Source organism: Phyllobates terribilis, unplaced genomic scaffold (genome assembly GCF_046119375.1).
Source record: "Phyllobates terribilis strain yellow unplaced genomic scaffold, ASM4611937v1 Scaffold_4__5_contigs__length_816908805, whole genome shotgun sequence".
Classification (NCBI taxonomy): domain Eukaryota; kingdom Metazoa; phylum Chordata; class Amphibia; order Anura; family Dendrobatidae; genus Phyllobates; species Phyllobates terribilis.
The window spans coordinates 139,892,661-140,875,964 of record NW_027362764.1 but is presented as its reverse complement, the minus strand read 5'-3'; the positions used below and the strand labels follow the sequence as shown (position 1 = coordinate 140,875,964).

Genomic DNA, 983,304 nt, shown 5'->3' with positions numbered 1-983,304 from the left:
TGATAAAATGTGGACCTCAACAACTATCAGCTGCCCCATTATCTGCATCTGCTGCTTCTTCTTCCTCTTCCTCTGATACAATGCCAAGTATTGGCATGCAGGTCTCCCACTGCAGAACCTCTGCTTCTCTACCTGCTCCAGTCAGAATGAATGAGAGCCTGTCAGCGGTTACGGAAGCAGACATGCATGCTGTGTTTGTTTCACCGAGCACACCACAAGTTTCTCAATCCACCGTAACATGTCCCCCTGCACCTCACTCACAGTCCAGCAGTTTGTCCGTTTCACCATACTCTGCCCTCTCTCAGCACAGCAGTCAGCCCTCGGTCCTGCATTTGTGGTCACGTAAAAAATTGTTTCCTCCCACACATGACAAAGCTAAGAGGTATAAATCCACCATCTCCAATCTGTTGGCCACGGAAATAGTGGTGTCAGGCCCTAAATTTTTATTTGTGAACACTCCTGTATGGCTGCTTTTTTAATGAGGAGGTAACTGGAGAACGTGAAGGAAACCCCCGCAAACTACTTGCAGATGTTGTCCTCTATCATTAAAAAGGAGTTAGTTCATTGTCTAGGAGACCGACCACCTCTGCTGTCTTCCTTGTGAAGATTGTGTTGAAGCTTGCAAGGTGTCATGAGTTTACCATGATATACAGGAGCCAGAAGACCACAGCATCTGATTCCTCCCACTCCTGCAGTCAATAAAAGGATTTTACGCCTTCATATTAATCGATGCAGGAGTTAATCTGCTCAGTTGTGAGCTCCTGGAAGCTTAACGTGACTTAGGCACTCGACAGATTTGTCCTGTGCATCTCCCCTACTGTGATAACGCTGTAACCCAATACATCAAACTGTCACCTACCATGGAAACCTTGAAAAGCAAGCTGAAGACCCACTTCTTGTGACAAGCGTACAATCTGCAGCAACCCTCGCTCCAGCATACCGTTGCACACCTTGCTGTACTCTGACCTACTGTATCCTCACCCATCCCTTGTAGATTATTTGTGCTCACTGGCGGGCAGGGTCCTCTCTCCTCTTGTACCAGTCAGTGATCCCTTTTGACATGTAACACGCCACGCAATGAATGTCGCTGTAATAGTAATAATAATTATAGTACTTGTACTCTGGGTCAATTGATGGCACTTTCCAGGTGTCTACTCCTAATTTGATGTGTTTTGGCAGCTTTTGGGCCGGTTTTAAGGTGTTGCGTATGAGGGTTTTTTTGTCCCCCCGTTGAATCCTATGGTGTTCGATAATGTTCGTCGAACATTCAAGGAATAAATGGGCGAATATCGCAAATTCAGCGATTGCAATCCGAATCGAATATTGAACCATTCGCTCATCTCTAGTCAAGAGCACGATCTCTGATTTTCAATAAAAAAAAAGACTGGGGATCATCGGCTTCATGGAATTGTATTGTGTTGCCCACCAGTCTGGATTTAAAAGCTATTCTAAGGACCTGTGTCTAATTTTCTTGGCAGTGGATTACCGGGACATTTGATTTGTTCATGTTGCTGTGTTCCAGACTCTGCGGAATTTTATCTATGTTTGATGGAATTTTCTCTAAGTGACAAAAGAGGTTGTTGAATTGTTCATTGGTCTGCCCCCCTACGTGCTCTGTCACACACCCCGTCACAAAGTTTGTTAGTAAATAAATTATTAATTAGTTTTTGCCATCTCTTTCTCCTGCCAGACTTCCACAAAGTGAGATCAGGAAGTACACAATGTAATGTAAATGAAAAAATGTAAAAACCTTTGCACATATTTCATGTTCTTTTCCCACCTTACAAGCACAGAAAATATAATATACACCTATTTTTATGAGATACAGTTAGGTCCATATATATTTGGACAGAGACAACATTTTTCTAATTTTGGTTCTAGACATTACCACAATGAATTTTAAACAAAACAATTCAGATGCAGTTGAAGTTCAGACTTTCAGCTTTCATTTGAGGGTATCCACATTAAAATTGGATGAAGGGTTTAGGAGTTTCAGCTCCTTAACATGTGCCACCCTGTTTTTAAAGAGACCAAAAGTAATTGGACAGATTAAATAATTGTAAATAAAATGTTCATTTCTAGTACTTGGTTGAAAACCTTTTGTTGGCAATGACTGCCTGAAGTCTTGAACTCATGGACATCACCAGACGCTGTGTTTCCTACTTTTTGATGCTCTGCCAGGCCTTCACTGTGGTGGTTTTCAGTTGCTGTTTGTTTGTGGGCCTTTCTGTCTGAAGTTTAGTCTTTAACAAGTGAAATGCATGCTCAATTGGGTTGAGATCAGGTGACTGACTTGGCCATTCAAGAATATTCCACTTCTTTGCTTTAATAAACTCCTGGGCTGCTTTGGCTTTATGTTTTGGGTCATTGTCCATCTGTAGTATGAAACGACGACCAATCAGTTTGGCTGCATTTGGCTGGATCTGAGCATACAGTATGGCTCTGAATACATCAGAATTCATTTGGCTGCTTCTGTCCTGTATCACATCATCAATAAACACTAGTGACCCAGTGCCACTGGCAGCCATGCATGCCCAAGCCATCACACTGCCTCCTCCGTGTTTTACAGATGATGTGGTATGCTTTGGATCATGAGCTGTACCACGCCTTTGACGCGCCCCCTGGGCCATATTCTTTAGTGGGAATATCCGGAGCCGGATCAGATGGGGGTTGTAGTCTTCCGAGTGGCTGTGACCCGGTCCGTGCCCAGGGTGTCAAACTCAGTTGTATGTGGCAGTCCTACAGATGTTATAAGTTCTTAATGTCGACTACGCCACCCGTTGTGTTGCGGTCACTATGGCCGCCGCTGCAGCAGGGTCCGCTGAGGCTGATGGTGTAGGTGCAGCTTGTGATGGTATAACCCCCAACGGGTGGGGTATAGCCTCAGGGGGTCAGGTGCAGAGGATGGGGGTTGTGGTGGTGCAGCATAGATGTTAAAGGAAGACAGAGTCGGGTTGTGCAGTTTAGGGTATTTACTCACTGCTGATGTTCCGGTCACTCCAGCTTCAAGTGACCACCCGAGCCGTGCTGCGTCCACCAGGTCCTGGATCCAGCCAACCCCCAAGTGAGTCCGGAGCGTGACCCTGAGCTCTCCTTCAGTCCTTTCTCTGGCCGTCCCCACTAGTGATCCACCCAGGTCCAGCTCCCTCGGGCCTTCTGTTGGGACACCCTTGGCCTTGGGTTCCCTGACCCTCCACGTGGTATGCCTTCGTGGTGGATGTGGTGGGTGGCCGTGGCAGACGCTGCCCACGGCCTCCGGTCTCTGGCTGGGGTGTGTTTTTGCCCCCACCAGCTTGGGTTCCGGTACCCTGATGCCGGCTCTTCACCCGTTGTTTTAATTTGGGATCTTGGAGTCCTCTCTTCTGCTTCCCCCTCTGGGTCTCTCTTTCTCTGCTCCACTCTCTCTCTCTCTAGGGCTCTGCTCTGCTCCTCTTCCTGATTCTGACAGACTGACCCTGTTCTTAGTTGGTGCCCACCTTATATACACCCTCTATGTGTGAGCTCAGGTGACCAGCACCCAATGAGCTCCTATCTTTACCCAGGCTGCTCCCCCTATCTGCCCCTACACTACTTGGGATGTACCACCCCCCTCCCACTCCAGCCAGGAACAGACTCGGTCGTACCTGCACATTTCTAAGTGGGAGTACCGTCGGCCTGTTCCTCGGAAATGGGATGTATGTAGTGCATGCAGCCTACCGAGCTCAGTTCCACACTCCATCCTTACCCGGGAGTGGAATATCACACCTCTGGGTTGAGGTGCAATACCCCTGTAGCAGCCGAATCCTCAGGGTGCTACATTCCCCCCTGGTAAATCACAGCACGTCCTCGGGCTGTAAGACAAAAACACCAAAAACATACAAATTTTTGCACAAACATAAACATAATAAAACATCATATAATATCATATATATATCAGCATCATCATAAAACTTTTCATAATAACATTCTCGTCGCCTCTGGCTCCTCCTCCGGTCACTGTGCAACGTGTGACCGGGTAAAGTGCGACAGTCTCTCTGGAAAATTGGTTTTCCCATAAAACCGGTAGGGGGCGCTTTAGGACGCGCAACTATATACAGGGATATGGCCGCTCTCAGTCCTCGGCCAGGTAATGGGAATAGGGATGACCGCTCTCAGTCCTCGGCCAGTGGGAATTAAGGGATAAACGGGTAACAGTTCACACTTGCTGGTCCCAACGGGGACTATATTAGCAGCAGTAACAGTTTCAGTTTCAGTTTCAATTTCAGTTCGCTGTGCCCCGACGGGCAACTATATACAGCTTCTACTTCGCTGTATGCTGGGCGAACAGATCTTCTCCCAGATGCGGCACTTTAGGTTTTATGGGCGCGGTGGTGGTGGCGGCGCCCGGGTTGCCCAGGCCTTGCGGCCAGGCCTGGGGCACCTGGAAAGTGAAGGGCACCGTAAGGACGGCGGCGCCCTGGGCTACTCGGCCCTGCGACCAGGCCGGGGGCTCCGCGGAGGTAGGGGGCGCTGTTGGTATTGCGGCGCCCGGGGGTACTAGGCCTTGCGACCAGGCTGGTGGTACTTCCTGCTTGGTCACGCTCGGGGTCGAGGCGTGTGACGTCACAGGGGTCGCGGCTCCCGTTTGAGGCCTAGTCTGCGGCGGTGACGTTGCAGCGACGGGCACGGCAGGATAGACTTCGGGCTCTGCGACGGGGAGCTGGGGCAGGTACGCGGTTTCCCGGTTTGGGGTAGAGACGTCCCCTTTACCTGCCTCCACTCGTTCGGCTCCCTTCTCGGCGCCGTCTCCGGCCTTCAGTCCTCCCGCGCCATCCTCAGAGGCGGTCTGTCTCCTCGTCTCGGGTGGCGTGCTCCGCTGACAGGTCTCGGTCTGCTGGGCCATCTCACGGCTCCACTCCGCCAACGTCTCTCGCTGCACCCGGGCCATCCTCCTTGCGAGGCCCTCCAGAGCGGTCTGTGCACACTCCCGGTCTCGGGGAAGCTGTGCTAGGACCTCCACTAGGCCTAGTGGGGTTGTTGTTTCCAGCAGGCTCCTGACCAACGGGTCGGTGCTGCTCTGCTCTCCTACAGTCGTCTCCAGCAGGCTCCTGGCCAGCGGGCCGGTGCTGCTCTGCTCTCCCTCCTCTGTTTCTAGCAGGCTCCTGGCCAACGGGCCGGTGCTGCTCTGCTCTCTCGCCATCTCCGGGTAAGCTCCTCCGATATTCTTCTCCAGGCTTCTTGCCTCCGGGTGCGCTCGCTCTAGACTGCTCCAGGCGGCACCCATCTTTGTTCTCTCCTTTCGTCTCCTCCCCCTACGAGGGCGGTCCCGGGGCCACTTGGTGACTGTCAGCTCCAGGGGCAGTTCTTTCACGCTGACAGACACCTCTAGCATCACAGTCTCTGTTGGTGGGGGCGGTTTCCACTTTTGGCACCATTTTCGGTCCTGGCCCACGATGGGAGGTGGCCTCTTGCCACCCTCTGGCACGCCCATAATGGCGTCCGCTCTTCCAAGGCGGGAAACCTTCGGAAATGGCGGGAATCGCTTCCCAGTGGCGGGAAACTCTGCAGATGGCGGGAAAAAGCTGTTAATGGCGGACAACCGGCGGGAATCGACTGGTGATGGGGTCCGATGGTGGGGACCCTCCGGAACCGACAGGAGACTTCCTTTTGAGGTAAATTCGTTCTTTTCTTCAGGCACGCAGTACCCGGGTGTTGCGGGCACGTAATCCTGCCGACTACGCCAAAGTTGACGCGCCCCCTGGGCCATATTCTTTAGTGGGAATATCCGGAGCCGGATCAGATGGGGGTTGTAGTCTTCCGAGTGGCTGTGACCCGGTCCGTGCCCAGGGTGTCAAACTCAGTTGTATGTGGCAGTCCTACAGATGTTATAAGTTCTTAATGTCGACTACGCCACCCGTTGTGTTGCGGTCACTATGGCCGCCGCTGCAGCAGGGTCCGCTGAGGCTGATGGTGTAGGTGCAGCTTGTGATGGTATAACCCCCAACGGGTGGGGTATAGCCTCAGGGGGTCAGGTGCAGAGGATGGGGGTTGTGGTGGTGCAGCATAGATGTTAAAGGAAGACAGAGTCGGGTTGTGCAGTTTAGGGTATTTACTCACTGCTGATGTTCCGGTCACTCCAGCTTCAAGTGACCACCCGAGCCGTGCTGCGTCCACCAGGTCCTGGATCCAGCCAACCCCCAAGCGAGTCCGGAGCGTGACCCTGAGCTCTCCTTCAGTCCTTTCTCTGGCCGTCCCCACTAGTGATCCACCCAGGTCCAGCTCCCTCGGGCCTTCTGTTGGGACACCCTTGGCCTTGGGTTCCCTGACCCTCCACGTGGTATGCCTTCGTGGTGGATGTGGTGGGTGGCCGTGGCAGACGCTGCCCACGGCCTCCGGTCTCTGGCTGGGGTGTGTTTTTGCCCCCACCAGCTTGGGTTCCGGTACCCTGATGCCGGCTCTTCACCCGTTGTTTTAATTTGGGATCTTGGAGTCCTCTCTTCTGCTTCCCCCTCTGGGTCTCTCTTTCTCTGCTCCACTCTCTCTCTCTCTAGGGCTCTGCTCTGCTCCTCTTCCTGATTCTGACAGACTGACCCTGTTCTTAGTTGGTGCCCACCTTATATACACCCTCTATGTGTGAGCTCAGGTGACCAGCACCCAATGAGCTCCTATCTTTACCCAGGCTGCTCCCCCTATCTGCCCCTACACTACTTGGGATGTACCACCCCCCTCCCACTCCAGCCAGGAACAGACTCGGTCGTACCTGCACATTTCTAAGTGGGAGTACCGTCGGCCTGTTCCTCGGAAATGGGATGTATGTAGTGCATGCAGCCTACCGAGCTCAGTTCCACACTCCATCCTTACCCGGGAGTGGAATATCACACCTCTGGGTTGAGGTGCAATACCCCTGTAGCAGCCGAATCCTCAGGGTGCTACACCTTCACCATACTTTTCTCTTTCCATCATTCTGGTAGAGGTTGATCTTGGTTTCATCTGTCCAAATAATGTTCTTCCAGAACTGTGCTGGCTTTTTTACATGTTTTTTAGCAAAGTCCAGTCTAGCCTTTTTATTCTTGATGCTTATGAGTGGCTTGCACCGTGCACTAAACCCTCTGTATTTACTTTCATGCAGTCTTCTCTTTATGGTAGATTTGGACATTGATACGCCTACCTCCTGGAGAGTGTTGTTCACTTGGTTGGCTGTTGTGAAGGGGTTTCTCTTCACCATGGAGATTATTCTGCGATCATCCGCCACTGTTGTCTTCCGTGGGTGCCCAGGTCTTTTTGCATTGATGAGTTCACCAGTGCTTGCTTTCTTTCTCAGGATGTACCAAACTGTAGATTTTGCCACACCTAATATTGTAGCAATTTCTCGGATGGGTTTTTTCTGTTTTTGCAGCTTAAGGATGGCTTGTTTCACCTGCATGGAGAGCTCCTTTGACCGCATGTTTACTTCACAGCAAAACCTTCCAAATGCAAGCCCCACACCTCAAATCAACTCCAGGCCTTTTATCTGCTTAATTGAGAATGACATAACGAAGGGATTGCCCACACCTCTCCATGAAATAGCCTTGGAGTCAATTGTCCAATTACTTTTGGTCCCTTTAAAAACAGGGTGGCACATGTTAAGGAGCTGAAACTCCTAAACCCTTCATCGAATTTTAATGTGGATACCCTCAAATGAATGCTGAAAGTCTGAACTTCAACTGCATCTGAATTGTTTTGTTTAAAATTCATTGTGGTAATGTCTAGAACCAAATTAAAAAAATGTTGTCTCTGTCCAAATATGTATGGACCTAACTGTACAGTATGTGTTAATTCCCCTATTAACTACATATATTTCATGTTCATTCCTCACCTTTCAAGCACAGAAAATATAATATACTCCTGTTTATATGGGATATTTGTTCATTCCCCTATTATCTACATATATTTCATGTTCATTCCCCGCCTATCTAGCACAGGGAATATAATATACACCTGTTAATATGGGATGTGTGTTCATTCCTTTGTTATCTACATATAGTTTATGTCCATTCCCCACTTACCAAGCAGAGGGAATATAATATATGCCTGTTTATATGGAATATGTGTTCATTCCCCTATTATCTACACATATTTCATGTTCATTCCCCACCTATCAAGCACTGGGAATATAAAATACACCTGTTTATATGCAATGTGTGTTCATTCCCATATTATCTACATATATTTCATGTTCATTCCCCACCTAACCAGCACAGGGAATATAATAAATACCTGTTTATATGGCATATGTTTTCATTCCCCTATCATCTAGATATTTTTTATGTTCATTCCAAACCTAACAAGCAAAAGGAATATAATATTCTCCTGTTTATATGGAATATGTGTTCATTCCCCTGTAATCTACATAAATTTCATGTTCATTCCAGACCTATTAAGGACAAGAAATATAATATATACCTGTTTATATGGGATATGTGTTCATTCCCCTATTATCTACATATATTTCATGTTCATTCCTTGTCTAAGATGCACAAGAAACATATTATACCCCTCCATAATTTTGGACCAATAAATTATCTTCATTCTTTTTGTTTGTTCCTTTTCTTCATTCTTTTTAGTATATCCCCTAAAATCTACTTCAAAGTCATAAAACCAAAGTACAGGATGCAGAACCTTTAAACATGGCTAATCCACACTAACCTGTTCTAATTCTGCTACATACTAATAAATATTTAAAAATATTAACAAAAATCTGTATGCTGCCACATATATTTAGGATTCAGATCCCAATATTGTGATATAGTCAGATGTACGGCATTTGTATACAGCAGCTGCCGTATTTTGGATCCTGGTGATAAAAGAGGTGGAGATAGGAGTGACCTCAAATGCTATTCCGGAAACAAAGCTCTGTCATATGAAACAGCAGTCCAAGCTCATACACAGGAGCCATCTCACTCCTCCTCCTCCTCCTCCTTCTTCCCCTGTCTGACTCCTTAAAGCTGAAGGACTGTAAGGAAAGGACTGGCAACAGGATGGCTGCAAAGAGAAGAAGAGACCTGAATTCTGGGGTAAGAGCAATCTAATTGTTACTACACAACATGTGGAATCTGCATGTCGGTACAAATCCTAATAATTATTATGCAGATTCACTTCATAATCCGAAGACAAGTGGAAACAGTGATTACTACGGAAATTATGGGGATAGCAGAATGCAATTGTGCCTTCACTTAGAGCTAAGACGATTGTTATGTTCTTAATGTCTTAATGTGTCATAATTAGTGATGAGTGAGCACTAAAATGCTCAGGTGCTCGTTGCTCGAGTCGAGCAAATCGCATTTCTTGGGTGCTCGGTCCGAGCAACGAGCCCAATGTAAGTCAATGGGAAACTCGAGCATTTTTCCAGTGGCCCCCATCGGAGGTTTGCAGGGGGCCTATAAATTACCCAAATTGATAGGAACAGTGCTCAAATGACATGGGAACAGCACGGGGAACGCCCCTGGAAGCATCTATGACTCCCAGGTCACTGCTGTGAACAATGTTGTCATAGTATTAAGACATGATCAGACACATCCTGTTTCATGTATGAAGGAGGGACTCTGACAGTCACAAAGTCTATTTTTACAGGGCCATCAGACGACCCTTACTATTGTTAAAGGGCCAACAGTCAGCCCCCACTTTTGTTGGAGCGCCATCGGCAAGCTATGCTTTGTTGTTCCCATTATTAAGGAGCAGGTCTCCTATACTGTTATTGCATATGCAGTTACTGTAGGGGCTGCCCAAAATTTGGAAAAACCCCAATAACCCTTTGAAGAGACATAGAGGAGGGCCTCAGTTAATTTTTTTCCCATTTTAAAGGAACTGGTCTGCTATACTGTTATTGCGTATGCAGTGACTGCAAGTGCTGGCCAAAATTTGGAAAAACCTAATACCCCTTGTGACAAGGTCACTGATGTTCTATACAAAGGGAGGTATGTGTCACTTCGGCTTCTAGCCTGTTTGAACTGAAACCTACAAATTTTCCACGAGCATGTTATATGTTGAGGGTTAAATCACTAAAGAGTGTGTGGTTTTATGTGAGTGGCAAAAAGGGTGGGAGGCCATTCACACTACCTTCTCTCAGGGTGTGGCTGAGCAAGCTTAAAAGATCAGTCAATATTTTTTTTTCTGTTGTTGTGTTTGGAGAGGCAAGGTCTCCAGACTGGAAAAGCCACAGCTCAGGAAGGAGCTAAAGGCTGGGACTACAACCTGTGTGGGCACACCCCACACTCCTATGGACTGTGCTATTGTTTATCTTTTGTTTTGTTATTTTGCCAGTAAGGCAGTGTTTATTTTGCTGGAGCTGCAGGGCTTTATGCCATACAATAAAGCCTGCAGAGAAAACCTGGTTGCTGAGTCTACTTCTGGAAGCGGCCGAGTAAGGCTATGTGCCCACGATGCAGAAATGCTCAGGATTTTTTCACCACCCTGGCAGAAAAAAACGCATGCGGATTGTACATGCGTTTTCCTGCCAGGGACATGCGGAAATGAAGCGTTCTTCACTTGCATTTCCGCATGCGGGTGTCAAGCGCTTTCCAAGCGATTTTAGCATCACTTGGAAAGTGCTTGACAACTCAGTCACTCTATATAAATCCATGCAAACGGCATGGATTTATATTGTTTGACCCGAGAGAATGTCAGAAAATAAAAAATAAACCTATACTTACCTTCCGATGGCCCCTGCAGTCTTGCTGCGCTCCTGTGCTGGCTGCCGGCAGATCGCGGTACACTTTACTGAAGGACCTGCCGTCACATGACTGTGACGTCACCGCAAGTCCTTCAGTCCTGTGCGATCTGTAGGCAAGCACAGGGATGGAGTCCGGGGGCCGTCAGAAGGTGAATATAATCTTTATTTTTTATTTTATTCTTTTTTTTCACAGCTTTTAATGGTACCTGGGTATGGAGGAGTGTCTCCTGTCCTCCACACCCGGGTACCATCCGCACATTAGAACGCGCCAATTTTGCAAGTACAGATGCAGTCTTGCGGAATTGGCGCATTCTAATGCAAGTCAATAGTGGCGAAAATGCAGCACTTCCGCAAAATAATTGGTAGTGCTGCATTTTTTTCCGCAATGATAATCCGCAGCTGAAATTTCCGCAGCATGTGCACAGCACATGCGGATTATCATTAGGGAACATGGCAGACCTTTTACCATGCGTTTTTTAAGCATTTCTGCAGCGTTTTTGGCGCTGCGGAAACACTTAAAAAACGCATCGTGGGCACACAGCCTAAGTAGTCTTACCAAACCCTTTGAAGAGACATAGAGGAGGGCCTCAGTTAAAAATAAGCCATTTTAAAGGAGTGGGTCTGCTATGCTGTTATTGCATATGCAGTGATTGCATGGGCTACCCAAAATTTGGAAAAACCCCAATACCCCTTTGAAGAGACATAGAAGAGGGTCTCAGTTAAAAATATGTTCCCATTATAAAGTAGTGGGTCTGCTATACTGTTATTGTGTATGCAGTGACTGCAAGTCCTATAGTTTGACAAAGTGTAAAAGGAAAAAAAGTCTCAGAAAGTGAAAAAAAAATAAAACAAAATTGTAAAAATATATAAAAAAATGAAAGAATCCAAAAAAATAAAAATTATTTTTTGTATAAAATAGTTTTTATTGTGTAAAAGTGCCAAAACATAAAAAAGATATAAATGTGGTACCACTGGAAACGTTCAGACCCGAAGGATAAAGATGCCTTATCAATTTTACCCTACCGCAACGACTTAAAAAAAACAAACAAAAAACAATTCCTGAATTGTTGGTTTTTGTTTATTCTGCCTTCCAAAAATCGTAATAGAAAGCGATCAAATAATTTCACATGCCCAAAAATGGTACCAATAAAAACGTCAACTTGTTCCGCAAAAAACAAGCCCTTACAAGACTCTGTTGGCCGAAATATGGAAAAATTATTGCAAAAACAAATCTTTGCAAAAAAAAGTTAGTGTATGACAGCTGCCAAACATAAAAACCCGATGTGAATCTGGTATAGCTGTAATCGCACCGACCCAAAGAATAAAGTTGTCAAGGCACGAAGAACGGCGCAAAAAATAAACTCTAGGGTTAGGGTTGTGCTAGGTTTATGGTTGTGCTAGGGTTATGGTTGTGCTAGGGTTATGGTTGTGCTAGGGTTATGGTTGTGCTGGGGTTATGGTTGTGCTGGGGTTATGGTTGTGCTAGGGTTATGGTTGTGCTAGGGTTAGGGTTAGGGTTGGGTTGGAATTGGGATTTTTTTCAAAAGTAAAGAAAAAAAAAAGATGATGATATGGCCACTAGTGTTGAGCGCAAGTGCTTGCTACTTGATTTTGCATCGGGTGCTCGAGTATGCACCAAGTATTGTGGGTGCTCGAGGGACATGCTCGAGTCTCCACCCCATATGCTTCGCGGCAAATAAACCTTGTGGGAATTGCTTGTAATGCACGAGCGATCCCTGCATGTTTTTTTTTGGTGTCAAACAACCATGAAACATGCGGGGCGGGGACTCAAGCATGTCACTCGAGCATGTCCCTCGAGCACCCGTGATACATGGTACATACTTGAATACCCAATGCAAACTCAAGTAGCGAGCACTTGCGCTCAAGACTAATGACAACTTATTCAATATGATGACCTAATGTTATCAAATTGGGTGGCATACCTTTGGGTTCAAAATGTTCACTATACCACTTGATAAAATCCTTGAGGGGTCTAGTTTCCAAAATGGGGTCACTTGAGGGGGGTTTCCACTGTTTAGGCACATTAGGGGCTCTCCAATCGCGACATGGCGTCCGCTCAGACAATTTTGCGTTCAAAAAGTCACACAGTGCTACTTCCCTTCTGAACCCTGCCGTGCGCCCAAACAGTGTATTTTCCCCACAAATGGCATACTCGGGAGAAATTGCATAACAGTTTTTTTGGTTCATTTTCCCTTTTTACCCATGTGAACATAAAAACATTGGGGTTAAAAAATTATTTTTGTGGAAAAAGTTCCATTTTTTTATTTTCACGCCTCAATGTTATAAACTTCTGTGTAGCACCTGGGGGTTCAGAGTGCTCACCACACTCCTAGATAATTTCCCTGAGGGGTATATTTTCCAAAATGGTGTGACTTGTGTGGGGTTTCAACTGTTTACGCACATCAGGGTCTCCCCAAATGCAACATGTCGTTCGCTAATTATTCAAGCAAATTTTACATTTAAAAATTCAAATGATACTCCTTCCGTATGTCGAAATAGTGGTTTTCCCCCACATATGGGGTATTGGCGTGTTCAGGAGGAATTGCACAACAAATTTTGTGGTCCATTTTTCCTAATACTCTTGCGAAAATTAAAAAAATTGTGTCTTAATTAACATTTTTGTGAAAAAAGTTAAATGTTCATTTTTTTCTTCCACATTACAAAAAATGTTGAGACAACTGAAGGGTTAATAAACTTCTTGAATGTAGTTTTGTGCACCTTGAGGGGTGTAGTTTTTAGAATGGTGTCAATTTGGGTATTTTCTGTCATAAAGGCCCCTCAAAGTCACTTCAAATGTGATGTGGTCCCTAAAAAATGGTTTTGTAAATTTTGTTGGAAAAATGAGAAATCGCTGGTCAACTTTTAACCCTTATAACTTCCTAACAAAAAAAAATGTTGGTTTTAAAATTGCGCTGATGTAAAGTAGACATGTGGGATATGTTATTTATTAACTATTTTGTGTGACATACAGTACAGACCAAAAGTTTGGACACACCTTCTCATTTAAAGATTTTTCTGTATTTTCATGACTATGAAAATTGTACATTCACACTGAAGGCATCAAAACTATGAATTAACACATGTGGAATTATATACTTAACAAAAAAGTGTGAAACAACTGAAAATATGTCTTATATTCTAGGTTCTTCAAAGTAGCCACCTTTTGCTTTGATGACTGCTTTGCACACTCTTGGCATTCTCTTGATGAGCTTCAAGAGGTAGTCACCGGAAATGGTTTTCACTTCACAGGTGTGCCCTGTCAAGTTTAATAAGTGGCATTTCTTGCCTTATAAATGGGGTTGGGACCATCAGTTGTGTTGTGCAGAAGTCAGATGGATACACAGCTGATAGTCCTACTGAATAGACTGTTAGAATTTGTATTACGGCAAGAAAAAAGCAGCTAAGCAAAGAAAAATGAGTGGCCATCATTACTTTAAGAAACGAAGGTCAGTCAGTCTGAAAAATTGGGAAAAATTTGAAAGTGTCCCCAAGTGCAGTTGCAAAAACCATCAAGCGCTACAAAGAAACTGGCTTACATGAGGACCAACTCATGAGTCACCTCTGCTTCTGAGGATAAGTTTATCCGAGGCACCAGCCTCATAAATCGCAGGATAACAGCAGCTCAGATTAGAGACCAGGTCAATGCCACACAGAGTTCTAGCAGCAGACACAACTCTACAACAACTGTTTAAGAGGAGACTTTGTGCAGCAGGCCTTCATGGTAAAATAGCTGCTAGGAAACCACTGCTAAGGACAGGCAACAGGCAGAAGAGACTTGTTTGGGCTAAAGAACACAAGGAATGGACATTAGACCAGTGGAAATCTGTGCTTTGGTCTGATGAATCCAAATTTGAGATCTTTGGTTCCAACCACGTGTCTTTGTGCGATGCAGAAAAGGTGAACGGATGGACTCTACATGCCTGGTTCCCACCGTAAAGCATGGAGGCGGAGGTGTGATGGTGTGGGGGTGCTTTGCTGGTGACACTGTTGGGGTTTTATTCAAAATTGAAGGCATACTGAACCAGCATGGCTACCACAGCATCTTGCAGCAGCATGCTATTCCATCCGGTTTGCGTTTAGTTGGACCATCATTTATTTTTCAACAGGACAATGACCCCAAACACACCTCCATACTGTGTAAGGGCTATTTGACCAAGAAGGAGAGTGATGGGGTGCTACGCCAGATGACCTGGCCTCCACAGTCACCAGATCTGAACCCAATCGAGATGGTTTGGGGTGAGCTGGACCACAGAGTGAAGGCAAAAGGGCCAAAAAGTGCTAAGCATCTCTGGGAACTCCTTCAAGATTGTTGGAAGACCATTTCCAGTGACTACATCTTGAAGCTCATCAAGAGAATGCCAAGAGTGTGCAAAGCAATCATCAAAGCAAAAGGTGGCTATTTTGAAGAACCTAGAATATAAGACATATTTTCAGTTGTTTCACACTTTTTTGTTAAGTATATAATTCCACGTGTGTTAATTCATAGTTTTGATGCCTTCAGTGTGAATGTACAATTTTCATAGTCATGAAAATACAGAAAAATCTTTAAATGAGAAGATGTGTCCAAACTTTTGGTCTGTACTGTATCTCTCTGATTTAAGGGCATGAAAATTCAAAGTGTAAAAATTGCAAAATTTTCTAAATTTTCGTCAAATTTCCTTTTTTTTCACAAATAAATGCAAGTCATATCGAAGAAATGTTACCACTATCATGAAGTACAGTATGTCATGAAAAAACATGAATCAGTGGGATCCGTTGAAGCGTTCCAGAGTTATTACCTTATAAAGTGACAGTAGTCAGAATTGTAAAAATTGGACTGGTCATTAACGTGCAAACCGTAAAGAGGCTAAAAACCCCAGTACCCCTTTGAAGAGTCATAGAGGAGGGCCTCAGTTAAAAAAATGATCCCATTATAAAGGAGCGGATCTGCCATACTGTTATTGCATATGCAGTGACTGCAAGGGCTGCCAAATTTTGGAAAAAAAACAATACCCCTTTGAAGAGACATAGAGGAGGGCCTCAAAAAAAATGTTCCCATTATAAAGGAGTAGGTCTCCTATAGTGGTAATGCCCATGCAGTGACTGCAAGGGCTGCCCAAAAATTGGACGCCCTTTGAAGAGACGTAGAGAAGGTCATCATTAAAAAAATTGTTACCATTGCTAAGTAGTGGGTCTCCAATACTAATAATGCCCATGCACAAAGTACATGGGCATTCTTTTCTAAAAAATTGTCTTTGGCTGGGAGAAATTATTACGTGGGTAATAGGTAACTTTTGGCAATCAAATTGACGTTTGAAGAATGGCGACATTGGTTGGCTGGGGCTGGCCATCCTATTACTGTTATTACTGACCATAAGAACCGGTCATATCTCCAGTCAGCTAAAAGTGTCAACCCTAGACAAGCCAGATGGTCCCTGTTTTTTACTAGGCTCAATTTTGTTGTCACTTTTTGTCCAGGGGTCAAAAATGTCAAGGCTGGTGTTTTGTCTCGAGCTTCCGTGATGGCGGTGACCATGAGAACCCTGTCCCGATATTACAGAAGGGGGTAGTCATTTCGGCATTATATTCTAAACTGGAAGATGAGGTGTTAGAGGCTCAGGGGGACATTCCTTTCTCCTGCCCTCCAAGAAGGTTGTTTATACCATCCAATCTGCGCCACAAGGTTATTAAAGAACATCTTAACCCTGTGCTTGCTGGTCATCCAGGTGGTAAGGCATCCGCGGACCTCCTCTCTCGTTGTTTTTGGTGGCCGGGATTGCATCGGCTTGTGATTGAACATGTATTTGCTTGTAGTATTTGCGTGCATTCTAAGGTTTTGCATACCCGTCCGTCTGGTATTCTTCTTCTGCTACCTATCCCTATTAGGCCATGGACACACTTGTCCATGGATTTTATTACTGACCGATCGGTTTCTGCAGGCAAAACAGTGGTTTTGGTGGTTGTAGATAGGTTCAGTAAAATGGTTCACTTTGTAGCATTACCTACACTTCCAAATGCCAAGACACTTGCTCAGGTGTACATAAATGAGATTGCGAAGCTTCATGGGGTTCCCTCTAATGTGGTGTCAAATCGGGGGGACCCAATTTGTTTCCATGTTCTGGAAGGCATTTTGTTCTCGACTGGGGGTGCAGCTGTCCTTTTCCTATGCCTTCCACCCTCAGTCGAATGGACAGACCGAGTGTGTCAGTCAGAATTTGGAGACCTACCTTAGGTGTTTCGTCTTCGAAAATCAGGAGGATCGGGCATCCTACTTACCACTGACAGAATTTGCAATTAATAATCATCGACAAGAATCCACTGGCAGGTCACCGTTCTTCCGTGCATACGGTTACCACCCACAATTTGGTACCTTTAGCATAGGAGGAACTTCGGGAGTTCCTAAGGAGGAACGGTTTGCTTTGTCACTCTCCTCGGTATGGCAAGGTGTTCTGAGTAATTTAAAGATCATGGGAGACAGGTATAAACATATGAATGACAGAAAACGCATGCCAGCTGAAACGCACCTGAATGTGAATGACTTTATGTTGTTGTCTACCTGCAATATAAGACTGAAAGTTCTTTCTTGGAAGCTGGGAGCTAGGTTTATTGATCCCTATAAAATAACCGCCGTTATTAACCCAGCAGCATTTAATCTTGAACTTTGTTAGGCCCTTAAGGTCCACAATGTGTTCCACAGGGCCTTACTCAAGAAATATGTGGAACCTATTGAACCCTCACCTCTACCACCAACCTCAGTAATAGTTGATAGTAATCTAGAGTTCCAGATTTCAAAAATTGTAGATTCTCATCTCCAATGTCGTTTTCTACAATACTTGGTGCACTGGAAGGGTTATAGTCCAGAGGAGAGGATGTGGGTTTCAGCTTCAGAGGTGAACTCTCCCAGGTTGGTTTGTTCATTTCATCCGGAGGCCACTCGTAGAGGGGGGTACTGTCACGGGTGTGTCAGAAGTGACGGACAGTCGCCCTGCAGTTGGCTGCACAAGATGTCTTGGTTTGGCATTACAGATACCTTCTTAGCTGTCTCACTCTGAGTCCCAGTGGCTACCTTCCCCTTGCTATTTACACCCTGACCTGGGTGTATAAATACTTACACTTTACAATAGGGAGGTGTCGGTGATATTCACATGACCCCTTGTGAAGGCTTGGAGCTAGTGCAGTACTTCTTCCTCTCTGGTGCTAAGAGGACGTGTGTGCATCTGTCTGAAGTCGACTAAAGCTAAGTTACTTTCCCTTGTTTGTTCCCCCTTGTTGTCTTTAGTTGTCAGTGGGGAACGACTAGCACTCATTTCCCCCCCTTCCCTAGCCAGGGCCAAATGCCAGGGAAAGACAGGGCTAGGTTCCTGTGCAGCGATAGGGATGTTTAGGGGACACAGGGTGATATAAGGTCTGCCTAGGAAGTCTCCACTACCCCCTTTCCCTACAGTCTGGGACCCCTACCCTTTGTGTTGAACTTAGTCTTTTCTATACCTTGCATGAGAACAGTTTTTGTAAGTGGCCTCATAGATGTGATATTGATCAGCAACCAAGTGTGAATAGGTTCAAAACCACACAGCTGGTTGACTTTAAATGGAGTACATTTGGCACGCTGCACCAAATGTCTGTATTATTACCACAGTAATATGGGATCACGTGTGATGATGACGGTTTTAGCCAGTGGCTTTGTAGTATAGTATTGGTCAGTGACCAAGTGTGAATAGGTTCAACAAAACACAGCTGGCTGACTCTAAATGGAGTATATTTGGCACGCTCCGCAAAATGTCTGTATTTTTACCGCAGTAATATGGGATCAAGTCTGATGACCATGGATTTAAGAAGAGGCCTTATAGATGTGGTACTTGTCAGCGACCGAGTGTGAATAGGTTCAACAACACACAAATGGCTGACTTTAAATGGAGTATATTTGACTCCACAAAATGTCTTGATCATTACAAGTAGTGATGAGCGAGTATGTTAGGTTAACCCTTTCAGCAAGTATGCTCGGGCGAGTACCGAGTATCTTCAGCATACTCGGTGATATGTTTGAATCACTCCCGTGGATGGCTGCTTTAATACATGTGTGGAATGCTTGTTTCTTAAGCAGTCATCAAGTGAATTACTTAATTTACATTTACTTTTGTTATTGCTTTAAGTCGTCATCCTTTATGCCCACCTCCCTATTATTCTATTATTACAATTGTTATTATTTCACATTGAAAAACATATTTACATTCAGGCTCGGACTTGCTCACAAAGGATCAGGTCACTTCCCCGATCAGCCCCTTTGCAGGATTAGACGATCCTTACATGAGAAGTTTTTGGCAAAGTAAATTTAAGGAAGCATGTTCAGAAAAGGGCAGTAGCTCATTCATTTATAGCAGCACTCCAGTGTTTTTTTTATTTCAGTAATGTAGTTGCGTCACTAATTTAAGTTCCCTGACCCTAGTATTATACTCACCAGCTGCCGTCTTCAGCTATTCCCAGTGCTGCTGCGGTCCCATGCCGCCATCTTGTTACTGCAACTTTTGACTGACCAGAAATCATAGGTAACGGTCACAAGCTCTCAGTTTATATCAATGACCCGCATTCTGGCCTCGTTCTTGCTCTCATAGACTTACATTAAGTAGTGACTTATGGATCTGCCATCAAACACTGCACAACCTGCAGAAGACTGACTGAAGCGAGGCCGATAACAGAGACAGTGTCTAGTAAGTACCTGGAGGCTTGGACTGGCCCACAGGAGAACAGGAGAATCTTCCGGTGGGCCCCCATGCAGGAGTTGGCCACCACCCTCTTATATGAGCTATATTTGGCACAATATGCTTGAATCACTATGTAAAGACAAAGGCAGCATCTTATTTATCTAACAATCTACCCAGTTCATTGTTATATAAATTTGTGATTGAGGATAATGTCTCATTTGCATGTAGTTGAAAAGTGGGGCCCTGGAGCTGGTTACTGATGCGCCCTTGGCACCCCAGTTCGACAGGGAGTACATGACTAGGGTCAGGGATCTAGCTTAGAAAAACGACGCCTCAGAGGGGATTTCATTTACATGTATAAATATTTGTGTGATCAGTACAAAGGTCTAGCACATGACTTATTCCTTCCAAAGACTATACTAAGGACCAGAGGGCACTTATTACGGGTGGAAGAAAGGCGATTTCGGCACCTAAACAGGAAAGGGTTCTTTACAGTCAGAGCAGTCAGACTGTGGAATTCCCTACCACAAGAGGTAGTAATAGCAGACACTATAACAGCTTTCAAAAAAGGGCTGGATGATTTCCTCGATACACATAACATTGTGGGTTACAGTTGAATTAGACAAAATGTTACACCTATAGTAGTACATTTGATCCAGGGTTCTTGTACTGATCACCTTCTCGGGGTCAAGAAGGAATTTTTCCCTGTGATGCAAATTGGCTGAATGTGTCCTTGGGTTTTTTCCTTCTTCTGGATCAACAGATTTAGGTACAGGGATTTTAGTAATACCATAACAGTAACACAAAAAATAAAACTAATTAAAAAATTATAAACTGGTTCATTTCTAATTGTAATAGTGCAGTAATAATAAAAATGGTGATATATTTGTGAGGCCTAGTTCCAGTAAATTAGTAAATTAGTGTAGTGTTAGTGTAGGGAGTACAATTGGGGAGAAAGGTTGAACTTGATGGACCTAGGTCTTTATTCAACCTATGTTACTATGTTACTAGTTGCACCAACCCAGCACTGCAATAAACAAAAGTGGTGCGTTAACAAACTTCTTAGTTTATTATTATATACAAGCAAATTTGTGAACCAGGATTTGGCAACATTTAATGTTGCTGAACACTCAGCCCCAGGATCAATGTCACTGCTGGGCCCTTGGCCCCCCAATCTGGCACTGTTTATATACTTGTTACTGTTCTGTATATTATCCACACAATATGATTATGACCTTTCTGGAAACTAACTATACGATATATTGTATCGGGTAGAACCTCCTAAAAAAATTATAAAGTAGTCCTTGGTATTATAATTGATATTATCAGCCTCCTTATAAGAAGAAAGACAGAAACACATTTAAAGAGGTATTCTCAAAACAAAATCAAGTTATCCTCTATCCATAGTACCGAGTCCTACAGGAGAATGGCCCTTCCCACACTATTCCCCATAAACCACCCGATGCCCGCCCCCATACTTCCTCACCCAAACCTAAACCCCCGCATCTTCCAAACTCAAAATCCTCCCAGCCAATTCCGGTCATGGGGGGCTTCCCTCTAGCTACGCCCGACTCCAGCCCCATCCTGTCTGTGCCAGAGCACCCCGATGCTTGATCGAGTATCGAGCTGTGTCGAGCACACTCACCCATCACTAGTGGCGACGTGTATGACGAGCCCCCTGGGGCGATGAGGTAGATGGTGTAGTATGAGGTAGATGCTGGTGTAGTGCGAGGCAGGTGACACAGCAATCAGGCAAGGACACAGTAGGGTGCAGTCTTCAGGTATTTACTCACAGTCATCAAGCTGCTCCAGGTTACAATGGCCAGATAATAATTGCCCACGTCGTCCTGTGTCCTCCGGGGAAGTGATCCAGCCAACTCTCAGATAGCTTAGAAGCACTTCCACGGGACCCCTTTCCGTGTACCTCTCCAGGTCGTCTCTCTCTCTGTGCTGGCTCTCGCCCTCCTGCCCTGCTCCTGACACACAGTGTCCCGAGCCAGTGGCCGCGGGCCTGGTCGGGCGACGTCTGGTCTGCCTCCTTGGTCCTCTATGGCCACCTTTTCAGCGATTATGTGTGGATTTTGGCTACGGCACATAAAGATTCCGCAACCTCCGGTTTGCTAGCTGAGCCTTAAAGTACTCCACTAGTCTGGGACCGGTCCCCTCCTGCGGTTTTGATCCCTCCATGGTCAGCGTGAATTCGGGCGCACGGGTGGCTTCCCACACTCACCGTGCCCCTAGGATCCTACTCTCTTTGGAGCCCCTCTCACTGCTCCGGTCTTCTCTCCTCACTCTCCTCCTGGGCCTCTTTGACTGGGCCCCTCTCCTCCATGGTCCACTGAACCCCTCCCTTGCTCCCCTGAGCAGAACTAACCTCCTGCTCCAAGCACTGGAACAGGAGACTGGACCCTGCTCCCCTGAGCAGAACTCCTTTTAGATGTTTCCACCCTTCCTTTTATACTGTTCTGTCTGTGCTCCCCTAAACTACTTCCTCCACCCACCTCCTCTACTTAGTTCCACCCTCCTGACAGGGACCTGGCCTGTGCTCTTGTGTCACCCAGTGGGATATAGGGGACTCGGTAGTCGGGCCTTTTACCTTGCTTAGGATGTCTAGGTAGTCGGCTCCCGGGCCCGTACTCTGGGGTCTCTCTTGAAAAAGGGTTTTTAGTGTATAGTTTGTTTCGTGACGCCACCTGTGATTTCTGGTAATGGTTACCGGCGCTGCTGCTGCAGACCTCCGGGGGTGATGAAATGGCAGCTGGGATGTTTCTGCTCCCCACAGGCGGAGCGGACCCCCGGGGCAGAGTTGATGGAAGGGATGCAGGTGAAAGATGGCCAGGTCATGGGGAATGACGGACACGCACACAGGGGGTTCGCTTCAGTACCTTTACTGAGGTAACGGCAGGTATGGTCCAGGGTACTTGGTAGGAAGGCTGCACTTCAGGACTTCTCCCCAGTGAGCGGGTATAAGGCCTCCTGATCCATGTCTCCCTCTCTCTAAGCTTCTAGCAAGCCTGAAACTTGGCCTAGCTTCTGTGTTGTGTTGCTCTCTCACCTGACCGCTTGGTAGTAGGACCTTTCTTTGGCAACCACTATCCCTGGACGCCGGGGCCTTCATGGTTCCTGGTCCGGTTATTGCTGGTAGCTTCAGGATGACCAGGGATCTGGAAGCCTCCTAGTAAGCTGGTAGTCCCTACTGGGTATAGAGGACCCTGTAGGCGCGTACCCGGTGTCCGGTTTGTGTCTTGGGGTGAGCCTATGATGCTCCTCTGCCCCCTCAACTCCTCTCTCCTTTCCTTACTGCCTCCAGCCACACTCGGGGCCCTCAATAACTGCTCTCAGTGGCGGCACACTCTCTGAACTCTCTCTCAGACTTTCTGACTGCCTAACTCCACCCTTCATATATATATATCCCTAACAGGGCTCCCTCTGGCGGTATGAGGTGGAAGGGTGGAGGTGTTTGTAATGTACTGAGGGCCTCTTGTGGAGAAGTCCATCCATGCACCATTTTGGGTCCTGTGGTACCTGTGAACAGCAGGGTGCCACACTCTCCCTTAGGAGCTATCTGGACCTTCCCTTATGAAGATGAGATGCTGTACTTCCGTGGCGACTGGACCCGCAGGGGCTCCACATGTACATGGAGATGCATGCCACTTTTAGACGCTCCTGATTCATCAAGTAGCGTGCACCTCTGGAGAGTCAGACTCCAGCACACCCCCTCATCAAGACTAGTGAGAAAAAAAGCAGTCTTGATGAATCAAGGCCTGTGTTTCTGCAGTGCGTGCAGGGGTTGCATCTAAATCACCTAAAAACAGGATTCACATGAACCACCAGCAAGGTCATAGACTGCTATGACACAAACAGTGTTTTTTCTCAGAATTTTTCCATTTATTCAGTTCGGCCAAAAAATTTAGCAGGGAGCGTCTTTTTATTCATAAACACTTTCTTCCATTCCTTCTTATCTAACCTTCCTTTAGGGGCTGGCAAGAGGGTCTTTACATTTTTCACATGCTTCTTCGTTGCTTTCTCTGCTACCAGCGCTGTGGGCGTGTATTCTGTGTGTGTTGACTGATTGCTCCCACCCATTTTACAATTGTGATGAAAGCCGGCCGGTGGGTGCAGCTCTCTGGCGCCCCCTTACCTCTCAGGTCAGTCAAGGTACTGCACCTAGAGAAAGTAGTGCCAGGAAGCTGCAACCAGCGCAGGGAACACGGTAGAGTGTTCCCCTTCAACGTCACTAAACCGTAACGTCACTACACAGCACAACTCGCTAGCGCCCTCTTAGCCTCAGGTCAGTCAAGGAACTGCACCTAGGATAAGCGGTCGCCAGAGAGACTGTCCTGTAACCTACTGGGTATCGGGGCCCTCTGTAGTGAGGGTGGTATATATATCTTCCTTGGCCGCGCCAGGAATATATATATCTGAACCTCCGACCGTCACTACCAGCCTTCCCCAATCCCCAGTTGGTATGCTGCCACCAGTCCCTATTTTAGATATACGCCCAGTCCGTGAATGGGCCTATATCGGGTCAGGAACCAACCCTGGGTAGCGTTTTTGGCTTGAGCCGAGCTCACACGGACGTGCGTTCGTTATGCAGAATAAAAGGCAGGCCCACAATTACTTGAGGTAATTGATTATAATAATACACTAGATACACGATATACAACTAAATATACACAGGTATAAGGTCAGGCTAAACTATACAACAATGGAATACAACACACAGAATCACCACAGCATATCAGTTACCGGTTTCTTGATTTTCTTGTGACGCAGGGAGAGGATTCTGCGGTCGCAGGCACGGTTCTTTGTTACAGGCTGAGGCCTACCACCGCATGGTCAAACTGCTCCTCCCCTTGGTGGCCTCAGCTGGTGCTCAGATGTTCAGCACACCACTCTTGGGTCAAGACTGACTTATCTCTTGTCTGTCCTGCTATCTTACCTGCCCCGTCCCGCCCACTGCTGGTGAGGTCAGCTGGCTCAGTCTCCACCCTCAGGTCTAACTTCGATCAGAAGCCCAAATTCTATGGAACCCAATAACTTCTTCTGGGATGGTCTCATGATACCCCCAGGGGTTCCCATGGATTCGGGCCGCCGTAACCGACCTTTTGATATCAATTATGATACCATACGGTCCTCAGGAATGGCTCCGCGCTATATCTTGGCTTCCAGAGCACGTACAAACGTCTACCGCGGAGGCTTGTGTGCGCAATGGCTCCGGGACGCCGTGATATTTTTTTATTGGCCCATCCCACGCAACATGCGTGTACTATTCATGTTTCTATATCTTATGCCTCCATGCTTGTGACAGACAAAGAAACTAGTCCTATGGGACAAATGGTCAGTTACAGATGGACGAAGCACCCCCCCCCTGCTGGCTGTGTTTGCTCTCGAAGCCTTTGAAGCTCCTAGCATTCAAGTGTTAAGTAGGCCCTGGCTCTTCTTATCTCACAGGAGCCTGGATGGGGGAAACTATCTAGTTGACTTTTTAACAGAAGGTCCCAAGGGTGGGGGCTGCTGAAGTGTGGCCATCCCTGGATATGATTTATCTTTACCAAGATGGCGGCTACGGGTTCATCACACCTCCCCCTATACGAGGGCGCGAGGGGGTAGCACATTCCTGTGTTCCCCCGTGCGTCCTTCTGCACCCTCCCCTTGCCGGGATAACCCGTCAGCGTTACCGTGGTCACGGCCTTTTCTGTGGCGAATGGAGAAGTGGTACTGCTGGAGAGCGAGGCTCCAGCGTAGCAACCTGCCATTCGACCCAGAGACCGTGTGTAACCAGCTGAGGAGGTTGTGGTCCGTCTCCACGGTGAAATGGCTCCCGTACAAGTAGGGCTGCAGACGCTGCAGGGCCCATACAATTGCCAGGCATTCTTTTTCCACCGTGGAGTAAGCCACCTCCCGGGGCAGTAGCTTCCTGCTCAGGTACAAGACAGGATGTTCCTGGCCTGTCGTGTTGACCTGACTTAGCACAGCACCGAGGCCAAAGTCACTGGCGTCGGTCTGTACCACAAACGGCCGGTCGAAGTCGGCAGCTTGCAGTACAGGGGAGCTACTTAGGGCGGCTTTGAGTGCCCCGAAAGCTGTCTCGCAGGCGACTGTCCAGTCGACTGCGACGGGCAGCTTCTTCTTGGTGAGGTCCGTCAGGGGCTTGGCCAGGGTGCTACAGTGTGGGACGAACCTCCTATAGTACCCAGCGGTCCCCAAGAAGGACATCACCTGCTTTTTGGTCCTAGGAGTGGGCCAGGATGCGATGACATCCACTTTCCCAGGTTCTGGCTTCAGAACCCCCCCGCCTACCCGGTGACCCAGGTAGAGGACCTCACTCATGCCCAGCTGGCACTTTTCCGGCTTGATGGTCAAGCCTGCCTGGTGGATCCGACCGAGCACCTGCCGCAGGTGCTCTAGGTGATCCTCCCAAGTGGGACTGAAGACTGCAATATCGTCCAAGTACGCAGCCGCGTACCCTTCAAGTCCCTCAAGCAGCGTATTGACCATCCGTTGAAAAGTGGCAGGGGCATTCTTCATGCCGAATGGCATCACTGTGGACTCGTACAGTCCAAAAGGGGTGATAAAGGCAGAGCGTTCCCTTGCCGCGGGGGTCAGAGGAATCTGCCAGTACCCCCGGCTCAGATCCATGATGGTCAGGTACTTAGCCCCGGCCATCCGATCGAGCAGGTCATCGATGCGTGGTATGGGGAACGCATCGGTGGCCGTTACAGCGTTGAGCCCCCGGTAGTCCACGCAGAACCGTGTAGTTCGGTCCTTCTTTGGTACGAGGACTACAGGCGAGGCCCACGCGCTGCTGGATGCCTGGATCACCCCCAGCTTCAGCATCTCGTCTATCTCTTGGCGCATGTTTCCCTGCACCTCGAAAGAGACCCGATATGCTGAACGCCGGATCGGCGGGTGATCGCCAGTGTCCACGTCGTGGACAGCCATCTCAGTCCTTCCGGGCAGGCTGCTGAACAGCCCCCGGAAGGGGTGCAGGGTGGTCCCCAGCTGGGACCGTTGGTCCTCCGTGAGCTGGTGGCCAACCCCCACATCCTCGATGGACCCACCCGCCTTGGCTTGGGTGAGCAGATCCAGGAGGGTTTCTACCTCTCCTTCCTCGGGAAGGTTGCACACTGGGTGGGCAGTCGCTTCCCGCTCATGATGAGCCTTCATCATGTTCACGTGGAAGGTCTTCCTCCTTCCACGGGCGTGATCCAGGGTGACCAGATAGGTGACGGCGTTGAGTTTCTGGTGCACGAAGTAGGGACCTTCCCAGGCTGCCTGAAGCTTGTTCTGTGGTACGGGGACCAGTACCCACACCTTTTGACCCACCTGGTAGGTCCTCTCACAAGCATTCTGGTCGTACCACCGCTTCTGGTCGGCCTGGGCCTGGGCCATATTGTCCTGCACCAGCTTTGCCAAGGCCATCATCCTGTCCTGGTGGCGCACGACATACTCGATGACCGACACCTCGGGGGTGGCCAAATCCCCTTCCCATGCTTCCTTCACCAGAGCCAGGGGGCCCCGTACCCGTCGCCCGTACAGGAGCTCAAAGGGGGAGAACCCCGTTGAGGCCTGCGGAACCTCCCGGTAAGCAAATAGGAGGTGTGGGAGGTAACACTCCCAGTCTCTCCCGTGGGAGTCGACCAACATCTTAAGCATCTGCTTTAAGGTGCCATTGAACCGCTCACACAGGCCATTAGTCTGTGGGTGATACGGGCTGGCCACCAGATGTTGCACCTGCATTTGCTTACAGAGGGACTCCATCAGCCGCGACATGAACTGGGTCCCTCGGTCGGTGAGCATTTCCTGGGGGAAACCCACTCTGGAGAAGATCTCCAGTAAGGCGGTAGCCACCTTGTCGGCCCGAATGGACGACAAAGCTACCACTTCCGGGTACCGGGTGGCATAGTCCACTACCGTGAGTATGAAGCATTTCCCGGAGTGGCGGGGAGTGGACAGAGGTCCAATAAGATCCACAGCGACCCTCGAGAAAGGCTCTTCGATGATTGGCAGAGTTACCAGTGGGGCTTTGGGGAGCGGCCCCGCCTTCCCCACCCTCTGACAGGTGTCACACGAATGGCAGTAGGCACCCACCGCGGCTCCCATCCCAGGCCAGTAGAAATGCTGAGCTATCCTGGCCTTGGTTTTAGCGATCCCTAGGTGTCCGGCCATCGGAATCTCGTGTGCGATCCGCAACAATTCCGCCCTGAACGGATAGGGTACCACTAACTGTCGGTCCCTGGGCCACGCCTCCGGTGAACCCTGCTGTACCGTTACCCGGTACAGCCGTCCCTGGTCCCAGACCACACGCTCGCAGTCTGACTCCATGGGAGGCTGTGCCGCCTGTTCCTTGAGAGCTTTCAGGCTGTCGTCTGCTTCCAACGCAGCCTGAAATTCCTGACTTGATGTGGCCAGAATCGACGAAACTGCCACATCCTCCGTCAGCCCCTCCGGGCATGTCACCTGGCCGCTGTCTGACCCGGCAGACACTTGGTCAGAAGTGGGGAAGCCGTCGGACCTCTGCAAGGCTCCTTGGGCTCCGGCGCTCCCACTCCTGGTGACAGCGGCTATGACCGCTGTGACCGTGGGTAGTGCCCGCTTCCCCTCTGTTTCTGACCAAGCCGCCCGATCAGGCAGGCTTCCTAGGCCTTTGGACATCTCGGATGTGGGGAACTCCTGCCCTGGGGTCTTACCTGGCGGCCCCTCTCTTGGGACACCCCCACCCCCCATGGCCTGTTCCTCCCCCTGCAGTGGGCCTATACTCAGCAGCCTGGATACCCCTGGGAGCCCTACACTGCCGGTAGCTGCCCCCCTCTCCATCCCTGAGCTTCCCTCTACAGAATCCTGCCCGCCCCCTCCCTCACCGGAGGACAAGAGGTCACGGCACACCGGCTGAGCACCTCTGCGGGCATCCCCACACTCCCCACCTGCTCTCACTAACCCTGTTTGTGTTGTGTCTGTGCAGGTGTTACCCTCAGGTTTCACTCCCTCCTCCTCAGCAGGACGCACACTACATACAACATGGTTGGCATTAGCAGCAGACAAATCAATACACTCTTGGGGGGCCGAACTTGGGAGTTCAGAGGGTACATACTGCGATACTAGACGCCCCAAGTCGGTCCCTAATAAAACATTTGCGGGAATATTTGGCGTTACTCCCACCTCCCGCATCCCCCTCCCGGCACCCCAGTCCAAATACACCATGGCAACGGGAAGTGCCGGCTCCACGCCTCCAACCCCGGAGACGGAAAGAGTCTTTCCTGGTACCAAGTCCTGGGGGGACACCACCTCAGGCCGTACCAGTGTTCGTTCAGCGCCAGTGTCCCGCAGTCCCATGACCGCAGAACGGCCTATGGTGACGGGTTGGATGTTGTCCAGGGACCTACCACCACCCCCTCCCACACACAAAACATTGGGCGCTCTCTGGGACTGGGATGGGGTCTTTTGGCGCTGGGGACACTCAGCCCTAAAGTGTCCTGGTTTGTTGCATAGATGACAACGTCTTACGTCTGGTCCTTGCCTGGAGAGGGCAACAGGGGGATACACCCCTTGTGTTCTAGGGGCCGGGGAAACAGGGGCATGACTGGGCTTACCCCCTCTCCAGGTGCTGCTGGCAGACTTCTTCAGCTCAGGCGCCCTGTTATTGGCATACTCGTCTGCCAGGGCGGCTGTAGCAGAAGCCCCTGTTGGTTTTCGGTCACGGAGGAACTGTCGGAGGTCCTCTGGGCAGTTCCACAAGAACTGCTCCGTGACGAACAGTTCCTGGACCTCCTGGCAGGTAGTAAGCGCTAGACCCGAGGTCCAGTGCTCTGCGGCTCTCAACAGCGCCCGCATATGATCGGTCCAGGTGTCCTTGGGGCCACGCAGCAGGCTCCGGAACTTCTGGCGGTACGACTCGGGAGTGAGGTTGTACTGCCGGATCAGGGCCCGCTTGATGCAGTCGTAGTTCTGTACCTCCCCGGCAGGTAAGTCCCCCAAGGCATCCAGGGACTTACCCCTCAAACGGGGGGTCAGGTATCTGGCCCACTGATCCCGGGCCAGATGGTGCTGAAGACAGGTCCGTTCAAATGCCACCAGAAAGGAGTCCAGGTCCCCATCCTTCTCCAGTAGAGGGAAGTCCTCAGCTCAGACTTTGGACGACTTGGTCTCCTGATGGGTTGGTTGCTCTAGCGGAAGCCCCCGCTGGGCCAGGTCCAGTTGGTGCTGGCGCTCCGCAGCTCGCTCTGCACGCTCCGCAGCCTCCCGGCGCTCTGCAGCTTCACGCTCCGTAGCCCGCTCCGCAGCCCGCTCCGCAGCCCGCTCTGCACGCTCCTCCTCCGCTGCCTTCTCTGATGCTGCCAGGAGGGTTTTGTAGACGGCATCGCCATGAGACTGGAGACTTGCCATAGCCGCTTGTAAAAGGGCTTGTGATCTGGACAGGCTGGGCTGGGTAGGTGGTGGGCAGCCCACTGCGGGACCGTATACTGGGGACTGGCTCCCTGAGGTGCCCGGGCTGGACTCCTCCTCGCCATGAGTAACAATGTCCTCCCCTCCTGCCACACGGACCGTAGCATTAGCCTCCTGCAGGGTCTTGCTCCTGGTGCCGTCTGCCATCTTGGTAACTGACACCGCTGCAACCCTGAGTTTGCACACACCTTGTTATACTTTTAGCCTGACCGTCTAACGTTGGGCTGACCTTAAGACTCCAGCAGTGGAAGTTACCACTGGCAGTCTTTAGTGCCTGGGAGTAGGGGTCCCACAACACTATTATTCTGCAATCCCACCGCTCTGCCACCAATGTGATGAAAGCCGGCCGGTGGGTGCAGCTCTCTGGCGCCCCCTTACCTCTCAGGTCAGTCAAGGTACTGCACCTAGAGAAAGTAGTGCCAGGAAGCTGCAACCAGCGCAGGGAACACGGTAGAGTGTTCCCCTTCAACGTCACTAAACCGTAACGTCACTACACAGCACAACTCGCTAGCGCCCTCTTAGCCTCAGGTCAGTCAAGGAACTGCACCTAGGATAAGCGGTCGCCAGAGAGACTGTCCTGTAACCTACTGGGTATCGGGGCCCTCTGTAGTGAGGGTGGTATATATATCTTCCTTGGCCGCGCCAGGAATATATATATCTGAACCTCCGACCGTCACTACCAGCCTTCCCCAATCCCCAGTTGGTATGCTGCCACCAGTCCCTATTTTAGATATACGCCCAGTCCGTGAATGGGCCTATATCGGGTCAGGAACCAACCCTGGGTAGCGTTTTTGGCTTGAGCCGAGCTCACACGGACGTGCGTTCGTTATGCAGAATAAAAGGCAGGCCCACAATTACTTGAGGTAATTGATTATAATAATACACTAGATACACGATATACAACTAAATATACACAGGTATAAGGTCAGGCTAAACTATACAACAATGGAATACAACACACAGAATCACCACAGCATATCAGTTACCGGTTTCTTGATTTTCTTGTGACGCAGGGAGAGGATTCTGCGGTCGCAGGCACGGTTCTTTGTTACAGGCTGAGGCCTACCACCGCATGGTCAAACTGCTCCTCCCCTTGGTGGCCTCAGCTGGTGCTCAGATGTTCAGCACACCACTCTTGGGTCAAGACTGACTTATCTCTTGTCTGTCCTGCTATCTTACCTGCCCCGTCCCGCCCACTGCTGGTGAGGTCAGCTGGCTCAGTCTCCACCCTCAGGTCTAACTTCGATCAGAAGCCCAAATTCTATGGAACCCAATAACTTCTTCTGGGATGGTCTCATGATACCCCCAGGGGTTCCCATGGATTCGGGCCGCCGTAACCGACCTTTTGATATCAATTATGATACCATACGGTCCTCAGGAATGGCTCCGCGCCATATCTTGGCTTCCAGAGCACGTACAAACGTCTACCGCGGAGGCTTGTGTGCGCAATGGCTCCGGGACGCCGTGATATTTTTTTATTGGCCCATCCCACGCAACATGCGTGTACTATTCATGTTTCTATATCTTATGCCTCCATGCTTGTGACAGACAAAGAAACTAGTCCTATGGGACAAATGGTCAGTTACAGATGGACGAAGCACCCCCCCCCCTGCTGGCTGTGTTTCCTCTCGAAGCCTTTGAAGCTCCTAGCATTCAAGTGTTAAGTAGGCCCTGGCTCTTCTTATCTCACAGGAGCCTGGATGGGGGAAACTATCTAGTTGACTTTTTAACAGAAGGTCCCAAGGGTGGGGGCTGCTGAAGTGTGGCCATCCCTGGATATGATTTATCTTTACCAAGATGGCGGCTACGGGTTCATCACAACAATCTAAATTCTGAATGCAGCACCTAAGAGACATGTGCATGTGGTTATGTAAGTTCCTATCCTCTATTTCTTGTCACAAGGTTCCCACAGGGTTTGGAATAGTTCATCTGCAAGTATATTTAATCTTAGTACTTTAAATTTTGGGCATTTGACCGAGAAGTAGTGATGAGCAAGCGCGCCTGCCACTGCTCGGTATTCGCCCAAGCATCTCACTGGTCAAGATCCTTGGCGCCTGGCGAGCATTTCCAGGATGCTTGAGTGGGAGTTCGGGTCCCCTCCCCACATGTTTGGCGCTCTTTAGACAGCCAATTAACATGCAATGATTGCCTGCCACTCACTTTAATGCTGTAGCCATGTTGGTTGTGGCATTACAGTGATTGGCTGGCCGCATAGCATCATCAGGTCTACATAAGACCTGATGACCCTATGCTCGTTACAATATACCCTGGAAACAGGAAGAGCAGGGAGAGGTGCTGCTGAGTGAGGGACAGAATTGGTGGTTGTTTTAGTCAGGTCTTCCACAGTTATATATACATCTAAACTACTGTAACAGTCTTTCTGAGGACTAATCCAGCTGCATATATTACTGGTGATAGCAGGAATTAGGCAGGCAGGGCTTGTGGACAGTGTATACATCAAAATAGGGTCCAATGAACATTCTGCCTGCAGCTGCTGTTTCACATATCCATAGCCCTACATATCAGGGCTACTTTTTTTTGCTCTTAATCCTCATTATTTGATTAAAAAGCAACACAGTACTCTATTTTACTGCTCCATTTGCTTGTTAAGAGAATACAGGCAGATTTTTTTTTACTTTATTCGCATTGATGTATTGTGTAAGGAGAGAGAATTTTCTATCATCACACGTGATCCCATATTACTGCGGTAAAAATAGTGACATTTTTTGGAGCGTGCCAAATATTCCACTCCATTTAAAGTCAGTCAGCTGTGTGTTTTTGAACATATTCACACTTGGTTGCTGACCATTACTATACTACAAGGCCACAACTTAAAATTGTGGTCGTCACACGTGATCACATATTACTGCGGTAATAATACAGACAATTTGTGGAGAGTGCCAAATATACTCCATTTAAAGTCAGCCAGCTGCGTGTTGTTGAACCTATTCAGACTTGGTCGCATACCAATATTATACTACAAGGCCACAGCCTAAAACAGTGGTCGTCGCACTTTATTGCATATTGCTGCGGTAATAATACAGACATTTTCTAGAGTGGGCCAAATATTAAACTCCATTTAAAATGGTAAAGGCGCATGGCAAGGAACTGGGAAGTGGACATGATGGTGATGGTGCACACAGAGTCTGAGGCAGTGGAAAAGATTAAACTGTGCCTGCTGAAGGAGCACAACAATCACCCACATCATGTCAAACTACCTTCCTGTCCCAGTTGTTGGTTAGACAGCAGATAATGCTCCCAGTTTGCCACCACCACCACCACCACCACCCTGTCTTCCGCACAGTCAAGTCTCAGTAGCCGATAGTGTGTACTACATATTCCTTACCCTGATCCTCCTTCCTCCCACCATGCCAAGTGCCTGGAGACAACTGATTCCACACTTAAACACTTAGAAGGGCTGTTCAGCATACCATTTAGAGATTCGGGCCTCTCACCCAGCCAGCTTCAAGTGGGGCAAGAGGGGATTGCATGTAGCGATGCCCAAATATTTAAGAAGCCACGGACACATGAAGGCAACGGTGGGAAAGTGCAATTACTGTCGCATGAAGTGGATGTTGCTGATGATGAGACACAATTGCCAGCAAGTCAGGAGGAGGCCCAGGGTGCATACGTAAAAGACGAGGTAGTAGACGATAAAGTCACTGACCTAACCTGCCAATGTGACATGCAGAGAAAGGACACCAGCACACTGGGTGAGGGAGGCGTAGCACCACAACAGGCAGGAACAAGTAGTTGGTGTTCCGGGGAACAGTTACTTGCCTTGTGTCTGAGGTCACCCAACAAGACGGAAGTTGCTAGTCCAGCTGGTATTTCTTCCAGAGCCTGGCTCTTTTTTAAAGACTGTCCAAATAACCCCAGAAAGGTCATTTTCAACATCTGCCAGGCCAGCGTCAGCAGGGGCAGCAAAACTACCAGCCTGACCACCACCAACATGCTCAGGCACATGACAGCAAAGCACCCGACTAAGTTGGCCAAACGCCAGTGTCCAGAAACAGTGTCTGCGGGTGACACCATTGCCTGTTCTGCTGTTGTGCATGCACGCCAAACCCCTGTCCATGGTGAAGGCGAAGATGCCTCCCGCCCTGCAAGTGTCATTGCACACTTGCAACCATCAATGTCAACGTCAATGTCCTTGTCACAGCGCAGCATTCAGTTGTCCCTACCCCAGTCCTTAGAATGCAAGCACAAATACGCAGCCAACGCCCCACAGGCAACACTAATAAACTCACACATTTCTTGAATGCTTGCACTTGAAATGTTGCCTTTTAGGCTTGTGTGATGGAATCTTTCCACAATCTGATGGTGGAGGCCATGCCTCGGTACTTAGTCGCCATGCCTCGGTACTCAGTCCCCAGCAGCCACTATTTCTCCAGGTGTGCCATTCCCACATTACACAAGCACATATCCCAGAACATTACCCATGCCCTCAACAACGCAGTTACTGGGAAGGTCCACCTAACCACGGACAAGTGGACAAGTCCTTGTTGTCAGGGACGGTACAGCTTGCTGACGGCACACTTGGTAATATAGTGGAAGCTGGGACCCAGTCCGCCCCTGGGACAGAACAAAACCTCCCGACGCCAAGGATTGTGGCCCCCCGGGTCAATCATGGTTGCCCCCCACATTCTACAGCTCCTGCACCTCCTCCTCTGCCTCCATCTCCGAAATGGCCACATCAGTTGGAAGCTAGAAGCACTGCAGCACTGCCTCGGCCAAGCGGCAACAGTCTGTGCTGAAGCTAATATGCTTAGGTGACAAACCGCACACCTCTGAAGATTTGTTGACAGCTGTAACAGAGCAGACAGATCTGTGGCTGTCATCGATGAACCTACAGCCAGGCATGGTCATGTGTGACAATGGCTTGAACCTGATGGCGGCTCTGAAGCTAGGCAACCTCACACACATACTATGCCTGGCACATATGCTCAACCTAGTGATTCAGCGGTTTGTCATAACCTACCCGGATCTGCCTGAGCTGCTTGTCAAAGTATGCTGCATGTGAGACCATTTTCAAAAATCACCTACAGCTTTCGCCGCCCTTGCCGTACTTCAGCAGCGTTTGCAGCTTCCATCTCACCAACTGGTGTGCGATGTCACCACGCATTGGAACTCAACGTTGCAGATGTTGGGAAGGATTTGTGAGCAGCAGAGGGCAGTTGTTGAGTACCAGCTTCACCACGCCCGTCGGCATTCAGGTCAGCCTCTGCACATAAGAATTGATGAGTGGGCATGGATGTCAGACATCTGTACCATCCTCCAAAACTTTGAGGACTCCACCAAGATGGTGAGCGGCGATGACACCATAATTATCCCACTCTTCTGTCTTCTAAAATGCTCGGTGCTCACAATTAAAGAGGAGGCATTGCAGGAGGAGTACGATGAGATGAAGCAAGGAACCATACAGGGTGATGCAACACAGCTCAGCCTCATCTCATCCCAATCTGGATTAAGTGATAATGAGGAGGAGAAAGAAGAGGAGGAACAGGAGCTACAGATGGATCTACCCACACAACTGTCATATCGTCTGTTCAGCGTGCATGGTCTGAGGAGAGGGAGAACGAGAAGGAGGAGGATGAGGAGGAAAGCATGAACAGTCATCCTCTTGGTCAGGCCAGGGAAAACTTGGCTGTTACCAATCTGGCACACATGGCTGACTTTATGTTCCCGTGACCCTCCCGTTTTATGCATTTTGGCCAACAGTAAATACTGATTGGTCACACTTCTAAACCCACACTACAAGGAGAACTTTATATTTCTCCTTACCGCGGTGGAGGGGTCTAGTAAAATTTTGCAGTAATAGAAGGCCCTTGTTGCGGAATTATTAAAAAATTCCCATCTGAAAACGCTGGCTGTGGGGGTCAGAGTTCCTTGGACAATGAAGGAGTACAAGCAAAAGAGACATAAATACAATGCAGCAGAGGCAGGGGAACACTGTCAAAGGTGTGGGACAGTTTTCTCAGACCCTCGCAGTATCCAAGCCCTGATGTGCTTGGTACTCTAACAAGGAGGGAAAAGTTTTGGAAGGTGCTGAAGGAGTACCTTGCTGACCGTACCAATGTCCACCGTGATTCCTCTGTGCCTTTATAATTATTGGGTATCCAAGCTGGACACATGGAAGAACTGTCTCTCTAAGCCTTGGAGGTCTTGGCCTGCCATGTCACTCGGGGTTTTAGAGCCGCCGGGCGCATTATAACTGATAGGTGCATCTGCTTGTCAACTGAAAATGCTGACAGGCTGACTCTTATTAAAATGAACAAAGGATGGATTGGTATATCTGGGCGGAAGAGAAGAAGACTGGGATAGAAGGGAGAGCTAACTGAGCGCAATAAATACAAATAATCTTTAGAAATTATTCGTTTTATATGCTCACTTGCATAGTCTGTGCTAGTCCAGGCACAACTCAGGTGAAAGCATCTCAAATATAAAAGATCATCTCCAACGGTTTGCAGCTCATTCGATTTACGTGGTTGCACTCTTGTCCTGGCCCGACAATGGCCTCCACGTGAGTGTAAGAGTGAAAGATCCAGACAGCGCTTCCATGGATACTATGGGATCCTCATGAAGTAAAAAATGAACCACCTTGAAAACCTCTTTTTCTTTGGAAAAATAGGATGTTTTTTATTTTCTTATAAATTATATTATTAACAGCAAATTGTCAAAATACATCACATGTGCAGGATATCATAGTAACCAAATCGCACTTGACATTAAGTGTTGCTCTCCTGTTTTTGGTACCTGGTGGTATATGTTCCAAAGGTGTAACAGAAAGAATATTTACAGTGCTGGCCAAAAGTATTGGCACCCCTGCAATTCTGTCAGATAATACTCAGTTTCTTCCTGAAAATGATTGCAATCACAAATTCTTTGGTATTATTCTCTTCATTTAATTTGTCTTCAATGAAAAAAACACAAAAAGAATTGTCCTAAAGCCAAATTGGATATAATTCCACACCAAACCTAAAAAAGGGGGTGGACAAAAGTATTGGCACCCTTTGAAAAATCATGTGATGCTTCTCTAATTCGTGTAATTAACAGCATCTGTAACTTACCTGTGGCACCTAACAGGTGTTGGCAATAACTAAATCACACTTGCAGCCAGTTAACATGGATTAAAGTTGACTCAACCTCTGTCCTGTGTCCTTGTGTGTACCACATTGAGCATGGAGAAAAGAAAGAAGACCAAAGAACTGTCTGAGGACTTGAGAAACCAAATTGTGAGGAAGCATGAGCAATCTCAAGGCTACAAGTCCATCTCCAAAGACCTGAATGTTCCTGCGTCTTCCGTGCGCAGTGTCATCAAGAAGTTTAAAGCCCATGGCACTGTGGCTAACCTCCCTAGATGTGGACGGAAAAGAAAAATTGACGAGAGATTTCAACGCAAGATTGTGCGGATGGTGGATAAAGAACCTCGACTAACATCCAAACAAGTTCAAGCTGCCCTGCAGTCCGAGGGTACAACAGTGTCAACCCGTACTATCCGTCGACGTCTGAATGAAAAGGGACTGTATGGTAGAATACCCAGAAAGACCCCACTTCTTACCCCGAGACATAAAAAAGCCAGGCTGGAGTTTGCCAAAACTTACCTGAGAAAGCCTAAAACGTTTTGGAAGAATGTTCTCTGGTCAGATGAGACAAAAGTAGAGCTTTTTGGGAAAAAGCATCAACATAGAGTGTACAGGAAAAAAAAAGAGGCATTCAAAGAACAGAACACGGTCCCTACAGTCAAACATGGCGGAGGTTCCTTGATGTTTTGGGGTTGCTTTGCTGCCTCTGGCACTGGACTGTTTGATCGTGTGCATGGCATTATGAATTCTGAAGACTACCAACAAATTTTGCAGCATAATGTAGGGCCCAGTGTAAGAAAGCTGGGTCTCCCTCAGAGGTCATGGGTCTTCCAGCAGGACAATGACCCAAAACACACTTCCAAAAGCACTATAAAAAGGTTTGAGAGAAAGCACTGGAGACTTCTAAGGTGGCCAGCAATGAGTCCAGACCTAAATCCCATAGAACACCTGTGGAGAGATCTCAAAATGGCAGTTTGGAGAAGGCACCCTTCAAATATCAGGGACCTGGAGCAGTTTGCCAAAGAAGAATGGTCTACAATTCAAGCAGAGCATTGTAAGAAACTCATTGATGGTTACCGGAAGCGGTTGTTCACAGTAATTTTGGCTAAAGGTTGTGCAACCAAGTATTAGGCTGAGGGTGCCAATACTTTTGTCTGGCCCTTTTTTGGAGTTTTTTGTTTAATGATCAATGATTTGATTTTTGCTTCATTCTCTTTTGTGTTTTTTCCTTGCAAGCAAATTAAATAAAGAGAATAATACCAAAGAATTTGTGACTGCAATCATTTTCAGGAAGAAACTGAGTATTATCTGACAGAATTACAGGGGTGCCAATACTTTTGGCCAGCACTGTAAATTTTTATCATGTACCAGTGTTATGTGTTTTGAAAGGCTTTTTTAAAATACCCTTTTTAATATTATGCCTTAGTCCGCAACTGCAGGTTACAACATAAATCAAAAATTCTCAGCTACATATTAACTTTTGAAAAGGTTTTATATTGATCTCTACTAGTGTTGAGCGAATGCTCGACACTGCTCAGTACTCGCCCGAGCATCTCACTACTCGGGATGTTAGGAGAACAACGAGCATTTCCTGGTTACTCGGGCCAATAAACCTGCAGGGATTGCCAGCCAGTCACTGTAATGCCGCAGCCATGTTGTTTGTGGGCATTGCAGTGATTGGCTGGCCGCACAGCTACACCTCGTGTATTTAAAACCGGGTGCTGCCATCTTGGACACAGTCACTCCGGATCAGACAGTGTAGGGAGAGTGCTGCTGACCTAGGGAGAGATTTATACTGCGAAATAGGTAGTGTAGGGTCTCTAAAGCCTGCCAAATCAAACCAACAGTCCTTCTCAGGACTAATATCCATCCCAGATATCAGGCAGGCAGACAGGCTGTATAGGAGACACAGTGGTAATACCAGCAAACGCTGCATTACATTCCTGTGTGCTCCTGCTGGTCAAATTTCCAGACTTATTCCCCGGTTTCCTCAGTCAAACTGTCCAAATACGCGTCTTATTAACCTTTTGGCTCCCCCCCCCAAAAAAAAAAAAATAAATAAAATTGAGTGTGTATGTGACTGCTCAGACACCAATATATCTGTTTAAAGAGTCTGGTGTAGGCCAGAAAAATATAACTGTGGTTTTGCAGTTCCACGGGTCAAATCTCTGTATTATCCTTTTTTTTGGCATTTTTTGCCGTGAAAAAAAACAGTAATAGTGTCTCCCTGATTGTTCAGACACAAATATATCTGTTTGAAAGATTATGGTGTAGGTCAGAAAAATATAACTGTGGTTTTCCTCTTCCACGGTTCTAATCTCCTTTTTATTACCATTTTTCCATTGATAGTGCGAGTGTAAGCTATTTTACTTCATTTACTGGTAATGGACGTGGAACTGGACGTTCTGGTGATGGTGCGTATAGAGAACGGGGCTGTGGCCAAGGTGAAAATGTACCACAACCAACAGCCACATCTTCTCGCTCCCAGTTCTTGACCGAATTACTAGGGAAGCACACAACAACAAGACTACTATTGCGAACTGATCAGTGTGAACAGGTTATTAATTGGATAGCAGATAATACTTCTAGTTACCTGGGCACCACCACCTCCGGTCTGTCTTCCACACGGTCAACTCTTAGAAGCCGTGAGTCTCAAACGCATACTCCTCCTGATGCTCATTCCTCCCACCATGCCGAGTGTCGTCAGACAGCAATTGATCCCACACTTGGACACTCTGAAGAGCTGTTCACTGGTCCATTTCCAGATTTGTGCCCCTCGCCTGCTCCGCTTGAAGTGGTGGAAGAGGAGATCCCATATAGCGATGCCCAAATATTTGAACAGCCACGGCTAGAGGAAGTCGACGCTGGCAATTTGTCACAAGAGGTGGACGATGACGAGACACAATTGCCATGAAGAAAGGAGGAGGATTGTGGTGCGCAAGTGGAAGAGGAGGAAGTGGTGGATGATCTAGTAACTGACCCAACGTGGCAGGAGGACACGCAGAGCGAAGCCAGAAGCACACAGGGGGAGGGAGGCAGAGTACCCCAACAGGCAGGAAGAAGCAGTGTGGTGGCCGCAGACAGAAGGCGGGCAACCGTTCCCCGTAACACCAACACGAGGGACGTTCCCAGTACAACCGGTAGGTCTTCCAGAGTCTGGAATTTTTTTAAAGACTCTGCTGATAACCCCAAAAAGGCCATTTGTACCACCTGCCATGCCAGAATCAACAGGGGTGACAAAACTACCAGCCTGACCACCACAGGCTTGTTCAGGCACATGGCAGCAAAGCATCCGACTTTGTGGGGTGAACCCCAGGGTCCACGACCAGTGTCAGCGGGTGTCACCACAGCTTCTTCCGCTGTTGTGTGTGTAATAGAACCCCCTGTTGTGCATGCAAGGCAATCCCCTGTCCATACTGCATGCAAAGATGCCCCCTCCTCTCAATCTTCACTTGTTATGGCAGTTTCTCAAGAAACAGCATCAACATCCACATCCACGTCCCACCGCAGCGTTCAATTATCCATATCCCAGACCTTTGAACGAAAGCACAAATTCGCAGCCAACGCCCCACAGGCCACAGTCCTAAATTCGCACATTTCACCACTGCTTGCATTGGAAATGCTGCCTTTTAGGCTGGTGGAGACGGAATCCTTCCCCAACCTTATGGCGGTGGCCGTTCCTCGGTACTCGGTCCCCAGCTGACACTATTTTGCCCGGTGTGCCATCCCCGCACTACACCAGCACGTGTCCCAAAACATCTTCCGTGCCCTCAACAATGCAGTTACTGGGAGAGTCCACATGACAACGCACACATGGACAAGTGCTTGTGGCCAAGGTACATCTCCCTGACGGCACACTGGGTAAACATAGTGGAAGCCGGGACCCAGTCGGACCTTGGGATGGAACACATCCTCCCCACTCCGAGGATTGCGGGCCCTATGTCAGTCAGAGTAGCCCCCACAGTGTACAGCTCCTGCGCATCATCCTCCTCCTCATCTTCAGCCTCCATCTCAGATATCACCACATCAGTTACAAGCTGGAAGCACTGCAGTACTGCCTCAGCCAAGCGGCAACAGGCTGTGCTGAAACTTATAAGCTTAGGTGATACACCTCACACTGCTTGTGAGTTGTGGACAGCTGTGAAAGACTAGGCAGATCTGTGGCTGAGACCACTGAACCTACATCCAGGCATGGTCGTGTGTGACAATGGCCGTAACCTGGTGGCGGCTCTGAGGCGAGGCGAGATCACACATGTGCCATGCCTGGCTCATGTGCTTAACATCGTGGTTCAGCGGTTTCTTAAATCATACTCTGAGTTGCCAGATCTGCTCGTCAAAGTACACCGCCTGTCAGCTAATTTTCGAAAGTCGGCTAAAGCTTCCGCCGCCCTTGCTGTGTTGCAGCACCGTTTGCAGCTTCCGTCACACCAACTGGTGTGTGATGTCTCCACACGTTGGAACTCTACCCTCCACATACTGCAAAGGGTTTGTGAGCAGAAGAGAGCAGTTGTGCAGTACCAGCTGCAACAAGGCTGTCAATATTCAGGTCAGACTGCACACATAATACCTCAGGAGTGGACCTGGATGTCTGACATATGTGCCATCCTGACAAAATCTGAGGAGTCCACCAAGATGGTGAGTGGCGATGACACCATCATTAGTGTCAGCATCCCACTTGTCTGTCTTTTGCAACGCTCTCTGCAGAGAATTAAAGAGGAGGCATTGCAGCCAGAGTATGATGAGATGGATCAAGAAGCCGTAGCAGGCGATTACACACAGCCCAACCTCATCTCATCCCAATGTGCATTGGGGGACAAAGAGAGAGGTGGAGGAGGAGGAAGAACAGGAGCTGGTATCATGCGCTGTAGACGGTAGTACCTGTACAATTGTCATACAGTCGGTTCAGCGTGGGTGGCCTGAGGACAGGGGGGGGGGGAGGAGGAGGAGAGCATGGTCAGTCGTCATCTTGGTGAGGACACGGAAGTCTTGCCAGTTAGCAGTCTGGCACGCATGGCTGACTTTATGTTACGCTGCCTTAACCGTGACCCTCGCGTTGTCAAAATGTTGGGTGACAGTCATTACTGGTTGGTGACACTTTTAGATCCCTGCTACAAGGACAACTTTCACTCTCTTATTCCTGAGGTGGAGAGGTCTACAAAAATGTGGCAGTACCAGAAGGCCCTTGCTGTAGAACTGTTAAAAAAATTCCCATCTGAAAATGCTAGCGGCAGAGGTCACAGTTCGTTGACCAACCAAGGCGTACCTGTGAGAGAAACGCAATTCCAATCCAGCAGAGGCAGGGGAACACTGTCAACATTCTGGGATAGTTTTCAAAGACCCACCCAGCTTACAGGCCCTGAGGCGCGGGGTACTCTCACAAGGAGTGGAAAGTTTCAAAAGATGGTGAGGGAGTACCTTGCCGACTGTACCAGCGTCCTCCGTGATTCCTCTGTGCCTTTTAATTATTGGGTATCCAAGCTGGACACTTGGAATGAACTCGCTCTGTATGTCTTGGAGGTCCTGGTCTGCCCTGCCGCTAGCGTGTTATTGGAGAGTGTTTTTAGTGCCGCTGGGGGAATTATAACTGATAAGTGCACTCGCCTGTCAACTGACAATGCTGGCAAGCTGACCCTTATCAAAATGAACAAGGGATGGATTGGGTCATCACCACCAATTGACAGCAGAGTAACATAAAGTCAAATCCACTGTGGTATTTCGAAGGTGTATTCCCATGCACCGCTTCACACCCACACATGGGTATACGCTTCCTCATTTCAGCTGTACTTTGCTCTTCTCCTTATCCTCAGCCTCCACCACCACTATACCACCAGGGTGACCGTGGTCCGTGTTGCCAGCATTGCAAGTTCCTCCGTCCTAATTTTTGCCAGCTTTTGCTTGGAAGGCATAGGCAAAGACTTTGGGAGACCGACTCCCCAATAATGGGAATAATGTTTTCAATGCTGTACTGCATGGCTCTTGTAAGGGGCATTAAAATCGTCTTGTTAAGCTACTGCGACCTCCACCATTCTTCCAAGGAGCATTTAAACCGTCTTCTTAAGCTACTGCGACCTCCTCGTCTCTTCCAAGGGGCATTAAAACCATCTTGTTAAGCTACTGCGACCTCCACGTCTCTTCAAGGGGCATTAAAACCGTCTTGTTAAGCTACTGCGACCTCCTCGTCTCTTCCAAGGGGCATTAAAACCATCCTGTTAAGCTACTACAACCTCCACGTCTCTTCCAAGGGGCATTTAAACCGTCTTGTTAAGCTACTGCAACCTCCGCGTCTCTTCCAAGGGACATTTAAACCGTCTTTTTAAGCTACTGCAACTTCCACGTCTCTTCCATGGGGCACTAAAACTGTCTTTTTCAGCTACTGCGACCTCCACTTCTCTTCCAAGTGGCATTAAAACGTCTTTTTAAGCTACTGCGACCTCCACCACTTCTCCAAGGGGCATTTAAACCTTCTTTTTAAGCTACTGCGACATCCACCACTTCTCCAAGCGGCATTAAAACTGTCTTGTCAAGCTACTGCGACCTCCATGTCTCTTCCAAGGGGCATTAAAACCATTTTGTTAAGCTATTGCGACCTCCACGTCTCTTCCAAGGGGCATTTAAACCATATTGTTAAGCTACTGCAACCTCCACGTCTCTTCCAAGGGGCATTTAAACAGTCTTGTTAAGCTACTGCGACCTCCACGTCTCTTCCAAAGGGCAATAAAACCGTCTTGTTAAGCTACTGCAACCTCCACGTCTCTTCCAAGGGGCATCAAAACAGTCTTTTTAAGCTACTGCGACCTCCATGTCTCTTCCAAGGGGCATTTAAACCATCTTTTTAGGCTACTGCGACCTCCACCACTTCTCCAAGGGGCATTAAAACAGTCTTGTTAAGCTACTGCGACCTCCATCACTTCTCCAAGGGGCATTAAAACCGTTTGTTAAGCTACTGCGACCTCCACGTCTCTTCCAAGGGGCATTAAAACAGTCTTGTTAAACCATTCTGAACTCCACAGCTCTTCCAAGGGGCATTTCAACTTCTCCTAATTTTAGTCAGCTTTTGCTTTTCAATGCATAGGCGAACACTAAGGGAGACCCACTCCCCAATAATGGGTAGAAGTTTTTTAGTATGCTGTAATCCATATCTGTTTCAAGGGCCATTGCAGTTCCTCATAATTTTTGGAAAGCCTTCCATTCACTGCTTAGGCCAACAGTGTACAGGAGACCCAGTTGCTATAAATGGAAAAAACTTTTTAGTTAAGGCCCTCTGACCTCCATGTCACTTCCAAGGGGCATTGGAGTGCCTCAAAATTTTTGGTAGGCATTGCACTCACTGTATGCCCTATAACTGTGTAGCCGAACCGCTCCTTTTGGTACAGAAACATATCCTACAAGACATGTGTGGTTGACTGGCCTGATATTGATGTGAATGGTCCCTGTTCCTCCTGCTCTTTCTCCTTTGCCACCACCTCATACATCATTCATCACCTGAAACTTTGTTTTAACGGGAGTCATAGAACTGGGATAGTAGCAGAAAAACATCCAGCAATCCTCAGAGGAGGTAGGATATGCGCCAAAACGCTGAACACCTCAGGCCTAGCCGCTACTACATACATGCTCTTGCATTCCAAGGAACAGAAAGCTAAGGAGATGGATGGCCTCATGGTCATGAATAATTTACTCGTTGTTTAGGAGGCCGACCACTGCTGCTGTCTACCTTTTGAACTTTGTGTTGAAGCCTGATTGACCCAGGACCCGCAATCCTCTATGTCTGGAGGACGTTTTGCATCCCAGTGTCCAACTGTGTCCCGGCTTCCACAATATTAACCCAGTGTGAAGGCGTGAGATGGACCATCCCTGGCCACATTCACTTGTCCACGTGTTTATGGTTAGGCTGTCCTTCAAATAAGGGCGGCTGGGGACCGTTTATGGACATCCGGCCGCCCCCAGGCGGCTGGGGACCGTGTGTGAACACCATGCCGCGGGGCGGGTGTGGACCGAGTATGGATACCTCGCTGCCAAAGCAGCCATGAGGTAGTGGCCAGCTTCGGCCTCCTTCAAACTAAAAGGCCCCATTTAAAGTGCAAGTTAGCAGTATGGTATTGCAGCCTGGGGGTGGGTGGGTGGCAGGTTGCACACTTACGCTTGCATTCCAAGAAAACAAAGCAGATGCTAACTTCTATCATCATCATCATGCTTCTCACCTTGGCACTCTCAACTCCCCTGATGGAGAAGCCAAGGCCCACCGGAGGAGTCTGGTTATCTGGTTGGTTCGTCCAATGCTGCCCTAAAGCAGGCCGGGCTAAGAAAAGTGTGGGGGAAGTTCCAAGAAGAAATAGGGGCGGCTGGGGACTGTTTATGGACACCCGGCTACCCCCAGACGGCTGGGGACCGTGTGTGGACACCCGGCCGTGGGGCGACTGGGGACCGAGTATGGACACCTGGCCGCCCCCTGGCGACTGGAGACCGAGCGTGGACACCTTGCCACCGGGCGGCTGGGGACTGAGTATGGATACCTCACTGCCAAAGCAGCCATGAGGTAGTGGCCAGCTTCGGCCTCCTCCAAACTAAAAGGCCCCATTTCAAGTGCAAGCTAGCAGTATGGTATTGCAGCCTGGGGGTGGGTGGGTGGAAGGCTGCATACTCACACTTGCATTGCAAGGAATGGGGGAGGTACAATTGAACACTGCCCTGGGACAAGGACTTGCACGGGGATAGTTGCAAGTCTGCATCTTCTGATGCGGCAAGGATCACTTCTGATGGGCACACTTTTAGGCAGTGACCTGGGTGTCAGAGATGCTTCCAGGGGTCTTCCCCATGCTGTTCCCATGTCTTTTCATCAATGTATGCATGTGTCACACAGCACATGGCCAGATAAGATTGTAAAATGTTAAAATGACATTTCCCGGTGAATGCATTTGTCACGGTTGAAAGCAATACAAAAGTGCAAAAACACATAAAAAATGCTGCTTGTGAACATAGCCCAAGGAGGGAGGAGTATTTTTGTTTTTGGTTATTTATTTTACCTTATACACAAGTCTTTACCCTGGAAAGGAAGTTCCTTAACATATTTCACAGGAAAACCGTTTCAGTTTAGTTTTTGAACGTTTTATTGTGAGCCCGTAAAAGTGGCTTAATATCTCTGACCACGTTGTTGACAGCAGTGACCTGGGGGTCAGAAATGCTTGCAGGGGCGATGCCCATGCTGTCCCCATGTATTTTTAGCACTGTCGTTTTGGGCACTTTTTAGGCTTTCTACAGACTGCCGGGGGTGCCGCCACAAAAATGCTCGGGTCTCCCATAGACTAACATTGGGCTCGTTGCTCGGGTCGATCACCCAAGTATCACAGCGAGCTCAGCCCGAGCTTCGAGGACCAGAGCATTTTAGTGCACACTCAACACTAATCTCTACCTTTCTCGCATTAAACACCTTTTTAAAAAAATGAATAATTCTGCAACAGTGCCATTTTTTACTTCCATGTCTAAAAATTCCAATTCTAGCATTGCCCTTGGTCTGTACGGCAGAGATCTTTAGTATTTTATTTCTCAAAAGACTTGGTGCAATGCTATTTTTAATGTTTTAGCCCTCTTAAATACTATATTTGATTTAGGAGGAACCATATCCTTTAGTATGGGATCTTTTTAAATTAAATACCAATATGTATTCAGTATATTTCGAATAGTGCAATTTCCCTTATTGTAAACAGTAATGAAACTGTCTATCCAATCTGATTTGTCATTTTCTATATTTTTTTGTAATGGTTTCTTAGATTTTAAACAATCATTCTGCGTAAGTTTGAGATTATTTTCATAAGAAGATGTAATTAATGCCTCCGGATAACCCCTGTCTCTACATCTAGTGATCACTAATCATTGGTGATGTGCCAACGTGCTCGCCACTGCTCGGTACTCGCTCAAGAATCACTGCTGTGCTGGCGCCTGGCGAATATTTCCGGGTTGCTCGGGTGGGAACTCGGGTCCCCTCCCTGCATGTTTGGCGCTCTTTAGAGAGCCAATGAACATGCAGGGATTGCCTGCCACGTACTGTAATGCCATGGCCATGTTGGTTGTGGGCATTATAGTGATTGGCTGGCCATACAGAGTCATCAGGTCTATAGAAGACCTTGCGCAGCTATGCTCGTCACAGTGTACCCCGGAATCGGGCACAGTAGGGAGATGCGCTGCTGCGTCAGGGAGAGATTTGCTTCTTTATGTTTAGTATAGGTATTCCACAACATATATACAGTATATATCCATCTGAATTAACAGTCCTTCTGAGGACCAATCCAGCTGCATATATTCAGTGGTGATAGCAGGAGTTAGGCAGGCAGTGTATGTGGCAGACTGCAGTGCATATAGTGTAAGAGGGTCCATTGAACGTCCTGTTAGTATAGGTTTTCCACTATATATATATATATGTATATCCATCTGAACTAACAGTCCTTCTGAGGACTAATCAAGCTGCATATAATCAGTGCTAGGCAAGCAGTGTGTGTGGCAGACTGCAGTGTATGATACTGCACAAGAGGGTCCTGTCTGCTGCTGCTGTAATAATTACAGTTATTTGTAGACATAGACCCAGATATCAGGGGCCAGGGCAATTTTTTTTTATCTTAATCCTGGTTATTTGCTTAAAAAGCAATCCAGAGTACACCATTTTTCTGCTCCATTTTCTTGTTCTCACTGCAGAATAAAGCCAGATCTGCTCCATATTTTAGCAATAAAAATCCAGAAATTTAAACTGAACGTGGAAAATATTGGCCTCCTTTTCCACTCTGTTGCAGTGTGTCGGTCATGCTATTCACACTAGGTGTTTGTGAAGAATAGTATTAGCAAATTACAGACCTGCTATTTAAAACCGTGGTTCTTTGTCAGACATAATACCTATAAGAGTGTTCCAAAATCAGACATTTCTTCCATTTTCATTCCGTTGCAGTGTGTTGGTCAATCTATTCACACTAGGTCTCTGTGTAGGATAGTATTAGTAAATTACAGGCCTGCTATTTAAAACCATGGTTCTCTGTCAGACATATTACCTATAAGACTGTTCCAAAATCAGACATTTCTTCCATTTCCATTCTATTGCAGTGTGTCGGTCAAGCAATTCACACTAGGTCTCTGTGTGGAATAATATTAGTAATTTACAAGCCTACTATTTAAAACTGTGTTTCTCTGTCAGACTTTTCATATATAACTGCGTTACAAAATCAACCATTTCTTGTGAATGTGGAAAATATTGTCCTCCATTAAAAATGGGCAAGGTGCGTGGCAATGGACAGGGAAGTGGACGTGATGGTGATGGTGCATGCAGAGGCCGAGGCTGAGGACATGGCCATTGGCAAGCTAAAATTGTTCCACAACAAACACCCACATCTTAACGCTCGACCTTCCTGTCCCAATTAAAAGGGGACCGCAGTACACCACTATTGAACCCAGAGCAGTGTCAAAAGGTTGTTGGTTGGATAGCAGATAATGCTTCCAGTCACTTTGCCACCACCCTGTCTTCCACACGGTCAAGTTTCAGAAGCCATGAGTCTGGACCGCATAATCCTCACCCTGATCCTCCTTCCTCCCACCATGCCGAGTGCCCGGAGACAACTGATCCCACACTTGGTTACTCAGAAGAGCTGTTCACTTTTCCATTTTTAGATCCGGGCCTCTTGCCAAGCCAGCTTCAAACGAGTCAAGAAAAGAACGCGTGTAGTGATGCCCAAATATTGGAGCAGTCACGGTTTCACGAAGGCGATGGTGGGAAAGTGCAATAACTGTCACAAGAGGTGGATAATGATGATGATGAGACACAATTGCCACAAAATTAGGAGCTGGGCCAGGGTACAAAAGTGGAAGACGAGGTGGTGGATGATATAGTAACTGAACCAACCTGGCAGGGGGACATATAGAGCAAGAACAACAGCATACAGGGGGAGGTGGCACCACAACTGGCAGGATGAAGCAGTGTGGTGGCCACAGACACAAGATGGGAAAGCATTCCTCGTAACGCCAACACGACGGAAGTTGCCAGTACAGCAGTTAGTTCTTCCTAAGTCTGGTTATTTTTTAAAGGCTCTGCAGATAAAACCAAAAAGATCATTTGCACCACCTGCCAGGCCAGCATCTGCAGAGGTAGCAAAACTAGCAGCCTGACCACCAGCATGATCGGGCACATGGCAGCAAAGCACCCGACTAAGTGGGCTGAACACTAGTGTTGAGCCACCCCCGTAGTGTTCGAGTTCGGTTCGGTTCGTCGAACACCCGTGTGTTCGCCGAACTGTTCGTCGAACTGTTCGTCGAACACCTTCGAACACCGTTAAAACCAATGGCAGGCAAACAAAAACACATAGAAACACATAGAAAACACCTTCAAAGGTGTCCAAAAGCTGACAAACTGCTCAGAAGACACAACTAACACATGGAAAAGTGACAAGTACATATAGTCATGCGAAAAGAAAAGAGGTGGAGGAGTAAAAGGAGGGGGAGACACAGATATAGGCATGTCATGCCCTTCTAAAATCCAAAAAGTGAGAAGCCGACACGGCCAGTCCGTTCCTGCCCGTGCCACCTCTGTGTCGCCGGGTTTGTGCCAGAGCTGCGGTGGACCCTGACGGCCAGCCCCCCTATCCCAATACTGGTGCCTGTCCGCTGGTGGGTCGAGGCCCCCCACGGTGGGGGGGGGGTAACATCTGCAGAAGAAAGACCATCTTCCAGCCAAACTAAGATGTCGACTTCTTTTCGTGGACAATGTGATACGATCCCATTCTTACGGACACGCCCATCGCTACAAATTCTAGATGAGGCACAAAAACAGCAGGTGCTTAAACGGATATCAAGTGCTCCTTCAAGTGGGCTCTCCATCACCTCAATTTCAACATCACAAATACTCCAGTCCTCAGAGGTGTCACCCCAATCGCACTTGCTTCCTCACAGCTCCCAAGTCTCCAACTGCCCGTCTGAGTATGGGGTAACACAGATGGTTGAGTCTGCACAGCTGTTTACTCATACTATAGCCTGGGAAACGGAGGTCTGCTCCAGAGCTTCTGTTAATCCAGATGAGGAAATGATCTGATCTGATGCCCAGAATCTTTATAAGTCGGATCCAGGACCAGATGAAAAAGGTTCTGAGCATAATGTAGACCCTTGTTCCCAAACTGTAACTCCTGTTGGTGGAGACAATGATGAAGACGATGATGAGACTCAAATACCTGATTGGAACGACAACTTGACTTTTCGGTCAGGGCAGGAAGAGGTTGGCTCTGAGGACGACGGGTGTGATAACACACAGGGTGATGATGACGAGGTTGGAGATCCCACTTACTGTCAACCCACAGTCAGCCAGTCGATGAGGTCAGCAGAGGAGGTGGAGGAGGATGTGACTAGCCCTGGGGATGGGGATGACTCGGTACCCGGGCATTTGCCTGGCCTTGCGGATGTCGCGGTGGTCGGCTCCCTGGCCCGTACCCTGGGGTCTCTCTTTAAAAGGGTGGATAATTGTTAATTTTATAAGAGTTCATGACGCCACCTGTGGTATCTGGTGACAAGCACCAGCGCTGCAGCAGTCCACTGAGGCCGGTGATAAGGCAGCTCGATGGTATAGCTCCCCACAGGTGGAGCTAGGTCTCAGGGCAGCGTATGCAGGGGGAATGCAGGACAGGCGAGATCCAGCTGGGTCAGAGCAAGAACGGGAACGGACACGGTAGTCACTTCAGTACCTTTTACTGGTGGAAATTCAGGCACATCCCGGAGCACTGTAGGGTGAAGGGTGCATATCAGGATCCTCCCCAATGAGCGGGTGTAGGGCCTCCTGTTTCTTGCCTCTGCGTAGTAAGTTTCTGACCTGCCTGGAGCTAGGCCTAACTTTGTCTCTGTCCCGCGCTGGCTGACCTTGTGGTAGGGCCTTCTCTTGGAGTTCACGCTCCCAGTATGCGGGGCCTAAGCGTCTCCTGGCTCTGTTACATATCAGCACCTTAGCGATCCTGGGACTTGTAGTTCTCCAGGGATTCCGGTTATGCCTTACTGGGTCGTAGAGATACCGGTAAGCTCGGATCCTGTGTCCGGTAAATGCTTCGGGATGAGCTGGTTAAGCTCCTCTGCCCCTTATGTACTAACTCGCCACTCGCCTTCGGCCTACTCAGGCCCTCACTAGGCTATACACACTAACGGCAGCTTGCCGCGCTTCACTGATCTTACGGCACCGGCACACCTTAAGCTCTATCTGGGCTCCCTGAATCTAGCAAGCAGGAGCCTCGTGCTCCACTGCTGAACTATTAACTGCGTTCTCTAGACTAGACTGAGCTCCACTGCAGACTGACCTCTCTTAGGCTTCTCTACTGCAGGAACTCTTCAGAGGAACTGAACTGCCTAGCTCCACTAGCTCCACTATTTATATCCCTAACGGGCTCCCTCTGCTGGTCTGAGGTGGAAGGTGGAGATGTGTGAATGTTTATGGGGGCCTCTTGTGGAGGATTCCATCAATGCACTCTTGTAGGATCTGTGATACCAAGCGCAGCGGGGCATCACAGATGCTATTGACGACGAGGTTAGGTTGCGCCTTCCTGAACAGAGACGGAGTACTGGAAGCACGTCAACAACTGCATCCTCAACCACAACTCTGCCTCTGACCACAAGTCGTAGTGGCTCTTCAGGTCACATGGGCTCTAAGCCTTGCATAGCCTGGGCATTTATTCAGATCGATAAGGATGACCCAACTCGTGTTATCTGTAATATTTGTCAGCAAAAGCTAAGTAGAGGCCAAAAAAACCATAGTTTGAGTACTTCATGCATGTACCGTCACATGGATATGAAGCATAAGTTGCAGTGGGAAGCTCACTGTGCTACAATGCGGCCTAGCCGGCTGGGCCAACCACCATCTGCCCCATCTTGTGCATCCGCAGCCTCTTCATCCTCTGTGACTGGGGGGACAGCAGTCACACATGTTTATGGACGCAGACCTGCCACGTCTTTACCCGCAACAGCCAGTGTGATTGGCAGGTCGTCAGTTCATTGGGAAGTGGAAACACCTGCTAGTGTTGAGCGCTCTCCGACATCGAGAGCACCAACTTTGGATCAAGGCAACCTAACATGTCCGCCTGCATCTTCCTCACAGACCGGCAGTTTGCCGGGGACACCCTACTCAACACCGTCTAAGCACAACAGCCAGCCCTCGGTCCCTCAGATGTGGAAAAGTAAAAGACCATTTCCTCCTAGCCATGAGAAAGCTAAGAGGTTGAATTTCACCATCTGCAAGCTGTTGGCTACAGAAATGCTGCCTTACCACCTGGAGGACACAGAGGATTTTCAAGACCTTATGTCCGTCACAGTGCCCCAGTACCAGATGCCCAGTCGGCACTACTTCTCAAAGAAAGGTGTGCCTGCGCTCCACTAGCATGTCGCACACAACATCACCGCTTCTTTGAGAAACTCTGTGTGTGACAGGGTGCACTTCACCACAGACACTTGGACGAGAAGGCATGGACAGGGGCGTTACATGTCACTGACTGGGCACTGGGTAACTATGGTGACAGCAAGACAAGGGGCTGCTGTCCAAGTCTTACCGTCCCCACGAGTTGTGCGTCAATCCTCTTTATCTCGAAGTTCCTCCACTGCTTCTGCCTCCTCAACCTCCTCTCGGTCCTCCACCTGCACCCAAAGCCTGTCTGGTAATGCCACCTGCTTTCTAACTGCGCAGAAGGAATCCTGCACACCTCCTTACTATGCTGGCAGCAGGGCTCAACGGCATCAGTGTTTACTTTGAAATGTCTGGGAAATGTGAGTCACACAGCTGAGGAGTTGTGGTCAGCTCTGGAGACCCAGTTTCATGAAAGGTTGTCTCCACTGGACCTGCAACCAGGGAAGGCCATGTGCGACAATGCTGCAAACCTGGGTGCGGCACTTCGCCGGGGCAATGTCACACACGTGCCTTGTATGGCTCACGTGTGGAACCTGGTTGTCCAGCAATTTTTAGCCCACTATCCCGGACTAGATGGCCTTCTGCAGAGGGCACGGTCGCTGTGTGCTCACTTCCGCCGTTCGCATCCCGCAGTTCAACGACTTACATCTCTACAGAAGTCGTTGGGCCTGCCAGTTCACCGGCTGAAATGCGATGTGCCGACACCGTGGAATTCAACTCTGCACATGTTGCAGCGACTGTGGCAGCACCGACAAGCCCTGGTGCAATACGTTCTGACGTATATCCTGGACCAACGAGATCCAGAGGTGGGGCAAATCATGCTGCAGGAGTGGTCTCAGATCAGGGACCTATGAAGTTGACGCGCCCCCTGGGCCATGGTGTACCCTGAGCCGGGCCGGTAGACGCTGGGGATTGTAGTCACTGTGGCGGTGACCCAGTCCGTGACCCAGGGCGGTCAATCCAAGGGTAATTTGTATATATGGATTTTGTAATGTCTGACTACGCCACCTGTGGAGTGCGGCCAAAGGGGCCGCCGCTGCGGAACAGTCCTCTGAAGCTGGTGGTTTTGCAGCAACGGTATTATTACTCACCACAGGAAGAGTGTAGCTTCAGGGCAGTTTGAGTGGATGATGGTGGTTGTAGTGCAGGGAGTCAGTAATGAACACAGAGTCTGTGTGATGCCGTCTCAAGATATTACTCACAGTTGTTGTAGTCCAGATTACAGGTACCAGAGCAATCTCCCCCGTCGTGCTGTGCATACTCAGTGAGGGGCTCAGTCCACCCCCAGATAGCTCCGGAGTACTTAGCAGGACCCCCTTCTGTGTGTCCTTTCTCTGGCCTTCTCCCTGCACCTCACACCCAGTGACACTTCTATCCGGTATCCTCGGGCCTTGGCGGGTGACGTGTGTTCCGTCCCCTGGGTCCTATGTGGCTACCTTCTTAGTGAGACTGGTGTGGACTTTGGCCTGCAGTACATGAAATGCAGCAGCCTCCAGTTTCTAGTTGAGCCTTGCTATTTCTCCGCTAGTTGAGGGACCGGTTCCCCTTATCTGGCCTGACCCCTCTACCTCCTGGTAGCAGCGGGAGTACGGGTGGCCTTCTGCACGGCCCGTAGCCGTAGGGTCCCTTCGGTTCCTGGAGCCTTCCAGCTCCCACTCCTCTCTTCTCTCCTTCAGTCCTGGGCCTCCCAGGCTAGGTCCGCCTCCGGAGCAGAGCTCATGCCTAGTCTCTGCTCCTGTCACTTTTCCTCCTCTGTCTGGCTTGCTCTTTCTAAGATGGCTTCCTATTTATACTCTCCTTGTCATGTGCTCCCCTAAGCTGCTCCCCTAAGCACCCACTACATAGGACCCTCAAACCAGCTAGGGACCTGGGACTGTGCTCTCCCTTAGGAGCAATCTCGCCCTACCCCCACTGCGGGTATGTGTTGGATGCAGGAGTTAGGGTCCCGAGCCATACGCCTTCCTTACCTGAGGGTGAGATACCACACCTCTGGGTGAGATGCAGTAACTCTGTGGCGACTGAACCCTCAGGGCGCCACACACCCTTCTGCACAGTTTTGAAATGGCGACGAAGATGTTTAGTGCTGACGACGATGACATTATCAGCATGACTATTCCGGTGATTTACATGCTGGAGCACACATTAAACAGAATTCAGAGTCAGGTGGTGGGACAAGAGGAGGTGGAGGAAGTAGAGGAGGAGTCGTATGCGGAAGGGATAACATCTCCAAGGTCCAGACGGTTGGCAGCACCAAGGCGGCAGGCATGGGAGGGTGGGGGAGAGGGATTAACCAGGGCGCATGGTAGCAGCCAAACTGTTGAGGAAGGTGCAGGAGCCGAGGAAGAAGTGGAGGACGAACTGGCGATGGGCATGGAAGACTCATCAGATGAGGGAGACCTTGATCACATTTCTGTTGTGCGAGGTTGGAGGGAGAGGGCAGAGGAAGGAAGCATGATCCTTACCTCGCTACCAACACAACAAGGACTTGGTCCTTCTGGATGCGCAAGACACATGAGTGCCTTCTTGCTGCACTACCTGCAACATGACCCCCGGATTGTCAGAATTCGAAGTAATCCCGACTACTGGGTTGCCACACTCTTAGATCCCCGGTACAAAAGTATATTTGCCGAAATAATTCCTGCCATAAAAAGGTATTGACGAATGCAGGAGTATCTGCAGACGCTGTTGCAGAATTTTACATGTGCTTTTCCACAAAACACCAGAGGTGCACGTAGTGAATCTCACAGTTCTAACTTGCCAACGGTGGGACTGTCGAGTCTTCATCACTCAAACAGTAACAGTAACACAGTATCTGCTGGTAACAGCAATTTTGTGGAATCGTTTCACCACTTTTTTAAACCATCCTTTGCAAGGCCACAGGAGACAAGAAGTCTGACACATAGTCAATGCCTAGAGAGGATGGTACAGGAGAATCTCCAAGTGAACATCGAAGCCATGACTGTGTCACTGGACCCTTGCTCATTTTGGTATTCCAATCTGGAAAAATCGCCGGAGCTCGCCACTCACGCCTTGGAGATCTTGTCATGCCATGCAGCCAGCGTTCTCTCTGAACGTGTGTTCAGCGCTGCTGGTGGTGTGCTGACAGATAAGCGCACGCGGCTGTCCACTGAGAATGTAGACAGACTCACGTTCATAAAGATGAACAAATCATGGATTCGCAAGGACATTTCTACCCCTGTGTCATCCTTGGGAGACTAAAAGCTTGGGGATTTGGTAAAATCACCTCACCAACCGTTTTAAGCAACAGTGGGGCAATTGATGCCACTTAACAATAGAACGACCATAAAAATCTACACTTTCACATACCTGGGGCCCTTTAGGCCCGTGTGCAAATAACATGGAATAACTCAAACTCAAATGACAAACAACTATATACATGAAGAATACCTAGAGTTTCAAAACTCTAACTAAAGTAATCTTGCAGAAAATAGAAAACAATTAACTGGGCGGGCCTGCAAGGCCACAGGTATGCATTCTAGGGTTAAGTGGTGTCTGTGCCACAATTTTGGGAGTCCCCTTGCTGTGTCTTACGTGACGTTGGCATCGTCAATTCCAGGTGGGTTGGGTCGCACCCCCCCCCTTTTAACTGTAAGAAACTACATACACTATGGCTTGGGGTAACACAGATGGTTGAGTCTGAAGAGCTGTTTACTCAGAGGTCTGCTCCAAATCTTCAGTGTCTGCTAGTCAGCGTAGAATTTTTAACTGCATCTAGCCTAGGCAATACTTTGGGCGTAGTAGCCCAGCTGCGAAGCAAGCTGCACCGCCTGTGTATCTAATAAGAATTTTTAAATGAATCTAGCCTAGGCAGACTGTGGGGACCCCCAACCAAACCCAGACGCTCAGCCCCCCTACCGCCCCCATTTCATGGACAATGCAATAATGTAACTCTTACAACTGGATGGGTGAGGATCGGTCACAGCTTTATTAACTCTTTATACTCATTCCATTAGAAAGGCATTTTATTTCTAAAATAATTCAGCTTGTTGCAGCATGCCCTGGGTCCCCACTCCGGCAAGTTGGCCAACAAGTGTAACTCTCCAACATGTCCTTTCTATTTCCAGGCCACGGAGGATCCAGCGTACTCGTATGCAGGACTCTGACCCCCACCCATCACTCTTAACGCTTGTTCCACTCCGTCCTGGAGTCCTGACAGGAATATGTCCAGTCCAATATCTATTAAGTGAACACCGCCGGGCCGTATGAGGCCTGCTTTATCTCCTTCCAGTTGTCGGTGTCGTATCACTACACCACCTCTGTCTCTTCTAAATTTTTCCATCCGAATATTTATTACCCGCCTTGTCCATTCGATGGCCGTGATGTCTCGCGCACCTTGCCATACCGCTATCGGCACAATCTCTGACCATACTATAGCTAATTTTGTGAAAAATTCTCTGAAGCGCTCAGTGTCTAGTTTCATTATTGCCATTAGTTATGCGCTCTTGTGATGACCTAGGTTGTTTCCCCCGGCCTGTATAACTAAGATGACCGGACCTCTTGACTCTCTCCCTACCTTGATTACCTCCATTAGTACCTGTGGCCATAGCAGGCCTCTAATACCTCTCCAGTTGAAATATGTGTTATGAAACTCTAATTTCCTCCCGCCTGGGCGGACTTTCGCCCTTTTTTGTGCCCAATATATATACGAGTGGCCTATCACTCACACTGTTGGCTTAGCGTCACCTGTAAAAGAAACAAACCACGTTAGGATAGCAAGTCCGGTCTTATGTATCTCGCCAAACACGTGGATCGCCATCTCCCTATCCTCTGAACTTCCGTTTCTGACAGTCCTGCTCTTGCTGCTTCCGTGGCTGCACCTATGCGGAATGAGTGTGTCCCGTAATCTTTGGGGTGGTTCCCTGCCGATGTTATGCATTTATTAAATATAGCTTGGAACAGGTATCTTGATAATGGCGTTACATCAATGTGTGATAGGAAGAAATTACTTTGTGATCTGATGGTTAGATATGTTTTTACTATTGTTACCCGACTCAGTGTACCGTTTGTGGGTTGCAGAAGTACCCAAGTACCCCTGCCCGCTGGAACCGTTTTCGATTGGTGTATGCGTAGACGTATTGCATTATTGGCTATGACTACTGGGAGAGACGATGATGCCATCTTATTAATGCAGTGCGCTAGGCTGGTGTTTTGTGTTATGAAGCGTATATTTTTGTTAGCCAGGCGCGCGCCCCATATTTCTATTGCTACCACTATTGGGAAAAATTATTTTCAGGGCTAGATGCAGCTAAAAATTATTATTAATTTCAAACCTGGTGGAGCTTGGTATAGATGGCCTAATACAATGAGTCCCACACACTGCTAGAAGCCCAAATATTTTTTCAGAGCTAGATGCAGATAAAAATTATTTTTAATTTGCAACCTGATGGAGGTCAGTATAGATGAACTAATAGACCCAGTCCCACACACTGCTAGAAGCCCAAATATTTTTTCAGAGCTAGATGCAGAAAAAAATTATATTCAATTTGCAACCTGATGGAGGTCAGTATATATGGACTAATAGAACAAGTCCCACACACTGCTAGAAGCCCAAATATTTTTTCAGAGCTAGATGCAGAAAAAAATGATATTCAATTTGCAACCTGATGGAGGTCAGTATAGATGGACTAATAGACCAAGTCCCACACACTGCTAGAAGCCCAAATACTTTTTCAGAGCTAGATGCAGATAAAAATTATTTTTAATTTGCAACCTGATGGCGATCAGTATAGATGGACTAATAGACCAAGTCCCACACACTGCTAGAAGCCCAAATATTTTTTCAGAGCTAGATGCAGATAAAAATTATTTTTAATTTGCAACCTGATGGAGGTCAGTGTAGATGGACTAATAGACCAAGTCCCACACACTGCTAGAAGCCCAAATATTTTTTCAGAAGTAGATGCAGAAAAAAATTATATTCAATTTGCAACCTGATGGAGGTCAGTATAGATGGACTAATAGAACAAGTCCCACACACTGCTAGAAGCCCAAATTTTTTTTCAGAGGTAGATGCTGAAAAAAATGATATTCAGTTTGCAACCTGATGGAGGTCAGTATAGATGGACTAATAGAACAAGTCCCACACACTGCTAGAAGCCCAAATATTTTTTCAGAGCTAGATGCAGATGAAAATTATTTTTAATTTGCAACCTGATGGAGGTCAGTATAGATGGACTAATAGAGAAAGTCCCACACACTGCTAGAAGGCCAAATATTTTTTCAGAGCTAGATGCAGAAAAAAATTATATTCAGTTTGCAACCTGATGGAGGTCAGTATAGATGGATTAACAGAACAAGTCCCACACACAGCTAGAAGCCCAAATATGTTTTCAGAGGTAGATGTAGATAAAAATTATTTTTAATTTGCAACCTGATGGAGGTCAGTATAGATGGACTAATAGAGAAAGTCCCACACACTGCTAGAAGGCCAAATATTTTTTCAGAGCTAGATGCAGACAAAAAATTATTTTGAATTTGCAGCGTGATGGAGGTCAGTATAGATGGACTAATAGAACAAGTCCCACACACTGCTAGAAGGCCAAATATTTTTTCAGAGCTAGATGCAGAAAAAATTATATTCAGTTTGCAACCTGATGGAGGTCAGTATAGATGGACTAATAGAACAAGTCCCACACACAGCTAGAAGCCCAAATATTTTTTCAGAGGTAGATGCAGATAAAAATTATTTTTAATTTGCAACCTGATGGAGGTCAGTATAGATGGACTAATAGAGAAAGTCCCACACACTGCTAGAAGGCCAAATATTTTTTCAGAGCTAGATGCAGACAAAAAATTATTTTGAATTTGCAGCGTGATGGAGGTCAGTATAGATGGACTAATAGAACAAGTCCCACACACTGCTAGAAGGCCAAATATTTTTTCAGAGCTAGATGCAGAAAAAAATTCTATTCAGTTTGCAACCTGATGGAGGTCAGTATAGATGGACTAATAGAATGATGCTATGCCCAAAAGATTTTACTTCACTAGGTGCAGTAAAAAAATTGGTATTCTATACACAGGTGGTATATCTTGCAACACGGATAGGCTACTCCACTGACTAACACACTCTGCAATAGGCCAAAAAGGATTAGCTTTGCTAGATTCAGCCAAATGCTGTGGAAAAAACTTGCACAGCACTGGCACAGACCTGCCTGGCAAAAACTGATAGGAACTGATGTAACCTAGTCCTGAAAAGGACTGCAATTACAATTAGTCTTTACTCCCACAATCTATCTATTTAAGAGCACAGACCTGCCTGATAAAAGTCATAGGAAATGCTGTAACCTAGTCCTTAAAAGGACTGCAATCACAACTATTCCCTACTCCCAAGCTATCTGTAGATTTGTGCGAAAATTGGCTTGAAATTAACAAGGTATAGCGCACACAGCAACAGCGGTGCCGTCTAGCACGCAGCTGCAGCAGTGAGAAAATGGTGGCGACGGGGAAAATGGCTTGGTCTTATAGGGCAAGGACATGTGACATACACTGCCAATGACACATGCCCTTGCTTGTGTGAAAAAAAGCACTTCGCTCCGTGTGTGCGCTGCTGATAGGCTGACAGATTGCACCTCCCCACTGTAAATGCGGGAAAGAGAAAAAAAAATGGAGATCTTCATTATTTCTGCAGAGATCCATCCCCTGCCCCTCCCCCCACCCCGCTGTACACTCAAACTGCATATTAACATTAATTTTCATCATTACTGAGAAAAAATCCAGTTATGATTTTGGTGCACGAACAGTTATCGAACATAACCTCGAACAGCCGAATTTTTCTCAAATCGTTCGTGTTCGCCGAACGGCTCGAACACCGCCCAAAACAGCTCGAATTTGAGATTGGCGAACAGTTCGAGTCGAACAACGCTCATCTCTACTGAACACCAGGGTCCAGCAACAGTGTCTGCGGATGACACCACTGCTTGTTCCGCTGTTGTGCATGCACGCCAATCCCCTGTCCATGGCGCATGCCAAGTTGCCTCCCGCCCTGCACCTGTCGTTGAACACTCCCAACTAGCACCATCAGCAAGCATCCTTGTCCCATCACAGCATTCAGTTGTCCCTACCCCAGGGAAGCAAGCGCAAATATGCAGCCAACGCCTCACAGGCCGCACTACTAAATTCACACATTTCGCAAATGGTTGCTCTCAAAATGTTGCCTTTTAGGTTTGTGGAGACAGAAACTTTCCGCAACCTGATGGCGGCGGCTGTCCCTCGGTACTCAGTCCCCAGCCGCCACTATTTCTCCCGGTGTTCACAACATTAGACATGCCCTCAACAACGCAGTAACTGGAAAAGTCCACTTAACCACGAACATGTGGACAAATGCTTGTGGGCAGAGACAGTACATCTCGCTGACGGAACACTGGGTTAATATAGTGAAATCTGAGACCCAGTCGGACCTTGGGACGGAACACGTCTTCCCAACGCCGAGGATTGCGGGCCCTGAGTCAATCAGGGTTGGCCCCACATTCTACAGTTCCTGCACCTCCTCCTTCTCCTCCTCTTCAGCTTCCATCTCTGAAATTACCACATCAGTAGCAAGCTGGAAGCACTGCAGCACTGCCTCGGTCAAGCGGCAACAGGCTGTGCTGAAGCTAATTTGCTTAGGTGACAAACTGCACAATGCTAAAGAGTTGTAGACAGCTTTTAAATAGCAGGCAGATCTGTGCCTGACACTACTGACCATACAGCCAGGCATGGTCGTGTGTGACATTAGCCGGAACCTGGTGGCGGCTCTGAGGCGAGGCGATCTCACACATGTACCATGCCTAGCTCATGTGCTTAACCTTTTGGTTCAGCGGTTTCTCAAAACCTACCAGGAGCTGTCGGATCTGCTTGTCAAAGTACTTTGCCTGTGTGCCCATTTTAGAAAGTCAGCTACAGCTTCCGCCGCCCTTGCCGTGCTTCAGCAGCATTTGCAGCCTCCAGCTCACCGACTGATCTGCAATGTTCTTACGCGTTGGAACTCTACATTGCAGATGTTGGGAAGGATTTGTGAGTAGAAGAGAGCAGTTGACTACCAGCATCAACAAGGCCGTCTGTATTCAGGTCAGACTCCACACATAAAACCTCAGGAGTGGACATGGATGTCCGACATACAGTATGTACCAACCTCCTAAACTTTGAGGACTCCACCAAGATGGTGAGCGCCGATGACGCCATAATTAGAGCCCCCATCCCACTTCTCTGTCTTCTGAAATGCTCTCTGCTCACAATTAAAGAGGATGCATTGCAGGCGGAGCACGATGAGATGGCGTAAAGAACCATACAGGGTGATTCCACACAGCCCAGCCTCATCTCATCCCATTGTGGATTGGGTGACAATGAGAAAGAGAAGGTAGCCTGACTGCCATTAGGTACCGAGATGAGATCCTCAGACCCCTTGAGAGACCATATGCTGGTGCGGTTGGCCCTGGGTTCCTCCTAATGTAGGACAATGCCAGACCTCATGTGACTGGAGTGTGTCAGCAGTTCCTGCAAGATGAAGGCATTGAAGCTATGGACTGGCCCGTCCATTCCCCAGACCTGAATCCGATTGGGCACATCAGGGACATCATGTCTCGTTCCATCCACCAACATCATGTTGCACCACAGACTGTCCAGGAGTTGGCGGATGCTTTAGTCCAGGTCTGAGAGGAGATTCCACAGGAGACCATCCGCAAACTCATCAGGAGTATGCCCAGGCGTTGTAGGGAGGTCATACAGGCACATGGAGGCCACACACAATACTGAGCCTCATTTTGACTTGTTTTAAGGACATTACATCAAAGTTGGATCAGCCTGTAGTGTGTTTCTCCACTTTAATTTTGGCGGTGACTCCAAATCCAGGCCTCCATTGGTTAATGAGAATATTTTATTCATACAGATCTAGGATGTGTTATTTGAGTGTTCCCTTCATTTTTTTTGAGCAGTGTATAAGGATCAGGCTCAACTGTTGGAAGCTCTTTTTATTTTTTCTATCTGAAAATTACTTTCCAGTGTAGGTTTATGAACAAATCTATTTAGATCTCGGAACAATTGGAAATAATTAGCTTGTTGTGTTGGACAAAAGTTTAGTCTTTTAATCATAATATTGGTTTTATCATTATCCAATGTGAAACTAAAAAAACTGAATAGTTCTACTGTTTGTGAGCTTTTTTGTAGGGGGTGTTTTTTATGGGCTGTCTTGATTTCCCTCATCCTCGTTTACCTCACAACATTCTTTTATTCTTTTATTTTTTTGCTGTTGGACTGTTGGAGTGGTGGAAAGTATTTTTTGATAGAATAGAAATGGAGGTGGGGGAGGGACAGAGGGAGAACCACTTCCATTGATGGTACTGTGGGTGCCCGTGTGGGGCCAAGTCCTAAAAAAGAAATGCGTCTGATACATTACTGGTTATGGATGTAGATGATTAAGATGATTCTTTCCATTGGGGAGGGGATGGAGATGCAATAGTGACTTGAATGATAGTGTTCTGGGAAGGTGAGCAATCGGAATTGTCATACACCGAGATGTCACTAAGATTGATTGGATATAAATGGTTGGAAATAGAAGGTATCGGTAATACCGTTTTCTGAATATGGATGAGAGGGGGTAAATTGGGATTGGGTAGGGGATAAGATGATGTATCAACTGGAAGTGAGGGGGCACTGGCAGAGATTCTGTCGGTGGATGCTTTTTATTTTTATTGGTAGTGTGCCCGAGACCTACAGGAGGGTCCCCTAGGAGGGAAGATTTAGGATTGTACTTAGATGGCTTTTGGATAGAATTAGATAAGGACCTGGTTTAAGTGTGTTTGAATCTGCGAAAGTGTCAGTCTGTGTGACCACGATTCCAGTCAGGTATGTAGGTAGTCTGATTAGAGTTGTTGTATGAACCACTATAAGACTTGGGAAACTGCGATTTATGTTCTCTCTGAACAGTGGAAGCGAAATGTTTGGAACTCGTCCATGAAGTGGTTCTCAGATTACTTTGTTTGTTGTGTTGTTTAGTGTAGGGCCAATTGGGACATTAATAGCTGAAAAATTGATGGGCTTTTTTTATCTACTATGTTTTTTTTCAAAATATTTTAACCTCAATGTGACCTCAGTAATCAATTCTTTGTATAAGGGTGTGGTAGAATATTTTTCAAGATTTACAAAACATTCATTGCAAACAGCAGTTGCAGATTTGGCTAAGTCTCTGCGTTTCTGCATCAAAAGTCTAAGTAAACCTGCTGAGCAAGTGCGTAAATGTTTCACCCATATTCTGGTAAACTCTGAGTCATTTTGAAAAGTGGAGGAGATGTTGATCTGCAAACCCTTGGGAAACTGATTTTTCAACAAACATAACTCCAAAAAATCTGCATCAATAGCGTGTTTCATATCAATTTTCATATTATTTTCAAAAGTGAAAAAAATCTTTGGGATAACCGTGTTTAAGTCAGGTTCTCCATCCAGATTTTGATCCATCCCGATATTGAGGCTAGATGTGATCACATTTTTCCGTGACTCAAGTGTGATTGAATAGTAATCCATCCTGCTCTGTTTTGCAGCTCCCAATGCTGAGAGCGCTTCTTCCCAGTGAACAACTTGTGCGCTGAATCTTCAGCTGTTGTAACATATATAGTTTATCTGGGCAGAAGAGAAGACAACTGAGATAGAAGGGATCGCTAACTGAGTGCAATAAATACAAATAATCTTTCGAAATTAATCGTTTTATATGTTCACTTACATAGTTTGTGCTAGTCAAGGCACAACTCAGATGAAAGCATCTCAAATATAAAAGATCATCGCCAACGGTTTGCAGCCCATCCAACTTACATGGTTGCATTCTTGTCCTGGCCCGACAATGGCTCCACGTGAGTGTAAGAGTAAAAGATCCAGACAGCGCTCCTGTGGATACTATTTGATCCTCATGAAGTGAAAAATGAACCACCTTGAAAACCTCTTTTTCTTTGGAAAAATAGGATGTTTTTTATTTTCTTATAAATTATATTATTAAAAGAAAATTGTCAAAATACATCACATGTGCAGGATATCATAATAACCAAATCACACTTGGCATTAAGTGTTGCTCTCCTGTTTTTGGTACCTGGTGGTATATGTTCCAAAGGTGTAACAGAATATTTAAATTTTTATCATGTACCAGTGTTATGTGTTTTTAAAGGCTTTGTTTTCAAAAACGCTTTTTAACATTATGCTTTGGCCATTCATGTGCTTCTGCAGGGTCCTACATAATTGAGGCGGCAACTGCAGGTTACAACATAAATCGAAAATTCTGAGCTACATGTTAGCTCTTGGGAAGGTTTTATGCTGATCTCTACCTTTCTTGCATTAAAGACCTTTTAATTCCAATGAATAGCTCTGCAACAGTGGCATTTTTTACTTCCACATGTTACACGCTCACCACTCGGTTCTGATAGGGGCGAGACAGGTTACATGAATTCTTTGGAATCGTGGGGAAACTGTTACTCAGGGCGAATATAGACCCTCAGGCACAGACACGTAGATTGTTTCACTTGCTGACCAGACACACTTGACACACTTGACAAAAGTCCTCATAAACAGTAGAACAGTAGCATTTAATAAGAAGCAGCACAGACAGTGCAAGTTAAGTCTTATGAGCAACAGGCTCCAGTGACAAACAGTACAGTTTCCTTAGCAGCACAGCAGTTCACAGTCTACCCAGTGGTAAAAGATAGCACAGTTCTAATGCAAAGGCACATTAATGAACACAGCATTCTTTACAGCACAGTGAGATGGAGGAGAAGGGAGGCTTTGCTGAGGGAGATGATCCCTGTGACACCACTTCTTACAGTCCTTATCTTTCTGCTTGACAATGCTGTGCACTGCTAGTTCAGGAATTCTACCTGAGCTATGCTTAGCTTCATTCCTGACTTGAATCCTTTTCACTTGCAGGGGCACTTCTGTCAGCTGAAGAACACACACACCACCTTTCTCTTCAGCTCCAGCCAGACAGTAAACAACTTCCCCACAAGCCCCCTGGGGCTCTGCTAAAACACTCCCCTTCTCCTGTGACTGTGTTAACCCCTCTAGTTGCTGGATGCTTCTGGAGCACAGCACTTTCTATCTCATGTGCTTGTGTTACTTCTAATAGTTGATGAAAGCATTTAAAGCAACAGCACTACTTCTGCATGTCCCACTCTTCCCTTCTTTTTGAATGTCGTCAGCATTCAACTTAATTGGTCAATCTGACCAATTCTGAGACAGTGGTGGAATTTGGATAGTTTTATGTACAAACTGGCTGTAACGGGTCTGGGAGGCGGAACCTCTGAGCTACTATACAAGGGGGCGGTCCTTGTAAGGGAGCGGGTGGCAATCAGGGATGACGGACAGGCAATCACAGCAGGTGACCGGGACAGTCTCTGAGCGGACGGGCTGGAGGTCACGGCAAGTGACCGGGGCAGTCTCTGGAAGAACGGGCAGGAGGTCACGGCAAGTGACCGGGGCAGTCTCTGGAAGAACGGGCAGGGAGTTACGGCAAGTGACCGGGGCAGTCTCTGGATGAACGGGCAGGGAGTTACGGCAAGTGATCGGGGCAGTCTCTGGGTAAAGGGTAGGTACGACCTGTGATGGCAGAGCCTCCGGGTAGGCTAGCAGGCAGATGGTAGATGTGTGCTCCCAGGTGAGCAAGCGAGAGTCTCTGGAATGGTAGGTGGTCACAGCACGTGACGGCGAAGCCTCCAGGTAGGCTAGCAGGCAGGTAACAGGTGGGCGCTCCCAGGTGAGCGGGCAGGAGTCTCTGGAAAGGCAGATGGTCACAGCACGTGACGGCGGAGCCTCCAGGTAGGCTAGCAGGCAGATGGTAGATGTGTGCTCCCAGGTGAGCAAGCGAGAGTCTCTGGAATGGTAGGTGGTCACAGCACGTGACGGCAAAGCCTCCAGGTAGGCTAGCAGGCAGGTAACAGGTGTGCGCTCCCAGGTGAGCGGGCAAGCTGGTCCATAGACAGACTGACAGGAGTTGGAAGGCAGACCGTCGGACCTCAGGCTAGCAGGCAGGTGACTGGATATCAGGCAGGACAAAGGCAGCAAGCTGGCAGGAATCTGGCAGGTAACTGGCAACGGGACCTGAGGGCTGAAGCACAGGTGAGACACAGGTGCAAACAACATTGCTCGGGCACCTCCATTTTGGAGGAGGTGCCCTTTATATGGGAGGTCCTCCGGCAATTGGCCGGGGACTCCTTAGGACGGCGCGCGCGGTCCCTTTAAGAGAGGGGGAGCGCGCGCGCGCGCGCGCCCTAAGCACACTGCCGGGGAAGGAGCGCGCGCCGGAAGCAGCGGGGAGAGCAGCGCTGGAGGACGCCGCGCCAGGAGCGGGGAGGTGAGAGGGACGGCGTCTCTGCCTAGAACGGGGCAGAGACGCCGATGCTACAGTACCCCCCCCTTTAGGCCCCCTCTTTTTTAGGCCAGAAAGAAATTTTTCAAGGAGAAGCGGGGCGTTGATGTTCTCCCTGGGTTCCCAAGTTCTCTCCTCAGGACCAAACCCCTTCCAATCTACCAGAAAAAAGGTTTTTCCTCTTACCCTCTTGGAGGCCAGAATACTCTCTACCTCAAAGATGTCATCAGCGGAAACCGGAGCAGGAGGGGCACCTGGATTTTTGGAAAAAGAGTTAAAGACAACGGGTTTGAGGAGAGATACGTGGAAGGAGTTGGGGATCCGTAGGGTGGCCGGGAGTTTTAATTTGTAGGCCACAGGGTTAATTTGCCTGAGGACTTCGAAGGGGCCGATGAATCGAGGACCCAACTTGTAGGAGGGTATTTTGAGCCGCACATGTTTGGATGAGAGCCAAACCTTGTCTCCCGGACGGAATTGGGGCGGATCCAGACGTCTCTTATCAGCATATCTCTTCATCCGCTCAGAGGAGAGAAGAAGAGCGGACCTGGTGCTCTCCCAAATAGTAGAAAATTCGCTGACAAGAGACTCCGCAGCAGGGTTGTCCACAGAAACGGAGACAGGAAGTGGAATCTGGGGATGTTGGCCACCAACTATAAAGAACGGGGATTTGGAAGAGGACTCGCTCTCATGGTTGTTATAAGAGAACTCGGCCCACGGTAGAAGATCCACCCAGTCCGAGTGGTGAGCATCCACGAAGTGCCGGAGGTAGCTGGACAAGATCTGATTGATCCGCTCCACTTGACCATTGGACTGAGGGTGGTAAGCGGAGGAGAAATCCAGGATAATGTCCAGCAGCTTACAAGTGGCTCTCCAGAAACGAGAGGTGTACTGAACCCCACGATCCGACACGATGTGGAGGGGCAAACCATGGAGACGGAAGATGTGGCGGATAAAGTCTTTAGCCAACTCGGGTGCAGACGGAAGACCAGGCAGGGGAATGAAGTGGGCCATCTTAGAAAAACGGTCAGCGACAACCCAAATGACGGTACAACCGGCAGAAACTGGAAGGTCGGTGATAAAGTCCATAGCGATGTGTTGTCAAGGAGCAGCAGGTACGGGAAGGGGCAGGAGATGGCCGGCAGGTAGATGTCGGGGAACTTTGTTACGAGCACAGGATGAACAGGCCGCGACGAAGTCTACCACGTCCTTACGTAGGGTAGGCCACCAGTAATGCCGGGCAATAAGTTGAAAGGTCTTTTTTTGACCAGCATGGCCAGCTAGTTTAGAAGAATGTCCCCAGCGAAGAACCCTCTCCCGATCTGGCACAGCTATGAACGTCTTACCGGGTGGAAGACGAGTTAGATCCAAGGGAGCCACATTCATCACCTTGGAGGAGTCAATGATGTGCGTAGGTTCCTCCTCTTGATCGGAGGACAGGAAAGACCGAGACAAGGCATCAGCTTTGACGTTCTTGTCCGCCGGACGGAAATGAAGAGTGAAGTCGAAGCGGGCAAAAAACAACGACCACCGGGCCTGGCGAGGATTGAGCCTCTGGGCATTTTGGAGATATGCCAGGTTTTTGTGATCCGTGTAGATAATTACCGGGTAGAGAGCCCCTTCAAGCAGATAGCGCCACTCTCCTAGTGCCAATTTGATGGCTAGCAATTCCCGGTCTCCAATGGAGTAGTTGCGCTCCGACGAGGAGAAGATTTTGGAGAAGAAGCTGCACGTTACCATTCTCCCGGTAGAAGACTTCTGGGTGAGCACCGCTCCGGCTCCGGAGGAGGAAGCATCAACCTCCAGGTAGAATTGTTTATTACAGTCCGGACGGTGCAGGACGGGAGCAGAGGCGAAGGCTTTCTTTAGGGAAAGGAAGGCCTCCTCGGCTTCAGGCGACCATATCCTGGGGTTAGCCCCCTTACGGGTAAGTGCAGATATGGGAGCAGTCCGAGACGAGAAGTGTGGGATGAAAAGACGATAATAATTAGCGAAGCCCAGGAATCGCTGTATCGCCTTCAAACCTTCAGGACGAGGCCATTTTAGAACGGAAGAGAGCTTCTCGGGATCCATTTGCAGACCTGTTTGGGAGATGACATAGCCCAAGAACGGAAGGGAGGTCTGATCGAAGAGGCACTTCTCGTATTTGGCGTAAAGGTGGTTCTGCCGAAGCCTAAGCAGGACCTGACGAACATCCCTCCGGTGTGTGGGGAGATCCGGAGAGAAGACCAAGATATCGTCCAGGTATACCACTACGCAGGAGTACAGGATGTCACGGAAGATGTCATTGACTAGTTCCTGAAAGACCGCGGGAGCATTACAGAGACCGAAGGGCATCACAAGGTACTCGTAGTGACCGTCCCGGGTATTGAATGCCGTCTTCCACTCGTCTCCTTGACGGATACGGACCAGATTATACGCTCCTCGAAGATCCAGCTTGGAGAAGATCCTGGCGCCCTTGAGCCGGTCAAACAATTCGGAGATGAGTGGCAGGGGATATTTGTTTTTTACCGTAATGAGATTGAGTCCTCTGTAGTCAATACAGGGACGTAGCGAGCCGTCTTTCTTTTTGACAAAGAAGAATCCGGCTCCAGCCGGGGAGGTAGATTTTCGGATAAATCCCCTAGCCAGATTCTCTTCAATGTACTCAGACATGGCTCGGGTCTCGGCTGCAGATAATGGGTAGATACGCCAACGGGGAGGAGTGGTGCCAGGTACCAGGTCGATCGGGCAATCGTATGGCCTATGGGACGGCAACGTCTCAGCTTCCTTCTTACCGAAGACGTCTGCATAGGGCCAGTAGGGAGCCGGGAGACCAGGTAAATTAGCTGGAGTAGGCTGAGGGCGAAGTGGACGGACCGGAACCAGGCAGGTCCTATGGCAGTCAGGACCCCATCGGAGTACTTCACCGGACCGCCAGTTCAATACGGGTTCATGTGTCTGGAGCCAAGGTAGACCTAGCAACAAGGAGTGAGAAAGTCCAGACAGCACATGGAATGAGATCTCCTCAGAGTGCAGCATTCCCACCTGTAGGGTTATAGGTTCGGTGACGAGCAGGATGGTCTCCGAGAGAAGTCTTCCATCCACGGAAGCAACTGACAATGGCTCCGCCAGGGACTTGGTGGGAATATGGTATCTCTCTACCAGAGACTGGGCGATGAGGTTTCCAGCAGCTCCAGAATCCAGATGGACGAGTTCGAAGAGACGGTTTTCTCCCCAAGCAATAGAGACCGGTAAGGTCAGAGACGGAGAGGACTTACTTTTGTCTAGGACGACCTCTCCGAGTGGTCCTAGACACTGGCGTTTCCCGGCTTTTCCGGGCAGGAACGGATGAAGTGCTTCTTACTGCCACAATAGAAACAGCTTCCCTCGGCTCGGCGAGATTCTTGGCGAGAACCGACCATCTTGGTCTGGTCGACCTGCATAGGCTCAGGAGAGACGAAGGGAGTGACGGGTTGCTGAAAAGTAGGAGCTAGGCGTGGAAACCTCCTCTCACGGGTGACCTCTTTGGCACGCTCCTGGAACCGCAGGTCAATCCGGGTGGCAAGAGCTATCAGGTCATCGAGGGTGGTAGGAATGTCCCGACCGGCAAGTTCATCTTTAATACGGCCGGACAGACCCTCCCAGAAGACTGAAACCAGAGCGTCATTATCCCAGGCCAGCTCCGAGGCAAGGGTACGGAACCGTATGGCATATTGGCCCACGGTGAGGCTTCCCTGACGGAGGCGTAGCAGTGACGATGCGGATGAGGTCTTCCGTCCGGGTTCGTCGAAGACTTTCCGGAAGGCCGTGAGAAAGGCAGGCAAGTTGGACACCAGGGGGTCTCCTCTCTCCCATAGAGGATTTAGCCAGGCCAGAGCCTCTCCGGTGAGATGGGACATGATGAAGGCAATTTTGGCCCGGTCAGGAGTTCAAAGTGCAGGGTGCACTGATTTATGAAGCCCCGAGCCTGAGCGGAGTCGCCTCCGAAGCGAGGAGGTGCAGAAAGCCGGGGTCCGGGGTAGGATACCATAGTGTTGGTGGACAGCGGAGCTGTCGGATTGCGAATCATGGCGCTGGCGGAGGTTGCTGGCGGAGCAGTCAGAGTGTCCAGGCGAGAATTAACATTCCGCAGGTGACCCAGGATGGACTCCTGTTGGGACCTCTGGCGGGACAGTTCATGACACAGGTCCGAGAGCGAGGGAGCTTGGGTGCCACCGGGTTCCATGGCCCGAGCAAACTGTAACGGGTCTGGGAGGCGGAACCTCTGAGCTACTATACAAGGGGGCGGTCCTTGTAAGGGAGCGGGTGGCAATCAGGGATGACGGACAGGCAGTCACAGCAGGTGACCGGGACAGTCTCTGAGCGGACGGGCTGGAGGTCACGGCAAGTGACCGGGGCAGTCTCTGGAAGAACGGGCAGGAGGTCACGGCAAGTGACCGGGGCAGTCTCTGGAAGAACGGACAGGGAGTTACGGCAAGTGACCGGGGCAGTCTCTGGATGAACGGGCAGGGAGTTACGGCAAGTGACCGGGGCAGTCTCTGGGTAAAGGGTAGGTACGACCTGTGATGGCAGAGCCTCCGGGTAGGCTAGCAGGCAGATGGTAGATGTGTGCTCCCAGGTGAGCAAGCGAGAGTCTCTGGAATGGTAGGTGGTCACAGCACGTGACGGCGAAGCCTCCAGGTAGGCTAGCAGGCAGGTAACAGGTGGGCGCTCCCAGGTGAGCGGGCAGGAGTCTCTGGAAAGGCAGATGGTCACAGCACGTGACGGCGGAGCCTCCAGGTAGGCTAGCAGGCAGATGGTAGATGTGTGCTCCCAGGTGAGCAAGCGAGAGTCTCTGGAATGGTAGGTGGTCACAGCACGTGACGGCGAAGCCTCCAGGTAGGCTAGCAGGCAGGTAACAGGTGTGCGCTCCCAGGTGAGCGGGCAAGCTGGTCCATAGAAAGACTGACAGGAGTTGGAAGGCAGACCGTCGGACCTCAGGCTAGCAGACAGGTGACTGGATATCAGGCAGGACAAAGGCAGCAAGCTGGCAGGAATCTGGCAGGTAACTGGCAACGGGACCTGAGGGCTGAAGCACAGGTGAGACACAGGTGCAAACAACATTGCTCGGGCACCTCCATTTTGGAGGAGGTGCCCTTTATATGGGAGGTCCTCCGGCAATTGGCCGGGGACTCCTTAAGACGGCGCGCGCGGTCCCTTTAAGAGAGGGGGAGCGCGCGCGCGCCCTAAGCACACTGCCGGGGAAGGAGCGCGCGCCGGAAGCAGCGGGGAGAGCAGCGCTGGAGGACGCCGCGCCAGGAGCGGGGAGGTGAGAGGGACGGCGTCTCTGCCTAGAACGGGGCAGAGACGCCGATGCTACACTGGCATTGTGAAATTGGTATAACATTCATAAACATTGATAACAACCTCTCTCTATCTATGCTTTAACAGTTCTTTGTTTCTACAGAGTCTTTTAAGAAAAAACAAAGCTTGAAAACAAGTCTTTCCAGTAAGCAGCATCTTCCATACTGCCTCTCGGTGGTGAATACCACTTAATTAGGCTTACTTGGTCTGCAGGCAGAGATATCTGTTTCCAGTTGACAGTCTTTGGCACTTGACTCGGTTCACCAAGTGTCTCATACGTCAGCATCACAGGCCTCCTCACTTCTCGAGTCGACATCCTCCTAGTGGGTTGTTCCTCAGATACCTTGGGTTTTTCGGACATAGAAGTTTCTTCTTTTCTCATTTCCTGTGCTTCCTCAGATGCTCTTGGAGCTGCCTCTGTAAGTTCATGTACTTCCCCTGTGTCACCTGTTTTCACACGGTCTGGTAATTCCGCTCCTCCTGAGTGTCGATCGGTCTCTTCAAAGACCGGTGTTCGATCATCAGATCTGAATTGGACTTCATCTGTATTTCCTTGGTACGAACTCTGGAGCCTCAGGACTTAGTTCACTCTCCTGAGGATGGTACATCGCTCCCCTTGCCGGTCCAAGAAATACAGTGGTGTGTTCTTCTCCATCGGAACTTTCAAGGTCACTATCCACCTCCGGAGCTTCAGTCTGTGGTAGTCCTTTAGTCGATCTCGGACTATGTTGGTCTACTTCTGGGAAGTCTTTCTGTGGTGGGAGATAATCACAGGGTAGTAGTAAATTGCGATGGACTATTCTGGTTTTCTTGTCTCCCATTTCCAATCGGATTTAATACACTGGGCTGTCATCAGCTTTCCTCCTTATGACCACATACACCTTGTCTTCCCAGTACAAACAAAGATTTCCTGGACCACCTTTTTCACATACGTTCTTGACTAGCACCCTGCTTCCCGGTGCCAATTCTGCTCCATAACATTTTCAATCATAGTACTCCCTACTCTTGCTCTGTGCTTGCATAACCACTTTGGACGCTATGTTGTATGCCTCTGCCATCCGTTTCTTCCATTACCGAACTTACTACGGATATGTTCTGTAAGTCTCTGACACCGAAGTATTGAACATGATGTCAATTGGCAGCCTTGGCGATCGTCCATACAATAGGAAAAAGGTTGAGTAACCAGTTGCATCGCTCTTTGCACAGTTATAGGCATGTACCACTTTTGACAGACAACTCTTCCAGTCTTTCTTCTCATCAGCTGTTAAAGCGCGCAACATCGAGAATAATGTCAGGTTAAAACATTCCACTTGTCCATTACCCTCTGGGTGATAGGGCGTTGTGTGGGATCTCTGAATTCTACAGTACTTTCCTAGCTTGGGAAAGAGCAGGTTCTCAAATTCTCTACCTTAGTCATTGTAAAGATCTCTCTCCCAACTTTTGGTTGGCCCCTAGATTTCGTATCTCCAGCCATTATAGTCTGTAGCCTCAGTCCACGATCCTCTAGACGGCAGATAAAATGATGAAAGCACATGTATCCAGTAGCAACAGTCCTTTAATAAAGTTTAAATCCAAATGACATATCCACAACTGAAGCACGGTTATCCACCTTAGTTGATAACAGATCTTCAACACTCCGTAAGCCATTCATCCATCAGCTCCAGGTCCACAGCCACAGATCCTAACCTTTCGGCATCCTTCCACCAAATCCTTGACTAAAACATGTCTCTCCTCTCCTTCACTGGGTACAGCTCCCCCAGCTCAGAAGTGATGACACCCTTACCCTTAAGCATTTACTGTTAGCTACAACAATGAAGAATATCCTAGAAGCCTTCATCTGAAACTGCCTGTAAGACCCCCTGTGGTGACGGCTCCACTGAGTCTACAATCTACACTCACATAATGAGATTATTGTCTTATTGGCAATTGAAACAATGGACCCCTGAGATAAAGATGAGATTAGAGGAATGGTGGAGATTTTACAAGTGAATCTTACGTACTGACAAGTAAGCAGAACTATATAAAACATAACAAGTAAATCACTAATTGCACACAATAATAATATTGACGAAAATGTTGATCCGTGCTAGAAAAGTATCATAGTCTTTAGTAAGTGGGCAGCTACTCACAGTCATGGTGTAACCACATAGGAAACCCAAACCTCAAAGCAAAATCATTGAAGATCTTCTCTGCCGCTATTCGACCTGATTTATTGGTGATGGCATATGCTTGAGCAAATCGAGTGAAAACGTCCATCACCACCAAGATGTATTTGTAACCACCCTTGCACATCTCGAGATGTAGAAAGTCTATTGAGACTATCTCAAACAGATATGTAGTTTGGATGTTGCCCATAGGTGCCTGGGTTGATGTATTGGGACGTTTATCTTTCAGACACTAACACTCCCTGGTCACGTACCTCTCAATATCTCTCTGCATGCACGGCCAGAAGAAACGTTCATGGATCAAGTTGGTTGTCCTTTCCTTTCCCAGGTGTCCCATTTTTTCATGGAGTTCTTTGAAGACCAACCTACGGAATACTCTGGGTAGTACAAACTGCCAGTTTTGTCCTCCTTTACGATGCAGGATACCGTCTTCACTGAGGTAGAGCTTCGTCTATTCTTTAATTAAAACAGATACAGCTGGTGACTCATTGTCTCTCTCTCTCATTTACTTGGAAACTGATTTTGGTCCACATAAAGTAGTATTCTACCAATTATCTGATCTTCTCGTTGTGCTCTACGGATTTTCCCTTTTGGTAGTTGTTGAATAGACCGGGGGTGATCTTGTTCTCTCGCTTTTATGGTGGTTTCCACCGTCAATGGATACCACAATGGTGTGTCTTCCTCCTGATAAGCTTGTACTGCTTGAGTATTGCTCTTATTGCTTCTAGATTGATTTCCTCCAAGCATTCATGCATGAACTCCTCAGGCTCTAGTGGTATTCTTGACAATCCTTCAGCATTCGCATTGCATTTTCCTGGCCTGTACTTGATGCTGAAATTGAAGTCAGCTAGTTCAGGGACCCATTTCTAACCTGTTGCATTCAGTTTGGCTGTAGTAGGGACATAGGTCAAAGGGTTGTTGTCAGTGTATACCTCAAACTCTTTGCTGTAGTAGAGATAATCTCTAAATCATTCATAGATAGCCCATTTCAGTGCCAGGAACTCCAATTTTCCGGAATGTAGATAGTAATTCTTCTTGGCATCTGTCAATGTTCTAGAACCGTAACCGATGACTCTCAATTTTCCATCTTGATGCTCATACAGGGAAGCTCCCAGTCCAACTTGAGAAGCGTCACAATGAAGAACAAATGGTAAATTGAAATCAGGATATCCCAGGATGGGTGGTTTTACCTGGTAGTCTTCTAGTTCTTCCAATACCTCCTGGTGGTCTGCTGTCCAGAGAATGGGCTGTTGGGATGAAACAGCATTGTTTCCTTTAAGCCTGGTTCTACCTGCGATCTTCTTTTTCTCTGTGGGTGTTGTCATCACTGTCGTCCTCCCCAACAGGAGGTATAGTGGGGCGGCAATCCTGGAGAAGTTCCGAATGTAGGTATGATAGTAGGAGAGGAATCCTAATATGTGCCTCAACTCCCCGATGGTAGAGGGCCACTTGTCTTTTAAGGCCAGTACCAGAGCGATTTCTGCTGGGTCCATGGCATATCCTTCTCAGGAAACAATTTTCCCTACAAATCGGACTTGTCTTTTGAACAGTTCACACTTCGTTGGGGTCAACTTAACTCTGTGTTGTTGATACCGTTCTAATACGGTCCTCACGTGTTCAACATGCTCCCGGAAGGTTTTGCTGTGTACCACATTGTCATCCAAGTACGGCTGGCAGATATCGTCCCTCAATCCTTCTAAATATGTCTCCATGCTCTTCTGAAATTCTGCTGGAGCTGAACTGAGCCCAAACGGTATGCGGATCTACTCATATAATTCCCATGGTGTTATGAATGCTGTCAAGGGTCTACTGGACTCTTCGACAAAACCTTGGTGGTATGCCTTACCCTGATCGAGGACAGACAACCAGGTACTTCCTGATAGGCTATCCATAGGCTTTGGTATTGGGTGCCGATCAGGTACTGACTTTCAGTTTAGTTCCCGGTAATCACAGCAGCAGTCTCAATGTACCGTCCTTCTTCCTAACTCAAACAATAGGAGAGGAATAAGACGAGTTTGACTTTTGGACCCAACCTCTGTTGATTAGGTCTTGTAAATACTCTTTCACTTCACGGTGTAATGGTTTCGGCACAGACATGTAACTTCTAGTTACTGGGGTCGTGTCTTTCAAATTGATTTTCAACTGCAACGATGGGATACTGCCTAAATCCGAGTCATCTTTGGAGAATGCTTGACACTTTTCTCTCAGCATCTGTTTTGCTACCGCTCGATCTTCAGCACACAAGTGTTCCAGGGGTACTGGGGGATCCCTGGACTCCGAGGTGGGTCATGCAATTTGTTCCCCTTGGCAACTCCTGTTCCTTGGTGGGGAGAATAAATTCACTGTAGACACCTGGGCTGGTCTCACACTGGCTGGATATACCATTTTAACGATTTCAATGTGACCTAACACAGTCTTTGGATTCAGTCTAATTTTGTGTTTCTTAGTATTCATCACTGGTACTGTCACTCGAGCAAACCCACCAGTAGGAATCGTAAGCACAGTCTTACCTTGAACTAGGCCTTCTGGAAGTTCTGAGGAGTCTTTTGGCACGAACAGTCTTTTCTGGACCTTTCTTCCCAGACCTACCCAGACTCCACACCTCACCCCCAACATTTGGTTTCCAGGGATGATGGCTGGGCGCCAGCCTACCTTGACATTTTTTAGATCCATTGTATTCTGTGCTTTCTTTACTCTATGAATCACATTTTCCTCCACGGCATTGGGTGTGGCAATTGCATCCACCACCAGCGTCCCTGCCTTGTGTTTCGTGATGACTTCACTGATTACATTATTACTCAGGATAGGATCCTCTGCCATGTTCTGATCACTGGTCACGAGAAAAGGTACTAAAAGCTTAATGGTGTTGCTGTTCTTCGTGGCCCTCAGTTGGAAACTCACTTCCACCCAGCCTATGAAAGGGATTTCAGTCTGGTTGACAGCTTTGCCGCGGAGTTCTATTGGTCCTAAGAGTTCTTTTAGCGACTGAGGGCAGGTATGTGGCAGGTAGCACCTTCTCCAGTCTTCATTTAAAAGGCTCATTTGGGCTCCTGTGTCCCACAGTGCTTTTACCAGGAGTCCATCTAGCTGACACTGTATAAAGCACCTTTCACCGATTAGGCTGATGAGGCTATCTTTACTGACGGAGGAATCCTCCTCCCAGGAATACATCATTTGACCTCCACACTACTCATTAAGTAACTGATGCCCCTGTCTCTCTTGCAGCTGTACTAGTTGGGAACACACTTGGGGATAGTACTGACACAGCCGTTTTACATCATGCGCTGTTCTGGGGTTTGGTGAGATTTGGATTTGCTTCTGGGGCCTCCTCCATGTCGCGGTTACCAGTCGCCCCGCACTGATAACCTCCTGTCTTTTAACCCAAACGACCGTGACCATTGGCATTCCTTGGCATAATGTCCTTCCTCACCACATCTTAGACAGTGGACACACACTGTACTCTGATTTGATGAACGGCACGCTTCACAAGCCTGGTATATTCTGTTTTGGAACCCACTCCTGGGTCTGAGGGATACAAGTTCTGGCCTGGAATGAATCAACTTTTTCACCTCAATCAACTTGGCTCGCAGTCCTCCTATTACTTCCTCCCAGTCAGCGCTGGTGGTTCTTTCTTTTGTTGGTCATTTAAGGTTCCCTCTCGGAGGCTGCACTGGAGGGTCTCCGTGATGATCTTCGGACTGGCCACAGAGGGTCTCCAACTTCAGCTGACTCATTTTGGTGGTTTTAGGAGCAGAGCCTTTCTTTAACTTCTGTTCGCTCTCTGTCTCAACACTAGCTGCCTCATTCATTTTTTCAGTTAGGACTTAGTCCAGAATGCCAGGATCTTCTAGGTACTGTTTCAGCTGCAACTTGATGTCTTTGCTGATTAACCCAGTTCCCAATGATCTCAAGAACTTCTTGTGGACTAGTCCAGCATCAAACTTTTCTTCCTCTTCTACATCTCTGGATGCAAACAACAGTCTATCCTTCAGTTCAATTGCTCTGAACAAGAAGCTTTGGGGTGATTTATTAATTTTCTGTGAGAGGTTAATGAGTCGGTGGAACAATTCTGAAGTACTCTCTTCTTTACTTTGCCCTTTTAAAATCATCTTCAGCTTTTGCAAGGTCAGTTGACTCTTCGTTTCTAGCATACTACGGAGGTTCAGTCCTGGGCTGATCGCTTTTACCAACCCCTCAACAATCTAATCTGGTTGGTAGCCTTTCTGTAAGCCTGCATCGATCTAGTGCAACAAGTTCCTATAAGACAGTCTTTCTTTCTGTTCACACACTGCAATCTGTCCCAGGATCTTGAATTCTTTCTTTGGGCTATGTGCCCACGATGCAGAAATGCTCCGGATTTTTCCTGAGCGTTTCTGCATCTACCTGGCAGAAAAAACGCATGCGTTTTTCCTGCCAAGGACAAGCGTAAGGCTATGTGCCCACGATGCAGAAATGAAGCAGAAAATTTCTGCAGCATTTCTGCATCTCCCTGGCAGAAAAAAACGCATGCAGATTGTGCATGCGTTTTTCCTGCAGAATACATGCGGATCCACATGCAGGTTCACATGCGTTTCCGCATGCATATTGACAAGCACTTTCCAGGCGATAGCATCACTTGGAAAGTGCTTGACAACTAGGTCACACTGTATAAATCCATGCAAACAGCATGGATTTATACAGTGTGAACCGTAAAAATTAAAACAAATAAAGCTATACTCACCCCCGAGGCCCCGGTGTGTGCTGCAGCGCTGCTTCCTGTCTGGTCCCTGGCTGCCGGCATATCGCAAGACAGAGCGGTGAAGGGCCTGCGGTCACATGACTGTGACGTCACCGAAGGTCCTTCAGCGCTGCTGGCATTCAGAGAGAAGCCTCCGGACAGGTGAGTATAAACTTTATTTGTTATTTTATTCTTTTTTTACAGGTACAATGGTACCCAGGTCTGGATGAGAGTCTCCTCTGTACCATCCGCACATAGAGACGCATAGAAGTCGCTTGTAAAAATGTACAGTCGCGGTTTCTGTGCGTCTCAATGCAAGTCAATGGTGGGAGTTCCGCTGCGCTTCCGCAAAATTAAATGACATGCTGCGGATTTTTGTACGCAGCATAAACGCTGCGGAAAAATCCGCAGCATGTGCATAGAACATGCGGAATCCCCTTGGGGACCATGGGGTGCGGATTACCTAGCGTTTTACAAGCGTTTCCGCTGCGGAAATTCCACAGCATAAACGCTTGAAAAACGCTACGTGGGCACACAGCCTAAGTGAAGCGTTTTTCACATGCATTTCCGCATGCGGGTTGTCAAGTGCTTTTCCAAGCGATTTAAGCATCACTTGTAAAATGCTTGACAACTTGGTCACACTATATAAATCCATGCAACCGCCATGGATTTATATAGTATGACCAAGTTATAGTAAAAGAATGGTAAAAAATAAAAAATAACCATTATACTCACCTTCCAATGGCCCCGGTCTCCTTATCCGATGCGTCCGGTCTGTTGGGCGGTCGCGTGACCCATCACATGACTAAATGACGTCATGGAAGGACCTTTTAGACCTTTTTATTTTAAATTCTATTTTTCTTTACAGGTACTATGGTACCCAGGTCTGTAGTCATGCAGATATTAAGCGATTCAATGCAAGTCAATGGTGGCGAAAACGCTGCGATTACGCAAAATAAGTAGCGCTGCGGATTTTTCCGCAATGATAATCAGCAGCGGAAATTTCCGGAGTATCATTGGGGAACATAGCAGACCTTCTACAAAGGCGTTTTTTAAGAGTTTCTGCAATGGAATTGCCGCTACGGAAACGCTTACTTAGGGCGACCATAGACCATGTGCTGCAGCTTCTCTCAGGCACACAGGGATATTGACCCTCAGGCACTGACACGTAGATTATTTCACTTGTTGACCAGGCACACTTGACAAGAGTCCTCATAAATGGTAGAACATTAGCATTTAATAAGAAGCCGCACAGCCAGTGCAAGTTAAGTCTTATGAGCAACAAGCTCCAGTGACAAACAGTACAGTTTCCTTAGCAGCACAGCAGTTCACAGTCATCCCAGTTGTACAGGACAGCACAGTTCTAATGCAAAGGCACATTAATGAACACAGCATTCTTTACAGCACAGTGAGATGGAGGAGGAGGGAGGGTTTGCTGAGGGAGATGATCCCTTTGACACCACTTCTGTAAAGATCAGAGGTTGTGGGTTGTAACTAATCACCTAGGCAGGTTAATGATGCAACAATATTTTATTGATCACAGCCATGGTAATAAAGCAATTCCAGGTATATGGCCAAAATACAGTTCTCTCTGTCCTCAAGTTCCCAATCTGGGTTCAGTAGTTCCACTGGCTTTGTATAAGGCCATATTCACTGTCTCCCAACTTTTGGTTGGCCCACATATTTCGTATCTCCAGCCAGTATAGTCTGTAGCCACAGTCCATGATCCTCTAGATGGCAAATAAAATGATGAAAGCACAGGTATTCAGTAGCAGCAGTCCTTTTAAGAAAGTTTAAATCCAAATGACAATCCATAATGACAACATGTTTATCCATCCATCCTTCCAAGTCCATGGTCTCCATCCTCTTCCTTCAATCCTTCCACCAACTCCTAGTCTAAAACATGTGTCTGTTTTCCTCCCTGGGGTCAGCCCCCTCCAAAGGTCAGAAGTGATGACACCCTCCCCCTTAAGCATTTGCTTTAACATGAGACTGCACATAAGACCTCCTGTGGTGACAGCTCCACAGTGTCCGCTCTTTCCATCTACGTAATGGGTCCCTTGGCTGAAAGAACAATGGTCCAAGGCCCCTGAGATATGATCACTAAATGGAATGGATACCTGAGATTGAACTGATGAGCAAACAAATCACTAACAAAACACAGCAAGCACATTTCTAACAAAATAAAAAAATAAGATCGATGAAAATGGGTGCTCAGTGCTGGAAAAGTATTTAGTAAGTGGCCAGGTACTCACAACTTATCTTTCTGCTTGGCAATACTCTGCACTGCTAGGTCAGGAATTCTACCTGAACTGTACTTAGCTTCATTCCTGACTTGAATCATTTTCATTTGCAGGAGCACTTCTGTCAGATGCAGAACACACACACACCACCTTTCTCTTTGGCTCCAGACAGACAGTTAACAACTTCCCCACAATCCCCCTGGGATGCTGCTAAAACACTCTCCTTCTCCTGTGACTGTGTTAACCCCTCTAGTTGCTGGATGCTACTGGAGCCCAACACTTCCTGTCTCATGTGCTTGTTACTTCTAATAGTTGCTGAAAACATTTAAAGCAACAGCACTACTTCTGCAAGTCACACACATCTAAAAATTCCAATTCTATCCCTGTCCTTGATCTGTTGGGCAGAAATCTTTACTATTTTGTTTCTCTAAAGACTTGGTGTTATGCTATTTTTTGGTGTTTTACCCCTCTTAAACACTATACTTACTATCTTTGGTTTAGGAAGAACCAAATCCTTTAGTATGGGATCTTTTTTAATTAAATACTAGTGATAAGGGAGCATGCTCGCTTCTGCTCGGTGCTCACCTGAGCATCTCACTGCTCGCGATATCGGCGCTCGCATCCCCCTTACTCAGCGGAAGCTTGCATCCCCTCCCTGCATGATTGGTGCTCTTTACAGAGCCAATAAACATGCAGGGATTGTCTGCCAATCACTGGAATGCCGCAGCCATGTTCGTTGTGGCATTACAGTGATTGGCTGGCCGCACAGTGTCATCAGGTCTATATCAGATCTGGCGCCGCCGTGCTCGTCACAGTCACTCCAGAATCAGACAATGTAGGGAGAGGTGCTGCTAGGGAGAGATTTGCATGTTTCTAGTTAGTGTAGGTATACCAAACTACACTTCTCAAAAAAATAAAGGGAACACTCAAATAACACATCCTAGATCTGAATGAATGAAATATTCTCATTGAATACTTTGTTCTGTACAATGTTGAATGTGCTGACAACAAAATCCCACAAAAATCATCAATGGAAATCAAATTTATTAACCAATTGAGGCCTGGATTTGGAGTCACCCCCAAAATTAAAGTGGAAAAACACACTACAGGCTGATCCAACTTTGATGTAATGTCCTTAAAACAAGTCAAAATGAGGCTCAGTATTGTGTGTGGCCTCCACCTGTCTGTATGACCTCCCTACAATGCCTGGGCATGCTCCTGATGAGGTTACGGATGGTCTCCTGTGGGATCTCCTCCCAGACCTGGACTAAAGCACCCGCCAACTCCTGGACAGTCTGTGGTGGTGGATGGAGCGAGACATGATGTGCTCAATTGGATTCAGGTTTGGGGAATGGGCGAGCCAGTCCATAGCTTCAATGCCTTCATCTTGCAGGAACTGCTGACACATCCAGCCACATGAGGTGTGTCATTGTCCGGCATTAGGAGGAACCCAGGGCCAACCGCACCATCATACGGTCTCACAAGTGGTCTGAGGATCTCATCTCGGTACCTAATAGCAGTCAGGCTACCACTGGTGAGCACATGGAGAACTGTGCGGCCCTCCAAAGAAATGCCACCCCACACCATTACTGACCCACTGCCAAACCAATCATGCTGAAGGATGTTGCAGGCAGCAGATCGCTCTCCACGGCATCTCCAGACTCTGTCACGTCTGTCACGTGTGCTCAGTGTCAACCTGCTTTCATCTGTAAAGAGCACAGGGCGCCAGTGGCGACTTTGCCAATCCTGGTGTTCTGTGACAAATGCTAAGCGTCCTGCACGGTGTTGGGCTGTGAGCACAACCCCCATCTGTGGACGTCGGACCCTCATACCACCCTCATGGAGTCGGTTTCTAACCTTTTGTGCAGACACATGCACATTTGTGGCCTGCTGGAGGTCATTTTGCAGGGTTCTGGCAATGCTCCTCCTGTTCCTCCTTGCACAAAAGCGGAGGTAGCGGTCCTGCTGCTGTGTTGTTGCCCTCCTACGGCCCCCTCCACATCTCCTGGTGTACTGGCCTGTCTTGATAATTGCCAATAATTTCCATCTATTGTCTATTCCATTTGCACAATAGCATGTGAAATTGATTGTCAATCAGTGTTGCTTCCTAAGTGGACAGTTTGATTTCACAGAAGTTTGATTCCCTTTATTTTTTTGAGCAGTGTATACAGTACAGACCAAAAGTTTGGACACACCTTCTCATTTAAATATTTTTCTGTATTTTCATGACTATGAAAATTGTACATTCACACTGAAGGCATCAAAACTATTAATTAACACATGTGGAATTATATACGTAACAAAAAGGTGTGAAACAACTGAAAACATGTCTTATATTCTAGATTCTTCAAAGTAGCCACCTTTTGCATTGATGACTGATTTTCACACTCTTGGCATTCTCCTGAATGTGTTAATTCATAGTTTTGAAGCCTTCAGTGTGAATGTGCAATTTTCATATTCATGAAAATACAGAAAAATCTTTAAATGAGAAGGTGTGTCCAAACTTTTGGTCTGTACTGTATATGTATATCCATCTGAACTAACAGCTCTTCTGAGGACTAATACATCTGCAGAGATATCAGGCAGGCAGTGTGTATAGGCAGACAGGCAGTATACATAGCAGACTGCAATGCATATAGCACAAGAGGCTCCATTCCGGCTCTGTCTGCTGCTTCTGTTAGATATTTCTAGAAATAGGATATTAGATAAAGGAGGCGCTGGTAGGCTGATCACTAACAGCAGCTGCGAATTAATAGACACCACTGCGTGTCAGTGGGTAGGTGTAACAAGAGTTTAGGTTATATAATTCGTGCTAAGATAGTGAGGCGGACTCAGATTCAGTTGATAAAAGGGTCAATTTTTATTAAGTTAAAATGTAATCCTAAAATGTTGCATAACGAGCGAGTGCGGAGTCCTGGCCGGTGACTGCCGCTTACTCGCGTACTTCCAGGTTGGAGGATGTTCGCGCTTCTTGCAGAGAGCATGCAAGGACCTGTGTGACGTGGCAGCACGTGACACACACGTGGTCAAAGGGTACGGAACCCGTGTAGCGCTAGTTTGGCTGGATATGACACTTTCCTGTTTGCGCTTCTTGCAGAGAGTGCGCAAGGACCTGTGTGACGTGGCAGCACATGACACACACGTTGTCGAAGGGTATGGAAGCCGTGTAGCGCTAGTTTGGCTGGATATGACCAAACTAGCGCTACACAGCTTCCTTACCCTTCGACCATGTGTGTGTCACGTGCTGCCACGTCACACATATCCTTGCGCGCTCTCTGCAAGAAGCGCGAACATCCTCCAACCCGGAAGTACGTGAGTAAGCGGCAGTCACCGGCCGGGACTCCGCACTCCCTCCGGGCCCCCGGACACAGCCTCTCTCCTGCATCCTACAACAAGGTGTGAGTAACCCTTGGGCCTTGGCCCCTCCAGATAGCCTCCAGATCTGTGAGTTCCAAGGCTCTGCGCAGCCCCCTGTACTACCGTTACAGGCACCGCTGCTAGAGCCTAACTCCAGCCTCACCTCCAACCTCCAGTGACAGGCACCACTGCAATAGCCTACCATCAGCCTCACCTCACACGGAGCCTGTCAGAGCTCCAGACGGAGAAATACATACCCTTCACCTCCTGGGCCACCACACAAGGTAACGCCACACTAAGCCCAGAGACACTGTGCCCTAACAGCACCAGCTCCTGACGTACTGTCAATTCCTTACCTCATACCTAGGGATTCTCTCCCTCTCCCCAATAGGTCCATGTGAGGCTATGTGCCCACGATGCAGAAATGAAGCAGAAAATTTCTGCAGCATTTCTGCATCTCCCTGGCAGAAAAAACGCATGCAGATTGTGCATGCGTTTTGCCTGCAGAATACATGCGGATCCACATGCGGATTCACATGCGTTTCCGCATGCAGATTGACAAGCGCTTTCCAGGCGATAGCATCACTTGGAAAGTGCTTGACAACTAGGTCACACTGTATAAATCCATGCAAACAGCATGGATTTATACAGTGTGAACCGTAAAAATTAAAACAAATAAAGCTATACTCACCCCCGAGGCCCCGGCGTGGCTGCAGCGCTGCTTCCTGGCTGGTTCCTGGCTGCCAGCATATCGCGAGACAGAGCGGTGAAGGGCCTGCGGTCACATGACTGTGACGTCACCGAAGGTCCTTCAGCGCTGCTGGCATTCAGAGAGAAGCCTTCGGAAAGGTGAGTATAAACTTTATTTGTTATTTTATTCTTTTTTTTACAGGTACAATGGTACCCAGGTCTGGATGAGAGTCTCCTCTTCTCCTGAACTGGGTACCATCCGCACATAGAGACGCATAGAAGCCGCTTGTAAAAATGTACAGTCGCGGTTTCTGTGCGTCTCAATGCAAGTCAATGGCGGGAGTTCCGCTGCGCTTCCGCAAAATTAAATGACATGCTGCGGATTTTTGTACGCAGCATAAACGCTGCGGAAAAATCCGCAGCATGTGCATAGAACATGCGGAATCCCCTTGGGGACCATGGGGTGCGGATTACCTAGCGTTTTACAAGCGTTTCCGCTGTGGAAATTCCGCAGCATAAACGCTTGAAAAACGCTACGTGGGCACACAGCCTGAGAGTCTTCAGAAAACCCCCCTGGACACTCCTGGTATCCTAAAACACAGGACTCAATTTACATACCAAGCTCCTTGGCAAGAGCAATAGGTAATTATATCCCACCAAATCCTAGGATTCTTTAGCACCATTAGGGACAATCTACCTAACACCTAAACTCTCCTTATCCCCGAAGGAAAGTGACATCTTAAACCAACGTTCCTGGACCTAGCACCTGACTAGAAGTAAACCAACAAACCAAGCCTCCACCATTGGCTTTCATCGAGCACTGCAAGACTACTCTTTGAAGGTACCTACCACACTACCAATCGCACCCCTAACAGTGCCATACCAGACACACTGACTGTTGTATTTACATTACAGTGACCTTGAACCACTCACCACAGCATCAACCAACCACCTACCAAGTGACTAACCAGGTAAATATTACTTCTCCCTTTGACCACCATCGTAGTCAACTACCCCTCTAAACGTAAGTAACGCAACCTCTCTCTCTATAGGTTCTCCACTGGTTGAACGCAACCAACAGCCTCAACCCATACAGTCCCACAGTCCCAAGTGACCACCACTGTGAACAATTCAGCATATGCTCTCTTACGTTGATCTTTTACTCTGTATAAAGACTATTACTTTTAAACAGAACCTTTATGATAATGCTTATGATAACGTTTTATCCAACATTTTAGGATTACATTTTAACTTAATAAAAATTGACCCTTTTATCAACAGAATCTGAGTCCGCCTCACTACCTTAGCGCGAATTATATAACCTAAACTCTTGTTATTTCTAGAAATAGGCCCAGGTCTCAGGGGCCAGGAATATTTTTTATTTGGGATCATAATCCTCATTATTTGCTTAAAAAGCAATCCAGAGAACACTGCGCCATTTGCTTGTTGGCAGTGCAGAATACAGCCAGGTCCTTACCATATTACAGCGCTAAAAGTTCAGCTATTTAAAACTGTGGTTTGTCCGTCACACGGATCACATACAATTCAGCTGAAAATACTGCCATTTCTGGCCTCCATTAAAAAATTGTTTTGGCGTGTCAGTGAAGCTATTGACACCAGTTTGCTGTTCAAAATAGTTACCTACAGACCAGGTAATTAATACTGTATTTTCTCCGTCACACGGATCACATATACGTTTTCAGAAATTACTGCCATATCTGGCCAAGCTGAAATTGTGCCACAGCAAACACCCACAACTTCTCGCTTGACCTTCCTGTCCCAATTAATAAGGGACCACAGAACACCACTATTCAACACAGAGCAGTGTGAAAAGGTTATTGGTTGGATAGCAGATAATGCTTCCAGCCACAACCACCACCCTGTCTTCCACGTGGTCAAATATAAAAGTAGCCGTGAGTCTGGACCGCATATTCCTCACCCTGAACCTTCTTCCTCCCACCATGCTGCGTGCCCAGAGACAAATGATCCCACACTTGGACACTACGAAGAGCTGTTCACTTTTCCATTTATAGATTCAGGCCTTTCGCCAGGTCCACTTCAAGCGGGGCAAGAGGAGATCGCATGTAGCGATGCCCAAATGTTTGAGCAGGCGACGGTGGGAAAGTGTCACAAGAAGTGAACGATAATGAGACATAATTGACAGAAATTCAGGAGGAGAACCGGAGTGTGGAATTGAAGACGAGGTGGTGGATGTTGTAGTAACTGACCCAACCTGGCAGGAGGACATGCAGACCGAGGAGAGCAGCACACAGGGGGAGGAAAGCAGAGCACCTCATCAGGCAGGAAGAAGCAGTGCGGTTGCTGCAGAGAGAAGGCAGGCAACTGTTCCCCGTAATACCAACACAAAGGAAGTTGCCAGTACAACTGTTAGGTGTTCCGGAGTCTGGTTGTTTTATAAAGACTCTGCCGATAACCCCAAAAAGGCCATTTGCACCATCGGCCAGGCCAGCATCAGCAGGGGTGGCAAAACTACCAGCCTGACCACCACCAGCATGATCAGTCACATGGCAGCAAAGGACCCAACTTTGTGGGCCGAACCCCAGGGTCCAGGAACAGTGTATGTGGGTGGCACCACTGCTTCTTCCGCTATTGTGCATGCAAGCCAATCCACTGTCCATGGTGCATGCGAAGATGCCTCCTGCCCTGAACCTGTCATTGCACACTCTCAAGTAGCACTATCAGGAAGAATGTCCACGTCCTTGTCCCAGTGCAGCGCTCAGTTGTCCATACCCCAGTCCTTGTAACGCAAGCGCAAATACGCAGCCAACGCCCCACAGGCCACACCACTAAATTCACACATTTTGCAACTGCTTGCGCTCGAAATGCTGCCTTTTAGACTCATGGAGACGGAAGCATTCCGCAACCTGATGACGGCAGCCGTTCCTCGGTACTATGTCCCCAGCCACCACTATTTCTCCTGGTGTGCCGTCCCTGCATTACACAAGCATGTGTCCCAAAACATTAGCCGTGACCTCAACAACGCGGTTACCGGGAAAGTCCACCTAACCACGGACATGTGGACAAGTGCTTGTGGGCAGGGGACGGTACATCTCGCTGATGGCACACTGGGTTAACATAGTGGAAGTCGGTACCCAGTCGGACTTTGGGACGGAAAACGTCCTCCCGACGCCAAGGATTGCAGGCCCTAGGTCAATCAGGGTTGCCCCCACAGTCTACAGCTCCTGCATCTCATCCTTCTCAGCCTCCTCCTCCTCCTCTTCAGCCTCCATCTCTGAAATGACCACATCAGTCACAAGCTGCAAGCACTGCAGCACTGCCTCAACCAAGCGGCAACAGGCTGTGCTGAAGCTAATATGCTTAGGTGACAAACCGCACAATGCTGAAGAGTTGTGGACAGCTCTGAGAGAGCAGGCAGATCTGTGGCTCAAACCGCTGAACCTACAGCCAGTCTTGGTCATGTGTGACAATGGCCGGAACCTGGTGGCGGCTCTGAGGTGAGGTGAGCTCACACATGTACCATGCCTGGCCCATGTGCTTAACCTCATGATTCAGCGGTTTCTCAAATCCTACCTAGAGATGCCGGATCTGCTTGTTAAAGTACGCCGCTTCTGTGCCCATTTTATAAAGTCACCTACAGCTTCAGCCTTTTTTCAGCTATGTTTTCAGCTTCCATCTCACAGACTGGTGTGTCATGTCCCCACGCATTGGAACTCTACACTGCAGATGTTGTGAAGGATTTGTGAGCAGAAAAGGGCAGTTGTTGATTACCAGCATCAACAAGGCCGTTGGTATTCAGTTCAGACTCCACACATAAGACCTCAGGAGTAGACATGGATGTCAGACATATGTACCATCATCCAAAACTTTGTGGACTCCACCAAGATGGTAAGCGGCGATGACGCCATAATTAGCGTCACCATCCCGCTTCGTTGTCTTCTGAAACGCTATCTGCTCACAACCAAAGAGGATGCATATGCATTGCAGGCGGAGAACGAAGAAATGGAGCAAAGAACCATACAGGGTGATTACACACAGCCCAGACTCATCTCATCCCAATATGGATTGGGTGACAATGAGGAGGAGGAGGAGGAAGAACAGGAGCTAGTTTCATGCGCTATAGACTGTATTACCTGCACAACTGTCATACTGTCTGTTCAGCGTGGATGGCCTGAGGACAGAGGGGAGGAGGAGGAGAGCATGGTCACTCGTCCTTTTGGTGAGGACACGGAAGTCTTGCCTGTTAGCAGTCTGGCACACATGGCTGAGTTTATGTTACGCTGCATTTCCCATGACCCTTGCGTTCTAAAAATTTTGGGTGCCAGTCATTACTGGTTGGTGACACTTCTAGACCCCCACTACAAGGAGAACTTTATATCTCTTATTCCTGAGGTGGACAGGTCTACAAAAATGGGGCAGTACCAGAAAGACCTTGTTGCAGAACTATTAAAAAAATTCCCATCTGAAAATGCTGGCGGCAGACGTCCTAGTTCGTTGGACAACCAAGGACTACAGGCAAGAGAGACAGAACTCCAATCCAACAGATGCAGGGGAACACTGTCAAAGATCTGGGAGAATTTTCTCAGCCCCTCCAATCGCACATGGCCTGAGGTGCGGGGTACTCTCACAAGGAGTGCAAAGTTTGGGAAGATGCTGAGGGAGTACCTTGCCGACCATACGAACATCCTCCGTGATTTCCTCTGTGCCTTATAATTATTGAGAATCCAAGCTGGGTACATGGAATAAACTGGCTCTCTATGCCTTAGAGGTCCTGGCCTGCCCTGCCGCTAGCGTTTTATCAGAGCAGGTTTTTAATGCCGCTGGTGGAATTATAACTGATAAGCACATCTGCCTGTCATCTGAAAATGCTGACAGGCTGACTCTTATAAAAATGAACAAGGGTTGGATTGGGCCAGACTTCTCAACACCACCTAATGGTAGCTGCGTAACAAACTAAAATCCAGTGTCTTTTATTGTCTTTTCCCATGCAGATTTTCACACCCACACGTGGGTATGCGAATTCTGATTTTGGCTATTTGCTATTGTCCTCCTCCTCATTCTCATCCTCCACCACCATATCACCAGGGTGATCGTGGTCCGTGGTGCAACACCCACATAATTTTTTTAAAGGGTCTTTATGATGCCTGTAAAAAAAAAAATTATACTGTATGTTCATGTATACCCACCAGGCGTAAATGATTGTCAACCCATACACTTAGTGCATGGGCATTACAAGTATAGGAGACCCTCTCCTTTCTAATGAGAACATTTTTTTATGAGGCCCTCCTCCACGTCTCTTCCAAGGGGCATTTGACTGCCTCACAATTTTTGGCAGCCCTTGCATTCACTCCATAGGCCAACACTATGGGAGACCCACTTCCTAATAATGAGAACATTGGTTTTAGGAGGCTCTCTGACCTCTACGTCTCTTCCAAGGGGAATTAGAGTGCCTCCAAATTTTTGGCAGCTCATGCTATCACTGCATAGGCAAATACTATGGGAGACCCACTTCCTAATAATGGGAACATTGTTTAAAGGAGGCTCTCCGACCTCTACGTCTCTTGCAAGGGGTATTGGAGTTCCTCCAAATTTTTGGCAGCCGTTGTTTCACTGCATCGGCAAACAGTATGGGAGACCCTCTCCTTTCTAATGGGAATTTGTCATTACTGTGGCCCTGCTCTATGTGTCTCTAAATAGTTAGTGGGCTTTTTTCTAAATTTTGTCTTTTTTCTAAATTTTGTCTGACTCACTGCATACCCTATAACTGTATAGCACACCCGCTCCTTTGTAATGGAAACATGTCATTACTGTGGCCCTGCTCTATGTGTCTTTAAATTGTTAGTGGGGGTTTTCCCAAATTTTGGCAGCTCTTGCAGTCACAGCATGGGTATTAAAACTATAGGAGACCCACTCCTTTATAATGGGAACGTTAATTTTTTTTATTGAGACCCTCCTCTATGTCTCTTCAAAGGGGTATTGGGTTGTGTCTGAAATTTTGCCAGCCCTTGCGGTCACTGCATACGCAATAACAGTATAGTAGTCCAACTCGTTAATAATGGGAACAACAAAGCATAGCCGACTGATGGCTCTCTAACAATAACGCGGACCGACTGCTGGCCCTTTAAGAATATTAAGGGCCGCCTGATGGCCCTATAAAGATAGGTTTTGTGACTTTCAGAGTCCCTCCATCATAAATGAAACAAGATGTGTCTAATGATGTGTCACACATGGCCAGATAAAGTTGTAAAATGTTAAAATGACATTTCCCGGTGAATGCATTTGTCTTAAAAAATAACGTAAAAAAAAAGCAATAGGTTCTTTCTTTAGTATGAAAAACAGAGTCGCCAATGTAACTTCATTGTAATCACATTGTTCAGCTCCTGCACCTCCTCCTCCTCCTCCGAAATGACCATATCAGTCACAAGCTGAAAGCAATGCAGCCCTGCCTTGGCCAAGTGGCAACAGGCTGTGCTGAAGATTGTGTGCTTAATGCTTAGGTGACAAACCACACAGTGCTGCAGAGTTGTTGAAAGCTGTAACATACAGCCAGGCTTGGTCGTGTGTGACAATGGGTGGAACCTGGTGACAGAGAAATGGCAGCCAGAGTAGATATGGTTTCCCTCTATGCCAGTCCTTTCACCGAGCTAAACAATATGGCTGTGGTGAAATTCAACTCCCACTGAGAAGCTGTTTCAGATTGAAAAACATTGGGCCCACCAGAGGATTTGATTCTAGTGGCTCACCTTTCTCCCCCGCTCAAGAGCCCCATAGCAGCTGCAAAGTTTGCTTTATCATGAACTCTCCAGATGTAAAAGCCAGGGCACACCAGAGGATTCTCTGGTGGGACCGTCCAACCCTGCCAAGAAGCAGTCCTGGCTAAGAAAAGTGTGTGGGAAGGTTCCTGGACACTCTATGGCTGATTTTTTACTGAGGTGGAAACCCACGCAAACACGAGGAGAACATACAAGATCCTTGAAAATGTTGTCTTTGCTGGGATTTGAACCCAGCATCCCAGCGCTGCAAGGCTTCAGTGCTAACCACTGATCCAATGTGCTGCCGTTCACCCTCTGATAGCTAACAGGCTGGAGAAACTTGCACCTACTGCCACTATCTTCAGCTCCTTTGTGAGAAACAAATGTATTAAGGCAGCAACTCAGTCTACCAAATAAAATTCCTGTGAAGGAAATTGAGGATGGCTTCGCTACTGGTACTGGGGCAGTGCTAATACCGTGGCGTCGTACCATAGTTTACTGGAAATATTCCAGGATGGTAGGAGGCAAGCAGATTCCCACAGAAAAGTACCAGCAGTAATGTTCAGGGACCCGCACTTGTAGAAGGCAGAGATAATACTGGGAGAAATACTGGCGGCTGGGGACTGAGTATGGACACCTGGCCGCCGCCTCAATGAGGTTGTGGACAGCTTCCACCTCCACGAGCCTAAAATGCCACATTTCAAGTGCAAGCAGCTGCCCAGAAACCTGTCAGTTTAGTATTGCGGCATGTGGGTGGCTGGCTGGCTGAATACTTGCACTTGCATTCCAAGTAACAGAAAGCTAAGCAGATGGTGGTCTCTATCATCATCGTTGCCTCACCTCGGCACTATGAACTCTCCTGAATGAGAAGCCAAAGCCCACCGGGGGAATCTCCAGTTATCTGGTGGGCTCATCCAACCCTGCCGAGAAGCAGCCCTGGCTAAGAAAAGTGTGTGAGAAGGTTCCCGGACACTCTATGGCTGCTTTTTTAATGTGAATTGTACGTGCTTATGCATGTTATTTCTCAAACCGCATTGCAGATCAGGCCATTTCCAACTCTGTAGTCATGAAATTAAAGGTGCAAAGAAAGATGTTTATGTGTCGAAGCACCACCGACAAGTGCGAGCTGATGTTGGATGGGTTGCCATTACTTCTGTAACAAGCTGCATTAGAGGACTTCCCGGGAGAAATGACACCCAGAGTAGATACGGTTTCCCTCTATGCCAGTCCTTTCACTGAGCTAAAGAATATGGCTGTGGTGAAATACAACTCTCACTGAGAAGCAGTATCAGACTGAAAAACATTGGGCCCACCTGAGGATTTAATTTTGAGGGCCCACCTTTCTCCCCCCCTCAAGAGCCCCATAGCAGCTGCAAAGTTTGCTCCTATCATGAACTCTCCTGATGGAGAAGCCAGGGCCCACCCGAGGATTCTCTGGTGGGCCCATCCAACCCTGCTGAGAAGCAGCCCTGGCAAAGAAAAGTGTGTGGGAAGGTTCCCAGACATTCTATGGCTGCATTTTTAATGTGGACTGGCTCCGTAACATCCCTGGCCACATTCACCTGTCCCATGTGTTTGTGGTTAGGCGGTCCTTCCCAGTAAGTGCACTGGGGAGGGCACGGGTAATGTTGTGGGACCCGCGCTTGTGGAAGCCAGAGACAACACCTGGAGAAATAGTGGCCGCTGGGGACCGAGTATGGACACCCGGATGCCACCGGCATGAAGATGTGAAAAGCTTCTGCCTCCACGAGCCTAAAAGGCCACAATTCAAGTGCAAGAAGCTTTAGAGGATTTCCTGGGAGAAATGACAGCTGGAGTAGATACGGTTTCCAAACTCCTTTCACCAAGCTAAAGAATATGGCTGTGGTGAAATACAACTCACCCACAACCTGTGGACTGGCTCCGTACCGTCCCTGGCCACATTCACTTGACCACGTGTTTTTGGGTAGGCGGTCCTTCCCAGTTAGTAAACTGGGGACAGCACGGGTAATGTTGTGAGACCTGTGCTTGTGGTATCATGAGATGATACCGGGAGAAATAGTGGCGGCTGGGGACCGAGTATGGACAAACAGCCGCCGCCGGCATGAGGTTGTGAAAAGCTTCCTCCTCCATGAGCCTAAAAGGCCACATTTCAAGTACAAGCAGCTGTCAAAAATTTGGCAGTTTAGTATCGTAGCCTGTGTGTGGGTGGCTGCCTGCATACTTGCGCTTGCATTCCAAGGAATGGGGTAGGGACAACTGAACGCTGCACAGGGACAAGGACGTGGACGGTGATTGCTGCAAGTCTGCAATGACAGGTGCATGGCGAGAAGCATCTTCGCATGCGCCAAGGATCACTTATGATGGGCAGAGACCTGGGAATTACAGATGCTTCCAGGGGTCTTCCCCATGCTGTTCCCATGTCTTTTCAGCACTGTATGCATGTATCTGATGATGTGTCACTCATCACATGGCCAGATAAGGTTGTAAAATGTTAAAATCACATTTCCCAGTGAATGCATTTGTCTTGGTTGAAAGCAATGCAAAAGTGCAAAAATGCATCAAAAATACTACGTGTGAACATAGCCCAAGGTTTGGAGGAACATTTTTGTTTTTGTATATTTATTTTGCCTTATATATAAGTCATTACCCTGCAAAGGATGTTCCTTAACATATTTCCCAGGAAAATCCATTTTGGTTTCGTTTTTGTATGTTTTATTGTGAGTCTGTTGTGAGTCTGTAAAAGTGGCATAATACTTCTGACAACATTGTTGACAGAAATGCTTCCAGGTGTCTTCCCCATGCTGTTCCCATGTCATTTGAGCACTGTTCCCATCCATTTGGGCAATTTTTAGGCCCTCTGCAGACTGCCGGGAGAAAGCCACCTGAAGAATACTCGAGTTTCCCATAGACTTACATTGGGCTCGTTGCTCGGGTCTAGAGATGAGCGGTGTTCGACTAGAACTGTTCGCCAATCTCAAATTCGAGCTGTTTTGGGCGGTGTTCGAGTTGTTTGACGAACCCGAACGATTTGCAAAAAATTCGGCTGTTCGAGGTAATGTTCGATAACTGTTCGTGCACCAAAAGCGTGTCCTGCATGTCTGGCGCTATTTAGAGCACCAATCATGCAGGGATTGTCTGCCACTCACTGTAATGCCACAGCCATGGTGGTTGTGGCATTACAGTGATTGCCCAAATCGATGGGAACAGTGCCAACAGTGAAACATGAAAAGCCGGCAATTCAGCAGCGGCATTCATCGGTACCCGACAATTTAGAACCGAAAGAATAGAGCTTCACACATAGATTAGATAGATAGAAACATGTCAGCCACATATATATGAAGTACAGTGACAGTGTTGCTTACTGTACTTGTCATTTAGTGTAAAGGATTTATCAAAAAAAATAATAGTGTTTTCATGCACCATCTCTTTAAAAAAGCCGGCCGGCAATTCAGCATCTGTACCCGACAATTTAGAATAGAAGGAATAGAGAATCACACATAGATTAGATAGATAGAAACATGTCAGTCACATATATACGAAGTACAGTGACAGTGTTGCTTACTGTACTTGTCATTTAGTGTAAAGGATTTATAAAAAAAAATAATAGTGTTTTCATGCACCATCTCTTTAAAAAAGCCGGCTGTCAATTCAGCAGCGGTACCCGACAATTTAGAATAGAAAGAATAAAGAATCACACATAGATTAGATAGATAGAAACATGTCAGTCACATATATATGAAGTACAGTGACAGTGTTGCTTACTGTACTTGTCATTTAGTGTAAAGGATTTATTAAAAAAATTAATAGTGTTTTCATGCACTGTCTCTTTAAAAAAGCCGGCCGGCAATTCAGCATCTGTACCCGACAATTTAGAATAGAAGGAATAGAGAATCACACATAGATTAGATAGATAGAAACATGTCAGTCACATATATATGAAGTACAGTGACAGTGTTGTTTACTGTACTTGTCATTTAGTGTAAAGGATTTATTAAAAAAAAAAATAGTGCTTTCTTGCACTGTCTCTTTAAAAAAGCCGGCCGGCAATTCAGCAGCTGTACGCGACAATTTAGAATAGAAGGAATAGAGAATCATACATAGATTAGATAGATAGAAACATGTCAGTCACATATATATGAAGTACAGTGACAGTGTTGATTGCTGTACTTGTCATTTAGTGTAAAGGATTTATTAAAAAAAATAATAGTGTTTTCATGCACTGTCTCTTTAAAAAAGCCGGCCGGCAGTTCAGCAGCGGTACCTGACAATTTAGAATAGAAGGAATAGAGAATCACACATAGATTAGATAGATAGAAACATGTCAATCACATATATATGAAGTACAGTGACAGTGTTGATTACTGTACTTGTCATTTAGTGTTAAAATAAAGGATTTATTTAAAAAAAAATTGGCGTGGGGGTCCCCATAATTTTAGGCTCTAGCGGAGGTTAAGCAGACGGCTGGGGCAGATGTTTGAAGCCTGGGAAGGGGGTAATACCCACAGAGCTTCCCAGGCTACTAATATCAGCCCCCAGCGGAATACCTAGCCTTTACTAGCTATTAAAATGGGGGACCCCCCCAATAAATGACGTGGGGTCCCCCCTATTTTAATAGCTAGCAAAGGCTAGGCAGACAGCTGGGGGCTGATATTAATAGCCCTGGAAGGGTGCCATGAATATTGGCCCCCTCCCAGGCTAGAAACATCAGCCGTCAGCCGCCCCAGAAATGGCGCATCAGTGACGTGCATGAGGTGAGCTGAGATCATTGGACATGAATGAGCTCACCTCATGCACGTCACTGACAGCGTGGGAAAATTCTCCTGCACTCAGCGCTTCAGGTGAGAATTTTCCCACGCTGTCAGTGACGTGCATGAGGTGAGCTCATTCATGTCCAATGAACTCAGCTGACCTCATGTACGTCTCTGACAGCGTGGGAGAATTCTCACGCCGAAGTGCTGAGTGCAGGAAAATTCTCCCACGCTGTCAGTGACGTGCATGAGGTGCGCCGAGTTCATTGGACATGAACTCGTCTCATCTTTATGCCGTCACAGCGAGACACTGAGGAGCGCAAGCAAGCCTGCGCTTCTCAGTGTCTGCGGGATGACAGGCTGGATGGCAGCGTTCTGCTGTGGTCCAGCCTGTCATCTCGATGTAGCAGAGCTGGAGCCGTCGTGGGAACCATGGAAAGGTAAGGATGAGGTTGCTTAATTATTTTACTTTTATTGCAGAAGACATTGGCTTCAACTGGAATGGGCGTGACGGTATGTATGGTTTAATGTAGAACAATAAAGAATTGTGTGTTTATTTCAATTAAAGGACTTTTTTCTGGGTGTTGTGTTTTTTTTAAATACTTTACTAGAAATTCATGGCGGTCATGTCTAATATTGGCGTGACCCCATGAATTTCGGGCTTAGGGCCAGCTGATAATGCCAAGCTGGCCCTAACCCCTTTATTACCCAGTGAGCCACCGCACCAGGGCCCTGGATGAGTTTGGTACAGCGCCAGAAGATGGCACTTCTATGAATGCGCCATTTTCCGGGGCGGCTGTAGACTGCATTTTGCAGCGGGGGGGGGCCCAGAAAGCTTGGCCCTCCCTGCGCTGCAGATTCCAGCCCCCAGCTGCCTAGTTGTACCTGGCTGGACACAAAAATAGGGCGAAGCTCCACGTATTTTTTTTTTAATTATTTCATGAAATTCATGAAATAATTAAGAAAAAAAGGGCTTCCTATATTGTTGTGTCTGGCCAGGTACAAATAGGCAGCTGGTGGTTGGGGGCAGCCCGTTCCTGCCTGCTGAACCTGGCTGGACACAAATATAGTGCGAAGCCCCACGTCAATTTTTTTTTTAATTATTTCATGAAACTAGATGGTAGCCCGATTCTAACGCATCGGGTATTCTAGAATATGTATGCGGCAGACCCGGCGCAATCAGCAGAGCGGTGTTTAAATTTGGCGCCAAAATCGTTGACTGGTCGCGGCCAGCAACCGCGACCAATCAGCAAAGCGGTGTTGAAATTTGGCGACTATATCGCTGATTGGTCACGGCCGGCGGTCGCGACTAATCAGCAGAGCGGGGTTTAAATTTTGCGCCAATAATGCTGATTGGTTGCGGTCGCGACCAATCAGCAAAGCGGTGTTTAAATTTTGCGTCAATAATGCTGATTGGTTGCGGTCGCGACCAATCAGCAAAGCGGTGTTTAAATTTAGCGCCAATAATGGTGATTGGTCACGACCGCGACCATTCAGCAGAGCGGTGTTTAAATTTGGCGGCAACAATGTTGATTAGTCGCGGCCGGCGGTCGCGACCAATCAGCAGAGCGGGGTTTAAATTTGGCGCCAAAATCGCTGATTGGTCGCGGCCGGCAACTGTGACCAATCAGCAGAGCGGGGCTTAAATTTGGCGCCAATACTGCTGATTGGTCGCGGACGGCGACCGCGATCAATCAGCAGAGCGGTGTTTAAATTTGGTGCCAATAATGCTGATTAGTCGCGGCCGGCATCCGCGACCAATTAGCAGAGTGGGGTTTAAATTTGGTGCCAATCTCGCTGATTGGTCGCTTCTGGAGTCCGCGACCAATCAGCAGAGCGTTGTTTAAATTTGGCGCCAATCTCACTGATTGGACGCGTCTGGCGTCCGCGACCAATCAGCAGAGCGTTGTTTAAATTTGGCGCCAAGCTCGCTGATTGGTCGCGGCCCCTATTTAAATGTGGGGCCCAAATCGATGATTGGTCGCGGGCAGCGTCCGCGACCAATCAGCAGAGCGGTGTTTAACTTTAGCGCCAAGATCACTGATTGGTCACGTGCGGAGAGCGCGACCAATCAGGGAATCGTATTGGTGAGGATCGGGGAGCGCCGCTGCCTGGTCGGATACTTCCGCTGCGAGAAGCCGGGAGATGAGCGACTGCTCGCAGCAGAAGTATCCCGACCCGCAGCGCCTCTCCCCGGTCCTCCCTTGACACCCTAGCCGCTGATGTCCCCACAGTATCCGCATGGTGTTACTAAGGTCCGGACATTTGTGTTAAAAATAGCTGATTGGTCGCTGGCGCTGCCCGCGACCAATCACCGATTTGGGCGCCAAATTTAAATATCGGCCGCAACCAATCACCGATCTTGGCTCCACATTTAAACACCGCTGTGCTGATTGGTCGCCGACGCTGGGCGCGACCAATCACCGATTTTGGCGCCACATTTAAATAGCGTCCAATCAGTACAGCGGTGTTTAAATGTGGAGCCAAGATGGGTGATTGGTCGCGGCCGATATTTAAATTTGGCGCCCAAATCGGTGATTGGTCGCGGGCAGCGCCTGCGACCAATCAGCGACTTTTAACACAAATGTCCGGACCTTAGTAACACCATGCGGATACTGTGGGGACATCAGTGGCTAGGGTGTGAAGGGAGGACCGGGGAGCGGTGCTGCGGGTCGGGATACTTCTGCTGCGAGCAGTCGCTCATGTCCCGGGTTCTCGCAGCGGAAGTATCCGCACAGGCAGCGCCGCTGACATCCATGCGGCTAGGGTGTGAAGGGAGGACCGGGGAGCGGCGCTGCGGGTCGGGATACTTCTGCTGCGAGCGCCCGCTCATGTCCCGGGTTCTCGCAGCGGAAGTATCCGCACAGGCAGCGCCGCTGACATCCATGCGGCTAGGGTGTAAAGGGAGGACCGGGGAGCGGCACTGACATCCAATTGGTCGCGGCCGCTATTTAAATGTGCCGCACAAATCGGTGATTGGTCGCCGTCTTGACCTCGACCAATCACTGATCTTGCCGCCAAAGTTAAACACTACTGTGCTGATTGGTCGCGGACGCTGCCCGCGACCAATCACAGATTTGTGCGCCAAATTTAAATATCGGCCGCGACCAATCACCGATCTTGGATCCACATTTAAACAACGCTGTGCTGATTGGTCGCGGCCGATATTTAAATGTGGCGCCCAAATCGGTGATTGGTCGCGGTCTTGGCGCGCGACCAATCACTGATCTTGCCGCCAAAGTTAAACACTGCTGATTGGTCGCGGACCCTGCCCGCGACCAATCACCGATTTGTGCGCCAAATTTAAATATCAGCCTCATGCACGTCACTGACAGCGTGGGAAAATTCTCCTGCACTCAGCGCTTCAGCGTGAGAATTCTCCCACGCTGTCAGTGACGTGCATGAGGTGAGCCGAGTTCATTGTCGGCTCATCTGGATGCCGTCACAGTGAGACACTGAGGAGCGCAAGCATGCCTGCGCTTCTCAGTGTCCGCGGGATGGCGTTCTGCTGCGGTCCAGCCTGTCATCTCGATGTAGCAGAGCTGAAGCTGTCGTGGGAACCATGGAAAGGTAAGGATGAGGTTGCTTTATTATTTTTCTTTTATTGCAGGAGATCGTTGGCTTCAGCTGGAATGGGCGTGACGGTAAGTATGGTTTAATTTAGAACAATAAAGAATTGTGTGTTTATTTCAATTAAAGGACTTTATTCTGGGTGTTTGTGTTTTTTTTTAACTTTGACTATGGGGTTAGTAATGGGGGTGTCTTATAGACGCCTCTCCATTACTAACCTGGGCTTGATGTCAGCTGGCATTTTAAGCTGACATCAACCCCACCACTATTACCCCACTGCCACCGCTACAGGGCAGTGGGAAGAGCGAGGCTAAGTGCCAGAATTGGCGCATCCTATGGATGCGCCATTTCTGGGGCGGCTGACGGCTGGTGTTTCTAGCCTGGGAGGGGGCCAATATTCATGGCTCCCTTCCTGGGCTATTAATATCAGCCCCCAGCTGTCTGCCTAGCCTTTGCTAGCTATTAAAATAGGGGGGACCCCACGTCATTTTTTGGGGGGGTCCCCCATTTTAATAGCTAGTAAAGGCTAGGTATTCAGCTGGGGGCTGATATTAGTAGCCTGGGAAGCTCCGTGGGTATTACCCCCTTCCCAGGCTTCAAACATCTGCCCCAGCCGTCTGCTTAACCTCCGCTAGAGACTAAAATTACGGGGAACCCCACGCCAATTTTTTTAATAATAAATCCTTTATTTTAACACTAAATGACAAGTACAGTAATCAACACTGTCACTGTACTCAATATATATGTGACTGACATGTTTCTATGTATCTAATCTATGTGTGATGCTCTATCTTTCTGTTCTAAATTGTCGGGTACCGCTGCTGAATTGCCGGCCGGCTTTTTTAAAGAGACGGTGCATGAAAACACTATTATTTTTTTTAATAAATCCTTTACACTAAATGACAAGTACAGTAATCAACACTGTCACTGTGCTTCTTATATGTGTGACTGACATGTTTCTATCTATCTAATCTATGTGTGATGCTCTATCTTTCTGTTCTAAATTGTCGGGTACCGCTGCTGAATTGCCGGCCGGCTTTTTTAAAGAGACGGTGCATGAAAACACTATTATTTTTTTTAATAAATCCTTTACACTAAATGACAAGTACAGTAATCAACACTGTCACTGTGCTTCTTATATGTGTGACTGACATGTTTCTATCTATCTAATCTATGTGTGATGCTCTATCTTTCTGTTCTAAATTGTCGGGTACAGATGCTGAATTGCCGGCCGGCTTTTTTAAAGAGACGGTGCATGAAAACACTATTATTTTTTTTAATAAATCCTTTACACTAAATGACAAGTACAGTAATCAACACTGTCACTGTGCTTCTTATATGTGTGACTGACATGTTTCTATCTATCTAATCTATGTGTGATGCTCTATCTTTCTGTTCTAAATTGTCGGGTACAGATGCTGAATTGCCAGCCGGCTTTTTTATAGAGACGGTGCATGAAAACGCTATTATTTTTTTAAATAAATCCTTTACACTAAATGACAAGTACAGTAAGCAACACTGTCACTGCTTATTATATGTGTGACTGACATGTTTCTATCTATCTAATCTATGTGTGATGCTCTATTCCTTCTTGTCTAAATTGTCGGGTACCGGTGTATGCCGTTGCTGAATTGCCGGCCGGCTTTTTTAAAGAAAGCGTCTTCTGAGCAGTTTGTCAGCTTTTGGACACCTTTGAAGGTGTTTTCTATGTGTTTCTATGTGTTTTTGTTTGCCTGCCATTGGTTTTAACGGTGTTCGACGGTGTTCTAAGGTGTTCGACGAACAGTTCGACGAACAGTTCCTCTAACATCCCGGTGTTCGACGAACCGAACCGAACCCGAACACTACGGGGGTGGCTCAACACTACTCGGGTCGAGCACCCGTGTATTCCAGTGCTCGCCCATCACTATTAAATACCAATATTTATTCAGTATATTTCGAATAGTGCAAGTTCCCTTGTTGTAAACAGTAATGAAACTATATTTACAATCTGATTTGACATTTTCTATATTTTTAATGGTTTCTTAGATTTTAAAAATCATTCTGTGTAAGTTTGAGATTATTTTCATAACCAATGCCTCCGGATAACCCTTTTCTCTAAACCTAGTGATCCGACGAAATTGTACCTCTACCTTAGACTACCAAGAACAATCTAAAATTCTGATCATTAGATTAGGAGTGCATGCACCTCTTTACACCTAGACATGGGTATATGCTTCCTGATTTTTTCTATTTTCTGTTGTCCTCCTCCTTCTCCTTCCCTTCATCCTACACCACAATATCACCAGGATGACCATGATGCAACAACCACATAATTTTTTTAAAGGGTGTTTATGATGCCCATAGGAAAATTTTTTTCAGGCCTACCTCTAACATTCTGTATGTTATCTGTAATATAACCGGGGATGCGTGTCTCTTTCCGAAGCTTTCATAGACTGCCACGCGTGACGCGCAGTCTGGCTCCAGACAGAAGACCGCATCGAGCAGTTACAGGTAAGAGGAGTGTTTGGCACTGGAAATCACGGTATGCGTACACAATGAACGCATACTGCGATCTCCGGTGCCATACTTACATACTTACCTGACCGGGAGGAGCGTTGCCGCGGCGCCTCTCTTCACTGGAGACTGGGTCTGGAGTGAGGCGTCGGATTGGCGCATCTGCATAGCGCTATCTGGCGCCATTTTACTGAAGACACATTTGCAGTGTGTCTTCAGCAAAATGGCGCCAGACAGCGTGGTATGGGCACGCGCGTACTCCATCGCCACACTCCTCCCACGGCCTCCGGCAGAACAGGATACTGAAGCACTGGAGCACAGAGAAGAAAGGTGAGTATAAGTGTTTATTTTTTTGTATGTGTGTATAGCGTGAAAGGGATGAGAGAGCCACACATACCAGGATTGGGGGGTGAGAGGGGCCACATATACTAGGATTGGGGGGTGAGGGGACCACACATACCAAGATTGGGGGGTGAGGGGGCCACGCATACCAGGATTATGGGATGAGGGGTACTACACATACCAGGATTGAGGGGTGAGGGTAACATGCATACCAGGATGAGGGATGGGGTACCATGCATACCAGGATGAGGGGTACCATGCATACCAGAATAAGGATGAGGGGTGCCATGCATACTAAGATGAGGGATTGGGTGCCATACATACCAGGTTTCTGGGATTAGGAGGTCTTACATACCAGATTTGGAATGAGGGGTGCCATGCATACCAGGATGAGGGGTACCATACATACCAGAATAGGGATGAGGCGTGCCATGCATACCAGGATGAGGGGTACCATACATACCAGGATAGGGATGAGGGGAACCATGTATACCAGGATTGGGGATGAGGGGCCCATGCATATCAGGATAGGGATGAGTAGTGCCATGCATACCAGGATAGGGATGAGGAGTGCCATGCATTCCAGGATGGGAGTGAGGGAGCCATACATGCCAGTATTGGGGATGACGGAGCCATGCATACCAGAATTGGGGATGAGGGAGTCATGCATACCAGGATTGGGGATGAGGGTGCCATACATACCAGGATTGGGGATGAGGGGTGCCATGCATACCAGGATTGGGGATGAGGGGTGCCATGCATACCAGGATTGGGGATGAGGGAAGCCCTACATACCAGGATGAGAGATGGGGTGCCATGTATACCAGGATAGGGATGAGGGGTGCCATGCATACCAGGATTGGGGATGAGGAGTGCCATGCATACCAGGATGGTGGTGAGGGGTGCCATGCATATCGGGATAGGGATGAGGAGTGCCATGCATACCGGAATATGGGATGAGGGGTGCCATGCATGTTGGGATAGGGATGAAGAGTGCCATACACACCAGAATGTGGGTGAGGGGCCCATGCATAAAAGGATGAGGGATACCATACATACAAGTATAGGGATGAGGGAGGGGTACCATGCACACCACATGATAGGGATGAGGGGTGCCACGCATACCAGGATTGGGGGTGAAGGGTGCCATGCCTTCTAGGATTGGGGTTGACGGGTGTTGTGCATACCAGGATTGGGTGTGAGGGGTGCCATGCATACCAGGATTGGGGGTGAGGGGTGCCATGCATATCAGGATATGGATGAGGGGTGCCATGAATACCAGGATTGGGGATGAGGGAAGCCTTGCATACCAGGATGAGAGATGGGGTGCCATGTATACCAGGATGGGGATGAGGGGTGCCATGCATACCAGGATTGGGGATGAGGGGTGCCATGCATACCAGGAATGGGATTGAGGGGTGCCATGCATACCAGGATTGGAGATGAGGAGTGCCATGCATACCAGGATGGTGGTGAGGGGTGCCATGCATATCGGGATAGGGATGAGGAGTGCCATGCATGTTGGGATAGGGATGAAGAGTGCCATACACACCAGAATGTGGGTGAGGGGCCCATGCATAAAAGGATGAGGGATACCATACATACAAGTATAGGGATGAGGGATGGGGTACCATGCACACGAGGATAGGGATGAGGGGTGCCACGCATACCAGGATTGGGGGTGAAGGGTGCCATGCCTTCTAGGATTGGGGTTGATGGGTGTTGTGCATACCAGGATTGGGTGTGAGGGGTGCCATGCATACCAGGATTGGGGTGATGGGTGCCATGCATATCAGGATATGGATGAGGGGTGCCATGAATACCAGGATTGGGATGAGGGGTGCCATGCATACCAGGATTGGGGGTGAGGGGTGCCCTGCATACCAGGATTGGGGGTGAGGGGTGCCATGCATACCAGGATAGGAATGTAGGGTGCCATGCATACCAGGATAGGATGGTGGGGACAGGATGGGGGCAGCACAAATACCAGTTTGGGGGCAGCACATACCAGCATGGGAGACCATATACCAATAAAAATGCCCACCACCCGGGCATAAAACAGGTTCAATAACTAGTACAGTATGTTCATGTACAGTACAGACCAAAAGTTTGGACACACCTCATTTAAATATTTTTCTGTATTTTCATAACTATGAAAATTGTACATTCACACTGAAGGCATCAAAACTATGAATTAACACATGTGTTATTATATACTTAACAAAAAAGTGTGAAACAACTGAAAATATGTCTTATATTCTAGGTTCTTCAAAGTAGCCACCTTTTGCTTTGATGACTGCTTTGCACACTCTTGGCATTCACTTGATGAGCTTCAAGAGGTAGTCACCGGAAATGTTTTTTAACTTAACAGGTGTGCCTTGTCAGGTTTAATAAGTGGGATTTCTTGGCTTATAAATGGGGTTGGGACCATCAGTTGTGTTGTGCAGAAGTCAGGTGGATACACAGCTGACAGTCCTACTGAATAGACTGTTAGAATTTGTATTATGACAAGAAAAAAGCAGCTAAGTAAAGAAAAATGAGTGGCCATCATTACTTTAAGAAATGAAGGTCAGTCAGTGCGAAAAATTGGGAAAACTTTGAAAGTGTCCCCAAGTGCAGTTGCAGAAACCATCAAACGCTACAAAGAAAATGGCACACATGAGGACCGCCTCAGGAAAGGAAGCCCAAGAGTCACCTTTGCTTCTGAGGATAAGTTTATCCGAGTCACCAGCCTCAGAAATCGCAGGTTAACAGCAGCTCAGATTAGAGACCAGGTCAATGCCACACAGAGTTCTAGCAGCAGACACATCTCTTCAGCAACTGTTTAAGAGGAGGCTTTGTGCAGCAGGCCTTCATGGTAAAAAAGCTGCTAGGAAACCACTGCTAATGACAGGCAACAAGCAGAAGAGACTTGTTTGGGCTAAAGAACACAAGGAATGGACATTAGACCACTGGAAATCTGTGCTTTTGTCTGATGAGTCCAAATTTGAGATCTTTGGTTCCAACCACCGTGTCTTTGTGCAATGCAGAAAAGGTGAACGGATGGACTCTACATGCCTGGTTCCCACCGTGAAGCATGGAGGAGGAGGTGTGATGGTGTGGGGGTGCTTTGCTGTTGACACTATTGGGGATTTATTCAAAATTGAAGGCATACTGAACCAGCATGACTACCACAGCATCTTGCAGCGGCATGCTATTCCATTAGGTTTGCGTTTAGTTGGACCATCATTTATGTTTCAACGGGGCAATGACCCCAAACACACCCCCAGGCTGTGTAAGGGCTATTTGACCAAGAAGGAAAGTGATGGGGTGATATGCCAGAACCCAATCGAGATGGTTTGGGGTGAGCTGGACCGCAGAGCGAAGCTAAAGGGCCAACAAGTGCTAAGCATCTCTGGGAACTCCTTCAAGATTGTTGGAAGACCATTTATGGTGACTACCTCTTGAAACGTATCAAGAGAATGCCAAGAGTGTGCAAAGCAGTCATCAAAGCAAAAGGTGAGTACTTTGAAGAACCTAGAATATAAGACATATTTTCAGTTGTTTCACACTTTTTTGTTAAGTATATAATTCCACATGTGTTAATTTATAGTTTTGATGCCTTCAGTGTGAATGTACAATTTTCATAGTCATGAAAATACAGAAAAATCTTCAAATGAGAAGGTGCGTCCAAACTTTTGGTCTGTACTGTATACTCACCAAAGGGTAAATGTTTTTCTGCCTGTGCACATAGTGTGTGGGCATTACCAGTATAGGAGACCCACTCCTTAACAATAGTAAAAAAAAATTATGAGGACCTTCTCTACATCTTTTCAAAGGGGTATTGGGGTTTTTCCAAATTTTTGATGGCCCTTGCAGTCACTATATACGCAATCACAGTATAGGAGCCCCATTCCTTTCTAATGGGAACATTTATTTTTACTGAGGCCCTCTTCTACATCTCTTCAAAGAGGTATTAGGGTGCATCCAATTTTTGCATACAGAATAACAGTATAAGAGACTGGCTCCTTAATAATGAGAACAACAAAGCATAGCCGGCTGATGGCCTTCTAACAATAGTGAGGGCCGACTGCATGCCCTTTAACAATAGTAATGGCCTCTTGATGGCCCTGTAAAAATAGGCTTTGTGACTTTCAGAGTCTCTCCTTCATAAATGAAACAGGATGTGTCTGATCATGTCTCACACACCACATAGGCAGATACGGTATTAAATTGTTCAAATGACATTTACCGGTGAGTGTATTTTTCACCGTAGAAAGCAATGCAAAAGTGCAAAAACGCCTTACATTGGGCTTGTTGCTCATATTGAGCAACCGAGCATTACGATTTGCTCGTCATGAACAATGAGTACCCGAGCATTTTAATTCTCGCTCATCACTACTGAGAAGGCTATATGTACTTGTGTAATGTCTAGGGAAAGGGATCTCAATGACTTTTGTGATATATCTAGTACAGGGGCTTGAACACAGTCATATAAAAGACTAACGAGATAGTTATTAAAATCTATCTATTTCAGAACCAGGGCTTCAAAAATACTTGGTTACACTGAGAAGACGTCATTTAAAATACCAAATATTTGCTAAAAACTTGTTTATTTCACTTTAAAAAGATCAGTTTACATAAGAGTCACATGGACACACAGAAAAATGCAGTGAAGCTAGTGAATGATTAACCACAATAGCACCAGTAGATTTTGATCTCAAGCACTGTCTGAATTGTACAAGTTCAATACAATTTCATTACCTTAAAAGACCTCTCTCTGCATGAAGATTAACTGTTAAACCAGGGATTGAAGCTTGAAGAGGACAATTTGCATATTCCAGGTGCCTTCTGGGAAAAGCGAAGAGTCTCCCTCAGCTAGAAGATCGTTGGGTACAGCCGGGATCAGCTGCTTGGAAAGCATCGCCAAACCAGGGATTAAAGCTTGAAGAGGACAATTTGCATATTCCAGGTGCCTTCTGGGAAAAGCGAAGAGTCTCCTTCAACTAGAAGATCGTTGGGTACAGCCGGGATCAGCAATTTGTTTATCCTAGGGTATCACAAGAAAGAAGACAGACATCAAGTCAACAGGGACAAGGAGCAGCATGGCAGATGTGTCAACCTACATGGTGAGCTGCAACATGTGCTACATGTTCACAGATCGACTAGAAGCTGAAACCAACTTCACCTGCCAGAAGTGTAGACTACTGGCTCTTTTAGAAGAAAAGGTGCGGGGACTGGAAGAAAGAATTGCGACATTAAAACTCATCAAGGAAAATGAAGACTTCCTGGACAGAACAGAAGCGTCACTACTGGTCACGGAAAGTGAAGGAAGCGTCAGAGAACCTCCAGAGGCAGACAAGTGGAGGCAAGTGACCAAAAGAAGCAAGAAGACCATGGAGACACCACTAACCACACAACTGAGAAACAGATTCCAAGGACTTGTGGAGGACGAAGATGGCACACCTAAGGATGAGGAACTACCAGCAAGCAAAAAAGAAAAGAGCACCCAGAAACACCCAGAAGCGACAAGAAAAAGGACAGCCAAGAAGGGAAGAAGAGTGGTGGTGGTGGGAGACTCACTACTGAGAGGAACAGAAGCAGCTATCTGCAGACCGGACATAACCGCAAGAGAAGTATGCTGCCTCCCAGGGGCGAAGATCAAGGATGTTACCGATAGGATACCGAAGCTCATCAGTTCCAAGGATGTCCACCCATTTCTTCTGATACATGTTGGCACCAATGACACGGCAAAGAAGGACGTACCGACAATCTGCAAAGACTTTGAAGCATTGGGGAAGAAAGTAAAAGAACTGGATGCGCAGGTAGTTTTTTCTTCTATCCTTCCAGTAGACTGGCATGGCGTCAGGAGATGGAACAGGATCCTTGATGTGAACAACTGGCTGAGACGATGGTGCAGACAACAAGGATTTGGATTCCTGGACCACGGTGTGAATTACCTCTATGACGGACTCCTTGCCAGAGACGGACTACACCTCAACAAACCCGGGAAACACACATTCGCCAGGAGACTCGCAACACTCATCAGGAGGGCGTTAAACTAGAAGAAGAGGGGATGGGAAGAAAAACGCCGGACACGAACATGCAACCAGAGAACATACTAATGAAAGATATGAAGTGCGACAAAGAAGGTCCAAGACAAGATACTTGGAAGGGAGGTAAGAAAATTTCTAATACAATCCACAGGGAGAAGATTGGAACAAAACAAAATCGTGTAAACTGCATGCTAGCAAATGCCAGGAGCCTGACAAACAAGATGGATGAACTGGAAGCAGAAATATCTACAGGTAACTATGACATAGTGGGAATAACCGAGACATGGTTAGATGAAAGCTATGACTGGGCAGTTAACTTACAGGGTTACAGTCTGTTTAGAAGGGATCGAAGAAGTCGGAAAGGGGGTGGAGTCTGTCTATATGTAAAGACGTGTCTAAAGCCTACAATACGGGAGGATGTATGGGAGGGAAATGAGGAGGTCGAGTCCTTATGGGTGGAGATACATGGGGCAAAAAACAATAGTAAAATTATCATAGGAGTCTGTTATAAACCACCAAATATAGCAGAAGCCACGGAAAGTCTATTAATGAGACAAATAGACGAAGTAGCAAAAAATAACGAGGTGATTATTATGGGGGACTTCAACTACCCCGATATAGACTGGGAAACCGAAAGCTGTAGATCTCAGAAAGGAAACAGGTTTCTGTCAATTATCAAAGACAATTATTTGTCACAACTTGTGCAGGAACCAACTAGAAGGACGGCCCTTTTAGACTTAATATTAACTAACAGGCCAGACAGAATAACTGAGGTGCAGGTCGGGGGGCACCTGGGAAATAGTGACCACAACATTATACAATTCCACATGTGCTTCAGTAGGGTGCCCAGCAAGGGAGTCACAAAAACACTGAACTTCAGGAGGGCAAAGTTTGATCAGCTAAGAGATGCCCTTCACCTTATAGACTGGGATAGTATCTTTAGTAATAGGAGCACGGATAGAAAATGGGAAATTTTCAAAACAGTCCTACATAGTCACTGTAGAAGGTACATACCTTATGGGAATAAAAGGGCTAGGAATAGGAGGAAGCCAATGTGGCTAAATAAGGAAGTCAAGAGGGCAATGAAAAACAAAAAAAGGGCTTTCGGTAAACTTAAACAAGAAGGCAGCGAGGAAGCGCTAATATCTTATAGGGAAAAAAACAAAATCTGTAAGAAACAAATAAGAATAGCAAAAGAGGAGACAGAGAGACTAATTGCCAAGGAAAGTAAAACGAATCCCAAACTGTTCTTTAACTATATAAACAGTAAAAGGATTAAAGCTGATGTAGTTGGCCCATTGAAAAATAACCTGGGTAAAATCATAGAGGGCGATGAGGGTAAAGCAAACCTACTCAATAGCTTCTTCTCCACTGTTTTCACAAAAGAAAACAATTTATCGGAGGAAATGCAGAGTGATAAAGTAAACCCTCCGCTAAATATCACCCACCTAACCCAGGAGGAAGTTCAGAAACGCCTAAATAATATCAAAATAGACAAGTCACCAGACCCAGATGGCATACACCCCCGGGTACTAAAAGAATTAAGTAATGTGATAGACAGACCGCTGTATCTTATATTCAAGCACTCTTTATGGACAGGGACTGTCCCACTAGACTGGCGCCAAGCAAATGTGGTACCAATATTCAAAAAGGGGTCTAAAAGTGACCCTGGGAACTATAGACCAGTAAGCTTAACATCTGTTGTGGGTAAATTGTTTGAAGGATTTCTTAGAGATGCTATTGTAGAATATCTTAATGATAATAACTGTCTAACTCCATATCAACATGGATTCATGAGGGATCGCTCCTGCCAAACAAACCTGATCGCCTTCTACGAGGAGGTGAGCTCACAGCTGGACCGGGGAGAGTCAGTGGATGTTGTATACCTTGACTTCTCCAAAGCGTTTGATACCGTGCCACACAAAAGGTTGGTTTATAAAATGAGAATGCTTGGTCTGGGGGATAATGTGTGCAAGTGGGTAAATAGCTGGCTGAGTGATAGAAAGCAGAGGGTGGTTATCAATGGAGTAAGCTCAGGGTGTGTCAGGGTTACTAGCGGGGTGCCTCAAGGGTCTGTCTTGGGCCCTATATTATTTAATATATTTATTAATGATCTAGTGGAAGGGTTGCATAGTAAAATAGCAATATTTGCAGATGATACTAAACTTTGTAAAGTAGTTAATACCGATGAGGATAGGGCACAGCTACAGGAGGATTTAGATAAATTGGGGAGTTGGGCCAAAAAATGGCAAATGGGGTTCAATGCCGATAAATGTAAGGTCATGCACATGGGAAAGAAAAACAGCAGTCACCCATACATATTAAATGGGAAACCTTTGGGGAAATCTGACATGGAGAAGGACCTGGGCGTCTTGGTTAATAGCAAATTAAATTGGAGTGCGCAGTGTCAGGCAGCAGCTGCGAAGGCAAATAGAGTCATGGCATGCATCAGAAGAGGAATAGGGGCATATGATGAGAACATTGTTCTTCCTCTGTATAAAGCGCTGGTAAGGCCGCACTTAGAATATTGTGCACAGTTCTGGGCTCCGTTGCTCAGGAAAGACATATTGGAGCTAGAGAGGGTACAAAGGAGGGCGACTAAGGTAATAAAGGGAATGGAGGGACTAGAATACCCAGAGAGGTTGTCAAAATTAGGCCTATTTACGTTGGCAAAGAGAAGGCTTAGGGGAGACCTCATAAACATGTATAAATACATCAGGGGGCAGTACAGAGATCTCTCCCATGACCTGTTTATACCAAGGATGGTGACAAACACGAGGGGGCACACTATGCGTCTGGAGGAAAGGAGGTTCCTGCACCAGCATAGAAGGGGATTCTTTACGGTCAGAGCCGTGAGACTCTGGAACTCTCTGGGAGAGGAAGTGGTGATGTCCAACTCACTTAATGAGTTCAAGAGAGGCCTGGACGCCTTTCTTGAGAACAATAAAATTACATCTTATGCTTAGGGATAGTTAATTAATCCAGGGATTTAATCTGACTGCCAGATTGGTGTCGGGAAGTGAATTTTTCCTCAATGATGTAAATTGGCCTATACCGCATGTTTTTTTGTTGCCTTCCCCTGGATCAACGCTGCGGAATAGCTGCAGTGCACAAGAAATAGGCTGAACTGGATGGACGCTTGTCTTTTTTCGGCCTTATAAACCTATGTAACTATGTTAACACTCTTAATTTTGCAGTCCTGAAGTATGCAAAAACAAAACCATTTTATAACCAACCTTCTAATCTTACAATGAGTGTATACAGAGTGAATTCAAAACTCTAAGGCTGCGTGCCCACTATGCGTTTTTCAAGCATTTTTGCCGTGGAATTTCCGCAGCGAAAACGCTTAAAAACGCTTGGTAATACGTGCCCCAGGGTCCCCAATGATAATCCGCATGTGCTGTGCACATGCTGTGGAAATTTCCACTGCGGATTATCATTGTGGAAAAATATGCAGCATGTCCATTAATTTTGCAAACTCGCAGCGTAATTGCCACCATTGACTTGCATTGAATTGCTTAATATCCGCATGACTACATGTGCACCCGGATGGTACTCGGGTCTGGAGAAGAGGAGACTCTCCTCCTGACCCGGGTACCATAAGTACCTGTAAAAAAAAAAAGAATTTAAAATAAATAAAAACATTATACTCACTTCCTGATGGCCCCCGGTCTCCATAGCGATGCGTCCTCGCTCCCCGGCAGCTCGCGATGGTCTAAAAGGACCTGCCATGATGTAATTGATGCCGGGGCCTGTGGCTGGGGCTGATGCCAGGGCCTGTGGCTGGGGCCGATGCTGAGGCCTGGGGCTGAGGCCGAGGCCTCTGGCTGGGGCCTGGGTTGAGGCCTCTGGCTGGGGCCTGTACTGGGCTGGGGCTGGTGCCAGGCTGTGAGCGGCACTGGGCAATGAAGCAGAGTGGCCTGTGCAGCTTTCCGGTATGCACGGCCATCTTCCTAGAGCTGTAATCTACAGGAAAATGGCCACCTAAGCTCCCGGTCTGCACATGCAACGGCTCGGGTGGCCATTTTCCCTTCAGATCATGGCCTTAGGAAGATGGCCACGCACACCGGAAAGTTGCGCAGGCCGCTCTGCTTCCCCTCCGGATGCCGCTCACAGCCCGACACTGGCCCCAGCCCCAGTACCAGCAAGGCTGCCGCCGCTACCACCACCACATTCCTGAAGGATGGAGGACCCTGCGATCCTGCTCCACCACCACCGTAAGTAACATTCGGACCATAAAACTCCCCCTCCCAAATTTTGGGGGGGGGAAGTGCGTCTCAGGGAACGAAAAATATGGTAAGCATATATAAATATACATTTATTTATATCCTTAACAATCGGTGCTGGTCCCAGCAATTGGACCCCCACCAATCAATAACTTATCAGTTATCCTTTGGCCATGTTCACACATCCAGTATTTGGTCAGTATTTTATTTCAGTATTTGTAAGCCAAAACCAGGAGTGGAACAATTAGAGGAAAACTATAATAGAAACTCGTGCACCACTTTTGCATTTATCACCCACTACTAGTTTTGGCTTACAAATACTGAGGGAAAATTCTGACCAAATACTGAATGTGTGAACATGGCCTTAGGATAGGTGATCACTTGGTCTCACCATAGAACACCTGTAAGTGCATATATGCTACTGTGTAATAGTTACAGAACAGGGAGAGGTTAAACATCCAAGTATTTAATCTCTATTGAAAATAATCTACACCAGGGGTCTCAAACTCGGTTGGGTATATGGGCCGCACACAAAAAGAAGTTAATTTGGGGGGTCGCATTCTTTGCAGGACAAAGTGACATTTTTAGTGATACCATTTTTTTTCTATACTCCTTGTAAACATTTTTTCTATTTTATTTTATTGCTTATAGCTTGGGTCGTTACAGATGTGTCGAAAACAAATGTGCACTTTTTTTGTTTAATTTAGTTTATATATAAAGCAGCATTTTTAGTGGCAAAATATTTTTTCATGCTTTATTTTGAAGTTTTTCTGGCAAACATCTTGTAGTAATGTGCCCCATCTTGGTATGCATCTTGTAATATCCCCCATCTTTGTCCCCATCTTGTAATATTCCATACTGGTCCCCATCTTGTTGTAATGTCTCCCATCCTGGGCTCCATAATGTCGTAATGTCCCATACTGGTCCCCATATTGTAGATATGTCCTCATCTTGTAGTAATACCCCATCCTGGTCCCCATCTTATTGTAATGTCCCCAACCTGTAGGAATGTCCCCATCATGGTCCCCCTCTTGTAGCAATATGACCATCCTGGTCCCCATCTTGTAGGAAGGTTCCCATCCTGGTCCCCATCTTGTAGTAATGTCCCCATCCTGGTCCCCATGTTGGAATGTCCCCATCCTGGTCCTCATGTTGGAGGAATGTCCCCATCCTGATCCCCATGTTGGAGGAATGTCCCCATCCTGGTCCCCATGTTGGAGGAATGTCCCCATCCTAGTCCCCATGTTGGAGGAATGTCCCCATCCTGGTCCCCATTTTGGAGGAATGTCCCCATCCTGGTCTCCATCTTGTTGGAAAGTCCCCATCCTGGTCCCCATATTGGAGGAATGTCCCCATCCTGGTCCCCATCTTGTAGGAAGATCCCCATATTGGAGGAAGGTCCCCATCCTGGTCCTCATGTTCGAGGAAGGTCCCCATCCAGGTCCCCATCTTGTAGGAAGGTCCCTATATTGGAGGAAGGTCCCCATATTGGATGAATGTCCTCATCCTGGTCCCCATATTGGATGAATGTCCTCATCCTGGTCGCCATCTTGTAGGAAGGTACCCATCCTGGTCCCCATGTTGTAGGAATGTCCCCATCCTGGTCCCCATGTTGTAGGAATGTCCCCATCCTGTTCCCCATGTTGGAGGAATGAACCCATCCTGGTCCCCATGTTGGAGGAATGTCCCCATCCTGGTCCCCATGTTGGAGGAATGTCCCCATCCTGGTCCCCATGTTGGAGGAATGTACTGTTCTTCACATACACATATAAGAGAGAAAAAAAAAAAAGATTCTTCTTACCTGACCTCCTTTCCCTCGGCGTCCTTTCTGGACCTCTGTCCCGCAGGCATTATAGCCCCCTTGATGATCGTGGTCCAGGGGCCGCCGACAGCTGAGCTTTAGTTCAGTGTATTGCCGCACAGAGACTGCGTCTCTGCACAGCAATACCAATGCCAGCCGCCGGCCTATCAGGGGCTAGCAGCTGACATCTGCGCATGTCAGTGATGTTATACGCCATTGTGCTGGGACGCAGATGTCAGCTGCTGGCCTTGGATAGGCTGGCATTGGTATTGTTGTGCAGAGAGCCGGTCTCTGCCTGGCAATACACTGAACTAAAGCGCAGCTATCGGCGGCTCCTGGACCGGGCCACGATCGGGTTCTATGGTGCCTGCGCGTGGTTGAGACCCCTGATCTACACCTTATTGATATCAGAGAGAACAAGTGACCTCCATACACAACACAATCTACTATACCAACACCAAGAATACCACATACAAGGGACAAATACCACCACACTGTGACCAGACTACATATTACCACCACACAATGACCAAATATTACCACTTAAAGGGGATAAATACTACCATGCCATGACCAGACCACATATTACCACCACATAGTGACCAAATAATACCACATACAGGTCAAAAATACTGCCAGACCACATAATACCAACACATATTGACCAAATAATATCACATACTGGCGATAAATACAGTCACACTATGACCAGACCATGTATTACCACAAGTGATGAGCGAACACTAAAATGCTCGGGTGCTCGTTGCTCGGGTTGAGCATATTAGAATGCTTGGGTTCTCAACCCGAGCAAAGAGCCCAATGTAAATCTATTCAAAACATAAGCATCTTTCTGGCGGCCCCCCCGGAGGTCTTGGGGGGGCCTAAAAATTTCCCAAATCCACGGGAACAGTGCTGAAATGAACCCATGACAGATGTCAGCATGATCCCACAGCTATAACAGTGACCCGCGGTAAAAAGCTTACCGCGGGTCATAGGCACCGACTGATGGGACTACTAACCCATCAGCCGACGCCTGCTGTCATAGGAAATAGCGAGCACAGGCACCGCTGGATGGGAACAGTAGTCTCTCTCAGCATCGCCTATGCTGACAGTAAAAAAAAAAGAAATTTAAAATTAATAAAAAAAATTCAAATAAAAAAACATATTACACTCACCTACCACGTTCCTACAGCTTGTCCCCAATGCCCTTATCCCCTGCAAAAAATAATAAATAAAAAAACACCATATACTCACCTTACACCTAATCCACAAAGCCCATGTCACCTGTAATAAAGATAAAATAATAAACCACCGTAATCCTCCTCTGTCCGCCGCAGTCCATATAGCGATTGTTCCACATTGATCTCATGAATAGAACAACCCCATCAGAAAATGTGACTGCTCTATTCTGCAGCCACAATACACTGACAGGAGTGCAATTGCTCCAGTCAGTGTACAGGCTGATCTGCTGGGAGTGAGGTCAGACGAGTTCATCGTCTGACCTCACTTACGGCACTACTGCTGCATGGGAATTTCTCACACAGCAGTAGTGTTGTGAGGTCACACAAGTTCATCAGCTCATGAACTCGTGTGACCTCTCTGCCAGCAGCTCAGCCTTTACACTGACACAGAAGTGATTACACTCCTGTGTCAGTGTATAGCCTGCTGTCCTGTAGAACAGTCACATCAGTAACGGCATGTGTTTACTGCGCTGTCATGTAGATGACAGCACAGGAAACACCCGAACAGGTATAGGTCCATACTGAACACTTACTACCAGAACAGTAGGTGTTCAGTACGGACCAATACCTGGCTTCCGTGCGGTGCAGCTCAGATAATTCAGAAATCAAAATCAAATGAGCTTATTAAAGGGACCCGAGCACTTGAATACCATGCAATACTCAGCACTGCTTGAGTACCCAGCACGCTTGCCCATCACAAATTACCATCTCATAATGACCGAGTAATACCATATATAAGAGAGAAATAAAACCACACCATGACCAGACCACATATTACCACCTCATAGTGACCAAATAATATCACATACACAACCATACCATGACCAGATCACATATTGCCACCACATAGCGATCGAATAATACCACATACAAGAGAGAAGTACCACCAAACCATGACCTGGCCACATATTACCACCTCATAGTGACCGAAAAATAACACATACAAGAGAGAAATACCACCACACCATTGCTGGACCACATATTACCACCTCATAGTGGCTGAATAGTACCACATACAAGGGAGAAATACCACCACACCATGACCAGATCACATATTACCACCACATAGTGACCAAATACTGCAATACTGAACATTAATAAAAAACACAATACTAATAACACTAATATTACCACTGATGACATTATACACAGGAGCTCTGTATATATAGTTTCAGTGTACAAGTAATGCGGTGATCACCAGTGACATTATCCACAGGAACTCTGTATATAGTATACAATATATAATGTCAGTTTACAGGTAATACAGTGACTCACCAGTGACATTATACACAGGAGCTCTGTATATAGTATAGAGTGTATAGTGTCGGAAAATATAATGAAATGTAGGAAAAGGCTCAACGTGTAGAAAATAGTATGACAGCTCCTGGATTTAGCTCGCTTGGATCCTAAGCCTTTGACCACTGGCAGAATCACAATACAAGAAAGAAAATGGATCCGTGCAGTCCAATATGCTAAAAATTCCTTGTTTTTATTCCATCACATTAAAAAAGTAGGGACATCAATACACTTTAAAAAAGTAAATCCAATCTGACGCGTTTCTGGCCGAAGCCCTTAGTCATAGAATGTATTACTCCAGATTACAACACAATTATATATACAAAGGCACCACCCAAATAAACGTCACAGCAAAATTATTATCTAATTAACAACAGTTGATACAGGATGCCAGGCTCTAATATAGGAGCATTTGCTATCATGCGTTCAACTCATGTTAAATCTATAAATAGAAATACTGTACATAGAAGAAAAACATTGAATACATTTCTGCCATAGAAAATCACCGCGTAATTGCACAAAAGTATATACATGTGCTATTAATGTTAATGAACAACAAGAGATGATGCAAAAAAACAACAGAAATGCGTTCAAAGAATGAATATAAAAAATCAAATAGCATGCATATTTATCTGACTAAATAATGTATATAAGCTGATAGTTTAGTAATGAAAATTTGTCAAACACAGATACTAATAAAATACACACAAATTGAAGCATATTCAGATTACATGCTGAACATCAAGGGGAACATATGAATAATTTCCCAACAGACACAAACTGATAATATAATGGTAGATGCATGTCTCTGTCTGAAGCCTTTATAGACTGCGCAAGCGCGACACGCCTGCGCAGTCTGACTCCCGACAGAAGACAGCATGGAGCCATTACAGGCAAGAGGAGTGTATGGTGCCTGAGATCACGGTGTGCATAGACACTGAAGGCATACCGCAATCTCCGGCGCCATACTTACCTGACCGAGAGGAGCGTTTCCGCAGCGCCTCTCTTCGTCGGAGACCGGGGCAGGAGTGAGGCGTCGGAATCGACGCATGCGCATAGCGCTATCCGGCGCTATTTTACTGTAAACACATTTGCAGATTCCGGTGTCTCACTCCTCCCTCGGCCTCCAGCAGAACAGGACACAGCAGCGCTGGAGGACAGGGAAGAAAGGTGAGTATAGGTGTTTATTTTTTTGTATGTGTGTGCAGCGTGAAAGGGATGAGGGGTGCCACACATAACAGGATTGGGGGGATGAGGGGTACCATGCATACCAGCATTGTGGGGTGAGGGGACCATAAATACCAGGATTGGTGGGTGAGGGGACCGTGCATACTAGGATGACGGGTAGCACACATACCAGGATTGGGGAGTGAGGGGACCATGCATACCAGGATTGTGGGGTGAGGGGGATCATGCATACCAGGATGAGGGGTACCACACATACCAGGATTGGGGGGTGAGTGGACCATGCATACCAGGATTGTGGGTGAGGGGACCATGCATACTAGATTTGGGGGTGAGGGGACCATGCATACCAGGATTGGGGGGTGAGGGGACCACACATACTAGGATGAGGGGTACCATGCATACCATTATTGAGAGGTGAGGGAATCATGCATACCAGAATTGGGGGTTGAGGGGACCATGCATACCAGGATAAGGGGGTGAGGGGACCATGCATACCAGGATGAGGGGTACCACACATACCAGGATTGGGGGGAGAGGGGACCATGCATACCAGGATTGGGGGGTGAAGGGTGCCATGCATACCAGAATAGGGATGAGGGGTGCCATGCATACCAGGATGAGGGATGGGGTGCCATGCATACCAAGAAAAGGATGAGGGGTGCCATGCCTACTAGGATGAGGGATTGGTTGCCATGCATACCAGGATGAGGGGTAATATACATACCAGAATAGGAATGAGGGGTACTATGCATACCAGGATGAGGGATGGGGTGTCATGCATACCAGGATTGGGGGATGAGGAGGCCATACATACCAGGATTGGGGTATGAGGGGTGCCATACATACCAGAATAGGGATAAGGGGTACCATGCATACCAGGATGAGGAATGGGGTGCCATGCATACCAGGATGAGGGGTACCATACATACCAGGATACGGATGAGGGGTATCATACATACCAGGATGAGGGTTGGGGTGCCATGAATACCAGGATTGGGGGATGAGTGGTGCCATGCATACCAGGATTGGCAGATGAATGGTGCCATGCATACCAGGATAGGGATGATGGGTGCCATGCATACTAGGATGAGGGATTGTGTGCCATGCATACCACGTTTCTGGGATGAGGAGGTCATGCATACCAGAATTGGGATGAGGGGTGCCATGCTTAACAGGATGAGGTGTACCATACATACCAGAATAGGGATGGGGAGTACCATGCATACCAGGATTGGGGGATTAGGAGTTCATACATACTAGGATTAAGGGATGAGGGGTGCCATACATACCAGAATAGGGATGAGGGGTACCATGCATACCAGGATGAGGGATGGGGTGCCATGCAAACCAGGATGAGGGGCGCGATACATAACAGGAGAGGGATGAGGGGTGCCATTCATACCAGGATGAGGGACGGGGTGCCATTCATACCAGGATTGGGGATGAGGGGTACCATGCATACCAGGATTGGGGATGAGGGAGCCATGCATACCAGGATTGGGGATGAGGGAGCCATGCATACCAGGATTGGGGATGAGGGAGCCATGTATACCAGGATTGGGGATGAGGGAGCCATGCATACCAGGATTGGGGATGAGGGGTGCCATGTATACCAGGATTGGGGATGAGGGGTACCATGCATACCAGGAAAGCGATGAGGGTTGCCATGCATACCAGGATAGGGATGAGGGGGCCACACTTACCAGGATTTGGGGGTGATGGGACCATGCATACCAGGATTTGGGGGTGAAGGAACCATCCATAACATGATTGGGGGGTGAGGGGACCATTAGTGATGAGCGAGCATGCTCGCTACTACTCGGTGCTCGCCCGAGCATCTCACTACTTGAGATGCTCGGCGCTTGTCGAGTATTTCCTGGGTTGCTCGGTGGGAGCTCGGGTCCCCTTCCTGCATGTTTGGCACTCAACATGCCAATCAACATGCAGGGATTGCCTGCCACTCACTGTAATGCCGTAGCCATGTTGGTTGTGGCATTACAGTGATTGGCTGGCCGCACAGAATCATCAGGTCTATATCAGACCTGGCGCCGCCATGTTCGTCACAGTCACTCCGAAATTAGACAGTGTAGGGAGAGGTGCTGCTGCGTCAGGGAGATTTGCTTGTGTATTAGGTAGTGCAGGGAGAAAAAACGTACATTACACATATCCATCTTAACAAACAGTCCTTTTGAGGACTAACTAATCCATCTGCAGACATATCAGGCAGGCAGTGTATATAGGCAGGCAGGCAGGGTATATAGCAGACTGCAGTGCATATAGCACAAGAGGCTCCATTCCAATTCTGCCTCCTGCTGCTGTTAGATATTTCTATACAAAGGCCCAGGTCTCAGGGGCCAGGAATAATTTTCTTTGAATCTTAATCCTCATTGTTTGCTTAAAAAGCAATCCAGAGAACACCGTTTTTCTGTGCCATTTGCTTGTTGGCACTGCAGAATACAAGCCAGGTCCTTTCCATATTACAGCGCTAGAAATCCAGCTATTTAAAACTGGGTGATCAAACGGATCACATATACGTTGTCAGAAAATACTGCCATTTCTGGCCTCCATTAAAAATTTCCTTTAGTGTGTCAGTGAAGCAATTCACAGCAGTTTCCTGTTCAAACTACTTACCTACAGGCCAGGTATTTAAAACTGTTTTCTCCGTCAAACGGATCACATATACATTGTCAGAAAATGCTGCCATTTCTGGCCTCCATTAAAAATTTCCTTTAGTGCATCAGTGAAGCAATTCACACCAGTTTGCTGTTCAAACTACTTACCTACAGGCCAGGTATTTAAAACTGTTTTCTCCGTCACACGGATCACATATAAGTTCGCTCCAAACTCAGTCATTTGTAGTGAGCATGGAAGATGCTGTCCTCCATTTAAAATGGGCAAGGCACGTGACAAGGGGCGGGGAACTGGATGTGATGGTAATGTTGCATGCAGAGGCCGAGGACAAGGCCGTGGGCAAGCTGAAATTGTGCCACAACAAACACCCACATCTTCTCGCCTGACCTTTCTGTCCCAATTTCTAGGGGACCGCAGCACACCACTATTGAACCCAGAGCAGTGTCAAAAGTTTGTTGGTTGTATAGCGGATAATGCTTCCAGTCCCTTAGCCACCACCACCACCACCACCCTGTCTTCCACATGGTCAAGTCTCAGTAGCCGTGAGTTTGGACCGCATATTCCTCACCCTGATTCTCCTTCCTCCCACCATGCCGAGGGCCCAGAGACAACTGATCCCACACTTGGACACTCTGAAGAGCCTTTCACTTTTCCATTTATATATTCAGGCCTCTCACCCCTTCCGCTTGAACCGGGGCAAGAGGAGATCGCGTGTAGCGATGCCCAAATATTTCAGCAGCCACGGTCACACCGAGGCGATCGTGGGAAAGTGTCACAAGAGATGGACGATGATGAGACACAATTGCCAGAAAGTCAGGAGGAGGACCAGGGTGCGGAAGTGGAAGAAGAGGTGGTGGATGATATAGTAACTGACCCAACCTGGCAGGAGGACATGCAAAGTGAGGACAGCATCACAACCATTCCCCGTAACACCATCATGAAGGAAGTTGCCAGTACAACTGTTAGGTCTTCCCGAGTCTGGTTGTTTTTTAAAGACTCTGCCGATAACCCCAAAAAGGCCACTTGCACCACCTGCCAGGCCAGCATCAGCAGGGGGTGGCAAAACGACCAGCCTGACCACCACCAACATGATCAGGCACATGGCAGCAAAGCACCCGACTTTGTAAGCTGAACCCCAGGGTCCAGGAACAGTGTCTGCAGGTGGCACCATTGCTTCTTCCGTTGTTGTGCATGCAAGCCAATCCCCTATCCATGGTGCATGCGAAGATGCCTCCTACCCTGCACCTATCGTTGCGCACTCTCAAGTAGAAGCATCAGGAAGCATGTCCATATCCTTGTCCAGCGCAGCATTCAGTTTTCCATACCCCAGTCCTAGGAACGCAAGCGCAAATATGCAGCCAACACCCCACAGGCCACAATACTAAATTCTCACATTTTGCAACTGCTTGCACTCGAAATGTTGCCTTTAAGGCTTGTGGAGACGAAGCATTCCGCAACCTGATGGCGGTGGCCGTCCCTCGGTACTCGGTCCCCAGCCGCCACTATATCTCCTGGTGTGCCGTTCCCGCATTACACAAGCATGTGTCTCAAAACATTAGCCGTGCCCTCAACAACGCAGTTACCGGGAAAGTCCACCTAACCACGGACACGTGGACAAGTGCTTGTGCGCAGGGACGGTACATCTCGCTGACGGGACACTGGGTTAACATAGTGGAAGCCGGGACCCAGTCGGACCTTGGGACGGAACACGTCCTCCCGACGCCAAGGATTGCGGGCCATAGGTCAATCAGGGTTGCCCCCACGGTCTACAGCTCTTGCACCTCATCCTCCGCAGCCTCCTCTTCAGCTGCCATATCCGAAAAGACCACATCAGTCACAAGTGAAAGCACTGCCTCAGCCAAGTGGCAACAGGCTTTGCTGAAGCTAATATGCTTAGGTGACAAACCGCACAATGCTGAAGAGTTGTGGACAGCTCTGAAAGAGCAGGAAAATCTGTGGCTCACACCGCTGAACCTACAGTCAGGCATGGTCGTGTGTGACAATGGCCGGAACCTGGTGGCGGCTCTGAGGCGAGGCGAGCTCACACACGTACCACGCCTGGCCCATGTGCTTAACCTTGTGGTTCAGCAGTTTCTCAAATACTACCCGGAGTTGCCGGATCTGCTTGTTAAAGTTCGCCGCCTGTGTGCCCATTTTAGAAAGTCAGCTACAGCTTCCACCGCCCTTGCTGTGTTTCAGCAGCGTTTGCAGTTTCCGGCTCACAGACTTATGTTTGATGTCCCCATGCGTTGACTCTACACTGCAGATGTTGGGAAGGATTTGTGAGCAGAAGAGGGCAGTTGTTGAGTACCAGCATCAACAAGGCCGTCGGTATTCAGTTCAGACTCCACACATAAGACCCCAGGAGTGGACATGGATGTCAGACATATGTACCATCCTCCAAAACTTTGAGGACTCCACCAAGATGGTGAGCGGCGATTTAACCATTATTAGCTTCACCATCCCGCTTCTCTGTCTTCTGAAATGCTCTCTGCTCACAATCAAAGAGAATGCATTGCAGGCGGAGCACGATGAGATGGAGCAAGGAACCATACAGGGTGATTACACACAGCCAAGCCTCATCTCATCCCAACGTGGATTGGGTGACAATGAGGAAGAGGAGGAAAAGGAGGAAGGACACGAGCTAGTTTCATGTACTATAGACGGTACTACCTGCATAGCTGTCATACCGTCTGTTCAGCGTGGATGGCCAGAGGACAGAGAGGAGGAGGAGGAGGAGAGCATGGTTATTCATTCTCTTGGTGAGGACACGGAAGTCTTGCCTGTAAGTAGTCTGGCACGCATGGCTGAGTATATGTTACGCTGCCTTTCCTATGACCCTCGCGTTCTCAAAATTTTGGGTGACAGTTATTATTGGTTGGTGACACTTCTATACCCATGCTACAAGGAGAACTTTATATCTCTTATTCCTGAGGCGGACAGGTCTACAAAAATGGGGCAGTACCAGAAGGCCTTTGTTGCGGAACTATTAAAAAATTCACATCTGAAAAAGCTGGTGGCAGAGGGCACACTTCGTTGGACAACCAAGGAGTACAGGCAAGAGAGACATAACTCCAATCCAGCAGAGGCAGGGGAACACTGTCAAAGTTCTGGGACAGTTTTCTCAGACCCTCCCATCGCACAGGCCCTGAGGTGCTGGGTACTCTCACAAGGAGTGCAACGTTTTGGAAGATGTTGTGGGGAGTACCTTGCCGACCGTACCAACGTCCTCCGTGATTCCTCTGTGCCTTATAATTATTGGATATGCAAGCTGGATATGTGGAATGAACTGGCTCTCTATGCCTTGGAGGTCCTGGCCTGCTCTGCCACCAGCGTTTTATCAGAGTTGGTTTTTAGTGCCGCCGGTGGAATTATAACTGATAAGCACTTCCGCCTGTCAACTGAAAATGCTGACAGGCTGACTCTTATAACAATGAACAAGGGCTGGATTGGGCCAGACTTCTCAACACCACCGAATGATAGCAGCGTAACATAAACTCCAATCCAGTGTCTTTTCTTGAGAGGTGTATTCCCATGCACTTTTTCACACCCACACATGGGTATACGCTTCCTGATTTTGGCTATTTGCTCTTGTCCTCCTCCATCTCCTCATCCTCCACCACCATATCACCAGGGTAACCGTGGTCTGTGATGCAACACCCACATAATTTTTTTAAAAGGTGTTTATGATGTCCGTAAAAAAAATTTTTTATACGGTATGTTCATGTATACCCCACAGGGGTAAATGTTTGTCCGCCCATACACTTAGTGCATGGGCATTACTAGTATAGGAGGCCCACTCCTTTCTAATGGGAACATTTTTTTTATGCGGCCCTCCTCCACGTCTCTTCCAAGGGGCATTGAAGTACCTCCAAATTTTTGGCAGCCCTTGCATTCACTGCATAGACCAACACTATGGGAGACTTTCTCCTTCCTAATGGGAATTTGTCATTACTGTGGCCCTGATCTGTGTGTCTTTAAATTCTTAGTGGGGTTTTTCCTAAAATTGGTCAGCCGTTGTACTCACTGCATATCCTATAACTGTATAGCATACCCTATAACTGTATAGCAGACTCCTTTCTAATGGGAACATGTCATACCTTGTTACTGTGGCCCTGCTCCGTGTGTCTTTAAATTCTTAGTGGGGTTTTTCCTAAAATTGTCAGATGTTGGACTCACTGCATACCCTAAAACTGTATAGCAGACCCGCTCCTTTCTAATGGGAACATGTCGTCCCTTTTACTGTGGCCCTGCTCTATGTGTCTTTAAATTCTTAGTTTTTCCCAAATTTTGGCAGCCCTTGCAGTCACAGCATGGGCATTACCCCTATAGGAGACCCGCTCCTTTATAATGGGAACATTTTTTTTACTGAGACCCTCCTCTATGTCTCTTCAAAGGGGTATTCTGTTGCGTTCAAATTTTTGGCAGCCCTTGCAGTCACTGGATACGCAATAACAGTATAGGAGACCCACTTGTTAATAATGGGAACAACAAAGCATAGCCGGATGATGGCTCTCTAACAATAGCTAGGGCCGTCTGATGGCCCTATAAAAATAGGCTTTATTACTTTGAGTCCCTCCATCATAAATAAAACAGAATGTGTCTGATGATGTGTCACACACCACATTGCCAGATAAGGTTGTAAAATGTTAAAATGACATTTCCCGGTGAATGCGTTTGTCTTAAAAAATAACGTAAAAAAAACAAAACAACAGGATCATTCTTTAGTATAAAAAATAGCGTCACCAATTTAACCTCAATGTAATCACATTGTTCAGCTCCTGCACCTCCTCCTCCATCTCCGAAATGACCACATCATTCACAAGCTGACAGCACTGCAGCACTGCCTTGGCCATGCTGCAACAGGCTGTGCTGAAGATAACATGCTTAATACTTAATTGACAAACCGCCCAGTGCTGCAGATTTGTTGAAAGCTGTAAGACAGCAGCCTGATCTGTGGCTTTCACCGCTGAACATACAGCCAGGCATGGTCGTGTGTGACAATGGGCGGAATCTGGTGACGGAGAAATGACACCAAGAGTAGATACGGTTTCTCTCTATGCCAGCCCTTTCACCGAGCTAAAGAATATGGCTGTGGTGAAATACAACTCCCCCTGAGAAGCTGTTTCAGATTGAAAAACATTGTGCCCACGAGAGGATTTGATTCTGAGGGCTAACCTTTCTCCCTCGCTCAATAGCCCCATAGCAGCTGCAAAGTTAGCGCTATCATGAACTCTCCTGAGGTAGAAGCCAAGGCAAACCAGAGGATTCTCTGGTGGGACCGTCCAACCTTTCTGAGAACAGTCCTGGCTAAGAAAAGTGTGGGGGAAGGTTCCCGGACACTCTATGACTGCTTTTTTACTGAGGAGGAAACACACGCAAACATGGGGAGAACATACAAGATCCTTGCAGATGTTGTCCTTGCTGGGATTTGAACCCAGGATCCCAGCGCTGCAAGGCTTCAGTGCTAACCACTGATCAAATGTGCTGCCGTTCACCCTCTGATATCTAACAGGCTGGAGAAACTTGCACCTACTGCCACTATCTTCAGCTCCTTGATGAGAAAATGTATTTGGGCAGCCACTCAGTCTACCAAATAAAAATACCTGAGAAGGAAATTGGGGATGGCTTCGCTACTGGTACTGAGGGCAGTACCATAGTTTGCTGGAAATATTCCAGGCTGGTCGAAGGCAAGCAAATTCCCACAGAAAAGTACCAGCAGTAATGTTCAGGCCACATTTCAAGTGCAATCAGCTTTAGAGGACTTCCTGGGAGAAATGACACACAGGGTACATACGGTTTCCCTCTATGCCAGTCCTTTTCACCAAGCTAAATACAACTCTTAGCAAAAAAAGTTGTGGACTGGCTCCGTACCGTCCCTGGCCACATTCCCCTGTCCACGTGTTTGTGGTTAGGCAGTCCTTCCCAGTAAGTGCACTGGGGAGGGCATGGGTAATGTTGTGGGACCTGTGCTTGTGGAAGGCGGAGGCGATACCGGGAAATATAGTGGCGGCTGGGGACCGAGTATGGACACCCGGCCGCCGCCGGCATGAGGTTGTGAAAAGCTTCCGCCTCCATGAGCTTAAAAGGCCTTATTTCAAGTGCAAAGAGCTGCCCAGAAATCTGGCAGTTTAGTGTTGCGGCCTGTGGGTGGGTGGTTGGCTGGATGCATACTTGCACTTGCATTCCAAGTAACAGAAAACTAAGCAGATGGTGGCCTCTATCATCTTCATGGCCTCACCTCGGCAATATCAACTCTCCTGAAGGAGAAGCCAGGGCCCGCTGGAGGAGTCTCCGGTTCTCTGGTGGGCCAGTCCAACCCTGCCGAAAAGCAGCCCTGGCTCAGAAAAGTGTGGGGGAAGGTTCCCGGACACTCTATGGCTGCTTTTTTTTTATGTGGATCGGCCATGCTTATGCATGTTATTTCTCAAAACGCATTACAGATCAGGCCATTGTTCAACTCTGTATTCAAGAAATTAAATGCGCAAAGAAAGATGTGTGTGTATGTGTCAAAGCACCATCGACAAGTGCGAGTTGATGTTGGATGGGCTGCCATTGCTTCTGCAACAAGCTCAATTACAGGACTTCCTGGGAGAAATGACACACAGGGTACATACGGTTTCCCTCTATGCCAGTCCTTTTCACCGAGCTAAATACAACTCTTAGCAAAAAAAGTTGTGGACTGGCTCCGTACTGTCCCTGGCCACATTCACCTGTCCACGTGTTTGTGGTTAGGCGATCCTTCCCAGTAAGTGCGCTGGGGAGAGCACGGGTAATGTTGTGGGACCCATGCTTGTGGAAGGCGGAGGCAATACCGGGAAATATAGTGGCGGCTGGGGACCGAGTATGGAAACTCGGCCGCCGCCGGAATGAGGTTGTGAAAAGCTTCCGCCTCCACCAGCCTAAAAGGCCACATTTCAAGTGCAAGCAGCTGTCAAAAATTTGGCAGTATAGTATTGCAGCCTGTGGGTGGGTGGGTGGCTGCTTGCATTCCAAGGAATGGGGTCGTTACAACTGAACGCTGCAGTGGGACAAGGACGTGGACGGTGATTGTTGGAAGTCTGCAACGACAGGTGCATGGCGGGAGGCATCTTTGCATGCGCCAAGGATCACTTATGATGGGCACACTTTTAGGCAGTGATCTGGGAGTCAGAAATTCTTCCAGAGTTCTTCACCATGCTGTTCCCATGTCTTTTCAGCAATGTATGCATGTGTCTGATGATGTGTCACACACTACATGGCCAGATAAGGTTGTAAAATATTAAAATGACATTTCCTGGTGAATGCATTTGTTTTGGTTGAAAGCAATTCAAAAGTGCAAAAACGCATCAAAAACGCTAAGCGTGAATATAGCCCAAGTTGTGGAGGAGTATTTTTTGTTTTTGGTTATTTATTTTGCCATATATACAAGTCATTACCCTAGAAAGGATGTTCCTTAACATATTTCCCAGGAAAATCCATTTTGGTTTCGTTTTTGTATGTTTTATTGTGAGTCCGTAAAAGTGGCGTAATACTCTGACCACGTTGCTGACAGCAGTGATCTTGGAGTCAGAGATGCTTCCAGGGGTCTTCCCCATGCTGTTCCCATGTCATGTGAGCTCTGTTCCCATCGACTTGGGCAATTTTTAGGCCCTCTGCAGACCGCCGGGGTGAGCCGCCTGAAAAATGCTCGAGTTTCTCATAGACTTACATTGGGCTCGTTGCGCGGGTCGAGCACCCGAGTATTCCAATTTGCTCGACCCGAGCAAAGAGTACCCGATCATTTTAGTGCTTGCTCATCACTAGTGAGAGGTCCTTAATCTGTTCCCGCTCCATAAATTTGATATGCCCCATGTCTGTACTGCATTGGCCAGACTATATGACATTACATACTGCTTCAGGGCTCGTTGCTGCTGCCACAGTCGCTGCACGATGCACAGAGTGGAATTCCACCATGTCGGCACATCGCATATCAACCTTTTAACAGTCATGGACAAAGACCTCTGTATCGATGCAAGTCAATGACATGAGGGGTGCGAACGTCGGAAAAGTGAAAAAGTGAGCACAGAGCTTCCATGCTTTCTGAAGCAGCTCATCCACGCCGGGATAGTGGCAGAGAAAGCACTGTACCACCAGGTTGAGGACATGAGTCATGCAAGGCACGTTTGTGAGCTTGCCTCGGCCTAGGGCCGCCACCATATTCGTACTGTTATCGCACACGGCCTCCTCTGGCTCTAGGTTCAGCGGAGACAGCTATTGCTCACACTGAGCATGGAGAGCTGCCCACAACTCTTTACCTGTATGACTGCGATCTCCAAGGCATATTAATTTTAAAACTGTCTGAGGTGAGCCCTGACTGCACAGTGCGGAGGTGGTGTGGATTCGCCCTGCACTGTTTGAACGCATGTCTCATTAAGGCAGAGGTTACGTGCGCAGTTGGAGACCCTAGAGGAGGTGGAGGAGGCAGAAACAGTGGAGGAAGTGTGAAATACAGAGGTTTGTTCTACAAGCCTTGGGGATTCCAAGATTTGTTGAGCAGCCCCTTCCACGCCTGCCCCCACAGCCAGCAGAGTCACCCAGTGCCCAGTCAGTGAGATGTAATGCCATTGGACATGTTTACTCGTCTAGGTGTCTTTTGTAAAATGCACCCTGGCAGACATGCTGGTGTAGCACAGGCACAGCTTTCTTAGAGACGTAATGGCAACTGGGAAACTGGTGCTGGACTACAACGGATATCAGCTTTCGGAAACCGTCTGCATCTACCAGGTGGAAAGGCTGCTTTCCGTGGCCAACAGATTGGAGGTGGTGGCATTCAACCTTTTAGCTTTATGTGTACTAGAAAATAATCTTTTATGTGACCACAACTTCAGGACTGAGGGCTGGCTGCAGTGCTGAGAGAGGACAGAGTTCAGTGAAACGGACAAACTGCTGGACCGTGAGTGAGGTGCAGGCGCAGATGTTACGGTGGATTGAGAATCATGTGGTGTGCTTGGTGAAACAAACACAACAGGCATGTCCATTTCCGTTAAAACTGACGGGCTCCCATTCAGCCTGACTGGAGTAGGTAGAGAAGCGGAGGTTCTGCGGTGGGAGACAAGCGTGCCAATACTTGGCACGGTAACAGAGGAGGAGGAAGAAATAGCAGATGCGGATGCGGATGTGGTTGATGGGGAAGCAGATAGTTGTTGAGGTCCGATGGTCTGCATTTCAGCGCAGTGAGATTCCCAGCATAATGCATGTTGTGTGCGCATGTGAAGGTTCATTCATGTAGTAGTCAAATTATTGCACTTTTTCCCTCTACTGAGTTTTTTATTGCCAAGTGTGCAGATAACATGAGTTGGCTCATTCTTTGGGGTCTCAAAAAAGGCCCAGGCTAGGCAACCCTTGCCACCCCTGCAATCTGCAGACATGCCACATGTGGTATAATAATAATCTTTATTTATATAGCGCCAACATATTCCGCAGTGCATATTCCGCAGGTTCATATACAACAGTCATAAGTAACATAGCTAAGGATAATACAATAATTACAGCAAAAATAATTGCGACCTTGCTCCTAAGAGCTTACAATCCACAATGAGGTGGGGGTGACAGAGTACAATGGCTTATTTACAAGGATGGCCCAGCCATCTTGAGGGGATGAGGGATAGATAAAGGCTGCATGAGCTCATCACCAGCCAGTATTTGTGGTGCTTTTTGGTTCGGTGGAGAGTTGTGTGGAGAAATAAGGCATGGGCTATAAAAAGATAAAAGTACTTCGATTAGGGAAGGTGATGGGCTGCCCTAAACACGTGTGTTTTTAGGGAGCGCCTAAAACTGTGTAAATTGTGGTTCATCCTAATTTATTGGGGTAGAGCATTCCAAAGAATATGTGCAGCTTGGGATAAGTCTTGAAGCCGGGAGTGGGAGGTACGGATTAGTGTGGATGTTAGTCGAAAGTCGCTTGCGGAGCGTAGAGAATGGGTCGGCCGATAAACAGAATTGAGGGAAGAGATGTAGGGGGGTGCCACACTGTGGAGAGCTTTGTGGATGAGACCAAGCAATTTAAATTGGATCATATAATTCATGGGCAGCCAGTGCAATGACTGGCACAGAGCGGAGGAGTCTAAGTAACGGTTAGCCAAATAGATGACCCTGGCTGCAGCATTAAGGATGGACTGGAGGAGGGGGAAAGTCGAGTGAGGGGGAGGCCAATTAATAGAGAGTTACAGTAATCAGGGCAACAGTGAGGGTTTTTGTTGTTTCCAAGGTGAGAAAGGGGCGGATTCTAGAGATGTTCTTCAGGTGCAAGCGACAAGAGCGGGCAAAAGATTGTATGTGAAAGGTGAAGGAGAGATTTGTGTCAAACACAACGCCCAGACAACGCGCCTGCTGGCACGGCATTTTTGTGGTGCCACACACGGAGAAAGAGATGTCAGATTTCGAGAGGTGAGTAGACGGAGTTCAGTTTTGGAAAGGTTGAGTTTCAGATAGAGAGCCGATATTATGTTAGAAACTGTGGCCAGACAGTCACTGGTGTTCTGTAGTACAGTGGGGGTAAGGTCAGGGGATGAGGTGTATAGTTGTGTGTCATCAGCATAAAGATGGTACTGAAAATCAAATTTGCTGATGGTCTGTCCAATTGGGGCTGTGTAGAGAGAGAAGAGAAGAGGGCCAAGGACTGAACCCTGAGGAACCCCAATAGTGAGAGGAAGAGGGGAAGAAGAGGAGCCACCGAACGATACTCTGAAAGAGCGGTCAGATAGGTAGGAGGAGAACCAGGAGAGAGCAATGTCCTTTATGCCGATTGAGTGGAGCGTAGAGAGTAGGAGTTGGTGGTCAACGGTGTCAAAGGCTGCAGAGAGAAGAAGAATGAGTAGAGAGTGGACACCATTAAGTTTTGCTGTCAGAAGGTCATTGGTTATTTTGAGTTTAGTTTCTGTAGAATGTAGGGGGCGGAAGCCGGACTGTGACGGGTCTAGAAGAGAATGAGTGGAGAGGTAACTGGTAAGATGGGAGCAGACCAGGCGCTCCAAGAGTTTAGAGATAAAGGGAAGATTGGAGACTGGTCTGTAGTTGTTTGTGCAGGAAGGGTCAAGAGAGGGCTTTTTTAATAATGGAGTAATGATGGAGTGTTTGAAGGAGGAGGGGAAGATACCAGAAGAGAGGGAGAGGTTGAAGATTTTAGTTAGGTGAGTAGTGACGACTGAAGAAAGAGACTGGAGTAGATGTGAGGGGATGGGGTCAGTGGTGCATGTAGTGGGATGGGAAGAAGAGAGGAGCCTGGAGACTTTGTCTTCTGTGACTGGGTCAAATGTGGAGAGTGATCCACAGGGAGGGATGGGAGTCATGGCTCTTGGTGGCTGGGAGCTGATTTCCTCTCGGATGGTGTCTATTTTCTCTGTGAAGTAGGAGGCCAAGTCCTCGGCGCAAATGTCTGTGATGGGGGGCCTGCGCTTTAGGACTGAGGAGGGAGTGAAAGGTATTGAAGAGTTTTTTGGGGTTGTTGGATAGTGAGGAGATCAGGGTGGTGAAGTAGGTCTGTTTGGCGAGGTGAAGGGCAGAGTTATATGTTTTTAACATAAATTTGTAGTGGATAATGTCTTCTAGTGTGCGAGTTTTCCTCCATACGCGTTCGGCACTTCTAGAGCAACGCTGGAGAAATCGGGTTTGCTGTGTGAGCCAGGGCTGTTTTCCTCTGTGTTTAGAGGTTCTGAGGGTGAGGGGCGCTACTTGTTCCAGCGTGCTTCTGAGCGTGTCATTGCAGTGGTTTACAGCCAGATCAGGACAGGAAAAAGAGGAGATTGGGGACAGTGATGAGTGAAGGGAGTCTGTAAGTGTATGAGGGTTAATGGCTTGTAGATTTCTGAATGTGTGAAGGGTAGGAGTGTGTTGGGTCAGGCGAGGATTTGTGAGCGTGAAGGAGAGAATGTTATGATCAGAGAGGGGAAGAGGGAGTTATTTAGGTGGGGGATTGAACTAAGCCGGACAAAGACCAGATCAAGGGTGTTTCCATCTTTGTGTGTCTCAGAGGTTGAAAGCTGTGAGAGGCCAAGAGAAGTGGTTAAAGATAGAAGCTGGGATGCGGATGAGGAGGTGGGGCTGTTTATGGGGATGTTGAAGTCTCCCAGGATAAGGGTTGGTAAATCTGAGGACATGAAGTGTGGCAGCCAGGCAGAAAAATGGTCAAGTAACTGGGTGGGTGAGCCTGGGGGATGGTATACGACCACTTCTCTGAGGGAGAGGGGATGGAAGAGCCTGATGGTGTGGACTTCAAAATAAGGGAATGAGAGTGATGGTACTGGGGGGATGACCTGGAAGGGGCAATGTGGGGACAGGAGCCACCACCCACCACCAAGTCTGTTTGCAGGTCTCTGGGAATGGGAAAAATGCATGCCGCCATGAGAAATAGCGGCAGGGGAGACAGTGTCCTGGATCCAGGTTTCAGTGAGGGCCAGCAGATTGAGAGAGTTGGTCAGAAAGTAGTTGTGCAGGAAAGGAAGCTTGTTGCATACAGACCGTGGATTCCACAGTGCACAATTGAAGGAGGGAGATGAAGGAGTACAGCTGATGTTAATAAGGTTAGCAGGGTTTCGATGTGAGGTAAGGGAGAGGTTGAGGTTGGTGGAGGGTGGTCCGGGGTTAGGAGAGATATCCCCTGAAATGAGTAGTAGCAGTTAAAAGAGAAAGCGCAGATAGTTTTTGGATTTGTGACATGGTTTCTTGTGCAATACCTTTGGATAAGATAGAGTGAGATTTTTCAGGAAGTTCAAAAGAGCATGGGAGCTGTACATAGGAGAGGGAAGGAGAGAGAGGCAGATATGGATGAGTGGTGATGGAGGGCGGTGAATGTGGATGAAAAAAGCCCACAGGAATATGGATGCAGGAATAAATTACATAGTTAGAAGAGAGTACAAAGTGTGGGTTACCTGACTCCTGCCCTGAATGACTCCCATTGAAATGACTGTCAGACACTTGTCGAACAGGACACTTTGCTGAAGAGGACATGTGCGTGCACCCCTTATGATGCATCTAGATTTATAGGAAGGACTATAGCATCAGGTGAGAGGGATTGTGGGAGCTGCTTGTGACTAAATTGGCAGCTGCTCAGCTCACCAGGGAGTTGATAGCTGATCAAAGACACACACTATGCCTGACACAGTATAACACCTTTCACCATCAGATAAAGTCTACAATGATGGAAAGACAGACAATGAATATTGAATACAATGCATCAAATAACAGAGCACAGATACAGCAAGCAGAGATGTTATACCATAGAAATTGTTAAGTGATTAGATGACTTTATTCTTTAGGTCGATGCACAACCCTAACCCTAGCACAACCCTAACCCTAAAACAACCCTAACCATAGCAAAACCCTAACACAACCGTAAAACCTAGCATAACCCTAACCCTAGCACAACCCTTACCCTAGAGTTTATTTGTTACGCCGTTCCTCATGGTGACTAGACGACTTTATTCTTCGGGTCGGTGAGATTACAGCAATACCAGATTGATATCGGGTTTTTATGACTGACAGCTGTCACACACTAAAAAAAATTTTTTTTTGCAAAGACTGGTTTTTGCGTTGCCATATTTTAAGAGCTATAATTTTTCCATATTTCGTCCGACAGAGTCATGTGATGGCTTTTTTTTTGCGGGACAAGTTGACGTTGTTATTGGTACCCTTTTCGGGCACGTGACATTTTTGATCGCTTTCTATTCTGATTTTTGAGAGGCAGAATAAACAAAAACTAACAATTCAGGAATTGATTTTTTTTTTTTTTTTATGCCGTTCTGCGGGTGGTAAAATTGATAAGGCTGCTTTATTCTTTGGGTCAGTACGTTTACATCGGTACCACATTTATAAATTTTTTTTATGTTTTGGCACTTTTACACAATAAAAAGTATTTTATAGAAAATTATTTTTTTGTATCGCTTTATTTTGTGAGCTATAACTTTATTTTTTTGCTGATGGAGCTGTTTGGCAGCTTGTTTTTTATGAGACAAGATGACATTTTAAGTGGTACCATTTTTAATTTGCATTCATCTTTTTGATTGCGTTTTATTCCAATTTTTGTTTGGCGGTATAATGATAAAGCATCATTTTTTGCTTCGCTTTTTTTTTTTTTTACCATGTTCATTAAAGGGGTTAACTAGTGGGCTAGTGGGGCAGTTTTATAGGTCAGGTCGTTCCGGACACAATGATACCAAATATGTGTACTTTTATTGTTTGTTTTTTTCATAATAATATTTATTTATGGGTACAGTATATTTTTTTGGATTTTTTTTTTCATTTTTTTTTTCACTTTCTGACACTTTTCTTACTTTTACACTTTGTCCCACCTTGGGACTTGCACTTTTTACAGTCTGATCACCTGTGTAGCATATGGATGCAGCAGCATCGCTGTGCTATACAGCCTGTCAGCACTGCACAGGGAGAAGTTACTTGTATCGTGCACTGCGCATGATCAAAGTAACTTCCTGCTGTCTGGTGACCCGGATTTCAACATGTCGACATTGAGTCACCATGACAACCATGGGGACATAGCACAGACTGCGCGGGATGCCGGAGAGGAGGTAAGTGTCGGTGCTTACCTCCCCTTGTTCCCGGAATGCTGCCATCGACTTCGACCGAGTGCAGGACTGCACTGCTCTTTGCACATTGTCGCAGCTGACACCCGGTACTATCAGCTGACACCTGGCGGTGATCGCCCCGCACAGCTTGTGTGCGCAGGTGATCACATTATGTATAATAGTACGTCCCTGGCCCAATATGCCCAGGGCACAAGGACGTACTATTACCACAAATGTCAGAAAGGGGTTAAGATTACTCACGGTGCACATAGGGAGAACATATGGGGCAATTGGCAATCCAATGACACCTAAAAACTTAGAGAAATTACTGGTATCAAAAACCAGAAGACTGTTGTATTGCTGTAAAAGAAAATAGGATTACTTTACATGTGAAAACATAATGTATTGCATACTAGTTAACTGTAGTAGGTAAGTTGACGTGCCCCTGGGCCTGCTGTGTCGCGCAGCGTCTCGCGCACGGGGCTTACCTGGAACCGGATCAGATGAGGGTTGTAGTCTCCGAGTGGCGGGGACCCGGTCCGTGCCCAGGGAGTCAAACTCAGTGTGTGGCAGTCTTGATAGATGTTATTTGAGTGTCGACTACGCCACCCGTTGATTTGCAGCTATGGAGCTGCCGCTGCAGGGCAGACCGCTGAGGCCGGTGTAGAATTGTGCAGCGTGATAGTATAACCCCCAACGGGAGGGGTATGGCCTCAGGGCAGCCGACATGGAAGATGGGGGTAGCAGGAACCACTCAGAGACGGTGCGGTGTAATTCAGGGTCTTTACTGGTAACAACGATAGATCCTCCCGGAGTACTTGCTAGCGAACGGGGCCTGGTCAGTCCTTGAGCAGATGGGATCTCCCCTGGCCAGGCGGAGTTGTAGGCCTCCCAAACTGACTGTACTCTTCTGGCTACCTTGCTAGAAGCGGATATAAGTAGCCCACGTCCCTGAGTGTACCGTGTGGTGCTCACCCGTATGGCCGGTGACTCGGGGCCTTCTATGGCTTCCGCTCCACGATGGCGGTGCTGGTCCCACGCGTGTGACCGTGCCTTCGGGTTTCTGGGCCTGAGGACCTGAAATCCCCTGCCGGTCGGCTTCTGCTGCTGGGTAAGAGTTAGTCCCCACAGCCTCGGACGCCGGGTCCGGTAAGAAAGCTTCTCAGTCAGGGCGAGCTCTGCAGCTGCCAGCCCCTGACTCGTAGTAGTATTGCTCCCACTGAGCTTCTGCTGTTTCTTCCTATGCTGCTTCTCTTCTCTACTTCTAACCCTGCCTCAGACCCGGGTTTATACAGGGGAAGTTCTTCCCCTCCCAGGACTGGGCAGGAGGTGTGGCATGCATAGGATTCCTGACCAAGGGACCTCCCACCTGCTCTCAGACATAACATTACATTACTGTGGGAAACCAGACCCCTGGGGTGCCACATTCCCCCCTAGTGAAATTTAGTACTCCGGGACTAAACATATTTTAGAAAAACATAACAAGATATAACAACAATAACAGTACAATAAGAAGAAACACATAAAGGTGGTCACGGCATGTCCGTAACCGGGTGCAGTCTTTGAAGAAAAGCAAGGTGTCCATTTCACCAAAACAGGGAGACGTAACCAGGTAGGGGTTTGTCCTGCCCCGAGTCCTTAACAGTCTTTAGTCCATCCTGGGTTACGCTCCAACTATGTACAAGGGATTCCCGGTAAATCCACCAAGGACTCCTACAAATAACTAGAAACACAAAATTATACACAAGCAACAATACAAAGGTAAACATAAATAAAACAATTTATACACTTCAAATCCTCCAACGTGCGGTTAACTGGCCTCTAGTGGCCCTAGTGGACCTACGGAGCTGACTGTCTAGCCCTGAACTACAGGGTGTAGGAGCTGTCAAGGGTAAACTGGGCAGCTGTCTACCGGCTCTTTGGCTCACTAGGGATATGGCAGGCTCACTGCAAGCAGAGAGTTGATCCTCCTGGTCTGCTGGTGTGGGGTCTTCTGCCTCCTGGACCGGCTGTTCTTCCAGCTCTACCTGTTGCTCCGTAGGTGCTTGGGATGCTGGTTGGAGGAAGGTGAGTACGGGTACCACAACTGCACCATTGACTTGAGTCCAAGACCGAGGGAAGTCCCCGAGCACAGTACTAACCATATCTTCCCTTTCCTCTACTGGTCGATGGTCTTCTTGTTCCTCTTCAGGGTTCCTCAGTTGTTCGGGACACTTTTTCAGGTGGTCCCGGGATACAATGGCTGTGGTTTCCCCTCCGTCTTTACTGATGGTACAAACCTTCGGGTTCTCGTGGCTTGAGGGCAGTACGGTGTACGGGTCCTTCTCCCACTGGTCGTCCGACTTGTGGAGCCGTCTCTTCCTCTTCAAGACCTGCTCTCCGGGTACCAGGGGAACAGCGGGAGCATACTGGTTGTAAGTTTTCTCTTGTCTTTCCCTAGCCTGACAGAGACTTCGCTCCACGCTCTCCTGTACTCTCCGGTACTGCTGCTGCCTCTCTGTGTCCCAGTCTGCTTCTGGTGAAGTGTCCTCGGGTGTCAGGACTCCCATTTCCAGGTCAACAGGTAACTTACCAGGTCTTGCCCTCATTAGGTAAGCCGGGGTACAGTTGGTGGAACCTACCGGGATGTGGTTGTATAGGTCCACCAGATCGGGCAGCTTCTCAGGCCACAGACTGCGTTCTTCCAGGGGCAACGTTTTCAGAAGATCCATTACCACCTGGTTCATTTTCTCACAAAGTCCATTAGTTTGCGGATGATAGGGTGTCGTCCTTATCTTCCGGCAGCCATACAGAGTGCAGAATTCTTGGAAGACCTCCGCTTCAAAGGCAGGTCCCTGGTCTGTCAACACTTGGTCCGGGTACCCGTGTGGACGGCAGAAATGCTGCTGGAAGGCTCTCGCTGCTGTTCGAGCTGTTAAGTCCTTGACGGGGACGACAACCAAGAACCGGGAGTAGTGATCCACGATGGTTAGTGCGTAGACGTAGCCACTTCTGCTTGGGGTCAGTTTTACATGATCCAAGGCTACCAGTTCCAACGGCTGCCGGGTGACGATGGACTGCAGGGGAGTCTTCTGGCTGGCACGGTCCTTCCTTCTTAGGTTGCACGGGCCACAGTCTCTGCACCACTTCTCAATGGTTCCCCTCATGCCTACCCAGTGGAATCGCTCGCGCAGCAGGAACTCCAGCTTCTTCCACCCGAAGTGTCCAGCTCCGTCGTGGTATGCCTCCATCACCATGGCTGCGTCTCTTCGTGGCACCACTACTTGCCAGAGTAGTTCATGCGTCCGGGAGTTAACCATTCTGCGGCACAACTTCCCCTTGTAAAGGAACAGTCGACTCCTCTCTGCCCATAGTTGTTTGGCTTCCTCCGGAGCGTCTGGTTCAAGGCAAGCCTCCGGGCGAGTCAGCATCTCCTTCACCAGTCGGACGGCAGGGTCGCTGTCTTGCGTTTCCGCCCAGTTGTAGTGAGGTAAGGGGTTCAACGTAGCAGCCTGCTTACTCCTTACCCGGTGGGAATACTGGATAGTCCCATGACGGTGGAACGCAGGGAGTTCAACTTCTTCCAGTCCCTCCGGATCTTCTCCTTCGTCCGGCAGGTTGGGCATCCTGGACAGGGCGTCCGCGTTGGTATTGGAGCGTCCGGCCCGGTATTTGATTGTGAACTCGTAGTTGGACAGACGGGCCATCCACCTCTGCTCCAGGGCACCGAGTCTTGCCGTGTCCAGGTGTGTCAACGGGTTGTTATCCGTGTACACGGTGAACCGGGAAGAAGCGAGGTAATGCTTAAAGCGCTCGGTGACTGCCCATACTACGGCCAGGAACTCTAGCTTAAATGAGCTGTAATTCTCGGGGTTCCTTTCGGTGGGTCGCAGCTTTCGGCTGGCGTAGGCGATTACTCGTTCCTTCCCCTGCTGGATCTGGGACAGTACGGCTCCTAGCCCGATGTTACTGGCGTCGGTGTAGAGGATAAAGGGCTGGCTATAATCCGGGTACGCCAGGATTTCGTCCCCCGTGAGGGCCATCTTCAGCTGGCGGAAGGACTCTTCTTCCAGCTCCTCCCATTTGAAGGGCGGCTTCTGGTTCTTGGCCTTCCGGGACTGGCCTATCAGGAGGTCCTGCATAGGTGCTGCCTTTTTGGTGAAACCGGGAATAAACCTTCGGTAGTAGCCTACCAACCCGAGGAACTGCCGCACTTCTTTTACGCTGGAGGGGCTTGGCCATTCCTTAATTGCGGTGATCTTATCAGGGTCGGGAGCCACTCCGTCAGCGCTCACCACGTGTCCCAGGTACTGCACCTTTGGTTTCAGGAGGTGACACTTGGAGGGTTTCACCTTTAGGCCGTAACTCGCCAGAGCTTCGAACACTTCCGCCAGGTGTTTCAGGTGGTCCTCATACGTCTTAGAATATACGATGACATCGTCCAGGTACAACAGGACCGTCTCGAAGTTTCTGTGGCCCAGACAACACTCCATTAGTCGTTGGAAGGTTCCTGGTGCGTTGCAGAGTCCGAACGGCATGCAGGTGAACTCGTTAAGTCCCATCGGGGTGGTGAATGCGGTCTTCTCCCGGTCCGCCTCTGCTACAGGAACCTGCCAGTACCCGCTAGTGAGATCCAAGGTAGAGAAGAAGTTAGCAGATCTTAAAGCAGCCAATGACTCCTCTATCCTTGGTAAGGGGTACGCATCCTTGTGTGTGATACGGTTGATTTTCCGGTAATCTACACACATCCTCATGGTGTTGTCTTTTTTTCTGACTAAGACTAGTGGAGCTGCCCAGGGGCTACAGCTATCCCTGATCACCCCAGCCTCCTTCATGTCTCTAAGCATCCCCTTGGCGTGTTGGTAGTGGGCAGGGGGTACGGGTCGATACCTCTCTTTTATAGGAGGATGGTCTCCCGTGGGGATGTGGTGTTCTACCCCCTTGACTCGCCCGAAGTCTAACGGGTGTTTACTGAACACTCTCTCGTACTCTTGAACCACCCGATAGACTCCTTGTTTCTGGTGTGCGGGAGTGGAGTCAGTACCCAGATGTAGTTGCTGACACCAGTCCTCCATGTTTTTCTTAGAGCCGTTACCTTCCTCCGGGTGAGATGGAGGCAAGGGTTCCACAGATTGTATAGAATTTTGGTTAATGGTATATAATTTGGCTAGCGTGGCATACCGGGGCAGGTACACTTCCCTCTCCCCGATATTTATTATGCGAACGGGCACCCTCCCATGGCGTACATCAACCACCCCCCGTGCTGTCAAAATGGTGGGCCTACTGTCCGAGTAAACTGGTTCTACCATTGCCTGGTAATCCCTACCTCTCAGACCAATAGCTGCCCGGCACCAAATCATCATTTCACTTTTTGGGGGCATCGCAATAGGAAAAGGGTCACACATTCTTACGCTACCAATCTCACCGCCGGAGAGTTCCACCTGTTGCCGTCGCATCAGTGCCCGGATCTCTTTCTGGAGCACCCGCTGCTCGCCGGAGCTGGCGTTCTTGGCAACCTGCTGTAAAAGGAAAATCACCTCTGCAAGACAATTTTCAATTACATTAGTTCCTAGAGTTATTTTTGGGTGACTCTCATGTTTGTCAATATCTACAATGATCAGTCCCTGTGCTGCCAGTTCGACTCTACCGATTTTGATGGTCACCTCTTTAAATCCGATCTGTGGCACGGGCTGGCCATTGCTGGCGATGATACTCAAGTCGTCGTCAGGGTAGCGGGTAATATCCGAGTCATTCCAGTACTGCTTAAAGAGCACGTACGGGATGGTGGTGACCTGTGACCCGGTGTCCAGTAGGGCACTCATGGGAATGCCATCCAGTACCACAGGCAAGACTGGACGTCCTCCGACATATTTGTCGCGCCAGTTCGATGGGCCTGGTGATCTTTTTCCTGGGGGTTGGCCCTCTACCCCAGGTTGTGCCAGTTTAAAGGACAGTACCTTCCCATATGTCCGGGTTGATTGCAGCGGCGGCAGATGGGTCGTCCGTCCTCGTTGTACCGGTCACTGGGTCTTCCTCTGGCTGGTGGGGTCCTCCTTGGCGACGCCACGGGATGTTCTCCGGTCCGGATGCCAGCTGGATCTTCCCTGGAGTGGAAGCCTGTAAAGACTGCACAGTTCGGGTTAACGCAGCAACGCTTTTAGCTAGCTCTTGGACCTGATGGTGCAGGTCTGGAGCCGGGTCATTGTTCAAAGCCTGCGCATCAGCCCCTACAGGCCCTGCCGACAAGGGCGCCGCCTCCTGGTGGTAAGTGATAGCTGGGCGCCTGTGGGTCACAACGCCATCCGGTGCCGGTTCTCGGAGCACCCGGATGGCTCTGTCCTTGAACTGTGCAAATCCCAGATGAGGGTCCTGTAGGGCCATTGCCCGCAACTGGGTTCGGTGGGCATTGCAATATAAACCCTCTATAAATTATTCAGTCAACAGCCTGTCCTCGTCTCCCACGCCGTCAGGGTCGGTCTGCTTAACGGCTCTCAGGGCCTCTTGTAGGTTCAGGGCATAGTCCCTTATACTCTCATGGGCCCGCTGTTTGCACCCGTAGAATCTAAGCTTGATCTCGGCTGAGGTGCGGGTATCAAAGGTGTCCCTCAGCCGGGTTAGTATCCCTGCGACAGTCCTCCCCCCAGGTGGCCAGGACTTTACCTCCCTTCGGGCTGCTCCGGTTAATTGGGCCACCAGGATGCTCACTTTTTGCTCCTCTGTGAGGGGGTACACCTGGAAGAGGCTATCCAGCCTTTCTCTAAAGTCCTGCAGGGTATGTGACTCCCCTGAGTACTGGGGTAGCCAGGCTGCCCCCGGGATATAGGGCATGGTGAAAGGCATGACCGCGACAGCGGTGGCGCTGGCGGGGGTTGAAGCGGTGAAGCTCTCCTCCGTATCCGACATCCTCCTCCCCCCTAGTGGACCGTGGCCTACCTTGCGATGATCCTCTTCCGTAGGCCGCGGCTCCGCAGTGGATCGTCAGGGTTGAGGACCTTCCGTCGCGCTCCGGTGACATCGGCGTCTGCTGGGCTCCTTCCAGGACCTTACGCAACGTCCGGACGTGAGGCGGGGCTTCAGTTCTCGCGGGCTTTTCGGAGTCCACGCCCCTCTTCTTCCCGCGCGGCGTCCTCAAGATGGCGTCCAACGGCGGGAAAACTCCACGGATGGCGGGAAGAAGGCTGAAGATGGCGCCGGATGGCGGGAATCTTCACAGATGGCGGGAAGAAGGCTGAAAATGGCGCCGGATGGCGGGAATCTTCACCGATGGCGGGAAAACTTCACGGATGGTAAGTTTTAAAAGTCTCTTTTTCAGGCACGCAGTACCCGGTGGTTGCGGGCACGAAATCCTGCCGACTACGCCAAAGTTGACGCGCCCCTGGGCCTGCTGTGTCGCGCAGCGTCTCGCGCACGGGGCTTACCCGGAACCGGATCAGATGAGGGTTGTAGTCTCCGAGTGGCGGGGACCCGGTCCGTGCCCAGGGAGTCAAACTCAGTGTGTGGCAGTCTTGATAGATGTTATTTGAGTGTCGACTACGCCACCCGTTGATTTGCAGCTATGGAGCTGCCGCTGCAGGGCAGACCGCTGAGGCCGGTGTAGAATTGTGCAGCGTGATAGTATAACCCCCAACGGGAGGGGTATGGCCTCAGGGCAGCCGACATGGAAGATGGGGGTAGCAGGAACCACTCAGAGACGGTGCGGTGTAATTCAGGGTCTTTACTGGTAACAACGATAGATCCTCCCGGAGTACTTGCTAGCGAACGGGGCCTGGTCAGTCCTTGAGCAGATGGGATCTCCCCTTGCCAGGCGGAGTTGTAGGCCTCCCAAACTGACTGTACTCTTCTGGCTACCTTGCTAGAAGCGGATATAAGTAGCCCACGTCCCTGAGTGTACCGTGTGGTGCTCACCCGTATGGCCGGTGACTCGGGGCCTTCTATGGCTTCCGCTCCACGATGGCGGTGCTGGTCCCACGCGTGTGACCGTGCCTTCGGGTTTCTGGGCCTGAGGACCTGAAATCCCCTGCCGGTCGGCTTCTGCTGCTGGGTAAGAGTTAGTCCCCACAGCCTCGGACGCCGGGTGTTGTTTCTGCTATTGATATTTTGAATGTGTTCAGATATTATTTTCTTTAATTTTCGGCTTGTACAGGCAATGTAATTAAGATGTCAGTGTTCGCATGAAATGCAATAGACAACATATCGTGTGTCACAGTTAATAAATTAATTAATGGTGTTATGCTCATCAATTTTATAAGATTTTTTTTTACATATCTGCACATGTTATATTTAGTGCCTGTTCACTTAAAAAAAAACTTTAGTGGGTAACCATGTGGAAACTGTTTCAGGAATGGGATTACTTGAAAAAAGACTGGGAGACAAGGGGTCACCCAATGTATAACCTCTTTTAGCTATAAATCTGTATCTGCCAGACAAAACCTGGCAAAGAATTTCATCCTGAAATAGTACTGGAACATATTTGTTAATAATTAGTTTCACATTGTTAAATTGTAAACTGTATGAAATGCTAAAAACCACATATTCACCATTGTCATTAGTTTTTTGGTTCTAGGTAGCAAAGTTTGTTGTCTTGTTATTTTCGTTTTTTTCTGAAGGAATTATCAATTATTCTATCTTTATAGCCTCTGGCAAGTAACCTATTTTTTATGACATCACTTTCCTGGTAAAAGGAATGACTGTTGGAACAGATTCTCTTTGCCCTATTAAATTCCCCATAAGGGATAGACTTGACTGTATGTGTGGGATGATAACTGTCTGCTTGTAAGATGGTATTGCCACTAACCGGTTTGCGATACATAGTGCTTATAATATGTTTATTCTTGCAATACCCCTGCAGCATCATATCCCAAAAAATCATTTCAGTAGTAGAACATGCAAAAGTAAATTAAAGGTTTGCATCATTATTATTGAGATAATGCACAAAAGTGGGTACGGTCGCTATGTCACCCCTCCATGTGAGAACTATATCATCCACATAGTGACCCTACCACACTATATCCTTAAAAAAAGGATTCAACTCCGAAAAAACAAAAAGCTCTTCCCACCAAGCGACATAAAGAATAGCGAGAGAAGGTGACAGATGAGAACCCATCGGTGCTCCAACTATTTAGAAAAAAAATTGAGACTCAAACATAAAAAATTATGTTCCGTTGAGTTCAATATCATAATTGCTGTAATTGTCAAGATGGTATGCAATGGCATGTAATGCTAACTCATGGGGTATACAGGAATAAAAATTGACAATATCACAGGAAACAAAACAATATTGTTCCGACCATGAGAAAGAATTTAATTCATTCAGAACTAAAGAGGTATCTTTTAAAAAGCCCGGTGTTCTGAATACTAATGGCTGTAGATGTCTATCCATGTACTAAGTCCTTCATTGAAAGAATTAATGCCTGAACTAATAGGGCGTAGGGGGGGGGGACGACAACAATTTATGATTTTTTTGAAGCCCATGAAATATGGCTCCCGGCGAAATGCGCGTTGAGGCTGATGCACATCCCAGGCATTTTCTCCTGCGCCATCATATTTTTTCCAGCATGACTCAAGGTAATGGATATTTACATACAGTACAGACCAAAAGTTTGGACACACCTTCTCATTGAAAGATTTTTCTGTATTTTCATGACTTTGAAAATTGTACATTCACACTGAAGGCATCAAAACTATGAATTAACACATGTGGAATTATATACTTAACAAAAAAGTGTGAAACAACTGAAAATATGTCTTATATTCTAGGTTCTTCAAAGTAGCCACCTTTTGCTTTGATGACTGCTTTGCACACTCTTGGCATTCTCTTGATGAGCTTCAAGAGGTAGTCACCGGAAATGGTCTTCCAACAATCTTGAAGGAGTTCCCAGAGATGCTTAGCACTTGTTGGCCCTTTTGCCTTCACTCTGCGGTCCAACTCACCCCAAACCATCTCGATTGGGTTCAAGTCTGGTGACTGTGGAGGCCAGGTCATCTGGCGTAGCACCCCAACACTCTCCTTCTTGGTCAAATAGCCCTTACACAGCCTGGAGGTGTGTTTGGGGTCATTGTCCTGTTGAAAAATAGATGATGGTCCAACTAAACGCAAACCGGATGGATTAGCATGCCGCTGCAAGATGCTGTGGTAGCCATGCTGGTTCAGTATGCCTTCAATTTTGAATAAATCTCCAACAGTGTCACCAGCAAAGCACCCCCACACCATCACACCTCCTCCTCCATGCTTCACGGTGGGAACCAGGCATGTAGAGTCCATCCGTTCACCTTTTCTGCGTCACACAAAGACACGGTGGTTGGAACCAAAGATCTCAAATTTGGACTCATCAGACCAAAGCACAGATTTCCACTGGTCCAATGTCCATTCCTTGTGTTTTTTAGCCCAAACAAGTCTCTTCTGCTTGTTGCCTGTCCTTAGCAGTGGTTTCCTAGCAGCTATTTTACCATGAAGGCCTTCTGCTCAAAGTCTCCTCTTAACAGTTATTGAAGAGATGTGTCTGCTGGTAGAACTCTGTGTGACATTGACCTGGACTCTAATTTGAGCTGCTGTTAACATGCCATTTCTGAGGCTGGTGACTCAGATAAACTTATCCTCAGAAGCAGAGGTGACTCTTGGTCTACCTTTCCTGGGGCGGTCCTCATGTGAGCCAGTTTCTTTGTAGCGCTTGATGGTTATTGCAACTGCACTTGGGGACACTTTCAAAGTTTGCCCAATTTTTCAGACTGACTGACCTTCATTTCTTAAAGTAATGATGGCCACTCGTTTTTCTTTACTTAGCTGCTTTTTTCTTGCCATAATACAAATTCTAACAGTCTATATAGTAGGACTATCAGCTGTGTATCCACCAGACTTCTGCAGAACACAACTGATGGTCCCAACCCCATTTATAAGGCAAGAAATCCCACTTATTAAACCTGACAGGGCACACCTGTGAAGTGAAAACCATTTCCGGTGACTACTTCTTGAAGCTCATCAAGAGAATGCCAAGAGTGTGCAAAGCAGTCATCAAAGCAAATGGTGGCTACTTTGAAGAACCTAGAATATAAGACATATTTTCAGTTGTTTCACACTTTTTTGTTAAGTATATAATTCCACATGTGTTAATTCATAGTTTTGATGCCTTCAGTGTGAATATACAATCTTCATAGTCATGAAAATGCAGAAAAATCTTTAAATGAGAAGGTGTGTCCAAACTTTTGGTCTGTACTGTATGTTCAGCACACCTGACTGAAGTGATGGTGCGGTGTGTATGTTTATTAGTGATGGGCGAGCAATAAAATGCAAATTGGAATACTCGGGTGCTCGACCCGAGCAACGAGCCCAATGTAAGTGTGTGGGAAACTCGAGCATTTTTCAGGCGGCTCCCCCCAGCGGTCTGCAGAGGGCCTAAAAATTGCCCAAATCGATAGGAACAGTGCTCAAATGACATGGGAACAACATGTGGAAGACCCCTGGAAGCATTTCTGACTCCCAGGTCACAGCAGTCAACATCGTTGTCAAAGGTATTACGACACTTTTACGGACTCACAATAGAACATACAAAAATGAATCCAAAATGGATTTTCCTGGGAAATATGTTAAGGAACATCCTTTCAAGGGTAATGACATATACACTGTGTTCCAAATTATTATGCAAATAATATTTTCTCAGATTTTCCCAAATTACCTATATGAATTGCAGTCATTGTAATTTTCCAGTCAAATAACTATTAGAGTACAGTTGAAAGGTTTTTGTACAAACTGCCTATGATAACAGTATATTTTTAAAGTAAAGTTTTGAGTTGAAAACTGTTTGATTTCAGCTTGTAATAACCTGCTAATGCTTATAATTTCAAAAATGACCATTTTTTTTTCTTTATTAAAATGAAAAGGTTGAAAACTCTGCTGTGCATAATAATTTGGAACATGCATTTTGAGTGCAGTTTGAGTTTTTTATTTTTTTTAAAAATATACTGTTATCATAGGCAGTTTGTACAAAAACCTTTCAATTGTACGGAGTTGTATTTCACCACAGCCATATTTGTTTAGATTGGTGAAAGGACTTGGGAAACTAGGCTCGTGGAGGCGGAAGCTTTTCATAACCTCATGCCTGCGGCGGCCGGGTGTCCATACTCGGTCCCCAGCTGCCATTATTTCGCCGGTATTGTCTCCGCCTTCCACAAGCACGGGTCCCACAACATTACCCATGCCCTCCCCAGTGCACTTACTGGGAAGGACTGCCTACCCACAAACACATGGTCAAGTGAATGTGGCCAGGGACGGTGCGGAGCCAGTCCACAGCTTTTTTTGCTGAGTTGTATTTCACCACAGCCATATTCTTTAGCTTAGTGAAAGGACTTGGGAAACCATATCTACTCCAGCTGTCCTTTCTCCCAGAAAGTCCTCTAAAGCTGCTTTCACTTGAAATGTGGCCTTTTAGGCTCGTAGAGGTGGAAGCTTTTCAAAGCCTCATGCTGGCGGCGGCTGGGTGTCCATACTCGGTCCCCAGCCGCCACTATTTCTCCCGGTATCGTCTTCGCCTTCCACAAGCACGGGTCCCACAACATTACCCGTACCCTCCCCAGTGCACTTACGGGGAAGGACCGCCTACCCACAAACACGTAGTCAAGTGAATGTGGCCAGGGACGGTATGGAGCCAGTCCACAGCTTTTTTTGCTGAGTTGTATTTCACCACAGCCATATTGTTTAGCTTGCTGAAAGGACTTGGGAAACCATATCTACTCCAGCTGTCATTTCTCCCAGGAAGTCCTCTAAAGCTTCTTTCACTTGAAATGTGGCCTTTTAGGCTCAAGGAAGCGGAAGCTTTTCATAACTTCACGCCGGCGGCGGCCGGGTGTCCATACTCGGTCCCCAGCTGCCACTATTTCTCCCGGTATCGTTTCTGCCTTCCACTAGCACGTGTCCCACAACATTACCCATTCCCTCCCCAGTGCACTTACTAAAGCTGCTTTCACTTGAAATATGGCCTTTAAGGCTCCTGGAAGCAGAAGCTTTTCACAGCCTCATGCCTCATGCCTTGTGTCCATACTCGGTCCCCAGCCGCCACTATTTTTCCCGATGCTGTCTCCGCCTTCTACAAGCGCGGGTCACTGAACATTACTGCTGGTACTTTTCTGTGGGAATCTGCTTGCTTCCTACCAGCCTGGAATATTTCCAGTAAACTATGGTACGACGCCATGGTATTGGCACTGCCACCAGTAGCAGTAGTGAAGCCATCCCCAATTTCCTTCTCAGGAATTTTATTTGGTAGACCGAGTGGCTGCCTAAATACATTAGTTTCTCACAAAGGAGCTAGAGTGGCAGTAGGTGCAAGTTTCTCCAGCCTGTTTGATATCAGAGGGTGAACGGCAGCACATTGAATCAGTGGTTAGCACTGAAGCCTTGCAGCGCTGGGATCCTGGGTTCAAATCCCAGCAAGGACAACATCTGCAAGGATCTTGTATGTTCTCCCCGTGTTTGCGTGGGTTTCGACCTCAGTAAAAAAGCAGCCGAGTGTCCAGGAACCTTCCCATATACTTTTCTTAGCCAGGACTGCTTCTCAGCAGGGTTGGACGGTCCCACCAGAGAATCCTCTGGTGTGCCCTGGCTTCTACATCAGGAGAGTTCATGATAGCACTAACTCTGCAGCTGCTATGGGGCTCTAGAGCGAGGGAGAAAGGTGAGCCCTCAGAATCAAATCCTCTGGTGGGCCCAATGTTTTTCAATCTGAAACAGCTTCTCAGTGGGAGTTGTATTTCACCACAGCCATATTTTTTAGCTCGGTGCAAGGACTGGCATAGAGGGAAACTGTATCTACTCCGGCTGTCATTTCTCCATCACCAGGTTCCGTCCGTTTGGCACTGAGAGATAGAGGAGCACCATTAATTAAGTCAAGGCAGTGCTGCAGTGCTTTCAACTTGTGACTGATGTGGTCATTTCGGAGATGGAAGAGGAGGTGCAGGAGCTGAACAATGTGATTACATTGATGTTACATTGGCGACTCTGTCTTTTATACTAAAGAAAGATCCGACTGTTTTTTTTTTACGTAATATTTTCATTCATTCATTCATCGGGAAATGTCATTTTAACATTTTACAACCTTATCTGGCCATGTGGTGTGTGACACATCATCAGACATATCCTGTTTAATTTATGATGGAGGGATTCTGAAAGTCACAAAGCCTATTTTTATAGGGCCATCAGGCGGCCCGTACTATTCTTAAAAGGCCAGCAGTTGGCCCTCGCTATTGTTAGAGAGCCATCAGCCGGCTATGCTTTGTTGTTCCATTATTAGCAAGTGGGTCTCCTATACTGATATTGCGCATGCAGTGACTGCAAGGGCTGCCAAAAATTTGGACGCAACCCAATACCACTTTCAAGAGACATAGAGGAGGGTCTCAGTAAAAAAATGTTCCCATTATAAAGTAGCGGGTCTCCTATAGTGGTAATGCCCATGCTGTGAATGCAAGGGCTGACCAAAATTTGGGAAAAACCCCACTAAGAAGTTAAAATTGTAGTGCCGGCGTCCCTGCCCTCTGCTAGGCAGGGACGCTGTTCCCCTCACCGCTCTGCTCCGTGCCCGGCGTCCCTCTCCCGCTCTGCTGGCAGCGCGCGCTCCTTCCCGGCCACTGTGCTTAGGGCGCGCGCGCGCGCCCTCCCTCCCTCTTAAAGGGGCCGCGCGCGCCGTCCTAAGGAGTCCCCGGCCAATGGCCGGAGGACTTTACCATATATAAGGCACCTCCTCCAAAATGGAGGTGCCCGAGCAATGTTGTTGCACTGTTCACTACTCTGCTTCAGCCCTCAGGTCCCGTTGCCAGTTACCTGCCAGTTACCTGCCAGTTACCTGCCAGATTCCTGCCTGATTATCTGCTACCTGCCTGCTAGTCTGAGGTCCGACGGTCTGCCTTGCTACTCCTGTCAGTCTGTCTAAGGACCAGCCTGCCCGCTCACCTGGGAGCGCACACCAGCCACCTGCCTGCTTGCCTGAGGTCCGACGGTCTGCCTTCCTACTCCCGTCAGTCTGTCTATGGACCAGCTTGCCCGCTCACCTGGGAGCGCTCACCTGCTACCTGCCTGCTAGTCTACCTGGAGGCTCCGCCGTCACATGCTGTGACCACCTGCCTGTCCAGTGACTCCTGCTCGCTCACCTGGGAGCGCTCATCTGCTGCCTGTCTGCTAGCCTACCTGGAGGCTCTGCCGTCACGTGCTGTGACCACCCGCCTGTCCAGAGACTTCTGCCCGCTCTCCTGGGAGCGCTCATCTGCCGCCTGTCTGTTGGTCTTCCTGGAGGCTCCGCCGTCACATGCTGTGACCACCCGTTTATCCAGAGACTCTCGCCTGCTCACCTGGGAGCTCAAGTCTACCATCAGCCGCCACAGGTCGTACCAACCCTTTACCCAGAGACTGCCCCGGTCACTTGCCGTGATTGCCTGCCTGGTCGCCACCCGCTCCCTTACAAGGACTGCCCCCTTGTATAGTAGCTCAGAGGTTCCGCCTCCCAGACCCGTTACAGTTTGCTCGGGCCATGGAACCCGGTGGCACCCAAGCTCCCTCGCTCTCGGACCTCTGTCATGAACTGTCCCGTCAGAGGTCCCAACAGGAGTCCATCCTGGGTCACCTGCGGAATGTCAATTCTCGCCTGGACACTCTGACTGCTCCACCAGCAACCACCGCCAGTGCCATGACTCGCAACCCGGCAGCTCCGCTGCCCACCAATACCATGGTATCCTACCCCGGACCCCGGCTTTCTGCACCTCCTCGCTTCGGAGGCGACCCCGCCCAGGCTCGGGGCTTCATTAATCAGTGCACCCTGCACTTTGAACTATTGTCCCACCAGTTTAACTCCGACCGGGCCAAAATTGCCTTCATCATGTCCCATCTCACCGGGGAGGCCCTGGCCTGGCTAAATCCTCTATGGGAGAGAGGAGACCCCCTGGTGTCTGACCTGCCTGCCTTCCTCACGGCTTTCCGGAAAGTCTTCGATGAACCCGGACGGAAGACCTCATCCGCATCGTCTCTGCTACGCCTCCGTCAGGGAAGTCTCACCGTGGGCCAATATGCCATACGGTTCCGTACCCTTGCCTCGGAGCTGGCCTGGGATAACGACGCTCTTGTATTCGTCTTCTGGGAGGGTCTGTCCGGCCGTATTAAAGATGAACTTGCCGGTCGGGACGTTCCTACCACTCTCGACCTAATAACTCTTGCCACCCGGATTGACCTACGGTTCCAGGAGCGTGCCAAAGAGGTCACCCGTGAGAGGAGGTTTCCACGTCTAGCTCCTACTTTTCAGAAACCCGTCACTCCCTCCGTCTCTCCCCAGGTACACTCTCCTGAGCCTATGCAGGTCGACCAGACCAAGATGGTCAAAACCCGTCAGGACTTACGCCGTGCCGAGGGGAGCTGCTTCTACTGTGGCAGTAAGGAGCACCGGATCCGTGCCTGCCCAGAGAGGTCGGGAAACGCCTGTGTCTAGGTTCGCTCAGAGAGGTCGACCTAGACAAGAATAAATCCTCTCCATCTCTGCTGCTGTCAGTTTCAATCGTCTGCGGGGAGAACCGTTATTTCGAACTAGCCCAACTGGACTCTGGAGCAGCCGGGAATCTTATTTCACCGTCCCTGGTAGAGAAGTACCGCATCCCCACCAAACCTCTGGCTGTACCCTTGTCTGTTGCTGCCGTGGATGGGGGTCTCTTACCACGCCCCACCCAACTCATCACCGAATCCATTACTCTGCAAGTGGGAATGCTGCATTCTGAGAGTATCTCCTTTCATGTTCTGCCTGGACTCTCTCACGCCCTCCTGCTAGGTCTACCTTGGCTCCAGAGACATGCACCCGTGCTTGACTGGCAGACCGGAGAAGTCCTTCGCTGGGGACAGGACTGCCATAAGACCTGTCTGGTTCCCGTCCATCCCGTCCGTCCTTCTCCTACCCCAGCTAATCTACCTGGACTTCCGATTCCTTATTGGTCTTATGCTGATGTCTTTAATAAAAAGGAAGCAGAGACACTACCCCCTCATAGACCATACGACTGCCCTATCGACTTGTTACCCGGTACTACTCCTCCCCGTGGGCGTATTTATCCATTATCCGCTGCTGAGACCCGGTCGATGTCCGAATATATTGAGGAGAATCTGGCCAGGGGATTCATCCGGAAGTCTACCTCCCCGGCGGGAGCAGGCTTCTTCTTCGTAAAAAAGAAGGACGGCTCTCTCCGTCCCTGTATAGACTATAGAGGCCTTAACCAGATCACGGTGAAAAATAAGTACCCCCTTCCGCTCATTCCGGAGTTATTTGATCTTCTGAGAGGGGCTAGAATCTTCACCAAACTGGACCTCCGTGGGGCTTACAACCTGGTTCGTATCCGTTAGGGGGATGAATGGAAGACGGCATTCAACACCCGGGACGGCCACTATGAATATCTGGTAATGCCCTTTGGCCTCTGTAACGCTCCTGCCGTCTTTCAAGAAATGGTCAATGACATCTTCTGGGACCTTCTCTACTCCTGCGTAGTGGTGTACCTGGACGACATCTTGGTCTTCTCTCCGGATCTCCAGACTCACCGGAGGGATGTTCGTCAGGTCCTGCTCAGGCTCAGGCAGAACCATCTCTACGCTAAATATGAGAAGTGCCTCTTTGAGCAGACCTCGCTTCCGTTTCTGGGCTACATTATCTCTCAGACCGGCCTACAAATGGATCCTGAGAAACTGTCTGCCATCGAGAAATGGCCCCGACCAGAGGGGTTGAAGGCTATTCAACGGTTCCTGGGCTTCGCCAACTAATACCGCCTCTTCATCCCGCACTTCTCTTCCCGGACTGCCCCAATTTCCGCGCTCACCCGTAAGGGTACTAATCCCAAAGAGTGGCCGCCCGAAGCAGAGGAGGCCTTTCTTTCCCTAAAACAGGCCTTCTCTTCCGCCCCGGTGCTGCATCGCCCGGACGGCAACAAGCAGTTCTTCCTGGAAGTTGACGCCTCCTCCTCTGGAGCCGGAGCGGTACTTACTCAAAAATCATCTTCCGGGAGAATGGTAACTTGTGGCTTCTTCTCCAAACTCTTCTCCTCTTCTGAGCGCAACTATTCCATAGGAGACCGAGAGTTATTGGCCATCAAGCTGGCGTTGGAGGAGTGGCGTTACCTACTCGAGGGGGCTCTTCATCCGGTAATAATTTACACTGACCACAAGAACTTGGCTTACCTCCAGCATGCCCAGAGACTTAACCCGCGCCAAGCCCGGTGGTCCTTGTTTTTTGCTCGCTTTGATTTTGTTCTTCATTTTCGCCCGGCTGACAAAAACGTCAAAGCAGACGCCTTGTCCCGATCCTTTCTGGTGTCCGATCTCGAGGAAGAACCTAAACATATCATCGATCCCGCCAGAGTAATGCAGGTGGCTCCCGTGAGTCTAAATCGTCTCCCTCCCGGTAAGACGTTTGTTTCAGTACCTGATCGGGAGAAGATCCTACACTGGGGCCATTCGTCTAAACTAGCTGGCCACGCCGGTCAGAAAAAGACCCTCCAGCTTATTGCCCGGCACTATTGGTGGCCTACCCTGCACAAGGACATAATAGACTTTGTTTCTGCCTGTGTGTCCTGCGCCCGCAACAAAGTCCCGAGACATCTGCCAGCCGGACGCCTCCTTCCGCTTCCTGTACCTGCTGCCCCCTGGCAGCATATAGCAATGGACTTTATAACAGATCTTCCCGTCTCTGCCGGTTGTACGGTCATTTGGGTGGTCGCTGACCGCTTTTCCAAGATGGCTCACTTTATTCCCCTGCCAGGCCTTCCGTCTGCACCCGAGCTGGCTAAAGACTTTATCCGCCACATCTTCCGTCTTCATGGCCTGCCCCTCCACATCGTGTCGGATCGTGGGGTACAGTTCACCTCACGTTTCTGGAGAGCCACTTGTAAACTACTAGACGTCACCCTGGACTTCTCTTCCGCTTACCACCCACAGTCCAATGGTCAAGTGGAGCGGATCAATCAGAACCTGACCAGTTACCTCCGGCACTTCGTTAATGCCCACCATTCTGACTGGGTGGATCTCCTACCATGGGCCGAGTTCTCTTATAATAATCACGAGAGCGAATCCTCCTCCAAATCCCTGTTTTTTGTAGTCTTTGGTCAGCATCCTCGGATTCCTTTTCCTGTCTCCACCTCTGTGGACAACCCGGCTGCGGAATCTCTCGTTAGCAAATTTTCCTCCATATGGGAGAGTACCCGGTCCGCACTCCTTCTGTCATCCGAGCGTATGAAAAGACACGCTGACAAAAAACGCCTGGATCCTCCACAATTTCGTCCAGGAGATAAAGTCTGGCTCTCATCTAAATATGTTCGACTCAAGATACCTTCTTACAAGTTAGGGCCTCGGTTCATCGGTCCTCTGGAGGTCATCAGTCAGATCAACCCGGTGGCCTATAAATTGAAACTCCCGGCCAACTTACGGATCCCTAACTCCTTCCATGTATCTCTCCTCAAACCTGTGGTGCTTAACTCTTTTTCCAAGTCTACAGGTACGCCTCCTGCTCCGGTTTCTGCTGAGGACGAGTTTGAGGTAGAGAACATTCTTGCCACCAAAAGGGTAAGAGGAAAGACCTTTTTTCTGGTAGATTGGAAGGGGTTTGGTCCTGAGGAGAGAACGTGGGAGCCCCGGGAGAACATCCATGCCCCTCTCATCCTAGCTAAATTTCTATCTGGCCTAAAAAAGGGGGGGCCTAAAGGGGGGGGTACTGTAGTGCCGGCGTCCCTGCCCTCTGCTAGGCAGGGACGCTGTTCCCCTCACCGCTCTGCTCCGTGCCCGGCGTCCCTCTCCCGCTCTGCTGGCAGCGCGCGCTCCTTCCCGGCCACTGTGCTTAGGGCGCGCGCGCGCGCCCTCCCTCCCTCTTAAAGGGGCCGCGCGCGCCGTCCTAAGGAGTCCCCGGCCAATGGCCGGAGGACTTTACCATATATAAGGCACCTCCTCCAAAATGGAGGTGCCCGAGCAATGTTGTTGCACTGTTCACTACTCTGCTTCAGCCCTCAGGTCCCGTTGCCAGTTACCTGCCAGTTACCTGCCAGTTACCTGCCAGATTCCTGCCTGATTATCTGCTACCTGCCTGCTAGTCTGAGGTCCGACGGTCTGCCTTGCTACTCCTGTCAGTCTGTCTAAGGACCAGCCTGCCCGCTCACCTGGGAGCGCACACCAGCCACCTGCCTGCTTGCCTGAGGTCCGACGGTCTGCCTTCCTACTCCCGTCAGTCTGTCTATGGACCAGCTTGCCCGCTCACCTGGGAGCGCTCACCTGCTACCTGCCTGCTAGTCTACCTGGAGGCTCCGCCGTCACATGCTGTGACCACCTGCCTGTCCAGTGACTCCTGCTCGCTCACCTGGGAGCGCTCATCTGCTGCCTGTCTGCTAGCCTACCTGGAGGCTCTGCCGTCACGTGCTGTGACCACCCGCCTGTCCAGAGACTTCTGCCCGCTCTCCTGGGAGCGCTCATCTGCCGCCTGTCTGTTGGTCTTCCTGGAGGCTCCGCCGTCACATGCTGTGACCACCCGTTTATCCAGAGACTCTCGCCTGCTCACCTGGGAGCTCAAGTCTACCATCAGCCGCCACAGGTCGTACCAACCCTTTACCCAGAGACTGCCCCGGTCACTTGCCGTGATTGCCTGCCTGGTCGCCACCCGCTCCCTTACAAGGACTGCCCCCTTGTATAGTAGCTCAGAGGTTCCGCCTCCCAGACCCGTTACAAAAATACACAGAGCAGGGCCACAGTAATGACATGTTTCCATTACAAAGGAAACATGTAATAGGAGCGGGTGTGCTATACAGTTATAGGGTATGCAGTGAGTCCAATGGCTGACCAAATTTAGGAAAAACCCCACTAACAATTTAAATACACATAGAGCAGGGCCACAGTATTGATGAATTCACATTAGAAAGGAGAGGGTCTCCCATAGTGTTGGCCTATGCAGTGAATGCAAGGGCTGCCAAAAATTGGGGGGCACTCAAATGCCCCATGGAAGAGACGTACAGGGCCTCATGAAAAAATTTTCCCATTATCAGGAAGTTGGTCTCCCATAGTGTTGGCCTATGCAGTGAATGCAAGGGCTGCCAAAAATTGGGAGGCACTCCAATAACCCTTGGAAGAGACTTAGAGGGCCTCATAAAAAAATGCTCCCATTAGAAAGGAGTGGGTCTCCTATACTTGTAATGCCCATGCACTAAGTGTATGGGCTGACAAACATTTACCCCTATGGGGTATACATGAACATATTGTATAAAAATTTTTTTTTTACTGGCATCATAAACACCCTTTAAAAAAATAATGTGTGTGTTGCATCACGGACCACGGTCACCCTGGTGATATGGTGGTGGAGGATGAGGATGTGGAGAATGAGGAGGACAAAAGCAAATAGCCAAAATCAGGAAGCGTATACCCATGTGTGGGTGTGAAGAGGTGCATGGGAATATACCTCCCAAAAAAGATAATGGATTTGAGTTTATGTTACGCTGCTGTCATTCGGTGGTTTTGAGAAGTCTGGCCCAATCCAGTCCTTGTTCTTTTTTATAAGAATCAGCCTGTTAGCATTTTCAGTTGACAGGTGGATGCGCTTATCAGTTATAATTCCACCAGTGGCGCTAAAAACCAGCTCTGATAAAACGCTAGCGGCAGGGCAGGCCAGGACCTCCAAGGCGTAGAGAACTAGTTCATTCCACGTATCCAGCTTGAATACCCTATAATTATAAGTCACAGAGGAATCACGGAGGACGTTGGTACGGTCGGCAAGGAACTCCCTCATCATCTTCCCAAACTTTGCTCTCCTTGTGAGAGTACCCCGCGCCTCAGGGTGGTGTGATGGGAGGGGCTGAGAAAACTCTCTCAGAACTTTGACAGTGTTCCCCTGACTCTGCTGTATTGAAGTTGTGTCTCTCTCGCCTGTACTCCTTGGTTGTATTTGTTGAATTTTTTTAATAGTTCCGCAACAAGGGCCTTCTGTTTCTGCCCCATTTTTGTAGACCTGTCCGCCTCAGGAATAAGAGATATAAAGTTCTCCTTGTAGTGTGGGTCTAGAAGTGTCACCAACCAGTAATGGCTGTCAAATTTTGAGAATGCGAATGTCATGGGAAAGGCAATGTAACAAACTCAACCTTGAGAGCCAGACTGCTAACAGGCAAGACTTCCGTGTCCTCACCAAGAGGATGACTGACCATGCTCTCTTCCTCCTCTCTGTCCTCTGGTCATCCATGCTGAATAGACGGTATGACAGTTGTGCAGGTAGTACCGTCTATAGCGCATGAAACTAGCTCCTGCTCTTCCTCCTCCTCCTCCTCTTCCTCATTGTCACCCAATCCATGTTGGGATGAGATGAGGCTGGGCTGTGTGTAATCACCCTGTATAGTTCCTTGCTCCATCTCATCATGCTCCACCTGCAATGCATCCTCTTTTACCATGAGCAGAGAGAGTTTCAGAAGACAGAGAAGTGGGATGGTGACGCTAATTATGGCGTTATCGCCGCTCAACAGCAAAGTTTTGGAGGATGGTACATATGTCTGTCTGACATCCATGTCCACTCCTGAGGTCTTATGTGTGGAGTCTGAACTGAATACCGACGGCCTTGTTGATGCTGGTACTCAACAACTGCCCTCTTCTGCTCACAAATCCTTCCCAACATCTGCAGTGTAGAGTAGTGTTCCAATGCGTGGGGACATCACATACCAGTCTGTGAGCTGGAAGCTGTAAACGCTGCTGAAACACGGCAAGGGCGGCGGAAGCTGTAGGTGACTTTCTAAAATGGGCACACAGGCGGCATACTTTAGCAAGCAGATTCGACAGCTCCGGGTAGGATTTGAGGAATCGCTGAACCATGAGGTTAAGCACATGGGCCAGGCATGGTACGTGTGTCAGCTCTCCTCGCCTCAGAGCCACCACCAGGTTCCGGCCATTGTCACACATGACCATGCCTGGCTGTAGGTTCAGCGGTGTGAGCCACAGATCTGCCTGCTCTTTCAGAGCTGTCCACAACTTTTCAGCATTGTGCAGTTTGTCACCTAAGCATATTAGTTTCAGCACAGCCTGTTGCCGCTTGGTCGAGGCAGTGCTGCAGTGCTTCCAGCTTGTGACTGATGTGGTCATTTCGGAGATGGAGGCTGAAAAGGAGGAGGAGGCTGAGGATGATGAGGTGCAGGAGCTGTAGACTGTGAGGGCAACCCTGATTGACCAAGGGCCCGCAATCCTTGGCATGGGGAGGACGTGTTCCATCCCAAAGTCCGACTGGGTCCCGGCTTCCACTATGTTAACCCAGTGTGCCATCAGCAAGATGTACCGTCCCTGCCCACAAGCACTTGTCCATGTGTCCGTGGTTAGGTGGACTTTCCAAGTAACTGCATTGTTGAGGGCACAGCTAATGTTTTGGGACATGTGCTTGTGTAATGCGGTGACGGCACACCAGGAGAAATAGTGGTGGCTGGGGACCGAGTACCGCTCGTCTCCACGAGCCTAAAAGGCAACATTTCTAGCTCAAGCAGTCGCGAATTGTGTGAATTTAGTAGTGTGGTCTGTGGGGCGTTGGCTGCGTAATTGCACTTGCGTTCCAAAGACTGGGTATGGACAACTGAACTTTGCGCTGGGACAAGGACGTGGACGTGATTCCTGATGCTGCTACTTGAGAGTGTGCAATGACAGTTGTGTCAGTGAAGCTATTGACAACAGTTTGCTGTTCAAAGTCCATCACACGGATCACATATACGTTGTCAGAAAATACTGCCATTTCTGGCCTCCATTAAAAATTTCTTTCAGTGTGTCAGTGAAGCAATTCACAGCAGTTTTCTGTTCAAACTACTTACCTACAGGCCAGGTATTTAAAACTGTGTTTTCTCCATCACTCGGATCACATATACATTTTCAGAAAATACTGCCATTTCTGGCCTCCATTAAACATTTGTTTCAGTGAAGCTATTGACACCAGTTTGCTGTTCAAAATAGTTACCAACAGGCCAGCTATTTAAAACTGTGGTTTGTCCGTCACACGGATCACATATGAGTTCACTCCAAATTCAGCCATTTGTAGTGAGCGTGGAAGATATTGTCCTCCATTTAAAATGGGCAAGGTGATGGTGCATGGAGAGGCCGAAGCCGTGGGCAAGCTGAAATTGTGTCGCAACAAACACCCACATCTTCTCTCTCGACCTTCCTGTCCCAATTAATAGGGGACCACAGAACACCACTATTGAATACAAAGCAGTGTGAAAGTATTATTGCAGATAACAGATAATGGTTCCAGTCACTTAGCCACCACCACCACTACCCTGTCTTCCATATGGTCAAGTCTCAGTAGCCATGAGTCTTGACCGCATATTCGTCACCCTGAACCTCTTTCCTCCCACCATGCCGAGTGCCCAGAGAGAACTGATCCCACACTTGGACACTCTGAAGACCTGTTCACTTTTCCATTTATAGATTCGGGCCTGTCACCCCGTCCACTTGAAGCGGGGCAAGAGGAGATTGCATGTAGCGATGCCCAAATATTTGAGAAGGTCACACGAAGGTGACGGTGGGAAACTGTCAAAAGAGGTGGACGATGACGAGACACAATTGCCATAAAGTCAGTAGGAGGACCAGGGTGCGGAAGTGGAAGACGAGTTGGTGGATGATATAGTAACTGACCCAACCTGGCAGAAGGACATGCAGAGCGAGGACAGCAGCATACAGGGGAAGGGAGGCAGAGTACCCCAACAGGCAGGAAGAAGCAGTGTGGTGGTCGCAGACAGAAGGCAGGCAACAGTTTCCCGTAACACCAACACGAAGGAAGTTGCCAGTACAACTGTTAGGTCTTCCCGAGTCTGGTTGTTTTTTAAAGACTCTGCAGATAACCCCAAAAAGGTCATTTGCACCACCTGCCTGGCCAGCATCAGCAGGGGTGGCAAAACTACCAGCCTGATCAGGCACATGGCAGCAAAGCACCCGACTTTGTGGGCCGAACTCCAGGGTCCAGGAACAGTGTCTGCGGGTGGCACCACTGCTTCTTCCGCTGTTGTGTATGCAAGCCAATCCCCTGCCCATGGTGCATGTGAAGATGCTTCCTGCCCTGCACCTGTCGTTGCATACTCTCAAGTAGCAGCATCAAGAAGCACGTCCTTGTTCCAGCGCAGTTGTAGATAAACCAGTCCTTGAAACGCAAGCGCAAATACGCAGCCAACGCCTCACAGGCCACACTACTAAATTCACACATTTCGCAACTGCTTGCACTCAAAATGTTGCCTTTTAGGCTCGTGGAGACGGAAGCATTCCGCCACCTGATGGCGGCGGCTGTTCTTCGGTACTCTGTCCCCAGCCGCCACTATTTCTTCCGGTGTGCCGTCCCTGAATTACACAAGCATGTGTCCCAAAACATTAGCCGTGCCCTCAACAACACAGGAAAGTCCACCTAAACATGGACACGTGGACAAGTGCTTGTGGGCAGGGACGGTACATCTCGCTGATGGCACACTGAGTTAACATAGTGGAAGCCGGGACCCAGTTGGACCTTGGGACGGAATACGTCCTCCCGACGCCAAGGATTGAAGGCCCTAGGTCAATCAGAGTTGCCCCCACAGTCTTCATCTCCTGCACCTCATCCTCCTCAGCCCCATCCTCCTCTTCAGCCTCCATCTCTGAAATTACCACATCAGTCACAAGCTGGATGCACTGCAGCACTGCCTCAGCCAAGCGGCAACAGGCTGTGCTGAAGCTAATATGCTTAGGTGACAAACCGCACAATGAAGAGTTGTGGACAGCTCTGAAAGAGCAGGAAGATCTGTGGCTCACACCGCTGAGCCTACAGCCAGGCATAGTCGTGTGTGACAATGGCCGGAACCTGGTGGAGGCTCTGAGGCGATCACTTATGATGTGCACACTTTTAGGCAGTTACCTGGGAGTCAGAGATGCTTCCAGGGGTCTTCCCATGCTGTTTCTATGTATTTTCAGCACTGTATGCATGTGTCTGATGATGTGTCACACACCACATGGCCAGATAAGGATGTAAAATGTTAATATGACATTTCCCAGTGAATGCATTTGTCTTGTTTGAAAGCAATGCAAAAGTGCAAAAACTCATCAAAAACGCTACGTGTGAACATAGCCCAAGATGTGGTGGAGCATTTTTGTTTTTGTTTATTTATTTTGACTTATATCCAAGTCATTACCCTGGAAATGAAGTTCCTTAACATTTTTCGCAGGAACATGCATTTTGGTTTCGTTTTGCATGTTTTATTGTGAGTCCGTAAAAAGTGGCATAATATCTCTGACAACAATGTTGACAGCAGTGACCTGGGCATCCGAAATACTTCCAGGGTTCTTCCCCATGCTGATTCCATGTAATTTGAGCACTGTTCCCATCGATTTGGGCAATTTTTAGGCCCTCTGCAGACCGCTGGTGGGAGCCGCTGGAAAAATGCTCCAGATTCCCATAGACTTACATTGGGCTCGTTACTCGGTCCGAGTACTCGAGCATTAAAATCTACTCGACTCGAACAACGAGTACCCGAGCATTTTAGTGCTCGCTCATCACTCGTTATAACGTATCCCCTGAATGCCCGTAAGAAAGAATCGGCATTGTGCATGCCCAATCACCTCTCTATTCATGCTCTATGGGGACTACTGGAAAAAGCAGAGTGCAGTACTTGGTATGGGGAGTAAGTTGAGAGGTGATCGGGCATGCGCACTGCCACTCTATTGTGACAGGGATTAAAGTGCCTTTGTTTGATCGGTGCAGGGCCCATCAGTTGGACCCCCACCAATCTATGAGTTATATACCAATCTACTTCACTTCAGAACCTCTTTAAAGGGAGTTTCCCATCTTGTACATTTGTGACATAAACACAGAATGTGCCATACTGTACATGTATGACAGACGCAGAACTCAAATAAATGGAGAAAGCCCATTATATCCCGTCATGTCTCTACTAGTTTTGAACGAGCATGCTCGACACTGCTCGTTACTCGCCCGAGCATCTCACTACTCGAGATGTTCAGCGAGCACCGAGCATTTCCGGGTTACTCGGGCGGGAGCTCGGGTCTCCGCCCGGCACGTTTGGCGCTCTTTACAGAGCCAATGAACATGCAGGGATTGCCAGCCAGTCACTGTAATGCCGCAGCCATGTTGTTTGTGGGCATTACAGTGATTGGCTGGCCGCACAGCGTCACCTCGAATATTTAAAACCGGGCGCCGCCATCTTGGACACAGTCGCTCCGGATCAGACAGTGTAGAGGGGGTGCTGCTGAGTTAGGGAGAGATATATAGTGAGAAATAGGTAGAGTAGGGTCTCTAAAGCCTGCTAAATCAAACAAACAGTCCTTCTCAGGACTAATATCCATCCCAGATATCAGGCAGGCAGGCAGGCTGTATAGGAGACTCACTGGTTATACCAGCAAACGCTGCATTACAGTCCTGTGTGTTTCTGTTGGTCAAATTGCTAGACTTATCACCCCGGTCTCAGGGGCCAGGAAATTTTTTTTTTTTTCATAAAAATCCTGTATTTTTTTTTTCCTCAGTCAGACTGTTCAAATACGCGTTTTATTAACCTTTTGGTATTTTTCCTCCCCAAAATAAAAAAAATTGAGTGTGTCTGTGACTGTTCAGACACCAATATATCTGTTTAAAATAGTCTAGTGTAGGCCAGAGAAATAGAAATGTGGTTTTGCAGTTCCACGGGTCAAATCTCTGTATTATCCTGCTTTTGGCATTTTTTGCCGTAAAAAAAAACTGTAATAGTGTCTCCCTGACTGGTCAGACACCAATATATCTGTTTAAAAGATTCTGGTGTACGCCACATAACTATAACTGTGGTTTTGCAGTTCCACGAGTCAAATCTCTGTATTATCCTGCTTTGGCATTTTTTGCCGCAAAAAAAACTGTAATAGTGTCTCCCTGACTGGTCAGACACCAATATATCTGTTTAAAAGAGTCTGGTGTTGGCCAGAAAAATAGAACTGTGGTTTTGCAGTTCCACAGGTCAAATCTCTGTATTATCCTGCTTTTGGCATTTTTTGCCATAAAAAAACTGTAATAGTGTCTCCCTGACTGGTCTGACACCAATATATCTGTTTAAAAGAGTCTGGTGTACGCCACATAACTATAACTGTGGTTTCGCAGTTCCACGGGTCAAATCTCTGTATTATCCTGCGTTTGGCATTTTTTGCCGTATAAAAAACCTGTAATAGTGTCTCCCTGACTGGTCAGACACCAATATATCTGTTTAAAATATTCTGGTGTACGCCACATAACTATAACTGTGGTTCTGCAGTTCCACGGGTAAAATCTCTGTAATATCCTGCTTTTGGCATTGTTTGATGTAAAAAAAAACTGTAATAGTATCTCCCTGACTGGTCAGACACCAATATATCTGTTTAAAAGAGTCTGGTGTAGGCCAGAAAAATAGAACTGTGGTTTTGCAGTTCCATGGGTCAAATCTCTGTATTATCCTGCTTTTGGCATTTTTTGCCGTAAAAAAAATGGTAATAGTGTCTCCCTGACTGGTCAGACACCAATATATCTGTTTAAAAGAGTCTGGTGTATGCCACATAACCATAATTGTGGTTTTGCAGTTCCACGGGTCAAATCTCTGTATTATCCTGCTTTTGACATTTTTTGCCGTAAAAAAACCCTGTAATATTGTCTCTCTGACTGGTCAGACACCAATATATCTGTTTAAACGATTCTGGTGTACGCCACATAACTATAACTGTGGTTTTGCAGTTCCACGGGTCAAATCTCTGTATTATCCTGCTTTTGGCATTTTTTGACGTAAAATAAGTGTAATAGTGTCTCCCTGACTGGTCAGACACCAATATATTTGTTTAAAAGAGTCTGGTGTAGGCCAGAGGAATAGAACTGTGGTTTTCCTCTTCCACGGTTCTAATCTCCTTTTTATTACCCTTTTTCCATTGATAGTGCAAGTGTAAGCTATTTTACTTCATTTACAATGGGCAAGGTGCGTGGCAAGGAACGTGGAACTGGACGTTCTGGTGATGGTGCGTGTAGAGGATGGGGCCGTGGCCAAGGTGAAAATGTGCCACAACCAACAATCACATCTTCTCGCTCCCACTTCTTGCCGGAATTACTAGGGAAGCACACTATAACATCAGTATTGCATAACATAGTGTGAACAGGTTATTAATTGGATAGCAGATAATACTTCCAGTTACCTGGGCACCACCACCTCCGGTCTGTCTTCCACACGGTCAAGTTTTAGTAGCCATGAGTCTCGACCGCATACTCCTCCTCACCCTGATGCTCCTTCCTCCCACCATGCCGAGTGTTGTCAGACAGCAACTGATCCCACACTTGGACACTATGAAGAGCTGTTCACTGGACCATTTCCATATTTGTGCCCCTCGCCTGCTCCGCTTGAAGTGGTGGAAGAGGAGATCCCATGTAGCGATGCCCAAATATTTGAACAGCCACAGGAAGTCAACGCTGGCAATTTGTCACAAGAGGTGGATGATGACGAGACACAATTGCCACGAAGTGAGGAGGAGGATTGTGGTGCGCAAGTGGAAGAGGAGGAGGTTGTGGTTGATCTAGTAACTGACCCAACGTGGCAGTAGGACATGCAGAGCGAGGCCAGCAGCACACAGGGGGAGGGAGGCAGAGCACCCCAACAGGCAGGAAGAAGCAGTGTGGTGGCCGCACACATCAGGCTGGCAACAGTTCCCCGTAACACCAACACGAGGTACGTTGCCAGTACAACCGGTAGGTCTTCCAGAGTCTGGAATTTTTTTAAAGACTCTGCTGATAACCCCAAAAAGGCCATTTGTACCACCTGCCATGCCAGCATCAGCAGGGGTGACAAAACTACCAGCCTGACCACCACCAGCATGATCAGGCACATGTCAGCAAAGCACCCAACTTTATGGGGCGAACCCCAGGGTCCACGACCAGTGTCAGCGGGTGTCACCACTGCTACTTCCGCTGTCGTGCATGTAATAGAACCCCCTGTTGTGCGTGCAAGGCAGTCCCCTGTCCATACTGCATGCAAAGATGCCCCCTCCTCTCAGTCTTCACTTGTTATGCCAGTTTCTCAAGAAACAGCATCAACGTCCACGTCCACCGCAGCGTTTAATTGTCCATATCCCAGAGCTTTGAACGAAAGGGCAAATTCGCAGCCAACGCCCAACAGGCCACAGTCCTAAATTCGCACATTTCACTACTGCTTGCGATGGAAATGCTGCCGTTTAGGCTGGTGGAGACGGAATCCTTCTGCAACCTTATGGCGGTGGCCATCCTTCGGTACTCGGTCCCCAGCTGACACTATTTTGCCCGGTGTGCCATCCCCGCACTACACAAGCACGTGTCTCAAAACATCTGCCGTGCCCTCAACAACGCAGTTACTGGGAGAGTCCACCTGACAACGGACACGTGGACAAGTGCTTGTGGCCAGGGACTGTACATCTCCCTGTCGGCACACTGGGTAAACATAGTGGAAGCCGGGACCCAGTCGGACCTTGGGATGGAACACATCCTCCCCACACCGAGGATTGCGGGCCCTATGTGAGTCAGAGTTGCCTCCACAGTGTACAGCTCCTGCGCATCATCCTCTTCCTCCTCATGTTCAGCCTCCATCTCAGATATCACCACATCAGTTACAAGCTGGAAGCACTGCAGTACTGCCTCAGCCAAGCGGCAACAGGTTGTGCTGAAACTCATAAGCTTAGGTGATAAACCTCACACTGCTTGTGAGTTGTGGACAGCTGTGAAAGAGCAGGCAGATCTGTGGCTGAGACCGCTGAACCTACATCCAGGCATGGTCGTGTGTGACAATTACCGTAACCTGTTGGCGGCTCTGAGGCGAGGCGAGATCACACACGTACCATGCCTGGCTCATGTGCTTAACCTCATGGTTCAGCAGTTTCTTAAATCGTACCCCGAGTTGCCAGATATGCTCATCAAAGTACACCGCCTGTCAGCTCATTTTTGGAAGTCGGCTACAGCTTCCGCCGCCCTTGCAGTGTTGCAGCAGCGTTTGCAGCTTCCGGCACATCGACTGTTGGAGCTCTACCCTCCACATATTGCAAAGGATTTGTGAGCAGAAGAGAGCAGTTGTGGAGTACCAGCTGCAACAAGGCCATCGATATTCAGGTCAGACTCCACACATAAGACCTCAGGAGTGGACCTGGATGTCTGACATATGTACCATCCTGACAAACTTTGAGGAGTCCACCAAGATGGTGAGTGGCGATGACGCCATCATTAGCGTCAGCATCCCACTTGTCTGTCTTTAGCAACGCTCTCTGCAGAGAATTAAAGAGGAGGCATTGCAGCCAGAGTATGATGAGTGTTATAATCTGCTACAAGCACTAAGGAAAGACAGGAGATCTGTCCCTACAATAGAACTAAACTGGATCCCTACGATGTAACGGGGAACCTGATCCTGCGATCAGACCCGCTAAAGTCCTCAGCTAGTCTGTACGAAGACCTATAGATGCAAGGAAGGGATCCCTACAAGAACTAGGGACTGGGATAAAGTTGGACACCTCCTAGCAGAAATTGTAGCAGTAAAAGACAAACACACAACATAGAACATAGAGGTCAGAAGACCTAGCAAAACTAACAGAGAAAGGTAACAGAGCACCAAGCTAGCTCAAGAGTAGAAATTACAATGGAGTCCAGCAAGGCCAGGAGGGCGGAGCCAGATTAAATAGGCAAAAAAGGTCATGTGACCAGCAAACTAGAAAAAAACCAACAGGAGAGTTCTAACAATGAGATGGATCAAGAACCAATAATGGGCGATTACACACAGCCCAGCCTCATCTCATCCCAACGTGCATTGGGGGACAATGAGGGAGAGGAGGAGGAGGAGGAATAACAGGAGCTGGTATCATGCACTGTAGACGGTAGTACCTGTACAACTGTCTTACAGTTGGTTCAGCGTGGGTAGCCTGAGGACAGGGGGGAGGAGGAGGAGGAGAAGATGGTCAGTCGTCATCTTGGTGAGGACACGGAAGTCTTGCCCGTTACCAGTCTGGCACGCATGGCTGACTTTATGTTACGCTGCCTTAACCGTGAACCTCGCGTTGTCAAAATGTTGGGTGACAGTTATTACTGGTTGGTGACACTTTTAGACCCCCGCTACAAGGAGAACTTTCACTCTCTTATTCCTGAGGTGGAGAGGTCTACAAAAATGGGGCAGTACCAGAAGGCCCTTGCTGCAGAACTGTTAAAAATATTCCCATCTGAACACGCTAGTGGCAGAGGTCACAGTTCGTTGACCAACCAAGGCGTACAGGCGAGAGAGACGCAACTCCAATCCAGCAGAGGCAGGGGAACACTGTCAACATTCTGGCAGAGTTTTCAGAGACCCACCCAGCTTACAGGCCCTGAGGTGCGGGGTACTCTCACAAGGAGTGGAAAGTTTCAAAAGATGGTGAGGGAGTACCTTGCCGACCGTACCAGCGTCCTCCGTGATTCCTCTGTGCCTTTTAATTATTGGGTATCCAAGCTGGACACTTGGAATGAACTCGCTCTGTACGCCTTGGAGGTCCTGGCCTACCCTTCCGCTAGCGTGTTATCGAAGCGTGTTTTTAGTGCCGCTGGGGGAATTATAACTGATAAGTGCACTCGCCTGTCAACTGACAATGCTGACAAGCTGACCCTTATCAAAATGAACAAGGGCTGGATTGGGCCAGACTTCTTATCACCACCAAATGACAGCAGAGTAACAAAGTCAAAACCACTGTGTTATTTCGGGAGGTGTATTCCCATGCACCGCTTCACACCCACACATGGGTATACGCTTCCTCATTTCGACTGTATTTTGCTCTTCTCCTTATCCTTAGCCTCCACCACCACTATACCACCAGAGTGACCGTGGTCCGTGTTGCCAGCATTGCAAGTTCCTCCGTCCTAATTTTTGGCAGCTTTTGCTTGGAAGGCATAGGCAAAGACTATGGGAGACTCACTCCCCAATAATGGGAATAATGTTTTTAATATGCTGTACTGCATGGCTCTTGTAAGGGGCATGAAAAGTGTCTTGTTAAGCTACTGCGACCTCCACCACTTTTCCCAGGGGCATTGATATTGTCTTTTTATTCCACTGCGACCTCCACGTCTCTTCCAAGGGGCATTAAAACCGTCTTGTTAAGCTACTGCGACCTCCACCTCTTTTCCCAGGGGCATTGATATTGTCTTTTTATTCCACTGCAAACTCCACCATTCTTCCAAGGGGCATTAAAACCGTCTTGTTAAGCTACTGCGACCTCCACCACTTTTCCCAGGGGCATTAAAACCGTCTTGTTAAGCTACTGCGACCTCCACGTCTCTTCCAAGGGGCATTAAAACCGTCTTGTTAAGCTACTGCGACCTCCACGTCTCTTCCAAGTGGCATTAAAACCGTCTTGTTAAGCTACTGCAACCTCCACCACTTTTTCAAGGGGCATTGATTGTCTTTTTATTCCCCTGCGAACTCTACCATTCTTCCAACGGGCATTGCATTTCCTCCTAATTTTAGTCAGCTTTTCCTTTTCAATGCATAGGCGAACAGTAAGGGAGACCCACTCCCCAATAATGGGTAGAAGGTTTTTAGTATGCTGTAATCCACGTCTGTTTCAAGGGGCATTGCAGTTCCTCATAATTTTTGGAAAGCCTGCCATTCACTGCTAAGGCCAAAAGTGCAAAGGAGACCCAGTTGCTATAAATGGAAAAAATGGTTTAGTTAAGTCCCTCTGACCTTCATGTCACTTCCAAGGGGCATTGGAGTGCCTCAAAATTTTTGGTAGGCATTGCACTCACTGCATGCCCTATAACTGTGTAGCCGAACCGCTCCTTTTGGTACAGAAACATATCCTACAACACATGTGTGGTTGACTGGCCTGATATTGATGTGAACGGTCCCTGTTCCTCCTGCTCTTTCTTCTTTGCCACTGCCTCATCCATCATTTATCACCTGAAGCTTTGTTTTAACGGGAGTCATACAACTGGGGTAGTAGCAGGAAAACATCCAGCAATCCTCGGAGGAGGTAGAATATGCGCCATAACGCTGACCACCTCAGGCCTAGCCGCTACTACATACATGCGCTTGCATTCAAAGAAAACAAAGCCGATGCTAACTTCTATCATCATCATCATGCTCCTCACCTTGGCACTCTCAACTCCCCTGATGGAGAAGCCAGGGCCCACCGGAGGAGTCTGGTTCTCTGGTGGGCTCGTCCAATGCAGCCCTAAAGCAGGCCTGGCTAAGATAAGTGTGGGGGGATGTTCCAAGGAGAAATTGGGGCGGCTGGGGACCGTTTATGGACACCCGGCCACCCCCAGGCGGCTGGGGACCGAGTATGGACACTGGCCGCCCCCTGGCGGCTGGGGACCGAGCGTGGACACCCGGCCGCCGGGCGGCTGGGGACCGAGTATGGATACCTCACTGCCAAAGCAGCCATGAGGTAGCGGCTAGCTTCGGCCTCCTCCAAACTAAAAGTCCCCATTTCAAGGGCAAGCTATCAGTATGGTATTGCAGCCTGGGGGTGGGTGTGTGGCAGGCTGCATACTTGTTCTTGCATTGCAAGGAATGGGGGAGGTACAATTGAACACTGCCCTGGGAAAAGGACTTGCACAGGGATAGTTGCCAGTCTGCATCTTCTGATGCGGCAAGGATCACTTCTGATGGGCACACTTTTAGGCATTGACCTGGGTGTCAGAGATGCTTCCAAGGGTCTTCCCCATGCTGTTCCTATGTCTTTTCAGCACTGTATGCATGTGTCACACAGCACATGGCCAGATAAGATTGTAAAATGTTAAAATGACATTTCCCGGTGAATGCATTTGTCACTGTTGAAAGCAATACAAAAGTGCAAAAACGCATAAAAAATGCTACTTGTGAACTTAGCCCAAGGTGTGTAGGAGTATTTTTGTTTTTGGTTATATATTTTACCTTATACACAAGTCTTTACCCTGGAAAGGAAGTTCCTTAACATATTTCACAGGAAACCCTTTCAGTTTCGTTTTTGAACTTTTTATTGTGATCCCGTAAATGTGGCTTAATACCTCTGACAATGTTGTTGACAGCAGTGACCTGGGGGTCAGAAATGCTTCCTGGGGCGATGCCCATGCTGTTTCCATGTCTTTTGAGCACTGTCACTATCGTTTTGGGCACTTTTTAGGCTTTCTACAGACTGCCGGGGGCGCCGCCGCAAAAATGCTCGGGTCTCCCAAAGACTAACATTGGGCTCGTTGCTCAGGTCGAGCACCCGAGTATCACGGTGAGCTCGGCCCGAGCTTCGAGCACCCAAGCATTTTAGTGCTCGCTCAACACTAGTCTCTACTAATAGCGGTGTGTAATATGAGGACTGAATCTCACAATATATCCAGGTTCAAATTGTGGGATCCTCATCTATCAATCGTTTACGATGTGTTCTCCGGATAGGATATAAATGTATGTGATAGTTTTAAAGAGTACTCCCAATTTTCTGAAAAAAACTGATAAAGTGCACTTAGTCATTTTTCATCGGGATAATTTGAATAGTAGCAGGTCTCCTTATAACTGTGTATTAGAAAAAAGAACATACTGGAAAGCATTGGTATGGAAACCATCACTAGGATGGTCTTACATTCTACACTGTTGGCTTCTGTACTAGATATGGAAGACTAGGAGACAGAGAAGGCACAGTGTTGTGTAATGCACAGCGATGAGCAGTGTGCGGCTGGTCTGTTGCCTATTAAAAGTTTTTTTATTTTAACATTTTTTTATTTTAATATTAATTTAATATTTTGTTAGATTTATTTTTTCTAACATAGAATTAAAATTATTAGGCCAGTAATGAAAAATATACCATACATAGAGTATGAATTTAATAGGGTAAATAAGAACTATTACAAGAATAAAAAAAAAAAGAGTTTAAAAGGAAATGTAACCAGAATTCAATAAATGGCACAGGAAAAGTGCAGAAAGCAATTTAGTGGTCAATAAACGGTTAGAACGTTCGCTGTAATAGCAAAGTGGTTTCCAAAAAAAGCTTTTGAGAGATCAATGTACTATAGAACCAGTGTACTGCTGGAAGTTGAAATAAATAAGATTTGATATAAAGTATACAATCAAACAAAGTAAAACTCGTCCTACTTTTTCAGATTTATCTGCCACTCGTAACTTTAAAATATGGACATCAAATTAAACTGACTTCATAATTAGAGATGAGCGGTGTTCGAATCGAACTGTTCGCCAAACTCAAATTCGAGCTGTTTTGGGCGGTGTTCGAGCCGTTCGACGAACCCGAACGATTTGAAAAAAATCTGGCTGTTCGAGGTTATGTTCGATAACTGTTCGTGCACCCAAATCGGAACTGGATTTTTTCACAGTAATACTGATAATCAATGTTAATACACAGTTTGAGTGTACAGCGGTGCGGGGGGAGGGGCAGGGGATGGATCTCTGCAGAAATAATGAAGATCTCCATTTTTTTTTCTCTTTCCCGCATTTACAGTGGGGAGGTGCAGTCTGTAAGCCTATCAGCAGCGCACACACGGAGCGAAGTGCTTTTTTTCACACAAGCAAGGGCATGTGTCATTGGCAGTGTATGTCACATGTCCTTGCCCTATAAGACCCAGCCATTTTCCCCGTCGCCACCATTTTCTCACTGCTGCAGCTGAGTGTTAGACAGCACTGCTGCTGCTGTTAGTTCTATATTGTGTAACTGAATTGCAAGCGAATTTTCTCTTAAATAGACAGAAAGGTTTAGGGAGTAGGGACTAGTTTGTAATGGCAGCCCTTTTGAGGGCTAGGTTACAGCAGTTCCTAGCACTTTTAGCAGGCAGGTCTGTGCTCTTAAATCGACAGATAGGTTGGGAGTAGTGACTAGTTGTAATTCCAGCCATTTTGAGTGCTAGGTTACATCAGTTCCTATCACTTTTTGCCAGGCAATTCTGTTTTAGTGCTGTGCAAGTGTTTTTCACAGCATTTGGCTAAATCTAGCTAAGCAAATCCTTTTGGGCCTCTTGCAGTGTGTGTTAGTCAGTGGAGTAACCTATCTGTGTTGCAAGTTACACCACCTGTGTATGTAATACAATTTTTTTACTGCACCTAGCCAAGTAAAACCTTTTGGGCCTGTAGCAGTGTGTGGTACTCAATCTATTAGGCCATCTATACCAAGCTCCACCAGCTTTGAAATTAATAATAATTTTTAGCTGCATCTAGCCCGGAAAATAATTTTGGGCTTAGTAGCAGTGTGTGGTTCTCATTCTATTAGGCCGTCTATACCAAGCTCCACCAGCTTTGAAATTAATAATAATTTTTAGCTGCATCTTGCCTGGAAAATAATTTTGGGCATAGTATTAGTGTGTGGTACTCATTGTATTAGGCCATCTATACCAAGCTCCACCAGCTTTGAAATTAATAATTTTTAGCTGCATCTAGCCCAGAAAATAATTTTGGGCTTAGTAGCAGTGTGTGGTACTCATTCTATTAGGCCATCTATACTAAGCTCCACCAGCTTTAAAATTGCTAATAATTTTTAGCTGCATCTTGCCTGGAAAATAATTTTGGGCATAGTAGTAGTGTGTGGTACTCATTGTATTAGGCCATCTAAACCAAGCTCCACCAGCTTTAAAATTACTAATAATTTTTAGCTGCATCTAGCCCGGAAAATAATTTTTCTTCCGAATAGTGGTAGCAATAGAAATATGGGGCGCGCGCCTAGCTAACAAAAATATACGCTTCATAACAAAAAACACCAGCCTAGCGCACTGCATTAATAAGATGGCATCATCATCTCTCCCAGTGCTAGGCCTACTATGCAGGCTAGCATTCCTGTACCTAAAACACAATGTATGAGTCCGCACTACCCACGATGCTGAGTGGTCTAAAGCTGCTGCTAATGCTTTATCACAATTCAATTGGCAGATTTTCACAGAGCTCCTCCCCAACGCCCACCCATCGGGCAGCAGTTGCCCACCCTCCCTATGGGATCTAGTGGCGAATGGTTGATGCCATTAATCAGAGCATCAGTTGCCCCGTCGACGTGGCAAACATACGGTAAGGCATGGGAAGAGTGGACACGACTAGTAGCAGGCAGACGGGTTGACCAATGCGAACAAGCCAGATTACAAGTCGCCATAGAATTTCTCCACCAGCTAATGATGAGGGGCATATCAGGGGCGTCAGCGCAGCAGTGTCTGACCGGAGTAGCATTTCACTTCCAACTACTGAATTGGGGAGATGTGACAAAAAGATTCATCATCAGACAATCCATAAAAGGGTGGAAAAGGGGTCAGCCAAGTCAGGAGTGTAGATGTCCTGTCCCGTGTCACTAAAACTGATTTCTCACATCATATCCCTAACACCATTAACTTGGCACTCACAATTTGAAGCAACACTACTGTCTACTGCATTTGCGATCGCCTTCTTCAGGGCGCTATGCATAAGCGAATTAGTCCCTCAATCCAAAATTACCACCAGTGGAGGCTTATTACACCAGGACGTAGTCATAGCCAATAATGCAATACGTCTACGCATACGCCAATCTAAAACGGTTCCAGCGGGCAGGGTCACTTGGGTACTTCTACAACCCACAAACGGTACACTGAGTCAGGTAATAATAGCAAAAACATATATAACCATCAGATCACAAAGTAATTTCTTCCTATCACACATTGATGGAATGCCATTATCAAGATACCAGTTCCCAGCTATATTTAATAAATGCATAACATCGGCAGGGAACCACCCCAAAGATTACGGGACACACTCATTCCGCATAGGCACGGCCACGGAAGCAGCAAGAGCAGGACTGTCAGAAACGGAAGTTCAGAGGATAGGGAGATGGCGATCCACGTGTTTGGCGAGATGCATAAGACGGGACTTGTTATCCTAACGTGGTTTGTTTCTTTTACAGGTGACGCTAAGCCAACAGTGTGGGTGATTGGCCACTCGTAAATATATTGGGCAGAAAAAAGGGCGAAAGTCCGCCCAGGCGGGAGTAAATTAGAGTTTCATAACACATATTTCAACTGGAGAGGTATTAGAGGCCTGCTATGGCCACAGGTACTAATGGAGGTAGTCAAGGTAGGGAGAGAGGCAAAGGGTCCGGTCATCTTAGTTATACAGGCCGAGGGAAACGACCTAGGTCATCACTAGAGATGAGCGCTGTTCGACTCGAACTGTTCGCCAATCTCAAATTCGAGCTGTTTTGGGCGGTGTTCGAGCCGTTCGGCGAACACGAACGATTTGAAAAAAAATCGGCTGTTCGAGGTTATGTTCGATAACTGTTCGTGCACAAAAATCATAACTGGATTTTTTCTCAGTAATGCTGAAAATTAATGTTAATACGCAGTTTGAGTGTACAGTGGGCGGGGGGAGGGGCAGGGGATGGATCTCTGCAGGAATAATGAAGATCTCCATTTTTTTTTCTCTTTCCCGCATTTACAGTGGGGAGGTGCAATCTGTCAGCCTATCAGCAGCGCACACACGGAGCGAAGTGCTTATTTTCACACAAGCAAGGGCATGTGTCATTGGCAGTGTACGTCACATGTCCTTGCCCTATAAGACCCAGCCATTTTCCCCGTCGCCACCATTTTCTCACTGCTGCAGCTGCGTGTTAGATGGCACCGCTGTTGCTGTGTGTGCTATACCTTGTTAATTTCAAGCCAATTTTCGTACAAATCTACAGATAGCTTGGGAGTAGGGAAGAGTTGTGATTGCAGTCCTTTTCAGGGCTAGGTTACATCATTTCCTACGACTTTTATCAGGCAGGTCTGTGCTCTTAAATAGATAGGTTGGGAGTAAAGACTAATTGTAATTGCAGTCCTTTTCAGGACTAAGTTGCATCAGTTCCTATCAGTTTTTGCCAGGCAGGTCTGTGTCAGTGCTGTGCGAGTTTTTTTCACAGCATTTGGCTAAATCTAGCAAAGCAAATCCTTTTTGGCCTATTGCAGAGTGTGTTAGTCAGTGGAGTAGCCTATCTGTGTTGCAAGCTACACTACCTGTGTATAGAATACCAATTTTTTTACTGCACCTAGTGAAGTAAAACCTTTTGGGCATAGCATCATTCTATTAGTACATCTATACTAACCTCCACCAGGTTGCAAATTCAATATAATATTTTTCTGCATCGAGCTCTGAAAAAATATTTCGGCTTCTAGCAGTGTCTGGGACTTGTTCTATTAGTCCATCTTTACTGACCTCCATCAGGTTGCAAATTCAATATAATTTTTTTCTGCATCTATCTCTGAAAAAATATTTGGGCTTCTAGCAGTGTGTAGGACTTGTTCTATTAGTCCATCTATACTAACCTCTATCAGGTTGCAAATTCAATATAATTTTTTTCTGCATCTAGCTCTGAAAAAATATTTCGGCTTCTAGCAGTGTGTGCGACTTGGTCTATTAGTCCATCTATACTGACCTCCATCAGGTTGCAAATTCAATATAATTTTTTTCTGCATCTAGCTCTGAAAAAATATTTCGGCTTCTAGCAGTGTGTGGGACTTGGTCTATTAGTCCATCTATACTAACCTCCATCAGGTTGCAAATTAAAAATAATTTTTATCTGCATCTATCTCTGAAAAAATATTTGGGCTTCTAGCAGTGTGTAGGACTTGTTCTATTAGTCCATCTATACTAACCTCCATCAGGTTGCAAATTAAATATAATTTTTTTCTGCATCTAGCTCTGAAAAAATATTTTGGCTTCTCGCAGTGTGTGCGACTTGGTCTATTAGTCCATCTATACTGACCTCCATCAGGTTGCAAATTCAATATAATTTTTTTCTGCATCTAGCTGTGAAAAAATGTTTTGGCTTCTAGCAGTGTGTGGGACTTGGTCTATTAGTCCATCTATACTAACCTCCACCAGGTTGCAAATTAAAAATAATTTTTATCTGCATGTACCTCTGAAAAAATATTTGGGCTTCTAGCAGTGTGTGGGACTTGTTCTATTAGTCCATCTATACTAACCTCCACCAGGTTGCAAATTCAATATAATTTTTATCTGCATCTAACCCAGACAATAGTTTTGGCCTAATACCACACTTTGGCCACTCAGCTCTGCTCGGTTCCCATCCATTGTTTTTTTGTGCAAACAACTCCAGAGTTGTGAATTAGTTAACCACCAAAATGAGTGGAAAAAGGCCTGCTGCTGGTGGAAAGGGGAATAGGCGTGTTGGGAAGGGGAAAAAAGGTTGTGTCCGTGGGGTAGGTGTTAAAGCAACAGTAACATCTGCAGAAGAAAGACCAACTTACAGCAAAACTAAAATGTCTACTTCTTTTAGCGGACAATGTGATAAGATCCCTTTCTTACGGCCACGCCAATCGCTACAAATTCCAGATGAGGCACAAAAACAGCAGGTGCTTCAACGGATATCAAGTGCTCCTTTAAGTGGGCTCTCCTCCACATCAACTTCAACATCACAAATACTCCAGTCCTCAGAGGTGTCACCCCAATCGCACTTGCTTCCTCACAGCTCCCAAATCTCCAGCTGCCCGTCTGAGTATGAGGTAGAACAGATGGTTGAGTCTGCAGAGCTGTTTACTCATACTATAGCCTGGGAATCAGAGGTCGGCTCCAGCTCTTCTGTGAATCCAGACGAGGAAATGATCTGCACTGATGCCCAGAATCTTTATGAGTCGTATCCAGGACCAGACGCAGAAGGTTCTGACCATAATGTAGACCCTCATTCCCAAACTGTAACTCCTGTTGGTGGAGACAATGAGGAAGACGATGATGAGACTCAAATACCTGATTGGAGCGACAACTTTAGTTTTTTGTCAGGGCAGGGACAGGTTGGCTCTGAGGACGACGGGTGTGATAACACACAGGGTGATGATGATGAGGTTGGAGATCCCACTTACTGTCAACCCACAGTCAGCCAAGAGATGAGGTCAGCAGAGGAGGTGGAGGAGGATGCTAGTGAAGACGAGGTCAGGTTGCGCCTTCCTGGACAGAGACGTAGTACAGGAAGCACGTTAACAACTGCATCCTCAAACACAACTCTGCCTCTTACCACAAGTCGTGGTTGCTCTTCAGGTCGCATGGGTGCCAAGCCTTGCATAGCCTGGGCATTTTTTCAGATCGATAAAGATGACCCAACTCGTGTTATCTGTAACATTTGTCAACAGAAGCTAAGTAGAGGCCAAAAAATACATAGTTTGAGTACTTCATGCATGAACCGGCACATGGACATGAAGCATAAGTTGCAGTGGGAAGCTCACTGTGCTACATTGCGGCCTAGCCGGCCGGGCCAACCACCGTCTGCCCCATCTTGTGCATCTGCGGCCTCTTCATCCTCTGTGACTGGGGGGACAGCAGTCACTCCTGTTTTGGGACGCAGACCTGCCACCTCTTTACCCGCAACAACCAGCATGATTGGCAGGTCATAATTTTCTTTGGAGGTGGTAACACCAGCTGGTGTTGAGAGCTGTCCGACATCGATAGCACCACCTTTGGATCAAGGCAACCTAACATGTCCTCCTGCATCTTCCTCACAGACCGGCAGTTTGCCGGGGACACCCTTATCATCCCCTTCTAAGCACAACAGCCAGCCCTCAGTCCCTCAGATGTGGACAAGTAAAAGACCATTTCCTCCTAGCCATGAGAAAGCTAAGAGGTTGAATTTCACCATCTGCAAGCTCTTGGCTACAGAAATGCTGCCTTTCCGCCTGGTGGACACAGAGGATTTTCGAGACCTTATGTCCGTCGCAGTGCCCCAGTACCAGATGCCCAGTCGGCACTACTTCTCAAAGAAAGGTGTGCCTGCTCTCCACCAGCATGTCGCCCACAACATCACTGCTTCTTTGAGAAACTCTGTGTGACAGGGTGCATTTCACCACAGACACTTGGACAAGTAGGCATGGACAGGGGCGTTACATGTCGCTGACTGGGCACTGGGTAACTCTGGTGACAGCAGGACAAGGGGCTGCTGTCCAAGTCTTGCCGTCCCCACGAGTTGTGCGTCAATCCTCTTTATCTCAAAGTTCCTCCACTGCTTCTGCCTCCTCAACCTCCTCTCGGTCCTCCACCTGCACCCAAAGCCTGTCTGGTCATGCCACAAGCTTTCTAACTGCGCAGAAGGGATCCTGCACACCTCCTTACTATGCTGGCAGCAGGGCTCAACGTCATCAGGTGGTTTTTACTTTGAAATGTCTGGGAAATGTGAGTCACACAGCTGAGTTGTGGTCAGCTCTGGAGAACCAATTTCATGAATGGTTGTCTCCACTGTACCTGAAACCAGGGAAGGCCGTGTGCGACAATGCTGCAAACCTGGGTGCGGCCCTTCGCTGGGGCAATGTCACACACGTGCCTTGTATGGCTCACGTGTTGAACCTGGTTGTCCAGCAATTTTTAGCCCACTATCCCAGACTAGATGGCCTTCTGCAGAGGACACGGTCGCTGTGTGCTCACTTCCGCCGTTCGCATCCCGCAGCTCAGCGACTTACATCTCTACAGAAGTCATTGGGCCTGCCACTTCACCGGCTAAAATGCGATGTGCCTACACTGTGGAATTCAACTCTGCACATGTTGCAGTGACTGTGGCAGCACCGACAAGCTCTGGTGCAATACGTTCTGATGTATAGCCTGGGCCAACGAGATCCAGAGGTGGGGCAAATCACGCTGGAGGAGAGGTCTCAGATCAGGGACCTATGCACCCTTCTGCACAGTTTTGAAATGCCGACGAAGATGTTTAGTGCTGATGATGCCATTATCAGCATGACCAGTCTGGTGATTTACATGCTGGAGCACATGTTAAACAGAATTCGGAGTCAGGTGGTGGCACAAGAGGAGGTGGAGGAAGGGCTAACATCTGCAAGGTCCAGATGGTCGGCAGCACCAAGGCGGCAGGCATATGAGGGTGGGGGAGATGGTTTTACCAGGGCGCATGGTAGCAGCCAAACTAGTGAGGAAGGTGCAGGAGCACAGGAAGAGGTGGAGGACGAACTCATGGAAGACTCATCAGATGAGGGAGACCTTGATCACATTTCTGTTGTGCGAGGTTGGGGGGAGAGGACAGAGAAAGGAAGCATGATTGTTACCTCGCCACCAACACAACAGGGACTTGTTGCTCCTGGATGCGCAAGACACATGAGTGCCTTCTTGCTGATCTACCTGCAACATGACCCTCGAATTGTGAGAATTAAAAATAATCCTGACTACTGGGTTGCCACACTGTTAGATCCCCGGTACAAAAGTAAATTTGCAGAAATTATTCCTGCCATAGAAAGGGATGCACGCATGCAGGAGTATCAGCAGAGACTGTTGCAGAATCTTACATGTGCTTTTCCACAAAACACCAGTGGTGCACGTAGTGAATCTCACAGTTCCAACTTCCCAACCGTGGGACCGTCGAGTGTTCAGCACTCAAACCGTAACAGAAACACAGCATCTGCTGGTAACATCAATTTTGCGGAATCATTTCACCACTTTTTTTAGCCCATCCTTTGCAATGCCACAGGAGACAAGAAGTCTGACGCATAGTCAACGCCTAGAGACGATGGTCCAGGAGTATCTCCAAGTAAACATTGAAGCCATGACTGTGTCACTGGACCCTTGCTCTTTTTGGGTTTCCAATCTGGATAAATAGCCAGAACTCGCCACTTACGCCTTGGAGATCTTATCATGCCCTGCAGCCAGCGTTCTGTCTGAACGTGTGTTCAGCGCTGCTGGTGGTGTGCTGACATATAAGCGCACGAGGCTCTCCACTGATAATGTAGACAGACTCACGTTCATAAAGATGAACAAATCATGGATCCGAAATGACTTTTCTACCCCTGTGTCATCCTGGGGAGAGTAAAAGCTTGATGATTGGTTAAAATCACCTCACCAACCGTTTTAAGCTTTAAAATTACTAATCATGTTTATCTGTATCTTGGCTGGAAAATAATTTGGGCTTTGTAGCAGTGTGCATTACTGATTCTATTAGGCCATCTTTACTAAGCTCCACCAGATTTAAAATTACTAATCATGTTTATCTGTATCTTGGCTGGAAAATAATTTGGGCTTTGTAGCAGTGTGCAGTACTGATTCTATTAGGCCATCTATACTAAGCTCCACCAGATTTAAAATTAATAATAATTTTTAGCTGCATCTAGTCCGCAAAATAATTTTGGGGCTCCTAGATGCGCAAGACACATGAGTGCCTTCTTGCTGCACTACCTGCAACATGACCCTCAGATTGTCAGAATTCGAAGTAATCATGACTACTGGGTTGCCACACTCTTCAATCAACCTTTTCATTTTAATAAATTACAAAAAAACGGTCATTTTTGAAATTATAAGCATTAGCAGGTTATTAGAAACTGAAATCAAACAGTTTTCAACTCAAAACTTTATTCTAGGTGATGTTACATTTTCACATAGGACCCCTTGTTCGAAAGGAGCTTCTGAACTGTCTCGTCCATTGAATTTGTCAGGTTTTGGATGGTTTCTGCTTCAATTGTTTTGCATATGGACAGAATACCCTCCCAGAGCTGTTGCTTAGATGTGAACTGCCTCCCGCCATCATAGACACTCCTTTTGATGATGCTCCAGAGGTTCTGAATGTGGTTGAGGTCAGGGGAGCATGGGGGTCACACCATAAGTTTGTCCCCTTTTATGCCCATATCAGCCAGAGATGCAGATGTATTATATGCAGCATGAGACGGTGCATTATCATGCATGAAAATGATCTTGCTGTGGAATACACGGTTCTTCTTCTTGAACCATGGCAGGAAGTGCTGTTTGAGAAACTCCACATACATTATGGAGTTCATGTTTACCCCTTCAGGGATCCTAAAGGGGCCGACAATCTCTCTCCCCATGATTCCAGCCCAAAACATTACTCCACCTCCTCCTTGTTGGCGCTGTAGCCGTGTTTGCGTGGAGTGTCCATCAACCAGCCATCCTCCACTCCATCCATCTGGACCATCGAGCGTTGCATGGCACTCAAAAGTGAACAAAACAGTTTTGAAGTCAGTCTTCATGTATTGTTTGGCCCACTGGAGCCGTTTCTGCTTGTGTGCAGTGGATAGAGGAGGTCGACAGGATGGCTTACGCACAGCTGCAAACCTCTGAAGGACTCTGCATCTTGTAGTTTGGGGGACGTTGGAGGCACCATCAGCTTCAAAAACTTGTCTGCTGCTATGACAAGGCTTTTTTGCCGCTGCTCTTTTAACCTGACGTAATTGCCTGTAGGAAAGAGTCCTCAATTTTACCTTATCAGCATGCACACGTGTGTACTGTGAATCAGCTACATACTTCTTGATTGTGCGATGATCAGGATGAAGTGTCTTGGCAATGTAGTCATGCCTTGACCTAAACACTCCACAATTTGTTGCTTCTCAGCAGCCGACACATCCTTTTTCTTTCCCATTTTGGCAGAAAATGTAGGCTGCTTAATAATGTGAGACAGCCTTCTTAAGTAGTCTTGCCTTTCATTGGACACACCTGCCAAACTAATTAGCACAGGTGTCTGCAATTGCTTACAGTGATATAAAGAGCCCTGACACACATCACCATCAATGAGTTTAACTGACAAACAAACAAATTCTTCCCTTATCACTCCTAAACACTTGTTGCATAATAATTTGGAACACAGTGTACATGTGCTTTTCCACAAAACACCAGTGGTTCACGTAGTGAATCTTACAGTTCTAACTTGCCAACCGTGGTCTGTATGGAGTTGTTCAATAAAGGGCCCAAAATTAAGATAACATAGACGGGAGAGGTCTCTATGAATAGGAATTCCTAAGTATTTGATACCCTGTGAGGGCCAGACAAAGGGAAAGTTGGACTGGATGGAATCCTGTATGGATTTGGGGAGGGAGACATTGAGGGCCTCAGACTTCGCTGCATTGATTTTAAAATTTGACCATGTAACAAAGTGATCTATTTCAGCCATAACAGCAGGGATGGATATATGTGATTGAGTGATATATACTAGGACATCATCAGCAAATAGAGAGCACTTGTACTCGGTGCCTCCCACCTCAATCCACCTAATATTGGGGTTATGGCGAATTGATGAGAGCAGGTGCTCCGTCACTAGGATGTATAAGAGAGGGGACAGAGGACATCCCTGCCTTGTCCCATTGGTGATTCATGAAAGGTGATGAAAATGTTGTGACGCGCCCCCTGGGCCTTGGGACACCCGGAGCCGGACCCTTTTTGGTGGATGCTGGTGGTTGTAGTCTCCGTGGCGGCGACCCGGTTCCGTGGCTCAGGGCGGTCAAACCAGTGGCGGAACTATTTATGTGGTTTTGATTTTTAAATGTCCGACTACTCCACCCGTGGATTGCGGTCAGAGTGAACCGCCGCTGCAGGGCAGACCGCTGAGGCTGGTGTTGTGGGTGCAGCAGAGCGTAGTATAACTCCCCACGGGAGGAGTATAGCCTCAGGGCAGTGTATACAGAGGATGGTGCAGGGCAGCAGCAGTAACGACACGGAGTCAGTGATGCAGTCCAGGGCCTTTACTCACAGTTCTTATTATCCAGACCACTTCTGCAGGTAACGGCTGCCCACGTCGTACTGTGCTCACCAGGTGAGGGGCTCAGACAACTCCCAGATAACTTTGGAGCGCTTCACAGGACCCCCTTTGTGTGTCCTATGTCAGGCCTTTCTTACCAACGCTTCTGTCCGGCTGCCTCGGGCCTCCTCTTGGTAAACTTGGCGCCAGTTTCCCTGACCCTATGTGGTGCCTTCCTAGCGGGTGTAGCGAGGGGCTGCGCCACATAAAATGTCACAGCCTCTGGTTTCTAGCTGAGGGTCGTTTCCCGCCTCCACTAGTTTCGGGGACCGGTCTCCCCCTTTGACTCGCCCATCCGCACACCTGGGATCCCTTCGTTCCTCGTTCCTGGAGCCTTCTCCGCTCCTCTTCCTTCCTTCTCCCTCTTCCAGGCCTGGGCCTCTGTTACTAGGCCCGCCTCCGGAGCAGAGCTCATGCAGAGCCCCTGCTCCCTGTCACTTCTGCTCAGACTTCTCTGCACTGAACTAAGATGGTGCCCACCTTTTATACTCCCTTCTCAATGCACCCAGGTACTGCTTCCTCCCTGCTCCTGCACTACAGGGTTCCCCTTCCTCGGTGTTCCCTCCCCCCACTCCAGCCAGGGACAGGGACTGTCGTGCCCATCTCAGAGGCATATTGGTTGCCCTGCCCCACGGCAATGTGGTGTAATGCATGCAGGTGTCGGGGTCCTGATCCACACTCCATCCTTACCAGAGAGTGAGATATCACACCTCTGGGTGATGTGCAATACCTCTGTAGCAACCGAGCCCTCGGGGTGCTACAGTTCCATTTATCTTCAGCCTAGGTGACGTATTGCCATACAGGGCCGTGATTTTGGCTATAAAAAGGTCCCCTAGACCCCTACCCCAAGATTTTTAAGAGAATAATATATGGCGTGCCAGGAGACTCTATGGAATGCTTTCTCAGCATCCAACGAGAGTATCTAATTACAGATTTTTAGCTGCATCTAGCCCAGGAAATACTTTGTGCCTAGTAGCAGTGTCTGCTAGTTAGCGGATTATCCCAGCTGTTAAGCAAGCTACACCACCTGTAGTTTGGACACTTAATTTTTTCAAAGGAAATGCTTCGGGCCCCCAGGATACTCAGTGAAGAGCATCAGGAGGCACCCCAAGGCATAGGGGCTGGGACTGGCGGTAGGACGCCTTGCGGTGGACCGCCGAGCTCGATCCTTATAAAAGCTTTTTAACTGCAGCAGCTTTAGTGGACGCTACTGGAGCTGGAATTACGCGGCTGCTGGCATGAGACTTGCCCTCCAATAGATCCTTGTAAAAGGATTTAAAGTGTACTCATTCAAATTAGAGAGTCAATTTAAATTAAAAAGCATAGACCTGCCTCCACCACAGGGGGGCTCGCTCGACCCACCAGCGGACAGGCACCAGTATTCGGAGAGGGGGGCTGGCCGTCAGTGTTCACCGCAGCTCTGGCACAAAGCCGGCGACACGGAGGTCGCACGGGCCGGAACGGACTGGCCGTGTCGGCTTCGCACTTTTTTGGTTTTAGAAGGGCATGACATGCCTATATCTGTGCCTCCCCCTCCTTTTACTCCTCCACCTCTTTTCTTTTCGTATGACTATATGTACTTGTCACTTTTCCATGTGTTAGTTATGTCTTCTGAGCAGTTTGTCAGCTTTTGGACACCTTTGAAGGTGTTTTATGTGTTTCTATGTGTTTTTGTTTGCCTGCCATTGGTTTTAACGGTGTTTGAAGGTGTTCGACGAACAGTTCGGCGAACATACGGGTGTTCGACGAACCGAACTCTAACACAACGGGGGTGGCTCAACACTAATCATGTCTGCTCATTGAAAAACATTTCTATGCTTCCACAATACAGTGATGTGAATAAATAAAAAAAAATCTGTCTGTATTCGGAGAACAAGCAAATGGAGTAGTAAAATGGTGTTCTATGAATTGCTTTTTAAGAAAATAATAAAGATTAAGCCCTTTACAACGTGGTATGTAATAGTACGCACCACGACGTAACCCCTGGATTAGCGAGGGGCCCACACTGGACTGGGCACATGTCAGCTGATTTATACAGCTGACATGTGCCCACAACAGCCGAGGGTGGAATCGCCATCAACCCGCAGCTGTTACCTAGTTAAATGTTGCTGTCAATATCTAACAGCAGCTTTTAACTGAACCGCGCGCACGTCACTTACTCCGCCCATCAGTTATCCCGTCACATGACCATGGGTCATCGATGGGTTGGCATTAGTGTTGATCGAGCACTTAAATGCTCGGGTGCTTGAAGCTTGGGCCGAGCTCACCGCGATACTCGGGTGCTCGACCCGAGCAACGAGCCCAATGTTAGTCTATGGGAGACCCGAACATTTTTGCGACGGCACCTCCGGCAGTCTGTAGAAAGCCTAAAAAGTGCCCAAAACGATAGTGAGAGTGCTCAAATGACATGGGGACAGCATGGGGATCGCCCCAGGAAGCATTTCTGACCCCCAGGTCACTGCTGTCAACAAGGTGGTCAGAGGTATTAAGCCACTTTTACGGGCTCACAATAAAACGTTCAAAAACGAAACTGAAACTGCTTTCCTGTCAAATATGTTAAGGAACATCCTTTCCAGGGTAAAGACTTGTGTATAAGGTAAAATAAATAACCAAAAACAAAAATACTCCTCCACACCTTGGGCTATGTTCACAAGTAGCATTTTTTATGCGTTTTTGCACTTTTGTATTGCTTTCAACCGTGACAAATGCATTCACCGGGAAATGTAATTTTAACATTTTACAACCTTATCTGGCCATGTGCTGTGTGACACATGTATACAGTGCTGAAAAGACATGTGAACAGCATGGGGAAGACCCCTGGAAGCATCTCTGACACCCAGGTCACTGCCTAAAAGTGTGCCCATCAGAAGTGATCCTTGCCGCATCAGAAGATGCAGACTGGCAACTGTACCTCCCCCATTCCTTGCAATGCAAGCGCAAGTATGCAGCCTGCCACCCACCCACCCCCAAGCTGCAATACCATAGTGCTAGCTTGCTTGCACTTGAAATTGGGCCTTTTAGGCATGTGGAGGCGCAATCTGGCTCCCACGTCATGGCTTCGTCGGCAGCCTGGTATCCAAACTCAGTCCCCAGCAGCGAGGTGGCAGAGTGTCCACGCTTGGTCCCCAGCCGCCTGGGGGCGGCCGGGTGTCCATAAACGGTCCCCGGCCGCCCCTATTTGTCCCGGTGCACCTTATACACAAGCGCGCATACCAAAACATTACCTGTGCCCTCCCCAGTGCATTTAGTGGGAAGGACAGCCTAAACACAAACACGTGTACAAGTGAATGTGGCCAGGGATGGTCCATCTCATTGACGCCTTCACACTGGGTTAATATTGTGGAACCCGGGAAACAGTTGGACACTGGGATGCAACACGTCCTCCAGACAGAGGATTACGGGTCCTGGGTCAATCAGGCTTCAACACAAAGTTCAGAAGGTAGATAGCTGCAGTGGTCGGCCCCCTACACAACGAGTAAATTATTCATGATCATGAGGCCATCCATCTCCTTAGCTTTCTGTTCCTTGGAATGCAAGAGCATGTATGTAGTAGCAGCTAGGCCTGAGGTGGTCAGCGTTTTGCCGTATATCCTACCTCCTCCGAGGATTCCTGGATGTTTTCCCTCTACTATCCCAGTTCTATGACTCCCGTTAAAACAAAGCTTCAGGTGATGAATGATGGATGAAGTGGAGGCAAAGGAGAAAGAGCAGGAGGAGCAGGGACCATTCACATCAATATCAGGCCAGTCAACCACACATGTCTTGTAGGATATGTTTCTGTACCAAAAGGAGCAGCTCGGCTAAACAGTTATAGGGCATACAGTGAGTGCAATGCCTACCAAAAATTTCGAGGCACTCCAATGCCCCTTGGAAGTGACATGGAGGTCAGAGGGCCTTAACTAAACCATTTTTTCCATTTATAGCAACTAGGTCTCCTGTACACTGTTGACCTAAGCAGTGAATGGAAGGCTTTCCAAAAATTATGAGGAACTGCAATGCCCCTTGAAACTGACGTGGATTACAGCGTACTAAAAACCTTCTACGCATTATTGGGGAGTGGGTCTCCCTTAGTGTTCGCCTATGCATTGAAAAGCAAAAGCTGACTACAATTAGGAGGAAATGCAATGCCCGTTGGAAGAGTCGTAGAGGTTAGAGGTAATTAAAAACAATATTTCAATTTCCCTTGGAAGAGCTGTGGAGTTCAGAGTGGTTTCACAAGACGGTTTTAATGCCCCTTGGAAGAGACGTGGAGTTCAGAGTGGTTTAACAAGACGGTTTTAATGCCCCTTGGAAGAGACGTGGAGGTCCCAGTGGAATAAAAAGACTATATCAATGCCCCTTGGAAGAGTGGTGGAGGTCCCAGTGGAATAAAAAGACAATATCAATGCCCCTTGGAAGAGAAGTGGATGTCACAGTAGCTTAACAAGACGATTTTAATGCCCCTTGGAAGAGACGTCGAGTTCAGAGTGGTTTCCCAAGATGGTTTTAATGCCCCTTGGATGAGACGTGGAGGTCACAGTAGCTTAACAAGATGGTTTTAATGCCCCTTGGAAGAGACGTGGAGGTCCCAGTGGAATAAAAAGATAATATCAATGCCCCTTGGAAGAGTGGCGGAGGTTACTGTGGAATAAAAAAACAATATCAGTGCCGCTTGTAAGAGACGTGGAGGTCGCAGTAGCTTAACAAGACGATTTTAATGCCCCTTACAAGAGCCATGCAGTTCAGCATATTAAAAACATTATTCCCGTTATTGGGGAGTGGGTCTCCCATAGTCTTTGCCTATGCCTTCCAAGCATAAGCTGCCAAAATTTAGGACAGAGGAACTTGCAATGCCCCTTACAAGAGCCATGCAGTACAGCATATTAAAAACATTATTCCCATTATTGGGGAGTGGGTCTCCCATAGTCTTTGCCTATGCCTTCCAAGCAAAAGATGCCAAAAATTAGGACGGAGGAACTTGCAATGCTGGCAACACGGACCATGGTCACACTGGTGGTATAGTGGTGGTGGAGGCTGAGGATAAGGAGAAGAGCAAAAAACAGCCGAAATGAGGAAGTGTATACCCATGTGTGGGTGTGAAGCGGTGCATGGGGATACACCCACCGAAATAACACAGTGGATTTGACTTTATGTTACTCTGCTGTCATTTGGTGATGATGAGAAATCTGGTCCAATCCAGCCCTTGTTCACTTTGATAAGGGTCAGCTTGTCAGCATTGTCAGTTGACAGGCGAATGCACTTATCAGTTATAATTCCCCCAGCGGTGCTAAAAACACGCTCCGATAACATGCTAGCGGCAGGGCAGGCCAGGACCTCCAAGGCATACAGAGCGCGTTCATTCCAAGTGTCCAGCTTGGATAACCAATAATTAAAAGGCACAGAGGAATCACGGAGGACGCTGGTACGGTCGGCAAGGTACTCCCTCACCATCTTTTGAAACTTTCCACTCCTTGTGAGAGTACCCCACACCTCAGGGCCTGTTAGCTGGTTGGTCTCAGAAAACTGTCTCAGAATGTTGACAGTGTTCCACTGCCTCTGCTGGATTGGAGTTGCGTCTCTCTCGCCTCTACGCCTTGTTTGGGCAGCGAACTGAGACCTCTGCCGCTAGCGTGTTCAGATGGGAATTTTGTTAACAGTTCTGCAGAAGGGCCTTCTGTACTGCCCCATTTTTGTAGACCTCTCCACCTCAGGAATAAGAGAGTGAAAGTTCTCCTTGTAGCGGGGGTCTAAAAGTATCACCAACCGGTAATGACTGTCACCCAACATTTTGACAACGCGAGGGTCACGGCTAAGGCATCGTAACATAAAGACAGCCATGCGTGCCAGACTGGTAACGGGCAAGACTTCCGTGTCCTCACCCAGATGACAAATGACCATGCTCTCCTCCTCCTCCTCCCCCCTGTCCTCAGGCCACCCACACTGAACCGACAGTATGACAGTTGTACAGGTACAACCGTCTACAGCGCAAGATACCAGCTCCTGTTCTTCTTCCTCCTCCTCCTCCTCTCCCTCATTGTCACCCAATGCACGTTGGGATGAGATGAGGCTGGGCTGTGTGTAATCGCCCACTACGGCTTCATGATCCATCTCATCATACTCTGGCTGCAATGCCTCCTCTTTAATTATCTGCAGAGAACGTTGCAAAACACAGGTAAGTGGGATGCTGATGCTAATGATGGCGTCATCGCCACTCACCATCTTGGTGGACTCCCCAAAGTTTGTTAGGATGGTACATATGTCAGACATCCAGGTCCACTCCTGAGGTCTTATGTGTGGAGTCTGACCTGAATATCAACGGCCTTGTTGCAGCTGGTACTCCACAACTGCTCTCTTCTGCTGACAAATCCTTTGCAACATGTGGAGAGTAGAGTTCCAACGTGTGGGGACATCACACACAAGTCGGTGTGCCGGAAGCTGCAAACGCTGCTGCATCACAGCAAGGGCGGTGGAAGCTGTAGCCGAAGATGAGCTGACAGGCGGCGTACTTTGATGAGTAGATCTGGCAACTCGGGGTACGATTTAAGAAACCGATGAACCACGAGGTTAAGCTCATGAGCCATGCATGGTACTTGTGTGATCTCGCCTCAGAGCCGCCTCCAGGTTACGGCCATTGTCACACACAACCATGCCTGGATGTAGCCTCAGCGGTCTCAGCCACAGATCTGCCTGCTCTTTCACAGCTGTCCACAACTCACAAGCAGTGTGAGGTTTATCACCTAAGCTTATGAGTTTCAGCACAGTCTGTTGCCGCTTGGCTGAGGCAGTACTGCAGTGCTTCCAGCTTGTAACTGATGTGGTGATATCTGAGATGGAGGCTGAACATGAGGAGGAGGAGGATGATGCGCAGGAGCTGTACACTGTGGGGGCAACTCTGACTGACATAGGGCCCGCAATCCTCAGTGTGGGGAGGATGTGTTCCGTCCCAAGGTCCGACTGGGTCCCGGCTTCCACTAGGTTTACCCAGTGTGCCGTCAGGGAGATGTACAGTCCCTGGCCACAATCACTTGTCCACGTGTCTGCTGTCAGGTGTACTATCCCAGTAACTGCGTTGTTGAGGGCACGGCAGATGTTTTGGGACTCGTGCTTGTGTATTGCGGGGATGGCACACCGGGCAAAATAGTGTCGGCTGGGGACCGAGTACCGAGGGACGGCCACCGCCATAAGGTTGTGGAAGGATTCTGTCTCCACTAGCCTAAAAGGCAGCATTTCCAACGCAAGCAGTCGTGAAATGTGCGAATTTAGGACTGTGGCCTGTGGGGCGTTGGCTGCGAATTTGCGCTTTCGTTCAAAGGTCTGGGATATGGACAATTGAACGCTGCGGTGGGACGTGGACGTCGACTTTGATGCTGTTTCTTGAGAAACTGCCATAACAAGTGAAGACTGAAAAGAGGGGGCATCTTTTCATGCAGTATGGACAGGGGATTGCCTTACACGCACAACAGGGGGTTCTCTTACACGCACAACAGCGGAAGAAGCAGTGGTGACACCCGCTGACACTGGTCGTGGACCCTGGGGTTCGCCCCACAAAGTCGAGCGCTTTGCTGACATGTGCCTACATCAGAATCTTTTAAATAGATATATTTGCGTCTGAACAGTCAGCGAGACACTCAAACTGTTTTTTTTATGTAAAAAAGGCAAGAATGTGGATTACACCCAGATTTGAACCGTGGAAGAGGAAAACCACAGTTCTATTTCTCTGGCCTACACCAGAATCTTTTAAACAGATATATTTGAGTCTGAACAGTCAGCAAGACACTCAAACAGTTTTTTTTTTTGGAAAAAAAGGCAAAAAAGTGGATAACACAGAGATTTGAACCGTGGAACTGCTAAACCACAATTCTAGTTATCTGGCCGAAACCAGACTCTTTTAAACAGATATATTTGTGTCTGAACACTCACAGACACACTCAATTTTTTTTGGGGGGCGGGGGGGATGGAATACCAAAAGGTTAATAAGACGGGTATTTGTACAGTCTGACTGAGGAAAAAAAAAAGAGGATTTAGATTAAAAAAAAGGATTTTTCCTGGCCCCTGAGACCTGGGGCTAAGTCTAGCAATTTGAGAAGCAGCACACAGGACTGTAATGCAGTGTTTGTTGGTATAACCACTGCGTCTCCTATACAGCCTGCCTGCCTGCTTGATATCTGGGATGGATATTAGTCCTCAGAAGGACTGTTTGTTTGATTTTTCAGGCTTTAGAGACCCTACACTACCTATTTCATAGTATAAATCTCTCCCTATCTCAGCAGCACTCTCCCTAAACTGTCTGATCCGGAGCGACTGTGCCCAAGATGGCGGCGCCCGGTTTTAAATTCTCGAGGTGACGCTGTGCGGCCAGCCAATCACTGTAATGCCCACAACCAACATGGCTGCTGCATTACAGTGACTGGCAATCCCTGTATGTTCATTGGCTCTGTAAAGAGCGCCAAACATGCAGGGCGGAGACCCGAGCTCCCGCCCGAGTAACCCGAAAATGCTCGGTGCTCGCCGAGCATCCCAAATAGTAAGATGCTCAGGCGAGTACCGAGCAGTGTCGAGCATGCTTGCTCAACACTAGTTGGCATGACAACCCGGGGTCCGCAGCAGACCCCTGTAGTTGTCATGTCCAGATTGCTATGAGCACCGCCCGGTAGTTGGCGCTCATAGCAAGTGAGCAAATCTGCTACATACAGGCGATCTGCTCATCGCCTGTATGTAGCAGAGCTGATCAGGCAACTGCAGCTTCCAGTATCCCATGGAGACTATTGAAGTATGCAGAAAGTAAAAAAAAATAAAGTTTTTAAAAATATTCAAAAATATTCAAAATAAAACAATTAAAAAAAACACACACATATTTGGTATTGCCGCATTCAGAATAGCCCAATCTACAGTGCTGGCCAAAAGTATTGGCACCCCTGCAATTCTGTCAGATAATACTCGGTTTCTTCCTGAAAATGATTGCAATCACAAATTCTTTGGTATTATTATCTTCATTTAATTTGCTTGCAAGGAAAAAACACAAAAGAGAATGAAGCAAAAATGAAATCATTGATCATTTCACACAAAACTCCAAAAAAGGGCCGGACAAAAGTATTGGCACCCTCAGCCAAATACTTGGTTGCACAACCTTTAGCCAAAATAACTGCGAACAACAGCTTCAGGTAACGATCAATTAGTTTCTTACATTGCTCTGCTGGAATTGTAGACCATTCTTCTTTGGCAAACTGCTCCAGGTCCCTGATATTTGAAGGGTGCCTTCTCCAAACTGCCATTTTGAGATCTCTCCACAGGTGTTCTATGGGATTCAGGTCTGGACTCATTGCTGGCCACCTTAGAAGTCTCCAGTGCTTTCTATTAAACCATTTTATAGTGCTTTTGGAAGTGTGTTTTGGGTCATTGTCCTGCTGGAAGACCCATGACCTCTGAGGGAGACCCAGCTTTCTCACACTGGGCCCTACATTATGCTGCAAAATTTGTTGGTAGTCTTCAGACTTCATAATGCCATGCACACAGTCAAGCAGTCCAGTGCCAGAGGCAGCAAAGCAACCCCAAAACATCAGGGAACCCCCGCCATGTTTGACTGTAGGGACCATGTTCTTTTCTTTGAATGCCTCTTTTTTTTTCCTGTACACTCTATGTTGATGCTTTTTCCCAAAAAGCTCTACTTTTGTCTCATCTGACCAGAGAACATTCTTCCAAAACGTTTTAGGCTTTCTCAGGTAAGTTTTGGCAAACTCCAGCCTGGCTTTTTTAGGTCTCGGGGTAAGAAGTGGGGTCTTCCTGGCTATCCTACCATACAGTCCCTTTTCATTCAGACGCCGACGGATAGTACGGGTTGACACTGTTGTACCCTCGGACTGCAGGGCAGCTTGAACTTGTTTGGATGTTAGTCGAGGTTCTTTATCAACCATCCGCACAATCTTGCGTTGAAATCTCTCGTCAATTTTTCTTTTCCGTCCACATCTAGGGAGGTTAGCCACAGTGCCATGGGCTTTAAACTTCTTGATGACACTGCGCATGGAAGACACAGGAACATTCAGGTCTTTGGAGATGGACTTGTAGCCTTGAGATTGCTCATGCTTCCTCACAATTTGGTTTCTCAAGTCCTCAGACAGTTCTTTGGTCTTCTTTCTTTTCTCCATGCTCAATGTGGTGCACACAAGGACACAGGACAGAGGTTGAGTCAACTTTAATCCATGTTAACTGGCTGCAAGTGTGATTTAGTTATTGCCAACACCTGTTAGGTACCACAGGTAAGTTACAGGTGCTGTTAATTACACGAATTAGAGAAGCAGCACATGATTTTTCAAAGGGTGCCAATATCTTTTGTCCTTCCCCTTTTTTAGGTTTGGTGTGGAATTATATCCAATTTGGCTTTAGGACAATTCTTTTTGTGTTTTTTTCATTGAAGACAAATTAAATGAAGAGAATAATACCAAAGAATTTGTGATTGCAATCATTTTCAGGAAGAAACTGAGTATTATCTGACAGAATTGCAGGGGTGCCAATACTTTTGGCCAGCACTGTATTAATGTAAAGAAAGAATTAATCTGAATGGTAAACAGCATAACGAGAAAAAATTTACAAACGCCAGAGTTACGTTTTTTTTGGTCGTCGGAACAATGCAATAAAATGCATTGACGGGCGATCAAAACATCGGATCTACCCCAACATCGTATCATTAAAAACATCAGATCGGCACTCAAAACATAAGCCCTCACCCAGGCCCAGATCACGAAAAATGGAGACGCTACGGGTTTTGGGAAATGGCACCATTTTTTTTTTTTAGCAAGCTTTGGATTTTTTTTTCACCACTTAAATAAAAAAGAACCTATACATGTTTGGTGTCGACAAACTTGTAGTGACCTGGAGAATTATAATGGCAGGTCAGTTTTATCATTCAATGAACATGGTCAAAAAAAGAAAACTGTGGAATTGCACTTTTTTGCGATTTTACTGCACTGGGCATTTTTTTCCCGTTTTCCAGTACACAATATAGTAAAACCAATAATGTCATTCAAAAGTACAAAAAATAAGCCATCACATGGCCATATTGACAGAAAAATAAAAAAGTTATGGCTCTGGGAGCAAGGGGAGCAAAAAACAAAAATGCAAAAACGGAAATGTTCCGGTCATTAAGGGGTTAAGAAATTTTTTTTTAGCCCTCTCCCCTGATATCTGGGGCTACATCTGCGGATATGTGTAACAGCAGGAGCAGACAGAACGTGCCAGGGACCCTCTTATGCTGTATACACTGCCACAAACCTTGCCTGCCTGCCTAACTCCTGCTGTCACCACTGAATATATGCAGCTGGATTAGTCCTCAGAAGGACTGTTAGTTCAGATGGATATATACATATACTCCTGGAGTACCACTACCTATATTCAACTATTACACCGCCAATTCTGTCCCTCACACAGCAGCACCTCTCCCTATTCTGCCTCTTTCCAGGATAGACTGACATCATCAGCAGGTCTTCTATAGACCCGATGATGCTATGCGGCCAGCCAATCACTGTAATGCCACAACCAACATGGCTACGGCATTACAGTTCGCGGCAGGCAATCCCAGCATGTTCATTAGCTCTCTAAAGAGCACCAAACATGAAGCGAGGGGACCTGAGTTCCCACCCAAGAAACCCGAAAATACTCACAGAGCATGTCGAGCAGTGTGATGCTCGGGCAAGTACCAAGGAGTGGCGAGCCGGCTCGCTCATCACTAATTAGGACTAATTTTATTAAAACCTATTTAACTCTGCAGGTGAGTAAAGCTAAACTTGCTAAAACTGATCCATTTACATGTGCATAAACAGTCACTTTGTTGGTACTATAAAACAGAAAAAATGTGGCAAAAATGCAACAAGCTCTTACAGTACCAGCAAAGTGAATGAGATTTCTGAAACCTCATGCACACACTGCTTATTTTTTTCTTGTGGATTTGAATCATCAAAGCAATTTTTCTAACCAGCAGCATGTCAATTCTTTCAGTTTGTTTGCAATATTTTTTTTCATTCAATCATATGAATGGGGGAAAGAATGCATTAAAAATGCATCAACAACGAACATATTTTCCTGTCAACACTCTGTTTTTTGCACATACCTTAATGAAATTTCCAACTTAAAATATCAAAACAGATTGGAGAGAAGAAATGTCATGGCTGGTTGTTACCAAGCTGTATTTCCCTTTCGCTATCCTCATCAAAGTTCCAGCTCTAATTTGAGCATCATTTTCAACAGTTTACTATTTATATGCTCAACCTTCGCCTGCTGCCAATTTTTATATGTCAAGGGCATTTAGGGTAACATTTTTGGCAAATGATTCTAAAGAGCATAAAGTAGTTACCACTGATAAGGACAGGGTTAAATTACAACATAATTTGAAGACATTGAAGGCAGGAAGGAGAGAAGTAATAAATGAGGAATATAAGAATAAATGTAAAAGTATACATTATTAATTATGGGAAGAGAAAGAAACTGTCACCATTACACTTCAACTGGGATCACACTATGTAAACCTACCACTGAAAAGGACAGGGATAAAACTGGAAAGCAGTGGCAAGCAGCTTCTGTTAAAGGAAATAAGATTATGTGATGCATCACACAAATATGGTGAGGATAGTTTCATATCTATAGCAATCAAGATTTGTATCACACGTGAAATATTGTGTTCAGTTTTAGCTAGTGTAAATTCAGAGCCGTAAACCAAAGACATTAATAAAATGAGTAGTGATGAGCGACCGTGCTCGCCACTGCTCGGTACTCGTCCGAGCATCACAGTGCTCGACAAGCTTGGCGTGTATTTCCGGGTTGCTCCAGCGGGAACTTTAGAGAGCCAATGGAAATGCAGGGATTTCTTGTCACGCGCTGTAATGTCGTAGCCATGTTGGTTGTGGGCATTACAGTAATTGGCTGGCCGCACAGCATAATCAGGTCTATATCAAGTCTACAGTGGGTACGGAAAGTATTCAGACCCCTTTAAATTTTTCACTTTTTATTTCATTGCAGCCATTTGGTAAATTCTAAAAAGTTCATTTTTTTTCTCATTAAAGTACACTCTGCACCCATCATAGTAACATAGTAACATGGTCTTCCTTCAACCTTAAAAACTAAGTCCATCTAGTTCAACCCATAGCCTAACATGTTGATCCAGAGGAAGGCAAAAAAAAACCATGTGGCAAACACTAAGCTCCACATTGGGGAAAAAAATTCCTTCCCGACTCCATACGACAATCAGACTAGTTCCCTGGATCAACGCCCTATCAAGGAATCTAGTATTTATAACCTGTAATATTATACTTTTCAAGAAAGGCATCCATGCCCTTCTTAAATTTTAACAGTGAATCACTCATTACAACATCATGCGGCAGAGAGTTCCATAGTCTCACTGCTCTTACAGTAAAGAATCCCCGTCTGTGATTATAATTAAACCTTCTTTCCTCCAGACGTAGAAGATGCCCCCTTGTCCCCGTCTCAGGCCTCAGAGTAAAAAGATCAGTAGAAAGGTCTTTGTACTGTCCCCTCATATACTTGAACAAAGTAATAAGATCACCCCTAAGCCTTCGTTTTTCCACAGTAAATAACCCCAAGTGTAATAACCTGTCTTGGTATTGCAGACCCCCCAGTCCTCTTATAACCTTGGTCGCTCTTCTCTGCACCCGCTCTAGTTCAGCTATGTCTTTCTTATACACCGGAGACCAGAACTGTACACAGTATTCTAAGTGTGGTCGCACTAATGACTTGTATAGAGGTAAAATTATGTTCTCCTCATGAGCATCTATGCCTCTTTTAATGCATCCCATTATTTTATTTGCCTTTGCAGCAGCTGCCTGACACTGGCCACTAAACGTGAGCTTGTCGTCCACCAATACACCCAGGTCTTTTTCAGTTACAGTTTTGCCCAGTGTTTTACAATAAAGCATATAATTATACATTTTTTTTCCTCTGCCCAAGTGCATTACCTTACATTTATCCTCATTAAAGCTCATTTGCCATTTATCAGCCCAAGCTTCTAGTTTACATAGATCCTCCTGTAATATAAAATTGTCCTCCTCTGTATTGATTACCCTGCAGAGTTTAGTGTCATCTGCAAATATTGAAATATTACTCTGTATGCCCCTTACAAGGTCATTAATAAATATGTTAAAAAGAAGGGGGCCCAGTACTGACCCCTGTGGTACCCCACTGTTAACTGAGACTCAGTCTGAGTGTTTTCCATTAATAACCACCCTTTGTTTCCTATCACTGAGCCAATTCTTAACCCACATACATCCCCATTGTTCTCATTTTATGTATCAACCTTTTGTGTGGAACCGTATCAAAAGCTTTTGAAAAGTCCATATACACAACATCCACTGCATTTCCTTGGTCTAGTCCAGAACTTGCCTCCTCATAAAAACTGATCAGATTAGTTTGACAGGAACGATCCCTCGTAAACCCATGTTGATATTGGGTCATGAGGTTATTCTTCTTCAGATACTCTATTATAGCATCTCTTAGGAAACACTCCAGGATTTTACCCACAGTAGAGGTTAAGCTTACCGGCCTATAATTTCCAAGTTCAGTTTTTGCCCCATTTTGAATATTGGCACCACATTTGCTATACGCCAGTCCTGTGGTACAGACCCTGTTAATATGGAATCTTTAAAGATTAAAAATAATGGTCTATCTATGACATTACTTAATTCCTTCAGTACTCGCGGGTGTATCCCATCCGGGCCCGGGGATTTGTCAACTTTAGAGATTTTTAGACACCGCCGTACTTCCTGCTGGGTTAAGCAAGTGACATTTAACGGAGATTTTTTGTTATCACTAATCATGTTTTCTGTTATGCGATTTTCTTGTGTAAATACGGTTGAAAAAAAATCTTTTCGCATATTGACTTTTTCCTCATCCTCATCCACCATTTCACCCAGACTATTTTTAAGGGGGCCAACACTATCATTTTTTAGTTTTTTACTATTTATGTAGTTAAAGAATATTTTGGGGTTATTTTTACTTTCTCTGCCTCAATCTTTGCTGCCTTGATTTGTTTTTTACATAATTTATTTAATTTTCTATATTTATTTAATGCCTCATCACTACTTACTTGCTTTAGTTCTCTAAATGCTTTCTTTTTGTCACTTATTGCGCCCCTTACAGCTCTATTTAGCCATAGTGGTTTCCTCCTATTTCTAGCATGTTTATTCCCAAAGGGTATATATTGTGCACAGGTCCTATTCAGGATGTTAATAAATATCTCCCATTTGCTTTGTGTAGCTTTAGGTCTTAGGATATCGTCCCAGTTCATTGCACTAAGATCATCTCGCAACCGTTGGAAATTTGCCTTCCTGAAGTTTAGTGTCCTTGAAACCCCTCTACTACACATCTTATTAAAGGTTACATGAAAACATATTATTTTGTGATCACTATTACCCAAGTGACCCCCAACTCGTATATTTGATATGCGGTCTGGCCTATTTGTTAATATTAGGTCTAGCACTGTCCCCCTTCTTGTTGGGTCCTGAACCAGTTGTGAAAGGTAATTGTCTCTCATAGTTGTCAAAAACCTATTACCTTTGCTTGAACTACATGTTTCTGTCCCCCAATGTATTTCAGGATAGTTGAAGTCTCCCATAATAATGACTTCTCCTTGAGTCGCTGCTTCATCTATTTGCTTTACGAGGATATTCTCCGCTACTTCCATTATTTTTGGAGACTTATAACAAACCCCTTTCATGACTGAAAAAAAACAGAAATGTAGAAATTTTTGCAAATTTATTAAAACAGAAAAGCTGAAATATCACATGGTCATAAGTATTCAGACCCTTTGGTCAGTATTGAGTAGAAGCACCCTTTTGAGCTAATACAGATATGAGTCTTCGTGGGAATAATGCAGCAAGTTTTTAAAACCTGGATTTGGGGATAATTTGCCATTTTTCCGTGCAGATCCTTTCCAGTTCCGTCCGGTTGGATGGTGAACGTTGGTGGACAGCCATTTTCAGGTCTCACCAGAGATGCTCAATCGGATTTAGGTCAGGGCTCTAGCTGGGCCAGTCCAGAATGTCCAGGGCTCTAGCTGGGCCAGTCCAGAATGGTCACAGAGTTGTTCTGAAGCCACTCCTTTGTTATTTTAGCTGTGTGCTTAGGGTCATTGTCTTGTTGGAAGGTGAACCTTCGGCCAAGTCTGAGGTCCAGAGCACTCTGGAAGAGGTTTTCATCCAGGATATCTCTGTACTTGGCTGCATTCATGTTTCCTTCAATTGCAACCAGTCTTCCTGTCCCTGCAGCTGAAAAACACCCCCATACCATGATGCTGCCACCACCATGTTTCCCTGTTGGGATTGTATTGGGCAGGTGATGAGCAGTGCCTGGTTTTCTCCACACATACCACTTAGAACTTTTTGATGATAATTCTATCTTCGTCTCATCAGACCAGAGAATCTTATTTCTCATAGTCTGGGAGTCCTTCATGTATTTTTGAGCAAACTCTATGCAGGCTTTCATATATCTTGCACTGAAGAGAGGCTTCCGTCGGGCCACTCTGCCATAAAGTCCCAACTGGTGGAGGGCTGCAGTGATAGTTGACTTTGTGGGGCTTTCTCCCATCTCCCTACTGCATCTCTGGAGCTCAGCCACAGTGATCTTGGGGTTCTTATTTACCTCTCTCACCAAGGCTCTTCTCCCACGATTGCTCAGTTTGGCTGGATGGCCAGGTCTAGAAGACTTCTGGTGGTCCAAAAATGCTTCCATTTAGGGATTATGGAGGCGGCTGTGCTCTTAGGAACCTTGTGTAATGCAGAAATTCTTTCATAACCTTGGCCAGATCTGTGTCTTGCCACAATTCTGTCTCGGAGCTCCTTGGGCAGTTCCTTTGAGCTCATGATTCTCATTTGGTCTGACATGCACTGTGAGCTGTGGCTAGTTTTAGTAAACTAAAGGCCTGCTATGTAAAACTGTGGTTCTCTGTCAGACATATCACCTATAACTGCGTTCCAAAATCAGCTATACCATGCGATATTTCAGTTGTTCTCTTTTTGCCTTGTGTCTGCGGCCACACACTTATTCTTCCAGCTTGTTGTGGTGCTACACCTTCCTCCCCCTGTGTGCTGCTGTCCTCGCTCTGCATGTCCCCCTACCAGGTTGCGTCAGTTACTCTGTCATCCACCACCTAGTCTTTCACTTCTGCACCCTGGTCCTCCTCCTGACTTTTTGGCAATTGTGTCTCATCATCATCATCCACCTCTTGTGACTGTAATTGCACTTTCCCATTGTTTCCTCCATGTGACCGTCACTGCCATGCTTCAGCAGCATTTGCAGCTTTAAGCTCACCAACTGGTGTGCGATGTCACCATGCATTGGAACTCTACATTGCAGATGTTGGGAATGATTTGTGAGCAGAAGAGGGCAGTTTTTGAAGTTTTTGTGAGCATCAACAAGGCCTTCACTATTCATGTCAGATTCCACACATAAGACCTTAGGAGTGGACATGGGTGTCAGACATCTGTACCATGCTCCAAAACTTTGAGGTCTCCACCAAGATGGTGAGCGGTGATGACGCCAAAAATTGGCATCACCATCCCGCTTCTCTGTCTTCTGAAATGCTCTCTGCTCACAATTAAAGAGGATGCATTGCAGGTGGAGCACAATGAGATGGAGCAATGAACCGCACAGGGTGATTCCACACAGCCAAGCCTCATCTCATCCCAACATGGATTGGGTGACAATGTGGAAGAGGAGGAGGAGAAGGAAGAACAGAAGCTAGTTTCCTGCGCTATAGACGGTACTATCTGCATAACTGTCATACCGTTTGTTCAGCGTAGATGGCCTGAGGACAGGTAGGAGGAGGAAGAGGAGGGGAGCATGATCAGTTATCCTTTTTGTGAGGACATGGAAGTCTTGCCTGTTAGCAGTGTGGCACACATGGCTGAGATTATGTTATGCTGCCATTCCCGTGACCCTCGCGTTGTCCAAATTTTGGGTGACAGTCATTACATGGTTGGTGATACTTCTAGACCCATGCAACAAGGAGAATTTTGTGTCTCTTTTTCCCATGCAGTACAGGCCTTATAAAATGGGGGAGTAGCAAAAGGCCCTTGTTGAGGAATTATTAAAAAAATTCTCATCTGAAAACGCTGGTGGAAGAGGTCACAGTTTGTTGGACAACCGAGGAGTACAGGCGAGAGAGACACAAATGCAATCCAGCAGAGGCAGGGGAACACTGTCAAAGTTCTGGGACAGTTTTCTCAGACCCTCCCATCGCACAAGCTCTGAGGCATGGTGTACTCTCACAAGGAGGGAAATGTTTAGGAAAATGCTGAAGGAGTACCTTGCTGACCGTACCAACGTCCTCTGTGATTCCTCTGTGCCTTATAATTATTGGGTATCCAAGCTGGACATGTGGCATGAACTGACTCTCTACGCCTTGGAGGTCCTGGCCTGCCCTGCCGCTAGTGTTTTGTCAGAGCAGGTTTTTAGTGCCGCTGGTGGAATTATAACTGATAGGTGCATCCGCCTGTCAACTGAAAATGCACACAGCCTAACTCTTATGAAAATGAACAAGGGCTGTATTGGGCGAGACTTCTCAACACCACTGAATGATAGCAGTGTAACAAACTTAAATACAGTGTCTTTTTTTGTGAGGTCTAACTCTACTTCCATGCACCTCTGTCTTCACACCCAGACATGGGTATACACTTGCTGATTTTGTCTATTTGCTCTTGTCCTCCTCCTTCTCATCCTCAACCACCATATCACCACCATATCTACCATATCAACAAATCTATGTCTGTTGCAAAGGGCATTGGAGTTCCTCCCAAATTTTGGCAGACATTGCATTCACTGCAAACAGTATGGGAGACACACTTCCTAATAATGGGAACATTGTTTTCAAGAGGCCCTCCAACCTCTAAATCTCTTGCAAGGAGCATTGGAGTGCCTCCAAATTTTTGGCAGCCGTTGCAGTCACTGCATACGCAACAACAGTATGGGAGACCCACTCCTTTCTAATGGGAATATGTCATTACTGAGGCCCCCCCCTCTATGTGTCTGTAAATTGGTATTGGGGTTTTTCCTAAATTTTGGCAGCGGTTGGACTCACTGCATAACCTATAACTGGATAGCACAACTGCTCCTTTCCAATGGGAACATGTCGTTATTGTGGCCCAGCTCTATATGTCTTTAAATTGGTATTGGGGTTTTTCCTAAATTTTGACAGCCGTTGTACTCACTGCATACCCTGTAACTGGATAGCAGACCCGCTCCTTTCCAATGGGAACATGTCATTACTGTGGCCCAATTGTTATTGTTTTTTTTCCAAAATTTTGGCAGTTCTTGCAGTCACTGCATGGGCATTACCACTATAGGAGACTCACTCCTTTATAATGGGAACATTTTTTTTACTGAGACCTTCCTCTATGTCTCTTCAAAGGGATATTGGGGTGCATCCAAATTTTTGGCAGCCCTTGCAGTCTCTGCATATGCAATAACAGTATTGGAGACCCACTCTTTAATAATGGAAACAACAAAGCATAACTGACTTCTAGCCCTTTAAGAATAGTAAGCGCCGCCTGATGGCACTATAAAAGTAGTGGTTGTGACTTTCAGAGTCCCTCCTTCATAAATGAATCAGGATGTGTCTGATCATGTCTCACACACCACATGGCCAGATAAGGTTGTAAAATGTTAAAATGACATTTCCCGGTGAATGCATTTTTCACGGTTGAAAACAATGCAAAAGTGCAAAAAAAGCATAAAAAACGCTATGTGTAAACATAGTGCAAGGTGTGGAGGAGCATTTTTGTTTATTTATTTTGCCTTATATACAAGTCATTACCCTTTAAAAGGATGTTCCTTAACATTTTTCCCAGGAAAATCCATTTTGGTTTCGTTTTTGTATGTTTTATTGTGAGTCCGTAAAAGTGGCATAATACCTCTGACAACATTGTTGACAGCAGTGACCTGGGAATCAGAAATGCTTACAGGGGTCTTCCCCATGCTGTTCCCATTTCATTTGAGCACTGCACCCATTGATTTGGGCACGTTTTAGGCCCTCTGCAGACCGCTGGAGGAGGCCAACGGAAAAATGCTCGAGCTTCCCATAGAATTACATTGGGCTTGTTGCTCTGACCGAGCACTCGAGCATTTCAATTTGCTCGACCCGAGCAACGAGTACCCGAGCATCACTAAAAATGAGTGGTTGCGCCTTATTCCAATGAAATCCAATGAAATGTTCATGTTTATAATGGTAAAGGCTGTGTTTACATGTAACAGTCATGCTGGCACTTTTTACCGTATAAGCTCTATGTCACTGCAGTCTTACCAGTGTTTCGCTGCACAATCCCTTAATTTTGCAAGTAAGGCTTCGCTCTCACTTGCGATTAAATAATAAAAAATCGGATTGCATTAGGACCAATTTAATCCTTTGATGGTGTGCACAGTGGCGTTTTTTTTTTCCAGGTCCAATCGGATTGCGATCGGACTGGAAAAAAAAATCGCAGCATGCTGCGATTGCATGCTGGATCTAGATCGTACGCACGCATATAAGCCTATGGGTGCGTGTGAAACATCGTAGTTCTTCGGATATCACCTGTGTGCAGTGCGATTCCCGCCGAAGCCGGCAACAGAGGAGATTGAGAAACTGATTTTTCCATCCCTCTGCAGCTGTGCAGCGATCCTCTCTGTGCGAGGGGATCGGAGCATGAAGCACTGACATTCGGCTCACACTCACAGCAGAGCAGGATCCGAATATCATTAGCATATCGCATCCAATGCTCTCGCATCAGATGCCATATGCTAGTGGTAGCCCGGCCTAAAACAGCTTTTTCCCTGCAAGGTAAAGTGACCGTAAAAGACCAAGGAGGCACAGGGCTGCTGTGGTCAAAAACAGTAGTGTGACCGGTGCATGTGAACGCAGCCTAAGGCCTGATTCACATGTTCTGATATTACCAGTGCCAGAGATATCCATGTCCGTATGTCCGTGTGCACCTGTGTGGCATTCATGTGACGGATCAGAATCACATGTACGAGCACCTGGGATTTAGCTGTATAGTTAGCACTGTTTACTAGAGCCGGGTGCTGAAGGAATCTCTCCTCACTGTACCCTGCTTATTCTGCGATTAGCTCGAGCAAGGGACAATGTTGAGAGTAGTATTCCGTTGCTGCTGTCTCCAAAAATGGTAAAAATAAGAATAAAATGAAATAATCATTATACTCACCTTGCTTGAGGTGACCGCACACACTGAGGAGCAGGGGAGAATGACTCGCTGTAGCTACCACACACTGACCAGTTCAGTGGCTCGCTTACTGCAGCGAGTTATTTTTTTCTGCTTCTCAGCATGTGCGATCACCTCAAGGAAGGTGAGTATAATGATTTTTTAATTTTATTATTTTAACACTTGTTGGAGACAGCAGATACTACTGTCAACATTGCAATCAGCACAAGCAGGGGACAATGATGAGAGATGCCTGCAGCACCCGGAATTTGGGAACAGCGCGAACTGTACCACTTATTCCCAGGTGCCTTTATGTGTCACACTGATGACACACGAATGTCATCCATGTGTCATCAGTGTGCACCTGTTTGGGATGTTTTGCGGCCCGTGCGGAATTCAAAAAATGGACATGTCAGCGTGTTTTGCCCTTGGACACTTGGTCCGTGGAAACACACTGACGTGCTCAGACCCATTGATTTGAATGGGTCTACATGTATATGTGTCTCTAATAGATACTGACGTGTGAAAGAGGCATAAAAGTGATCAAACATTTGAAGTCTATACAATCATAAAGCAATGATTCATCATTGTTTTTTCTCCAATTTTCTGGAGTAAGTTGCTTGGCTTTAGCATTTGCACCTTATTCTTGAATCTTGATTAGAGATGAGCGAATGTTTCAATGTTCAGTTCAGATTACGATCGTCAAAATTTCAATATTCGCCAATTTATTTGTCAAATATTCGCCGAAATTGCCGAACGCCATTGGATTCAATGGAGGGCAAAAACAAACGCATACACAACACCTTCAAATGGGCCCAAAAGCTGCCAAAACACATCAAATTAGGGGCAGACACCAGGAAAGTGCCATCAATTGACACAAAGTACAAGTACTATAATTATTATTATTACAGCGACATTTATTCTGTGGCGTTTTACATGTGAAAAGGGGTCATTGACTGGTACAAGAGGAGAGAAGACCATGCCCACGAGGGCGCACAAACAATCTACAAGGGATGTGTGTGGATACAGTAGGTCAGGGTACCACTGTTCCTGCAGCTGTATGCTGGAGCGATGGTTACCGCAGATTGTACTCTTGTCTGAAGAAGTGGGTCTTCAGCTTCCTTTTCAAGGTTTCCACTATAGGTGAGAGTCTGATGTGTTGGGTTACAGAGTTACACAGTAGGGGAGATGCACAGGATAAATCTCCTGAAAGCCTACATGAAGGTACGCTTCCAGGAGCTCACAACTGAGCAGATTAACCCCTGCACTGATTAATATTAATATTAATTAATATGAAGGCGAAAGGCTTCTAATGAGTGCAGGTGTGGGAGGAATCAGATTCTGCAGTTTCTGGCTACTCTCTGTCACGATAAACTCGTGACATCTTGCAAGCTTCAACACAATGTTCACAAGGTAGACAGCAGTGGTGGTCGGTCTCCTAGACAACAAGCTAGCTTTGTTTAGATGATAGAGGCCACCATCTCCTTAGCTTGCTGCAGGTACTTTTCTGTGGGAATGAGCTTGTCTCCAACCAGCCTGGAATATTTTCAGTGAATTATGGCACGCCATGGTATTATCAGAGCAACCAGTACCAGAAGCGAAGCCAACCACAATTTCCTTTTCAGGAATTTTATTTGGTAGACTGAGTGGCTGCCCAAACATTACTTTTTCACAAAGGAACTGAAGACACTGAGTGACAGTAGGTGCAAGTTTCTCCAGCATGACCTGTTTGTTAGATATCCCGTGACCGCAATGTGACCACTCAGCAAGCACCATGTCATTATGACATCACCAGTGACAAACTTCTCGGTGATTGGAGCCCAGAATGAATGGGTTTCCCTATTTTGATCAGATGACCGAAATGTGACCACTCTTCAAGCACCATGTCATTATAACATCACCAATGACCAACCCCATGGTGATTGGAGCCAGAATAAATGGGTTTTCCTATTACGGTCAGATGACCATAATGTGGCCATTCAGCAAGCATCATGTCATTATGACATTACCAATGACAAACTCACCGGGTATTGGAGCCCAGAATGAATGGGTTTTCTTATTGCGGTCAGATGACCACAATGTGGCCACTCAGCAAATGCCATGACATTATGACATCACCAATGACAAACGTCCCAATGATTAGACCCCAGAATGAATGGGTTCTCCCATTGGTTGGATATCTCCATGGCAACAATTAAGCAAGATGCTTCTTATTACTGACATATCAGGATACATATTTTATCCAGGTATGAAGTGAGGTGATTGGCTCATTTCTTTGACACAATTGATTGGTGACACATACTGTACATCTGGGTTACTCCCTATATTTGCATCGATCGCTCACATTAGTTGAGCATTACATACAAATGCTATATATACAAGACATTTAATACTGGCAGCCATCTTTGCCAGTGTCCCATCCCCTGATGACGCCGCACATTTGGTGAAACATGTTGGGGGGACTTGTGCTATGAGTACAGTTTGTCCTATTCTGCCGTTTGAAAGAAGGCACCCGGGTGCTGCTCAGATTGTGTAGAAACACGAATACCACTATAAAAGACTAAAGGCTGATTAGGGACAACGTTTTTTATATACCCCTAGGCGTTTTTCAGCAAATAAAATCTAAGTTTTATGGCTTGTTAGAGAGGGGTCTCTTTTGAGGTTCTCCCCATTTTGTAAATACACTAAAAACTACAACATTACCTAGTCTGTACAGTCTGTGATTGAGGTGCAAAAGTCCATGGAGATCCATGACTTGTTTATCTTGATGAAAGTTAGTCGGTCTGCACTTTCGGGAACAGCCAGCTGCGCGTATCCGTCAGGACACTACCAGCAGCGCTGGAGACACATTCTGAGAGAACGCTGGCTGCCGGGCATGATAAAACCTCCAAAGGCATGACAGCCGAGCTCAGGCCATTCATCCATTTTTGAAGACCAAAATGTAAAAGGGTCCAAATCCTCCTTGATGGTATTCATACTGAGGTCTAGATATTCTTGCACCATCCTCTCCAGTCGTTCACCACGTGTCAGACTTGCACTATGTTGTGCTGGTGCACGAGCTGGTCTAAAAAATGTGTGAAAGGACTCATAGAAATTGCTTCTGCCATTTACGCGGCTGCTAATGTTTTGGCGTTGATGAAATGACGTGCCGGAGGTTGAAAGTCTGCAGCTGTGATGCACACTGTTTGCCTCACTGCTATCTTGGGGAAAACCTCTCTTAAGGCTGCTTAAAAGCATATTTCGATACTCCAGCTTAAAGGGTCCCTTTCCAGGGCGGGAAGTATCTGTCAAAATTTACTCTTATAATGTGGATCTAACAGAGTGGCAACCCAGTAGTCATCATTATTTTGAATCATAACTATACGGGTATCATGTTGCATCAAGAAGGCACTCATATGTTGGGCTCTTCCAGGAGGTCCAAGGTCAAGCTGTATTGATGGCTGGGTAACACTGATGCTTCTTTCCTCCGTCCCCTCCCGCCAACCATGACCAACAGAGAGAGAATGATTATCCTCTTCATCTTCTGACAGTTGCTCTCCCATCACCTCTTCCTCCTCCATTTGTTCCTCGGCTCTTGTACCTTCACTAACAGTTTGTCTGGTATCACCAACCCCCCTTGATCGCAGTAATCCACCCTCATTTGACATTCGCCTATATGACGACAGTCTGGAACTTTGAAACATTCTTATCCCTTCCTCATCCTCATCTTCTTGTGGGGCTACCACCTCCTGACGAAGGCTATTCAAAATCTGCTCCAGCATGCAGATGACGAGAATAGTGATGCTGATGACTCACCTTGATGGAGGGCCGCCACCAGGTTTGCACCGTTATCGCACACAGCGTTTCCTGGCTTCTGATTCAGAAGACAGCCACTGCTCAAATTCAGCCTGGAGAGATGTCCACAACTTTTCAGCTGCATGACTGCGATCTTCAAGGCATAATAATCACCGCCTTCCCCGGTGGTTAACGTCTGTTGATGAGGGTCAGTAACCTGCTCGGACCCTACTTCGTCCTGCCCCAAATCCAACTGAAAAAAAAAATTGTAGATATTTTCCTCCTTTTGACTCTGTGAATGTTTGGAGTACACTTCTGTTGCCCATGGTATAGAATCTGTGAACAGTTCTGCAGACTCACCCATCTGTGGTTCCCTACAGTCAGTTGGGCAGTTGGACAGTTGTGACGTGGGGGGAAGCAAGGGTAATTGGGGTGCCACCCAGGGGTGGATTAAGAGTAGCAAGGGCCCCGGGCAGTTTAGACGGCATGGGCCCACCCACACACACACCTGATGTATCTCGTGACTTGTCAAATGATCCCCCTTTGATAGATCATGTGATAGTTCATGTGAAATTAATTCTGCACAATATTAATATATTAATTATAATTATTTTTTTATATTAAATTGTATGACTTAATATTGAGCACAATTAAGTATGCTGACATCCCCTTATGTATGTAGGGTCTCATACTGTATAATATGAGCTTTCACATAATCCTCCTATACACAGCAGGAGGCCGCACGGCGCCCCCCCAGATACAGCCGGAGGCCACACGGCGCCCCCACCAGATGCAGCCGGAGGCCACACGGCGCCCCCACCAGATACAGCCGGAGGCCGCCCCCACCAGATACAGCCGGAGGCCGCACGGCGCCCCCACCAGATACAGCCGGAGGCCGCACGGCGCCCCCACCAGATACAGCCGGAGGCCGCCCCCACCAGATACAGCCGGAGGCCGCATGGTGCCCCCAACCCCAGATACAGCCGGAGGCCGCATGGTGCCCCCAACCCCAGATACAGCCGGAGGCCGCATGGTGCCCCCAACCCCAGATACAGCCGGAGGCCGCATGGTGCCCCCAACCCCAGATACAGCAGGAGGCCGCATGGTGCCCCCAACCCCAGATACAGCAGGAGGCCGCATGGTGCCCCCAAGCCCAGATACAGCAGGAGGCCGCACGGCGCCCCCCCCAGATACAGCAGGAGGCTGCATGGCGCCCCCCCCAGATACAGGCGGAGGCCGCACGGCGCCCCCCCCCAGATACAGCAGGAGGCCGCACACACACAAACAAACATATACAGACATATACAAAGACAAATGCATACACGCATAGGCTGCGTGCCCACTGCGTTTTTCAAGCGTTTTTGCCACGGAATTTCCGCAGCGAAAACGCTGAAAAAATGCTTGGTAATACGTGCCCCATGGTCCCTAATAATAATCCGCATGTGCTGTGCACATGCTGCGGAAATTTCCCATGCGGATTATCATTGCGGAAAAATCCGCAGCATGTCCATTAATTTTGAGGACACGCAGCGTAATTGCTGCCTTTGACTTGCATTGAATCGCTTAATATCCGCATGACTACATGTGCACATGCGGATATTAAGCGATTCAATGTGCGGATTGTACCCGGGTTTGGAGAAGAGGAGACTCTCATCCAGACCCGGGTACCATAGTACCTGTAAAAAAAAAAAGAATTTAAAATAAAAAAAATAAAGATTATACTTACTGTACCTTCTGATGGCCCCCGGTCTCCTCAGCGATGCGTCCGGTCTGTTGTATGCGTCGCGGTGGTGTGAAAGTTACCTGCTCTGACGTCATTTAGTCATGTGACAGGTCACACGACAGCTGACATCTGCTGTCGCGTGACCTGTCAAATGACGTTATGAAAGGTCCTTTCACACCACCGTGAGCCGCCCAATACACCGGACGCATCTCTGAGGAGATCGGGGACATCGGAAGGTAAGTATAATCTTTATTTTTTAGCATTCTTATTCTTTTTTTTAACTATTACTTGGTCACACTATATATGCCGGTTGCATGGATTTATATAGTGTGACCAAGTTGTCAAGCACTTTTCCAAGTGATGCTAAAATCGCTTGGAAAGCGCTAAATAACCCCCATGCAGGAATGCATGCAAAAACGCTTGACAAACGCTTCTACCTGGAGGGAAAAACGCATGTAAAATTCACATGCGTTTTTCCTGCCTGGGAGAAGCGGAAAAAATATGCAGCATTTCTGCATCGTGGGCACTTAGCCATAAACTCATTTGAAACACAAAAATACATATAAACAGACATATCACACAATGATATCTGCACACACTGACACATCACTCACCGTCCCCCTGCTCGGCTCCAGTCGTCCAGCTCCTCTCTGGTGTTAAGAAGCAGTGCAGGGCACACTGCATGACGTCACGCTAGCAGACACTGCCGCGCACAGGGCTGTGTCTTCTAGCTGTGATGCAGCCGGGCCAGCACACGTGCACACGCACGATACGCAGATATGCGCACGCATGCGCACGGTACGCAGATATGCGCACACATGCACACGCACGATACGCAGATATGCGCACAGACACATGCATATAAGTACACGTACATATCTTATAAACACATAAAACTGTCCTGTCCAGCAGCTCCTCAGGCATGTCTCAGTGCAGGGCCACCTGTTGTCACAGACATGGCCCTGCTTTCAGTGGGGCCCACTCGCCTTTGGGGCCTGGGCTGCTTCCACAGCATCTGTGTAGGACCTCTGGCGCTGCTTGATTGCCGGCACTTCACCTGACATGGCCGTTCGCTGTGCGGTTGTGTCTGGTAGTAATGCCGTGTCATTAATACCAGACAAAGCCACACAGCTCACAGCCATGTCAGGTGAAGTGCCAGCGGTCCTGCACAGATGCCAGGGAAGCGGCCCGGGCCACGACAGTGAGTGAGCCCCCCTGATGGTCCACAAATACCTAGACATAGATACATACACACACACATATACATACATACATACATACATATTTATATACACACACACACTTACCCTTTCTGTACATGATGCAGGTTCTTCCATCTTCTCTGTGGGGCAGCCTCCCCTCATTTTGGGGCCCGACTGCAGAGCTCTGGTGTAATTGCAGGGCAGGAGGGGGAGAGGGGAGAGGTAACATTCAGAGCAGGGGAGGGGGCAGGGAGAGTAGTGGCCATGCTGTAAGCTGGCCCTGTGCTCTGCTTGAGGCCGGAGCAGGTGGGCGGAGCCTCCTCTCCTGCACTTACACAGTCAGCTGCTGGTGAGTCATCCTCTGCAGCCGCTGGACACAGCAGTTTTACAGAGCAGATTCCATCTTCCGACTCCCGGACCCTCCTGTCATACATTAAAATGAGGTCAATCTGGCCACAGGCCCCTGGGAGCACGGGCCCCCATGACCGCCCCGGGCCCCGGGCGGTAGCCCAGATCGACCTCATTATAATCCGCCTATGGTGCCACCTCTGTGGACTGTACTCTGTGTGATATTGAGGTGGAGGAAGAAGAGGAGAAGCCACTTGAAGCAGTGCTTCCCATCCACTAGAGCACCTGTTTTTTCTGGCCCTTATGAACAAGGGATATTGACTCGCCCCCTGGGCCGTGGGGCACTCGGATCCGGGCAATAGGGGACGATGGGGGTAGTAGTGGCAACCCGGTTCCGTGGCTCAGGGTGGTCAGGCCAGTGGTAGTCCGTTATATTGATTATGTCCGACTACGCCACCCGTGGATTTGCGGTTATTAGAGGAACCGCCGCTGCATGCAGACCGCTGGGGCTGATGAGATGTGCAGCTATGGTAGTGTGACTCCCCACGGGAAGAGTGCGGCCCCAGGGCAGTATAGTGGATGGTGGGAGTGATGGTAGTGCTGGAGGAGCAAGGAGCACACAGACAACAGGTTGCAGTCCAGGGTCTTTACTGAAACAGGTAAACTGACCCACAAACAGTCCCAGCTAGGAGGGGACCTGGATGTCTGAGAGCAACGGGGAAATTGGCCCTGGTCAGGGTGAGGGTGTAGGCCTACCGTGCTTTCTGCGCTCCTTCTGACTATCTCCTCCTGATAGGATAACAGCCCACGTTTCCGAGCTTTCCGTGCTTTCTCGCCTGTATGGCCTGCGACGTGGGTTCCTTTCTGCTACCAGCCTTGTACGGCTTTACTGGTCCCTTCGGTTGTGGCAGGGCCTCCAGGCTTCTTAGGCCAAGGAATGTACAGTCCCTTGCGGACTGGTTCTCTGCTGGGGGATGTGGAATCCTTCCAGCCTCAGACACCAAAGTCTGGTAAAATTAAGTCTTTTCTCTGCCAAGACAGGCTCTCTTCGCCTCTTGTCTCTGGCTGGTGGCTCTCTCCTACTGCCACACTTCCTCTTAGGTGCAATCAACTTTCTGTCCCTGCTCCACTCTGGGACACGTCTCAGAGCTGAGACAGGCAATCCAGTTCTTTATAACCCTGTCCCCAGTACCAGCTTTTATATGGGCAGCCTGCTCCCCCTACTGGCCTGAGACAGGAGGCATTGCATGCTAATGTTCCCCTAACCAGAGAACCTCCCCCTTGCTCTCAGACACAGCTTTAATTACACTTGTGGCATCCAGGTAGGGTGACACATTCCCCCCTAGTGAAATTTAGTACTCCGGGACTAAACAGTAAACAAAGACAATATGCACAACAATAAAACATTAATAGACAGACGACGCACAAATTGAGTTCTTAAGGTCACAGTGTGGTCTGTGACCAGGTGTCCATATCACCAACACAACGGGGAGCCTTAACCAGGTGGGGGTCTGTCCTACCCCAAGTCCTTAACAGTCTTAGTTCATTCCTGGGTTAGGCTCAGAATGCAGTCCATACCAGGTCCCGGTTATACAAAGTCCATAACCTTTGAGTCCTTACGGTTGCTGCAAGAGACTGAAACACAGAATTACCAAACAAGCAAGTAACTTGGCAAACAATTCAACATTTGGCAACAAGGTTATTTACAATTTAGTAAACTCTATATTCTCCAGCAAGCGGGTATCTGTCCCTTCGTGCTCCTGGTTGACCTACGTAGCCCACTGTCTGGTGGTGGACCAACCTGGCTTTCCCCACTAGCGTTAAGGGTACAGCTACCAGCTGGGTGTACAGGTAGGGCAGGCAGCTGTCTGCGGGTCCTTTGGCTTACCGCAGGCATGGCAGGCTCACTGTCAGCAGAGGGTTGACTCTCCTGGGCTGCTGGAACAGGCTCTTCTGCCTCTGGAACCGCTTGCTCCTCTTCACCTTCCGGCTCTAGTGTTGGTTGTTGCTGGGCCGGTTGCAGGAAATGCAGGACGGGTACCACTATGGCATCATTTATGCGAGTCCAGGACTGAGGGAACTCTCCGAGAACGGTGCTGATCATTTCTTCCTTGTCCTCTGCGGGTTCAAGGTGACTCTGATCCTCTTCTGCACTACGGAGTTGCTCGGGGCACCTTTTGAGGTGGTCTCTGGAGACGACACTAGTGGTTTCTCCTCCGTCCTTGGTGATTGCGCACACCTTTGGGTTGTCGTGGTCAGACTGCAGTATGGTGTAGGGTTCCCTTTCCCACTGGTCGTCCAACTTATGTAGCCTTCTCTTCCGCTTTAGGACTTGCTCACCAGGTTCTAGGGGACCAGCAGGGGCGTGTTGGTTGAAGAGTTTTTCTTGCTTCTCTCTCACCTGGGCCAGGCTCTTCTCCACACTCTCCTGTACCTTCTTGTACTGCAGTTGCCTTTCCATATCCCAGTCTGCATCCGGGGAGGTGTCCTCAGGTATTAGGACTCCCATCTCCAGGTCTACGGGCAGCTTACCTGGTCTAGCTCGCATCAAGTAAGCCGGGGTGCAGTTTGTAGCGTTCACCGGGATATTGTTGTACATGTCTACCAGGTCCGGCAACTTTTCTGGCCACAGGCTGCGTTCCTCCAGGGGCAACGTCTTCAGGAGATCAATGACTATATTGTTCATCTTCTCACACATCCCGTTGGTTTGGGGGTGGTAAGGCGTTGTCCGAATCTTCTTACAGCCATAGAGGTTGCAGAACTCCTGGAAGATTTCAGCTTCGAACGCTGGACCCTGGTCTGTCAGGACCTGTTCCAGATACCCGTGTGGACGGCAGAAATATTGCTGGAAGGCTCGGGCCGCTGTTTGGGCTGTCAAGTCCTTTACCGGGACCACCACTAGAAAACGGGAATAGTGGTCCACGATTGTCAGGGCGTAGATGTATCCAGACCGGCTTGGAGCCAATTTGACATGGTCCAGAGCTACCAGCTCAAGAGGCTGCGTGGTGACGATGGGCCTCAAGGGTGTCTTCTGGCTGGTACGGTCCTTCCTCCTTAGGTGACAAGGGCCACAGTCTCTGCACCATTTTTCTACTGCTCCTCTCATGCCGACCGAAAAGAACCTTCTTCTTAGTAGGAACTCCAGTTTCTTCCAACCAAAGTGTCCCGCTCTGTCATGGTAAGCCCCCAGGACCATAGCTGCATCTCGCCTTGGGACCACGACTTGCCAGGTCAGCTCGTGCGTCCGGTGGTTGACAATCCTTCTGCACAACTTGCCTTCGTACAGGAACAGCTTGCTCTTCTCCTTCCATAGCTGCTTGGCTTCCTCTGGGGCATCTGGATCTAAGCGGGCGTCTTCCCAGGTCAGCAGATCTTTCACCAGGCGGACGGCAGGGTCACTATCTTGGGTCTCGGCCCAGCTGTGGTGAGGTAGGGGATTCATCATCACAGTTGTTAGATCCTCCTCCTTCACGCGGTGAGAGTGTTGAGCGGCTCCATACCGGTGAAACGCAGGGAGTTCTACCTCCTCCAGCTCTTCTGGGTCTTCGTCACCTTCAGGTAAGTGAGGCATCCTTGATAGGGCTGTCCGCGTTGGCGTTGGTTTTGCCTGCCCGGTACTTGATTAGTGTTGAGCCACCCCCGTAGTGTTCGAGTTCGGTTCGGTTCGTCAAACACCCGTGTGTTCGCCGAACTGTTCGTCGAACACCTTCGAACACCGTTAAAACCAATGGCAGGCAAACAAAAACACATAGAAACACATAGAAAACACCTTCAAAGGTGTCCAAAAGCTGACAAACTGCTCAGAAGACATAACTAACACATGGAATAGTGACAAGTACATATAGTCATGCGAAAAGAAAAGAGGTGGAGGAGTAAAAGGAAGGGGAGACACAGATATAGGCATGTCATGCCCTTCTAAAATCCAAAAAGTGAGAAGCCGACACGGCCAGTCCGCTCCTGCCCGTGCCACCTCCGTGTCGCCGGGTTTGTGCCAGAGCCGCGGTGAACCCTGACGGCCAGCCCCCCTCTCCCAATACTGGTGCCTGTCCGCTGGTGGGTCGAGCGAGCCCCCCTGTGGTGGAGGCAGCTCTAAGCTTTTTAATTTAAATTGTCTCTCTAATTTGAATGAATACACTTTAAATCCATTTACAAGGATCTATTGGAGGGCAAGTCTCATGCCAGCAGCCGCGGTAATTCCAGCTCTAGTAGCGTCCACTAAAGCTGCTGCAGTTAAAAAGCTTTTATAAGGATCGAGCTCGGCTGTCCACCGCAAGGCATCCTACTGCCAGTCCCAGCCCCTATGCCTTGGGGTGCCTCCTGATGCTCTTCACTAAGTATCCCATGGTCCCGAAGCATTTCCTTTGAAAAAATTAAGTGTCTAAACTACAGGTGGTGTAGCTTGCTTAACAGCCGGGATAATCCGCTGACTAGCAGACACTGCTACTAGGCACAAAGTATTTCCTGGGCTAGATGCAGTTAAAAATTTGTAATTAGATACTCTCGTTGGATGCTGAGAAAGCATTCCATAGAGTCTCCTGGCACGCCATATATGATTCTCTTAAAAAGCTTGGGGTAGGGGTCTAGGGGACCCTTTTATAGCCAAAATCACGGCCCTGTATCGCAATACGTCACCTAGGCTGAAGATAAATGGAACTGTAGCACCCTGAGGGCTCGGTTGCTACAGACGTATTGCACCTCACCCAGAGGTGTGATATCTCACTCTCAGGTAAGGATGGAGTGTGGATCAGGACCCGACACCTGCATGCATTACACCACATTGCCGTGGGGCAGGGCGACCAATATGCCCCTGAGATGGGCACGACAGTCCCTGTCCCTGGCTGGAGTGGGGGGAGGGAACACTGAGGAAGGGGAACCCTGTAGTGCAGGAGCAGGGAGGAAGCAGTTCCTGGGTGCATTGAGAAGGGAGTATAAAAGGTGGGCACCATCTTAGTTCAGTGCAGAGAAGTCTGAGCAGAAGTGGCAGGGAGCAGGGGCTCTGCATGAGCTCTGCTCCGGAGGCGGGCCTAGTAACAGAGGCCCAGGCCTGGAAGAGGGAGAAGGAAGGAAGAGGAGCAGAGAAGGCTCCAGGAACGAGGAATGAAGGGATCCCAGGGGTGCGGACGGGCGAGTCGCCACCGCACGCCCGAATCCACCTGCGTGGAGGGGTCAGGCCAAAGGGGGAGACCGGTCCCCAAACTAGTGGAGGCAGGAAACGACCCTCAGCTAGAAACCGGAGGCTCTGACATTTTATGTGGCGCAGCCCCTCGCTACACCCGGTAGGAAGGCACCACATAGGGTCAGGGAAACTGGCGCCAAGTTTACCAAGAGGAGGCCCGAGGCAGCCGGACAGAAGTGTTGGTAAGAAAGGCCAGACAAAGGACACACAAAGGGGGTCCTGTGAAGTGCTCCAAAGTTATCTGAGAGTTGTCTGAGCCCCTCACCTGGTGAGCACAGTACGACGTGGGCAGCCGTTACCTGCAGACGTGGTCTGGATAATAAGAACTGTGAGTAAAGGCCCTGGACTGCATCACTGACTCCGTGTCGTTACTGCTGCTGCCCTGCACCATCACCCCCATCCTCCGCATACACTGCCCTGAGGCTATACTCCTCCCGTGGGGAGTTATGCTACGCTCTGCTGCACCCACAACACCAGCCTCAGCGGTCTGCCCTGTAGCGGCGGTTCACTCTGACCGCAATCCACGGGTGGCGTAGTCGGACATTTAAACATCAAAACCACATAAATAGTTCCGCCACTGGTTTGACCGCCCTGAGCCACGGAACCGGGTCGCCGCCACGAAGACTACAACCACCAGCATCCACCAAAAAGGGTCCGGCTCCGGGTGTCCCAAGGCCCAGGGGGTGCGTCAGAACATTTTCATCACCTTTCACAATCACCAATGGGACAAGGCAGGGATGTCCTCTGTCCCCTCTCTTATACGTCCTAGTGACGGAGCACCTGCTCTCATCAATTCGCCATAACCCCAATATTAGGTGGATTGAGGTGGGAGGCACCGAGTACAAGTGCTCTCTATTTGCTGATGATGTCCTAGTATATATCACTCAATCACATATATCCATCCCTGCTGTTATGGCTGAAATAGATCACTTTATTACATGGTAAAATTTTAAAATCAATGCAGCGAAGTCTGAGGCCCTCGATGTCTCCCTCCCCAAATCCATATTTCCTCCCCAATTCCATCCAGTCCAACTTTCCCTTTGCCTGGCCCTCACAGGGTATCAAATACTTAGGAATTCCTATTCATAGAGACCTCTCCCATCTATGTTATCTTAATTTTGGGCCCTTTATTGAACAATTCCATACAGACCACGGTTGGCAAGTTAGAACTGTAAGATTCACTACGTGAACCACTGGTGTTTTGTGGAAAAGCACATGTACACTGCGTTCCAAATTATTATGCAACAAGTGTTTAGGAGTGATAAGGGAAGAATTTGTTTGTTTGTCAGTTAAACTCATTGATGGTGATGTGTGTCAGGGCTCTTTATATCACTGTAAGCAATTGCAGACACCTGTGCTAATTAGTTTGGCAGGTGTGTCCAATGAAAGGCAAGACTACTTAAGAAGGCTCTCTCACATTATTAAGCAGCCTACATTTTCTGCCAAAATGGGAAAGAAAAAGGATGTGTCGGCTGCTGAGAAGCAACAAATTGTGGAGTGTTTAGGTCAAGGCATGACTACAATCAACATTGTGCGATGATCAGGATGAAGTGTCTTGGCAATCAAGAAGTATGTAGCTGATTCACAGTACACACGTGTGCGTGCTGATAAGGGCAAATTGAGGACTCTTTCCTACAGGCAATTACGTCAGGTTAAAAGAGCAGCGGCAAGAAAGCCTTGTCATAGCAGCAGACAAGTTTTTGAAGCTGCTGGTGCCTCCAACGTCCCCTGAACAACAAGATGCAGGGTCCTTCAGAGGTTTGCAGCTGTGCATACGCCATCCTGTCGACCTCCTCTATCCACTTCACACAAGCAGAAACGGCTCCAGTGGGCCAAACATTACATGAAGACTGATTTCAAAACTGTTTTGTTCACGGATGAGTGCCGTGCAGCGCTCGATGGTCCAGATGGATGGAGTGGAGGATGGCTGGTTGATGGACACCCCACGCAAACACGGCTACAGCGCCAACAAGGAGGAGGTGGAGGAATGTTTTGGGCTGGAATCATGGGGAGAGAGATTGTCGGCCCCTTTAGGATCCCTGAAGGCGCTAAAGATGAACTCCATAATGTATGTGGATTTTCTCAAACAGCACTTCCTGCCATGGTTCAAGAAGAAGAACCGTGTATTTCACAGCAAGATCATTTTTCTGGATGATAATGCACCATCTCATGCTGCACATAAAACATCTGCATCTCTGGCTGATATGGGCATAAAAGGGGACAAACTTATGGTGTGACCCCCATGCTCCCCTGACCTCTACCCCATTCAGAACCTTTGGAGCATCATTAAAAGGAGTGTCTATGATGGCGGGAGGCAGTTCACATCTAAGCAACAGCTCTGGGAGGGTATTCTGTCCTCATGCAAAACAATTGAAGCAGAAACCATCCAAAACCTGACAAATTCAATGGACGAGAGAGTTCAGAAGCTCCTTTCGAACAAGGGGTCCTATGTGAAAATGTAACATCACTTACAATAAAGTTTTGAGTTGAAAACTGTTTGATTTCAGTTTCTAACAACCTCCTAATGCTTATAATTTCAAAAATGACCATTTTTTTGGTCTTTATTAAAATGAAAAGGTTGATCGAAAAGTTTGGGGGATCTAAGAGTGTGGCAACCCAATAGTCATGATTACTTCGAATTCTGACAATATGAGGGTCATGCTGCAGGTAGTGCAGCAAGAAGGCACTTATGTGTCTTGCGCATCTCGGAGCCCCAAAATTATTTTCCGGGCTAGATGCAGCTAAAAATTATTTTTAATTTTAAATCTGGTGGAGCTTATTATAGATGGCCTAATAGGATCAGTGCTGCACACTGCTACAAAGCCCAAATTATTTTCCAGTCAAGATACAGATAAACATGACTAGTAATTTGAAAGCTTAAAACGGTTGGTAGGGTGATTTTAACCAATCATCAAGCTTTTACTCTCCCCAGGATGACACAGGGGTAGAAAAGTCGTTTCGGATCCATGATTTGTTCATCTTTATGAACGTGAGTCTGTCTACATTATCAGTGGAGAGCCGCGTGCGCTTATCTGTCAGCACACCACCAGCAGCGCTGAACACACGTTCAGACAGAACGCTGGCTGCGGGGCATGACAAGATCTCCAAGGCGTAAGTGGCTAGCTCCGGCCATTTATCCAGATTGTAAGCCCAAAAAGAGCAAGGGTCCAGTGACACAGTCGTGGCTTCAATGTTTACTTGGAGATACTCCTGTACCATCGTCTCTAGGCGTTGACTATGTGTCAGACTTCTTGTCTCCTGTGGCCTTGCAAAGGATGGGCTAAAAAAGTGGTGAAATGATTCCGCAAAATTGATGTTACCAGCAGATACTGTGGTTCTGTTACGATTTGAGTGCTGAACACTTGACGGTCCCACGGTTGGCAAGTTGGAACTGTGAGATTCACTACGTGCACCACTGGTATTTTGTGGAAAAGCACATGTAAGATTCTGCAACAGTCTCTGCTGATACTCCTGCATGCGTGCATCCCTTTCTATGGCAGGAATAATTTCTGCAAATTTACTTTTGTACCGGGGATCTAACAGTGTGGCAACCCAGTAGTCAGGATTATTTCTAATTCTCACAATTCGAGGGTCATGTTGCAGGTAGTGCAGCAAGAAGGCACTCATGTGTGTTGCGTATCCAGGAGCACCAAGTCCCTGTTGTGTTGGTGGCGAGGTAACAATCATGCTTCCTTCCTCTGTCCTCTCCCCCCAACCTCGCACAACAGAAATGTGATCAAGGTCTCCCTCATCTGATGAGTCTTCCATCAGTTCTTCCTCCACTTCTTCCTGGGCTTCTGCACCTTCCTCACTAGTTTGGCTGCTACCATGCGCCCTGGTAAAACCATCTCCCCCACCCTCACATGCCTGCCGCCTTGGTGCTGCCGACCGTCTGGACCTTGCAGATGTTAGCCCTTCCGCATACAACTCCTCCTCCTCTACTTCCTCCACCTCCTCTTGTGCCACCACCTGACTCCGAATTCTGTTTAACATGTGCTCCAGCATGTAAATCACCGGAATAGTCATGCTGATAATGGCATCGTCAGCACTAAACATCTTCGTCGCCATTTCAAAACTGTGCAGAAGGGTGCATAGGTCCCTGATCTGAGACCACTCCTCCAGCGTGATTTGCCCCACCTCTGAATCTCGTTGGCCCAGGCTATACGTCAGAACGTATTGCACCAGGGCTTGTCGGTGCTGCCACAGTCGCTGCAACATGTGCAGAGTTGAATTCCACCGGGTAGGCACATCGCATTTTAGCCGGTGAAGTGGCAGGCCCAACGACTTCTGTAGAGATGTAAGTCGCTGAGCTGCGGGATGCGAACGGCGGAAGTGAGCACACAGCGACCGTGCCCTCTGCAGAAGGCCATCTAGTCTGGGATAGTGGGCTAAAAATTGCTGGACAACCAGGTTCAACACGTGAGCCATACAAGGCACGTGTGTGACATTGCCCCGGCGAAGGGCCGCACCCAGGTTTGCAGCATTGTCGCACACGGCCTTCCCTGGTTTCAGGTCCAGTGAAGACAACCATTCATGAAATTGGTTCTCCAGAGCTGACCACAACTCCTCAGCTGTGTGACTCACATTTCCCAGACATTTCAAAGTAAAAACCGCCTGATGACATTGAGCCCTACTGCCAGCATAGTAAGGAGGTGTGCAGGATCCCTTCTGCGCAGTTAGAAAGCTTGTGGCATGACCAGACAGGCTTTGGGTGCAGGTGGAAGACCGAGAGGAGGTTGAGGAGGCAGAAGCAGTGGAGGAACTTTGACATAAAGAGTATTGACGCACAACTCGTGGGGACGGCAAGACTTGGACAGCAGCCCCTTGTCCTGCTGTCACCATAGTTACCCAGTGCCCAGTCAGCGACATGTAACGCCCCTGTCCATGCCTACTCGTCCAAGTGTCTGTGGTGAAATGCACCCTGTCACACACAGAGTTTCTCAAAGAAGCGGTGATGTTGTGTGCGACATGCTGGTGGAGCGCAGGCACACCTTTCTTTGAGAAGTAGTGCCGACTGGGCATCTGGTACTGGGGCACTGCGACGGACATAAGGTCTCGAAAATCCTCTGTGTCCACCAGGCGGAAAGGCAGCATTTCTGTAGCCAAGAGCTTGCAGATGGTGAAATTCAACTTCTTAGCTTTCTCATGGCTAGGAGGAAATGGTCTTTTACTTGTCCACATCTGAGGGACCGAGGGCTGGCTATTGTGCTTAGACGGGGTTGATAAGGGTGTCCCCGGCAAACTGCCGGTCTGTGAGGAAGATGCAGGCGGACATGTTAGGTTGCCTTGATCCAAAGGTGGTGCTATCGATGTCGGACAGCGCTCAACACCAGCTGGTGTTACCACCTCCAAAGAAAATGATGACCTGCCAAGCACGCTGGCTGTTGCGGGTAAAGAGGTGGCAGGTCTGCGCCCCAAAACAGGTGTGACTGCTGTCCCCCCAGTCACAGAGGATGAAGAGGCCGCGGATGCACAAGATATGGCAGACGGTGGTTGGCCCGGCCGGCTAGGCCGCATTGTAGCACACTGAGCTTCCCACTGCAACTTATGCTTCATGTCCATGTGCCGGTTCATGCATGAAGTACTCAAACTATGTATTTTTTGGCCTCTACTTAGCTTTTGCTGACAAATGTTACAGATAACACGAGTTGGGTCATCTTTATCGATCTGAAAAAATGCCCAGGTTATGCAAGGCTTAGCACCCATGTGACCTGAAGAGCCACCACGACTTGTGGTGAGAGGCAGAGTTGTGTTTGAGGATGCAGTTGTTGACGTGCTTCCAGTACTACGTCTCTGTCCAGGAAGGCGCAACCTGACCTCGTCGTCACTAGCATCTTCCTCCACCTCCTCTGCTGACCTCATCTCTTGGCTGACTGTGGGTTGACAGTAAGTGGGATCTCCAACCTCATCATCATCACCCTGTATGTTATCACACCCGTCGTCCTCAGAGCCAACCTGTTCCTGCCCTGACAAAAAACTAAAGTTGTCGCTCCAATCAGGTATTTGAGTCTTATCATCGTCTTCCTCATTGTCTCCACCAACAGGAGTTACAGTTTGGGAATGAGGGTCTACATTATGGTCAGAACCTTCTGCGTCTGGTCCTGGATCCGACTCATAAAGATTCTGGGCATCAGTGCAGATCATTTCCTCATCTGGATTCACAGAAGCGCTGCAGTCGACCTCTGATTCCCAGGCTATAGTATGAGTAAACAGCTCTGCAGACTCAACCATCTGTTCTACCTCATACTCAGACGGGCAGCTGGAGATTTGGGAGCTGTGAGGAAGCAAGTGCGATTGGGGTGACACCTTTGAGGACTGGAGTATTTGTGATGTTGAAGTTGATGTGGAGGAGAGCCCACTTAAAGGAGCACTTGATATCCGTTGAAGCACCTGCTGTTTTTGTGCCTCATCTGGAATTTGTAGCGATTGGCGTGGCCGTAAGAAAGGGATCTTATCACATTGTCCGCTAAAAGAAGTAGACATTTTAGTTTGGCTGGAAGATGGTCTTTCTTCTGCAGATGTTACTGTTGCTTTAACACCTACCCCACGGACACAACCTTTTTTCCCCTTCCTAACACGCCTATTCCCCTTTCCACCAGCAGCAGGCCTTTTTCCACTCATTTTGGTGGTTAACTAATTCACAACTCTGGAGTTGTTTGCACAAAAAAAACAATGGATGGTAACCGAGCAGAGCTGAGTGGCCAAACTGTGGTATTAGGCCAAAACTATTGGCTGGGTTAGATGCAGAAAAAAATTATATTCAATTTACAACCTGATGGAGGTCAGTATAGATGGACTAATACAACAAGTCCCACACACAGCTAGAAGCCCAATATTTTTTCAGAGGTAGATGCAGAAAAAAATATATTCAGTTTGCAACCTGATTGAGGTCAGTATAGATGGACTAATACAACAAGTCCCACACACAGCTAGAAGCCCAAATATTTTTTCAGAGGTACTGTAGATGCAGATAAAAATTATTTTTAATTTGCAACCTGATGGAGGTCAGTATAGATGGACTAATAGAGAAAGTCCGACACACTGCTAGAAGGCCAAATATTTTTTCAGAGCTAGATGCAGAAAAAAATTAGATTCAGTTTGCAACCTGATGGAGGTCTGTATAGATGGATTAATAGAACAAGACCCACACACAGCTAGAAGCCCAATATTTTTTCAGAGGTAGATGCAGAAAAAAATATATTCAGTTTGCAACCTGATGGAGGTCAGTATAGATGGACTAATACAACAAGTCCCACACACAGCTAGAAGCCCAATATTTTTTCAGAGGTAGATGCAGAAAAAAATATATTCAGTTTGCAACCTGATGGAGGTCAGTATAGATCAGGGTTCCCCAACTCCAGTCCTCAAGGCCCACCAACAGGTCATGTTTTCAGGATTTCCTTAGTATTGCACAGGTGATAATTCCATCACCTGCACAGGCAATAATTCCATCACCTGTGCAATACTAAGGAAATCCTGAAAACATGACCTGTTGGTGGGCCTTGAGGACTGGAGTTGGGGAACACTGGTATAGATGGACTAATACAACAAGTCCCACACACAGCTAGAAGCCCAATATTTTTTCACAGGTAGATGCAGAAAAAAATATATTCAGTTTGCAACCTGATGGAGGTCAGTATAGATGGACTAATAGAGAAAGTCCGACACACTACTAGAAGGCCAAATATTTTTTCAGAGCTAGATACAGAAAAAAATTATATTCAGTTTGCAACCTGATGGAGGTCAGTATAGATGGATTAATAGAACAAGACCCACACACAGCTAGAAGCCCAATATTTTTTCAGAGGTAGATGCAGAAAAAAATATATTCAGTTTGCAACCTGATGGAGGTCAGTATAGATGGACTAACAGAGAAAGTCCCACACACTACTAGAAGGCCAAATATTTTTTCAGAGCTAGATGCAGAAAAAAATTATATTCAGTTTGCAACCTGATGGAGGTCTGTATAGATGGATTAATAGAACAAGACCCACACACAGCTAGAAGCCCAATATTTTTTCAGAGGTAGATGCAGAAAAAAATATATTCAGTTTGCAACCTGATGGAGGTCAGTATAGATGGACTAATACAACAAGCCCCACACACAGCTAGAAGCTCAAATATTTTTTCAGAGGTACTGTAGATGCAGATAAAAATTATTTTGAATTTGCAACCTGATGGAGGTCAGTATAGATGGACTAATAGAGAAAGTCCGACACACTGCTAGAAGGCCAAATATTTTTTCAGAGGTACTGTAGATGCAGATAAAAATTATTTTTAATTTGCAACCTGATGGAGGTCAGTATAGATGGACTAATAGAGAAAGTCCGACACACTACTAGAAGGCCAAATATTTTTTCAGAGCTAGATGCAGAAAAAAAATATATTCAGTTTGCAACCTGATGTAGGTCAGTATAGATGGACTAATACAACAAGTCCCACACACAGCTAGAAGCCCAATATTTTTTCAGAGGTAGATGCAGAAAAAAATATATTCAGTTTGCAACCTGATGGAGGTCAGTATAGATGGACTAATACAACAAGTCCCACACACAGCTAGAAGCCCAAATATTTTTTCAGAGGTACTGTAGATGCAGATAAAAATTATTTTGAATTTGCAACCTGATGGAGGTCAGTATAGATGGACTAATAGAGAAAGTCCGACACACTGCTAGAAGGCCAAATATTTTTTCAGAGGTACTGTAGATGCAGATAAAAATTATTTTTAATTTGCAACCTGATGGAGGTCAGTATAGATGGACTAATAGAGAAAGTCCGACACACTACTAGAAGGCCAAATATTTTTTCAGAGCTAGATGCAGATAAAAATTATATTCAATTTGCAACCTGATGGAGGTCAGTATAGATGGACTAATAGAACAAGTCCCACACACAGCTAGAAGCCCGAATATTTTTTCAGAGGTACTGTAGATGCAGATAAAAATTATTTTTAATTTGCAACCTGATGGAGGTCAGTATAGATGGACTAATACAACAAGTCCCACACACAGCTAGAAGCCCAATATTTTTTCAGAGGTAGATGCAGAAAAAAATATATTCAGTTTGCAACCTGATGGAGGTCAGTATAGATGGACTAATACAACAAGTCCCACACACAGCTAGAAGCCCAATATTTTTTCAGAGGTAGATGCAGAAAAAAATATATTCAGTTTGCAACCTGATGGAGGTCAGTATAGATGGACTAATACAACAAGTCCCACACACAGCTAGAAGCCCAAATATTTTTTCAGAGGTACTGTAGATGCAGATAAAAATTATTTTTAATTTGCAACCTGATGGAGGTCAGTATAGATGGACTAATAGAGAAAGTCTGACACACTACTAGAAGGCCAAATATTTTTTCAGAGCTAGATGCAGAAAAAAATTATATTCAGTTTGCAACCTGATGGAGGTCAGTATAGATGGACTAATACAACAAGTCCCACACACAGCTAGAAGCCCAATATTTTTTCAGAGGTAGATGCAGAAAAAAATATATTCAGTTTGCAACCTGATGGAGGTCAGTATAGATGGGCTAATACAACAAGTCCCACACACAGCTAGAAGCCCAAATATTTTTTCAGAGGTATTGTAGATGCAGATAAAAATTATTTTGAATTTGCAACCTGATGGAGGTCAGTATTGATGGACTAATAGAGAAAGTCTGACACACTACTAGAAGGCCAAATATTTTTTCAGAGCTAGATGCAGAAAAAAATTATATTCAGTTTGCAACCTGATGGAGGTCAGTATAGATGGACTAATACAACAAGTCCCACACACAGCTAGAAGCCCAATATTTTTTCAGAGGTAGATGCAGAAAAAAATATATTCAGTTTGCAACCTGATGGAGGTCAGTATAGATGGACTAATACAACAAGTCCCACACACAGCTAGAAGCCCAATATTTTTTCAGAGGTAGATGCAGAAAAAAATATATTCAGTTTGCAACCTGATGGAGGTCAGTATAGATGGCCTAATACAACAAGTCCCACACACAGCTAGAAGCCCAAATATTTTTTCAGAGGTACTGTAGATGCAGATAAAAATTATTTTGAATTTGCAACCTGATGGAGGTCAGTATAGATGGACTAATAGAGAAAGTCCGACACACTGCTAGAAGGCCAAATATTTTTTCAGAGCTAGATGCAGAAATAAATTAGATTCAGTTTGCAACCTGATGGAGGTCAGTATAGATGGACTAATAGAATGATGCTATGCCCAAAAGATTTTACTTCACTAGGTGCAGTAAAAAAATTGGTATTCTATACACAGGTGGTATATCTTGCAACACAGATAGGCTACTCCACTGACTAACACACTCTGCAATAGGCCAAAAAGGATTAGCTTTGCTAGATTCAGCCAAATGCTGTGAAAAAAACTTGCACAGCACTGGCACAGACCTGCCTGGCAAAAACTGATAGGAACTGATGTAACCTAGTCCTGAAAAGGACTCCAATTACAATTAGTCTTTACTCCCACAACCTATCTATTTAAGAGCACAGACCTGCCTGATAAAAGTCGTAGGAAATGCTGTAACCTAGTCCTTAAAAGGACTGCAATCACAACTATTCCCTACTCCCAAGCTATCTGTATATTTGTGCGAAAATTGGCTTGAAATTAACAAGGTATAGCGCACACAGCAACAGCGGTGCCGTCTAACACGCAGCTGCAGCAGTGAGAAAATGGTGGCGACGGGGAAAATGGCTTGGTCTTATAGGGCAAGGACATGTGACATACACTGCCAATGACACATGCCCTTGCTTGTGTGAAAAAAAGCACTTCGCTCCGTGTGTGCGTTGCTGATAGGCTGACAGATTGCTCCTCCCCACTGTAAATGCGGGAAAGAGAAAAAAAAATGGAGATCTTCATTGTTCCTGCAGAGATCCATCCCCTGCCCCTCCCCCCACCCCGCTGTACACTCAAACTGCGTATTAACATTAATTTTCATCATTACTGAGAAAAAATCCAGTTATGATTTTGGTGCACGAACAGTTATCGAACATAACCTCGAACAGCCGAATTTTTCTCAAATTGTTCGTGTTCGCCGAACGGCTCGAACACCGCCCAAAACAGCTTGAATTTGAGATTGGCGAACAGTTCGAGTAGAACAACGCTCATCTCTATACTTGATCACGAAGTCATAGTTGGAGAGACGGGCCATCCACCGCTGTTCCAGGGCACCCAGTCTTGCATTGTCCAGGTGTGTCAACGGGTTGTTGTCCATGTACACGGTGAACTTTGCGGAGGCCAGGTAATGCTTGAAGCGTTCCGTCACGGCCCACACCACCGCCACGAATTCTAGCTTGAAGGAGCTGTAATTCTCCGGGTTCCTCTCGGTGGGCCTCAGCTTCCGGCTGGCGTATGCGATCACCCGTTCTCTGCCCTGTTGGTTTTGGGACAGTACGGCTCCCAGTCCTACATTACTGGCGTCTGTGTGGAGAATGAAAGGCTGGCCATAATCAGGGTAGGCCAGGATCTCGTCCCCTGTGAGGGCCATCTTTAGCTGGCGGAAGGACTCCTCTTCCGGTTTATCCCACTTGAAGGGTGGCTTTTGACTCCTGGACTTAGACTGTCCGATCAGGAGGTCCTGCATAGGAGCTGCCATCTTAGTGAACCCGGGGATGAACCTTCGGTAGTAGCCTACCAACCCGAGAAACTGTCTCACCTCTTTGATGTTCGAGGGGCTTGGCCAGCTCTTGATTGCCGTGACCTTGTCAGGTTCGGGGGCCACTCCTTCCGCGCTTACCACGTGCCCTAGGTACTGGACCTTTGGTTTCAGCAGGTGACACTTCGATGGTTTCACCTTCAGGCCATAGCCTGCCAGGGCTTCGAACACCTCGGCCAGGTGCTTTAGATGGTCCTCGTAGGTCTTCGAATAGACGATCACGTCGTCCAGGTAGAGGAGGACCGTCTCGAAGTTTCGGTGCCCTAGACAGCATTCCATCAGCCGCTGGAAAGTCCCTGGTGCGTTGCAGAGCCCGAAAGGCATACAGTTGAACTCACTCAGTCCCATCGGGGTGGTGAAGGCGGTCTTCTCCTTGTCAGCCTCTGCCACAGGAACCTGCCAGTACCCGCTAGTAAGGTCCAAAGTAGAAAAGAAGTTAGCAGATTTTAGTGCGGCTAAAGACTCTTCTATTCTAGGCAGCGGATATGCGTCTTTGTGGGTGATACGGTTGATTTGTCTATAGTCCACGCACATTCTCATGGTGCCGTCTTTCTTTTTGACCAGAACCAAGGGGGCTGCCCAGGGGCTACAACTGTCTCTAATGACCCCAGCTTCTTTCATCTCCCTTAGCATACCCTTGGCGTTCTGATAATGTGCAGGGGGTACAGGTCTGTGCCTCTCTTTTATTGGTGGATGGCTCCCTGTGGGGATGTGGTGTTCTATCCCTTTTACTCTGCCGAAGTCTAGCGGGTGCTTCCTAAAGACTCTCTCGTACTCCTGTACCACCCAGTAGACTCCATGTTTTTGGTGCAGGGGAGTGGAGTCAGCACCCACGGGGAGTTTCTGGCACCAGTCCTCCTTTTGTTTCTGGGAGCCATTACCCTCCGCCTGTGGAGATGGAGGCAAGGGTTCCACGGCCCTGATAGCTTTGTGTTCGACGACAATCAGTTTGGCGAGTGTAGTGTACCTGGGTAAGTGTACTTCCCTCTCCCCAATGTTGAGGATGCGGACGGGCACCCTCCCATGACGGACATCAACCACCCCCCGGGCTGTCAAAATTGTGGGCCTGCTGTCTGAGTACACGGGTTCTACCATGGCTTGGTAGTCTCTACCTCTCAACCCGATTGCAGTCCGACACCAGATCATCATTTCACTTTTGGGAGGCATGGAAATGGGGAATGGATCACTGAGTCTTACGCTACCGATCTCACCACCAGACAGTTCCACCTGCTGCCGTCTCATCAGGGCTTTTATCTCCTTGTTGAGGACTCTCTGTTGGCTGGAACTAGCATTCACCGCCACCTGTTGTAGAATTACAATTACTTCTGAAAGACAATTTTCAATTATGTTAGTACCCACAGTTATTTTAGGGTAACTTTCATGACGGTCAATGTCCACAATAATCACTCCCTGTGCCGGCAGTTCAACTTTACCAATTTTAATGGTCATCTCCTTGAACTCCATCTGCGGCACGGGTAAGCCATTACTGGCGATGATGCTCAAGTTACTGTCTGGATACCGTGTGATATCAGCATCAGTCCAATACTGCTTAAAAAGTACATAAGGGATTGTGGTTACTTGCGACCCAGTATCCAGCAAGGCGCTCATGGGGATACCGTCCAGCACCACGGGTAAAACCGGGCGCCCCCCAACGTACTTATCGCGCCAATTATAAGGGCCTGGTGATCTTATGCCTGGGGGTCGGCCCTCTGCCCCAGGTTGGACCCGTTTAAATTACAGTACCTGGAAATGTGTCCGGGCTGGTTGCATCAACGGCAAATAGGCTGTCCGTCCTCTGCGTAGCGGTCTGTAGGCCTCCCTCGGAAGGACGGGATCCTCCTCTGTCGACGCCACGGGACATCCTCCGGACTTGAAGCCAGCTCGATGGGTCTTGACGGGTCCACTTGCAACGCCTGGACGGTCCTGGTCAACGCCGCGACGCTCCTGGTCAGCTCCTGGACTTGGTGGTGCAGGCCTTTCGACGGGGCTTGGTTCAGGGCCTGTGCATCAGCCTCCACGGAGTCCATAGAGGAGGGCGCTGCCTCCTGGTGGTAGGTGATAGCAGGGCGCCGGGGGTTTATAGCGCCACTGGTTGCAGATTCACGGAGCACCCTTATGGCCCTGTCCTTAAATTGGGCAAGGGTCAGGTCGGGGTTCTGAAAGAACATGAGGCGCAGTTGGGCCCTGTGGGCGCTGGACAGCAGACCCTCTATGAATTGTTCTGTTAGCAGTTTATCCGTTTCCTGCACACTGCCAGGGTCAGTTTGTTGAATAGCCCTCAAGGCTTCCTGCAGATTTAGGGCATAGTCTCTGATGCTGTCCTGTGCCCGCTGCTTACATCCATAGAACCGCATTTTAATCTCAGCGGAGGTACGTGTGTCAAAGGTACCCCGCAGCCGGGCCAGAATACCCTTCACAGTCCTTTTCTCCTCAGTGGGCCATGATTTTACCTCCCTTTGGGCTGCGCCAGTTAACTGCCCTGTTAATATGCTGACCTTCTGTTCCTCTGTCAAGGGGTAAACGTGGAACAAACTGTATAGCCTTTCCTTGAAGTCAGTTAGGGCATGGGGCTCCCCTGAGTATTTGAGCAGCCAGGCCGCTCCAGGGATGTAAGGCAGGGAAAAGGGCATCACCGCTGCTGCAGCTGCGTTGGTGGTAGTGGGCTCCTCTGTGTCTGACATCTTCCTCCCCCCTAGTTAAGCGTGGCCTACCTTCCGACGATCCTCTTCTGTAGGCCGCGGCTCCGCTGCTGCTGCTATGGACGAGGACCTGGCGTCACGTCCTGATGACGTCAGCATCGCTCTCTCTCCCTTCCAGGACCTTGCGCAGCGTCGGAGCGTGGGGCGGAGCTTCGGATCTCGCGCGGTTTTGACGTCCACGCCCCTCTTCTTCCCGCGCGGCGTCCTGAAGATGGCGTCCGATGGCGGGAAACAGCTGCGGATGGCGGGAAGACGGCAGAAGACGGCGGGAAACGGTCCAAGATGGCGTCTGATGGCGGGAATCGGCTCCGGATGGCGGGAAACGACTCCACAGGTAAGTTACAAAAGTCTTTTTCAGGCACGCAGTACCCGGTGGTTGCGGGTACGAAATCCTGCTGACTACGCCAAAGCTGACTCGCCCCCTGGGCCATGGGGCACTCGGATCCGGGCAATAGGGGACGATGGGGGTAGTAGTGGCAACCCGGTTCCGTGGCTCAGGGTGGTCAGGCCAGTGGTAGTCCGTTATATTGATTATGTCTGACTACGCCACCCGTGGATTTGCGGTTATTAGGAACCGCCGCTGCATGCAGACCGCTGGGGCTGATGAGATGTGCAGCTATGGTAGTGTGACTCCCCACGGGAAGAGTGCGGCCCCAGGGCAGTATAGTGGATGGTGGGAGTGATGGTAGTGCTGGAGGAGCAAGGAGCACACAGACAACAGGTTGCAGTCCAGGGTCTTTACTGAAACAGGTAAACTGACCCACAAACAGTCCCAGCTAGGAGGGGACCTGGATGTCTGAGAGCAACGGGGAAATTGGCCCTGGTCAGGGTGAGGGTGTAGGCCTACCGTGCTTTCTGCGCTCCTTCTGACTATCTCCTCCTGATAGGATAACAGCCCACGTTTCCGAGCTTTCCGTGCTTTCTCGCCTGTATGGCCTGCGACGTGGGTTCCTTTCTGCTCCCAGCCTTGTACGGCTTTACTGGTCCCTTCGGTTGTGGCAGGGCCTCCAGGCTTCTTAGGCCAAGGAATGTACAGTCCCTTGCGGACTGGTTCTCTGCTGGGGGATGTGGAATCCTTCCAGCCTCAGACACCAAAGTCTGGTAAAATTAAGTCTTTTCTCTGCCAAGACAGGCTCTCTTCGCCTCTTGTCTCTGGCTGGTGGCTCTCTCCTACTGCCACACTTCCTCTTAGGTGCAATCAACTTTCTGTCCCTGCTCCACTCTGGGACACGTCTCAGAGCTGAGACAGGCAATCCAGTTCTTTCTAACCCTGTCCCCAGTACCAGCTTTTATAGGGGCAGCCTGCTCCCCCTACTGGCCTGAGACAGGAGGCATTGCATGCTAATGTTCCCCTAACCAGAGAACCTCCCCCTTGCTCTCAGACACAGCTTTAATTACACTTGTGGCATCCAGGTAGGGTGACACAATATCACTGTGCGGCTGCCAAAGAAAGGGAGTGGAGTAGCCCATCCACTAACTAAGTTGTCAGTTGTCTTTGGATAGGATGTGATGGTGTTGGTTCACTAGTGCTTTTACTAACTAATCAAATTTAATATTAGATAGATGGGCGCTTGTGTGGTAGTCAGATAGTGTAGATAATTCCTGGCTTGGGTACCTCTGCAACTGCTGGTGCAGCACATTTTTGGTGTTCTTGTGCAAGTACTGAGATTCTGCCATACAATAGTGCTGTGCACCGCTGGTATAGAGCTCCATGTCTCAGTATACCTTGAATCTTTTTTTGCACTTGCTAATGTGATCAAGCAAGCGCAGTGCACCATTTCATTTAGTGGGGTTGAAATTGTGCTCTGCACAGTCTGCAGAGCTTCTTGTTGAAGAGCACAAAACCTGTTTTTTTCTGCTGCTATTGTGATATTGAAAGTTGTGTGCACTAACGTTTTTTTTAGTGTCAGATACTATTTTAGTGGAGTTGAACTTCAGGTGGTTTCAGAGTAAAAAAAATAAATTTTTTATCTTGCTACGCCCAGTCCAAGAAATATTTTTTCCTGTGCCAAAAGTCATACAGTGCTATAAGCCAGCTACTACGTCAGTGGTGGTCAAATTCAGCTTGTACGCACAGTCAAACCTATATATATTTTTGGTTGGCAGGCAGAGTCCACCAAAGGTTTTTTACTGTGGCAAAGTTGATCCAGTCTGCTAAAAGGCAGATCCTATTTTAGTGGCGTTTAACAATTCCTGGTTTCACAGTAAAAAAAACAAAAACTTCTCTTACTAGGCCCAGTCCAAAAAATATTTACAGCAGGGGACATCTCAGTTTGATATTGTTTGAAGAATATTTCGTAGGTTTTATCGGCCTCATGCACACTAACAAATTTCTTTTGTCTGTTAGTAACGTTATACGGCAGGCCATATCTTACCTTGTCATTTACTGTCGCTGAAATTCAGGTGTGTGCTGAGCTATTGCACAGGAAAAAAACATATTTTTCTTTAGTTAATTGTGTGCTCCTACCACTGTATCTGACCAACATGAGGGGGAAAAAGAGAGGGCTTGGTGGAAGGGGGAATAGGCTTGGTGTTCAAGGTGTACGTTGGGTACGTGGTAATGTTAGCGAAAGCACTAATGAACCTACACAAACAGGTCCTATTCAATGACAACTGACAACTTACGTTAGTGGACGGCCTACTGCACTCCCTTCCTTTGGCAGCCACACAGCGATATGCCTTGTTGATAAGGCCCAGAAAGAGCAGGTGCTCGAGTGGATGGCAAGCTCTGCTTCCAGTGCCCTCTCCTCTTCTTCCTTCACCTCAACATCACACGCAGTACAGTCCACAGAGGTGGCACCATAATTACCCATGCTTCCTCCCGCGTCACAACTGTCCAACTGCCCAACTGACTGTAGCGAACCACAGATGGGTGAGTCTGTAGAACTCTTCACCCATTCTACACCATGGGCATCAGAAGTGTACTCCAAACAGTCACAGAGTCAAGGGGAGAAAAGCATCTGCACCAATGCCCAATATTTTTTTATCTTGGATTCGGGACAGGGCAAAGTAGGGTCCGAGCAGATTCCTGACCCTCGTCACCAGACGTTAAGGGGGAGGGAGGTGATCCCGATGAGACTCAGATACCTGAGGCTCATGCGGACTGTTCTGCGCTGTCAAAGCAACAAGAGGAGAGGGGTCACTCTGAGGGTGAGGAATGGGATAACACATTGGATGATGACGAGGGTGAAGATCCTACAGAGTCACGCAGCCGAGTAGCTCAACTGAGGAGATGGAGGAGGAAGATGAGGAGGTTACATTTCGCCCTACGGCACAGACATAGAGTGATGCAAGCACAAGGAGCACTGTATCCTTAACCACAACTGTGGCTGTAGCCAGCAGCGGTCACGGGTCTGCAGCTCGCAGGGGCAGCAAGGGTTGCCTAGCATGGGCCTTTTTTGTCATGGCAAAGCATGAGCCAACGCACGTTATCTGCAAGCTTTGCGATAAAAAACTCAATAGAAAAACTGCAATAATTTGACTACTACATGCATGAACGTTCACATGCTCAAACAACATTCTTTACGCTGGGAATCTTACCGAGCTGAAATGTGGACCAGCGCACCTCAACAACCATCAGCTGCCTCATCAAACGCATCCGCTGCTTCTTCCTCCTCCTCTGTTACAACGCCAAGTTGTGTCACGCAGCAGTTAGGCTGAGTGACAGCCCGTCAGCTGTAAGTGAAGCAGACATGCCTGCTGTGTTTGTTTCTCTGAGCACAGAACACGTTTCTCAATCCACCATAACATCTCCACCTGCACCTCACTCACGGTCTGTTGGTTTGTCCTTTTCACTGTACTCTGCCCTCTCTCAGCACTGCAGCCAGCTCTCAATCCCGCTGTTGTGGTCACGTAAAAGATTGTTTCATCCTACACATGACAAAGCTAAGAGGTTGAACTCCACCATCTTCAATCTGTTGGCCACAGAAATGGTGGTCTTAGGCCCGTTTTTTTTAAATGTAAACACTTCCGATTGAGTCTGCGTCTCCTTGGTTGGCTGTAGTGGGACAGGTATGGGTCTGGGTTAAACTACTTGTAATTAGAGATGAGCGTTGTTCGACTCGAACTGTTCGCCAATCTCAAATTCGAGCTGTTTTGGGCGGTGTTCGAGCCGTTCGGCGAACACGAACGATTTGAGAAAAATTCGGCTGCTCGAGGTTATGTTCGATAACTGTTCGTGCACCAAAATCATAACTGGATTTTTTCTCAGTAATGATGAAAATTAATGTTAATACGCAGTTTGAGTGTACAGCGGGGCGGGGGGAGGGTCAGGGGATGGATCTCTGCAGGAATAATGAAGATCTCCATTTTTTTTTCTCTTTCCCGCATTTACAGTGGGGAGGTGCAATCTGTCAGCCTATCAGCAGCGCACACACGGAGCGAAGTGCTTTTTTTCACACAAGCAAGGGCATGTGTCATTGGCAGTGTATGTCACATGTCCTTGCCCTATAAGACCAAGCCATTTTCCCCGTCGCCACCATTTTCTCACTGCTGCAGCTGCGTGTTAGACGGCACCGCTGTTGCTGTGTGCACTATACCTTGTTAATTTCAAGCCAATTTTCGCACAAATCTACAGATAGCTTGGGAGTAGGGAATAGTTGTGATTGCAGTCCTTTTAAGGACTAGGTTACAGCATTTCCTACGACTTTTATCAGGCAGGTCTGTGCTCTTAAATAGATAGATTGTGGGAGTAAAGACTAATTGTAATTGCAGTCCTTTTCAGGACTAAGTTACATCAGTTCCTATCAGTTTTTGCCAGGCAGGTCTGTGCCAGTGCTGTGCAAGTTTTTTTCACAGTATTTGGCTGAATCTAGCAAAGCTAATCCTTTTTGGCCTATTGCAGAGTGTGTTAGTCAGTGGAGTAGCCTATCTGTGTTGCAAGATATACCACCTGTGTATAGAATACCAATTTTTTTACTGCACCTAGTGAAGTAAAATCTTTTGGGCATAGCATCATTCTATTAGTCCATCTAAACTGACCTCCATCAGGTTGCAAATTGAATATAATTTTTTTCTGCATCTAGCTCTGAAAAAATATTTGGGCTTCTAGCAGTGTGTGGGACTTGTTATATTAGTCCATCTATACTGACCTCCATCAGGTTGCAAACTGAATATAATTTTTCTCTGCATCTAGCTCTGAAAAAATATTTGGCCTTCTAGCAGTGTGTGGGACTTGTTCTATTAGTCCATCTATACTGACCTCCATCACGGTGCAAATTCAAAATAATTTTTTGTCTGCATCTAGCTCTGAAAAAATATTTGGCCTTCTAGCAGTGTGTGGGACTTTCTCTATTAGTCCATCTATACTGACCTCCATCAGGTTGCAAACTGAATATAATTTTTTTCTGCATCTAGCTCTGAAAAAATATTTGGCCTTCTAGCAGTATGTTGGACTTTCTCTATTAGTCCATCTATACTGACCTCCATCAGGTTGCAAATTAAAAATAATTTTAATCTGCATCTAGCTCTGAAAAAATATTTGGCCTTCTAGCAGTGTGTGGGACTTTCTCTATTAGTCCATCTATACTGACCTCCATCAGGTTGCAAATTAAAAATAATATTTTGTCTGCATCTAGCTCTGAAAAAATATTTGGCCTTCTAGCAGTGTGTGGGACTTTCTCTATTAGTCCATCTATACTGACCTCCATCAGGTTGCAAATTCAAAATAATTTTTTGTCTGCATCTAGCTCTGAAAAAATATTTGGCCTTCTAGCAGTGTGTGGGACTTTCTTTATTAGTCCATCTATACTGACCTCCATCAGGCTGCAAATTAAAAATAATTTTTATCTGCATCTACCTCTGAAAAAATATTTGGCCTTCTAGCTGTGTGTGGGGCTTGTTCTATTAGTCCATCTATACTGACCTCCATCAGGTTGCAAACTGAATATAATTTTTTTCTGCATCTAGCTCTGAAAAAATATTTGGCCTTCTAGCAGTGTGTGGGACTTTCTCTATTAGTCCATCTATACTGACCTCCATCAGGTTGCAAATTAAAAATAATTTTTATCTGCATCTAGCTCTGAAAAAATATTTGGCCTTCTAGCAGTGTGTGGGACTTTCTCTATTAGTCCATCTATACTGACCTCCATCAGGTTGCAAATTAAAAATAATTTTTTGTCTGCATCTAGCTCTGAAAAAATATTTGGCCTTCTAGCAGTGTGTGGGACTTTCTCTATTAGTCCATCTATACTGACCTCCATCAGATTGCAAATTCAAAATAATTTTTTGTCTGCATCTAGCTCTGAAAAAATATTTGGCCTTCTAGCAGTGTGTGGGACTTTCTCTATTAGTCCATCTATACTGACCTCCATCAGGCTGCAAATTAAAAATAATTTTTATCTGCATCTACCTCTGAAAAAATATTTGGGCTTCTAGCTGTGTGTGGGACTTGTTCTATTAGTCCATCTATACTGACCTCCATCAGGTTGCAAACTGAATATAATTTTTTTCTGCATCTAGCTCTGAAAAAATATTTGGCCTTCTAGCAGTGTGTGGGACTTTCTCTATTAGTCCCTCTATACTGACCTCCATCAGGTTGCAAATTAAAAATAATTTATATCTGCATCTAGCTCTGAAAAAATATTTGGCCTTCTAGCAGTGTGTGGGACTTTTTTTATTAGTCCATCTATACTGACCTCCATCAGGTTGCAAATTAAAAATAATTTTTTGTCTGCATCTAGCTCTGAAAAAATATTTGGCCTTCTAGCAGTGTGTGGGACTTTCTCTATTAGTCCATCTATACTGACCTCCATCAGGTTGCAAACTGAATATATTTTTTTCTGCATCTACCTCTGAAAAAATATTGGGCTTCTAGCTGTGTGTGAGACTTGTTCTATTAATCCATCTATACAGATCTTCATCAGGTTGCAAACTGAATATAATTTTTTTCTGCATCTAGCTCTGAAAAAATATTTGGCCTTCTAGCAGTGTGTGGGACTTGTTCTATTAGTCCACCTATGCTGACCTCCATCAGGTTGCAAATTCAAAATAATTTTTTGTCTGCATCTAGCGCTGAAAAAATATTTGGCCTTCTAGCAGTGTGTGGGACTTTCTCTATTAGTCCATCTATACTGACCTCCATCAGGTTGCAAACTGAATATAATTTTTTTCTGCATCTACCTCTGAAAAAATATTTGGGCTTCTAGCTGTGTGTAGGACTTGTTCTATTAGTCCATCTATACTGACCTCCATCAGGTTGCAAACTGAATACAATTTTTTTCTGCATCTACCTCTGAAAAAATATTTGGGCTTCTAGCTGTGTGTGGGACTTGTTCTATTAGTCCATCTATACTGACCTCCATCAGGTTGCAAATTGAATATAATTTTTTTCTGCATCTAACCCAGCCAATAGTTTTGGCCTAATACCACAGTTTGGCCACTCAGCTCTGCTCTGTTCCCATCCATTGCTTTTTTTGTGCAAACAACTCCAGAGTTGTGAATTAGTTAACCACCAAAATGAGTGGAAAAAGGCCTGCTGCTGGTGGAAAGGGGAATAGGCATGTTGGGAAGGGGAAAAAAGGTTGTGTCCGTGGGGTAGGTGTTAAAGCAACAGTAACATCTGCAGAAGAAAGACCATCTTCCAGCCAAACTAAAATGTCTACTTCTTTTAGCGGACAATGTGATAAGATCCCTTTCTTACGGCCACGCCAATCGCTACAAATTCCAGATGAGGCACAAAAACAGCAGGTGCTTCAACGGATATCAAGTGCTTCTTTAAGTGGGCTCTCTTCCACATCAAATTCAACATCACAAATACTCCAGTCCTCAAAGGTGTCACCCCAATCGCACTTGCTTCCTCACAGCTCCCAAATCTCCAGCTGCCCGTCTGAGTATGAGGTAGAACAGATGGTTGAGTCTGCAGAGCTGTTTACTCATACTATAGCCTGGGAATCAGAGGTTCACTCCAGCGCTTCTGTGAATCCAGACGAGGAAATGATCTGCACTGATGCCCAGAATCTTTATGAGTCGGTTCCAGGACCAGACGCAGAAGGTTCTGACCATAATGTAGACCCTCATTCCCAAACTGTAACTCCTGTTGGTGGAGACAATGAGGAAGACGATGATGAGACTCAAATACCTGATTGGAGCGACAACTTTAGTTTTTTGTCAGGGCAGGAACAGGTTGGCTCTGAGGACGACGGGTGTGATAACGCACAGGGTGATGATGATGAGGTTGGAGATCCCACTTACTGTCAACCCACAGTCAGCCAAGAGATGAGGTCAGCAGAGGAGGTGGAGGAAGATGCTAGTGACGACGAGGTCAGGTTGCGCCTTCCTGGACAGAGACGTAGTACTGGAAGCACGTCAACAACTGCATCCTCAAACACAACTCTGCCTCTCACCACAAGTCGTGGTGGCTCTTCAGGTCGCATGGGTGCTAAGCCTTGCATAGCCTGGCCATTTTTTCAGATCGATAAAGATGACCCAACTCGTGTTATCTGTAACATTTGTCATCAAAAGCTAAGTAGAGGCCAAAAAATACATAGTTTGAGTACTTCATGCATGAACCGGCACATGGATATGAAGCATAAGTTGCAGTGGGAAGCTCAGTGTGCTACAATGCGGCCTAGCCGGCCGGGCCAACCACCGTCTGCCACATCTTGTGCATCCGCGGCCTCTTCATCCTCTGTGACTGGGGGGACAGCAGTCACACCTGTTTTGGGGCGCAGACCTGCCACCTCTTTACCCGCAACAGCCAGCGTGATTTGTAGGTCATCATTTTCTTTGGAGGTGGTAACACCAGCTGGTGTTGAGCGCTGTCCGACATCGATAGCACCACCTTTGGATCAAGGCAACCTAACATGTCCGCCTGCATCTTCCTCACAGACCGGCAGTTTGCCGGGGACACCCTTATCAACCCCGTCTAAGCACAATAGCCAGCCCTCGGTCCCTCAGATGTGGACAAGTAAAAGACCATTTCCTCCTAGCCATGAGAAAACTAAGAGGTAGAATTTCACCATCTGCAAGCTCTTGGCTACAGAAATGCTGCCTTTCCGCCTGGTGGACACAGAGGATTTTCGAGACCTTATGTCCGTCGCAGTGCCCCAGTACCAGATGCCCAGTCGGCACTACTTCTCAAAGAAAGGTGTGCCTGCGCTCCACCAGCATGTCGCACACAACATCACCGCTTCTTTGAGAAACTCTGTGTGTGACAGGGTGCATTTCACCACAGACACTTGGACGAGTAGGCATGGACAGGGGCGTTACATGTCGCTGACTGGGCACTGGGTAACTATGGTGACAGCAGGACAAGGGGCTGCTGTCCAAGTCTTGCCATCCCCACGAGTTGTGCATCAATCCTCTTTATCTCAAAGTTCCTCCACTGCTTCTGCCTCCTCAACCTCCTCTCGGTCTTCCACCTGCACCCAAAGCCTGTCTGGTCATGCCACAAGCTTTCTAACTGCGCAGAAGGGATCCTGCACACCTCCTTACTATGCTGGCAGTAAGGCTCAACGTCATCAGGCGGTTTTTACTTTGAAATGTCTGGGAAATGTGAGTCACACAGCTGAGGAGTTGTGGTCAGCTCTGGAGAACCAATTTCATGAATGGTTGTCTCCACTGGACGTGAAACCAGGGAAGGCCGTGTGCGACAATGCTGCAAACCTGGGTGCGGCCCTTCGCCGGGGCAATGTCACACACGTGCCTTGTATGGCTCACGTGTTGAACCTGGTTGTCCAGCAATTTTTAGCCCACTATCCCAGACTAGATGGCCTTCTGCAGGGGGCACGGTTGCTGTGTGCTCACTTCCGCCGTTCGCATCCCCCAGCTCAGCGACTTACATCTCTACAGAAGTCGTTGGGCCTGCCACTTCACCGGCTAAAATGCGATGTGCCTACCCGGTGGAATTCAACTCTGCACATGTTGCAGCGACTGTGGCAGCACCGACAAGCCCTGGTGCAATACGTTCTGACGTATAGCCTGGGCCAACGAGATCCAGAGGTGGGGCAAATCACGCTGGAGGAGTGGTCTCAGATCAGGGACCTATGCACCCTTCTGCACAGTTTTGAAATGGCGACGAAGATGTTTAGTGCTGACGATGCCATTATCAGCATGACTATTCCGGTAATTTACATGCTGGAGCACATGTTAAACAGAATTCGGAGTCAGGTGGTGGCACAAGAGGAGGTGGAGGAAGTAGAGGAGGAGGAGTTGTATGCGGAAGGGCTAACATCTGCAAGGTCCAGACGGTCGGCAGCACCAAGGCAGCAGGCATGTGAGGGTGGGGGAGATGGTTTTACCAGGGCACATGGTAGCAGTCAAACTAGTGAGGAAGGTGCAGGAGCCCAGGAAGAAGTGGAGGACGAACTGATGGAAGACTCATCAGATGAGGGAGACCTTGATCACATTTCTATTTGTGCGAGGTTGGGGGGAGAGGACAGAGGAATGAAGCATGATTGTTACCTCGCCACCAACACAACAAGGACTTGGTGCTCCTGGATGCGCAACACACATGAGTGCCTTCTTGCTGCACTACCTGCAACATGACCCTCGAATTGTGAGAATTAGAAATAATCCTGACTACTGGGTTGCCACACTGTTGGATCCCCGGTACAAAAGTAAATTTGCAGAAATTATTCCTGCCATAGAAAGGGATGCACGCATGCAGGAGTATCAGCAGAGACTGTTGCCGAATCTTACATGTGCTTTTCCACAAAACACCAGTGGTGCACGTAGTGAATCTCACAGTTCCAACTTGCCACCCGTGGGACCGTCAAGTGTTCAGCACTCAAACCGTAACAGAACCACAGTATCTGCTGGTAACATCAATTTTGCGGAATCATTTCACCACTTTTTTAGCCCATCCTTTGCAAGGCCACAGGATACAAGAAGTCTGACACATAGTCAACGCCTAGAGACGATGGTACAGGAGTATCTCCAAGTAAACATTGAAGCCATGACTGTGTCACTGGACCCTTGCTCTTTTTGGGCTTCCAATCTGGATAAATGGCCGGAGCTAGCCACTTACGCCTTGGAGATCTTGTCATGCCCCGCAGCCAGCGTTCTGTCTGAACGTGTGTTCAGCGCTGCTGGTGGTGTGCTGACAGATAAGCGCACGCGGCTCTCCACTGATAATGTAGACAGATTCACGTTCATAAAGATGAACAAATCATGGATCCGAAACGACTTTTCTACCCCTGTGTCATCCTGGGGAGAGTAAAAGCTTGATGATTGGTTAAAATCACCCTACCAACCGTTTTAAGCTTTCAAATTACTAATGATGTTTATCTGTATCTTGGCTGGAAAATAATTTGGGCTTTGTAGCAGTGTGCAGCACTGATTCTATTAGGCCATCTATAATAAGCTCCACCAGATTTAAAATTACTAATCATGTTTATCTGTATCTTGACTGGAAAATAATTTGGGCTTTGTAGCAGTGTGCAGCACTGATCCTATTAGGCCATCTATACTAAGCTCCACCAGATTTAAAATTAATAATAATTTTTAGCTGCATCTAGCCCGGAAAATCATTTTGGGGCTTCGAGATGCGCAAGACACATAAGTGCCTTCTTGCTGCACTACCTGCAACATGACTCTCATATTGTCAGAATTCGAAGTAATCATGACTACTGGGTTGCCACACTCTTAGATCCCCCAAACTTTTCGATCAACCTTTTCATTTTAATAAAGACCAAAAAAATGGTCATTTTTGAAATAATAAGCATTAGCAGGTTATTAGAAACTGAAATCAAACAGTTTTCAACTCAAAACTTTATTCTAGGTGATGTTACATTTTCACATAGGACCCCTTGTTCGAAAGGAGCTTCTGAACTCTCTCGTCCATTGAATTTGTCAGGTTTTGGATGGTTTCTGCTTCAATTGTTTTGCATGAGGACAGAATACTCTCCCAGAGCTGTTGCTTAGATGTGAACTGCCTCCCGCCATCATAGACACTCCTTTTGATGATGCTCCAGAGGTTCTGAATGGGGTAGAGGTCAGGGGAGCATGGGGGTCACACCATAAGTTTGTCCCCTTTTATGCCCATATCAGCCAGAGATGCAGATGTTTTATGTGCAGCATGAGATGGTGTATTATCATGCAAAAAAATGATCTTGCTGTGAAATACACGGTTCTTCTTCTTGAACCATGGCAGGAAGTGCTGTTTGAGAAAATCCACATACATTATGGAGTTCATCTTTAGCGCCTTCAGGGATCCTAAAGGGGCCGACAATCTCTCTCCCCATGATTCCAGCCCAAAACATTACTCCACCTCCTCCTTGTTGGCGCTGTAGCCGTGTTTGCGTGGGGTGTCCATCAACCAGCCATCCTCCACTCCATCCATCTGGACCATCGAGCGCTGCACAGCACTCATCCGTGAACAAAACAGTTTTGAAATCAGTCTTCATGTAATGTTTGGCCCACTGGAGCCGTTTCTGCTTGTGTGAAGTGGATAGAGGAGGTCGACAGGATGGCGTATGCACAGCTGCAAACCTCTGAAGGACCCTGCATCTTGTTGTTCGGGGGACGTTGGAGGCACCAGCAGCTTCAAAAACTTGTCTGCTGCTATGACAAGGCTTTCTTGCCGCTGCTCTTTTAACCTGACGTAATTGCCTGTAGGAAAGAGTCCTCAATTTGCCCTTATCAGCACGCACACATGTGTACTGTGAATCAGCTACATACTTCTTGATTGCCAAGACACTTCATCCTGATCATCGCACAATGTTGATTGTAGTCATGCCTTGACCTAAACACTCCACAATTTGTTGCTTCTCAGCAGCCGACACATCCTTTTTCTTTCCCATTTTGGCAGAAAATGTAGGCTGCTTAATAATGTGAGACAGCCTTCTTAAGTAGTCTTGCCTTTCATTGGACACACCTGCCAAACTAATTAGCACAGGTGTCTGCAATTGCTTACAGTGATATAAAGAGCCCTGACACACATCACCATCAATGAGTTTAACTGACAAACAAACAAATTCTTCCCTTATCACTCCTAAACACTTTTTGCATAATAATTTGGAACACAGTGTACATGTGCTTTTCCACAAAACACCAGTGGTTCACGTAGTGAATCTTACAGTTCTAACTTGCCAACCGTGGTCTGTATGGAGTTGTTCAATAAAGGGCCCAAAATTAAGATAACATAGATGGGAGAGGTCTCTATGAATAGGAATTCCTAAGTATTTGATACCCTGTGAGGGCCAGGCAAAGGGAAAGTTGGACTGGATGGAATCCTATATGGATTTGGGGAGGGAGACATCGAGGGCCTCAGACTTCGCTGCATTGATTTTAAAATTTGACCATGTAACAAAGTGATCTATTTCAGCCATAACAGCATGGATGGATATATGTGATTGAGTGATATATACTAGGACATCATCAGCAAATAGAGAGCACTTGTACTCGGTGCCTCCCACCTCAATCCACCTAATATTGGGGTTATGGCGAATTGATGAGAGCAGGTGCTCCGTCACTATGATGTATAAGAGAGGGGACAGAGGACATCCCTGCCTTGTCCCATTGGTGATTGTGAAAGGTGATGAAAATGTTCTGATGCACCCCCTGGGCCTTGGGACACCCGGAGCCGGACCCTTTTTGGTGGATGCTGGTGGTTGTAGTCTTCGTGGCGGCGGCCCGGCTCCGTGGCTCAGGGTGGTCAAACCAGTGGCGGAACTATTTATGTGGTTTTGATGTTTAAATGTCCGACTACGCCACCCGTGGATTGCGGTCAGAGTGAACCGCCGCTGCAGGGCAGACCGCTGAGGCTGGTGTTGTGGGTGCAGCAGAGCGTAGCATAACTCCCCACGGGAGGAGTATAGCCTCAGGGTCAGTGTATGCGGAGGATGGGGGTGATGGTGCAGAGCAGCAGCAGTAACGACACGAAGTCAGTGATGCAGTCCAGGGCCTTTACTCACAGTTCTTATTATCCACACCACGTCTGCAGGTAACGGCTGCCCACGTCGTACTGTGCTCACCAGGTGAGCGGCTCAGACAACTCCCAGATAACTTTGGAGCGCTTCACAGGACCCCCTTTGTGTGTCCTTTGTCTGGCCTTTCTTACCAACCCTTCTGTCCGGCTGCCTCGGGCCTCCTCTTGGTAAACTTGGCGCCAGTTTCCCTGACCCTATGTGGTGCCTTCCTAGCGGGTGTAGCGAGGGGCTGCGCCACATAAAATGTCACAGCCTCCGGTTTCTAGCTGAGGGTCGTTTCCTGCCTCCACTAGTTTCGGGGACCGGTCTCCCCCTTTGGCCTGACCCCTCCACGCAGGTGGATTCGGGCGTGCGGTGGCGACTCGCCCATCCGCACCCCTGGGATCCCTTCATTCCTCGTTCCTGGAGCCTTCTCCGCTCCTCTTCCTTCCTTCTCCCTCTTCCAGGCCTGGGCCTCTGTTACTAGGCCCACCTCCAGAGCAGAGCTCATGCAGAGCCCCTGCTCCCTGCCACTTCTGCTCAGACTTCTCTGCACTGAACTAAGATGGTGCCCACCTTTTATACTCCCTTCTCAATGCACCCAGGAACTGCTTCCTCCCTGCTCCTGCACTACAGGGTTCCCCTTCCTCAGTGTTGCCCATCTAAGAGGCATATTGGTCGCCCTGCCCCACGGCAATGTGGTGTAATGCATGCAGGTGTCGGGTCCTGATCCACACTCCATCCTTACCTGAGAGTGAGATATCACACTTCTGGGTGAGGTGCAATACCTCTGTAGCAACCGAGCCCTCAGGGTGCTACAGTTCCATTTATCTTCAGCCTAGGTGACGTATTGCGATACAGGGCCGTGATTTTGGCTATAAAAGGGTCCCCTAGACCCCTACCCCAAGCTTTTTAAGAGAATCATATATGGCGTGCCAGGAGACTCTATGGAATGCTTTCTCAGCATCCAACGAGAGTATCTAATTACAAATTTTTAACTGCATCTAGCCCAGGAAATACTTTGTGCCTAGTAGCAGTGTCCGCTAGTCAGCGGATTATCCCAGCTGTTAAGCAAGCTACACCACCTGTAGTTTGGACACTTAATTTTTTCAAAGGAAATGCTTCGGGACCACGGGATACTCAGTGAAGAGCATCAGGAGGCACCCCAAGGCATAGGGGCTGGGACTGGCAGTAGGATGCCTTGCGGTGGACAGCCGAGCTCGATCCTTATAAAAGCTTTTTAACTGCAGCAGCTTTAGTGGACGCTACTGGAGCTGGAATTACGCGGCTGCTGGCATGAGACTTGCCCTCCAATAGATCCTTGTAAATGGATTTAAAGTGTATTCATTCAAATTAGAGAGACAATTTAAATTAAAAAGCTTAGAGCTGCCTCCACCACAGGGGGGCTCGCTCGACCCACCAGCGGACAGGCACCAGTATTGGGAGAGGGGGGCTGGCCGTCAGGGTTCACCGCGGCTCTGGCACAAACCCGGCGACATGGAGGTGGCACGGGCAGGAGCGGACTGAACGTGTCGGCTTCTCACTTTTTGGATTTTAGAAGGGCATGATATGCCTATATCTGTGTCTCCCCCTCCTTTTACTCCTCCACCTCTTTTCTTTTCGCATGACTATATGTACTTGTCACTTTTCCATGTGTTAGTTGTGTCTTCTGAGCAGTTTGTCAGCTTTTGGACACCTTTGAAGGTGTTTTCTATGTGTTTCTATGTGTTTTTGTTTGCCTGCCATTGTTTTTAACGGTGTTCGAAGGTGTTCGACGAACAGTTCGACGAACAGTTCGGCCAACCGAACCGAACTCGAACACTACGGGGGTGGCTCAACACTACTTGTAATCTGATGACATTGATGCCACTTTGGTGATGTTAGGCCCTCATTTAGGGTAATGTGAACACTCCTGGTTAGGTCTCCATCTCCTTGGTTGGCTGTACTGGAAGAGTTGTGGGTCTTATTTACACTATTTCTACAGTAGTGACATTGATGCCACTTTGCTGGCGTCTGCCACTATTTTTTTAAATGTGGGGAATCCTAATTGGGTCTCCATCTATTGGGTTCGCTGTAGTGGAACCTACCTGTTCTGCAGTCTAAGTTGTGTAAGGTTGCGTACCAGTCCTTGCTGCACTCCTGATACAGACTCTGCCTGCTGCACTCCTGATACAGACTCTGCCTGCTGTACTCCTGATACAGACTCGGCTTGCTGCACTCCTGATAAAGACTCTGCCTGCTTTACTTTGATACAGACTCTGCCTGCTGCACTCCTGATACAGACTCTGCCTGCTGCACTCTGATACAGACTCTGCCTGCTGCACTCCTGATACAGACTCTGCCTGCTGCACTCCTGATACAGACTCTGCCTGCTGCACTCCTGATACAGATTCTGCCTGCTTCACTCCTGATACAGACTCTGCCTGCTGCACTCTGATACAGACTCTGTCTGCTGCACTCCTGATACAGACTCTGCTTGCTCCACTCCTGATACAGACTCTCTCTGCTGCACTTTGATACAGACTCTGCATGCTGCACCATCTAGTCTGTCCTACTGAGTCCAGTTGCTGTGCATCCATAGGTCTGTCCTGGAGTGACACCTGGCATTCATCGGGAGCCAAGTCTAACCTTACCATCAGAGGCTCTAGTGAACAGTCCAGTGCTCGCTTAGTCACGCCCCTCCAGGCTCTTCGGGGTCTGTGGCACAGTGGTTCCACAAACTATGTCTGTGACAGTGCGACCTCGCAGGCAGGGTCCTCTCTCCTGTTGTACTCCTTTTGACATGTAAAGCGCAACTGAATAAATGACGCCGTCACAGTAATAATAATTATAGTACTTGTACTCTGGGCCAATTGATGGCACTTCCCTGGTGTCTACACCTAATTTGATGTGTTTTGGCAGCTTTTAGTCCCATTTCTAGCTGTTGTATATGCATTTTTTTGGTCCCCCCATTGACTCCTATGGGATTCGGAAACGTTCGACGAACATTCGGCAAATATCAATTGTTCGGCGAACTTTTCCGAACCTAACATTGAAATGTTCTCTCATGCCTGCTCAGGAGCTCTACATACAGCTGAATTTCAACCTCACAAAATAAAAAGGTGGGCAAGTAGGGATTGCTTGTTGTATCACATTAGCAAGTGAAAAAATAGATTGAAGAGATTGAAGGGATACTCGTGCATAAAGCACAATACAAGCAGTGCATAACACAGATCTGTGACATGGGCCCTGCTGTTTTTGTCTGGACCTCAGTCACTAATAGCACAAGAAAAAAAATCCGCTGCAAAGTCGATTTCACAGACACACAGGACACTAGTTATCTAAACGATTTTAATTCCAAGCAACTGCCTACCTATCTAGCTAAAATTTCTCAGTAAACAGGAGCAGGCTCCAGCAGCAGCATCTGTAACCAGTTACATGCATAAAATGGCACTCAGAGAACATGGCCACTCTTTATATAAAGACAACATGTGATTTGAGCAGCCAAATGGCAGAAGTCCTTGTGTCTGGACAGTGTGGATGCTTCCTGCTTTCTGATTGGATAGCTGCGATTTGAACACATAAAGTTAGAGGGAAAAAAAATTAGAAGCATGGCGCTGCTCTCATCTTGAGTCTGCTCTCCCCCCAGCCCCTCCCCACATCAAATAAGTCCCCCCGCTCATCATACACAAGCTGTAAGCTAGTCAAACTGTTAAAAACACTGTAGTTGCACCGCAATAATTTTCCCGCATTTGTTCTCCAAATGTTACAGATTTTTGCAGATTTTATGAAAAAAGCTTGCGTTTTCAATCACGAATCTGAATGTGCCATATTCGTGTCGGATTTAACATTTGAGATCGAATTTCAAACATATTCGCTCATCACTAATCTTGATATGTTTGAACAACTTTTAAAGTTATTTTTCAAGTCTTCGACCACGATTCATCAATGCTTTTGTGCCTATTTTTTTGTCTAATTTTGTAAGTTTTTTGCCATTTTTTGTTTAACCAAATTCATTATACCATTTGCGCCTTTTTTTTAAGTTTGTTCCATATGTATGTTTTTATTTTTTTGCGATTCTTGAGCGGAGTCTGATTCATCAATTGTGACTTTTTAAAAAGTCGCAAAATTTAGCACAACTCCACTCCAGTCCCTGCTCGAGTAATTTTCTGCACTTAAATCAAAATGTTGCATCTTTTTCATAATTTTTTATATTTTGCACCAAATTCATTAACTGCATGCTTCATTTTGATGAATTTGGCATTTTATACAGCCGCAAATATCACAAGACAATAAAAAAGAAAAATGACTTAAAAAAAAAATGAAAATGATAAATCGCTGCCTTTTAAACCCCTTCGCAACCTTGGGTTTTGTCGTTTTTGCTTTTTCGTTTTTTGCTCCCCTTGTTCCCAGAGCCATAGCGTTTTTATTTTTTGGACAATATGGCCGTGTGAGGGCTTATTTTTTGTGGGACAAGTTGTACTTTTCAACGCCATTACTAGTTTTACCATATCGTGTACGGGAAAACGGGAAAAAAATTCCAAGTGCGGTAAAATTGCAAAAAAAGTGCAATACCACAGTTGTTTTTTATTTCTTTTTTTTACCACGTTCACTGAATGCTAAAACTGACCTGCCATTCTTATTCTTCAGGTCATTACGAGTTCGTAGACACCAAACATGTATAGGTTATTTTATATTTAAGTGGTGAAAAAAAATTCCAAAATTTGGTAAAAAAAAATAAAAAAAAATAGCGCCATTTTCCGAGAACTGTAGCGTCTCCATTTTTCGTGATCCGGGGCTGGGTGAGGGCTTTTTTTTGCGCGCCGGACTGTTGTTTTTATTGATAACATTTTGGGGTAGATCCGATATTTTGATCGCCCGTTATTGCATTTTATTGCAATTTTGCGGCGACCAAAAAACGTAATTCTGGCGTTTAGAATTTTTTTCTCGTTACACCGTTTACCGATCGGATTAATTCTTTTTCCATATTGATAGATGGGGCGATTCTGAACGCGGCAATACCAAATATGTGTATGTGGAGTTTTTTTTTTTATATTTTATTTTGAATGGGGCGAAAGGGGGGTGATTTAAACTTTTATATTTTTTTTATTTTTTTTATATTTTTAAAAACATTTTTTTTTCACTTACTGCATGCTTCAATAGTCTCCATAGGAGACTAGAAGAAGCAGTTGTCTGATCGTCTCTGCTACATACAGGGGATCAGCAGATCCCCTGCATATAGCAGAAATGGTCATGTGTTATGAGCACCGACCACTAGGTGGCGCACATAGCGACGAGATCATGACAACCACAGGCGTCTGCTGCAGACCCTGGGTTGTCATGCCCACCCATCGGTGACCCGCGATCACGTGACGGGGTCGCCGATGGGCGGGGCTTATGACGCGCAACCCGGAAGCGCGCGTTAAATGCCTCTGTCGGAGATTGACAGCGGCATTTAACATGTTAACAGCCGCGGGTGGATCGCGATTCCACCCGCTGCTGTTGCGGGCACATGTCAGCTGTAAGAATCAGCTGACATGTGCTCGGTTCAGTGAGGGCTCAGTGCAGCAGCCCTCACTGAACCGGGGGTACGCAAATGTGCGTACTAATACGGCAAGGGTTGGAAAGGGGTTAAGAAAAAAAAATTCTTGCCAACTTTGCTTATGCATATGTTTTAGACTGATTAATGAAATGAGACTTTTTCCAAATAACGCATACAGTATATATATATATATATATATATATATATATATATATATATATATATACAGTACAGACCAAAAGTTTGGACACACCTTCTCATTTAAAGATTATTCTATATTTTCATAACTATGAAAATTGTATATTCACACTGACTACCTCTTGAAGCTCATCAAGAGAATGCCAAGAGTGTGCAAAGCAGCCATCAAAGCAAAAGGTGGCCACTTTGAAGAACCTAGAATATAAGACATATTTTCAGTTGTTTCACACTTTTTTGTTAAGTATATAATTCCACATGTGTTAATTCATAGTTTTGATGCCTTCAGTGTGAATGTACAATTTTCATAGTCATGAAAATACAGAAAAATCTTTAAATGAGAAGGTGTGTCCAAACCTTTGGTCTGTACTGTATATATATATATATATATATATAATATATATATATATATATATATACACACACATTTATACACTGATCAAAAAAATAAAGGGAACACTCAAATAACACATCCTAGATCTGAATGAATGAAATATTCTCATTGAATACTTTGTTCTGTACAAAGTTGAATGTGCTGACAACAAAATCACACAAAAATCATCAATGGAAATCAAATTTATTAACCAATGGAGGCCTGGATTTGGAGTCATCCCCAACATTAAAGTGGAAAAACATACTACAGGCTGATCCAACTTTGATGTAATGTCCTTAAAACAAGTCAAAATGAGGCTCAGTATTTTGGTGTGGCCTCCACGTGCCTGTATGACCTCCCTACAACACCAGGGCATGCTCCTGATGAGGATGCGGATAGTCTCCTGTGGGATCTCCTCCCAGACCTGGACTAAAGCATCCGCCAACTCCTGGACAGTCTGTGGTGCAACACAGGGCCGGCTCCAGGTTTTTCTGGGCCCCGGGCGAAAGAGTCTCAGTGGGCCCATTTAACACATACCACGGTTCATGATGCACAGATACCGCAGAGAAATCTATATATAGTACAATGCAAAGATTTCACTTCTTACATTACATGAGTGATATCTATTGTAAATTCCACAATAGCTCAGAAACCGGCGAATCCTCACAGCGCACAGTGCAGACCGGACAATATAGTCCTCCATACAGTATTATGGGCTCCATGATATATTGCTCCATACAGAATAATGACCCCACATAGTCCTCGTACAATATAATGGGCACCACATAGCCCTCCATACAGTTTTATGGGCCCCATATATTGCTCCATACAGAATACTGGCCCCCATATAAGGCTCCATAAAGGAATACTGGCCCCCATATAAGGCCCCATATAGAATTCTGGCCCCCATATAAGGCCCCATATGGAATACTGGCCCCCATATAAGGCCCCATACGGAATACTGTCCCCCATATAAGGCCCCATACGGAATACTGGCCCCCATATAAGGCCCCATTCGGAATACTGGCCGCCATATAAGGCTCCATACGGATTACTGGCCCCCATATAAGGCTCCATACGGAATACTGGCCCCATATAAGGCTCCATACGGAATACTGGCCTCCATATAAGGCTCCATACGGAATGCTGGCCCCCATATAAGGCTCCATACAGAATACTGGCCCCTATATATCGCTCCATACAGGATACTGGTCTCCTTATAAAGCTCCATACAGGATACTGGCCCCCATATAACGCTCCATACAGGATACTGGCCCCCATATAATGCTCCATGCAGGCTGTTATCCCCCACATAATGCCCCATACAGGCTGCCCCCCCTTATAATGCTCCAGACAGGCTGTTACCCCCCACATAATGCCCCATACAGGCTGTCCCCCCCCCTTATAATGCTCCATGCAGGCTGTTCCCCCCACATAATGCACCATGCATGCTGTCCCCCCCTTATAATTCCCCATGCAGGCTGTCCCCCCCCTTATATTGCCCCATGCAGGCTGTCACCCCACCTCTTTATAATGCCCCATGCAGGATGTACCCCCCTCTTTATAAGGCCCCATGCAGGATATCACCCCCCCTCTTTATAATGCCCCATTCAGGATGTCACCCCCTCTCTTTATAATGCCCCATGCAGGATGTCACCCCCCTCTCTTTATAATGCCCCATGCAGGATGTCACCCCCGCTCTTTATAATGCCCCATGCAGGATGTCACCCCCTCTCTTTATAATGCCCCATGCAGGATGTCATCCCCCTCTCTTTATAATGCCCCAAGCAGGATGTCACCCCCTCTATTTATAATGCCCCATGCAGGATGTACCCCCCCTCTTTATAAGGCCCCATGCAGGATATCACCCCCTCTCTCTAAAATGCCCCATGCAGGATGCCACCCCCCTCTCTTTATAATGCTCCATGCAGGATGTCACCCCCCCTCTCTTTATAATGCCCCATGCAGGATGTCACCCCCCCTCTCTTTATAATGCCCCATGCAGGATGTCACCCCCCCTCTCTTTATAATGCCCAATGCATGATGTCACCCCCCCTCTCTTTATAATGCCCCATGCAGGATGCCCCCCCTCTTTATAAGGCCCCATGCAGGCTGTCACCCCCTCCCTCCATAATGCCCCATGCAGGATGTCACCAACTCTCTCTATAATGCCCCATGCAGGCTGTCACCCCCTCTCTCTATAATGCCCCATGCAGGATGTCACCCCCCTCTCTTTACAATGCCCCATGCAGGATATACCCCCCTCTTTATAAGGCCCCATGCAGGATATCACCCCCCCTCTTTATAATGCCCCATTCAGGATGTCACCCCATCTCTTTATTATGCCCCATGCAGGATGTCACCCCCCTCTCTTTATAATGCCCCATTCAGGATGTCACCCCCTCTCTTTATAATGCCCCATGCAGGATGTCACCCTCTCTCTTTATAATGCCCCATGCAGGATGTCATCCCCTCTCTTTATAATGCCCCAAGCAGGATGTCACCCCCTCTATTTATAATGCCCCATGCAGGATGTACCCCCCCTCTTTATAAGGCCCCATGCAGGATGTCACCCCCTCTCTCTATAATGCTCCATGCAGGATGCCACCCCCCCTCTCTTTATAATGCTCCATGCAGGATGTCACCCCCTCTCTTTATAATGCCCCATGCAGGATGTCACCCCCCCTCTCTTTATAATGCCCCATGCAGGATGTCATCCCCCCTCTCTTTATAATGCCCAATGCACGATGTCACCCCCCCTCTCTTTATAATGCCCCATGCAGGATGCCCCCCCTCTTTATAAGGCCCCATGCAGGCTGTCACCCCCTCCCTTTATAATGCCCCATGCAGGATGTCACCAACTCTCTCTATAATGCCCCATGCAGGCTGTCACCCCCTCTCTCTATAATGCCCCATGCAGGATGTCACCCCCCCCTCTTTATAATGCCCCATGCAGGATGTCACCCCCCTCTCTTTATAATGCCCCATGCAGGATGTCACCCCCCCTTTCTTTATAATGCCTCATGCAGGATGTCACCACCCCATATTATTCCCCATGCAGGATGTCACCCCCCCATATTATGCCCCATGCAGGATGTCATCCCCCCATATTATGCCCCATGCCTCCATACATTAAAAAAAAAATTCAAATACTCACCTCCCTCCTCCTCACCTGCTGCAGCTGCTCGGGTACCGACTCCAGCGTCGGCTGCGTCTTCCCGCTCTGCGCTCCCTGTGACGGCTCAGGGGGAGGGCGCGGTGGAAAGACGTCACCGCACCCTCTGACCTGAGAAGTCACAGGGAGCGCAGAGCAGGGGGACTGCGGATCTGCGGAGGCATGGGGAGAGGTAAGTATCTGGCTGCCGGGGCCCTGAGCAAGCGGGGGAGAAGTGCGGGCGCTGACACCGCTCTCCTCCGCCCATAGCCCAGCGGGGTGCGCGACTGCCAGTGGGTCCCCCTGCCTGCTCAGGGCCCCGGCACTTGCCCGGATGCGTCGGGTGCTGACGCCGGCCCTGGTGCAACGTGACGTTGGTGGATGGAGCGAGACATGATGTCCCAGATGTGCTCAATCGGATTCAAGTCTGGGGTACGGGCGGGCCAGTCCATAGCTTCAATGCCTTCATCTTGCAGGAACTGCTGACAAACTCCAGCCACATGAGGTCTGGCATTGTCCTGCATTAGGAGAAACCCAGGTCCAACAGCACCAGCATATGGTGTCACAAAGGGTCTGAGGATCTAATCTCGGTACCTAATGGCAGTCAGGCTACCTCTGGCGAGCACATGGAGGGCTGTGTGGTCCTCCAAAGAAATGCCACCCCACACCATTACTGACCCACTGCCAAACCGGTCATGCTGAAGGATGTTGCAAGCGGCAGATCGCTTTCCACGGCATCTCCAGACTCTGTCACGTCTGTCACGTGCTCAGTGTGAACCTGCTTTCATCTGTGAAGAGCACAGGCCACCAGTGGCGACTATGCCAATCCTGGTGTTCTGTGGCAAATGCCAAGCATCCTACACTGTGTTGGGCTGTGAGCACAACCCGCATATGTGGACGTCGGGCCCTCATACCACCCTCATGGAGTCGGTTTCTAACCGTTTGTGAAGACACATGCACATTTGTGGCCTGCTGGAGGTCATTTTGCAGGGCTCTGGCAGTGCTCCTCCTGTGTACTGGCCTGTCTCCTGGTAGCGCCTCCAGCCTCTGGACACTACGCTGACAGACACAGCAAACCTTTTTGCCACAGCTCGCATTGATGTGTCATCCTGGATGAGCTGCACTACCTGAGCAACTTCTGTGGGTTGTAGAGTCCGTCTCATGCTACCATGAGTGTGAAAGCACAACCAACATTCAAAAATGACCAAAACATCATCCAGAAAGCATTGGTACTAAGATGTGGTCTGTGGTCCCCACCTGAAGAACCACTCCTTTATTGAGTGTGTCTTGATAATTGCCAATAATTTCCATCTATTGTCTAATCCATTTGCACAACAGCATGTGAAATTGATTGTCAATCAGTCTTACTTCCTAAGTGGATAGTTTGATTCACAGAAGTTTGATTTACTTGGAGTTATATTCTGTTGTTTAAGTGTTCCCTTTTTTTTTTAGAGCAGTGTATATACATACATACATACCTCTTATTTCAGTTTTCACCTGGAGTAAGGTTTCTGGAGAAGGTACATTTTCACCTCCAGATATCACTGTGTCCATTTCTCCTGTCGGAACTATGAGAGTGACCTCAGGAAACATAGTTGGTAGCCTTGTTTATTAACTGCTATTAATGTTTTCCTTTATCTGTTTAATTAATGAATTACAATGATATTTCATTGTTTTGCACATGTCATATCAGTTATTTTCTATTCTGCAGTGGTTTTCATGGAAGAATCAAAATGGAAGTAAGAAAAGGAATGATATCAAAGAAGGGGATACAGAAATCAACAACATTGAACCCACAACAGAATCCTTACTGGATGAAAGTCAAAAACAAAATGAGTATGTATTATGTATTCAGACAGAGCATTCAACAAGGCATCTCTAGCATGTAAAAATAAGTCTTGGCAACCAAATTAAAACATTAGCGATTAAACATGTCAGTCAACCAATTCTCTTGACGTAAAGCATTGATGATTGGCTGACACATCAAATGCTATCCACAAGACAGAAGGGACCCAACACAAGCTGTCTGAACTAGAGATGAGCGGTGTTCGACTCGAACTGTTCGCCAATCTCAAATTCGAGCTGTTTTGGTCGGTGTTCGAGCCGTTCGGCGAACACAAACAATTTGAAAAAAATTTGGCTGTTCGAGGTTATGTTCGATAACTGTTCGTGCACCAAAATCATAACTGGATTTTTTCTCAGTAATGCTGAAAATTAATGTTAATACGCAGTTTGAGTGTACAGCGGGGCGGGGGGAGGGGCAGGGGATGCATCTCTGCAGAAATAATGAAGATCTCCATTTTTTTCTCTTTCCCGCATTTACAGTGGGGAGGTGCAATCTGTCAGCCTATCAGCAGCGCACACACGGAGCGAAGTGCTTTTTTTCACACAATCAAGGGCATGTGTCATTGGCAGTGTATGTCACATGTCCTTGCCCTATAAGACCCAGCCATTTTCCCCGTCGCCACCATTTTCTCACTGCTGCAGCTGCGTGTTAGACGGCACCACTGTTGCTGTGTGCGCTATACTTTCAGTGTTAGTTTCAAGCCAATTTTCACACAAATCTACAGATAGCTTGGGAGTTGGGAATAGTTGTGATTGCAGTCCTTTTAAGGACTAGGTTACATCATTTCCTACGACTTTTATCAGGCAGGTCTGTGCTCTTAAATTGATAGGTTGGGAGTAAAGACTAATTGTAATTGCAGTCCTTTTCAGGGCTAGGTTACATCATTTCCTACGACTTTTATCAGGCAGGTCTGTGCTCTTAAATAGATAGGTTGGGAGTAAAGACTAATTGTAATTGCAGTCCTTTTGAAGGCTAGGTTACATCAGTTCCTATCACTTTTTGCCAGGCAGGTCTGTGCCAGTGCAGTGCAAGTTTTATTCACAGCATTTGGCTAAATCTAGGAAAGCAAATTCTTTTTTGCCTCTTGCAGTGTGTGTTAGTCAGTGGAGTAGCCTATCTGTGTTGCAAGCTACACCACCTGTGTATAGAATACAAATTTTTTTGCTGCACCTAGTGAAACAAAACCTTTTGGGCATAGCATCATTCTATTAGTCCATCTATACTAACCTCCACCAGGTTGCAAATTCAAAATAATTTTTATCTGCATCTAGCTCTGAAAAAATATTTGGGCTTGGGCTTGTAGCAGTGTGTGGGACTTGTTCTATTAGTCCATCTATACTAACCTCCACCAGGTTGCAAATTCAAAATAATTTTCATCTGCATCTAGCTCTGAAAAAATATTTGGGCTTGGGCTTGTACCAGTGTATGGGACTTGTTCTATTAGTCCATCTATACTAACCTCCACTAGAATCATAGAATCATAGAATGGTAGAGTTGGAAGGGACCTCCTGGGTCATCTGGTCCAACCCCCTGCTCAAAGCAGGATTCACTAGATCATCTCAGACAGATGTCTGTCCAGCCTCTGTTTGAAGACGTCCATTGAAGGGGAACTCACCACCTCTTGTGGCAGCCTGTTCCACTCATTAATCACCCTAACTGTCAAAAAGTTTTTTCTAATATCTAATCTGTGTCTCCTCCCATTTAGTTTCATCCCATTGCTTCTAGTCTTTCCTTGTGCAAATGAGAATAAAGATGATCCTTCTACAATGTGACAGCCCTTGACATATTTGTAGACAGCTATTAAGTCTCCTCTCAGTCTTCTTTTTTGCAAGCTAAACATTCCCAAATCCTGCAACCGTTCCTCATAGGACATGGTTTGCAGACCAGTCACCATTCTGGTCGCTCTTCTCTGAACTTGCTCCAGTTTGTCTATGTCTTTTTTAAAATGTGGTGCCCAAAACTGTACACAGTATTCCAGATGAGGTCTGACCAAAGAGGAGTAAAGACCGATAATGACTTCACGTGATCTAGACTGTATGCTTCTGTTAATACATCCCAGAATTGTATTTGCCTTTTTTGCTGCTGCATCACACTGTTGACTCATGTTCAGTCTATGATCTATTAGTATACCTAAGTCTTTTTCACATGTACTGTTGCTTAGCTCTATTCCTCCCATTCTGTATATGCTTTTTTCATTTTTATTGCCCAGATGTAGTACTTTGCATTTTTCCCTGTTAAAAACCATTCTGTTGGTTGCTGCCCACTGCTCCAGTTTATATAGGTCTGTTTGAATCCTCTCTCTCTCTTCTCTAGTATTAGCTATCCCTCCTAGCTTTGTGTCATCAGCAAATTTAATCAGTTTACCCTCAATTCCTTCATCTAAATCATTGATAAAGATGTTGAACAATACAGGTCCCAGGACGGAGCCCTGTGGTACCCCACTTGAGACATTCATCCAGCTGGATGTGAAGCCATTTACAACCACCCTTTGAGTCCGATCACTAAGCCAGTTATGAATCCACCTAACAGTTGCCTGGTCCATTGCATACTTGGTCATTTTTTCAATAAGGATGGTGTGAGATACTTTGTCAAATGCTTTGCTGAAGTCAAGATATACTATATCTACAGCATTTCCCTGATCCACCCAGTCAGTGATTCTGTCATAGAAGGAAATTAAGTTAGTCTGACATGACTTGTTAGTTACAAACCCATGCTGACTCTGGTTAATCACTTCATTCTTATCCATGTACTTACATACATGTTGTTTAATAATTTTTTCAAAGATCTTTCCTGGTATAGAAGTCAGACTCACCGGCCTATAGTTCCCTGGGTCCACCTTCTTCCCCTTTTTGAAGATAGGAACAACATTTGCTCTTCTCCAGTCTTCTGGGACTTCTCCTGTTCTCCAAGAATTTTCAAAGATTATGGAGAGTGGTTCTAAAATTTCTTCTACGATCTCCTTCAGTACTCTGGGGTGTAATTCATCTGGACCTGGAGACTTGAACTCATTTATGTTAGCTAAATATTCCCTCACAATCTTTCTGTTTACAGATAACTTGGATTCCTCTATTCCTTTAAAAGGACAGTGAAGATCAGTTGATGTTACATTTTCTTTCTGAGAGAAAACAGATGCAAAATAGGAATTAAAAAGTTCGGCCTTCTCAACATCCTCTCTTACCATTTCTCCATTTTCATCCTGTAAAAATCCTATAGCATCTTTGACTTTTCTTTTACTTTTGACATACCCCCAAAAACCTTTTTTATTGCTTTTGACATCTCTTGCAAGCCTTAATTCATTGTCAGCTTTAGCTAACCTGATACGTGCCCTGCAGGATCTGCAGACTGCATTATAATCTTCTTTAGATATGCCTCCCTCTTTCCATTTAATAAACATTTCTTTCTTTCTTTTTAGCATGTGTTTAAGTTCTGTGTTCATCCATCCTGGTTTCCTTAAATGCTTCCCATTCTTCCTACTTTTCGGGATTGTTAATGATTGTGCTTTGAGAATCTCATTTTTAAAAATTTCCCATCCTTCCTGGACATTTTTGTCCTCAAGGACATCCAGCCATTGGATCCCTCCTATTCTCTTTCTGAGTCTCTTAAAATCTGCCTTTCTAAAATCTAACCTTGAAGTTTGAGTCTTCACATGTCTTCCTCCTCTAGTTATCCAAAATGCTATAATAGCATGATCGCTGCCTCCTAGGGTCCCAGCCACCTTTACCTCCTCAACCATTTCCTCCCTGTTTATAAGGATTAGATCCAAAGTAGCAGATCCCCTTGTTTTCTCCCCTACCTTTTGGAAGATAAAGTTGTCAGCAAGAGAGGATAAGAATTTGCTTGACCTGTTAGTTTTACTTGAGAGAGATTCCCAACAAATGTCTGGATAGTTGAAATCTCCCATGACCACTACGTCATATTTTTTGGAGAACTTGGTCATTTGATACATAAAGAGTTCATCCATATCTTCAGCTTGCCCAGGTGGCCTGTAGTAAATGCCTACAATGGTGTCCTTTCCGTTGTTCTCTCCTTGTATTCTTACCCAAACAGTTTCCACAGAACTCCCAGTCTCTGAAGCTTCAATCTCTGTGCAGATATACGCTTTTCTAACATACAATGCAACACCTCCTCCTCGTTTATCAAGTCTGTTTCTTGCAAATAAGTTGTATCCTTTTAGCCTTTTATTCCAATCATGTGTATCGTCCCACCAAGTTTCAGTGATTCCAATGACATCATATTCCTTTTCCTGCATTAGTAGTTCCAATTCTCCTTGTTTGTTGCCCATGCTTTGTGCATTTGTATAAAAACATTTTAGTTTGTGATTGGTTTCTCTTCCTCCCATATTTTTATTATTTAAATTGTTTTGTCTTTGTTCTTCTTTTCCACTTCCAGTAGCAGAGATCTCAATAGTATTTGTCAGCTGTATGGCTTTTTCTGGCCTTTTGCTTCCCTTCCCACATTGTTCTAGTTTAAAGCTCTTCTGATGAGTGTAGCAAGGCGACTTCCAAATACATGTTTTCCAGTCTTCGCAAGGTGCACCCCATCTCTAGCAAGTAGTCCATCGTATAGGTAATTCATTCCGTGATCCAGAAATCCAAATCCTTGTTGACGGCACCATCGACGTAGCCAGTTGTTTACCTGTAGAATCTTATTCCACCTCATTGTTCCATGGCCATCCACTGGGAGGATGGATGAGAAGACCACCTGCGCTCCCAATTCTTTCACTTTCTTGCCTAAGTCTTCAAAGTGATTGCAGATGGTTTCCAGGTCCTTTCTTGCGGTGTCATTTGTCCCCACATGTATTAGCAGGAATGGGTAGTGATCTGTAGGTCTGAAGAGTCTTGATATCCTGTCAGACACATCTTTAATTTTTGCTCCTGGAAGACAGCACATTTCTCTTGAGGTTATGTCTGGTCTGCAGATAGCGGCTTCTGTTCCTCTTAACAGGGAATCCCCCATGACCACCACTCTCCGGTTTTTCTTCACAACATTCTTCTTTCTCCATCCAGGAGGATTCTGAGGGCTTACAAGGTTATTCATTGCTGGCAAAGTCTTATTTTGCTGTATTTCTTCATGGTTCTCCTGCGTGAGAGCCTGGTACTGGTTCCTGAGCAGTATGGGTGCTGACTGCCTCTCGATCCTCCTGCTTCTGTGGGTCACATGCTTCCATTCCTCTGTTTCGTCAGGTGCAGTTCGAATTTCTTCTCTTTCTGAATCATGAAGAGATAATTCTGCTCTGTCTAAGAACTCTTCACCTTCCTTAATGATTTTCAAGGTAGTTAACCTCTCTTCTAGATTTCGCAACTTTTCCTCCAACAGGGACACAAGCTTGCATTTCTGGCATGTGAAGTTTGGCTTTTCCACTGGCAAGTCTGTGAACATGTAGCAGGATATGCAGCTCACCAAATGGCTCCTGGACTCTTCCATGTTCTTATTGTTAATGTTCTGAAAACAGTGAAAAAGGCTTAAAAAAAAGCTTCAAAATGCGCGCGCCGATGTCCTCTTTTCAGCTCCAACAGCCAAAATCCAGTGTTCTTTGAGCTCGCGGAGACTCTTCACTTACCCCAAAATGCAGTGGGAATATGCAAATTATCTCCTCAGGACTCCTCCCCTGGTTTGCAAATTCAAAATAATTTTTATCTGCATCTAGCTCTGAAAAAATATTTTGGCTTGTAGCAGTATGTGGGACTTGTTCTATTAGTCCATCTATACTAACCTCCACCAGGTTGCAAATTCAAAATAATTTTTATCTGCATCTAGCTCTGAAAAAATATTTCAGCTTGTAGCAGTGTGTGGGACTTGTTCTATTAGTCCATCTATACTAACCTCCACCAGGTTGCAAATTCAATATAATTTTTTTCTGCATCTAGCTCTGAAAAAATATTTCGGATTGTAGCAGTGTGTGGGACTTGTTCTATTAGTCCATCTATACTAACCTCCACCAGGTTGCAAATTCAATATAATTTTTTTCTGCATCTAGCTCTGAAAAAATATTTCGGCTTGTAGCAGTGTGTGGGACTTGTTCTATTAGTCCATCTATACTAACCTCCACCAGGTTGCAAATTCAATATAATTTTTTTCTGCATCTAGCTCTGAAAAAATATTTCGGCTTGTAGCAGTGTGTGGGACTTGTTCTATTAGTCCATCTATATTAACCTCCACCAGGTTGCAAATTCAAAATAATTTTTATCTGCATCTAGGTCTGAAAAAATATTTTGGCTTGTAGCAGTGTGTGGGACTTGTTCTATTAGTCCATCTATACTAACCTCCACCAGGTTGCAAATTCAAAAGAATCTTTATCTGCATCTAGCTCTGAAAAAATATTTTGGCTTGTAGCAGTGTATGGGACTTGTTCTATTAGTCCATCTATACTAACCTCCACCAGGCTGCAAATTCAATACAATTTTTTTCCGCATCTAGCTCTGAAAAAATATTTCGGCTTGTAGCAGTGTGTGGGACACGTTCTATTAGTCCATCTATACTAACCTTCACCCGGTTGCAAATTCAATATAATTGTTTTCTGCATCTAGCTCTGAAAAAATATTTCGGCTTGTAGCAGTGTGTGGGACTTGTTCTATTAGTCCATCTATACTAACCTCCACCAGGTTGCAAATTCAATATCATTTTTTTCTGCATCTAGCTCTGAAAAAATATTTCGGCTTGTAGCAGTGTGTGGGACTTGTTCTATTAGTCCATCTATACTAACCTCCACCAGGTTGCAAATTCAAAATAATTTTTATCTGCATCTAGATCTGAAAAAATATTTTGGCTTGTAGCAGTGTGTGGGACTTGTTCTATTAGTCCATCTATACTAACCTCCACCTGGTTGCAAATTCAAAATAATTTTTATCTGCATCTAGCTCTGAAAAAATATTTCGGCTTTTAGCAGTGTGTGGGACTTGTTCTATTAGTCCATCTATACTAACCTCCACCAGGTTGCAAATTCAAAATAATTTTTTTCTGCATCTAGCTCTGAAAAAATATTTCGGCTTGTCGCTGTGTGTGGGACTTGTTCTATTAGTCCATCTATACTAACCTCCACCAGGTTGCAAATACAATATAATTTTTTTCTGCATCTAGCTCTGAAAAAATATTTCGGCTTGTAGCAATGTGTGGGACTTGCTCTTTTAGTCCATCTATACTAACCTCCACCAGGTTGCAAATTCAAAATAATTTTTATCTGCATCTAGCTCTGAAAAAATATTTCGGCTTGTAGCAGTGTGTGGGACTTGCTCTATTAGTCCATCTATACTAACCTCCACCAGGTTGCAAATTCAATATAATTTTTTTCTGCATCTAGCTCTGAAAAAATATTTCGGCTTGTAGCAGTGTGTGGGACTTGTTCTATTAGTCCATCTATACTAACCTCCACCAGGTTGCAAATTCAATATAATTTTTATCTGCATCTAAACCAGCCAATACTTTTGGGCTAATACCACAGTTTAGCCACTCAGCTCTGCTCGGTTCCCATTCATTGTTTTTTGTGCAAACAACTCCAGAGTTGTCAATTAGTTAACCACCAAAATGAGTGGAAAAAGGCCTGCTGCTGGTGGAAAGGGGAATAGGCATGTTGGGAATGGAAAAAAAGGTTGTGTCCGTGGGGTAGATTTTAAAGCACCAGCAACATCTGCAGAAGAAAGACCATCTTCCAGCCAAACTAAGATGTCTACTTCTTTTAGCGGACAATGTGATAAGATCCCTTTCTTACGGCCACGCCAATTGCTACAAATTCCAGATGAGGCACAAAAACAGCAGGTGCTTCCTCACAGCTCCCAAGTCTCCAGCTGCCCGTCTGAGTATGGGGTAGAACAGATGGTTGAGTCTGCAGAGCTGTTTACTCATACTATAGCCTGGGAATCAGAGGTCGGCTCCAGAGCTTCTGTGAATCCAGACGAGGAAATGAACTGCACTGAAGCCCAGAATCTTTGTGAGTCGGATCCAGGACCAGACGCAGAAGGTTCTGACCATAATGTAGACCCTCGTTCCCAAACTGTAACTCCTGTTGGTGGAGACAATGAGGAAGACGATGATGAGACTCAAATACCTGATTGGAGCGACAACTTTAGTTTTTTGTCAGGGCAGGAAGAGGTTGGCTCTGAGGACGACGGGTGTGATAACACACAGGGTGATGATGACGAGGTTGGAGATCCCACTTACTGTCAACCCACAGTCAGCCAGTCGATGAGGTCAGCAGAGGAGGTGGAGGAGGATGCTTATGACGACGAGGTCAGGTTGCGCCTTCCTGGACAGAGACGTAGTACTGGAAGCACGTCAACAACTGCATCCTCAAACAAAACTCTGCCTCTGACCACAAGTCGTGGTGGCTCTTCAGGTCGCATGGGTGCTAAGCCTTGCATAGCCTGGGCATTTTTTCAGATCGATAAAGATGACCCTGCTCGTGTTATCTGTAACATTTGTCAGCAAAAGCTATGTAGAAGCCAAAAAATACATACTTTGAGTACTGCATGCATGAACCGTCACATGGATATGAAGAATAAGTTGCAGTGGGAAGCTCACTGTGTTACAATGCGGCCTAGCCGGCCGGGCCAACCACCATCTGCCACATCTTGTGCATCCGCGGCCTCTTCATCCTCTGTGACTGGGGGGGACAGCAGTCACACCTGTTTTGGGACGCAGACATGCCACCTCTTTACCCGCAACAGCCGGACTATATGGCCTTCTGCAGAGGGCACAGTCGCTGTGTGCTCACTTCCGCCGTTCGCATCCCGCAGCTCAGCGACTTACATCTCTACAGAAGTCATTGGGCCTGCCACTTCACCGGCTAAAATGCAATGTGCCTACCTGGTAGAATTCAACTCTGCACATGTTGCAGCGACTGTGCAACACCGACAAGCCCTGGTGCAATACGTTCTGATGTATAGCCTGGGCCAACGAGATCCAGAGGTGGGGCAAATCACGCTGGAGGAGTGGTCTCAGATCAGGGACCTATGCACCCTTCTGCACAGTTTTGAAATAGCGACGAAGATGTTTAGTGCTGACGATGCCATTATCCGCATGACTATTCCGGTGATTTACATGCTGGAGCATATGTTAAACAGAATTCGGAGTCAGGTGGTGGCACAAGAGGAGGTGGAGGAAGTAGAGGAGGAGGAGTTGTATGCGGAAGGGCTAATATCTGCAAGGTCCAGACGGTCGGCAGCACCAAGGCAGCAGGCATGTGAGGGTGGGGGAGATGGTTTTACCAGGGCGCATAGTAGCAGCCAAACTAGTGAGGAAGGTGCAGGAGCCCAGGAAGAAGTGGAGGACGAACTCATGGAAGACTCATCAGATGAGCGAGACCTTGATCACATTTCTGTTGGGCGAGGATGGGGGGAGAGGGCAGAGGAAGGAAGCATGATTGTTACCTCGCCACCAACAGAACAGGGACTTGGTGCTCCTGGATGCGCAAGACACATGAGTGCCTTCTTGCTGCACTACCTGCAACATGACCCTCGAATTGTGAGAATTAGAAATAATCCTGACTACTGGGTTGCCACACTGTTAGATCCCTGGTACAAAAGTAAATTTGCAGAAATTATTCCTGCCATAGAAAGAGATGCACGCATGCAGGAGTATCAGCAGAGACTGTTGCAGAATCTTACATGTGCTTTTCCGCAAAACACTAGTGGTGCACGTAGTGAATCTCACAGTACCAATTTGCCAACCGTGGGACCGTCAAGTGTTCAGCACTCAAAATGTAACAGAAACAAAGTATCTGCTGGTAACATCAATTTTGCAGAATCATTTCACCACTTTTTTAGCCCATTCTTTGCAATGCCACAGGAGACAAGAAGTCTGACACATAGTCAACGCCTAGAGACGATGGTCCAGGAGTATCTCCAAGTAAACATTGAAGCCATGACTGTGTCACTGGACCCTTGCTCTTTTTGGGCTTCTAATCTGGATAAATGGCTGGAGCTCGCCACTTACGCCTTGGAGATCTTGTCATGACCCCGCAGCCAGTGTTCTGTCTGAACGTGTGTTCAGCGCTGCTGGTGGTGTGCTGACAGATAAGCGCACACGGCTCTCCACTGATAATGTAGACAGACTCACGTTCATAAAGATGAACAAATCATTGATCCGAAACGACTTTTCTACCCCTGTGTCATCCTGGGGAGAGTAAAAGGTTGATGATTTGTTAAAATCACCTCACCAACCGTTTAAAGCTTTCAAATTACTAATCATGTTTATCTGTATCTTGGCTGGAAAATAATTTGGGCCTTGTAGCAGTGTGCAGTACTGATTCTATTAGGCCATCTATACTAAACTCCACCAGATTTAAAATTACTAATCATGTTTATCTGTGTCTTGGCTGGAAAATAATTTGGGCCTTGTAGAAGTTTGCAGTACTGATTCTATTAGGCCATCTATACTAAGCTCCACCAGCTTTCAAATTAATAATAATTTTTAGCTGCATCTAGCCCGGAAAATAATTTTGGGGCTCCTAGATGCGCAAGACACATGAGTGCCTTCTTGCTGCACTACCTGCAACATGACCCTCAGATTGTCGGAAATCGAAATAATCCTGACTATTGGGTTGCCACACTCTTAGATCCCCCACACTCTTCGATCAACCTTTTAATTTTAATAAAGAACCAAAAAATGGTCATTTTTGAAATTATAAGCATTAGCAGGTTATTAGAAATTGAAATCAAACAGTTTTCAACTCAAAACTTTATTCTAGGTGATGTCACATTTGCACATAGGACCCCTTGTTCGAAAGGAGCTTCTGAACTCTCTCGTCCATTGAATTTGTCAGGTTTTGGATGGTTTCTGCTTCAATTGTTTTGCATGAGGACAGAATACCCTCCCAGAGCTGTTGCTTTGATGTGAACTGCCTCCTGCCATCATAGACACTCCTTTTGATGATGCTCCAGAGGTTCTCAATGGGGTTGAGGTCAGGGGAGCATGGGGGTCACACCATAAGTTTGTTCCCTTTTATGCCCATATCAGCCAGAGATGCAGATGTGTTATGTGCAGCATGAGACGGTGCATTATCATGCATGAAAATGATCTTGCTGCGGAATACACGGTTCTTCTTCTTGAACCATGGCAGGAAGTGCTGTTTGAGAAAATCCACATACATTATGGAGTTCATCTTTACCCCTTCAGGGATCCTAAAGGGACCGACAATCTCTCTCCCCATGATTCCAGCCCAAAACATTACTCCACCTCCTCCTTGTTGGCGCCGTAGCCATGCTTGCATGGGGTGTCCATCAACCAGCCATCCTCCACTCCATCCATCTGGACCATCGAGCGTTGCACGGCACTCATCGGTGAACAAAACAGTTTTGAAGTCAGTCTTCATGTATTGTTTGGCCCACTGGAGCCGTTTCTGCGTGTGTACAGTGGATAGAGGAGGTCGACAGGATGGCTTACGCAAAGCTGAAAACCTCTGAAGGACCCTGCATCTTGTTGTTCGGGTGACGTTGGAGGCACCAGCAGCTTCAAAAACTTGTCTGCTGCTATGACAAGGCTTTTTTGCCGCTGCTCTTTTAACCTGACGTAATTGCCTGTAGGAAAGAGTCCTCAATTTTCCCTTATCAGCACGCACACGTGTGTACTGTGAATCAGCTAAATACTTCTTGATTGTGCGATGATCAGGATGAAGTGTCTTGGCAATGTTGACTGTAGTCATGCCTTGACCTAAACACTCCACAATTTGTTGCTTCTCAGCAGCCGACACATCCTTTTTCTTTCCCATTTTGGCAGAAAATGTAGGCTGCTTAATAATGTGGGACAGCCTTCTTAAGTAGTCTTGCCTTTCATTGGACACACCTGCCAAACTAATTAGCACAGGTGTCTGCAATTGCTTACAGTGATATAAAGAGCCCTGACACACATCACCATCAATGAGTTTAACTGACAAACAAAAAAATTCTTACCTTATCACTCCTAAACACTTTTTGCATAATAATTTGGAACACAGTGTACATGTGCTTTTCCACAAAACACCAGTTGTTCACGTAGTGAATCTTACAGTTATAACTTGCCAACCATGGTCTGTATGGAGTTGTTCAATAAAGGGCCCAAAATTAAGATAACATAGATGGGAGAGGTCTCTATGAATAGGAATTCCTAAGTATTTGATAGCCTGTGAGGGCCAGGCAAAGGGAAAGGTGGACTGGATGGAATCCTGTATGGATTTGGGGAGGGAGACATTGAGGGCCTCAGACTTCGCTGCATTGATTTTAAAATTTGACCATGTAATAACGTGATCTATTTCAGCCATAACAGCAGGGATGGATATATGTGATTGAGTGATATATACTAGGACATCATCAGCAAATGCAGAGCACTTGTACTCGGTGCCTCCCACCTCAATCCACCTAATATTGGGGTTATGTCGAATTGATGAGAGCAGGTGCTCCGTCACTAGGATGTATAAGAGAGGGGACAGAGGACATCCCTGCCTTGTCCCATTGGTGATTATGAAAGGTGATGAAAATGTTCCATTTATCTTCAGCCTAATTGACGTATTGCGATACAGGGCCGTGATTTTGCCTATAAAAGGGTCCCCTAGACCCCTACCCCAAGCTTTTTAAGAGAATAATATATGGCGTGCCAGGAGACTCTATGGAATGCTTTCTCAGCATCCGAGAGTATCTAACTACAAATTTTTAACTGCATCTAGCCCAGGAAATACTTTGTGCCTAGTAGCAGTGTCTGCTAGTCAGCGGATTATCCCAGCTGTTAAGCAAGCTACACCACCTGTAGTTTGGACACTTAATTTTTTCAAAGGAAATGGTTCGGGACCCCGGGACACTCAGTGAAGAGCATCGGGGAGTCACCCCAAGGCACAGGGGCTGGGACTGGCGGTAGGACGCCTTGCGGTGGACCGCCAAGCTCGATCCTTATAAAAGCTTTTTAACTGCAGCAGCTTTAGTGGACGCTACTGGAGCTGGAATTACCGCGGCTGCTGGCATGAGACTTGCCCTTCAATAGATCCTTGTAAAAGGATTTAAAGTGTACTCATTCAAATTAGAGAGACAATTTAAATTAAAAAGATTAGACCTGCCTCTACCGCAGGGGGGCTCGCTCGACCCACCAGCCGACAGGCACCAGTATCGGGAGAGGGGGGCTGGTCGTCAGGGTCCACCGCGGCTCTGGCACAAAGCCGGCGACACAGAGGTCGCACGGGCAGGAACGGACTGGCCGTGTCGGCTTCACACTTTTTTGGTTTTAGAAGGGCATGACATGCCTAGATCTGTGTCTCCCTCTCCTTTTACTCCTCCACCTCTTTTCTTTTCGCATGACTATATGTACTTGTCACTTTTCCATGTGTTAGTTGTGTCTTCTGAGCAGTTTGTCAGCTTTTGGACACCTTTGAATGTGTTTTCTATGTGTTTCTATGTGTTTTTGTTTGCCTACCATTGGTTTTAACGGTGTTCGAAGGTGTTCGACGAACAGGTCGACGAACAGTTCGGCGAACATACGGGTGTTCGACGAACTGAACCAAACTCGAACACTACGGGGGTGGCTCAACACTAGTCTGAACACCACTATGCATTTCTTAATAGAAGTATAAGTTGTAGAGATGAGCGGATCTATTCATGGAGGATCACGTTGGAGTTAAATTTCCTGAAATTTGTGGTTTCACACAAATTCGAACATTCTGAGGTTTGCCCCATGGTTCACGAAACACATAAAACCTGCCCGGCACCATTAGCCATAGTGCTGAAGCATCAAAGAGCATCCTAGAGTCATTTTGTGTTGCCGCTCGTGCCTTCCTATAATGCCCTACAGCTATGAGATTAGCAAATTATCATACCTTGTACAGTTGTGGTCAATACCTGTGCCATCAGAAATCAGAGGTTCCCAGAGGAAGACAGTTTGTGCAGCAGATTTGTTTTCCATCTCCAAAGTCTCTCTTTTCTGTAGAGTGTAATTTGTTATGGTCATTAGGGTTCTCTCTTTCTCCCATGTAGAGTGTAACTGTCACGGGTGTGTCAGAGGTGACACAGTCATCTGCAGTTGGTTGCAGGAGATCTCTATGTTTGACATTACAGACATCTTCTTAGAGGCTGGCTGTCTCTAGGACCCAGCGGCTACCTCTCTCTGGCTAGTTAGCTCCCTGTCCTGGGTGTATATATACCTGGTGTGTCTGAGAGGGAGGTGCCAGCGATATTCATTACTTCTTGTGAGGCTTTAGCAAGAGCAGTACTTCGTCCTCTCTGGAGCTTTAGGCCATGTGCACATTTGTCTGGAGTCTTCTAAATTCCCAATTCCCCCCTGTTTGTCTACCCTTGTTGTCTATAGAGTTTAGTGGAGATCAACTAGTGCTCATCTCCTCCCATCCCTAGTCTTAGCCATACGCCAGGGAAAGTCAGGGTGAGGCACGTGTGTGGCGATTGGTGAAGAGCCAATATAGGGACAGTAGTTGAGACAGGCTGACACTAGACCAGACTAGGAGGTCTCCCCTTTCCCTAGAGTCTGGTCTCCCTTTCCCTTTGTGTTGCACTAAGTCTTTCCCACACCTGGAGTGACAGTAACCTCTCATGGTCAACAGGCTCCTCTCGCTATCTTATGTACAGTGTGAGCACTTAGGGTCCGCAGGGTCCTCTCTCTCTCCTGTACAGTGTGAGCTTTTATGTTCAGCAGGGTCCTCTCTCTCTTTCTTCTGTACAGTGTAAGCTTTTATGGTCAGCAGAGTTCTCTCTCCTGTAGAATGTAATCTCTTATGGTCAGCAGGGTCCTCTCTTTCTTTCTTCTGTAGAATGTAAGCTCTTATGGTCAGCAGGGTCCTCTCGCTCTTTCTTCTGTACAGTGTAAGCTTTTATGGTCAGCAGAGGTCTCTCTCCTGTAGAATGTAATCTCTTATGGTCAGCAGAGTTCTCTCTCCTGTAGAATGTAATCTCTTATGGTCAGCAGGGTCCTCTCTCTCTCTCTTCTGTACAGTGTAAGCTTTTATGGTCAGTAGGGTCCTCGTTCTCTCCTGTGTAGTGTGAGCTCTTATGGTCAACAGAGTCCTCTCTCTCTCATGTACATTGTGTGTTCTTATGTTCAGCAGGGTCCTCTCTTTCTCTTGTACAGTGTGAGATTTCCTGGTCAACAAGGTCCTCTCTCTCTTTCTTCCGTACAGTATGGTCAGCAGAGTTCTCTCTCCTGTAGAATGTAATCTCCTATGGTCAGCAGGGTCCTCTCTCTCTTTCTTCTGTACAGTGTAAGCTTTTATGATCAGCAGAGTTCTCTCTCCTGTAGAATGTAATCTCTTATGGTCAGCAGGGTCCTCTCTCTCTCCTGTAGAATATAAGCTCTTATGGTTGGCAGGGTCCTCTCTCTCTTTCTTCTGTACAGTGTAAGTTTTTATGATCAGCAGGGTCCTTATTCTCTTTTGTACAGTGTGAGCTCTTATAGTCATCAGGGTCCTTTCTCTCATGTACAATGTGAGCTTTTATGATCAACAAGGTCCTCTCTCTCTTTCTCCAGCAGGGTCCTCTCTCTCTTTCTTCTGTGCAGTGTAAGTTTTTATGGTCAGCAGGGTCCTCTCTTCTGTACAGTGTGAGCTTTTATGGTCAATGGGGTCCTCTCTCTCTCTTTCTTCTGTACAGTGTAAGTTTTTATGATCAGCAGGGTCCTTTCTCACTTTTGTACAGTGTGAGCTCTTATAGTCATCAGGGTCCTTTCTCTCATGTACAGTGTGAGCTTTTAAGGTCAACAAGGCCCTCTCTCTCTTTCTGCTGTACATTGTGATCTTTTATGGTCAGCAGGGTCATCTCTCTCTCTACTGTAGAATGTAACCTCTTATGGTCAGCAGGGTCCTCTCTCTATCCTGTACAGTGTGAGCCCTTATGGTCAGCAGGGTTCTCTCTCTCTTCTTTTATCCTCAGCAGAGACCTCTCTCACCTATAATGTGTAAGCCGTTATGTTCAACGGGGTTCTCTCTCTCTCTCTCTCTTCTCCCCCACGAGTTTTTTGTGAGTAATTACAAGCTTTCCAGTTTTGAAATTTATTAACAGCAATCAAAATTTTGTGGAAGCTTTGACAAAGTCACTGAATTCAAATTTCAAAATATCTACTCATTTCTAATACTTTGTATAACTTACTAACTTAAGCACTATTAAGAATATTTTTTTTACTGGATAATCGCTTTAATTTTTACTTTTCTTGTTTTAAGGCAGGAAAATGAAAAAGATGAGAACAAAGTGAAAGCAAAGACTGTTGGTCCCATCAAAATTGTAAGTAAACCATTTTATTATGGAACACATGTGAATATACACTGCTCAAAAAAATAAAGGGAACACTCAAATAACACATCCTAGATCTGAATGAATGAAATATTCTCATTGAACAATTTGTTCTGTACAAAGTTGAATGTGCTGACAACAAAATCACACAAAAATCATCAATGGAAATCAAATTTATTAACCAATGGAGGCCTGGATTTGGAGTCACCCCCAAAATTAAAGTGGAAAAACACACTACAGGCTGATCCAACTATGATGCAATGTCCTTAAAACAAGTCAAAATGAGGCTCAGTATTGTGTGTGGCCTCCATGTGCCTGTATGACCTCCCTACAATGACTGGGCATGCTCCTGATGAGTAGTGTTGAGCCACCCCCGTAGTGTTCGAGTTCGGTTCGGTTCGTCGAACACCCGTATGTTCGCCGAACTGTTCGTCGAACTGTTCGTCGAACACCTTCGAACACCGTTAAAACCAATGGCAGGCAAACAAAAACACATAGAAACACATAGAAAACACCTTCAAAGGTGTCCAAAAGCTGACAAACTGCTCAGAAGACACAACTAACGCATGGAAAAGTGACAAGTACATATAGTCATGAGAAAAGAAAAGATGTGCAGGAGTAAAAGGAGGGGGAGACACAGATATAGGCATGTCATGCCCTTCTAAAACCAAAAAAGTGCGAAGCCGACACGGCCAGTCCATTCCTGCCCGTGCGACTTCCGTGTCGCCGGCTTTGTGCCAGAGCTGCGGTGGACCCTGACGGCCCGCCCCCCTCTCCCAATACTGGTGCCTGTCCGCCGGTGGGTCGAGCGAGCCCCCCTGCGGTGGAGGCAGGTCTAATCTTTTTAATTTAAATTGTCTCTCTAATTTGAATGAGTACACTTTAAATCCTTTTACAAGGATCTATTGGAGGGCAAGTCTCATGCCAGCAGCCGCGGTAATTCAAGCTCCAGTAGCGTCCACTAAAGCTGCTGCAGTTAAAAAGCTTTCATAAGGATCGAGCTTGGCGGTCCACCGCAAGGCGTCCTACCGCCAGTCCCAGCCCCTGTGCCTTGGGGTGCCTCCCCGTTGCTCTTCACTGAGTGTCCCGGGGGCACGAACCATTTCCTTTGAAAAAATTAAGTGTTCAAACTACAGGTGGTGTAGCTAGCTAAACAGCTGGGATAATCTGCTGACTAGCAGACACTGCTACTAGGCACAAAGTATTTCCTGGGCTAGATGCAGTCAAAAATTTGTAATTAGATACTCTCGTTGGATGCTGAGAAAGCATTCCATAGAGTCTCCTGGCACGCCATATATTATTCTCTTAAAAAGCTTGGGGTAGGGGTCTAGGGGACCCTTTTATAGCCAAAATCACGGCCCTGTATCACAATACGTCACCTAGGCTGAAGATAAATGGAACATTTTCATCACCTTTCATAATCACCAATGGGACAAGGCAGGGATGTCCTCTGTCCCTTCTCTTATACATCCTAGTGATGGAGCACCTGCTCTCATCAATTCGCCATAACCCCAATATTAGGTGAATTGAGGTGGGAGGCACCGAGTACAAGTGCTCTGCATTTGCTGATGATGTCCTAGTATATATCACTCAATCACATATATCCATCCCTGCTGTTATGGCTGAAATAGATCACTTTGTTACATGGTCAAATTTTAAAATCAATGCAGCGAAGTCTGAGGCCTTCGATGTCTCCCTCCCCAAATCCATACAGGATTCCATCCAGTCCAACTTTCCCTTTGCCTGGCCCTCACAGAGTATCAAATACTTAGGAATTCGTATTCATAGAGACCTCTTCCGTCTATGTTATCTTAATTTTGGGCCCTATATTGAACAACTCCATACAGACCACGGTTGGCAAGTTAGAACTGTAAGATTCACTACTTGAACCACTGGTGTTTTGTGGAAAAGCACATGTACACTGTGTTCCAAATTATTATGCAAAAAGTGTTTAGGAGTGATAAGGGAAGAATTTGTTTGTTTGTCAGTTAAACTCATTGATGGTGATGTGTGTCAGGGCTCTTTATATCACTGTAAGCAATTGCAGACACCTGTGCTAATTAGTTTGTCAGGTGTGTCCAATGAAAGTCAAGACTACTAAAGAAGGCTGTCCCACATTATTAAGCAGCCTACATTTTCTGCGAAAATGGGAAAGAAAAAGGATGTGTCGGCTGCTGAGAAGCAACAAATTGTGGAGTGTTTAGGTCAAGGCATGACTACAATCAACATTGCCAAGACACTTCATCCTGATCATCGCACAATCAAGAAGTATGTAGCTGATTCACAGTACACACGTGTGTGTGCTGATAAGGGAAAATTGAGGACTCTTTCCTACAGGCAATTACATCAGGTTAAAAGAGCAGCGGCAAAAAAGCCTTGCCATAGCAGCAGACAAGTTTTTGAAGCTGCTGGTGCCTCCAACGTCCCCCGAACAACAAGATGCAGGGTCCTTCAGAGGTTTGCAGCTGTGCTTAAGCCATCCTGTCGACCTCCTCTATCCACTGTACACAAGCAGAAACGGCTCCAGTGGGCCAAACAATACATGAAGACTGACTTCAAAACTGTTTTGTTCACCGATGAGTGCCGTGCAACGCTCGATGGTCCAGATGGATGGAGTGGAGGATGGCTGGGTGATGGACACCCCATGCAAACACGGCTACAGTGCCAACAAGGAGGAGGTGGAGTAATGTTTTGGGCTGGAATCATGAGGAGAGAGATTGTCGGCCCCTTTAGTATCCCTGAAGGGGTAAAGATGAACTCCATAATGTATGTGGAGTTTCTCAAACAGCACTTCCTGCCATGGTTCAAGAAGAAGAACCGTGTATTCCGCAGCAAGATAATTTTCATGCATGATAATGCACCGTCTCTTGCTGCACATAACACATCTGCATCTCTGGCTGATATGGGCTTAAAAGGGGACAGACTTATGGCGTGACCCCCATGCTCCCCTGACCTCAACCCCATTGAGAACCTCTGGAGCATCATCAAAAGGAGTGTCTATGATGGCGGGAGGCAGTTCACATCTAAGCAACAGATCTGGGAGGGTATTCTGTACTCATGCAAAACAATTGAAGCAGAAACCATCCAAAACCTGACAAATTCAATGGACGAGAGAGTTCAGAAGCTCCTTTCGAACAAGAGGTCCTACGTGCAAATGTTACATCACCTAGAATAAAGGTTTGAGTTGAAAACTGTTTGATTTCAGTTTCTAATAACCTGCTAATGCTTATAATTTCAAAAATGACCATTTTTTGTTCTTTATTAAAAGGAAAAGGTTGATGGAAGAGTGTAGGGGATCTAAGAGTGTGGCAACCAAGTAGTCAGGATTATTTCGAATTCTGACAATTTGAGGGTCATGTTGCAGGTAGTGCAGCAAGAAGGCACTCATGTGTCTTGCGCATCCAGCAGCACCAAGTCCCTGTTCTGTTGGTGGCGAGGTAACAATCATGCTTCCTTCCTCTGCCCTCTCCCCCCAACCTCGCACAACAGAAATGTGATCAATGTCTCCCTCATCTGATGAGTCTCAGTTCGTCCTCCACTTCTTCCTGGGCTCCTGCACCTTCCTCACTGGTTTGGCTGCTACCATGCGCTCTGGTAAATCCATCTCCCCACCCTCACATGCCTGCCGCCTTGGTGCTGCCGACCGTCTGGACCTTGCAGATATTAGCCCTTCCGCATACAACTCCTCCTCCTCTACTTCCTCCACTTCCTCTTTGCCACCACCTGACTCCGAATTCTGTTTAACATGTGCTCCAGCATGTAAATCACCGGAATAGTCATGCTGATAATGGCATCGTCAGCACTAAACATCTTCGTCGCCATTTCAAAACTGTGCAGAAGGGTGCATAGGTCCCTGATCTGAGACCACTCCTCCTGCGTGATTTGCCCCACCTCTGGATCTCGTTGGCCCAGGCTATAAGTCAGAACGTATTGCACCAGGGCTTGTCGGTAGTGCCACAGTCACTGCAACATGTGCAGAGTTGGATTCCACCGGGTAGTCACATCGCATTTTAGCTGGTGAAGTGGCAGGCCCAACGACTTCTGTAGAGATGTAAGTCGCTGAGCTGCGGGATGCGAATGGCGGAAGTGAGCACACAGCAACCGTGCCCTCTGCAGAAGGCCATCTAGTCCGTGATAGTGGGCTGAAAATTGCTGGACAACCAGGTTCAACACGTGAGCCATACAAGGCACGTGTGTCACATTGCCCCGGCGAAGGGCCGCACCCAGGTTTGCAGCATTGTCGCACACGGCCTTCCCTGGTTTCAGGTCCAGTGGAGACAACCGTTCATGAAACTGGTTCTCCAGAGCTGACCACAACTCCTCAGCTGTGTAACTCACATTTCCCAGACATTTCCAAGTAAAAACCGCCTGATGACGTTGAGCCCTGCTGCCAGCATAGTAAGGAGGTATGCAGGATCCCTTCTGCGCAGTTAGAAAGCTTGTGGCATGACCAGACAGGCTTTGGGTGCAGGTGGAGGAGGCAGAAGCAGTGGAGGAACTTCGAGATAAAAAGGATTGACGCACAACTCGTGGGGACGGCAAGACTTGGACAGCAGCCCCTTGTCCTGCTGTCACCATAGTTACCCAGTGCCCTGTCAGCGACATGCAACGCCCCTGTCCATGCCTATTCGTCCAAGTGTCTGTGGTGAAATGCACCCTGTCACACACAGAGTTTCTCAAAGAAGCGGTGATCTTGTGTGCGACATGCTGGTGGAGCGCAGGCACACCTTTCTTTGAGAAGTAGTGCCGACTGGGCATCTGGTACTGGGGCACTGCGACGGACATAAGGTCTCGAAAATCCTCTGTGTCCACCAGGTGGAAAGGCAGCATTTCTGTAGCCAAGAGCTTGCAGATGGCGAAATTATACCTTTTAGCTTTCTCATGGCTAGGAGGAAATGGTCTTTTACTTGTCCACATCTGAGGGACCGAGGGCTGGCTGTTGTGCTTAGACGGGGTTGAGAAGGGTGTCCCCGGCAAACTGCCGGTCTGTGAGGAAGATGCAGGCGGACATGTTAGGTTGCCTTGATCCAAAGGTGGTGCTATCGATGTCGGACAGCGCTGAACACCAGCTGGTATTTCCACCTCCAAAGAAAATGATGACTTGCCAATCACGCTGGCTGTTGCGGGTAAAGAGGTGGCAGGTCTGCGTCCCAAAACAGGTGTGACTGCTGTCCCCCCAGTCACAGAGGATGAAGAGGCCGTGGATGCACAAGATGTGGCAGACGGTGGTTGGCCCGGCCGGCTTGGCCGCATTGTAGCACAGTGAGCTTCCCACTGCAACTTATGCTTCATATCCATGTGCCGGTTTATGCATGAGGTACTCAAACTATGTATTTTTTGGCCTCTACTTAGCTTTTTCTGACAAATGTTACAGATAACACGAGTTGGGTCATCCTTATCGATCTGAAAAAATGCCCAGGCTATGCAAGGCTTAGCACCCATGCGACTTGAAGAGCCACCACGACTTGTGGTCAGAGGCAGAGTTATGTTTGAGGATACAGTTGTTGACGTGCTTCCAGTACTACGTCTCTGTCCAGGAAGGCGCAACCTGACCTCGTCGTCACTAGCATCCTCCTCCACCTCCTCTGCTGACCTCATCGACTGGCTGACTGTGAGTTGACAGTAAGTGGGATCTCCAACCTCGTCATCATCACCCTGTGTGTTATCACACCCGTCGTACTCAGAGCCAACCTCTTCCTGCCCTGACAAAAAACTAAAGTTGTCGCTCCAATCAGGTATTTGAGTCTCATCATCATCTTCCTCATTGTCTCCACCAACAGGAGTTACAGTTTGGGAACGAGGGTCTACATTATGGTCAGAACCTTCTGCGTCTGGTCCTGGATCCGACTCATAAAGATTCTGGGCATCAGTGCAGATCATTTCCTCATCTGGATTCACTGAAGCTCTGGAGCCGACCTCTGATTCCCAGGCTATAGTAAGAGTAAACAGCTCTGCAGACTCAACCATCTGTTCTACCCCATACTCAGACGGGCAGCTGGAGACTTGGGAGCTGTAAGGAAGCAAGTGCGATTGGGGTGACACCTCTGAGGACTGGAGTATTTGTGATGTTGAAGTTGAGGTGGGGTAGAGCCCACTTAAAGGAGCACTTGATATCCGTTGAAGCACCTGCTGTTTTTGTGCCTCATCTGGATTTTGTAGCGATTGGCGTGGTCGTAAGAAAGGAATCTTATCACATTGTCCGCTAAAAGAAGTAGACATCTTAGTTTGGCTGGAAGATGGTCTTTCTTCTGCAGATGTTACTGTTGCTTTAACACCTACCCCACGGACACAACCTTTTTTTCCCTTCCCAACACGCCTATTCCCCTTTCCACCAGCAGCAGGCCTTTTTCCACTCATTTTGGTGGATAACTAATTGACAACTCTGGAGTTGTTTGCACAAAAAACAATGGATGGGAACCGAGCAGAGCTGAGTGGCCAAACTGTGGTATTAGCCCAAAAGTATTGGCTGGGCTAGATGCAGATAACAATTATTTTGAATTTGCAACCTCGTGGAGGTTAGTATAGATGGACTAATAGAACAAGTCCCACACACTGCTACAAGCCGAAGCCAAAATATTTTTTCAGAGCTAGATGCAGATAAAAATTATTTTGAATTTGCAACCTGGTGGAGGTTAGTATAGATGGACTAATAGAACAAGTCCCACACACTGCTACAAGCCGAAGCCAAAATATTTTTCAGAGCTAGATGCAGATAAAAATTATTTTGAATTTGCAACCTTTTGGAGGTTAGTATAGATGGACTAATAGAGCAAGTCCCACACACTGCTACAAGCCAAAATATTTTTTCAGAGCTAGATGCGGATAAAAATTATTTTGAATTTGCAACCTGGTGGAGGTTAGTATAGATGGACTAATAGAACAAGTCCCACACACTGCTACAAGCCGAAGCCAAAATATTTTTTCAGAGCTAGATGCAGATAAAAATTATTTTGAATTTGCACCCTGGTGGAGGTTAGTATAGATGGACTAATAGAACAAGTCCCACACACTGCTACCATCCGAAGCCCAAATATTTTTTCAGAGCTAGATGCAGATAAAAATTATTTTGAATTTGCAACCTGGTGGAGGTTAGTATAGATGGACTAATAGAACAAGTCCCACACACTGCTACAAGCCGAAGCCAAAATATTTTTTCAGAGCTAGATGCAGATAAAAATTATTTTGAATTTGCAACCTGGTGGAGGTTAGTATAGTTGGACTAATAGAACAAGTCCCACACACTGCTACAAGCCGAAGCCAAAATATTTTTTCAGAGCTAGATGCAGATAAAAATTATTTTGAATTTCCAACCTGGTGGAGGATAGTATAGATGAACTGATAGAATGATGCTATGCCCAAAAGGTTTTACTTCACTAGGTGCAGTAAAAAAAATTGTATTCTATACACAGGTGGTGTAGTTTGCAACACAGATAGGTTACTCCTCTGACTAACACACACTGCAAGAGGCCAAAAAGGATTTGCTTTTCTAGATTTAGCCAAATGCTGTGAAAAAAACTTGCACAGCACTGGCATAGACCTGCCTGGCAAAAAGTGATAGGAACTGATGTAACCTAGCCCTCAAAAGGACTGCAATTACAATTAGTCTTTACTCCCAACCTATCTATTTAAGAGCACAGACCTGCCTGATAAAAGTGATAGGAACTGATGTAACCTAGCCCTCAAAAGGACTGCAATTACAATTAGTCTTTACTCCCAACCTATCTATTTAAGAACACAGACCTGCCTGATAAAAGTCGTAGGAAATAATGTAACCAAGTCCTCAAAAGGACTGCAATCACAACTATTCCCTACTCCCAAGCTATCTGTAGGTTTGTACGAAAATTGGCTTGAAATTAACACTGAAAGTACAGCGCACACAGCAACAGCGGTGCCGTCTAACACGCAGCTGCAGCAGTGAGAAAATGGTGGCGAAGGGGAAAATGGCTGGGTCTAATAGGGCAAGGACATGTGACATACACTGCCAATGACACATGCCCTTGCGTGTGTGAAAAAAAGCACTTCGCTCCGTGTGTGCGCTGCTGATAGGCTGACAGATTGCACCTCCCCACTGTAAGTGTGGGAAAGAGAAAAAAAATGGAGATCTTCATTATTTATGTAGAGATCCATCCCCTGCCCCTCGCCCCGCCCCGCTGTACACTCAAACTGCGTATTAACATTAATTTTCAGCATTACTGAGAAAAAATCCAGTTATGATTTTGGTGCACGAACAGTTATCAAACATAACCTCGAATAGCCGAATTTTTTTCAAATTGTTCGTGTTCGCCGAACGGCTCGAACACCGCCCAAAACAGCTCGTATTTGAGATTGGCGAACAGTTCGAGTCGAACACCGCTCATCTCTACTGATGAGGTTGTGGGTGGTCTCCTGTGGGATCTCCTCCCAGACCTGGACTAAAGCATCCGCCAACTCCTGGGCAGTCTGTGGTGCAACGTGACGTTGGTGGATGAAGCGAGACATGATGTCCCAGATGTGCTCTATCGGATTCAGGTCTGGGGAACGGGCGGACCAGTCCATAGCTTCAATGCCTTCATCTTGCAGGAACTGCTGACACACTCCAGCAACATGACGTCTGGTATTGTCCTGTATTAGGAGGAACCCAGGGCCAACTGCACCAGCATATGGTGTCACAAGGGGTCTGAGGATCTCATCTCGGTACCTAATGGCAGTTAGGCTACCTCTGGCGAGCCCATGGTCTGGCGCTTAGCCTCCGCTCTTCCCCCTGCCCTGTAGCGGTGGCGAGTGGGGTAATGGGGTTGGGGTTCACGTCAGCCTAGTATTGGCGGCTGACGTGAAGGCCAGGTTAGTAATGGAGGGCGTTTGTAAGACGCCCCATTACTACCTGCGTATGAAAATGGTCGCCGCTTTTTCAATAAAAGACACGGCCAGAATAAAGTATTTTGATGAAATAAAAAACACATGGCTCACCTGTCCACTGTCAACGATGCAGTCCATGTACCATCAAGTGTCCCACAGCGATTTGCTGTAGAATACAGCAATGTATACTGACAGGGGTGTAAAATCACCCCCTGTCAGTATACATGCTGCAGGAGGTGACTGGGGTTGATCAGCTGAAGATCAGCTGATCAGCCCCAGTGAGCTTAAGATCAGCTGAGTGGTCACGTGACCATCAGCAGAGCGGTCACATGACCATCAGCTGAGCCTTCACTTGACCATCAGCCGATCTGTGCCATAAGCGCAGATCCTGACAGTCATGTGACCATCAGGACCTGCACTGACGTCACTGCTCAGCTGAGCGGTCATGTGACCATCTGCTGAGCAGTCACGTGACCATCAGCTGATCTGTGACGTCATCGCAGGTCCTGACGGTCACGTGACCATCAGGTTCTGCGCTAATGTCACCGCTCAGCTGAGCTGTCACGTGACCGTCAGCTGAGTGGTGACATCTGCCCAGGTCTTATAAGTACTGCCGGCCGCCGGGAGGAGAAGATTGCCGCCGGGAACCGCCGGACAGGTGAGTATAGAGGTTTATTTTTTAACTTTTTATTTCTTTTTTTTACCGCGCGTGGATGCTACTTCTCCTCCCATCCTCGCCGTTCCTGCTGTTATCAACGAGAGCAGCGGTCGGGATGAGAGGAGTTGTAGAACTACACGCACCACATTTGCGCCACAAATTCTAGGCTATTGAATTTAATTGAAGCGCAGCAAATCCACATTTACCTCCGGGTTTGCTGCGTTTCAATGTAACTCAATGGCCATGAATTCGCGGCGGCGTCGCACTAGAAATGGCCGTGCTGCATTTTGAAACGCAATGCGAATTTGGCACGTTAATTAATGCATCATGTGCACAGCACATCCATATTTGTATTGCTGTGCATGGCAGACCGATTAACAAGTGTTTTCGCAGTGTTTTCGCAGCCAGAAAAACGCCGCAAAAACGCTTCAAAAAATGCTACATCTTAACTTAACCTTATTCTGTTTGATTTTGCAGCTGCTCCTCATTACTCTCTCTCCCTTAGCAGGTCATACAAGATTGACTACAATGATATTTTGTTATCTGCGATTCAATGTGTTTCTGGAGAAATCTACGTTTTGCTTAAGATGTAAATGAGCTGTTAAGATCTATAGCTTGAACACAGCAATGAGTTAATTGGCTATTTTTTGGGGGGATAATCACAAATCAAATTGCAAATAGTTTGAATTCGGGAAGACTTGAGAATTACAGGAAAGTTGACTCAAAGTTGATCCATGTCGGATATGGATCAATCTACTCATTTAATATTAAAAAATCTGAAACAAAATATGTGCCAGGACTGAGATCATGACAATAATTAATTTATAAAGGTAAACTTTACTAAGTACAAAATTTTAAAAAGGACTTGTACAAAATCCCATCATACAAAAAAATGACAAATTGGTGGGTGAGCCACTGTGGGAACCAAAATAATAAAACAAAAAGAGACATGGTCAGTATATACAAATGAATAAAATGAAATCATAAAGTATCTATACCAAGGCAATAGTGGGAGCATAAATCTGCCACTTGTGTGAAAATCAAAGTAGATCTTATAAATAGTTACAGTAGAATTTATACACTGTGTTCCAAATTATTATGCAAATAATATTTTCTCAGATTTTCCCAAATTACCTATATGAATTGCAGTCATTGTAATTTTCCAGTCAAATAATTATTAGAGTACAATTGAAAGGTTTTTGTACAAACTGCCTATGATAACAGTATATTTTTTAAAAAATAAAAAACTCAAACTGCACTCAAAATGCATGTTCCAAATTATTATGCACAGCAGAGTTTTCAAACTTTTCATTTTAATAAAGAACAAAAAAATGGTCATTTTTGAAATTATAAGCATTAGCAGGTTATTACAAACTGAAATCAAACAGTTTTCAACTCAAAACTTTATTCTAGGTGATGTTACATTTGCACATAGGACCCCTTGTTCGAAAGGAGCTTCTGAACTCTCTCGTCCATTGAATTTGTCAGGTTTTGGATGGTTTCTGCTTTAATTGTTTTAAATAGAAGAATACCCTTCCAGAGCTGTTGCTTAGATGTGAACTGCCAATATCGCTGATTGGTCGCGGCTAGCGACCGCAACCAATCAACAAAGCAGTGTTTAAATTTGGCGCCAAAATCGCTAGCGCCGGTGATCTCCCGGCTACATCGCCGCTGACCTCCGTGCAGCAGATGAGCCGCTAACCGCCGCCTTCTTTTTCTGCTGTGGCCGGACCAATCAGCGACGCGGGATTTCCTGGACAGACAGACGGAATAAGACGATTATATATATTAGATAGTAATACAGAGCTCACAGACCCCTGACGAAGCATTTGTGAAACGTGCGTTGGGTGTTTGGTGGGTGAGCTCTCTATTAGTACATATTTATAATCTGTTTTATCTACTTTGTTAGATTCCTTTTGGGGGATACATATTAGCTGGTACTCCCACCTCCACCATTACCCAGGGGGACCCTGGCATCACATTCCAGTTCTGATTATACAATTTATTACGTATCTATTACTCATCTATGTATATCCTGCCATTTAGTGTCCTTTATACCATACCCTGATAGGGAGTTTGTCTTCATATAGGATACTGACTGTATAAGTTATTTAGTGTCACTCTATCTCACTATTTCTATAACTATACATCTTGGATTTTTGTTATATGATCTTTGAACAATGGAGTGTCACTCTATTATATATTATATAATCATTTATTTACTGATTGTACTAAATCATGAATCGGGCCAACATCTAGTATATTGATACTCTGCTTTAACTACCTTGTTAGATTCCATTTGTGGGATACATATTAGCTGGTACTCTAATCTCCACCATTGCCTGGGTATAGATACTTGAAGGAAAAATAGCACTAAATCCTAGTGATAAGTCATAGCTTTATATGGCGGAAATAACATTTCAGGGCATTAGTAAAACTACCAAATTATTGTAGCAGAGTCTATAATTCCAATAAATCTTCACATTTTACAAGTCTGACATGCAAGCTTTGTTTATTCTTGACGTGATAAACTTGTATTTTATTTTCCTTTATATCTGATTCTTTTTTTTTTCAGTTTCGCTATGCAGATGGGCTAGATGTGCTCTATATGATCATTGGGTCACTTGGTGCACTCTGCAATGGGATCTGCCTTCCTATAATGCACATTGTATTTGGTGAAATGACCGACAGTTTCTTGTGCCACAACTCATCAACACAAAATTCATGTAAGAATATTAAAGTAAAAATGTTTTTAAATAAATGTACTGTAACTGGAACATAATAAAGTTGCTATAATTAGCATGTTGGCTCACTTCCATAGTCATACAGTCCTTGTTTAACTTCTTCCAAGATATACTGTAGATCATTTGTAAATTGGGCTAAGAAACGCTGACATGTAGTGATGAGCGAGTGTGCTCGCCACTGCTCTGTACTCACCCGAGCATCGCACTGGTCGACATGCTCAGCGAATATTTCCGGGTTGCTCAGGCAGGAGCTTGGGTACCCTCCCTGGATGTTTGGCGCTCTTTAGAAAGCCAATGAACATTCAGGAATTGCCTGCCACTCACTGCAATGCCGTAGCCATGTTGGTTGTGGGCATTACAGTGATTGGCTGGTCGCATGGCTTCATTGGGTCTATATAAGACCTGGTGATGCTAGGCTCATCACAGTCTATGCCAGAAACAGGCAGAGTAGGGAGAGGTGCTGCTGTGTGAGGGACAGAATTGTCAGTGTAATAGTTGAATATAGGTAGTGGTACTACAGGAGTATATACCGTATATATATATCCATCTGAACTAACAAACCTTCTGAGGACTAATCCAGCTGCATATATTCAGTGGTGATAGCAGGAGTTAGACAGGCAGGCAGGCATGGACTGTGGCAGTGTATACAGCACAAGAGGGTCCATTGTAAGTTCTGTCTGCTCCTGCTGTTACAGACATCTGTAGACAGCCCCCAATATCAGGGACCAGGGCTAATTACTTTTTTTATCTTAATCCTGATAATTTGCTTCAAAAGCAATTCAGAGCACACCATTTTACTGCTCCATTTGCTTGTTAGCAGAATACAGCCAATTTTTTTATTTTATTCGCATTACTGTATTGTGGAAGCAGAGAAACTTTTTCAATGATCTGACGTGATCCATATGACTGATGTAATAATACAGAAATTTTGTGGAAAGTGCCAAATATTGCACTGAATTTAAAGTCAGACAGCTGTGTTTTGTTGAACCAAATGACATTTGGTTGCTGACAAATACCATACTATTAGGCGACTGCCTGAAACCGTGGCCATCAGACGTGATCCCATATGACTGCAGTAATAATAGACATTTTGTGGAGCGTTCCAAATATTCCACTCCATTTAAAATTAGATATCTGTGTTTTGTTGAACCAATTGACACTTGGTCGCTGACAAATACCATACTATTAGGCGACTGCCTGAAACTGTGGCCTTCAGACAATATCCCATATGACAGTCATAATAATACATAAATTTTGTTGAGCGTGCCAAATATTCCACTCCATTTCAAGTTAGACAGCTGTTTGTTGAACCATTTGACACTTGGTTGCTGACAAATACCATACTATTAGGTGACTGCCTGAAACCATGGCCATCAGATGTGATCCCATATGACTACCCTAATAATCCAGCAATTTTTGTGAGCATGTAAAATTTTTTTCACTCCATTTAAAGTATTGCAGTTGTTGGTTCAAACCTATTCACAGTTGGTCGCTGACAAATAGCATATCTGTGAACAATGTTGTCAGAGTATTAAGCCACTTTTACGAGCTGACAAAAAAAAACATACAAAAAACAAGCGGAAAAAATATTAAGAAACATGCTTTCCAGGGTAATTACTTGCATATATGGCCAAAGAAATACTAAAAAAAAAGTTACGAACTCTTGAAGACATTTATGCGACCAGAATGAACACTCATCTGGAGCTGATGACATCACCTAGCAGCACCTGTCCCTATTGTAAATGCATCTAACAGTGTTATCGTTAGGGAATATAATAGATTTAAAATATTTTTTGCCAGCACCAGCAGTATGCAATATAAGGCAATAATACCTGGCTGGATCGGTGTAATGCGCTAGGGATACTGCGATGCCTCACCCGTAAACAAATTTCAGATAAGACAGTTAATATTCTAGAATATAGAATCTATTTGAATTGTCCTTCCCTTTTTTAAGGAGTGGGTCTCCTATATTGTTATTGCATATGCAGCAATTTCAAGGGCTGCCAAAAATTAGGACACACTCCAATACACATTTGAAGAGAAGTAAAAAAATTAAATAAATAAAAACACAGTAGGATCTTACTTTAGTATAAAAACCAGACTTGCCAATGTAATCACATTTTTCAGCTCCTGCACCTCCTCCTTCTCCTCCTACTGTTCGACCTCCATCTCCAAAATCAAAACATCAGTCACAAGCTGGAAGCACTGCAGCACTGTCTCAGCCAAGCGGCAACAGGCTGTGCTGAAGATAATATGCTTAATGCTTAGGTGACAAAGCGCACACCGCTGCAGAGTTGTTGAAAGCTGTAACACAGTAGCCTGATCTGTGGCTCTCACCGCTGAACATGTAGCCAGGCATGGTCGTGTGTGGCAATGGCCGGAACCTGGTGGTGGAGAAATGACAACCGGAGTAGTTACAGTTTCCCTCTATGCCATTTTTTTCACCGAGCTAAAGAATATGGCTGTGGTGAAGTACAACTCTCACTGAGAAGCAATGTCAGACTGAAGAACAGTGGGCCCACCAGAGGATTTGATTCTGAGGGCCCTCCTTTCTCCCCCGCTCAAAAGCCCCATCTGCAAAGTTTGCGCTATGAACTTTACTGATGGAGAAGCCAGGGTTCACTGAAGGATTCTCTGGTGGGCCCGTGCAACACTGCCGAAAAGCAGCCCTGGCTAAGAAAAGGTCTGTGTGAAGGTTCCTGGACACTCTATGGCTGCTTTTTTTACTGAGGGTGAGAACACATAAAATCCTTGCAGATGTTGTCCTTGCTGGGATTTGAACCCAGGACCCCAGCACTGCAAGGCTTCAGTGCTAACCACAGACCCACTGTGCTGCTCTCTCTGTTCTCCCTCTGATATCTAACATGCTGGAGAAACTTGCCACTCAGTATCATCAGCTCTTTTGTGAGAAACTAATGCATTTGGGCAGCCACTCCGTCTAACAAATAAAATTCCTGAGAAGGAAATTGTGGATTGCTTCGCTGCTGGCACTGGGGCCACTGCTAATATCATGGTGTCATGCCATAGTTCATTGGAAATACTCCAGGCTGGTAGGAGCCAAGCTGATTCCCACAGAAAAATGCCAGCAGCAAGCTAAGGAGATGGTGGCCTCTATCATTATCATGACCTGCAAGATTTGCACTATGAACTCTCCTGAAGAAGCCAGGGCCCGCCGGAGGAGTCTTTAGTTCTCTGGTGGGCCATCCAACCCTGCAGCGAAGCAGCCCTTTCTGTGTGTAGGTTCCCGGACACTCTATGGCTGCTTTTTTACTGTGAACTTCCTCCAGCAATCTATAAGATTGCAATCTACAGGATCCCTTCACTGTTTCCCAATTGCCCAGCGTATCCAGTTCAAACTACTAAAACTGACCTGCAAATCCATCCATAACCTTCTCCTCAGTACATCTCTGAACTAATCTCTTCCGATATATTCCCTTACGTAATTTCCAGTCTAACATGCTAGAGAAACTAGCAAGGTTTGCACTATGAACGCTTCTGAAGGAGAAGCCAAGGCCCACCGGAGGAGTCTCCGGTTCTCTGGTGGGCCCGTCCAACCCTGCCATGAAGCAGCCCTGGCTAAGAAAAGTCTGTGGGAAGGTTCACAGATACTCTATGGCTGCTTTTTTACTGTGGACTGGCTCCAGCAATGTATTCACTGGCTCTTCATTGCCCAGAGACTCCAGTTCAAAATCCTAACTATGGCATGCACAGCCATTAACAACCTGTCTCCTCCATATATCTGTGACCTAGTCTCCGGGTACATACCTGCACGCAACCTCCGATCCTCACAAGATCTCCTTCTCTACTCCCGTCTTTTCTCCTCTTCCCATAAAAGATTTCTCCCATGCATCCCCCCTACTCTTGAACTCTGTACCCCAACATATCAGACTCAAGCCTACGGTTGAAACCTTTAAAAGGAAGCTGAAGACCTACCTGCAATATCCCTCACTGCTCGACCAGCTGTTCCCTCACCTACTGTATCCTCACCCATCTCTTATAGACTGTTTGTACGCCCTCATGGGCAGGGTCCTCTCTCCTCTTGTACCAGTTGGCGACCTCTTTTCACATGTAAAGCGCCATGGAATAAATGGCGCTATAATAATAAGTAATAATTATACTACTTGTACTCTGGGTCAATTGATGTCACTTTCTTGGTGTCTGCTCCTAAATTGATGTGTTTTGTTAGCTTTTGATCCCGTTTAAGGTGTTGTGTATGCTTTTGGTTTTGGCCTCCATTGAATCCAATGGTGTTTGGCAATGTTCTGCGAATATTTGACAATTACATTGGCGAATATTGCAAAAACAGAGATCGTAATCCAAAACGAATATTGAAATATTCGCTTGTCTCTAATCAGAAACACCCTTTAAAAAATTATGTGGGCATGGCATGATGGTCACCCTGGTGATATGGTGGTGGTGGAGGATGAGGAGAAGGAGGAGAGCGACATAAAATAGAACAATTCCTGAAGTGCATATGTAGCGCCCCGAGGGTTCGGCCGCTACAGGGGTATTGCACCTCAGACCGGAGGTGTGATATTCCACTCCCAGGTAAGGATGGAGTATGGACCAGGGCTCAGTTAGCTGCATACAGCACACACACCCCATTTCAGAGGGACAGCTCAACGGTGCTCCCACTAGACATAAGTGCAGGCACGACCGACCATGTCCCTGCTGGAGTGGGGAGGGAGGGGTGGAACACCCAGTGCTGTAGGGGCAGATAGGGGGCGGTTCCTGAGCGTAGGAAGGAGCCCATTGGTTGCTGGTCACCTGGGCTCATGGCTAGAGGGAGGTTTAAAAGGTGGGCACCATCTTAGATCTAGGTTCGTTCTGTGGAGAGGAGAAGACAGGGAGCAGCAACTCAGGCTGAGTGCTGCTCCAGAGGCAGGCCTAGGGAAGAGGCCGGGGCCTGAGAGGAGAAGGAGAAGTGGGCCTGGAGAAGAAGCCGAGGAGGAGGTGAACGGGAGCTGAGATTCTGGCTCATCTCAGCTCCAAGAGAAAGGAACAGAAACAGAAAGGAACTGCAAAGAAGGAGAGACAGAGAAACAGAAGGGCTCAGGAACAAGAAGGTGGAAGGGACCCTAAGAACCCACGAGAATCCAGGGTGCAGGGTCAGGCAGATTAAGGGTACCGGATCCCAAGTTGGTGGAGGAGAAACAACCCTCAGCCAAAGACCGGTCGTCGTGATCATATATTGGTGCGACACCTCATCAAACCTGCTAGGAAGGCACCATATAGGACAGCGGAGGACGGGGCCCACGTTTAACCGCACAGGTCCGCGGCAGCTGGACAAAAGTGGGTCACTGGTGAGGCAGGCCAGAGAAAGGATAAAAGGGGGTCCTGTGCCATGCTCCTGAACTGCCTGGGAGTTGACCGAGCCCCTCACCTGGTGGACGCAGCACGGTTCGGGCGGTCACTGCTGGCCGAAGTGACCTGGAACAAACGAACTGTGAGTAAAGACCCTGGACTGTAACTTGTTGTCTGTGTGCTCCTTCGCGCCTCCAGCACTATCAGCACCGGGACCCGCACTACCATCACTCCCAACATCCACTACACTGCCCTGGGGCTGCACTCTTCCCGTGGGGAGTCACATCACCTCAGCTGCACCCATCATCAGCCCCAGCGGACTGCCTTGCAGCGGCGGTTCCTAATAACCGCAATCCACGGGTGGCGTAGTCGGACATTACTTGGAGCGCATAGCAGACTACCATTGGCCTGACCACCCTGAGCCGCGGGACCGGGCCGCCACCACTACTACCCCCATCGTTCCCCTATCGCCCGGATCCGCGTGCCTCACGGCCCAGGGGGCGAGTCACATACCCATATCTGGGTGTGAAGGGGTGCATGGGAATAGACCCCAAAAAAGATAACCACTGGATTTGAATTTATGTTCGATGCTATCATCTGGTAGTGTTGAGAAGTCTGGCCCAATCCAGCCCTTATTCATTTTGATAAGTTAGCCTGTCAGCATTTTCAGTTGACAGGCAGATGTGCCTATCAATTATACCAGTTATAATGCCCCCAGTGGCACTAAAAACCATCTCTGACAAAACGCTAGCGGCCAGGACCTCTGAGTCGTAGAGAGACAGTTCATGCCACGTGTCCAGCTTGGATACCCAACAGTTGTAAGGCACAGAGAGGAATCATGGAAGACTGTGGTACGGTCGCCATGGTATTCCTTCAGCATATTCCAAAACTTTTCCCTCCTTGTCAGAGTACCCTGTGTATCAGGGCCTGGGCACTTGAAGGGTCTGAGAAAACTGCCCCAGACCTTTGACAGCGTTCCCCTGCCTCTGCCACATTTGGTTTGTGTCTCCCTCGCTTGTACAACTTGGTTGTCCAATGAACTGTCTGTGACCTCTGACGCCAGCGTTGTCAGATGGGAATGGGAATTTTTTTTGGGTTATAATTCTTCAAAAAGAGTTTGACTTAATATCTTCAAAAATGAACTCCTTCGGTTTCCTCCCTCTACTAACCTGCCTATACCTGACTTTTACTAATCTAACTATATCTGACTGTTACTAACCTACCTTTCCTTTACCTAACTTTTACTAACCTAACTATATCTGACTTTCACTAACCTACCTATACCTGACTTTGCAATTTCCTTTAGGTGGTGCCACCGTAACTCCCACTTGGCATGCTTGAAGTCTTGGAGTCATATTTGACACACAGCTTTCCTTTATTCAAAGTGGAAACTCACTCACTCGCTTATATCACCTGCACCTTAAAAATATCTCCAGAATTCGGCCTTTTCTCACCTTTGATGATGCTAAAACTCTTACCGTCGCTCTTATTCACTATTGCAACTCTCTTCTAATCAGTCTCCCTCTAAACAAACTGTCTCCTCTACAATTCCTTGTGAATGCAGCAGCCAGGATCATATTTCTATCAAGCCGCTTCATCGACGCCTCTACCCTGTGCCAGTTATTGCACTGGTTAGGTCAAACAATCACTACAGAATACAATACAAACTCATCTCTCTCACCCACCAAGCTGTCCACAGTTCTGCACTGCCCTATATCACATCCGTCATTTTTGTGTATCACTCCTCCAATGCACTCCTTTCTGCAACTGATCTAAGATTGACATTGTCCTTAATCAGAACCTCACACCTCCGTCTCCAAAAATTATCTCATGCCGTGCCAGTTTTCTGTAATGCTCAAAACGCATTCAACGCGTTAGTCATGGTAAAGGCAGCTGAACATAAAGTCAGCCATGTGTGCCAGACTGCCAACAGCCAAGAATTCCCTATACTCATCAAGAGGATGACTGTCCATGTTCTCTTCCTCCTACTCCCTATTATAACCCAATCCGCATTGAGATGAGATGAGGCTAGGCTGAATAGCATCATCCTATATAGTTCCTTGCTCCGCCTGCAATGCCTCCTCTTTAATTGTGAGCAGCGAACGTTTCAGTTGACAGAGAAGCGGGATGATGATGCTAATTATGGCGTCATCGCTGCTCACCATCTTGGTTGAGTCCTCAAAGTTTTGGAGGACGGCACAGATGTCAGACATCCATGCCCACTCATCAGCTCTTATGTGCTGATGCTGACCTGACTGCCGACAGGCGTGTTGAAGCTGGTATTCAACAACTGCTCTCTGCTGCTCAAAATCATTCCAAACATCTGCAATGTTGATTTCCAATGCGTGGTCACATCGCACACCAGTCGGTGAGCTGGAAGCTACAAACGCTGCTGAAGCCCAGCCAGGGCAGCGGAAGCTGCAACTGATTTTCTGAAATGGGCACACACGCGGCGTACTTTCACAAGCCACTCTGGCAGATCCGAGTAAGTGTTGAGAAGACACTGAACCACTAAGTTGAGTACATGGGCCAGGCATGATACGTGTGCGAGCTTGCCTAGCTTCAGAGCCAACATCAGGTTCTCTGATACAGCTTTCAACAACTCTGCAATGGTGTTCAGTTTGTCGCCTAAGCATTCAGTCCTGCTTATTGTTATTGGCACTCACAAAGTACATAATCTGAAATGTCTCCTGAAAAAAATGAATCAAGTGTTGGAGATGGAAGCTGAAGAGGAGGAGGTGGTGGTTCAGGAGCTGTAGAATGTGGGGGCAACCCTGATTGACCCAGGACCCGCAATCCTCGAAATAGGAAGGACTTATTCTGTCCCAGGGTCCCACTGGGTTCCTGCTTCCACAATATTAACCCAGTGAAATGTGTCAGTGAGATGCATTGTCCCTGGCCACATTCACTTGTCCTCATTTTTGTGGTTAGGCGGTCCTCCCCACTAACTGCCCTGCGGAGGGCACGGGTAATGTTCTGTGACCCATGATTGTGTAATGCAGGGACGACACCGAGAAAAATAGTGGCTGCTGTGGACAGAGTATGGAGCCCCGGCCGTCGCCATGAGGTTGTGGAAAGCTTCCACCTCCACGGGCCTAAAAGGCAACATTTAAAGGCAAGCAGTCCAGAAATGGGACAGTTTAGTATTCCGGCCTGTGTGTGGGTGGGTGGCTGGTTGCATTCTTTCACTCGCAAGTAACAGATAGCTAAGGAGATGGATGGTCTCATCATGAATAATTTGCCCATTGTCTCGGAGACCGACCACTGCTGCTCTCTGCCTTCTGAACATTGTGTTGAAACTTGATTGACCCAGGGCCCGCAATCCCGGATGTGTTCCGTCTCAGCGTCCAACTGGGTCCCAGATTCCACAATATTAACCCAGTGGAATGCGTCAGTGAGATGTTTGTGGTTAGGCAGTCCTTCCCACTAAGTGCACTGGGGAGGACACTGGTAATGTTCTGAAACCCATGCTTGTGTAAGGTGGGGACGACACCTGGAGAAATAATGGCTCCCTTCTTGGTCCCCAGCCGACGCCATGAGGTTGTGGAAAGCTTCTGCCTCCATGAGACTAAAAGGCAACATTTCAAGGCAAGCAGTCCAGAAATGTGGCAATTTAGTATTGCGGCCTGTGGGTGGGTATGTGGATGGCTGCATAAATGTGCTTGCATTCCAAGTAAGTAGTGATGGGAGAGCACTAAAATTCTCAGGTACTTGTTGCTCTAGTCGAGCAGATTGAAATGCTCGAGTGCTTGGTCCTAGCAACGAGCCCAATATAAATATATGGGAAACTTAAGCATTTTTCCAGAGCCCCTCCCCCCAGCCGTCTGCAGAGAGCCTAAAAATTGCCCAAATCGATGGGAACGAACAGTGCTAAAATGACATGGGAACAGCATGGGGAAGCATCTCTGACTCCCAGATCACTGCTGTCAACAATGGATTTTGCTGGGAAAAATGTTAAGGAACATTTTTTCCATGGTAATGAATTGCATATAAGGCAAAATAAATAACAAAAAACAAAAATGATCCTCCACACTGTAGCATCGGCGTCTCTGCCCCCTGCTAGGCAGAGACGCCGTCCCTCTCACCTTCCTGTTCCGGGCGCAGCGTCCTCCAGCGCTCCTTCCCTCGCTGCTGCCGGCGCGCGCTCCTTCCCGGGCACTGTGCTTAGGGCATGCGCGCGCTCCCCCTCTCTTAAAGGGACCGCGCGCACCGTTCTAAGGAGTCCCTGGTCAATAGCCAGAGGACCTCCCATATATAAGGCACCTCCTCCAAAATGGAGGTGCCCGAGCAAAGTTGTTGCAAAGCATACTCACCTCTGCTTCAGCCCTCAGGTCCCGTTGCCAGCCTGACTACCAGTCCAGTCTGCCTGCTTGTCTGCTCTTCAGCCCGATAGTCGGTCTCAAGCATCCACCAGTCTGTATATGGGCAAGTCCACCTACGGACCAGGAAGCACCTGCCAGTTACCTGCCTGCTAACTGCCGTACTTGCTAGCCCGCTCACCTGGGAGCGCTCACCTGCTACCCGCCTGCTAGCCTACCTGGAGGCTCTGCTGTCACTTTCCGTGACCACCTGCCTGCCAGCCAAGAGACTCTTACCTGCTCTGCCGTCACTTTCCGTGACCACCTGCCTGCCTGCCGAGAGACTCTTACCTGTTCTGCCGTCACTTCCCGTGACCACCTGCCTGCCAGCCAAGAGACTCTTACCTGCTCTGCCGTCACTTGCTGTGACCACCTGCCTGCCTGCCAAGAGACTCTTACCTGCTCTGCCGTCACTTGCCGTGACCACCTGCCTGCCTGCCAAGAGACTCTTACCCGTTCTGCCGTCACTTGTCGTGACCATCTGCCTGCTCACCCAGAGACTGCTACCCTCCTGTTGTGTCCACCCACTACACCAGTCAGTCCCCGCTATCTGACTCGTGGGAGCCACCTGCTCAATTACAAGGTCGTCCCCAGACTAACACCTGCCCCTCGGGGTCCCTCCTTGTTCCAAGGCACAGAGGTTCCACCACCCGACCCCGTTACACACACCTTGGGCTATGTTCACACGTAGCGTTTTTGATGCATTTTTGCACTGCTTTCAATGGTGAAAAATACATTTACCAATAAATGTTATTTTACTACCTTATCTGCCCATGTGGTGTGTGAGACATCATCAGACACATCCTGTTTCATTTATAAAGGAGGGACTCTGACAGTCACAAAGCCTATTTTTATAGGGTCATCAGGCAGCCCTTACTATTCTTAAAGGGCCAGCAGTCAGCCCTCTCTATCGTTAGATAGCCATCAGCCGGCTATGTTTTGTTGTTCCCATTATTAACGAGTGGGTCTCCTATACTGCTTTGCTTTTGCAATGACTGCAAGGGCTGCCAAAAATTTGCATGCACCCCAATACCCCTTTGAAGAGACATACAGGAGGGTCTCAGTAAAAAAAATATTCACGTTTAACCCCTTCGCAACCTTGGGTTTTGTCGTTTTTGCTTTTTCGTTTTTTGCTCCCCTTGTTCCCAGAGCCATAGCGTTTTTATTTTTTGGACAATATGGCTGTGTGAGGGCTTATTTTTTGTGGGACAAGTTGTACTTTTCAACGCCATTACTAGTTTTACCATATCCTGTACGGGAAAATGGGAAAAAAATTCCAAGTGCGGTAAAATTGCAAAAAAAGTGCAATACCTCAGTTGTTTTTTATTTATTTTTTTTACTACGTTCACTGAATGCTAAAGCTGACCTGCCATTCTTATTCTCCAGGTCACTATGAGTTCGTAGACACCAAACATGTATAGGTTATTTTATATTTAAGTGGTGGAAAAAAAATCCAAAATTTGGTGAAAAAAACTAAAAAAAAATAGTGCCATTTTCCGAGACCTGTAGCGTCTCCATTTTTCGTGATCTGGGGCTGGGTGAGGGTTTATTTTTTGCGCGCCGGGCTGTCGTTTTTATTGATAACATATTTGGGTAGATCCGATGTTTTGATCGCCCGTTATTGCATTTTATAGCAATTTTGCGGTGACCAAAAATCGTAATTCTGGCGTTTAGAATTTTTTTCTCGTTACACCGTTTACCGATCGGATTAATTCTTTTTTCATATTGTTAGATGGGGCGATTCTGAACGCGGCGATACCAAATATGTGTATGTGTTTTTTTTTTATATATATATTTTATTTTGAATGGGGCGAAAGGGGGGTGATTTAAACTTTTATATTTTTTTTATTTTTTTTATATTTTTAAAAACATTTTTTTTTCACTTACTGCATGCTTCAATAATCTCCATAGGAGACTAGAAGCAGCAGTTGTCTGATCGTTTCTGCTACATACAGGGGACGAGCAGATCCCCTGCATGCAGCAGAAATGGTCCTATGCTATGAGCGCCGACCACTAGGTGGCGCTCATAGCGACGAGATCATGACAACCACAGGCGTCTGCTGCAGACCCTGGGTTGTCATGCCCACCCATCGGTGACCTGCGATCACGTGACGGGGTCGCCGATGGGCGGGGCTTATGACGCGCAACCCGGAAGCGCGCGTTAAATGCCGCTGTCGGAGATTGACAGCGGCATTTAACATGTTAACAGCCGTGGGTGGATCGCGATTCCACCCGCTGCTGTTGCGGGCACATGTCAGCTGTAAGAATCAGCTGACATGTGCTCGGTTCAGTGAGGGCTCAGTGCAGCAGCCCTCACTGAACCGGGGGTATGCAAATGTGCGTACTAATACGGCAAGGGTTGGAAAGGGGTTAAAAGGAGTGGGTCTCCTACAGTGATAATGCCCATGCTGTGACTGCAAGTGCTGCCAAAATTTGGGAAAACCCCAATACCATTTTAAAAGCACATAGAGCAGGGCCTCAATAACGACATGTTCCCATTAGAATGGATCGAGTCTCCCATACTGTTCTTTCATATGCAGTGACTGCAATGGCTGCCAAAAATTTGGAGGCACTCCAATTCCCCTTGCAAGAGACAAAGGAGGGCCTCATAAAAAAAAAGTTCACATTATTAAGAAGTGGGTCTCCCATACTGTTTACCTATGCAGTGAATGCAACGGCTGCCAAAAATTTGGAGGCCCTGCTATGACCCTTGCAAGAGAAGTAGATATGGTGATATGGTAGATATGGTGGTGGAGAATGAAGATGAGGAGAAGGAGGAGGACAAGATCAAATAGACAAAATCAGGAAGCATATACCCATGTCTGCACGTGAAGACAGAGGTGCATGGGAATAGAGTTAGACCTCCCCCGAAAAAGACACTGTATTTGAGTTTATGTCCCGCTGCTATCATTCGGTGGTGTTGAGAAGTCTGGCCCAATCCAGTCCTTGTTCATTTTTATAAGAGTCAGCCTTTCAGCATTTTCAGTTGACAGGCGGATGCGCCTATCAGTTATAATTCTTCAGGCGGCACTAAAAACCTGCTCTGACAAAACGCTAGTGGAAGGGTTAGGCCAGAGCCTCCAAGGCCACAGTTCATGCCACGTGTCCAGCTTGGATACCCAATAATTCTAAGGCACAGAGGAATCACGGGGGGTGTTGGTACGGTTAGAAAAGTACTCCTTCAGCATCTTCCCAAACTTTTCTCTCCTTTTGAGACTACCGCCACATCAGGGCTTGTGCGATGGTAGGGTCTGAGAAATCTGTCCCAGAACTTTGACAGTGTTCCCCTGCCTCAGTTGGATTGGATTTGTGTCTCTCGCCTGTACTCCATGCTTGTTCAACGAACTGTGACCTCTGATGCCATAGTTTTCAGATAGGATTTTTTTTAATAATTCCGCAACAAGGGCCTTCTGGTATTGCCCCATTATTGCAGACCTATCTGCCGCGGGAATAAGAGATAGAAAGTTCTCCTTGTAGCGTGGGGTTAAAAGTGTCACCAACCAGTAATAACTGTCACCCGCGAGGGTCAAGGGAAATGCAGCGTAACATAAACTCTGCCATGTGTGCCAAACTGCTAACAGACAAGACTTCCATGTCCGCACCAAAAGGATGACTGACTGTAAAAAAATACTTCTTTACGTATATTTTTTCCATTGAGGACATATTCTTATAAAAAATGTATCGATTTATTCTTGGATTGTCCATTAAAAAGAATGATTGCAATAGTTACATAAAATAGTTAAATAGTTACAAAGTGATTGTCCATTTGTCCATAATTAGTTTTATAGTTGAGATTCACCCATATTTCCTGGGATCCTGAATGGTGCTGTGTCCAGCACGTGTGTCAGGATGACACTATGTGTCGTCCAGTGTCTTGTGAAATGGCAAGAGCGTCCCCCCTGTCTCTAACATTGGGTTATATAGCCCCCCCCCCAATAGCACCTGTTCTTCTGCAAATGCCACTGAACTAAAAATACACAAATAGTGCATGTCATCTAAAAACCCTAGCATGATGGCTGATGCAATCTTATGCAATATATTGTACAGAATTCAGAATTAAGAATAAAATGAATATCCGTGATTAATATTTAACACTGACCATGCTCTCCTCCTCATCCTCCTCCTCCTTCTCCTCCTCCCTCTTCTCAGGCCATCCACGCTGAACAGACAGTATGACAGTTGTGCCGGTGGTACCGTCTATAGCGCAAGAAACTAGCTCCTGTTCTTCCTCCTCCTCTTCCTCCTTGTCACCCAATCCACATTGGGATGAGATGAGGCTGGGCTGTATGGAATCACCCTCTATGGTTCCTTGGTCCATCTCATCGTGCTCCGCCTGCAATGCATCCTCTTTAATTGTGAGCAGCGAGCATTACAGAAGACAGAGAAGTGGAATGGTGATGCGAATTATGGTGTCATCGCCACTCACCATCTTGATGGAGTCTGACATTCTTGCCCACTCCTGAGGTCTTATGTGTCGAGGCTGACCTGAATACCGAAGGCCGTGTTGTTGCTGGTAGTCAAAAACTGCTGCTCACAAATCCTTCCCAACATCTTCAACATTGAGTTCCAAAGCGTGAGGACATCACTCACCAGTCGATGAGCTGGAAGCTGCAAACGCTGCTAAAGTACGGCAAGTTCGACAGAAGCTGTAACTGACTTTCTAAAATGGGCACACACACAGCGTACACAAGCAAATCCAGCAGATCCGGGTAGGTTTTAAGAAACCGCTGCACCACGAGGTTAAGCACATGGGCCAGGCATGGTACGAGTTTGAGCTCGCTTCGCTTCAGAGTCGCCACCAGGTTCTTGCCATTGTCACACATGACCATGCCTGGCTGTAGGTTCAGCGGTTTATTATCTTCAGCACAGCCTGTTGCCGCTTGGCCGAGGCAGTGCTGCAGTGCTTCCACCTTGTGACTGATGTGGTTATTTTGGAGATGGAGGCTGAAGAAGAGGAAAAGCAGGAGGAGGTGCTGGAGCTGTAGAATATGGGGACAACCCTGATTGACCCAGGGCCCACAATTCTCAGCATCGAGAGGACGTGTTCCGTCCCAAGGTCAGACTGGGTCTCGACTTCCACTATATTATCCCCGTGTGCTATCAGCAAGATGTACCGTCCCTGCCCACAAGCAGTTGTCCACGTGTCCATGGTTAGGTAGATTTTCCCAGTAACTGCGTTGTTGAGGACACGGCTAATGTTTTGGGACACATGCTTGTGTAATGTGGGGACGGCACTCCAGGAGAAATAGTGGCGGCTGGGGACCAAGGACAAGAGACGGCCGCCGCCTTCAGCTTGCGGAAACCTTCTGTCTCCACGAGCCTAAAAGGCAACATTTCAAGCGCAAGCATTCTCAAAATGTGTGAATTTAGTAGTGTGGCCTGTGTGATGTTGGCTGCGTATTTGCGCTTGCGTTCCAAGGATTGGGGTAGGTACAACTGAATGTTACACTGGGACAAGGACTTGGATGTAGTTGCTTATGGTGCTAGTGTAGAGTGTGCAATGAATGGTGCAGGGCAGGAGGCATCTTTTCATGTGCCATGTACAGGGGATTGGCATGCATGCACAACAGCGGAAGAAGCAGTGTTGTCACCTGGAGACACTGTTTCTGGACCCTGGCGTTCGGCCCACCTAGTCAGGTGCTTTGCTGTCATGTGCCTGATCATGCTGGAGTTGGTCAGGCTGCAAGTTTTGATACCCCTGCTGATGATGTCCTGGCAGATGGAGCAAATGACCTTTTTGGGGTTATCTGCAGAGTCTTTAAAAAACAACCTGACTCTGGAAGACCTAACAGTTGTACTGGCAACTTCCGTCGTGTTGGTGTTACGGGAAACGCTTGCCCGCCTTGTGTCTGCGGCTACCTCATTGCTTCTTCCTGCCTGTTGTGGTGCTATGCCTCCCTTCCCCTGTGTGCTGCTTTCCTTGCTCTTCATGTCCTCCTGCCAGGTTGGGTCAGTGACTATATCGTCCACCACCTCATCTTCCAATTCCGCACCCTGGTCCTACTTCTGACTTTCTGGCAATTGTGTCTCATCATCATCCACCTCTTGGGACAGTAATTGCACTTTCCCACTGTTGCCTTTGTGTGACCGTGGCTTTCAAATATTTGGGCATCACTACATGTGATCACCTCTTGCCCCGCTTGAAGCTGGCTGTGCGAGAGGCCCGAATCTATAAATGGAAAAGTGAACAGCTCTTCGGAGTATCCAAGTGTGGGATCAGTTTTCTCTGGGCACTTGGCATGGTGGGAGGAAGGAGGATCAGGATGAGGAATATGCAGTCCAGACTCATGGCTACTGAGATTTGACAGTGTGGAAGAGAAGGTGGTGGTGGTGGTGGTGGCAAACTCACTGGAAGTATTATCTGCTAGCCAACCAACAACCTTTTGACACTGCTCTGGGTTTAATAGTGGTGTGCTGTGGTCCCCTAGTAATTAGGACAGGAAGGGAGGGCGACATGATGTGTAAGCTTGTTGTGGCACAATGTCAGCTTGCCCACTGCCTCTGCCTCTGCTTCTGCATGCACCATCACCATCACGTCCACTTCCCTGTCTCTTGCCATGCGCCTTGCCCATTTTAAATGGAGGATAATATTTTGCACGGTCCCTACAAATGTCTGGATTTGTACCGCAGTAATATAGGATACATCTGAAAGATGCTCATGGTTTTAAATACTGGCCTTGTAATTTACCATTATTGGCAGCGACCACATGTGCATATCTTCACCAACACACTACTGCCAAACTGTAAAAGGAGGATAACATTTTGCACAGTTCCTACAAATGGCTGGATTTTTACCACTGTAATATGGGATCACGTCTGATTATGGAAAAGATCTGGCTGTATTCTGCAGTGCTAACATATGGAGCCGTAAAATGTTGGACTCTATTACTTTTTAAGAAAATAATCAGGATTAAGATAAAGAAAGGCCTGATATCTAGTCCAATGCTATCTGTAACATAAGCAAAAAGAAGCAAAACCTACAAAAGACAAAAAATATATCTCATACCTTACCATCATTATATATAAATGTAAAGCAAAGTTGCATATTAGATATAGGGTACTTAGTGAACTATTTTTGATCAAAAAAAGTATACAAGCCGTCCCACCAGCGACAAGGTGACCCTAAATTGGGACGGTACCTACACTGTCTATATTAAAAGCCTTACTGTATATCAAAGTTGAAGTAATGCATATAAAAGGGTAGACAAATAGGACCGGGTCCCAACTCCAGACCACCTAGGCCTGTGGTAAGCTACATATATACTAATCAGCTCAACAAAGGGGATGCCACACCCTTAATTTGCACAGAATGCAAACAAGACAAAAAACCAAGCAATGTGAACTGAGGTCTAAGATGGTACACATGCAAGAAATAGGAGCATGTTCACACTAGCAAAAAGAAGCAAAACCTACAAAAGACAAAAAATATATCTCTAACCCTACCATCATTATATATAAATGTAAAGCAAAGTTGCATATTAGATATAGGGTACTTAGTGAACTATTTTTGATCAAAAAAAGTATACAAGCCATCCCACCAGCAACAAGGTGACCCTAAATTGGGACGGTACCTACACTGTCTATATTAAAAACCTTACTGTATATCAAAGTTGAAGTAATGCATATAAAAGGGTAGACCAATAGGACCGGGTCCCAACTCCAGACCACCTAGGCCCGTGGTAAGCTACATATATACTAATCAGCTCAACAAAGTGGATGCCACACCCTTAATTTGCACAGAATGCAAACAAGACAAAAAACCAAGCAATGTGAACTGAGGTCTAAGATGTTACACATGCAAGAAATAGGAGCATGCTCACACTAGCAAAAAGAAGCAAAACCTACAAAAGACAAAAAATATATCTCATACCCTACCATCATTATATATAAATGTAAAGCAAAGTTGCATATTAGATATAGGGTACTTAGTGAACTATTTTTATCAAAAAAAGTATACAAGTGTCACGGGTGTGTCGCCACGAAGATCGTCACGATTACACAGCCTGACTTCTCGCAGCTGAGTTTTTGGTGCTTTGTGTTTTTCGGCAGTGAGGGAGTTAACTCTCTCTCTCTCTGTGCTAGACGAGGTCCAGCCTCGCCCAGCTGCAATCAATGCTGCTGTAGTGGGACTCCTTCAAATGCCTGCCGGTCTGTTAGATAAGTGTCGGTGAAAGCATTTCATGCAGACTAACAGAGCGGATCGTGGTATTTGGAGTTTCAGAGCTAAGTGCATTTGGAGTGTTTTTTCCCTTCCTCGCTTTATCATTTATCTCCTTTCCCGTTGGTGTTCCCTCTGTTGTAGTTGTGTAGTTTTTGTATGCAAGGTGGTTTTGGTTTTACCCTTGTACTGTCTCGTTCGTCTAAGTACTGAGTGTGGGCATATTATTACCTGTCCCCTTTTGTTGTGATCAGGGGTCCTTCTCAGGACTAGATTACTTAGGTGCAGGGATCCTCAGGAGGTAGGGGTTACGCTGGCGGCCTGGACCTCTGTACCTTTAACAGTACCTCCAGGTAGAGGGATTAGTCAGGGCCCCAGCTTAGGGTCAGCTTAGGCCCCCTACCTCCAGTACACAGAGACAGCGTGACATTTTCACCGACCACTTAGATTTTCTCCAGCTACCATGGATCCAGTAGCCGGTCTAGCTCGGCAGTTCCAGAGTTGTCCATGGAGCTGGCGGACGTTAGGTCCAAGGTTTTGTATCCTCAGGAGCAAGCCGGACCAGAACCTAAAGTAGCTCTCCCTGACAGGTTCACTGGGGGGCGGGACAAGTTTTTTGTTTTCCGGGAGGCATGCAAGTTGTACTTTCGGCTGCGGCCTCGGTCATCGGGGAGTGAAGAACAAAGGGTGGGAATTGTCATCTCGCTCCTACAAGGGGACCCACAATCTTGGGCGTTCTCTCTTCCCCGGGCTCCTCGGCTCTCCAGTCAGTGGATAGGTTTTTTGCTGCTCTGGGTCTTGTGTATGATGACCCGGATCGGATCTCCCTTGCTGAATCTAAGTTACGTAGGATCCAGCAGGGAGATCGTCCGGCGGAGGAATTCTGTTCGGAGTTCCGTAGGTGGGCCACTGACACCCAGTGGAATGACCCGGCTCCTAGGAGCCAGTTTTGTCAAGGTTTATCCGACAAATTACAGGATGTGTTGGCACAGTATGACTCTCCCGCGTCACTGGAAGCCGCTATGGCCCTTGCTATTTGCATTGACAGACGGCTTCGGGAGAGGTGCGGGATAACTCCACCCCCTGTGATGACTCCACCTCCTACAAGGTCCCCTCATATGGTGGTTCCCCTGGTCAGTCCAGAGGAGCCTATGCAATTAGGAGGGACATCATTTCGGGGGAGGGGACCGGTGGTGTGCCATAAGACAGGAAGGTGTTTCTTCTGCGGGAGAAAGGGACATTTTATTGGGGGGTGTCCATCCCGTCCCTTGCAGAGTGAAGAGTCGTCGGAAAACTGTTGATCCCAGGTTGTGTGGTGGACGGCAATCTGGGAGTAGGTATTTCGTCCCTAGGTTCGTCTCAGTTTCTCGTACCGGCGGAGGTGGTGGTGGGTACGAGAACTGAGAGGATATCTGTTCTTCTGGATAGTGGGGCCGGGGCTAATCTGGTGGACGCTCGGTTTGCCCAGGTTCAAGGTATGCGATTGAGTGAGTTGGCTATACCCATCCCCATATTCTCGATCGATGCCAGGCCTCTCGGTCAGGGAAGTTTTTTGCAAGCTGTGCATAACGTAAAACTTCAAGTGGGGGCGATACATAAAGAACTGTTGTCTTGCTACGTGTTGGAGGGTCTTCCTACTCCTATAGTGTTGGGCCTTCCTTGGTTAACTAAGCATAACCCGGTTATTAATTGCCAATCCAGAGAGATAAGCCAATGGAGTAAATTCTGTAATAAAAACTGCATGAATACGGTCATCGGTGCGGTTACTCCTAGGGTCTTACCTCCATTTCTGGCGGACTTTGAGGATGTATTCTCGGAGAAAGGGTGTCAGGAACTACTTCCTCATCGCGAGTATGACTGTTCTGTAAAACTGCTCCCTGAGGCCAAGTTACCTAAAGCTAGGTTGTATAACCTTTCTGGTCCTGAGAGGCAGGCCATGAAGGATTATATTTCAGAAAGTCTGGCTAAGGGGCATATTAGACCTTCATCTTCACCGGTGGCCGCGGGGTTCTTCTTTGTTAAGAAGAAAGATGGAGGCCTACGCCCTTGCCTGGATTTCCGTGAACTTAATCGGATTACGGTCCGAGATCCGTATCCGCTCCCTCTTATTCCCGATCTCTTTAATCAGATCGTGGGCGCCAAATGGTTCTCTAAGTTGGATCTCAGGGGGGCGTACAATCTGATTAGGATGAAGGAGGGGGATGAGTGGAAGACGGCGTTTAACACTCCGGAGGGGCATTATGAGAACCTTGTCATGCCATTCGGTCTGACTAATGCCCCGGCGGTGTTCCAACACTTTGTTAATGACATTTTTCGCCGCCTGGTGGGACAGTTTGTTGTCATATATCTGGATGATATCTTAATTTACTCGCCGGATCTGGTGTCTCATCAGGAGCACGTTAGGCAGGTGTTACAGATCTTGCGGGATATTAAACTGTATGCCAAATGGGAAAAGTGTGTGTTCGCCGTACAGGAACTCCAGTTTTTAGGCTTCCTGGTTTCAGCGTCCGGTTTTCGTATGGACCCTGGGAAAGTGCGGGCAGTTCTTGAGTAGGATCGGCCAGAGAATCTTAAGGCACTACAACGTTTCCTGGGGTTTGCTAATTATTACCGGAAGTTCATTCGTGATTTCTCGTCCATGGTTAAGCCTCTCACAGACATGACTAAAAAGGGGACGGATTTTTCTAGGTGGTCTGACAAGGCTTGTCAAGCATTCTCCTCCTTGAAAAAATGTTTTGCCTCGGCACCCATACTCATTCAACCTGATGCGTCACAGCCATTCATTGTAGAGGTAGACGCTTCCGAGGTAGGGGTGGGAGCAGTATTGTTACAAGGTTCGTCCCCTGGTAAGTGGCATCCGTGCGCCTTTTTCTCTAAAAAATTGTCGTCAGCTGAGAGGAATTACGATGTCGGCAATAGGGAACTCTTGGCCATTAAGTTAGCTTTTGAGGAGTGGCGCCATTTTTTAGAGGGGGCAGTCCATCCGGTCACCGTCATCACCGATCACAAGAACCTGCTATATCTGGAGTCCGCGAAACGTCTGAATCCCAGACAAGCTAGGTGGTCATTGTTTTTTACCAGGTTTAATTTTGTCGTTACATATCGTCCTGGGTCAAAAAATGTAAAGGCGGATGCCTTATCTCGTAGTTTCCCTGGGGCCGGGAATACGGACGACCCGATTCCTATACTTCAGGAGGGGGTGGTGGTTTCGGCAGTATGCTCTGAGCTTGAGGAGGAGGTATTGGAGGCTCAGGGGGACGCCCCTGTTGGACCTCCGGGGAGACTGTTTGTTCCAGATCAGTTGCGACAAAAGGTGATCGAGGCACACCATAACTCAGTTTTTGCAGGACACCCGGGGAGTAAAGCAACTGTGGATCTTCTCTCGCGTCGGTTTTGGTGGCCTAACTTACATAAGGAGGTGGTAACTTTTGTCGCGTCCTGTGGGGTTTGTGCGCGCTCTAAGACCTCACATACCCGTCCGTCTGGGGCCCTCTTACCTTTGAAGATCCCGGAGCGTTCTTGGACTCATCTGTCTATGGACTTTATTACGGCCCTCCCTCCGTCTTCGGGTAAAACAGTCATACTCGTTGTAGTGGACAGGTTCAGCAAGATGGCACATTTTATCGCTCTTCCTGCTCTTCCTAATGCTAAAACTCTTGCGCAGGTGTTCATTGGGGAGATTGTGAGGCTTCACGGGGTACCCTCCGAGGTGGTGTCAGATCGGGGGTCTCAGTTTGTGTCCAAATTCTGGAAGGCGTTTTGTACACGGCGGGGGATGCATTTATCGTTCTCATCGGCTTTTCATCCTCAGACCAATGGTCAGACGGAACGTATGAACCAGAGCTTGGAGACATATCTCCGGTGTTTTGTGTCAGAGAACCAGGAGGACTGGGCTTCTTTCTTACCTCTGGCAGAGTTTGCTCTTAATAATAGGCGGAGCGAGTCCACTGGTAAGTCCCCGTTTTTTGGGGCATATGGTTTTCACCCCCAGTTTTGTACTTTCAGTAGGGGGGGCTCTTCGGGGGTTCCTGAGGAGGAACGATTTTCCTCATCACTCGCTTCAGTATGGAGAGGGGTGCTGAAGAATCTGAATACTATGGGGAACCGATACAAACGTATGGCTGATAGGAGGAGAGTGTCTGGTCTGGACCTAAGTGTGAACGATCGGGTATGGTTGTCTACCAGGAATATAAAACTTAAGGTTCCCTCCTGGAAACTGGGTCCCAGGTTCATCGGGCCGTACAGGATCAGTTCTATAATTAATCCGGTGGCATTCCGTCTTGACCTCCCCCCTACGTTTAAAATTCACAACGTGTTCCACAGATCGTTGCTTAAGAGGTATGTGGCGCCGGTGGTACCGTCACCTTTACCTCCCCCTCCAGTGGTGGTCAATGGTAACTTGGAGTTCCAGGTATCGAGGGTCATCGATTCACGCTTTAATCGCCGGTCCCTTCAGTACCTGGTTCATTGGAAGGTGTATGGTCCTGAGGAGAGGATGTGGGTTCCTGCGTCGGATATTAACGCAGACCGATTAGTTCGGGCCTTCCACACGACTCACCCGGATAAACCTGGCCCTGAGGGTCTGGAGGCCCCTCGTAGAAGGGGGGGTACTGTCACGGGTGTGTCGCCACGAAGATCGTCACGATTACACAGCCTGACTTCTCGCAGCTGAGTTTTTGGTGCTTTGTGTTTTTCGGCAGTGAGGGAGTTAACTCTCTCTCTCTCTGTGCTAGACGAGGTCCAGCCTCGCCCAGCTGCAATCAATGCTGCTGTAGTGGGACTCCTTCAAATGCCTGCCGGTCTGTTAGGGAAGTGTCGGTGAAAGCATTTCATGCAGACTAACAGAGCGGATCGTGGTATTTGGAGTTTCAGAGCTAAGTGCATTTGGAGTGTTTTTTCCCTTCCTCGCTTTATCATTTATCTCCTTTCCCGTTGGTGTTCCCTCTGTTGTAGTTGTGTAGTTTTTGTATGCAAGGTGGTTTTGGTTTTACCCTTGTACTGTCTCGTTCGTCTAAGTACTGAGTGTGGGCATATTATTACCTGTCCCCTTTTGTTGTGATCAGGGGTCCTTCTCAGGACTAGATTACTTAGGTGCAGGGATCCTCAGGAAGTAGGGGTTACGCTGGCGGCCTGGACTTCTGTACCTTTAACAGTACCTCCAGGTAGAGGGATTAGTCAGGGCCCCAGCTTAGGGTCAGCTTAGGCCCCCTACCTCCAGTACACAGAGACAGCGTGACAACAAGCCGTCCCACCAGCGACAAGGTGACCCTAAATTGGGACGGTACCTACACTGTCTATATTAGCCCCTTTGTTGAGCTGATTAGTATATATGTAGCTTACCACGGGCCTAGGTGGTCTGGAGTTGGGACCCGGTCCTATTTGTCTACCCTTTTATATGCATTACTTCAACTTTGATATACAGTAAGGTTTTTAATATAGACAGTGTAGGTACCGTCCCATATTAGGGTCACCTTGTCGCTGGTGGGACGGCTTGTATACTTTTTTGATCAAAAATAGTTCACTAAGTACCCTATATCTAATATGCAACTTTGCTTTACATTTATATGTAATGATGGTAGGGTATGAGATATATTTTTTGTCTTTTGTAGGTTTTGCTTCTTTTTGCTAGTGTGAACATGCTCCTATTTCTTGCATGTGTACCATCTTAGACCTCAGTTCACATTGCTTGGTTTTTTGCTATCTGTAACATGCAACAGCACCAGACAGAACATGCAATGGACACTATTGTGCTGTTTAGTGTTCACAATCTCTGCCAGCCTAAATCCTGCTATCACCTCTGAATATATGCAGCTGGATTAGTCATTAGAAGGACTGTTAGTTCAGATAGATATGTATCTTGGTGTGGAATACCTATATCTAACTATTACATGGCCAATTCTGTCCCTCACACAGCAGCACCTCTCCCTACTCTGCCTGTCTGAAGGTTAGACTGTGATGAGCATACGATCACCAGGTCTTAAGTAGACCTGATAATGCTATGCGGCCAGCCGATCACTGTAATGCCACAACCAAGATGGCTACGGCATTACAGTGAGTGACAGGCAATCCCTGCATGTTCATTGGCACTCTAAAGAGCTCCAAACATGCAGGGCGGGGACCCGAGTTCCCGCCCGAGCATCCCGGAAATACTCGCAGAGCACTGAGCATCTCGAGCTGTGAAATGCACGGGCAAGTACCGAGTAGTGACGAGCATGCTCACTCATCAATACAGCAGAACTGTGTGTTGCTTGGAGACAACTTAAGAATCACCCTTTAATGTTCAGGTTTAGTGTTAACATTTGTCATTTGTATCTAGCATAAATATGATAATTATATTATTATTAAAATATGTATATTGTCATGTTTTCTGTTTACAGCTAATTGTGAACAATTCAAACCAATAGAAGAACAAATGACACTGTAAGTTGTGTATATTTACCTCCTAATGTCAGTTATAGAAGTGTATGTTCATCTTACTTTTGGACATTTTCTCCAATTCCTCAATTCAAACAGGGACGTACTTATCTTTTGTAAAAACAAATAATTGTTTAATTCCAACATGTCAGTACTTTCTTTCCTCTGACAGCAGTGGTCTAATTATATCGTATATGGAACCAAACCATATTAATCTAATGTGTGTGGTCAGCTGAAAGCTACGCAAAGGACTCTGTATATACAATATCAATTTTTGTGAAGAGGCACATTAAGCATATCGGCTCTCAATGATAGGCACATCACTTGAACAGGCTTTTTAGTAACATTGACCCCTTGCAGGGGTACTCCTCCCCTCCTGGCTCATATTCCTATCATGCTGATGATTTTCGGAGCCTTGGCTATTTCTGCCATCCCCATAAACAAATAATGGTAATGGTGCAGAGGTTGAGCTTGTGCACCTCTGCTCCATTGAAGATTGGGATCTTCCAAGCTTGGTTCCCAAGTCTCAGAACCTCATTTTTGGGATTACTGGAAGTCTCAGTGGATGGACCCCAGTGATCAAGAAGCTATACCCTTTCCTATATCAGCCATTCCCCAATATACAGTATATCATAGTAGGGGTCTCTGTAGAACATGTTATTTTCCATATTTTTACTACCCTATTGGTATACCGCCAATGGCGGCAGACCACGCCACTGCTATGGGGCCCATGAGCCGGGAGGGCCCCAAAGCTGCGGGGGAATGAGGAGGATAGGTGAGTATTGGAGGGAAGGGAGGTTGCAGCAGCGCAGGATTGGGACACACGCAGTAGCCGCTGCTGCGGCTACCACGTGTGCCCACTGCTAAAGGGACATGAATATTTCCTCTTCTCCACTTCCATGGACGTGCAGAAGAGGGAATATTCATTCTCTTTAGTAGCAGGCATGGAGGAGCGCTGAGCCACAGCTCCTGCTGACAGTGCCCTCTACTAAAGAGAATGCATATTCACTCTTCTCTACGCCAATGGTCCCGGCGTGGAGAGGAGTGAATATGCCAGCAACAGCAGCTCACCTCGGCATCTGAGAGCACGCACTGCTCAGATGCCGACATGAGCTGCTGGCTGACAGGACGCAGCAGCGCTGGAGTAGAGGTGAGGTGCAGTGATGGGGCCACACATACCAGGATTACTGGATGAGGGGACCACACATACCAGGATTGAGAGGTGAGGAGGCCACACATACCAGGATTGGGGGATGAGGAAGCCACAAATACCAGGATTGGGGGATGAGGAGGCCACACACACCAGGATTGGGGGATGAGGGAGCCACACATACCATGATTGGGGTATGAGTGGGGCCATGCATACCAGGATTAGGAGATGAGGGGGCGATGCATACCAGGATTGGGGGATGAAGAGGCCACACATACCAGGATTGGGGTATGAGGAGGCCACACATACCAGGATTAGGGGATGAGGAGGCCACACATACCAGGATTGGGGGATGAGGAGGCCACACATACCAGGATTGGGGGATGAGGAGGCCATGCATACCAGGATTGGGGATGAGGGATGCCATGCATACCAGGTTTGGGAGATGAGGGGGGCCACATACCAGGATTGGGGGATGAGGGGGCCACACATACCAGGATTGGAGGATGAGGGGGGCCATGCATACCAGGATTGGGGGATGAGGGGGGCCACATATACCTTGATTAGGGGATTAAGGGATCACGCATACTAGGATTGGGGGATGAGGAGGCCATACATACCAGGATTGGGGAATGAGGGGTTTCATGCATACTAGGATTGGGGGATGAGAGAGCCATGCATACCAGGATTGGGGATGAGGGGTGCCACGCATATCAGGATTGGGGGATGAGGGGGGCCACACATATCAGGATTGGAGGATGAAAGGGCCATGCATACAAGGATTGGGGGATGAGGAGGCCATACATAGCAGAATTGGGGGATGATGGGGCCATGCATACCAGGATTGGAGATGAGGGATGCCACGCATATCAGTATAGAGGGATGAGGGGGGCCACATATATCAGGATTGGGGGATGAGAGAGCCACGCATACCAGGATTGGGGGATGAAGAGGCCATACATACCAGGATTGGGGGGTGAGGGGGCCATGCATACCAGGATTGGGAATGAGGGGACCACGCATACCAGGATTGGAGGATGAGGAGGCCATGCATACCAGGATTAGAGATGAGGGATGCCATGCATACCAGGTTTGGGAGATGAGGGGGGCCACATATCAGGATTGTGGGATGAGGGGGCCACACATTCCAGGATTGGGGGATGAGAGGGGCCATGTATGCCAGGATTGGGGGATGAGGAGGCCATGCATTGCAGCATTAGGGAATGAGGGGGCCACGCATACCAGGATTGGAGGATGAGGAGGCCATGCATACCTGGATTGGGGGATGAGGGGTGCCATACGTACCAGGATTTGGGGATGAGGGGTGCCATACATACCAGGATGGGGAAAGTTACCAGTATCTGCTGCATTTTCCACTCTAGGCTTATACTCGAGTCAATACGTTTTCCCAGTTTTTTGTGGTAAAATTAGGGGCCTTGGCTTATACTTAGGTTGGCTTATTTAAAACATACGGTATTTTAAAATCAGTGAGTACGTGGTGCCCATAATTCAGCAGGACTGTGGGGTGCATTATACTATATGGGGGCTGCATTTTACCCTATGATGTGTGTAACATACTGTATGGAGGACTATGGGGAGTGCATTATATTCTATGGAGGTCCATGGGAAGTTCATTATACTATATGGAGGATTATGGGGGGCGCATTATACTATATAGAGAATTTTGGGGGGCGCATTATACTTTATGGAAGGCTATGTGGGGCCATTATAATATTTTGAGGGCTATGTGGGGGGCCATTATACTGTTTGAAAGCAATTATACAGTGTGGAGGTTTGTGTGGGGTCCATCATACTGTTTGGAGGGCTGTGTGGTGGCCATTATTCTGTTTGGAGGGCTAGTGCGGGCCATTATAGTGTATGTAAGCACATTATACTGTATGGAGGGCTGCGTGGGAGTCACAGTTGGGGGATCATACTGTGTTAGGGTCACCATACTTTGCCTTGGGAGTTGAAGTGGCGTACAATAGGGTCATTATACTGTGCATGTGGAGGCTAATGTGGAGTAATGCACCATGGGGGTAAGATACTGTGCTTGGGGGGGCACTTTTATTGGCATCATACTTTATGGGGGCAATGAAGGAAGGATCTAGGACTTCAGCTGGAGGAAACTTACTAATTAAAGCCTGGAAAGTTGTAAGATCTGCTCTTCTGTGACACAGACAAATATTTATTTTTTGTGGGGGGGCCCAATTTGAGCTTCTGCTATGGGACCCCATGATTTCTATGTAAGCCCCTGCTCTTTAATAATCACTTTCCAGTGGGATGGCATCTGGGCAGTTAGTATTCATGCAGCTATAATGTAACTACAGAAAGCCACACTCATCTGATCAAGACCAGCTTTCCACTACAGCTCAACCTTTACCAATTCTCTCCACATGCTGCTCTTCAGACCACCTCCATCTTTGCAGGCACTGATCATTTCAGGTCTCAGCCTGCAGCTCCTGGTCTGCGGTGCCTCTGCTCCTGACCTGCACCCCCTGCCGTGAGGTTTGCAGTGCACCCAGTCACTTGCCTGAACTGCTGCATGGCACTTTACTGGCCCCTATTTGACACTCTTCCTTCTCAGCATCTACAACCTACCACTCTCAACCCCTCTCTAAAGGCCAATTCATCGTTCTTCAGCACGTGGCATCAGGTGGTGCCCAGAGGATGGAGATTTGTGACTGATAATGTTCAATTGTCATCTTTTTCTTGTAAATACTTTTATGTCCAAAAATGACAAAAGTATTTTAGGAGTGATACCTTTATTGGCTAACCAGAAAAAAATATATATGCAAGCTTTCATAGCACAGTGGCTCCTTCTTCAGGCATTATTACAAATGATTTCATAAGATACAAGGCACAACATTTAAGAGATGTTATTGTACGACATTTATTCATGAGGTGGAGGGGGTGACTCGTCCTACTGATAAGTCAAGGAGATCAAATTAAATTTTTTTTGTTGCAAGTGGAGATGCCATGGGAATGTTTAATTATCTGGAGGTGTGAATTGTGTCCATATAGTGAATCATAAATCCAGGTGTTAGGTTTAGTCCTGTTGATAAGGAACTGAATAGCCTTATCAATTTGAATTCACAGATCTTTCTCTCCCTTCTGTCCTTGAGGTGACCTTTCAGTATTAAGACTTTTAGATCTGACATACAGTGTCTTGGACCAGAGAAATGTTTTCCACAGGTGTGTCCAGTTCATTCTTAATTGTATGTCTGTGTAAATTCATTCTGGTTTGCAGTTTTTGCATCGTTTTTGCATAGTTTCCCCAATATAAACTCCCTCCAGGCATCTTGTACATTGTATCATGTACACCACATTTGAGGATGTACATGAAAAGACATCCATGACTCCGGAAGAAAGCAGGTCTCGATGTAGTTGAAGGTAAGCCCAATTTACACAATCATTTTAATACATCCTCTGTTGTGAACCTCTCACAATATGAGCCAAGCACAGAGGAAATTAATGTTTTATTAAAGGGACTAACATTCTTTCCTACAAAACAACTTGGTACTGCTCAGTTTTGTAGTGATATCGAGGAATTCTGGCTTAAATAATTATTTTACAACCATGCAGATATCACATCACAAGACAATGTGAACAACACATCAAAAAAGAAAAAGAGGACAGACTGGACCCCACAACCTAGGCACAACCAAACTCTGGATCACTACATAGACTGGTTCTGCAAAAAGTTAAATCTGACATTTTGGACAGACACCACAAAGTGCCACAAAATATCAGCATGTAGGAAAGAAAAGCCACACAATCTTTAAAAGCTAACAACAATATCATCAAGCCAGCAGACAAAGGATTAGCTGTAGTCATTATGAACATGTCAGATTACATCCAGGAAGCACACAGACAACTCTTGGATATAAAATGCTACACTCCACTTCAGGAAGATCCCACCAAAAAATACACAGAGGAACTAACACATAACATCAATGGGTTTGATTCTACTTCATCCTCACTACTGGAACTCATACCAGACTATCCCCAAACAGGTACCTTCTACATAAAATACATAAAGAAGGTAATCCTGGGAGGCCAATCATTTCTGGTATTGGGACACAAACGGAAAATATCTCAGGTTGGGTGGAGAACATTCTGAAACCCTTGATGAGATGCACACCCAGCTATATCCAGGACACCACGGATATTCTCTGCAAATTGTCAGCCCTGGGCACACTTCCGGAAGACACAATACTAGCCACCATGGATGTAGAGTCTCTCTACTCCAACATTCCTCATGAGGATGGGATTGCAGCATGCAAACATTTCCTGCAAAAAACAATCTAGCCACAGAACCAACTCTGAAATTCATCAGGTTTGTGCTCCATCACAATTATTTCTCCTTTGGGAATAGTTTATATCAACAATGTATGGGCAGCGCCATGGGAAGTAAAATGTCCCCACGATATACTAACCTATTTATCGCTAAACTAGAGGATGAGTTTTTGTCACCTTGCTCTATTAAACCTCTAGCATACTTCCGCTACATTGATGATCTGCTAATAATCTGGACAGTCTCAAAAAATGATCTTCTGACCTTCCATGATAACTTCAACAGGTTCCACCAACCATCAACCTCACCCTCAACTTCTCAAAATCCCAAATACATTTTCTGGACACGATTATATACATCAAAGACAACACCATACAAACATCAATTTACCATAAGCCCACTTGACAATTTTCCATAAGCCTGGCATATCTTAGATGGAACAGCTTTCATCCAAGACACACAAAAAAATCCATTATCTACAGTCAAGCTCTGAGGTACATTCAAATCTGTTCAGACTGTAAGGACAGAAAATTGCAGCTGCTATCAATGAGGAATACATTCCTACAACAAGGATACCATCCACTGGTAATAGATGAACAGATCCACAGAGCCACAAGAATCCCAAGAAGTAGCCTCCTGAATTACAGACAAAGGGAGGACAACAACAGGGTACCTCTTGCAGTCACATACAACCCCCACACAAACATCTTGAGGAAAATTGGTGCTGATCTCCAACCCATATTCCACAGAGACCACAAACTGAAAGAAATATTCCCAGAACTACCACTTCTCTCCTACAAACAGCCTCCTAACTTAAGGAATCTCCTTGTCAGAAGTGTCCTCTCATCATCATCAGTGACAGGTACATTCCCATGTAAAAACAAAAAATGCAAAACTTGTACCATCAAATACAGTCCGTATACCAAACACAAATCAGGACTACAAAATCATGGATGTCTTTTCATGTACATCCTCAAATGTGGTGTACATGATACAATGTACAAGGTGTCCGGAGGGAGTCTATATTGGGGAAACTATGAAAAACTGCAAACCAGAATGAATGTACACAGACATACAATTAAGAATGAACTGGACACGCCTGTGGAAAACATTTCTCTGGTCCAAGACACTGTACAGTATGTCAGATCTAAAAGTCTTAATACTGAAAGGTCACCTCAAGGACAGCAGGGAGAGAAAAATCTGGGAATTCAAATTGATAAGGCTATGCAATTTGTTATCAACAGGACTCAACCTAACACCTGGATTTATGACTCACTACATAGACACAATCCACACCTCCAGATAATTAAACATTCCCACAGCATCTCCACTTGCAACAAAAAAAAACTAATTTGATCTCCTTGACTTATCAGTAGGAGGCATCACCCCCTCCACCTCATGAACAAATGTCATACTGTAACATCTCTTAAATGTTGTGCCTTAAGTCTTATGAAATCATTTGTAATATTGCCTGAAGAAGGAGCCTCTGTGCTCTGAAAGCTTGCATATATATTTTTTTCTGGTTAGTCAATAAAGGTATCACCCCTAGAATACTTTTGTTATTTTATTTTACATTGATTTTTCTGGATAACACGGTACCACAATATAACTTTGAATTGAACATCATCTTCTTTTTCTTGAAAGTATCACATTCTATTTGTTCTTTTCTATATCGGGGGTTTCATTGCACATTCCACAGTTGCTACTCCATTATGATTTCTGGATTGTGTTCATTGTCAGTGCAAAAAAAGTTCAGCTGGAAATAGAATTTGAAGCTAATACACTGTATTAAAAAAGGATGAACAGCTATTTTGGAATCTCAATAATGGCTACTTGATGCAGAAAATATAGACTTCATCATAGTCCTACTCTTTGCTGTAGACTTTTTTCTCATGCTAATAAGTAGATGCCGCCATGCTGATATTTTAGTGCCAGCCTGCTAATAAGATCCACAGAAAATTTATGATACTTTTGTGCCTATCACAAAATAGCAATACAGTTAAAATAGCCTCATAACAGTTACTACATAAATGCCCCTATAATACAACATATTTTTCTACTTCTTCACCGCTTCCATGTTCCTATCTGTTTCTGTGCTATTTTATAGAGTTACAAGTTAATAGTTGAAATTTCTGCCTGTCAGAATTAATTAAGGATTGTCCTTAGAATTGCCATCGGGCTATTAGCTTACATACAATTTCTCAAAAAATGGTTCATTTAATTCATGTGTTTTACATTTACTGCTTATACAGCCTATAACAATCATCATTTTCAGTATAAAGTACCTGCTAATATATTTTTATCACTATTCTGAACCATATTGGAAAGATTCACCTAAACTGTTTTGTACTTAATGAAAATGCTTCAAATTTATAAATATTTAAGAATTTGGGTGCATTTTGGCTTTGCTGAAAGGGGTTGTTCAGTCTTAATATATTGATGACCTATCCGATGGATAGGTAGGGACAGATTGGTGGGGTCTGACACTTGGCATCCCCACCGATCAGCTGTTATTTGCTCTGCTAGTTGAAAATACTTTGAGTGGAGTTGCAAGGTACAGCTCCATTTAATTTGTATGTCATCAATATGCTGTGACCAGACAACTTTTTTAAGAAAAACTATAATTATGCTTCCTATTAGCAGGCGTACATTTGTGATACAATTTGCACCAATTTCATCTGGAAATAATAACTATGTTAGATCAATGGTGACATACTTTCTACTGCTTAATTCCTATTAATTTTCATGCCTCTGTGAAAAATTTTGCAAATATAGGACGTATGTCAAACTGTGCAACTCTTCTTACAGAAGAAAAGTACCACAAAGACAATAAAAAAATCTTTTCTTCTATACAAAGTTTTTCTGGCCTTGCATGTTGGCTAAGTTATTCAGAAACTACAATGAAAGGAATGACAGCCATGGTGTACCTTTTTTTTTTTTCAAATTAAATGTGGGCAATTAATGACAATTTGGAACAGTCTCACTAAAAGAAAAAATTTCTATGGGATTGAGAAGTCAGAAGTTACATGTCAGGGGTGTGTGTCGTAGTTTCTGAGTAATATTTATTTGCAATTACTTTTCTCTATAGATTCTCCTTGTACTATGCTGGTATCGGAGCTGCGGTTATAATTTGTGGATATGTACAAGTTTCATTTTGGGTTCTAGCGGCTGCAAGACAGACACGAAGAATGCGACAAACATTCTTCCATTCCGTATTATCCAAAGACATGAGTTGGTTCGATGTTACCAAATCTGGAGAACTCAACAGTCATCTCACCGAGTAAGAGTAACAGAGATACTTTTAATGTTGAAATTTCTCTTGCCATAGTTAATATCTTTTTTATTAATCTCTAGGGACATCAATAAAATTAATGATGGGATTGGAGACAAGGTTGGCCATCTTTTGCAAAATTCTGCAACGTGTATAGCTGGATTAGTAATCGCATTGGTAAAAGGGTGGCAGCTTACATTAGTATATATGTCTACAAGTCCACTAATGTCAATATCGTCAGCAATATTTTCAAAGGTAACTACTATATTTTTACCATAAGGGCTCGTGCACACGACCATAGTATCAGACGAGTGCTATTCGTCATTTTCTGAGTAGTTCAAGGAAAAATATTGCAATATGCTAGGTTTGTCTCTGATATTTGGCCATTCAAGTCTATGGGTCAGTGGAAAACATTGGACCACTCTAGGATTCCAAGTGTAGTCCGATTTTCACGGACAGTCTGAAAGGAGAAGGTAGAAAAATCTTTTTTTCTGCACCTATGAGAAATTTGGATCACTCTCTGATCACCCTCTTAACAAACTCTGATCAGAGTCTGATCATAGTCTGATTAGCATAGCCATCATGTAACCCTAGCCTAATGGTCGATAATACATACTCAATAACACATTTAACAGTCATTTGCCACTTATAAGCTGGCTCAACTCTTTACTTTCCCTAAACATGAAAATTTATGACGTGCGACCGCTTCTTCACTCAAACTTCACCTGGATCCGGTAGTTTTCCAAGCGATTAGGGATAAGGTGGACCCTGACCTACCAGACATTTATGTCATATCCTGTGGAATGACGTGAAGACTTTAGTGAGCAAAACTCTATAAATATGAAACCAAATTGTTAATTTTAACCATGCTCCTTTTAATTTTTTTTTCTACAGATTTTTTTTTACAGATCTTTTAAAAATAGTTTTATTTGTTGTTGCTACATTAACTTAAATAATGTTATCCTGTGAAGCTATAAAAATGATGTTTCACTTTGTAATTAGATGTTGGTGTCTCTGACAAGCAAGGAGCTCTCAGTTTATGCCAAAGCCGGAGCAGTGGCTGAAGAAGTCCTCTCCTCAATAAGGACAGTGGTGGCATTCGGAGGACAAGAAAAAGAAATAAAAAGGTGTTTTCGTTAGTGTTAGTAGAGACATGAAGCTAATATATGTTTAACTTCATATGTCATTGTTTTCATTTTTAGATACACAAATAATTTGGAAGAGGCCAAAAAACTTGGCATCAAGAAAGCCATTGCATCCCAGCTTGCCCTTGGCTTTATGTGTCTAATAAATTATGCCTCATATGGGCTAGGATTTTGGTATGGTACAATTCTTATTTTGGGAGATCAGGGATATACAGTTGGAGATGCCCTTGTGGTAAGTGTTTTTAGAAAATATACAATATATAAAGAAACAAAATTGAATTAAATATTATTAAAAAACAAAAATGTTAAAAAATCCAGAGATTTTGAAATATTTTTAAACAGACACTAAATAAAATAAAATACTCTGCATGTATTTTGTATATAGCTATAATTCTAATGACATGCATTATATATTACACTTAAATATATATAAAAAACTTATTTTAGGATAGAAACTGATGGCACTAAGGCAAGAAACAAAAGATCATAACGTTTAAAAGTAACCTTTCACGTGGAAAATGCTATTAAGCTGCAGATATGGGGTTAATCTGCAGGTTAAAAGTGTTCCGAACTTGCTCGGCACCAGCACTTAGAACCCCACTGTCGGGAGGAATCAAAATTTATTCTTCTTGGCAGTTTTTGTGGTTCAGTCACAGTGGTGGTGCTGGCGTGGGTTCAGTCACTGCTGCATTCAGAGAGCAGCGGCTATAACCGCGCCACCGGCATTGACTGACAACCTGCACTAATGTTGAGCTGCTGTCAGTCAGTGCGGAGGGTACAGAAACAGCAGCCGCTCTCTGAATACAGACAAGTGACTGAACCTGCACCAGCGCCACCCCTATGACTCCCAGAGCTGCTGGGAGGAATAAAGTTAATTTCCTCCTGGCAGCAGGGCTCCCAGTGCGGGCACCGGCAGGTTCAGAATTCTTTAAACCTGCAGATTAACCCCATATCTGCAGGTTAATAGAGTTTTTTCACGTGAAAGGTTCCCTTTAATCTTTAAAAAAAAGAAAAATCTGTCATTGTATACAAATCTCAAAATACTAAGGAAAGAACTTTAAAGTAACTACAAAAATATAGCTACAGTGCAAGCTGGGGGGTATATGTCATGCTGTTCTTGACAATGGCCGTTTCGCGCTGACACACGCTTCAACAGATCAAACAGGTCAAAAATACCTATTTGACCTGTTGAAGCTTGTGTCAGCTTCATTATACATTATACTTACCTTCTGATGGCCCCCGGTGTCTTTGTCTTGGCTTACCGGCAGATCGCGGTGGACTCAAGGACCTGCCATGATGTTATTTAGTCATGTGATGGGTCGGCGACCGCTGACATCGGCAGGTGCTTTAGTCTACCGTGAGCTGCCGGCAAGCCGAGACGCATCGGATAAAGACTACCGGGGCCATCAGAAGGTAAGTATAATATTTATTTTTTATTTTTTACCATTCTTTCGGTCACACTATATAAATCCATGCCAGTTGCATGGATTTATATATTGTGACCAAGTTGTCAAGCACCTTCCAAGTGATGCTAAAATCGCTTGGAAAGCGCTTGACAACCCGCATGTGGAAATGCATATGAACAACGCTTCATTTCCACTTGTCCCTGGCAGGAAAAATGCATGTACAATCCGCATGTGTTTTTTCTGCCAGGGAGATGCAGAAACGCTCAGGAAAATATCCGGAGCATTTCCGCATCGTGGGCACATAGCCTTAGGTATATATATTCCACAGCAAGATATATATCCATTTGAACTAATAATCCTTCTGACGACTAATCCAGCTGCATATATTACTGGTGATAGCAGGAGTTAGGCAGGGATTGGTTTGTGGATAGTGTATACAGCATGTTCTGTCTGCTGCTGTTACAGATATCCATAGCCCTATAAATCAGGGCTTTTTTTTTGCTCTTAATCCTGATTATTTGCTTAAAAAGCAATACAGTACTCCATTTTACTGCTCCATTTGCTTGTTAGCAGAATACAGCCAGATTTTTTTTAATTTAATTTGCATTGCTTTATTGTGGAAGCAAAGAAACTTTTCCATCATCAGACGTGATCCCATATTACTACTGTAATAATACAGACATTTTGTGGAGCGTGCCAAATATTACACTTCATTTAAAGTCAGTCTGCTGTGTTTTATTGAACCTAAGCACACTTGATCGCTGACCAATACCACATCTATAAGGCCACTTCCTAAAACTGTGGTCATCAGACATGATCCCATATTACTGCTGTAATAATCGTGACATATTATGGAGGTTGTCAAATATTATACTTCATTTAAAGTGTGTCAGTTGTGTGTTGTTCCAAACTATTCAAACTTGGTCACTGACAAATACCATATGACAAGGCAAGTGCCTAAAACCGTGGTCATCAGACGTGATCCCATATTACTGCCGTAATATTCGTGACATTTTGTGGAGCGTGCCAAATATGACACTCCAGTTAAAGTCTGCCAGTTGTGTGTTGGTCAACCTATTCACACTTGGTCGCTGACCAATTTCATACTAATAGGCCACTGCCTAAAACCATGATCATCAAAATTCATCCCATATTACTGAGGTAATAATCTTGAAGTTTTTGGCAGCATGTCAAATATTATACTCCATTTAAAGTATGGCAGCTGTGTGTTGTTGAACCAATTCATGCCTGTTCGCTGACAAATACGAAGTGTACTACAAGACCAGTAGCTAAAATTGTGGTCATCAGACGTATTAGATATCATATTACTGTCAAATATTATACTCCATTTAAAGTATGGCAGGTGTGTGTTGTTGAACCTATTCACAGTTGGTCACTGACCAATAGCATATTACAAAGTCAATGCCTAAAACCGAGGTCATCATACCTGATTCCATATTATTGTGGTAATAATCCTGAAATTTTTGGTAGCGTGTCAAATATTATACTCCATTTAAAGTCTGCAGCTGTATGTTTTTGAACCTATTCACACCTGGTCGCTGACCAATACTAAGTGTACAACAAGGCCAGTGGCTAAAACCGTGGTCGTCAGATGTATCAGATATTACTGCGCTAATAATACTGAAATTGTTAGGGAACGTGTCAAATATTATACTCCATTTAAAGTATGCCAGTTGTGTGTTCAAACCTATTCAAGGTTGGTCATTAACCAATACCATATCTGGGAACAATATTGTCAGAGTATTACACCACTTTTACGGACTGAAATAAAACATTCAAAAACAAAGGTAAAATGGATTTTCCTGGAAGAAATGTTAAGAAAAATTCTTTGCATGGTCATGACTTGTATTTAAGGCAAAATAACTAAAAAAAACCTATAAAAACACAGCAGGATCTTTAGTATAAAAAACAGACTCTCCAATGTAACCTCTTAATCCTTGCAAGATTCAACACAATGTTCACAAGGTAGAAAACAGCGATGGTCGGTCAGCTAGACAGAAAGCAAACTCCTTCATGATGATAGAGGTGAGCATCTCCTTAGCTTGCTGGTACTTTTCTGTGAGAATGAGCTTGTCTCCAACCAGTCTGGAATATCCAGTGAATGGCATGCCATGGTTTGGTATTAGCACCCAGTACCAGAAGCAAAGCCACGCACAATTTCCATATCTCAGGAATTTTATTTGGTAGATTGGCTGCCCAAACATTAGTTTCTAACAAAGGAGCTGAAGACACTGAGTGGCAGTAAGTGCAAGTTTCTCCAGCATGACCTGTTTGTTATTGTTAGATATCAGAGGGAGAATGTAACTGGGCTTTGCCAAGGTGTCATATGGCATCTTAAGTCTTATAGACCCTGCACTTGTGGCCTTACATTCTACAGGATGGTGGGGAAGGAGACAGTAGGTTTCGGAGTTGCATTAGCTCCGGTGGTGTTGAGGTGGCAGCAAGGCAATGGCAGGCTGTAGAGTGCTTTGAAGAGATGGGTTTTCAGGTTCTGTCTGAAGGATCCGAATATGGTGGCTAATCGGACGTGTTGAGGCACAGAATTCCAGAGGATGGGGGATATTTGGTAGAAGTCTTGAAGGCGATTGGGTGAGGAACAAATAAATGTGGAGGAGAGAAGAAGATCTTGGGAGGACTGGAGATTACGTAAGGGAATATATTTGAAGATTATTTCAGAGATGTACAGAGAAGAAAGGTTATGTGTAGCATCAGTGTCTCTGCCCCCTACCAGCAGAGACGCCGTCCCCCCTACCACCGCGGTCCTGCTCCGGCGTCTTCCGGCCTCCCTGCTGCTGCTGCTGGTGCACGCAGCTTCCCTGGCACTGTGCTTAGGGCACGCGCGCGCGCTCCCTCCCTCTTGAAGGGGCCGCATGCGCTGTCCTAAAAAGTCCCCGACCAATGGCCAGAGGACTTTCTCTATAAAAGGCACCTCCTCCAATATGGAGGTGCCCGTGCAAGGTTGTTGTTCTGTTATACTGACTTTGCTTCAGCCCTCAGGTCCTCTGCAAGTCACTCCTGTCCGTCAGTCTGTTCTTCAGTCCAATCCGCCAGTCTGACTACTTTCCAGCCCGACAGTCTGCCTACAGTCCAGTCCACCAGTCTGTCTATGGGCTCTGCCCGCCTGCTTACCTGGAAGCACCTGCCTGTTACCTGCCGTGCCCGCCAGCCTGCTTACCTGGAAGCACCCACCTGTCATCTGCCGTGCCCGCTTGCCTGCTTACCTGGAAGCAGCCTGTTACCTATTGTGCCCGCCAGCTTGCCTACCCGGAGCACCTGTCTGGCTCAGCCGAATCAGCCTGCCTGTCTATGACTCGCCCCCTGGGCCTAGTGTGGACGTGTGTGGGATACCCGGAGCCGGGTCTCTGGGGGTTGTAGTATCCGTGGCGGTGACCCGGTCCCGTGGCTCAGGGTGGTCAGGCCAATGGCGGTATTTTGTGGGGGGTTTTAGGTTAATTGTCCGACTATGCCACCCGTGGATTGCGGTCAGTGCGGACTGCCGCTGCAAGGCAGACCGCTGGGGATGATGGTGTATTCAGCTGAGGTAGTGTGACTCCCCACGGGAAGAGTGCAGCCCCAGGGCAGTGTAGTTGATGGTGAGGGTGATAGTGCACAGGAGTCCCAGCACTAGTAGTGCTGGTGCGGCGATGAAGCAGGAACGACTCAGAGTCTTTGCAGTGCAGTTCAGGGTCTTTACTGGTGATATTAAGGCTGACCCTCCCGGGAGTACTGGCTAGCATAAGGGGCCTGGTCAGTCTGCGAGCAAACAGGAGTTCCCCTGGCCAGGTGGAGTTGTAGGCCTCCCCGTCTATCTGCACTCTTCCTGGCTACCTTGCTGTAAGTGGGTAGTAGTAGCCAACGTCCCTGAGTATACCGTGTGGTGCTCACCCGTATGGCTGGTGACTTGGGGCCTTCTGTTAGCCTCCGCTCCTCAATGGTGGTGCTGGTCCCTTCCTTGTGACTCCAGGCTTCTATGGCCAGAGGACCTGGAATCCCCTGCCGGCTGGTTTCTGCTGCTGGATGAATATACGTCCCCACAGCCTCGGACTCGTTGTCCGGTAGTAGTCTCTTCTGCCAGGGCGAGCTATATCTCTGCTTAGCTTCCAGCCCCTTGTCTTCTGCTCCTACAGAGCTCCTTGCTGACACTTTCCCTGTGTCTGGAACTGTCTCCAGGCTCTGACGCAGACTAATCCCGCCCCAGACCCAGTTTATAAGGGCAGATTCCTCCCCTCCCAGGTCTGGGCAGGAGATGTTGCATGCTTAAGGGCTCCTGACCAGAGAAACCTCCCACTTGCTCTCAGATGTAATATTTCTATTACTGTGGCAACCAGACCCCTGGGGTGCCACATTCCCCGCTAGTGAATTTTAGTACTCTGGGACTAAGCACATTTTTAAGAAAACACAAATACAGGGTATAAAAAATAATACAACAACATATACACAAGAAGCTTTAGTCTTTAGAGGTCACGGCGTGTCCGTAACCGGGAAGTCTTGGCACAGAGTAGGGGGACCTGTCCAAAGCAAACCCCAAACCTTGGCCGTGGGCGTGGCTGCAAGGCTGATGCTAGCTACTTTGGGCCACAAGGGGGCCACGCCAGACAGGTTTTCTCTTCCGCGGCCATCTTCGCAAAAGGCACCAAGGTGCAACTATCTACATGTAGTTGCGGTTATTCAGCGTCCATAACCTGTCAGTCCAAATAAACCTGAAGGGTAACTAGAGAAACATAATTAGTAACCAGGTAACAAAAACATAAACTATTTTCAACATTTGCAAGTTACAGATGACATTTTAGATTCTCCAGCGAGCGGGCATCTGTCCTCTAGTACTCCTGGTGGACCAACATAACCCACTATCTGGTTCTGCACTACAGGGTGTAGAAGGTTTTGTGGATAGGCCTGGCAGCTTTCTGCGTACTCTTTGGCTTACTAGGGGCACGGCAGACTTACTACTAGCAGAGGGTTGATTCTCCTGGACTGCTGGTATGGATTCTTCTGCCTCCTGGGCCGGCTGCTCTTCTGACACTCCCTGTTCTTCTGTAGGTCCTTGAGGGGCTGGCTGGAGAAAGGTGAGGACGGGTACCACGACTGCGTTGTTGATCTGAGTCCAGGACCGGGGAAAGTCTCCGAGTACGGTACTGATCATTTCTTCCCTTTCCTCTGCGGGTTGGGGGTTTCCTTGATCTTCTTCAGGGCTTTGCAGCTGCTCGGGACACTTTTTCAGGTGGTCTCTGGAAACAATGGCTGTGGTTTCTCCTCCATCCTTACTGATTACACAGACTTTTGGGTTATCATGACTTGAAGGCAGCACTGTGTACCGGTCCTTCTCCCACTGGTCGTCCAACTTGTGGAGCCGCCTCTTTCTCTTCAAGACCTGCTCTCCAGGTACCAGAGGAACAGCGGGAGCATGCTGGTTATAAGTCTTCTCTTGCCTTTCTCTTGCTTGAGACAGACTCCGCTCGACGCTCTCCTGCACTTTTCGATACTGCTGCTGCCGTTCTGTATCCCAGTCTGCCTCTGGCGAGGTGTCCTCAGGTGTCAGGACTCCCATATTCAGGTCAATAGGCAGCTTACCAGGTCTAGCTCTCATTAGGTAAGCTGGGGTACAGTTGGTGGAACCTACAGGGATGTGATTATATAAGTCCACCAGATCAGGCAGTTTTTCAGGCCAGAGACTGCGTTCTTCCAGGGGCAACGTTTTTAGAAAGTTTATCACCACCTGGTTAATTTTCTCACATAGTCCGTTGGTCTGAGGGTGATAGGGCGTTGTTCTTATCTTCCTGCTGCCATACAGATTGCAGAACTCTTGGAAGACCTCCGCTTTGAAGGCTGGCCCTTGGTCAGTCAACACTTGCTCCGGATACCCGTGTGGATGGCAGAAGTGCTGCTGGAAGGCTCTAGCTGCTGTTTGAGCCGTTAAGTCCTTGACAGGGACCACCACCAGGAACCGGAAGTAGTGATTTACGATGGTGAGGGCGTAGACGTACCCAGATTTGCTTGGAGCCAGTTTCACATGGTCCAGGGCTACCAGTTCCAGTGGCTGTCTGGTGATGATAGGCTGCAGGGGAGTCTTCTGGCTGGCGCGGTCCTTCCTTCTTAGGTTGCACGGGCCACAGTCTCTACACCACCTCTCAATGGCTCCTCTCATGCCTACCCAGTAGAACCGTCCACGCAACAGGAACTCCAGCTTCTTCCATCCGAAGTGTCCTGCTCCGTCATGGTATGCCTCCAGAACCATAGCCGCGTCTCGTCTTGGGACCACTATCTGCCAGGTCAGCTCTTGTGTTCTTGAGTTGACCATTCTCCGGCACAGCTTCTCCTTGTAAAGAAACAGTTTACTTTTCTCCTTCCACAGTTGCTTGGTCTCCTCCGGAGCGTCTTGGTCAAGACGGGCATCAGCCTGTGTCAGCATTTCCTTCACCAGATGGACTGCGGGATCACTGTCTTGTGTCTCCGCCCAGCTGTAGTGGGGTAAGGGATTGAACGTGGCAGAGCGTCTGTCCCTTACACGGTGGGAATACACGGTAATCCCATGACGGTGGAACGCAGGGAGTTCGACTTCTTCCAGTTCTTCTGTATCTTCCCCTCCGTCCGGTAAGTTTGGCATTCTGGACAGGGCATCCGCATTGGCATTTGAGCGTCCTGCCCGGTATTTGATGGTGAATTCATAGTTGGACAGGCGGGCCATCCATCTCTGCTCCTGGGCACCAAGTTTCGCAGTGTCCAGGTGTGTCAACGGGTTGTTATCCATGTACACGGTGAACTTGGAAGAGTCAAGGTAATGCTTGAAACGTTCGGTCACTGCCCACACCACCGCCAGGAACTCTCGCTTGAATGAGCTATAATTCTCAGGGTTTCTTTCTGTGGGCCGTAGTTTTCGGCTGGCGTAAGCGATTACCCATTCTTTCCCCTGCTGGATCTGGGACAGTATGGCTCCTAGCCCGATGTTGCTCGCATCCGTGTGGAGGATAAAGGGCTGGCCGTAGTCAGGGTACGCCAGGATTTCATCCCCCGTGAGGGCCAACTTCAGCTGGCGGAAGGACTCCTCTTCCAGCTTTTCCCATCTGAAGGGCGGCTTCTGGTTTTTGGCTTTCCTGGATTGACCTATCAGGAGGTCCTGCATAGGGGCTGCCATTTTGGTGAAACCGGGAATGAATCTTCGGTAGTAGCCTACCAACCCGAGGAACTGCCGCACTTCCTTTATGCTGGAGGGTCTTGGCCAGTCCTTAATCACGGTGATCTTATCGGGGTCGGGAGCCACTCCGTCAGCACTCACCACGGGTCCCAGGTACTGCACCTTTGGTTTCAGGAGGTGACACTTGGAGGGTTTCACATTTAGCCCGTAGCTTTCCAGGGCGTCAAACACTTCTGCCAGGTGTTTCAGATGGTCCTCGTAGGTTTTGGAATAGACGATGAAATCGTCCAGGTATAACGGGACCGTCTCGAAATTCCGGTGTCCCAGACAGTATTCCATCAACCGTTGGAAGGTTCCTGGTGCGTTGCAGAGCCCGAACGGCATACAGTTGAATTCGCTGAGACCCATCGGGGTGGTGAATGCGGTCTTCTCCTTGTCTGCCTCTGCTACAGGAACCTGCCAGTACCCGCTCGTAAGATCCAAAGTGGTGAAGAAGTTGGCAGATTTTAATGCAGCTAAAGATTCTTCTATTCTAGGTAATGGGTACGCATCTTTGTGTGTGATACGGTTGACCTTTCTGTAGTCTACACACATTCTCATTGTGTTGTCCTTCTTTTTCACTAGAACTAGTGGAGCTGCCCAGGGGCTACAGCTGTCCCTGATTACCCTAGCCTCCTTCATGTCCCGCAACATCCCCTTTGCATGCTGATAGTGTGCACGGGGTACAGGTCGGTAGTTTTCCTTTATGGGTGCATGGTCTCCTGTGGGGATGTGATGTTCTACCCCCTTTACTCGCCCGAAGTCTAGCGGGTGTTTACTAAAGACCCTGTCGTACTCCTGAACCACCCGGTAGACTCCCTGTTTTGGTGTGAGGGAGTGGAGTCAGTACCCAAATGCAGTTGCTGACACCAGTCCTCCATTTGTTTCTTAGAGCCGTTACCTTCCTCTGGTTGAGGTGGAGGCAAGGGTTCTAAGGCCTTTACAGAATTTTGGTTTATGGTGAACAATTTGGCTAGCGTGGCATACCGGGGCAGGTGTACTTCTCTCTACCCGATATTTACGATGCGGACAGGTACCCTCCCATGGCGTACATCGACCACTCCCCGTGCTGTCAAAATGGTGGGCCTACTGTCTGAGTAGACGGGCTCTACCATTGCTTGGTAGTCTCTACCTCTTAGACCAATAGCTGCCCGGCACCATATCATCATCTCACTTTTTTGGGGCATGGCAATAGGAAACGGGTCACTGTTGCCGTTTCATCAGTGCCCGGATTTCTTTTTGGAGGACACGCTGCTGGCTGGAACTGGCGTTCGTGGCAACCTGCTATAAAATGAGAATCACCTTTGCAAGACAATTTTCAATCCCTAAGGTTATTTAAGGGTGACTCTCATGACGGTCAATGTCCACAATAATCAGTCCTTGTGCCGCCTGTTCGACTTTACCGATCTTAATGGTCACCTCCTTGAATCCCACCTGTGGCACGGGCTGACCATTGCTGGCGATGATACTCAGGTCATCATCTGGGTAGCGGGTTTTGTCCGAGTCATTCCAGTACCGCTAAAAGAGCACGTACGGGATGGTGGTCACCTGTGACCCAGTGTCCAGTAGGGCACTCATAGGAATGCCATCCAGTACCACAGGCAAGACCGGACGTCCCCCTACGTATTTATCACGCCAGTTCGATGGGCCTGATGATCTTATGCCTGGGGGTTGGCCCTCTACCCCAGGTTGTGCCCGTTTAAATGATAGTACCTTGCCATATGTCCGGGTTGATTGCAGCGGCGGCAGATGGGTTGTCTGTCCTCGTTGTATCTGTCGCTGGGTCTACCTCTGGACGTTGGGATCCTCCTCTGTCGGCGCCACGGGACGTCCTCCGGTCCGGATGCCAGCTGGATATTCCTTGGAGGAGAGACCTGTAAAGACTGCACAGTTCTGGTTAGCGCGGCTACACTTTTGGTTAGCTCTTGGACCTGATGGTGCAGGTCGGTAGCCGGGTTGGTATCCAAAGCTTGCGCACCAACTCTTACAGACTCTGTAGACAAGGGTGCCGCCTCCTGGTGATAGGTAATAGCAGGGCGCCGGTGGGTTCTCGGAGCACCCGGATGGCCCTATCTTCGAACTTTGCAAAGTCCAAACCAGGGTTCTGCAAGGCCATTTCACGTAACTGGGTTCGGTGGGCATTGGACAGCAGACCCTCAATGAATTGCTCAGTTAACAGTTTATCTGCATTCCGCACACTGTCAGGGTCTGCCTGTTTAATGGCTCCCAGGGCCTCTTGCAGTTCAAAGCATAGTCTCTTATACTGTCTTGGGCCCGCTGCTTGCACCCATAAAATTTCATTTTGATCTCTGCTGAGGTGCGGGTATCAAAAGTGTCTCTCAGACGGGTTAAGATTAGTGTTGAGCGAGCACTAAAATGCTCAGGTGCTCGAAGTTCGGGCCGAGCTCGCCGTGATACTCGGGTGCTCGACCCGAGCAACGAGCCCAATGTTAGTCTATGGGAGACTCGAGCATTTTTGCGGTGGCACCCCCGGCAGTCTTTTAAAAGCCTAACAAGTGCCCAAAACGATAGTGACAGTGCTCAAATGACATGGGGACAGCATGGGGATCGCCCCAGGAAGCATTTCTGATCCCCAGGTCACTGCTGTCAACAACGTGGTCAGAGGTATTAAGCCACATTTACAGGCTCACAATAAAACGTTCAAAAACGAAAGTGAAACTTTTTTCCTGTGAAATATGTTAAGGAACATCCTTTCCAGGGTAAAGACTTGTGTATAAGTTAAAATAAATGACCAAAAACAAAAATACTCCTCCACACCATCGGCTATGTTCACAAGTAGCATTTTTTATGCGTTTTTGCACTTTTGTATTGCTTTCAACTATGACAAATGCATTCACTGTGAAATGTCATTTTAACATTTTACAACCTTATCTGGCCATGTGCTGTGTGACACATGCATAAAGTGCTGAAAAGACAAGGGAACAGCATGGGGAAGACCCCTGGAAGCATCTCTGACTTCCAGGTCACTGTCTAAAAGTGTGCCCATCATAAGTGATCCTTACCGCATCAGAAGATGCAGACTTGCAACTATCCCCATGCAAGTTCTAGTCCCAGGGCAGTGTTCAATTGTACCTCCCCCATTCATTGCAATACAAGCTCAAGTATGCAGCCTGCCACCCACCCACCCCCAGGCTGCAATACCATACTGCTTGAACTTGAAATTGGGCCTTTTAGGCATGTGGAGGCGGAATCTGGCCACCACGTCATGGCTGTGTTGGCGGCCTGGAATCCATACTCAGTCCCCAGCCGCCCGGCGGCCGGGTGTCCATACTCGGTCCCCAGCCGCCCCGTGGCCGGGTGTCCACACACGGTCCCCAGCCGCCTGGGGGCAGCCGGGTGTCCATAAACGGTCCCCAGCCGCCCCTATTTCTCCTTGGAACATCCCCCCACACACTTTTCTTAGCCCAGCCTGCTTTAGGCAGCATTGGATGAGCCCACCAGAGAACCAGACTCCTCCGGTGGGCCCTGACTTCTCCATCGGTGGATTTGAGAGTGCCAAGGTGAGGAGCATGATGATGATGACAGAAGTTAGCATCTGCTATGTTTTCTTTTAATGCAAGTGTAAGTGTGCAGCCTGCAACCCACCCACCCCCAGACTGCAATTCCATACTGCTAGCTTGCACTTGAAATGGGGCCTTTTAGTTTGGAGGAGGCCGAAGCTGGCCACTACCTCATGGCTGCTTCGGCAGCGAGGTATCCATACTCAGTCCCCAGCCGCCCATATTTGTCCTGGTGTGCCTTATACATAAGATTAAGCGCGTATACCAAAACATTACCTGTGCCCTCCCCAGTGCATTTAGTGGGAAGGAGAGCCTATTCCGCTGTAGTGTGTGCATGCCAAACCCCTGTTCATGGTACATGCGAAGATGCCTCCCACCTTGCACCAGTCGTTGCAGACTTGCAACTATCCCCATTCAAGTCCTTGTCCCAGGGCAGTGTTCAATTGTACCTCTCCCATTCCTTGCAATGCAAGCGCAAGTATACAGCCTGCCACCCACCCACCCCCAGGCTGCAATACCATACTGCTTGCTTGCTTGCACTTCAAATTGGGCCTTTTAGGCATGTGGAGGCGGAATCTGGCCACCACGCCATGGCTGTGTCGGCGGCCTGGTATCCATACTCAGTCCCCAGCCGCCTGGTGGCCGGGTGTCCCCGCTTGCTCCCCAGCCTCCAGGGGGTGGCCGGGTGTCCATACTCGGTCCCCAGCCATCCCTATTTGTCCCGGTAACCTTTCCCACACTTTTCTTAGCCTGGCCTGCTTTAGGGCAGCATTGGCCGAGCCCACCGGACTATCAGACTCCTCCGGTGGGCCCTGGCTTCTCCATCAGGGGAGTTGAGAATGCCAAGGTGAGGAGCATGATGAGGATAATAGAAGTTAGCATCTGCTTTGTTTTGTTGTAATGCAAGCGCATGTATGTAGTAGCGGCTAGGCCTGAGGTGGTCAGCGTTTTGGCGCATATCCTACCTCCTCCGAGGATTGCTGGATGTTTTCCTGCTACTATCCAAGTTCTATGACTCCCGTTAAAACAAAGCTTCAGGTGATAAATGATGGATGAGGTAGTGGCAAAGGAGAAAGAGCAGGAGGAACAGGGACCATTCACATCAATATCAGGCCAGTCAACCAGATATGTCTTGTAGGATATGTTTCTGTAACAAAAGGAGCAGTTCGGCTACACAGTTATAGGGCATACAGTGAGTGCAATGCCTACCAAAAATTTCGAGCCACTCCAATGCCCCTTGGAAATGACATGGAGGTCAGAGGGCGTTAACTAAACCTTTTTTTCTATTTATAGCAACTGGGTCTCCTGTGCACTGTTGGCCTAAGCAGTGAATGGAAGGCTTTCCAAAAATTATGAGGAACTGCAATGCCCCTTACAAGAGCCATGTGTGGCACCCCAGGGGTCTGGTCACCACAGTAATAGAGATATTACGTCAGAGAGCAAGTGGGAGGTTTCCTGGTCAGGATCCCTTAAACATGCAACATCCTCCTGCCCCAATCCTGGGAGGGGAGAATTCTGCCCTTATAAACTGGATCTGGGGCCGGGTTGAGTGAGTCAGAGAACAGTCAGAGTCAGAGTGAGAGCAAGGGAAAGTAACAGCAAGGAGCTCTGTAGGAGCTAGGAGCTAAAGACCAGGGGCTGGAAGCTGAGCAGAGCTCGCCCTGGCAGAAGACGAGGCTCAGTCACAAGCAAGGGACCAGCACCGCCGTCGTGGAGCGGAGGCTAGCAGAAGGCCCCAAGTCACCAGCCATAAGGGTGAGCACTACACGGTACACTCAGGGACGTGGGCTACTTCTACCCGCTTACAGCAAGGTAGCCAGGAAGAGTGCAGACAGACGGGGAGGCCTACAACTCCACCTGGCCAGGGGAACTCCTGCTTGCTCACAGACTGACCAGGCCTCTTATGCTAGCCAGTACTCCCGGGAGGGTCTACCTTATAATCATCAGTAAAGACCCTGAACTGCACTGCAAAGACTCTGAGTCATTCCTGCTGCGCTCGTGCACCATCACCCCCATCATCCACACTCACTGCCCTGAGGCTATACTCCTCCCGAGGGGAGTTATCCCATTCTATGCTGCGCACACAACACCAGCCTCAGCGGTCTGCCTCGCAGCGGTGGTACTCCCTGACCGCAATCCACGGGTGGCGCAGTCGGACAATTAACCTCAAAACCTAAGAAAGACTGCCACTGGTTTGACCAGCCTGAGCCACAGGACCGGGTCACCGCCACGGAGACTACAGGCCCCAGAGACCCGGCACCGGGTATCCCACACACGTGTACACACGGCCCAGGGGGCACGTCACATGCAGTACAGCATATTACAAACATAAGTCCCATTATTGGGGAGTGGTGTCCCATGGTATTTGCTTATGCTTTCCAAGCAAAAGCTGCCAAAAATTAGGACGGAGCAACTTGCAATGCCCCTTACAAGAGCCATGCAGTACAGCATATTACAAACATAAGTCCCATTATTGGGGAGTGGGTGTCCCATAGTATTTGCTTATGCTTTCTCAGCAAAAGCTGCCAAAAATTAGGATGGAGCAACTTGCAATGCCCCTTACAAGAGCCATGCAGTACAGCATATTACAAACATAAGTCCCATTATTGGGGAGTGGGTATCCCATAGTATTTGCTTATGCTTTCCCAGCAAAAGCTGCCAAAAATTAGGACGGAGCAACTTGCAATGCCCCCTACAAGAGCCATGCAGTACAGCATATTGCAAACATAAGTCCCATTATTGGGGAGTGGGTGTCCCATAGTATTTGCTTATGCTTTCCCAGCAAAAGCTGCCAAAAATTAGGACGGAGCAACTTGCAATGCCCCTTACAAGAGCCATGCAGTACAGCATATTACAAACATAAGTCCCATTATTGGGGAGTGGGTGTCCCATGGTATTTGCTTATGCTTTCCCAGCAAAAGCTGCCAAAAATTAGGACGGAGCAACTTGCAATGCCCCTTACAAGAGCCATGCATTACAGCATATAACAGACATAAGTCCCATTATTGGGAATGTGGGTGTCCCATGGTATTTGCTTATGCTTTCCCAGCAAAAGCTGCCAAAAATTAGGACGGAGCAACTTGCAATGCCCCTTACAAGAGCCATGCAGTACAGCATATTACAAACATAAGTCCCATTATTGGGGAGTGGGTGTCCCATGGTATTTGCTTATGCTTTCCCAGCAAAAGCTGCCAAAAATTAGGACGGAGCAACTTGCAATGCCCCTTACAAGAGCCATGCAGTAAAGCATATTACAAACATAAGTCCCATTATTGGGGAGTGGGTGTCCCATAGTATTTGCTTATGCCTTGCAAGCAAAAGCTGCCAAAAATAAGGACGGAGGAACTTGCAATGCTGGCACCCTGGTGGTATAGTGGTGGTGGAGGCTGAGGATAAGGAGAAGAAGATTAAACAGCCGAAACGAGGAAGCGTATACCCATGTGTGGGTGTGAAGCGGTGCATGTGAATACACCTCCCGAAATAACACAGTGGATTTGACTTTATGTTACTCTGCTGTCATTTGGTGGTGATGAGAAATCTGGCCCAATCCAGCCCTTGTTCATTTTGATAAGGGTCAGCTTGTCAGCATTGTCAGTTGACAGACGAGTGCGCTTATCAGTTATAATTCCCCCAGCGGCACTAAAGACACGCTCCGATGACACGCTAGCGGCAGGGCAGGCCAGGACCTCCAAGGCGTACAGAGCGAGTTCATTCCAAGTGTCCAGCTTGGATACCCAATAATTAAAAGGCACAGAGGAATCACGGAGGACGCTGGTACGATCGGCAAGGTACTCCCTCACGATCTTTTGAAACTTTCCACTCCTTGTGAGAGTACCCCGCGCCTCAGGGCCTGTAAGCTGGGCGGGTGTCAGAAAACTGTCCCAGAACGTTGACAGTGTTCCCCTGCCTCTGCTGGATTGGAGTTGCATCTCTCTCGCCTGTACGCCTTGGCTGGGCAGCGAACTGTGACCTCTGCCGCTAGCGTGTTCAGATGGGAATTTTTTTAAGAGTTCAGCAACAAGGGCCTTCTGGTATTTCCCCATTTTTGTAGACCTCTCCACCTCAGGAATAAGAGAGTGAAAGTTCTCCTTGTAGCGGGGGTCTACAAGTGTCACCAACCAGTAATGACTGTCACCCAACATTTTGACAACGCGAGGGTTACGGTTAAGGCAGCGTAACATAAAGTCAGCCATGCCTGCCCGACTGGTAACGGGCAAGATTTCCGTGTCCTCACCAAGATGACGACTGACCATGCTCTCCTCCTCCTCCTCCTCCTCTTCCTCCTCCCCCCTGTCCTCAGGCCACCCACGCTGAACCGACGGTATGACACTTGTACAGGTACTACCGTCTACAACGCATGATAGCAGCTCCTGTTCTTCCTCCTCCTCCTCCTCTCCCTCATTGTCCCCCAATGCACATTGGGATGAGATGAGGCTGGGCTGTGTGTAATCGCCCACTACGGCTTCTTGATCCATCTCATCATACTCTGGCTGCAATGCCTCCTCTTTAATTCTCTGCAGAGAGCGTTGCAAAAGACAGACAAGTGGGATGCTGACAATAATGATGGCGTCATCGCCACTCACCATCTTGGTGGACTCCTCAAAGTTTGTCAGGATGGTACATATGTCAGACATCCAGGTCCACTCCTGAGGTCTTATGTGTGGAGTCTGACCTGAATATCGACGGCCTTGTTGCAGCTGGTACTCCACAACTTCTCTCTTCTGCTCACAAATCCTTTCCAACATGTGGAGGGTAGAGTTCCAACGTGTGGGGACATCACACACCAGTCGGTGTGCCGGAAGCTGCAAACGCTGCTGCAACACAGCAAGGGCGGCTGAAGCTGTAGCCGACTTGCGAAAATGAGCGGACAGGCGGCGTACTTTCACGAGCAGATCTGGCAACTCGGGGTATGATTTAAGAAACCGCTGAACCACGAGGTTAAGCACATGAGCCAGGCATGGTACGTGTGTGATCTCACCTCGCCTCAGAGCCGCCACAAGGTTACGGCCATTGTCACACACGACCATGCCGGGATGTAGGTTCAGCGGTCTCAGCCACAGATCTGCCTGCTCTTTCACAGCTGTCCACAACTCACAAGCAGTGTGAGGTTTATCACCTAAGCTTATGAGTTTCAGCACAGCCTGTTGCCGCTTGGCGGAGGCAGTACTGCAATGCTTCCAGCTTGTAACTGATATGGTGATATCTGAGATGGAGGCTGAACATGAGGAGGAGGAGGAGGAGGAGGAGGATGCGCAGGAGCTGTACACTGTGGGGGCAACTCTGACTGACATAGGGCCCGCAATCCTCGGTGTGGGGAGGATGTGTTCCGTCCCAAGGTCAGACTGGGTCCCGGCTTCCACTATGTTTACCCAGTGTGCCGTCAGAGAGATGTACCGTCCCTGGCCACAAGCACTTGTCCACGTGTCCGTTGTCAGGTGGACTCTCCCAGTAACTGCGTTGTTGAGGGCACGGCAGATGCTTTGGGACATGTGCTTATGTAGTGCGGGGATGGCACACCGGGCAAAATACTGTCGGCTGGGGACCGAGTACCGAGGGACGGCCACCGCCATAAGATTGCGGAAGGATTCCGTCTCCACCAGCCTAAAAGGCAGCATTTCCAATGCAAGCAGTTGTGAAATGTGCGAATTTAGGACTGTGGCCTGTGGGGCGTTAGCTGCGAATTTCCGCTTTCGTTCAAAGGTCTGGGATATGGACAATTGAATGCTGCGGTGGGACGTGGACGTGGACGTTGATGCTGTTTCTTGAGAAACTGCCATAACAAGTGAAGACTGAGAGGAGGGGGCATCTTTACATGCAGTATGGACAGGGGATTGCCTTGCACACACAACAGGGGGTTCTATTGCACGCACAACAGTGGAAGAAGCAGTGGTGACACCTGCTGACACTGGTCGTGGACCCTGGGTTTCGCCCCACAAAGTCGGGTGCTTTGCTGCCATGTGCCTGATCATGCTGGTGGTGGTCAGGCTGGTAGTTTTGTCACCCCTGCTGATGCTGGCATGGCAGGTGGAACATATGGCCTTTTTGGGGTTATCAGCAGAGTCTTTAAAAAAATTCCAGACTCTGGAAGACCTACTGCTTGTACTGGCAACGTCCCTCGTGTTGGTGTTACGGGGAACGGTTGCCTGCCTTTTGTCTGCGGCCACCACACTGCTTCTTCCTGCCTGTTGGGGTACTCTGCCTCCCTCCCCCTGTGTGCTGCTGGCCTCACTCTGCATGTCCTCCTTCCACGTTGGGTCAGTTACTAGATCATCCACCACCTCCTCCTCTTCCACTTGCGCACCACGATCCTCCTCCTCACTTCCTGGCAATTGTGTCTCGTCATCGTCCACCTCTTGTGACAGATTGCCAATGTCGACTTCCTGTGGCCGTGGCTGTTCAAATATTTGGGCATCGCAACATGGGATCTCCTCTTCCACCACTTCAAGCGTATCAGGCGAGGGGCCCAAATATGGAAATGGACCCGTGAACAGCTCTTCAGAGTGTCCAAGTGTGGGATCACTTGCTGTCTGACAACACTCGGCATGGTGGGAGGAAGGAGCATCAGGGTGAGGAGTATGCGGTCGAGACTCACGGCTACTAAGAGTTGACCGTGTGGAAGACAGACCGGAGGTGGTGGTGCCCAGGTAACTGGAAGTATTATCTGCTATCCAATTAATAACCTGTTCACACTGATCAGTTCTCAATACTGGTGTTGTTCTGTGCTTCCCTAGTAATTCGGTCAAGAAGTGGGAGCGAGAAGATGTGGCTGTTGGTTGTGGCACATTTTCACTTTGGCCACAGCCCCGTCCTCTGCACGAACCATCACCAGAACGTCCACTTCCACGTCCCTTGCCACACGCCTTGCCCATTGTAAATGAAGTAAAATAGCTTACACTTGCACTATCAATGGAAAAAGGGTAATAAAGAGTAGATTAGAACTGTGGAAGAGGAAAACCACAGTTATTGTTTACTGGGGTATACCACACTTTTTTAAATAGAGATATTTGCGGCTGAACAGTGAGCGACACACTCAAACTGCTTTTTTTTTAGATACCAAAGGCCCAAAACTGGATAGTACAGCGATTTGACCCGTGGAACTGCGAAACCACACTGGGATGTCGGGCCTACACAAGACTATTTTCAACAGATATATTTTTGTGTCACAACAGTCAGGAGACACTACTGTTTTTCTTTACGGAAAAAACTACCAAAAGCTAAATAATAGAGATTTTTTACAGTGGAATGGCAAAACCACAGTTATTGTTTACTGGGGTATACCACGCTTTTTTAAATAGAGATATTTGCGGCTGAACAGTGAGCGACACACTCAAACTGTTTTTTTTTTTAGATACAAATTGCCCAAAATGGATAATACAGAGGTTTGAACCGTGGAAGTGCAAAACAACACTTCTGTTTCTCTAGCCTACACCAGACTATTTTCAACAGTTATATTTGTGTCTGAAAAATCAGAGACACGCTTTTTTTGGGGGGGGGGGGGGACACACCAAAAGCTTAATAAGACGGGTATTTGTACAGTGTGAAGGAGGAAAAAAAAAGGAGGATTTAGATGAAAAAAAAAGGATTTTTCCTGGCCCCCGACACCTGGTGCTAAGTCCAGCAATTTCAGCAACAGGAGCACACAGGACTGTAATGCAGCGTTTGCTGGTATAACCACTGTGTCTCCTATACAGCCTGCCTGCCTGGTATCTGGGATGGCTATTAGTCCTGAAAAGGACTGTTTGTTTGTTCTGGCAGCCTTTACAGACCCTACACTAACTATTTTGCAGTTTATATCTCTCCCTAAATCAGCAGCCCTGTCCCTACACTGTCTAATCCGGAGCGACTGTGTCCAAGATGGCGGCGCCCCCTTTTAAATAGTCGAGGTGACCCTGTGCGGCCAGCCAATCACTGTAATGCCCACAACCAACATGGCTGCAGCATTACAGTGACTGGCTGGCAATCCCTGCATGTTCATTGGCTCTGTAAAGAGCGCCAAACATGCAGGGCGGAGACCCGAGCTCCCGCCCGAGTAACCCGGAAATGCTCGGTGCTCGCCGAGCATCCCGAGTAGCGTGATGCTCGGGCGAGTACCGAGCAGTGTCGAGCATGTTCGCTCAACACTAGTTAAGATCTCTTTTACAGTCTGCTTGTCCCGGACTGACCAGGACTTTACTTCACGTTGGGCTGCCCCGGTTAGCTGGCCTACCGGTATGCTCGCTTTTTGTCCCTCTGCCAGGGGGTACACCTTAAACAGGCTGTACAGTCTCTCTTTAAAGTCGCTTAGGGTATGCGACTCCCCTGAGTACTGGGGCAGCCAGGCCGCTCCGGGGATATAGGGCATTGTAAATGGCATTACTGCGGCAGTGGCCGCGCTGGTGGTAGAGGGTCCCTCCGAATCCGTCATCTTCCTCCCCCCTAGTTAAGTTTGGCCTACCTTCTGTTGCTTCTTCTCCGTAGGCCGCGGCTCCGCAGACGATCATCAGGGTGGAGGATCTTGCGTCGCACTCTGGTGACGTCAGCGTCTCTCTCTCTCCCGTCCAGGACCTTGCGCAGCGTCGGTGCGTAGGGCGGAGCTTCAGGTCTCGCGCGCTTTTGGCGTCCACGCACCTCTTCTTCCCGCGCGGCGTCCCAAAGATGGCGTCCGATGGCGGGAAAACGACTGCGGATGGCGGGAAAACAGCTGAAGATGGCGGGAACCGACTGAAGATGGCGGGAAACGGCTCCGGATGGCGGGAACCTTCACCACGGTAGGTATGACAGTCTTTTGAAGGCGCGCAGTACCCGGTGGTTGCGGGCATGAAATCCTGCCGACTACGCCAAGGCTGACTCGCCCCCTGGGCCTAGTGTGGACGTGTGTGGGATACCCGGAGCCGGGTCTCTGGGGGTTGTAGTATCCGTGGCGGTGACCCGGTCCCGTGGCTCAGGGTGGTCAGGCCAATATTTTGTGGGGGGTTTTAGTTTAATTGTCCGACTACGCCACCCGTGGATTGCGGTCAGTGCGGACCGCCGCTGCAAGGCAGACCGCTGGGGCTGATGGTGTATGCAGCTGAGGTAGTGTGACTCCCCACGGGAAGAGTGCAGCCCCAGGGCAGTGTAATTGATGGTGAGGGTGATAGTGGACGGGAGTCCCAGCACTAGTAGTGCTGGAGTGGCGATGAAGCAGGAATGACTCAGAGTCTTTGCAGTGCAGTTTAGGGTCTTTACTAGTGATATTAAGGCAGACCCTCCCGGGAGTACTGGCTAGCATAAGGGGCCTGGTCAGTCTGCGAGCAAACAGGAGTTCCCCTGGCCAGGTGGAGTTGTAGGCCTCCCCGTCTATCTGCACTCTTCCTGGCTACCTTGCTGTAAGCGGGTAGAAGTAGCCCACGTCCCTGAGTATACCGTGTGGTGCTCACCCGTATGACTGGTGACTTGGGGCCTTCTGTTAGCCTCCGCGCCTCGATGGCGGTGCTGGTCCCTTCCTTGTGACTGAGCCTCCAGGCTTCTATGGCCAGAGGACCTGGAATCCCCTGCCGGCTGGTTTCTGCTGCTGGGTGAATATACGTCCCCACAGCCTCGGACTCCGTTGTCCGTTAGTAGTCTCTTCTGCCAGGGCGAGCTATATCTCTGTTTAGCTTCCAGCCCCTGGCCTTCTGCTCCTAGCTCCTACAGAGCTCCTTGCTGACACTTTCCCTGTGTCTGGAACTGTCTCCAGGCTCTGACTCAGACTAATCCCGCCCCAGACCCAGTTTATAAGGGCAGATTCCTCCCCTCCCAGGTCTGGGCAGGAGATGTTGCATGCTTAAGGGCTCCTGACCAGAGAAACCTCCCACTTGCTCTCAGACGTAATATTTCTATTACTGTGGCAACCAGACCCCTGGGGTGCCACATCTACCTGGACCACCCGTCAGCCTGCCTAACGTGCTCTTCCACTATACCGGTCAGTTCCTGCCTTCTGACCCATGGGAGTCACCTGCTCTCATACAAGGTCGGTCCCAGAGTGGCACCTGGTCCCTCTGCTCGGTCCCTCCCTGGTTCACGGAGTCGACTGAGCCACCGTGCGACCTTGGTCAGGGCGAGTAGATAATTAGTCACGCCCCTCTGGTCCCTCCTTGCACCACAGCACAGAGATTCCACCACCCGGATCCGTAGCATTATGGATGGCTTTGAATGTCAGTGTTAGTAGTTTGAACTAGATACGCTGTGCAATTGGGAGCCAGTGAAGGGATCTTATAGATTGCAATCTTATAGATTGCTGGAGCCAGTCCACAGTAAAAAAACAGCCATAGAGTGTCCAGGAACCTTCACACAGACTTTTCTTAGCCAGGGCTGCTTCTCGATGAGAGTTGTATTTCACCACAGCCATATTCTTTAGTTCAGTGAAAAGACTTGCATAGACGGAAACCATATCTACTCAGACTGTCATTTCTCCCAGGAAGTCCTCTAATGCAGCTTGTTCCATAAGCAATGGCAGTCCGTCCAACATCAGCTCACACTTCTCGGTGACACACAAAGATCTCTTTCTTTATGCCTTGAATTTCATGACTGCACATTTGGGGTTGGGCTATGGCCTGATCTGTAATGCATGCATTTTAAGAAATAACGTGCATAAGCAAAGCCACAGTGTAGGCCACTGAAGGTCTTCTGAAATTAAGCATAACTCATACAGCATTCCCACAGACTGAAAGAGAGGTATCAATGCATCTTCATAGATCTCCTGAGGAATATTGGCAATAAAAAAGTCAGAACCATGTGGAGGAGCTTCTTCAACCCTACCTGGAGGGGAACTATATTTCCTTTGTCCATTCTTTTGCACCAGTGATACATTAGAGCTCCTCATTCACTCAATGAGTCCAACTTTATTTTTCCTGTTCACAGAGTTGAGCCATATCTAAGGCTCGCAGGCTGCACTGGCTGCTCCCTTCAGCTCCATGGCTCCTCTCCTGCAGTGTCTGTGTCTCTTTGGATAAAACCATGCTACCAAGCTGATGGTCTACAGTGAGTCTGATCTTTGATTATTCTTGTTAAGTCTCTTTCAATTTTCTGTCTCTAATCTCCTGCTACAGAGGCATATGTTCCTAAGGCTAAGTGCCCACGATGCTGAAATGCTCCAGATTTTTTCCTGAGTGTTTCTGCATCTCCCTGGCAGAAAAAATGCATGTGGATTGTACATGCGTTTTCCTGTAAGGGACAAGCGGATGTGAAGCGTTCTTCACATGCATTTCCGCATGCGGGTTGTCAAGTGCTTTCCAAGCGATTTTAGCATCCCTTGGAAAGTGCTTGACAACTTGGTCACACTATATAAATCCATACAAACGGCATGGATTTATATAGTGTGACCGTAAAGAATCTTAAAAAAATAAAAAAATAAATCTATACTTACCTTCTGATGTCCCCGGAGTTTTGATTCGATCCGTCCTGGCTTGCCGGCAGCTCGCGGTACACTGAAGGACCTGCCGTTACATGACTAAATCATGTCAGCGCAGGTCCTTCAGTCCACCGCGATCTGCCGGCAAGCGAAGACAAGCACACCGCAGCCCATCAGAAGGTAAGTATCATATTTATTTTTTATTTTATTGTTTTTTTTACAGGTTCAATGGTACCCGGGTCTGGAGGAGAGTCGCCTCTTCTCCAGACCCGGGTACCATCCGCACATTGAAACGCATTGATTCCGCATCTAAAGATGCAGTGATGCGGAATTCAGGGCTTTCCAATACAAGTCAATGCCGGCGAAAACGCAGCGCTTCCGCAAAATAATTGGTAGTGGTGCGTTTTTTTCCGCAATGATAACCCTCAGCGGAAATTTCCGCAGCATGTGCACAGAACATGCGGATTATCATTGGGGAACATGGCAGGCCTTCTACCAAGCGTTTTTTAAGCGTTTCTGCAGCGTAATTGCTGCTGCGGAAACGCTTAAAAAATGCATCGTGGGCACACAGCCTTAAATAGTTCCAATGTCCTTTGAAGTATGCATCCACAGGTCAAGGCTTAGGGAATGTATTATTCCACAGGGCTCAGGTTTCATTGTTTAAGCCTCTAATCAATTTACATAGTTGGTATAGCAAGGGGCTCTTGTGAATAAACAGTTAGCTGGTTTAATATAATATGTAATTAGCATAGTAACAACCATCACTGTTTCTGAACCATGAGAAGACAACAATTAGGGTTATACAAATACTTGTCTGTCCTTCTTGACCCACACAGAAATGTACATACATTCAAAAGTCAACACAGACATAATAGTGTATTTCTTTTGGATTAACAAATCTAACTGTCTGGCTGATTAAGGCTAAAAGCTGTTTCATCACAGAAGAGGAGGGCCAAAGTTAAAAATTTATTTTTTATAATTAAGGAGTGGGTCACCTAGACTGGTAAAGCCCAAGTGCATGGGCTGAAAAACATTGACCCCTGGGGGGTATACATATACATTATATATGACATTAGAGGTAGGTCTCTAAAAATAGTTCCTATGCACATCATAAACATCCTTAAAAAAAATATGTGGACGTTGCATGATGGTCACCCTGGTGATATGGTGATGGAGGATAAGGAGAAGGAGGAGGGCGACATAAAATAGAAGAAATCCTGAGGCATATATATAACCCATTGTTACGCTCACACCCGGACTGACTGGCATGAGCGTGATTAGTGATCCCACTGTACCATGAGCCGAGGAGTGCCTAGAGGGGCGTACCTAAGTATCAACCCGATCCGACCAAGGTCGCACGGTGGCTCAGTCGACTCCGTGAACCAAGGAGGAACCGAGCAGAGGTACCAGGTGCTACTCCAGGTCAAACCCCGGTCACAGCTGTTGACCCACACCGGGGAATGCAGGAACAGGCAGGTTATACTGTGTTTACACACAGGTGGGTATTGGCAGGCACGGCTGGTATGCAGACAGGTGGGTATTAGCTGGCACGGCTGGTATGCAGACATGTGGGTACTGGCAAGCACGGCTGGCATGCAGACATGTGGGTACTGGCAAGCACGGCTGGAGTGCAGACAGGGAGATACTGGCAAGCACGGCTGGAGTGCAGACAGGCAGGTACTAGCAGGTTGGAGCGCAGGCTGGATAGGGTCCAGTACAGACTGGGAGACAGGAACAGAGCCGCAGATGCGGTAGACAAGCAGAGTAAAGCGAAACCGCCGGAGCGGAGGACAAGGCAGAGCAGAGCGGAACCGCAGGTGCGGTGGACAAGGCAGAACAGAGTGAAACCGCCGGAGCGGTGAGCAAGCAGAGCGGAGCGAAACCGCAGGTGTGGTGGACAAGGCAGAGCAGAGCGAAACCGCCGGAGCGGTGGACAAGGCAGAGCAGAGAGGTACCGTCGGAGCGGTGGACAAGGCAGAGCAGAGAGAAACCGCCGGAGCTGTGGACAAGGCAGAGCAGAGAGGAACCGCTGGAGACAAGGCTTCAAATGTCTCTGAGAGCGAAGGACGGTGGGGCTCAACGGGAACCATGGCCTGAGCAAACTGTTACGCTCGCGCCCGGACTGACTGGCGTGAGCGTGATTAGTGATCCCACTGTACCATGAGCCGAGGAGTGCCTGGAGGGGCGTAACTAAGTATCAACCCGATCCAACCAAGGTCGCACGGCGGCTTTGTCGACTCAAGGAGCAACCGAGCAGAGGGACCAGGTGCTACTCCAGGTCAGACCCCGGTCACAGCTGTTGACCCACACCGGGGAATGCAGGAACGGGCAGGTTAGACTGGCGTACAGACAGGTGGGTATTAGCTGGCACGGCTGGTATACAGACAGGTGGGCACTGGCAAGCACGGCTGGCATGCAGACAGGTGGGTACTGGCAAGCACGGCTGGAGTGCAGACAGGGAGATACTGGCAAGCACGGCTGGAGTGCAGACAGGCAGGTACTAGCAGGTTGGAGCGCAGGCTGGATAGGGTCCAGTACAGACTGGGAGACAGGAACAGTGCCGCAGATGCGGTAGACAAGCAGAGTAAAGCGAAACCGCTGGAGCGGAGGACAAGGCAGAACAGAGCGGAACCGCAGGTGCGGTGGACTAGGCAGAACAGAGCGAAACCGCCGGAGCGGTGAGCAAGCAGAGCGGAGCGAAGCCGCAGGTGTGGTGGACAAGGCAGAGCAGAGTGAAACCGCCAGAGCGGTGGACAAGGCAGAGCAGAGAGGTACCATCGGAGCGGTGGACAAGGCAGAGCAGAGCGAAACCACAGGTGCGGTGGACAAGGCAGAGCAGAGAGGAACCGCCGGAGCGGTGGGCAAGGCAGAGCAGAGAGAAACCGTCGGAGCGGTGGACAAGGCAGAGCAGAGAGGAACCGCTGGTGCGGTGGACAAGGCAGAGCAGAGCGAAAGCGCAGGTGCAGTGGACAAGGCAGAGCAGAGAGGAACCACCGGAGCAGTGGGCTAGGCAGAGCAGAGAGGAACCGCCAGAGCGGTGGGCAAGGCAGAGCAGAGAGAAACCGCTGGCGCGGTGAGCAAGCAGGGCATAACAAAGCCGCAGGTGTGGTGGACAAGGCAGAGCAGAGCGAAACCGCCGAAGCGGTGGACAAGGCAGAGCAGAGAGGAACCGCTGGAGCGGTGGACAAGGCAGAGCAGAGTGAAAGCGCAGGTGCAGTGGACAAGGCGGAGCAGAGAGGAACCGCCGGAGCAGTGGGCTAGGCAGAGCAGAGAGGAACTGCCGGAGCGGTGGGCAAGGCAGAGCAGAGTGAAACCGCCGGAGCGGTGAGCAAGCAGAGGAGAACAGGGTTGATGGTGCAGGCAGATAGGACAGGGCTCTGTTCACATGGAACAGACTGGAAGATACAGGAAGATGGCTAGAACACAGGAGGTAGATACGGAGGAAGGGAAAAGGGACAAGCAGAACCAGATACACACAAGGTACTTACAATGAAGTAGCGAGTGGACACAAAACTCACAAACAGAAGTACAAATACAACGAATTGGAGTTAGGTGCAGGTTCAGACACTGCAGGAAAAGGGAGGGTACAGACATAGAGACAAACAGGTAACAGGCTATGAGACAGTTCAGACAGGAACTGATACTGCAATGAGATACCCGAATGAGCCTGGGTATACAGCCCCCAGGGTGGCGGAAATGGACTAGAAGTCAGAGATAACAGGCCTGGGTATACAGCCCCCAGGGTGGAAGAAACAGACTCTAAGTCAGAGATAACAGGCCTGGGTATGCAGCCCCCAGGGTGGCAGAAACAGACTAGAAGTCAGAGATAACAGGCCTGGGTATGCAGCCCCCAGGGTTGCAGAAACAGACTATAAGTCAGAGGTAACAGGCCTGGGTATGCAGCCCCCAGGGTGTCAGAAACAGACAAGATACAGGGCAAGACCTGGCAACTCAGAGGCAAGGAGCACACTGATAGATAGTGTTGCTCAGACACCTCCTTCTGGGTGGAGGGGGTTTAAATATCCAGTGACTCACAGCAATAGGCTGGAGACACATTAGGGGTGTGCCCACAGCAGCTATAAGAATAAGGAAGTAACCGGGCCACCGCCCTAAGCAGTCAGACAAGCACACAGCATGAACTGGAGCAAGGTTTGCAGGCTGGACTGATGGGTAAGATTGCGGTCTTGCATGGTGGGAGGTGGTGCACTATGCAAGCACGCCGCCAGGGATGTTACACCCATGTCAGGTTATGAAGGGGTGTATGGAAATAGACCCCCCAAAAAAATAACCACTAGATTTGAGTTTATGTTCGATGCTATCATCTGGTGATGTTGAGAAGTCTGGTCCAATCCTGCCCTTGTTCATTTTGATAAGAGTCAGACTGTGAGCATTTTCAGTTGACAGATGGATGTACCTATCAGTTATTATGCCCCCAGCAGCACTAAAAACCATCTCTGACAAAACGCTAGTGACCTTGACCTCCAAGGCGTACAGAAACAGTTCATGCCACGTGTCCACTTGGCTACTCAACAGTTGTAAGGCACAGAGAGGAAATCATGGATGATGCTGGTATTGTCTTCTCAGAGTACCCCATGTATCAGGGCTTGGGCGCTGGGAGGATCTGAGAAAACTGTCCCAGATCTTTGACAACGTGCCTCTGCCACATCTGGTTTGTGTCTCCCTTGCCTGTACTCCTTGGTTGTCCAATTCCCATCTGTGAATTTTGACTCCAACATTGTCAGATGAGATGGGAATTTATTTTTTATAAATCTTCAACAAGGGCCTGAACTCAATATCTCCAAAAATGAACTCCTTCTGTTTCCTCCCTCTAATAACCTAGCTAACCCTCACTTTTACCTATTTACCTATATCTGACTTTTACTAACCTACCTATACCTGACTTTTTCGAACCTACCTATAGCTGACTTTTACTAACCTACCTATACATGACTTTGCTATTTCCTTTAGGTGGTGCCACCATAACTCCAACTCAGCACGCCTGATGTCTTGGAGTCATATTTGACACACAAGTTTCCTTTATTCCCCATGGAAAATCACTCACTCGCTCATGTCACCTGCATCTTAAAAACATCATGTAAATCCAACCTTTTCTCACCTTTGATACTGCAAAAACTTTTACTGTCACTCTTATTCACCACTGCAACTCTCTTCTAATCAGTCTCCCTGTAAACAATCTCTCTCCTATCCAATCCATTCTGAATGCAGCAGCCAGGGTCATATTTCTATCAAGCTGCTACACCAACACCTCTACCCTGTGCCAGTCATTGCACTGGTTCAGTTACCCATTCACTACAGAATACAATACAAACTCATCTCTCTCATCCACCAAGCTCTCCACAGTTCTGCACTGCCCTATATCTCATCGCTCATTTCTGTCTATCATCCTTCCCGTGCCCTCCATTCTGCAACTAATCTAAGACTAACATCTTCCTTAATTCGAACCTCACTCCTCCATCTCTAAGACTTCTCTTCTGCCGAGCCAGTTTTCTGTAATGCCCAAAATGCATACACTGTGAGAGTCATGGTAAAGGCAGCAGAACATAAAGGCAGACATATGTGCCAGACTGCAAACAGCCAAGACGTCCCTGTCCTCACCAAGAGGATGACTGTCCATGTTCTCCTCCTTATCCTCATCTTCCTCATTATCACCCAATCCGCATTGAGATGAGATGAGGCTGGGATATGGCATCACCCTGTATAGTTCCTTGTCCATCTCATCGTGCTCCGCCTGCAATGAATCCTCTTTATTTGTGAGCAGTGAAGCAGAATGGTGACGCTAATTATGGCGTCATCGCTGCTCGCCTTCTTAGTGGAGTCCTCAGCGTTTTGGGGGATGGCACAGATGTCAGACATCCATACCCACTCATCAGCTCTCATGTGCGAAGGCTGACCTGAATTTCGACGGGCATGTTGAAGCTGGTACTCAACAACTGCCCTCTGCTGTTCACAAATCATTCCAAACATCTGTAACGTTGATTTCCAATGCGAGGTCACATCGCACACCAGTTTGCGAGCTGGAAGCTGCAAACGCTGCGGAAGCACTGAAAGAGTGGCAGAAGCTGTAGCTGACTTTCAGAAATGGGCATACATGCGGCGTATTATCACAAGTAGCTCTGGCAGATCCAGGTAGGTTTTGAGAAACCGCTGAACCCATAAGTTGAGCACATGAGCCACGCATGGTACATGTGCGAGCTTGCCTAGCTTCAGAGCCACCACCCGGTTTTGGCCATTGTCACACACGACCAAACCTGGTTCTAAGTTCAGCAGTGAGAGCCATAGATCTACCTTCTCTGTTACAGCTTTCAACAACTCTGTAGCGGTGTGCGGTTTGTCACCTAAGCATACAGTCCTGTTCATCGTTATTGGCACCCATGTAGTTTAAGTACATAATCTGGAATATCTCCTGAAAAAATGAATCAAGTGATGGAGATGGAGGCTGAAGAGGAGGAGGTGCTGGAGCTATAGAATGCAGGGGCAACCCAGATTGACCCAGGACCCACAATCCTGTGCGTCGGGAGGATATGTTCCATCCCAGGGTCTGACTGTGTCCCGGTTTACACAATATTAACCCAGTGTGCCATTGCATCATTGACGGAGGCTTGGCGTGCACGTACAACAGGGGAAGAGCCAGTGGTGTCACCCGCAGAAACCATTTATGGACCCTGGTGTTCGGCCCATCGACTTGATCGTCCACCACCTCGTCTTACACTTTTGCACCCTGGTCCTCCTCCTGAATTTCTGTCCATTGTGTCTGATCATTATTCCTTCTCTTGTGACAGTAATTGCAGTTTCCCACTGTCACCTTCGGGATAAACATTTAGGCTTCTCTACATGCTATCTTCTATTGCCCTGCTTGAAGCGGACAGAGCCAGAGTCCAGAATCTATAAATTGAATTTAAAACAGAACCGCTCTTCGGAGTGTCCAAGTTTCGGATGAGTTGTCTCCGGGCACTTGGCATGGTGGGTGGAAGGAGGATCAGGGTATGGAATATGCCGACTAAGGTAAAGAAAATCTCCCGGAACCTCACATTCCTCAAACAAGAATCTGCAAAAACACTAGTGCATGCGCTCATCATCTCCCACCTCGACTACTGTTAGCTCCTGCTCTGTTGGCTCCCTTGTAACACTCTCACACCCTTCCAATCTATCATAAACTGTCCCCCCTCTATTCCCCGGCCTCTCTTCTCTGTCAATCCCTTCACTGGCTCCTCATTGCCCAGTCACTCCAGTTCAAAACCCTAACTTTTGCGTGAAAAGCCATTCACAACCTGTCTCTTCCGTACATCTGTGACCTAGTCTCCTGGTACTTACCTACATGCAACCTCCGATCCTCACAAGATCTCCTTCTCTACTCTCCTCTTATCTCCTCTTCCCACAATCGCATACAAGATTTCTCCCGTGCATCCCCGCAACTCTGGAACTCTCTACCCCAACATATCAGATTGTTGCCTACTGTTGAAACCTTCAAAAGGAACCTGAAGAACCACCTCTTCAGACAAGCGTACAAACTGCAGTAACTGATATGAAGACATGTGGAAAGCAGCACTCACCAGATCTTTCTTTACTTAAAAGTCCTTTATTCCACCATATGTGGAAAATCCAGGAAAACATGTGGCTAGCAAGTAAAAACAGGGAGTAAATGCAGGGGAGGGAGAGAGGACGACGGTCGTTTCGCGTCCGGCTGACGCTTCTACAAGTCCTATACCAAAAATGGTGTTAGGTCACTTCCTTTTAGGGTTGTGACTAAACATGCATTAACAAATAGGAAAACAGATTAAAAATAATTGATTAAAAACATTATAATATGACTGACATGTTTAATATGTCGTTTAGATCTAAAGGACCATGGCTTGTGTATTAAGTATCCATTCTGCTTCTCTTTTTAAGAAAATATGATTGTGGTCTCCTCCTTGAGGAGATATTTTATATGTTCCAAACCTGCAAATCTTAATACCGTCTGATCAGCTCCATGATAATCATGCAAATGTTAAATTAATTTGGGTGAGCCTTTTTTAATATTGAATGGGAATGTTCTTATGAACAGCGATCTCTTTGTTTTGCCTATGCAAAACAATTGGCAAGGGCAGAAAATTACATAGATTACGTGTTTCGTTCGGCATGTAATTAATTCCTTTACTGTGTGCATAGCTGAGCCTATGCGAATGTTTTTTCCTACCAAATGTTGGTTACAAAATGAGCAATTGTTACATTTATAGTTCCCTACTGGTTTGTTCTTATCTAACCATGTAGATTTTTCAACTGATGAGAACCTATTGTGTAGTAAAATGTCTCATAAATTCTTGCTTCTTCTGTATTCAAACAATGGTTTTATTGATTGCTATTTTTTGCAAATCTTTGTCGCTTACGATCAAGTGCCAATTTTTCTTTCTTGAAGTTTGAATGAGATGTGTCATAGAATTGTGTTTGAAGCTGAAGATAAATCTATGTGGTTGCTCATCTGTCTGGTTCTTAGGTTTAACTTTATATTTTTTTACCAATTCTTCATGTGATTTTGTTTCAGCTTTTGATCGTTCTTCTTTTCATAGAGGTATAGTATAACCTCTTTTTATTAATCTTTTCGTTAATTCCTCTGCTTGTGTTTTGAAATTTTCATCTTTATTGTTTATTTTCCTTAGTCTGAGATATTGTCTATAAGGTAAGCTTTTTTGGTGTGTTGTGGGTCAGCACTATTATAGTGTAGAAGTATATTAGTTGTGGTTGCCGTCCTAATATACCAGGTTATAATTTTACATTCCTCAATATTCATTTTAACATCAAGAAATTCTAAGGTTTTGCTTCCATATACTGAAGTAAATTTCATATTCATTGTATTAATTTAATTTAAATAGGTAACAAAACATTTTTACCGCATCTATGCCTAAGTTTTGTGGCATGCGTGTATAGAGACTTTCTATGTCTGTTGACACAAGATTCCAGTCCTGAGGAATCACATAGAGAATTGGTCAAAAAATATAAAGTAGAACCTAAGAACCAGACAGATGAGCAACCACATATATTTATCTTCAACTTCAAACACATCTTATTCAAACTTCAATAAGGAAAAATTGGCACTTGATCGAAAGCGGCAAAGATTTGCAAAAAACAACAATCAATAAACCATTGTTTGAATACAGAAGAAGAAAAAATTTAGGAGACATTTTAGTACAGAATAGGTTCTCATCAGTTGAAAAATCGACATGGTTAGATAAGAACATACCAATAGGGAACTATAAATGTAACAGTTGCTCATTCTGTAACTAACATTTGGTAGGAAAAAACATTTGCAAAGGCTCAGTTATGCACACAGTAAAGGAATTTATTACATGCCAAGCGAAACATGCAATCTATGTAATTTTCTGCCCTTGCCAATTCTTTTACACAAGCAAAACAAAGAGATTGCTGTTTATAAGATTCAGAGACCATTCCCATTCAATGTTAACTAAAAAAGGCTCACCCAAATTAATTAAATATTTGCATGATTATCATGGAGCTGATACGAAGGTATTAAGATTTGCAGATTTGAAACATATAAAATATCCCCCTCAAGGAAGAGACCATAATCGTATTTTATTTAAAAGAGAAGCAGAATGGATACTTAATACAGAAGCCCATGGTCCTTTAGGTCTAAATGACAAATTAGACATATCAGTCGTATTATAATGTTTTTAATTAATTATTTTTAGTCCGTTTTCCTATACATCAATGCATGTTTAGTCACCACCCTAAAAGGAAATGACCAAAGACCATTTTTAGTATAGTGTGTCATGCAGAAGTAGTGCTGTTGCTTCAAAAGCATCCAGCAAAAACAGGAGTTAACACAGTAACAAGAGACAGGAAGTGTTGTGCTTCAGAAGCATCCAGCAACTAGAGGGGTTAACACAGTCACGATCCCAGGGGGATTGTGGGGAAGTTGTTTACTGTTCTGGCTGGAGCCTTAGAAAAAGGTGGTGTGTTATCTGTATCTGACAGAAGGCAACTGAACAGGATTCAGATCAGGAGAGAAACTAAACACAGGTCAGATAAACTCTCTGAACTAACAGTGCAGCGTATTACCAGGCAGGAAGATAAGGACTGTAAGGAATTGTGTCACAGGGATCATCTCCCTCATCAAACCCTCCCCCCCTCCATCTCCATGCAGGATAAAGAATGCCATGTACTAGTGCATCATTGTGAAGGAAAAGCATGCTGTTTATGCATAGAAGTGTGCTGCCAAGAAAGCTAATCTGTGCTGAATTATGCTCCTGAATAGACTGATGTTACTGTGCCTGCTTTATGAGACTGTACTGTAATGAAGATTGTTGCAGTAATATCCCTGAACTGCACCTGCCATGCTTCAGATTAAATTCCACTGTTAAACTGTTGAAAAAGACTCTTGTCAGATGTGTCTGATCAGCAACTGAATCTATTGTGTGCTTGAGAGAAGCTGCTGCCTATGGTCGCCCTGAGTAATGGTTCCCCCAGGATTCCCCAGAGTGCGTGTAGCAATAGGACCTATAGAAGCATCAGACAGATGCGAAACAGACGTCATCCTCTCCCTCCCCTGCATTTACTCCCTGTTTTTACCTGCTTGCCGCATGTTTTCCTGAATTGTCCACATATGATGGAACAAAGTACTTTTAAGCCAAGAACCAAGAAAGATCTGGTGAGTTCTGCTTTACACATTTCTTCATATCCATGTCTGGTTTGAACTATAGCTTATACACCAATGTAAAAGATCGTAAGTAACTGCTGATATTGAGAATATCACTTGAGCTTGTGGGATTGGTGCTTATATACTTCTAAAGTCTCAGATTTGAAACTACAGTAACCCTCACTACACCATACTGCTGCATGACCAGCTCTACCCTCACCTACTGTATCCTCACCCATACCTTGTAGACTGTCAGTCCTCGCGGGCAAGGTCCTCTCCTCCTGTACCAAGCGCCGTCATGTTTTTGTTGAAGATTATTGTAATTTTTTTGCTATGATCTATACCCCATTTTCACATGTAAGGCACTATAATAATAAATAATAATGATAATAATGTGGTCCAGACTCACGGCTACTGAAATTGAACTGTGTGGAAGACAGGGTGGTGGTGGTTGCAAACTGACTGTAAGCGTTATCTATTTATCTGCTATCCAACCAACAACATTTTCACACTAGTCTGGCTTCAAGAGTGGAATTCCGCGGCCCCCTAGAAAGTGGAACAGGAAGCTAGGTCGACATGTTGTTGGTGATTGTTGCGCTTCCTCAGCAGGCACAGTTTCATCTTGCCCACAGCCTCGGCTTCGGCCTCTGTGTGCACCATTACCATTAGGTCCACTTCCCCGTCCCTTGCCATGTGCTTTTCCCATTTTAAATAGAGTTTAATATTTGTCACGTTGCCAAAAATGTCTATACTATTATTGCAGTAATATAATATCACGTCTGATGACCCTGGTTTTAGGCAGGTACCTGGGAGTCAGAGATGCTTCCAGGGGTCTTCCCCATGCTGTTCCCATGTCATTTCAGCACTGTTCCCATCGATTTGGGTAATTTTAGGCCCCCTGCAGACTTCTGGGGGGCTGACATAAAATTGCTCGAGTTTCCCATAGACTTACATTGGGCTCAATGCTCAGGTCGAGCACCCGAGCATACCTAGTCTGGATCACAATATTATTACTTTCTCGTCATTTATTCCATGGCGCTTTACGTGTGAAAAAGGGGTATATATCGCAAAAACAATTACAATAATCTTGAACAAAAATGTGACAGCGATTGGTACACGACGGCTCACAGTCTACAAAGCATGGGTGAGGATACAGTAGGTGAGGATAGATTGTACACATGTCGCAAGAGGTAGATCTTCAGCTTCCTTTTAAAGGTTTCAACAGTAAGTGTGAATCAGAAATGGTGGGGTCGAGAGTTCCAGAGAAGGGGGGATGTAAGGGAGAAATCTTGTATGTGATTGTGGGAAGAGGAGATAAGAGGGGAGTAGAGAAGGAGATCTTGTGAGGATCGGAGGTTGCGTACAGGTAAGTATCGAGAGACTAGGTCACAGATGTATGGAGGAGACAGGTTGTGGATAGCTTTGCATGCCAAGGTTAGGGTTTTGAACTGGAGCCAGTGAAGGGATTGACAGAGAGAAGAGGTCAGGGAATAGCGAGGGGACAGGTGAATTAGTCGGGCAACAGAGTTTAGGATAGATTGGAGGAATGGGAGAGTGTTAGAAGGGAGGCCACAGAGAAGGAGGTTGCAGTTATCGAGAAGGGAGATAATGACTGTGTGCACTAGTGTTTTTGTAGATTCGTGGTTGAGGAATGTGCGGATCAGGGAGTTTTTTTTTACTTGGAGTTGGCATCTTCCTCACCCTGATCCGCCTGCCTCCCAGCATTCCGAGTGCCCTGAGACAACTGATCCCACACTTGGACACTCCGAAGATTTGTTTTGTTCTTCTTTCCATTTATAGATTCTGGCCTCTAGCTCGGTCCGCTCGGAAGTGGAAAGAGCTTGGACATGTAGTTTGAAGTAAAGATTAGAGACCTGGGTTACCCCAAAAGCTGTTCACTTTTCCATCGATAAATTTGGGCCTCTCGACCGGCCAGCTTCGATCAGGGCAACAGGTAATCACATGTAGTGATTTGAGCAGCCATGATCACCTGAAGGTGACAGTGGGAAAGTGCAAATACTGCCACAAGATGTGGATAATGATGAGACACAATGGGCTGAAAGTCAGGAGGAGGATCAGGGTGCAGAAGTGGAAAGCTAAGCGGTGGCCGATGAAGTCACTAACCCAACCTGGCAAGGGGACATGTAGAGCAAGGACAGTAGCACACAGGGGAAGAGAGGCGTAGCACCATAACAGGCAGGAACAAGCAGTGTGGTGGCCAAAGATACAAGGCGGGCAACTGCTCCCCAGAACATCAACACGACGGAAGTTGCCAGTACAACTGTTAGGTCTTCCCGAGTCTGGTTCTTTTTTAAAGAGACTGTTTAGATAACCCCAAAAAAAACATTTGCAACATCTGCCAGGCCAGCATAAGCAACAACACCAAAACTACTAGCCTGACCACCACCAGCATGCTCACGCACATGATAGCAAAGTATCTGACTAGCTGGGCCGAATGCCAAGGTCCAGAAACAGTGTCTGTGGGTGACACCACTGCCTCTTCCGCTGTTGTGTGTGCACACCAATCCCCTGTCCATGTCGCATGCGAAGATTCCTCATGCCCTGCACCTGTCATTGCAGACTTGCAACCATCACCGTCCACATCTTTGTCCCTTTGCAGGGTTCAGTTGTCCCTACCACAGTCCTTGGAATGCAAACGCAAGTATGCAGCCAGTCATCCACTCACCCACAGGTCGCAATACTAAACTGCCACATTTCTGGACTGCTTGCACTTGAAAGCTTTTCACAACCTCATGCCAGCGGTGGCCAGGTGTCCATACTCGGTCCCCAGCCGCCACTATTTCTCCCGGTATCGCATGTCCCAGAACATTACTCGTGTCCTCCCCAGTGCACTTACTGGGAAGGACCGCCAAACCACAAACACGTGGACAGGTGAATGTGGCCAGGAACAGTATGGAGTCAGTCCACAGTAAAACAGCAGCCATAGAGTGTCCAAGAACCTTCCCACACACTTTTCTTAGCCAGGGCTGCTTCTCAGCAGGGTTGAACGGGTCAACCAGAGAACTGGAAAATCCTTCGGTGGGCCCTGACTTCTCCATCAGGAGAGTTCATAGTGCCAAGGTGAAGTCGTGATGATGATATAGGCCACCATCTCCTTAGCTTTCTGCTGGCACTTTTCTTTGGGAATCAGCTTGGCTCCAACCAGCCTGAAATATTTCCAATGTACTATGGCACGACGCCATGGTTGTTATGATCTGCAACATGTACTAAGGAAAGATAGGGGAAAGCTGTCCCTACAGTAAGATTAAGCTGAATCCCTAAGATGTAGTGGGCTGCCTGTTCCTAGCAAAAAGACCCACCTTAGTCCTTGGCTAGTCTGAACAAAGACCTATAGCATTAAGGGAGGGGTTCCTAAAAGAACTAAGGACTGGGACAAAATGGGCACCTCCTAAACAGAGTAGATGTTGCAGAACACAAAAAGACAAACTGACAAAAAGGTACTAGAGGTCCCAGAAGGACCAAGCGAACTGACAGAGAAAGGCACAGAAGCACCTGGTTAGAGAAACAGTCAAACTCTGAAGTCCAGTACAGCCAGAAGGGCGGAGCTGGAATATAAAAGCAGATGGTCACATGACGGCAAAACACAAGATGGAAAAAACAAACAGGAGGGTTCTAACAGTACCCCCTCTTTTATGAGGATCCTCCGGATCCTCCAGGCCCAGGCCTATCCGGAAACCTCCTGTTGAAAGCTCTAACAAGCCTAGGAGCAGAGACATCATCCGTCCTTACCCAGGAGTTGTCTTCAGGACCGAAACCCTTCCAGGAGACAAGATACTGTAATCTCCCTCTATGCCATCTAGAATTCGAGATACGAGAAATTTCATATTCGCTGTCTTCCACCACAGGAGGGACTGTGAAAGTGGCGTCCCTATCAGATACATCAGCCTTTTTCAACAAGGAAACATGAAACACAGGATTAATCTTCCAGGAAGTAGGGACATCCAACCTAACAGCAGACGGGTTAACAACCTGAAGCACTTTGAATGGACCCACAAACTTAGGACCCAGTTTTTTAGAGGGAATCCTCAATCGCAGGTTCTTCGAGGACAACCAAACCATGTCACCCACAGTAAACAAAACCTCCTTACATTTCCTGTCCAAATAGTTCTTGGACTTCTTGTTAGCCTCTTGAAGGTTGCAACGTACATTAGATCAAACTCTCTCCAAATCACAGGAAAAATTCTCCTCCTCAGGCAACGCCGACCCCAATTTGGAGAACGAACCAAAAGACGAATGTCTCCCAGTACAACAAAAAAAAGGAGAACACCCAGCAGAGGAGGATGTATGATTGTTAAGAGCAAATTCTGCGATAGGAAGAAGCTCAGACCGCACCTCTTGATTGTCCTCTACAAAACAACGCAAAAACTGTTCAACATCCTGGTTCTTTCTTTCAGTCTGTCCATTAGACTCAGGATGATAACCAGACGAAAATGACAAATGGACTCCCAACCTGTCACAAAAAGCACGCCAAAAGCGAGCCACAAACTGAGGTCCTCTATCAGAAACAATATCCGTGGGAACGCCATGGAGCTTGACAATCTCCTTAACAAACGCCTTAGGGAGTGTCTCGGCGCAGGGCAACTTAATGAATGGAACCAAATGACACATCTTACTAAGACGGTCCACCACCACCAAGATAACAGTAAAACCCTCGGACACAGGAAGATCAGTAATAAAATCCATTGTGAGATGAGTCCAAGGTGCACTAGGAACCTCAAGAGAGCAAAGCAGCCCCGCAGCAGGAGTATGTGAAGCCTTTGGTCTAGCACACACAGTACACTGACTCACCCACTTGATGACTTCCTTCTGCCATCCAGGCCACCAAAAACTGCGACTGATAAGTCTCTCAGTCTCTGAAATTCCTGGATGACCTGCCAACCGAGACTCATGACACTCCACAAACAAACTCTCCTAAAGGCTCTAGGAATGAACAACCTCCCATGGGGAGTGTTAGATGGAGCATCATCTTGAGCTTTCAGAATCCCATTCTCCAAAACGGAGTCCAATGCCGCCACCACAACTCCTTTCTGTAAAATGCTCTCCTCCTCGGCACCGACCGTAGGAGAGAAACTGCGAGATAAAGCATCGGCTTTAACATTCTTAGTACCAGGGATATAGGTAACAGAAAAATGAAACCGAGAAAATAAAAGTGCCCACCTAGCTTGACGGGCATTCAAGCGCTTGGCAGCATCCAGATAGATCAAATTCTTATGATCTGTGAAAACCTGAATAGGAAATCTAGCGCCTTCCAAAAAATGCCGCCAATGTTCAAACGCGAGTTTAATAGCCAGCAACTCCCGATTTCCAACATCATAATTCAGTTTGGTTTCCGAAATTTTTTTTGAAAAAAACAGGCACAAGGATGTACTCCACCCTTGTTCTCCTGAGACAAAACTGCTCCGACCCCCACCGATGAAGCATCGACCTCGACCAAAAAAGGCCTGGTCTCATCAGGCTGCATAAGGATAGGGGCAGAACTGAACCTCTCTTTGAGATACTCAAACGCTTCAATGGCCTCAGTAGTCCACTGGGCCGTATTCGCACCTTTCCTGGTGAGATCGGTCAGAGGTTTAACAAATACAGAAAAATTCTTAATGAATTCCCTGTAATAATTGGCAAAACCCCAAAATCTCTGAATAGATTTCAAACCAATCGGCCTAGGCCATTCCTGCACAGCCTGAACCTTCACAGGGTCCATCTCAAAGCCCTCGCTGGAGACAATGTAGCCCAAAAAACTAATTTTCTGCACAGCGAACTCACATTTCTCCAGCTTAGCAAAGAGTGAATTATCACTCAATAACTGCAAAACTTCACGTACACTCTGCCAATGGGACTCTAGATCTGGTGAGTAAATCAAAATGTCATCCAAATACCACATTCCTACCAATCAAAGGTCTCAGGATGTCATTAATAAGGTTCTGAAAAATGCAGATGCATTGGTAAGACTAAAAGTCATCACCAGATTCTCAAAATGACCTACCGGAGTGTTAAAAGTAGTTTTCCATTCATCACCCTCCTTCACTCGTAACAAATTGTATGCCCCCCGGAGTTCAATTTTAGAGAACCACTTGGCCCCCACTAATTGGTTAAACAAGTCAGGAATTAATGGCAATGGGTAGAAATTGCGTACGGTAATCTTATTAATTTCACGAAAATCCAGACATGGACGTAAACCCCCATCCTTTTTTTTAACAAAGAAAAATCCAACTGCCACAGGCGACTTAGAAGGTCTAATGTGACCAGCAGCCAGGCTAGTCTGTATGTATTCCTCCAATGCCTTTCTTTCAGGGATAGTCAAATTAAACAAGCGACTCTTGGGAGGAGTAGCTCCCGGAACAAACTCAATGGCGCAATCATGATCCCTATGAGGAGGTAAAACTTGCGACTCCTCCTCCGAAAAAAACCCCAAAAATCTTGAATAGGTACAGGTAATTCCCCTTTTTCCACAGCCGAAATGCGACCATTACAACATTTATCATAGCACTTCGGACTCCAAGACTTAATCACATTAGTAGACCAGTCCAGTAAAGGATTGTGCAGTTTTAACCAAGGCAATCCTAGAACAACCAGAGAGGGTAAATTATATTTTCTTGGTGAACTCCATTGACAGTGAGGGGTAATGCAGCAACCTTGTGAGTAATACATTTCATGGGAGTGTTATCAATTGCAATCATAGAAATAGATGATGACAAAGGTTTGTCTTTCAATTTAAGGTTTTCCAAAAACTCTTTATCATTCACAGTAAGTTGTGAACCACAATCCATAAATACCTGAAATTCAATCAAATTTTCCTGCAAAGTAGTACTCCCAGAAAGAAATACTCCTGCAGAGCGTAAACAAGCTATACGGGCGCAACTGACTTTTTTTTTCTTTACTTAAACGACGCTCGCAATACTTGATGAAAAGGTCAGCTTTACCACAATAAAGACACAATCCCTCGGTGAACCTCCGGTCTTTTTCCTGAGAGCGGAGTGACATCGCCCCAACCTCCATCGGTTCTCCGCCGTCTGAGCAGATTTTCTGGGGACTAGGAACTGACATTACAGGAGTCTTTAGCTCCTTCATCCTGCACCTCAGCCTCCTGTCCACACAAACAGAAATTGCATGGCATCCTGCTGAGTCTCAGGTGCAGGGAATGCAATAAGCAGATCCTTAACCCTTTCACTCAGACCAGAAATAAATAAATATTTCAGCGCAGGATCATTACATTTAACTTCAGAGGCCGACCTCCTGAAGTGTGTGCAATAATTTTCAACATCACCTGACCCCTGATTCAAACGCCTGAGTTCTGCCTCAGCAGATGAGATTCGATCAGGATCGTCATATAATAGCCCCATAGCAGAAAAAAATTCTTCAACAGACCTTAAACACGGATCATTAGGTTGGAGAGTAAAGCCCCACCCCTGTGGTTCATTGCGCAAAAGTGACATAATAAAACCAATGCGCTGTGATTCATTCCCAGAGGACCTTGGTCTCAAACAAAAATATAACAAACAAGCATTTTTAAAGGAAAAAAAATCTTGCTGTTTACTATAAAAAATATCAGGCAGTCCTACTTTGGGTTCAACAAAATGTGCTCCAGAACAGCTACTCACGTGTTGCTGAAGCTCGGCCACCTCCAGAGACAATCCCTGCAGGCGTTGAGCCAATTCCTGGACGGAAACCATACTGATCCCCAAATTTCTTTCCTTTTAGTTTTTTGGGCTGGACTTACTGTTATGATCTGCAACATGTACTAAGGAAAGATAGGGGAAAGCTGTCCCTAGAGTAAGACTAAGCTGAATCCCTACGATGTAGCGGGCTGCCTGTTCCTAGTCCTCAGCTAGTCTGAACGAAGACCTATAGCATTTAGGGAGGGGTCCCTAAAATAACTAAGGACTGGGACAAAATGGGACACCTCTTAAACAGAGAAGTTGTTGCAGAACTCAAAAATACAAACTGACAAAAAGGTACTAGAGGTCCCAGAAGGACCAAGCGAACTGACAGAGAAAGGCACAGAAGCACCTGGCTAGAGAAACAGTCAAACATTGAAGTCCAGCACAGCCAGAAGGGCGGAGCTGGAATATAAAGGCAGATGGTCACGTGACCGCAAAACACAAGATGGAAAAAACAAACAGGAGGGTTCTAACAATGGTATTAGCAGTGCCCGCAGTACCAGTAGCGAAGCCATCCATGATTTCCTTTTCTTCTGTCCAAATACATTAGTTTCTCAAAAAGGAGCTGAAGATACTGAGTGGCCCATACAAACAGCCATAGAGTGTCCGGGAACCTTCCCACACACTTTTCTTAGCCAGGGCTGCTTCTCAGCAGGGTTGTACGGGCCAAACAGAGAACCGGAGAATTCTCCGGTGGGCCCAGGCTTCTCCGTCAGGAGAGTTCATAGTGCCGAGGTGAGGTCGTGATGGTGATAGAGGCCACCATCTGCTTAGTTTTCTGTTACTTGGAATGCAAGCGCAAGTATGCAGGCAGCCACCCACAGGCCGCAATACTAAACTGCCACATTTATGGACTGCTTGCACTTGAAATGTTGTCTTTTAGGCTCGTGGAGGTGGAATCTTTTCACAACCTCATGACGGCAACGGCCGGGTCTCCATACTCGGTCCCCCGCAGCCACTACTTCTCCTGGTGTCATCCCCGCCTTCCACAAGCACGGGTCTCTGAACATTAATGCTGGTACTTTTCTGTGGGAATCTGCTTGCCTCCCACCAGCCTGAAATATTTTCAGTGAACTATGGTACGACGCCATGGTATTAGCACTGCCCCCCAGTACCAGTAGCAAAGCCATCCCCAATTTACTTCTCAGGAATTTTATTTGGTAGACTGAGTGGCTGCACAAATATATTAGTTTCTCACAAAGGAGCTGAAGATACAGAGTGGCAGTAGGTCAGTAGGTACAAGTTTCTCCAGCCTGTTAGATATCAGAGGGTGAACGGCAGCACAGTAGCTCAGTGGTTAGCACTGAAGCCTTGCAGCCTGGGTTCAAATCTCAGCAAGGACAACATCTGCAAGGATTTTGTATATTCTCGCCGTGTTTGCGTTTGTTTCCCCTCAGTAAAAAATAAGCCATAGAATGTCCGGAAACCTTCCCACACACTTTTCTTAGCCAGGGCTGCTTCTCCGCAGGGTTGGACTGTCCTACCAGAGAATCCTCAGGTGGGCCCTGGCTTCTCCATCAGGAGAGTTCATGATAGCACAAACTTTGCAGCTGCTATGGGGCTCTTGAGTGGGGGTGGAAGATGAGCCCTCAGAATCAAATCCTCTGGGTGGCCCAATCTTTTTCAGTCTGACACTGCTTCTCAGTGAGAGTTGTATTTCACCACAGCCATATTCTTTAGCTCTGTGAAAAGACTGGCATAGAGGGAAACCGTATCTACTCCGGCTGTTATTTCTCCGCCACCAGGTTCTGCCCATTGTCTCACATGACCATGCCTAGCTATATGTTCAGCGGTGAGAGCCACAGATCAGGCTGCTGTGTTACAGGTTTCAAAAACTCTGCAGTGGTAGGCGGTTTGTCAAGCATTAAGCATGTTATCTTTAGCACAGCCTGTTGCCGCTTGGCCAAGGCAGTGCTGCAGTGATTTAAGCTTGTGACTGAAGTGGTCATTTCGGAGATACCAAACTGGAGGAGGAAGTGCAGGAGCTTAACAATGTGATTATATTGAGGTTACATTGGCGATTCTGTTTTTTATACTAAAGAAAGATCCTACTGTGTTTTTATTTATTTATTTTTATTTGTTTTTTTATGTCTATTTAAATGTGTATTGGAGTGCGTCCTAATTTTTGGCAGCACTTGAAATTGTTGCATATGCAATAACAGTATAGGAAGCACACTCCTTAACCGCTTCCCGACTGCCCACTGTAAATAAACGTTGGCGCTTGCTGGGCTCTTGTCAGCGCTGACGTTTATAAGCTGTCGGTGGTCCCGCAGCCCTCAGGACCCCCAGGGTCCTGCAAGTGCTGCGGGTGCAGTGCAAAGCGACAGCTCTGACAGGGGACATCATTGGGACCTGATTGGATCAGGTCCCAATGATGTTAACCCTTTGCTATCTTCTATATGCCGCGATCTATAGTGATCGCGGCATTTAGAAGAGTGTGAGAGGAGAGGGGGTCGTCCACTTACCTCTCCGACGGCCCCCTGATGTCTGAGAGGACCTGCTGTTGTCATGACAGCTGGAGGTCACAAGACTGCCTCCGGGTCTGCCATGTACAGTGTCCTGCTAGGCTCAGCCTGCAGCTGAAGTCTAGCAGGAGACACTGGCAATGTAAAACTGTCAGCAGAGCTCTCATGCAATGCAATACATGTCTATTGCATTGCATGAGAACAGTGATTAGAAAAATTAAAATTAATGTCCCTTACAGGGACTAAGTCAAAATGTAAAAAAAAAGTCTAAAAATGTTTTCAAACTGTTTAAAAAAAATCACAAAATAACTAAAAATAAATAAATAAAATATTAAACCAATAAATCTGTATATTTATGCAAAAACAAAAAAAGTACACATATTTGGTATCACCGCGTCCGAAACAACCCGATCTATAAAACTGTCACACTAATTAACTCCTTCTTGCACACCGTTAAAAAAATAAATAAAAAACGGAGTAAAAAACTATGCTTTTTCATCATATTGCCAAACAAAAAGTGGAAAAAAATGCGATCAAAAAGAAAAACGGATATAAAAATGGTACCGCTGAAAATGTCATTTCGTTCTGCAAAAAAATGCCGCCATACAGCTCCATCAGCCGAAAAATAAAAAAGTTATAGCTCTCAGAATAAAGCGATGTAAAAAAAATATTTTTTCTATAAAATTGTTCTGTGTAAAAGCGCCAAAACATTAAAAAAAAATATACGGTAAGTGTAGTATCGCTGTAAACGTACTGACCCAAAGAATAACGCTGCCTTATCACTTTTACCACACGCAGAACGGCATAAAAAAACCTCAAAAAACAATTCCTGAATTGTTGTTTTTTTGTTCATTTTACCTCCCAAAAAACGGAATAGAAAGCGATCAAAAAATGTCACGTACCCAAAAATGGGTACTCATCCTGCAAAAAACAAGCCCTTGCATGATTCTATCGACCGAAATATGGAAAAATTATAGCTCTCAAAATATGGCGATGCAAAAACTAGATTTTGCAAAAAAAGCGTCTTTTAGTGTGTGACAGCTGTCAGTCATAAAAACCCGATATAAATCTGGTATCGCTGTAATCGCACCGATCCGAAGAATAAAGTAATCTAATCAGTTATACCACATGAGGAACAGCGTAAAAAAAAAATAAATAAATAAAACCAATTCTTCACCTGCTACTGATTTGTTTATTATGTCTCCCAAAGATCGCAGTATGGCTCTGCGCTGAGAAATTACACCAGAGTTTCTGTGTAAATTTCTGAAATACGTGATTCAGACGGAACCCATGATGGAAGATTCCCTGTAATTAGAAATTGCACAACAAATTTCATGGTGCAATTTCTCCTGTTACCCTTATGATAATGCAAAATTAGGGGATGAAAAACATTTTTTGTGGGAAAAATGTGAAAATTTTATTTTTATGGCTCAATATTATAAACTTATGTGAAGCACCTGGGGGTTCAAGGTGCTCACCACACATCTAGATAAGTTCCCTAAGGGGTCTAGTTTCCAAAATGGTGTCACTTGTGGGCGGTTTGTACTGTTTAGGCACATCAGGAGCTCTCCAAATGCAACATGGCATCTGCTAATTATTCAAACAAATTTTACATTCAAAAAGTCTAATGGCGCTCCTTCCCTTCCGAACCCTGCAGTGCACCCAAACAATGGTTTTCCCTCACATATGGGGTATCAGCGTGCTCAGGAGAAATTGCTCTACAAATTGTGTAGTCCATTTTTTCCCCGTCTCATGCTGCACATAACACATCTGCATCTCTGGCTGCTATGGGCATAAAACGGGACAAACTTATGGTGTGGCACCCATGCTCCCCTGAACTCAACCCCATTGAGAACCTATGGAGCATCATCAAAAGGAGTGTCTATGATGGCGGGAGGCAGTTCACATCTAAGCAACAGCTCTGGGAGGGTATTCTGTCCTCATGCAAAACAATTGAAGCAGAAACCATCCAAAACCTGACAAATTCAATGGATGAGAGAGTTCAGAAGCTCCTTTCGAACAAGGGGTCCTATGTGCAAATGTAACATCACCTAAAATAAAGTTTTGAGTTGAAAACTGTTTGATTTCAGTTTGTAATAACCTACTAATGCTTATAATTTCAAAAATGACCATTTTTTTGTTCTTTATTAAAATGAAAAGGTTGAAAACTCTGCTGTGCATAATAATTTGGAACATGCATTTTGAGTGCAGTTTGAGTTTTTTATTTTTTTAAAAATATACTGTTATCATAGGCAGTTTGTACAAAAACCTTTCAATTGTACTCTAATAGTTATTTGACTGGAAAATTACAATGACTGCAATTCATATAGGTAATTTGGGAAAATCTGAGAAAATATTATTTGCATAATAATTTGGAACACAGTGTAGGTGTTATGTCTGACAGAGAACCACGGTTTTAAATAGCAGGCCTGTAATTTACTAATATTATTTTACACAGAGACCTAGTGTGAATAGGTTGACCGACACACTGCAACAAAATGAAAATGGAAGAAATGGTTGATTTTGGAACACTGTTATAGGTGATATGTCTGACAGAGAACCACGGTTTTAAATATCAGGCCTGTAATTTACTAATATTATTCTACACAGAGACCTAGTGTGAATAGCTTGACCGACACACTGCAACAAAATGAAAATGGAAGAAATGGCTGATTTTGGAACACTGTTATAGGTGATATGTCTGACAGAGAACCACGGTTTTAAATAGCAGGCCGGTAATTTACTAATACTACTCTTCACACACACCTAGTATGAATATCTTGATCGACACACTGCAACAGAATGGAAAAGTAGGCCAATATTTTGCACATTCAGTTCAAATTTCTGGATTTTTATCGAAGAAATATGGAACAGATCTGGCTGTATTCTGCAGTGCTAACAAGCAAATGGAGCAGAAAAAAGGTGTACTCTGGATTGCTTTTTAAGCAAATAACCAGGATTAAGATAAAAAAAATTGCCCTGGCCCCTGATATCTGGGGCTATGTCTACAAATATCTGTAATTATTACAGCAGCAGTAGCAGACAGGACGTTCAATGGACCCTTTTCCGCTATATGCACTGCAGTCTGCCACATACACTGCCTGCCTGCCTGTGATTATATGCAGCTGCATTACACCTCAGAAGGACTGTTAGTTCAGATGGATATATATATATGTTGTGGAATACCTATACTAGCTATAAACAAGCAGATCTCTCCCTGACTCAGCGGCACCTCTCCCTACTCTGCCTGTTTCCGGGGTATATTGTGTCGAGCAAAGAGGTGCCAGATCTTATATAGACCTGATGACTCTGTGCGGCCAGCCAATCACTGTAATGCCCACAACCAACATGGCTACGGCATTACAGTGTGTGGCAGCAATCCCTGCATGTTCATTGGCTCTCTAAAGAGCACTAAACATGCAGGGAGTGGACCAAAATTCCCACCTGAGCAACCCGGAAATACTTGTCAAACACCCGTGATTCTCAGGCGAGGACAGAGAAGTGGCGAGCACGTTCGCTCATCACTAGACACAACATTTGTAAGACGTGCACACACATCAGTGATACAACCTCATTCACATCTTCGGTTACAAACAAGACGTATCAAATAAACATTCTATAAACTGCAATACTACAAATGTAATCTGATTACCTGCACTGCATACCATCTTCAGTACGTAGGATGCATGTCTGGCCTCCTGAAGGTGAGAGCCAAACAGCACCTGTCGGATGCTGAAAATAAATTGTTTAGTAAAAGCTCTGCAGCGTCCCGGCACTTTATAGAATGTCATTCGGGCGATACAAAATGTTTTTCCATTATAGGAATTTAAAAAGTAGCTAGACCATTTAGAGGATATGATCTGTCTAAAAAATTGTGAAATAGTGAGTCATGGTGGATGCTTATTTTAAAAACTCGGTATCCAGGAGGTTTAAACATCTGCCATGATTTAATTTATCATTATGAATAGAGATAATAGCATATGGTATTCTAGGTGCCATTATATACACTTTCTGTGCTGACATTATATGTTTTAATTAGGTCTGTTTTCATTGGTTTTTAATAGGGTTTGTGTGATTGGAGGTTACACCTCATGTGATCAGCCTGTAATCGGTATATAAAGTTCACTCGGTATCTATATTCTGTATCTATATACCGTGGCCATCAGACGTTATCCCATATGACTGCCCTAATAATCCAACAATTATTGTGAGCGTGTCAAATTATATACTCCATTTAAAGTATTGCAGCTGAGGGTTCAAACCTATTATCAGTTGGCCGCTGACAAATAGCATATCTGTGAACAATGTTGGCCAAGCGACAACAGGCTGTACTGATGATAACATGCTTAATGCTTAGGTGAAAAACCACCCACCGCTGCAGAATTGTTGAAAGCTGTAACACAGCAGCCTGATCTGTAGCTCTCACCGCTGAACATACATCCAGGCCTGGTCATGTGTGACAATGGGCGAAACCTGATGGCAGAGAAATGACAGCCGGAGTAGATACAGTTTCCCTCTATGCCAGGACTTTCACTGAGCTAAAGAATATGGCTGTAGTTAAATACAACTCTCACCGAGAAGCAGTGTTAGACTGAAAAACATTGGGCCCACCAGAGGATTTGATTCTGAGGGTCCACCTTTACCCCCTCCCCCCCACTCAAGAGACCCATAGCAGCTGCAAAGTTTGCGCTATCATGAATTCTAATGGAGAAGTCAGGGCCCACCCGAGGATTCTCTGGTAGGACAGTCCAACCCTGCCGAGAAGCAGCCCTGGCTAAGAAAAGTGTGTGGGAAGGTTCCCGGACACTCTATGGCTGTTTTTTTTTTTACTGTGGACTGGCTCCGTACAGTCCCTGGCCACATTCACCTGTCCATTTGTCTGTGGTTAGGCGATTCTTCCTAGAAAGTGCACTTGGGAGGGCATGAGTGATTTTCTGGGACCCGCGCTTATGGAAATCAGAGACGATACTGGGAGAAATAGTGGTGGCTGGGGACAAAGTATGGACACCCGGCCGCTGCCACCATGAGGTTTTGGAAAGCTTCCACCTCCACAAGCCTAAAAGGCAACATTTCAAGTGCAAGCAATCCAGAAATGTGGCAGTTTAGGATTGCAGCCTGTGGGTGGTTGGTTGGCTGCATACTTGCACTTGCATTCCAAGTAACACAAAGCTAAGGAGATGGATGATCCAACTATCATGAATAATTTGGTCATTGTCTAGTAGACCGAGCACAATATTAACCCAGTGACAAGCGTCAGTGAGATGTCACGTCCTTGGCCACATTCACTTTTCCACGTGTTTGTGAGTAGGCGGTCCTTCCCACTTAGGTGCACTGGGAAGGGCATGGGTAATGTTCTGGGAATCACGCTTGTGGAAGGCATAGTCGATACCGGGAGAAATAGTGGCGGCTGGGGACCGAGTATGAACACCCAGCTACCGCCGCCATGAGGTTGTGGAAAACTTCCGCCTCCACATGCCTAAAAAGGAACATTTCAAGTGCAAGCAGTCCAGAAATGTGGCAGTTTAGTATTGCGGCCTGTGGTTGGGTGGGTTGTTGGCTGCATACTTGCGCTTGCAATCCAAGAACTGTGGTAGGGACAACTGAGTGCTGCAAAGGGACAAGGACGTGGAGAGTGATAGTTGCAAGCCTGCAATGACACGTGCAGGGCAGGAGGCATCTTCGCATGCGCCATGGACAGGGGATTGGTGTGCATGCACAACAGCGTAAGAGGTAGTAGTGTTTCCCACAGACACTGTTTCTGGACCTTCGTGTTTGGCCCAGCTAGTCAAATGCTTTGCTGTCATGTGCCTGATCATGCTGGTGGTGGTCAGACTAGTAGTTTTGGTTCTCTTGCTGATGCTGGCCTGGCAGATGTTGCAAATGGCCTTGCTGTGGTTATCTAAACAGTTTTTAAAAAAGAACCAGACTCGGGAAGACCTAACAGTTGTACTGGCAACTTCCGTCGTGTTGGTATTCCGGGGAGCAATTGCCCGCCTTGTGTCTGTGGCCCCCACACTGCTTGTTTCTGCCTGTTGTGGTGCTACGCCTCCCTCCACCTGTGTGCTGCTGTCCTCGCTCTACATGTCCCCTTGCCAGGATGGGTTAGTGACTTCATCGTTCACAGCTTCGTTTTCCACTTCCGCACCCTGGTCCTCCTCCTGACTTTCTGTCCATTGTGTCTCATCATTATCCACCTCTTGTGACAGTATTTGCACTTTCCCACCATCACCTTCAGGTGACCATGGCTCCGCAAATCGGTACATGCGATTTCATGTTGCCCTGCTCGAAGCTGGCCGGTCGAGAGGCCCAAATTTATTGATGGAAAAGTGAACAGCTCTTGGGGTAAACCTGGACTCTAATCTCTCCTTCAAACCACATATCCAAGCTCTTTCTACTTCCGAGCGGACTGAGTGAGAGGCCAGAATCTAAAAATGGAAAGATGAACAAAACAGCTCTTAGGAGTGTCCAAGTGTGGGATCAGTTGTCTCAAGGCACTCTGAATGGTGGGAGGAAGGCGGATCAAGTTGAGGAAGATGCCGACTCCAAGTAAAAAAATCTCCTGGATCCGCACATTCCTCAACCACGAATCTACAAAAACACTAGTGCATGCGCTCATCATCTCCCTTCTCGCTTTCACACTGCTCTGGCTTCAATAGTGGTGTTCCGCGACCCCCTAGAAATTGGGACTGAAAGGTAGCTCGACATGACGTGGGTGTTTGATGTGCTCCCTCAGCAGGCACAGTTTCGTCTTGCCCATGGCCTCTGCGTGCACTATCACAATCACCATAATGTCCACTTTCCCGAACCTTGACACACACCTTGCCCATTTTAAATGGAGTTTAAGATTTGTCATGTTGCCAAAAATGCCTAATATTACCGCAGTAATATAGGATCACGTCTGATGAGATAACCATAGTTTTAGCCAGTGCCCTGAGAGTCAGAGATGCTTCCAGGGGTCTTCCCCATGCTGTTCCACATGGCTAGATAAGGTTGTAAAATGTTAAAATGACATTTCCCGGTGAATGCATTTGTCTTGGTTGAAAGCAATGCAAAAGTGCAAAAACACATCAAAAACGCTATGTGTGAACATAGCCCAAGGTGTGAAGGAGCATTTTTGTTTTTGGTTATTTATTTTGCCTTATATACAAGTTATTACCCTGGAAAGGATGTTCCTTAACATATTTCCCAGGAAAATCCATTTTGGTTTTGATTTTGTATGTTTTATTTTGAGTCCGTAAAAGTGGCGTAATACCTCTGACAATATTGTTGACAGCAGTGACCTGGGAGTCAGAAATGCTTTGAGGGGTCTTCCCCATGCTGTTTCCATGCTATTTCCGCACTGTTCTCATTGATTTGGGCAATTTTTAGATCCTCTGCAGTCTGCCGGGGGGAGCCGCCGGAATAATCCTCGAATTTCCCATAGACTTACATTGGGCTCGTTACTCGGATCGAGAACTCGAGCATTCCAATTTGCTCTACCCGAGCAACGAGTACCCGAGCATTTTAGTGCTCACTCATCACTAGTTGTGTAAACACCTTAAAAAAACAGTACTATGCAGCCCGGTTTCTCTGTTATCAGTAGTACTCTTGCTCATATATAGATTCGGTGATAGAAGGTCACCCAATGAAGCAGCATGTTTAGCTACACATTTCATAAGATTTTCATGGATTATTTTAAGTTTTGGTGTCCTGATACAACAATGGTATATATTTTTTAATAATTTTTGTAACCTTCAGTACGTAGGATGCACGTCTGGCCCCCTGAAAGTGAGAGCCAGACGGCATGTGTCGGATGCTGAAAATAAATTGTTTAATAAAGGCTCTCCAGCGTCTCGGCACTTTATAGAATGTCATTCGGGCGATACAAAATCTTTTTTCCATTATAGAAATTGAAAAAGTAACTAGACCATTTAGAGGGTGTGATCTGTGATCTCTAGAAAATTATTAAATAGGGAATCATGGTGGATGTTTATTTTATAAACTCGGTATCCATGAGGTTTAAACATCTGTCATGATTTAATTTATCATTATGAATAGAGATAATAGTATATGGTATTCTAGGTGCAATTATATACACTTTCAATATCATTATATGTTTTTATTAGTTCCGTTTTCATTGGTTTTTAATAGGGTTTGTGTGATTGGAGGTTACACCTCATGTGATCAGCCTGTAATATGTATATAAAGTCAGTATCTATATTCTGTGTAACATGCAATGATTAAGGACAGCCGTCCAAAATGCGTCTATGGTTAATATACCTTCTGGGAGAGGTTGGTTACAGTGGTTTTATGTATTTTTAAAGGAATTTTGTAAATAAAAATTATATTTTATCTGAAGCTGGACACCTTCCTATATTTTGAATATTTGGCACACTCCACAAAATGTCTGAATTATTACCGCAGTAATATGCGATCACATGTGACGACCACGGTTTTCGGCTCTGGCCTTGTAGTATCGTATTGGTCAGCAACCAAATGTGAATAGATTCAATAAAACACAGATTGCTAACTTTAAATGGAGTGGAATATTTGGCACGCTCCAAAAAATGTCACGATTATTATCGCAGTAATATGCGATAACATGTAAAAGTTTCTCTGCTTCCACAGTATAGCAATGTGAACAAAATAAAAAAAATCTGCCTGTATTCTGCTAACAAGCAAATGGAGCAGTAAAATGGAGTACTGTATTGCTTTTTAAGCAAATTATCAGGATTAAGAGCAAAAAAAATAGCCCTGATCTGTAGGGCTATGTAGATATATAACAGCAGCAGCAGACAGAATGTGCACAAAACATGTAATGGACCCTATTGTGCTGTATACAATGCCACAAACCTTACCTAACTCCTGCTATCACCATTGAATATATGCAGCTGAATTAGTCCAAAGAATTACTGTTAGTTCAAATAGATATATATATATTTGTTGTGGAATACCTATACTTACTAATAAACAAGCAAATCTCTCCGTCACTCAGCAGCACCTCTTCCTACTCTGCCTGTTTCCGGGGTACACTCTGACGAGTATAGGGTCTTATATAGACCTGATGACGCTGTGCGGACAGCCAATCACTGTAATTCCACAACCAGCATGGCTAGGGCATTACAATGAGTGGCAGGCAATCTCTGAATGTTAATTGGCTCTCTAAAGAGCGTTAAACATGCGGAGAGGGGACCCAAGCTCTCGCCTGAGCATCCCGGAAATACTGGAGGAGCGCCAAGCATCTCGAGCAGTGAGGAGCATGCTTGCTCATCACTTATGTCAGTTAAGTATGCATGTACTTTAATAGTAGAAAAAGCAGTAGGTTGTATGGAACATAAGTGAAGCTCCCGGTTTTTCCACTTCAAATGACCGCTGGCTCAAAAGATTGCTGGTGAAAGGGATTAAAGTGCTGATTACACGTAATACCTTTGGCTGCTGCTGGCCATATGTCGTCGGTGTCTGGCGTGCGGGAGCAGACTGCAGAAGAAAGGGAAAACAAAAGGGAGGAAACCAAAAAGCAAACCAAACCGTTTCGGTGAAACATGGTTCCTCTTCATCAGTGTGTATTCTCCTGGTGCCACAGGAGAGTCTTTTATAGTCCGTAGCTCTGCCCTCTCGCCAGAAAAAATAAGAACAGCCATTGATCCACAATATTCTAAGTGGTGAGCATTTCACATAATAGCCCAGGATTGACAGGTATCTACCTACGTGCGTGTATAGGCAGTCCTGTCAATCCACTAAAGCGAGTGGGAAGAAGCCGCTGGGGACCCACCTTTCTGATTAGTCTCAAGCGCTGCTCGGTCTCCGATGACTTGAAAAGTATGCTTTTCTCTGAAACACCGCAGCATTTCAGGTCAAACATACATGGGTGAGATCATACAGCCAGTCCCTGATACATGCTGCCGGTGGCTTGAGCAGCATTTATCAGCTGTCAGGTTCACTTTGAAATAATTTTGTTAGTTCAGATGATTTGTAATCAGTATTATTATTTATGATATTTTAATTATGTAAACTGTGGATAGTGCTGACTATAACACATGCATATACTTTTATATTTGCTAATTGCAGATTTTTTTATTGTTGGTAAAACATATGTTCTCTGACAGATCTTCTTGAGTGTGGTCGTCAGCAGTTTTTGCTTTGGTCAAGCATTTTCTCATCTTGAAGCATTTTCTATTGCAAGAGGTGCAGCCTATGGTATATTTCATGTCATTGACGAGGTAAATCAAAACAATACAAAAACTGAAACTAGAGTAAAGAATTCTTAAAGGGGTTGTCCGGTACTTTTAAAAAAATGCCAGTGTGTTTTAATGATAAATACAACCTTCTTTATAATTACCTTGCGCTGCTGATACTGCCTGTGAGTGGAGCTATCGGTGGCTGCTCACAGGCAGCTCGTGATCCCCGTCTGCAGCCGGCACTGACATCCGCTGACGTCACGACAAGTTGCGGCTGCAGCTGGGGGTCCCTCTTCCGCGTTCCACCAGTGGCGGCTGGGTTGTGGGCGGGGTTATTCCCCTGTGTCACACCCGGCATCAACCGCGCACTCTCCCTGTCCTCATTCACTGGGAAAGCGTGCAGTGGATATTGGGTATGACGCAGGGGAATAACCCCGCCCACAACCCAGCAGCCACTGCGGGGACCCCAGCGCTGAGTCACGCCTCACTTATCGTGACGTCAGTGTGGGGTTACGTGCTGCCTGTGAGCAGCCACGATAGTGCCGCTCACAGGCAGTATCAGCAGTGCAAGGTAATTAGAAAGAAAGTTGTATTTATCATTAAAGCACGCTGGCATTTTTTTAAAAGTACCGGACAGCCCCTTTAAAGTATGGTATGGACAGCAGAGTTTAGTTAGTCAAATGTTAAAAAGCATTGATTCATAGAATACATTGCCAAAACCATGTTGAAAACTTTTTCTCACTAATGAACTTAGCGCATTCAACCACAACAAGTCCAAAAATGTTTAAAGCCAACCTTTTTTTTCTTTACTTTTGAAAAAATCCCACCCCAACACAACCCTAATCCTAACACAACCCCAACCCTAACCCTAGCCCAACCCTAACCCTAGAACAACCCTAACCTTAGTACAACCATGACCCTTGCCCAACACTAACCCTAGCCCAACCCTAACCCTAGTCCAACCCTAACCCTGCACAACCCTAACCCTAGCACAACCCTATCCCTAACCCTAGCCCAACCCTAACCCTAGAGCTTATTTTTTACACCGTTCCTCGTGCGGTATAAATGATTAGACAATTATATTCTTTGGGTCGGTGCAACTACAACAATACCATACCAGAGTCATATTAGGTTTTTATGATTGACAGCTGTCAAGACGAGTTTTTGCATCGCCATATTTTGAGAGCTATCATTTCTCCATATTTTGGCCGACAGAGTCATATCATGGCTTGTTTTTTGCAGGACAAGTTGATGTTTTTATTGGTATAATTTTCGGGCACCTGACCTTTTTTGATCGTTTTCTATTAGGATTTTTGGGAGGCAGAATAAACAAAAACCAACAATTCCGGAATTTATTTTTGTGGGGTTTTTTATGCCGTTCCACTTGTGGTAAAATTGATAAAGCAGCTTTATTCTTCGGGTCAGTAGGTTTACAGTGATACCACATTTATATAGTTTTTTATGTTTTGGCGTTTTCACATGGTAAAAACAATTTTATAGAAAAAATATTTTTTTTTGCATCACTTTATTTTAAGAGCTATAACTTTTTTATTTTTCGACTGATGGAGCTGAATTGTAGCTTGTTTTTTGCGGGAAAAGATGACGTTTTCAGCGGTACCATTTTTATTTGTATTCGTCTTTTTGATCACTTTTTATTGCATTTTTGTTTGGCTGTATAATGGTAAAGCATCATTTTTTGGTTTTGTTTTTTTTTTGTTTTGTTTTTACCGTGTTCACTAAAGTGGTTAACTAGTGGGACAGTTTTATAAGTCTGGTCGCTCCGGATGCTGCGATACCACATATGTGTACTTTTACTGTTTTTTTTTTTTCAGAATAATATTTATTTATCGGTACAGTATATATTTATTTTTTTGGATTATTTTTTCCATTTTTTTCCATTTTTACAATTTTTTTTTCACTTTCTGACACTTTTGGAACATTTACACTTTGTCCCACTATGGGACTTTTTAGTCTGATCGGATGTATAACATAGGAATGCAGCAGCATCCCTGTGCTATAGAGCCTGTCAGCGCTGCACAGGAAGAAGTCACTTTGATCGTGCACTGCGCATGATCAAAGTAACTTCTTTCTGTCTGATGACCGAGATGTTGTCATGACATTGGGGTCACCATGACAACCACCGGGACCCAGCTCAGACATCAGGGGACGCCGAGAGGAGATAAGTATGCAGCGCTTACCTCCCCTTGCCACCGGAAAGCTGCTATTGACTTAGATTGCAGAATTTCGGGGGTTAATTTGCTGGGAGCGGTGCGAGACCGCGCCGATCACCCCGCACCCTTTTTGTGCAGGTGCGATTACAGAGTGAAGTAATAGTACGTCCCTGGCCCAATAGGCCCAGGTCAGAAAGGGGTTAAAACTATTTCAAGAATCTTGATAAACAACCTTTTGTTATAAAATGGAAAGTGGCTTGTACTAAATAAACGTTAGTAAATCTTTTGAAAACTCTATTTTTCCACTGATTATCTAAACCGCAAATCTCAAACCTGTTAGAAATCCCGACACTCAAACCACTATCCTGATCCTTTCTGGAACCATTGCATCATGGTCATTTTAATGGTTCGTTGGTGGCCACCAAGTTGAAGAAGAAAAAAATAAAGACATCAGCGTGAAACTTGGTGATGTAGTAAAAAGCAAAAATTTCAAGCTTCAGATTTCAGGGTAAAATGAACCCTTTATTAGGGAAACACCAGCTTTCCTCTTTACACTGCATTCTTGCTAGCCACCACTGCGCCCATTATCACCATATAGCTCCCGGTTTGTGATCTGTAATCACTATAGCCATCAATTTGATAGTATCCAGCTCTATTTTTGTATCTTTACATTTTTGTTTCTTCTCTGGTATCATTTTGATCATAAAGGACTTTGTATGTTCTCCCCGTGTTTGTGTGGGTTTCTTCGGGTTTTCCAGTTTTCTCCCACACTCCAAAGACATACTGATAGGGAATTTAGATTGTAAACCCCAATAGGGACAGCGCCCATAATGTCTGTAAAGCGCTGTGGAATTAATGGTGCTATATAAGTGAGTAAAATAAGTAAATAAATTAATATTCCACGTTTGCTAAAAAATGAATACTCTTTATATATCATTTTTAGAGATCTGGTATTGACAGCTTTTCCATGGAAGGATACAGACCAGATATTATAAAAGGAGATGTGGAATTTAAAAATATTAATTTTTGTTATCCATCTCGACCAAATGTCCAGGTAAGAACAATCACAAATGTTTTAAACAAATCTCCAAATTTTTAAAGGAGCAAAAGCTGCATTATTCATTATAATATTATCTGTGACACTTCCCAGTTGTCAGTTACCAGTGTTTTACGTCTCCGGTTCATGTTGCTCTGCTTATTAATGATATACTTGTCAGATTAATTTATGCCTAAACCCATACATTTTGTATAAACAGCTGCCAATGGTCTAAAATATAGGATTATTACTTGTCATTTTACTAATCACTTGCTGTACCAATATCTACTAGATCCCCTGTTGCTCCAGCTATGAGGTGTTGACATGACGTTTGATGTCTGCTATTGAAGTGGTTGTTCCAAAAATAACATTTATCACCTATCCACAGGACAGAGTATATATGTAAGATCAGTAGGGATCCAGCTGTTGAGACCCCCACCAATCCTCAGGACAGGCAGTCCAAAGTCATCTGTGTAAATGGAGTGGAAGTGTGCATGACTCCCATAGATAGTGATGGTCACACATGATCACTTCCACTGCTCTACTTAAATTGGTGACTTTGGGACCACAATTATTGTAATAGGAAATACTTTATATAACTCTCTTATCTCACAGTGACAGCAGTTTGGAAATGTATTCAGAAAGGAGGTTACAGTAAAAAGATTTAAGAAAGATTAGAGATAGACCAAAAGAAATGGGGGTAAGAATCTTAAAGAAGATCTTTCACCAAGTTTTTCATGTTTAGTTGGAAACACAATGTTATAGTGGATGCAGAATGGAATAAAACTGAGTTTTTTATTTCACCTTTCTGATGCGGAGGTATTAGCTATCAAAGTATTTGGAACCTAAACAGTTTTTTTAACTTCCAATGGGACATTACTAGAGAGGTTTCACTGGGGGAATGTGCCTCTTCCTCTTTCTGAGGCTATCTAATTATAAGCAGGTAGAAATACACTGGGGAAAGCTGAGTATGCCCCAAAAATAGCACTGACAAACAGCTATCCTTACTGCAGAATGCTGGCGTGCTGGAGCACAGCAGAGCTGAGTGTGATTTACTGACAGCTTTCAGCTCTTGCAGTCAGTGTAGGGGGAGGGGCAGTACAGCAAGACCTTGATTATCATTACAAACACAAATGAGTTTTATTGACAAGACCAAATACACATTAGCATTACCAAAGCAAGTGTAGTGCTGCCAACTCTGTTGTACTGCACCTTCCTCCACACTGACTGCTGGAGATGAAAACTGTTCATAACACTCAGGTCTGCTGTGCTCTGGAGAATGAAATCATTCTGCAGTGAGAAGAGCAGATTGTGTCATCATGTCCCACACAGAGTCTGTTCTAAGCAAAAGTGTGGGGGGTTGTTAGTAGCACTATGAGACGAGAGCTACTAGAAGTGTTTGTAATGAGACTGCCTGAGATGGGAGCTGAAAGCTGTCAGTTAATCACACTCAGATCTGCAGTGCTCCAGCACATTTCATGCAGTGAGGAGTGCAGACTGTTTGTCAATGTTATTGAGGGGGCATGTTCTTTTTTCCCCAGTGTGTTGCTGCCTACTTATGATCGGTCAATGTCAGAAAGAGAAAGTACCCACCCCCTGTGAAATCTCTCTGGTTATGCCCAAATGGACTTAAAAAATAACAGTTTAAGTGCCAAATACTTTGATTGCTAATATCTCCACAGATGCGAAATAAAAAAAAAAGTTTTATTCTGTGCTGCAGCTCTTATTACGTAACATGAAAAATTTGGTGAAAGGTCTTCCTTAAATGGTTACCGAATGCATTGAACCCTTTCTTGTAGGGAACAGTGTTGCACATGCTCAGCCTTTTCTCCATTAACTGTTTATGGAACTGCTGGCAGTAAACCTTTTTTGGAAGTAACCCTTTATAAAAATCACAACAAGCAGTGAACTGGTAGCAAAACCACTATAATTGGCTTTAAACCCCTTAACGACTGATGTAATGCATTTTTACAGCTGCAGTTAAGGGTACTTATGCCTCAGCGTCGTGAAAGAGCATTAGTGTATAGCGCCACCTGATGGCTGCAATTCCCGCTGTCATATACAGCTGACACCCTGCAGGATTGGCCCTGGCTGGTTTCGATGCCAATCAAGCCGATTAACCCCTTAAATACCACTGTCAATCGTGACAGCACTATTTAAATGGTTATTAGGGTGTCGCAAGACCCCCTTAGTAACCATTGGACCCCCACGATGAGAATCGCGGGTCCCAATGGTTAGCATGGTACCCTGAGATCATGTGATGAACCCAAGGTAGGGTGGCCTGTGAAATCCAGCAATAAGCTGGGTCTCACAGGCACACTCAGTGAGTCAGTGACTCACTGACAGGTCTCATGCACTGCAGTGCAGCAGTGTATGAGATTAGCAATCAAAGTGAAAACTGCACATGTCCCACAGTGGGACATATTGAAAAAGTAAAAGAAAGTGAAATAAAATATGTAAAAAAGTAAAAACAACACACAAAAAAAGTGCACACAAATCACTAAAATCCGTTTCGCTGCTCAAAATGCAGCGTTTGTGATAAAACAAAAATAGATGAAAAAACGTACACATAAGTGGTATTGCCGCATCTGGAACGATCCACTCTATAAAACAGTCATGTAATTTATTCCGTTTGGTGAGCGCCGTAAAAAGAAAAAAATCATCATACTGACTCACATAAAAGTGAATAAAAAGTGATTAAAAATTCGTATGTAAAAAAATATATAAATAAAAATGCCAAACCGTCCAGCAAAAAACAAGCCATAATATGGCTCATTTGGCAAAAAAAAATATAAAAGTTACAGCCCTCAGAATGTGACGATGCAAAATCAAATTCTTTTTTGTAAAATACTGTTTTTAGCGTGTCAAAATAGCAAATCTTAAAAAATATATAAATCTGGTATCACTGTAATCGTAATAACCTGACGAACAAATCGGTCTTATCGCTTTTTTTTACCACACGGTGTACGGCGCGAAAAAAAGAAACAAACCAATAGCTGAATTACTGGTTGTTGTTCATTCTGTGCCTGAAAAATCTGAATAAAAAGCGATCAAAAATTACTATGGGCCCCAAAATGGTACCAGAAAAATCTGCAACTCGTCCTGCAAAAAATAAACCATGATACAGCTCTGTTCACCAAAAATTAAAAATGTTACAGCTCTCAGAATATGGCAATGAAAATAACTACTTTTTATATAAAAAAAAGCATTTTTACTGTGTGACAGCAGCAAAACCTAAAGAAAAACATATAAATCTGGTATCGCTGTAATCGCACCGACCCAAATAATAAATCCTCATTATCACTTATATCGCACGGTAAACCATACAAAAATAAAAATAAAAAAGATTCTCATACTGCTGTTTATCTCTTCATTTTGACTAAAAAAAAAATCGGAATAAGGCTCGGCTCACGTTTATCCTGCGCTCTCCGCTGAGCGCTTACGTTGGGGTTTCCATGTAAATTCACCAAAACTGCAATTCAGACAAAAAACCCAGGTGGAGCCACTTATGAGGCAGATAGAGTCCCTTTGGACTGGTCTCTGTTCTGGCGGTGTCCCATCATTTTAGGCTTTTTTTTTAGCGCACAAATGTGGGCGACCACAGATCTGTGCTCGCTTAAAACGATGGAGACCACCGGGGCAGACATCAAATGGGCTCCAAAATATCTCCATTTGCCTCTTTCTGGTGGATGGTTATGTTGGGGGTTTCGTCTGAATCGCATTTTTTTTATATTTACACGGAAACTCCTATGTAAATGCTCAGAGCAGACTGGCGATCCAGTCTTATTCTGGAAGCAATCAGAAATTATGTACTCCAAAATGTTGCTAATAAAACCCTTAATTTATCCCACAAAAAAAACAGCCCCCTCTTTGGTCCGTCCTCTGTCACTGGGACTATATACGTTACAGGTAGAAGAAAGACTCCCTTAAATAAAATCCAGTAAATTCTGTGCTCCCAAATCCAAAGGCCCCCCTCCTTCTGAGTCCCACTGTCATGCAAGGTGTGGTAAAGACTTAGTGCAACACAAAGGCAAGAGGGAAAGGGAGCCCAGACTCTAGGGAAAGGGGAAAGTGGAGACATCCTAGACTGATCTGATATTACCCTGTCTTCACTAACGTCACTATATTGGTTCTTCATCAATCACCGCAAGCGTACCTCGCCTTGTCTTTCCCGGGTGTTTGGCCCTGGCTAGGGAGGGGAGGGGATGAGCACTAGTCAATTCCCACTGAACAGTAAGACATCAAGGGAGAGCAAACAAGGGAAAATCCCTTAGCTTTAGTCGACTCCAGAAAAATGCGCACACGTCCTCTAGCATCAGAGAGGAAGAAGTACTGCTCTTGCTCAAGCCTTCACAATGGGTAATGAATATCGCCGGCACCTTCCTCTGGCACACAACAGGTATTTATACACTCAGGCCAGGGTGTTAATTAGCCAGAAGAAGGTAGCCACTGAGCCCTAGAGAGACAGTTTCTAAGAAGTTGTCTGTAATGCCAAACGAAGAGATCTCCTGAAACCAACTGCAAGATGATTGTCTGTCACTTCTGACACACCTGTGACAGTACCCCCCCTCTACGAGTGGCCTCCGGACACTCAGGTCCGGGTTTCTCAGGATAAGAGGTGTGAAATGAACAAACCAACCTGGGAGCGTTCACCTCTGATGCTGAAACCCACATCCTTTCCTCTGGACCATAGCCCTTCCAGTGCACCAAGTATTGTAGAGAACGACGTTGGATACGAGAATCTACAATCCTCGAAATCTGGAACTCCAGATTGCCATCAACCATTACTGGGGGTAGTGGTAGAGGTGAGGGTTCAAGAGGTTCCACACACTTCTTGAGTAAGGAACTATGGAACACGTTGTGGACCTTAAGCGCCTGAGGAAGTTGAAGATGAAACGCTGCTGAGTTAATGACAGGGATTATTTTAAAGGGACCAATAAACCTAGGACCCAGTTTCCAAGAAGGAACTTTCTTGGTAGACAACCACACAAAGACATTCACATTCAGGTCTGGACCTGGTAGCCATATGTTTATACCTGTCTCCCATGATCTTTCAATTATTCAGAACACCCTGCCATACCGAGGAGAGTGATGAAGCAAACCGTTCCTCTTTAGGAACTTCCGAAGCTCCTCCCCCACTAAAGATACCAAATTGTGGGTGGTAACAGTATGCACCGAAGAACGGTGACCTGCCAGTGGATTCTTGTCGATGATTATTAGTGGCAAATTTTTCCAGCAGTAAGTAGGATGCCCAAGCCTCTTGATTTTCAGAAACGAAACACCTGAGGTAGGTCTCCAAATTCTGATTGACACGCGCGGTCTGTCCCCGTGAAGCTTCACAATCTCATTTATGAACACCTGAGCCAGTGTCTTGGCATCAGGAAGTGCAGGTAATGCGACGAAGTGAACAATTTTACTGAACCTATCTACAACCACCAAAACTACCATTTTGCCTGCAGAAACCGGTAGGTCAGTAATAAAATCCTTGGACAAGTATGTCCATGGTCTACTAGGGATAGGTTGCGGAAAGTGAGTACAAGACAGCTGGATATGCGAAACCTTAGAAAGCGCGCAAATATTACAAGCAGATACGTGTTCTCACATCCTGATGCAACCCCGGCCACCAAAAACGACAAGAGAGGAGGTCTGCCATTGCCTTACCACCTGGATGCCCAGCAAGCACAGAGTTATGATGTTCTTTAATAACCTTACGGCTCAAATTGAATGGTACAAATAACCTTCCAGGAGGGCAGGAAGCAGGTGTGTCCCCCTGAGCCTCCAACACCTCATCCTCCAGCTCAGGCTATAATGCCGAAATGACTACCCCCTTCTGTAATATAGGGGCAGGGTTCTCATGGTTACCACCACCAGGGAAGCTGCGGGATAAAGCACCATGACATTTTTGACTCCTGGACGAAACGTGACAGCAAAATTAAACCTAGTAAAAAACAGGGACCATCTTTTTTGCCTAGGGTTGAGACGTTTAGCTGACTGAAGATTTGACAGGTTCTTATGGTCAGTAATAGCAGTAATAGGGTGGACAGCCCCCTCCTGGCTGAACAAATCAGGAATCAGAGGAAGAGGGTATGGATCACGGGTGGTAATTTGATTTAATTACCGGAAATCTAAACAGGGATGTAGACCGTCAATTTTTTTTTTCATAAAGAAGAACCCAGTCGCCACGGGCAAAGAAGAGGGCTTAATGTGTCCCTTCTCTATACTTTCTGTAATGAAATCCTTCATGGCTTGTCTCTCAGGGCAAGAATGATTATCCAGTCTGGACTTCGGTAGTTTAGCTCTGGGGGTCAGGTTAATAGGACAGTCATATGCACGATGAGGAAGCTATTCCTGACACCCCCTCTCAGAAAAAAAACATCCTAAAAACCAGACAGAAAATCAGGTAATATTTCCATTAAGGCAGTAGCAAGGAAAATATCTAAACAATTCTCATGGCAGTAATCTCCCCAGTCAATGATCTCCATGGCTTGCCAATCCACTAACGGATTATGTTTCACCAGCGACAGAAGACCCAGTACAAGGGATAATTTCACAATGAACCGACCCCACCCTCAGTTTTACATTATGTACATGAGAAAATGCTTTCTGTGCAAGTGGCGCCAAGTCGATGGAGAAGATGGAAATATGCTTAGCTAAAGAACAGCAAGCAATGCCATGAGCATCAATCATGCTGACTCCAGCACCACTGTCAACAAACACAGAAATTTTCTCGTTTTGCTCTTTAGCACCACCTCTGCTGTCAGGACAAACTGGGAACTGCAGGTTGGCAACAAATGCACCCCTTGCTTATCCAACTCCAGACTACCAAGAGTTAATCGAGTCTCCTTTTGTTTAGGAATTGAAGAACAGGTCCCAATAAAATGTCCCTTTTTCGCACAAAAAAAACATACAACTTTTTTCTTGCGAATTTCCGGGGAAATGCATGATGTAAAGGCATCCCCTAGCTGCATGGGTTCCTCCACCTCCCCCAGCACTGATTCACCACTAGACCACTCTCCTGGCAGAGGTACATAACCCCGACAAGAAGGCCCCGGATAAGGTGGTCTCACCCGTTTATCCCTAAGGCGTCTATCAAGACATATGGCCAACGACATGGCAGCCTTCAAGGACTGAGGGGTTTCATATACTGACAAGGCATCTTTCAACCTTTCAGAAAGACCCTCACAAAACTGGCTTCTAAGGACTCAGTCATTCCATTTAGAATCCGTTGCCCATCTGCAGAATTCATAGCTGTACGTCTCCACTGACCGATTCCCCCACTGACGCGATGTAGTCTAGACTCAGCCAAGGCGACTTGGTCAGGGTCATCATAGATGAAGGCAAGATCCCCAAAAAAAACCCTCTACAGATTGGAGACAAACCGAATCCTGCGGTAAAGAAAACACCCACGATTGAGGATCTCCCTGCAGTAGAGAGATCACAATACCAACTCGTTGTTTCTCATTTCCGGAGGAGTAGGGACGAAGTTTAAAATACAGTTTGGAGTCCTCCTTGAATACAAAAAACTTGCACCTAACTCCTGAAAACCTGTCCGGGAGGGCAACCTTGGGTTCAGGCTGGGCAGGCCTACCTGCATAGACCCCCACATTAGCAACCTGTAGCCGCTGATGCTGTTGCTGAACCTCACAGCGGAGGTCATTCACCTCCAGAGACAGACTGTGCAGCTGCTCTGAGTCCATACCAAGGGAGAAAAGAAAAAAAAGAAAAAAAAAAGTCCACGCCCCAAAAAAAACCAAAGTGACAGTTTTTTTTTTCTTTTCAAAAACGTGCAGGCCAGCGAGATAATGTCACGCAGGGTGTGGGAAAGACTTAGTGCAACACAAAGGGAAGAGGGAAAGGGAGCCCAGACTCTAGGAAAAGGGGGGAGTGGAGACCTCCTGGCTGATCTGTTATCACCCTGTCGCAACTAACGTCCCTATATTGGTTCTTCACCAATTGCCACACACGAACCACACCCTGTCTTTTGGTCCTGACTAGGGAAGGGAGGGGATGAGCGCTAGTCGATCCCCACTGACAACTAATGACAACAATGGGGGAACAAACAAGGGAAGATAGCTTAGCCTGTATTCGACTTCAGAGAGATGAACCCCCGTCCTCATAGCACCAGAGAGGAAGAAGTAATGCACTTGCTCTGAGCCTTCACAAGGGGTAATGTGAGTATCGCAGGCACCTCCCTCTAGCAAACAGCAGGTATTTATACACCCAGGCCAGGGTGTTAATTAGCCAGAAGAAGGTATCCACTGGGTCCTAGAGAGACAGTTTCTAAGAAGCTGTCTGTAATGCCAAACGAAGAGATCTCCTGCAACCAACTGCTGTGCAACTGTCTGTCACTTCTGACAAACCCGTGACTGCTGCTGGGAATTGAACCCAAAAAGCCAGTGCACTTCCCATTGAGTTATAAACTCAGCATTCAATTTGGTTATGTGATTTTCAGTGCAAACCTGTCTGAAACTCTTTGGGGACTTTCACACAAATCTCCTCCAAGCCAAATTCAAATGATGTGTGACTTTGATATGTGAGTCTGATATCTGAGTTTCTTCAGACATCAATCAGAATCAGAATCACAATGCCTTTTAGACACCATGATTATTTTTATGGTTGATCTCATAAGCCAAGAAAAACTGCTTTCATCAATTGAGTGTATAGCTCAATGATAAGTACACTGGCTTCTAGACATAGAGTTTTGGATTTAAGTTCCAGCAGCAAAGAGTGACTTATTTATTAATATTATTATTATTATTATTATCAGTTGTAAAAGTAACATGTCAAAGTCATTTATCAAAGTCAGATGTCAAAGTCAGTTATCAAAGTCACATGTCAGAGTCACATATCAAAGTCACATGTCAAAGTCATTTATCAAAGTCAGTTCTCAGATTGGGTATTTAGCCTCAAATTGGCATTATTCTGATGTTTGACTTTGATATCTGAATATGTCCTAAAATGTATCTTTGTATCTGTAGACATGTTGTGCATTGTGAGAAAGAAAGAATTCTCGTGTTATATTTTAGGAGGCTTTAGCACATTGTATTTACTTGTACAGTTGTTTGCTTTGTCTTTGATTTAAAAGGGGGAAATTAGAGGCTTTTGTTTCAAAAATTTTTTTTGATTAAAACAACAAATAACAAGAATTCACATAAATAAAAGATAACCAGTTCCAAGGGTAGATACAAACAGACTTTATCTCTATGAAATATATCGGGATGGCCCTGTCATCGGTACAAAGTAGTCTATAACAATCCTCAGGTCAGCAAGATTAAATGAAATGCAGTTCAGCAAAGGAAGCAGTGATTATTAGTGATGAGCGAGTACCGTAATATTCGTAATCGCTATACTCGTAACGAGTACGTTTGTAATAATCGCGTATTCGTTCCGAATAGCGAGTACAATGTAAGTGAATGGGAAATGTGAGTATTTTCTTCTGGACCCTACAAAGGGGTCAGGGGCCTGAGGAAAAGGCTGAAATAGATGGGAAAGTGATGAAACAGAATGGGAAGAGCCTGGAGAATATGCCTGCATGCATTTCTGACTCATATGGTTTCTGGGAATAAGTGTGTCGCAGTATTACGCCACTTTTACTGACACACAAGAACAACTACCAAACCTAACATAAATTGCATTTAACAGGCCAAAAAGGTTAAAAAACTGTTTTCCTGCATAATCACTTGTTTATAAGGCTAAATAAACCAGAGAAACCAAAAAATATCCCTTTTAGCGTTTGTGCACACATACTGTTGTGGCTTTTTTTCGCCTTTTACAATTGGGAGGGCCCTGACTTAGATGGTGCGCGAGAAGGCACTCAGTCTGTAACCCGGAAGGTCCATCTAACAACAGACACCTAGACAAATTGTTGTGTACAGGGACAATACAATTCTGTCATGGCACACTGGGGGAACCTGGTGGAAGGTGGGACAAAGGCGCAAACTGGAACATCTCACGTCCCACCCACACTAAGAATAGTGGGCCTAACTTCTGTCAGGGTTTCCACCTCTTCATATTCCACTTCCTCTCTCCCCTTCTCCTGCTCCTCATCCTCTGTTGAATTACTCTCCCCATCACTGCCAAGCTGGGACCTGTGCAGCAGCGCATCGGCAAAGTGCAAGACGCTCTGCTGAAGCTGATCTGTTTAGGTCAGAAAGCACACACTGCAACAGAGCTGTGGCAAGCTCTAAAACAACACACCAATCAGTGGCTCTCCCCGTTGTACTTCCAACCCGGTCTGGTCATCTGCGATAATGGGCTTAACCTGGTGGTGGCTTTAAAGATCGGCAAGCTGGTACACGTGCCATGCATGTCTCATGTGCTGAACCTAGTTGTTCAGAAATTTCTGAAAACTTTCCGTGACTTGCTGTACCTACTTGAGAAGGTGCGCCGTATTAGCACCCATTTCCGCCATTCCGCTACCACTTTTGCTGCTTTTACAGCACTGCAAAAGCGCTCGAATTTGCCAAGTCACCCGATTCATGTGTGACCTGCCCACGCGGTGGAACTCGACCTACTGTAGCATATGTTGGCGAGGATTTGTGAACAGCAGAGGGCAGTAGCTGAATATCAGCTTCAGCATGCCAGTCTGACTGAGAGTCAGACATCACACATAACTACTGTCAAGTGGGTGTGGATCGCTGACATTTGTGAGGTTCTTGAGAACTTTAAGTACTGCACCAACCTTGTGAGCGGTGATCAGGCTATTATCAGTGTAACCATCCCTCTGCTGTGTCTCTTGAAACAATCACTGCATAATCTCAATGATGAAGCTTTGAGTGCCCAGCATGTTGGTATGGAGCCAGATTTCCCAATGGGTGATACTTCCCAGCCCAGCCAATATTCTGAGGCAACATTAGGTGATGAGGAGGAAGATGAGGAGGATGAGGAGGGAGAGGACTTGTTTTTCTGTGCTACCGAGGGGACTCGTAATGCTGCCGAGGGGACACCCAACCCAAGCTTCATGTCTATCTAGCCTGGATGGGCTGAAGAGGAGGAGGTGGAAAAGGAGGAGGAGGCGAGTCAGCGTGAGGAGAGGATGGGTACTGTTTCTACTGTTAGAGGCACAGAACATTTGCCTTTTTGCAGCTTGACCCACATGGCACCATTCATGTATAAGTGTCTGTGGCAAGACCCTCGCGTGATACACATTTTATCCAACAGTAATAATAATAATTTTTATTTATATAGTGCCAACATATTCTGCAGCACTTTACAATTAAGTGGAGATATGTACATACAATAAATTCAATACAAGGTAACACAGTTTAAACAGTTACATTAAGAGTGAGGTCCCTGCTCACAAGCTTACATTCAATAAGGAAATGGGTCGACAAAATAGGTGAAAAGTGCTTGTTATTTCAGGTCAGGCAATTATAATAAGTAGGGATTTTCATATAAGACTGCATGATCAGGTCATCAGCCAGTATGTTTAATTGCAATAATCAAGTATCGAGTGTAGTTATCGTGTGCATGGAGGGCATGGAGACAGATGAATAGTAGGGTGCAGATTCAGAATAATATTTAGAAGGAGGGAACAGGGGAAAGTTAGTTTACTCAGTAGTTGAGGATGTAGGCTTGTTTAAAGAGATGGGTTTTTAAAGCGCTCTTGAGCACTTGGTGGCTAGGCATCAGTCGGATCGTCTGGGGTAGAGCATTCCAGAGAAATGGTGCAGCACGAGACAAGTCTTAGAGACGGTGGTGCGAGATTCGGATTATGGGGGATGTTAGTCTTAGGTCATTTGCAGAACGGAGGGCACGAGTAGGGCAATAGACAGAGATGTGAGAGGAGCTATAAGGCGGTGCCGAACTGTGGAGAGCTTTGTGGGTGAGAGTGATGAGTTTATATTGGATCCTGTAGCAAATGGGCAACCAGTGTAATGACTGGCACAAGATGGAGGCATCGGTGAAGGGGCTGGACAGAAATACGACTTTGACATTCAGGACAAATTGAAGTGAAGAAAGTTTGGTAACAAGGAGACCGATCAGAATAGAGATGCAGTAGTCCAGACGAAAATGAATAAGACCGACAGTAAGAGTTTTAGCAGTTTCAAAGGTGAGAAAAGGTCAAATTCTGGAGCTGTTTTTAAGATGCAGATGACAAGAGCAATCTATACTGGTTGGCCACCTTTCTCAATCCATGGTACAAGGAGAAATTTCCTTCTCTCCTTTTTGAATCAACAAAGAGTTTTACAATTGAATTGTTCAAGAGGGCCGTTGTAGATCAGTTTCTGAAAACATCACCCTCAGACAATGCTGGTGGCAGAGGTACCTGCTCTTTTCAACACCAAGGGATAATGGGGAGAGACAAGAACACCAGCTCCAACAGTGGTGGGAGGAAAATGTGCACAAATTGGGCAATTTTCAATAAACCAGCACAACAGTATCTGTGTCTGTAACAACGGCAAGGAGGGATAAGTTTCAGAACATGGTCAAGGGGTACTTAAGTGACCATACGTGCGTCCTTTCTGACGCTTCAGTTCCCTTTAATTATTGGGTGTCTAAGCTGAACACTTGGCCCGACCTCTCCTGATATGCCTTGGAGGTGCTGGCCTGCCCGACTGCTAGTGTGGTGTCAGAGCATGTTTTCAGTTCCGCTAGGGCAATCATCACTGATAGGCGCACACGCCTCTCCGCGGAAAATGCAGACAAACTTACTCTGATTAAATTCAACAAGGACTGGATATCTCCACAGTTGGTAATCCCTCCAGATGACAGCAAGCCAACCTAAATTCACCAAAAATGCAGACTCCTGCTACTGTTGTTAACGTCACCCCCATCCCATAAGAACCCGTTTCCTTCCTTCGTCAACCATGACTCAGCCCATAGAGCTAATTTTTACAAACCCTATGCAGATTGTGCAGTGGACAAACCAGGACAGTAGTCCTACTCCAGCCTAACTACTATTTGTTATTGGTGGCCCTTGGGATGGTGGCTTCCAAAATAGTGGTTAAAATGGCCTGGTGCATGCTTTGTAGGAGGCAGTAGGAAATGTGTGGACTACTGCTTTGTGTAGGGCACTCAATGATTTTTTAAGTGGATTCATATGGACAGAAGGCAAGCTGACACCCCAAAATAGTGGTTAAAATGGCCTGGTGCGTGCTTTGTAGCAGGCAGTAGGAAATGCTTGGACTATTGCTTTGTGCAGGGCACTCATTGATTTTTTAAGTGGACTAATATGGACAGAAGGCCGGCTGACACCCAAAAATAGTGGTTAAAATGGCCTGGTGAGTACTTGGTAGCAGGCAGTAGGAAATGTTTGGACTACTGCTTTGCGTAGGGTACCAAACGCCTTTTTAAGTGGACTAATGAAGACAGTAGAAGCCAGGCTCTGACCCCTAAAACAGAAGGGAAAATAGACCGGTGCTAAAACAAAAAAAAAAAGGCAGCACAAAATGCTACTTCTGTGCGTGCTGGAAAAATATTGCTTTGCCTCTGACCAGAGCTGTTTTAAGATGGACACTGGAAGAACACTTTAACCTCTCCCTACCTAATGCACAATCTCTCCCTCCCTGTACTCTGACTTTGTTGTGTGCCTTCAGCTCTGAAAAGAGCTATTTTTTGGTGGTATTATGGAGCTAGTGAGCGGCTCCTTTAAACACAGAACTAGTATACACTGCAGGTAGCCCTTAAAAGGGTTTTTGTTTTATCTAGAGGCCTAAACACTCTCCCTAGAAGCTCAGCAATCTTTCCCTATGCTTATAGAACGTAGGCTCCAGGCGCAATGTGCACAAAATGGCAGCGGCAGGGATTAAATAGACTCTATGACGCTGGGCGGCCAGCCAATCACAGTAATGCCACAACCAAGATGTCTGCGGCATTACTGTGATTGGTTAAGAATCCCAGCATGTTTAATGGCTGCAAAGAAGGCGCCAAAACTGCAGGACAGGACATCCGAATATGGTGAGGCGAGTACACAAATACTCGCAGAATAACGAGTAACCCGAATACCGTACTATCCATGCGAATAGCGAATAGTAACCAATACACTCGCTCATCACTAGTGATATATATATATATATAAATATATATATATATATATATATATATATATATATATACACATTGGAAAATGGCTACCAGTCACGTCCTTGAGGGGAGATATGTATCGCTGAGGTTGGCAACTTCGGTGATGTAAAACCAGAAAAGCATGCTCCAGCACAACTAGTACTGAGAGGGTTAATTAGGTGTATCAGGGCTGTTTTTTTCGAGCAGTCATAAGAGATGGGGGGATTGGCAGCTCACATATCCCCACCCACAGAGCGTGTGTATAAAATGGAGACCAAGTGTCTCATTCAGTGCCTGTGGCTGGAGGTGGGGTACTGGGATCGGGTACTAGTGCTGGTACCTACAGTGGAGATCAAGTTCCTGGCCAAGTGGCAGGGCCCCTATGAAGTGGTTGAAAATGTTGGTGACATCAACTATAGGGTCCGCAAACCAGGGAGAAGGAAGCCCTACCAAGTGTACTACGTCAACCTCATTAAGCCGTGGCGAAACAGGGAGCCTGTGGAAGCTCCGTGTTTGATAACAAAGACTGAAACCAATGTGGAGGAAGTCAAGGTGGCAGAGTCGCTGTCATGTGCCCATAAGCAACAATGCAGGGAGTTGCTACAGCAGAAGAAGGACCTATTCTCGCATCTACCGGGCTGAACTCAGGTCATAGAGTATGAGGTACTTACGGAGCCGCATGTCCGAGTGAATATGAAGCCATATCGGATTCCTGAAGCCTGCCGAGAGGTGATCTCGAAGGAGGTGAAGCGCATGCTGAATCTGGAGGTCATCAAAGAGTCTAAGAGTGGCTGGTCCAGTCCCATAGTCTTAGTGCCGAAACCAGATGGAGAGTGGCGCTTCTGAAATGACTATAGAAAACTGAATGAGGTCTCTAAGTTTGATTCGTACCCAATGCCCAGGGTAGATGAACTAATTGAGAAGCTAGGGCCGGCCAGGTAAATCACCACCCTTGACCTCACAAAAGGGTATTGGCAGATCCCTATGTCCCAAGAGGCCAAGGAAAAGACGGCCTTTTCAACACCAGATGGGTGTTTCCAATACACCAGAATGCCGTTTGGGTTGCAAGGAGCACCATCTACCTTCCAGAGAGCCATGCACCAGATCCTAGCTGTCCACAGGAAGTATGCAGTGGCCTACCTGGATGATATTGTGATCTGCAGCCAGGATTGGGGTAGCCATCTGAGTAAAGTCCAGACGATATTCGATGCTCTTCGGAAGGCAGGGTTTTTCATCAACCCAAAGAAATGTGCCATGGGCATGGAGGAAGCCAAGTATTTGGCCTATGTCGTAGGCAGAGGCGTGATCAAGCCCCAAATAAATAAAATTGACGCGATCCAGGGTTGGCCACAACCTCTCTCAAAAAAGCAGGTCAGAGTGTTCCTGGGCATTGTGGGCTACTACCGCCGGTTCATCCCTAACTTCGCCATGATAGCCGCCCCTCTGACAGACCTCCTTAAAAGGACAAAGTCGGCTATGGCTAAGTGGTCTCCAGAAGCCGAGACGGCTTTCCAGGAGCTGAAGCAGGCTCGGCGTAAACAGCCAGTTCTGGTGGCGCCGGATTTCTCAAAGTTGTTTGTGGTCTAGACGGACGCGTCAGATGTTTGACTGGGGGCTGTCCTATCACAAGAGGTGAACGGGGAGGTGCACCCCATAATGTATTTAAGCCGGAAGCTGACATCTTGTGAGAAGAATTACTCCATAGTGTAGAAGGAATGTTTGGCCATCATGTGGGCATTGGACACCCTGAAATACTACCTCTTAGGCGGGAAGTTCAGGCTGGTGTCAGACCATACTCCACTAAGATGGATGAGAGAGAAGAAGGGAACAATTCCCGAGTGACCAGGTGGTTCCTAGCCATCCAGGAATTTAGCTTCAATGAAGAGCATAGGCCGGTGAAACTGCAAGGCAATGCTGATGCATTGTCGAGGGTCCACTGTATGTTAGCAGAAGGTGCCAAGCCCCCCGGCTTTGGGCAGAGGGGGGGTATGTAAAATGGCCACCGGACATTTCCATGAGGGGAGATATGTATCGCTGAGGTTGGCAACTTCAGTGATGTAAAACCAAAAAAGCATGCTCCTGCACAAGTAGTGCTGAGAGGGTTATTAGGTGTATCAGAGCTGTTTTTTTCGAGCAGTCATATGAGATGGGGGGATTGGCTGCTTATATATCACCAAACCCAGGGCGTGTGTATAAAATGGAGACCAAGTGTCTCATTCAGTGCCTGTGGCTGGAGGTGTGGAGACCTCCAGAGTGTTTGTGCCCAAAAGGACACTGACCGTGAGCAGGCAAACCCGCCATATTGTATGGACTATTTATTTTCAGTTTTTGTTACACTGTGCCGGACAAGGCTTTCTTTTGTTCTTCTGAAAGTGCGGTTTATGCAGCATAATAAACCAGTCTTGGACATTTTAAAGAGACAGTGTCCTGTGCCTACCTCAAAAGCAGCTAAGTGAGTACATAACCCCTACAATTGGTGCTAGAAGCACGGGCATGAATCCCAAGAGTTAGTGTGACTGCTACAGAAAACTGTATATGTCCTGGTTGAAGGCCGCCAGCCAGCAAGCAACGTCTGGCAATATGGAGAAGCTGATAAAGCAACTGGTGCAGGCTAACCTCCAACAGCAGCAGCAGTGGCAACAGCAGCAGATGCAACAACTTCAGCACAAGCAGCAGATGGAGCTCCTAGCCGAGGTGATCCGTGGCAGGGCAACCACCCCACCTCCAACTCCAGGTGATGGACTCTCACGTAAGGTAGACGGTAAGAAGAGCATTGCAAAAGATGACCCCGGGTGATGACGTCAAGGCATTCCTGATGGTCTTTGAGCGGGAGAAATTGCCTCCGGAGCAGTGGGCAGAGGTTTTAGTGCCATATTTGACAGGTGAGCCGCTGAAGACCTATTATGACTTGGTCTTGCAGGACGCAAAGGAGTATGCCAAACTAAAAACTGAGATTTTGGCACGCTTGGGAGTGTCTCTGACTGTTAGGGTGCAATGGGTGCACCACTTGGCCTATCGCAGTGACAAACCTCCCCGGTCCCAAATGTTCAACCTAATACACCTGGTCCAAAAATGGTTGCAACCTGAATCTTCCTCCCCAGCACAGATGGTGGAGAGGGTTGTCATGGACAGGTTCATACACTCCCTTCGAGGTCGGTGCAATCCTGGGTTGCCCAGGGGGATCCCCGCAATGCTGATGGGGTTGGTGGAAAGGTACCAGGCGGTAGAGAGTTCCTTGGGGAAGCCAAGTGTCTCATTCAGTGCCTGTGGCTGGAGGTGTGGAGACCTTCAGAGTGTTTGTGAACCTGCCATATTGTATGGACTGTTTATTTTCAGTTTTTGTTACACTGTGCCGGACAAGGCTTTCTTTTGTTCTTCTGAAAGTGCGGTTTATGCAGCATAATAAACCTGCCTTGGACATTTTAAAGAGACAGTGCCCTGTGCCTACCTCAAAAGCGGCTAAATGAGTAAATAACCCCTACAACATATATATATTTTATATAATATATATATTGATCAAAAAAATAAAGGGAACACTCAAATAACACATCCTAGATCTGAATAAATGAAATATTCTCATTGAATACTTTGTTCTGTACAAAGTTGAATGTGCTGACAACAAAATCACAGATGACTGAAAGCTCATAACAGGTCAGTTAGGCGACGCGCTGTTTTTTTTCTTTTACTTCCTGTAGGCGGTAACTTTAAGTCAGGAAAGCGCGGCTAGCCAATCAGAGGGCTTCTGCAATTGGCTGCTGAAATCACATGTCCTCTCCATATAAAAACTGGCCATGTTCTCTCATTGCCATTTTATTCATGACACTTAAAGGAGATAGACGCTGCTCAGTGTGCTCTGTCCTGTGTAATGAGAGATATTAGCTAGATAGATGGGCGCTTCTGTGGAAGTCAGATAGTGTGCTGTTTACCTGTTCAATCGACCTTGAAACCTTTTTTTTTGTGCAATTACTGAGATTCTCACAGAAAGAGCAGGCTCAGAACAGTGGTGTGCATCAGTTGTACTGTGCTCCATGCAGACCTTCAGTCTATTTTTGCACTTACTAATGTGATAAAGCAAGCAAGCAAGCCCTTGTAGGCCACTTTTTGTTTTTGTGGGGTTGAAATTCAGCTATCTGCAGAGCTTGTCAGTGCAGAGCACAAAAGAAAAATTTTGTGTCGCAGACATGTTACACTTTGCTATAAACCACCTAGTGCTTTTAGTGGCGGTGAAATTCAGCTGTATTCAGAACTTGTGCAGAGTCAAAAAAATCTATTTTTTTCTGTTGCTAATGTTATACAGCAGCCTAGGTCTGAGTCTGAAATAGTATCTCCTGTGTTATACAGTCGTCATCCACAGTAAAAAAAAAATACTTTGTTTGATTACTAACGTTATACAGCAGGGACATCTCAGTTTGAAATAGTTTGTAGAATATCTTCTATGTTATACAGGCTTCATCCACAGTAAAAAAAAATGCTTTGTTTGATTCCTAACGTTATACAGCATGGACATCTCAGTTTGAAATAGTTTGGAGAAAATCTCCTATTTTATTTAGGCATCATCCACAGTAAAAAAAAATACTTTGTTCGGTTAGTAATGTTGTACAGCAAACCATATCTTACCTTGTCATTTAGTGCCGCTGAAATTCAGGTGTGTGCAGAGCTGTTGCAGAGGAAAAAAATAGATTTTTGTTTTGCTAATAGTGTGCTCCTGCTACCTGAGCAACATGAGTGAAAAAAGAGAGGTCGTGGTGGAAGGGGGAATAGGCTTGGTGTTCAAGGTGTATGTGGGGTAGGTGGTAATGTTAGGGAAAGCACTAGTGAACCAACACCGTCATGTCCTAGCCAAAGACAGCTGACAACTTCTGTTACTGGACGAGCTACTCCACTCCCTTTTTTTGGCAGTCGCACAGCGATATGCCTTGTTGATAAGGGCCAGAAAGAGCAGGTGTTCCAGTGGATAGCAAATGCTGCTTCAATTGGCCTCTCCTCTTCTTTCTCCACCTAAGCATCACACACAGTACAGTCCCAAGAGGTGGCACCCCAATTACACTTGCTTCCCAACTGTTCAAGCTCCCTATTGACTGTAGCGAACAACAGATGAGCGAGTTTGTAGAACTGTTCACCCATTCTATACCATGGGCATCACAAGTGTACTCTGTGAATGATTAGAGTCAAGAAGAGGAGGAAAGCATCTGCACCGATGCCCAAAATTTTTTTACGTTGGATTTGGGGCAGGACGGAGTAGGATCCAAGCAGGTTCCTGACCCTCATAACCAGACGTTAACCTTAACCACCAGGGAGGGAGGTGATCCCGATGAAATTCAAATACCTGAGGCTCATGCTGACTGTACTGTGCTGTCAGGGCAACAAGAGGAGGAGGGTCACTCTGAGGGCGAGGAATGGGATAACATATTGGATGATGACGAAGTTGATGATCCTACTTGGTGTGAACCCATAGTCACGCAGCCGAATAGGTCATCTGAGGAGGTGGAAGAGGAAGATGAGCAGGTTACCTTCCACCCTATGGCGCAGACACGGAGTGATTCAAGCACAAGGAGCACTGCATCCTTAGACACAACTGTGACTGTGGCCAGCAGTGGTCGCGGGTCTACAACTCGCAGGGGTGGCAAGGGTTGCCTAGCCTGGGCATTTTTTGAGACCGCAAAGGATGAGCCAACTCACACTATCTGCACACTTTGCTGTAATAATTTGACTACTACATGCATGAACCTTCATACAACATGCGTTACGCTGGGAATCTCACTGTGCTAAAATGCAGACCAGCGGACCTCAACAACCATCCACTACCCCATCAACCGCATTCACTGCTTCTTCCTCCTCCTCTGTGACCGTGCCAAGTATTGGCATGCAGGTCTCCCACCGCAAAACTTCTGGTTCTCTACCCACTCCAGACAGGCTGAATGAGAGCCCATCAGCTGTAACGGAAGTGGACATGCCTGCTGTGTTTGTTTTACTGAGCACACCACACTTTTCTCAATCCACCATAATGTCAACACCTCACTCACAGTCCAGTAGTTTGTCCATTTCACTGTACTCCACCCTCTCTTAGCACCGCAGCCAGCCCTTGGTCCTGCAGTTGTGGTCACGTAAAAGATTGTTTCATCCTACACATAACAAAGCTAAGAGGTTGAAATCCACCATCTCAAATCTGTTGGCCACGGAAATGCTGCCTTTCCGCCTGGTAGATACAGACGGTTTCCGAAAGCTGATGGCCAGTGCAGTCCCCCGTACCAGTTGCCCAGTCACCATTACTTCTTTAAGAAAGCTGTGCCAGCGCTACACCAGCATGTCACAAACAACATCACCCATTCCTTGAATAAATCTATATCTGACAGGGTGCATTTCACCACAGACACCTGAACGAGTAAGCATGGCCAAGGGCGTTACATCTCTCTGTCTGGGCTCTGGGTGACTCTGGTGCCTGTGGGGACAGGCGGGGAAGGTGCTGCTCCACAAATCTTGAAATACCCAAAGCTTGCAGAAGAAACCTCTGTATTTCACACTTCCTCCACTGCTTCCGTGTCTTCCACCTCCTCCAGGGCCTGCACCTGCGCAATCAACCTGTGCCTTAACAAGACACGCGTTCCAACAGTGCAGAGAGAATCCACACCACCTCCGTACTGCGTGGCCAGGGCTCACTGCAATCAGGCAGTCTTCAAATTAATATGCCTTGGAGATCACAGTCATACAGCTGAAGAGTTGTGGACAGCTCTCCAGGCTCAGTTTCAGCAATGGCTGTCTCCACTAAATCTGGAGCCAGGGAAGGCTGTGTGCCATAATGGTGCGGCCCTACGCCGAGGTGAACTCACACACGTGCCTTGCATGGCTCACGTCCTCAACCTGGAGGTACAGCAATTTCTCCACTATCCTGGCCTGGATGAGCTGCTTCAGAAAGTACGGGAGCTGTGTGCTCACTTCTGCTGTTCGCATCCCTCATGTCATCGACTTGCATTGATACAGAGGTCTTTCTCCATGTCAGTTAACAGGTTGATATGTGATGTGCCAACTTTGTGGAATTCCACTCTACACATGTTGCAGCGACTGTGGCAGCAGCAACGAGACCTGATGCAGTATGTCATGTCATATAGCCTAAGCCAACGCAGTACAGATGTGGCGCATATCACGTTTATGGAGAGGGAACAGATTAAGGACCTCTGCACCCTTCTGCACAGTTTTGAAATGACTACTAAACTAGTTAGCGCTGACAATGTCATCATCAGCATCACTATTCCAGTCACCTACATGCTGGAGAAGACTTTGAATAGCGTGTGGCAGGAGGTGGTTGTCCCAGAAGAAGAGGAGGATGTGGAAGGGATAAGAATGTCTCAAAGTTCCTGACTGTCGTCACACAGGCGGATGCCAAGTGACAGTGGCTTCCTGCGATCGAGGTGGTTTGTTGATACCAGACATACTGTTAGTGAAGGCGCAAGAGCCAATGAACAAATGGAGGAGGAAGAGGTGATGGGCAAGCAACAGTCAGAAAATGAAGAGGATAATTATCTCCTCTCTGTTGAATGTAGTTGGCAGGAGGGGACAGAGGAAACATGCATCAGTGTTACGCAGCCAACAATAGAGTCTGGCTTTGGACCACCTGGAAAAGCCCAAGGGCCTTCTTGCTGCACTTTCTGCAACATGATCCCCGTATAGTTAGGATTCGAAATAATGCTGACTACTGGGTTGCCACTCTGTTAGATCCACGTTATAAGAGTAAATTTTGCCAGATGCTTCCCGCCCTGGAAAGGGACACGCTAATGTTGGAGTATCAAAACAAGCTTTTAAGCAACCTTAATAGAGCTTTTCGCCAAGATAGGAGTGAGGCACACAGTGTGCATCACAGCTGCAGTCTTTCAACCTCCGGCACGTCAGTCTAGTTTGAAACCATAGATTGAATTCTGTCTTGCACAGTGACTCCAAGTAGCCCTATTTTTGGGCTTACATTTCTGCTGCAATGTGTCTCCTCAGTTATTTGCCTATTTCTTTTACTTACATGCTTTTTGACATTGATAATAAAAGAAAGATGTGTTTCTTTTCTGAATGCCTGGATACAGTCTTTCTCATCTTGTGTGTAGTACAAAGCTAAGTAGTAGCACTGCCCATTGGGGGCTCAACTGTACAGTAGCCGGACTCCCAAAGTTCAGGTAAAATATGTTATTCATAGGACAACCACTTTAATAACTGACCACAGAAGTTATCTCATTTGCTGTATATTGAAAGGACATTGCTGCAGATGGAGACTGTCAGGGACCATGAAAACATCATCACGGGAGCGTCTGGGGACTGGGAAGACAAGTGTTACTTTTTTGTTATTTTAGACAATGGCAGATGTTTATAAAGCACAAAAATATGGGACTGTACCTTTTAGTGTAAATATACTTCAATATGGACACATAAACATTATGTCATGTCAATACAACTGAAAGGGGCTAGAAGATTGCAGCATCTGGTTACACAAACTCTTGCACTGATTAGAACTACTTCACCATCCTATTAAACAGTGCAAGTTTTCCTTGCTCTGTCATTGCAAGTGTTCAACTAACCAGATTATCTCCTGGAGCTTTTCATCCTGAATTGTCTTAGCTGTTCTGTATTGGCCACTCCCCTCTGGTATATGTGCTTGCCACTAGCACATGGAGTTGCTAATGATAGTGATTCTACTTCTTGATTTGGAGTTGAATGAGAAGTTCAGTATTTGCAGTAGGCGGTTGGAGAGTTTTTGAGGAGATTGCTGCTTGGAGTTGGTTTGCATGATTATCCTTATCTTTTCCCATTTGGTTTGTGCCTCCTATTCCTCCCCTGTTTTCCACTGTGTTGTTTTGTGAGTGTATTTCTATGATTGTAGTTTTATTTTATCGCTGTATGCTAACCCCTGCCTTTGTAGTTAATGTTTTCAAATACACTTTGACCTCACACCTTCCTGGGTGGGGGAGGAAACAGATAAGAGTTAAGATAGGAACATAGCAAGGTACGAGACCCCGGTGTCTCCATCATCCAGGGTAATCTGGGGAACAGCCTAGGATTTCTCTAGTTCAAGCCCAGGGAAAGAAATTCCAGCGTATAGGTCTTCCATAGAAAAATATCAACTTTATTAGTAGAATTTAAAATAAATCCAAAATCAATCTATAGTCACAACCGCAACAAGGGTTAGGAGGATATTTGGCAAAAGTGTTTCAGATAGTGATCCTTAATAATTACAATCATTAATCATTCCCTAGTTCAAGGGATTGGGTAGGTGCCCACAGTCCCTTGTCACTACGTGACATAATATCTAGTAAGGCTTTTACGTCCACTCCTTAAAAAATTGCTTAAACATTTTTTTTGTTTTCATTATATATTATAATAATGTTAAACTAATTTATTTTTAAGGTTTTAAATGGACTAAATGTAAAAGTTAAATCAGGACAGACTGTGGCACTGGTTGGACAGAGTGGATGTGGAAAAAGCACCACAGTGCAGCTTCTTCAGAGACTTTATGACCCACAACAAGGATCGGTAATGACTCTTTACTCTTGTTCAATTCCCAGATAAGGGTTTATGTTAAAATTCTCAAATTTTTTTAATTAAAATGGCAAAAACACTTTTTTTTAATGCTGCTACACTAATTCAGACCTTGCCTGCTTTGTTGTGTTAGATAACAGTTGATGGTCATGACATACGATCTCTGAATGTAAGACATTACAGAGAATTTATCGGAGTGGTCAGCCAGGAGCCTATTTTGTTTGGAACATCTATTAGGAAGAATATAAAATACGGAAGAGAAAATGTTACTGATGAGGAAATTGAAGCTGCAGCTAAAGAAGCTAATGCCTATGACTTCATTATGGCACTGCCTGAGGTAAGCAATCAATGGCAGAATTTCGGATGATAAAATAGAATTTGATACAAGACAGTGCCTGAGAAAACCGGAATATATAGACACATTGCAAGCACACTGCAAGTCTCTGGAAATACGTTCTGATCTGGGTGAGACAGTGGGTGTTGGACACTTAGATTTTTCCTCTACTTTTAATAGTAATCCACATAATTGATTAAAACACAAAAATGTATTGAAGGTTAATGAGATGCCCATGAAAAAGCTAATTGGGGTGCAATAGTTCAATATTTTAGGAATTCATTGTATTCCATGAAGAGATTTGATAAATCACAAAATATATTGAGAACTTTGCATTTGCATGTTAGATTGCAGAGTGTCGCATAGTTTGTCAACCTGATGTCCAGTCCATTCGCTCCTTTGTCAATAACATCTGCATGTAAATCACAGGATGACAAGGGTGTTCAGCACTGTACTATTTATTGTATTTATTTATGAACTTGAAGAGGACTTGCTGGGTTTTTCCTTGACTTAAAAGAGTATCCTCAAGATATTAAATTGCTTTATTTTTTTAGACAGCGTGAAAATAAGCAAGTTTTCAACTGAATTCCTTTGCTTTTTTTATTTGACAATAATTCTCCGGCAATGAGAGGTTTTATTTTTCATAATGTACAGCTCGCTTCCATGGGGCCTGACCAGCCAGTGCCTACCCAGACCATAGCCAGTGTGCACAGTAGTTAAATTATTGGAGAGAAGTTAACTCTTAACATACCAGTCAGATCTTTCCAGCCCATATACAGCAGTTAGCTGCTAACTTCCCTCCCCCCGCTCTCTCAGTTCCTGACGAAGCTGCTGTTATAAGTATTAATCTTATTGATCCTGTGGAATCACAATTTTTGATGCACAGCATCACTGTTCTCACTGTCCCTCTCAAGCTGTGCCCCTCCTAAGCACTGTCAGCTCTGCTGTTCAGTGTCCATTTTAGGTCATGATCAGATATCAAAATCAAACTTACAATGATGTCAGTTTGAGGCTAAATACCTTGTCTGACAAGTGATTCTGACTAGTGATCCTGACTAGTAATCCTGACACGTGACTTTTACAACTGTAATAATAATAAAAAAGTCACTGTTCGCTGATGGAACTTGAGCCCAAAATTCTATGTCCAAAAGCCAGGGCTCTAACCACTAAGCTATAAACTCAGTGGATGAAACCTAGGAGTTATATGGTGTTATATGATTTTCAGTGCAAACCTGTCAGAAACTGATTGGGACATTCAGAAATACCTCCTCCATGCCAAATTCAAATGATGTTTGATTTTGATATGTGAGTCTGATGTGTGACTTTCTTCAAACATCAGAATCAGAATGACTTTTAGTCATTAAGTCATGGTAAATCTCATAAGACAAAAAAAGCTGCAAGCTACTATTGTTTGACTGGATAGCTCAATGGTAAGGCATCAGCCTCTGAAACTACAGTGTCAGGGTTTAAATCCCAATTGGAATGTTGTTATTATTTTTTAATTATTTCTATTTAGCTCACAAACTACAGGGGTGTTTTACTTTTAATATCTGACATTCTGATTGTCATCCTGACGCATTAAGAATTTCAGACACGCTGTCTATTTGCATGGTAAATTACATAGCCAAAGTAAATTGGGAGGCACTAATTTACTACATATCTATTTCCAAGTGACTGTACATTTGCATAATTTCTTAAAGGGGTCTAATGATAACATTTCTTTATTGTAAATTTTTCTTTCCATCCATTCAAGAACTGGCTGCAAACTCCCAATTTACTTTTGCTATGTAATTATTATTATATATTACTACCTAAATAATCAAGTAATGAACCTACAGTTTAATGGTAAGGCATCTGTGCCACACATAGTTTAGGTTTGAAAGGATAATAATAATAGTAATAAATAATTAATAATAAAAAGTTCAGTGTCCCTACAGGTTTTTCGTGGCTTATGCGATTAACCATGATAATACTCAGGGTATCTAAAAGTAATTGTGATTCTTATTCTGGTGTGTGAGAAAAGTCAGATATCAAAGCCAAGCCTCACTGAAGTTTGAGTGCTAGCCAGCATCATTTTAAAAACAAAAGTTTATTTTTCTGCACCAGGGTTTAGAACTCAGAATTTCCACTCTGTGAGGCAAGAGAGTTACCATTCTGCCATAAGCTCAAATGATACTGCACAATTGTTTTTCTTGGTTTATGAGATTTACCATGCAAATACTCATGGTGTCTGGAATTCCTTCTGATTTTGATTCTGATGTGTGAAGAAAGTCAGGTATTAACTCATTCATCAAACTCGTACATCATTTGAATTTGGTTTGGACAATGTCTGTGTGAAAGTTCTGATTGCACTGGAAATAACATAACCAAGTAGAATGCCTACTTTTCTTTAAAGAGTATATAGCTCAATGGTGTGTTGACTGTGCAACATAGGCTTTTGGGTTCAAGTCCCAGTAGGGACACTCAACTTTTTATTATTAATTATTATTACTAATAATGTATTATTATTATTACTATTATTATTATCCTTTCAAACCAAAACTATATGACACAGATGCCTTACCATTAAACTGTAGGTTCATTATTTGATTATTTAGGTAGTGATATATAATAATAATAATTACATAGCAAAAGTAAATTGGGAGTTTGCAGCTAGCTCTTGGGTGGATGGAAAGAAAAATTTACAATAAAGAAAAGTTATCATTAGACGCCTTTAAGAAATTATGCAACTGTAAAGTCACTTGGAAATAGATATGTAGTAAATTAGTGCCTCCCAATTTACTTTGGCTATGTAATTTACCATGCAAATAGACAGCGTGTCTGAAACTCTTAACACGTCAGGATGACAATCCGAATGTCAGATATTAAATGTAAAACACCCCTGTAGTTTGTGAGCTAAATAGGCACAATTAATTAAAAAAATAATAACATCCCTATTGGGATTTGAACCCTGACACTGTAGTTTCAGAGGCTGATGCCTTACCATTGAGCAATCCAGTCAAGTGATAATAGCTGGCAGCTTTTCTTGTCTTATGAGATTCACCATGAAAATACTCAGGTTGACTAAAAGTCATTGTGATTCTGATTCTGATGTTTGAAGAAAGTCACACATCAGACTCACACATCAAAATCGAACATCATTTGAATTTGGCTTGAGGGAGGTATTTCTGAAAGTCAAAATCAGTTTCAGACAGGTTTGCACTGAAAATGATATAACCAAATATAACTTTCATCAACTGAGTTTATAGCTTAGTGGTTAGAGCCCTGGCTTCTAGACACAGAATTTTGGGTTCAAGTCCCATCAGCGAACAGTGATTTTTTTTTTATTATTATTACAGTTGTAAAAGTCACTTATCAAAGTCACTTGTCAAAATCACTTGTCAGGATCTCTTGTCAGACACGGTATTTAGCCTCAAACTGACATCATTCTGATGTTTGATTTTGATATCTGATCATGTCCTAAAGTGGACACTGTACTGCTGACTAGCCTCTCATCCCCACACTGCCTGTCTGGAGCTGTGCCAGTAATCACTCATAAGGCTTATACATTCAAAAGATGCTTTGTGCACAGCAGACATAAGTGAGACACATCTCTGGAAAGGCAACATGAGGGGAGGGGCAGTACTGTTCATTCTATGGTCAGCAGGATTTACAGATCATTCCCCAACCAGCGGAAAGAGCGTCTTATTCCATAATCAGCAGGAATAACAGCTCATTCCAGAGCTAATGGCAATTAAAGATCATTCCCCAACCAACAGGAAGAGCGGCTCATTCTACAGTCAGCAGGAATTCCAGATCATTGCAGAGTGAATGGTACGTGACCCAACTTTCCCATCCTGATTTCTCCCTACCTCTGCTCCTACATACACATGGTACGTGACCCAGTTTTCCCATCCTGATTTATCCCTACCTCTGCTCCTACATACACATGGTACGTGACCCAACTTTCCCATCCTGATTTATCCCTACCTCTGCTCTTACATATATATGGTATGTTTTTCAATTAACAACTGCTACACCCACTCTTACTTATGATCCTGTTTACATAGCCCTTGAATATCCTGCATCAGGCTCAGCCTTAATCAACTGATCTAGATGAGCACAGACCACTCCCCTCTGATTTACACCTGAGTGCATTCTGTAGCAAATATATATATATATTGTATATAGTGAGTTACTTGTCTGCAATGACTTTAGTCTGCGTTCATCGCCTTAAGTGTCCATTGCTTACTTGTGAGAAATATGAATTATACCTGAATTGAACCTGAAGGAAACTGAAAATAACTGGATATTTAGTCACAGTAAACAAAATTTGTGTTTGTTTTCACTCTCACCCCCTTAATCCTTCACATTTTACAGCCACCCCTAATCCCAACACCTAGTAAGGAACTGGTCATCTCTCCCTCCATCCTGCCCATTCATCTCACCTGCTCCTCAGAACTATTCCTCAACATTCAATCCTGTGTCTCCAAACAGAGACAGCCACCTCATGCTCTCTCCTGCTCCCACCTACTAACACTTTTTCTGCTCCTCCTCACTGCTGGCGATATCTCCCAAAATCCTAGCCCTCCTCACCACATCCCCACAGTCACTTCCACCTCCTATTCATGATCTATCACAAACTCTCACAACCCTTCTAACCTTATACACATTCGCCAAGCCCCCACTTCCCCAGTCCCTCTAACAGGAGCTCTATGGAACGCTCGCTTTGTCTGCAACAAACTATCATACATCCATGATCATTTCATCACTACCAAACTTTCGTTCCTTGGCATCACCGAAACCTGGCTCACCTCTTCTGACACAGCCTCTCCAGCTGCACTTTCGTACAGTGGATTCCACCTTTTCCACACCCTCCACCCCATTGACAAGAATGGTGGAGGAGTAGTTTTTCTCCTGTCACTAAAATCCCACTGCCAAACTCCCTTACTCTCCCCTCTTTTGAGGTGCACTGCGTGCACATCTACTCCCCCTCCAACTGCCACCACCTTCTTTGACCACTTCACCAACTAGCTACTTCATTTCCTTTCACTGACATCCCCACTATCATCATGGGCGACTTCAACATCCCCATTGACACTTCCCTCTCAGCTGCCTCTAAGCTTCTATCCCTTACTTCCACCTTCAGACTTACTCAATGATTTTCCACAGCCACTCACAAAGATGGCCACACTCTGGACCTTATCTTCACCCACCTCTGTTCCCTATCTAACCTCTTTAACTCACCTCTCCCTCTTTCTGACCACAACCTTCTTACATTCTCTGCAATCTCCTCTCCAGGGCCACAATCCCCACTCCACAAACTTGCACACCCTCGCAGAAATCTTAAACACCTTGACCTACACTCACTTTCTGAATCTTTTTTCCCTCTTGCAGACATTAGTTCCTTACATGATGCAGATGTTGCTGCCGCTTTATACAACACCACAACAGCTGCAGCTCTCAATTCAGTCACCCCCCTCACACATTCCAAAGCTTGCACAATCAACAGGAAACCCTGGCACACCAGCCTAACTAAAGAACTGCGACGGGCCTCCATGGTTGCTGAGCTTAGATGGAAAAGGCCCCATTCCAATGAGCACTTCATTGCATTCAAACAGTCCCTCAGTACCTTCAAGTCCACACTCACTGCAGCAAAACAAACATACTTCTCATCTCTCATATCCTCCCTGTCTCACAACCCTAAACAGTTATTCAACACCTTCAATTCTCTTCTCTGTCCCCTAGTGCCTCCTCCCGCTCGTCTCATCTCAGCCGAAGACTTTGCCTCATTCTTCAAGCAGAGGATTCACACCATCAGACAAAGCTTTTGGTTAAAGTCCCCATAGCCCCTCCTCACATATACTCAATCCTCCTCCTCCAAAACCAGCTTCACCACCATTATGGAAGATCAACTTTCCTCTTTACTCTTCAAAGCACACCTGACCACCTGTGAACTTGACCCAATCCCATCCCACCTCATCCCCAACCTTAACACTATCTTCATCCAAACTCTTACTCACCTTTTCAACCTGTCACTAACAATTGGTGTCTTCCCCTCATGCTTTAAACATGCCTCAATTACACCCATCCTCTAAAAGCCCTCCCTTGACCCATCCTCTCCGACCGCTATCGGCCCATATCACTTCTCCCCTATGCCTCAAAACTACTGGAACAACATGCCCATTTTTAACTGTCCTCTCACCTCTCCGTCTGCTCCCTCTTTGACCGCCTACAATCTGGCTTCTGACTGCACCATTCTAATGAAACTGCCCTGACAAAAGTCACCAACGACCTACTAACTGCCAAATCCAAGCGGTACTACCTTGTCATCTGCCTCCGACACAGTGGACCATTCCCTCTTACTACAGACTCTCTCATCTCTCGGCATCACAGACTTGGCCCTATCTTGGATCTTCTCATGCCTAACATACAGGACATTCAGTGTCTCTCACTCACATGCCACCTCCTCATCTCACCCCCTATCTGTCGGTGTCCCCCAAGGTTCAGTTCTAGGACCCCTGCTCTTCTCCATCTACACCTTCGACCTGGGACAGCTCATAGAGTCTCAAGGCTTTCAGTATCACCTCTATGCTGATGACACACAGATCTACATCTCTGGTCCCAATATCTCCTCCCTACTAACCAAAATCCCACAATGTCTGTCCGCTATTTCATCCCTCTTCTCTGCTAGATTTCTAAAACTTAACATGGTGGAAAGATGATGAATTCTGTTTATCCATCTCATTCAACCCCCCATCTGATTTATCTATCAACATCAATGGACTGGACTCTAATCTCTCCTTCAAATCACATATCCAAGCCCTTACCACTTACTGCTGACTCCAACTCACAAATATGTCCCGTATCCGCACATTCCTCAACCATGAGTCTGCAAAAACACTAGTGCATGCCCTCACCATCTCCTGCACCGACTACTGCAACCTTCTGCTCTGTGGCCACCCTTCCAACACTCTCGCACCCTTCCAATGTATCCTAAACTATGCTGCCCGACTAATCCACCTGTCCCCCCGCTATTGCCCGACCTCTTTTCTCTGTCAATCCCTTCACTGGCTCCCCATTGCTCATAGGCTCCAGTTCAGAACCGTAACCATGGCATACAAAGTCATCCACAACCTGTCTCCTCCATATATTTGTGACCTAGTCTCCCGGTTACATACCTGCATGCAACCTCCGATCCTCATAAGAAATCCTTCTCTACTTCCTTCTTATCTCCTCTTCCCACAATCTCATACAAGATTTCTCCCGTGCATCCCCCCTACGCTGGAACTCTCTACCTCAACATATCAGACTCTCACCTACCATGGAAACCTTCAAAAGGAACTTGAAGACCCACCTCTTCCGACAAGCATACAACCTGTAGTGACCATTGCGCCACCATACCACTGCATGACCAGCTCTACCCTCACCTACTGTATCCTCACCCATCCCTTGTAGATTGTGAGCCCTTGCGGCAGGGTCCTCGCTCCTCCTGTACCAGTCACTGTCACGTTTTGTTCAAAATAATTGTAATTGTTTTTACTATGTATACCCCTTTTTCACATGTAAAGCGCCATGGAATAAATGGCGCTATAATAAATAAAAATAATACAGCAAAGCTGACATGACTAAAGGAAAGGAGAGCTGATAGAAGGATTGTAATGTGACATAGTTTAACTCAGCTGTGTTACCCCTCCCCCATAGGAACCTTATCTGAAATGTGTGAATCATCAGTATTCTAATTTTTCATCGCTTTCTAATAACCTCATAGGTGCTAGACCATGAGGTCAGAGCTGTATCTTTACATCTCACACACTGAGAAACTTAAGCTTTGGTGGGGGCATGTTCACTTTCTGCTGTGTTGCTGCCTGCTTTTGAATGGACAACTCATACAGCGAGAAGAAGTACACACCCCAGTGTAAAATATCTGATAGCACCCACTTGAACTTAACAAAAGTTAACTTAACTTAAAAAAAAATTTTATTCGGCTCTCCAACCACTATTTACATCATGTGTCCAGTGTATCATGTGTCCAGGGACAGTGGTAACTAGTTCTTTAGACTTCAATTAATTTGTGAAGTTTGAGAGATTCTTGCTTTGTCTTGTTTTACATATTTTTTCTATTTTTTAATCTTTTCCATTTCAGAAATTTGAAACTCATGTTGGAGAAAGAGGGGCACAGTTAAGTGGTGGCCAAAAGCAAAGAATAGCAATAGCCAGAGCTTTGGTGAGAAATCCTAAGATACTTCTCCTGGACGAGGCCACCTCTGCTCTAGATACTGAAAGTGAATCCGTTGTGCAGGCTGCTTTAGATAATGTATGTATGATGTACATTTTGTAAACCAAAATAATAGCATTTTGATAAAGGTATTTTACTAAAACATGCTGTTGGGTAATGTAAGTTATATTTATTTTGATTGCATTATTTTCAGGTCAGTAAAGGACGTACAACAATTGTGATTGCCCATCGTCTCAGCACAGTTTGGACAGCGGATCTAATTGTGGTACTACAAAATGGCTCAGTGACTGAGCAAGGCTCTCATTCGGCATTAATGGACATGAAAGGAGTATATTATAGCCTTGCAACAGCACAGGTACAGTGGACCCGGCCATTTTGCTAGTCGTTTGAATTTACGCAAATAAAATCTAAAATCAGTAGTGTAGGTCATATATAGCTTCCTACTACTTGTTACAGTAATGTGAAGTAATGTAGGGAGTTAAATAATAAAAAACTAGTCCCATTGTATAAATACTTGTTCTATACATCAAAATACCATAGCGGAGTTATAATACAGACAGAAATATAAGTAAGAGATCACCTGTTGTGCCAGAATCAGACCGGAAACAAAGATTGGGACTCAATGGGAAGCTTTGTTGAGAATGTAAAGAATAGGAATAAAAGGCTGTAGACACACAGGCAATATGGCCACACCGTCAATATCTGCAGTCATGGCAGACAATACACTAGAATTAAGTTACATGATTTGTTTGCAAGTACAGTGCTCCTGGCACATGTCAGAAGTAGAGATGAGCGAATTTGTTCAAATTCGGCACAAATATGGCACATTCGGATTCGTGTTCGAGTTACTGAGATTTTGCTCAAAAATGGGCAAAAGTCAGCCACAAACATCCCTGGTTTCCCATACTGTTATCTGTGTGACAGCACGGGAATCAGGGCCTGTGATAGGCGGTAACATCATTACTGCCGGTAACAGCACTGCGAGGATCATGCTGTCAGCTGTCCCCACAGCTGTGACAATCACCCATGGAAAAAGCTTACAGCAGGTCACAGGCACCAGCTGTTGAGGCTACTATCCCCATCATCTGGCGCCTCCTATCACTGTAAACAAGCGCCACTGATGGGAGAAGTAATCTCTCATCAGTGTGCTTGTGCAGTGAAAGTGAAAGTAAAAAAAAAAGTTAAAATAAATAAATATTTAAATAAAAATAATAAATACATCATACTCACCTACCACTTACCTGCACCTTGACCCCAATGTTCTTGTCACCTGTAAAAAATGAAAAATAAAAAAACACCATATACTCACCTTACAACTAATCCCCGAAGCCCAATGTCATCTGCAATAAAGATAAAATAATAAACCAACCTCATCCTCACCTGTCCGCTGCAGTCCATGTACCGAGTGTCCCACGACGATCTCAGTCATAGCACGGCCACATCTGGAGATGTGACCGTCTTATACGGCAGCCGGCGATACACTGACAGGAGCGCTCGCTTCCGCAGTGTATTGCAAGAAGCTGCCGGCTGAGGTCACTGGAGTTCAAACAGCTGATGATCAGTTGAGGGCTCCGGTGATCTCACTTACGGCATTAGTGCGTCTCCCATCAGCGGCGCTTGTGTACAGTGACAGCAGGTGCTGGATGATGGGGCTAGTAGTCCCATCAGCCGGCGCCTGCCACCTGTGGTAAGCTTTTTACCGTGAGTGACTGTCACAGCTGCGGGGATCATGCTGACAGCATGATCACCGCAGCGCTGTTACCAGCGGTAATGATATTACTACCGATCACAGCCCCTGATTCATCTGCATGACAGTGTGGAAACCAGGGATGTTCAGTGCCATGTTCGTGTTTGGGTTCATGATCGGGAGCCCGAACACAAACATTTTTTTGATGTTCGGGTTTATTTGCCGAACCCGAACATCAAAACATTCTCTCATCTCTAGTCAGAAATGGAAAAGCATAGATTGTTGTAAACTCTGTAGAAGACATTTTTAAAAGGCAAGGTGTAAGGGTCTGTCAGTGGCTTGATGATTTATGCTATTTTGTTTAACAGGTTATACAAGGAACAGAAGACAGTAATGAAATAAATGAGTCAGTAAATGGGACCCTTAAAAAGCCTTTATCAATAAAATGCCCAAACTCCCCTATAAAAAACAACATACAAGAGAGCAAGGAAGAAGATCAAAATGAAGCACAGAATGAAGAAGAGGTAAGAGCTTAATGGGAACCTGTCACTAGATTTTTCCCCATATAAAGTACGGCCACCACTTTTAAAGCCTCTTTTACAGTATTCTAGTAAGCTGTATGTATGTCCCCAATTCCCTATGCAAGGCACAAAAAAGACCTTTCATTATACTTACAGATAGGCGTCTCTGGTATTGATTCGGTGCCTTCTCGCATACTACGTCATTGACACAGTTTTTTCCCATTGCGCTCCTGCACAGCCGCACTTCTCTCTGCCCTGCCGAGGGGCAGAGCAAAGCACTGTAGTGCTCATGCACCGGCTTTACCTATGGGTCATCAGTACTCTTTGCCCTTACATGCGCATTACAGTACTTTGCTCTGGCCTCTGCAGGACAGAGAGGAGTGCGCCTACGTAATAGCACAATGGAGGACACTGCATTGATGATGTAGGACGCGTCATCCACATTAAGAAGTGACGGAGTACGACGATCACAAGAAGAGAGGAGGTGCCGGATTAAGACCAGAGACGCCCATCAGACTGGACCGCCCTGTCTGTGAGTATAATAAAAGATTTTTTTCGTACCTTGCATAGGGGATTGTGGACATACATATAGCATATGGATCTGCTGTAACAGAGGGCTTAAAGGTGCTGGCCTTACTTTATCTGGGGAAAACCCAGTGACAGGTTCCCTTTTAAATATCTGCTTTTACAATTCAACACAAGATAAGTGATGCAATTTACATATACAATAAAGCATAATTACAATTAATATATAATTACAATACAAAGTACAGCACCAATGAAGGCCATATGTTCTCCCAAAGATCACCTCCTTAATGTAAATGAGGAGATTTTTACTTCTTTACAAACAAGCTCATTATCACCTCAATTACTAGCATGCCCTTTAGATCCTTATTTAAAGGGGTTTAACATTCCATTATGAATGGCTGCAGGGTGTAATTAAAATAATAAAACAATATATAGATATTTACCTCCTGGAACAACTGCGATCCACCGTACTCAGAACTGTGTCTCCCCCAGGTCTCGTGGCAGCAACATCTGGGGTAGATGTCACTGTTTCTTCCTTTCAAACAAAATGTGCAGGCTGCAGCCGATCACCTCCCACCTATTGTTAATGCCAGGAAACTGGCGGGGAACACAGTGCTGAGTTGATAGGAACAGCACACATTAAGCAGGTGAAAATTTATTTTTTTATTTTATTTTTACAAAACCCTGGAAATTCAGAAAGAATTGTTAAGTTGTGGACAGATCCTTGAATCCAAATACTAAGACGCTTCTTTTATCTTAAGCCAGTCTCGAACCCTCCATTAAAAATTTATTCACATTGCTCAGATTTACAAATGCTGTCACAACAATATATTGCACTCAGTGGTAAGGATACTACCGTAATCATAAAAACCTATGAATACATACATACAGATCAGTGCCAGACATTACTCTGAACCGATTGTTGTGGTATATAAACACACCTTTACCTCCTAGCTTCTATTTTTGATAATACCTTTTGCTACTGTTAATATAAATATAAAGTATATAAAGTCTACAACTGAAAAAATGCAACATATTTTATAATTTTTTTTAGAAAATAATACATTTTTATTAGATTTTATTATTGGAAGTCTGCTTTGTCATAACTCTTCTTTATGTCTGCCAACACAAATGATTTTGCCGAGCTGACCGCAGCTGTTAAACGACCACCAATTAGGTACAGGCAAGGCAATTGGGAATTGTTTAATAGCCTGCTTAGACCGGCTGATCGTGCTTCCATGAACAAAGAACAACCAGTCATTCAGTGTGCTTGGAATATCATTGTTCTCATTTACACAGGATGAAGTGCTGCCAAGAACGGCAATTTTTAAGCCGGCTAGAAAATCATTGCACTAGTGTTTTGCTCGTTCGTCAGGTAATTGTCGGCCTGTATAGATGGCCTGATAGTTGGGATTGAGCTTTCATAGTTATGGAACTAGTTGACGCATCTAAAATTAGTTTTGGATTACTTCATTTGCTTTAGTGTAGTAAGTAGAATTTAGGGTAGTCTGTCTATTGATTGTAGCCACGATACAGACATTAAAATGTAGCTGTAATATATCTGTTAAAACCAGCTTAAAGGGGTTGTCCACAACTCAAATAACCCCTTCTTAATTATAATGCTCTGCTCCCCCATGGAAAATAATAACAGCCTGTATTCACCTCCACTGCCGGTGACTTTCCAGTGATGTTGGTCTCCCGGAACTTGTGGGTCATTGTTATGTCACGTGAACCCTGCAGCCAATCAGCGATGGCTTCACTCTCACTTCCTTTGCATGAAACTAATATCTGCAAGAAGTGAGAGATGCTGCTGCTCTTCCTCTGCATGTCAGTTACATCTAAAGGAAGTGAGAGTGAAGCCACCGCTGACTGGCAATGTCACTTGAGACCCGGCACCAACATTGTTCAAATAGTACTGGCACTGGAGATAAGGACAGGCTGTCATTATATTCCATAGGGGAATTGAGAATGGGTTGTCCTTGTAGTGGACAATCCCTTAAAGGCTTATTACTGATTCATTAACAGATTCTATTCATTTAATTTCATCTCCCGCCTTGACTAACTGCAACCTCCTGCGCTGTGGTCTCCCTTCTAACAATCTCGCCCCCCTCCAATCTATCCTAAACTCCGCTGCCCGACTAATCCACCTATCTCCACTATTCCCTGGCCCCTCCCCTCTGTCAATCCCTTTACTGGATCCCCATCGGCCAGAGACTCCACTACAAAACCCTAACCTTGTCATACAAAGCCATCCACAACTTGTCTCCTCCATACAGTGCCTACAAGTAGTATTCAACCCCCTGCAGATTTAGCTGGTTGACACATGCGGAATTAACTTGACATTGTGACATTTGTACTGTAGATCAGCCTGGAAGTGGGAAATGCACTGCAGCAAATTTTGTTTTTGTTTTTTTTTATTTTTTTTTTAAAAAACTTTAAAAGTTAATTCAGAGTGTCATTTATTATTCAACCCCTCAAACCACAAGAATTCTGTTTGGTCCCCCTAAAGTATTAAGAAGTAGTTCAGGCACCAAGAATAATGAGCTTCACATGTGTGGATTAAAGATCTCTTTTGCCAGCCTTTTCTGACTATTTAAGACCCTCCCCAAACTTGTGAACAGCACTCAGACATGGTCAACATGGGAAAGACAAAGGAGCATTCCAAGGCCATCAGAGACAAGATCGTGGAGGGTCACAAGGCTGGCAAGGGGTACAAAACCCTTTCCAAGGAGTTGGGCCTACCTGTCTCCACTGTTGGGAGCATCATCCGTAAGTGGAAGGCTTATGGAACTACTGTTAGCCTTCCACGGCCAGGACAGCCTTTGAAAGTGTTCTCCCGTGCCGAGGCCAGGCTTGTCCGAAGAGTCAAGGCTAACCCAAGGACAACAAGGAAGGAGCTCCGGGAAGATCTCATGGCAGTGGGGACATTGGTTTCAGTCAATACCATAAGTAACGTACTCCACCGCAATGGTCTCCGTTCCAGACGAGCCTGTATGGTACCTTTACTTTCAAAGCGTCATGTCAAGGCTCGTCTACAGTTTGCTCATGATCACTTGGAGGACTCTGAGACAGACTGGTTCAAGGTTCTATGGTCTGATGAGACCAAGATCGAGATCTTTGGTGCCAACCACACACGTGACATTTGGAGACTGGATAGCACTGCATACGACCCCAAGAATACCATCCCTACAGTCAAGCATGGTGGTGGCAGCATCCTGCTGTGGGGCTGTTTCTCAGCCAAGGGGCCTGGCCATCTGGTCCACATCCATGGGAAGATGGATAGCACGGCCTACCTGGAGATTTTGGCCAAGAACCTCCGCTCCTCCATCAAGGATCTTAAGATGGGTCGTAATTTCATCTTCCAACAAGACAACGACCCAAAGCACACAGCCAAGAAAACCAAGGCCTGGTTCAAGAGGGAAAAAGTCAAGGTGTTGGAGTGGCCTAGTCAGTCTCCTGACCTTAACCCAATTGAAAACTTGTGGAAGGAGCTCAAGAATAAAGTCCACATGAGACACCCAAAGAACCTAGATAACTTGGAGAAGATCTGCATGGAGGAGTGGGCCAAGATAACTCCACAGACCTGTGCCGGCCTGATCAGGTCTTAGAAAAGACGATTATTAGCTGTAATTGCAAACAAGGGTTATTCCACAAAATATTAAACATAGGGGTTGAATAATAATTGACCCACACTTTTATGTTTAAAATTTAATAAAATTCAACTGAGCAACATAACTTTTTGGTTTGTAAGATTTATGCTTCTGTTCATAAAACCTACTCTCGAATGCAGTTTGAAGGCTCTAACTTATTTGCATCTTATCAAACCAGCTAAATCTGCAGGGGGTTGAATACTACTTGTAGGCACTGTATATCTGTGACCTAGTCTCCCAGTACTTACCTACACGCAACCTCCGATTCTCATAAGATCTCCTTCTCTACTCACCTCTTATCTCCTCTTTCCACAATCACATACAAGATTTCTCCATTGCATCTGTGGCGCCCCTGCGGGTTCAGTCGCCACAGAGGTACTGCTTCTCATCCAGAGGTGTGGTATCTCACACTCAGATAAGGATAGAGTGCTGCCCAGGACCCTAACACCTGCACCCAACACTACACTTCTCCAGACCAGCAGGAGGGGCAAGATGCGTCTCTTCTCTGCTGAGCCCTGTCCCTGGCTGGAGTGGGGGGAACCAAGAGAGGGGGAACCATGTAGTTGGTGTGGGTGGAGGAAGAAGTTCAGGGGAGCACTTGAGAAGGAGGATATAAAAAGAGGAGCCATCTTGGGTGTGTAGTCAGTCAGTGGAGAAGAAGTGAGGAGGACAGTGAGAGGAGCAGGAGCTCTGTAGGAGCTCTGCTCAGGAGGAGGGCCTAGAGAGAGGCCCAGGACTGACTGAGAAGGAGAGGAGGAAGGAACGGGAGCAGAGAGAAGGCTCCAGGAACGAAGAAGGGATCTGAGGGGTACGGGCAGTGCTAGAGGCCACCCGTATGCCCAAATCTGCCAGGCGGTGGAGGTATTGAGCTGCGGAGGGGACTGGCCCCTAACTAGTGAGAATTACAAAGTTCAACTAGAAACCGGAGGCTTCTGTACTTTCAGGGTGCAGTTGCCACATCCGCACTCAAGTTGCCAAAAAGGTAACCACATAGGATCCAGGGAACTTCAGGTTGCCCAGAAAGATCCGAGGATACCGGCTTGGGACATTGTTTGGGGAGGCGCAGGGCAAGAAGGGTGAGGGCCAGCGCAGAAAGATGACTGAGAAGGTCATATAGAACGGGGTCCTGTCAGGTACTCTTGAAACTCCTGGGAGTTTGCTGAACCCCTGCCTGGTGAACGCAGCGCGACGTGGGAGGTCGTAGTCCGGAAAGTGTAACCTGAGGAGCTTAACAACTGTGAGTAAACCCTGAAGACTGCACCCCACTGTCTCTGTCACTTATTACTGCTGCGCCATCACCCCCTGCACCACGAGTGCTACTTTCATAACAGCAACATCTACACTGCCCTGGAGCTAAGCACTACCTGTGGAGAGCTAAACCAACTCTGTTGCATTCACACCAGCTCCAGAGGACCTGCTCTGCAGCGGCGGCTCCCTTTAGCCACATACCACACATGGCGTCACGAACTGTATTTAAAAACTATAAATCCCCTGTAAATAACCCCTTTTTACTGACCGCCCTGGGTCATGGACCGGGTCACCGCCACTGTGACATCTCCCCTAGCAACGACCGGCCCGGCACCGAGTACCCCACGGTCCAGGGGGCGCGTCACATCCCCCTACTCTGGAACTCTCTACCCCTTCATATCATAGTCTTGCCTTCTGTGGAAACCTTCAAAAGGAACCTGAAGACCCCCCCTCCTCTTCCAACAAGCATACAACCTGCAGTAACCCTCGCTCCCCATACCACTGCACGACCAGCTTTACCCCAACCCACTGTATCAGTCACTAATTTGTTTTGTTGAAGATTATTGTAATTGCTATGTATACCCAATTTTTCACATGTAAAACATCATGGAATAAATGGTGCTGTAATAATAAATAATAGTTTCTATTAAACCCAGTGTTTCACAGAACCCCTTAGTAATTGACCAGTATTGAGAATCATCGTAAAGGTGGCCATACACACATGAGCAAAGTCGGAGGGACCAAAATGTTTATGTCTGTAGAGACCTCTCATTTCTCCTCTGACTGATGAATTTGGGGTAAAGAAGAATTTGACATATGGGAAATTGACATGAATAGCTGTTGGCTGAACAAGCTTTCAACTGGAAGCTATGGAAGGTGTATGGTATGGTCTTTAGAGTTTCTAAGAGATATTTTATCATGTTTTTGTGCTGTTCATTGTAGATTCAAATTAAGTAATGCCTGGCAATTCCACAAATATAATAGTATGAAAGATAGTAATATGTCTGCACTATTTTTTTTCCAGGACAGTCTTCCCAATATTTCCTTCAGTAAACTTTTGAAGCTTAACCAGTCGGAATGGCCTTATATTATGGTTGGAATTCTTGCTTCAATAATAAATGGTGGAGGTCACCCAGCATTTTGCATCGTTTTTGCCAAAATGATTGCTGTAAGTAAATTAGTAAATTAGGAGATCCAAGTACAATGGCAGAAAATGTCTCACTAACCTTAGTAGCAATGTAAATCATAATACTACTAGCAGGGCCGGACTGGCCATTTGGCAATTCTGGCAATTGCCAGCTGGGCTGGTACCGACACTGGGCCGCTCTGTCACTTGGTGTCTCTTGGTATCTTCCGCTGCGCAGGGATCAAGGCCACACCCCTTCTCCCACGAGTCCCACTTGACCTCCTTTTCTTCCCATTCACTTTATGCACGTGAAGGATGAAAGAGAAGATGATGCCTCTGCCAGTCAGCATGATCATTATCTACGACCAGCCTGCCTCGCAGGAGCAGGCTGAGGTACGTAACTTCACACACTGAAGAGCAGCAGCATGTTAGTGCAGGAACCCTCCCCCAGTCCAGCTGGTGAGAAGGACTTTTTCCTGGTGTGCGGGAGGATGTGTTAGGTGAAACGCTGTCCTCTGTTCTGTCCAGCAGCTCCTGCTGCTCCTATCTTGCTACACATGATCTTTGGCGTGCGAGCCATGGTGCTGTCACTGGAGACGTCACTACCATGTTCCCTCAGTCAAGGGCATGCCGATATCAGCTGCCAGCCTCTGATTGGCCAGCGGCATATATGGCAGCGTAGGGAGCCTGCGGATTCCCTGCGTCACAATACATTTCAGATGGATGTGTACCGTTGTCGTGGGACCCCTCCAACTCTAGACCCTGATGCAGCTTCACCGGCGATATGTCTTTCCCTGCCATTACTGATACCTGTGGCACCCCACTGTTAGCTGTGTCCCAATCTGAGTGTGTTCCATTAATAACCACTTTCTGTTTCCTATCGCTGAGCCAGTTGTTAACCCAATTACACATATTTTCCCCTGGTCCTATTGATCTCATTTTATGTATCAACCTATTGTGTGGTCCCGTATAAAATGACTTTGAAAAGTCCAGATAGACAACAGCCACTGCGCTACCCTGGTTCAAGCTAGAATTTACCTCTTCATAGAATCTGATCAGATTAGTTTGCAGGATAGATCCCTCAAACATATGTTGATGTTGGGAAATTAGTTTAACCTTATTGAGATACTTCAGGATAGCATCTCTTAGAAAGCCCTCAAAGATGTTGCCCACAGTAGAGGTTAAACTTACTGACCTATAAATTCCAGGCTCAGATGTTGTCCCCTTCTTGAATTTTGGTACCACATTTGCTATAGACTATAAATGTGATAAACTGAATGTGGGAGAGATCAAGCTGCAATATCTGTCGTCACATCGATTGCTAGAACAAATTTGGTTGATCTCAATGCCCAGGTGGATGTTCCATTTCTCCCTTACAGATCCAGGTCTCAAGAAGAAGACTCAGGTCTCAAGAAGTTGGTCACCCGGTTACAGTTTGTTATGGATAACCCCTAATAGGATAGATACCACCTTCCTCCTCGCCTCTCCCAATTTATCACCCATTAAAGTCACAGATCCGTCCATGAACTCCCAAAAGGAGAGCTGATCTTTTGAGAGGATAACAGAAGGGGATTCTGTGCTGAGGACCCCCCTCTATTACCTTCCCATGCCCTGGGGGTGTCTAAACCAGACAACCCTTTTTCCTGCTAGAACCTCCAAATTACACCGAAGTCGGCACATTACATGGGGTGGTCAAGCTCAAAGTCCTCAGGTGCTTCAGTATTGGCACTGATCATGGCAGCACCCCTTCTTTTATGGAATTTTTTTTATGACACTTGTTTATTACCTCATAACAGTTGTCATGGTTACTACAGGGGCTATTACTGATGCATGGCCCAAGTATTAACCCTTTCGTTATAGATGCAAATAACCGCATTTGTTACCAAGCTGGAAAGCAGGATCCTTATCTTTATGGCTTCCCTTAGGACCCATAAGAAATACAGATTACAGTTTAAAGGTGCAAGTGTTTCAGGAGTGTTTTGCACTTTTTTGATCCAGAGATTGGGTTTATAACTAGCACTTTTCAAAGAAAAAAGTAATAGGAAATTACTTGTAAAATAATATTATAGGGAATTACATGTCAAGCATTTTCTTAATGTACATTCTACATAGTTACATAGTTCAAACTATCTCAAAAGGTATACATTTTCAATTACTTGATTATTTATTATTCACAATGTCATGTTTTGTTAAAAAAGTATCCAGAACTTTTTAAGTGCTGCTATAGTGTCTGCCATTACTACCTCTTATTGTCGGACATTCTACAGTCTGACTGCTCTAACTGTAAAAAACTCTTTCCTATTTAGATGCCAGAATTGACTTTCCTCCACGTGTCACAAAAGTTCCATTACCCTTTATAAGGTCCTGGAAAGTGTTAAGTCATGAGCCAATACTGTGCATTGACTACAAATGTATTTATACATATAAATAAAATCCTTTAATAATGTAATAATCTAGTTTCCGCCTTTGAACTGACTCTAAATTTCAAATATCTTTTTTAAAATGTGGAGCCCAAATTGGATCCCATATCCAAGATGTGGCATTACGTGGGATTTATAGAGGGGTAATAATACACTTGGATCACATGATTTTATCTCTCTCTTTATACACCCTAAAATCTTGTTTACTTTTGCAGCTGCTGCTTGACATTGAGAGCTGCTGCTCAGCTTACTTGTAACCTGAATACCGAAGTCTTTATCCTGTTCTGTAATCTCTAATATATTTACATTTAATCTATATGCAGCAGTACTATTACTCCTGTTGCGGCGCATTACTCCACATTTATTAACATTAAACTTCATCTGCCATGTGTTTGCCCTTGCAGGAATCTTTTCCAGATCCTTTAGTAATATTTTAATGTCAGAGATTAATAATCAACATATGCAGTTTGGAGAGTGCCTTGATCCATTGGAAAGGGTAGGGATAGCCAGCCGTTTTTTGGATAAAACAATTAAAAACAGTTTTATTAGTAGAATTGAATAAAAACAGAACATTTTGGAAAACATCTCATATTTTTTCTATAGTACTGAGAATGTTCTGATTTTATTGAATTCTACTAATAAAATTGTTGTGAAATTTTTTTATCCAAAACACGGCTGGAAACCCCTATCTTTTTCTATTGCTACCACCGAGCAGGAGAGGTTTTTCATCTGAGCTCAGGATTAGCTGGCTAGTTCAAGGTGGGTGAGCTGGATCTTTCTCTCTTATTTATTACCTTGATTAATTACTTTTAGATTCAGAGTTAAAATAATTTTCACTCTGAGGCACATGAGCACCCTGATGATTATCAACAGGAAGATCATTATGGATCTCGAGGACGTGAATATGATGGAAGAAGCAGCGGATCCTCATTGCAAGATGAAAAGTGGAAGCGTAGTGGTTCAGGCCCTCAGTTTCCCTCAAAATCATAGAGATTTCCCCGATCGAGAGGGAAGAGATTCTAATCGATGGGATGGACGGAGACACTCTGTTGATCAGTATGCCAGGGAATCCGTGAATATAAGGTTCCGTGGACAGATAGATGATGGTTATCGACGGAGTGGTCCTGCAAGACATGAGGGTCGTGGTTCTCATGGAAGAGAAGGCTTTTTGCTATTTCATCTGAGAGCAGCATAATGTAGGAAAAGAGACCCTGATTCCAACAATGTATCACTTAGTTTACTGGGTGCAGCCATTCTGACACAATCAGAGTTTTTAGGTTTAGCAATGCAGCTGAGCTGAGAAAGCTGACCCTGCCCTCACCAGGTTCTCATGCACATAGCTTTAGACCGTGAGCTGCTTATGACAGAAGGGGAGAGAGCCGAACCAGGGCTCACAAGACCAGATGGTCACAGCAATGTTAATCACAAGGAGATTAAAGCTTCAGCCTAAGTAACAACAGCACACAGCAGGTTATGTGACATATCGTTGAGTTCAGTGTTTAAACCCCTACCTCATGGTGTCCTCAGATTACATACTGTAAGGTTGCAGCCGAACAGGTCGTGGACAGGAGGTATGTGTCCCCAAGGTGCCAAGTCTTGGTGTTGTAGGACTCGAAAAGCAGGCTCCAACACACATAGTGCTTAGAGGCGTTTAATGGGCCCGGATTATAGGGCCGGATGTTACGAGCAGCTGAAAGAGCTGTGGGGGATCAGCTGCACACTTACCTCCAGTCCAGGTCTTGGGAGGCCAGATTTAAGACAGCTGCGCCTGTCTCAGTTTGGCAGTGTGTATTGATGAGCGAGTATGTTTTGTTAACCCTTTCGCCGAGTATGCTCTGCCGAGCACCGAGTATTTATAGCGTGCTCGGTGATATGTTTGAATCACTCCCGTGTGCATGATTTGCAACAGTTTGACAGCTTTAATACATGTGAGGAATGTGTAAGAAGCAGACATTCCTCACATGTATCAAAGCTGTTAAAAAGTCGCAAATCATGCACACGGGAGTGATTCAAACATATCACCGAGCACGCTATAAATACTCGGTGCTCGGCAGAGCATACTCGGCGAAAGGGTTAACAAAACATACTCATTCATTACTAGCGGTGTGTTGTGCAAGGTGAGCAGACCTTGCATGTGCTGCTCAGAGTCTGCTGGAGGCAGAGAAAAGCACTACATTTAAACGGCTGAGGCCGTGCCGTATGGACTTGTTATTTTGAGTTTTGTTGTGTTATACCTTTTTGTGCCAGAAAGAGGCTGTTATGTTTTGTTTTCCTGGTTGGTTTATGGACATTTAATAAACCATCAGTTTGTCTTGGAACCTGCGGACTGCATTCCTGTTTGAACCTGCATCTACCCGAGAGCTGATCCTTCACAAATTGATGCTAAAATTGCGGACACAAATCCCAAGTGGCAGTGTGACTGCTACAGGAAGCTGTACATGTCCTGGGTGAAGACTGCCAGCCAGCAAGGTTCATCCTGCAGCATGGAGGAGCTAAGCAACTGATGCAGGCAAATATGCATCAGCAGCAAGCTCAACAAGAGACGCATAAGCTGGTAAAACAACAGTTACAGTTTCAACAGCAACATATGCAGCAGCAGCAACAGCAGCTGAAACAGAAGATGCTCCTGGCGGAGGCCGTCCGTGTCAGAGAAGCTGCACCACCTCCAGGCCGAAGCGACAAGACCCAGATGAGGAAAACTGTGAGAGGGGCGCTGCAAAAGATGACTCCAGGAGATGATGTCGAGGCATTCCTGGCCGTGTTTGAGAGGGTGGCGGACCGTGAGAGATTTCCACCGGAGCAGTGGGCTGAGGTTCTAGCGTTCTGACCGGGGAACCACAGAAGGCGTACTTTGATCAGGCCCTGCAAGACTCTAAAGAGTATAGCAAACTTATGGCTGAGATCCTGGCACGGCTAGGCGTAACCCTGGCAGTCACAGCACAACGAGTCCACCTCTGGAACTTCCACAGGGACAAACCGCCCCGGTCGCAAATGTTTGACCTTTTACATCTAGTCCAGAAGTGGCTGCAGCCAGAAACTTGTTCCCCAGCCCAGATGGTCGAGAGAGTGGTCATGGATCGGTTTATTCACTCTGTGCTGAAGCCTATTGAGTCCTGGGTTGCCGAGGGAGATCCCCAAAATGCGAACGACCTGGTGGGCCTAGTGGAGTGGTATTGGGTGGTAGAGGGTTCCCTGGGTGGTCAAGCAGTGGTTAGGTCACCTTTCTGGGGATCCCAAAGGAGGATGGTTCCCAAAAGAAGGGGACTAAATCCTCACTGGGTGGGCGTCCAAAGTCCCAGGAGACTGCTGAATCGCAGCTGGGTAATCAGCCCCAATCCATCCTCTGTTGGAGGTGTCATGCCCCTGGTCACATAGCCGCCTGGTGTCCCATTAGCTCTGAGCCAATGGACTGCAACATAGGCCGGTGTTGCTCCTATTTTGCCTACCCCGCCTATAGCACGGTTCCTCAACATGGCGAGGGCCCTCAGGCCTGCTCAGTGTCATTAAACGGGGTGCAAGCATCTGGACAGTTGGACTCAGGAAGTTTTGTGACCCTGATAAAGGCCACATTCCCTCATCGTCTGGTTCCTGGGAAGGTGGTGGGTGTCCGATGTATGCATGGGGATGCTAAAAACTATCCTGTCGCCCGGTGGATGTAAACATGGACTGTGGCACCACAGCTCAGGAAGTGGGGGTCGTTAAAGACTTGGTGCACCCAATAATAATCGGATGGGACTGTGCATTATTCTGTGACATGTGGGGGAAAGCGGTGACACATGGTTGCTCGGACAACAGCCAGAACACCCCTGAAGAAACCAACGAGTTTCCCATGTGTGTGTTTGTGGGCGATGAGGATGGGGTAGCATCCCCTGAGGTCAACATCCCTGAGCTGGAGGTGTTCGAGGGAAACTTTGGAACTGCCCAACTCAGGGATTTAACTCTTAAAGGGGCATTTGATAACGTGTTTGTACTTAACGATGTTGCTCATTAGCCGGGGGCGACACCAAATACCCGTACTTTGCCGTCAATGGGGACTTGCTATACCGAGTCACCAAAGTGAGAGGGGAGCTCGTCGAGCAGTTGCTGGTGCCGGGAACATACAGGCATACGGTATTAGACATGGCACATGCACATGTGTTAGGTGGTCATCTGGGGGTAGAAAAAACACAGGGACGAATCCTCCAGAGGTTTTATTCGCCCGGTTGTCTCGGAGAAATTATGAATTATTGTAGGTCCTCTCCCACCTGCCATCTGACCTCCCTGGTGACATACATTCGGAGCCCCTTTGTGCTGTTACCTATCATTGAGGTGCTGTTTGATCGCATAGCCATGGATCTGGTTGGGCCCCTGGTCAAGTCTGCCAGAGGGCATCAGTATATCCTGGTGGTACTCAACTATGCGGCACGGTATCTGGAGGCTGTGCCACTAAGGAACTCCTTCAAGTGTATAGCTCGGGAGTTGGTCCATATATTTCCAGAACAGGGTTACCTAAGGAGATCCTAACGGATCAAGGGACCCCATTTATGTCAAAGGTGAGGAGAGAGTTGTGCAAAACTTTGCAAACCACACAACTACAGACCTCAGACTAGAATCCACAGATGGACTGCTTGGTGGAAAGGTTCAACAAAACCTTGAAGGCCATGTTAAAGAAGGTCATAGAGAAGGACAGCTGAGACTGGGACTGCCTACTGCCGTACCTTCTCTTCTCCATCAGAGACGTACCACAGTCCTCTACAGGATTCTCCCCTTTTGAACTGTTATATGGCCAATACCCCCGAGGACTCCTGGATGTGGCAAAGGAGACCTGGGAGGCGGAGTCTACACCCTACCGGAGTGTAATCGAACACATGGCCCAAATGCAAGAGAGAATTGCCAGGGTGATGCCCATCATGAAAGAGCACCTCCTCAAAGCACAAGAGGCACAGTCTAGGGCAGTGATGGCAAACCTTTACCGACCAAGAGCCCAAACTGCAACCCAAAACCCACTTATTGATCGCCAAGTGCCAACACGGCAAATTAACCTGAATACTGAGGTTTTAGTTTAGAAAAAACAACTCATACACAGAGCAGGCGAGGGCAGCATAAAGTAGCCACAGAAAGGAGCAGGGGTATGAGACTACAGAAATAAAGAATGTGCTCACCCCCATTTGGGATATGCCCCCAATTCTTGTATGTATGCTGCCCCAAATCCATGTATATATGCTGCCCCCAATCCATGTATGTATGTATGCTGCCCCCAATCCATCTATATATGTTGCCCCCAATCCATGTATGTATGCTGCCCCCAATCCATGTACAACCCCTGGCAAAAAATTATGGAATCACTGGGCTCGGAGGATGTTCATTCAGTTGTTTAATGTTGTTTAAAAAAAGCAGATCACAGACATGGCACAAAACTAAAGCCATTTCAAATGGCAACTTTATGGCTTTAAGAAACACTAAAAGAAATCAATATAAAAAATGAGGTACTCAGTAAGGGTAATTTTTTTCAGAACAAGCAGAGGGAATGTTATATGTGTGGATCCTTCACAACAGCAAAAACCTGCTGACAGATTACCTTTAACGCTTACTTCTCTGCCGCTTACTACAGCACACATTGCCTAAACAGACTATTAAGTGTGTCATGTGGCAGTGTGGTGTAAATATTAAGGAGATGATAATTACCTTCATAGAGGGGTTATGATCATTCATAAATTGCTTTAACAGGTCTGATCTCCAGTATTAGGAGGGATTTTAGGTGTAGCCATAATAAACAATGAGTAAAACATCATCTTAAACAGATAAAGGGATTGTGACCAAAACTGGTAGGTGAGACTGGCTAGCCCCATATTACACGAGGTCACAACCAGGTTACTGTAGCGGTGTCTGAAGAACACCGCAAGGCAGGACTCAAGTACGGCACAGCAGACAAGACGACTTTAACAAAATTCCAGCTTTATTATATACAAAGGAATTATATGCCTGGAGATGAGACTAACAGTATTTACAATAACATATTACCAACATGAACATAGGAAGAGATAGCGGTGTGAGTAACAAACTATGCTCCAACTATGGCAATGAAAGCTCAGAACAGACAGTGCACAACAAGTTTCACAAACTACTCTGAGCTAATTCTCTATCTTGCTTTCTGCTAGTCAGGCCACGCTGCTACAGCGTTCTAGCTACAGAAAACTACGCTAAACCCTAACATCGGTCACATTAATGGGTCACTCATGATTGCGCAGATCAGGCGCAGATGGCGGCCATTGCTTGTTCCTGGTGTGAAAGAGCCGAATTGATTCACTTAAATCTTTTCCTTGTATACGGGATCTCTATCTTCCGGCCGGCAGGCAAACCTTGCTTCACTCTCACCGAAATGGCTGACACGCCATGTTGTATGTTATCTCAGGTCCTCAGTCTCCAGGGAAAACGTTCTTCAAAAAAATGATGAGTTGCTTTACTCCTTGACACAGTCCCAAACAACAAATCTTGCTATAGTCCGTAATCTTCTCTTTCCATACATTAACAGTGTCTTTTTTATAGTCTCTGCTGATCAGAGAAACTGCAGGCGTCTCCCTGTTACCTCAGACACACATCCACATGAGGTCTCTACTTTCTGGTTCTTCTTTCTCGCTCACAACATATCAACAACAGCAGGGGGAGGTGACCAGTCCAACAGCAAGATTCAGAGGGGAGCATGATGTCTTAAAGTCACATTGTATTCAATGTCCGACAAGGGCCATTCCCTACATTACAGCTGAGGAAGGCAGCACTAATTAGTCATCAGAAGCACATAACTCTGAAATAATTCAGTGATCATACACTACCTATTATAAAAGTGCTACTTACTACCATGTTTTAGCTAAGATACAAGACATACTTATAAGGAGAGATGAAAAAGATAATGGGGGATGACATATAAATATGCTGAGTAACTCTATATAATATACAGTGGGTCCGGAAAGTATTCAGACCCCTTTAGATTTTCTACTCTTTGTTTGATTGCAGCCATTTGGTAAATTCTAAAAAGTTCATTTTTTTCTCATGAAAGTACACTCTGCACCCCATCTTGACTGAAAAAAACAGAAATGTACAAATTTTTGCAAATTTATTAAAAAAGAACTGAAACTGAAATATCACATGATCATAAGTATTCAGACCCTTTGCTCAGTATTGAGAAGAAGCACCCTTTTGAGCTAGTACAGCCATTAGTCTTCTTGGGAATGATGCAAAAGTTTTTCACACCTGGATTTGGGGTTCCTCTGCCATTCTTCCTTGCAGATCCTCTCCAGTTCCGTCAGGTTGGATGGTGAATGTTGGTGGACAGCCATTTTCAGGTCTCTCCAGAGATGCTCAATTGGGTTCAGGTCAGGACTTTGGCTGGGCCAGTCAAGAATAGTCACAGAGTTGTTCAGAAGCCACTCCTTTGTTATTTTAGCTGTGTGCTTAGGGTCATTGTCTTGTTGGACGGTGAACCTTCGGTCAAGTCTGAGGTCCAGAGCACTCTGGAAGAGGTTTTCAACCAGGATATCTCTGTACTTGGCCGCATTCATGTTTCCTTCAATTGCAACCAGTTGTACTGTCCCTGCAGCTGAAAAACACCCCCATAGCATGATGCTGCCTCCACCATGTTTCACTGTTGGGATTGTATTGGGCAGGTGATGAGCAGTGCCTGGTTTTCTCCACACATAGCACTTAGAATTATCATCAAAAAGTTATATCTTCATCTCATCAGACCAGAGAATCTTATTTCTCATAGTCTGGGAGTTCTTCATGTGTTTCTGAGCAAACTCTATGCTGGCTTTCATATGTCTTGCACTGAGGAGAGGCTTCCGTCGGGCCACTCTGCATAAAGGCCCGACTGGTAGAGGGCTGCAGAGATAGTTGACTTTGTGTAACTTTCTCCCATCTCCCTACTGCATCTCTGGAGTTCAACCACAGTGATCTTGGGGAACTTCTTTACCTCTCTCACCCAGGCTCTTCTCCCACGATTGCTCAGTTTGGCTGGATGGCCAGGTCTAGGAAGACTTCTGGTGGTCCCAAACTTCTTCTTCCATTTAAGGATTATGGAGGCCACTGTGCTCTTAGGAACCTTGAGTAATGCAGAATTGAATTTTTAACCTCGTCCAGATCTGTGCCTTGCCACAATTCTGTCTCTGAGCTCTTTGAGCAGTTCCTTTGAGCTCATGATTCTCATTTGGTCTGACATGCACTGTGAGCCGTGAGGTCTTATATAGACAGGTGTGTGCCTTTACAAATCAAGTCCTATCAATTTAATTAAACACAGGTGGACTCCAATGAAGGAGTATAACCATCTCAAGGAGTATCACAAGTAAATGGACAGCATGTGACTTAAATATGAGTGTCTGAGCAAAGGGTCTAAATACTTATGACCATGTGATATTTCAGTTTTTCTGTTTTAATAAATTTGCAAACATTTCTACATTTCTGGATTTTTTTCTGTCAAGATGGGGTGCAGAGTGTACTTTAATGAGAAAAAAAATGAACTTTTTAGAGTTTACCAAATGGCTGCAATGAAACAAAGAGTGTAAAATTTAAAGGGGTCTGAATACTTTCCATACCCACTGTAAAATATAAGCAAAAATGTTTTTTTTTTCCGTTATTTAGAATGGGTGAAAAACGCTGAAAAAATGCTGAAAGGATCGACACTGCAGACATGAAACTGCTTCAAATCTGCAAGGAAAGAAAAAATTGCTTTTTCATGAGATTTCACACATATCATTCACTTTTCTGGTACTATCAAACATAACGTTTTGGGGAACATGGAACTCCAAATTACAAAAATGTCCGTCCTTCCAGTTGAAAGAAATTAACATTTTACTGGAGGGAAATTTATATTCTACATTATGTCAATTCAGTTTTGTCTGTTGATGATAAAGTGCCGTTTGCAGTAATTTTTATATTAAAAATGTGACACATACCCAAATCATAGCCCACATGTGCACGAAAATATTTCACATTCACCTCAAACCAGGTGGGCCTGTGTGCTCTCAAATGCCAGGGCTGAGTTAAAAGTCCAGTCCGGCCCTGACTACTAGTAATAATATTATTCTGGTAAACATATCCATATAACTACCATAAAGGGAACATGTGACCAAGACATATTTTCTTTAGATTAAAATATCCTATCAGACTTGAAGTGCAGAGAATACTAAAATCATGTAAAGAGTGAAGAGATCTGGATGAGACAGAAGTGCACAGAAAGGGCAGTACCGTAAGGATCAGAATGGGGGTGAAAGTGATAGTAGCGCTCACCTGTGCAGGTTGTGTCAGGACACAACACCTATAGAAGCCTAATATGCCATAGCTGCAGCCCCGTAGCTCTAGGAGAGTTTCTTCCAGGTAGTATTTTACCAAATCGGAGGTTATAATGATGCGCGGGTTGCAGGATTAATGAGGTCTGGAGACTTTTAAACAAAGGATTTTCATTCACGCCTTGTTTTCTTTACCTTGATAAAGTCGCCTCCAAAATGTGTTGGTGTGAATAAAAAACCTTGTTTATAGTCTCCGAACCTCATTAATCCTGCAAACGCAGCCCACACATTGTGATAACCTCCAATCTGGGAACCATGTAAAGAGTGACACAGGATGCATGCTCTTCTTCTTAAAGAGAGTTGAGTTTCTCATATGACCCTCTTGATTGTACAAAGTATGTGATGGGGCTGTTCCAGCTTCTACACAGCAGAAGTCCTCTACAGATGACTGCATGAGAGGAATGAAAAGTGGTGGATGGAAAAATCCAAGAACAAGTGTAAAAAACCACAACCACAGATTTTTGACCTGGACTGAATCAACCACTTTTTGAGAAGCCACAAAGGTTTTAGGACAGAATCACCGTTCTTCCATTTCTTAAAATATTCCAACAGTTTTATTGGCTGCAACTCGAATAAACAATGGGGAATACAGAATTCCAGGAGTCCCCACTTGCCACCCAATACAACCATGAAAGTTTACACAATCATGCCGGCTGAAAGCCAGTTTCTCCGCCTTGCTCCTTCTAGCGTTTCTCCTCCCATCTCTGTATATAAGCTTTAAGAAGCAGAGACATTAGTTGAATATAGCCGTGGAATGTGCAAGAATTTTTCCTTAATGTCTTATTCACAAAAGTTGAAGTATTAAAGGAATTTAAGAATCAAAGTTCAATAGGCAAACTCAGCCATCAGCCCTAACTACGTTTCGCCACCCAATCACATGATGTACAGGAGCTCCATTCTTAAAAGTAGCCATGTTTCCATCCTCCTTTTGATGTAAGAAGACATAGGGGTGAATAAATCTCCTGTACGTGATGTGAAAAGGATAACATTCTGATTTCTTTTACAACTTTTGAATTGTTCAAATTATGACAACATTGTAAAGTTACTTTTAAATAATCAATTGAATTGGAAATGAATTGTATTTTAGCGATGCTGTGCAGAAACAAAAGATACCTGCCAACCATATTATCCATAAGCAGGATGTTTTGTTATCACCCAATCTTCATATCTCCTCCTGTATGCCGACGCTTTCTTTCTCCTCTGTTTTCCACATCCTGGCTGATAACTATTTTTCTTGTTTTGACAGCTCTTTGGATATGATGATCTGGATAGAATGAAAAGAGAATCCGATTTATATTGTATAATGTTTGCAGTAATAGGTGTTGTGTCTTTTTTTACTTACTTCTTACAGGTAAGTCGATCTTTTGAATTATACAATATTTTTCTAGTTACCAATTTAATAGTCTATAAACCCATCAACAGATTTCACTGCCACTTTTTATTTCATTATGTTAGTAATGCCAAAAATAACATACTGTAATTTCCAAATATAATTTATTAAAAAATCATTAGTCAAAGTAATTTGTGTATCATGCAGTCATGTGCTTGGTATGCAAACTGTCGACTTTTTGTTGAAAAATCGCTGTAAGGCAACTGGACCTGAAGTTCTCAGGACACTGAACGGCGCTACGTCACTCCACAGCACAGAAAGTGATCTTTCTACTCTCAGCAGTTATCGCTGGATCAATCTCACTCTTTACAGCAGAAAGATCATGTGCAGTGCTGTGGCATGAAAGTTAATCATTGCACTGCTGTGGGGGCAAAAGTTTCTGAGAGTAATGATGCTGTTCAGAGCTGAGAGCAGTGTGACAGTCATGCAGATTAAAGAGCAATGGAGCTTCAGAGAAAAGTTGTCCTAATAAAGTGAAACTATGGACTCAACAGTAGCAAAACAATTGCCCTTCATTCCTGATACTCTGTTCCTTAAATAGCTTGATATCACCAGTTATCATGAGATTACGCTATTTAGAACAGAGAGCAATATACTGATAATGATGCAGAGTGGAGCACACTGAAATGATAGATGCCGTAATAAACCAAAAATGTTCTGTTCCTCTTCTGCTCTTACAATCAGCTGCGTTCCAATAGTGACTTCCATTCCATTGCTCTGAAGAAGGAACCCCTGTTCTTCTTGTTCTCAGCCCAAATACCTGCGCATGCACATTAGAAACATACAGAGTGCAGAGGGATCACTGAAAAGCCGCATTAGTCACAAGATGTCGGCAGGTGGCACGGTTATATAAATAGAAGGTTTTTGGATAAGTACTGACTTTCAAAGCACTTAGCGTCTGTCTAAAACTAAACTATCTAAATTAAATACATTAGTGAATTATTAATAAAAGGTTTTATTTGGTGATAGATCCACTTTAAAAAAGCACTCCCAATGACTGTTTTCCTAAAACCGAAGTAAATGTTACTGTAATGTAGTGTTAGTGTGTTAATATATCGCTGTCTTCTCCACTATCCAGCGACACGTGATAGTGATTCAGAAACTCTGGATCATCCTATTCTCTATCAGTGACAAAGAAGACTTTTTTACAATGTAAGCCTATGGATTCTCATTCTGATGCTCCATAGGATTAAATTGTAAAAGGCACTTCCCGGTCACATAAAGAGCAGTATAATCCGGGGATTTGGAATCGCCATTACATGACTCAGAAGAGGAGCAGAACAGCGCTGGATACTGGAGAAGATGGCAATCAGTGAGTATATTAACACACTGACACTAAACTAACATTTACACAGTTACAGGTTTAGAGGGAAAAAAAGTTAATGAGAGACTTCTTTAAAGGGAATTTGTCAGCAGGTTTTTACTACCTCATCTGAGAGCAGCCTGATGAAGGCAAAGAGAATCTGAATCCAATGATTTATCACTTAGATTACTGGGTGCAGTACAGACAAACTCAGAGCTTTTACACTTACTAATATAGAAGAGCTGAGAAAGCTTTCCCTGCCCACACCAGGCTTTGTATATACTATCACAGGAGGGGGTGTATTGGACTAGAATGCATGCTCTGCTGTGTCCCAGCAATGATAAGCTGCTGGTGATAAAACAATCATTGCAAGCAAACCAAATCAGTATATTGATAAGAGAGGAATCGCTGTGTTTTAACTAGTGATGAGCGAGCATTAAAATGCTCGGCTACCCTTTGCTCAGGTCGAGCAAATTGAAATGCTCGAGTGCTCGGTCTCAGTAACGAGCCCAATGTAAGTCTATGGGAAGCTCGAGCATTTTTCCGGCACCCCCCTCCCGGTGGTCTGCAGAGGGCTTAAAAATTGCCCAAATCGATGGGAACAGTGCTCAAATTACAAGGGAACAGCATGGGGAAGACCCCTGGAAGAATTTCTGACTCCCAGGTCACTGCTGTCAACAATGTTGTCAGTTATTACACCACTTTTACGGACTCACAATAAAACATACAAAAACAAACCAAAATGGATTTTCCTGGGAAATATGTTAAGGAACATCCTTTCCAGGGTAATGACTTGTATATAAGGCAAAATAAATATACAAAAACAAAAATGCTCCTCCACACCTTGGGCTGTGTTCACACATAGCGTTTTGGATGCGTTTTTGCACTTTTGCATTGCTATCAATGGTCAAAATGCATTCACCAGGAAATGTCATTTTAACATTTTACTACCTTATCTGGCCATGTGGTTTGTGAGACATCATCAGACACATCCTGTTTCATTTATGTAGGAGGGACTCTGAAAGTCACAAACACTATTTTTATAGGGCCATCGGGTGGCCCTTACTATTCTTAAAGGGCCAGCAGTTAGCTATGCTTTGTTGTTCCCATTATTAAAGAGTGGGTCTCCTATACTGTTATTGCGTATGCAGTGATTGCAAGGGCTGCCAAAAATTTGGATACACCCCAATACCCCTTTGAAGAGACATAGAGGAGGGTTTCAGTAAAAAAAAGTTCCCATTATAAAGGAGTGGGTCTCTTATAGTGGTAATGCCTATGCAGTGACTGCAAGGGCTGTCAAAATTTGGGAAAAACCCCAATAATAAGTTAAAGACACATAGAGCTGGGCGTCAGTAATGACATGTTCCCATTAAAAAGGAATGGGTCTCTCATACTGTTCTTGTGTATGCAGTGACTGAAACGGCAGCCAAAAATTTGGAAGCACTCCAATGTCCCTTGCAAGAGATGTAGAGGTCGGAGGGCCTCCTGAAAACAATGTTCCCATTATTAGGAATGGTTCTCCCATACTGTTTGCCTATGCAGTGAATGCAACGGCTGCCAAAAATTTGGAGGAACTCTAACATCCCTTGCTGGAGATGTAGAGGTCAGAGGGCCTCCTGAAAAACAATGTTCCCATTATTAGGAATTGAGTCACCCATACTATTGGCCTTTGCAGTGAATGCAACGGCTGCCAAAAATTTTGAGGAACTCCAAAGCCCCTTGCCAGAGACGTAGATATGGTGATATGGTAGAAATGGTGGTGATATGATGATGGAGGAGGAGGATGAGGAGAAGGAGGTGGACAAGAGCAAATAGACAAAATCAGGAAGCGTATAACCATGTCTGGGTGTGAAGACAGAGGTGAATGGGAATAGAGTTAGACCTCCCAAAAAAAGACAGTATATTAGAGTTTATGTTATACTGCTATCATTCGATGGTGTTGAGAAGTCTGGCCCAATCTAGCCCTTGTTCATTTTTGTAAGAGTTAGCCTGTCAGAATTTTCAGTTGACAGGCGGAGGTGCCTATCTGTTATAATTCCACCAGCGGCACTAAAAACCCGCTCTGACAAAATGCTAGCGGCAGGGCAGACCTTCAAGGCGTAGAGAGCCAGTTCATGCCATGTGACCAACTTGGATATCAATAATTATAAGGCACAGAGAAATCTCGGAGGACATTGGTACGGTCGGCAAGGTAATCCTTCAGCATCTTCTGAAATGTTTTCCTCCTTGTGAGAGTACCCTGCGCATCAGGGCCTGTGCGATGGGAGGGTCTGAAAAAACTGTACTAGAACTTTGACAGTGTTCTCCTGCCTCTGCTGGATTAGATTTGTGTCTCTCTCGCCTGTACTCCTTGGTTGTCCAATGAACTATGACCTCTGCCACCAGCGTTTTCAGATGGGAATTTTTTTAATAATTCCGCAACAAGGGCATTCTGGTACTGCCCCATTTTATTAGGCCTGTCCTGTGTGGGAATAAGAGACAGAAAGTTCTCCTTGTAGTATGGGTCTAGAAGTGTCACTAACCAGTAATGACTGTCACCCAAATTTGACAATGCGAGGGTCACGGGAAAGGCAGAGTAACATGAACTCAGCCATGTGTGCCACTTCTAACAGGCAAGACTTCCGTGTCCTCACTAAGAAGATGACTGACCATGCTGTCATCCTCCTCCTCCTCCCTGTCCTCAGGCTATCTATGCTGAACAGACTGTATGACAGTTGTGCAAGTAGTACTGTCTATAGCATGGGAAATAAGCTCCTGTTCTTGCTCCTCCTCCTCCTCTTCCTCATTGTCACCCAATCCACTTTGGGATGAGATGAGGCTGGGCTGTGTGGAATCACCCTGTATGGTTTCTTGCTCCATCTCATCATGCTCTGCTTGCAATGCATCCTCTTTGATTGTGAGCAGAGAGCGTTTCAGAGGACAGAGAAGTGGGATGGTGAAGCTAATTATGGAGTTATCATCGCTCACCATCTTGGTGGAGTCCTCAAAGTTTTGGAGGATGGTACAGATGTCTGACATCCATGTCCACTCCTGAGGTCTTATGTGTGGAGTCTGACCTGAATACCGATGGCCTTGTTAATGCTGGTACTCAACAACCGCCCTCTTCTGCTCACAAATCTTTCCCAACATCTGCAATGTAGAGTTCCAATGGTGTGGGGACATTGCACATCAGTCAGTGAGCTGGAAGCTGCAAACGCTGCTGAAGCACTTTCTAAGATGGGCACACAGGCGGCGTACTTTGACAAGCATATCCGACAGATCCAGGTAGGTTTTGAGAGATCGCTGGACCATGAGGTTATGCACATTGGCCAGGCATGGTACCTGTGTGAGCTCGCCTCGCTTCAGAGCCGCCACCAGATTCCGGCCATTGTCACACATGACCATGCCTGGCTGTAGGGTCAGCGGTGACAGCCATAGATCTGCCTGCTCTTTCAAAGCTGTGAACAACGCTTCACCGTTGTGCGGTTTATCACCTAAGCATATTAGCTTCAGCACAGCCTGTTGCCGCTTGGCCGAGGCAGTGCTGCAGTGTTTTCAGCTTCTGACTGATGTGGTAATTTCAGAGATTGAGGTTGAAGAGGAGGAGGAGGTCCACGTATCTGTGGTTAGGTGTACTTTCCCAGTAACTGCATTGTTGAGGGCACGGCTAATGTTGTGGAACACTTGCTCATGTAATGCGGGGACGGCACACCGGGAGAATTAGTGACGGCTAGGGACCAAGTACCTAGGGACGTCCGCTGCCATCAGGTTGCAGAAAGCTTCCATCTCCATGAGCCTAAAAGGCAACATTTCGAGCACAAGCATTCGCGAAATGTGTGAATTCAGTAGTGTGGCCTGTGGGGCATTGGCTGCGTATTTGCGCTTGCGTTCCAAGGACTGGGGTAGGGGCAACTGAACCCTGTACTGGGACAAGGACGTGGACGTGCTTCCTGATGGTGCTACTTGAGAGTGTGCAATCACAGGTGCAGTGTGGGAGATTGGCGTGCATGCACAACAGCGGAAGAAGCGGTGGTGTTACCCACAGACACTATTTCTGGACCCTGGGGTTCGACCCACGTAGTCGGGTGCTTTGCTGCCATGTGCCTGATCATGTTGGTGGTGGTCAAGCTGCTAGTTTTGCTACCCCTGATGATGCTGGCCTGGCAGATGGTGCAAATGGCCTTTTTGGGGTTATCTGCAGAGTCTTTAAAAAAACAACCAGACTTGGGAAGAGCTAACAGTTGTACAGGCAGCTTCTGTCATGTTGGCTTTACAGGGATCACTTTCCTGCCTTGTGTCTGCAGCCACCACACTGCTTCTTCCTGCCTGTTGGTGTGCTATGCCTCCCTCCCCCTGTGTGCTGCTGTCCTCGCTCTGCATGTCCCCCTGCCAGATTGGGTCAGTTTCTATATCAGCCGCCACTTCATCTTCCACTTCCGCACTTTGGTCCTTCTCCTGACTTTCTGGAAATTGTGTCTCATCATCATTATCCACCTCTTGCAACAGTAATTGCACTTTGCCACTGTTGCCTTCATGTGACTGTGGCTGCTCAAATATTTGGGCATCGCTACACGCATTCTCCTCTTGACTCGCTTGAAGCTGTTCCGAGCGAGAGGCCCGAATCTACAAATAGAAAAGTGAACAGCTCTTCTGAGTGTCCAAAAGTGGGATCAGTTGTCTCTGGGCACTCAGCTTGGTGAGAAGGAGGATCATGGTAAGGAATATGCGGTCCAGACTCACGGCTACTGAGACTTGACCTTGTTGATGACTGGGTGGTGGTGGCAAAGTGACTGGAAGCATTTTTTGCTATCCAACCAACAACCTTTTGACACTGTTCTGGGTTCAATAGTGGTGTGCTGTGGTTCCCTAGTAACAGTAGGACAGGAAGGACGAGAGACAAGATGCGGGTATTTGTTGTGGCACAATTTCATCTTGCCCACATCCACATCCTCGGCTTCTACATGCACCATCACGTCCACTTCCCTGTCCCTTTCCACGCACCTTGCCCATTTTAAATGGAGGACAATATTTTCCACGTTCACTAGAAATGGCTGATTTTGGAACACTGTTATATATGATATGTCTGACAGAGAACCATGGTTTTAAATAGCAGGTCTGTAATTTACTAATACTATTCTTCACAGAGACCTAGTGTGAATAGCTTGACCAACACGCTGCAACGAAATGGAAGGCAGAAATGGCTGATTTTGGAACACTGTTATATGTGATACGTCTGACAGAAAACCATGGTTTTAAATAGCAGGCCTGTAGGTTACTAATGTGATTCTTCAGAGACCTAGTGTGAATAGCTTGACAGACACACTGCAACAAAATGGAAAAGGAGGCCAATATTTTCCACAATCAGTTTAAATTTCTGGATTTTTATCGCTGAAATATGGAAAAGATCTGGCTGTATTCTGCATTGCTAACAATCAAATGCAGCAGAAAAATGGTGTATTCTGGATTGCTTTTTAAGCAGATAACCAGGATTTATATTAAAAAAAATTAGCACTGGCCCCTGATATCTGGGGCTATGTCTACAAATATCTGTAAGAACAGCAGCAGCAGATAGGACATTCAATGGACCCTCTTGAACTATATGCACTGCAGTCTGCCACATATACTGCCTGCCTGCCTGCCATCACCACTGAATATATGCAGCTGGATTAGTCCTCAGAAGGACTGTTAGTTCAGATGGATATATATATATATAAATATGTGTTGTGGAATACCTATCTATAATATAACCGGGGATGCATGTCTCTGTCTGAAGCCTTTATAGACTGCACATGTGCGACGCGCAGTCTGCCTCCAGACAGAATAATAATAATAATAATCTTTTTATTTATATAGCACCAACATATTCCACAGTGCTTTACAATTCAGACAATTTACAGACATTATCATTGCTCTCCCCATTGGAGCTCACAATCTACATTCCCTATCAGTATGTCTTTGGAGTGAGGGAGGAAACCCACGCAAACAAAGGGAGAATATACAAACTCCTTGCAGATGTTGTCCTTGGTGGGATTTAAACTCAGGACCCCAGTGCTGCAAGGCTGCAATGCTAACCACTGAGACACCGTGCTGCCACAGAAGCATGCATCCAGCCATTACAGGTAAGAGGAGTGTATGGAGCTGAAGATCGTAGACACTAAACGCCTACTGCGATCTCCGGCGCCATACTTACCTGACCGAGAGGTGCGTTGCCGCGGCGCCTCTCTTCGCCGGAGACCGGGACAGGAGTGAGGCTTCGGATCAGCGCATGCACATAGCGCTATCCGGCGTCATTTTACTGAAGACACATTTGCAGTGTGTCTTCAGCAAAATGGTGCCGGACAGCGCGGTATGGGCACGCGCATACTTCGGCGCCACACTCCTCCTCCGGCCTCTGGCAGAACAGGACACTGCAGCGCTGGAGCACAGGGAAGAAAGGTGAGTACAAGTGTTTATTTTTTTGTATGTGTGTACAGCGTGAAAGGGATGAGGGGGCCACACATACCAGGATTGGGGGTGAGTGGGCCACACATACCAGGATTGGGGGGTAAGGGGTACCGCATATACCAGGATTGGGAGGTGAGGGGACCATGCATACCAGGATTGGGGGGTGAGGGGTACCACACATACCAGGATTGGGGGGTGAGGGGACCATGCATACCAGGATGAGGGGTACCATGCATACCAGGATTGGGGGGTGAGAGGACCATGCATACCAGGATTGGCGGGTAAGGGGACCATGCATACCAGGATTGAGGGGTGAGGGGTGCCATGCATACCAGGATAGGGACGATGGGTACCATACATACCAGGATAGGAATGCGCGGCACCATGCATACTAGGATGAGGCATGGGGTGCCATGCATACCAGGATGAGAGGTACCATGCATACCAGGATAAGGATGAGGGGTGCCATGCATACCAGGATTGGGGATGAGGGAGCCATGCATACCAGGATTGGGGATGAGGGAGCCATGCATACCAGGATTGGGGATGAGGGAGCCATGCATACCGGGATTGGGGATGAGGGGTGCCATGCATACCAGGATTGGGAATGAGGGGTGTCATGCATACCGGGATTGGGGATGAGGGGTGCCATGCATACCGGGAATGGGGATGAGGGGTGCCATGCATACCGGGATTGGGGATGAGGGGTGCCATGCATACCGGGATTGGGATGAGGAGTGCCATACATACCAGGATGGGGGTGAGGGGTGCCATGCATACCAGGATGTGGGTGAGGGGCCCATGCATACCAGAATGAGGGATACCATACATACCAGGATAGGGATGAGGGATGGGGTACCATGCATGCCAGGATAGGGGTGAGGAGTACCACACATACCAGGATTGGGGATGAGGGGTGCCATGCATACCAGGATTGGGGGTGAGGGGTGCCATGCTTTCCAGGATTGGGGGTGAGGGGTGCCATGCATACCAGGATTGGGGGTGAGGGGTGCCATGCTTACCAGGATTGGGGGTGAGGAGTACAATGCATATCAGGATTGGGAGTGAGGGGTGCCATGCATACCAAGATGGGGACGAGGGTTGCCATGCATACCAGGATAGGATGGTGGGGACCGGATGGGGGCAGCATAAATACCAGGATGGGGGCAGCACACACCAGCATGGGAGACCATATACCAATAGAAATGCTCGCCACCCGGGCGTAGAACAGGTTGAATAGCTAGTACTAACTATAAAGAAGCAAATCTCTTCCTGACTCAGCAGCACCTCTCCCTACTCTTCCTGTTTCAAGGGAAGACTGACAAGCATAGCGGAGCCAGGTCTTATATAGACCTGATGACGCTGTGCAGCCAGCCAATCACTGTAATGCCTACAACCAAAATGGCTATTTCATTACAATGCATGTTCATTGGCTCTCTAAAGAGCGCTAAACATGCAGGGCGGGGACCCGAGTTCCCACCCGAGCCACCCAGAAATACTCGCCGAGCTTGTTGAGCACCGTGATTCTCAGGCGATGAACGAGTAGTGGTGAGCATGTTCGCTCATCACTAATTTTAACCCCTTCCTCATGTTGTCTTCAGATTACATAGCAAAACCTGTTGACAGATTCCATTAAGTACTGTAAACAGCTGATGATTTAATAATCTTCCATTTAGCAGTTCACAGCATGACATTGTCGGTCTCTCCTCAATAGTCTCAGTTCATAATGTGGACTGCAAAGCAATTAGTTTAGCAGTGCTGGAGGGTTTGAGGAGTTGGCTTCACAGACAATGGTTTTTAAAAAATTGTTTTTCACAAATCCTTTATGTCTGGTCAGATTTTAATTATATATTCTATTGGTTTGTGCATTTTCCACTAATTATTATTAGTATTATATTGTCTTAAAATTAACCTGTCACATTGTAAATTGTGCCTGATCTGCAGGTAGGATGTTAATAAGAAAGGGGAGCAGAACAAATTGATATACATTTTTGTGGGAAAAGTTTCAGTGAAACTTGCATTTTATTCATTGAATTCCTTGGTATTTGTAATTAGGAGTCCAGTGGGCGGTCCTACTCAGTGATTGACAGTGTTCCCAGTATGACTTTTACATGCAGAAATAGCTGTCAATGACTGAGTAGGACCGTCCACTGGACTCATATACATACAATCACCAAGGAATTCAATGAATAAAATACAAGCTCTACTTAACCTTTTCTGACATACTTTATATCATTCTGCTCAGCTTCTCCTTCTCTATGCCATGCCACAGATCGGAAAATGTGACAGGTTCTCTTAAAACCAAGTTTTATTTTTATCATTGTAGAATTACTGATTGTTTTAAATATATTGTTCTTTAAACAATACCTGTTTTTACTGATCAGGGTTTCATGTTTGGAAGATCAGGAGAAGTTCTCACTATGCGTCTAAGGCATTTGGCATTCAAAGCAATGTTGCGTCAGGTTAGTGTCAACAGGAAGGTTCAATATCTCTGTGTGTACGAGTTATAATATCGGTATTTTTTTATTGGTTAGGAAATATCCTGGTTTGATGACAAGAAAAATACCACCGGAGCTTTAACAACAAGACTCTCTACTGAAGCCGCTCAGATTCAAACTGTAAGTATAATTCAGGTTTCTAAACTTTGGATTTAGTTTGCTTTTGTAATGCAGCGCTGCACATTTTACGATGGGCAAAATATCTTGATTAAAAATGTCATAAATTACAGGGATTAACTGGAGGCAATAACTAAGAATTTAGACTTGGACCATACTTTTAGCACTTGTTTCCTTTCACCAGAATGGATACTGTTTTCCAGATTCACTGCTGAATTCTACTATATAACATAAATCTTAAGTCTTGATAAATAAATGAGCTGACCTCTAACGTTTTATAAGTGCATAACACAATTACATTATGTTATCTGAGCTGCAATGTCATGAGTCATCCATGACTGTGTACGGCCAACCCAGGTTCCACCGTTTAACATGCCCCTCCCATCTTTCAGCACTCACCTTTACCCACCAAATAAAAACACTGCACCTGTATTTTTTGGGATAAATTTGGCCACAGAAACCATTTATTAACAAACAACATTAACATATTAACAGTGTTATAAATTAAATAAGAAGGGAGGGTTCTTGGAGTTAAAAATAGATCTGGCATAAATTAAACCGAACTCGAACTGCCATGTTACCCTCAGCCGTCCATCACCAGCTCAAGGGCACCAAAAGCTCCCAGGGTAAAACCCCGTCCAGAGCCCAAAACCAAATGCCAGATCACCCCGCTCAATTAACCAACTGCCTGTAAATTTACCAAATTCTTTCCACCGACACTTCTGTGCCAACTCCAATAACCTCACCCCCCGCCAAGCCACTGCGACAAACCCCCTTTAATTTTTTATTTTTATATACAATTATAATAGACATATGTCTAATTACTCCTTTATCTCTTCCTCGATACCACCACTCCTTCACAATTATACTCAAAAGATACCAACCGAAAGAAGGGGTGGGTAGGTGGGAACTTTCCCTTATGACTTCCTTGCCGGACTGACTATTTCCCTCACTTTTTCCTTAATATGCTCCCCACCCCCGTAAATGCCCGCACCCTCCACACTTATACCCAATCCGGATCTCTTAGGTTCAAAAATTGCACCCTCCTGGCCAACCCCGGTCATGTGAGGCTTCCTTCTAGTTTCACTTGCTTCCAGCCCCCTTGTTGACCGTGTACCGCCAACCCAGGTTCCACCGTTTAACATGCCCCTCCCTTCTTCCAGCACTCACCTTTACCCACCAAATAAAAACACTGCACCTGTATTTCTTTTGGATAAATTTGGCCACAGCGGCCATTTATTAACAAACAACATTAACATATTAACAGTGTCATAAATTAAATAAGAAGGGAGGCACCTCTGTGTCAACTCCAAGAACCCCACCCCCCGCCAAAAGTGAACAGCCCTAACCATCTCAGGCTCGTGAGTGCCCCAACACCGCTAAAGCCCTCTCAATCCCCACCTGTATAGCCAATGCCCACAAATCGATACCAATGTCATTCAAGTGCACGCCATCCTTAAACCAAAAATTTCCAACACCCGCTTCGAGTTCAAAATGTCGAACGCTTACTCCCCCGATTCTGGACACAAAAGCTGATATGGCTCTATTTAACTTAACTCGCGCCCTATTAATCCCCTTCAATGATCTAACCTCCCTCCATTTTTGCCTTGGCACAATGTCAGACCAAACCGTCAACACCTCAGGAAAGGATGTCCACAACCTTAAAAAATCAAATCGAATGTCCCTCATCAATTCCCTAACCGGGCGAACCCCCAAATCATTCCCCCCCATATGTACCACCAAAATATCCGGCGTACGGTCCAATCGGGCTGCCTTATGAAATTCAGGCAGCACCCTTCTCCATACCATCCCTCTAAAGCCGAGCCACCGAACCACCACTTTCTCTCTACTAAAACCCAATTGCCTACCGTCTGGCCTCACGTCCGCCCGCAGCGCCCCCCCAGTGGACGAAAGAGTGTCCCAGAATCCACGCTAACAACGGGACGCCACCTGCAACAAAACAACCACAAGGTATCCAATATTTAACAAGATAAAACCACATAAGCCCTCATACCTAATGCCGTACATAAGACAAATAATGATCAGAATTCCACCTCCCGATGCATTTTATCACGTCCTTGCCCAAACCCAAACCATCCACTTCTGATGCCGTGCCAATTCTGAAAGAATGTGAGCCGAACACCTCCAGACGAAGGCCCAACTCCGGAATTCCTTTCTTAAATACCGCTATGAATTGAAAACGTGACAAAAACTCTCCATTTTCATGACACAATAAGGGACCCGCCCCCCCCCCCCAACCAAACCTGCCAGTATGCCATTAAACATCTCCTTGGGCACATGAAAGCTCCATTTACCTCACCCAATACTACCCGCTTGCCTCTACCCAATTGATCTGTCTTCCCACGCCTAATCGAAAATTCAATTACCCTAGCCCAACAGCTCACATCCTCTGCAAACAAACCCCCAACCCTATCCCTGCTTGGTGCCACCAATTCGCCTAATCTCAGTGTACCAAAAAACGCCAATGAAAAAGCCAACCTAAACAGTGTAGCTTCAAAAACGGAAAAGCATATCTTATCCCAAACTTAACCCAACCGTTCTAAGATGCTAAAAGACACTGGTCTTCTTTTATCTAACACCGTACCTCCTTTCCTAAACCCCCTGAGTGCTTGCTTCACTAAAAAGGACTTCGTAACATCTTTTTTCCCCTGCAATTTAAAACCAAACGCTAGTCCTGCGACGAATTCGCCAACTTTTGAAACAGACCATCCAATCTCCGCTGCCCTTCCCACAAGAAACAACACCACCATCTCTCTATCTCCGTCACTCCCCACCAAACCCCACTGCAGTATCCAACTTTGCCATACTCTCCACGATGCCTCGTATGATGACCAGGTCTGCCTTGTAATGGACTCCCATATTAACCTTCCTGCTCCTCCATAACCAGCTGCCACAGATGCGAAGGGCATTTCTGTCCCACGTCCTCTGCCTCTGGTGCTAGCGCCTGGAAAAGAGACAAGGCATCTGCTATGGAATTTTGCACATCTGGAACATGGACTGTCGTAATCCAAGCGTTCAAATTAAGACAACAAAGCACCAGTTCCCTTAGCCTAATCACAGGTGGAGATGAAGCAGACAAGCTGTTAATTACAGACACCACTCCCATATTATCGCAATGAAACCGTATTCTCCTGTTCGCAAAACTCTCCCCCCAAATTGAAACCGCAACAACAATAGGAAACAATTCCAACAACGCCAGGTTCCTCGTAAGGCCCCTCTGCTTCCACACACTCGGCCATACTCCAACACTCCAATGCCCCTTCCAATAGGCCCCATAACCAGCACCTCCCGCAGCATCTATAAAAATCTCACAATCAAAACTGATCAAAAACTCGTGCTGAATTAATGACCTACCGTTATAATTTTCCAAAAACAACTTCCAAACCTTCAAATCCTCCTTGTGGTCCTTATTTAAATGAAGGAAATGATGTGGCGCACGCACTCCTGCTGTCGCCCCTGACAACCTGCGACAAAATATTCTGCCCATTGGCATAATCCTGCATGCAAAATTCAAACGACCTAACAGTGATTGTAACTCCTTCAGCGTCACCTTATGCAACCTCCTGCTTGAGCAAACTCAATTTATCATCAGGCAACCGATACTCCATCCTCTCTGTATCAATTAAAATGCCCAAAAAACTTAAAATGGTGCAAGGTCCTTCCGTTTTTTCTTCCGCCAATGGTACGCCAAAATGTCCCGCTACCCACACCATAGTACCTAACAAATTCCTACACAACAACGATTGTGGAGGACCTATAAACAAAAAATCATCCAAATAATGAATGACCAACTGAACTGATGCCAAGTCCCTCACCACCCATTCCAAAAAGGTATTAAACGTTTCAAACAAGGAACACGAAATTGCACAGCCCATTGGCAAACACCTATCCACGTAGTATTTCCCTTTCCAAAAACAACCTAACAACGGGATACTATCCGGGTGAACTGGCAGCAACCTAAAAGCCGACTCAATATCAGTCTTAGCTAGCAACGAACCTGCCCCATATCTCCGTACCCATTGCACCGCCGCATCGAATGATGTATACTCAACCGAACACAATTCCTACGCAATGCCATCATTCACCGAAAGCCCCTTTCGGTACGACAAATGCTGAATCAAACGAAACTTATTCAGCTCTTTCATGGGCACAACCCCCAACGGCGAAATAATTACCTTGCTACTAGGTAATTCCTGAAATGGTCCAGCCATCCTTCCCAATTCAACCTCCTTTGCCAACTTCAAACTAACCACTTCCGGATGAAGGGAAGCTGACATCAAATTTTTAACAGAAAAGGGGACCGCGTGATCAGGAGGAGGAATTCTAAAACCCTCCAAGAAGCCATCTGAAATTACATTAGCCTTCAACTGATCCGGATACCTATTTAGAAAGGGGGCCATCTCGTGAAGCTTCACCGGAGTCACCCCCTTGACCGGTACCCATTGGCAGCTTTCCCTTACCCTTCTTAAAGCATTTAGATGCTCTGTGTGAACTTCCATTACAATGGGAGCACACATGTTTGAATTTGCAGGAGTTCCCGTACTTGCATTGGCCATCATTAAATTGCCAGCAAGTTCCCGCTTCCTTCTTAGTGCTTTGTGCCTTCTGACTACTTCCCCCTTGTCCTGCTGATTGGTTCCCACTAATGCTGCTCCCGTGAAAGGACTGTCCATACCTCACTGGAGCCATAACCTTCAGCCACAACCCTAGGTCCTTTTGATCCCATCTAATCTCCGGGCGGACTGTCTTCCTCTGCCAGAATTGCTCATCGTATCATAAACATGTCTGACCCCCATAAGTACGATGAGCCTCCCCAATAGCATCTAGGTAGCAAAATAAACCCGAGCAATTATCTGGAGATTTTTCTCCAATGACGCTAGCCATTATTGCAAAAGCTTGCAACCAATTGACAAACGTCTGAGGAATCAATTTCCATCTACGCTTCTCTTCCTCCTCCTTTCTACTGTCGTCCTTTTTTTCCCTTATCCAAGTTAAACTTCTCCATTGGAAGAAGGGAAAAAATTTCAACATACTCATCCCGCCAGATCTTTTCCTTAACCTCTTTCTTCAAGTGTGCCCCCAACGGCCCATCAAAGCAAACATATACCTCCCCTTTTTCCCTATCATCCTGTTTCACGGCCTCCGCTTTATCCTTTTCTGTCTGCACAGAAACCGATACCCCCAAAGGTGCCCCCACTGCACCCACCGCCGACCTGGCCGATTCGCTCCCCACCTGCGACACTACCGGTTGACTAGGTAACCAAGCCCCCACCAGAGATAACCCTGTCTCATTGGCTCCACCACTGTCTATTCTTGCCAGAAATTGCGACATGCTTGCCAAAATATCCCTAAGCCCCACGACGTCCGACCCACGCCTCCCCCTAACATTTACCCCGCTGGGCCCTGCCAACTGCCTATCCCCTGCCCCATCCACTACTGACCCTGCGGGCGACAAACCATACATAGACGCATACTCGCCGAGCTGCGCAGGTGCTGTGTCCCCGCCAGCTGTACATCCCGAGTCCTGTTGATTCCTTGAGTCGCCCTGATCCTCTCCGTATTCCAATCCACCAGACTCCTGCTGCTGCTCAAGGCCCGCACCCCTGGCCTCCTCGTCACCAGGGGGGACCTGAGCACGTGCCGATACCCCCACAGATCGTCCTCCGCCCATCACTGCACTGGTCCTCCCTGCCGTCCGTGGCCCTGCGCGACTTCTGGACCCGGACTTCCCAGCCCGGTCCGTGTTGGTCCGTGGGTGACTGCCAGGCAGCTCCATGCTGATGCCCGCCGCTCCACTACCCTGGATAGGATGACATGAGCCAGGCAGCAGGTCCTCAAAGTGCTGCTGCCTGCCCGTGTACCTGCCGTGCTGTCTTCCTTTGATGCTCTGTCTGGCAGGCACCCCGACTGGTACATCGCCAGGTGTGCCTGCCGTGCTGGTGGTCCCTCCGGTCCCCTCAGTCGCTCTGGCACTCTTTTTATTAAACATGCGGCACCGCGGATCGCCGCTGTCTCGTGTTGCGGGGGACAAATTCCTGCACGGCCCTGTCGCATGCCGCCAGCCATGACGCAGGCCGCACTTCCGAGGTGTAACTTCAGTCGCGGACCGCGACACACTGATGGCAGCACCAGCAGGCCGGCTGAGCGGATTCCTGCCATGGCGGGCGCGATGGCGGGGGATTCCGCCACCATGCTCACCGGACGCAGGGTCCCCTGAGGGCTCCGCAGCCTGCACCTGCTGCATGTGCTGGCAATCTCCGGCAAAAGCCTCTCAGGGGGCCGCGTCCTCCTGGTGCTTCTTCCTGAACCCGACGGAGATTCTTCTGACCTGCCATTCCCCAGCAATTCAGACAGCTGGGACTCTAGCCATCCTCCACACTTGGATCTCGCAGCATCCCTCAGCCTGGTGATCAGGGAGTCAACCGTCTCCATAACGCCCGGTCAGTGTCCAGAAAACAATGGGTAAGTTGGAAATTTTTGTGTGCTCTCACAACTTTCCCTTGTGACTTCCCTGCCAGACTGACTATTTCCCGCACTTTTTCCTTAATATACTCCCCCCTCCCCTAAATGCCCACCCCCTCCACACTTATACTCAATCCGGATCTCTTAGGTTCAAAAATTGCACCCTCCTGGCCAACCTCGGTCATGTGGGGCTTCCTTCTAGTTTCACTTGCTTCCAGCCCCCTTCTGGAACTGTATTTTATCTCCCACTGATGACGACCACAGATATTGTATCATGTATACTGTATGTAGACAGTGTGATCTATGAGATCTCTGGAAAAAGAGGTTTCAAACATGTTGTGACTTGATCACATTTGTTAAGAACTACTTTAAAGGTAACTTGTAAGCTAGAAAAAGCAGTATTTACTTGCAGCTATTCTAGTAATCTTAAGGTAAATGCCATTTTAAAAATGTTTGGCTGTCTAGCTGAAACAACAGCTACAGGGAGAAAAGAATATAAGTTATATTCTCCCTGCAGCTGCTCACTTACAGTCATTGGATGTTACTGGGAGCTGTAACAATTAGTGCTCAGTACTCAGGGAACACATTGGAATCACTCCAAATGTGCCTTGACTAGCAATTTGCTCTACATACTCGCTGCAAGCTGTTAGTCAGTGATCAGGGGAGTGATTTTAGCACGCTCATTGTGTACCAAGCGCTGACTGCAACAGCCACCAGTAACTGTTCCAGTTAGACAGCTGAACATGTTTGAAATATTACCTGATGATTACCACAATATCTGCAGGTAATTACCTTTTTTATAGTTGATAGTTTCTCTTTAAAGGGACTCTGTCACCACAGTATGACTGTTCAATCCAAGTACACGCATTTGGTTTATAATTTAAATACACCTTCCCACCTACTTGTTTTCCATCTATCTTCGCCCTTCTCTGGTGCTATAATGCCAGAGCTGTCAATCAAAGAAGGGCAGAGGGTGGACATTGAGGGAAAACAAGCAGGTGGGAAAGTGTATTTAAATTTTTGGCCCCGCCATGATGCACCGAGAGCCTGTACTTGGTTTCATTTTGTACTGACAGAGTCCCTTTAATCTTGCTAGTTGTTTCTTAAGCAGACAATACTAAATGTGGTCTTAGAATCTGTTTGTAGAACCCTTAATTTTTTTGTTCCTGGAACAGGTAGAAATCGCTGTGTGAGGTCCAGTGTTTGTGACTTTATTTGCGTATAGTAGCTAACATTCTTAGGGACTAGCAAATGAACATTGAAAGGCAGGAAATTAAACATTTGTAGCATGCAGCATGCCTGAGTTCAGAGATTTCCTGATTTCCTTTATGTCTATAAAATAATAGAAGAGTTAAACTAGTGTCTTATCTTGTCACATTTTTAACCACTCCTACACTGCAAATGAGACATTATATGTTATGTATATCTCTGATATGGACTCAAATCAGACCTGAGGACATTAAAATTTGGTTGGTTAAACACTATACATGTATTATAACAAAGAGACGAAGAGAACACAAGTAAACACAAATTGCTGTTTTTAAATGAAGGTCTTTATTATTAAGGGAAAAAGAAATACAAATATACAGGGCCCTGTGTGAAAAAGTGATTTCCCCTCCATAAAACATAAATTAACTGTGGTTTATCACATCTTTGGGAAGCTGAGTTCAATTTTCCTTGCCTCACACAGGCCTTATTACTGCGATACTTATTCTCAATCAAAAAATCACTTAAATAGGACCTGCCTGCCAAAGTGAAGTAGACCAAAAGATCCTCAAAGGCTAGACATGATGTGATCCAAAGAAATTCAGTAACAAATGAGAAACAAAGTAATTGAGATTTATCAGTCTGAAAAAGGTTATAAAGCCATTTCTAAAGCTTTGGGATTACAGCGAACCACAGTGAGAGCCATTATCCACAAATGGCAAAAACATGGAACAGTGGTTAACTTTCCCTGGAGTGGCTGGCCGACCAAAATTACCTCAAGAGCACAGCGACGATTCATCCAAGAGGTCACAAAAGACCCCAGAACAACATCCAAAGAACTGCATTCCTCACTTGCCTCAGTTAAGTGTTCATCATAAGAAAGAGACTGGGCGAAAATGGCATACATGACAGAGTTCCAATACTAAAACCTTTGCTGAGCAAAAATGACATAAAGGCTTGTCTCAGTTTTGCCAGAAAACATCTTGTTGATAGCTAAGACCTTTGGGAGAATACTCTGTGGACTGACAAGACAAAAGTTAAACTTAAAGGTGTATGTGCCATTACATCTGGCATAGAAGTAACAACAACGGAAAAGAAACATCATACCAACAGTAAAATTGGTGGTGGTAGTGTGATGGTCCGGGGCTGTTTTGCTGCTTCAGAAAAAACACACCAGCAAGTTTACCTCTGAATGGGTTAAGAAAAATAAAATTAACACTTTTGAGTGGCCTGGTCAAAATCTTGATTTTAATCCAATTGAGATGCGGTGGCATGACCTTAAAGAGGTGATTAATGCTCGGAAACTCTCCAATGTCACTGAATTGCAGCATTTTTGCAAAGATGAGTGGACCAAAATTCCTCCAGAGCATTGCCAGCTATCACAAATGCTTGATTACAGTTGTTGCTGCTAAGGGTGGCCCAACCAGTTATTATGTTTAGGGGGCAATTACTTTTTCCCACAGGGCCCTGTAGTTTCGAATTTCTTTTTCTCTAATTAATAAAGACATTCATTTAAAAACTGCATTTTGTGTTTACTTGTGTTATCTTGGTCTAATATTTGAATTTGTTTTGTGATCTGAAACATTTAAGTGTAATAAACATGCAAAGGAATAAGAAATCAGGAATGGGGCAAACACTTTTTCACACCACTGTAATGGCTGTTATTTGTTTTCTAGAAGAATTTCAGTTACATTTGTTTAATTTTTTTTAGGCAACAGGATCCAGACTTGGTTTACTTTCACAGAACTTTGCCACTATGGGACTTTGCATTATACTCGCTTTTATTTATAGCTGGGAGATGACTTTGCTGGTTCTCGCTATGACTCCAGTCCTTGTATTTTCTGGTCTACTAGAAACCCGAGCTCTTACCGGTTTTGCTAATCGTGATAAAAAGGATCTCCAAGAAGCTGGAAAGGTCTTTATAACTGTTACTTTACTAATAGTGTAAATCACTTCTCTGCTTTCTGTGCTATCTACATTGCTCCACACTAAAAATATCTGATAAGTCCACGTAGTTTCACAATTACAATTACTTGTATACATTGTTGTTATAAAGCGCTACCATTGATGAAGCTAAACATACCCTGATCCAGTTATTTCACACATTTCCACTGGATAACATCAATTGATTCAACAGATTTGATTACCAAAGCTGACATATTAATTTAAACTGGTAATGTAAACTTACAGATCCACTATTAATATCAATGATTATTGCAATGTACAATAATTTATACAGAATTTATAACTTCATGCACTGACCACAGGGTTATAGACATCTATTAAAGAAGTTGTCCACTACTTTTACATTGATGCCCTATCCATAGCAATCCCTATTGATGCCCTATCCAGCTGATCGGCGTGGGTGCCGCGTATGGGACCCTGGCCTATCATATATTGATGCCCTATCCTACAGATAGGGCATCAATGTAAAAGTAGTGGACAACCCCTTTAAGTCTTTGGGGTCTTGTTCTATAGTAGATGACTTATCAGTGATCCCCTGTAGAAAACTGTTTACACCTACTATTACCTAAATAAGGCCATTACAGCCATTAATAATCCAGTGATGGATAGTTGGTCTCGACTTGAACTCAGCAGCCTCATATGTGAGAGTCTTAGCATTTATGAGACTCTTGAATTTAGGTCATAACTTTGAAGCTCATACTCAGACCATGAATATGTTGCATAAATATGTGGGTTCCCTTACCTTAAAGTTGCAAATCCATGGACAGCATGGCCTAGAGAAGGAGAAGCTGAGCAGAAAGATGTATAGGTTTGTTGTAAAAGATTCAATATAACTTATATTTTATTCCTTGAAATCTCTGGTTTTTGTATGTATGAGTCCATTGGGTGGTTCTACTCAGTGATTGACAGCTGTATCTGCATGCACAGTCATACAGGGAAGACTCAATCACTGATTAGGACCACCCACTGGACTCATATGCATACAAACCCACAGGATTTCCACACAAAAATATATATTAATATTATCAGTTCCTCCTGCTCTATAACATCCTGCCTACAGATCAGATAACATTTTCACATTACAGGTTCCCATTATATATAAATACTGTGTAAGGAATTACATGATTTTTGAATATACTTTCTCATCTATATTTAAATTAATAGATTGCAACTGAAGTTGTCGACAATATTCGAACAGTTGTGTCCTTAACTAGAGAAACAACTTTTGAGAACCATTATACTGAAAGTCTACAGAATCCATACAGGTCTGGTATCTCCAATCATTACAGAATTTTATATATTCTATCTATACTATAGTGTTACAAATATTGCCCTATTTATTTAGAAAAAATAATGGAAAAATAGTAAATTCAAATAATAAGAAAGTAATATATTAGCATAGAACTCACTTAGACAAAAAAAAATGAGCACAAATTTGTGGATAAAATCAGGTATTACCTGAACATGCAGAAAGTTGGATACTGCTCACGGGTCAGAATAAAACATTTTTGGATTTACTGCTTTAATAAATTGCAGATTTGGTCAATTTCTTTATATCAATAATATTTTGAAGCCAAAATCTGCCTTAGAATACTTAGTATTCATTTTCCTATTATAATTTTTTTCTACAGACTGATGCAAAATGCTGGTCAAATTGGCGTTGTGTGAGGGTCTTACAGATAGATCCCCATATTTTCTATATATAGCATTAAATTATATATTCCATCATAGATTAATTTAATTAAATGGAAAATGCTACCTGAGTTGTTCCTGCTATTAATTCAGAATTATACTGCTAGAATTAGGGGGAAGGGCTATATAACCTCTTATAGGCTTTTCTGATTGTTAGGTGAAGACATACAGTATTTAATTTTGTAATTTAAAGAGTTTAATTTTGCTTGTCTTGGCCTTTGGGACTTCAACTGATACAAGGAATGGGAATAAAACTACCGTAAATGTAAAAAAAATTAGTGTCATATCACTTGTTAAGTTTTCCTGCGCAGCCGCACTCCCGGCCAGCAGCTGTGCAGTGATCAGTAATAACGCTTCAAACCGATGAGTGTTAGGAAAGAAAGCGAGAAAAAATGATTTAGAAAAATATTGCCTTAACCTCCCAATAAAAATGACCAGCTATGTGATTCCTTAGGAAAGTGACACATCCTAACCTAGAGCTCTACATATTTATCTCTACTACCAACAGGGCCGGCTCATTTCTTCTCATCTATCCACTATGATACCATTAACACATCACATCTTTTTTCTTTTAATTTCACTGTGTAGGAATTCACAAAGAAAGGCCCAGGTATACGGGATTTGCTTTGCTTTCAGTCAGTCATTTATATTTTTTGCCCATGCAGCAAGTTACCGCTTTGGAGCTTATTTAATTAATGTGGGAAGATTGAATGTGGAAGAAGTGATTCTGTAAGTATCAACATGTACAATAATGTCAATGTCCAGTGGTTTGATGCCGTAATCTCCGATTTTAAGCTTCTACGGTGCATGGTCATGAAATGGCAGTCAGGTCATGTGCATGGAGTGCTTGGGGCTAGGAATTTGCCAAAAAGCTACCCTGCCAATGAATGTATCAAAGTAAATCTTTCTCTCTATTGAAGGTTTATGGGGTAGCATTTCTCTTTGTGGAGAGTGACAAGCTCCACAAGGACAAACGTTACCCTCAGACCCCACTCCAGAGCCTCTCATCTAGCCTAATCAGATCTCGTACTTTGCACTGATGAGGGGCAACCCACCGAAATACAATATTTGCAAATTGAGATTCTGGTTTGGCTTTTATCCTAAGTCATTATGCGAGATTTAGGATTTAGGATCACTGCTTCCAATAGGTGGCGCTAGAGTTCTAGTCCTTATCCTCTCTAAAGAGACAATTTGCATATCACTGTTGAAGAAAATGTTATTTGTCAGGAAGGAGTTAAAGGAGTTCTTTTAATATTGAGGGTCTATTGTTAGGATAGACCATCAAAATCAGATTGATGGATTTGTGAAGGTCTGAATCTGGACACACTGTTAATCATTTGTATGAAGGGTCTACATGACTAGTCAGAAGGGTTTGAAGGGTCAATAGTGCCATCTACCTGCATGCTGTTTCCTTAATAGCGTAGGGCAGGCTGCATTATACAATTCTGCAATCCACTTCAATAGGATAGCATTACAATACCCAGTCATGCTACTACTACAGTGTGCAGGTAGATGACATAGAGTAAATATTGAAAAGGATGTGGCACTTGCACAAGCTCCATGGACCCTTCAAACATCTGATGGATGTGAGTGTCAAGAGAGAGACCACCAGTGATCTAATATTGATGACAAGTACTAACAATAGGTAGCTATTCTGATCCTGGGAAATAATTTTAACAGTAAAATGTTCAGGTTTAACGCATAGGGCAGCGTGATATGTAAATTCAGTCCTGTTTTACAGATATTTGGAGAAATGTTGCCTCACACTTCATTCAAATGTTTTTCCCCTGTAGCAATGACCCCTTTTCAGACCAGACCCTACAACTCTTCCACTCCCATCCATAACCCTTCCATGCCCCCTTCAGCCTTTTCCACTTCCTCTCCATTGCTTCCTCCAAAGTTTTGGGGAGAATTTGATAGAAGCCTAGAAGATCTACCAACTCTTACAGGAGTCCAGGTTCATACAGAATGGTGCAGAACTAATGTCAACTTTGAGTATTAATGATCCAGTCCTTGTTATCTAGTGCCCATTTAAGCAAAGAAAAATTAACTTCAGATTTTTTCTAGAAGAAAAGATCCTCCAGAATTGTTGCCAAATGTGCATTGCAAGTATTTACAAAAATGGACATGTCTTCCCAAAGGAAATCCGTCACAACTAGCACCCCAAACTATTTTAAAGAGCTACATGCAGCTATAAAGACAAGTCCATTAATATCATTACATGGCCAATCAGTTTCTCAGTTACTGAGAAATCAGTGTTTGAATTGATATGCAAATGAGGCTGAAGAACTATGGTAGATCTGAAGTCTCTCTCATTCCAGTGATATTCTCCTCCCAGCGACATCTCCTCCTCCAGGGAATGAGGTGAGAAGGCAGAAGAGCTATAAATGCAGCGCCCACCCCACTGCACTTGTAACTCATTCATATAAAATATCAACTACAAGAAAGATTAGGATTTAATTAGCATTATAGCACCTTTACAAGCATTCCATTAGTTTGAAGTAGAAAATCCTGATGACAGGTTCTCTTTAAGTGGTTCAATGAGTAAATGCTCAGACAAAGAAGTTTTAAATCTCTTCAGGAGTGATATCAAATGTGACTCAACTACTTAAATATATGTCTGAACCTAAGATAAAAAGAAATGAACAAATACCCTAAAGTAAATAAATAAATAAAAAGTAATAGTAATAGTACATGTAAATAAGCCAGGATACTTAGTTGACACTATTTTGATCAAAAGAGTGTAAAAGCCATCCCACTGCGACAAGGTGTACCCAATCAGGATGGTCCCTAACTCTTGTAGTTCATCTCGCTATGTGCCAGGAGACCTCAAAATAGACAAAGGCAAAGCAGGACCCAACCCTGACTGTTTCACCACCTGCCTATGGAACGCTATATAGACGGAATACACAATCCAACAAGGGGGAGCCACCTCCCTGTATGTACCAAGTACAAGAAACTAAAGCAAAACCAAGGAAATGGCTCTGCACACGCTGGAATAAGTGCATTGTGTAGGTGAACTTTAACACTGTGGCCATTTAACAGTCATGCTCTGTCTGTTAAATAGCCACAGTGGGAATGTGCACCTACATATTGCACTTACACCATTTCATCGGTTTTGCTTAAATGTAAGTGTTCCCCATCTCGACTTGTCAAAAAGACTCTATAAAATATGTTTGAGAATATATTTAAAGCACCACTCCAGTGTTTTTTATTGCAGTGCCGGAGTGGTGCTAGAAGATGCCTGCATCTAATATTATACTCACCACCCACTGTCTGCAGCTCTTCCCTGCATCGCTCCACTCCCACGGCGCTTTCTTATGACTGCAACTTCTGAGTGACCAGAAGTCAGATAAAACTGTCACAAACTTTCAATGCAAGTCTACGAGAGCCTTCTTGTGGTTGTCATAGACTTACACTGAAAAGTGACCTCCAGCTCGCTCCAGAAAATACTGGAGCAATCCAGCAGTTCTGACAGCTGGAGACTGACAGGAGCAGAGCGGATAAAAGATGAAGACGGCAGCTGGTACATATAAGACTGGGGGAAGGGTCATTACATTAGTGGCACCACTCCAGAGCTGCAATAAAAAAACACTGGAGCGGTGCTATAAATATTTCATTCCACAGTGGAATCCTTAATGCTTTGTTTTTTGTCTTCTTACACAGTGTATTCTTCATGTTAACCTATGGAGCCATGGCAATAGGCCAAACATTATCATTTGCTCCTGACTACTCTCAAGCCAAATCTGCAGCCTCCCACCTTTTTATTTTGTTTAATCGAGAACCGGCTATTGACAGCTACAGTTTACAAGGACAAAAACCAGTAAGCATTTATTAGAGAATATATTACATTTGCTTGTTTGCTTTTTATCTATCAGATGAGAAAAGCTGATGATAAGTTCTAAGCTAGTCCAGCTAAAAATATGTGAATTTTTATTGTATTTGCACCTGTTTTTTTTTGTTTTTTTTGTATGTTGTGACTTTTTTGTTTTTGTCATATTCATCCTTCTATTTGAGTCTTTTTTAATCCATTTTACAGGTGTTCAGTTCACCTGTTTGTTTATGTTTTTGTTGGCCACTCGTGGGTGAAGTTTAGAGTTTCCATTTGTTTTCATCTGATTCATCATTTGTGACTTTTTTCAAAAAGATGCAAAATTTTTCGTAAATGTACCCCAGTCCCCAACTCTGGAGAGATTTTATGTACATTTAAAAATTTGGTGCAGTTTTTTCAACATTTTAGTGGAGCATGCAAAAAGAATAAAGAGAAATTTTTATTTTGCACAAAATTCATGAACCATTCATGGATTTTTTTTTAAAACTTCAGTGCACGAAGTGTCTGCAAATACCACTAGACAACAAAAAAAATATAAGTAACTTAAAAAAATTACAAATGACCAATTGAGCCCATAGTCCCTCCTGTGCTGGTTTTTCAAAGTATTCCTGCTCTGAAATGTTGCAGACTGATTCATGCTGCTTTTGGTTTGGGCGGCATGAATCTAATGACAGGTTCCCTTTAAGGTATTTCTTTCTTTTTTACTCACTTTAGGATAATTGGCAAGGAAATATAGAGCTACAGCAGATATCGTTCAATTATCCATCTCGTCCAGATGTGTCTGTACTACAAGATCTATCTGTTACTATACAGAGTGGGCAAACTGTGGCATTTGTGGGGAGCAGTGGATGTGGGAAAAGCACCTCTGTCCAACTCTTGCAGAGGTTCTATGACCCTTGTCTAGGAGCTGTGGTAAGATTAGTTTGCAAATATATCTACATCATAAATTACAATTTTACTGGCTTCTATATTTAGATAATGTCTGATTTTATTTTTTAAGGTATTTTCCCAATAAACACATTAATGATTAATCAACAGAATAGCTGAGACGATCACCAATCTCAAGAATGGGAGTCCCAAGGTTAATAAACAAGCATAACCTCACCCTTAGGCCTCATTCACATTTCCAATTTTTCCTCGTACAAGAAAAATGGGCCAATTATCTTGATCAAACTTGGATCAGAGTTTTATCAGAGTGTGGTCCGAGTGTCAGCCATTTTTCTTGTACGTGGAGAAATTAAAAAAAGTTTCTCCACCTCCTCCATTCTGACAGACCGCACTTTGATGTCAACTAAGTGCGGTCCAATTTTTTCATGGACCCATTGACTTGCATTGCTGATTTTAATCTGATCAAAATCGAACATCTTGCTGCGGTTTTTGGTCTGAGGAAAATCAAGAACATGTGAATGGCCCCATAGACGATCACAGGTACGAGTTCTATCCATAAAAAATATTGATAGCATTTGTACATGAAAATCAGATGTCTGAATGAGCATTAATTCACAGTTTAAGTGAGTGGTGGTCCCACATGTGCACAACCCCTCGCTATAGACCCATGGAAGTAAATGGAGCATGCGTAGTCTATCTTCTATCACAAAAGGGACTTTGGGACCGTCATTCGAAATAATGGTGGAGGTACCAACAATCAGATCCCCAGTGATCAGCTTTCATGTGGAAAGGTGTTATATATATTTAGTGGGAAAATCCCTTTAATCTATTGATGACTACAAGGCAATCATGATCTAAATCGTGTGCATTTTCTGTGGATTTTTTAGTTGTTCGATAACGCTAACATAAAAGACTTCAATGTGCAATGGCTTCGATCACAAATTGGAATTGTGTCCCAAGAGCCTATACTATTTGACTGCAGTATTGCTGAGAACATTGCCTATGGGGACAACACTCGGGAAGTGCCTATGGAGGAAATACAGCGAGCCGCGAAAGCTGCAAATATCCATTCGTTCATAGACGAGCTGCCAGAGGTAAAAATGCCCAATGGCTGTGATCATTCTAATGAAAAAAATGTTTCTCCTATAAATGTAGTTCTTAACAGGAACAAATCATGCTTATGATATATGGATATGTTAGCTTTTATAGAGGATTATCGCTTTTCATGCATACAATGGTATGAAAAAACATTTGCCCCCTTCTTGATTTCTTATTCTTTATAGTGATGAGCGAGCACTAAAATGGTTGGGTTCTCGGTGGTCGGGTTGAGCAAATCATAATGCTCTGGTGCTCGACCTGAGCAATGAGCGCAATGTAAGTCAGTGGGAAACTCGAGCATTTTTCTGGCGGCCTCCTCCCCGGAGGTCTGCAGGGGGCCTAAAAATTGCCCATACAGATGGAAAAAGTGCTCAAATGACATGGGGAAACGCATGAGGAAGACCTCTTGAAGCATTTCTAACTCCCATGTCACTGCTGTCAACAACGTTGTCAGAGTATTATGCCATTTTTAAGGACTCACAATAAAACATACAAAACAAAGCTAAAATGGATTTTCCTGGAAAAAATGTTAAGGGAGATTCTTTCCAGGCTAATAAATTATATTTAAGGCAACATAAATAACCCCAAGAAAAAATGCTCCTCCACACCTTGGGCTTTGTGCACACATAGCGTTTTTGATACAATTTTGCACTTTTGCATTGCTTTCAACGGTGAAAAGTACATTCCCTGGCAAATGTCATTTTAACATCTTACTACCTTATCTGGCCATGTGGTATGTGAGACAAGATCAGAAACATCCATACAGTGCTTAAAATACATGGGAACAGCATGGGGAAGACCCCTAGAAGTATCTCTGACTCCCAGGTCACTGCCTAAAACCGTGTTCATCAGACGTGATGCTATATTACTGCGATAATACAGACATTTTTGGCAACGTGGCAAATATTAAACTCCATTTAAAAATCGGCAATGTGCGTGGCAAGGGACGGGGAAGTGAACATGATGATGGTGCACGCAAAGGCCGAGGCCGTGGACAAGATGAAACTGTGCCTGCTGAGGGAGCACAACAAGCACTCATATCATATCGACCTAGATTCCTGTCCCACTTTCTAGGGGGCAGCGGAATACCACTCTTGAAGCCAGACCAGTGTGAAAAGGTTATTGGTTGGATAGCAGGTAAAAAATAATGCTTCTAGTCCATTTGCAACTACCACCACCTTGTCTTCCACATGGTTCAGTCTCAATAGCCTTGAGTCTGGACCACATTATTATTACTTATTATTAGAGTGCCTTACATGTGAAAAAGGGGTATACATAGGAAAAACAATTACGATAATCTTGAACAAAAACGTGATAGCAACTGGTACAGGAGGAGAAAGGACCCTGCCATCGAGGGCTAACAGTCCACAAGGGATGGGTGAGGAATAAAATACAGTAGGTGAGCGTATAGCTGGTCATGTAGCAGTATGGGGGAAAGAGAGGGTTACTGCAGGTTGTACGCTTGTCAGAAGAAGTGGGTCTCCAGGTTCCTTTTGAAGGTTTCAAAAGTAGGTGAGAGTCTGATATGTTGGGGTAGAGAGTTCCAGAGTAGGCGGGATGCACAGGAGAAATCTTGTATGCTATTGTGGGAAGAGGAGATAAGAGAAGAGTGGAGAAGGAGATCTTGTGAGGATCAGAGGTTGCGTGCAGATAAGTACTGTAAAGCCCCCGTCTTACATAGCGAGATCGCTAGTGAGATCGCTGCTGTGTCACGCTTTTGGTGACGCAACAGCGACCTCACTAGCGATGTCGCTATGTGTGACACTTTGCAACGATCAGGCCCCTGCTGTGAGGTCGCTGATCGCTGCAAAGTGTCCTGGACCATTTTTTGGTCGTTGCTCTCCCGCTGGTCAGCACACATCGCTGTGTGTGACCAGCGGGAGCAGCGATCAGGCTGGTAACTATGGTAAACATCGGGTTACTAGGGGCACACGCGCACTTAGTAACCCGCTGTTTATCATGGTTACGAGCCTGCTAAAGTGAGCGGTAACCTCCCGCTCACTGTAGCAGAGTGGTAACCATGATAAACAACGGGTTACTAGGAGCGCGTGTGCCCCTAGTAACCCGATGTTTACCATAGTTACCAGCCTGCTCCTGCTTCAGCAGGCTCGTAACTAGGAGCAGGACATCGTTGGTGAGCCTGCCTGTTTGACAGCTCACCAGCGACCACATAGCGACGCAGCAACAATCCCTGACAGGTCGTATCGTTGTCGGGATCGTTGCAGCATCGCTAAGTGTGACGGGGCCTTAAAACTAGGTGACAGATGTATGAAGGAGACAGGTTGTGGGATGGCTTTGCATGCCAAGGTTAGGGTTTTCAACTGGAGTCTCTAAGCAATGGGGACCTAGTGAAGGAATTGACAGAGAGGAGGTGATAGGTGGATTAGTTGGGCAGCAGAGTTTAGGATAGATGCGAGGGGTGCAAGAGTGTTACAAGGGAGGACACAGAGCAGGAGCTTGCAGTAGTTGAGGCAGAAGATGATGTGAGCATGCACTAGTGTTTTTGCAGATTCTTGTTTGAGGAATGTGCACATTTTTTTTTACTTGGACTCAGCATATTCCTCATCTTGATTCTCTTTCTTCCTACCAAGCCGATTGCCCAGAGACAACTCATCCCACACTTGAACACTCCAAAGAGCTGTTCTGTTAATCTTTCCATTTATACATTCTGGACTCTGACTCGGTGCAATTCTAGCGGGGCAAGTAGCGATGCCCAAATATTTGAGCAGCCATAATTGGGAAAGTGCAATTACTGTCGCAAGAGATGGATGATGATGAGACACAATGGACAGAAAGTCAGGAGTAGAACGTGGGTGCGGAAGTGTAAGACGAGGTGGAGAACAATGAAGTCGATGGGTTGAATGCCAGGGTCCAGGCGAAGATGTCGCCCACCCTGAACCTGTTGTTGCACACTTGCAACCATCGCCATCAGCAAACACTTCCTCGTCCTTGTCCCAGCCCAGCGTTCAATTGTCTCTACCCCAGTCCTTGGAACGCAAGCACATATACACATCCACCCACCCACAGGTCACAATATTAAACTGCCACATTTCTCGACTGCTTTAACTAGAAATTTTGCCTTTTAGGCTCGTGGAGGCCGAAGCTTTCCACGACCTCATGGCGGCGTCTGTTCATTGATACTCGATCCCCAGCCATCACTATTTCTCCCGGTGTGGCAACTCCACCTTACACAAGCACATGTTCCAGAATATTTCCCATTGTTACGCTCATTCCTAGACTGTTTGGAGTGAGCGTGGTCTGTGGTCCCACTGGGCCACGAACCAAGGAGTGCCTGGAGAGGTGTGACCAGACTACGGACACACGGCGGTAGCCATCGCCTTGACGTCCTCTTTAACCATTCTTATTAGAGATGGAAGATACCTGCTCCGGGACAGTCTTTAGTCTGTTCTCTAAGATGACACATCTAGGAGGCTGGGTGGTACCTGAAGCCAGATCATTGGTACAATCATCAGTACTGTGTGGGGACAGCACCTCTGCTTCCTTTCCTTTGGAGACTTCAGCACACAGCGATTCGGTGACTAGCAGATCTGGCAAAGAAGATGAAGACATTGCTGACTGACCTGGAGGTTTGGGGACCGGACACCCTTTGTAACTCAGCAATCCCCCAGGAAACACCCTGCTGGGTCTCCAGACCTGAGCGGGCACTAGAGCTCTAGGCTCTGAACGACCTGTGGGCATACCAGACAGCACCTCAAATGTAATCTTCTACATGTGTAATGCACCTATATGGAGCTTAATTTGTACAGACATACTTTGACTGTTTCTGAGAAGGGCTCATCCTTCCCCTGACAATGCCCAAACCGGATTCTGGAGTAGACAGGAATCAGACACCGACTCTTTACAGCTTTCAGCCCAAAACTTCCAGTTAAACTGAGGCCTCCACTTGCCACGGAGACAGTCACAGTCGTCTGTGGAAAGGAAACACTAGCGCCAATGGCAGCCTCTCCTACTGACCCAAGGCTTGGGGACTCCCCAAACTTCGCAGAACAAAGACAATTAGGGTGTTCCATACTACTGCAGCAGTACTGCAATCCAGTTTTACGACTAAGTTCCGGCGTCTGCTTCGCCAGAGAAACACTGTCAACCTTCATGGATTCTGCATGGGTAGCTGCCTCTACAGGCTGGTTAACAGGAGGTCTTTGAGAGGACAGTACCTGACGTGACAGTTTTCCTCTATGACTCGCTCGTCTGGACTGCCTCTTAGAGTTGGGAAGGGAAGTATTCTGCTTAGTCTGCCAAACACTGTCATCCCTTGTGGATTCTGCAGGGGTAGCTGCCTCTTCAGGCTGGGAAACAGGTGGGCTTCCATCGCGTGTCACCCATCTGGACTGCTCCAGGATATTGTGAGAGGAAGTATTCACACATGGTCAGAGTCATCGAAGACCATTAGAAAGGTGACCAGGAAGGCCTGCAGGTCAGAGATGATAGGATCCCTTACTTCCCATAGGGGGGTAACCCAAATCAAGGCATCATCAGCTAGGTAGGACATCAGAAATGCCACTTTAACCTGATCGGTGGGAAAATAATTAGCATAGAATCTGAAATCCAGCATGCATTGCTCCACGAACACACGGCTTTGTTTTGGATCCCCATGGTAGCGTGGTGGATCCGCGTGAATGAATGCTTATTAGTGATGATCGAGGACTAAAATGCTTGGGTACTCGTTGTTCGAGTCGATCAAATTGGAATGCTAGAGTGCTTGGACCGAGTAATGAGCCCAATGTAGGTCTATGGGAAGCTCGAGCAATTTTCCGGCAGCTCCCCCCGGCGGTCTGCAGAGGGCCAAAAAATTGAACAAATCGATGGGAACTAGTGGTGAGCAAGCAATAAAATGCTCGGGTGCTCGAAGCTCGGGCCGAGCTCACCGTGATACTCGGGTGCTCGACCCGAACAACGAGCCCAATGTTAGTCTATGGGAGACCCGAGCATTTTTGCAGCGGCACCCCTGAAAGCCTAAAAAGTGCCCAAAACGATAGTGACAGTGCTCAAAAGACATGAGGACAGCATGGGCATCGCCCCAGGAAGCATTTATGACCCCCAGGTCACTGTTGTCAACAACGTGGTCAAAGGTATTAAGCCACTTTTACGGGCTCACAAGAAAAAGTTCAAAAACAAAACTGAAATGGTTTTCCTGTGAAATATGTTAAGGAACTTCCTTTCCACGGTAAAGACTTGTGTATAAGGTAAAATAAATAACCAAAAACAAAAATACTCCTCCACACCTTGGGCTATGTTCACAAGTAGCATTTTTTATACGTTTTTGCACTTTTGTATTGCTTTCAACCGTGACAAATGCATTCACTGGGAAATGTCATTTTAACATTTTACAATCTTATCTGGCCATGTGCTGTGTGACACATGCATACAGTGCTGAAAAGACATGGGAACAACATGGGGAAGACCCCTGGAAGCATCTCTGACACCCAGGTCACTGCCTAAAAGTGTACCCATCAGAAGTGATCCTTGCCGCATCAGAAGATGCAGACTTGCAACTATCCCCGTGCAAGTCCTTGTCCCAGGGCAGTGTTCAATTGCACCTCCCCCATTCCTTGCAATGCAAGCGCAAGTATGCAGCCTGCCACCCACCCACCCCCAGGTTGCAATACCATACTGCTAGCTTGCACTTGAAATGGGGCCTTTTAGTTTGGAGGAGGTCGAAGCTGGCCACTACCTCATGGCTGCTTCTGCAGCAAGGTATCCATACTCAGTCCCCAGCCGTCCGGTGGCCGGGTGTCCACGCTCGGTCCCCAGCTGCCAGGGGGCGGCCGTGTGTCCATACTCGGTCCCCAGCCGCCCCGCGGCCGGGTATCCACACACGGTCCCCAGCCGCCTGGGGGCGGCCGGGTGTCCATAAACGGTCCCCAGCCGCCCCTATTTCTCCTGGGAACTTCCCCCACACTTTTCTTAGCCTGGCCTGCTTTAGGGCAGCATTGGATGAGCCCACCAGAGAACCAGACTCCTCCCGTGGGCCCTGGCTTCTCCATCAGGGGAGTTTAGAGTGCTAAGGTGAGGAGCATGATGATGATGATAGAAGTTAGCATCTGCTTTTTTTTCTTGGAATTCAAGCGTAAGTGTGCAACCTGCCACCCCCAGGCTGCAATACCATACTGCTAGCTTGCACTTGAAATGGGGCCTTTTAGTTTGGAGGAGGCTGAAGCTGGCTGCTACCTCATGGCTGCTTTGGCAGCGAGGTATCCATACTCAGTCCCCAGCCGCCCCTATTTCTCCTGGGAGCTTCCCCCACACTTTTCTTAGCCTGGCCTGCTTTAGGGCTGCATTGGACGAGCCCACCAGAGAACCAGACTCCTCCGGTGGGCCCTGGCTTCTCCATCAGGGGAGTTGAGAGTGCCAAGGTGAGGAGCATGATGATGATGATTGAAGTTAGCATCTGCTTTGTTTTCTTGGAATGCAAGCGTAAGTGCAACCTGCCACCCACCCACCCCCAGGCTGTAATACCATACTGCTAGCTTGCTTGCACTTGAAATTGGGCCTTTTAGGCATGTGGAGGCAGACGCCGGCCACCAATGTCATGGCTGTGTCGGCGACCTGGTATCCATACTCAGTCCCCAGCCGCCCAGCGGCCGGGTGTCCACGCTCAGTCCCCAGCTGCCAGGGGGCGGCCAGGAGTCCATACTCGGTCCCCAGCCGCCCCGTGGCCCGGTGTCCACACACGGTCCCCAGCCACCTGGGGGCGGCCGGGTGCCATAAACGGTCCCCAGCCGCCCCTATTTCTCCTTGAAACTCCCCCCACACGTTTCTTAGCCTGGCCTGCTTTAGGGCAGTATTGGACGAGCCCACCAGAGAACCAGACTCCTCCGGTGGGCCCTAGCATCTCCATCAGGGGAGTTGAGAGTGCCAAGGTGAGGAGCATGATGATGATGATAGAAGTTAGCATCTGCTTTGTTTTCTTGGAATGCAAGCCTAAGTGTGCAACCTGCCACCCACCCACCCTCAGGCTGCAATACCATACTGCTAGCTTGCTTGCACTTGAAATTCGGCCTTTTAGGCATGTGGAGGTGTACGCCAGCCACCATGTCATGGCTGCGTTGGCGGCCTGGTATCCATACTCAGTCCCCAGCCGCCAGGGGGTGGCCGGTTGTCCATACTCGGTCCCCAGCCGCCCCGCGGCCGGGTGTCCACACATGGTCCCCAGCCGCCTGGGGGCGGCCGGGTGTCCATAAACAGTCCCCAGCCACCCCTATTTCTCCTTGGAACTTCCCCCCACACTTTTCTTAGCCCGGCCTGCTTTATGGCAGCATTGGACGAGCCCACCAGAGAAGCAGACTCCTCTGGTGGGCCCTGGCTTCTCCATCAGGGGAGTTGAGAGTGCCAAGGTGAGGAGCATGATGATGATGATAGAAATTAGCATCTGCTTTGTTTTCTTGGAATGCAAGCGCATGTATGTAGTAGCGGCTAGACCTGAGGTGGTCAGCGTTTTGGCATATCCTACCTCCTCAGAGGATTGCTGGATGTTTTCCTGCTACTATTCCAGTTCTATGACTCCCGTTAAAACAAAGCTTCAGGTGATGAATGGTGGATGAGGTGGTGGCAAAGGAGAAACAGGGATCATTCACATCAATATCAGGCCAGTCAACCACACATGTCTTGTAGGATATGTTTCTGTACCAAAAGGAGCGGTTCGGCTACACAGTTATAGGGCATGCAGTGAGTGCAATGCCTACCAAATATTTCGAAGCACTCCAATGCCCCTTGGAAGTGACATGGATGTCAGAGGGCCTTAACTAAACCGTTTTTTCCATTTATAGCAACTGGGTCTCCTGTGCACTTTTGGCCTAAGCAGTGAATGGAAGGCTTTCCAAAAATTATGAGGAACTGCAATGCCGCTTGAAACAGATGTGGATTACAGCATACTAAAAACATTTTATCTATTGGGGAGTGGGCCTCCCTTAGTGTTCGCCTATGCATTGAAAAGCAAAAGCTGACTAAAATTAGGAGGAAATGCAATGCCCGTTGGAAGAATGGTGGAGGTCGCAGTGGAATAAAAAGACAATATCAATGCCCCTTGGAAAAGTGGTGGAGGTCGCAGTAGCTTAACAAGACCGTTTTCATGCCCCTTACAAGAGCCATGCAGTACAGCATATTAAAAACATTATTCTCATTATTGGGGAGTGGGTCTCCCATAGTCTTTGCCTATGCATTCCAAGCAAAAGCTGCCAAAAATTAGGACGGAGGAACTTGCAATGCTGGCAACACGGACCACGGTCACCCTGGTGGTATAGTGGTGGTGGAGGCTGAGGATAAGGAGAAGAGCAAAATACAGCCGAAATGAGAAAGCATATACCCATGTGTGGGTGTGAAGCGGTTCATGGGAATACACCTCCCGAAATAACACAGTGGATTTGACTTTATGTTACTCTGCTGTCATTTGGTGGTGATGAGAAGTCTGGCCCAATCCATCCCTTGTTCATTTTGATAAGGGTCAGCTTGTCAGCATTGTCAGTTGACAGGCGAGTGCACTTATCAGTTATAATTCCCCCAGCGGCACTAAAAACACGCTCCGATAACACGCTAGCGGCAGGGCAGGCCAGGACCTCCAAGGCGTACAGAGTGAGTTCATTCTAAGTATCCAGCTTGGATACCCAATAATTAAAAGGCACAGAGGAATCACGGAGGATGCTTGTGCGGTCGGCAAGGTACTCCCTCACCATCTTTTGAAACTTTCCTCTCCTTGTGATAGTACCCCGCGCCTCAGGGCCTATAAGCTGGGCGGGTCTCAGAAAACTGAGAATGTTTACAGTGTTCCCCTGCCTCTGCTGGATTGGAGTTGCGTCTCTCTCGCCTGTACGCCTTGGTTGGTCAACGAACTGTGACCTCTGCCGCTAACGTGTTCAGATGGGAATTTTTTTAACAGTTCTGCAGCAAGGGCCTTCTGGTACTGCCACATTTTTGAAGACCTCTTCACCTCAGGAATAAGAGAGTGAAAGTTCTCCTTGTAGCGGGGGTCTAAAAGTGTCACCAACCAGTAATGACTGTCACCCAACATTTTGACAACGAGAGGGTCACGGTTAAGGCACCGTAACATAAAGTCAGCCATGCGTGCCAGACTGGTAACGGGCAAGACTTCCGTGTCCTCACCAAGATGCCGACTTACCATGCTCTCCTCCTCCTCCTCCACCCCCCTGTCCTCAGGCAACCTACGCTGAACCGACTGTATGACAGTTGTACAGGTAATACCGTCTGCATGATACCAGCTCCTGTTCTGGGCTGGGCTGTGTGTAATCGCCCATTACGGCTTCTTGATCCATCTCATCATACTCTGGCTGCAATGCCTCCTCTTTAATTCTCTGCAGAGAGCGTTGCAAAAGACAGACAAGTGGGATGCTGACGCTAATGATGGCGTCTTCGCCACTCACCATCTTGGTGGACTCCTCAAAGTTTGTCAGGATGGTATATATGTCACACATCCAGGTCCACTCCTGAGGTCTTATGTGTGGAGTCTGACCTGAATATCGACGGCCTTGTTGCAGTTGGTACTCCACAACGGCTCTCTTCTGCTCACAAATCCTTTGCAACATGTGGAGGGTAGAGTTCCAACATGTGGGGACATCACACACTAGTCGGTGCGGAAGCTGCAAATGCTGCTGCAACACAGCAAGGGCGGCGGAAGCTGTAGCCGACTTCCGAAAATGAGCTGACAGGCGGCGTACTTTGACGAGCAGATCTGGCAACTTGGGGTACGATTTAAGAAACCGCTGAACCACGAGGTTAAGCACATGAGCCTGGCATGGTACGTGTGTGATCTCGCCTCGCCTCAGAGCTGCCACCAGGTTACGGCCATTGTCACACACGACCATGCTTGGATGTAGGTTCAGCGGTCTCAGCCACAGATCTGCCTGCTCTTTCACAGCTGTCCACAACTCACAAGCAGTGTGAGGTTTATCACCTAAGCTTATGAGTTTCAGCACAGCCTGTTGTCACTTGGCTGAGGCAGTACTGCAGTGCTTCCAGCTTGTAACTGATGTGGTGATATCTGAGATGGAGGCTGAACATGAGTAGGAGGAGGAGGATGATGCACAGAAGCTGTACACTGTGGGGGCAACTCTGACTGATATAGGGCCCGCAATCCTCAGTGTGGGGAGAATGTGTTCCGTCCCAAGGTCCGACTGGGTCCCGGCTTCCGCTATGTTTACCCAGTGTGCCGTCAGGGAGATGTACCGTCCCTGACCACAAGCACTTGTCCACGTGTGTGTTGTCAGGTGGACTCTCCCAGTAACTGCGTTGTTGAGGGTACGGCAGATGTTTTGGGACACGTACTTGTGTAGTGCGGGGATGGCACACCGGGCAAAATAGTGTTGGCTGGGGACCAAGTACCGAGGGACGGCCACCGCCATAAGGTTGTGGAAGGATTCCGTCTCCACCATCCTAAAAGGCAGCATTTCCAACGCAAGCAGTCGTGAAATGTGCGAATTTAGGACTGTGGCCTGTGGGGCATTAGCTGCGTATTTGTGCTTGCGTTCCAAGGACTGGGGTAGGGACAACTGAACCCTGCTCTTGGACAAGGACGTGGACGTGCTTGCTGATGGTGCTACTCGAGAGTGTGCAATGACAGGTGCAGAGCGGGAGGCATCTTCGCATGCACCGTGGACAGGTAATTGTTGTGCACGCACAACAGCGGAATAAGCAGTGGAGTCACCCGCAGACACTGTTGCTGGACCCTGGGGTTCGGCCCACTTAGTCGGGTGCTTTGCTGCCATGTGCCTGTTCATGCAGGTGGTGGTCAGGCTGCTAGATTTGCTACTCCTGCTGATGCTGACCTGGCCGGCGGTGCAAATGGCTTTTTTTGGGGGGTTATCTGTAGAGTTTTTAAAAAATAACCAGACTCGGGAAGACTTAACACTTGTACTGGCAACTTCCGTTGTGTTGGCGTTATGAGGAACGCTTTCCCACCTTGTGTCTGTGGCCACCACACTACTTCTTCCTGCCTGTTGTGGTGTTATGCCTCCCTCCCCCTGTGTGCTGCTGTCCTCGCTCTGTATGTCCAACTGCCAAAGTTGGATCAGTTACTAAATCATTCACCTCCTCGTCTTCCACTTCCGCACCCTGGTCCTCCTCCTGACTTTCTGGCAATTGTATTTCATCATCATCATCATCCACCTCTTGCGACAGTAATTGCACTTTACCTCCTTCGTGTGACCGTAGTTGCTCCAATATTTGGGCATCGCTACACTCGTTCTCCTCTTCACTTGCTTGAAGCTGGCCGGGTGAGAGGCCCGAATCTACAAATGGATAAGTGAACATCTCTTCTAATGTGTCTAAGTGTGGGATTAGTTGTCTCCGGACACTCAGCATCGTGGGAGGAAGGAGGATCAGGGTGAGGAATATGCAGTCCAGACTCACGGCTACTGAGACTGGACCGTGTGGAAGACAGGGTGGAGGTGGTGGTGGCAAGGTGACTGGAAGCATTATCTGCTACTGCTATCCAACCAACAACCTTTTGTCGCTGCTCTGTGTTCAATAGTAGTGTTCTGCGGTCCCCTAGTAATTGGGACCGGAAGGTCGAGTGACAAGATGTGGGTGTTTGTTGTGGCACAATTTCACCTTGCCCACGGCCACATCCTCAGCCTCTGCATACACCATCACGTCCACTTCCCTGTCCCTTGCCATGCACCTTGCCCATTTTAAATGGAGGACAATATTTTCCACGTTCACGAGAAATGGCTGGTTTTGGAACGCAGTTATATGTGATACGTCTGACAGAGAACCATGATTTTAAATAGCAGGCCTGTAATTTACTAATATTATTCTACATAGAGACCTAGTGTGAATAGCTTCACCGACACACTGCAATGGAATGAAAATGGAAGAAATGTATGATTTTTGAACAGTCTGATAGGTGATGTGTCTGACAGAGAACCACAGTTTTAAAGAGTAGGCCTGTAATTTATTAATATTATTCTACATGGAGACCTAGTGTGAATAGCTTCACCGACACACTGCAGCAGAATGGAAAAGGAGACCAATATTTTCCACGTTCAGTTCAAATTTCTGGATTTTTATCGTTGACATATGGAACACATCTGGCTTTATTCTGCAGTGAGAACAAGCAAATGGAGCAGGAAAAATGGGGAACTGTGGATTGCTTTTTAAGCAAATAACCAGTATTAAGATGAAGGAAAAATTCTCCCTGGCCCCTAATATCTGGGCCTATGTCTAGAAATATCTTTAATTATTACAGCAACAGACAGGACGTTCAAAGGACCCTCTTGTGCTGTATCATACACTGCAGACTGCTACATACACTGCCTGCCTGTCTAGCACTGATCATATGCAGCTGAATTAGTCCTCAGAAGGACTGTTAGGCTAAGTGCCCACGATGCAAAAATGCTGCATATTTTTTCCACATATCCCTGGCAGGAAAAAACGCGTGCGGATTTTACATGCGTTTTTCCTGCCAGGTAGAAGCGTTTGTTAAGTGTTTTTGCATGCATTTCTACATGCGGGTTATCAAGCGCTTTTCCAAGCGATTTTAGCATCACTTGGAAAAGTGCTTGACAACTTGGTCACACGATATAAATCCCAGCAACCGGCATGGATTTATATAGTGTGACCAAGTTAATAGTTGAAAAAAAGAATAAAAAAATTAATAAAAAGTATAAAAATTATACTCACCTTCTGATGGCCCCCGGGCTTTTCTCCACTGCGTCCGGTGTGTTGGGTGGCTCACGATGGTGTGAAAGGACCTTTCATGACGTCATTTAGTCAGGTGACAGGCCACGCGACCTCCGACGTCAGCGGTCGCGTGACCTGTCACATGACTAAATGACGTTACCGCAGGTCCTTTCACACCACCGCGAGCCATACAAGAGACCGGGCGCAGTGGAGAAAAGACCGCGGGACATCAGAAGGTGAGTATAATGTTTATTTTTTATTTTAAATTCTTTTTTTTAACAGGTACCATGGTACCCGGGTCTGGAGGAGAGTCTCCACTTCTCCAGACCTGGGTACCATCCGCACATTGAATCGCTTAATATCCGCATGTGCACGTGTAGTCATGCGGATATTAAGCAATTCAATGCAAGTCAATGGCGGCAATTTCGCTGTGTGTCCGCGAAATTAATGGATATGCTGCATATTTTTCCGCAATGATAATCCGTAGCGGAAATTTCCGCAACGTCTGCACAGCACATGCGGATTATCATTGGGCACCATGGGACACGTATTACCAAGCGTTTTTTAAGCATTTTCTCTGTGGGAATTCCACAGCTAAAACGCTTGAAAAGTGGGCACGCAGCCTTAGTTCAGAGGGATATATATATATATATATATATATATATATATATATACATATATATGCAGTGCCTACAAGTAATATTCAACCCCCTGCAGATTTAGCTGGTTGACACATGCGGAATTAACTTGGCATTGTGACATTTGTACTGTAGATCAGCCTGGAAGTGGGAAATGCACTGCAGCAAATTTTTTTTTTTTTTTTTTTTAAAACATTAAAAGTTAATTTAGAGTGTCATTTATTATTCAACCCCTCAAACCACAAGAATTCTGTTGGGTCCCCCTAAAGTATTAAGAAGTAGTTAGGCACCAAGAATAATGAGCTTCACATGTGTGGATTAAAGATCTCTTTTGCCAGCCTTTTCTGACTATTTAAGACCCTCCCCAAACTTGTGAACAGCACTCAGACATGGTCAACATGGGAAAGACAAAGGAGCATTCCAAGGCCATCAGAGACAAGATCGTGGAGGGTCACAAGGCTGGCAAGGGGTACAAAACCCTTTCCAAGGAGTTGGGCCTACCTGTCTCCACTGTTGGGAGCATCATCCGTAAGTGGAAGGCTTATGGAACTACTGTTAGCCTTCCACGGCCTGGACAGCCTTTGAAAGTGTCCTCCCGTGCCGAGGCCAGGCTTGTCCGAAGAGTCAAGGCTAACCCAAGGACAACAAGGAAGGAGCTCCGGGAAGATCTCATGGCAGTGGGGACATAGGTTTCAGTCAATACCATAAGTAACGAACTCCACCGCAATGGTCTCCGTTCCAGACGAGCCCGTAAGGTAACTTTACTTTCAAAGCATCATGTCAAGGCTCGTCTACAGTTTGCTCATGATCACTTGGAGGACTCTGAGACAGACTGGTTCAAGGTTCTATGGTCTGATGAGACCAAGATCGAGATCTTTGGTGCCAACCACACACGTGACGTTTGGAGACTGGATGGCACTGCATACGACCCCAAGAATACCATCCCTACAGTCAAGCATGGTGGTGGCAGCATCATGCTGTGGGGCTGTTTCTCAGCCAAGGGGCCTGGCCATCTGGTCCGCATCCATGGGAAGATGGATAGCACGGCCTACCTGGAGATTTTGGCCAAGAACCTCCGCATCTCGAGCAGTGAAATGCTCTGGCGAGCACCGAGCAGTAGCAAGCATGCTTGCTCATCTCTACTAATAATTAGTGTTGAGCGAGTATGCTCGACACTGATCGGTACTCGCCAGAGCATCTCACTACTTGCGATGTTCGGCCAGCACTGAGCATTTTCGGGCTACTTGGGCGGGAGCTCGGGTCTCCGCAATTCATGTTTGGCACTCTTTACAGAGCCAATGAACATGCAGGGATTGCGAGCCAGTCACTGTAATGCCGCAGCCAGGATGGTTGTGGGCATTGCAGTGATTGGCTGGCCGTACAGCGTCACCTCAAGTATTTAAAACCTGGCGCCACCATCTTGGACACAGTCGCTCCGGATCAGACAGTGTAGGGAGAGTGCTGCTGAGCTAGGTAGAGAGTTATACTGCGAAATATGTAGTGTAGGGTCTCTAAAGCCTGCAAAATCAAACAAACAGTCCTTCTGAGGACTAATATCCATCCCAGATATCAGGCAGGCAGGCTGTATAGGAGACGCAGTGGTTATACCAGCAAACACTGCATTACAGTTCTGTGTGCTGCTGCTGCTCAAATTGCTAGACTTAGCCCAAGGTCTCAGGGGCCAGGAAAAATCCTTTTTCTTTCATCTCAAGCCACTTTTTTTTTTTTCCTCAGTCAGACTGTACAAATACCCGTCTTATTAAGCTTTTGGTATCCCCCCCCCCAAAAAAAAAAAAATTGAGTGTGTCTGTGAGTGTTCAGACACAAATATATCTGTTTAAAAGAGTCTGGTTTCGGCCAGATAACTAGAACTGTGGTTTTGCAGTTCCACGGTTCAAATCTCTGTATTATCCACTTTTTTTGCCTTTTTTCCATAAAAAAAAACAGTTTGAGTGTCTCGCTGACTGTTCAGACACAAATATATCTGTTCAAAAGATTCTGGTGTAGGCCAGAGAATAGAACTTTGATTTTCCTCTTCCACGGTTCAAATCTGGGTGTTATCCACCTTTTTGCCTTTTGTCCATAAAAAAAAACAGTTTGAGTGTCTCAGTGACTGTTCAGACACAAATATATCTATTTAAAAAAGTCTGGTATACGCCAGGAAATAAGAACTGTGGTTTTCCTCTTCCATGGTTCAAATCTGGCTGTTATCCACCTTTTTGTCTTTTTTACATGAAAAAAAAAACAGTTTGAGTGTCTCGCTAACTGTTCAGACACAAATATATCTGTTTAAAAGATTCTGGTGTAGGCCAGAGAAGCAGAACTGTGGTTTTCCTCTTCCACGGTTCAAATCTGGGTGTAATCCACCTTTTTGCCTTTTTTACATAAAAAATAACAGTTTGAGTGTCTGGCTGACTGTTCAGACACAAATATATCTGTTTAAAAGATTCTGGTATAGGCCAGAGAACTAGAACTGTGGTTTTCCTCTTCCACAGTTGAAATCTCCTTTTTATTACCCTTTTGCCATTGATAGTGCTAGTGTAAGCTATTTTACTTCATTTGCAATGGGCAAGGCGCGTGGCAAAGGTCTTGGAACTGGACGTTCTGGTGATGGTGCATGCAGAGGACGGGGCCGTGGCCAAGGTGAAAATGTGCCACAACCAACAGCCACATCTTCTCGCTCCCAGTTCTTGACCGAATTACTATGGAAGCACACAACAACACCACTATTGAGAACTGATCAGTGTGAACAGGTTATTAATTGGATAGCAGATAATACTTCCAGTTACCTGGGCAGCACCACCTCCGGTCTGTCTTCCACACGGTCAAGTCTTAGTAGCCGTGAGTCTCAACCGCATACTCCTCCTCACCCTGATGCTCCTTCCTCCCACCATGCCGAGTGTTGTCAGACAGCAACTGATCCCACACTTGGACACTCTGAAGAGCTGTTCACTGGTCCATTTCCATATTTGGGCCCCTCGCCTGCTCCGCTTGAAGTGGTGGAAGCGGAGATCCCATGTAGCGATGGCCAAATATTTGAACACAGGAAGGCGACGCTGGCAATTTGTCACAAGAGGTGGACGATGATGAGACAATTGCTAGGAAGTGAGGAGGAGGACCGTGGTGCGGAAGTGGAAGAGGAGTAGGTGGTGGATGATCTAGTAACTGACCCAACGAGGCAGGAGGACACGCAGAGCAAGGCCAGCAGCACACAGGGGGAGGGAGGCAGAGTATCCCAACAGGCAGGAAGAAGTAGTGTGGTGGCCGCAGACAGAAGGTGGGCAACCGTTTCCTGTAACACCAATACTAGGGACGTTGCCCATACAACCGGTAGGTCTTCCAGAGTCTGGAATTTTTTTTAAAGACTCTGCTGATAACCCCAAAAAGGCCATTTGTACCACCTGCCAGGCCAGCATCAGCAGGGGTGACAAAACTACCAGCCTGACCACCACCAGCATGATCAGGCACATGTCAGCAAAGCACCCGACTTTGTGGGGCAAACCCCAGGGTCCACGACCAGTGTCGGCGGGTGTCACCACTGCTTCTTCCGCTGTTGTGTGTGTAAGAGAACCCCCTGTTATGCGTGCAAGGCAATACCCTGTACATACTGCATGCAAAGATGCCCCCTCCTCTGAGTCTTCACTTGTTATGGCTGTTTCTCAAGAAACAGCATCAACATCCACGTCCACATCCCACCGCAGCGTTCAATTGTCCATATCCCAGACCTTTGAACAAAAGCGCAAATTCACAGCCAATGCCCCACAGGCCACAGTCCTAAATTCGCACATTTCATGACTGCTTGGTTGGAAATGCTGCCTTTTAGGCTGGTGGAGACACAATCCTTCCGCGACCTTATGACGGTGGCCGTCCCTCGGTACTCGGTCCCCAGCCGACACTATTTTGCCCGGTGTGCCATCCCCGCACTACAAAAGCACATGTCCCAAAACATCTGCCGTGCCCTCAACAACACAGTTACTGGGAGAGTCCACCTGATGATGGACACGTGGACAAGTGCTTGTGGCCAGGGATGGTACATCTTCCTGACGGCACACTGGGTAAACATAGTGGAAGCCGGGACCCAGTCGGACCTTGGGACGGAACGCATCCTCCCCACACTGAGGATTGCGGGCCCTATGTTAGTCAGAGTTGCCCCCACAGTGTACAGCTCCTGCGCATCATCCTCCTCCTCATGTTCAGCCTCCATCTCAGATATCACCACATCAGTTACAAGCTGGAGGCACTGCAGTACTGCCTGAGCCAAGCGGCAACAGGCTGTGCTGAAACTCATAAGCTTAGGTGATAAACCTCACACTGCTTGTGAGTTGTGGACAGCTGTGAAAGAGCAGGCAGATCTGTGGCTGAGACCGCTGAACCTAAATCCAGGCATGGTCGTGTGTGACAATGGCCGTAACCTGGTGGCGGTTCTGAGACGAGGCGAGATCACACACGTACCATGCCTGGCTCATGTGCTTAACCTCGTGGTTCAGCGGTTTCTTAAATCATACCCCGAGTTGCCATATCTGCTCGTCAAAGTACACCGCCTGTCAGCTCATTTTCGGAAGTCGGCTACAGCTTCCACCGCCCTTGCTGTGTTGCAGCAGTGTTTGCAGCTTCCAGCACACCTTCTGGTGTGTGATGTCCCCACACGTTGGAACTCTACCCTCCACATGTTGCAAAGGATTTGTGAGCAGAAGAGAGCAGTTGTGGATTACCAGCTGCAACAAGGCCATCGATATTCAGATCAGACTCCACACATAAGACCTCAGGAGTGGACCTGGATGTGTGAAATATGTACCATCCTGACAAACTTTGAGGAGTCCACCAAGATGGTAAGTGGCGATGACGCGATCATTAGTGTCAGCATTCCACTTGTCTGTCTTTTGCAACGCTCTCTGCAGAGAATTAAAGAGGAGGCATTGCAGCCAGAGTATGATGAGAGGGATCAAGAAGCCGTAGCGGGCGATTACACACAGCCCAGCCTCATGTCATCCCAATGTGCTTTGAGGGACAATGAGGGAGAGGAGGAGGAGGAGGAGGAAGAACAGGAGCTGGTATCATGTGCTGTAGACGGTAGTACCTGTACAACTGTCATACCGTCGATTCAGCGTGAGCGGCCTGAGGACAGGGTGGAGGAGGAGGAGAGCATGGTCAGTCATCATCTTGGTGAGGACACGAAAGTCTTGCCCGTTACCAGTCTGGCACGCATGGCTGTCTTTATGTTACGCTGCCTTAATCGTGACCCTCGCATTGTCAAAATGTTGGGTGACAGTCATTACTGGTTGGTGACACTTTTAGACCCCCGCTACAAGGAGAACTTTCACTCTCTTATTCCTGAGGTGGAGAGGTCTTCAAAAATGTGGCAGTACCAGAAGGCCCTTCGCGCAGAACTGTTAAAAAAATTCCCATCTGAACACGCTAGCGGCAGAGGTCACAGTTCATTGCCCAACCAAGGCGTACAGGCGAGAGAGACGCAACTCCAATCCAGCAGAGGCAGGGGAACACTGTCAACATTCTGGGACAGTTTTCTGAGACCCGCCCAGCTTACAGGCCCTGAGGCGCGGGGTACTCTCACAAGGAGTGGAAAGTTTCAAAAGATGGTGGGGGAGTACCTTGCCGACCGTACAAGCGTCCTCCGTGATTCCCCTGTGCCTTTTAGTTATTGGGTATCCAAGCTAGACACTTGGAATGAACTCGCTCTGTACTCCTTGGAGGTCCTGGCCTTCTCTGCCGCTAGCGTGTTATCAGAGCGTGTTTTTAGTGCCGCTGGGGGAATTATAACTGATAAGCGCTCTCGCCTGTCAACTGACAATGCTGACTAGCTGACCCTTATCAAAATGAACAAGGGCTGGATTGGGCCAGACTTCTCATCACCACCAAATGACAGCAGAGTAACATAAAGTCAAATCCACTGTGTTACTTCGGGAGGTGTATTCCCATGCACCGCTTCACATCCGCTTCTCCTTATCCTCAGCCTCCACCACCACTATACCACCATGGTCCGTGTTGCCAGCTTTGCAAGTTCCTCCATCCTAATTTTTTGCAGCTTTTCCTTGGAAGGCATAGGCAAAGACTATGGGAGACCCACTCTCCAATAATGGGAATAATGTTTTTAATATGCTGTACTGCATGGCTCTTGTAAGGGGCATTGCAAGTTCCTCCGTCCTAATTTTTGGCAGCATATGCTTGGAAGGCATAAGCAAAGACTATGGGAGACCCACTCCCCAATAATGGGAATAATGTTTTTAATATGCTGTACTGCATGCCTCTTGTAAGGGCCATACTTGCGCTTGCATTCCAAGGAATGGGGTAGGGACAACTGAACGCTGCAGTGGGACAAGGACGTGGACGGTCATTGTTTCAAGTCTGCAACGACAGGATCACTTATGATGGGCACACTTTTAGGCAGTGACCTGGGAGTCAGAGATGCTTCCAGAGGTCTTTCCTATGCTGTTCCAATGCCTTTTCACCCCTAATCCCTATCCTGGTATGCATGGCACCCATCATCCCTATCCTGGTATGTATGGCACACCTCATCCCTGTCCTGGTATGCATGGCACCCCTCATCCCTGTCCTGATATGCTTGGCACCACTCATCCCTGTCCTGGTATGCTGGGCACCCCTAATCCCTGTCCTGGTATGCATGGCACCCCTCATCCCTCTCCTGGTATGCTTGGCACCCCTAATCCCTGTCCTGGTATGCATGGCACCCCCAATCCCTGTCCTGGTATGCGTGGCACCCCTAATCCCTGTCCTAGTCCCCATCAGGCTGCACATTAAAAAAAAATAAACACTCCTACTCACCTCTCTTCTCTCTCCTCCAGTGCTGCGTCCGGTCTGCCTGCACTGATCTCTCTATGTGAGCAGCGCATGACGTCACTTCCATGCGCGGCTCACATGGAGAGATTAGCTGCCGGAAGTCACTGCTCCCCACGCCGGGACTGTGTGCGCGGGTAGCAGTGACTTCACTCTCCTTCATAGCCGGCACACAGTGGAGCCGCGCTGTGGCTGCTGCTGCTGCCGGCTGTCTCCTGTGCCCGCTCATTAAAGGGCATGAATATTCACCCCATGCCCATGGGCGTAGAGAGAGGTTGAATATTCATGCCCTTTAACTGCGAGCACAGGAGATAGCCGGCAGCAGCCGCAGCGCGGCTGCACTGTATACCACTATTAAGCAACATGAATATTCAGTGCTCCCCACTGAATACCTCCAGGCTGTGTAAGGGCTATTTGACCAAGGAGGAGAGTGATGGGGTGCTACGCCTCATGACCTGGCCTCCACAGTCACCAGACCTGAACCCAATCGAGATGGTTTGGGGTGAGCTGGACCGCAGAGTGAAGGCAAAAGGGCCAACAAGTGCTAAGCATCTCTGGGAACTCCTTCAAGATTGTTGGAAAACCATTTCCGGTGACTACCTCTTGAAGCTCATCAAAAGAATGCCAAGAGTGCGCAAAGCAGTCATCAAAGCAAAAGGTGGCTACTTTGAAGAACCTAGAATATAAGACATATTTTCAGTTGTTTCACACTTTTTTGTTAAGTATATAATTCCACATGTGTCAATTCATAGTTTTGATGCCTTCAGTGTGAATGTACAATTTTCAAAGTAATGAAAATACAGAAAAATCTTTAAATGAGAAGGTGTGTCCAAACTTTTGGTCTGTACTGTATCTCTCTGATTTAAGGGCAGAAAAATTTAAATTTTGAAAATTGCAAAATTTTCTCCAAATTTCCATTTTTTCACAAATAAACGCAAGTGATATCAAAGAAATTTTACCATAATCATGAAGTTCAATATGTCACAAAAAAACACTCTCAGAATCAGGGGGATCCGTTGAAGCATTCCAGAGTAATTACCTTAAAAATTGACAGTGGTCATAATTGTAAAAATTGGCCTGGTCATTAACATGCAAACCACCTTGGGCTGTAAAGGGGTTAAATTGTTAGCTGGGTTTTTCCTAAAGTTTGACAGCCGTTGGACTCACTGCATGGGCATTACCACTATAGGAGACCCACTCCTTTATAATGGGAATTTTTTTTTTACTGAGACCCTCCTCTATGTCTCTTCAAAGGGATATTGGGATGCGTCCAAATTTTTGGCAGCCCTTGCATTCACTGCATACGCAATAAAAGTTTAGGAGACCCACTCTTTAATAATGGGAACAACAAAGCATAGCCGACTGCTGGCCATTTAAGAATAGTAAGGGCAGCTTGATGGACCTATAAAAATAGTGGTTGTCCCTCCTTCATAAATGAAACAGGATGTGTCTGATCATGTCTCACTCACCACATGGCCAGATAAGGTTGTAAAAATGACATTTCCCGGTGACTGCATTTTTCACCGTTGAAAGCAATGCAAATGTGCAAATCCACATAAAAACCCTACGTGTGAACATAGCCCAAAGTGTGCAGGAGCATTTTTATTTTTGTATATTTATTTTGCCTTACATAAGTCATTACCCTGGAAAGGATGTTCTTTAATATTTTTCCCAAGGAAAATCCATTTTGTTTTTGTTTTTGAATGTTTTATTGTGAGACCGTAAAACTTGCGTAATACCTCTGACAACATTGTTGACAGCAGTGACCTGGGAGTCAGATACTTCCAGTGGTCTTCCCCATGTTGTTCACATGTCATTAGAGCACCGTTCCCTTAGATTTGGGCAATTTTTAGACCCTCTGCAGACCTCCATGGAGGGGGCACCAGAAAAATGCTTGAGTTTCCCTTAGACTTAGATTGGGCTTGTTGCTCATACCAAGCAAAGAGTACCCAAGCATTTTAGTGCTCGCTCATCACTACTTTTGTTATCTTTGTCAAATATTTAAATTTGTTTTGTGATCTGAAATATTGAAGTGTGACAAACATGCAAAAGAATAAGAAACAGGAAGGAGGCAAACTATTTTTCACACCACTGTACATATGTTGTCTCTCGTCTGCCATATCACGTCTTCATTACGTTTTCCATAAATTTGTGTTTCCTACCCATAGAAATATAACACATCAGTTGGAAGTAAAGGCACTCAGCTCTCTGGGGGTCAGAAGCAAAGGATCGCTATTGCCCGAGCACTTATACGTTCTCCAAAAATTCTGCTGCTTGATGAAGCCACCTCAGCGCTAGATAATGAAAGCGAAAAGGTAAAATGTGCTGATAATTCCATCCCTTTCTTCACTAAGATACAAATAGTAGTTTATAACACTTTATCAGAATGTACTACAGTGAATTAGTAAAGATTAACATATGTAGCATGAGGCCTGCCTAGAAGTAATGAACCCTCTGGGCTGACAATGGACTTGATGTGGGTTGCACTTGGTAATAATTATTATTAATAATAATTACTATTACTAATAATGAATATTAGTAATAATTATTATTAATAATAATTTTTATTTATTTAGCACCAACATATTCCACAGCACTTTACAATTGAGATATGACTACACGCAGAGAATTCTCAGTCCTGATTGGGCAAAGCAACTTGTAGATGGTCAGAAGACTTCAATTTACAGTTCAGGGTAGTGATGGCATCTGTGTACTACCTGTGATTTTCACAGACCCATAGCTTTGTACTGGTACCTTTCAACCATGATACTGGAAAAAAAAAACGTGTCTCCATTATTTTTGCACACAATCCACACACAAAAAAAAAAAGCGGTATATGTGAACACCACCATAGACCATAATGGGTACATGTTCTATCTGTGAGAATTAAGCATGGAACATGAATATGCAATGCAGACGTCTGAATGAGGCCAAAGGCTATGTTTACATAACATTTGCACATATGTTCAGTGGCTATATTGTGGCATTCAGATGAATGCCTGAAAAATGAGATTCTTGGCTGCTCACTATAAAGATGCAAATGGAGTCACAGTGTGCTCTGTCATACATCATTATGCAGATGTTGCTGCCACTTTAGGTAACACCACAACACCTGCAGCCCTCAATTTGGTCACCCCCCCTCACACGTACCAAAGCACGCACAAACAGGCAACCCTGGCACACCAGCCTGACTAAAGAACTGAGACCGACCTCCAGGGTTGCTAAACGGAGATGGAAAAAGTCCCACTCCAACGTGCACTTCATTGCAGTCAAACAGTCCCTCACTACTTTTAAGTCCACACTCACTGTAGCAAAACAAACCAACTTCTCATCTCTCATATCCTCCCTGTCACACAACCCTAAAGAGCTATTCAACACTTTCAATTCTCTCTTCCGTCCCCCAGCGCCTCCTCCTTCTCCTCTCATCTCAGCTGAGGACTTTGCCTCATTCTTCAAACAAAAGATTGATTCCATCAGACAAAGCTTTTGCCTAAAGTCCCCACAGCCCCTTCTCGTATCTACTCAATCCTCCTCCAAAACCAGCTTCTCCGCCATTATGGAATATCAACTTTCCTCCTTACTCTCCAAGTCACACCTCACCACCTGTGAACTTGACCCTATTCCGTCTCACCTCATTCCTAACCGTACTACAGTCTTCATCCTAACTCTAACCCACATTTTTAACATGTCACTAACAACTGGTGTCTTCGTTTCATGCTTCAAACATGCTTCTTTCACACCCATCCTCAAAAAACCCTCCCTTGACCCATCCTCTCTGACTAGCTATCGCCCCATATCACTTCTCCCCTACACCTCAAAACTACTGGAACAGCATGTCCATTCTGAACTGTCCTCCCACCTCTCCTCCTGCTCCCTCTTTGACCGCTTACAATCTGGCTTCCGACTACACCATTCTACTGAAACTGCCCTGACTAAAGTCACCAATAACCTACTAACCTCCAAATCCAAGCGACACTACTCTGTCCTCCTACTCCTGGACCTGTCATCTGCCTTCGACACTCTCATCTCTTGGCATCAAAGACTTGCCTTTATCTCAGATCGCCTCATACTTAACAGACAGGACATTCAGTGTTTCTCACTCACACAGCACTGTGGCGCCCCTGAGAGTTCGGTCGCCACAGAGGTACTGCAACTCACCCAGAGGTGTGGTGTCTCCCTTCTCTCAGGTAAGGAGGGAGTGCTGAACGGAACCCCAACACCTACATTCAACACTACACTACCTCAGGCAAGCAGGAGGGGCAAGACGCAATGTAGTTTTCTGCTGAGCCCTGACACTGGCTGGGGTGGGGGGAACCCAAAGGTAGGAGGAACCAGTAGTGGGTGTGGGTGGAGGAAGTAGTTTATGGGAGCACTCATATAGTAGATATATAAAAGGTAGACATCTTAAAACAGTGGTGAGTCGAGGAGTGTGGTTCAGAGGAACAATCTGGGAGCAGAGTCTCTGTAGGAGCTCTGCTCCACTAGACGGGCCCAGGACTGAGGCCCAGGAGGGGAGCAGGGAGTGAGCTACATTCTACAGAAGGGATCCTAGGGGAGTATGGCGAGTGCAGGCGGCACCCATACACCCCAAACCTGCCACGTGTCAGGAGGATCTAGGCCACAAGAATGGGACCGGCCCCTGGCCCAGTCGTGCAGCTTCAGGCCTCGGCTGGAAAAACCGGAGGCTTCTGACTTCTATTGCCAGGAGCCAAACCCTCACTTCAATCCAAGTAAGGTCAAGCAGGTCTGTGCAACTCTGACGGACAGCGGGGACCTCGCAGCACCCGAACGGGATTCACAGTGGGAAGCACAGGGCAGGAGGGAGTAAGACGGTCTAGAGAGGTACATAAGAAAGTGGGGTTCCGCCAGGTACACCCTAGCTGCCTGAGGAGGGACTGAACCCCTACCCGGTGAACGCAGTGTGACGCCGGAGGCTTGCGCCAGTACAGTGCACCTGTGGACTGTCTAAGAACTGTGAGTAAATCTTGGATGACTGCACTGAGCTGCCTCCGCTCCTTTATTTCGCCGGTGCCATTTCCCTCCCTGCACTACAATGCCCAGCGCACCTCCTTCATTCCTGTACACTGCCCTGAGGCCTGCTCCACCTGTGGGGAGCCGTTCCATCTCAAGCTGCCCTAACACCTGCCTCAGAGGACTGTCGCAGCGCTGGTGATCCTCACCAGACACCACAGGTGGCGTCACGAAAAATCCCAAAATCCCCATATTAAAATATCCCCTTTTTGCCCTGACCGCCCTGGGTCACGGACCGGGCCAGCCACCGTGATCTCCCCCAAAAGCAGCCATAAGGCCCGGCTGCCGAGTACCCCACGGCCCTGGGGGCAAGTCAGCACCTCCTCATCTCGCCCCCTATCTGTCGGTGTCCCCCAAGGTTCAGTCCTAAGACCTCTGCTCTTCTCAATCTACACCCTCGGCCTGGGACAGCTCATAGAGTCCCACGGCTTTCAGTATCATCTCTGACACAGATTTATTTCTCTGGACCTGATATCACCTCCTAACTAACCAGAATCCCACAATGTCTGTCCGCTGTCTCATCCTTCTTCTCTGCTAGATTTCTAAAACTTAACATGGATAAAACTGAATTCATCATCTTTCCCCCATCTCACTCAGCCCCCCATCTGACCTATCCATCAAAATCAATGGCTGTACACTTTCCCCTGTCCCACAAGCTTGCTGCCTCGGGGTAACCCTGGACTCTAACCTCTCCTTCCAAGCCCTTTCCACTTCCTGCCGACTCCAACTCAAAAACATCTCCCGAATCCGCACATTCCTCAACCACAAATCTGCAAAAACACTAGTGCAAGCGCTCATCATCGGCCTTGACTACTGCAACCTCCTGCTCTGTGGCCTCCCCTCAAACACTCTCACACCCCTCCAATCTATCCTGAACTCTGCTGCCCGACTAATCCACCTATCCTCCCACTATTTCCCGGCCTCTCCTCTCTGTCAATCACTTCACTGGCTCCCCATTGCCCAGAGACTCCAGTTCAAAACCCTAACTATGGCATAGTAAGCCATCCACAACCTGTTTACGCCATACATCTGTGACCTAGTTTCCCGGTACATACCTATACGCAACCTACGATCCTCACACAATCTCCTTCTCTACTCCCCCCTTATCTCCTCTTCCCACAACCGCTTACAGTATTTCTCCCGCGCAACCCCCCCTACTCTGGAACTCTGTACCTCAACGCATCAGAGTCTTGCCTACCGTGGAAACCTTCAAAAAGAACCTGAAGACCTACCTCTTCCGTCAAACCTACAATCTGCAGTAACAATCGCTTCACCACACCACTTCACGACCAGCTCTACCCTTACCTACTGTATCCTCACCCATCCCTTGTAGATTTTGAGCCCTCACAGGCAGAGTGCTTTCTCCTCCTATACCAGTCTGCCGTTGCGTTTTTGTTCAAGATTTTTATAATAGTTTTTGCTATGTATACCCCCCTTTTTGATATGTAAAGTGCCATGGAATAAATGGCGCTATAATAATAATAAATAATAATTTTCAGCTGTATACACCTAGTTGAGGCAGTGATTTATTATAAGGCTACGGTCACACTATCAGTATTTGGTCAGTATTTTACAACAGTATTTGTAAGCAAAAACCAGGAGAGGAACAATCAGAGAAAAAGTCTACTAGAATCATGTGCACCAATTCTTTATTTTTGACCCTCTCCTGGTTTTGGCTCATAAATACTGATGTGAAAAACTGACCAAACACTGATAGTGTGAACATGGCGTAAAGATAGTAAATGGAATCCACCTAAAGAAACAGGCCATGTTTACTCATTTAGTATTTTGTCAGTATTTTACATCAGTATTTGTAAGCCAAAACAAGGAGTGGAACAATCAGAGGAAAAGTATAATAGAAACATGTCACCACTTCTGCAGTTTCCACCCACTCCTGGTTTTGGTTTAAAAATTCTGATGTAAAATACTGACCAAATACTGAACATGTAAATGTGGCCTTTATCATCTCATGGTTTATGAACCCTTAAGCAGTTAAAAGCGGTAACAAAAGACTGAACATGTTCACAGAAATGTAATTTTTACATTGCTGTGCAGTATGTTCACTTTTTACGGTGGTTTTGCGGCACTTTTTCAGGTGGGTTCCAAGTAGATTCCGCATGATAAAGACGTTGTTTTCACATTCAGAACCTTTTGAGTAGATTTTTCAGCCAGTAAAAATCTCAGTGTGAACATACCCTTACTGTTGTTCCATATTACTGTATTCTATTACTTAAAACCATAATTTGCTCTTCTATCCAGGTCGTACAACAAGCACTTGATCAAGCCAGGAAAGGAAGGACTTGCATCATGATCGCACATAGACTATCTACAGTCCAGAATGCAGATGTTATTGTTGTCATGAAGAATGGAACAGTGATCGAAATAGGAACTCACCAGAAGCTTCTCAGTAACCAAGGGGCATATTTCCAACTAGTAAATGCACAAAATATAACTTAGATGAAATACTCTGAACTGCTGAAAAACAACATGAATTTGAAGCCTTGAAACCTAAAAGTCTGTTTAGCTACTGCTAGAAGAAAGTCAATGGTTATTCCAAAAAAACTATTTTTATTTAAGCCTTATGTCACTGCTCTATGTAACATATGATAAGTGAACTAGAGGTAGATTTTGCAATGTACGCACTAATAAACAAGCCACATTTATCTAATGCTTAAAATTGAAGAACATAATGTTAAACAAGTTATTTTGCACTATACTTGCTTACTCAAAATGTTAATTGCATTAAATTCTATTTAAAAATTAAAAATAACATAGACATGTATTTTTGTGACTAGAGATGATCATATATATATATATATATATATATATATATATATATATATATATATATATATATATACAGTGCAGACCAAACGTTTGGACAAACCTTCTCATTTAAAGATTTTTCTGTATTTTCATGACTATGAAAATTGTACATTCACACTGAAGGCATCAAAACTATGAATTAACATGTGGAATTATATACTTAACAAAATAGTGTGAAACAACTGAAAATATGTCTTATATTCTAGGTTCTTCAAAGTAGCCACCTTTTGCTTTGATGACTGCTTTGCACACTCTTGGCATTCTCTTGATGAGCTTCAAGGGGTAGTCACTTGATACCTTCAGTGTGAATGTACAATTTTCATAGTCATGAAAATACAGAAAAATCTTTAAATGAGAAGGTGTGTCCAAACTTTTTGTCTGTACTGTATATGCATGGACATTTAACTATGCATGGATGTATGGATGATGCAATCTAGTGAAAAATAATTAAGACAATAAACTACACTGTGTGAGCTGTAAGACAAGATATTTTGCCACACATATCAATTATCTTCAATGTTGAGGTCAATAGTGAACTAAGGTGTTAGGCTGGTGTGTCGCCCCTGTGGGTTCAGTCGCCACAGAGGTACTGCATCTCACCCAGAGGTGTTGTATCTCACTCTCAGGGAAAGATGGAGTACTGCCCGGGACCCAAACACCTGCGCCCAACACTACACTACTCCAGACCAGCAGGAGGGGCAAGATGCACTGCTGCGCTGCTGAGCCCTGACCCTGGCTGGAGTGGGGGGAACCAAGAGACGGGGAACCATATAGTGGGCGTGGGTGGAGGAAGCAGATCAGGGGAGCACTGGAGAAAAAGGATATAAAAAGGGAAGCCATCTTGGGAGTTCAGTTCATTGCAGTTCAGTCTGAGAGGAGAAGTAGTGGAAGCAGGAGCTCTGCTCAGGAGGAGCGGGCCTTAGTGAGAGAGGCCCAGGAGGTGAGACTGACTGAAGTGAGGAGAGGAGCAGGGAGAAAGGCTCCAGAAGAAAAGAAGGGATCCTAGGGGTACGGGAATTGCTGGAGGCCACCCGTACGCCTATATCTACCAGGAGTGGAAGGATCAGGCCGCAAAGGGGACCGGCCCCTAACTAGTGGGAATTATAACATTCAGCTAGAAACCGGAGGCTTCTACATTTCCAGGGTGTAGTTGCCACAGCAGCAATTAATCGCCAAAAAGGTAGCCGCACAGGATCCAGGGAACTCCAGGTTGCCCGCCAAGATCTGAGGTTACCGGATTGGGACACTTTTTGCGAGGCGCAGGGCAGGAGGGTGAGAGCCAGTGCAGGAAGATGACCAGGAGGGACACACAGAAAGGGGTCACGCTAAGTGCTCTAGAATTACCTGAGGGTTTGCTGAACCCCTCCCTGAGTAAACACCGGACGACGTGGGTGGTTATGAACTGCAGTTGTAACCAGGAGCAACGTGATAATCGTGAGTAAACCCTGAAGACTGCACCCCACTGTTTCTGTGAATTATTGCTGCACCATCATCCCCTGCACCACACTGCACAACAACAGTTACTTCATCATTAACCATCACCACACCATCCTGGAGCTTAGCTCTACCTGTGGAGAGCTGAACCAACTCTGCTGCATTACCAACAGCTCCACAGGACCTGCTCCATATAGCCGCATACCACAGGTGGCGTCATGAACACTAAACATAAAAACTATAATCCTTTACTTTAAAACCCCTTTTATTGACCGCCCTGGGTCACGGACCGGGTCACAGCCACAGTGACATCTTCCCTAGCAATGACCGGCCCGGCACCGAGTACCCCACGGCGCAGGGGGCGCGTCACTGGCATTCCACCAATGTATGACATGCGATGAGAGAGCATCGGATGCAATATGCTAATGACCCTTGGTTCCTGCTCTGCTGTGAGCTGGAGCCGAGTGTCATGCTACTGTGCTGCAATTCTTTAGTATGAGAGGATCGCAGCACAGATGCGGAGGAGACAGAGAAAGTAGTTTCTCCATCTCCTCCATGGCCTGACTCGTCGTATATCGCACTGCAGTGAGCTGACATGCGAGTGCAGTCCGATTTTTCCTCGCACCCATAGGCTTGCATTGGCAAGTCTCGCGCACAATCGCAGCATTCTGCGATTTTGCACGTGCCGAATATGCCTGAGAAAATAATCGCTGATCTTAATTGGCCCATAGAATAACACTGGGCTGAGTTCCATGCAATGTTTTATCGCATAGCACTCGTCGTGTTATACAGTAGTGTGACTCCGGCCTTAGTCAGAGGGTGGTGGCTTTCCTTGTCAGCTCATTACTACTCCACCATCTGTGTGACATGAACTCTTTACTCTGCCAGCTGAGGATCTAACAAAAGCCTCATCTGCCTGATCTGCCTTTAGCATCTGACTAATGAGGTCTAAGGTGTATAGGGGCCTCAACTATCCCCCATCAGACAATGTCAGTAGTGATGAAGTTCCAGCGTTCCAGCGTTCCAGCATGTCTGATTTCGGACTGTCGATCCTTTTTTTTTTTTCATGCAACAAGGAGCAGCACTGTGGCTCAGTGGCCTGTAGCCTTGCAGCTCTGGGGTCCTGGGTTCAAATCCCACAAAGGACAGCATCTGCAAAAAAATTATATGTTCTCCCTATTTTTGAGTGTGTTTCCAGTTTCCTCCAGCTCCAAAGACATATTGATAGGAAATTTAGATTGTGAGCCCCAGTGAGGACAGAGATGATGATATCAGTAAAGTTTTGTGGAATTAATGGCGCTATATAAGGTCCCCTATACATGTTGTAAGGGGTTGGTACTCACTCAGCTGCTTTCAAGATAGTCACAGTTTCTTTAAAAATGGCCAAGGTGGGTTTATTCGGATTTCATAAACCGCACTCTCCAGGTACATGAAACATAGCCTTGTCTGGCACAAAGTAACAAAAACAAGCAAAACAGTCCATACAGGTCTGCGGGTTCACCCACTACTAGTCAATGTCCTGTAGCACAGACAGGCTGGAGGTCTCCACACCTCCGGCCACAGACAATGAATGAGACACTTGCTCTTCATTTTATACACACGCCCTGGGGTGGGGCTATGTGAGCAGCCAATCTCACCCATCTCTTATGACTGCTCGTAAAAACCGGCCCTGATACGCCCAATTAACCCTCTCAGCACTATGTGTGCTGGAGCATGTTTTCCCGGTTTTACATCACTGAAGCTGCCAACCTCAGCGATACATATCTCCCGTCAAGGACATGTCCGGCAGCCATCTTACATAGTCCATGTTTGCAGTACATATGACATCCCTTTTTTTCACGGATGACACACATACCTATTATAACCTATGTTGATTTTCACATGTCCATGTGTTCACATCGACCGTGTGTCCGTGTGAACCATATTGAGACATATCCATTTTTCTGGCAGCACGGATGACAAGGGCCAATAAAAGTCAATGGGTCCGTGAAAAACATGTAGATCACACGGTTGCCATCCGTGTGCCATACGTGGTTAACATTGCAAAGTATGCGATAACTTTTGTAATTTCATTCTTTCTTTATTCATATCGAAAAAACACTGATAACACACTGATGACATATTGATAAAAAACACTGATGACACCGGTACTGTTTTTTTCCGGTACTGGTTTTATACGGATGTGTGAAGGAGGCCTAAGTGAATAAAATATATATATTTAAGACGCTGCCAGAGAGGTTTGGCAACGGCTTTCTCATAGAGAATACAGAAGCACTTGACAGAATATGAGAGAGTTAGATAAGATAAATGCTCACCGAATGATCAGCCTAGCCATAGTTCGGCACACAGGTGTAAAAAAATGTACAATTTTGTTAATACAGAATAAAACAAAATGCATCCCCCCCCAACAAAAAAATATATTATAATTAGTACATATTTACTTATCTCATGATTATAACATATAAAGGGAATAATACATTGGCAAAGTAGTGGCCTCGGGTAAGTGACATTAGGGAGTAACGATGAGTAAATATGTTCAAAAAACAGTTGCCAATTTCAAATTTGGCACGAATATGGCACATTTAGATTCGGGATCGGAGAACGGAATATTTTTTTCTTAAAATCGGCAAAAATCTGTAAAATTCGGTGAAAGTGTGGGAAATTATTGCGTTGTAACTAAAGTATTTTTATCACTTTGACTAGAAAAGTGGTGGTGTATGATGAGCGGGGGGATGTGTTCGATGAGGGGAAGGGCTGGGGAGAGCTCAGAGTTGCGGTGTGCTTGTAATCTTTTTTTTTTTCCTAACTTTGACTAGCTGCGATTTGCACACATAAGCTTGTGCCAATGGCTGCTGAAATCACATGTCTCTCTTTATATAAAGACTAGAGCTGATATGTTGTTTTAGAGACATTTTGTCATTATAACAGGTCGCAGAGGCTGCTGCTGACTCTGCTCCAGGATTCATTAGAGATTTTAGCTAGTTAACTAGGTGGTTGCTTCTAAGTCAGATAGTTTAGGTAGCTAGTGGCAAGTGTGGCTGTGAAAATGAACTTCCAACAGATGGTTTTTTTTGTGCCATTACTGAGGTCCACACAAAGACAGGACACATTTCACAGAAGTCTGTTGTGCACTGTTTCTATTGTGCTTTATGCACTAGTACATGTTTAAAAATCTATTTTTTTCAGTTGCTAACGTGATACAGCAAGCCATAGTAGCCGATCTTGTCATTTTGTGGGGTTGAAATTCAGCTGCATACAAAGCTCCTGCAGAGTAAAAAAAAATCTATTTTTTTCAATTGCTAACTAGAGATGACCAAATGTTTCAATGTTTGGATCGGATTATGATTGTCGAATTTGCAATATTCACCGACTTATTCGCCGAACATTCACCAAACATTACTGAACACCATAGTTTTCAATGGGGGGCAAAAACAAACGCATACACAACACCTTCAAACGGGACCAAAAGCTGCCAAAACACATCAAATTAAGGGCAGACACCAGGAAAGTGCCATCAATTGACCCAGAGTACAAGTACTATAATTGTTATTATTATAGTGACATTTATTGCGTGGAGCTTTACATGTGAAAAGGGGTCACCGACTGGTACAAGAGGAGAGAGGACCATGTCCGCGAGGGCACACAAACAATCTATAAGGGATGGGTGAGGATACCATAGGTCATGGTACATCTGGTGGTACAGCAGTATGCTGGAGCGAGGATTACCACAGATTGTATGTGTGGCGCCCCTGCGGGTCCATTTGCCACAGAGGTACTGCATCTCACCCAGAGGTGTGGTACCCCACTCTCAGGTAAGGACGGAGTACTACCCGGGACCCACACACCCACATCCAATACACTCCACTTCAGTAGTGAAGGGCGAGATTGCTCCGAAGGGAGAGCACAGTCCCTGGTCCCTAGCTGGAGGGTGGAACTAGGCAGAGGAGGTGGGTGGAGGAAGTAGATCAGTGGAGCACAGACAGAAGGGTATATAAGAAAGGGTGGAAACATCAAGAAGCAGGTTCTGCTCAGGGGAGCAAGAGGCCTGTCCCCTGCTCCAGTGCTTGGTGCAGGAGTGATGAGTGAGTTGGGAGAGAGAGAAGAGAGGGGCCCAGTCTGAAAGGCCCAGGAGTAGGAAAGAGAGGAAAGAAGACAGGAGCAGTGAGGAGGGCTCCAGAAAGACAGAGGGGATCCCAGGAGCACGGAGAGTGCAGAGGCCACCCTTGCACCCGAATTCACCCTGACGTGGAGGGATCAGGCCGCAGTAGGGGACCGGCCCCAGCCTAGTGGAGTACTTTAAGTCTCAGCTAGTCAACCGGAGGCTGCAGCATTTCAGGTGCTGCAGCCACACTCCACACCTAATTTCTAAAAAGGTGGCCATAGAGGACTCAGGGGACTGAGAGAACGTCACCCGACAAGGCCCGCGGCCACTGGCTTGGGACACTGGGTGTGAGGAAAGGAGGGAGAGAGACAGGGCAGTGAGATTACCTGGAGAGGTACTTAGAACAGGGTCCTGTCCAAGTGCTCCTGAGATACCTGAGAGTTTGCTGGACCACTACCCCAGAGTACACAGGACGACGTGGGGGGTTACACACCGGTAACTGTACGCTGGAGTTTTGAACAACTGTGAGTAAAACCTAAAGACTGCACCCCACTGTGTCCTTGAATAATTGATGTGCCATCACCAGCCCTGCACTACACTGCACCAACAACATCTACCTCATAAAATCATCATATACTGCCCTGGAGCTTAGCTCTGCCCGTGGAGAGCTGAACCAACTCTGCTGCGTCACCAGCAGCTCCAGTGGATCTGCACCGCAACGACGGCCCCATATAGCCGCATACCACGGGTGACGTCACAAACTTTATCCCCAAAATTAAGTTTATTCCCCTTTTCTTTAACCTTTATTTGTCCGCCCTGGGTCACGGACTGGGTCACTGCCACCGTGACATCCCCAGCACCGACCGGCCCGGCTACAGAGTACCCCACGGCCCAGGGGGCGCGTCATACTCTTGTCAGAAGAAATGGGTCTTCAGGGGGGCGTGTCTAGCTGCTGTAGGAGAAGGTCGCATATTTGAGAGCTCCTGGGCTCAAAATCAAATCCCCTTACAATCTGTGGATTTATTGCACCATCCACCACCCAAAATACCCCAGCAACATTAATATCATAAATGGCTCCTTTTTGGTACCTCCACAGAGCCTCTATGCAGCTCAGAAGTCCCAGGCCCATTGTGAAGCCAGAAGCCGCGGTCTAGCCTGAGAGCGCACAGCACAGCTTTTTTTCGATTTGGCTCTCTTTGGAGGATATCTGTTTGTGCAGGTAACTATTACTGTGCAGAATTATTAGGCAACTTAATAAAAACCAAATATAATTCCATCTCACTTGTTTATTTTCACCAGGTAAACCAATACCAGTGCACAAAATTTAGAAATAAACATTTCTGACATGCAAAAACAAAAACAAAAAAAAGTGATCAATATAGCCACCTTTCTTTATGATGACACTCAACAGCCTTCCATCCATAGATTCTGTCAGTTGCTTGATTTGTTTTCAATCAACATTGTGTGCAGCAGCCACAACAGCCTCCCAGACACTGTTCCGAGAGGTGTACTGTTTTCCCTCCCTGTAGATCTCACATTTTATGATGGACCACAGGTTCTCTATGGGGTTCAGATCAGGTGAACAAGGGGGCCATGTCATTATTTTTTCTTCTTTTAGACCTCTACTGGCCAGCCACGCTGTGGAGTAGTTGGATGCATGTGATGGAGCATTGTCCTGCATGAAAATCATGTTTTTCTTGAATGATACCAACTTCTTCCTGTACCACTGCTTGAAGAGGTTGTCTTCCAGAAACTGGCAGTAGGTCTGGGAGTTGAGCTTCACTCCATCCTCAACCCGAAAAGGTCCCACAAGTTCATCTTTGATGATACCAGCTCATACCAGTACCCCACCTCCACCTTGCTGGCGTCTGAGTCGGAGTGGAACTCTCTGCCCTTTACTGATCCAGCCTCTGGCCCATCCATCTGGCCCATCAAGAGTCACTCTCATTTCATCAGTCCATAAAACCATTGAAGAATGAGTCTTAACATATTTCTTGTCCCATTCTTGATGTTTTATCTTATGTTTCTTATTCAAAGGTGGTCGTTTTTCAGCCTTCCTTACCTTGGCCATGTCCCTGAGTATCGCACACCTTGTGCTTTTTGATACTCCAGTAATGTTGCAGCTCTGAAATATGGCAAAACTGGTGGCGAATGGCATCTTGGCATCTTCACGCTTGATTTTCCTCAATTCATGGGCAGTTATTTTGCGCCTTTTTTGGCCAACATGCTTCTTGCGACCGTGTTGGCTATTTGCCATGAAACGCTTGATTGTTCGGTGATCACGCTTCAAAAGTTTGGAAATTTCAAGACTGCTGCATCCCTCTGCAAGACATCTCACAATTTTGGACTTTTCAGAGCCCGTCAAATCTCTCTTCTGACCCATTTTGCCAAAGGAAAGGAAGTTGCCTAATAATTAAGCACACCTTATATAGGGTGTTGATGTCATTAGTCAACACCCCTCCTCATTACAGAGATGCAAATCACCAGATTTACTTAATTGGTAGTTGGTTCTCAAGCCTATGCAGCTTGGAGTAGGACAACATGTATAAAAAATATCATGTGATCAAAATACTCATTTGCCTAATAATTCTGCATGCGGTGTATATCTACCCATGCATAACTTCTATTAAACTACCTTCTACTATGTGATCCCTCTAAGAAACAACATGGAACTCTAAAATTACCATTCAATAAAAAAAAAAATTCTTTAGCAAAATGGTCAAATGGGGCCCACCAGAGAAGTTAACACACATTCAAAAAATATAAAAGGAGAGATGGAAAAATTTGTTAAGAAAACCAATGTACCTATTGCAATGCCTCCTAATAAAACACCACCCTCTCCAAAGATCTCTCCAGAACAATAAAATCCCAGCTAAATTAAGAACAAGATAGTGATATTGAAGATGACACACAAGATACAAGACCCATCTCCCGTACCTTTATTCAAAAAGCTCTCCACTCGGCTTTGGATCCTCTTTTGAAAGAAATGAAAGCCTTAAAACAAGAGATAACATATATAGGATCCAGAGTCGAAACACTTGAAACAACCCAAGAATCACTATGCAACTTCTCTGGCGACGACAGAAAGTTTCCATAGATGCCAACACTACCTGAACTCGGCTTTTGAAGCCTAGAAGCCCAAGAGAATAGAGGATGCCAAAACAACTTACGAATCAGAGGTCTCCCAGAGTCGGTCCCTCCAGAATCCATTCCATCTACATTAAAGGTCTTCTTCATCCAGGTATTAGGGGAAAATTACCAGGAGGAGATCATCATTGAAAGAGCTCACAGGGCTCTTAGAAGAAAACCCAAACCTTCTGAGCCCCCCCGAGACATAATATGCCGTCTCCTGAACAATAAAGTTAAAGAGGATATCCTCAAAAAATCCTGGAGCTTGCATAAACTCTCTTTCGATGATGTCCAAATATTAATCTTCCAAGACCTTTCCCCTCAAACTCTGCAAAAAAGAAGGATACTTAAACCGTTTACCGACGCCTTAAGGAAGAAAAAAATTCTCTACACCTGGATGTTTCCTTTAGGTGGAAGGTAAAAGACTTTCCATACGTTCTAGAGAAGATTTGCAGGAAGCTCTCACAATCTTGGATCTTCTCGACATACAGGTTGAGGACTGGAGCGTAATCCAGGATCTGACGACTTTGCTCACAGTTCCTCCACCCCCGACCTGGGAAACTGTCCAATCCAATCATACAGGAAAATAGAGGAAAAGAATGGGAAAACTTACTCTCAAAAGACTGATCTCTGAATAATCCACACCAAAGTTAAGACAGGGACCCTGTCTTCATTTCTTTTCTTCACCAAAGGACTGATAAGAGACCAATTATTATGATCTCTGGTTAAGAGACTACTGGCCCATTCCTATTCTGGGCCCCATTTTGCTGAAGCCTTTATTGTTCATACTGATTGTTGATATTATTTCAATTTTGTTATGCAGAGTTCACGTGTTGTTTTTGACATATGTCGTTACTGATACATGTTGCTATCGTATTTAATGATCGCATTCTTATTAGTAGGTGCTCACTTAGTCACAAGATATCTAGCTCTAAAACTTTTGAAAAAGTTTTGCATGTTTAATGTTCTAATGTTTGTCCTCTTTCTCCCTGACTGCTTTTCCCCCTCCTTACAACCCACCAATTGGTCTGTGCAATCGATAAGGAAGACCTCACAGCCAGGCTCAAGCCCACCCCCCTTCTAAATATGTGTGGCGCCCCTGAGGGTTCAGTCGCCACAGGGGTACTGCACCTCAGTTCGAGGTGTGGTATCTCCTCTTCCAGGTAAGTATGGAGCATCTCTCAGGACACCACTTCACCACTCAACACTACACCACTCCTGTCCTGAAGGGGGCCTAAATGCACCAGGGTGCTGCCCCGGTCCGGGATAGAGGAGATGGGCGGGGAACAAAGATAGGGGGAACCATGTAGTGGGTGAGGGTGGAGGACACACTTTTAGGAAACAGTTATTCTTTCATATTTAATCTACAGCCATCTTAAGTTCAAGGTCTTTGATTGTGGTCTTCGTCTTTGATTGTGGTCTTCTGCCAGAGTCTAGCAAAAGGCTGCAGCTGACTGAAGATACACGGTCCTCGTACTCTGGCCTTGAGACGAGGAGTGGGTCAGAGTTAACCACTGTCTCTACCCAGTCAAGGTCCTGACCTAAGAAGGCCTAAGAGGGGAGCAGAGGAGATAGGCTCCACAGGCAAAAGGATCCCAGGGGGATACGGATGGAGCGGAGTCGCCACCTGTAATCTTTACTCTGGCTTAGTCAGAGGGATTCCTGCTGCAAAAGGGGTGACCGGCCCCCGACATCTGACTTTGTTACTTCACGTCTTAGTCAGAAAAGCCCGGAGACTTAGTGGATCCCAGAGGGATACAGACGGAGCGGTCTATGCCACCTGTATCTCTTACACTGCGTTTATCCAGTGGGACCCGGCCTTACACCACGTTCGTACCACACACAGTCAGGAGAAGACTTAGTGGGAGAACCTACCAAGGACTGGAACACACACCAGCGGGGTCTCGTCAGGTGCTCCTGATCTACCTGGGGAGTGCTGAAGCCCCCTTCCCGGTGGCCGCAGTACGCCGTGTGTAGCAGAGAGAAGCTTTGCGGCTGAAAGTTCATCCCAAGTGTTATGTTCTGCTACCAAAGCTAAGGAAAGAGAGGAGATCTGTCCCTACTATAGGACTCAGCTGAATCCCTACGATGTAACAGGGAACCTGATCCTGCGATCAGACCTGCTAAAGTCCTAATCTAGTCTGTACGGAGACCTATAGATGTGGGGAGGGAATCCCTACAAGTACTAAGGACTGGGAGGAATATGGGACACCTCCTAACAGAAATAGTAGCAGACAGACGAACAAACAAAATAGATAGAACATAGAGGTCCGTAGACCAAGCAAACTAACAGAGCTAGATACAGAGCACAGGCTAGCTAGAAAGTAGATATACAATGAAGTCCAGCAAAGCCAGAAGGGCGGAGCAGGATTAAATAGGCCAACAAGGTCATGTGACCAGCAAAGGAAAAAAAACCTAACAGCAAGGTTCTAACAGTACCCCCCTTCTAAGAGGATCCTCCGGATCCCTTAGGACCAGGCTTATCAGGAAATCTCCTGTGAAACGCTCTGATAAGTCTGGACGCGGAAACATCATCTGACCTCACCCAAGAGTTATCCTCGGGTCCGAAACCTTTCCAGGCCACCAGATACTGCAAACTACCTCTATACCGTCTAGAGTCAAGGATGCGAGAAATTTCATATTCCCCGTCCTCCACCACCGGAGGAACAGAGGCAGAGGCGTCACCATCCGACACAACAGCTTTTTTTAACAGAGAGACATGAAAGACCGGATTAATTCTCCAGGAGGTAGGAACCTCCAACCTAACAGCAGATTGGTTGACAACCTGAAGCACCTTAAAGGGCCCTACAAACTTGGGACCCAATTTCTTAGAAGGAATCCTCAACCGCAGATTCCTAGAGGACAACCAAACCATGTCACCAACAGTGAACAAAACCTCCTGTCGTTTCCTATCAAAGTAGTCTTTAGATTTTCTGTTGGCCTCCTGAAGATTACCACGCACATCCGTCCAAACTCTTTCCAAATCAACGGAAAAATTCTCCTCCTCAGGCACGGCAGATCCCAACTTGGAGAACGACCCAAACGACGGATGTCTCCCAGAACAACAAAAAAAAGGCGAACAACCAGCAGAAGAAGATGTATGATTGTTCAGAGCAAATTCGGCAAGTGGCAGAAACTCAGACCACCCCTCTTGATTGTCTGCCACAAAACAACGCAAGAACTGCTCAACATCCTGGTTTTTCCTTTCTGTCTGGCCATTAGATTCAGGATGATATCCGGACGAAAACGACAAATGAATTCCCAACCTGTCACAAAAGGCACGCCAAAAACGAGCCATGAACTGAGGACCCCTATCAGAAACAATGTCAGTAGGAACGCCATGAAGTCTGACAATTTCCTTGACAAAGGCCTTAGCGAGAGTTTTAGCGCAGGGCAGTTTGACGAAGGGAACCAAGTGACACATCTTGCTAAAACGGTCCACGACCACCCAGATGACAGTAAAACCCTCAGAGGGGGGAAGGTCAGTTATAAAGTCCATAGCCAAATGTGTCCAAGGAGCACTGGGGACCTCCAAAGGACAAAGTAACCCCGCAGCAGGAGTATGTGAGGACTTAGATCTAGCACATATAGTACATTGGCGCACCCACTTAATGACTTCCTTCTGCCATCCAGGCCACCAAAAACTGCGACCCACCAGTCTCTTGGTCTCAGAGATTCCGGGATGACCTGCCAACCGAGATTCGTGACACTCAACAAACAAATCTCTCCTAAAGGTCCCAGGCACAAACAACCTCCCATGAGGAGTGTTAGATGGGGCATTCTCCTGAGCCTTAAGAATCTCATCTTCCAAAACGGAGTCTAAAGCAGCTATCACAACACCTTCTTGTAAAATGTTTTCCTCTTTCTCAGCACCGACTATGGGAGAAAAACTGCGAGACAAGGCATCCGCCTTAACATTCTTAGTACCAGGGATGTAAGTAACGGAGAAATTAAACCGCGAGAAAAACAGTGCCCACCTAGCCTGACGGGCATTCAGGCGCTTGGCAGCATCAAGATATATCAGATTTTTATGATCCGTAAGAACCTGAACGGGAAATTCCGCACCTTCCAAGAAGTGGCGCCAGTGTTCAAATGCGAGTTTAATAGCCAATAATTCCCGATTACCAATATCGTAATTCAATTCAGTCTCCGAAAATTTTTTTGAAAAAAAGGCACAGGGATGTAATCCATCCCCGTTATCCTGAGACAATACTGCGCCAACCCCCACAGAGGAAGCATCAACCTCAACCAAAAACGGCCTAGTAACATCAGGCTGCATAAGGATGGGAGCAGAGGTGAACCTCTCCTTGAGATACACAAAAGCTTCAATGGCCTCAGAAGACCACTGAACCGCATCAGCACCTTTCCTGGTGAGATCAGTCAGAGGTTTGACAATACTAGAAAAATTTTTTATGAATTTTCTATAGTAATTGGCGAAACCCAAAAACCTCTGTATCAATTTCAAACCAATAGGCCTAGGCCATTCCTGCACAGCCTGAACCTTAACCGGATCCATCTCAAAACCTTTGCTGGAGATAATGTAGCCCAAAAAACTAATTCTCTGTACAGCGAACTCACATTTCTCCAGCTTAGCAAAAAGCGAATTGTCCATTAATAACTGTAATACCTCACGCACGCTCCGCCAATGAGACTCCAGATCCGGCGAATAAATCAAAATGTCATCCAAATACACAACCACATTTTTACCGATCAAAGGTCTAAGGATGTCATTAATCAGATTCTGAAAAAATGCAGGAGCATTAGTAAGACCAAAAGGCATAACCAGATTCTCAAAATGACCCACAGGAGTGTTAAAAGCAGTCTTCCATTCATCACCCTCCTTCATGCGCAACAGATTGTATGCCCCCTTAAGGTCAATTTTAGAGAACCACTTGGCCCCCAATAACTGGTTAAACAGATCAGGAATCAATGGCAGTGGGTAAGGATTGCGTACCGTAATTTTGTTAATCTCACGAAAATCCAGACAAGGACGTAAACCGCCGTCCTTTTTTTTTACAAAAAAAAATCCAACCGCCACAGGAGACTTAGAGGGCCTAATGTGACCGGCGGCCAAACTTGTCTGTATGTATTCCTCCAAAGCCTTCCTCTCAGGAATAGTAAGGTTAAATAAACGACTTTTAGGAAGAATCCCTCCAGGGACAAATTCAATAGAACAATCATAGTCTCTATGGGGAGGCAAAACCTGCGATTCTTTCTCAGAAAAAACTCTCCAAAAATCCTGAATAGGAACAGGCAATTCTCCCCTATCCAAAGCTGCAATACGCCCGTTACAACACTTGTCATAACATTTATGGCTCCAGGATTTAATTTCACTGGTAGACCAATCCAGTACAGGATTGTGAAATTTTAACCAGGGCAAACCCAATATTACTGGAGAAGGCAAGTTATTCAACACTACCAAATCCAATTTCTCATGGTGAACACCATTAATAGTGAGAGGAAATTCACTGACCTTGAGAGTAATATTCTTCAAAGGGGAGCCATCCACAGAAACCACAGCAATGGGGGATGATAAAGGTTCAGGTTTTAAATTGAGTTTTTCCACGAATCCCCCATCAATTACATTCAGTGTAGACCCGCAATCAACAAACACCCGAAATTCCATTAATTTTTCCTGAGCAATCGTGGAAGCAGCTAAAAATATACCCTTGGAATTTAAACAGGCAATACGGGCGTGACTGACCATTTTTTTTTCTTTCTTCATACGAAGCTCACAGCCTTTAATCAAATGACCAGATTTTCCGCAATAGAAACACAAGCCTTCCGAAAAACGACGGTCTTTTTCTTGAGAGCGAGGTGCCACCGATCCAATCTCCATCGGTTCACCACTGTTAGTACACACATTATCATAACCAGAAACTGACATAGCAGAGGATTTGCTCTCATTAACCCTAGCACGCAGTCTTCTATCCACCCGTATAGCTAATTGCATAGCCTGTTGCAAATCCTCAGGTGTAGGATAAGCAATTAGCAGGTCTTTAACCCTTTCACTGAGCCCAGCAAGAAATAGACTTTTCAGAGCAGAATCGTTCCACCCTGTTTGAGTGGACCAACGACGAAAATGAGTACAATATTTTTCCACATTACCTGATCCTTGTTTTAAACGTCTCAACTCAGTCTCAGCTGATGCCACACGGTCAGGATCATCATATAATAATCCTAAAGCAGAAAAAAAACTATCCACTGATCTGAAGCATGTATCACTAGGTTGCAAAGAAAAGGCCCACTCCAGAGGCTCTTTGCGCAAAAGTGACATTATGAACCCTACGCGCTGGGATTCATCCCCAGAGGACTTGGGTCTCAAACGAAAATACAATAAGCAAGCATTTTTAAATGAAAAAAATTCTCGATGTTCACCAAAAAATAAATCCGGCAAACATACCTTAGGCTCCAAGAAATATGCTCCAGGACAGTTACTCACGTGCTGACGGAGCTCGGCCACTTCCAGAGAGAGTCCCTGCAGGTGTTTAGCCAAATCCTGAACCGACACCATGATGGAACAAAAAAAAAAAAAAAAAAAATCTTTCCTTAGAGAATTTGCAGGCTGGACTTACTGTTATGTTCTGCTACCAAAGCTAAGGAAAGAGAGGAGATCTGTCCCTACTATAGGACTCAGCTGAATCCCTACGATGTAACAGGGAACCTGATCCTGCGATCAGACCTGCTAAAGTCCTAATCTAGTCTGTACGGAGACCTATAGATGTGGGGAGGGAATCCCTACAAGTACTAAGGACTGGGAGGAATATGGGACACCTCCTAACAGAAATAGTAGCAGACAGACGAACAAACAAAATAGATAGAACATAGAGGTCCGTAGACCAAGCAAACTAACAGAGCTAGATACAGAGCACAGGCTAGCTAGAAAGTAGATATACAATGAAGTCCAGCAAAGCCAGAAGGGCGGAGCAGGATTAAATAGGCCAACAAGGTCATGTGACCAGCAAAGGAAAAAAAACCTAACAGCAAGGTTCTAACACCAAGTGAGTAAAGACCCGAATGACTTCATACACCATCTCAGCTCGTTATTTCCTGTGCGGCACTGCACCCACCATTCCTCCTCACACTGCCCTGAGACCTGCTCCGCCTGCGGGGAGCCATCCCATCTTAGCTGCCTGTAACACCGGCCTCAGTGGACTGAAGCAGCGCTGGTGCCCATCACCAGAAACCGCAGGTGGCGTAGTCGAAATACCACTCTTACTTGAAAGCCCCATTATATCTTTTATGTGACCGCCCTGGGCGCGGACCGGGTCCAGGCCACGACTGCCTCCCCCGCTACTCCTACACCGACCCCGCTCCGAGTAACCCCATTTCCCAGGGAGGGCGTCACATATGTAAGTATGGCTAATTATAAATTTCTGTAATACAATGTCAAAGGAATCAACTCCCCTTCAAAATGTGGTCAGGTCATTAACCCCTTAAGCCCCGCGGGTGGTTTGCACGTTAATGACCGGGCCAATTTTTACAATTCTGACCACTGTCACTTTATGAGGTAATTACTCTGGAACGCTTCAACGGATCCCCCTGATTCTGAGAATGTTTTTTCGTGACATATTGTACTTCATGATTGTGGAAAAATTTCTTCGATATCACTTGCGTTTATTTGTGAAAAAAATGGAAATTTGGCGAAAATTTTGAAAATTTTGCAATTTTCAAAATTTGAATTTTTAAGCCCTGAAATCAGAGCGATATGTCACACAAAAGAGTTAATAAATAACATTTCCCACATGTCTACTTTACATCAGCACAATTTTGGAACCAACATTTTTTTTTGTTAGGGAGCTATAAGGGTTAAAAGTTGACCAGCGATTTCTCATTTTTCCAACAAAATTTACAAAACCATTTTTTTAGGGACCACATCACATTTGAAGTCACTTGGAGAGGTCTTTATGACAGAAAATACCCAAAAGTGACACCATTCTAAAAACTGCACCCCTCAAGGTGCTCAAAAACCACATTCAAGAACTTTATTAACCCTTCAGGTGCTTCACAGGAATTTTTTGAATGTGGAAGAAAAAAATGAACATTTAACTTTTTTCACAAAAATGTTACTTTAGACCCAATTTTTTTTATTTTCACAGGGGTAACAAGAAAAAATGGACCCCAAAATTTGTTGTGCAATTTCCCCTGGGCACGCAGATACCCAATATTTGGGGAAAAAACACTGTTTGGGCGCACGGCAGGGCTCGGAAGGGAAGGAGCGCCATTTGACTTTTTGATTGTAAAATTTGCTTGAATAATTAGCGGACGCCATGTTGTGTTTGGAGAGCCCCTGTGTGCCCAAACTTTGGAGCTCCCCCACAAATGACCCCATTTTGGAAACTAGACCCCCCAAGGCACTTTTATAGATGCATAGTGAGCACTTGGAACCCCCAGGTGCTTCACAAATTGATTCGTAAAAATGAAAAAGTGAAAAAAAAAACACTTTTTCATTTTTACGAATCAATTTGTGAAGCACCTGGGGGTTCCAAGTGCTCACTATGCATCTAGATAGGTGACTTGGGGGGTCTAGTTTTCAAAATGGGGTCACTTGTGGGGGAGCTCCAATGTTTGGGCACACAGGGACTCTCTAAATGCAGCATGGTATCCGCTAACAAATTGAATGGAAAATCGGCTCAAATTGTTAGCGGACACCACATTGCGTTTGGAGAGCCCCTCTGTGCCCAAACTTTGGAGCTCCCCCACAAGTGACCCCATTTTGGAAACTAGACCCCACAAGGCACCTTTATAGATGCATAGTGAGCACTTGGAACCCCCAGGTGCTTCACAAATTGATTCGTAAAAATGAAAAAGTGAAAAAAAAAACACTTTTTCATTTTTATGAATCAATTTGTGAAGCACCTGGGGTTCCAAGTGCTCACTATGCATCTAGATAGGTGCCTTGGGGGGTCTAGTTTCCAAAATAGGGTCACTTGTGGGGGAGCTCCAATGTTTGGGCACACAGGGACTCTCTAAATGTAACATGGTATCCGCTAACAAATTGAATGGAAAATCGGCTCAAATTGTTAGCGGACACCACATTGCGTTTGGAGAGCCCCTCTGTGCCCAAACTTTGGAGCTCCCCCACAAATGACCCCATTTTGGAAACTAGACCCCCCAAGGCACCTTTCTAGATGCATAATGAGCACTTGGAACCCCCATGTGCTTCACAAATTGATTCGTAAAAATGAAAAAGTGAAAAAAAAAACACTTTTTCATTTTTATGAATCAATTTGAGAAGCACCTGGGGTTCCAAGTGCTCACTATGAATCTAGATAGGTGCCTTGGAGGGTGTAGTTTCCAAAATGGGGTCACTTGTGGGGGAGCTCCAATGTTTGGGCACACAGGGACTCTCCAAATGCAACATGATATCCGCTAATAAATTGAGCCGACAATTTGTTAGCGGATATCATGTTGCATTTGGAGAGTCCCTGTGTGCCCAAACATTGGAGCTACCCCACAAGTGACCCCATTTTGGAAACTAGACCCCCTAAGGCACCTATCTAGATTCATAGTGAGCACTTGGAACCCCAGGTGCTTCCCAAATTGATTCATAAAAATGAAAAAGTGTTTTTTTTTTCACTTTTTCATTTTTACGAATCAATTTGTGAAGCACCTGGGGGTTCCAAGTGCTCACTATGCATCTAGAAAGGTGCCTTGGGGGGTCTAGTTTCCAAAATGGGGTCACTGGTGGGGGAGCTCCAAAGTTTGGGCACAGAGGGGCTCTCCAAACGCAACGTGGTGTCCGCTAACAATTTGAGCCGATTTTCCATTCAATTTGTTAGCGGATATCATGTTGCATTTGGAGAGTCCCTGTGTGCCCAAACATTGGAGCTCCCCCACAAGTGACCCCATTTTGGAAACTAGACCCCCCAAGGCACCCATCTAGATGAATAGTGAGCATTTGGAACCCCAAGTGCTTCACAAATTGATTCATAAAAATTAAAAAATGTTTTTTTTTTCACTTTTTCATTTTTATGAATCAATTTGTGAAGCACCTGGGGGTTCCAAGTACTCACTATGTATCTAGATAGGTGCCTTGGGGGGTCTAGTTTCCAAAATGGGGTCAATTGTGGGGGAGCTCCAAAGTTTGGGCACACAGGGGCTTTCCAAACGCAACATGCTGTCCGCTAACAATTTGAGCCGACAATTTGTTAGCGGATATCATGTTGCATTTGGAGAGTCCCTGTGTGCCCAAACATTGGAGCTCCCCCACAAGTGACCCCATTTTGGAAACTAGACCCCCCAAGGCACCTATCTAGATTCATAGTGAGCACTTGGAACCCCAGGTGCTTCACAAATTGATTCATAAAAATGAAAAAGTGTTTTTTTTTTCACTTTTTCATTTTTACGAATCAATTTGTGAAGCACCTGGGGGTTCCAAGTGCTCACTATGCATCTAGATAGGTGCCTTGGGGGGTCTAGTTTCCAAAATGGGGTCACTTGTGGGGGAGCTCCAATATTTGGGCACACAGGGGCTCTCCATACGCAACATGGCGTCCGCTAACAATTTGAGCCGATTTTCCATTCAATTTGTTAGCGGACACCATGTCGCGTTTGGAGAGCCCGTGATGTGCCTAAACAGTGGAGCTCCCCCACAAGTGTCCCCATTTTGGAAACTATACCCCTCAAGGATTTTATTAAGGTGTATAGTGAACATTTTGAACCCAGAGGTACGGCACAGAATTTGTTTACATTAGGTCATCATATTGAATAAGTTGTCATTATTCTTGAGCGCAAGTGCTCGCTACTTGAGTTTGCATCGGGTACTCAGGTATGCACCATCTACAGCGTGTGCTCGAGTGACATGCTCGAGTCCCTGCTCCGCATGTTTCACGGTTATTAGACACCCAAAAAAAACCATGCGGGGATCGCTCGTGCATGGCAGGCAATCCCCGTAAAGTTTTTTGGCCGCGAAGCATATGGGGCAGAGACTCGAGCATGTCACTCAAATACCCACGATACTCAATGCATACCAGAGCACCCGATGCAAACTCAAGTAGCGAGCACTTGCTCTCAACTCTAGTCGCCATATCGTCATCTTTTTTTCTTACTTTTGAAAAAAATCCCAACCCCAGCCCTAACCCTAGCACAACCCTAGCCCTAGCACAACCCTAGCCCTAGCACAACCCTAGCCCTAGCACAACCCTAGCCCCAGCACAACCTTAGCCCCAGCACAACCCTAGCCCCAGCACAGCCCTAGCCCCAAACCCAGCCCTAACCCTAGCCCAATCCTAACCCAAGAGTTTATTTTTGACGCTGTTCCTTGTGCGGTATAAGTGATTAGACGACTTTATTCTTCGGGTCGGTGTGATTACAGTAATGCCAGAATCATATGGGGTTTTTATGACTGACAGCTGTCACACACTAAAAGACGCATTTTTTGTAAAATCTAGTTTTTGCATCGCCATATTTTGAGAGCTATAATTTTTCTAGATTTTGGCAGACAGTCATGTGACGGCTCGTTTTTTGCGGGATGACTTGACGTTGTTATTGGTGCCATTTTCAGGCACGTGACATTTTTTGATCGCTTTCTATTCCGATTTTTGGGAGGCAGAATAAACAAAAACCAACAATTCAGGAATTGTTTTTTTTTTTTTTTTAATTCTGTTCCGCGTGTGGTAAAATTGATGAGGTATCTTTATTCTTCGGGTCAGTACATTTACAGCGGTACCACATTTGCATCATTTTTCTATGTTTTGGCGCTTATACACAATAAAAGCTATTTTATAGAAATAAATATTTTTTAGCATCGCTTTATTCTGAGAGCTATAACTTTTTTTATTTTTTGGCTGATGGAGCTGTATGGCGGCTTGTTTTTTGCGGGACGAGATGACGTTTTCAGCAGTATCATTTTTATTTATATGCGTCTTTTTGATCGCGTGTTATCCAACTTTTTGTTTGGCGGTATGGTGATAAAGCATTGTTTTTTGCTTCGTTTTTTTTTTTTTTTTACCGTGTTCACTGAAGGGGTTAACTAGTGGGACAGTTTTATAGGTCAGGTTGTTCCGGATGCGGCGATACCAAATATGTGTACTTTTATTGTTTTTTTTTTTTTTTATAATAATATTTATTGACGGGTACATTATATTTTTATTTTTGGTGGATTATTTTTTTTATTTTTTTTTTATATTTTTGCAAAATTTTTTTTTTATTTTTTTTTCCACTTTCACACAGTTTATACACTTTATTACTTTGTCCCACTCTGGGACTTTCACTTTTTTTTCTCTGATCGCCTGCATGGCACAGGAATGCAGCACCATCCCTATGCCATGCAAGCTGTCAGAAATGCACAGTGTGAAGATTGCTTGGAGATGCACTGCGCATGCACAAGCAATCTTCCTGCTGTCTGGTGACCCGGATGTTGTCATGACGACATCGGGTCATCATGGCAACACCCGGGAAGCCTTTGCAGACTGCGCTGGAAGCCGGAAGAGGAGGTGAGTATCGGCGATCACCTCCCCTTGCCCCCGCAATGCCGCGATCGACTTCGATCGACTTTTATCGCAGCATCGCGGGGGTTAATGTGCTGGAAGCTCCCTGCACATAGTACCGGGTGTCAGCTGTGACAATCAGCTGACACCCGGCGGCGATCGCGCCCGCACAGCCTGTGTGCGCGCGCGAACGCCATGACGTACTAATACGGGTCAGGCTCTTAAGTCCCAGGGCACAGACGCGTATTAGTACGGCAAATGTTGTTAAGGGGTTAAATATCTTAAAAGAAAGAAAGTAGATTTTTGCCTGCTACAAGAAACACACTTTAGAGATGGACACATTCTTTCTTTCCCCAAAACACCCTTCTCCAAATGAGTACATAGCCCTTCTAAGTCAGGAAAATCTAAAGGAGTCAGTATTGGGATAGATAGTCAAGTTCCCTTTACCCTAATTGACCAACTAAAGGATAAAGAGGGTAGGTACATCTTTATAAAAGGCACAGTAGGTCCTACACTTATAACTATCAGGATTATCTATGCAACAAACAAAGGTCAAATAACCTGACTCATTGAAACAATAGACTTACTTCAGGATTTTGTGGAAGGGGTTCTAATCTTGGGAGGAGATTTTAATATAGCGCTAGAACCAAATATAGATACCTCCTCTGGCAAATCAGTCTTCTCACAGAAGGCTCTGGCTAAGCTAAAAAATAGACTTCAAAAAATTATTGACATATGGAGACTCATTAACCCCACTACTAAAGACTATACTCATTTTTTTGGCGCTCCACAATTCCTACCAAAGGATTCATAGAATCATAGAATCATAGAATGGTAGAGTTGGAAGGGACCTCCTGGGTCATCTGGTCCAACCCCCTGCTCAAAGCAGGATTCACTAGATCATCTCAGACAGATGTCTGTCCAGCCTCTGTTTGAAGACGTCCATTGAAGGGGAACTCACCACCTCTCGTGGCAGCCTGTTCCACTCATTAATCACCCTAACTGTCAAAAAGTTTTTTCTAATATCTAATCTGTGTCTCCTCCCATTTAGTTTCATCCCATTGCTTCTAGTCTTTCCTTGTGCAAATGAGAATAAAGATGATCCTTCTACAATGTGACAGCCCTTGACATATTTGTAGACAGCTATTAAGTCTCCTCTCAGTCTTCTTTTTTGCAAGCTAAACATTCCCAAATCCTGCAACCGTTCCTCATAGGACATGGTTTGCAGACCAGTCCCTGGGTCCACCTTCTTCCCCTTTTTGAAGATAGGAACAACATTTGCTCTTCTCCAGTCTTCTGGGACTTCTCCTGTTCTCCAAGAATTTTCAAAGATTATGGAGAGTGGTTCTAAAATTTCTTCTACGATCTCCTTCAGTACTCTGGGGTGTAATTCATCTGGACCTGGAGACTTGAACTCATTTATGTTAGCTAAATATTCCCTCACAATCTTTCTGTTTACAGATAACTTGGATTCCTCTATTCCTTTAAAAGGACAGTGAAGATCAGTTGATGTTACATTTTCTTTCTGAGAGAAAACAGATGCAAAATAGGAATTAAAAAGTTCGGCCTTCTCAACATCCTCTCTTACCATTTCTCCATTTTCATCCTGTAAAAATCCTATAGCATCTTTGACTTTTCTTTTACTTTTGACATACCCCCAAAATCCTTTTCTATTGCTTTTGACATCTCTTGCAAGCCTTAATTCATTGTCAGCTTTAGCTAACCTGATACGTGCCCTACAGGATCTGCAGACTGCATTATAATCTTTTTTAGATATGCCTCCCTCTTTCCATTTAATAAACATTTCTTTCTTTCTTTTTAGCATGTGTTTAAGTTCTGTGTTCATCCATCCTGGTTTCCTTAAATGCTTCCCATTCTTTCTACTTTTCGGGATTGTTAACGATTGTGCTTTGAGAATCTCATTTTTAAAAATTTCCCATCCTTCCTGGACATTTTTGTCCTTAAGGACATCCAGCCATTGGATCCCTCCTATTCTCTTTCTAAGTCTCTTAAAATCTGCCTTTCTAAAATCTAACCTTGAAGTTTGAGTCTTCACATGTCTTCCGCCTCTAGTTATCCAAAATTCTATAATAGCATGGTCGCTGCCTCCTAGGGTCCCAGCCACTTTTACCTCCTCAACCATTTCCTCCCTGTTTATAAGGATTAGATCCAAAGTAGCAGATCCCCTTGTTTTCTCCCCTACCTTTTGGAAGATAAAGTTGTCAGCAAGAGAGGATAAGAATTTGCTTGACCTGTTAGTTTTACTTGAGAGAGATTCCCAACAAATGTCTGGATAGTTGAAATCTCCCATGACCACTACGTCATATTTTTTGGAGAACTTGGTCATTTGATACATAAAGAGTTCATCCATATCTTCAGCTTGCCCAGGTGGCCTGTAGTAAATGCCTACAATGGTGTCCTTTCCGTTGTTCTCTCCTTGTATTCTTACCCAAACAGTTTCCACAGAACTCCCAGTCTCTGAAGCTTCAATCTCTGTGCAGATATACGCTTTTCTAACATACAATGCAACACCTCCTCCTCGTTTATCAAGTCTGTTTCTTGCAAATAAGTTGTATCCTTTTAGCCTTTTATTCCAATCATGTGTATCATCCCACCAAGTTTCAGTGATTCCAATTACATCATATTCCTTTTCCTGCATTAGTAGTTCCAATTCTCCTTGTTTGTTGCCCATGCTTTGTGCATTTGTATAAAAACATTTTAGTTTGTGATTGGTTTCTCTTCCTCCCATATTTTTATTATTTAAATTGTTTTGTCTTTGTTCTTCCTTTCCACTTCCAGTAGCAGAGATCTCAATAGTATTTGTCAGCTGTATGGCTTTTTCTGGCCTTTTGTTTCCCTTCCCACATTGTTCTAGTTTAAAGCTCTCCTGATGAGTGTAGCAAGGCGACTTCCAAATACATGTTTTCCAGTCTTCGTAAGGTGCACCCCATCTCTAGCAAGTAGTCCATCGCATAGGTAATTCATTCCGTGATCCAGAAATCCAAATCCTTGTTGACGGCACCATCGACGTAGCCAGTTGTTCACCTGTAGAATCTTATTCCACCTCATTGTTCCATGGCCATCCACTGGGAGGATGGATGAGAAGACCACCTGCGCTCCCAATTCTTTCACTTTCTTGCCTAAGTCTTCAAAGTCACTGCAGATGGTTTCCAGGTCCTTTCTTGCAGTGTCATTTGTCCCCACATGTATTAGCAGGAATGGGTAGTGATCTGTAGGTCTGAAGAGTCTTGATATCCTGTCAGACACATCTTTAATTTTTGCTCCTGGATTGACTACATCCTCGTCCAAACACTTTATGAGGATCATTTCCTCCATCCTAAAATAGATTCCCATATATTTTCAGACCACTCACCAATTGAAGTCTGTCTAATTATTCCTAAAATACCAAAAAAAAATACAGTTGGAGACTAAAAGAAGTACTGCTCAAAGACCCAGACAGCTGCAGGGTGCTGACCCGGAAGCTGTCAGAATTTTTTCAAAATAACGACAATAAAGAAGTGTCACTCCAAACCTTATGGGAGGCACACAAATTGTATATTAGAGGACAGCTTATTTCGCTGACTGCTTATGTGAAAAAGAAAAAAGAGAAAGAACAACAAGATCTGCTTAATGAGACTCAACATATTGAAAAACAACAAAAAAATTTTTATTGTCTCATTTCTCTCTTCTGAGCGACCTGAGAAATAAGCTAAGCAAACTTTTAAACCTACAGTCTATAAAAAGCTATTTATACTCCAAATATAAATACTATGCCCACTGCGTCAAACCAACCAGGTTTATGATGTCTCAAGTCAGAAACAGAAAAACAAAATTTTTCATCTCCAGCCTGAAAACCGACACTGGCCCTATAATTTATAGAACAGAAGAGATAACCTCTGAATTTAAAAAATACTACGAAAAATTATATAACTTAGAGGCACAACAACAAGAGCCCATCTTAAATAAAGCAGAAAAAATTTAGAGAATTTTTAAAAAACACTTCCCTTCATAAGATCTCAGGAACCCAGATTAACTTCCTATGCTCCCCGATCACAGGAAAAGAAGTCACAGAGGTAATTTCTGCAGCACCAAAAAATAAATCTCCAGGACCTGAAGGCCTCTCCTCCTTCTATTACAATACTTTGGATTGGTCATTAGCCCTTAAGGCCCCGTCACACTAAGCGATGCAGCGGCGATCCCGACAACGATATGACCTGTCAGGGATCGTTGCTGCGTCGCTAATACATCGCTGGTGAGCTGTCAAACAGGCAGGCTCACCAGCGATCAGGGGAGCAGCGATATCGTGGAAAGAATCGTTCCACGATGTCCTGCTCCCGGTTACCAGCCTGCTGCTGAAGCAGGAGCAGGCTCGTAACCATGATAAACATTGGGTTACTAAGTGCACGTGTGCCCCTAGTAACCCGCTGTTTACCATCGATACCACTCTGCTACCGTGCGCGGGAGGTTACCGTTCACCTTAGCAGAGTCGTATCCATGATAAACATCGGGTTACTAGGGGCATACGCGCACTTAGTAACCCGATGTTTATCATGGATACGACTCTGCTAAGGTGAGCGGTAACCTCCCGCGCACCGTAGCAGAGTGGTATCCATGGTAAACAGCGGGTTACTAAGTGCGCGCGTGCCCCTAGTAACCCGATTTTTACCATGGATACCAGCCTGATCGTTGGTCCCGTTGGTCACACACAGCGATGTGTGCCGGCCAGCAGGAGGCCAACGACCAAAAAATGGTTCAGGACATTTTGCAGCGATCAGTGACCTCACAGCAGGGGCCTGATCGTTGCAAAGTGTCACACATAGCGACATCGCTGGTGAGGTCGCTGTTGCGTCACCAAAACCTTGACTCAGCAGCGATCTCGCTAGCGAGATCGCTATGTGAGATGGGGGCTTTACATTGTGAGACTCTTTAACGAGGCTTTAAACGGCACTCCCTTCCACACACAAAAGCTTGCAGCTAGGATTACTATAATTCCCAAGGAAGGAAAGGACAATACCCTATGTAGCATATCATTGTTAAACTCAGATCTTAAATTATACGCCAAAAATTCTCTCAAATAGACTAAAACCATTATTCACAGACATGATTAATCCTCACCAGGTAGGATTTTTCCCTGGCAGAGAGGGAAAAGACAACATTCATCGAGTGATCCAGGTGGTCCATTATGCTCAGTCCTCGTCGGTGCCATTAGTACTTTTCGGAACAGACGCAGAAAAAGCGTTTGATTGCGTTGACTCGCTGCATATGAAAGAAGCATTGGCAGCGTTCAATATTCTAGAACAATTCATTAGAGCAATCTTCTCAATGTACAGTAGTCCTACCGCGCAAGTTCTAGTAAATGATCAACTATCCTCCTCCTTTGATATCCTCAATGGCACCAGACAGGGTTGCCCCCTCTCCCTATTGCTTTTCATAATAACCCTTGAAACCTTTTTGCAAAAAATAAGGGAAGACAGGAGAATTGCGGTTACCAGATGTGGAGGCTCCAAACAAAAGATAGCTGCTTATGCAGACGACCTCTTAGTAATGATCTCCACCCCAAAGTCTGCTTTCCCGGCAGTGCTAGAGCTGATGGACGAATTTGGATCTCTATCTAACTTCAAAGTAAACCTAGACAAATCACAAGTATTGAATATAAATCTCCCGACCCCTTTAAAGATACAACTTGAATCCAATTCTCCGTTTGACTGGACTCCGTCTTCCATCTGAATCCTGGGGATCATGATTTCGGCCAAACTACAAGAACTTTTCAAACTTAATACCCCCCCCTTCAAAATATTGCTAACCTTACTCAAAAGTGGAATATTCCATACATCTCTTGGACGGGAAGGAAAACCTACTTAGAAGCATAATCTGGCCCCAAATCACCTATTTGATACAAGGTATCTCCATCCACCTCCCGAAATCCCTCTTCACTGACATACAAAAATTTTTTAGCCGTTTTCTCTGGCACAACCAGAAACCCAGAATCACTCTACAAATACTAAATCGCCCACACTACAAAGGAGGCATAGATATGGCGGACCTCCGCACATTTCAGCATGCCGTCCATCTTCAAAGAATCCTTGATTGGATTAGACACCCCTCACACAAATCTTGGATCAAAATAGAGGAAGAGAACATTAAAGTCCCATTCAGTCAACTCATATTTCCCGCACACCATAACAGAAAACCTGACCTGATTAAAAACCCATTCACAACCACAACATACAAAATATGGTCTCAAAAGCACATCAGATAACTCTGCTCTTCTTACCCATCCCCCTTCTACAAATTAGAGACACACTTCTCTCTTCCTCAACAACACAAATCTCTACAATCCATAGTACTATATGTAACTCTACAACACCTCAATAAAGGATACACCCCTTCCAGAGAAGAATTAGCCCAACTCATGGGTTCTACCACAATTAACCCACATCTCTTCCATACTTTCTGCCTTAAACTCAAATTTATATGGAAAGCACCTAATTTAAATAGGGATACAATACACTTTGAAACTCTCATAGCTCTAACAAACCCACCAAATAAAACCTTAGCGAAACTATACAAACAATTAGCCTCCTCAGACTCCCTAGGAAAACTTCCCTTCCTAACCAAATGGGAAACAGATCTAGGCAGGCCTTTCTCCTCATCTGAAATGAAAAGAATATTACTTGCCCCAAAATTGGTATCCAGATGCATTAGATTACAAGAAAATGGTTACAAAGTTCTTACCAGATGGCATATGACCCCAGCAAAATTGCACAAATTCAATGAGGAACTCAGCCCTAACTGCTGGAGGTGCTCTACAGTGGAGGGCTCACTGATGCACATGTGGTGGAACTGTCAAAAAATTAAGCTCTTTTGGGCAGAAATTATCCACATAGTAAACAAGATTCTTCGACTACAACTGCCTGCTTCCCCAGAAATCTGTCTACTACATTTGTTCCCAGAAGATATGCCCAAAAATAAACAAATCTTCTTGAGACAACTTTTGGCCTCCCCGAGAGTCATTACACCCTCTATGTGGAAATCAGAAGTTGCTTCAACTATATTACACTGGAAAGCGAAAGTGTAACAGGTATATAGACTGGAGGAGCTGGCAAGTTGGGAGCTGAAAAATCATAAGCGATTTGTAGAAATCTGGCATCCCTGGCGCAACAGTTTCTCTAGAATATAAAATATAAAAATAAAAATTTTGATTTCTCGAACTAAGTATCTTCCTTCACCTTTCCCTACCCCTCTCCCTTGTTCTCCCCCTCTCCTTTCCTTATATTCATAATCTCCTCCCCTATTACTTGAATCTCTTGTCAGGATCATTTTCTCTCATAAGATAGCTCATAACAGTTTGATAGTCATTATTTTCCTCTTTTTATTATATATACAGATCAACAATATTTTAGCTTCTATGATTACCGAGCATATTACCATTGCATAATAATTTCAGACTATTGTGATCTCAAAATGAAAACTGGTTGTATTACTGAAATTGATTTATATATATTTCATGCTCCCTTTCCCTTTCTGTATTGTTCCTTTTCTATATAAAACTTTCAATAAAAAAGATGTTTAAAAGAAAAAAGAAGATATGGGTCTTCAACTTCCTTTTCAAGGTTTCCATGGTAGGCGACAGTCTGATGTGTTGAGGTACAGAGTTACACAGTAGCGGAGATGCATGGGACAAATCTTGTATGCAATTGTGGCAAGATGAGATAAGAGGGAAGTAGAGAAGGAGATCTTGGAAGGATGGAATGTTACGTGCGGGTAACTAGTACATGGAGACTAGGTCACACAAGAATGGAGGAGACATGTTTTCGATGGCTTGGTATACCAAAGTTAGGCTTTTCAACTGGAGTCTCTGGGCAACAGGGAGCCAGTGCAGGGATTGACAGACGGGAGAAGTCTGGGAATAGCGGGATGACAGGTGGATTAATTGGCCAGCACAGTTTACGATAGATTGGAGGGGTGCGAGAGTGATAGAAGGGAGGCCACAGAGCAGTAGCCTGTAGTAGTCGAGGCGGGGATGATGAGGGCATGCACTGGTGGTTTTGCAGATTCACGGTTGAGGAATATGCGGATCCCCGATATATTTTGGAGTTGAAGTCAGCAGCAAGTGGAAAGGGCTTGGATCTGACGTTTGAAGGACAAATCAGAGTCAAGCTTGCGGGACTGGGGAGAGTGGGCAGCCATTCACTTTGATAGATAGGTCAGTTGGGGGAAGGATGAATGAGATGGTGGAAAGATGATGAATTCGGTTTTATCCATGTTAAGTTTTACAAATCTAGCAGAGAAGAAAGATGAAATAGAGGACACACATTGTGGGTTTCTGGTTAGTAAAGAGGTGATATTAGGTCCAGAGCGGTAGATCTGTGTGTCATCAGCATAGAGGTGATACTGAAAGCCGTGAGACTATGAGCAGTCCCAGGATGAAGGTTTGGATGATGAAGAGCAGGGGTCCTAGTACTGAACCTTGGGGGACACCGACACATAGGGGGCGAGATGAGGAGGTGGTGTGAGTGGGAGACACTGAATGTCCTGTCGGTTAGGTATGAAGAGATCCAAGATAGGGCCAAGTCTGTGATGCCGAGAGATGAGAGCCTGTAGTAAGCGGGAATGGTCTACTGTGTCGAAGAAAGATGACAGGTCTAGGAGAAGGAGGAAGGAGTAGTGTTGCTTGGATATGGTAGTTAGTAGGTCATTGGTGACTTTAGTCAGGGCAGTTTCAGTGAAATGGTGAGTCGGAAGCCAGATTGTAAGCAGTCAAAGAGGGAGCAGGAGGAGAGGTGAGAGTACAGTTCAAAATGGACGTGTTGGTCCAGAAGTTTGGAGGCATAGGGGAGAAGTGAGATGGGGCAATAGTTAGACATAGGATGGATCACGGGAGGGATTTTTGAGAATGGGTGTGATCGTGGTATGTTTTAGTCATGAGGGGAAGACACCAGTTGTTAGTGACAGGTTGAAGAGGAGGGTTAGGCTTGGGATGAAGACTGTGGTACAGTTTGGAATGAGGTGGGACGGTATGGGGCCAAGTTCACAGGTGGCGAGAGTAAAGATGATCTTCCATGATCTTCCGGAGGAGCTGGTTTTGGAGGAGAGTTGAGTAGTTTTGAATAGGGGCTGTGGGGACTTTAAGCAAAAGCTTTGCCCTACATTGTCAATCTTCTGTTTGAAGAATGAAGCTGAGTATTCAGCTGAGATTAGAGGAGAGGGAGGGGGAGCTGGTGGACTGAGGAGGGACTTGAAAGTGCTGTTTAGGGTTGTGAGATACGTATGATATGCGGGATGAGAAGTAGGTTTGCTTTGGCAGTGAGCAATTGTGCAGCACTTTGAAAACTTCTGCTACTGGACTTCTCTCCCTTTCTTTGGAAGCTGCTCAGCGGTATGCCTTATAGATGAGAGCCAGGAAGAAATTGTGCTCCAGTAGATGACAAATTCTGCAACAAGTGGCCTCTGCTCTTTTTCCTCCATCTTAACATCACACACAGTAGACACACACAGTACAGTCCTCAGAGGTGGCACCCCAATTAACCTTGTTTTCAGCCGCGTCACAACTCTCCAACTGCCCAACTGACTGTGGGGAACCACAGATGGGCGAGTCTGCAGAGCTGTTCACACATTCTACATCAGAGCATCAGAGGTCTGATCCAAAGCTTCACAAACTCAAGGAGGGAAAGAACGTGTAGCAATGCCCAAACTTTTTTTCATTTGATCTGGGCCCGGATGAAGTAGGGTCCGAGTAGAATCCAAACCCTTGTCACCAGTCATTAATCCCTGGGGGTGGGCATGGATGGGTTGGAGAATGAAACAAATACATACCAGAACATGGAGAACTAAACCACTAGACACCAGAAGATGGAGAACCAAACTAATAGACAACAGGGGTTGGAGAACTAAACTACTAGACAGCTAAGGTTGGCGAATTAAATAAAAATTACCCCAGAACATGGAGAACTAAACTAATAGAAAACAGGGGTTGGAGAACTAAACTAATAAGACAACAGGGGTTGGAAAACTAACCTACTAAACAGCTAGGGTTGGAGAACTAAACTACTACACACTAGGGGATGGAGAATTAAACCACTAGACATCAAGGTGTCGCTAGACAGCAAGTGTTGGAATCCCCTAGGCTTGCGGAACAAACCTCTGCATCTATCACTTCCTCCAGTGCGCTGCATCCTCCACCTCCTCTAGGGCCTCCACCTGCGCTCTCAACCTATGCCTTAATGAGACACAGAGAGAATCCCCCCCACCTCTGTACTGCGCAGCCAGGGCTCACCGCAATCAGGCAGAGTTAAAATTAATATGTCTTGGAGATCGCAGTCATACAGCTGAAGAGTTCTGGACAGCTCTCCAGTCCGAGTTTGAAAAATGTCTGTCTCCACTGAACCTGGAGCAAGGGAAGGCCATGTGCAATAATGGTGCAAACGCCCGGGCAACCTCACACACGTGCTTTGCATAGCTCACATCCTCAACCTGATGGTACAGCTATTTCTCCTCCACTATCCCAGTGTGGATGCGCTGCTGTAGAAACCACGACCTCTGTGTGCTCACTTAAAAATATAAAAACAGCAGAATCTTTAGTACAAAAACTAGACTCACCAATGTAGCCTCTTAATCCTTGCAAGTTTCAACACAATGTTCACATGGTAGACAGCATTGGTGATCGGTCCCCTACACAACGAGTAAATTCATTCATCATAATAGAGGCCAGCATCTCCTTAGCTTGCTGGTACTTTTCTGTGGGAATGAGCTTGTCTCCAACCAGTCAGGAATATCCAGTGAATGGCATGCCACAGTTTTGTATTAGCAACCAGTACCAGAATCGAAGCCATCCACAATTTCCATATCTCAGGAATTTTATTTGGTAGACTGGCTGTCCAAACATTAGCTTCTCACAAAGGACCTGGAAACAGTGAGCGGGAAGTAGGTGCAAGTTTCTCCAGCATGACCTGTTTGTTATTGTTAGATATCAGAGGGACAACAGAATTGGGCTTTGCCAAGTTACCATATTGCATCTTAAGTCTTATAGACCTTGCCCTTGTGGGCTTACATTCTCCAGGATGGTGGGAAAGGAGACAGTAGGTTGTGGGGTTACAGAAGCTCTGGTGGTGCTTAGGTGGCAGAAAGGTGTTGGCAGGCTGTAGGCCTTCTTGAAGAGATGAGTTTTCAGGTTCTGTCTGAAGGATCAGAATGTTGTGGCTAATCGGATGTGTTGAGGCACAAAATTCCAGAGGATGGGGTATATTCGGGAGAAGTCTTGGAGGCGATTGGGTGAGGAACGAGTACAGACTGAAAGAGGGGTATCAAGACTTCAAAGACAGCCATGTCTTCCCTGTCCTCACCAAGAAGATGACTGTTCATGTTCTCCTACTCCTACTCATTATCACCCAATCCGCGTTGAGATTAAATGAGACGAAGCTGTGTAGTATCACCCTGTACAGTTCCTTGCTCCACCTGCAATGCCTCCTCTTTAATTGTGAGCAGCGAATATTTCAGTAGACAGAGAAGTGGGATGGTGACACTAATTATGGCGTCATTGCCGCTCACCATCTTGGTGGAGTCCTCAAAGTTTTGGAGGACAACACAGTTGTCAGATATTCATGCGACTCATCAGCTGTTATATGCGGAGGCTGACCTGAATTCCAACAGGCGTGTTGAAGCTGGTACTCAACAACTGTCCTCTGCTGCTCACAAATCCTTCCCAACATCTGCAACTTTGATTTCCATTGTGTGATGACATCGCACAGCAGTCGGTAAGCTGGAAGTTGCAAATGCTGCTGAAGCACTGCCAGGGTGGTGGAAGCTGTAGCTGACTTTCTGAAATGGGCACACACGCATTGGACTTTCACAAGCAGATCTGGGTAGGTTATGAGAAACCACTGAACCATTAAGTTGAGCACATTTAGTGCTCACCCATCACTAATGTGCACTCCTGTATGGAGAACAATATTAGCACAACAGAATTAAAAGATGAAATATAGCCTTTTTTATATACCACGATGGAAAGAAAACCAATTTCTATTTTATCATGTGTACCCCTGTGAGAACAATAACTGCACCAAAGAATTAAAAGATGAGATGATACCTGCTTTATTTACAACAGTAATAAGAAAACCAATTTCGATTTATTCATACGTACCCTTGTGTGGAGAACATATCAGCACCCAAAAATTTGAAACTGACATCTGGCCTGCTGTATGACGTTAGTAACAGAAGAAATATTTTTTTTAGTGTGGATGAGGCCTGTATAACATAGGAGATATGATCCAAACTATTTCAAACTAAGATGTCCCCTGCTGTATAACGTTAGTAACAGAAGAAAGTATTTTTTTTATTGTGGATGAGACCTGTATAACATAGGAGATATGCTCCTAAATATTTCAAACTGAGATGGCCCCTACTGTTTCATATTACTAAAAGAAAAAATATATTTTTTTTACCCTGCATGGAGAACAATATTTGCACCAAAGAATTAAAAGATGAAATACAGCCTGATTTTTACTACCATTGTAGTAAGAAAACCAATTTGCGTAGGACGAAATGTAATCTTCTCGCCCTGAGAGTCACCCTTCTCCTCTTCTTGCCCTGACAGCACAGTACAGTCCACGTGACCTTCAGGTATCTGATTCTCATCAGGATCACCTTCACCCCCTTAACGTATGGTGACGAGGGTCAGGAAGCTGCTCGGACCCAACTTTTTTATTTTCCCCTGTACGGAGAACAATATTTGTCCCAAATAATTTTAAGCTGAGATGTAGTCTGCTTTGTATACCAATTTTGTGTTTATCATGTCTGTATACCCCTGTGTGGAGAACAATATCTGCCCAAGTAATTTTAAGCTGAGATGTAGTCTGCTTTATATACCAATTTTGAGTTGATCATGTCTGTGTACCCTGTGTGGAGAACAATATCTGCCCCAAATAATTTTAATCTGAGATGTAGTTTGCTTTATATACCAATTTTGAGTTTATCATGTCTGTGTACCCCTGTGTGGAGAACAATATCTGCCCCAAATAATTTTAAGCTGATATATAGTCTGCTTTATATACCAATTTTGAGTTGATCATGTCTGTGTACCCCTGTGTGGAGAACAATATCTGCCCCAAATAATTTTAAGCTGATATGTAGTCTGCTTTATATACCAATTTTGAGTTTGTCATGTCTGTGTACCACTGTGTGGAGAACAATATCTGCCCCAAATAATTTTAAGCTGAGATGTAGTCTGCTTTATATTCCAACTTTGAGTTTATCATGTCTGTGTACCCCTGTGTGGAGAACAATATACAGGTGCATCTCACAAAATTAGAATATCATCAAAAAGTTAATTTATCTCAGTTCTTCAGTACAAAAACTGAAACTCATATATTACATAGAGTCATTACAGACTGATCTATTTCAAGTGTGTATTTCTGTTAATGTTGATGATTATGGTTTACAGTCAATGAAAACACAAAAGTCATCTCAGTAAACTAGAATAATTAACAAAAAACACCTGCAAGCTTCATAAGCATTTAAATAGGTCCCCTAGTCTGTTTCATTAGGCTCCGCAATCATGGGGAAGACTGCTGACTTTACAGATGTCCAGAAAGCAGTCATTGACACTAAGTAAATGCAAAGTAAATTTTTCATTTAATTTGGAAATCAAGGTCCCAGAGTCTGGAGGAAGAGTGGAGAGGCACCTGTATGCACCAAAGAATTAAAAGATTAAATATATCCTGTTCTATATACCACAGCAGAAAGAAAACCAATTTCTATTTTATCATGTGTACCCTTGTGAGAACGATATCTACACCAAAGGATTAATTTCAATAGAGTATAACTATTATAATGGGGACCAACACCTCTTTTACTACAGCCAACCCAGCAGATGGAGACACAATCGGGAGTGTTCACATTTCCCTAATTACGGCTCAACACCACTTAAGTGGCATCAATTTCACTAAAGTAGAAGTAGTACAATAGAGACCAAAACCTCTTCTACTACAGCCAACCCAGTAGATGGAGACCCAATCAGGATTCTCCACATTTACAAAAATTAGTGGCAGACACCAGCAAAGTGGCATCAATTTCAATACAGTAGAAATTGTAGAATTAGGCACGACATCTCTTCCACTACAGCCAACCAAATAGATGGAGACCCAATCGGGAGTGTTCATATTTTAAAAAATTAGGGCCTAAAACCCCCAAAGGGCATCAATTTCAATAGAGTAGAAGTAGTATAATGGGGACTAACAACTCTTCCACTACAGCCAACACAACAGATGGAGACACAATCAGAACTGTTCATATTTAAAAAATTAGGGCCTAAGACAACCATTTCCGTGGCCAACAAATTGGAGCTGGTGGAGTTAAACCTCTTAGCTTTGTCATATGTAGGAGGAAACAATCTTTTATGTGACCACAACTGCAGGACTGAGAGCTGGCAGCAGTGCTGAGAGAGGGCGGAGTACGGTGAAACAGCCAGAATGCTGGACCGTGAGTGAGGTGCAAGTAGAGATGTTACAGGGGGAATTAGAAAGGTGGTGTGCTCAGTGAAACAAACACAGCAGGCTTATCCACTTCTGTTACAGCTGACGGACTCTCACTCGGCCTGACTGGAGCAGGTAAAGAACCAGAGGTTCTGCAGTCAAAGATCTGCGTGACTATACTTACGGCACGGTAACAGAGGAGGAAGAAGCAGCAGATGCGTTTGATAGAGCGGCTGATGGTTGTTTATTGAAAACAAATTTTGAGTGGAGAACAATATCTGCACCAAAAAATTTATTTCAGTAGAGTATAATTATTACAATTAACCTCATCCACTACAGGCAACCCAGCAGATGGAGACCCAACCAGGATTGTTCACATTAAAAAAATTGAGCCTGACACCTCCAAAGTGGAATCAATTTCAGTAGATTAGAAGTAGTACAGTGGGGACAGACACCTCTTCCACCTCTTCCACTACAGGCAAACCAGTAGATGGAGACCCAATCAGGATTCTCCACATTTCCAAAAATTAGTGGCAGACACCAGCAAAGTGGCATCAATTACACTACACTAGAAGTAGTAGAATTAGAACCAACACCTCTTCCACTACAGCCAATCAAGCAGATGGAGACTCAATCAGTAGTGCACCACTAAAATTTTGTCACTGACGAATTAATGTGCCATAGGTTGGAAATGTAGAGCTGTGATGCACACTGTGTGCCTCAATGCTGTTTTGGGGAAAACCTATCTTAAGGTTGTCTAAAAGCGTGTTTCAATACTCCAGCATTTGCGGGTCCCTTTCCAAGGCGACAAGCATCTGGTAAAATTTACTCTTATAATCAAACAGAGTGGCAACCCAGTAGTCAGCACTATTTTGAATCATAACTATACGGGGATCATGTTGCAGATAGTGCAGCCAGAAGGCACTCATATGTCGGCCTCTTCCAGGAGGTTCAAGCCCATACTGTGATCGTGGCTGGGTAACTCTGATGCTTGTTTCCTCCGCCCCCTTCCACCAAACACGAACAGAGAGGGGATGATTATCCTCTTCATTTTCTGACTGTTGCTTGAACGGACTCACAATAAAACATACAAAAACGAAACCAAAATGAATTTTCCTGGAAAACACGTTAAGGAACATTCTTTCCAGGGTAATGACTTGCATATATGGCAAAATAAATAACTCTCCCAAAAAAATTCTCCTCCATACCTTGGGCTATGTTCACACGTAGCATTTTTGATACATTTTTGAACTTTTGCATTGCTCACAACAGTGAAAAAAACATTCACTGGTAAATGTCATTTTAACATTTTACTACCTTATTTGGCCATGTGGTGTGTGAGACATGATCTGACACATCTGACGCGCCCCCTGGGACATATTCCTTTTTGAGGGGAATACCCGGCACCGGATCAGATGGGGGGTTGTAGTCTCCGAGCGGCTGTGACCCGGTCCCGTGCCCAGGGCGTCAAGCTCAGGGTTATGTGGCAGTCTTTACTGATGTTATTAAAGTTCGTTGTGTCGACTACGCCACCCGTTGTGATGCGGTCACTGTGGCCGCCGCTGCAGCAGGGTCCGCTGAGGCTGATGGTGGATGCGCAGCTTGGTGGGATAACCCCCAACGGGAGGGGTATAGCCTCAGAGGGGACAGGCGCAGAGGATGGGGGTTGTGGTGGTGCGGTGCAGCCGGTAATGATGACAGACTCGGGTAGTGCAGTTAAGGGTCTTTACTTACTGCAGATGTTCCTGGTCACTCTAGCTCCAAGTGACCTCCCGAGCCGTGCTGCGTCCACCAGGTCCTGGATCCGGCCAACCCCCAAACAAGTCCGGAGCGTGGCCCTGAGCTCTCCCTCTGTCCTTACTTCAGCCGTCCCCACCAGTGATTCACCTAAGTCCAGCTCCCTCGGGCCTTCTGTTGGGCAACCTTTGGCCTTAGGTTCCCTGACCCTTCCTGTGGTGTGCCTTCAGGGTGAATGTAGTGGGTGACCGTGACAGACACTGCCCACGGTCTCCGGTCTCTGGCTGGGGAATGTCTTTGCCCCCACCAGCTTGGGTTCCGGTACCCTCTTGCTGACTCCTCACCCGGTGTTCTTATTTGGGTTCTTGGGTCCCTTCTTTGTCCCCCTCTGGGTCTTTCTTCACTCCACTCTCTCTCTCTCCAGGGCTGCTGTTTCCTGCTCTCTGCATCTGACTTGTCCTCTGCAGCTGACTGACCCTGATTCTAAGTTGGTGCCCTCCTTATATATCCCTCTATGTGTGAGCTCAGGTGACCAGCACCCAATGAGCTCCTACCACTACCCAGACTGCTCCCCCTATCTGCCCCTACACTACATGGGATGTTCCTCCCCCCTCCCACTCCAGCCAGGAACAGGCTCGGTCGCACCTGCACATTTCTAAGTGGGAGTGCCGTCGGCCCGCTCCTCTGGAATGGGATGTATGTAGTGCATGCAGTCTATCTGAGCTCAGTTCCACACTCCATCCTTACCCGGGAGTGGAATATCACACCTCTGGGTTGAGGTGCAATACTCCTGTAGCAGCCGAATCCTCAGGGTGCTACATTCCCCCCTGGTAAATCACAGCACGTCCTCGGGCTGCAAAGACAAAAACACCAAAACATACAAATTTTTATAAACATATAAAACATATAAAATATTATATATATATAACTTTTTCATATAGACATCATTATAACATTCTCGTCGTCTCTTTCTTTCTTCCTCCTCTGGTCACCGTGCAACTCGTGACCAGGTAAAGTGCGACAGTCTTTTGATAAGCAGTTTCTCATAAAACCAGTAGGGGGCGCCTTAGGAAGCGCAACTATGTACAGGGAAGTTTTGGCCGTTCTCAGTCCCCGGCCAAGTAAAGGGAATGGGATGGCTGCTCACAGTCCTCAGCCTGGTTTGGGTAGGGGACACACGGGTTAAACTGTTCACTGGTCCCAACGGGGACTAAACTTTAAAGCAGCCACGGTTACTTGGGTACCCCGACGGGTAACTATTTACATCTCCTTTGTACTATTTCAGTCATAGTACCTTCTAGCCTTGAACCCGTCCGGGTCTTCTGGCTCCTCCTCCCTACACCGCAACTCCTCCTCTGTCAGGCGATGCACGTGGAGGGCGTAAGGTCCCTTGGCACACTTGTGCCGGGTGAACGTTACCTCGTCACCGACGTAGAGGTCACGGCCTTTGTGACCCTCTGGCAGGTGAGACTCGACATCCCGTCGGGTAACGAAGACGTCACCCATGGTGTTCCGGTCCTTTATGAAGCCCCACCCATGCTGCGCATTAAACTTTATTACCGTCCCGATGGTACGGGGACGATCTGCTGCATAGGGGTCCCTTCTGGTCCGACTCTTTTGCTCCGCGCTGCGGGTCCGGGCCCATTGCTCTCTGGCCCGCCTCTCCTCCCGCTCTCTCTTGAACTCTGCCAGCTGTTGACGGCAACACTCGGTACGCTCTGCTGCAGCTGCCCGAGTCTCTCCGGTGAACCCCATCAAATCTTCTCCCGTGGGGTCCCACACGAACTGGGCTTCCTCGAGTGGAGGCGAGACCCGAGTCACGGGCTTTGGAGCCGGGATCAGGGGCTCACACAGGGGACCTAACTTCTTTTGTCGCTCCAGTTCCAAGAATTCTTTGGGCCAGATGAAAGGCCGCCCGTCCGGCCACGCTAGCTGGCTGAAGGGGTCCTCTCCCAGATTTGGCACCCTTGATGTTACGGGTGCGGGCGCGATGGTGGGGGCGCCCAGGTTGCCCAGGCCTTGCGGCCAGGCCTGGGGCATCTGGAAGGTAAATGGAACTGTTAACACGGCGGCACCCTGGGCCACCTGGCCTTGCGACCAGGCCGGAGGCTCCGCGGAGGTAGATGGCTCTGCTGGGGATGCGGCGCCCGGAAACGCTAGGCCTTGCGACCAGGCCGGAGGCTTCCCTTCCTTCGCCACGCTCCGGGTCACGACGCGTGACGTCACTGGGGTCGCGACGGCGGCTTCCGGTCGGGGCCTAGTCGGTGGCGGTGTCATGGCGGTCTCGGGTACGGCAGGGGGACTTTCGGGCTCTGCGACGGGGAGCTGGGACAGGTGGGTGGTCTTCCGGTATGGGGTATAGGCGTCCCCCTTACCTGCTGCCATACGTCTCGCTCCCTCTTCTGCGCCGTCTCCGGCCTTGGGTCCTCCCGCGTCATCCGCAGAGGTAGTCGGTGTCTTCTTCCAAGGGAGCGGGTTCCGTGGACGGATTCCAGCTTGCTGGGCCATCTCCCGGCCCCACTCCGCCAGGATCTCCCTCTGCACTCGGGCCATCCTTCCCGCGAGGCCCTCCAGGGCACTCCGCGCGCACTCCCGATCTCGGGGAAGCTGCGCCAGGATCTCCGCTAAGCCTAGCGGGGTTGTTGACTCCAGCAGGCTCCTGACCATCGGGTCGGTGCTGCTCTGCTCTGCTTCCGGCAGGCTCCTGGCCAGCGGGCCGGTGCTGCTCTGCTCTCCTCCTTCTTCCTTTTGCAGGCTCCTGGCCAGCGGGCCGGTGCTGCTCTGCTGCCGCTCCATTCCCGGGTCTACTCTTCCTCTTCTCGACTCCGGGTGCTCTCGCTCTGGACACCTTGCCTCCGGGTGCGCTCGTTCTAGACTCCTCCAAGCGACACCCATCTTTGCTCTTTTCTTTCGTCTCCTCCCCCTCCGAGGGCGGTCCCGGGGCAACTCGGTGACTGTCAGCTCCAGGGGTAGTTCTTTCACGCTGACAGACACCTCCAGCATCACAGTCTCTGTTGGTGGGGGCGGTTTCCACTTTTGGCGCCATTTTCTGTCCTGGCCCACGATGGGAGGTGGCCTCTTGCCCTCCTTTGGCACGCCCATAATGGCGTCCGCTGCTCTTCCAAGGCGGGAAATCTGCGGTTTTGGCGGGAAGCGTCGCCCAGTGGCGGGAAACTCTGCAGATGGCGGGAACAAGCTGGAAATGGCGGACAATCGGCGGGAAACGACTGGTGATGGAGTCCGATGGCGTGGACCCTCCGGAACCGGCAGGAGTCTTCTTTCTGAGGTAAACTTGCACTTTTCTTCAGGCACGCAGTACCCGGGTGTTGCGGGCACGTAATCCTGCCGACTACGCCAAAGTTGACGCGCCCCCTGGGACATATTCCTTTTTGAGGGGAATACCCGGCACCGGATCAGATGGGGGGTTGTAGTCTCCGAGCGGCTGTGACCCGGTCCCGTGCCCAGGGCGTCAAGCTCAGGGTTATGTGGCAGTCTTTACTGATGTTATTAAAGTTCGTTGTGTCGACTACGCCACCCGTTGTGATGCGGTCACTGTGGCCGCCGCTGCAGCAGGGTCCGCTGAGGCTGATGGTGGATGCGCAGCTTGGTGGGATAACCCCCAACGGGAGGGGTATAGCCTCAGAGGGGACAGGCGCAGAGGATGGGGGTTGTGGTGGTGCGGTGCAGCCGGTAATGATGACAGACTCGGGTAGTGCAGTTAAGGGTCTTTACTTACTGCAGATGTTCCTGGTCACTCTAGCTCCAAGTGACCTCCCGAGCCGTGCTGCGTCCACCAGGTCCTGGATCCGGCCAACCCCCAAACAAGTCCGGAGCGTGGCCCTGAGCTCTCCCTCTGTCCTTACTTCAGCCGTCCCCACCAGTGATTCACCTAAGTCCAGCTCCCTCGGGCCTTCTGTTGGGCAACCTTTGGCCTTAGGTTCCCTGACCCTTCCTGTGGTGTGCCTTCAGGGTGAATGTAGTGGGTGACCGTGACAGACACTGCCCACGGTCTCCGGTCTCTGGCTGGGGAATGTCTTTGCCCCCACCAGCTTGGGTTCCGGTACCCTCTTGCTGACTCCTCACCCGGTGTTCTTATTTGGGTTCTTGGGTCCCTTCTTTGTCCCCCTCTGGGTCTTTCTTCACTCCACTCTCTCTCTCTCCAGGGCTGCTGTTTCCTGCTCTCTGCATCTGACTTGTCCTCTGCAGCTGACTGACCCTGATTCTAAGTTGGTGCCCTCCTTATATATCCCTCTATGTGTGAGCTCAGGTGACCAGCACCCAATGAGCTCCTACCACTACCCAGACTGCTCCCCCTATCTGCCCCTACACTACATGGGATGTTCCTCCCCCCTCCCACTCCAGCCAGGAACAGGCTCGGTCGCACCTGCACATTTCTAAGTGGGAGTGCCGTCGGCCCGCTCCTCTGGAATGGGATGTATGTAGTGCATGCAGTCTATCTGAGCTCAGTTCCACACTCCATCCTTACCCGGGAGTGGAATATCACACCTCTGGGTTGAGGTGCAATACTCCTGTAGCAGCCGAATCCTCAGGGTGCTACACATCCATACAGTGCTGAAATGACATTAGAACAGCATGAGGAAAACCCCTGGAAGCATTTCTGACTCCAAGGTCACTGCCTAAAACCGTGGTCCTCAGACGTGATCCTATATTACTGCGGCAATAATACAGACATTTTTGGCAATGTGACAAATATTAAACTCCATTTAAAATGGGTAAGGTTTATGGCAAGGAATGGGAAAGTGGACGTAATGATGATGGTGATGGTGCACACAGAGGCCAAGGCCATGGGCAAGATGAAACTGTGCCTGCTGAGGGAGCAAAACAAGCACCCACATCATGTCGATCTAGCTTCGTGTCCCACTTTCTAAGGAGCCATGGAATACCACTCTTGCCAGACCAGTGTGAAAAGGTTATTAGTTGGATAGCAAAAGGTTATTAGTTGGATAGCAGATAAATAAATAATGCTTACATTCAGTTTACAACCCCCACCACAGTCTTCCACACTGTCCTGTTTCAGTAGCCGTGAGTCTCTACCACATTCTTCTTATTATTATTATTATTATAGCCCCTTACATATGAAAAAGGGGTATACATAGCAAAAACAATTATAATAATCTTGACCAAAAGCGTGATGGTGACTGATACAGGAGTGGAGGGCTCACAGTCTACAAGGGATGGGTGAGGATACAGTAAGTGAGGAGAGAGCTGACTTGTCAAAAAAGGTAGGTTTTCAGGTTCCTTTTGAAGGTTTCCACGGTAGACGAGAGCCTCATATGTTGGGATAGAGAGTTCCAGAGTAGGGAGGATGTACGGGAGAAATCTTGTATGCGATTGTGGGAAAAGGAGATAAGAGGGGAGTAGAGAAGTAGATCTTGTCAAGATCTGAGGTTGCATGCAGTTAAATACCGGGAGACTAGGTCACAGATGTATGGAGGAGACAGGTTGTGGATGGCTGTGCATTCTAAGGTTAGGGTTTCGAACTGGAGTCTCTGGGCAATGGGAAGCGAGTGAAGGGATTGACAAAGAGGAGAAGAGGCCAGGGAAGAGCAGGAGTACAGGTGGATTAGTTGGGATGCAGAGTTTAGGATAGATTGGAGGGGTGCGAGAGTGTTAGAAGCAAGGCCACAGAGCAGGAGATTGCAGTAGTCGAGGCGGGAGATGATGAGGGCATGCACAATTGTTTTTGCATATTCTTGTTTGAGGAATGTGCGGATCCAGGAGATTTGTTTTACTTGAAGACGGAATATTCCTCACCCTGATCCTCCTTCATCCCAGCATGCCGAGTGCCCGGAGACAACTCATCCAACACTTGGACACTCCAAGAGTGGTTCTGTTAATCTTTTCATTTATAAATTCTGGCCTTTGGCGCATTCCGCTTCAAGCGGGGCAACATAAGATTACATGTAGCAATGCCTAAATATTTGAGCAGCCATGGTCACCCAAAGATGACAGTGGGAAAGTGCAATTACTGTCACAAAAGGCGAATGATGATTAGACACAATGGACAGAAAGGAAGACCAGGGTGCGTAAGTGTAAGATGAGGTGGTGGACGATGAAGTCGATGGGACGAACGCCATGGTCCAGAAACAGTGTCTGTGGGTGATACCAATGCCTCCCTGTTGTACGTGCACACCAAGCCTCCGTCTATGATGCAGGCGAATATGCCTCCCACCATGCACCTGTCGTTGCACACTTGCAACCATCACTGTCAGCAACCACGTCCACGTCCTTATCCCAGCACAGCGTTCAATTGTCTATACCCCAGTCCTTGGAACGCAAGCACAAATACACATCCACCCACCCACAGGTCACAATACTAAACTGCCACATTTCTCGACTGCTCGCACTAGAAATTTTGCCTTTTAGACTCGTGGAGGCAGAAGCTTTCCGCAACCTCATGGCGGCTGTCCCTCGGTACTCGGTCCCCAGCCACTACCATTTCTCCCGGTATGGCATCCCCACCTTACACAAACATGTGTCCCAGAACATTTCCCATGCCCTCACCAACGCAATTACTAGTAAGGACCGCCTAACCACAAAAACGTGGACAAGTACTTGTGGCCAGGGATGGTACATCTCACTGTCGGCACACTGAGATAATAATGTGGAAGCCAGGACACAGTGGGACCCTGGGATGGAACACATCCTCCCAAAGCAGAGGATTGCGAGTCCTGGGTCAAACAGGGTTTCCCCCACATTCTACAGCTCCTGCTCCTGCTCCTCCTCCTATTCAGCCTCCATCTCCATCACTTGATTTATTTTTTTCAGGAGATAGTCCAGATTATGTATTTAAACTTCATGGATGCCAATAACAATGAGCAGAGAAAATAGCCTCGGCACTCACAAAGTTTTCAATATGCAAGGATTTTAATGCAGTCCACAAAAAACATAAATGTTTCGGTCATACAGACCTTCATCAGTAAACTGTTGGATATAGACAAAAAAGAAAGAAATCAAAAAATTAAAAATTAAACATAACATAGAGTCAGAAGACTCAGAACATAAGAGGTAAGTTTTCTCAGCAAAAAGTGGTGTCACATATGTGATAACAAAGTATATACCTAGAGAATGCAGAGATATAGAAGCATAGGGCAACAATCGATATAGAATAAGCACCACCTACCAGACTGCTTGTCAAATGGTAGAAATAAGAAGGACCCAGTGTCCCTAGTTGTGTAGATCTATATGGAGAAAGACATGGGGCTAAGTATATATATATGTGTAGAATTAGCATATTACGTGGCAGAAGATCGATAACATGGCTGTCATACCTTAAACCCGTATAGGAAAATAAAGTACGCAGCAGAACACGGTATCCACCGCTGGTTACAGGTGCTGTGTCTGTGGTGGTGAAGTGGGTCCTATCTAAAGGGAATGGGTGGGACTATCAGCTGTGCTCGGCCAATAGCGGCAAGTGAAGATGCATCAGTGCTCGCTGGCCAGAAGTGCTCCTGTGACATCACCGGAAGTGACGTATCACCATGCAGAAGGGAGGATTCCATGCGTTCCACACACTAGGAAGAGTGCGTTCCACAGACCCGGCACTGAGTGTGCGCACTGGGAGGCATACATTCCAGGGAAGGAGTATGCTTGAGCAGAAATTCTGATTGGAGAGACAGCTTGGCATGGGAATGTAGTAGGACCCAGAGGTGAGAGAGGAGTGGAATACCAAAAGATGAAATATCTGGAATAAAAAGGAGGGAAAACATATTAAAGCAACCACAGGTATAGGAAGAAACTTAACTCTGTTACAAAAACGATATTGGCATGTCGTGTCAAATATTGAAAAAGCCAGAACAACAGCATGCTATAACAGTCCTGAGGCCTGAGGAGAAATACGATCTCATATAACATACTTGGAATCCTATAAAAATGAAAGTAAATCATACTCTCTATTAAATCCCTTGGTGATAGGGACTGTAATTCGTGGATCCAGTAGGCATCTCTTCTTTTCAGCATACAGACCTGGTCACCCCCCGGCTTGGTGGCAGTACCTGTTCAAGGACCTGGAATTTAAGTTGGGAAATACTGTGGACAGAAGTGATAAAATAATGGGGAATAGGTAGCAGTAAATCCTTGCAGCAGATGGTAGATTTATGTTTGGAAATTCTGTCTTTAACGGGCTGGGTGGTCTCCCCCACATAGATCAAGCCGCATGGGCATTTGATGAGATATACAACAAAGGCACTGTCACAGGTGAAATAGTCCTTAATGTTGTATCTCCTGCCTGTATGAGGGTGGTGGATAACACTGCCCTTCAACACGTTATTGCACTGTTGACATTGGAGGCACGGAAAAGTTCCCATTCTGGGATTGTGAAGGAATCTTTGCTTGGGTCCCTGGTGTGTCATGCCGATGTCAGCACGTATTAGGGAGTCCCTAATATTGGGTGCTCTCTTGAAGCAAGGCATGAAAAGTTGTTGAAAAGAAGTGATGGTAAGGTACCCTGTTTGTAAACTATTCCAATATTTGAGTATGCTCTTATGTAAAATGTAGGCATAGGGATGAAACATATGGATGAATGGGATGCGGTTTTGGTTATCGGGATGAACAGTCCTACGGTTGCCTGTCTGTTGTTGTAATGCGGAGGGGGGGTATCCCCGTTCCCTGAATTTTGAACATATCTCTTGTAATCTCGTTTCACGAATAGATTCATTGGTCACAATTTTTCTTACCCTGTGAAATTGTGATTTGGGTATAGCTTTTTTCATGGGTAATGGGTGATTACTTGTCAGGTAACTGTGTTCATCTTTTATTATCATCGTGTCAAGGAAACTCACTTTGTAGTGATCATGGGTCATGATGAAGCCCAGGTCGGGCCACGCTGAGTTCATCTTGTCAAAGAAGGATTCCAGGGATTCCAATGGGTCCCCCATATGCAAAAGATATCATCAATATAACGTTTCCAGAATAGGGAATGTTCTAAAAATAGGGAGTTTTGATTGATGACCTGACTCTCAAAAGCGGCCATGTAACAATTTCTGGTGGTGTTCTGACTCTATGTTATGTTTAATTTTAAATTTTTCGATTTTTTTCTTTTTTTGTCTATGTCCAACAGTTTACTGATGATGGTCTGTATGACCGAAACGTTTATGTTTTTTGTGGGCTTCATTAAAATCCTTGCATATTGAAAACTTTGTGAGTGCCGAGGCTATTTTCTATGATCATATGGATTGGGCCCTTACTTGAGCACCAGTGTACAGTAGTGCAGCGGTTTATCTTTTACAATAACAATGAGCAGGACTGTATGCCTAGGTGACAAACTGTACACCGCTGCAGAGTTGTTGAAAGCTGTAACAGAGAAGGCAGATCTGTGGCTCTCATCACTGAACCTATAGCCAGGTATGGTCATGTGTGACAATGGCTGGAACCTTGTGCCGGCTCTGAAGCTAGGCAAGCTTGCACACGTACCATGCCCGGCCCATGTGCTCAACCTAGTGGTTCAGCAGTTTCTCAAAACCTACCTAGATCTACCTGAACTGCTTATGAATTTACGCCGCCTGTGTGCCCATTTCCGAAAGTCCCCTACAGCTCCCGCCGCCCTCACCATACTTCAGCAGCGTTTGCAGCTTCCAGCTCACCGACTGGTGTGCGATGTCACCACACATTGGAAATCAACATTGCAGATGTTTGGAATGATTTGTGAGCAGCAGAGAGCAGTTATTGAGTACCAGCTTCAACACTCCTATTGGAATTCAGGTCAGCCTCTACACATAAGAGCTGATGAGTGGGCATGGATGTCTGACATCTGTGCCATCCTCCAAAACTTTGATGACTCCACCAAGATGGTGAACAGCGATGATACCATAATTAACGTTACTATCCCACTTCTCTGTCTACTGAAACGCTCGCTGCTCACAATTAAATAGTCATTGCAGGCAGAGCAAGGAACTATACAGGGTGATGTAACACAGCCTAGCCTTACCTCATCTCAACGCCAATTGGGTGATAATGAGGAGGAACAGAAGCAGGTTTCCTGCACTACAGACGGTACTACCCCCACCACATTCATACCGTCTGTTCAGCGTGGATGGCCTGAGGTGAGAGAGAACAAGGAAGAGGATAAGGAGAGAATGGTGTCCTTGAGACCTATAGAGCGGAGCATTGTCAAGAGAAGCTGGTGATCCTCAGTGTTAAATGTGGCAGAGAGATCCAGGACAAACAGCAGGGAGTAGTGACCATTAAATTTGGCTGTTAGTAGATCATTCAAGACTTTATTGATTGCAATTTCAGTAGAATGTAAAGAGCAGAAACCAGATTGTAAAGGTCAAGAAAAGAGTTATCTGAGAGATAGCAGATTAGCTGGGAGTTGACTAGAGATGACCGAGTACCGTAATATTCGTAATCGCTATAGTCGTAACGAGTACCTTGTAATAATCGCGTATTCGTTCCGAATAGCGAGTACAATGTAAGTCAATGGGAATGCGAGTAATTTTCTGGTGGATCCTACAAAGGTGTCTGAGGAAAAGGCTGAAATGGTTGGGAAAGTGATGAAACAGAATGGGAAGAGCCTGGAGAATATGCCTGCATGCATTTCGGATTCACATATGGTTTCTGGGAATACGTTTGTGGCAGTGTTATACTACTTTTACAGACACACAAGAACAACTACCAAGCCTAACCTAAATTGCATTTAACAGGCCAAAAAGGTTAAACAACAGTTTTTCCTGCATAATCACTAGTTTATAAGGCTAAATAAACCAGAGAAACCAAAAAATGTCCCTTTTAGCGTTTGTTCACACATGCTGTCGTGGCTTTTTTCGCGTTTTACAATTGGGAGGGCCCTGACTTATACATTTTGTAGGTCTCTCTGTCATACATCATTTTTAATTTGCTATTCCCAGCACTTTACAAGCACAGTAAAAACATACCAGTAAGTATGTTGATCTTTGACCTGAGTGGCCTCAGGTGGCTCTGTAACATTCGTTTTGGAGGGACAGCTGTTACTTAGACATTTGGGCGGTCCCTCCATCATTGACACTCAGATAGTGGAATACATATTCCATAGCGGTTTACAATGTGCCCATTGTAGCGTTGGGCTTGACCCCCTCCTCCTCCTCCTCCACCACCATGTGATTATGCGGCCCTAAATTCAAATGTTCAGAGGGCCTGCAGTAGGCAGGAAAGCTGAGTTTTGTGAGAGCCCTCATGTAGCCCTGTAACATACATTTTGAAGTGCCCTCCTCTAGAAATTTTGGAGGTCCCTCTTGTGTACATTTGAGAGTGCCCTCACTTATTCATATTCTAGGGCCCTCACTATTATTTAAATAATTTAAGAGAAGACTGCAGAGAAAATGGCCAAGAGATATGGAGTACTAGAAGGTAGCAGTGAGTGCGGCCTACGATCCTCAGGTATGGCTGAACTCTGTGAACTGAAAAAATAAAGCTGCACCAGTCAACTAGATGACGAGTTCAAATATATCACTTGAGCAAGTCAATGGATAAAGGATATATGGTGCCCCCCCTCCAGGATGGGTTGGAAAAGCTTCTCCATATGACTTGGAGATTTTGATTATCAATATTCCCCAGATTATATAGCAAGAGAAGACTTCTTGATACTGTACTACTTGGTCCATTGCAGAATGTGTATTGTATTTCCAAAAATTACTCCTGGGGCTAGGAGCTGTGTCATAGGTGCAGGAAGATTCCATGACAAGGGCCTCCCTGGACAAACATTATCTACAATGGAGTACTGTAGTAGTTGTGGCCCTTAATTCAAGTTTTCAGAGGGCCATCAGTCGGTCATCAACAGTCAGTGTAAATTTCTATTGAATATGTATCCCCTATCTCAGTCACAATGTGGCACAACCTGTGACAAGGGCCTCCAATGACAAATATTACTTTGGTAGGACTACTGTACATTCCAGATTTGTCCTCTGCACAATGTGCATAGCGTTTGTGAAAATTAGCCCTATGGGCTGAGTCATGGTTGAAGCAAGAATCCCCATCCCAAGGGCCTCCAATCACAAATAGTAGTTAGGCTAGAGTAGGAATACTGTCCTGGTTTGTCCACTGCACAATGTGCACAGGATTTGTAAAAATTAGCCCTATGGGCTGAGTCATGGTTGACTCACTATTTTGGCTATGCCTGTGACAGCAAGCTTGGCTTGTGCCATCAATAGCTGAAAATCTGTCAACAAAACCCAAAATGCCAAAAAAGCCTGTTTTTAAGGGACATGGACATGTTGTTCAATGGTGGCCGAGAAGGCACTCAGTCTGTGTCAGGTCAGAAGAAGCTTGATGCATCCACTATGTTCCTGGAAAAAGTTACCGGTCTGGAATGTAAACATGTGTGGAAGCCAGAAGAGCGAGAGCCGATTCTGTCTTGGATAGCAGACAAGTCCTCTACGCATTTGACTCGCCCCTTGGGCCGTGGGGCACTCGGAATCGGGCAATAGGGAGACGATGGGGGTAGTAGTGGCGACCCGGGCCCGTGGCTCAGGGTTGTCAGACCAGTGGCAGTCTTTTAGATGTTTTAAGAGATGGCCGACTACGTCACCCATGGATTGCGGTTATTAGGAACCGCCGCTGCAAGGCAGACCGCTGGGGCTGATGATGTATGCAGGTGGGATGGTGTGACTCCCCACGGGAAGAGTGCGGCCCCAGGGCAGTGTAGTGGATGGTGGGAGTCATGGTGGCGAGAGTCCCGGTACCAATAGTGCTGGAGGCGCAAAGGAGCACACAGACAACAAGTTACAGTCCAGGGTCTTTACTCACAGTTCATTTGTTCCGGGTCACTTCTGTACAGGTAGTGACCACCCAAGCCGTGCTGCGTCCACCATGTGTGGGGCTCAGTCAACTCCCAGGCAGCTCAGAAGTATGGCTCAGGACCCCCTTCAATCCTTCCTCTGGCCTGCCTCACCAGTGACCCACTTTTGTCCAGCTGCCGCGGACTTGTGCGGTTAAACGTGGATCCGGTTCTCCGCTGTCCTTTATGGTGCCTTCCTAGCAGGTTTGATGAGGTGCTGCACCAATAAATGGTCACAGCCTCCGGTCTTTGGCTGCGGGTTGTTTCTCCTCCACCAACTTGGGATCCGGTACCCTTAATCTGCCTGACCCTTCACCCTGTATTCTCGTGGGGTCTTAGGGTCCCTTCCACCTTCTTGTTCCTGAGCCCTTCTGTTTCTCTCTCTCTCTTCTTCTTTCCTGTTCCTTCTTCTTCTCCTTTCTCGTGGAGCTGGGCTGAGAAGAAACCACAGCTCCCCTTCACCTCCTCTCTCTCTCCACTCCACTCTCTTCCTCGGCCTCTCCCTAGGCCCACTCTGGAGTAGAGCTCCTACAGAGCCTCTACTCCCTGTCTTCTCCTCTCTCTGCACAGACTGACTGTCTGACTTCACTGTCTGTCCTAAGATGGTGCCCACCTCTTATACCTCCCTCTAGCCATGAGCCCAGGTGACCAGCAACCAATGGGCTCCTACCTACGCTCAGGAACCGTCCCCTATCTGCTCCTACATCACCGGGTATTCCTCCCCCCTTCCCAATCCACCCAGGGACATGGTCTGTCGTACCTGCATTTCTGTCTAATGGGGGTACCGTTGAGCTGTCCCTCGGAAATAGGGTGAGTGTGCTGTATGCAGCTAACTGAGCCCTGGTCCATACTCCATCCTTACCCGGGAGTGGAATATCACACCTCTGGCAGAGGTGCAATACCCCTGTAGCGGCCGAACCCTCGGGGCGCTACACATTTGTCATGCAGCAACAAATCTTCCACGACCACTCAGTCTACTGTGGATATACAGAAGGCTGGCCCTTCCAATCCTGAAGCTGATTCTACTTCCTCCCGCCATTATCAGTCACAGGAGACATATGACCCCAAGCTTGGCCACTCCGAGGATCTGTTTGGTTCGTATCCTTTGGTTGGCTCTGGCCTATCACCATGCAGCATTGAAGAGGGACAAGAGGAGGTGGCGTGCATTGATGCTCAAGTATTTGAGGACCTACGGCCAGAAGAAAGCCACTTGGGGGAACTTCATTTACTGTCTCCAGAGGTGGAGGCTGATGATGATGAGACACAGCTGCCATCAGGTCAGCCTACAATGTCAACTGGGAAGGAGGATGAGACAGAAGACGAGGTGGTCAATGATGAGTCCACTGATCCGACCTGGACCGTTGGCATGCATAGCCATGACAGCAACACAGAGGAAGATGGATATGTAGCACCAACACAGGCACCAAGGGGTCGTGGTTTGCCCAGAGTGAGAACTGGGTCAATTGTTGCCAAGAGCACCCTTGCTGTGCGCTAGGGGCGTTCATCTGCTGTGTGGAATTTTTTTTTCTGAAAGTCCTTCAAAGAAAAACATTGTTGTCTGTAGCATCTGCCATAACAAACTGAGCAGAGGCCAGGGCAAAGGCAACCTGAGCACCACCAGTATGAGAAACCACATGGCAGCCAAGCAGTCCAATAAGTGGGTGGAACACCAGGGTACCAAATCTGCGTCTGTGGGTTAAACCAATAATAATAATAATAATAATAATACCAATACCCTTTATTTATATAGCGCCAACCTATTCCGCAGCACTTTACAATTCAGAGGTTCATATTGAAAAATCATAAGTAACATAGCTAAAGATAATACAATAATTAAAGCAAAAATAATGACGACCCTGCTCGTAAGATCTTATGACGCGCCCCTGGGCCTACTTGGTGTAGCGTTGCGCACGCGGGGACTACCCGGAGCCGGGCCTGTTGGGGGTAGTAGTCTCGTGGCGGTGACCCGGTCCGTGCCCAGGGAGTCAAACTGTGTGGCTGAGTATTAGCAGTAGATGTTGGACGACTACGCCACCCGTTGAATGCAGCTATGGAGCTGCCGCTGCAGGGCAGACCGCTGAGGCCGGTGGAAGGATTGTGCAGCGTGGATGGTATAACCCCCAACGGGAGGGGTATGGCCTCAGGGCAGCCGACGTGGATGATGGGGGTAGCAGGAACCACTAAGAGACGATGCGGTGTAGTTCAGGGTCTTTACTGGTGACAAAAATAGACCCTCCCGGAGTACTGGCTAGCGGTCGGGGCCTGGTCAGTCCTTGAACAGATGGGATCTCCCCTGGCCAGGCGGAGTTGTAGGCCTCCCCAACTAATTGTACTCTACTGGCTACCTTGCTAGAGGCGGGTAAAAGTAGCCCACGTCCCTGAGTGTACCGTGTGGTGCTCACCCGTATGGCCGGTGACTCGGGGCCTTCTAGTGGCTTCTGCTCCACGACGGCGGTGCTGGTCCCACGCGTGTGACCGTGCCTTCGGGTTTCTTGGCCAGAGGACCTGAAATCCCCTGCCGGTCGGTTTCTGCTGCTGGGTAAGGATTAGTCCCCACAGCCTCGGACTCCGGGTCCGGTGGTAACTCTTCAATCAGGGCAAGCTCTACAGCTGCCAGCCCCTGATTCCTTTTAGCACGACTTCCCCAGAGCTCCTGATCTCTCTTTCCTATAGCTGCTTCTCCTCTTCTTAACTCTACTCTTTTTCTCTCTAACCCTGCCTCAGCCCCAGCTTTATATAGGGGAAGTTCTTCCCCTCCCAGGACTGGGCAGGAGGTGTGGCATGCATAGGATGTCTGACCAGGAAACCTCCCACCTGCTCTCAGACATAATATTGCTATTACTGTGGAAACCAGACCCCTGGGGTGCCACATTCCCCCCTAGTGAATTTTAGTACTCCGGGACTAAACATATTTTTGTAACATAACAAATTACAAACAGAAACAACGCAATAAAGAAAAACATTAGGATGGTCACGGCGTGTCCGCAACCGGGTGTAACTTTTGAGGAAAACAAGGGTGTCCATTTCACCAAAAACAGGGAGACGTAACCAGGTAGGGGTCTGTCCTGCCCCGAGTCCTTATCAGTCTTTTAGTCCGTCCTGGGTTACGCTTCAACTATATGCACAAAGGATTCCCGGTAAATCCACCAAAGACTCCTACAAATAACTAGAAACACATAATTATACACAAGCAACAATAAACAGGTAAACATTAATAAAATAGCTTGAACATTTAGATCCTCCACCGTATGGGCAACTGGCCTCTAGTGACCCTAGTGGACCTACGGAGCTGGCTGACTGGTCCTGAGCTACAGGGTATAGGAGCTGTCAAGGGTAAACTGGGCAGCCGTCTACGGACTCTTTGGCTCACTAGAGGTATGGCAGGCTCACTATAAGCAGAGGGTTGATTCTCCTGGTCTGCTTGTGTGGGGTTTTCTGCCTCCTGGACCGGCTGTTCTTCCAGCTCTACCTGTGTCTCCGTAGGCACTTGGGATGCTGGTTGGAGGAACGTGAGGACGGGTACCACAACAGCACCATTGACTTGAGTCCAAGACCGAGGGAAGTCTCCGAGCACAGTACTAACCATATCTTCCCTTTCCTCTACGGGTCGAGGGTCTTCTTGTTCCTCTTCAGGGTTCCGTAGCTGTTTGGGACACTTCTTCAGGTGATCCCGGGATACAATGGCTGTGGTTTCCCCTCCGTCTTTACTGATTGTACAGATCTTTGGGTTGTCGTGGCTTGAGGGCAGTACGGTGTACGGGTCCTTCTCCCACTGGTCGTCCAACTTGTGGAGCCGTCTTTTCCTCTTCAAGACCTGCTCTCCGGGCACCAGGGGAACAGCGGGAGCATACTGGTTGTAAGTTTTCTCTTGTCTTTCCCTAGCTTGACAGAGACTTCGCTCCACGCTCTCCTGTACTTTCCGGTACTGCTGCTGCCTCTCTGTGTCCCAGTCTGCTTCTGGTGAAGTGTCCTTGGGTGTCAGGACTCCCATCTCCAGATCAACAGGAAGCTTACCAGGTCTTGCCCTCATTAGGTAAGCCGGGGTACAGTTGGTGGAACCTACAGGGATGTGGTTGTATAGGTCCACCAGGTCGGGCAGCTTTTCAGGCCACAGACTACGTTCTTCCAGGGGCAATGTTTTCAGAAGATCTATCACCACCTGGTTCATTTTCTCACAAAGTCCATTAGTTTGCGGGTGATAGGGTGTTGTTTCTTAGAGCCGTTACCTTCCTCTGGTTGAGATGGAGGCAAGGGTTCCACGGCCTGTACAGAATTCTGATTGATGGTATACAATTTGGCTAGCGTAGCATACCGGGGCAGGTACACTTCCCTCTTCCCGATATTTATTATGCGAACGGGCACCCTCCCATGGCGTACATCAACCACCCCCCGTGCTGTCAAAATGGTGGGCCTACTGTCTGAGCAGACGGGTTCTACCATTGCTTGGTAGTCTCTACCTCTTAGACCAATAGCTGCCCGGCACCAAATCATCATTTCACTTTTTGGGGGCATGGCAATAGGGAAAGGGTCACACATTCTCACGCTTCCAATCTCACCACCGGAGAGTTCCACCTGTTGCCGCCGCATCAGTGCCCGGATCTCTTTTTGGAGCACTCGCTGCTGGCCGGAGCTGGCGTTCTTGGCAACCTGCTGTAAAATGAAAATCACCTCTGCAAGACAATTTTCAATCACATTAGTTCCTAGAGTTATCTTTGGGTGACTCTCGCGCTTGTCAATGTCTACAATGATCAGTCCCTGTGCTGCCAGTTCGACTCTACCGATTTTAATGGTCATTTCTTTAAATCCGATCTGTGGCACGGGCTGACCATTACTGGCGATGATACTCAAGTCGTCGTCTGGATAGCGGGTTATATCCGAGTCATTCCAGTACTGCTTGAAGAGCACGTACGAGATGGTGGTGACCTGTGACCCGGTGTCCAGTAGGGCACTCATAGGGATGCCATCCAGTACCACAGGCAAGACTGGACGTCCTCCCACATATTTGTCGCGCCAGTTCGATGGGCCTGGTGATCTTTTTCCTGGGGGTTGGCCCTCTACCCCAGGTTGTGCCAGTTTAAAGGACAGTACCTTGCCATATGTCCGGGTTGATTGCAGCGGCGGCAGATAGGTTGTCCGTCCTCGTTGTACCGGTCGCTGGGTCTTCCTCTGGCCGGTGGGGTCCTCCTTGGTCGACGCCACGGGATGTCCTCTGGTCCGGATGCCAGCTGGATCTTCCCTGGAGTGGAAACCTGTAAAGACTGCACAGTTCGGGTTAGCGCAGCAATGCTTTTAGCTAGCTCTTGGACCTGATGGTGCAGGTCCGGAGCCGGGTCATTGTTCAAAGCCTGCGCATCAGCCCCCACAGGCCCTGCCGACAAGGGCGCCGCCTCCTGGTGGTAAGTGATAGCTGGGCGCCTGTGGGTCACAACGCCACCCGGTGTCGGTTCTCGGAGCACCCGGATGGCTCTGTCCTTGAACTGTGCAAAGTCCAGATGAGGATCCTGTAAGGCTATGGCCCGCAACTGGGTTCGGTGGACATTGCAATATAGTCCCTCTATAAATTGCTCGGTCAACAGCCTGTCCTCGTTTCCCACGCTGTCAGGGTCGGTCTGCTTAATGGCTCTCAGGGCCTCTTGTAGGTTTAGTGCATAGTCCCTTATACTCTCATGTGCTCGCTGCTTGCACCCATAGAATCTAAGCTTAATCTCGGCTGAGGTGCGGGTATCAAAGGTGTCCCTCAGCCGGGTTAGTATCCCTGCGACAGTCCTCCTCCCAGGTGGCCAGGACTTTACCTCCCTTTGGGCTGCCCCGGTTAGTTGGGCCACCAGGATGCTCACTTTTTGCTCTTCTGTGTGGGGTTACACCTGGAAGAGGCTATCCAGCTTTTCTCTAAAGTCACTCAGGGTATGTGACTCCCCTGAGTACTGGGGTAGCCAGGCTGCTCCCGGGATATAGGGCATGGTGAAAGGCATGACTGCAGCAGCGGTGGCGCTGGCGGGGGTTGAGGCAGTGAAGCTCTCCTCCGTATCCGACATCTTTCTCCCCCCCTAGTGGACCGTGGCCTACCTTGCGATGATCCTCTTCCGTAGGCCGTGGCTCCGCAGTGGATCGTCAGGGTTGAGGACCTTCCGTCGCGCTCCTGTGACGTCGGCGTCTGCTGGGCTCCTTCCAGGACCTTTACGCAACGTCCGGACGTGAGGCGGGGCTTCAGTTCTCGCGCGCTTTCGGAGTCCACGCCCCTCTTCTTCCCGCGCGGCGTCTTCAAGATGGCGTCCAACGGCGGGAAAACTCCACGGATGGCGGGAAGAAGGCAGAAGATGGCGCCGGATGGCGGGAAAACTTCGCGGATGGCGGGAAGAAGGTAGAAGATGGCGCCGGATGGCGGAAAACCTCCACGGATGGCGGGAATCTTCACCACTGGTAAGTTTGAACAGTCTTTTTCAGGCACGCAGTACCCGGTGGTTGCGGGCACGAAATCCTGCCGACTACGCCAAAGGTTGACGCGCCCCTGGGCCTACTTGGTGTAGCGTTGCGCATGCGGGGACTACCCGGAGCCGGGCCTGTTGGGGGTAGTAGTTTCGTGGCGGTGACCCGGTCCGTGCCCAGGGAGTCAAACTGTGTGGCTGAGTATTAGCAGTAGATGTTGGACGACTACGCCACCCGTTGAATGCAGCTATGGAGCTGCCGCTGCAGGGCAGACCGCTGAGGCCGGTGGAAGGATTGTGCAGCGTGGATGGTATAACCCCCAATGGGAGGGGTATGGCCTCAGGGCAGCCGACGTGGATGATGGGGGTAGCAGGAACCACTCAGAGATGCGGTGTAGTTCAGGGTCTTTACTGGTGACAAAAATAGACCCTCCCGGAGTACTGGCTAGCGGTCGGGGCCTGGTCAGTCCTTGAACAGATGGGATCTCCCCTGGCCAGGCGGAGTTGTAGGCCTCCCCAACTAATTGTACTCTACTGGCTACCTTGCTAGAGGCGGGTAAAAGTAGCCCACGTCCCTGAGTGTACCGTGTGGTGCTCACCCGTATGGCCGGTGACTCGGGGCCTTCTAGTGGCTTCCGCTCCACGACGGCGGTGCTGGTCCCATGCGTGTGACCGTGCCTTCGGGTTTCTTGGCCAGAGGACCTGAAATCCCCTGCCAGTCGGATTCTGCTGCTGGGTAAGGATTAGTCCCCACAGCCTCGGACTCCGGGTCCGGTGGTAACTCTTCAATCAGGGCGAGCTCTACAGCTGCCAGCCCCTGATTCCTTTTAGCACGACTTCCCCAGAGCTCCTGATCTCTCTTTCCTATAGCTGCTTCTCCTCTTCTTAACTCTACTCTTTTTCTCTCTAACCCTGCCTCAGCCCCAGCTTTATATAGGGGAAGTTCTTCCCCTCCCAGGACTGGGCAGGAGGTGTGGCATGCATAGGATGTCTGACCAGGAAACCTCCCACCTGCTCTCAGACATAATATTGCTATTACTGTGGAAACCAGACCCCTGGGGTGCCACACTTACAATCTACAATGAGGTGGGGGGTGACACAAAGTACAGGGGCTTATTTACAATGATGGTCCAGCCATCTTGAGGGGATGAAGGAGAGATAAAGGATGCATGAGCTCATCATCAGCCAGTATCTATAGTGCTTTTGGGTTCGGTGTAGACTTATGCCATGTTGCCTGGGCTATGTCCTTCAGAATCTGCTGTTCAAGAAGCAGGCACTCATAAATCCTGCCCAAAAGCTGCAGTTGCTGACACACAACAAACATCAACCACATCCACTTCCTTGTGCCAGCAAAGTGTCCAATTGTCCGTGCCTGAGAGCTTGGAAAGAATGCGTAAATACCCAGCCACGCACCCACAGGCACAAATACTAAACTCACACATTGCCAAATTGCTAGCTGTGGAGATGTTGCCATTTAGGCTTGAAGAAACACAGTCTTCTGTGATCTCTTGGCTGTGGCTGCCCCACGATACAGTGTTCCCAGCCGCCACTATTTTGCCCGATGTGCTGTCCCTGCGTTACACAAGCATGTGTTAAACAATCTGAACCGTGCTCTCACCAACGTCGCCACCCGGAAGGTCCACCTAACAACAAACACCTGGACAAATTGTTGTGTACAGGGGCGATACATTTCTGTCATGGCACACTGGAGGAACCTGGTGGAGGGTGGGACAAAGGCGCAAACTGGAACATCACATATCCCACTCATGCTAAGAATAGCGGGCCCAACTTCTGTCAGGGTTTCCACCTCTTCATATTCCACCTCCTCTCTCCCATTCTCCTGCTCCTCATCCTCTGCTGAATTACCCTACCCATCACTGTCAAGCTGGGAACTGTGCAGCAACGCATCGGCAAAGTGGCAAGACGCTCTGCTGAAGCTGATCTTTTTAGGTCAGAAAGCACACACTGCAACAGAGCTGTGGCAAGCTTTAAAACAACAGACAGATCAGTGGCTCTCCCCGCTGCATCTCCAACCCGGTCTGGTTGTCTGCGATAATGGGCGTAACCTGGTGGCAGCTTTAAAGATCGGCAAGCTGGTACATGTGCCATGCATGGCTCACGTGCTAAACCTTTTTGTTCAGAAATTTCTGAAAGCTTAGCGTGACTTGCCGTACCTACTTGAGAAGGTGCACCGTATTAGCGCCAATTTCAGCCATTCCTCTACTGCTTTTGCTACTTTTACAGTGCTGCAAAAGCGCTTGAATTTGCCAAGTCACCGACTCATGTGCGACCTGCCCAGGCGGTGGAACTCCACCTATCATATGTTGGCGAGGATTAGTGAACAGCAGAGGGCAGTAGCTGAATACCAGCTTCAGCATGCTGGTCAGACTGAGAGTCAGCCACCACACATAATAACTGTCGAGTGGGTGTGTCTAGTGATCGCTGACATTTGTGAGTTTATTGAGAACTTTGAGTACTGCACCAACCTTGTGAGCGGTGATCGAGCTATTATCAGCGTAACCATCCCGCTGCTGTGTCTCTGGAAACAATCACTGCATAATCTCAAAGAGGGAGCTTTGAGTGCCCAGCATGTTGGTATGGAGCCAGATTTTCCAGTTGGTGATACTACCCAGCCCAGACAATATTCTGAGGCAACATTTGGTGATGAGGAGGAAGATGAGGAGGGAGAATACTTGTTTTTCTGTGCTACCGAGGGGACTTGTAATGCAACAGAAGGGACACCCAACCCAAGCTTCATGTCTGACCAGCCTGGATGGGATGGGAGGAGGAGGTGGAGGAGGAGGAGGCGAGTCATCATGAGGAGAGGATGGGTACTGTTACTATTGTTAGGGACACAGAACATTTGTCTTTTTGCAGCTTGGCCCACATGGCACCGTTCATGAATAAATGTCTGTGGCAAGACCCTCGCGTGATAAACATTTTATCCAACAGTAAAAATAATAATTTTTATTTATATAGTGCCAACATATTCCGCAGCACTTTACAATTAAGCGGAGACATGTACATACAATAAATTCAATACAAGGTAAGACAGTTTAAACAGTTACATTAGGAGTGAGGTCCCTGCTCACAAGCTTACATTCAACAAGGAAATGGATGGACACAATAGGTGAAAAGTGCTTGTTATTTCAGGTCAGACAATTATAATAAGTAGGGATTATCATATAAGACTGCATGATCCGGTCATCAGCCAGTATGTTTAAGTGCAATAATCAAGCATCGAGTGTAGTTATCGTGTGCATGGAGGGTGTGGAGACAGATGAATAGTAGGGTGCAGATTCAGCATAATATTTAGAAGGAGGGAACAGGGGAAAGTTAGTTTACTGAGTAGTTGAGGTGGTAGGCTTGTTTAAAGAGCTGAGTTTTAAAGTGCGCTTGATGACATGGTGGTTAGGCATCAGTCGGATCGTCTGAGGTAGAGAATTCCAGAGAACTGGTGAAGGACGAGAGAATTCTTGGAGAGGAAGGTAAGAGGTTTGGATTATGGGGGATGTTAGTCTTAGGTCATTTGTAGAACGGAGGGCACGTGTAGGGCGATAGACAAAGATGAGAGAGGAGCTATTAGGCGGTTCAAAACTGTGGAGAGCTTTGTGGCTGAGAGTGATGCGTTTATATTGGACCCAGTAGCAAATGGGCAACCAGTGTAATGACTAGCACAAGATGGAGGCATCGGTGAAGTGGCTGGACAGAAATATGACCCTGGCTGCCGCATTCAGGATGGATTGAAGTGAAGAAGGTTTGGTAAGAGGGAGACCGATCAGAAGAGAGTTGCAGTAGTCCAGACGAGAGTGAATAAGACCGACAGTCAGAGTTTTAGCAGTTTCAAAGGTGAGAAAAGGTCGGATTCTGGAGATGTTTTTAAGATGCAGGTGACAAGAGCGACCTATACTGGTTGGCCACTTTTCTCGATCCACGGTACAAGGAGAAATTTCCTTCTCTCCTTTTGGAGTCAACAAAGAGTTTTACAATTGAATTGTTCAAGAGGGCCGTTGTAGATCAGTTGCTGAATACATCACCCTCAGACAATGCTGGTGGCAGAGGTACCGGCTCTTTTCAACACCAAGGGATAATATGGAGAGACGAGAACACCAGCTTCAATAGAAGTGGGGGGAAAATGTGCACAAATTGGGCAATTTTCAATAAACCAGCACAACAGTAAAGGCTATCTGTGCCTGTAACAATGCCAAGGAGGGATAAGATGCAGAACATGGTCAAGGGGTTCTTATGTGACCATACGTGCGTCCTTTCTGACGCTTCAGTTCCCTTTAATTATTGGGTGTCTAAGCTGAACACTTGACCCGACCTCTCTTTATATGCCTTGGAGGTGCTGGCCTGCCCTGCTGCTAGTGTGGTGTCAGAGCGTGTTTTCAGTTCCGCTGGGGCAATCATCACTGATAGGCGCACACGCCTTTCCATGGAAAATGCAAATAGACTTACTCTGATTAAATTCAACAAGCACTGGATATCTCCACAGTTTTCTAATCCCTCCAGATGACAGCAAGCCAACCTAAATTCACCAAAAATGCAGATTCATGCTACTGCTGTTAACATCACCCCCTTCCCATAAGAACCTGTTTCCTTCCTTCGTCCACCATGACTCAGCCCATAGGGCTAACTTTTACAAACCCTATGCAGATTGTGCAGTGAACAAACGAGGACAGTATTCCTACTCCAGCCTAACTACTATTTGTGATTAGAGACCCTTGGGATGTTGGCTTCCTGCGTCAACCATGACTCAGCCCATAGGGCTAATTTTTACAAACCCTATGCAGATTGTGCAGTGGACAAACCAGGACAGTATTCCTACTCCAGCCTAACTACTATTTGTGATTGGTGGCCCTTGGGATGGTGGCTTCCAAAATAGTGGTTAAAATGGCCTTGTGAGTGCTTTGTAGCAGGCAGTAGGAAATGTTTGTACTACTGCTTTGTGCAGGGCACTCAATGATTTTAAAAGTGGACTAAAATGGACAGAAGGCAGGCTGACACCCCAATATAGTGGTTAAAATGGGCTGCTGCGTGCTTTGTAGCAGGCAGTAGGAAATGTTTGGACTACTGCTTTGTGTAGGGCACAAAACACTTTTTTAAGTGAACTAATATGGACAGAAGGCCGGCTGACACCCCAAAATAGTGGTTAAAATGGCCTTGCGCGTGCTTGGTAGCAGGCAGTAAAAAATGTTAGGACTACTGCTTACTGCACCAAATGCCTTTTTAAGTGGAGTAATGTGGACAGCAGAAGCCAGGCTCTGACCCCTAAAACCACAGGGAAACTAGACCAGTGCTAATGTGACGCCTCTACTCAGAAAGCCTGTGTTTTACCCTGGGTGTTGAGGGACTCGGTGTAGGGCCCTGCGTTGAAGAGATGGGATGCAGCCGTGGCCCGGGCCCGACCCGTGCTCAGGGCCGTCACATTAGAAAGAGATGGTGTGGGCTATTCCGGGTTGAGTGGCTGATTAATGACTACTCCATCTGTGGTATCTGGTGAAGGGCCACCAGCGCCGCTACAGTCCGCTGAGGCCTGGTGTCATGACGGCTAAAGTTCTCACTGCTCCCCACAGGCGGAGCAAGGCCTCAGGGCAGGCAAGACAGGATGAAGGGGGGTAGCAGTAGTGCGGGAGAGTACGGGCACCGCGTCGCGTGGTATGGCGCGTAATGAACAGTCCGGAGGCCTTAGGGGTGAACTTCCTGCAGCCACCAGGGACGGGGGTCCGACTACCTCCGAGGAAGTCCAGTTTTTGGTAGCGACCCTACACCACAGTGTTCCTGCACTACAGACTTCACCTATTCCCGTCTGTGCGTGTGTAGATAGGCCGGGTCTCCCTCTGAGCTCCTCTCAGGTGTAGGGCTCGGGTGGCAATTCACCTCCATCCGACGCCCGATGGGATCCTCAGGGTCTAACCGGGCTTTCCCATCCTGGACGTAGAGTACGAGGTCGGGTGTCGGGGGACGGTACCCCTCTTGCAGCCGGAATCCCTCTGAATAGATCAGGTAGGCGAGGACAGGTGGCGTGCTCCACTTCGTGAGCATCCTCCCCGGGACCCATTTGCTAGGGAGCCACACTCTAAAGCTCCCGGGCCTTCTTGATCTTGGTCCTCGGCCGGGTTGAGACATTCCTCGTCTGCAACCTACCTCTCGTCCCAAAGATCGGGGTACGAGGGCTGTGTTCCATGCCGGTGCAGGCCCACACAGGATCTGCGCTACCGGAGGGAAGTCACATTATTCACAGTATTTTTGACAGCACAGTGACAGCCGACAGACTAGCAAAGGCTAGACTGATGGACCACAGAAGAACCAAACAGAAGACTGAAGGACCAGAGAAGAACCAAGATCAAAGATGGCATTCTATTAAATATAAAATCTAAAGTATAACTAACTAGTTGTTCCTCCACCCACACCCACTAACTGGTTCCTACCACTTTGTGTTCCCCAGTCTCCCTGTAACCAGGGGAGCAGCACCTAGTGCATAAAAGCTCCCTCTGGTGGAAATGTGGTGTTGGATGTGTAGCACCCTGAGGATTCGGCTGCTACAGGGGTATTGCACCTCAACCCAGAGGTGTGATATTCCACTCCCGGGTAAGGATGGAGTGTGGAACTGAGCTCGGTAGGCTGCATGCACTACACACATCCCATTTCCGAGGAACAGACCAACGGTACTCCCACTTAGAAATGTGCAGGTACGACCGAGTCTGTTCCTGGCTGGAGTGGGAGGGGGGTGGTACATCCCAGTAGTGTAGGGGCAGATAGGGGGAGCAGCCTGGGTAAAGATAGGAGCTCATTGGGTGCTGGTCGCCTGAGCTCACACATAGAGGGTGTATATAAGGTGGGCACCATCAAAGAACAGGGTCAGTCAGCCACAGTCGGTCAGTCTGCCAGTCTTTGCAGAGAAGTCAGAGGAGGAAGAGGAGCAGAGAAGACCCAGAGAGAGAGAGAGGAGAAAGCAAGAAAGACCCAGAGGGGGAAACAGAAAAGGAACTCTGAGAACCCAAAGTCCATCAGCGGGTGAAGAGTTGGCAAAAGAGTACCGGATCCCAAGCTGGTGGGGGCAAAAGCACACCCTAGCCAGAGACCGGAGGCCGTGGGCAGTGTCTGCCACGGCCACCCACCACATCCACCCCGAAGGCATACCACGTGGAGGGTCAGGGAACCCAAGGCCAAGGGTCTCCCAACAGAAGGCCCGAGGGAGCTGGACCTGGGTGGATCACTAGTGGGGACGGCCAGAGGAAAGGACAGAAGGAGAGCTCAGGGTCACGCTCCGGACTTGTTTGGGGGTTGGCTGGATCCAGGACCTGGTGGACGCAGCACGGCTCGGGTGGTCACTTAAGCTGGAGTGACCGGAACATCAGCAGTGAGTAAATACCCTAAACTGCACAACCCGACTCTGTCTTCATTTTACATCTACGCTGCACCACCACAACCCCCATCCTCTGCACCTGACCCCCTGAGGCTATACCCCACCCGTTGGGGGTTATACCATCACAAGCTGCACCTACACCATCAGCCTCAGCGGACCCTGCTGCAGCGGCGGCCATAGTGACCGCAATACAACGGGTGGCGTAGTCGACATTAAGAACTTAATAACATCTGTAGGACTGCCACATACAACTGAGTTTGACACCCTGGGCACGGACCGGGTCACAGCCACTCGGAAGACTACAACTCCCATCTGATCCGGCTCCGGATATTCCCACTAAAGAATATGGCCCAGGGGGCGCGTCAGATGCAAAAGGCTAGATCACTACCATCACACCGGGCTTACCTCAGAGGAGGAACACCACACTCCATTGAAGAAGTGCAGCTTTCCTGTGGCGGTCGAACCCTCAGGGGCGCTAAACACTAAAAAAAAAAGGCAGCACAAAATGCTACTTCTGTGTGTGCTGGAAAAATATTGCTTTGCCTCTGACAAGAGCTGTTTTAAGATGGACACTTGAAGAACACTTTAACCTCTCCCTACCTAATACAAAATCCCTCCCTCCCTTTACTTTAACTTTGTTGTGTGCCTTCAGCTCTGAAAAGAGCTATTTTTTGGTGGTATTATGGAGCTAGTGAGCGGCTCCTTTAAACACAGAACTAGTATACACTGCAGGTAGCCCTTAAAAGGGCTTTTGTTTTATCTAGAGGCCTAAACACTCTCCCTAGCAGCTCAGCGATCTCTCCCTATGCTTATAGAACGCAGGCTCCAGGCGCAATGTGCACAAAATGGCGGCAGCAGAGATGAAATAGACCCTATGATGCTGGGCGGCCAGCCAATCACAGTAATGCCACAAACAAGATGTCTGCGGCATTACTGTGATTGGTTAAGAAGCCCAGCATGTTTAGTGGCTGAAAAGAAGGCGCCAAAACTGCAGGGCGGGACATCCGAATATAGCAAGGTGAGTACACAAATACTCGCAGAATAACGAGTAACCCGAATACCGTACTATCCATGCGAATAGCGAATAGTAACGAATACACTCTCTCATCACTAGAGTTGACCAAGGGTTCCAGGAGTTTAGAGATAAATGGAAGATTGGAAACAGGTCTGTAGTTGGCAGTGCAGTTCTGATCATGGGATGGTTTTATAAGTATTGGATGTATGCTGTCATGTTTAAAAGAGGAGGAAAAAATACCAGATGAGAAAAAGAGATTAAATATTTTAGTTAGGTGAGTCATTGCAGCCGGGGAAAGGGACTGAAGGACATATGAGGGAATAGGGTCCCTGGTTCAGGTTGTAGGGTGAGAAGAGGCAAAGTGCCTTGTCACTTCTTTTTCTGTAACAGGCTCAAAGATGAAAAGTAACCTTGAGTTGCAAGAGGGAAGGGAATCAAGACTCTGAGGGGATTGTGCAACAATGTCTTGATGGATCTGATTTATTGTTTTGTAGGAAATAAGTGGCCAGATCAGCGCTTATGATTGGGGTCTGTACTTTAGGGCTCAGAAGGGAGTGGAAGGTTTGAAAGAATCGTTAAGGATTGTTGGCTAGAGATGTGATGAGGGTGGTAAATTAGACTTGTTTAGCCAGATGGAGAGCAGTTATAAGTAGTGTTGAGCCACCCCCGTAGTGTTCGGGTTCGGTTCGGTTCGTCGAACACCGGGATGTTCGAGGAACTGTTCGTCGAACTGTTCGTCGAACACCTTAGAACACCGTCGAACACCGTTAAAACCAATGGCAGGCAAACAAAAACACATAGAAACACATAGAAAACACCTGCAAAGGTGTCCAAAAGCTGACAAACTGCTCAGAAGACACTCTCTTTAAAAAAGCCGGCCGGCAAATTCAGCAGCGGCATACACCGGTACCCGACAATTTAGACAAGAAGGAATAGAGCATCACACATAGATTAGATAGATAGAAACATGTCAGTCACACATATAAGAAGCACAGTGACAGTGTTGGTTACTGCACTTGTCATTTAGTGTAAAGGATTTATTAAAAAAAATATTAGTGTTTTCATGCACCGTCTCTTTAAAAAAGCCGGCCGGCAATTCAGCATCTGTACCCGACAATTTAGAACAGAAAGAATAGAGCTTCACACATAGATTAGATAGATAGAAACATGTCAGTCACATATATAATAAGTACAGTGATAGTGTTGCTTACTGTACTTGTCATTTAGTGTAAAGGATTTATTTAAAAAAATAATAGTGTTTTCATGCACTGTCTCTTTAAAAAAGCCGGCCGGCAATTCAGCAGCGGTACCCGACAATTTAGAACAGAAAGATAGAGCATCACACATAGATTAGATAGATAGAAACATGTCAGTCACATATATATGAAGTACAGTGATAGTGTTGGTTACTGTACTTGTCATTTAGTATTAAAATAAAGGATTTATTATTAAAAAAATTGGCGTGGGGTTCCCCTTAATTTTAGGCTCTAGCGGAGGTTAAGCAGACGGCTGGGGCAGATGTTTGAAGCCTGGGAAGGGGGTAATACCCACGGAGCTTCCCAGGCTACTAATATCAGCCCCCAGCTGAATACATAGCCATTACTAGCTATTAAAATGGGGGACCCCCAAAAAAAATGACGTGGGGTCCCCCCTAATTTAATAGCTAGCAAAGGCTAGGCAGACAGCTGGGGGCTGATATTAATAGCCCAGGAAGGGAGCCATGAATATTGGCCCCCTCCCAGGCTAGAAACACCAGCCGTCAGCCGCCCCAGAAATGGCGCATTCATAGGATGCGCCAATTCTGGCACTTAGCCTCGCTCTTCCACGCTGCCCTGGTGCGGTGGCAGGGGGTAATAGGGTTGGGGTTGATGTCAGCTTATAATGCCAGCTGACATCAAGCCCAGGTTAGTAATGGAGAGGCGTCTATAAGACACCCCCATTACTAACCCCATAGTCAAAGTTAAAAAAAACACAAACACCCAGAATAAAGTCCTTTAATTGAAATAAAGACACAATTCTTTATTGTTCTAAATTAAACCATACTTACCATCACGCCCATTCCAGCTGAAGCCAACGATCTCCTGCAATAAAAGAAAAATAATAAAGCAACCTCATCCTTACCTTTCCATGGTTCCCACGACAGCTTCAGCTCTGCTACATCGAGATAACAGGCTGGACCGCAGCAGAACGCTGCCATCCAGCCTGTCATCCCGCAGACACTGAGAAGCGCAGGCTTGCTTGCGCTGCTCAGCGTCTCTCTGTGACGACATCCAGATGAGCCGAGTTCATGTCCAATGAACTCGGCTCACCTCATGCACGTCACTGACAGCGTGGGAAAATTCTCACGCTGAAGCGCTGATTGCAGGAGAATTTTCCCACGCTGTCAGTGACGTGCAGGAGGTGAGCTGAGTTCATTGGACATGAGCTCACCTCATGCACATCACTGACAGCGTGGGAGAATTCTCCTGCACTCAGCACTTCAGCGTGAGAATTTTCCCACGCTGTCAGTGACGTGCATGAGGTGAGCCGAGTTCATTGGACATGACCTCGGCTCATCTGGATGCCGTCACAGCGAGACAGTGAGGAGCGCAAGCATGCCTGCGCTTCTCAGTGTCTGCGGGATGACAGACTGGATGGCAGCGTTCTGCTGCGGTCCAGCCAGTCATCTCGATGTAGCAGAGCTGAAGCTGTCGTGGGAACCATGGAAAGGTAAAGATGAGGTTGGTTTATTATTTTTCTTTTATTGCAGGAGATCGTTGGCTTCAGCTGGAATGGGTGTGATGGTAAGTATGGTTTAATTTAGAACAATAAAGAATTGTGTCTTTATTTCAATTAAAGGACTTTATTCTGGGTGTTGTGTTTTTTTTAAATACTTTACTAGAAATTCATGGCGGTCATGTCTAATACTGGCGTGACCCCATGAATTTTGGGCTTGGGGCCAGCTGATAATACCAAGCTGGCCCTAACCCCTTTATTACCCAGTGAGCCACCGCACCAGGGCCCTGGATGAGTTGGGTACAGCGCCAGAAGATGGCGCTTCTATGAACGCGGCATTTTCCGGGGTGGCTGCGGACTGCAATTTGTAGCGGGGGGGGGGGGCCCAGAAAGCTTGGGCCTCCCTGCGCTGCAGATTCCAGCCCCCAGCTGCCTAGTTGTACCTGGCTGGACACAAAAATAGGGCGAAGCCCCACGTCAATTTTCTTTAAATTATTTCATGAAATAATTAAGAAAAAAAGGGCTTCCCTATATTGTTGTGTCCGGCCAGGTACAAATAGGCAGCTGGTGGATGGGGGCAGCCCGTTCCTGCCTGCTGTACCTGGCTGGACACAAATATAGTGCGAAGCCCCACTTCAATTTTTTTTAATTATTTCATGAAATTCATGAAATAATTAAGAAAAAAAGGGCTTCCCTATATTGTTGTGTCCGGCCAGGTACAAATAGGCAGCTGGTGGATGGGGGCAGCCCGTTCCTGCCTGCTGTACCTGGCTGGACACAAATATAGTGCGAAGCCCCACTTCAATTTTTTTAAATTATTTCAGGAAATTCATGAAATAATTAAAAAAAAATTGACGTGGGGCTTCGCACTATATTTGTGTCCAGCCAGGTACAGCAGGCAGGAACGGGCTGCCCCCAACCACCAGCTGCCTATTTGTACCTGGCCGGACACAACAATATAGGGAAGCCCTTTTTTTCTTAATTATTTCATGAAATAATTTAAAGAAAATTGACGTGGGGCTTCGCCCTGTTTTTGTGTCCAGCCAGGTACAACTAGGCAGCTGAGGGCTGGAATCCGCAGCGCAGGGAGGCCCAAGCTTTCTGGGCCACCCCCGCTGCAAATTGCAGTCCGCAGCCACCCCGGAAAATGGCGCGTTCATAGAAGCGCCATCTTCTGGCGCTGTACCCAACTCATCCAGGGCCCTGGTGCGGTGGCTCACTGGGTAATAAAGGGGTTAGGGCCAGCTTGGCATTATCAGCTGGCCCTAAGCCCGAAATTCATGGGGTCACGCCAATATTAGACATGACCACCATGAATTTCTAGTAAAGTATTTAAAAAAAACACAACACCCAGAAAAAAGTCCTTTAATTGAAATAAACACACAATTCTTTATTGTTCTAAATTAAACCATACTTACCATCACGCCCATTCCAGCTGAAGCCAACGATCTCCTGAAATAAAAGAAAAATAATAAAGCAACATCATCCTTACCTTTCCATGGTTCCCATGACAGCTTCAGCTCTGCTACATCGAGATGACAGGCTGGACCGCAGCAGAACGCTGCCATCCAGCCTGTCATCCCGCAGACACTGAGAAGCGCAGGCTTGCTTGCGCTCCACAGTGTCTCTCTGTGAGGGCATCCAGATGAGCCGAGTTAATGTCCAATGAACTCGGCTCACCTCATGCACGTCACTGACAGCGTGGGAGAATTCTCACACTGAAGCGCTGAGTGCAGGAGAATTCTCCCACGCTGTCAGTGACGTGCAGGAGGTGAGCTGAGTTCATTGGACATGAGCTCACCTTATGCACGTCACTGACAGCGTGGGAAAATTCTCCTGCACTCAGCGCTTCAGCGTGGGAGAATTCTCACGCTGAAGCGCTGAGTGCAGGAGAATTCTCCCACGCTGTCAGTGACGTGCAGGAGGTGAGCTGAGTTCATTGGACATGAGCTCACCTTATGCACGTCACTGACAGCGTGGGAGAATTCTCCTGCACTCACCGCTTCAGCGTGAGAATTTTCCCACGCTGTCAGTGACGTGCATGAGGTGAGCCGAGTTCATTGGACATGAACTCGGCTCATCTGGATGTCGTCACAGAGAGACGCTGAGCAGCGCAAGCAAGCCTGCGCTTCTCAGTGTCTGCGGGATGAGAGGCTGGATGGCAGCGTTCTGCTGCGGTCCAGCCTGTCATCTCGATGTAGCAGAGCTGAAGCTGTCGTGGGAACCATGGAAAGGTAAGGATGAGGTTGCTTTATTATTTTTCTTTTATTGCAGGAGATCGTTGGCTTCAGCTGGAATGGGCGTGACGGTAAGTATGGTTTAATTTAGAACAATAAAGGATTGTGTCTTTATTTCAATTAAAGGACTTTATTCTGGGTGTTTGTGTTTTTTTTAACTTTGACTATGGGGTTAGTAATGGGGGTGTCTTATAGACGCCTCTCCATTACTAACCTGGGCTTGATGTCAGCTGGCATTATAAGCTGACATCAACCCCAACCCTATTACCCCCTGCCACCGCACCAGGGCAGCGTGGAAGAGCGAGGCTAAGTGCCAGAATTGGCGCATCCTATGAATGCGCCATTTCTGGGGCGGCTGACGGCTGGTGTTTCTAGCCTGGGAGGGGGCCAATATTCATGGCTCCCTTCCTGGGCTATTAATATCAGCCCCCAGCTGTCTGCCTAGCCTTTGCTAGCTATTAAATTAGGGGGGACCCCACGTCATTTTTTTTGGGGGGTCCCCCATTTTAATAGCTAGTAAAGGCTATGTATTCAGCTGGGGGCTGATATTAGTAGCCTGGGAAGCTCCGTGGGTATTACCCCCTTCCCAGGCTTCAAACATCTGCCCCAGCCGTCTGCTTAACCTCCGCTAGAGCCTAAAATTAAGGGGAACCCCACGCCAATTTTTTTAATAATAAATCCTTTATTTTAATACTAAATGACAAGTACAGTAACCAACACTATCACTGTACTTCATATATATGTGACTGACATGTTTCTATCTATCTAATCTATGTGTGAAGCTCTATTCTGTCTGTTATAAATTGTCGGGTACAGATGCTGAATTGCCGGCCGGCTTTTTTAAAGAGACGGTGCATGAAAACACTATTATTTTTTTTGATAAATCCTTTACGCTAAATGACAAGTACAGTAAGCAGCACTTTCACTATACTTCGGATATATGTGGCTGACATGTTAATATCTATCTAATCTATGTGTGAAGCTCTATTCTTTCGGTTCTAAATTGTCGGGTACAGGTGTATGCCGCTGCTGAATTGCCGGCTTTTCATGTTTCACTGTTGGCACTGTTCCCATCGATTTGAGCAATCACTGTAATGCCACAACCACCATGGCTGTGGCATTACAGTGAGTGGCAGACAATCCCTGCATGATTGGTGCTCTAAATAGCGCCAGACATGCAGGACACGCTTTTGGTGCACGAACAGTTATCGAACATTACCTCGAACAGCCGAATTTTTTGCAAATCGTTCGGGTTCGTCGAACAACTCGAACACCGCCCAAAACAGCTCGAATTTGAGATTGGCGAACAGTTCTAGTCGAACACCGCTCATCTCTAGTTATAAGTTTTGAGCATGAACGTATAGTGGATGAAGTCTTCTGCTGAAAGTGATTTTCTCCACAGAGGCTCAGCGCACCTTGAGCAGCACAGGAGAAAACATGTTTGCATCATGTGCCAGGGCTGCCATCTATGCCGAGTTATTCTCTGTTTAGCTGGTGCTGCTTCATCCAGGTCACTCTTCAATGTGTTGTTATAGTGTGACAATGCTGAGTCTGGACAGAAGATGGAGAAGATTGGAGCTAAAGATGACTGTAGATTGTTCATAAGCTGCTGCGTATTGATGGCATGTACATTTCTGTGTGTATGGTTCTAGACCCACGCTACTAGGAGAACTTCTAGACAAGGAGAGCTTTCTATCTCTCCTTCCGGTGTCGGAGAGGTCTAATAAAATGTTGCAGTACCAGAAGGCCCTTGTTGAAGAATTATTAAAAAAAAACTCCCATGTGACAACGCTGGCGGCAGAGGAGGGGGGATCTATTCCTATGAAACCCTTTACACCCACACATGGGTATACGCTTCAGGATTTCTTCTATTTTATGTCACCAGGGTGACCATCATGACATACCCACATCCCACACTTGGACACTCCGAAGAGCTGTTCTGTTCATCTTTACATTTATAGATTCTGACTCGTGATGAGCGAGCACTAAAATACTCGGATACTCGTTGCTCGGGTCCAGCACATTGGAATACTCGGGTGCTCGAACCGAGCAACGAGCCCAATGTAAGTCTATGGAAAACTCGAGCATTTTTCAGGTGGCTCCCCCCAGCAGTCTGCAGAGGGCCTAAAAATTGCCCAAATCGATGCGAACAGTGCTCAAATGACATGGAAACAGCATCGGAAAGCATCTCTGACTCCCAGATCACTGCTGTCAACAACGTTGTCAGAGTATTACGCCACTTTTACGGACTCACAATAAAACATACAAAAACAAAACCAAAACAAAACCAAAATGGATTTTCCTGGAAAATATGTTAAGGAACATTCTTTCCAGGGTAATGACTTGTATATAAGGCAAAATAAAAAAAACAAAAACAAAAATACTCCTCCACACCTTGGGCTATGTTCACACGTAGCATTTTTGATGCGTTTTTGCACTTTTGCATTGATTTCAAACAAAACAAATGCATTCATCAGAAAATGTCATTTTAACATTTTACAACCTTATCTGGCCATGTGGTGTGTGACACATCATCAGACAGATGCATACAGCGCTGAAAAGACATTGAAACAGCATGGGGAAGACCTCTGGAAGCATCTCTGACTCCCAGGTCTCTGTCTAAAAGTGTGCCCATCATAAGTGATCCTTGGCGCATGCAAAGATGCCTCCCGCCATGCACCTGTCGTTGCAGTCTTGCAACAATCACCCTCCACGTCCTTGTCCCAGTGCAGCGTTCAGTTGTCCCTACCCCATTCCTTGGAATGCAAGTGACGCGCCCCCTGGGCCGTGGGGTACTCGGTGCCGGGCCGGTCTTTGCTAGGGAAGATGTCACAGTGGCGGTGACCCGGTCCGTGACCCAGGGCGGTCAATCCAAAGGGGAATATTTACAGGGGAATTAATATAGTTTTATATATATAGTTCGTGATGCCACCTGTGGTATGTGGCTATGTGGAGCCGCCGCTGCTGTGCAGAACCTCTGGAGCTGATGTTAGTGCAGCAGGGTTGGTTCAGCTCTCCACAGGCAGAGCTTAGCTCCAGGGCAGTGTAGATGTTGTATGTGAAGTAGATGATGCTGGGCGTTGTAGTGCAGGGGTGATGGCGCAGATAATAATCACAGAGACAGTGGGGTGCAGTCTTCAGGGTCTTTACTCACGGTTGTTGCAGTCCAAGTTAAAGGTACCGGCGTAACTTCCCTCATCGTGCTGCGCTTACTCAGGGAGTGGTACAGTCATCCCTCAGATATCTCCGGAGTACTTAGCGGGACCCCCTTCTGTGTGTTCTCTCTCTGGCCATCTACCTGCACCTCATACCTAGTGGCCCAATCCAGTACCCACGGGCCTTGTCGGGCGAAGTCTGTTCCATCCCCTAGGTCCTCTATAGCTACCTTCTTGGTGAGACTGGTATGGATTTTGGCTGCAGGACTTGAAATACTGCAGCCTCCAGTTTCTAGTTGAGACATACAGTCTTCCGCTAGTTGAGGAACCGGTCCCTTTTGTGCGGCCTGACCCCTCCACCTCCTGGCAGATTCGGGCGTACGGGTGGCCTCCAGCCCTGCCCTTACCCCTGGGGTCCCTTTTCATTCCTGTAGCCCTTCTTGCTCCTCTCTCCTTCATTCCTGGGCCTCTCCTCAGGCCCTCCTCCTGAGCAGAGCTCCTACAGAGCTACTGCTCCCAACTCCTCTCACTGTAGACTGAACTGACTAAACAAGATGGCTTCTCTATTTATACCTTTCTGCACAAGTGCTCCCCTAAGCTGCTTCCTCCACCCACTACATAGTTCCACCCATCAGCTAGGGACCAGGGACTGTGCTCTCCCTTAGGAGCAATCTCGCCCTGCCCCCACTGGTGTGGAAGGTGTTGGTTGCAGGTGTTAGGGTCCTGAGCTGTACTCCTTCCTTACCTGAAAGTGAGATACCACACCTCTGGGTGAGATGCAGTACCTCCGTGGCGACCAAACCCTCAGGGGCCCCACAGAAGCGCAAGTATGCAGCCAGCCACCCACCAACACACAGGCTGCAATACTATACTGCCAAATTTTTGACAGCTGCTTTCACATGAAATGTGGCCTTTTAGGCTCGTAGAGGAGGAAGCTTTTCAAAACCTCATGCCGGCGGCGGCCGGGTGTCCATATTCGGCCCCCAACCGCCACTGTTTCTCCCGGTGTCGTCTCCACCTTCTTCAAGCATGGGTCCCTCAACATTACCCGTGCCCTCCCCAGTGCACTTACTGGGAAGGACCGCCTAACCCCAACAAGTGGACAGGTGAATGTGGCCAGGGACGGTACGGAGCCAGTCCACAGCATTTTTCGCTGAGTTGTATTTCACCACAGCCATATTCTTTAGCTTGGTGAAAGGACTTGGGAATATCTACCCAGCTGTCATTTCTCCCAGGAAGTACTCTAAAGCTGCTTTCACTTGAAATGTGGCCTTTTAGGCTCATGGAGGCGGAAGCTTTTCATAACCTCATGCCGGCGGCAGCCGGGTGTCCATACTCGGCCCCCAGCCGACACTGTTTCTTCCGGTGTCGTCTCCGCCATCCACAAGCTCGGGTCCCACAACATTACCCGTGCCCTCCCCAGTGCACTTACTGGGAAGGACTGCCTAGCCACAAACAAGTGGACAGGTGAATGTGGCCAGGGACGGTACGGAGCCAGTCCACAGCTTTTTTTTGCTGAGAGTTGTATTTCACCACAGCCATATTCTTTAGCTCGGTGAAAGGACTGGCACAGAGGGAAACAGTATCTACTCTGGGTGTCATTTCTCCCAGGAAGTCCTCTAAAACAGCTTTTGCAGAAGCAATGGCAGCCCTTCCAACATCAAATCGCACTTCTCGGTGGTGCTTTGACACACAAACATCTTTCTTTGCGCATTTAATTTCATGACTACAGAGTTGGGCAATGGTCTGATCTGCAATCCAGTTTGAAAATAACATGCATGAGCACATCCAATCCACATTAGAAAAACAGCCATAGAGTGTCCAGGAACCTCCCCCCCCACACTTTTCTTAGCCAAAGCTGCTCCTCGGCAGGGTTCGACGGACCCACCAGAAAACCGGAGACTCCTCCGTTGGGCCCTGGCTTCTCCTTCAAGATAGTTCATAGTGCCGAGGTGAGGCCATGATGATGATAGAGGCCACCATCTGCTTACTTTTCTGTTACTTGGAATGCAAGCGCGAGTATGCAGCCAGCCACCCACCCACAGGCTGCAATACTAAACTGTCAGATTTCTGGGCAGCTGCTTGCACTTAAAATGTTTCCTTTTAGGCTCGTGGAGGCGGAAGCTTTTCACAACCTCATTCCTCATTCCTCGTGTCCATACTCAGTCCACAGCCGTCACTATTTCTCCCGGTGTTGTCTCTGCCATCTACAAGTGCGTGTCCCTGAACTTTACTGCTGGTAGTTTTCTGTGGGAATATGCTTGCTTCCTACCAGCCTGGAATATTTCCAGCAAACTATGGTATGACGCCATGGTATTAGCAATGCCCCCAGTAACAGTAGCGAAGCCATCCCCAATTTCCTTCTCAGGAATTTTATTTGGTAGACTGAGTAGCTGCCCAAATACATTATTCTCTCACAAAGGAGCTGAAGATAGAGTGGCAGTAGGTGCAAGTTTCTCAAGCCTGTTAGATATTAGAGTGTGAACAGCAGCACATTGGATCAGTGGTTAGCACTGAAGCCTTGCAGCGCTGGGATCCTGGGTTCAAATCCCAGCAAGGACAACATCTGCAAGGACTTTGTATGTTCTCCCCATGTTTGCATGGGTTTCCACCTCAGTAAAAAAGCAGCCATAGAGTGTCCGGGAACCTTCACACACACTTTTCTTAGCCAGGACTGCTTCTCGGCAGGGTTGGACGGTCCCACCAGAGACTCCTCTGGTGTGCCCTGGCTTCTACATCAGGAGAGTTCATGATAGCGCTAACTTTGCAGCTGCTATGGGGTTCTTGAGCGAGGGAGAAAGGTGAGCCCTCAGAATCAAATCCTCTGGTGGGCACAATGTTTTTCAATCTGAAACAGCCTCTCAGTGGGAGTTGTATTTCACCACAGCCATATTCTTTAGCTCAGTGACAGGACTGGCATATAGGGAAAGCATATCTACTCCGGCTGTCAGTTCTCCGTCACCAGGTTCCGCCCATTGTCACATACGACCATGCCTGGCTGTATGTTCAGCGGTGAGAGCCACAGATCAAGCTTCTGTGTTAGAGCTTTCAACATCTCTGCAGCGCTGGGCGGTTTGTCACCTAAGCATTAAGCATGTTATATCAGCACAGCCTGTTGCCGCTTGGCCAAGGCAGTGCTGCAGTGCTTTCAGTTTGTGACTGATGTGGTCATTTCGGAGATGGAGGAGGAGGTACAGAAGCTGAACAATGTGATTACATTGAGGTTACATTGGCGACTCTGTTTTTATACTAAAGAAAGATCCTACTGTTTTGTTTTGTTTTTACGTTATTTTTTAAGGCAAATGCATTCACCAGGAAATGTCATTTTAACATTTTACAACCTTATCTGGCAATGTGGTGTGTGACACATCGTCAGACACATCCTGTTTCATTGATGATGGAGGCACTCTGAAAGATACATAGAGCAGGGCCACAGTAACAAAAACTACATGTTCCCATTAGAAAGGAGAGAGTCTGTTATACAGTTATAGGGTATGCAGTGAGTCCAACGGCTGACCAAATTTAGGACAACCCCATTATGAAATTAAAGACACATAGAGCAGGGCCACAGTAATGACAAATTCCCATTAGAAAGGAGAGAGTCTGCTATACAGTTATAGGGTATGCAGTGAGTCCAACGACTGACCAAATTTAGGAAAAACCCCACTATGAAATTAAAGACACATAGAGCAGGGCCACAGTAACAACAAATTCCCATTAGAAAGGAGAGAGTCAGCTATACAGTTATAGGGTATGCAGTGAGTCCAACGGCTGACCAAATTTAGGAAAAACCCCACTAAGAATTTAAAGACACACACAGCAGGGCCACAGTAACAAGTACGACATGTTACCATTAGAAAGGAGAGGTTCTGCTATACAGTTATAGGGTATGCAGTGAGTCCAACGGCTGTCCAAATTTAGGAAAAACCCCACTAACAATTTAAAGATACATAGAGCAGGGCCACAGTAACGGCAAATTCCCATTAGAAAGGAGAGAGTCTCCCATAGTGTTGGCCTATGCAGTGAATGCAAGGGCTGCCAAAAATTTGGAGGCACTTCAATGCCCCTTGGAAGAGACATGGAGGAGGGCCTCATAAAAAAATGTTCCCATTAGAAAGGAGCGGGCCTCCTATATTTGTAATGCCCATGCACTAAGTGTATGGGCTGACAAACATTTACACCTGGGGGGTATACATGAACATACTGTATATATTTTTTTTTTGCGGGCATCATAAGCACCCTTTAAAAAAATTATGTGGGTGTTGCATCACGGACCACGGTCACCCTGGTGATATGAAGGTGGAGGATGAGGAGAAGAAGGGGGACAAGAGCAAATAGCCAAAATTAGGAAGCATATACAAATGTATGGGTGTGAAAAGGTGAATGGGAATATACTGTACCTCCCAAGAAAAGACACTGGATTTGAGTTTATGTTACGCTGCTATCATTCGGTGGTGTTGAGAAGGTTGGCCCAATCCAGCCCTTGTTCATTTTAATAAGAGTCAGCCTGTTAACATTTTCAGTTGACAGGCCGATGTGCTTATCAGTTATAATTCCACCAGCAGCACTAAAAACCCGCTGTGATAAAACGCTGGCGGCAGAACAGGCCAGGACCTCCGAGGCATAGAGAGCCAGTTCATTCCACGTATCCAGCTTGGATACCCAATAATTATAAGGCACAGAGGAATAATGGAGGACGTTGGTACGGACGGCAAGGTACTCCGTCAGCATCTTCCCAAACTTTGCACTCCTTGTGAGAGTACCCCGCGCCTCAGGGCCCGTGCGATGGGGCTGAGAAAACTCTCCCAGAACTTTCACAGTGTTCCCCTGCCTCTGCTGGATTCAAGTTGTGTCTCTCTCGCCTGTACTCCTTGGTTGTCCAACGAAGTGTGCCCTCTGCCGCCAGCATTTTCAGACTGCCGCCAGCGTTTTCAGATGGGAATTTTTTAAATAGTTACGCAACAAGGGCCTTCTGGTACAGCCCCATTTTTGTAGACCTGTCTGCCTAAGAAATAAGAGATATAAAGTTCTCCTTGTAGCGTGGGTCTAGAAGTGTCACCAACCAGTAATGACTGTCACCCAATATTTTGAGAACGCGAGGGTCATGGGAAAGGCAGCGTAACATAAACTCAGCCATGCGTGCCAGACTACTAACAGGCAAGACTTCCGTGTCCTCACCAAGAGGATGACTGACCATACTCTCCTCCTCCTCCTTGTCCTCTGGCCATCCACGCTGGACAGACGGTATGACAGCTGTGCAGGTAGTACCGTCTATAGTGCATGAAACTAACTCTTGCCCTTTCTCCTCCTCCTCTTCCTCATTGTCACCCAATCCACATTGGGATGAGATGAGGCTAGGCTGTGTGTAATCACCCTGTATGGTTCCTTGCTCCATCTCATCGTGCTCCGCCTGAAATGCATCCTCTTTGATTGTGAGCAGAGAGCATTTCAGAAGACAGAAAAGCGGGATGGTGACACTAATTATGGCGTGATCGCCGCTCACCATCTTGGTGGAGTCCTCAAAGTTTTGAAGGATGGTACATATGTCTGACATCCATTTCCACTGCTGAGGTCTTATGTGTGGAGTCCGAACAGAATACTGACGGCCTTGTTGATGCTGGTACTCAACAACTGCCCTCTTTTGCTCACAAATCCTTCCCAACATCTGCAGTGCAGAGTTCCAACATGTGGGGACATCACACACCAGTCTGTGAACCGGAAGCTGCAAACGCTGCTGAAACACGGCAAGGGCGGCGGAAGCTGTAGCTGACTTTCTAAAATGGGCACACAGGTGGCGTACTTTAACAAGCAGATCCTGCAGCTCCAGGAAGAATTTGAGAAACTGCTGAACCACGAGGTTAAGCACACGGGCCAGGCATGGTACGTGTGTGAGCTCGCCTCGCCTCAGAGCCGCCACCAGGTTCCGGCCATTGTCACACACGACCATGCCTGGCTGTAGGTTCAGCGGTGTGAGCTACAGATCTGCCTGCTCTTTTAGAGTTGTCCGCAACTCTTCAGCATTGTGCGGTTTGTCACCTAAGCATATTAGCTACAGCACAGCCTGTTGCCGTTTGGCCGAGGCAGAGCTACATTGCTTCCAGCTTGTGACTGATGTGGTCATTTCGCAGATGGAGGCTGAAGAGGAGGAGGAGGCTGATGAGGATGAGGTACAGGAGGTGTAGACTGTCGGGGCAACCCTGATTGACCTAGGGCCCACAATCCATGGCGTCGAGGTGACGTGTTCTGTCCCAAGGTCCGACTGGGTCCCGGCTTCCACTATGTTAACCCAGTGTGCCGTCAGCGAGATGTATCGTCCCTGCCCACAAGCACTTGTCCACGTGTCCATGGTTAGGTGGACTTTCCCGATAACTGCGTTGATGAGCACATGGCTAATGTTTTGGGACACATGCTTGTGTAATGCGGGGATAGCACACCAGGAGAAATAGTGGCTGGGGACCGAGTACCGAGGGATGGCCGCCGCCATCAGGTTGTGGAATGCTTTCGTCTCCACCAGCCTAAAGGCAACATTTCGAGTGCAAGCAGTCGTGAAATGTGAGAATTTAGTAGTGTGGCCTGTGGGGCGTTGGCTGCATATTTGCGCTTGCATTCCAAGGACTTGGTTATGGACAATTGAACGCGGCGCTTGGACAAGGACATGGACGTGCTTCCTGATGCTGCTACTTAAGAGTATGCAATGACAGGTGCAGGGAAGGAGGCATCTTCGCATGCACCCTGGACAGGGAATTGGCTTGCATGCACAACAGCGGAAGAAGCAATGGTGCCACCTGCAGACTCTGTTCCTGGACCCTGGGGTTCGGCCCACTTAGTCGGGTGTTTTGCTGCCATGTGCCTGATCATGCTGGTGGTGGTCAGGCTGGTCGTTTTGCCACCCCTGCTGATGCTGGCCTGGCAGGTGGTGCAAATGGCCTTTTTGGGGTTATCGGCAGAGTCTTTAAAAAACAACCAGACTCGGGAAGACCTAACAGTTGTACTGGCAACTTCCTTTGTGTTGGTGTTACGGGGAACGGTTGCCTGCCTTCTGTCTGCGGCCACCACACTGCTTCTTCCTGCCTGTTGGGGTGCTCTGCCTCCCTCCCTCTGTGTGCTGCTGTCCTCGCTCTGCATGTCCTCCTGCCAGGTTGGGTCAGTTGCTATTTCATCCACCACCTCGTCTTCCACTTCCGCACCCTGGTCCTCCTCCTGACTTTCTGGCTATTGTGTCTCATCATTGTCCACCTCTTGTGACACTTTCCCACTGTCGCCTTCATGTGACCGTGGCTGCTCAAATATTTGGGCATCGCTACTTGCGATCTCCTCTTGCCCCGCTTCAAGTGGACCGGGCTAGAGGCCCGAATCTATAAATTGAAAAGTGAACAGATCTTCAGAGTGTCCAAGTGTGGCATAAGTTGTCTCTGGGCACTTGGCATGGTGGGAGGAAGGAGGATCAGGGTGAGGAATATGCGGTCCAGACTCACGGCTACTGAGACTTAACCGTGTGTAATACAGGGTGGTGGTGGCGGTGGCGGCTAAGTGACTTGAAGCATTATCCGCTATCCAGCCAACAACCTTTTGACACTGCTCTGGGTTCAATAGTGGTGTGCTGCGGGTCCCCTAAGAATTGGGACAGGAAGGTCGGGCGAGAAGATGTGGGTGTTTGTTGTGGCACAATTTCAGCTTGCGCACTGCATGCACCATTACCATCACGTCCAGTTCCCCGTCGCTTGCTACATGCCTTGCCCATTTTAAATGGAGGACAGTATGTTCCACGATCAGTACAAATGACTGAGTTTGGAGCGAACTTATTTGTGATCCGTGTGATGGAGAAAACAGAGTTTTAAATACCTGGCCTGTAGGTAAGTAGTTTGAACACCAAACTTCTGTGAATCTCTTCACTGACACACTGAAGGAAATGTTTAATGGAGGCCAGAAATGGCAGTATTTTCTGACAACGTATATGTGATCCGTGTGACAGAGAAAACAGAGTTTTAAATAGCTGGATTTTTAGCGCTGTAATATGAAAAGCACCTGGCTGTATTCTGCAGTGCTAACAAGCAAATGGCGCAGAAAAACGGTGTTCTCTGGATTGCGTTTCAGCAAATAATGAGGATTAAGATCCAAAGAAAAGTATTCCTGGCCCCTGAGACCTGGGCCTTTGTATAGAAATATCTAACAGCAGCAGAAGGCAGAATTGGAATGGAGCCTCTTGTGCTATATGCACTGCAGTCTGCTATATAACCTGTCTGTCTATATACACTGCCTGCCTGATATCTCTGCAGATGGATTAGTCCTCAAAAGGACTGTTTGTTAAGATGGATATGTGTAATGTACGGTTTTTCTCCCTACACTACCTAATACACAAGCAAAACTCTCCCTGACGCAGCAGCACGTCTCTCTACACTGTCTAATTCCGGAGTGACTGTGACAAACATGGCAGCGCCAGGTCTGATATAGACCCGATGATGCTATGCGGCCAGCCAATCACTGTAATGCCACAACCAACATGGCTGCAGCATTACAGTGAGTGGTAGGCAATCCCTGCATGTTGATTTGTGCTCTAAAGAGCGCAAAACATGCAGGGAGGGGACCCGAGCTCCCGAGAAATACTCGGCGAGCGCTGAGCATCTCGAGTATTGAGATGCTCAGGCGAGCACCGAGCAGTAGCGAGCATGCTCGCTCATCACTAGTCGAAAGTTATCAAGGTGCTGAGGGGTCCGTGGAGACAATACATTCCATACTAGGTTAAAAAAGTGGTGGCACATCCAAAATCCAAGGGGGCGACAGAGGTCATGTCAAAACCCTCATCGGGGGATGTAATTTGCTGGAGATGTCATGGTCCAGATCATATAGCAGCCTATTGTCCCCTGACCACCGAGCAAATGGATTGTAGCATGGGAAGCCGATGTTCCTTCTACGCATATCCAGCTTGCAGTGTGGACTGACCACCCAGCAAGGAGCCCCAAGCTTGTCCTGTAATAGTGAATGGCCTGCAAATGACTGGACCACTGGACTCAGGAAGTTTGGTGACCCTCGTAAGGGATACACTCCCTTTCCAATTGATCCCTGGGAAGAAGGTTTGCGTCCGCTGCATTCATGGGGATGCTAAAAGCTATCCGGTGGCCAGAGTGGTCATTGAGACTGCCCGATATACTGAGTCACATGAGGTCGGTATGGTCCCGGATTTGTTGCACCCAATCATCATAGGTCGGGACTTTGTGTTGTTTTGGGACTTATGGGGAAGGGGAAGAGACCTGGATTACTTATGTAAGAAATGGGTTGGCCCTAAAAAAAATCTCACCAACCCCAGAGCATGATGGGTTTCCCTCCTGTGTAATGGGAAATGTGGAGAAAGTAGTATTCCCTGAGGCAGACATTCCTGAGATAGGGGTGACCAGACAAAAATTAGGGCTCACCCAAAATAGAGACCTTTCACTAAAATAAGCGTTCAATAAGGTAACCGTCATAAACGGCATAGCACAGGAGTCAGGGGCTGACACCAGGTTTCCCTATTTATGTTGAGGGGGGACTTATTGTATCGAGTTACTAAGGTGAGGGACAAGATAGTGGAGCAATTATTGGTACCAGCACCCTATAGATAAAGGGTGTTGGACAGATCCCATTCACATGTTTTGGATGGTAATCTGGAGGTGGACAAAACTCAACAAAGGGTCATGCAGAGGTATTATTGGCCCAGATGTAATCGTGAAATCCTAAAATATTGCAAGTCCTGTCCCACCTGCCAGTTAACTGCAACCACTTCTCTATTCCAAAATCCTCTCATGCCGCTATCCATCAAGGCAGGGCAACAGAGAAACCAATTTGAAACTCCATGTGGGCTGGAAAGACCAGAAGGTGACATTAATGGCATCCCTGCAGAAACACTGTCAACAGCCCAGAAACAACAGCACCGAGAACTTCTTCAGCGGAACCGGGACCTGTTTTCGGAGCTACCAAGACGTACGCAGGTTAGTGAACAAGGAATCCTGATGGAGCCACATGTGCAGGTGAACCAAGAGTCGTATAGAACTCCAGAAGACCGCCGCAAGGTGAGTTAGAAGAAAGGGGCTAAAATTTACGCATATCCGATACCCCGCGACAATAAATTCTGATCGAAGCTAGGTTCAGCCAGATACATCACCTCCCTGGACCTGGTGAATGGTTGCTGGCAAATCTTCTATCAAAGTGCCAAGAAGAAGATGACCTCCTTTTCACTTGATAGTAGTTTCAAGTATACCAGAAGCCCAGTGGGCCTGAAAATAGACCCAACTACCTTCCGGAGGGCCATAGACCGGATCTTAGCCCCTCACAAAAAGTATGCCGCAGCTTACCTCAATGATATTGTAATATTCAGACCAGATTGGGGATGTAATCTGCAGAAGGTCCAGGCCATGCTGGATGCGCTGAGGAAAGTGGGGCTTACCATAAACTCAAAGAAGAGCACCTTAGGGAAAATTTCATCTTTCATGTGAACACAGGCCTGGGAAGCTGCATAGTAATGCAGATGCCAGTTTAGACTCCCCTGTTTGGTAACTGAAGGTGCCAAAACCAACGGCTTTGGGAAGGGGGGGAATATGTGACAGAGTCACTGGCAGGTTACTGGGGAGAGAGATATGTAGCACTGATATTGATAGCTGCAGTGATTGTGCATAGTGAAAAGTTTCCATCACACAAGTAGGTTAAACCACCATCTTGGTCCTAGGGTGATTAAAGCACATGTAGAAAGGGAGTAACTGGGTGGATAGAAAAACACTTGCAGAGTATTTAGTGTGTGGTGGGCTGGAGGTGAGATCTCTGAGCTGTTTGTGGCACACATGCTGGAAATATGGAGATTTCAGGTCTCCTGGTGTGAATTCCTTTGCTAAAGGATATGGACGCTGAACTCTAAGCCAGGTGGGTTAAACAGCACTATTGTATGGACTTGTTATTTTTTGTTTTACCTTCTGACGGACAAAGGCTGAATTTAATTTTTCTGGTGATGTGATTTATGAAGACTGCAATAAATCAGCCATAGTTTAAACAAAAGCAGTTCCTGTGACTGCCTCTTTAAGAAGCTGAGTGAGTCGATCTACTACACCATATATCTAATAACTATCTATCTATCTATTGATGTTTTATCTCTATCTATCTATCTATCTATCTATCTATCTATAATAATGTGTGTGTATGTATGAATATTGGCCCCCTCCGAGGCTAGAAACAGGAGCCCTCAGTTGCCCCAGAAATTGCGCATCCATAGGATGCGCCAGTTCTGGCACTTAGCCTCGCTCTGCCCTCTGCCCTGTAGCAGTGGCAGTGGGGTTATAGCGTTGGGGTTGAAGTCAGCTTATAATGCCAGCTGACATCAAGCCCAGGTTAGTAATGGAGAGGCGTCTATAAGATGCCCCCATTACTAATCACAGAGTTATTATTATTATTATTATAGCGTCATTTATTCCATGGCGCTTTACATGTGAAAAGGGGGGTATACATAGCAAAAACAATTTCTATAATCTTGAACAAAAACGCAACTGCAAACAGGTACAGAAGGAGAGGACCCTGCCCATGAGGGCTCACAATCTACAAGGGATGGGTGAGGATACAGTAGGTTAGGGTAGAGCCGGCCATACAGCGGTGTGGTGGAGCAATGGTTACTGAAGGATTTAGGTTTGTTGGAAGAGGTGGGTCTTCAGGTTCCTTTTGAAGGTTTCCAAGGTAGGAGAGTCTGATGCTTTCGGGTAGAGAGTTCCAGAGTAGAGGAGATGCACAGGAGAACTCTCGTATGCGATTGTGGGAAGAGGAGATAAGATGGGAGTAGAGAAGAAGATCTTGTGAGGATCATAGGTTGCGTGTAGGTATGTACCGGTTGACTAGGTCACAGATGTATGGTGAGACAGGTTGTTGATGGCTTTCTATGCCATGGTTAGGGTTTTGAACTGGAGTCTCTGGGCAATGGGGAGCTAGTGAAGCGTTTGACAGAGAGGAGAGGCTGGAGAATAGCAGGGGGACAGGTTGATTAGTTGGGAAGCAGAGTTTAGGATAGATTGGAGGGGTGAAGAGTGTTGGAAGGGAGGCCACAGAGGAGGAGGTTGCAGTAGTCAAGGCGGGAGATGATGAGGGCATGCACTAGTGTTTTTGCAGAATCGTGGTTGAGGAATATGCGGATCCGGGAGATGTTTTTAAGTTGGAGTCAGCAGGAAGTGGAAAGGGCTTGGATATGTGGTTTGAAGGAGAGGTTAGAGTCCAGGGTTATCCCAAGGCAGCAAACTTGTGGGTAGGGGAAAGTGGACAGCCATTGATTTTGATGGACAAGTCAGATGGGGGGCTGAGTGAGATGAGGGAAATGTGATGAATTCAGTTTTATCCATAATAAGTTTTAGAAATGTAGTAGAGAAGAAGGATGAGATAGCGGACAGACTGTCATGGCTGTATCAGAGGTGACGGACAGTCGCCCTGCAGTTGGTTGCAGGAGATCTCTATGTTTGGTATTGCAGATATCTTTTTAGATGAGAGGCTGTCTTTAGGGCCCAGCGGCTACCTCCATCTGGCTAATCATCTCTCTTGCCTGAGTGTATAAATACCTGGTGTATCTTAGAGGGAGGTGTCGGCAATATTCATTTCTAATTGTGAGGCTTAGCAAGAGCAGTACTTCTTCCTCTCTGGAGCTTGAGGCTGTGTGCGCATTTGGAGTCATATATAGCTAAGTAATTTCCCCCTATTTATCTACCCTTGTTGTCTATAGAGTTTAGTGGAGATCGACTAGTGCTCATCTCCTCCCATCCATAGCCTTATGCCAGGGAAAGTCAGGGAGAGGCACGCGTGCGGCGATTGCTGAAGAGGCAATATAGGGGCAATAGTTGACCCAGTGGCTACCTCCCTCTGGCTAATCAGCTCTCTGGCCTTGGTGTATAAATACCTGGTGTGTCTGGGAGACCGACTAGTGCTCATCTCCTCCCATCTCTAGCCTTAACCTTATGCCAGGGAAAGTCAGGGTGAGGTACGCATGTGGCGATTGTTAGAACCTTGCTCTTAGTTTTTTTTTCCTTTGCTGGTCACATGACCTTGTTGGCCTATTTAATCCTGCTCCGCCCTTCTGGCTTTGCTGGACTTCATTGTATATCTACTTTCTAGCTAGCCTGTGCTCTGTGTCTTGCTCTGTTAGTTTGCTTGGTCTACTGACCTCTATGTTCTATATATTTTGTTTGTTCGTCTGTCTGCTACTATTTCTGTTAGGAGGTGTCCCATATTCCTCCCAGTCCTTAGTACTTGTAGGGATTCCTTCCCCACATCTATAGGTCTCCGTACAGACTAGCTTAGGACTTTAGCAGGTCTGATCGCAGGATCAGGTTCCCCGTTACATCGTAGGGATTAAGCTGAGTTCTATCGTAGGGACAGATCTCCTCTCTTTCCTTAGCTCTGGTAGCAGAACATAACAGCGATTCCTGAAGAGGCAATATGGGGGCAATAGTTGAGACAGGGTGACACTAGATAAGACTAGGAGGTCTTCACTTCCCCCTTTCCCTAGTGTCTGGGCTCCTTTTCCCTCTTCCCTCTGTGTCGCACTTAGTCTCTCTCACACCTGACATGATATTACAGCCGGCCGAGCACGTTTTGAAAAGGGGGGGTGCAGAGCAGAGCAGTTCTGCCATCTGTCTATGGAAGTGAATGACCTCCACTGTGAGGTTCAACAGCAGCATCAGCGGCTACAGGTCGCCAATATGGGGGTCTCTGCAGGTAGGCCTGCCAAGCATGAACCCAAGATTGCCCTCCCAGACAGGTTTTCTGTAGGTAGGGACAAGTTTTTTGTATTTAAGGAGGCATGAAAATTGTATTTCAGACTTCGTCTTTACTCCTCGGGTAATGAGGAAGCAATGGACTGGTATTGTGATCTCTCTATTGCAGGGAGATCCTCAGTCATGGGCGTTTTTGTCACCGCAGGACTCGGCTTGTCTCCAGTCTTTGGAGGGGTTTTTCGGCGCTCTGACCCTCATCTATGATGACTCTGATCGAGTCGCCTTGGCTGAGTCTAGGCTACGTCGCCTTCAGCAGGGGAATCGGTCATTGGAAACTTACAGTTCAGAATTGCGTAGATGGGCAACGGATTCCAAATGGAATGACTCCACTCTTAGAAGTCAATTTTGTGAAGGACTTACTGAAAGATGTCTTAGCAGTATATGAAACCCCTCAGTCCTTGGAGGCTGCCATGTCGTTGGCCATATGTCTTGATAGACGCCTTCGGGATAGACAGGTAAGACCACCTTCTCCAGGGCCTTCTTATTGGGGTTGTATACCGTGGGAGCGGTCTGGGGTTGAGCCAGTACTGGGGGAGGTGGAGGAACCCATGCAGTTAGGGGGTGTCTGTACATCATACATCTACCTAGAGATTTGCAAGAAAAAAGGCATATTTTTTTTTGTGGGAAAAAGGGACATTTTGTTGGGACCTGTCCTTCAATTCCTAAACAAAAGGAGACTCGATTAACTCTTGGTAGTCTGGAGTTGGATAAACAAGTGGTGCATTTGTGGCCAAACTGCAGTTACTTGTCCTGTCAGCAGAGGTAGCGCTAGAGAGCAAAACTGAGAAAATCTCTGTGTTTGTTGACAGTGGAGCCAGAGTCAGCATGGTTGATGCTGAGTTTGTGAAAACTCATGGTCTTGCTTGCTGTGCTTTAGCTGAACCTATTTCCATCTTTCCCATTGACTCGGCGCCACTTGCACAGAAAGAATTTACTCAGATTGTACATATTGTAAAACTGAGGGTGGGGTCAGTTCACTGTGAAGTAATCCCTTGCTATGTTGTGGACAATCTTCCCACACCGATTGTCTTGGGTATACCTTGGCTATTGGCAAGCCGGGGAGATTATTGAATGGGGAGATTACTGCCATGAGAACAGTTTAGATATTTCCATTGCTACTGCCTATATGGAAGTATTACCTACTTTTCTGTCTGGTTTTGAGGACGTTTTTTCTGAGAAGGGGTGTCAGGATTTGCCTCCCAATCGTGCTTATTAACCTGACCCCCTGAGATAAACTACCGAATTCCAGACTGTATAATCTTTCTGGCCCTGGGAGACAAGCCATGAAGGATTTCATTGCGGAAAGCCTGGAGAAGGGACATATCAGACCCTCATCTTGCCCATGGTGGTTGGGTTCTTCTTTGTGAAGAAAAAAGAAGGCAGTCTACGTCTCTGCTTAGATTTCCGCGAATTAACAATCCGTGATCCATACCCTCTTCCTCTGATTCCTGATTTGTTCAGCCAGGTTGTGGGAGCTAAGGTATTCTCCAAGTTGGATTTAAGGGGAGCCTACAACCTGGTTAGAATCAGAGAAGGGGGCGAATGGAAAACAGCGTTCAATACCCCGGAAGGACATTTCGAGAGTCTGGTTATGCCTTTTGGTTTGACCAATGCACATGCAGTATTTCAGCATTTCATAAATGATATTTTCCATCATTTGGTGGGGAGGTTTGTGGTGGTCTATCTGGACAATATTTTGGTTTACTTACCTTATTTTGAGACTCATCAGGGGCATGTTAAGCTGGTGCTCCAGATATTAAGGGATAACAAACCTTATGGCAAACTAGAAAAATGTGTTTTCACTGTTCAGGAGGTGCAGTTTTTAGGATACTTGTTGTCATCTTGAGGTTTTGGGATGGATCCGGTTTAGATCTGTGCAGTCCTTGACTGGAAATGTCATGAGAACCTGAAGGATGTAGAACGTTTTCTGGGCTTTACTAATTTTTACAGGAAATTCATCCAAAATTACTCTATTATAGTGAAACCCTTACTGACATGACTAAGAAGGGGTCTGATTTTTCCAAATGGTCGGATGCTTCCCTCCAGTCTTTTTCTTCCTTAAAGAATCATTTTACCACTGCACCTATGGTCAACCCGATGTTTCTTAACTCTTTATTGTGGAGGTCGATGCATTGGATGTTGGGTTGGGCCTGTGTTGTCTCAGGGTTTGTCAACTGGTAAATGGCGTCCATGCGCTTTCTTTTCTTAAAAAATTATCTTCAGCGGAGAGAAATTATGACGTGGGTATAAGGGAACTTTTGGCGATCAAATTGACTTTCGAGGAATGGCAACATTGGTTGGAGGGGGCTGTCCATCCTATTACAATTATTACTGACCATAAGAACCTGTCATATCTCCAGTCAGCTAAACGTCTCAACCCTAGGCAAGCCAGATGGTCCCTGTTTTTTACTAGGTTCAATTTCGTTGTTACTTTTCGCCCAGGGGTCAAAAATGTCAAGGCTGATGCTTTGTCCCAGGGCTTCCCTGGTGGTGGTGACCATGAGAACCCTGCCCTGATATTACGGAAAGGGGTAGTCATTTTGGCACTTTATACTGAACTGGAGGGTGAGGTGTTGGAGGCACAGGGGGACGCCCCAGCCTCCTGCCCTTCAGGAAAGTTATTTGTACCATCTGATCTGCGCCGCAAAGTAATTAAGGAACATCATAACGCTGTGCTTGCTGGGCATCCAGGTGGTAAAACAACCGCGAATAGTGTTGAGCCACCCCCGTAGTGTTCGAGTTCGGTTCGGTTCGTCGAACATCCGTGTGTTCGCCGAACTGTTCGTCGAACTGTTCGTCGAACACCTTCGAACACCGTTAAAACCAATGGCAGGCAAACAAAAACACATAGAAAACACCTTCAAAGGTGTCCAAAAGCTGACAAACTGCTCCGAAGACACAACTAACACATGGAAAAGTGACAAGTACATATATTCATGAGAAAAGAAAAGAGGTGGAGGAGTAAAAGGAGGGGGAGACACAGATATAGGCATGTCATGCCCTTCTAAAATCCAAAAAGTGAGAAGCCGACACGTTCAGTCCGCTCCTGCCCGTGCCACCTCTGTGTCGCCGGGTTTGTGCCACAGCCGCGGTGAACCCTGACGGCCAGCCCCCCTCTCCCAATACTGGTGCCTGTCCGCTGGTGGGTCGAGCGAGCCCCCCTGTGGTGGAGGCAGCTCTAAGCTTTTTAATTTAAATTGTCTCTCTAATTTGAATGAATACACTTTAAATCCATTTACAAGGATCTATTGGAGGGCAAGTCTCATGCCAGTAGCCGCGTAATTCCAGCTCCAGTAGCGTCCACTAAAGCTGCTGCAGTTAAAAAGCTTTTATAAGGATCGAGCTCGGCTGTCCACCGCAAGGCATCCTACTGCCAGTCCCAGCCCCTATGCCTTGGGGTGCCTCCTGATGCTCTTCACTGAGTATCCCGTGGTCCCGAAGCATTTCCTTTGAAAAAATTAAGTGTCCAAACTACAGGTGGTGTAGCTTGCTTAACAGCTGGGATAATCCGCTGACTAGCAGACACTGCTACTAGGCATAAAGTATTTCCTGGGCTAGATGCAGTTAAAAATTTGTAATTAGATACTCTCGTTGGATGCTGAGAAAGCATTCCATAGAGTCTCCTGGCACGCCATATATGATTCTCTTAAAAAGCTTGGGGTAGGGGTCTAGGGGACCCTTTTATAGCCAAAATCACGGCCCTGTATCGCAATACGTCACCTAGGCTGAAGATAAATGGAACTGTAGCACCCTGAGGGCTCGGTTGCTACAGAGGTATTGCACCTCACCCAAAGGTGTGATATCTCACTCTCAGGTAAGGATGGAGTGTGGATCAGGACCCGACACCTGCATGCATTACACCACATTGCCGTGGGGCAGGGCGACCAATATGCCCCTGAGATGGGCACGACAGTCCCTGTCCCTGGCTGGAGTGGGGGGGAGGGAACACTGAGGAAGGGGAACCCTGTAGTGCAGGAGCAGGGAGGAAGCAGTTCCTGGGTGCATTGAGAAGGGAGTATAAAAGGTGGGCACCATCTTAGTTCAGTGCAGAGAAGTCTGAGCAGAAGTGGCAGGGAGCAGGGGCTCTGCATGAGCTCTGCTCCGGAGGCGGGCCTAGTAACAGAGGCCCAGGCCTGGAAGAGGGAGAAGGAAGGAAGAGGAGCGGAGAAGGCTCCAGGAACGAGGAACGAAGGGATCCCAGGGGTGCGGACGGGCGAGTCGCCACCGCACGCCCGAATCCACCTGCATGGAGGGGTCAGGCCAAAGGGGGAGACCGGTCCCCGAAACTAGTGGAGGCAGGAAACGACCCTCAGCTAGAAACCGGAGGCTGTGACATTTTATGTGGCGCAGCCCCTCGCTACACCCGCTAGGAGGGCAGCACATTGGGTCAGGGAAACTGGCGCCAAGTTTACCAAGAGGAGGCCCGAGGCAGCCGGACAGAAGGGTTGGTAAGAAAGGCCAGACAAAGGACACACAAAGGGGGTCCTGTGAAGCGCTCCAAAGTTATCTGGGAGTTGTCTGAGCCCCTCACCTGGTGAGCACAGTACGACGTGGGCAGCCGTTACCTGCAGACATGGTCTGGATAATAAGAACTGTGAGTAAAGGCCCTGGACTGCATCACTGACTCCGTATCGTTACTGCTGCTGCCCTGCACCATCACCCCCATCCTCCGCATACACTGCCCTGAGGCTATACTCCTCCCGTGGGGAGTTATGCTACGCTCTGCTGCACCCACAACACCAGCCTCAGCGGTCTGCCCTGCAGCGGAGGTTCACTCTGACCGCAATCCACGGGTGGCGTAGTTGGACATTTAAACATCAAAACCACATAAATAGTTCCGCCACTGGTTTGACCACCCTGAGCCACGGAACCGGGTCGCCGCCACGAAGACTACAACCACCAGCATCCACCAAAAAGGGTCCGGCTCCGGGTGTCCCAAGGCCCAGGGGGTGCATCAGAACATTTTCATCACCTTTCACAATCACCAATGGGACAAGGCAGGGATGTCCTCTGTCCCCTCTCTTATACATCCTAGTGACGGAGCACCTGCTCTCATCAATTCGCCATAACCCCAATATTAGGTGGATTGAGGTGGGAGGCACCGAGTACAAGTGCTCTCTATTTGCTGATGATGTACTAGTATATATCACTCAATCACATATATCCATCCATGCTGTTATGGCTGAAATAGATCACTTTGTTACTAGAGATGAGCGTTGTTCTACTCGAACTGTTCGCCAATCTCAAATTCGAGCTGTTTTGGGCGGTGTTCGAGCCGTTCGGCTAACACGAACAATTTGAGAAAAATTCGGCTGTTCGAGGTTATGTTCGATAACTGTTCGTGCACCAAAATCATAACTGGATTTTTTCTCAGTAATGATGAAAATTAATGTTAATACGCAGTTTGAGTGTACAGCGGGATGGGGGGAGGGGCAGGGGATGGATCTCTGCAGGAACAATGAAGATCTCCATTTTTTTTTCTCTTTCCCGAATTTACAGTGGGGAGGTGCAATCTGTCAGCCTATCAGCAGCGCACACACGGAGCGAAGTGCTTTTTTCACACAAGCAAGGGCATGTGTCATTGGCAGTGTATGTCACATGTCCTTGCCCTATAAGACCAAGCCATTTTCCCCGTCGCCACCATTTTCTCACTGCTGCAGCTGCGTGTTAGACGGCACCGCTGTTGCTGTGTGCGCTATACCTTGTTAATTTCAAGCCAATTTTCGCACAAATCTACAGATAGCTTGGGAGTAGGGAATAGTTGTGATTGCAGTCCTTTTAAGGACTAGGTTACAGCATTTCCTACGACTTTTATCAGGCAGGTCTGTGCTCTTAAATAGATAGATTGTGGGAGTAAAGACTAATTGTAATTGGAGTAATTTTCAGGACTAGGTTACATCAGTTCCTATCAGTTTTTGCCAGGCAGGTCTGTGCCAGTGCTGTGCAAGTTTTTTTCACAGCATTTGGCTGAATCTAGCAAAGCTAATCCTTTTTGGCCTATTGCAGAGTGTGTTAGTCAGTGGAGTACCCTATCTGTGTTGCAAGATATACCACCTGTGTATAGAATACCAATTTTTTTACTGCACCTAGTGAAGTAAAATCTTTTGGGCATAGCATCATTCTATTAGTCCATCTATACTGACCTCCATCAGGTTGCAAATTGAATATAATTTTTTTCTGCATCTAGCTCTGAAAAAATATTGGGCTTCTAGCTGTGTGTGGGACTTGTTGTATTAGTTCATCTATACTGACCTCCATCAGGTTGCAAACTGAATATATTTTTTTCTGCATCTACCTCTGAAAAAATATTGGGCTTCTAGCTGTGTGTGGGACTTGTTCTATTAATCCATCTATACAGACCTCCATCAGGTTGCAAACTGAATATATTTTTTTCTGCATCTACCTCTGAAAAAATATTGGGCTTCTAGCTGTGTGTGGGACTTGTTGTATTAGTCCATCTATACTGACCTCCATCAGGTTGCAAACTGAATATATTTTTTTCTGCATCTACCTCTGAAAAAATATTGGGCTTCTAGCTGTGTGTGGGACTTGTTCTATTAATCCATCTATACTGACCTCCATCAGGTTGCAAACTGAATATATTTTTTTCTGCATCTAACTCTGAAAAAATATTGGGCTTCTAGCTGTGTGTGGGACTTGTTGTATTAGTCTATCTATACTGACCTCCATCAGGTTGCAAACTGAATATATTTTTTTCTGCATCTACCTCTGAAAAAATATTGGGCTTCTAGCTGTGTGTGGGACTTGTTCTATTAATCCATCTATACAGACCTCCATCAGGTTGCAAACTGAATATATTTTTTTCTGCATCTACCTCTGAAAAAATATGTGGCCTTCTAGCAGTGTGTGGGACTTTCTCTATTAGTCCATCTATACTGACCTCCATCAGGTTGCAAACTGAATATAATTTTTTTCTGCATCTAGCTCTGAAAAAATATTTGGCCTTCTAGCAGTGTGTGGGACTTTCTCTATTAGTCCATCTATACTGACCTCCATCAGGTTGCAAATTAAAAATAATTTTTATCTGCATCTACAGTACCTCTGAAAAAATATTTGGGCTTCTAACTGTGTGTGGGACTTGTTCTATTAGTCCATCTATACTGACCTCCATCAGGTTGCAAATTGAATATAATTTTTATCTGCATCTAGCTCTGAAAAAATGTTTGGCCTTCTAGCAGTGTGTGGGACTTTCTCTATTAGTCCATCTATACTGACCTCCATCAGGTTGCAAATTAAAAATAATTTTTATCTGCATCTACCTCTGAAAAAATATTTGGGCTTCTAGCTGTGTGTGGGACTTGTTCTATTACTCCATCTATACTGACCTCCATCAGGTTGCAAACTGAATATATTTTTTTCTGCATCTACCTCTGAAAAAATATTGGGCTTCTAGCTGTGTGTGGGACTTGTTGTATTAGTCCATCTATACTGACCTCCATCAGGTTGCAAATTAAAAATAATTTTTATCTGCATCTACAGTACCTCTGAAAAAATATTTGGGCTTCTAGCTGTGTGTGGGACTTGTTCTATTAATACATCTATACAGACCTCCATCAGGTTGCAAACTGAATATAATTTTTTTCTGCATCTAGCTCTGAAAAAATATTTGGCCTTCTAGCAGTGTGTAGGACTTGTTCTATTAGTCCACCTATACTGACCTCCATCAGGTTGCAAACTGAATATATTTTTTTTCTGCATCTACCTCTGAAAAAATATTGGGCTTGTAGCTGTGTGTGGGACTTGTTCTATTAATCCATCTATACAGACCTCCATCAGGTTGCAAACTGAATAAAAAAATTTTCTGCATCTACCTCTGAAAAAATATTTGGGCTTCTAGCTGTGTGTGGGACTTGTTCTATTAGTCCATCTATACTGACCTCCATCAGGTTGCAAATTGAATATAATTTTTTTCTGCATCTAACCCAGCCAATAGTTTTGGCCTAATACCACAGTTTGGCAACTCAGCTCTGCTCGGTTCCCATCCATTGTTTTTTTGTGCAAACAACTCCAGAGTTGTGAATTAGTTAACCACCAAAATGAGTGGAAAAAGGCCTGCTGCTGGTGGAAAGGGGAATAGGCGTGTTGGGAAGGGGAAAAAAGGTTGTGTCTGTGGGGTAGGTGTTAAAGCAACAGTAACATCTGCAGAAGAAAGACCATCTTCCAGCCAAACTAAAATGTCTACTTCTTTTAGCGGACAATGTGATAAGATCCCTTTCTTACGGCCACGCCAATCGCTACAAATTCCAGATGAGGCACAAAAACAGCAGGTGCTTCAACGGATATCAAGTGCTCCTTTAAGTGGGCTCTCCTCCACATCAACTTCAACATCACAAATACTCCAGTCCTCAAAGGTGTCACCCAAATCGCACTTGCTTCCTCACAGCTCCCAAATCTCCAGCTGCCCGTCTGAGTATGAGGTAGAACAGATGGTTGAGTCTGCAGAGCTGTTTACTCATAATATAGCCTGGGAATCAGAGGTCGACTCCAGCACTTCTGTGAATCCAGACGAGGAAATGATCTGCACTGATGCCCAGAATCTTTATGAGTCGGATCCAGGACCAGACGCAGAAGGTTCTGACCATAATGTAGACCCTCATTCCCAAACTGTAACTCCTGTTGGTGGAGACAATGAGGAAGACGATGATAAGACTCAAATACCTGATTGGAGCGACAACTTTAGTTTTTTGTAAGGGCAGGAACAGGTTGGCTCTGAGGACGACGGGTGTGATAACGCACAGGGTGATGATGATGAGGTTGGAGATCCCACTTACTGTCAACCCACAGTCAGCCAAGAGATGAGGTCAGCAGAGGAGGTGGAGGAAGATGCTAGTGACGACGAGGTCAGGTTGCGCCTTCCTGGACAGAGACGTAGTACTGGAAGCACGTCAACAACTGCATCCTCAAACACAACTCTGCCTCTCACCACAAGTCGTGGTGGCTCTTCAGGTCGCATGGGTGCTAAGCCTTGCATAGCCTGGGCATTTTTTCAGATCTATAAAGATGACCCAACTCATGTTATCTGTAACATTTGTCAGCAAAAGCTAAGTAGAGGCCAAAAAATACATAGTTTGAGTACTTCATGCATGAACCGGCACATGGACATGAAGCATAAGTTGCAGTGGGAAGCTCAGTGTGCTACAATGCGGCCTAGCCGGCCGGGCTACCCACCGTCTGCCATATCTTGTGCATCCGCGGCCTCTTCATCCTCTGTGACTGGGGGGACAGCAGTCACACCTGTTTTGGGGCGCAGACCTGCCACCTCTTTACCCGCAACAGCCAGCGTGATTGGCAGGTCATCATTTTCTTTGGAGGTGGTAACACCAGCTGGTGTTGAGCGCTGTCCGACATCGATAGCACCACCTTTGGATCAAAGCAACCTAACATGTCCGCCTGCATCTTCCTCACAGACCGGCAGTTTGCCGGGGACACCCTTATCAACCCCGTCTAAGCACAATAGCCAGCCCTCGGTCCCTCAGATGTGGACAAGTAAAAGACCATTTCCTCCTAGCCATGAGAAAGCTAAGAGGTTGAATTTCACCATCTGCAAGCTCTTGGCTACAGAAATGCTGCCTTTCCGCCTGGTGGACACAGAGGATTTTCGAGACCTTATGTCCGTCGCAGTGCCCCAGTACCAGATGCCCAGTCGGCACTACTTCTCAAAGAAAGGTGTGCCTGCGCTCCACCAGCATGTCGCACACAACATCACCGCTTCTTTGAGAAACTCTGTGTGTGACAGGGTGCATTTCACCACAGACACTTGGATGAGTAGGCATGGACAGGGGCGTTACATGTCGCTGACTGGGCACTGGGTAACTATGGTGACAGCAGGACAAGGGGCTGCTGTCCAAGTCTTGCCGTCCCCACGAGTTGTGCGTCAATCCTCTTTATGTCAAAGTTCCTCCACTGCTTCTGCCTCCTCAACCTCCTCTCGGTCTTCCACCTGCACCCAAAGCCTGTCTGGTCATGCCACAAGCTTTCTAACTGCGCAGAAGGGATCCTGCACACCTCCTTACTATGCTGGCAGTAGGGCTCAACGTCATCAGGCGGTTTTTACATTGAAATGTCTGGGAAATGTGAGTCACACAGCTGAGGAGTTGTGGTCAGCTCTGGAGAACCAATTTCATGAATGGTTGTCTCCACTGGACCTGAAACCAGGGAAGGCCGTGTGCGACAATGCTGCAAACCTGGGTGTGGCCCTTCGCCGGGGCAATGTCACACACGTGCCTTGTATGGCTCACGTGTTGAACCTGGTTGTCCAGCAATTTTTAGCCCACTATCCCAGACTAGATGGCCTTCTGCAGAGGGCACGGTCGCTGTGTGCTCACTTCCGCCGTTCGCATCCCGCAGCTCAGCGACTTACATCTCTACAGAAGTCGTTGGGCCTGCCACTTCACCGGCTAAAATGCGATGTGCCTACCCGGTGGAATTCAACTCTGCACATGTTGCAGCGACTGTGGCAGCACCGGCAAGCCCTGGTGCAATACGTTCTGACGTATATGACTCGCCCCCTGGGTCATGTTGTAGTGCGGCGCACGTGTGCGCGGGGGAATACCCGGAGCCGGATCGCTGGGGGTTGTAGTTCTCCGTGGCGGTGACCCGGTCCGTGCTCAGGGTGGTCAAACCAAGTGGCAGTTATTGGTATGATGGTATTAGTGTCCGACTACGCCACCCGTTGAATGCGGTTATGAAACCGCCGCTGCAGGGCAGACCGCTGAGGCCGGTGGTATGGTTGTGCAGCGTGGATGGTATAACCCCCAACGGGAGGAGTATAGCCTCAGGGCAGCTGGTGAAGCAGGAAATGATGATAGTGGTAGTGGTGGTGTGACAAGGAAGCTCAGAGACGTGCATTGCAGTTTTCACAGCTTTACTCACAGTTGGTGTTCAGATCACTTCGACCACCCGAGTCGTGCTGCGTCCACCAGGTGCGGGACTTGGCCAACTCCCAGGCAGTTCCAGAGCGTGGTCCTGAGCTCCCCTCTCCTCCTTCCTACTGGCCGTCCCCACCAGGGATCCACCTTTGTCCGGCTCCCTCGGGCCTTCTGGTGGTGAAACCTTTCCCGGCTTCCCTGACCCTATACGTGGTATGCCTTCCTGGTGGATGTGGCGAGGGGTCGCGCCAAAACTTGACCACAACCTCCGGTTCCTGGCTAAGGATAATTGGCCTCCACCAGTTTGGGATCCGGTACCCTGTTCTGCCAACCCTTCACCCGTTAACTCGTGGGATCTCAGGGTTCCCTCTCTTCTTGCGTCTCTGGGCCTTTCTTGGTGTTCCTGTTTCTCCTTCTTCTTCTTTCTCTCTCTCTCTCTGCCTCAGGCCTCCTCTCCAGGCCTGGCTCTGGAGCTGGGCCCAGACTGAGCCACAGCTCCCTGTCAGCCCTCTCTGGCTGAGCTCCTCTCCTCTTCTCCTCCAGACTGTGCTTCACCGAACTCACTGCTGTCCTAAGATGGTGCCCACCTTATATACTCCCTTCTGACACCCGAGCCCAGGTGACTAGCACCCAATGGGCTCCTACCTATGCCCAGAGTCCCTCCCCTCTCTGCTCCTACACCACTGGGATGTTCCTCCCCCCTCCCCACTCCAGCCAGGGACAGAAGCTGTCGTACCTGCACATCTATCTGGTGGGAGTACCGTTGGTCTGTCCCCCGGAAATGGGGTGAGTGTAGTGCATGCAGCTAACTGAGCTCCGTTCCACGCCCCATCCTTACCCGGGAGTGGAATACCACACCTCTGGTTCGAGGTGCAATACCCCTGTAGCAGCCAAGTCCTCGGGGTGCTACATTCCCCCCTGGTAAATCACAGCACGTCCTCGGGCTGGAAAAGAGCAAAAGCAAATTAAAACATACAAAAATTTTTAAAGTGTACACTCGCATGTAAGACATATTAACTTTCAATCATCCCTTTATGGGAGGTACTCTGTTCTTCTTAACGTTACAGGTATAAAACATTACGGAAACATTATCAGACTTTCTGCACACACTTATAAAATACCATTAACTCTTTTAGCATCATATAAAACTTTTTCATATAAAACATTCTTGACCAACACGTTCTTGATCTCTGGCCACCGTGCAACATGTGACCAGGTAAAGTGCAACAGTCACTAATTCCGTGGTAGGAAAAGCAGCTCTTTTAAAACCAGTAGGGGTCGCTTTAGGAAGCGCAACTATTTACAGGGTGTGGCCGCTCTCAGTCCTCGGCCAGTGGGGATAGGGAATGGCTGCTCACAGTCCTCAGCCTGATTAGGGATAGGGGCACACAGGAAACAGTCCCTTTAATAACTCGACACTAGTCCCAACGGGGACCACACTCCAATTAGCAGCATGACAGGTACCCTGACGGGTAACTATATACAGTTTCAGTTACCGTTCATTAGTAACGATGTCCTCCTGCTCCTTCCTGAGGGTAGTCTTCAGACCCGTCCGGGTCCTCTTGGTTTTCCTCATCCCGCAACTCCTCCTCAGTCAGCCGGTGTACGTGGAGGGCGTACGGTCCTTTAGCACACTGTTGCCGGGTGAAGGTGACCACATCACCCGGGTAGAGGTCACGTCCACGGTGTCCCTCCGGCAGGTGGCTCTCGACATCCATGCGGGTGACAAAGACGTCGCCGGGGGTTCGGTGATCCCGGATAAAGCCCCAGCCGTTCTCCAGTTGAAAATTTATTACGGTCCCGTGGGCGTGGGGACCGTGGGCCGTACGGGGGTTTCGTCGGGCCCGGCGTTTCTGCTCCGCGCTTCGGGCCTGCAGCTGTTCCTCGCGGATCCGCCTCTCTCGCCGTTCTCTCCCAAAGACCTCTAGCTGTTGACGGCAGCACTCCTCACGCCGGGCTGCGTCCGCCCGGGTCTCCTTGGTGAACCCCATGAGGTCCTCACCAGTCAGATCCCATGCGAATTGGGCGTCTTCCAACGGGAGCGGGACAATTTTGGCGGGCGCCGGTGCCGGGATCAGAGGCTCACACAGGGGTCGTTCCCTCCGGAGTCGGGGGTTGATGTACTCCGGTGGCCACACAAAGGGCAGCCCGTCCGGGCTAGTATGCTGCGCGAAGAGATCTTCGCCCAGGGGCAGCACTGTGGAGGTCGAGGGCGCTGTGGGGGCAGCGGTGCCCGGAGGTACCCGGCCTTGCGTCCAGGCCGGAGGCATCCTCTTTGGGTCCAGGTATGGCACCTTTGGGGAGGAGGGCGCTGTGGGGGCAGCGGCGCCCGGATGCACCAGGCCTTGCGACCAGGCCGGCGGCACAGTGGAGGTAGAGGGCGCTGTGGAGACCGCGGCGCCCGGGGGTACTCGGCCTTGCGACCAGGCCGGTGGCACTTCCTGTTTTGCCGCGCTCAGGGTCGAGGGGCGTGGCGTAACAGAGGGCGCGACCGCGGCTCCTGCCGCTTGAGGCCTAGTTGGGAGCAGCGGCGGTGCGGCAACGGGCGCGGTGAGTATGACTTCGGGCTCTGCGACGGGGAGCTGGGGCAGGCTTACGGCTACTGGGCACGGGGTGATGACGTCCCCATTACCTGCTTCCATCCCTGCGGCTCCCTCCACGGCGTCGTCTCCAGCCTTCGTCCCTCCTGCACCATCCTCAGGGGCAGACATGCCTCTCGTTGCAGGCGGCGTCCTCTGCTGGCGGGTTCCAGCCTGTTGGGCCATCTCCCTCCTCCATTCGGCCAGTGCTTCCTGCTGTACTTGGGCCATCTTCCGGGCCAAGGCCTCCAGCGCGGTCTGTGCACGCTCCCGATCTCTGGGGAGCTGTGCCAGGATCTCCACCAGGCCTTCTGGGGTGGCGGCTTGCAGCAGGCCCCGGACCACGGGGTCGGTACCGCTTGTCTCTCCCTCCATCCCCGGGTGCGATCTGTCCAGACTCCTCCAGGCCGCACCCATCTTCTCAGCTTTGTTCTCCATCCGCCCCCATTGGGAGTGGCCCCGGGGCAACTTGGCGACTGTCAGTTTCAGGGGCAGCCCCCCCACGCTGATGGACATTTCTATCATTGCAGTCTCTGCTGGTGGGGGCGGTCCCCGCTTTTGCCGCCCTTCTTGGACCATGCCCACGATGGGAGGTGGTCTCTTGCCACCCTCTGGCACGCCCATAATGGCGTCCGCTCTGCCAGGGCGGGAAATCGTCTCAGATGGTGGGAATCGTCTCCCAATGGCGGGAAACTCCGCGGATGGCGGGCAAAGGCTGCAGATGGCGGGCAAACGGCGGGAAACGACTCGAGATGGCGTCCGATGGCGGGGACCCTCTGGAATGGGCGGGAGACTTCTTCTTACGGTACATGTGAACTTTTCTTCAGGCACGCAGTACCCGGTAGTTGCGGGCACGTAATCCTGCCGACTACGCCAAAGTTGACTCGCCCCCTGGGCCATGTTGTAGTGCGGCGCACGTGTGCGCGGGGGAATACCCAGAGCCGGATCGCTGGGGGTTGTAGTTCTCCGTGGCAGTGACCCGGTCCGTGCCCAGGGTGGTCAAACCAAGTGGCAGTTATAGGTATGATGGTATTAGTGTCCGACTACGCCACCCATTGAATGCGGTTATGAAACCGCCGCTGCAGGGCAGACCGCTGAGGCCGGTGGTATGGTTGTGCAGCGTGGATGGTATAACCCCCAACGGGAGGGGTATAGCCTCAGGGCAGCTGGTGAAGCAGGAAATGATGATAGTGGTAGTGGTGGTGTGACAAGGAAGCTCAGAGACGTGCATTGCAGTTTTCACAGCTTTACTCACAGTTGGTGTGCAGATCACTTCGGCCAAGAGTGACCACCCGAGCCGTGCTGCGTCCACCAGGTGCGGGACTCGGCCAACTCCCAGGCAGTTCCAGAGCGTGGTCCTGAGCTCCCCTCTCCTCCTTCCTACTGGCCGTCCCCACCAGGGATCCACCTTTGTCCGGCTCCCTCGGGCCTTCTGGTGGTGAAACCTTTCCCGGCTTCCCTGACCCTATACGTGGTATGCCTTCCTGGTGGATGTGGCGAGGGGTCGCGCCAAAACTTGACCACAACCTCCGGTTCCTGGCTAAGGATAATTGGCCTCCACCAGTTTGGGATCCGGTACCCTGTTCTGCCAACCCTTCACCTGTTAACTCGTGGGATCTCAGGGTTCCCTCTCTTCTTGCGTCTCTGGGCCTTTCTTGGTGTTCCTGTTTCTCCTTCTTCTTCTTTCTCTCTCTCTCTCTGCCTCAGGCCTCCTCTCCAGGCCTGGCTCTGGAGCTGGGCCCAGACTGAGCCACAGCTCCCTGTCAGCCCTCTCTGGCTGAGCTCCTCTCCTCTTCTCCTCCAGACTGTGCTTCACCGAACTCACTGCTGTCCTAAGATGGTGCCCACCTTATATACTCCCTTCTGACACCCGAGCCCAGGTGACTAGCACCCAATGGGCTCCTACCTATGCCCAGAGTCCCTCCCCTCTCTGCTCCTACACCACTGGGATGTTCCTCCCCCCTCCCCACTCCAGCCAGGGACAGAAGCTGTCGTACCTGCACATCTATCTGGTGGGAGTACCGTTGGTCTGTCCCCCGGAAATGGGGTGAGTGTAGTGCATGCAGCTAACTGAGCTCCGTTCCACGCCCCATCCTTACCCGGGAGTGGAATACCACACCTCTGGTTCGAGGTGCAATACCCCTGTAGCAGCCAAGTCCTCGGGGTGCTACATATAGCCTGGGCCAACGAGATCCAGAGGTGGGGCAAATCACGCTGGAGGAGTGGTCTCAGATCAGGGACCTATGCACCCTTCTGCACAGTTTTGAAATGGCGACGAAGATGTTTAGTGCTGACGATGCCATTATCAGCATGACTATTCCGGTGATTTACATGCTGGAGCACATGTTAAACAGAATTCGGAGTCAGGTGGTGGCACAAGAGGAGGTGGAGGAAGTAGAGGAGGAGGAGTTGTATGCGAAAGGGCTAACATCTGCAAGGTCCAGACGGTCGGCAGCACCAAGGCGGCAGGCATGTGAGGGTGGGGGAGATGGTTTTACCAGGGCGCATGGTAGAAGCCAAACTAGTGAGGAAGGTGCAGGAGCCCAGGAAGAAGTGGAGGACGAACTGATGGAAGACTCATCAGATGAGGGAGACCTTGATCACATTTCTGTTGTGCGAGGTTGGGGGGAGAGGACAGAGGAAGGAAGCATGATTGTTACCTCGCCACCAACACAACAGGGACTTGGTGCTCCTGGATGCGCAACACACATGAGTGCCTTCTTGCTGCACTACCTGCAACATGACCCTCGAATTGTGAGAATTAGAAATAATCCTGACTACTGGGTTGCCACACTGTTAGATCCCCGGTACAAAAGTAAATTTGCAGAAATTATTCCTGCCATAGAAAGGGATGCACGCATGCAGGAGTATCAGCAGAGACTGTTGCAGAATCTTACATGTGCTTTTCCACAAAATACCAGTGGTGCACGTAGTGAATCTCACAGTTCCAACTTGCCAACCGTGGGACCGTCAAGTGTTCAGCACTCAAACCGTAATCGAACCACAGTATCTGCTGGTAACATCAATTTTGCGGAATCATTTCACCACTTTTTTAGCCCATCCTTTGCAAGGCCACAGGAGACAAGAAGTCTGACACATAGTCAACGCCTAGAGACGATGGTACAGGAGTATCTCCAAGTAAACATTGAAGCCATGACTGTGTCACTGGACCCTTGCTCTTTTTGGGCTTCCAATCTGGATAAATGGCCGGAGCTAGCCACTTACGCCTTGGAGATCTTGTCATGCCCCGCAGCCAGCGTTCTGTCTGAACGTGTGTTCAGCGCTGCTGGTGGTGTGCTGACAGATAAGCGCACGCGGCTCTCCACTGATAATGTAGACAGACTCACGTTCATAAAGATGAACAAATCATGGATCCGAAACGACTTTTCTACCCCTGTGTCATCCTGGGGAGAGTAAAAGCTTGATGATTGGTTAAAATCACCCTACCAACCGTTTTAAGCTTTCAAATTACTAATCATGTTTATCTGTATCTTGGCTGGAAAATAATTTGGGCTTTGTAGCAGTGTGCAGCACTGATTCTATTAGGCCATCTATAATAAGCTCCACCAGATTTAAAATTACTAATCATGTTTATCTGTATCTTGACTGGAAAATAATTTGGGCTTTGTAGCAGTGTGCAGCACTGATCCTATTAGGCCATCTATACTAAAGCTTCACCAGATTTAAAATTAATAATAATTTTTAGCTTCATCTAGCCCGGAAAATAATTTTGGGGCTCCGAGATGCGCAAGACACATAAGTGCCTTCTTGCTGCACTACCTGCAGCATGACCCTCATATTGTCAGAATTCGAAGTAATCATGACTACTGGGTTGCCACACTCTTAGATCCCCCAAACTTTTCGATCAACCTTTTCATTTTAATAAAGACCAAAAAAATGGTCATTTTTGAAATTATAAGCATTAGCAGGTTTTTAGAAACTGAAATCAAACAGTTTTCAACTCAAAACTTTATTCTAGGTGATGTTACATTTTCACATAGGACCCCTTGTTCGAAAGGAGCTTCTGAACTCTCTCGTCCATTGAATTTGTCAGGTTTTGGATGGTTTCTGCTTCAATTGTTTTGCATGAGGACAGAATACCCTCCCAGAGCTGTTGCTTAGATGTGAACTGCCTCCCGCCATCATAGACACTCCTTTTAATGATGCTCCAAAGGTTCTGAATGGGGTAGAGGTCAGGGGAGCATGGGGGTCACACCATAAGTTTGTCCCCTTTTATGCCCATATCAGCCAGAGATGCAGATGTTTTATGTGCAGCATGAGATGGTGCATTATCATGCAAAAAAATGATCTTGCTGTGAAACACACGGTTCTTCTTCTTGAACCATGGCAGGAAGTGCTGTTTGAGAAAATCCACATACATTATGGAGTTCATCTTTAGCGCCTTCAGGGATCCTAAAGGGGCCGACAATCTCTCTCCCCATGATTCCAGCCCAAAACATTACTCCACCTCCTCCTTGTTGGCGCTGTAGCCGTGTTTGCGTGGGGTGTCCATCAACCAGCCATCCTCCACTCCATCCATCTGGACCATCGAGCGCTGCACGGCACTCATCCGTGAACAAAACAGTTTTGAAATCAGTCTTCATGTAATGTTTGGCCCACTGGAGCCGTTTCTGCTTGTGTGAAGTGGATAGAGGAGGTCGACAGGATGGCGTATGCACAGCTGCAAACCTCTGAAGGACCCTGCATCTTGTTGTTCGGGGGACGTTGGAGGCACCAGCAGCTTCAAAAACTGGTCTGCTGCTATGACAAGGCTTTTTTGCCGCTGCTCTTTCAACCTGACGTAATTGCCTGTAGGAAAGAGTCCTCAATTTGCCCTTATCAGCACGCACACGTGTGTACTGTGAATCAGCTACATACTTCTTGATTGCCAAGACACTTCATCCTGATCATCGCACAATGTTGATTGTAGTCATGCCTTGACCTAAACACTCCACAATTTGTTGCTTCTCAGGAGCCGACACATCCTTTTTCTTTCCCATTTTGGCAGAAAATGTAGGCTGCTTAATAATGTGAGACAGCCTTCTTAAGTAGTCTTGCCTTTCATTGGACACACCTGCCAAACTAATTAGCACAGGTGTCTGCAATTGCTTACAGTGATATAAAGAGCCCTGACACACATCACCATCAATGAGTTTAACTGACAAACAAACAAATTCTTCCCTTATCACTCCTAAACACTTTTTGCATAATAATTTGGAAAACAGTGTACATGTGCTTTTCCACAAAACACCAGTGGTTCACGTAGTGAATCTTACAGTTCTAACTTGCCAACCGTGGTCTGTATGGAGTTGTTCAATAAAGGGCTCAAAATTAAGATAACATAGATGGGAGAGGTCTCTATGAATAGGAATTCCTAAGTATTTCATACCCTGTGAGGGCCAGGCAAAGAGAAAGTTGGACTGGATGGAATCCTATATGGATTTGGGGAGGGAGACATCGAGGGCCTCAGACTTCGCTGCATTGATTTTAAAATTTGACCATGTAACAAAGTGATCTATTTCAGCCATAACAGCATGGATGGATATATGTGATTGAGTGATATATACTAGTACATCATCAGCAAATAGAGAGCACTTGTACTCGGTGCCTCCCACCTCAATCCACCTAATATTGGGGTTATGGCGAATTGATGAGAGCAGGTGCTCCGTCACTAGGATGTATAAGAGAGGGGACAGAGGACATCCCTGCCTTGTCCCATTGGTGATTGTGAAAGGTGATGAAAATGTTCTGATGCACCCCCTGGGCCTTGGGACACCCGGAGCCGGACCCTTTTTGGTGGATGCTGGTGGTTGTAGTCTCCGTGGCGGCGACCCGGTTCCGTGGCTCAGGGCGGTCAAACCAGTGGCGGAACTATTTATGTGGTTTTGATGTTTAAATGTCCGACTACGCCACCCGTGGATTGCGGTCAGAGTGAACCGCCGCTCCAGGGCAGACCGCTGAGGCTGGTGTTGTGGGTGCAGCAGAGCGTAGCATAACTCCCCACGGGAGGAGTATAGCCTCAGGGCAGTGTATGCGGAGGATGGGGGTGATGGTGCAGGGCAGCAGCAGTAACGACACGGAGTCAGTGATGCAGTCCAGGGCCTTTACTCACAGTTCTTATTATCCAGACCACATCTGCAGGTAACGGCTGACCACATCGTACTGTGCTCACCAGGTGAGGGGCTCAGACAACTCCCAGATAACTTTGGAGCGCTTCACAGGACCCCCTTTGTGTGTCCTTTGTCTGGCCTTTCTTACCAACCCTTCTGTCCGGCTGCCTCGGGCCTCCTCTTGGTAAACTTGGCGCCAGTTTCCCTGACCCTATGTGGTGCCTTCCTAGCGGGTGTAGCGAGGGGCTGCGCCACATAAAATGTCACAGCCTCCTGTTTCTAGCTTCGGGTCGTTTCCTGCCTCCACTAGTTTCGGTGACCGGTCTCCCCCTGTGGCCTGACCCCTCCACGCAGGTGGATTCGGGCGTGCGGTGGCGACTCGCCCATCCGCACCCCTGAGATCCCTTCGTTCCTCGTTCCTGGAGCCTTCTCCGCTCCTCTTCCTTCCTTCTCCCTCTTCCAGGCCTGGGCCTCTGTTACTAGGCCCGCCTCCGGAGCAGAGCTCATGCAGAGCCCCTGCTCCCTGCCACTTCTGCTCAGACTTCTCTGCACTGAACTAAGATGGTGCCCACCTTTTATACTCCCTTCTCAATGCACCCAGGAACTGCTTCCTCCCTGCTCCTGCACTACAGGGTTCCCCTTCCTCAGTGTTCCCTCCCCCCACTCCAGCCAGGGACAGGGACTGTCGTGCCCATCTCAGGGGCATATTGGTCGCCCGGCCCCACGGCAATGTGGTGTAATGCATGCAGGTGTCGGGTCCTGATCCACACTACATCCTTACCTGAGAGTGAGATATCACACCTCTGGGTGAGGTGCAATACCTCTGTAGCAACCGAGCCCTCAGGGTGCTACAGTTCCATTTATCTTCAGCCTAGGTGACGTATTGCGATACAGGGTTTGGCTATAAAAGGGTCCCCTAGACCCCTACCCCAAGCTTTTTAAGAGAATCATATATGGCGTGCCAGGAGACTCTATGGAATGCTTTCTCAGCATCCAACGAGAGTATCTAATTACAAATTTTTAACTGCATCTAGCCCAGGAAATACTTTGTGCCTAGTAGCAGTGTCTGCTAGTCAGCGGATTATCCCGGCTGTTAAGCAAGCTACACCACCTGTAGTTTGGACACTTAATTTTTTCAAAGGAAATGCTTCGGGACCACGGGATACTCAGTGAAGAGCATCAGGAGGCACCCCAAGGCATAGGGGCTGGGACTGGCAGTAGGATGCCTTGCGGTAGACAGACGAGCTCGATCCTTATAAAAGCTTTTTAACTGCAGCAGCTTTAGTGGACGCTACTGGAGCTGGAATTACGCGGCTGCTGGCATGAGACTTGCCCTCCAATAGATCCTTGTAAATGGATTTAAAGTGTATTCATTCAAATTAGAGAGACAATTTAAATTAAAAAGCTTAGAGCTGCCTCCACCACAGGGGGGCTCGCTCGACCCACCAGCGGACAGGCACCAGTATTGGGAGAGGGGGGCTGGCCGTCAGGGTTCAGCGCGGCTCTGGCACAAACCCGGCGACGCGGAGGTGGCACGGGCAGGAGCGGACTGAACGTGTCGGCTTCTCACTTTTTGGATTTTAGAAGGGCATGACATGCCTATATCTGTGTCTCCACCTCCTTTTACTCCTCCACCTCTTTTCTTTTCGTATGACTATATGTACTTGTCACTTTCCATGTGTTAGCTGTGTCTTCTGAGCAGTTTGTCAGCTTTTGGACACCTTTGAAGGTGTTTTCTATGTGTTTCTATGTGTTTTTGTTTGCCTGCCATTGGTTTTAACGGTGTTCGACAAACAGTTCGACGAACAGTTCGGTGAACACACGGGTGTTCCACGAACCGAACTCGAACACTACGGGGGGTGGCTCAACACTATTTGTTACATGGTCAAATTTTAAAATCAATGCAGCGAAGTCTGAGGCCCTCGATGTCTCCCTCCCCAAATCCATATAGGATTCCATCCAGTCCAACTTTCCCTTTGCCTGGCCCTCACAGGGTATCAAATACTTAGGAATTCCTATTCATAGAGACCTCTCCCATCTATGTTATCTTAATTTTGGGCCCTTTATTGAACAACTCCATACAGACCACGGTTGGCAAGTTAGAACTGTAAGATTCACTACGTGAACCACTGGTGTTTTGTGGAAAAGCACATGTACACTGTGTTCCAAATTATTATGCAAAAAGTGTTTAGGAGTGATAAGGGAAGAATTTGTTTGTTTGTCAGTTAAACTCATTGATGGTGATGTGTGTCAGGGCTCTTTATATCACTGTAAACAATTGCAGACACCTGTGCTAATTAGTTTGGCAGGTGTGTCCAATGAAAGGTAAGACTACTTAAGAAGGCTGTCTCACATTATTAAGCAGCCTACATTTTCTGCCAAAATGGGAAAGAAAAAGGATGTGTCGGCTGCTGAGAAGCAACAAATTGTGGAGTGTTTAGGTCAAGGCATGACTACAATCAACATTGTGCGACGATCAGGATGAAGTGTCTTGGCAATCAAGAAGTATGTAGCTGATTCACAGTACACACGTGTGCGTGCTGATAAGGGCAAATTGAGGACTCTTTCCTACAGGCAATTACGTCAGGTTAAAAGAGCAGCAGCAAAAAAGCCTTGTCATAGCAGCAGACAAGTTTTTGAAGCTGCTGGTGCCTCCAACGTCCCCCGAACAACAAGATGCAGGGTCCTTCAGAGGTTTGCAGCTGTGCATATGCCATCCTGTCGACCTCCTCTATCCACTTCACACAAGCAGAAACGGCTCCAGTGGGCCAAACATTACATGAAGACTGATTTCAAAACTGTTTTGTTCACGGATGAGTGCCGTGCAGCGCTCGATGATCCAGATGGATGGAGTGGAGGATGGCTGGTTGATGGACACCCCACGCAAACACGGCTACAGCGCCAACAAGGAGGAGGTGGAGTAATGTTTTGGGCTGGAATCATGGGGAGAGAGATTGTCGGCCCCTTTAGGATCCCTGAAGGCGCTAAAGATGAACTCCATAATGTATGTGGATTTTCTCAAACAGCACTTCCTACCATGGTTCAAGAAGAAGAACCATGTATTTCACAGCAAGATCATTTTTTTGCATGATAATGCACCATCTCATGCTGCACATAAAACATCTGCATCTCTGGCTGATATGGGCATAAAAGGGGACAAACTTATGGTGTGACCCCATGCTCCCCTGACCTCTACCCCATTCAGAACCTCTGGAGCATCATCAAAAGGAGTGTCTATGATGGCGGGAGGCAGTTCACATCTAAGCAACAGCTCTGGGAGGGTATTCTGTCCTCATGCAAAACAATTGAAGCAGAAACCATCCAAAACCTGACAAATTCAATGGACGAGAGAGTTCAGAAGCTCCTTTCGAACAAGGGGTCCTATGTGAAAATGTAACATCACCTAGAATAAAGTTTTGAGTTGAAAACTGTTTGATTTCAGTTTCTAATAACCTGCTAATGCTTATAATTTCAAAAATGACCATTTTTTTGGTCTTTATTAAAATGAAAAGGTTGATCGAAAAGTTTGGGGGATCTAAGAGTGTGGCAACCCAGTAGTCATGATTACTTCGAATTCTGACAATATGAGGGTCATGTTGCAGGTAGTGCAGCAAGAAGGCACTTATGTGTCTTGCGCATCTCGGAGCCAAAAAAATATTTTCCGGGCTAGATGCAGCTAAAAATTATTATTAATTTTAAATCTGGTGGAGCTTAGTATAGATGGGCTAATAGGATCAGTGCTGCACACTGCTACAAAGCCCAAATTATTTTCCAGTCAAGATACAGATAAACATGATTAGTAATTTGAAAGCTTAAAACGGTTGGTAGGGTGATTTTAACCAATCATCAAGCTTTTACTCTCCCCAGGATGACACAGGGGTAGAAAAGTCGTTTCGGATCCATGATTTGTTCATCTTTATGAACGTGAGTCTGTCTACATTATCAGTGGAGAGCCGCGTGCGCTTATCTGTCAGCACACCACCAGCAGCGCTGAACACATGTTCAGACAGAACGCTGGCTGCGGGGCATGACAAGATCTCCAAGGCGTAAGTGGCTAGCTCCGGCCATTTATCCAGATTGGAAGCCCAAAAAGAGCAAGGGTCCAGTGACACAGTCATGGCTTCAATGTTTACTTGGAGATACTCCTGTACCATCGTCTCTAGGCGTTGACTATGTGTCAGACTTCTTGTCTCCTGTGGCCTTGCAAAGGATGGGCTAAAAAAGTGGTGAAATGATTCCGCATAATTGATGTTACCAGCAGATACTGTGGTTCTGTTACGTTTTGAGTGCTGAACACTTGACGGTCCCACGGTTGGCAAGTTGGAACTGTGAGATTCACTACGTGCACCACTGGTGTTTTGTGGAAAAGCACATGTAAGATTCTGCAACAGTCTCTGCTGATACTCCTGCATGCGTGCATCCCTTTCTATGGCAGGAATAATTTCTGGAAATTTACTTTTGTACCGGGGATCTAACAGTGTGGCAACCCAGTAGTCAGGATTATTTCTAATTCTCACAATTCGAGGGTCATGTTGCAGATAGTGCAGCAAGAAGGCACTCATGTGTGTTGCGCATCCAGGAGCACCAAGTCCCTGTTGTGTTGGTGGCGAGGTAACAATCATGCTTCCTTCCTCTGTCCTCTCCCCCCAACCTCGCACAACAGAAATGTGATCAAGGTCTCCCTCATCTGATGAGTCTTCCATCAGTTCGTCCTCCACTTCTTCCTGGGCTCCTGCACCTTCCTCACTAGTTTGACTGCTACCATGCGCCCTGGTAAAACCATCTCCCCCACCCTCACATGCCTGCCGCCTTGGTGCTGCCGACCGTCTGGACCTTGCAGATGTTAGCCCTTCCGCATACAACTCCTCCTCCTCTACTTCCTCCACCTCCTCTTGTGCCACCACCTGACTCCGAATTCTGTTTAACATGTGCTCCAGCATGTAAATCACCGGAATAGTCATGCTGATAATGGCATCGTCAGCACTAAACATCTTCGTCGCCATTTCAAAACTGTGCAGAAGGGTGCATAGGTCCCTGATCTGAGACCACTCCTCCAGCGTGATTTGCCCCACCTCCGGATCTCGTTGGCCCAGGCTATACGTCAGAACGTATTGCACCAGGGCTTGTCGGTGCTGCCACAGTCGCTGCAACATGTGCAGAGTTGAATTCCACCGGGTAGGCACATCGCATTTTAGCCGGTGAAGTGGCAGGCCCAACGACTTCTGTAGAGATGTAAGTCTCTGAGCTGCGGGATGCGAACGGCGGAAGTGAGCACACAGCGACCGTGCCCTCTGCAGAAGGCCATCTAGTCGGGGATAGTGGGCTAAAAATTGCTGGACAACCAGGTTCAACACGTGAGCCATACAAGGCACGTGTGTGACATTGCCCCGGCGAAGGGCCGCACCCAGGTTTGCAGCATTGTCGCACACGGCCTTCCCTGGTTTCAGGTCCAGTGGAGACAACCATTCATGAAATTGGTTCTCCAGAGCTGACCACAACTCCTCAGCTGTGTGACTCACATTTCCCAGACATTTCAATGTAAAAACCGCCTGATGACGTTGAGCCCTACTGCCAGCATAGTAAGGAGGTGTGCAGGATCCCTTCTGCGCAGTTAGAAAGCTTGTGGCATGACCAGACAGGCTTTGGGTGCAGGTGGAAGACCGAGAGGAGGTTGAGGAGGCAGAAGCAGTGGAGGAACTTTGACATAAAGAGGATTGACGCACAACTCGTGGGGATGGCAAGACTTGGACAGCAGCCCCTTGTCCTGTTGTCACCATAGTTACCCAGTGCCCAGTCAGCGACATGTAACGCCCCTGTCCATGCCTACTCGTCCAAGTGTCTGTGGTGAAATGCACCCTGTCACACACAGAGTTTCTCAAAGAAGCGGTGATGTTATGTGCGACATGCTGGTGGAGCGCAGGCACACCTTTCTTTGAGAAGTAGTGCCGACTGGGCATCTGGTACTGGGGCACTGCGACGGACATAAGGTCTCGAAAATCCTCTGTGTCCACCAGGCGGAAAGGCAGCATTTCTGTAGCCAAGAGCTTGCAGATGGTGAAATTCAACCTCTTAGCTTTCTCATGGCTAGGAGGAAATGGTCTTTTACTTGTCCACATCTGAGGGACCGAGGGCTGGCTATTGTGCTTAGACGGGGTTGATAAGGGTGTCCCCGGCAAACTGCCGGTCTGTGAGGAAGATGCAGGCGGACATGTTAGGTTGCCTTGATCCAAAGGTGGTGCTATCGATGTCGGACAGCGCTCAACACCAGCTGGTGTTACCACCTCCAAAGAAAATGATGACCTGCCAATCACGCTGGCTGTTGCGGGTAAAGAGGTGGCAGGTCTGCGCCCCAAAACAGGTGTGACTGCTGTCCCCCCAGTCACAGAGGATGAAGAGGCCGCGGATGCACAAGATATGGCAGACGGTGGTTGGCCCGGCCGGCTAGGCCGCATTGTAGCACACTGAGCTTCCCACTGCAACTTATGCTTCATGTCCATGTGCCGGTTCATGCATGAAGTACTCAAACTATGTATTTTTTGGCCTCTACTTAGCTTTTGCTGACAAATGTTACAGATAACACGAGTTGGGTCATCTTTATCGATCTGAAAAAATGCCCAGGCTACGCAAGGCTTAGCACCCATGCGACCTGAAGAGCCACCACGACTTGTGGTGAGAGGCAGAGTTGTGTTTGAGGATGCAGTTGTTGACGTGCTTCCAGTACTACGTCTCTGTCCAGGAAGGCGCAACCTGACCTCGTCGTCACTAGCATCTTCCTCCACCTCCTCTGCTGACCTCATCTCTTGGCTGACTGTGGGTTGACAGTAAGTGGGATCTCCGACCTCATCATCATCACCCTGTGCGTTATCACACCCGTCGTCCTCAGAGCCAACCTGTTCCTGCCCTGACAAAAAACTAAAGTTGTCGCTCCAATCAGGTATTTGAGTCTTATCATCGTCTTCCTCATTGTCTCCACCAACAGGAGTTACAGTTTGGGAATGAGGGTCTACATTATGGTCAGAACCTTCTGCGTCTGGTCCTGGATCCGACTCATAAAGATTCTGGGCATCAGTGCAGATCATTTCCTCGTCTGGATTCACAGAAGCGCTGGAGTCGACCTCTGATTCCCAGGCTATAGTATGAGTAAACAGACTCAACCATCTGTTCTACCTCATACTCAGACGGGCAGCTGGAGATTTGGGAGCTGTGAGGAAGCAAGTGCGATTTGGGTGACACCTTTGAGGACTGGAGTATTTGTGATGTTGAAGTTGATGTGGAGGAGAGCCCACTTAAAGGAGCACTTGATATCCGTTGAAGCACCTGCTGTTTTTGTGCCTCATCTGGAATTTGTAGCGATTGGCGTGGCCGTAAGAAAGGGATCTTATCACATTGTCCGCTAAAAGAAGTAGACATTTTAGTTTGGCTGGAAGATGGTCTTTCTTCTGCAGATGTTACTGTTGCTTTAACACCTACCCCACGGACACAACCTTTTTTCCCCTTCCCAACACGCCTATTCCCCTTTCCACCAGCAGCAGGCCTTTTTCCACTCATTTTGGTGGTTAACTAATTCACAACTCTGGAGTTGTTTGCACAAAAACACAATGGATGGTAACCGAGCAGAGCTGAGTGGCCAAACTGTGGTATTAGGCCAAAACTATTGGCTGGGTTAGATGCAGAAAAAAATTATTTTGAATTTGCAACCTGATGGAGGTTAGTATAGATGGATTAATAGAACAAAACCCACACACAGCTAGAAGTCCAATATTTTTTCAGAGGTAGATGCAGGAAAAAAATATATTCAGTTTGCAACCTGATGGAGGTCAGTATAGATGGACTAATACAACAAGTCCCACACACAGCTAGAAGCCCAAATATTTTTTCAGAGGTACTGTAGATGCAGATAAAAATTAGTTTTAATTTGCAACCTGATGGAGGTCAGTATAGATGGACTAATAGAGAAAGTCCGACACACTACTAGAAGGCCAAATATTTTTTCAGAGGTAGATGCAGAAAAAAATATATTCAGTTTGCAACCTGATGGAGGTCAGTATAGATGGACTAATAGAGAAAGTCCGACACACTACTAGAAGGCCAAATATTTTTTCAGAGCTAGATGCAGAAAAAAATTATATTCAGTTTGCAACCTGATGGAGGTCAGTATAGATGGATTAATAGAACAAGACCCACACACAGCTAGAAGCCCAATATTTTTTCAGAGGTAGATGCAGAAAAAAATATATTCAGTTTGCAACCTGATGGAGGTCAGTATAGATGGACTAATACAACAAGTCCCACACACAGCTAGAAGCCCAATATTTTTTCAGAGGTAGATGCAGAAAAAAATATATTCAGTTTGCAACCTGATGGAGGTCAGTATAGATGGACTAATACAACAAGTCCCACACACAGCTAGAAGCCCAAATATTTTTTCAGAGGTACTGTAGATGCAGATAAAAATTAGTTTTAATTTGCAACCTAATGGAGGTCAGTATAGATGGACTAATAGAGAAAGTCCGACACACTACTAGGAGGCCAAATATTTTTTCAGAGCTAGATGCAGACAAAAAATTATATTCAGTTTGCAACCTGATGGAGGTCAGTATAGATGGACTAATAGAGAAAGTCCGACACACTACTAGAAGGCCAAATATTTTTTCAGAGCTAGATGCAGAAAAAAATTATATTCAGTTTGCAACCTGATGGAGGTCAGTATAGATGGATTAATAGAACAAGACCCACACTCAGCTAGAAGCCCAATATTTTTTCAGAGGTAGATGCAGAAAAAAATATATTCAGTTTGCAACCTGATGGAGGTCAGTATAGATGGACTAATACAACAAGTCCCACACACAGCTAGAAGCCCAATATTTTTTCAGAGGTAGATGCAGAAAAAAATATATTCAGTTTGCAACCTGATGGAGGTCAGTATAGATGGATTAATAGAACAAGACCCACACACAGCTAGAAGCCCAATATTTTTTCAGAGGTAGATGCAGGAAAAAAATATATTCAGTTTGCAACCTGATGGAGGTCAGTATAGATGGACTAATACAACAAGTCCCACACACAGGTAGAAGCCCAAATATTTTTTCAGAGGTACTGTAGATGCAGATAAAAATTAGTTTTAATTTGCAACCTGATGGAGGTCAGTATAGATGGACTAATAGAATGATGCTATGCCCAAAAGATTTTACTTCACTAGGTGCAGTAAAAAAATTGGTATTCTATACACAGGTGGTATATCTTGCAACACAGATAGGCTACTCAACTGACTAACACACTCTGCAATAGGCCAAAAAGGATTAGCTTTGCTAGATTCAGCCAAATGCTGTGAAAAAAACTTGCACAGCACTGGCACAGACCTGCCTGGCAAAAACTGATAGGAACTGATGTAACCTAGTCCTGAAAAGGACTCCAATTACAATTAGTCTTTACTCCCACAACCTATCTATTTAAGAGCACAGACCTCCCTGATAAAAGTCGTAGGAAATGCTGTAACCTAGTCCTTAAAAGGACTGCAATCACAACTATTCCCTACTCCCAAGCTATCTGTAGATTTGTGCGAAAATTGGCTTGAAATTAACAAGGTATAGCACACACAGCAACAGCGGTGCTGTCTAACACGCAGCTGCAGCAGTGAGAAAATGGTGGCGACGGGGAAAATGGCTTGGTCTTATAGGGCAAGGACATGTGACATACACTGCCAATGACACATGCCCTTGCTTGTGTGAAAAAAAGCACTTCGCTCCGTGTGTGCGCTGCTGATAGGCTGACAGATTGCACCTCCCCACTGCAAATGCGGGAAAGAGAAAAAAAAATGGAGATCTTCATTGTTCCTGCAGAGATCCATCCCCTGCCCCTCCCCCCACCCCGCTGTACACTCAAACTGCGTATTAACATTAATTTTCATCATTACTGAGAAAAAATCCAGTTATGATTTTGGTGCACGAACAGTTATCGAACATAACCTCGAACAGCCGAATTTTTCTCAAATTGTTCGTGTTCGCCGAACGGCTCGAACACCGCCCAAAACAGCTCGAATTTGAGATTGGCGAACAGTTCGAGTAGAACAACGCTCATCTCTAGTCGTCACTAGCATCTTCCTCCACCTCCTCTGCTGACCTCATCTCTTGGCTGACTGTGGGTTGACAGTAAGTGGGATCTCCAACCTCATCATCATCACCCTGTGCGTTATCACACCCGTCGTCCTCAGAGCCAACCTGTTCCTGCCCTGACAAAAAACTAAAGTTGTCGCTCCAATCAGGTATTTGAGTCTCATCATCGTCTTCCTCATTGTCTCCACCAACAGGAGTTACAGTTTGGGAATGAGGGTCTACATTATGGTCAGAACCTTCTGCGTCTGGTCCTGGATCCGATTCATAAAGATTCTGGACATCAGTGCAGATCATTTCCTCGTCTGGATTCACAGAAGCGTTGGAGTCGACCTCTGATTCCCAGGCTATAGTATGAGTAAACAGCTCTGCAGACTCAACCATCTGTTCTACCTCATACTCAGACGGGCAGCTGGAGATTTGGGAGCTGTGAGGAAGCAAGTGCGATTGGGGTGACACCTTTGAGGACTGGAGTATTTGTGATGTTGAAGTTGATGTGGAGGAGAGCCCACTTAAAGGAGCACTTGATATCCGTTGAAGCACCTGCTGTTTTTGTGCCTCATCTGGAATTTGTAGCAATTGGCGTGGCCGTAAGAAAGGGATCTTAATCACATTGTCCGCTAAAAGAAGTAGACATTTTAGTTTGGCTGGAAGATGGTCTTTCTTCTGCAGATGTTACTGTTGCTTTAACACCTACCCCACGGACACAACATTTTTTCCCCTTCCCAACACGCCTATACCCCTTTCCACCAGCAGCAGGCCTTTTTCCACTCATTTTGGTGGTTAACTAATTCACAGCTCTGGAGTTGTTTGCACAAAAAAACAATGAATGGGAACAGAGCAGAGCTGAGTGGCCAAACTGTGGTATTAGGCCAAAACTATTGGCTGGGTTAGATGCAGAAAAAAATTATATTCAATTTGCAACCTGATGGAGGTCAGTATAGATGGACTAATAGAGAAAGTCCCACACACAGCTAGAAGCCCAAATATTTTTTCAGAGGTAGATGCAGAAAAAAAATATATTCAGTTTGCAACCTGATGGAGGTCAGTATAGATGGACTAATAGAGAAAGTCCCACACACTGCTAGAAGGCCAAATATTTTTTCAGAGCTAGATGAAGACAAAAAATTATTTTTAATTTGCAACCTGATGGAGGTCAGTATAGATGGACTAATATAGAAAGTCCCACAACACTGCTAGAAGGCCAAATATTTTTTCAGAGCTGGATGCAGATAAAAATTATTTTTAATTTGCAACCTGATGGAGGTCAGTATAGATGGACTAATAGAGAAAGTCCCACACACTGCAAGAAGGCCAAATATTTTTTCAGAGCTAGATGCAGAAAAAAATGATATTCAGTTTGCAACCTGATGGAGGTCAGTATAGATGGACTAATAGAACAAGTCCCACACACAGCTAGAAGCCCAAATATTTTTTCAGAGGTAGATGCAGATAAAAATTATTTTTAATTTACAACCTGATGGAGGTCTGTATAGATGGATTAATAGAACAAGTCCCACACACAGCTAGAAGCCCAATATTTTTTCAGAGGTAGATGCAGAAAAAAAAATATATTCAGCTTGCAACCTGATGGAGGTCAGTACAGATGGACTAATAGAGAAAGTCCCACACACTGCTAGAAGGCCAAATATTTTTTCAGAGCTAGATGCAGACAAAAAATTATTTTTAATTTGAAACCTGATGGAGGTCAGTATAGATGGACTAATAGAGAAAGTCCCACACACTGCTAGAAGGCCAAATATTTTTTCAGAGCTGGATGCAGATAAAAAATATTTTTAATTTGCAACCTGATGGAGGTCAGTATAGATGGACTAATAGAGAAAGTCCCACACACTGCAAGAAGGCCAAATATTTTTTCAGAGCTGGATGCAGATAAAAATTATTTTTAATTTTCAACCTGATGGAGGTCAGTATAGATGGACTAATAGAGAAAGTCCCACACACTGCTAGAAGGCCAAATATTTTTTCAGAGCTAGATGCAGACAAAAAATTATTTTCAGTTTGCAACCTGATGGAGGTCAGTATAGATGGACTAATAGAACAAGTCCCACACACAGCTAGAAGCCCAAATATTTTTTCAGAGGTAGATGCAGAAAAAAATTATATTCAGTTTGCAACCTGATGGAGGTCTGTATAGATGGATTAATAGAACAAGTCCCACACACAGCTAGAAGCCCAATATTTTTTCAGAGGTAGATGCAGAAAAAAAATATATTCAGTTTGCAACCTGATGGAGGTCAGTATAGATGGACTAATAGAGAAAGTCCCACACACTGCTAGAAGGCCAAATATTTTTTCAGAGCTAGATGCAGACAAAAAATTATTTTTAATTTGCAACCTGATGGAGGTCAGTATAGATGGACTAATAGAGAAAGTCCCACACACTGCTAGAAGGCCAAATATTTTTTCAGAGCTGGATGCAGATAAAAATTATTTTTAATTAGCAACCTGATGTAGGTCAGTATAGATGGACTAATAGAGAAAGTCCCACACACTGCTAGAAGGCCAAATATTTTTTCAGAGCTGGATGCAGATAAAAATTATTTTTAATTTGCAACCTGGTGGAGGTCAGTATAGATGGACTAATAGAGAAAGTCCCACACACTGCTAGAAGGCCAAATATTTTTTCAGAGCTAGATGCAGAAAAAAATTATATTCAGTTTGCAACCTGATGGAGGTCAGTATAGATGGAATAATAGAACAAGTCCCACACACAGCTAGAAGCCCAAATATTTTTTCAGAGGTAGATGCAGATAAAAATTATTTTTCATTTGCAACCTGATGGAGGTCAGTATAGATGGACTAATAGAGAAAGTCCCACACACTGCTAGAAGGCCAAATATTTTTTCAGAGCTAGATGCAGACAAAAAATTATTTTCAGTTTGCAACCTGATGGAGGTCTGTATAGATGGATTAATAGAACAAGTCCCACACTCAGCTAGAAGCCCAATATTTTTTCAGAGGTAGATGCAGAAAAAAAATATATTCAGTTTGCAACCTGATGGAGGTCAGTATAGATGGACTAATAGAGAAAGTCCCACACACAGCTAGAAGGCCAAAGATTTTTTCAGAGCTAGATGCAGACAAAAAATTATTTTCAGTTTGCAACCTGATGGAGGTCAGTATAGATGGAATAATGGAACAAGTCCCACACACAGCTAGAAGCCCAAATATTTTTTCAGAGGTAGATGCAGAAAAAAATTATATTCAGTTTGCAACCTGATGGAGGTCTGTATAGACGGATTAATAGAACAAGTCCCACACACAGCTAGAAGCCCAATATTTTTTCAGAGGTAGATGCAGAGAAAAATATATTCAGTTTGCAACCTGATGGAGGTCAGTATAGATGGACTAATAGAACAAGTCCCACACACTGCTTGAAGCCCAAATATTTTTTCAGAGGTAGATGCAGAAAAAAATTATATTCAGTTTGCAACCTGATGGAGGTCTGTATAGATGGATTAATAGAACAAGTCCCACACAAAGCTAGAAGCCCAATATTTTTTCAGAGGTAGATGCAGAAAAAAAATATATTCAGTTTGCAACCTGATGGAGGTCAGTATAGATGGACTAATAGAGAAAGTCCCACACACTGCTAGAAGGCCAAATATTTTTTCAGAGCTAGATGCAGAAAAAAATTATATTCAGTTTGCAACCTGATGGAGGTCAGTATAGATGGACTAATAGAACAAGTCCCACACACTGCTAGAAGCCCAAATATTTTTTCAGAGCCAGATGCAGAAAAAAATTATATTCAATTTGCAACCTGATGGAGGTCAGTATAGATGGACTAATAGAATGATGCTATGCCCAAAAGATTTTACTTCACTAGGTGCAGTAAAAAAATTGGTATTCTATACACAGGTGGTATATCTTGCAACACAGATAGGCTACTCCACTGACTAACACACTCTGCAATAGGCCAAAAAGGAATAGCTTTGCTAGATTCAGCCAAATGCTGTGAAAAAAACTTGCACAGCACTGGCACAGACCTGCCTGGCAAACACTGATAGGAACTGATGTGACCTAGTCCTGAAAAGGACTGCAATTACAATTAGTCTTTACTCCCACAATTTATCTATTTAAGAGCACAGACCTGCCTGATAAAAGTCGTAGGAAATGCTGTAACCTAGTCCTTAAAAGGACTGCAATCACAACTATTCCCTACTCCCAAGCTATCTGTAGATTTGTGCGAAAATTGGCTTGAAATTAACAAGGTATAGCGCACACAGCAACAGCGGTGCCGTCTAACACACAGCTGCAGCAGTGAGAAACTGGTGGCGACGGGGAAAATGGCTTGGTCTTATAGGGCAAGGACATGTGACATACACTGCCAATGACACATGCCCTTGCTTGTGTGAAAAAAGCACTTCGCTCCGTGTGTGCGCTGCTGATAGGCTGACAGATTGCACCTCCCCACTGTAAATGCGGGAAAGAGAAAAAAAAATGGAGATCTTCATTATTCCTGCAGAGATCCATCCCCTGCCCCTCCCCCCACCCCGCTGTACACTCAAACTGCGTATTAACATTAATTTTCATCATTACTGAGAAAAAATCCAGTTATGATTTTGGTGCACGAACAGTTATCGAACATAACCTCGAACAGCCGAATTTTTCTCAAATCGTTCGTGTTCGCCGAACGGCTCGAACACCGCCCAAAACAGCTCGAATTTGAGTTTGTCGAACAGTTCGAGTAGAACAACGCTCATCTCTAACCGCGAACCTCCTCTCTCATCGTCTTTGGTAGCCGGGATTGCATCGGGATGTAATTGAACACGTAGCTGCTTGTAGTATTTGCGCGCGTTGTAAGGTTTCGCATACCCATCCGTCTAGTACTATTCTTCCACTACCTATCCCTAGTATGCCATGGACACACTTGTCCATGGATTTTATTACTGACCTTCTGCAGGCAAAATGGTGGTTTTGGTGGTAGTAGATAGGTTCAGTAAAATGGTTCATTTTGTCTCATTGCCTGCACTTCCAAATGCCAAGACACTTGCTCAGGTGTTAATAAATGAGATTGTGAAGCTTCACAGGGTTCCCTCCGATGTGTTGTCAGGTTGGGGGACCCAGTTTGTTTCCAAGTTCTGGAAGGCATTCTGTTCTCGACTTGGGGTGCAGCTGTCCTTTTCCTCTGCCTTCCACTCTCAGTTGAATGGGCAGACCGAGGGTGTCAATCAGAATGTGGAGACGTACCCCAGGTGCTTTGTTTCCAAAAATCCAGAGGATTGGGCATCCTACCTACCGCTGGCAGAATTTGCCATTAATAATCATCGTCAAAAATTCACTGGCAGGTCACCGTTCTTTGGTGCATATGGTTATCACCCACAGTTTGGTACCTTTAGTGGGGGAGGAGCTTCAGGAGTTACTGAGGAGGAACGGTTTGCTTTGTTGCTCTCCTCGGTATGGCAGGGTGTACTGAGTAATTTAAAGATCATGGGAGACAGGTATAAATGCCTGGCTGACAGAAAACGCTAGCCAGGGTCAGACCTGAATGTGAATGCATTTGTGTGCTTGTCTACCAAGAATATAAGATTGAAAGTTGCTTCTTGGAAGCTGGGACCTAGGTTTATATATCCCTATAAAATAACCGCCGTCATTAGTCCAGCAGCGCTTTGTATTGAACTTCCTCATGCCCTTATGGTCCACAATGTGTTCCACAGGTCCTTACTCAAAAAGTATGTGGAACCTCTTGAGCCCTCACCTCTACCACCGCCCCCAGTAATGGTTGATGGTAATCTGGAGTTCCAGATTTCGAGGATTGTAGATTCTTGTCTCCAATGTCGTTCTCTACAATACTTGGTGCACTGGAAAGGCTATGGTGCAGAGGAGAGGATGTAGGTTTCAGCATCAGAGGTGAAGGCTCCCAGATTGGTTCGCTCATTCCACACCTCTTTTCATGAGAAACCCTGTCTGAGTGTCTGGAGGCCACGCGTAGATGGGGGGTATTGTCACGGGTGGGTCAGAGGTGACAGACAGTCGTCCTTCAGTTGGTTGTGGAGATCTCTATGTTTGGCATTGCAGACATCTTCTTAGATGAGAGGCTGTCTTTAGGACCCAGCAGCTACCTCCCTCTGGCTAATCAGGTCTCTGGCCTTGGTGTATAAATACCTGGTGTGTCTGGGAGACCCACTAGTGCTCATCTCCTCCCATCTAGCCTTAACCTTATGCCAGGGAAAGTCAGGGTGAGGCACGCATGTGGCGATTCCTGAAGAGGCAATATAGGGGCAATAGTTGAGACAGGGTGACATAAGACCAGACTAGGAGGTCTCCACTCCCCCCTTTCCCTAGTGTCTGGGCTTCCTTTCCCTGTTCCCTCTGTGTTGCACTTAGTCTTTCCCACACCTGGCATGACACAGACATTGTGGGATTCTGGTTAGTAAGGAGGTGATATCAGGTCCAGAAAGGTAAATCTGTTTGTCGTCAGCATAGAGATGATACTGAAAGCCGTGAGACTCTATGGGCTGTCCCAGGCCGAGGGTGTAGATTGAGAAGAACAGAAGTCCTAGGACTGAACCTTGGGGGACACCAATAGATAGGGTGATGCGGTCGGAAGTCAGATTGTAAGCGGTCAAATAGGAAGCAAGGAGGAGAGGTGGGAGGACAGTTCAGAGTCGATGTGTTCGAGTAGTTTTGAGGCATTGGGGAGAAGTGATATGGGGCGATAGCTAGTCAGAGAGGATGGGTCAAGGGAGGGTTTTTGAGGATGGATGTGATCGAGGCATGTTTTAAGCATGAGGGGAAGACATCAGTTGTTAGTGACAGGTTAAAGAGGTGGGTAAGAGTTGGGAAGAAGACTGTAGTAAGGTTAGTGATGAGGTGGGACAGAATAGGGTCAAGTTCACAGGTGGTGTGGTGTGACTTGGAGAGTAAGGAGGAAAGTTGATCTTTCGCAATGGCTGGTTTTGGAGGAGGAGGATTGAGTAGATATTAGCTATGAGCGAACGTGCTTGCCACTGCTCGGTACTCGCCCGAGCATCATGGTGCTCGCCGCTCTTCGAGTATTTCCGGGTTGCTCAGGCAGGAATTCGGTCCCCTCCCTGCATGTTTGGTGCTCTATAGATCATGGATAGACTGCCACACACTGTAATGCCGTAGCCATGTTGGATGTGGGCATTACAGTGATTGGCTGGCCGAACAGCGTCATAAGGTCTATATAAGACCTGGCACCGCTATGTTTGTCAGTCTACCCCGGAAACAGGCAATGAAGGGAGAGGTGCTGCTGCGTCAGGGAGAGATTTGCTTGGTTATAGTTAGTATAGGTATTCCACAACATAAATATATATCCATCTGAACTAGCAGACCTTCTGAGGACTAGTCCAGCTGCATATAATCAGAATTAGACAGATAGGTAGTGTATGTGGCAGATGGCAGTGCATATAGCTAGTGTTGAGCGAGCATGCTCGACACTGCTCAGCAATCGCCCGAGCATCTCACTACTCGGGATGTTCGGCGAGCACCGAGCATTTCCAGGTTACTCGGGCTGGAGATCAGGTCTCCGCCTTGCATGTTTGGTGCTCTTTACAGAACCAATGAACATGCAGGGATTGCCAGCCAGTCACTGTAATGCCGCAGCCATGTTGTTTGTGGGCATTACAGTGATTGGCTGGCCGCACAGCGTCACCTCGAGTATTTAAAACCGGGCGCCGCCATCTTGGACACAGTTGCTCCGGATCAGACAGTGTAGGGAGAGTGCTGCAGAGCTAGGGAGAGATTTATACTGCAAAATAGTTAGTGTAGGGTCTCTAAAGCCTGCCAAATCAAACAAACAGTCCTTCTCAGGACTAATATCCATCCCAGATATCAGGCAGGCAGGCAGGCTGTATAGGAGACGCAGGGGTTATACCAACAAACACTGCATTACAGTCCTGTGTGCTCCTGCTGGTCAAATTGCTAGACTTATCCCCAGGTCTCAGGGGCCAGGAAAATTCCTTTTTTTTTCCATCTAAATCCACTTTTTTTTTTTTTTCCTCAGTCCGACTGTACAAATACCCTTCTTATTAACCTTTTGGTATCCCCCCCCCCAAAAAAAAATAAAAATAAAAAATTGAGTGTGTCTGTGATTGTTCAGACACAAATATATCTGTTTAAAAGAGTCTGGTGTAGGCCAGAGAACTAGAACTGTGTTTCTCCTCTTCCACGGTTCAAATCTGGGTGTTATCAACCTGCTTGCCTTTTTTCCATAGAAAAAAAACAGTTTGAGTGTGTCGCTGACTGTTCAGACACAAATATATCTATTTTAACAAGTCTGGTATACACCAGGAAATTATAACTGTGGTTTTGCAGTTCCACGGTTCAAATCTCTGTATTATCCACTTTTTTGTCTTTTTTCCATAAAAAAAAACATTTTCAGTGTCTCGCTGACTGTTCAGACACCAATATATCTGGTTAAAAGATTCTGGTGTAGGCCAGAGAACTAGAACTGTGCTTTTCCTCTTCCACGGTTCTAATCTCCATTTTATTACCCTTTTTCCATTGATAGTGCGAGTGTAAGCTATTTTACTTCATTTACAATGGGCAAGATGCGTGGCAAGGGACATGGAACTGGACGTTCTGGTGATGGTGCATACAGAGGACTGGGCCGTGGCCAAGGTGAAAATGTGCCGCAACCAACAGCCACATCTTCTCGCTCCCAGTTCTTTACTAGGGAAGCACACAACAACAAGACCACTATTGCAAACTGATCAGTGTGAACAGGTTATTAATAGGATAGCAGATAATACTTACAGTCACCTGGGCACCACCACCTCCGGTCTGTCTTCCACACGTTCAAGTGTTAGTAGCTGTGAGTCTCGACTGCATACTCCTCCTCACCCTGATGCTCCTTCCTCCCACCATGCTGAGTGTGGTCAGACAGCAACTGATCCCACACTTGGACACTCTGAAGAGCTGTTCACTGGTCCATTTCCATATTTGGACCCCCTGCTTGCTCCGCTTGAAGTGGTGGAAGAGGAGATCGCATGTAGCGATGGCCACATATTTGACCAGCCATGGCCACAGGAAGGCGACGCTGGAAATTTGTCACAAGAGGTGGACGATGACGAGATACAATTGCCACGAAGTGAGGAGGAGGACCGTGGTGCGGAAGTGGAAGAGGAGGAGGTGGTGGATGATCTAGTAACTGACCCAAGGTGGCAGGAGGACACACAGAGCAAGGCCAGAAGCACACAGGGGGAGGGAGGCAGAGTACCCCAACAGGCAGGAAGAAGCAGTGTGGTAGCCGCAGACAGAAGGCGGGCAACCGTTCCCTGTAACACCAACACGAGGGACGTTGCCAGTACAACCGGTAGGTCTTCCAGAGTCTGGAATTGTTTTAAAGACTCTGCTGATAACCCAAAAATGCCATTTGTACCACCTGCCAGGCCAGCATCAGCAGGGGTGACAAAACTACCAGCCTGACCAGCACCAGCATGATCAGGCACATGTCAGCAAAGCACCCAACTTTGTGGGGCAAACCCCAGGGTCCACGACCAGTGTCAGCGGGTGTCACCACTGCTTCTTCCGCTGTTGTGTGTGTAAGAGAACCCCCTGTTGTGCGTGCAAGACAATCCCCTGTCCATACTGCATGCAAGATGCCCCCTCCTCTCAGTCTTCACTTGTTATGGCAGTTTCTCAAGAAACAGCATCAACGTCCACGTCCACCTCCCACCGCAGTGTTCAATTGTCCAACTCTCAGACCTTTGAACGAAAGCGCAAATTTGCAGCCAACGCCCCACAGGCCACAGTCCTCACACATTCACGACTGCTTGCGTTGGAAATACTACCTTTTAGGCTGGTGGAGACGGAATACTTCCGCAACCTTATGGCGGTGGCCGTCCCTCGGTACTCGGTCCCCAGCTGACACTATTTTGCCCGGTGTGCCATCCCCGCACTACACAAGCACGTGTCCCAAAACATCTGCAGTGCCCTCAACAATGTGGTTACTGGGAGAGTCCACCTGACAACGGACACGTGGACAAGTGATTGTGGCCAGGGACGGTACATCTCCCTGACGGCACACTGGGTAAACATAGTGGAAGCCGGGACCGAGTCGGACCTTGGGACAGAACACATCCTCCCCACACAGAGGATTGCGGGCCCTATGTCAGTCAGAGTTGCCCCCACAGTGTACAGCTCCTGCGCATCATCCTCCTCCTCCTCCTCCTCATGTTCAGCCTACATCTCACATATCACCACATCAGTTACAAGCTGGAAGCACTGCAGTACTGCCTCAGTCAAGTGGCAACAGGCTGTGCTGAAACTCATAAGCTTAGGTGATAAACCTCACACTGCTTGTGAGTTGTGGACAGCTGTGAAAGAGCAAGGCAGATCTGTGGCTGAGACCACTGAACCTACATCCAGGCTTGGTCGTGTGTGACAATGGCCGTAACCTGGTGGCGGCTCTGAGGCGAGATCACACATGTACCATGCCTGGCTCATGTGCTTAACCTCGTGGTTCAGCGGTTTCTTAAATCGTACCCCGAGTTGCCAGATCGGCTCATCATAGTACGCCGCCTGTCAGCTTATTTTCAGAAGCCCTTGCTTGCTTGAGGGGGTACTGTTAGAACTCTCCTGTTAGGTTTTTTCTATTTTGCTGGTCACATGACCTTTTTGCCTATTTAATCCTGCTCCGCCCTTCTGGCCATGCTGGACTTCATTGTAATTTCTACTCTTAAGCTAGCCAGGTGCTTTGTAACCTTTCTCAGTCAGTTTAGCTAGGTCTTTTTGACCTTTATGCTCTATGTTGTGTGTTTGTCTTTTTACTGCTACAATTTCTGCTAGGAGGTGTCCATCTTTCTCCCAGTCCCTAGTTCTTGTAGGGATCCCTCCCTCACATCTATAGGTCTTCGTTCAGACTAGCTGAGGACTTTAGCGGGTCTGATTGCAGGATCAAGTTCCCCGTTACATCGTAGGGATCTAGCTTAGTTCTATTGTAGGGACAGATCTCCTGTCTTTCCTTAGTGCTTGTAGCCTATCATAACACATGAGCCTCAGAGGCAACATTTTGAGCACAAGCATTTGCGAAATGTGTGAATTTAGTAGTGTGGCCCGTGGGGCCTTGGCTGCGTACTTGCGCTTGCGTTCAATGGACTGGAGTAGGGACACCTGAACACTGCGCTGGGACAAGTACGTGGACATGCTTGCTGATGGTGCTAGTTGAGAGTGTGCAATGACAGGTGCAGGGCGGGAGGCATCTTGGCATGCGCCATGAACAGGGGAACAACAGTGGTGTCACCCGCAGACACTGTTGCTGGACCCTGGGGTTCGGCCCACTTAGTCAGTTGCATTGCTGTCATGTGCCTGATCATGCTGGAGGTGGTCAGGCAGGTAGTTTTGCTACCCCTGCTGATCCTGGCATGGCAGGTGGTGCAAATGGCTTTTTTGGGCTTATAGGCAGAGTCTTTAAAAAATAACCAGACTCAGGAAGACTTAACAGTACTGGCAACTTCCGTTGTGTTGGGGTTACGAGGAACGCTTTCCCACCTTGCGTCTGCGGCCACCACGCTGCTTCTTCCTGTCTATTGTGATGCTACGCCTAAGTCCCCCTGTGTGCTGATATCCTCACTCTGCATGTCCCCAGGCCAGTTTGGGTCAGTTACTATATCATCCCCCACCTCGTCTTCCACTTCCACACCCTGGTCCTCCTCTTGACTTTCTGACAATTGTGTCTCATCAACATCCACCTCTTGCGACAGTAATTGCACTTTCCCATCATTGTCTTTATGTGACTATGGCTGCTCAATTATTTGGGCATCGCTACACACGTTCTCCTCTTGACCTGCTTGAAGTTGGCCGGGCGAGAGTCCCGAATCTATAAATGGAAAAGTGAACAGCTCTTCTGAGTGTCCAACTGTGGCATCAGTTGTCTCTGGGCACTCGGCATGGTGGGAGGAAGGAGGATCAAGGAGAGGAATCTGCATGTTACGGGTGTGTCAGAGGTGACAGACAGTCACCCTGCAGTTGGTTGCCGGAGATTGGTATTATAGACACCTTCTTAGAGTCTGTCTCTAGGACCCAGCAGCTACCTTCCTCTGGCTAATTAACACCCTGGCCTGGGTGTATAAATACCTGCTGTGTGTCAGAGGGAGGTACTGCCGATATTCATTACTCCTTTTGAAGGCTTGAGCGAGAGCAGCACTTCTTCCTCTCTGGTGCTTGAGGATGTGTGCGCATTTGTCTGGAGTCATCTAAAGCTAAGCATTTTCCCTTATTCATCCTCCCTTGTTGTCTTTAGTGTTCAGTTGGGATCGACAAGTGCTCATCCCCTTCCTTCCCTATCCAGGGCCAAACGTCAGGGAAAGACAGGGCGAGGAACGAGTGTAGCGATTGATGAAGAGCCAATATAGGGACATTAGGGGAGACAAGGTGATTTTCTATCAATAAGGAGGTCGCTACTCCCCCCTTTCCATAGAGTCTGGGCTCCCTTTTCCTCTTCCCTTTGTGTTGCAATAAGTCTTTTCCACACCTTGCTTGACATTATCGCCGGCTGAGCACACTTTGAAAAGGGAAATAACACTTTTTTTTTTCTCTGTGTGTTTTTGGGCGTAGAATTTTTTTTTTCCTTTCTTCCTTGGTATGAGTTCATTTGCAGAGCTCGCAAAGCAGTTCCGCTGTTTGTCTCTGGAGGTGAATGACCTCCGCTGTGAGGTTCAGCAGCATCAGTGGCTATAGGTCACCAATGTGGGGGTCTCTGCTGGTAGGTCTGTCCAGCCTGAACCCAAGGTTGTCCTCCCGGACAGGTTTTCAGAAGGTAGGGACAAGTGTTTTGTTTTCAAGGAGGCCTGTAAACTATATTTTAAACTTCGTTCTTACTCCTCCAGAAATGAGGAGCAATTGGTTGGAATTGTAATCTCTCTACTGCAGGGAGATCCTCAGTCATGGGCATTTTCTATACCGCAGGACTCTGTTTGTTTCCAGTATGTGGAGGTTTTTTTCGGGGCTCTTGCCCTCATACATGATGACCCTTACCGAGTTGCCTTGGCTGAGTCTAGGCTAAGTCACCTTTAGCAGGAGAATGGGTCAGTGGAGATGAACAGTTCGGAATTCCGTAGATGGGTAAAGGATTCCAAATGGAATGACTCAGCCCTTAGAAGTCAATTTTGTGAGGGGCTTACTGAAAGGTTGAAAGATGCCTTGGCAGTATATGAAACCCCTCAGTCCTTGGAGGCTGCCATGTCGTTGGCAATACATCTTGATAGACTCCTTCAGGATAGACGGGTGAGACCACCTTCTCCGGGGCCTTCTTGTTGGGGGAGTAATCTGGGGGAGAACCAGTACTGGGGTAAGTGGAGGAACCCATGCAGTTAGGGGGTGTGTCTTCATCATACATCTCCCTGGGGATTTGCAAGAAAAAAGGTGTAAAACTGAGGGTGGGGTCAGTTCACTGTGAAATAATCCCTTGCTATGTTCTGGATAATCTTCCCACACTGATTGTTTTGGGTATTCCTTGGCTTATTAAACATAATCCATTGGTGGATTGGCAACCCGGGGAGATTATTGAATAGGGAGATTACTGCCATGAGAACTGTTTAGATATTTCCTTGCAACTGTCTCTACGGAAATATTACCTGCTTTTCTGTCTGGTTTTGAGGACATTTTCTCTGAGATGGGATGTAAGGATTTGTCTCCTCATCTTGCTTATGACTGTCCTATTAACCTGACCCCCTGAGATAAACTACCGAAGTCCAGACTGTATAATCATTCTGGCCCTGAGAGACAAGCCATGAAGGATTTCATTGTGGAAAATCTGGAGAAGGGACATATCAGACCCACATTTTCGCCCGTGGCGGCTGGGTTCTTCTTTGTGAAGAAAAAAGATGGCGGTTTATGTCCCTGTTTAGATTTCCAGGAATTAAATCAAATTACCATCCGTGATCCATACCTTCTTCCTCTGATTCCTGATTTGTTCAGCCAGGTTGTAGGAGCTAAAGTATTCTCCAAGTTGGATTTAAGGGAGCCTACAATCTGGTTAGAATCAGAGAATGGGACGAATGGAAAACAGCGTTCAATACCCCAGAAGGACATTTAGAAAGTCTGGTTATACCTTTTCTTTTGACCAATGCACCTGCTGTAGTCCACCATTTCATAAACTATATTTTTCATCATTTAGTGAGGAGGATTGTGGTGGTCTATCTGGACGATATTTTGGTTTACTCACCTGATGTTGAGACACATCAGGGGCATGTTAAGCATGTGTTCAAGATATTAAGCGATAACAAACTTTATGCCAAACTGGAAAAATGTGTGTTCGCTGTTCAGGAGGTGCAGTTTTTGGGGTACTTGTTGTCATCTTCAGTTTTTTGGATGTATCCCGAGAAGATCCGTGCAGTCTTTAATTGAGAACGTCCCGAGAACCTGAAGGCTCTACAACGCTTTCGGGGCTTTACTAATTTTTACCCGAAATTCATCCAAAATTCCTTAGTAACCTTACTGACATGACTAAAAAGGGGTCTGATTTTTCAAAATGGTTGGATGCCTCCTTCCAAGCTTTTTCTTCCTTAAAGAATCATTGTGCCACTGCACTTGTACTCAGTCAACCCGATGTTTCCCCATCCTTTATTGTGGAGGTTGATGCATCGGATGTCGAGGATGAGGCTGTGTTGTCTCAGGGTCTGTCCCCTGGTAAATGGCGTCAGTGCGCCTTCTTTTCTAAAAAATGGTCTTCGGCTGAGAGAAATTATGTAGTGGGTAATAGGTAACTTTTGGCTATCAAATTGGCATTCAAAGAATGGCAGCATTGGTTGGAGGGAGCTGTCCAACCTATTACTATTATTACTGACCATAAGAACCTGTCATATCTCCAGTCAGCTAAAAGTCTCAACCCTAGACAAGCCAGATGGTCCCTCTTTTTTACTAGGTTAAATTTTGTTTTCACTTTTCGTCCAGAGGTCAAGAATGTCAAGGCTGATGCTTTATCCCAGAGCTTCCATGGTGGTGGTGACCATGAGAAACCTGCCCTGATATTACAGAAATGAGTAGTCATTTCAGCACTATATTCTCAACTGGAGGGTGAGGTGTTGGAGGCTCAGGGGGACGCCCCTGCCTCCCGACCTTCAGGAAGGTTATTTGTACCATCAAATCTGCGCCACAAAGCAATTCTGGAACATAATGACTCTGTGCTTGCTGGGCATCAGGGGGGTAAGGCTACCATGGACCTCCTCTCTCGTCTTTTTTGGTGGCCGGGGTTGCATCAGGATGTAATTTAACATGTAGCTGCTTGTAGTGTTTGCGCGCATTCTAAGGTTTTGCATACCTGTCCGTCTGGTGCTCTTCTTCCGCTATCTATCCCTAGTAGGGCATGGACACACATGTCCGTGGATTTTATTACTGATCTACCGGTTTCTGCAGGCAAAACCGTGGCTTTAGTGGTAGTAGATAGGTTCAGTAAAATGGTTCACTTTGTTGGATTACCTGCATTTCCAAATGCCAAGACACTTGCTCAGGTGTTCATAAATGAGATTGTGAAGCTTCACGGGGTTCCATCCGATGTGCTGTCAGATCGGAGGACCCAGTTTGTTTCCAAGTTCTGGAAGGCATTCTGTTCTTGTCTGGGGGTGCAGCTGTCCTTCTCCTCTGCCTTCCACCATTACTCGAATGGACAGACCAAGCATGTCAATCAGAATTTGGAGACCTATTTCAGGTGTTTCATCTCTGAAAATAAGGAGGTTTGGGCATCCTACTTACCACTGGCAGAATTTGCCATTAATAATCATTGTCAAGATTCCACTGGCAAGTCACTGTTCTTCAGTGTGTAACATCCCTGGTGGCATGCTGGCATGGCTTACCATCTCTCACCATGCTAGACTGCTAACTTACCTATCAGTCCAGGCTGCACACTTTGCTCCATTACTTGCTGTGTGAATGTCTCTTGTCCGATTGCTTAGGGCAGCGGCCCTGTTACTTCCTGATTCTTAAAGTTACAGTCTGCGCAGTCCTAATGCGTCCCCAGCCTATTGCTGTGAGTCACGGGATACTTAAACATCCTCCCCCCAGTGGGAGGTGCCTGAGCAACGCTTTCTTTCAGTGTGTTCTGTGCAAATGAGTTGCCAGGTTCTGTCCTGTATCTTGTCTGTTTCCGCCACCCTGGGGGCTGAGTACCCAGGCCCGATACCTGTGTCTGTGACTTCTAGTCTGTTTCCGCCACCATGGGGGCTGAGTACCCAGGCTCGTTCCTGTATCTTGTTCCAGAGTCAGTTCCTGTCTGAACTGTGTCCTAGCCCGTTTCCTGTTTGTCTCTATATGCGATCCTTTCCTTTTCCTGCAGTGTCTGAACCTACACCTAACTCCAACTCGTTGTCTCTTTACTTCTGTTTGTGAGTTTTGTGTCCACTCGCTACTTCATTGCAAGTACCTTGTGTGTATCTGGTTCTGCTTGTCCCGTGTCCCTGCCTCCGTATCCTTCTCCTGTGTTCTAGCTATCTTCCTGTGTTTCCCAGTCTGTTCCATGTGAACAGAGCCCTGTCCTGTCTGCCTGCACCTGCGGTTCCGCTATGCTCTGCTTGTCCTTCGCGCCTGCAGTTCTGCTCTGCTTGTCCTCCGCACCTGCGGTTCTGCTCTGCTCCGCTTGTCCTCCACGCCTGCTGGTCTGCTCTGCTCCGCTTGTCCTCCGCGCCTGTGGTTCTGCTCTGCACCGCTTGTCCTCCGTTCCTGCGGTTCTGCTCCTCTTGTCCTCCACGTCTGCGGTTCTGCTCTGCTCCGCTTGTCCTCCGCGTCTGCGGTTCTGCTCTGCTTGTCCTCCACATCTGCGGTTCTGCTCTGCTCCACTCGTCCTCCACATCTGCGGTTCTGCTCTGCTCCACTTGTCCTCCACGTCTGCGGTTCTGCTCTGCTCCGCTTGTCCTCCACATCTGCGGTTCTGCTCTGCTCTGCTCCGCTAGTCTACTGCGCCTGCGGTTCTGCTCTGCTTGTCCTCTGTGCCTGCGGTTCTGCTCTGCTTGTCCTCCGCGCCAGCGGCTCTGCTCTGTTTGTCCACCACACCTGCGGCTCTGTTCATGTATCCCAGTCTGCACTGTTCCCTATCCAGTCTGCTCTCCTACCTGCCAGTAACCGCCTTTCTGCATACCTGCCGTGCCTGCCAGTACCCACCTGTCTGCATACCAGCTGTGCCTGCCAGTACCCACCTGTCTGCATGCCAGCCATGATTCCAGTACCCACCTGTCTGCATACCAGTCGTGCCTGCCAGTACCCGCCTGTCTGCATACCAGCCAAACCTGCCCATTCCAGCATTCCCCAGTGTGGGTCAACAGATGTGACCGGGGTCTAACCTGGAGTAGCACCTGGGCCACCTCCCATGTCCCTCATCTGACCACGGAGTCGATTAAGCCGCCGTGTGTTCTTGGTCAGATCTGGCGAGGCCCCTAGTCATGCCCCTCCAGGCAATCCTCAGTTCGTGGCCCAGTGGGACCACTAACCATAATCACGCCAGTCAGTCCAGGCATGAGCGTAACAGTGCATATGGTTATCACCCACAATTTGGTACTTTTAGTGGGGGAGGAGCTTCCGGAGTTCCTGAGGAGGAGCGGTTTATTTTGTCACTCTCCTCTGTAAGGCAAGGTGTTCTGAGTAATTTAGAAATCATGAGAGACAGCTATACACTATGTGCAGAATTATTAGGCAAGTTATATTTTAGAGGATTATTTTTATTATTGATCAACAACTATGTTCTCAATCAACCCAAAAGACTCATAAATATCCAAGCTTAATATTTTTGGAAGTTGGAGTGTTTGCTTTTTTAGATTTGACTTCCTTAGGAGGATATCTGTTTGTGCAGGTAACTATTACTGTGCAGAATTATTAGGCAACTTAATATAAAGCAAATATAATTCCATCTCACTTGTTTATTTTCACCAGGTAAACCAATATCAGTGCACAAAATTTAGAAATTAACATTTCTGACATGCAAAGACAAAAACTCAAAAAATGAGTGATCAATATAGCCACCTTTCTTTATGATGACACTCAACAGTATTCCATCCATAGATTCTGTCAGTTGCTTGATCTGTTTTCGATCAACATTGTGTGCAGCAGCCACAACAGCCTCCCAGACACTGTTCCGAGAGGTGTACTGTTTTCCCTCCCTGTAGATCTCACATTTTATGATGGACCACAGGTTCTCTATGGGGTTCAGATCAGGTGAACAAGGGGGCCATGTCATTATTTTTTCTTCTTTTAGACCTTTACTCGCCAGCCCCGCTGTGGAGTAGTTGGATGCATGTGATGAAGCATTGTCCTGCATGAAAATCATGTTTTTCTTGAACAATACTGACTTCTTCCTGTACCACTGCTTGAAGAAGTTGTCTTCCAGAAACTGGCAGTAGGTCTGGGAGTTGAGCTTCACTCCATCCTCAACCCAAAAAGGTCCCACAAGTTCATCTTTGATGATACCAGCCCATACCAGTACACCACCTCCACCTTGCTGGCCTCTGAGTCGGAGTGGAGTTCTCTGCCCTTTACTGCTCCAGCCTCTGGCCCATCCATCTGGCCCATCAAGAGTCACTCTCATTTCATCAGTCCATAAAACCTTTGAAAAATCAGTCTTAAGATATTTCTTGGCCCATTCTTGGCGTTTTATCTTATGTTTTTTGTTCAAAGCTGGTCGTTTTTCAGCCTTCCTTACCTTGGCCATGTCCCTGAGTATCGCACACCTTGTGCGTTTTGATACTCCAGTAACGTTGCAGCTCTGAAATATGGCAAAACTGGTGGCGAATGGCATCTAGCAGCTTCACGCTTGATTTTCCTCAATTCATGGGCAGTTATTTTGCGCCTTTTTTGGCCAACACGCTTCTTACGACCCTGTTGGCTATTTGCCATGAAACGCTTGATTGTTCAGTGATCACGCTTCAAAAGTTTGGAAATTTCAAGACTGCTGCATCCCTCTGCAAGACATCTCACCATTTTGGACTTTTCAGAGCCCATCAAATTTCTCTTCTGACCCATTTTGCCAAAGGTAAGGAAGTTGCCTAATAATTAAGCACACATTATATAGGGTGTTGATGTCATTAGTCAACACCCCTCCTCATTACAGAGATGCACATCACCAGATTTACTTAATTGGTAGTTGGCTCTCAACCCTATGCAGCTTGGAGTAGGACAACATGTATAAAAAGTATCATGTGATCAAAATACTCATTTGCCTAATAATTCTGCACACAGTGTAAACATATGGCTGACAGAAAATGCTTGCCAGGTCCGGACCTGAATGTGAATGACTTTGTGTTGTTGTCTACTAGGAATATAAGATTGAAATTTCCTTCTTGGAGGCTGGGACCTAGGTTTACTGGTCCCTATTAAATAACCGCCATCATTAACCCAGCTGCAATTCGTCTTCCTCAGGCCCTTAAGGTCCACAACGTATTTCACAGGTCCTTACTCAAAAGTATGTGGAACCTCTTGATCCCTCACCTCTACCACCGCTCCCAGTAATAATCGATGGTAATCTGGAGTTCCAGATTTCGAAGATTGTAGATTCTTGTCTCCAACGTCGTTCTCTACAATACTTGGTGCACTGGAAAGGCTATGGTCCAAAGGAGAGGATGTGGGTTTCAGCATCAGAGGTGAATGCTCACAGGTTTGTTCATTCATTTCACACCTCTTATCCTGAGAAACCCGGTCCTGAGGCCACTCGTAGAGGGGGGGGGGAACTGTCATGGATGTGTCAGAGGTGATAGACAGTCGCCCTGCAGTTGGTTGCAAGAGATCTCTACAGTTGGAATTAGACATCTTCTTAGAAGCTGTCTCTAGGACCCAGCGGCTACCTTCCTCTGGATAATTAACACCCTGGCCTGGGTGTATAAATATCTGCTGTTTGTGAGAGGGAGGTAATGCCTATATTCGTTACTCCTTGTCAATGCTTGAGCGAGAGCAGCACTTCTTCCTTTCTGGTGCTTGAGAACATGTGCACATTTGTCTGGAGTCATCTAAAGCTAACCATTTTCCCTTGTTTGTCCTCCCTTCTTGTCTTTAGTGTTCAGTGGGGATTGACTAGTGCTCATCCCCTACCTTCCCTAACCAGGGCCAAATGCCATGGAAAGACAGGGCGAGGAACACATGCGGCGATTGGTGAAGAGCCAATATACAGACGTTAGGGGAGACAGGGTGATATTCTATCAGCCAGGAGGTCTCCACTCCCCCCTTTCCCTAGTGTCTGTACTTCTTTTCCCTCTTCCTTTTGTGTTGTACTAAGTCTTTCTCACACCTTGCGTGACAATGCGGTCCAGGCTCACGACTACTGAGACTTGAACGTGTGGAAGACAGGGTGGTGGTGGTGGTGGCAAAGTGACTGGAAGCATTATCTGCTATCCAACCAAAGACCTTTTGACACCGCTCTGGGTGTTCTACGGTCCCCTAGTAATTGAGACAGAAAGGTCGAGCAACAAGATATGGATGTTTGTTGTGGCACAATTTCAGCTTGCTCACGGCCACGGACTCAGCCTCTGCATGCACGATCATGTCCACTTCCCCGTCCCTTGCCATGGGCTTTGCCCATTTTAAATGGAGGACAATATTTTCCACATTCACTTCAAATGGCTGAATTTGGACCGCAGTTATATGTAATACATCTGACGGACAACCACGGTTTTAAATAGCGGGCTTGTAGGTTAATATTCTTCTCATCGTACTCGAGTGAATAGCTTCACTGACACACTGCAACAAAATGTAAATGAAGGCCAATATTTTCCACGCTCACTACAAATTTCTGATATAGGGAAAATATATATTCTTGTACCGTGTTAGCCAGTAGATAGAAAAATATTTAGATTTGAGAGTCCTCAGTGGTTGATACCTTTTAATGGCTAACTGAAAAGATGGTAACAAATTGCAAGCTTTCGAGACTACTCAGGTCTCTTCATCAGGCAAGTATAACACAAAATCTGAAGAGTCACATATTTATACACAATAAGACACACAAGAGAAAAAAAAAAGTGCAATAGGTAAGACAGGTCATTAAAAGCAGAGTTATTATGGAAGAGATAAACAGTTCTGGCTATAAATATTTTAGTAGGTAATAGATAAGGAGTGTGAAGGTTTTATTGTCCTGTGTCCAGTGTTGCGATGACCTCACAGGTCTGAGAGTCTGAGGAGCACATTCCTTAGTTGATGTAGAATGACATAAATCCATGCGACACATTCATTCCTGCTCTGAAAGTGTTAAAGGTCATCATCAGTTTATATTCTGAGATTCTCCTTTCTCTCTGAGATTTGAAGTTACCTATTAATACTAGTAATTTCATATCTTCTATGCTGTGATCAGGGGAACAAAAATGCTTGGCTACAGGCAGATCTATTCTTTTTTCTTTTATTGTGTGGCGATGATGATTCATCCTTGTTCTAAGTTTTTGCCCTGTCTCCCCTACATAAAGACCCCCAGCTGGACATTTGGTGCATATAATTAAGTACACTACATTAGATGTGATACAGCTGAACGTACCTGGGATCTTATAGTCCTGATGTGAGTTGGGGATCTTTATCTTGTCTGAGGTCGTTATACATGGACAGGTTTTACATTTTTTCTGGTTGCAAGGAAAGGTTCCTGTAGCTGGTGGAGATGACAGGGAGCTTCTGACAATGATGCTTCTTAGATTTGGGGGCTGCCTGAAACACAGAAGTGGGGGGTCTGGAAATATAGATTGTAATCGGGCATCTTTTTGTAGTAAGGGTTGTAGTTTCCGTGCAGCTCTTCTTAGCGCCTCCAGATTTGGATTGTAGGTGACTACTAGAGGCACCCGGTTGCTTTCTTGTTTAGTTTTGTAATGTAGGAGATGATCCCTCCATATTCTGGTGGCTCTTGTAATCTGGTTCTCAATTGTTCTCGGATGGTAGCCCTGTTTCAAAACGGTCTTTCTGAGGCCATCAAGGTGTTTGTCTCTATCCATCTGGTTGGAACATATCCGATTGTATCTGATGGCTTGGCTGTAAACAATAGAGTTTTTTATGTGTTTTGGATGGAAACTGTCCCATTTAAGGTATGTAGGATGGTCGATTGGTTTCCAGTACAAGGATGTCTCTATTTCATTGTTCTGTAGCTTGATGATGGTGTCCAAAAAGTTATTTTCAGTCCAGGAGTAGTTGAGTGTTAGGTTGATGGTGGGATGAAATTGATTACAGTGTTCATGGAACGTCTTCAGCTGTTGCTCAGACCCCATCCAGATGATTAAAATATCGTCAATGAAATTATAGTAGGCCACAGGCCTGATGGGACATGAGGACAAAAAGTCACTTTCAAGCTTGGCCATGAAAAGATTTGCGTACTGTGGAACCATTTTACTTCCCATCGCTGTACCAGTTTCCGGTAGATATATGTTGTTATCGAATTCAAAGTAATTGTGGGTGAGGATGAATTCTGTAAGTTTGACCACAGAATCAGCAACAATTCCTGCATTTTCTATGAAAATTCTATGAAGATTTTACAGGCATTTAATCCATCCTTGTGTGGGATATTAGAATACAAAGATTCCACATCCATGGTGGCCAGGATGGTTCCTTCTGGTAGAGGACCTATTGCTGCTAGTTTATTCAGTAGGTCTGTCGTGTCCTGAATGTAGCTGGGTGTACTCTTTACCAGGGGTTTAAGAACACACTCTACCCATCCAGAAACTTGCTCAGTAAGGGTGCCCACACATGAAATAATTGGTCTTCCTGGATTTCCAGATTTGTGGAATTTGGGGAGCATATAGAATGTTCCTATTCCTGAAATCTCTGGTATCAGGTCATCGACTCTTATGGATTCGTCAGGCAGACACGATACCAACTTGTTTAGTTCCTTGTAACAGTCTTGTGTAGGGTCAGACTCCAGTTTTTTGTAGTAGCGCGTGTCCACCAGTTGTCTGTTCGCTTCCTTCATGTAGTCTGATGTGTTCATCATGACTATTGCACCACCCTTGTCAGCAGGTTTAATGATGATTTCTTTGTTGGTTTTCAAAGATTGTATGGCCTTTCTCTCCTGGGCACTGATGTTGGATGCTTGTCTCCTGTTTGTGTCTAAGATGGTGGATTTTATCACATGTCTGAAGGAGTCTATATATGTATCCAAATGAGGGTTTCGTCCAGGTGGAGGTGTCCAATCTGACCTCTTCTTGGTTGTCAAAATCCCATTTCCTTCAGTTAGGGTGGGTTCTGAATCTTCTATAGCATTGAAGTATTTCCTCAGGCGCAGGTTCCTGAAATAATTTTCCACATCGCTACAGAGTTTAGTTTTATCTAGGGCCTTAGTAGGACAAAATGAGAGTCCTCTAGAAAGCACGGTCAGCTCCACTTTGTTTGGTGTATAATCTGAGAGATTGATGACACAGTTAGATGCTTCTGTGTCTGGAATGGAGTGGTTGTCCAAATTGTCAGCCAAGCCATCAGATACAATCGGATATGTTCCAAACAGATGGATAGAGACAAACACCTTGATGGCCTCAGAAAGACCTTTTTGAAACAGGGCTACCATCCGAGAACAATTGAGAACCAGATTACAAGAGCCACCAGAATATCGAGGAATCATCTCCTACATCACAAAACTAAACAAGAAAGCAACCGGGTGCCTCTAGTAGTCACCTAAAATCCAAATCTGGAGGCGCTATGAAGAGCTGCTCGGAAACTACAACCCTTACTACAAAAAGATTCCCGATTACAATCCATATTTCCAGACCCCCCACTTCTGTGTTTCAGGCAGCCCCCAAATCTAAGAAGCATCATTGTCAGAAGCTCCCTGTCATCTCCACCAGCTACAGGAACCTTTCCTTGCAACCAGAAAAAATGTAAAACCTGTCCATGTATAACGACCACAGACAAGATAAAGATCCCCAACTCACATCAGGACTATAAGATCCCAGGTACGTTCAGCTGTATCACATCTAATGTAGTGTACTTAATTATATACACCAAATGTCCAGCTTGGGGTCTTTATGTAGGGGAGACAGGGCAAAAACTTAGAACAAGGATGAATCATCATCGCCATACAATAAAAGAAAAAAGAATAGATCTGCCTGTAGCCAAGCATTTTTGTTCCCCTGATCACAGCATAGAAGATATGAAATTACTAGTATTAAAAGGTAACTTCAAATCTCAGAGAGAAAGGAGAATCTCTGAATATAAACTGATGATGACCTTTAACACTTTCAGAGCAGGAATGAATGTGTCACATGGATTTATGTCATTCTACATCAACTAAGGAATGTGCTCCTCAGACTATCAGACTTGTGAGGTCATCACAACACTGGACACAGGACAATAAAACCTTCACACTCCTTATCTATTAACTGCTAAAATATTTATAGCCAGAACTGTTTATCTCTTCCATAATAACTCTGCTTTTCATGACCTGTCTTACCTATTGCACTTTTTTTTTCTCTTGTGTGTCTTATTGTGTATAAATATGTGACTCTTCAGATTTTGTGTTATACTTGCCTGATGAAGAGACCTGAGTAGTCTCGAAAGCTTGCAATTTGTTACCATCTTTTCAGTTAGCCATTAAAAGGTATCAACCACTGAGTACTCTCAAATCTAAATATTTTTTTATCTACTGGCTAACATGGTACAACAATATATATTTTCCCTATATCAAAATGGAGGATACCAGAATGTACCACATCTTCATGGAACTTAAGCCACTTCTGAAGAAACGTGCACAATTGGACAGCGACATTTTTTTCTTATCTAAATGCAAAAAGGAGAATTTAATTCCCAAAGGACTCTGGATTACAAACCCAATTCTTCATACCTACAATACTCATTATGCACAAAACCTTTGTCACAGGACTTCTGAGCGACTAAGGAACCACCTTTTGCATGTCTTCTACAGCATCAAGAGTAAAGTCCAAGGGCAATTTGAAACTCGGAGGAAAACACTTACAGAAAACACAGAGCAAAAATTACAGCAATACTATAACAAACTACGGACCCTTCTGATTCATAACAAGGAAAAGAAGCTGCACAGATTGCGCCTAAACTCAGGATCCTATACAAACAGTTACAAAACAAAGCCAAAACCTGACAATTTGGACAACCACTCCATTCCAGACACAGAAGCATCTAACTGTGTCATCAATCTCTCAGATTATACACCAAACAAAGTGGAGCTGAGGTTTTGTCCTACTAAGGCCCTAGATAAAACTGAACTCTGTAGCGATATGGAAAATTATTTCAGGAGACTGCGCCTGAGGGAATAGTTCAATGCTACAGAAGATTCAGAACCCACCCTAACTGAAGGAAAGGGGATTTTGACAACCAAGAAGAGGTCAGATTGGACACCACCACCTGGACGAAACCCTCATTTGGATACATATATAGACTCCTTCAGACATGTGATAAAATCCACCATCTTAGACACAAACAGGAGACAAGCATCCAACATCAGGGCCCAGGAGAGAAAGGCCATACAATCTTTGAAAACCAACAAAGAAATCATCATTAAACCTGCTGACAAGGGTGGTGCAATAGTCATGATGAACACATCAGACTACATGAAGGAAGCAAACAGACAACTGGTGGACACGCGCTACTACAAAAAACTGGAGTCTGACCCTACACAAGACTGTTACAAGGAACTAAACAAGTTGGTATCGTGTCTGCCTGACGAATCCATAAGAGCCGATGACCTGATACCAGAGAGTCCAGGAATAGGGACATTCTATATGCTCCCCAAAATCCACAAATCTGGAAATCCAGGAAGACCAATTATTTCATGTGTGGGCACCCTTACTGAGCAAGTTTCTGGATGAGTAGAGTGTGTTCGTAAACCCCTGGTAAAGAGTACACCCAGCTACATTCTGGATAAAACAGACCTACTGAATAAACTAGCAGCAATAGGTCCTCTACCAGAAGGAACCATCCTGGCCACCATGGATGTGGAATCTTTGTATTCTAATATCCCACACAAGGATGGATTAAATGCCTGCAAAATCTTCATAGAAAATACAGGAATTGTTGCAGATTCTGTGGTCAAACTTACAGAATTCATCCTCACCCACAATTACTTTGAATTTGATAACAACATATATCTTCAGGAAACTGGTACAGCGATGGAAAGTAAAATGGCTCCACAGTACGCAAATCTTTTCATGGCCAAGCTTGAAAGTGACTTTTTGTCCTCATGCCCCATCAGGCCTCTGGCCTACTATCGTTTCATTGACGATATTTTAATCATCTGGACGGGGTCTGAGCAACAGCTGAAGACGTTCCATGAACACTTTAATCAATTTCATCCCATCATCAACCTAACACTCAACTACTCCTGGACTGAAATTAACTTTTTGGACACCATCATCAAGCTACAGAACAATGAAATAGAGACATCCTTGTACCGGAAACCGATACGTCCTACATACCTTAAATGGGACAGTTTCCATCCAAAACACATAAAAAACTCTATTGTTTACAGCCAAGCCATCAGATACAATTGGATATGTTCCAACCAGATGGATAGAGAAAAACACCTTGATGGCCTCAGAAAGACCTTTTTGAAACAGGGCTACCATCCGAGAACAATTGAGAACCAGATTACAAGAGCCACCAGAATATGGAGGAATCATCTCCTACATTACAAAACTAAACAAGAAAGCAACCGGGTGCCTCTAGTAGTCACCTACAATCCAAATCTGGAGGCGCTAAGAAGAGCTGCACGGAAACTACAACCCTTACTACAAAAAGATGCCTGATTACAATCCATATTTCCAGACCCCCACTTCTGTGTTTCAGGCAGCCCCCAAATCTAAGAAGCATCAATGTCAGAAGCTCCCTGTCATCTCCACCAGCTACAGGAACCTTTCCTTGCAACCAGAAAAAATGTAAAACCTGTCTATGTATAACGACCACAGACAAGATAAAGATCCCCAACTCACATCAGGACTATAAGATCCCAGGTACGTTCAGCTGTATCACATCTAATGTATTGTACTTAATTATATGCACCAAATGTCCAGCTGGGGGTCTTTATGTAGGGGAGACAGGGCAAAAACTTAGAACAAGGATGAATCATCATCGCCACACAATAAAAGAAAAAAGAATAGATCTGCCTGTAGCCAAGCATTTTTGTTCCCCTGATCACAGCATAGAAGATATGAAATTACTAGTATTAAAAGGTAACTTCAAATCTCAGAGAGAAAGGAGAATCTCAGAATATAAACTGATGATGACCTTTAACACTTTCAGAGCAGGAATGAATGTGTCGCATGGATTTATGTCATTCTACATCGACTAAGGAATGTGCTCCTCAGACTCCCAGACCTGTGAGGTCATCACAACACTGGACTCAGGACAATAAAACCTTCACACTCCTTATCTATTAACTGCTAAAATATTTATAGCCAGAACTGTTTATCTCTTCCATAATAACTCTGCTTTTCATGACCTGTCTTACCTATTGCACTTTTTTTTTTTTTTCTTGTGTGTCTTATTGTGTATAAATATGTGACTCTTCAGATTTTGTGTTATACTTGCCTGATGAAGAGACCTGAGTAGTCTCGAAAGCTTGCAATTTGTTACCATCTTTTCAGTTAGCCATTAAAAGGTATCAACCACTGAGGACTCTCAAATCTAAATATTTTACAAATTTCTGGATTTTTATCGCTGTAATGTGGAAAAAATCTGGCTCTATTCTGCATTGCTAGCAAGCAAATGGAGCAGAAAAATGGTGTATTCTAGATTGCTTAGTAAGGAAAGAATCAAAAAAAATTGGCCCCTGATACCTGGGGCTATGTCTACAAATATCTGTAATAGCAGGATCAGGCAGAACGTGCAATGGACCCTCTTGGGCTGTATGCACTTCACTACCTATACTAACTATAAACAAACAAATCTCTCTCTGACTCAGCAGCAGTTCTCCCTTCTCTGCCTGTTTCCAGGATAGACTGTGACGAGCCTAGCATCACCGGGTCTTAAATAGACCCAATGACGCTATGAGGCCAGCCAATCACTGGAATGCCACAACCAACATGGCTATGGCATTACAGTGCTTGGCAAGCAATCCTTGCATGTTTATTAACTCTCTAAAGAGCGCCAAATATGCTGGGAAGGGACCTGAGCTCCCGCCCGAGTAGTGGCGAGCACGTTCACTCATCACTAATCCTCACCCATTCCTTGTAGATTGTTTGTGCGCCCTTGCGGGCACGGTCCTCTCTCTTGTACCAGTCGGTGACCCCTATTAATATGTAAAGTGCCATGAAATAAAAAGCGCTATAATAATATATAATAATAATTATACTACTTGTACTCTGGGTCAATTGATGGCACTTTCCTGGTGTCTGCCCCTAATTTGATGTGTTTTGGCAGCTTTTGGGCCCATTTGAAGGTGTTGTGTATGCGTTTGATTTTGCCCCCTATTGAATCCAATGGTGTTCGGTGAATATTTGACGAATAAATCGGTGAATATTGCAAATTTTGAATATTGAAATATTCACTCATCTATAGACAGGATGCTTAAAAATCTGCTTCAAAATCATAAACTCAAAGTACAGGATGCAGAAGCTTCAAACATGGCTAATCCACACTAATCTGTTCTAATTCTGCTAAAAACTAATAAATATTTTAAAATGTTAGCAAAAATCTGTATGCTGCACATTAATTTAGGATTTAGATACCAATATGGTGATATAGTCAGATGTACGGCATTTGTATATAGCAACATCCGCATTATGGATCCTGGTGATAAAACAAGTGGAGATGGGAGTGACCTCATATGCTATTCTGGAAACCAAGCTGTCATATGAAACAGCAGTCCAAGCTCATACACAGGAGCAGTCTCATTCCTCCTCCTCCTCCTTCCTCTGCCTGACTCCTTAAAGATAACAGATTGTAAGAAAAGTGCAGGCAACAGGATGTCTGCAAAGAAAAGAAGAGACCTGAATCCCGGGGTAAGAGGACTCTAATTATTACTTAATTGATACATCATGTGGAATCTGCATGTCGGTAGAAATCCTAATGATGACTGTGCAAATTTATATCATAATTCGAAGATGAATGGAAACCGTGATTACTACGGAAATTATGGAGATAGCAGAATGCAATTTTGCCATCACTTAAAGCCAAGACGATTATTATGTTCTTAATGTGTCATAAATAGTGATGAGCGAGCACTAAAATGCTCGAGTGCTCATTGCTCGGGTAAAGCAAATCATAATGCTCGGGTGCTCAATCCGAGCAACGAGCCCAATTTAAGTCAATGGGAAACTCAAGCATTTTTCCGGCGATCCCCTCCTCTCTCCGAGAGGTCTAAAAATTGCCCAAATCGATGAGAACAGTGCTGAAATGACATGGGAACAGCATGGGGAAGACCTCTGGAAGAATCTCTGACTCCCAGGTCACTGCTGTGAACAATGTTGTCAAAGTATTATGCCACTTTTTCAGATTGACAATAAAACATACAAAAACAAAGGTAAAATGGATTTTCCTGGAAGAAATGTTAAGAAACATTCTTTGCAGGGTCATGACTTGTATATAAGGCCAAATAAATAACAAAAACAAAAAAACCTCCTCCACACCTTGGACTATGTTCACCCGTAGTGTTTTAATGTGTTTTTGCACTTTTGCATGGCTTTCAATGGTGAAAAATAAATTCACCAGTAAATGTAATTTTAACATTTAACTACCTTACCTTACCTGGCATTTGGTGTGTGAGATGTGATCAGACACATCCTGTTTGATTTATGAAGAAGGAACTCTGAAAGCCTCAAAGCCTCTTTTTACAGGGCTATCTAGCGGACCTTACAATTGTTAGAGAGCCAGTGGTCTGACCTCACTATTGTTAAAGGGTCATCAACCAGCTATGCTTTTCATAGCCGCACATTGCTACCGCATTATAACGTATCGATCTGAGGTGGTCACATTTTCTTTTGCATAAATATTCTGTCAAGTTTGAAATTTTGATGTCAATCAGGCGGTCCTCACAATTTATAGAGTGACAGCAGGCAGCCACTACTATTTTTAGAGGGACAGATGAGGCCAATATAGAGCCTTTTGGTAAAGTAGCATATCATTCAACCGTTTACTATAATTGGAATGAGGCCTACAAATAAAAGAACAGAGTACTTACAGCCAAATATGGTGGAGGTTCAAAAATATTTAGGGGTTGTCTTGCAGCCTCTGGCACAGGGTGCCTTGACTATGTACAAGGCATCATGAAATGTCAAGATTCCCAATGGATTTTGAGTTGCAATATGCTGGCCAGTATCATAAAGCTGGGTTTGCATCTTAGGTCATGGGTCTTCCAGCAGGACAATGACCCCAAACATACTTCAAGAAGCACCCAGAAATGGATAGAAACAAAGCACTGGAGAGTTATGAAGTGGTAATTCCAGCTCAAGTAGCGTCAAATCTGCCACCACTAACCTCTTTCGGAAGCTGTAGACAAACTGGCAATGACACATTAAATCATTAAATTGTGTTAACGTTGATTAATTTCTGTGAAATATGAAAAATGTCTGCCAACTGCGATGAATTTCTGTCAACTATGACAAATTTCTGTCAGCCATGATTAATTTCTGAGTGCATGGAAAAAAAATAAAGTTATGGACTGTGGAAGAAATGTATGCGACCAGAATGAACACTCATCTCAAGCTGATGATACCACCTAGTACCTGTCTCTATTGTAAATGCACCTAACAGCGGTATCAATATGTAATATAATAATAAGTTTGATTGGTGTAATACTCTATCTATCATGCGATACCCGTACATGAATTTTAGATAAAAGGAGAAATATTGTAGAATATAGAATCTATTTGAATTGTCCTTCACATTATTAAGGAGTGGGTCTCCTATACTGTTATTGCATATGCAGCAAGTGCAAGGGCTGCCAAAAATTAGGATGCACTGCAATACACATTTTAAGAGACGTAGGGGAGGGCCTCAGTTAAAAATGTATTTTCTATAATTAAGGAGTGGGTCTCCTAGACTGGTAATGCACATGCACTAAGTGCAAGGGATGAAAAACTTTGACCCCTGGAGGGTATACATATACATTATATATAAAGTTAGAGGTAGGACTCTAAAAATAGTTCCGCGCATCATAAACGCCCTTAAAAAAATTATGTGGGCGTTGCATGATGGTCACCCAGGTGATATGGTGGTAGAGGATGAGGCAAAGGAGAAGGATGAGAGTGACATAAAATAGAAGAAATACTAAAGTGTATACCCATGTCTGGGTGTGAAAGGTAGCATGGGAATATACACCCATAAAAAAACCACTGGATTTGAGTTTATGTTCCGATGCTATCATCCGGTGGTGTTGAGAACTCTGGCCGAATCCAGCCCTTGTTCATTTTGATAAGAGTCAGCCTGTCAGCATTTTCAGTTGACAGTTGGATGAGCCTATCATTTGTAATGCCCTTGGTGGCACTAAAAACCATCCCTGACATGATGCTTGCGGCCAGGACCTCCAAGGCATAGAGAGACAGTTCATGCCACGTGTCCAGCTTGGATACCCAATAGTTATAAGGTACAGAGTAATCACGGAGGACACTGGTACGGTTGTCAAGGTAGTCCTTCAGCATCTTCCAAAACTTTCCCCTCCATGTCAAAGTAACCTGCGTATCAGGGCCTGGGCGCTGGGGGTTCAGAAAAAATTGTCCCAGACCTTTGCCAGTGTTCCCCAACCTTTGATGCATCTGGTTTGTGTCTCTCTTGCCTGTACTCCTTGGTTGTTCAAGGAACTGTGACCTCTGCCGCCAGCGTTGTCAGATGAGAATTTTTTTAATAATGCTTCAACAAGGGCCTTCTGGTACTACAACATTTTATTAGACATCTCCACCACGGGAAGGAGAGATAGAAAGTTCTCCTTGTAGCGTGGGTGTAGAAGTTCTGTTTGTAATGTGAGTCTAGAACCATACACAGAAATCTTTGTGCCATCAATACCCAGCAGCTTATGAGCAATCTACAGTCATCTTTAGCTTCCATCCTCTCCCTGTTCTTTCCAGACTCAGCATTGTCACACATTGAAGGGTGCCGTGGATGAAGCAGCACCCTGTCATACATGCAGAATGACCCGGCATAAACTGTAGCCCTGGCACACGATGCAAACACATTTTCTCCAGCGCTGCTCAAGGTGCACTGAGCTTCTGTGGACAAAATCACTTTCAGCAAAAGACTTCATCCACTATAAGTTCATGTTAAAAACTTATAACTCTGCTATCCATCTGGCTAAACAAGTCTACTTTACCACCTTCATCACATCTCTAGCCAACAATCCTAAACAACTCTTTGAAACCTTCCACTCCCTCCTGAACCCAAAAGTACAGACGCCCCTCATCACCAAACTCAGAGCTCACGATCTGGCCATTTATTTCCTACAAAAAAATTAATCATATCCCTCCAGACATGTTTGCACAATCCCCTCAGAGTCTGGATTCCCTTCCCTCCCTCACCTCAAGGTCACTTTCAACCTTCGAGCCTGTCACAGAAAAAGTAGTGACCAGACTCCTTGCTGCTTCTCATCCTACAACCTGCAACAGTGGCCCTATTCCCTCACATGTCCTTCAGATCCTTTCCCCAGCTGTCACTACCTACCTAACTAAAACATTTAACCTCTTTCTTTGGGTATCTTTCCCGCTTAATTCAAACATGCAATCATAACTTTTCTCTAAAAAGCCTTCCCTGGATCAGAACTGCGCTACTAACTACAGACTGGGCTCTAATCTTCCTTTCATCTATAAAGTCCTGGAACGCTTGGTCCACTCCTGTCTCATCCGCTATCTCTCCGCCCTTTCTGCTTTTCACACTCTACTGAAACTGCCCTCACCAAAGTCTCTAATGATCTAACAGCTAAATCCAATTGGCACTACTCCCTGCTGTTTCTCCTGGATCTCTGACCCGCATTTGACACTGTGGATCACCAGCTCCTCCTCACTATGCACTGCTCTATAGGCCTCAAGGACACCATTCTCTCCTCATTCTCCTCCTTGTTCTCCCTCTCCTCAGGCCATCCACGCTAAACAGATGGTATGAATGTGGTGTGGGTAGTACTGTCTGTAGGAAATTAGCTCCTGTTTCTCCTCCTCCTCATTATCACCCAATCCGCATTGGGATGAGTTGAAGCTGGGCTGTGTAGCATTACCCTGTATAGTTCCTTGCTCCACCTGCAATGCCTCCTCTTTAATGGTGAGCAGCGAGCATTTCAATAGACAGAGGAAAGGAATGGTGGCACTAATTATGGTGCCATCAGAGCTCACAATCTTGGTGGAGTCCTCAAAGTTTTGGAGTATGACACAGATGTCAAACATCCATGCCCACTCATCAGCTCTTGTGTGTGGAGGCTCACTTGAATTCCGACGGGCATGTTGAAGCTGGTACTCAACACTTGCCCTCAGCTTCTTACAAATCCTTCCCAACACCTGCAACTAGTGATGAGCGAGCACTAAAATGCTATTATACTTGTTGCTTGGGTTGAGCAAAGTGGAATACTCTGGTGCTCGACCCGAGCAACGAGCCCAGTGTAAGTCTATGGGAAATACGAGCATTTCTCAGGCTGCTCCCACCGGCGGTCTGCAGAGGGCCTAAAAATGTTCCCAAATCGATGGGAACACTGCTCAAATGACATAAGAACAGAATGGGGAAGATCCCAGGAAGCATTTCTGACTCCCAGGTCACTGCTGTCAACAATGTTGTCAGAAGTATTACGCCACTTTTATGGACTCACAATAAAGCATACAAAATCGAATCCAAATTGGATTTTCCTGGGAAATATGTTAAAAAACATCCTTTGCATGACTTGTGTATAAGGCAAAAAAAAAAAAAAAAAAAATACTCTTCCACACCTTGGGCTATGTTCACATGTAGCATTTTTGATGCGTTTTTGCACTTTTGCATTGCTTTCCATCAAGACAAATGCATTTACTGGGAAATGTCATTTCAACATTTTACAACTTTATCTGGCCATGTGGTGTGTGACACATCATTAGACACATGCATACAGTGCTGAAAAGACATGGGAACAGCATGGGGAAGACCCCTGGAAGCATCTCTGACTCCCAGGTCACTGCCTAAAAGTGTGCCCATCATAAGTGATCCTTGATGCATGCAAAGATGCTTCCCATCATGCACCTGTCATTGCAGACTTGCAACAATCACCATCCACGTCCTTGTCCCAGTGCAGCGTTCAGTTGTCCCTACCCCATTCCTTGGAATGCAAGTACAAATATGCAGCCAGCCACCCACCCACCCACAGGCTGCAATACTATACTGCCAAATTTTTGACAGCTGCTTGCACTTGAAATGTTGCCTTTTAGGTTCATGGAGACGGAAGCTTTTCACAACCTCATGCCGGGTGTCCATACTTGGTCCCCAGCCGCCACTATTTCTCCAGGTATCGTCTCCGTCTTCTACAAGCACGGATCCCACAACATTATTCATGCCCTCCCCAGTGCACTTACTGGGAAGGACCGCCTAACCACAAAAACGTGGACAGGTGAATGTGGCCAGAGACGGTATGGAGCCAGTCCACAGCTTTTTTTGCTGAGAGTTGTATTTCACCACAGCAATATTCTTTAGCTCAGTGAAAGGACTGGTTGGTATAGAGGGAAACAGTATCTACTCTGGGTGTCATTTCTCCCAGGAAGTCCTCTACTGCAGCTTGTTGCAGAAGAAATGGCAGCCCGTCCAACATCAGCTCGCACTTGTCGGTCGTGCTTTGACACACAAACATCTATCTTTGTGCATTTAATTTCATGACTACTGAGTTGCGCAATGGCCTGATCTGGAATGTGGTTTGAGAAAAACATGCATAAGCACATCCGATCCACATTAAAAAGGCAGCCATAGAGTGTCTGGAAACCATCCCCCACACTTTTCTTAGCCAGGGCTGCTTCCCGGCAGGGTTGGACGGGCCCACCAGAAAACCGGAGACTCCTCCAGTGGGCCCTGGCTTCTCCTTCAGGAGAGTTCTTAGTGCTGAGATGAGGCCATGATGATGATAGAGGCCACCATCCGCTTAGTTTTTTGTTACTTGGAATGCAAGCGCAAGTATGCAGCCAGCCACCCACCCACAGGCCGCAATACTAAACTGCCAGATTTCTGGGCAGCTGCTTGCACTTGAAATGTGGCCTTTTAGGCTCGTGGACACAGAAGCTGTCCACAACCTTATGGCGGTGGCGACCGGGTATCCATGCTCGGTCCCCAGCTGCCACTATTTCTCCCGTTGTCGTCGCCGCCTTCCACAAGCACGGGTCCCACAACATTACTCATGCTCTCCCCAGTGAACTTACTGGGAAGGACCGCCTACCCAGAAACACGTGGTCAAGTGAATGTGGCCAGGGATGGTATGGAGCCAGTCCACAGCTTTTTTTGCTGAGTTGCATTTCACCACAGCCATATTCTTTAGCTTGGTGAAAAGACTGGGGAAACCAAATCTACTGAAGCTGTCATTTCTCCCAGGAAGTCATGTAAAGTTGCTTTCACTTGAAATGTGAACTTTTAAGCTCGTGGCGGCAGAAACTTTTCACAACCTCATGCGTGGGTCCCTGAACATTACTGCTGGTACTTTTCTGTGGAAATCTGCTTGCCTCCTACCAGACTGGAATATTTCCAGTAAACTATGGTACGACACCATGGTATTAGCACTGCCCCCAGTACCAGTAGCAAAGCCTTCCCCAATTTCCTTCTCAGGAATTTTATTTGGTAGACTGAGTGGCTGCCCAAAAACATTAGTTTCTCACAAAGGAGCTGAAGATAGAGTGGCAGTAGGTACAAGTTTCTCCAGCCTGTTAGATATCAGAGGGTGAACGGCAGCACATTGGATCAGTGGTTATCACTGAAGCCTGGCAGCGCTGGGATCCTGGGTGCAAATCCCAGCAAGGAAAACATCTGCAAGGATTTTGTATGTTCTCTCCGTGTTTGCGTGGGTTTCCACCTCATTAAAAAAGCAACCATGGAGTGTCCGGGAACCTTCCCACACACTTTTCTTAGCCAGGACTGCTTCTCGGCAGGGCTGGACAGTCCCACCAGAGAATCCTCCAGTGTGCCCTGGCTTCTACATCAGGAGAGTTCATGATAGCGCTAACTTTGCAGCTGTTATGGGCCTCTTGGGTGGGGGAGAAAGGTAAGCCCTCAGAATCAAATCCTCTGGTGGGCCCAATGTTTTTCAATCTGAAACAGCTTCTCAGTGGGAGTTGTATTTCACCACAGCCATATTCTTTGGCTCGGTGAAAGGACTGGCATAGAGGGAAACAGTATCTACTCCAGCTGTCATTTCTCCGTCACCAGGTTCCGCCCATTGTCACACACGATCATGCCTGGCTGTATGTTTAGAGGTGAGAGCCACAGATCAGGCTGCTGTGTTACAGCTTTCAACAACTCTGCAGCGCTGGGCGGTTTGTCACCTAAGCATTAAGCATGTTACTGTATCTCCAGCTCAGCCTGTTGTCGCTTGGCTAAAGCAGTGCTGCAGTGCTTTCAGCTTGTGACTGATGTGGTCATTTCGGAGATGGAAGAGGAGGTGTAGGAGCTGAACAATGTGATTACATTGAAGTTACTTTGTCGACTCTGTGTTTTTATTCTAAAAAAAAGTTCCTTTGTTTTTTTTACGTTATTTTTTAAGACAAATGCATTCACTGGGAAATGTCATTTTAACATTTTCCAACCTTATCTGGCAATGTGGTGTGTGACACATCATCAGACACATCCTGTTTCATTTATGATGGAGGAATTCTGAAAGTCACAAAGCCTATTTTTATAGGGCCATCAGGCGGCCCTTACTATTCTTAAAAGGCCAGCAGTCGGCCCTCGCTATTGTTAAAGAGCCATCAATTGGCTATGCTTTGTAGTTGGCATTATTAATGAGTAGGTCTCCTATACTGTTATTGCGTATGCAGTGACTGCAAGGGCTGCCAAAAATTCGGACGCAACCTAATACCCCTTTGAAGAGACATAGAGGAGGGTCTTAGTAAAAAAAAGTTCCAATTATAAAGGAGCAGGTCTCCTATAGTGGTAATGCCCATATTGTGACTGCAAGGGCTGCCAAAATTTGGGAAAAACGCCACTTAGAATTTAAAGACACATAGAGCAGGGCCACAGTAAAGACAAATTCCTATTAGAAAGGAGAGAGTCTGCTATACAGTTATAGAGTATGCAATGAGTCCAACGGCTGACCAAATTTAGGAAAAACCCCACTAAGAATTTAAAGAGACATAGAACAGGGCCACAGTAACGAGTACGACATGCTCCCATTAGAAAGGAGCGGGTGTGCTATACAGTTATAGGGTATGCAGTGAGTCCAACGGCCGAACAAATTTAAGAAAAACCCCACTAAGAATTTAAAGACACATAGAGCAGGGCCACAGTAATGACAAATTCCCATTAGAAAGGAAAGAGTCTGCTATACAGTTATAGGGTATGCAGTGAGTCCAACGGCTGACCAAATTTAGGAAAAACCCCACTAAGAATTTAAAAACACATAGAGCAGGGCCACTGTAATGAGTACGACATGTTGCCATTAGAAAGGAGCGGGTGTGCTATACAGTTATAGGGTATGCAGTGAGTCCAATGGCTGACCAAATTTAGGAAAAACCCCACTAAGAATTTAAAGACACATAGAGCAGGGCCACAGTAACGACAAATTCCCATTAGAAAGGACAGGGTCTCCCATAGTGTTCCTATGCAGTGAATGCAAGGGCTGCCAAAAATTGGGAGGCACTCCAATGCCCCTTGGAAGAGACTTAGAGGGTCTCATAAAAATTTTTTACTATTAGAAAGGAGGGGGTCTCTTATACTTGTAATGCCCATGCATTAAGTGCATGGGCTAACAAACATTTATCCCTTGGGGGTATACATGAACATACTATATAAAAAAAATTTTTTACGGGCATCATAACCACCCTTTAAAAAAATTATGTGGGTGTTGCATCACGGACCACGGTTACCCTGGTGATATGGTGGCGGAGGATGAGGATGAGTAGAAGGAGGAGGACAACAGCAAATAGCCAAAATCAGGAAGCATATACCCATGTGTGGTTGTGAAAAGGTACATGGGAATACACCTCCCAAAAAAAGACACTGGATTTGAGTTTATGTTATGCTGCTGTCATTCAGTGGTGTTGAGAAGTCTGGCCCAATCCAGCCCTTGTTAATTTTTACAAGAGTCTGTCAGCATTTTCAGTTGACAGGCGGATGCGCTTATCAGTCATAATTCCACCAGCGGCACTAAAAACCCCTCTGATACCGCCCTGCTGGCAATAGGGCATGCCAGGACCTCCAAGGCGTAGCTAGCCAGTTCATTCCACGTATTCACCTTGGATACCCAATAATTGTAAGCCACAGAGGAATCACGGAGGATGTTGGTACGGTCGGCAAGGTATTCCCTCTGCATCTTCCCAAACTTTGCACTCCTTGTGAGAGTACCCCACGCCTCAGGACTTGTGCTATAGGAGGGGCTGAGAAAATTCTCCCAGAACTTTGACAGTGTTCCCCTGTCTCTGCTGGATTGGAGTTGTGTCTCTCTCACCTGTAGTCTTTGGTTGTCTAACGAACTATGACCTCTGCCACCAGAGTTTTCAGATGGAAATTTCTTTAATAGTTCCGCAATAAGGGCCTTCTGGTACTGCCTCATTTTTGTAGACCTATCCGCCTCAGGAATAAGAGATATAAAGTTCTCCTTGTAGCGTGGGTCTAGAAGTGTCACCAACCAGTAATGACTGTCACCCAAAATTTTGAGAATGCGAGGGTCATGGGAAGGGCAGCGTAACACAAACTCAGCCATGCATGCCAGACTGCTAACAGGCAAGACTTCCGTGGCCTCACCAAGAGAACGAGTGACCATGCTCTCCTCATCCTCTATGTCCTCAGGCCATCCACGCTGAACAGACAGTATGACAGTTGTGCAGGGAGTACCGTCTATAGTGCATGAAACTAGCTCCTGTCATTCCTTCTCCTCTTCCTCCTCTTCCTCATTGTCACCGAATCCACGTTGGTATGAGATGAGGCTGGGCTGTGGGTAATCACCCTGCATGGTTCCTTGCTCCATCTCATAGTGCTCCACCTGAAATACATAATCTTTGATGGTGAGCAGAGGGCGTTTCAGAAGACAGAGAAGCGGGATGGTAATGCTAATTATAGCGTCATCGCTGTTTAACATCTTGGTGGAGTCCTCAAAGTTTTGAAGGATGGTACATATGTCTGACATCCATGTCCACTCCTGAGGTCTTATGTGTGGAGTCTGAAGTGAATACCAACGGCCTTGTTGATGCTGGTACTCAACAACTGCCCTCTTCTGCTCAAAAATCCTTCCCAACATCTGCAGTGTAGAGTTCCAATGAGTAGGGACATCACACACCAGTCTGTGAGCCGGAAGCTGCAAACGCTGCTGAAGCACGGCAAGGGCGGCGGAAGCTGTAGCTTACTTTCTAAAATGGGCACACAGGTGGCGTACTTTGACAAGCAGATGTGGGAGCTCCGGTAGGATTTGAGAAATTGCTGAACCACGAGGTTAAGCACATGGGCCACACATGATATGTGTGTGAGTTCGCCTCGCCTCAGAGCCGCCACCAGGTTCCGGTCATTGTCACACACAACCATGCCTGACTGTAGGTTCAGCAGTGTGAGCCACAGATCTTCCTGTTCTTTCAGAGCTGTCCACAACTCTTCAGCATTGTGTGGTTTGTCACCTAAGCATATTAGCTTCAACATAGCATGTTGCCGCTTGGCAGAGGCAGTGCTGCAGTTCTTCCAGCTTGAGACTGATGTGGTCATTTCGGAGATGGAGGCTGAAGAAGAGGAGGAGGCTGAGGAGGATGAGGTGCAGGAGCTGTAGACTGTGGGGGCAACCCTGATTGCCCTAGGCCTGCGATCCTTGGCGTCGGGAGGACGTGTTCCGTCCCAAGGTCCGACTGGGTCCCGGCTTCCACTATGTTAACCCAGTGTGCCGTCAGCGAGATGTATCGTCCCTGCCCACAAGCACTTGTCCACGTGTCCGTGGTTAGGTGGACTTTCCCGGTAACTGCGTTGTTGAGGGCATAGCTAATTTTTGGGACAAGTGCTTGTGTAATGCGGAGAAGGCACTCCGGGAGAAATAATGGCGGGTGGGGACCAAGTACCGAGTATTGGCCGCCGCCATCAGTTTGCGGAAAGCTTCCATCTCCACGAGCCTAAAAGGCAACATTTCTAGCGCAAGCAGTCGAAAAATGTGGGAATTTAGTAGTGTGGCCTGTGGGGTTTTGGCTGCCTCTTTGCGCTTGCTTTCCAAGGACTGGGGTATGGACAACTGAACGCTGCACTGGGTCATAGACGTGGACGTGCTTCCTGATGCTGCTACTTGAGAGTGTGCAATGACAGGTGCAGGGCAGGAGGCATCTTCGCATGCACCATGGACAGGGGATCGGCTTGCAAGCACAACAGCGAAGAAGCAGTAGTGCCACCCGCAGACACTGTTCCTGAACCCTGGGGTTCGGACCACAAAGTCGGGTGCTTTGCTGCCATGTTCCTGATCATGCTGGTGGTGGTCAGGCTGGTAGTTTTGCTACCCCTGTTGATGCTGGCCTGGCAGGTGGTGCAAATAGCCATTTTGGGGTTATCGGCAGAGTCTTTAAAAAACAACCAGACTCAGTAAGACCTAACTGTTATATTGGCAACTTCCTTCATGTTGGTGTCACGGGGAACGGTTGCCTGCCTTCATTCTGCGGCCACCACACTGCTTCTTCCTGCCTGTTGGGGTGCTCTGCCTCCCTCCCTTTGTGTGCTGCTCTCCTTGCTCTGTATGTCCTCCTTCTAGGTTGGGTCAGTTACTATATCATCCACCATCTCGTCTTCCACTTCTCCACTCTAGTCCTCCTCCTGACTTTCTGGCAATTGTGTCTCATCATCGTCCTGCTCTTTTGACGCTTTCCCACCGTTGCTTTCGTGTGACCGTGGCTGCTCAAATATTTGGGCATCGCTGCATGCAATCTCCTCTTGCGCTGCTTCATTTGGACCAGGCAAGAGGCCCAAATCTATAAATGGAAAAGTGAACAGCTCTTCGTAGTGTCCAAGTGTGGGATCAGTTGTCTCCGGGCACTCGGCATTGTGGGAGGAAGGAGGTTCAGGGTGAGGAATATGCGGTCCAGACTCACAGCTACTGAGACTTGACCGTGTGGAAGATGAGTTGGTGGTAATGGTGGCTAAGTGACTGAAAGCATTATCTGCTATCCAATCAATAACCATTTCACACTGCTCTGTATTCAATAGTGGTGTTCTGCGGTCCCCTATTAATTGGGACAGGATCGTCGAGCGAGAAGATGTGGGTGTTTAATTTGGCACAATTTCAGCTTGCCCACGGCCTCGGCCTCTGCATGCACGATCACCATCACGTCCAGTACCCCATCCCTTGCCACGTGCCTTGCCCATTTTAAATGGAGGACAATATCTTCCACGCTCACTACAAATGACTGAATTTGGAGCGAACTTATATGTGATCCGTGTGATGGACAAACCACAGTTTTAAATACCTTGCCTGTAGGTAACTATTTTGAACAGCAAACTGGTGTCAATTGCTTCACTGACACACTGAAATTTTTTTTTAATGGAGGCCAGAAATGGCAGTATTTTCTGAAAACGTATATGTGATCCGTGTGATGGAGAAAACACAGTTTTAAATACCTGGCCTATTTGTAACTATTTTGAAGAGCAAATTGGTGTCAATTGCTTCACTGACACACTGAAACAAAATTTAATGGAGGCCTGAAATGGCAGTATTTTCAGCGCAATTATATGTGATCCGTGAGACGGACAAACCACAATTTTAAATAGCTGGATTTTTAGCGCTGTAATATGGAAAGGACCTGGCTGTATTCTGCAGTGCCAACAAGCAAATGGCGCAGAAAAACGGTATTTTCTGGATTCCTTTTTAAGCAAATAACGAGCATTAAGAGCAAAAAAATATTATTCCTGGCCCCCTATTTCTAGAAATATCACACATATAATAACAGCAGCAGCAAACAAAACTGGAATGGAGCCTCTTGTTTCACTGGAGTCTTCTATATACCCTGCCTGCCTATATACACTGCCTGCCTGATATCTCTGCAGATGGATTAGTCCTCAGAAGGACTGTTTGTTGAGATGGATATGTGTCTCTAATATAGTTTGGTACACCTACACTAACTAGAAACAAGCAAATCTCTCCCTAGCTCAGCAGCACCTCTCCCTACAGCGTAATCAGGTCTATATCAGACTTGGCGCCGCCATGCTCGTCACAGTCTACTCCAGTATCAGGCAGTGTAGGGAGAGGTGCTGCTTAGCTAGGGAGATATTTGCTTGTTTCTTAGTTAGTGTAGGTATACCACAACATATTCTACACATATCCATCTTAACTAACAGTCCTTCTGAGGACTAATCCAGCTGCATAGATACACAGCCTGCCAGCCTAGCACTGATATGTGGCATACTGCAGTGCATATAGAAAGAGGGTCCATTTAATTTCTGTCTGCTGCAGCCCCAGACAGGAAGAGGAAGGGGAGGAATCTGGTGCTGTGCCGAGCGTTTGCTGTGTGTGGAGGAGCTCCTGAGAAGAGAGGTACATTTTATACCCAGGACTTTTTGTCTGCCCCCTTCCTGGGAAAGAAGGCTCATTTCGGGACTGGCCTCTGGGGCTGGGCCCCCCGGCTCCCACCCCTCTGTCCAAGCTGGCGGGAAGTGGGAGGACTCGCAATCCGACTAGAGTCACAAGATCTGGCCAAAGATCAAGCCATGGATCCAGCGTGAGGACCCGTAGGACCCCCGAGGCCAGGACCACGGCGGCTCCTCCCACCGGAGGTAGGCTAAGTATGAGCAGGGGTGCTGCAGCGGTGCCCCTTGATTCAGCTACAGCTCCTGCATCCATGCGCACTTCTGCAATTATGAGGACGCCTCAAGGAAGCTAAGATCCCTCTGGGGGGAGTTGAGGGTAGCTCAGGAGAGGTCAGACAGGGCCTCTAGCAGTAAGAAGGCTGAGCTATCCTCCACGGTCAGTAAGATCAAGAGAGCCATAGAGGAAAGCTGGCGATGTGACATCTTGGCCGTCAGTGGGCCCTTCCGAGAGAAATTGGAAATGATGACAGGTTCAGAGCCATGGCCGGTGGGGCTCTGGAGGGGTCACGGAGCTCCGGCCAGGTGGTGGAGGAGGATGATGAGGAGGAGGAAGGGGAATGCGAGGAGGAGGTCGCGCCCTACCCACCGCCTGGTGGCCTGGTAAATGATCTCCAGGCGTCGCACAGCGGGATAGCCCCTGAGCAGATGGTTCTCCCATCTAATTCTGGCCCTTCAGAGGGCAGCAGGAGCAAGGGAGAGGATGAGGAGGGTAGTAATAGTAGCAGCGAGGGGGCTGCCTCGTCATGCAGCAGTATCGGCAGGTCAAGTTCCCGGCACATTTTAACCAGCTAATGTCCGGGGATGAGATCTGCGAGGACGAGGCAACTGGGAGGGGGATGATGAGGAAAAATAAGGCAAAAACAAAATCATCTGTAATGCATAAGTTTGTGTTTGTCCCCCTCTCTGGGGCCCCCCCGGTCCCGTTGTGTGGCACCCGCTACCTACCCCGGCTACGGCCCTGTTGTGCGTCCGCAGCAAGGAAGAGGGGAGACTATAGGCAATGGCACGCAGAGCACCGCCTCTGTTTTTGATAATGGAGGTAGTGTGTCAGAGTGTCTGATATGGAGCATGGCGTGGAGGGTGGCCCGGCGGCGGGCGAGAACTGTGGTGGTGCTCAGGCTGAGTTCCCTGTGAGAGAGGGGGCTGGCCTGGCACCTGGTGTGCCTAATGGCGTGCAGGGGGCGGCAAGCGTAACTGCCCCTGCCTCCCTCACTGCTGGCGGCGCACCGACAGCTGGGGCCGTATCTCCGGCGGCGTGTGCTGTGGTGTTGGGGTCTCCCACTCACAGATCCGCTAAGACTGGATCACTTTTGGGGACCCAGGCACCTGATAAGGTGAAGGGGGCGGGGCCAGCAGCTCCGGCAAGGCCGGCTCATAAAAAGAAAATGGTGGGGCCTGCTCCCCTGGCAGGGTCCACGGCGAGGTCGGGCTCCCCTGCGCAGGAACCCAGTAATGGGTTGGCGCTGGGGGCTACACCGCCTATGGACGCAGAGGGGGAGTGGCCTAACCTGGGGCCGGCCGCCAGAGTTGCTGAGGCCAGATTTTTCGGCGCCAAAGGGGTGACGTTAGGGGGTGCTGTGCCCCTGGAAGCTGGTGCCGCTGGACCGAGGACCCCTGAGAGCAGACCAGGCTCTGGGTCAGCTTTGGGGGTCCCGTCGCGGCCGGTTTCAGGGGGCGAGGCCTCCCTGGCGTCCACAGCCCATGTGAGAGTGGCTTCGGAAGGCTATACTGTGCTGTCAGGTGTGGGGCGTGGCTTATAGATGGTCACGCCCACATGTGGGTGTGTCTTCGACCAGGGACGGGGCTTAGCACTGGCTGCTGCTGCCCAGTATACAACGGAGACCGTGGCTGCGGTCAGTGTGAGTGCAGGCGCCGCGGCTGATGGGCGGGCCTGCTTGTCGGGGTCCCCTGAGTCTGGGGGCTTACCTGGGGCAGGGGCTCTGGTAGTGCAGACATCCAAAGGCAATCCAGCAGCAAGGCTGGTTGGAGTTGGGGGCAGAACTGCTCCTGGCTCCCTTCCTGCTTGTGAAACAGGAAGCTCTGTGAGCGATGTAAGTGCAGCGGCTGCATGGCTTAAACCTTGCAGTGTGGTCCTTAAAGGGCCAGCAGCACTTGGCTCACAGAACCCTCCCCCGTCAGGGAAGACGCCACCAGCAAGTGGCAGTAATGACAATAAAAGTGACGAAAACAATGTTGGAAATAAAACTGGAAATAAAAAATGCACCCGGAAACAAAAAAACTGTGACCCCAGTGTGCATGGGAGTGGGAGCGGGGCGAGTGGGGTGACTGTTAACATGGATGGGGATGGTGTGGGTATGGATGTGTCTGTGGTTGGGGATGCGAATGGCGGTGTGTCTGTGGCGGGGTGCGTGAATGAAGAGTCTGATGGTAGCAGGGGGCATGGGGAGGGGGCTGGTCCATCTGCCCCCCCGGCCGCTAGTTCCTGTATTTTTTCGGGGCCTCAGGGTCTTCTTGGGGGGTTTCCTTGCCTCTGGACCTCAAGTATGGTGACTTGCGACGCCGTTTCCTGGAGGCCCTCAAGAAGGGAGAACAGACGATCGAGGTAGAGGGAAGAGTGGTGGAACTGGCCTTTTGGCTGAACAGACGTGGCCAGGCTGCCTTCCAAGATAAAAGTGAGGGGGAAATGGTATGGTCCCTCCCAACAGCCAGGCAGGGGGTGGCCAGGAGGAATGTGGTCCGTCTTCGGTGGAGGGGCAGTGAAACGTGCCCGCCAAGAGCGAGGGTCGTGGAGCTCCTCCTGAAGATGGACTTCAGGGCAACAGACATCTTTGCCCTGATCCATCCTTTTGGTACCTCCATCTTCGTCATCAGTTTTGCTCGGCCAGAGGGCTTAGAACTCTTCTGGTCGAACTTTGAACTGGTGAAGGGGGAGCCTGGCTGGCGAGACTTTGCCGTGCAGGCGGTGTCTCGCCAAAACGGAGTAAAGAGCGTGACCATTCTGACAAATAATGAGTCGCTCTCTGGAATGGACATCATGACATGGCTTTCCCACTATGGGGAAGTCACGGAGGTCCCTAAAAAGAACAAGGATGAGTTTGGCATTTGGTCAGGGGGCTGGACCTTCATGATGAAGTTGAAGGTTTCAGGAGGTACTGTCACCCACATCCCCTCCTCAGCATTCCTGGGAAGGGACAGGATCCTGATCTTCTACCAGGGGCAACCGAAGGTCTGTCACAAGTTCAATGATCCCAACCACTTCAACGCAGGCTGCAAGGTGCAGAAATGTGCCTTGTGTGGCGGGGTAGTGTGGCACCCCAGGAGTCCGGTTGCCACAGTGGCATTGCCTCCCTCACAAGAGGTGATGCCATGCCTGGAAGCAAGCAGGGGTCCCCTAGTCAGGTATACTAACATGCAACACGTTCCTGGCTCCAGACCAGCAAGGGGAGCTCCTCCACTTAGCAACTGGGATCTGGAGGTGGGGCTAGGTAGACTTAGTGAGAGGAGTTGAAGTCAGGACGTCAACGAGGAAAGACCTAGGGAGTGGAGCTGCGCGGCAGTTCACCCCTGAGGATACTAGCACGGAAGAACCGGACACCGGAGTCCAAGGTTGTGGGGCACCAGAGGGCAGGAGACTGCAGGTCTCCTGGCCAACCAGACGCCCGGAGGCTCAGCAGCACCGCAGGGCCCAGCACCGCCATGTGGAAGCGACGCATCAGCAAGGCCCGAGCTGCCTGCCATACGGGTGAGCACAAGGACGTTGTACTCAGGGACGAGGGACACAGCACAGCTATAAGCAGCAGGGCCAGAGAGATTAGTGCAAAAGGGAAGGCCTACAACTCCACCTGGCGAGGTGGACTCCTTACTTGCTTCCAGGCTGCCCGGACTTCCATTTCTAGCCAATACCCGTGTTCCGGTCTTCCTAATCACCGCAAGTAAACATAAGAGGAAACCGCCATTGAGTTGTGGACTGATTATTAACTGCGCCATCACCCCTGCACTACACCGCCCAGCATCATCTACTTCACTGCAACATCTACACTGCCCTGGAGCTAAGCTCTACCTATGGAGAGCCAAACCAACTCTGCTGCATTAAACACCAGCTCCAAAGGACCTGCGCTGCAGCGGCGGCTACCTATAGCCGCATATCACAGGTGGCGTCACGAATTGCATACATAAAACTATAAAATTCCCCTTTTCACTGACCGCCCTGGGTCACGGACCAGGACATCGCCACTGTGACATCACCCTTAGCAACGACCAGTCCGGCACCGAGTACCCCACGGCCCAGGGGGCGCGTCAGTAGGTCAACTTGCTGCGGCCTGTGCTGACATTAGGTGTCACCTGTGTGGTGATCTAGGTCACCCGTATAGCTGCTGTCCCTGTTCCTTTTCCAACACCAACTCTGGACAGGCGGGGGAGGTCCATGGGGGGGGGTCCCCAGTGGTGCATCCAGAGCTGGAGATGGGGGCAGGAGGGGATCAGAGGGGTCAGTGAGGAAAGGCGAGGCTAATACATCTGTCCACCAGTGGCAACAGGTGAGGCGCCGTAGGGACAGGGGGAAGAATAAGCCTCAGGTGACTGGGGTAATGACTGTCCCCTCCCCAGAAGCGGCAGCCGGAGCCTCTGAGACCCTGGGGAAGACGACGGTGAGCAAGGAGATCAGGAGGATGGAGAGGGAGGAGGTGGCTGCTTCCGATGATTCCTCCCAGTATGAAAGTCTGGATGAGGAAGTGGTGGAGCAGCCTAAAAAAAATGGGTGACAATAGTACTGGTAAGAGTCGGAGGAAGAAGAACAGGGCAAAAAAATCTAAAGCCCCCCCTGGCCTCTAAGTTGCCTATGGAAGGGCTGACCGGCTCCTCTCTGATCCCCCTCTGCAACCGGTTCCAAGCCCTCGATGACTCTGCTGTGTCGGGGGTCGGGGGTGAGGGACCGGAGGTAACATCTGGGGTGTGGTGTGTGGCGGGGTCCATCCTCCGGGGGACTCACACTCCTCTGGGGGGGGATTCCCCAGGGTCCAGAGGTGAGGAACCTAGTACTGGAAAGGAGGTGTCCGGTGCTGAAGGCATGGGCATGGAAACCTCAGTGTCACTAAAGAGGAGGGGTGAGTCGGGCTCCTCCTCAGAAGGTGAGAGAAAGTCGGGGGTACGGTTAAAAAGAAGGCCGTCTAACTCAATCACCCATGATGGCGGAGCCTACTCAGTTGACTCTGGCATCTGGAATAGAGGCTGACATTTTATTTTTGCAGGAGACCAGACTTACGGACATGGGAGCCATTTACAGCCGAGCCGTATAGTGGGGTAGCGGTCCTTTTTAAGGCTGCTTCGGTGGAATGCAGATGGGTGATTGAGGTAAAAATGGGAAGGTGCTTGGTCCTTGACGTCTTCATGAGGGGATAAGAGCTCCGGCTCATTAATATCTATGGCCCGCAGTCTAAGTGGGACCTTAAATGTCTCTTCCTGAAGATCAAGCCCTATCTTTTTACAATCCGGCAGGTGGTCTTCGGTGGGGATTTTAATACTATAACTAGATCCAGTGATAGGTGAAGCCCCGGAGAGCAGCTGGCTTATGATAGTAATACTCTTAATATCATAGCAAGTGAAGCTAGCCTGGTGGATGTCCACATCCGGCACACCCCACAAGCGGGGGTTTCACCTTTCATAGAGGTAGCAGTAGGTCTAGGATAGATAGGTTTTTTTTAAAGGAGGAAGCCGTCTCTTCTGCAGTGTCCGCTGTTTAGGTGGAGTTCTCCGACCACTGTTTCATTTTCTTTTCCTTCAATGTTGCAGAGTCTCCCTGGATGGGGAGAGGTTTATGGAAGCTGAATTCGCCCCTTCTGGAAGAAGCCGAAGTAAGACAGTCCTTTGAGGAATTTCTTCAGAGCCAGGTATCTCTCTTGGGTCTCTGTAGTAATAAGTCGGAGTGGTGGGAGATCTTCTTCCGTCAGCTCTCGAGCCTCAGAGGCCTGAACAGGTACCGCCTGTATTGGGATCTGGGGAGGAAACTCGAGCAGCTCATCTCGACTGCAGGGGACCGTGAGGAAATCTCCAGGGTGAAGACCTTGCTCAAGGGGTGCCAGTATGATATGCATGCATCCTTTGTTTTTGAGAGGGATTTTGGGAGGTACCGCTCACCCGACCCTTCCAGGAACTGCAGGATGTCAGTGAGTTGTAAGGTGGTAACAAGACTGATCGACAGTGCGGGGTCCCTGAACAGATCCAAATCAGGGATCCTGAAGGTGGTCAGATCCTTCTACTTGCACCTCTTGGGGAGGAGGGAACCTGATCGGAATGAGATGTCAGCTTTCCTGGCTGAAACCATTCCTGAGCCGAGGGATGACCCCTCTCTTCATGTTTTGGCAGAAGCAATCAGGGAAGAGGAAGTGAGACGGGCGATTGATGGGCTCCGGCACAAAAAGTCGCCTGGTCCGGATGGCTTCACATCCGAGTTTTAGAAGACTTTTAGGGACTCTTTGGTCCTCCTATTGACTCTGCTGTGTCGGGGGTCGGGGGTGAGGGACCGGAGGTACTGAGGTGTTGAATGAATGTCTCTCCTCGGACATTCTGCCCAGTTCAATGAGGAAGTCAGCCCTCATTATCCTGTCAAAGGGTAAAGACTCAGCCCGTATTGAGAATTGGCGTCCCATAGCGCTTCTCAATACAAACTGAAAGGTTCGGGCAAAGGTGCTTTTAATCGGTTGGTGAAATTTGCACCCCGACTCCTTTCGTGGGCCCAGCACTGTTCTGTTCCAGGCCGCAGTACATTCAGTCCTGTGCTCGGTGTCCGAGAGGCAGTGGAGCAGGGCAGGGCAGATCATTGGAAGGGATACTTGCTGTCCTTAGACCAGGTGAAGGCCTTTGACCGGGATACCTCTGATCCGTCCTTCTGAGGTACGGTCTGCCCGGGAGGTTTGTTGATTGGTTGAGAGTTTTATACAGTGGGGCAGAGATTTTTCCGCTTGTGAATGGTTGGGTCGGACACCCTTTTGAGGTGAAGTCTGGTGTCCGCCAGGGCTATCCTCTGAGCCCACTGTTATACGTGTTCGCGATCGACCCCCTTCTAAGGAGGGTGAAGTGCGGACCGTTGGTGGGAGTCGGGATGGACCAGGCGGAGCCAGAGGCCACCTTGAGGGTAGTGGCATATGCTGACGACATTTCCCTTTTTGTATCCTTGTGAGGGGAGGCAGATTGTGTCATGTCTGAGGTCGAGCGCTACTCGGTGGCATCTGGGTCCATGATCAACCGGGATAAGTGTGAAAGTCTCTGGCTGGGAGGGGGAGATCCAAGTTTTGATCTCCCGGACACCCTTCCAGGGCCTCAGGCCACAGCAAAAATATTAGGCATCAGTTACGGCCCAGGGGACTATCCCCAGCAAAACTGGGAGGGCAGACTTAAGATCGCCACCCAGAAGGTGGATCAGTGGAAGGGTTGGTCCTTGACCCTGAGGGAAAGGGTTAGCCTGGCCAAAGGGTATTTGCTCCCTTTATTAATGGACACGGGTCTATAGCCTGTTCTTCCAACTATTGTGGGGGAATAGGCTGAACCTAATCATGAGGGAGGTCACATACTGCACAAGGAGTTTAGGAGGGTTGGGTATGGTCAACCCAGTGGTGTTTCTAGTAAACACCTTTCTTAAGGCAAACATCGCCAACCTCTGGTTAGAGAGGGCTCTCCTGTAGGGGGTGGTTTCGGCCTTTCTTCCAGGAATGGGAGACAGGAGGGCAGGTGAAGGACCTTCGAGTGCCTCATGAGCATCTTCCAGCTTATGCTACCCTGGTTCTGAAGGTGATCTGCCGGTGGTGTCTGGGAGTATGGGAGATCAGGACCATGTCAAGGAGGATACTTGACAATAGGGTCATGTTGACCAACTTTCAGAAGCCCCAGGCACTAGTGTTGAGCAAGCATGCTCGAAACTGCTCGGTACTCGCCCGAGCATCTCACTACTCGGGATGTTCCGGGTTACTCAGGAGGGAGCTTGGGTCTCTGCCCTGCACGTTTTGCGCTCTTTACAGAGCCAATAAACATGCAGGGATTGCGAGCCAGTCACTCTAATACCACAGCCATGTTGTTTGTGGGCATTACAGTGATTGGCTAGCCGCACAGCGTCACCTCGAGTATTTAAAACTGGGCGCCGCCATCTTGGACACAGTCGCCCGGGATCAGACAGTGTAGGGTCAGTGCTGCTGAGTTAGGGAGAAATATATACTGTGAAATAGGTAGTGTAAGGTCTCTAAAGCCTGCCAAATCAAACAAACAGTCCTTCTCAGGACTAATATCCCTCCCAGATATCAGGCAGGCAGGCAGGCTGTATAGGAGACGCAGCGGGTATACCAACAAACATTGCATTACAGTCCTGTGTGCTCCTGCGGGTCAAATTGCTAGACTTATCGCCCGGTCTCAGGGGCCAGGAAAAAAATCTTTTTTTTTCATCTAAATCCTGTACTTTTTTTTCCCTCAGTCAGACTGTACAAATACGCGTCTTATTAACCTTTTGGTATTCTCCCTCCCAAAAAAAAAATTGAGTGTGTCTGTGACTGTTCAGACACCAATATATCAGGTTTAAAAGAGTCTCGTGTAGGCCAGATAACTAGAACTTTGGTTTTGCAGTTCCACGGTTCAAATCTCTGTATTATCCAGCTTTTTGCCGTTTTTCCGTAAAGAAAAACAGTAATAGTGTCTCACTGACTGTTCAAACACAAATATATCTGTTCAAAAGATTGTGGTGTAGGCCAGATAACTAGAACAGTGGTTTTGCAGTTCCACGGTTCAAATCTCTGTATTATCCTGCTTTTGGCCTTTTTTCCATAGCAAAAAAACAGTAATAGTGTCTCGCTGACTGTTCAGACACAAATATATCTGTTTAACAGATTCTGGTGTAGGCCAGATAACTAGAACTGTGGATTTGCAGTTCCACAGTTCAAATCTCTGTATTATCCTGCTTTTGGCCTTTTTTCCGTAAAAAAACAGTAATAGTGTCTCGCTGCCTGTTCAGACACAATTATATCTGTTTAAAAGATTCTGGTGTAGGCCAGATAACTAGAACTGTGGTTTTGCAGATCCACGGTTCAAATCTCTGTATTATCCTGCTTTTGGCCTTTTTTCCGTAGCAAAAAAACAGTAATAGTGTCTCGCTGACTGTTCAGACACAAATATATATGTTTAAAAGATTCTGGTGTAGGCCAGATAACTAGAACTGTGGATTTGCAGTTCCACAGTTCAAATCTCTGTATTATCCTGCTTTTGGCCTTTTTTCCATAAAAAAAACAGTAATAGTGTCTCGCTGACTGTTCAGACACAATTATATCTGTTTAAAAGTTTCTGGTGTAGGCCAGATAACTAGAACTGTGGTTTTGCAGATCCACGGTTCAAATCTCTGTATTATCCTGCTTTTGGCCTTTTTTCCGAAAAAAAAAGTAATAGTGTCTCCCTGACTGTTCAGACACAAATATATCAGTTTAAAAGATTCTGGTGTAGCCACATAACTATAACGGTGGTTTTGCAGTTCCACGGTTCAAATCTCTGTATTATCCTGCTTTTGGCCTTTTTTCCGTAAAAAAAAACAGTAATAGTGTCTCTCTGACTGTTCAGACACAAATATATCTGTTTAAAAGATTCTGGTGTAGGCCAGATAGCAAGAACTGTTGTTTTGCAGTTCCACGGTTCAAATCTCTGTATTATCCTGCTTTTGGCCTTTTTTACGTAAAAAAAAACAGTAATAGTGTCTCCCTGACTGTTCAGACACAAATATATCAGTTTAAAAGATTCTGGTGTAGGCCAGATAACTATAACTGTGGTTTTGCAGTTCCATGGTTCAAATCTCTGTATTATCCTGCTTTTGGCCTTTTTTCCGTAAAAAAAAGCAGTAATAGTGTCTCCCTGACTGTTCAGACACAAATATATCTGTTTAAAAGATTCTGGTGTAGGCCAGATAACTAGAACTGTGGTTTTGAAGTTCCACGGTTCAAATTTCTGCATTATCCTGCTTTTGGCCCTTTTTCCGTAAAAAAACAGTAATAGTGTCTCGCTTACTGTTCAGACACAAATATATCTGTTAAAAAGATTCTGGTGTAGGCCAGATAACTAGAACTGTGGTTTTGCAGTTCCACGGTTCAAATCTCTGTATTATCCTGCTTTTGGCCTTTTTTCCGTAAAAAAAACAGTAATAGTGTCTCGCTGACTGTTCAGACACAAATATATCTGTTTAAAACAGTCTGGTGTAGGCCAGATAACTAGAACTGTGGTTTTCCAGTTCCACGGTTCAAATCTCAGTATTATGCAGCTTTTGGCCTTTTTTCCATAAAAATACAGTAATAGTGTCTCCCTGACTGTTCAGACACAAATATACCTGTTTAAAAGATTCTGGTGTAGGCCAGATAACTAGAATTGTGGTTTTGCAGTTCCTCGGTTCAAATCTCTGTATTATCCTGCCTTTGGCATTTTAAAAAAACAGTAATAGTGTCTCCCTGACTGTTCAGACACAAATATATCTGCTTAAAAGATTCTGGTCTAGGCCACATAACTATAACTGTGGTTTTGCAGTTCCACGGTTCAAATCTCTGGATTATCCTGCTTTTAGCCTTTTTTCCGTAAAAAAAAACAGTAATAGTGTCTCCCTGACTGTTCAGACACAAATATATCTGTTTAAAAGATTCTGGTGTAGGCCAGATAACTAGAACTGTGGTTTTGAAGTTCCACGGTTCAAATTTCTGCATTATCCTGCTTTTGGCCCTTTTTCCGTAAAAAAACAGTAATAGTGTCTCGCTTACTGTTCAGACACAAATATATCTGTTAAAAAGATTCTGGTGTAGGCCAGATAACTAGAACTGTGGTTTTGCAGTTCCACGGTTCAAATCTATGTATTATCCTACTTTTGGCCTTTTTTCCATAAAAATACAGTAATAGTGTCTCCCTGACTGTTCAGACACAAATATACCTGTTTAAAAGATTCTGGTGTAGGCCAGATAACTAGAATTGTGGTTTTGCAGTTCCTCGGTTCAAATCTCTGTATTATCCTGCTTTTGGCATTTTATCCGAAAAAAAACAGTAATAGTGTCTCCCTGACTGTTCAGACACAAATATATCTGCTTAAAAGATTCTGGTCTAGGCCACATAACTATAACTGTGGTTTTGCAGTTCCACGGTTCAAATCTCTGGATTATCCTGCTTTTGGCCTTTTTTCCGTAAAAAAAAACAGTAATAGTGTCTCCCTGACTGTTCAGACACAAATATATCTGTTTAAAAGATTCTGGTGTAGGCCAGATAACTAGAACTGTGGTTTTGCAGTTCCACGGTGGAAATCTCTGTATTATCCTGCTTTTGGCCTTTTTTCCGTAAAAAAAAAACAGTATTAGTGTCTCGCTGACTCTTCAAACTCAAATATATCTGTTTAAAAGATTCTGGTGTAGGCCAGATAGCTAGAACTGTGGTTTTACAGTTCCATGGTTCAAATCTCTGTATTATCCTGATTTTGGCCTTTTTTCCATAAAAAAAAAAGTAATAGTGTCTCCCTGACTGTTCAGACACAAATATATCTGTTTAAAAGATTCTGATGTAGGCCAGATAACTTGAACTGTGGTTTTGCAGTTCCACGGTTCAAATCACAGTATTATGCAGCTTTTGGCCTTTTTTCCGTAAAAAAAACAGTAATAGTGTCTCCCTGACAGTTCAGGCACAAATATCTGTTTAAAAGATTCTGGTGTAGGCCAGATAACTAGAACTATGGATTTGCAGTTCCACAGTTCAAATCTCTGTATTATCCTGCTTTTGGCCTTTTTTCCATAAAAAAACAGTAATAGTGTCTCGCTGACTGTTCAGACACAATTATATCTGTTTAAAAGTTTCTGGTGTAGGCCAGATAACTAGAACTGTGGTTTTGCAGATCCACGGTTCAAATCTCTGTATTATCCTGCTTTTGGCCTTTTTTCCGAAAAAAAAAGTAATAGTGTCTCCCTGACTGTTCAGACACAAATATATCTGTTTAAAAGATTCTGGTGTAGGCAAGATTACTAGAACTGTGGTTTTGCAGTTCCACGGTTCAAATCTCTGTATTATCCTGCTTTTGACATTTTTTACATAAAAAAAAACAGTAATAGTGTCTCCCTGAATGTTCAGACACAAATATATCAGTTTAAAAGATTCTGGTGTAGCCACATAACTATAACGGTGGTTTTGCAGTTTCACGGTTCAAATCTATGTATTATCCTGCTTTTGGCCTTTTTTCCGTAAAAAAAAAACAGTAATAGTGTCTCCCTGACTGTTCAGACACAAATATATCTGTTTAAAAGATTCTGGTGCAGGCCAGATAGCTAGAACTGTTGTTTTGCAGTTCCACGGTTCAAATCTCTGTATTATCCTGCTTTTGGCCTTTTTTACGTAAAAAAAAACAGTAATAGTGTCTCCCTGACTGTTCAGACACAAATATATCAGTTTAAAAGATTCTGGTGTAGGCCAGATAACTATAACTGTGGTTTTGCAGTTCCATGGTTCAAATCTCTGTATTATCCTGCTTTTGGCCTTTTTTCCGTAAAAAAAAGCAGTAATAGTGTCTCCCTGACTGTTCAGACACAAATATATCTGTTTAAAAGATTCTGGTGTAGGCCAGATAACTAGAACTGTGGTTTTGCAGTTCCAAGGTTCAAATCTCTGTATTATCCTACTTTTTGCTTTTTTTCCTCAAAAAAGCAGTAATAGTGCCTCCCTGACTGTTCAGACACAAATATATCTGTTTAAAAGATTCTGGTGTAGGCCAGATAATTAGAACTGTGGTTTTGCAGTTCCACGGTTCAAATCTATGTATTATCCTGCTTTTGGCCTTTTTTCCGTAGCAAAAAAACAGTAATAGTGTCTCCCTGACTGTTCAGACACAAATATATCTGTTTAAAAGATTCTGGTGTAGGCAAGATTACTAGAACTGTGGTTTTGCAGTTCCACGGTTCAAATCTCTGTATTATCCTGCTTTTGGCATTTTTTACGTAAAAAAAAACAGTAATAGTGTCTCCCTGACTGTTCAGACACAAATATATCAGTTTAAAAGATTCTGGTGTAGGCCACATAACTATAACGTTGGTTTTGCAGTTCCACGGTTCAAATCTCTGTATTATCCTGCTTTTGGCCATTTTTCCGTAAAAAAAAACAGTAATAGTGTCTCCCTGACGGTTCAGACACAAATATATCTGTTTAAAAGATTCTGGTGTAGGCCAGATAACTAGAACTGTGGTTTTACAGTTACAAGGTTCAAATCTCTGTATTATCCTACTTTTTGCTTTTTTTCTGCAAAAAGCAGTAATAGTGCCTCCCTGACTGTTCAGACACAAATATATCTGCTTATAAGATTCTTTTGTAGGCCAGATAATTAGAACTGTGGTTTTGCAGTTCCATGGTTCAAATCTCTGTATTATCCTGCTTTTGGCCTTTTTTCCGTAAAAAAAACAGTAAAGGTGCCTCCCTGACTGATCAGACACAAATATATCTGTTTAAAAAATTCTGGTGTAGGCAAGATAACTAGAACTGTGGTTTTGCAGTTCCACGGTTCTAATCTGCTTATTATCCTGCTTTTGGCCTTTTTTTCCGTAAAAAAAAAACAGTAATTGTGTCTCCCTGACTGTTCAGACACAAATACAGCATATCTGTTTAAAAGATTCTGGTGTAGGCCAGATAACTAGAACTGTGGATTTGCCGTTCCATGGTTCAAATCTCTGTATTATCCTGCTTTTGGCCTTTTTTCCGTAAAAAAAAAGTAATAGTGTCTCCCTGACTGTTCAGACACAAATATATCTGTTTAAAAGATTCTGGTGTAGGCCAGATAACTAGAACTGTGGTTTTGAAGTTCCACGGTTCAAATTTCTGCATTATCCTGCTTTTGGCCCTTTTTCCGTAAAAAAACAGTAATAGTGTCTTGCTTACTGTTCAGACACAAATATATCTGTTAAAAAGATTCTGGTGTAGGCCAGATAACTATAACTGTGGTTTTTCAGTTCCACGGTTCAAATCTCTGTATTATCCTGCTTTTGGCCTTTTTTCCGTAAAAAAAACAGTAATAGTGTCTCGCTGACTGTTCAGACACAAATATATCTGTTTAAAACAGTCTGGTGTAGGCCAGATAACTAGAACTGTGGTTTTCCAGTTCCACGGTTCAAATCTCAGTATTATGCAGCTTTTGGCCTTTTTTCCATAAAAATACAGTAATAGTGTCTCCCTGACTGTTCAGACACAAATATACCTGTTTAAAAGATTCTGGTGTAGGCCAGATAACTAGAATTGTGGTTTTGCAGTTCCTCGGTTCAAATCTCTGTATTATCCTGCTTTTGGCATTTTTTCCGAAAAAAAAAACAGTAATAGTGTCTCCCTGACTGTTCAGACACAAATATATCTGCTTAAAAGATTCTGGTCTAGGCCACATAAATATAACTGTGGTTTTGCAGTTCCACGGTTCAAATCTCTGGATTATCCTGCTTTTAGCCTTTTTTCCGTAAAAAAAAAAACAGTAATAGTGTCTCCCTGACTGTTCAGACACAAATATATCTGTTTAAAAGATTCTGGTGTAGGCCAGATAGCTAGGACTGTGGTTTTACAGTTCCATGGTTCAAATCTCTGTATTATCCTGATTTTGGCCTTTTTTCCATAAAAAAAAAAGTAATAGTGTCTCCCTGACTGTTCAGACACAAATATATCTGTTTAAAAGATTCTGGTGTAGGCCAGATAACTTGAACTGTGGTTTTGCAGTTCCACGGTTCAAATCACAGTATTATGCAGCTTTTGGCCTTTTTTCCGTAAAAAAAACAGTAATAGTGTCTCCCTGACATTTCAGGCACAAATATCTGTTTAAAAGATTCTGGTGTAGGCCAGATAACTAGAATTGTGGTTTTGCAGTTCCACGGTTCAAATCTCGGAATTTTCCTGCTTTTGGCATTTTTTCCGTTAAAAAAAACAGTAATAGTGTCTCCCTGACTGTTCAGACACAAATATATCAGTTTAAATGATTCTGGGATAGGCCGCAAAACTATAACTGAGGTTTTGCAGTTCCACGGTTCAAATCTCTGTATTATCCTGCTTTTGGCCTTTTTTCCGTAAAAAAACCCAGTAATAATGTCTCCCTGACTGTTCAGACACAAATATATCTGATTAAAAGATTCAGGTGTAGGCCAGATAACTAGAACTGTGGTTTTGCAGTTCCATAGTTCAAATCACTGTATTATCCTACTTTTGGCCTTTTTTCCGTAAAAAAAGCAGTAATAGTGCCTCCCTGACTGTTCAGACACAAATATATCTGCTTAAAAGATTCTGGTGTAGGCCAGATATTTAGAACTGTGGTTGTGCAGTTCCATGGTTCAAATCACTGTATTATCCTGCTTTTGGCCTTTTTTCCTTAAAAAAAAAGTAATCGTGTCTCACTGACTGTTCAGACACAAATACATCTGTTTAAAAGATTCTGGTGTAGGCCAGATAACTAGAACTGTGGTTTTGCAGTTCCACGGTTCAAATCTATGTATTATCCTACTTTTGGCCTTTTTTCCATAAAAATACAGTAATAGTGTCTCTCTGACTGGTCAGACACAAATATACCTGTTTAAAAGATTCTGGTGTAGGCCAGATAACTAGAATTGTGGTTTTGCAGTTCCTCGGTTCAAATCTCTGTATTATCCTGCTTTTGGCATTTTTTCCGAAAAAAAACAGTAATAGGGTCTCCCTGACTGTTCAGACACAAATATATCTGCTTAAAAGATTCTGGTCTAGGCCACATAACTATAACTGTGGTTTTGCAGTTCCACGGTTCAAATCTCTGTATTATCCTGCTTTTGGCCTTTTTTCCATAAAAAAAAACAGTAATAGTGTCTCCCTGACTGTTCAGACACAAATATATCTGTTTAAAAGATTCTGGTGTAGGCCAGATAACCAGAACTGTGGTTTCGAAGTTCCACGGTTCAAATTTCTGCATTATCCTGCTTTTGGCCCTTTTTCCGTAAAAAAACAGTAATAATGTCTCGCTTACTGTTCAGACACAAATATATCTGTTAAAAAGATTCTGGTGTAGGCCAGATAACTAGAACTGTGGTTTTGCAGTTCCACGGTTCAAATCTCCGTATTATCCTGCTTTTGGCCTTTTTTCCGTAAAAAAAACAGTAATAGTGTCTCGCTGACTGTTCAGACACAAATATATCTGTTTAAAACAGTCTGGTGTAGGCCAGATAACTAGAACTGTGGTTTTCCAGTTCCACGGTTCAAATCTCAGTATTATGCAGCTTTTGGCCTTTTTTCCATAAAAATACAGTAATAGTGTCTCCCTGACTGTTCAGACACAAATATACCTGTTTAAAAGATTTTGGTGTAGGCCAGATAACTAGAATTGTGGTTTTGCAGTTCCTCGGTTCAAATCTCTGTATTATCCTGCCTTTGGCATTTTTTCCGAAAAAAAAAACAGTAATAGTGTCTCCCTGACTGTTCAGACACAAATATATCTGCTTAAAAGATTCTGGTCTAGGCCACATAACTATAACTGTGGTTTTGCAGTTCCACGGTTCAAATCTCTGGATTATCCTGCTTTTAGCCTTTTTTCCGTAAAAAAAAACAGTAATAGTGTCTCCCTGACTGTTCAGACACAAATATATCTGTTTAAAAAATTCTGGTGTAGGCAGGATAACTAGAACTGTGGTTTTGCAGTTCCACGGTTCTAATCTGCTTATTATCCTGCTTTTGGCCTTTTTTTCCGTAAAAAAAAACAGTAATAGTGTCTCCCTGACTGTTCAGACACAAATACAGCATATCTGTTTAAAAGATTCTGGTGTAGGCCAGATAACTAGAACTGTGGATTTGCCGTTCCATGGTTCAAATCTCTGTATTATCCTGCTTTTGGCCTTTTTTCCCTAAAAAAAAACAGTAATAGTGTCTCCCTGACTGTTCAGACACAAATATATCTGTTTAAAAGATTCTGGTGTAGGCCAGATAACTAGAACTGTGGTTTTGAAGTTCCACGGTTCAAATTTCTGCATTATCCTGCTTTTGGCCCTTTTTCCGTAAAAAAACAGTAATAGTGTCTCGCTTACTGTTCAGACACAAATATATCTGTTAAAAAGATTCTGGTGTAGGCCAGATAACTAGAACTGTGGTTTTGCAGTTCCACGGTTAAAATCTCTGTATTATCCTGCTTTTGGCCTTTTTTCCGTAAAAAAAACAGTAATAGTGTCTCGCTGACTGTTCAGACACAAATATATCTGTTTAAAACAGTCTGGTGTAGGCCAGATAACTAGAACTGTGGTTTTCCAGTTCCACGGTTCAAATCTCAGTATTATGCAGCTTTTGGCCTTTTTTCCATAAAAATACAGTAATAGTGTCTCCCTGACTGTTCAGACACAAATATACCTGTTTAAAAGATTCTGGTGTAGGCCAGATAACTAGAATTGTGGTTTTGCAGTTCCTCGGTTCAAATCTCTGTATTATCCTGCTTTTGGCATTTTTTCCGAAAAAAAAAACAGTAATAGTGTCTCCCTGACTGTTCAGACACAAATATATCTGCTTAAAAGATTCTCGTCTAGGCCACATAACTATAACTGTGGTTTTGCAGTTCCACGGTTCAAATCTCTGGATTATCCTGCTTTTAGCCTTTTTTCCGTAAAAAAAAACAGTAATAGTGTCTCCCTGACTGTTCAGACACAAATATATCTGTTTAAAAGATTCTGGTGTAGGCCAGATAATTAGAACTGTGGTTTTGCAGTTCCACGGTTCAAATCTATGTATTATCCTGCTTTTGGCCTTTTTTCCGTAGCAAAAAAACAGTAATAGTGTCTCCCTGACTGTTCAGACACAAATATATCTGTTTAAAAGATTCTGGTGTAGGCCAGATAATTAGAACTGTGGTTTTGCAGTTCCACTGTTCAAATCTATGTATTATCCTGCTTTTGGCCTTTTTTCCGTAGCAAAAAAACAGTAATAGTGTCTCCCTAACTGTTCAGACACAAATATATCTGTTTAAAAGATTCTGGTGTAGGCAAGATTACTAGAACTGTGGTTTTGCAGTTCCACGGTTCAAATCTCTGTATTATCCTGCTTTTGGCATTTTTTACGTAAAAAAAAACAGTAATAGTGTCTCCCTGACTGTTCAGACACAAATATATCAGTTTAAAAGATTCTGGTGTAGGCCACATAACTATAACGGTGGTTTTGCAGTTCCACGGTTCAAATCTCTGTATTATCCTGCTTTTGGCCATTTTTCCGTAAAAAAAAACAGTAATAGTGTCTCCCTGACGGTTCAAACACAAATATATCTGTTTAAAAGATTCTGGTGTAGGCCAGATAACTAGAACTGTGGTTTTACAGTTACAAGGTTCAAATCTCTGTATTATCCTACTTTTTGCTTTTTTTCTGCAAAAAGCAGTAATAGTGCCTCCCTGACTGTTCAGACACAAATATATCTGCTTATAAGATTCTTTTGTAGGCCAGATAATTAGAACTGTGGTTTTGCAGTTCCATGGTTCAAATCTCTGTATTATCCTGCTTTTGGCCTTTTTTCCGTAAAAAAAACAGTAAAGGTGCCTCCCTGACTGATCAGACACAAATATATCTGTTTAAAAAATTCTGGTGTAGGCAAGATAACTAGAACTGTGGTTTTGCAGTTCCACGGTTCTAATCTGCTTATTATCCTGCTTTTGGCCTTTTTTTCCGTAAAAAAAAAACAGTAATTGTGTCTCCCTGACTGTTCAGACACAAATACAGCATATCTGTTTAAAAGATTCTGGTGTAGGCCAGATAACTAGAACTGTGGAATTGCCGTTCCATGGTTCAAATCTCTGTATTATCCTGCTTTTGGCCTTTTTTCCGTAAAAAAAAAGTAATAGTGTCTCCCTGACTGTTCAGACACAAATATATCTGTTTAAAAGATTCTGGTGTAGGCCAGATAACTAGAACTGTGGTTTTGAAGTTCCACGGTTCAAATTTCTGCATTATCCTGCTTTTGGCCCTTTTTCCGTAAAAAAACAGTAATAGTGTCTTGCTTACTGTTCAGACACAAATATATCTGTTAAAAAGATTCTGGTGAAGGCCAGATAACTATAACTGTGGTTTTGCAGTTCCACGGTTCAAATCTCTGTATTATCCTGCTTTTGGCCTTTTTTCCGTAAAAAAAACAGTAATAGTGTCTCGCTGACTGTTCAGACACAAATATATCTGTTTAAAACAGTCTGGTGTAGGCCAGATAACTAGAACTGTGGTTTTCCAGTTCCATGGTTCATATCTCAGTATTATGCAGCTTTTGGCCTTTTTTCCATAAAAATACAGTAATAGTGTCTCCCTGACTGTTCAGACACAAATATACCTGTTTAAAAGATTCTGGTGTAGGCCAGATAACTAGAATTGTGGTTTTGCAGTTCCTCGCTTCAAATCTCTGTATTATCCTGCTTTTGGCATTTTTTCCGAAAAAAAAAACAGTAATAGTGTTTCCCTGACTGTTCAGACACAAATATATCTGCTTAAAAGATTCTGGTCTAGGCCACATAAATATAACTGTGGTTTTGCAGTTCCACGGTTCAAATCTCTGGATTATCTTGCTTTTAGCCTTTTTTCCGTAAGAAAAAAAACAGTAATAGTGTCTCCCTGACTGTTCAGACACAAATATATCTGTTTAAAAGATTCTGGTGTAGGCCAGATAACAAGAACTGTGGTTTTGCAGTTCCACGGTTCAAATCTCTGTTTTATCCTGCTTTTGGCCTTTTTTCCGTAAAAAAAAAACAGTATTAGTGTCTCGCTGACTCTTCAAACTCAAATATATCTGTTTAAAAGATTCTGGTGTAGGCCAGATAGCTAGGACTGTGGTTTTACAGTTCCATGGTTCAAATCTCTGTATTATCCTGATTTTGGCCTTTTTTCCAGAAAAAAAAAAGTAATAGTGTCTCCCTGACTGTTCAGACACAAATATATCTGTTTAAAAGATTCTGGTGTAGGCCAGATAACTTGAACTGTGGTTTTGCAGTTCCACGGTTCAAATCACAGTATTATGCAGCTTTTGGCCTTTTTTCCGTAAAAAAAACAGTAATAGTGTCTCCCTGACATTTCAGGCACAAATATCTGTTTAAAAGATTCTGGTGTAGGCCAGATAACTAGAATTGTGGTTTTGCAGTTCCACGGTTCAAATCTCGGAATTTTCCTGCTTTTGGCATTTTTTCCGTTAAAAAACAGTAATAGTGTCTCCCTGACTGTTCAGACACAAATATATCAGTTTAAATGATTCTGGGATAGGCCGCAAAACTATAACTGAGGTTTTGCAGTTCCACGGTTCAAATCTCTGTATTATCCTGCTTTTGGCCTTTTTTCCGTAAAAAAAAACAGTAATAATGTCTCCCTGACTGTTCAGACACAAATATATCTGATTAAAAGATTCAGGTGTAGGTCAGATAACTAGAACTGTGGTTTTGCAGTTCCATAGTTCAAATCACTGTATTATCCTACTTTTGGCCTTTTTTCCGTAAAAAAAGCAGTAATAGTGCCTCCCTGACTGTTCAGACACAAATATATCTGCTTAAAAGATTCTGGTGTAGGCCAGATATTTAGAACTGTGGTTTTGCAGTTCCATGGTTCAAATCACTGTATTATCCTGCTTTTGGCCTTTTTTCCTTAAAAAAAAAGTAATCGTGTCTCCCTGACTGTTCAGACACAAATACATCTGTTTAAAAGATTCTGGTGTAGGCCAGATAACTAGAACTGTGGTTTTGCAGTTCCACGGTTCAAATCTATGTATTATCCTACTTTTGGCCTTTTTTCCATAAAAATACAGTAATAGTGTCTCTCAGACTGGTCAGACACAAATATACATGTTTAAAAGATTCTGGTGTAGGCCAGATAACTAGAATTGTGGTTTTGCAGTTCCTCGGTTCAAATCTCTGTATTATCCTGCTTTTGGCATTTTTTCCGAAAAAAAACAGTAATAGTGTCTCCCTGACTGTTCAGACACAAATATATCTGCTTAAAAGATTCTGGTCTAGGCCACATAACTATAACTGTGGTTTTGCAGTTCCACGGTTCAAATCTCTGTATTATCCTGCTTTTGGCCTTTTTTCCATAAAAAAAAACAGTAATAGTGTCTCCCTGACTGTTCAGACACAAATATATCTGTTTAAAAGATTCTGGTGTAGGCCAGATAACCAGAACTGTGGTTTCGAAGTTTAACGGTTCAAATTTCTGCATTATCCTGCTTTTGGCCCTTTTTACGTAAAAAAACAGTAATAATGTCTCGCTTACTGTTCAGACACAAATATATCTGTTAAAAAGATTCTGGTGTAGGCCAGATAACTAGAACTGTGGTTTTGCAGTTCCACGGTTCAAATCTCCGTATTATCCTGCTTTTGGCCTTTTTTCCGTAAAAAAAACAGTAATAGTGTCTCGCTGACTGTTCAGACACAAATATATCTGTTTAAAACAGTCTGGTGTAGGCCAGATAACTAGAACTGTGGTTTTCCAGTTCCACGGTTCAAATCTCAGTATTATGCAGCTTTTGGCCTTTTTTCCATAAAAATACAGTAATAGTGTCTCCCTGACTGTTCAGACACAAATATACCTGTTTAAAAGATTCTGGTGTAGGCCAGATAACTAGAATTGTGGTTTTGCAGTTCCTCGGTTCAAATCTCTGTATTATCCTGCCTTTGGCATTTTTTCCGAAAAAAAAAACAGTAATAGTGTCTCCCTGACTGTTCAGACACAAATATATCTGCTTAAAAGATTCTGGTCTAGGCCACATAACTATAACTGTGGTTTTGCAGTTCCACGGTTCAAATCTCTGGATTATCCTGCTTTTAGCCTTTTTTCCGTAAAAAAAAACAGTAATAGTGTCTCCCTGACTGTTCAGACACAAATATATCTGTTTAAAAAATTCTGGTGTAGGCAGGATAACTAGAACTGTGGTTTTGCAGTTCCACGGTTCTAATCTGCTTATTATCCTGCTTTTGGCCTTTTTTTCCGTAAAAAAAAACAGTAATAGTGTCTCCCTGACTGTTCAGACACAAATACAGCATATCTGTTTAAAAGATTCTGGTGTAGGCCAGATAACTAGAACTGTGGATTTGCCGTTCCATGGTTCAAATCTCTGTATTATCCTGCTTTTGGCCTTTTTTCCGTAAAAAAAAACAGTAATAGTGTCTCCCTGACTGTTCAGACACAAATATATCTGTTTAAAAGATTCTGGTGTAGGCCAGATAACTAGAACTGTGGTTTTGAAGTTCCACGGTTCAAATTTCTGCATTATCCTGCTTTTGGCCCTTTTTCCGTAAAAAAACAGTAATAGTGTCTCGCTTACTGTTCAGACACAAATATATCTGTTAAAAAGATTCTGGTGTAGGCCAGATAACTAGAACTGTGGTTTTGCAGTTCCACGGTTCAAATCTCTGTATTATCCTGCTTTTGGCCTTTTTTCCGTAAAAAAAACAGTAATAGTGTCTCGCTGACTGTTCAGACACAAATATATCTGTTTAAAACAGTCTGGTGTAGGCCAGATAACTAGAACTGTGGTTTTCCAGTTCCACGGTTCAAATCTCAGTATTATGCAGCTTTTGGCCTTTTTTCCATAAAAATACAGTAATAGTGTCTCCCTGACTGTTCAGACACAAATATACCTGTTTAAAAGATTCTGGTGTAGGCCAGATAACTAGAATTGTGGTTTTGCAGTTCCTCGGTTCAAATCTCTGTATTATCCTGCTTTTGGCATTTTTTCCGAAAAAAAAACAGTAATAGTGTCTCCCTGACTGTTCAGACACAAATATATCTGCTTAAAAGATTCTCGTCTAGGCCACATAACTATAACTGTGGTTTTGCAGTTCCACGGTTCAAATCTCTGGATTATCCTGCTTTTAGCCTTTTTTCCGTAAAAAAAAACAGTAATAGTGTCTCCCTGACTGTTCAGACACAAATATATCTGTTTAAAAGATTCTGGTGTAGGCCAGATAACTAGAACTGTGGTTTTGCAGTTCCACGGTTCAAATCTCTGTATTATCCTGCTTTTGGCATTTTTTACGTAAAAAAAAACAGTAATAGTGTCTCCCTGACTGTTCAGACACAAATATATCAGTTTAAAAGATTCTGGTGTAGGCCACATAACTATAACGGTGGTTTTGCAGTTCCACGGTTCAAATCTCTGTATTATCCTGCTTTTGGCCATTTTTCCGTAAAAAAAAACAGTAATAGTGTCTCCCTGACGGTTCAAACACAAATATATCTGTTTAAAAGATTCTGGTGTAGGCCAGATAACTAGAACTGTGGTTTTACAGTTACAAGGTTCAAATCTCTGTATTATCCTACTTTTTGCTTTTTTTCTGCAAAAAGCAGTAATAGTGCCTCCCTGACTGTTCAGACACAAATATATCTGCTTATAAGATTCTTTTGTAGGCCAGATAATTAGAACTGTGGTTTTGCAGTTCCATGGTTCAAATCTCTGTATTATCCTGCTTTTGGCCTTTTTTCCGTAAAAAAAACAGTAAAGGTGCCTCCCTGACTGATCAGACACAAATATATCTGTTTAAAAAATTCTGGTGTAGGCAAGATAACTAGAACTGTGGTTTTGCAGTTCCACGGTTCTAATCTGCTTATTATCCTGCTTTTGGCCTTTTTTTCCGTAAAAAAAAAACAGTAATTGTGTCTCCCTGACTGTTCAGACACAAATACAGCATATCTGTTTAAAAGATTCTGGTGTAGGCCAGATAACTAGAACTGTGGAATTGCCGTTCCATGGTTCAAATCTCTGTATTATCCTGCTTTTGGCCTTTTTTCCGTAAAAAAAAAGTAATAGTGTCTCCCTGACTGTTCAGACACAAATATATCTGTTTAAAAGATTCTGGTGTAGGCCAGATAACTAGAACTGTGGTTTTGAAGTTCCACGGTTCAAATTTCTGCATTATCCTGCTTTTGGCCCTTTTTCCGTAAAAAAACAGTAATAGTGTCTTGCTTACTGTTCAGACACAAATATATCTGTTAAAAAGATTCTGGTGAAGGCCAGATAACTATAACTGTGGTTTTGCAGTTCCACGGTTCAAATCTCTGTATTATCCTGCTTTTGGCCTTTTTTCCATAAAAAAAACAGTAATAGTGTCTCGCTGACTGTTCAGACACAAATATATCTGTTTAAAACAGTCTGGTGTAGGCCAGATATCTAGAACTGTGGTTTTCCAGTTCCATGGTTCATATCTCAGTATTATGCAGCTTTTGGCCTTTTTTCCATAAAAATACAGTAATAGTGTCTCCCTGACTGTTCAGACACAAATATACCTGTTTAAAAGATTCTGGTGTAGGCCAGATAACTAGAATTGTGGTTTTGCAGTTCCACGGTTCAAATCTCTGTATTATCCTGCTTTTGGCCTTTTTTCCATAAAAAAAAACAGTAATAGTGTCTCCCTGACTGTTCAGACACAAATATATCTGTTTAAAAGATTCTGGTGTAGGCCAGATAACCAGAACTGTGGTTTCGAAGTTTAACGGTTCAAATTTCTGCATTATCCTGCTTTTGGCCCTTTTTACGTAAAAAAACAGTAATAATGTCTCGCTTACTGTTCAGACACAAATATATCTGTTAAAAAGATTCTGGTGTAGGCCAGATAACTAGAATTGTGGTTTTGCAGTTCCTCGGTTCAAATCTCTGTATTATCCTGCCTTTGGCATTTTTTCCGAAAAAAAAAACAGTAATAGTGTCTCCCTGACTGTTCAGACACAAATATATCTGCTTAAAAGATTCTGGTCTAGGCCACATAACTATAACTGTGGTTTTGCAGTTCCACGGTTCAAATCTCTGGATTATCCTGCTTTTAGCCTTTTTTCCGTAAAAAAAAACAGTAATAGTGTCTCCCTGACTGTTCAGACACAAATATATCTGTTTAAAAAATTCTGGTGTAGGCAGGATAACTAGAACTGTGGTTTTGCAGTTCCACGGTTCTAATCTGCTTATTATCCTGCTTTTGGCCTTTTTTTCCGTAAAAATAAACAGTAATAGTGTCTCCCTGACTGTTCAGACACAAATACAGCATATCTGTTTAAAAGATTCTGGTGTAGGCCAGATAACTAGAACTGTGGATTTGCCGTTCCATGGTTCAAATCTCTGTATTATCCTGCTTTTAGCCTTTTTTCCGTAAAAAAAAAAACAGTAATAGTGTCTCCCTGACTGTTCAGACACAAATATATCTGTTTAAAAGATTCTGGTGTAGGCCAGATAACAAGAACTGTGGTTTTGCAGTTCCACGGTTCAAATCTCTGTTTTATCCTGCTTTTGGCCTTTTTTCCGTAAAAAAAAAACAGTATTAGTGTCTCGCTGACTCTTCAAACTCAAATATATCTGTTTAAAAGATTCTGGTGTAGGCCAGATAGCTAGGACTGTGGTTTTACAGTTCCATGGTTCAAATCTCTGTATTATCCTGATTTTGGCCTTTTTTCCATAAAAAAAAAGTAATAGTGTCTCCCTGACTGTTCAGACACAAATATATCTGTTTAAAAGATTCTGGTGTAGGCCAGATAACTTGAACTGTGGTTTTGCAGTTCCACGGTTCAAATCACAGTATTATGCAGCTTTTGGCCTTTTTTCCGTAAAAAAAACAGTAATAGTGTCTCCCTGACATTTCAGGCACAAATATCTGTTTAAAAGATTCTGGTGTAGGCCAGATAACTAGAATTGTGGTTTTGCAGTTCCACGGTTCAAATCTCGGAATTTTCCTGCTTTTGGCATTTTTTCCGTTAAAAAACAGTAATAGTGTCTCCCTGACTGTTCAGACACAAATATATCAGTTTAAATGATTCTGGGATAGGCCGCAAAACTATAACTGAGGTTTTGCAGTTCCACGGTTCAAATCTCTGTATTATCCTGCTTTTGGCCTTTTTTCCGTAAAAAAAAACAGTAATAATGTCTCCCTGACTGTTCAGACACAAATATATCTGATTAAAAGATTCAGGTGTAGGCCAGATAACTAGAACTGTGGTTTTGCAGTTCCATAGTTCAAATCACTGTATTATCCTACTTTTGGCCTTTTTTCCGTAAAAAAAGCAGTAATAGTGCCTCCCTGACTGTTCAGACACAAATATATCTGCTTAAAAGATTCTGGTGTAGGCCAGATATTTAGAACTGTGGTTTTGCAGTTCCATGGTTCAAATCACTGTATTATCCTGCTTTTGGCCTTTTTTCCTTAAAAAAAAAGTAATCGTGTCTCCCTGACTGTTCAGACACAAATACATCTGTTTAAAAGATTCTGGTGTAGGCCAGATAACTAGAACTGTGGTTTTGCAGTTCCACGGTTCAAATCTATGTATTATCCTACTTTTGGCCTTTTTTCCATAAAAATACAGTAATAGTGTCTCTCAGACTGGTCAGACACAAATATACATGTTTAAAAGATTCTGGTGTAGGCCAGATAACTAGAATTGTGGTTTTGCAGTTCCTCGGTTCAAATCTCTGTATTATCCTGCTTTTGGCATTTTTTCCGAAAAAAAACAGTAATAGTGTCTCCCTGACTGTTCAGACACAAATATATCTGCTTAAAAGATTCTGGTCTAGGCCACATAACTATAACTGTGGTTTTGCAGTTCCACGGTTCAAATCTCTGTATTATCCTGCTTTTGGCCTTTTTTCCATAAAAAAAAACAGTAATAGTGTCTCCCTGACTGTTCAGACACAAATATATCTGTTTAAAAGATTCTGGTGTAGGCCAGATAACCAGAACTGTGGTTTCGAAGTTTAACGGTTCAAATTTCTGCATTATCCTGCTTTTGGCCCTTTTTACGTAAAAAAACAGTAATAATGTCTCGCTTACTGTTCAGACACAAATATATCTGTTAAAAAGATTCTGGTGTAGGCCAGATAACTAGAACTGTGGTTTTGCAGTTCCACGGTTCAAATCTCCGTATTATCCTGCTTTTGGCCTTTTTTCCGTAAAAAAAACAGTAATAGTGTCTCGCTGACTGTTCAGACACAAATATATCTGTTTAAAACAGTCTGGTGTAGGCCAGATAACTAGAACTGTGGTTTTCCAGTTCCACGGTTCAAATCTCAGTATTATGCAGCTTTTGGCCTTTTTTCCATAAAAATACAGTAATAGTGTCTCCCTGACTGTTCAGACACAAATATACCTGTTTAAAAGATTCTGGTGTAGGCCAGATAACTAGAATTGTGGTTTTGCAGTTCCTCGGTTCAAATCTCTGTATTATCCTGCCTTTGGCATTTTTTCCGAAAAAAAAAACAGTAATAGTGTCTCCCTGACTGTTCAGACACAAATATATCTGCTTAAAAGATTCTGGTCTAGGCCACATAACTATAACTGTGGTTTTGCAGTTCCACGGTTCAAATCTCTGGATTATCCTGCTTTTAGCCTTTTTTCCGTAAAAAAAAACAGTAATAGTGTCTCCCTGACTGTTCAGACACAAATATATCTGTTTAAAAAATTCTGGTGTAGGCAGGATAACTAGAACTGTGGTTTTGCAGTTCCACGGTTCTAATCTGCTTATTATCCTGCTTTTGGCCTTTTTTTCCGTAAAAAAAAACAGTAATAGTGTCTCCCTGACTGTTCAGACACAAATACAGCATATCTGTTTAAAAGATTCTGGTGTAGGCCAGATAACTAGAACTGTGGATTTGCCGTTCCATGGTTCAAATCTCTGTATTATCCTGCTTTTGGCCTTTTTTCCGTAAAAAAAAACAGTAATAGTGTCTCCCTGACTGTTCAGACACAAATATATCTGTTTAAAAGATTCTGGTGTAGGCCAGATAACTAGAACTGTGGTTTTGAAGTTCCACGGTTCAAATTTCTGCATTATCCTGCTTTTGGCCCTTTTTCCGTAAAAAAACAGTAATAGTGTCTCGCTTACTGTTCAGACACAAATATATCTGTTAAAAAGATTCTGGTGTAGGCCAGATAACTAGAACTGTGGTTTTGCAGTTCCACGGTTCAAATCTCTGTATTATCCTGCTTTTGGCCTTTTTTCCGTAAAAAAAACAGTAATAGTGTCTCGCTGACTGTTCAGACACAAATATATCTGTTTAAAACAGTCTGGTGTAGGCCAGATAACTAGAACTGTGGTTTTCCAGTTCCACGGTTCAAATCTCAGTATTATGCAGCTTTTGGCCTTTTTTCCATAAAAATACAGTAATAGTGTCTCCCTGACTGTTCAGACACAAATATACCTGTTTAAAAGATTCTGGTGTAGGCCAGATAACTAGAATTGTGGTTTTGCAGTTCCACGGTTCAAATCTCTGTATTATCCTGCTTTTGGCCTTTTTTCCATAAAAAAAAACAGTAATAGTGTCTCCCTGACTGTTCAGACACAAATATATCTGTTTAAAAGATTCTGGTGTAGGCCAGATAACCAGAACTGTGGTTTCGAAGTTTAACGGTTCAAATTTCTGCATTATCCTGCTTTTGGCCCTTTTTACGTAAAAAAACAGTAATAATGTCTCGCTTACTGTTCAGACACAAATATATCTGTTAAAAAGATTCTGGTGTAGGCCAGATAACTAGAACTGTGGTTTTGCAGTTCCACGGTTCAAATCTCCGTATTATCCTGCTTTTGGCCTTTTTTCCGTAAAAAAAACAGTAATAGTGTCTCGCTGACTGTTCAGACACAAATATATCTGTTTAAAACAGTCTGGTGTAGGCCAGATAACTAGAACTGTGGTTTTCCAGTTCCACGGTTCAAATCTCAGTATTATGCAGCTTTTGGCCTTTTTTCCATAAAAATACAGTAATAGTGTCTCCCTGACTGTTCAGACACAAATATACCTGTTTAAAAGATTCTGGTGTAGGCCAGATAACTAGAATTGTGGTTTTGCAGTTCCTCGGTTCAAATCTCTGTATTATCCTGCCTTTGGCATTTTTTCCGAAAAAAAAAACAGTAATAGTGTCTCCCTGACTGTTCAGACACAAATATATCTGCTTAAAAGATTCTGGTCTAGGCCACATAACTATAACTGTGGTTTTGCAGTTCCACGGTTCAAATCTCTGGATTATCCTGCTTTTAGCCTTTTTTCCGTAAAAAAAAACAGTAATAGTGTCTCCCTGACTGTTCAGACACAAATATATCTGTTTAAAAAATTCTGGTGTAGGCAGGATAACTAGAACTGTGGTTTTGCAGTTCCACGGTTCTAATCTGCTTATTATCCTGCTTTTGGCCTTTTTTTCCGTAAAAAAAAACAGTAATAGTGTCTCCCTGACTGTTCAGACACAAATACAGCATATCTGTTTAAAAGATTCTGGTGTAGGCCAGATAACTAGAACTGTGGATTTGCCGTTCCATGGTTCAAATCTCTGTATTATCCTGCTTTTAGCCTTTTTTCCGTAAAAAAAAAAACAGTAATAGTGTCTCCCTGACTGTTCAGACACAAATATATCTGTTTAAAAGATTCTGGTGTAGGCCAGATAACAAGAACTGTGGTTTTGCAGTTCCACGGTTCAAATCTCTGTTTTATCCTGCTTTTGGCCTTTTTTCCGTAAAAAAAAAACAGTATTAGTGTCTCGCTGACTCTTCAAACTCAAATATATCTGTTTAAAAGATTCTGGTGTAGGCCAGATAGCTAGGACTGTGGTTTTACAGTTCCATGGTTCAAATCTCTGTATTATCCTGATTTTGGCCTTTTTTCCATAAAAAAAAAGTAATAGTGTCTCCCTGACTGTTCAGACACAAATATATCTGTTTAAAAGATTCTGGTGTAGGCCAGATAACTTGAACTGTGGTTTTGCAGTTCCACGGTTCAAATCACAGTATTATGCAGCTTTTGGCCTTTTTTCCGTAAAAAAAACAGTAATAGTGTCTCCCTGACATTTCAGGCACAAATATCTGTTTAAAAGATTCTGGTGTAGGCCAGATAACTAGAATTGTGGTTTTGCAGTTCCACGGTTCAAATCTCGGAATTTTCCTGCTTTTGGCATTTTTTCCGTTAAAAAACAGTAATAGTGTCTCCCTGACTGTTCAGACACAAATATATCAGTTTAAATGATTCTGGGATAGGCCGCAAAACTATAACTGAGGTTTTGCAGTTCCACGGTTCAAATCTCTGTATTATCCTGCTTTTGGCCTTTTTTCCGTAAAAAAAAACAGTAATAATGTCTCCCTGACTGTTCAGACACAAATATATCTGATTAAAAGATTCAGGTGTAGGCCAGATAACTAGAACTGTGGTTTTGCAGTTCCATAGTTCAAATCACTGTATTATCCTACTTTTGGCCTTTTTTCCGTAAAAAAAGCAGTAATAGTGCCTCCCTGACTGTTCAGACACAAATATATCTGCTTAAAAGATTCTGGTGTAGGCCAGATATTTAGAACTGTGGTTTTGCAGTTCCATGGTTCAAATCACTGTATTATCCTGCTTTTGGCCTTTTTTCCTTAAAAAAAAAGTAATCGTGTCTCCCTGACTGTTCAGACACAAATACATCTGTTTAAAAGATTCTGGTGTAGGCCAGATAACTAGAACTGTGGTTTTGCAGTTCCACGGTTCAAATCTATGTATTATCCTACTTTTGGCCTTTTTTCCATAAAAATACAGTAATAGTGTCTCTCAGACTGGTCAGACACAAATATACATGTTTAAAAGATTCTGGTGTAGGCCAGATAACTAGAATTGTGGTTTTGCAGTTCCTCGGTTCAAATCTCTGTATTATCCTGCTTTTGGCATTTTTTCCGAAAAAAAACAGTAATAGTGTCTCCCTGACTGTTCAGACACAAATATATCTGCTTAAAAGATTCTGGTCTAGGCCACATAACTATAACTGTGGTTTTGCAGTTCCACGGTTCAAATCTCTGTATTATCCTGCTTTTGGCCTTTTTTCCATAAAAAAAAACAGTAATAGTGTCTCCCTGACTGTTCAGACACAAATATATCTGTTTAAAAGATTCTGGTGTAGGCCAGATAACCAGAACTGTGGTTTCGAAGTTTAACGGTTCAAATTTCTGCATTATCCTGCTTTTGGCCCTTTTTACGTAAAAAAACAGTAATAATGTCTCGCTTACTGTTCAGACACAAATATATCTGTTAAAAAGATTCTGGTGTAGGCCAGATAACTAGAACTGTGGTTTTGCAGTTCCACGGTTCAAATCTCCGTATTATCCTGCTTTTGGCCTTTTTTCCGTAAAAAAAACAGTAATAGTGTCTCGCTGACTGTTCAGACACAAATATATCTGTTTAAAACAGTCTGGTGTAGGCCAGATAACTAGAACTGTGGTTTTCCAGTTCCACGGTTCAAATCTCAGTATTATGCAGCTTTTGGCCTTTTTTCCATAAAAATACAGTAATAGTGTCTCCCTGACTGTTCAGACACAAATATACCTGTTTAAAAGATTCTGGTGTAGGCCAGATAACTAGAATTGTGGTTTTGCAGTTCCTCGGTTCAAATCTCTGTATTATCCTGCCTTTGGCATTTTTTCCGAAAAAAAAAACAGTAATAGTGTCTCCCTGACTGTTCAGACACAAATATATCTGCTTAAAAGATTCTGGTCTAGGCCACATAACTATAACTGTGGTTTTGCAGTTCCACGGTTCAAATCTCTGGATTATCCTGCTTTTAGCCTTTTTTCCGTAAAAAAAAACAGTAATAGTGTCTCCCTGACTGTTCAGACACAAATATATCTGTTTAAAAAATTCTGGTGTAGGCAGGATAACTAGAACTGTGGTTTTGCAGTTCCACGGTTCTAATCTGCTTATTATCCTGCTTTTGGCCTTTTTTTCCGTAAAAAAAAACAGTAATAGTGTCTCCCTGACTGTTCAGACACAAATACAGCATATCTGTTTAAAAGATTCTGGTGTAGGCCAGATAACTAGAACTGTGGATTTGCCGTTCCATGGTTCAAATCTCTGTATTATCCTGCTTTTGGCCTTTTTTCCGTAAAAAAAAACAGTAATAGTGTCTCCCTGACTGTTCAGACACAAATATATCTGTTTAAAAGATTCTGGTGTAGGCCAGATAACTAGAACTGTGGTTTTGAAGTTCCACGGTTCAAATTTCTGCATTATCCTGCTTTTGGCCCTTTTTCCGTAAAAAAACAGTAATAGTGTCTCGCTTACTGTTCAGACACAAATATATCTGTTAAAAAGATTCTGGTGTAGGCCAGATAACTAGAACTGTGGTTTTGCAGTTCCACGGTTCAAATCTCTGTATTATCCTGCTTTTGGCCTTTTTTCCGTAAAAAAAACAGTAATAGTGTCTCGCTGACTGTTCAGACACAAATATATCTGTTTAAAACAGTCTGGTGTAGGCCAGATAACTAGAACTGTGGTTTTCCAGTTCCACGGTTCAAATCTCAGTATTATGCAGCTTTTGGCCTTTTTTCCATAAAAATACAGTAATAGTGTCTCCCTGACTGTTCAGACACAAATATACCTGTTTAAAAGATTCTGGTGTAGGCCAGATAACTAGAATTGTGGTTTTGCAGTTCCACGGTTCAAATCTCTGTATTATCCTGCTTTTGGCCTTTTTTCCATAAAAAAAAACAGTAATAGTGTCTCCCTGACTGTTCAGACACAAATATATCTGTTTAAAAGATTCTGGTGTAGGCCAGATAACCAGAACTGTGGTTTCGAAGTTTAACGGTTCAAATTTCTCAATTATCCTGCTTTTGGCCCTTTTTACGTAAAAAAACAGTAATAATGTCTCGCTTACTGTTCAGACACAAATATATCTGTTAAAAAGATTCTGGTGTAGGCCAGATAACTAGAACTGTGGTTTTGCAGTTCCACGGTTCAAATCTCCGTATTATCCTGCTTTTGGCCTTTTTTCCGTAAAAAAAACAGTAATAGTGTCTCGCTGACTGTTCAGACACAAATATATCTGTTTAAAACAGTCTGGTGTAGGCCAGATAACTAGAACTGTGGTTTTCCAGTTCCACGGTTCAAATCTCAGTATTATGCAGCTTTTGGCCTTTTTTCCATAAAAATACAGTAATAGTGTCTCCCTGACTGTTCAGACACAAATATACCTGTTTAAAAGATTCTGGTGTAGGCCAGATAACTAGAATTGTGGTTTTGCAGTTCCTCGGTTCAAATCTCTGTATTATCCTGCCTTTGGCATTTTTTCCGAAAAAAAAAACAGTAATAGTGTCTCCCTGACTGTTCAGACACAAATATATCTGCTTAAAAGATTCTGGTCTAGGCCACATAACTATAACTGTGGTTTTGCAGTTCCACGGTTCAAATCTCTGGATTATCCTGCTTTTAGCCTTTTTTCCGTAAAAAAAAACAGTAATAGTGTCTCCCTGACTGTTCAGACACAAATATATCTGTTTAAAAAATTCTGGTGTAGGCAGGATAACTAGAACTGTGGTTTTGCAGTTCCACGGTTCTAATCTGCTTATTATCCTGCTTTTGGCCTTTTTTTCCGTAAAAAAAAACAGTAATAGTGTCTCCCTGACTGTTCAGACACAAATACAGCATATCTGTTTAAAAGATTCTGGTGTAGGCCAGATAACTAGAACTGTGGATTTGCCGTTCCATGGTTCAAATCTCTGTATTATCCTGCTTTTAGCCTTTTTTCCGTAAAAAAAAAAACAGTAATAGTGTCTCCCTGACTGTTCAGACACAAATATATCTGTTTAAAAGATTCTGGTGTAGGCCAGATAACAAGAACTGTGGTTTTGCAGTTCCACGGTTCAAATCTCTGTTTTATCCTGCTTTTGGCCTTTTTTCCGTAAAAAAAAAACAGTATTAGTGTCTCGCTGACTCTTCAAACTCAAATATATCTGTTTAAAAGATTCTGGTGTAGGCCAGATAGCTAGGACTGTGGTTTTACAGTTCCATGGTTCAAATCTCTGTATTATCCTGATTTTGGCCTTTTTTCCATAAAAAAAAAGTAATAGTGTCTCCCTGACTGTTCAGACACAAATATATCTGTTTAAAAGATTCTGGTGTAGGCCAGATAACTTGAACTGTGGTTTTGCAGTTCCACGGTTCAAATCACAGTATTATGCAGCTTTTGGCCTTTTTTCCGTAAAAAAAACAGTAATAGTGTCTCCCTGACATTTCAGGCACAAATATCTGTTTAAAAGATTCTGGTGTAGGCCAGATAACTAGAATTGTGGTTTTGCAGTTCCACGGTTCAAATCTCGGAATTTTCCTGCTTTTGGCATTTTTTCCGTTAAAAAACAGTAATAGTGTCTCCCTGACTGTTCAGACACAAATATATCAGTTTAAATGATTCTGGGATAGGCCGCAAAACTATAACTGAGGTTTTGCAGTTCCACGGTTCAAATCTCTGTATTATCCTGCTTTTGGCCTTTTTTCCGTAAAAAAAAACAGTAATAATGTCTCCCTGACTGTTCAGACACAAATATATCTGATTAAAAGATTCAGGTGTAGGCCAGATAACTAGAACTGTGGTTTTGCAGTTCCATAGTTCAAATCACTGTATTATCCTACTTTTGGCCTTTTTTCCGTAAAAAAAGCAGTAATAGTGCCTCCCTGACTGTTCAGACACAAATATATCTGCTTAAAAGATTCTGGTGTAGGCCAGATATTTAGAACTGTGGTTTTGCAGTTCCATGGTTCAAATCACTGTATTATCCTGCTTTTGGCCTTTTTTCCTTAAAAAAAAAGTAATCGTGTCTCCCTGACTGTTCAGACACAAATACATCTGTTTAAAAGATTCTGGTGTAGGCCAGATAACTAGAACTGTGGTTTTGCAGTTCCACGGTTCAAATCTATGTATTATCCTACTTTTGGCCTTTTTTCCATAAAAATACAGTAATAGTGTCTCTCAGACTGGTCAGACACAAATATACATGTTTAAAAGATTCTGGTGTAGGCCAGATAACTAGAACTGTGGTTTTCCAGTTCCACGGTTCAAATCTCAGTATTATGCAGCTTTTGACCTTTTTTCCATAAAAATACAGTAATAGTGTCTCCCTGACTGTTCAGACACAAATATACCTGTTTAAAAGATTCTGGTGTAGGCCAGATAACTAGAATTGTGGTTTTGCAGTTCCTCGGTTCAAATCTCTGTATTATCCTGCTTTTGGCATTTTTTCCGAAAAAAAAACAGTAATAGTGTCTCCCTGACTGTTCAGACACAAATATATCTGCTTAAAAGATTCTCGTCTAGGCCACATAACTATAACTGTGGTTTTGCAGTTCCACGGTTCAAATCTCTGGATTATCCTGCTTTTAGCCTTTTTTCCGTAAAAAAAAACAGTAATAGTGTCTCCCTGACTGTTCAGACACAAATATATCTGTTTAAAAGATTCTGGTGTAGGCCAGATAACTAGAACTGTGGTTTTGCAGTTCCATGGTTCAAATCTCTGTAATATCCTGCTTTTGGCCTTTTTTCCGTAAAAAAAAAACAGTTTTAGTGTCTCGCTGACTCTTCAAACTCAAATATATCTGTTTAAAAGATTCTGGTGTAGGCCAGATAGCTAGAACTGTGGTTTTACAGTTCCATGGTTCAAATCTCTGTATTATCCTGCTTTTGGCCTTTTTTCCATAAAAAAAAAAGTAATAGTGTCTCCCTGACTGTTCAGACACAAATATATCTGTTTAAAAGATTCTGGTGTAGGCCAGATAACTTGAACTGTGGTTTTGCAGTTCCACGGTTCAAATCACAGTATTATGCAGCTTTTGGCCTTTTTTCCGTAAAAAAAACAGTAATAGTGTCTCCCTGACAGTTCAGGCACAAATATCTGTTTAAAAGATTCTGGTGTAGGCCAGATAACTAGAATTGTGGTTTTGCAGTTCCACGGTTCAAATCTTGGAATTTTCCTGCTTTTGGCATTTTTTTCCGTTAAAAAAACAGCAATAGTGTCTCCCTGACTGTTCAGACACAAATATATCAGTTTAAATGATTCTGGGATAGGCCGCAAAACTATAACTGAGGTTTTGCAGTTCCACGGTTCAAATCTCTGTATTATCCTGCTTTTGGCCTTTTTTTCCGTAAAAAAACCCAGTAATAATGTCTCCCTGACTGTTTAGACACAAATTTATCTGATTAAAAGATTCAGGTGTAGGCCAGATAACTAGAACTGTGGTTTTGCAGTTCCATGGTTCAAATCACTGTATTATCCTACTTTTGGCCTTTTTTCCGTAAAAAAAGCAGTAATAGTGCCTCCCTGACTGTTCAGACACAAATATATCTGCTTAAAAGATTCTGGTGTAGGCCAGATATTTAGAACTGTGGTTTTGCAGTTCCATGGTTCAAATCACTGTATTATCCTGCTTTTGGCCTTTTTTCCTTAAAAAAAAAGGAATCGTGTCTCCCTGACTGTTCAGACACAAATACATCTGTTTAAAAGATTCTGGTGTAGGCCAGATAACTAGAACTGTGGTTTTGCAGTTCCACGGTTCAAATCTATGTATTATCCTACTTTTGGCCTTTTTTCCATAAAAATACAGTAATAGTGTCTCCCTGACTGTTCAGACACATATATACCTGTTTAAAAGATTCTGGTGTAGGCCAGATAACTAGAATTGTGGTTTTGCAGTTCCTCGGTTCAAATCTCTGTATTATCCTGCTTTTGGCATTTTTTCCGAAAAAAAACAGTAATGGTGTCTCCCTGACTGTTCAGACACAAATATATCTGCTTAAAAGATTCTGGTCTAGGCCACATAACTATAACTGTGGTTTTGCAGTTCCACGGTTTAAATCTCTGGATTATCCTGATTTTGGCCTTTTTTCCGTAAAAAAAAACAGTAGTAGTGTCTCCCTGACTGTTCAGACACAAATATATCTGTTTAAAAGATTCTGGTGTAGGCCAGATAACTAGAACTGTGGTTTTGCAGTTCCACGGTTCAAATCTCTGTATTATCCTGCTTTTGGCCTTTTTTCCGTAAAAAAAAAACAGTATTAGTGTCTCGCTGACTCTTCAAACTCAAATATATCTGTTTAAAAGATTCTGGTGTAGGCCAGATAGCTAGAACTGTGGTTTTACAGTTCCATGGTTCAAATCTCTGTATTATCCTGATTTTGGCCTTTTTTCCATAAAAAAAAAAGTAATAGTGTCTCCCTGACTGTTCAGACACAAATATATCTGTTTAAAAGATTCTGGTGTAGGCCAGATAACTTGAACTATGGATTTGCAGTTCCACAGTTCAAATCTCTGTATTATCCTGCTTTTGGCCTTTTTTCCATAAAAAAACAGTAATAGTGTCTCGCTGACTGTTCAGACACAATTATATCTGTTTAAAAGTTTCTGGTGTAGGCCAGATAACTAGAACTGTGGTTTTGCAGATCCACGGTTCAAATCTCTGTATTATCCTGCTTTTGGCCTTTTTTCCGAAAAAAAAAGTAATAGTGTCTCCCTGACTGTTCAGACACAAATATATCTGTTTAAAAGATTCTGGTGTAGGCAAGATTACTAGAACTGTGGTTTTGCAGTTCCACGGTTCAAATCTCTGTATTATCCTGCTTTTGACATTTTTTACGTAAAAAAAAACAGTAATAGTGTCTCCCTGACTGTTCAGACACAAATATATCAGTTTAAAAGATTCTGGTGTAGCCACATAACTATAACGGTGGTTTTGCAGTTCCACGGTTCAAATCTCTGTATTATCCTGCTTTTGGCCTTTTTTCCGTAAAAAAAAACAGTAATAGTGTCTCCCTGACTGTTCAGACACAAATATATCTGTTTAAAAGATTCTGGTGCAGGCCAGATAGCTAGAACTGTTGTTTTGCAGTTCCACGGTTCAAATCTCTGTATTATCCTGCTTTTGGCCTTTTTTACGTAAAAAAAATCAGTAATAGTGTCTCCCTGACTGTTCAGACACAAATATATCAGTTTAAAAGATTCTGGTGTAGGCCAGATAACTATAACTGTGGTTTTGCAGTTCCATGGTTCAAATCTCTGTATTATCCTGCTTTTGGCCTTTTTTCCGTAAAAAAAAGCAGTAATAGTGTCTCCCTGACTGTTCAGACACAAATATATCTGTTTAAAAGATTCTGGTGTAGGCCAGATAACTAGAACTGTGGTTTTGCAGTTCCAAGGTTCAAATCTCTGTATTATCCTACTTTTTGCTTTTTTTCCGCAAAAAAGCAGTAATAGTGCCTCCCTGACTGTTCAGACACAAATATATCTGTTTAAAAGATTCTGGTGTAGGCCAGATAATTAGAACTGTGGTTTTGCAGTTCCATGGTTCAAATCTCTGCATTATCCTGCTTTTGGCTTTTTTCTAATAAAAAAAAAAGTAATCATGTCTCCCGGACTGTTCAGACACAAATACATCTGTTTAAAAGATTCTGGTGTAGGCCAGATAACTAGAACTGTGGTTTTGCAGTTCCACGGTTCAAATCTCTGTATTATCCTGCTTTTGGCCTTTTTTCCGTAGCAAAAAAACAGTAATAGTGTCTCCCTGACTGTTCAGACACAAATATATCTGTTTAAAAGATTCTGGTGTAGGCAAGATTTCTAGAACTGTGGTTTTGCAGTTCCACGGTTCAAATCTCTGTATTATCCTGCTTTTGGCATTTTTTACGTAAAAAAAAACAGTAATAGTGTCTCCCTGACTGTTCAGACACAAATATATCAGTTTAAAAGATTCTGGTGTAGGCCACATAACTATAACGGTGTTTTTGCAGTTCCATGGTTCAAATCTCTGTATTATCCTGCTTTTGGCCTTTTTTCCGTAAAAAAAAACAGTAATAGTGTCTCCCTGATGGTTCAGACACAAATATATCTGTTTAAAAGATTCTGGTGTAGGCCAGATAATTAGAACTGTGGTTTTACAGTTACAAGGTTCAAATCTCTGTATTATCCTACTTTTTGCTTTTTTTCTGCAAAAAGCAGTAATAGTGCCTACCTGACTGTTCAGACTCAAATATATCTGCTTAAAAGATACTTTTGTAGGCCAGATAATTAGAACTGTGGTTTTGCAGTTCCATGGTTCAAATCTCTGTATTATCCTGCTTTTGGCCTTTTTTCCGTAAAAAAAACAGTAAACGTGCCTCCCTGACTGATCAGACACAAATATATCTGTTTAAAAAATTCTGGTGTAGGCAAGATAACTAGAACTGTGGTTTTGCAGTTCCACGGTTCTAATCTGCTTATTATCCTGCTTTTGGCCTTTTTTTCCGTAAAAAAAAACAGTAATAGTGTCTCCCTGACTGTTCAGACACAAATACAGCATATCTGTTTAAAAAATTCTGGTGTAGGCCAGATAACTAGAACTGTGGATTTGCCGTTCCATGGTTCAAATCTCTGTATTATCCTGCTTTTGGCCTTTTTTCCGTAAAAAAACAGTAATAGTGTCTTGCTTACTGTTCAGACACAAATATATCTGTTAAAAAGATTCTGGTGTAGGCCAGATAACTAGAACTGTGGTTTTGCAGTTCCACGGTTCAAATCTCTGTATTATCCTGCTTTTGGCCTTTTTTCCGTAAAAAAAACAGTAATAGTGTCTCGCTGACTGTTCAGACACAAATATATCTGTTTAAAACAGTCTGGTGTAGGCCAGATAACTAGAACTGTGGTTTTCCAGTTCCACAGTTCAAATCTCAGTATTATGCAGCTTTTGGCCTTTTTTCCATAAAAATACAGTAATAGTGTCTCCCTGACTGTTCAGACACAAATATACCTGTTTAAAAGATTCTGGTGTAGGCCAGATAACTAGAATTGTGGTTTTGCAGTTCCTCGGTTCAAATCTCTGTATTATCCTGCTTTTGGCATTTTTTCTGAAAAAAAAAACAGTAATAGTGTCTCCCTGACTGTTCAGACACTAATATATCTGCTTAAAAGATTCTGGTCTAGGCCACATAACTATAACTGTGGTTTTGCAGTTCCACGGTTCAAATCTCTGGATTATCCTGCTTTTAGCCTTTTTTCCATAAAAAAAAATAGTAATAGTGTCTCCCTGACTGTTCAGACACAAATATATCTGTTTAAAAAATTCTGGTGTAGGCAAGATAACTAGAACTGTGGTTTTGCTGTTCCACGGTTCTAATCTGCTTATTATCCTGCTTTTGGCCTTTTTTTCCGTAAAAAAAAAACAGTAATAGTGTCTCCCTGACTGTTCAGACACAAATACAGCATATCTGTTTAAAAGATTCTGGTGTAGGCCAGATAACTAGAACTGTGGATTTGCCGTTCCATGGTTCAAATCTCTGTATTATCCTGCTTTTGGCATTTTTTCCGTAAAAAAAAACAGTAATAGTGTCTCCCTGACTGTTCAGACACAAATATATCTGTTTAAAAGATTCTGGTGTAGGCCAGATAACTAGAACTGTGGTTTTGAAGTTCCACGGTTCAAATTTCTGCCTTATCCTGCTTTTGGCCCTTTTTCCGTAAAAAAACAGTAATAGTGTCTCGCTTACTGTTCAGACACAAATATATCTGTTAAAAAGATTCTGGTGTAGGCCAGATAACTAGAACTGTGGTTTTGCAGTTCCACGGTTCAAATCTCTGTATTATCCTGCTTTTGGCCTTTTTTCCGTAAAAAAAACAGTAATAGTGTCTCGCTGACTGTTCAGACACAAATATATCTGTTTAAAACAGTCTGGTGTAGGCCAGATAACTAGAAATGTGGTTTTCCAGTTCCACGGTTCAAATCTCAGTATTATGCAGCTTTTGGCCTTTTTTCCATAAAAATACAGTAATAGTGTCTCCCTGACTGTTCAGACACAAATATACCTGTTTAAAAGATTCTGGTGTAGGCCAGATAACTAGAATTGTGGCTTTGCAGTTCCTCGGTTCAAATCTCTGTATTATCCTGCTTTTGGCATTTTTTCCAAAAAAAAAAAACAGTAATAGTGTCTCCCTGACTGTTCAGACACACATATATCTGCTTAAAAGATTCTGGTCTAGGCCACATAACTATAACTGTGGTTTTGCAGTTCCAAGGTTCAAATCTCTGGATTATCCTGCTTTTAGCCTTTTTTCCGTAAAAAAAAACAGTAATAGTGTCTCCCTGACTGTTCAGACACAAATATATCTGTTTAAAAGATTCTGGTGTAGGCCAGATAACTAGAACTGTGGTTTTGCAGTTCCATGGTTCAAATCTCTGTATTATCCTGCTTTTGGCCTTTTTTCCGTAAAAAAAAAACAGTATTAGTGTCTCGCTGACTCTTCAAACTCAAATATATCTGTTTAAAAGATTCTGGTGTAGGCCAGATAGCTAGAACTGTGGTTTTACAGTTCCATGGTTCAAATCTCTGTATTATCCTGATTTTGGCGTTTTTTCCATAAAAAAAAAAGTAATAGTGTCTCCCTGACTGTTCAGACACAAATATATCTGTTTAAAAGATTCTGGTGTAGGCCAGATAACTTGAACTGTGGTTTTGCAGTTCCACGGTTCAAATCACAGTATTATGCAGCTTTTGGCCTTTTTTCCGTAAAAAAAACAGTAATAGTGTCTCCCTGACAGTTCAGGCACAAATATCTGTTTAAAAGATTCTGGTGTAGGCCAGATAACTGGAATTGTGGTTTTGCAGTTCCACGGTTCAAATCTCGGAATTTTCCTGCTCTTTGCATTTTTTCCGTTAAAAAAACAGTAATAGTGTCTCCCTGACTGTTCAGACACAAATATATCAGTTTAAATGATTCTGGGATAGGCCGCAAAACTATAACTGAGGTTTTGCAGTTCCACGGTTCAAATCTCTGTATTATCCTGCTTTTGGCCTTTTTTCCGTAAAAAAAAACAGTAATAATGTCTCCCTGACTGTTCAGACACAAATATATCTGATTAAAAGATTCAGGTGTAGGCCAGATAACTAGAACTGTGGTTTTGCAGTTCCATGGTTCAAATCACTGTATTATCCTACTTTTGGCCTTTTTTCCGTAAAAAAAGCAGTAATAGTGCCTCCCTGACTGTTCAGACACAAATATATCTGCTTAAAAGATTCTGGTGTAGGCCAGATATTTAGAACTGTGGTTTTGCAGTTCCATGGTTCAAATCACTGTATTATCCTGCTTTTGGCCTTTTTTCCTTAAAAAAAAAGTAATCGTGTCTCCCTGACTGTTCAGACACAAATACATCTGTTTAAAAGATTCTGGTGTAGGCCAGATAACTAGAACTGTGGTTTTGCAGTTCCACGGTTCAAATCTATGTATTATCCTACTTTTGGCCTTTTTTCCATAAAAATACAGTAATAGTGTCTCCCTGACTGTTCAGACACAAATATACCTGTTTAAAAGATTCTGGTGTAGGCCAGATAACTAGAATTGTGGTTTTGCAGTTCCTCGGTTCAAATCTCTGTATTATCCTGCTTTTGGCATTTTTTCCGAAAAAAAACAGTAATAGTGTCTCCCTGACTGTTCAGACACAAATATATCTGCTTAAAAGATTCTGGTCTAGGCCACATAACTATAACTGTGGTTTTGCAGTTCCACGGTTCAAATCTCTGTATTATCCTGCTTTTGGCCTTTTTTCCGTAAAAAAAAACAGTAATAGTGTCTCCTTGACAGTTCAGACACAAATACATCTGTTCAAAAGATTCTGGTGTAGGCCAGATAACTAGAACTGTGGTTTTGCAGTTCCACGGTTCAAATCTCTGTATTATCCTGCTTTTGGCCTTTTTTCCGTAAAAAAAAAACAGTATTAGTGTCTCGCTGACTCTTCAGACTCAAATATATATGTTTAAAAGATTCTGGTGTAGGCCAGATAGCTAGAACTGTGGTTTTCCAGTTACATGGTTCAAATCTCTGTATTATCCTGATTTTGGCCTTTTTTCCATAAAAAAAAAAGTAATAGTGTCTCCCTGACTGTTCAGACACAAATATATCTGTTTAAAAGATTCTGGTGTAGGCAAGATTACTAGAAATGTGGTTTTGCAGTTCCACGGTTCAAATCTCTGTATTATCCTGCTATTGGCCTTTTTTCTATAAAAAAAAATGTTAAGAGTGTCTCGCTGACTGTTCAGACACAAATATATCTGTTTAAAAGATTCTGGTGTAGGCCAGATAACTAGAACTGTGGATTTACAGTTCCATGGTTCAAATCTCTGTATTATCCTGCTTTTGGCCTTTTTTCCGTAAAAAATAACAGTAATAGTGTCCCCCTGACTGGTCAGACACAAATATCTGTTAAAAAGATTCTGGTGTAAGCCAGATTAGCAGAACTGTGGTTTTGCAGTACCATGGTTCAAATCTCGGTATTTTCCTGCTTTTGGTATTTTTTCCGTAAAAAAAAACAGTAATAGTGTCTCCCTGACTGTTCAGACACAAATATATCAGTTTAAATGATTCTGGGATAGGCCAGATAACTATAACTGTGGTTTTGCAGTTCCACGGTTCAAATCTCTGTATTATCCTGCTTTTGGTCTTTTTTCCGTGAAAAAAACAGTAAAAGTGCCTCCCTGACTGTTCAGACACAAATATATCTGTTTAAAAAATTCTGGTGTAGGCAAGATAACTAGAACTGTGGTTTTGCAATTCCACGGTTCTAATCTCCTTACTATCCTGCTCTTGGCCTTTTTTTCTGTAAAAAAAAACTCAGTAATAGTGTCTCCCTGACTGTTCAGACACAAATACAGTATATCTGTTTAAAAGATTCTGGTGTAGGCCAGATAACTAGAACTGTGGATTTGCAGTTCCATGGTTCAAATCTCTGTATTATCCTGCTTTTGGCCTTTTTTCCGTAAAAAAAAAACCAGTAATAGTGTCTCCCTGACTGTTCAGACACAAATACATCTGTTTAAAAGATTCTGGTGTAGGCCAGATAACTAGAACTGTGGTTTTGCAGTTCCACGGTTCAAATCTCTGTATTATCCTACTTTTGGCCTTTTTTCCATAAAAATACAGTAATAGTGTCTCCCTGACTGTTCAGACACAAATATACCTGTTTAAAAGATTCTGGTGTAGGCCAGATAACTAGAATTGTGGTTTTGCAGTTCCTCGGTTCAAATCTCTGTATTATCCTGCTTTTGGCATTTTTTCCGAAAAAAAAACAGTAATAGTGTCTCCCTGACTGTTCAGACACAAATATGTCTGCTTAAAAGATTCTGGTCTAGGCCACATAACTATCACTGTGGTTTTGCAGTTCCACGGTTCAAATCTCTGTATTATCCTGCTTTTGGCCTTTTTTCCATAAAAAAAACAGTAGTAGTGTCTCCCTGACTGTTCAGACACAAATATATCTGTTTAAAAGATTCTGGTGTAGGCCAGATAACTAGAACTGTGGATTTGCAGTTCCATGGTTCAAAGCTCTGTATTATCCTCCTTTTGGCCTTTTTTCCGTAAAAAAAAAACAGTAATAGTGTCTCCCTGACTGGTCAGACACAAATATATCTGTTAAAAAGATACTGGTGTAGGCCAGATTAGCAGAACTGTGGTTTTGCAGTTCCACGGTTCAAATCTCTGTATTATCCTGCTTTTGGCCTTTTTTCCGTAAAAAAAACCAGTAACAGTGCCTCCCTGACTGTTCAGACACAAATATATCTGTTTAAAAGATTCTGGTGTAGTCCAGATAACTAGAACTGTGGTTTTTCAGTTCCATGGTTCAAATCTCCTTTTTATTACCCTTTTTCCATTGATAGTGCGAGTGTAAGCTATTTTACTTCATTTACAATGGGCAAGGCGTGTGGCAAGAGTCGTGGAACTGGACCTTCTGGTGATGGTGCGCGTAGAGGACGGGGCCGTGGCCAAGGTGAAAATGTGCCACAACCAACAGCTACATCTTCTCGCTCCCACTTCTTGACCGAATTACTAGGGAAGCACACAACAACACCAGTATTGCGAACTGATCAATGTGAACAGGTTATTAATTAGATAGCAGATAATACTTCCAGTTACCTGGGCACCACCACCTCCGGTCTGTCTTCCACACGGTCAAGTTTTAGTAGCCATGAGTCTCGACCGCATACTCCTCCTCACCCTGATTCTCCATCCTCCCACCATGCCGAGTGTCGTCAGACAGCAACTGATCCCATACTTGGACAGTCTGAAGAGCTGTTCACTGGTCCATTTCCAGATTTGTGCCCCTTGCCTGCTCCGCTTGAAGTGGTGGAAGAGGAGATCACATGTAGCGATGCCCAAATATTTGAACAGCCACGGCCACAGGAAGTCGACGATGGCAATTTGTCACAAGAGGTGGACAATGACGAGACACAATTGCCAGGAAGTGAGGAGGAGGATTGTGGTGCAAAGGTGTCCAAAAGCTGACAAACTGCTCAGAAGACACAACTAACACATGGAAAAGTGACAAGTACATATAGTCATGCGAAAAGAAAAGAGGTGGAGGAGTAAAAGGAGGGGGAGACACAGATATAGGCATGTCATGCCCTTCTAAAATCAAAAAAGTGCGAAGCCGCCACGGCCAGTCCGTTCCTGCCCGTGCGACCTCCATGTCGCCGGGTTTGTGCCAGAGCTGCGGTGCACCCTGATGGCCCTCTCCCAATACTGGTGCCTGTCCGCTGGTAGGTCGAGCGAGCCCCACTGTGGTGGAGGCAGGTCTAAGCTTTTTAATTTAAATTGTCTCTCTAATTTGAATGAATACACTTTAAATCCTTTTACAAGGATCTATTGGAGGGCAAGTCTCATGCCAGCAGCCGCGTAATTCCAGCTCCAGTAGCGTACACTAAAGCTGCTGCAGTTAAAAAGCTTTTATAAGGATCGAGCTCGGCCGTCCACCGCAAGGCGTCCTACCGCCAGTCCCAGCCCCTATGCCTTGGGGTGTCTCCCCGATGCTCTTCACTGAGTGTCCCGGGGGCCCGAACCATTTCCTTTGAAAAAATTAAGTGTCCAAACTACAGGTGGTGTAGCTTGCTTAACAGCTGGGATAATCCGCTGACTAGCAGACACTGCTACTAGGCACAAAGTATTTCCTGGGCTAGATGCAGTTAAAAATTTGTAATTAGATACTCTCGTTGTATGCTGAGAAAGCACTTCATGGAGTCTCCTGGCACGCCATATATTATTCCTTTAAAAAGCTTGGGGTAGGGGTCTAGGGGACCATTTTATAGGCAAAATCACGGCCCTGTATCGCAATACGTCACCTAGGCTGAAGATAAATGGAACATTTTCATCACCTTTCATAATCACCAATGGGACAAGGCAGGGATGTCCTCGGTCCCCTCTCTTATACATCCTAGTGACGGAGCACCTGCTCTCATCAATTCGCCATAACCCCAATATTAGGTGGATTGAGGTGGGAGGCACCGAGTACAAGTGCTCTGCATTTGCTGATGATGTCCTAGTATATATCTCTCAATCACATATATCCAACTCTGCTGTTATGGCTGAAATAGATCACTTTGTTACATGGTCAAAAAATCAATGCAGCGAAGTCCGAGGCCTTCGATGTCTCCCTCCCCAAATCCATACAGGATTCCAACCAGTCCAACTTTCCCTTTGCCTGCCCTCACAGGGTATCAAATACTTAGGAATTCCTATTCATAAAGACCTCTCTCGTCTATGTTATCTTAATTTTGGGCCCTTTATTGAACAACTCCATACAGACCATGGTTGGCAAGTTAGAACTGTAAGATTCACTACGTGAACCACTGGTGTTTTGTGGAAAAGCACATGTACACTGTGTTCCAAATTATTATGCAAAAAAGTGTTTAGGAGTGATAAGGGAAGAATTTGTTTGTTTGTCAGTTAAACTCATTGATGGTGATGTGTGTCAGGGCTCTTTATATCACTGTAAGCAATTGCAGACACCTGTGCTAATTAGTTTGGCAGGTGTGTCCAATGAAAGGCAAGACTACTTAAGAAGGCTGTCCCACATTATTAAGCAGCCTACATTTTCTGCCAAAATGGGAAAGAAAAAGGATGTGTCGGCTGCTGAGAAGCAACAAATTGTGGAGTGTTTAGGTCAAGGCATGACTAAAATCAACATTGCCAAGACACTTCATCCTGATCATCGCACAATCAAGAAGTATGTAGCTGATTCACATTACACACGTGTGCGTGCTGATAAGGGAAAATTGAGGACTCTTTCCTCCAGGCAATTACGTCAGGTTAAAAGAGCAGCGGCAAAAAAGCCTTGTCATAGCAGCAGATAAGTTTTTGAAGCTGCTGGTGCCTCCAACGTCCCCCGAACATCAAGATGCAGAGTCCTTCAGAGGTTTGCAGCTGTGCATAAGCCATCCTGTCGACCTCCTCTATCCACTGCACACAAGCAGAAACGGCTCCAGTGGGCCAAACAATACATGAAGACGGACTTCAAAACTGTTTTTTTTCACCGATGAGTGCCGTGCAATGCTTGATGGTCCAGATGGATGGAGTGGAGGATGGCTGGTTGATGGACACCCCACGCAAACACGGCTACAGCGCCAACAAGGAGGAGGTGGAGTAATGTTTTGGGCTGGAATCATGTGGAGAGAGATTGTTGGCCCCTTTAGGATCCCTGAAGGGGTAAAGATGAACTCCATAATGTATGTGGAGTTTCTCAAACAGCACTTCCTGCCATAGTTCAAGAAGAAGAACCGTGTATTCCGCAGCAAGATCATTTTCATGCATGATAATGGACCGTCTCATGCTGCACATAACACATCTGCATCTCTGGCTGATATGGGCATAAAAGGGGACAAACTTATGGTGTGACCCCCATGCTCCCCTGACCTCAACCCCATTGAGAACCTCTGGAGCATCATCAAAAGGAGTGTCTATGATGGCGGGAGGCAGTTCACATCTAAGCAAAAGCTCTGGGAGGGTATTATGTCCTCATGCAAAACAATTGAAGCAGAAACCATCCAAAACCTGACAAATTCAATGTCAGGATTATTTCGAATTCTGACAATCTGAGGGTCATGTTGCAGGTAGTGCACCAAAAGGCACTCATGTGTCTTGCGCATCTAGGAGACCCAAAATTATTTTCCGGGCTAGATGCAGCTAAAAATTATTATTAATTTGAAAGCTGGTGGAGCTTTGTATAGATGGCCTAATAGAATGAGTACTGCACACTGCTACAAAGCCCAAATTATTTTCCAGCCAAGATACAGATAAACATGATTAGTAATTTTAAATCTGGTTGAGCTTAGTATAGATGGCCTAATAGAATCAGTACTGCAAACTGCTACAAAGCCCAAATTATTTTCCAGCCAAGATACAGATAAACATGATTAGTAATTTTAAATCTGGTGGAGCTTAGTATAGATGGCCTAATAGAATCAGTACTGCACACTGCTACAAAGCCCAAATTATTTTCCAGCCAAGATACAGATAAACATGATTAGTAATTTTAAAGCTTAAAATGGTTGGTGAGGTGATTTTAACAAATCATCAAGCTTTTACTCTCCCCAGGATGACACAGGGGTAGAAAAGTCGTTTTGGATGCATGATTTGTTCATCTTTATGAACGTGAGTCTGTCTACATTATCAGTGGAGAGCTGCGTGTCTGTCAGCACACCACCAGCAGCGCTGAACACACGTTCAGACAGAACGCTGGCTGCAGGGCATGACAAGATCTCCAAGGCGTAAGTGGCGAGCTCCGGCCATTTATCCAGATTGGAAGCCCAAAAAGAACAAGGGTCCAGTGACACAGTCATGGCTTCAATGTTTACTTGGAGATACTCCTGTACTATCGTCTCTAGGCGTTGACTATGTGTCAGACTTCTTGTCTTCTGTGGCCTTGCAAAGGATGGGCTAAAAAAGTGGTGAAATGATTCCGCAAAATTGATGTTACCAGCAGATGCTGTGTTTCTGTTACGGTTTGAGTGCTGAACACTCGACGGTCCCACGGTTGGCAATTTGGAACTGTGAGATTCACTACGTGCACCACTGGTGTTTTGTGGAAAAGCACATGTAAGATTCTGCAACAGTCTCTGCTGATACTCCTGCATGCGTGCATCCCATTCTATGGCAGGAATAATTTCTGCAAATTTACTTTTGTACTGGGGATCTAACAGTGTGGCAACCCAGTAGTCAGGATTATTTCTAATTCTCACAATTCGAGGGTCATGTTGCAGGTAGTGCAGCAAGAAGGCACTCATGTGTCTTGCGCATCCAGGAGTACCAAGTCCCTGTTGTGTTGGTGGCGAGGTAACAATCATGCTTCCTTCCTCTGTCCTTTCCCCCCAACCTCTCACAACAGAAATGTGATCAAGGTCTCCCTCATCTGATGAGTCTTCCATCAGTTCGTCCTCCACTTCTTCCTGGGCTCCTGCACCTTCCTCACTAGTTTGGCTGCTACCATGTGCCCTGGTAAAACCATCTCCCCCACCCTCACATGCCTGCCGCCTTGGTGCTGCCGACCGTCTGGACCTTGCAGATGTTAGCCCTTCCGCATACAACTCCTCCTCCTCTACTTCCTCCACCTCCTCTTGTGCCACCACCTGACTCCAAATTCTGTTTAACATGTGCTCCAGCATGTAAATCACCGGAATAGTCATGCTGATAATGGCATCGTCAGCACTAAACATCTTTGTCGCCATTTCAAAACTGTGCAGAAGGGTGCATAGGTCCCTGATCTGAGACCACTCCTCCAGCGTGATTTGCCCCACCTCTGGACCTCATTGGCCCAGGCTATATGTCAGAACGTATTGCACCAGGGCTTGTCGGTGCTGCCACAGTCGCTGCAACATGTGCAGAGTTGAATTCCACCGGGTAGGCACATCGCATTTTAGCCGGTGAAGTGGCAGGCCCAACGACTTCTGTAGAGATGTAAGTCGCTGAGCTGCGTGATGCGAACGGCGGAAGTGAGTACACAGCGACCGTGCCCTCTGCAGAAGGCCATCTAGTCCGGGATAGTGGGCTAAAAATTGCTGGACAACCAGGTTCAACACGTGAGCCATACAAGGCACGTGTGTGACATTGCCCCGGCGAAGGGCCGCACCCAGGTTTGCAGCATTGTCTCACACGGCCTTCCCTGGTTTCAGGTCCAGTGGAGACAAGCATTCATGAAACTGGTTCTCCCGAACTGACCACAACTCCTCAGCTGTGTGACTCACATTTCCCAGACATTTCAAAGTAAAAACCGCCTGATGATGTTGAGCCCTGCTGCCAGCATAGTAAGGAGGTGTGCAGGATCCCTTCTGAGCAGTTAGAAAGCTTGTGGCATGACCAGACAGGCTTTGGGTGCAGGTGGAGGACCGAGAGGAGGTTGAGGAGGCAGAAGCAGTGGAGGAACTTTGAGATAAAGAGGATTGACGCACAACTCGTGGGGATGCCAAGACTTGGACAGCAGCCCCTTGACCTGCTGTCACCATAGTTACCCAGTGCCCAGTCAGCGACATGTAACGCCCCTGTCCATGCCTACTCGTCCAAGTGTCTGTGGTGAAATGCACCCTGTCACACACAGTTCCTCAAAGAAGCGGTGATGTTGTGTGCGACATGCTGGTGGAGCGCAGGCACACCTTTCTTTGAGAAGAAGTGCCGACTGGGCATCTGGTACTGGGGCACTGCAACGGACATAAGGTCTCGAAAATCCTCTGTGTCCACCAGGCGGAAAGGAAGCATTTCTGTAGCCAAAAGCTTGCAGATGGTGAAATTCAACCTCTTAGCTTTCTCATGGCTAGGAGGAAATTTTCTTTTATTTGTCCACATCTGAGGGACCGAGGGCAGGCTGTTGTGCTTAGACGGGTTTGAGAAGGGTGTCCCCGGCAAACTGCCGGTCTGTGAGGAAGATGCAGGTGGACATGTTAGGTTGCCTTGATCCAAAGGTGATGCTATCGATGTCGGACAGCGCTGAACACCAGCTGGTGTTTCCACCTCCAAAGAAAATGATGACCTGCCAATCACGCTGGCTGTTGCGGGTAAAGAGGTGGCAGGTCTGCGTCCCAAAACAGGTGTGACTGCTGTCCCCCCAGTCACAGAGGATGAAGAGGCCATGGATGCACAAGATGTGGCAGACGGTGGTCGGCCCGGCCGGCTAGGCCGCATTGTAGCACAGTGAGCTTCCCACTGCAACTTATGCTTCATGTCCATGTGCTGGTTCATGCATGAAGTACTCAAACTATGTATATCTTGGCCTCTACTTAGCTTTTGCTGACAAATGTTACAGATAACACGAGTTGGGTCATCTTTATCGATCTGAAAAAATGCCCAGGCTATGCAAGGCTTAGCACCCATGCGACCTGAAGAGCCACCACGACTTGTGGTCAGAGGCAGAGTTGTGTTTGAGGATGCAATTGTTGACGTGCTTCCAGTACTAAATCTCTGTCCAGGAAGGCGCAACCTGACCTCGTCGTCACTATCATCCTCCTCCACCTCCTCTGCTGACCTCATCTGTTGGCTGACTGTGGGTTGACAGTAAGTGGGATCTCCAACCTCATCATCATCACCCTGTGTGTTATCACACCCGTCGTCCTCAGAGCCAACCTGTTCCTGCCCTGACAAAAAACTGAAGTTGTCGCTCCAATCAGTTAATTGAGTCTCATCATCGTCTTCCTCATTGTCTCCACCAACAGGAGTTACAGTTTGGGAATGAGGGTCTACATTAGGGTCAGAACCTTCTGCGTCTGGTCCTGGATCTGACTCATAAAGATTCTGGGCATCAGTGCAGATCATTTCCTCATCTGGATTCACAGAAGCTCTGGAGCCGACCTCTATAGTATGAGTAAACAGCTCTGCAGACTCAACCATCTGTTCTACCCCATACTCAGATGGGCAGCTGGAGACTTGGGAGCTGTGAGGAAGCAAGTGCGATTGGGGTGACACCTCTGAGGACTGGAGTATTTGTGATGTTGAAGTTGGGGTGGAGGAGAGCCCACTTAAAGGAGCACTTGATATCCTTTGAAGCACCTGCTGTTTTTGTGCCTCATCTGGAATTTGTAGCGATTGGCGTGGCCGTAAAAAAGGGATCTTATCACAATGTCCGCTAAAAGAAGTAGACATCTTAGTTTGGCTGGAAGATGGTCTTTCTTCTGCAGATGTTACTGTTGCTTTAACACCAACCAACGGACACAACCTTTTTTTCCCTTCCCAACACACATATTCCCCTTTCCACCAGCAACAGGCCTTTTTCCACTCATTTTGGTGGTTAACTAATTCACAACTCGGAAGTTGTTTGCACAAAAAACAATGGATGGGAACCGAGCTGAGTGGCCAAACTGTGGTATTAGCCCAAAAGTATTGGCTGGGTTAGATCCAGAAAAAAATTATATTGAATTTGCAACCTGATGGAGGTCTGTATAGATGGACTAATAGAACAAGTCCCACACACTGCTAGAAACCGAAATATTTTTTCAGAGCTAGATGCAGAAAAAAAATATATTGAATTTGCAACCTGGTGGAGGTTAGTATAGATGGACTAATAGAACAAGTCCCACACACTACTACAAGCTGAAATATTTTTTCAGAGCTAGATGCAGAAAAAAATTATATTGAATTTGCAACCTGGTGGAGGTTAGTATAGATGGACTAATAGAATGATGCTATGCCCAAAAGGTTTTAATTCACTAGGTGCAGTAAAAAAATGTGTATTCTATACACAGGTGGTGTAGTTTGCAACACAGAAAGGCTACTCCACTGACTAACCCACTGTGCAATAGGCCAAAAAGGATTTGCTTTGCTAGATTTAGCCAAATGCTGTGAAAAAAACTTGCACGGCACTGGCACAGACCTGCCTGGCAAAAAGTGATAGGAACTGATGTAACCTAGCCCTGAAAAGTACTGCAATTACAATTAGTCTTTACTCCCAACCTATCTATTTAAGAGCACAGACCTGCCTGATAAAAGTCGTAGGAAATGATGTAACCTAGTCCTTAAAAGGACTGCAATCACAACTCTTCCCTACTCCCAAGCTATCTGTAGATTTGTGCGAAAATTGGCTTGAAATTAACAAGGTATAGCGCACACAGCAACAGCGGTGCCGTCTAACACGCAGCTGCAGCTGTGAGAAAATAGTGGCGATGGGGAAAATGGCTGGATCTTATAGGGCAAGGACATGTGACATACACTGCCAATGACACATGCCCTTGCTTGCGTGAAAAAAAGCTGTTTTCTCCGTGTGTGCGCTGCTGATAGGCTGACAGACTGCACCTCCCCACTGCAAATGCGGGGAAGAGAAAAAAAATGGAGATCTTCATTATTTCTGCAGAGATCCATCCCCTGCCCCTGCCCCCACCCCGCTGTACACTCAAACTGCATATTAACATTAATTTTCAGCATTACTGAGAAAAAATCCAGTTATGATTTTGGTGCACGAACAGTTATCGAACATAACCTCGAAAAGCCGAATTTTTTTCAAATCGTTCGTGTTCGCCGAACGGCTCGAACACTGCCCAAAACAGCTCCAATTTGAGATTGGCGAACAGTTCGAGTCGAACACCGCTCATCTCTACTGATAACCCCAAAAAGGCCATTTATACCACCTGCCATGCCAGATTCAGCAGGGGTGACAAAACTACCAGCCTGACCACCATCAGCATGATCAGGCACATGTCAGCAAAAGCACCCGACTTTTTGGGGCGAACCCCAGGGTCCACGACCAGTGTCAGTGGGTGTCACCACTGCTTCTTCCGCTGTTGTGCGTGTAAGAGAACTCCCTGTTGTGCGTGCAAGGCAATCCCCTGTCCATACTGCATGCAAAGATGCCCCCTCTTTTCAGTCTTCACTTATTATGGCAGTTTCTCAAGAAACATCATCAACGTCCACGTCCACGTCCCACCACAGCATTCAATTGTCCATATCCCAGAACTTTGAATGAAAGAGCAAATTCGCAGCCAATGCCCCACAGGCCAGAGTCCTAAATTCGCACATTTCACGACTGCTTGCGTTGGAAATGCTGCCCTTTAGGCTGGTGGAGAAGGAATCCTTCAGCAACCTTATGGCGATGGCCGTCCCTCGGTACTCGGTCCCCAGCCGACACTATTTTGCCCGGTGTGCCATCCCCGCACTACACAAGCACGTGTCCCAAGACATCTGCCGTGCCCTCAACAACGCAGTTACTGGGATAGTCCACCTGAAAACAGACACGTGGACAAGTGCTTGTGGCCAGGGATGGTACATCTCCCTGACGGCACACTGGGGAAACATAGTGGAAGCCGGGACCCAGTCGGACCTTTTATGATGGAACACATCCTCCCCACACCGAGGATTGCGGGCCCTATGTCAGTCAGAGTTGCTCCCACAGTGTACAGCTCCTGCGCATCATCCTCCTCCTCCTCATGTTCAGCCTCCATCTCAGATATCACCACATCAGTTACAAGCTGGAAGCTTAGGTGATAAACCTCACACTGCTTGTGAGTAGAGATGAGCGTTGTTCTACTCGAACTGTTCGCCAATCTCAAATTCGAGCTGTTTTGGGCGGTGTTTGAGCCGTTCGGCGAACACGAACAATTTGAGAAAAATTCGGCTGTTCGAGGTTATGTTCGATAACTGTTCGTGCACCAAAATCATAACTGGATTTTTTCTCAGTAATGATGAAAATTAATGTTAATACGCAGTTTGAGTGTACAGCGGGGTGGGGGAGGGGCAGGGGATGGATCTCTGCAGGAACAATGAAGATCTCCATTTTTTTTTCTCTTTCCCGCATTTACAGTGGGGAGGTGCAATCTGTCAGCCTATCAGCAGCGCACACACGGAGCGAAGTGCTTTTTTTCACACAAGCAAGGGCATGTGTCATTGGCAGTGTATGTCACATGTCCTTGCCCTATAAGACCAAGCCATTTTCCCCGTCGCCACCATTTTCTCACTGCTGCAGCTGCGTGTTAGACGGCACCGCTGTTGCTGTGTGCGCTATACCTTGTTAATTTCAAGCCAATTTTCGCACAAATATACAGATAGCTTGGGAGTAGGGAATAGTTGTGATTGCAGTCCTTTTAAGGACTAGGTTACAGCATTTCCTACGACTTTTATCAGGCAGGTCTGTGCTCTTAAATAGATAGGTTGTGGGAGTAAAGACTAATTGTAATTGGAGTCCTTTTCAGGACTAGGTTACATCAGTTCCTATCAGTTTTTGCCAGGCAGGTCTGTGCTAGTGCTGTGCAAGTTTTTTTCACAGCATTTGGCTAAATCTAGCAAAGCTAATCCTTTTTGGCCTATTGCAGAGTGTGTTAGTCAGTGGAGTAGCCTATCTGTGTTGCAAGATATACCACCTATGTATAGAATACCAATTTTTTTACTGCACCTAGTGAAGTAAAATCTTTTGGGCATAGCATCATTCTATTAGTCCATCTATACTGACCTCCATCAGGTTGCAAACTGAATGTAATTTTTTTCTGCATCTAGCTCTGAAAAAATATTGGGCTTCTAGCTGTGTGTGGGTCTTGTTCTATTAATCCATCTATACTGACCTCCATCAGGTTGCAAACTGAATATATTTTTTTCTGCATCTACCTCTGAAAAAATATTGGGCTTCTAGCTGTGTGTGGGACTTGTTGTATTAGTCCATCTATACTGACCTCCATCAGGTTGCAAACTGAATATATTTTTTTCTGCATCTACCTCTGAAAAAATATTGGGCTTCTAGCTGTGTGTGGGTCTTGTTCTATTAATCCATCTATACTGACCTCCATCAGGTTGCAAACTGAATATAATTTTTTTCTGCATCTAGCTCTGAAAAAATATTTAGCCTTCTAGTAGTGTGTCGGACTTTCTCTATTAGTCCATCTATACTGACCTCCATCAGGTTGCAAATTAAAAATAATTTTTATCTGCATCTACAGTACCTCTGAAAAAATATTTGGGCTTCTAGCTGTGTGTGGGACTTGTTGTATTAGTCCATCTATACTGACCTCCATCAGGTTGCAAACTGAATATATTTTTTTCTGCATCTACCTCTGAAAAAATATTGGGCTTCTAGCTGTGTGTGGAACTTGTTGTATTAGTCCATCTATACTGACCTCCATCAGGTTGCAAACTGAATATATTTTTTTCTGCATCTACCTCTGAAAAAATATTGGGCTTCTAGCTGTGTGTGGGACTTGTTGTATTAGTCCATCTATACTGACCTCCATCAGGTTGCAAACTGAATATATTTTTTTCTGCATCTACCTCTGAAAAAATATTGGGCTTCTAGCTGTGTGTGGGTCTTGTTCTATTAATCCATCTATACTGACCTCCATCAGGTTGCAAACTGAATATAATTTTTTTCTGCATCTAGCTCTGAAAAAATATTGGGCTTCTAGCTGTGTGTGGGTCTTGTTCTATTAATCCATCTATACTGACCTCCATCAGGTTGCAAACTGAATATAATTTTTTTCTGCATCTACCTCTGAAAAAATATTGGGCTTCTAGCTGTGTGTGGGTCTTGTTCTATTAATCCATCTATACTGACCTCCATCAGGTTGCAAACTGAATATAATTTTTTTCTGCATCTAGCTCTGAAAAAATATTTGGCCTTCTAGCAGTGTGTGGGACTTGTTCTATTAGTCCACCTATACTGACCTCCATCAGGTTGCAAACTGAATATATTTTTTTCTACATCTACCTCTGAAAAAATATTGGGCTTCTAGCTGTGTGTGGGACTTGTTGTATTAGTCCATCTATAATGACCTCCATCAGGTTGCAAACTGAATATAGTTTTTTCTGCATCTACCTCTGAAAAAATATTGGGCTTCTAGCTGTGTGTGGGTCTTGTTCTATTAATCCATCTATACAGACCTCCATCAGGTTGCAAACTGAATATAATTTTTTTCTGCATCTAGCTCTGAAAAACTATTTGGCCTTCTAGTAGTGTGTCGGACTTTCTCTATTAGTCCATCTATACTGATCTCCATCAGGTTGCAAATTAAAAATAATTTTTATCTGCATCTACAGTACCTCTGAAAAAATATTTGGGTTTCTAGCTGTGTGTGGGACTTGTTGTATTAGTCCATCTATACTGACCTCCATCAGGTTGCAAACTGAATATATTTTTTTCTGCATCTACCTCTGAAAAAATATTGGGCTTCTAGCTGTGTGTGGGACTTGTTGTATTAGTCCATCTATACTGACCTCCATCAGGTTGCAAACTGAATATATTTTTTTCTGCATCTACCTCTGAAAAAATATTGGGCTTCTAGCTGTGTGTGGGTCTTGTTCTATTAATCCATCTATACAGACCTCCATCAGGTTGCAAACTGAATATAATTTTTTTCTGCATCTAGCTCTGAAAAAATATTTGGCCTTCTAGTAGTGTGTGGGACTTTCTCTGTTAGTCCATCTATACTGACCTCCATCAGGTTGCAAACTGAATATATTTTTTTCTGCATCTACCTCTGAAAAAATATTGGGCTTCTAGCTGTGTGTGGGACTTGTTGTATTAGTCCATCTATACTGACCTCCATCAGGTTGCAAATTGAATATAATTTTTTTCTGCATCTAACCCAGCCAATAGTTTTGGCCTAATACCACAGTTTGGCCACTCAGCTCTGCTCGGTTACCATCCATTGTTTTTTTGTGCAAACAACTCCAGAGTTGTGAATTAGTTAACCACCAAAATGAGTGGAAAAAGGCCTGCTGCTGGGGGAAAGGGGAATAGGCGTGTTGGGAAGGGGAAAAAAGGTTGTGTCCGTGGGGTAGGTGTTAAAGCAACAGTAACATCTGCAGAAGAAAGACCATCTTCCAGCCAAACTAAAATGTCTACTTCTTTTAGCGGACAATGTGATAAGATCCCTTTCTTACGGCCACGCCAATCGCTACAAATTCCAGATGAGGCACAAAAACAGCAGGTGCTTCAATGGATATCAAGTGCTCCTTTAAGTGGGCTCTCCTCCACATCAACTTCAACATCACAAATACTCCAGTCCTCAAAGGTGTCACCCAAATCGCACTTGCTTCCTCACAGCTCCCAAATCTCCAGCTGCCCGTCTGAGTATGAGGTAGAACAGATGGTTGAGTCTGCAGAGCTGTTTACTCATACTATAGCCTGGGAATCAGAGGTCGACTCCAGCGCTTCTGTGAATCCAGACGAGGAAATGATCTGCACTGATGCCCAGAATCTTTATGAGTCGGATCCAGGACCAGACGCAGAAGGTTCTGACCATAATGTAGACCCTCATTCCCAAACTGTAACTCCTGTTGGTGGAGACAATGAGGAAGACGATGATAAGACTCAAATACCTGATTGGAGTGACAACTTTAGTTTTTTGTCAGGGCAGGAACAGGTTGGCTCTGAGGACGACGGGTGTGATAACACACAGGGTGATGATGATGAGGTTGGAGATCCCACTTACTGTCAACCCACAGTCAGCCAAGAGATGAGGTCAGCAGAGGAGGTGGAGGAAGATGCTAGTGACGACGAGTTCAGGTTGCGCCTTCCTGGACAGAGACGTAGTACTGGAAGCACGTCAACAACTGCATCCTCAAACACAACTCTGCCTCTCACCACAAGTCGTGGTGGCTCTTCAGGTCGCATGGGTGCTAAGCCTTGCATAGCCTGGGCATTTTTTCAGATCGATAAAGATGACCCAACTCGTGTTATCTGTAACATTTGTCAGCAAAAGCTAAGTAGAGGCCAAAAAATACATAGTTTGAGTACTTCATGCATGAACCGGCACATGGACATGAAGCATAAGTTGCAGTGGGAAGCTCAGTGTGCTACAATGCGGCCTAGCCGGCCGGGCCAACCACCGTCTGCCATATCTTGTGCATCCGCGGCCTCTTCATCCTCTGTGACTGGGGGGACAGCAGTCACACCTGTTTTGGGGCGCAGACCTGCCACCTCTTTACCCGCAACAGCCAGCGTGATTGGCAGGTCATCATTTTCTTTGGAGGTGGGAACACCAGCTGGTGTTGAGCGCTATCCGACATCGATAGCACCACCTTTGGATCAAGGCAACCTAACATGTCCGCCTGCATCTTCCTCACAGACCGGCAGTTTGCCGGGGACACCCTTATCAACCCCGTCTAAGCACAATAGCCAGCCCTCGGTCCCTCAGATGTGGACAAGTAAAAGACCATTTCCTCCTAGCCATGAGAAAGCTAAGAGGTTGAATTTCACCATCTGCAAGCTCTTGGCTACAGAAATGCTGCCTTTCCGCCTGGTGGACACAGAGGATTTTCGAGACCTTATGTCCGTCGCAGTGCCCCAGTACCAGATGCCCAGTCGGCACTACTTCTCAAAGAAAGGTGTGCCTGCGCTCCACCAGCATGTCGCACACAACATCACCGCTTCTTTGAGAAACTCTGTGTGTGACAGGGTGCATTTCACCACAGACACTTGGACGAGTAGGCATGGACAGGGGCGTTACATGTCGCTGACTGGGCACTGGGTAACTATGGTGACAGCAGGACAAGGGGCTGCTGTCCAAGTCTTGCCATCCCCACGAGTTGTGCGTCAATCCTCTTTATGTCAAAGTTCCTCCACTGCTTCTGCCTCCTCAACCTCCTCTCGGTCTTCCACCTGCACCCAAAGCCTGTCTGGTCATGCCACAAGCTTTCTAACTGCGCAGAAGGGATCCTGCACACCTCCTTACTATGCTGGCAGTAGGGCTCAACGTCATCAGGCGGTTTTTACATTGAAATGTCTGGGAAATGTGAGTCACACAGCTGAGGAGTTGTGGTCAGCTCTGGAGAACCAATTTCATGAATGGTTGTCTCCACTGGACCTGAAACCAGGGAAGGCCGTGTGCGACAATGCTGCAAACCTGGGTGCGGCCCTTCGCCGGGGCAATGTCATACACGTGCCTTGTATGGCTCACGTGTTGAACCTGGTTGTCCAGCAATTTTTAGCCCACTATCCCAGACTAGATAGCCTTCTGCAGAGGGCACGGTCGCTGTGTGCTCACTTCCGCCGTTCGCATCCCGCAGCTCAGCGACTTACATCTCTACAGAAGTCGTTGGGCCTGCCACTTCACCGGCTAAAATGCGATGTGCCTACCCGGTGGAATTCAACTCTGCACATGTTGCAGCGACTGTGGCAGCACCAACAAGCCCTGGTGCAATACGTTCTGACGTATAGCCTGGGCCAACGAGATTCAGAGGTGGGGCAAATCACGCTGGAGGAGTGGTCTCAGATCAGGGACCTATGCACCCTTCTGCACAGTTTTGAAATGGCGACGAAGATGTTTAGTGCTGACGATGCCATTATCAGCATGACTATTCCAGTGATTTACATGCTGGAGCACATGTTAAACAGAATTCGGAGTCAGGTGGTGGCACAAGAGGAGGTGGAGGAAGTAGAGGAGGAGGAGTTGTATGCGGAAGGGCTAACATCTGCAAGGTCCAGACGGTTGGCAGCACCAAGGCGGCAGGCATGTGAGGGTGGGGGAGATGGTTTTACCAGGGCGCATGGTAGCAGCCAAACTAGTGAGGAAGGTGCAGGAGCCCAGGAAGAAGTGGAGGACGAACTGATGGAAGACTCATCAGATGAGGGAGACCTTGATCACATTTCTGTTGTGCGAGGTTGGGGGGAGAGGACAGAGGAAGGAAGCATGATTGTTACCTCGCCACCAACACAACAGGGACTTGGTGCTCCTGGATGCGCAACACACATGAGTGCCTTCTTGCTGCACTACCTGCAACATGACCCTCGAATTGTGAGAATTAGAAATAATCCTGACTACTGGGTTGCCACACTGTTAGATCCCCGGTACAAAAGTAAATTTGCAGAAATTATTCCTGCCATAGAAAGGGATGCACGCATGCAGGAGTATCAGCAGAGACTGTTGCAGAATCTTACATGTGCTTTTCCACAAAATACCAGTGGTGCACGTAGTGAATCTCACAGTTCCAACTTGCCAACCGTGGGACCGTCAAGTGTTCAGCACTCAAACCGTAACAGAACCACAGTATCTGCTGGTAACATCAATTTTGCGGAATCATTTCACCACTTTTTTAGCCCATCCTTTGCAAGGCCACAGGACACATAGTCAACGCCTAGAGACGATGGTACAGGAGTATCTCCAAGTAAACATTGAAGCCACGACTGTGTCACTGGACCCTTGCTCTTTTTGGGCTTCCAATCTGGATAAATGGCCGGAGCTAGCCACTTACGCCTTGGAGATCTTGTCATGCCCCGCAGCCAGCGTTCTGTCTGAACGTGTGTTCAGCGCTGCTGGTGGTGTGCTGACAGATAAGCGCACGCGGCTCTCCACTGATAATGTAGACAGACTCACGTTCATAAAGATGAACAAATCATGGATCCGAAACGACTTTTCTACCCCTGTGTCATCCTGGGGAGAGTAAAAGCTTGATGATTGGTTAAAATCACCCTACCAACCGTTTTAAGCTTTCAAATTACTAATCATGTTTATCTGTATCTTGACTGGAAAATAATTTGGGCTTTGTAGCAGTGTGCAGCACTGATCCTATTAGGCCATCTATACTAAAGCTTCACCAGATTTAAAATTAAAAATAATTTTTAGCTGCATCTAGCCCGGAAAATAATTTTGGGGCTCCGAGATGCGCAAGACACATAAGTGCGTTCTTGCTGCACTACCTGCAGCATGACCCTCATATTGTCAGAATCCGAAGTAATCATGACTACTGGGTTGCCACACTCTTAGATCCCCCAAACTTTTCGATCAACCTTTTCATTTTAATAAAGACCAAAAAAATGGTCATTTTTGAAATTATAAGCATTAGCAGGTTGTTAGAAACTGAAATCAAACAGTTTTCAACTCAAAACTTTATTCTAGGTGATGTTACATTTTCACATAGGACCCCTTGTTCGAAAGGAGCTTCTGAACTCTCTCGTCCATTGAATTTGTCAGGTTTTGGATGGTTTCTGCTTCAGTTGTTTTGCATGAGGACAGAATACCCTCCCAGAGCTGTTGCTTAGATGTGAACTGCCTCCCGCCATCATAGACACTCCTTTTAATGATGCTCCAAAGGTTCTGAATGGGGTAGAGGTCAGGGGAGCATGGGGGTCACACCATAAGTTTGTCCCCTTTTATGCCCATATCAGCCAGAGATGCAGATGTTTTATGTGCAGCATGAGATGGTGCATTATCATGCAGAAAAATGATCTTGCTGTGAAATACACGGTTCTTCTTCTTGAACCATGGCAGGAAGTGCTGTTTGAGAAAATCCACATACATTATGGAGTTCATCTTTAGCGCCTTCAGGGATCCTAAAGGGGCCGACAATCTCTCTCCCCATGATTCCAGCCCAAAACATTACTCCACCTCCTCCTTGTTGGCGCTGTAGCCGTGTTTGCGTGGGGTGTCCATCAACCAGCCATCCTCCACTCCATCCATCTGGACCATCGAGCGCTGCACGGCACTCATCCGTGAACAAAACTGTTTTGCAATCAGTCTTCATGTAATGTTTGGCCCACTGGAGCCGTTTCTGCTTGTGTGAAGTGGATAGAGGAGGTCGACAGGATGGCGTATGCACAGCTGCAAACCTCTGAAGGACCCTGCATCTTGTTGTTCGGGGGACGTTGGAGGCACAAGCAGCTTCAAAAACTTGTCTGCTGCTATGACAAGGCTTTTTTGCCGCTGCTCTTTCAACCTGACGTAATTGCCTGTAGGAAAGAGTCCTCAATTTGCCCTTATCAGCACGCACACGTGTGTACTGTGAATCAGCTACATACTTCTTGATTGCCAAGACACTTCATCCTGATCATCGCACAATGTTGATTGTAGTCATGCCTTGACCTAAACACTCCACAATTTGTTGCTTCTCAGCAGCCGACACATCCTTTTTCTTTCCCATTTTGGCAGAAAATGTAGGCTGCTTAATAATGTGAGAGAGCCTTCTTAAGTAGTCTTGCCTTTCATTGGACACACCTGCCAAACTAATTAGCACAGGTGTCTGCAATTGCTTACAGTGATATAAAGAGCCCTGACACACATCACCATCAATGAGTTTAACTGACAAACAAACAAACTCTTCCCTTATCACTCCTAAACACTTTTTGCATAATAATTTGGAACGCAGTGTACATGTGCTTTTCCACAAAACACCAGCGGTTCACATAGTGAATCTTACAGTTCTAACTTGCCAACCGTGGTCTGTATGGAGTTGTTCAATAAAGGGCCCAAAATTAAGATAACATAGATGGGAGAGGTCTCTATGAATAGGAATTCCTAAGTATTTGATACCCTGTGAGGGACAGGCAAAGGGAAAGTTGGACTGGATGGAATCCTATATGGATTTGGGGAGGGAGACATCGAGGGCCTCAGACTTCGCTGCATTGATTTTAAAATTTGACCATGTAACAAAGTGATCTATTTCAGCCATAACAGCAGGGATGGATATATGTGATTGAGTGATATATACTAGGACATCATCAGCAAATAGAGAGCACTTGTACTCGGTGCCTCCCACCTGTTAGAACCTTGCTGTTAGGTTTTTTTTCCTTTGCTGGTCACATGACCTTGTTGGCCTATTTAATCCTGCTCCGCCCTTCTGGCTTTGCTGGACTTCATTGTATATCTACTTTCTAGCTAGCCTGTGCTCTGTGTCTTGCTCTGTTAGTTTGCTTGGTTTACTGACCTCTATGTTCTTTATATTTTGTTTGTTCGTCTGTCTGCTACTATTTCTGTTAGGAGGTGTCCCATATTCCTCCCAGTCCTTAGTACTTGTAGGGATTCCTCCCCCACATCTATAGGTCTTCGTACAGACTAGCTTAGGACTTTAGCAGGTCTGATCGCAGGATCAGGTTCCCTGTTACATCGTAGGGATTCAGCTGAGTTCTATCGTAGGGACAGATCTCCTCTCTTTCCTTAGCTCTGGTAGCAGAACATAACAGTAAGTCCAGCCAGCAAATTCTCTAAGGAAAGATTTTTCTGTTCCATCATGGTGTCGGTTCAGGATTTGGCTCATCGCCTGCAGGGACTCTCTCTGGAAGTGGCCGAGCTCCGTCAGCACGTGAGTATCTGTTCTGGAGCACATTTCTTGGAGCCTAAGGTATGTTTGCCGGATTTATTTTTTGGTGAACATCGAGAATTTTTTTCATTTAAAAATGCTTGCTTATTGTATTTTTGTTTGAGACCCAAGTCCTTTGGGGATGAATCCCAGCGCGTAGGGTTCATAATGTCACTTTTGCGCAAAGAGCCTCAGGAGTGGGCCTTTTCTTTGCAACCTAGTGATACATGCTTCAGATCAGTGGATAGTTTTTTTTCTGCTTTAGGACTATTATATGATGATCCTGACCGTGTCGCATCAGCTGAGACTGAGTTGAGACGTTTAAAACAAGGATCAGGTAATGTCGAAAAATATTGTACACATTTTCGTCGTTGGTCCACTCAAACAGGGTGGAACGATTCTGCTCTGAAAAGTCTATTTCTTGCTGGGCTCAGTGAAAGGGTTAAAGACCTGCTAATTGCTTATCCTACACCTGAGGATTTGCAACAGGCTATGCAATTAGCTATACGGGTGGATAGAAGACTGCGTGCTAGGGTTAATGAGAGCAAATCCTCTGCTATGTCAGTTTCTGGTTATGATAATGTGTGTACTAACAGTGGTGAACCGATGGAGATTGGATCGGTGGCACCTCGCTCTCAAGAAAAAGACCGTCGTTTTTCGAAAGGCTTGTGTTTCTATTGCGGAAAATCTGGTCATTTGATTAAAGGCTGTGAGCTTCGTATGAAGAAAGAAAAAAAAATGGTCAGTCACGCCCGTATTGCCTGTTTAAATTCCAAGGGTATATTTTTAGCTGCTTCCACGATTGCTCAGGAAAAATTAATGGAATTTCGGGTGTTTGTTGATTGCGGGTCTACACTGAATGTAATTGATGGGGGATTTGTGGAAAAACTCAATTTAAAACCTGAACCTTTATCATCCCCCATTGCTGTGGTTTCTGTGGATGGCTCCCCTTTGAAGAATATTACTCTCAAGGTCTGTGAATTTCCTCTCACTATTAATGGTGTTCACCATGAGAAATTGGATTTGGTAGTGTTGAATAACTTGCCTTCTCCAGTAATATTGGGATTGCCTTGGTTAAAATGTCACAATCCTGTACTGGATTGGTCTACCAGTGAAATTAAATCCTGGAGCCATAAATGTTATGACAAGTGTTGTAACGGGCGTATTGCAGCTTTGGATAGGGGAGAATTGCCTGTTCCTATTCAGGATTTTTGGAGAGTTTTTTCTGAGAAAGAATCGCAGGTTTTGCCTCCCCATAGAGACTATGATTGTTCTATTGAATTTGTCCCTGGAGCGACTCTTCCTAAAAGTCGTTTATTTAACCTTACTATTCCTGAGAGGAAGGCTTTGGAGGAATACATACAGACAAGTTTGGCCGCCGGTCACATTAGGCCCTCTAAGTCTCCTGTGGCGGTTGGATTTTTTTTTGTAAAAAAAAAGGACGGCGGTTTACGTCCTTGTCTGGATTTTCGTGAGATTAACAAAATTACGGTACGCAATCCTTACCCACTGCCATTGATTCCTGATCTGTTTAACCAGTTATTGGGGGCCAAGTGGTTCTCTAAAATTGACCTTAAGGGGGCATACAATCTGTTGCGCATGAAGGAGGGTGATGAATGGAAGACTGCTTTTAACACTCCTGTGGGTCATTTTGAGAATCTGGTTATGCCTTTTGGTCTTACTAATGCTCCTGCATTTTTTCAGAATCTGATTAATGACATCCTTAGACCTTTGATCGGTAAAAATGTGGTTGTGTATTTGGATGACATTTTGATTTATTCGCCAGATCTGGAGTCTCATTGGCGGAGCGTGCGTGAGGTATTACAGTTATTAATGGACAATTCGCTTTTTGCTAAGCTGGAGAAATGTGAGTTCGCTGTACAGAGAATTAGTTTTTTGGGCTACATTATCTCCAGCAAAGGTTTTGAGATGGATCCGGTTAAGGTTCAGGCTGTGCAGGAATGGCCTAGGCCTATTGGTTTGAAATCGATACAGAGGTTTTTGGGTTTCGCCAATTACTATAGAAAATTCATAAAAAATTTTTCTAGTATTGTCAAACCTCTGACTGATCTCACCAGGAAAGGTGCTGATGCGGTTCAGTGGTCTTCTGAGGCCATTGAAGCTTTTGTGTATCTCAAGGAGAGGTTCACCTCTGCTCCCATCCTTATGCAGCCTGATGTTACTAGGCCGTTTTTGGTTGAGGTTGATGCTTCCTCTGTGGGGGTTGGCGCAGTATTGTCTCAGGATAACGGGGATGGATTACATCCCTGTGCCTTTTTTTCAAAAAAAATTTCGGAGACTGAATTGAATTACGATATTGGTAATCGGGAATTATTGGCTATTAAACTCGCATTTGAACACTGGCGCCACTTCTTGGAAGGTGCGGAATTTCCCGTTCAGGTTCTTACGGATCATAAAAATCTGATATATCTTGACGCTGCCAAGCGCCTGAATGCCCGTCAGGCTAGGTGGGCACTGTTTTTCTCGCGGTTTAATTTCTCCGTTACTTACATCCCTGGTACTAAGAATGTTAAGGCGGATGCCTTGTCTCGCAGTTTTTCTCCCATAGTCGGTGCTGAGAAAGAGGAAAACATTTTACAAGAAGGTGTTGTGATAGCTGCTTTAGACTCCGTTTTGGAAGATGAGATTCTTAAAGCTCAGGAGAATGCCCCATCTAACACTCCTCATGGGAGGTTGTTTGTGCCTGGGACCTTTAGGAGAGATTTGTTTGTTGAGTGTCACGAATGTCGGTTGGCAGGTCATCCCGGAATCTCTGAGACCAAGAGACTGGTGGGTCGCAGTTTTTGGTGGCCTGGATGGCAGAAGGAAGTCATTAAGTGGGTACGCCAATGTACTGTATGTGCTAGATCTAAGTCCTCACATACTCCTGCTGCGGGGTTGCTTTGTCCTTTGGAGGTCCCCAGTGCTCCTTGGACACATTTGGCTATGGACTTTATAACTGACCTTCCCCCCTCTGAGGGTTTTACTGTCATCTGGGTGGTCGTGGACCGTTTTAGTAAGATGTGTCACTTGGTTCCCTTCATCAAACTGCCCTGCGCTAAAACTCTCGCTAAGGCCTTTGTCAAGGAAATTGTCAGACTTCATGGCGTTCCTACTGACATTGTTTCTGATAGGGGTCCTCAGTTCGTGGCTCGTTTTTGGCGTGCCTTTTGTGACAGGTTGGGAATTCATTTGTCGTTTTCGTCCGGATATCATCCTGAATCTAATGGCCAGACAGAAAGGAAAAACCAGGATGTTGAGCAGTTCTTGCGTTGTTTTGTGGCAGACAATCAAGAGGGGTGGTCTGAGTTTCTGCCACTTGCCGAATTTGCTCTGAACAATCATACATCTTCTTCTGCTGGTTGTTCGCCTTTTTTTTGTTGTTCTGGGAGACATCCGTCGTTTGGGTCGTTCTCCAAGTTGGGATCTGCCGTGCCTGAGGAGGAGAATTTTTCCGGTGATTTGGAAAGAGTTTGGACGGATGTGCGTGGTAATCTTCAGGAGGCCAACAGAAAATCTAAAGACTACTTTGATAGGAAACGACAGGAGGTTTTGTTCGCTGTTGGTGACATGGTTTGGTTGTCCTCTAGGAATCTGCGGTTGAGGATTCCTTCTAAGAAATTGGGTCCCAAGTTTGTAGGGCCCTTTAAGGTGCTTCAGGTTGTCAACCAATCTGCTGTTAGGTTGGAGGTTCCTACCTCCTGGAGAATTAATCCGGTCTTTCATGTCTCTCTGTTAAAAAAAGCTGTTGTGTCGGATGGTGACGCCTCTGCCTCTGTTCCTCCGGTGGTGGAGGACGGGGAATATGAAATTTCTCGCATCCTTGACTCTAGACGGTATAGAGGTAGTTTGCAGTATCTTGTGGCCTGGAAAGGTTTCGGACCCGAGGATAACTCTTGGGTGAGGTCAGATGATGTTTCCGCGTCCAGACTTATCAGAGCGTTTCACAGGAGATTTCCTGATAAGCCTGGTCCTAGGGGATCCGGAGGATCCTCTTAGAAGGGGGGGTACTGTTAGAACCTTGCTGTTAGGTTTTTTTTCCTTTGCTGGTCACATGACCTTGTTGGCCTATTTAATCCTGCTCCGCCCTTCTGGCTTTGCTGGACTTCATTGTATATCTACTTTCTAGCTAGCCTGTGCTCTGTGTCTTGCTCTGTTAGTTTGCTTGGTTTACTGACCTCTATGTTCTTTATATTTTGTTTGTTCGTCTGTCTGCTACTATTTCTGTTAGGAGGTGTCCCATATTCCTCCCAGTCCTTAGTACTTGTAGGGATTCCTCCCCCACATCTATAGGTCTTCGTACAGACTAGCTTAGGACTTTAGCAGGTCTGATCGCAGGATCAGGTTCCCTGTTACATCGTAGGGATTCAGCTGAGTTCTATCGTAGGGACAGATCTCCTCTCTTTCCTTAGCTCTGGTAGCAGAACATAACACCACCTCAATCCACCTAATATTGGGGTTATGGCGAATTGATGAGAGCAGGTGCTCCGTCACTAGGATGTATAAGAGAGGGGACAGAGGACATCCCTGCCTTGTCCCATTGGTGATTGTGAAAGGTGATGAAAATGTTCTGACGCACCCCCTGGGCCTTGGGACACCTGGAGCCGGACCCTTTTTGGTGGATGCTGGTGGTTGTAGTCTTCGTGGCGGCGACCCGGTTCCGTGGCTCAGGGCGGTCAAACCAGTGGCGGAACTATTTATGTGGTTTTGATGTTTAAATGTCCGACTACGCCACCCGTGGATTGCGGTCAGAGTGAACCGCTGCTACAGGGCAGACCGCTGAGGCTGGTGTTGTGGGTGCAGCAGAGCGTAGCATAACTCCCCACGGGAGGAGTATAGCCTCAGGGCAGTGTATGCGGAGGATGGGGGTGATGGTGCAGGGCAGCAGCAGTAACGACACAGAGTCAGTGATGCAGTCCAGGGCCTTTACTCACAGTTCTTATTATCCAGACCACGTCTGCAGGTAACGGCTGCCCACGTCGTACTGTGCTCACCAGGTGAGGGGCTCAGACAACTCCCAGATAACTTTGGAGCACTTCACAGGACCCCCTTTGTGTGTCATTTGTCTGGCCTTTCTTACCAACACTTCTGTCCGGCTGCCTCGGGCCTCCTCTTGGTAAACTTGGCGCCAGTTTCCCTGACCCTATGTGGTGCCTTCCTAGCGGGTGTAGCGAGGGGCTGCGCCACATAAAATGTCAGAGCCTCCGGTTTCTAACTGAGGGTCGTTTCCTGCCTCCACTAGTTCGGGGACCGGTCTCCCCCTTTGGCCTGACCCCTCCACGCAGGTGGATTCGGGCGTGCGGTGGCGACTCGCCCGTCCACACCCCTGGGATCCCTTCATTCCTCGTTCCTGGAGCCTTCTCCGCTCCTCTTCCTTCCTTCTCCCTCTTCCAGGCCTGGGCCTCTGTTACTAGGCCCGCCTCCGGAGCAGAGCTCATGCAGAGCCCCTGCTCCCTGCCACTTCTGCTCAGACTTCTCTGCACTGAACTAAGATGGTGCCCACCTTTTATACTCCCTTCTCAATGCACCCAGGAACTGCTTCCTCCCTGCTCCTGCACTACAGGGTTCCCCTTCCTCAGTGTTCCCTCCCCCCACTCCAGCCAGGGACAGGGACTGTCGTGCCCATCTCAGGGGCATATTGGTCGCCCTGCCCCACGGCAATGTGGTGTAATGCATGCAGGTGTCGGGTCCTGATCCACACTCCATCCTTACCTGAGAGTGAGATATCACACCTCTGGGTGAGGTGCAATACGTCTGTAGCAACCGAGCCCTCAGGGTGCTACAGTTCCATTTATCTTCAGCCTAGGTGACTTATTGCGATACAGGGCCGTGATTTTGGCTATAAAAGGGTCCCCTAGACCCCTACCCCAAGCTTTTTAAGAGAATCATATATGGCGTGCCAGGAGACTCTATGGAATGCTTTCTCAGCATCCAACGAGAGTATCTAATTACAAATTTTTAACTGCATCTAGCCCAGGAAATACTTTGTGCCTAGTAGCAGTGTCTGCTAGTCAGCGGATTATCCCGGCTGTTAAGCAAGCTACACCACCTGTAGTTTAGACATTTAATTTTTTCAAAGGAAATGATTCGGGACCATGGGATAGTTAGTGAAGAGCATCAGGAGGCACCCCAAGGCATAGGGGCTGGGACTGGCAGTAGGATGCCTTGCGGTGGACAGCCGAGCTCGATCCTTATAAAAGCTTTTTAACTGCAGCAGCTTTAGTGGACGCTACTGGAGCTGGAATTACGCGGCTGCTGGCATGAGACTTGCCCTCCAATAGATCCTTGTAAATGGATTTAAAGTGTATTCATTCAAATTAGAGAGACAATTTAAATTAAAAAGCTTAGAGCTGCCTCCACCACAGGGGGGCTCGCTCGACCCACCAGCGGACAGGCACCAGTATTGGGAGAGGGGGGCTGGTCGTCAGGGTTCACCACGGCTCTGGCACAAACCCGGCGACACGGAGGTGGCACAGGCAGGAGCGGACTGGCCGTGTCGGCTTCTCACTTTTTGGATTTTAGAAGGGCATGACATGCCTATATCTGTGTCTCCCCCTCCTTTTACTCCTCCACCTCTTTTCTTTTCGCATGACTATATGTACTTGTCACTTTTCCATGTGTTAGTTATGTCTTCTGAGCAGTTTGTCAGCTTTTGGACACCTTTGAAGGTGTTTTCTATGTGTTTCTATGTGTTTTTGTTTGCCTGCCATTGGTTTTAACGGTGTTCGAAGGTGTTCGATGAACAGTTCGACGAACAGTTCGGCGAACACACGGGTGTTCGACGAACCGAACCGAACTCGAACACTACGGGGGTGGCTCAACACTACTTGTGAGTTGTGGACAGCTGTGAAAGAGCAGTCAGATCTGTGGCTGAGACCGCTGAACCTACATCCAGGCATGGTCGTGTGTGACAATGGCCGTAACCTGGTGGCGGCTCTGAGGCGAGATCACACACATACCATGCCTGGCTCATGTGCTTAACCTCATTGTTCAGCGGTTTCTTAAATCGTACCCCGATTTGCCAGATCTGCTCGTCAAAGTACGCTGCCTGTCAGCTCATTTTCGGAAGTCGGCTACAGCTTCTGCCGCCCTTGCTGTGTTGCAGCAGCGTTTGCAGCTTCCGGCACACCGACTGGTGTGTGATGTCCCCACACATTGGAACTCTACCCTCCACATGTTGCAAAGGATTTGTGAGCAGAAGAGAGCAGTTGTGGAGTACCAGCTGCAACAAGGCCATCGATATTCAGGTCAGACTCCACACATAAGACCTCAGGAGTGGACCTGGATGTGTGACATATGTACCATCCTGACAAACTTTGAGGAGTCCACCAAGATGCTGAGTGGCGATGACGCCATCATTAGTGTCAGCATCCCAATTGTCTGTCTTTTGCAACGCTCTTTGCAGAGGATTAAAGAGGAGGCATTGATGAGATGGAACAAGAAGCTGTAATGGGCAATAACACACAGCCCAGCCTCATCTCATCCCAACGTGCATTGGGGGACAATGAGGGAGAGGAGGAGGAGAAAGAGGAAGAACAGGAGCTGGTATCATGCGCGGTAGATGGTAGTACTTGTACAACTGTCATACCGTCGGTTCAGCGGGGGTGGCCTGAGGGCAGGGGGGAGGAGGAGGAGGAGAGCATGGTCAGTCGTCATCTTGGTGAGGACACGGAAGTCTTGCCCGTTACCAGTCTGGCACGCATGGCTGACTTTGTTACGCTGCCTTAACCGTGGCTCTCGTGTTGTCAAAATGTTGGGTGACAGTCATTACTGGTTGGTGACACTTTTAGACCCCCGCTACAAGGAGAACTTTCATTCTTTTATTCCTGAGGTGGAGAGGTCTACAAAAATGGGGCAGTACCAGAAGGCCCTTACTGTAGAACTGTTAAAAAAATTCCCATCTGAACACGCTAGCGGCAGAGGTCACAGTTCGTTGACCAACCAAGACGTACAGGCGAGAGAGACGCAACTCCAATCCAGCAGAGGGAGGGGAACACTGTCAACATTCTGGGACAGTTTTCTGAGACCCGCCCAGCTTAGAGGCCCTGAGGCTCTGGTACTCTCACAAGGAGTTTCAAAATATGGTGAGGGAGTGCCTTGCAGACCGTACCAGCGTCCTCCTTGATTCCTCTGTGCCTTTTAATTATTGGGTATCCAAGCTGGACACTTGGAATGAACTCGCTCTGTACGCCTTGGAGTTCCTGGCCTGCCCTGCTGCTAGCGTGTTATTGGAGCGTGTTTTTAGTGCTGCTGGGGGAATTATAACTGATAAGTGCACTCGCCTGTCAACTGACAATGCTGACAAGCTGAACCTTATCAAAATGAACAAGGGCTGGATTGGGCCAGACTTCTCATCACCACCAAATGACAGCAGAGTAACATAAAGTGAAATCCACTGTGTTATTTCGGGAGGTGAATTCCCATGCACCTCTTCACACCCACACATGGGTATACGCTTCCTCATTTCGACTGTATTTTGCTCTTCTCCTTATCCTCAGCCTCCACCACCACTATACCACCAGGGTTATCGTGGTCCGTGTTGTCAGCAATGCAAGTTCCTCCGTCCTAATTTTTGACAGCTTTTGCTTGGAAGGCATAAGCAAAGACTATGGGAGACCCACTCCCCAATAATGGGAATAATGTTTTTAATATGCTGTACTGCATGGCTTTTGTTTGCCAGCATTGCAAGTTCCTCCATCCTAATTTCTGGCAGCTTTTGCTTGGAAGGCATAGGCAAAGACTATGGGAGACCCACTTCCCAATAATGGGAATAATGTTTTTAATATGCTGTACTGCATGGCTCTTGTAAGGGCCATTAAAACCATCTTGTTAAGCTACTGTGACCTCCACGTCTCTTCCAAGGGGCATTAAAACTGTCTTGTTAAGCTACTGTGACCTCCACCACTCTTCCAAGGGGCATTAAAACAGTCTTGTTAAACCACTCTGAACTCCACAGCTCTTCCAAGGGGCATTAAAACCGTCTTGTTAAGCTACTGTGACCTCCACCACTCTTCCAAGGGGCAATAAAACCATCTTGTTAAGCTACTGTGACCTCCACCACTCTTCCAAGGGGCTTTGATATTGTCTTTTTATTCCACTGCGACCTCCACCACTCTTCCAAGGGGCATTAAAACTGTCTTGTTAAGCTACTGTGACCTCCACCACTCATCCAAGGGGCATTAAATCCGTCTTGTTAAGCTACTGTGACCTCCACGTCTCTTCCAAGGGGCATTAAAACCGTCATGTTAAACCACTCTGAACTCCACAGCTCTTCCAAGGGGCATTGAAATGTTGTTTTTAATTAACTCTAACCTCCATGACTCTTCCAACGGGCATTGCATTTCCTCCTAATTTTAGTCAGCTTTTGCTTTTCAATGCATAGGCGAATAGTGTTGAGCCACCCCCGTAGTGTTCGAGTTCGGTTCGGTTCGTCGAACACCCGTGTGTTCGCCGAACTGTTCGTCGAACTGTTCGTTGAACACCTTCGAACACCGTTAAAACCAATGGCAGGCAAATAAAAACACATAGAAACACATAGAAAACACCTTCAAAGGTGTCCAAAAGCTGACAAACTGCTCAGAAGACACAACTAACACATGGAAAAGTGACAAGTACATATAGTCATGCGAAAAGAAAAGAGGTGGAGGAGTAAAAGGAGGGGGAGACACAGATATAGGCATGTCATGCCCTTCTAAAATCCAAAAAGTGAGAAGCCGAGACGGCCAGTCCGCTCCTGCCCGTGCCACCTCCGTGTCGCCGGGTTTGTGCCAGAGCCGCGGTGAACCCTGACGGCCAGCCCCCCTCTCCCAATACTGGTGCCTGTCCGCTGGTGGGTCGAGAGAGCCCCCCTGTGGTGGAGGCAGCTCTAAGCTTTTTAATTTAAATTGTCCCTCTAATTTGAATGAATACACTTTAAATCCATTTACAAGGATCTATTGGAGGGCAAGTCTCATGCCAGCAGCCGCGTAATTCCAGCTCCAGTAGCGTCCACTAAAGCTGCTGCAGTTAAAAAGCTTTTATAAGGATCGAGCTCGGCTGTCCACCGCAAGGCATCCTAGTGCCAGTCCCAGCCCCTATGCCTTGGGGTGCCTCCTGATGCTCTTCACTAAGTATCCCGTGGTCCCGAAGCATTTCCTTTGAAAAAATTAAGTGTCCAAACTACAGGTGGTGTAGCTTGCTTAACAGCCGGGATAATCCGCTGACTAGCAGACACTGCTACTAGGCACAAAGTATTTCCTGGGCTAGATGCAGTTAAAAATTTGTAATTAGATACTCTCGTTGGATGCTGAGAAAGCATTCCATAGAGTCTCCTGGCACGCCATATATGATTCTCTTAAAAAGCTTGGGGTAGGGGTCTAGGGGACCCTTTTATAGCCAAAATCACGGACCTGTATCACAATACGTCACCTAGGCTGAAGATAAATGGAACTGTAGCACCGAGGGCTCGGTTGCTACAGACGTATTGCACCTCACCCAGAGGTGTGATATCTCACTCTCAGATAAGGATGGAGTGTGGATCAGGACCCGACACCTGCATGCATTACACCACATTGCCGTGGGGCAGGGCGACCAATATGCCCCTGAGATGGGCACAACAGTCCCTGTCCCTGGCTGGAGTGGGGGGAGGGAACACTGAGGAAGGGGAACCCTGCAGTGCAGGAGCAGGGAGGAAGCAGTTCCTGGGTGCATTGAGAAGGGAGTATAAAAGGTGGGCACCATCTTAGTTCAGTGCAGAGAAGTCTGAGCAGAAGTGGCAGGGAGCAGGGGCTCTGCATGAGCTCTGCTCCGGAGGCGGGCCTAGTAACAGAGGCCCAGGCCTGCAAGAGGGAGAAGGAAGGAAGAGGAGCGGAGAAGGCTCCAGGAACGAGGAATGAAGGGATCCCAGGGGTGCGGACGGGCGAGTCGCCACCGCATGCCCGAATCCACCTGCGTGGAGGGGTCAGGCCAAAGGGGGAGACCGGTCCCCGAACTAGTGGAGGCAGGAAACGACCCTCAGCTAGAAACCGGAGGCTCTGACATTTTATGTGGCGCAGCCCCTTGCTCCACCCGCTAGGAAGGCACCACATAGGGTCAGGGAAACTGGCGCCAAGTTTACCAAGAGGAGGCCCGAGGCAGCCGGACAGAAGTGTTGGTAAGAAAGGCCAGACAAAGGACACACAAAGGGGGTCCTGTGAAGCGCTCCAAAGTTATCTGGGAGTTGTCTGAGCCCCTCACCTGGTGAGCACAGTACGACGTGGGCAGCCGTTACCTGCAGACGTGGTCTGGATAATAAGAACTGTGAGTAAAGGCCCTGAACTGCATCACTGACTCCGTGTCGTTACTGCTGCTGCCCTGCACCATCACCCCCATCCTCCGCATACACTGCCCTGAGGCTATACTCCTCCCGTGGGGAGTTATGTTACGCTCTGCTGCACCCACAGCACCAGCCTTAGCGGTCTGCCCTGTAGCGGCGGTTCACTCTGACCGCAATCCACGGGTGGCGTAGTCGGACATTTAAACATCAAAACCACATAAATAGTTCCGCCACTGGTTTGACCGCCCTGAGCCACGGAACCGGATCGCAGCCACGAAGACTACAACCACCAGCATCCACCAAAAAGGGTCCGGCTCCGGGTGTCCCAAGGCCCAGGGGGTGCGTCAGAACATTTTCATCACCTTTCACAATCACCAATGGGACAAGGCAGGGATGTCCTCTGTCCCCTCTCTTATACATCCTAGTGACGGAGCACCTGCTCTCATCAATTCGCCATAACCCCAATATTAGGTGGATTGAGGTGGGAGGCACCGAGTACAAGTGCTCTCTATTTGCTGATGATGTCCTAGTGTATATCACTCAATCACATATATCCATCCCTGCTGTTATGGCTGAAATAGATCACTTTGTTACATGGTCAAATTTTAAAATCAATGCAGCGAAGTCTGAGGCCCTCGATGTCTCCCTCCCTAAATCCATATAGGATTCCATCCAGTCCAACTTTCCCTTTGCCTGGCCCTCACAGGGTATCAAATACTTAGGAATTCCTATTCATAGAGACCTCTCCCATCTATGTTATCTTAATTTTGGGCCCTTTATTGAACAATTCCATACAGACCACGGTTGGCAAGTTAGAACTGTAAGATTCACTACGTGAACCACTGGTGTTTTGTGGAAAAGCACATGTACACCGCGTTCCAAATTATTATGCAAAAAGTGTTTAGGAGTGATAAGGGAAGAATTTGTTTGTTTGTCAGTTAAACTCATTGATGGTGATGTGTGTCAGGGCTCTTTATATCACTGTAAGCAATTGCAGACACCTGTGCTAATTAGTTTGGCAGGTGTGTCCAATGAAAGGCAAGACTACTTAAGAAGGCTCTCTCACATTATTAAGCAGCCTACATTTTCTGCCAAAATGGGAAAGAAAAAGGATGTGTCGGCTGCTGAGAAGCAACAAATTGTGGAGTGTTTAGGTCAAGGCATGACTACAATCAACATTGTGCGATGATCAGGATGAAGTGTCTTGGCAATCAAGAAGTATGTAGCTGATTCACAGTACACACGTGTGCGTGCTGATAAGGGCAAATTGAGGACTCTTTCCTACAGGCAATTACGTCAGGTTGAAAGAGCAGCGGCAAAAAAGCCTTGTCATAGCAGCAGACAAGTTTTTGAAGCTGCTTGTGCCTCCAACGTCCCCCGAACAACAAGATGCAGGGTCCTTCAGAGGTTTGCAGCTGTGCATACGCCATCCTGTCGACCTCCTCTATCCACTTCACACAAGCAGAAACGGCTCCAGTGGGCTAAACATTACATGAAGACTGATTTCAAAACTGTTTTGTTCACGGATGAGTGCCGTGCAGCGCTCGATGGTCCAGATGAATGGAGTGGAGGATGGCTGGTTGATGGACACCCCACGCAAACACGGCTACAGCGCCAACAAGGAGGAGGTGGAGTAATGTTTTGGGCTGGAATCATGGGGAGAGAGATTGTCGGCCCCTTTAGGATCCCTGAAGGCGCTAAAGATGAACTCCATAATGTATGTGGATTTTCTCAAACAGCACTTCCTGCCATGGTTCAAGAAGAAGAACCGTGTATTTCACAGCAAGATCATTTTTCTGCATGATAATGCACCATCTCATGCTGCACATAAAACATCTGCATCTCTGGCTGATATGGGCATAAAAGGGGACAAACTTATGGTGTGACCCCCATGCTCCCCTGACCTCTACCCCATTCAGAACCTTTGGAGCATCATTAAAAGGAGTGTCTATGATGGCGGGAGGCAGTTCACATCTAAGCAACAGCTCTGGGAGGGTATTCTGTCCTCATGCAAAACAATTGAAGCAGAAACCATCCAAAACCTGACAAATTCAATGGACGAGAGAGTTCAGAAGCTCCTTTCGAACAAGGGGTCCTATGTGAAAATGTAACATCACCTAGAATAAAGTTTTGAGTTGAAAACTGTTTGATTTCAGTTTCTAACAACCTGCTAATGCTTATAATTTCAAAAATGACCATTTTTTTGGTCTTTATTAAAATGAAAAGGTTGATCGAAAAGTTTGGGGGATCTAAGAGTGTGGCAACCCAGTAGTCATGATTACTTCGAATTCTGACAATATGAGGGTCATGCTGCAGGTAGAGCAGCAAGAAGGCACTTATGTGTCTTGTGCATCTCGGAGCCCCAAAATTATTTTCCGGGCTAGATGCAGCTAAAAATTATTTTTAATTTTAAATCTGGTGAAGCTTATTATAGATGGCCTAATAGGATCAGTGCTGCACACTGCTACAAAGCCCAAATTATTTTCCAGTCAAGATACAGATAAACATGATTAGTAATTTGAAAGCTTAAAACGGTTGGTAGGGTGATTTTAACCAATCATCAAGCTTTTACTCTCCCCAGGATGACACAGGGGTAGAAAAGTCGTTTCGGATCCATGATTTGTTCATCTTTATGAACGTGAGTCTGTCTACATTATCAGTGGAGAGCCGCGTGCGCTTATCTGTCAGCACACCACCAGCAGCGCTGAACACACGTTCAGACAGAACGCTGGCTGCGGGGCATGACAAGATCTCCAAGGCGTAAGTGGCTAGCTCCGGCCATTTATCCAGATTGGAAGCCCAAAAAGAGCAAGGGTCCAGTGACACAGTCGTGGCTTCAATGTTTACTTGGAGATACTCCTGTACCATCGTCTCTAGGCGTTGACTATGTGTCAGACTTCTTGTCTCCTGTGGCCTTGCAAAGGATGGTCTAAAAAAGTGGTGAAATGATTCCGCAAAATTGATGTTACCAGCAGATACTGTGGTTCTGTTACGGTTTGAGTGCTGAACACTTGACGGTCCCACGGTTGGCAAGTTGGAACTGTGAGATTCACTACGTGCACCACTGGTATTTTGTGGAAAAGCACATGTAAGATTCTGCAACAGTCTCTGCTGATACTCCTGCATGCGTGCATCCCTTTCTATGGCAGGAATAATTTCTGCAAATTTACTTTTGTACCGGGGATCTAACAGTGTGGCAACCCAGTAGTCAGGATTATTTCTAATTCTCACAATTCGAGGGTCATGTTGCAGGTAGTGCAGCAAGAAGGCACTCATGTGTGTTGCGCATCCAGGAGCACCAAGTCCCTGTTGTGTTGGTGGCGAGGTAACAATCATGCTTCCTTCCTCTGTCCTCTCCCCCCAACCTCGCACAACAGAAATGTGATCAAGGTCTCCCTCATCTGATGAGTCTTCCATCAGTTCGTCCTCCACTTCTTCCTGGGCTCCTGCACCTTCCTCACTAGTTTGGCTGCTACCATGCGCCCTGGTAAAATCATCTCCCCCACCCTCACATGCCTGCCGCCCTGGTGCTGCCGACCGTCTGGACCTTGCAGATGTTAGCCCTTCCGCATACAACTCCTCCTCCTCTACTTCCTCCACCTCCTCTTGTGCCACCACCTGACTCCGAATTCTGTTTAACATGTACTCCAGCATGTAAATCACCGGAATAGTCATGCTGATAATGGCATCGTCAGCACTAAACATCTTCGTCGCCATTTCAAAACTGTGCAGAAGGGTGCATAGGTCCCTGATCTGAGACCACTCCTCCAGCGTGATTTGCCCCACCTCTGAATCTCGTTGGCCCAGGCTATACGTCAGAACGTATTGCACCAGGGCTTGTCGGTGCTGCCACAGTCGCTGCAACATGTGCAGAGTTGAATTCCACCGGGTAGGCACATCGCATTTTAGCCGGTGAAGTGGCAGGCCCAACGACTTCTGTAGAGATGTAAGTCGCTGAGCTGCGGGATGCGAACGGCGGAAGTGAGCACACAGCGACCGTGCCCTCTGCAGAAGGCCATCTAGTCTGGGAAAGTGGGCTAAAAATTGCTGGACAACCAGGTTCAACACGTGAGCCATACAAGGCACGTGTGTGACATTGCCCCGGCGAAGGGCCGCACCCAGGTTTGCAGCATTGTCGCACACGGCCTTCCCTGGTTTCAGGTCCAGTGGAGACAACCATTCATGAAATTGGTTCTCCAGAGCTGACCACAACTCCTCAGCTGTGTGACTCACATTTCCCAGACATTTCAATGTAAAAACCGCCTGATGACGTTGAGCCCTACTGCCAGCATAGTAAGGAGGTGTGCAGGATCCCTTCTGCGCAGTTAGAAAGCTTGTGGCATGACCAGACAGGCTTTGGGTGCAGGTGGAAGACTGAGAGGAGGTTGAGGAGGCAGAAGCAGTGGAGGAAAAATGAGATAAAGAGGATTGACGCACAACTCGTGGGGACGGCAAGACTTGAACAGCAGCCCCTTGTCCTGCTGTCACCATAGTTACCCAGTGCCCAGTCAGCGACATGTAACGCCCCTGTCCATGCCTACTCGTCCAAGTGTCTGTGGTGAAATGCACCCTGTCACACACAGAGTTTCTCAAAGAAGCGGTGATGTTGTGTGCGACATGCTGGTGGAGCGCAGGCACACCTTTCTTTGAGAAGTAGTGCCGACTGGGCATCTGGTACTGGGGCACTGCGACGGACATAAGGTCTCGAAAATCCTCTGTGTCCACCAGGCGGAAAGGCAGCATTTCTGTAGCCAAGAGCTTGCAGATGGTGAAATTCAACCTCTTAGCTTTCTCATGGCTAGGAGGAAATGGTCTTTTACTTGTCCACATCTGAGGGACCGAGGGCTGGCTATTGTGCTTAGACGGGGTTGATAAGGGTGTCAACGGCAAACTGCCGGTCTGTGAGGAAGATGCAGGCGGACATGTTAGGTTGCCTTGATCCAAAGGTGGTGCTATCGATGTCGGACAGCGCTCAAGACCAGCTGGTGTTACCACCTCCAAAGAAAATGATGACCTGCCAATCACGCTGGCTGTTGCGGGTAAAGAGGTGGCAGGTCTGCGCCCCAAAACAGGTGTGACTGCTGTCCCCCCAGTCACAGAGGATGAAGAGGCCACGGATGCACAAGATATGGCAGACGGTGGTTGGCCCGGCCGGCTAGACCGCATTGTAGCACACTGAGCTTCCCACTGCAACTTATGCTTCATGTCCATGTGCCGGTTCATGCATGAAGTACTCAAACTATGTATTTTTTGGCCTCTACTTAGCTTTTGCTGACAAATGTTACAGATAACACGAGTTGGGTCATCTTTATCGATCTGAAAAAATGCCCAGGCTATGCAAGGCTTAGCACCCATGCGACCTGAAGAGCCACCACAACTTGTGGTGAGAGGCAGAGTTGTGTTTGAGGATGCAGTTGTTGACGTGCTTCCAGTACTACGTCTCTGTCCAGGAAGGCGCAACCTGACCTCGTCGTCACTAGCATCTTCCTCCACCTCCTCTGCTGACCTCATCTCTTGGCTGACTGTGGGTTGACAGTAAGTGGGATCTCCGACCTCATCATCATCACCCTGTGCGTTATCACACCCGTCGTCCTCAGAGCCAACCTGTTCCTGCCCTGACAAAAAACTAAAGTTGTCGCTCCAATCAGGTATTTGAGTCTTATCATCGTCTTCCTCATTGTCTCCACCAACAGGAGTTACAGTTTGGGAATGAGGGTCTACATTATGGTCAGAACCTTCTGCGTCTGGTCCTGGATCCGACTCATAAAGATTCTGGGCATCAGTGCAGATCATTTCCTCGTCTGGATTCACAGAAGCGCTGGAGTCGACCTCTGATTCCCAGGCTATAGTATGAGTAAACAGCTCTGCAGACTCAACCATCTGTTCTACCTCATACTCAGACGGGCAGCTGGAGATTTGGGAGCTGTGAGGAAGCAAGTGCGATTTGGGTGACACCTTTGAGCACTGGAGTATTTGTGATGTTGAAGTTGATGTGGAGGAGAGCCCACTTAAAGGAGCACTTGATATCCGTTGAAGCACCTGCTGTTTTTGTGCCTCATCTGGAATTTGTAGCGATTGGCGTGGCCGTAAGAAAGGGATCTTATCACATTGTCCGCTAAAAGAAGTAGACATTTTAGTTTGGCTGGAAGATGGTCTTTCTTCTGCACCTACCCCACGGACACAACCTTTTTTCCCCTTCCCAACACGCCTATTCCCCTTTCCACCAGCAGCAGGCCTTTTTCCACTCATTTTGGTGGTTAACTAATTCACAACTCTGGAGTTGTTTGCACAAAAAAACAATGGATGGTAACCGAGCAGAGCTGAGTGGCCAAACTGTGGTATTAGGCCAAAACTATTGGCTGGGTTAGATGCAGAAAAAAATTATTTTTAATTTGCAACCTGATGGAGGTCAGTATAGATGGACTAATAGACCAAGTCCCACACACTGCTAGAAGCCCAAATATTTTTTCACAGCTAGATGCAGAAAAAAATTATTTTTAATTTGCAACCTGATGGAGGTCAGTATAGATGGACTAATAGACCAAGTCCCACACACCGCTAGAATCCCAAATATTTTTTCAGAGCTAGATGCAGAAAAAAATTATATTCAATTTGCAACCTGCTGGAGGTCAGTATAGAAGGACTAATAGAACAAGTCCCACACACTGCTAGAAGCCCAAATATTTTTTCAGAGCTAAATGAAGAAAAAAATTATTTTTAATTTGCAACCTGATGGAGGTCAGTATAGATGGACTAATAGACCAAGTCCCACACACTGCTAGAAGCCCAAATATTTTTTCATGGCTAGATGCAGAAAAAAATTATATTCAGTTTGCAACCTGATGGAGGTCAGTATAGATGGACTAATAGAATGATGCTATGCCCAAAAGATTTTACTTCACTAGGTGCAGTAAAAAAATTGGTATTCTATACACAGGTGGTATATCTTGCAACACAGATAGGCTACTCCACTGACTAACACACTCTGCAATAGGCCAAAAAGGATTAGCTTTGCTAGATTCAGCCAAATGCTGTGAAAAAACTTGCACAGCACTGGCACAGACCTGCCTGGCAAAAACTGATAGGAACTGATGTAACCTAGTCCTGAAAAGGACTCCAATTACAATTAGTCTTTACTCCCACAATCTATCTATTTAAGAGCACAGACCTGCCTGATAAAAGTCGTAGGAAATGCTGTAACCTAGTCCTTAAAAGGACTGCAATCACAACTATTCCCTACTCCCAAGCTATCTGTATATTTGTGCGAAAATTGGCTTGAAATTAACAAGGTATAGCGCACACAGCAACAGCGGTGCCGTCTAACACGCAGCTGCAGCAGTGAGAAAATGGTGGCGACGGGGAAAATGGCTTGGTCTTATAGGGCAAGGACATGTGACATACACTGCCAATCACACATGCCCTTGCTTGTGTGAAAAAAAGCACTTTGCTCCGTGTGTGCGCTGCTGATAGGCTGACAGATTGCACCTCCCCACTGCAAATGCGGGAAAGAGAAAAAAAAATGGAGATCTTCATTGTTCCTGCAGAGATCCATCCCCTGCCCCTCCCCCCGCCCCGCTGTACACTCAAACTGCGTATTAACATTAATTTTCATCATTACTGAGAAAAAATCCAGTTATGATTTTGGTGCACGAACAGTTATCGAACATAACCTCGAACAGCCGAATTTTTCTCAAATTGTTCGTGTTCGCCGACCGGCTCGAACACCGCCCAAAACAGCTCGAATTTGAGATTGGCGAACAGTTCGAGTAGAACAACGCTCATCTCTATAGGCGAACACTAAGGGAGACCCACTCCCCAATAATGGGTAGAAGGTTTTTAGTACGCTGTAATCCACGTCTGTTTCAAGGGGCATTGCAGTTCTTCATAATTTTTGGAAAGCCTTCCATTCACTGCTTAGGCCAACAGTGTAAAGGAGACCCAGTTGCTATAAATGGAAAAAACGGTTTAGTTAAGGCCCTCCATGTCACTTCCAAGGGGCATTGGAGTGCCTCGAAATTTTTGGTAGGCATTGCACTCACTGTATGCCCTATAACTGTGTAGCCGAACCGCTCCTTTTGGTACAGAAACATATCCTACAAGACATGTGTGGTTGACTGGCCTGATATTGATGTGAATGGTCCCTGTTCCTCCTGCTCTTTCTCCTTTGCCACTACCTCATCCATCATTCATCACCTGAAGCTTTGTTTTAACGGGAGTCATAGAACTGGGATAGTAGCAGGAAAATATCCAGCAATCCTCAGAGGAGGTAGGATATGCGCCAAAACGCTGACCACCTCAGGCCTAGCTGCTACTACATACATGCGCTTGCATTCCAAGGAACAGAAAGTAAGGAGATGGATGGCCTCATGATCATGAATAATTTACTCGTTGTGTAGGAGGCCGACCACTGCTGCTGTCTACTTTCTGAACTTTGTGTTGAAGCCTGATTGACCCAGGACCCGCAATCCTCTGTCTGGAGGACGTGTTGCATCCCAGTGTCCAACTGTGTCCCAGCTTCCACAATATTAACCCAGTGTGACGGCGTCAGTCAGATGGACCATCCCTGGCCACATGCACTTGTCCACGTATTTGTGGTTAGGCTGTCCTTCAAATAGGGGCGGCTGGGGACCATTTATGGACACCCGGCCGCCCCCAGGCGGCTGGGGACCGAGTTTGGACTCCCGGCCCCCCCCTGGCGGCTGGGGACCAAGCGTGGACACCCGGCCGCCGGGCGGCTGGGGACTGAGTATGGATACCAGGCCGCCGACGCAGCCATGACGTGGTGGCCAGATTCCCCCTCCACATGCCTAAAAGGCCCAATTTCAAGTGCAAGCAAGCAGTATTGTATTGCAGCCTGGGGGTGGGTGGGTGGCAGGCTGCATACTTGCGCTTGCATTGCAAGGAATGGGGGAGGTACAATTGAACACTGCCCTGGGACAAGGACTTGCATGGGGATAGTTGCAAGTCTGCATCTTTTTAGGCAGTGACCTGGGTGTCAGAGATGCTTCCAGGGGTCTTCCCCATGCTGTTCCCATGTCTTTTTAGCACTGTATGCATGTGTCACACAGCACATGGCCAGATAAGGTAGTAATATGTTAAAATTACATTTCCCGGTGAATGCATTTGTCACGGTTGAAAACAATACAAAAGTGCAAAAACGCATAAAAAATGCTACTTGTGAACATAGCCCAAGGTGTGGTGGAGTATTTTTGTTTTTGGTTATTTATTTTACCTTATACAGAAATCTTTACCATGGAAAGAATGTTCCTTAACATATTTCACAGGAAAGCAGTTTCAGTTTCGTTTTTGAACGTTTTATTGTGAGCCTGTAAAAGTGGCTTAATACCTCTGACCACGTTGTTGACAGCAGTGACCTGGGGGTCAAAAATGCTTCCTGAGGCGATCCCCATGCTGTCCCCATGTCATTTGAGCACTGTCATTATCGTTTTGGGCACTTGTTAGGCTTTCTACAGACTGCCGGGGGTGCCACCGCAAAAATGCTCGTGTCTCCCATAGACTAACATTGTGCTCGTTGCTTGGGTCGAGCACCCGAGTATCACGGTGAACTCAGCCCGAGCTTCAAGCACGCGAGCATTTTAGTGCTCGCTCAACACTACCTGGCACTCAAGGATTGCCCAAGCTGGGATCTGGAGGCGGGGCTCTGGTTATTAAACTCTAAGCAGATCTCCTTGAAGCTTTGGGATTTGGCTTGGCGCTGCTTCCATGGGATACTGTATGTGAGTTACAACCAGAAGTACAGGAACTTTGATGACCGGGATTGTCCCCGCAAGGTGTGTGGCGGCATGCTTGAAAGCATGGAGCACTTCCTGCTTCGGTGTCCTTTTAATACAGAGGTCTACAGCAGGGTGGGTGCTTCCATTGGCTGGCCCAGGCTGGCAGGCCTTTCCTATGCGGAGTGGGCCTATGGGGTATTCAGGTCCCTTCGTGGCCGAGATCGTGGCACTGTTTTCTGTTAGGTTAGTGACTAGGTTCTACACGTGGAATGCACGGTGTTTAGTTTCCACCCAACAGAAAGCCCTCCCCCGAGAAGAGGTGATTAGGAACATCCTGGGTGACCTGGCAAAAGTGCGCTCGCTGGAGTATGAGAAGCTGGGTGCAGGGAGGGCCTCCCTTCTATGGAGGGGGTTTTCATTTAATGTGCCCTAGGGAGAGTCAAATTCTGTGTGTTTGTGATAGGGCGAGTTAATTTATTTTTTTTATATTTATTTGTAGGGTGTTAGATAGTTGTGTAGGGTTAGGGAGAGACAGATAGCGACAGTCTTTAGGGATAGGGTAGCTAGTATTCAGTTGGTAGTGAGGGCCAGTGAGGGACAGGTAGGGACAGGTAGGGAAAGATTGGTAGGGCGGTAGGGACAGTTTTTCTTTTTCTTTATTAGAGAGGGACGGGGTGATGTGTGATAGAATAGGGTGAGAGCCTGTGTAGTCTCCAGTTTCCAGGTGGTGGGCGGTTACCCTCACTTATAGTTTTTTGTTTTGTAGTATTGGAAACCTGAGTATAAGGCTTGCAAGCACCGAACTTGGGTGTGATTTTGGTTTATGGTTAGTTTTATGGAAAGTTGTTATGTTATCAGGATTATATCGTTACATTGTGCATATTGTTTTATTGTATGTATATGTATGTATTGTGATGTGTGTGTGGGGGGGTTAGTTTAGGTGGGGTGGAGCGCTTCAGGGTGGAGGTGGGAGGGGTTTCGGAGGAATGGATGTCCCGTGGGATGCCAAAAGAAGGCAAAAGAGGACCTTTGTGTGTGGAGTGATAGCCTACAAACTCTAGTGGGACCTTGGTTTGGTGAGGCCACAAACTTTCATTGGACCTTGGGTGTGGGTTGTTGGTATAGCTTAGGTATAAAAAATAATAAAAAAATAAAGTAAAATAAAATTTAAAAAAATGATTGCATGTATAGTGCTAAGTTTTGGCAGGATGGCTTTTTTCTTCGTTGGGCAATGGGCCAGATTTTAGTTTCCTTTGTCAGGGGGTTACGTATGAATGAGTGGGCATGAATGTGTGCGGATCTTGGAAAGGTTTTTTTTCTGGAAAACATATTGAAAAGGAGTAAGTTAAGGTGTTCCTTTTTTGGAAAAACAGGACTTTTTTTTTTTCCGTTACACATTATCTTGCATGGACGTGCTGGACTTTGAAAAATTTGGACTTCTTCGGGTTTTTATGGGTTGTGTTTTGCTGGGGTTTAGTTTTCTTAGTATAATGTTTGTATTTATGGTTTATTTTGTATTTTTATAATAAAAAAGAGTTCCAGTTCTGTTTGCTGGTGCTTTTACAGATATTTCTAGAAATAGTCCCACATATCAGGGGCCAGGAATAATTTTTTTTGGATCTTAATCCTGATTATTTTCTTAAAAAGCAATCCAGAGAAAACCATTTTTCTGCTCCATTTGCTTGTTGGCACTGCATAATACAGCCAGATTTTACAGTGCTAAAAATCCATCTATTTAAAACTGTGGTTTGTCCGTCACACGGATCGCATATAATTGCGCTGAAAATGCTGCCATTTCTGTCCTCCATTGAAATTTTGTTGCAGTGTGTCAGCAAAGTTATTGACACAAGGTCGGCGCTGTTAAAAATAGTTACCTACAGGCCAGCTATTTAAAACTGTGGTTTTCCATCACATGTATCATATATCACTGCGGTTCCAATCCAGCCATTTGTACTGAACGTGTAAAATATTGTTCTCCATTTAAAATGGGCAAGGCATGTGGCAAGGGGCATGGAAGTGGGTGGTGCATGCAGAGGACGAGGCCGAGGCTATGGGCTAGCTGAAATTGTGCTACAATAAACACCCACATCTTCTCACTCGACCTTCCTGTCCCAATTAGTAGGGGACTGCAGAACACCACTATTGAACACAGAGCAGTGTGAAAAGGTTATTGGTTGGATAGCAGATAATGGTTTCAGTCAGTTAGCCACCCCCACCACCCTGTCTTCCACACGATCAAGTCTCAGTAGCCGTGAGTCTGGATGGCATATTCCTCACTCTTATCCTCCTTCCTCCCACCATGACGAGTGCCTGGAGACAACTGATCCCACACTTGGACACTCCGAAGAGCTGTTCACTTTTCCATTTATAGATTCGGGTCTCTCACCCGGTCCGGGGAAAGAGGAGATTGCTTGTAGCGATGCCCAAATATTTGAGCAGCCACGGTCACATGAACGTGACGGTGGGAAAACGTCACAAGAGGTGGACGATGATGAGACACAATAGCCAGAAAGTCAGGAGGAGGACCAGGGTGCGGAAGTGGAAGACGACATGGTGGATGATATAATAACTGACCAAAACTGGCAGGAGGATATACAGAGCGAGGACAGCAGCACACAGGGGGAGGGAGGCAGAGCACCACAACAGGCAGGAAGAAGCAGTGTGGTGGCCACAGACAGAAGGCAGGCAACCATTCCCCGTAACATCAACACGAAGGAAGTTGCCAGTACAATTGTTAGGTCTTCACGAGTCTGGTTGTTTTTTAATTACTCTGCCGATAACCCCAAAATGGCCATTTGCACCACCTGCCAGGCCAGCAGGCGTAGCAAAACTACCAGCCTCACCACTACCAGCATGATCAGGCACATGGTAGCAAAGCACCCGACTAAGTGGGCCGAAACCCAGGGTCCAGGAACAGTGGTTGCTGGTGGCACCACTGGTTCTTCCGCTGTTGTGCGAGCAAGCAAATCCTCTGTCCATGGCGCATTTGAAGATAGCTCCAGGACTGCACCTGTCTTTGCACACTCTCAAGTAGCACCATCAGCAAGCACGTCCACGTCCTTGTACCAGCAAAGCGTTCAGTTGTCCCTACCCCAGTCCTTGGAACGCAAGCGCAAAATGTTGCCTTTTAGGCTCGTGGGGATGGAAGCTTTCCACAATCTGAGGGAGGCGGCCGTCTCTCGGTACTCAGTCCCCAGCCACCACTATTTCTCTCGGTGTGCCGCCCCCGCATTACACGAGCATGTGTCCGACAATATTAGCCGTGCTCTCAACAATGCAGTTACTGGGAAAGTCCACCTTAACCACGGACATCTGGACAAGTGCTTGTGGGCAGGGACAGGTCATCTCGCTGAGGGCACACTGGGTTAACATAGTGGAAGCTGGGACCCAGTCAGACCTTGGGACAGAACACGTCCTCCCGATGCTGAGGATTGCTGGCCCTGGATCAATCAGGGTTGCCCCCACGGTCTACAGCTCCTGCACCTCCGCTTCCTCTTCAGCATCCATCTCCGAAATGGCCACATCAGTTGCAAGCTGGAAGCACTGCAGCACTGCCTCGGCCAAGCGGCAACAGGCTGTGCTGAGGCTAATATGCTTAGGTGACAAACTACACAACACTGAAGAGTTGTGAACAGCTCTAAAAGAGCAGGCAGATCTGTGGCTGACACCGCTGAACCTACAGCCAGGTATGTTCGTGTGTGACAATGGCCGGAACTTGGTGGCGGCTCTGAGGCGAGGCGTGCTCACACACGTACCATGCCTGGCCCAAGTTGGAACTCTACATTGCAGGTGTTGGGAAGGATTTGTGAGCAGAAGAGGGCAGTTTTTGACTACCAGCATAACAAGGCCATCGGTATTCAGTTCAGACTCCACACATAACACATTAGGGGAGTGGACATGGATGTCAGACATATGTACCATCCTCCAAAACTTTGAGGACTCCACTAAGATGGTGAGCGGCGATGACGCCATAATTAGCATCACCATCCTGCTTCTCTGTCTTCTGAAAAGCTCTCTGCTCACAATCAAAGAGGATGCATTGCAGGCGGAGCACGATGAGATGGAGCAAGGAAACATACAGGGTGATTACACACAGCCCAGCCTCAACTCATCCTAATGTGGATTGGGTGACAATGAGGAAGAGGAGGAGGAGGAGTAAGTTTCCTATGCTATAGATGGTACTACCTGCACAACTGTCATATCGTCTGTTCAGCATGGATGGCCTGAGGACAAGGAGGAGGAGAGCATAGTCAGTCATCCACTTGGTGAGGACACGGAAATCTTGCCTGTTAGCATTCTGGCACGCATGGCTGAGTTTATGTTACGCTGCCTTTCCTGTGACCCTCGCGTTCTCCAAATTTTGGGTGACAGTCATTACTGGTTGGTGACACTTCTAGACCCACGCTACAAGGAGTACTTTATATCTCTTATTCCTGAGGCTAACAGGTCTACAAAAATGGGGCAGCACCAGAAGGCCCTTGTTGTGGAATTATTAAAAAAATTCCCATCTGAAAACGATGGCTGCAGAGGTCACAGTTTGTTGGACAACCAAGGAGTACAGGTGAGAGAAATACAACTCCAATCCAGCAGAGGCAGGGGAACACTGTCAAAGTTCTGGGACATTTTTCTCAGACCCTCCCATCTTACAGGTCCTGAGGCGCGGGGTACTCTCACAAGGAGTGCAAAGTTTGGGAAGATGGTGAGGGAGTACCTTGCTGACCGTACCAACATCCTCCGTGATTCCTCTGTGCCTTATAATTACTGGGTATTTAAGCTGGATACGTGAAATAAGCTGTTACTCTATGCCTTGGACGTCCTGGCCTGGCCTGCCACTAGCGTTTTGTCAGAGAGGGATTTTTAGTGACGCCGGTGGAAATATAACCAATAGGCGCATCCGCCTATCAACTGAAAATGCTGACAGGCTTACTCTCATAAAAATGAACAAGGGCTGGATTGGGCCAGACTTCTCAACACCACCAAATGATAGTAGCATAACATAAATTCAAATTCAGTGTCTTTTCTTGGGAGGTCTATTCCCATGCACCTCTTCACACCTACACATGGGTATACACTTCCTGATTTTGTCTATTTGCTCTTGTCCTGCTCCTTCTCCTCTTCCTCCATCACCATATAATTCACCACCATATCTATCATATCACCTACTCTACGTGTCTTGCAAGGGGCTTTGGAGTTCCTCCAAATTTTTGGCAGCTTTTTCATTCATTGCATAGGCAAACACTATGGGAGATCCACTTCCTAATAACATTGTTTTTAGGAGGCTCTCTGACCTCTATGTCTCTTGCAAGGGGCATTGGAGTGCCTCCAAATTTTTGGCAGCCCTTGCAGTCACTGCATACGAAATAACAGTAAAGGAGACCCACTTGTTATTAATGGGAACAACAAAGCATAGCCGTCTGATGGCTCTCTAACAAAAGCGAGGGCCGACTGCTAGCTCTTTAAAAATAGTAAGGGCCACCTGATGGCCCTATAAAAATAGGCTTTGTGACTTTCAAAGTCTCTCCATCATGAATGAAACAGGATGTGTCGGATGATGTGTCACACACCACATGGCCAGATAAGGTTGTAAAATGTTAACATGACATTTCCCGGTGAATGCATTTGTCTTGGTTGAAAGCAATGCAAAAGTGCAAAAACGCATCAAAAACACTACATGTGAACATAGCCCAAGGTGTAGAGGAGCATTTTTGTTTTTGTATATTTATTTTGCTTTATACAGGTAGTCTTCGACTTGCGACGTTGATCCGTTCTTACGCGGTGTCGTAAACCGAATTTCGACGTAAGTCGGATCATAGGTTCATACAGTACTGTACCATAATAATAGTACAGTACTGCAAACACTTAGCCTATCCAAACACCTATCCTAACACAGTACCCTACATAATTATCAATAAACATAGGTACAGTAAAATATTGTGCAGTACAGTACGTTTAATAATGAAATACTGTACTGTAGTGCTGTAACAGTAATAAACAGTGTACAGTACTATAATAAACAAAGATAACAATTCCAAAGAGAGAACAGGCTTACTTATAGGGAGGAAGCTGCAGAAGGTGCTGGAGATACTGGGGCAGCTGAGTCAAGAGGGGCAGCTGAGTCAAGAGGGGCAGCTGAGGTAGAGGGTACAGTATCTGTTGCAGGCCTCTCTACCTTCTTGAAGTACTGCTGCAGGATAGTTTGGAAGGAGACCATCTTCTTTTCCTCCAAGATCTCCTCGTAACTAGAGATGAGCGTTGTTCTACTCGAACTGTTCACCAATCTCAAATTCGAGCTGTTTTGGGCGGTGTTCGAGCCGGTCGGCGAACACGAACAATTTGAGAAAAATTCGGCTGTTCGAGGTTATGTTCGATAACTGTTCGTGCACCAAAATCATAACTGGATTTTTTCTCAGTAATGATGAAAATTAATGTTAATACGCAGTTTGAGTGTACAGCGGGGCGGGGGGAGGGGCAGGGGATGGATCTCTGCAGGAACAATGAAGATCTCCATTTTTTTTTCTCTTTCCCGCATTTGCAGTGGGGAGGTGCAATCTGTCAGCCTATCAGCAGCGCACACACGGAGCGAAGTGCTTTTTTTCACACAAGCAAGGGCATGTGTGATTGGCAGTGTATGTCACATGTCCTTGCCCTATAAGACCAAGCCATTTTCCCCGTCGCCACCATTTTCTCACTGCTGCAGCTGCGTGTTAGACGGCACCGCTGTTGCTGTGTGCGCTATACCTTGTTAATTTCAAGCCAATTTTCGCACAAATATACAGATAGCTTGGGAGTAGGGAATAGTTGTGATTGCAGTCCTTTTAAGGACTAGGTTACAGCATTTCCTACGACTTTTATCAAGCAGGTCTGTGCTCTTAAATAGATAGATTGTGGGAGTAAAGTCTAATTGTAATTGGAGTCCTTTTCAGGACTAGGTTACATCAGCTCCTATCAGTTTTTGCCAGGCAGGTCTGTGCCAGTGCTGTGCAAGTTTTTTTCACAGCATTTGGCTGAATCTAGCAAAGCTAATCCTTTTTGGCCTATTGCAGAGTGTGTTAGTCAGTGGAGTAGCCTATCTGTGTTGCAAGATATACCACCTGTGTATAGAATACCAATTTTTTTTACTGCACCTAGTGAAGTAAAATCTTTTGGGCATAGCATCATTCTATTAGTCCATCTATACTGACCTCCATCAGGTTGCAAATTAAAAATAATTTTTTTCTGCATCTAGCTCTGAAAAAATATTTGGGCTTCTAGCAGTGTGTGGGACTTGGTCTATTAGTCCATCTATACTGACCTCCATCAGGTTGCAAATTAAAAATATTTTTTTTCTTCATTTATCTCTGAAAAAATAATTGGGCTTCTAGCAGCGTGTGGGACTTGTTCTATTAGTCCATCTATACTGACCTCCATCAGGTTGCAAATTAAAAATAATTTTTTTCTGCATCTAGCTCTGAAAAAATATTTGGGCTTCTAGCAGTGTGTGGGACTTGGTCTATTAGTCCATCTATACTGACCTCCATCAGGTTGCAAATTAAAAATAATTTTTTTCTGCATCTAGCTCTGAAAAAATATTTGGGCTTCTAGCAGTGTGTGGGACTTGGTCTATTAGTCCATCTATACTGACCTCCATCAGGTTGCAAATTAAAAATAATTTTTTTCTTCATTTAGCTCTGAAAAAATATTTGGGCTTCTAGCAGTGTGTGGGACTTGTTCTATTAGTCCTTCTATACTGACCTCCAGCAGGTTGCAAATTGAATATAATTTTTTTCTGCATCTAGCTCTGAAAAAATATTTGGGCTTCTAGCGGTGTGTGGGACTTGGTCTATTAGTCCATCTATACTGACCTCCATCAGGTTGCAAATTAAAAATAATTTTTTTCTGCATCTAGCTCTGAAAAAATATTTGGGCTTCTAGCAGTGTGTGGGACTTGGTCTATTAGTCCATCTATACTGACCTCCATCAGGTTGCAAATTAAAAATAATTTTTTTCTTCATTTATCTCTGAAAAAATATTTGGGCTTCTAGCAGCGTGTGGGACTTGTTCTATTAGTCCATCTATACTGACCTCCATCAGGTTGCAAATTATAAATAATTTTTTTCTGCATCTAGCTCTGAAAAAATATTTGGGCTTCTAGCAGTGTGTGGGACTTGGTCTATTAGTCCATCTATACTGACCTCCATCAGGTTGCAAATTCAAAATAATTTTTTTCTGCATCTAACCCAGCCAATAGTTTTGGCCTAATACCACAGTTTGGCCACTCAGCTCTGCTCGGTTACCATCCATTGTTTTTTTGTGCAAACATCTCCAGAGTTGTGAATTAGTTAACCACCAAAATGAGTGGAAAAAGGCCTGCTGCTGGTGGAAAGGGGAATAGGCGTGTTGGGAAGGGGAAAAAAGGTTGTGTCCGTGGGGTAGGTGCAGAAGAAAGACCATCTTCCAGCCAAACTAAAATGTCTACTTCTTTTAGCGGACAATGTGATAAGATCCCTTTCTTACGGCCACGCCAATCGCTACAAATTCCAGATGAGGCACAAAAACAGCAGGTGCTTCAATGGATATCAAGTGCTCCTTTAAGTGGGCTCTCCTCCACATCAACTTCAACATCACAAATACTCCAGTCCTCAAAGGTGTCACCCAAATCGCACTTGCTTCCTCACAGCTCCCAAATCTCCAGCTGCCCGTCTGAGTATGAGGTAGAACAGATGGTTGAGTCTGCAGAGCTGTGTACTCATACTATAGCCTGGGAATCAGAGGTCGACTCCAGCACTTCTGTGAATCCAGACGAGGAAATGATCTGCACTGATGCCCAGAATCTTTGAGTCGGATCCAGGACCAGACGCAGAAGGTTCTGACCATAATGTAGACCCTCATTCCCAAATTGTAACTCCTGTTGGTGGAGACAATGAGGAAGACGATGATAAGACTCAAATACCTGATTGGAGCGACAACTTTAGTTTTTTGTCAGGGCAGGAACAGGTTGGCTCTGAGGACGACGGGTGTGATAACGCACAGGGTGATGATGATGAGGTCGGAGATCCCACTTACTGTCAACCCACAGTCAGCCAAGAGATGAGGTCAGCAGAGGAGGTGGAGGAAGATGCTAGTGACGACGAGGTCAGGTTGCGCCTTCCTGGACAGAGACATAATACTGGAAGCACGTCAACAACTGCATCCTCAAACACAACTCTGCCTCTCACCACAAGTCGTGGTGGCTCTTCAGGTCGCATGGGTGCTAAGCCTTGCATAGCCTGGGCATTTTTTCAGATCGATAAAGATGACCCAACTCGTGTTATCTGTAACATTTGTCAGCAAAAGCTAAGTAGAGGCCAAAAAATACATAGTTTGAGTACTTCATGCATGAACCGGCACATGGACATGAAGCATAAGTTGCAGTGGGAAGCTCAGTGTGCTACAATGCGGCCTAGCCGGCCGGGCCAACCACCGTCTGCCATATCTTGTGCATCCGCGGCCTCTTCATCCTCTGTGACTGGGGGGACAGCAGTCACACCTGTTTTGGGGCGCAGACCTGCCACCTCTTTACCCGCAACAGCCAGCGTGATTGGCAGGTCATCATTTTCTTTGGAGGTGGTAACACCAGCTGGTCTTGAGCGCTGTCCGACATCGATAGCACCACCTTTGGATCAAGGCAACCTAACATGTCCGCCTGCATCTTCCTCACAGACCGGCAGTTTGCCGGGGACACCCTTATCAACCCCGTCTAAGCACAATAGCCAGCCCTCGGTCCCTCAGATGTGGACAAGTAAAAGACCATTTCCTCCTAGCCATGAGAAAGCTAAGAGGTTGAATTTCACCATCTGCAAGCTCTTGGCTACAGAAATGCTGCCTTTCCGCCTGGTGGACACAGAGGATTTTCGAGACCTTATGTCCGTCGCAGTGCCCCAGTACCAGATGCCCAGTCGGCACTACTTCTCAAAGAAAGGTGTGCCTGCGCTCCACCAGCATGTCGCACACAACATCACCGCTTCTTTGAGAAACTCTGTGTGTGACAGGGTGCATTTCACCACAGACACTTGGACGAGTAGGCATGGACAGGGGCGTTACATGTCGCTGACTGGGCACTGGGTAACTATGGTGACAGCAGGACAAGGGGCTGCTGTCCAAGTCTTGCCGTCCCCACGAGTTGTGCGTCAATCCTCTTTATGTCAAAGTTCCTCCACTGCTTCTGCCTCCTCAACCTCCTCTCGGTCTTCCACCTGCACCCAAAGCCTGTCTGGTCATGCCACAAGCTTTCTAACTGCGCAGAAGGGATCCTGCACACCTCCTTACTATGCTGGCAGTAGGGCTCAACGTCATCAGGCGGTTTTTACATTGAAATGTCAGGGAAATGTGAGTCACACAGCTGAGGAGTTGTGGTCAGCTCTGGAGAACCAATTTCATGAATGGTTGTCTCCACTGGACCTGAAACCAGGGAAGGCTGTGTGCGACAATGCTGCAAACCTGGGTGCGGCCCTTCGCCGGGGCAATGTCACACACGTGCCTTGTATGGCTCACGTGTTGAACCTGGTTGTCCAGCAATTTTTAGCCCACTATCCCAGACTAGATGGCCTTCTGCAGAGGGCACGGTCGCTGTGTGCTCACTTCCGCCGTTCGCATCCCGCAGCTCAGCGACTTACATCTCTACAGAAGTCGTTGGGCCTGCCACTTCACCGGCTAAAATGCGATGTGCCTACCCGGTGGAATTCAACTCTGCACCTGTTGCAGCGACTGTGGCAGCACCGACAAGCCCTGGTGCAATACGTTCTGACGTATAGCCTGGGCCAACGAGATTCAGAGGTGGGGCAAATCACGCTGGAGGAGTGGTCTCAGATCAGGGACCTATGCACCCTTCTGCACAGTTTTGAAATGGCGACGAAGATGTTTAGTGCTGACGATGCCATTATCAGCATGACTATTCCGGTGATTTACATGCTGGAGCACATGTTAAACAGAATTCGGAGTCAGGTGGTGGCACAAGAGGAGGTGGAGGAAGTAGAGGAGGAGGAGTTGTATGCGGAAGGGCTAACATCTGCAAGGTCCAGACGGTCGGCAGCACCAAGGCGGCAGGCATGTGAGGGTGGGGGAGATGATTTTACCAGGGCGCATGGTAGCAGCCAAACTAGTGAGGAAGGTGCAGGAGCCCAGGAAGAAGTGGAGGACGAACTGATGGAAGACTCATCAGATGAGGGAGACCTTGATCACATTTCTGTTGTGCGAGGTTGGGGGGAGAGGACAGAGGAAGGAAGCATGATTGTTACCTCGCCACCAACACAACAGGGACTTGGTGCTCCTGGATGCGCAACACACATGAGTGCCTTCTTGCTGCACTACCTGCAACATGACCCTCGAATTGTGAGAATTAGAAATAATCCTGACTACTGGGTTGCCACACTGTTAGATCCCCGGTACAAAAGTAAATTTGCAGAAATTATTCCTGCCATAGAAAGGGATGCACGCATGCAGGAGTATCAGCAGAGACTGTTGCAGAATCTTACATGTGCTTTTCCACAAAATACCAGTGGTGCACGTAGTGAATCTCACAGTTCCAACTTGCCAACCGTGGGACCGTCAAGTGTTCAGCACTCAAACCGTAACAGAACCACAGTATCTGCTGGTAACATCAATTTTGCGGAATCATTTCACCACTTTTTTAGCCCATCCTTTGCAAAGCCACAGGAGACAAGAAGTCTGACACATAGTCAACGCCTAGAGACGATGGTACAGGAGTATCTCCAAGTAAACATTGAAGCCACGACTGTGTCACTGGACCCTTGCTCTTTTTGGGCTTCCAATCTGGATAAATTGCCGGAGCTAGCCACTCACGCCTTGGAGATCTTGTCATGCCCTGCAGCCAGCGTTCTGTCTGAACGTGTGTTCAGCGCTGCTGGTGGTGTGCTGACAGATAAGCGCACGCGGCTCTCCACTGATAATGTAGACAGACTCACGTTCATAAAGATGAACAAATCATGGATCCGAAATGACTTTTCTACCCCTGTGTCATCCTGGGGAGAGTAAAAGCTTGATGATTGGTTAAAATCACCCTACCAACCGTTTTAAGCTTTCAAATTACTAATCATGTTTATCTGTATCTTGACTGGAAAATAATTTGGGCTTTGTAGCAGTGTGCAGCACTGATCCTATTAGGCCATCTATAATAAGCTTCACCAGATTTAAAATTAAAAATAATTTTTAGCTGCATCTAGCCCGGAAAATAATTTTGGGGCTCCGAGATGCGCAAGACACATAAGTGCCTTCTTGCTGCACTACCTGCAGCATGACCCTCATATTGTCAGAATTCGAAGTAATCATGACTACTGGGTTGCCACACTCTTAGATCCCCCAAACTTTTCGATCAACCTTTTCATTTTAATAAAGACCAAAAAAATGGTCATTTTTGAAATTATAAGCATTAGCAGGTTGTTAGAAACTGAAATCAAACAGTTTTCAACTCAAAACTTTATTCTAGGTGATGTTACATTTTCACATAGGACCCCTTGTTCGAAAGGAGCTTCTGAACTCTCTCGTCCATTGAATTTGTCAGGTTTTGGATGGTTTCTGCTTCAATTGTTTTGCATGAGGACAGAATACCCTCCCAGAGCTGTTGCTTAGATGTGAACTGCCTCCCGCCATCATAGACACTCCTTTTAATGATGCTCCAAAGGTTCTGAATGGGGTAGAGGTCAGGGGAGCATGGGGGTCACACCATAAGTTTGTCCCCTTTTATGCCCATATCAGCCAGAGATGCAGATGTTTTATGTGCAGCATGAGATGGTGCATTATCATGCAGAAAAATGATCTTGCTGTGAAATACACGGTTCTTCTTCTTGAACCATGGCAGGAAGTGCTGTTTGAGAAAATCCACATACATTATGGAGTTCATCTTTAGCGCCTTCAGGGATCCTAAAGGGGCCGACAATCTCTCTCCCCATGATTCCAGCCCAAAACATTACTCCACCTCCTCCTTGTTGGCGCTGTAGCCGTGTTTGCGTGGGGTGTCCATCAACCAGCCATCCTCCACTCCATTCATCTGGACCATCGAGCGCTGCACGGCACTCATCCGTGAACAAAACAGTTTTGAAATCAGTCTTCATGTAATGTTTGGCCCACTGGAGCCGTTTCTGCTTGTGTGAAGTGGATAGAGGAGGTCGACAGGATGGCGTATGCACAGCTGCAAACCTCTGAAGGACCCTGCATCTTGTTGTTCGGGGGACGTTGGAGGCACAAGCAGCTTCAAAAACTTGTCTGCTGCTATGACAAGGCTTTTTTGCCGCTGCTCTTTCAACCTGACGTAATTGCCTGTAGGAAAGAGTCCTCAATTTGCCCTTATCAGCACGCACACGTGTGTACTGTGAATCAGCTACATACTTCTTGATTGCCAAGACACTTCATCCTGATCATCGCACAATGTTGATTGTAGTCATGCCTTGACCTAAACACTCCACAATTTGTTGCTTCTCAGCAGCCGACACATCCTTTTTCTTTCCCATTTTGGCAGAAAATGTAGGCTGCTTAATAATGTGAGAGAGCCTTCTTAAGTAGTCTTGCCTTTCATTGGACACACCTGCCAAACTAATTAGCACAGGTGTCTGCAATTGCTTACAGTGATATAAAGAGCCCTGACACACATCACCATCAATGAGTTTAACTGACAAACAAACAAATTCTTCCCTTATCACTCCTAAACACTTTTTGCATAATAATTTGGAACGCGGTGTACATGTGCTTTTCCACAAAACACCAGTGGTTCACGTAGTGAATCTTACAGTTCTAACTTGCCAACTGTGGTCTGTATGGAATTGTTCAATAAAGGGCCCAAAATTAAGATAACATAGATGGGAGAGGTCTCTATGAATAGGAATTCCTAAGTATTTGATACCCTGTGAGGGCCAGGCAAAGGGAAAGTTGGACTGGATGGAATCCTATATGGATTTAGGGAGGGAGACATCGAGGGCCTCAGACTTCGCTGCATTGATTTTAAAATTTGACCATGTAACAAAGTGATCTATTTCAGCCATAACAGCAGGGATGGATATATGTGATTGAGTGATATATACTAGGACATCATCAGCAAATAGAGAGCACTTGTACTCGGTGCCTCCCACCTCAATCCACCTAATATTGGGGTTATGGCGAATTGATGAGAGCAGGTGCTCCGTCACTAGGATGTATAAGAGAGGGGACAGAGGACATCCCTGCCTTGTCCCATTGGTGATTGTGAAAGGTGATGAAAATGTTCTGACGCACCCCCTGGGCCTTGGGACACCCGGAGCCGGACCCTTTTTGGTGGATGCTGGTGGTTGTAGTCTTCGTGGCGGCGATCCGGTTCCGTGGCTCAGGGCGGTCAAACCAGTGGCGGAACTATTTATGTGGTTTTGATGTTTAAATGTCCGACTACGCCACCCGTGGATTGCGGTCAGAGTGAACCGCCGCTACAGGGCAGACCGCTAAGGCTGGTGTTGTGGGTGCAGCAGAGCGTAGCATAACTCCCCACGGGAGGAGTATAGCCTCAGGGCAGTGTATGCGGAGGATGGGGGTGATGGTGCAGGGCAGCAGCAGTAACGACACGGAGTCAGTGATGCAGTTCAGGGCCTTTACTCATAGTTCTTATTATCCAGACCACGTCTGCAGGTAACGGCTGCCCACGTCGTACTGTGCTCACCAGGTGAGGGGCTCAGACAACTCCCAGATAACTTTGGAGCGCTTCACAGGACCCCCTTTGTGTGTCCTTTGTCTGGCCTTTCTTACCAACACTTCTGTCCGGCTGCCTCGGGCCTCCTCTTGGTAAACTTGGCGCCAGTTTCCCTGACCCTATGTGGTGCCTTCCTAGCGGGTGGAGCAAGGGGCTGCGCCACATAAAATGTCAGAGCCTCCGGTTTCTAGCTGAGGGTCGTTTCCTGCCTCCACTAGTTCGGGGACCGGTCTCCCCCTTTGGCCTGACCCCTCCACGCAGGTGGATTCGGGCGTGCGGTGGCGACTCGCCCGTCCGCACCCCTGGGATCCCTTCATTCCTCGTTCCTGGAGCCTTCTCCGCTCCTCTTCCTTCCTTCTCCCTCTTGCAGGCCTGGGCCTCTGTTACTAGGCCCGCCTCCGGAGCAGAGCTCATGCAGAGCCCCTGCTCCCTGCCACTTCTGCTCAGACTTCTCTGCACTAAACTAAGATGGTGCCCACCTTTTATACTCCCTTCTCAATGCACCCAGGAACTGCTTCCTCCCTGCTCCTGCACTGCAGGGTTCCCCTTCCTCAGTGTTCCCTCCCCCCACTCCAGCCAGGGACAGGGACTGTCGTGCCCATCTCAGGGGCATATTGGTCACCCTGCCCCACGGCAATGTGGTGTAATGCATGCAGGTGTCGGGTCCTGATCCACACTCCATCCTTATCTGAGAGTGAGATATCACACCTCTGGGTGAGGTGCAATACGTCTGTAGCAACCGAGCCCTCGGTGCTACAGTTCCATTTATCTTCAGCCTAGGTGACGTATTGTGATACAGGGCCGTGATTTTGGCTATAAAAGGGTCCCCTAGACCCCTACCCCAAGATTTTTAAGAGAATCATATATGGCGTGCCAGGAGACTCTATGGAATGCTTTCTCAGCATCCAACGAGAGTATCTACTTACAAATTTTTAACTGCATCTAGCCCAGGAAATACTTTGTGCCTAGTAGCAGTGTCTGCTAGTCAGCGGATTATCCCGGCTGTTAAGCAAGCTACACCACCTGTAGTTTGGACACTTAATTTTTTCAAAGGAAATGCTTCGGGACCACGGGATACTCAGTGAAGAGCATCAGGAGGCACCCCAAGGCATAGGGGCTGGGACTGGCACTAGGATGCCTTGCGGTGGACAGCCGAGCTCGATCCTTATAAAAGCTTTTTAACTGCAGCAGCTTTAGTGGACGCTACTGGAGCTGGAATTACGCGGCTGCTGGCATGAGACTTGCCCTCCAATAGATCCTTGTAAATGGATTTAAAGTGTATTCATTCAAATTAGAGGGACAATTTAAATTAAAAAGCTTAGAGCTGCCTCCACCACAGGGGGGCTCTCTCGACCCACCAGCGGACAGGCACCAGTATTGGGAGAGGGGGGCTGGCCGTCAGGGTTCACCGCGGCTCTGGCACAAACCCGGCGACACGGAGGTGGCACGGGCAGGAGCGGACTGGCCGTCTCGGCTTCTCACTTTTTGGATTTTAGAAGGGCATGACATGCCTATATCTGTGTCTCCCCCTCCTTTTACTCCTCCACCTCTTTTCTTTTCGCATGACTATATGTACTTGTCACTTTTCCATGTGTTAGTTGTGTCTTCTGAGCAGTTTGTCAGCTTTTGGACACCTTTGAAGGTGTTTTCTATGTGTTTCTATGTGTTTTTGTTTGCCTGCCATTGGTTTTAACGGTGTTCGAAGGTGTTCGACGAACAGTTCGACGAACACACGGGTGTTCGACGAACCGAACCGAACTCGAACACTACGGGGGTGGCTCAACACTACTCGTAACACCTAGGAATGAGCGTCGTATAAAGCGTCGTAACCACGAAACGACGTAACTAGAGACCGTCGTAACCCGAGGACTAACTGTATACACGTCCTTACCCTGGTAAGAATGTTCCTTAACATATTTCCCAGGAAAATCCATTTTGGTTTCGTTTTTGTATGGTTTATTGTGAGTCTGTAAAAGTGTTTTAATACCTCTAACAACGTTGTTAACAGCAGTGAACTGGGAGTCAGAAATGCTTCTTGGGGTCTTCCCCATGCTGTTCCCATTTTATTTGAGTACTGTTCCCATCGATTTGGGCAATTTTTAGGCCCCCTCCAGACCGCCGAGGGGAGCAGCCTGAAAAATGCTTGTGTTTCCCATAGACTTACATTGGGCTATTTGGTATACTCCTGTGCATCTTGTAATGCCAGGTCATAATAAGCCTTTTGCGACTCACCAGTTAGATAGGGGGCCAACACCTCTGCCCACTGCTCTTGTGACAGCTTTGCTCTTTTGTTACCCATTCAAAAACAGTCAAAAATGCTTTCACGTCATCCCCTGGGGTCATCTTTTGCATTGCATCACCTGGACTTGGGGAAGGGACTGCCAGTCTCCCATGAACCGCCTCTGCGGGCAACTCAGTCTGCTGCTGTTGTCGGTATTGGTCTTGTTACTGCTGTTGCTGTTGTCGGAACTGGTCTTGTTGCTGTTACTGCTGCTGCTGTTGTTGGCTCTGTTGCATCTGCAGCTTACTTGTCTTCTGATGTGCCAGAAGTTGCTGCTATTAGGCCAGCTGTTGCTGCTGTTGAACTTTCACAAGGTTCTTAATCAGGTCCTCCATGCTGTCTGACTTCACTTCCTGGCTCACTGCAGACTTCACCCAAGACATGCAGGTTATCCGCCAATAAGTGCGTGAAAGTGATTGTGGGGCAACAACAGTGTTTTTAACAGTTTGGCTAGCATAGTGCTTGTGTATGAAGAGCGGGGGGACGTGATAGATGAGTGGAGGGGCTGAGACGAGCATGGGAAATGTGAGTAATTTTCTGCTGGACCCTACAAAGGAGTCTGGGGGCCTGAGGAAAAGGCTGAAATGGATAGGAAAGTGATGAAGTAGAATGGGAAGAGCCTGGTGAATATGCCTGCATGCATTTCTGACTCACTTAGGGTATGTGCCCACATAGCGTTTTACAAGCGTATATGCTGCGGAATTTCCGCTGCGTAAACGCTTGTGAAATGCTAAGTAATCTGCCCCCCATGGTCCCCAAGGGGAATCCGCAAGTTCTATGCCCATGCTGCGTATTTTTTCGCAGCGTTTTTGATGCGCGCAAAAATCCGCAGCATGTCAATTAATTTTGCGTTTCCGCAAGCGGAATTGCCTTTGCAATGCAATAAAAAATGCAAGGCAATTCCGCATGTCGAAAACGCGTGATAAACGCATGATAAACGCGTGCGGAATTCCGCATGCGTTTTTCCGGGAGAGGACATGCGGAAATGAAGCAGAAATTTTCTGCTTCATTTCCGCAATGTGGGCACATAGCCTTATGGTTTCTGGGAATGTGTTTGTCGCAGTATTGCGCCACTTTTACAGACACACAAGAACAACTACCAAACCTAACCTAAATTGCATTTAACAGGCCAAAAAGGTTAAGAAACAGTTTTTCCTGCATAATCACTTGTTTATAAGGCTAAATAAACCAGAGAGACCAAAAAAATATCCCTTTTAGCATTTGTTCACACATACTTTTGTGGCTTTATTTCGCATTTTACAATTGGGAGGGCACTGACTTATACATTTTGTCGGTCCCTCTGTAATACATCATTTTTAGTTCACTATTCCCCAGCACTTTACAAGCACAGCTAGAACGCACCAGTAGGTATGTTGATCTTTGACCTGAGAGGCCTCAGGTGGCTCTGTAACATGCGTTTTGGGGGACAGCTGTTACTGGCGGTCGCTCCATCATTGACACTCAGATAGTGTAATACACATTCCATAGCAGTTTGAATGTGCCAATTGTAGCATTGGGCTTGACCCTCCTTCTCCTCCTCCACCACCATGTGATACTGCGGCCCTAAATTCAAATGTTCAGAGGGCCTGCAGTAGGCAGGAAAGCTGAGTTTTGTGAGAGCCCTCATGTGGCCCTGTAACATACATTTTGAAATGACCTCCTCTAGAAATTTTGGAGGTCCCTCTTGTGTACATTTGAGAGTGCCCTCACTTATTCATATTTTAGGGTCCTCACTCTATTATTTAACTCATTTAAGGGCAGAGACTACAGAGAAAAAGGCCAAGAGACATGTAGTAGTAGAAGGTAGCAGTTAGTGCAACCTACGATCCTCAGGTATGGCTGAATTCTGTGAACTGGAAAAACAAAGCTGCACCAGTCAACTGGATGACGAGCTCATATATATCACTTGTGCGAGTCAATGGACAAAGGATATATGGTGCCCCCCCTCCAGGATGGGTTGGAGAAGCTTCTCCAAATGGCTCAGAGATTTTGATTGTCAATATTCCCCAGATTATATAGCAAGAGAAGACTTCTTGATACTGTACTAATTCGTCTAGCGCAGAAGGTGCATCGTATTTCCAAAAAATACTTCTGGGGGCTGTGTCATAGGTGCAGGAAAATTTCATGACAAGGGCCTCCCTTGACAAACATTATCTACGATGTAGTACTGTAGTAGTTGTGGCCCTCAATTCAAGTTTTCAGAGGGCCATCAGTCGGTCATCAACAGTCAGTGTAAATTTCTATTGAATATGTATCCCCTATCTCAGTCACAATATGGCACAACCTGTGACAAGGGCCTCCAATGACAAATATTAGTTTGGTAAGACCACTGTACATTCCAGATTTATCCACTGCACAATGTGCATAGGGTTTGTAAAAATTAGCCCTATGGGTTGAGTCATGGTTGACGCAGGAAGCCACCATCCCAAAGGCCTCCAATCACAAATAGTAGTTAGGCTAGAGTAGGAATACTGTCCTGGTTTGTCCACTGCACAATGTGCATAGGGTTTGTAAAAATTAGCCCTATGGGCTGAGTCATTGTTGACTCACTATTTTGGCTGTGACAGCTAGCTTGGCTTGTGCCATCAAGATCTGAAAATCTGTCAACAAAGCCCAAAATGCCCAAAAATCCTGTTGTTAAGGGACGTGGACGTGGTGTTGTCAGTGATGCGCTATAAGGCATTCAGTCTGTGTCAGGTCAGAAGAAGCTTGATGCATCCACTATGTTGCTGGAAAAATTTCCCAGTCTGGAATGTAAACGTGTGTGGAAGTCAGAAGAGTGAGAGCAGATTCCGTCTTGAATAGCAGACAAGGCCTCTACGCATTTGTCAAGCAGCAACAAATCTTCCGCGACCACACATTCTACTGTGGATACACAGAAGGCTGGCCCATCCAATCCTGAAGCTGGTTCTCCTTCCTCCTGCCATTATCAGTCACAGGAGACATATGACCCCAACTTGGACACTCCGAGGATCTGTTTGGTACGTATCCTTTGGTTGGCTCTGGCCTATCACCATGCAGCATTGAAGAGGGACAAGAGGAGGTGGTGTGCGTTGATGCTCAAGTATTTGAGGACCTACGGCCAGAAGAAAGCCACTTGGAGGAACGTCATTTACTGTCTCCAGAGTTGGAGGCTGATGATGATGATGAGACACAGTTGCCATCAGGTCAGCCTACAATGTCAACTGGGAAGGAGGATGAGATGGAAGACGATGTGGTCAATGATGAGTCCACTGATCCAACCTGGACCGCTGGCATGCATAGCCATGACAGCAACACAGAGGAAGGTGGATATGTAGCAACAAAATAGGCACCAAGGGGTCATATTTGCCCAGAGTGAGAACTGGGTTAACTGTTCCCAAGAGCCACCCCGCTGTGCACCAAGTCAGGGCAAGGGGACATTCAGCTGCTGTATGGAATTTTTTTTCTGAAAGTCCTTCAGATAAAAACATTGTAGTCTGAAGCATTTGTCATACCAAGTTGAGCAGAGGCCAGGGCAAAGGCAACCTTAGCACCACCAGTATGCGAAACCACATGGCAGCCAAGCACCCCAGTAGGTGGGCGGAACACGAGGGTACCAAATCTGCGTCTGCGGGTCAAACCAATGCCATGTCACCTGGGCTATGTCCTTCAGAATCTGCTGTTCAGGAAGCAGGCGCTCATACCTCCTGCCCACAAGCTGCAGTTGCACACACACAACAAACATCAACCACATCCACTTCCTTGTCCCAACTAAGCATCCAATTGTCTGTGCCTGAGAGCTTGGAAAGAAACCGTAAATACCCAGACACACACCCACAGGCACAAATACTAAACTCGCACATTGCCAAATTGCTAGCTGTGGAGATGTTGCCGTTTAGGCTTGTGGGAACATAGTCTTTCATTGATCTCTTGGCTGTGGCTGCCCCACAATACATTGTTCCCAGCTACCACTATTTTGCCCGATATGCCGTCCCTGTGTTACACAAGCATGTGTTAAACAATCTGAACCGTGCTCTCACCAACGCCGTAACTGGGAAGGTCCACCTAACAACAGACACCTGGACAAGTTGTTGTGGACAGGGATGATACATTTCTGTCAAGGCACACTGGTTGAACCTGGTGGAGGGTGGGACAAAGGCGCAAACTGGAACATCACACACCCTACCCACATCAAGAGTAATGGGTTGAACTTCTGTCAGGGTATCCTCCTCTTCATATTCCACTTCCTCTCTCCACTCCTCCTGCTACTCATCCTCTGCTGAATTACCCTACCAATCACTGCCAAGCTGGGATCTGTGCAGCAGCACATTGGCAAAACGGCAACATGCTCTGCTGAAGCTGATCTGTTTAGGTCAGAAAGCACACACTGCAGCAGATCTGTGGCAAGCGTTAAAACAACAGATTGATCAGTGGCTCTCCCCGCTGCACCTCTAACCCGGTCTGGTCGTCTGAAATAATGGGCATAACCTGATGGCGGCTTTAAAGATCAGCAAGCTGGTATGCGTGCCATGCATGGCTCACGTGCTGAACCTAGTTGTTCAAAAATTTCTGAAATTTCTTAATAAGGTGCGCCATATTAGCGCCCATTTCCACCATTCCTCTACAGCTTTTGCTGCTCTTACAGTGCTGCAAAAGTGCTTGAATTTGCCAAGTCACCGACTCATTTGCGAACTGCCCACGCGGTGGAACTTAACCAATATGGTGGCAAGGATTAGTGAACAGCAGAGGGCAGTAGCTGAATACCAGCTTCAACATGCCCGGCAGACTGAGAGTCAGCCACCACACATAACAACTAGTGATGAAAATGCTAAAATGCTCGGGTGCTCGATGCTTAAGTCGAGCACATTGGAATACTCGGGTGCTCGACCCGAGCAACGAGCCCAATGTAAGTCTATGGGAAACTCGAGCATTTTTCAGGCGGCTCCCCCGGCGGTCTGCAGAGGGCCTAAAAATTGCCCAAAATTGATAGGAACAGTGCTCAAATGACATCAGGACAGCATGGGGAAGACCCCTGGAAGCATTTCTGACTCCCAGGTCACTTCTGTCAACCACGTTGTCAGAGGTATTATGCCACTTTTACGGACTCACAATAAAACATACCAAAACGAACCCAAAGTGGATTTTTCTGGGAAATATGTTAAGGAACATCCTTTCCAGGGTAATGAATTGTATATAAAGCAAAATAAATAACCAAAAACAAAAAAGATCCTCCACACCTCGGGCTATGTTCACATGTAGCGTTTTTGATGCATTTTTTCACTTTTGCATTGCTTTCAACCGTGACAAATGCATTCACCAGGAAATGTCATTTTAACATTTTACAACCTTATCTGGCCATGTGGTGTGTGAGATATCATCAGACACATCATGTTTCATTTATGAAGGAGGGACTGTGAGAGTGACAAAGCCTATTTTTATAGGGCCATCAGACGGCCTTTACTATTCTTAAAGGGCCTGACTATTCTTAGAGAGCCATCAGCCGGCTATGTTTTATTGTTCCTATTACTAAAGAGTGGGTCTCCTACACTGTTATTACGTATGCAGTAAGTGGCAGGGATGCCCAACATTTGGACGCACCCAAATACCCCTTTGCAGAGACTAAGAGGAGGGCCTCCTGAAAACAATGTTCCCATTATTAGGAAGTGTGTCTCCCATTGTGTTGGCCTATGCAGTGAATGCAAGGGTTGCCAAAAATTTGGAGGCACTCCAGTGCCCCTTGGAAGAGACGTGGAGGTCAGAGGGCTTCCTCAAAACAATGTTCCCATTATTAGGAAGGGGGTCTCCCATTGTGTTTGTCTATGTAGTTTCTGCAAGGGTTGCCAAAAATTTGGAGGCACGCCAATGCACCTTGGAAGAGACGTAGAGGGCCTCATGAAAAAATGTTCCCATTAGAAAAGAGCGGGCCTCCTATACTTGTAATGCCCATGTACTAAGTGTATGGGCTGACAAAAATTTACCCCTGGGGGGTATACATGAACATTCTGTATAAAAAATTTTTTTTACAGGCATCATAAACACCCTTTAAAAAAATTATGTGGGTGTTACATCATGGACCACGGTCACCCTAGTGATATGGTGGTAGAGGATGATGAGAAGGAGGAGGACAAGAAAAAATAGCCAAAATCAGGAAGCGTATACCCATGTCTGGGAGTGAAAAGATGCATGGGAATACACTTCCCAAGAAAAGACACTGGATTTGAGTTTATGTTATGCTGCTATCATTCGGTGGTGTTGAGAAGTTTGGTCCAATCCAGCCCTTGTTCATTTTTATAAGAGTCAGCCTGTCAACATTTTCAGTTGACAGGCGGATGCACTTATCAGTTATAATTCCACCAGCAGCACTAAAAACCCGCTCTGATAAAACGCTGGTGGCAGGGCAGGCCAGGACCTCCAAGGCATAGACAGCCAGTTCATTCCACGTATCCAGCTTGGATACCCAATAATTATAAGGCACAGAGGAATCACGGACGCTGGTACAGTCGGCAAGGTACTCCCTCAGCATCTTCCCAAACTTTGCACTCCTTGAAAGAGTACGCTGTGCCTCAGGGCTTGTGCGATGGGAGGGGCTGAGAAAGTTCTCCCAGAACTTTGACAGTGTTCCCCTGCCTCTGCTGGATTGAAGTTGTATCTCTCTCGCCTGTACTCCTTGTTTGTCCAATGAAGTGTGACCTCTGCCGCCAGTGTTTTCAGATGGGAATTTTTTTAATAGTTCCGCAACAAGGGCTTTCTGGTACAGCCCCATTTTTGTACACCTGTCCGCCTCAGGAATAAGAGATATAAAGTTCTCCTTGTAGCGTGGGTCTAGAAGTGTCACCAACCAGTAATGACTGTCACCCCAAATTTTGAGAACACGAGGGTCATGGGAAAGACAGCGTAACATAAACTCAGCCATGCGTGCCAGACTACAAAAAGGCAAGACTTCCGTGTCCTCACCAAGAGGATGACTGACCATGCTCTCCTCCTCCTTGTCCTCTGGCCATCCACATTGAACAGACGGTATGACAGCTGTGTAGGTAGTACCGTCTATAGCGCATGAAACTAGCTCCTGTTCTTCCTCCTCCTCTTCCTCAATGTCTCCCAATCCACATTGGGATGAGATGAGGCTGGGCTGTGTATAATCACCCTGTATGTTTCCTTGCTCCATCTCATCATACTCCGCCTGCAATGCATCCTCTTTTATTGTGAGAAGAGCATTACAGAACACAGAGAAGCGGGATGGTGACGCTAATTATGGCGTCATCGCCGCTCACTATCTTGTTGAAGTCCTCAAAGTTTTGGAGGATGATACATATGTCTGACATCCATGTCTACTCTTGAGGTCTTATGTGTGGAGTCTCAACTGAATACTGATGGCCTTATTGATGCTGGTACTCAACAACTGCCCTCTTCTGTTCATAAATCCTTCCCAACATCTGCAGTGTAGAGTTCCAATGCGTGGGGACATCACACACCGGTCTGTGAGCCGTAAGCTGAAAATGCTGCTGAAATCCGGCAAGGGTGGCAAAAGCTGTAGGTGACTTTCTAAAATGGACACACAGGCGGCGTACTTTAATAAGCAGATCCGGCAGCTCCGGGTAGGATTTGAGAAACCGCTGAACCACAAGGTTAACCACATGAGCCAGGCATAGTACCTGTGTGAGCTCGCCTCAGAGCTGCCACCAGGTTTCGGCCAGTCATTCGACCATTCCTGGCTGTAGCTTCAGCGGTGTGAGCAACAGATCTGCCTGCTCTTTCAGGGCTGTCCACAACTCTTCAGCATTGTGTGGTTTGTCACCCAAGCATATTAGGTTCAGCACAGCCTGTTGCCGCTTGGCCGATGCAGTGCTGCAGTGCTTCCAGCTTGTGACTGATGTGGTCATTTCGGAGATGGAGGCTGAATAGGAGGAGGAGGCTGAGGAGGTATAAGGCGCAGGAGCTGTAGACCGTGGGGGCAACCCTGATTGACCTAGGGCCCGCAATCCTTGGCGTCGAGGTGACGTGTTCCGTCCCAAGGTCCGACTGGTTCCTGGCTTCCACTATGTTTACCCAGTGTGCAGTCAGCGAGATGTACCGTCCCTGTCCACAATCACTTGTTTATGTGTCCGTGGTTAGGTGGACTTTCCCAGTAACTGCATTGTTGAGGGCGCGGCTAATGTTTTGGGACACGTGCTTGTGTAATGCGGGGACGGCACACCAGGAGAAATAGTGGCGGCTGAGGACCGAGGACCGAGGGATGGCCGCCGCCATCAGGTTGCGGAATGCTTCTGTCTCCACGAGCCTAAAAAAGGCAACATTTCAAGCTCAAGCAGTCGTGAAATGTGAGAATTAAAGTAGTGTGGCCAGTGGGGCGTTGGCTGCGTATTTGCGCTTGCGTTCCAAGGACTGGGGTATGGACAACTGAACGCTGCGCTGGGACAAGGACGTGGACGTGCTTCCTGATGCTTCTATTTGAGAGTGTGCAATGACAGGTGCAGGGCAGAGGCATCTTCGCATGCACCATGGACAGGATATTGGCTTGCATGCATGACAGCGGAAGAAGCAATGGTGCCACCCGCAGACACTGTTCCTGGACCCTGGGGTTAAGCCCACAAAGTCGGGTGCTTTGCTGCCATGTTCCTGATCATGCTGGTGGTGGTCAGGTTGGTAGTTTTGCCACCCCTGCTGATGCTGACCTGGCAGGTGGTGCAAATGGCCTTTTTGGGGTCATCGGCAGAGTCTTTAAAAAACAACCAGACTCGAGACAGGAAGCATTATCCGCTATCCAACCAACAACTTTTTGACACTGCTCTGGGTTCAATAGTGGTGTGCTGCGGTCCTCTAGGAACCGCACTGTAATCACTATAATGCCACAACCGCCATGGCTGCGGAATTACAATGAGTGGCAGGCAATCCCTGCATGTTGATTGGAGCTCTAAAGAGTGTTAAACATGCAGGAAGGGGACCCGGGCATCCGCCCGAGCATCTCACCAGTACTCGGTGAGCTCCGAGCATCTTGAGTACTGAGATGCTCGGGTAAGTACCAAGTACTTGCGAGTATGCTCGCTCATCACTAATAACAACTGTCGAGTGGGTGTGGATCGCTGACATTTGTGAGGTTCTTGAGAACTTTGAGTACTGCTCCAACCTCGTGAGCGGTTATCAGGCTATTATCAATGTAACTATACCGCTGCTGTGTCTCTTGAAACAATCACTGCATAATCTCAAAGAGGAAGCTTTGAGTGCCCATGTTGGTATGGAGCCAGATTTCCAATGGGTGATGCTACCCAGCCCAGCCAATATTCTGAGGCAACATTGGGTGATGAGGGGGAAAATGAGGAGGATGAGGAGGGAGAGGACTTTTTCTTCTATGCAACCGAGGGGACTCGTAATGCTACAGAAGGGAAACCCAACCCAAGCTTCATGTCTGTCCAGCCTGGATGGGCTGGAGAGCAGGAGGTGAGTTAGCCTGAGGACAGGATGGGTACTGTTACTACACTGTGTGCAGAATTATTAGGCAAGTTGCATTTTAGAGGATTATTTTTATTATTGATCAACAATAGTGTTGAGCGAGCATGCTCGAAACTGCTCGTTACTCGCCTGACCATCTCACTACTCGGGATGTTCGGCGAGCACCGAGCATTTCCGGGTTACTAGGGCGGGAGCTCGGGTCTCCGCCCTGCACATTTGGCGCTCTTTACAGAGCCAATGAACATGCAGGGATTGCCAGCCAGTCACTGTAATGCCGCAGCCATGTTGTTTGTGGGCATTACAATGATTGGCTGGCCGAACAGCGTCACCTCGAGTATTTAAAACCGGGCGCCGCCATCTTGGACACAGTCGCTCCGGATCAGATAGTGTAGAGAGGGTGCTGCTGAGTTAGGGAGAGATATATAGTGCGAAATAGGTAGTGTAGGGTCTCTAAAGCCTGCCAAATCAAACAAACAGTCCTTTTCAGGACTAATATCCATCCCAGATATCAGGCAGGCAGGCTGTATAGGAGACACAGTGGTTATACCAGCAAACGCAGCATTACAGTCCTGTGTGCTCCTGTTGCTCAAATTGCTAGACTTATCCCCCGGTCTCAGGGGCCAGAAAAAATTCTTTTTTTTTTACATCTAAATCCTGTATTTTTTTTTTTCCTCAGTCAAACTGTACAAATATGCGTCTTATTAACCTTTTGGTGTCCCCCCCCCCAAAAAAAAATTGAGTGTGTCTGTGACTGTTCAGATACAAATATATCTGTTTAAAAGAGTCTGGTGTAGGACAGAAAATAGAACTGTGGTTTTGCAGTTCCACCGGTCAAATCTCTGTATTATCCTGCTTTTGGCATTTTTTGCCATAAAAAAAGAGCTGTAATAGTGTCTCCCTGACTGGTCAGACACCAATATATCTGTTTAAAAGAGTCTGGTGTATGCCACATTAACTATAACTGGTTTCGCAGTTCCACGGGTAAAATCTCTGTATTATCCTGCTTTTGGCATTTTTTGCTGTAAAAAAACTGTAATAGTGTCTCCCTGACTGTTCAGACACCAATATATCTGTTTAAAAGAGTCTGGTGTAGGCCAGAGAAATAGAACTGTGGTTTTGCAGTTCCACGGGTCAAATCTCTGTATTATCCTACTTTTGGCATATTTTGCCATAAAAAAAAACAGGAATAGTGTCTCCCTGACTGGTTAGACACCAATATATCTGTATAAAAGATTCTGGTGTCCGCCACATAACTAAAACTGTGGTTTTGCAGTTCCACGGGTCAAATCTCCGTATTATCCTGCTTTTGGCATTTTTTGCTGTAAAAAAAAAACTGTAATAGTGTCTCCCTGACTGGTCAGACACCAATATATCTGTTTAAAAGTTTCTGGTGTACGCCACATAACTATAACTGTGGTTTTGCACTTCCACGGGTCAAATTTCTGTATTATCCTGCTTTTGGCATTTTTTGCCGTAAAAAAATAACAGTAATAGTGCCTCCCTGACAAATCAGACACCAATATATCTGTATAAAAGATTCTGGTGTACGCCACATAACTATAACTGTGGTTTTGCAGTTCCACTGGTCAAATCTCTGTATTATCCTGCTTTTGGCATTTTTTGCCATGAAAAAAAAAACTGTAATAGTGCCTCCCTGACTAATCAGACACCAATATATGTTTTTAAAAGATTCTGGTGTACGCCACATAACTACAACTGTGGTTTTGCAGTTCCACGGGTCAAATCTCTGTATTATCCTGCTTTTGGCATTTTTTGCCGTACAAAATACAGTAATAGTGTCTCCCTGACTGGTCAGACACCAATATATATGTATAAAAGATTCTGGTGTACGCCACATAACTATAGCTGTGGTTTTGCAGTTCCACGGGTCAAATCTCTGTATTATCCCGCTTTTGGCATTTTTTGCCGTAAAAAAAAAAAAAAATAGTGTCTCTGACGCGCCCCCTGGGCCATATTCTTTAGGGGGAATATCCGGAGCCGGATCAGATGGGAGTTGTAGTCTTCCGAGTGGCTGTGACCCGGTCCGTGCCCAGGGTGTCAAACTCAGTTGTATGTGGCAGTCCTACAGATGTTATAAGTTCTTTATTGTCGACTACGCCACCCGTTGTGTTGCGGTCACTATGGCCGCCGCTGCAGCAGGGTCCGCTGAGGCTGATGGTGTAAGTGCAGCTTGTGATGGTGTAACCCCCAACGGGTGGGGTATAGCCTCAGGGGGTCAGGTGCAGAGGATGGGGGTTGTGGTGGTGCAGCATAGATGTTAAAGGAAGACAGAGTCGGGTTGTGCAGTTTAGGGTATTTACTCACTGCTGATGTTCCGGTCACTCCAGCTTCAAGTGACCTCCCGAGCCGTGCTGCATCCACCAGGTCCTGGATCCAGCCAACCCCCAAGCGAGTCCGGAGCGTGACCCTGAGCTCTCCTTCTGTCCTTTCTCTGGCCGTCCCCACTATTGATCCACCCAGGTCCAGCTCCCTCGGGCCTTCTGTTGGGTGACCCTTGGCCTTGGGTTCCCTGACCCTCCACATGGTATGCCTTCGTGGTGGATGTGGTGGGTGGCCGTGGCAGACGCTGCCCACGGCCTCCGGTCTCTGGCTGGGGTGTGTTTTTGCCCCCCACCAGCTTGGGTTCCGGTACCCTGATGCCGACTCTTCACCCGTAGCTTGAATTTGGGGTCTTAGAGTCCTCTCTTCTGCTTCCCCCTCTGGGTCTCTCTTTCTTTCTCCTCTCTCTCTCTCTGGGACTGCTCTGCTCCTCTTCCTCCTCTGACTCCTCTGCAAAAGGCTGACAGACTGACTGACCCTGATCTAAGATGGTGCCCACCTTATATACTCCCTCTATGTGTGAGCTCAGGTGACCAGCACCCAATGAGCTCCTATCTTTACCCAGGCTGCTCCCCCTATCTGCCCCTACACTACTTGGGATGTACCACCCCCCTCCCACTCCAGCCAGGAACAGACTCGGTCGTACCTGCACATTTCTAAGTGGGAGTACCGTCGGCCTGTTCCTCGGAAATGGGATGTGTGTAGTGCATGCAGCCTACCGAGCTCAGTTCCACACTCCATCCTTACCCGGGAGTGGAATATCACACCTCTGGGTTGAGGTGCAATACCCCTGTAGCAGCCGAATCCTCAGGGTGCTACATCTCCCTGACTGGTCAGACACCATTATATCTGTTTAAAAGATTCTGGTGTATGCCACATAACTAAAACTGTGGTTTTGCACTTCCACGGGTCAAATTTCTGTATTATCCTGCTTTTGGCATTTTTTGCCATAAAAAAATAACAGTAATAGTACATCCCTGACTGATCAGACACCAATATATCTGTTTAAAAGATTCTGGTGTACGCCACATAACTATAACTGTGGTTTTGCAGTTCCTCGAGTCAAATCTCTTTATTATCCTGCTTTTGGCATTTTTTGACAAAAAAAAACGGTAATAGTGTCTCCCTGACTGGTCAGACACCAATATATCTGTTTAAAAGATTCTGGTGTACGCCACATAACTATAACTGTGGTTTTGCAGTTCCACGGGTCAAATCTCTGTATTATCCTGCTTTTGGCATTTTTTGCCGTCAAAAAAACTGTAATAGTGTCTCCCTGACTGGTCAGACACCAATATATCTGTTTAATAGATTCTGGTGTACTCCACAAAACTATAACTGTGGTTTTGCAGTTCCACGGGTCAAATCTCTGTATTATCCTGCTTTTGCCATTTTTTGCCGTAAAAAAAACAGTATAGCTGTCTCCCTGACTGGTCAGACACCAATATATCTGTTTAAAAGAGTCTCGAGTAGGCCAGAAAAATAGAACTGTGGTTTTGCAGTTCCACGCGTCAAATCTATGTATTATCCTGCTTTTGGCATTTTTTGCCGCAAAAAAAAACTGTAATAGTGTCTCCCTGACTGGTCAGACACCATTATATCTGTTTAAAAGATTCTGGTGCACGCCACATAGCTATAAATGTGGTTTTGCACTTCCACGGGTCAAATTTCTATATTATCCTGCTTTTGGCATTTTTTGCCAAAAAAAATAACAGTAATAGTGCCTCCCTGACTGATCAGACACCAATATATCTGTTTAAAAGAATCTGGTGTACGCCACATAACTATAACAGTGGTTTTGCAGTTCCACGGATCAAATCTCTGTATTATCCTGCTTTTGGCATTTTTTGCCGTAAAAAAAAACTGTAATAGTGTCTCCCTGACTGGTGAGACACCAATATATATGTTTAAAAGAGTCTGGTGTACGCCACATAACTATAACTGTGGTTTTGCAGTTACACGGATCAAATCTCTGTATTATCCTGCTTTTGGCATTTTTTGCCATAAAAAATAAACTGTAATAGTGTCTCCCTAACTGATCAGACACCAAGATATCTGTTTAAAAGATTCTGGTGTATGCCACATAACTATAACTGTGGTTTTGCAGTTCCACGGGTCAAATCTCTGTATTATCCTGCTTTGGGCATTTTTTGCCGTAAAAAAAACTGTAATAGTGTCTCCTTGACTGGTCAGACACCAATATATCTGTTTAAAAGATTCTGGTGTACTCCACAAAACTATAACTGTGGTTTTGCAGTTACATGGGTCAAATCTCTGTATTATCCTGCTTTTGCCATTTTTTGCCGTAAAAAAACTGTAATAGTGTCTCCCTGACTGGTCAGACATCAATATATCTGTTTAAAAGAGTCTGGTGTAGGCCAGAGAAATAGAACTGTGGTTTTGCAGTTCTACGGGTCATATCTCTGTATTATCCTGCTTTTAGTATTTTTTGCCGTAAAAAAACTGTAATTGTGTCTCCCTGACTTGTCAGACACCAATATATCTGTTTAAAAGAGTCTGATGTAGGTCAGAGAAATAGAACTGTGGTTTTGCAATACCACGGGTCAAATCTCTGTATTATCCTGCTTTTGGCATTTTTTGCCAAAAAAAAAAACAGTAATAGTGTCTCCCTGACTGGTCAGACACCAATATATCTGTTTAAAAGATTCTGGTGGACGCCACATAACTATAACTGTGGTTTTGCAGTTCCACGGGTCAAATCTCTGTATTATCCTGCTTTTGGCATTTTTTGCCGTTAAAAAAAATGTAACAGTGTCTCCCTGACTCCTCAGACACCAATATATCTATTTAAAAGAGTCTGGTGTAGGCCAGAAAAATAGAACTGTGGTTTTGCAGTTCCAAGGGTCAAATCTCTGAATTATCCTGCTTTTGGCATTTTTTGCCATAAAAAAAAACTGTAATAGTATCTCCCTGCCTGGTCAGACACAATATATCTGTTGAAAAGAGTCTGCTGAACGCCACATAACTATAACTGTGGTTTTGCAGTTTCACGGGTCAAATCTCTGTGTTATCCTGCTTTTGGCACTTTTTGCCGTAAAAAAACTGTAATAGTGTCTCCCTAACTGGTCAGACACCAATATATCTGTTTAAAAGAGTCTGGTGTAGGCCAGAGAAATAGAACTGTGGTTTTGCAGTTCCACGGGTCAAATCTCTGTATTATCCTGCTTTTGGCATTTTTTGCCGTAAAAAAAACAGTAATAGTGTCTCCCTGACTGGTCAGACACCAGTATATCTGTTTAAAAGAGTCTGGTGTACGCCACATAACTATAACAGTGGTTTTGCAGTTCGACGGATCAAATCTCTGCATTATCCTGCTTTTGGCATTTTTTGCTTTAAAAAAAAACTGTAATAGTGTCTCCCTGACTGGTCAGACACCAATATATCTGTTTAAAAGATTCTGGTGTACGCCACATAACTATCACTGTGGTTTTGCAGTTACACGGGTCAAATCTCTGTATTATCCTGCTTTTGACATTTTTTGCCGCAAAAAAAATGTAATAGTGTCTCCCTGACTGGTCAGACACCAATATATCTGTTTAAAAGATTCTGGTGTACGCCACATAACTATAACAGTGGTTTTGCAGTTACACGGATCAAATCTCTGTATTATCCTGCTTTTGGCATTTTTTGCCATAAAAAATAAACTGTAATAGTGTCTCCCTAACTGATCAGACACCAAGATATCTGTTTAAAAGATTCTGGTGTATTCCACATAACTATAACTGTGGTTTTGCAGTTCCACGGGTCAAATCTCTGTATTATCCTGCTTTGGGCATTTTTTGCCGTAAAAAAAACTATAATAGTGTCTCCCTGACTGGTCAGACACCAATATATCTGTTTAAAAGATTCTGGTGTACTTCACAAAACTATAACTGTGGTTTTGCAGTTACACGGGTCAAATCTCTGTATTATCCTGCTTTTGGCTTTTTTGCCGTAAAAAAAACTGTAATAGTGTCTCCCTGACTGGTCAGACACCAATATATCTGTTTAAAAGAGTCTGGTGTAGGCCAGAGAAATAGAACTGTGGTTTTGCAGTTCCACGGGTCAAATCTCTGTATTATCCTGCTTTTAGCATTTTTTGCCGTAAAAAAACTGAAATAGTGTCTCCCTAACTGGTCAGACAACAATATGTCCATTTAAAAGAGTCTGGTTTAGGCCAGAGAAATAGAACTGTGGTTTTGCAGTTCCACGGGTCAAATCTCTGTATTATCCTGCTTTTGGCATTTTTTGCCATGAAAAAAACTGTAATAGTGTCTCCCTGACTGGCCAGACACCAAGATATGTGTTTAAAAAATTCTGGAGTACGCCACATAACTATAACTGTGGTTTTGCAGTTCCACGGGTCAAATCTCTGTATTATCCTGCTTTTGGCATTTTTTGCCAAAAAAAAACCAGTAATAGTGTCTCCCTGACTGGTCAGACACCAATATATCTGTTTAAAAGATTCTGGTGGACGCCACATAACTATAACTGTGGTTTTGCAGTTCCACGGGTCAAATCTTTGTATTATCCTGCTTTTGGCATTTTTTGCCCAAAAAAAAAATGTAACAGTGTCTCCCTGACTCCTCAGACACCAATATATCTGTTTAAAAGAGTCTGGTGTAGGCCAGAAAGATAGAACTGTGGTTTTGCAGTTCCAAGGGTCAAATCTCTGAATTATCCTGCTTTTGGCATTTTTTGCTGTAAAAAAAAACTGTAATAGTATCTCCCTGACTGGTCAGACACCAATATATCTGTTTAAAAGAGTCTGCTGAACGCCACATAACTAGAACTGTGGTTTTGCAGTTCCACGGGTCAAATCTTTGTATTATCCTGCTTTTGGCATTTTTTGCCATAAAAAAAAAGTGTAACAGTGTCTCCCTGACTGGTCAGACACTAAGATATTTGTTTAAAAGATTCTGGTGTACGCCACATAGCTATAACTGTGGTTTTGCAGTTCCAAGGGTCAAATCCCTGTATTATCCTGCTTTTGGCATTTTTTGCCGTAAACAAACTGTAATAGTGTCTCCCTGACTTGTCAGACACCAATATATCTGTCTAAAAGAATCTGGTGTAGGCCAGAGAAATAGAACTGTGGTTTTGCAATACCATGGGTCAAATCTCTGTATTATCCTGCTTTTGGCATTTTTTGCTGTAAAAAAAACAGTAATAGTGTCTCCCTGACTGGTCAGACACCAATATATCTGTTTAAAAGATTCTGGTGGACGCCACATAACTATAACTGTGGTTTTGCAGTTCCACGGGTCAAATATCTGTATTATCCTGCTTTTGGCATTTTTTGCCGAAAAAAAAACAGTAATAGTGTCTCCCTGACTCCTCAGACACCAATATATCTGTTTAAAAGAGTCTGGTGTAGGCCAGAAAAATAGAACTGTGGTTTTGCAGTTCCAAGGGTCAAATCTCTGAATTATCCTGCTTTTGGCATTTTTTGCCGTAAAAAAACTGTAATAGTATCTCCCTGACTGGTCAGACACCAATATATCTGTTTAAATGAGTCTGCTGAACGCCACATAACTATAACTGTGGTTTTGCAGTTCCACGGGTCAAATCTCTGTGTTATCCTGCTTTTGGCACTTTTTGCCGCAAAAAAACTGTAATAGTGTCTCCCTAACTGGTCAGACACCAATATATCTGTTTAAAACAGTCTGGTGTAGGCCAGAGAAATAGAACTGTGGTTTTGCAGTTCCACGGGTCAAATCTCTGTATTATCCTGCTTTTGGCATTTTTTGCCGTAAAAAAAACAGTAATAGTGTCTCCCTGACTGGTCAGACACCAGGATATCTGTTTAAAAGAGTCTGGTGTACGCCACATAACTATAACAGTGGTTTTGGAGTTCCACGGATCAAATCTCTGCATTATCCTGCTTTTGTCATTTTTTGCTTTAAAAAAAAACTGTAATAGTGTCTCCCTGACTGGTCAGACACCAAGATATCTGTTTAAAAGATTCTGGTGTACGCCACATAACTATAACTGTGGTTTTGCAGTTACACAGGTCAAATCTCTGTATTATCCTGCTTTTGACATTTTTTGCCGCAAAAAAACTGTAATAGTGTCTCCCTGACTGGTCAGACACTAATATATTTGTTTAAAAGATTCTGGTGTATGCCACATAACTATAACTGTTGTTTTGAAGTTCCATGGGTCAAATCTCTGTATTATCCTGCTTTTGGCTTTTTTGCCTTAAAAAAACTGTAATAGTGTCTCCCTAACTGGTCAGACACCAATATATCTGTTTAAAAGAGTCTGGTGTAGTCCAGAGAAAGAGAACTGTGGTTTTGCAGTTCCACGGGTCAAATCTCTGAATCATCCTTCTTTTGGCATTTTTTGCCATAAAAAAAAAGTGTAATAGTGTCTCCCTGACTGGTCAGACACTAAGATATTTGATTAAAAGATTCTCGTGTACACCACATAACTTTAACTGTGGTTTTGCAGTTCCATGAGTCAAATCTCTGTATTATCCTTCTTTTGGCATTTTTTGCTATAAAAAAAACTGTAATAGTGTCTCCCTGAGTGGTCAGACACCAATATATCTGTTTAAAAGAGTCTGGTGTAGGCCAGAGAAATAGAACTGTGGTTTTGCAGTTCCACGGGTAAAATCTCTGTAGTAACCTGCTTTTGGCATTTTTTGCCATAAAAAAACTGTAATAATGTCTCCCTAACTGGTCAGGCACCAATATATCTGTTTAAAGAGTCTGGTGTAGGCCAGAGAAATAGAACTGTGGTTTTGCAGTTCCACGGGTCAAACCTCTGTATTATCCTGCTTTTGGCATTTTTTGCCATAAAAAAAAAGTGTAACAGTGTCTCCCTGACTGGTCAGACACTAATATATTTGTTTAAAAGATTCTGGTGTATGCCACATAACTATAACTGTTGTTTTGAAGTTCCATGGGTCAAATCTCTGTATTATCCTGCTTTTGGCTTTTTTGCCTTAAAAAAACTGTAATAGTGTCTCCCTAACTGGTCAGACACCAATATATCTGTTTAAAAGAGTCTGGTGTAGTCCAGAGAAAGAGAACTGTGGTTTTGCAGTTCCACGGGTCAAATCTCTGAATCATCCTTCTTTTGGCATTTTTTGCCATAAAAAAAAAGTGTAATAGTGTCTCCCTGACTGGTCAGACACTAAGATATTTGATTAAAAGATTCTCGTGTACACCACATAACTTTAACTGTGGTTTTGCAGTTCCATGAGTCAAATCTCTGTATTATCCTTCTTTTGGCATTTTTTGCTATAAAAAAAACTGTAATAGTGTCTCCCTGAGTGGTCAGACACCAATATATCTGTTTAAAAGAGTCTGGTGTAGGCCAGAGAAATAGAACTGTGGTTTTGCAGTTCCACGGGTAAAATCTCTGTAGTAACCTGCTTTTGGCATTTTTTGCCATAAAAAAACTGTAATAATGTCTCCCTAACTGGTCAGGCACCAATATATCTGTTTAAAGAGTCTGGTGTAGGCCAGAGAAATAGAACTGTGGTTTTGCAGTTCCACGGGTCAAACCTCTGTATTATCCTGCTTTTGGCATTTTTTGCCATAAAAAAAAAGTGTAACAGTGTCTCCCTGACTGGTCAGACACTAAGATATTTGTTTAAAAGATTCTGGTGTACGGCACACAGCTATAACTGTGGTTTTGCAGTTCCAAGGGTCAAATCCCTGTATTATCCTGCTTTTGGCATTTTTTGCCATAAACAAATTGTAATAGTGTCTCCCTGACTTGTCGACACCAATATATCTGATTAAAAGAGTTTGGTGTAGGCCAGAGAAATAGAACTGTGGTTTTGCAATACCACGGGTCAAATCTCTGTATTATCCTGCTTTTGGCTTTTTTGCCGTAAAAAAAACAGTAATAGTGTCTCCCTGACTGGTCAGACACCAATATATCTGTTTAAAAGATTCTGGTGTACTCCACATAACTATAACTGTGGTTTTGCAGTTCCATGGGTCAAAACTCTGTATTATCATGCTTTTGGCATTTTTTTGCTGTAAAAAAACTGTAATAGTGTCTCCCTGAGTGGCCAGACATCAATATATCTGTTTAAAAGAGTTTGGTGTAGGCCAGAGAAATAGAACTGTGGTTTTGCAGTTCCACGGGTCAAATCTCTGTAGTATCCTGCTTTTGGCATTTTTTGCCTTAAAAAAACTGTAATAGTGTCTCCCTAACTGGTCAGACACCAATATATCTGTTTAAAAGAGTCTTGTGTAGTCCACAGAAAGAGAACTGTGGTTTTGCAGTTCCACGGGTCAAATCTCTGTATTATCCTTCTTTTGGCATTTTTTGCCATAAAAAAAAGTGTAATAGTGTCTCCCTGACTGGTCAGACACTAAGATATTTGATTAAAAGATTCTCGTGTACACCACATAACTTTAACTGTGGTTTTGCAGATCCATGAGTCAAATCTCTGTATTATCCTTCCTTTGGCATTTTTTGCCATAAAAAACCTGTAATAGTGTCTCCCTTACTGGTCAGACACCAATATATATGTTTAAAAGATTCTGGTGTACGCCACATAACTATAACTGTGGTTTTGCAGTTCCACAGGTCAAATCTCTGTATTATCCTGCTTTTGCCATTTTTTGCCGTAAAAAAAAACAGTAATAGTGTCTCCCTGACTGGTCAGACACCAATATATCTGTTTAAAAGATTCTGTTGTACGCCACATAACTATAACTGTGGTTTTGCAGTTCCACGGGTCAAATCTCTGTATTATCCTGCTTTTGGCATTTTTAGCCGTAAAAAAAACACAGTATAAGTGTCTCCTTGACTGGTCAGACACCAATATATCTGTTTAAAAGAGTCTGGTGTAAGCCAGAAAAATAGAACTGTGGTTTTGCAGTTCCAGGGGTCAAACCTCTGTATTATCCTGCTTTTGGCATTTTATTGCCGTAAAAAAACTGTAATAGTGTCTCCCTGACTGGTCAGACACCAAGATATGTGTTTAAAAGATTCTGGTGTACGCCACATAACTATAACTGTGGTTTTGCAGTTCCATGGGTCAAAACTCTGTATTATCCTGCTTTTGGCATTTTTTGCTGTAAAAAAAACTGTAATAGTGTCTCCCTGAGTGGTCGGACATCAATATATCTGTTTAAAATAGTTTGGGGTAGGCCAGAGAACTAGAACTGTCGTTTTGCAGTTCCAAGGGTCAAATCTCTGTATTATTCTGCTTTTGGCATTTTTTGCCATAAAAAAAGTGTAATAGTGTCTAACTTACTGGTCAGACACCAATATATTTGTTTAAAAGATTCTGGTGTATGCCACATAACTATAATTGTGGCTTTGCAATTCTATGGGTCAAATCTCTGTATTATCCTGCTTTTCTCATTTTTTGCGATAAAAAAAACAGTAATAGTGTCTCCCTGACTGGTTAGACACCAATATATATGTTTAAAAGATTCTGGTGTACGCCACATAGCTATAACTGTGGTTTTGCAGTTCCACGGGTCAAATCTCTGTATTATCCTGCTTTTGGCATTTTTTGCCGTAAAAAAAACTGTAATAGTGTCTCCCTTACTGGTCAGACACCAATATATTTGTTTAAAAGATTCTGGTGTATGCCACATAACTATAACTGTGGTTTTGAAGTTCCATGGGTCAAATCTCTGTATTATCCTGCTTTTGGCTTTTTTGCCATAAAAAAAACTGTAATAGTGTCTCCCTGACTGGTCAGACACCAATATATCTGTTTAAAAGTTTCAGGTGTACGCCACATAACTATAACTGTGGTTTTGCAGTTCCATGGGTCAAATCTCTGTATTATCCTGCTTTTGGCATTTTTTGCTGTAAAAAAAACTGTAATAGTGTCTCCCTGAGTGGTCAGACACCAATATATCTGTTTAAAAGAGTTTGGTGTAGGCCAGAGAAATAGAACTGTGGTTTTGCAGTTCCACGGGTCAAATCTCTGTAGTATCCTGCTTTTGGCATTTTTTGCCATAAAAAAACTGTAATAGTGTCTCCCTAACTGGTCAGACACCATTATATCTGTTTAAAAGAGTCTGGTGTAGGCCAGAGAAAGAGAACTGTGGTTTTGCAGTTCCATGAGTCAAATGTCTGTATTATCCTGCTTTTGGTTTTTTTGCCGTAAAAAAACCTGTAATAGTGTATCCCTGACTGGTCAGACACCAATATATCTGTTTAAAAGATTCTGGTGTACGCCACATAACTATAACTGTGGTTTTGCAGTTCCATGGGTCAAAACTCTGTATAATCCTACTTTTGGAATTTTTTGCCGTAAAAAAACTGTAATAGTGTCTCCCTAACTGGTCAGACACCAATATATATGTTTAAAAGATTCTGGTGTACGCCATATAACTATAACTGTGGTTTTGCAGTTCCACGGGTCAAATCTCTGGTTTATCCTGCTTTTGGCATTTTTTGCCGTTAAAGAAAACAGTAATAGTGTCTCCCTGACTGGTCAGACACCAATATATCTGTTTAAAAGATTCTGGTGTACGCCACATAACTATAACTGTGGTTTTGCAGTTCCACGGGTCAAATCTCTGTATTATTCTGCTTTTGGCATTTTTAGCCGTAAAAAAACACAGTATAAGTGTCTCCCTGACTGGTCAGACACCAATATATCTGTTTAAAAGAGTCTGGTGTAAGCCCGAAAAATAGAACTGTGGTTTTGCAGTTCCACGGGTCAAATCTCTGTATTATCCTGCTTTTGGCATTTTTTGCCATAAAAAAACTGTAACAGTGTCTCCCTGACTCCTCAGACACCAATATATCTGTTTAAAAGAGTCTGGTGTAGGCCAGAAAAATAGAACTGTGGTTTTGCAGTTCCACGTGTCAAATCTCTGTATTATCCTGCTTTTGGCATTTTTTGCCGTAAAAAAAAACTGTAATAGTGCCTCCCTGACTGATCAGACACCAATATATCTGTTTAAAAGATTCTGGTGTACGCCACCTAACTATCTGTGGTTTTGCAGTTACACGGGTCAAATCTCTGTATTATCCTGCTTTTGGCATTTTTTGCCGTAAAAAAACTGTAATAGTGTCTCCCTGACTGGTTAGACACCAAGATATGTGTTTAAAATATTCTGATGTACGCCACATAGCTATGACTGTGGTTTTGCAGTTCCATGGGTAAAAACTCAGTATTATCCTGCTTTTGGCTTTTTTTGCTGTAAAAAAAACTGTAATTTTGTCTCCCTGAGTGATCAGACACCAATATATCTGTTTAAAAGAGTTTGGTGTAGGCCAGGGAAATAGAACTGTGGTTTTGCAGTTACACAGGTCAAATCTCTGTATTATCCTGCTTTTGGCATTTTTTGCCGTAAAAAATATTGTAATAGTGTCTCCCTGACTGGTCAGACACCAAGATATGTGTTTAAAAGATTCTGGTGTACGCCACATAACTATAACTGTGGTTTTGCAGTTCCATGGGTCAAAACTCTGTATTATCCTGCTTTTGGCATTTTTTGCTGCAAAAAAATCGGAAATAGTGTCTCCCTGAGCGGTAAGACATCAATATATCTGTTTAAAATAATTTGGTGTAGGCCAGAGAAATAGAACTGTGGTTTTGCAGTTCCACGGGTCAAATCTCTGTAGTATCCTGCTTTTGGCATTTTTTGCCATAAAAAAAGTGTAATAGTGTCTACCTTACTGGTCAGACACTAATATATTTGTATAAAAGATTCTGGTGTATGCCACATAGCTATATTTGTGGTTTTGCAATTCTACGGGTCAAATCTCTCTATTATCCTGCTTTTGGCATTTTTTGCCATAAAAAAAACAGTAATAGTGTCTCCCTGACTGGTTAGACACCAATATATATTTTTAAAAGATTCTGGTGTACGCCACATAGCTATAACTGTGGTTTTGCAGTTCCACGGGTCAAATCTCTGTATTATCCTGCTTTTGGCATTTTTTGCCGTAAAAAAAACTGTAATAGTGTCTCCCTTACTGGTCAGACACCAATATATTTGTTTAAAAGATTCTGGTGTATGCCACATAACTATAACTGTGGTTTTGAAGTTCCATGGGTCAAATCTCTGTATTATCCTGCTTTTGGCATTTTTTGCTGTAAAAAAAACTGTAATAGTGTCTCCCTGAGTGGTCAGAAATCAATATATCTGTTTAAAATAGTTTGGTGTAGGCCAGAGAAATAGAACTGTGGTTTTGCAGTTCCACGGGTCAAATCTCTGTAGTATCCTGCTTTTGGCATTTTTTGCCATAAAAAAACTGTAATAGTGTCTCCCTAACTGGTCAGACACCAATATATCTGTTTAAAAGAGTCTGCTGTAGGCCAGAGAAATAGAACTGTGGTTTTGCAGTTCCACGGGTCAAATCTCTGTATTATCCTGCTTTTGGCATTTTTTGCCATAAAAAAAGTGTAATAGTGTCTACCTTACTGGTCAGACACCAATATATTTGTTTAAAAGATTCTGGTGTATGCCACATAACTATAATTGTGGTTTTGCAATTCTACGGGTCAAATCTCTGTATTATCCTGCTTTTGGCATTTTTTGCGATAAAAAAAACAGTAATAGTGTCTCCCTGACTGGTTAGACAGCAATATATATGTTTAAAAGATTCTGGTGTACGCCACATAGCTATAACTGTGGTTTTGCAGTTCCACGGGTCAAATCTCTGTATTATCTTGCTTTTGGCATTTTTTGCCGTAAAAAAAACTGTAATAGTGTCTCCCTTTCTGGTCAGACACCAATATATTTGTTTAAAAGATTCTGGTGTATGCCACATAACTATAACTGCGGTTTTGAAGTTCCATGGGTCAAATCTCTGCATTATCCTGCTTTTGGCTTTTTTGCCATAAAAAAAACTGTAATAGTGTCTCCCTGACTGGTCAGACACCAATATATCTGTTTAAAAGATTCAGGTGTACGCCACATAACTATAACTGTGGTTTTGCAGTTCCATGGGTCAAATCTCTGTATTATCCTGCTTTTGGCATTTTTTGCTGTAAAAAAACTGTAATAGTGTCTCCCTGAGTGGTCAGACAGCAAAATATCTGTTTAAAAGAGTTTGGTGTAGGCCAGAGAAATAGAACTGTGGTTTTTCAGTTCCACGGGTCAAATCTCTGTAGTATCCTGCTTTTGGCATTTTTTGCCATAAAAAAACTGTAATAGTGTCTCCCTAACTGGTCAGACACCAATATATCTGTTTAAAATAGTCTGGTGTAGGCCAGAGAAAGAACTGTGGTTTTGCAGTTCCACGGGTCAAATCTCTGTATTATCCTTCTTTTGGCATTTTTTGCCATAAAAAAAAGTGTAATAGTGTCTCCCTGACTGGTCAGACACTAAGATATTTGATTAAAAGATTCTCGTGTACACCACATAACTTTACCTGTGGTTTTGCCGTTCCATGAGTCAAATCTCTGTATTATCCTTCTTTTGGCATTTTTTGCCATAAAAAAAACTGTAATAGTGTCTCCCTTACTGGTCAGACACCAATATATTTGTTTAAAAGATTCTGGTGTATGCCACATAACTATAACTGTGGTTTTGAAGTTCCATGGGTCAAATCTCTTTATTATCCTGCTTTTGGCTTTTTTGCCGTAAAAAAAACTGTAATAGTGTATCCCTGACTGGTCAGACACCAATATATCTGCTTAAAAGATTCTGGTGTACGCCACATAACTATAACTGTGGTTTTGCAGTTCCATGGGTCAAATCTCTGTATTATCCTGCTTTTGGCATTTTTTGCCGTAAAAACACTGTAATAGTGTCTCCCTGACTGGTCAGATACCAAGATATGTGTTTAAAATATTCTGGTGTACGCCACATAACTATAACTGTGGTTTTGCAGTTACATGGGTCAAATCTCTGTATTATCCTGCTTTTGGCATTTTTTGCTGTAAAAAAAACTGTAATAGTGTCTCCCTGAGTGGACAGACAGCAATATATCTGTTTAAAAGAGTTTGGTGTAGGCCAGAGAAATAGAACTGTGGTTTTGCAGTTCCACGGGTCAAATCTCTGTAGTATCCTGCTTTTGGCATTTTTTGCCATAAAAAAACTGTAATAGTGTCTCCCTAACTGGTCAGACACCAATATATCTGTTTAAAATAGTCTGGTGTAGGCCAGAGAAAGAGAACTGTGGTTTTGCAGTTCCACGGATCAAATCTCTGTATTATCCTTCTTTTGTCATTTTTTGCCATAAAAAAAAGTGTAATAGTGTCTCCCTGACTGGTCAGACACTAAGATATTTGATTAAAAGATTCTCGTGTACACCACATAACTTTACCTGTGGTTTTGCAGTTCCATGAGTCAAATCTCTGTATTATCCTTCTTTTGGCATTTTTTGCCGTAAAAAAAACTGTAATAGTGTCTCCCTTACTGGTCAGACACCAATATATTTGTTTAAAAGATTCTGGTGTATGCCACATAACTATAACTGTGGTTTTGAAGTTCCATGGGTCAAATCTCTGTATTATCCTGCTTTTGGCTTTTTTGCATAAAAAAAACTGTAATAGTGTATCCCTGACTGGTCAGACACCAATATATCTGTTTAAACGATTCTGGTGTACGCCACATAACTATAACTGTGGTTTTGCAGTTCCATGGGTCAAATCTCTGTATTATCCTGCTTTTGGCATTTTTTGCTGTAAAAAAAACTGTAACAGTGTCTCCCTGACTTGTCAGACACCAATATATCTGTTTAAAAGAGTCTGGTGTAGGCCAGAGAAATAGAACTGTGGTTTTGCAATACCATGTGTCAAATCTCTGTATTATCCTGCTTTTGGCATTTTTTGCAGTAAAAAAACAGTAATAGTGTCTCCCTGACTGTTTAGACACCAATGTACAGTACAGACCAAAAGTTTGGACACACCTTCTCATTTAAGGATTTTGCTGTATTTTCATGACTATGAAAATTGTACATTCACACTGAAGACATCAAAACTATGAATTAACACATATGGAATTTTATACTTAACAAAAAAGTGCGAAACAACTGATAATATGTCTTATATTCTAGGTTCTTCAAAGTAGCCACCTTTTGCTTTGATGACTGCTTTGCACACTCTTGGCATTCTCTTGATGAGTTTCAAGAGGTAGTCACCGGAAATGGTCTTCCAACAATCTTGAAGGAGTTCCCAGATATTGCTTAGCACTTGTTGGCCCTTTTGCCTTCACTCTGCGGTCCAGCTCACCCCAAACCATCTTGATTGGGTTCAGGTCTGGTGACTGTGGAGGCCAGGTCATCTGGCGTAGCACTCCATCACTCTCCTTCTTGGTCAAATAGCCTTTACACAGCCCGGAGGTGTGTTTGGGGTCATTGTCCTGTTGAAAAATAAATGATAGTCCAACTAAACGCAAACCAGATGGAATAGCATGCCGCTGCAAGATGCTGTGGTAGCCATGCTGGTTCAGCATGCCTTCAATTTTGAATAAATCCCCAACAGTGTCACCAGCAAAGCACCCCTACACCATCACACCTCCTCCTCCATGCTTCACGGTGGGAACCAGGCATTTAGAGTCCATCCGTTCCCCTTTTCTGCGTCGCACAAAGACACGGTGGTTGGAACCAAAGATCTCAAATTTGGACTCATCAGACCAAAGCACAGATTTCCACTTGTCTAATGTCCATTCCTTGTGTTCCTTAGCCCAAACAAGTCTCTTCTGCTTGTTGCCTGTCCTTAGCAGTGGTTTCCTAGCAGCTATTTTACCATGATGGCATGCTGCACTAAGTCTCCTCTTAACAGTTGTTGTAGAGATGTGTCTGCTGCTAGAACTCTGTGTGGCATTGACTTGGTCTCTAATATGAGCTGCTGTTAACCTGTGATTTCTGAGGCTGGTGACTCGGATAAACTTATCCTTAGAAGCAGAGGCGACTCTTGGTCTTCCTTTCCTGGGGCGGTCCTCATGTGAGCCAGTTTCTTTGTAGCGCTTGATGGTTTTTGCAACTGCACTTGGGGACACTTTCAAAGTTTTCCCAATTTTTCACACTGACTGACCTTCATTTCTTAAAATAACGATGGCCACTCTTTTTTCCTTACTTAGCTGCTTTTTTCTTGCCATAATACAAATTCTAACAGTCTATTCAGTAGGACTATCAGCTGTGTATCCAACAGACTTCTGCACAACACAACTGATGGTCCCAACCCCATTTATAAGGCAAGAAATCCCACTTATTAAACCTGACAGGGCACACCTGTGAAGTGAAAACCATTTCCGGTGACTACTTCTTGAAGCTCATCAAGAGAATGCCAAGAGTGTGCAAAGCAGTCATCAAAGCAAAAGGTGGCTACTTTGAAGAACCTAGAATTAGAGATGAGCGTTGTTCGACTCGAACTGTTCGCCAATCTCAAATTCGAGCTGTTTTGGGCGGTGTTCGAGCCGTTCGGCGAACACGAACGATTTGAAAAAAATTCGGCTGTTCGAGGTTATGTTCGATAACTGTTCGTGCACCAAAATCATAACTGGATTTTTTCTCAGTAATGATAAAAATTAATGTTAATACGCAGTTTGAGTGTACAGCGGGGCGGGGGGAGGGGCAGGGGATGGATCTCTGCAGGAATAATGAAGATCTCCATTTTTTTTTTCTCTTTCCCGCATTTACAGTGGGGAGGTGCAATCTGTCAGCCTATCAGCAGCGCACACACGGAGCGAAGTGCTTTTTTTCACACAAGCAAGGGCATGTGTCATTGGCAGTTTATGTCACATGTCCTTGCCCTATAAGACCCAGCCATTTTCCCCGTCGCCACCATTTTCTCACTGCTGCAGCTGCGTGTTAGACGGCACTGCTGTTGCTGTGTGCGCTATACCTTGTTAATTTCAAGCCAATTTTCGCACAAATCTACAGATAGCTTGGGAGTAGGGAATAGTTGTGATTGCAGTCCTTTTAAGGACTAGGTTACAGCATTTCCTACAACTTTTATCAGGCAGGTCTGTGCTCTTAAATAGATAGGTTGTGGGAGTAAAGACTAATTGTAATTGCAGTCCTTTTCAGGACTAAGTTACATCGTTCCGATCAGTTTTTGCCAGGCAGGTCTGTGCCAGTGCTGTGCAAGTTTTTTTCACAGCATTTGGCTAAATCTAACAAAGCTAATCCTTTTTGGCCTATTGCAGAGTGTGTTAGTCAGTGGAGTAGCATATTTGTGTTGCAAGCTACACCACCTGTGTATAGAATACCAATTTTTTTACTGCACCTAGTGAAGTAAAACCTTTTGGGCATAGAATCATTCTATTAGTCCATCTATACTGATCTCCATCACGTTGCAAATTGAATATAATTTTTTTCTGCATCTAGCTCTGAAAAAATATTTGGCCTTCTAGCAGTGTGTGGGACTTGTTCTATTAGTCCATCTATACTGACCTCCATCAGGTTGCAAATTGAATATAATTTTTTTCTGCATCAAGCTCTGAAAAAATATTTGGGCTTCTAGCAGTGTGTGGGACTTGTTCTATTAGTCCATCTATACTGACCTCCATCAGGTTGCAAAATGAATATAATTTTTTTATGCATCTAGCTCTGAAAAAATATTTGGCCTTCTAGCAGTGTGTGGGACTTGTTCTATTAGTCCATCTATACTGACCTCCATCAGGTTGCAAATTGAATATAATTTTTTTCTGCATCTAGCTCTGAAAAATATTTGGCCTTCTAGCAGTGTGTGGGACTTGTTCTATTAGTCCATCTATACTGACCTCCATCAGGTTGCAAACTGAATATAATTTTTTTCTGCATATACCTCTGAAAAAATATTTGGGCTTCTAGCTGTGTGTGGGACTTGTTCTATTAGTCCATCTATACTGACCTCCATCAGGCTGCAAACTGAATATATTTTTTTTCTGCATCTAGCTCTGAAAAAATATTGGCCTTCTAGCAGTGTGTGGGACTTGTTCTATTAGTCCATCTATACTGACCTCCATCAGGTTGCAAATTGAATATAATTTTTTTCTGCATCTAGCTCTGAAAAAATATTTGGCCTTCTAGCAGTGTGTGGGACTTGTTCTATTAGTCCATCTATACTGACCTCTATCAGGTTGCAAATTGAATATAATTTTTTTCTGCATCTAGCTCTGAAAAAATATTTGGCCTTCTAGCAGTGTGTGGGACTTGTTCTATTAGTCCAGCTATACTGACCTCCATCAGGTTGCAAATTGAATATAATTTTTTCTGCATCTAACCCAGACAATAGTTTTGGCCTAATACCACAGTTTGGCCACTCAGCTCTGCTCGGTTCCCATCCATTGTTTTTTTGTGCAAACAACTCCAGAGTTGTGAATTAGTTAACCACCAAAATGAGTGGAAAAAGGCCTGCTGCTGGTGGAAAGGGGAATAGGCGTGTTGGGAAGGGGGAAAAAGGTTGTGTCCGTGGAGTAGGTGTTAAAGCAACAGTAACATCTGCAGAAGAAAGACCATCTTCCAGCAAAGCTAAAATGTCTACTTCTTTTAGCGGACAATGTGATAAGATCCCTTTCTTACGGCCACGCCAATCGCTACAAATTCCAGATGAGGCACAAAAACAGCAGGTGCTTCAACGGATATCAAGTGCTCCTTTAAGTGGGCTCTCCTCCACATCAACTTCAACATCACAAATACTCCAGTCCTCAGAGGTATCACCCCAATCACACTTGCTTCCTCACAGCTCCCAAATCTCCAGCTGCCCATCTGAGTATGAGGTAGAACAGATGGTTGAGTCTGCAGAGCTGTTTACTCATACTATAGCCTGGGAATCAGAGGTCGGCTCCAGCGCTTCTGTGAATCCAGACGAGGAAATGATCTGCACTGATGCCCAGAATCTTTATGAGTCGGATCCAGGACCAGACGCAGAAGGTTCTGACCGTAATGTAAACCCTCATTCCCAAACTGTAACTCCTGTTGGTGGAGACAATGAGGAAGACGATGATGAGACTCAAATACCTGATTGGAGCAACAACTTTAGTTTTTTGTCAGGGCAGGAACAGGTTGGCTGTGAGGACGACGGGTGTGATAACACACAGGGTGATGATGATGAGGTTGGAGATCCCACTTACTGTCAACCCACAGTCAGCCAAGAGATGAGGTCAGCAGAGGAGGTGGAGGAGGATGCTAGTGACGACGAGGTCAGGTTGCGCCTTCCTGGACAGAGACGTAGTACTGGAAGCACGTCAAATACTGCATCCTCAAACACAACTCTGCCTCTGACCACAAGTCGTGGTGGCTCTTCAGGTCACATGGGTGCTAAGTCTTGCATAGCTTGGGCATTTTTTCAGATCGATAAAGATGACCCAACTCGTGTTATCTGTAACATTTGTCAGCAAAAGCTAAGTAGAGGCCAAAAAATACATAGTTTGAGTACTTCATGCATGAACCGGCACATGGACATGAAGCATAAGTTGCAGTGGGAAGCTCACTGTGCTACAATGCGGCCTAGCCGGCCGGGCCAGCCGTCTGCCACATCTTGTGCATCCGCAGCCTCTTCATCCTCTGTGACTGGGGGGACAGCAGTCACACCTGTTTTGGGACGCAGAGCTGCCACCTCTTTATCTGCAACAGCCAGCGTGATTGACAGGTCATCATTTTCTTTGGAGGTGGAAACACCAGCTGGTGTTCAGAGCTGTCCGACATCGATAGCACCACCTTTGGATCAAGGCAACCTAACATGTCCGCCTGCATCTTCCTCACAGACCGGCAGTTTGCTGGGACACCCTTCTCAAACCCGTCTAAGCACAACAGCCAGCCCTCAGTCCCTCAGATGTGGACAAGTAAAAGACCATTTCCTCCTAGCCATGAGAAAGCTAAGAGGTTGAATTTCACCATCTGCAAGCTGTTGGCTACCTAAATGCTGCCTTTCCGCCTGGTGGACACAGAGGATTTTCGAGACCTTATGTCCGTCGCAGTGCCCCAGTACCAGATGCCCAGTCGGCACTACTTCTCAAAGAAAGGTGTGCCTGCGCTCCACCAGCATGTCGCACACAACATCACCGCTTCTTTGAGAAACTCTGTGTGTGACAGGGTGCATTTCACTACAGACACTTGGACGAGTAGGCAAGGACAGGGGCGTTACATGTCGCTGACTGGGCACTGAGTAACTATGGTGACAGCAGGACAAGGGGCTGCTGTCCAAGTCTTGCCGTCTCCACGAGTTGTGTGTCAATCCTCTTTATGTCAAAGTTCCTCCACTGCTTCTGCCTCCTCAACCTCCTCTTGGTCCTCCACCTGCACCCAAAGCCTGTCTGGTCATGCCACAAGCTTTCTAACTGCGCAGAAGGGATCCTGCACACCTCCTTACTATGCTGGCAGTAGGGCTCAACGTCATCAGGCGGTTTTTACTTTGAAATGTCTGGGAAATGTGAGACACACAACTGAGGAGCTGTGGTCAGCTCTGGAGAACCAATTTCATGAATGGTTGTCTCCACTGGACCTGAAACCAGGGAAGGCCGTGTGCGACAATGCTGCAAACCTGGGTGCGGCCCTTCGCCGGGGCAATGTCACACACGTGCCTTGTATGGCTCACGTGTTGAACCTGGTTGTCCAGCAATTTTTAGCCCACTATCCCGGACTAGATGGCCTTCTGCAGAGGGCACGGTCGCTGTGTGCTCACTTCCGCCATTCGCATCCCGCAGCTCAGCGACTTACATCTCTACAGAAGTCGTTGGGCCTGCCACTTCACCGGCTAAAATGCGATGAGCCTACCCGGTGGAATTCAACTCTGCACATGTTGCAGCGACTGTGGCAGCACCGACAAGCCCTGGTGCAATACGTTCTGACGTATAGCCTGGCAAACGAGATCCAGAGGTGGGGCAAATCACGCTGCAGGAGTGGTCTCAGATCAGGGACCTATGCACCCTTCTGCACAGTTTTGAAATGGCGACGAAGATGTTTAGTGCTGACGATGCCATTATCAGCATGACTATTCCGGTGATTTACATGCTGGAGCACATGTTAAACAGAATTTGGAGTCAGGTGGTGGCACAAGAGGAGGTGGAGGAAGTAGAGGAGGAGGAGTTGTATGCGGAAGGGCTAACATCTGCAAGGTCCTGACGGTCGGCAGCACCGAGGCGGCAGGCATGTGAGGGTGGGGGAGATGGTTTTACCAGGGCGCATGGTAGCAGCCAAACTAGTGAGGAAGGTGCAGGAGCCCAGGAAGAAGTGGAGGATGAACTGATGGAAGACTCATCAGATGAGGGAGACCTTGATCACATTTCTGTTGTGCGAGGTTGGGGGGAGAGGACAGAGGAAGGTAGCATGATTGTTACCTCGCCACCAACACAATAGGGACTTGGTGCTCCTGGATGCGCAAGACACATGAGTGCCTTCTTGCTGCACTACCTGCAACATGACCCTCGAATTGGGATAATTAGAAATAATCCTGACTACTGGGTTGCCACACTGTTAGATCCCCGGTACAAAAGTAAATTTGCAGAAATAATTCCTGATTCCTGCCATAGAAAGGGATGCACGCATGCAGGAGTATCAGCAGAGACTGTTGCAGAATCTTACATGTGCTTTTCCACAAAACACCAGTGGTGCACGTAGTGAATCTCACAGTTCCAACTTGCCAACCGTGTGACCGTCGAGTGTTCAGCACTCAAACCGTAACAGAAACACAGTATCTGCTGGTAACATCAATTTTGCGGAATCATTTCACCATTTTTTTAGCTCATCCTTTGCAAGGCCACAGGAGACAAGAAGTCTGACACATAGTCAACGCCTAGAGACGATGTTACAGGAGTATCTCCAAGTAAACATTGAAGCCATGACTGTGTCACTGGACCCTTGCTCTTTTTGGGCTTCCAATGTGGATAAATGGCCGGAGCTCGCCACTTATGCCTGGGAGATCTTGTCAAGCCCCGCAGCCAGCGTTCTGTCTGAACGTGTGTTCAGCGCTGCTGGTGGTGTGCTGACAGATAAGCGCACGCGGCTCTCCACTGATAATGTAGACAGACTCACGTTCATAAAGATGAACAAATCATGGATCTGAAATGACTTTTCTACCCCTGTGTCATCCTGGGGAGAGTAAAAGCTTGATGATTGGTTAAATCACCTCACCAACCATTTTAAGCTTTCAAATTACTAATCATGTTTATCTGTATCTTGGCTGGAAAATAATTTGGGCTTTGTAGCAGTGTGCAGTACTGATTCTATTAGGCCATCTATGCTAAGCTCCACCAGATTTAAAATTACTAATCATGTTTATCTGTATCTTGGCTGGAAAATAATTTGGGCTTTATAGCAGTTTGCAGTACAGATTCTATTAGGCCATCTATACTAAGCTCCACCAGATTTAAAATTAATAATAATTTTTAGCTGCATCTAGCCCGGAAAATAATTTTGGGGCTCCGAGATGCGCAAGACACATAAGTGCCTTCTTGCTGCACTACCTGCAACATGACCCTCAGATTGTCAGAATTCGAAGTAATCCTGACTACTGGGTTGCCACACTCTTAGATCCCCCACACTCTTCGATCAACCTTTTCATTTTAATAAAGACCAAAAAAATTGTCATTTTTGAAATTATAAGCATAAGCAGGTTATTAGAAACTGAAATCAAACAGTTTTCAACTCAAAACTTTATTCTAGGTGATGTTACATTTTCACATAGGACCCCTTGTTCGAAAGGAGCTTCTGAACTCTCTCGTCCATTGAATTTGTCAGGTTTTGGATGGTTTCTGCTTCAATTGTTTTGCATGAGGACAGAATACCCTCCCAGAGCTGTTGCTTAGATGTGAACTGCCTCCCGCCATCATAGACACTTCTTTTGATGATGCTCCAGAGGTTCTGAATGGGGTAGAGGTCAGGGGAGCATGGGGGTCACACCATATCAGCCAGACATGCAGATTTGTTATGTGCAGCATGAGACGGTGCATTATCATGCATGAAAATGATCTTGCTGTGGAATACACGCTTCTTCTTCTTGAACCATGGCAGGAAGTGCTGTTTGAGAAACTCCACATACATTATGGAGTTCATCTTTACCCCTTCAGATCCTAAAGGGGCTGACAATCTCTCTCCCCATGATTCCAGCCCAAAACATTACTCCACCTCCTCCTTGTTGGCGCTGTAGCCGTGTTTGCGTGGGGTGTCCATCAACCAGCCATCCTCCACTCCATCCATCTGGACCATCGAGCGTTGCACGGCACTCATCCGTGAACAAAACAGTTTTGAAATCAGTCTTCATGTAATGTTTGGCCCACTGGAGCCGTTTCTGCTTGTGTGCAGTGGATAGAGGAGGTCGACAGGATGGCGTACGCACAGCTGCAAACCTCTGAAGGACCCTGCATCTTGTTGTTCTGGGGACATTGGAGGCACCAGCAGCTTCAAAAACTTGTCTGCTGCTATGACAAGGCTTTTTTGCCGCTGCTCTTTTAACCTGACGTAATTGCCTGTAGGAAAGAGTCCTCAATTTGCCCTTATCAGCACGCACATGTGTGTACTGTGAATCAGCTACATACTTCTTGATTGCCAAGACACTTCATCCTGATCATCGCACAATGTTGATTGTAGTCATGCCTTGACCTAAACACTCCACAATTTGTTGCTTCTCAGCAGCCGACACATCCTTTTTCTTTCCCATTTTGGCAGAAAATGTAGGCTGCTTAATAATGTGGGACAGCCTTCTTAAGTAGTCTTGCCGTTCATTGGACACACCTGCCAAACTAATTAGCACAGGTATCTGCAATTGCTTACAGTGATATAAAGAGCCCTGACACACATCACCATCAATGAGTTTAACTGACAAACAAATTCTTCCCTTATCACTCTTAAACACTTTTTGCATAATAATTTGGAACACAGTGTACATGTGCTTTTCCACAAAACACCAGTGGTTCAAATAGTGAATCTTACAGTTCTAACTTGCCAACCGTGGTCTGTATGGAGTTGTTCAATAAAGGGCCCAAAATTAAGATAACATAGACGGGAGAGGTCTCTATGAATAGGAATTCCTAAGAATTTGATACCCTGTGAGGGCCAGGCAAAGGGAAAGTTGGACTGGATGGAATCCTGTATGGATTTGGGGAGCAAGACATCGAGGGCCTTAGACTTCGCTGTATTGATTTTAAAATTTGACCATGTAACAAAGTGATCTATTTCAGCCATAACTGCCTGCTGATGGGTATATGTGATTGACATCATCAGCAAATGCAGAGCACTTGTACTCGGTGCCTCCCACCTCAATCCACCTAATATTGGGGTTATGGCGAATTGATGAGAGCAGGTGCTCCGTCACTAGGATGTATAAGAGAGGGGACAGAGGACATCCCTGCCTTGTCACATTGGTGATTATGAAAGGTGATGAAAATGTTCTGACGTGCCCCCTGGGCCTTGGGACATCCGGAGCCGGACCCTTTTTGGTGGATGCTGGTGGTTGTAGTTTTCGTGGCGGCGATCCGGTTCCGTGGCTCAGGGCGGTCAAACCAGTGGAGGAACTATTTATGTGGTTTTGATGTTTAAATGTCCGACTACGCCACCCGTGGATTGCGGTCAGAGTGAACCGCCGCTGCAGGGCAGACCGCTGAGGCTTATATTGTGGGTGCAGCAGAGCGTAGCATAACTCCCCACGGGAGGAGTATAGCCTCAGGGCAGTGTATGCGGAGGATTGGGGTGATGGTGCAGGGCAGCAGCAGTAACGACACGGAGTCAGTGATGCAGTCCAGGGTCTTTACTCACAGTTCTTATTATCCAGTCCACTTCTGCAGGTAACGGCTGCCCACGTCGTACTGTGCTCACCAGGTGAGGGGCTCAGACAACTCCCAGATAACTTTGGAGCGCTTCACAGGACCCCCTTTGTGTGTCCTTTGTCTGGCCTTTCTTACCAACCCTTCTGTCCGGCTGCCTCGGGCCTCCTCTTGGTAAACTTGGCGCCAGTTTCCCTGACCCTATGTGCTGCCCTCCTAGCGGGTGTAGCGAGGGGCTGCGCCACATAAAATGTCACAGCCTCCGGTTTCTAGCTGAGGGTCGTTTCCCGCCTCCACTCGTTTCGGGGACCGGTCTCCCGCTTTGGCCTGACCCCTCCACGCAGGTGGATTCGGGCGTGCGGTGGCAACTCCCCCGTCCACACCCCTGGGATCCCTTCGTTCCTCATTCCTGGAGCGTTCTCCGCTCCTCTTCCTTCCTTCTCCCTCTTCCAGGACTGGGCCTCTGTTACTAGGCCCGCCTCTGGAGCAGAGCTCATGCAGAGCCCCTGCTCCCTGTCACTTCTGCTCAGACTTCTCTGCACTGAACTAAGATGGTGCCCACCTTTTATTCTCCCTTCTCAATGCACCCAGGAACTGCTTCCTCCCTGCTCCTGCACTACAGGGTTCCCTGTCCTCAGTGTTCCCTCCCCCCACTCCAGCCAGGGACAGGGACTGTCGTGCCCATCTCAGGGGCATATTGGTCGCCCTGCCCCACGGCAATGTGGTGTAATGCATGCAGGTGTCGGGGTCCTGATCCACACTCCTTCCTTACCGGAGAGTGAGATATCACACCTCTGGGTGAGGTGCAATACCTCTGCAGCAACCGAGCCCTCGGGGTGCTACAGTTCCATTTATCTTCAGCCTAGGTGACGCATTGCGATACAGGGCCGTGATTTTGGCTATAAAAGGGTCCCCTAGACCCCTACCCCAAGCTTTTTAAGAGAATAATATATGGCGTGCCAGGAGACTCTATGGAATGCTTTCTCAGCATCCAACGAGAGTATCTAATTACAAATTTTTAACTGCATCTAGCCCAGGAAATACTTTGTGCCTAGTAGCAGTGTCTGCTAGTCAGCGGATTATCCCGGCTGTTAAGCAAGCTACACCACCTGTAGTTTGGACACTTAATTTTTTCAAAGGAAATGCTTAGGGACCACGGGATACTCAGTGAAGAGCATCAGGAGGCACCCCAAGGCATAGGGGCTGGGACTGGCGGTAGGACGCCTTGCGGTGGACAGCCGAGCTCGATCCTTATAAAAGCTTTTTAACTGCAGCAGCTTTAGTGGACGCTACTGGAGCTGGAATTACGCGGCTGCTGGCATGAGACTTGCCCTTCAATAGATCCTTGTAAAAGGATTTAAAGTGTATTCATTCAAATTAGAGAGACAATTTAAATTAAAAAGCTTAGACCTGCCTCCACCACAGTGGGGCTCGCTCGACCTACCAGCGGACAGGCACCAGTATTGGGAGAGGGCCATCAGGGTCCGCCGCAGCTCTGGCACAAACCCGGCAACATGGAGGTCGCACGGGCAGGAACGGACTGGCCGTGTCGGCTTCTCACTTTTTGGATTTTAGAAGGGCATGACATGCCTATATCTGTGTCTCCCCCTCCTTTTACTCCTCCACCTCTTTTCTTTTCGCATGACTATATGTACTTGTCACTTTTCCATGTGTTAGTTATGTCTTCTGAGCAGTTTGTCAGCTTTTGGACACCTTTGAAGGTGTTTTCTATGTGTTTTTGTTTGCCTGCCATTGGTTTTAACGGTGTTCGAAGGTGTTCGACGAACAGTTCAACGAACAGTTCGGTGAACACAAGGGTGTTCGACGAACCGAACCGAACTCGAACACTACGGTTGTGGCTCAACACTAGTCATAATGCCTTCAAATTTATGGATACATGGTTCTTACAAAAGACTGGAACCGCGATGGGGACACTGGTAGCCTGTACATTTGCAAATTTATATCTAGCAGTTTTTGAGGAAAAATTTGTTTTTTCATTGATCAATCCTTATTTGAAATTTATCAGAATGTTTTTGCGTTATGTGGATGATATTTTCATTATTTGGGGAGGTTCTAAGGAGCTATTTGATGAGTTTGTGGATTTTCTAAATTCTGTTAATGACATGAATATGCGTTTTACTTCGGTTTTTGGAGGTAGTTCTTTGGATTTTTTGGATGTTAGGGTGACTGCATCGGAGGGCTCTCTTAAAACGGAGGTTTTTAAAAAACCTACTGCCTCGAATTCTTCTTTGCACTTTAAAAGTGCGCATCCGCATTACATTAAATCTTCACTCGCCTACAGTCAATTTTTGCGATTAAAAAGGATAAATTCTGATGAAACTCATTTTAAAGAACAAGCAGACATTTTAAAAAACAACTTTATCCAAAGAGGCTATTCTGAACAGTTAGTGGTTGAAGCTCTCAATAGGGCTAATATGGTTTCACAACATCATTTATTGCGGGGTTTGCCAGATAAAAAATCTAAAAGTAGTAAGAGATTTGTATTCAATTTTAAGTTTAACGCAATGAAAAAGTTATTAGATCCACCATCTTAAAAAACTGGCACATCCTGGTACAGGATCCTAGCCTGTCAGCAATGATTTCACAAGGTCCTTTGATTTCTTTTAGACGTGGACACAATTTGAGAGATTTATTGGTGCACAATAGGCTAACGAATAATAAAAATAACTGGTTAAAAGAATTATTGGAAATAAAAAATGCGGGAGTTGCAATTTTTGTAACTTCTTTCTTACTGATAAGACATTCAGAATTGGTAATATTGTACATGCTGTTCGAGATTTGATCACATGCTGCTCTAAATTCGTGGTTTACATCATTTTTTGCCCTTGTGGGTTTTTTTATATAGGCAAAACGATCAGGCCCTTGTTCATGCGGTTTCGTGAACATTATAAATCCATTTCTACTAGAAAAGGGTCAATGAGGTTGATCAACCATATATGGGCTGCTCATGCAGGAAACCCCAAAGTTCTACGGTTTGGAGGTCTGGAAAGGGTTCAGTTGCCCGTCCAAGGAGGTGATCTTATTAAAATTCTCCTGCAAAGAGAAGCCCGTTGGATTATGCGAACAGGTGCACAGGGCAATTTAGGTTTTAATGATAAAAAAACTGACATATCCAGTTTATGAGTAAATTTCTGATAATTTCTTTTTTTACTTTGCACTAGGTGTGGGGATTGTTTGTTTGTGTTTGGTGTATTTTTTCTATTTTCTTTTTGCAGTCCAGGTGTGAAGTTGTCAAATTAGCAGCTTGTGGTGGGTGGCACTTTGTGTTTTGTTATATACTCCACTGGCTTGTCTTTTCACACACCTTGGGACCCGTTGAAGCGCAAGAAGGCGCGAAATGGCCGTTGTCCGGAGGTTTCCATCCATTCTCCCCCTGTACCATTTTTAATGGATCAATAAATTGTTGGCTTTTAATAAGAAGATCGGTGAGTGCTACCTTTTTTCCCTTTTTTCATTGTTTTGGACATTCACTCTATTGTTGGTAAGCACCAGGTCGTGTTGGAAGCTGTGGATTTCTTTTGTCTCTCATTTGGATTGCGTTCCAAGGGATTTGTTCACTAGTTGCACAGGTGCGGACTTTCTCTTTTTGTACAGACATGGTCGTGTGTGACAATGGGCAGAATCTGGCAACTGAGAAATGACAGTAGGAGTAGATACGGTTTCCATCTAGCTCAGTGAAAGGGCTGGCATAAAGAATATGGCTGTGGTGAAATACAACTTCCACTGAGAAGCAGTTTCAAACTGAAAAACATTGGGCCCACCAGAGGATTTGATTCTGAGTAGTGAGGGGCGAGCACTAAAATGCTCGGGTGCTCGATGCTTGGGTCAAGCACATTGGAATACTCGGGTGCTCGACCCGAGCAATGAGCCCAATGTAAGTCTATGGGAAACTCGAGCATTTTTCAGGCGGCTCCCCCCAGCAGTCTGCAGAGGACCTAAAAAATGGCCAAATCGATGGGAACAGTGCTCAAATTACATGGGAGCAGCATGGGGAAGACCCCTGGAATCATTTATGACTCCCAGGTCACTGCTGTCAACAACGTTGTGAGAGGTATTACGCCACTTTTATGGACTCACAATAAAGCATACAAAAACAAAACCAAAATGTATTTTCCTGGGAAATATGTTAAGGAACATCCTTTCCAGGGTAATGACTTGTATATAAGGCAAAATAAATAACCAAAACCAAAAATACTCCTCCACACCTTGGGCTATGTTCACACGTAGCATTTTTGATGCGCTTTTGCACTTTTGCATTGCTTTCAACTGAGACAAATACATTCACCGGGAAATGTCATTTTAACATTTTACAACCTTATCTGGCAATGTGGTGTGTGACACATCATCAGCACAGAGTGCTGAAAAAACATGGGAACAGCATGGGGAAGACCCCTGGAAGCATTTCTGACTCCCAGGTCACTGCCTAAAAGTGTGCCCATAATAAGTGATACTTGGCGCATGCGAAAATGCCTCCCGCCATCCACCTGTTGTTGCAAACTTGCAACAATTACCGTCCATGTCCTTGTTCCAGTGCAGCGTTCAGTTGTCCCTACCCCATTCCTTGGAATGCAAGCGCAAGTATGCAGCCAGCCAAACAGGCTGCAATACTATACTGCCAAATTTTTGACAGCTGCTTGCAATTGAAATGTGGCCTTTTAGGCTCGTGGACACAGAAGCTGTCCACAAGCTTATGGCGGTGGCGACCGGGTATCCATACTAGGTCCCAGCCGCCACTATTTGTCCCGGTGTCGTCTCCACCTTCCACAAGCACGGGTCCTACAACATTACCCGTGCCCTCCCCATTGAACTTACTGGGAAGGACTGCCTACCCACAAAGACGTGGTCAAGTGAATGTGGCCAGGGACAGTACGGAGCCAGTCCACAGCTTGTCGGTGGGTTGTATTTCACCACAGCCATATTTTTTAGCTCGGTGAAAGGACTGACTTTTGGGAAACTGTATCTACTACAGCTGTCATTTCTCCCAGGAAGTCCTCTAAAGCTGCTTTCACTTGAAATGTGGCCTTTTAGGCTCGTGGAGGCGGAAGCTTTTTATAACCTCATGCCGGCGGTGGGCGGGTGTCCATACACGGTCCCCAGCTGCCACTATTTCTCCCGGTATCGTCTCCGCCTTCCACAAGCACGGGCCCACAACATGACCCTTGCTCTCCCCAGTGCACTTACTGGGAAGGACCACCTAACCACAAACATGGGGACAGGTGAATATGGCCAGGGATGGTACGGAGCCATTCCACATTAAAAATGCAGCCATAGAGTGTCCAGGAACCTTCCCACACACTTTTCTTAGCCAGGCCTGCTTCTCGGCAGGGTTGGACGGGCCCACCAGAGAATCCACGGGTGGGCCCTGGCTTCTCTATCAGGAGAGTTCATGATAGGCACAAACTTTGCAGCTGCTATGGGGCTCTTGAGCGGGGGAGAAAAGTGGGCCCTAAGAATCAAATCCTCTGGTGGGCCCAATGTTTTTCAGTCTGACACTGCTTCTCAGTGAGAGTTGTATTTCACCACAGCCATATTCTTTAGCTCGGTGAAAGGACTGGCATAGAAGGAAACCATATCTACTCTGGGTGTCATTTCTCCCAGGAAGTACTGTAATGCAGCTTGTTGCAGAAGCAATGGCAGCCTGTCCAACATCAGCTGGCACTTGTCGGTGGTGCTTTGACACACAAACATCTTTCTTTGCACCTTTAATTTCATGACTACAGAGTTGGGCAGTGGCCTGATCTGCAATGCAGTTTGAGAAATAACATGCATAAGCACGTCCAATCCACATTAAAAAAGTAGCCATAGAGTGTCCGGGAACCTTTCCACACACTTTTCTTAGCCAGGGATGCTTCTCAGCAGGGTTGGACGGGCCCACCAGAGTACTCCTCCGGTGGACCCTAGCTTCTCCTTCAGGAAAGTTCATAGTGCTGAGGTGAGGCCATGATGATGATAGAGGCCACCATCTGCTTAATTTTCTGTTACTTGGAATGCAAGCGCAGGTATGCAGCCAGCTACCCACCCACAGGCAGCAATACTAAACTGCCAGATTTCTGGGCAGCTGCTTGCACTTGAAATGTGCCCTTCTAGGCTAGTGGAGTTGGAAGTTGTCCACAACCTCATGGCGGCGGCAGGTTGCCCATACTCGGTTCCCCGCTGCCACTATTTCACCCGGTATTGTCTCCGCCTTCTACAAGCGGGGGTCTCTGAACATTACTGCTGCTGCTTTTCTGCGGTTATCTGCTTGCCTCCTACCAGCCTGGAATATTTCCAGTAAACTATGGTACGACGCCATGGTATTAGCATTGCCACCAGTACCCATAGCGAAGCCATCCCCAATTTCCTTGTCAGGAATTTTATATGGTAGACTGTGTGGCTGCCCAAATACATTAGTTTCTCACAAAGGAGCTGAAGATAGAGTGGCAGTAGGTGCAAATTTCTCCAGCCTGTTAGATATCAGAGGGTGAATGGCAGCACATTGGATCAGTGGTTAGCACTGAAGCGCTGGGATTCTGGGTTCAAATGCCAGCAAGGACAACATCTACAAGGATTTTGTATGTTTTCCCCGTGTTTGCGTGGGTTTCCACCTCAGTAAAAAAGCAGCCATAGAGTGTCCGGGAACCTTCGCACACACTTTCCTTAGCCAGGACTGCTTCTCGGCAGGGTTGGACAGTCCCACCAGAGAATCCTCTGGTGTGCCCTGGCTTCTACATCAGTAGAGTTCATGATAGCGCTAACTTTGCAGCTGCTATGGGGCTCTTGAGCGGGGGAGAAAGGTGAGCCCTCAGAATCAAATCCTCTGGTGGGCCCAATGTTTTTCAATCTGAAACAGCTTCTCAGTGGGAGTTGTATTTCACCGCAGCCATATTCTTTAGCTTGGTGAAAGGACTGGCATAGCGGGAAACCGTATCTACTCCGGCTGTCATTTCTCTGTCACCAGGTTCTGCCCATTGTCACACACGACCATGCCTGGCTGTATGTTTGGCGGTGACAGCCACAGATCAGGCTGCTGTGTTACAGCTTTCAACAACTCCGCAGCGCTGGGCGGTTTGTCACCTAAGCATTAAGCATGTTGTTATCTTCAGCACAGCCTGATGCCGCTTGGTCAAGGCAGTGCTGCAGTGCTTTCAGCTTGTGACTGATGTGGTCATTTCGGAGATGGAGGAGCAGGTGCAGGAGCTGAACAATGTGATTACATTGAGGTTACATTGGCGACTCGGTTTTTTATAATAAAGAAAGATCCTACTGTTTCTTTTTTTTTACGTTATTTTTTAAGACAAATGCATTCACCAGGAAATGTCATTTTAACATTTTACAACCTTATCTGGCCATGTGGTATGTGACACATCATCAGACACATCCTGTTTCATTTATGATGGAGGGACTCTGAAAGTCACAAAGCCTATTTTTATAGGGCCATCAGGCGGCCCTTACTATTATAAAAGAGCCAGCAGTCGGCCCTCGCTATTGTTAGAGAGCCATCAGCCGGCTATGCTTTGTTGTTCCCATTAATAACAAGTGGGTCTCCTATACTGTTATTGTGTATGCAGTGACTGCAAGGCCTGCCAAAAATTTGGATGCAACCCATTACCCCTTTGAAGAGACATAAAGGAGGGTCTCAGTAAAAAAAAATCTTCCAATTATAAAGGAGTGGGTCTCCTATAGTGGTAATGCCCATGCTATGACTGCAATGGCTGCCAAAATTTGGGAAAAACCCCACTAACAATTTAAAGACACATAGAGCAAGGCCACAGTAACGACAAATTCACATTAGAAAGGAGAGGGTCTCCCATACTATTTGCCTATGCAGTGAAGCAACGGCTGCCAAAAATTTGGAGGAACTCCAATGCCCCTTGCAAGAGACGTAGAGGTCGGAGAGCCTCTTAAAAACAATGTTCCCATTATTAGGAAGTGGGTCTCCCATAGTGTTTGTCTATGCAGTGAATGCAAAAGCTACCAAAAATTGGGAGGCACTCCAATGTCCCTTGGAAAAGACATAGAGGGCCTCATGAAATAATATTCCCATTATTAGGAAGTGGGTCTCCCATATTGTTGGCCTATGCAGTAAATGCAAGGGCTGCCAAAAATTGGAGGCACTCCAATGCCCCTTGGAAGAGACGTGGAGGAGGGCCTCATAAAAAAATGTTCCCATTAGAAGGGAGCGGGTCTCCTATACTTGTAATGCCCATGCACTAAGTGTATGGGCTGACAAACATTTACCCCTGGGGGGTATACATGAACATACTGTATAATTAGGTTTTTTTACGTTCATCATGAAGACCTTTAAAAAGATGATGTGGGTGTTGCATCACAGACCATGTTCACCCTGGTGATATGGTGGTCGAGGATGAGGATGAGCAGATGGAGGAGGACAAGAGTAAATAGCCAAAATCAGGAAGCGTATACCCATGTGTGGGTGTGAAAAGGTGCAAGGGCATACACCTCCCAAAAAAAACACTGGATTTGAGTTTATGTTACGCTGCTATCATTCGGTGGTGTTGAGAAGTCTGGTCCAATCCAGCCCTTGTTCATTTTTATAAGAGTCAGCCTGTCAGCATTTTCAGATGACAGGTGGATGCGCTTATCAGTTTTAATACCACCAGCGGCACTAAAAACCCGCTCTGATAAAACGCTAGTGGCAGGGCAGGCCAGGAAATCCAAGGCGTAGAGAGACAGTTCATTCCAAGTATCCAGCTTGGTTACCCAATAATTATAAGGCACAGAGGAATCACGGAGGATGTTGGTACGGTCGGCAAGGTACTCCCTCAGCATCTTCCCAAACTTTGCACTCCTTGTGAGAGTACCCCGCGCCTCAGGGTCTGTGTGATGGGAGGGGCTGAGAAAATTCTCCCAGAACTTTGACAGTATTCCCCTGCTTTTGCTGGATTGGAGTTGTATCGCTCTCGCCTGTAGTACTTGGTTGTCCAACGAACTATAACTTCTGCCGCCAGCGTTTTCAGATGGGAATTTTTATAATAGTTCTGCAACAAGGACCTTCTGGTACTGCCCCATTTTTGTAGACCTGTCCGCCTCAGGAATAAGAGATATAAAGTTCTCCTTGTAGCGTTGGTCTAGAAGTGTCACCAACCAGTAATGACTCTCATCCAAAATTTTGAGAACGCGAGGGTCATGGGAAGGGCAGCATAACATAAAGTCAGCCATGCGTACCAGACTGCTAACAGGCAAGACTTTTCGTGTCCTCACCAAGAGGATGACTGACCACGCTCTCCTCCTCCTCCTCTGACCTCAAGCCTTCCACGCTGAACAGATGGTATGACAGTTGTGCAGATCTTACCATCTATAGTGCATGAAACTAGCTCCTGTTCTTCCTCCTCCTCTTCCTCATTGTCACTCAATCCACGTTGGGATGAGATGAGGCTAGGCGGTGTGTAATCACCCTGTATGGTTCCTTGCTCCATCTCTTCGTGCTCCGCCTGTAATGCATCCTCTTTGATTATGAGTAGAGAGCATTTCAGAAGACAGAGAAGTGGAATGGTGACGCTAATTATGGCATCATCGCCGCACTCAATCTTGGTGGAGTCCTCAAAGTTTTGGAGGATGGTACATATGTCTGACATCCATGTCCACTCCTGAGGTCTTATGTGTGGAGTCTGAACTGAATACCGACAGCCTTGTTGATGCTGGTACTCAACAACTGCCCTCTTCTGTGCACAAATCCTTCCCAACATCTGCAGTGTAGAGTTCCAATGCGTGGGAACATCACACTCCAATCTGAGCTGGAATCTGCAAACTCTGCTGCAACACAGCAAGGGCGATGGAAGCTGTAGGTGACATTCTAAAATGGGCACACAGGCGGCATACTTTAACAAGCAGATCCGGCAGCTCCGGGTAGGATTTGAGAAACCGCTGAACCACGAGGTTAAGCACATGGGCCAGACATGGTACGTGTGTGAGCTTGCCTCGCCTCAGAGCCGCCACCAGGTTCCGGCCATTGTCACACACGACCATGCCTGGCTGTAGGTTCAGCGGTGTGAGCCACTGATCTGCTTGCTCTTTCAGAGCTGTCCACAACTCTTCAGCATTGTGTGGTTTGTCACCTAAGCATATTGGCTTCAACACAGCCTGTTGCCGCTTGGCATAGGCAGTGCTGTAGTGCTTCCAGCTTGTGACTGATGTGGTCATTTCAGAGATGGAGGCTTAAGAGGAGGCTGAGGAGGATGAGGTGCAGGAGCTGTAGACTGTGGGGGCAACCCTGATTGACCTAGGGCCTGCAATCCTTGGCGTTAGGAGGACGTGTTCTATCCCAAGGTCCGACTGGTTTCCAGCTTCCACTATGTTAACCCAGTGTGCCGTCAGCGAGATGCACTGTCCCTGCCCACAAGCACTTGTCCACGTGTCCGTGGTTAGGAGGACTTTCCCATTAACTGCACTGTTGAGGGCACGGCTAATGTTTTGGGACACGTGCTTGTGTAATGCGGGGATGGCACACTGGGAGAAATAGTGGCGGCTGGGGACCGAGTACCGAGGAATGGCCGCCGCCATCAGGTTGCGGAAAGCTTCCCTCTCCACGAGCCTAAAAGGCAACATTTCGAGTGCAAGCAGTCGTCAAATGTGGGAATTTAGTAGTGTGGCCTGTGTGGCGTTGGCTTCGTATTTGCGCTTGCATTCCAAGGACTGGGGTATAGACAACTGAACGCTTCGCTGGGACAAGGACGTACACGTGCTTCCTGATGCTGCTACTTGAGAGTGTGCAATGACGGGTGCAGGGCAGGAGGCATCTTCACATGCACCATGGACAGGGAATTGGCTTGCATGCACAACAGCGGAAGAATCACTGGTGGCACTCGCAGACACTGTTCCTGGACCCTGGAGTTCGTCCCACAAAGTCGGGTGCTTTGCTGCCATGTGCCTGATCAAGCTGGTGGTGGTCAGGCTGGTTGTTTTGCCACCCCTGCTGATGCTGGCCTGGCAGGTGGTGCAAATGGCTTTTTTGAGGTTGTCAGCAGGGTCTTTAAAAAACAACCAGACTCGGGAAGACCTAACAGTTGTACTGGCAACTTCCTTCATGTTGGTGTTACGGGGAACGGTTGCCTGCCTTCTGTCTGCGGCCACCACACTGCTTCTTCCTGCCTGTTGGGGTGCTCTGCCTCTGTCCCCCTGTGTGCTGCTTTCCTTGCTCAGCATGTCCTCCTGCCAGGTTGGGTCAGTTACTATATCATACACTACCTTGTCTTCCACTTCCACATAATGGTCCTCCTCCTGACTTTCTGGCAGTTGTGTCTCATCATCGTCCACATCTTGTGACACTTTCCTACCGTCGCCTTCGTGTGACCATGGCTGATCAAATATTTGGACATCGCTACATGAGATCTCCACTTGCCCCGCTTCAATTGGACTGGGCGAGAGGCACAAATCTATAAATGGAAAAGTGAACAGCTCGTCAGAGTATCCAAGTGTGGGATCAGTTGTCTCGGGGCACTCGGCATGGTGGGAGGAAGGAGGCTCAGGGTGAGGAATATGCGGCCCAGACTCAGGGCTACTGAGACTTGACCGTGTGGAAGACAGGGTGCTGGTGGTGGTGGCTAAGTAACTGGAAGCATTATCTGCTATCCAATCAATAACCTTTTCACACTGCTCTGTTTCAATAGTGGCGTTCTTTGGTCTCCTATTAACTGGGACAGGAAAGTAGAGCGAGAAGATGTGGGTGTTTGTTGTGGCACAATTTCAGCTTGCCCATAGCCTCAGCCTCTGCATGCACCATCACCATCAAGTCCAGTTCCCTGTCCCTTGCCCATTTTAAATGGAGGACAATATCTTCCACGCTCACTACAAATGGCTGAATTTGGAGCGAACTTATATGTGATCCGTGTGACAGAGAAAACACAGTTTTAAATAGGTGGCCTGTAGGTAACTATTTTGAACAGAAAACTGGTGTCAATAGCTTTTCTGACACACTGAAAGAAATGTTTAATGGAGGTCAGAAATGGAAGTATTTTCAGCGCAATTATATGTCACCCGTGTGATGGACAAACCAGTTTTAAATAGCTGGATTTTTAGCGCTGTAATATGGAAAGGACCTGGCTGTATTCTGCACTGCCAACAAGCAAATGGCGCAGAAAAACCGTGTTCTCTGGATTGCTTTTTAAGCATTAAATCAGGATTAAGATAAAAAAAAAATATTCCTTGCCCCTGAGACCTGGGCATATTTCTAGAGATATCTAATGGCAGCAGCAGCAGCAGCAGCAGCAGCAGACAAAACTGGAATGAAGCCTCTTGTGCTATATGCACTGCAGTCTGCTATATACCCTGCCTGTCTGATATCTCTGCAGATTGATTAGTCCTCAGAAGGACTGTTTGTTGAGATGGATATGTGCCTCTAATACAGTCCTGTACACCTACACTAACTAGAAACAAGCAAATCTCTCCCTAGCTCAGCAGCCCCTCTCCCTACACTGTCTGATTCCGTAGAGACTGTGACGAGCTTGGCGGCTCCAGATCTTATATAGACCTGATGATGCTGTGTGGCCAGCCAATCACTGTAATGCCACAACCAACATGACTGCGGCATTACAGTGAGCGGCAGACAATCCCTGCATGTTCATTGGCTCTGTAAAGAGCGCCAAACATGCAGGGAGGGGACTTGAGCTCCCGTCAAGCAACCCCGGAAATACTCGGCGAGCACTGAGCATCTCGAGCAGTGAGATGCTCGGCCGAGCACCGAGCAGTAGCGAGCATGCTCACTCATCATTATTAAATACTAATAAATATTTTCAAATATTAGTAAAAATCTGCACACTGCCACATAAATTTAGGATTCAGATCCCAATATTGTGATATAGTCAGATGTACAGCATTTGTATGAAGCAGCTGCCGCATTTTGGATCTTAGTGATAAAAGAAATGGAGATGGATGTGGCCCCTTATGCTATTCTGGAAACAAAGCTCTGTCATATGAAACAGCAGTCCAAGCTGGTACACAACACCCAGTCTCAATCCTCCTCCTCCTTCCCCTGCCACTGTAAGAAAAGTGCAGGCAACAGGATGGCTGCAAAGAGAAGAAGAAGAGACCTGAATTCTGGGGTAAGAGCAATCTAATTGTTACTACACAACATGTGGAATCTGCATGTCAGTACAAATTCTAATAATGACTATGCAAATTCACATCATAATCCAAAGACGAGTAGAAACAGTGATTACTACGGAAATGATGAAGATAGCAGAATGCAATTGTGCCGTCACTTAGAGACAAGATGATTGTTATTCTCATAATAATGTGTTATAGATATTGATGAGTGAGCACTAAAATGCTTAGGTGCTCATGTAATGGGCACCGAAGTGCAGGGTCGAGACCCTCCAGTATGCTGGGCATGGGTCGGATCCTCTCTGGGTCCCATGGGCACAAGGTCGGTGGTGGCCGTGCCCAACGCATGGCGCTGTGGAGGTCACAGTTAAAAGACACACGGCTGTGTTTAGGGGTTAAACTCCGTTGTACTGTTTCCTCTGGGTTGTGAGATGTGGATGGCCTTCCTCATGATGTTAGGTGCTACTGATTGAGGACAGGAGATGAGATCAGAGAGTCACAGAGGCAGGTTAATGTTGAACAGGTTAACTTTTACTTCACACAGCCTTGATGGTAACAGCCATAGATGGTACAGTAGAACAACATGTGCAGATGGTAAACAGTTCCTTTACCACCGGTAGCATTTAGTAAACGGAGATAACAGTGCTCGAACAAATGAGGATCTTACAAATAGTTCCATCTAGTGCCTGAAGCTGGCGGTCCGCTACTAACGCTATAAAGTGTCTGTTCACCCTTAGTGGGTCTCCATCCATATTAGGCCGCTTTGTTCCAAACTCACTAACTTTTCATGCAGTGTGAAGTACAATATACCAACATTATCACCATAGTCCCCTATGGGTAACCACTACTGGCCGAATGTCGATCCCTCTTCGGGGCACTTGCAAAGGCAAAGAGACCTGCGTGCTCTTGAGAAGTGGGCAATCACTCACCCCCAGCAGTGGATGTTTTCTGCTCCCTCACACTTTTCCTCAGGTTAGCCGTTCCCAATACAGCTCGGTAGGAACAGGGGAATAGGTTCCATCACATGCTGGCTGGGTGCTGTGGTGATGCTCTGTGTGATGTTACTTCATCTCTATCTGGATCTGATCTGACTAAAACTGTACTTGGTGTTACTTGTTGTGTAACTAACACCACCCAACAAAGTGTTCCCTAGCAACTTGCTCTGGTGTGGACAATTAACTACTTACTAGCTTAACTGGTGTGATAAGTGCTAAGTCATAAGGACATAGAACATACCATTAAAGGCACATACACAATATTCATCATTCTTATAAAAACTATAGTAATCCCCAGATTGGGGCATTACACTTGTTGCTCGGGTTGAGCAAATCGTAATGCGCGGGTGCTCAACCCGAGCAACGAGCCCAATGTAAGTCAATGGGAAACTCAAGCATTTTTCCAGCGTCCCCCCTAGGTCTGCAGGGGGCCTAAAAATTGCCCAAATCGATGGGAACAGTGCTAAAATGACATGGAAACAGTATGAGGAAGACCCCTGGAAGCATTTCTGACTCCCAGGTCACTGCTGTGAACATTGTTGTCAGAGTATTATGCCACTTTTGCGGATTCACAATAAAACATACAAAAACAAAGTAAAAATGGATTTTCCTCGAAAAAATGCTAAGGGACACTCTTTTCAGGGTAATGACTTACATATAATGCAAAGTAAATACCCCCCCCCCCAAAAAATAAATAAATAAATGTTCCTCCACACCTTTGGCTAAGTTCACACTTAGCATTTTTGATGCATTTTTGCACTTTTGCATTGTTTTCAACGGTGAAAGATACATTCACCAGTAACTGTAATTTTAACATTTTACAAGTACTACCTTAACTGCCCATGTGGTGTGTGAGACATGATCAGACAAATCCTGTTTCATTTATGAAGTAGGGACTCTTAAAGTCACAAAGTCTGTTTTTACAGGGCCAACAGGTGGCCATTACTATTGTTAAAGGGCACTATTGTTGAGAACCATCAGCCAGCTATGCTTTGTTGTTCCCATTATTAAGGAGTAGGTCTGATATACTGTTATTGCATATGCAGTGACTGGAAGGGCTGCCCAAAATTTGGAAAAACCCCAATGCCCATTTGAAGAGATGTAGAGGAGGTCTTCATTAAAAAAATTGTTACCATTGTTAAGGAGTGAGTCTCCTATACTGATAATGCCCATGCACTAAGTGCATGGTTTTAAAAAATATTACCCCTGGGGGGCATATATGAACATACTGTATAACATACAGAATGTTAGAGGTTGGCCTTTAAAAAAATTTGCCACGGGTATCATAAACACCCTTAAAAAAAATCATCTTGGTGTTGCATAGCCGTCATCCTGGTGACATGGTGGTGGAGGATAAGGAGATGGTGAAGGAGGAGGACAACAGAACATAGACAAAATCAAGAGGCATATACCCAAGTCTGGGTGTGAAGAGGTGCATGGAAATATACCCCCCCCTCAAAAAAAAAGCCACTGGATTTGACTTTATGTTCCGCTGCTATCATCCGGTGGTGTTAAGAAGTCTGGCCCAATCTAGTCCTGGTTTATTTTGATAAGAGTCATCCTGTCAGCATTTTCAGTTGTCAGGTGGATGCATTTATTAGTTATAATTCCCCTAGCAGCACTAAAAACCCACTCTGACAAAATGCTAGCAGCAGGGCAGGACAGGTCCTCCAAGGCGTAGAGAGCCAGGTTATGCCACGTGTCCAGCTTGGATACCCAATAGTTATAAGGCACGGCACTCCTTCAACATCTTCCAAAACTTTTCCCTCCTTGTCAGAGTACCCCGCGCATCAGGGCCTGGGCACTGGGAGGGTTTGATAGAGTTCCCCTGCCTCTGCGGCATTGTATTTGTGTCTCCCTCGCCTGTACTCCTTGGTTGTACAATGAACTGTGACCTCTGCCACCAGCGATTTCAGATGGGAATTTTTTTAATAATTCCACAACAAGAGCCTTCTGGTACTGCAAAATTTTATTAGACCTCTCCACCATGAGAAGGAGAGAGAAAGTTCTGCAAGTGTGACCAACTAGTAATTATTGTCAGCCAAAATGCGTACAACGTGAGGGTCATGAGAAAGGGAGAGGATCATAAACTCAGCCTTATGTGCCAGACTGCAAACAGTCAAGTCTTCCCTGTCCTGACCAAGGGGACTATTGTCCATGCTCTCCTCATTCCTCATCCTCCTCTTCCTCGTTATCCCTCTTCTCAGACCATCCACGCTGAATAGGTGGTATGAATGTTGTGTGCATAGTACCATCTATAGCGCAGGAAACCAGTTCTTGTTCCTCCTCCACTTCATTATCACCCATTCCACGTTGTGATGAGATGAGGCTGGGATGTGTAGCATCACCCTGTATGGTTCCTTGCTCCATCTCATTGTGCTCCACCTGCAATGCCTCCTCTTTAATTTTGAGCAGCATGCGTTTCAGTAGAAAGAGAAGCGAGTTGGTGATGCTAATTATGGCATCATCAACGCTCACCATCTTGGTGGAGTCCTCATAGGTTTGGAGGACAGCAAAGATGTCTGACATCCATGCCCACTCATCAGCTCTTATGTGCGGAGGCTGATCTGGATAAAAACGGTCGTGTTGAAGTTGGTGCTCAACAACTGCCCTATGCTGCTCACAAATCCTTCCCAACATCTGCAAAGTTGAGTGCCAACAAGTGGTGACATCGCACACCAGTCAGTGAGCTGCAAACGCTGCTGAAGCAGGGTGAGGACGGCGGAAGCTGTAGGTGACTTTCTAAAATGGGCACACGTGCAGCATACTTTGACAAGCGTCTCTGGCAGATCCGAGTAGGTTTTGAGAAACCGCAGAACCACTAGATTGGCCCATGTGCTCAGTCATGGTATGTGTGCGAGCTCCCCTAGCTTCAGTGCCACCACCAGGTTCCTGCCATTGTCACACATGACCATGCCTGGCTGTAGATTCAGCGGTGACAGACACAGATCTGCCTGCTCTTTTACAGATGTCAACAACTCTGCAGCGGTGTGCGGTTTGTCACCTAAATATATTAGCTTCAGTAGTGCCTGTTGCCCCTTAGCCAAGGCAGTGCTGCAGTGCTTCCAGCTTCTGACTGATGTGGTCATATCAGATATAGAGGCTGAGGAGGAAGAGGAAGTGCAGGAGCTGTAGAATGTGGGGGTAACTCTGATTGACCCAAGGTCCACAATCCTAGGCATCGGGAGGACGTGTTCCATCCCAGGGTCTGACTGAGTCTCGGCTTCCACTATATTAACCCAGTGTGCCATCAGCCAAATGTACGTCCCTTGCCACAAGCTCTTTTTCATGTGTCTGTGGTTAGGTGGACCTTCCTAGTAACTGCATTGTTGAGGGCAAGGGTAATGTTCTGGGACACATGCTTGTGTAATGCGGGGATGGCATACCAGGAGAAATAGTGGCGGCTGGGGACCTTGTACCCAGGGATGTCCTCAGCCATCAGGTTGTGGAAAGATTCTGCCTCTACGAGCCTTAAAAGGCAACATTTCAAATGCAAGCATTCGAGAAATGTGTGAGTTTAATATTGTGGCCTGTGGGGGTTTGGCTGCGTATTTGCACTTACGTTCAAAGGACTGGGCTAGGGACAACTGAATACTGCTCTGGAACAAAGCGGTGGATGCTGATGATGGGGGTTTCAAGTGTGCAACAACAAGTGCAAGTCGAGAGGCATCTTTGCCTATGCCATGGACAGAGGATTGGCGTGCCTGGACAACAGCAGAACAGGCAATGGTGTCATCCACAGACACTGTTTCTGGACCCTGGCATTTGGCCCAATAAGTTGGGTGCTTTGCTGTTTTGTGCCTGAGCATGCTGATGGTCAGGCTGGTAGTTTTGCTGCCCCTACTGATACTGACATTGCAGAGGTTTCAAATGGCCTTTTTGAGGTTATCTGGACAGTCTTTAGAAAAGAACTAGACTCTGGAAGACCTAACAGTTGGACTGGCAACTTACATCATGTTGGTGTTCTGGGGAACAGTTGCCTGCCTTGTTTCTATGGCCACCCCACTGCTTGTGACGCGCCCCCTGGGCCTTGGGGTACCCGGTGCTGGGCCGGTGGATGCTGGGGGAATGTCACAGTGGCAGTGACCCGGTCCGTGACCCAGGACGGTCAATAAAAGGGGTTATATATAGGGGATTTATAGAGTTTTTAAAGAGTTTGTGACGCCACCCGTGGAATGCGGCAAAAGGGAGCCGCCGCTGCAGAGCAGTCCTCTGATGCTGATGTTACTGCAGCAGGGATGGTGTGGCTCTCCACAGGAAGAGCTAGCTCAAGGGCAGTGTAGATGATGTTGCAGGTTGTGCTGGGCGTTGTAGTGCAGGGGTTGATGGCGTAGCAAGAAACACAGAGACAAGGAAGTGCAGTCCCAGGGTCTTTACTGGTGCCGATTAAACAAGTTGGGACTAGGGTACTGGCTAGAAGTGAAAGTCCGGGCAGCCTGGAAGCAAGTAAAGAATCCTCCTTGCCAGGTGAAGTTGGAGGCATTCCCTTTTCACTAAACTCTTTGGCCCTGCTACTTGTAGCTGTGCGGTGGCCCTCGTCCCTGAGTGCGGCGTTTCTGTGCTCACCCGTATGGCAGGCAGCTCGGGCCTTGCTGGCGCGTCGCTCCAACGTGGTGGTGCTGGACCCTGCGGTGCTGCTGAGCCTCCGGGTGTCTGATGGGGCCAGGAGACCTGCAATCTCCTGCCCTCCGGTTTCTGCGGCTGGGCCTTCAGTACCCCACAGCCTCGGACTCCGGTGTCCGGTTCTTCTGTGCGGTACTTCTGGGGTGAGCTGCCGCGCAGCTCCAGTCCCCAGCTCCTCTCTCCTCGACGTCCTCTCTTCAACTCCTGACACTAAGTCTAGCTAACCCCGCTCCCAGATCCCAGTTGCCAAGGGGAGGGGACTTCCCTTGCTGGTCTGGAGCCAGGAAAGTGTTACATGTTTAGTATACCTGACTAGGGGATCCCTGCTTGCTTCCAGGCATGGCATTACCTCTTTTGAGGGAGGCTATGCCACTGTGGCAACCAGACTCCTGGGGTGCCACACTTGTTCCTGCCTGTTCTGATGCTACGCATTTCTCCCCTTCTGTGCCGATGTCTTTACTATGCATGTCACCTTGGGGTTTGGGTCAGTGACTTCATCGACCACAACCTCTTCTTCGACGTACGCACCCTGGGTCTCCTACTGACTTAGTGGCAATTGTGTCTCATTATCATCATCCACCAATTGCGACAGTAATTGCACTTTCCCACTGTCACCTTCATGTGACTGTGGCTGCTCAAATATTTGAGCATCGCTATATGTGATCTCCTCTTGCCCCGCTTGAAGCAGGGCGGGCAAAAGGCCCGAAAGTATAAATGGAAAAGTGAACAGCTCTTTGGAGTGTCCAAGTGTGGGATCACTGGTCCCCTGGCACTCTGCATGGTGGGAGGAAGGAGGATCAGGGTGAGGAATATATGGTCCAGAGTCACAGCTACTGAGACTGTACCGTGTCGAAAACAGGGCGGTGGTAGTGTTGGAAAACTGACTGGAAGCATTATCTGCTATCCAAGCAACATCCTTTTCAAACTGCTCTGGCTTTAATAATTGTGTTCCGAGGCCCCCTAGTAATTAGGACAGGAAGGTAGTTCGACATGATATAGGTGTTTGTTGTGCTCCCTCAGCAGGCACAGTTTCATCTTGCTCATGGCTTTAGCTTCTGCATGCACCATCACGTCCACTTCCCTGTCCCTTGCCACGCACCTTGCCCATTTTAAATGGAGTGTAATATATGGCACGCTCCAAAAAATGTCTGTATTATTACCACAGTAATATGGGATCACTTCTGGTGACCATGGTTTTAGGAAGTGGCTTCATAGATGTGGTATTGGTCAGTGACCAAGTGTGAATGGGTTCAACAAAACACAGCTGGATGGCTGGCTTTAAATGGAGTGTAATATTTGGCACACTTCACAAAATGTCTATTATTACCACAATTATGTGGGATCATGTGTGATGACCACGGCTTTAGGAAGTGGTCTTATAGATGTGGTATTGGTCAGCGACAAAGTGTGAATAGGTTCAACAACACACACCTGGTTGACTTTTAATGGAGTATATTTGGCACGCTCCACAAAATGTCACAATTATTACTGCAGTAATATGGGATCATGTCTGATGACTACGGTTTTAGGAAGGGGTCTTATAGATGTGGCATTGGTCAGCGGCCAAATGTGAATAGGATGAACAACACCTAAATGGCAGACTTTAAATGGAGGGTAACATTTGCCACATTTAAAGAAGATCACAATTATTACTGCAGTAATATGGGATCACATCTGATGACCCCGATGTTAGGAAGTGGCCTTATAGATGTGGTATTGGTCAGCAACCAAGTGTGAATAGGTTACACAACACACCTGGTTGACTTTAAATGGAGTATATTTGGCACTCTCCACAAAATGTCTGTATTATTACTGCAGTAATATGGGATCACATCTGATAACCACGGTTTTAGGAAGTGGTTTTAGAAAGTGGCCGAATAGATGAGGTATTGGTCAGCGACCAAGTGTAAAAAGAATGAACAACAACTACACCCAAGTGGCAGACTTTAAATGGAGGATAACATTTGGTACATTCCAAAAAAAGTCACAATTATTACTGCAGTAATATGGGATCACGTCTGATGATCACAATTTTAGGAAGTGGCCTTATAGATGTTGTATTGGTCAGCAACCAAGTGTGAATAGGTTCAACCACACACACCTGGCTGACTTTAAATTGAGTATATTTGGTACACTTCACAAAATGTCTGTATTATTAATGCAGTAATATGGGATCACGTGAGACGACCACGGTTTTAACCAGTGGCCTTGTAGTATACAGTGACCAAGTGTGAATAGGTTCAACAAAACACAGCTGAATGACTTTAAATGGAGTGTAATATTTGGCATGCTCCAAAAAATGTCTATTACCGCATTAATATGGGTTCACATCCGATGACAACGGATTTAAGAATTGATCTTATAGATGTGGTATTGGTCAGCAAAAGTGATGAGCGAGCATGCTCGCTAATGCTCGGTGCTCGCCCGAGCATGTCACCGCTCGAGATGCTTGGCGCTCACCGATTATTTCCGGAGTTACTCGGCGGGAGCTTGGGTCCCCTCCCTGCATGTTTGGCGCTCTTTAGAGCACCAATCAACATGCAGAGATTATCTGCCACACTCTGTAATGCTGCAGCCATGTTGGTTGTGGCTTTACAGTGATTGGCTGGCCGCACAGCATCATCAGGTCTATTTCAGACCTGGCGCCGCTATGCTCATCACAGTCACTCCGGAATCAGACAGTGTAGGGAGAGTTTCTAGTTAGTGTAGGTATACCAGACTAAATTTGAGACACATATCCATCTCAACTAACAGTCCTTCTGAGGACTAATCCAGCTGCAGAGATATCAGTGCTAGGCAGGGAGGCAGGGTATATAGCAGACTGCAGTACACATAGCAAGAGGGTCCATTCCAGTTCTGTCTGCTAGTGCTTTTACAGATATCTGTAGAAATAGCCCCAGGTATCAGGGGCCAGGAATATTTTTTTTTATCTTAATCCTGATTATTTGCTTAAAAAGCAATTCAGAGATCACCGAAGATATTGTCCTCCATTTAAAATAGGCAAGGCACGTGGCAAGGAACGGGGAACTGGACTTGATGGTGATGGTGCATACAGAGGCCAAGGCCGTGGGCAAGCTGAAATTGTGCCACAACAAACACCCACATCTTCTCGCTCGACCTTCCTGTCCCAATTAATAGGAGACTGCAGAACACCACTACTGAACACAAAGCAGTGTGAAAAGGTTATTAGCTGGATAGCCGATAATGCTTCCAGTCACTTAGCCACCACCACCAACCTGTCTTCCACACGGTCAAGTTTCAGTAGCCGTGAGTCTGGGCCACATATTCCTCACCCTGAGCCTCCTTCCTCCCACCATGCCGAGTGCCCCGAGACAACTGATCCCATACTTGGACACTCCGAAGAGCTGTTCACTTTTCCATTTATAGATTTGTGCCTCTCGCCCAGTCCACTTGAAGCGGGGCAAGTGGAAATCTCATGTAGCGATGTCCAAATATTTGATCGGCCAAGGTCACACAAAGGCCGCATATTCCTCACCCTGATCCTCCTTCCTCCCACCATGCCGAGTGCCCAGAGACAACTGATCCCATATGTGGATACTCCGAAGCGCTGTTCACTTCTCCATTTATAGATTCGGGCCCATTTCGCCTGGTCCACTTGAAGTGAGGCAAGAAGAGATTGCATGTAGCGATGCCCAAATATTTGAACAGCCACGGTCATACGAAGGTGACGGTGGGAAAGTGTCACAAGAGGTGGACGTTGAAGAGACACAATTGTGGGCCAAACTTTGTGGGCCAAACCCCAGGGTCCAGGAACAGTGTATGCAGGCGACACCACTGCTTCTTCAGCTGTTGTGCATGCAAGCCAATCCCTTGTCCATAGTGCATACGAAGATGCCTCCTGCCCTGCACCTGTCATTGCACACTCTCAACTAGCACCATCAGCAAGCACGTCCTTGTCACAGCACAGTGTTCAGTTGTCCATACCCCAGTCTTTGGAATGCAAGCGTGAATGCGCAGCCAACGCCTGACAGTCCACACTACTAAATTCCCACATTTTGCGACTGCTTTCGCTCAAAATGTTGCCTTTTAGGCTCGTGGAGATGGAAGCTTTCCGCAACCTGATGGCGGCAGCCGTCCCTCGGTATTCAGTCCCCCGTCGCCACTAATTCTCCTGGTGTGCCGTCGCCGCCTTACACAAACACGTGTTCCACAACATTAGCCGTGCCCTCAACAATGCAGTTACAGGGAAAGTCCACCTACCCACTGACACGTGGACAAGTGCTTGTGGGCAGGGATGGTACATATCGCCGATGGCATACTGGGTTAACATAGTGGCAGCCGGGACCCAGTCGGACCTTGGGACAGAACACATCCTCCCAACGCCAAGGATTGTGGGCCTTAGGTCAATCAAGGTTGCCCCTACAGTCTACAGTGCCTGCATCTCATCTTCCTCAGCCTACTCCTCCTCTTCAGCCTCCATCTCCAAAATGATCACATCAATCACAAGCTGGAAGCACTGCAGCACTGCCTCGGCCAAGCGGCAACAGGCTGTGCTGAAGCTAATATGCTTAGGTGACAAACCACACAATGCTGAAGAGTTGTGGATAGCTCTGAAAGAGCAGGCAGATGTTAAACTTGTGGTTCAGTGGTTTCTCAAAAGCTACCCGGAGCTGCCGAATCTGCTTCTTAAGGTACGCCGCCTGTGTGCACATTTTAGAAAGTCAGCTACAGCTTCCGCCGCTCTTGCCATGCTTCAGCAGAGTTTGCAGCTTCCGGCTCACAGACTGGTGTGTGATGTCCCCACTCGTTGGAACACTACAGTGCAGATGTTAGAAAGAATTTGTCAGCAGAAGAGGGGGCAGTTGTTGACTACCATATTAACAAGGCCGTCGGTAATCAGTTCAGAATCCACACATAAGACCTCAGGAGTGGACATGGATGTCAGACATATGTACCATCCTCCAAAACTTTGAGGACTCCACCAAGATGGTGAGCAGCGATGACGCCATAATTAGCACCACCATCCCGCTTCTCTGTCTTCTGAAATGCTCTCTGCTCACAATTGAAGAGGATGCATTGCCGGCGGAGCACGATGAAATGGAGCAAGGAACCACATAGGGTGATTATAAACATCCCAGCCTCATCTCATCCCAACGTGGATTGGGTGACAATGAGGAAGGAGAGGTGGAGGAAGAACAAGATCTAGTTTCCTGCGCTATAGACGGTACTACCTGCACAACCGTCATACCGTCTGTTCAGTGTGGATGGCCTGGGGACAGGGAGGAAGAGGAAGAGGAGGAGCAAGATGAGGAGAGCATGGTGAGTCGTCCTCTTGGTGACGACACGGAAGTCTTGCCTCTTTGCAGTCTGGCACACATGGCTGAGTTTATGTTACGCTGCCTTTCCCATGACCCTCGCATTATCCAAATTTTGGGTGACAGTCATTACTGGTTGGTGACTCTTCTAGACCCACGCTACAGGGAGAACTTTATGTCTCTTATTCCTTTGCAGGACCAACCTAATAAAATGGGGCAGTACTAGAATGCCCTTGTTGCGGAATTATTAAAAAAATTCTCATCTGACAACGCTGGCGGCAGAGGTCACAGTTCGTTGGACAACCAAGGAGTACAGGCGAGAGAGCCACAAATGTCAGGGGAACACTGTCAAACTTCTGGGACAGTTTTCTCAGATCCTCCCATCGCCCTAGTCCTGAGGCGGGGGGTACTCTCACAAGGAGTGCAAAGTTTTGGAAGATGGTGAGGGAGTACCTTCCCGACTATACCAACATCCTCCGTGATTCCTCTGTGCCTTATAATTAGCTGGACACGTGGCATGAACTGGATCTCTATGCCTTGGAGGTCCTGGCCTGCCCTGCCACTAGCGTTTTGTCAGAGCGGGTTTTTACTGCCGCCTATGGCATTATATCCAACTGGCGCATCCGCCTATCAATTAAAATGCTGACAGGCTGACTCATAAAAATGAACAAGGGCTGGATTGGGCGAGACTTCTCAACACCAGCGAATGATAGCAGCGTAACAGCGTATCCAAAATGGCTGACTTCAAAATGGCCACCATGGTCACCACCCATCTGGAAAAGTTTTCCCTCTCCCATATACTTATGTGCCACAAACAGGAAGTTGATATCACCAACCAATCCCATTTTATTTAGGTGTATGCATATAAATGGCCCACCCTGTAGAATAAAACAGACACAAAGTAAATTTGAACTCCGTTTGTGTCATTGCAGTCTATGGCCCCATCAGCGTTTTGTTTGAATTCAGTTTTGGTAGAATTTAGACCGAATCCCAAGGCGTACTGCATTATTGCGGTGTGAACAGGGCCTTAACTTAACCAACTTAAAATAAAAATTTGCTAAAATATACTGAGCTCATTTTAAGCATGGGTGTCATTTTTGTCAAAATGGTGCCCTCTTACCCCATATAGGGTTGCCACCTTCTACACCCAAGAATACTGCCCAAGTTTAAAGGGGGCAAGGCTTAGCATGGAGAACGATTGTACACTTCAGTCTGGGATATATTTATTTCCAAGACAATTTGCTCGCATTACATATTAGGTTGGTGCTTATTCCAGATTCAGAGTGATTAACACCTGCCTGTCTTCTGTGATTTTTTTTTTTGGTCAAATTGCATAAATTGTTCAAAAAACCTGCAGTAAACCTGCAATGCACCAGCAGACCTTGATTTTGACTGGCTACTTAAATAAAAAGGATACTGGAGTATATTAGTGTGACACAAGCTAAAAGGGTAGCAAATAGTGACAAGAGCTGGGTGAAGCTGACCCTACCTGACAGCCTCATAGCCATTTATCTGAAGATCCACAGTCAGCGGGTGAACTCGAACCCCATAGAAGTCAATGGGGACCTGAACTTTGGAGCTGTAAAATGGTTGTAGTAAGTGCTAGGGTTTCTCTCTCTCCCTGTTCTATCTGTGAAAACCTTGTGCATTATTCACAGACAACTGAATGAGGCCTTAGAAAGCAAGAATACCGGCACCTGCTATTGTTGGTAAAAATATTTACTTTTACAGACATTTAAGTATAAATCGCAACTTATGGCAACCTTACATTCTGTCGTCCTGAAGGCAATAGATTTCAGGTGAAGTGTTTACTCATGAATTATACAAATGTTATTGTTATCATTTATTATTTATGGGCAAAAATGTCTGTAAACAAGTGAAAACCTTGTCCATTTAGTCTTGTTCATTTTCAGCAACATGTCTTTATTAGGAAATTAATAATGCCTGTGCAAATGCAAAGCTTTTTTGATGAGTAGCATTATCAAAAGATTCACTTCTGTTTGGCTGGTGATTATGAAATATCGAACAACACCAATAACTTCATCATTCTGTTTCCCTTCCACCATCTGTCATATGTATAGTTACCACTGGACAGTAAATCCTTTGAGGCATTAAAGTGAAACTCATACATAGTTCTATCAACCTTCTAGAGTTTCTTCCTCCAAACGAGGACTAAAATAGAAAACAACTTTTATTCTGGCATAGTCAAAATCATTATTCTTATTCCAAACTTTTTAGTGATTTAATAAAAAGTACAAATATGCAATAATTCTGAAGAAAAATCTGGTTAGTTTAATGCCTGTTCAGGGTCAGACTGTGGTATTTCTGGGACCCGCAGGGAAAATGGACTCTAGGGGCCCACCCTACAGCTGTATGCAAATACCTGCTAACCATTATCCCTGTTAAAGTGGAGCGTCGACTGTAAAACGCAGGCGAATCCTGCACATCTACTGTGCACATACTATAACTGGGATGTACAATTATGTTAGTTTGCATTAAAGGGTTCTTTGATGAAAACAAGTTATCACCGATTCACAGGTTAGGTAGGTGATAACTTATTGATCAGTGGAATCTCAACATTGGAAATCGCATCCATCAGAAGAATGGGGAACTTTTATCCCTGACAGGGCACTTTTATCTCCATTTTAAAATAGAGCGTTAGATGGGATGTGTGACCATAGCTACGTTTATCCTCTTTGGGGGGTTTCAGAAATAGCTGGAAGTGCAGCCCCATAGAGAATAAATAAATCAGTAGCCGAGTCGTACGTGCCGCTCCATACTAATGAGAATAAAAGTTGCACATTCTGCAGATCGGTGCAGGTCCCAGCAGTCGGACCCTCATCAATCAATAACTTATCACTCTTCCTTTGGCCATGTTCACACGTTCAGTATTTGGTCAGTATTTTACCTCAGTATTTGTAAGCCAAAACTAGAGATGAGCGGTGTTCGACTAGAACTGTTCGCCAATCTCAAATTCGAGCTGTTTTGGGCGGTGTTCGAGTTGTTCGACGAACCCGAACGATTTGCAAAAAATTCGGCTGTTCGAGGTTATGTTCGATAACTGTTCGTGCACCAAAAGCGTGTCCTGCATGTCTGGCGCTATTTAGAGCACCAATCATGCAGGGATTGTCTGCCACTCACTGTAATGCCACAGCCATGGTGGTTGTGGCATTACAGTGATTGCCCAAATCGATGGGAACAGTGCCAACAGTGAAACATGAAAAGCCGGCAATTCAGCAGCGGCATACACCTGTACCCGACAATTTAGAACCGAAAGAATAGAGCTTCACACATAGATTAGATAGATATAAACATGTCAGACACATATATACGAAGTACAGTGAAAGTGCTGCTTACTGTACTTGTCATTTAGTGTAAAGGATTTATTTAAAAAAATAATAGTGTTTTCATGCACTGTCTCTTTAAAAAAGCCGGCCGGCAATTCAGCAGCGGTACCCGACAATTTATAACAGACAGAATAGAGCTTCACACATAGATTAGATAGATAGAAACATGTCAGCCACATATATACGAAGTACAGTGACAGTGTTGGTTACTGTACTTGTCATTTAGTATTAAAATAAAGGATTTATTATTAAAAAAATTGGCGTGGGGTTCCCCTTAATTTTAGGCTCTAGCGGAGGTTAAGCAGACAGCTGGGGCAGATGTTTGAAGCCTGGGAAGGGGGTAATACCCACGGAGCTTCCCAGGCTACTAATATCAGCCCCCAGCTGAATACATAGCCTTTACTAGCTATTAAAATGGGGGACCCCCCAAAAAAAAATGACGTGGGGTCCCCCCTAATTTAATAGCTAGCAAAGGCTAGGCAGACAGCTGGGGGCTGATATTAATAGCCCAGGAAGGGAGCCATGAATATTGGCCCCCTCCCAGGCTAGAAACACCAGCCGTCAGCCGCCCCAGAAATGGCGCATTCATAGGATGCGCCAATTCTGGCACTTAGCCTCGCTCTTCCACGCTGCCCTGGTGCGGTGGCAGGGGGTAATAGGGTTGGGGTTGATGTCAGCTTATAATGCCAGCTGACATCAAGCCCAGGTTAGTAATGGAGAGGCGTCTATAAGACACCCCCATTACTAACCCCATAGTCAAAGTTAAAAAAAACACAAACACCCAGAATAAAGTCCTTTAATTGAAATAAAGACACAATCCTTTATTGTTCTAAATTAAACCATACTTACCGTCACGCCCATTCCAGCTGAAGCCAACGATCTCCTGCAATAAAAGAAAAATAATAAAGCAACCTCATCCTTACCTTTCCATGGTTCCCACGACAGCTTCAGCTCTGCTACATCGAGATGACAGGCTGGACCGCAGCAGAACGCTGCCATCCAGCCTCTCATCCCGCAGACACTGAGAAGCGCAGGCTTGCTTGCGCTGCTCAGCGTCTCTCTGTGACGACATCCAGATGAGCCGAGTTCATGTCCAATGAACTCATCTCACCTCATGCACGTCACTGACAGCGTGGGAAAATTCTCAAGCTGAAGCGGTGAGTGCAGGAGAATTCTCCCACGCTGTCAGTGACGTGCATAAGGTGAGCTCATGTCCAATGAACTCAGCTCACCTCCTGCACGTCACTGACAGCGTGGGAGAATTCTCCTGCACTCAGCGCTTCAGCGTGAGAATTCTCCAGCTGAAGCGCTGACTGCAGGAGAATTTTCCCACGCTGTCAGTGACGTGCATAAGGTGAGCTCATGTCCAATGAACTCAGCTCACCTCCTGCACGACACTGACAGCGTGGGAGAATTCTCCTGCACTCAGCGCTTCAGTGTGAGAATTCTCCCACGCTGAAGCGCTGAGTGCAGGAGAATTTTCCCACGCTGTCAGTGACGTGCATGAGGTGAGCCGAGTTCATTGGACATTAACTCGGCTCATCTGGATGCCCTCACAGAGAGACACTGTGGAGCGCAAGCAAGCCTGCGCTTCTCAGTGTCTGCGGGATGACAGGCTGGATGGCAGCGTTCTGCTGCGGTCCAGCCTGTCATCTCGATGTAGCAGAGCTGAAGCTGTCATGGGAACCATGGAAAGGTAAGGATGATGTTGCTTTATTATTTTTCTTTTATTTCAGGAGATCGTTGGCTTCAGCTGGAATGGGCGTGATGGTAAGTATGGTTTAATTTAGAACAATAAAGAATTGTGTGTTTATTTCAATTAAAGGACTTTTTTCTGGGTGTTGTGTTTTTTTTAAATACTTTACTAGAAATTCATGGTGGTCATGTCTAATATTGGCGTGACCCCATGAATTTCGGGCTTAGGGCCAGCTGATAATGCCAAGCTGGCCCTAACCCCTTTATTACCCAGTGAGCCACCGCATCAGGGCCCTGGATGAGTTGGGTACAGCGCCAGAAGATGGCGCTTCTATGAACGCGCCATTTTCCGGGGTGGCTGCGGACTGCAATTTGCAGCGGGGGTGGCCCAGAAAGCTTGGGCCTCCCTGCGCTGCGGATTCCAGCCCCCAGCTGCCTAGTTGTACCTGGCTGGACACAAAAACAGGGCGAAGCCCCACGTCAATTTTCTTTAAATTATTTCATGAAATAATTAAGAAAAAAAGGGCTTCCCTATATTGTTGTGTCCGGCCAGGTACAAATAGGCAGCTGGTGGATGGGGGCAGCCCGTTCCTGCCTGCTGTACCTGGCTGGACACAAATATAGTGCGAAGCCCCACGTCAATTTTTTTTAAATTATTTCATGAATTTCCTGAAATAATTTAAAAAAATTGAAGTGGGGCTTCGTACTATATTTGTGTCCAGCCAGGTACAGCAGGCAGGAACGGGCTGCCCCCAACCACCAGCTGCCTATTTGTACCTGGCCGGACACAACAATATAGGGAAGGCCTTTTTTTCTTAATTATTTCATGAATTTCATGAAATAATTAAAAAAAAAGTACGTGGGGCTTCGCCCTATTTTTGTGTCCAGCCAGGTACAACTAGGCAGCTGGGGGCTGGAATCTTCAGCGCAGGGAGGCCCAAGCTTTCTGGGCCCCCCCCGCTACAAATTGCAGTCCGCAGCCACCCCGGAAAATGGCGCGTTCATAGAAGCGCCATCTTCTGGCGCTGTACCCAACTCATCCAGGGCCCTGGTGCGGTGGCTCACTGGGTAATAAAGGGGTTAGGGCCAGCTTGGTATTATCAGCTGGCCCCAAGCCCAAAATTCATGGGGTCACGCCAGTATTAGACATGACCGCCATGAATTTCTAGTAAAGTATTTAAAAAAAACACAACACCCAGAATAAAGTCCTTTAATTGAAATAAAGACACAATTCTTTATTGTTCTAAATTAAACCATACTTACCATCACACCCATTCCAGCTGAAGCCAACGATCTCCTGCAATAAAAGAAAAATAATAAACCAACCTCATCCTTACCTTTCCATGGTTCCCACGACAGCTTCAGCTCTGCTACATCGAGATGACTGGCTGGCCGCAGCAGAACGCTGCCATCCAGTCTGTCATCCCGCAGACACTGAGAAGCGCAGGCATGCTTGCGCTCCTCACTGTCTCGCTGTGACGGCATCCAGATGAGCCGAGGTCATGTCCAATGAACTCGGCTCACCTCATGCACGTCACTGACAGCGTGGGAAAATTCTCACGCTGAAGTGCTGAGTGCAGGAGAATTCTCCCACGCTGTCAGTGATGTGCATGAGGTGAGCTCATGTCCAATGAACTCAGCTCACCTCCTGCACGTCACTGACAGCGTGGGAAAATTCTCCTGCAATCAGCGCTTCAGCGTGAGAATTTTCCCACGCTGTCAGTGACGTGCATGAGGTGAGCCGAGTTCATTGGACATGAACTCGGCTCATCTGGATGTCGTCACAGAGAGACGCTGAGCAGCGCAAGCAAGCCTGCGCTTCTCAGTGTCTGCGGGATGACAGGCTGGATGGCAGCGTTCTGCTGCGGTCCAGCCTGTCATCTCGATGTAGCAGAGCTGAAGCTGTCGTGGGAACCATGGAAAGGTAAGGATGAGGTTGCTTTATTATTTTTCTTTTATTGCAGGAGATCGTTGGCTTCAGCTGGAATGGGCGTGATGGTAAGTATGGTTTAATTTAGAACAATAAAGGATTGTGTCTTTATTTCAATTAAAGGACTTTATTCTGGGTGTTTGTGTTTTTTTTAACTTTGACTATGGGGTTAGTAATGGGGGTGTCTTATAGACGCCTTTCCATTACTAACCTGGGCTTGATGTCAGCTGGCATTATAAGCTGACATCAACCCCAACCCTATTACCCCCTGCCACCGCACCAGGGCAGCGTGGAAGAGCGAGGCTAAGTGCCAGAATTGGCGCATCCTATGAATGCGCCATTTCTGGGGCGGCTGACGGCTGGTGTTTCTAGCCTGGGAGGGGGCCAATATTCATGGCTCCCTTCCTGGGCTATTAATATCAGCCCCCAGCTGTCTGCCTAGCCTTTGCTAGCTATTAAATTAGGGGGGACCCCACGTCATTTTTTTTGGGGGGTCCCCCATTTTAATAGCTAGTAAAGGCTATGTATTCAGCTGGGGGCTGATATTAGTAGCCTGGGAAGCTCCGTGGGTATTACCCCCTTCCCAGGCTTCAAACATCTGCCCCAGCCGTCTGCTTAACCTCCGCTAGAGCCTAAAATTAAGGGGAACCCCACGCCAATTTTTTTAATAATAAATCCTTTATTTTAATACTAAATGACAAGTACAGTAACCAACACTATCACTGTACTTCATATATATGTGACTGACATGTTTCTATCTATCTAATCTATGTGTGATGCTCTATCTTTCTGTTCTAAATTGTCGGGTACCGCTGCTGAATTGCCGGCCGGCTTTTTTAAAGAGACAGTGCATGAAAACACTATTATTTTTTTAAATAAATCCTTTACACTAAATGACAAGTACAGTAAGCAACACTATCACTGTACTTATTATATATGTGACTGACATGTTTCTATCTATCTAATCTATGTGTGAAGCTCTATTCTTTCTGTTCTAAATTGTCGGGTACAGATGCTGAATTGCCGGCCGGCTTTTTTAAAGAGACGGTGCATGAAAACACTATTATTTTTTTTGATAAATCCTTTACACTAAATGACAAGTACAGTAAGCAACACTGTCACTGTGCTTCTTATATGTGTGACTGACATGTTTCTATCTATCTAATCTATGTGTGATGCTCTATTCCTTCTTGTCTAAATTGTCGGGTACCGGTGTATGCCGCTGCTGAATTTGCCGGCCGGCTTTTTTAAAGAGAGTGTCTTCTGAGCAGTTTGTCAGCTTTTGGACACCTTTGCAGGTGTTTTCTATGTGTTTCTATGTGTTTTTGTTTGCCTGCCATTGGTTTTAACGGTGTTCGACGGTGTTCTAAGGTGTTCGACGAACAGTTCGACGAACAGTTCCTCGAACATCCCGGTGTTCGACGAACCGAACCGAACCCGAACACTACGGGGGTGGCTCAACACTAGCCAAAACCTGGAGTGGAACAATCAGAGGAAATCTATATTAGAAATGTGCACCACTCCTGCATTTATCACCCACTACTGGTTTTGGCTTACAAATACTGAGGCAAAATCCTGACCAAATGCTGAATTTGTGAACATGACCTTAGGATAGGTGATCACTTGTTTTCACTGTAGAACACCTATAAGTACATATTTGCTACTGTGTAATAGTCACAGGACAGGGAGGGGTTAAAACATTCAAGTATTTAATCTCTATTGGAAATCAAGAATCTTCCCCTTATTGATACCAGAGAGAACACATGACCTCCGTACACAACACAATCTACTATACAAACACCAATAATACCACATACAAGGGACAAATACCACCACACTGTGACCACACTACATATTATCACCACACAGTGACCAAATGATACCACATACAGTGGGGGAAATAAGTAATTGATCCCTTGCTCATTTTGTAAGTATGCCTACTGACAAAGACATGAACAGTCTATAATTTTAAGGGTAGGTTCATTTTAACATTGAGAGATAGAATATCCACCCAAAAAATCAAGAAAATCACATTGTATAAATTAGATTAAATGTTTTGCATTTTGCAGTGATAAATAAGTATTTGATCCCCTACAAACCATTATGAGTTCTGGCTCCTACAGACCAGTTAGAAGCTCCTAATCAACTCGTTACCTGCAGTAAAGACAGCTGTCTTACATAGTCTCCTGTAAAAAAGACTCCTGTCCACAGACTCAATTAATCAGTCAGACTCTAACCTCTACAACATGGGTAAGACCAAAGAGCTTTCTAAGGATGTCTGGGACAAGACCTGCACAAAGCTGGAATGGGCTACAAAACCATAAGTAAGACGTTGGGTGAGAAGGAGACAACTGTTGGTGCAATAGTAAGAAAATGGAAGAAATACAAAATGACTGCCAATCAACATCGATCTGGAGCACCATGCAAAATCTCACCTCGTAGGGTATCCTTGATCATGAGGAAGGTGCGAGAACAGCCTAAAACTACACGGGGGGAACTTGTTAATGATCTCAAGGCAGCTGGGACCACAGTCACCAAGAAAACCATTGGTAACACATTACGCCTTAAAGGTTTAAAATTTAAAATTCAGCGCCCACAAGGTCCCCCTGCTCAAGAAGGCACATGTGCAAGCCTGTCTGAAAATGGCCAATGAACACCTGGATGATTCTGTGAGTTATTGGGAGAAGGTCCTTTTGTCACATGAGAGAAAAATTGAGCTCTTTGGCATTAACGCAACTCGCTGTTTTTGGAGGAAAAAGAAGGATGAGTACAACCTTAAGAACATCATCCCAACCATGAAGCATGGTGGGGGAAACATTATACTTTGGGGGTGCTTTTCTGCAAAGGGGACATGACGACTGCACTGTACTGAAGGGAAGATGAATGGGGTTATGTATCGCAAGATTTTGGCCAACAACCTCCTTCCTTCAGTAAGAGCATTGAAGATGGCTCATGGCTGGGTCTTCCAGCAAGACAATGACCCAAAACATACAGCCAAGGCAACAAAGGAATGGCTCAAAAAGAAGCACAGTAAGGTCATGGAGTGGCCTAGCCAGTCTCCAGACCTTAATCCCATAGAAAACTTATGGAGGGAGTTGAAGCTCCAAGTTGCCAAGTGACAGCCTCAAAATCTTAATGATTTAGAGATGATCTGCAAAGAGGAGTGGACCAAAATTCCTCCTGACATGTGCACAAACATCATCATCAACTACAAAAAAACATCTGACTGCTGTGCTTGCCAACAAGGGTTTTGCCACCAAGTATTAAGTGTTGTTTGCCAGAGGGATCAAATACTTATTTCTCACTGCAAAATGCAAAAATTTTATCTAATTTATACTATGTGGTTTTCTTGATTTTTTTGGGATATTCTATCTCTCAATGTTAAAATGAACCGACCCTTAAAATTATAGACTGTTCATGTCTTTGTCGGTCGGCAAACTTACAAAAACAGCAAGAGATCAAATACTTATTTCCCCCACTGTACAAGAGATAAATACTGTCACACCATGACCAGATCACATATTACCACCACATAGTGACCGAATAATACCACATACAGGGGACAAATACCGCCAGACCACATATTACCATTAGATAGTGACTGAATAATACCACATACAGGCGATTAATACTGTCACATTTCGACCAGACCATGTATTACCACCTCATAGTTACCAAAAAATACCACATAAAAGAAAAATACAACCACACCATGACCAGACCACGTATTACCACCTCATAGTTATCAAATAATATCACATTTACAACCACACCATGACCAGATCACATATTACCACCCCATAGTGACCGAATAATACCACATACAAGAGAGAAATACCACCAAAACCATGACCAGATCACATATTATCATCACATAGTGACTGAATACTACAATACTGATCATTAATAAAAAACACAATACTAATAACACTAATATTACCACTGATGACATACACTAAAGCTGTGTATATAGTTTCAGTGTACAGGTAATGCAGTGATCACCAGTGACATTATACACAGTACACAGGAGCTCTGTATATAGTGTCAGTGTATAGATAATACAGTGACTCACCGGTAGTGTGCAAAGTTTTTGAGGGCATCATAAGAGATGACCTGCAGAGTTATATCACAGAGAATAATATAATAAATGAAAATCAGCACGGATTCATCAAAAATAGGTCCTGTTTAACCAACATTTTGGGTTTCTATGAGGAGGTAACTGCAAATCTGGATGTTGGTAATGCTCTTGATGTGATTTATCTGGACTTTGCAAAGGCTTTTGATACTATACCACATAGCAACGTTATACTGAAGCTACAGAAGCAAGGACTTGGGGGAACTATATGTAAATGGGTAAGGAATTGGCTAAATGATAGGAAACAAAGAGTCGTCATAAATGATACATTCTATAAATGGGACATAGTCAGCCGTGGGGTGCCACAGGGATATGTGCTAGGACTGATTCTTTTTACCTTTTCATTAATTACCTTGGGGATGGGATTGAGGTTTAAGTTTAAAATCTGATCTTGACATTACGATATTGCAGAAAGATCTGGATAAGATGACTGAAAGGGCAAACACTTGGCAGATGAGGTTTAATGTAGATAAATATAGAGTAATGCACCTAGGACGAAGTAATCCTATTGCTGCATATACATTAAATGGGAATATACTTGGGACTACAGAACAAGAGAAGGACTTGGGTACTCTGGTTACAAGTAAGCTGAACAGCAGTACTCAATGTCAAGCAGCAGCCACAAAAGCAAACAAGATTTTAGGATGTCTAAAAAGAGAAATAAAATCCTGCGATCCCAATGTGTGAGAGTGTGAACTGTGGTAGCAGCAGGAGAGCATTAGGACCCTGTGGCTTTTGCCTGGCTGAGCTCAGAGCAGGGGCAGAGCTGGAGACCCTGTGTGTTCTGAGGGTGTCTGCTGTGTGAGAGGCTAGACAGGAAGTCTGTGAGAACTGAGTTGCAACAAGACGCTGTCTCTACAAGCTTCCCTGTGGAGATTGTTAACCCCTGTCCCTGGTGAAGCTGTGTCCCTGCTTAAAAACAAGTCCTGAGCTGGGGAAAGCTGTGCGGCTCTTTGGAGTTTTGTGGAAGTCCAGGCTGAGTGGACTAGAGACTTTGTGCTGAAGGAGCCAAGTGTCGAGTGAGAAGGGAAAGAGACTGAGGAATCCTTCTCTGTGACGGAGCACGTGGTCGGTGGTCTGGAAAAGAGTGAGTGACTGCGAGAGGAGAGAAGTGGTCCGGTGCCATTCACATTGAGAGGATACTGACAAACCTTGTGAAGAGATCTTCCTAGACCTTAACCTAAGGCTACAGGACTAAAGTCCCCGGCGTGTGGGCTCGGCATCGGCCGACAAGACAAGGAACCTTTGCTGATTTTGTGAACGTTGCTTTTGTTTTGGTGCCAAAGTTTTCTGGGACTAGCTGCAGCCACCGCGATTCACAGGCCTGTGATAGACTACATCTGAGGTTAACGGTACCGTAACTTTAAGATTAGAGTTGAGCCACCCCCGTAGTGTTCGGGTGCGGTTCGTCGAACACCGGTATGTTCGCCGAACTGTTCGTCGAACTGTTCGTCGAACACTGTTAAATCCAATGGCAGGCAAACAAAAACACATAGAAACACTTAGAAAACTCCTTCAAAGGTGTCCAAAAGCTGACAAACTGCTCAGAAGACACAACTAACACATGGAAAAGTGACAAGTACATATAGTCATGCGAAAAGAAAAGAGGTGGAGGAGTAAAAGGAGGGGGAGACACAGATATAGGCATGTCATGCCCTTCTAAAATCAAGAAAGGCTGGAGTAAAAATCTAAAATCAGCCTACCAACACCCAGACGTCGTGACAAGAAAATTAAAAAAAGAAATATCTTTAGGTAGAATGGCGGTTCCATTCAGAACACTTTCCTTACAAGACGTAGTGGTATCCCCGTTGTGAGTTGTGCCAAAAACGGAACCCAATACACTCGGACTAATCCACTATTTGTCATATCCAAGGGGCAGGTCAGTAAAAGACAACATCGACGCGAAACCAAGTACAGTAGTATATACTGTACATCCTTTGACAAGGCAATCAGGAGGATCAAGAAGTTGGGGGGGTCAACCTAATGGCCAAAACAGACATTGATGCGGCGTTCCGGTTATTTACTACCTGTGCCTCCGAATAGTGTCCACCTATTGGGCTGCTTCTGGGAAGGAGCATACTATATAGATCGCTGTTTGCCCATGGGGTGGTCCAGATCCTGCTCACTATTTGAGGCGTTTAGTTGCTTCCTCGAATGGGTTGTAATGGACGTTTCTAAGGGGGCACATATTTTCCATTACCTCGACAACTTCTTATGCCTGGGCCCAAAAGATTCACCACAGTGTGAATACACACGGTAGTCCACCTGTGAGAAGGAGAGAGCTGGAGGGAGAGCAGACACCACAGAGCCGAGGGGTTAGATGGAGAATGGAAGAAGGAAAGAGGGCGAGGGAGGTAAGGGAGTACAATGGAAGGCCGACCTGTGCTCCCCCATGTTGCTGCTGGGCGGGGAACAGCCCTGGGAAGAAAGGCCGCTTGCGCATCCCTTTGAGGTTACAGGATCGAGCGGGCAGAGGGACTACGCTGGAGTGCGAAGCCGACACGGCCAGTCCATTCCTGTCCGTGCGACCTCCGTGTCATCGGGTTTGTGCCAGAGCCGCGGTGGATCCTGACGGCCAGCCCCCCTCTCCCAATACTGGTGCCTGTCCGCTGGTGGGTCGAGCCCCCCCGCGGTGAGGGGGGGAGTAACATCTGCAGAAGAAAGACCATCTTCCAGCCAAACTAAGATGTCAACTTCTTTTCATGGACCGTGTGATACGATCCCTTTCTTACGGACACGCCCATCGCTACAAATTCCAGATGAGGCACAAAAGCAGCAGGTGCTTCAACGGATATCAAGTGCTCCTTTAAGTGGGCTCTCCTCCACATCAACTTCAACATCACAAATACTCCAGTCCTCAGCGGTGTCACCCCCATCGCACTTGCTTCCACAAATCCCAAGTCTCCAGCTGCCGGTCTGAGTATGGGGTAACACAGATGGTTGAGTCTGCATAGCTGTTTACTCATACTATAGCCTTGGAAACGGAGGTCTTCTCCAGAGCTTCTGTTAATCCAGACGAGGAAATGATCAGCACTGATGCACAGAATCTTTATGAGTCGGATCCAGGACAAGAAGAAGAAGGTTCTCAGCATAATGTAGACCCTTATTCCCAAACTGTAACTCCTGTTGGTGGAGACAATGATGAAGATGATGAGGAGACTCAAATACCTGATTGGAGCGACAACTTAACTTTTCGGTCAGGGCAGGAAGAGGTTGACTCTGAGGACAACGGGTATGAGAACACACAGGGTGATGATGACGAGGTTGGAGATCCCACTTACTGTCAACCCACAGTCAGCCAGTCGATGAGGTCAGCAGAGGAGGTGGAGGAGGATGCTATTGACGACGAGGTTAGGTTGCGCCTTCCTGGACAGAGACGGAGTACTGGAAGCACGTCAGCAACTGCATCCTCAACCACAACTCTGCCTCTGACCACAAGTCGTGGTGGCTCTTCAGGTCGCATGGGCTCTAAGCCTTGCATAGCCTGGGCATTTTTTCAGATGGATAAGGATGACCCAACTCGTGTTATCTGTAATATTTGTCACCAAAAGCTAAGTAGAGGCCAAAAAATCCATAGTTTGAGTACTTCATGCATGAACCGTCACATGGATATGAAGCACAAGTTGCAGTGGGAAGCTCACTGTGCTACAATGCGTCCTAGCGGGCCGGGCCAACCACAGTCTGCCCCATCTTGTGCATCCGCGGCCTCTTCATCCTCTGTGGCTGGGGGGGACAGCAGTCACACATGTTTTTGGACGCAGACCTGCCACCTCTTTATCCGCAACAGCCAGTGTGATTGGCAGGTCATCATTTCATTTGGAAGTGGAAACATCAGTTGGTGTTGAGCGCTCTCCGACATCGAGAGCACCACCTTTGGATCAAGGCTACCTAACTTTTCCGCCTGTATCTTCCTCAGAGACCGGCAGTTTGCCGGGGACACCCTACTCAACCCCGTCTAAGCACAACAGCCAGCCCTCGGTCCCTCAGATGTGGACAAGTAAAAGAACATTTCTTCCTAGCCATGACAAAGCTAAGAGATTGAATTTCACCATCTGCAAGCTGTTGGCTACAGAAATGCTGCCTTTCCGCCTGGTGGACACAGAGGATTTTCGAGACCTTATGTCCGTCGCAGTGCCCCAGTACCAGATGCCCAGTCGGCACTACTTCTCAAAGAAAGGTGTGCCTGCGCTACACCAGCATGTCGCACACAACATCACCGCTTCTTTGAGAAACTCTGTGTGTGACAGGGTGCATTTCACCACAGACGAGTAAGCATGGACAGGGGTGTTACATGTTGCTGACTGGGCAGTGGTAACTATAGTGACAGCAGGACAAGTCTTGCCGTCCCCACGAGTTGTGCGTCAATCCTCTTTATCTAGAATTTCCTCCACTGCTTCCGCCTCCTCAACCTCCTCTCGGTCCTCCACCTGCACCCAAAGCCTGTCTGGTAATGCCACCCGCTTTCTAACTGCGCAGAAGGAATCCTGCACACCTCCTTACTATGCTGGCAGCAGGGCTCAATGGCATCAGGCGGTGGTTACTTTGAAATGTCTGGGAAATGTGAGTCACACAGCTGAGGAGTTGTGGTCAGCTCTGGAGACCCAGTTTCATGAATGGTTGTCTCCACTGGACCTGCAACCAGGGAAGGCCATGTGCGACAATGCTGCAAACCTGTGTGCGGCCCTTCTCCGGGGCAATGTCACACACATGCCTTGTATGGCTTACGTGTTGAACCTGGTTGTCCAGCAATTTTTAGCCCACTATCCTGGACTAGATGGCCTTCTGCAGAGGGCACGGTGGCTGTGTGCTCACTTCCGCCATTCGCATCCCACAGCTCATCGACTTACATCGCTACAGAAGTCGTTGGGCCTGCCAGTTCACCGGCTGAAATGCGATGTGCCGACACGGTGGAATTCAACTCTGCACATGTTGCAGCGACTGTGGAAGCACCGACAAGCCCTGGTGCAATACGTTCTGACGTATAGCCTGGCAAACGAGATCCAGAGGTGGGGCAAATCACGCTGCAGGAGTGGTCTCAGATCAGGGACCTATGCACCCTTCTGCACAGTTTTGAAATGGCGACGAAGATGTTTAGTGCTGACGATGCCATTATCAGCATGACTATTCCAGTGATTTACATGCTGGAGCACACGTTAAACAGAATTTGGAGTCAGGTGGTGGGACAAGAGGAGGTGGAGGAAGTAGAGGAGGAGTCGTATGCGGAAGGGATAACATCTCCAAGGTCCAGACGGTCGGCAGCACCAAGGCAGCAGGCATGGGAGGATGGGGTGAGGGATTAAACAGGGCGCATGATAGCAGCCAAACTGTTGAGGAAGGTGCAGGAGCCGAGGAAGAAGTGGAGGATGAACTGGCGATGGGCATGGAAGACTCATCAGATGAGGGAGACCTTGATCACATTTCTGTTGTGCGAGGTTGGGGGGAGAGGGCAGAGGAAGGAAGCATAATTCTTACCTCGCTACCAACACAACAAGAACTTGGTCCTCCTAGATCCGCAAGACACATGAGTGCCTTCTTGCTGCACTACCTGCAACATGACCCTCGGATTGTCAGAATTCTAAGTAATCCCGACTACTGGGTTGCCACACTCTTAGATCCCCGGTACAAAAGTAAATTTGGCGAAATAATTCCTGCCATAGAAAGGGATTCACGCATGCAGGAGTATCAGCAGAGGCTGTTGCAGAATCTTACATGTGCTTTTCCAGAAAAAACACCAGTGGTGCACGTAGTGAATCTCACAGTTCTATCTTGCAAACCGTGGGACTGTCGAGTCTTCATCACTCAAACCGTAACAGTAACACAGTATCTGCTGGTAACAGCAATTTTGTAGAATCGTTTCACCACTTTTTTAGACCATCCTTTGCAAGGCCACAGGAGACAAGAAGTCTGACACATAGTCAATGCCTAGAGAGGATGGTACAGGAGTATTTCCAAGTGAACATCGAAGCCATGACTGCGTCACTGGACCCTTGCTCATTTTGGTCTTCCAATCTGGAAAAATGGCCGGAGATCGCCACTCACGCCTTGGAGATCTTGTCATGCCCTGCAGCCAGCGTTCTCTCTGAATGTGTGTTCAGCGCTGCTGGTGGTGTGCTGACAGATAAGCGCGCGCGGCTGTCCACTGAGAATGTAGACAGACTCACGTTCATAAAGATGAACAAATCATGGATCCGCAAGGACTTTTCTACCCCTGTGTCATCCTGGGGAGACTAAAAGCTTGAGGATTTGGTAAAATCACCTCACCAACCGTTTTAAGAAACTCTGGGGCAATTGATGACACTGAAGTGGTGTCTGTGCCACAATTTTTGGAAAAAATGGAGACTCTTTTTGGAGTCCCCTTGCTGTGTTTTACGTGACGTTGGCATCGTCAATTCCAGGTGGGTTGGGTCGCCCCCCCCCCTTTTAACCGTAAGAAACTACATACACTATGGCTTGAGGTAACACAGATGGTTGAGCCTGAAGAGCTGTTTACTCAGAGGTCTGCTCCAAAGCTTCAGTGTCTGCTAGTCAGTGTAGTAGTCCAGCTCAGAAGCAAGCTACACCGCCTATGTATCTCATAAGAATTTTTAACTGCATCTAGCCTAGGCAGATTGTGGGGTCCCCCAACCAAACCCAGATGCTCAGCCCCCCTGCCGCCCCCCTTTCCTTGACAATACAATAATGTAACTCTTACAACTGGATGGGTGAGGATCGGTCACAGCTTTATTAACTCTTTATACTCATTCCATTAGAAAGGCATTTTATTTCTAAAATAATTCAGCTTGTTGCAGCATGCCCTGTGTCTCCACACCAGCAAGTTGGCCAACAAGTGTAACTCTCCAACATGTCCTTTCTATTTCCAGGCCACGGAGGATCCTGCGTACTCGTATGCAGAACTCTGACCCGCCTTCATCACTCTTAACGCTTGTTCCACTCCATCCTGGAGTCCTGACAGGAATATGTCCAGTCCAATATCTATTTAGTGAACACCGTCGGGCCGTATGAGGCCAGCTTTATCTACTTCCAGTTGTCGGTGTCGTATCACTACACCGCCTCTGTCTCTTCTAAATTTTGCCATCCGAATATTTATTACCCGCCTTGTCCGTTCGATGGCCGTGATGTCTTGCGCACCTTGCCATACCGCTATGGCACAAGCTCTGACCATACTATAGATAGTTTTGTGAAAAATTCTCTGAAGCGCTCAGTGTCTAGTTTCATTATTGCCATTAGTTATGCGCTCTTGTGATGACCTAGGTCGTTTTCCCCGGCCTGTATAACTAAGATGACCGGACCTCTTGCCTCTCTCCCTACCTTGATTACCTCCATTAGTACCTGTGGCCAATGCAGGCCTCTAATACCTCTCCAGTTGAAATATGTGTTATGAAACTCTAATTTCCTCCCGCCTGGGCGGACTTTCACCCTTTTTTCTGCCCAATGCATATACGAGTGGCCTATCACCCACACTGTTGGCTTAGCGTCACCTGTAAAAGAAACAAACCACGTTAGGATAACAAGTCCGGTCTTATGTATCTCGCCAAACACATGGATCGCCATTTCCCTATCCTCTGAACTTCCGTTTCTGACAGTCCTGCTCTTGCTGCTTCCGTGGCCGCGCCTATGAGGGTGTCCCGTAATCTTTGGGGTGGTTCCCTGCCGATGTTAGGCATTTATTAAATATAGCTTGGAACTAGTATCTTGATAATGGCGTTCCATCAATGTGTGATAGGAAGAAATTACTTTGTGATCTGATGGTTATATATGTTTTTACTATTGTTACCCGACTCAGTGTACCGTTTGTGGGTTGTAGAGGTACCCAAGTGCCCCTGCCCGCTTGTACAGTTTTCGATTTGCATATGCGTAGACGTATTGCATTATTGGCAATGACTACGTCCTGCTGTGATAAGCCTCCACTGGTGGTAATTTTGGATTGAGGGACTAATTCGCTTATGCATAGCACCCTGAAGAAGGCGATCGCAAATGCAGTGGACAGTAGTGTTGCTTCAAATTGTGAGTGTCATGTTAATGGTGTTAGGGATATGTTGTGAGAAATAAGTTTTAGTGACACGGGACGGGACATCTACACTCCTGACTTGGCTGACCCCTTTTCCACCCTTTTATGGATTGTCTGATGATGAATCTCTTTGTCACATCTCCCCAATTCAGTAGTTGGAAGTGAAATGCTACTCCGGTCAGACACTGCTGCGCTGATGCCCCTGATATGCCCTCATCATTAGCTGGTGGAGAAATTCTATGGTGACTTGTAATCTGGCTTGTTCACATTGGTCAACCCGTCTGCCTGCTACTAGTCATGTCCACTCTTCCCATGCCTTACCGTATGCTTGCCACGTCGACGGGGCAACTGACGCTCTGATTAATGGCATCAACTATTCGCCACTAGATCCCATAGGGAGGGTGGGCAACTGTTGCCCGATGGGTGGGCGTTGGGGAGGAGCTCTGTGAAAATCTGCCAATTGTATTGTGATAAAGCGTTAGCAGCAGCGTTAGACCCCTTAGCATCGTGGCTAGCGCGGACCCATACATTGTGTTTTAGGCACAGGAATGCTAGCCGGTGTAGTAGGCCTAGCACTGGGAGAGACGATGATGCCATCTTATTAATGCAGTGCGCTAGGCTGGTGTTTTTTGTTATGAAGCGTATATTTTTGTTAGCCAGGCGCACGCCCCATATTTCTATTGCTACCACTTTTGGGAAGAGTTCCAGTAGTGTCTGTTTTTTTATCAGCACTTGTTCTACCCAATACGGAGGCCATAAGCTTGTGCATCATTGGTTATTTAGTATCGCTGCATATCCATACAGATGGGCTACTCCAATGAGTAACAGACACTGCTACAGGCCCAAAAGGTTTTACTTGGCTAGATGTAGTAAAAAATTGTTATTAAATACAAGGTGGTGTAGCTTGGTACAGATGGGCTACTCCAATGAGTAACAGACACTGCTACTATGCCCAAAATTATTTACTGCGCTAGATGCAGTAAAAAATTGTTATTAAATTCAAAGGTGGTGTAGCTTGGTACAGATGGGCTACTACAATGAGTAACAGACAGTGCTACTATGCCCAAAATTATTTACTGGGCTAGATGCAGTAAAAAATTGTTATTAAATTCAAAGGTGGTGTAGCTTGGTACAGATTGGCTACTACAATGAGTAACAGACACTGCTACAGGCCCAAAATTATTTACTGGGCTAGATGCAGTAAAAAAATGTTATTAAATTCAAAGGTGGTGGAGCTTGGTACAGATGGGCTACTGCAATGAGTAACAGACACTGCTACTATGCTCAAAAGGTTTTAATTGGCTAGGTGCAGTAAAAAAATGGTATTAGATACACAGGTGGTGTAGCTTGCAACACAGATAGGCTACTCCACTGACTAACACACACTGCTAGAGGCCCAAAAGGATTGGCTTAGTTAGATTTAGCCAAATGCTGTGAAAAACACTTGCACAGCACTGGCACAGACCTGCCTGGCAAAAAGTGCTATGAACTGCTGTAACCTAGCCCTCAAAAGGGCTGCAATTACAAACTAGTCCCTACTCCCTAAACCTTTCTGTCTATTTAAGAGAAAATTGGTAGGTATAAGAGCAATTGGTATAGTTTCATGCATTGTTATTGTTATTAGTGGTAGGATTGTACTCAGTGTGCCATCTCAGGGGGTCCCTATAGACCGCCCTCACTAGACTGACACTGTGTTTAGGTAAAATTGTTCCAGATCTCTAGAATAATTCACATAAGCTGGAAACCTTGAGATTGGCACATTGATTTCAGCTTTTGCTGATTGTGTGTATTTAGTAGGGACAGTGTCCCAGGTAGAACCTGAGACTGATTCATGCAATACTGAATTTTAGTCTTATCCCTGTTTTAGTAAAGAAAGTGTTGCTTATTTCTGTCTCTGTCTCAGTTTGTGACTCACTGGATCTCTCTCGGACCTAAGGTCATTACAAACGTATTGTTATCCCTTTATTAATTACTGGTGAGGCTACATCTGGAATATGGGATCCAGTTTTGGGCTCCACATTTTAAAAAGGATATTCAGAAGTAAGAGTCAGTTCAAAGGCGACAACTAGAATATTACAAGGGATGGAAGGCCTCTCATATGATGAGAGGTTGAAAAAGTTGAGCTTGTTTAGCTTAGAAAAACGACATCTGAGGGGATCTTCATTTACATGTATAAATATATGTGTGATCAGTACAAAGGACTAGCACTTGACTTTTTCCTTCCAAAGATCATACTGAGGATCAGGGGGCACTTATAATGGGTGGAAGAAAGGTGATTCCGGCACCTAAACAGGAAAGGGTTCTTTCCAGTCGGAGCAGTCGGACTGTGGAATGCCTTACCACAAGAGGTAGTGATGGCAGACGCTATAACAGCTTTCAAAAAAGGGCTGGATGATTTCATTGATACAGGTAACATTGTGGATTGCAGTTAAATTAGACAAAATGTTACATTTAGAGTATTACATTTTATCCAGTGTTCTAGGACTGATCACCTTTTCTCAGGGTCAAGAAGGAATTTTTCCCCGTGACGCAAATTGGCGGCATGTGTCCTGGGGTTTTTGCCTTTTTCTGGATCAACCGATTTAGGTATAGGAATTTTAGTAATACTATTAATTGAATCATAGTGTAATACGAAAAAAACCTAATTTTGTAATAGTAATAGTGCAGTAATAATTAAAATGGTAATAATACATTTGTGAGGCCTAGACCCAGTAAGTTAGCATAGTGTTAGTGTAGAGAGTACAATTGGGGGAGAAAGGTTGAACTTGATGGACCTTGGTCTTTATTCAACCTACGTTACTATGTTACCATTGACTTTATACACAGGAGATCTGTATATAGTATATAGTGTATAGTGTCAGTGTAGAGGTAACACACTGACTCACCAGTGACGTCTGTAGTTGAAATCCTTCATCTTCATGATTCTTCTTCATCCAGTGCTGACCACCATCACTTCTAAGGCTGTGTGCCCACGTAGCATTTTTCAAGCGTTTATGCTGCGGAATTTCCGCAGCGTAAACGCTTGTGAAACGCTAGGTAATCCGCACCCCATGGTCCCCAAGGGGATTCCGCATGTTCTATGCACATGCTGCGGATGCTGCATACAAAAATCCGCAGCATGTTCATTAATTTTGCGGAAGCGCAGCGGAAGCGCCGCCATTGACTTGCATTGAGACGCATAGAATCCGCATCTGTACATTTGTCTCTATGTGCAGATGGTACCCAGTTCTGGAGGAGAGAAGACTCTCATCCAGACATGGGTACCATTGTACCTGTAAAAAAAGAATAAAATAAAAAATAAAGTTTATACTCACCTTTCCGAAGGCTCTCTCTGCATGCCGGCAGCGCTGAAGGACCTTTGGTGACATCACAGTCATGTGACCGCAGGCCCTTCACCGCTCTGTCTCGCGATATGCCGGCAGCCAGGAACCAGTCAGGAAGCAGCGCTGCAGCACACGCCGGGGCATCGGGGGTGAGTATAGCTTTATTTTTTTATTTTTACGGTCACACTATATAAATCCATGCCGTTTGCATGGATTTATATAGTGTGACCTAGTTGTCAAGCACTTTCCAAGTGATGATATCGCCTGGAAAGCGCTTGTCAATCTGCATGCGGAAACGCATGTGGATACGCATGTGAATCCGCATGTATTCCGCATGTATTCTGCAGGAAAAATGCATGCACAATCTGAATGCGTTTTTTCAGCCAGGGAGATGCAGAAATGCTGCAGAAATTTTCTGCTTCATTTCTGCATCGTGGGCACATAGCCTTACAGTCAAGACTCGTCTCTGCGGAAAGTATGACACAGTCATGTATAGTTGATCGCTTCCAGTGCACATTCCTCATTTTTTCCCCGACTTCCACACTATGTCACATGAAGAAAAAAAGCGACATAGTGTCACCCTGCACAGTAACAGGACTTCCCTTTTGTTACCCCCCGTGGAAGACAGTATGTTCAAAAAAAAAAATTACATTACCACAGTAACAATGTCCCCTGAATGGCCCCTACAGTAATTATGTTCCCACTTGCCACAATAAATCAATAATGTATATTCCACATTCTGACCCCTATACAACAATTATGTCACCCCTTTATTTAATAAGTTCCCAGATCCTGTGCCCCTTTATTTAGTGTCCACATCCTATGCCCCTATGTTGCCCCCATCTATTTCATTCTGGACCCTTCCAGTAATAATGTCTCCATCCTGGGCCCTTTCCAGTAATAATGTCCCCATTCTGGGTCCCTTCCAGTAATAATGTGACCATCCTGAGCCCCTTCCAGTAATAATAGCAAAAAACTTGGCACTCAAAAGAATATGAATTTTTATGAATTTAATTGCAGTCCATAAATAAGTACAGACATTTCGGGCCAGAAGACCTTCATCAGTGTTCAGACTGCTCAGGAGAGGAGTTTAGTAAAGATAGAAAGAACACAGTATCCTTAAGGATAATAAGATCCAGTAGCAGGAATGACACTGTGTGGGACGGCGAATGCGGCATCCAATGCTAATTCATATTCTTCTGAGTGCGAAGTTTTTTGCTTTTTATATGGTTTTGGATCCTACTTGTGCACCATATAGCGGTAGTGCCAAGTTTTTTTTCATCACTACGCTTCCAGTAATAATGTCCTCATCCTAGGCCCCTATGTCAGCCCATATGTCCACTACCCTGCCAAGCCTGTCATTTCCCGGCTGCTCGCAACAGAAGTACCCCGAGCGGCAGCCTAGGCGGCGCCGCTCCCCGGTCCTCCCTTCACACTTGCCGTCGGGAGATCAGCGGCCCTAGCCTCTGATCTCCCGATGGTAGCCGCATGGAGGCCAGCGGCGATGCAGCCGGGAGATGACCGGCGGCAGCCGATCATGTCCCGGCTGCTCGCAGCAGAGGTACCCGCACAGGGAGCGCCACCCCCCGGTCCTCATAAACACGGCTGCCGCGACCAATCAGCAATGTTGGCGCGAAATTTAAAACACCGCTGTCCTGATTGGTCGCGGCTGGCGACCGCCACCAATCAGCAACGAGCGCAGTCGGGCCGCGAATTGGCGCCGGATTTGAAACACGCTTCGCTGATTGGTCGCACCCGCTTGGCCGCGACCAATCAGCGATATTGGCGCCAAATTTAAACACCGCTCTGCTAATAGGTCCAGCCGGCCGCGACCAATCAGCAACTGGCGCAGCCCGGCCGCGAATTGGCGCCGGATTTGAAACACGCAGACCACCGTCGGGAGATCAGCGGCAACGCAGCCGGGAGATGACTGGTGCTAGCCGGTCATCTCCCGGCTGCTCGCAGCGGTAGCACCCGCATAGGCAGCGCCGCTCCCCGGTCCTCACTAACACGGTTCGCTGATTGGTCGCGGCCGCCGGCTGTGACCAATCAGCGATATGGGCGCCAAATTTAAACACCGCTCTGCTGATTGGTCGCGGCCGCCGGCCGCGAAGCAATCAGCGATTTTGGCGCCAAATTTAAACACGCTATCCGGCCAATTGGCGCCGGATTTAAAATAAGTACGTCACTGTCGGGAGATAGCAAGGGGGCCATACAAACCAGGATTAGGGGAATGACGGAGCCTTACAAACCACAATTAGGGGATGAGGGAGCCATACATACCAGGATATGGAAATTTAACAGTAGCTGCTGCATTTCCCACCCTAGGCTTATACTCAAGTCAATAAATTTTCCCAGTTTTTTGTTGTAAAATTGGGGGTCTTGGCTTATACTCGGGTCACCGCGCACAGGCAGCATGTGACCCCCGGCTGCAGCTGGCTCTTGCTTACGCTTATGTCACGAATATTTGCGGCTGCAGCCAAGGGGTCTCCTGTTTCGCATTCCACGGTGAGTGATGGGCTGTGGGCGGGGTTATCCCCCATCCCGTCACACCCGGCATCCACGGCATGCGCATTCATTGACAGAGCGCGCGGTGGATGCTGAGTGTGACATGATGGGGGATAATCCTGCCCACAGCCCGTCATTCACCGTGGTACGTGGAACAGGAGACCCCTGGCTGCAGCCGCAAATAGTCGTGATGTAAGCGGAAGCAAGAGCCGGCTGCAGCCCGGGGAATTACGTGCTGGCTGTGCGTGGTCAGCGATGTCGTCACAAGCAGTATTGACAACATGACGTAATTACAAAATTCATTAGAGGCCCCGAGGGGATACATTGGGGGGTTAATTTAAAGTAGTGCACAACCCATTTAAACACTGCTTTGCTGATTAGTCGCGAACGGTCAGCCGCATACATATTCTAGAATACCCGATGCGTTAGAATCGGACCACCATCTAGTATAGTATAATTTGCCTCACATATTACTCCATGCAGTATATTGGCCCCATATATTGTTCCATACAGTTTAATGGCTCTATATATTGTTCCATACATTATAATGGCCCTATAAATTGCTCCATACAGTGGTCTACACTGTATATAATAGCCCCATATATTGCTCCACACACTGTATAATGGGCCCCAATATATAGCTCCATACAGTATATACTGGGCCCCATAAATTGCTCCATACAGTATAATGGCCCCATATAGTATATAATGGGCCCCATATATTGTTTTACACAGTATATACTGGGCCCTTAAATTGCTCCATAAAGTCTAATGGCCCCATATAAAGCTCCATACAGAATAATGGCCCTATATATTGCTCCATACAGTAAAATGGCCCCATATAGTATATACTGGGCCCATAAATTGCTCTATACAGTACAATAGCCCCATATATTGCTCCATACAGAATAATGGCCCCATGCATTGCTCCATACAGTATAATGGCTGCATATAGTATATAATAGGACCCATGAATTGCTCCACAGTATTAGGGCCAGATATAATGCTGCATACATAAAAAAATCAAATACTCACCTCTCCCGTTACCCGAAGGTCCAGTATACTCAGCATATTTTCTAACTCTGCAGTGTTCAGGACAGAGGGTGAGCTGTAGTGACATCAGGAACATCTAGGAATGGTAGACTAGGCAAGCACATGTGGGCATGGCTGATAGACAGGCAAGTGGACACAACTGATAGACAGGCAGGCACGGCTAATAGACAGACAGGTATACTGGATACAAGCACTGAAACCTGAAAACTAGCAAGAGTGTTAGTAACAGACATACATTGTTGCTCAGACACATCCCATCAGGTGGAGGTGCCTTAAATAATTGGTGTCTCCTAGCCTCCCTGGCATCAGCAGAACCAGAGAGTGAAAGATGGGGGCCATGCCGGGGAGTGAGTTGGTGTCTCGGGGGGAGAGAGGCAGGAGGTATAGGCGCTGGCATTATAGTACCCGCTCTTTACGCCACCTATTTTTCAAGCCCGCAAGGAATCTCTCCAGGAAAGAGGGGTATGGATGTTCTCCGTAGGTTCCCAAGACCTCTCCTCAGGACCAAACTCCTTCCAATCCACAATAAAAAAAGGTCTTTCCTCTTACCCTCTTGGTGGCCAGAATGTTCTTTTTCCTCGAAAACATCCTCAGTGCTGAAGAGAGCAGGAGTTGTACCAGGGTCTTTAAAGAAAGGACTGATGATGACAGGTTTGAGAAAAGACACTTGAAAGGAATTGGGGATTTATAAAGAGGCCGGTAGATTGAGTTTATAGGCTACTGGATTTATCTGTTTCAACACCTCGAAGGGAACATTGAAGCGAGGGCCTAATTTATATGATGATACCTTGAGATGAACATACTTGGACGATAGCATGACCTTATTCCCAGGAAGAAACAGGCGAATCCAGATGTCTCTTGTTTGCGTTTCTTTTCATGCACTCGGAGGACTTTAATAAGGAAACCTTGGTGTCTTCCCAAATTTCAAAAAAACTCTTGACTAGGGAATCAACAGCAGGAATATCGGAGGAGGTAGACAAAGAGAATGGGATATTGGGATGTTTACCATAGATCACAAAGAGTGGAGATTTGACAGAAGATTCGCTCACATGGTTATTGTGTGCAAATTTGGCCCAAAGCAGGAGTTCAGTCCAATCAGTGTGGTGGGTATTGACAAAGTGCCGATGGAAATTAGTCAGGAGCTGATTGATCCACTGCACCTGACCATTGGACTGACGGGTGGTAGTCCGATGAGAAATCCAAGGAAACATTCAGTAGCTTGCAGGTGGCCCTCCAGAACCGAGAAGTAAACTCGACACCTCTACAGAGACAATGTGGAGCTGTAGACCATGTAGGTGGAAAATATGTATGATAAATTTCTCTGCAAGCACTGGCACAGATAGAAGACCGGGAAGTGAAGTGAGCCATCTTGAAGAAGCGATCCACAACCACCTAGACAACCGTACAACCGGCCAACACAGGCAGATCTGTGATGAAATCCATAGCAATATGCTGCCATGGAGCTGATGGTATGGGCAAGGGAAGTAGCCAATCGATTGAAAACTGTTTGGAAGTTTTATTTTGGGCACACGAGGGACAGGCAGAGATGAAATCAGTAACATCTTTGTGCAGGGTCGGCCACCAATAGTGTCGGGAAATAAGAAGAACTGTCTTCTTCTGTCCGGCATGGCCCGCCAGTTTAGATGAGTGACCCCAGAGAAGGATCCACTTCCTATCCGGTTCTGCAATGAATTTCTTATCGGAGGGAATATGAGACAAATCCAATGGGGCAACCATAATTATTTTGGAGCGCTCTTCCTCCTGATCGAAAGAGAGGAACGATCTAGAGAGTACGTCTAACTTGACATCCTTCTCCATAGGCCGAAAATGGAGAGCAAAGTTGAAGCGTGGAAAGAACAAAGACCATCTAGCCTGTCATGGATTAAGACATTGTACAGACTACAAGTAGGCTAGATTCTTGTGGTCTGTGTAGATAACCACTGGATGGTCCCTTGAGGAAGAAGCATCCCCCTCATGGATTAAGACATTGTACAGACTGCAAATAGGCTAGATTCTTGTGGTCTGTGTAGATAACTACTGGATGGTCCCTTGAGGAAGAAGCATCCCCCTCCAGAAAGAATTGCTTACTATTGTCAGGACGATGCCACACAGAAGCAGAGGAAAAAGCCTGCTTTGAAGATACAAAGGCACTTTCAACCTCCGGTATCCATATTTTAGGATTAGGCCCCCTTGCGGGTAAGGGCTGGGATAGGAACTGTCCAGGATGAGAAATGGGGTATGAACTGGTGGTAGTAATTAGCGAATCCGAGAAACTGTTAGATAGCTTTCAGACCGTATGGGCGAAGCCACTTCAGGGCGGCGAACACTTTTTCTGGATCCATTTTCAGGCCGGTTTCGGAGATTATGTATCCCAGAAATGGAAAAGATTATGACCGGTCTCAGAGATTATGTAAGTATAGAGAAGATCCCAGAAGATGTCATTCACCAGTTCTTGAAAGACTGCAGGTGCATTGTAGAGTCCAAACGGCATAACATGATACTCATAGTGGCCATCACAGGTATTAAAGGCCATTTTCCATTCTTCTCCCAGGCAAATTTGGATCAGGGTGTATGCCCCCTGAAAGTCGAGTTTTGGAAACTTTGAGGAGTTCAAACAGTTCAGAGATGGGAGGCAGAGGATATTTATTTTTTAATGTTATTTGATTTAATCCTCTATAGTCGATACAGGGTCAAAGCGAACTGTCCTTCTTTACAAAGCAGAATCCTGCTCCAGCTGGGGAGGAAGATTTCTGGATAAATCCTCTTGCAAGATTATCTTTAATATATTCAGACATGGCTCGAGTCTCGGCCTGCGACAGGGGCTAGATTTGACCCTGTGTGTGGGAGGGGGGATACACTTGGAAGGAGATTGATAGGACAGTCATACGGCCTATGAGGTGGTAGTGTCTCAGCCTCCTTGTCGAAAACATCTGCGTATGTCCAATATGTAGCAGGTAAGCTGGGCAGGTTAGATGGAGAAGCCAGGGGTCGGGAGGAGCGAATGAGGACAAGGCAGGTTTCATGTCACTCCGATCCCCAACTTAATAGTTATCCAGATCTCCAGTCCAAGACTGGCTCGTGTCTCCACCACCATGGCAAACCTAATAGAGGGTGAGACAGACCCGACAGTGTTGCATCCCTAACCAAAGCTCCACAAGCTTGGTAATGAACTGGATGGTCTCAGAAAGTGGCTTTCATTAAGACAATGACGCGCCCCCTGGGCCGTGGGGTACTCGGCAGCCGAGCCTCTTACGGATGCCGGTATGGGGAATATCACGGTGGCTGGCCCGGTCCGTGACCCAGGGTGATCAGTGAAAAGGGGGGATATTTATAGGGGATTTGGAAAGTTCGTGATGCCACCTGTGGAATGCGGCCAAAGGGAGCCGCCGCTGCGGAGCAGTCCTCTGGAGCTGGTGATACAGCAGCAGGGATGGTATGGCTCTCCACAGGTAGAGCTAGCTCCAGGGCAGTGTAGGGGTAGATGGTGGATGCTGGGGAGAGGGGACCCAGCTGGGTCAGAGGAAGAACAGACACACACACCGATGCTAGTTTCAGTACCTTTACTGCAGATGGTAGTCAGGTACGGTCCGGGGTACTTGTAGGTGGTGTGCACTTCTGGTCTTGCTCCCCAGTGAGCGGGTGTAAGGCCTCCTTTCTGTATCTTCCTGTCTCTCTCCCTGGAGCTTCTGACCTGCCTGGAACAGGATCTAGCTCCCTTGATGTTTCTCTCACCCGTGTGCTTGGCGGCGAGGGCTTTCCCACTGGTTACCACGATCCCTGGACGCTGGGGCCTTCGTGGTACCTAGTCCTCTGAGTGTGCGCTATTCACGGGTGGACTGAGGGATATGAAATCCTCCTCAGTATGCCGGATTCCCTACTGGGCATAGAGATCCCAATAGGCTCAGGCCCGGTGCCCGACTTGCATCAGGGGACGAACCCTCTGTGGTTCCTCTGTCTCTCATGGCTCTTCTCTTCTCCTTTCCTTCTAGCCCACTCTAGGCTCTCACTGGCCAGACTAGCCCACAGCTTGGGCCTAGCCTGGCTTTCAGCCACACAGACTTCAGCTTGTCTGGTGCTGCAGCATCGTATTACACTCACTGCTTCCCACTGACTGACTTCCTGAACTCCACCCCCCAGTATATATATACCTGACAGGGCTCCATCTAGTGCACTTGGGTGGATGTGTCTGCATGTATTGAGGCCACTGGGGAGAATCCAATCTGTGCAACACCAAGGAGTTCTGTGACAGCCTGCAGCCGCAGGGCGTCATAAGAAGATATACTTAAAAGATAGAAGTGATTAGCCACGTTTGTTATTGTTGTTCAAAAAAATGTTATTGTTGTATTTTTTTTTTTTTAAATAAATAAAAATCTATTGAAACAAAGTGGTTTTCCATACACCGATGAAACCACCAAAGGATCCTGTAGATGTTGGATAGGGATTTTATACCACTCGACAAGGGCCTGTTGGATGAGATTGCCTGAGGAACTGGATTCCAGGTAGGCCGACTCGACAAAGTGAATGTTGCCACAGGAGACCAATAATGTCAGAATCAGCGATAGCGAGGAGTGGTTCTTGCCCAAGATAGCCTCTCCAACAGACCCTAGGCACTGGAGTTTCCCAGTTTCTCTGGGAAGGATCGGATATGGTGTTCGGGACTTCCGAAATAAAAGCATGTTCCTTCCACATGATGAGCCTCCTGACGACGCTTAGCCAACCTCACTTGGTCAATCTGCATAGACACTAGGAGAGGTGTTGCAGCAGGGGCTTGCTGGGTAATCAGCCTTTGGAAGGTTGGAGCCAGGTTACAGAGTTCTTCTTTCACGAGTCACCTCTTTGGTCCGCTCCTGGAACCTGATGTCTATCCAGGTTGCCAGGGACACCAGGTCATCCAATGAGGTGGGTATTTCCCATCCGGCCATATCTTCCTTGATTCGCCCGGAGAGGCCCTCCCAGAAGGTAGCCACCAGAGCCTCATTATTCCAAGCAAGTTCGGATGACAGGGTACGAAAACAAACAGCATACTGGCCCACAGTGAGGTTACCCTGGTGTAGCTTGAAAAGAGAAGATGCTGTAGAAGAAGTTTGGCCAGGCTCATCTCAGACCTTGTGGAAGGCCTCTAGAAAGGACTGGAGGTTCGACACCACAGGATGTCCTTTCTCCCACAGAGGATGCTAGAGCTTTGCCAGAGAGATGGGACAAGATGAAAGCCACTTTGGTCCGGTCCGAGACAAACTGATAAGCCAGGAGTTCGGAATCCAGCATGCACTGATTGATTAACCCCCAACACAGGGCAGAGTCTCCAGCATAGTGTGGAGGAGCAGCCAGATGAGGTCTGGAGCTGGCGGACTGATGAGCCACATTCGGTGTAACAGCAGCCTGGGTAGAAGTAGATGCAGCCAGAACCGCCAATGTGTCTAGATGGCTGTTTACTGTCAATAGGTGGGATAGGATCTTATCCTGTTGGTCCTTTTGGTGGGAGACCTCCCATCAGAGATGGAGGAAGCCTGAGAGCCAGCAGATTCCATGGCCTGAGCAAATTGTAATGGACTAGGTGGTGGAAGCACTGTGTCATAATCCGAGGAGAGCCTGGAGTGGCGTGACTAGGGACCTCACTAAGCCCAAATTTGGATGTACAGTGGCTTGACAATACTGCAATCCAAGGAGAAAAAAGGGAGGCGGGACCAGGTGCTACTCCAGGACTGACCTCGGGTGGATGGCAGCTGACTCCCAAGGGGCAGGAGGTAGGAACAGCCAGGAAGGATAGACTTGACTTGCGACAGGGAAAAAGAAAAAGAAAATGCGATTTGGAAGGAGTGCCAAATGGCTAGGATGAGGCAAATAAAAAAAAAAAAAATGTATCCCACTTATTAGTCACAATGCGTTTCGGTGGAAAAAAACACCTTCATCAGGAAACGCCGAAACGTGTTGTGACTAATAATAAAAAAAAAAAAAAAATTTTATCCCACTTATTTGCCTCATCCTAGCCATTTGGCGCTCCTTCCAAACCGCATTTTCGTCTTCTTTTTCCCTGTTGCCCACTTCCCTCTTTGAGGGCTGCGGTGGAGCTGCCTATTGCTTGGAGATTCCTCCAGGACCTAGCCTTTACCCCTTGTCTCTTCAGGACCTTGCTGATGCTTGGTCACATGACCGCTGGGATCCAACCCTCCAGTGGTGTGTGAGCTGCCAGCGGCATGCGTTCGCCTCAGGACCTGTGTTGACGCTGGGACACATGACTGCCGGTCTACAGCCTTCCTGCTGCGTGTGAGCTGTGTCAGTATCTCCCTCTTGTCTTATCCGAGGTTGTGCAGGGGTGCACAACCTATCAATGTGAGCCCCACCAGTTTTTCTTCAGTCCCTTCACATTCAGGTTTCACCCATTTGCGCCCCTTTGTCCTTTCTTCTTTTTTATACTTGACTTGCGGGCATGGCTGATAGACAGGCAGGTGGGCGCGGCTGATAGGCAGGCGGCATGGCTGATAGACAGGCAAGCATACTGGATAACAGTGCTGGGACCAGAAAACTAGCAAGAGTGTTATTAACAGACATACAACTTTGCTCAGGCACCTCCCATCAAGTAGAGGTGCCTTAAATAATAGGTGTCTCCCAGCCATTGGCTGGGGACATTTAGGATGGCACGCACTGTTCCTTTAAGAGGACAGGACAGCGCGCGTACCCTAAGCACAGCGACGGGGATCTGCGTGAGGTGCATGCATCCCGGGCATCAGCAGAACCAGGAAGTGCAGGATGGGGGCTGCAGCGGTGAGTGAGTCGGTGTCTCTGCCAGGGGAGAGATGCAGGAGGCAGAGGCGACAGCTTTACAATGTCTATATAAAATATACCCAGCTTTTGTGGGTTGAGAGGTACTCCAACTATAAAGGAAATAATTTTCCTATGTAGGTGGCGATAAATATAGTCTGGGACAGACACCAGAAGAATCCTAAATTGACATAATTGGTTTGGTAACCTTGTCATTTTGATGGCATTGATATGACCAAACCAGAAAATTGGCATGGCACAGACAATGGAGAAGAAGGAGAAATTAAGATCTCTGTCACCTCCGTACCTGTGATACGATCCTCTCATGCAAGCAAATCAGATCATAGTAAACTTACACTCAGCTCAAATTCTGATCGGAGTTTGAGACGAATGTCATTGGCATAATCAGCCTGATTCATTTGGAAGAGAGAATCATTGCAAAACCCTAAGAGATGTATGAGTAAAATACACCAGCAGTGCATGCCAGCAAATGTTTCATGTTTGATGAGATGCAATATCATAACGGCATACACATGGAATCATAAGTTTCTGATCTATAAAGTTCATAAGCTGAGAAGTCTTCCATATGTTTATTAAAGTTAATCTGATTAATGAGCTCAGGGAAGGTGGGGACGGATTTCCACTGTCTGGAGATTACCTGTCTGGTGGCTGCCTGGATACGGCTACATTAACACATCCATGTGAGTATTCCCTTTTGAGAGAAATGGGTTAATTTTTTCTCAGGTGTCATCTTAGGTGCATCAATTGCATCCCAGTTGCATGTTATGGGTAGTAAAAGACAAGGAAGAGTACAAAATATGGTATGGATCACCAATTAAAAGCATTTAAAAAGGTAATGACTTAGGCTAGAGTGTGTCCATGATAAGATAAAACCATACTGCTACACCAAGTAGAATATAACCACAAAGACAAATCTGCAATGAAATATGTGTTGACAGAGGGGTATATAGAGATTGTGCAAGCGCTTCCCATAGCGATGCAGGTCGCCTCCATATGCACTGCTTTTTTCGGGGGTTCCATCACTCAAGCATTCAGTTCTGATGAAGGTCTGAGTTTTAGACCGAAAATGTTTAACCACATAGTGAATGCAAAAGTAAAAAAAATTGAACTTTATTCTATATTAGAGTGCAAGTTTCTTCTACAACCAGTAATTACTGTTGGCCAAAATGCATACAATGCTAGGGTCATGGGAAAGGCACAGGAACATAAAGTCAGCCATGTGTGCCGGACTGGTAACAGTCAAGTCTTCCCTGTCATGACCAAGAGGATGACTATCCATGCTCCCCTCCTCATCCTCGTACTAATTTCTCCCTTTCCTCAGGCCATCCACGCTGAACAGATGGTATGACAGTTGTGTGGGTAGTCCCGTCTGTAATGCAGGAAAACAGCTCCTGTTCCTCTTCCTCTTCCTCATGATCACCCAATCCGCATTGGGATGAGATGAGACTGTGTGGCATCACCCTGTATGGTTCCTTGCTCCATCTCATAGTGTTGTGCCTGCAATGCCTCCTCTTTAATTGTGAGCAGCGAGTGTTTCAGAAGATAGAGAAGAGGGGTGGAGACGCAAATTATGGCATTATCACCGCTCACCATCTTGGTGGAGTGCTCAAAGTTTTAGAGGATGGCACAGATGTCTGACATCCATGCCCACTCATCTGTTCTTATGTGCGGAGGCTCACCTAAATAACGACGGGCGTGTTGAAGCTGGTACTCAACAACTGCTATCTGCTGCTCATAAATCCTTCCCAACATCTGCAATGTTGAGTTCCAATGCGTGGTGCAAACTCTGCTGAAACATGGCGAGGACGGCGGAAGCTGTAGGTGACTTTCGAAAATGGGTACACACGTAGCGTATTTTAACAAGCAGCTCAGGCAGATCTGGGTTCCCATAATGTGTTTGCACCCATCCCTAACTCGCTCCCCACAGATTAAATCTCCCCCAACCACACACAATAAATCCCCCCTTCCACGCTGAATAACCCCCCCACACTGAATAAATCCTCCACTAAATAAATCCCCCACTGAATAAATCCCCCTTCCACGCTGAATAACCCCCCCCCCACTGAATAAATCCCCCCATCCACACTGAATAAATCTCACTCCACATTGAATAAACCCTGTCAAAACTGAATAACCCCCCCACACACTGAATAAATCCCCCCCATCCTCTTGTGCTCTATAGCTACAGGAGCACTTACCACCAAGGCTCTGCTCTCTTCTGGGCGCCGGTGAGTGACATCAGCAGCGTGATCACATAACCAGTTCACACTGCTGACGTCGCTCTAAGGCGATGGTCTGAGCTTCAATTGTACTTTCGTCTGCAAGACGCAAGTACAATTGAACGCTGGGAGCCGGCATGCTGCAGCTTCTCTGAGTGGGTTGTCAGCTTGACGTCTGCTGTATTGTGGAAGCAGAAAAACTTTTCCATCATCAATGTGAATAAAATAAAAAAAATATGTCTGTATTCTGCTAACAAGCAAATAGAGCAGTAAAATGGTGTACTGTATTTCTTTTTAAGCCAATAATCAGGATTAGTTTAGTGTCGGCATCTCTGCCTCATGACCGGCAGAGATGCCGATCCCCTTAACGCCGGGGCCCCAGGCCCGCATCCTCCTTCCCTCCTGTTTCCCACGCTGTGGCTGCTCGGGGTGCGCACACCGCGTGCAGATCCCCAGACACTGTGCTCATGGCCTGCGCTCCCTGCTTCTTAAAGGGGCTACGCGCGTCATCCTAAAATGTCCCCTGCCAATAGCCGGAGGACATTCTCTATTTAAGGCACCTCCCCCAAGATGAAGGTGCTTGTGTAATCTTGTAGTTTGTTTGTTTAAACACTCTCTCCAGCCCTCAGGTCTCAGAACTACCCACCAGCCTGCCCACCAGCCGAACCTGCCTACCAGCCATGCTCATATACCTGCCTATCTGCCGTACCAGTGGGCGCCTGCCGTCAGTCCTGTGGGAGTCACCTGCTCTCACACAAAGTCAGTCCTGGAGTAGCACCTGGTCCACCTCCTCGGTTTTTCCTTGGCTCACGGAGTCGACTAAGCCGTTGTATAGCCAAGGTCGGTCAGGGTGAGGCCCCTTGTTATGCCTTTCCGGTCCCTCCTTGTAAAACAGTACAGTGGTTCCACCATCTGGACCCGTAACAATTAGGATAAAAAAAATACCCCTAATATGTAGGGCTATGGATATCTGTAACCACAGCAGACAGAACGTGCAATGGACCCTATTCTGCTGTATTCACTGTCCACAAACCCTGCCTGCCTAACTCCTGCCATCATCAGCAATATATGCAGCTGGATTAGTCCTCAGAAGGACTGTTAGTTCAGTTGGATATATATATTGCTGTGGAATACCTACAGGTGCATCTCACAAAATTAGAATATCATTAAAAAGTTAATTTATTTCAGTTCTTCAATACAAAAAGTGAAACTCATATTATATAGAGTCCTTACAAACAGAGTGATCTATTTCAATTGTTTATTTCTGTTAATGTTGATGATTATGGCTTACAGCCAATGAAAACACAAAAGTCATTATCTCAGTAAATTAAAATGATTAACAAAAAACACCTTCAAAGGCTTCCTAAGCATTTAAAAAGGTCCCTTAGTCTGTTTTAGTAGGCTCCACAATCATGGGAAAGACTGCTGACTTGACAGATGTCCAGAAGGCAGTCATTGACAAACTCCACAAGGTCCCAGAGTTCCAATTTTCATTTGGCAATCAAGGTCCAGAGTCTGGACGAAGAGTGGAGAGGCACACAATCCAAGCTGCTTGAGGTCTAGTGTGAAGTTTCCACAATCAGTGATGGTTTGGGGAGCCATGTCATCTGCTGGTGTAGGTCCACTGTGTTTTATCAAGACCAAAGTCAGCACAGCCTTCTACCAGGAAATTTTAGAGCACTTAATGCTTCCCTCTGCTGACAAGCTTTTTGGAGATGGAAATTTCATTCTCCAGCAGGACTTAGCACCTGTCCACACTGCCAAAAGTACCAATACCTGGTTTAAAAACAACAGTATCACTGTGCTTGATTGGCCAGCAAACTCGCCTAACTTTAGGCAAGAGGAAGATGAGAGACTCCAGACCGAACAATGCAGATGAGCTGAAGGCTGCTATCAAAGCAACCTGGGCTTGCTTAATACCTCAGCAGTGCCACAGGCTGATCGCCTCCATGCCACGCCACATTGATACAGTAATTGATGCAAAAGGAGCCATGCCCAAGTATTGAGTGCATTTACTGAACATACATTTCAGTAGGCCAACATTTTGGATTTTAAAAACATTTTTCAAGCTGGTGTTATAAAGTATTCTAATTTACTGAGATGATGACTTTTGTGTTTTCATTGGCTGTAAGCCATAATCATCAACATTAACAGTAATAAACACATGAAATGGATCACTCTGTTTGTAATGACTCTATATAATATATGAGTTTCACTTTTTGTATTGAAGAACTGAAATAAATTAACCTTTTGATGATATTCTAATTTTGTGAGATGCACATTCTGTCCCTCACTCAGCAGCTCCTCTCCCTACTCTGCCTATCTGAAGGGTAGACTGTGACGAGCATAGGGTCACCAGTAGTGAGTATGTCTCATTAATCCTCAGGGTGCTCGCCGAGTATTTTGGCATGCTCTGCGTTTCATTCATTGTTGCTGAACCTGCAAGTGCCATGGCTGTTAGACAGCTGTTAGACAGCTGTGACAAATGCAGAGATAGCCTGTTCGCAACTCAAGAGTGCTTGCCGAAAGGGTTAATGAGGCATACTCAATCATTAGTCACCAGGCCTTATATAGACCCTATGACGCTATGTGGCCAGCCAATCACTGTAATGTCACAATGAACATGGTTACGGCATTACAGTGCATGGCAGGCTATCCCTGCATATTAATTGGCTCTCTAAAGAACACCAAACATGCGTGGCAGGGATGCGAGCTTGAACCCGAGCATCCCGGAAGTGCTCGCCGAGCATTTCGAGCAGTGAGATGATCGGGCGAGTACCGAGCAATGATGAGCACGCTCGCTCGTCACTATTCACCAACATTTGTGAACAAAAAGTATCAAATATCCCATAGAGGTTAACGGTCAAATACTGAATCAACACTAACTACTTAAATAGTCATATTAAAATAATAAGATATAAAGTAGTAACCCCACTGAACTGAGCATATCCAGTATATGACAACAAAAGCATGTAAATCCATAATTAATGCACTGATTGTCTAAGTTAAAGATACAAATGGTTATTTTATGCTGAAAATAAATAAATGCACTAAACAATGTCCCAGTCTTACTCCACATAAGGCAATCAGACTAGTTCTGTGGTTCATAACAGAATGTAGTAATCTAAATGTAAAAATTAAAAGAAAGTCATCGTTGTACTTTTTTTTGTGAACGAACCATTACAACATCATGTGGCAGAGAGTTCCATGGTCTCACTGCTCTTACAGTAAAGAATCGCCGTCTGTGATGATGGCTAAACCTTCTTTTCCTCTAAACGTAGAGGATGACCCCTTGTCACCGTTATTGCCCTAGGTTGAAAAAAGCTCATTTTACAGATCTCTGTTTTGTCCCTTCATATATTTGTATATTATAATAAGTTTGCCCCTAACCTTTTCCAAACTGAATAATCCCAAGTTTAATAAGCTGTCTTGGTATTGCAGTTCACCCATTCCCTTAATAACCTTGGTGGCTCTTCTCTACATCCGCTCTAGTGCAGCCATGCCCTTATATACTGGAGGCCAAAATTGTACACAGTATTCTAAGGGTATGTTCCCACAATCCGTAATGACAGCTTCTCACCTGCGCAGTGTCCAAAACGCTGCGTTGTACAGTGCAAGCACAGTGGATGAGCTTTATAGAAATCCCATGCCCACTGTGATTCTATTTAACGCTGCGTCAACTAATCAATGGTGTGACTTTAGGAGCAACAGCAAGTCAATTTCTGTTGCGGAAACGCAACAATGTATTGCGTGCAGTAACTCCGCATGTGTTCAAAGAACACATAAGGATTTACCTGCATGATTGTACGCCACACTTTGAACGCAGCGAAAATACGCTGTGTTCAAAGTGGTGCTATAGCCTGATATGCGAGAAAAACGGATGAGTGCAATCTGATAAAAAATCAGATTGCACTCTGACCAATGTTCATCAATAAGTGACATCTCATTTGTGATTGTTTTTCTCAGCTGAAATTCGGCTGATAAAAAAAATCACAGTATGCTGCGATTTGCCACATATCTCGGATGAGACTCGCCAATGCAAGTCAATGGGTGCTTGAAGAAAAATCGCCCGGCACTCGGACAATGCAAGTGCTGTCCCATTTCACGCACCCGTCTTTTTAAAAGCCGGCAATTCATCAGCCGTATACTGTAAAATAACAGTGGTACCCAACAATTTAGAATAGAGCGAATAGAGAAACACACATAGAATGATAGATAGATAGATAGATAGATAGATAGATAGAAAGTGGTCAGTTGCATTCATAATTAGTACAGTGACAGTGTTGGTTACTGTACTTGTCATTTATTGTTAAAATAAAGAAGTTATTAAAAAAAATTTGACGTGGTGTTCAACTGTAATTTTATAGTCTAGCAGAGGTTAAGAAGACAGCTGGGGCAGATGTTTGAAGCCTGGGAAGGGGGTAATACCCACGGAGCTTCCCAGGCTACTAATATCAGCCCTCAACTGGCTATTAAAATGGGGGACCCCGCCAAAGAAATAATGTGGGGTCCCCTTTTTTAACAGCTAGCAAAGGCTATGCAGACAGGTGGGCACTGATATTAATAGCCTAGGAAGGGTGAATATTGACCCCCTCCGAGGCTAGAAACAGGAGCCCTCAGCTGCTCCAGAAATGGTGCATCCATAGGTGCGTCAATTCTACCACTTAGCCTCACTCTGCCCATTGCCCTGTGGTGGTGGCAAGTAAGGTTATAGGGCTGGGGTTGATGTCAGCTTATAATGCCAGCTGACATCAAGCCCAGGTTAGTAATGCAGAAGCGTCTATAATACGCCACCATTACTACCCACATAGTTAAAGTGAAATGTAAAATAAATACACCCATGCCGTGAATAAAATAAATTTTTTATTTGAAATACAGACACCTTTAATGTTCTAAATTAAACCCTACTTACCATCACGCCCATTTCACCTGAAGCCATTGTCACCTACAATAAAAGTAAAATAATAAACCAATCTCATCCTCACCTTTCCGACGTGAAGAATAGACTCCATGTGTCCCGCGACGGCTCCAGCTCTGCTACATCTAGTTGGCAGGCTGGATCGTAGCTGGACGCGACAATCCAGCCTGCCATCCTGCAGAGACACTAACGAGCGCAAGCATGCTTGCGCTCCTCAGTGTATCACTGTGACGGCATCAAAATGAGCTGTGTTCATGTTACATGAACTCAGTTCACCTCATTGATGTCACTGCCAGCGTGGAAAAATTCTCACGCTCGCCGTGCCGGCAAATGATGTCAGTGCATGCGCATGAGTATTTTCCCACGCTAGCACTGATGTCAATGAGGTGAACTGAGTTCATGTAACATTAACGCAGCTCATCTTGATGCTGACACAGCAATACACTGAGGAGTGCAAGCAAGCTTGCGCTCCTCAGTTTCTATGCAGGATGGCAGGCTGGATGGTCATGTCCAGCTACGATCCAGCCTGCCATCTAGATGTAGCAGAGCTGGAGCCGTCACGGGACACATGTAGTCTGTTCTTCACATCGGAAAGGTGAGGATGAGGTTCGTTTATTATTTTACTTTTATTGCAGGTGACAATGACTTCAGGTAGAATGGGCGTGATGGTAAGTACGGTTTAATTTAGAACATTAAAGGAGTCTGTGTTTATTTCAAATAAAATATTTTATACTGGGTGTGGGTGTATTTATTTTACATTTCACTTTCACTATGTGGTTAGTAATGAGGGTGCCTCTCCATTACTAACCTGGGCTTGATGTCAGCTGGCATTATAAGCTGACATCAACCCCAGCCCTATAACCTTACTTGCCACCACCACAGGGCAATGGGCAGAGTGAGGCTAAGTGGCAGAATTGGCGCACCTATGGATGCACCATTTCTGGGGCTGCTGAGGGCTCCTGTTTCTAGCCTTTGAGGGGGCCAATATTCATAGCCCCTTCTTAGGCTATTAATATCAGTCCCCAGCTGTCTGCATAGCCTTTGCTAGCTGTTAAAATAGGGGACCTCACGTCATTTTTTTGGGGGGTCCCCATTTTAATAGCCAGTAAAGGCTAAGTATTCAGCTGGGGGCTGATATTAGTAGCTTGGGAAGCACTGTGGGTATTACCCCCTTCCCATGCTTCAAACAACTGCCCCAGCTGTCTGCTTAACCTCCGCTACACTATAAAATTATGGGGGAACCCATGTCAATTTTTTTTTAATAGCTTCTTTATTTTAAACAATAAATGACAAGTACAGTAACCAACACTGTCACTGTACTAATAATATATGTGACTGACATCTTTCTATCTATCTATTCTATGTGTGTAGATCTATTCTTTGTATTCTACATTGTCGGGTACCGCTGTGTTGTGACTGTACGGGGCTGATGAATTGCCGGCTTTTAAATAGACGCTGAGTGAAAATCGCATAGCACTCGCATGACGCTTATCCATTTTTTTGGTCCGGAAAACTGAATGTTTTTCTCTCATATATGGGTATGTGTTGTTGTTCTTGACTTTTTCTGGAGGCTGAGCAATAGCACCTGTACTACATTCAGGACATGGCTCCATAGAGCCCCAGGCTTTGGGTTTAAAAGCCCCTTCTTGGGAACCCAGAATGGGGTCAGATAAGTCGGACCCTCAATCCTCAGCAAGTTTTTGCCTATCTGGTTTGTTGGGGATAACTTGGGCAAACTGCTCAAACCTCTGCCTAATTGTTGCTGCATTACTGAATGTTCTGGCAGAGCCTGGAGAAGGTACCGTGTCGGCCATAATTAATGCAGTTGCAAAAGGAGTTGTTCGAGCACAGATGCAGTTTAATTGAAAACAACAAAAATGTATTCCATATATTGTAAATCTAAGGTACAAGCAAAACCCTCCTCTAAGTTTACAGATTTCAAGCCCCTGTATGGAGCCCTTAATCATCACATATGGTAATGTTAGAACTTCCCGCTTATAGGTGAACAGGAGACATGACACCTGTGCTGTTATCATTAACCCTTAGCTATGTTCACGCATCATGGTTTTTTTGCGTTCATTTTCTGCAGCAAAACCTGATCTCCTGCCAGGAGATTGTTCAGGTTTTTTGTTGCTGTTTTTTTTTTTTTTTTTTTGCGTTTTTGTAGGTGCATTTTTGTGCGTTTTTTTCAGTGTTTTTTTTTTCACTGTCCCTTTGTCTCTGTTATGCATGTACATAAAGTTCAGTGAAAAAAAAAACTCATTCTGGTTAATGCACAAAAAAACGCTAAAAAAATGCTGAAAAAAGTTGCCTGAGTTTTTGGTGCATTTTTTCAGCGTTTTTTTCACCACCCATTACTTCCTATGGTTGAAAGAATGCTGAAAAAACGCTGAAAGAAGTGACATGCTCTATTTTCCAAAAAAACATACAAGGCACAAAATCCTGAACAAAAAAATATCACTGATGTGTGAACTAAGAATCCTGGAATGTCATAGACTTTGCCGTTACTGCAAAAAGCAGCTGAAAATTTGCATAAAAAACGCATTAAAAAACGTTGAAAAAACCATGATGTGTGAACATAGCCTTACTATCATTTCATTAATTGAGAATAGCAGTGACTCTACAATTCAGCATTGCCAGTGAAGTTCGCTTTACATACTAACTTTAGTACATCTTAAAATAACTATTTTTATAGAATTAATTTATGTATCAGCAGTATAATAAAACTGTAACTAACAAAAAACAAAAATAAGCCACTATTCATACAACTCGACCTATAGCTTATTCGCTGGGTCATACTCTTTTCCAAGAGCCTATAGGCATATATCAGAAGTACGTATATGCCAGGAAATACTCTACGCGTATTGCTCCAATGGTAAACAAAAAACAGATGTGAACAAAGCCTTGAAGGAGTTGTCCAATGAACTTCTATAATATAATCGTAGGCACTCAACGCATACTGTGATCTCCGGCGCCATACTTTACCTGACCGGGAGGAGTGTTGCAGTGGAGCCTCTGCCCTGGCCGGAGACTGGGGAAGGAGTGTGGCGTCGGAATCGGCACATGCGCATAGCGCACTATCCGGTGCCCTTTAACTGAAGACACATTTGCAGTGTGTCTGCAGAAAAATGGAGCCGGACAGCGCGGTATCGGCATGCGCATACTCCGGCATCACACTCCTCCCCTGGCCTCCAGCAGAACTGGACGCAGCACTGGAGCAGTCGTTCTGGATTCTGCTGTAGAAGGTCCCTGCGCTTGGCTTTGCAGACACCTTCTTGATCTTTTCATTATCCTTCTTTTACTAGGACCCAGTGGTAATCTCCACCTTCAGCTGCTAATTAACACCCCCTTGCATGACCTTTACAAACCCTCAGCGTCTCCAGAGACTCACCGGTGATATTTTTATCTGTTCAGGCCTGGAATTCTAGCAGTCAGCTAGTTTCTTCTTAGAGTTCTTTGGTTGATTGTTGTCATGATCTCTCTGGTGTCTTCTCAAAGCTAAAGTGTATCCCCTTGTCTGTTTGCCTTTTTTGTCTTTAGTTGCAGTGGGGCTGACTAGTGCTTACTAGTGTTGAGCGAGCACTAAAATGCTCGGGTGCTCGAAGCTCGGGCCGAGCTCGCCGTGATACTCGGGTGCTCGACCCGAGCAACGAGCCCAATGTTAGTCTATGGGAGACTCGAGCATTTTTGCGGTGGCACCCCCGGCAGTCTTTTAAAAGCCTAACAAGTGCCCAAAACGATAGTGACAGTGCTCAAATGACATGGGGAAGGCATGGGGATCGCCCCAGGAAGCATTTCTGACCCCCAGGTCACTGCTGTCAACAACATGGTCAGAGGTATTAAGCCACTTTTACAGGCTCACAATAAAACGTCCAAAAACGAAAGTGAAACTTTTTTCCTGTGAAATATGTTAAGGAACATCCTTTCCAGGGTAAAGACTTGTGTATAAGTTAAAATAAATGACCAAAAACAAAAATACTCCTCCACACCTTCGGCTATGTTCACAAGTAGCATTTTTTTTGCGTTTTTGCACTTTTGTATTGCTTTCAACTATGACAAATGCATTCACCGTGAAATGTCATTTTAACATTTTACAACCTTATCTGGCCATGTGCTGTGTGACACATGCATAAAGTGCTGAAAAGACAAGGGAACAGCATGGGGAAGACCCCTGGAAGCATCTCTGACTCCCAGGTCACTGTCTAAAAGTGTGCCCATCATAAGTGATCCTTACCGCATCAGAAGATGCAGACTTGCAACTATCCCCATGCAAGTTCTAGTCCCAGGGCAGTGTTAAATTGTACCTCCCCCATTCCTTGCAATACAAGCTCAAGTATGCAGCCTGCCACCCCCCCACCCCCAGGCTGCAATACCATACTGCTTGCTTGCTTGATCTTGAAATTGGGCCTTTTAGGCATGTGGAGGCGGAATCTGGCCACCACGTCATGGCTGTGTTGGCGGCCTGGAATCCATACTCAGTCCCCAGCCGCCCGGCAGCCGGGTGTCCATACTCGGTCCCCAGCTGCCCCGCGGCCGGGTGTCCACACACGGTCCCCAGCCGCCTGGGGGCAGCCGGGTGTCCATAAACGGTCCCCAGCCGCCCCTATTTCTCCTTGGAACATCCCCCCACACACTTTTCTTAGCCCGGCCTGCTTTAGGCAGCATTGGACGAGCCCACCAGAGAACCAGACTCCTCCGGTGGGCCCTGACTTCTCCATCGGTGGAGTTGAGAGTGCCAAGGTGAGGAGCATGATGATGATGACAGAAGTTAGCATCTGCTATGTTTTCTTTTAATGCAAGTGTAAGTGTGCAGCCTGCCACCCACCCACCCCCAGACTGCAATTCCATACTGCTAGCTTGCACTTGAAATGGGGCCTTTTAGTTTGGAGGAGGCCAAAGCTGGCCACTACCTCATGGCTGCTTCGGCAGCGAGGTATCCATACTCAGTCCCCAGCCACCTATATTTGTCCTGGTGTGCCTTATACATAAGATTAAGCGCGTATACCAAAACATTACCTGTGCCCTCCCCAGTGCATTTAGTGGGAAGGAGAGCCTATTCCGCTGTAGTGTGTGCATGCCAAACCCCTGTTCATGGTACTTGCGAAGATGCCTCCCACCTTGCACCTGTCGTTGCCGACTTGCAACTATCCCCATTCAAGTCCTTGTCCCAGGGCAGTGTTCAATTATACCTCTCCCATTCCTTGCAATGCAAGCGCAAGTATGCAGCCTGCCACCCACCCACCCCCAGGCTGCAATACCATACTGCTTGCTTGCTTGCACTTTAAATTGGTCCTTTTAGGCATGTGGAGGCGGAATCTGGCCACCACGCCATGGCTGTGTCGGCGGCCTGGTATCCATACTCAGTCCCCAGCCGCCTGGTGGCCGGGTGTCCCCGCTTGCTCCCCAGCCTCCAGGGGGTGGCCGGGTGTCCATACTCGGTCCCCAGCCACCCCTATTTGTCCTGGTAACCTTTCCCACACTTTTCTTAGCCTGGCCTGCTTTAGGGCAGCATTGGCCGAGCCCATCGGACTATCAGACTCCTCCGGTGGGCCCTGGCTTCTCCATCAGGGGAGTTGAGAGTGCCAAGGTGAGGAGCATGATGAGGATGATAGAAGTTAGCATCTGCTTTGTTTTGTTGTAATGCAAGCGCATGTATGTAGTAGCGGCTAGGCCTGAGGTGGTCAGCGTTTTGGCGCATATCCTACCTCCTCCGAGGATTGCTGGATGTTTTCCTGCTACTTTCCAAGTTCTATGACTCCCGTTAAAACAAAGCTTCAGGTGATAAATGATGGATGAGGTAGTGGCAAAGGAGAAAGAGCAGGAGGAACAGGGACCATTCACATCAATATCAGGCCAGTCAACCAGATATGTCTTGTAGGATATGTTTCTGTAACAAAAGGAGCGGTTCGGCTACACATTTATAGGGCATACAGTGAGTGCAATGCCTACCAAAAATTTCGAGCCACTCCAATGCCCCTTGGAAATGACATGGAGGTCAGAGGGCGTTAACTAAACCTTTTTTTCCATTTATAGCAACTGGGTCTCCCGTGCACTGTTGGCCTAAGCAGTGAATGGAAGGCTTTCCAAAAATTATGAGGAACTGCAATGCCCCTTACAAGAGCCATGTGTGGCACCCCAGGGGTCTGGTCACCACAGTAATAGAGATATTACGTCGGAGAGCAAGTGGGAGGTTTCCTGGTCAGGATCCCTTAAACATGCAACATCCTCCTGCCCCAATCCTGGGAGGGGAGAATTCTGCCCTTATAAACTGGATCTGGGGCGGGGTTGAGTGAGTAAGAGAACAGTCAGAGTCAGAGTGAGAGCAAGGGAAAGTAACAGCAAGGAGCTCTGTAGGAGCTAGGAGCTAAAGACCAGGGGCTGGAAGCTGAGCAGAGCTCGCCCTGGCAGAAGACAATAGGAACCGGACACAGGAGTCCGAAGCTGTGAGGACTTATATATCCAGCAGCAGAAACCAGCCAGCAGGGGATTTCAGGTCCTCTGGCCATAGACTCAGTCACAAGCAAGGGACCAGCACCGCCGTCGTGGAGCGGAGGCTAACAGAAGGCCCCAAGTCACCAGCCATACGGGTGAGCACTACACGGTACACTCAGGGACGTGGGCTACTTCTACCCGCTTACAGCAATGTAGCCAGGAAGAGTGCAGACAGACGGGGAGGCCGACAACTCCACCTGGCCAGGGGAACTCCTGCTTGCTCACAGACTGACCAGGCCTCTTATGCTAGCCAGTACTCCCGGGAGGGTCTACCTTATAATCATCAGTAAAGACCCTGAACTGCACTGCAAAGACTCTGAGTCATTCCTGCTGCGCTCGTGCACCATCACCCCCATCATCCACACTCACTGCCCTGAGGCTATACTCCTCCCGAGGGGAGTTATCCCATTCTATGCTGTGCACACAACACCAGCCTCAGCGGTATGCCTCGCAGCGGTGGTACTCCCTGACCGCAATCCACGGGTGGCGCAGTCGGACAATTAACCTCAAAACCCACACACGTATCCCACACACGTGTACACACGGCCCAGGGGGCGCGTCACATGCAGTACAGCATATTACAAACATAAGTCCCATTATTGGGGAGTGGGTGTCCCATGGTATTTGCTTATGCTTTCCAAGCAAAAGCTGCCAAAAATTAGGACGGAGCAACTTGCAATGCCCCTTACAAGAGCCATGCAGTACAGCATATTACAAACATAAGTCCCATTATTGGGGAGTGGGTGTCCCATAGTATTTGCTTATGCTTTCCCAGCAAAAGCTGCCAAAAATTAGGACGGAGCAACTTGCAATGCCCCTTTCAAGAGCCATGCAGTACAGCATATTACAAACATAAGTCCCATTATTGGGGAGTGGGTGTCCCATAGTATTTGCTTATGCTTTCCCAGCAAAAGCTGCCAAAAATTAGGACGGAGCAACTTGCAATGCCCCTTACAAGAGCCATGCAGTACAGCATATTACAAACATAAGTCCCATTATTTGGGAGCGGGTGTCCCATAGTATTTGCTTATGCTTTCCAAGCAAAAGCTGCCAAAAATTAGGACGGAGCAACTTGCAATGCCCCTTACAAGAGCCATGCAGTACAGCATATTACAAACATAAGTCCCATTATTGGGGAGTGGGTGTCCCATAGTATTTGCTTATGCTTTCCCAGCAAAAGCTACCAAAAATTAGGACGGAGCAACTTGCAATGCCCCTTACAAGAGCCATGCAGTACAGCATATTACAAACATAAGTCCCATTATTGGGGAGTGGGTGTTCCATAGTATTTGCTTATGCTTTCCCAGCAAAAGCTGCCAAAAATTAGGACGGAGCAACTTGCAATGCCCCTTACAAGAGCCATGCAGTACAGCATATTACAAACATAAGTCCCATTATTGGGGAGTGGGTGTCCCATAGTATTTGCTTATGCTTTCCCAGCAAAAGCTGCCAAAAGTTAGGACGGAGCAACTTGCAATGCCCCTTACAAGAGCCATGCAGTACAGCATATTACAAACATAAGTCCCATTATTGGGGAGTGGGTGTCCCATAGTATTTGCTTAAGCTTTCCAAGCAAAAGCTGCCAAAAATTAGGACGGAGCAACTTGCAATGCAGCTTACAAGAGCCATGCAGTACAGCATATTACAAACATAAGTCCCATTATTGGGGAGTGGGTGTCCCATAGTATTTGCTTATGCCTTGCAAGCAAAAGCTGCCAAAAATAAGGACGGAGGAACTTGCAATGCTGGCACCCTGGTGGTATAGTGGTGGTGGAGGCTGAGGATAAGGAGAAGAAGATTAAACAGCCGAAACGAGGAAGCGTATACCCATGTGTGGGTGTGAAGCGGTGCATGCGAATACACCTCCCGAAATAGCACAGAGGATTTGACTTTATGTTACTCTGCTGTCATTTGGTGGTGATGAGAAGTCTGGCCCAATCCAGCCCTTGCTCATTTTGATAAGGGTCAGCTTGTCAGCATTGTCAGTTGACAGGCGAGTGCGCTTATCAGTTATAATTCCCCCAGCGGCACTAAAAACACTCTCCGATAGCACGCTAGCGGCAGGGCAGGACCTCCAAGGCGTACAGAGCGAGTTCATTCCAAGTGTCCAGCTTGGATACCCAAAAATTAAAAGGCACAGAGGAATCATGGAGGACGCTGGTACGATCGGCAAGGTACTCCCTCACCATGTTTTGAAACTTTCCACTCCTTGAGAGAGCACCCCGCACCTCAGGGCCTGTAAGCTGGGCGGGTGTCAGAAAACTGTCCCAGAACGTTGACAGTGTTCCCCTGCCTCAGCTGGATTGGAGTTGCATCTCTCTCGCCTGTACGCCTTGGTTGGGCAACGAACTGTGACCTCTGCCGCTAGCGTGTTCAGATGGGAATTTTTTTAAGAGTTCTGCAGCAAGGGCCTTCTGGTATTGCCCCATTTTTGTAGGCCTCTCCACCTCAGGAATAAGAGAGTGAAAGTTCTCCTTGTAGCGGGGGTCTACAAGTGTCACCAACCAGTAATGACTGTCACCCAACATTTTGACAACGCGAGTGTCACGGTTAAGGCAGCGTAACATAAAGTCAGCCATGCTTGCCAGACTGGTAACGGGCAAGATTTCCGTGTCCTCACTAGAGATGAGCGTTGTTCTACTCGAACTGTTCGCCAATCTCAAATTCGAGCTGTTTTGGGCGGTGTTCGAGCCGTTCGGCGAACACGAACAATTTGAGAAAAATTCGGCTGTTCGAGGTTATGTTCGATAACTGTTCGTGCACCAAAATCATAACTGGATTTTTTCTCAGTATTGATGAAAATTAATGTTAATACGCAGTTTGAGTGTACAGCGGGGTGGGGGGAGGGGCAGGGGATGGATCTCTGCAGGAACAATGAAGATCTCCATTTTTTTTTCTCTTTCCCGCATTTACAGTGGGGAGGTGCAATCTGTCAGCCTATCAGCAGCGCACACACGGAGCGAAGTGCTTTTTTTCACACAAGCAAGGGCATGTGTCATTGGCAGTGTATGTCACATGTCCTTGCCCTATAAGACCAAGCCATTTTCCCCGTCGCCACCATTTTCTCACTGCTGCAGCTGCGTGTTAGACGGCATCGCTGATGCTGTGTGCGCTATACCTTGTTAATTTCAAGCCAATTTTCGCACAAATATACAGATAGCTTGGGAGTAGGGAATAGTTGTGATTGCAGTCCTTTTAAGGACTAGGTTACAGCATTTCCTACGACTTTTATCAGGGAGGTCTGTGCTCTTAAATAGATCGGTTGTGGGAGTAAAGACTAATTGTAATTGCAGTCCTTTTCAGGACTAGGTTACATGAGTTCCTATCAGTTTTTGCCAGGCAGGTCTGTGCCAGTGCTGTGCAAGTTTTTTTCACAGCATTTGGCTGAATCTAGCAAAGCTAATCCTTTTTGGCCTATTGCAGAGTGTGTTAGTCAATGGAGTAGCCTATCTGTGTTGCAAGATATACCACCTGTGTATAGAATACCAATTTTTTTACTGCACCTAGTGAAGTAAAATCTTTTGGGCATAGCATCATTCTATTAGTCCATCTATACTGACCTCCATCAGGTTGCAAATTCAAAATAATTTTTTTCTGCATCTAACCCAGCCAATAGTTTTGGCCTAATACCACAGTTTGGCCACTCAGCTCTGCTCGGTTACCATCCATTGTTTTTTTGTGCAAACAACTCCAGAGTTGTGAATTAGTTAACCACCAAAATGAGTGGAAAAAGGCCTGCTGCTGGTGGAAAGGGGAATAGGCGTGTTGGGAAGGGGAAAAAAGGTTGTGTCCGTGGGGTAGGTGTTAAAGCAACAGTAACATCTGCAGAAGAAAGACCATCTTCCAGCCAAACTAAAATGTCTACTTCTTTTAGCGGACAATGTGATAAGATCCCTTTCTTACGGCCACGCCAATCGCTACAAATTCCAGATGAGGCACAAAAACAGCAGGTGCTTCAACGGATATCAAGTGTTCCTTTAAGTGGGCTCTCCTCCACATCAACTTCAACATCACAAATACTCCAGTCCTCAAAGGTGTCACCCAAATCGCACTTGCTTCCTCACAGCTCCCAAATCTCCAGCTGCCCGTCTGAGTATGAGGTAGAACAGATGGTTGAGTCTGCAGAGCTGTTTACTCATACTATAGCCTGGGAATCAGAGGTCGACTCCAGCGCTTCTGTGAATCCAGACGAGGAAATGATCTGCACTGATGCCCAGAATCTTTATGAGTCGGATCCAGGACCAGACGCAGAAGGTTCTGACCATAATGTAGACCCTCATTCCCAAACTGTAACTCCTGTTGGTGGAGACAATGAGGAAGACGATGATAAGACTCAAATACCTGATTGGAGCGACAACTTTAGTTTTTTGTCAGGGCAGGAACAGGTTGGCTCTGAGGACGACGGGTGTGATAACGCACAGGGTGATGATGATGAGGTCGGAGATCCCACTTACTGTCAACCCACAGTCAGCCAAGAGATGAGGTCAGCAGAGGAGGTGGAGGAAGATGCTAGTGACGACGAGGTCAGGTTGCGCCTTCCTGGACAGAGACGTAGTACTGGAAGCACGTCAACAACTGCATCCTCAAACACAACTCTGCCTCTCACCACAAGCCGTGGTGGCTCTTCAGGTCGCATGGGTGCTAAGCCTTGCATAGCCTGGGCATTTTTTCAGATCGATAAAGATGACCCAACTCGTGTTATCTGTAACATTTGTCAGCAAAAGCTAAGTAGAGGCCAAGAAATACATAGTTTGAGTACTTCATGCATGAACCGGCACATGGACATGAAGCATAAGTTGCAGTGGGAAGCTCAGTGTGCTACAATGCGGCCTAGCCGGCCGGGCCAACCACCGTCTGCCATATCTTGTGCATCCGCGGCCTCTTCATCCTCTGTGACTGGGGGGACAGCAGTCACACCTGTTTTGGGGCGCAGACCTGCCACCTCTTTACCCGCAACAGCCAGCGTGATTGGCAGGTCATCATTTTCTTTGGAGGTGGTAACACCAGCTGGTGTTGAGCGCTGTCTGACATCGATAGCACCACCTTTGGATGAAGGCAACCTAACATGTCCGCCTGCATCTTCCTCACAGACCGGCAGTTTGCCGGGGACACCCTTATCAACCCCGTCTAAGCACAATAGCCAGCCCTCGGTCCCTCAGATGTGGACAAGTAAAAGACCATTTCCTCCTAGCCATGAGAAAGCTAAGAGGTTGAATTTCACCATCTGCAAGCTCTTGGCTACAGAAATGCTGCCTTTCCGCCTGGTGGACACAGAGGATTTTCGAGACCTTATGTCCGTCGCAGTGCCCCAGTACCAGATGCCCAGTCGGCACTACTTCTCAAAGAAAGGTGTGCCTGCGCTCCACCAGCATGTCGCACACAACATCACCGCTTCTTTGAGAAACTCTGTGTGTGACAGGGTGCATTTCACCACAGACACTTGGATGAGTAGGCATGGACAGGGGCGATACATGTCGCTGACTGGGCACTGGGTAACTATGGTGACAGCAGGACAAGGGGCTGCTGTCCAAGTCTTGCCGTCCCCACGAGTTGTGCGTCAATCCTCTTTATGTCAAAGTTCCTCCACTGCTTCTGCCTCCTCAACCTCCTCTCGGTCTTCCACCTGCACCCAAAGCCTGTCTGGTCATGCCACAAGCTTTCTAACTGCGCAGAAGGGATCCTGCACACCTCCTTACTATGCTGGCAGTAGGGCTCAACGTCATCAGGCGGTTTTTACATTGAAATGTCTGGGAAATGTGAGTCACACAGCTGAGGAGTTGTGGTCAGCTCTGGAGAACCAATTTCATGAATGGTTGTCTCCACTGGACCTGAAACCAGGGAAGGCCGTGTGCGACAATGCTGCAAACCTGGGTGCGGCCCTTCGCCGGGGCAATGTCACACACGTGCCTTGTATGGCTCACGTGTTGAACCTGGTTGTCCAGCAATTTTTAGCCCACTATCCCAGACTAGATGGCCTTCTGCAGAGGGCACGGTCGCTGTGTGCTCACTTCCGCCGTTCGCATCCCGCAGCTCAGCGACTTACATCTCTACAGAAGTCGTTGGGCCTGCCACTTCACCGGCTAAAATGCGATGTGCCTACCCGGTGGAATTCAACTCTGCACATGTTGCAGCGACTGTGGCAGCACCGACAAGCCCTGGTGCAATACGTTCTGACGTATAGCCTGGGCCAACGAGATTCAGAGGTGGGGCAAATCACGCTGGAGGAGTGGTCTCAGATCAGGGACCTATGCACCCTTCTGCACAGTTTTGAAATGGCGACGAAGATGTTTAGTGCTGACGATGCCATTATCAGCATGACTATTCCGGTGATTTACATGCTGGAGCACATGTTAAACAGAATTCGGAGTCAGGTGGTTGCACAAGAGGAAGCATGATTGTTACCTCGCCACCAACACAACAGGGACTTGGTGCTCCTGGATGCGCAACACACATGAGTGCCTTCTTGCTGCACTACCTGCAACATGACCCTCGAATTGTGAGAATTAGAAATAATCCTGACTACTGGGTTGCCACACTGTTAGATCCCCGGTACAAAAGTAAATTTGCAGAAATTATTCCTGCCATAGAAAGGGATGCACGCATGCAGGAGTATCAGCAGAGACTGTTGCAGAATCTTACATGTGCTTTTCCACAAAATACCAGTGGTGCACGTAGTGAATCTCACAGTTCCAACTTGCCAACCGTGGGACCGTCGAGTGTTCAGCACTCAAACCGTAACAGAACCACAGTATCTGCTGGTAACATCAATTTTGCGGAATCATTTCACCACTTTTTTAGCCCATCCGTTGCAAGGCCACAGGAGACAAGAAGTCTGACACATAGTCAACGCCTAGAGACGATGGTACAGGAGTATCTCCAAGTAAACATTGATGCCACGACTGTGTCACTGGACCCTTGCTCTTTTTGGGCTTCCAATCTGGATAAATGGCCGGAGCTAGCCACTTACGCCTTGGAGATCTTGTCATGCCCCGCAGCCAGCGTTCTGTCTGAACGTGTGTTCAGCGCTGCTGGTGGTGTGCTGACAGATAAGCGCACGCGGCTCTACACTGATAATGTAGACAGACTCACGTTCATAAAGATGAACAAATCATGGATCCGAAACGACTTTTCTACCCCTGTGTCATCCTGGGGAGAGTAAAAGCTTGATGATTGGTTAAAATCACCCTACCAACCGTTTTAAGCTTTCAAATTACTAATCATGTTTATCTGTATCTTGACTGGAAAATAATTTGGGCTTTGTAGCAGTGTGCAGCACTGATCCTATTAGGCCATCTATACTAAAGCTTCACCAGATTTAAAATTAATAATAATTTTTAGCGGCATCTAGCCCAGAAAATAATTTTGGGGCTCCGAGATGCGCAAGACACATAAGTGCCTTCTTGCTGCACTACCTGCAGCATGACCCTCATATTGTCAGAATTCGAAGTAATCATGACTACTGGGTTGCCACACTCTTAGATCCCCCAAACTTTTCGATCAACCTTTTCATTTTAATAAAGACCAAAAAAATGGTCATTTTTGAAATTATAAGCATTAGCAGGTTGTTAGAAACTGAAATCAAACAGTTTTCAACTCAAAACTTTATTCTAGGTGATGTTACATTTTCACATAGGACCCCTTGTTCGAAAGGAGCTTCTGAACTCTCTCGTCCATTGAATTTGTCAGGTTTTGGATGGTTTCTGCTTCAATTGTTTTGCATGAGGACAGAATACTCTCCCAGAGCTGTTGCTTAGATGTGAACTGCCTCCCGCCATCATAGACACTCCTTTTAATGATGCTCCAAAGGTTCTGAATGGGGTAGAGGTCAGGGGAGCATGGGGGTCACACCATAAGTTTGTCCCCTTTTATGCCCATATCAGCCAGAGATGCAGATGTTTTATGTGCAGCATGAGATGGTGCATTATCATGCAAAAAAATGATCTTGCTGTGAAATACACGGTTCTTCTTCTTGAACCATGGCAGGAAGTGCTGTTTGAGAAAATCCACATACATTATGGATTTCATCTTTAGCGCCTTCAGGGATCCTAAAGGGGCCGACAATCTCTCTCCCCATGATTCCAGCCCAAAACATTACTCCACCTCCTCCTTGTTGGCGCTGTAGCCGTGTTTGCGTGGGGTGTCCATCAACCAGCCATCCTCCACTCCATCCATCTGGACCATCGAGCCCTGCACGGCACTCATCCATGAACAAAACCGTTTTGAAATCAGTCTTCATGTAATGTTTGGCCCACTGGAGCCGTTTCTGCTTGTGTGAAGTGGATAGAGGAGGTCGACAGGATGGCGTATGCACAGCTGCAAACCTCTGAAGGACCCTGCATCTTGTTTTTCGGGGGACGTTGGAGGCACCAGCAGCTTCAAAAACTTGTCTGCTGCTATGACAAGGCTTTTTTGCCGCTGCTCTTTCAACCTGACGTAATTGCCTGTAGGAAAGAGTCCTCAATTTGCCCTTATCAGCACGCACACGTGTGTACTGTGAATCAGCTACATACTTCTTGATTGCCAAGACACTTCATCCTGATCATCGCACAATGTTGATTGTAGTCATGCCTTGACCTAAACACTCCACAATTTGTTGCTTCTCACCAGCTGACACATCCTTTTTCTTTCCCATTTTGGCAGAAAATGTAGGCTGCTTAATAATGTGAGACAGCCTTCTTAAGTAGTCTTGCCTTTCATTGGACACACCTGCCAAACTAATTAGCACAGGTGTCTGCAATTGCTTACAGTGATATAAAGAGCCCTGACACACATCACCATCAATGAGTTTAACTGACAAACAAACAAATTCTTCCCTTATCACTCCTAAACACTTTTTGCATAATAATTTGGAACACAGTGTACATGTGCTTTTCCACAAAACACCAGTGGTTCACGTAGTGAATCTTACAGTTCTAACTTGCCAACCGTGGTCTGTATGGAGTTGTTCAATAAAGGGCCCAAAATTAAGATAACATAGATGGGAGAGGTCTCTATGAATAGGAATTCCTAAGTATTTGATACCCTGTGAGGGCCAGGCAAAGGGAAAGTTGGACTGGATGGAATCCTATATGGATTTGGGGAGGGAGACATCGAGGGCCTCAGACTTCGCTGCATTGATTTTAAAATTTGACCATGTAACAAAGTGATCTATTTCAGCCATAACAGCATGGATGGATATATGTGATTGAGTGATATATACTAGGACATCATCAGCAAATAGAGAGCACTTGTACTCGGTGCCTCCCACCTCAATCCACCTAATATTGGGGTTATGGCGAATTGATGAGAGCAGGTGCTCCGTCACTAGGATGTATAAGAGAGGGGACAGAGAACATCCCTGCCTTGTCCCATTGGTGATTGTGAAAGGTGATGAAAATGTTCTGACGCGCCCCCTGGGCCTTGGGACACCCGGAGACGGACCCTTTTTGGTGGATGCTGGTGGTTGTAGTCTCCGTGGCGGCAACCCGGTTCCGTGGCTCAGGGCGGTCAAACCAGTGGCGGAACTATTTATGTGGTTTTGATGTTTAAATGTCCGACTACGCCACCCGTGGATTGCGGTCAGAGTGAACCGCCGCTCCAGGGCAGACCGCTGAGGCTGGTGTTGTGGGTGCAGCAGAGCGTAGCATAACTCCCCACGGGAGGAGTATAGCCTCAGGGCAGTGTATGCGGAGGATGGGGGTGATGGTGCAGGGCAGCAGCAGTAATGACACGGAGTCAGTGATGCAGTCCAGGGCCTTTACTCACAGTTCTTATTATCCAGACCACATCTGCAGGTAACGGCTGCCCACGTCGTACTGTGCTCACCAGGTGAGGGGCTCGGACAACTCCCAGATAACTTTGGAGTGCTTCACAGGACCCCCTTTGTGTGTCCTTTGTCTGGCCTTTCTTACCAACCCTTCTGTCCGGCTGCCTCGGGCCTCCTCTTGGTAAACTTGGCGCCAGTTTCCCTGACCCTATGTGGTGCCTTCCTAGCGGGTGTAGCGAGGGGCTGCGCCACATATAATGTCACAGCCTCCTGTTTCTAGCTGAGGGTCGTTTCCTGCCTCCACTAGTTTCGGGGACCGGTCTCCCCCTTTGGCCTGACCCCTCCACGCAGGTGGATTCGGGCGTGCGGTGGCGACTCGCCCGTCCGCACCCCTGAGATCCCTTCGTTCCTCGTTCCTGGAGCCTTCTCCGCTCCTCTTCCTTCCTTCTCCCTCTTCCAGGCCTGGGCCTCTGTTACTAGGCCCGCCTCCGGAGCAGAGCTCATGCAGAGCCCCTGCTCCCTGCCACTTCTGCTCAGACTTCTCTGCACTGAACTAAGATGGTGCCCACCTTTTATACTCCCTTCTCAATGCACCCAGGAACTGCTTCCTCCCTGCTCCTGCACTACAGGGTTCCCCTTCCTCAGTGTTCCCTCCCCCCACTCCAGCCAGGGACAGGGACTGTCGTGCCCATCTCAGGGGCATATTGGTCGCCCTGCCCCACGGCAATGTGGTGTAATGCATGCAGGTGTCGGGTCCTGATCCACACTACATCCTTACCTGAGAGTGAGATATCACACCTCTGGGTGAGGTGCAATACCTCTGTAGCAACCGAGCCCTCAGGGTGCTACAGTTCCATTTATCTTAAGCCTAGGTGACGCATTGCGATACAGGGCCTTGATTTTGGCTATAAAAGGGTCCCCTAGACCCCTACCCCAAGCTTTTTAAGAGAATCATATATGGCGTGCCGGGAGACTCTATGGAATGCTTTCTCAGCATCCAACGAGAGTATCTAATTACAAATTTTTAACTGCATCTAGCCCAGGAAATACTTTGTGCCTAGTAGCAGTGTCTGCTAGTCAGCGGATTATCCCAGCTGTTAAGCAAGCTACACCACCTGTAGTTTGGACACTTAATTTTTTCAAAGGAAATGCTTCGGGACCACGGGATACTCAGTGAAGAGCATCAGGAGGCACCCCAAGGCATAGGGGCTGGGACTGGCAGTAGGATGCCTTGCGGTGGACAGCCGAGCTCGATCCTTATAAAAGCTTTTTAACTGCAGCAGCTTTAGTGGACGCTACTGGAGCTGGAATTACGCGGCTGCTGGCATGAGACTTGCCCTCCAATGGATGCTTGTAAATGGATTTAAAGTGTATTCATTCAAATTAGAGAGACAATTTAAATTAAAAAGCTTAGAGCTGCCTCCACCACAGGGTGGCTCGCTCGACCCACCAGCGGACAGGCACCAGTATTGGGAGAGGGGGGCTGGCCGTCAGGGTTCACCGCGGCTCTGCCACAAACCCGGCGACACGGAGGTGGCACGGGCAGGAGCGGACTGAACGTGTCGGCTTCTCACTTTTTGGATTTTAGAAGGGCATGACATGCCTATATCTGTGTCTCCCCCTCCTTTTACTCCTCCACCTCTTTTCTTTTCGCATGACTATATGTACTTGTCACTTTTCCATGTGTTAGTTGTGTCTTCTGAGCAGTTTGTCAGCTTTTGGACACCTTTGAAGGTGTTTTCTATGTGTTTCTATGTGTTTTTGTTTGCCTGCCATTGGTTTTAACGGTGTTCGAAGGTGTTCGACGAACAGTTCGGCGAACACACGGGTGTTCGACGAACCGAACCGAACTCGAACACTACGGGGGTGGCTCAACACTAGTCTTTACTCCCACAACCTATCTATTTAAGAGCACAGACCTGCCTGAGAAAAGTCGTAGGAAATGCTGTAACCTAGTCCTTAAAAGGACTGCAATCACAGCTATTCCCTACTCCCAAGCTATCTGTAGATTTGTGCGAAAATTGGCTTGAAATTAACAAGGTATAGCGCACACAGCAACAGTGGTGCCGTCTAACACGCAGCTGCATCAGTGAGAAAATGGTGGCGACGGGGAAAATGGCTTGGTCTTATAGGGCAAGGACATGTGACATACACTGCCAATGACACATGCCCTTGCTTGTGTGAAAAAAATCACTTCGCTCCGTGTGTGCGCTGCTGATAGGCTGACAGATTGCACCTCCCCACTGTAAATGCGGGAAAGAGAAAAAAAATGGAGATCTTCATTATTCCTGCAGAGATCCTTCCCCTGCCCCTCCCCCCGCCCCGCTGTACACTCAAACTGCGTATTAACATTAATTTTCATCATTACTGAGAAAAAATCCAGTTATGATTTTGGTGCACGAACAGTTATCGAACATAACCTCGAACAGCCGAATTTTTCAAAAATCGTTCGTGTGCGCCGAACGGCTCGAACACTGCCCGAAACAGCTCGAATTTGAGATTGGCGAACAGTTCGAGTCGAACAACGCTCGTCTCTAGAGAAGATGTGGCTGTTGGTTGTGGCACATTTTCACCTTGGCCACGGCTCCGTTCTCTGCACGCACCATCACCAGAACATCCACTTCCACGTCCCTTGCCACACGCCTTGCCCATTGTAAAGGAAGTAAAATAGCTTACACTCGCACTATCAATGGAAAAAGGGTAATAAAAAGTAGATTAGAACCGTGGAAGAGGAAAACCACAGTTCTATTTCTCTGGCCTACACCCGACTCTTTTAAAGAATCTTAACAGTCAGGGAGAAAATATTACTGTTTTTGTTTACGGAAAAAATACCAAAAGCTCAATAATAGAGATTTTTTTACCCTGGAACAGCAAAACCACAGTTATAATTTACTGGTGTATACCAGACTATTTCAACAGACATATTTGTGTTTGAACAATCAGGAGACACTATTATTTATTTTTTACGGCAAAAAATGCCAAAAGCAGTATAATAGAGATTTTTTACCGTGGAACAGCAAAGCCACAGCTATAATTTACTGGTGTATACCAGACTATTTTCAACAGATATATTTGTGTCTGAACAATCAGCAGACACTATTATTTATTTTTTAGGGCAAAAAATGCCAAAAGCAGGATAATAGAAATTTTTTACCGTGGAACAGCAAAACCACAGTTATAATTTACTGGTGTATGCCAGACTTTTTAAAATATATATATATTTGCGGCTGAACAGTGAGCGACACACTCAAACTGTTTTTTTTTTAGATACAAAAGGCACAAAACTGGATAATAGAGATTTCACCCATGGAACTGCAAAACCACACTTCTGTTTCTGTGGCCTATACCAGACTCTTTTCAACAGATATATTTGTGTCTGAAAAATCAGAGACGCACTTTTTTGTTTTTTTTGGGGGGGGGGGACGACACCAATAGGTTAATAAGACGAGTATTTGTACAGTGTGAGGGAGGAAAAAAAAAAAGAGGATTTAGATGAAAAAAAAGGATTTTTCCTTGCCCCGAGACCTTGAGCTAAGTCCAGCAATTTCAGAAACAGGAGCGCACAGGACTGTGATGCAGCATTTGCTGGTATAACCCCACTGCGTCTGCTATACAGCCTGCCTGTCTGCCTGATATCTGGGATGGATATTAGTCCTGATCTAGCAGCCTTTACAGACCCTACACTAACTATTTCGCAGGATAAATCTCTCCCTAGCTCAGCAGCGCTGTCCCTACACTGTCTATTCCGGAGCGACTGTGTCCAAGATGGCGGCACCCGGTTTTAAATACTCGAGGTGACGCTGTGCGGCCAGCCAATCACTGTAATGCCCACAAACAACATGGCTGCGGCATTACGGTGAATGGCTGGCAATCCCTGCATGTTCATTCGCTCTGTAAAGAGCGCCAAACATGCTGGGCGGAGACCCGAGCTCCCGCCTGAGTAACCCGGAAATGCTCGGTGCTCGCCGATCATCCCAAGTAGCGTGATGCTCGGGCGAGTACCGAGCAGTGTCGAGCATGCTCGCTCAACACTAGTGAGCACCTTGAGCTCCCAGGTAACAGGAGACATTGCACCATGCATCTTATTGTGCAATCTCTCCTGAGTAAGCAGATACCCCATATGTGTGGGAAAACCACTGCTTGGGCGCATGGCAGGGTTCGGAAGGGAAGGAGCGCCATTTGATTTTTTGAATGTAAAATTTGCTTGAATAATTAGCGGATGTGCCACTAATGGAAACAGTGGAAAACCCTCACAAGTGACACCATTTTGGAAACTAGACCCCTCAGGGAACTTATCTAGATGTGTGGTGAGCACCCTTAACCCCCAGGTGCTTCACAGAAGTTTATAACATGGAGCCATGAAAGTTAAAAAATCTAACTTTTTCCACGAAAATTATCTTTTAGCTCCAAATTTTTTATTTTCACAAGGGTAAGAGGAGAAAATGGAACCTAAAAACTGTTGTACATGTGGGGAAAATACACTGTTTGGGCACACATCAGGGTTCAGAAGGGAAGGAGCACTGTGTGACTTTTTGAATGCAAAATTGGCTGGAATCAAGATCGTACGCCATGTCGCATTTCGGGAGCCCCTCATGCACCTAAATAGTGGAAACACCCCAACCCTAACCCCAAACCTAATACAACCCCAATCCTAACCCTAGCCCAAACCTAACCCCAACCCTAACCCTAGCCCAACGCTAACCCCAACCCTAACCCTAGACCCAACCTAACCCTAGCCCAATCCTAACCCTATCTCAACCCTAACCCTAGACCAACCCTAACCCTAACTCTAGACCAACCTTAACCGTAGCCCAACCCTAACCCTAGCACAACCCCAACCCTAATACAACACTATCCCTAGCACAACCCTAACCCTAGAGTTTATTTTTTTACACCGTTCCTCATGTGGTATAAGTGATTAGATGACTTTATTCTTCAGGTCGGTGTGGTTACAGCGATACCAGATTCATATTGGGTTTTTATGATTAACAGCTGTCACACACTAAAAGACGCTTTTTTTTGCAAAGACTAGTTTTTGCATTGCCATATTTTAAGAGCTATAATTTTTCCATATTTTGGCCGACAGAGTCATGTGATGGCTTGTTTTTTGCAGGACAAGTTGACGTTTTTATTGGTACCATTTTCGGGCATGTCACATTTTTTGATCGCTTTCTATTCCGATTTTTGAGAGGCAGAATTAAACAAAAACCAGCAATTCCGGAATTGCTTTTATGTTGTTTTTTTTATGTCGCTCCGCATGTGGTAAAATTGATAAGGCAGCTTTTGTCTTCGGGTCAGTACTTATACAGCGGTACCGCATTTATATTTTTTTTATGTTTTGGCGCTTTTACACAATAAAAACAGTTTTCTAGAAAAAATAATTTTTTTGTATCGCTTTATTCTGAGAGCTATAACTTTTTTATTGTTCGGATGATGGAGCTGTATGGCAGCTTGTTTTTTACGGGACAAGAAGACGTGTTCAGTGGTACCATTTTTATTTACATTCGTTACTTTGATCGCATGTTATTCCATTTTTTGTTTGGCGATATGATGATAAAGCATTGTTTTTTGCTTAGTTTTTTTTTTTTTACCGTGTTCACTAAAGGGGTTAACTAGTGGGACAGTTTTATAGGTCAGGTCATTCCGGACGTGGCGATACCAAATATGTGTACTTTTATTGATTTTTTTCATAATAAATAAATATTATGAGTTCAATATATTTTTATTTTTGGGGGATTATTTTTTTCATTTTTTTTTTTATGTTTTTACTATTTTTTTTTTTTCACTTTCCTACTTTTTTTTTACTTTTACACATTGTCCCACTATGGGACTTTCACTTTTTGCAGCCTAATCGGATGCATGGCATAGAGAACAGCAGCGCCCTATGCCATGCAGCCTGTCAGCGCTGCACACAGGGGAGACATTACTTTGGTCATGCACTGCGCATTACCAAAGTAACGTCCTGCCTCCTGGTGACCCTGATGTGGTCATGGCGACATTGGGTCATCATGACAACATCCAGAAGCCACCGTAGACCTCGCTAGACACCGGCAGGAGAGGTGTTAATAGCAATCACCTCCACCCTTGCCCCCGCAATGCTGCGATCAACTTTGATCCCAGCTTTGCGGGGGTTAATGTGCCGGAAGATGTGCATGACCGCTCCCTGCACATAGTACCTGCGGTGATCGCCCCACACCTCTTGTGTGCGGGCACTATCGCCGCACTCGTAATAGTACGTAGTTGGTCCATAAGTTCCAGGGTGCAGCTACGTACTATTACTGACATTGTCGGAAAGGGGTTAACTGCAACCTTGTGTCAAAAAGTTCGCTGACACATTGCAACAAAGTTTCAATGGAGGCCAGAAATGGCAGAATTTTCAGCGCAATTGTATGTGATCCGTGTGACGGACAAACCACAGTTTTAAATAGCTGGATTTTTAGCACTGTAATTTGGAAAGGACCTGGTTGTATTCTGCAGTGCCAACAAGCAAATGGCGCAGAAAAACTGTGTTCTCTGGATTGCTTTTTAAGCAAATAATCAGAATTAAGATAAAAAAAAATTATTCCTGGCCCCTGATACTTGGGGCTATTTCTACAAATATCTGTAAAAGCACCAGCAGACAGAACTGGAATGGACCCTCTTGCTATATGCACTGCAGTCTGCTATATACCCTGCCTGCCTAGCACTGATATTTCTGCAGCTGGATTAGTCCTCAGAAGGACTGTTAGTTGAGATGAATATGTGTAGAGAATCTTATGGAATACCTACACTAACTAATAAACAAACAAATCTCTCTCTTGCTCAGCAGCACCTCTCCCTACACTGCCTGATTTCGGAGTAGACTGACGAGCACGGCAGCGAAATGGTCTGATATAGACCTGGTGATGTGCGGCCAGCCAATCACTGTAATGCTACAACCAACATGGCTGCGGCATTACGGTGTGTGGCAGACAATCCCTGCATGTTGATTGGCACTCTAAAGAGCACCAAACATGCAGGGAGGGGACCCGAGCATCCGCCCGAGCATCTCGGAAGTACTCGACGAGCTCCGAACATCTCGAGTACTGAGATGCTCGGTCGAGTACCGAGTACTTGCGAGTATGCTCCCTCATCACTACTTGTATGTTTTTTTTTTTTTCCTGCAGGCGGAAACTTTAAGTCAGGAAAGTGCGGCTAGCCAATCAGAGCGCAGAAAGCATCCACACTGTTCAGACACAAGGGCTGCCATTGGCTGCTGAAATCACATGTCCTCTCTATATAAAAAGTGACCATTTTCCCTCAGCGCCATTTTATCCATGTTACTGACGGTGACAGACGCTGCTGAGTGTGCTCCTCTGTAATGAGAGATATTAGCTAGATAGATGGGCGCTTGTGTGGAAGTCAGATAGTGTAGATAAGTTCTGTGCTGTGTACCTGTCAAATCGATGTTGCAGCACATTTTTTTCTTCTTGCGCAATTACTGAGATTCTGACAGAAAGAGCAGGGCCCATACCATAGAAGTGTGTTCTGCACTGGTTGTATTGTGCTTCATGCACGAGTATGCCTTAAATCTAATTTTTCATGTGGTAATGTGATAAACCAAGCAAGCAATCAAGCCCTTGCAGCCCACCTTTAGATTTTGTGGGGTTGAAATTGAGCTGTATGCCGACTCTGCAGAGCTTCTCAGTGCAGAGTACAAAAACCTTTTTTTTTCATTTGCTAATGTGATAAAATGGGCTGCTATAGTTTGCACTGTCATTTTTTGGTGGGTGAAATTCAGCTGTATAGACAGTAAAAAAAAATGATAGCCAGAGTCCAGCAAAGATCCCACAGGAGACCTTCCGCAACCTCATCAGGAGCATGCCCAGGCATTGTAGGGAGGTCATACAGACACGTGGAGGCCACACACAATACTGAGCATTTTGACTTGTTTTAAGGACATTACATCAAAGTTGGATCAGCCTGTAGTGTGTTTTTCCACTTTAATTTTTGGGGTGACTGCAAATCTAGGCCTCCATTGGTTAATAAATTTGATTGCCATTGATGATTTTTGTGTAATTTTGTTGTCACATTCAGCTTTGAACCGAACAAAGTATCCAATGAGAATATTTCATTCATTCAGATCTAGGATGTGTTATTTGAGTGTTCCCTTTATTTTTTTGAGCAGTGTATATTAGAGACATATATCCATCTCAACAAACAGTCCTTCTGAGGACTAATCCATCTAGAGAGATATCAGGCAGGCAGTGTATATAGGCAGGCAGGCAGGGTATATAGCAAATAGCAGTGCACATAGCACAAGAGGCTCCATTTCAGTTTTGTCTGCTGCTGCTGTTAGATATTTCTAGAAATAGGCCCAGGTCTCAGGGGCCAGGAATAATTTTTTTTTGGATCTTAATCCTCATTATTTTCTTAAAAAGCAATCTAAAGAACACCATTTGCTTGTTGGCACCGCAGAATACATCCAGGTCTTTTCCATATTACAGCAATAAAAATCCAGCTATTTAAAACTCTGGTTTGTCAGTCACACGGATCACATATAATTGCGCTGAAAATACTGCCATTTCTGGTCTCCATTAAAAATTTGTTTCAGTGTTTCAGTGAAGCAATTGACACCAGTTTTCTGTTCAAAATAGTTACCTAAAATGCCAGGTATTTAAAACTGTGTTTTCTCCGTGACATGGATCACATATATGTTTTCAGAAAATACTGCCATTTCTGGCCTCCATTAAAAATTTGTTTCAGTGTGTCAGTGAAACAATTGACACCAGTTTGCTGTTCAAAATAGTTACCTACAGGCCAGGTATTTAAAACTGTGTTTTCTCCGTCACACGGATCACGTATAGGTTTTCAGATAATACTGCCATTTCTGGCTTCTATTAAAAATTTGTTTCAGTGTGTCAGTGAAGCAATTGACACCAGGTTGCTGTTCAAAAAAGTTACCTATAGGCCAGCTATTTAAACTGTGGTTTGTCCGTCACACGGATCACATATAAGTTCGCTCCAAATTCAGTCATTTGTAGTGAGCGTGGATGATATTGTCCTCCATTTAAAATGGGCAAGGCACATGGCAAGGGACGGGGAACTGGACGTGATAGTGATGGTGCCTGCAGAGGCCGAGGCTGTGGGCAAGTTGAAATTGTGCCACAACAAACACCCACATCTTCTCGCTCGACCTTCCTGTCTCAATTAATAGGGGACCGCAGAACACCACTATTGAACGCAGAGCACTGTGAAAAGGTTATTGGTTGGATAGCAGATAATGCTTCCCGGTCACTGAGCCACCACCACCAACTTGTCTTCTACACGGTCAAGTCTCAGTAGCGGTGAGTCTGGACCGCATATTCCTCACCCTGAATCTCCTTCGTCCCATCATACCAAATGCCCAGGGACAACTGATCCCACACTTGGACACTCTGAAGATCTGTTCACTTTTCAATTTATAAATTCGGGCCTCTCGCCCGGTCCACTTAAAGCTGGGCAAGAGAAGATCGCATGTAGCGATGCCCAAATATTTGAGCATCTATGATCACACAAAGGCAACGGTGGCAAAGTGTGACAAGAGGTGGATGATAATGAGACACAATTGCCAGAAAGTCAGGAGGAGGACCAAAGTGCGGAAGTGGAAGACCAGGTGGTGGATGATATCGTAACTGTCCCAACCTGGCAGGAGGACATGCAGAACGAGGAGAGCAGCACACATGGGGAGGGAGGCAGAGAACCCCAACAGGCAGGAAGAAGCAGTGTGGTGGCCGCTGACAGAAGGCAGGCAACCGTTCCCCGTAACACCAACACGAAGGAAGTTGCCAGTACAACTGTTAGGTCGGCCCGAGTCTGGTTGTTTTTTAAAGACTGTGCCGATAACCCCAAAAAGGCCTTTTGCACCACCTGCCAGGCCAGCATCAGCAGGGGTGGCAAAACGACCAGCCTGACCACCACCAGCATGATCAGGCACATGGCAGCAAAGCACCCAACTTTGTGGGCCGAACCCCAGGATCGAGGAACTGTGTCTGCGGGTGGCACCACTGCTTCTTCCACTGTTGTGCAAGCAAGCCAATCCCCTGTCCATGGTGCATGCGAAGATGCCTCCTGCTTTGCACCTGTCATTGCACACTCTCAAGTAGCAGCATGAGGAAGCACATCCACATCCTTGTCCCAGCGCAGCGTTCAGTTGTCCATACCCCAGTCCATGGAACGCAAGCGCAAATACGCAGCCAACGCCCCACAGGCCACACTACTAAATTCCCACATTTCGCAACTGCTTGCACTAGAAATGTTGCCTTTTAAGCTTGAGGAGACGGAAGCATTCCGCAACCTGATGGCGGCGACCATTCCTCGCTACTTGGTTGCCAGCTGCCACTATTTCTCCTGGTGTGCCGTCCCCACATTACACAAGCACGTGTCCCAAAACATTAGCTATGCCCTCAACAATGCAGTTACCTGGAAAGTCCACCTAACCATGGACATGTGGACAAGTGCTTTTAGGCAGGGACGGTACATCTCGCTGATGGCACACTTGTTTGCCATAGTGGAAGCCGGGACCCAGTCAGACCTTGGGACGGAACACGTCCTCTTGACGCCAAGGATCGCAGGCCCTAGGTCAATCAGGGTTACCCCACAGTCTACAGCTCCTGCAGCTCATCCTCCTCAGCCTCCTCCTCTTCAGGCTCCATCTCGGAAATTACCACATCAGTCACAAGCTGGAAGTACTGCAGCACTGCCTCTACCAATCGGCAACAGGCTGTGTTGAAGCTAATATGCTTGGGTGACAAACCGCACAATGCTGAAGAGTTGTGGACAGCTCTGAAAGAGCAGGCAGATCTGTGGCTCACACCACTAAATCTACAGCCAGGCATGGTCGTGTGTGACTATGACCGGAACCTGGTGGCGACTCTGAGGCGAGCTCACACATGTACCATGCCTGGCCCATGTGCTTAACCTCGTGGTTCAGCAATTTCTCAAATCCTACCCAGAGCTGCCAGATCTGCTTGTCAAAGTACTCTGCCTGTGTTTCCATTTTAGAAACTCAGCTACAGCTTCTGCCGCCCTAGCTGTGCTTCAGCAGTGTTTGCTGCTTCCGGCTCACCAACTGGTGTGTGATGTCCCCACGCGTTGGAACTCTACACTGCAGATGTTTGGAAGGATTTGTGAGCAGAAGATGGCAGTTGTTGAGTACCAGCATCAACAAGGCCATCGGTATTCAGTTCAGACTCCACACATAAGACCTCAGGAGTGGACATGGATGTCAGACATATGTTCCATCCTCCAAAACTTTGAGGACTCCACCAAGATGGTGAGCGGCAATGAAGCCATAATTAGCATCAGCATCCCGCTTCTCTTCTGAAACGCTCTCTGCTCAAAATCAAAGAGAATGCATTGCAGGTGGAGCACGATGAGATGGAGCAAGGAACCATACAGGGTGATTACACACAGCCCAGCCTCATCTCATCCCAATGTGTATTGGGTCACAATGAAGAAGAGGAGGAGTAGGAGGAGGAAGAACAGGAGCTAGATTCATGCAATATAGACGGTACTACCTGCACAAATGTCATACCATCTGTTCAGCGTGGATAGCCTGAGGACAAAAAGGAGGAGGAGAAGAGCATGGTCATTCATCCTCTTGGTGAGGACACAGAAGTCTTGCCTGTTAGCAGTTTGTTACGCATGGCTGAGTTTGTTACGCTGCCTTTCCCATGACCCTCACGTTCTCAAAATTTTGGGTGACAGTCATTACGGGTTGGTGACACTTCTAGACCCACGCTACAAGGAGAACTTCATATCTCTTATTCCTGAGGCGGACAGGTCTACAAAAATGGGGCAGTACTAGAAAGCCCTTGTTGCGGAACTATTAAAAAAATTCCCATATGAAAACGCTGGCGGCAGAGGTCATAGTCCGTTGGACAACCAATGACTAGAGGTGAGAGAGACACAACTCCAATCCAGCAGAGGCAGGGGAACACTGTCAATGTTCTGGGAGAATTTTCTCATCCCCTCCCATCGCACAAGCCCTGAGGTGCGGGGTACTCTCACAATATGTGAAAAGCTGGGGAAGATGCTGAGGGAGTACCTTGCCAACCGTACCAACATCCTCTGTATTTCCTCTGTGCCTTATAAATATTGAGTATCCAAGCTGGATACGTGGAATGAACTGGCTCTCTAAACCTTGGAGTTCCAGGCCTGCCCTGCCGCTAGCGTTTTATCAGAGCAGGATTTTAGTGCCGCGGGTGGAATTATAACTGATAAACTCATCCGCCTGTCAACTGAAAATGAACAAGGGCTGGATTGTGCCAGACTTTTCAACACCACCGAATGATAGCAGTGTAACATAAACTGAAATCCAGTGTCTTTTATTGGGAGGTGTATTCCCACACACCTTTTCACACCCACACATGGGTATACACTTCCTGATTTTGGTTTTTGCTCTTGTCCTCCTCCTTCTCCTCATCCCCATCCTCCACTACCATATCACCATGGTGACCGTGGTCCGTGATGCAACATCCACATAATTTTTTTAAAGGGTGTTTATGATGCCATTAAAAAATATTTTTTATACAGTATGTTCATGTATACCCCCCAGGAGTAAATGTTTGTCAGCCCATAAACTTAGTGCATGGGCATTACAAGTATAGGAGACCCGCTCTTTTCTAATGGGAACATTTTTTTTATGAGGCCCTCCAAGTCTCTTCCAAGGGGCATTGGAGTGCCTCCCAATTTTGGCAGCCCTTGCATTCACTGCATAGACCAACACTATGGGAGACCCACATCCTAATAATGGGAACATTTTTTCATGAGGCCCTGTACGTCTCTTCCAAGGGGCATTGGAGTGCCTCACAATTTTTGGCAGCCCTTGCATTCACTGCATAGGCCAACACTATGGGAGACCCTCTCCTTTCTAATTGGAATTTGTTGTTACTGTGGCTCTGCTCTATGTCTCTTTAAATTCTTAGTGGGGTTTTTCCTAAATTTGGTAAGCCGTTGGACTCACTGCATACCCTATAACTGTATAGCAGACTCTCTCTTTTCTAATGGGAACATGTCATACTCGTTACTGTGGCCCTGTTCTATGTGTGTTTAAATTCTTAGTAGGGTTTTTCCTAAATTTGGTCAGCCATTGGACTTACTGCATACCCTATAACAATATAGCAGACCCTTTTCTTTCTAATGGGAACATGTCGTACTAGTTACTGTGGCCCTGCTCTATGTGTCTTTAAATTCTTAGTGGGGTTTTTCCTAAATTGGGTCAGCCGTTGAACTCACTGCATACCCTATAACTGTATAGCAGACTCTCTCCTTTCTAATGGGAACATGTTTGTATTCATTACTGTGGCCCTGCTTTATGTGTCTTTAAATTGTTATGGGGTTTTTCCTAAATTTGGGCAGCCATTGGACTCACTGCATAACTGTACAGCAGACTCTCTCCTTTCTAATGGGAACATGTTTGTATTCATTACTGTGGCCCTGCTCTATGAGTCTTTAAATTGTTAGTGGGGTTTTTCCTAAATTTGGTCAGCCGTTGGACTCCCTGCATACCCTATAACTGTATAGCAGATCCTCTCCTTTCTAATGGGAACATGTCGTACTCGTTACTGTGGCCCTGCTCTATGTGTCTTTAAATTCTTAGTGGGGTTTTTATTAAATTTGGTCAGCCGTTGGACTCACTGCATACCCTATAACTGTATAGCAGACTCTCTCCTTTTGAAAGGGAACATGACGTACTTGTTACTGTGGCCCTGCTCTATGTGTCTTTAAATTCTTAGTGGGGTTTTTCCTAAATTTGGTCAGCCGTTGGACTTACGGCATGTTACGCTCGTGCCTGGACAGACTGGCGTGAGCGTGATTAGTGATCCCACTGGACCATGAACTGAGGAGTGCCTGGAGGGGCGTAACTAAGTATCAACCCGGTCTGACCAAGGTCGCACGGCGGCTCAGTCGACTCTGTGAACCAGGGAGGAACCGAGCAGAGGGACCAGGTGCTACTCCAGATCAGACCCCGGTCACAGCTGTTGACCCACACTGGGGAATGCAGGAACAGGCAGGTTAGACTGGCATTTAGACAGGTGGGTGCTGGCAAGCACGGCTGGTATGCAGACAGGTGGATATTAACAGGCACAGCTGGTATGCAGACAGGTGGGCACTGGCAGGCACGGCTGGCATGCAGACAGGTGGGCCCAGGCAGGCACGGCTAACATGCAGAGAGGCGGGTACTGGCAGGTAGGAACGTAGATTGGAGGGGTGCATAGACTTGAAGGCAGCCACCGCCTTGATGGACTTTTTGCCAGATTTGTTAAAGATGGAGGATCCTTGCTTAGGGGCCAACTTCAGTCTGGCCTCAGAGATGACACGTCTGCGAGGCGGGGCGGTGCCTAAAGCCAGATCATTGGTACAATCGTCGAGACCATGTGGGCACAATGCCTCCGTTTCCCTTCCTTCGGAGACTTCAGCACACAGCGAGTCAGCGACTAGCAGATCTGGTGAAGAAGAAGAAACTGCTGACTGTCCTGAAGATATGGGGACTGGACTCCCCTTGCACCTCAGCAGTCCCCCAGGAAACACCATGCAGGATCTCCAGGCCCGAGCGGGCACTAGATCTATCGGCTCTGGACGACCTGTGGGTAAACCAGACAGCACCTGGAATGTGAACTTCTTCATGTGTAATGCTCCAATCTGGAGCTTAATTTGTACAGACATATTTTGACTGTTTCTGAGTAGGGCTCGTCCTTCCGCTGACCATGCCCAAACCGGCTTCTGGAGTTGTCGGACGGGAATCAAGCACCGACTCTTCAAGGCTTGAAGCCCGAAACTTCGGGTTAATCCGAGGCCTTCACTTGCCACGGAGACAGTCATGGTCATCTGTGGAGAGGAAACACTAACGCTAAGGGCAGCCTCTCCTACAGGCCTAATGTCTTGGGATTCTCGAACCTTCGCTGGACAAAGACCGTCAGGGGGTCCCAAACAACCGCAGCGGGACCGCAATCCGATTTTGTGACTGAGTTCTGGCCTCTGCTTTGCCTGACTAACATAATCATCCTTCATGGATTCTGTGCGGAAAGCTGCCTCTACAGGCTGGTGAACAGGAGGTCTTTGGGAGGACAGAACCTGGCGTGACGGTTTACCTCTACGCCTTGCACGTCTGTACTGCCTCTTGAGGTTGGGAAGGAAAGTATTCTGTGGAGCATTGTCATCCTGTGTGGATTCTGTGTGGGCAACAGTCTCTTCAGGCTGGAGAACTGGTAGGCTACCTACACACATTACCCATCGGGGCTGCTCCAGGATACTGGGAAGGGAAGCTTTAGCAGAAGCCTCAGGGTTAGGGTCATCGAAGACCATTAGAAAGGCCACCAGGAAGGCCTGCAGGTCAGAGACGATAGGATCCCATGCTTCCCATAGGGGTGTGATCCAATTCAAGGCATCACCCGCTAAGTAGGACATCATGAATGCTACTTTCAACCCGATCAGTGGGAAAATAGTGAGCATAGAATTTGAAATGCAGCATACATTGCTCCACAAACGCACGGCTTTGTTTTGGATCCACATAGTACCGTGGTGTATTCACAGGAACGAGTGCTGATAGCTCCATTTGGGCTGGTGCATAAATCGCCTGGACCTCAGCTTGAGAAAAAAAATTTTCTTGGTGCACGTATTCGCCAGACAAGGATTCAAATGTCTCTGATAGCGAAGGGCCGTGGGGCTCAATAGGAACCATGACCTGAGCAAACTGTTACGCTCGCGCCCGGACAGACTGGCGGGAGCGTGATTAGTGATCCCACTGGACCATGAACCGAGGAGTGCTTGGAGGGGCATAACTAAGTATCAACCCGGTCCGACCAAGGTCGCACGGCGGCTCAGTCGACTCCGTGAACCAGGGCGGAACCGAGCAGAGGGACCAGGTGCTACTCCAGGACAGACCCCTGTCACAGCTGTTGACCCACACCGGGGAATGCAGGAACAGGCAGGTAAGACTGACATATAGACAGGTGGGTGCTGGCAAGCACGGCTGGTATGCAGACAGGCAGATATTGACAGGCACAGCTGGTATGCAGACAGGTTTGCACTGGCAGGCACGGCTGGCATGCAGACAGGTGGGCCCAGGCAGGCACGGCTAACATGCAGAGAGGCGAGTACTGGCAGGTAGGAACGTAGGCAGGATATGGACCAGTACAGACTGGGAAACAGGAACGGAGCCGCAGTACGGTAGACAAGCAGAGCGGAGCAAAACCCGTAGGTGCGGTAGACAAGCAGAGCAAAGCAAAACCCGTAAGTGCAGTAGACAAGCGGAGCAGAGCAAAACCCGCAAGTGCGGTAGACAAGCCATTGAATTTGCCTCCTGCCATCATAGACACTACTTTTGATGATGCTCCAGAGGTTCTCAATGGGGTTGAGGTCAGGGGAGCATGGGTGCCACACCATATGTTTGTCCCCTTTTATGCCCATAGCAGCCAGAGATGCAGATGTGTTATGTGCAGCATGAGACGGGGCATTATCATGCATGAAATGATCTCGATGGTCCAGATGGATGGAGTGGAGGATGGCTGGTTGATGGACACCCCATGCAAACACGGCTACGGCGCTAACAAGGAGGAGGTGGAGTAATGTTTTGGGCAGGAATCATGGGGAGAGAGATTGTCGGCCCTTTTAGGATCCCTGAAGGGGTAAAGATGAGCTCCATAATGTATGTTGAGTTTCTCAAACAGCACTTCCTTCCATGGTTCAAGAAGAAGAACCGTGCATTCCGCAGCAAGATCATTTTCATGCATGATAATGCCCCGTCTCATGCTGCACATAACACATCTGCATCTCTGGCTGCTATGGGCATAAAAGGGGACAAACTTATGGTGTGGCACCCATGGTCCCCTGACCTCAACCCCATTGAGAACCTCTGGAGCATCATCAAAAGGAGTGTCTATGATGGCGGGAGGCAGTTCACATCTAAGCAACAGCTCTGGGAGGGTATTCTGTCCTCATGCAAAACAATTGAAGCAGAAACCATCCAAAACCTGACAAATTCAATGGACGAGAGAGTTCAGAAGCTCCTTTCAAACAAGCGGTCCTATGTAACATCACCTAGAATAAAGTTTTGAGTTGAAAACTGTTTGATTTCAGTTTGTAATAACCTGCTAATGCTTATAATTTCAAAAATGACCATTTTTTTGTTCTTTATTAAAATGAAAAGGTTGAAAACTCTGCAGTGCATAATAATTTGGAACATGCATTTTGAGTGCAGTTTGAGTTTTTTATTTTTTTTAAATATACTGTTATCATAGGCAGTTTGTACAAAAACCTTTCAATTGTACTCTAATAGTTATTTGACTGGAAAATTACAATGACTGCAATTCATATAGGTAATTTGGGAAAATCTGAGAAAATATTATTTGCATAATAATTTGGAACACAGTGTATACTCTATATTCTATATTTGTTATGAATGTTACTATCAGTGTGGACACAGACTGTTATGACCCATGCCTGCCTTTACCCTATAATCTTTTGATTAGCAGCTTGTATGTACACCTGGTTTATATTTTTTATGCTGGTTCAGGGATGTTAGTCTCCTGGCAGGATTTCATTCTTTAACCCTGCCCCTATAGTTGACCTACCATCTCCTTTGCTTCCCTCTTTTTTAATTATATTGTTATGTAACTTCTACATTTTCTAATAAAATTGATACTTTTGGATTAAAATCCCTCTCTTGTCATTTTGGGGTCTACGAACACGTAGATTGAGATACAAATTACAGGGGAGATTCTTCCCTTCCATTTAACCTCCCCCTCTCCAATATAGGCTATTAATAAGTTTTTCAAGGTACTTGCAATGAAGTAGCAAGTGGACACAAAACTCACAAACAGAAGTACAGAGACAATGAGTAGGAGTTAGGTGCAGGTTCAGATACTGCAGGAAAAGGGGAAGGTGCAGACATAGAGACAAACAGGTAACGGACAAGGACACTGTTCAGACAGGATCTGAACCAGGAACAAGATACAGGAATGAGCCTGGGAACTCAGCCCCCAGGGTGGCGGAAACTGACTAAAAGTCACAGGTACAGGTAACAGGCCTGGGTATACAGCCCCCAGGGAGGCAGAAACAGACTAGATACAGGACAAGACCTGGCAACTCAGTTGCACAGAACACACTGAATGAAAGTGTTGCTCAGGCCCCTCATACTGGGTGGAGGGGGTTTAAGTATCCAGTGACTCACAGCAATAGGCTGGGGATGCATTAGGACTGCGCACACTGTAGCTTTAAGAATCAAAAAGTAACAGCGCCGCCGCCCTAAGCCAGCAGACAAGAGACATACAAACAGCTGGTACTGGAGCAAAGTGTGCAGCCTGGCCTGATAGATAAGATTGCGGTCCTGCATGGTGAGAGGTGGTAAGCCATGCAAGCACGCCGCCAGGGATGTTACACTGCATACCCTATAACTGAATAGCAGACTCTCTACTTTGTAATGGGAACATGCCGTACTCGTTTCTGTGGGCCTGCTCTATGTGTCTTTAAATTCTTAGAGTGGTTTTTCCTAAATTTGGTCAGCCGTTGGACTCATTGCATATCCTATAACTGTATAGCAGACTCTCTCCTTTCTAATGGGAACATGTCGTACTCATTACTGTGGCCCTGCTCTGTGTCTTTAAATTCTTAGTGGTGTTTTTCCCAAATTTTGGCAGCTCTTGCAGTCACAGCATAGCTATTACCACTATAGAAGACCCGCTCCTTTATAATGGTAACAATTTTTTACTGAGACCCTCCTCTATGTCTCTTCAAAGGGGTATTGGGTTGCCTCCGAATTTTTGGCAGCCCTTGCAGTCACTGCATACGCAATAACCGCTTAGGAGACCCACTCGTTAATTATGGGAACAACAAAACATAGCCGGCTGATGGCTCTCTAACAGTAGCGAGGGCCAACTGCTGGCCTTTTAAGAATAGTAAGGGTTGCCTGATGGCCCTATAAAAATAGACTTTGTGACTTTCAGAGTCCCTCCATCATAAATGAAACAGGATGTGTCTGATGATGTGTCACACACCACATTGCCAGATAAGGTTGAAAAATGTTAAAATGATATTTCCCGGTGAATGCATTTGTCTTAAAAAAATAACGTAAAAAAAAAGAAACTGTAGGATCTTTCTTTAGTATAAAAAACAGAGTCACCAATGTAACCTCAATGTAATCACATTGTTCAGCTCCTGCACCTCCTCCTCCATCTCCGAAATGACCACATCAGTCACAAGCTGAAAGCACTGCAGCTCTGCCTTGGCCAAGCAGCAACAGGCTTTGCTGAAGATAACATGCTTAATGCTTAGGTGACAAACTGCCCAGCGCTGCAGAGTTGTTGAAAGCTGCAACACAGCAGCCTGATCTGTGGCTCTCACCGCTGAACATACAGCCAGGCATGGTCGTGTGTGACAATGGGCGGAACCTGCTGACGGAGAAATGACAGCTTGAGTAGATACGGTTTCCCTCTATGCCAGTCATTTCACCAAGCTAAAGTATATGGCTGTGGTGAAATACAACTCCCCCTGAGAAGCTGTTCAGATTGAAAAACATTGGGCCCACCAGAGGATTTGATTCTGAGGGCTCACCTTTCTCCCCCGCTCAAGAGCCCCATAGCAGCTGCAAAATTAGCGCTATAATCAACTCTCCTGATGTAGAAGCCAGGGCACACCAGAGGTTTCTCTGGTCGGACTGTCCAACCGTGCCGAGAAGCAGTCCTGGCTAAGAAAAATCTGTGGGAAGGCTCCCGGACACTATATGGCTGCTTTTTTACTGAAGTGGAAACCCACGCAAACACAGGGAGAACATACAAAATCCTTTCAGATGTCCTTGCTGGGATTTGAACCCAGGATCCCAGCGCTGCAAGGCTTCAGTGCCTCTAATATCTAACAGGCTGGAGAAAGAGTGGCAGTAGGTGCAATTATCTCCAGCTCTTTTGTGAGAAACTAATGTACTGTATTTGGGCAGCCACTTAGTCTACCAAATAAAATTCCTGAGAAGGAAATTGGAGATGGCTTCGCTACTGGTACTGGGGTCAGTGCTAATACCATGGTGTTGTACCATAGTTTACTGGAAATATTCCAGGATGGTAGGAGGCAAGCCGATTCCCACAGAAAAGTACCAGCAGTATTGTTCAAGGACCTGCGCTTGTTGAAGGTGGAGACAACACCGGGAGAAATAATGGCAGCTGGGGACCAAGTTTGGGGAGGTGTGGACTGAGTATGAGGCCACATTTCAAGTGCAAGCAGCTGCTCAGAAAACTGGCAGTTTAGTATTGCAGCCTGTCGGTGGGTGGGTGGCTGGCTGCATACTTGCGCTTGCATTCCAAGTAACAGAAAACTAAGCAGATGTTGGCCTCTATCATCATCATGGCCTACTACGGCACTATGAACTCTCCTGAAGGAGAAGCCAGGGCCCACCGGAGGAGTCTCCTGTTCTCTGGTGGGCCCCTCCAACCCTGCCGAGAAGCAGCCCTAGCTAAGAAAAGTGAGGGGGAAGGTTCCCGGACACTCTATGGCTGCTTTTTTAATGTGGATCGGACGTGCTTATGCATGTTATTTCTCAAACCGCTTTGCAGGTCAGGCCATTGCCCAACTCTGTAGTCATAAAATTAAATGCGAAAGGAAAGATGTTTGTGTGTCAAAGCACCACTGACAAGTGCGAGCTGATGTTGGACGGGCTGCCATTGCTTCTGCAACAAGCTGCATTAGAGGACTTCCTGGAAGAAATGACACCCAGAGTAGATACGGTTTACATCTATGCCAGTCCTTTCACCAAGCTAAAGAATATGGCTGTGGTAAAATACAACTCTCAGCAAAAAAAGCTGTTGACTGGCTCCTTACCGTCCCTGGCCACATTCGCCTGTCCACGTGTTTGTGGTTAGGCAGTCCTTCCCAATAAGTGCACTAGGGAGGGCATGGGTAATGTTGTGGGACCCATGCTTGTAGAAGGTGGATACAATGCCGGGAGAAATAGTAGCGGCTGGGGACTGAGTATGGACACCCGGGCACCGCCAGCATGAGGTTGTGAAAAGCTTTTGCCTCCACGAGCCTAAAAGGCCACATTTCAAGTGCAAGCAGCTGTCAAAAATTTGGCAGTTTAGTATTGCAGCCTGTGGGTGGGTGGGTGGCTGCATACTTGCGCTTGCCTTCCAAGAAATGGGGTAGGGACAACTGAACGCGGCACTGGGACAAGGATGTGGACGGTGATTGTTGCAACTCTGCAGCGACAAGTGCATGGGGGGAGGCATCTTTGCATGCGCCAAGGATCACTTATGATGAGCACACTTTTAGCCAGTGACCTGGGAGTCAGAGATGCTTCCAGGGGTCTCCCCCATGCTGTTCCCATGTCTTTTCAGCACTGTATGCATGTGTCTGATGCTGTGTCACACACTACATGGCCAGATAAGGTTGTAAAATGTTAAAATGACATTTCCCAGTGAATATATTTGTCTTGGTTGAAAGCAATGCAAAAGTGCAAAAACATATCAAAAACGCTACGTGTGAACATAGCCCAAGGTGTGGAGGAGTAGTTTTGGTTATTTATTTTGCCTTATATACAAGTCAATACCCTGTAAAGGATGTTCCTTAGCATATTACCCAGGAAAATCCATTTTGGATTTGTTTTTTATGTTTTATTGTGAGTCCTTAAAAGTGGCGTAATACCTCTGACAACGTTGTTGACAGCAGTGACCTGGGAGTCAGAAATGCTTCTAGGGGTCTTCCCCATGCTGTTCCCATGTCAGTTGAGCACTGTTCCCACCGATTTGGGCAATTTTTAGGCCCTCTGCAGACCTCCTGGGGGAGCCACCTGAAAAATGCTTGAGTTTCCCTTAGACTTACATTGGGCTCATTGCGCGGGTCGAGCACCCAAGTATTCCAATTTGCTCGACCCGAGCAACAAGTACCCGGGTATTTTAGTGCTCGCTCATCACTACTAGTGAACCAGCACCGTCATGTCCTATCTGACAACTGACAACTTCTGTTACTGGATGGGCTACTCCCCTCCCCTTTTTTGGCAGCCGCACGGCAATGCGCCTTGTTGATGACCAGAAAGAGCAGGTGCTCCAGTGGATGGCTAGCGCTGCTTCAAATGGCCACTCCTCTTCTTCCTCCACCTCAACATCACACACAGTACAGTCCACAGAGGTGGCACCCCAATTACCCTTGCGTCCACCCACGTCACAACTGTCCAACTGACTGTAGGCAACCACAGATGGGCGAGTCTGTAAAACTGTAAATCCATTCGACACCATGGACATCAGAAGTGTACTCCAAACATTCACAGAGTCAACAGGAAAGCATCTGCACCGATGCCCAATATTTTTTTGGGTTGGATTCAGAGCAGGATGAAGTAGGGTCGGAGCAGGTTCCTGACCCTCATCACCAGACGTTAACCACCGCGGAGGGAGGTGATCCTGATGAGACTCAGATACCTGAGGCTCATGTGCACTGTGCTGTGCTGTCAGGGCAACAAGAGGAGAAGGGTCACTCTGAGAGCTAGGAATGGGATAACACATTGGATGTTGACGAGGTTGAAGATTCTACTTGGTGTGAACCCAGAGTCACGCAGCTGACTATCTCATCTGAGGAGGTGGAGGAGGAATACGAGGAGGTTAAGTTTTGCCCTACGTCGCAGACATAGAGTGATGCAAGTACGAGGAGCACTGCATCCTTAGCCTTAACTGTGGCTGTGGCCAGCAGCGGTCGCAGGTCTGCAGCTCGCAGGGGCGACAAGGGTTGCCTGGCCTGGGCCTTTTTTGTCACTGCAAAGGATGAGCTAACTCACGTTATCTACAAACTTTGAGATAAAAACTGCAGTCATTTTACTACTGTATGCATGAACCTTCACATGCGCAAACAACATGTTTTATGCTGGGAATCTCACCACGCTGAAATGTGGAACAGCTGACCTCAACAATGATCAGCTGCCCCATCAACCACATCCGCTGCTTTTTCCTCCTCCTCGGTTATCGTGCCAAGTATTGTCATGCAGGTCTCCCACCACAGAACCTCCGGTTCTCTACCCGCTCCAGTCAAGAGTGAGAGCCCGTCAGCTGTAAGTGAAGCGGAGATGCCTGCTGTGCTTGTTTCACCGAGCACACCACATGTTTCTCAATCCACCATAACATCAGCACCTGCACCTCACTCACAGTCCACCAGTTTGTCCATTTCACTGTAGTCTGCCCTCTCTCAGCACTGCAGACAGCCTTCGATCCCGCAGTTGCGGTCACGTAAAAGATTGTTTCATCCTACACATGACAAAGCTGAGGTTGAACTCCACCATCTCCAATCTTTTGGCCACGGAAATGCTGCCTTTCCACCTGGTAGATACAGACCTTTTTCGAAAGCTGATGGACGTCACAGTCCCCCAGTACCAGTTGCCAAGTCACCATTACTTCTCTAAGAAAGCTGTGCCTGTGCTTCACCAGCATGTTGCAGACAACATCACTCATTCCTTGACTAAATCTGTGTCTGCCAGGGTGCATTTCACCACAGACACCTGGACAAGTAAGAATTGCCAAGGGCATTACATCTCGCTGACTGGGCACTGGGTGACTCTGGTGCCTGTGAGGGCAGGCGGGGACGGGAATGCTCCACAAATCTTGGAATCCCCAAGGCTTGCAGAATAAACCTCTGTATTTCCCATTTCCTCCACTGCTTCTGCCTCCTCCACGTTTTTTATGGCCTCCACCTGCGCACTCAACCTCTGCCTTAATGAGACATGCATTCCAACAGTGCAGAGCGAATCCACACCACCTCTGTACTGCGCAGCCATGGCTCACCGCAATCAGGCAGTCTTCAAATTAATATGCCTTGGAGATCGCAGTCGTACAGGTGAAGAGTTGTGGGTTGCTCTCCAGGCTCCGTTTGAGCAATGACTGTCTCCGCAGAACCTTGAGTTAGGGAAGGCCGTGTGCGATAATGGTGCGAAACTGTTAGCGACCCTACGCCGAGGCGAGCTCACACCTGGTGGTACAGCGATTTCTCAGCCACTATCCTGGATTGAATGAGCTGCTTCAGAAAGTACAGAAGCTGTGTGCTCCCTTCTGCCATTAGCACCCCTCGTGTCATCGACTTGCATCGATACAGATACAGAGGTCTGTAGCATCGGTGTCTCTGCCTTCAGCCGGGTAGAGACGCCGTTCCCCTCACCACCGCGGTCCAGGTCCGGCGTCCTCCCACTCCCCTGCTGCTGTGGCACGCTCTGTGCACAGCTTCCCTGGCTCTGTGCTTAGAGCGCGCACGCGCTCCCTCCCTCTTAAAGGGACCGCGCACACCGTCCTATAGAGTCCCCGGCCAATGGCCAGAGGACTTCAACTATATTAGGCACCTCCTCCAATAGGAGATCCCACTGCCTGTCAGTCCTGCCTGCCAGTCTTGTCAGTCCAGCCCCCCAGCCTGTCTAACAGTTCTGTTCTCCAGTCTGTCTACAGTTGTGCCCACCAGCCTGCTTACCTGGAGCACCTGTCTGTAACCTGCTGTGCCCACCAACCTGCTTACCTGGAGCACCTGCCTGTTACCTGTCATGCCTGCCAGCCAGCTTACCTGGAGTACCTGCTAGTTACCTGCCGTGCCCGCCTGCTCGCCTACCCGGAGCCCCCGTCTTGCTATCTGCCGAACCAGCCTGCTTATCTATCCTGTCCACCTGTCAGCCTTCCTGCCATGCTCATCCGCTGTACCAGTCAGTTCCTGCCATCTGACCCGTGGGAGTCACCTGCTCTCGCACAAGGTCAGTCCCAGAATGGCATCTGGTCCACCTGCCTGGTCCCTCCCTGGTTCACGGAGTCGATTGAGCCGCCGTGCGACCTTGGTCAGGTCATGTAGGCACTTAGTCACACCCCTCTGGTCCCTCCTTGCACTGAAGCACAGAGGTTCCACCACCTGGACTCGTAACAGTTTCCACAGGCCATGGAACCCGGTGGCCTCCAGGCTCCTTCACTCTCTGACCTGTACCTGGAGGTCTCACGTCAGAGATCCCGACAGGAGACTATCCTGTCCTATCTGCGGAATGTCAACTCCCGCCTGGACACGCTGTCCACTCCATCTGTGTCCGTCTCTAGCTGAGCGGCACCCGCTCCAGTGGCACCTCAAGCTACTGGCTCTATGGCACCCGGCTCTGGAACTCGGCTGTCAGCGCCTCCTTGTTTTGGTGGTGACCCAGTCTTATGTCGGGGCTTCTTAAATCAGTGCACTCTGCTCTTTGAACTCCTGGCACATCAGTTCCCCTCCGACCGGGCCATGGTAGCGTTCATCATGTCCTACTTCACCGGAGAGGCATTGGCAAGGCTAAACCCTCTGTGGGAAAGAGCGGATCCCCTGGTGTCCGATCTTCCGGCTTTTCTCGCTGCCTTCCGGAAGGTCTTCGATGAGCCCGGACGAAAATCTTCTACTGCATCCTCACTTCTCCGTCTCCGCCAAGGGAGTCTTTCCATGGGCCTGTATGCCATACAATTTCGAACCCTCGCATCGGAGCTTGCCTGGAACAATGAGGCCCTGGTGTCCACCTTCTGGGAGGGTCTTTCCAGACGGATCAAGGATGAGCTAGCTGGTCGTGACATCCCTTCCACCCTGGATGACCTGGTGTCATTAGCTACCCAGATTGACATCCATTTTCTGGAATGTGCTAAGGAGACTACCCGGGAGAGAAGATTTCCACGTCTCACTCCTGTATTCCAAAAGCCGCCCTCGCAGCCAGCAATTCCCCGGGCATGTTCGCCTGAGCCCATGCAAATTAACCAAACCAGGATGGTCAAGTCTCACCAGGAGATGCGCCGAGTCGAGGGGAGTTGCTTCTACGGTAAAGAGCATCTGATCCGTTCCTGCCCAGTGAGGCCGGGAAACTCCAGTGTCTAGGACGGCTCAGAGAGGTTGTCCTAGGCAAGAGTAAATCCTCTCCGTCCTTAACTCTGTCTGTTTCTATTTCCAGTGGTGAGACCTGCTTCTTCGAGATTGCTCATCTGGATTCCGGGGCCACTGGGAATCTCATTCAACAGGCTGTTGCGGAGCAGTTTCAGATTCCTACTGTACGCCTGGCTGAACCATTGGTGGTTGCCTCCGTGGATGGGAGGCTTCTTCCGGAGACCATCTTACTCGTCACAGAGCCTTTAACCCTTCAGGTGGGAATGCTGCACTCGGAGAAGATCCCCTTTCATGTGCTGTCCGGTCTCTCACCCCCTCTTGCTTGGTCTACACTGGTTACAAAGACATGAGCCCGTCCTAAATTGGAGATCTGGTAAAGTGCTCCGTTGGGGTCAGGAATGCCATGAGTCCTGTCTGGTTCCGGTTTGTCCAGCTCGACCCCCGTCTACTTCGGCTAATCTAGCTGGTCTGCCGGCACCCTACTGGTCCTATTCAGATGTCTTTGACAAAAAGGAAGGAGAGACACTACCACCTCATAGGCCTTATGATTGCCCCATCGACCTGGTACCTGGTGCTATTCCTCCCCGCGGGCGTATCTACCCCTTGTCGCTGGCTGAAACCCGGGCCATGTGTGAATACATAGAGGAGAATCTTGCTAGGGGATTCATCCAGAAATCCACCTCTCCAGCTGGTGCAGGATTCTTCTTTGCCAAGAAGAAAGACGGCTCCCTACGTCCCTGTATCGATTACAGGGGTCTTAACCAGATTACCATAAAAAATAAGTACCCCCTGCCTCTCATCTCGGAGCTGTTCGACCGCCTAAGCACGATCTTCGTGGGGCATATAATTTGATCCGGATCCGCCAGGGAGACTAGTGGAAGACGGCATTGAACACCCGGGATGGTCACTGCGATTACCGCGTGATGCCCTTTGGTCTCTGTAATGCTCCAGCTGTCTTCTAGGAGCTGGTTAACGACATCTTCCGTGATCTTCTGTATTCTTGCATAGTGGTGTACCTGAACGGTATCTTGGTCTTCTCTCCGGATCTGCCCTCGCACCGGAGGGATGTTCGTCAGGTTCTGCTAAGGCTCCGGCAGAATCACCTATACGCTAAGTTCGAGAAATGCCTCATTGAGCAGACCTCTCTACTAGTGTTGAGCGAACATGCTCGACACTGCTCGGTACTCGCCCGAGCATCACGCTACTTGGGATGTTCGGCGTGCACCGAGCATTTCCGGGTTACTCGGGCGGGAGCTCGGGTCTCCGCCCTGCATGTTTGGTGCTCTTTACAGAGCCAATGAACATGCAGGGATTGCCAGCCAGTCACTGTAATGCCGCAGCCATGTTGTTTGTGGGCATTACAGTGATTGGCTGGCCGCACAGCGTCACCTCCCAGACGATCAGCCCGTCATGATTGGTGTGTGTGGGTGTCTGTGCGATGGACTGCGGGTGTGTGCGGTGTCTGTGTGATGTCTGCGAGTGTGCGCGGTGTCTGTGCGATGTCTGCGAGTGTGTGCGGTGTCTGTGCGGTGTGTGCGGTGTCTGTGCGATGTCTGCGAGTGTGTGCGGTGTCTGTGCGATGTGTGCGGGATGTGTGCGCGGTGTCTGTGCGATGTGTGCGGGTGTGCGCGGTGTCTGTGCGATGTCTGCGGGTGTGTGCGTGCAGGCAGACATAGGCCGATGTGACACTACTACTCCCATCGGCCTATGTCTGTCCCCGGTCCACTCGTGCCAGCAGGATCAGCTCGATGGGAGCAGTAGTTCCCATCAGCCTGATCCTGCTATATAAATTGCCCTACTGTGTCCCCAATAAATTTTAAATACATGTCATTGGTGGCCAGTGGTTACCTACAATAAATTAGTTCATACATTACCTGTCCCCGCCGATCGCCACCTAAAATAAAGTAAAAAATAAAAAACTACACCTATACTCACCTAGACACCTAATTCCCCGAAGCCATCGATCTCCTGTAATAAAATATAAAATAATAAACCACAACCTTATCCTTACCCCTCCGTAGTAGTCCACGAGTGTCCCACGATGATCTCCAGTTTAGAGCAGTCACATAGAATGTGACCGCTCTGAACCGCTGCCGCCGCTAGAATGATGGGGCCGTAAGGGTTCGCCGGAGTTCAGGCAGCGCTGCTCCGGTTAGCTCCTTTACGGCCCTGCTGTATCGTGAGAAATTCCCACGGTACAGCAGTGCCGTAAAGGAGGTCTCTGGAGCTGCGCTGCCTGAATGCACTCCGGTGACCTCAGTCAGTGGCTCCCGCTGCCGGGAGCGGACGTGTTCCCGGCAGTGTGAGCTTACAGCAGCCATGCACAGCTGTCACCATCTCCAGATGTGACAGCTGTGCATGGGAGATCAGCGCAGGAACGTGGACAGGTAACTATTTTTTTTTAGTAAACTAAGAATTAAATAAAATTGTGTGTTTTATTTCAAATAAATTATTTTTTTCTGGGTGTAGTGTGTGTTTTTTCTTTTTAACACTTTGTAGGTTAGTAATGGGGGTGTCTTATAGACGCCCATCATTACTAACCTGGGTTTCATAGCAGCTGGCGCTGACATGAACCCCAACCCTATTACCCCACTGCCACCGCACCAGGGCAGCGTGGAAGAGCGAGGCTATGTGCCAGAGTTGGCGCATCCTATGGATGCGCCATTTCTGGGGCGGCTGACGGCTGGTGTTTCTAGCCTGGGAGGGGGCCAATATTCATGGCACCCTTCCTGGGCTATTAATATCAGCCCCCAGCTGTCTGCCTAGCCTTTGCTAGCTATTAAATAGGGGGTACCCCACGTCATTTTTTGGGGGGGGTCCCCCATTTTAATAGCTAGTAAAGGCTAGGTATTCAGCTGGGGGCTCATAGTAGTCTGGGATGCTCCGTGGGTATTACCCACTTCCCAGGCTTCAAACATCTGCCCCAGCCGTCTGCTTAACCTCCGCTAGAGCCTAAAATTATGGGGGATCCCCACGCCAATTTTTTTTAAAATAAATCCTTTATTTTAACACTAAATGACATTTGAGGAGTTAATAAAGATGCAGTCCCTAAATTATTATTTATTTTTTAATTAATTTTTCCCAAAAATTTTGACGTGGGCTTTGCCATATTTTTGTATGCCAGCCAGGTACAGCATCCAGCTTCTATGAACGCGCCATTTTCCGGGGTGGCTGCGGACTGCAATTTGCACCGGGGGGGGGGAGGCAGAAAGCTTGGGCCTCCCTGCGCTGCAGATTCCATCCCCCAGCTGCCTAGTTGTACCTGGCTGGACACACAAATAGGGAGAAGCCCCACGTATTTTTTTTTTAAATTATTTCATGAAATTCATGAAATAATAAAGAAAAAAAGGGCTTCCCTATATTGTTGTGTCCAGCCAGGTACAAATAGGCAGCTGGTGGTTAGGCGCAGCCCGTTCCTGCCTGCTGTACCTGGCTGGACACAAATATAGTGCGAAGCCCCACGTCAATTTTTTTTTAATTATTTCAGGAAATTCATGAAATAATTAAAAAAAAATTGATGTGGGGCTTCGCCCTATATTTGTGTCCAGCCAGGTACAGCAGGCAGGAACGGGCTGCGCCCAACCACCAGCTGCCTATTTGTACGTGGCCGGACACAACAATATAGGGAAGCCCTTTTTTTAAAAAATTATTTCATGAAATAATTTAAAAAAAATTGACGTGGGGCTTCGCCCTATTTTTGTGTCCAGCCAGGTACAACTAGGCAGCTGGGGGCTGGAATCCGCAGCGCAGGGAGGCCCAAGCTTTCTGGGCCCCACCCGCTGCAAATTGCAGTCCGCTGCCACCCCGGAAAATGGCGCGTTCATAGAAGTGCCATCTTCTGGCGCTGTACCCAACTCATCCAGGGCCCTGGTGCGGTGGCTCACTGGGTAATAAAGGGGTTAAGGCCAGCTTGGCATTATCAGCTGGCCCTAAGCCCGAAATTCATGGGGTCACGCCAATATTAGACATGACCACCATGAATTTCTAGTAAAGTATTTAAAAAAAACACAACACTCAGAAAAAAGTCCTTTAATTGAAATAAACACACAATTCTTTATTGTTCTAAATTAAACTATACTTACCATCACGCCCATTCCAGCTGAAGCCAACGATCTCCTGCAATAAAAGAAAAATAATAAAGCAACCTCATCCTTACCTTTCCATGGTTCCCACGACAGCTTCAGCTCTGCTATATCGAGATGACAGGCTGGACCGCAGCACAACGCTGCCATCCAGCCTGTCATCCCGCAGACACTGAGAAGCGCAGGCTTGCTTGCGCTCCTCAGTGTCTCTCTGTGACGGCATAAAGATGAGCCGTCACAGAGACATGAACTCATGCACGTCACTGACAGCGTGGGAAAATTCTCCTGCACTCAGCGCTTCAGCGTGAGAATTTTCCCACGCTGTCAGTGACGTGAATGAGGTGAGGTCACGTCCAATGAACTCAGCTCACCTCATGCACGTCACTGACAGCGTGGGAAAATTCTCACGCTGAAGCGCTGAGTGCAGGAGAATTCTCCCACGCTGTCAGTGACGTGCATGAGTTCATGTCCAATGAACTCGGCTCATCTGGATGCCGTCACAGAGAGACACTGAGGAGCGCAATTAAAGGACTTTTTTTTTAACTTTGACTATGGGGTTAGTAATGGGGGTGTCTTATAGACGCCTCTCCACTACTAACCTGGGCTTGATGTCAGCTGGCATTATAAGCTGACATCAACCCCAACCCTATTACCCCACTGCCACAGCTACCGGGCAGTGGGAAGAGCGAGGCTAAGTGCCAGAATTGGCGCATCCTATGCATGCGCCATTTCTGGGGCGGCTGACGGCTGGTGTTTCTATCCTGGGAGGGGGCCAATATTCATGGCACCCTTCCTGGGCTATTAATATCAGCCCCCAGCTGTCTGCCTAGCCTTTGCTAGCTATTAAATTAGGGGGGACCCCACATCATTTTTTGAGGGGGTCCCCCATTTTAATAGCTAGTAAAGGCTAGGTATTCAGCTGGGGGCTAATATTAGTAGCCTGGGAAGCTCCGTGGGTATTACCCCCTTCCCAGGCTTCAAACATCTGCCCCAGCCGTCTGCTTAACCTCCGCTAGAGACTAAAATTAAGGGGAACCCCATGCCAATTTTTTTTTAAATAAATCCTTTATTTTAACACTAAATGACAAGTACAGTAATCAACACTATCACTGTACTTCATATATATGTGACTGACATGTTTCTATCTATATAATCTATGTGTGATTCTCTATTCCTTCTATTCTAAATTGTCGGGTACAGATGCTGAATTGCCGGCCGGCTTTTTTAAAGAGACGATGCATGAAAACACTATTATATTTTTAAATAAATCCTTTACACTAAATGACAAGTACAGTAAGCAACACTGTCACTGTACTTCATATATATGTGACTGACATGTTTCTATCTATCTAATCTATGTGTGAAGCTCTAGTCTTTCTGTTGTAAATTGTCGGGTACCAGTGTATGCCGCTGATGAATTGCCGGCTTTTCGCGTAATACATTCTACATTATTCTTAGTTGTTTTACTTCATGTAGAATTAACCTACAAGGAAAGAAAGGGTTTATTTTCATTCCGATATTTGTGTCCCATTGACTTGCATTGGTTTCCTGTATCGGAATTGGCGATATCCGATACTTTTTGGGTATCGGTCCGATCCAATCCGATACGATATTTCCTGATATCGGAAGGTATCGCTCAACACTATCCTTAATATATTTCACAGGAAAGCACTTTCACTTTCGTTTTTGAACCTTTTATTTTGAGCCTGTAAAAGTGTATTAATACCTCTGACCACGTTGTTGACAGCAGTGACCTGGGGGTCAGAAATGCTTCCTGGGGCGATCCCCATGCTGTCCCCATGTCATTTGAGCACTGTCACTATCGTTTTGGGCACTTGTTAGGCTTTTAAAAGACTGCCGGGGGAGCCACCGCAAAAATGCTCGAGTCTCCCATAGACTAACATTGGGCTCGTTGCTCGGGTCGAGCACCCGAGTATCACGGCGAGCTCGGCCCGAGCTTCGAGCACCCGAGCATTTTAGTGCTCGCTCAACACTACTCTCTACCATTCCTGGGCTATATTATCTCCGAGACTGGTCTGTGGATGGATCCCGAGAAGGTCTTTGCCATCTTAAAGTGGCCCCGTCCGGAGGGGTTGAAGGCTATTCAGCGATTCCTGGGCTTCGCAAATTATTACCGCCTCTTCATTCCTCATTTCTCCTCCAAGACTGCTCCCATCTCAGCGCTCACCCGTAAAGGAGCAAATCCCAGGGAATGGACTTCCAAAGCGGAGGAGGCCTTCATCTCCCTGAAACAAGCCTTCTCTTCCACCCCTGTGCTTCACCGTCCGGATTGCAACAAGCAGTTCTTCCTGGAGGTTGATGCATCCTCCTCCGGAGCCGGAGCGGTGCTCACCCAGAAGTCCTCGTCCGGGAGAATGGTAACCTGTGTCTTCTTCTCCAAACTCTTCTCCTCGTCTGAACGCAATTACTCCATAGGAGATCGTGAGCTGCTGGCCATCAAATTAGCGCTGGAGGAGTGGTGCTACTTGCTGGAAGGGGCTCTGCACCCGGTGGTCATCTACACTGACCACAAAAACCTCGCTTATTTGCAGAACGCCCAAAGATTAAATCCGCGTCAGGCCAGGTGGTCTCTTTTCTTTGCCCGATTCTGCTTCACTCTGCATTACCGCCTGGCAGACAAGAAGATTAAAGCTGACGCTCTATCCCGCTCATTTCTGTCTTCTGACCAAGAGGAGGAACCTCTACATATCATCGACCCCTCCAAAGTGTTACGCTCACGCCCAGACTGACTGGCGTGAGCGTGGATAGTGATCCCACTGGACCATGAACCGAGGAGTGCCTGGAGGGGCGTGACTAAGTATCAACTCGGTCCGAACAAGGTGCGGTAGACAAGCAGAGCGGAGCGAAACCGCAGGTGCGGTGAACAAGCAGAGCAGAGCGAAACCGCAGGTGTGGTGAACAAGCAGAGCAGAGCGAAACCGCAGGTGAGGTGAACTAGCAGAGCAGAGCGAAACCGCAGGTGCGATGAACAAGCAGAGCAGAGCGAAACCGCAGATGAAGTGGACAAGCAGAACAGAGCGGAGCAGAAGGTGCAGGCAGACAAGACAGGGCTCTGTTCACATTGAACAGACTGGAAAATACAGGAAGATAGTTAGAACACAGGAGGTAGATACGGAGGCAGGGAGACGGGACAAGCAGAACCAGATACACACAAGGTACTTACTATGAAGTAGCGAGTGGACACAAAACTCACAAACATAAGTAGAGAGACAACGAGTTGGAGTTAGGTGCAGGTTCAGACACTGCAGGAAAAGGGAAGGTATGGACATAGAGACAAACAAGTAATGGGCTAGGACACAGTTCAGACAGGTACTGAACCCGGAACAAGATACAGGAACAAGCCTGGGAACTCAGCTCCCAGGGTGGCGGAAACAGACTAGAAGTCACAGATACAGGTAACGGGCCTGGGTATATAGCCCCCAGGGTGGCGGATACAGACAAGATACAGGACAGGACCTGGTAACTCATTTGCACATAACACACTGTAAGAAAGTGTTGCTCAGACACTTCCTACTGGGTGGAGGGGGTTTAAGTATCCAGTGACTCACATCAATAGGCTGGGGAGGCATTAGGAGTGCGCACATAGTAACTATAAGAGACACAGCAGATACTGGAGCAAAGTGTGCAGCCTGGACTGATAGGTAAGATGGTGGTCTTGCATGGTGGGAGGTGGTAAGCCATGCCAGCATGCCACCAGGGATGTTACACAAAGTAATGACTGTGGCCCCGTTTGACCTGTCTCATCTTCCACCCGGTAAGACCTTTGTAGCAGTTCCGGATCGTAAGAAGGTTCAACTCTGGGGCCATTCATCCAAACTAGCCGGTCATGCTGGCCAGAAGAAGACCTTTTTGCTCATCGCCCAACATTACTGGTGGCCTACCCTGCGCAAAGATGTTGCGGACTTCGTCACGGCTTGTTCCTCCTGTGCCCGCAACAAGGTTCCCAGGCACCTTCCATCCGGCCATCTTCTTCCATTTCCCGTGCCTTCCGCTCCATGGCAACACATTGCAATGGACTTTATTACGGATCTCCCTGTTTCTGCCAGTTGTACTGTTATTTGGGTGGTCGCTGACCGATTTTCTAAAATGGCCCACTTCATCCCTCTGCCTGGTCTTCCATCTGTATCTGTGCTGGCTAAGGACTTCTTTCATCACATTTTTCATCTCCACGGCCTACCCCTCCACATTGTGTCTGATCGCGGGGGTTCAGTTCACTTTGCGCTTCTGGAGAGCTACGTGTAAACTGCTGGATGTCTCTTTGGACTTCTCTGCTTATCAACCTCAGTCCAATGGTCAAGTGGAACGTATCAACCAGGTTCTTACCAGCTTTCTTCGGCACTTTGTCAACGCTCACCATGACGATTGGGTTGAGCTCCTGCCCTGGGCCGAGTTCTCTTATAATAACCATGAAAGTAAGTCCTCTTCCAAATCCCCGTTTTTTGTGGTCTACGGTCAACAGCCCCGGGTTCCGTTTCCCGTCTCCTCTTCAGTGGACAATCCTGTCACAGAGTCTCTGGTCAGCGAATTTTCAGCCATTTGGGAAGACACTAGATCTGCACTTCTTCAGTCCTCCGAGAGGATGAGGAGACATGCTGATAAGAGACGCCTTGATCCGCCTCATTTGCATCCGGGAGGCAAGGTCTGGCTTTCCTCCAAATATGTTCATCTCAAGATTTCTTCCTATAAGTTGGGTCCGCAGTTCATCGATCCATTCGAGGTTCTGAACCAAATCAATCCCATGGCTTACAAGCTGAAACTCCCGGTCCCCTTACGGATTCCCAACTCCTTTCATGTATCCCACCTCAAACCTGTTGTCCTTAATTCTTTCTCTGACGATCCAGGTTCCCCTCTAGCTCCTGTCTTTGCTGAGGATGTCTTTGAGGTAGAAAACATTTTGGCCTCCAAGTGGGTAAGAGGAAAGATTTTCCTTCTTGTGGATTGGAAGGGGTTTGGCCCTGAGGAGCGTCTTGGGAACCCAGGGAGAACATTCACGCCCCTCATCATCTTAAAAAAATTTCTTGCGGGCCTGAAGAAGAGGGGGCGTAAAGGGGGGGGGTACTGTAGCTTCGGCGTCTCTGCCTTCAGCTGGGCAGAGACGCCGTTCCCCTCACTGCCGCGGTCCAGGTCCGGCGTCCACCCTCTTCCCTGCTGCTGTGGCATGCTCTGCACGCAGTTTCCCGGGCACTGTGCTTAGGGCGCGCACGCGCTCCCTCCCTCTTAAAGGGGCCGCGCGAGCCATCCTATAGAGTCCCGGGCCAATGGCTGGAGGACTTCCCCTATATTAGGCACCTCCTCCAATATGGAGGTGCCTGTGCAAGGTTGTTGTTCCGTGTTCTAAACATTTGCTCCAGCCCTCAGGTCCCGCTGCCTGTCAGTCCTGCCTGCCACTCTTCTGTCAGTCCAGCCCGCCAGCCTGTCTAACAGTTCTGTTCTCCAGTCTGTCTACAGTTGTGCCCGCCAGCCTGCTTACCTGGAGCACCTGTCTGCAACCTGCCGTGTCCACCAACCTGCTTACCTGGAGAACCTGCCTGTTACCTGACGTGCCCGCCAGCCAGCCTACCTGGAGCACCTGCTAGTTAACTGCCATGCCCGCCTGCTCGCCTACCCGGAACACCCGCCTGGCTATCTGCAGAACCAGCCTGCTTATCTGCCCGGTCCACCCGTCAGCCTTCCTGCCGTGCTCATCCGCTGTACCAGTCAGTTCCTGCCATCTGACCCGTGGGAGTCACCTGCTCTCACACAAGGTCAGTCCCAGAGTGGCACCTGATCCACTTGCCCGGTCCCTCCCTGGTTCATGGAGTTGATTGAGCCGCCGTGCGACCTTGGTCAGGCCGTGTAGGCACTTAGTCACGCCCCTCTGGTCCCTACTTGCACCGAAGCACAGAGGTTCCACCACCTGGACTCGTAACAGTGCCTTTCTCCTTGCCAGATAACAGGTTGATATGTGATGTGCTGACACGGTGGAATTCCACTCTTCACATGTTGCAGCGACTGTGTCAGCAGCAACGAGCCCTGATGCAGTATGTCATGTTGTGTTGCCTGGGCCAACGCAGTACGGACATAGAGCATATCAGGTTTACGGAGTGGGAACAGATTAAGGACCTCTGCACCCTCCTGCACAGTTTTGTAAACTAAAATAGCGCTGACAATGCCATCATTAGCTTCACTATTCTGGTCATCTACATGCTGGAGCAGACTTTGAATAGCGTGCGGCACGAGGTGGTTGTCCCAGAAGAAGAGGAGGATGCGAAAAGGATAAGAATGTCTCAAAGTTCCAGACTCTCGTCACACAGGCAGATGCCAAGTGACGGTGGATTCCTTTGATCGAAGGGGTTTGGTGATACCAGACATACTGTTAGTGAAGGTGCAAGAGCCGGGGAACAAATGAAGGAGGAAGTGGTGATGGGCGAGCAACAGTCAGAAGATGAAGAGGACAATCATCCCCTCTCCTTTGAACGTGGTTATCAGAAGGGGATGGAGGAAAAAAAGCATCAGTGTTAATGCAGCCAACAATAGAGCCTGGCTTTGAACCTCCTGGAAAAGCCCAACATATGAGTGCCTTCTTGATGCACTATCTGCAACATGATCCCCTTATAGTTAGGATTCAAAATAATGCTGACTACTGGGTTGCCACTCTGTTAGATTCACGTTATAAGAGTAAATTTTGCCAGATGCTTCCCGCCCTGGAAAGGGACACGCTAATGTTGGAGTATCAAAACAAGCTTTTAAGCAACCTTAATAGAGCTTTTCCCCAAGATAAGAGGGAGGCACACAGTGTGTATCGCAGCTGTAGTCTTTTAACCTCCGGCACATCCGTTCGTAAACTCCAAAACATTACCAGCAGGTGGATAACGTCTGCGTGACAGCATGGCAAATCAGGGATGTTCATGGCTGGAGCCGATTTTTTGGCACGAACAAGCCGTAACCACGAACACGAATTTGAAATGCCGAATAAATTCGTTCAACAGTACTCTATACCAGTCCTTTCCCTGAGCTAAAGAATATGGCTGAGGTGAAATACAAATGTCACCAAGAAGCAGTGTAAGACTGAAGAACATTGAACATTGGGCCCACCAGAGGATTTGATTCTCAGGGACCAACTTCCTCCCACACTCAAGAGCCCTATAGCAGCTGCAAGGTTTGCACTATGAATTCTCCTGAAGGAGAAGTGAGGGCCCATCGGCGAGTCTCCGGTTCTCTGCTGCGCCAGTCCAACCCTGCCGAGAAGCAGCCCTGGCTAAGAAAAGTCAGTGTGAAGGTTCCAGGACACTCTCTGGCTGATTTTTTTACTGTGGACTGTGGCTCCAGCAATCTATAAGATTGCAATCTATAAGATCCCTTCACTGGATCTCAATTGCCCAGCGTATCCAGATCAGACTACTAACACTGACCTACAAAGCCATCCATAACCTTTCTTCTCCGTACTTCTCTGAACTAATCGCCCAATATATTCCCTTACGTAATCTCCAGTCCTCCCAAGACCACCTTCTCTCCTCCACACTTATTTGTTCCTCACCCAATCACCTCCAAGACTTCTACTCATCCTCTGGATTTCTGTGCCTCAACACGTCCGATTAGCCATCACATTCGGATCCTTCAGACAGAACCTGAAAACCCATCTCTTTAAGACAGCCTACAGCCTGCCATTGCCTCGCTGCCACCTCAACACCATTGGAGCCAATGCAACTCCACAACCTACTGTCTACTTCCCCACCATCCTTTATAACAAAGAGAAAAATGATAACTACCAAGATGTGCTAGGTACTATACCTTCCCTTTTGCTCAGGGTTTAACTTATGGGCTCATTAGATACTATCAGTATGTACTATGCATAGGAATGCCCTTGTGGCATTGTCACTATTCATGATACCACATTGTAATTGGCGCCACTGGCTACTCACAGCTTGAGGTCTGTGTTGATCACATTTTTGTGCATAAATGTTATATGGGTGTTTTTTGTTACTGATTTTAATCTTTATATGCAATAAAATTTGAATAATCATTCTAAGCTATTGAAGGCTCCATTTTTCTCTTTGTTATAAATTATGGCATGTATATGGAGTTGTTTTTGGGGGACAAAAGGGGCACTGTTCCCACTTTTGAACCTCTAATCATGATGTTTGTGATCCAAATGGGTTGTTCTATAATATTCCCCACCATCCTGTAGATGCAATATGGCACCTTGGCAAATACCATCTCTGTTTTCCTTCTGATATCTAACAATAACAAACATGTCAAGCTGGAGAAACTTGCACCTACTGCCACTCAGTGTATTCAGCTCCTTTGTTTGGGCAGACAGTCTACCAAATAAAATTCCTGAGGTATGGAGATTGTGGATGGCTTCGCTTCTGCCCCCGATGCAGAAATGCTGCATATTTTTTCCGCTTCTCCCTGGCAGGAAAAACGCACTCGGATTTTACATGCATTTTTCCTGCCAGGTAGAAGCGTTTGTCAAGCGTTTTTGCATGCATTTCTGGATGCGGGTTATCAAGCGCTTTTCAAAAGCGATTTTAGCATCACTTGGAAAAGTGCTTGACAACTTGGTCACACTATATAAATCCATGCAACCGGCATGTATTTATATAGTGTGACCAAGTAATAGTTAAAAAAAAGAATAAGAATGGTAAAAAATAAAGATTATATTTACCTTCTGATGGCCCCCGGTGTTTTCTCTGCTACGTCCAGTCTGATGTATGGCTCGCGGTGGTGTGAAAGGACCTGCTATGATGTCATTTAGTTATGTGACAGGTCACGCGACCGCCGATGTCAGCGGTCGCGTGACCTGTCACATGACTAAATGACGTCACCACAGGTCCTTTTAGACCATCGCGAGATGTACAACAGACCGGACGTAGCGGAGAAAACACCGGGGGCCATCGGAAGGTAAGTATAATCTTTATTTTTTATTTTCAATTCTTTTTTTTATCAGGTTCTATGGTACCGAAGACTGGAGGAGAGTCTCCTCTTCTCCAGACCAAGCTACCATCCGCGCATTGAACCGCATGATATCCGGATGGGCACATGTGCCCATGCGGATATTATGTGATTCAATGCAAGTCAATGGCGGCAATTACACTGTGTGTCCGCAAAATTAATGGACATGCTGCGTATTTTTCGCAATGATAATCCGTAGCGGAAATCTCCGCAGCATGTGCACAGCACATGCGGATTATCATTGGGGACCATGGTGCACGTATTACCAAGCGTTATTTAAGCGTTTTCGTTGTCGAAATTCCGTGGCAAAAACGCTTGAAAAACGCATGGTGGGCATGCAGCCTTACTGAGTGCAAATACCAAACCATGGGGTGCCATTCACTGGATATTCCTGGCTGGTTGCAGACCAGCTCATTCCCACAGAAAAGTACCGGCAGCAATCTAAGGAGATGGTGCCCTCTATCATCAGGAAGGTCATTGTCCAGTAGTCTGGTTTTTATACTAAAAATCCTGGTCATTTTTATAGTTTTTAGTGAGCACACAAAGACAGTGGATTCTGCAGCAGCGTATCCAGGCCGGGACAGTGGCGGAGAAATTGCTGTACCATCAGGTTGAGGATGCGAGCAATGTAAGGCACGAGTCAGGTTGCCCCGGCGTACGGCCACCGCAAGGTTTGCATCGTTATCGCACTCGGCCTTCCCTTGCTCTAGGTTCAGTGGATACAGCCATTGCTCAAACTAGCCCTGGAGAGCTGTCCACAACTCTTCAGCTGTATGACTGTGATCTCTAAGGCATATTAATTTTTACACTGCCTGATTGCGGTGAGACCTGGCTGCGCAGTACGGAGGTGGGGGGGATTCTGTCTGCACTGTTGGAATGTGTGTCTCTTTAAGGCAGGGGTTGAGGGCGCAGGTGGAGGCCCTAGAGGAGGTGGAGGAGGCAGAAGCACTGGAGGAAATGCTAGATACACAGGTTTGTCCCACAAGCCTTGGAGATTCCAACACTTGCTGTCTAGTGACACCTTGGTGTCTAGTGGTTTCCATCCCCTGGTGTGTAGTAGTTTAGTTCTCCAAGCCTAGCTGTGTAGTAGGTTAGTTTTCCAACCACTGTTGTCTTCTTAGTTTAGTTCTCCAACCCCTGTTTTCTATTATTTTAGTTCTCCATGTTCTGGTGTGTATTTGTTTCATTCTCCAACCTTAGCTGTTTAGTAGTTTAGTTCTCCAACCTCTGTTGTCAGTTAGTTTGGTTTTCCATCTTCTGGTGTCTAGTGGTTTATTTCTCCATCGTCTGGTGTGTAGTAGTTTAGATCCCCAACCCCTGTATATTAGTTTAGCTCCCCATGTTCTGGTGTGTATTTATTTCTTTCTCCAACCCATCCCCACCCCCAGGTATTAACGTCTGGTGACGAGGGTTTGGATTCTTCTCGGACCCTAATAGAATGGGTGAACAGCTCTGCAGACTTGCCAATCTGTGCTTCTCCACAGTTAATTGGGCGGTTAGAGAGATGTGACACAGGTGAAAACAAGGTTAATTTGGGTGTCACCTCTGAGGACTTTACTCTGTGTGAAGTTAAGGTGGAGGAAAAGGAGCAGAGGCCACTTGATGCAGCACTTGTCATCCACCAGAGCACATTTTCTTCCTGGCCTTCATCAACAAGGTGTACCACTGTGCGACTGCCAAAGAAAGGGAGTGGAATCCAGTAACAGACATTTTAAAAATACTGCACAATTGCTCACTGCAGCTAAACAAACCTACTTCTCATCTCTCATATCATACGTTTCTCACAACCCTAAACAGCTATTCAGTACTTTCAAGTCCCTCCTCTGTCAACCAGCTCCTCCTCCCTCTCCTCTCATCTTAGCCTTATTCTTCAAGGAGAAGATTGACAACGTAGGGCAAAGCTTTTGCTTAAAGTCCCCACAGCCCCTCCTCATAACGACTCAACTCTCCTCCTCCAAAACCAGCTTGTCTGCCATCACAGAAAATCATCTTTACTCTCCAAATCACATCTCACCACCTGAGAACTTGACCCAATACCATCCTACATCATTCCAAACCGTACCACAGTCTTTATCCCAAGCCTAACCCTCCTCTTCAACCTGTCACTAACAACTGGTGTCTTCCCCTCATAATTCAAACATACCTCAATTACAACCATCCTCAAAAAGTCCTCCCTTGACTCATCCTATGTCTAGCTATCGCCCCATCTCACTTCTCTCCTATGCCTCCAAACTACTGGTTTAATACATCCATTTTGAACTGTCATCCCACCTCTCCTTCTGCTTCCTCTTTGACTTCTTACAATCTGGCTTCCAACCGCATCAATTCCACTGAAACTGCCATGACTAAAGTCACCAATGACCTACTAACTGCCAAATCCAAGCAACACTACACTATCATCCTCCTCCTCCTAGACCTGTCATCTGCCTTCGACACAGTAGACCATTCCCTCTTACTACAGACTCATCTCTCGGCATCACAGACTTGGCCTTTTCTTGGATTTTTTCATACCTAACCGACAGGACATTCAGTGTCTCCCACTCACACAGCACCTCCTCATCACACTTCCTATGTGTTGGTGTCCCCCAAGGTTCAGATCTAGAACCCCTGCTCTCTCCATCTACACCTTTGGCCTGAGACAGCTCATAGTCTCATGGCTTTCAGTATCACCTCTATACTGATGACAGATCTACCTCTCTGGACCTAATATCACCTCCTTACTAACCAGAATCCCACAATGTGTGTCCTCTATTTCATCTTTCTTCTCTGCTAGATTTGTAAAACTTAACATGGATCAAACCGAATGCATCATCTTTCCACTATCTCATTTACCCCCCCCCCAACTGACCAATCCATCAAACTGAATGGCTGCCCACTCTTCCCATTCCCATAAGCTTGACTCTGATCTGTCATTCAAATGTCAGATCCAAGCCCTTTCCACTTGCTGCTGACTCCAACTGCAAAATATCTCGGGGATCCGCACATTCCTCAACCATGCATCTAGAAAAACACCAGTGCACGCCCTCATCATCTCCCGCCTCAACTACTACAAGCTCCTGCTTTGTGGGCTCCCTTCTACCACGCTCGCACCCCTCCAATCTATCCTAAACTGTGCTGGCCGATTAATCCACTTGTCACCCCACTATTCCCAGACTTCTCCCCTCTGTCAATCCCTGTGCTGGCTCCCTGTTGCCCAGGGACCCCAGTTGAAAAGCCTAACTTTGGCATACCAAGCCATCTCCTCCATACATGTGTGACATAGTACTAGTTACCTGCACGCATCTTCCCATCCTTCCAAGATCTCCTTCTCTACTTCCCTCTTATCTCTTCTTGCTACAATCGCATACAAGATTTGTCCCGTGCATCTCCCCTACTGTTTAACTCTGTACCCCAACACATTGTAGATTGTTTGTGCACCTTGCAGGCAGGGTCCTCTCTCCCCTTGTACCAGTCGGTGACCTCTTTTCACATGTAAAGCGCCACAGAAATAATGTCGCTGTAATAATAATAATAATTATAGTACTTGTACTCCTTGTCAATTGATGGCACTTTCCAGGTTTCTGCCCCCTAAATTGATGTGTTTTGGCAGTTTTTGGCCCCCATTGAATCCTATGGTGTTAGGTAATGTTTGGCCAATATTGCAAATTTGTCAACATAATCCGAACCGAATATTGAAACATTCGCTCATCTCCAATTGTAATATACTGTAGTGTATACAGAATTATAACTTCATGCACTGAGCGCAGGGTTATAGGCATCTAATAAGTCTTTGTGGTCTTGTTCTATAGTAGATGACTTATCAGTGATCCCATGTAGAAAACTGTTTGCACCAACTATTACCAAAATAAGGCCATTTTTGCATTACAGACATTAATGGTCCAGTGATCGACAATTGGTCTCGACATGAACTCAGCAGCCTCATATGTGAGAGACTTAGCATTTATGAGACTCTTGAATTCAGGTCATGACTTTGCAGCTCATACTCAGACCATGAATATGTTGAATAAATGTGTGTTCCCTTACCTTAAAGGGAATCTGTCATGTTTCAATTCTGTAGACAGCATCACTGATTAGGACCGCCCACTGGACTCATATGCATACAAACCCGCAGGATTTCAATGAATAAAATGCAAGTTTACCGGAAACCTTCCACACAAAAATATATACTGTATTAATATTATCATTTCCTCCTGCTCTATAACATCCTTCCTGCAGATCAGATAAGATTTTCACATTACAGGTTCCCATTAAATGTAAATCCTATAAAAGGCATTACATGATTTTTGAATATATTTTCTCCTCCATGTTTAAATTAATAGATTGCAACTGAAGTTGTCGACAATATTCGAACAGTTGTGTCCTTAACAAGAGAAACAACTTTTGAGAACCATTATACTGAAAGTCTACAGAATCCATACAGGTCTGGTATCTCCAATCATTACAGAATTCTATGTATTCTATCTCTACTATAGTGTTACACATATTGTCCCAGTTATTTAGAAAAATAATGGAAAAATAGTACATTCAAACAATAATAAAATAATATATTAGCATAAAACTCACAAAGACAAAAAAAAATAGCACAAATTTGTGGATGAAATCAGGTGTTACCTGAACATGCAGAAAGCTGGGTACTGATCAGGGGTCAGAATAAAACATGTTAGCACTTACTGTATTAACAAATTGCAGATTTGGTCAGTTTTATTATATCAATAATATTTTGAAGCCAAAATCTGGCTTAGATACTAAGGAAAAAAAAGTCTTAATTTTCCTATTATAATTTTTTTTCTACAGATTGTGATACAAAATACTAGTCAAATTGGTGGTGTGATGTCTTATAGCAGATAGATCCCCATATTTTTTATAGACAGCATTAAATTTTATTTTCCATCATAGATTAATTAAATTAAATGTAAAATTCTGCCTGATTTGTTCCTGCTATTAATTCAGAATTATGCAGCTAGAATTCGGGAGGAGGGCTATATAACCTCTTATGGTATGTGCAGACGATCCGGAGCCGGCTGCGGCCCCGAGGCTGCAGAGAAGCCGCCTCTGGCTTCAGCTCATTGTGCAAATGAGCGGTGGCCGTTTTTTTTTTCTCACAGGCGAGCTTTCCACATTCAGGTAAGGTCTATAGGGACAGGCCACATGCGGACCCACAGGAGGAAATAGACATGCTGCGGTCTGGAAAGACGCGCCACATATCTGTTTCCGCGGGTGTGCCGCAGACGCATAGTGGGCATGGAATTTGTATAAATCCCATTCACTATGCTGTAACATCTGGCCGCTGCGGATTGCACGCAGCGCACCTGCGCTGCGTCTAATCAGCAGCGGACACCGATCGTGTGCGCATACCCTTATAGTCTTTTCCTATTGTTAGCTGAAGACATATTTAATTTTGTAATTTAAAGAGTTTATTTTGCTTGTCTTTGCCTTTGGGACTTCAACTGATCCAAGGAATGGGAATAAAACTACCATAAATATAAAAACATTTCGTGTCATATCACTTGTTACGTTTTCCTGCGCAGCCGCACTCCCGGCCAGCAGCTGTGCATGTGATCAGTAATAACGCTTCAAACCGATGAGTGTTGGGAAAGAAAGCGAGAAAAAATGATTTAAAAAAAATAGAAAAATATTGCCATACCCTCCCAATAAAAATTACCAGCTATGTGATTCCTTAGGAAAGTGGCACATCCTAACCTAGAGCTCTACATATTTATCTCCACTACCAACAGGGCCGGCTCGTATCTTCTCGTCTATCCATTACAATACCATTAATGCATCACATCTCTTTTCTTTTCATCTCACTGTGTAGGAATTCACAAAGAAAGGCCCAGGTATATGGGATTTGCTTTGCTTTCAGTCAGTCATTTTTATTTTTTACCTATGCAGCAAGTTACCGCTTTGGAGCTTATTTAATAAATGTCGGAAGATTGAATGTGGAAGAAGTGATTCTGTAAGTATCAACATGTATGATAATGTCAATGTCCAGTGGTTTGATGTCATAATCCCTGATTTTAGGCTTCTTAGGTGAATGGTCATGAGATGGCAGTCAGGTCATGTGCATGGAGTGCTTGGGGCCAGGAGTTTGCCAACAAGCTACCCTGCCAATGAATGTAGATATAACAATAGGGCACCAAACAAAATCTTTCTCTCTTTTGAAGGTCTATGGGGTAGTGTTTCTCTTTGTAGAGAGTGGCAAGTCATGGAGACACATTACCCCTTAGACCCCAGTCCAGAGCCTCTCATCTAGCCAAATCAGATCTCGTACTTTGCACTGATGAGGGGCAACACCCCGAAACACAATGTCTGCAAATTGAGATTCTGGTTTGGGTTTTATCCTAAGTCATTATGCGAGACTTGGGATTTAGGATCACTGCTTCCAATAGGTGGCGCTAGAGTTCTGGTCCTGTTCCTTTTTGAAGAGACAATTTGCATATCACTGTTGAAGAAAATGTTATTTGTCATTGAGGAGTTAAAGAAGTTATTTTAATATTGAGGGTCTATGGCTAGGAGAGACTATCAAAATCAGATTGATGGATTTGTGAAGGTCTGAATCTCGGCACACTGCCAATCATTTGTATTAAGGACCTACATGACTAGTCAGAAGAGTTTGAAGGGTCAGTAGTGCCATCTCTTCAATACTTAACTTGTGTCATCTACCTGCATGCTGTTTCCTTAATAGCGTAGGGCAGGCAGCATTATACAGTTCTGCAATCCACTTCAATAGGATAGCATTACAATACCCAGTCATGCTACTACTACAGTGTGCTGGTAAATGGCACAAAGTAAACATTGAAAAAGATGTGGCAATTGCACAAGCTCCATGGACCCTTCAAACATATGATGGATGTGACTGCCAAGAGATGGACCACCAATGATCTAATATTGATAACCAGTACTAAGGATAGGTAGCAATTCTGATCCTGAAAAATCATTTTAACAGGAAAGTATTCATGTTTAGTGGATAGGGCAGCGTTACCTGTAAATTCAGCCCTGCTTTACAGATATTTAGAGAAATGTTGCCTCACACTTCATGCAATTTTTTTTCACCTGTAGCAATGACCCTTTTTCAGACCAGACCCTTCTACAATTCTTCCACTCCCATTCATAACCCTTTCATGCCCCCTTCAGCCTTTTCTGCTTCCTCTCCATTACTTCCTCCAAAGTTTTTGGGAGAATTTGATAGAAACCTAGTAGATCTGCCAACTTTTCCAGGAGTCCGGGTTTATATAGACTGGTGCAGAAGTAATGTCAGCTTTGAGTATTAATGATCCAGTCCTTGTTATCTAGTGGCCATTTAAGCAAAGAAAAATTATCTTCAGATTTTTTCTAGAAGAAAAGATCCTTCAGAATTGTTGCCTAATGTGCAATGCAAGTATTTACGAAAATGGACACCACTACCACCCCAAACTATTTGAAAGAGCTACATGCACCTATAAAGACTAGTGTTGAGCGAGCATGCTCGACACTGCTCGGTACTCGCCCAAGCATCACGCTACTCGGGATGTTCGGAGAGCACTGAGCATTTCCGGGTTACTCGGGCTGAAGCTCGGGTCTCCGCCCTGCATGTTTGGCGCTCTTTACAGAGCCATTGAACATGCAAGGATTGCCAGCTAGTCACTGTAATGCCGCAGCCATGTTGTTTGTGGGCATTACAGTGATTGGCTGGCCGCACAGCTTCACCTCGAGTATTTAAAACCGGGCGCCGCCATCTTGGACACAGTCGCTCCGGATTAGACAGTGTAGGGACAGCGCTGCTGAGCTAGGGAGAGATTTATCCTGCAAAATAGTTAGTGTAGGGTCTGTAAAGGCTGTCAGATCAAACAAACAGTCCTTCTCAGGACTAATATCCATCCCAGATATCAGGCAGACAGGCAGGCTGTATAGGAGACGCAGTGGGGTTATAACAGCAAACACTGCATTACAGTCCTGTGAGCTGCTCCTGTTTCTGAAATTGCTGGACTTAGCTCCAGGTCTCGGGGGCCAGGAAAAATCCTTTTTTTTCATCTAAATCCTCTTTTTTTTTCCTCCTTCTCACTGTACAAATACCCGTCTTATTAACCTATTTGTGATCCCCCCCCCCCCCCAAAAAAAAAAGTGTGTCTCTGATTTTTCAGACACAAATATGTCTGTTAAAAATAGTCTGGTGTAGGCCCGATAAATACAAGTGTGGTTTTGCAGTTCCACGGGTCAAATCTCTGTATTATCCTGCTTTTGGCATTTTTTGGCCGTAAAAAATAAATAATAGTGTCTCCTGATTGTTCAGACACAAATATATCTGTTGAAAATAGTCTGGTATACACCAGTAAATTTTAACTGTGGTTTTGCTGTTCCACGGTAAAAAATCTCTATTATCCTGCTTTTGGCATTTTTTGCCGTAAAAAATAAATATATCTGTTGAAAATAGTCTGGTGTAGGCCCGAGAAATACAAGTGTGGTTTTGTAGTTCCACGGTTCAAACCTCTGTATTATCCACTTTTGGGCCATTTGTATCTAAAAAAAAACTGTTTGAGTGTGTCGCTCACTGTTCAGCCGCAAATATATATATATTTAAAAAAGTCTGGTATACATACACCAGTAAATTATAACTGTGGTTTCCACGGTAAAAAATCTCTATTATTCAGCTTTTGGTATTTTTTCCATAAAGAAAAACAGTAATATTTTCTCCCTGATTGTTCAGATTGTTTAAAAGAGTCGGGTGTAGGCCAGAGAAATAGAACTGTGGTTTTCCTCTTCCACGGTTCTAATCTACTTTTTATTACCCTTTTGCCATTGATAGTGCGAGTGTCAGCTATTTTACTTCCTTTACAATGGGCAAGGCACGTGGCAAGGGACGTGGAAGTGGACATTCTGGTGATGGTGCGTGCAGAGGACGGGGCCGTGGCCAAGGTGAAAATGTGCCACAACCAACAGCCACATCTTCTCGCTCCCACTTCTTGACCGAATTACTAGGGAAGCACAGAACAACACCAGTATTGCGAACTGATCAGTGTGAACAGGTTATTAATTGGATAGCAGATAATACTTCCAGTCACCTGGGCACCACCACCTCCGGCCTGTCTTTAAACACGGTCGACTCTTAGTAGTCGTGAGTCTCTACCGCATATTCCTCCTCATCCTGATGCTCCTTCCTCCCACCATACCGTGTGTCGTCAGACAGCAACTGATCCCACACTTGGACACTCTGAAGAGCTGGTCCATTTCCAGATTTGTGCCCCTCGCCTGCTCCTCTTGATGTGGTGGAAGAGGAGATCTCATGTACCCCAAAAAGGCCATTTGTACCACCTGCCATGCCAGCAACAGCAGGGGTGACAAAACTACCAGCCTGACGACCACCAGCATGATCAGGCACATGGCAGCAAAGCACCCGACTTTGTGGGGCGAACCCCAGGGTCCACGAGCTGTGTCAGTGGGTGTCACCACTGCTTCTTCCGCTGTTGTGCGTGCAGTAGAACCCCCTGTTGTGTGTGCAAGGCAATCCCCTCTCCATACTGCATGCAAAGATGCCCCCTCCTCTCAGTCTTCACTTGTTATGGCAGTTTCTCAAGAAACAGCATCAACGTCCTCGTCCCACCGCAGCGTTCAATTGTCCATATCCCAGACCTTTGAACGAAAGCGGAAATTCGCAGCCAACGCCCCACAGGCCACAGTCCTAAATTCGCACATTTCACGACTGCATGCGTTGGAAATGCTGCCTTTTAGGCTGGTGGAGACGGAATCCTTCCGCAACCTTATGGCGGTGGCCATCCCTCGGTACTCGGTCCCCAGCCGACACTATTTTGCCCGGTGTGCCATCCCCGCACTACACAAGCACTTGTCCCAAAACATCTGCCGTGCCCTCAACAGCGCAGTTACTGGGAGAGTCCACCTGACAACGGACACGTGGATAAGTGCTTGTGGCCAGGGACGGTACATCTCCCTGACGGCACACTGGGTAAACATAGTGGAAGCCAGGACCCAGTCGGACCTTGGGACGGAACACATCCTCCCCACACCGAGGATTGCGGGCCCTATGTCAGTCAGAGTTGCCCCCACAGTGTACAGCTCCTGCGCATCATCCTCCTCCTCATGTTCAGCCTCCGTCTCAGATATCAACACATCAGTTACAAGCTGGAAGCACTGCAGTACTGCCTCCGCCATGCGGCAACAGGCTGTGCTGAAACTCATAAGCTTAGGTGAGAAACCTCACACTGCTTGTGAGTTGTGGACAGCTGTGAAAGAGCAGGCAGATCTGTGGCTGAGACCGCTGAACCTACATCCAGGCATGGTCGTGTGTGACAATGGCCGTAACCTGGTGGCGGCTCTGAGGCGAGGCGAGATCACATTCGTACCATGTCTGGCTCATGTGCTTAACCTCGTGGTTCAGCGGTTTCTTAAATCGTATCCCGAGTTGACAGATCTGCTCATCAAAGTACGCCGCCTGTCAGCTCATTTTCGCAAGTCGGCTACAGCTTCCGCCGCCCTTGCTGTGTTGCAGCAGTGTTTGCAGCTTCCGTCACACTGACTGGTGTGTGATGTCCCCACACGTTGGAACTCTATCCTCCACATGTTGCAAAGGATTTGTGAGCAGAAGAGAGCAGTTGTGGAGTACCAGCTGCAACAAGGTCGTCGATATTCAGGTCAGACTCCACACATAAGACCTCAGGAGTGGACCTGGATGTCTGACATCTGTACCATCTTGACAAACTTTGAGGAGTCCACCAAGATGGTGAGTGGCGATGATGCCATCATTAGCATCAGCATTCTACTTGTCTGTCTTTTGCAACGCTCTCTGCAGAGAATTAAAGAAGAGGCATTGCAGCCAGAGTATGAGGAGATGGATCAAGAAGCCGTAGCGGTCGATTACACACAGCCCAGCCTCATCTCATGCCAATGTGCATTGGGGGACAATGAGGGAGAGGAGGAAGAGGAGGAGGAGGAAGAAGAACAGAAGCTTGTGTCATGCGCTGTAGACGGTAGTACCTGTACAACTGTCATACCGTCGGTTCAGCGTGGGTGGCATGAGGACTGGGGGGAGGTGAAGGAGGAGGAGGAGAGCATGGTCAGTCGTCATCTTGGTGAGGACACGGAATTCTTGCCCGTTACCAGTCTGGCACGCATGGCTGACTTTATGTTACGCTGCCTTAACCGTGACCCTCGCGTTGTCAAAATGTTGGGTGACAGTCATTACTGGTTGGTGACACTTTTAGACCCCCGCTACAGGGAGAACTTTCACTCTCTTATTCCTGAGGTGGAGAGGTCTACAAAAAATGGGGCAGTACCAGAAGGCCCTTGCTGCAGAACTGTTAAAAAAGTTCCCATCTGAACACGCTAGCGGCAGAGGTCACAGTTCGTTGACCAACCAAGACGTACAGAGAGAGGCAACTCCAATCCAGCAGAGGCAGGGGAACACTGTCATCGGTTGTGGGACAGTTTTCTGAGACCCGCCCAGCTTACAGGCCCTGAGGTGCAGGGTACTCTCACAAGGAGTGGAAAGTTTCAAAAGATGGTGAGGGAGTACCTTGCCAACTGTACCAGCGTCCTCCTTGATTCCTCTGTGCCTTTTAATTATTGGGTATCCAAGCTAGACACTTGGAATGAACTCGCTCTGTATGCCTTGGAGGTCCTGGCCTGCCCTGCCGCTAGCGTGTTATCGGAGCGTGTTTTTAGTGCCGCTGGGGGAATTATAACTGATAAGCGCACTCGCCTGTCAACTGGCAATGCTGACAAGCTGACCCTTATCAAAATGAATAAGGGCTGGATTGGGCCAGACTTCTCATCACCACCAAATGACAGCAGAGTAACATAAAGTCAAATCCACTGTGTTTTTTCGGGAGGTGTATTCACATGCACCGCTTCACACCTACACATGGGTATACGCTTCCTCATTTCGGCTGTTTTATGTTCTTCTCCTTATCCTCAGCCTCCACCACCACTATACCACCAGGGTGACCGTGGTCCGTGTTGCCATTATTGAAAGTTCCTCCGTCCTTATTTTTGTCAGCTTTTGCTTGGAAGGCATAATCAAAGACTGTGGGAGACCCACTCCCCAATAATTGGAATAATATTTTTAAGATGCTGTACTGTATGGCTCTTGTAAGGGGCATTGCAAGTTCCTCCATCCTAATTTTTGGCAGCTTTTGCTTGGAAGGCATAAGCAAATACTATGTGAGACCCACTCCCCTATAATGGGAATAATGTTTGTAATATGCTGTACTGCATGGCTCTTGTAAGGGGCATTGCAAGTTCCTCCGTCCTAATTTTTGGCACCTTTTGATTGGAAGGCTTAAGCAAATACTATGGGAGACACACTCCCCAATAATCGGAATAATGTTTTTAACATGCTGTACTGTTGGCTCTTGTAAGGGGCATTAAAAACGTCTTGTTAAGCTACTGCAACCTCCACCACTTTTCCGAGGGGGCATTAAAAGCATCTTGTTAAGCTACTGGGACCTCCACGTCTCTTCTGAGGGGCATTAAAAGCGTGTTGTTATACCACTCTAACCTCCACGTCTCTTCCGAGGGGCATTAAAAGAGTGTTGTTATACCACTCTGACCTCCACTTCTCTTCTGAGGGGCATTAAAAGCGTGTTGCTATACCACTCTGACCTCCACGTCTCTTCCAAGGGGCATTAAAAGCGTGTTGTTCTACCACTCTGACCTCCACGTCTCTTCTGAGGGGCATTAAAAGCGTGTTGTTATACCACTCTGACCTCCACGTCTCTTCTGAGGGGCATTAAAAGCGTGTTGTTATACCACTCTGACCTCCACGTCTCTTCTGAGGGGCATTAAAAGCATGTTGTTATACCACTCTGACCTCCATGTCTCTTCTGAGGGGCATTAAAAGCGTCTTGTTAAGCTACTGTGACCTCCACGTCTCTTCTGAGGGGCATTAAAAGTGTGTTGTTATACCACTCTGACCTCCACGTCTCTTCTGAGGGGCATCAATAGCGTGTTGTTATACCACTCTGACCTCCACGTTTCTTCTGAGGGGCATTAAAAGCATCTTGTTAAGCTACTGTGACCTCCACGTCTCTTCTGAGGGGCATTAAAAGTGTGTTGTTATACCACTCTGACCTCCACGTCTCTTCTGAGGGGCATTAAAAGCGTGTTGTTATACCACTCTGACCTCCACGTCTCTTCTGAGGGGCATTAAAAGCGTCTTGTTAAGCTACTGCGACCTCCATGTCTCTTCCGAGGGGCATTAAACCCCGTCTTGTTAAACTACTGCGACCTCCACCACTTTTCCATGGGGCATTAAAAGCGTCTTGTTATACCACTCTGACCTCCACGTCTCTTCTGAGGGGCATTAAAACGGTCTTGTTAAGCTACTGGGACCTCCACGACTTTTCGAACGGGCATTGCATTTCCTCATAATTTTTGGCAGCTTTTGCTTTGAAGGCATAAGCAAATACTACGGGAGACCCACTTCCCAATCATGGGAATAATGTTTTAATATGCTGTACTGCATGGCTCTTGTATAGGGCATTGCAAGTTCCCCCATCCTAATTTTTGGCAGCTTTTGCTTGGAAGGCATAAGCAAATACTATGGGAGACCCACTCCCCAATCATGGGAATAATGTTTGTAATATGCTGTACTGCATGGCTCTTGTAAGGGGCATTGCAAGTTCCTCCGTCCTAATTTTTGGCAGCTTTTGCTTGGAAGGCATAAGCAAATACTATGGGACACCCACTCCCCAATAATGGGAATAATGTTTTTAAGATGCTGTACTGTATGGCTCTTGTAAGGGGCATTAAATGCGTCTTGTTAAGCTACTGCAACCTCCACCACTTTTCCGAGGGGCATTAAAAGCGTCTTGTTAAGCTACTGTGACCACCACGTCTCTTCCGAGGGGCATTGAAATGTTGTTTTTAATTACCTCTAACCTCCACGACTCTTCCAACGGGCATTGCATTTCCTTCTAATTTTAGTCAGCTTTTGCTTTTCAATGCAAAGGCGAAAACTAATGGAGACCCACTCCCCAATAATGGGTAGAAGGTTTTTAGTATGCTGAAATACACATCTGTTTCAAGGGGCATTGCAGTTCCTCATAATTTTTGGAAAGCCTTCCATTCACTGCTTAGGCCAACAGTGTACAGGAGACCCAGCTGCTATAAATGGAAAAAACGGTTTAGTTAAGGCCCTCTGACCTCCATGTCACTTCCAAGGGGCATTGGAGTGCCTCGAAATGTTTGGTAGGCATTGCACTCACTTTATGCCCTATAGCTGTATAGTAGAACCGCTCCTTTTGTTACAGAAACATATCCTACAAGACATGTGTGGTTGACTGGCCTGATATTGATGTGAATGGTCCCTGTTCCTCCTGCTCTTTCTCCTTTGCCACCACCTCATCCATCATTTATCACCTGAAGCTTTGTTTTAACAGGAGTCATAGTACTGGGATAGTAGCAGGAAAACAACCAGCAATCCTCGTAGGAGGTAGGATATGCGCCAATACGCTGACCACCTAAGGCCTAGCCGCTACTACATACATGTGCTTGCATTCCAAGAAAACTATCATCATCATGCTTCTCACCTTGGCACTCTCAACTCTCCTGACGGAGAAGCCAGGGCCCACCGGAGGAGTCTAGTTCTCTGGTGGGCTCGTCCAATGCTGCCCTTAAGTACGCCAGTCTAAGAAAAGTGTGTGGGTCGGTAACAGGAGAAATCGGGGTGGCTGGGGACCGTTTATGGACACCCGGCCGCCCCCATGCGGCTGGGGACCGTGGGTGGCAGGTTGCACACTTACGCTTGCATTCCTAAAAAACAAAGCAGATGCTAACTTCTATCATCATCATCATGCTCGTCACCTTGGCACTCTCAACTGCCCTGATGGAGAAGCCAGGGCCCACCGGAGGAGTCTTGTTCTCTGGTGGGCTTGTCCAATGCTGCCCTAAAGTAGGCCGGGCTAAGAAAAGTCTGTGTGGATGTTCCGCGGAGAAATCGGGGCGGCTGGGGACCGAGCATGGACACCCGGCCAGGCGGCAGGGGACTGAGTATGAATACATAATGAATACATATAAAGCAGCCATGAGGTAGTGGCCAGCTTCGGCCTCCTCAAAACTAAAAGGCCCCATTTCAAGTGCAAGCTAGCAGTATGGCATTGCAGCCTGCAGGTGGGTGGGTGGTTGGCTGCATATTTGCGCTTGCATTGCAAGGAATGGGGGAGGTACAATTGAACACTGCCCTGGGACAAGGACTTGCATGGGGATAGTTGCAAGTCTGCATCTTCTGATGCGGCAAGGATCACTTCTGATGGGCACACTTTTAGGCAGTGACCTGGGTGTCAGAGATGCTTCCATGGGTCTTCCCCATGCTGTCCCCATGTCTTTTCAGCACTGTATGCATGTGTCGCACAGCACATGGCCAGATAAGGTTGTAAAATGTTAAAATGACATTTCCTGGTGAATGCATTTGTCACAGTTGAAAGCAATACAAAAGTGCAAAAACACATAAAAAATGCTACTTGTGAACATAGCCCAAGGTGTGGAGGAGTATTTTTGTTTTTGGTTATTTATTTTACCTTATACACAAGTCTTTACCCTGGAAAAGAAATTCCTTAACATATTTCACAGGAAAAAAGTTTCACTTTCGTTTTTGAACGTTTTATTATGAGCCTGTAAAAGTGGCTTAATACCTCTGACCACGCTGTTGACAACAGTGACCTGGGCGATCCCCCATGCTGTCCCCATGTCATTTGAGCACTGTCACTATCGTTTTGGGCACTTGTTAGGCTTTTAAAAGACTGCCGGGGGTGCCGCGGCAAAAATGCTCGGGTCTCCCATAGACTAACATTGGGCTCGTTGCTCGAGTCGAGCACCCAAGTATCACGGCGAGCTTGGCCCGAGCTTCGAGCACCTGAGCATTTTAGTGCTCGTTCAACACTCATAAAGACAAGTTCAGTAATATCATTACATGGCCAATCAGTTTCTCAGTTATTGAGAAATCTCTCTTTGAATTGATATGCAAATGAGGCTGAAGTACCATGTTAGATCTGAAGCCTCTCTCACTCCAGTGATATTTTCCTCCTGGCGATGTCTCCTCCTCCAGGGAATGATGTGAGGGCGGACGAGAGATATAAGTGCAGTGCCCATCCCACTACACTTGTAACTTATTTGTATAAAATATCAACAATAAGAAAGGTTAGGATTAGTGATGAGCAAGCATGCTTGCTAATACTTGGTGCTCGTCCGAGCATCTCACTGCTTGAGATGTTTGGCGCTCGCCGAGTATTTCCAGGGTTGCTCAGTGGGAGCTCGGATCCCCTCCCTGCATGTTTAGCGCTCTTTAGAGCGCCAATCAACATGCACGGATTGTCTGCCACACACTGTAATGCCGCAGCCATGTTGGTTGTGGCATTACAGTGATTGGCTGGCCACACAGCGTCCTCAAGTCTATATCAGACCTGGCGCCGCCATGCTCGTCACAAGTCTACTCCACAATCAGGCAGTGTAGGGAGAGGTGCTGCTGAACTAGGGAAAGATTTGGTTGTTTATTAGTTAGTGTAGGTATTCTACAAGATTCTCTACACATCCATCTCAACTAACAGTCCTTCTGAGGACTAATCCAGCTGCAGAGATATCAGTGCTAGGCAGGCAGGCAGGGTATATAGCAGACTGCAGTGCATATAGCAAGAAGGTCCATTCCAGTTCTGTCAGCTGGTGCTTTTACAGACATTTGTAGAAATAGCCCCAGGTATCAGGGGCCAGGAATATTTTTTTTTTATCTTAATCCTGATTATTTGCTTAAAAATCCAGAGAACACCGTTTTTCTGTGCCATTTGCTTGTTGGCACTGCAGAATACAGCCAGGTCCTTTCCATATTACAGCACTAAAAATCCAGCTATTTAAAACTGTGGTTTGTCCGTTACACGGATCACATATAATTGCGCTGTAAATATTGCCATTTATGGCCTCCATTGCAGTTTTGCTGCAGTGTGTCAGTGAACTTATTGACACGAGGTCGGGCTGTTAAAAATAGGTGTCAGCGAAGTTATTGACACCAGTATGCTGTTAAAAATAGTTACCTACAGGCCAGCTATTTAAAACTGTGTTTTGTCCGTTACATGGATCACATATAAGTTCACTCCAAATTCAGCCATTTGTAGTGAGCGTGGAAGATATTGTCGTCCATATAAAATTGGCAAGGGGGAACTGGACGTGATGGTGATGATGATGGTGCATGCAGAGGCCGAGGCCATGGGCAAGCTGAAATTGTGCCACAACAAACACCCACATATTCTCGCTCGACCTTCCTGTCCCAATTAATAGGGGACCACAGAACACCACTATTGAACACAGAGCAGTGTGAAAAAGTTATTGGTTGGATAGCAGATAATGTTTCCAGTCACTGAGCCACCACCACCACCACCCTGTTTTCCACACAGTCAAGTCTCAGTAGGCATGAGTCTGGACCGCATATTCCTCACCCTGATCCTCCTTCCTCCCACCATGCCGAGTGCCCAGAGAGAACTGCTCCCACACTTGGACACTCTGAAGAGCTGTTCACTTTTCCATTTATAGATTCAAGCCTCTTGCCTGGTCCACTTGAAGCGGAGCAAGAGGAGATCGCATGTAGCGATACCCAAATATTTGAGCAGCCACGGTCACACGAACGCAACAATGGGAAAGTGTCACAAGAGGTGGACGATGATGAAACAAAATTGCCCGAAAGACAGGAGAAGGACGAGAGTGCGGAAGTGGAAGATGAGGTGGTGGATGATATAGCAACTGACCCAACCTGGCAGGAGGACATGCAGAAAGAGGACAGCAGCACACAGGCGGAGGGAGGCAGAGCACCCCAACAGGCAGGAAGAAGCAGTGTGGTGGCCGCAGACAGAAGGCGATCAACCGTTCCCCTGTGTCTGCGGGTGACACCACTGCTTGTTCTGCTGTTGTGCATGCCAGCCAATCCCCTATCCATAGTCCATGCAAAGATGCCTCCTGCCCTGCACCTGTCATTGCACACTGTCAACTAGCACCATCAGCAAGCAAGTCCTTGTCCTAGCGCAGCGTTCAGTTGTCCATACCCCAGTCCTTGGAATGCAAGCATAAATACGCTGCCAAAGGCCACACTACTAAATTCACACATTTCGTGGCTACTTGCTCTCGAAATGTTGCCTTTTAGGCTCGTGGAGACGGAAGCTTTCCGCAACCTGATGGCGGTGGCCGTCCTTCGGTACTCGGTCCCCAGCCGCCACTATTTCTACTGGTGTGCCCTCCCTGCATTACACAAACACGTGTCCCACAACATTAGCCGTGCCCTCAACAATGCAGTTGCTGGGAAAGTCCACCTAACCACGGACATGTGGACAAGTGCTTGTGGGCAGGAACTGTACATCTCGCTGACGGCACACTGGGTTAACATATTGGAAGCCGGGACCCAGTCGGACCTTGGGATGGAACACATCCTCCCAACGATGAGGATTGCGGGCCCTAGGTCAATCAGGGTTTCCCCCACAGTCTACAGCTCCTGCACCTCCTCCTCTTCAGCCTCCATCTCCGAAATGACTACATCAGTCACAAGCTGGAAGAACTGCAGCACTGCCTCGGCCAAGAGGCAACAGGCTGTGCTGAAGCTAATATGCTTAGGTGACAAACCGCACAATGCTGAAGAGTGGTGGAAAGCTCTGAAAGAGCAGGCAGATCTGTGGCTGACACCGCTGAACCTACAGCCAGGCATGGTCGTGTGTGACAATGGCCGGAACTTTGTGGTGGCTCTGAAGCGAGGCGAGCTCACACATTTACCATGCCTGTGCTTAACCTCATGGTTCAGCGGTTTCTCAAAACCTACCAGGAGCTGCCAGATATGCTTGTCAAAGTACGCCGCCTGTGTGCGCATTTTAGAAAGTCAGCTACAGCTTCCGCCTCCCTTGCCGTGTTTCAGCAGCATTTGCAGCTTCTGGCTCACCGACTGGTATGTGATGTCCCCACGCATTGGAACTTTACACTGCAGATGTTTGGAAGGATTTGTGAGCAGATGAGGACAGTTGTTGACTACTAGCATCAACAGTGCCATCAGTATTCAGTTCAGACTCCACACATAAGACCTCAGGAGTGGACATGGATGTCAGACATATGTACCATCCTCCAAAACTTTGAGGACTCCACCAAGATGGTGAGCGGCGATGACGCCATAATTAGCATCACCATCCTGCTTCTCTGTCTTCTGAAACGCTCTCTGCTCACAATCATAGAGGATGCATTGCAGGCGGAGCATGATGAGATGGAGCAAGGAACCATACAGGTTGATTACATACAGCCCAGCCTCATCTCATCCCAACGTGGATTGGGTGACAATGAGAAAGAGGAAGAAGAACAGGAGGAAGAAAAGGAGCTAGTTTCATGCGCTATAGATGGTACTACCTGCACAACTGTATGGTCAGTCGTCCTCTTGGTGAGGACACGGAAGTCTTGCCTATTAGCAGTCTGGCATGCATGGCTGAGTTTTTGTTACGCTGCCTTTCCCGTGACCCTCGCGTTCTCAAAATTTTGGGTGACAGTTATTACTGGTTGGTGACACTTCTAGACCCATGCTACAAGGAGAACTTTATATCTCTTATTTCTGAGGCGGACAGGTCTTCAAAAATGGGGCAGTACCAGAAGGCCCTTGTTGCAAAACTATTAAAAAAATTCTCATCTGAAAACTCTGGCGACAGAGGTCACAGTTTGTTGGACAACCAAGGAGTACAGGCGAGAGAGGCACAACTACAATCCAGCAGAGGCAGGGGAAAACTGTCAAAGTTCTGGGAGAGTTTTCTCAGCCCCTCCCATCGCACAGGCCCTGAGACGCGGGGTACTCTCACAAGGAGTGCAAAGATTGGGAAGATGCTGAGGGAGTACCTTGCCGACCGTACCAACGTCCTCTGTGATTCCTCTGTACCTTTATAATTATTGGGTATCCAAGCTGGACACGTGGAATGAACTGGCTCTCTATGCCTTGGAGGTCCTGGCCTGCCCTGCCACTAGCTTTTAATCAGAGCGGGTTTTAAGTGCCGCTGGTGGAATTATAACTTATAAAAGCATCCGCCTGTCAACTGAAAGTGCTGACAGGCTGACTCTTATAAAAATGAGCAAGAGCTGGATTAAGCCAGACTTCGGAGGTGTATTCCCATGCACCTTTTCACACCCACACTTGGGGAAACGATTCCTGATTTTGGCTATTTGCTTCTCCTCGTTCTCCACCACCATATCACCAGAGTGACCGTGGTCCGTGATGCAACACCCACATAATTATTTTAAAGGGTGTTTATGATGCCCTTAAAAAAAAAAATTTATACAGAATGTTCATGTATACCCCCCCAGGGGTAAATGTTTGTCAGCCCATACACTAAGCGCATGGGCATTCCAATTATAGGAGACTCGCTCCTTTCTAATGGGAACATTTTTTTATGAGGCCCACCTCCATGTCTTTTCCAAAGTACATTGGAGCGCCTCACAATTTTTGGCAGCCCTTGCATTCACTGAATAGGCCAACACTATGGGAGACCCACTTGCTAATAATGTGAACATTTTTTCATGAGGCCCACTACATCTCTTCCAAGGGGCATTGGAGTGCCTCCCAAATTTTGGCAGCCCTTGCATTCACTGCATAGGCAAACACTATGGGAGACCCACTTCCTAATAATGGGAACATTGTTTTCAGGAGGCCCTTCTCTATGTCTCTTCCAAGGGGCATTGGAGTGCCTCCAAATTTTTGGCAACCCTTGCATTTACTTCATAGGCAAACACAATGGGAGACCCACCTCCTAATAATGGGAGCATTGTTTTCAGGAGGCCCTCTGACCTCCACATCTCTTCCAAGAGGCATTGGAGTGCCTCCCAAATTTTGGCAGCCCTTGCATTCACTGCATAGGCCAACACTATGGGAGACCCACTTCCTAATAATGGGAACATTGTTTTCAGGAGGCCCTCCATTCTCTTCCAAGGGACATTGGAGTGCCTCCCAATTTTTGGCAGCCCTTGCATTCACTGCATAGGCAAACACTATGGGAGACCCACTTCCTAATAATGGGAACATTGTTTTCAGGAGGCCCTTCTCTACGTCTCTTCCAAGGGGCATTGGAGTGCCTCCAAATTTTTGGCAACCCTTGCATTTACTGCATAGGCAAACACAATGGGAGACCCACCTCCTAATAATGAGAACATTGTTTTCAGGAGGCCATCTGACCTTCACATCTCTTCCAAGGGGCATTGGAGCGCCTCCCAATTTTTGGCAGACCTTGCATTCACTGCATAGGCAAACACGGTTGGAGACCCACTTCCTAATAATGGGAACATTGTTTTCAGGAGGCCCTCTGACCTCCACGTCTCTTGCAAGTGTCATTGGAGTGCCTCCAAATTTTTGACAACCCTTGTATTCACTGCATAGGCCAACACAATGGGAGACCCACTTTTTAACATTGGGAACATTGTTTTCAGGAGGCCCTCTGACCTCCACGTCTCTTCCAAGGGCATTGGAGTGCCTCCAAATTTTTGGCAACCCTTGAATTCACTGCATAGGCAAACAGTATGGGAGATCCGCTTCCTAATAATGGGAACATTGTTTTCAGGAGGCCCTCCTCGAAGTCTCTTCAAAGAGGTATTGGGGTGCATTCACATTTTTTTTGCAGACCTGCCAATCACTGCATATGCAGTAACAGTATAGAAGATCCACTTTTTAGTAATGGGAACAACAAAGCATAGCCGACTGATGGCTCTCTAAAAATAGCGAGGGCCAACTGCTGGCCCTTTAAGAATAGTAAAGGCCGTCTGTTGGCTCTATAAAAATAGACTTTGTGACTTTCAGAATCCCTCCTTCATAAATGAAACAGGATGTGTCTGATCATGTCTCACACACCACATGACCAGAGGTTGTGTAAAATGTTAAAATGACATTTCCCAGTGAATGTATTTGTCACGGTTGAAAGCAATACAAAAGTGCAAAAACGCATCAAAAACGCTACGTGTGAACATAGCCCAAGGTGTGGAGGAGTATTTTTGTTTTTGGTTATTTTTTTTGCCTTATATACAAGTCATTAACCTGGAAAGGATGTTCCTTAACATATTTCCCAGGAAAATCCATTTTGGCTTCATTTTTGTATGTTTTATTGTGAGTCCGTAAAAGTGGCGTAATACCTCTGACAACGTTGTTGACAGCCGTGACCTGGGAATCAGAAATGCTTCCAGGGGTCTTCCCCATGCTGTTCCCATGTCATTTGAGCACTGTTCCCATCGATTTGGGCAATTTTTAGGCCCTCTGCAGACCGCCGGGGGAGCCGCCTGAAAAATGCTTGAATTTCCCATAGACTAACATTGGGCTCATTGCTCGGGTCAAGCACCCGAGTATTCCAATCTGCTCAACCAGAGCATTGCTAGTTTGCATTTAATTAGCATTATAGCACCTTTACAAGCATTCCATTGGCTATTGGTATAAAATCCTGATGACAGGTTCTCTTTAAGTGGTTCAATGAGTAAATGCTCAGACAAAGAAGTTTTAAATCTCTTCAGGAGTGATATCAAATGTGACTCCATTACTTAAATGTACTGTTTGTCTGAACTTAAGATAAAACAAATGAGCAAATACCCTGCAGTAAATAAAAAGTAATAGTAATTGTACATGTAAATAAGCCAGGATACTTGGTTGATACTATTTTAATCAAAAGAGTGTAAAAGCCATCCCACTGCGACAAGGTGTACTTAATCAGGATGGTCCCTAACTCTTGTAGTTTCTATGTGCCATCAGACCTCAAAATAGACGAGGGCAGAGCAGGTCCCAAACCTGACTGTTTCAACACCTGCCTATGGAACGCTATGTAGATGGAACATACAGTGTAAAAAGGGGGAGCCACCTCCCTGTATGTACAAAGTACAAGAAACAAAAGCAAAACCAAAGAAATGGGCCAGCTCATCCTATTATAAGTGCAATGTGTAGGTGAACGTTCACACTGTGGCCATTTATCAGACGTGCTCTGTCTGTTAAATAGCCACAGTGGGAATATCCACCTACAAATTGCACTTACACCAAGGTGTGCAATACCGTTTCATTGGTTTTGCTTAAATGTAAGTCTTCCCCATCTTGACTTGTCAAAAAGACTATAAAATATGTTTGAGAATATATTTAAAGCACCACTCCAGTGTTTTTTTGATTGCAGTGCTGGAGTGGTGCTAGAAGTTGCCTGCATCTAATATTATTCTCACCACCCGCCGTCTGTAGCTCTTCCCTGTACCGCTCCACTCCCACGGTGCCGTCTTGTAACTGCAACTTCTGAGTGACCAGAAGCCAGATAAAACTGTCACAAGCTTTCACACTTCAAACGGTGCTATCATGGACTTGCACTGAAAAGTGACCTCCAGCTCGCTCCAGAAAATACTGGAGCAATCCGGCAGGTCACAAACTGCTGGAGACTGACAGGAGCGGCACGGGTAAAAGATGAAGACGGCAGCTGGTACATATAAGACTGGGGGCAGGGTCATTACATTAGTGGCACCACTCCAGAGCTGCAATAAAAAAACAATAAATATTCCATTCCACAGTGGAATCCTTAATGCTTTGTTTTTTGTCTTCTTACACAGTGTATTCTTCATGTTAACCTATGGAGCCATTACAATAGGCCAAACATTATCATTTGCTCCTGACTACTCTCAAGCCAAATCTGCAGCCTCCCATCTTTTTGCTTTGATTAATAGAGAACCAGCTATTGACAGCTACAGTTTACAAGGACAAAAACCAGTAAGCATTTATTAGAGAATAAATTACATGATTACATTTGCTTGTTTGCTTGTTATCTATCAGATGAGAAAAGCTGATGATAAGCTCTAAGTTAGTCCAGCTAAAAATATGTGAATTTTTAGGGCCCTATTCATTATTGTATTTGCACCTGTTTTTTTTGTATGTTGTGACTTTTTTTTTGTTTTTGTTATATTCATATTTCCATTTGAGCCTTTTTTAGTCCATTTTACAGGTGTTCAGTTCACCTGTTTGTTTGTTTTTGTTTGCTACTCGTGGGTGAAGTTTTGTGTTTCCATTTGTTTTCATCTGATTCATCATTTGTGACTTTTTTTTTTTAAAAAAATGCAAAAATTTGTTGCAAATGTACTCCAGTCCCAAACTCTGGAGAGATTTTTTGTACACCTACAATTTTGGTGGAATTTTTTCAACATTTTAGAGGAGCATACAACAAGAATAAAGAGCAATTTTAATTTTGCACAAAATTCATGAACCATTCATGGAATTTTTTTGTAAGAATTAGGTGCACGAAATGTCTACAAATACCACTAGCCAAAAAATAAAAGATAAGCAACTTAAAAAAAAAAAATCACAGACCAATTGAGCCCATAGTCCCTCCTGGGCTGTTTTTTTCAAAGTATTCCTGCTCTGAAACGTTGCAGACTGAAGCATGCTGCTTTTGGTTTGGGCGGCATGAATCTAATGACAGGTTCCCTTTAAGGTATTTCTTTCTTTTTTGCTCACTTTAGGATAATTGGCAAGGAAATATAGAGCTACAGCAGATATCGTTCAATTATCCATCTCGTCCGGATGTGTCTGTACTACAAGATCTATCTGTTACTATACAGAGTGGGCAAACTGTGGCATTTGTGGGGAGCAGTGGATGTGGGAAAAGCACCTCTGTCCAACTCTTGCAGAGGTTTTATGACCCTTGTCTAGGAGCTGTGGTAAGATTAGTTTGCAAAAATATTTACATCATAAATTACAATTTTACTGGCTTCTATGTTTAGATAATATCTGATCTTATTTTTTAGGTATTTTCCCACTAAACACATTAATGATTAATCAACAGAATAGCTGAGATGAACACCAATCTCAAGAACGGGAGTCCCAAGGTTAATAAACAAGCATAACCTCACCTTTAGGCCTCATTCACATTTCCAATTTTTCCTCGTACAAGAAAAATGGACCGACCATGCTGATCAAACTTAGATCAGAGTTTTATCAGAGTGTGGTCCGAGTGTCATCCATTTTTCTTGTACGTGGAGAAATTAAGAAAACGTTTTTCCACTTCCTCCATTCTGATACACTGCACTTGGATGTCATCTAATTAAGGTCCAATTTTTTCACAGAGACTTGCATTGCTGATTTTAATCTGATCAAAATCAAATATCTCTCTGAGATTTTTGGTCCGAAAAAAATCACTAACATGTGAATGGCCCCATAGATGATCACAGGTAAGAATTCTTGATAAATCATGCACCACTGCACTGTTGTGCTTTCAGCGTTCCCCAGTCTGCAGGGCCCACACCTCTCCCACATACACCAGGTGCTTGTGAAAAGAAACAGAAACCGTTCCACCAATAGCAAAAATGTATAAGACAGACAGCCCTCACCAGTATGTAAAAACACTCTTCTCTATTGCTTCATGTAAAAACAGCAAGCAAGGGAGTAAGAGGTACACTGACAGATGTAGCTCTTACTCCACTGCATGCTGTTTTTACATGTACGAGTTCTATCCATAAATAGCATGGATAGCATTTGTACACGAAAATGTAGGACCACCATGCACATAAATTCAGTTTACTGTATGTGGTAGTCCCACATGTGCACAACCCCCCCTTATAGACCCAAGGAAGTAAATGGAGCATGCGTAGTATATCTTTTATCTCAAAAGGGACTTTGGGACCTTCATTCGAAATAACAGTGGCGGTACCAAGAATCAGATCCCCAGTGATCAGCTATTATGTGGAATGGTGTCATATATATTTAGTGGTAAAATCTCTTTAATCTATTGATGACTACAAGACAGTCATGATCTAAATCGTGTGCATCTTCTGTGGATTTTTTTAGTTGTTCGATAACACTAACATAAAAGACATCAATGTGCAATGGCTTCGATCAAAAATTGGAATTGTGTCCCAAGAGCCAATACTATTTGACTGCAGTATTGCTGAGAACATTGCCTATGGGGACAACACCCGGGAAGTGCCTATGGAGGAAATACAGCGAGCCGCGAAAGCTGCAAATATCCATTCATTCATAGACGAGCTGCCAGAGGTAAAAATGCCCAATGACTGTGATCATCCTAATGAAAAAAATGTTTCTCCTATAAATGTAGTTCTTAACAGGAGCAATTCATGCTTCTGATATATGGATATGTTGGCTTTTATAGAGGATTATAGCTTTTCATGCATATAGTGGTGTGAAAAGTGTTTGCCCCCTTCTTGATTCCTTATTAGTTTTAGTGATGAGCGAGCACTAAAATGCTCGGGTGCTCGTTGTTTGGGTTGAGCAAATCATAATGCTCGGGTGCTCAACCCGAGCAATGAGCCCGATGTAAGTCAATGGGAAACTCGAACATTTTTTAGGTGCCCTCTGCCACCCCCCACCCCCGGAGGTCTGTATGGGGCTTAAAAATTGCCCAAATCGATGGGAAAAGTGCTCAAATTACATGGGAACAGAAAGGGGAAGACCTCTGGAAGCATCTCTGACGCCCAGGTCACTGCTGTGTACGATGTTGTCAGAGTATTATGCCACTTTTACAGACTCACAATAAAACATACAAAAGCAAAAACAAAATGGATTTTCTTGGAAAAAAATGTTAAGGAACATGCTTTTCAGGGTAATGACTTGCATATAAAGCAAAATAAATACCCCCCCCCCAGGAAATGCTTCTCTACACCATGGGTTATGTTCACACGTAGTGTTTTTGATGCGTTTTTTGCCTTTTTGCATTGCTTTGAACAGGGAAAAATTCATTCATCGTTAAATGTCATTTTAACATTTTACTACTTTATCTGCCCATGTGGTATGTGAGACATGACCAGAAACATCCTGTTTCATTTATGAAGGAGGGACTCTGAAACTCTGAAACTCACAAAACTTTTTTTTGTAGGACCATCAGATGGCCTTTACCATTTTTAAAGGGCCAGCAGTCGGCCCTCACTATTGTTAGAGGGCCATCAACTGGCTATGCTTTGTTTTTCCCATTATTAAGCAGCGGGTTCCCTATACTGTTATTGTGTATGCACTGACTGAGAAAACTGCCCAAAAATTTGGAAAAACCCCAAAAATCAGGAAGCGAGGTGCATGGGAATTCACCACCCCAAAAAAAGCAACTGTATTTGACTTTATGTTCCACTGCTATCATCCGGTGGTGATGAGTAGTGATGAGCGAGCACTAAATTGCTCGGGTACTCGTTGCTCGAGTTGAGCAAATTGGAATGCTCGAGTGCTCGACCCGAGCAACGGGACCAATGTAAGTCTATAGGAATCTCGAGCATTTTTCCGGTGGCCCCCCCAGAGGTCTGCAGGGGGCCTAAAAACTGCCCAAATCGATTGAAACAGTGCTCAAATAACATGGGAACAGAATGGGGAAGACTCCTGGAAGCATCTCTTACTCCCATGTACTGCTGTGATCAATGTTGTCAGAGTATTACGCCACTTTTATGGGCTCTCAATAAAACATACAAAACCAAAACCAAAATGGATTTTCCTGAGAAAAATGTTAAGGTTTCCCGGGTAATGACTTATATAAAAGGTAAAATAAAAAAAGCAAAAACAAAAGTACTCCTCAACACCTTGGGCTATGTTCACACGTAGCGTTTTTAATGCGTTTTTGCAGTTTTGCATTGCTTTCAACGGTGAAAAATACATTCACCGGTAAATGTCATTTTAACATTTGACTACATTATCTGGCCATGTGGTGTGTGAGATATGATCAGACACATCCATACAGTGCTGAAAAGATATGGGAACAGCATGGGGAAGACCCCTGGAAGTATCTCTGACGACCAGGTCACTGTCTAAAACTGTGGTCATTACACGTGATCCTATATTACTGCGGTAATAATACAGACATTTTGGGCAACGTGACAAATATTAAACTCTGTTTAAAATGGGTAAGGTGTGTGGCAAGGGACGGGGAAGTGGATGTTATGGTAATGGTGATAGTGCATGCAGAGGCCGAGGCAGAGAGCAAGATGAAACTGCCTTCTGATGCAGCAAAGCAAACACACACATCATGTTGGACTACCTTCCTGTCCCAATTTCTAGAGGGCCACATTACACCACTATTGAAGTCAGAGCAGTGTGAAAAGATTGTTGATTGGAAAGCAAATAATGCTTCCAGGCAGTTTGCAACAACCACCCTGTCTTACACATGGTCTAGTCCCAGTAGCCGTGAGTCTGGACCATATTATTATTATTACTTTAGCGCCATTTATTCCATGGTGCTTTACATGTTAAAAAGGGGTATACATTGCAAAAACAATTACAATAATCTTGAACAAAAATGTGACAGCGACTGGTCCAGGAGAGAAGAGGACCCTGCCCGCGAGGGCTCATAGTTTACAAGGGATGGGTAAGGATTAGAGATGAGCGTTGTTCTACTCGAACTGTTCGCCAATCTCAAATTCGAGCTGTTTTGGGCGGTGTTCGAGCCGGTCGGCGAACACGAACAATTTGAGAAAAATTCGGCTGTTCGAGGTTATGTTCGATAACTGTTCGTGCACCAAAATCATAACTGGATTTTTTCTCAGTAATGATGAAAATTAATGTTAATACGCAGTTTGAGTGTACAGCGGGGCGGGGGGAGGGGCAGGGGATGGATCTCTGCAGGAACAATGAAGATCTCCATTTTTTTTTCTCTTTCCCGCATTTGCAGTGGGGAGGTGCAATCTGTCAGCCTATCAGCAGCGCACACACGGAGCGAAGTGCTTTTTTTCACACAAGCAAGGGCATGTGTGATTGGCAGTGTATGTCACATGTCCTTGCCCTATAAGACCAAGCCATTTTCCCCGTCGCCACCATTTTCTCACTGCTGCAGCTGCGTGTTAGACGGCACCGCTGTTGCTGTGTGCGCTATACCTTGTTAATTTCAAGAAAAGAAAACCTGACATATTTGGGCAATATTAACATAACAACTATGTACTGCATGATAGGTTATATCTAAAATGACTGCCCATAGGGACTATACAAATAGGATCATCCTATAAATATACAAAGGGGAAGAGAGCTAGGCTCAAAAAGATGATACCTACACAAAACGTAATAAGTAGCATATATTTATTAGAGCATATATAAAGAACAACACAAAAATGGAGGTGCAAATACATACGTGAACAAACTCACAAGAGATAAAATGGCGTGCACAATGAGAGAGAGGGCTCCATATAGGACATAGTAACAATTGTATAGAATAAATAATAGTAGTATCTAGTGTATATATACTTAGTAGAGATCACGTAAAGAAGATACACTGATTGTAAACATTCTCAGAGAGGAAGCAATTGCTTCTTTAACAGTTACCTGAGATAGTAGCCCACGTGCATGCCAGCCCCTAGCTACTTATTACGTTTTGTGTAGGTATCATCTTTTTGAGCCTAGCTCTCTTCCCCCTTGTTAATTTCAAGCCAATTTTCGCACAAATATACAGATAGCTTGGGAGTAGGGAATAGTTGTGATTGCAGTCCTTTTAAGGACTAGGTTACAGCATTTCCTACGACTTTTATCAAGCAGGTCTGTGCTCTTAAATAGATAGATTGTAGGAGTAAAGACTAATTGTAATTGGAGTCCTTTTCAGGACTAGGTTACATCAGTTCCTATCAGTTTTTGCCAGGCAGGTCTGTGCCAGTGCTGTGCAAGTTTTTTTCACAGCATTTGGCTGAATCTAGCAAAGCTAATCCTTTTTGGCCTATTGCAGAGTGTGTTAGTCAGTGGAGTAGCCTATCTGTGTTGCAAGATATACCACCTGTGTATAGAATACCAATTTTTTTACTGCACCTAGTGAAGTAAAATCTTTTGGGCATAGCATCATTCTATTAGTCCATCTATACTGACCTCCATCAGGTTGCAAATTAAAAATAATTTTTTTCTGCATCTAGCTCTGAAAAAATATTTGGGCTTCTAGCAGTGTGTGGGACTTGGTCTATTAGTCCATCTATACTGACCTCCATCAGGTTGCAAATTAAAAATAATTTTTTTCTTCATTTATCTCTGAAAAAATATTTGGGCTTCTAGCAGCGTGTGGGACTTGTTCTATTAGTCCATCTATACTGACCTCCATCAGGTTGCAAATTAAAAATATTTTTTTTCTGCATCTAGCTCTGAAAAAATATTTGGGCTTCTAGCAGTGTGTGGGACTTGGTCTATTAGTCCATCTATACTGACCTCCATCAGGTTGCAAATTAAAAATAATTTTTTTCTACATCTAGCTCTGAAAAAATATTTGGGCTTCTAGCAGTGTGTGGGACTTGGTCTATTAGTCCATCTATACTGACCTCCATCAGGTTGCAAATTGAATAAAAAAATTTTCTGCATCTAGCTCTGAAAAAATATTTGGGCTTCTAGCGGTGTGTGGGACTTGGTCTATTAGTCCATCTATACTGACCTCCATCAGGTTGCAAATTAAAAATAATTTTTTTCTGCATCTAGCTCTGAAAAAATATTTGGGCTTCTAGCAGTGTGTGGGACTTGGTCTATTAGTCCATCTATACTGACCTCCATCAGGTTGCAAATTAAAAATAATTTTTTTCTTCATTTAGCTCTGAAAAAATATTTGGGCTTCTAGCAGTGTGTGGGACTTGTTCTATTAGTCCTTCTATACTGACCTCCAGCAGGTTGCAAATTGAATATAATTTTTTTCTGCATCTAGCTCTGAAAAAATATTTGGGCTTCTAGCGGTGTGTGGGACTTGGTCTATTAGTCCATCTATACTGACCTCCATCAGGTTGCAAATTAAAAATAATTATTTTCTGCATCTAGCTCTGAAAAAATATTTGGGCTTCTAGCAGTGTGTGGGACTTGGTCTATTAGTCCATCTATACTGACCTCCATCAGGTTGCAAATTAAAAATAATTTTTTTCTTCATTTATCTCTGAAAAAATATTTGGGCTTCTAGCAGCGTGTGGGACTTGTTCTATTAGTCCATCTATACTGACCTCCATCAGGTTGCAAATTAAAAATAATTTTTTTCTGCATCTAGCTCTGAAAAAATATTTGGGCTTCTAGCAGTGTGTGGGACTTGGTCTATTAGTCCATCTATACTGACCTCCATCAGGTTGCAAATTAAAAATAATTTTTTTCTTCATTTAGCTCTGAAAAAATATTTGGGCTTCTAGCAGTGTGTGGGACTTGTTCTATTAGTACTTCTATACTGACCTCCAGCAGGTTGCAAATTGAATATAATTTTTTTCTGCATCTAGCTCTGAAAAAATATTTGGGCTTCTAGCGGTGTGTGGGACTTGGTCTATTAGTCCATCTATACTGACCTCCATCAGGTTGCAAATTAAAAATAATTTTTTTCTGCATCTAGCTCTGAAAAAATATTTGGGCTTCTAGCAGTGTGTGGGACTTGGTCTATTAGTCCATCTATACTGACCTCCATCAGGTTGCAAATTGAATAAAAAAAATTTCTGCATCTAGCTCTGAAAAAATATTTGGGCTTCTAGCGGTGTGGGGGACTTGGTCTATTAGTCCATCTATACTGACCTCCATCAGGTTGCAAATTAAAAATAATTTTTTTCTGCATCTAACCCAGCCAATAGTTTTGGCCTAATACCACAGTTTGGCCACTCAGCTCTGCTCGGTTACCATCCATTGTTTTTTTGTGCAAACAACTCCAGAGTTGTGAATTAGTTAACCACCAAAATGAGTGGAAAAAGGCCTGCTGCTGGTGGAAAGGGGAATAGGCGTGTTGGGAAGGGGAAAAAAGGTTGTGTCCGTGGGGTAGGTGCAGAAGAAAGACCATCTTCCAGCCAAACTAAAATGTCTACTTCTTTTAGCGGACAATGTGATAAGATCCCTTTCTTACGGCCACGCCAATCGCTACAAATTCCAGATGAGGCACAAAAACAGCAGGTGCTTCAACGGATATCAAGTGCTCCTTTAAGTGGGCTCTCCTCCACATCAACTTCAACATCACAAATACTCCAGTCCTCAAAGGTGTCACCCAAATCGCACTTGCTTCCTCACAGCTCCCAAATCTCCAGCTGCCCGTCTGAGTATGAGGTAGAACAGATGGTTGAGTCTGCAGAGCTGTTTACTCATACTATAGCCTGGGAATCAGAGGTCGACTCCAGCGCTTCTGTGAATCCAGACGAGGAAATGATCTGCACTGATGCCCAGAATCTTTATGAGTCGGATCCAGGACCAGACGCAGAAGGTTCTGACCATAATGTAGACCCTCATTCCCAAACTGTAACTCCTGTTGGTGGAGACAATGAGGAAGACGATGATAAGACTCAAATACCTGATTGGAGCGACAACTTTAGTTTTTTGTCAGGGCAGGAACAGGTTGGCTCTGAGGACGACGGGTGTGATAACGCACAGGGTGATGATGATGAGGTCGGAGATCCCACTTACTGTCAACCCACAGTCAGCCAAGAGATGAGGTCAGCAGAGGAGGTGGAGGAAGATGCTAGTGACGACGAGGTCAGGTTGCGCCTTCCTGGACAGAGACGTAGTACTGGAAGCACGTCAACAACTGCATCCTCAAACACAACTCTGCCTCTCACCACAAGTCGTGGTGGCTCTTCAGGTCGCATGGGTGCTAAGCCTTGCATAGCCTGGGCATTTTTTCAGATCGATAAAGATGACCCAACTCGTGTTATCTGTAACATTTGTCAGCAAAAGCTAAGTAGAGGCCAAAAAATACATAGTTTGAGTACTTCATGCATGAACCGGCACATGGACATGAAGCATAAGTTGCAGTGGGAAGCTCAGTGTGCTACAATGCGGCCTAGCCGGCCGGGCCAACCACCGTCTGCCATATCTTGTGCATCCGCGGCCTCTTCATCCTCTGTAACTGGGGGGACAGCAGTCACACCTGTTTTGGGGCGCAGACCTGCCACCTCTTTACCCGCAACAGCCAGCGTGATTGGCAGGTCATCATTTTCTTTGGAGGTGGTAACACCAGCTGGTCTTGAGCGCTGTCCGACATCGATAGCACCACCTTTGGATCAAGGCAACCTAACATGTCTGCCTGCATCTTCCTCACAGACCGGCAGTTTGCCCGGGACACCCTTATCAACCCCGTCTAAGCACAATAGCCAGCCCTCGGTCCCTCAGATGTGGACAAGTAAAAGACCATTTCCTCCTAGCCATGAGAAAGCTAAGAGGTTGAATTTCACCATCTGCAAGCTCTTGGCTACAGAAATGCTGCCTTTCCGCCTGGTGGACACAGAGGATTTTCGAGACCTTATGTCCGTCGCAGTGCCCCAGTACCAGATGCCCAGTCGGCACTACTTCTCAAAGAAAGGTGTGCCTGCGCTCCACCAGCATGTCGCACACAACATCACCGCTTATTTGAGAAACTCTGTGTGTGACAGGGTGCATTTCACCACAGACACTTGGACGAGTAGGCATGGACAGGGGCGTTACATGTCGCTGACTGGGCACTGGGTAACTATGGTGACAGCAGGACAAGGGGCTGCTGTCCAAGTCTTGCCGTCCCCACGAGTTGTGCGTCAATCCTCTTTATGTCAAAGTTCCTCCACTGCTTCTGCCTCCTCAACCTCCTCTCGGTCTTCCACCTACACCCAAAGCCTGTCTGGTCATGCCACAAGCTTTCTAACTGCGCAGAAGGGATCCTGCACACCTCCTTACTATGCTGGCAGTAGGGCTCAACGTCATCAGGCGGTTTTTACATTGAAATGTCTGGGAAATGTGAGTCACACAGCTGAGGAGTTGTGGTCAGCTCTGGAGAACCAATTTCATGAATGGTTGTCTCCACTGGACCTGAAACCAGGGAAGGCCGTGTGCGACAATGCTGCAAACCTGGGTGCGGCCCTTCGCCGGGGCAATGTCACACACGTGCCTTGTATGGCTCACGTGTTGAACCTGGTTGTCCAGCAATTTTTAGCCCACTATCCCAGACTAGATGGCCTTCTGCAGAGGGCACGGTCGCTGTGTGCTCACTTCCGCCGTTCGCATCCCGCAGCTCAGCGACTTACATCTCTACAGAAGTCGTTGGGCCTGCCACTTCACCGGCTAAAATGCGATGTGCCTACCCGGTGGAATTCAACTCTGCACATGTTGCAGCGACTGTGGCAGCACCGACAAGCCCTGGTGCAATACGTTCTGACGTATAGCCTGGGCCAACGAGATTCAGAGGTGGGGCAAATCACGCTGGAGGAGTGGTCTCAGATCAGGGACCTATGCACCCTTCTGCACAGTTTTGAAATGGCGACGAAGATGTTTAGTGCTGACGATGCCATTATCAGCATGACTATTCCGGTGATTTACATGCTGGAGCACATGTTAAACAGAATTCGGAGTCAGGTGGTGGCACAAGAGGAGGTGGAGGAAGTAGAGGAGGAGGAGTTGTATGCGGAAGGGCTAACATCTGCAAGGTCCAGACGGTCGGCAGCACCAAGGCGGCAGGCATGTGAGGGTGGGGGAGATGATTTTACCAGGGTGCATGGTAGCAGCCAAACTAGTGAGGAAGGTGCAGGAGCCCAGGAAGAAGTGGAGGACGAACTGATGGAAGACTCATCAGATGAGGGAGACCTTGATCACATTTCTGTTGTGCGAGGTTGGGGGGAGAGGACAGAGGAAGGAAGCATGATTGTTACCTCGCCACCAACACAACAGGGACTTGGTGCTCCTGGATGCGCAACACACATGAGTGCCTTCTTGCTGCACTACCTGCAACATGACCCTCGAATTGTGAGAATTAGAAATAATCCTGACTACTGGGTTGCCACACTGTTAGATCCCCGGTACAAAAGTAAATTTGCAGAAATTATTCCTGCCATAGAAAGGGATGCACGCATGCAGGAGTATCAGCAGAGACTGTTGCAGAATCTTACATGTGCTTTTCCACAAAATACCAGTGGTGCACGTAGTGAATCTCACAGTTCCAACTTGCCAACCGTGGGACCGTCAAGTGTTCAGCACTCAAACCGTAACAGAACCACAGTATCTGCTGGTAACATCAATTTTGCGGAATCATTTCACCACTTTTTTAGCCCATCCTTTGCAAGGCCACAGGAGACAAGAAGTCTGACACATAGTCAACGCCTAGAGACGATGGTACAGGAGTATCTCCAAGTAAACATTGAAGCCACGACTGTGTCACTGGACCCTTGCTCTTTTTGGGCTTCCAATCTGGATAAATGGCCGGAGCTAGCCACTTACGCCTTGGAGATCTTGTCATGCCCCGCAGCCAGCGTTCTGTCTGAACGTGTGTTCAGCACTGCTGGTGGTGTGCTGACAGATAAGCGCACGCGGCTCTCCACTGATAATGTAGACAGACTCACGTTCATAAAGATGAACAAATCATGGATCCGAAACGACTTTTCTACCCCTGTGTCATCCTGGGGAGAGTAAAAGCTTGATGATTGGTTAAAATCACCCTACCAACCGTTTTAAGCTTTCAAATTACTAATCATGTTTATCTGTATCTTGACTGGAAAATAATTTGGGCCTTGTAGCAGTGTGCAGCACTGATCCTATTAGGCCATCTATAATAAGCTTCACCAGATTTAAAATTAAAAATAATTTTTAGCTGCATCTAGCCCGGAAAATAATTTTGGGGCTCCGAGATGCGCAAGACACATAAGTGCCTTCTTGCTGCACTACCTGCAGCATGACCCTCATATTGTCAGAATTCGAAGTAATCATGACTACTGGGTTGCCACACTCTTAGATCCCCCAAACTTTTCGATCAACCTTTTCATTTTAATAAAGACCAAAAAAATGGTCATTTTTGAAATTATAAGCATTAGCAGGTTGTTAGAAACTGAAATCAAACAGTTTTCAACTCAAAACTTTATTCTAGGTGATGTTACATTTTCACATAGGACCCCTTGTTCGAAAGGAGCTTCTGAACTCTCTCGTCCATTGAATTTGTCAGGTTTTGGATGGTTTCTGCTTCAATTGTTTTGCATGAGGACAGAATACCCTCCCAGAGCTGTTGCTTAGATGTGAACTGCCTCCTGCCATCATAGACACTCCTTTTAATGATGCTCCAAAGGTTCTGAATGGGGTAGAGGTCAGGGGAGCATGGGGGTCACACCATAAGTTTGTCCCCTTTTATGCCCATATCAGCCAGAGATGCAGATGTTTTATGTGCAGCATGAGATGGTGCATTATCATGCAGAAAAATGATCTTGCTGTGAAATACACGGTTCTTCTTCTTGAACCATGGCAGGAAGTGCTGTTTGAGAAAATCCACATACATTATGGAGTTCATCTTTAGCGCCTTCAGAGATCCTAAAGGGGCCGACAATCTCTCTCCCCATGATTCCAGCCCAAAACATTACTCCACCTCCTCCTTGTTGGCGCTGTAGCCGTGTTTGCGTGGGGTGTCCATCAACCAGCCATCCTCCACTCCATTCATCTGGACCATCGAGCGCTGCACGGCACTCATCCGTGAACAAAACAGTTTTGAAATCAGTCTTCATGTAATGTTTGGCCCACTGGAGCCGTTTCTGCTTGTGTGAAGTGGATAGAGGAGGTCGACAGGATGGCGTATGCACAGCTGCAAACCTCTGAAGGACCCTGCATCTTGTTGTTCGGGGGACGTTGGAGGCACAAGCAGCTTCAAAAACTTGTCTGCTGCTATGACAAGGCTTTTTTGCCGCTGCTCTTTCAACCTGACGTAATTGCCTGTAGGAAACAGTCCTCAATTTGCCCTTATCAGCACGCACACGTGTGTACTGTGAATCAGCTACATACTTCTTGATTGCCAAGACACTTCATCCTGATCATCGCACAATGTTGATTGTAGTCATGCCTTGACCTAAACACTCCACAATTTGTTGCTTCTCAGCAGCCGACACATCCTTTTTCTTTCCCATTTTGGCAGAAAATGTAGGCTGCTTAATAATGTGAGAGAGCCTTCTTAAGTAGTCTTGCCTTTCATTGGACACACCTGCCAAACTAATTAGCACAGGTGTCTGCAATTGCTTACAGTGATATAAAGAGCCCTGACACACATCACCGTCAATGAGTTTAACTGACAAACAAACAAATTCTTCCCTTATCACTCCTAAACACTTTTTGCATAATAATTTGGAACGCGGTGTACATGTGCTTTTCCACAAAACACCAGTGGTTCACGTAGTGAATCTTACAGTTCTAACTTGCCAACCGTGGTCTGTATGGAATTGTTCAATAAAGGGCCCAAAATTAAGATAACATAGATGGGAGAGGTCTCTATGAATAGGAATTCCTAAGTATTTGATACCCTGTGAGGGCCAGGCAAAGGGAAAGTTGGACTGGATGGAATCCTATATGGATTTAGGGAGGGAGACATCGAGGGCCTCAGACTTCGCTGCATTGATTTTAAAATTTTACCATGTAACAAAGTGATCTATTTCAGCCATAACAGCAGGGATGGATATATGTGATTGAGTGATATATACTAGGATATCATCAGCAAATAGAGAGCACTTGTACTCGGTGCCTCCCACCTCAATCCACCTAATATTGGGGTTATGGCGAATTGATGAGAGCAGGTGCTCCGTCACTAGGATGTATAAGAGAGGGGACAGAGGACATCCCTGCCTTGTCCCATTGGTGATTGTGAAAGGTGATGAAAATGTTCTGACGCACCCCCTGGGCCTTGGGACACCCGGAGCCGGACCCTTTTTGGTGGATGCTGGTGGTTGTAGTCTTCGTGGCGGCGATCCGGTTCCGTGGCTCAGGGCGGTCAAACCAGTGGCGGAACTATTTATGTGGTTTTGATGTTTAAATGTCCGACTACGCCACCCGTGGATTGCGGTCAGAGTGAACCGCCGCTACAGGGCAGACCGCTAAGGCTGGTGTTGTGGGTGCAGCAGAGCGTAGCATAACTCCCCACGGGAGGAGTATAGCCTCAGGGCAGTGTATGCGGAGGATGGGGGTGATGGTGCAGGGCAGCAGCAGTAACGACGCGGAGTCAGTGATGCAGTTCAGGGCCTTTACTCACAGTTCTTATTATCCAGACCACGTCTGCAGGTAACGGCTGCCCACGTCGTACTGTGCTCACCAGGTGAGGGGCTCAGACAACTCCCAGATAACTTTGGAGCGCTTCACAGGACCCACTTTGTGTGTCCTTTGTCTGGCCTTTCTTACCAACACTTCTGTCCGGCTGCCTCGGGCCTCCTCTTGGTAAACTTGGCGCCAGTTTCCCTGACCCTATGTGGTGCCTTCCTAGCGGGTGGAGCAAGGGGCTGCGCCACATAAAATGTTAGAGCCTCCGGTTTCTAGCTGAGGGTCGTTTCCTGCCTCCACTAGTTCGGGGACCGGTCTCCCCCTTTGGCCTGACCCCTCCACGCAGGTGGATTCGGGCGTGCGGTGGCGACTCGCCCGTCCGCACCCCTGGGATCCCTTCATTCCTCGTTCCTGGAGCCTTCTCCGCTCCTCTTCCTTCCTTCTCCCTCTTGCAGGCCTGGGCCTCTGTTACTAGGCCCGCCTCCGGAGCAGAGCTCATGCAGAGCCCCTGCTCCCTGCCACTTCTGCTCAGACTTCTCTGCACTGAACTAAGATGGTGCCCACCTTTTATACTCCCTTCTCAATGCACCCAGGAACTGCTTCCTCCCTGCTCCTGCACTGCAGGGTTCCCCTTCCTCAGTGTTCCCTCCCCCCACTCCAGCCAGGGACAGGGACTGTCGTGCCCATCTCAGGGGCATATTGGTCGCCCTGCCCCACGGCAATGTGGTGTAATGCATGCAGGTGTCGGGTCCTGATCCACACTCCATCCTTATCTGAGAGTGAGATATCACACCTCTGGGTGAGGTGCAATACGTCTGTAGCAACCGAGCCCTCGGTGCTACAGTTCCATTTATCTTCAGCCTAGGTGACGTATTGTGATACAGGGCCAAGATTTTGGCTATAAAAGGGTCCCCTAGACCCCTGCCCCAAGCTTTTTAAGAGAATCATATATGGCGTGCCAGGAGACTCTATGGAATGCTTTCTCAGCATCCAACGAGAGTATCTACTTACAAATTTTTAACTGCATCTAGCCCAGGAAATACTTTGTGCCTAGTAGCAGTGTCTGCTAGTCAGCGGATTATCCCGGCTGTTAAGCAAGCTACACCACCTGTAGTTTGGACACTTAATTTTTTCAAAGGAAATGCTTCGGGACCACGGGATACTCAGTGAAGAGCATCAGGAGGCACCCCAAGGCATAGGGGCTGGGACTGGCACTAGGATGCCTTGCGGTGGACAGCCGAGCTCGATCCTTATAAAAGCTTTTTAACTGCAGCAGCTTTAGTGGACGCTACTGGAGCTGGAATTACGCGGCTGCTGGCATGAGACTTGCCCTCCAATAGATCCTTGTAAATGGATTTAAAGTGTATTCATTCAAATTAGAGGGACAATTTAAATTAAAAAGCTTAGAGCTGCCTCCACCACAGGGGGGCTCTCTCGACCCACCAGCGGACAGGCACCAGTATTGGGAGAGGGGGGCTGGCCGTCAGGGTTCACCGCGGCTCTGGCACAAACCCGGCGACACGGAGGTGGCACGGGCAGGAGCGGACTGGCCGTCTCGGCTTCTCACTTTTTGGATTTTAGAAGGGCATGACATGCCTATATCTGTGTCTCCCCCTCCTTTTACTCCTCCACCTCTTTTCTTTTTGCATGACTATATGTACTTGTCACTTTTCCATGTGTTAGTTGTGTCTTCTGAGCAGTTTGTCAGCTTTTGGACACCTTTGAAGGTGTTTTCTATGTGTTTCTATGTGTTTTTGTTTGCCTGCCATTGGTTTTAACGGTGTTCGAAGGTGTTCGACGAACAGTTCGGCGAACACACGGGTGTTCGACGAACCGAACCGAACTCGAACACTACGGGGGTGGCTCAACACTAGTAAGGATAGAGCTAGTCGTGCAGCGGTATGTTGGAGTGAGGGTTACTGCAGGTTGTACGCTTGTCGGAAGAGGTGGGTCTTCAGGTGCCTTTTGAAGGTTTCAACAGTAGGCGAGAGTCAGAAATGTTGGGGTAGAGAGTTCCAGAGTTGGGTAGATGCACTGGATAAATCTTGTTTGTGATTGTGAGAAGAGGAGATAAGAGGGGAGTAGATAAGGAGATCTTGTGAGGATCGAAGGTTGTGTGCAGGTAAGTATCGGGAGACTAGGTCACAGATGTATGGAGGAGACTGTTATGTTCTGCTACCAGAGCTAAGGAAAGAGAGGAGATCTGTCCCTACGATAGAACTCAGCTGAATCCCTACGATGTAACAGGGGACCTGATCCTGCGATCAGATCTGCTAAAGTCCTAAGCTAGTCTGTACGGAGACCTATAGATGTGGGGAAGGAATCCCTACAAGTACTAAGGACTGGGAGGAAAATGGGACACCTCCTAACAGAAATAGTAGCAGACAGACAAACAAACAAAATATATAGAACACTGAGGTCCGTAGACCAAGCAAACTAACAGAGTTAGATACAGAGCACAGGCTAGCTAGAAAGTAGTTATACAATGAAGTCCAGCAAAGCCAGAAGGGCGGAGCAGGATTAAATAGGCCAACAAGGTCATGTGACCAGCAAAGGAAAAAACCTAAGAGCAAGGTTCTAACAGTACCCCCCCTTCTAAGAGGATCCTCCGGATCCCCTAGGACCAGGCTTATCAGGAAATCTCCTGTGAAACGTTCTGATAAGTCTGGACGCGGAAACATCATCTGACCTCACCCAAGAGTTATCCTCGGGTCCGAAACCTTTCCAGGCCACAAGATACTGCAAACTACCTCTATACCGTCTAGAGTTAAGGATGCGAGAAATTTCATATTCCCCGTCCTCCACCACCGGAGGAACAGAGGCAGAGGCGTCACCATCCGACACAGCTTTTTTTAACAGAGAGACATGAAATACCGGATTAATTCTCCAGGAGGTCGGAACCTCCAACCTAACAGCAGATTGGTTGACAACCTGAAGCACCTTAAAGGGCCCTACAAACTTGGGACCCAATTTCTTAGAAGGAATCCTCAACCGCAGATTCCTAGAGGACAACCAAACCATGTCACCAACAGCGAACAAAACCTCCTGTCATTTCCTATCAAAGTAGTCTTTAGATTTTCTGTTGGCCTCCTGAAGATTACCACGCACATCCGTCCAAACACTCTCCAAATCACCGGAAAAATTCTCCTCCTCAGGCACGGCAGATCCCAACTTGGAGAACGACCCAAACGACGGATGTCTCCCAGAACAACAAAAAAAAGGCGAACAACCAGCAGAAGAAGATGTATGATTGATCAGAGCAAATTCAGCAAGTGGCAGAAACTCAGACCACCCCTCTTGATTGTCTGCCACAAAACAACGCAAGAACTGCTCAACATCCTGGTTTTTCCTTTCTGTCTGGCCATTAGATTCAGGATGATATCCGGACGAGAACGACAAATGAACTCCCAACCTGTCACAAAAGGCACGCCAAAAACGAGCCACGAACTGAGGACCCCTATCAGAAACAATGTCAGTAGGAACGCCATGAAGTCTGACAATTTCCTTGACAAAGGCCTTAGCGAGAGTTTTAGCGCAGGGCAGTTTGACGAAGGGAACCAAGTGACACATCTTGCTAAAACGGTCCACGACCACCCAAATGACAGTAAAACCCTCAGAGGGGGGAAGGTCAGTTATAAAGTCCATAGCCAAATGTGTCCAAGGAGCACTGGGAACCTCCAAAGGACAAAGCAACCCCGCAGCAGGAGTATGTGAGGACATAGATCTAGCACATATAGTACATTGACGCACCCACTTAATGACCTCCTTCTGCCATCCAGGCCACCAAAAACTGCGACCCACCAGTCTCTTGGTCTCAGAGATTCCGGGATGACCTGCCAACCGAGACTCGTGACACTCAACAAACAAATCTCTCCTAAAGGTCCCAGGCACAAACAACCTCCCATGAAGAGTGTTAGATGGGGCATTCTCCTGTGCTTTAAGAATCTCATCTTCCAAAACGGAGTCCAAAGCAGCTATCACAACACCTTCTTGTAAAATGTTCTCCTCTTTCTCAGCACCGACTATGGGAGAAAAACTGCGAGACAAGGCATCCGCCTTAACATTCTTAGTACCAGGGATGTAAGTAATGGAGAAATTAAACCGCGAGAAAAACAGTGCCCACCTAGCCTGACGAGCATTCAGGCGCTTGGCAGCATCAAGATATATCAGATTTTTATGATCCGTAAGAACCTGAACGGGAAATTCCGCACCTTCCAAGAAGTGGCGCCAGTGTTCAAATGCGAGTTTAATAGCCAATAATTCCCGATTACCAATATCGTAATTCAGTTCAGTCTCCGAAAATTTTTTTGAAAAAAAGGCACAGGGATGTAATCCATCCCCGTTATCCTGAGACAATACTGCGCCAACCCCCACAGAGGAAGCATCAATCTCAACCAAAAACGGCTTAGTCACATCAGACTGCATAAGGATGGGAGCAGAGGTGAACCTCTCCTTGAGATACACAAAAGCTTCAATGGCCTCAGAAGACCACTGAATCGCATCAGCAACTTTCCTGGTGAGATCGGTCAGAGGTTTGACAATACTAAAAAAATTTTTTATGAATTTTCTGTAATAATTGGCGAAACCTAAAAACCTCTGTATCGATTTCAAACCAATAGGCCTAGGCCATTCCTGCACAGCTTGAACTTTAACCGGGTCCATCTCAAAACCTTCGCTGGAGATAATGTAGCCCAAAAAACTAATTCTCTGTACAGCGAACTCACATTTCTCCAGCTTAGCAAAAAGCGAATTGTCCATTAATAACTGTAATACCTCACGTACGCTCCGCCAATGAGACTACAGATCCGGCGAATAAATCAAAATGTCATCCAAATACACAACCACATTTTTGCCGATCAAAGGTCTAAGGATGTCATTAATAAGATTCTGAAAAAATGCAGGAGCATTGGTGAGACCAAAAGGCATAACCAGATTCTCAAAATGACCCACAGGAGTGTTAAAAGCAGTCTTCCATTCGTCACCCTCCTTCATGCGCAACAGATTGTATGCCCCCTTAAGGTCAATTTTAGAGAACCACTTGGCCCCCATTAACTGGTTAAACAGATCAGGAATCAATGGCAGTGGGTAAGGATTGCGTACAGTAATTTTGTTAATCTCACGAAAATCCAGACAAGGACGTAAACCGCCGTCCTTTTTTTTTTACAAAAAAAAATCCAACCGCCACAGGAGACTTAGAAGGCCTAATGTGACCGGCGGCCAAACTTGTCTGTATGTATTCCTCCAAAGCCTTCCTCTCAGGAATAGTAAGGTTAAATAAACGACTTTTAGGAAGAGTCGCTCCAGGGACAAATTCAATAGAACAATCATAGTCTCTATGGGGAGGCAAAACCTGCGATTCCTTCTCAGAAAAAACTCTCCAAAAATCCTGAATAGGAACAGGCAATTCTCCCCTATCCAAAGCTGCAATACGCCCGTTACAACACTTGTCATAACATTTATGGCTCCAGGATTTAATTTCATTGGTAGACCAATCCAGTACAGGATTGTGAAATTTTAACCAGGGCAATCCCAATATTACTGGAGAAGGCAAGTTATTCAAAACTACCAAATCCAATTTCTCATGGTGAACACCATTAATAGTGAGAGGAAATTCACAGACCTTGAGAGTAATATTCTTCAAAGGGGAACCATCCACAGAAACCACAGCAATGGGGGATGATAAAGGTTCGGGTTTTAAATTGAGTCTTTCCAAGAATCCCCCATCAATCACATTCAGAGTAGACCCGCAATCAACAAACACCCGAAATTCCATTAATTTTTCCTGAGCAATCATGGAAGCAGCTAAAAATACACCCTTGGAATTTAAACAGGCAATACGGGCATGACTGACCATTTTTTTTTCTTTCTTCATACGAAGCTCACAGCCTTTAATCAAATGACCAGATTTTCCGCAATAGAAACACAAGCCTTCAGAAAATCTGCGATCTTTTTCTTGAGAGCGAGGTGCCACCGATCCAATCTCCATCGATTCACCACTGTTAGTACACACATTCTCATAACCAGAAACTGACATAGCAGAGGATTTGCTCTCATTAACCCTTGCACGCAGTCTCCTATCCACCCGTATAGCTAATTGCATAGCCTGTTGCAAATCTTCAGGTGTAGGATAAGCAATTAGCAGGTCTTTAACCCTTTCATTGAGCCCAGCAAGAAATAGACTTTTCAGAGCAGAATCGTTCCACCCTGTTTGAGTAGACCAACGACGGAAATGAGTACAATATTTTTCCACATTACCTGATCCCTGTTTCAAACGTCTCAACTCAGTCTCAGCTGATGCGACACGGTCAGGATCATCATATAATAGTCCCAAAGCAGAAAAAAAACTATCCACTGATCTGAAGCATGTATCACTAGGTTGCAAAGAAAAGGCCCACTCCTGAGGCTCTTTGCGCAAAAGTGACATTATGAACCCTATGCGCTGGGATTCATCCCCAGAGGACTTGGGTCTCAAACGAAAATACAATAAGCAAGCATTTTTAAATGAAAAAAATTCTCGGTGTTCACCAAAAAATAAATCCGGCAAACATACCTTAGGCTCCAAGAAATGTGCTCCAGGACAGTTACTCACGTGCTGACGGAGCTCGGCCACCTTCAGAGAGAGTCCCTGCAGGCGATGAGCCAAATCCTGAACCGACACCATGATGGAACAGAAAAATCTTTCCTTAGAGAATTTGCAGGCTGGACTTACTGTTATGTTCTGCTACCAGAGCTAAGGAAAGAGAGGAGATCTGTCCCTACGATAGAACTCAGCTGAATCCCTATGATGTAACAGGGGACCTGATCCTGCGATCAGATCTGCTAAACTCCTAAGCTAGTCTGTACGGAGACCTATAGATGTGGGGAAGGAATCCCTACAAGTACTAAGGACTGGGAGGAAAATGGGACACCTCCTAACAGAAATAGTAGCAGACAGACAAACAAACAAAATATATAGAACACTGAGGTCCGTAGACCAAGCAAACTAACAGAGTTAGATACAGAGCACAGGCTAGCTAGAAAGTAGTTATACAATGAAGTCCAGCAAAGCCAGAAGGGCGGAGCAGGATTAAATAGGCCAACGAGGTCATGTGACCAGCAAAGGAAAAAACCTAAGAGCAAGGTTCTAACAGAGACAGGTTTTGGATCGCTTTGCATGCCAAGGTTAGGGTTTTGAACTGGAGTCTCTGGGCAATGGGGTGCCAGAGAAGGGATTGACAGAGAGGAGAGGCCAGAGAATAGCGAGGGGACAAGTGGATTAGTTGGGCAACAGAGTTTAAGATACATTGGAGAGCTGCAAGAGTGTTAGAAGCGAGGCCACAGAGCAGGAGGTTCCAGTAGTCAAGGCAGGAGATGATGAGGGAGTTTACTAGTGTTTTATAGATGGGTGGTTGAGGAATGTACGGATCCAGGAGACTTTTTTTGCTTGAAGTCGGCATATTCCTCATCCTGATCCTCTTTTCTTCCAGCATTCCGAGTGCCCTGAGACAACTGATCCCACAATTGGGCACTCCGAAGAGCTGTTTTGTTCATCTTGCCATTTATAGATTCTGGCCTCTCGCTCGGTCCCCTCGGAAGTGGAAAGAGCTTGGATATGTGGTTTGAAGAAGAGATTAGAGTCCAGGGTTAACCCAAGAGTTGTTCACTTTTCCATTTATAGTTTCGGGCGTCTCGCCTGGCTTGCTTCAAGTGGGGCAACAGAAGATTGCATGTAGTGATTTGAGCAGCCATGGTCACCCAAAAGTGACGGTTGGAAAGTCCAATTACTGTCCCAAGAGGTGGATAATGATGAGACACAATGGACAGAAAGTCAGGAGGAGGACCAGGGTGCAGAAGTGGAAGACGAAGCGGTGTACGATGAAGTCACTAACCCAACCTGGCAAAGAGACATGCAGAGCGAGGACAGAAGCACACAGGGGGTGTATTAAGTTTCAAGACAATGTTCACAAGGTAGACAGCAGCAGTGGTCCATCTCCTAGACAATGAGCAAATTACTCATGATAGGGGCCAACCATCTCCTTAGCTTTCGGGTACTTGGAATGCAAGCGCAAATATGCAGCCAGCCACCCACCCACACACAGGCCGCAATACTAAACTGACATTTTTCAACTGCCTGCAATCGAAATGTTGCCTTTTAGGCTCGTGGAGGCGGAAGCTTTCCGCAACCTCATGGCGGGCGGCTGGCCCTAGGTACTTGGTCCCCAGTCACTACTATTTCTCCTTGTGAGGCATCCCCACCTTACACAAGAACGGGCCTCAAAACATTACCCGTATCCTCACCAGCCCAGTTGGTGGGAAGGACCACCTAACCACAGACACATGGACAAGTGAATGTGGCCAGGGACAATGCATCTCACTGACGCATCATTGGGTTAAAAATGTGGAAGCCGAGATCAAGTGGGACCCTGGGACTGAACACGTCTTCCTGTAGGATAGGATTGCGGGCCCTGGATCAATCAAGCATCAACACAATATTCACAAGTTAGACAGCACCAGTAGTCGGTCTCCTAGTCAACAAGCAAATTATTCATGATGATAGAGGACACCATCTCCTTAGCTTTCTGGTACTTTTCTGTGGGAATTAGCTTGGCTCCAACCAGCCTAGAATATTTCCAGTGAACTATGGTTTGAGTATGGTATTAGCAGTGCCCTCAGTACCAGCAGCGAAGCCATCCACAATTTCCTTCTCAGGAATTTTATTTGGTAGACTGAGTGGCTGCCAAAATACATTAGTTTCTCACAAAGGAGCTGAAGATATTGAGTGGCAGTAGATGAAAGTTTCTCCAGCATGTTTGACCGGAGATTACGTAAGGGAATATATCAGGAGATATTAGTTCAGAAATGTACGGCGGAGAAAGGTTATGGATGGCTTTGTAGGTCAGTGTTAGTAGTTTCAACTGGATACGCTGGGCAATTGGGAGCCAGTGAAGGGATCTTATAGATTGCAATCTTATAGATTGCTGGAGCCAGTGCACAGTAAAAAAAGCAGCCATAGAGTGTCCTGGAACCTTCTCACAGACTTTTCTTAGCCAGGGCTGCTTCTCGGCAGGGTTGGATGGGCCCACCAGAGAACCGGAGACTCCTCCGGTGGGCCCTGGTTTCTCCATCAGTAGACTTCATAGTGCAAACCTTGCAGCTGCTATGGGGATCTTGAGCGGGGGAGAAAGGTGGGCTCTCAGAATCAAATACTCTGGTGGGCCCAATGTTCTTCAGTCTGACACTGCTTCTCGGTGACAGTTATATTTCACCTCAGTCATATTCTTTAGCTCGGTGAAAAGACTGGCATAGAGGGAAACCATATCTACTCCGGCTGTCATTTCCCCACCACCAGGTTCCGGACATTGTCACACACAACCATGCCTGGCATTATGTTCAGCGGTGAGAGCCACAGATCTGCCTGCTGTGTTACAGCTTTCAACAACTCTGCAGAGGTGTATGGTTTGTCACCTAAGCATATTATCTTCAACACAGCCTGTTGCCTCTTGGCCGAGGCAGTGCTGCAGTGCTTCCAGCTTGTGACTGATGTCGTCAATTCGGAGATGGAGGCCGAACAGGAAGAGGAGGAGAAGGAGGAGGTACAGGAGAAACCGACTCCATGAGGATGGTATGAGGGCCCGACGTCCACAGATGGGGGTTGTGCTCACAGCCCAACACCATGCGGGACACTTGCATTTGCCACAGAACACCAGGATTGGCAAAGTTGCCACTGGTGCCCTGTGCTCTTCTCATATGAAAGCAGGTTCACGCTGAGCACATGTGACAGACGTGACAGAGTCTGGAGACGCCGTGGAGAGCGATCTGCTGACTGCAACATCCTTCAGCATGACCGGTTTGGCAGTGGGTTAGTAATGGTGTGGGGTGGCATTTCTTTGGAGGGTCGCACAGCCCTCCATGTGCTCGCCAGATGTAGCCTGACTGCCATTAGGTACCGAGATGAGATCCTCAGAACCCTTGTGAGACCATATGCTGGTGCCGTTGGCCCTGGGTTCCTCCTAATGCAGGACAATGCCAGAGCTCATGTGGCTAGAGTGTGTCAGCAGTTCCTGCAAGATGAAGGCATTGAAGCTATGGACTGGCCCGTCCTTTCCCCAGACCTGAATCCAATTGAGCACATCTGGGACATCATGTCTCACTCATCCACCAACGTCATGTTGCACCACAGACTGTCCAGGAGTTGGCGGATGCTTTAGTCCAGGTCTGGGAGGAGATCCCACAGGAGACCATCCGCAACCTCATCAGGAGCATGCCCAGGCATTGTAGGGAGGTCATACAGGCACGTGGAAGCCACACATGATACTGAGCCTCATTTTGACTTGTTTTAAGGACATTACATCAAAGTTGGATCAGCCAGTAGTGTGTTTTTCCACTTTAATTTTGGGGGTGACTCCAAATCCAGGCCTCCATTGGTTAATAAATTTGATTTCCATTGATGATTTTTGTTTGATTTTGTTGTCAGCACATTCAACTTTGTACAGAACAAAGTATTCAATGAGAATATTTCATTCATTCAGATCTAGGATGTGTTATTTGAGTGTTCCCTTTATTTTTTTGAGCAGTGTATATACAGTCATATGAAAAAGTTTGGGCACCCCTATTAATCTTAAGCTTAATGTTTTATAAAAATTGGTGTTTTTGCAACAGCTATTTCAGTTTGATCTATGTAATAACTGTTGGACACTGTAATGTTTCTGCCTTGAAATGAGGTTTATTGTACTAACAGAAAATGTGCAATCTGCATTCAAACAAAATTTGACAGGTGCATAAGTATGGGCACCCCACCAGAAAAGTGACATTAATATTTAGTAGATCCTCCTTTTGCAAAAATAACAGCCTCTAGTCGCTTCCTGTAGCTTTTAATGAGTTCCTGGATGAAGGAAGAAGGTATTTTTGACCATTCCTCTTTACAAAATAATTCCAGTTCAGTAAAGTTTGATGGTCGCCGAGCATGGACAGCCCTCTTCAAATGATCCCACAGATGTTCAATGATATTCAGGTCTGGGGACTGGGATGGCCATTCCAGAACATTGTAATTGTTCCTCTGCATGAATGCCTGAGTAGATTTGGAGCAGTGTTTTGGATCATTGTCTTGCTGAAAGATCCATCCCCTGCGTAACTTCAACTTTGTCACTGATTCTTGAACATTATTGTCAAGAATCTGCTGATACTGAGTGGAATCCATGCGTCCCTCAACTTTAACAAGATTCCCAGTGCCGGCATTGGCCACACAGCCCCAAAGCATGATGGAACCTCCACCAAATTTTAATGTGGGTAGCAAGTGTTTTTCTTGGAATGCTGTGTTTTTTTGCCTCCATGCATAACGCCTTTTTGTATGACCAAACAACTCAATCTTGGTTTCACAAGTCCACAGGACCTTCTTCCAAAAATAAATTGGCTTCTCCAAATGTGCTTTTGCATACCTCAACCGACTCTGTTTGTGGCGTGCTTGCAGAAACGGCTTCTTTCGCATCACTCTCCCATACAGCTTCTCCTTTTGCAAAATGCGTTGTATAGTTGACCGATGCACAGTGACACCATCTGCAGCAAGTTGATGCTGCAACTCTCTGGAGGTGGTCTGAGGATTGTCCTTGACTGATCTCACCATTCTTCTTCTCTGCCTTTCTGATGTTTTTCTTGGCCTACAACTTCTGGTCTTAACAAGAACTGTCCTGTGTTCTTCCATTTCCTTACTATGTTTCTCACAGTGGAAACTGACAGGTTAAATCTCTGAGACAGCTTTTTGTATCCTTCCCCTGAACAACTATGTTGAATAATCTTTGTTTTCAGATCATTTGAGAGTTGTTTTGAGGAGCCCATGATGCCACTCTTCAGAGGAGATTCAAACAGGAAAACAACTTGCAAGTGGCCACTTTAAGTAGCTTTTCTCATGATTGCATACACCTGGCTATGAAGTTCAAAGCTCAATGAGGTTACAAAACCAAAAAAAGTGCTTTAGTAAGTCAGTAAAAAGTAGGTAGGAGTATTTAAAACAAGAAAATGATAAGGGTGCCCATACTTATGCACCTGTCAAATTTTGTTTGAATGCAGATTGCACATTTTCTGTTAGCACAATAAACCTCATTTCAAGGCAGAAACATTACTGTGTCCAACAGTTATTACATAGATCAAACTGAAATAGCTGTTGCAAAAACACCAATTTTTATAAAACATTAAGCTTAAGATTAATAGGGGTGCCCAAACTTTTTCATATGACTGTATATACTCCTGGAGTAGCACTACCTATATCTAACTATTATACCGGCAATTCTGTTGCTAGCAGCATCTCTCCCTACTCTGCCCGTTTCCGGGTTCGACGACTGTGATGAGCATAGAGACACCAGGTCTTATATAGATCCAATGAAGCTATGCGGCCAGCCAATCACTGAAATGCCACAACCAAATGGCTACAGCATTACAGTGTGTGGCAAGCAATCCCTGAATGTCCATTGGCTCTCTAAAGAGCCCCAAACATGCAGGATGGAAATCCAAGCTCCCGTCCGAGCAACCCGGAAATACTCGCCGAGCATGTCGATCAGTGAGATGCTCAGGTGAGTACTGAGCAGTGTCGAGCACCCTCGTCTGTCATCATTTTCAATTGACAGGCGGATGTGCCTATCAGTTTTAATGTCCCCGTTAGCACTAAAAACCGCTCTGACAAAATGCTAGCGGCAGGGCAGGCCAGGACCTCCAAGGCGTAGAGAGCCAGTTCTTACCACGAGTCCAGCTTGCATACCCAATAATTATAAGACACAGAGGAATCATGGAGGACATTGGTCTGGTCGGCAAGGTACTCCTTCAGCATCTTCCAAAACTTTTCCCTCCTTGTTAGAGTACCCCGTGCATCAGAGCCTGGGCGCTGGGAGGGTCTGAGAAAACTGCCCCACACCTTTGAATGTTTTCCTTCCTCTGCTGCATTGTATTTGTGTCTCCCTCGTCTTTACTCCTTGGTTGTCCAAGGAACTGTGACCTCTGCCGCCAGTGTTTTCAGATGGGAATTTTTTTAATAATTCCACAAAAAGGGCCTTCTGGTACTGCAACATTTTACTAGATCTCTCCGCCGCGGGAAGGAGAGATAGAAAGTTCTCCTTGTAGCGTGGATCTAGAAGTATGACCAACCAGTATTTACTGTCGGACAAAATGTGTACAACTCGAGGGTCACTGGAAAGGCAGAAGAACATAAAGTCAGCCATTTGTGCCAGACTGGTAACACCCAAGTCTTCCATGTCCTAACCAAGAGAATGACTGTATATGTTCTCTTCCTCATGCCCCTCCTCCTCATTCTCCTTTTCCTCAGGTCATCTATGCTGAACAGATGGCATGACAGTTGTGTGTAGTACCTTTTGTGGCGCAGGAAAATAGCTCCTGTTCCTCCTCCTCTACCTCCTCCTCGTTATCACCAAATCAGCATTGGGATGGGATGAGGCTTGGCTGTGTGGCATCACCCTGTATGGCTCTTTGCTCCATCTCATCGTGCTCTGCCTGCAGTGCCTTCTCTTTACTTGTGAGCAGAGAGAGTTTCAGAAGACAGAGAAGTGGGATGGTGACGCTAATTATGGCATGATCGCCGCTCACTGTGACAATACAGAGTAAATATCCTATTATCTTTGTGTATTTGTGTCTGGTCAATAAGAACAGACCAGTATTTGTATAACCCTGAATGTTGAATTCTATTCTTTTGGAAACCATCAAGTTTACTATGCTAATGACAAATTGTACTAAAAGTCACCTAGATGTTTATTTGCAACAGCCCCTATGATACCAACTATGTAAATAGATTAGCTAAAACAATGATAGCTGAGCCCTGTGCCTTTACCTCTGACATGTGACTAATGACCCTTGACCTGTGGATGTGTACTTGTTGCGGCCATTGTTACACACGACCATGCCTGGCTGTAGGTTCAGTAGTGACAGCCACAGCCTCTGTTACAGCTGTCAACAACCCATCAGAGGCGTGCGGTTTGTCCCCTAAGCATATTAGCTTCAGCACTGCCTGTTGCCGCTTGGCCAAGGCAGTGCTGCAGTGCTTCCAGATTCTGTCTGATGTGGTCATTTAGGAGATGGAGGAGGTGCAAGAACTGTAGAATTTGGGGGAAACTCTGAATGACCCAGGGCCCGCAGTCCTCGGCGTTTGGAGAACATGTTCCATCCCAGAGTCTGACTGGGTCCCGGCTTCCACTATATTAACCCAGTGTGCTGTCAGCAAGATGTACCGTCCCTGGCCACAAGCACTTGTCCGTGGTTAGGTGGACCTCCCAGTAACTGCATTGTTGAGGTCACGGCTAATGTTCTGGGACTCGTGCTTGTGTAGTGTGGGGACGGCACCCTGGGAGAAATAGTGGTGGCTGGGGACCAAGTACTGACGGACGGCGGCTGCCATCAGGTTGCGGAAAAATTCCATCTCCACGTGCCTAAAAGGCAACATTTCAAGTGCAAGCATTCGAGAAATGTGTGAGTTTAGCAGTGTGGTTGTGCGTTCAAATGACTGAGGTAGGGACAACTAAAAGCTGCACTTGGACAAGGACGTGGACAGTGACGGTAATGGTTGCAAGTGTGCAACGACAGGTGTAGGGCGGGATGCATCTTTGCCTGTGCCATGGACAGGGGATTGGCATGCACGCACAGCAGCGGAACAGGCAGTAGAGTCACCAGTAGACACTATTTCTGGACCCTGGCGTTCGTCCCACCTAGTCGGATGCTTTGCTGTCATGTCCCTGAGCATGCTGGTGATAGTCAGACTGGTAGTTTTGCTGCCCCTGCTGATGCTTGCCTGGCAGAGGGTGCAAATGTCCTTTTTTGGGTTATCTGGACAGTCTTTAAAAAAGAACCAGACTCTGAAAGACCTAAAAATTTGTCTGGCAACTTCCCTGGTGTTGATGTTGGGGAAACAGTTGCCTGCCTTGTGTCTGTGGCCTCCACACTGCTTTTCTGCTTTTTCCTGCCTGTTGTCATGCTACACCTCCCTCCTCCTGTGTGCTGCTGTCCTCGCTATGCATGTTACTTTGCCAGATTGGGTCATTGACTTCATCATCCATCACCTCATCTTCCACTTCCACATCCTGGTCCTCCTCCTGACTTTCTGGCAATTGTGTCTCATCATCTTCCACCTCTTGTGATAGTAATTGCACTTTCCCACCATTGCCTTTGTGTAACCGTGGCTGCTCAAATATTTGGGCATCACTGCATGCGATCTCCTCTTGCCCCGCTTGAATCGGACCAGGTGAGAGGCCTGAATCTATAAATGAAAAGTGAACAGCTCTTTGCAGTGTCCAAGTATGGGATAAGTTGTCTCTGGGTACTCGGCATGGTGGGAGGAAGGAGAATCAGGGTGAGGAATATGTGGTTCAGACTCACGGCTACTGAGACTGGACTGCATGGAAGACAGGGTGGTGGTGGCGGCAAAGTGACTGGAAGAATTATCTGCTATCCAACCAACAACCTTTTCACACTGCTCTGGCTTCAAGAGTGGTGTTCCATGGCCCCCTAGTAATTGGGACAGGAAGGTATTTGACATGATGTGGGTGTTTGTTGTGCTCCCTCAGTAGGCACAGTTTCATCTTGCCCACGGCTTCAGCCTCTGCATGCACATCACCATCACGTCCACTTCCCCGTCCCTTGCCACGCGCTTTGATCATTTTAAATGGAGTGTAATATTTGGCCCACTCCTCAAAATGTCTGTATTATTACAGCAGTAATATGGGATCACATGTAACTGTGACACCCCAGGGGTCTGGTTGTCACAGTGATAGAGATATTACGTCTGAGAGCAGGTGGGAGGTCCTTTGGTCAGGGATCCTGTGCATGCCACACCTCCTGCCCAGCCTTGGGAGGGGAAGAACTTCCCCTGTATAAACCCGGGGCTGAGGCAGAGTTAGTGAGTCCAGGAAGAGTAGAGACAAGAGCAGCATAGGAAGCAGCAGAGTCACAAGGAGTCAGGGGCTGGCAGCTAAAGAGCTCGCCCTGACTAAGAAGATTCTTTACCGGACCCGGAGTCCGAGGCTGTGGGGACTAACTTCTACCCAGCAGCAGAATCCGTCAGGCAGGGGATTTCAGGTCCCCTGGCCCAGAAGCCCGAAGGCCCGGTCACACGCGTGGGACCAGCACCGCCATCGTGGAGCGGAAGCCATTAGAAGGCCCCGAGTCACCGGCCATACGGGTGAGCACCACACGGTACACTCAGGGACGTGGGCTACTTACATCAGCTTCTAGCAAGGTAGCCAGAAGAGTACAGTCAGCTTGGGAGGCCTACAACTACGCCTGGCCAGGGGAGATCCCATCTGCTCAAGGACTGACCAGGCCCCGTTCGCTAGCAAGTACTCCGGGAGGGTCTATCGTTGTTACCAGTAAAGACCCTGAACGCTACCATACCGTCTCTGAGTGGTTCCTGCTACCCCCATCATCCACGTCGGCTGCCCTGAGGCCATACCCCTCCCGTTGGGGGTTATACTATCACGCTGCACCATCCTTCCACCGGCCTCAGCGGTCTGCCCTGCAGCAGCAGCCCCCCTGGCTGCATTCAACGGGTGGCGTAGACATCAACCATTTTCTACCGCTAACAGACTGCCGTCCAGTTTGACTCCCTGGGCACGGACCGGGTCACCGCCACGAGACTACAACCCTAAACAGATCCGGCTCCGGGTAAGCTCCCGCGTGCGCAACGCAGCGCGACACAGGCCCAGGGGCGCGTCATAACGACCGCGGTTTTAGCCAGTGGCCTTGTAGTATACTATTGGTCAGCGACCAAGTGTAAATAGGTTCAAGAAAACACAGCTGGCTGACTTTAAATGGAGGTTAATATTTGGCATGCTCCAAAAAATGTCACAATTATTACCACAGTAATATTTGATCATGTGTGATGATGGAAAAAGTTTCTCTGCTTCCACAATACAGCAATGTGAATAAAATAAAAAACATCTGTCTGTATTTTGCTAACAATCAAATGGAGCATTAAAATGGAGTATTGTATTGCTTTTTAAGCAAATAATCAGGATTAGGAGCAAAAAATAAATAGCCCTGATATATAGGGCTATGGATATCTGTAACAGCAGCTACAGAGAAAACGTGCAATGGACCCTATTGTGCTGTATGCACTGTCCACAAACCGTGCCTAATTCCTGCTATCACCAGTAATATATGCAGCTGAATTAGTCCTTAGAAGGACTGTTAGTTTAGATGTGTATATAACTGTGGAATAATTGACTAAAACAACCACCAATTTTTTCCCTCGCTCAGCAGCACTTCTCCCTACTCTGCCTATTTCCGGGGTACACTGTGATGAGCATAGGATCACCAGGTCTTATATAGACCTGATGACGCTATGTGGCCAGCCAATCACTGTAATACCACAACCCACATGGCTACGGCATTACAATGAGTGGCAGGCAATCCCTACATGTTAATTGGCTGTCTAAAAAGTGGCAAACATGCGGGGCGGGGACCCAAGCTCCTGCCTGAGCATCCTGGAAATACTCGCCGAGCACCAAGCATCTCGATCAGTGAGATGCTTGGGCGAGTAATGAGCACTGGCGAGCATGCTCGTTCATCACTAGTGCTGTGGTAAATGGAACCATGAATTCTGCAGTCTACCAAAAAGTACTGAAAGAAAATGTCTGGCCATCTGTTCTTCACCTCAAGCTGAAACGCACTTGGGTTATGCAGTAGGACAATGATCCAAAACACACCAGCAAGTCCACCTCTGGATGGCTTAAGAATGACAAAGTTAAGACGTTGGAGTGGCCTAGTCAAAGTCCTGACCTTAATCCAATTGAGTTGCTGTAGCATGACCTTGAAAAGGCAGTTCATTGTCGGAAACCCCCCAATGTAGCTGAATTATTAGGACAAGTGGCCAAAATTCCTCGAGAACTTTGTAAGAGACTCGTTTCCGGTTACTGCAAACGCCTGATTGTAGTTGTTGCTGCTAAGGGTGGCCCAACCAGTTATTAGGTTTAGGGGACAATCACTTTTTCACACAGGGCCTTGTAGGTTTGAATTTATTTTATCATTAATAATAAAGGTCATTTAAAAACTACATTTTGTGTTTACTTGTGTTATCTTTGTTAAATGTTTTAATATTTTAATTTGTTTTGTGATCTGAAACATTCAATTGTGTCAAACATGCAAAAGAATAAGAAACAGGAAGGAGGCCAACACTTTTTCACACCACTGTATATCTGTTGTCTCTCGTCTGCCATATCACGTCTTCATTAAGTTTTCCATAAATATATGTTTCCTACCCATAGAAATATAACACATCAGTTGGAGCTAAAGGCACTCAGCTCTCTGGGGGTCAGAAGCAAAGGATCGCTATTGCCCGAGCACTTATACGGTCTCCAAAAATTCTACTGCTTGATGAAGCCACCTCAGCGCTAGATAATGAGAGTGAAAAGGTAAAATATGTCATTCCTTTCTTCACTAATATAGAAATAGTAGTTACTATAAGGCTGCGTGATGCTATCGCCTGGAAAGTGCTTGTCAGTCCGCATGCGGAAACACATGCGTTAACGCATGTGGATACGCATGTGAATCCGCCTGTATTCCGCATGTATTCTGCAGGAAAAACGCATGCACAATCTGCATGCGTTTTTTCTGCCACGGAGATGCAGAAATGCTGCAGAAATTTTCTGCTTCATTTCTGCATCGTGGGCACATAGCCTAACACTTTATCAGAATGTACTACAGTGAATTAGTAAAGAAGAACATATGTAGCATGAGGCCTGCCTGGAAGTAGTGGACCCTCTGGGCTGACAATGGACTTTATGTGGGTTGCACTTCGGCTCAGAGTCTAAGGATTTCTTTAGATGGAGATATGGACTACACGGCAGAGAATTCTCAGTTCACTTTCACCAGAGAAGTCCTCATTGGACAAAGCAACTTGTACATGGTCAGAAGACTTCAATTTACAGTTCAGGATAGTGATGACATCTGTGTACTGTCTGTGATGTTCACAGAACATACCTTTGTATTGGTGCCTTTCTGCCATGATGCTGGAAAAAAAGACGTGTCTCCATTATTTTTGCACACAATCGGCAAAAAAAGAAAAAATAAGCGGAACATGTCAATAGCACCATAGACCATAATGGGTACATGTTCTATCCATGAGAATTAAGGATAGAACATGAATGTGTAATGCAGACGTCTGAATGAGGCCTAAGGCTATGTTCACATAACGTTTGCATATATGTTCAGTGACTCTGTTAGGGCATTCAGACGAACGCCTGCAAAATGAGATTGGGGGCTGCTGACTATAATAATGCAGATGGAGTCACAGTGTGCTCTGTTGTGCATGATTTTCAGCTGTATACACCTAGTTGAAATGGGCAGCAAGATATAGTCAACTACATCCGGCAGTCTTCTTCCTCTGACAGTTTTATCATCGTTTTTGCGGAGGCAGTGATTTATTCTAAGGCTACGGTCACAGTATCAGTATTTGGTCAGTATTTTACATCAGTATTTGTAAGTCAAAACCAGGTGGGGAACAATCAGAGAAAAAGTATAATAGAAATACATGCACCAATTCTTCATTTTTGACCCACTCCTGGTTTTGGCTCATAAATATTGATGTGAAATACTGACCAAATACTGATAGTGTGATCATGACCTAAAGCTAGCAAGTGGAAGCCACCTAAAGAAGCATGCTACTTCTTACAAGCCATGTTTACACATTCAGTATTTTGTCAGTATTTTACATCAGTATTTGTAAGCCAAAACTAGGAGTGGAACAATCAGAGGAAAAGTATAATAGAAACACGTCACCACTAGTGTTGAGCGAGTATGTTCTATTAACCCTTTCGCCGAGTATGCTCGGGCCAAGCTCCGAGTGTTTATAGCTGCTCGGTGATAAGGTTAAATCGCTCCCGTGTGCATGATTTGCAACTGTTTGACAGTTTTATTACATGTGAGGAATGTCTATTTCTTACACATTGTGGGAGCGATTCAACCATATCACCGAGCAGCTGTAAATACTCGGAGCTCGGCCCGAGCATACTCGGACAGAACATACTCGCTCAACCTTAGTCACCACTTCTGCAATTTCCATCCACTCCTGGTTTGGCTTACAAATACTGATGTAAAATACTGACCAAATACAGAACATGCAAATGTGCCCTTTACCATCTCATGGTTTATGAACCTTTAAGCAGTTAAAAGAGGTAACAAAAGACTGAACATGTTCACAGAAATGTCATTTTTAAATTGCTGTGCAGTATGTTCACTTTTTACGGTGGTTTTGCTACACATTTTCAGGTGGGTTCCAAGTAGATTCCGCCTGATAAAGACATTGTTTGCACATTCAGAACCTTTTGAGTAGATTTTTCAGCCCACAAAAATCTGTGTGAACATACTCTTACTGTTGTTCCATATTACTGTCATTCAATTCTATTGATTAAAGCCATAATTTGCTCTTCTATCAAGGTTGTACAACAAGCGCTTGATCAAGCCAGGAAAGGAAGGACTTGCATCATGATCGCACATAGACTATCTACAGTTCAGAATGCAGATGTTATTGTTGTCATGAAGAATGGAACAGTGATCGAAATAGGAACTCACCAGAAGCTTCTCAGTAACCAAGGGGCATATTTCCAACTAGTAAATGCACAAAATATAACTTAGATGAAATGCTCTGAACTGCTGAAAAACAACATCAATATGAAGCCTTGAAACCTGAAAATCTGCTTAGTTACTGCTATAAAAAAGCCAATGAGCATTCCAAAAAACTATTTTTATTTAAGCCTTATGTAAGTGCTCTATGTAACATATGATAAGTGAACTAGAGGTAGATTTTGCAATGTATGTGTGGAACCCCAGGGGTCTGGTTACCACAGTAATAGCAATATTACGTCTGAGAGCAGGTGGGAGGTCTCCTGGTCAGGCACCCTAAGCATGCCACACCTCCTGCCCAGTCCTGGGAGGGGAAGAACTTCCCCTATATAAACTGGGGGCTGAGGCAGGGTTAGGGAGAAAGAGAAGAAGAGGAGTCCCAGACAGAGACACAGTCTGGTCTGGAGTGGAGCAGATACAGGGAAAGTAAGATCAGGAGCTCTGTGGGAGCAGTGATAGAAGGGGTCAGGGACTGGAAGCTGTAGAGCTCATCCTGACTGAAGAGATCTCACCGGACACGGAGTCCGAGGCTGTGGAGACTGATCCATACCCAGCAGCAGAAACCGACCGGCAGGGGATTTCAGGTCCTCTGGCCAAGAAACCCGAAGGCACGGTCACACGCAAGGGACCAGCACCGCCGGCGTGGAGCGGAGGCTACCAGAAGGCCCCGAGTCACCGGCCATACGGGTGAGCACCACACGGTACACTCAGGGACGTGGGCTACTTCTACCCGCTTCTAGCAAGGTAGCCAGGAAGAGTACAATTAGTTGGGGAGGCCTACAACTCCGCCTGGCCAGGGGAGATCCTACCTGCTCACGGACTGACCAGGCCCCGATCGCTAGCCAGTACTCCCGGGAGGGTCCGCTTTTGCCACCAGTAAAGACCCTAAACTACACCGCACCGTCTCTGAGTGGTTCCTGGTGCCTGCGTGCAATTCTACTATCACCATCATCCACGTCTGCTGCCCTGAGGCCATACCTCTCCCGTTGGGGGTTATACCATCCACGCTGCACAACCGTACCACCGGCCTCAGCGGTCTGCCCTGCAGCGGCGGTCTCATAACCGCATCCAACGGGTGGCGTAGTCGAACTCTATACATCTTACTCAAAGTTCTGCCACTTGGTTTGACACCCTGGGCACGGACCGGGTCACCGCCACAAGGACTACTACCCCTATCAGATCCGGCTCCGGGTTCCCCTCCCAGCACAGGCCCAGGGGGCGCGTCATATGCACTAATAAACAAGCCACATTTATCTAATGTTTAGAATTGAAGAACATAATGTTATGCATGTTATTTTTGCACAGTTTCGCATTATACTGGCTAACTCAAAATGTTAATGTTACAACTTGGTAAGGCACCCAACTTTAGGTGTGTGATACAGCTTACCTCTCCTGTGTTCACTAACAACTCGGTATGTTTGTAAGCTGACCACTGCATGACCCTTGTTCAGCACTTTTCTTTTCTTTATGACCAGCCTGTTTTACTTTGCTTGTGTTATATCTTGCATCTGGGCCAGTTTGTACTTATCTGATAAACATGGGTCAGAGGTCTCTCCCCTCTGCTTAATACCTGAATGCATTGTGAGCCCTCAGTCTGCTGACGTAGTCTGCCCAGTGTGAATTCATCAAGTGTGGCATATTGAAGAATTAGACCTGAATTGAACCTGAAGGGAACCAAAGGAGACTAGATACCCAGGCAAAGTAAACAATGTTTCTTTTTGTTTTCACTCTCTCCCCTAGAGTCCTACACTTTCTACTAACCCCCCTAATCCCTACACCTAGTAAGGAACTGGTCATCTCTCCCTCCACCCCCCCCATCCATCTCAGCTACCCTTGGAACTATTCCTCAATATTCACTCCTGTGTCTCCAAACACAGACAGCCACCTCATGCCCTCTGCTGCTCCAACCTACTAACACTTTCCTTGCTCCTTCTGACTTCTGGCGATATCTCTTCAAATTCTGGCCCTCCTCAGCACATCCCCACAGTCACTTTTGTCTCCTATCCACGATCTGTCACAAACTCTCGCAACCTTTCAAACCTTATACCCATCCCATCTGCCCAGCCCCGCTTCCCCAGTCCCACTAACAGGAGCTCTATGGAACGCTTGCTCCATCTGCAGCAAACTTTCCTACATCCATTATCTTTTAATTATTAACAAACTTTCCTTCCTCGCCATCACTGAAACCTGGCTCACCCCCTCTAACACAACCTCTCCAGCTGCACTTTCATACGATGGATTCCATCTTTCTCACACCCCACTCCAACGGCAAGCATGGTGGAGGAGTAGGTTTTCTCCTGTCAGGCAACTGTTCCTTCACCCATATCCCACTACCACCTTCCGTTGCTCTCCCCTCTTTTGAGGTGCATTCTGTGCACATCTATTCCCCCTCCAACTGGCCGTCATTTACTGCCTCCCAGGACCAGCCACCACTTTATTTGACCACTTCACCACCTGGCTGCTTCATTTCCTTTCCACTGACATCCCCACTTTCATTTTAACATCCCCATTGACACTTCCCACTCATCTGTCTCTAACCTTCTATTCCTCACTTCCTCTTTCGGCCTTACTCAATGATATTCTGCCCCCACTCAAAAAGATGGCCAACAATGGACCTCATCTTCACCCGTCTCTGTTCCCTATCTAACTTCTCTAACTCTCCTCTCCCCCTGTTTGACCACAACCTACTTTCATTCTCTTCCCTCTCTAGGTGCCCAATCCCCATTCCACAAACTTGCACACCCTCACAGAAATCTCAAACATCTTGACCTACACTCACTCCCTGAATTCCTCCTCCCTCTTACAGACATAAGTTCCTTACAAGATGCAGATGCTGCTGCCACTTTATATAACACCACAACAGCTGCAGCTCTCAATTCGGTCGCCTCCCTCACACATACCACAGCTCGCACACTCAACAGGAAATCCTGGCACACCAACTTGACTAAAGAACTGCAAAGGGCCTCCAGGGTTGCTGAGTGGAGATGGAAAAGGTCCCATTCTAATGAGCATTTCATCGCATTCAAACAGTCCCTCACCTTTTTCAAGTCCACACTTACTGCAGCAAAACAAACCTATTTCTCATCTCTCACATCCTCCCTGTCTCACAACCCTAAACAGCTATTCAACACTTTCAATTATCTTCTCTGTCACCCGTCACCTCCTCTCTCTTCTCTCATCTCAGCTGAAGACTTTGCCTCATTCTTCAAGCAGAATATTGACACCATCAGACAAAGGTTTTGCCTAAAGTCCCCACAGCCCCTCCTCATATCTACTCAACCTCCCTCTTCCAAAACCAGCGTCTCCACCATTACAGATGATCAAGTTTCCTCTTTACTCTCCAAATCACACATCACCACCTGAGAACTTGACCCACCTCATCCCTAACCTCACCACAGTCTTCATCCCAACCCTAACCCAACCTGTCACTAACAACTGGTGGCTTCCCCTCATGCATCAAACATGCGTCGATCACACCCATCCTCAAAAAGCCCTCCCTTGACCCATCTCCTCTGACTAGCTATAGCCCATATCACTTCTCCCCTATGCCTCAAAACTACTGGAACAACACGTCCATTCTGAACTGTCCTCCCAGCTCTCCTCCTGCTCCATCTTTGACCACTTACAAGCTGGCTTCTGACCGCATCACTCCACTGAAACTGCCCTGACTAAAGTCATCAACAACCTACTAACCGCCAAATCCAAGCGACACTACTCTGTCCTACTCTTCCTGGACCTGTCATCTGACTTTGACTCAGTGGACCATTCCCTCTTACTGCAGACTCTCTCATCCCTCGACATCACAGACTTGGCCCTATCTTGGATCTCTTCATACCTAACAGATCGGACATTCAGTATCTCCCACTCACACACCACGTACTGATCTCGCCCTCTATCTGTCAGTGTCCTGCAAAGTTCAGTCCTTGGACCTCTGCTCTTCTCCATCTACACCTCTGGCCTGGGACAGCTCTTTACTAATCAGAATCCGATAATGTTTGTCCGCTATTTCATCCTTCTTCTCTGACAGATTTCTAAAACTTAACATGGATAAAACTGAATTCATCATCTTTCCATAGTCTCACTCATCCCTCCCATCTGACCTATCCATCATAGTCACTGGCTGCTAACTCTCCTCAGTCCTGCAAGCTCGCTGCCTCGGTGTAACCCTGGCTCTAATCTCTCCTTCAAATGACATATCCAAGCCCTTTCCACTTCCTGCCGACTACAACTCAAAAATATCTCCCATATTCGCACATTCCTCAACCACGAAGCTGCAAAAACACTAGTGCAGGCCCTCATCATCTCCCGCCTTGACTACTGCAACCTCCTGCTCTGTAGCCTCCCCTCTAACACTCTCGCACCCCTCCAATCTATCCTAAACTCTGCTGCCCAACTAATCCACCTGTTCCCCTGCTATTCCCCAGCCTCCCTCTCTGTCATTCCCTTCACTGGCTCCTCATTACCTAGAGACTCCAGTTCAAAACCTTAACCATGGCATCTGTGACCTAGTCTCCCGGTACTTACCTGCACGCAACCTCCAATTCTCACTAGATCTCTTTCTCTACTCTCCTCTTATCTCCTTTTCCCACATTTGCATACAAGATTTCTTCCGTGAATCCCCCCTACTCTAGAACTCTCTACCCCAATACATCAGACTCTCGTCTACCGTGGAAACCTTCAAAAGGAACCTGAAGATCCACCTCTTCCAACAAGCCTACAACCTGCAGTAACCACTGCTCCACCATACCGCTGCATGACCAGCTCTACCCTCACCTACTGTATCCTCACCCATCCCTTGTAAACTGTGAGCTCTCGCAGGCAGGGTCCTCTCTCCTCCTGTACCAGTCGCTGACTTGAATTGTTCAAAATTATTGTAATTGTTTATGCTATGTACTCCCCTTTCACATGTAAAGGGCCATGGAATAAATGGTGCTATAATAATAAATTGCATTAAATTATATTTAAAAACTATAAATAACATGGATATGCATTTTTGTGACTAGAGATGAGCGAGCAAACATATATATATATATATATATATATATATATATACATATATATATATATATATATATATATATATATATATATATATATATATATGTATGTATATGCTTGAACATTTAACTTTGCATGGAAGTATGGAAGATTCAATCTAGTAAAAAATAATTAAGGCATTAAACTACACTGTGTGAGCTGTAAGACAAGATATTTTGCCACACATATCATTATATTAAATGCAGAGGTCAATAGTGATCTAAGGTGTTAGGCCGCAGCCCCACTATCGGTATTTGGTCAGTATTTTTTCCAAAGGGTGGGTGACAAATTCTGAATTGGTGCACTTGTTTCTATTATACCTTTTCTTCGCCTGGTTTTGTCTACCACTCCTGATCAAAAATACTGACCGAATACTGACCAAATACTGATAGTGGAGCCGTGGCCTTAGTCAGAGGGTGGTGGCTTTCCTTGTCAGCTCATTACCACTCCACCATCTGTGTGACCTGATTTCTTTAGTCTGTCAGCTGGGGCTCTAACAAAAGATTCACTGATCTTTCATTAGCATTAGACTATTGAGGTCTAAGGTGTATGGGAGCCCCAACTATCCCCATCAGACGATGTCAGGGGAAATAAAGTTCCAGCATGTCTGATTTCGGACTTCTTCATGCAATAAGGGGCAGCATGGTGGCTCAGTGGCCTGTTGCCTTGCAGCACTGGGGTCCTGGGTTCAAATCCGACCAATGACAGCATCTGCAAAAAGTTTGTGTGTTCTCCCTGTTTTTGAGTGGGTTTCCAGTTTCCTCCAGCTTCAAAAACATACTGATAGGGAATTTAGATTGTGAGCCCCAGAGATGATGATATCTGTAAAGTGCTGTGGAATTAATGATGCTATGTAAGGTCCCCTATACTACATATCCATGTTTGCAGTACATGTGGCATCTGTTTTTTTCATGGATGACACTAGTGTTGAGCGAGCATGCTCAACACTGCTCGGTACTCGCCCGAGCATCTCACTACTCGGGATGTTCGGCGAGCACCGAGCATTTTCGGGTTACTCGGGCGGGAGCTCGGGTGTCCGCCCTGCATGTTTGGCGCTCTTTACAGAGCCAATGAACATGCCGGGATTGCCATCCAGTCACTGTAATGCCGCAGCCATGTTGGTTGTTGGCATTACAGTGATTGGCTGGCCGCACAGCGTCACCTCGAGTATTTAAAACCGGACACCGCCATCTTGGACACAGTCGCTCCGGATCAGACAGTGTAGGGAGAGTGCTGCTGAGCTAGGGAGAGATTTATGCTGCAAAATACGTAGTGTAGGGTCTCTAAAGCCTGCAAAATCAAACAAACAGTCCTTCTCAGGACTAATATCCATCCCAGATATCAGACAGGCAGACAGGCTGTATAGGAGACGCAGTGGTTATACCAACAAACACTGCATTACAGTCCTGTGTGCGGCTTTTTAAACTGCTAGACTTAGCCCCAGGTCTCAGGGGCCAGGAAAAATCCTATTTTTTTCATCTAAATCCTTTTTTTGTTTCCCTCAGTCAGACTGTACAAATACCCGTCTTATTAACCTTTTGGTATTCCCCCCCCCCCCCAAAAAAAAAAAAAATTGAGTGTGTCTGTGAGTGTTCAGACAGAAATATATCTGTTTAAAAGAATCTGGTTTCGGCCAGACAACTAGAACTGTGGATTTGCAGTTCCACAGTTCAAATCTCTGTATTATTCACTTTTTTGCCTTTTTTCCATAAAAAAAAACAGTTTGAGTGTCTCGCTGACTGTTCAGACACAAATATATCTGTTTAAAAGATTCTGGTGTAGGCCAGAAAAATAGAACTGTGGTTTTCCTCTTTCACGGTTCAAATCTGGGTGTAATCCACCTTTATGCATAAAAAAGAAAACAGTTTCAGTGTCTCGCTGACTGTTCAGACACAAACATATCTGTTTAAAAGATTCTAGTGTAGGCCAGAGAAATAGAACTGTGATTTTCCTCTTTCACAGTTCAAATCTGGGTGTAATCCACCTTTTTGCATAAAAAACAACAGTTTCAGTGTCTCGCTGACTGTTCAGACACAAATATATCTGTTTAAAAGATTCTGGTGTAGGCCAGAGAAATAGAACTGTTGTTTTCCTCTTCCACGGTTTAAATCTACTTTTTATTACTCTTTTGCCATTGATAGTGCGAGTGTAAGCTATTTTACTTCATTTACAATGGGCAAGGCGCGTGGCAAGGGACGTGGAACTGGACGTTCTGGTGATGGTGCGTGCAGAGGACGGGGCCGTGGCCAAGGTGAAAATGTGCCACAACCAAAAGCCACATCTTCTCGCTCCCCTTGACTGAATTACTAGGGAAGCACACAATAGCACCACTATTGCGAACTGATCAGTAGTGTTGAGCCACCCCCGTAGTGTTCGAGTTCGGTTCGGTTCGACGAACACCCGTGTGTTCGCCGAACTGTTCTTCGAACTGTTTGTCGAACACCATTAAAACCAATGGCAGGCAAACAAAAACACATAGAAAACACCTTCAAAGGTGTCCAAAAGCTGACAAACTGCTCAGAAGACACAACTAACACATGAAAAAGTGACAAGTACATATAGTCATGCGAAAAGAAAAGAGGTGGAGGAGTAAAAGGAGGGGGAGACACAGATATAGGCATGTCATGCACTTCTAAAATCCAAAAAGTGAGAAGCCGACATGGCCAGTCCGTTTCTGCCCGTGCCACCTCCGTGTCGCCGGGTTTGTGCCAGAGCTGTGGTGGACCCTGACGGCCAGCCCCCCTCTCCCAATACTGGTGCCTGTCCGCTGGTGGGTCGAGCGAGCCCCCCTGTGGTGGAGGCAGCTCTAAGCTTTTTAATTTAAATTGTCTTTCTAATTTGAATGAATACACTTAAAATCCATTTACAAGGATCTATTGGAGGGCAAGTCTCATGCCAGCAGCCGCGTAATTCCAGCTCCAGCAGCGTCCACTAAAGCTGCTGCAGTTAAAAAGCTTTTATAAGGATCGAGCTTGGCTGTCCACCGCAAGGCGTCCTACCGCCAGTCCCAGCCCCTATGCCTTGGGGTGCCTCCTGATGCTCTTCACTGAGTATCCCGTGGTCCCGAAGCATTTCCTTTGAAAAAAATAAGTGTCCAAACTACAGGTGGTGTAGCTTGCTTTACAGCCGGGATAATCCGCTGACTAGCAGACACTGCTACTAGGCACAAAGTATTTCCTGGGCTAGATGCAGTTAAAAATTTGTAATTAGATACTCTCGTTGGATGCTTAGAAAGCATTCCATAGAGTCTCCTGGCACGCCATATATTATTCTCTTAAAAAGCTTGGGTAGGGGTCTAGGGGACCCTTTCATAGCCCAAATCACGGCCCTGTATCGCAATACGTCACCTAGGCTGAAGATAAATGGAACTGTAGCACCCTGAGGGCTCGGTTGCTACAGAGGTATTGCACCTCACCCAGAGGTGTGACTTCTCACTCTCAGGTAAGGATGGAGTGTGGATCAGGACCTGACACCTGCATGCATTACACCACATTGCCGTGGGGCAGGGCAACCAATATGCCCCTGAGATGGGCACGACAGTCCCTGTCCCTGGCTGGAGTGGGGGGAGGGAACACTGAGGAAGGGGAACCCTGTAGTGCAGGAGCAGGGAGGAAGCAGTTCCTGGGTGCATTGATAAGGGAGTATAAAAGGTGGGCACCATCTTACTTCAGTGCAGAGAAGTCTGAGCAGAAGTGACAGGGAGCAGGGGCTCTGCATGAGCTCTGCTCCGAAGGCGGGCCTAGTAACAGAGGCCCAGGCCTGGAAGAGGGAGAAGGAAGGAAGAGGAGCGGAGAAGGCTCCAGGAACGAGGAACGAAGGGATCCCAGGGGTGCGGACGGGCGAGTCGCCACCACATGCCCGAATCCACCTGCGTGGAGGGGTCAGGCCAAAGGGGGAGACCGGTCCCCGAAACTAGTGGAGGCGGGAAACGACCCTCAGCTAGAAACCGGAGGCTGTGACATTTTATGTGGCGCAGCCCCTCGCTACACCCGCTAGGAAGGCACCACATAGGGTCAGGGAAACTGGCGCCAAGTTTACCAAGAGGAGGCCCGAGGCAGCCGGACAGAAGGGTTGGTAAGAAAGGCCAGACAAAGGACACACAAAGGGGGTCCTGTGAAGCACTCTAAAGTTATTTGGGAGTTGTCTGAGCCCCTCACCTGGTGAGCACAGTATGACGTGGACAGCCGTTACCTGCAGAAGTGGTCTGGATAATAAGAACTGTGAGTAAAGGCCCTGGACTGCATCACTGACTCCGTGTCTTTACTGCTGCTGCCCTGCACCATCACCCCCATCCTCCGCATACACTGCCCTGAGGCTATACTCCTCCCGTGGGGAGTTATGCTACGCTCTGCTGCACCCACAACACCAGCCTCAGCGGTCTGCCCTGCAGCGGCGGTTCACTCTGACGGCAATCCACGGGTGGCGTAGTCGGACATTTAAACATCAAAACCACATAAATAGTTCCGCCACTGGTTTGACCGCCCTGAGCCACGGAACCGGGTCGCCGCCACGGAGACTACAACCACCAGCATCCACCAAAAAGGGTCCGGCTCCGGGTGTCCCAAGGCCCAGGGGGCGCATCAGAACATTTTCATCACCTTTCATAATCACCAATGGGACAAGGCAGGGATGTCCTCTGTCCCCTCTCTTATACATCCTAGTGACGGAGCACCTGCTCTCATCAATTCGCCATAACCCCAATATTAGGTGGATTGAGGTGGGAGGCACCGAGTACAAGTGCTCTCTATTTGCTGATGATGTCCTAGTATATATCACTCAATCACATATATCCATCCCTGCTGTTATGGCTGAAATACATCACTTTGTTACATGGTCAAATTTTAAAATCAATGCAGCGAAGTCTGAGGCCCTCGATGTCCCCCTCCCCAAATCCATACAGGATTCCATCCAGTCCAACTTTCCCTTTGCCTGGCCCTCACAGGGTATCAAATACTTAGGAATTCCTATTCATAGAGACCTCTCCCGTCTATGTTATCTTAATTTTGGGCCCTTTATTGAACAACTTCATACAGACCACGGTTGGCAAGTTAGAACTGTAAGATTCACTATGTGAACCACTGGTGTTTTGTGGAAAAGCACATGTACACTGTGTTCCAAATTATTATGCAAAAAGTGTTTAGGAGTGATAAGTGAAGAATTTGTTTGTTTGTCAAGCAGCCTACATTTTCTGCCAAAATGGGAAAGAAAAAGGATGTGTTGGCTGCTGAGAAGCAACAAACTGTGGAGTGTTTAGGTCAAGGCATGACTACAATCAACATTGTGCGATGATCAGGATGAAGTGTCTTGGCAATCAAGAAGTATGTAGCTGATTCACAGTACACACGTGTGCGTGCTGATAAAGGCAAATTGAGGACTCTTTCCTACAGGCAATTACGTCAGGTTAAAAAAGCAGCGGCAAAAAAGCCTTGTCATAGCAGCAGACAAGTTTTTGAAGCTGCTGGTGCCTCCAACGTCCCCCGAACAACAAGATGCAGGGTCCTTCAGAGGTTTGCAGCTGTGCGTACGCCATCCTGTCGACCCCCTCTATCCACTGCACACAAGCAAAAACGGCTCCAGTGGGCCAAACAATACATGAAGACTGACTTCAAAACTGTTTTGTTCATGGATGAGTGCCTTGCAACGCTCAATGGTCCAGACGGATGGAGTGGAGGATGGCTGGTTGATGGACACCCCACGCAAACACGGCTACAGCGCCAACAAGGAGGAGGTGGAGTAATGTTTTGGGCTGGAATCATGGGGAGAGAGATTGTCGGCCCCTTTAGGATCCCTGAAGAGGTAAAGATGAACTCCATAATGTATGTGGAGTTTCTAAAACAGCACTTCCTGCCATGGTTCAAGAAGAAGAACCGTGTATTAGACAGCAAGATCATTTTCATGCATGATAATGCACTGTCTCATGCTGCACATAACACATCTGCATCTCTAGCTGATATGGGCATAAAAGGGGACAAACTTATGGTGTGACCCCCATGCTCCCCTGACCTCTACCGCATTCAGAACCTCTGGAGCATCATCAAAAGGAGTGTCTATGATGGCGGGAGACAGTTCACATCTAAGCAACAGCTCTGGGAGGGTATTCTGTCCTCATGCAAAACAATTGAAGCAGACACGATCCAAAACCTGACAAATTCAATGGACGAGAGAGTTCAGAAGCTCCTTTCGAACAAGGGGTCCTATGTGCAAATGTAACATCACCTAGAATAAAGTTTTCAGTTGAAAACTGTTTGATTTCAGTTTCTAATAACCTGCTAATGCTTATAATTTCAAAAATGACAATTTTTTTGGTCTTTATTAAAATGAAAAGGTTGATCGAAGAGTGTGGGGGATCTAAGAGTGTGGCAACCCAGTAGTCAGGATTACTTCGAATTCTGACAATCTGAGGGTCATGATGCAGGTAGTGCAGCAAGAAGGCACTTATGTGTCTTGCGCATCTCGGAGCCCCAAAATTATTTTCCGGGCTAGATGCAGCTAAAAATTATTATTAATTTTAAATCTGGTGGAGCTTAGTATAGATGGCCTAATAGAATCAGTACTGCACACTGCTACAAACCCAAATTATTTTCCAGCCAAGATACAGATAAACTTGATTAGTAATTTTAAATCTGGTGGAGCTTAGTATAGATGGCCTAATAGAATCATTACTGCACACTGCTACAAAGCCCAAATAATTTTCCAGCCAAGATACAGATAAACATGATTAGTAATTTGAAAGCTTAAAACGGTTGGTGAGGTGATTTTAACCAATCATCAAGCTTTTAATCTCCCCAGGATGACACAGGGGTAGAAAAGTCGTTTCGGATCCATGATTTGTTCATCTTTATGAATGTGAGTCTGTCTACATTATTAGTGGAGAGCCGCATGCGCTTATCTGTCAGCACACCACCAGCAGCGCTGAACACACGTTCAGACAGAACGCTGGCTGCGGGGCATGACAAGATCTCCAAGGCGTAAGTGGCGAGCTCCAGCCATTCATCCAGATTGGAAGCCCAAAAAGAGCTAGGGTCCAGTGACACAGTCATGGCTTCAATGTTTACTTGGAGATACTCCTGTACCATCGTCTCTAGGCGTTGACTATGTGTCAGACTTCTTGTCTCCTGTGGCCTTGCAAAGGATGAGCTAAAAAAGTGGTGAAAAGATTCCGCAAAATTGATGTTACCAGCAGATACTGTGTTTCTGTTACGGTTTGAGTGCTGAACACTCGACGGACCCACGGTTGGCAAGTTGGAACTGTGAGATTTACTACGTGCACCACTGGTGTTTTGTGGAAAAGCACATGTAAGATTCTGCAACAGTCTCTGCTGATACTCCTGCATGCGTGCATCCCTTTCTATGGCAGGAATTATTTCTGCAAATTTACTTTTGTACCGGGGATCTAACAGTGTGGCAACCCAGTAGTCAGGATTATTTCTAATTCTCCCAATTCGAGGGTCATGTTGCAGGTAGTGCAGCAAGAAGGCACTCATGTGTCTTGCGCATCCAGGAGCACCAAGTCCCTGTTGTGTTGGTGGCGAGGTAACAATCATGCTTCCTTCCTCTGTCCTCTCCCCCCAACCTCGCACAACAGAAATGTGATCAAGGTCTCCCTCATCTCATGAGTCTTCCATCAGTTCATCCTCCACTTCTTCCTGGGCTCCTGCACCTTCCTCACTAGTTTGGCTGCTACCATGCGCCCTGGTAAAACCATCTCCCCCACCCTCACATGCCTGCCGCCTTGGTGCTGCCGACCGTCTGGACCTTGCAGATGTTAGCCCTTCCGCATACAACTCCTCCTCCTCTACTTCCTCCACCTCCTCTTGTGCCACCACCTGACTCCGAATTCTGTTTAACATGTGCTCCAGCATGTAAATCACCGGAATAGTCATGCTGATAATGGCATCGTCAGCACTAAACATCTTCGTCGCCATTTCAAAACTGTGCAGAAGGGTGCATAGGTCCCTGATCTGAGACCACTCCTCCAGCGTGATTTGCCCCACCTCTGGATCCCGTTGGCCCAGGCTATACGTCAGAACGTATTGCACCAGGGCTTGTCGGTGCTGCCACAGTCGCTGCAACATGAGCAGAGTTGAATTCCACCGGGTAGGCACATCGCATTTTAGCCGGTGAAGTGGCAGGCCCAACGACTTCTGTAGAGATGTAAGTCGCTGAGCTGCGGGATGCGAACGGCGGAAGTGAGCACACAGGGACCGTGCCCTCTGCAGAAGGCCATCTAGTCCGGGATAGTGGGCTAAAAATTGCTGGACAACCAGGTTCAACACGTGAGCCATACAAGGCACGTGTGTGACATTGCCCCCGCGAAGGGCCGCACCCAGGTTTGCAGCATTGTCGCACACGGCCTTCCCTGGTTTCAGGTCCAGTGGAGACAACCATTCATGAAATTGGTTCTCCAGAGCTGACCACAACTCCTCAACTGTGTGACTCACATTTCCCAGACATTTCAAAGTAAAACCCGCCTGATGACGTTGAGCCCTACTGCCAGCATAGTAAGGAGGTGTGCAGGATCCCTTCTGCGCAGTTAGAAAGCTTGTGGCATGACCAGACAGGCTTTGGGTGCAGGTGGAGGACCGAGAGGAGGTTGAGGAGGCATAAGCAGTGGAGGAACTTTGAGATAAAGAGGATTGACGCACAACTCGTGGGGACGGCAAGACTTGGACAGCAGCCCCTTGTCCTGCTGTCACCATAGTTACCCAGTGCCCAGTCAGCGACATGTAACGCCCCTGTCCATGCCTACTCGTCCAAGTGTCTGTGGTGAAATGCACCCTGTCACACACAGAGTTTCTCAAAGAAGCGGTAATGTTGTGTGCGACATGCTGGTGGAGCGCAGGCACACCTTTCTTTGAGAAGTAGTGCCGACTGGGCATCTGGTACTGGGGCACTGCGACGGACATAAGGTCTCGAAAATCCTCTGTGTCCACAAGGCGGAAAGGCAGCATTTCTGTAGCCAAGAGCTTGCAGATGGTAAAATTCAACCTCTTAGCTTTCTCATGGCTAGGAGGAAATGGTCTTTTACTTGTCCACATCTGAGGGACCGAGGGCTGGCTATTGTGCTTAGACGGGGTTGATAAGGGTGTCCCCGGCAAACTGCCGGTCTGTGAGGAAGATGCAGGCGGACATGTTAGGTTACCTTGATCCAAAGGTGGTGCTATCGATGTCGGACAGCGCTCAACACCAGCTGGTGTTACCACCTCCAAAGAAAATGATGACCTGCCAATCACGCTGGCTGTTGCGGTTAAAGAGGTGGCAGGTCTGCGCCCAAAAACAGGTGTGACTGCTGTCCCCCCAGTCACAGAGGATGAAGAGGCCGCGGATGCACAAGATATGGCAGACGGTGGTTGGCCCGGCCGGCTAGGCCGCATTGTAGCACAGTGAGCTTCCCACTGCAACTTATGCTTCATGTCCATGTGCCGGTTCATGCATGAAGTACTCAAACTATGGATTTTTTGGCCTCTACTTAGCTTTTGCTGACAAATGTTACAGATAACACGAATTGGGTCATCTTTATTGATCTGAAAAAATGCCCAGGCTATGCAAGGCTTAGCACCCATGCGACCTGAAGAGCCAACACGACTTGTGGTGAGAGGCAGAGTTGTGTTTGAGGATGCAGTTGTTGACGTGCTTCCAGTACTACATCTCTGTCCAGGAAGGCGCAACCTGACCTCGTCGTCACTAGCATCCTCCTCCACCTCCTCTGCTGACCTCATCTCTTGGCTGACTGTGGGTTGACAGTAAGTGGGATCTTCAACCTCATCATCATCACCCTGTGCATTATCACACCCGTCGTTCCCAGAGCCAACCTGTTCCTGCCCTGACAAAAAACTAAAGTTGTCGCTCCAATCAGGTATTTGAGTCTCATCATCATCTTCCTCATTGTCTCCACCAACAGCAGTTACAGTTTGGGAATGAGGGTCTACATTATGGTCAGAACCTTCTGCGTCTGGTCCTGGATGCGACTCATAAAGATTCTGGGCATCAGTGCAGATCATTTCCTCGTCTGGATTCACAGAAGCGCTGGAGTCGACCTCTGATTTCCAGGCTATAGTATGAGTAAACAGCTCTGCAGACTCAACCATCTGTTCTACCTCATACTCAGACGGGCATCTGGAGATTTGGGAGCTGTGAGGAAGCAAGTGCGATTGGGGTGACACCTTTGAGGACTGGAGTATTTGTGATGTTGAAGTTGATGTGGAGGAGAGCCCACTTAAAGGAACACTTGATATCCATTGAAGCACCTGCTGTTTTTGTGCCTCATCTGGAATTTGTAGCGATTGGCGTGGCCGTAAGAAAGGGATCTTATCACATTGTCCGCTAAAAGAAGTAGACATTTTAGTTTGGCTGGAAGATGGTCTTTCTTCTGCAGATGTTACTGTTGCTTTAACACCAACCCCACGGACACAACCTTTTTTCCCCTTCCCAACACGCCTATTCCCCTTTCCACCAGCAGCAGGCCTTTTTCCACTCATTTTGGTGGTTAACTAATTCACAAGTCTGGAGTTGTTTGCACAAAAAAACAATGGATGGGAACCGAGCAGAGCTGAGTGGCCAAACTGTGATATTAGGCCAAAACTATTGGCTGGGTTAGATGCAGAAAAAAATTATATTCAATTTGCAACCTGATGGAGGTCAGTATAGATGGACTAATAGAACAAGTCCCACACACAGCTAGAAGCCCAAATATTTTTTCAGAGGTAGATGCAGAAAAAAAATATATTCAGTTTGCAACCTGATGGAGGTCAGTATAGATGGACTAATAGAGAAAGTCCCACACACTGCTAGAAGGCCAAATATTTTTTCAGAGCTAGATGCAGACAAAAAATTATATTTAATTTGCAACCTGATGGAGGTCAGTATAGATGGACTAATAGAGAAAGTCCCACACATTGCTAGAAGGCCAAATATTTTTTCAGAGCTAGATGCAGATAAAAATTATTTTTAATTTGCAACCTGATGGAGGTCAGTATTGATGGACTAATAGAGAAAGTCCCACACACTGCTAGAAGGCCAAATATTTTTTCAGAGCTAGATGCAGATAAAAAATATTTTTAATTTGCAACCTGATGGAGTTCAGTATAGATGGACTAATAGAGAAAGTCCCACACACTGCTAGAAGGCCAAATATTTTTTCAGAGCTAGATACAGAAAAAAATTATATTCAGTTTGCAACCTGATGGAGGTCAGTATAGATGGACTAATAGAACAAGTCCCACACACAGCTAGAAGCCCAAATATTTTTTCAGAGGTAGATGCAGATACAAATTATTTTTAATTTGCAACCTGATGGAGGTCAGTATAGATGGACTAATAGAGAAAGTCCCACACACTGCTAGAAGGCCAAATATTTTTTCAGAGCTAGATGCAGACAAAAAATTATTTTGAATTTGCAACCTGATGGAGGTCAGTATAGATGGACTAATAGAACACGTCCCACACACTGCTAGAAGGCCAAATATTTTTTCAGAGCTAGATGCAGAAAAAAATTATATTCAGTTTGCAACCTGATGGAGGTCAGTATAGATGGACTAATTGAACAAGTCCCACACACTGCTAGAAGCCCAAATATTTTTTCAGAGCTAGATGCAGAAAAAAATTATATTCTATTTGCAACCTGATGGAGGTCAGTATAGATGGACTAATAGAGAAAGTCCCACACACTGCTAGAAGGCCAAATATTTTTTCAGAGCTAGATGCAGACAAAAAATTATTTTGAATTTGCAACCTGATGGAGTTCAGTATAGGTGGACTAATAGAACAAGTCCCACACACTGCTAGAAGGCCAAATATTTTTTCAGAGCTAGATGCAGAAAAAAATTATATTCAGTTTGCAACCTGATGGAGGTCAGTATAGATGGACTAATAGAACAAGTCCAACACACAGCTAGAAGCCCAAATATTTTTTCAGAGGTAGATGCAGAAAAAAATTATATTCAGTTTGCAACCTGATGGAGGTCAGTATAGATGGACAAATATAACAAGTCCCACACACAGCTAGAAGCCCAAATATTTTTTCAGAGGTAGATGCAGAAAAAAAATATATTCAGTTTGCAACCTGATGTAGGTCAGTATAGATGGACTAATAGAGAAAGTCCCACACACTGCTAAAAGGCCAAATATTTTTTTCAGAGCTAGATGCAGAAAAAAATTATATTCAGTTTGCAACCTAATGGAGGTCAGTATAGATGGACTAATAGAACAAGTCCCACACACAGCTAGAAGCCCAAATATTTTTTCAGAGGTAGATGCAGATAAAAATTATTTTTAATTTGCAACCTGATGGAGGTCAGTATAGAAGGACTAATAGAGAAAGTCCCACACACTGCTAGAAGGCCAAATATTTTTTCAGAGCTAGATGCAGACAAAAAATTATTTTGAATTTGCAACGTGATGGAGGTCAGTATAGATGGACTAATAGAACAAGTCCCACATACTGCTAGAAGGCCAAATATTTTTTCAGAGCTAGATGCAGAAAAAAATTATATTCAGTTTGCAACCTGATGGAGGTCAGTATAGATGGACTAATAGAACAAGTCCCACACACTGCTAGAAGCTCAAATATTTTTTCAGAGCTAGATGCAGAAAAAAATTATATTCAATTTGCAACCTGATGGAGGTCAGTATAGATGGACTAATAGAAAAAAGTCCCACACACTGCTAGAAGGCCAAATATTTTTTCAGAGCTTGATGCAGGCAAAAAATTATTTTGACTTTGCAACCTGATGGAGGTCAGTATAGATGGACTAATAGAACAAGTCCCACACACTGCTAGAAGGCCAAATATTTTTTCACAGCTAGATGCAGACAAAAAATTATTTTGAATTTGCAACGTGATGGAGATCAGTATAGATGGACTAATAGAACAAGTCCCACACACTGCTAGAAGGCCAAATATTTTTTCAGAGCTAGATGCAGATAAAAATAATTTTTAATTTGCAACCTGATGGAGCTCAGTATAGATGGACTAATAGAGAAAGTCCCACACACTGCTAGAAGGCCAAATATTTTTTCAGAGCTAGAAGCAGAAAAAAATTATATTCAGTTTGCAACCTGATGGAGGTCAGTATAGATGGACTAATAGAACTATTCCCACACACAGCTAGAAGCCCAAATATTTTTTCAGAGGTAGATGCAGAAAAAAATTATATTCAGTTTGCAACCTGATGGAGGTCAGTATAGATGGACTAATAGAACAAGTCCCACACACAGCTAGAAGCCCAAATATTTTTTCAGAGGTAGATGCAGAAAAAAAATATATTCAGTTTGCAACCTGATGGAGGTCAATATAGATTTACTAATAGAGAAAGTCCCACACACTGGTAGAAGGCCAAATATTTTTTCAGAGCTAGATGCAGACAAAAAATTATTTTTAATTTGCAACCTGATGGAGGTCAGTATAGATGGACTAATAGAGAAAGTCCCACACACTGCTAGAAGGCCAAATATTTTTTCAGAGCTAGATGCAGACAAAAAATTATTTTGAATTTGCAACGTGATGGAGATCAGTATAGATGGACTAATAGAACAAGTCCCACACACTGCTAGAAGGCCAAATATTTTTTCAGAGCTAGATGCAGAAAAAAATTATATTCAATTTGCAACCTGATGGAGGTCAGTATAGATGGACTAATAGAATGATGCTATGCCCAAAAGATTTTACTTCACTAGGTGCAGTAAAAAAATTGGTATTCTATACACAGGTGGTATATCTTGCAACACAGATAGGCTACTCCACTGACTAACACACTCTGCAATAGGCCAAAAAGGATTAGCTTTGCTAGATTCAGCCAAATGCTGTGAAAAAAACTTGCACTGCACTGGCACAGACCTGCCTGGCAAAAACTGATAGGAACTGATGTAACCTAGTCCAGAAAAGGACTGCAATTACAATTAGTCTTTACTCCCACAACCTATCTATTTAAGAGCACAGACCTGCCTGATAAAAGTCGTAGGAAATGCTGTAACCTAGTCCTTAAAAGGACTGCAATCACAACTATTCCCTACTCCCAAGCTATCTGTAGATTTGTGCGAAAATTGGCTTGAAATTAACAAGGTATAGCACACACAGCAACAGCGGTGCCGTCTAACACGCAGCTGCAACAGTGAGAAAATGGTGGCGACGGGGAAAATGGCTGGGTCTTATAGGGCAAGGACATGTGACATACACTGCCAATGACACATGCCCTTGCTTGTGTGAAAAAAAGCACTTCGCTCCGTGTGTGCGCTGTTGATAGGCTGAGAGATTGCACCTCCCCACTGTAAATGCGGGAAAGAGAAAAAAAAAATGGAGATCTTCATTATTCCTGCAGAGATCCATCCCCTGCCCCTCCCCCCGCCCCGCTGTACACTCAAACTGCGTATTAACATTAATTTTCATCATTACTGAGAAAAAATCCAGTTTTGATTTTGGTGCACGAACAGTTATCGAACATAACCTCGAACAGCCGAATTTTTTTCAAATCGTTCGTGTTCGCTGAACGGCTCGAACACCGCCCAAAACAGCTCGAATTTGAGATTGGCGAACAGTTCGAGTCGAACGACGCTCATCTCTATTTATGAGCCGAAGAGAGCAGTTGTGGAGTACCAGCTGCAACAAGGCCGTCGATATTCAGGTCAGACTCCACACATAAGACCACAGGAGTGAACCTGGATGTCTGACATACGTATCATCCTGACAAACTGTGAAGAGTCCACCAAGATGGTGAGTTGCAATGACGCCATAATTAGCGTCAGCATCCCACTTGTCTGTCTTTTGCAACGCTCTCTGCAGAGAAGTAAAGAGGAGGCATTGCAGCCAGAGTATGATGAGATGGATCAAGAAGCCGTAGCGGACGATTACACCAGCCCAGCCTCATCTCATCCCAACGTGCATTGGGGGACAATGAGAGAGAGGAGGAGGAGGAGGAGGAGGAGGAGAAGGAGGAAGAACAGGAGCTGGTATCATGCGCTGTAGGCGGTAGTACCTGTACAAATGTCATACCGTCGGTTCAGCGTTCGTGGCCTGAGGACAGAGGGGAGGAGTAGGAGGAGGAGAGCATGGTCTGTCGTCATCTTGGTGTGGTCACGGAAGTATTGCCCGTTATCAGTCTGGCACGCATTGGCTGTCTTTATGTTACGCTGCCTTAACCGTGACCCTCGCATTGTGAAAATGTTGGATAACAGTCATTACTGGTTGGTGACACTTTTAGACCCCCGCGCTACAAGGAGAACTTAGGTGGAGAGGTCTACAAAAATGGGGCAGTACCAGAAGGCCCTTGCTGCAGAACTGTTAAAAAAATTCCCATCTGAACACGCTAGTGGCAGAGGTCACAGTTCGTTGTCGAACCAAGGTGTACAGGCGAGAGAGACGCAACTCCAATCCAGCAGAGGCAGGGGAACACTGTCAATGTTCTGGGACAGTTTTCTGAGACCCGCCCAGCTTACAGGCCCTGAAGCGCAGGTTACTCTCACAAGGAGAGGAAAGTTTCAAAAGATGGTGAGGGAGTACCTTGCCGACCGTACCAGCGTCCTCCGTGATTCCTCTGTGCCTTTAAATTATTGGGTATCCAAGCTGGACACTGGGAATGAACTTGCTCTGTACGCCCTTGAGGTCCTGGCCTGTCCTGCCGCTAGCGCTTTATCGGAGCGTGTTTTTAGTGCTGCTGGGGGAATTATAACTGATAAGCGCACTTGCCTGTCAACTGACAATGCTGACAAGCTGACCCTTATCAAAATGAACAAGGGCTGGATTGGGCCAAACTTGTCATCACCACCAAATGACAGCAGATTAACATAAAGTCAAATCCACTGTGTTATTTCGGGAGGTGTATTCCCATGCACCGCTCAACACCCACACATGTGTATATGCTTCATCATTTCGGCTGTTTTTTGCTCTAGTCCTTATCCTCAGCCTCCACCACCACTATACCACTATACCACCAGGGTGACTGTGGTCCGTGTTACCAGCATTGCAAGTTCCTCCGTCCTAATTTTTGGCAGCTTTTGCTTGGAAGGCATAGGCAAAGACTATGGGATAACCACTCACCAATAATGGGAATAATGTTTTTAATATGCTGTACTGCATGGCTCTTGTAAGGGGCATTAAATTCGTCTTGATAAGCTACTGTGACCTCCACGTCTCTTCCAAGGGTCATTGATATTGTCTTTTTATTCCACTGCGACCTCCACCACTCTTCCAAGGGGCATTTATATTGTCTTTTTATTCCACTGGGAGCTCCACGTCTCTTCCAAGGGGCATTAAAACCGTCTTGTTAAACCACTCTGAACTCCATGTCTCTTCCAAGGGGCATTAAAATCGTCTTATTAAGCTACTGTGACCACCACGTCTCTTCCAAGGGTCATTGATATTGTCTTTTTATTCTACTGTAACCTCCACCAATCTACCAAGGGGCATTGATAGTCTTTTTATTCCACTGGGACCTCCACCACTCTTCCAAGGGGCATTGATATTGTCTTTTTATTACACTGGGACCTCCACGTCTCTTCCAAGGGGCATTGAAACCGTCTTGCTAAACCACTCTGAACTCCACGTCTCTTCCAAGGGGCATTAAAACCGTCTTGTTAAGATACTGTGACCTCCATGTCTCTTCCAAGGGTCATTAAAACAGTCTTGTTAAACCACTCTGAACTCCACGTCTCTTCCAAGGGGCATTAAAATTGTCTTGTTAAGCTACTGTGACTTCCATGTCTCTTCCAAGGGTCATTGATATTGTCTTTTTATTCCTCTGGGACCTCCACCACTCTTCCAAGGGGCACTGATATTGTCTTTTTATTCCACTGGGACTTCCACATCTCTTCCAAGGGGCATTAAAACCGTCTTGTTAAACCACTCTGAACTCACGTCTCTTCCAAGGGGCATTAAAACCGTCTTGTTAAGCTACTGTGACCTCCACGTCTCTTCCAAGGGTCATTGATATTGTCTTTTTATTCCACTGGGACCTCCACCACTCTTCCAAGGGGCATTGATATTGTCTTTTTATTCCACTGGGACCTCCACCACTCTTCCAAGGGGCATTGATATTGTCTTTTTATTCCACTGGGACCTCCACCGCTCTTCCAAGGGTCATTGATATTGTCATTTTATTCCACTGCGACCTCCACCACTCTTCCAAGGGGCATTGATATTGTCTTTTTATTCCACTGGGACCTCCACCACTCTTCCAAGAGGCATTGATATTGCCTTTTATTCCACTGGGACCTCCACCACTCTTCCAAGGGGCACTGATATTGTCTTTTTATTCCACTGGGACCTCCACATCTCTTCCAAGGGGCATTAAAACCATCTTGTTAAACCACTCTGAACTCCATGTCTCTTCCAAGGGGCATTAAAACCGTCTTGTTAAGCTACTGTGACCTCCACGTCTGTTTTAAGGAGCATTAAAACCGTCTTGTTAAACCACTCTGAACTCCACGTCTCTTCCAAGGGGCATTAAAATCGTCTTGTTAAGCTACTGTGACCTTCACGTCTCTTCCAAGGGGAATTGATATTGTCTTTTTATTCCACTGCGACCTCCACCACTCTTCCAAGGGGCATTGATATCGTCTTTTTATTCCACTGTAACCTCAACCACTCTTCCAAGAGTCATTGATATTGTCTTTTTATTCCACTGCGACCTCCACCACTCTTCCAAGGGGCATTGATCTTGTCTTTTTATTCCACTGGGACCTCCACTTCTCTTCCATGGGGCATTAAAATCGTCTTGTTAAACCCCTCTGAACTCCACGTCTCCTCCAAGTGGCATTAAAACCATTTTGTTAAGCTACTGTGACCTCCACATCTCTTCAAGGGGCATTGATATTGTCTTTTTTTTCCACTGCGACCTCCACCACTCTTCCAAGGGGAATTGATATTGTCTTTTTATTCCACTGTAACCTCCACCACTCTTCCAAGGGTCATTGATATTGCCTTTTATTCCACTGGGACCTCCACCACTCTTCCAAGGGGCATTGATATTGTCTGTTTATTCCACTGGGACCTCCACCACTCTTCCAAGGGGCAATGATATTGTCTCTTTATTCCACTGGGACCTCCATGTCTCTTTCAAGGGGCATTAAAACCGTCTTGTTAAACCACTCTGAACTCCACGTCTCTTCCAAGGGGCATTAATATTGTCTTGTTAAACTACTGTGACCGCCACGTCTCTTCCAAGGGTCATTGATATTGTCTTTTTATTCCACTATAACCTCCACCACTCTTCCAACTGGCATTGATATTGTCTTTTTGTTCCACGGGGACCTCCACCACTCTTCCAAGGGGCATTGATATTGTCTTTTTATTCCACTGCGACCTCCACCACTCTTCCAAGGCTCATTGATATTGTCTATTTATTCCACTGCGGCCTCCACCACTCTTCCATGGGGCATTGATATTGTATTTTTATTCCACTGGGACCTCCACATGTCTTCCAAGGGGCATTGATATTGTCTTTTTATTCCACTGGGACCTCCATGTCTCTTCCAAGGGACATTAAAACCATCTTGTTGAACCACTCTGAACTTCCCGACTCTTCCAAGGGGCATTAAAACCGTAATGTTAAGCTACTGTAACCTCTATGTCTCTTTCAAGGGGCATCAAAACCGTCTTGTTAAACCACTCTGAACTCCACAGGTTTACAAGGGGCATTGAAATGTTGTTTTTAA

The 983,304-nt window shown here is 46.2% G+C and overlaps 2 protein-coding genes across 6 annotated transcripts; both read left to right on the top strand.

The window, feature by feature from the left end:
* Positions 1-8,826: 8,826 nt before the first annotated feature.
* Positions 8,827-485,454, top strand: LOC141265124 (ATP-binding cassette sub-family B member 5-like). 5 transcript variants are annotated; one of them, XM_073677796.1, is made up of 29 exons: positions 8,827-9,011; positions 231,199-231,414; positions 255,882-256,006; positions 272,131-272,191; positions 284,269-284,419; positions 308,635-308,677; positions 317,207-317,398; positions 317,473-317,644; positions 318,392-318,516; positions 318,592-318,766; positions 372,875-372,988; positions 376,061-376,171; positions 399,539-399,664; positions 399,804-400,007; positions 408,130-408,300; positions 408,416-408,577; positions 410,278-410,433; positions 416,881-417,024; positions 429,966-430,070; positions 440,220-440,297; positions 440,370-440,453; positions 449,851-450,054; positions 451,269-451,369; positions 452,385-452,525; positions 455,463-455,619; positions 456,343-456,540; positions 457,404-457,610; positions 479,885-480,031; positions 485,007-485,452. In XM_073677796.1, exons 1-29 carry the CDS (start codon positions 8,976-8,978, stop codon positions 485,202-485,204), a joined length of 4,104 nt encoding a protein of 1,367 aa, XP_073533897.1. In that variant the 5' UTR covers positions 8,827-8,975; the 3' UTR covers positions 485,205-485,452. The 5 variants fall into 5 exon arrangements, with proteins under 5 accessions (XP_073533897.1, XP_073533898.1, XP_073533901.1 ...); XM_073677797.1 differs by lacking the exon at positions 372,875-372,988 and having other exon boundaries at positions 485,007-485,453; XM_073677798.1 differs by lacking the exon at positions 231,199-231,414 and having other exon boundaries at positions 8,828-9,011; positions 485,007-485,448.
* Positions 485,455-795,213: 309,759 nt separating this feature from the next.
* Positions 795,214-964,600, top strand: LOC141265121 (ATP-binding cassette sub-family B member 5-like). Its single transcript, XM_073677795.1, has 8 exons — positions 795,214-795,296; positions 905,525-905,625; positions 907,021-907,161; positions 924,741-924,897; positions 925,644-925,841; positions 926,968-927,174; positions 957,267-957,413; positions 959,437-964,600. The coding sequence occupies exons 1-8, from the start codon at positions 795,258-795,260 to the stop codon at positions 959,632-959,634; spliced, it is 1,188 nt and encodes a 395-aa protein (XP_073533896.1). The 5' UTR covers positions 795,214-795,257; the 3' UTR covers positions 959,635-964,600.
* Positions 964,601-983,304: the final 18,704 nt, after the last annotated feature.

Coding starts and splice junctions, on each gene's coding strand:
- LOC141265121 (XM_073677795.1), top strand. CDS start 795,258: ATGGCTGCAAAGAGAAGAAGAAGAGACCTGAATTCTGGG. Junction 927,175..957,266: donor TCATAGACGAGCTGCCAGAG/GTAAAAATGCCC, acceptor TCCTACCCATAG/AAATATAACACATCAGTTGG. Junction 957,414..959,436: donor TAGATAATGAGAGTGAAAAG/GTAAAATATGTC, acceptor TCTTCTATCAAG/GTTGTACAACAAGCGCTTGA.
- LOC141265124 (XM_073677796.1), top strand. CDS start 8,976: ATGGCTGCAAAGAGAAGAAGAGACCTGAATTCTGGG. Junction 317,645..318,391: donor CGTCAGCAATATTTTCAAAG/GTAACTACTATA, acceptor CTTTGTAATTAG/ATGTTGGTGTCTCTGACAAG. Junction 440,454..449,850: donor AAGCCGCTCAGATTCAAACT/GTAAGTATAATT, acceptor AATTTTTTTTAG/GCAACAGGATCCAGACTTGG.